We start from the raw sequence: 1,066,206 nt of genomic DNA, 5'->3' as shown, positions 1-1,066,206 counted from the left end.
GATTTAAGTATACATTATACAGGGCACGTCATGCTCATCCTGCAGCAGGAGCTCACCGGTGTTGGCCCTTCATAATTTTTAGTGAAGTCAAGGAGCTGCAAGATCTCCTGACAGCTCTCCCTTTATTTAAATAAAACCCTTCACGTTTCAAAATCTATTAAGGTCTTTTCTACGTAATGGAGCATAGCATTATAATTTATCAAGCCAAATTTAAACTTTCTGTCCTCGCCTTTCTCGTCGCCAACTTTTAATGAAGGGGAGTAGCACTTTTTGGTTCAAGTTTTCCCATTTTGCGTCTTTTTTTTTTGCGATACTCCAGTACAGTTTGCAAATACATTGAATCAAACAACCATAACAGGTGTTAATTGCAATTGGGAATATGAGACACATGAGTAGCATCTGTTTATGTCCCTCAGACTGGTTAATAATTATCATAACATTTAATTCACTGGTTTAGTACGAGGGAGATAAAGTCTATTATGAGCCATTATCAGGTGTTTATTACTGCTCCACTTTGAGCATGATGATTTTGGTTAAAAGAGAGTCCATCTGGTTACCAGAGATAACATAGGGCAGTAAAATTATAATTGTCAAGGTTAAAATGTTAGGGTTTGAAATAATGGGATCTGCAGGAATTATTTAGATCCGCAAGACCGTCTGGTTGCCTGCCATAAGCTCTCGGTGAGCACAATGAAATAGTTATTTTGTTTACAAATTGCAGGCAAATTTCTTTACTTTTAATGGTTATCTTCAAGACCTATATACCTATTAAAGCTTCTATTCACTTCTAAATAAGATTGAATAAATGTGGCAGGTTTTCAGTACCACAACAAGAGAGCCTGAAAAACAATTACAACTGGAGAAACCCACATTCATCTGCTACCAAAATCTTGTCTTTATAAAACAAAAGAAAAATACAAAACTTTTGCTATAAATACAACATAATGAAACCCGAAGCAAATAATGCAGGGTGCCATGATCATAAAATGTAAAGTTAAACCCATAGTGTTTAAAAAGCAGTCTGTTCATTGCTCTTTTCCCTGGAGCAGCTACACTTGGGATAATTATTGATCCTCACAACTATTGTGTTCCGTCGTATTTGTGCAATCTTCAGTTCTTAATCTGCAAAAGCCCCGAAGATAATTTGCATCTCAAACTAAAAGTTTGGAACACACAAGGGTGTTTTTACAATACGAGTTTCTCTCGCTGGAAATGCAAGATCAGACAGAGGTTTTACTAAACAAGACAAGTCATACATATTTTATTTTTAAAAAAAAGCAATTTACAATAAAAAAAAAAAGAACCGCAGGCTGGCGTCTTTTCAGCTGAATTGTTTCTAAATTAATGAAGATAATGATTAATATTCAGTGAAAATGTTACCATTCATAGTAAGTCATGAAAAATTGTCTGCCTAGGAAGTGAAATGATTGAACCGTTAAACTTAAAAAAACACATTAATTGTTTGAACATACTGTACAAAACTGTTTTAATTTCTAAAAACATTTACATATTTTAAAAATAGTTTTAACATATGTTAACCTATATTTTGATGAGCCACATAAAAAGGCATATAAAAAGAACACATCTACCTTGCATCCCCTCTAATGACCTGCGCACAGGGTATAAACAGAATTTAACTTAAACAATATAACATGCAGGAGTCTATTCAAAGAGTCCTAGAGCAAAAAGCCTAATGCAGACAGAGAACTGAGCCAATGATTAACCCCTGACATGTGTTGGGGTGTACACTACATTCAAAAGTTTGGGGTCACTTAGCTGTTTTCATTGAAAACAAGGACATTTCTTGCTGTGCTAACATAATTACAAAAAGGGTTTCTAATAATTAACCGTTTGAACTTAAAGGTGAAATAGCAAACACAATATGCCATTGGAACACAGGAGTGATGGGAGTGATAAAGACCTTCTGTACACCTATGAAGATATTCCATTAAAAATCCGTCATTTCCAGCTACAATAGTCATTTACAACATTCAGGGCCGGCCTTTGGGGTGTGCGACCTGTGCGACCGCACAGGGCGCCACACTCCAGGGGGCGCCGCCGCCGCCGGGTCCTCCCCCGCCGACGCTGCTGCCGCCGCCGCCGCCGCCGCCAGAGGAGTAGTTCGCACAGGGCGCACAGGAACACCTAAGGCCGGCTCTGACAACATTAACAACGTCTACGCTGTATTTCAGATGCATTTGATGTTATTTTAATGGACAAAATTGTATTTTCTTTCCAAAACATTCCAAAAAAAGTATGTTTCTAAGTGAATGGTAAAAGTTGAGCAAGAGTTGTGGACCATGCCCACCTTACTTGCAGAGTCTGATTCTCCTCAACCTCCTTGTAGACCGCAAGCTTGGGTGAGCTTGACCATCTTCTCTTTCTGTACTGCTATGTCTGATGTGTGTTCTTGTTATTGATGTTTTATTTTAATGTTATTGTTAATTTCATATTTTTCATTGTAACAGTTCTCCAGAATCTACTGTCACTCTATCAATAAAATGCAAGAATAATAATACTAATCCTGGAACCAATTAAAATAAATTCAGCAGAACAGAGAGATTGAATTAAAAACATGCCCTGCCAGTTTTCATTATTTAACAGTAAACCTGATTCAGTTACATAAAAATATAAAATGGATAAAAAAAGGTCTTCATTCAATATACATGTATGCGCAAAAGCTATTTTTTAACACCAACTATATGAGTAAAACTGTAGTACAGTAAACAAACAAACAAAAAAAAGTGTCAAAATAAATTTGGCATCATTTTTCAGAAATAATAGGAAAACACACTTTATGTAGTTAATAAATTCCAGCAGATAGGCCATAAATCATTGTGTCCAATATCTGTGTAAAGTATATATTGTAAAAAAAAAAAAAAATAGTATAGGAGAGTGATTTTGTATACTGTCTACGTGAACAAAATTGGGTGAATTATATGGTGGTGCCATTGTGTCAGAACCCACGGCGGGGTCCCCGCCGGCAGTACTTATCCGCTCCAGGTAAACGGTCCCGCGCCGCGGCGGTCCCGTCCTCCTGTCAGGACCGTCGGCAGGGTCCTCGCCGGCATCATTTACCCGCTCCGGGTAAACGGTACCGCGCCGCGGCTGTTCCGTTCCTCCTCAGCCGGCCGCGTGGTGGTTCCTGAGCGCGCGCGCGCGCGCACCCTCACAAAACTTTATGTGTTCCCCGTCGCTGCCGGCGGGGAACACCCGCGAGTGACGTCACGTCTATGGGCGTGGCGATCACTGGCGGGAAGTTTAAAAACTGAGCACTGAAACTCATTCAGTGCTCAGTTATTGTGCCTTATACCTTGTATTCCTGTTATTCCTTGCTGCATTCTCGTGTACCAGACCCCGGCTATTCCTGACGTGCCTTCTCGTGTACCAGAACCCGGCTATTCCTGACGTGCTTTCTCGTGTACCAGACCCTGGCTATTCCTGACGTTCCTGTTTTTTGTGGTGTGCTCCGAGTTTCTACCTGCATACCGGGTTCCCACCTATATTCTCTCCGTTCCGGGCAGCTCACACCTCACACATTGTTCCATTGGTGCACTTATATGTATGTTATGTATTATATCCATGGTTCTCTGGAGAGCCAATCCTATCCAGATAAGTCAAGACCATGGAGCACCTTAGAGTACAAAAAAACGAGTGGCAGGGTTAATATGGCGACATATTTTTCTTGGCAATGAGAGGAACGCAATCCAATGTTGCCATGGTGACGCATCTTTTGCGAAAACGTCACAAAGGTGCCAAATTCAAAGGTATGAAAACCCTGAAACCCTGACTTCCCTATATACTTTGCTCAGGTATCAGCTGGTTCTACTCTGTACACCTTAATGTTCTTTTGCTATTTGGATTGACTATTTTGCTATTTACTGGCTCACAGATTGACGTGACACAAACCCAGCTTTGCTGATTTTTTCACTAAACAGTTTCACTAAATCAGCCAATCACATTTCAGCAACTCAATTCATTTAGGCTCAAGACAACTTGCTGTCTAGAGAACTGTCCAGTGAGCGGCAGTTGTGTGGATGAAAATGCCTTGTTGATGTCAGGGAGAATGGGCAGACTGGTTCGAGGTGTCAGAAAGGCAGCAGTAATTCAACCAAGGAAAAACATCTCTGAACGTACGTTGAACCTTGAAGCTGATGAGCTACAGCAGCAGAAGACCACACCGGATGTCACTCCTGTCAGCTAAGAACAAGAAAACTGAGACTACAATTCGCACAGGATCACCAAAATTGGACAATGGAAGACTGGAAGAACGTTGCCTGGTCTGATGAGTCTCGATTCCAGCTGTTACATTCAGATGGCAGGGTCAGGCTTTGGCATAAACAACATGAAAGCATGGATTCATCCTGCTTTCGTTCAGGCTGGTGGTGGTGTAATGGTGTGGAGGACATTTTCTTGGCAAACTTTGGGCCCCTTAGTATCAATTGAGTATTGTTTAAACAACAGCCTACCTAAGTATTGTTGCAGGCCATGTCCATCCCTTTATGACCCTTTATGATGTACTCATCTTTTGATGGCTACTTCCAACAGGATAATGCACCATGTCACAAAGATCACATAAACCGTGTATATATATATATGTGCATGCATTAAAGAGCCACCTTAATGTACATATGCGTGACTATTTCTGCCCACTAAAATATCACCCCATAACATTTTGTGCACATAGAGGAGGGAGAGGACAGAAAATTGATTAGTTATGCTGGTTTTGCCACCCTTTATCACATAACTTAGTTTTCCTGAGTATGATCGTGATTGCATAGTTAAAAAATACCCCATTTAGAATCCGGATCCAGAGTTCCATTTAAAAAAAATTGTATCACTTTATACATGTATATAGTAATTTAGTTTACCGAGTGATACACAGTTTGCAATGAATTTGAATTGCTTTGTGCCATTACATTTGGTAACATAAATATATTTTTTTTGTTGTTAAAAACAATAATAGTTAATATGTGGGCAGATATATTAAAATGGGATGGCTCTCGGTATATATCCTGTGTTAGTGCTTTGGCAGGATACTAATTGTTTAATTGGAAAATCATCAAGTGAAAGCCCTGTGGATTTGGTGCATGTTAAATTATTTAATATACTCAATATCTAAAAAGACATTTCCATCCTACCAATGTGTAATTCACATGGAACTAAACCCACATGTCTGTGTAAACGCTGAGTTTCTTTTGTTTTCCAAAAACACATCTTAATCTGTTGTTTTCTTGCCAGTAATACCTAATAGACCTTAAAATAGCAAGCAGTGTGAACATCAAATGATGTGGCTCCTTGAAGAAAGAAAAGAAATATATATTTAAAAACATAATTTGTTCTTGTGGAAGAAAAATAAGATCACAGTTGATGTTAACAGAGATTAAATAAACAAAAACATAAAAATCCATAAAAAAGAACAAGGAGAAATCCATATTATAGCAGGGATGTCTAACTTGCTTGATAAAACCAATGTTGAGCTTATAAACCAGCATCAGTATATATTTAATTTATATTTCTTTCCTGTATGCAAGACAGATGAAATGTCATTTTAAATTATATCATTTGCTGCCTCAGTAAACATTGTTATATGTGCTTTATTGGAAAAACTGGAAAGTAGATAACTTTTTCAATCTACTGCCAAACAAAAGTGACACACATGCAAAAAAACAAAGCACTGTTAGATCTTAATTTACATATCTGGCTTCTTGCGGGCACTAATCTCTTGCTTGTAGATCGCTTGGTACTCTCTCCATATTATGGTCCAACTGGAAGTCACAAAGCTGTCCAGAGGTTGATGAATAATGGTCTCAATATGAGATGGGAACACAGATACTGATGCCAAACTGCAGACAGAGAAGGAAGGGACAAACTTGGCCAAGTTGTGGCAGACGATTCCCTTGTAAGAAGACGGACCATGAAAAACAGCTTTACGCTTTTCGGTAAGAATAGTGCTTACTCAGAATGAGTGTAATGAGAAGATAAATAGTGAGTTAACACTTTCCATTTAATATCTTTCGGCCATTTAGCCAACTTCTCCAGCAATCAGCTATATGATGTAGTCTTCCTCATCTGAGATTAAGAAAGGACAAGGTATTATCTTGCCTAGTTCATTTGAATTGACATTTGACAAGCCAAAATCTGATCATGTTGTTGCACTGTGCTCAAATTGGTACCACTCACCAGCCTATGTGTGCTTGACATACCACTCATGGTATGCCCACTTGCTTTAGACTTGGGAGCTTCCTCTGTGTGAGAGAAGAGTCCATCAGTCTTGGTGCCAGTATGCAGTATGAGGGTTTGGTTGGACAGAAGCAGGTGTAGTGTTATGGTTCCTCACAATAAAAACAAGGACCCTTGTTCCTCTGTCTGGCCCATGCCTCAGCAGAGATTGACTCTGGACCTGTTGACAGGTCTCTGGAGTCCATTGTGGGATTGACAGTGAGTTTGGTGGCTGCATGAGATGTCATGAGATGTCAAACAGTAGATAAACTCACGTTTATTAATTTCTTCAGTTATAACTCATATAAATCTAAAGCTAAACATCATCATAATAATAATAACATAGTGGATATATCCCTGGTTGTTAACAACCTGAGTTCATGAAGATGTGGACAAGTTGAAGAAAACGTTGAGTTCCATAAAGAGTGATTCTGCTACCTGCTCCCATCTGTCTAAAAAAATTAGATCTAGCTAATAAGCAATGCCCTTTACTGAACATACCTTCTCGTGTGCACATCAGATCGCTTGCAATGACAGGTTTAGTCCGCTGAAAGTGATCTGTGAATCTGATCAATAACCAGTGACCTAAAATCTCACTAATCAGTAATCAGATAAAAATGTAACAACAAAAAAATATTTAGGTTTTTTGTGTGTTCTTATTAACCTTATGACTTGAATGACCCCTCTCTCTCTGACTCTCACTCATGGGAGGGGGTAATCTGCTGCAAAGTTTTACCGACAGAAACTGACCTGGAAGCACCTTTTGAGTTCCAGGTCAGTGCTGTTAAATATATTATTATTATTATTATTATTATTATTATTATTATTTCTAGTTGTTTACCCTTTGAATGCTGGTGATCTTTAAGAGCACAGCATTGGTTGTGACTTGATCACTACAACGAAGGGTTAACGGTGCACATTTTCTCTCATGGAGCGATCATGCAACATAAACAAATTTGCACTCTGGTATTATACTTTAGATTAAAACCTTGCACCTGGCTCTCCATGCGCATGTTGTTGGGAGTACGACAGCACACCACCCAAATACACCACTGTCTCCACTGTCTATAACAGCTCCCATAAAGAAAAAAATATTATTTCGTTTAGATTAAATAACTACAGCCCACACACACAGTTAATCTGTTTTTTTGTTTTTTGAGAAATTGGTTGATAATGAGAATTTTATTGAAAATTGAATGTCTAATGCTCAAGCAATTTAACAGACAATCAGCATGTTCTATTTAAAATGAAAGACTGTATCATTGATGCACTCTAAATATGCAAATGCAGAATGGAACTAATTAAAATTCTCCCCATGAATTCCAATGTTAATTTGTTTTATTGAAGAGAAAGGTACCAATTTAATATAGGACACAAGCCTAATTAATTTGTTGTTCATTACAATACCATTAGTCATGATGAGCTAATGAGGCATTAATGTTGATGCAGTATGTGCTTTCAGAAGAATTTCATGGAACGTAAGCAACTAATTAATGCACGTGTAAATTACCACTTGTTACAATGAATTACAATTTTACATTGCGGGTCTTTGGCACCACCTATTAGATAATCTGTTCTGACCCTTCCGATGTCCCTTGTTTTATTATAAAATTGGAAAAAGCATAGGTCGCATGAAGAATAGTAACGTGCCACCATAGATCTGTCATAACTACAGAAATAAAAGATTTTCCTTCTTTACCCTTAATTGAACCCAATTCACAGCAGCAATACCCACTCAGCCCTGGGATCACTCGTGATTAAACTTTGTTTACATTGAGATTTCTGGATATTTGAAGGTCCATGGAAAATGAATGGGTAGAATAAAAATGCTGCCCTTTGCAAACATCTTGTAAATAAAATAAATGATCAATTTCAAGAAAAGATAGATTTACTATTATTTGTTTTATACCGAGAGTAGCTGCATTATCATATAAAGTGCTAATAAACGATAGAAAAAAATAGCTGGCTTCTTAGAAACATTTGACAACAGGTAAGAACCGTTTGGCCCGTCTAGTATGTCCATTTTTCCTGATGTAAAGATAGACCTTAATCAATGATACTTTAATGTTATATTATTATTTACTGTTTTATCATCTACTTTTTCTGTTGGGAGGCTGTTTTGCTTGTCTACCATGCTCTCAGGAAAGGAAAACTTCCTCTGAACCTCTAGTTTTAGATTATAACCATGTTTTCCCAGTGAAGATGATTTCTGCAATGCTCCAAGAATTTTGAAAGTCATCTTGCTCTTGACAAGTTACTAGCTGCTTTCTTTAGAGGAAAGGCTCGTCATGTTCATAAACTCATCATACCTCTAATCTCAAACAGCCTTATTATATTACCGTATTTGCTCGATTATAAGACGACCCTGATTATAAGACGACCCCACAAAATCAAAATATTAATTTAGGAAATGAATATAAGACTACCCTATAGGAAAAAAGTTTTACTAGTAAATATTAATTCATGTAAACTAATTTTCATATTTAATAAAAGCTATGATTGAGAAAAATATATTTTTTATTTCCTTTTATTTGCCCCCCCCAGTTATGCACATCTGCCCCCAGGCTTGCCACTCTGCCCCCAGAAATGCCTTGTACCCCCCTATTTGCCACTCTGCCCCATGATGTGCCTTTTAACCCTCTATATGCCACTCTGCCTCCAGAAATGTCTTATACCCTCCTATATGCCACTGTGCCCCATGATATGCCTTTTAACCCCCTATATGCCTTATACCCCTAAATGCCACTCTGGCATATATGGGGGTTAAAAGGCATATCATGGGGCTGAGTGGCATATAGGGGGTTAAAATGCATTTCTGGAGATATATATATACTGCTAACAGCAATCACACTCCTATCAAGCCAAGGCAGCCAGTACATGCTGGAACCTGGGGATGTTAGAAGTGTGATTACAGCCTCCCTATGCCATGCTACCACCCCCCTTACACATCCATGCTATCACACACACACTCATTCACAAACACTTAAATACTCATTCATTCCATTAATCACACATACACACACACGCTCAAACCCCCCACCCCCTTACCTGAACTGCAGATCTCCTACTCGCAGACTTCTGCAGGGCCCCGGCTGTGCGAGCAACTTCTCTGGCCCCGCCCCCAGAGGAAGGAGGGGGGAGGTAGAGTTATGTGAGGACTGTGCTAGCTTCCTGTTTCCTGCTGCTAATAGCAGAGACGCCGCTCGCGATCAAAGCCCGGTAAGCAGCACGGCCGAAGCAGAATGAGGTCTGATTAGAAGACGACCTCGATTATAAGACGAGGGGTATTTTTCAGAGCATTTGCTCTGGAAAAAACCTCGTCTTATAATCGAGCAAATACGGTATTTAGTTTGTATTATTTTATGCAGAACACCTGACTATTTGTTACATTTATTGTACACATCTGTCGGGATCCCCAGCTGAGACCCCGACAGAGTACCCGCTCCAACGATGCTGCTCCCTCTTCATTCACTGGCCGCATGGCTGGCTGTGGGCCACTCCCTCTCCCCTTTATCTGGGGTGGGGAACGTGTGCCGATGACGTCACGCACAGGGGCGGGGATTTCCCTGGCGGCAGGTTTAAAAACCGGCACTGAGTACTACTCAGTGCTCAGTTATTGTGCCTATAGAGCTCTTCCTTGCCTTTGATATTTGATTCCTGTTGCTAACCCCGGATTATCCTCTTACTACACTGCCTTCTGTGACCCTGACCTCGGCTATTGTATATTGGACTATGCTGCCTACCGTGACCCTGACCCCAGCTACGTTACTGCACTTCACTGTATTTAGTGAATCAGACCCTGCCTACACCTCCTGAACTGGGTATTTCCTGCATACCGTACTCCTCATCTGCATTCCTTACAACATCAATGGTATATTCTGGCCTAGGTAGGCTTAGGGTGCCAGGCCAAAGTTTTCTGCCGCATTACAAGGGCAGATTGTCATATTGGGTGATGAGGCTCCCCAGCGCTTCTCTACTCCAAAGGCCGAATGGGGTGACTGGAGATCTCCCTTGTAACCAGGTATATATACAGTATGGAGCACTGTGCCAGGTCTACACAGCTTCCCCCGTGCCACCAAGATAGGACATCATACCCCGGCTTCTATTATTATTAACGGCTACTACCACTGCCTTGCCCAGAAATAAATAGTGTCATGTCCCCCTGTATTCATTCTGGCAAGTGAAATAAGCTTGTGTTTTATAAAAACATGTAATTATACTATTATTCAAATAGTTTAAATAGCATATTATAATTATTATAATTATTATCTATCATGAAAAATCTTACTATTATAAAATACTTAAATAAATAATTGAAAACAATGCATTGTTTAATTTTGCATGTAAAAAAAAGGAAAATGGGAATCATAGAGTATATTATTTGGATTTGTTCATTGTTGCTGCATTGATTATTTGAATTAGTATTACCTTCTCATATGGCCATCAAGAAGAGGTACCTGACCACCGTCCTGGCATTTTATATATTTTAATTGCTGTTCTAAACTGGAAATCTAGCCTATTAGTGGTACCATGCTGGGCACAAGTGGTTCTGTTTTGACATTAATTATTATGTGTCTGTATAATCAGCAGACTCATGGTGTTATGTGAAAATAACCACAGACAGAAATGATTTCCTTTTATTTTCCTTGTTCTAGTGGGAAATATGTGAGAATACATAACAATATCTCAATATGAGATATATTAAAATAAATGAGTTACCTAATCATATTTAATTAATTGAATTTGCTAACGTAACGACCATGAAACTATAAGATATAATGAAATAAATGAAATCTCCAAAGGACAGTGAAATGAAGCAAGGTTCTCCATGTGAGCTCTCAGGATGCACTTTGCAGGTCACTTGTAATTTGATAATGGACATAAATTACATGGATTGCATTCAGATCAGCATACAAAATAATTTGATAATAATTTGATTAGAATGAATAATTTGAATAATTTGTTTTTGGAATCTATCATGAAATGTGTGTTAACAAATCAAACATGTCATGACTTAGTTTCATATTTTAGTGATCTATAAAAAAGTGTATGGATAAATGTGTATGCAGGGATGTGTATGGGTAAGTGCATATGAACATGTTTGTGTGAATGGTGTGTGAGCATGAATGTGTGTGGGTAAATGTGTCAGCAGGGATGTGTATGTGTTTGATTATTAGCATGAATGTGTGAGCACGAATGAAAGAAGAAGAAACAGAAGAGAAAAGACAGAAGAACAAGAAGAGGCAAAAGAAGAAGCAGAGCTGCAGGAAAGAAGGCAGAGACCGGAAACAGTCACCAGAAAAGGAAGACACCAAGGGACAGTGTGAGAGAAAACATGAGAATGAGAGAGAGTGTGAAAGAGCATGGAAGAGTAAATTTATTATTCATGATATAACATAATGGATGTAGGCATGGTTTTGGTGGATGTGGTTGTGGGCAGCATTCATCCTTGGCACCAGGCAGCACAGTGTCTTGGTCCAGCCCTGGCCCTGGGCCTAGTTGACCTTTTCTTTAAAAATTACATCATCTGTTACATTTTGAACAGGTCCTCCTGGTAGTTAAACCACAGACAGGGAAAACAAAGCATTAGATGTCTTTATGGGTGCAACTTTCTCTGCTCATGAGCTCATAAAGTCACTGGCAGAGGTGAAACATTCCAGCTGGTGATACCACAATGATATGCTATTAACTGCAGTAACCTCGTAAGAAGGAACATCAGCAGTTAATCCAAATAAATTAGGCTGTGCACAAATATGGGGATTCCTAATGAATGTTAGTCAAATTAAAGATGTTAATCACAATTTAGGTGCATTCAACAATAACTTGAATAATGTCCTTTGATTTTACAGAACAAAGTGGCAAGTCGTTAATCACCATGAGCATGAGTGGTTAGGGGGTTAAGGAGAGGTACAATTCATTAATTTCAACATAATTATTGTGTCTTCATTGGGCAGCATGTCATCTCTACAATCATTTTCCTTGCTTCAGGATATTTGAGTTTTAATGCATTTACTTTATGCGATTATAAAGTCATCTTTAAGAAATTTGAACTTGGAAGAGGGGGGGCACAAAATACAAAATCTTTAACAAACCAAGTTAAAAAAGTAAAGACATACAGAGCTTATTTTGATATGATTTTCACAGAAAGCTTGAAATATTTTTATTTTGCATATATTTATGTTATTTCTTTATTGAACCCCAGTGTTTTCAACCCAATGACCTGATATTCTTTTTTTCTTCTTTTTTCAAAAAGCAACAATCAGGTGCAGTCAAGAAGCCATACATTTTAGTCTGGTCCATTCTTGGCCACAATATGATGCAATAAAGTGACTCTTTATCAATAAAATGGAATTGCCTTTGCCTACATTCCCTTGTCATGGTATTAATTATGGATCTGTGCTAAAGTGTAAAATTCTATCTACATGTTTGCTAGAAAGATTGCTTACAAATGAATATAAAAAACATATACTTACTGGAAGTGCGCCAGACATTCGAGTTTGCTTTACAATCACCTTACAAATGCTCATGATCCTTTCTGATCTCACACAGAGTAAAATACCACGAAAAAGATTATTGTGGGCCGATGTGCATAGCCCATCTAGCTATCGTGTTTGAAGTTTATTGCTATTTTTTAATCGCAAACTGTATAGGAAGAATCATGCAATTGGATTTTTTATACTTTTGAAACATTTATAGGCACAGTATATACCCATATCACCCAGTGTCTAACCCCATATCACCCCAGCTGCTAATATTAAAAAAAAAAAAAGTACAGAAGGGAAGTTTTTTTTTCAAAGGAGGAGAAATGTTCGAAAATAAATTTACAGTCTAAAACTAGAGAGCGAAAGGTTTAGATGTAATGTAGGGTAGTTTTACTTTACCAAGAGTAGATACATGGACAGCCCCTCATCAGAAATGGTAGAAGCTAATACATTAAGGGAATTTAAAAATGCATGGAATAGGCATAAAGCTATCCAGAATCTAAAATGAGATTAAGGACTGATTAAGGACTGATTAAGAGTTTTACAACAGGTAAAATGGGCAGACTAGATGAGCCAAACGGTTCTTTCTCCGCTCCCCATATCTTAAATAATACTGACAGCAATTGAAAAATACAAGTTACTCTAATAGGGTGACTGCATTTTATTTCTGCCATTCAGGAGCACACTATGAAGCGCATGAGATCACACACAGGTGTGTGTATATCTATCTATCTATATCTATCTATCTATCTATCTATCTATCTATCTATCTATAGGAATATTATTAAACACTCACCTACAGACACCAGACAAGCCACAACACTTGTTTTTCCCCTCAGAAATCTCATGGTGCTGCCACAACAACAAGGGATTCTGGGTAGGCGCATGCAAATAAGGTTAACAATTATCACCTTTTGCCTCTATATCCACTTTATACATGGATATAGAGGCAAAATGTGTGCATGCGCCTACCCAGAATCCACTGTGGTTATGGCAGCACAATGAGATTTCTGAGGAAAAAACATGCCTTCTGGCTTGTCTGGTTGTCTGGTGGTAGATTAGTGTTTAAAATGCTTTGACATACCCCTAAATTTAAGTGGAAGGGTTTTCCATCAGCTTTACCCACCATAACTTATGTAATGGTAGTACTAGTTTACTTAACAGAGCCCTAAGTAATTAAAATACAGTCTTAATGCAGTCATGCTTGTATTTAGAGACTGTAGATACATTTTATTTGCATAATCCTATTTGTGGCTGCATTTACAAGTTTAGAAGTATTCAAGTGTAAAGTGCAAAAATAAAGGGCTTTAAAATAGAATTTTTATCATGATATAAACTAAATTCTGCCTTAAAGAGTTATTTTAGAGATAAATAGATACAGAAGGGGAACCTGATTACAGGTTATCTTGGATTTATTTACTGTGCTGAAGCATTTTTGCTTTTAACAAATATTTCTTTTCTAAAAGTATATAATAAAAAACCTTGGCATAAGAGATTACCTCAGATTCTGCTACAGTAAAAAAAAAAAAACTTTTATTTTGATGTGCGTCCTATAATTTATGTACAAAGTGATTTTAAATTATTTTACAAATCATCTCATTTGATAAGGCAAAATAAGAAAAGAAAAACAGTCGGTCTATGGAAAGCCCCATGAGCATGTGCAGAAAGTATTTTAATTGATTTCAATTGGAATGCTTTCCTGCCACAGAATGGCTGCTTCAAGCAGCCAATCAATGATGGGAAAATATAGATCACTTTGAACAATGCATATGAAAGTACCTACGAAGTACTAACTCTCCCGCTTTCACATGCTCCCACGTACTTTCTGTCGATGTCTCTCTCCCAGATGCTCCCATTGCTTGTATCCAGCAGGTGTCAAAAGGACAGCATTTTGCCATATGAGTCACCAATTGTTTGTCAGTGTTTGGATGAATGTGCAGTAGATATCCAAATGGACTAGGATGCACAGAGCATGTGTAGAATAAATCTGTAGGTCCTTGACCTGAAGAACAAAGTACTTTGCATCCAGTGTATTGAGTGGCATAGGTATAAGGGGTTGTAGGGGGCAGCTGCTCTATGTTCTATGACCTTGGTGTATGATGTTGGGAGTTGGAGATCTGCATCTAAATGATGGCAGTGGGATGTTAGGTACTGCTGCCTTTTGCTGCATATTTCTGTGATTATTGTTGACCTTATTTGCATGCACCTACCCAGAACCCCCTGTGGTTGTGGCAGCGCCATGAGATTTCTGAGGGAAAAACAAGCCTTTTGGCTTGTCTGGTGTTTGTAGATAAGTGTTTAATAATGCTTCTACTACCCCTTAATTTTAAGTGAAAGGGTTTTCCATCACCTTTACTCACCATAACTTATGTAATGGTATTTCTCGTGCTACCCCAAGCCCCAAGCCTCAACTACTAATTCAGTTGATCTGGTTACTGCACCTCTTCCTGAGTTTTGTCTAAAGGCTGTCTTGTACAGCAGACAATTACTTTCAAGGGATCCATGTATAAAGAGGATATAGGTGATCATTGTTGACCTTATTTGCATTTTCTTACCCAGGATCCCTTGTGGTAGCACCATGAGATTTCTGAGGGAAAAACAAGCTGTCTGGTGTCCGTAGATGAGGGTTTAATAATGCTTCTGCTACCCCTTTAATTTTAAGTTTTTTTTTAAGGTTTTCCATCACCTTTACCCACCGTAACTTATGTAATGGTGTTTCTATTAAGGCATCTTAATGCTGTGTCAGGTATATTCCTTTTTAAGGTCATTGACATTCTGAAATTACTATTTATACGAATTATATCTTGGTCCTGATTGTCTCCTTGTCTATTGCTTGGTGTTTGATTGAATACTGCCAACAATTCCCTTAAGATTTGGAACTGGATTTGGGATTTTTTAAACAATTTCTCCCTCTTTTGAAAATAATTTTAATCTGTTTTTAAATATATTGTCAGACTATATTCCTTTGTTATGTAAGGCATTGTTGGGTCGTAACTGTTACAGAATGGGGTAATGGGGACCATCCATACATCAGGTATTACAGCTAAAACATTTTGCAATGCCAATTAGGTGGCGAATACAGCTTCTTCTAGTTATCGTACACAAAAACAGATATTGCTGTATTAGCCCAAATACACTTAGAATACATTTTAGTGGACCACAAGAAAAGCTAATCTGACTCCACATCTTAGAACTCAAGATCAAGTAACACAAAATAGCACTGCTTAGTGAATTTTTGTCTTTTGTCTTAGCACAGAATATCCCTAGCGCTTGTTCTTCATAGATCTCTTGGCCCAAGGTTCTGTGATGAGCTTATTTAAAATATTGGTTGTACACCACACAAAGTATCCTTGTGTGATTTTTAAGCAAAGGCATTTTTCATATTCACGCTTAGAATGTTCATTAATTTGTTATGCTTCCTTTTATGTCTGAAACTACATTTTTAATATCTTGGCAGATGGTGTTCAGACACTTATGAATTTTACACCCCAAGATCCCCTGATGCCAGGAGGGTAGCACTTTTATGTAGCACATTTTTTTGCTGTCTTATTACACCATATTGCATTTTCATCATAAAGCTAATTTTGTGTCTCGCTCTTTCTTTTAATTAAAATTTTAGAATCGTATAATTTTCAAAAGTGCTTTCTCTTATCCAGTTGTCAGTGCCGAGCAGAGAACCATATGTATGTGTACAAATGTTGCATTGTCAAGTAGGTGTGGAGTAAATCCAAAGGGAAAACCAGATTCTAGACCAGTATGTTTGTTTATACAAGCTACAAAGAGCCATTAGGTAAGTAAAAGCAAACGGTCAAGATTTTCACACAACATATGTTATATACATTTTTTTTATTTAAGGGAAGTGTGAATATGTAACATATAACTGTTTGCTATTCATATACATAGAATATATATATATATATTTTTTAGTGTGTTTATAATTAATTAAATTTTCATATTTTGTGCAAACAGGTATCAATTATTGTTAAGCTGGCTCCCAGGTCTGTGATATACGGTTCTTATATTAATTTGTCTTTGGGCTGATAATTCTGTCTAAAGTCTCTGAAGGACTTGGTGATGTGATCATTAGTATTCCTCATACCAGTCTGTCGGCATGAGCTAGAGTGAGATCTTTTGCCTCTGCTTGCATAGACCTGCTTGCCAACATTTCTCTTGCACAGCATTATCCTGCAAGCATTGGGACATAATATGCTTCCCTTGGATTTCCAGTAGATGTTTGAGCACAAGTTCATAAGAAACATATTATAGATGATAGGGTCAAGGTCAATATCTTTCGGGGGTTTTGGATACATAAATTGTACAGCTATACAGAAGGCTCCTTTAAGGTTAGAGAAAATTAGATTTTCTTTGTCAGCATACCAAATTATTTTGATCGATTTCTTAACTATATGTCTATATAGAAACCAAATTTGATTCTACAGCATTCAAAAGAATATTTAATAAACCAACCAAAAAGATTATATCCACTACATGATCTGCCATTTTTTTTTGCAATGAATAACATAACACATACCTACTAGCATTTTAGTTATCCAAACTGGGATACCTTTGTTGGGAGAGACGTATAGGACCAGGGCAGGGTTAGATTCGGAGCTGAGAGAAGGACCAGTTGCCTACTTTACCCATCTGATGACCTTTCGATGACCAGTTTTGATATGTTGTGCCTTGGCCATACGGGAGCTGTAATAGAGGTTGGTTTGGTGGTATGAAAACATCTGACAATTAATTAAACTATTCTAAAATGAAAGTTATTCTCATGTACTTTAATTTTATTAAAGGAAATATATTAATTTGCATGTTATTTATCGTATTCAATTTTCTTTCTGCAGAATAGTTAAGTGTCCGCTGTAATGTATTTGAATTAAACAAATATATGATTATCCATATTTAAATTTTGCTGTTTTTGCCTCCATAATAGAATTCTCAGAAGTTTAGAAATCTCTAAACCTTTTCTCCAGTATATCACGGTCAGGAACAAATTCAAAACCAACAGGGACTTGCCCATTAATAAAATTTAAACTATATTATGGGAATAGAAGCATTTGTAACTATAAAGGTAATCCCTGTTTTGGTGTTTCAACAAAGTAAGTTTGGTGTGCCGTACCTTTGCCTAGCCACATACCATATAATTAAAGCGTCTTAGCATCTGATAAGCGACCCATGGCCACGTTAGGCATCAGTGCAAAAGCTTATATTTGCAAACATACATCCACTTTATACATGGATCCCTTGAAAGTAATTGGCTGCTGTACAATACAGCCTTTAGACAAAACTTGGGTAAGAAATGCAACCACTAGATCACCACTCACAAGGTTTTGATACTGGCTTAATACTTGAGGTTTGGGGTAGCATGAGAAATACCCTTACATAAGTTATGGTGGGTAAAATTGATGGAAAACCCTTCCACTTAAATTTCAGGGGTAGTAGAAGTATTATTAAAAACTCATCTACAGACAGCAGACAAGCCAGAAGGCTTGTGTTTCCCTCAGAAATCTCATGGTGCCGCCACAACCACAAGGGATTCTGGGTAGGCGCATGCAAATAAGGTTAACAATTATCACCTTTGCCTCTATATCCACTTTATACATGGATCCCTTGTGGTTGTGGTTGTTTAATAATACTTCTACAAACGTAGAAACACATACATTTATGCATTAAAATTGATCATGGTTCAAATTTTTATTAAACAAACCAATGCAATGGGCCCCAAAACAGCTATTGTGAACATTTACCATTTCATTATGTTAGTAAGCTAGTTAATATTCGTAAAAATACATAATTCGTTTGAGTTTATTTTCCAAGATATCTCTGATTTTTGCCCACAAAGAGGAGGGAAAAGTTGGCTATGACTCCACTGGCAGTCAGATTTGTCCATAATATCAACAAATATTAAAATATAATATCAAGCAATGGATTTTCTTTCTTGAAAACAAAAATCAGTTTCAGTTGATTCTTAAATGCCTCCATAGAACAAGTGTCCATGACCTTACTGTTCCCTTAAAGTGAAAATGTCCTATGATAATATGTGACTTCTTGTTATCAGTTGTCACGCTTCACCATGCGCTAGCTGGACTTGTTCAAACTTTGTTATTCATTTCACGTTTCCAGCCACTAGTGGCCGCCCTTACCATTCAGAACCTCTCAGACTAATTATCAGGTCCAGCTGCAGTGGCTTACCTGATCAAGTCAGCCTTTATAAACCTGCCCAGCCCTGCAGTCTGGGCCTTGACATTAATGTTTGAGGACTACCTGTTTGGTTCCTGCCTTGTTCCAGTACCTTGCCTTGTTCCAGTGCCTTGCCTTGTTCCAGTACCTTGCCTTGTTCCAGTACCTTGCCTTGTTCCAGTACCTTGCCGTGTTCCAGTACCTTGCCGTGTTTCAGTACCTTGCCGTGTTCCAGTACCTTGCCGTGTTCCAGTACCTTGCCGTGTTCCAGTACCTTGCCGTGTTCCAGTACCTTGCCGTGTTCCAGTACCTGCCTTGTTCCAGAAACCTGCCGTGTTCCTGAGTTGCGGCCAGCGCCCCACTAAGTGGACTCCAAAGCTGAGTACCCTGCAAGTGGGCAACCTGCCGTGTGCCCTGCAAGTGGGCAATCTGCCGTGTTCCCGAGTTGCGGCCTGCGCCCCACTAAGTGGACTCCCAAGTAGAGTACCCTGCAAGTGGGCAACCTGCCGTGTGCCCTGCAAGTGGGCAACCTGCCGTGTTCCTGAGTTGCGGCCAGCGCCCCACTAGTGGACTCCCAAGAGGAGTGCCCTGCATCGCGACTCCCAGGATGACTGCCCACTAGCGGACTACCCTGGTTGAGTGCCCTGCAAGTGGGCAACCTGCCGTGTGCCCTGCAAGTGGGCAACCTGCCGTGTGCCCTGCAAGTGGGCAACCTGCCATGTGCCCTGGAAGAGGGCTTCTAGTCGTGTGCCCCGCAAGAGGGCTTCTAGCCGTGCCGTGTGCCCTGGAAGAGGGCTTCTAGTCGTGTGCCCCGCAAGAGGGCTTCTAGTCGTGCCGTGTGCCCCGCAAGTGGGCTTATCTGCCGTGTGCCCCGCAAGTGGGCTTATCTGCCGTGTGCCCCGCAAGTGGGCTTATCTGCCGTGTGCCCCGCAAGTGGGCTTATCTGCCGTGTGCCCCGCAAGAGGGCTTATCTGCCGTGTGCCCCGCAAGAGGGCTTATCTGCCGTGTGCCCCGCAAGAGGGCTTATCTGCCGTGTGCCCCGCAAGGGGGCTTATCTGCCGTGTGCCCCGCAAGGGGGCTTATCTGCCGTGTGCCCCGCAAGGGGGCTTATCTGCCGTGTGCCCCGCAAGAGGGCTTATCTGCCGTGTGCCCCGCAAGAGGGCTTATCTGCCGTGTGCCCCGCAAGAGGGCTTATCTGCCGTGTGCCCCGCAAGAGGGCTTATCTGCCGTGTGCCCCGCAAGAGGGCTTATCTGCCGTGTGCCCCACAAGTGGGCTTATCTGCCGTGTGCCCCACAAGTGGGCTTCCTGCCAAGTAACTTCCATTGCATATATATTGTTGTACCATCGCATTCAATACAACTCTTGATCCTGATGTTCTGTTGTCTGTGGTTTATTCCTGCGCCTGTCTGTAACAACCCCCAGGCCATCATGCATCGTGGGGTACAGACAGAGCCCCTCGTATCCCCTGCACCTGGGCTCCTTATCTATCTGTGTCCTCGGTTCGTGACATCAGTGGAGGTCTGGGAAGGAGATACGGGGGTTTTAACTGTCTATATTTCCAAGTACAGGTACTATATGGACTAAGAAACAAAATAAAATAACACCGTGTTCTATAAAAGCTGGAATAATAGCTGAGCCTTTAAAAATCTAAAATAAAATATTTGTGCTAATTAGGACACCTTGCAAATTGTGTTTTTCACATATTTCTCCACATCCTGCACATTAAAAATCCATGACAGGCCTTCCATTGATGTTTAGCACATTTATGACATATTCATCTCACCTTGAAATCAGTTGGCATTCATTTGCTTTCTCAAATGAAGTTTGCACTGTTTAAATATAAAATGTAACCTTAATGGTGTTTGATGATTTGTTAGAATGTGAAGAATATACTTGTTCTTGGTTATTCTTGTTATAATACCGGTATTATTAATTATAGTCTATTTATCACAGAAAAAGTGACATAATCCAGCGGAAACTTCTGCCAAAATGGCGGTGCTTGTGGTAACCTCCTCTCCCCTATCTTCCAATCAGGTTTGCCCTAACTTGAACTCAGGACAACATGGTGGCACGTCCAGTGACATCCTCTCCCCAATCCTTCAATCGAGAGAGTGTACGAGAATCAGAGTGTGTTTCGGATGAAAATTCGGAGCAAAAAGCATTGTTTTCATTCAATACATCGGGGGTCTGGCCTCGTTTTCGTGACTTCGTACAAATCACAAAATTTGCCAAAATTCAACAAATTATAATGCACAAGTCTATTATATGATGGCTTACTTTGTTTGTTCACTCAGAACACATTGTTGCACACTTAAGTTTTTGTTCTTGTCAAACTATGACTTTTTTCAAAGAGTTTTTTGAATATGTAAATACTCTTGGGTGAAAGCACGTCAGAACAAATAGTCACTTTCCTCAGAAAATACAGAGTTCCATCATGTTACTAAGGAGCAGTATGTGGGTCCTGCCTTTGACTTGTATCAATACTAGCTTTGTTGCTTTCAGATCTCACACATGAAAGTTTTGGCTAGATTTGCATAAGCTTGACATCTGGATGTACATGACTCTCCGCTGAGATGAAACCCTAGAAAAATCATATGCGAGAATTAATATTAAAGAAGGTGACTTACAGGTATATGATGAGATGTGGAACGAATGTATATCCCTACCCAACATAGAAATATCCTTTTGATTTAATGACAATACAAAATTGCAGACAACCATGCTTAGTAAAATAAGAAAACATGTGAACCAGGTTCTGTGAACCCGGATCATCATAAAACATTAGATACGAAACATATTGAACAAGCAAAGGAAGAATTATATTTATACGTTTTTAAAACTAAATACTGAAAATAAATTATAAGCTATTATCAACAAATGAAGTATTGCATTAAAAGTAAAAAAAAAAACAAATTAATGATTTCATTTAGAGAAAACCATTCAACAATAGCCTTCATAGCAGAACAGATAGAAAAAAAAAATATATAAAATTTATCAACAAATATCTCCTTAATAGGGAATACTGGCTCTCTCTGCAACACATCAACCCGTGAACATTATTAAAAAATTTACTAAAGTATCATACTGTTAGATACAATGAGAACATTTAGATGGAAAAATAAAATAGACAGTTTTAAATTCATTACAGTTGAGTGCAATACAGTTGAGTTTTCCATATTTTCAACAAAGGTCATTGTTTATAAGGCATTGTTCTAATTTGGCAATACATAATACTAAGTTCAAGGTCATAATTAATAACAGGGAGCCACTCAAGTCTATGGAAAATGCAACGCATCATTGAAACAGTGGGGCCACCGGTGAACGGGAGGGCATGGATATATTACTTTAATGTTATTTTGTGCATCCTTTTTTTTATTCATCTTTTAATTTTTTTATTTTTTGGATGTCCGCGTTCTTTCTGAAAACGAGGATCGATGGCTTCACCGATCGTCACTGGATGGGCCCAGGAAAGGTAAGTGATGATCTTTCAAAAGGGGGTAGACTCCTATGCGACTTGTTTGAAATGGAATGTTTAAGGGTTTTAATCTTTCCTCAAACTTTACGAATATGTTAGTTTGGGGAGTATTTCTTAAACCGGGCTTCCAATCTCAGTGAGTTTCTCAATGAGCCCCTCAAAATGCACAGTTCATGTGGGTAGGTGTCATAAAAGTCATGTCAACAATTTAACTCTATTGGCCATCTTAGACCTTTCTTACTGGGTTGGCCTTTGAAAACCATTAGCAAAATAACCAATAGCAAAATAATACATTTCCTTCTACTACCGAACTACAGTTATGATTGTCCAACATAAAGAAAAAACACAAATATCCATGGTAAAAAAAAAATAATATGTTTGTACAAAAGCAAAACAAATGAAATAAAATAGTGTATGGAAAAGCCTGGGTAACAATCCTTCTCGTCTGTTAAGAAACCCCAGAAAGTAGTTAGCGAACTGATTAAGGCAGGAAGTGCTTTGATTGAAGGCCTTATTCTATATGAGGAAAAGATAGATCCGGGGATTTATTTTATATAAGAAATAGACTGATAAAAAGCTTTGTACTTTATGAAAAGAACACAGATCAAAAGCCTTATCTTATGTGAGAATTACACAGAATGAGAATTTTATTCTATATGAAAAATAGAAATACTGAGAATTGTAATATATATGAGAAATAAACTCACAGGGGACTTTACTTTTAAAATGAAATAGACGCATTGAAATATTTCGGTATTACTGTCATTATTTTGCTTTACTTGTAAAGCGCCAACATTTTTTATAGTACTGTGAAATTTTCAAATCTTGATTATTAGGCTACCCACAGTGTCGTTTCCTGGAAGCGTCACGGTACTAGTCATCTGTCTCCTATAATATTTGTCTTCCCTGGTACAGTTAAACATGGAAAAGTATGAACCCTTAGTCTCTGGAAGCTGGTATAATGATAACCTTTATTAGCGGCTAGGTTCTTGTCCCTTACTAGTCTATATTATGTATAAACCTTCCAATAGCTGATGATCCTAGGACTCCTAAGAAGAGGAATATAGAAATAGCCGTCTTTAGTCAAAGTTGGCTCATTTTTTGGGCCACCAAAGAAACAAATGAAAAGTCACCTCAGCTTTAGGGACCTCAGTGGTCTCTTCCCCAGATGGAACAATAATGCAGTTTCTGTTTACTAAAAAATGTTAACTTGGACTAAACACTTGGACTAAACTACTTCCTGAGAGGTAAAGGTAATCATAGTTAAGGTACCAGTGAAAAAGCAGAAGCGATGCGCATATATCATTAAACTGGAATTTTCATTTATGAATATGAAAAGCCCTCAGAATTTTGTCCAAATTGAAAAAAATGTATATAATGTATTTAAATCATTTTGATCTGTGGGCACAAGTCGACTTTTGTCCCTATTAATAGTCCCTGCCTGGCGATATCTGCCCTGTTAAATATATTCTGCATCTTAAGAATCTGTTTTACTACCACGTATCCTTTAGATCTGCATATTTTAGTTTAGAAATTAATTTTCATATTTTTTGCCTCGCACGATATTTTAAGTATTGTAATTGGTACATATGGCATTTTATCAGCCTCGATGTCCCGATACCACACGTCAGTAGTGATTGTTTTGTTTACTTATTATTGATTGCGTTGTATGTATTCATTTCTCAGTTCAACTATTTTACATGAATATTTATTGATGTTAAATATTTAGAAAAACTGTTTGGTTTATTCTGCTCCAGCAAAATCACAAAAGTATGGAAATGTTTGCAGCATTACCCATTTATTTATTTAGCTAGCTCAATTACTTATTTATTTATTTCGATAAACAGAATTCTTCGACTGACAACCACTAAATTTTTCAGAAAGCCGCTTAAATCCACAGCCGCTGTACAGCTATAAACTGCAAGAGCAGTAATAAGCATACTTGAATTTGTAAAATATGCATATAGGTTTTACAATTGTTTTGGATACAGTAAGTTTTAAAGTAAGAGATTGTTTCATTGTAGGGATGCTGAGAAATATGGCAAAAGGAAAACAACAAGAATAACAACGCATGCAAACGTAGAATAGTTGGAGGTAGCAACAACTTCAAGGATAGTTAGTGGGTGCACGAGGGCAAATAATTCAAGTCCAGTAGTGCGGTACAAAAAGTCAAAATCCGAGACGATGTCAGGGGAATGCAAAGGCCTGGGCTTTGAATCATAGTTGAGGTACAAGCATGAGTTCAGGGAATCCCGAGCTAAGGATAGCTTCTAAATAATGAAGCAAGGAATGTGGATCCTTCATGAAGGGAGGCAGCCTTTGGAGCAAGGACGGTAAGTGATCTGCATCTGGAAATGGGAAAAAATAAGGACCATGTGCAAAGACAGGAACAAAGACTTTTTCGCTGATCGTAGGTATCCTAGGTTGCCATGATCGCTATAGATGAGTATGGGGTCGGAAATGGATCCATCTATTTTGGGGAAATTAGGGGCTTCCAGGTGCCGACACACCTTAGTCTAGGGGTAAATTGTTTAAATCCACCTGGCTCAAATAATAACAAGAAATTGCTTTGTTGATAAGAAAATGGAGGATTTAATAATATGATGAAGCCTATGAAAGGCTAACACACATAGGGTTACATTGGGAGTGAAGATGAATGGTAACAAGGATGTAACAGAGATATAACTAACTGCAACAAGAATGAACAAAGATTGTAACAAGGTATTGGGGAGACACACTTCTTAATAAACGCTTACGTTTTTTTTTTACAGATCCTGTCACATAATATTTACAAACAGGTACTACTCCATTCGCAGACAATGCAATACACTATTTTCAGTTGTACATTTGCCTTTTGATGTGGGCTTCAGGAGACTACATTTGTATTTAAATAAAAGTCTCCGCCTGTCCTTTCTGTGAGCGTGTGAATTCAACTGGCAAAATGTTGTTTAGTTAGGGCAGATCACTTTAACCTCTTCTTACACCTATAATGATGGTAATATATACTTTTAATATAAATGTTATCATGCTCCCTAAGGCATCTGACTTAGTCTACACACTACCTTCTCTAGAATATGTCTCCATTCCTCTAAACCCCCTTTTCTGATGGTGTGAGTTGTTCTAAATTTAGCTTGGGTCAGACACACTTAAGCAAGCTATGGTTCGAATTTGGCAATGTTCACAAAAAGTATGGTTAAGGTTCAAAGTGGATACATTCATAATAAATCTAGCAGGTGTTGCTTATGAAGTACTAGCAAATGCAAACTCCCCAGGAAACAATCAAGGCCAGGATGCTCAAGAGGTTACATACAGCAACATAATTTTTTTTATAGTTAACCATTGCAATACCAAAGATACTGTACTACACTGAAATAAACTGCAAGCACCATAGTTCAAATGATGGCAAAATTGTGGCACTTGTGGTGACGTCCTTTCCTCCTATTGGTGGCTTGGGGAGTGGCATCACCACAGTCCCAGAAAGTTGCTGGGTTATGTCTGTGGAGATGCGGATGAGGAAAAAGAAATCAGATTAAGGATTGAACATAGAAGAGAGAAGAGAAGGGAAATGATAGAAGATCAACAAGTGGCTGACAGAGAAGGTAGAGAAACACTTAGAGAGCATGAGAGAGAGATACTGAATGAGAAAAATGGTGTGTGAAAGTATGAGAGGGTGCGAGTGAATGTGGACCCATGAATTTTGCATGAAAATCCAGAGCTTGTTGCTTCATTTTTGTCCAATTTACCAAAATTCTGGTAATTTGCAATTTGTTCGAATCTGAATGCAACATCAAAAGATGTGTACATCAAAAGATGAGAAGGAGAGAAACGGAATTAGTGGCATTAAAAGGTGCAGCGGGAGAAGAGGATAATTCCAATACCCCCTCCCTATCTGTTTCCAGGTATAGGTGTGTGGCTGAAGTGCAGATCACGGTAATGGACAGCAGAAGGAGAGGTTGTGTCTGAGGGTGAGTGCAAAGAGACTGAGGTGGTTAGAGGTGAAAAAGGTCATGGACAGCAGTTTGTTCACACAGAGCATGGATTCCAGAGGGCGCAGGAGAAAGGGGTGCTGGGGTTACAGTGGACTGATTTGAGATTGGAGGGATTGCCATTGTTTGTTTTACTACGGAATGTGCAGCGGATGAGAGGTTTAGGGTGAACCAGAAAAGATGTTTTCTATTTTGCGTGTGTGCTTATAAAGCTTTCTTCAGTGATTTTGCAAATTTAAGTAAATTCTTGCTAGTTTACTGTTGCAAACCCACAATTTTAATCAATTCACAAGCACTGGCCCTTTATTGACTAGACGTGTTTATCCTACACATTAACAGTTCTAGCACTATTTTCACATGGGTATTAAACCAAGTCATACTTTCTTACATTAACCAAAAAGCATTTTTTACATTTGACTAAATATATGGATTCACACTACAACATACTGCATCTGCATTTAATTCCTATGTTTTTCTTTACTCAATGCACAGATCATCCATATGCATTGTGTTAAGCACAGCACTGAGGGTAGGAGCAATGACTTATTGAGCAAACCGTAGAAACCTACTGAGATCAGATGTTTAAGATGACATATAGCATATCCAACAGAACAGCAACAGCTGTTTCATAATTCCAAGATAGAACATAAAACCTGTACTAATAACCTGATTTTTGTCATGTATACCTAAGCCTGAGTAATATGCCATGTTCTGCAGCATCACTTCTGATGGCACACAAAGCCTTAAAAGACAGCTTAGAGACTTACAGTAAGCACAGACAGACCTAGAAATACACAGCAGGATTTATACCGCTGTTCAATAATTCTGCTCATCAGTATATCTTATAAACTGGTGCCATTTGTATTGCCATTTTTAATCATCTCACACGTAAAACGTACATTTTTCACTTACACGTTTTTGAGTAGGTTAGCGAAATTAGAATGATAAAACCCTTTTTTCACGCAATAATTGGTATAAAAATTGCTTCTGACATTGCCTTCCTTGAATGTCAAAATTAAATGTGAGGGAGATCATACAGGGTCCTGCTGGGGTCTGTCATCACAAATGCTGTCGGTATAATGTGTGTTGCGTGGGAGAAGGGGGTTCTGTTTGGTTTTTGCCATCGTGCTTAAATAAAGGCTAACAAGTGGTTTTTAAACATTTGGGCTATTCTTATTTCTTTGTTTGTGCTTTGTTAGTACTACAGCTGTAAGAAATATATTCCAAATTTACAAATTTTATATTTTCTATTCAAAAGGTTTGGTATTGCTAGTTAGTTACAGTTAAAAATATAATAATAAAAACATCTGCTTTTATATAATTAGGCTTTAAGGTAGGGTATAGAAACCCATTCCAATTATTTCTGTGAAACGTCCTTACGCAGTGCTCTGTATGAGTCAGTGCGACAGGTTGCATGATTCATTGTCACTGCTTTAAAGAACATGGATTTGATCCCTCAGGGCAGAGACTTGGTGAAGTTTAATGATAAGTCTATGGAGGGCTTCTGAGTACAGATCGATTTGGTAGAAACCAAAAACTGAATCTAGTACTAAATTCATCTTTAGAGTAAAATCATCATGAACATCAGTGGGGATTCAAATGGGAAATCATATTCAGTTTGCAGGGATGTGTTTTTGAAGGCGTAGTTAAAAAAGATGAAGGGTGACATAGGGATTTTTTTTTGTTGTGTGCGATGAAATTGTAGGTTTTTTAACAGACCATATTGTGAATATTGCTTATTCACTAATACTCAGAATGCTTACTAATCAAAACATTTTAAAATGATTTGTTAATAATTACAGTTCTAATGTTTGTAATGTTTATTTAGTCCATAACTATTCTGAATACATCTGGGAAACTATTATATTATTGGAAAACAGAATAGAAGAATATATATATATATATATATATATATATATATATATATATATATATATTCCGCACCACTGGAGGAACAAGGGAGGGGATGTCCCCGTAACTCTGCCTTTTTTTCGGAAGCACTCTGAAAGACCAGAATAATGAAGACGGATTCACAGAGAAAGAAAAGTGTTTCTGCACCTATCTTTCACCACAAACATGTCTGCTTTATTCTGGCCTCTCGGAGTACTTCTACAAAAGGGCAATTTAGTCCAATCGGGAGAGAGAGGGTGTGTCCGGATGCTTCGCCTTTTTGCGGAAGTGCTCTGGGAGGCCTGGTTCACGGAGAAGCGGATGAAGAAAGACGACATGAGGATAAGCAGATGAAGAAAGAAGACAGAACAACAAGAAGAGGAAAAAAGCGAAGCTGCAGGAAAGATTTCAGCCAAGAAGGTAGTGTTGTTTGTTTGTTGTGGTCCCTCCTCATTTTCAGACATTTGTCAGAATTGGTGAAATTGCTAAATTTAGTTAAAATTCAAATTTGTATGAGTACAAAGGCACAAGTCTATTTCGCAGTGTACCTGGCAAGTGTCACTCATTTGGAAGTCTTCCTGGGACACAAACTCTTTTGAAGCAAAATGCTCCTGTATTTGTGACGATACTCTGGCTTCATGTATGGCACTTCTGGCCAGACACACAGCCAGGGCCGGCCCAAGACTTAATGCCGCCTGGGGCGAAGTTTAAAATGCATTTTAAACTTCGCCGACGCCATTATCTACCCTTACCCCCCCCCCCGTTTAAAAGTACTTACATTTAAACAGTCCTGCGGCGAGTCTCCCTGCTCTGCCACGGTGCCGGCTTGTAATGCCGAGCGCCGGAAATTGACGCCACTTCCGGCGCTCAGCATTACAAGCCGGCACCGAGACCGAATAGGGAGACTCGCTGCGGAGGAGAGAGAGAGAGGGGCGCCGAGCGGGTAAGCGAAAACCACTCGGCGCCCCTCTCTCTCCTCCGCTTAAAAAAAAAGCGCTTGGGGCGGCAAAGTGCTGCCCCTTCAAAAGTGCCGCTTGGGGCAATTGCCCCAGTCGGCTCCATTGTAGGGCCGGCCCTGCACACAGCTACAGTGAAAACAAATATATATATATATATATATTTATATATATATAAACATACAAAAAAATGTGCATTCCCTTTAAGATTTGATATTCTTGTTTTGGATTTATTTCCCCTTCTGTGTGCACTATTTGTATTCTGAATCTGTGTCCCGTGAACCAGCCTTTGTTGGTATTTATATCAAGTTTATTTTACCCCTTCCTAAACTGCCGTGTGCAGCGGTGCATTTCAATCCTTGTCTTTACACCCGCTGAATCTCCCTTCTATTCTCGGCACAATGCTATCATAAAAGGTGAATAATGGGGCAATTCATTGTTCTCTTTTGACACTGTTCCTCGGTAAAAGGTTGCTCTGATTCCATTTGCCTACAGATACAGACACTCTTTTCATAATTCACAGCAGTTCAAATTACCTTTTTGTATTTGCATAAGATGTCCAGTGCCTCCTTCCGGCAAATATGCTAGGATAGTGTGAAATAGAAAAGGAAATGATAACAGAAATGCTTGAGATACATACATATACATATGAAGAATTTTAGCTATAAAACATAAAGGACCCTTGGGCTAGTCTGTGAAACCGAGAACAATCTCATGATTGAAATAAGTTCTTTTGAAACAGCTTGGTCTGTTGAGGCTTGTGAGTAAGTTGTGGGTAAGTTCTGATGAATTAAAGGCGAGAGGAGATGACCAGTTATATTCAGTGTTCACCCTCCATTCCTTCAAAAGTTGCTTTGTTGCCTTTGCCCCACCTACCTGGGGTAATTAAAAGTTGGGGGAGTAGGTAAGGTCATTATTTTTTAGTTTATCAATTTCATTTACACTCATATGGGATGAGGGTGAGAGGGGTACTGACAGTGGTGGAACATCCGGGCCTACAGGGGTCGCGACCGGGCCCTAGAGTTCTGGAAGTCAGGGGGGCCCAAGGGCTGCCGAGAGGTCGTTTTCAGCAATGGCTCAGCCTCCTTCTGTCTCCTAGTTACACCCCTTCTAGTTACGCCCCTAGGTACTGATAAGTCTTCCATACCCAACAGGATTAAATATTAACCCCCCATATCCTGCACACAGAATAATGAAAGAGGGATTGGGGTAAAGAGGATCATTATATACCGTATTTGCTCAATTATAAGACGACCCTGATTATGATACGACCCCCCAAGATATGAATATTAATTTAGGAAAAAAAGAAAAAGCCTGATTATAAGACGACCCTATAAAAAAAAAAGTTTTACCAGTAAATGTTAATTCATGTAAACTATTTTTTTCATATTTAATAAAAGCTATGATTGAGAAAAATATTTTTTTGTTTCATGTCCTTTAATTTGCCAACCTGCCCCCCAGTTATACACATCTGCCCCCCAGTTATGCACATCTGCCCCCAGAAATGCCTTATACCCCCTATATGCCACTCTGCCTCCCTGATATGCTTTTTACCCTCCTATATGCCACTCTGCCCATGATATGCCTTTTAACCCCCTATATGCCACTCTGCCCATGATATGCCTTTTAACCCCCTATATGCCACTCTGGGGGGTTAAAAGGCATATCATGGGACAGAGTGGCATATAGGGGGTATAAGGCATTTCTAGAGGCAGAGTGGCATATAGGGGGACACTTACACACCCAGACACTAATTTACCCACTTACTCACTTACATACCAAGACACTTACTTACCCACTCTGACACACATACCCAGACACTAATATACCCACTCAGACACACTTCCAAACCAAGACATGCACTCAAGCAACTAAAGACCCCGGGTCCCACGGGGTCTTGCTTCTGGAGTGTGGTGCCAAGATCAATGATTTCCCTCAACCGGCTCTGCTCCCCGGCAGTGGGCGGGCTATCGCGGCGCGGAGGAGGCGTCCCCCATGCTGAGAGCACCCTATGCAGGGAAAGGTACGCTGCTGCCCGCGCTTTCACGGCGCTCGCTGATAAACGCCCGGTAGCAGCTGAGGTTACCAGACCGGAGGATCCAGATTCCCTGCAGCGCTGCAGGGAATCTGGATCTTAGTCTCATCTTAGTCTCATAGTCAGACCTCTGTTTGAGGTCTGATTATAAGACACGACCCCGATTAGACACGACCCCGATTACAAGACAAAACCTCGTCTTATAATCGAGCAAATACGGTACTTAAAAAAAAATAATAATAATAAAAAAAAAATAATATATATATATATATATATATATATAAACACACACTTGGGGGTTACAGTCAAAGTCATGCAAACTAGTCATAAACTTTAATTTACAATGCCTACGAGCTTTATTAAATTGTAGCAGTTGAGTTTACTATTTCCCTTGACTGACAGCACAGCTTTTGGTGAACCAACCCTATTGTAGATGATATTCGTGGCACACTCTTTCTCTTTTACAAACTATTACCTCTCACGTAATGGTATATTCATTCATCCGGTTAATACATATGACTGACAGTTAGGAGAACATGCAAACATGGATCAGTAACATAATTGATCGGAACAAGAAGCTGCTGCTTACTATTACTTTTCACCATTCAAGAATGTGCATTCATAAAATATTCTATATTTTTATTTAAATAAAGTGCATTGCATTATAGTTTGCCTCAATTTTAAATAAATATTTTTTCCCCCCCAAAATGTAGTTCATTCATCTACACAAAAATCTGTCATAATGAGCACTAAAACAGATATCTGTGGCCCTTAGAGATGCTTTACTCTGGTGGAATCAGATGTACTGAGAGTCCAGCAGAGACTGGCATTGATTCATAATACCTGAATCAGCAAACATCTTGCTTTACAGAATCAGCTCAATCACGTCAAGAGTATTGAGAGCCAATGAAAATTAATAATTCAGTATAGAAGAAACTCACTTTATGTTGGAGTGAAAACCTAGAGCCCTACAGCAAGAGCCAAAATGGAATGGTTTTGATAATATAGAATATATACTATTACATCACACATTAACACATGCACTAGGGAGCAGTGCTCTTTAGAAGTATTGGATTAAAATGAAATGCTTATTGTAATTGTTTTAACATGGTTTCTTCAGCTATGAAGCTATCACGTATTTGCATACTAGATGTGATACACTATACATATCTAACAATGTATTAAATACAATTCATTACCTTTTACTATTCACACTTCTTTTAACCATACTGTATATTAGACATATTTAGGACAATAACAGCCATTTTGTTTTGGTTTTCTGGCACTTACGTCATCAGTTCTGTTCACACAATCACCCAGGTTTGCCCAAGACATTGTGTTGCCTGGAATCACGTATGAAGTGCTACTGCTTCCTCCCCCCAAAAAAGTTACCAAAACCATTCTCCAACCCTTCCAACCAAACAACACCCATAGCCTTTTTTCTCAGACTGGTGTCCGGTGATTTACCAAGTGCCGCTTACCGCTCAATGACACAGTGAGCTGGCCCAGGGATTGCTGAGCAGCCATTGCTCTTCCAATGACGCGTACCCCCCCCCGGGGGCAGTGCTCTGCCTGAGCCTGGGCTCATTTGCTGACTGTACAGGAGGGGAGGATGCCTGCTGACGAAGCCAAGCTCATGTAAAAACTAGTGACAGCTTATTTTATTTGTTATTGTGAGCGACCACTGTATCACATTCGCAGAACTGATGTTCCTAGGATCATTCATGATATATTTTCTCCCCTTCCAATGCCATCCCCCACTAAGTGTCGCTTGGGTCCAAAGGACCCATGCAGAACCATGGCAGATCCAGCACCGACAATCACAATGAAATTAATTTCACATGCAACATAACAATCTATCTTTGATTTGAACATTTTGGCATGGAACTTCCAGAAGACTTTACTTTTACTTCAACAGCTCAAAAGAGTATTTACACTGTGTCCAACTGCATTCTTTGGTTATATTACATGATCCATACTCAACATAGCCCTCTTTTGGTGTATTTAATTCAGGCCCCAAAGATAGCTTATCTGCTGTGTTAATAGGCCACTTGGCTGCGTTTCCCTCCCATGCCAGCCCTGATTAGAGGAAAGTTCTATAATTGCCTTTTTTTAAGTTTATTTTATCTGACACTTTAATAAATGTATAACTTTTAGTCAATTAGAGTCACCGTTTCACATTTGATGCATGGCATATGTCTATATATTGATGTATACCATTGGATGTATGTGGTTTTAAATAGGAACGTGGCATTTAAATGATTGGATAAAGGTTGCCCTCTTTTTGCTGTAGAACACAAGCGCAATGCGACTTGCAAACCATTTAACCTTTTGCTACATTGTTCATATAAATTATGCCGTGAAAGGAAATTGTAATTGGCACAAATATTTAGTGGGCACGTTCTCACAGTACTGACATCATCGTTTTAACCTTGTTACCAGCGAAAAATCTGCTGCCGCCTCCATTTAGCCATTGCATTTAACAAACGAATAAAATAATATTTTATGATTTTTTTCAGCAGATTTATAAAACATGATACAAAGTGCTGTTTAAAAGGAAAACAAGTTGTTGATGCTTGTAATTTTTTTTTAATCGAACCGTGCAGTTTGTTTATTCAACAGTACAAAGCCTTTTTTTTTTTTTTTTTTAAATATCTATGAGTATGGTATATTTTTCTGTTCATGTGTCATGATTTTACATTCTATTGCAGAGAATTCGCCACCAGGAAATCAGCATTGGAAATGTCATTTAAATGTCATTAGCTAATAGCTGCATGGCACATTATTCTTGAGCTGGTGATGATGGAATAGGTGAACTTTGTTGCTTGGCACTTCTCCAGAAACTTACTGGCGAGAAAGATGAAGATGTTGATAGTGGGGGAAGAAAAGGTTTCATCTCAGAAAACCTCATGTGCAAACTAAATGAAATTAAAATGTATAGCAGTAACATCGTAATTAAATTTAGGGGAAAAAAATGGTTACATTCAAGCTTAAGTAGTATATGCATTGGACATTGTTCTTAATAGCTTGTTATGTATATTGTGTAACATGTTAACAGATTCACCCATTATTTAGCATTTGACAGATAGATGTTACTGACTATGTTCCCAAATTATTTTTTATAAAATTATACTGTGTGGTGGAGAAAGTGGCAAATTCATTTCGGGGGGCTTCTGCAGATTTACCCTATGCATTTGCAAATTGGACCAATCATACTTTGACCTGCTTAAGTGCCAAAGATGAGTTAAATCAAGAAAGGATTTTTACATTATAAATACTTAGCACTGATGTTGTAAACATTTACGCTAAAAGTCCCCTTGGCAATTATGTCAAAATTCTAAATTTTCAGGGAACGTTTAATTCTCATGTGACCCAAAAGCTTATATGCTGATGTCAGAAAAGCACAAAAAAAAGCTTCTCCAAATTTTCTGGTTTTAATATAATTGAACCTTCAGATTACGAAATAAAATAACATATCTGCTAAATTTATCGGAGCTTAATTTATATTTTGAACAGCACTTTTTATGGGAACCGTTGCATGAATGCTTTTAGCATATCTAACTTAATTTATTGATGCATGCTGTAGCTCATCATTTATGTTACAAACGCTATGTCATCATATTGGATAAACATAGTTTAGAAGTTCACCTTTTGGTAGATGAGAGCAGGGGCAGCCTGCAACAGGGCCAGTATTATCTAATCATTTTCCTGCCCTAATGTCTTCTCCTCATTTCACCTTTGGAAAGGATTTCTGAACCAATCAACAACAATCAGCAACTTAACAATAAGGGAGACAATTTCCATGGTCTATTTTTAATCTCTAAACATAATTGCAAAATGAAGCTTTTCCTGAATTTGTCTTTAGAATATGCAAATTCATTTTCTAAAACCCAGTTTCTTAAAAATTGCTAATTCCCACATCTAATTTATTTTACATCTTGTCGTAAAATGTAATTTTTCCTCCTTTTGTTTTGTCTTCTCATTTCCGAGATAGGGAGCATTTCATTTATTCTTGTAGTACAGACAGTACCTTAAACAATAGAAAATGTTTCTTGTAATACCCAATAAACCTAAGACACATTTATTTGAGAATTCCAATAAACAATAGGATACAATTTCAGCAACAGCTACAATGTGACAGAGTGCTTCTTGTCTTTATGTAATGACAGATCTCATCTCTGAAGAAGCCATAAAAGGGTCTGATTGGGATGAAATAGTATATCTGTCATTTGCTTTATACTTGATTTAGACTTTCTGCACATAAATTTTAGACACTTCCTTGTCTGCTCAGCACTGCACGATATATGGGCAATAAAAACTATCAATCTATTGCTTTTGTATTAAAAAGGATGACTCCTTAAAACCATGTTGGGGTAATTTCTCTGAATGTTAGAGAAATGTGCAGTATAGGTGCACATAATGCATTGTTCATCTTTTCATTCCTTAAAGGGTTAACCAAAATTGAATTTTCACAATCACCCATACATTTGGGGTCCACTTAACAAAACCTGGAACTGACCTTTTTGCCTAGCACACTAACGATTGTAAAGTTATTTGTTAACCAGAGATGTTTCAGCAAGCGTTGTGTCATTTTTTTATGGCCAGAAGTTTGAGGAAAATTAGATTGTTTTAATTATCTGTCACTGTCTGTCCAATGATCATCTATGATATAAACTAGATGCATTTTTTATTGTGAGCCTTCTAAAACATAACTGGAAAACGCAATAAATATTCTTTATTTAGTGATGGACAACCAGTTAAAGGGAGACCCTGGTCATCATATGCTGTGTCTCCCCTATGCATATTCCCACCCTCCGACTATTTGCTGTACGTTTCCTGACGTGATATATTTACAGTTGCAATCGAAATTATTCAACCCCCATAGAAAATCAGGTTTATTGTCAAACTTTATAGACTTTCACACACTGCAGGTTTCCAGTGCCAGAGGATGCAAAGCAGCTCCAGGGCATCACCAATCCACCACCATGCCAGGTATATGCTTCATTCCTCTTCCTCCAGACATACGGCTGATCTGTCAGGCTAAAATCATCCAGTTTTGTTTCATCGCTCCACAGAACAAAATCTTAAAACGTCCGTGTCTTATTCATATGATCTTGAGCGTATTGGAGCTGACTTTTATTGAGCCTTTGGGTCAGTAGTGGCGTACGTCTTGGGGTTCTTGCATGGAAGCCTTCTGTGTTAGTATGCGCCTTACTGTGCTCACTGAAAACCTCAGTGGTTGTTGCCAGTCTTGCTGCAGGTCTACCTACCTTCTCAGAAATCTGGACGCAGCCAATGATAGCTTCTCTTTTCTGCCACATCCAGGTAGTGTAACCAATGTTCCTAAATTGGAACTTGTGAACTATGCTTCGAACTCTGTTTCTAGGAATATTCAGTGCCTTCGCTATCTTTTTGTATCCTGTTCCTTGTTTGTGAAAGGCGATGATCTCTTAACTTTTTGGACCATTCTTTTCCATATCTGTAACATGCAGTCCAATGTGACACCCAGCAAACCCCTAGGCAGTTCAGCTATTTCATGTGTTCCAGCTGAAGTTCAACTTTTGCAACAAATGAAGCCCTTGATTATTTGCATCAGGTGTGCTTGAGACAACATCTGTTTTGCATATTTGTGCTGTTGTGAGGGATTCTATTCAAGGGGTTGAATAATTTTGAGACCAGAGAAGTCAATATAAGTTGCATTTTCAGTTGAATTTGGGGAAACCACGAAAGCATTCTTTGTGTTAAGCTTTTTCGACTGCTTTTGTTTGATTTGTTCATTTCAAACAGCTGAAAGTCTGTAAATTTTAACAATAAAACTGATTTGCAGTGGGGGTTGAAAAACTTTGATTGCAACTGAATCTCCAGTCATCTCCACCGCTGGATCAAAGAAAGCCCTTGGTGATTTCAATGGGAGCCTTTTCCTTCCCATGACTGCTTCAAGCAGCCAATCAGTGGTTCAAAATGTTGGAAAGCTGTGATTTCTCTGGGTTTCTTTTGTCTATAAGGCACCGTATTCTATGAATATTGTATTTACTTTAGAACTTTTAAGTGCACAAAAATACAGAATTTGTATTTTTTTTAACTAATGCATTTGTTGTCCATCCTTATTAATTATAACTTTCTCTTTTAAAAAGTTTAATAATTCTGGTAATCTCTGACATAAAGTAAAATGCCCAAATTGTATTATTCTTAACAGTAAAGATATATTTCCATAACAAAAGAAAAGCACCCTAGCACACCTTGACAGCTTTTCAAATTATATTAGCAAGTTCTGCTATTTTCTTATTAAATGCGGACGATATGTTTTAACCACACAAAAAAAAAAAGATTAACAGAAGTTTTAACTTTGTAAGTTATTACAGTGTCTTAATGCTTTATCCTCATCAGAATGGCATTGCAGTGATTTACAAAACTTCAGAGAAGTTCACGAAAGAGCCTACGGGAGTATTAAAAATGTCATTTAAATGGGTAAGTAAAATAAAAAATAAAAAAAAAAAGAATATAGGTGAGCTCACAGCTCTATTTATAGCATCATTAAACTGAAATTCATAAAGGTGCGTGAAACCACACAGGGGTAATGCAGTAGTTACCACTGGAGTAATAATTCCGTTATTATGAGGCTTGGAAAGTCAGGTAATTGACACAGCTGTATAAGGTGGAAAACAAATAGATTTCATGAATATGTACAATCATGTCTGTCTCTGCTTCAGTCGATTTGCAAATAATAAACGGAGGTCAGCTACGGGTTGGCTGGTAAAGTCCCTTTGCTTAAGCCAACCAGAAAGAAGGTTTGCCAAAGGCATTATATTAAAACAATACATTGTGCTTCAAATATTATACACTCAGGAGGAGAAATAAATATATTATAAAACGGAGTATTATTAGTCAGCTTATTTATTCCTGGGTCGTAACCTGCGAAAAATATTACAGAAAAAGGAAAAACCTGTGATGTTGATGCCTATCAATCTTTTTTTATATATTATCTATTCTTCAGATAGCAGATAAAAGAAGACAAAGTTCATTTAAGGATGCATATAACCTATCAAAGTTATATCGCCCCATTGAGTTATACAATAATATTTTGTTATGTAATAATAAAACACGTTAAGGATCTTTCTTCAATCAATATATGCTATCTGTTAAAATTATAAATATTTTGACATCTTTTTCCTAAAGAAGTTAGTACATAATAAAACACTAATTGCCTGACAAAAACTCCTATTGATTTTAGTAAGACTTGACTTGGCAAGTAATTTATTTCTGTTAAACACACAGATAGAGACAATAAAGAAGATTGGTTTAAGCTGTCTACAAATATTGTAAAGTGCATATGTGTTTTCTTGCTAAATTTATAAGGTGCAATCTATTCAGAAAGAATCTGGAACATTTTAGTGATTATTTTATATGTTTTACTGTTCGGAACAGAAGACAATGTAGAACGTTTAGAATAATTTGTGGTACAAGCAAATTTACAATGGTTCATCAACTCTTTGACAATATTACCACCAAAAAAAGACTAGAAAATATAACTTAAAAATGCAGTGAAGGAGGAAGATCGAAGACAGAATATATATATATATATTTATATATGTGTGTGTGTGTAAGACAATAAAAAATCTGGGTGTCTTAATGCATGATAGGGCATTTCAAATGCTTCTGTCATCTGATTAAAATGAGATGATAAAGAAACAATTCATTTTTACTTGATCGGAAAGAAAAGGAACAACCTAATAAAAGCACTATGGAAATTGCTTAAGAAATTCGAATTAAATGGATAATTTCTATACCCATTGCTTAAAAATACAAGTGAGATTCTCATTCCAAACTGTATTGTGATTGTAGGGGGCTTAGCCAAATAACTAAGTTTCTGGGTACATGTGAGGTTTACACTTGCACTGATTGCTTACACAATGAGATGATACTGAACATTATTCATTCTTTGCTGGTCTCATCTCCATTTTGCTTAGAAAAGGTAAGTTTCCGTTGTTTTTCAGAAATATCATTTTGTATTGATCCAAAATAAAATACCAGATAAAATGCATTAACAAAATAGACAGGGAAACGATGTGCATTCCCCAGGACATAAGCATATGCACAGACATTCATTCTACTAATGGTTTAATACTGAATGTAGAATGCACTTTGTACTGCATTTTTTTATTATTAATTAGTATTATTTCCCACAGAAATGTATCTGCTAACCATTTTACTGGTAATTTATTCCTAATGTTTTATTTACCACTTTTGAAACCATGTCCAGAAATAAGTGCATTTAAAAAAATTGAATAAATATACAGATTTCCATTTATTTCCCCTAAGTAACTTGTATTTACACTTGGTGTTTTGATCCTTGGTGAATTGTTTTGGACTTATGATTTAACGTCGTGTAGGAACTGGCTCTTTGCCTTGTGTGATGTTCTGCACTTTGATCAATACTCATCTGAGAAAGAAAACAACATTGCAAAGGTTATAAAAAATAGATAAATCATGCCACAAGTGCCATTAAATGAGTACGTCTAGGAAAGAAAGAAACTGAGAACATATTTTATGTGTGTGGTTTATCACCACTGAAAGAGATAGTAGAGTTACTTCCAAATATTTCAATAATTTGTACAGAAAGTTCTAATCTATGTGAGAAATTGTGCAATATTGTCAGGGGCACGACTGAGAGCGTCAGACATGAGAGTGGGGTCTTGAAGGCCTGACAGTCAGCCAGGGCACACAAAGTCAGACAGTCCAGTAGTCAGGGCAGGCAGCATAGGTTCACTAAGATCAAACAAGCTGAGGTCGTGGGACAGGTGATAGCCAGGATAGTCTAGAGGCGAGCAGAGATCAAAAGCTGGGAGGTCAAGCAGGTTCAGCAAGCTAAAGCACTAATGCAGGGATGAATAGCGCCTGTACCAAGACAGACACCACATCTTGGAACACACAAGCACTGACTAAAGCAAGAACAGGGGTTATATAGGGGCAGGGGATGAAGCTCCACCCCCCCCTGACCATCCATAGCTTCCTGTAGAGGGATCAGCGCTGAACCACCAATCAGGAGGCAGTACTGGCCATGAAGACAACCCCCCTGCTGGCAGAGAGTCACATCCTGGCTTGGAGGGAGCGGGGCTACTCTAGTTCCTCCACATCAAACTATGTCTTTGTTGACCTTGCTTTGCGCACTGGGGCATAGTCATGCCAGAACAGGGAAGGGCTTTCTCCAAACTGGTGCCACAAAGTTAGAAGCATACATTGTCTGTAGCATTAACTTTACCTTCCCTGTTTGTGGCAAGGTTTGTAAAGGTCCATAGAATATCATTAAATTGTCCACAGGCCCCAGTAAATGTCCACCATGAGAAATGTTGGTGCCTACCCCTGCTTCAAAGTCCAGTGGCTTTACACCACTCCAGCCAGTGCTTGGCATTGTGCATAGTAATTTATTGGCTTGTGTGCAGCTGCTCAGCCATAGAAGACAATTTAATGAAGCTCCTGACGCACAGTGTGTGATGCTACAGAGGACAGGTGATATTTACACACTTCAGTGCTCAGCACTCAACACAAAAACGTACAGTTTTCGCCAAAATTATAAGGATTAACATGATGTAGCTTGTCATTATAAGGTTTAATAAATCCATGGATGGAGCATTCTTTGATTTAGCCACTATTAAGGATATCACAATTTTAAAAAATCTAATTTGGAAACAGCTATGCACACCATTAATATTTGGCCTTGTAACTACCAAAATAGATGAACGTACAAGGCATATGAAGTGTTACCGAAATCAGCTATAGTGAAACTGTAGAAAAAATAGAAAGACAGCTTTAGTCCTCAAGGGGTTAAAGAAAAAGGCTGCAGAACCATGAATATTGTTATTGATATCTGTGAGATTTGGAGCACAATAAAGATGCTAAAATTAAAGACAGCACTGGGAAAAGTTAAACATGATTAAAATGCAATGGGTTTTGAAAACAGAAAGTGTTTAACAAAATAGTAAGTCAAAAGGTGGCTTTAACATTGTCTTGCAAAGTAAGATTAAAGTATGTTCCATTTTGCGTTGTAGTTTCTTACATTAGAAGATATTGTAGATCGTGTGTAAGAGGTTTTTTGGATGTTGGATCTTATCATTTTCAATTGTGTATACAGAGCAGGGGCACTTAAGAACTAGGATATGAGTTTTATGAAGTGATTTAGGCTTGCATTATTTCTATATAGCTGTATAGCTGTAGAATCTGTAGAATCATTGTTTCTTAATGTTGCAATTTAACAACTTCCTGCAAGGGGCGGATCCAAACAAACACTTTGAGACATAAACATAACCAGACGCTCACACCTACACACACACATACACTCAACACTAACACACATGCGTGCACACTAATACCAAAACCCAGAAACACACTCACATACTCAGACTAAACACTAACACAACCAGACACACTAAAGAACACACACTCACACTAACACACACACACACACACAGACAGTAACACAACCAGACACTCATAGTAACACAGACACTCACACTAACACACTTATCCAGACACTAACACAACCACACTAACATACACACCGACACTCACACGAACATACACTAACACCCCCACACACATCCAGACACAAGCACTAACCCAGACATATTTGCTCAAACTGACATACACACACACACAGTTATATACTCAGACACTCACACTAACCCACACACTAACACAAGTAGACATTTAACACTAACACATGTACACCCCCACACACTAAAACACTCAACCAGGCCCTCACATGAATATAAGCTGACACACTAACACACACTCATACTAAGGTACCCCAACACTCAATCTAACACATACGCTGAAATATTTACACTAACACGCAGACCCATTTACCTTAACAGACACATACATAGTTACACTAACATACCCAGACACACACACACTAACATACCCAGACACACAAATGCAACTCACATGTCCTGTAAAACCTAATTTTGTGTTCAGCTGGGTCATGCAATGGAAATCATGCTGGGATTGTTGTGGGGCCATGAATGTATTACCCAGTCACTAGCAAATCATCATAGAGGATGATACATAGGGAACTTGATGACATAGGATGTAGGTGCTCACATGTCATGACAAAGAAAACAACCTGAATATTTATTTACATTACTGTTGCTCTTGGGTTAATGGAAGTATATGCAAGTGATCATTTGCAAATGAGTTCATAAGAGTTTCAACTTTCAAGTTACATGTACTTGATTGCTAAAAATAAAAATTGAACTTAATAGTAGTTGAACACCTCTCCCTTATAACACTCTCGAGCAGTTGAGTGGAATTGCCCGGTAAACATAAAAGTTGGACCATTTGTCCAACATGTGCAAATTCGTCCTTTGACAGTTGACTCAGCTGCCATCTTAAACTTTTTGTGAATCCAGACTACAATCTATTTTAGAATTTTAATTAAATAGTTTTTTAATTCAATGCTCTATTTAATATTATTTTATGGAAATTATAATAGGGTTACATCAGCAAATGAGGAACAAAACTATCCAAGCCTTTTCAATTATTTTCTGAGATTTACTTCCATTATATGAAATCCTCACAACTGGACAAAGGTTTGCGGTCACAGCCCTATTAACATACAGCTAAGGTATAGATTTTGTAATTCAAACTTGGCTTTGTTGAGCCTTTTAGGTCATTGATAAAAAAACACAGATAAGACAGTTTAATAAATGTGCACATAACAATAGCAGTTTAATAAAAAAAAGATGGTTGAAAAAAGTTTGCCTTATCTTTATTCATGAAGCCCTTGAAGTGATAGCTAAGGGTGATGCCATTCTGTGTGGACTGTCATCTTACACAGACATGTTTAACTTTCCGTGCCTTGGTAACCTTAGATAAAGCATATCAACGAGCGTATATGCCGATATCGGGACCCTGTTAACTTTGCACAGTTAAAAAATTCATGGGTTTTATGCTATAGACGAAGAAAAGGTGGACATTTTTCTACTCAGCGGCAGTTTGCATTTATTGGAGTGACTTTACAGTTTAATGAAAGTTACTGGATTAGTGCTGAGCTAGCACAAAAGAAAAAAAAGGCAATATCTGATGGATTAAAACTGAGACAAATACCTATGTCCTAACTCTAGTCTCTGGAATTTGATATATAAAAAATGCAACAAAAATACAGATGTTCATCATACCAATAACACTGAATATTCTCACATTTAGTTGGACAAAAATGTAGTCATATTTCTTCTATTAAAACATTACTGGATTTTTGCAGATGAGATTACATTTTTTCCATGGATTAAACTAGTAAGGATAACGAAAGGTGATAGTTCTTCATAAAAACATGTGCAAAACAAATTAACTGAATTAACATGACTAAATAGAGGAATTAATTTGTAAATAATTAAGTGGTTCAACCATAGAGGGTAGCTTTGGTTTATGTATCCTTTTCATTGGCCTGTAAATGATTTATCATGTATTGATTTGGACTGGAGACTGGAGTAATTACACAGGCTTGACCCAGGCTCTTAAAGCCACAATACTGCCTGCTCTTATTCTTCCGAGGAAGTGGCTTTGCAAACCTGGGTTAGTCACCAGAGGTGCATGGTTAGCAGTGTGATGGGCGGAGCTAGCTGCACTGAATTGTTGAGAAGTAGGAGGGGCATTAGACAGGGAGTAGGTGTGGCTAAGAACCACTGCCAGCCCTGGAGAAATAGCAGTGACCCAGAGACCAGGAGAAACAGCTGTTCACCTTGAGACTCCAGGTCAAACTGGAAGAGTTTCTAAGTAAGTCAGCGACTCTGAATGAGCCTGAGTTACTGAGTTTTTGTGTAGTTTGGATTGAGTGTGCTAATTTGCACCCTAGCCCTCAAGCACTTAGCTGAGGAAGGCCAAAAGTTGTATCGGGTTAAACAGACACAGACATTAGAACAGGAAGGCCCACAAAACCCAAAACAAAATGAGAAGCTACTTCTGTTTCATTAACACCATAGTTGCTCCCCTAGGCCCAAAAAATATCATCTACAGGTAGCATTGTTCAGCATTTATCGAGGAGAAGGATAAAAAAATAGTTGGTGGTCAATAATAATTCTATGGAAACAAATCCCATGATCTATATTTTTATTCCAAGATTGGTAGGTGTCAACTTCTGACGTAGTCTGTTAGCTTTTATCACTGGATTGAATTGTGTGTTTCACATTCCACAGTTTTGTGTGTGGAATATTGCAGTGGCCGGCCATAGTATGAAATGTGAGAAAAGAGTGTGAATGGTCAAAAAATCTATGGAGTATTAGGGTTTCAAAATTGGCGAATGATTGGATGAGTTTTCACATTAGTCCTAATGACAGTTCGTCTCGCTAACTTCCCGATGCATTATGAAGGGCCAACTTTGGCCGGTTTCTCTAGCAAAAAAGGGCTGAACTGGTCCTACATAATGCATAGGTAAATTGAGGTTACTTTCAAGAAATATCATGGACTTAGCTATAATTTACACAAGGCCAACCAAGCTGTTCTTGTAGGAGACACTTAGTGACGTTGGCCATTCATAATGCATAATGAAGACAGTGAGTTAAACTCATGTTAAAAGCTCTGTCACAGTGAATAAATCCTATTGAAAAATGATGTACCTAACAGTTTTATGTTTATATTGGTTTTTATAGGAGAGGTTTTACAGGTCAACAAATTATGGTGGCAAAAATCTCAATCGACAACCCACATTAATGCTTTGCAAAGTTACAAACACCTAAAACTAAGCATTTACACAGTAATAGCCCCTTTCTCTGGTGAATATTGTATTACCTAGTTATGTACTTTTTTTTTTGTATGAAACACAAAGCTTTTAACAACTATAAAGCTTTAATATTGTATGTTGCTTAATATGCAAGAATATAAATATGTAAGTGGAAGATCAATGCCATGCATAAGAACACCCGCATGCATGCTGGAAACGGCAATCCTATTTTCAAATCCCTGAAAGGAGATATCTTGCAAATGATTAGCCTATGCTTTGCCCATAATAATATTCTCGATAAAGTCATGTGACGTGTTCATTGTAGCTAGCTACAAGGATATAGCCTCTCTGCAAAATCTCATTTTCCTCATACATACAGAGTATATCATCCTCTCTTTCTGCACTCTAAGCAATGGTTTCATTATAAAGACATAAAAATGAAATAGACCTGTATTTCTGATACTTTATCATTAGAGCTTCTCAAAATACAAGAAACAAAACCAGCTAGTCTGGTCGGTGTACTAATATATTACATATTTTCAGTATAAAAAATGTTCAGCTAAACCGGCATATATCAAGTTTGATTTCTAAACAGAGCCAGACGTACACTGCAGCTGTGACATATAACTATGAGGCTTTATTGCTTAAAGCTAACATATAGAGGAAGAGCAGAATACCAATCGCTTGTTGCTTATCAAACCGAAACAAAAAGCAATAGTCTTTGTCTCTGTATCCGAGAAAAATTGTTTTCTATTTACATTGTTGCATTCTATCAGTGACAATACCATCCATAGTACTGTTTTGGTGCGAAACAAAGGAGCCAGCACTATAATGGCACAATAAATCAGATGAGTGCGTGTATTAATATGAGCTGGGGGCCGTCCACAAAAGGATCACTAATCTTTGCCACGTACTTTCATCAGGCGGAAAACCAAGTTCAGATTTTGCCTTACTTTAAGGAAAGGCAGGGGTCTTGGTGATGGGTTATGGGGTTTTTATTTTTTTTAAATTCCAGATATGAAATCTAAAACAAATAATGCCATTTGTTTTGGTAGCTATTGCAGTCACAATCAAAAAGAGTAGTTCCCTAAAATCTCACTTATGCTCCTGAGAGATATAGTCATATATTTCATCTTTCTGCAAGTGGTTTGGTGGGTAGAAAGCTGATATTCTATGAGGATGTAACAGGGCGGCTATACGCAGAGGCATTAACCGAGGGCTTTAATGAGGGACATACTTCATATAAAGATTTCATGGCAAGTTTATAATCTCTTTTATATGTTCTATTTATTTATGTCCCTGCTGTATCAAGTAGACATGTGCAAATGGGCCAAAAATGATTATGACAATTTTTGGGTTCGTTTTTGGACCATTCATTCTCAGGCAGCAAATTACTTTCCCTGCTGGGACAGACGACGTGGCATTTTTAATTCACTCTCACACTCTTGTTCACTCTTTCTCTCACGCTCTCTAAATGTTTCTGTACCTTCTCTGCCAACCACTTCTGCTTCAATCTTTTACCTTTTATCTTCTAGCTCCACATCTCCGCAGACATAGCCTGGCATGAACTTCTGTCAAAATGAAGGCTGATGTCCTAGTCCAATCGGGGGGAGGACATCCGCAAAAGCACTGCGATTTGGAAGTTTACCTAGAGGGCAAAATGGCGGCGCGTTCAGTAACCATCGTCCAACCGGGGGATAGGACATCAACGGAAGGGCATTCATTTTGCTTTGTTTTTGTCCTCTTCGTGGGGGGTCTGGCAATCCTCACAAACATCAAAAACTCCTTCAAATGCCAATACTAATTTCCAGCATCCAAGGGAAAAACACAATTCCATAACAGCATAAACCCGTTTTAGCCTTTATATTAAACAAAACAAACAAACAAAAGTATTAGATTTTCTAATCTCAAATTTAATGAAAATAACGCAATAAAATATTTAGCTTTTTTGTACGTTGTTCTATGGGCTCCTGGTATTTAATATAGGTCACATCGTTTTTTTTTTGTAAACTACAGACACCTAGAAATATCCAAATAACACTTGTAAATAAATCTGAAGGTTCTTTATCATCTGACATAACACACTTTCGGGGATCGGTTTCTTTTAGCAAAGTTCACTTCAGGTACCACAGATTGCTTACAACCTTTAAAGCTAATGTAAAATCATTATGGTGAGACAAGAATTGAAAACACGTAACACAACAGAAGACGGCGGCTCAGAATCAGAGCACAACAAAATGGAAAAATGACGTTTTTATATTAAGATAACCACTCTTCTGAATTTAACACTTTGTGTAACTAAATGCAGCGTTAAAAGCATCATTCCTAGCACTGTTGAATGTTCTTACTTTTCCCAGAAATAACTCTTTACTCATGTAACATTTTTCCTTATGCATAATTTTTGCCAGCAACATTTATCATGTGACACAAAAGCAAACAACCTAAAAAAACTGAAAAAACGTTAAAGGTTTCTGGGAATTTTGCGATGAAACCTTCCGAATAAAGAATGAAACGACAGATCTGCAGCCAATCGGTGGCAGGAAAATGCTCATTTCTAAATCAATGGGGAGACTTTACAGATGCACACTGGGGTTGAAACAGACCCCCCGCAGGGGTGAGTACATCACATGGCGCCAAATACATCACCCGCATGGCATTTAGCTGAGGGTGGAGAAAAGGGCAAATACTTTTGGGGGATTCTGGAGAATTTGCAAAATGGACCCAATTACCAAGTGTATTGGATGGTTGGAATGTCCCCTTAAGTATGTAGAAAATGTAAAAACCGATAGAAAAGTAGCAGAATCTATTTAAAAAATCATCAAAAGCTCCCCCCCCCCAAGTATAGAGAAATACTGCACCAGAATACTTCCCTTTTGTATTTGTAACATGGCATGAGAACCTTTTCATCTTGGTAGGACTGTAGGCCTTCAGAAATGTTCCTCCTATTATGTACAAAGAAAAAAACCAAAATCAAGTACTAATTCCAGAAAAAAAGCATAATTTCAGTAATATTGTTATATTAAAGCTGAGTATCTGCATTTATTACATTGGTAAGCAAGTTAAAATGTTTTATTATGAAGACCTTTATTTTTAATTGAGTAGACTACCCCATGTGGTTTCTATATGTAGCCTAGTCTAAATGTCATAATTATAGATAGTATGTTTGTAACCAATTAAGCGTAAAGCAGAGGAAGTTTTAGAATTATTTAAATGTCAAAGGTGCCACTTTATAATAAATGAATTATTTTGACTGGTATTCTACAAAAACAAAGATGTATTACTGTCTGTGGTTATAAGATTCATTTAACTATTTAGAATTAATAGCTGTAATTATTTTTTATTTTGGGCTGGGTCACTTTCAGGCTTTCAGTCTTATAACTAGGTTATTTTTATGTCTTATCACTGTATGAAATATGCCTCCATCCTGAAGCTAATATTGGCTAGTTGCATAATTTTGTAATAACAACAATTAACGGAATGGTCCCATACTAAATGGAGAAATGACTCATCTTCACAATCTTTTTTAATGTTATTAATAATTTGATTGATTAATTATATCAGCATATTAATTATATTAACATGAAAACTTTCGCTGAGTTCCAAGTAACACTTTGTGCTCTGCACATTTTATTTGTGCAAATAAATGTGAGTATATTTATTTGATCAAAATATGTGTGTATTTTTTCTGGGGCATGGGGGAGCCATAGTTGACCTCAATAATGTAACAAATGGCACAGTTTTTAACTTGTCTTTATCTATACATTTATATTCTAATGTTGAAGTCCATGGACAAAAGAGGGGGTTAAAAAAAAGTCCACTTTACACATTTTACACTGTCTTTCTTAACGTTCTTTCTTTTTCTGTCCTCTACCTCTAGTGAATTGATATAACCCATTAAACAACTGAAAGCAACATAAACCACATTTACTATTTCTCAATATATGTTTGTTCTTTCTTTTTTGTTTTGAGGGATTTCACGCTATTGTTGTTTTTCTCTGCTTGCTTTATTTATACTTCTTTTCTAAAATGGCTTTGGCAGGAAATCACTTTGTAATTAATATCTCTGTTAGATCAACCCCAAAACTGCACAGTGCTAAACTGTCGGGTTAAGAAAACCACAAAACATTATGGTGACCTTTAAGTTCAGACATAATCACTGAGATACAAATTATATTGATAAAACAAAGTAATGATATTGCTATATAGTTAAGAAGATATCTTATAAACTGTGTGCAGATATAAGAACTAACAATTAGATAGACGTTAAGATGGATGACCGGATATAGAGACACACGCCCCAACATCTGCCTTGTGAAGGAGGCTCTTCTATGGTGATCCAGTGGTGATCTCTACTGCAGGCTACCCCCCACCTTAGACCTGCAACCCTAGGCATAGTCCTTGTCAACCTAAGCCAAAATCCATGTTTTGCTTGTCTTGTTAAAATAGGAGAACTTTCAACCAGAGCCTAACTCAAACATAGCCTCCATTTTTGGTATATTGGTTCTAATGTCCCTATAAAAGTGAGCAAGGATTTCTGATACCCAGCAGATGAGTTTGACTTGGCTTATATGCAGCTCAAAAACGTTGTGCCATAGCAGGGCTGGCTTGTTTACCTCTCATAAACATACCTGGAAACTTGCTGGGGTAGGGTAGCTAGATCTTTCCCTCTTCTGGGGGACTGAAGAAGCAGGACTAGTCATGTATTATGATGGGTCTAGCTCCTAACAGCCCTTAGAGGGTCTTGAGTGGGAGGTGGAACAGGGGTAATAGTGGTAGGAGTGTAGGTGTAGAGTTGGTATGCTCAAACACCACTCCCCTGCCCAGAGAAATAAACTGTCCTGCGGGTCAAACTTTAAATTAATTTAGTTTGTAATTATATACAGTATATTGTTTTTTTTGAAAACAGTAAGTTAACAGTTAAAAATAATTATGCTAAAATAGAAAATAGTAACAGAGAAATATCACATATATCAGGTAAAACAAGCATGGGGAGAAAAGTAGGTGCTAGAGAAATAAATCTAATAATAGTAAATAAAAAATATACAATTAGGTGATATGCAAATTTGCTTTAAATTGCTTTCTTTCTCCATTTTTTTACAACGACTTAAATAAAATATTGTACTCGGAGCAGTACCTTACTAATGTAAAACCCCAGGATTTGGAAAAGTTATAAAAATCCATCTTGCAAAATAAGCATTTATACTGACAGTTCACTAATATGTAAAAAAAACCTTTCTTCATTAACAATTCACTTTAAAGTTACCCAATTTGTGCTTTTTAACGATCATTCTAGGGAATGCTTGGTATATATATATATATATATATTTCTTAACAATATACTAAGGTTGCTCTTTTTATTAGAATTCTCTGTTTTCAGAAATATAATCCAAGTACATAATAATCAATTTGGTGAATCGCTACATATTAATCTACGGGCAAGCTACATTAAACTTATTCTAAGCGATACTTTATTCATTTTTGCTGGTTTTTGGACCAATATGAGGTTTGTTTTAAAGACTGATTACAAGGTATTATAGTCTGCATTCTACCTCTACCACTAACCCATTAATATGAGGGCTGTAGACATTGCTATCTATCTTTCTATCTATCTATCTATCTATCTATCTATCTATCTATCTATCTATCTATCTATCTATCTTTCTATCTATCTATCTATCTATCTATCTATCTATCTATCTATCTATCTATCTATCAATCAGCCTATCTATCTATCTATCGGTCTATCTATCATCTCTACCTCTCTAAAGTATTCTTTCTTTTATAAGTTTTTTGTAAGGGAAATCAATATTGCCCCCTCCTTTCTGTAATTAAAATTTGGATATTGGGAAGAAATAAATTGTAAAAGCCTTCCCAAATATCTTAACTGTCAGCTCAATCTCCTCTCAACTAGCTGAATCCCTTTTTTTGCTAGTGCTGATGATTTATTAATCAGCAATCTAAACAGAGAACTAATGAAATTTTTCTCACTTGGCAGCTCATGATTTCTTGCATGAGAGAAGCTGAAAAGTTATTGAGAAAAAGTCTTGACTGCGTTTTCAAATTATTTTTATTTATTGGAGTTCACTAAAGGTTCCCTGTGCCTACACATAGTTTTTCTAACAAAAAAAAGGAACATCTAAGCTCCTCCCTGTGGCTGAAATCAGAATAGTACATTGTGTGGATGGATGCAATGGCATTCCCTACCCAGCTGCCAATGGAAGCGCACCGGGGTTTACAGTACCTAAACCGGGAGCTATGGACCGACTATTTGTCAATTGGTAGCCTGCAATAGCTATCTGATGGTATCTGGTTGTCATAGTCAAGTAGGGATTATTGTCCCAATACCCCCATTAAAAAAGTGCATATTGAAAAACTCTTTAAAAAATAAAAATAAAATAAGACTTGAAGTCAACCAGCAGGCGCACTTGCCCCGCACGCGCACAGGCTCTGCTGAATTTAATACTTTACTGCTAAATGTAGGATTAGAAACATCATTCCAAGTTGAATTCAAAGTTGAATGGCTAAAATTATAATTATAATTCTAAAATTAGGAATTTTTTTAGAAAAAAATAATTATTTAGTCATATAAAATCTTGCCTTCTTCAACATTTTTGCTAGGAACACTTAATTGTCATGTGACTCAAAAGTAGGTTTCCATAAAAAATTAAAACATTTATGTGTTTTTCATGGAAATAAAAATTATTAAAATGACAGATTTGCTTAGGTATATTTTGTTAGCATACTAGAGAGTACAATATTTTTTGTATAAGTGGACAGCACCTTTAAAATGTACATATTCATTATTTTTTTTAAACATAACCTTTGCCACACAACAGTCAGCCTGATTGTCCTCTTGGCGATCTATCGTCCTGTTAAAAGGCAGGTTACTGATCTCCCCAACCTGCCCATCAGCACTATGGAGGACTGTGCCAAGTTGGCACAGCATCCATAGATCATATCTTCACTTCTTAAAAAGCGGAGTGCCAGGATATGACTTCATTTCCCAATGCTCAGCAGAGGGTGGTGGCTGGTGGTGCTCCCTGGGTTAGGCCTAAGGGCAGCTCCAAAAGTAAATACCCCACTTTTTCAGAGTTTTGATACAATATGTAAGAACATAAAGCTTTCACATCTTACAATGAAAACAAGGGAGAAAAAAAAAACACTAGATCTAGAACATTATATACCTCCAACCCTTTGTCAGCATATAGCTGGCTTTGGACATTAATTTCTGGATTAATAACGATTCTGAAGCTCACGGTACTAACCTCTTTGCTCTGTTCTGTATGTCAATTCCTCCAGAGATTAAAATATGCTGTACGATGTATAATAATTTGATCTGCTGGCGGATTATCAAAATCCATACATTATGAAATTGTTTACCGTCCAATATTGCATTGCTTGGGGCATAATTCTTGAAAGAGGCACAAATGACCCATTCTGTCTACACTGATGTAAAGAATATTAAAAAATTATACTTATAAAAGTTAACCTATATGTTACTAAACAAGAAAAAAACATTCCATGCAGACCAAAAATACCTCTAACATGACAATGTGAGAATTAGAATTCTAACTCATTTTTTTTCTTTTTATTACCCTAAATTCCACTCAAATATCTGCCACATTCCCCATCTAATCCGTCATCTCAAATACTAAGACCACAGCTATAAAACCTGACTGGGAATCCCAATTTCATGAAATTGTTGCTGTTTTTAATTAATTATTGACTCATTTAACCTCAAAATGTTTGCTAATTCCTGTTTACGAACTACACCAGGAGAATAATTAGCTAAATAATGTATATTTAACAAAGTAAGTAATTAAGCTGCTAACAGCTTGGTCTCTTTTTTGCCACGTAAAAAAAAGTAACCTTAGAGGAAAACAAAAATACTTTGCAGTTGTTTGGTAACATTTATTCGGAAATAATTGTTACATGCTCGCTGTGCTTGAATTTAACTGGTGTGTACAGTTCCAGGACTTACACTTATCATATAGAAATTGTTTTTGCAGTTAGTTGGGAAAATACGCAGGGATTTAAGAAACTGAATAATTCATTCAAAGCAAATATCCCAAAGCCATGAATCTCAAAAATATAACTCCACATCAGCTCTTAGAATTATTGTGGCTACACTGCATTACCAAGTGATCCCTGTATAAATCTTAATAATAACATCATTGCGTAACAGCTCTGTGGACTTTCCACGGCATGGAACAAACAGAAATGTCAGTATAGGCTTCCACCAGGTAGACATTAATGAAATGTAAACGGTTTTCAGTTTTATACTCATATATTATTTACCACTTTTTCTGCTTTAAGAAACCCAAGCAATAATGAATTTGGATTTTCATTAAATATCAAATGTTGTTTTTTTGCAGTCAATAATCAACAATTTAATTCTGCAGGATGGATCGGGAACTAGGCTTATATTTTAAACAACTAGAAATGCAAGCCACATCTGTACCTACAGGTTAATCATGTCCTGGCTCCTGTTACTTTGCGCATGCTGTTACCATTGGACACTAAGTACATCCTGCTTTCCACTGTGTCTTTCTTTGATTGATTTTAGGAAGAATCCAGATCACAGCGTGAATCGTATCTTAACATGCAAATACGTAATTCAGAACTTTCCATGGCAATAAAGGTTTCCATAGCATTTTACTATTTTATACACTTACAGTATGTCATCATTTTGGAAGAATACCTTCCATCTACACTACTCAATAACATATTGGAATGATCTGCTTGCAGACTTTTCTTTTTTTGTTTTGTTTTATAAATGAATGTTCTTTCCCTTTTGGTGCAGCAAATTTTAATTTGTTATATGTTTTTTTTTTTTGGAGAGTTTTCATCCATGAATGGTTTGACATTCAATGCAGAAAAGAAGTTTCCACGGTGATGAAAGTCGATTAAACTGGTGCTGTCACAAGTTGTGTCATGATCCTAATGATTGTACAATATATGAATATCAAACAATCTCTATGGCTAGGGGCCTGTTGGCAATCTGCTCAAACAATGCAAGCACATTCTAGGATCCCTTACAGCTTTGTATTTGTAAAGCATCATGGGAAATTAAGAAAACAATGCAAGAAATGACCTAGATATGTATTTAGTGGATCTTATATCTTTAGTAGATTATATAACTCTACGTAACATGGGTTTGCTGATCTGTAAATTTAATCAGAGGGTTTATAATTCATCTATTTTGTGCGGAATCTGGGATATTGGTGGTCAGTGGCCATTCATCAGGTGGGTGCCACTCGCCAGAAGGAGAAGTGGTCAGCAGGGAAGGTATGGAAACAATTAGCGTGAGAGAGAGTGAACAAGAATGAATGTGTGAGAGAGTGAGTGAGGGTGTCAGTGAATGTGAGTGAATGTGAGTGAATGTGCGTGAATGTGAGTGAATGTGAGTGAATGTGAGTGAATGTGGGTGAATGTGGGCACATGTATTCTTGTTTTTTGCTTTGTTTTTATCTGATTAGTTTTTTGCTTTGTTTTTATCTGATTTGTGGGGTGGTCTGGCCTCCTTTTTGTGACTTTGTACGAATCGCAAAATTTACCAAAGTTTCTTAAATTTGCGATTCGTACGAGTGTCTACCTTTTTGGTGTACTGTGATGTGAGTTGTGCAAGTACAAACAGTTGGTAGCCAGCTGATAAATAGCTACAGAGTGGAGAAAGGGGTCTGTAGATTTGCAGGTTTCTCGCTAACTTCTTTTTAAAACGCTGAGGTGTTTTGTTTTCAGTCTTTTTACTGCATGGACACAAGGCTAATTGCTGATAGAAACAAGGTTGTTGTTTCAGAGAGTTTAACAAAAGCAGCTCCATGGATTGTTATTCTTGTGACCTGCTGCTGGCCCTGTGATTCACAGACTGATTTACCCTGTGCACAACAGAGGTCTAAATGATTTATCTCTGCTGAAAAGCCAGTTCTGCTTCCTACCTGAAGCTATACGACTTTAGGCAGCAGCTTCTCTGTAGCAGTTCTGAAAATGTATTGGTTTTCATGTGTGTTGCATACTTGTGACAGCAAATAGTTTTTTTCCTGTTAATACAGTGCAGAAACAAAATGCTTTTTGCTACGTGTGATACGGCTGAATTCGGATCTTCTTATTGGTTGAATTATAATGCCTGTCAGTAACACTGCAATTGACCCATTTACCAAACATAATAGCATACAATTAAAGTATATGATATCATTGACATAATAAATGTAATGAGGTGCAAAGACTTCTATAAAAAACAGATTAAGGGGCAGACGCTAGAAAATGCAAGAGCAAAGCAGAAATATCTATGACATTACAGTGCTATGGGTAGTGGTGTGTTTAAGGAGGGTGCTGTCCTAGGTCTTTCCTGAGTTAGCACCCCACACTATATTACAAAATTGCCTCCCAACTTAGAATGAAGGGGACTCCTCTGTAGTGGCTTAAGAGTGAGGTTTCCTACGATCTTCCAACAAGTGATTCTTCCAACAAAAACATGTCTTTTGTGCATTATTGAGGCCTCACTCTGATTATAGATATTATATAATCATATCTGTACAAAAGATTAACTATTAGGTCCACCAGGCACGTGCATGCAACCTACCCTGGACTTCAGGGGACCCTGGTGCTTTAATGGATAATCTATATGGCAGTGAGGCAGGTCCCAAAGAAGCACACAGAAACTGGTAATTTTGAGACCCATATATGTAGTGGTCAGACAAGGAAACAAATGAAAAACACATCAAGCTTATTTCCCTTCCCAATTCAATGATGTCTCAGCAGTTCCATCAGCATTGGAGGAAACAAAGCTAAGTGGCTCAACTATTCTCAAAAACACAGTTTGCAGATGGTCTGGAGTGTGGTACAAGAATGACTGTTCGCATTCAACAGTTAAGCATGGTGGAGGTTCCTTGCAACTTTGAGGCTGCATTTCTTCAAATGGAGTTGGAGATTTGATCAGAATTCATGGTGTTCTTAATACTGAAAGGTGCAGATAGATACTTACCATTCCTGTAGTATCATCACGGAGGCATCTAAATGGCCCCAAATGTATTCTGCAGCATGACAGCGACCCTAAAGATACAGCCAAAGTCATTAAGAACTATCTTCAGTGTAAAGTAGAACAAAATGTCCTGGAAGTGATGTTATGGATCCCACAGAGGCCTGACCTTCACATCACCCAATCTGTCTAAGATTACATAAAGAGAGAAAAGCTACAAAGGCTGCCTAAATCCACAGACAAACTGTAGTTAGTTCTCCAAGAGTTACCTACCTGACCTGACTAATTGATTTGGTTTAGTTTTTTCTTCAGTTCATTCACTTTCCATTTTGTTAAATGCTAAAAAAAAAAACTATTAACATGTCTATTTCTGAAAGCATTCAAAAATTGCACCATTTTTTTCACACCTGCCTAAAACTTTTGCACAGTACTGTATTTCATTCAGAGTAACATTATTATCTGAAGTTTTTAAATTTTTAAATATAGATATCCCGTAATTCATTCTCATGGATTACCCATACAGCAATAGGTAAAAAGAACTTAAAAGTGTCAGCCATTTCTCTCTTTTATAAAAGACATCACACCTTGGAATTTTCCTATAGGCACGATTCATCAAAACAATATCATTAATGTCACTCTATAAGGGAAAAATAGAACCCATGACCTTTGAATAACTATAAATTCTAGTTTTGAGACATCATTAGACATTCAATTAAAGGCATTGATGGAGAGATATAATGACAGCAATATGAAGTGAGTCTAAAATAGTCAAGATGACAAGAGAAAAATGTATTTTATGTGACTTCTCTCAAAGTCAAAATCTCTACAAAGCCCTATATTATTATTATAATACATTTGAAATAATGATTTGTATAATAATTCAGTTTGTTGATGTCAATATTTTTAATTACAAGTGATCATTAAATTATTTGGCTGTTTATGTGCCCAGGGCCGGCCCAAGACTAAATGCCGCCTGGGGCGAAGTTTAAAATACCGCCCCCCCCATTATTATCTACCCTTCCTCTCCCTGCCGCCCCCCCAATTTTCTACCCTTCCCCCCGTACTTACCTTTTAGCAGTCCTGCGGCGAGTCTCCCTGCTCGGTCTCGGTGCCGGCTTGTAATGCTGAGCGCCGGAAATGACATCATCTTCCAGTGCTCAACATTACAAGCCGGCACCAAGACCGAGGTAGAGGGCTCGCAGAGGAGAGAGAGAGGGGCGCCGAGCGGGTACTGACAACTTGGTAAAATAAAACCACTCGGCACCCTCTCTCTCTCTCTCTTCTCGGCTTAAAAAAAAAAAAAAAAAGGGCTTGGGGCGGCAAAGTGCCGCCCCTTCAAAAGTGCCCCACTCATCTCCATTGTCGGGCCGGCCCTGTATGTGCCAAATTAAGATGTTTTAAACTTTTTAAAAATGTTAAAGACAAATCTATGCTTTAACATTCTATCATCAGTTTATGATTTTTAGCTTGGCTGCTAACTGGGTGACAGGTGGGATTTTCCAAACAAAATATACCAAGTTTCTTCAGTCTTGGATATCAGGTGGTGTCATTTGTCATTGCCCAGGATTCAATGAGATGAGAATGATTTCATATGCATCCTGAGAACACAGGTAATGGAAAGGTGTTGATGTCTCTCCTGCAAATCTATCCCTATCTGAAATCAGGTCATCATCTTGGCACGATCCTGCTAAAAAACCATAACAGGGCAACCAAACTGTTAGTTTATTGTCTGATTCTGATTGGGGGATTTGTTTGGTAAATTTATCACTTAATTTCATTAATTAATTTACATTCACAACAGAAGATTATGCTGGGGATAATCAGAACAATTTGAATACTGTAAAACCAGTATTAATCCATTATGGGAGGTTTCACACATAGGGTTGAACACAAAATCTGCTATTCTTCTAAAAGTACTCAATAACAAAGAAACGAATAACTTAAAAACAAGATTTTAGCAACATCTTCTTCACCAATTGGAATTTTGGGAAGAGGATATCACTGGAAGCACTGCCATTTTGCCCTAAGGTGAACGTCCGTCAAAATCAGTGACATCCTTTTCCCTGAGTGTTTCCATATGTTCCAAGTTATGTCTGCAGAGATGCGGACAAAGATAAACCATAGAAGATAAAAGAGAGAAGATGAAACAGAGAAGATCCATGATGAAGAACAAGAAGATGTGGAAGTGGAAGCAGAAGTGGAAGTGGTCAGCAGAGAAGGTAGGGAAACGTTGGACGAAAATCTAGAGCTTGTTGCTTCGTTTTCGTGGCTTCGAACTATTGGACAGGGGCATAGGCAGGCTTTTTGGGGGGCAAGATGGCACAAGTTATCTGTTTTGGGGCACTATCGAGCTGCTTGGTGCCAAAGATGACACAGACAATCTGTGTGGGGGACTGACTAGTTTTTTGGTGGCAAAGATGACACAAGTTGGCTGTTAGGGGGGAAAGATGGCAGTGATAAACTAAAGTCGGGCAGTAGGGCAAATTTCACACTAGGACCCTGTGATTTATAGTTACACCCCTGAAAAGCCATGGACCAGTGTCAGTGGATACACATGGTCCATAATCAGCAGTGAAACAAAATTGTACAGCTATTTACAGCTTAAATACTTCTTGAGCTAGTGCTGATTTGAAAGAAAACACTAAGATGAACTCATGAGTTATAGATAAGCCATCACACAAAAAAATCACACGTCATTGATTAAATACAATGCCCCAAGCAATCCAATTATGCTCCTAAGACTTCAGCCATGAAAACAAAGACAGAAAACCAATACAGCGTTACACTACTTACAAAGTTTGAAATAACAAAAAAAACAAAAATAGGAATTTGCAAATATACAAAATGTTGGTCTATAGAATAGAAATACTTGCCACACACAACTACTGCATTAGGAACATGTAGCATGCACGTCTTGTAAATCTAATACAATTATGAATATTTAAACCTCTGCGGCACTTCTAACAACTTGCAAGACTAGTTGTGCAGATATCGCTTTGAAGAAGAATGTTCATTTATCAGAAGAGCGCTAATATTAAAATGCGCTATGTGCAAAGTGGTATCTCATTCACAGTGACTACATATTCTACTTTTGTGATGCTGCAAGACATGTATATTCCAACAGCTTTGATTTGTGAGTAATTTGCAGTATTAAAATATTATGAACCTAATATGAAAACCAAATTGGGTCTGTTCACTCAGCGGTAAATGTGTATGAAAATCTTGAGTTTGCAACAGCTAACTTGCACACAACTAGGCAGGGGGCTTGAGTGAAGTTTGAGTGAAGAGTATAGGGCCCAGGTATACGTTCCTCAATGTACCCATACCCCCTCATCCCCAGTCGAATGGAGGGACTGAAAATGATTAAGTTACCCTAATGGAGCATACTTTTCAAGGCCCCTCTAGTGATGACCCTTAAAGCCATAAAGTCCTCGTCTTCAGCGTAGAACTAAGGGCCATATAAATAAAGCCAGCAATAATTTTAGCAAAGTTGTTATTCAAGTGAAAGCAAACAGATTATTCCACATCGCATACAAATACCAAACACATATTCTCTACAACTATTTCTACTAAAATCAGTTTTATGAGTGGCATGGGGCAATCAAATGGGATTTGATATTGCCATATAGTTATACTGGTGTATGTCATTATATAAAAATTATAGTATTTGTATGGCATAATTGCCAAATTCTGAATTTTGTAGATGTCGGTAATTTTCAGGATATTCAATTTTACTGTTGCGACCATATTTTCAACTGGATAAACATGTTTTCAATGAAATATAATACAGTCTTATTTAATCTATTGAATATCAGAATTACAGAGACTGTAGGCTGTGGGTTTCATACGAAGACAACAATGCTTGAAATTGGATTTCTATTTGACTTAATTAGATTAAGAAAAGACCCGCATAACCACTTAGAGTAAGCACTAAAATGTGCATAAGAAAAAACATTTTTGGAATTGTAAACAGTCTTGTAATGTTAATAAGTTCTTAAGTAAAAAGCAACATAGTTACTTATATCGGATTTAGGGATTGATGAGTGAAATACAATTAAATATTTTTATGTGGCTGTTCACACTCCCCTAAAGCATTGATCATATGTAGTGTGGCGACACGGTTATCAGAGTTATCAGAAGAATTTCCTATATTTTACTTTCAATATATATATATATATATATATATATATATATATATATATATATATATATAGTTAACAATTGGTTGAATATTGTAGGTGCCCATGGTTGTTTAGTCTGAGTAATTTGTGCTTTGTTGGAAAAAACGTGCATGCCGTTGCCTGTGACTTGCAAAATTTTAAGTAGTAGGCACTCATATATCCCTTCAAACAAGTTGTGGATTAATGAATCTGTAAGTTATTTTGCGAATATTAGCATGCAAAGACTTGCAACCTTAGTCGAGTCTGGCAAGTCTAGTTCACCCTTAAGCATAAGCATAAGAGTCTTTACTTAACCTTGTAGTCAACAGATACAATAACGCAGAAATGCTTTGTTGCATTAGGACTGCATTGTTGCTGATGGGATCTCTTACCATGAGAGATGAAGTCCAAGACCAGGAGATATAGTCGCACGCACTATATAATGCAAACAGAGACACTGTCCCTGAAAAGTCAGATTTGAAGATAACTGAAGTAACAGGCAAGGGCAGAAATTTAAGATGCACAGTACAAGAGGTTGAGGCAAAAGCATAGTAAAAAGTGGAAGCAGAGGTAAAGGTTGGCAATGTAGGTTCTTGGTTGAGGTAACAGGCTGGAGGTCATGACAGACTTTAAAGCAACCATGAACTCCACTTCATGTCACGGAATTGTACAAAAGAATATAAGTCCATCCGTCTTTCAGCTGACATGCAAATGGTCCATCCAAAAAGTGATCCAAATACAAGAAAGAGATTGAGGAAGTTTAAAGGTTTTTATGGGGGGGCAGTCAAACTCAAGACTTAAACCCTATTGAGATGTTGTGAGCTGACATGAAGCATGCAATTTGTGTTAAAAAAGTGTACTATGATAGACTAATCAATAGCTACAGGAAGCATTTGAGTGTATTAAAGATAATATGTAACCATGTTGTGAGTCCAAGGGGTTGGGCTAGGTGGAGAACATTAGCCACAGAAAATCCCTTAAGAATTGTACTGGCCACCAGTTGAACATCAATGCCATGGTCAAACATGTTTCCATGATGTTCATTATTGAATTAATATCTCAAACAACATCTTTGAAGCACTAAAATTAAATGATTTAAAGTTCTTTTAAGAAACGTCTGCAGTTTACAGAGTTTATTAGTATTCAGCAACTTTGTTAATCATTAAGAAGTTTGAAATAAAATCATTTCTTTTTCTGGTGTTAGAAATCTATCAGCAAAAGTAAAATGCATTTCTCGAGAAAATGCTTTAGCAAAGAGAACAATTGTGTTGGCTCAGACTTAATCAATGCTGGCTTCCTAATGGCAGTTGTTTATTTGACAGATTTGTACAATTATTATCATTAATTATTATGGAACCACTCAAAGTAAAGAACATAATGTGCCCCCAAAACTGAAACAAAGTTTATTCAAGTAAAAATGTATCAGTTCGTCTGGAAACAATTCTCATAATGGTTAAAACATAAAAGAATGTCACTTTCAATAAGCTCTGTAACATTTCTGTTATATATCTCAGAATATTTTCTTGCGACATCACATGGCATGGTTATCTGATAACACTGTTGTTGTATAACCAATGGAAACTGGGAATCCGCATTTGAAAATAATGATTGGAACTACTGGGTCAGCGCACTCCCAACAAATGCTATTTAAAAGTACCTATGTGAAGCATTACTATTTATTTGTTGGATATGCACTCATTCTTTGCTTTGTTGTTTGTACGTATTGGTGATTTCAAGAGCACCCTAAAATCTGAATTTATATGCTTTTTAAGATGTTCTTCCCTTCTTGTAATTTTTGTGTATAACTACTGGGTCTTTGCCTGTTTACTTTGTATTCTGAGATACATAGCAGAACTGACACCCTGTACTCCAAGTGGAATTAGAACAGTATTGGCTAGTTCTAAATGGTTAAAATTCTTCAGATCTCTGAGGTCTTGACTCAGCTGTCAATCATATGATGGGATCCCATGCACTGGTTGTGAGTGACCTGATCACCTATCAATTTATCTTCTTAAAGAAGCCTTATAAATAGGCTGTGAGGGGGTCACGACTGGGAGCGTAAGACAGGGGCCTTGGGGCCTGACAGTCAGCCAGGAGGATGGAGCACAACCATGGTCAAACTGTTCAGAGGTTGTTGCAGGCAGCGTAAGATCAGCAAGTCAAGGTCGAGAGACTGGAGATAGCCGGGGTAGTCTAGAGACGAGCCAAGGTCAGAAGCCGGCAGGTCAAACAGGGTCAAGCAAGTATAGTGAGCAAAAAGAAGGAACAGTTCCCACCTTGCTTGGGCTTTAGGTTGCGTGCTGTAGTCATGGGGGCTTCCACAGGTCATAAACAAACAGGATATGACTCAATGCCAACAATAAATAAAATGCTGGGCAACTACTTTTGCTAATGCAAAAAAAAAAATGCATTTATTTTTAGCACTTACAGGTGCTCTGTCCAGGTGGAAAAAAACACTTTTTTTGCATAAGCCTCTAGTTACCCAGCGTTTCATTTATTGTTGCCATAGCCAGCAAACAAACTGGCGTAAGGGTGAATGGTACCTGTACCAAGGAAGATACCACCACTTGGAATACACAAGCAATGTCTGAAGCCAGAGCAGGGGTTATATAGTGTCAGGGAAGGAAACCTCACCCCCAAGGCCGTCCCTACGTTCCTGTAGAGAGATCAGCGCTGAACCACCAATGAAAAGGGTGTCCTGGAACAGAAGACCTTCCAAGTGGGAGCGGGTCTTCCATCACTTTGCATCACCAGAGAGTGAGAGGTAACTTGTGAGTCAAACCCTACTACCTTGCACAAACATCATTCAAAATAAGTAAGTACATATTTATAAATAAATAAAAATTAAAAAGGGGGTTAAGGATTTCACCAAATTAGCATTCAAAGCATCACTTGTTAAGGAGGATGAGCTAGTTTTTAGTAACCACATTCCAGATATTTAGGTTTTCTAGCTCTGGAGGTGGTTAGGAATATCCATATCAAGATAGTTGATACTGCAGGTCCCATATTGCATAAAATGAAAGAGAATTTATCCTCTACTTATCCTGCAACACAACTTCTCCAACCTAAATTTATTTAGCCCTAATTACATTCAGGATGTATTGGGCAGATACAAGGCCTGGGGATCACATGCAAGGTACCCCATCATTCTGGAAGGGATGTCAGTACAGGGCTCAAGAACTGACAGCTAAAAAAACATATATTTAAAAAAATAGTGATGGCTTCAACCTAAACAAACAGGTAAGTCTCTAGTATATGGTCCAAAGTATTGGACTCTATCATCAACTATCCATTAAGATACATAGCCAGAGATTACATCGAAGACAAGTTTAATGCCTGAAGGTAGTGAATGTTTCTGGGAGAAATACCAATTCTCTCTTCATGACAACAATATTAATACAGAAAGAGAAGACAATCCTGTTTTTGCAAACTTACCATCTATTGGGCAGGACATGGCAGGGAATTCCAGAGAATGGGTAAAGAAGGGATACAATCTTGGATACCTGATGGTTGAAGAGAGAGGCACAAGTTGTGAGAAGAGCGAAGAGGGTGGTTAGAAGAGTATTTGGCCATAAGAGCATGTATATGGGGGCAGTGTTATTAAGGGCTCTGTACGACATAACTATGTAGGAGATGAGAAGTCATAGGCATGACCACCTTTAATCACTTCCCTTTTGCCTACCTCTGTGCCCCAGTGAAAGTGGGGCTTTAAGCAGCATCGTCTGAAGAATCTGGCCATGAATTTTTAATTATACGCAAGGAGGAGGAAGTTTCTTGGTTTATCTTACATATGTACTACTTTGAACACAAACAGTATGTGGGGAAAGTCCTACAAACTCACTATAAAGATTCAAAAAATAAAATTGTATCTTCCCATGTGTTTAATGTCAATGGACCTTGGGGGTGTAATTAACATTAATTTTTACTCAATGTGAAATATCAAAGCTCTCCTTGCATTTTTATGTCAATAATTGGAGTCATTTTATACTCTACAAAGATTAGAGATCGCATAAGTAACTAATGAATAGAAAAATAGTTTTATGTTGAATAATTAAGAATTGACTTGGATGCTGCAAAGCATACTAATTACATTGTTTAAGATTAGAAACGTTCTTATCATTTATAGGTGTGTATTGGTCTTTGGTACATTTAAATTATTAAAACAGGTATATTAGCATGAGAATAATAAATAAAATAACTGTGTTTTTAAAGCATGGTATAGAAATTTAAAATAATTTTTATAATATTCTATCCTGCGCAGAATGGGTAGCATGGAAGCTGGCAGGTGATTGATATTGTGCTTTCCATATATTTAGTTATATTTTCTCCCCAGTCCATTGGGAATGAGATGAGGTTAGGGGCCATATGTGGGATCTATAGCCCCCAATCCTTAACTATTTAACTGTCCTGCACATGCAGTGGGGGGAGTAATTGTTGGCCCCTCCCTTGTTAACATGCGCTCAAGAAGACCCTCTTTACTTTTCATATTTATTTATTTTGTTCTAATGTTTTGGGTGCAAGTTGTTGTTGGGACTTGCAGGTCACATTAAATCATCCTGAGCAAGTGAGACAAAACTATGAGTTGAATTTGGAGCTCCCAAGCAACACTTGGTTTAATGAATCTTTAAACTCCTTGTTTTTTGCCAACTTGTATTTACTCGACTCTCCCGCTAATATCATTCAAATAGCTTCCTAAATATTCACCACTAACTACAGCCTTTTTGTTATTATATAACTCAATCTTAAATCTTTTTGTATTTGTATATTTCATACAACTTAGTCAAGCATTGATCATTTACATCAGGCTGTTTAGAAATTCCACTTTTGTAGAAACACAATACAACAAAGCCAGGTACTTTGTAGTACAGACTCATCAGGACGTTTGATCTTACTCACAGCATTTACAGATACTTGTAATAATGAGCTATTCATTATTTTTATTCATTATTAATAAAGGCTAAGTTTTCTTAGCTTAGCTCTGGCATGATTTGACCTATTTCTGTTCAGGGTATTCTCTTAATCTTTGGGTAGTTTCCTTGCTTGCTGTCTTGCTAACATCTGGCTGACAGCAAGGCTAGGATAAACCTGGCAACAACGCAATTCAAATGAAAATCCAAAGCTCTTTGCTTGTTTTTGTTAGTTTCATTGGGGGTAGTTTTCGTAGATTTGTACAAACTGACAAAATTATAAAATTTTGTTAAAATGTACATTTCTATGAATCCAAAGTCTACCTCACGCCTATATTATCATGTATGCATAAATACTGTGCTTACTTATGCAGGGGCGGGGGGCAATTGCCCCCCAGACCGCCCTAAATCCGGGCCGGTGGGCCGGACGGACGACCGGCAGACAGGCATTCAATGCGGCTGCGGCCGCAAAGTTAAAAACTAAGCGGCCGCGAGCAGGATTGAATGCGGCCGTCACGCGTAGCTGGCGGGGGAGGGAGGGGGGCGGTCCGCCCCGGCTGCCGCTCATCTGAGGGCTGCCACCATGCCGGCACGCCTCCAGAAACGGTGTGCGCGGCAACTGTGGCTGTGCGCCGGGACTTGATCCCGGCGCACAACACTGAAGCCACGCCCACCGTCTTCCGCGCTCACTGCACAGGACAGGAAGAAGAAGAAGAAGAAGTAGAAGAGGAAGAGGAGGAAGAGGAAAAGTGAGAGTGAAAGAAGAAAAGGTAGGAGAGAGTGGATTAGTAAGTGTGTGAGAGTGATGGGTGTTATGCTGAATGTAAGTGTGTGAGAGTGATGGGTGTTATGCTGAATGTAAGTGTGTGAGAGTGATGGGTGTTATGCTGAATGTAAGTGTGTGAGAGTGATGGGTGTTATGCTAAATGTAAGTGTGTGAGAGTGATGGGTGTTATGCTAAATGTAAGTGTGTGAGAGTGATGGGTGTTTAGTTTTCAGTCCAGAATTTTCATTTCGGTGCATCCCTACTATATACTATGCCAGTCACTAAAGTGGTAAGCCTACACCACATCAATGTTTGGCTTAGTATATAGTGATAGAGGTTGTCAGTGTCTGGCTCAATGTATAGGCACACATTGACGGTGGTACCGCATAATCCCTAAGTATATAATGATAACAATTATGCTGTACCCCTGTCAATGTTTGCCTAACCATAGAAACTATGCAGTTTTAAAGTGTGTGTGTGTGTGTGTGTGGGGGGCACATACAGGATCTGCCACAGGTACCAAATACTCTAGGTACGCCCCTGCATCATGCGGCTGTCAGACCCAATGGCCATGCCTCAGCTCCTCTTCCCTCGTCTTAAAAGGGGTGTGATGAAGAGCTGAGGCATGCGGTGTGTGCACACCGGCCACTTTAATTTCATTAGGCGCTGGTGGAGTGACTGCCGCACGACGGCCGCTTTCAATGTCGCTCGCAGCCGCTTTGATGGTGCAATGGGCCAGTTGACTAGACTTGCCCCCCAGGCCTTAGGCTGCCAGCCCTCCCCTGTACTTATGTATGCTTTTGCCATGGTGATACGTTATTACAAAAGATGTTTGTATTGCTTGCATTGAAGGAGCACTTGTGCAGAGCTGGCCTTAAGTGTTCTGGCGCCTTGTGTGGACCACTCCTCTGGCGCCCCCCCATCCCAAGAAAAAGAAAGGAAAAACATCTCCCCCCTCTGCCCCTTCTCACTGCCTTCCCCTCTCTGCCCCTTCTCACTGCCTTCCCCCCTGCCCCTTCTCACTGCCTTCCCCCCCTCTGCCCCTTCTCAATGCCCCCCCTGCCCCTTCTCACTGCCTTCCCCCCTGCCCCTTCTCACTGCCCCCCTCTGCCCCTTCTCAATGCCTCCCCCCCTGCCCCTTCTCACTGCCTTCCCCTCCCTGCCCCTTCTCACTATCTACCCCCCCTTCCCCTTATCACTATCTACCCCCTCTCCCTATCCTTACTTACCTTGTTGCCGGAGTCCTGCAGTGGGAGCGGGAGGCGTCCTTCTTCCCGCTCTGACACGGTGCGCGCTTCACAGCTGAGCGCCAGAATACTTCTGCCGCTCAGCACGAAACGCCGGCACCGCGACGGAGTCACGGAGAGTGAGGGGCGCCGAGCGGTCGCTGAAAACTTCACGAGCAACCGCTCGGCGCCCCTGCCCGGGACTTAAATGAAAACACCAGTTTTGTTTTTGTTTAACTTTATTTAGCATCCTCCATGTTAAATAAAGTAAAAAAAAACTTTATTTAACATGGAGGATGCTAAATAAAGTTAAAAAAACAAACAAACGATGTTTTAATTTAAGTCCCGGATGGCGCCCCTGTTGCCATGGCGCCCTGTGCGGCTCTACCATGGAGCAGAGGGGGGCAATTGCCCCAGGCGGCACTTTGAAGAGGCGGCACTTTGCCGCCCCAAGCGCCTTTTTTTAAGTGGAGGAGAGAGAGGCGCCGAGTGGTTTTTGCTTACCCGTTCGGTGCCTCTCTCTCCTCTGCGAGCCCTCTAGCTCAGTCTCAGTGCCGGCTTGTAATGATGAGCGCCAGAAAATGATGTCATTCCGGGCGCTCAGCAGTAAAGCAGCACGCACCGTAGAAGAGCAGGGAGACTCACCGCAGGACTGCTGAAAGGTAAGTGTAAAGGGGGGGTAGGGTAGAAAATAGGGAGGGAGAGTAAGGGTTGATAATGACCCCTGGTGTCGGCAGGGGGGCAGCATTTTAAACTTCGCCCCAGGCGGCATTATGTCTTGGGCCGACCCTGTTCTCCACAATAGATGCCTTTGTTACATCCCAGGGTAGGCAGTATCCACAAATTATATTATCTGTATTTACCTTCAGTTTATGGCTTCTCTACTTACAACCTGCAGATGAATAGACATTCCAATAATGCTTTGTGGTTTCAGCAAGCCACAATAAGCTCTATTAACAGTGAGGCTGTGAGGAAGGGCTGACACAAGGAAACAAAGCAAGCACAAAATCAATTCTGTCCATCTCCCTCCACAGGCTAATACAATGTCAGTAGTCTGACTAAGCACTGGACAGCTAAGTTGTTAACAAGCAAATAAAAAGAGAGCAGTGATTTTGCAGCACCACAACTGCCAAACCGTTCTTAGTAAAAGTAGCAGGTCAGCTTCCAGACATGGCTGTGTGAATCTTGCAAATACATTTAACCAGGTGTGAGTTGGATTTAATAATAAACACGGCTCATTTGCCTTCAATAATCTAAGATAAAACAAACTCAATTTTTATATTGAAATAATACAGTGCAAGTGATGCCTGTTCCAAGTATATTTTAAACTATGTGCTGTTAAGACAATATCATACAATGTGAATAATGAAAGGAGAATATCCACTTAGTTGCATACAACAGGCATTGATGATAAATGTTCTCCATTGGTGCTACAAGATGACTTAAGCATTGTTGTCCACTTGTGGGCTTTGGTACAGCCATAACTGGGAAAATGATGTCTAAAGGTAAGAGTTGAAGAGGGGAGATGATGTGAGGGAAGATTAACTAAACTGGAGATCAAGAAAATAAATATAGAATTTGATGACACATACAAACCACTTGGTCCATCTTGTCTTCAGGATAGCTTTATGCCTGTCCTATGCATGTTTAAATTGCCTTAATGTTTTAGCCTTCCATTTATCTACTAACCTCTCGACGAAGTAGAACTAACGGTTCATCTTAACCTCCGACCCTCCAGTTGTCGATTATGACCTGTTGTTTTAACATTTCTCTAACTTTCCTCCTCTACTTTATCCTGTACTTTGTACTAAATCCCTTTAATTATTCAAATGTTTCTACCACATCTCCCCTCTTCTTTCCTCCAAGCTATACATACTCAGTTAGTCTTTCCTGATAATATTTATCTTGCAAACCATTTACCATTTTAGTAGCTAACTACTTTGTTTCTGCTACCAATGCCTCTAGCTATACAACCCAGCATCCCGCTTGCTTTTACTGATGCTTTATTTTATTGCCCGCTTCCCTTTAAGTCCTCAGAAATAATTATGTCCAAGTCCCTTCCGTTGTCACTGGCAATGCTATATTCAGCCTTTGGGATTTTTACATTTACATTTTACATTTTTCAGCAGTTAACTTCATTTGTCCCACTCTCGACTGTTCTTCTAATTTACTTAAATCACTTGCCATTAGACTTGTTCCACCAGGACTGACTACCCTGTTTCAGACCTTCGTATCATCTGCAAAAAGACATACCATACCATTTATCCATCTGTAATAAGAAAGTGAGGTGACGGCATCTTAGATGGAGAACAGAGGGTAGATTCATAATGGCACAGAGGTCACAGACCTGTAGGAGTCAGTAATAGTGATCAGATCGGACAATCAGTGAAATAGCATTGGGTAAGTACAGATTAAACTACAATAAGAGAATCTAGGATTAAAGTTGAAGAATAGGTATGTGTTCAAGCGGGTAAATGGTAAGGAAAAAGAGGCGTGAAAAAAACAGATGTGAAGTAAGAAATATTGTATGTATATGTGAACTTTAGAAAGCTATTTCATAGTTGCCAATATTTGAAAAATTTGAAAAAAATACAGCTGTCAATTACTTAATTGGAAATTAACCACTCCCACTCCTACAAATCTCCACCCACTCTTTCCAACCCATGTAATTAGCATAAATTAGCTCCACCTAGATTTTATGGTACAGATTATATCATCACCTTCACAAGCTGATTTATCATTGTACCCGTAGGACTTGCCAATGCACAAGACGCTTTCATTTTAAGGGAGTAGCTAGCAGGTGTCTACAATGGCTCTTTGATTTTTGCTTTACATCTAAATCCTAGGTTAGCTCTCTTGCTTCACACACATATTATAATTATATACACAAAATAACCTATATTAAATAACAAACCATTAAAAAAATATATAAATATATATACAGTATATAAATATATCAAATTCCCTTCTCACCCCTATGGGTGGTATGTGTCTTCCTCAACCTTGGGTCCGCTACCAGAGGCCTGGGAGTTTGAGGGTTCTGCGTAGTATCTTAGCTGTTCCTATTACTTTACTCTTACGGACAGAGTTTTTTTATGTTGTTCCTAGAATCTGTTGAAGCCACTCTTCTAGCTTAGAAGTCACAGCCCCAGGTGCTCCTATGACCACCGGGACCACTTTGGCCTTTACTCTCCACATCTTTTCTGGTTCTTCTTTCTCCAGCTTCTGATGTTGCTGATATATATTGTATTGCATATAAATATATTTAAATACAATAATGACAGTAAATAAATACATTAATGAATAACAATTCAGTTGGCACGGAGGGTAGATCCAAACAACAACCTGGAATAACCTGGAAATGAATCAGAGGTATTCCCAAAGCATCAAAACGGGTTGTCCTTAAACCCATCAATGACAATGCATTGTTAGCCCGTACATGTACAGGCTTTGTCATGAAGGGGTGGCCTGTCTCATGATTTCCATTACAGTTCATACCAAAGGGGTTCGATGGGGTTGAGGTCAGGGCTATATGCGGTCAAATTCTTTCACATCACATTCATCTAACCCAATCGCTAAATCCCCCAGACCATTTTCCCTCCTCCACCAAACGTTATACTTGACACTATGAACTCAGGCAGGTAACGTTCTCCTGGCATCTGAAAAACCCAGACTCGCTGATCAGACTGCCAAACACAGAAGCATCCAGTGGCTGAGTGCTTTAAACAACTTGATCCAACACTTGGCATGCAGCTGCTTGGCCATGGAAAGCTATTCCATGAAGCTCCTGCTGCACACTTTTTGTGCTGATATTAATACAACTCTTCAGCTATGGAATCAGCAGAGCATTGACTTTTGCACACCGTGTGCCATAGGACTTGGTGACCCCGCTGTGGGACTGCACCTGGAAGACACCACACATTTTCCAGGACATGAAAGTACCCAGACTGTCCTGGGGAAATCAAGACAACTGGCAAGTATTCTATTTGAGCGTCAGTGTGACAGGTAGTCAACTATCACATACTGTTTTAGACCTTGTTCCTTAAAGCCTAGAATTGACCTTTTGATGGCAAAATGGTAGGAGAAGATTGAACTTTTTAACAAGGTGGAAACGAGTAAGAGCTATAGAAAAAACAAGAATGAAAAAAGTGACTGTATAGTTGGCAATGGGGTAAGAAGGAAACTGATGACAAGGGCAAGAACAGACTGCTAATCTGAAAGGGAGAGGAAAAATGAAATAAACCGAGTTGAATTACACTTGCTTAAAGAATGTCTGAATGTCCTGAATATTGGATGATGATAATGATCCATTTATATGCTCAAAAAGAAAATATATTAAGCTGACTTCTCAAACAGCACATACAGTTCTACCTTTATTTAAGACTTTAAAAATAGTGCTTAACGTACAGTTAAAAGTCATCTTCCCAAGAGGGAATGTATAATTAACTACACAAAACTATGATTTCTTAGCTAGTTTAATATGACAATTTATAATCAAAATATTAATTAACCTTCAAAGATAGAATATTATAACCATGGCTCACACAATGCTCTTCATTAAAACCATTTTGATGGTTTACATTTAGCTCAATGACTTTCTATTAGCACAATCATATTTTATAAATATGTCCAATAGTTTTCATTTTTACCTTTATTTTGTGAAAAAAACTGGGTCAATGGAGGAGGGGCATTCTCTACCCATAAAAGTGTCACAGAAAGATCTTAAATTCCCCCGCAAATAGGTTTAATAAATGTAACAGATTTGCAGATTTAAATAGATTTGTTAGGAAATGTATGTTAACTTTTTTTAAAGGGACAACCTAGACTATTAATTATTTATCATATGGGAAAAGAATATACACATTTGCCCCCAAAATCTTTTTCCTACCTTTTTCCTAGTCAAATTCAATGCTCCTTAATAAAATATTTAACAACTAGTTATTTAGGATTTTAACAAGATTAATATAAATGTAAACATTTTAGGAATCTAACTCGTAAAGTTGTGCATTCATATGCATAGGAATTGCAATTTAGCAGATTTTGGTAACTAAGGTGAAAACTAGGCCCTAGGCGAAAACTTTCACCCGATTTCCAAATCGGGTGAAATGGAGCAAAAAGCTCTGAATTTTTGTCCGAAATACATGGGCCCAAATTCACTAATATTCCCGTTCATTCTCTCTTTCATAGTCTCTAAATGTTTCCCTATCTTCTCTACAGACCACTTCCGCTTCTGCCTACCACTACCACTACCACTTCCTTTATCTTCTATCTTCAATCTGCTATCTTCAATATTCTATCTTTATCAGCATCTCTGCGGGCATAACCCAGTGAGAACATTCACCAAAATGGTGGCGCTTCTGGTGACACCCCCACCCCAGATCATCCAATCAAGGGAGAGGATGTCACTGAAAGAGCCATCATTTTGCCCTAAATTAATCCTCCCACCCATCACCCAGATTGAACACATATGACTGGCCCCACCACCTAGATTGCACACATAGGGCTGGCCTTGGCACCCAGATCTCCTCCCATCTCTCTTTAGCTCTTCCTTTTCTCTCTCTCTCTCTCTCTCTCTCTTCTCTTTCTCTTTATTTATTCCCTTCTCTCTATCTCTCCACTTTCTTTCTCCTCATAATATCTCCCCTATACACAGCTACACACACACTAACACTATTTTATCTTGATTTATGTTTGGGTTGTTTTTCCAAAGTAAAAATAGATCTAGGAGCCTATTCTTTAATTTGTTTTCCATTTTGCTATTAATTTGTGCCTTAGTAATATACTTATGCTACTAGCATTGGGAAATATAAAACAATAACCCATTAATATTGTTGATAAATTAAGCAGAACATAGGACTGTGCAATGCATGCAGTGTGTTCTTGTAATATTTTTCCTGAGTTGGGTTAAGTTGTAGGTTTACACTACCAGCAAAACATCTTAATTTTAGACAAGGAAAATAATAAACCAGAAAATATTGGTGACAAATTAGGCAGGGGATGGGACTATGCATGCCCCAGTATGTTTCAGCTCTTGAATTGGGTTAAAGCTGCACATTATGCCACCAGCAAAAACTCTTCCTAGATGCTGGAATTCACCTTATTGGGGCATGGTCTGGCAAAATGACCCCTTTGGCCACAGTAGAGACAAAGGCCCTCTAATCTTCTGCAGGTTTTCTCTTCTACTGATATCTTGGTCAATTGCATAGACTCTTCTGATGTCGGATTAGATACAGGGGCCAAAGCGAATCATGGCATCTGAGAAGAAGCACTTCAGTACCTTTTAAACTGTTTACAGTTTACTTCATTGGGAAGGTGGATATCTCATGTTTTAATCGGACAGCCCATCATAGGAAGCTGCTATGAGAGCTTCTCAAGACCAGTCAACCACAGCTGCAATGGTTTTAAGCTCTATGGCGTGTTCACTTTCAGCCACATAAAAAAATATAAAGTTGAAAGCTCGTAATGTAGATCTGTTTTTCTTATTGAAAAAAATACTTAATTGCACCCACTTTTAAGACAATTAATATAAAATATGTTATATTTAGATTTTTGGTAAATGGGCTGGTACACTTTGTATGACTCATGTCCAAATTGCAAAACTAATTATAATATGCCCTGATGTGCTGGAAAGAAAATAATCTCCATCATGTCTTGAAATTTTAGGTAAACAAATGCTTATTTTGTTTTAGAACTACAAATATGTGCCATAAAATTTAATTTACTCAGTAATTTCAGATATGTCATTGCCCTACGACTCACATGCTGCTTTAGGGTTTAAGCATGTGATAGGTTAATTCATTATGAGTTCTAGATGCTGTATATGCTATTTCTGTGTCCTCAGGAAGTTAACCTTTGGATTTCTTTAACAAGCTCACCTCCTGCTGAAAATACTCTTCTGCTGAACAGTTCCTTATGCCCTTCGGATGTGGTCAGTAGGGATGCGCCTAATTAGAAAGCTTGGATGATGACTACTTGCCTGCAAGGAAGGAGTTTACAGCTGTTTTCTATCTATAAATTCTGTACTGTATGCTACCTTTATTATCACGTATCAACATCAGGGAATACAATTTATATATTTTTGTGCAGTGATTTAAGGATGAGATGCAGTCCTAAACTACTGTCTTCTCATAACGCTGATCAGGAGAGCGTTCGCAAATAGATATTCCTTTGTTTTGAACAAAAAGCTCATGTCATCCAGGTGACCTGTATATACAAATACTAAATAATATTTAGTTTTGCATGATTTACGAACAAATAAAAAAGTAAAGGGCAATTATAGCTGCATTTGCCAAACAAAGTGCCTTTTCATTTTGTGAAACGAGCAGCTTGTATGAATGTCTGTATTTTTCCACCAAGCAGCCCTAGTGATAGCATCTGTTAGATTATTAATTTCCATGGACAAATTAAAACACCGCAGCATCGACAATGTATGATGGTTTAGGATCGCAGGTCCAGGGGGCAGCAGTCCCCTGCCGCAAATCCATACCAGCCATGTTCTATAGGGTTTTTCCACAGTTTTTTTAGCCTGGTTTGCCAGATTGCCAGTTTGGGCCTGTGTATAATTTATATATTATAGTAATCATATATAATCCTTCTGTTCTAGAGTGCATTCTGGTAAATTATTAATAAGGCAGTGTAAGGCCTTATATTATATATATAACATTATGTATTATTAACAAAGCACTGGTTACTATAGACAAGGTCCTTCTGTTATTTAATATACAAGGATACCAAACTATGCCTATAATAAGCTTCCCTAAAACACTGAATTCAAAAATGAATATTTCCCTTTTTCTTCCTTCTTTCCTTTCTTCTTTTTTTGTTAAGATATAAAAACAAGTTAATCAAACATAAGAATGATGTGTTTCTTCTTGAAGTCATCTTAGAACCAGAACTTTGACATTATTAGGATAATGCAGCAAAACACTAGGCTCCATCAGTACACTGGAATAATAATTTGCTTCATTATATATATATTCCTGAAAGTATAGCATGATAAAATTGTTTTGAAAATTGGAGATTTGAAGACCTTTAGTACTCTTTGCGTGTGTTTCTGTGATTTTAATTAAATGTTTTGGTGGATGAACATCCTTTAAATGATTTCCTAATGAATTAAAATTTTGAAATAGGCCTTTGTACTCTACATTTCCATTCAAACAAAATTGTAACAAGTAGCTGTAATCTGTATCTTGCAAGCACACTTCAAATAATGTAAGTAAGTATTATTAAAATGAGAAACTTCATTCAGTGGAGATGATATGATACATGAAGGACATTGAAGAATTAAGGAGTTCTAAACTTTAGAAATGCTGAGTCAGTTTTTGAATGGGCTCAAGATTACTTTGAAATTAATTACTGAATTATTGTTTTAGGGATGAGAGGTTAAAATGGTAATACATAGCATAAAACCACTGTGCAAATCATTCAAGGTTTGCAAATTTATTATGTTTTTTTTTTTTAACTATGAAAAATGTACAAAAATATTCATAAATAGATCAATTTTAAAAAAAAAGTTTAAAACACCATTAAAAAAAATGTGTATGACCGAACTTTGGCATTGGGGATAGAAAGTCCCAGTATTAGCCAACGCATACAAACAAGATAAATCTCAGTAAAATGCAGTATTTTTATGTCATTGGTTCTTTAAGCACAACAATCAGTACGATATGTTTAATTAGATAGAAAACAAGCTCATTCCATTGGAAATGTCAAAGTTTATTGTTCAAGTAGCATGGCATTTCTACTAGAAAAAAAACCCACAAACAAAACAAGAAAATTTGCATAGATAACAATATTAAACCCAGAACTCGTACATGTCAATTAGAATGCTGCCCGGTCTAGAGATCGATCGTAGCTTGATTCAGAAGAATTAGGCATGGGTGAACATGTTCCCCTCAGAAAAAAAAAACATTTAGGGTAGGACTCATGAAATTCCTCCTTTTGGCTACATAGTTAACATACAATTATTCATTATCATTATCGTATCATTATTACACAACGTGCCAGGTTGTTTTAGAAATGTAAATATTACTATTACTGTTAAAATTATTATTTTAACTTAAGGTATATTTATACATAGAAAATAATAGTATTTTGTTTAGTTATCAAAGCAAAATGGAATACAGATTTTCAAATTTTGTTTATAGTGACTATATGACTTTATCTTCAGTTGATGTATATTTTTATTCACACTTTTTTATTATAAGATGCTGCCAAAAATGTTCAAAACATATTTGCCTTTACTCACGGATTTGCCTTTAAAAGCAAAACAAACAAATAAAACAAGTAGTAATTGTGCATTTTATGTTATATTTAATATTTTAAATCAAATTCCAGATTCCAAACCTGCTTTTAATTTGTATAAATGTTCTATTCGTCAAAAACGTGTCATGTTCCATAAGTTTTACACTCACTTGGGGTGACCTCGTTTGTCAAGCGTTCAAGCTTTTACTTACGTTGTCTGCGTTTTTGGACAATATTTGGAGCCATAAACTTAAACTTGAAACATACTGTTAGAAAGTAGTTATGAAGACTATACAGTATTGTGAATAAAACATTTTTCCTTCCTGTTATGAAGATAAAGGCTGTGGTAGGTGACCCCATTTTAGTCAGTCTATCAATAATGAAACAGTTTAAACACAGAGAAAATGGGAAATCTGTGATTTTGGCAGACTCCTGCAGCCTTTACTGCTAAAATAATTTATGGAGTTCTTTTTCTAAATGGTTGTAAAAAAACGTTTTACGTTGTAACTCTGAACATAACACAAAATGTATCTCAGGTTGGACATTAAAAATATTCTGTGGTCTTTATTGCCACCTCCAAATATTTAAGGGGAATATTTTTTTCTGCTGATACAGTAATACACGATCCCACCTTATTGATGATGCTTAAGGCCTCATTTAATTTATTGTTATTATGTCAGGACACATTTGTCTAGCTTGATTTGACAGTAGCGTTGCTCCAGAACAGTGATTATGATAGCACATTGTACATAATTATTTTTTTTACTGGAATAATAGTTTACTAATCCCCATGCTTGTAAAACTCTATTATGGGTACTAAAGCCACTGGACTTAATCTGTGTGTATTTCATCACGGGAGAGATCAGAATATTAAATACAAGACTTAATACAATAAGAACAAGAGTTCTATATATCTTAAATTCTAGAAGACTTAGATTTAGTTGGAATGCAGAACTCATATTTAGCTTTAAATTCTAATGTAGGTATATATTCCAAAAGACAATTAGAATGATTGTCCGTTTAGAGTGTCAGTTTTGGTCTGATTTATCATTTTAGCATATTAACTGGAATCAAAAATCTATAAGAATAAGATTTAATGTTTTAATAAACCAAAGTCAAAATAGTAACACATAAATGGGAAACAAAATGATTATTCTAATTTCTGATACATTGTTAATACTGTTCAGAACCTCTTCTTAAGGACAAAAGCGAGACAGATTGATTTAGGACAGGGGTCTCCAAACATTTCAGTACTAGGGCCACATTGTATATTTTACATATTTTTGTCTGTCAAAGAAAAAACAATACTTTTATAAATAAATTAATATGTTTTATTTGGATCAACTGAATAACATGTGAAAACCCTGCATTGTTGGTATAGATCAAATGACAACCACATGGAAATCTAGAGCACCATATCTGGTGCAACACTGACTGGCAGATGCGCAGTGGATCATGGGAGATCGGTGCCTCAATCTTTTACGGCTACAGGTGAGGTGCCCTCCTGGGAAATTTACCAGTATCCCTGTAGGCCTATCTGGCTCTGCCACTTGGGCAAGTTGCTGTGGGCTGTAAAAACCAATGGTGGGTGGGATGTGGCCAGTGGGCTGGAGTTCGGAGACCCCTGATATATGCAAATTTTTCCTAAGCAAAGTGTCCAGCAATATTTGAAGACACTTATGGCTACTTCCAATACTATTTGGTAATCTATTTCGTCCACTCTTGCATTAAGTGCTTCTGTTCGTTGAGGAACCCATCTAATATAGGTGAGCTGGTGTATTCTGTGATTTTAGCCATGTTAATAGTTGTAACTTTTAGATATTTGGCTAATCATACCTGTGTGTAAGAAATTGTAACTATAAAAATATGGTACGTCACGGGTCTTTGTGAATTACAAGGCAGACTACAAGTAGGCTTACATTCAGAGGAGGGCTACCAAAATGGTGCATGGTTTGCAGGATGCAAATTATCAGGAAAGACTAATAGAACTCAATATATATACTTTGGAGGAAAGTAGAGAGGGGAGGTGTGATAGAAACACTTAAATGTTTAGCAAAGTACAGGAAGGATGTTTATTTCAAAGGTGGAGAAACATTAGAACAAGATGTCATAAACTAAAACTAGAGGGTTAGAGGCTTACATGTAATGTAAGGAACTTTTTGTTTACTGAGAGGGTGGTAAATAAAAGGAGCAGTCTCCCATCAGGAGTGGTAGAGGTTAATACAGTAAGGGAATTTAAGCATGCATGGGATAGGCACATAGTGCTATCATTTTCTCCTAGGGGTGCTGAATATGTTGCTTATAAGTCTACAGCGCTCTATCTAATGCACTGCTTTATCACAGTTGCACATATTGTGTTTTGTGATACTGAAGAGAGGAATGTGGGAAATGACTGAAACATTCAAGGGAATCATAAAATTGTAAAATAAAAAGAGGACACAGTGGGAATTTGGAGTTTTATAAATCTAAAGCATGACAGATTTTCTAAATCAACACTGTGTTTGTTTTTTTTTTTTTTACCATTGAATACAGGAACATGCCGGTATTCTTATATTAACTGTTCTTAAGTTTTATTTATAGTGGTAACCTAACAATGAACTAAAGAGGGAGAGGGGATTAAAAAATACCCATCTGTTGCTCTTTCATGCATGCTTTATGGGTTGGAAGGGGTAATAAGTGATTAAAGTAAAAAAAAAAAAAAAGAAATCAAAATGAAAAAAAAAAGTCCTACCAACCGTGTAGCTCTATGTCTCCAAGGTATGGTGGACAAGTTAATGCAAAGAAAATCCTTCTTCAGGACCCACACTGCAATGACTCCCACAGCGCAGTGGACAGCGGGCCTGGGTTATATGGACAGGTCTTGGAGCCTGGCATAGGAGAATGCAATGCCACACTGTTGCAAGGGAGTTTTTATACACACTTCAGCACAACCAGTGGCCAATTCACAATATGCTCTAATCGGTGTGGATTGGATTACTTTTATTTTTTATTGTTTAGTGTTACTTTTTTCATCAGATATATTTTTTTCTTGTTTTATTTTTGAATGGCCCTTTTCCCTCATCTGAAGATAAGTTAACTGATTACCCCTCTGGCAGTAAAATAGTGCTTGGGTGTACCTGGGGACATATTTATTATTATGGGGTGTGGTTGGTAGGGCTTTTTAAATGTTATTAATTTGTTTTTATTTTAATCATTACCCCATAATTTATTTTTATAGATTGAGTGAATGTATACCTGCCTGGGGTATTTTAATGTCCCTTTAATCTCTTTTCTTTTCACTCTTCTCTTACAAAGGCTGCTTCGGCCAATCAACAGCAACTTTAAAATAGGGGAGATACTATAATGAGGTGGAATTCTACCATTGTGTATAAATGAAGTGAGTCTTTAATGCATACAGATTGTTTATTGTATCTGTAAACACCCTTATTTAATGTATAGAACTATAATGTATAGAACTAAGGTGTGGGAAAAGTGACAGAACTGTTCCAAGTGTGGGTGTATATTATGTTACTTTTTTGAAAACTAGAAAGAAAATTAACATAACGTAGTCATATAATTAACTAAATGACAAGTCTTAATTTTAATTAAAAAAACCTTAAAGAACAAATATTGTATAATTGCTCAGTGTTGAAATAGAAATATAGCCACATAAGGTAAGCATGTCTGAAACAGTTTCTAATTATAGATTTTCTTTAAAAATGTCCTTGACCTCTAAGTAATGAAGCTTAGAACCATAAATCATCCCAGAGATCAAACATTCTGAGCCTTGTCATGAGCAATGTTTGACATTTGCTATGCAAAGATGAATTGGGATACTTAGCTTTTCCTCCTTATCCATTTTCATATTAACCTGCATTATTCATTTTTTTTTATTAAACTGGTGCTGTTCTTTATAAGAAAATTGTGACGGTTTGGATATGATTAGAGCACACATAGGTCTTAAAAAAAGACACAATTTGTTTTACTTTCATGCTTTCATATTCTTTCATATTCTTGGCCAACATTTAAGAAAAGTGGTAAGAATTGGGGGTGACTATACATCTGGCTGCATTCTAGAACCTGAGAAATTGATTAGTAATTTGGATGATTCATTTTAGTATTTAGTAGGGTGCTCAAACTAAAGACCATCACAAGTTGGTTAACTTTTTCTTGTAAGTGGGTTGGTTTTCTCTTTCAGAAGACCAGCAATATGCATCTTGTTCTCCAAGCACACCCCATAACAGATTCTAATTATAATTGGCGTGAAGTACATACCTGAGAATTTTGCAGGGGAAACTATCCAGCACTTTGTGAAGAAGTGAGATATGTGCTACACAAAAAAATGAAATTGATTAGTATAATATATACAGGACACAAGGATTTGGTCAGAGAATACTGTTCCCTCATCACATCAACAATCTGACACATCTTATATTTTGAATGAATGCAATATTATTATTAAATTCATAACAAATGGGAAACACTGGTATTCAGATCTCAATATTTCGCTTGTGTACTATTACAAAATAATCCCGCTACACGCCTGGAGCAATAACAGAGTGATGCTTGAAAATGTGTAGTGGGTGGAAGTGAGTGGCAGCCTGAATGTTAATAGGAGTCTACAGTTCAGAGAAATCATAAAGGAATTGATACCTATAAACTGAAAGCCAGAAAGACTCAATCAATATCTCACTAATTACTGGGTATAAATGACAAAGAAGGGCTACAGAATTGTGGGAAAATAAAAATAGGAGGTATAAATGGTGGATACACTGGGACGTTGTGTTTTTCTATTCTCTCTGGTAAGAGGATGGGAAAAAAATAAAATGCGATAGTGAATACATTAGTTTTTTCTATTTTTATTTTCAAGATTATGTTAACTAGGTTGTTTTTTGCTAAGAATATATATTGGTCCTACTGATCAATTAAAAAATATTCCCATAGAAATCAAATATATTAAAAATGTTCAGTTTTTGTAGATTGAAAACCATCCGTAAATAGCACATCTAAACATAACGCATACCAAAGAAATGAAAATCAGAAAACTGAGTTGGTTCATAAACACAAAAAGTATGCTGAGATGAAAAAAAATCAACAAGAAAAGAATAACAGTATGCATGTGGTTTGGCATATATATATACACTATATAGACATAAGTATTGGGACACACCTGTTAATTATTGAATTCATGTGTTGCAGGGATGCATGGTGCGTAAAAGTCGCCAGTGCTCTGCTGATTCCATAGCTGAAGAGTTCCAAACTTTCACTGGCATTAATATCAGGACAAAAACTTTGTAGTGAGAGCTTCATGAAATTGGTTTCCATGTCCGAAGAGCTGCCTGCAAGCATCACATCACCAAGTTAAATGCCAACTGTCAGATCGAGAGGTGTAAAGTACGCCGCCACTGGACTTTGGAGCAATGGGAACGTGTTCTGTGGAGTGACGAACTCTGGCAGTCTGATGGGTGAGTCTGGGTTTGGCGGATGCCAGAAGAACGTTACCTGCCTGAGTGTATAGTGCCAAGTACAAAGTTTGGTGGAGGATGGATAATGGTCTGAGGCTGTTATTTCAGGGGTTGGGCCCCTTTCTTCCGGCGAAGGGAAATCTTAATGCTTCAGCATTCCAACACATTTTAGACAATGCTATGTTGGAAAACAGTTTGGGGAAGGCTCTTATGTACTCCATCATGACTGTGCCCCAATACACAAAGTAAGGTCTATAAAGACATGGTTGGATGAGTTTGCTGTGGAGGGACTTGACCGGCCACACAGAGCCCTGACCTCAACTCCATCCAACACCATTGGGATTAACTGGAACGGAGATTGCGAGCCAGGCCTTCTCATCCAACATCAGTGCCTGACCTCACAAATGCTCTACTGGATAAATGTGCAAAACTACATATTAATGTGTATGTAATTAGAATGTGAAGTCACAAACCTATAGGTGTCCCAATACTATAGTATATTGTATATACAGTACATATTGTGTGCTGTACGAAGCATAATTTATTAAGTAGGTACTACAACATATTGATTGCTATATTGACACTGGGAAAAAAACAAGATGGTTTTAAGGTGGTTCAAAGGTCAGTACTAAGAGGCTAATTTAATAATGTTACTTGTGCTAACTACAATGCCGATGAGCTACAAAATAACTTTTATGATAAAATTATTTCGGAAGATATCCTTTTAACGGCAATATACACTCAATCGGCATTGGTTAATATAAGTGGAAGCGCATTAACTTAAGATGGTCAGGAAATAAAGGCGTTTATATACATAAGTTAAAGGGGAACGATTACCTTTACAGGTTTTAGCATAACTAGACTTTCATATCAAAACGAACCAAACCTTTGCTGATGAGAGATGTGTATATATACTTGTATACATGGCTTAATGATTTATCCAAATGATTTAGTTTTTTATGATTTATTTTGCTTTGACTGTATATAGTTTCCAAAGGCAGGGACCATTTTACTTTATGAACCTGTGATCTGTGGCAAAAGTAGAAAAAAGACCCCAACATAATTACTTATCCAGAAATCTTCTCTCTTCTTCTCACTGTGCCATTATATGTACTACTTAAGCCTATCAACAATAGGAAACTTGACAATAAGGGCAGCAGTCTATTTTTATTGTGGGCTCAACTAACCAAGTGAGTAAGTGGTGCACCAGCCTGGTTGCCCAGTAGAGTGATTTGTCCCTGCTCTTGTACCCCCTTCCGATGAGCAGAGAGATCAGGTAGGAGTGTATTTAGAGATAAGTGAAGAGATAAAAGTAGGGGAATTGCTATGCAGAGTGAGAATTTGAATCGTGGAATGTACAAGCAAACACGGAAGAGACTAATAGAGGGGATAGGTGTCAGTATAGCAACTGGTAAGGAAGATAAGTCCGGCAGCAGCATTTATGGCGGATTGTAAAGAGGCAAGATGGATCTGAGGGAAACCAGAGCGTTAGATTAGTGAAATGCCTCTAGGTTGTCTATATGTTATCTACATATGTTTCTTATACAATTGTAGTTAATCTTATGTAAATCATTCAACATGCACATTAGGAATAGGATGGTGAGTCATACATGGGATTATGGATTTTATAGCATATAAATGTAGAAAAAGTCTATGGGCCAGAAAAATGAATTTCCGTTAGATTTGGGTAGCAAATGAATCTATTAAATATTTTTTTGAAGGACGCACACGATGAAAACACATTTGTATGGGTATTTAAAAACATAAGAAATGATTTTGATTGATTACAATACAAATATTCTTCTGGTATATACTGTAGCTAAATTTCATTGAATAATAAAATGTCAAGCTGTAAACGTAAACTACTTTTTGCATGATTACATCCTTTGATAATTTTACTTAACCGGCCCTAACCCTCTTTAGGCATGAAAGCAAGTTCCCAAGTTGCTTGTAGTCTGTGTTTTGCAAATGGTTTACACATTTTAGTTTTAATACAGAAAACACAAGGCCCCGAGGATGCTGCGCCACATCACATGACATTAGCAAATGCCAGGTCTGCCAGCACACCCAAGCTGAAGGTCAAGAATCCATCATCCTTTCATTAAATAACCAAAATGGAAATCAAAGAACAATACAACAGAAAATCAATAGTTATAGTGGCAGCAGGATTAGAGCTAATGCTTGCAGCAGGATTACTGTTAAAGCCTGCTGTCTCTTAAATGGCAAGGCTGTATGTTCTGCTGGGGCTGGAAAGTATGAGCCACTTCTCGTGCAGTGACCTTTGTGGTAATTTTCCTTTGGGCGCACTGTTAAAAAAAAGTGATACAGCAGAAGACACTTTCTTTCTGTTAATGGACATTATATTCACTATTAATCTGTAATACCTTCATTAGGATGATCATGATAAATTCAACATTGGCAAAGGTTCAACTATGTAATTGAAGCTTTAGACACACACTTGTTTTGTATGTTTTAAACACTATCGAGGAATAACACCATGTATGTTTTGAAGTTACAATTGCAGCATTATGCGGGATTACTGTTCATTAAATAAAAAGGTGTAGTTCTGTAAAGGAGTTAACTGGACGGTCATCCCTTGACTTTTGCAAATCTACTGGAAAAAACAGTCTGTTGGGTTGATGCAACTGCTTAAGAGTCATTATGTGAGAGGTTATGGGAGTCAATGTACAATAATTGGAGGGGGGCATAAGATGGGGTCTTGAAAAGGGATATGCTAATTACCCTATCACCAAGGAATGGGGCAATCAGAACCCCCTTGGTCAATAGGGGGACCCTATGTATTTATGTCGAATTTGCATATCCTTGCAGGATAGACACAGAAGTCATAGACACTTGCATGTCTTCTTAAACAAGTCGCAAATTGGTGAATATGCATAAAATGTTACGGGGATTAGCATGCAACTCAACTGACCCAAAAGGCTCCTGATAAATATTTATTATTTCCTTATTTTGTTATATCACAATGCAGTATGCCTTTTTTCCATTATGTAGGAGGTGAGAGTAGGTTCTCACCCTATTGAGAGTGTGCCTTGACGTGGCAGGTGAGCTTAATTATGCTTTGGCCAATTCATATAACCAAAACCTCTCATTTATATTATGTTTATATATTTGTTGCCAACTTTATTAGGGTAAGAAGCACAGACAGTTTTTGTTTTTTGTATACATTGTACAGCCAATACACTGTTTTTGCAGCATGCTTACACCTGTTTGGTAGGCCTCGTATTATACATTTGTATTATTTGAGCCTGTGACTAGCTTAGCGCACTGACTTCTTTTGCCTTTTTTCCATGCCCAGTTCTCCAGCTATATTGCAAAGTCTACCACTTACTATCCTTGCCAATTACACCTTTTATTCACATCTCCGCATGCCTCCTGTTATCTAACTCCCTTTATAAACAAACCCTATATTTCTAGCTCTAAACTGCATATCCTACTAATCCCACAAATATCACTCACAAATCTCATTCTTTCCTTGGTTCGGGTGGCTGGGAACATCTCACGTAATCCTGACCCTCATTACATCCCCATTTGTAACATCCCCACCTTACTCTTTACACATCTCATAAATGTTCTCTAACCACCACCTCCTAACCTCCTCCACAACACTTTCCATCCCATTCCACGACGTCCATGAACCCCTTCTTTAAATTCTGTCTTGGAGTCTACAGTCCATGATAATATAATTTCCTTCAACACCTATACATAGCTTGACAGCCTTGTTTATTGCTACAGCAGCCTCCTCTACTTGACATTTGATCTATATGCTCCCCCTCCAGATTTGACACAACCATGCCTTGAATCCACGCCCATGGCTCAACACACAAACATGCTTTCTCTGTCCCTGCAATCACTGCAAATTTCTCTTTCTTAAACTCTGGCCTTTCTTCTGCCAATCAGCACTATATTTTTTCCAAATCTAATCCATTACCTTTAATGACTACCACCTCAAAACCTCCACTACAACCTTCTTTCTCATACAAAGATGCCCTACTATGTAAAACTCTGGTCTCTCATCTGCCAATCTAATCCACATCACCTTTTATGAATCTTTAATTATCTCCTCGTCCTTGCCCTCTTCCCTTTATATACACCTCATTCATCCTTCATGGCTTTGGTGAATTTCTTCAAACAAAAGACTATTTATAACAAAAAGCCTATGGGTCACAGTCCAAAGCTATCTCTCTCTGATGCAAACTACACCTTTGACATGTTCTCCATGGTTACTGAATCTAAAACTTCCATTTACTCACTTCTTCAGGACTCACCACCTGCTACCCGGATCCCATACCTTCTGTATCCTCTATCGTATTCTATAGTTATAATACTAAGATGTCTATTTAATTCTTTATTATCCTCTAGCAATTTCCCTTCTTCACTCAAACAATCAATAGTATTCTCAAGAACACACTAGACCCCAGCTCACTCTCCAGTTACCACACTATATCAATGTTACCATTTGCCTCTAAGCTTCTGGAATACATTGTATGCTCTTACCTATTAACCTTTCTAAATTTGCTCCTAGACTCAATGCATTCTGGTTAACTAAAGCCGCTCTTACTAAAGTATTTACTTACTATACAGCAAAATACATACAAAAGTAATTTCTCTCTTCCGTTCCTCCTTAATCTATCTGCTACATTTGATACAGTAGACCACAGCCTGTTCTCCCAGGTTCTATCTTCTCCTGGCAACAACGTATCAACTGCATTTCCCTTTCAGAAGGAGTACACTAGGTCTATGTATTGTAATACTTAAGTAGCCCTCTTCTGGAAATGGGGTCTTCAGAATTGTCCACAATACTCTAGATGAGGCCTGAAAGAGATTTGTAAAGTGGCAGAACTCCCTCTTCCTCCCACTAAAGCCTCTCGCTATACAACCCAGCACCAAGCATGCTTTTTTCTGACACTGTATTGCATTGTGTGGTTACATTTAAGTAATCAGAGATAATAACTTCTAAGTCCCTATCGTCCATTGTCACTGACAAAACAGTGTCTCCAATACTATATTCTTCCTTACACCTTGCTTTACATCAGTCTTCATGGATGCTTCACTGACGACTAAAACTTACTGTGTCAAAGAAAGAGCTACTTATTTTACCACATAAATCCCTTCCAATAGCTCACGTCAATCTTACTACTATTTACCCTGTGGTAACTGTACGCTGCCTGTGATGAATCTGGATTCATCTCTTTATCTACAACCTATATTAAAGGAAGTAGCAAAAACGTTGCTTGCTTTCTTCAAAATAACCATTTCCTTTCTAGACTGAATAAACTACTTGCTTATTTATCTTCCTTTACAATCCATTCTCAGCCCAACCACCAAAACACTATTTTTCCCCTCTAGAATATCAATCGCCCTCGTACTAACACAGATATTATATATTTTACCTTTAGTATCTTGCCATGTACCTACACGCCCTTTATGCCCCATCCATAGTGGGAGTCTTTCTGCTACTTAAACAACTACTACTTCATCCTGGCTAAACGGCAAAGTGACCATAAACTTTTAAATGGTAGTGCATATATACATCTCAACATGTAGCTACAATTTATACTCCTATGATATTATATTTCATGATACCCTTGCGACGTTTGCATTGAGCACTGGAGACACCCAAATCCTCCGTATCAAACTGCTACATAAAAAAAAAATGTGATTTATGGCATTCATGCCTTAATTGTCACTATAGCATGTTGCCAAGTGCATACGTTCTATGTCTGTGAGGCGGCATGTTATATGTAGTCTTTATTAAAAGTTATGTTTTAGCTTTTCTTTTTTGAGTTTTAAGGAAGGAGGAGTCCTGGGAGTGATGGTATGGCCCCCTCACTTTACATTTTGTTAAATTATAAAAATCTCTTTTTGTTTTTAAAGCATTCTTCCACACCTGCCTAAAACTTTTGCTCATTACGGTATACAGTATACACACACAAACAACTTCATTATATTATGTATATGAGTATACAGTATATATTTAGTTATCTCTAATTTGAATCACATTGCTGTTAATTATCTCAAATGCCACATGTTCCATTGTTTGCTCATGTTCAGAAATGTATATTGCTATACATCCGCAGTCAAGAAAAAACAGGAAATAATATGATAAACTATAACCTATATGGTACAGTTTATACTATACTTTTTCTGCGTTTGTTATATTTAGCATAAGCTATATTTTATGCAAGTTTGATCTAATTACAGCTTTGTGTAACAGTGTAGTCTGATAATTCTGTACTGTCTTCACAGGTGCTCCTACAAATGGGAATATGATTCACAGCACCCTATTTCATTACATTTTATGGGAGTAGCAGCTATGCTAGCAGGGATGGAACAGGTGTGTTCTAAAAACTGATTTCATCCACCAATAAGTGCAACAGACTAGTGGAAGAAAATGTGTTTTAATATAAGTAAAGAAAGTAAAGAAAAAGAAAAACAATATAAAATGTAAATTGTCGCAGTGGAGGCAAAGAAACAATATGTATTTACTGTATTTGTTTAACTCTTGGACGACCCTGAATATAAGACGCAACAATTGAGAAAAATGAAACCACTCTTTTTGCTTTCATCACTCTTACACTCTATCTCACACTTAATTCAATCCCTTTCACACTGTCTTACACTCTGTCAACATCTCCCTACAATTTCCGCCAACCGTTTCCATGACCTTGTCTCTTTTTCCGCAGCTCCAATTCTTCTCTTGCCTCTTCTTGTTCTTCTGCCTTGTTTCTTCGTCCACTTCTACCTAGTATAAGCTCCATTATCCAGGTAAATCCGCGACAGGGCCTTTGATTGGTGGAAGGGGAGAGAGACTGTCCCTGTAGTGCGCTCCATGGCTCCGCCCATTAACCCTTATGTGTAGGTAAATGCTTCTTATTTTTCAAGATTTTTTACATAGACTCCTTGCGTGATGTATCAGTACTAAATGGTTTATTAAAAACTTTCCTGTAAAACTTTATGCAAATATGCATGACCCTTTTGACCCCTGTTTATTAATTTGAGTTTATAATGAGTGATAAGTCTAATGAAAGTAGTTGTTAAGGTAATCTTAATAGTGCAAGATAAAATAGCCTAGGAAAATGGAGCTGTAATCTCACAGCAATTATCTGCTTTAAATGTTATATATTTGTGTTTGATATGCAAATATGGTCACATGTTCATTTACATCTGCCCCCATTTCCAGGAGGCCACATTTCTTAACAAAATGTGTGTCGTTTTTAATAATAGGCAAAGGAAAAAAAATCAGTTACTTTTTCAGGATATACTTTTATGTGTACACTATATTGTGACAAGCACGCATCCTCTTGAAGGTTTAGCCTACGAAAGTACGTTACAGAAATACATAATGCAACATGGGTCTGTATAATTGACAAAAAAAACTTTATCGATTCAGAGACACACATGTACAAGGGGAAGGGAAAGACAAAACAAACAACCCTATTGCATTTCCCACTTTCTGTCTGCTCATATGCATACACTCATATTGACTCCAGCGGCAGATTGGGTGCTTCAGTGTGTGGCTGCCGGCTGGATCCATGCCGCCACATGCTATGACAGTGTCAGGAACATAAGTGATTGGTGCGCAAAGTGTATAAACTATAAATAAAGAGCGATGAATAGTAAATAAATAATAATGGAAACTAATTGTGTGCGGCTAGTCAACCAAAGAAACAAAACCCCACTGTTTCACTTCAAACAAAAACATACAATAAACACCAGGTGGCTGCGCTTTTCACACCCAATAACTGTGAACATACGACATTAATGATGAATACATACTACCTATAATTGTAGTATGTAAAGCATCAGAGAAATACGTCGGGATATAAGAAATATATATGAGATCCTGACGTATTTCTCTGATACTTACCATACTACAATCGTTGCTTCACATACTACAATTATAGGTAGTATTTATTCATTATTCATTTTGTATGCTCACACTTATTGGGTGTGAAAGGCACAGTCACCTGGTGTTTTTTGTAGTGTCAAGAACATGAATTTTAGGCAGTTACATATTTGGTTCTACTTTTCCTTTACGTTCACAGGTCCACTGACAATTAACACCCTATTAAAGGTTACCATGTCAGTGAACCTGTGCACTCTTAATGAGCTGACTTTAGCATGTTTCTTTTGCGCCTGTGTCTTCTCGTATTAACCTTCTAATATTCAGGTGTCAGAATAACCAGCTCACCTCCGAATTAAGTTTCTAATCACTCTGAATATCTACACTTTGAACTGCTTACTTACCAGTTATTCCCGGATTTAATCTGTGGACCTCATTTGCTTTATAGCCACCCGCTGAAACCTTAATGGAATCCAGTCGTACTCGGCTTCCACCACTACAGCCTGCCAGTTTGTGAACTGCTCTACTTTCCTCTATAAAGGAATTACTTTCTCCGGGAATCACTTACTTACTTACTCAAGACTTTGTTAACTAATTCTGGATTTATTTTTTATTTTTCTTTGCTTCTAACATTTGGACTGTTAGTCATGAACTTTATTTGCTTGCCAATTTGCTTAATTGGCAAGATAAACTTAAATGGTGAAACAACCTATTTCAGTTAACAAGGAATGCTTTCTTTGTTTTATTTTTCTCAAGATTATGCTCTGATTATGCTCTGCCTGCTTCATTAAGAACTTTGACAGCTTTTCATGTTATCAATAAAAGTTAAATAAAAAATTGCAATCTGATACCCCATTTCCCTTCTTCATTTGAGGGGTACAGGAGGGAATATAACAGACAGTATAAAATTAGCATGTGGCCATGAAGGGTAGTAACAACTGCCCCTTTAAAAGCCACTAGCTGAAGGTAACTGCGGCATGTAGCGTGTAAAGATTATCAGATTGGTTGATCTCTCACACTCTCTCCCTGCACGTTGTATGATCCATCATGCAAGAAGTGACATCACATCCATGTCCTGGGCCATTGCCCCAGGTGCTTAGGGGTCTTCCTGCCCCCCAACCATAGCATAAAATCTCTGCAGCCATGATTGTGGAGCAGACAACAGCTGCAGCATAATGGAAGCACACTCCTTCTCCATCCAATCTGATGACAGGCTTGTCCAGCAGAGGGGAGGACTGAAGGCCTATAACACTATAAAAACCCCAAAGACTGCTTCCTCTACCCTTATTGCTGTGCTACAGTGTCTTTTGTTATTACTGGGTATTTGACCTCTTCCTTGTCTCTTAAATCACCCTGTTTGCATTTACCACAACCCCTTTTTGCTCAGACTTTTTTCTTTGCACCCTTGTGCTTCCACATCTATCTAGGAGGTCCTGCCTGCCTGCTACTGCAGACCACATTGTAGGGATACCTGGCAAGAGATACAACCCTCTGCTCCAACACCAACCCTGATACTGATGCTTCTTGTGTCACTGTGTCACTCTCCTGTTTCTCCAGGCAGGGGAGCAGCATTTAGATATGCCCACACCCTGCCCAATTGCCCTCCCGCTCCTAACAAATCTAATGTTATCTGAACAAGCCCTGCCCTTATCTGTGGCAGGCCCCACCCATTGTATGGCTAACCACACCCCTTGCATGGCTAGCTCAACCCTCATGTGTGGCTAGCCATTCCCTCCCTAAGACATTGCCTCTGAAGATATAGAGCTCTGGGTAGCTTTCCCTGGGAATTTTCTTGGTATGAAAATCGATGAACAAAGGGTTATATTGGTAATATTGCTGAATCGGTGGGACAGCACTGCATTCTAACCCACTGAGACTCTCATACAATTTAAAGCCCTCCCTGGACACCATTAATGATGCACTTGAATGGTAGGTATGGTGCTAAACCCTTTGGTTTGGTCAGAACCTGCAAATATGCACAAAAGATACAGAATGGGAAGGACCCCCCTTAAAAAAAGCATACACAGAAATGGCTTTAAATTGCATGGGAGTCCCAGCGGATTAAAAGGCAGTGCAGTCTCAATGATTCAGCTCCTTGGTAAGCAATATAGCCATGCAAAACTAGCTAGGACTCGCCAAACGTTGGGCACTTTAGCATATTGGCAGGCTAACAATATATGGCCATATAGTTTGACGGAATCCCTAATATTTATGTCTCAGATAGATAGTATTTGTTGGGTGTCTGGCGATCTTTTGCATTTTTATGTGTACATGTTGGTCATTTCCCAAAATCTGAATGTGTGTGCCATTTAGGATGTGCTTCCCTTTCTGTATCTTTTGATTAAATATCTTTAACCTTCACATTTAAAAAAGAGTGAGATAAAAAGAAGTATCTGTTGTTAATTTCCCTATCTTATTAATGTCTCTTAAGAGAAATTAACATCACAAAATACAAGTACTTTGGAATTTACAAAACATACAACACTTTTTATACAGACCATTAGAATAGATCATTTGTGTCAATAATAAAACTATACTTTAATATTTTCAGTTGATTTAAAAGATAAATATGTGATTTATTTTTTGGCAAAAATTATAATTTATAAAATGTTTTGCAGTTTCAATATTTTAGAACTAATATATAAGCTACAACAGTAGATACTTTCCCCAGTAAATAACAGGGTTTATGCTGGCCGTTGAGTAATGCTTTTCTTAGTCTGCCATTCAAGGTTGATATATGACCACGGAACCGCTACAGTAAATTCCCTTAGCCTGCAACTATTTTGCTTTTTAAGAGTTCAGTTCATTTAGAGAATTTTGCCTCAGAGGTGTTGCCTTCTGCTTTCACACTTTAATGATTACTACCTTCTGCTGTGTACCCATTCCCATTAGGAGGATAAACTTCGTTTTAAAGGTGCTGTGGAGAATTGTTTTAGTTGAAAATCTGCACCCTGGAGATAGTAAACTTATTACATCAATAGAGACACTGCCTTGAGATAGCAACATTTCAGTGATCAGGAAAAAAGGTTTTTCCTTTTTGGAGACAAGGGTGTCATTTCCCAATAGTACATGTTTTGTTAACACATTACTCAACTGAAAAAAAATAACCTGCAAAATGGTTTTACCTTGTAAAGAAAAACAAAGAAACCATTATTTGTATATTGCATCCAAAATATAGTGGAATTAAATTATTCAAGATTTTATTAAATTTAAACTTATTTTTCTAATAGGGGTCTCCAAATGCAAAGAAAGGAGCACTCCAGCCATCATATACACTACAATGAATATGATAGCAGAGTGGTCCCTATACATTTTTGTTTTTTCTTCCTTGGAAATACATGGAGGGAATCTACAGAATCCTCCTATAGGGATTTGTCTCTTTCTCTCTTCTTGTCTCTTTCTCTTTCTCTCTTCTCCAGCTCTAGTCTTGCAGGAGATGTGTTCTGCTTACTTGCTTCTACTGCTAGCTGCATTGATGTCACCTCCATCGTTGGGTCAGCAAGAGTTCTGGGGTTGGGGTATAATTACACCGTTCGTGTAAGAAAGGGCTTCCAATGATTTCAATGGGAGAGTTTTCCTGCCACTGAGCAAGAGCACTTTTATGCCACAGCCAGTCGGCATGAGAAGAGGACCGTGGAGTCGGCAATGCACTGCAGCTTCTACTAAAAGGAAGTAATTTATTGATTTTAAGAGCTTAAAATAAGTTACTTACAAGTATACAACAAGTATTCAGCTTTTCTGAACTCAAATAATTTAAAGTCTAAGCCATAAATAATTTTGAGTGTCAAGGTAAAATGCAAAGTGTCAGAGCACTTAAATGGCCAAAATCACTCTGTCATTTAGATTTGGTCCAGTAGAGCTGGAGCGCACACAACATCATACCAAGCAGGAATTTGGTTCAGCTCACTAACAACTACCAAAGGAGGAAAACAGAGAAGAGTTTCTAGGTGCGCAAGAAGGTTTTGGGCCATGGGCAAAGCCAGGCAAATGACCCAATAGTGTAATTGTCCATAAACTGGTTTTAGCAAAGGTCTCCTCAGTTTTTGTTTCTGTAAATTCAAATAGAGTTTGTAATCTTTCCCTATTTTACAACACTGCAAAATACAACTATGTAAATCAATAAATAATACAGTTGGCAGAATGTCCAGTGCACAAGTTAGAGGCACTGGCCACACAATCTTCAAATCAAAAATGGTTGTGTATCAACTCCCACTGCCCCTTTGTCAGCCCTTCCCTTGTATGCAAGAACTGGACTGGAGGGAGAAGATATGGATTAGGCACAACAAAGCAAAGGAGACTAGGCTTCATCTGGTGTCCATGGCATAGGTTTGAGGACTTCCATAGGGACCTGCCTTTACATAGTCTTCGGAAGGGTATCTGATTTAAATGGTCAAGGTTTGGAGCAAAGAACACAGTCTCCAGTTGTTGTGGATCAAATGAGTGGCCATTAGTGTGCTAGAGTTTTTGTCAGCTTTATCAAGGTAGTCCACAGTTTATTTGCATAAGCTTGGCAAACCATGGTTAGTATGATATTAGTTAATGATATCTAATTAAGTTGTTTGTGGTATGATAAAGGTAGTAGAGCATGATAATAGGTGCTGGGATACATTATTAAGGTCTGAATATAAAAAAAATGTCAGGTAGGGGGCCACACAATAATGGCACTACCACATTTGTGGCTGTTTTTTATAAACTCACTTTCCATGGTAAAAGTATCACAGATATATAGTCCATTTAAAAAAATGTTTTATGTACTTGCATATAAAAACTATTATAAGCCAGCCAGGAGAGAACACTTTAACCAATCCACAGAACTGTCTACAAAAAAAGAGTCTACGAAAAAAGATCAGTTTTTACTAAACTTGGGCGCCGGCCAACTCTTTGTGTCCGTCTTCGTGGGGAAAAAAAATCTTTATATTTGCCCGTTCCTATGTTCGGTTTGGAGCGTATATTTGTCTACATGCTTCACGTTAGTTTTTTTTCTTAGTTTTTTCCGTTGGTTTTTAGAAGGGGTTAATACGGGGTTAACTTGGTACGCAGCAGCTTTGGCGCCAGGATTTTAAAGGTCCGTATGAGCAACTCTATTGGTCGCCGGCAGGGGCCTCCTCTGCCATCAACCAATGAAGTGCACTTCATTGAACCAATTAAATCCTGACAGTGAAACTCTGCCTGGGGAGACCAATCCTGCTCCAGGAGTTAAAGGTCCGTACGAGCGACTCTATTGGTCGCTCGTATGGACCGTTAACTCCTGTAGTAGGGAGACTCTCCCCAGCTGGAGGTTTGCTGTCAGGAGTTAAAGGACCATAAGAGCGACTCTATTGGTCGCCGGCAGGGGCCTCCTCTAGCATTAACCAATTGGTTGACGCCAGGGGAGGCCCCTGCCGGCACCCAATAGATTCACTCACACAGACCTTTAACTCCTTGTGTGAACCTATGGATGTCCTCTCCCGTTAACCCCTGCAATGCTGTGTAGACAAGGTAGGCTAGAACCCTTCGTGTTCATTTTCATGTTCGCCCGAATACAAATGCACAAGTCTAGTTTTTACGGCCCTGTCCAGATCTATGGAGTGATGAGAAAAGTCACAAATACTAAGCCACATAAACTACATATGTTTTTACAGAAAGAAGGCAAACCGTAAATACTTCTCACACTACACAAAATCAGCAAAAACTATATTCATTTTCACTAAAATGACTGCCATTGTAACTCTGATATGTTGCTTACCCCTCATGAGAAACTATGATAGCTGTTTTTAATAAGATTTGTTATGAAGTCGCTCATGAAGACTAGCTCCAAGGAACATTTTAAAAGCTTTACAGTAAGGAATCTGTGAAATGATATTGCTAAATAAAAAAAAAACAAAAGAAGAAAAATAACCAAGAAAATGAAATTATATACATATACACGGTTTCTGGTGTGCTGAATGCACTGGATACCTGAACTTATTATTGTCCTAACCCTTGTTTCTGTAGATTGACTATACATCTATGATGTTGACTAGGACCCGTACTTACTCTTGTCTATATTTCTTTAAAGTGAATGTGTAGTTTTTTTAGCATAAATTAATGTATTAATTAAAACTACTTTTCATGTAGTATACTGACTAAGCAGGTATTCCATAAAAATCTATTTTAGCACAATTACAAAGTAATTGTGTATATAACTGTAAACTGTAGGATATGGGAAGAGCAGTTTTAATCCAGAATGTACCGTTTGCATGTCCCTGTCGTGAAGCCACTAATACCTGGGGCCTTAACCCCAAGGGTAGCTGGTGGCCTTGTGTAATGCGATGTGAGGTCATCTCCTGAAACTGGACTTGTGAGATATCTCATACTTATGTACTATATTCATCTGAATTCCCAGCACTTTGGATTGATGTGGTTTTTTTTTTTACCAATAAATCGTTACAGAAAGTACATCTCACGATGATCAAACCATTTGCCAACAGAACATTGTAAAAACAAATAAATAAAAGACATGTCGACATAGATTAACATTTTTGTAACACTTAAGTCTTTCAGAATGAATAATGAATGGCACAGTGGCTATTTATTTACAACAAAGTCTGACTTTCACAAACCTGGGGTGAAATTATTTTGATTTGGTAATGCATTATCACTCCGTATTGTTGGACTGAAGTAAACTGAAAGAAGAATGGAAGGATAAAAACATATAAATCATGTCCCAAGCCTGTCTGCCACATGTCCTTAAGTGCGTTACTGTCATTGTAAATAACTACATGGGAGTTTCAGAAGTGCATAATTGTCTGCTATGGCTCACTCAGGTAAGCCATGAATAATAAAAGAACAACCATATAAACCACAGGTTATAGTGACATTAAGCTACTAAAGTAAAATTATTGTAGTTTGGCTAAGTTTGCAGTTTAAGTTTTATAAACTGTTTTAATTGTCTAGTTAGCTACCAGCTCCAAAATTGTGTACAATTACAACATTTTTGTTCTTGATTATAAAAATTAAAATACAATTAGGTATAATTCTATTACTGTGTTGTAACTCACTTATATGACTAAAGGCACACTCCAGCCATCATATGCACTTTTAAATATATTACAGTACCATGAAAAAGTATTTGTCCCCTTCCTGATTTCTTTTATTTTTGTATATTTGTCACACTTAAATCTCATCAAACTCATTTTCATATTAGACAAAGATAACTCACGTAAATACAAAATGCAATTGATTTCATGGATAGAAGGAATCTCAATGAATCTGTCTCCATTATTCTATTATTAGATTTCCAACATAGAAATGTATGTTTGATCCTGACATGCGCACATCACTGTAGTGTGTTTGTTTACTATGCTACATTGGTTCATGCTCAGGCATTAATAAATGGCCCCCTAAAAGTAGAATTAAGAAGAGCATTTGACTTCCGTAGAAGGATAAATGTGTCCAGAAAATAAACATATTGGCAGACATGACCAGCATTCCAGTTCAGTTATCATCAAGGTAGTATAGTGAGAATTATTATGTCAAGCTACATTGTGTTTAATGTGATAAACACATCTAGTATACATATCTCCCACTTTTATGGGGAACTATGTCTTGATAAAGCCACATCCAATGGCAAGAGAATAATCTTCATTCATGCCACATACCTACACATACTTAGTCATATGGAAAATGTCTTTGTGTTGGCATCAATGCTAGAGTGAATTAACATCAGTGTTAACAATGAAGATAATTGTTGAGATGCAACACAGAAGGTGATTTTGGCACTTCTTTCCTTACGATTTGGCTTTTGTTGGATACGTTGTTTCAGAGCTTGTGGATTGAAACACAGATGATATATGATATGTTTGTGACACGGTATAATAATAATTACAGAGGTAGGAAGCAATTTTCTAAAAGTGAAGTTGGATTATCAGACACATCGATATTTGAGATAATGCTAGTATGCCTAGAATCAGCTTGTGTTTGTAATGCTATTTTCCAACAATAACATTTGGTCTGCACATATGGTCAGTGAGGTCTATTCTGCATTATGCGCATCAAAATTATAATTTCACCACCTTTTCTTGCAATGATAATCATACTCTGTGGATAGCAGACTGCAACACACATTTTAATACACGTTTTAGTAAACATTTTTGTGCTAGTTCACTAAATGTTGATTGTGAAAGGGAATGGGCCTCCTGGACCAATGGAGAAGGGTGATACAACTGCTGGCCTATGCAGGAATGCTTTGTGTCCTTCTCATTCATTGGCCATGTTTACAACTTTATATCAAGCAGGTATATAAACAGAGATGGAACTTTCTTACTTCCTTTTTAACCAGGATCAGGTAGGGAGAAGATCTGGAACTCTCTTGTTTACTAGTTGGTATCGGGCCTGATCCTGAGAAACTACCCGAGTAGCCTACCGAGGACTTACACAGCCCCTGATTTAGTTGTGCTGTGGCAGGACATGGATACTGTACAGTGTAATAAAGTCCTGTCAGAAGTGAAGAGAGCACATGTCAAGGACAGTCACTGTTACATGAACTTCATGATTTAGTGCAGCAGGTGCTACCAGGACAGAGTGATGATGTCAGGAAAAAACAGTAAGCAAGTAAAGTCCATCTTATCTTCATATAACCAACAGAAACACACCAGGGAGGCTGGCTTCCATGGCAACTTCCTGTGGTCAACCAGAGATCTCTTCAAATGGCTGATGGCCTGGCAGCTTGAAGCTGAGATCACAAGTGTGTGTCTGCAGTAGATACATGTATCCAGACCCCTGTTGCTCCCAGGCAGCCAGTGTGTAAAGTACACCAGGGAAGCTGATGGCCTCCCAGACAGTCAGGGTGTAATAAGTATATGTAGGATGTCCTGAGTTTAAGGGTGTCAAAAAGGGGTCAAATTTAAAGCCTAGTGCTGTAAGGGGTCTTTCCCATGCAAAGACGGTCAGTTAACGACCAATGACGTTCCTGGCACATCATGGCATTAAGCAATCTTAGCAACACCAAGATCAGCATCAGGGGCCTCGTGTGGCCCCTCCCCGGAGCATCAATGTCCGCCAAACTCTGTATAGCAGCGGATGCCCGTTTTAAAGCGACACCGATCACCCACCCCAGGAAGCACTGCGAGAGATTTTGCCTGGAATGCAGGCATGCAGGAATATACCAATTCAGATGATGCAAGGTCAATATCATCATGGGCCTTTGTGATGGCCTTTCTGTTGAGGTTTGTGGGCAGTGTTTCGCAGAGATGTTGGTGTAGCAACTGAGTTATGTTCGGCCTTTGCCTATTAATCAGGTGTTGCGGTGGTGCTCTTTGATTTGGCACTATGTGGCCACTAAAGTTAAAACATCTGTTCCGCTTTCTTCTACTGCACACGATAAGTACAGTGGTAATTCACATGACTGTAAGATTATACTTTTGATCTTCCCAGTATACATTACAATCCAATATTTTGTTATGTTATAAACTACTACCACTGCTACTATATTTATATTAACAGTTATCCACGGTGTCATCAATACTTATCCACATCATGCTCATTATTTTAGTTAGGATATAAAAAACTTTGTATCAAGGAAAGCAAAAACAATGGTTCAAGTATTTATCCATATCATAGTCAATTTCATAATATTCAGCATAATCTTACCAAATTATTAATATGTCCCAGTTTATCAATAAAAACTATTTTAGGAGTGTTTCTTAATTTTCTGTAATAGTTACATGCAGAATGGATTTCCAGACATCTTTAGCCGCTACTCGAGCACCTATTTGATTTATGAATTGAAAAATTGTAGCTATACAAACCTGAAACAACGATTATGCATTTACACAGCATTTTCTGTGTTTTTTATAACCAGAAGGATTTCATTTGTTTCGCTATGTTGGTTTATCACATTCTCTCATTACGTCCTAAGCACCTTTAGACAAGGAGTTTATGGCAAATCCATTCTATAAATTTATAGAAAGCATGGGAAAATTATAGGTATGCTCGTCTATCTGCAACAATAGAAATATTGCCTTTTAGAAAGTATGCCATTAAGAAAATACCCCCCTTTGACATGTAAGGTTAGTTTTGGATAAGCATTTTTGTCATATCTCCCTAAAATTTATACTGCCGGTCCTCCAGAGATAAAACTGACTTTATTTCTCTTCAAACAGCTTAGATGCTTTTTTTTGCAGAAGAATTATCATTTTGCAGATGTTCTATTTAATTATTTGTGTGCCTTCTGTGTCATTAGAGATATAGATGGTAATGATTTTTTCTAGATCCAATTAAAATTACATTTTTGGCATGCTCCAGAATACAATAGGAAATTGCTTAATCCTATTATTTTTTAAGAGAAGATTGAGTACCCCTAATGTGAATTAAGATACACATTGTGTCTCCTGCAAATCAGAACTCTGTGTGACATATATAAGATTTCCTCTGCTGCTAGTCAAGAATGATTTTTTATGTTCTTCATCACTTAAATGTTGCCCGGCAAATTATGTGATAGTTTCTATGGAAACTGCAATCCTCGATTGTGAATATTTGTTACAGTTTACCATAAAAGCAAGATGAATATTGACTTTTAAAAATCATGTTTATATATAAAAGTAATAGATTAACAGAATACATAATTTGCACCAACACCTAATAACAAACAATCTGTTATTTTGTATCCATCTGGTTTTAAATTATGGTGTGTGGACAAGTCAGTTGAAAGGGAAGACTATATTGATATAGATTATTTTGACCTTTCTTTCATCCAAAATACTATTTATAGGGCAATATAGAATAAGCCCTGTATTAAATGGAGTGTTACAGACTAGTAGAGACAGATGGTGCTTTTCGCAAGTCAAACACAAGTGTGACTAGTCCAAGGACAACTATCAAATAAAAGCAACTAGATAATAAAGCATGCGGCACCGCAGATACAGTGAATTGAATGATAATTTTTAAATCACTTTGTAAACAAAATTTAGGGTATAAACTGTTTTACTAGTACTAAGCAACCCTGAGTGAGAGTATGTTACCCCAAGTCAGTCCTTCTCAATTAGATTTGTGGAACATCTTGGGCACTTCTGCAAAAAGACTGAGCCACGAGGGACACCATTCCCCCTTCTTCCAATCAGGGGAGAGGGTGTGCCCAGAACCTCTGCCCCTTTTCAGAAGAAAGGAGGCAGGAACATGGCTGGATTGAGTTGTGGCTGAGGTGAGTGAGGGAAGGAGGGAAAGAGTAAGGGAGGGACTGGTAATATGCATGTATGGATGTGTGTGAGAGCATGAATGTGTAAATGTTGGTGTGTGAGCATGGCTGTGTAAGTATGAGCATGGATGTGTCTGAATAAGTGTGTGGGAGCATGGATGTGTCTAAAGAAGTGTGTGTGAGCATGGATGTGTCTAAAGAAGTGTGTGTGAGCATGTGTGTTTGTGTGGATGTGTGCGTGTACATGAGCATGGATGTGTAAGTGTTTCTGGGTAAGCATGAATGTGTAAGTTCATGTAAGCATGAATATGTGTGTGTGACCTTGAATGTGTTCAAATATGGATATGTAAATTGTCATTATGCGCAAACACTTTGTATAATAGTGAATATGCTGGTTTGGCAAATGCATTAAACCCTAGTTGATTAAGGCTAGTCAAGTTAACCCTTAAATTGACTGACATCTACAATTTTTAACAAAACTACCTCATTTTTCTAATATTAAACATTCCCTGCAACTTGCAGTTAACAAGATAAAGCTTAATGCTTAATATGTGACGTTAAGGATTGGTTACTTACATACACAAATAAGCAGGACTTACATATGCAACATTTTCTTTTTTACAACAACTGGAAAAAAATGTAGACCATGCAACTCGTGTAAACGATTATACCGTATCTGTGTATTAATGTACTTGCACTTTGCTCTGAGCAAGCCTTATAAACCGTCAACTGATATTCAGCTTAAATAGCAATTAGTAGTGTGATTGTACTGTTCTAATTAGTTATATGCTGTGTAGGAAATGTGCATATTTGAACTTGGCATTCTGAGACCTGAGAGCTTTCCAACTAATTGTTAGAATAGATGCCCAGAAATGTAAATGTGTGAACCATCTGATCAGGTGAGGAATAGAGTCTGCTGACTGTGCGACATCACACATAATGTTCATCTTGTGGGGCTGTGTGTTTTCCTTTCATGATAATAATCTAGCCAAAAAAATGTGAAGGTTAAGAATAAGGGTATTTGAACCCCTGGAAAACTGACTTTGTTTTCTCAGTATTATAATGTATATCCTTACTAACAATACAGTCCTGTGTGGTATGCAGTGGAGATATTGGTAAACTTATTATTTAAATGACAGATCCATTGATTCATTGATTGATATAGCATCATCATAATCCATAGTTCTGCTGTACAGAGGTTTAACACTCACGATCTGTAAAACTTTATAAGTATATGCGATTATAGCTTTAAGGGCACTTTGGAAGAGTTTAGTAGTCTGGCCACCAACAGTGCGTGGCCTATTGCAAATAAAACTAACTGCCATGACTTCACATCTGCACCATGACCAGATGACTGGAGCTATGACAGGAGGAGGCATTTCAATCAACACAAGCCCACGGTGGCTTGCCCAACCTACATAAATCAAGCTGAACAGTCCCAGAGGGGCCTTTAGCACATAGTAGATCATATCAATAATTTCTTGGTTTTTCAACCTATTCATTTACCATATTTCAAAAGCCAATTTAAATAGATTTCCACATTGCACAATTGTATTGATTTTTCACTTGTCTTTTTTCCATATACCTATTATAAATTATTATAATGTTGTTTACAGAATGTGTGTGTCAATGATATGGATGGTTATTTCCATACCTTGGAACTTCCCGAGGCGGGCTTCATGGAGTGGTGTAGTAAGGGTGTTATTATATTCTTCATATAGTAGTGAATTGTTGTTGGACAGGTAGTCTATGGACAGGTGGTCAGCATACCACTGATAATTACATATACATAGCTTTATTGGAATACATATTAATGACTTAAATAACAGGTCTGCTCAAGTCCTCAGCATACTCAAAACTCATTTATTCTTTCTTCCGAAACATAAATAATATATTGTGGTGTTAAATTATTTAATACATGTTTTTTTCTGATTGCATTCAAAATGCTTTTTTTTTCATAATGTATTATATTCGCCTGTGTTGTCTTGAAATGCCTTTTGGGGATAAGTTCTGATTATTTAGATTTGGAAATATGACACAAGAGATTGTTATTGTATCTCGATACATTTATTTAATATTTTATACAGTTCAGCGATCATTCGGAAAGCAAAAACTATAATCAATTGAAAAGGTTATTCAGTTGTGATTTCATTTTCCTTCGAGGGAAAGGCTAATTAAGGTATCAGTTTGTCTTTCCTAAGCATCCTGCTGATGCCTGGATGGTGTGGGCTTTATGCACCGAAGCAGGAGTTGGCAGACATGTTTTTAGGAAAGGGACAACTTATTAACGTCACTATTCATTATGAAGTGACAACTGCAGTTAGTTTGTCCTGCATGGCAGCCTTGGTTGGTTCTTTATAAAAGCTTAATGAAGCAGGTAAGGTGAAGGTGAAATTGTTACCCTCCCCTTTACTGAATAAACCCCAGAGTTCCTCATAAGATTAAAATGGCCTGTTAAATAAGATGTGTTGTTCATCATCTTTCAACCAAGTGTATTGCATTACTTACCTCACTACCTTTAGATTGTTAACATAAGGTGTCCAGAATGAATATGTAAAACACATTATCCTCATCTTCCTCTGTTTTAAAGGGAATCCCATCTTTCTTTTGTTAGATTAAAAATAGGTTTTTATAAATAGGTTTTCTTTTTAGAAACAGTTCTGACAGCTGCATATTAGCTGACAGTTCAGACAGCTGCATATTAGGCATTTGTATGCGTTCTAGCTCTGTTGTTTTAGCCCAGTCAACTTACACAGATACCCTGACTCCTTGTCATACTGCACCTGTGGTAAACAATACAATGGCTCTGTCTTAATCACCCAACCAGAGACTAATGAAAGTCTATCGAGAAATTGATTTCTCCAGAATCGCCTTATAACTCAGTGTGGTGAATCACACAAAATATCACATGATTGACAAATATGGCAGCCTCCATGTGGTCATCCATGGAGGTCCCACCCCGCAACTTACATGAGTTAAAGAATCTGCTGCTATCGTCTTGGTGCCAGATACCCTATCACACCTTCAGAAGTCTAGTGGAGTCCATGCCTCTATGGGTCAGGGCTGTTTTGATGGCAAAAGAGTACCTACGTAATATGAGGCTGGTAGTCATAATGTTTCAGCTGATCGGTGTGTGTATATATAATGGGATGTCCATTTTAATGATACAAAATTCACAATTTAAGTGAGTTTTCATACTTTTGTAACCAGCATACTAGCTCTTTATGAACTATTCACATTTACAGTAAATGGATTAAAACATTCCACGTCCAGCTCGAGATTTGTAGAACAATAGATCATATGAAATTACGTGTCTGCTTTTAGTTTGACACACTGTCAAATTAAACAAGGAGCTAAACCACCCTGGTCAGCATGGCCATCAAATCTTTCTATGATATGACAGTTCATGTTAATCTCAGATGATGACAAATATTAGAATCCAGGTCAAACGGCCATACTAAAAATTCACATTACTGGATTGTAGCGTTCTAATTAAGAACTAAACCTTTGCCTGAGAAACCAGCTCAAGAAGAATTGGTGGCCTAAGCACACCGAACACATGTTAAAACCTATTGTTTTTTTTTTAAGATATTGGGGTATTATGCAGTGCTTTTCTGTCTTGGCTGCCTAAAGCAGTTAGCTACATTTTTGTATTGAGAAAAGAAAAGAGGAAAATTAAATGTTTAAAGCCTAAATGTTAATAGAGACACCGTTCAGATTTTATAGATACTTATGTGGACTTTTTCCAGATTATCAATACCAACAGTGACACAATGTGCATGTGCAAACGAACATATATTAATACAGTCTTGAAATTAATATCATATTTGATTCTATGATGTAACTTAACATATGATCGAAGGGTTAAATATTTTGTTGGATTGCTAATCTTTTTTATGTTATAGTAATGTACATTGACTTGACAATTTATTTACTAAATCAAAATGAATATTACAGTTTATTGAAGAAATTTTATAGATGTAAAATTGTGCAGCTGATTTATGTGTTATGGAGAACATGCAAATTGTTATTTGTTGGCGAGTCCTCCAGATGCTTCAAGGGCAGAGTTTTACAATATATTATTACAATAAAACACATCTCTAAATTAATCTACATTAGGATATCATTAACATGTTTACTGGAGCACTATCAGTTTGTTCACATATGTGATTCATCTAAATCATATTTATTTTAATGGATTCATGAAAGTTCTTAGAAGGAAGAATCATATATTTAATCACTTGTGAAAATATGAGCAATGCTTGATTTATATAATGTCAATGTATTATGAATAATAAATGATGTATTGTGTTTTGTTAATTTTAAGATTTTTAGCACTTTATTTCAAAGTAATAATAAAATTGTCTTTGTTTTACTTAACCTCTCACAAGCCAAATCCTTAGAGAAGCATTCTAACTCAGCATTTCAAATCCTATTTAATATGATATGCTTAATTAGACGTGATCCTTAAACTCAAAAGCCTTCATATGTACATATGTATAGGACAGTCATGTTTTAAACCCAAATCAATTTTCCTCACCTTATTTTATAGAAGCTCAGAATGTTTACTGGGCATGAGTGTAAAAGGCAGCTTCACAGTATTACTTTAGCAGGTCCCTCCATACATAATTTAAACTACGCTCTACGCACAGATGATATTACCCAATGTTGGTGAAGTAACAGTAAAAACCCTAGTAAAGGCTGATACTCAACATGTAACACCACATTAAACGACCTGACAAGGGTTGGAGTTGTAGGACATCACTGTCTTTTTTCTTTTAACCTAACTACAGGCAGTGCTGTCTTTGTTTTTAATTGAAACTGCATAATGAGCATCAACATAAAGTTACCAAATAGCAATTAGATTTTCTTTCCCCCTTTCAGTATGGGAGTTTCTGGCATAATTTTCCAACTGAGAGTCAGGTCATTTTCAACTATTTTCGTATCCTTTAGTTTAACCACAATTCTTGGGAAAATTATTTTGTTTAATCGTGGAAATTCATATTGGTGACATGAGATGAATTTTGCACAAAACAAAATGTCAAACATTCAAAAACAATTACATATATTCTTACTATTTTATAAAACTACAAAATGCAAGATGCATGATATTTTTAAGACTGTGATATCCCCTGAGTATATTTTAATTGAATATGTATAGATTTAAGTATATATTTTGTGATACATATATATTTCCTGAAATAAATTCTCTTAATTTTGTAGGGATAATTACCCAATAAAGCCAAAATAAGATTTTTTCGAAATATATGGTTGGATGGGGTAAATTGAATTGGCTGGCTTTAAAGATGTCATAGGGCAGGAGGACCAGATGTCAAAATTCCAAGTTAAAAACCTGATTTGTCCCTGTCACAAATGTGGCTTTTTAGCCCCCAAACAACAAACCTATACGTGGGTGGTATCGCTGTACTCAGGAGATGGCGCTGAACACATATTGTGATGTTTGGCTGTGGCATATACCAGAAGCTCTAAATTCATACCTAATGTAGAATGTGTGGAAAAAAACACACAAAATATACTACTGGTAAATGTTACAGTACCAGCATTTTAAATATCCTGGGGTGTCTAGTTTAAGAAAATATATGGTTTAATTGGGGTAAATTGAATAGGCTGGCTTAAAGATTTGGAAAACATGGTTTTGGAATTGCACTACGCTACTTGAACGCTACTGGTCTAATTTACAAAAAAAAATACCATAAAACATTTGGTATTTCTAAACTCTGGACAACTATTAGAATCTATTTAGCAATTTTTTCAGATTCAAATAACAGTCTAAAAGTTTTTACATTTTTCACTTTTATCATTTTGTTTACTAGTAAATAAGATGATATGATCAAAATAATGGTATTTTTGTCCTCAAAAACTATATAGTTTTTGTGTATTGTGATCCTGCACCCACACAGGGTACCATGTCCTTGCAAACAACACGGTACTCTGTGGTAGTCTTTGTGAATTAATTGTAAGCCACTGTTTATTGTATAATCCACCAGAAGCATAAATCCCCAAATTTATGTCTACAAACAAAATCCTAGCTCATCTGAGCTCTTACTAAAATAGATGTCCCTTACTACTCAGGGTCTAAACTAAACAAAACGCAGGCCTCACCAACCTTTTAGAAGTCACTTTGTTTCATTGCTATCCTTGGTGCTTCCAGCCCTTAAACAAATTAAAAACTTCTGTCCATCAGGCAAGGTTCTATTGCAGTCACTGCAGCTAACTACTTGCAGCTGACTAGTGTATGTAAACTGCAGGGTGGAGCACCGGCCCGTCCTATTCTTCGTATGCTCCACCCAGGGGCCCATATAAAATCATAATGTTACGTGGCACAACACATACTCCCCCTGGGGCTACATATTATACCACTATCTGCAAAACCTAGGGGGGATGTACACGCCATCAGCGAAAACACCCCGCACACCCCTGCACTAAATTACAGCTAAACACAAACACGTCTCCATTACAAAGGGTCCAAAAATAAAAAAACACCCTGGTCGGTAAGGGGTTAATGAATATACTCCTATGTGTCTTGCACAAGGAAAGAAGCAGTATATCTGCTGTTGGTATTTGGATAAGGATGTCTTATAGAATAGAATACCTATTTTTATTGCTATTATTTCCTGAAGACATGATTTATTAAGGAAAGTTAAGTGACATGCGGAGTACATTACTTGTGCTGCTCAGGCAAGTATTTTACTCTTTAGCTAAAGTTAACATTTTAGTTTAAACTTTCTAGTTTTCTTTTGCCTCTGCCTGAGTTGTAAAAAATCATTACCTGACAGCTACATTGTTATAGCCTCACAGAGCAATTTTATTTAATCACTAATTCTTGTATCTCCAGGACATGATTATTTGTTTTTTTCTGAGGTCACTGACGAGCTATTAGTTTGGACAGCATGACCTTGAAGATTTGCCTTTACCAGCACAGCTAGATCCTGAGCTAAGTGTCTTCTTTTGCAAAACAATCAATACTTCAGTGTTAAAGTTAGATCATTACATTTACTTGTTCAGGTGTGACATTTTATGTATTTATGTTATGTGATCCAACTTAAGGAATAATTATCAAATAGCCATAAACCACATTGCTTTAGATATCTAAAGTCATTTTTAAAGAACATTTTAAAAGAAATGCAAAAAGTATAAAAAAAAAAATGGTTTGTTTAGAATTAGAAAAGTTTATTTCCTAATGTTTCTTAAACTTTTCCTTCAATTGGAGGAATCGGGCTAGAATAATGCAGACTGCTCATCAGAGAAAATGAAAACATCGATTCTGTATGCATTATTCTTGCCTCTTGGAGTACTTCAGCAAAAGAGCAGAGACGCGGTGCCCCATGGGGCGAGCCTCTCCACCATTCCTTTAATCAGGGGCTCTGCCGGTTTGCTGAAGTACTCCGGGAGGCCAGGTTAACAGAGCGGATAGCAGGGAGAAGCAGACCAAAAAACAAGACAGAAGAAAGAATACAAAAAACAAGAAAGGGCAAGACAAGAAGCAAAGCTGCCAAAAAGGGACACGGAAGTGGTTCGCCGAGAAGGAAAGGCAGAAATTGAGAGAGAGTGTCAAGAGTTTTAGAGAGTGAATGAGGGTACGTGACAAAGAATTTCAATTCTGAATTGAAAAAGGACTGTAAATGATCTTCCAAACCGAAAGTGCAGGAAGCAAAATTCGATGTCTGAAAACGAATAGAACAAAACCAAACCGAATGGTTTTTTTGGCCCATGTGCATAAGTCTACTACACATCCTTAAATGGCGGTCAATTAACTACATGACCTGAGAATCAGTATTTAACCTTGAGACTTTGGGTGCAATCAGTAAAATCCCAGCTCTACAAATTTATTGTAGGTGAAGGGGAATCTTTTAAACAAAGGAAAGACGCATTTCTTTATCCATACATTAAATCTATTGTAATTGTTAATATTATTATCTTGTATTTATATAACACCAACATATTTCACAGTGCTGAACAATGGGTTATACAGGGAAAATGTGTCAGAGCCTAGTCATTAGATTTTACCATCTAAAGCTAAAAATTAGAAGCATCTTACTAAAGGAAGCCTTAATATGTGACTTTTTATATTTCTATAAGTTATAAGTAAAACTAAGTATACACACTTAGTTGCATTAAATTTAATTCCATAATTATTTGATTTTTTTTTTTTTTTTTTTTTAAAGTGCATCATTTACCCTTTTAAAGCCAAAATCAGATCAACAGTCTTAAAAGGAGTTTTGTAACTGTCAGGAACACTGCATAAAACAAATTATGGCGAACCATAATTCAACTGAACAACATAAATTAGCATTTTAACATTTTCTTTTTTGTATTTTGATAAAAAATTACAACTGCTCATATGAATGTTATTTCCTTGTCAGCAGGCAATTACTTATTAAAATGTAGGCCTTTATCCTTTATGTTGACTGATATAAAAAAACGCATTCTTAGAATATAATTTTATGATGTATTGTACTCTTTTTAATTGGGAACGTTAAAGATTTATGTGCTGCAGGTAACACGTAGAGCATTAACAAGGACAAATTCCTGCAAAATGTTTATTTTGGCTGCTACTTTTGCACTTGTTCTGTACAAGCACATGCAGGTCTATTCTTTAAAGTGCAGGTGCTTGCGATTTGAAAGAAAATGAAAGTTTACAGCAAGCAAGCTCTCATGAGTTGGCCAAATTGACTAAACCCCACTGAATAAGCCCTTAAAAACGTAATTATTTTTTTTTCATTATAGGTGGCACCCATTGAGTGGCAAACTCATGGCAACCATGAGTTGCCTAGACACACCTCATCCCCCCTACCAGGGGGCTTAGAAGTGGGGCTGAAGTGGGTTTTTTATATATACATTTCTTTTTAATTTCACTTAGCCAAATCCATTCCACAGGGCATGGATAGAAGGGGCTACAGGATGGGTTCCATGCCCCTCCAAAAAGTATTTTATTTTTAACCCCCTCATACAAATGGGTGGGTGGCAGAGGGGTAAAAAGTCATTGTTCCAGTGGGATCAGGGGGTCCATGCCCCTGTAAAGCTTTTTATCTTATTTAACCTCTGTACCCATTGGCAGGGAATAGGGAAAGGGGGGTTAAAAAGATACCGCTTTATCTCACTGCTAACCCCACCCAGGCCTTAACTAGCCATCTGGCATACTGAGCAAATGCCCACTGCTGCAGTGTGTGGCCACCAGCTGCAAATGCTTGCCCGCATGCTACGTACGTACGTGCAAGTCCTGCCCTGGCACCACCATGTATAGGGTGGGGAAGAGTAGGAAATTAACCCCCTAATGAATTAAAAGGGAATCCTAAGGACCATTATATACAGTATCTCACAATCTAATTTTGATGGAAACCGCATATGAAATGACATAGTTTGGAAACAAATATACATCTGAATTGGGTTTTCTATTCAGGTGTGTTTGGTTAGTATGCAATCATCCTTTTAGGGTACGTTCCCATTAGCTGAACAGAGTATATCATTCATTCTTCAGTATAATTATTCTGTATTTGAAAATGACATGCAGTGATTCATTGGCATCTTCATTTATATTTAAAGGCTATATCAGTTACGCGTTATCTCACCCTCTCTATTCAAAGATATCCTGAAAAGTAAAATATTCCCTGCTCAGAATTCCCTAGAGTCATGCGCTGACTGCCTATTAGTATTTTCACGTAAATGAAAGATTTTAAATATCCTTCCTGCTTGTTGGCAAGAAAAAGCTACATGGTGACTAGAGGATACATTCAATGAAAAAGGTAGGATAGATGTGGTTTGCTCTGAAGCCTGCAATATAGAATTCACAGGCATGAAAGGTTTTAGAGAAAATATGTATTATTTGGAAGCAAAGATTTATTTTAAGTTTGCTGTTCATGGGTTAGGTTGATTTCATTTCACAGTAGGGAACAATAAAATCAGTTGCATTAAATAGCATTGCTTTAAAATATTTTCCAGTGCAAACACTGAGTGATATTTGAGAATCATTTATCACTTAAATGGTAATAACAGTGTCAACGCCATGCCATGAGAATTTTTTTTTCTCAACCAGGTAGATTGACAATGTTCTCACTGTATGAAACACATTGATCTATAATAAACTATTGCCCCAGGAAGCAAAAAACGCACCAAAGAAGGTACATTGTAGTTTTCAATGCATTTATATTAATTTTCAGTATTGTTTTCTGTACATTAATCTTAAAGAATTATTATAGAACTATGTTCTCTACTATTTTATTATAAAAACAAAGAAAAATCATATTTGAGAACTAGCACCCAGCTAGGCAGACAGGTAGGGGTCTTCCTATCATCAAGGGGTAATGTCACTTTTTCCTCTTTGGATAGATGTTTAACAAACCATGCACTTTATCAAAACTGATCCATATGCAGGCAGATTTGTGGTTTAGAAACATCAAACTTGCTGTAGGGGAACATACCTCCCAACAGCTGGCCCAGATAGATGCCCTACTGTCCCATGTTTGCGTAATACTTCTGCAGTGATCATGTGACATTTAGGGCATACCCCCAAGATTTCAAATACCCAAAGTGGGACACCTTCATTGGGTCGCGACTATAGGTGGCCACTGGGGTTTACCTTATGTCTCGCAAGGTGTTACATTGAACACCAGGAAAATACATTATATCCCGATGCACAGCTTCACTTAAAGGCCACAGAGGCGCTTTCCACTGCCATTCCACAGCTCACTGTGCTGGTCAGGGGAGATCACAAGATCGTCAGTGATTGCAGAAGTGGAACAGTGGAGTTGCTCAGCAGGACTATGCTGGAAAATCATGATTGTCCCACAGGTCCCAGGACAGATCTAAGGGATGAGTACATAACATTAAATAAGATGAAATTGTGTCACCTCAATTGACAGTGTTTGCTGATGTCCAGTCCAAGCAAGTGTCTATAATACAATATATAATAATAAGTTTTTAGCATTTATTTTAGGTCAATTTTCGTTGCTCAGACCCTGGAACACTACTCTTACCGTATTATTATACTCTGCTGTAGATGTATATAGTGCTGTTATCTAGTGTAATCTAGGCATCACAGTTTTGTTAGTTTGTCATATCGCCACATATGTCCTTTACATTTTTATGTTGGCCATTTTGCAAATGCATGAAAGGATTCTACATCATTCCCCCCGTACACATTTGCTAAATGTCGAATACATTTCCCTGCATGTGATTTACTCACTACCAGGACGTTCCAGTGCTAGCTCCGTTAATGCTGTGGTAGCAGGTTTGTTCCTACACATATGTGCACAGCAACTAATCGGTGACACGAAAAGACAGGCCGCGGAGGAGGGCAGATTCTGCCTCTACCCTTTTGAAAGAATGCATTTTAAAGTACTTTAATGTTAATTCTTTTATAGTGAGGATGCTTGTAAATTGGATAAAAATATGAGTTTGCAGCAGAAAACTTGCACGAGCTAGACAAAAGTGCAGGAGAGTCGAGTTACAAATTAGAGCTAAGCTCCAATTCAGGGGGTTGTGAAATGACTTGGCAGTCCAACATTACAAACACACATTATAAGATAGTAAAAAATAAAACAAAAAGAGGGTACTTTGAAAAACGGAGGGTGGATAATCTTCACCTTCCCCCACCCGGTGTGCATTCAGGTGGGGCCTAATCCCGCAGTAAATCACTGTCCAATCCTTTGGCAGTCACACATGGAGGGGGGTGATCATCAGTCGTCTGTTTTCCTTCCTTTATTACTATTTTTTCTTTCAAAAAGTATTTAGTGATATTGGCAACGGACCAATTGTCTACCTAAATGTTTCAAATTTCATGCAAGGACATGCAAGTTTTGGTTCAAACTTTAAGGTTGTAGGCTCTTGTATGAATTACAACAACTCACATTTAAGTGATTATGCAAGGTGTTTGGGAAGTATTAGCATGTGCCTGCTGACTGCTCAACTTCTTAGAGAATAGACCCAAATGACGATTTGTGTTAATGGTGAAACTAACAGGCAGCAAATTCACAGGGGTGCATTTCTCAGGAAAAATTGCTTTATTGATTTCTAAAATCTCTTACCAACACAAAGAAGCAGTATGTTTCTCTGTAGGGAAAAAAATATGTTTTATCACAGAGCACATTTATCACCACACTGCTATAGACACTCATACCATTGAGAAGATAAATGTTGAAGTACAAAATGGTTTGTCTTAAAGTAAAATGGAGTAAATAGTGCACAATTCTCAGTATATAAAACTTAGTGTTGTACGTGGAGGTTAAATACATTATATAGTAAGCTATTTTATAGCATGGGCGCAACAATAGACTTAACCTTTTGAGTGCCACTAGAAACCACAGGGCCCTGATGTGAAAATTGCCCGGCGGACCCCCAACTTGAACAGCTGGTCTGTTCCAACATTGCCCTCAAACAACTGGTCTGTGCCTTCTTTGCCCCTTGCCCCCCTTACAACATACACTCTGGCACACATATGTAAACACACAAATTACACACCAATGCTCTCACACACACACATACTGACAAAATTAGACATCCATGCTAACATACATACATATATACAAACACATATACATACATCCCACCACCCTCCCGCCCTTCCAACCTGGACCAGTGCAGTCCAAATGGGAAGGGCCCTTTTTAAACAATTTTAAATCGGTATAAGGAGACAGAACAATGGGTTACAGGGGTTGCACTGGGCAGGGGCCCCATCACCCCTGTAGTTATGCCAGTGGGTGCCACCTATATACACCATTAGTATCTGGCAATCTGGGGAGAGAATGCCAATCATGTACACTGTGTGTAGTCTGCTTCTTTATGTTAAATATAGGGATTAATTATAAGACATTGTTGTAGATTGGTCTCTATAGTGTAGTGGGCCTTCGCATGTGTAAGACCTTAGCATCTCTTGCACCACTGTTTCAACAGTTCACAATGTTATTGAGAACTTTGCAACTCATGGAACTATCAAGAACCTCCTGGAATGGGGTGGCAAGAGGAAAATTGATCAGACAAAAATGCCACATAAGACATACAAAGGCTTAAGGCTGACCTGGAGCAATCTGGAGTTATGGTTTCAATGTGTACCATATGTCACAATTCTGGTACTGTAGGCTTTGAACATATTAAGGGAATTGTGAAATCAGATGATTATGTGTTACCTATTGACAGAAAACTAGATATGAGTCACTGATCATGGATCCTCCATCCGGACAATGACCCCAAAGCACACATCCGAATGAACAAAAAGGGGAAAAGGGAAAAAAAGTTTTAGACAGACAATTAATTATCTCAATCTGATTAAAAAACTTTGGAAATAAGTGAAATCTGCCTAGTGGAAATGGACTATTGTGAATATTATACGGCTTGAACAAATTGCAATTGAAAAGTAGGAAAAACTACCAGTAGACAGGCACAAGTAGCTTATAGGTGGCTACAAGAAACATTCGGAAGCTGTCAATGTTGCCAAGGGTTGTGCAACCAAAAATTAGGCAAGGGTGCCTTTAATGCTGTCATCATGGTTTTCATGGGTTTCAATTATGATTCTTATTTAGTTTCTTTAACTGCTATAAGTACATTTACCACAAGCAATTGAATAGACTGCAGTTGGAAACTATATTTGATATATACACTACCATTTAAAAGTTTGGGGTCACTTTGAAATGTCTTTGTTTTTTTTTAAAGAACATCACATTTTGTCCATTAAAATAACATCAAATGGATCGGAAATACAGTGTTTATTTTGACTATTGGGGCTGTAAATGACTAATTTCTAATGAAATGTCTTTAGACTCAACTACCGGTCCTTAGTTAATCCAAGTTTAGCTTGTTTTCCTTAAAACCTCAAACTTTTTTTAAAAAACAAGGAGGTACCCTACGAAAACAAATGAAAATGATGCAGATTTTCTTCTCCATTTTTTTTTTGTCAACGTCTCCCAACCTCCTCCGCTACTTATTGTCTGTTTCTTCTGTCTTCTGTGGTGGTCAGCTTGTCCTAGCTCTCCGCAGTGGTATCTCGGCCTGGTGTACTAGCGAAGCCTCAATGCACACCTTCTCCCCTGATTGGAGAATCTGCCAAGGCTCCGCCAGTAAAGCCAGCCTATTGCATGTCTTATATATTTATATTCAATAATGATTTTAGTACTTCAAATTTAAATGAATCAAAGACATAGCACTGTATTAGAAGTCGCCATAATCAGTTCTCCCTTTACAAGAATATATTGCTAAAATAAAAACCTGTGCACAAGTCATATAAATATCATCTGATTAGTTTAAAGGTTTCAATTTGAACAATGAGACTATAAATGTCTGACAGTGCCATATGTTATTAACAAGTGCATACTTACCTTTAAATTCCCTTGTACACTGTAATGACAGACCAGACTACAGTTCTGATAAAACTTCCCCCAAGTGAGATATACTCATTTACTACTCTAATTTATCTTATGCTAAATTATCATAGATTTTTTCAGTTGGAGACAAATTTCACAGTGCGAGTTTCTAAACAAAACAAAAATCTATAAGTTTAGGAATAAAAACAGCAAAGTTTCCTAGTGATAGATGATAGATTTTGTTCAAGTTGTTTTACATGGTTTACATAAAAAATGTATCCTTCCTTTTATTCTGTAGATCTTTATATTTTGGAAAGGAGGGGATAGCCTTGCATAAAAGGAGTTCATGGTCCATAATCCCATACAGCTTGATTATGAAATCAACATCATCAACACGTTATTGGTTCACAGTCATCTTGTACCAGCATACCCTTGGTGACATTCATTTCTTCTATTGCTGGGCCAAGGAATTGATGTCGATCAAGTGGTACGAGGATGAATTGGGCATGAATAAGAATACAACCGTTGACTGGAAACAACTACATGCGATAATTCTGCACTAACTACCTCATCAAACCACCAAAGGATTAATTGTTGAAATCGTCGAGAGCATGTTCACTTAGCATAAGAACAATGCCGGCCAAGTGTTTCCTCAGCGGTGGGTATTCGGAGGAATTTGTCGGGTGACCCGCTTCTTGGTTGAAGTTACTGATTGCAGCAACCTTTAGGACGGCAATTTTGGAAAATACCAAAAGGGCTCCATCATTTACTCAGATAGTTGGCATCTGACATAGGTATACAGGTAGTCCAGAGAAATTGGAGAGGAGGAAATTTTATTAAAAAAGTTGGTCAGATTGAGATGAAGTGGGTCTATTTATTGAAAACACTACATCCTATGGGATTGAATCAGGATTTTGATCTATTTAATTTTTTAGATTAATTATTCCCTCATATAATATGAAACTAATTTATTATTATTAATATATATGTATATGTGATTTTAGATACCTATTTCTTATATATGCTTTTATATGTTTTAAATTATGTAATGTATATCTGTTTATATGGGTATTTATACATGATTTTTATAAATATTCTACTAATATGTGAGAAACACTACATGCCCCATATGGATGGGTTTGATAGGTCTCTGAGCCAATTTTTAACTTATTATGATTAAAATGTTTTATAGTTAAGTGTGTTTTTAAATCATTCTCTTTGTGCAATATGGACATTGTTACAGTTATTTTCATGGACACTTTAATATGAGTGCTAAATATGGACAAACTTTTATACATAATGCATTCTAATAATATTGGATTTAAACATCAGCTGCACTTAAAGGGATTCCACCTGGCAGATCTAATGCAGCAGAGCATATAAGGATAATGAAGAGGAGGGACTGGTATGCATCTGAGGAAGCCTGATTGGGTGAAACGCGTTATGCAAATTGGCGACACGCCCACCTGGAAGTAGCACAAACTACACAGGCAAAGCATGGAACTTTGTTTGCTTGTTGCAAGCATATAGTTTTTTAGATTTTACTACTAATAAATTGCTATTTTTACTTTCAAATCCTCCTCTTCATTTTGACCTCCTGTATATCTTGAGCTGATACTCATTGAGGAACAACAACATTGAGTGGAACACCACAAGCTGCTGTTTTCCAGAAACTATTGGATCCTATGATATTCCTACACAGACGCCCTATAGTTTGAGCAAACTTGGTTGCTCAAAAGATTGTGAGTACCAATCTTATAGGAGGGTTAATATCTTTTGTATAAACAATATTATACTATTATCTATATGTTTCTTTTATTTTTCATGTGAACCTGCTGAGAGTCTCATAGAAGACATCACATGTGATTTGAATCTAAGTATACCTGTTTTTTTTTTTTTTTTTTTTTTTTTATGCACGATGGGTGTTATTTTGTAAGGACGGACATGTTCAAGTATTGCATAACACTATTAATATAGAATTATTACAAACTGAGCGCTGCACTTTATCTTTTGCTTTTTTTGTTTGTCAGATAGTTGGCATGCCTACAAGCCCGAGGAATTGGAAAAGGCGGGATTTGAGCATTTTAGAGTCAATCATCGCGCACTGGCATCCACACAGAGAGCGTCGAGCGAATGTGGAGATCGGCTAAATAGTGCAACAAACAACACCGAGGAACAGCACATCATCACTTGGAGTTATATTTGCCCGAATTCATTTGGGGGCAGCAAGGACGTATTTGAGTCACTATTGGAAGCAATGAAAGTTTTTTTTTGCCCTCCGAAAACTCAATTATAATTGTTTCTGTATCCCTATTGTTGCGTAGATACATTGTTTTGAATAATAAATACATTTTTTTGAATGGCTACAGATAACAAAAAAGTACCAAAAAATCTATAGTGAGAAAAAAAAAACTGAAAATGAAAAAATCCAAAGCAAGGATACTTATAAAAAGGGAATTAAAAAAACAATAAGGAAACGCTAATTGTTTATCAAAGGGCTTTTAGCTATTCATCTAGTAATTGTGTCCAGGTACTACCCAATTCATTGCTATTTATAATAAAAAGCTTACATAGTACCTTCACTACTAATTCAGAGCAGGTGTCTGAAATTCCAGGCTTCAGGGGACTCATACAAACTTTATTTCTAAAGAAGTTTGGCAATTTCATGCGCTTTATGAGACGTGTCCTCCATATAATCAACAAAAGATAATTGGCAAAATATCAGAACTTTTAAGATTCCTTTATCCATTTGCCATGCTTTGGCATCATTGCAAACTGTTTTGACGCTCTTTGCTGAGGTAAAGTGGGAAACAACTGTTTAGGAGGGTACACATAAATGACTGGTATTCTCCATTTGTAGATAATGGCTCTCAATGTGGTTAGCTTGGGTCACAGACCATTAGAAATGGCTTTGTAACCAATTCCTGTAGAAATAAGAAGTGAGTACTTATTCTAAAAATATGTTTAACAGGGCTGGCAGAAATCATGCTTAGTTGTGTCTCATGAAATTGAACCCAATTATCAATTACATTTGGTTAATTGGCTGATTTTGACATAGGGCCAGGTGTTAACTTGGGTTCTCTTTGTCTAATATTAAAATGAGTTTAATGATCTGAAACAAGTGTGACAAATATGCAAAAATAGAATACTTTTTCACAGCACTGTATCAATAAATGTTTTGCCTTAGGTTGCATGATAATTTAAATCCAGCCTTGCTCACAGATGGCTAAAACTGATCTGCATCAGGCTCGGCATCTAGATCTTCCTTACCGATAGAGTTTGGCAGCAGCTATAACTCAAGCTTGGAAAAGGGCTCCTGATTGTGCCCTTGGACAATTAGAAGCACCAGACTCACAAGAACTTCTTTTATACTGAAAATATTCCTTTTGTTACCATTGCAATTATTGAAATGATTTAGATTTTTTAATTTAATACATATAGTAGCTTTGTCACCGCGGGAACTGACGGTCACCCTGGACACGGGTTAAGGTGTCGTGGTGGGCTGCTGTGCAGGGGTGCTGAAGACTACTAATGTATACAGTACATAATAAAAATAGAACTGGAGTGTGTGAGGCTGCTCATACTGTGTATGAAGGAGATAATTTCATGTTTGTTACATTTATCTTTTTTAAGGATTCCTATTAAGTGTGGAAATGTTGTTTTGCATGTATGTCTCTTACTGTTGCCAAAATAAAAAAGAAAAATTGCTGAGAGACTTTCACACATCCTATTTTGTGTGTTTCATTGGTCTATTTGTTTGCCCTCCTTAGCGCTTGTCTAATTATTTATAATGCTCACATGAAAAGTTTCCTGGCTTATTTGCAACCATCTGCCTCATCTTCATGTATTCTCTATTAAAAAACATATTTTCTCTCATTTATTCATTTAAGATATTGCTGTTAAATCATGCGCACACACACATATATATAACAAATGCGGGGCAAGCTGGGGTCTGGATATAAAAATCCAGAACTCACTGTTGTGGTCCTGGTAGTATACACGTTAAGTTGGAGATCATGTATGCTGTTATTGACCCTCGGCTTGCCTGACTATTTTTCTGCCTACTGATTCTGTTCCTGTATTGCCCTACCTGTGTACCGTACCTTGCTTGTCTGACTACCTGCTTACAAATGGGATTGACTGATTAGCTATTTATGTTAACAAGCAATTTAACAGGTGTACCTAGTAAAGTGGCCAGTGAGTGCATATATACATACATATATACACACATATACATTGACCTCTCCAGAAGATAATACACATAAACTGTTATCCAGGAGTGAATACACATTTATAGTTTAGTGCAGTTCAGGGCAGAACTATTTTTTTGGTTTATGCACCCTTCTCTTCATAGTATATTTTCACGCAAAAGTAAAAGTAAGGGCTAATTAAGGCAGTTAATTAAAGCTCCCATTAGCACTGCATTTTTAAATGGACTGGTCTCAGTGATAAGTGATTATCATTGCAGCTTATCATTTTTCATGATGATATTAAATATTTTAGTTCACAATAGTAGTTCATCATAGATTTGAGCAGATTTGACCTTTTATTTTCATGCACCTAATGCTTTTTATGCTTACGAAACAACTGTATTATAATCTGTTTTGAAAATGCATTCTGTATACCTATTTCTCTGCATTAAACTACACATCCTTCCAGAATGAGTATAATATATAAGTAAACATCCATAATTTATTGAAGGTTTGTTCCCCATAATCCCAATAAACCATACCAAATGACATTCGCCCGTTGTAACACCTGTTGTTATGCTCTGGAATATGAAGTCTAGTCACTTAAATGCAAGTAGAAAAAAATATAGATTCTGCAGCAGCTAACTCGCACAAGTTAGATTACAACACTTGACTCACATCCCCTAGACAATACGGGAGTGTCAAAGAAATATAATGGAAAAAGCAAGCAAGTTGCAGATTTATCACTCTTTGCTTGCGAGTTGCACATGTGAATGTCAAGCCCCAGTATATATAATAATAATATATATTAAGTAAATAAAATAACTAAATGACATGTGCTGTGGAGTAGGGGTAAATTATCAGAGAAACAGAAAAAAAACAACAACAAAAAATGCTACCCATACCCTTGGTACTCTAAGGGTGAAACCATGGGCAAAACAAGAATGTTAAAAGTACTGTTATGTGCCATTCAGCAGGAATCAATAAAGCCCTTAATTCTTTATCTTCCGTCCAAAAAATAAAGTAAGATGACAAAACACATTCACATGAACCAGCTGCACTAACGTTTAAGAGAATGCCTTACATCGACTTGAATCGGCCGCATTGACTTGAATCAATTTGTTTTTATTTGAATTATTTTATGTGTTTTCTTATTTAATTTTAAAAAATAATAATTCAAATGTTTACAGTAATATATTCTGTGTGTGGGTATACAGTATTACTACTTTTTTTTTTTAACACTTGAAATTTTTTATTGAGACATCCACAGTTGACAGAAATGGAGCACAGTCACAAAACATCTGAACAGCAGATAGTGGAGTCAACGGTACAATGTACAAAGAAATACAAACAAAATGTACAGCATGTATAACATGTACCAGGACATCTCAAACATTTTTCTTTTAGAATGTAATGAACAAACTAAATAAGACATACTCTGGCAGGGTAGAGAAAGAAAGGAGAGAGAGCCGAAGAAGGGAGAGAGAGAGAAGGAAAGAAGAAGAGAAAAAAAAAAAAAAAAAAAAAAAAAAAAAAAAAAAAAAAAAAAGAGAATCTTAGTCGGCAGTAGTCGCCCTCACAAGCCAAGGATTACGCATGGTGCCCAAGACATGACCCTGTGGGGTGGGGCAGAATGTGTGTGTGTAATATGCATCCCAACCTTCCCAGGTGGATTGGAAGATGTGTGTGGTATTTGAGGCTGAGTGAGCCATGTACTCATAGGTGCGAGTCGTTGTGATGGAATACAGAACGTCTTGAATAGTAGGGGGAGAGGTCTCCTTCCATTTGCGAGCTATACAAATCTTAGCTGCATTCAACACGTGTGCTAGGAGTTTCCTATGTGTATGACGTAAAGATCGGGGAAACATGTCTAAAAGAGCTACCTCAACCACCTGCTCCACCGGGATGGCAAGCAAGGTAGTAATAAGAGTAAAGACGTCAGCCCAGAAGGGACAGAGCACCGGGCAGCTCCACCAGATGTGCAACATCGTACCAACTTCACCACAACCCCTCCAGCATAGAGAGGAGGCTGAAGGAAACATGGCAGCTAGCTTGGAGGGCACAAAATACCAGCGGAACAGAACCTTGCGATTAGTTTCAAAGTGCGCGACGTTCTTAGACACTCCCTGAAAGGCAGCGAGAGCGTGATACCACACCTGAACATCATACGTGGACCCAATCTCCTTCTCCCATTGCAACATGTACGGGAGCTTGACCTCAGACCTGTGACCCATCAGAGCCGAGTAACATAGGGAAATAGTGTGAGAGACATGAGGCGCTTTTAGGCATAATGCAACAATCGGTGTCATGGGAGACGTAGCAGAAGGGTGCCTGAGGTGTTTACGCAAGGCATCACGAATTTGCAGGTATTTGAAAAAATCACGACTATGGAGCGAAAAGAGAGTCCGGAGAGACGAAAATGACTGCATGTGTCCGTGAGAGAAGAGCTGAAATATGGAAACGATGCCTTGGTCTATCCAGCAATCAAGGGCCACATGAGGGAGAAGAGGTTTCAAGGCCGATAGCGGAGCAGCGCTGTGTAGTTCCATCGGGAAGCGGAGCGTAGCACGGTGTTTATCCCACAGCGCCAGAGACAACGTAGTAGTAGGCAACAAATCACGAAGTGGAGGTCGGCTGGCCTTAGGAAGCCACAATAAGTCTCTGACCGTATACGGAGTCGCCAATGTAGATTCCTGATCCACCCATGCCACCGACGCCTTGTCGGAAAAAAGGAGAAGTGTCTGCGCTAGGTGAGCCGCAACATAGTAATTCTTGACATTAGGGACACCGAGACCTCCAAGCAGTTTAGGCCGTTGTAAAAGCGCAAGGGAAAGCCGTGGACGTTTATTCAACCAGATGAATTTGGACAAACGCGACTGGACAGTCCGAAAAAAAACGGTAGGCACTGCGATGGGAAGGGTGCGAAAAAGGTACAGCAGCTTTGGGAGTGAGTTCATTTTGAATGAGACAACCCGGCCAATCCAAGAGAGTTCCAGCTTTGACCACCGTTGGAGATCTTGACATATTTTGGACCACAGAGGTAAGTAATTCGACCGAAATAAAGAGGCGACAGTTTTGGTAATGCGGACCCCCAAATAGGTGATAAAATTAGAACGCCACGAGTAGGCAAAATTGCTAGAGAGGACGTCAATCAAGTGGTCGGGGTATCCAATATTGAGGGCCTGCGTCTTGTCCCAGTTAACTTTATAGTACGAAAGACGGCCAAAGGCTTCCAGGAGAGCGTGCAGGTTTGGAAGGGAGACCATCGGTTCAGTGAGCGTCAGAAGGATGTCGTCCGCATAAAGGCATATTTTAGTTTCTGTAGACCGCACGTCGAAGCCCTTGATGTTAGGGTTATGCCGAATGGCAATTGCCAGAGGTTCCAGCGCCAGAGCGAAGAGGAGGGGAGAGAGGGGGCAACCCTGCCTCGTACCATTGCGGATCGGGAATGGCTTGGATAGGAATCCGGAAGAAAAAACCCTCGCAGAGGGCGCACCATAGAGGATATGAACAGCATTAATAAAGGGCTCCGGTAAACCGAAGGCCTGTAACGTCAGACGTAAATACCCCCAATGTAGGCGGTCGAAGGCCTTTTCAGCGTCCAAGGACAAGAGGATACAAGGTTTGTTCAGCGACTTAGCCAGATGCGTGATATTGATGATCCTCCTCGTGTTATCCGAAGGTTGACGACCCAAAATAAAGCCGACCTGGTCGTTTTTGATCAGGGAAGGGAGCAACATATTCAAACGGTTAGCCAGCAATTTTGCATACAATTTAGTATCCGTATTCAATAAAGAAATCGGCCGATAGTTCGCACACATTGTAGGGGATTTTCCAGGCTTAGGGATAGTAACCACGGTAGCCTCAGACATCTCTTGCGGAAAATGCTGGGTACTCATGAAATTGGAAAAGAGAGCACCGAGGCGGGGAGCAACAATATCTTTGAAAGTCCGATAATAAATATTCGAGAAACCATCTGGTCCCGGGGCTTTATGGGCCTTGAGGCCGGCAATGGTGCGTTCAATTTCCTCAGTAGAAGGCGGTTTAACCAGAGTATCCCACTGGGGAGGCGGAAGCTTAGGGATAGGTAGTGAGTCGAGAAACGCAGACATGTCGACGGAGCGAGGGTGAGGAAGGTCAGATTGCAGAGGAAGGTTGTAGAGCGATGCATAATAGTCCGCAAATTTATCCGCAATCTCTTTAGGATTGAAAATCTTGTGACCGTGTGAGTCAACCAAATGATGGGGAGAACTCTGAGATTCCTGAATCCGAAGGCGACGTGCAAGAAGGGAATCGGCTTTGTTGCCCTTCATATAATAGGTGAGATGTAGCCGACGGAGGGCAAATTCTGTACGCTGGAGATGAAGCTGGTGTAGTTCCGACTTAATGTCCCGGAGCTGTGCATACGTATCAGCAGACCAAGACGCCTTGTTGGAAAGCTCCAGAGCGGTAAGACGAGTAGTGAGGTCAGTCAGGGTACGCAAACGTTGTCTCTTCAATCTAGCAGCAATTTTAATCAAGTGACCTCTGATGACCGCTTTGTGAGCAAGCCATAGTGTGGACGGGGAAATATCAGGGGTATCATTGTCCTGAAAGTACTGTGTGAGCGCAGTAGCGATCTCCGCACGAACATCAGCCTGGTGCAGTAAACTTTCATTGAGGCGCCATCTGGCTGACGGAGCCGCTCCAAAGCCCTTGGTGATGGAAATTGACACAGGGGCATGGTCAGACCACGTAATATGTCCAATGTCAGCCGCCTGTACATCCTGTAAGGTAAGCTTGTCAACAAGGAGCATGTCAATCCTGGAGTAGCTGGAGTGAACTGTGGAATAGAATGAATAATCCCTATCCATAGGGTGGAGGATACGCCAGGAATCGAAAAGGGAATGTTGGTGAAGCAATTTCTGAAACTTGGACCCCTGGGCAATCAGCGATTTCAAATACTTGGAGGATAAACGAGCCGAGGAATCTTGACTAGGGGCTGAAATTAAATTGAAATCTCCCCCCACAATCACTCTGCCATGCCGCACATCATGTAACTTAGCAAGAACTTTATCCAAAAACGTTAACTGCCCTGTGTTAGGGGCGTAAAGGTTCAGCAGTGTGTAAGGGACGCCATCAATACAACCTCGCAGGATCAGAAAACGGCCCTGAGGGTCACAGGTCTGAGATTGTAACTGAAAATTCACCTTGTTACTAAGAAGGATAGCTACCCCCCTTGTCTTGCCCGGAGCCCTAGCATGAAATTCCAAAGGATACAATTTATACGCTAACAGGCGATGGTTGGATTTGGACAGGTGAGTTTCCTGAATCATCACCACGTCTGCCCGCTGTGATTTGAGTTCATGAAATAGCATATGACGCTTGTGGGGCGTATTTAAGCCCCTAACATTGAGAGAGAGGACCCCGAACGGCATGTGGACAGCCGACGTAAAAAAAAAAAAAAAAAAAAAAAAAAAAAAAAAAAAAAAAAAAAAAAGGAAGGAACACAGGTAGGAAAGAAGAAATGAGCAGCCAGAGACTATATGAGAAAACCAAACACTGTAGGTATTAAGTAATCACACAATGAGAGAAAGCATAAAACAGAACACCCACCAGAGAGTGTTACCATGAGGGGGAGAAAACAAGAAAACAGCAATTCCCAGGAACTGCTGACACGCTCGCATTATAACAGAATGACATCAGAACACCGAGGCAAAACTCATAGTACACCACACATAGCACTAACACGGCACAGCACAGAAGTACAATGTAATGTAAAATACAGTGAAGACCCTTTTCAGAGGTGGAGCGCACATATAAAATAGGAACTAAACAAGCAGTACCATAATACCAGGCACAAGGCCGAGTTACCGGTCAGTTAGGGAAGGTAGAAATATAACGAGCAAAATGTCTGGGAAAAACAGAAAAAGTGTGTGTGTGTATGTGTGTGTAATCAAACAATGCGAAAGCTGCACCGAACGAGCAGCAAAAGGGTCAGTGACTAAAAAAAAAAAAAAAAAAAAAAAAAAAAAAAAAAAAAAAAAAAAAAAAAAAATACTGTGAACTTCCCAGCGCAACGAGAATCAGGACCCAAAATCTGGGACAGTGTAGAATGTAGTGTAAAATACGGTGAAGGCCCTTGTCAGAGGTGGAGCGCACATATAAAACAGGAACTAAACAAGCAGTACCACAATACCAGGCACAAGGCCGAGTTACCGGTCAGTTAGGGAAGGCAGAAATATAACGAGCAAAATGTATGAGAAAAACAGAAAAAGTGTGTGTGTGTATGTGTGTGTAATCAAACAATGCGAAAGCTGCACCGAACGAGCAGCAAAAGGGTCAGTGATAAAAAAAAAAAAAAAAAAAAAAAAAAAAAAAAAAAAAAACAAAAAAAAAACACATAAAATAAAATACTGTGAACTTCCCAGCGCAACGAAAATCAGGATCCAAGATCTGGGACAGGCGAGCCCCCCCAACTACAGCGGTGGAACACAGAAAACAAAAAACAAAGAAAACACATTGTCCACCACACGTCGTGCAGACAAAAATCAAAAATAAAAGTAAAAGTAAATAAGGAGGGCAACGGCCCATCCAGGCTCACCAACCCTGCAACCGAAACAGGACGGCATCGGGTCACCAGAAGGAAGACGCGCTCCGTCCTCGGTCAGGAGAGACTACCCGGATAGCGTTCACAAACAAAACTCGCCGAAACTTCGAGGGAGGGAAACAGGATCGCTGGAATCACTGCTGGGCTTCAGGAAGACACCGGTGGGGTCGCCGAAGGTAACGCAGAGGGCCTCCCTGGATCCTTAGTGTGCGTGCGTGAGTAGTGTTGTCGCGTCGTCCTCTGCCGGCTGGGTTTAGGAGGCTCATCCGCCGTAGGGGGTCTAGGAGGGACAGAAACAGGGTCCCGATGGCTCAAGACGTCCTCATCGTCCTGGACTAGATTCCAGCGCTGGAGGAGATGTAGGCCCTCCAAAGGCAGCTTGGCTACATGCAGGACACCATTCCGGGAAATCAGCAGCTTGGTGGGGAAGCCCCATCTGTAGGGAATATTATTGGACCGGAGCGCCAAAGTGATTGGAGCAAAGGAACGTCGCCGAGTCAGGGTCTCGGAGGATAAATCTGCGAAGAGTTGAATTTGGGTGTACGGAGCAGGAAACGGTGAGAGCCGGCGGGCTTGGCGCATAATAGCCTCTTTGGTGGAGTAATAGTGAAGTCGCAGAATCACATCCCTGGACACAGTCGACGGGAGAGATTTCGGCTTCGGAATCCTATGAATCCTGTCCATACGAAGCTCTGGAACCGGGGTATCAGGTAAGAGAGTAAGGAAGAACTCACGGGCGTAATCCGCTAAGTCACCATCCGGCACATCCTCCGAAATGCCACGAAGCCGCAGATTGTTCCGACGGGAACGATCCTCCAAGTCAGCCAGCTTGGAGAGCAATGTGTCATATTTGTCTTCCAGTATGTTGTGACGGTCGACCAGTTCATTAAAAGTTGATGTAAAGTCCTCAAATTTGTGTTCCATGTGTTCAGTGCGCGTGCCTAGCTGGGCCAGGTCTTGCCTGAGGTCGGTGAGCATGCCCTTTATGGCATCCGTCATGGAGGATTGCATGGAGTCCAACATGCTGCGTAGGATCACTGGAGTCACTGGCGCCGCAGGGTCGAGGCCCAATTCATCCTCATCTGGAGCAATTGCCTGAGGCGCGAAAGAAGGCTCGCCGCCATCTTGGGGCCTATCACCGTGCCGGGCATCTTTGGTGAAGTAATGGGGCAGCTTGTGTGGGGTCTTCTTAGGGTGTCTGGCAGACATCCCACCCGTCTCAGGAGTGCCGAGGTAGAAAGCTGGCAGGTAAAAACCCGGTGTTCAAGTTATTTTAGCCGGTTTTATGCTCGCGTGTTGGCAGAGCTACACACTCACGCGTCCATGCAGCTCCGTTGCCAGGCCACACCCCGTATTACTACTTTTTGTAAGGTTTCCTGTCATTCATGCCCTCACCTCCAACTCTTAAAACATAGTTGCATTTCTATATGAATATGCATTTGTATACTAGTGAATATACAAGTTATGCTTGCGTTAGGATGCAAGGACATGCAACTGCGCTTGAGTCTGGTCTGTTGAGTTAATTCTTAACTTTACTGACTACTTGACTTCTTAGTGAATAGACTGATTTGTCTATTTTTTATAGTCTGTGTTTCCTAATGTTATACATACATAAATTTAACAAAAGCACTTACTATAACCTGGGTACAACTTCATGATGTAAAGTAAATTAGGTTTTTTTGGTGTACATTTTTCATTTTCGGTTTACTTGAGGTTCTTCTATCAATGTGGATGATCTATACTCTATAATCAGCTCAATTGCTGAAATCATGCTAATTGTATAAACAAAATAGCTATTCTTTATACAGATTTCTGTCTTTGATGCTATACTGCCACTTTGAATGTTGAAGTAAATTTTGTATCTTTTTGGAGACAACTTGACTTTTATACATGACACACACACCACTTTTTAGGATTTGGTTGTCCATCTTAACGTGTACAAATCTACTTTTTGGTATGACTTTTCAATTCCAGAAAAAGTTTTTGCAAATTTTTTATAGTTTGGCACAACAGCTTTACATCGTTTTTACTTATGTTTGGGTCTGTGAATCATTTCTAAATATTTCATATTCCAAAGTTACCAAGGCATATTTTTTATAACTGTAATTATAGATTTTACTGTATATAGATATATATTTTTGTTTTGTATACTTTTTAATCTAAAGTTGAAGACTCATGGCATAATAGGCTTTCGTTTTGACAAACAACAAATACGTGGTACCAGTTTCTTATATTTTTTTGATGAAATGTGTCTTGCCTGCTATTGAACACGTAAAAGCATAGTCCTAAGAAAGAATATATTTTAGACATATTGTGTGTTTGAAAAATAGCTAACCTGAAGACTCTAATGTGCCAGTATGTCATTTTCAACCATTAGTCTTGTGAATGTATCCATCTTTTCTTTTATATGTCTAACACACACATATATATTATATATGTGCTATAGGTGCAAATATACAGGTTGTGTACTCAAACACAAAATAATAATATACATTTACACATAGAAATAATGTATATAACAGTTTAAACAGAAATATACAAGTGGAAAGTATATCTTTTTATATAATATACTCTTTGTAAATCCTCCCAGTCGTTCCTCTCTGGTTTGTTTGTGAAATTGCCACCAACAGGTAGATTCCTGGTCTAAGACTTGAATTGTTTAGCAAGAGCATATTTGATTATCCTGGGAATTCTTTTCATTTTTGAGGAGCAGAGCTGCCAAACTTGGCTGTGCCCTGCTAGTGCTTTGAAAGCCTATAACATTTCTGCTTACGCACAGCTGAGGGAGAGTCATTTAATTTGGTTTTCTAGCATTCCACTATTTTTTTCTAATAATTGCTTATTTTTTTATACTCTATGTAAGCGTACAGTTTATATGTAACACCAGCATCCAACAAAGACAAAAAGCTGGGAAATGTATGTTTCTTTTTTAGGGACTAAAACTTGAAGGGACGGTGGGGTGAGCACGAGCACGAGCACATGCTGTTGAATCCAGCAGGGGCCTGGTTTCAGAAGATGGCTAGCACACAGCTTGTGATGTTAGAGAACAAGAGAACAATATTGTTGTCTAATAAAGCATGAGAACATATGAATTCAGTTAACACAATCTTTATACCGGATTGATTAAATAAATAAGACAGTAGTCCTGAAACTGGATTTTCTGTTTCTCTGTAATATTCTTGGTGCTGCTGGTTTAGAAGAGTATATACACGGACTCCTGGTAACCATATTCCTGTTTTTCCCAAAATACTTTGTCTAATTTTACCAGGGTTAATGAAATGTAAAGAAAAGTTTTTAATTTATTGTATTTTTCTTTCTTATTTAATTTTGAACCTTACTTAACCCTTTCATCCAACACCAAACATGATGAAGAGAAGAGGCACGGTAAGACCCCTGCCCACCCAAAGGGTAATATGCATTTTAATCCTCTCTATGCAGTGAGGTATGTTTTGGCATCATGCCTCTCCAAAGGGTTAACCTATATTTTAACCCACTATCCCATTGGGTGGGAGTGAAACATGATTAATTATTATTATTTTATTTTATTTATATAGCGCCAACAATTTATGCAGCGCTTCATACAATACATATATTCAAGGGGTATGACAAGACTAGAATTGACAGACTAAGACAAACCGATACATTAGGTGGAGAGAGCCCGGCTCACAAGCTTACAATCTTGAGGGAATGGGGTGAGGACAAACATAAGGAACAGAGAAGAGGTGAGATGTAGTGTGGGGGTTGTGTTGGTGACTTCATACTTCCCCATAGGGTTTTTGTATTATGCTTAATATCCATTCTATAGAGGAAGGGGGAACTCACTGGTTTATCCTTGGTTAATAGTGGTTATGGATACTGGGGCTTTGTTTTAGTTTACTTAGGCCTTTTGTATTTTCAGAACCCCAATTTCTTTTCCATTCTTAACTAATTTAAGCAAGGAAAGTAGAATTTGAATGTAATCCTCACTTGATTGTAGGAAATAATAAAAATGAGTTTAAAGTAACCTGGCAATGCCTCTTAATATTATTTATAAATAATAACGGCATATGTATTTATGTTTTATAATGTCAGTTTCCATTTGTTTTTTATACTCAGACGTGAAAGAAAGAAAACATGTCTTCAAGGGGGCAGTAGAGATTTATTTTTTTAAAAAATAACATTGTAGTAATATATATTCTCTTGCATTCTCTTTTGTTCCCCTTAAATGATGTATACCATCCTACAAATATGAAGGCAAACATTATTCAGTAAGTCAGTCATGAATTGAAACATTTATGCCCTTGCAAAATGCACAGGAACACAAAAAAGGATAATTTATATTTTGAATTGTGTTCTTCTGTGTGTATAGGAATTTATTTATTTTCCATTCACAACAAAATCAAATTAAATTATGCTCAACCTAATTTTTAGTATAGACTAATTATTCCAACACCCTTCACTCACACATGATAAATGTAGCACCCTAATGTGATGATAACTCACCAACGATTAATAACACGTCCTGTGCTCTATTAAGAACAATTAACATAAGATCATTATAAGTCAGACCACTGAAAGAATCACGTTTGCTAAACTAATTGGTTGCATATAAGCATACCTTACGAAAGCATTCGAACGGCTTGTTTCATTCCAACATTTCATTTGGTTGAACAAGACATTTCATTATGTGCCCACTAAGCAAGTGTTGTGTGTAAGAGGAAAATGATGTCAAATGACAGTAACTGTCCAGTAGAGATTACCACCCAGTGGAGTTGAGCCCAGCCTTGTATGGACAGGGTGGGGTTGAGAATATAAAAAAGGGGCGAATGTGGAATCTCATAGACAATTAGAGTTCAGTAGAAGGCAGACCATAGTACAGAAGCAAGGGGAGGAAACAGACAGTCCATCTAGAAGTCCTGGCAACATATTTATTATTATAATAAGTCATAATATAGTGGATAGAAGCACATTTATTTGACTGCATGAATGCGCTGACTTTACTACATATTATAGAAGTCCTCCCAGTGAGAACTCTTCAGTCTCCTCACCCGTTGAATTGTGCATTATGCAGTGTCGGCTTTTTTTAGTGGAGAAACCTACCAGTGTTGCCTGTTCATAAAGCATTGGGTGAGAACACCTGCAAACACTCCTCCTAAAAGGGACACTCCAGTGCTCTTATGCAGGACCACCAATGAAGAATACATATTAAAGTACTTTGTAAGTACTTTTGTAAGTACTTAAACCTGTAGGAAAGCAAATAAAAGCTGTTCACCTGAAGGAGAAGATGTCGCTCCCTTTATGGCCAAACATTTTGCACCAGTCAAGAGCGGACCCACAATACTCACCATGTGGACAGCCTTTCCCCTGCTTTTTTCATTTTTTCAATATGGATAATGGACCTGATACCAAAAGCAAAGCAGACGAGAAGGGAAGACAGAAGAACAAAAATAGCCAAGAGAACAAGTGGAGATGTGGATCTGGAGATGAATATGGATAATGGACCTGATACCAAAAGCAAAGCAGACGAGAAGGGAAGACAGAAGAACAAAAATAGCCAAGAGAACAAGTGGAGATGTGGAAAAGAAGACAGGGAAATGACAGCGCTCAGTGGAAAATGTAGGGAGATATTGATAGAGAGCATGACAGAGAGTGAATGAGAGTGTGAGAGAGAATGAGTGTAGACGATCAACAAGAAATTTGATCTACAAAAAGAAAAGGCCCTCTGAATTTCAGCCAAATGGAAAAGGCAAAGAAAACAAAATAGTTTTAATAATTTTTGGTCCATTCTTCATATTACCAGTAATATTTTTTTGTTTAGCTAGAAGGTAACTCACACAAGAATGTGAGATGGTTTCTTGCCACAGCAAAGTATACCAATTTACGAGTTAAAATAGGCATGCATTGTGTTACGCAGAAAAAAAAAAACTTTGATACTAAAAAAGATATTCTGCCTTCAACACGGTATAGGAGTATATGTTATCACACCTTGCATGACAGGAAAAAGGAAGAATCTTGCAGTAAATGTCACATTCGATTCCCACTGTTACACACTAATATCTTCACTGCTGGAACATGGTTATTCTTAGCAAAATAAATTTTCTTCATTGAAATATGTTATGGCAAGATAAATTTGCAGTTTCTTTTATTTACTGTGCCGATGCTTTCTTTTATGAAGTAAAACAAAGCAATTGAAAACTGCTCTTTTAATTAACTAGAACAAATTTAGTATATACCCCCTGGGGATGTGTTGACTCCGGTGTGACCTCTAAAGTGGAAAACAATACAAGGTTCTCTTGGAATGCGTATGGACGTACACTTTTTATAGCAAGTAATGTTCTGCTGTGGGATTACTTAGCGCTTAATAGTCCTCGTAAACCCAATCTCTGTATCAGACATCTAAATGTCTTGATGCAAAATCTATATAGCCAGACATATGGTGGCACTGTGAAAAATGACCATAGAGCAACAGGCGGCTGTGCAGCAATGCTACGGATCCGAGGTCCGAATAAAAAATTATCTAATTTATAAGATGAGGTCTTTTTCCAGATAATTTTTTTCTGAAAAAAAAGCCTTGTCTTATAATCGAACAAAAACGGTAACTAAACAATGCTTTAATTAAAATGAGATGCTACAGCCAATGACCCTACTTCTTTCCAGGGCTGGACTGGCCTACTGGACCTCACGAGAGGCCGAGCTGAGGAGTTCACTGCACCCAGGCTCCACAGGCCTGGACTGGGTAGCAGGTACAGAGACTGCGCCCTCGGCTCGTTGAGCAGGACCAGTTGGGGAGATCACCTCTAACCGCCCCAACGTTAAGGGAGGTTTCTAGCACAATGTGCCGCTGATTGATGCTGGACGTTGAGATATGAAATTATATCCCAGCACTCAATTGCTGCATATACTGCCAGGGTACACCAGAGCTTTCTTACCTGCTCTATTATTGTGAGTGCAATAATACAAACATAACACAAACACATTTGATACTCAGTATACACTATGATCATTTCTTTTTTTTTGCATTGTAAAGAGGAATTTTGGACCAATTGAAAAATTAGGTCATTATTTTCTTATACATTTTCATATACTAAGCGCACATAGACAATTTTAAAAAAAAAATCTGTATGTTTTTCATTTGATCTATACCTGCAATGCAGGGTTTGCTTGTGTTACTCAGTTGATCTCTATATTTCCATGCGGTTCTCATTTGATCTATGTATGTATGTTTGTATATATTTATTATATAATGGTAACTAATAAACCCAACGTTTCACAGTTTACAGTATGGAAAGATGGTCCCTGACCCATAGAACTTACAGTCTAAGTTGGATCTGTTTATGCAGTAAGTATGATCCATTTGCTCTGTGAGACTATATGTTTACTTGTATATAGGTATGTAGGCCCTTTGGTCAGTAATAATTGCCCAACATTGCTTCTGTACCACAATGAAAATAAACATTTTGTAATTTTGTCTTCGTTTCTACTATTCATTACAAGGCCGGAAGAAATCAAAAGCAATGTTTATGCCTTCGGCATTAGAACAGTTAAAGTATGTTTGTACTATATGTACTGCAAAGGGTTGTTTGCGACCCTTGAGTCAGAAAGATCAGAAAACAATTCTTTGAAATAAATCCCATTTGTGTTACAAAACAGCTGACAACGCACACAAAAATGTTAATCTGAGTGATCGACTGACACCTCTATCAATGAATCATATTTGTATTAGGTATCAAAAAGGTCATTAGTCTGCACCACGTAAGGAAAAACCTTCGAGATTTTCATTTCTTGGCTTGACATAAGCATCCACTCTGTCAGATTTGGCCTTTACTGAGAGACTTGACCTACTGAAAAACAAGCAGCTCAATCAGTACATCACAAGGGAAAAAATTGATAGACAAGTGTGAACGTTTTTCATGCCACTTTCTTCCAGGTTTTATTGTAATATCCCCAAAGTAAAATGTTTGAATAATCTCATGTGTTTAAGCCAAGAAAAAAAAAAACATACAAAATGTTTACTTATAGTTTCAAGGAACACTGTATAGATTGCAAACCTATGTAAGTAAATCTGTACATGTATTTGGATACTAAATTGAAGGCATGTGATTGGCAAATGTATTTATATCATGAAACAAACAATATAACAAAGAATACATGAAGACTGGGAAACGGGAAAGCAGACCTTTTTAGAACAAAACTATAAACCAATCTCCTATTGAAATAGCTGTGCCATGACTGCCATGACCCAGGAGCGCTAACGGCAGGAGTTCTTTGCTCTGAAACACCTAGCAAAGGGTTTAGCCCCGAGGTACAGGCGGATATAAACATTCTCTAAGTGCGAGTAACAAAGTACTACAAGAGTTGCCAGATACCTGTATAGGTAATGCTGCATGTAAATGCCGAGACAGGTGCCACGGGATGCTAAGTCAGGTGTGTAGAGCAGGTAGTTAACCAATTCCTGGGCACGGTACACTAAACGGGTAGTCAGACAAAGGCAAGGTCGGTACACAGAGCGAGTAGTCTGGATAGCCAGGTATGGTTATGACTTGTCTTATCTACCTATCAAATGTAACACTTTTATTACTAAATGTAGCATTATAACTATATTTTCCCATACTCATAAATGTCTAAACCTAATATAACGTAACACATAACTGTTATCTTCATATTTAAAACTCATTTTTATGTATAACACGTTGTTAATATGTTTTCATCTGTTATTGTATTATATACTGCAGTCACTTTGGCATAATACGAAGTGTAGCATATTTTAGTTCTTAAATTCTTAAATTATTTTTACATGACAGTTTACCCCATGATAAGATACACTGCTCTTTTAGCACGGACACCGCTAATGTACCTAGCAGTTTAATACATTCCCTATAATTTAATAAATAATCATAAACTTGTTCTTACTTGGAATCCCACTATTCACAGCTGTTGCCACAGTGCACAAAGTTCTACTTTAATTTTTTAATGGTTTGGGATGTTCTCGGTGTATCTGATTACATGGTACATGAGTTCTAGTATGCATCATAAATCTCAGTATAATGGTCTAAATTAACAATCATGACCTCCTTCCAATGCCAGAGCATGCTTCCAGTTACTATCATTAACAATGCACATTTTTTTCAGCAAAAAATGTAATCTTATCAAAATTCAGTATATATATATATAAAGTTCAGTGCTTTTTGTGAAGCAAATTGTAAACTTGGGCAGATACTCATACATAACACCCATCATTTCAGATGTCCAAACCAAGACCAAACATGGCATCTCCTACCTACCTTACCCATCCGATCACATTGTGTCACTAAGTGTTTGGCAAGACAGTGGCCTAAAATCAGGACTGTCCTTTGAATGAGATGCATGTCCATAGCTCCTGGCTCACTAGATTGATTTACTAAACACGAGAGATCAAGAGAGTTGCTTACGTAATAAAGAGGATGAGACAGTTAGGGAAGCAAAGTTTGCTTGATTGATGCTTCTTACTATTATAATATAACTGTGCTGAAATGTATCGTTACTCTGACATATCTAATATCCATATTGGTGGATCATATAGTGATTGAATAACATATTATTTTCATAAACACCATATTCCTCAGATGTAACATACTGCATACGAGCCCAGAGAAAATACCTTTAGCTTCCATATAGTAGTCTATATTTTGCCCAGCTATTCATCTATATCATTATCACTAGCCTTAGTGGTTAATTTTAAAGATGCTTCATTACTCACTGTGAAAGCTTCTAGGGTAAGCTATATATCACCCTGCTACTTTTTAATACTTTTTAAGGAAAACGCCATGATTTATATTTTTTCATTATTTCTGAAATTTGACACGCTAGCTCATCTATTATAGGTTCCTATCTTAAAAAAATATATTTATATATTATACTGAAAGAATATTTTTGGTGTTCTACAAAAAAATTGAAAATTGTTTTTACTCTTTTTTTTTTTTTTTTTTTAAAGATGTTTAGGATTAAAGGCACAATGATTTATAGCTAAAGTAATACTGTGTAAACGGTATTCAGCCTAAACTGACAAGACATCTTAAAGGGAATCTATCATGAATTATCTACAAAGAAATATTAAAGACCACAGTTACCATTCTTTCCATGTGAAGTGTTGATGGTTCATAGTTCCAGCTGTTTCACTGCTTTTCCCCTAAAGTTCTTATTTTTGCACTTGCGTAACACCATTGCTAATCTGCCTTTGTGGGTTGTGGGGGGAACTGCTGGCGACCCCTAATGAGAAGAAAAAAGTCTCATATTTCTTATGCACAGTGCTCGTCTTTCCCTGTTAAGTAGACTTGTGCATGTGGATTGGTGTGACCTTTTTCTTTTAACAAAAAATGCCTGTTTCGTTTGAGGACAAAACAATCGAATAGCAAAATTGCAGCAATTATGTTAGGTTCATTGGCTTGCCTGCTCTCCCGCTCACACATTTTCTTGGATGGTTGCCAGTAATCACAAGAGGTTACTTTTTCTGGGGTCAGGCAGACTTAAACAAGCTATGATGAGCATTTTTGGCAGAATTCCGTGAAAATGTGGTTAATGTGGTACACCTGTTAAGCATTCAGAGACCAGACCAATAAATGTATTAAGTGCTCTCCAGAAAACAATCAAGAAGGTGCAATAGAAAAAAATCATTAACCAATGCAATGCCAGACACATCTATACTGAAAAAATCCTATCTCAGATCACACTAAAAATTAACTCATTCATAAATATCTTTAAAAATCTTAACCAAAACATTGACTTATAATAGAAAAATCTCAAGGTTTCTGTGCACCTCAAGATACCTTTTCTGGGAGGCTGTTCCACATATTCACCACTCACTCATTAAAGTAAATCTTCTTTATATTAAGTAAGACTAGTACAACTCCCAGGGCTTATGTGGAGGTTTTTCCATATATCCACAATACCTTTAAAGTAATTTTGTCTTACATTAAGTAAAACTTTATTACATTAAAAAGTAGAAAGCCAGAGCCAGAGCTTTTGAAGTACTTGTGTCTATGAGCAGGTTTTGTCTTTGCACCCACCTGGAAAAAAAATATTGTGGATGGTCAGGCATATTTATAATACATTGTTCTCAAAAGGCATACACAAACCTGTCAATGGAAAGAAAAAAACACACACTTTGAAATGTAATTTAATATTAATGCACGCATTCATTAACCTAGCTCTGACCCTATGGAAGTCTCATAATAACAAAAAGAACTAGATATGATTTTTAATTGAAAAGTACTGTTTGAAAGGATGACAGCAGAAGTTCTTTTTTATGATCTTCACATTTCTTATTCTGTTATACAAGGTTCTTCCTAAGTTTAATATTGAAGGCAAACACCACTATTCAAAACTTTATGATTCAGTTAATAAGAAATGCATGAATACTGCAAGGATAGCTCTGAATCTTGTCTGATGTAATAAACAGAGGCATGATATCCATATCTACTATCGCAATACATGGACTACTAAAAGTCACATTCCATTTCTCAGGACTTCCCTGTGGTTAGCTCCAGGGCATACTATTCACTTCTATTTACATTGTTAGTTGAGATTTTGACACCATGTCTGCAGCATCTAGATAGGATTCTATCAATGTAGAGTGAAAAAAACATATTAAATACAAAATAGCCATACAAGAACACCCCAAAACCCCACAATCACAAAACACTTATGCGTGCACCATTTGATGAGTTTTCAGTGTTGTACGATGTCATTTGAACAAAAATAGATAATTTTCAAAATGAAAAAAAATACACTTGTGAAATTTATCATTACTGGATGAATTAACATTTTTGTTAACGCAAATTTCTTCTACCTCGTGTAAAGAACTGCGCACATTTTACCCATCTTTTTACCTGCAACAGTCCCTTTTAACCAGAACTTCAGCCCATTGGTACTCTGCATTCACCGGGAATTGAAAGCTAAGGTGAGACAAAGGAGGAGAAATCAACACATAACACAACAAATTAGCAAAAGGTCAGGGCGGTTGCAGTCATTTAAAGTCTAAGCCAGGGACTGGGGCATAAACAGAAGACACATAAAAGAGTGTGCTGATAATAGGTTCATAAGAAAACGCTGACTACACAGAGATATTTAAACAGGATGCGTGGGAAGGTACGGTATCATACAGGATGCATATAAAAGGAAGAAACTATGGAAAATTGCATACATCATCAATATACTTGTCTATGTAGCACATAAATCAGCCTCCTACCAACTGGGGTGCATCATCCGGCCATTTGAATAAAAATTACAAAGCAAGAGAACATACCAATAATTTTGAACCTGGGATTATGTTTTCTTTCCAGTCTTCTTTATGATTGCACACATTGCATTTTTGTGGTTATCCTTGAGTGCCAAATGTGCTTTTGGACACTAAATCACCCTGTTGCTTTTTTTTTTACCTTTTAACCATTCTGCTGTTTCTTTGTCTCATTAATTTGTAATTATTATTTTTATGTAGATATGGAAACCCATTTCAAAAATGTTTGCTACAGACAACAAGGTAAATGACATTAGAAGTTATTTTGCTCTATGGAGTCACATACATAAATTTAGGAAATATATACCAATTAAAAAAAAAAAACAGGTTTAGGATAAATCATTCAATCATCTTTGGACGAATCAGGAAAATATTTGCAACTCTTGCTGAGTTGAATACCCAGTGTCTACTATAAACATTATTTCTATCTTATTGTTGGCATTAAATATTATTATTTTAGTATGAAATATTAACCACTCCAAAAGATGCCACAATTCCTGATGTTACTATTAATTTTTCACCGGAATAAGACCAACAAACCTTTGTGTCTTTCTTGAAAATATTCGTTTTTGATACGATATTACCATCTCTTATGCTTTAGAACCCTCATGGGTACACAACCATTATTACACAATTCATTGGCGCGTTGTCTTATTTATTATTGTTAAAGTGTATTGTCGCTGCACTGACTTTCCCCCTCGCGTTCCAATCAATAATATACTTTATATGTACTTACCACAGACATTGATATGGTCCCAAGCTATTTGGATACTATTTCAAACACAGATGAAGTAGCTACTCAATTGAAATGTCAATTTTGAGCTTTTAACCTACAGTTCTAATCTGCCTAAGTCTTTGTTTAGTGCATCCATTTTCTGTGGCTGTTCTAGTCAATTTACTTTTATCAGCAAATTTTGTCAGCTCATTTATACTGTCTTAAAGAGTATTGAAGTACATAATTGAAAAAGTTTAAAGTCTAGAAATAACTGCTTTTACGCCCCATATCTACTCTGCAACTTGATTTGTATCTTCTCTCTTTTCCTTGGTGTTAGCCGTTTTATTGTTGGTCATAACAATGCACATTGACTTTGTACCATTAAACATGTTCATCTCAGTTTCATTTCTATTGCCACTTTATTATTTTTTATATTCATTATTTTTCTCCTTTCCAAAATGCACGGGGCATATCTAAATCTCACCAAGAAGCATTGTAGGATTTTACAACACAAAACATAGAATTAGAATTGCCATTATTCTCCGCATAATGTAAGGGGTATTGAAAACTGGGATGAAAAATGCTTATTTACGAATGGTTTTCTTGTTAAAAAAAAAAGACTGATAGTTGCGTAAAAGCAACCACAAAACCTGACTTACTATCTATGGGGAGAGTTGATCTCAGACAAAGGCTGACCATAATTTAAAAGCAAACTCTTTTAGGAAAGAATATGGATAGGTTGATGTAGTTTTGTTAATTGATAACAGCATGCAACTATTCCATAAAAATGTAATTGTTATCAAACTCTGTATTACTAGGCCATTAGTTAAAGATAATGGTACATAAAATAAACATTTTAAAAATATGTTCATTAGACCATATTTGTTCCAGTTTTTCCGTGTGCTCCAGAATATTGTGTGTGTGTGCGTATATATATATATATATATATATATATATATATATATATATATACACTCATATTAATTTTGAATTGCAAGAAATCTAATGCAGTATTTCTGTATATAGTGCACTGAAACTGTATATTGTTAATCTCTTTTCTTATGGTACTCTTGGTATCAGTTCATCCTTGGTTTTTTAATTCAATATCCATTGTCCTTGTTGAATTCTCTAGAGGAGGTGATGGTATCTAAGTTTTGAATAAAGTTGAATTTAAAGTACACAGTGATTGAATATCCAAACAAAGTATACTATGCATAAAGAGATAAGCATCTAAAGCTGTCACTTTCCTTTAAATTCTACATATTGCTCTCATCTTCAAATCTATGAACTGTCATACACATTTATTTTAGTCTATTCAAGCATTTATCATTTGCTTAATGCGTGCAATATCATTATACGTACTATGAATACTAACAAGCGCGTTCGTAGTTAGATTATGTTTTACTGTGTCTCTTTCAATACCTTTTGTTTTATGTGGATTGGAAATCAAATGCTTTCTATCTGATAATTTTAGTGGGGATATTCTGTTTGTTGTTTTTATTTATTTATTTTATTTTTTTATTTTAGCAACGATTCTCCTTGAAGAAGAGAATAAAATATTTCTGAGATCAGATAAGACTCTCCTAGGGAATTGCGTTATCCAGATTTTTTTTTTTTTTTAAAGAATCGCTAAACTATTCCCGAGTACATACTGTGACATACATTGCTAAAATGCTTCCAGCATATATAACATAGTGAGGGTTATTTTATCAAAGCTTGCTTGGGAATGTAGTTGCAGTGGCCTCATCCCAAGTGGACTTTTTACGAGTAGAAAGATAAGAGGTACACTGGACTATCCAGACAGCCATCCCTGGTCTTCTTGCTTTCATCCAACTACTCATCTGGCAATTTGTATTAATCTCAACCATCTGCCTCTCTTACAAAGTATGATTATCTCAGTGCATCTGATCCACCCCTGAACCCCTCATCTCCTGCTGTAACACTTTTTCTTTACCTGATAAGTCTCCATCCCGCCTGTCTCCATACTCTGCTGATTTCAGAGGGTTAACTCTGGTGCCCTCATGTCCAGCTTAATTGCAGTTGTTTAGACAAAGTGTAAACTATCTGCATTCTCTATGCAATCACCTTATCTGACCACTTGTGAGGTATCCCTATAAATTCCTAGGCCTCACTTGGAAACAAGCTTGCTTGGAAATGTAGATGCAGTTGCGTCATCATCAGTTGCGTCATTATAAGTGGACAGATAAGAGTTAAACTGGAAGGGAGAGGCATGGAACTGAAACACCATCTCCCCGTGCCATTAGCAGGTAACCCGCCTAATCCCTTGTCCCAATCACCCTAATCGTTACTGTAACCTTGTTTTTACTCTTCTTTTCCCCATCTCCTTAAAATATTTAATCTCCCTTTCTCCTTGACAACCCCTCAACAGTCCACATCTCTCCCTCCTTTCTGCCATCAGTCTACCTTAGCTCACCATTCTCTCCTTCCCTCATACCCTTCCCATCGCTAATCACTCTCAGATGAAGGAATCCCATCCTCAAGAATCACAACACCGTTTGTTATCTGCCTGCTCTCTTAAAACCCACCTTTTTTCCCAAAGCATGGAATTTTTCCTCCTAACACTCTCAGCCACCATACTAATAAAACCATGTAAACAATCAACAACCTCTACAGATTATGCGGGCCCTATCAACTCACCCCCATCCAAGCCCTGACTAGAGTCTATGAGCAGGGCGCGCTTCTCCATTTGTTATTATGTGGGATTTTAAATTATTCCACTGATAACAGCACAACGGAATCTGCTGGAGATATATAAATGTTACATAATAAAACTTGTGGACAGTGGAACCAAAATGAACTATTAGTTTCAAAACAATGGGAGTGCATAGCTGAAACTATAATGTTTCTTTTGATGCAGTCAGTTTTTCTTTTCCAAAACACTGACAAAAATTGACTTGGAATGCATTCGCATGTGGTTATAAAATGGTCTTTCCCAGTGAACTAATAGGTAATACAATTGTCATATGTGCAATAAAGTCTTCCGCGTGATACTTGATATGGTCTAGTTTATAACTACCGAGAAAGATTAAATAACTCATACCACTTCTTCGTAGAAATGTAAATAAACAAATTAAGTGAATTATAGGTACAAATAAATCAAAATAATATGATATGAAGCACTATAACAACCCTGTGGAGTAGGGAGTTAATAAATGTACTCTGTGTGGGCAATTTATTAATAGCTGCAGGTTTCCAAAGATCTCAGAGTTGCCGTTGTTTTTCCACTTGACTGTGTTGCAAATGCTAGTTAGTAGGAGTGAATATGCGAAGTGCACTTTTGTCCAACTTGTGAGAGCTTTCTGCGGCATGCTCACTTCGACTGCTAACAAGAATTCGCTTACCATTTATTAAAAAAAAACAGAAGAATGTTTTTCTTCAAAATGATGATGATGGCGGAAATCAGCTTAAAGAGTGTTGTTTTGGTTAAGCTTGTTCCCATATTGTTATTATTTGATATTTGTTTAGTTATTATACATTTATCAGTATAAAGACACTACAAATACAAAAATAATATTCATTAATATAGTGTTCATTAATTCATTAATTTAGTGTTGAGTGTTGAGATATAAACAGTTGTTAGAAGTGAAGTTTTAAGGAAAGCAAACTGATTTTTTTTTTTTTTGCTTTCAAGAAGAAATGAAAGGTAAAGAACTTTATTAGTACCAAATCTTACAGTTTAAAGCAAACTAAGTTTTCAGGAAGCAATTAGCATACTTATTATGCATTCATTTTTCTCCTAAATTAAATAAAACTTTAGTGGAAGCAGAATCTATGTTTAGGAAAACAGAACTTAATTCAAAGGTAGGTTTCCAATCCTATGTTGGTCATGTACGCTACAAATTAGATTTATATTACTAACCTTTGTCTTGGCAAGAGGATATTAATCAGTGGAGCAGAGAAAGGTGAATAAACACATATGAAGCCATTGTCCGTTGTCACCTTAACTATAGACAAATTAGCAGGAATACATGGGTGATGAGTGAGGCCATGCGTGAGAAACTGGACTTACTGCATTTGTTTTTTCTATGAAAGTACCGAAGTATGAGTCTACATGATTTGCACAAAGATGTTACTAGCAACCTGAACTTGATCAGTCAATGTATAAAATATTAATCAGTCATGTACCAGGGAGCATGTATGGAGAATAAAACAAAGATGTAAAGTGCAGATCAGTGATGCATTGTAGAGTGGACATCTTAAGGTCACTGTCATGCTCCACAGAAACAATTTGTAGTTCCATTCCCATAACTTACATGTTGATTAAATGCATGTCTACAAGTCAAGGATATGTTTTTTTTTTTTTATCAAGTCTCCAGGCTACCAATTACGTTACATGTTGGAGATTTAAAAAACTTTTCTTTGAAAACCAACCAAACAACCTGAACTCAACAAGTATAACATTAAATATCTACATTATATAATAATTTCTTCAGACCTCCCTCCAATTTTTGCTGTTATTTTCTACTCAGAATGTGACATCTCAGTTTTTTGAGTGGTTTGTCAGGTTTATGTCTTTTTTTTTTAATTTAGTGCTTCATACTTTTCACACTATCATAAGTTATATTCCTTAAAAATGCATTTCAGGCAATAAAAATCTTACATTTGTAAATCGCTTTCTTATTTACCTTCACTGACCTTTTCATGTTTAAGCGCATATTGCATATGTTTTCTTACTTATATATAATTCCTCCTCAAACTCCTAAATTGTAATCTTACGAGAAATTCTCTCTTTCTGTACCACTATGTTTTAAGGTGAAATTTATAAATACATTTTTATATACAAATTTATATACATGTATATACACATACATACAAGATATGCTATTTTGAGCTGTGGATGTTAGCACCTTTTATCACTACTATATTTACATATTTTTTTTATTTTGGATGTGCATAAACTCTTGCATATATATATATATATATATATATATATATATATATATATATATATATATATATATATATATATATATATATATATATATATATATATATATATATATATATATATAGAAGAAATATTATTAAACACTCATCTACAGACACCAGATGGCTTTTTCACCACAGAAATCTCATGGTGCTTCCACAACCACAAGGGATTCTGGGTAGGCGCATGCAAATAAGGTTAACAGTTATCACCTTTTGCCTCTATATCCACTTTATCCCTTGAAAGTAGTCACCCGCTGTATAACAGAGCCTTTAGACAAAACTTGAGTAAGAGGTGCAATAGCCAGAGCCCCGCTCATAGACAGCTGCTTCATCCTTGATAGAACTCATCAGCATGAGGTTTAATAGTTGAGGCTTGGGGTAGCCAAGAAGTTATGGTGGGTAAAAGTGTTAACCTTATTTGCATGTGCTTACTCAGAATCCCTTGTGGTTGTGGCAGCACCATGAGGTATCTGAAGGAAAAAAACAAGCCTTCTGGCTTGTCTGGTGTCTGTAGATTGGAAGGGTTTCCATCACCTTTACCCACCATAACTTATATAATGGTATTTCTTGGCTACCCCAAGCCTCAACTATTAAGCCAGTAGTATAACCTTTTGCTGATGTGTTCTTTGGATAAGATCAAGTGAGTATCTGGGAGAGAGAAAGCTTGGTTTTTTGGTCTTAGGGCTAGGCAAGCATGGAGCCTTGAGGTTGTTTTTAGGTCCCAGACTGGGTGCTGTGCATTGGGTGTAAGTGTGGCTCTCTTGCACTGCACTCTTTCACTTGTCACATGCTGGTAAGCACTAGACTTGTGCATTTGTCTTTGGGTGAATATGAAAATGAACACAAAGACTTTGTTTTTTTGTTTGTTCTGAAGAAACGTAAAAAGACACTGCCGGTAAAACATAGGCGAAGATGAAGGCACACACACGAAGAAACTTCGTGATCGTCTTCGTCTACTAATTTCCCCGGTCCCTTCCCCATCTTCCCCATCTAAGCCCTTCCACATCTAGCCTACCTTATCTTCATGGGACGACGAACCTGCGTATCTCTGCTTCATTTATTCTGTCGAACTTGGAAACGCTTTTTCTCTATTTATTTGGGTTTTTTTTTTAATTAAACCGTTACACGAAAGGATCATGGGAATATATTTTATTTGAATAAATGCAAATGAGCACACTAGCATATATGGCTAATATATGTTCGGACAGAATGCTGCCCTCTGTTGGTACATTACATTAAGTAGCATTATAACTTTGGATTTCAAGCATATGGGACAATGCTACTCAATGTATAACCAATAGAGGGCAGCATTCTGTCAGAACATATATTAGCCATATGTGGCAGTGTGCTCATTTGCATTTATTCAAATAAAATATATTCCCATGATCCTTTCGTCTAACGGTTTAATTAAAAAACTCCCCAAAACAAATAGAAAAAAAAAAGTTTGCAAGTTCGACAGAATTAATGTCCGCGAGTGCGGACATTTAACTGTTGCAGCGGGGAGACCAGCGGATCATGGGAATATATTTTATTTAAATAATAAATGAAAATGAACACGCTACCACATATGGCTAATGTATCTTCGGACAGAATGCTGCCCTCTGTTGGTTTTACATTGAGTAGCATAATATTCTGCCCGAGAATATATTAGCTATATATGGTAGTGTTGCTCATATGGACATTTAAACTCCTGGCGCCAGAGCTGCTGTGGTACGCGTTAACCCTGTATTAACCCCTTAACTGGAAAAACGAAGAAAAAACAAACACGAAGAATGTCCACGAATATGCGCCCGAAGAGAAGACAGGAACGGGCGAATATTCGCGGAATACGAAGATTTTTTTTTGCCGAAGACGAAGAGCCCCCTGGTGCCCAAGTCTAATAAGCAGTGGGCATTCTGGCCTTCTGGCTCGGTGCATACGAACAATTTTTTATCACACCAGCTGGTAAAAAAAATTTATATAATAGGAATACATAAAAACCACACATAGTATTGTCAGGTAACATGTAGATTTGTGAATGAACCGGCACACAATCACGCTATTAAAAGTGGCATGTCTCTTCCAAAAAAAAGTTTGGTGTTCATACCAACAGAATTAACTGGAACATCAAAAAACGTGATATGAACAGATACAGATGTGTATAAATCAACACGTTAGGACTGAAACTTACTCATTAGCCCAATATAGATATTTATTAATCAATGTCAACGTTACCATTTCTGTATCAATACTACTCTAGATTGAATGGACCTACAATATTGCCCTGCTGTAAATAGGCCCAGTATAAAAGATTGAATTGAAAACTGACTTTCCATAACCTTTATCCCGTGGATATATAACTTCTGCAATGTAATTTGTATCTGGTATCAGTGTTTGAAAGACTACCCACCTTTTCTCATTTTATATATTTTCAGGCCACCTTGGAGGGCTCAAACTGGATTTTTAACATAAAGGCAGATAAAAAGCATATGGAGCGAATATCAATACAGGAAACACAGTAGGAAAATAGATAGACTAAATGTTCCAAATTGATTTCTTTTCGATAACAGAATTAGATGGCAGATAGGAGCCATTTAGTCAATCTACTCTGCTCATGTTCCTGACTGTTTCTGAGTCAACCTTACTTGACTTCTCGGCTTTGTCTTATGATCAGAATTATCTCATGTCTATCCCAGACGTGTTTAATTTTCTTTTCATGCAGAGAGGTTTTTTTTATTTTTACCACCTTCTCAGGTGGTAAACTTTATACCTGTAGCAAAATATAAAAATAGTAACTGGGTATTTGAAGTAAGGGGTAACGGTTGCTTTAATGGCCATTTAACAAAAATGTATAACCAACAAGATGTGTTTCTATTTTGTAATATGTAGGTGAAATACATGTACCTATATAAAGGAGAGTTTGTCAGTCTCAAATAATTAGGGTTACTGTAAACCTCAAATATCAGTGGTTTCAGATTATTATATTTTTTAAGATCTTTCTGTACATTCTAAAAAGACCATGCATGTTTAATAGCTTAGATCAAATGGAAGGGACAAATTAGACAAATGTATAGGTATATAGTACTGTTGTGTACTTAATTCTATGATGAAGCAAGATTATTTGTCTCTTTTGTTCTGTAGGGGTACTTTTTCCTGTATGCATTGATTTATAATATAAGGAGAGCATAAATCCAGCTTCTATCAAGAGTGTGGCACTAGCCAAAGCACGACCGCAATCATGTTGCCATAAGTTATAAAAATAATAAGAAGTGGGATAATACATTTTCTTGACTGTATATATGGGCTTATCTAGTAGATTGGGAATACCATTAGTTTTTACTGGACAGTAATTAATCAATCAATCTTATGATGTCTAAAGTTTAATTAAAAAAATAAAGTTTTATTTAAACATAGTGAGGAAATTCTTTTATTTATCTTTAATACCTGAAATTCCAGTATTGAAATTGCTAATATCATTTCTACTTCTTTGTAGGATAATAACTTTAGTAATGAATGCTATTTAGAAAATCATGAAACATTTATATGATTCAGATGTAAACAAAAAAATGATATATATTTGAATACAGATAGATTCTGATAGAATCAGCCTGTTAGGCATGTCAGGTTTGATTACTGCACGCAGTCAGGCATTCAGTGGGATTTGCATTTAAATGGTAGCTGTGGTTCTTCATTTCTTTCTGAATGTCAAGTTCATTGCACATGTAGATATTACACATAACATACTCTGTTTTGCGATAATGAAGTTCTAGAATAAGATCAGTTATTTCTTGTTAAACGATAAACCTAATATCAGTTTCTCTTTAGTATAATTTAATAACGTACTATGTTTAAGGGAAAAAATATGTAATATATACACACATTAAATAAGGGATTTAATGGACCTGACAAAATCTTGTTGCAGTCAGAAAATACAGAATGGGCATTCTGTACACAGTATGAACAATTTAATGCACGTAAGCAGTAACCAGTATCACCAAATCATACCACAAGGTTCTCCTTGAGAATGGCCAAGCCACTTGGCCACCAAAGACCAAAGGAAAAATGCTAAATGGGATTGGAGTGCTCAGATTGCCAAAACAGATACTGATTACAGCTAACTGGGATCGGAGACTTGTCTATGGGGTTTATTAAGGCAGTTATATTGGTTACTGTGTTTTTCTTTATAGCGTTGAGGCTAATTAAGGCCAGGTCATTGAACGGGTCCAAGCTATCCAATTAAAAATGAATTAAATACATATGTGCATCAGAAAATAGTCACTAATCATGTGTAGATTAAAAACCCTGCATTATTAAACAATGCTCAAAATTAAAAAGTGACTGAAGTAGACCATACATGTAAATGCATGCTACTTACATACATCCACATGGGCTAATCCGTTCACTGGTAATTGTAACTCAAAGTGGCCTCCTAGAGACAATGTTGAGGAAACAAAGAATTAGACCCCAGATACAAACCATTCTAACTATCTAGTCTGTCCATTTTTCCAAGGTGGGTGAAGACCCAGACCTCAATCAGTTTCCCCTTTAAATGAGAGTGTTTCCCATGAAGCCAGCAGGAATGCCCACCAACATCATCGTGACAGCCCACGACGTCAGTAAGCAGTCCTTACCACATCCCACAAGGGTAGGTTCTGGGTAGCCGGAGCCCACAAGTTCCCAGGTATGGCCATCAGAGCTATTTACAAGCTCATACTTGTTGGGTTTTACCATTCATACTATGAGATTAAGTTAATATAGTCTATTGTACAGCGCTGCAGAATATGATTGCTCTGTATAAAACTATAAATAATTATAATATTCACTACACTGCCAGTGAATGTGAGTTGGCTACAATGCGAGTCTGCAGCTGGAAACTTGCACAAACTGAACAAATGTGCGACCTACAAAGCCAGCTCTAAATACAGCGTAGATGTAAAATTAATCTTAAAGCATAATCAGTTTCCTAGAGGAAGTACTCTTCTGCTAATTCCACATTTTGATTTTTCAAGATCACAAATCCTATTTTCCATTGTGAACAAGTCAACTATCAAATGTTTCATCTGGAGAAAGGTCAAGATATTTAAAGGGTTTTTTTTAAATATTCTACAGTCTATGCAAACTATTAAAAATGAAAAAGTATGATTCAGCTGTAGACACAGTATGGTATTAGTAAAAATGTGTTAAAATATGAATCTAAAGTTTAAATGATTTATGATGTATCCGAGTAACATGAATATTGCTTAAATTCATTTCCTATTGTGAAGGAGCTTGCTGTGTAGATATAATTCAGTGTTGTGTACTTGCTACATAGATTATTGATGATTTGGGGGGATAATTCAGCTTAATATGATAGCTCCTAGGTAAAACCACAAAAGCTACCAGGTTTGGCATTCACATAAAAAATAAACCTACTATCTAAAAAAACCCACTTTGTGGGACAAAAAAAATTGTGGCCAAGTTCAATGCAAAACAGGTCATCAGACTAGGTGCCCCCCCCCCTGAGTCCTCTGGGGCTCAGAAGCCCTATGCAAAAGTCAAAAGCACTTGACTCATACTTGGTATTTAGCCCTCAAAGTTTAGGTCTCCTACTGAAGTGCTACAATCCAGTGAATGTACATCCCTTATGTTACATTTAGGTGGAATCTTCATTAGAATACGAACAACCGATGTCTATAGAAGTTTTTTCTCTTTGTTGTTACTTACAGCACTTTTACACAGATGTCACAAGTAAGAGACAAGTCATGTTGTCAAATCCTTTATAAACTAGAACTCCATTGGTAGGAGATCTAATAAAGAGACTAAGGTGACATCACTGTTTCGGCATTCATTTTCTCATAAGAATACTAAAATACCCACTTAAGAACTACGTATTAGATTTGTGCACAAGGCCCAAAATCATCTCAGACAAACTTTTTGTTTCAGTTTTGACTCATTTGTTTTCGGACAACAAATTAGGGGGCTTTTTTTTAATTCAGGACAAAATTCCTTATCTCCCTCTCTCAGTGTCCTGCATCATAGAGAAAATATCTAACTGCGCTTCTGGAAAAATGGTATGAACAAGAAACTGCAAAGTTTTTGTGCAGAGTGAAAATATTAAATGATTTTAGACAGACTATACCCTCTTTCCCTGGTACCTGACCGTACACTGTGTAAACAAATGGTGAGCCTTCAGAGCGGTGGAAGGCATTACACACTACCAGCGGTAGGTAGGCCCGGATGAACAATGACCAACCGGCCTCCCACAATACCCGTATCCAGCCGCTGCTCACAGCACCCCTGAGTCTCTGCAGTACTCCAACCGCCAGTCCCTTGCTTCTCGCACTTGGATGGCTCAGAGTTAATTCACCAGGAGCAAGAGCTCTTTCTCAAGTGGCCATGCATGTTCGCTTCACCCAGGAAGCCCCACGTTAGCTCTGTATAATGTATAGTTGAATCAGTGAGAATGCTTTCAAGAACTTGTCCCACACTATGCATTATATATATATATATATATATATATATATGCATTATATATATATATACTATATATATATAGTCACGTCTTTGTGCGGTTGGCCCTTTATAAAACAGTGACCAGTGAATTGAAATGTTCAGCTTACATGAATACAACCCACCAAAAGGTCAATGTCAATATAGAAAAATCAGTTATCAAATATACTGTTTAGAAAATTAAGTATCACAAACTAACCACCCCATATATTCCATTAATGCCAAATAGAAAGACCTTTTGTAAAGACAGCAACAGGCAAAGGAGGTCTGCCATTCTAACTGTAATTTGCTCGCTGTTATTCACTACAGAACTGAAATTACAATCTTCATTTATATAATCATGTCGTATAGCTTTTATGGCTTTACCTACTTATAATCTTCAGTAGAACTATAAGAGTATACAATACGTTTTCAGTTCTGTACTTTTGGACACATCTATTACCTTCAGATGCACCCGCCAGTCTTTACAGATACGCACTACTCAACCATGACATTTTAAATGATCAATATCAGCACTTCTGAAAAACCAGAAACCCTGGATGAGAGCATATTTTACAGTCTAATCCTTTCTTATAGATACATCTAACTAAATAGCACAAATTGCAAACAAAGCAGCTGGCACTAAGAATAAATCCAGCAATACGTGCATCATCCACGGGCTATAAACTGATATGCGTTAACAAATCAACAATATAATACAAAAAAAAAGAAAAGTAAAATCATACTTTTAAATCTTAGACAAACCAGAAAGTTTTCAGTTTTACCAAAACTGTACTTGATACATTGTGGGTCTCCAACTCAACCCATATGTTACTGTGACACTTACTGTTGTATGAATTATTTATTATCTGAGTCATTGTTATCAAAAACATCGTGGATATTTTAAAAAGGCAATATCTTAGGATTAGATCTCAACAGTTTGGATTCCGACGCGAAACAGATGGTTTAAAATTCGAAAAGAACAGCGCATCACTTTCTGTAAAAAAGTGGATATTGTTTTCATAATGAATGTGGTAATTTTGTTAAAATCTGTTGACAATTGTGCCATAAGGGCATATGTTCATAAATACAACAGTTCAGAAAATAGATTGATTCACTTCAGAACTTTTGTTAACCCTTTCTTTACAGAGGGTGGTTTGTGACCAAGAACACTTTTTTTCTGCATTTTAACGCCAGGTTTCCTTAACAATGATTCTCCTTTTTAATGTTTTGCGCACCCACATGAATTATATATTGTTTTTTTCAAGGACAGATAGAGCTTTCCTTTGATATCTTTTTTTTTCTCAGCAAACGAGCAGAGCCTCCAGGCATAGCCTCTCCTCCGATTGGAGGACTGAATGATAGTCAGCAGACGTTAGAAAGGCTTTTTTTTTAAAATAATTTTACAATGTATGTTTGCTGTATGCTTAAAGATAATTTTTTTGTAAAGTAATAACACATACATAAAATAACTGCTAAGTTATGTAATGCTAACCCCTCCCGGTCAAAGCCACATTCTAGCCTAAAGGTTCCATGCTGCACTGTCAGTTGCAATAGTTATTAGTGAACGAAATTAAGTTAAGTGAAAAATCAAGTCAGGAACATCTCCCTCTTCATGCTGGCTTCATCATAAAATCTATGCAGAATTTGAAAAATATTTAACCACTTAACATGACGTGCAAGACACATCAGGAACAAAAAGGTTAACATCCAATGATGTGCCCGCCAAATGGTGTTACTGTAATGCCTTGATGTTGAGGCATTCAGTAACACTGAAAACTGCTCCATTGACCCCAAGTGAACCCTTACCAAAGTGTCCATGTGGGCCATTGACATTATAGGGGCTGACTCCTGTTTTAAAAAGGGCTTAGGAGGCAACCAACGATCAACTCTGGGTTCTCATGCAGGTTGAATACAGGTACTACAGTCAACCATGCAGGTGAATAGAGCCCAGCTTACTAATAGTATAGTAGTATAGTAGTATAGAATAGTAGGTTGAAAAAATACTTCAGTCCATTAAGTTCAATCTTTTCACACATACCTAGTTCTAAAGTTGAACTAAATTGTCCAAAATTGCACTGCATATCATGTGAGGCCTTTTCAACTGTGTTTTTTGTGACTGTACAAAAGTGAGTTAGCATTAGTAAATGTACACTTTTACTTTAGTACAAATTGTTCAAGATAGCTGCTGCAAACTTGCGTTTTAGTAAGCACATACATTTCTGTGAATAACCAACTTGCACACAGTGGCATTTTAGTCAACAAGCTTGCCATGTAGAAATGAAATGGAATACAAAAGGGACTCAGTCAATGAGTAATACTCAGAGTAATAAAAATGCTGTTATGGCGAAGATAGCACACCAATTAATATAATGAGTTTAAGTTTAGCTAGTTTTGTCAGTCTGTCTTAACTAAGTGATAGAACCTCACATTCCATAAAATAATATGCTCCCAATTAGAGCTCCTCAAATGTCAACTTGGAAAATGCTTAAATGCGCTTTAGAACTACACTGAATTAATTATTAAATGATAATAAGGGCTTACATATAAAATAATTGCTTTGTGTATGGCTCGAAATGCCATTGTTCACTCTACCTTTTTTAATATACTGTTATTGTAGCTTCATATTGTTTGTATTCCAGTTAAGTTTAAAAAAATCTATTGGGCTCATGAGAATTTCTTTACAAAAATGCCCAGAATGAATTAGATGACACATTCTGATGACCAGAATTAACCCTTAACTAAACCATAGAAAAAAATTAGTTAGTAACAGTAATAGCATGGAGTATAACAGGTATATAGAAATCCATTGAGATGCTATGTGATAGAAAAGGAGTACCTATTGACAGAGGTATGAGATGATATTGTCAGGACAAAACAGCCTGGCTCTTGTCCACTAGTACTTTAGTGGTGTTTTGATGAACTTTGTGAATAGGAAAGAAGGGATATGGGCATCAGTGTTTAAATTGAGGGGTTGTGAGAGGGAAACATCCATCTCGTTTGGCATTCAGAAAACACTGAAACATTAAGAAATAGGTGAAAAGCAAAAATGTATAGCAGAAACCCTCCAACGTTAACAAAAACAAATGCAAAAGCAGGGGGAACTGACAGTGATGTGCACCATGACCTTAAAAAGAAGGTCCTGAAAATATTAAAATCATACTGCATATGATCTAAATAGCTGCCGAATCTCAGATATGGAAACACCATTTCACGTGTTTTTTATTTTTAACCTTTTCTACTAGCTCTAGAAAAACATATATAACCCTGACTTATCGGTGCTCCTTAGAATTAATACAGGCTATAACAATATACATTTTCTTATTTTCTTTACAATTGTAGAACTGGATTACACAAGTAGTAGATGGCAAGTTATCATTAAAATATCAACGCTAATGCATTCTCATAGTTGCCAACTGTCCGGATGTTGCTGTCACAGTCCTGATTTTTGAGGCCCTTCCTGGCAAAACTTTGTTTATTGAGTCTCCATGGCTCAGTGAAGCTGTATCTGAAATGCGCATACATGTATTCTTTCTCCTGACCAGACCTTCCAGAATGTTTCCTCAAAGAGGCATAGCCTTCATGCACAAACTCTTCTGTCCTTTTGAGTAAGAGTTCTGTGAAGCCCTGCTTAGCATTGCTGGGACTAGGGAGAAACGGACAGAAGAAAGAAGACAGAAAAGCAAATGAAGATGTAGAGCTGCAGGAAAGGAGACAGGTACATGGAAGTGTCGGGCAAGGAAGGTAGAGGGACACAGAGAGAGTGAGAGTGTAAGAGAGCTTGAGTGGGAGTCTGATAGTGTGGAAAGAGTGAGAATGTGTGAGAGCATAAATAAGAGCTGTGAGTAAGTGAGAACATGAGGGAGTATAAATATAAGTGACAGTGTGAGTGAGAATGGGAGAGAGTGTGAAAGAGAGTGTGAAAGGGAGCTTAAGTGTGAGAGAACATGAGACAGCAGGAATACGAGTGAGTGATAGTATAAGAGAGTGTGAGAGAGTCTGAGAGTGAGTGAGTGACAGAGAGTGTATGTGAGAGTGAGAATGAGTGTGAAGCAAGAAAAGGTAATTGAAAATAATGATGGAAAATGGGAGTTATGGTAAGATATACCATTGTCAATGTCTTGCTCAGTATATAGTGATGGGCATTATGATGTACCGCCGTCAATGTCTGACTCAGTATATAGTGATGGTCGTTATGGTGTACCACTATCAGTGTATGGCTCGATATAGAATGATGGGAGTTGTGCAGTAGAACCATCAGTATCTGGATCATTATATAATTATAGGAGTCAAGCTTTTACCATGGTCAGTGTCTGGATCACATGTAATGATGGAATTGTGGTGTATGGCGATCAGGTTCAGTGTATATATTAATGGGGATTATCCTGTACCAACTTCACACTCATGATATAGTGATGGGAGTTAAGCTGTATCACTGTCACTGTCTGACTCAATATTTAATGATGGGAGTTATGTAGAACAACCATCAGTATCTGTATCACTATATATAAGTGGGATTTATGCTGTATTACATATGTCAGGCTCACACCTGCACACGCATAATGGGGATTATAGTACACAACCTCTACAGTGTGAAAAGTTACTTTACTGTCCTATTGTCCTAATATCCCATTAAACTCATGCAAGTCAAATGCTGGCAACTATGAATTCTATTTTTTTTTATTCAAGTATAAACATACATAAAACAGAATAAATACATACAAATATAAATAGATCCAACATTGTGAATTCTATCAAACCAATGGCCTTCTTAAGATAACTGGAGTTGAATATTAAAAAAAAAAGACTACTGAGACCTGATCTGGAACACTGGTAAACACTTTACTTAGTTTAATGCAAGCCTGACTACAGTGAATTGGCCCACTTGTAGGTATTGCGATGCTCATAGTTTTCAAGAAGGTATCATAACTAAATGAGGAAATGTTGGGTTCATTCAGGCTCAAATATGCATACGATTTTATACATATGAATGAAATTTGAATAAATATAGTGTTTGCCAAACCCCTAAATCATTTATTGCAAACTAAGGTGCATGAAGCCTGTTTTTAAAGTACATTCAATTTTCTCAATAAGTCTGCGACAGAATAGCAGGTGTAAGACGGAAACACCTACTGTAACACATCATTACTCTTTATCACAGAGATTCCACTAAGATGTTGGCTACTTTTCTCTGTGATGAAAATGTTTTTCTTGCTTCTTTTTAAAATATATTTTTATCTGATGTTATGATCACATAATAAGTGCATTTCTACAGAGGAAAGCAATATTATTTTTTTTTCTATATAGTTTTGCAATTTGTTTGAAATTATCCTTTATGTTCATGGAGACTAAATAACCACGCAATATGAAATCTTTATTGGCAAGAATCTGAATGGGAGCTAATAATAATGAATGGGGGCAATACGGTTCCTTTTGTTAAGAAGAAACATTATTTTTAGGAGAACCTTATAAATCTGCTAATAAATCCTACCTCTGATAAGGTAAATAATTTCCTGCAGCTGGCAAACCATTTATCATCTATTTGAATTATAGGCCACTTTAAATTTGCATCCGTAAACAGCACAGAACTGTTTTATATGGAAATTCTCGCAAACGCCCAGGAGAATTTCAATAAATACACAATATATAATCATTTCATACATTAGTTACGTTTTCTGTGTTATTTTGTGGTTCAAGTATATCATTTGTGAATTCACTGATTTCTCTTAAAATGTATACATAGGAATATGATCTCAACACAAACTACTTGATTAAAAATTAGATTAGCATTTTTAGCTGTTTTTATTATTGTATTAAGAACCAATTCTAACAACTTTGTAAACTAAAAAGCTGCAATAACAGTTCCGATGCCCCAATGGCAACTGTCATACTTGCTTCTGAAAATGTATTACTTCTCTATGGGCTCCTATGGACAGTACTGGATCTAGTCTTGAAGGTGCAAATAAGTTCAGCGTTGAAGGAAAGAATAGACTACCGTATTTGCTCGATTATAAGACGACCCTGATTATAAGACGACCCCCCAAAATCTGAATATTAATTTAGGAAAAAAATAAAAAGCCTGATTACAAGACGACCCTATAGGAAAAAAAGTTTTACTAGAAAATATTAATTCATGTAAACTACTTTTTTCATATTTAATAAAAGCTATGATTGAGAAAAATATTTTTTGTTTCATGTCCTTTAATTTGCTAATCTGCCCCCCAGTTATGCACATCTGCCCCCAGAAATGCCTTATACCCCCTATATGCCACTCTGCCTCCCTGATATGCTTTTACCCTCCTATATGCCACTCTGCCCATGATATGCCTTTTAACCCCCTATATGCCACTCTGGGGGGTTAAAAGGTATATCATGGGACAGAGTGGCATATAGGGGGTATAAGGCATTTCTAGAGGCAGAGTGGCATATAGGGGGACACTTACACACCCAGACACTAATTTACCCACTTACTCACTTACATACCAAGACACCCACTCTGACACACATACCCAGACACTAATTTACCCACTTACATACCAAGACACTTACATACCCACTGTGACACACATACCCAGACACTGATATACCCACTCAGACACACTTCCAAACCAAGACACGCACTAAAGCACTTCACTCACCGCGATGGCTCAGCAGGCGCTTAGTATACTGCGGCTCCCACGGCATTACGGCATGACGCGCTGTGACCCCGCTAGGCCCCGCCTCCTGCAGAGAATTAAAGCGGTAAATCTACCGGATCCGCCTTTGACTTTGGGACAGCACAGTGCCGCCCGGGTCCCACGGGGTCTTGCTTCTGGAGTGCCGTGCCAAGATCAATTATTTCCCTCAACCGGCTCTGCTCCCCGGCAGTGGGCCGGCTATCGCGGCGCTGAGGAGGCGTCCCCCATGCTGAGAGCACACTATGCAGATAAAGGTACGCTGCAGCCCGCGCTTTCACGGCGCTCGCTGCTAGACGCCCGGTAGCAGCTGAGGTTACCAGACCGAAGGATCCAGATTCCCTGCAGCGCTGCAGGGAATCTGGATCTTAGTCTCATAGTCAGACCTCTGTTTGAGGTCTGATTAGAAGACGACCCCGATTACAAGACGAGGGGTATTTTTCAGAGCATTTGCTCTGAAAAAAACCTCGTCTTATAATCGAGCAAATACGGTAATTACAATTAGTGTAAAATTGTTCCATTATTTCCTCAAACACTTAAATACACTTGAGTTTTTATGGTTAAAAAAATCATTAAGATCTGTACGTACTGTGTATTTGATGTAAAAGAAAATAAGATATAAATTTATATTGAACGCAGCAGTATGTCATGGGCATAGAAACACAGAACTGGGCAGCAAATGAGAACCATTCAGCCAATCTAATCTGTCTGTTTTTCCTAATTTCAAGACTGAACCCGTAACTAATCCATGGATTTAGATCCATGAACCAAGTGGACCATGATGTCTATTTCCTAACCTTTCATCAACCCAATATAACTATGCATTATCACGGAATTGCCCTGGGACCTTAGTGTGTAAAAAGGGACATATTATATTATACACCAGCAGATTCTGTAGCTTTATTACAATGAAGGCAAATGCAAAATTAACAAAAAAAAAAAACATGAATACGTTTTGTGTCTTATTATGTTCCTGTTTGTGCTTTGTTAACTCTTTGCCCTTGTGTATCCATTATGGGCATCCATAAGTTATGTGGTATTCTCTTACTGATTTGTTTTTATTTGGCAGACTTTTTTTCAAGCATGTCTTCTCTTAGGTATGTTTTATTTTAAATTTTTCTGCTCCACTAACCCCTTATCTCCTATATCTGCCCTCTTACTTGCCCATGCTACCGTTATATTAAACACTCACTCCTAAAGCCCCTTTAAAGCCTGCAGCACATTCCTCCATCTTGCCACAATTATGCCTTCCCTCTCTGCCCCTCTCCCACAGAGCCAGTTTTTAACCATTTAAATGTAATAATCTCTAATACAGTAGATGACACTAATCCTTGTTATCCATTCACTACCCACTGTGCTAAGTTAGACTAGTCCAAATCTTTCTCCACCTCTCTCTTTCAGTCCTTAACTTCTGTAGACATCTCACCGAATCTCTGTTCCCCATTCATCCAAGTCATTTTCTCCTTTCTCCATACCTTTTGTTTCTCTATGCCTCAATCCCTCTAGATTCTAAGCGTGTGAGCTGGGCTCTCTTTACCTAATGTACCAATTTGTCATATTCCTTGAATAGATGTATTGTGTGAAGTGCTGCGTACATTGTTGATGTTATATAAATATAATTAGAATAATAGAAGACAGCTTTTGTAACGACACAGAAGGTTAGGGGCAGAGGTTTTTCCTGAATAATAATTCCTATCAATTGCATTATGCAAGACAAACACTGACAAAACAGGAGATGGAAGCCAGGATTCTACTGGAGGCGAAATAGAGGCAATGAAAGGATCTACCACCTTTTCAAACTGAACACAGATAAGTACTGGAGTCTCTGGATTTCATGGAAAAGGGATTACAGCACACAGTTTGTTCATGTGTAAAAGGTGTAACACAAAACTTGCCTTTCTAGAGCCCCAAAAAACTACACCAGCCGATTCCCAATAGACCAATGAAGTACATTAGGTCCTGTTGAGCAGGGCAACTTAGAAGCAGAGCTCTTGGTTGTTCTTCATTCATTCGTCAGAAGGCAGACTATTTTGAAGGTTAGTTACATAAAACATTGTATGTAAAATCTCACTTGGAACAATATAAAACTCTACAAAATAGACACACACCACTTTATCATACTTTTACACCTGTCCCACTGAGGGCATAACATTGACAAATACAATATTTAGCCATCATATGTATCATGTATACTTATTGAATGGTGCAGTAACTAATATTTTGGACGTACAATGATAAATTCTCCTTGTTGTACTTCCATAATGGATTTTTGAAAATATCATAAGATCATGGATGATTGTCTGGCCTATTGATTTTTTGATGAATTGTTATTACGATAGTGTTATTCAGAATGATAAACTCATTTACCATTTATAGATTTTTTTTAGATCAAAATTTGACGGCTAGAATCAACTTCTAAGGTAGTTTTCCAATATCCTACCTATGATGACTCATTTTGTGCAGTAAAAAAAACAAACAGTAAAATTTGCCATCTTTGTTGTTTTAAAGAGAACAAGCATAAAAATGTACAGTGTCACCGTTGGCTTTTCTAATAATTTCTATTTATTGCAGATAGCAACAAGTAATAGATTTTATTTAAACTAATTTGACTTCTGTCGCATGATAGTGTGCCATTTCCCAAAAATTGTATTTCTCCATTTCTTTGTATTTTTTGTCTCTGTCTCTTTATTTTTCTATGGCTATATATATATATATTGATTAAGAGACTCTGAAGATATTGAGTCAAACAAACTAGGACTAGACTTTTATCACTCTCAGAAGAATTCCTCTGGGACAAAATGTCCTTCCTGCAACACTGCTCATCACTGCCTGGTAACAGTTGCTTCTGCCGGTAATGGATCACGCTGGCAACTAAAGTTAATATAATCTTCTTATCCTCTTTTTAACGGTATGATGGCTTGGTCAACAATACCTGAATTATATCACTATAGTTTACTTTGGATTTCTGTTGATTGGTAAAGAAAATGACTCATTTAAAACTTTAATTATATGTTAATGCATATATTATATCTGTGAAATCAATAATATATATATATATATATATATATATATATATATATATATATATATATATTGTATGCTTACAACCAAAATGTATTGCAGTGAAAATGTACTAAAAGTGATTAAACAACTATATTTTGATTATAATTGTTACATAATTCATTTATTTATTCTGCATTTGTTGACATACTGGCAGACATCTCCAATGTTTCTCCACCCTTGGCCGGTCAACTAGCCCATGCTACCCACTGCCGACAAAAGCGAGACAGTGGGACAGCTACCCCAAACAGTGAGACACTGCTCAAAAATCAGTACTGTCCCCCCCAAAAAAACAGGACTATTGAGAATTATGTATGTGTTAGGGTCACTAATACACTGTTACTGTCACAAATTAATGGGTCAGTTTGACTTGAGACCATAAATGACAGTGAGTAATCTGGTTATTGACTACATGATGGCCTAAATCAGATTAACTTCACAAGTAGACTATGTATTTGGGTTTTGTCAAACATTCTGCTATTGACATAAAACAAAGTTATTCAATATAGCCCATGTTGGTGTAAATGGCATATTGAACAAAAAAAAAACAACAGAAGAAATATAAAAACAATATCTCCCTTATTAGGAAATTTCCCAAAAGACAACAAGCACAAAGAGAAAAATCCTCTAAAAATAAAAACAGCTGGAAGTCTCCAAAGAGATGTGGGTGAACACATGCAAACAAAAGGAAAATATGGTGAAGTACTGTTAAGTAATCAAAACAATACACTTTTAATTAACTTACACTCACATAAAAACAGCGCGCTGAGACCAGCTGTAAAAAAGTATAATAGCCACCAACTACAATACGTAATTGTTTGGCAAGATTCCCAGTGTTAAGGAATTCAATATATGGTAGATGTTGGAGAGTCATCAAAGGGGCAAAACGTTAGTTGAAACTTTTAAAGGGTCTGGTTGGCGTTTTATATTAAGTATATTGGAATTACCTTAAAACTCAACTTTTTAATACTACATGTTTTGGGGTCTTCAAAGCAAGTGAATTAGTTGCTCTTAGTAAATTTGGTGGTTCTGGTTTGCAGGTTGATGGTTTAGGATATCAGAAGAATGGTTTGGAAGTGAAGCTAAATAGGATCAAAACTTGGTTTTGTAAGGGCGGTGGAGGAATTTATGTATGTTTGGCCAGCATTAGGTATGCCTTTGACAAGGTTTTACTTAAAAAAAAAAAAAATCCTATGAGAATTTCTGAAAAAGTTGTATTTAAGTTAAGAAGAATACTCAAGTCATTCATTTAGAATTTGGGTTTGGCTCAAGCTATGGTTAAGAAATTAGGTCATTGAGAATCTGATTCTTTTAAAATTGATGCTAGATCTAATTTGTTATAAGGATGTAAAAAAGGAAAAATAAAAAAGGAAACTGGCGCCGCTTTATAAAATATATCTCTCAGCATGTCAAAAACTATTCCTTTATAATCACATTTATAGTCCAATAAATAATGTTCATTGTTTGTTAAAAACTCCTGACGCAGCCCTGTGAGGATAAATCCTCAAATCATGGAACAGTAGTGATGCAAACTAAAACACGAATGTGAGGGTACTCAAATATTTATACAAAACTGATATTTTTCTATTTTTTTTACTTTTGGTATCACTTAAAAAAAAAAGAAAACATAAAAAACATAATGTAGTATATCAAAATGTCTTCTAAATAATAACCCTTATAACCCCCCCATTCACATATGTCACCCTCACTCTTGTACCTGTTTACATTGGTTGTTGTAGGTATGTTTGAAGGGTTCTCACACCTGAGGGGTTATTTGCTGCATGTCTAATGGGATAATTACAAAAAAGTGCCTACACAGTCACACATCATTCATTACAGAATTTGGTTTTTCAATTAAAAAATGTGATGTTATTTTGGTTGGGCAATAGAAGGATGAGTGTTTTTCAATTAATGGGTAAGTTTCAGGACTATATTTCTATGTTCCCATGGTCAATTCTGATCCTTATACATTGTGGGGAAGTTATACTGGGGAAGTGAAATTGAGGAATACTACTTTGTTCGCTTAAGAATGTTTAAATTATATTGTACCAATATCGTCTAAAATTGTCCCTTTTGATGGTTTGGCATGGGGTTTTAGGTTCAAAAGCTTTGAAAAAGACAAGGTACAAATAGGTAAAATTTATGCTGGCAGATGGTGGTTTGAGATTTAGGTATTGCACATTGGAGTGTGGCTGTTCAATTTTTTTATCATTAGGATGGCATAGGCCAGGGGTTCTCAAACTGCAGCCCTCCAGCTGCTGCAGGACTACATCTCCCATACTCCTCAGCCAGCCCCTTAGCTGAAGGAGCATTATGGGAGATGTAGTCCTGCAGCAGCTGGAGGGCCGCAGTTTGAGAACCCCTGGCATAGGCATTAGAATATAGTTGAACAAGCTATGGTTTGGTGGGGTAGGGCTTGGTGCGAGGTCCAATTATCCTGCAGGCTCCCGGGTCTTAGAGCTTTATGACTATGAAGGTTTTTGCCCTCTGGGTTTGGGCCAAGAGTTTGTATAACATTTAGCCTTTTGAATAGTTGTTATAGATGTGTATATTTGTAATATTACTAAATCTAAATAAAAGACCCTTGGTTCCTCCAATTTCTGTGTCTGAGAGTTTCATTTGCATACAATTGTATTGTGCAATTAATATAGCTAATCGAGTCAACTCAACCACACGAAGCCCATGGAAACAATGTGTTTAATGTTACTATGATTGAAGGTGATCCGCTTTCAGTCCTAGAATTTCTAAGCTGAATGTATCATCAAATATGTAGATTGTGTGCATTATAATCAGAATCTCATTATGTTTCATACAATACATTTTTTTTTTCATTCAGTTGGCTGAATGTTGAGATTTGGATTTATTTTAATTATGTTGATTTCCTGATTATACAAGTGAGATACAGCTGGAATAAGCTATTCGTTGCAAAGTCGGATTCTGTTCTCGATATACCTGAAAATTGATCCCTGATGAATCTAGCTATATGTGAGTATGATTAGGCCCACTGGGTGGCAGGATGTGCCCTCATATAAAAGTGCAAAAACAAATATGGAGAATGCTTACGTTTACATCTGGATTAAAGCAAAGCAACTTAGACCAACAGATACTTACAATCACACTATTCCTACACTATTGCCGTTATAGATCGCATAACAACGCTGACCCAGTTTTAACATTGAGCAATCTTTTCATCTAAATCAATGAACATTTGTTTTGGAAAAAAAAACCAAAACATGCCATTTTAAAGTGCAATAGAATATTTGCTGTAATGCTAAAATACGAGACAAATAATTCACATTTATTTTTCCAACTTAAAATCTTACTTTAAATAGACAGTCTAGAAATAAAATGTTATAATGTAATATACATTCATTTAGATAAGTTAAATAAATATGTTTTAAAGTACAGAGTGTAAAAGTATATAACAAAACATACTACAATTTATCTAACTTTAGCACTCTTGTGTAATTTATCAGTTTGTAATCTTTCCATGTACATATAATTGTGAGAGCCTTAGAAAGAGGGACATGAAGGCAGGAAGCACAGGTGTACCCGAGAAGTCATTACACATATCTTTAAATCTATACATGAGATAAGACTACACATTATACAAGATCCTATCTATTAAGTGTAGTCGAGATCCATATAACAGCTAAAACATTTCACAAGAGTGCTTCATAAAATGTGGGAGTTCAAATGAGCTTCTGTGGGAGGTAAAATGCTTAATCGCTGGGTGCTTATTTAATTGTATGAAGGACAAACCGGCCCTTCTCATTGGATAAGGTTAGTTTTAATACTAACTCATACCTCACTCAACCTAATTAAAATGCATTGAGTATTTTCATGAGCTGCTGGATTTGAGACCAAAAGGTACATTCAAATAAGCAGTATGAAGAGCACTTTATTGTGATAAAGAACGCCATTGACTCCTAGTTAAGAATATTCTACATCTAACATTGTATGTTTTAAATGAGTTTTCTATTCTCAGCGGAGAGTTTGATCTGGATCTAGAACCTTATCTTTTATATTCCATATTTTCTTATTTTCTTTTCAATTTTACAAAACGACATTATTTTGACCTGAGTATCTTACTACATATCAGCTCTCACCTGCAATCTATACTGTATCCCCTTTGTATTAGTTTTCTTTCTTTAAGAAAACACATTAATGTGCCAATAACCTCCAGTAACTTTCCTTTCTGCAAGCTTTATACATTACAGATCTGCAACTTTTTTTTACTTAAATTATGCATCATTAGTTATATATTCCATAATGCATAACTTTACATTTGTCTGTATTGAACTTCATTTGCCATTTGTCGCCCCAGTCCCCCACTCTGTCTAAATCCTCCTGCCGAGAAGCAGCACCAAGGTCAGATTGTATTACCCTACCTAATTTTGTGTCATCAGCAAACACTGAGATATGGCCCTCAATGCAATATGGAGATCATTAATAATGACATTAAAAAGAAGAGGACCCAGGATAGACCTCTGAGGTTCTACACTTAATTCCTTGGTCCAGTTTGCAAATTTCTCCATTTATAACTACTTCTATCTTTGATCAATTTCCAATCCAAGTACATCCCTTCAGCCTATTTCTGACAATTTATGCAGTAACCTTTTCTGTGGAACCATATCAAATGTCTTAGAAAAGTCCAAACCTACTGCCATTCCTAGATCTATATTTTTACTGACATAGAGTGCCTGTAAGTTTTTTCCTTTGTGGGGTAGTTGTAATAGGTACAGCACACATGTAGCAGGATCACTTTTAATAAAGTAGCCTTTTTATTCTGTATTCTTTTAGCATACAGGTGTAAAGCCATCATATACATAGGCTGTACAAAGCAAAACAAACAAATAAAAAATCTGACACTAGCCAGTCTGGTCTCTGACTAACCACAGGTACCCAGCTACACTAGCCCCCTGAAATATAACTTACAGTCCTCTTTTAGTCTCAGGCAGCTTGGTGCACAATCCACCAACATGCTCTCGGGTCTCTCTCCCTGACTACACTGAGAGCTACCTTTTATAGGGCTCCAACCACACGCTTAATTGATTAATTAGTCCCAGATGTACCTGGTAGCTTCTCTCAGTCTATTGCTAACATAGTCAGCGTGAACTATTTCACCTCTGGATTTCTACAATCTGTCACAATGCTATTAGGCTAGTTCAACAAGACCTGTCTTTCACAAAACCATGCTGACTTCTAATTATATTCTGATTCATGATGTATTCTTGAATGCATTCCCTTAGCAACCCTTCAAATAATTTCCCTACTATGGACGTCAAGCTAACTGGGCTGTAGTTGTTCGAGATTTTGATCCTTTTTTAAATATGGGCACAAAATTTGCCTTACACCAGTCTTTTGGTATCATACCTGAACTGAAAGAATTCCTAAAGATCAAAAATAGTGGACAGAATTAGGCTCGGCTCCCTGAGTACCCTTGGGTGTATACCATCTGGCCCTGGAGCCATGTCTTCCTTAACAGTTTTTAATTTCTTAAGCACTTTTTCCTGTGTCAGCCAATCCCATGTTTGGTTCAACTGTTCCGTAAAATCAGCCAGCAGGTGGCCAGCCATCGGTTCTTCCTTGGTGTAAACAGAAGAAAAAAATTAAAATATCGGCTTTCTCCTTGTCCTCAATAACCAAAGTTACAACTTCACATAACAAAGAACCAACATTTTCAGTTTTTTTCCCTATTTACATACTTAATGATCAACCCGCATGAACTGCTCTGAAATGTTGAGTTCCTACTCATTATTTCCTTGATTAATGTTAAGTGATGAAGTAGTGATTTACAAAAACGTATCTAGGTTTCAGTTTTAAATAGTAAAATGCAAGATACCATAGAATCTGATTATTGTTGTTTTGAATACACAAACTAACTCCTTGAACTCTATGAACCCTATTTATAATTACAGTTCTTGCCAACAATGGATTCCTAATTTGTTCATATTCTCTAATCAGGCACTAAATTTGAGTTTTATTTCTATTGCCACTTAAAACTTTGCCAAATCACTGGTATATGCTTGCGGAATCTAAACTGGATCAACCAATTTATTGTGAAATTAAAGAAGCTGGTAAAAAATGTTCAGCTGTTACATTTAATAAGTAAGCAATATTTAAATATTTTTGGTAAATCAATGGTAAACTCGACTGACCAGACTCGACAGAGGGCACACGCCCTGGAATGCTACAGCTCTCAAAACTACACATGTATTTAAGTCCCTTGACTCCCTTATGTGGGGGCCATTAAATAAACCTGCGGGTCTGCAACGCATCTTAGAAGCACTCGCAGTTTATTGAAATTACCACATCTAATTACAAATGGCGTTCCAAAAACACATTAATAGGTAAATTAATTATATAGAAATATACACAATAAACCAAATAACTGTGGTTGTGATGAGGTAATTAATTATTAATATTAATATTAAATATATTGAAAACTATATTGACATTAGTATTCTTATAGCATGAGCGTGCAATCTTTGTGAGCTTTGCAAATGTATGGGGGAATTCTGCAGAATCCTCTCAAATGCATTTGCCCCTTTCCCCCGTCCCAGCAAAATGCCCTGAAGGAGAGGCATTCGGCTGAATGCATCTCCCTGCAGTGAAGTACTCACTTCCAGTCAGCTTTAGATCCCGGTGCACATGTGCAAAGTCTTCACATTGATTTTTAGCAGTCGATCAGTGGCATTGAAAGTCAGATCATGGAGGAAGAAGGGAAATTTAGCAGTATGGCTTTATTTTATTTATCTTTTGTTTTGGAAGAATGCATATTAATGTACAGAATGTTAGGGTTAATCACAGATTACTTTAACATAAATTCTGTGGTAAGGGTTTCAGGGAAATTAGACTGTCCTGTTCTCTGTGTCTTTTTTCCCAGTGTCTACACCATTCTTCTATCTGTGCATATCTTTCCTTTCTGCGTGTCACATATGTTTGGCATATACTGCATCAGAGGCTTTCCTGCCATCTCATACAAGTAGTTTCTCATTCATCACATGTAGCTTTCTCAGTGCCAAAAATTGTTAGAGAGAAAGTGTTTCTCTTGTGTTTACAATGAATTTGTATGAAAATGTGTGTGTCAGAATTCCTAGTGACAGTTTCTGTAAACATGAATCTGCTGTGATATCAATATGCTAGACAGGTTTCTTTTGCTGTGCTGTATAGGGAAACGTACACTTTGTTTTACTAAGTAACACAGATGATGTATTTAGGGTGGCCTACAATGTCCGTTTTAGGCTTTGCATATAAATTGGCTTCTGCCCTAAGAGCATGTTGAGACACCCAATGAGGATCTTGTTTCTTAGCACAAATTTTGGGAAACAAAAGAATAAGTTGCATGACTGCATGTAAGCATGCATAGTCACCGTGTGCTAATCACACATGTATAGACACTAGGTTTTATTTTATAGGTAAAATAATTACCGGTATCTGCGTAACATCCTGTAGAGGCTGGGTATAAACAGACTTTTATTGTTTTCATGTAAAGACAGTTCTATCTGTGCCTTAATAAGAGAAGATGCGTGATAGTAACATCCCCTCTTACAAAATGCTTAAAATTCATATTTATGAAATTACTCTGCTTAGCTGCAGTTCATGTAAGAATATAACTATGTTATTCTTTAGATCACAAACATCAAGTCTAACATGTTACAATACGGTTTTTCAGACAAATACATTAATTGTCTGGTTACATTATTGTCATTGCATCATTGGCTTTATATCAAACTATTTCCAGTTTTTAAAGGTAATGTAGCATGTATAACATATATAATAAGGCCAAAAAAAATGTGCACCGTGATGTTTTAATAGGGTAATTCCACTGCAGTCTTCACATGTCATATTATTTACACAAGATTTATTCCACTTTTAAAAGCAAAGTGCAGTTGCTGGAATACACACAGTTTTTTTCACCATGTATGCTAAGTATAGATGTACCGAAATATTCTGGATCATTTATATATCTGGGCTGAATAAAACACTTACAAGCAGTGGCGTCAGCAGGGGGGGGGCAGAGGGGGCCATGGCTATGCCCCCCATGTGGAGGAGAGAGAGAGGCGGCCAAAGGAGGGAGAGGGGGGAGAAGGTGGAGATAGTGAGAAGGGGGGTAGATAGTGAGAAGGATGAGAGGGGGTAGATATTGATGATGGGGTAGAAAATGAGAAAAGGGGGGATAGGGTAGATAGTTAGAAAAGGGGGGACAAGGTAGATAGTGAGAAAGGAGGGTAGTAAGAATATTGAAATAAATAAAGAGCGAGAATGAGTGAGATAATGTGTGGATGCATTGTGTGAATGAGTGAGAGAATGAAATAATGCATGTATGACTTGTGTGAATGAGTGAGAGAATAATTAATGTGTGTACGAATTGTGTGAATGAGTGAAAGCCAACGAATTTCATTATCGATTAATTGAATCGATTATTATCGATTATAAAATGAGGGTTTTTTCAAAGCAAACGCTCTGAAAAATACCCCTCATTATATAATCCGTTTGAGTGACTCACAGAAGCAGCTCCTACTTACCAGTCCCTCCCCGTAATCACTGTGACAGCTGGCCCCGCCCCCTTCCTTCTCCCAGAAGGCCAGAACCACATGGCTGTGACACTCATCTAACTGTAAGTATAAAATTAATATTTGGGCTACTGAAAGTTAGGGGAGGTGGGGGTTAATTTAGGGGCAGTTATGGTTAATGGGATGTTTAGGGTTAATTTAGGGGCAGTTATGGTTAATGGGGTGTTTAGGGTTAATTTAGGGGCAGTTATGGTTAATGGGGTGTTTAGGGTTAATTTAGGGGATGCTGTGGTTAATGGGGTGTTAAGGGTTAATTTAATGATGAGGACTGAGGGTTAATTTGATTAATTTAATAAAGTTAACTTAAGGTGCAGTTAGAGATAAAGGGGAATCTAAATCCTGGGGGCCGTGAAGATTAACCCAGTACTTATTTATAAAAGTATGGTGTCAGTGTGATGCGAACGGGTCTGTGACTCTATGAGGGGACTATGAGATATTGGGCATATCTGGGGAGGACAGAGTGACATCTGGGGGTATAACGCATATACATTATATAAGGCATATGTGGGGAGGGCAGTGTGGCATGTCTGGGGAGGATGGAGTGGTGTATCAGGGTGTATAAGGCATATCTGGGGCCACAGTGGCATATCTGGGGGTAGAGTGGAGTGGCATATATGGGGAGGGCAGCGTGGCATGTCTGGGAGGCAGTGTGGCATGTCTGGGGAGGATGGAGTGGTGTATCAGGGGGTATAAGGCGTATCAGGCACAGTGGCATATGTGGGGGTGGAGTGGCATATGTGGGAGGCAGCGTGGAGTGGTATATGTGGGAGGCAGCGTGGTATATGTGGGAGGCAGCGTGGAGTGGTATATGTGGGAGGCAGCGTGGAGTGGTATATGTGGGAGGCAGCGTGGAGTGGTATATGTGGGAGGTGGCGTGGTATATGTGGGAGGCAGCGTGGAGTGGTATATGTGGGAGGCAGCGTGGAGTGGTATATGTGGGAGGCAGCGTGGAGTAGCATATGTGGGAGGCAGCGTAGAGTGGTATATGTGGGAGGCAGCGTGGAGTGGCATATGTGGGAGGCAGCGTGGAGTGGCATATGTGGGAGGCAGCGTGGCATGTCTGGGAGGCAGCGTGGCAAGCCTGGGCTCAAATGTGCATCAATTGGGGGGCCTGGTTGGGAAATAAAGACAAGAAATGCATTTTATCAAAGTTTTTTTTTATTCTGCTGTTTGTATTTAACATCATTTGTTTATTAAATTATTTTAAATAAATGAAAAATTTACATTCATTTTTTTTATCCGATTAATCGATTAATCGAAAAAATAATCGGCCAACTAATCGATTATGAAAATAATCGTTAGTTGCAGCCCTAGAGTTCACTGTACTCCAATGGCCTCCACAGTCACCAGATCTCAATCCAATAGAGCACCTTTGGGCTATGGTGGAAGCAGGAGATTCGGAGATACACATCATGGATGTGTAGCCGACAAATCTGCAGCAACTGCGTGATGCCATCGTATCCATATGGACCAAAATCTCTGAGGAATGTTTCCAGTTGTAGAAAGTATCCCACAAAGAATTAAGGTAATTCTGAAGGCAAAAGGGGGTCCAACCCGGTACTCTCAGGGTGTACCTAATAAAGTCACCAGTATGTGTGTTGTTTCTGGGCTACTAGTACTGCTTCTTGTATTCTGCAACGGGTGACCTTTACCATCAGGCAGGAGTCAGTTGCCTTCTGACAGGAGGACGGGATCTTTCCCAGCTCTTATACCATTGATCAGCAGGCAGATCATTAATACTCTGCAGCTGCAGGATGTTCACCTCCCTTCAGGCAGCTACCAATACTTTAGAGCCTACTTCCAACAGGTAGATGACCATTCAGAATGCAAAATTCCAGGGGTCTATTTATAGAGCCTATTAACATGGAGGGCCCTCCTCCACACTATCCTCAATAGTTCTGACTGTGACCACCCACATCCTGCTGCCAAAAAACCCTTGAAGATTCGTGTTGGTCCATGACTGGTGCAGCAGTTTACACGTCCCATCAGCAGAAGGTGATGAGAGGAACAGCTGACTCCTTTAAATCCTGGTAGGACTATGTGTATGGTAGATATAGTGTAACACAAAGTGCAGAGATAATAAGCATCTGTTCCATGGCTAGTCCTAGAACAGACAGCACTCCAAAGCAAGAAGTTGTCCATTTTTTTGTTCGTTCCGAAGAAACGTAGAAGAGAATACAGTGCCGGTAAAACGTAGACGAAGACACACACGAAGAATCTTCATGATCGTCTTCGTCTACTAATCTCCCCGATCCCTTCCCCATCTAGCCTACCTTATCTTCACGGCATCGCAGGAGTTGACGGAAGCGGAAATCCTCAGGTTCGCCAGATGGAAGACCCTGCAGGTGACCAATAGGCTCACTCGCACAGCCTTTTTAACTCCTGATTTCCGCTCCCGTTAACCCCTGCGATGCTGCGTTGGATAACGGGAGCAGAAATCCGTAGGTTAAAGGGCCGTGCAAGCGACCAATAGGCTCACTCGCACGGCCCCTTACCACTAGTTGCTATGCAGAAAAGAAAAAAAAAACTGGGACCCTGCTGCAACGTGCCAGCGACCAACAAAGTTATTATAACTTCGGACACAATGCTGCCCTCTGCTGGTAAGATAAATTGAGTAGCGTAATAGGTTATTATGCTACTCAATGTATAACCAACAGAGGGCAGCATTCTGTCCGAAGAAATATTAGCCATATGTGGCAGTGTGCTCAATTTCATTTATTAATTATTTAAATAAAATATATTCCCATGATCCGCTGGTCTCCCCGCTGCAACAGTTAAATGTCCGCACTCACGGACATTAATTCTGTGGAACTTGCAAACTCTTTTTTTCTATTTATTTTGGGTTTTTTTTTTATTAAACCATTACACGAAAGGATCATGGGAATATATTTTATTTGAATAAATGCAAATGAGCACACCAGCATTTATGGCTAATATATGTTCGGACAGAATGCTGCCCTCTTTTGGTTAGATACATTAAGTAGCAGAATAACTTTGGATTTCAAGCATATGGAACAATGCTACTCAATGTATAACCAACAGAGGGCAGCATTCTGTCCGAACAAATATTAGCCATATGTGGCAGTGTGCTCATTTGCATTTATTCAAATAAAATATATTCCCATGATCCTTTCATCTAACAGTTTAATACAAAAAAACCCCAAAATAAATAGAAAAAAGAGTTTGCAAGTTGGACAGAATTAATGTCCACGAGTGCAGACATTTAACTGTTGCAGCGGGAGACCAGCGGATCATGGGAATATATTTTATTTAAATAATTAATAAATGAAAATGAACACACTACCACATATGGCTAATATATCTTCAGACAGAATGCTGCCCTCTGTTGATTATACGTTGAGTAGCATAATAACTTATTATGCTACTCAATTTATCTTACCAACAGAGGGCAGCATTGTGTCCGAAGTTAGATACATTGAGTAGCATAATATTCTGCCCGAGAATATATTAGCCATATATGGTAGTGTACTCAATAGAGTTGCTCATACGGACATTTAAACTCCTGGCACCAGAGCTGCTGTGGTACACGTTAACCCCGTATTAACCCCTTAACCGGAAAAAACGAAGAATGTCCACGAATATTCGCCCGAAGAGAAGACAGGAACGGGCGAATATTCGCGGAATACGAAGATATTAACATTCAAAGTATCTAAATTTTGGTAAAATGCAGGGAGGAGCAGTGCTTGAAGCAGGTAGTGTCCTCTGTCCACCATAACCAAAGAGCCACATCTTCATGGTGCTCAGCAACAGGACAGGCCTCTATTGACTATACAGATCTCTGAGCTGTTTTTTCCCAACTGGCCCATTGGGCATAAACAGTGGAGCAGCTGCCTAAGACAGGGCGACCGTGACCAAAAGTCAGAAGTGTCCCACTTAAACCAGCACTTTTGTGAGGTATGTATAGTTATAATATTCCACTGGTGCTAATTTATCAGTCACCAACTTTTGCGCTTTCCATGGCAACCCCTACAAACATCCCACCCACCTCAATCCGGAATTGCATCATTTCAGTAAATATGTTCTTGTTTGATGAGGTGAAAGTCTCTCTCACTGGTAAACAGAAAGGAACATTTGAAGCACTAAACTGCACTGTAGCACTATAACCATTCTGACAAAATATATGTACTGCAATTCCCACTATCCTCAGCCGAGGAAGTATGAGTTTGTTCACATTAGAAGAGCAAGAGCATCTAACCCCATTATTTAATGGATTTAATAGAGTATGTACAATATATAACTACATGATATGTTTTTAAAGAACTGATGGAGTCCCTTCAATCATGTTCAGAAATGTATGTCTACTGATAATGTGGATAGCTTTCTATGTAAAGTGTGCGCTGGTGATGAATGGCAAACAGATGGATGGATGAGTAATGAGATAATTGATAAAAATCCATCTAAAAATATTCCTGACATGAAAAATGATTGAGTACGCTGAATTCTGATTAAAATCCCAATAGATGGGAATGATGGAACAAATGATCAATGAAATGTAATGAAAATTCCTACTCAGAATGCTGCCAGATTCAAAGATGACTGTATCCATGTAAGTCTGAAGCAGGCAGTTAAAAAGACAATGGCATGAGATAGATCAAACAGACAAATAACATCTTTTTTGGTGAATATACCATATTGTTGTTGTAGAAATTTTGTTTGCTTAATATTTATATATTGGTTTCTAAGAGAGATGTTGCTGGTCTGGATGCAAATTCTAGGTTTTTAAGCAAACAGAAAACCAATTGATGAGTAAGAAAACATAGTAAAGATTAACATTAAGCATGTTTTGTACGTCTTTTACCCTAAAATGATAAACCTTTGATATTCCAACTGTTAGAGATAGCATCTATATCATGGTCCCTCATCTTTTTTAACTTGTTGTTTAATGGCATTACAGCTGTTCTAGATAATGCTAGGACAATCTCCTCAATCCTGCCACCAGGTATACTTTCGGCACAAGTCATCACAATATGCCGTGTAGTCATCATTCTAAACTGTCCATGTTATGTCCTGTAACACAAACTACACATATGAAACTTCTACTCAGCCTTAGCTACTTTCATCCACAATCCCCCTCCATTTGTTCATGCCCCCCCCCATGGTGGCCTCAGTGTGGCTGGGGGGTATCACCAACATGTGTCCCAGGGACTTTGGTGGCCTGTTTCAAACTGCTTGCTGTTTCTCAACTGACTTCTTGGAGGTAGAATTTATAAAACTGAGTTCTGATATCTTCTGGAATGGAAATTAATCAATATAGTAGTTTTACCAGAGGTCTCAATTCCCAAAAGAGCAACCCAAATATGTACACAAATGGAAACACATAATGCACATGCCATAGGTAATTTTAATACATTTGTTTAGTTATTATCACTATTATTATTTATTGATTTTTCTTCTTTGTATAATTTAAATTCTTAGTTATGTAAAATATGGTTTTTATAATTTTATTATATTGTATTTGGCTTTTTTGTGGCTGTATGATTTGGTTATGAAGAAAGGTTAGACAAGTTACATTTGTTTACACTAAACAGGGCACCTTAGATTGTGTATGATATTGTCACGAACCGAGGACACAGGTTGATAAGGAGCCCAGGTGCAGGGGATACAACAGACATCAACAAGACTTGACACCACTATACAGAAACTAGCCTAGGACTATTTGATAACTATTGGAGATTCCGTCACATCTTATGGCTATAGTATGCTTAGCCCACCAGTACGCCAAAGTACTCCAATGACGGTGGGTCCTAACGCTAATCCCTGCATGACAGTGGTACTGAACAAACCAGACATGTAATCAAAACACATAACAGAGACATACCTTTGGACTGCAGACTGAGACAAACAGAACACACGGGTGGGGCAAACCTCATAAGGGAAGCAGAACTGAAGCAAGGAATGTCTCTTGGCTGGAAGCCCTCGGAATGGGGCACTCTCGGCAGGAAGCCCACTTGCAGGGCACACGGCTGGAAGCCCACTTGCAGGGCACACGGCTGGAAGCCCACTTGCAGGGCACACGGCTGGAAACCCACTTGCAGGGCACACGGCTGGAAGCCCACTTGCAGGGAACACGGCTGGAAGCCCAATTGCAGGGCACACGGCAGGAAGCCCAATTGCAGGGCACACGGCAGGAAGCCCAATTGCAGGGCACACGGCAGGAAGCCCACTTGCAGGGCACACGGCAGGAAGCCCACTTGCAGGGCACACGGCAGGAAGCCCACTTGCAGGGCACACGGCAGGAAGCCCACTTGCAGGGCACACGGCAGGAAGCCCACTTGCAGGGCACACGGCAGGAAGCCCAATTGCAGGGCACACGGCTGGAAGCCCAATTGCAGGGCACACGGCTGGAAGCCCTCTTGCGGGGCACACGACTAGAAGCCCTCTTCCAGGGCACACGGCACGGCTAGAAGCCCTCTTGCGGGGCACACGACTAGAAGCCCTCTTCCAGGGCACACGGCAGGTTGCCCACTTGCAGGGCACTCAACCAGGGTAGTCCGCTAGTGGCAGTCATCCTGGGAGTCGCGATGCAGGGCACTCCTCTTGGGAGTCCACTAGTGGGGCGCTGGCCGCAACTCAGGAACACGGCAGGTTGCCCACTTGCAGGGCACACGGCAGGTTGCCCACTTGCAGGGTACTCTACTTGGGAGTTCACTTAGTGGGGCGCAGGCCGCAACTCAGGAACACGGCAGATTGCCCACTTGCAGGGCACACGGCAGGTTGCCCACTTGCAGGGCACTCAACCAGGGTAGTCCGCTAGTGGGCAGTCATCCTGGGAGTCGCGATGCAGGGCACTCCTCTTGGGAGTCCACTAGTGGGGCGCAGGCCGCAACTCAGGAACACGGCAGGTACTAGAACAAGGCAGGTACTGAAACAAGGCAGGTACTGAAACAAGGCAGGTACTGAAACAAGGCAGGTACTGAAACAAGGCAGGTACTGAAACAAGGCAGGTACTGAAACAAGGCAGGTACTGAAACAAGGCAGGTACTGAAACAGGTAGTCCTCTAACTTGAATGTCAAGGCCCAGACTGCAGGGCTGGGCAGGCTTATAAAGGCTGACTTGATCAGGTAAGCAACTGCAGCTGGACCTGATAATTAGTCTGAGTGGTTCTGAATGGCAAGGGCGGCCACTAGTGGCTGGAAACGTAAAATGAATGGCACAAAGTTTAACCAAGTCCGTACAGCGAAGGGTGAACGTTACAGATATTAGTATACAAATACATACAGGTATGATACAAGCCATTCCCTAATGTCCTGTCCAGTCCTGTCCATTATTAGAGCAATTCAAAGAACTAAGTGACCAAACGAAGAAATATTTTTTCATCTATTGCAGTGAAACAGGCGCTTCACAATAAAGGTGAAATTCACCACTTTTTGGTTGTGCAATTAAACTCAACACCTTTAAATATGGGCTGCATGATTTTTTAGCAAAGAAGAATATACGTTCATATAAGGGTTAATAAGGACACAATTAATAATAGCTCATTGATCTACTGAGAAATATGATTTTTAAAGTCTGCAAGGAATGTTCCCCTTTTTGAGAGACAATCGGAAATTGCTTCAGTGTGGGATTTCTGCCTTCTGGATCAACAGCAAGATTGAACTTGATGGACATGTGTATTGTTTCAAGCGAAATGACTGTTACTATATTACATAGATTCCTTGTAAAGCGATGCTCTGAATAAAGCTTAATTTAGGTTCTTTTTGTTCTATTTAGACTGTTTGAATTATAAACCAGTTTCTCAGGCAATTATTAATCCTTATGGATCAAAGAGAACCATTGTACATGCAACCTGCCTGTCAATCACATAAAAATGTAAGTGTACATCCTGCGGAGAATGTCTTTATATCTACGATCAAAATGAGTACTAGACATAGCCAAGTTATTTTATCATAGAAGTAAAAGTAAAGACGTATTATTTCTTTAAAAAAAAATAAAGACAATTATCCTTTCTTTGGTGAATGTAAATTTGTAAGTGCTGTGAAGGACCTACAGAAACCAAACTAAAACATTTTCTTTTGTGCTCTAAGATCATAATAGTTTTTTTTTAATTCTGATTCTTTTATTAGATAAATCAGCAATATATTTCAATATAACAATTGAGCTAATATTCTGTGTAGGAAAGAACATTGAGGAACATATCTGGTTTTGAGCATAGACTTTAGCTCATTTCAACCAAGATGCTGCAATGGCGCCACAGCTGCTTAAGTTCTAACCTAAGTCACCAGAATCAGGAATCTGCACTCACTCCCCACAGGAACTCAGGTGCTTAGCTGTGCCGGGAAGGGCCAACTCCCCAGTAAGTCAAAATAAAAAAAGGCTCCAGGCACTCAAGGGTTCCATCAGACAGATTTATTTGAAGGAAACGGACAACGTTTCGACCTCACAATGAGGTCTTTATCAACTTGATAAAGACCTCATTGTGAGGTCGAAACGTTGTTGTCCGTTTCCTTCAAATAAATCTGTCTGATGGAACCCTTGAGTGCCTGGAGCCTTTTTCTATTTTAAGTTCTAACCTAAGACACCAAGTTCTAGCCTAAGACACCACATACCGTATTTGCTCGATTATAAGACGACCCTGATTATAAGACGACCCCCCAAAATCTGAATATTAACTTAGGAAAAAAAGAAAAAGCCTGAATATAAGACGACCCTAAAGGAAACAAGTTTTACCAGTAAATGTTAATTCATGTAAACTATTTTTTTTAATAAAAGCTATGATTGAGAAAAATATTTTTTTTTTGTTTTTATTTCTTGTATTTTCCAACCTGTCCCCCAGTTACGCACATCTGCCCCCAGGCTTGCCACACCAATATGGCACTGTGGCCCATGATATGCCTTTTAACCCTCTATATGCCACTGTGCCCCATGGTATGCCTTTTGACCCCCTATGTGCCACTCTGCCTCCAGAAATGCCTTATACCCCTATATCCCATTCTGGCATTTAGGGGGTTAAAATGCATATTATGGGGCAGAGTGGCATATAGGGAGGTATAAGGCATTCCAGGAGGCAGAGTGGCATTAAGGGAGTTAAAAGGCATTATATAGAGCACTCTGCCTCCAGAAATGCCTTATACCCCTATATGCCACTCTGGCATTTAGGGGGTTAAAAGGCATATTATGGGGCAGAGTGGCATATAGGGAGGTATAAGGCATTTCAGGAGGCAGAGTGCTCTATTAAATGCCCCCTTAACGCCACTCTGCCTCCTGAAATGCCTTATACCTCCCTATATGCCACTCTGCCCCATAATATGCCTTTTAACCCCCTAAGTGCCAGAGTGGCATATAGGGGTGTAAGGCATTACACACACACACACACACACACACACACACACACACACACACACACACACACTTACTTACCGGTGCTTCCAATTTCCTGCTGCATTGCCGGGGCAGCGGGTTGACGTCTCATTCCGCGGCAGTCGGAAGGAGGTGGAGTTGGCAGCGGGGGTTTGTATGCGTCCGTCGCAAATACCTTCCCCGGCTGTCAGAGATCAGGAACTCTGGAACTCTAATCTCTGACAGTCGGGGAAGGTATTTGCGACGGACGCATACAAACCCCTCTGCCAACTTCACCTCCGGAAGCACCGGTAAGTGTGTGGGGAGGGGGGGGGCGACGACAGGAGGATCCAGGTCCCCTGCAGCGGTGCGGGGGATCTGGATCTTAGTCTACTAATCAGACCTCTATTTGAGGTCTGATTAGAAGACGACCCCGATTATAAGACGAGGGGTATTTTTCAGAGCATTTGCTCTGAAAAAAACCTCGTCTTATAATCGAGCAAATACGGTATTTCTGCCTTGCAGAACACTCCATGGTACTTAGAAAGTTTTGAGCTTATACAATAGCTTAGACAGTTTAACTCACCCCACTTTGTTATACTTTAGTGAATAGACCTAAACCCTATTATCCCTACTTCATTAAACTTTTTTCTCATCTTTAAACATAGCACAGAAGACTACAACTTGCTTAATTCTTCATCTTTAAACATTATGACCTCAATGCTGGCGTCGGGATGTGAACTAGAGCTCGTGTTATCAATATAACCAAGTGGGTGGTGGTTGCGAGTTTTAAATGTGTTTAGTGTAGTGAGAATATATTTGCAGTTCACTGAACCAACATGACACAAAAATAAAGTGTTTTCCAGTAATAGAGAGAAACCAGTCTGACCCTATCAATGTTTGTCCAATTCTAAATTTAATAAGAGCCATCTGGCTTATTGAGCATCTGAGATATTGAAGGAAATCTTGTTTTGTGTAACTAATTGCATCCTACATGAAGATTATTTTAGAAATGTTTTGAACTCAGCAATACAGGTTTATAAGAGTGTGTGCTTTGATCCAAGTAGTTAAACTGATTGAGTGTCAGTAATAGTTTTACTGTCGGGTCTGCTTATAGCAATTAGGGTTCCTAATTAACAGAGACCTGCAGTCTTTTTTATGGAGTTTCCCCTCCATTTTGTTAACTTGTCCACAGGGCTGAGTTTTATATATTGTACACTTTCTATCTAAATTTTGTTGTAGGGCCCTTTCTGAACTATTTGGAACCAGCATGGGGACACAAGAACGTACAGGTGTCACATGAAGTCACACTGTGCGCGAGCAGCTAGAGAGCATATATATATATATATATATATATATATATATATATATATATATATATATATTTGTATATATATGATAGACGTGTACTTCTGTGTGTGTAAGCATGCATGTGTACTGTGTACTGTGTACTGTGTACTGTGTGTGTGTGTGTGTGTGTGTGTGTGTGTGTGTGTGTGTGTGTGTGTGTGTGTGTGTGTGTGTGTGTGTGTGTGTGTGTGTGCGTGAGCAGGGATGTGTATTTGTGAGTTTTTATGAGCATGGATGTGTACTTGTTTAAGTGAGATGGAGTATGTGGTAGTGAGTATGAGTAAGTGTATTTGCATAAGTTGTATGTTTGAAGGGCGGCAAGGTGCAAAGAAGGCACAGACCAGTTGTGTGGGGGCAATGATGGCACATACCAGCTGTCGAAGTTGGGGGGCCCGGGGCACCAGGGCCCTGTGGTTTCTAGTTACACCCCTTTACAAAAGTAAATATTTTTTTTGTTATTTCACTTATATGAAATAGCCATTTAGTTTTCTGGGCTATTTTCAAGTTGTTAATTAATACAATGGCTCATTTATAAAATTTTCAAGTGTTTTTTTTTTCCCTTACAGTTTTAGCCATTTGTTCTATGCAAGCAATATCTGCTCATTTAATTTATTTGTGCAGCTATTAGATAAGCTCTCCATGGAACCAGAAAAAGAGATTATGGGAGAACAGTCATAAATCATTATAAAATAAATTAGGTATTGTTATTTAGCTTGGAATAGATTATATAGACGAAAATGTGTGTGTTCTTTAACATGATTCAGTTGCCATGACTCAAGTTAATTGGACTGGTAATATATTAATGAAGCGGGCCAAATTATGCTGCCAGATGTAGCAATTAGCTGTACCTAAAACAGCTGGACGAAGTGAACAACAAGTCCAGTTTGGGGACAACCCAGAGCATGTGTGGACTGGCCCCTTGGACAACATAGATCAGCCCACTTGCGAAGAAACACTATAGTGCACACTATTACCACAGCGTCACATAACAGAATGCCACGTGCTTCAGGTTATAGTGGGAACTCTCTGTGCATGACCCAGAGTCTGTGGGTGTGTGGCTCCACCAAATTCCTGCACAATTCCTACATGTTTAGCTGCACCTACACAAAGCCACTGCCAGAAGGAGAGCTCTGGGTAGCCTACTCTGGGGAGTTCCAAGGGATGAATGTAAAACCTGGCCCTTACATTGAAATGAGATGTAGGGAGCCTTGGGTGTTCATCCTGCCACAGTAGTCAAATACATTTATCTTTTACAACATGGCAAATTTCATGAATAGTGGGAAAATTGGAATATGCAGCGCAATATCAGACTGCTATTTATACATACAATGTACTGACAATGTTTCGCAAGCTACGCAAGTTATCCAGAGTTAGCAGTTAAAACTTCAACCTAAACAATATTACTTTTGTAATGTTTTGTCTAGATTTGTCATACTTTCCCCCTGTCCTTTCTGCACCCTATTTATAGCATATGGGGGACAGTTTAATAACTGTAAAATGTTAAATGACTCACTATGGTATTCTACTCACAAATCATTTAGAATATGTTACTTTTCCATATCCCTAAACTTTAAAATTGGATGGGAATATACTTATTTCAAGTATAATGTCCATATTCTAGCATTCCGCTAGAGGGAATATGTGCTGCACTAATATTTACACTTAAATGAGAAGAAAAGCTCTAAACTGCAATTGTTTATTAAAAAATAATGTTTAAGAATAAATGAATTGGCCGTGAGCAATGATTAATTAGAACAGGGGATTAATTCATTTGAACAAAAAAATATATTGCAAATGAGGAAATGATTAATTAGTATGCTAATGAGAGACTATTGCTGGAATACAAAGTTATTCTTCATATTCAAGCGGATCTGTAGATTTTGTGGACTTAATAAATTTAGGACTGTTCACTAAGAAAGTGGGGTGTTCAATTGACTTGATTGACCAGACTTGCTTTAGTAACATCAGAGGACCAGAGTCCAGTCTGAACACTAACATTCACATACATTAACTGAAAGCTCAGGATCACACATAGCTTAGTGTAGGAGGTGATAGCCTGAGGAGGAAACAATGGTGGAACAAGGTACCCCGGGCTGTTGTTCCTAATGTGTATAAAATGTGATAGCAAAATACAATAGAGAAACAAGACAGCAGCACAGAATCTGGCCGTGAAATCTAGGGAACATAGCAGACAAAGAGCTTGAGAAGGAGAGGAGTGAAGAGGAAATAATGGCGAGCTATAAGGAGGAACTGTACTGTGATGATGGACACCACAACAGGCAGGACATGTAAGTGTAAATGACTTATTATACTGTATATTTAACCCACAACTGGTTTTTGCTTCTTTTTTTTTCTTGAAAAAATTACTTCTAGTGTCTGGAAAGCTTGTGTGGCTCTTTATCTTAAAAATGGTCCACTAGAAGATATCCCAAACTGAGGAACTTTAAAAGGGCAGTCCAGCCATCATATGCACATGAAATTTGTACATTTGCTTTACATTTTTTTGTGTTGTCCTTTTTGCAAATGTACAGTGGGATTATGTCATGCATTAGTCCTTTCCCCCATCCTCCAACCATGTCTAGCGGTGACTCGGTGAACACTGCGTGTAGGGTACTGTCCTTGATTTTAACGAAGGCACTTACCTGTCACTGATTGACTGCCTCAAGCAGCCAATCAGTGGCAAAAATAGCCAAACAATGAAGGGGGGGCTGCTGCAGGGTAACCCTTTCTATGTCAGGTAGGTGTTCGATTTATATATTTTCAGTTTGTAAGAATGTATATTACAGTACTCACAAGTACTTTTCTACACATTCTTCCAAAGAAGGGTTGTCAAGGGCATTAGACTGTCCCTTTCAGATTAACAGTTTTCACTACTAATTGTCCATTTATAATACTTCTTCTGGAGGCGGGTTTTTTAAACTGAAATGTCCATTCTTGTATTGTAAAATATTCTAACACATTCTTCTAACCTTAAGTATATGATAAAGGACCATATATAATTATTAGTATAGGCAATAGTCAAAGATATGTAATTATTGGGCATAAATAAATGATAATTAAGATATATTAATGTTTCAATGGTAGGTTTCAAGGTTTCCTTGACCTTAATTATGGAATGAAGGATTTGCTGAACATGCAGTCTATAGATAGGATAGTAGCTTGCTAATGCATGGTATAGTTGTAACTCTAAATGGGCATTACAATATACGTACAGCGACCACCTAAAATAGGGTTTGGGCGTGTAAGACCTAAGTGAACATGTTTGAACACCTAATTAGGTGAAGACCAATAGACTGACATCATTTTCAAATGGTATATAAGCTAGGCCTGTGTAAGACATGGGGAGGCATGGGAAGAGAGGTCGAGAGAAGATGTATTTGCCATCCACGGACTCTTCACGTCCCAACACTCCCTCCCTCCATCCTCAGGAATGCATAGGACAGATGTCATGAACTAAATTCCTTTCCAAGGTTTTGTAAGACTTGTTTCGTATTATTTTTGTTATCTTCTTTTTATATTCTTCTTTTATTTTTGTTCGTATTAAATGTTTTACCTTTGTTTGCATCTAAGTGACTCTGCCTATTTTTGACGCACATACATTTATATGTGATCCAATTATTTGAAGTTTGTATTGGCCCTATATATTTTCTTACATGTATTACTATTTATATAGAAATACATCTCATAAAGCCGTGGATAAAAAAATACCCAGATTTAATTGAGAATGGCAAAGCTGACAAAATACAGTAAATCTTAGTTGCCGATATAATAAATATTTCAAGTTACCTAAATACGAGGCATTTAACATTATAAGTGCGTGAGGAACAACGGATATGGTAATGATCTTCAAGGTGTCACCTGGAAAGGTCTTCTTTGTTCCCAGTAGCACCTTCAAAGTATGACTAAACACATCCAAAATGAAATAGTCTTTTTTTCACTGCTATTTTTTCATGTAATTAGTCCATTCTGTTCCAAAAATTGATCAACTGCCTCATCCATCAATGTTTGGAAAGCTGATTGTTAACCAGTTCTGTTTGATCCTGCTACCATATTATATTTACACAGATTTGCTTCAAGGAGCAGCCATCCCCACGGGTGCTATTACACAAAGTCTATAGGATTCCAATGCTTTACTGGCAGTGAACTTGGAGTTACGTGCCCTTTTTTGATCATATAATTCATCTTGGCTTGTTGTCTATTGCTACATAGCTTGCCAGACAGCTGATTAACTGGATATATTCCACTTCTGATATTCTGTACTTTCTTTTTAATACATTTAAAATAAAAACATGATTTCTTCCATTGTGGCTATACCAGTGAAACTTTGTGTCGTTTTAAGTCTCTTAATCAAATACTATAAGGATTAATAAGTTCTTTGGAGTTATTTATAAAAGGCAACCATCATAGTGGTCCAATCAGCAAGAAAAAAATATTAGGGTGCTATGGTGATAAGATTGGACCACATTTGGTCTTTATAAAATACCCCAATGTATTTTATTATTCGGTAGGCTTTTGATTTAGGCTTTGGCTTGTCTAACTAGCTCCGCTAAATGTAACAACAATCATTCTTATAAGCATAGTCATTGTCCAATATATACAAAAATAGCTTGTACTGCAATAGTAAACCGATTACGTCCAAATTCAGAGAATGACTAATTATCGGTCATATTATCATTGCTATTACTTATAAATATTTATATTGTGTACGGACCAACAGTTCCTTTTCAACCTGTTGGCTTAGATTGAGTGTAGTACAGGAGAGGGGCGGAATAACTGGCTTTAAGGCTGAGCATGCAAGAAGCCTGAGATGCTTGAGGGCCCTCTAATTTGGGTTTGAACCACAGTGGTGTATCGCACATTGTATAAATACATTTTTTTCATATAGCTGTCGCCTTGTTGCTAAATTCTAGATAAACTGGAACCTAAGACTAGGACCGTAATTAAATTTTTTATTTTTTTTAACCAATTATTTTTGTGTACATATGCCCATTAGTTTTATTTAGTATGTTTATTCATCAGATGCTTTAAAAATGCCGCAATAGAGCAGGGTGCCTGAAGATTTTAAAAAGTGTAAAAGGCTGATAAGGCGCTAATCAAGATTAAAAGTAAATGATTAAATGCAGCTCACTTAATAAAGTAGAAATACCCCTATCTACTTTAAAAAAAAAAAAACACATTTCTAAAGTGAAAGGAGCGCAAATAAATAAACATAGTTGACTAGTTTGTGATTGCTGAAGATCTCATATATTGTGTGGTTGTACCAGAAAAACAAATAAACAAAAAACAGTGTTCTCTGATGACCCAAATTCCTTCAGAAAATTATATAATTTCATAAATATATATTTTATATATTGCATACAAATGTTTCTATTGCTTCTGAAAAATCTAATTCTAAAAATTTTTTTATTTTCTTTCACTTTACACCCCTGAAGATTTGGCAGGTTTGGGAGATGGACTGGTCTTATCAAACTAACAAAAAACTATGCTGGAAGACACACATCAATTTAAATGCTGAAAACCTGGGTATGACCAGCAACAAACTTGACAAAATTCTCAGCTCTACTTACAAAGCAGCGTGTGCATGCAAATCAGACCAGCTTGCAACTTCTCTACTGCTCTCACACATTTACACTTCCAAAAACTCCTAATCAATTTACATACACTCAACTACAAGAGAGTCTAGTTGATGAAAACTTAACACTGCATGCGATTTGCCGATTCGCTAAATCCATACAATACTTGCAAGTTGAAAATTGTGTTTCTACTCCTGGCTCCGGGAGGCGCTCCAGAGATGGACAGTAATGTCCGCCTCTAGAGGAGCAGGCTTGGTTGGGGAGATCAAGGATCTCATATAATTGGAAACAACTAAATTGTGACCCCCCAATCCAATGAGCATTCCTCACAGTTCTGTAAGAAATATTTACTATAAGACTTCCTACTTCCTGTTTGTAAATACATTTTCTGATTCTTTTGCAGGCATATCTGGATTAATTAGAAGAAATGTTAATTTCTCGGTTTCTAAAGGTCACTTTTTTAGTGTAACAACAAGAAGAAGACAGATTTATTACTGTTACTAATGTAAAAAGGTTGCACATGCTGAAAGAAACACAATTTCAATCAGCCCTGAGCAACATATGCTTTGTACATTAAACTTTGAACGTTTATTAAAAAGCCATCTGCTTTGATGTGGCCAGGTCCTACTTGAGGCATGGTGTAGCTAAAGTCGGATTAAGGAGCTGGATTTATACAGGTAGGGCCCCTTCTCTTGATTTCTTACCTTCATTAGCACTTTTTCTTTTGTCCTATCATTTTTGCATCCCAATTTCTGACATCCTTTCCTTACTTTTATGGTGTGCTTACCCTTTTTTCTTTTATCTTGCTTGTCTGCCTTTCATTTACTGTTTTCCAAATATTTAATCCTTTAATATTAGTGAATTTGTGAAGTGTTGTTATAAAATATATTTTTTGAACATATTAAATATTCCCATTTTTTGTTTGCATTTTAATTAGACTGTTGTAATTATGTCTTTACAATTGCCAAAATATGCAGAATGTGTTCATAGAAGAAAACATTTCAGTGGTATGCAAATAGTCTGTGGACCAAAATGGAGAAACCATGTTTATGTGTTGTATTTTCTCATACTGTTTTAGCTTATTTTTTCATTGTAGTCCTTTAGTATGTGATACACTAAGATCTATTTCTGTTTGAAGAGCTCCAGGTATACCTAAATTCACTGCACTTTGACATGCTTAACATATGAAGCAGTCACCCAATTTTAACCCATGTTAAATTAATCCATACCTTGCACCATGAGAGCATAAAACAAAATCAAAGCACAGTTTAGTGAAGTATTTCTTATTGTGTATTGTCATGATCTATCAACCCAATCCACACAAAACAGAGGTTTAGTAACCAGTTGAGTTAATAGATTTTTAGATGCACATCGGGTGGGGCAAGAGAGACGGCGATCATCTGCCCCCATGGTTAATACGGGTTCCTTTAAGTGTTATGCGGGGAGAAAGGATTTTGCTATTTTCAGGTGAGGACATTCGAGTTGTAGGCCCTAGCATGCCCTCACAAACAACTAGGTCAGTTTTTATGCAACCTTATTCAGGTCTGACCAGTCGACTTTGACTTCTTATAGAATAGGCCCAAAAGGATGTACATCTTTGGAGAAAACATAATAACCTTTTCAAGACCCATTCAGCAATGATCCATGGGGTGATTGATCCTCAATGACCAAAAAATAAAATAGTGAAAAAGATGCTTAACACAAAATAAAAAACTGACAAGGTTTTTTTTATAAAAACCTTAACAAAAGTATTCAGTGACCAACAGCAAAGGATTAAGAAATATCATCTGTTTTCATGGCAGCGTGTGTATATACTCCAGTGTCAATGCAGTGGCATTACAAAACAATCACTGCTCTCCTAAAGTCAGCAATATCATCCAAAGTGGCACGGACCAAGAGGAACTTTCTAGTGGTGGATTCCTAGATTTTGCAAAGATATTGACCATAATATTTGGATAAATAAGCTCAAATATTTAAGTGTAGATGTTCACTTAATATATCAGTGTCATCAGTCTGAACCCAATATGTTTTCATTTGCAACAGTTTTCCCCCTATTTTAAGTTACTTGTGGAGTCCTGCAAGCCTTTTTTTCCCCACTATTTATAAATGCCCTAACCAGTGTTTACAATGGTTCTGATGACACCACAATCTACATTAAAAAAAACAAGTATATCATAATCCACTTTATTACAGGACCAGTTTGCAGAGTCTAAAGGATTGCAAAAATAAATGACTCCTAAATATTGATAAAATATTGGAGCAGGGCAAAAATACTGAAACAACCCCAACTGAATATCAAAACAACAAGCTCATTCTAGTTCTTGACTATGGAATATAAATGCATCAAATGCCACAAATCCCGCTTGACAAACTTGAAATTTCATACAGCTTAGATTTCCGATGTTCTTCAGTGTGATTTTATTACCCATCATTGTGTATGCTAAAAGCTCTAAAGTGGCAGGCACTTGATTACAGGCATACCCTTCCCACCTTCTCATTCCTTGTCTAGTGCACAATCACTTCTCTGAAAAGCTACATGTTCATTTCCGCTCTTCACACCTGCTAAAAACGCAAGTGGTCATTGTAGGTAAGGGCTAAGTTGACTGACCTAACGCAACAAAGGTTGTGGGCTCCCACCTGCTCATCCCACAACTTGCATATGATGTACTAGCATATGTGCCCATTGACTTTGCCTCCCCCTCACCCCCATTCAGTTTTTTTGGTTTGATGAGGTGGTTAAAATAAATTAGAAGCTCTTTGAGGGCATCCTTGACCCCTATTCCCTCTCAGACAACTTACAGGTTAATGAATCTCCAAGTTGATTGGCTTTTTCAAGTCACATATTCTCAACTCTCATGCAGGTGAGTGTATGCAAGTTACTTTTATGAGTGCTAATGCTAGTCGGCTTTAGTGAGTTTGTAAAATGGACTTTTGTCCGACTCATGCAGTTTTACTGCTGTGAACTCACAACTTAGTGAATAGACACGTCTGTATCAGTTTGGCTAAAAAAACAAATGACCAGCTATTGTTTATGAGGCATCCTATTCAATGCTATTCATAACATTGTAAAAATAGAGGAATAACAAACAAAAGATACAAAGGTGAGAAAATGCAACTAGTGAATTATGTGTAACTCTTGCTTGGTAATCACAATCTTGAAGAAAATATAACATAACCTTTTCAGGAAAATAATTGCTTGGAAATGTTTCAAGTTTGCAATTTACATTCTCAAATGACATCCACGTTGATTTCCCATAACTATTCCAAGCACAAGAGTTCAGATTTTTCCAAATATGCATATATTTATGAATTGCTTTGTTTAAAGACACATTCTGCCATAAGCAAAAAAAATAAAAATCAAAACACAAAAGGCTATCATATCTCTACTTGTCATTTAAGGTGAAAAAACTGTTTTGTGAAGGTGCTATAAATAGATAATATTACACATTCTTCAAACTGCCTATTCTCACACATACGACCGCTACCTTTATTAAATGTTGAAGTTTATGGTGTCAGTGAATTTTACATTTTGTACCTTGCATTCTTAGTATTAGTATTACTGTATACAAATATTTAGAGTGTTTATATTGTTTAAATGGCTACTAAATATGTTTTAGAGAGAAAGACTATTTTATTCTTTGTTGGATGCATCATGTCATACATTTTCTTCAAAGCTGTAGACTGATTACATACTACATTTAAGCTATCATACTGTTTGCTTTCATATTGGAAATATTGAATTAGTCCTGGTATGAGACAAAAAAAATTACATTAAGCGAATATAATGTGTGTATTATGAACCCATACCCGCACATGGATCCCTTGAAAGTAATTGCCCGCTGTACAAGACAGCCTTTAGATAAAACTCAGGTAAGAGATGCAATAGCCAGATCAGCATACGTGGACAGCTGTTTCATCCTTAATGGCACTCATTTAATGGCATGAGGTTGTGATACTGGCTTGATCGTTGAGGCTTGGGGTAGCCAAGAAATACCATTACATAAGTTATGGTGGGTAAAGGTGATGGAAAACCCTTCCACCTTCAAGGGATCCATGTATAAAGTGGATATAGAGGCAAAGGTGATAATAGTTGACTTTATTTGCATGCGCCTACCCAGAATCCCTTGTGGTTGTGGCAGCACCATGAGATTTTTGAGGGAAAAACAAGCTGTCTGGTGTCTGTAGATGAGTGTTTAATAATACTTCTACTACCCCTTAAATTTAAGTGGAAGGGTTTTCCATCACCTTTACCCACCATAACTTATGTAATGGTATTTCTTGGCTACCTCTACCCTCAAGTATTAAGCCAATGTCACAGCCTCATGCTGTGCTGTGTGTTTGTGGCTGCTTCTGGAGCCTGGAATGAGGTTATTGCTACCAGCAGGGCCCTCTAAGGGATTGCAGTGTCCAGCTCTTCAGCCATGCCTTCTGGCCGGTGCTCTGTGGTAAAGTTGGACTTAGTAACTTTTTAGCCAGGCTGCATCTTTCTGGCTGGGATGATGAAAGGCTAGCATGGCTTGAAGGAACCCATTGCACGCAGCTTTCTGAGTTGGATGAATAGTAAAGAAAGCTGGGGTCCTGAGCCTTCTTGGTGTAAAATAAGAATTGCAAAAAACAAAACAAAAACTGTCAATGAGTGTTGGTTGCTTCCCAGCCTTTTGGCTAAGACCAAGTATAGTACCCCTAGAGAGGAGGGGGAAACATTTGATCCTCTGATCTGGTCTTAGGACTGAGGTTGCAGGGAGCCTGAGGTGCTTATTTGCCCTGGCGATAATGTAATGGTATTGTTAAAAGTAAGAATAATAATATTAAATGATTTATATAGCACCATCATATTTTGCAGAGCTGTTCAGTTGACAAGCATAGCAGCACACTGCATGTTCTGGATAGAAAAAAAGATAAGTAGGGCTCACAATTATGAAGATATATATGTATAGTATTATGATTATATATGTATATATATTATACATATTCATAAAAGAAGCCTTCAACTTACTACATAGGAGTTAGCTTTTTTTAAATTCAATATGTTACTAAAAAGAAAATCTTTACATGGCAAGCATCATTAGCATTTTTACCAAAGCCTTCAGAACAATGCTATGTTATTGAAACTGCAAATAGAACACTTGAATTGTATTGTGAGTATAATGCTCACAAAATATAATCTCAGCTATTAATGTAGGACTATTATAATCCTTTGAAATGTGTGTGGAGCTTCACAACAACTTTGATAATTATGCCATATCAAGAATTCAATCCATTGATGAGAACACACTAAGCGAAATCAAACTATCAATAGAAAGTCCTTTGAATGCTACGTTATTAAGATATTTATTTTATTTGAGTCTATTTGACAAAGATTCTTCTTATGAGCTAATTCTGTGCTATTGTTCAATGTTAAGTACTTTCATGTCTAAATTTACAACCAGCAGAATGTTATCCTGTTGTAGTTCCTCTCATTCATAATCACACAGCATAAATATATTCTGGGTAGTTATTTATAATCAGAGTAATTGGAAGAAATCACATTTTAGTGTTTCCTAAAGTTTGTTCACTCTATTGCAATCAAATGGTTATTGAATTGGGCTTAGAACAGATTTTTCACGTTAAATGTCTCATTAAACTGATTTAGTAAGAAGCGAGATGTCTGCATGATGGAAAACTTTGCTGAAGACTAAAAACTGGTTATGATATATTTAATTTTGTTATATTAAACGATTGTCCTTTTTATCGACGGACATTTTCCATATTTTTATGTGTTTTTGTTGAAGTACATCTAGAATTCTGTCAGTGTTAGAAATTGGAATAAGATGATTAGTATTTTGCCTTGAACTTTTGTGAATAATTTCATAAATCTGTTAACTGCGAGTGAATACCATTATCGTTCTTTCTTTTCTCACCGTAACTTTGCATAAATAGCAGGAAAGGAACATCTGGAATACTGTGTGGGCTTCCTAAAGTCACCAAAAATGTAAAATTATTCAGTTTATATTTTATAGGCTCACAGTATGAGGACATTTTTTTGCTTTGTTCTTCCAAATATAAATTCTTACGGATTGTATGTCTAATATTAATATACACTAGCATAATGATATGTTTCATATTAGTCTGGCAGTTTTATGGTAACATTGTGTATCAAAGAAATCCTCCAGACTACGCCTATCACAGTCAATAAATAATTTTGAGAAGTCAAAGTAATGCTTCATTTTACCAGATGAATAATTCATCCACATCAAAATGTCTTGTTGTGAGTCTAGGGAAGGGGTTCGTTTAACTGACCAGACACAACTGAGATTCCATGCTACCAGTCATAAAAACAACTCACATATTAATTAAATGCTACCTGTTTTCCAATTTCAGATGATGGCATGTGCAAAGAATTAAATGTATCTGCTCACACAAAATCGCAAAATGTTCTTATTAAATATTTAAATAATTATTACAAGTAAATAAATAACTGTAGTTCATTGGCCTTGTGCAGCGCTTTCCTTCTCCCTACATCCCTGCCCAGTTCAATGGAAGTATAACTTACATTAAAAAAATATTAAAAAAGCCAATTTTTATATCCACCATGTATGGGGAGGGGGGGGTAAGGTCCATCCAAGTACCTGGAGGGTGGGCAGCGAAAACAAAATTGCTTCTCATAACTTCTCATATCTGGCCCAGTGAGAAATTTGGTCATGGAAAAAATAAAACAATAAAAGAAGATGCTGGGTGCAGAATCTTCATCACCGTTCAGTGATGACGCATAAAAAGATGTAAACTAACATATGAGCACTGAAGTCCCAAAAGTTTACATGACGTTTACACGACCCTACATATTTTTCTATGTTGAGCCAAACAAAGTTATCACCTTCGATTACGTACTTTATACTAACAATAAGGTGACACTAAAACACGCATATAATTAACCATACAAACATACATACTGTATTTATATATATATATATACACAGGCACTCGCATATTTATATATCTAGCAGTAATCAGTAATGTAACTGTTTTATGAATAGTTTTCCCTGAAGGGTAAAATCTTCTACTTATGATATTTCTACTAGTCTCCTGTACAGAAACACACAACCGTCATCTCGTTACCATTTTATCTAGTAAATATATTCTAATGTGATCTGTAGTACAGTACTTTTAGAATTATCCTTTTTCATTACTGGTGCTGTATAGCACAGTGATTGTTGAAATCCAATTAAGTACTGTAAATAATATATTTTTGAATATTCCAATTGTTCATTTGCTACACAAATACATCCAACATATATATAGTTTATATTATTGTCTAATTATATTTTCTCAGTTTGAATTAGCACAATTTTACAAATATTTAATTCACACATTTTTTACAGAATTACTTCATGTTTCCCAAGATCCATAAAAGGCCAAATCACTGTCCAGACACAACTTTTGTACCTGGGGGAAATTTTGGATTGGCCATATATCTAGAAAGTTTTTACTACCTGTACTTAAATCTCCAGGCTCTTCTTTGAAACACACTAATGATTTCTTGTACAGATTTCAACTTACCGTGAAGGCTGGGAGAACAAATCAATATTTTGTGTACCACAAATACACAAAACCTATATATGTCAACACCCCATGATGAGGTATATTGTACAGACCCTCATGTCTGAGAATGAGAGGTGGGGTAATAATTCCATATTATATGATTTTTGTTGTATTCTTGTTTTCTTTGCTGTGATTTATTTTAATTCTTAGTGTATTCATTTGTGATAGTATCATGGTCTGATTTTTTGCAAAAGTTCTTAGTAAACTTCTCGCTCACAGAGCAGGTGTCAGTAAGGCATTACAGCTTGGCCCACAAACGAGTTACACCCATATGCTAAAGTAGTGGACAAAGCTGACAGAGTTGCCTATTAATTCAAAAAGTGGATTGCCCATGGATGGTGAGCAGTTTGTCTGATGACAGCCTGGTCGCCTCTCTGGCAGCAGATGGAGCAACTATGGCTCCATACTGGCAGACACAATGTAATAAAAAAACACCTTAGAAGCATACAAAATGAGTAATATTATTAAACGTATGCAATATAATATAAAAATATAGAAATATAAAATATAAGTTCCCAGAAATGTTTGCCCTTTAGTGTGCCCTTAACCCCATAATGACAAAGCCCGTACATGTACGGGCTCAAAATGCATTGTTTTCAATGGGTTTAGGGACCGCCCATTGTCCTTAAGGGGTTAATATGTTAAAAGGACTTTCTTCACTTAACAAAAAAGTGACATCTAGTTGAATTCTGGAAAAAAGCCATTGCATCTTCATTTTTTAAAGTATTCACTTTAGTGGATGAACATATGGACGAGCAGGTAGCAGCTTCCCAGATATTAACATTTTAACAGCTCACCCCATTAATTCCAACATATTTGCATCTATAGGAAAATGATGTAAAACCAGGTTGCCCTTAAACCAGGTTGCCTGTAAATCTTCTCTGTGTACCAGGGGCAGTGACAAATAAAGCATTCGGTCTTCTGCCACAGTAAAGGGTTAACACAGCTATACAACTTGCACACAATCACAACACATAACAAACAAAAACATCAACATTTAGCCAATTCTTCCACTACACCAATTTGAAAGAAGAATTGGCCACAACTCTATTAAAGCCTTCATAAAAACTCATGGAAGACCCCCAACTAACATGCATTATAACCCCTAATTACCCCGAGTGCCAGCACAAGTCTTGGACCGACTCCCCAGCTGTTTGACACTCCATTCTCAGGATACCAAATCGATGGATACATGGAAACGACATAGGACGAAAGAGACATGGAATTCCTTTCTGCACATCTCTCTGGAAACTGGTTTAAAAAAGTTTAAAAAATATCCATGCAGGGTGGAAAATTCCCCCTTCTCACAAATTAATCTCAGGAATCCCAAAGCCTCCCAACATCTGGCATGCTGATCATGTCTACAGGCCGTTATTGGCACCTGGATAGTTTCTTCTATTGAGGATGCTGTCATGTTGATGTGCATGTACTGATAAGTTCAAAATATGCTAGACTCAGACTAGTTTATTTTAACCCCTTAAGGACAATGGGCGGTTCCTAAACCCATTGAAAACAATGCATTTTGAGCCCGTACATGTACGGGCTTTGTCATTAAGGGGTTAAGGATCATTTATTTATATAGAGTGATAGCTATGTAGAATATAAATTGTAGGTGAACCAGGCTCAAGATTCCCATACCCTATGAAGAGGCACTTTCGTTGTCATAAGGATCATAAAATCTACTAAAATTATCCTTTTATTTAAATCAGTGAATATATTTTGTTTGAAGCAGAAAAGTGTATTTGTTCTCCGCAAATTAATTTGAGCAGATTGGTAAAAAAAAAGTCTTGTTACACTACTAGAAAGGATCAGCATAGACACATGTAAAGCTTTTGGGAAATACCAATTCTACTTATGGATTGAAGGGCAATATTTAATTTTTAAGTGATCGCTTAAGCAAGGTATGTTTGTAGAGGACACAAACAGCTTTGCAGAGCTTTTGCACTACACTTGCTCAATATTTTTACTAAGGTTTTTACGTAGGCTTTACCATGCATAATGCCCATCAATATAAATATTCCACAGATGCATCATTAATATGCATTGTTTATTTAATATAGTAATGAAAAAAATGAGGATAGGTTGTGCTTAATGTCTATATGTCTCATTTTATAATTGGCAGTCTTCCTTTTTAAACATTTCAAATAAAGATAATACGTATAATAATTCAAGAAATTTTTGTGGCACCTTGCTGAAGTTGGTGAAATAATTGACCCCAATGGGTAACTAAATCCAGTTATTTAACCTCATACTGTGAGAATATCATGGCTCATGTTGTTCAAAATGTCCTAAAGCATAACTTAGCAATTAATTTCATGCTGGGATTGAGTTAAGTGCATTTCAATCACTGTTCTGTTTGCCAATTCAGCCTTCCTTCACCTGGAGAAAAACCTGGATATTTTATTACACTGACCTTGAACAGCAACAATAGTATCTCATATGTATCAGGTCACAATATAGATAAAGAGCAAATATTTGCAGCACATCCTATCTATCTATCTATCTATCTATCTATCTATCTATCTATCTTATCTTATCTATCTATGTTATCTGTTTCATATTGATAATTAATAAGGTTATCTTATAAAAGTACTGCATAATTTTAACCACAATGCTCTAGGACTGCATTGTATGAAGTCATCTCATCAACAAAAGCAATTAATGGAATTGTCCAATCAACAGGGATGTTCCAAGGTGTGCACCAGAATCACATTTTGTACATAAGCCTTTTTGTGTTAGATTTGTGTTTGCTATTGGTCTGTGTTCTATGTTTTTTATATTTTTCTATTGTAGAAGTAGTCTGTGACACAGTATTTGTTTATTTATGGATATGCCACTTTACTCACATGGAATATTTAACAATATGGTCATAGGTTTCTGGGGTTCCAAGAACAGAAGAAACATGCTTAGAAAACATGACTGAGTGAGATTTTGTCCACCAGAAATTGACAAGTTCTGTGTGTACTATAGAACAAGCTTTTTTTTAAAAAAAAAATAAAATAAATACGCTCTTAATAATCAACTTAATTTTTGTAAGCATCAAATCCTCATACCTTTTCGCACCATTATAAAGATTATTAGTCAGACTTGAGAGACATTGTGTACTTTGACATTTTAAAAATATGTTCTCTGGCCTTTTCCTTAACGGCCATCTGCAACAACAAAGACAAAGATGACATATTTCTGTATTTGAAGGTATTACAATAGCAGCTTTATGAGATTGGAAAAATCATTTAGAACTTTGAAAGGCTCATTCCTGTTATTCTGGCTTTTATAATGGACACACAGCCAGTTCTGTGAAATTGTACATAAAAGACAGATATTCGTGATAGTTGCTTAACATAATTTACATAAATTGTATATTGTGAATGGATTCTATGTAATTTGGTGCAGACAGGTTGTTATTTTCTTTTCTCCTTACGGTAAAATTGTGAAAAAGGTAACAGACCTTGAAATTATAGAGTTGGAAAAGTTCCTTTCTTAAGATATAAACATCACAAGCATAGTGACTGTGCTTTCTGGCTGCATATTGCACTACCTCCCAAGTGTCACAGATTTTGGGAACTGTCCTGCTTTCCCGCATAACTACCTTACTGTCCCACTTTTGCAGGCATCATCTCCCTCTTCTCCATAGGATCACCTCTGACACTCTTATGATTCCAATGTCATACACTAACACACACATTCTAAAGTTATATAGTAATACACACTCATGCGAACACCATACGTTCACACACACACACACACGTGCTAACACAATACACTTATATGTACATAAACACACTCACTCCTGTCATCACTGCAGCTCCCACAGCCTGACCTCTAACTCGGACAGAGGCTTGTCTTCATTGCAGTTTACACACTCTGTGCAAGCAGCCTCACTGCGGCTGTCCTACTGCTGTGTGTAGTGACCCTATTACATGACCCCAATGCTGTGCACCTGCGGCACCTGCCTTAGCACTCCCTTGCTCCTTTCAACGCTCTGCAGCTGAACACTTCAGATAAAACAAGCAGGTAGTCCTGCCTCTGGCCCTGTCTACTTCCATCTCCAGGGTGGGGTGTAAACCTCTGCACAAAGGGGCATCTTTCAACCCTGCAAATGAAATATTGTGCTACAGAAAATCTGTAGCAATTGCTAGTGGCAGTTTAAGATTTTGCAGTGAAAAGCTTATAAATTAGTAGCAAGATGCTCTAAAAGGGGTAGCAAGGAACCCCAAAAATGAAAGGAAGGTACTGTGAAATAAATAGCAACTGTGCACTAAATGGTATTGTGTATAGTTAAGCCTGCTGAAAATGCTATCGGATATCATCAGGTGCGCCCCCAAAAAACAGCCACAAAACACCTCTCATTAAGCCTGGACTGGCCATCTGGCAAACCTGCTTGGTGGGCCTGTGCCAGATGGCAACAGACACAAACTTTTACTTTCCCATGTGTAGCAGATTCAGTCCCTTTGTGTGCAGCCATCAGCTACAAACATTGCGTCCATAATACGCACGCTTCTCTTCTACCTGCTACTTCTCATTGTCCAGCTGTTTCATTCTTCAAATTAGTTTTGATGTTTAGCTTTTCAAATCAGTACAATATGTTCTAATTCTAACATATTATATAATATATATATTTTTCATTATTATTTTATGTACTAATTACTGTAAATCTTTTTTTGTTTAAATACAGTAGGAATAATGCATAGGGATCATTAAAATTAATTTTAAAAAATAAAATACAAAATCTGACTTCTGCAGTCATTGCTTAGATTTTACAGCGATGGGTTCTTATTTCCTTCCGCAAAGTTGAGATGAATAATTAATATGGTGTTTTTATCGCATATTGTATACTGTTGAATTCTTTTGATAGTTTATGTATTTGTAGTTCTTGATTTATTAAATTAAATATCTATTTGTTTAATATTTTCATGTTTTTCTGAGCATTGAAATTAAGAAAAAACAAATACACTTTGCTTGGTGAAACTGCTGCACTGGTGAATGCTTATTGTTACAAATAACAAAATAATTATAAAACAGTATAAACATGTCCCTTGAACAAAAAAGAGATTTCATTATTATGAAAAACAACATTATAAATAAAATGAGAAAATATGGTATTTTATACATGTATTATTCATACTTCAAATTTAGAAATAAAGGAAACAGGGGCTTTGAAGTCAGAAAAATATGTATGCTATTTTGAGCAATTTGTAAATTTTGTTTAATCCCAAGGATATGTAGGCACAACAGCACACACTTTGGAAAAATAATATTCCTTATGTCTAAAATCTAAGTATTTGGTCGTAAAAAATCTATCAAATATTTAACTTTTTGAGTGTTTTGACCAGTTATTGAGTGACTCAAATGTAGATATCATATATTTAGACTTTAACCAAATGTCAGTGAATAATATAACATGCCTTTAAAAATAAAATTTATTTCATCCAAATATGAACTAATTTTTATTAAATGAGACATTTGCTTATTTTTACTTTGTGCTTCATATAATTATTAATCATGCAACTTCTTAGACTTAATTTTTTAGGTTATTATGCCCATTCCATATTTTTTTTTTAATTATAATTATATATTTGACACAATCACATCTTAGTAAATATTGTGGACCAACCATTGACAAATTGATTGACATGTAAAAATATAAGTAGAAAAAAAAAACGGTTACTGTAAGAAAAACTAAAAATGAGTTCACTTGACCCCTGTAAATAGTTTGGACTGTACTGTGTACCTTCACTCATCTTGTCATCTATTCTTATTTAAACATAATGTTTGAACTGGAAGTATTTAGAACCTTCAGGTTAGACATTGTGCACAGATGTAACACATTTTGGGCAAAGCTGCTTGTGGTGATATCTTAGTTCACATGGCAAGCATTGGGATCCTACAAATAAAGAACCAGTCACTTTGAGGACAACACAGTCCAAGGTTCTTAAGTCTTTGCATGACTTGATTTTGCTCTAGTAATACACATCTCTCATGTGTAATGTACGGATCGGATTTAGAGGCATTTGTATCCAGAACTTGTCAGTGAATCACAAGAAACACAGAAGTTTATTTATTCAAGCAGTGGATTATGAAATAGCATGTTGCCTACAGAAGTTCTATAGAATCTTCCTATCGATGAACGATTTCAACAGAAAATATATGTGAATTGAGGACATTCTGCATGTACAAAATATTGACTTGGAAGAATGCACCAAAAATGAGAAGAAAAAAACTGCCTTGTGAGCTAATCAATAACCTAAAAAAATATGTGAGGAAAGAAATATGAGAATGTTAAATATGACTCCAGTAAAGAAATAAAGGGATAAATCCAGCCAGGAGAATGAGACCAGCATTTCTACCGACTCAATTGTTGTTTAAGGTGTAATTTGTCTCCAATGTTTCAAAAGAAATGTTAGACACCAATGATTCTTTCAAACATTTCAGTCTACTGGAGTTATTGTAAAGTTTTTTTTTCTTCTGTATTCATGACACAAAACTTTTAATTGTTTTTTAATGACATGGAATTTATGAAAAGTTGTAGGCATTTCTTAAAGTTTTTTTATGCTGGCATTGTTCTGTACTAGTTATACCCAAGGTTTCCATTTGATATGATCATATTTGATTATCGGGTCTCTGCTGGTACGGAATTACAGTGAACTGTGAAAGACCACTGCCAAATTTATTAAAAGTGAACATCATATCTAAAGAAAACTTCAGATACAGAAATTAATAAAATGTTATATAGGCAATTTCTTATTGTATTGACTGTAGAAGATCATACTAAATGTATTTTCAGGCTGCTACAAAGCCTCACATGATGCATACTATTACATAGAGCAAAGGATTTATCACCACATTCTTATTATTCAATAGAAACATCCTAGCAACGCAATAACCCAATTAGACCACACTCTATAAACGTTGGAACGTTGGCAACCTGGCCCTGCTTTTTGTTATTCATGGATAATATGTGGCATCTCAATACCTATTGTAACTATTTGCTTTCTAATCTACTGACTTTGTTTCCTTGTTTTGCTTTTAAAGACCATAATTGATAAAGAACAATTAAATAACTGTTTCCACAAGTGTTTAGAAGGAGGGCAATATGGTTAAATATAGGCGCTAATAAACATAAAGGTCATGAAGATGGATTCAATGTTAGAGAAAAACTTTAGCTGTACTACAAAAAAGTAGATTCAATGCATCATGAAAGAACTGCCAAAACACATACTGTAGAATTCTACAAGAGAGTCAGAGATAATACTTCCATCCACCAGCAGATGTCACTGCTTTGATGAAAGCCACATCATAATTAAAAGGCACGACACATGTTAGGAGATGGTAAAATCGTTTGTTGCTATTATAATTTGTATATAATTACAGAAAGTAGTGGAAATCAATATTGTAGTTTTATCTTATGTCTTTGATATTAGCATAGGGGTGGTTTTCTCTCTCATTGTATTAAAAGAATTGTAATTGTGCCATCATCTTTAAAACAGTGTGGGATGTTCTTATATTGGGATCGTTTTGTCAAAAAATGTTCTCTGATGTGGAAATGTATGCAGCTATAAAGAGTTTTCATACATGTAACTCAGGTAACCTGTTACTGCAAAATTAGTTTAACAGTGTCTGTCCTGCTAATCTTTATTCAAACTTGAAAAAAATAGAGCATGCTTATCAAAAGTGTCATAACATGGCATATTACTGTATATTATACTATTATGCGCTTGTCTTAATAAGTGATATGTATGAGCCCCCAGGCTTGACAATCACTATCATAACAGTTCCTGTGAATTCTTCTATCTCTCTGTCAATATACAACATATATATATATATATATATATATATATTTACCACTGTTGTGTATATATATATATATATATATATATATATATATATATATATGTATATACACACACAAACAAATCCAAGTACATTCATGTACTTTGGCATAGTAGTGGGCTAAGCATAATATGGCCGTATGATGTGACTAAATTTCCAACTTTGTTATCTTAGAATGGTGTTTTTAAGTAGCCTCAATAAAAAATATAGTTTTGAGAGTTTATAACATATTTGATGTGAGTGCGCTAATATATGGCTTGTATGTATATATATGCACTCACTGGCCACTTTATTAGGTACACCTGTTCAATTGCTTGTTAACACAAATAGCTAATCAGCCAATCACATGGTAGCAGGTAGACATGGTCAAGACAACTTGCTGAAGTTCAAACCGAGCATCAGAATGGGGGAAGAAAGGGTATTTAAGTGACTTTGAACGTGTCATGGTTGTTGATGCCAGACGGGTCTGGTCTGAGTATTTCAGAAACTGCTGATCTACTGGGATTTTCGCACACAACCATCTCTAGGGTTTACAGAGAATGGTCCGAGAAAGAGAAAATATCCAGTGAGCGGCGGCTGTGTGACGAAAATACCTTGTTGATGTTAGAGAAAAATGGGCAGACTGGTTCAAGATGACAGAAAGGCAACAGTTACTCAAATAACCACTCGATATAACCAAGGTATGCAGAAAACCATCTCTGAATTCACAACATGTCGAACCTTGAAGCAGATGGGCTACAGCAGCAGACGACCCCACTGGGTGCCACTCCTGTCAGCTAATAACAGGAAACTGAGGCTACAATTCGCACAGGCTCACCAAAATTGGACAATGAAAGACTGGAAGAAAGTTTCCTGCTCTGGTGAGTCTCGATTGCAGCTGCAACGTTCAGATGGCAGAGTCAGACTTTGGCGTAAACAACATGAAAGCATGGATCTATCCTGCCTTGTATCAACGGTTCAGGCTGGTGGTGGTGTAATAGTGTGGGGGACATTTTCTTGGCACACTTTGGGTCCCTTGACCCAAATGTACCAATTGAGCATCGTTTAAACGCGACAGCCTACCTGAGTATTGTTGCTTACCATGTCCATCCCTTTATGACCACAGTGTACCCATTTTCTGATGGCTACTTCCAGCAGGATAATGCACCATGTCACAAAGCTCACATCATCTCAAACTGGTTTCTTGAATATGACAATGAGTTCCCTGTACTCGAATGGCCTCCACAGTCACCAGATCTCAATCTAATAGAGCACCTTTGGGATGTGGCGGAACGGGACATTCGCATCATGGATTTGAAGCCGACAATAGATATATAATATATAAGATATATATTATTGGCACCCTTGATAAATATGAGCAAAGAACGTTGTGAAAATTTGATCTTTTTCCTGACTGCCTCTGCCAGAAAGCTTAAAATGGGCCGTGTTTGGATCTTCCAGCAGGACAATGATCCACACAAAAATGGTTTACTGACCACAAAATCAAGTTCCTACCATGGTCATCCCAGTCCCCTGATTTGAACCCCGTAGAAAACCTGTGGGGTGAACTGAAGAGGAGAGTCCACCGGCGTCAACCTCAAAATTTCTCTGGAGAGATTATGCATGGAGGAATGGTCTCCTTCCCATGTATTCTTCAATCTCATCAGACATTATAGGAAGAGAGCTGTTATCTAGGTTAAGGGAGGTAGCACAAAGTATTGACTAAAAGGCTGACAATAACTGTGCCACACAAATATTTACAACTTTCTTTTTTTATAAACCTGTGTTGTGTTTGCAATTGTTTGATATCCGGAGGGCAGAGTTTTTTTGTGTATTTTTTGAAGAAAAGATCAAAGGGTTAAGCAATAAAACAATTGTTCACAGCATTATTTGGTCATTTGGTCATATTTATCAAGGACGTCAATATTAGTGGAGGGCACTATATATATATATATATATATATATATCTATATATATATATATATATAGATATATATAGATATATATATATATGTAATAAATATACATATGGAAAAACACACGCAGGATACTTAGAACGTCATTGTCCAAAATGTAAGACACATATTTTAGTTCCATATAAATCAGTAGTGGGTTATAAACTGATATGTGTTGACAATGCAAGAGAAATAAATAATAGATTAATCTTTATTAACTCAGTTTATTATACCTTGTGGACTAAACGTGATCAATGAATTTTAGATCTTAATAGCTAATAAAATATGACACTTCCCTGCAAGGTTTACTTTGAATCTGTGCCAGTATCTTTGTTCAGAAGCATATAAGAATTATGCAAAGAAGGCAAAGAAAACAATGCATTGTAAAAAGGAAATATAAATCTTCATAATATACTAATTTATAACATACGGCAAATGTCCATGTTCAGGAACGTAGGTGACACAAGTGTCATGACAGACATACTTGCTCTTGACCTTCTAGGTAATATATATCTGGGCCAATATACTTACCTCAACGACTGTTAGAAACTAGGTAACAGACTTAATTTATATAACAGGATGAGACTTGTGCATTCCGATTTGTACGAATTTTAATTCGAATGAAATTTGTCAATTTTGTCAATTCGTACAAATCCCTGAAAAAGAGGAGGGACCCTTAATGAAACTAATAAAAACAAAGTATGTTTTTTCACTCACCTCATTCACTCTCTAATACTCTTTCACGCTCTCTCACACTCTCACCTCATGCATGTCTCCTTGCCACTCAGCTCTGCTTCTTCTCTTGCATCCACTTGTTGAGGCCAGGATAATACAACCTCTAGGCATACCCTTTCTCCAGTTCCTCCAAAGCATTGGACGAAGAAAGAAGAACAAGAAGAGGCAAAAGAAGAAGTGAAGCTGGTCTGGATGAAGGCATGGACATGGAAGCAGTTGGCCAAGAAAGTAGAATGCTTTACAGGGAGAGTGAATAAGAGTGTGAGAGAACGTGCGAGAGAGTGTGAAGGAGAATGACAGAAGGAATGAGGGTGAGTACTCCGATTTTCATCTAAACTGAAAGGGCAGGAAACTGCATTTGTTGTCTAAAAACAAATGAACCAAAAAGAAATGAAACATTTCTCTGAATTAGTTTTGATCCATTTGCACAAGTCTAGCATGATTTACCATGTAATCTACAAAGTGTTAATGCTTGATGGTAGTAATAAGGATACGTTAAGAAGGGGGAGCATAACCCTGACAAGCCAAAAAGTTATGTATGTATCTTGAAGCGTTCTCTTAGTGGAAAATGTGAGAAAATGTTTGGTTTTTCACCTTTTTCCATGCTAGTTTTTTCAGTAAATCTTTGGATAGTGTTTTACATTCCCTTTGCATGATAAAACTAGATTATTATTCTATAAAAAGGTCAACTCTACTATTTAGGTGACCTAGGACACTGAGCTGATGGGGGGCAGGTTTAGTCAGCAAGCAAATGCATGCCGGAGGGGGAGTCAAATACATAGTTCCTATAGGGACCTAAAAAACCCTAGGGCTGGCCATGGTAGATGGTATACTTTTGAAAAGATTTGGGTCATTATAATTCTAAATGTTTTGCCTCAGCATTCAATGTTCAGTAGTTATAATTTCATGTGCAGGGTTTACCATCCTTAAAAATAGAATCACTACAAATAAAATAAAACTGTATTTTGATATGTTTTAACTGAAAGGGAAATTGGAAGATACTTTTGCAGTTTCTTAGACTATTACCAATAAATAACATTAGTGTTTTAACGTGTTAAAAATCTCAACAAAGAACCGTCCAGATGGCTCCTTGTCTTTCTAACTATTCCCAACTGATCCTTGTGATGTTTGTGCTATTGATGACAGAGTATTTATTCTTACTGTTTCTCAGTTTTCCGGCATAGCTCTAAATCTACAAAAACATTAATAATGGGATATATGGAAATGAAATGTATTTCATTTTTTTCCGACATGTCAGAATCTTTGGGTAAAAATATAAATTCTGAACATTTCAAAAATAGTTTATTTTAAGCAGATTGAACAGTCTAATGAGGAATGATATATGTGGAATGTTATGTAGAGTGCGAAGTATTTTCCTTATTTATGATGTTTCCAGATTATAAAGTGATGATTTCTTGCCAAGATTTATGTTGGCCAATGACAGACTGTGAATAAAAAAAACACCATGGAATGCAATTGAACCCCTGCCCCATACTTTATAGTACACATTTTGGTAGCCCCAATTTTAGCCCCCAATAGTAAATACCACCATCATGCACCTGCAACCTTTTCATACCCAAACATAACATGGATTACTAACTACTCTAGCATATGGACCGCAACCTATGGATGAGCATGATGGGAAGTGTGATTATTTGAGGGGTCTCCATGAGCTAAGCAGAATGCAAAGCATGACATTGTATCAGGTAGGTGGTCCATTATCTTCTAGTGATATTTTGTAATACAAAAGATAAGTTATTTTTACACACGCGATTCTTACAAACTGAATGCAGCACTGATCCAGTTACCTATGGTCACACACTGATATTTTTTCCCAGAAAACCTTCGCCAGAGAAAAACACACAGATAATTCATTTCACAACATTGAAATGATTTGCTCTCCAAACACCTGTTGTTAAACCTCTGCCAAAATTCATTCTAATGTTTGCCAGACTTTATGTGCCAAATACAGACCTAGGCTTAAGCTTCCTGAAGGATAAATAATATACTCTCCAACCACTTAAAATCTGCCACAGATAATCCTTTCTATGCCAAAATTCACTGTAACCTTATGGTATATGGCTAAAATTGCCAATATTAGATTGTCATGGAATGTAGTTTTAATTGTAACCCAGAGCTGCTCTGATGGGCCCTGGGCAAAAAAAAATATAAGTATGGAATAATATACTGTTTGTTCCCTTAATTGTATGACGGTTAATTTGTTACATAATTGTTGTTTATTTTGTTATTGTTGATATTTTGGAACCAATTTAGATTTAGTTATCATATTTATTCTATTCCACAACTCAGGGACCTTCCCAGGAAAAGCAGCAAACAAGATTCTGAGTCATTGCTACACTGCTGCAGCTGGAAAGAAAGCCCACCCCCACCACCAACGAAGAGACTCTCCCACTACCAATTGTGGCTGCCCACTACCTACTGACTGCCTACTGACTGTCCTTGATCCAGCACAGGACTTAAGATCTGGTGGGACCCTGGGGCAACACAGTTATACAGAAATATATATATATTAGACCTGTGCAAATTGGGACAGGGGAGAGGATGTCACCGAAAACACCATCATATTGCACAGAGTTCAAGTTAGGGCAAAATATCAGCACTTTCTGTGACGTCCTCTTCCCGTGACCTGTTACTGTTAGCAGTTATACTGTTTGTATCCTGCTGTGTCCGTGCCTGAGGGCTATCCAGTCTCAGTGTCCTGTCCGAGGGCAATCCTGCCTCAGCGCCCTGTCCGAGGGCTATCCTGTCTCAGCGCCCTGTCCAAGGGCTATCCTGCCTCAGCATCCTGTCCGAGGGCTAACCTGCCTGAGCGCCCTGTCCAAGGGCTATCCTGCCTCAGCGCCCTGACCGAGGGCTATCCTGCCTCAGCACCCTGTCTGAGGGCTATCCAGCCTTAATGCCCTATCTGGGGAGAATTACAGAAGCTAAAGTGATTCACACATACAGTGGTTATTCACTAAAGACTTGGTAATTATGTTCCACGTATAACCTCATAAGATAGGGCTAAATGGAGAAATTGGGGTTAATGATGCAATTTGCTTGTTCATCCAACTAACAAAAAACATACGTAACTTGACTCAGTTAAAGTAAATTATTACAGCCCTTTTTCATCTGTGTACTTACAGTTCAGTTGTACAAAAACATTTAATGCAAATTACCGTATTTGCTCGATTATAAGACGACCCCGATTATAAGACGACCCCCCAAAATCAAAATATTAATTTAGGAAAAAAACAAAAAGCCTGAATATAAGACGACCCTATAGGAAAAAAAGTTTTACCAGTAAATATTAATTCATGTAAATATATTTTTTAAATTTCCTTTTATTTGCCAACCTGCCCCCCCCAGTTATGCCACTCTGCCCCCAGAAATGCTTTATACCCCCCTATTTGCCACTCTGCCCCATGATATGCCTTATACCCCTATATGCCACTCTGGCATATAGGGGGTTAAAAGGCATATCATGGGGCTGAGTGGCATATAGGGGGTTAAAATGCATTTCTGGAGGTATATATGCATATCATGGGGCTGAGTGGCATATAGGGGGTTAAAATGCATTTCTGGAGGTCCAGAAATTCATTTTAACCCCCTATATGCCACTCAGCCCCATGATATGCCTTTTAACCCAGCATGTACTGGCTGCCTTGGCTTGATAGGAGTGTGATTGCTGCTAACAGCAATCACACTCCTATCAAGCCAAGGCAGCCAGTACATGCTGGAACCTGGGGATGATAGTAGTGGGATTACAGCCTCCCTATGCCATGCTACAACCCCCACCCCCCTTACACATCCATGCTATCACACACAAACACACATTCACAAACATTTAAATACTCATTCATTCCATTAATCACACATACTTCACACATTAATCACACATACTTACCCAAAAACCCTCCCCCACCCCCTTACCTGAACTGCAGATCTCTCACTCGAAGACTTCTGCAAGGGACCGGCTGTACGAGCAACTGCTCTGGCCCCGCCCCCAGAGGAGGGAGGGGGAGATAGAGTTCTGTGAGGAAGCTACAAGCTTCCTGTCCTCCTGCTTCTAACGGAAGAGACGCTGCTCGCGACCGGTAAGCAGCATGGCCCCAGCCATTTTTTTGGGGTCTGATTAGAAGACGACCCCGATTATAAGACGAGGGGTATTTTTCAGAGCATTTGCTCTGGAAAAAACCTCGTCTTATAATCGAGCAAATACGGTATATCTTTATATGATTAAACTTATACCTTTAGATGCATGACTATATGCCCCAAGGTACACAATCTGTAAACCACAGGTAAAGGTGAACTGTTATTCTTTTTAGTTTATATTAACAAACAAATATCATAAGGTGTGATTACAGGCAGATCATAATGTTGGGTAATGGGTGGAACATGGGCAGAGCAATTGGTGAAACATGGACAAGGCAATGGGTGGGACATTGGATAGACATGATGTGGGCTGATGGGAGGGGCATGAGCAGGGCCAGACTGGGTATAAAAACCAGCCCCAGAAATTATTGCATACCAACCCCAGACATTATTGAATACCAACCCCCGAAATTCATTTTTTTAGAAAAATGTTTTGATCTTATAAATAGCACAGACATAAAAACAGTCATAGAAAACGTGAATATCTTCAAGAATTAAATATCAGTTTTAATGTAATTTTGCAAATCGATCAACACAAAAAGTAACACGAAAGTAATTAGATCTTTGGGTTTTTTGCAAATTAAACATAATTTTAATGTCTGGATAATCTATAATCTTGTTTTGCTAGTAAAATCGAAAGTATTTTAATTTCATCTGATGATGAAAAGGAGGATATCACCTGGGTTTTGGTGCTTCAATTGACTTGACTACTTCAATTGATCCGTATAGAGATGTTAAGGTAAGGAGTAAGTTATCAGCATATAAAGTGACTTTATTTTCTAGTTTCTTAAATAAGATAGCCTTAACTATCTCTGAGTTTCTAATCATGGCTCCCAGTGGTTCTGTTGAGAAGGTGCATAGCATTGGGGCTAGAGGGCAGCCTTGTCTCGTGCCATTTTTTTATTTTAAAGGAATCATAGTTTAGCAAAGGGCCCTCTGTAGCCTGTGGTAGGGCAAAAAGAGTCCTTGAAGTATATGTTTACAGAATCTTTGAAGATCATAGGCATTGAGAGTTTCTGACAGGAATCTTCGGCTGAGACAAAAGTTTGCGATGGTGACAAGAAAGTAATCCTTTTTGGTTGATGAATTTAGTCCCTGTGAGTTAATTGATACTTATTCAATATTGATGAATATTTAAAATTGTCCCCATATTGCCCCATCCCTCTCCCAAACCATCAAATATAATAATTTAAGTAATTGGACAAAAAACTGATGAGGCAGACTACAGGGATACCAAGAAATTTCAGACTGTAGTCCGGCCCTGTGCATCAGGGCCCAGGCTTTAACTCTGTATTGGGCCTCAAGATTTCTGATGACAGCCTGTTATTGTGTCCTTAATTTATCCAGATTTATTTAATTATTTATTTGCGATATAGAAGGGCTACTTGACTCACCTAAGAGATGCTGTCAAGAACAATGTTATACAATCTCATTTATGTTGTTGAATGTTGATCTATAAGTAGTTGCTATAGGTAAAATCTCCTCTTCTCAACTCTTGCTGGAGAGTCTTGTGTCCTTGGTATTTTCATAGATAAATAAAACAAGCAAACAAAAGGGACAAATTGATCTTGAACATTCTGTCTACATATAATGGATCACTTGAGAGGCTATACTTTCCTATAAATGAGATCAGATGCAACAGTTCCTATGCATCACTGGAACCTTGAGAAAAGGTAGGTTATTAGTTACCATGGCATATTTTTAATTTCATGAGCGTTAATATTTTTTGTTCAACCCCAAATGAAGTCAACAACAAAATGTATACATCTCATATGTCCCTTTTAATGAATAGGAAGAATAGTGCCCAACAGTTTATATTCCTTTCTAAATTATGCACCATTTTCAGCACCATCTGCAACCATAATGGGCTCAGAGCAAGCCTTCATTCCCTGACCATTCTAACTTGAGAGAGGTCTGTGCAGCTACCTGCATAGACCTTTACACTATCATTTTCTCTTTGGTCTGTATGCCACCTGCTGCTGGCTTCCAGGATATAATGCTAGTAACCAATGTAAAAAAAAGTATAACCAAAGGGGCTTGGCATATGGCATATCATAAAAATATAATGAAGAGAAATTCTGAGAAATCAATACTAATCCACACACTCATTTTCACTAACACCATACCACCACATTCACTCCAACACCATAAACATGCTCTACCACCATGTGCTGACACGCTCACAGTAGCACCATACATTAACAGACACACTTTAACACCATACAATGTATCTATTATCTATTAACTCTGTCACAATGCAGAATGTACTATTATGCCTTACATTGTACATCCTATGGTTAAATCACTTCCAGCATCATACTTACACAGAAATCGTCGGCGAGTCAGCTGGCATCTGGACCGCCATGGTTTGGGACAAGGTATCTTTCTTGGAAGGGTCCTCTTCAAAGTCCAAGTCATCCAAAGAGTCTTCATTTCCTGAGACAGGAAGAAGTGTAGTTTCACCCTGTTTGGGTGGTGTGGCCATTACCACATTTGGTAGTAATGGCGTATGACTGGGCAAAAAAAAGAGCTCTTGCTTTTGGTGAGGGGCTCAGGACAGAACTGTTTACAAGACTTTGTTGCATTGGTTCACAAGTTGCATTAAGCTACGGAGCCTCCTCAGTTTTGCAGGCTGTTGAGTGGCAGAAGTTATAAAAGAAGCCCTCTGGCTTGTGGTTCTTTTATTTTTCTTTCCCACCATAAAAGCAGGGATTTACATTCTTTATCTTAGACAGAAGTTTTGAGCCCTTTTGTATGTGATTGTACAAAAAGAGGGATGCCAAAGCAGAGCATGAATGCAGCAGTAGCTCTGGATTATTGTGGATCTTGACTATGGGCTTGTTGGCTGCTGGTATTCATACTGAACATCTGTATTTTGGATGGCACCATTCACTTCCAATGCTATGACTTTGTGTGCACTGTCTGTTCTGTATTTTCCAACATAGCTACTATACACTAACACTTTGTAGTGTCATCATTTATACAACACGATCTAGATGTGAACCCACCATATGTACAATGCCCAGTGAGGCACTTGGATCTGGGGGATAACAGAATGTTACCCTGTGCCCTGGAACATTAAGGCCAGTGTTGTACAAATTACAGGCACGTTGCAACATGCTACACTTTTACTGTCTATGCTAAGGGCAGTTCCTCGGTCCCCTTGTACCAATCTTAGTGTAACACAGTTGTGCCCCAGGGATTTCTCTACCACAAAACCCCCACCTCCTTGGAATTGTTAGCCAAAATGAGAAATTACAACCAGAGGTTGCCCATAGGCATTGATATTTTGAGCAGGAATTGTCCTGTTTGGAGGACTCTACTTGCTTTGTTTGTGCAATCATCAATCACTTCTTCTAGTTTCTAGTTTGCAGCAATACTCTTTAATGGTATTAACATATGATGAAGCTCCAGTTTGGCATGATACAGCAGCAAGATAATAGTACAGACAATGTAAAGTAAAAATTTAATTTTTATATTAATACTTAGGTAAAGAGAAAAATAATTGTTTATGCATTACATATTGGATTAATAATTGGTATTAAGAATGGGATGTAAATAAAGTATTAATTTGAATTTAAGAAGGCAAGCAAATTTAAATGGTTTCCTACATGGAGAGTTAGCGATTTCCATTATTGTCTGCTTTGTTCATTAATTTGTTCATTCATGAATGATGTTTTTTTTTACTTCTCTAGCCGTTACTATATAATAAAAGGGGATTTGTTTCATGTGCCTTTTAAGAAACACAAACAATTACTCTTCTATGGGGTCTCCAGAGTTCAACTTAGTTGTTTATATACAATTTTCTAACCAGGTCATACCTTACAAATTGCAATGGAATGAAACTCTTGTAACATAATCATGCACCGCCACAATTAATTAGAATGCAGAACAGACTATACAAAGCCTCTCTTATACCTTAATTGACAAATACAGACTTCCCAATCTACCTATAATTAAAGATTTTAACGTGAAGAAATTTGGTTTCCTGGATATACTAAAAAATAACTAAATTGTCCTAGATAAATATGTGTGCTTCAGTTAATGCAAGGCACAGATAATATCAACATGCCATTTGATGCACTTCAACAGCACTTCCCTCGTTAATTGAGCATTTAATTTAAAACTATATTATCTTGACTTGTTTTCTACCTGCCTCTGCCAAAAAATACTGTTTTGGAAAGTTATGCATTGCATTAACACTAATTAGGCACATATTTCTTGGAACACAGAGTTTGCGCTATTAAAGGAAAGTAGGTGGAAAGCAGATTATCAGGGGAATACAAAGCCATCTAAATTCTATTGTTAAATCGATCATAATAGTAAAATATACATTTAAAGTAATATTCTTAATTAACTTTATTTGCAGTTATTCTAAACAAATAGATGACTCATATGAAACAATACAAGTTATGCCCAACAATGAAAATACATTCAAATAACACAATCTTAAAATTAAAATGCAAATCTAAATAAGCGGTTATTCTCAGTTATTATGTATAGGTTATCTTCTAACATGTTAATAATAGCCCTTGGATGAGTTTATGTTATGTCTCAGTTTCTCGGTTTCTCTGCTGCATACAATTTTTTCTTAAAATCATTAAAAGTAATAAAACCATCTCCTGCATATTCACAATTATAGGATTTGTGTTTTTTGAAAAACATTCTGTATTCTGTTAATGAGTATGTGTTATAAATGCAATAGATACAGTAGCTATTTTAAACCAGGGCATAGCTGGCATATTCAGTCCAGGGAGCAAGTTCAGCTGTGTACAAAAAACAAAAACTGTCTGCGCTTCTTACCCTAATAAAGTTGGCAACAAATATATAAACATAATATAAATGAGAGGTTTTGGTTATATGAATTGGCCAAAGCCTAATTAAGCTCACCCGCCACATCAAGGCACACTCTCAATAGGGTGAGAACCTACTCTCACCTCCTACATAGTGGGCACACAAAGCAGTTCAGCTGTGACCAAGTGACCAAGTAATGAAGCAACCAAAGCATGTATCTAGCAGAAAACACAGTATCCAGTCCTAATGTATAGGAAGAAAAAATATATGGACAACCTGAAAGTTAAGGATCCATTTACCATAAAAAATGATTATATGGTAATTTGAAAATACAACTGAAGCACAGATAATGGCTCAACAACTCATCGATTGAGAGCAGGCAATTGCTACCTGCCCCATGGCAAACCTTCCCCTTTTAAAAACCAAACTATCCAAGATCATTAATTTGAAATAGTTTCTTACATTCTCTACCTAAATTCTCACCTTAACCAATCGTGTTGTGTTAGATTCTGTATGTGGTGGAGTGAGTCAAGCTAAAAGATTTAAAGATTTATAATATTTTCCCTGGACTTACTCTAACAACTCACAGTTTTTCACATTTATTGTACCACCATTTGAAAAAGAACACCCAAATACCCAAAGTATGCCCAGTTTACATGGTTTAATGTTATATTGCAATTCCTTGTAATGTAATCACACACACACATATTTATATATTTATATATTTATTTATTACACTTGTGCTTTCAGCTAGTACTAATTTTCTTTTTAATACATTTTACCTAATTGGTTGACTCATACAAATTGTTGAAAAAGAAGAGGGACCCCCATTGAAAATGAGTGAAAAAGCTCTTAATATTTGTTTGAAATCCTTTCATTTATTTGTTTTTTTTTTGTGCTGAGTTCTCTCTCCCTGCCATATTTTCTATGAACTTTGACAGCAATTAATTAGCTGCTGTTACATTAATTGTTGTCATGAAAGCTTAACAAGTTGTAACTGTCTTTTGGCAAAGTTCCGCGAAAATAATCTGGGCAGGTTCCAAGTGGTTAACAGGCGTAGCAAAAACGAAGGCAAAGTAGGTTGTGAACAATTGAAAGCAGGTTATAAGGGTGATATTCAAGCACAATTAATATTTCTTATTATTGATATATAAAAAGTTAGAAAGTACACACACAGTGTCAGGCCCGGACTGGGACAAAAAATAGGCCCGGGCATTTAAGCCTGAGCAGCCCATATTTATTTATTTATTTATTGTTAAAGCCCACCCGTACCATCTTTGCATTAAATCATTCACACAAATCATTAACACATTCATTAATGCAGTCTCACAAATCATTCAAGCAATTCATCCTCACATGAATTCATTGTCATACGCATTCACACAATTCATCCACACATTTATTCATTCATTCTCATACGCATTCACACTAGCCCCTCTCTTCATCTTATCTGCCCCTTCTCACTATGTTCCCCCTTTTCACTATGTAACCTCCTTCCCCACTTCTCAATATGTACCGCCTCTATCTATCCCCTCTCCCCCTTTCTCACTATCTAACCCCCCTCTGCCCCTTCTCACTGCACCCCCCTCCCTCACCCTACTTACATTGTTGCCGGAGCAAGCAGCAACAGCGACCGCGCCTGTGCCAGGGCAGGATTGACTTAGGGGCTGATGGAGCTGCAGCTCCAGGCCCCCATCTTAAAATAGGTCCAGTCAGGACTGGACTGACTGGTCCTATATGGCCGCATTAACGCAGAGCCCCTTAAGCCTGCCGCAACTACCCCCTCCTAACTATCTACCCTCTCCCTCTTTAAAGTTCACTTACCTTTCAGGAGTCCTGTGGTGGGGGTGCAAGGCCTCTGCCTCCCAGCTCTGCCACTGTATGGAACAGTATAGAGTGATGGGAGTTATGATGTACTTTTAGAGCATAATTAGATCATGAAAAAGACATTGGAAATGGTACAGCATAACACCCATCACTCTCACGCACTTACCAATCCACACATACACCAATCCACACGTATACCAATCCACACGTATATACCAATCCACACATATATACCAATCCACACGTATACACCAATCCACTAATCCACACACATACCAATCCACACACATACCAATCCACACCTATATACCAATCCACACGTATACCAATCCACACACATACCAATCCACACGTATACCAATCCTCACACATATACCAATCCACACGTATACCAATCCACACGTATACCAATCCACACATATATACCAATCCACACATATATACACTAATCCACACATATATACACTAATCCACACATATATACTAATCAACACATATATACTAATCCACACATATATACCAAACCACACATATATACCAATCCACACATATATACACCAATCCACACATATACACCAATCCACACATATATACACCAATCCACTCTCACTGAATGTTTTCCTACCTTTCCTCTTTTCTCCTTACAGCTCCTTTTCCTCCTCTTCGCTCCTCTTCTTCAGTTCTTCTGTCTTCTCTGTCTTCTTCCGGGTCACCGGGTCGGTGGGCGCGGCTTCAGTGTTGTGCGCGGCTTCAGTGTTGTGCGCCGGGATCTGACAGCAAACCCCGGCGCACAACAGCTGTTGTCGCGCAGATCACAAGGGACCGGTATCGGAGGTCTTTAACAGACCTCCGGCTCCCTTGAGTGATTTTAAGCCGGGTTGAACCCGGCTTAAAATCACTCAAGGGAACCGGAGGTCTGTTAAAGACCTCCGATACCGCTCCCTTGCGTGCCTGCTCCTCCAGCGGCGGACATTACTGTCCGTCTCTGGAGGAGTGCCGGGTGCCGCAAGTTGGCAGCCCCTGATGAGCGGCACCCGGTGCGGACCGCCCCCCGTCGCGCCCCCTGGAGTGTGGCGCCCTGCTCTAAGAGGCCGGGAAGCCCCCACCAGGGCCGGCCTTAGGGGTCTGTGGCCGCACAGGGTTTAAATTAAAACATCGGGGTTTTTTTTTCAACTTTATTTAACATCCTCCATGTTAAATAAAGTTAAAAAAACTTTATTTAACATGGAGGATGTTAAATAAAGTTAAAAAAAAAACCCGATGTTTTAATTTAAACCCTGTGCGGCCGCAGACCCGTAAGGCCGGCCTTGGTGGGGACTTCCCGGCCCCTTAGAGTGGCGGACCCGGTCGCAGTTGCGGCGGGTTAAGGGGCAGGTGCCCCTTATGCCCTGCGTTACTGCGGCCGTAGGTAGGTTAGGGGCCTGGAGCTGCAGCTCCATCAGCCCCTAAAGTCAATGCGGCCCTGCCGTGGCCCGGCCCACCGGGCAAATGCCCGGTGTGCCCGATGGCCAGTCCGGGCCTGCACAGTGTATAAAATTAGGTTTGTGCTACAAAATACTAGAACACATTCCACAAAATAAAGACAATGCAATAAACACAAAAGTGTTGAGCATGGTAAAAAGATATTGCGTTCCATATATCGCAGCCTCCAATTGGTATTATAGAGGTGTAGAGACAGGCATCCGGAAGAGTGAAAAGAGGGGAGATGAAATTAGTTAAAAGACTGTTTAATAAATTCTCTTAAAAACAATAGTATCACTTACAGTTAAAACAAATGTGCTGGTCACTTAAATCTTTAAGTCTATATCAACAAGAGAAAGTCCGTTGTAAGCTGTGTTCATGGGCAGTTCTGGCTGCTGCTATTAGCTTTTCGGATTCCCCCTTCTTCCCAGTGATATCACAGGTCCTTACGAATACCCACAGACACGTTTGGAAACTCTTGAAATTTGACCAAGAAGCCACCGGAATCGCTGTTGGTTATTCTCAGTGTTTACTTTGTATGCTAGTTTGTATTTGTTCTGAATGCAAAATCTGTACTAAAGCAAACCCATAAAGTGAAGTCACACTGTAGTTTGCATTTGATCTCAATACAACAGCCCATAACTAAAACACACACACATACTAACACCCATACTCCAATACCCACTCAATCATACACTTACACATACATACACACGGTATCTTCCTCTTTTCCCTTGCACCACTGACCCTGGGCTCATCCCTATCACTATAACAACATACACTTACACAAATACTCATGCTAATGCCATACACTAACACACACATGGTGGTACCAAATGCTAACACCCACACATGCAAGCTAACACCAAATCCTAAGACAAACTCATTGTAATTCCGACATACAGACACACGCACATTCTATCAACATACAATAATACACACTCACGCTAACACTATACACTAACACACACACTCAAAAATAATTCAGTAACATGCATACAAATGCTAATAGCATACAAACACAGATGTTAACATTATCCCACCTCACACAATTGCTAAGACACGTGCTAACAAGATAAATTTGCAAACTATACATCCACACAGTAAAAACACATGCAAACTATAGAGCCATACAGTAACACACACACTTACTAACACCATATACTGACACACAAACTCAAAAGCCACACAGTAACATGCCCACACACATGCTAGCTGTTACCTCACTAACGAAGTCACCTATTCTCTGGTTCTTCCAAAATCATTACGTATAAATAATGCATTTCACGTTTCGTTATTAAAACCAGTAATCTCCAATCAATAATCCTCCACTATACGAACTCCTGATCCTGTAATAATCCAGGGTGAAGAAGAATATGAAGTGCAAACTATCTTAGATTCTAGGAAAAGACAAGGAAAACTGCAATATTTTATTTGATGGAAAGGATATGGTCCTGGTTCTTGGGTTCTTGCTTTCGATGTCCATACTCCTGCCAAAATCCGCTCTTTTCACACTCTATGTATGGGCATATTTATGCCCTTTAAATTGTAAGGGTCCGATCTGCTTAATAGCATTTTTTTGAGACCTACTTTGATATACTACACCATAATTTTTTTTCTTTCTTTTTTCTCTTCCCTTTATATATGAGCCTTTTGGATACTGTGTGTGGGAACTCTCGCTGGAACATATTTGTACATATTATTTTTGTGTTGCACATATAATTTACATACTTTTTTTAAACTCACACTCTGAATGATTTAATGATATGTCCAATATGGACAAGAAATAAATATATATATATATATATATATATATGTAAATGGGTGAAGCCGTATTAGACCAGTAGACACGATGTCAAAAAACAGAGTATTGCAGAGTATGCGGTGATATTGGACTAACATAATATTTAAAAGACAAGGTTTCTAGAGTTATCCTCCCTTCATCAGGTCCGAAGCAATACTTTATACTATATATATATATATATATATATATATAAATATATAAGCCTTGTGCATTCTGATTCAAATGAATTGCAAATTTACATAATTGGACGAAAAAAAAAGCTTTTGCCCAAAATACTTGGGCCCACATTCACTCACACTCTCTTATATCCTTTTTCACTCTCTCTTACGCTCTCTAAATGTTACCCTACCTTCTCTGCCGACCACTTCTGCTTCTGCTGACCATTTCAGCTTTTTCATCTTCTTCTATTATCTTTCATTTTCTCTTCTCACTTCTATTTTCAATCTGCTACCCACAATCTTCTATCTTTGCTCTCATCTTCACGGACATAACCCAGCAGAAACTTCCCCCATAATGGCGGCACTTGCGGTGACATCCTCTCCCTGATCCTCCAAAGACAAATGAGTTGTGGTTAGGTGATTTTAACTGATTGAGATTGTGATTGTTGTGAGAATAAATTGTGGCCAGATTGCAGTGTCAGATTACGCTACAATGATTGTAATACACTTTAAATGTCTTTTCATTTATATAAGGAGTTGATATGTGGTACGTGGTATATGAGTTGTGATTCAACCTACATTCTCTAGCCATCAAATTAGAATGAGTCATACATTTATGTGTATATCACAAAAAATATAAATATCATAATCTGTATTATAAAAGAAGTGGTTAGCAGAGAAGGTACGGAGTGTGGGATTGAAAGAGCCCCCAAATTGTGGATGAAATTTCATAGCTTTTTTTGGTTTTGTCCGTTTTTACTCACTAGGCTCCTTAGGTTTGATCATTACAATGTACAAGTAAATTTGAAGTCTGTATCTATAATCTAACTTCTAGTGAGCAAAGTCTGTGCACATAAAGGATTAATGAGCCCATGTTTACTTCATCACTGCAAAAATAGTTGTATTGTTCAGATGCTATGCTGTCTACCCTGCACATCTCAAGAAAGTACTTTTCCTTAGCCTGAAGTGAAATGAATGAGATTTACCAGTGCTGCCTGTTAAAGTACCTAAAGGATTTCAAAATACAAAAGTTGCTGAACTCAACCTTTAAAGCCATTTTCTAGTAAATTGAAACCTAAGCCAATTCAAGTCTCCTAACTTGATTTAGAAGCAAGTGTTTTGATGCTAGTTCTTCATAAACCTGAAGAGATACCCGAGCAGGAGTTGGCCTATAACTGAGCATTTTATTTTTGAATTCTCACTGCCATGCATTTTTTATTTTGTGTTCAGAAAGGAAAAGCATTTCATATCCTCAATTCTGTATTGATTATTCGTGACATTGAATGATTGCCACTTATAGTTGTAAAAAAAAAATGTTTTATCTCTTAGTATCCAAATGCAGTTTCAATATACCTGAACCTTAATAAGTAGGTCAAATATTTAATAGCCATATCACCTGTAGGAAATCTATGTGCACACCTTATTCAGTCAATGTATTGTTTGCATTATATATATATATATATATATATATATATATTGCATTTTCATTTGTCTATCTCCATTATTCATTAATATTATAAAACAATTGAAGGACTGCTGTTTCTGACCTATGCATTGCATTTAACAGTTAAAAACTTGAGAGATTCTATGTGATGAAATACTTGTAAGGAACAATTATTTGAAGACACTTGATGACTCACATTGTCAACCAATCTTATACAATGCTTATGTGTAGCATAACTCATCGTGTTGTGTTATGCAGTAATTCTATTGGCCCTTGTATAATTAGTATGTTTTGAGTGTTACAGTGTTTCACTCACCCACAACGGCATGAGCAATAAATTATCAACTCATTGACATATTTAAATACCGTATAAAAGATTTAATCTTGCAGAATTGAGCCTACCCTGTACTGTTGTGCAGTAGAATGAAGAAGAAGGAAGAATGAGGAAGAATGAAGAATGAACAAAAATCCATCTATACTGATTTCAGATGTTTTATACATTTTAAATATGTCCATATAAAATGTTGCAATGAGTAAAATGTCTCTTATATAACATTTGTAAATCTTTTGGCTCCGTCGTGGTTTGATGTACTATTGTTGTTTTACATTCTCTGTTGTTTTTTGAAATAACATTCTATACATATTTCCTTTCAATGTACTTTCTTTTTTATGTTACATTTAATAAATAGCTCTTTGGGTGTTTGTTAAAGCCACGTTACAAGTTATTTTAAACTCTTCCATAAACCTTCTTATACAAGGATTCTCTTCACATTGATCAATTAGGGGTTTGTTAACTTCAATAAGATCTGAAATACTACTCTTTAGGATGGTTGGTTTTTCCACCGTTCTAATGTTTCTGTTGTAATGTTGCCCAATTGGTCAACATCCTGATGTCGCAATCTGACAGTTTTATTAATTCTAGTGATTTTAACACATTCTTCTGTCTAAAGAGTGTATGTATGTTTAGATATGTGTGTGAAGAGATCTATGAGTACCTTTATTAACCATGTGTAAACCTTTTTATAAAAATCAATCATATCAGACATTATAAATCAATTATAAAATTTCCTCTAAATATAAAGATGGGATCTCTGCCAGGGCCGGCCCTATAATGGGGCAGACTGGGGCAATTGCCCCAGGCGGCACTTTAGAAGGGGCGGCACTTTGCCGCCCCAAGCGCTTTTTTTTGTTGTCTTTTTTTGAAGCGGAGGAGAGAGAGAGGGGCACCGAGTGGTTTTCGCTTACCCGCTCGGCGCCCCTCTCTCTCTCTCCTCTGCGGCGAGTCTCCCTGTTCGGTCCCGGTGCCGGCTTGTAATGCAGAGCGCCGGAAGTGACGTCAATTTCCGGCGCTCAGCATTACAAGCCGGCACCGTGGTAGAGCAGGGAGACTCGCCGCAGGACTGTTTAAAGGTAAGTACCGGGGGGGGGGGGGTCGTAGATTATGGCGTCGGCGAAGTTTAAAATGTCCCCCCCCGACGTCGGCGGGGGGGGGTGTGCGGCATTTTAAACTTCGCCCCAGGCGGCGTTAAGTCTTCGGCCGGCCCTGATCTCTGCGGTAATAAGAAGGGACCTCTGTGATCCTGAACATTTATGTGACTCAACATCTTATGTTGCCTCACTAAAAGCTATCATTATTTTTTAAGACTATATATTCTGTTGATAAGGTGACAGAAGAAACTTAAAAAAAACAACACATCCATGTACTAAAACTCAGGCTGTTTTAGTACAGGGATGTGATAAAATATATGTATACTTCAAAAACCCTATAATATGATCCTAGTACCCTACCACTGAAGAGTGTTTTATTTCATTACCTAATGACAATTAAAAATAACACTACTTGTGGTAAAAACATATTGCAGAAATGTGATCATTCTGCTTAATGATCTATTCATATAAAGATCACAAATCCCATTTCTGTCTTCTTTACATTCAACCGCAGTATGTGGTGTAGTACTTAACAGAGGAATCTACACATTGTAGCAAGCCGCTTTCATTTGGTATACATTGTGCATGCTTCCATCGCACTAAATATATGTTGCAGTCAGTTCAACATGTAATGAAAAATGTTTATTGCAAGTCTATATTTTTAAAGATGTCAACTGTATGCGCTGTCTCACAGCTGCCATCATACTACTGCAGGGTCACGTGACACGCATCACATGACCCCACTGGTATCTGGGTTACTGGGGCATCTAGATGTCATACACCCATTGCACTCAGCTTCGCATGCCCCTGAGTTTGTGTTATTAGCTTGCTTATGGAATAAACCCCTTATAATTCCCTGCACAATATTGTGTATCGTGACCTTCATGGGCTGCACGTGTAATTTTCATGTACGTACAAACCAATCTGTTGGATACATTTTATTAAGTGGGTGGGAGCTTTTAAGAAAATGACTTTGTTACCGTTACTTTTACTATTTGCTGTAGAATGTATAATAACAGAAATGTTTGCATGGGTTGCCTTTAACTAGGTATCTATGAATAGCTTAACTTGTTCAAAATAAAAAATGTATAGTATCCCTCAATCTAACTATATCAAAACCATGACAATTGGCCTGGTCCCAGGGGGAAAAATGTGCCCTAACCCCAAGGGTTGAATGAGTATGGCATTTAAAAAAGCCTTTCAGAACACATTGTACATGTGAGTTGACTAGTCTTCTCATAAGAAGTCTACTTTAGAACAGAAGTCTACTTTAGATCAGAAAAGTTGTGGATAAAATTACATTGAAAAAGTTTTCTTATCTCGCGGTAATATATTCAATGTGATTGGGATTTAAAATTAAATATTAAAAGCAGTGACATTTAGTTTTTTGTAAAATTATTCTGCAGCTGTATTTATCTTATGCTCAAGGACATAATTACAGACCTAAGGGTCATGATCTAATTGGTATCTACTGGTGTTTCATCTTCTTTACAGATCAGTCTGATCTTACCTGACAACAATTATGATTCTTTTCAAGGTTTCAGATTCGCAATAATCTAGAAAGAAGGCATTATGTTATCTATATCAGTTACTGGTTTTACTTTTACAATTAATATTTACTAATTTAACATTATGTCAATAGTTTACAGGTCCTTAAAGGAACAGTCTAGCCCCCAAATTTAGTTTTTTTTCATTTTTAAATAATATAATTCATTTTACATGGACTCCTGTGGATTTTACTGCATGCAAATTAGTTCATGCATTTTTGGTTCTCGGAGTTAGAAACTGAGACTTCGTGTAAATCCTTACCTGGCCCTACTGAAACCAGAATGACCGGAGACAGAAGGTAGTAGTTAATGGTGTATATTCTACAGAAGTTTGCAGGATAAATAATAAAGTACAGAGGGGAGTTTATTTCAGAGAAGAAATGTTAGAAGAAGAGGTCCTAGTCTAACACTAGAGGGTCAGATTTGAAGATATAAGAAACTTTTAGTTCACTGAGAGGGTGCTAGATAAATGGAACATTCTCTCATCAGAAGTGGAAGAGGATGATACAGTGAGATAATTAAAAAATGCATCTGATAAACATAAAGCTATCCATAATCTAAGGTTAAGTTCTGAGTCTCTGCATCAGAAAAAATTAGCAGACTATATGGGCTGAATCGTTTTAATTTGCCATCAAATTCTATATTTCTATGTTCCTATGTTACTTCTTGCAGATGCTCCATAGTACTCCCAATAAAGTCATTAAAATGTCAGCAAATCACATGGATCCCAGCATGTTCTAGTATCCTATTTGTGATTGGCTGCTGCTACTCCCATTGACTAGAATGGTAGTTCTACTGAGCATGTGCAAAAGCATACTACAGTATGCCCCCTACTTTCACCAGCGGCCGGTTGGGAGGAGTTAAGTGAGACAGAAAAGCTCCAATAACTGAAGAATACATGCACCAATTCTATGTAATCAAATAAACCGGATTTCTTGCAAATTGGAATCAAAAGGCATTTCAAATTTAACTGAATTGTCTTAAATCTTATAAATTAAAATGTTATACTGTTCCTCAAATTATATTTTTCTTGCATTTACATTCTTGTCCTTGCTGTATTTCATTGTTAGAATGCAGTACTTGTAAAAATAACTGTAACTTATATCTTTGGGAACACAAAAACACATTCTGATTGATTTTATACTTTTAATACTAGTAGCTATTTTATTTTTCCTTTGCACAAAGTAAAAATCTCTGTCCCTGCGCCCATAAATGTGAACGCAGGTTCAAGTGACATACGGTTATATATCAGTAAAGGGGCCAAGTCTTGTTGCATTAATAATGTGATTTTTCTGACTATGAGACTATGCTGTCCTTTATTACAAAAGTGCAGTATGCTTTGCTTCGATAGCCACATTATTGCATGTCATTTGCATAATCATGTGTTTGTTTTTGAATGTTTTAGTTTTCTCATGAATGACAATGAGCATTCTCGTGGATGATTCTAGGTGAACAATATTGTGTTTTGTTTATTCAATGAATTGGTCTTAAAATACCAGAAATAATGTCACTTGGGGAAGTGTTTGAAGTCTTGTATTCACTACTTCATTTAACTGGTGTTTAACTGATTTTTTTAACAAATATTTAATACGTTGGCATGAACAACATACATGGGTTATCCCATGCCGTTCCATCAGTAGTAGGTATTGTTTTTTTGCTGAATAGCGAAAAACTAGTTTTAATATCTAATAAATTGGCTAATCTGTTTTAATCATTTAAAGTATTCATCTAATACACAATACATCTGGCACCTTGTTAATTCCTTAGAGAGGTCATATTTTGAATATGTAATGTTTCTGTTTGCTCATTTAACCAACAACTTGGACCAACAGGACTTACTATTGCATCAGAGGCCGGTTGGTCAGGGCAGGAGAGGGCTGGCATCTTCTGGCCCAGGGAGTAGGTAAAGGAAGGTTGCCCCATTGTCCCCTTGCCCCCTCCTGGTAACTAACATATGCATTGGCACATATATCTACACACACACACGGTCATACTAACACACACTTACACACACACATTTGTGCTAACACAGACCCTGACACATACACATTCTAACATACCTAGATACTCCCAATATTAATGTTTCATTTATACCCCTGTAACATCTGCCTTTCTAAAAAAAATACCCAGACTCTTTTTGAAGGCATCCAATGTATTTGATAGCACCACTTCTCTTTGACAGTGAATTCCATACTTTTATTGACCTTACTGTAAAGAATCCCTTTGTTTGTTGTCTATTAAATCTTCGCTCTACCAGTCTCAGAGGATGACCTCTGGTTCTTCATATATTTCTGTTAATGAACGTGTTACTGGAAAGTTCTTTATATCGGCCCTGCACATATTTATACAATATTATAATGCCCCCTCTAATACGACATTTTTCTAGCGTACAATGATGCAACTCTTTTATTCTCTCTTTATAACTAATATCTTTCATTCGCCTTCTTCATTTTGCAGCCCTCAGTTGCACCCTTTCCATTTTCCTAATGTCCTTCTTAAGGACTGGCTCAGAATTGAACCTCATATTCAAGGTGAGGTCTTACCATTGATGCATTGTTATTATTTTTCCCATAATGCATAACTTTACACTTGTCTGTATTGAACTTCAGCTGCCATTTGCCGTCCCCGTCCCCCGCTGTCTAAATCCCCCTGCAGAGAAGCAGCATCAAGGTTAGATTGTATTAAACTACCTACCTTTGTGTCATCAGCAAACACTGAGACATGGCTCTCAATGCACTATGGGAGGTCATTAATAAACAAATTAAAAAGAATAGGACCCAGGACCAATACCCCGGATGCACTCGACTTAGTACCTTGGTCCAGTTTGAGAATTTTCCATTTACCACCACTCTTTGCATGGTTACGTTTTCTGTTTTGCATTATCTCTAAATCCATCCGCAGCTGTGCTGGTGTTTAATGAGTTTTCTAATAGTGTTTCTGAACATGCTAATTTATTTCGAAATTATTTAGAAATGTTTTAGTTTAAGAAATGCAAATATTATGTGCCCCACTTTGAAACTGTTTCCTTAAAACCAACATAACGTAAGCTTTTTTTAGTGATCTCAATTGAACAATTGCAAAACATGTCAGACATGTTGTCGAATCCCAGCCCATTCCTTTTTTCATCACTGTTAACATCAACATTTAGACGGTTCATAGAATAAAACACTTTTATCTCTGATCGCAGGCTTATTCAACAACCTTGTGCTATTGACTTGGTGAAAAAAGAATCTGTGTGCCATAGCCTGCAACATATGGCATTATACAGGTGCAATACATATCAACGATATGTTGGGTTCTTATCCCATTTCTACACAGAAAGAGGATAATGCCTATCCATTGATCACAGAAAATAGTATATTTTTTCAGCATAATTTATTCAAATGGAGCTAGAAATTGGTGTTGTACTATGTGATGCAAAGAACCTACTTCCCATCTCTAAGGTCCAGTTATTTTCATATGCAAATCCTTGTAAATATTGTATTATTTATGTAAAAAATTATTCATTTTAACATCTTCCAAAATGATATCATTTATATTAAAACCCCAAGACAGGTTTTGTAAAGCTATATCCAAAAAGGGACTGTAGTGGGAAAGAAATGCCAGGTAATCAAACAGCAATATAGTTATTTAGAGAATGCTCACAAACGAATATCTGCTGAAAAGAGGATATTTAACGTGAAATTTCATATAACATTTGAAAAAAAATATATATTTTTTAGAATCTTTAATATGTAGGTAAAATAGCTGGGGAATATGTATATAAATCAACTATTGCAAAATATTTATAGGATAAAGAACACATTTTACTAAATGGTAGTCTGTAGTAAGCAATGCTTAGCAAAATGTAGAACTCTGGACATGGTTTTCATGTATTTCTAAATGTAGCACTTTAACGGTCCCGTTTTTAATGTTACCATTTTTGTGCACATAGATTTTTTTTTTAGTTTTTCCTGCAACAAAATGTACTTTTTTTTATCTATTTCTATTTTTGCGCAGACATTATACACTTATTATTTCCATGCCACGTATATCTACGCTGATCTAGATGAAAGCAAAAAAAAAATCCCCCTCCTGATATGAATGCAAATTTTGCTACAAAAGGTAGAAAAAAAATTCCAAACTGATAAATGAAAGCAGTCTGTTGAATGGTATCCCTTACCAGCAGAGTCCTACTTTTTCTTAAAAGCATCCACATTGTCCCTAGGTGGTGCTCACCAGAGCTTTACTGCCCTCACTGCAAAGATCACCTTTCTCTGTATAAGATAAGCCATTGTTCTTATAATCTTAGATGGTGGCCGCTCATAATTTGCTCAGTCCGTGGAAAGACCTGACCTTTCATATAATTGAATATAGTTATGAAATTGCCCCAGAGGTGCCTTTTTTTCAGGGTAAAAACACAGTTTGACGCTTTTTTGTACTTGCTCCAATTCCAAACTATCCTCATGACCAAGCTATCCATGACCAAAGCTGGATAATATGGAAATGCACTTGTATGCTTGATCTCAAGAAACAAATCTGGAAAAGGTTAGAATATATCTGCCAGAATTGCCCCCACTCCCAGTGCATTGCACCCCCACTCCTCTCTCTTATTCATTTTTTTGCTGCAGGGTCTTGGGTTTGAGTTACAAGAACCTTTGACACTTTGGAAATGAACTAATATACAGGCTACAGAAACTAAAAAAGTATTGTAAAGTAGAATGCTAACAGACAAAAAGTCATACTAAAATTCTTAGTAAAAAAAACAAATAATGGAAAAGAAAATGTTAATGTATCTTATTTGTATTTACAATCCCTGTCGAAAAAAACTTTAATAATGTGTAGTCACTTAAACTCCAATTAGCAACATTGCGTCTGTAATTGTATCGAGTGGGTGAGTGTGAAATGCAGCTTGCCTTTTGCTCTGTGTTTCAAACCTCTACGTTTATTTTTAGTATACTCTTTTAGTACTATTGCTCTGGATGTAAGTTTTATGCAATAATCACTTTAGACTAAGTTGATTATTTAGTGAAAATAACTTTAAAATAAACTATTTAAATAAGTATTAGTGAAGTAGACATGTTTTATCAAAATTGAATTCACAACTACGCAAGATCACTGTTGCATGTTAATACAGGTTACGTTACCCTTTTCCGAAATGCTGAGGAGCAGAATTATTTTGGATAAGCGATAATTCAGATAACGGATCTGGTGTGCTGGTGTGACGCACAGCATCATGTCAGAGAAGCCAAAGAGGTGGGGAAAGGCTCTACAGACTACAGGAGAGGTCAAACACCAGCAACAGGAGCTTTCCTGCACCCCTAAGCATGAGCATCCCTTACCAGAACTGCCCTTATCTGGAAAAAAAATGGATTTTGGATCATTTCGGATAGGGGATTTTTGGATTAAAGGGTACTCAACCTGTATAGGTAAAAAAAATTGCATTAATACAAAGGGTCGAGAAGAAAATTATAACATGAACAAATTACAAAATGTTTGCCATAATTCATAAACAGCTATGTTTGTTTAATACAACTATAAATGTTCTCTTTCTACTTTCCAATAAATGTATTTTACTGGATACAGTGAGATTTTTTTGTGAACCCAGGTAACAGCCTTAAGATGGTTGTGTTTCTTAATTGGCAGCAAATTTACTCTTTGAGATATTGCTCATGTGGACATGGGGCAATTTTAGCATAATCTGTCTGCAAGCAAGGACACTTTTACTGAGAGAGTGGTAGAAAAGTGGAAGAGCCTTCCAGCAGAAGTTGTAGAGGTTAACACGCTAAGGGAATTTAAAATGCATGGGATAAGCGTACGGCTATCCTGAATCTAATACCAGGGACTGACTAAGGTTTGATTCTTTAAAGCAGGGGAAATGGCGGATTAGATGGACCAAACGGTTCTTCTCTGCTGTCAAATTATATGTTTCTATGACATTCCCAACAATGAGCTAGGGGGTTATGGAAGGACCTGTCTCCCCTGCCAGCAGGAACCAGCATCACCGGTTCCATGCTGATGGTTTAAGTGTGATAGCAGCCCATTACAACTAACCGCTGCTTGTATGTCCAAATTTTGCTTCAGGCATTGTCTTTTAAAAGTATGAGTTCATCTTTTTATCACGTTATATATATATATATATATTTGTATATAATTAATTTGTTTGGCAACTGATAGCGAAATACAATATAACCTGCATTACTCCCATATTTTGCTCTTGGAGACATTTGGCCACTCGGCAGTTAAACATTCACTGTTCGTTGAAGCTGTAGTGTCTTTCTGCTTTAAATTGTAAGTGTGACTGCGTGGCGCTCCACAGATCGCTGCATTTCTTCAGGCCTGAATAGAGAAGTGTAAGATGCGTGCATTCTTCTGGATAGGTCACAGCAGGGGAAAAGGGCACCATGAATAGGTTATTGACATTATATCGCCCTACAGGACTGTATACTTTGAGTGCTGAGACGTTTCAGACAATTATTGTAGTTTGTCAAGCATTTTCCTCAAGGTAATCTCCAGTTTTGGAAGGGTATATCCACATTATGTTGATGGTAGGCTCTATTCACGGTAAGCAACAATGTGATGAGGATCATATTAAAAAACAGACCTTAAGGAATCCGATAATTCGACAAAAATGTCTTCTAGCTAGCAGGAGACAGAAATAATATATAACAAAGATAGATGGTATAAATTACTTTTCATAGTCTAAATATTTCAATATCTTAAAGCATCTTTAGTTTTAAAAATTGCTCTTTTTTAATTTAAACAAAAGCATCTTTTTAAAATTCAGATTAGATATGATCCACTTCCTAGGCTTCATACTCAGGTAAAGGTGCTGTAATGTTTAATAATTACAGATGGGAGGAAAAAACACAAAGCTTAACATGTTTCCCGCTTTGATTGGCGCTTACTCATAAGCTAACAGCTGATGTTTTATTTATATTGACCAAAGGAAGAGCTCAGTGAAGGACATGGAGCTACTGTGTTCCAGCACAGATCTCCATCACTTGACCCCTTGACCCCATGAGCCTTTAAGAGAGGTGAGATATGATGTATGCAGCCACTAGACCTCCACAAAGGAGCTCAGGTCTGCAAGGTATGTGCTAGGGGCTCAGAAAGGCAGTTTGTTCCTATTTAACTTTTTTCTAGGTTGACCATGGTCTGGGGCAGCATCCACCATTAATACATCCCTACTGACCACACGCAGTACTAGAGGGATGACATGATGGAATAATCAGGCAACACAGAAGACTATTTTCAATGATTGCTAACTGAAAACTATGTATATTTGTCCCTCATTGGTTACTCTTCTCGACAAAGGAAAATAGAACAGCGTGCATAATAAATGTGTACAGTATTTGTTGGGATCAACAGAAAACACGACATGCTGATATATTATTAAGTAAAATGAACAACTATGATTATGATGTGAGGAAATCTATGTTAGCAAAATAATAGTATAGCTGCTATTGTTAACAGAATTGGGTATCATTTATATTTGAACTATTGAAATGTAGTTTCCAAACACTTCCAAGCATAATCATCTGCCATCGGGTAAAGCTTTATTTAGTAATGCTTCATTTCAAGGAGATAGACAGTGATTTTTACTGTGCACCATAATTGCGCAGATTGACCTCATCCCCCTCCGCCAGTTCCAATGCTCGTTTGCAACTCAGACTGGGGTTCATTCATTGAAGAGTTGCCAGGAGAGTTTGGAGGAAGATTTGAGTTTTCAACTCCCTTAGCTCCGTATTCATTATAAAGGACTATCCCTAGCAACTTTCTCCAGCAAGGAGATATGGGATTGTCCTGTATCATATATCATTCAAGGTATAAGAAGACATAGGGGAAATCTCAACGATTTAACTGTATTAATATACATGTATATATGTATTCTTATACCTTGAATGATGCGTGTGGTCAGTAGCGTGTGGTCAGTAGGGATGTATTAATGGTGGATGCTGCCCCAGACCATGGTCAACCTAGAAAAAAAGTAAAATAGGGACAAACTACCTTTCTGAGCCCCTAGCACATACCTTGCAGACCTGAGCTCCTTTGTGGCGGTCTAGTGGCTGCATAAATCATATCTCACCTCTCTTAAAGGCTCATGGGGCTGGCAGGGCCAGCCAAGCTCTTTGTGCAGCAGAAGCTTGAAGCCAACAAGCATGGAACACAATGCTCATACACTCTCATGCAGGGGAATGCAAGTTCATGCGAGTGCATGCAAGTTTACTTGAGTTCACCAGAAAGTTGCATGATTAGATAATGGCTTGGGGTCTGTGCGCCCCTTATGGATTTTTTTAAACTGGGCATACAGTATACCTTCAGGGTGTGAGTTGTGTTTTATTTTTAGTGCATATGCATGTTGGCTGTAGTGCGTTTGCGAGTTGGACTTTTGCCGTGAGTTTTTTTGTAAGATGGTCATTTTAGGGTTTTTCACTAAAGTATTTTGAAGCCACGGTACCTGACTATTGGTCCTATCTGACTAACCGAGAAATATTAGAGTCCAGGCAGGTACAATCTCATTTTAAAGTGTAATGTTGTCACTTCTTGTAGGAGAAACTCATCAGGGTTGGGCCTTCATGTTGGAATGCATGTCTTAAATTTATGAAAGTGCCTGTTTACATGTATTTATTTATATAGCAAGCTGTAATTGACATTAAGGCCAGTAATATGAAAGGTTATCCAAAAGTCTGTTTTTGTACAGATGTGATTGTTGTCAATTGAATGTCCAGCTGCACACAGCTGTGAATTCCAGGGCAACAAAACATGGAGCTTGAGCAATCCTGCTTTTAAGAGTCTGTGGTCTGGAAGGAATTGGACAAATAATTGTTTGCAATTTCATAAATGCTTGCGGTTATTTTGGCATGGAATAAATGTTATGTCTTGTATAATGCCAATCACACTAGTGGAAAGAACACCATGGGAGTTACAATCTACAGAAAATACATTTTGTGTGGTTGAAAAATATTGTTCACTATTACCAAAAGTTTAAGAGTCTATGTTGTTTTGCATATGTAGAATGCCGAGAGGGCGTAGGGTTACCCTGGATTTTAGTTGTTTTATGACCTCTTAAAAGCTGTTTATGGAATGAATGATTTAGCCAAATAAAAATAAACATTTATTTTATTTAACAGTTTCTGCAGTCTATGTAAAGCTTAGTTGTTAGCAAAGTCATATATCATATTTCCAGTCATGAATTTCCCCCGTACTCTACTTATTGCCTCACCATCTATTTTCAAGGTTAACCCAATCATTCTGCAAATAGAGGGATAACTTAACAGAGAGAAATGTTTATGCGTATGTTAAGAACATAAATCCAAAATCATTGCCCCAAGGTGATATGCATTTATTGTATACACACATACAGTATAGCCTATAAGCAGTGGCTTATTCTGGTCTTGGCTTTAGCCCCAGGAGCCAAGGCAAAAATGTTTTTGTGGTGTTGCTGAGGGTGCTGATCAGCTCATGGAGTGGACCAGCAGCCATCTTACCAGCTCTCAGTAGAAGCCTCACTAACTTAGTAGTATGTGCGAGACCTCAGCTAAAGAGCTGGATTGGAGGTGTATGACGTCTGCCATCACTTAGGAGCACACGCCACAAAGTTCTTCACCCTGAAACACAGAGCCGAAGCTAAGACGACAGGAACTTTGGCACTGAGTATTATAGGCAAAGCACCAATAAGGAGCCGGATACCTGTATAGATATACTGCCCTGATATGTATAGCTATACTGCCCTGACTTGTATAGATATACTGCCCTGATATGTATAGATATACTGCCCTGACTTGTATAGATATACTGCCCTGACTTGTATAGATATACTGCACTGATATGTATAGATATACTGCCCTGACTTGTATAGATATACTGCACTGATATGTATAGATATACTGCCCTGATATGTATAGATATACTGCCCTGATATGTATAGATATACTGCCCTGATATGTATAGATATACTTCCCTGATATGTATAGATATACTTCCCTGATATGTATAGATATACTGCACTGATATGTATAGATATACTGCCCTGATATGTATAGATATACTTCCCTGATATGTATAGATATACTTCCCTGATATGTATAGATATACTGCACTGATATGTATAGATATACTGCCCTGCTCTTTTGCCAAGCTGCCCCACTGTCCTGCTTCTGTAGGCAGAGATGATTACAGACTGGCCAGGGAGATCAGAGATTCTACCCATATCTCCCAATGAACTGTAAAATTGATTAAGGTCTGTGCCTTTGCAACACCCGCATCTCAACCGCAGCTCCCATGCGGCCGCCTTACAATGTATTGAACTGGGACACTGTGCTATGACATCATTATTATAATAATTCAGTTTCAATTCATTGCAAGGTGGTTGAACATGTAAGACAGGCTTATCATTCTGCCCAGCCTAACTACGTCTAACAAAGGTATCCTGCATTGGGCTCCTGAAATACTTGGATGGGGGGGTATAGTTGTTTAACCATTTAATGCACAAAACATATATTTTTTTGACATACAGTTCACATCTAGTTATTGTCCAGGACAGATTTCAAGTTACAGTCATGGGAAGGTTTGGTTAAATTTATTAGTTGAACATGTATGCATCCAATTAATGAAAATAGCAGATATTTAAAATCCCTAAGTAATTACGAGAGATAGGATTTTGCTAAAACTAAGGGGGAGGTTAGAATAGGAAATTCCATACACTTATAAAACGCTGCCAGGGGACACCATCCAAGAATGATGTGAGCATTTCCGCGTGTGTCATCTGTATTAAGTTAACAACAATAGAAACATGCGTTTCACTTACTGGACGTACGACTCTTTCACAAGATTCAGACGTCTCAAACTAAAATATGATTATAATTCCTTTTCAACAAGTTAAAATGCAGTTTCCTAATCATAAAAGGTTAACTAAATAAACTCAAGGTTGCACCTGGCTTTGTACAAATGCACAAATAAGGACTTTCTTCAACCTCAAACCACTTCGAAATAATACATCTCATATTTAAGTGTATATAGATATTTACAGATTGCTGGAAATGATCTCCTTAGAGCATTTACTTTATTACATATACATTGTAATTATACAGTATATTCTAATATATTTGAATTATGTATCAGGGATTATGCGAAGCAGATTAAGGATTTACCACGAGTTTGTTTTTAGTGCTGAAAATGTTAAATTGATGATCTAGGCTCTATAAAAGCATAAATACATCTGTCACAATATCCAAATGCGCGACGCTATGACACTGAAGGGAGAAGTATTTGTAACTAACTTGCAAATGGAATCTGATTTGCTGCTTTATATCCCATGCAGGGGTGTAAGTGACCTGAACCACATAAATCGCATTCAATTTCTACTTCTCAAAAGGAGTGCAGCGGCCCGCGTCTGCTTTGCCGCAGTTCAGATGTATGTACCTGGTGCTTGATAGAGGTGTCAGTTCTACAGAATTATCATTGCTGATTACACTATCTATGTTAATAACAGCTGGATGGTCTGGGTGCAGACTTATTTCTAAATATTAACGTGAAATATGTTAAGAAATACACCGCCATAACATTTTGGCCATTTTTGTCAATTAGTGTAACTGTTTTGGACATATTTAGCTTAACGGTTTGCCCGAGGGTAGCTGAGATCTGTGGCTGGATCTGACACACCTAGTATGCCTATCTTATCTTCCTTCTCCTCTCCCGCAGCCTTACAAAGGCTACCAACCAATGAACAACAATCAGCGATGTGGAATCTTAGGATGTAGGGGAGATATTACATATGAGGGAACTCTGTTCCACTTCTCTGTTTCGACACCCAAATCCTCAGGGTCACAGGAGCGGGGTCCTGATGTGCCCCACTCCCCGCACATTTCCTCCTTAAATGGGGGTTGTCCTGTCACATCAGCAGGAACGCCTACTAAATCCCCACCGTCATCAGTTGGAACGGCCACCAACTTCAGTGGGACCATGGACTGACGTCAGCGGGTAGTCCTGGTTGTGTCCCACAAGGTTAGGCTCCAGGTAACTAGAAGCCAAAAGTTCACAGGCATGGAGATACAACTTAATGGGGAGGGATAAGGGTGCAGACCCTGAGAACAATGAGCTAAGATGGTTGCCCTGTGTTATATACATCTGTTTCCAATGCACATAAATTGATGACGGTTATTTTAATCTTTAAATATGATTACATTGATTTATTTAGTGCATAGAACGGTAAAACTTCTAAAGGAGTCTAAAAAAAAAAGACATATCAACGTTTAATGTCTCATACAATTTACAATGCTGGACATCAATGAACAGGCTACCTTTATTTTTATTTTATTTTTTTTTAATTTTTATAACTTCCATTTCTCTTCCCTCTCAACATCAGGTTATTTTTCTAAAAAAAACTTTTCTTTTACTGAAAAGGACTGATGTTCTATGAATAATTGGTATCATCAACTGACAATGGATATTGGTTGATGGATGGTGGGATATATACATACATATTGAATAGGTTCATACCTGAACAATTCAAATTAGTCTTGGCAGCCATATTGAAAAAAGAAAAAAAGGTAATTTCAAAATAATAGAATATTTATTTGTTAACTCATAGTGTTTACCAAAATGCCATAAAACCAACGCTATAGATACAGACTGATAAATCATGTACATTGGTTTAAATATAGGAAATACTAATAATTTATCAGAAATAACTACAATTTGCATAACTTCTTACTTATCCACTTGTTCATCTTATAATTAATATTCTAATTATTAAATTATCCCATATAAAATGTAATTATAATTAAATGAAAGATTTTTCTTATCTAATTAGAAGAGATTTGATAACCAGGGCTTCATTGCTGATTGGGCCCAAACATAAGCGCATTGATAAATAACCAGAACTTAATTCTGTGCTGTATTATCACACGGGCCCTTAAGTAATATGATGATAACTGATGCAGGATATATTAGCAGGACTTAGAATTGGGTCATGTGTTAGTATATTGTTTCAAATACTAATGTCTAACTAAATAGCATATTCTAAATATAGACCATGATTGAAATATTTTAATCACATCATGTGAAACTGACAATCCATCCTCTTCATGTTTGATTCACAATGACCATTCCTGTAAGCTTATTATACAGAGAAGCAGGTTTCACATTACTAAAGCCTTAAATCAAGATATAATATATATATATATATATATATACATATATATATATATATACATATATATATATATATACATACACACACTCAATGTTCAGTGTGTAGTTTTCTATATAGGATATTATTAATATTATTTATTAATTATTATTAATATTATTATATTTTATTTATATAGCGCCAACAATTTACGCATCGCTTAATACATATATTCAAGGGGTATGACAAGACTCAACAGACTAAGACAAAAGGATACAATAGCCCTTCTCACAAGCTTACAATCTTGAGGGTACAAAGATATACACAGAAGTAAAATTGTGTGTATAAACCAGTCAACACAAGTTATAACAATACATTCCCTTGAAACAAAAATGGAAATATTAATATATTAATATAATATTGTAAGGAGACATAGCTAAGATACAGCACAGAGCACCCCTAAGAGGGCTGATGAGGACCTAGGAAAAAGTGGATGGGCTGATGTAGCTAAATGTTTCTCATGTTGCAAAGCCAAGAAATGTGAAGAATGGCTTCAAACACAAACTGGGTTTTCAATTTAAAAAGACAAAATTCCAGTACCTTTTTAGAAACACAACTTGTTTAAAATGTCATCTCTTGGCATCAACATCTCTGCAAGAACATCTAATAATATAAACATCAACATTATGCCCTACAGTCTCAGGGTTTTTTAGTAACTCAAGTCCTGGAGCGATGATCTCAGTTACATAACTGATGATAACTGCTTGGGCACTCACTGGGGAATCCCAAGCCTCTGTAATAAATTGAATAATGGAAGTGGCTGGGTCATTGGCAGTGCTTCCACCTGTCTAGAAAACTTAAATGCAGGGTATGTTCCCTAACAAAGACCTCATAACAGAATAACCACAATTGAACTGAGGGTACACTAGGGAATAGTACCCAATTGTATCACCTGACACAGCCTTCACCTTCCCTCCAAGAACCTCTGTAGAAATCAGTGGAGCATGTGTTGGGCCCTTAGGTTTGATATGGTAGCGCTACCCCTTAGATTACACACTACAGGTATACAGGTGCTCAGGTATGGTACCCCTGCCTGCAGTACCAGAGAAACAACACTAGGGCCCTGGGGCAATTCCCCCTGGCTCTGTGGTTAATCTGGTCCTGTATATGTAAGTGTATAGAGTTAAGGTGAGTGTGTGCATTTGTGAGCATTTTATGTATGTTACTGTATCGTGTTAGTATGTGTGTGAGAGTGTATGATGTTAGTGTGAGTGTTTGTTGCCGTATGGTGTTAGTATATTGCAATAAAGTTTGTAAGCGTATAGTGTTGGAGTGCGTGTGTGTCACTGTATGGTGTTAGAATGTGTGTTAGTATTTGGTGTTAGCAGCCTATGATTTAAGAGTCAAGTGTCACGGGTGAGCATGTCAGGGTTATGTGGCGGAGGGTGGAAGGGGGTGTGTAAGTGTATGGTGTCACAGTGTGGGTGAGTATGTTGTTAGAGTAAGCATATGTTAGAGCGAACATGCATGTTAGATGTCTGTGCGTATGTTTGGGCGTGTCGGAGAAAGACTACAGGCGCCACTAACCCTGGGCCTACCCCTCACCTCTCTTATTGTGTGTTTATATATATATATATATATATATATATATACATACATATTCCGAGCTAACCATACCATACAGAAGACTTATTTCAAAAACATTTACTGAAAGGTTAGTTAATCCACACAAAAAAACCCATCTGTTCTGTATCATATGTAACAAAAGTATCTGTAGTCAACTTAATGTGTTGAAATTAACATTCAAACTAATTTGCCAATATACATATAATGGATTCCACAATCTTCAGGAGGGAGCCACAAAGACACAATAAATGCCAACACAGACAATTTAAAAGACAATATTTTAAAAAAATCTGCGTGTTTTCTGTTACCCTATTATCTTAGCTTGAACTAATCATTTGTAATAATAGTCAGATATTGACAATAACATTTTATTATATCAGGGCCTAAAATATTCCCCATCTGATTTTTGAAATGGTGGAGAGGTGCATCAAGCTTCATTAGACTGATGCCAAACTGACTCAAATCCGCTCCGCTGGCACACACTCACACTCATCTTTGCAATGCTGATGAAAACTAAGAAGATGCCCACTTGGTTAAAACTGGTATCCTGGATTGGCTCTATACCTGAAAAGGCCTGAAAGAGGCGATCTACTGCCATTGCTGCAAAATACTGTGTATTGCCCAATATTTCCACAACCATGATGTTTAACAATACTATGTATATCTTCTCACCTTTCTATCTTTTGTTATTTGTTATTATTGTAACATCTCAAGAGAACGTGAATGCGTACATTTATATAAAAGCAACACCCGGGCTATTTTCCAACTCTGCAGGAACAACAGAGAAATAAAAGTCCCTCCATTTAAAGGTCTGGCAATCGCTGCATTAGAATAATTATAACACAACCTTCGGCGAACGACATCTTCTCTATGAGTAATTTATCTTAATTTTGGCTACAGTTTCTGACTTATTGGTGTGTTGACAGGTTGGTCAGTTGTTTTCTAAATGAATGACTACTATTATAGTGTTGAGTTTAGTGCATGAGTTTAAAAATGTCGTACCACCTGCATACTTATATTGTATGTATTTATTAAAAAAATGTTTTTTTTTTAATATAAAATGTTATTTTATATGAAATATATTTGTATTTGTTTCTTAAATGTGCTCAGTGGTGTAACAACAACAGTAGCAGGGGTCGCTACTGCGTGCCCCCTTTAAAGCTGCTCTCCCAGCACACCAAGGGCACCAGGGGCCGGTGGTTTCTAGTTATGCCCCTGTAACTGCGCATGTTAGAGCCTAGCGTGATAACAAAATTATAGGTTACTTCCTGTAGTTGGAAATAAAACTCTTGTGCCAAGAAACAGGGCCGGCCCTACAATGGAGCCGACTGGGGCAATTGCCCCAGGCGGCACTTTTGAAGGGGCGGCACTTTGCCGCCCCAAGCGCTTTAGCAGGTTTTTTTTAAGCGGAGGAGAGAGAGGGGCGCCGAGTGGTTTTCGCTTACCCGCTCGGCGCCCCTCTCTCTCTCTCCTCTGCGGCGAGTCTCCCTGTTCGGTCTCGGTGCCGGTTTGTAATGCCGAGCGCCGGAAGTGACGTCAATTTCCGGCGCTCAGCATTACAAGCCGGCACCGTGGCAGAGCAGGGAGACTCGCCCCAGGACTGTTTAAAGGTAAGTACCTTTAAACGGGGGGCGTCATTTTAAAACGGGGGGCGTCGGCGGCATTTTAAACTTCGCCCCAGGCGGCATTAAGTCTTGGGCCGGCCCTGCCAAGAAACATACTAGTGGGATGGGAGAGGGATAACAAAAATTTAAACCCTTAGGGAGCATCCCTTACAATCACAATCTTGTACAGAATGGTCAACCATAATGCAGCCGTCTAATTGACAGCAACATATTCTCTGTTTGTCATGCGTTCATCAGCAAACACACGTCATGTGAATAATGCTTAGTTATGTTTTTTGACATTGAACAACAAACCCAATGCATGAAAATAATGATATGACATATATGAAATTGGATCAAGTGTAAATGATAGAGGATGCAGAGAACAAAGTGTGCAAAAGGTTCACATTGGATGGTCCGGCGAAAAAAAATCCAGAGTTGGCTTTCACTTTCTACATTTCCAAAGAGAGATTATTGAGTTGAGGTTTGGAATTAATTTAACCATCTGCTTTTCCTTTACCGGTAATGCTAGGAGTCAGTGCTTTCTATTATTGGTTTGTTTTTATTATTTGGGTTTTAAAAGCTGTTCTGGCTAGACTTTTGAGTTATCATGACAATATATAATAGATATCATTAGTGTGTAAATTATCAGCTACGGTGCTTCACACTTGAGTACTAAGGAGTGTGACTAACTGCAAAGTAATGCAGTTCTTATCCCTAGGCTCTATAGGATTACCTCATTATGTGTTCATTTGAGTGTAGAGTTCTGGTCCTTTTTTCTCCTCTTCATCGTTTTACATCAAACAACTCTATTTGGTATACTTGTATGCGCAGGTATCAAAAGCCGCTGGCTTTCTTATATATATATTGATAAATATGGTCAATTCACCATTTACTCAGATCTTTGGATTTGTTTGGTTCACGTTTGGTTCACTGCATCGCTCGTTTTCTTATTTAACGCTTTAAATCAATGTGTATGATATATTTGACTTCTAAATCCAGTTCAGTAATGTGATTATGACTACACGTATCCCAGCTTAAATATATTAACGGGCCAAAACCTAATTTGGCAAACTGGGATTTCAACAAGACCTTTGACCTGAAATTATAGTTATATTCGGTTATATTCAGTCTCGTAATTCTTAACTCTAAAAAGCAAGGATTCCATAAATAAACTCTTTTCGGCGAAAATATATATTTTATATAATTTAGAGAATAGTGTTTGCAATTAGTTCTCTTGTTATAACAAACAATATGAGTAATGATTAACAGAAAACAGACATATCCCGAAGATAAAAACGCTGCAGGTTGCCAATAATTAGTTCAGTGCTGTTGGAATGTTTTGAATTTATTCTTCAAAAATAAAGGGATCTGGAATTGAAAAATGAAAGATAGCAAATCCAATAGTTATGAGTTACTGTTAGTAATAATAGTAAAAAGAATTAAGGATTAAGTATTCCTATAGAGGTTTTGCTTTGAGACCCTACGAAGATTAAGAGAGACTGGAGAGATTGTAGAGACGGGGTGAACAGAAGGATATGTGAAAATCACTGTGTAAAGCTATGGAATATGTTAGAACTTTATAAATTAACAAAACGCAGTAGTAATGCCATGTAAAAGAATACCTACAAAGTGATAATAGAAGCACAGCACTGTCTTATTTTTTTGTTAAATAATAATTGGTTTGCTATTTTTGAAATTTTTCTAGATTGTCGTCGGCAGCAAAGAGGAAAAACTTGGACATTTGCTTTGATGGCCCACTTTATTATAATTGACCTCACTTATGGTGTGCATTAACAAGAGTTTTCTCACTGGGTTTTACATATTAGTAAATATACTTAAAGTAGTCATTATATCAGTGTGAATTTTCTATGTTTGCTCTAATGACCTCCTTTTTATGCCCTGGAAGTTGAGCTGGAGTGGACCATCAAAGCTATCTAGGAAATATCCTTTGACTTGAATTGGAGCTGGATGCACTCTCTAGTCTCGAAGTTTTTAAGTTTAAAAATAAACCTTTTTGTACATGAGCGATTTGTACTACGCTACTGGGCTAAGGTCAGTGGCGTGGAATGGTATGCTTTTATCAAGCACCAGTTATGAGACATGATGGATCACACTAATGAGAAGAAAAAAGTCAGACGAAGATTTTTTTCTAGAGAAAGTAGACTTTTTATCCCTCATGCAATGCTGCCCATCAAGGTGTGTATGATGGACATTTCTATAAGCAGTTGAAATTGATCTATAATGCATGGAAGGTCACTGTTGCCCGAGTTGCAGGCCTTGTATAAAAAAGTTTCACCTGCTTCCATTAAATGGTACTATATTTTAAAAATGATCCAAGATTTGAATGCATTCTGGGCACATTGAGGATTACTGAAATGTATCCATTCCCTCAGAACAATAGTGTTCTGGATAATCCCTTGACACAACGCAGGACTGTCTTTTATGTTAATGGGGCCCTGGTCAAATTTGTGTTCTTGTGACCCATTACATCCATTTTATTAATTTGAGCAAACAACACATGCACAGTTGATCACCTAACATGCAAGTGTTTTACAAAGCAAATTATTATGACTGCAGGTACCAGGTCAGCCAGGAGTCTCGGAGTCTTAATTCTGCGCTTGGGCTCCCTCTGCCTATTAGTTTCAAAACTGGTAAGCAAAAGCTGATAATAGACAAGAGGAGTCTGGCGTAAGATAAACTGAAGGAGACTGAGACAAGAACTGGCAGATTTCAGGAGACTGAGATGCGAACTGGTAGATGGCAGGAGATTGAGACAGGAACTGGCAGAGGTCTTGGACTGAACCTCACATTAAAGATCTGTGTTAGATAAATCAGGGTTGGGATAGGCAATGTCATCCAGGTAAGCAGCTGGATGGAAGCATGAAGACCAAGGATGGATGTCTGGATAGTCCAGTGTAACTCTTATCTGTCCTCTTATAAAGAGTCCACTTGAAATTAGGCTGCTGCAGCTACATTTTGATTCATGATCCTTGAATAATGCAGTTGTCTTGCAACTAGTAGAAAGAAGCAAAATCTTTTGTAGTCCAAAAACATAATAGAGCAGGCAAATAATCGATGCTTGCAATAAATAGCATTTTAATTATATAAATCCGTTTGGTGGACAAATCTACAGCTGAGGAATACAGTTTCTGTAGCAACTCAAGTCTGAGAAGCACATTGAGGATAGAGAAGACAACCATAGAGTTAGTGGCAGATGACCAAGCACCTAAACACAATATACAAGTGAAATCAGGCCACAGATACTAGGTATGAGTATACAGAGTGATCTGTCTGCCCAGCTGTTTACCCATCCATCTATTTACTGGCTATATGTGCCATAGTCCATATCAAATGGTGAAGCAGACACAAAATCATAAACCTTATGATATAAATGATATAAATACTTCATATTCATATTTACTCATCCTATGTGATTTCATCATTTTTACTTCGTCGTGCTTCATTTGATGCCTAGATTTATTAATTTAGTATATGTGTAATTATAATTTCAAAGGAACCAGGCACCATCATTTCTTTTTATTTCTATGTCCTCTGGTAAACACTAATGGGTGAGATTATGGGTGAGATTATCTGGCTGTTACGAAACACACATCTGTTCATTTCTAAATCTTTGTTAAATTTTAGAGATAACATTATTGTGTTTTGTGTTTATGAAATTCCCTGCACAGTTCATTATGATTTAAAAAATCATTTTTAGAGGCTTTAAACTTAATCATAACCCCAAAAAGTGTTAGTTTTTTTGCTATTAAACAAAAGTATGCAGAAAGGTGGAACGTTATCCTGTGTTGAGCTTGTCAGAAATGTCTTGATATCCATTGCTATGTATGATTGGCATGTAGTCATGTAGTCGTGCATTAATATAGGTTAGAAAACTGCTCACTCCATGTGGAATTGTAGACAGAAACTTCAAAAACCACCAGTAATACTTACATTTCCTGGCTCAATATTATATCTTCTGCAGCAATGTTTGTTCCTAGTAAAGACAACTACAATTATCACAATATACTCTTTTTGAACATTTTAATGGTGAGTCCTTTTAGAAACATAGAATATTGACTGCAGAAAAGAAACATATAAACCACCTGGCTCCTCTAGTCTGCCCCAAAATAGTTCATAGTAGTTTAGGTTGAGAAAAGACTTGCGTCCATCAAGCTCAACCCTTTCCCTATACCTTGTTTACCACTGTTGACAAGGCAAAAAAACTCCCTATATCAGCAATTTTGAATTGTGCTTTACATGAGGAAAAATTCCTTCTTGACTCCAAATCAGATTTCTCCTTGAATCAACAAGCACTAAATACATATTCTCATACTATCTTATACATATCCCTCTATGTTTTGCTTCATTAAAAAAGTATCTAGGCCCCTTTTAAAGGCATCTAATGTATTTGAAAATGTAATCAGTCCTTGGTCTCATCTTATATGAACCACCACTTATGGTGGGTGGCTGTTCCACTTACCTACGACCCTCTCAGTAAAGCAAAGCTTCCTCGTCAAGTCAATTAAGAGGTGTTGACAATTATGGGACCCTAGTGGAGGCCACCAATAACATGGTACTTGGTTGTAACGACATATCTAGTGGGATTTCCACTCAACATTGCACAGGTCCATCTAATGAGAGGTCCTCCAGCAGGTGCATGAAGCACAATAACAACTAATTTTCTGGGGGCCTGGGAATGGGAGATTACAATTGAATCAATTTCTAGGGGTCCTGGGGATTGATTAACCCATTAGCTACAGCATAAGGTCCTTAGGTCCTTCATGCATTTAGATTACCTAGGGAACATGGACATCCCTGGAACCTTTATGTGTTTAGACTATAGAACTTGAGCAGTCCCTTATTTCCTTAAAACTCTCAAGGGGAATAGGGGGAAGAATAGGACAACTCAATCCACCCCCTTTAAAGACATTTACATTGTTTCATTCCTTTATTTTCTAAAATAATGCAATGCACTTCCTATGAGGCTATAATGTTTTGAAATATTAAATAATCTGGAAGAGTTGTGATATGCCTTTCAGGAATCAAACAAAGTGGTCTGTGACTATAATTACTCAAACACCGCCAAAAAATTTGTCAACCAAGTGAACCACACTAAGAATGTGTAAAGGTAAATTGTACCACACATTTTTCGAGAAGAAATTTGGGAAATATCTTGCTGAATTAATTGTTACCTTTTGGGGAGCATTAAAACACAGAGAAAACATAAAAATGCATGCTTTGATGTTTCCAAAACTTTAATTCCAGTAAAATGTGCATGCACTGTAGCTATGTTAAAAAACAGCCTTTGAGTTCTAATGTTACTCTGCCTTCAACAGTTGTTGGCTTATGACATCTACCACTTCTCCCATTTTGTTACCATAGGCTTTATTGTGTGACATCATTGGTTTAAAAGGTTCTTGACTTCCGTAGTATCTCTTCCACATAATTCACACAAATTCTGAAATTATGACATTTCTTTGTGGCGTTTAGCCCCCAAAAACCCAACAGACCCATGCATGTGGGGTATCACTGTACCCAGCAGATGTTGCTGAACACATACTAGGGTGTTGTGTGACAGCGACACATACTAGAAGCTGTAAATTCATACCTAAAGTATGTGTGTGGGGAAAAAATGCACACAAAAAAATACTACTGGAAACTTTGAAAAAATGCGTTTATTTGAGATACCCTGGGATGTCTAGTTTTCAAAAATATATGGTTTTATAGGGCACACAGAATTGGCCGGGCTTAAAGATAAACCAAATAGGTATGGGCAGTGGATCACCAAATGTCAAAGTTCAAAATTGAAAATGCGCATGCCCCATATATGGCCCTTGTTCCTCCAAACAGCCAGGCAAACCCATTCATGTGGGGTGTCACTGTACTCAGGAGATGTTGCTGAACACATATTGGGGTATTTTATGACAGTGACATATGTCCATATGACTAGGACCTGTTAATTCATACCTGAGTTTGACAGACTGGTGGCAGAATTAGTGCATGGAAAGAGTTAAAATACTAGCATTTGAAATACCCTGGGGTGTCTAGTTTTCAAAAATATATAGTTTGATGGGGTAAATTGCATTGGCCGGCTTCAAATATACCCGAAATAGCACATTGGGGGAAGAATTACCAGATTTGGAACACATGGTTTTGAAATCGCAAAACGCTACTTGTACTTTTAAAAGATTTTCAAGTAAATAATATGATATAACCAAAACCATGACATCTCAAGAAAGCCCTTCTTGCCCTGAAAGAAACAATACTGGGTTCAGTAAATGGGAAAGAGCACCGCAGAAATGTTAAAACAGCCATTGTCACGAAGGGTAGAAAAAATAAAGTCAGCCACTGTCACGAAGGGTTAAAATAGGACTGGACTGAGAACCTTTTTTTGAGAAATCTGCTAAATGCCTTCCTTCCTGTTTTCTTCACCACTTAAAGAAAAACTAGATGAAAAATATGCAGTTGATGGCGGGGTCTATATAATGATCTATGCACACAACAGGAAATAGTCCTAATAAAAATATGTTAAAAACAAAATAATTGCATATTTCAATGGCAAAGGAGTATATTATGACCTTATTCATATACTTATGTATATTTACTTCTATAATTCTATATTACTGGAATAAAAGGGGTTAAATGTTCTGCCAGCTATATTAGTAATCTTTGAATAACTTCCTCACTGGTTCTTGGTAATGTGAAAGCCTGCAACCAATCCACGAATAAGAACAGTCTGTCTGCATTCACTGCTGAATGATTTTATCTGATGTTTTATATTTGAGAAAGGTTATGTTTTATTGTGTGATTTTATTACCTTTGTGATTGTGTTGGAAGGATGATGGCACAGTGATGTAGAACATGCCACATGCTGCCTACCCTGTAGTATTTCATCCCTCTGTTGCTGTCAAAATTATTTGCATGTATTAGTCATTTAAAAACAAAAATTACACAAAAAAGTGCACATAATGTAAACTATACTCTAACACTAACAGGGATAACAATCAAAGTCAAAACACTTTATAAGCTCCGTAACACATAGCTGCTACTTAAGTATGTTAGCATGCTGGATAATCCTCTAAAAATCCCATTTCCAAAATTCAAAAGCCACATATTTTACAGTGGTACCTTTATGTATGTATTTATATATACGGTACACACATACACACATATATATATACATATATACATATATATATACATATATATATATATATATATATAAATATGTATATATATATAAACATCCCCAAAAATTATATATATAAAATATATATATATATATATATCCCCAAAAATTATATATATATATATATGAACACAAAAATATAATATATATATATATATATATATATATATATATATATATATATATATAAAAACACAAAAATATAATACATACCTAGAGTAAAAGCTAGATTTACCACTGCAAAAAGTGTTTTCTTTATGAATCTTGAACAACCGTATTACATAAAATAAATCTAATAACAATAGTAATAATAATCAGAATTCTATGCAATTATTCGGTAATACAATAGTAATAATAATCATAATTCTATGCAATTATTCAGTAATACAATAGTAATACCGCAATAATCATAGTAATATGTAATTTAAAAATATTGTTTCTTGCTCCAAGCACAGCTAGAACTTTAAATTATAAATCTATTTGTAGCTGTTGGAAAATATGTTAACAAAAAATATTATGAATAAATGAAGAACCAGCATAAATAATTGAGATACGTTTGCATAGTTAAAGAAGGGGGCATAAGATGTTCTATGTTCAGACACAGGCCACAATTCTAGGACCGCATCATTATTATTTTCTATTATTCTTACATTTTCAAATGCTAACTCTGACGATACCTATTTCTATTGTTTTTCTCTCTGCTGGTTTTCTTATTCAGGAAGCACCCTACAAGAAACAAGACAGATTAATGGCTGGTTTAGAGCCCTCACTAGCCATGCATTCTCATTCATATAATGGCACGTTTTCATGTTTACCTCTTCAACTGCCTGCACCGCTTGGGAAATCTGACTAGTGAGAGAATGAGAGAGAATGAGAGAGAGAGACACTAATGGAGAAGAGAGACAGTAAGAGAGAAGCGATAGAGGCAGTAAGACAGAAGAGCGAGACGATAAAGGAGAAGAGAGAGAGACACAGCAAGAAAGAAAAGATAGACACAGTAAGACGAGAGAGACAGTAAGAGCGAAGAGATAGAGACAGGAAGACAGAAGAGAGAGACAGTAAAGGAGAAGAGAGACAGTAAGAGCTAAGAGATAGACAGTAAGACAGAAGAGAGAGACAGTAAGAGAAAAGAGAGACAGTAAGAGGGAGGAGAGGGAGACAGTAAGAGAGAAGAGAGACAGTAATAGAGAAGATGAGACAGTAAGAGAGAGAGAGAGAGAGAGAGAGAGAGAGAGAGAGAGAGAGTAAGAGAGAAGAGGGAGACAGTAAAGGAGAAGAGAAAGGCAGTAAGAGAGCAGACCGTAAGAGAGAAGAGAGAGAGAGAGCGAGAGAGAGAGAGAGAGAGAGAGATAGTGAGAAAAGAGATAGAGGGGAGGGGAGAAAGAAAGATAAATATAAATTAAGCATTAGACACTAGACCTGAGTGATGGAAAATGGAGATGTGCCTATATCTAGCACTAGAGAGAGAATATAACGAGAAATGTTCTCTGTCCGTGATATTTTGGCCTATTTACAAATAACGGTAATAAAATGACGGTAACCGGCTCCAGCCATTCTTATATGCTGGGAAACATGAAGTTGCATGTAGGAGCTATCGATTAGCGGCCGGATCCTGGTGGCTACGGGGAGTCTAGCGGGGAGACGGCGCTGTCCGTGGTGCTGCAGAGCGCGCGCAAACCCCGCCCCGGTCTGCAGACGGACAGCGGCATTCGTCATGTGAGCCCTCCCCGCGGCCGGCCCCGCCTTCACTCCTGGAGACAGGAGCGCAAGCCTGCAGCCGCTGAAAAGGCTCAGCACTCGCCTTATCCTTAAGAACGAGGCAATTCGCCTTGACCAATACGTACTTTAAAGCCCTATTACCCGGGACACGGCAGGTAACGCGCATCTGATGACTGCATGCCTATGCTTTTTACATCGCCTGTCTTCACGGAGCTGCTGCTGCTGCTGAAATGAGGAGATAGATCGGTGTAGATGGGGATGTCTTAGATGCTGCTTGGGGTTGGGTGGATTCGCAGCCCGGTTGGACAGGTACATCTGCCGGCAGGGAGATTAAGGAGTGTATAGAGTTGGAGCTGGGGCTGCAGATCAGCGTCTTATTTAGTGGAATTAAGAATGCAGGGGATATTGACATTGAAGATGCTCGGGGGGGTTAATATGTGCCTAAAATGTCTATGCGACTGAATAACAAAAAAAATTGGGAGGGGTAGGTGGATTAACCGAATGTGGATCGTGCTGCTGATCATCCTCGGAGGCATTATCTTCCATATCCCCATTTCTAGTATTGCTGTATTCTCTTTTTTTTTTCTTTCTTATTAGGGACAAGTGCAAGTGATTTAACTGCAGACACACTTCTGTAGGTGACAGATTATTAATACAGCAACAAAAAAGATTGGAGTTAATTCGAATCATGGAATATGATGAAATAAGCGGATCTAGATTTAAGTGTAGATGTTTTGTCTTGTTTAGATTCTGGGCTTCTCTCCTCTAGCCTGCAGTTTGTGGTTTCTAGAGGGGTGCTTCCTGCACATAGAGCGAAGTATATACCATAAGGATTCCCCAGAAGGATTGTTACTGCCTATTTATATGAATGTACAGTATTGTTGCCAGGCGTTGTGACTCCTGATCATTGCATATTGGTGATAGTAGATATGACATCCCAAGTCAAACCATCTTTTCATGCTGTCTGAAGTATAAAAATACAACCTGAACCTTATTTAATTTGTCTTAAATGCTATTGTTTCTCTGGAAGCGATGAAGGCGGTATGTAAATAGGAGTTATATCACCCATATATTCTTCATTTCTATAGTCTTCTTTTTTCTGTAGTTACATTGTTTCCATTGCAATACTGACTTGAGTATGTACTCATCTGATAATCCTTTTACGGAGGGGCCCTTCAAAGGATTACACAGCACTCTGGGGCATTATAAAATGGTTATACAAGATGTCAGATTAGATGTTAGGGCAGTAGATGTATTTAACTGTCCACCAGGTACAAAGTGAGAGATACCTGCTTGCATGGTCTACTGCCAAGAGCCGTCCTTGCCTGTCCTAGGGGTCTGGCAGCGATGCCTTCTGAGAGCTTGATGCACGAACTTTGCCTGGTGGCATTATTAACAATGGGCGAATGTGTAGATCCCAGGATCACCTTGCACTGGTCACTGTTGGTAAGGAATGGTCCATGGCAAGAATCAGCCCAATGCGGCACAATAAATTACAGCTAGTTTCTGCTTGTAAAAAAGGTGTTAATTAGACATTGAGCTGTGTGTCTAGGTTATAAATTAAGAGGGGGAAAAATGCATGCGAGGACTTGTAATGGCATCTTAATGTGTTCATTGGCTTCTGCAGCACGTTGCTGTTCTATCTTGTTCTGTATTCATGTGGACTCTCTAACCTTTTTAAGAACCAAAGCCATGGTGGTGGCTTTCAAAGCCCTATTTGTTCACCTCTTGTGTACGCAAAATGAAGGGTTAATTTATGAAACATTGTAATCTGAAAAGGGATGTAGAGACATTCGATGGGCTCTTATAGCCCATAGCATGTTGTTTTATAGCCAAATGCTGGATATCAGTAGAGTATTATTATTACAATTATTGTTATTATTATTATTATTATTATTATTATTATTATTGAAGCTGTATTGGAGCTAAATCGGTAATCGTAGAAAGCTTTAGCTGTTGAATCATTCATGTGACAACTTAGTAATTGGCATATAATTAGCAAGGACTGTGTTTAACCCATTTGCTGTTCAATCGTTCAGCAATGCATCTTTCCGCAGTGAAGTTCAGGTCCTCCAGGTTACAAAAAGGGTTAAACACCTGATGGGAAAAGAACGAAATGCATTGGGGGGGGGGATGCTAACGGCGCATGAGCCAAATTGGATTTCTCTTTGCTGTGGCAGTGATCATTGCAATGCTGGGGGAAAACAAGGCGAGGTAGCCAATAAAATAATACCTGACACAGTGATTATATCTTTTTTTTCGGTATTCATTCACATTGTACCTCACCTTGTGAAAATGAAACGTTGAGGCACGCTGGCATCTCGGTTTGCGAGCACCTGCTGGGAGAGTGCTCTCCCTCATCATGTTTCCAAACACATTGGAAGTGACTGATAGCTTTGTATAGATTTCTTTATAGAGCACGAGATGTAGATAAAACGGACAAAGTCTTGAAAGAAAACCCGCCGGTAATAGCTTCGGTCTAAGAAGATTGCTTTGCTGCATGCATGTCTTTAAATGTACCGCTTTCTAAAGCAACCATCAAGTCGGAAACACCGTTGTTTATGAGTTACATCTGTTTTATCCAACACAAGATAAGAAAACCATATCATTAATGTATTTTGTTGCTTCAATATCACACCTGTAATATATCGTCTCTTCTAATGCTCTTTCGGACGTAGTAGACATCTCGTTTAAAGCTATTTATTTCTTTTTTAGATTGGCAATTCATATGTGATTGAATCTGAATGGGATCTCTTTATTATTGTGGAAAGGAAAGAAGAGGAGCTGTTAAGATTTTCGTGTCAGATAGGTGCTTCTGTTTGACAGTGCATCATCCTATGCTTGACTTGGAAAGAAGAAGCTCAGAAAGCCATGAGTGATGATTCATGTCGTCTTTTGTAGTGTTATGGCATCAAATCCATGGTCTACATTTAATGTGGAATTCTAGTGAGAACAGAAGATATTTTATTTTGGCTCAGTGCTTGGATGAAATAAAAAATAAAAAATCCAAATTTTGATGCAGAAACTCTGTTAAATTATTATTATTATGCTTGACACCATGGAACACCAGCCCACTACTGCTTTATTTTAATTAGTGTCTTGCTTTGGTCCCCTAAGTTGCACCTTCACAATAGCGTAACATCTAAAAAGTAATCATACCATTTGGATAGATTCACATAAAAGAGCCAATCTGGAAGATCTACGCAATTTAAAGGACCCTCAAGACATTAAGTCATTAACCATGGCTAGTGTTCTTAAAAGAGGGGGCCTGATTATTTGGATGGTCTTAATACTTGGATGTATGGTGGATATGGGCTTTGGCCTGGAATTCCCTGGAACAGAAGGCCAGTGGACACGCTTTCCTAAATGGAATGCTTGTTGTGAAAGTGAGATGAGTTTTAACATGAAGACCAAGCGATCAAGTGGACTTGTTATTTACTTCGATGACGAGGGTTTCTGTGACTTTTTGGAGCTCATTCTGCACGAAGGAAGGCTGAAGTTGAGTTTTTCCATCTTCTGTGCCGAGCCGGCGTCTCTCCTGACAGATCTTGCTGTAAATGACAACAACTGGCATTCAGTAATTATCAAGAGGAACTTCAAGAATACCACATTGATTTTAGATAAGGAGAGCAAGTGGGTAGAAGTGAAATCAAAACGGAGAGACATGACTGTGTTCAGCAACCTTTTTATAGGTGGGATCCCACCAGAGCTACACGCATCAACACTGAAGTTAACATTTCCGGCGGTAAAAGACCACAGTCCTTTTCAAGGCTGGATAAGAGATATCCGCGTCAACTTTACCGAGTCCTTACCAGAAAGTAGTAGTGATATCAAGACGGAGGATGACACTAACCCATGCGCCAGTGAGAAAGTATGTCTGAATGGCGGAATTTGCTCCATTGTGAACGAAGAAGCAACGTGTGACTGTTCCCAGACTGGTTTTCAAGGAAAAGACTGCAGTGAAGGTAAGAAAATAATCCCTTTTGTCCTCCATGTTAAAAGTAAGAATTATATCCGTTACTAACTACTTCGAAGATACCTGCATGCTTGTAGACATTTTGTACCAACTGCAACCCTAACCCAGGTCTTATTTCTTGTTGCTTGCCCCCTCTTCCTAACTTTTATTTATTTATTTTTTTACATTTTTTGAGACTGGAGAAGAGTGTGTTCCAAGCATTCGTTTGCACAGACACAGTCATATTGTCATCATCTGGCAAATTATTTTGGACCTTTTTTACATTTTCACAAATGAAGTCACAAATTTAAGCTTCCATGAAAAAATACGATGAAACGGTATCTTGAGTTACTTCTGGTTTTAAAAAGTGTTGTGCACAAAAAGGCCTGTGGGCATCCCCGACTATAGGGAAACACTTGTAGTATATAGCATTGGCCTTTATAGTATGTCTGACTGCAGTGGCCAGTAACTATATACACCTATAGCGCCTATATCAGCCAATATGATAGCATTTAGATTATGATAGACATGCCATATATCAGGATGCCATAAAGCCCCTTTTCATACTCAGATTGAGTATGTATTAGTAAAAAGGCCCACTTGCAATACTAGGGTTTTTTGGGGTTTTTCAATCATTATTTCACCAGAAACGTTGTAAGCAGATAACTACATAATATTTAAAAATATTTAGATTAGTTTTGCAAAAGTTTTATTGTTATTGATATATCTCATAAAACATAGCATTCATAGCACAATAGAAAGCTGATTTTGTATAAAAATTTAATTTTTCTTACATTATTTTTCTTTGGTTATATCTAGTAAGCTAGGGTTCCATTTTTATAAGGTTCACAATATAATAATGCATGCGTGCACATTGTTCTCACTAAGCAAACACAATGGCTGCAGACTACAGAACCTTTCGAAATGCTTCAGTGGGTTTTCACTACACACACACTATAGGTATATAATATGCTGATCAGATAAGCAAGTTATAGATTTATTATATAGAACTAATTAAAGATGGCTGCAGCTGTGTGTTTTCATAAAATGGTGGACTGAAATTTTTATTTATTTTTTTTTAATATAAAAAATCCCTATTTATTCTCATTATTGTGTTTGGAAAATTCATATAAAAAATACGTATATACTAATCCTTGCCTAGATCTTGGTAATGATGGTGTGGTCCAAGCCAGAGTAAAACACCCAGGAAGAATAATCATTTAATGAATAATTCATGTTGATGAACCTGGAACCTTTGATATAATGTTAATCTCTACAGGGTAGTCCCGGAACATTTAAATTTACTTCCCCCTTTCAATGAGGTTTATTCATTAAAGCGGGAGTTCCAGGAGAGCTCTGGTTTCAACAAACTGAATTCCGATGTAAAGGGAGCATCAGGCTAATTCAATCGCATTGTTCAGAGGCTATATTTTAATAATTCCCGTTGAATTTACATCCGTTTTATTGGTAGCTGGATGCCCCTTTATTTTAAATTATCCGTTCTGTTCACCTATGCGTTGCTTTATTACTGAAAATATAAATTGTTCTTCATGTGAGTTTTTTTATATATTTCTGGCTTTAACCATGCACACAAATATAGGGATATTTTTATATTACGTGATAAAATGTCACAAATGTGTGTACAGTTAAGATTAAGGAAAGCACATTCATGGAAGGAAGGTATAAATGCATTCTAAATAATTTTTTAGTCACATACTGCGTTTGTTCTATAAATTGCAAATACCAAGTGCCTTTGATTTATAGTTCCTAATGTTAAATGTTAAAACACATGAACTGTGGAAGGTATAATGCATTAATAATAGAAATCTATAGAAATTGCTTTTTTTTGGCTGCCAAAATATTATTACTAAAATATTTATTTACAGTTGAAAAGAGGTTTTTTTGTTATCAAGTTACAAGTACAGATGGGTTTTAAGGATATGAATGATTAATATGTGCGGGAGAGCCACCAGAATAGCTTGTGTCCTCACCCCTATGTTCCAAAGACAGAACTCAAATGTCATTCGTTCCAGGAAAAAAGAAGAAAAAAAACATATGGCATGAACAATCAGAATTGCATATTTAATGAAAAGTCGTGATACTATTTGTATTTGTGAATTTTGTATTTCAGGGAGGTTTATCTATATTTTACAGGACTCTTTTTTGTCAGATACTTTTGTGGATTTCTTTTCTTCCTTATTATATTTTCTGGCATAAATATGGTATGATCATTTATGTTGCGGTATGAATTATCCTGTATGCATATACTATTAAATATATCCGTGTCATTCTTCCTATTTATTGATTTGATTGTTTATTATATCCTAGCGTTTAAGATCATTGTAGATATTAGGAAGTTTATATTTTATCTTTCGACAGAATTTGAAAGAAAGAATTCTGTAGCTTTAAACATGAAGAATAACAAGCTTTACTAGTAGGATGAGGGAATCATTTTTTAGTTGCACTCTTCACTTCCTGTTGCTCCTTTGAGCAATCAGACAATACCTAATACAGAGAAAGTACAAGTAATATAACCTAACATCATTTCTTAAGTTTTGTCAAGGTATGGGCATTTTCACTTGAATGTTTCAGAATACTGTCAATAGTTCTTTCATATAGGAGCACCTTATATTTTAATATAAAAAAGAAAGATGCATCTAAAAGGGTACATTCTACTGAACATTTAAATGAACTTCACTTTTCAGTGAGGTTTATTCATTAAAGCAGGAGTTCTTAGGGGAGTTTTCAGCAGAGTTCTGGTTTGGACACACTGAATTGCTCATGCTTTATGAAGGCCTGTCCCTGGAAGGTTTCGTCACCGAAACAGTTGAGTCTACAGAATGCATAGTTCAATTGGTAAGGTGAGTTTTGAGATAGTTCATTGATTTTTTAGGCTTGGTCTTTCCTAACGGATAGTGAAGTTGGTGAGTTGAGATTGCATCCCTCCTGCAAACTCTCCTTGATTGGGGCCCTGGAAGTCAGATTTATTGGATATGTCAAAGAGCCATTCTTTTCTAACTTGTATTGAGCTACATTCTGAATAATTGTCCTGGATCCAGGCCCATACTTTTTGGAAGGAGCAGTGACATTCATTTTTTCACTATTCTTCATCTCAACAAGTAACATTTTTAGTGTTGCTTGCTTTCACTCTGTCTTCATCCTGGCTTCCGTCAGGGAGTACTATCTGTGAACGTGTGGATGCCACCACGTGCTTTCATTATAGGAGTACCTCAGCATTGGTAAATGCAGACTAGCCCCTCGAAAGGCTTAAATTGTAGATAATCGAGAGCTCATTTAGCGACTAGCATGTTTCCCGATCTGACACATTTGGTCCAGTTTTGTAGAGCTAGGGCAGGGCCTAGTTGTTCTTTACCTTCTGTATTTATGTTTGAGATTTTTCTCCACCCATTACTTTAATTTTATGCAACATGTATGGGGTAGTGTTTTTATAAAAGTAATATTATAGGGCTGGATTGTTATTTAAACCGGGGATTTTTGTTATTGTGTATAATGGAAACAGTAGGAAATGCAATGGATGTATTGAGTATGATGATAAGATGCCTGTCGATCCATAGTTCTTTGCCATTTTAGTTTTATTGGGTGACAAGCTTTAAAGTGTAAGCTCTGCAGCACAGGGATTTAACAGTATACATATGACATGTTAAAATTCGGGTTTCAGACATTTTACATTTTGTGATTTCGTTCTTCTTCATCCAGAAAGAATACGATGTATTTTGCAGCTGTGAAAAAGTACCAAAATAGCCTATGCTAATCAAACATAACAAGCACAGCCAAGGTGTCTCCACATCTCCCAGTGAGAAAAACTGGAAACCTTGGACTTCATTAAGATGCAAAGAGAAAAGAAAACCTGTGTGATTGTGATTGTGTGGTTATCTTGTTTGTCAGTTGTGCGACTCTCATGGTTTTGAGGCCTTTCTAATATTTTTAACAGCATCTCGGCATCCAGAACACATTATGTTGTTGCAAGTAGATGTCTAGATATCCTATTGCTCTTCAATAATACAAAATGGCAGATAAGTCTTGTAAATTATCATGGGCAAAGCTACATTTCTGTGCAGGACTGAATAGGTTCATAGGAATTATGGTATAGATAAATGCTTGGTGGTGGACATGAATGGTTTTTAACGTTGGAAGGAGCGCATATCACATCTTGACTGGTGGTAAACAGGACTATGTGACAATCTCATAGAGACCTCTGTCTTTCTGTGAGAAGAATTTTAGGTCGTAATCAATGACCCTAAAAGGTGATGAATTTTCTATAACACAAAAGGTTAATTATTCGCTTTTTATAGTTTATAATAAATAAAAAATGACTTACATTTCACACTGGAGTAGTTAATTATAAAAGATAAATAATTTTTGAACGCACGATGTATGAGAGAGGGTATATAGGGCAAATCTTTGCAGAATATTTTTATGGTCTAGTAATGTCATACATTTAGCCTTGGAGTAATATTCTGGACATGTCTGCTCTTCGTCTGAAATCCAATTTTTCTTAACTGACAGCATAGTGGCTTATCTTGTCTCAAAAAATGGATTGTCTCTTCTTTTTTCAAGATCGGATGCAATGCTTGTTCATAAATCAGTCATCGGGGATTTTAGCTGAAATGGTGTTCTGAATCCCAGTCCCCCACAGGAGACCGAGTGCATCACCTCAAACGGGCTAAGGAGCTAGAGACAAGCCATTAATCTGGCTTTGTTTTGTAGCTCAAGTAAAAAGCACTATACTTATGATATAATGGATACGTTTTATACAAACTGTGGGCTACATCAGAGGGGAAGGTGTTTCTGGCTAAACGGTGCCTTTCATTTTTATACTAAAAAATGGATGTTAACAGCTCACGTGTAAAGCTTGAACAGTATTGGAAGCTATTTTTTTTTCAATAGAAATTAACAAAATAAAAATATATAAAATTGGAAAATGTATTCAGAATTTTATACTACTGAGTCAGCATTAAATACAATGACTCTAGATGAGTGGTAAAAAAACCAAAAACAATACCAAGTGAGTAAGATATGTTTAGCTCCATGAGCAAATATACTACAGATAATTTATTTTGTAGTAAATAAGACTGAATTAGTAACGGTAATAACAATAAAAGATATATTAGGACAAAAGACAGCTAGGACTAAAGCAGTACAGTATAGGAGCAGTGACAACTCTGTTACCCACAATGTAACATCACATGTGAGCCTGTGATAATAGCAAGGCAGCTATGAAGACAGGCTCTGGCTCCATACAAAGCATACATGGGTATGTGTGAGAGTGCGTGTTAAAGTGTGGTGTTAATATATGCGTTAGTGTTTGTGTTAGTTAATGTACAGCGACTTGGCTTAACTTGCCCTGTGGGCCAGAAGGTGCTAGTCCTCCCCTTACCAGAAGAAGACAGAATTAATCTAAAAGCTGACGTTTTTTTTACATGGAGTGTTTTAAGGCAGGTTTATAAGCTGTTTACTGTCACATTTAGAGTTTTAACACACTGTGGTACACTTATTGTCACCAAACATTTTGCGCTCATAGAGATATTTGGGTTCCATTGAGGTGGTGTCATCTAAAGCAGGACACTTGGGAGCTATGTAAAGTGAAGGTGCCAGGGTGCTGCACTTGATGAGGCCCAGGTGAAATGTGGGCAGGAAGGAAAGGAACAAGAATCCAAGGACTAAGAGGATAGGTAGCCTACTTGGTTAGCCTAGAAAGAAAAGCATGTTATGGTACCTTATGGTGGATCTTTGCTCGGGATAGTCTCTGATTTTAGTAATGCCAACAGCAAGCTAAAGTCTGAGCCTCTCCTGAGCAGGGTTCACTGAGGGGTTACAGTAAGGGTGCTGTCTGTTGGTGACTGAGCTAGTCTCATTCCTTTTTGTATGTGTTTTCTCCCTTTTGGGTTCTGTACAGGTAAGTATAGACACAGACCTCCTTGCTCACAATGCGTGGAGGAATACGAACATCACCATGCTAACAAGAACCAAGAAGGCTGCAACATACATCTGGGATCCTTGAAACATAAACACAAATTTAATTAACTAAGAAGTCAAGTAGTAAGTTGAATTAAGGGTCAGCTTGAATTTTCATTCCTCCTGTTCCTAGAGGAGATAGAATTCACATTTCACTAATGAGGCCTAAGAAGACCAAAACATTTTTGGTACTCTCACAATGAGGAGATCGCCTTACATTGGATCTAGACTCTAATATCCTCTAGTTTTTTCTCAATAATCTGAGATGCTTCCAAGCTGAGATTCCCCTTAGGACAGGCTATTTCAGCAGTGTCTGTTCTGGACTGAGCTGATCTCGTACCTTTTTTTTTGTATACATCATTTACACAAAAACTGGCTCTAGAATGTCCCTGGAGTGCCGCTCTTTTATTTGTCTGCTTTCTGTCATACATCATGTAAGGTACCTGTGCATTATGCCTGAACTGTACATACATGTGTTTGCACCCTATATTATAACGGACATTGCCATGAATGGGATGCGTATTACACATACCCATAAAGAGAGTCTAGACTTATTTATTGAGTACTATTCTTACTGCACTCATACTGCTTACTGCAAGAAAACAGTAAAAAAGCATCATGTTCCTAACATCTTAAAAAGGAACCCATATTACACTTGATCCGTGTGTCTTGCTTAGACTTACTCAGTCTTCTGTGTAATCCATAAAACCAAGTCCCTTGGTAGCTTCCAGCACCAAGTGTAAGGATCAGATTGCAGAGGTATCGATATTTAACAGCCATAATAGTAGTTATTTTAGTTAAAAATGTTACCTTTTCTTTTTTATTACTTAAATTTTTTACAAAACTTTGTTTTACAATACTATGAAACACCCTTGTTTTAAAATTATAATGATTCTGTTGTAAGGTTGCTAATACCACTTGAATCCAACCAGATGCTTTCTTGCACCATCCAGTTCCATCAGGACCATCAGATCCTCATCAGTCATAAATGATGGCTAATTGAAAGCAAACAACCTTGCTCAGAAACACAGCTAAAGCCCCTCTTATTAGTTGATTTAAATTAATAGTGAACTTCAGTTTATCCAACAATGAGACATGATTGAGCTAGCACTAGCAGTCTTAAACTTTTCCCTTAAAAGAGGTCCGCCACATCTATGTAACCTTTTACTCAATTATTCTCAAATGAAATAACCATTTTTTTTTGCTGCAATAGAATGGAAATTATTTATTCGATGCTTGCTTAAAGGGGCAAAAAGAAAATTCTCATGTCACGTTTGCGATGTGCGTGTCAAATACAATATGAAGAATGTCCGATAAGAATTAATAGGCTAAAAAATGAACTTGTGCTGACAGACAGACCAAAGCTTCACATCCTGTTGTTTACACTGTATTATAAATTAGCAGCTGGTAAGCTGTGGGACCAGCCAGAAAAACAAGCTGGAATCGTAAAAAAAAATGAAAAAAATAAAAAAAAACAGATCGGATCTTATACAAACACACTGTTTGTTAAACAGCTGTGATGGACGCCATTTCAAAAACTGTTCTAGATAGAAGAACTTAGTAAGTTCAATTATACAGCAGCTGTGAAATCTGGAGGAATGACATGGTGATGAATGGCAAAAAATGGGAACAGAGCACTAGAATTGCATGGGGGGTTACTTTATTAACCCATTGATTCATACTTGCATGATGTGGATCTAATGTGCGCATTCATTAAGAGAACATAACAGTATATTCCAGAGGTATGTTGTTGGTTGAATTTTTTTGCCCAATAAAACAAAGATTGTGTCAGTTTTGGGAAATGACTTCAAAAGATGTTGCAATACAAATATTGAGAATTTCATATGATTGTGAAATTGTTTCTGGCAAAGGGGATATTCAAGAGTAGTAGATGATTTACTACAATGATGTTTCTAATGCTGCAGTTAAAAATCATGTTAAATTCAGCAGAACAAGTAGAACAGTACTTTTAATTACAGATGGTGAGAGGGTAGCAGATAAGCGGAACATGGGAATTTAAACATGCATTGACCAATGACTGATTAAGGTTTTGAGGAAAAATGGGCCGACTAGACGGGCTGAGTGGTTCTTATCTGCCGTCAAATTCAATGTTTCTGTATTGTGTACTTTAAGAGTCATCCTTCATGTTTCCCTTTGACGTAAATACAACGCACAAGTGCTGTCTAATGATATCTGTTGCTCTGTTGATTTGTCCGACATATTGATCCGTAGGCTACGTAATTCTGAACTTCATTACACTAGTTTAGAGTTTTCAAAAAGCTCACTTCTTATGGACAGTTAAGACGCTCCTAAACTGCACTTATGTAGACAGATTGTCTTGTGTACAAGTGACAAGCGAGCAACATGAGTCTCTCAATCCTAATAATATAATAGAAAAGAAAACCATAATGGAACTTAACACCAAACATGTTACACCACAATGTGAAAGTGTTAACTATTTCATTGTGCTATTGCATTGTTTGTCTCGATAGTGTGTTTTATTTGTATTTACGTATTTCATATTTCACGTTTTGTGTGTTTACTGCTGTTTAACAAGACGTGTTTAAGCGTCCCTACAAAAATCCTTGAAGGAAAGCATACATTTAAGATTTTATACACCTAAGAATCCTAAATCTACAGCAGAACATCTACTTGTCTACATACCTGGGAACTTTCTAAATGAGCTTACCTTGAGACACTTGAAATATTAACCCTTTAATTGTCCATCGTGAAGATTCTATGTAGTGCCAAATGTGTTAACCAAATATCTCTAATACCTGACCTCATGGACACCCTGACTTATTCGAGTTACCCACATTCAAACTGGGATATGGACCATAAAACACTGGTAGTAAAAGCACCAGTTGGGAATATTATATATGATCACAGCCCTGTAGAATAGGAATGAGTCAGTTCCAGACTTGGTGACCCTGAGAATATGCGCCGATTTGGGCAAAAAGCCTGAGACTCAGGGTCAAACCTTGAGAGTTCCTGTATGCTTACCTAATAGGCTTAACATTTAAAGAATACAATTTGTGAAGATGATACCTTTGATGGCTACCTGACTAGATTTAGAGAGCAAGCTTATAGGACAACCTGGGTCTTGTCTTCAGACATCATCACTCTAAGTGGTGTTTAGTGCTCTATTTACTTCCTTTAGTGTTGACCTGGTAATCCAAGGATAGTTGGCTATTTCACCTATACACCAAAAGGCCATTTGAAAAGAGAAACAAATTAGAAGTCCGTGCCATCTTTTGGATCATTTAGAATTCCCTGCCTAGTGATACAGAACTTTGTCTCTTTTTCTGGCTTAATTACCCATTGCAGAAATGTGCAGTTTGTAAAATAGGTCATTGGGCTTAATAATGCATGGTGAATATCTTAAAACAGAGTTATAGATTGACTACAGATGAACCGTACAGTAAAATGAGACTTTACACATATAGTTTTACACATATAGCACCATACTATTTGATGTCATTTCAATCAAAGAAATTAATTCTGAGAAAAAAACATTTTTCTGTTCAATCCATTAGTTTTTCTTTTTTTTCTTTTTTTTCACATTCTATATGTAATTCACCAGAGATTTGTTTTCTGCTAACTATTTAAAATAGAGCCAACATTAACACATCATTTAAATAACTCTTAAATATTTAAACATAGTCCAAAAAATTGTTACTTTACCATCGATTTGTATTGTTTTATCACTAAAATAGAAAGCTAAGAAAGATAGAAAGCACAAGAAATGATAAAAACATGCAACAGATCAAAGTCCTTTAGTCCACCATGAGGTCCTCTGCAGTAGGGGATGTAGACATCTCTATGGTACACTTAAAAACTTTAAGAAGGTCTCACAATGTGTTTCACCTAAAGTGAGGCTTCCTCAGGAGTAAAACTCTGTTGGCCTGAGAGTTCTTGAATTATATAGATTTGCAGTGGTTAAGTGCGTGCCATGTTCCTGTAATAGTAGCTACAACCTGTCCGGTCTATCCACTGTTCTTGAAAGTCCACCTGGTGACATGGACTACATGAATGAGGCTCTCAGACCATTTCCTCTAGACGCAGAATACATATTTGTATATGTATGATATGCTTCCCGGATGAAAGCAAGCATTAAGTTAAAAACTGCAATTAACTATAAATGACAATGTCCCTGGTCTCATTATGCATTTGAAAAAAAAAAGTATCTTTCTGTTCATGTCATGATCTGCAAAATTTCCAAGATAATAGCCAATGTATTGAATTGTGATAAACAAAGCTAATTAAGTAAATACACATTAATTGTAGTCATCCTTGGCAGGTTAAATACCCATGTGTAACAAGCTGGCCAGTCTTGATAAAAATAACGCATGGAAAATAATATTGTTTGGGTTACATTGAGGAGTTGTTAGCTTCTTACTATAACAATGAAAAACATTTCCTGATCAATGGAAAAATAATGGTGGTTTGTGCATGTTTCAGCGCTGTGGGTTTATGCCTTTCTTCAATTTAAATTGCTGTCATAAATTTATAGCGAGCCCCTCATTCTGAGCCCAGTCGCAGAGAACAGGCATTTTATTTAGTTATGCGCTGCAGGCTCCTACTTTTGGGTCAGTGATGAGTCAAGTCAAGAGTTAAATCTCTTGCCCTTGCATGCTAGCACGCTTAAAACAATGTCCCTAATTACTAAAATGTGTAAAAACATTTACTACACCAGCAATAGATTAAAATAAAAAAATATCAAATTATAAAATAAAAAATCTAATTTGATTTGTATAAAAATACTAACGTCCAAACATAAGCCCTTGAAAATGGGTTAACAAATGAATTTATATGAAAAAAATACATTATTCTACTTTTCAATACATTCAGGTAAATAGAACTGTAGAATTTGATGGTAGATAAGAACCATTCTGCCATTTTTTCCTGCTTTAAAGTCCTTGGTCTTGTCTTAGATATATGAAAATTCTGATCATTTATTATTTGGCAATATTTTATCTTTTTAGAGCAGCACAGTGAAACAACTCAAGCCAACACTAGATGTGTAATATAATACATGTTTAATGTACCCAGAGTAGAATATTTTAAGCAGAATAACCTCTACAGTACATTAGCATTTACAATATATGTTTACAGTACATTAGCATTTACAGTGTATGAAATCAAGGCACATACTATAAAAATAGCTATATATATATATATATATATATATATATATATATATATATATATATATATATATATATGATGCCAAAGGGAAATAAATTCTATAATATTTAGCTTAATCTATTCTTATTGGTTCACATTAAATAGCTTTTTGTTCTATTATATTATAACACGTTATTGCTTGGTGACCCATGGTATTTGGCAGCAAATGTTCTTTAAAACAAGCCAAGGAGTCCATGTGGAAGATTTGTGAAATAATGATGTATAATGTAGTAATGTGTGCCAGAACTGAACATCATCTCCAGTATTAGCCGCAGGTCAATTATATTAATATTAAAGAAGCAGTGAACACTAACAATAAAATAGTCTATGATATGCTGGTACGGCAAGAGTAGGACTGCCTAACATCAGGAAATTCACTGACAGTCAGTAGAACACAAAATGGATTTTAGTCTCAGGGAAGATAGCTCACAGAGGTTTGGGATACCTTTTAGTGGAGCAAAGTTCAGAGTAAGATGTAAAATTACTTAAGCTCAGAGTTCCAATATTGTGTCCTGGTTTTCACAGGACATTCACGATTTTCAGGTACTGCCCCACTGTCCTGCATAGCTGCCCCATCCTGTTTTAGCGGGCAGTTGAGGTCATGTGTGGTTGGGGAGATCCACTGATCTCCTCCAACCGGTTCCTGGAAAGGTAAAATCGATGGAGGTTTGTGCTGTTTGTCTCTTCATGACACTGCAGTTGAGCCCTACAAGGTGGCCCTTCAGGTAAGATCAGCCATGTCCCACTAGGACAATCGTACTTCAATAGATAACCATTCATGTAAATAGTCAAATGTCAACAGTACATAAAATGAAATTTAGTTATTTTGCATCCTAGCAAACCTGAAAACTGCTCATTCCAAGGCCCATTAAAAAGTAACGTCATATACAAACTGTGATTTTGTTACACTCACTGATACTGGACTACCCTCTGTTACTGCTCTGTGACCTACTTGTGAAGGTCACATATGCCCCAGATAGGCAGGGACCCAAGGTGCTGGCCTAGGACATCTCCATGAAATGGCTGCCCTTGCTTTGATGGGATTCGACAATAGAATGTAAACATGTACACCCCGTCTCATAAATAATATAGACATGTCATTTTAAATACAGGTACTACTCAAATACCACTTATAACCAAAGTCCGATTTTCTTACTTCAGTAACTAAGCAATGCACGTATTTGCCCAAATAAAATACTTGGTCTCTCTGTGTTTGATGATATTTATAGCTTAATAAAATACAGTAGATTGATTATTTACAAAGTGTACCTCTCTGGACAATGGCAGGTCCAAGTGCATCTGCAGCTTTATAAATGTGTCTTGGTACGTGAACTTTCAAAATGTTCTCGTATTAATGACTAGCGTCTGCCAGAATAGCTGACTTAACAGGCTGATTTAGTGCCGTCAGAAAATGTTCAGTCCCATGCAGATATGTGGTGAACTTTTAAGTGGTAATAAAGTTAATGTGGCCCACAACTCATTCATAAAATCCAAATGTTATTGGCCTTTTAGGACATATATATATAATATGTGTAGTAATGAATAGAGCTACATATATGGCTCAGAAGCTGTTCCCAATCGCTTGCACTATTGTCAGGTACCATGAGTATTGTTCCCAGGGGATAGATTTTTAAATAGAATAGATGGTGATTAAAAGTGCTTTGTCTTCACAGAACAAAATGTTTGTTATCAGAATAACGAGTACATTCCTTGATTAAAGGTGCTGTTCCACCTACTCTGCTGAATTTAACACTTTTATAACTACCTGCAGCATTAGAAGCTAGAAGATTTACGCATGTATTTATTTCAATAAATGCAAATGTGCCCGGACCTAATTTTTCAGCTGAATTGTCATGTTATACAAAAGGAAACACTAGTGGACTACAGTTTTAGATAAATAACCAGAACATGATGTCAAAATGTTTACTTTTATCTAACCTACAACAGTACAATGTATTTCGTGGGACTTCTAACATCAATGACCTCCTGTATAATTCTCCAAAAAAGTAAACATCACGCTGAAAACATTGTCTTCCCCATGGCATAATGTTTTTTCAATGCCAACGGTACTGTATATACAAGGACCCCGCATGTCTAAGAGGCCATGAGGGATTTATATATAATAAATGTATATATAATAAAAGGGATATTGAAGAAGACTTGGGTTTCGTATTCTTCCATTAAGCGTCTGCAGACCGGGATGCAGTCGTTGTCGGCAGTCGTGTGATATACTTTCCCTGTCTATACAAATGGCTAAAATGCAGCTGTATAAAACATTATATTATATAAAAATGAATACTCTTTTTAAGAAAGGAAACAGCACAATAATGGAATTTTAGAAATGTTACCTCTGCCTTTGGCACATGTAATAGCAAGGAATAAAATCTGTGTTAGTTATAGAGCTACTTAAATGCTATTGTCGCTCCCGAGCAGACATAATATTTGCTTAAAGTGTAAATGCATTAGAACATGTTATGCCTGGATACAGGCTGCATTAAGGTAACTTTTAACCACACTGATTTCTTTATGCATTATGAAGGGCCAATCCTGTGAACCTCTTGTGCAAAAAAGTCTGAGTTATTCCTGCATAGTGCATATGTAATGCCATTTAAGCAATATAACTATGCATTACACAGGGTTAGCTCAGCCTGTCTCACAGGTAAATCTCTGGTTGGTCCCTGGGACGGCGCTCACTGAACGCTCTGGGTAACACGCTAAGCCCCTGTGACATCAAGCCCCCCCGGTTTCCTGCCCCACAACGGGCCGGTTACGGGGGGGGGTCTTTGATTTCCGTAACTGCCTATTTACGATATGGAAGTTGTTCCAGCTCAGCACTGCCTACATATCCCAGCATTCGCTTTCTTAAAGGTGGGCAGCACCCCTTATTGTAGATGCCACCCACGGAGGTGGAGGGGACTGGGGGCACTAGGGGCATAGGGCAGCCCCGGAGGTAAATATACCATTGTTTGTGGTCTGTTCATAGCTGTGATACGTGCAGCATGTAGCGTCACATTCTTAGCTGTTTACCTCGTACGTGAATTCCATGTGTATTCAAACTGGAAATTACCTCTTTGCCAACCTAACACTCCAACTGCTGTTTTAATGATGGTGTATAAAACTGTTTTGATCCGGGGGATTTTTATTTCGCATTAAATTGTTGAGAATATTCTCCAAACACAAAAGAACGTAGTTGTACTAATCCCGTAATTTGTTAAGCATTAAACTTTTTTTTTTTGTAATTGGATAAAAAGGTGGACTTCTTGTAACTTAATACTTTTGCAAATTGTAGGGTATGACTGATGGTAAAAGCTGTTTTATTTAGTAAAAATTTGTTATGATAATATTAGTCATACAATATTTGTTTCAGCTAAAAAAAGACTTAATGATTATTTTGATGCATTTCTCTTAAAATTACAGTGTTTTGAGAATTTGAACCGTTCCATTATTTCCCATGTATATGGCAAATAAGTATGCCAAGGAGCAAAGGAAAGAAAAAAATGGTTTCTTAACATATTTACAACCAGGTAGGGTGAGCACATGTCCCAGATCACCCGGGACAGTCCCGCAATAAGACCTGCATTGTCCCTGAGTGAAGGAAGTCTCAGGCAATCAGTAGAGACTTCTCAACTCTCCTGATTGGCTGAAAGTTCAGACACCTCTCCTGATAGGCCGAGTCCCTCCTTTACATCAAGCTCAGTGTAAGCTGCAGCCAGCACCAGGTATGTGTGACTGTGTGTATATGTGACTGTGTTTGTCTGTTTGTGTGACTGTGTGTGTAATGTCTCATAATAGAGGGGTTAATTCTGTGAATCTGCTCATGCATGGTAATAGAGAGGTTCATTATCTGAAACTGCTCATGTCTGCTTTATGTGTATGTGAAGGTGTGTGTATGTGAAATATATATATATATATATATATATATATATATATGTGTGTTAACAGGTAATACAATTACATAAAAGGTTGTGGTAAAGAATTGCTTCTGGTCACTCCAAGTGAAACAGGTTTCACCCTCTTTGGCCATTTGAAATGTTGGGTGGTTTGATAAAATTATTCTAAAAAATCACACGTTTCTTGCAGTAACTTCTGAATTAATAGAACCCATGTGACAACCCAATTAATATTGTGAAACATTGCATTCATTATGATGTAAATATGATGTCACATAAATATAAAAATGATGTCACATAAACGGCACTTCAAATGGAAACTATAATGGGAATACATAGTTTTCTGTACTAAAGTACCTTCCATGATATGCTGTTTTTAGAATCAAATCTTTTTGCCCATCTGTATCCCATGGCATATCCTGACCTAGGCCAACTAGGCCAAGGCCTAGGGCATGTGGCTCTCTTGGACAATGGAACGTTTACAAGGGAGATCTTTGATCTCCCCAACTAACCTATTTAGGCTATGGAGGCTGTGCCAGCTGATGCCATATCCTGGCGCTCCGTTTCTTAAAGACATATAGCGCATTTTAGGCTACTGAAGATTCAAACTCGGAGGCGGGGGCGACTGTCTGTATCCATACGGGAATTATGGAATTGTTTAATTTTAACTCCTGCTGCCTTCTTATAAAAAGACAAATGAGATCAAGTTTTAAGACACAATCGGGGTTACTTATAAAGAAACATTTGGATTTGAACAGTGGTCGTATCACCATAGCAACCAATTGAAAGTTTCTACTGAATGGATCATTTTATTGGTGACTAAGGTGACAGGACTAGTTCTATAATTGTGCACCAGAATTGTGCTTATAAAAATCACCTTAAGTCCCATTCAATTTCTTTGCTTTGAGTTTGCATTTTTCATTAGTACAGAATTAAGCATGGTTAAATGATTACATTAATTCATTAGATTGTCAAGGTCTTTTATGGACACCTAACCATTGAAATTAACACTACTAGCATTTCAGTGGAATATTTTAATTTATATTTTGTATAAATGGTTTAGTTTTATAAATAGAAATAAATGTGTATCATGCACAATAATTTTATTTAGAATGTTCACGTTGACACTGATATGCTGCATCCTAAATGCTCTTGTACATTTCTGTATATGTAATAACTGGTTAAGATTGCAGCTCTATTCTATCTACTAGATATCATTACCAATCAATATTTTTCCACTGTAATCATCTTACCTACTGAAGAGTTGCTTACAAATATTGATTTAAAATGTACTATACAGTAAATTTCTCAATAATGTCTGAATGGCGAATGTGTTGATTTGGTATGCTTTCATCAAGGTAGACAGCCTCAACATGCCATACAGTTAGGAACAAACTCATGTCCTATATATATATATATATATATATTATATATATATATATAATGGCGGCGATTCCGGGCACATCCGCTCCCTAATTAGACGAGGGTGTGCCTGGAGGCTCTGCCCTTTTGCCAGAAATAACCTCCCACGAACTTTCGCGAAATAATGGAGCTTCCAGGCACATTCTCTCCCCCTTATTGGATGATCAGACGAGAGGGTGTGGCCGAAGTCTCCACCCTTTGCTTGCTTTTGTTTGTTTTCTTTGGGGTCCTTCCTTGTACAAATTGTTGAAGAATGCAAATTTCATTAAAACGGCATTCTGTACGAATCCAATGCTAATCTACATAATCCCTCCCCCTCACAACACTATTCATCAGCTCCCCAAACATTATTTGACTGCCCCTGACCCTTTCCGCAAACAACACTATCTGGCAGCCCTATGTAAGCACCATGCATATTCAGCTGTCGGCTGCACTTTCGCATCAGGTGCCCTCAGGCCTTAATGTGCCGCCCCATCATCCCAGACTGGCCCTGGTATATATATATAGGTATATATATATATGTATATATATGTGTGTATATATATATATATATATATATATATATATATATATATATATATACACACACACACACACACACACACACACACACACACACACACACACACACACACACACACACACACACACACACACACACACACACACACACACACACACACACACACACACACACACACACACACACACACACACACACACACACCTATACAACTAATGTTCATTTCATATAAGGAGATCAATCGTAACCTTGCCTAAGCTCCCTTACACAAAAATATTTATATCACGACCATTAATAGAGTAAATATCAACATCGTGGTGCTGTTGGTCTACTTTATGTCTACAAAAGGAGAGGAAATATGAAACAAATAAGTAACTTTATTAACATGTCCCATAAATAAGTTAGGACTTATGAAGGATGTGTTGATTTGCTGGATCAGGTCTTTAGTTGGTTCCACAAATGTGCAATTTGGCTAACAGCCTAGCATAATGTATACTTGACACTCTTCTGCAGTACCCGACCCAGTCTAGAGCAGCTTTTCAGTCCGGATTTTTCTATCTCATTAAAGTTGATGAAAAGGAATACGTATTTCTTTGTTCTACCTTTTTTCTCTCTTTATCTTTAACTATTCGTCTGCTGCTCTGCCTCTACAGGTATACTGTATTTGTGCCTTAAATACTATATATTGAAAACAACAAATATCTGTCTGCCTAGCCATATATCTATTGAGAAAATACATTTCTATATGTGTGTGTAAACAGACATATACACTATTATCTCCTATTTTACTGTAAGTACTGTTCATGCTTTGGTGTGCAATTAGTTGTTAAATCAGACCATGGCAAAGAGCTTTAGGATACGTAAAATATTTATGACTACTAAAACAGCACACAATGAAAGAGAAAAAGTACTTGCTTTGAAACATGGAGCCTAATCACGCAACGTTCTCTTTCTATGGCGACCTGAGAGTGATGCTTTGTGCTTGGTTTTTAGCACTTGTAAATATTTAATGGCCTTCAAGATGTTTATCTAGTCTAGTTTCAGCTCAAGCTGTTTTTTTTATTAGAAAGGACTTCTGCAAGCTATATTTAGGGTGGACATCAATATATCTAAAATAATTCTTTAGGTACACAATGTAAGAACATGATATGAGTGAATTGCTGACGTGAAACGGTACATAATATAGTAAATAGTGTATGCGGTGTTTCCAGATAAATAAAAAGATCATTTTCAGACTTGCTTGTTTATTATAAAAGATCTATAAATGTGGATAATGTCTGTTTTCGTAATTACATTTCATGGTAAGGGAGGCTGCAACTTAATTACAATAATTATAAGAATAGATCTTGTCACTATTATTAAAACAGAATATAAGAATTGTGCCCTAGTGAAGATTATGTTTGTAAAATGTAGTGATCTTTGTCGAGCATGAGTAGTTTAAAAGCAAGCATCCATGGCTGGCTGAAAGACCTCTGTATTCATGCTTCGAAAATACATTTAGTCTTTATATTCCCCTGGTTTCAAAGTTTAAATGAATTAAAAAAAACTAAAATATCTATGGTAGATAACCTATAAATTATAAATGAATATGTAAATATATTTGTAAATTGTACTTAAATTGAAATTAAGTGTATTATTTTTATCTTTAGTCTCCTAATCAAATAATATTTTTTATATTTTGCTTTAATTGTTTTTTTCATAGATACATGCTATAAAAAGTGTGTTTTAATAACATTAGTAAAAACGTATTTAAATAATAACCATAGGCATAGCTCACTGTCCCTTCTGTAGGTCCCAAATATCCATACCTGGGAACCCAGGGCCACCTTTAGAAATCTTGGAGCCCAGTGCATGCCCCCATGCCCCTCCCATCAGTGCACCCCATGTCCATGCCATTGCTCCACCCATGCTCCACCCATCACTCCACCTTACATCATCCCATAAGCACATCTTACAAGAGCAGACATACACAACACTGAACACTTACACACACACACACACACACACACACACACACATTCTCTCTCCTGTTCCTTCTCTTCCTCTTCCAGACACCAAACCTAGGCCCCACCCCTAACACCTCAACACCAAACACACACACACACTTGATAACACCATATGCTGACACTCACCCACATGCACATGTTAGAGTCAGTGTGTATATTATGTATATTATGTTATAACTTAGCTCTGGGAAATGATGTCATATCCTGCCTAGTAAAGTAGAACCAGCAGCACTTGCCTAGCGGGGGGGGGGTGTGTGGGTTGCTGGATAATTTGTAAGGCATATTCTAATCTTTAAGGCACCCTGGGTGGCAGAAGTATTTTGATTTCCCATATCTTTATCTCTGTAATAGGACAGAGTTCTTCAGAACTAATGCTGGGGTAATCAGAGTATCTGTCAGGCCCACTGCGCCCAGATGCATGGTGGCTGAAAGAGCTGTATGGAAAGCCAGAATCAGCTGGTGATAAATAGCATTGTGGCAGAACCAAGCCCTGCACATCCAGTACATACAGGGCCCAGTAAGAGTAGCTGGCCAAAAAGGCAGGAGTAGCGAGTGAAGTGTGTTTTTTGGATTCCTCTCCCTTGCATCATAAGAGCAGTAGTATGATTGAAGGAATAAGCCTCTACTCCAACTATTTAGCTATGCCAGGGTATGTGGACAGGGGCAGAATGGGGAAATAAGAACGTTTAGATACGGTTAAGGAATGAGGATAAACTGCTGGCAGAGATAACTTGGTTATCATTACATAAAAGCAGTGGCTAGTCATTCCTGCACTGAGGAGGCAACTTCAGGTTGCTCACCTATGGTCACCATATATATATCACCATATCTGCAGATTTATGGTTTTGTGATCTTTGTAATTCTAACCACCCAACGGTCAGATGATGCTAGCCGTAATAAACCAAAACACACTTTTTTTTATCAAAGGCTTAATATTTGTTTGAAAAAAACATGTCCTGTTTTGTGTAAAATGTACTAGATTAAAATTGCTTCTTTAACTGATCAGGATTTATCAGTCAAAGCACCTATTTTTGTATAAACGTCATTTGGCATTGAAAAATAAAAAAGTAATCATAATCAATTGTCATCCAACCTGGAAACACAGCTATCGTTTCCATAGTAACATTAACTATCTGCCAATTGTTATTCTGTAAGTCGAATAATATTTTTTTAAAGCCAATTGTAACACTATTTAAAACGTACGCACATTCATTATAAGGCATCTTAGCTTACATTGTAAATGCTGTTTCCTATGCAGTGCCAGTTTGTGAGATTTAGCAAAGAAGAAAAATAAGAAAAAATGAACACAAAAGTACAATTTAAAATAAAAGAAATAGTGAAAATTAACAAGGAGCTCATTGTTGGGTTATATCTAAAATGCCTGTCCTTTATAAAGAATTTCTAGCGGGAGTGTTGGCTGAATTTTGTTTCCCAAATCCCTGTAGTAATACCAAAAACCCAGTATTTAGGACCATTTTCTATTTAGCTATAAAAAACATAGACAACCTGATGAGATCTAAATATACAATAGGATTTAATGTTCTGTTACATGTGAATTTAGATTTTGTTCCAAGGGACCCCTGGTTTTGGCATGGTTTTTTGTCGCGTTGTTTTAGAGTTGCTTGCGAATTGTGTAAAGAGTTGTAAGTCAACTTTCATCAACGTGACCGTAACTTGCAAAACTGTAAGCCATTGACATTTGCATCCCCTGAACAGCTTCTCATTTATGAATGAATGTGCGAGTTGTCGTGTGCAGATGCATACGTCTCCAGTCCAGTCACTTTAATCAGATTAACCCTTGACTGGAGAGTAGTATTCTACACTTCAAGGATGTCACTCCATATAACCACAGTCACAATTTTAAAGTTAAAGTATCATTCCCCAAAAACCCCACGCTAGAGACATTCTTCTGCAAGGTAGCGAAGGCAGAGGAGTGATATGAACACAGTGGAAATCTCCAAATGAGAAGCTCTTTCATTGGACACACTTGGCAGGAAACACCTATCTGCCTAGAAGTTATTGCTCTTTTCCTGTGGTTTTATTTCTTGCTTTTAATGTGATTTTTACTCCAGTGCAACATTTTTTGGTATTATAGCTTTTATATATGGGAACCACCAGAGTCTAGTGTCGTGTAGCTAATGCATTGCTCAGCAGTCTAGCTAAAAAGCATATTCAGTACTTTTAAGAAGATCGAGAGCAGACCCAACAGATCCCCTTTTCTCCAAGGAACCTTGTCTGTTGAAGAGGCTCATCTGATTCAACATAACTTCATGCAAAGCATCTGTTTAAGTTGAATATTTATTAAATAAGAAAAAGGTCTATGCCCAACACACAGCTGTAAAAATCCCCATTCAGTATATGATAAAAAGGATTATAAGACATAAAACAAAAAATATTCCGGTTGTTATGTCTCAGTTGGACATTTTCAGAGACTTCAGTATAAGCACTAAATTACTTGGTTGAGATTACATAGGCAGACATAGACAGTACCAATGGCGGTATTCAAAGGCAACATAAAAAAGGACGGTGGTCCAAGGTCCATGCATTGCTCAGGGGCCCATGGTAAGTCAGTTGTGTATCCAAAATTGGTATTTTTTGCTTTACTCTTCTAAGGTAACTGAGATGGAATCAGAGATTTGCTAAGATTGTTGGAGAGTAAAGAAGAGGAGACTACAAAGAATGGCGAAAAGATGGATGCATTGGAGGCCCACAACCACAGACTTACCAAGGGCCCATTAATATATCTGGATGTAATGTTAATATATGGGACATAATATATTGCTATATCCTTCTATAGTGTGTATAAAAGGAATTTTTTGGACCTATCTGAATCAAACCTCTACCTAGCATATTGGTTTTACATGAAAATGTTCAGTACTGTGGTACAGCTTTGTTGATGTTGAAGGGTTTAAGCTCAGTCCTTGGCTTCTGAGGAGTTGTATACTTATCCACATAAATGTCACTGTAAATAGTAGATTAAAGTACTATACTAGCTGTAAGCGTAGCAATTTTTACCAGTGGGAGATTTACTTTGAATGTTCCTGGAATGCAAATTTCGAAAAAGAAAAATAGAAGTACTTAAAATTTATAACAGGGGGTTCCATAGGTATTTTGTATTTGAAATGAGTCAAATATAAGTACTCTGGATTGAAGTGTGGTCTGGTGTTGCGAAGCAAATAATAGATTTCCTTGCCATGCCATTAATCTGAAGCCACATTTTTGTGTCGTTGCCTGCGTATTTTGGCTGCAGATGTTGTTGAAAATCGTAACGAAATCGCAAATCTAGAAAAAAGCTCAAATGGGTGCAAAAGTCTTTGTGATTAAATGCTATCCTTTTCTTTCTATAATAAAAACTGAACAGAGGTAAACTCATTATTGCAAACATTAGATTTTAGTGGGATTTGCCACTGGATGTAGTATGTGACTGCAGCTATGTTTATGGAAATATACAAGAGACCTGCTGTTGTACAATAAGATTTTGGGGGCTTTTAATGTTTTTATCTAGAATTTAGCAATTTTCTTAAATTCCTGAAGAAAGTTTGGTATGTTAATTTCTTTCTTCTCTCTCTCTCTCTCTCTCTCTCTATATATATATATATATATATATATACTGTATATGTAATGTCAAGTTCATTGAAAGAGATTTTAAGTGAAAATTTCACATTAATGAGAAGGATAAAAGTTAAATTGAATCATGAACAGGCAGATGAGGATGCTCCTGTTTACAGCGGACAACAATAGTGTAGCGAACAGTAGTAGGATGCGTCAGCTCAAGTACTGTGTTAATGGTCACACCATCCTTAAACATCTGGGGCCTCCTGCTGCTAATCCCCTCCTTTCTCTTACACTTATCTGTTAGATGGGTTGAGTCTTTGGCCTGCGCTGACCTCTTCTGCGCTGAAGTTGGATTTTCGGAAGTGTGAGCCAGATCCAAGGCGGCTCAGTGTTTCCCTCTATGTTTGAATTTTGGACTTTCTGCAGGCAAGCCTATGACTTGGCTTGTGCTGCACCAGTTGACCAGCTCTGTTGCCCAGTTCCATGGTCTACGAATAAAGAGGTTCATAGAAAATTGGGTTATATTATTACTATATTATTAACATGGAAGCTTTAGTTGGACTGACTTAGAAAAAAGAGGTAAAGTCATGTGAGCTTCCTGAACCTCAGAGGTCTCTTTTTATAAGATGGAATGGAGCCAGAGACCTTATATGACATTAACTAAAGACTCAATTTTTTCTTTAGCTAATATTGCTATATCCATTTTTCTTACTGAGTTTCACCATGTATACAACACACGAAGAAGGACAAGAGATCTTCCTGCACACTATCATGACTCCTGGGACCCATGGCCATGGTGATCCCTTCACTGTAACATCTTTGTGCCAATTTGTTTTTCAATTACTATGTTCATTGAAAAATTACCCTTCCTTGGTAAATACAGTTATAATATTGCAGTCCAGTAAAATGTTTCATTACGCTTTTGCTCAATTGATCTATTACTGTGCCAAAACCTAAGGCAAATGTTTAATTATTTGCACAAATAATTATTTTGCATTTAAAAATAAACAAATAAATAAATAATACATTTTTTGTTATTGTTGTTTGTTTTTTCCCTAGAATATATGTTAGAAGCGCTAGTGTTATCTATGGACATTTCTCAAGTCATTTCCATTAATTTGAAAATAAACTATAGCACCACGCAAATTCTACTGGGATATTATTTATTAAAAATGACAAACAGTAATAAAAAGGTTGCAAAGCATGCATCATTTTAATAGGTTTTGTATCTGCCAAGGGAAACTGCAATTTCAGACTTCTTGCAGCCAGCGTGAATTGGACACAAATTTTTACTGGCTTCATAAATCCCTTTACCATGTTATCATACGTAAGGCAAATTTGTACTGCTTTAGAAATTGTGATGTGATGTGCTTCTCCATTAAAAAGTATTTAAGCTGTCAACCTACAGCGCTTCATTGCATTCACCAGTTACCCTAACACATTTCTGAAGTATCTCTATGCCTGGGATGACCAAGTTTTAAATTTACTATTTATTTATACAATTTAATTATTTTGAAGGGACACTCCAGCCGTCATATGCGCTTTAATTTGTATGATAGTAAGTGGAGATCTGTTTTGCTTGCAGGAGATGTTGAACAAATATGGTTATGCCTGGCATACAAATGCAATATGCGGCTGGACGTAGCAGCGCTGTTAGGGACCAACCCTAGAGAAATGCACCTGTGAGCAAGGCAGAGCTAACCCTGTGTAGTGTATATTTATATTGCTACAATGATATCCAGTAAAGGGGCTAATGCACCCTTTCTTGAGGTTCACAGGATTGACCCTTCATAGTGCAGAAAGAACTCAGCGGGGTGAAACGTTATAACTAACGCAGATTTTATTCTTTGCTATTAAATGTGCAAAAGGCAAAAGTAAATCGTTTCGAATTTAACAAAGGATGCAACATTCTATATTTACATTGCATATTTCCTTTTTTTTTTTGCTCAATGACCTTGGCGGTTAAAACGTAATCTTACAGCTATGCCCATAACGCATATTCAGAGATTAAGTAGCTTGAACCCCTTCTTCTCTATATTTATGGATGTATGTACTAAGTATCAAGTATGTTCATGTAACTGAGAAAATGATACAGAAATAGTTACACATGTAACAGATATTCTTAAAGGGTTGCTCCATGCATTATATGTACTTTATTGCATATGAAAGCTGAATTCTGCACCCCTCCGGTTATCTTCCATGCAGGAGATGTGTTCAGGTGAACACATCTCCTGACATGTTATATACTTACCGTCCAGTATATACTTATCGATCATCAGGGACATCTCCCTGCCGCTGCATGGGAGATCAGGCTGTCAACAGAAACCTGCATTGTTATTATATATTATTATTACCTCCCTGTTCACTACCACAAAAAAAATGGGCAAAGTAGATGTCCCAAATTCTGTGCTTTTATGATGTAGTTATTTTAGAATTTCAGTAAAGATAGTTACATTTATTTACTAGCCAGACAAATTATTCTTTATAAATAACTCCATGACTAAATCAATGCTTTTTTCATTTTTATAGTAACATAATAAAACAATATTTAATTAACATAGCACATGAGGGATACGTTACTGTTAATCCTATAATACCTCTTTTTAGCTACAAATAAGGCTGTGCCCAAAATTACGAATATGATGACAACAAGCTCAGATAACATCCCTTAAATAGCTGATATAAATCCGATTTAAGTGTCCATCTCTTCAGATTTTATAGTGTAATCCCATTGGCTAGAGTCTGCCCAACCACCGCTTGAAAGCAGTTAGCTCATTAGTGGAATTCATAATAATAGCAGGGTGCCTCGTACAGAAAAATGCAAACCGTTACAAAGTAACTGATCAATGTAGAGAGAAAGCTGGCAGGTGTAAAGAATAATAGTACCCAGATCTCACGTGGCTTTATGGATTTCTAATTCAAACCGAATTGAAGTCGCCACAGATTACAGCCATTATCACAAGTCCTGTGCTGATTATCTTGGAAGCGTGTTATTCTGTTTCCTCTAAAGCCAGTGGCAGAATTGAATAATTGTCTTTTGGTGATTTAATACCATACTTTCCAAGGGTCCAGATATTTATTTTGCTTTTCAATATACACAAAACACATTTTATATATTGTATTATATCATTTCAGTATCCTATGTTCATCTAATATTTGGTAAAACTCTCCAGAATCATTTTGGCGCAAATTCAGTTTTTAATGATCACCATTGTATCTGGTATCTTACTTGGGGTGCTGGACCAAAGGTCTTGTCCTTTATCTGTTGTGGTACTAAGAGCTTCTTTTATTCCTATGTCTAATAAATGGTTCATGCTTAACATATGATATGTAAAATGTTTTCCAGTTCTGGGTTATGTAAATTCATACACCACGCATTTAAGGTCCTGAAAATGAGATACCATCATTTTGGGAGTGTGACTAGAAGTGGGTGTTGGTATGAATAGGTACAGAACTCATGTACATAACTGACCACATCTAATGCATTGCTGCTGAACATCATATTGCAAGTAGGCCGCAGAAGACCTAAATTAATTTCACAGCATGGTGGACCAGGTAGAAAAAGGGATGCTTGGGAGGAATGGATATCTCTGATCACTTGTTCTCATAAGTCTCTTGCTAACCTTAAGCCAAGCTCCTTGGTTGTCTTGGGACTTTCCAGTCCTGGTTTGTTTCCCTGGTTTCCTGCATCGCCGTGGTAAACAAGAAGAAGCTGAAAGTGTCTGGTGACACTTCAAAGAATCTGCAGACGGAAATCGGATGATCCTTCAGCATTCGTAAAAAAAAAAAGTGGAAAATTATGTTCCTACTCATAGGACATCTTCCTATCTAGCCTCAAGTGGCACACAAACAAAATAACATGCCCAAGTTAACATTTCTGATGAGCTGCTAAATTAAGTCTAAATTAATCTTATCGGCTGCTCAGAACCAACACGTGGGTGGGAGAGGGCTAAAATATCTGTATGTTTTGGTATTTAGGTGCTTATAGTTTTTTTTCCATGGAAATCAATAGAAATTTAATTTACAGAACACTAATTCTTCATCATGGTTTAAATTTGCATGAAAGGGCCAGGACAGAGCTAAGCCAACGCCACAATATGCTTAAAGTAGTCACTGAATGTCAGGAGGGCTCTTCCAGTAAAATGAATAGGAGTGCTTTCTGTGCATGCTCACGATGAGGGGGTCCTTGTCAGATCCCCTTGCAATTCTCACTGTTTGGCAGTGATTCTACCACACGGGCACAAGCAGTCAGAGATGTGTTTGGCAGAGGAATGAGGAAAGAGGAAAATGTATTGAGGGAATTGTTCAGAAGCACGCTGTGCTATTGCAGGGGGGGAGGGGGCAATTATTTATCTACAGTATTTAGCTATTGTATGCGTTAAAGTGCATATGATGATTGGAGCATCCCTTTAAATTTTCACATGCCGGTATTTATAGAATATATCTCTAATAGATTTACATCGAAACTATACTATTACATCCAAGTATTTTTGTTGTATGCTTCTTTGTTTTAATAGTGTAACTAGATGTTAAAAAACATTGATTTTCAAGTAAGGGAAATCTACTTGTTACATTTACACCGTTACTTCTCTTTCCAGTGTACTTCTTTTTATGCAAAGCCATTTCCTTTCCCTCGAAGCTACTCCAGAGAATTATATTAATGGTTCTTTTGTAAAAAGATTTAATAACCCTAAATCATAAGTGACTCAAAATTAAGCTTTCTGTTTATTTTTATTCTTACCTAGTGTAAACTTGTAAGCATTAACGCAAAGTACCACAATTATAAATCTGTTATTGGATCATATTATTCAATGAATGGTCAATTGACAGTGAAACTACAAATTAAGTTTTGAAAGACGCAATTTCACATTTAACAATCTTTTTAAATGTAGGATGCTGTGTTTTATTTAACTTTTTTTTGCTTTCATTCAAAACAACCAACCTAATCAATTTCATTTTTCAATTTTTTTGAGCAATTTATTTAAAACAGTAAAACAGTATATATATGAATATAAAATATATGTATATAATGTTTAATAAAATTATAGAGAGTGTTGTAATGTAGAAAATATTTTATATAACATTGTTTGCATGGTTGGTAATCAGAACATGAAAAGACAAATTACATGTCTAAAAACACTTAATATCAGTGATGCGGTTATTCCCAGCCACCCCCTCGTCGTCTGCACTGCCTTGAAAGGTACGCTGTGCCTTTAAGACATTGCGCACCTGGAAATGACATCATATCCTGGCGCTCTGTGCTTTAACGGCACGCAGTGCCTTCGTATGCAAGGTTTGGGGGCACGGCCTTCATAGTGTAAATGGGCCAGTAGAGGAGATCAAAGCCCTCCTCTGTAACCGGCCCACTGAGCAGCAGAATACTGGGGGTTTGATGGCCCAAGAGGGCAACCTGCCCCACCCGTTTGGCTGTGAGGGGACTGGACCTGTTGACCTAGGCCAGAATACGTCACTGCTTACTAGGCATATACCAACACACTTTCTTTTCTTTACCTAATGGATCTGTCGTATTCCATCAGTTATAGTTTTGTTAAATATATGTAGTCTAAGAAGGGATGTGTAAATTGTTATCGCTTTATAAATAACAGATAATAGTAATAACATAAATGTAATCAAACCACCTAGTTTCTCTCTCTCTGGTTTTAATGTAATTAGAAAAAAATATATAAATAAATATATTTTATGCAGTGAAAGGTCCTAAATGTTGAATCAATTAAATATTTTGGTGATGGTTAAAATATGCCAAACATTGTATACTTAAATCAGTGCCGCAGAAACATGCTTAATTCCTTGATTTGTCATAGTCGATAGGTTTTGTACATTTCCATATAGAAATATTTGTATGATACAGCAGTCCAAAATGTAGCAGTTTATTCCTATGCATAGCATCTACTCTAACAACCCTAGTGATTGTTGATTACATGATGGTAAAGTTCTCCTTTTAAGTGTTAAATTACTCATTTTAATGGTCCAAAAGTGACAATTTTGTACTTTTATCCATGTCTGATTACACTACATGAGATATAATCAGTTGCACTCTAAAAATTCCTAAAAGCCCTAAATAATCATTTTCTTCTTCTTTAGAAAACACAGAGAATCCACCTTTGACCTGTTCTAAAAGACATGTATTAATTAATGTACTTTTCCAAATTGTCAATGCTAAATTGCATTTTTGAGAAGTAATGGATTTACCATGGCAACACCTCACGCTGAAAGATTAACATTTTAAATACGGAAATGTTTTTTTTGTTGTTTTTTTTCAGGTTAGCATTGTTGAACGTTGAACTAGTCCTCCTGGTTCTGATAAATATCTAGTTTTTACTAAAATGGGATATTGTATATCATATATTTCTTAATTTGTTTATTTACATTGATATAGTGAATCTAAAAAAAAATATTAAATACATTATCAGATGTGTTGTACAGCACTACGGAATTTGATGGTGCTATATAAAACAGTAAATAATAATAATAAAAATAATAATAATAATGTGACTTCAACTGATTTTAATGCTCTTCCAAATTACAGAATTATAATTTTTTCTAAAGTACATTTATATTGTCTGTGTATCTACATCAGTGCCCGGAATTTCAGAGATTTTTTTTTTCAAGGGAAACATGTTTTTCTTTTCCTTTTTTCTTTTTTACATCATTTAATTTTCATTTGAATGGCACTACATTTCTTTTGTGAGTATCTGCCTACAAATATTGCGCAGAAAGTCTATTTTTAAATGCTTGCTTTAGAAAATCCCGACTTAATTGCCAACTGTAAAATTATAGGATGGAAATTTACACTCTAGAGGTTCCTAAGCAACCCATCTCTGCTTGTATGTCAAGACTAGACATGTATGGGAAGGATTATGTTGCGATTGAGTGTTTCCATATCAATCCTCAAGTACCCCCAACAGTGCATGTTTTCAGGATCCCCTCCGATGAACACAGGTGGATCAATTTGTGTCTAGCTTCTAGACTGCAGCTAATTAAGGAGACATCTGTGCTTATGAATGGAGACACGGACAACTGTTGGGGATACTTGAAGGCCCTCGATGAGAAAAGAGCATAAACCCCTAATTGCACTCTGAAGGATTTTAACATGTGACCTTTAATAAAAATACATTTATCGAATGTCTCATTTCTAATAATGAAGACAGGTGAACAGCAAAGCGACATTTCAGCCATTTGCAATGGATGGATATTTCATGTACATTCCGTCGATATAATTTATAATGTGGAAGATGATTTTACTTTTATAAACAATTTCATTATCAGGACTGTAATATATTTTTGGAATACATGTTAGGTTTTCTTAATACAGACTGCCCTTCCACCCAACAGATTTCTATCATACAGCCCCACATATGAAGAATGCACATTAAAGTATTGCGTAAGTACCGTGATGTGCATTCTTTACCAGTAAGGGGAAAAATAACGCCATTTACCGTTAGAAGAAGCTGCAGTTACAAAGCTCTATTACACCGGCCCTTAGTGCTTTAGTATTTGTGACAGTTTGGGCAGCGTAAAGTGCTTCCACTGAAATCAATGAAATTGCTTTTTTATTGCAGGGGGGGGGTCATGTGTAAGCTAGCGCTGGAGCTTGAATGTGTTTGTCCTGCAATCCAAGGAGCTATTACAATGCATAGAAGATAGATGCATAGAAGGTGATTGTTAAAAATCCTTCCATGCATTTGCACTGAGAAAATGTATAGTGTGCATATGATGACCCATGTCTCCTAAATACAATGTACATGCCATGGAAAAAATGAAATGCCCTACTGTTTATGGCCGTTTTCATCCCACAACTTGCATTTCTGGATTTTTTCTGATCTGATAAACTTCTGACATAATACTGTAAAGACTACACATAAAATAGGTGTTTGGACTTATATCAGCATTTAGACATGACCCACATATCCTATCGTATTCACTTTTATATAACTATACATTTATATACCTGTAAAGGTCTGTAATTTAAGTCTGAAATGAGTCTACAATTTAAGGTTAGTATAACCACTAAATACATTTCTATTCAACTTTTAAGTTAACGGTGCTTTGGCACTGCTGCGTTTAACACACTACAATAGGACTGAGGATTTTATCAATATACATGTAATTGTGAAGAAAAAAAAACACACCAAAAAAGTGATAATTTTTGTTATGTTAATTCAAACCTCAAAAGCTTGTAGCTGAGTGATTTGGGAACAGTCATTAAATAGGATGCCAGAATTTATATAGAACTGATTTTCATTGTCCTTTTTCTTCTTGGAGATGCTTTGTATGTGTCAATCTTCAAATGTGTTCTCTTTCATGCCAGTAAAAAAGCAAGTATTGTCACTTGTGTATTGATGGCGGATTACCTTCCTGCTAGAGGATCTTTAAAAACTTGCCAGAATGAAAAGGCTTAATTCTCCGCAAATTATGGTAACAGCTGAAAGTAAATTTGTGGAATTATGCAGCGAAAGGTCTGTCATCAGTGGACGTGTTCTGAAGACGACTGCAACGTGGCATCAATAGGGAAAGTCGCAAATCTTTCTATTTATCTATATTCTTACCCTGAAGAATAAACCCACGTGCAAGGATTTAGGCTTAAAAATACATTGTAAACTACCAGATCCTAATTCTGCTGTACATGTCTAACATCCCATTTACTAAGGATTGAGTTAATTTATGTACCCACGCATTGTTAGCATCCAGTTTTGTGGCCAGTTCACGCTTCCTTACATGACAATTCTGCCCCATATGATAATTTGTTTACATGGAGCTGCATGGCAAAATTCACTCATTAATTAAGGTTTTTATTTTTTAAACCATTTGTTGAAATGTTGGTATAATAAGTAATATATAGGTGTATATTTTGAGATTAGTGTGCAGGGACTTGTATTTTAATGACCCCAGTTAATTTGCAAACAACTTGGATTTTAGTGAATATGTGTGTTAGCATGCCGCCACAGTCAAGTCTGGTAAGTCAAGTTAATGACTGATGCAATGGACTACTCAACTGCTTAGTAAATAAACCCAAATAATGATTCAAGAGAGAGAGAGAGAATTAAAATTATCTTAATTTTAAGGTATTATACACAAGTTTTTTTCTAATGGCATATTAGAGGCACTAGAATATCACAGCCAGTATCCTATTTTTAAAAATATGTATAAATGTATGTATGCAGAGAAAAACATCAGTGACATCATTCATTTTATGTACTTGGAATAAAGGTTAAGTTTAAAAAAAACCTTTTTGGTAAGGACTTGTTTTGCATATCACTGCGTTTAACCAGGTTATGGATAAATTATGCTGCAAAGCACTTTTATAAAATGGTAAAAACCCTAAAAGCAACGTGTGCTTACGTTTTATCCTTGTGTATTTTCAAATGGGCAAATGTTGTGATATATTTTAGTGTTAAATGACCCTTAGCTTAATCTGCGGTAGAACATTTTGTTTGGCCTTTGGGAAAAAAACAAAACCGAGAAAGGCAATAGCTTGAGCAGGATTATGGTAATTAAAGATACCATGCTGGAAACTCTCCAGGTGGGACCTGGAGTCTCTGGGTGAAGCCCTTCTTCCCCAGGTCTCCAGGTCACTTTCCACTTTCACAGCAGGGTGGCAGCATTTAGCCACGCCCACTCCCCACCCACCTGTCTCTCCTACTCCTGGTCTACTTAAGCCTAGCCTTATCTCCATCTACAACCAGCCTCCACACACATACCTGGTCTCATACAGTATTTACCATTTTCCTGGGGTAACAACCAGTATGAAGCAAAGTGATAAAATGAGTGAGTAAAATTGGTAGTATAGAAGCAGGAATTGCTTTAAATGTGGGGACTCCTGCATTCATCACATGTTTCTGTGCATCTGATACAAACTTGAAATCAAATAGTATTGCGGTGAGTTATCTGGTGTTCCATAGGTGTCTTGAAACTGTAATAATTAACATTATTTATTTAACTAATACACATATAAGCTCATTTAGAGGTTATGTTAAAAGAAAATTATGCTTGTTGTAAATGGGTGCAAAAAGAGTTCAAGCATGGTTCCTTCAAACCCATGAGTACTATTTCCAGATATGAGTATCAATGTTTATTTCAATGTGTTTCATGGTTTTGTTTTAACTATCATTTCCCTGATCTTTCAAGCTTTACATCAATCACATGCCTACAATTATTCTTTAGACAATATATATTTTGTAAAATATATAGTATATGAAATATTACATTTTTCTTATAATCGCTGATGGGTCTGTGTTGTGGTCTAATCAATCAGTTTTTCCACTATAATCTATACTAAAGTCATTTTTTTTATTTCATTAGCATTCATTAATTGTTTTTTAAAATGGAGTTACAGAATAGAACTGCATTGCTGAATAAGGGTTCTACTCATTATCCTTGTTATAAGAAAAAAAAAACTGCTGAATTTAGGGAAAAGCAGCAGATGTGTCTCATGCACAGGTTTGCACGTTCTGTAAGAACACTAATGATGTTGACTTTTCTGCACAACTGCCCTGAGAAACCAGAAGCTCATTTTGCTTGACATAAGGAGCATCTACCACATCTTGACAATTAACAGGAAAGCCTTTAATTAGGATATTGTAATATTTCTAGTAACAGTATGTATAACTGTTTTAGATTCCCATTATGTTTTTCTGTCTAACCTTATTTTTTGGCAGCCGTCCATCTTTTTGCGTTTTCTTAATTTTTCTCTTCTGTCAGATTGTTTGTCAGGCAATCACTTGGAGAACCTCTTAAGCAGTATCTTCCTTACCCACGTATATCTTTAAACATACTTATCTTTTGTTACTGCTTTATATACATAATGAAAACTCTTAGGTCAATATCCTATTGATTGCACTAGGTGCATCAAAATAATGTTTCTATTATTAGGATATCTCTAGATACTCTTTTGCGAGAGTCGCCGATGAGTCCAAGGGCATCAAATGATTGCGGACTACAGCTACCCAGTAAGTAGAACTCAGAATTACAGAATTTGTAATAGGTCATATTCTTACAAGGAAATTTTAAATATGGATAATATTTACCAATGAAATACTCTTGATGGGATATAGTTTTTGGTGATCATTGACATTTCAGTATCTAAGGATGACTAGAAAATAGTCTTTTCATTTTGATGCCAATTACAGAGCTGCTAATAAGTGGCTTAATAATTATTGGAGAAATTGAGTGCAATTGTGGTTTGTAGATTGCAGATGAGAGTAATTTATACAGTAAGAGTGTTTGTGTAAAACCTCAAAGGCTTGGAGGGGGATTCACCCCAGCCTATTTTCATGTAAAGTGCATCTTGGAGTCCATTTTGTTTGGATTCCAATGCATTTTACTTAATGCATTTCATACATACATTTTATTTTACATATGCATTTGTTTTGATATTAGAAACTGAGACTTCTGCCTCATTTCCTTGTCCCACAGGATGCTCCTGTTGAATCTTGTTGCCCCACTAAAACAGGTACAGCAGACACCAACCACTTGCGTGCTAGCTGAACATTGATGTCCAAGTAACGCTACTACCATTGATATCAATGTAAATTCAACAGAGCATGTGCAGGGAGTGTACTTAAGTATTCTTCCTGCCTACACTTCCTGGGTTCTGTAGAGGCACCTAGGTGGAGCATGAAAAGGACTTAATAGCTCAAAAGTACAGCCACCAATAACCGACAGCTAGATGGTCACTTCAATTCACCTCAAAGAAAGGTGGGGCTGTGGATATTCTATTTATAAGTGACAAAGTCTAATAAGACCTAAAAAAAAAGGGGCATGTTCCTAAATCAATATAAGTATTATATATCTATAAAAAACTTGACCTACCCAAAATGATAAAAAAAGATCCAATCAAATAAATCCACACATTAAAAATAGGCCTGCTATAAGAACCGTCCATGTAATAATGCAACAAACAGCTAGACCAGTTTATTATTGGCTACACAATAAAGTGAATGTTCTGTGAACTAAGGTTTTAAGTTTACTTCTGTGGTGTACTGATATAACTGTATAAATAGTGTGGTACATCAGGGTAAACGTATTTGACTGAAATGTAACACCAAGCTGAATTAGCATTCTACTCGACGAAATGTGCTTTGGTCTACAATCTTCATCTAATGTCCAAGAACAAAGTAATAGTACATAATTTGAGACTAATAATAACAATTATCACATTATGACCATGACACTAATTGTTGTTCACAGTCTCCCTTACTTTTCAAGACCTTGCCCTCCCTGGCATTTAAGCTTTTGCATTGAGTTTTTGACCTAGATTAATTCTATTGAAGGTACAACGCAAACATAGGACTGTGACAGTCAAGTTAAAGCTACATTTCTCGTATTTCCTATTTTTTCCTTTTCCCTAACAGAAATAACATAATTTATACAACCTTCAGAAATATCACAGTTTTTAGATCATAAGAAGCTGTTTTGGTAAGTCCTGAAGTGCTATATTTATAGATTTATTGCAAAACCACTACCAAGTTGATTATTGTTTTTTTCATTATTATATATTTATTTTATTTTTATTTTTTCTTAGACTTCCATGCAGGACTTTAATAAAATTACAAATTGTCAAAGGGAATAGCTCTTATTTATATTGTAAATTGATAATGTGCCAGCTGCTATGTGCTTGCAAAATATATGGCTTTAAAAATTAGGGTGTAAAGAGATTTAAAGTGTGTTCCAAAGCCAGATTCCCATTGAAGTCAAGGGAGATTCAGTATTATTTGGCAACACTTAAAAAAAAACTTTATACATGGTTGTTTGAAAGCCAAATATACTCAGTTTCATGGAATTATATACATTCCAAGTGCTCCTAGGTCCAAAAACCATTATTGCACAACATATTGTTTTTAAATAGAAAATGCAATGAGAGATTAGGCATAGGCATAACATGGATATATCATAAGGGAAATAGGTAGAACAGTGTTGACCATTTACTTGGACAAAACGAATAGAATGTGCGTGAAGCTCTTCCCTTCTACATTCCGTGGAACAGCTAAACATGTAATACCCCACGCCTATGACTAATATTTCCAAATGGGAAATCTGGCCTTTCTCATGCCGATCTGCTCAGCCTACCCATTTAAGTAGCCAACATTTTTTATAGTAATAGTACTTATAGTAATATAGTGTAAATATTCATTTGATTGTAGTCGAAACACTATTAATGGCAATGAAAAGTTTTAAATTAAGCACAATCTTATTAGTAGTACTGTTGGCCAATCACATATTTTTTTAAACTAAGAATAATATATATATATATATATATATATATATATATTTTTATAATTATTTTTTTTATATTGCAACCCCTCTTTGTCTTGAGACAAAATGTACTTTAACCATGGCACAGTAACATCCATAGAGCATTTTTTCTCACCTGGTTCTATATATCCCTTGAAAAACACTCTGTTCCGTAGTCAGGTTTATGGAGGCAGTAAAAGCAATGACTCAAATGTACCAGTGCTACATATTGTATTTGACAGAGAGGAACGAGTTCAAATGGAACAAGAAATGAAGAAAGCAATATTTCAGCTGTATGGATTGAGTTTGTACCAGCAGCCTTTAGTAAAACTGCATTGAAATGTATGGCTTTATTGGATAACTGTCTACTATGCTTGATTTTTGTAGACTATAATGAGATCAGACGGTCCAGAGGACATTAGAAACACATACATGCAGTTAAAGGCTGTGCTGGATAACAGCCTTCTATCCATGTTTATAGCCAGACACGCAGGGACATTGTGTTATTGCTGGTACAGTATGACCTAGATAGAAGGACTAAAGAACATTCCACGTCCTGTGATTGAGGGTCATAAGGTTTCTAGCTAAAAATTTACTTTGGATCACATCAGAAGTTAATGGCCAAGTGTCCAGTTTATGGTTGCAAAGCTCAGACAGGCTCAGTATATCGGTAATAAAGTTAATTACATCACAGCTAAATAATAATAATAATAAAAAAAGCAAAACTTAATTATTAGTGGAACTCAGTTTAACTCTTTGACAGAAGAGTAACAGAAGAATTCTGGCAACCATAGAAATAAGACTTGGCAGCAGAGAAGACCTGTGTGGCACACGGAAAAATATTGTTAGAAAAACAATACTTAATTATCCTAAATTTTATGCTAATATAACCAATATCTCTCTTGTCTCTCAAAAGTCTCACTTTAATTATGGCTAGATCCTTCCCCTATGGTTTCTGCATTTCATTTTTTTGCAGCCATAGTAACATTTTTACGCCTAGTGCTAGATGCTACTAACAACTCTTGGCTGTCAAATTATACGTTCACTCACATTCTGTTCATTGAATTCATCTATATGCATAATTTGTTTTTTTAATGTTTAAAATAAATATATTTATGCATGGAATTAAAATGTTCAAAATTCCTTGGCTCCGCTTCTTGGCATATGATAGAAACATCCTCTTTGAGTCTACATTACAATATTCATTTAGAATCTAATATACCTGGATTTTAAAGATATTAGGATCCAGCTTTGTGGTAACTCCAGATTTATGATGCAGCACGGTATTGTAATATTTTCCTGCTGTTCATTTTCTGGAAAAATAATGTTGTACAAATTATATCTGGAAAATATGCATTAATGCTTAGTTAAATACTAAAAGTATTTTTTTAGTGAATTAAAGCATATTTTGAACATTATTGTGTTTTTGTCTGTAGACTGTAGGTATTTTAATGATCAGAGAGAATACCATAAATCTGACCTTTTGAGTGCCAGTTGTCCAAATATCTTATGGTGTACATTGCGGTTCAATGTCAACATTTGAAAAAGAAAAATAATGCATATAAGTATTTTAAAATACTTTAATATGAACTTGTCTCCTGTACGTTATTTAACTTTGTTGCAGCCCCCTTCCTGCCACCGTCCTTACTCACGAGCGCTGCCTTTTAAGCTTGCATGGTGGAAGTAAACTGTGGAGGCTGTGCCGACCCGGCCAATCTTACTCTTAACCAGGAGTGTTTGCTCAACATGGCAGCCTGATGGTCAAATAGGGCTGCTGCTCACTCGACTTGCCATCCTAGAATACCCTACTGCATGTCTTCCAACATTTCAAATGGTTGAAATATGACACTGTTGTCACATGGATTGTGGTTAAAGACTTGGGTAGGGAACGGAGCTTTACTAAAATGTTTTATGTAACTTTACCAGTTATTGGCAACTACTTATGTAATTATGGCAATTAGATGACTATTGTATCCTATTTGCACAGTTTATATTGTTTATATGTTTATACATGTTACTGATACATTTAAGGGCTGGAGAACACTCATAACTAAGCAAGCATCTAGAGCAGGGGCGTCCAACATGCGGCCCGCGGGCCAAATGCGGCCCGCGAGACCTTGAGGTGCGGCCCGCGTAAGATCGGCAGCCAGGGCAACCGATCTTATGCGAGCCGCACCTCAAGCCCTGCTACTTACTTGTGGGAGGGTCTTCTGGACTGCACACAGAGGAAGCGGAGTTCACGTGACATCCTACTTCCTCTGTGCTTTAGCAGAGAAGGCAGAGGGAGGCCGCGCCCCCTGCTGAAGTCTGTAAGCGGCATCGAGGAGCTGCCTTGCAAGTAAGGAGGTGGGGAGGGTGTTTGAATGAGTGTGTGTGATTGAGGGAATGAATCTGTGAATGAATGATTATATGAATAAATGAGTGTGTGTGTGTGATAGCATGGATGTGTAAGTGCTGGAACCTAGGCATGATGGGACTGTGATTGCTGTTAGCAATCACACTCCTATCATGCCAAGTCAGCCAGTACATGCTGAAACCTGGCCAGCTGCCCCCCTTGTGTATTGATGCTGCCAGCAGTATGGGGTCTGCACTTACAGCCACCCTGTACCAGCATGTACTGGCTGACTTGGCATGATAGGAGTGTGATTGCTAACAGCAATCACAGTCCCATAGTGCCTAGGTTCCAGTATTTACTGGATGGATGTGTAAGTGCTGGAACCTAGGCATGATGGGACTGTGACTACTGTTAGCAATCACACTCATATCATGCCAAGTCAGCCAGTACATGCTGAAACCTAGCTAGCTGCCCCCCTTGTGTAGTGATGCTGCCAGCAGTATGGGGTCTGCACATCACTTACAGCCACCCTGTACCAGCATGTACTGGCTGACTTGGCATGATAGGAGTGTGATTGCTAACAGCAATCACAGCGAGCACAGTCCCATCATGCCTAGGTACCAGCATTTACTGGTTGCCTGGGTTGCCAAGTCATATTGCTAATTTTGTCCAATTGTGTGTTACCTACTTTTATTAAAAATGTGAGTTTTTATTATAATTTTTAAAGGTGGGTGTCATTTTCGGTTTTGGCTAAGTGAACCCTGAATGTTTTGGTCCAGAATTTTCATTTAATTCATCCCTAGAATAAATCTAGGGAATCCTGAATTTGTAGTCGCAAAACTTTCTAGGCCCAGAAATCAGTGAGAGGAAGAGTAAAGGTTTTGTGTCATTTATTTTATTTTAATCTGCATATTTTATTAAAGGCCATATTTTTTGTCACAGTGAAAAATGAGTGCGGCCCGCGCATGTATACAATTCTGATGAAGTGGCCCACTGCAGAAAAAACTTGGACACCCCTGATCTAGAGCTCCTAGAAAAAGAGGAGAAGAAAGGAGGGACCTAAGAGAACCTAAGAGGGTCTGTGCCTCCTAAACATGGGCAACTCTGATTGGTATGCTAGAAACATTAGACGGCAAATAATTAATAAATCAAGTACTCACTTCATTAATGTGTCTGTGTGTTTGTATATATATAAATATATATATGAGAAATAAATAAATAAGGATATATATTAGGAACCAACACTCAATCATTTAGTTTTGTTTAGCACTGTGTATAATGTAAAAGCAAATACAAAAAAGGAAGCCAAATGACATATTTTTGCAAATATGCTCCTACCAGCAGACAGTAGGGACATTTAGCAGTCTTGTAACACAAAGTTAGCAGTTATTGTAAAAATACTATTACAAATACTTCTGTAATAAAATCAAAGCTAATTGCTCAATGTTTATTAATAGACTTGAACATATTAATATGAGTTGAAGTTGAAATCAATCTTTGGGTGTTTTCCTTACGCAAATTGGTTCCATTATATCTGTCAGTTAGTGAGATAATTATGCAAAGCGTCATGACATAACAAATATATGACACAGAAAACAACATTATGCTGTGAAATTGAGGTAGAAAATACACATTTCCACATCTATGCCAAACTTGGTTCACCCTCTTTTGAGGACTATAACTCACATTAACCTCATCATCATTCAAGGTGTGGCTAATGGGAGTATTCTTATGTTTATGTTTTTGGGGGAGAAAGTAGCATCTTAATCACTGATCTATCTATGGTAGTAGGCAACTATGCATCATTGGTTGGCCAGCATGCTAGCCAGCTGATCTTACAAGCAGCAATAACAGACTGCCTGTTCCATTTCCAACTAACTAATTAAAGGTTTCAACTGAACCGACAAAGCCCGTACATGTATGGGCCCACAACCCATTGTCCTTAAGGGGTTAATTTTGCGATGAATGATCAACTTTGCACGGTAGGCTACCTGCAGCTCTCATTCTTCTGGGACAATGGTTCTGGGAAGGAGCGTCCGTTCTTAAGGGTGTAGTTGGCTGCAGACAGCCTTTAATGGGTGGGGAGTCGGCAGCTACCGGGAGGGGAGGGGGTGTGGCCAGATGCCACGCCTCTGCCTGGAGAAAGAAGAATCAGATGGTCAGCTCAGAGCAATTCCGCAGCCCTCATATACTACAGAAAGGGTTTTTCTGCGATCGCTCTTAGTGATCTCAGAGAGTGGACTATGATGTTCCACCATGTGCTAGATTGGCTGTTGGCAATGAAAGGGTTAAACACTTCATCTAATGATTCAGCTGTGAATCGTGAGGGGCAAATCTAGTGTTTAATACAAGAGAAAATAACTAGGGTTAGAGCTCATAATGAATGTTTACATTTGTGAGATCAACTCCCTCCGCAATGCACAATTAAGTAAATAAACCCTTATATCCTACAGGCAACAGGGCTTATTAAACCTTTTAGGCTGTATGTGTGTGTGTGTGTGTGTGTGTGTGTGTGTGTGTGTAGCAAAATCAAACAGTGGGAAATGTTTTATCACCCCCACAGCTGCGTTCAATAGTACTGTGAAAACCAGCTTGTTCTATGCTTTGTTTTGTTACAGGCAGTAAGAAATTATGTATATCATGCTTTCTACTCATATTAATTTTCCTTATATGGGCAAGTTCACATAAATGTTTCACTGGGAGTACCGCGCTAAGCGTGTATTACCCGTGTTCTACTAATAGAATTTCAGTTTCTAGTAGTTTAGGTTCAAAGCTTGTGATATATCTGCCGGAGGTAATTGGATAGTAACCTCCCTTAGACTGCGGTGGAGAAAATAAAACAGCTATACATTTTATGTTAGTTAATATATACCCAATATATCTCTTTTTCTGTCATGTTATTGCAGTCTATGAAGAGTTTTCTATTTTGATTCTTGTGATGGAATTATCTCTGACATTGAAAAAGATAGCAGATGTTTATTATTCATCGAACACGATTCAAAAAACAGATGTTTATTATTCTCCTGAACATTTGGTCATACTTAACCCATTATTCTCTAACCCTCAATTAGTACATTTGCTCTTGTAAAATATTTTGGGGTCTATAGCACAAGTGATTGGTGTAGTGATCACTAACTTGTTTAGTAGCTTGTATTCCTGCTGCTAAGGTAGGTGTTGTCCTAGACATATATAAGCAAACTAAAGAATAAAATATATAACTTAAATTGCCTGTATACGGCTTTCATCATATTACACAGTGGCATCATTGCAGAAGCCAACATTGCAACATTGCATTTCCATTAGACTTGTGGATTTATATTCGAGAGAACATGAAAACAAACAAGAAGGTTGTGTTTTCATTGTTCAGCCCAAATACCGAACATGGCGGCGGCAAAACGTACACGAAGGGACACCACATGAAGAATCTTTGTGTTCATCTTCGTCTTTGTTTACCAATCTCCCTGGTCCCTTCTCCGTCTAGCCTACCTTATCTACGCAGCATCGCAGAGGTTAACAGGAGCGGAAATCCTTAGGTTCACCATCAGGAGTTTAAGGGCCGTGCAAGCGACTCTATTGGTCACCGGCAGGGGCCTTCTCTGGCATCAACCAATAGGATTTCCGCTCCCGTTAACTCCCGCGAGGCTGCGTAGAAAAGGTAGGCTAGACGGGAAAGGGAACCCCCTGTTTTACCAAGGTATATAGCGTTAGTATTAAGGAGGCTCCTGGATATTTGTAATTAGGTGATCTATATCACCACTCCATTCAGTTTGGGTAAGATGCATAATGACTGCTGAAAGGTAAGTGCAAAGGGGGGGTAGGATAGGGTAGATAGGGAGGGAGGGAGAGGAAGGGTAGATAATGACCCCTGGCGTCGGCGTGGGGGGGGCAGCATTTTAAACTTCGCCCCAGGCGGCATTATGTCTTGGGCCGGCCCTGGGTGGAGCCCCTTGAGTTTGTTGAGCAAGTACCATGGCACTCCTTATCCCTACATTGTTACCCCCAAGAAATGGCGTATCAGCAGGGAAGGGAGACAAGTCTGGAGTCTCTTAGCTATCAGTTTTGACAGGTAAATTGTCTGTACATAGAAAGCAATATGCTGTTGCAGTAACCTTACAATGAAGCCACACCACTCTTAATTTTCTATATGGCAGCACCGTCCTAAATGCAACCATATAGATTGTTAAAAACATGCATTGGTTTTTTGAACTGTTATTTGCGATTTTATTGTAGCTTTTGAATTTTAGTTTCTTATAATAAACATGCAAATGCTGAGTCTAAAAGAAGAATGGTGTGCTTTAAGATATAGTGATTAATGACCTAAAAATATGCTAATAAATGTATTTAATGTGAATGTGAACATGTGGGAAATCCTTTTGGGATTTCTGAAAAAATGAATTAATTGTCAGGAATCACACAGCACAAGTATGGCCTCGTTTCCCAAACCCAGGGGATCAATACGTAGGAAATAATGTTAGATACAGTGGCTTGTGTCTCATGATATATATTTCTAGTTATTATGGATTGCAAGATTATAAAAAAATATATTCCTCTTAAATAGTTTAACATTTATTGGGCATCTATACCCAAAAACAATGTGCAATAGATCATCTATATTTTCAATATTGTAAATTTTGATCCTTAAACCCAAGAAAGTTACTAGATACTAAAAAGCAGAGATCTCTTTACTTTTTATTTTGTTAAGTTTGTTTTGGTGAATGTTTTTTTAGCTGTTTTGGTTTGACTTATATGTGTACTTTCTGTCATGAAAGTGATATCACTATGCATTAAAAAGATCCACGTTTCTGATGCAAGAGGGTCAGAGTTACTGCTCTAATGCATTAGAAATACATCCTTACAGATTTAACTATTTAACTATACAGAGTGAGGTCATCTTTAACGCAGGATTATTGTTTACCTTTCATTTTGTATAATGCTATCAAGGAGTTGAAATGTTCAACTATTCTACAGATTCTCAAGAGAAGCATTGCCAGAATCTACATCTAATATTCCTCCCTCTCTCTTTGGACATACATATAATTATTTATTTTCTTTGAAGACAAAAAAAGCATATTTTGTATGAAGAAGTACATTAGATCAGACCATGGACAAACCCAATGCCCGTTCCCAAGAGGGATACTGACAGAATTGAGATCAGTGGTAGCCTACGCATACTCCTCGACTGCTGAACCTTGGTTTCACATGACATTATGGGACACGGTACATTCAGGCCACGTCTTTTTGCCTCCCAATCTATGCATGGGCTATCCAAAAACTTGCATTTTGTTTCCAAAAATCTATATTTATATCTTTACTATATAATCACTGTATATGTTATGTTTGTTTAATAGGTTCTATTCAGAATGTTTACAAATGTTTGTAGGATGCTATCATGATGGTATACATAAAAAATATCATTTTTATCATCAAATGACGTCATCTTCCGGCACTCAGCATTATAAGCCGGCACCGAGACCAAGCTAGAGGGCTTGCAGAGGAGAGAGAAGGGCGTCAAGCGGGTACTGACAACTTGGTAAGCGAAAACCACTCGGTGCCCTCTCTCTCTTCTACTTTAAAAAAAAAAAAGGCAAAGTGCCGCCCCTTCAAAAGTGCCACCTGGAGCAATTGCCCCACTCTGCTCCATGGTAGGGCCGGCCCTGAGTAGTGGTGCATTCTTTTTGATGTCTGTGTAGAGGAAAATTTCTTTTAATTTACAATACATGTAATTGTGACTACTTTATTCTAAGGAATTTGCTTAGTGATCATATATATCCTCATGTAAAATGTATAAACCTTTTTTACTAGTATTTATATTGGTATGGCCCAAAATATCAGTTGATAGACATTAGATAATACACCTGTCAAAATTGACAGACTCATGAAGGAAAAGATACTGTATCTATGTCCTTTTGTAAATATGAATTTCCACTTAAAACATATTTTTCTAGCTAAAAATATAATACCTGTGCATCTAATACGGAGTCTTAATAAGTTGCACAGGTAGTTACTTTTGCCAAAACATTTTAACTTGGAATAATGCTTGTGCTGAGGTTGGTGGCATATATGATTAATATTTAATGAATGGACTCTACTGGTAAACATTACGCAAAAGTGTACTTCGTTTCATGGATTATCTCATCATAATAAAATTAGCCAAGTGGTAGCTGACATAGTAGTTGGTAAGATACAACTCATATGTCCAGACACTATTTATGGTGGCATTGCAGGGCATCATAAATTTCCAATGAGAAGGATTCAGTAGCGAAGCCAGTAGACTGTCTAAAGTAATCCTATTTTTGCTTTAAGAAGTGTTAAACCCAGTTTAATATAAAGGAATATAAGTTTTAGACTGTTTATAGATATGCTGTAATATTATTTGCACTTGTATCAGAGAAATAACATTGTTTCGCTTACCAGAATCGCACCAATGATCAGTTCAGGAGAAATGCGTGTTCTATAATATCAATGGCCAGGTGAAGTGTCATTCCATGAATATTGCAGTTCCACTCTTCAGGGTGAAACTAATTGAAGTCCAAAGCTCTTTCACAAGCAGTAAATCATATTAGTTATTTCATAGGGAAAAAAAATAGCATCTTTATTGTATTTTAAATTCACATACAGCCAAAAGCATTTGTGCTCATACTTGCAAAGGGATTGAAGACTAGAACTTCATCTAAAAGTGAACACTACAGGGAATTTTTAATAACATTTTTATTATAAAATGTAACTCGGATAACTTAAACCAGTTATTAATGGTATTACAATTGTTAGTATGTTGTGGAATTGACTAAAGCTATAGACTATTTTGTGTAATATTGCTAAATTAATGAATAATGAACAAATTAAAATGTTTTCTTTTGTCATTAGATTCCTATTATGTTAAATTGCACCAAACCTGTGGTTTAAAAGGTGGCCAATAATCACATTTTACATAGTCTTTTTTTTTCTTTTTGTCCATATGAAGTTGTATTGGAGTTTTGTATTATTTAACCTTCAAAAGGGATGCAGTATCCTCAAGGATTTAAATCCACCTGGCTGAGAATATAAAATAAATGGTCAATATCACCTTGGGAAGTGGGTTCTCATATATGTTCCCTACTTTTTCTGCTAGAAGCTTTAAGATACGTGTGTGTATGGGGAGGGAGTTGGCGCATATAAAGTGGACAGTTGAGCTTATGCTCTTCAGATTTTGAGCCAAGGGTTGGTGATTGATTGAGACCTGGGCCATGGAGCATTCTCCTTGGCAAGGATTGTCAAGCTTTGGACTTTTTGCACAGAAGAAAGAAACCAAGCAGTGCCTGGTTCTCTATATTTGGACTCATTTTTTAAATCTGATAACAATTTACGAGATAAAAACACCTAAATAAAAAATATTGCACATCATAGAAAAGAAAAAATGTTGGTGCGCTAAGCTAGTCTCAGGCTCAAATAATACAAATGTATAATACGAGGCCTACCAAACAGGTGTAAGCATGCTGCAAAAACAGTGTGTTGGCTGTACAATGTATACAAAAAACAAAAACTGTCTGCGCTTCTTACCCTAATAAAGTTTGTTTTTTGTATACATCATAGATGCAGTCGGGTCTGTGTATTCCATATCATGTGAATGGTTATTTTCTGCAAAGCTCAGCATTGCTCAAACCCTTGATTGAGAAAGACGTTCTTAAGAATAGCAGTTCTGGCTCCAGTATTCTGAGACCATGTCCTGCAGAGTACTCAGCACATTTAAACACTTTTAGTTTTGAACTGTACATTAGTGCTAATGGTTTAATCACTGGTTGCAGCTCACAATTATTCGCAGCTTCTTAGACCAAACCCTGTCTTTAATCCTCAAAGCCAATTATTCCTACCGTTAAAGCTTGACTCAACTTCTGGTATTAGCTTACATAATTAACACTGGAGGTTGCCTTAGGATAACGTATCTGCCATCGCTTCTGGAATAAATCAGCTTTTAATGTTTCTGTCCAGACTCTCGATTCCCAGTATAATTTCACTTCTAAAAGCCATCTGGGAAGTTATTGTGAAATCAATTCCCAGGGTATATTATATTTATTTAAAACCCTAAAAAGGCCTATTTCAACCCTTTATACAAGCACTCATCCAATTATCTTGTTATTTATCGACCTATTTAAGTGACTTTCCATGTTGCATAGGGTTGGATATGTAAGAAACCTGTGGTGTGGGTAACATACACTAATATGCTTTGGATATAAAATAATAACATATACTTAATATCCTTAAACCTAGTACATTTTATTATCTCGAAAGCTGTTCTATACAAGCATTAATACTATGGCTCCATTAGTTTTTTGTGTTGTTAACCTTCATCAAGTAAAAGATGAGGTTTATAAAGTAGTCCTATTACTTTATAGTCTAGTCCGAAAGAGACATGAAATTCAAGGATAAGTAAATAAGAATCCATTGCCTAAAATGAAAACGTTTTTGACTCTAGTCTCAGGCCCCCCAGAGGTTTCCGCTCCTTGGGATGAGGGAAGAAGAAGAAGCTTTGATGGGGAGGCATTGGGAAATAAATATGGGGCAGAGCTGATCCATGGCAGTTGTGTAAGGGGAGTGTGGACAGAACCAGAGAGAGGAGTTGGTAAATTTAAATACCTCTTCTTCCTGCCCTTGAGGCCAGGTAATTTACAGAGCCTCGGAGCCAAACCATGGAAGTTCACAGGTATGAGTGTCATGTACCATTTTATATCTACTCAACCAGTCCCCTTAAAAACAACATTATTCAGATCATGAAATCACTATGATGGAGGTACTAAGAGAGACTGATAGATACGTGGAAGAGCAGAAGTGGTAGAGGTTAGTATACTGAAAGAATATAGCAATACTATAAAAGACATAAAGCTATCCTGAAGATCATGGACCAATTAACTTTTTCCTAAGTTTTTTGGAAAATATGGACAGAATAGTAGGACGAAATGGATCTTATCTGCCATCAAAATCTGTTTCCTTGATCAAAACATATTTATTTTTTGCCATGTTTATGTTTACTAAAGCCTTTTTCTTTATTCCACTAAATACTATTTGTGTTTTAGACATGTCTAAAACCTACATAAATTTAGCTTTGAAATGTAATAGATTTGGAACTTATCTAGAAAGAAATATTAGGCACAGCAAGAGTGTCGGACAAATGCAATTATTTGGCTCCTAAATAGACTCAGTTTGTAGAATATGATATCCTCTATTGTTTTATGAGAGTTCCGTGTTTCAAAGAGCCGGGATGTCTGTTGATCTACTTAATGACTTACCAGATTGTAGAGTAGGAGTCTCACATCTGTTTGTATTTTTCTTAAATAAAATTAAAAATAGCTTCTGAATAAATAAACTGATTTAGAGATCAAAAGAAAGGTAAACGTTCCAATATTTTTCAAATTGATTTTTAGATACTTTTTTTATAGTTTGATTGCTAAGCAAAAATGTGCCTCAAAAACCTCAAAAAATTCTATGATGCTAATTTTAAAGTAATGTGGACCATAATTGGTGCTAGACAGAATAAATGCAAAACATGATTTCACAAACCAAACAAAAAAATTGTAAACAACCAAAAATATGGATAAACAGGCTATGGTTTGGAGAGTTTGGCAATTGCCAACAACTTCATTAAAAAAAACAATAAATTACATACTTTGGGACAACTAGAATCCCTCTCACTTTCGATATCTCCTTATTATGTATACATAGTTTTTTGCGAACAAGCAGCCATTTAGATGTATTATGATTGAAGGATGAACATGCAATCTCTGATACACTGGGGCGTATTGACATATTGATTTTACTAGCCTGCTTCTCTATTTATTTCACAGCTACCTCTCTGTGGCTTGCCATGCCATATAGAATGCCAAGAGCGGTAACCCATAATAGTGATCAAAACATGCATTTTAACATTGATTTATTGATCTGTATAGAACCATCATAAAACTTTGGGACTCTCCAGAGTTTGTCTTCAGGTGAAATACTGCCTTCTCTCATCAGTTTCCTCTTTTTCTGGAAAGAGGGTTGTCATGCTTACTTCCTGCCCACTTCCCTTCCTAACTTCCTGCCTGTTTATATGACCAACTCCATATATGGTTAACCCCTGCCTCCCTGCATAGATGGCCCCACCTTCTTGCACAGCTAGTCACACCCTCTCATGAAGCCACTTCCCCAGGAAAGGGAATGCTGAAGGTGGCCTGCCTTGGGATATACCCAGGCATGGTCATCATATTCTGCAGGGCTGGGTAAACAGGACATAACAATATACCTGGCAACTCTCAGGGTCATGGGAACAGGATCCTGACACCCCTCACTCCCCACCCATTTCCACTTTAAATGGAGGTGTTTTCTGTAATGTCAGCAGGATTGCCCACTGACATCAGCGGGATCACCCCCCCAATGTCAGCGGGACCGCCCACCGACATCAGCTTGACCGATCACTGATGTCAGCCTGGCCACATCCCAAAAGGTTGCTTTTCATCCACAAGATCATGTTGCTTTTATCAACGGTCTATTAATCAATAGTCTAATTATCAATTAGTCTATGTATCATTTTATTATATTTTTTGAGATTCATTTAGATTTTAAATATTATATTTTTACACTAGTGGCATTTGCATAATGATTCTGCACTGTAATATCAGCTCATAGTTAATCATTCTACTTGTCCCGTTGGAGGCATTGCGCAACGTTCCTTCAATCAGTGGTCCAACTGTGGCACGGACCCACTTCTCACTCTCCATTTTTTCACATTATGCTCTTAAACGTACGGGAGTAGAATACACAAACTAACACAAACGGTATGTTTTGCATTTAGCCAAAATAAATAAGAAAAAATAGATTTTCTATAATAAATTAAACATATTTCTACTTTAAAAGATAACTTAGTAAATCTTTATTTCAGTAGTGTCAACAAGCTCCTTATTTCGGCATAATGTTTTTTTTCCCCCTTTCTCGCGTTTAATACAAACTGTATGTTTATGTCGCTTTGTAATTAGTCACTACAGTTGTTTCATTCTCATTTATTCTTTACTTTATGTTCTAACTAAAAAGGATGTGAATGCCACAGGAAATCAGCTGGGCTGCCATAGAATGTTGGTTTTCATACTTGAGTAAACAATTGCTATACAAGAAGGCAAATTATAATTATAAGTATACAGTAGATAATGAATCCACACTCAAAAAAGAAAATTAGTGAGTATTTTGCAAAATCGCACACACGTAGCACATTTTCTATTGTATATCTCACTTTGTTTACCGACAGTTGCATATTTTGTTTTCTGTGGCGCCGCAAATTTCTCATTTAGTTTATAATCACACGTTATTATGTAGCTGAAGGGCATTTTGATGTCTGTGAAAGCAGTCTTGATGTGAAGCATTCACAGCTTTTTTTTCTTTTGGTTTTTTTACTTACGTGAAATGTTTTTTGGAGTTTTGGAGTTTATTCACTAGAGTTGTGCAAATTCACCAACAAGGACTCTGAAGATGAAAAAATGTCTTAAAGTAGAAACAATATCATTGTGCTCTTTTACGAGCTGTTATTTTTCCCATATTAGTTGGTGCTGAATGGGGTGAAACCATGAGGTCTCTGCAGTAACGCCGTACAAAGACACACACAGGGGACGATTGCAGCATCAAGGGGCACACATCAACTTAACTGACTGCCAAAAGATCTGAATAAATATCAGTTCAAAGAAGGAGAACGATTCATTTTAATAATTAATTATAAGTTAGCAACTTTTGCAAAAAAAAATTATTTGTGGGAATCTGAATGCGCAAGTCTATTATTTACTAAAAGAATTGTTTCTCCATGAGTTGTGGCTTTATCACTCTCACATTATTCATTATGAAGGACCAAGATTAGCACAAGGAAGGAGGGTTGAGCTGGCCCTGTGTAATGTATACTTTAATGTGTAAGGAAAGTTTTAAGAAACCTTACTGATGTACCTATACATTATACAGGGCCAGCCAGGTTGTTCCTGCAGCAGAAGCTCAATGTGCTTGCACCTTCATAGTATAGTATCGCAAAGCCAAGAAGATACAATACAAATTCCAGCTTTCTCTTTAGTGAATAACCCACTTTTTTCTAGAAAAGCATTGTATGTTTTCACTTATTGAACCGCACCACACCGATGGGATTTTCTCCTAAATGGAGGCTTTAAGTTGCACGAGAGTCTCCTTGGGATAAAAATGCAACGCAGTCCCATTGATTCAGCTTCTTGGATTATATAGGACTCCAAAAACTCAGGGAACTTTGACGTAGTGGTGGGCTAAGCAACATATATCCATATATGATTGAATCCCCAATATTTATGCCTTAAAAAGATGTTTCTTGAGTGGTGTTCGCTGGGTATCCGCTGAATTCTTGTTTTGTTTTATGACGTTGAAGTGGTAGAATAGAACACAAATGCAATACACTGTGTCTGATTTACTTGACTATTAGGGTTTAATAGTAAATGTTTAATGGTATTCTGTGGCTAGATGAAAAGGTAGTGCCCATTGTGATATTAGTAAATGTATTCCTGCTTTCTTAGAGAACTTTGCCGATGATATTACTTCTGGGTAAAGCTTCATTCAATATATAACAGACATCCAGTGCATCCCGAGTCATTATATATACCGGGTACTTAGCAAGTCCTTTGTTCCATAGTAGTAGTTCTGTTGGGGAATTATTTTCACAAATGGTAAAAGTAGCAAGCAGAGAGCCACATAGTGGAAAAAGAAAATTTAGTAGTAATGTCTGAGTGGGACATTTCTGAAAATTTGGAATGACGCTGTTTTGTCCTGTAATAAAATATCTCTGCTTTGTCCTTCATAAATTAGCAGTTTTAGAAGGACTTTCTTTATCTGTTGCGTTGCATGAGCGGGCTAGCACCTTATGGTCAATAGGGGCAAGTACAGCCAAGTTGCCCCTACAACCCCCCATCATTCTGTATCAACCCCTCATCTAATATTTGAGCTTATACTTGCACACAGACTCACTCCCACTCATAAACACACACACAATTTCTTATACACACTTTCTCCCAACTTGGGCTTACGTTACCTTGCCTGGAACCTAGGTTGGCTTCTGAAGGATCTCTATGGGGCCATGTAACTTCGCACTATGTGACTGCGCCGAAGAATTTGAATTGGCCCCTGATGCTACAATTGGCCCTTGTAGGGAGTTACTGCAGAAACCTCATGATTTCATCCCCTTCAGCAGTAGCTAATGTGGGAACAAATAACAGTTTGCAAAAGCGCACAATGACATTGTTTTCTACTTTTAGGCATTTTTCATATATTTATAAACAAACTATTTTTATATAGGTGCACTTTAACCCTTAATGACAAAGCCCGTACATGTAAAATGCATTGTTTTCAGTGGGTTTAGGGACCGCCCATTGTCCTTAAGGGGTTAAATGCTTTAAACTCTAAAAAGCAACGCTTTAGGTTTTCATTGAAATTAGTGTGTGGCGCTTCCAAAACGTATGATTGTGTCACCCCGTGGACCAAAGAGAAAAGGCAAGTAGGAAGACACTGAACAGCAAGTTAATGATGCCTAAAACTTTGTTGTAAAATAAACAAAACGTTGGAACGGCTGGAATTGAAAACTAAATCTGCTGATTCAAACTACGCAAATATCTAGAAAGTTATCTCTATTTATGTTATGATTTCTGAAAACCAAATAAAAAAATCAAAAATGCATTATGCATTTTTTTTCTAAAACTTTTGTATGGAAATCTCTGACATTTTCACAAAAGAAGGAAAACATACATAGAAAACAAATTAGGCAAATACAGCAATACCATTCCCCATGGATGTCTCACAATTATGTTGAGTATTATAATTCTCTGCAGAACAATTTTTTAATTCTGAACAATAAAAAAAATATTTCCAGAAAATTAGATTTAAGACAATAATTTTTTATCATAAGGTGAAGCTGTTACAATACTAACAAAAGCATAAGTTCTTATATTGTGCCGACTAGAATTTCATTATGATGCTTCTAGCTAGCCACATTGTACCAAATTTTGTTTCAGCTCCCCATCTGACCAATGCATAAACCTATTTCATATATAGTTGTGGCCTAAAGTTATAAAATAAAATTTACTTGCTGTAAGTGGCTATAATAATTTAATGTCAACCCTTTCGGCTATGATGCCATCTGTAGGTCAAAGTAACTTTTTGACTGTAAATACTGTGTGGGATATGGTATGGCAATACAATTTGTTTTTTTTTAATGAACATTTCAGAAGTTATAACAGAGGCAGAATTTAGCAACAAATGAAATACCGTATTTGCTCGATTATAAGACGACCCTGATTATAAGACGACCCCCCAAATCTGAATATTAATTTAGGAAAAAAAAGAAAAAGCCTGAATATAAGACGACCCTATAGGAAAAAAGTTTTACCAGTAAATGTTAATTCATGTAAACTATTTTTTTTTAATAAAAGCTATGATTGAGAAAAATATTTTGGTTGTATTTCCTTCTATTTTCCAACCTGCCCCCCCAGTTATGCACATCTGTCCCAGAAATGCCTTATACCCCCTATATGCCACTGTGCCCCATGATATGCCTTTTAACCCTCTAAATGCCACTGTGCCCCATGATATGCCTTTTAACCCTATATGCCACTGTGCCCCCATGATATGCCTTTTGACCCCCTATGTGCCACTCCGCCTCCAGAAATGCCTTATACCCCTATATGCCACTCTGGCATTTAGAGGGTTAAAAGGCATATTATGGGGAAGAGTGGCATATAGGGATGTTTAAGGCATTCAGGAGGCAGAGTGGCGTATAGAGGGTTAAAAAGGCATTTCTGGAGGCAGAGTAGCATTAAGGGGGTTAAAAGGCATTTCACAGAGCACTCTGCCTCCAGAAATGCCTTATGCCCCCCATTTAACACTCCCCTGCCCCCCCAAACTTACTTCTGAGTCCCCTGTCATGTAGCCGGGGCAGCGTGTAGATCCCACACACTTACGCTGCAGCCGGAAGGAGGCGTGGCTAGCAGCGGGGGTTGTCTGCGTCCATCGCTCAGACCTTCCCCGACTGTCAGAGATCACAGTTCCCCGGTGCACCGGTGCAGGGAACTCTGATCTCTGACAGCCGGGGAAGGTCTTATAATTGAGCAAATACGGTATATGAAAACATTTTAATAGGGCTTTTGGATTTTTATTTTAGAAAAAAAATATGTAATGGCTAGTGTTAGAGAAGCTATTACTTTTTTATTATATAATGTATTATTTATATTATAAAATATATTCTTCCTGTAACGTAATGCTTTGCTAATCAAATATTTCACATTCTTTATTCAAATATTACAGATGTTGAGCATATAGGTATACAATCACCTTGAGCTCCTTTGCAACTTTGTTCTATGAAAAGCCTTCCAGTGATATAAAAGAGTAAATGCTTTTTAGCGTACAGTCACTAGACAGCGATTATCCTCACTTCACCGTTTATTGATTCTAATCAACAGTAACCAATGAATGAGCTTTTAGGTAACAGCATAATATCCCGCATTGTAGAATTATATTTGGATGCCAGCGTTTTGTGATTTTTCTGTTTCATTGAGCTGTGGCATATTTTTTTTTAACTTTAAAGACCAGTTCCCAGAGAGATTAAGATTTTTAATTTGTTGATGTATATTAAAGATTGCTTCTTGTGGGTGTGTGAATGTACAGATTGAGACAAGCGGCTTTAGGGGCAGCGACCTCCTTTCCCGATGGGTACATGCCTACTGAACCTTGATGATAATACCTATATGAGCGCTCTTCAACCGTAGCTCTCCTTTATTTTATTATAACCACACGCCGTCTTCATTGATTGCCCAGAGATCGGAATGAATATCAGCTCAAGGCAGGGAAATGATTAATTCTGCAGTTTCAATTTTGAAATGATTAAGAACACCCCACAATACATATGAATCTGCGAAATGACGCTTAAAGCTGAATAACTGAATACATGCACATGAAACTCCTATGTGAAAGAATTCGGACATTCAGAAGTGTTTTTTTTCTGTATTAAGGTCGTTCCATACCTTGAAAAACTTAAGATATTTATATTTTTACATTATATTTTTAGATTGTATTTTTCCTTCATTACTTTCTAAAGATTTTGTGAAGCTTCGCGTGTATACGGTGAGATAGATGCATAGCGTAGACTTTATATATTGTCAGAAAACAAAATACTTCAAGGATCGAGAAGATACTTGCTTCTATATCATTAAAACAATCCATGCTGTGCATTAGTTAACCGTCTTGCTGAAGTAATGTTTGCATTATTAATTACAGCCATTGGGCTAATTATTTCATTTTTTGCTAATTACTTACTTTCCCATAAACACATCGTAAGCACTAAGCCAAAACATGTATATTGAGCTTAATGAGAACACTGAGCATGTGTATTCTGGATAAACCTGAAAAGAACAAATAATGTGAAATAAAAAATATATCAAGTTTAAAAAAAAAAAAAGGAAAACAAAATCTGTATTAAAAAAAAAATGTCTTCCTCCAAAATGCGGGGGTTGGGAAATACATGTCTAATTATTGCAGAAATGGTAAAAGAATTCCTTCATTTATCACATACCGTGCATAAAATAAAAGTAACATATCCTCCCTGTTGCTTTTACTTTTTCCTTTGAATGGTAGCATTTGCATGTTGTGTTTGAAGCCTTGCATGAAAACGACATGCAATGGCATATTCCTGTCTGCATGCTGCTTACTGAATGTTTTTCCTTTTCTCTCCTTCCCTGTCATGTGCTTTCAGAAGACAACCATGTTGAAGGTGGGTGCTCTCTACCTTATCTTTTCCTTAGCCCCCTTCCCTGCCCTTCCCTTTTCTCACTTGTAAAAGCACATGTTTCTTGCTAGACACGGTAAGTATGTTCAATGAAAATAAAGTATTTACCCTAAACCCTCAGTGGCGAAGATGCCCATATCAACCGTTATTATTTGTTGCAGAGAAATTGTTGTTAAGTTTGCTTCCAAGCTTAAAAATAAGAATTAAATAGTCTCTCGTAGAAAGGCAATCCTAATCCGTATGTCATGCTAGGTTGCAGGCAAAGGGGATGCAGGTTGAAATGATGCAAGTTGAATCTGACTTTTGAGAAGAAATAACCTATGTTAAATGTAATAATGTCCCCTACCGTTTGGTTGGCTATTGTTGTATTGTAGCTACTATGTATACAGTGTTTAATGAAATATGTAAACAGTATAGAAGATTTGTAGTACATGTATGGCATGATATTCAGTTAGTTTAACAGAGTAGCAGATACTACAGACATAGTAGGCCCTGCCATGTAGGCCATCTAGGCAGCCGGCTCGGTAGAGGGTGCAGGGAAGGGGTACTGAAAACATTGCTTGTCTAGGACCCTAGAAACCCTAACTTGCTTATAGAGAATGCCCATAATAACAGTGTATGGTGATGCTGTTTCAATAGTAAGGTAATTTGGGATAGCGTAATATTGAGACGACAGTAGGAAGGTCTGAGTCTGCCGTGATCTAAAAAAGAGGTAATGAGAACCACAGTAGGTTAAGTCAATGTGAATCAACGAATAACGGGGTGCATGTACACAACGGAGAAAAAACAAGCAATAATGGTGCAATATAGTTGAGCTACACAAAGCTGTCACTCACAAACGAACGTAGTAAAACAGGCTCAATAGTGCAGTATCTTAGTGTAAATGTAAACTGTGGTACAACATTAAAGGCTGTGCAAAAGCGCTTGATTATAAGAGTCCAGATAAATCCAATAAAAGTCCAAAACCTGCGGTCTTATTCTCGTTTCTCTCGAGTCTTGGAGTCTTTTTATTTCGCAGATTTTAAAGAAGTCATTAAAAAGAAATTTTAACAGAATCCTCTGATGGGCCTGTTTTACTACGTCCATTTGTGAGTGACATTCACATTACACACAGCGTTGTGTTGCCCGACTATATTGCGCCATTATTGTTTGTTTTTTCTTCCTCATGTACATGCGCCCCGTTATTCGTTGATTGGCAATTTTAACATCCTGAGGAGTGTTCTTTGGGCAGCTGCAGTACTTTTGAGAAGTAATAAAAAAGAAAAAATTATTATTCACTTTATCACGTGAATAGGTCAATGTGAAACAAGGACTTCTTCTATTATCACCCATGCTGTTGACCGTTATTTCCATCAACCCTACAAGCCTTACATCCCATGAGGATGTTATGTTAACAGCTGGGCAGTCACGTGATTCCACCCTATAGCTTATCTGCACAATATAGTGTTTGCTAGAAAAGTGATATAGAGTTTGTTTATTGATATGAACTGAAAACTGCTTTATTAACTAACTTAAGTTAATATTAGACAATAGAAGAATTGAACACTCCTATTTAGTTCAGTGTTCCTACTCTTTCACAGACTACAGTATATGTTTTTTTTATTTACTTTAACAGTGTAGTGTTTTATATTCTTAGTGTATATGTGTGCTTTAGTTGCAAAACAGTCTCTACAAATTCGTGTAAAGGAAAGAACTTTCACTTATTTGTACAAAGTATATGCATTTGCTGGAAGAATAGACCTTTTATTTCTCTTTAAAAAGACCTAGTCAACAGGTACTTCCTCTTGGTAAATGAAAATTGTAGTAAAATAATGATTAAAAACCAAATGACAGACAATTGTTCTCTTCGTCTATCATTTGCGCAGGCCAAATTTATTGTAGAATATTTAAAGGCTTTTTAAACAAAAAAAAAAACAAAAAAAAAAACGTTTTTGGTGAATTTTTTTTCTGTTTGTTTTTGATCCAGCTTTAACTAGTCACTGAAACATTATTGCAACCCCTTAGAATCCCCTGAGTACTGGTTCTATAGTGAAAGCAGGAATATGAAGAAGGCTGTCAAAAGATGAGACATCCCCAGGGCTTGGTGTGGGTTTTATTTATGTAACACTGTTTCTCCCAGAAAATAAAATAACATAAAATATGTATTTGGCACAAACTGGGACTCTTCCTTTTTAATTCCATAACAAAAATCCTAAATTTATGCTTATTGTTAAGATCTCAAGTAAAAATACTTTGAGGGTGCCTTTGAGATCCCCACTGCCCTCCAGCCAAGCAAATGGATGTGCAACCTGCACAATCAGAAAGTTATTGAGTTATGTCCATCAATCATACATTTGCAAAACGTAAAACAAGAAAAGTAAACATCTCAACATACCCGATTAACACTTGGTTAAACACTGAATAAAATGTAATTAACTTATTCTGAAACTTGAGAACCATGTTCTGCCCAGTCTGATTTTAGTTAAATAAAACATTATCACAAATGACAATGCCTAATTATACTCCTGAGACAGCTCCTTGCAATTAGGCAATGATATTAAATCTTAGGTTTCTAGATGCAAAGAGAGGGCTGCATAGTACTCAATACGTGCGCTTTGTAGTTAAAAAACACGCTTTCATCAATAAACCCCAAGCAGTTTAATTCCATTTAATCTCATTTACTATTCTTTCCCTTTGGAAAGCCTTTTAAGGTAGATTCTATCTGCCTTGCTATACAGATTGCTTGCGTTTCCACTATTCAAAGGTCGTCAAATTTTAGATCGCCACAATTTCTGGCTTCTATCCTCAGGCGCTGAATCCAGCTGCCATTCATTCACTTCCTAATACTTTTGTGTTGTCTCTTTGGTTAGTTTTCCCACACTAAAACAATTACTTATTTGCTTTAGGGATTTACTTATCTAGAATTCTAATCTATTTCATGAATTCATACATCATATCTATTAATCGCATGCATCTTGGGTGGTGGGAGGGATATAAATCCAAAATATATCATTTGTAATTATTCCATTTTTAGTAGTTATTTTCCCATTAATTTCTCTCCATCTCTACAGGCCTTATATCATATATAAGAGTCCTTCCAGCATTATCATCTCAGTGTAAAAAAATATTCTTGAATGGTCTAAAAAAAAAAAATCATTTCCGATGAGGGGAAAAAGATCAGAACCAGCCCATTTGTCAAATTCTTCTGAAAATCAACGTATCTCTCTTCTGCTCGACATTAAAGTTAGGAAAATCTAAGGCAGATGGTACAATGAAGTAATTCGATGCCAAATCATTTTCTTTTTTCTTGTTTATTTTTTTGTATTTTGAGATATTAAGTCACTTAACAAAAATACGAGTTCAGCCATCGTTTCGACTTTAAGATGAATTACTTTGTCCCTGTGTCTGTTTCACCGGGGATTTAATGAATATGCTTTTCCCGTTATCAATGCAGATGCCATTCAGGAAGAACACTTGCTTGTCACAAACCATTTTTTTTTCTGTCACTGTGGCAACATCTTCCCATGCTCCCTTGTACATTTCTGACTATGCTCTTGTTTCCTTTAAGGTCTGGCACACCTGATGATGGGCGACCAAGGTACGGGCTCTGTTCCTTTTCCACTCTGCTTTCATTGTTTCCTATTGTTCTGTAACGGCTTCAGCCCTTCACCGCAACAATGGCCAATTGCTTCAGAGCTGTATTTGACTGCAAACCTAACACATTACCCTTAAGCCACATCCTTATTTCTTTCCTGTTCTGCTCACACTTTGTATCCTTTTTCCTTTTCTGCAATATAATAACTGAACTAAATTGGGTCAACTAAGCCACTAATTATAACAAAAAAAAAAAAAAGAAAGAACAAAATATATGGTGTTTTGCTCAGATTGTAAAGAAAATTGCTGAAGGGACAGGATGAAAATTGTCAAAGTGAAAAAGCGCTTTCTTGTTAGATTGAAACGACAGTCAGTTTATCATATTGTACCAAGTGTCTCCATTAATATTCATTGATGCATGGCTGATTCCAAGAGCGCACCTTAGCTGATTCCGGAATGTTCAAGTTGTTCAATCCTGTGTTAAATTATTTGACATTGCTTGCGTTCCCCAAAAGGTGGTCTTTTTCATAAAAGCATGGATGTATTAGTGTCGTTCTGCATGTCCACCATTGGTCAAACATGCACCAATTTCTGGATCATGCCTCATCGTAGATGTCATTTTCATCGTTTCCATTAGCTTACTCAAAGCACTCTACCACATTTACATATATTCATGAACTTTTTTTCTTCTACTCTCTTTTGTCTGGAAATGCTTTCTTCACGGAACCATTCCATCAAATATGTAGGTAAAAGTAAAGGTACAAATTTTTAATTTCTAATTATAGATATGTATTATATTTCGAAATGTTAAATGTATTTTAATGCTAAATGATCAGATTACTTGAGACTTGATCAGTTTTATATACTGTAGAATAACACAGATAGACTACACACGAGTTCTCCTACATCTTAGACAGTTGTTTATTTCTTCAGAATTATTCTACAAAACACTAAATATACAAATATTTGCTAGACTTGGAATCATACAGTGCTAGAATATGTGCAGTATGAAATTTGTTTAGTAAAGTAAATTATTGAAAACAATATTAAAAAATGTAGGACAGGCACTAAAAGTAATATAATGTTCCAATCTATAGTTGGATACGTTCCATACAACAGCGTGAATGTTCATTGAATACCAACTTCTCAATTAAATAATAGAAGTTTGTCTGATTCATATGTTATACTATGGGTTTCATTGGGGTTAAACTGACAATATAGGGCATACATTGACAGTTTGGTAGATGGGCAAAACATCTTAAGTAAAAATGTATTGTATTAAAAGCTACGATGCCTGTTTTTGTCCACCCTTGCGCATGCTGGCTCTTTATGGACCGATATGTATGTACTGTACACACAGGGCTAGGTTCTATACTAGGTTCTCCCTTACCTGCTCAAAAGAAAAGAATTAATATTAAGGACGTAATAAGCGGAGCTACGGCCAAACTTGCTGGTGCACAGTAATTACTAAACAGGCCGATTCTCATTTCTGCATAAAGTATGGTAGATGCTCTTCTGGACACTCACGTGGAGTCAAGCTGTGGAAGGCTCATTTACACTTAATGGTGTTCATCCATGTGTACGGCGTGCACAAACTACATACAGATAGGCTTTGTGCTCAGCCCTGTTTGCGAATGACATCATCATCTTTCTTTTTGTTGGGAGTTAAGCAAATGTGCTGCAAATCATGGCGATAATTGCAGTTTGTATCCCTGTATCATTTTGATGACTTGCCCATCTGTACGATGAGCATACTTTTGCGGCATACAGTATATAATCGTTATGCTGCCGTGCGCACAGAGAATATAGTCATCTGTTAATTTTGTAAGATTTCTGCAAGGAGAATAATGGAGTTTGTTTTTAACACCAGCTAATACTCCAGATGAGTATTATTGCTCAGTACATTGGCTAGTTCATTCTATATTTACATTTTATCACTACAAAGTATACTTTTCATTGCAGGTTGCATCAGATCAGTTGCATAAATAGTATTTTATTGGTTAAAGAAACAAATTTTTCCAAGTAGTCACCATTATATCAAAGTGAAAGAGTTGTGCCCTAGATAAGTTCTATAGAAAAACAATAGATTTGTATGGGGGACTTTCTGTGTTTTGGGTGCCCTAATCCTTTACAAATCTTCTCATCGGCTGCACCTACTATCCACCATGAGGACTGTCTATGGCCAGTCAACCCCAACTGGTCCACTGTGGTGTCAAGGGCATAGACTATTTTCCTCCTGTTCCATTAGCACGTCATGCCTCCATGATCCTTACATTACATATGGAGCACTAAAAAAGAGATTTATGAATGCACCACAATGGACTAAAAGGGGCAGGGGTCATAGAATTACTCACCTAAGTGGAAGCTTTCAGGCAGTCAGGTTTTAGCAAATCTATCACAGACGCTTAAAACAAGACAAAATAGCTAGTATTGGGATTTACAACTCTTGCTGTCATTAAATGCATGACTGTATATCACCTAACATCCTCAGTCTCTTGGGGAACTGAGCATAGCAGCATCCATCTTTATCTAGAAGCCTGCCAGAAGTCCCTTATTGAAGCAAAGGATTTAAGATATGGGACATCTGGACTGAATTCACAAAATGTATCATGCTTTCTCACAAACCAATCAAGTTGCCGTGGTTTTTGTCCCTATACAGAATACCTTATTAATATTTTATTTCAAGGTGATGATGTGAATCAATATATTGAACACCTCCTATGTTTTCTGCTCCTCTTGGTATGTTTTACTTATGCTTTTCATTGAATGTGGACTGCTGTGCGGTGAATGATGCAGAGCACAGACTATCACCACCTCCACGTGTTTCTCGTGAGACTGAACATTTAGAGGGAGCAGTGTATATGCCGGCCAGAATTTCACATTACTGCAGGAATGATGCCCCTATCCTTGAAGTGATGGGAGTGGGTAAATGTAGGCTACGATCCTTAATGCAGCATTACAAGTACACAAACTAATAGCTAAAATAACAATCATCACGTTCATCATTAGTGACCTCAAAAAATGGGTCCACCTCAAAATGTAGAAAACTGTGTGATGTCATCCATAGTAGCATTAAAAAAAAATGCAGCCCTCAACAGGTTAGAAAAAGCCAAAATCTGCTCATTTGCCAAACCAATTGCCCCCCCCCCTGCTCTAAGGTTTAATTGCTGAGGCAACACACATTTAGTGCAACAGTATTGGTAAAAAACACATTATTTTTTATAACTATGTTAGGGGATACATTAAAGATTTATATTGTTATTCACCTTTTTAATCCTATTTTGATACTTAAATAAATTTGGTTAAAGCCCCTGGATTTTAGTGGTCCAAATATAGACAAATTAATTCATATTAAAAGAAAGGTACGTTGATTTTATTTTTTCTTCTCATTTCTCATGTTTCACTTATTATTTTGAAGACCCTCCATTTTGCTATTTTTGACAACCCGGGTGGTCAAGAACTGGGACGAGGAGACAGGAAGAAGGGGTTGCACCGGGCCCCCCAGAGCCACGGGCCCTGTCGCAGCTGCGACCGCTGTAGTTACGCCAGTGCTTGGAGTACACGTGGGGCTTTGTCCAGAAAATAGAGTGTATGGGCTGGCACAATGCATGTCAGTAGTGGAAAGCCCAGTAATAAAACATCCCGAAGCACACGTGAAAGACAATGGTGCCTCTAATACAATGCAGATTAACAGAAAGGGAACACAGAAAGGATACAGTCAATGACTAAACTGTTTCGTAAAGGCTCTTTTACGCTAGACACATAGAGGCTGTATGTGGAATTCAAAGTAAACACACACAATAAAGCTTCAGGAAGCAGCCCAAAATCTTTACATCGGAGAAGAAAGGGGGGCATTTCTTCCCCGCTACCCATGCCTGCTCTCCCCTGAGTGTCACAAAGCCAGACGCCTAAACAAGTTATAAAAAAGGGGAATTTCATCCAACTGCATATTAAGATTGTAAATATGTACTTATACTTACCAGCCATCAACCCACGTAAGATACAAAATCTCCAGTACATAAAATGGCAAAAATGATTACTATTAATCCTTTATATAGTGCCGTCAAATTCCGTAGCGCTGTACAACGGTCATCACTGTATAAAGCAAGTAAATGTATTTGTATATTTCTTGCGTATTCCATAAGAACATTTATTTCAAATATGTTTCAAACCTCTCACTTGGCAAGTTGCATTTGCTAAGTTTTGTGACGACACATTAAAGGGTTAACGTTCGCAGCGCTTCACGGTCAGGTGTATAGTAAAGATGGCTACATCCCGTTCTGAAATTAACCATTTAAGTCCAGAAAATAAAAGCGTTCATGTTAAACAGTAGGCTAGCTAAATCACACATCGCCAGGGACCAATATCCATATGTTCTTAGCATTTATAAATATGGATTCTCTGCACAGTTGACAAATGCTTTATCTATTCCAAAGACGACATAAAACTATTTCATATATTTCACGGATCTCTCTCAGCAGCCATAACCATTGCAGTAAATAAAATCAAATGAAAGATTTTTGGCTCTGGCATGCCAGTGTAACACATGCACACACCAGGCCTACAGTAATAATTACATCTGCTTAATTACTATGTATGGGTAGTTTGCTTAGCGTTCCCATGAACCAGCTTCTTAATGCCTATCTCTATTGTCTTTGGCAAATACATTAAAATGCCGTAAAAAGTGGATCGACCCTAATCTGATTAAAACAAATGTTTTATTTCGACTGCAGTTGTTAATTTTTTTTAAAAAATATATATTTCCTGTGAATATTTTGTGAAAATGCCCATTTCCGTCAATTTGTTTTTCCAAGTTCTTAAGTGATCTGGAATTGATGTGTGCGCATGTTTAACTACCACAAACACAGCAGTGTGTCCTTAACGCTCTCTGTGGTATATACATTGATAAAACAGATATAAAAGCTCAAATTGTTGCCGACATCCTTTTCCTTGTCCGTCCACGTATTGGGTGTTTACTTCAACCTTTATTTCAATAGACATATGGAGAATTTCAGGCAACATTTTTTATGGTTTTGAATTAAGGTTTAGACAGGATATTATCTCCAAAATTTTACCTTAAAGAAAAAAGTACACTGTAGTAATATAAGTTCACATTTGCAGAAATATTTGCTTTTTTAGCCAATTAGGATCCCTAAGCTACTACCTAAAATGCTTAGTTGGAAGCACTAACCCTATACATTATAGAGATATATTCCATACATTACATTGTTGAACCTATGGATGTCTTAACGGAGGCACCTACATTAAAATATAAATAAGTAAAAGAGCAATTTAATAATTTATATTCTAAATGTAATAATTTATGTTTTGTGCTTATATTGTACATTTAATTTGTTTTTTTTTATATTGTGGATGTGCCATTAAACTTAGTTCTAATTACGTTCAGAGCGAATCTGTGCATTCGAATGTTTGCCCGATATATCAAAACCTTTAACAAATTGTTTTTAAAACATCAAATAAATGAAAGTGCTTTTTGTATTTTTTATATAAGATTTTAGGTCCAATAATTTACAGCAAAAATTTTTTTTTATTTACTTTCACATTATGGTTTTACATTAGAAAGTGAATATTGCTATATCTTTTAATGTCGGAAATGATCCCAGCTGCCACCTAAGGATTTTGTATTTAAAATATATCCAGCCTTGAACAGTTTTATGTTTTGCATCGGTGTTGCTAGAGAATTGTTTCCTTGGAATATATTTCCTGCGTTTTAATTAGGCAGCAGTTACCCAAGATAATATCGGCAAGGTCCTTGATCTTCAGAAGATCAAGATGACTCACATCAGGTCAACTGAGATTTCATTTTAATACTTTTTCTATAAAAATGTAATATCAGTGTAATATGAATGTTCACAACAAGCCATATGCTTTTACACACACAAGGTTTCCATCCAACATGGAATGAAAAAAATATTGTTTCTTTGTATAACAATATTTAATGCATTACGGCGGTCAAAACAGTAGAAGTCAATTTATGTTCATGTATGAAAGGTGGACTCACACGTAAGTGTAGTTTTATATATACATATATATATATATACATCCAGGTTATTATGTAGCATAACATACTGAAATATATAGTTAGGATGTTAGTATAAAAAGAATAAAGTTCTTAGAAGTATATACTCTTGAAGTCTTCATTCCCTTCAATGGCTGCTACATTTTGAAGATGGAAGGGGTATTTCCTTGCGGATCTTCTTTCCTATAGGACACGGTCGCACAATTGCAGTGACCAATTGAATCTTTTTCAACACTAACAATTTCACTGCCGGTATCATTGCCCCGAGCACATGTTCTCTGCAATAAAAAAAGCCGTATATAGGCACTAAAAACGCGATATTGGATCCAAGCAATGGTCGGTTATATCTGTAATTTAATTCATTCAGAATTGCCACAAGAAATTGTATCCCCACGCCTATTATATGCTCATGTTGACAGCTGTTGTTTATATATGTACAGTTCTGAAACATCCCCAAACTCCGCAGAAGTACATCATATTTCTAGTTTTCTAGTATTTTCCCGTAGTTTCCTTGCTTCTGGCTTTCAGCACAGTTGCTGTTTAATAACACCTTGGGGTTTATGCAACATTAATGTTGTAAAAAGGCCAGCTATTTCACCAAATCATATTTGTTATACTTTTTGCTTTATACGATTGTGTTACATTACAATTGTTTAGACCACTGATGAGTATTTTAGGTTTGTAGAAACTCTATATAATGTATATTATTTATAATATTTAGTGGATACGGTTTAAAGCTGTCGTTTTTATGACTCAATAAACATCAACCATCAAGTACAGGTATAAACACACATTTTGTCATTGTGTACTAGAAACTAAATTAAATATGCTTCCTCCAAACATTACTTATCTTTTGATAAGTAAAGAATCACTGCTTCCCTGGATCTTCGGGTTTTCTTCGTCTTTCTTCTCCTTTCTTCTAAATTTATTTTCTCTATAACTAACACTGAGTAGACCTGGAAGCAGTTTTTTTTTCACCCAAGACTGCATATGATCTTTAGAAATATCTGTTAAAATCTTGATCTGGGAGCTATTGAAGTTTTAAGCAACCAAATTTGGATGCCGTGATAAAAAAGTAATTCAAGGTGGTATAATCTGGAATGTTTAAAAAAAAATTATTTTTTTTTTGCTGGGAGAAAGATGTCGCACTTTTAAATATAATTATTCAATTGAGCATAACCTTTTCTAACTTTTTTACCTTTTTGCAAATCTACTGAAATATTTTATTAGATCATTATTTCTATTACAGCAGCAGTCACTTGGCAATGTATTACAACCAGTGAAATGTAATCAATAGAAATAGCCATTTCACCAAAGAAATCTTTATATGGATAGTGATATATATATATGGCATATGCCATTTTTTTATACGAGATATCAGATAGTTCATATAATATCATTTAGCATGTTTAACTTTTTTTAAATGTTGTAAAAGATACATTTCTGAGCAGTATTTTTTTTCTTAACGTCAGATATTGTAAAAGTATATCAAAGATAATGCCACATGAAAATTACCTTTCACAACGAGCAAGTGCACACGAGGACAGTTGTTGTAATGTAAAGTGACTATGTGGTGAAAATGCTTTCTCTAGATGTGTCACACTGCCAGTCCTTGTAAACATCATTTTGGGTTAAATTTTAGAAATGTAACTGGTGGTTAAGTGTCATACGTTTTAACCGTTTGAATAAGAAGACCAAATTACCATTTGACCCCTCAATTTTCTAGGCTGAATTGCTGGTTCTATCTATCTATCTATCTATCTATCTATCTATCTATCTATCTATCTATCTATCTATCTATCTATCCGTCTATCTATCTATCTATCTATCTATCTATCTATCTATCTATCTATCTATCTATCTATCTATCTATCCATCTATCTGTCTATCTATCTATCTATCTATCTATCTATCTATCTATCTATCTATCTATCTATCTATCTATCTATCCATCTATCTGTCTATCTATCTATCTATCTATCTATCCATCTATTTATCTATCATCTATCTATCTATCTATCTATCTATCTATCTATCTATCTATCTATCTATTTATCTATCATCTATCTATCTATCTATCTATCTATCTATCTATCTATCTATCTATCTATCTATCTATCTATCTATCTATCACAAAGAAGCATGTGTTATGCACAGGAATCAGTGGGATAACTCTTGGTCCTTTGACTTTTTATCGATCCCAGACTCACAGTGCGGATAGATAATCTTGGCGTTATCCGTCTGTACAGCTAGAGACTTACCTGCTGGCTCCCCTACCTATCCTATGAGAAATACCCAGTCCCTATGCTATTACTGATTACCATGGCTGGCAATCATCTCTGCCTCGGCAGGCACAGAACTCTGCCCGCGCTCCCTCATACTTTTGTGGGCAGCTGGATGGTGATATACGGTAATATGACACCATATTTGTTATGTGTGTTTACTGCCCCATTTAAATTGGACATGCTGTGGAATTTGTCAAGAAATAAAAGATAATAATAATAATAGAATCTTAATATCCATGTTATAATTAAATCAAAATAATGCAAAATACAGCATCAAATATACGTTACTGATCTTCTGGATATACGTATAATTCACTAGCACCGTGTCAGACTAATCTCTTAGAATATCATACTGAGCTTTTCATTTTATTGAAGATTTACAATTAGTCGCAAAGCTTTAAAATTTGACACTTTCTCCTCCCGTAAAGCCTTTTTAAGGAAATGTCATCCTGTTGCTCCCAGTTTTTTTCTTACTTTCAGATAGAGACATTTTGAACACTTTTCCGTAGGGTATGTATCCGGTGTCTTGTTTAAGATTCCACAATCCATAATCGTGGAAACATTAGGTATACAAACACATTTGAGCTTCCCAGGAGTGCTGTACCAGAGAATTCCCCATTCTTTTATCCACATGGGAATATTGAGGGGCAGACTTTAGGGAGTTAGGGCTGGACACACGTGGACGGAACAAGCTGCCAACGGCAGAAAATGGGTCGGACTGATAGGGAATGGATGAATCTAAATTCCGTTCACCTACCAAGAGATCAAAAGCAATCCAGGTGAGATCCAAAGAGTTCCCACCTACATAGGGCTAGTGTCTCTCTCCTTGGTACAGTAAATAATATAGAAGTATTGATAATGTATTATGTACATTAATATATACCGTATTATATATACTATATATTTATAATATATTATATATAGGAGTAAATTTACACTGTTTAAAGAATATTTAAAGCATGAAAATATTTGTTCTAGTTTATTGACAAGTGTTATATTTTCAAAGCACAGGACTTTTCCGTAATACATTGTAATTCCACTTCCCCCCTTTTCGGTTTGCAGTGAATATTTTAATCAATCCAATCAATATACCACATAATGTATACGAAAGCATATTTGAACACATGAAAAGAATGAAAATGACTTTGAATGCTGTTTACACTTCGACGTATACTTTATAGCTAACACAATCAATTGTAATATGCAGTTAAAGATAATCTAAATTCTGTGCGATTGTATTTTTTTTTCATGCAGTAATGATTTTCATTGTAAGCCTTATATGATTTTTTTTTTGTTTTGTTCCATTCTTACATTTCTTTGTAACTTAAAAGCGAGTATTATTTCCTAAAATGCTTGATGCCGCATAGAAATAACTGCCAGTTCAAAACACAGCTTTATTTATCTTTGGCAATTTTACCTCTGGATGAAAATGGTTATTTAAGAACTGATTTCTGTTATCTGATGTTTACTTACTAAATCCCTGTCTTCATATTTCGGTGACTTTGTCAGTTGCATGTCAACCGTCTTCTTATCAAGCAACAATTTATTGTATTATTGAATCCCCGTTCACTCAAAGATCACCGACAACACTAAATCCTAAATATGAAGTTTTAGGAGAAACCATCTCAAGCTAGAGGAATTAACTTGAAAAGCCGACAATAATAATAATCTGATGGAGAGAATGGGGCAGTAGAGTCTCCTTGTCACCTCGGTGAGTTGTAGAACCTCAGATTTTATTTATCCCAACTGACAGCACTATGGAATTCTTTCTCCTCTTACAGAGCAATACTTATCTGCTGCTCCGTTGTACTTGTACTGAAAATAATAATGAGGTCTGTGTTGCCGTTAATGTTGATACTATAGTGTCTCATGTGCATAAGGATAATGGCTATTCTCTAATGCCATATGATTCTTCGGCCATGATGGCACGAAACCCAGCTGTGTTTCAAAATGCTATCCAAGAGACATTATCATGATACACCACAGTAATCAAATAGATAAAGGAGACTATTTTGTTTATTTTGTAGGTGTCGGTAATGATTTTTCGACGTTGGCTTCTATGTAAATTGTAATACTGGAACCATATGTGGCTATTGAATGCTAGAAACTCAACACTCATTTTTATTTTGCTTACAAATCTCTGCATTTTTACTGTCCACATGAAACAGACACCCCATTACAAGAAAAAAACATGAAAAATATATCGCATATAGGGGTAAGAATTAGGATTTGGTATAATCTGGGATGTAGATTTTCAATATGGCAACCATAAAACGGACATCCCTGGATTGCAGCAAGTCATTCATTTCTCTCATAGTCTACCTACAGGATAGTACAGATAGAAACAAGTGTTTCTTTTTTATTTTATTCGGGTAATATAAACTTGCCATTGAGGGATCAGCTTGCATCATGAAAATCATGATACAAGTTATATCATAATTTTCATATATATATATATATATATATATATATATATATATATATATATATACTGTATACATTTTGGGGGATATATTCTTTAGGTGCATTTGTCTGTTTTCACATTTCACATGGCAGACATCAATGTCCAGTATAAGGCAATAATGCCTCCATCTCTCTAAACAGTGCATCTACCAATGCCAAACAGCCTCTCTTTTTTTTTGGTTCAACATCAGCTCAAAGGAAAAGAAATAAACACCAAATAGTGAACGTGAAAATAAAATATAAAAAGGTACTTCCTCACTGTACTGCCGCAGCCCGCAATAACACTCCTCTTAGTGTTCGACAAAAAGCAACCCAGAATTAGGCGCGCATGTACATATGTGGGAGAAAAAATAAACAATAATAGTGCAATACTGTGGGATTCAAAGTGCTATGTGTACGTGTAATGTATGCACTCACAAAATTACAGATGGTCAAGGCTCTTCAGAATAAAATTCTTTCTTTATTTCTTCTTATAACTAAAAAAATTGATAAAAAGAGAACGGCCAATGGTGCAATAAATTCCTGTAGTTGTTATAGGAAAATAAAAATGCACTTACAAGATGGTCGATATTTTCAGGCACTTCAACTAAAAGTCCGAAGTTAAAAGCAATGGAGTCAACAGCATTAAATAGTCCTCGTAGGTAGTCCTCAACGCGTTTCGCCTATCGGCTTCCTCAGGAGAACAGTTTCTTTCTGAAAAATTCATGGTGTTCGTGGGTGTATAGACTAGACTCTCTACACCCACGAACACCATGAATTTTTCGGAAAGAAACTGTTCTCCTGAGGAAGCCGATAGGCGAAACGCGTTGAGGACTACCTACGAGGACTATTTAATGCTGTTGACTCCATTGCTTTTAACTTCGGACTTTTAGTTGAAGTGCCTAAAAATATCGACCATCAACATCAGCTCAGCCATATCTTTTAACCAAATCAGAAAGGGGGCAGGTGACTGAAGGAATTATTGCATAGTATTACTGTACATTATGGAGCTCATGGGTTGTCCGTCTCAACTGTTGGGGACACTGGAAGCCTTAGGTTCTGTTACAGATAAAGGACAAGTATCTTGTGATGGTTTTGAAACTTAAGTTCTTCTTTATCAAGAATCGCATATAAGCTTCTGCTTTGCCTTTAAATATATAGATTCCCCAAAACATGTTTTTCATGACTTTTATTCCTGTCGTCTTCTTCACCCTTAAGAACAGTAGCTGCCCGCCGCTCATTAAACTTCAGCTGTGGGATTCCTGGATTAGTTTAAGAAACGACTCCATAAAGCTATGCTCTTCTTTCCCCTCACTGACATGTATCTCTTATTGAATCACTTTTATGTTCATGTCACTTGAACTCCTTTTATTAGAGAAGTCAGACCAAAAGCTCATCAAATTCATGTTAGTCTTCACTTTTGCATTTGCAGCTTTGTTCTCATGCTAAACACCAGCTTCTGACGATCCAAAACAAGGATGAAAGTAAATGAGTGAAACATACTGGAAAAATGACAAACGATACTTTCTAATATTTTGTTTTTTACACAGAATGTGTCAGTTCTGACACAAAGTGACACATAGTTTCTTGTTTTTGACACCAATCTACACTGACAGTGATCTCTTAAAGGTGCAGTGCTTTCTATACAAGTTTTTTGGACACATTCTATTTTATTTTAAAGAAAGTAAAGCATGGTGATTTTGTTTATTCAAGCAAGACTAATCCACATCCAATCTCAAAGATGAAAGAAGCCGTAGTTACCTTTTGGTGTCATTCTGGCAAGAATCCTGTCAATTCTTTCAATGCCCTCCTCCTTGGGGACCTCACTTCAAGCAGACCTTCCAAAGCTTAGCGTTCCCTTTACTCACTCCCTGTCATTTCATAGATTAGCATGCAACACAAGAAGAAAGGCAAGTGACCAGAATTAATCAAACCTTAAGAAATTATATCTGGATAACAGTTTTCCGCGGATTAATACTTCACTTTAAACAGTGCATTAGGTAAGCAGTAGAAACAACACTTTTAAGTGATAAAAACATACTACAAAAAACACATCAGAAATGAAGAGACTCTATACCCTTCAGATATATTGTATATATATTACCAGGACATTTGGTAATGTCTAACAGAATACATTTCCCCTGTGTTCAGTCATAGAGGGGAAGTCTAGTAAAATACTTACACACACTCACAAACACATAGTAACATACATACACATACAATAACATACTAACACACACACTCACATATACAGTAACATGCTTACACATCTACGGTATAGTAACACATACACACAGTAACATACTTATACACACTTACACAAACATACAGTAACATGCCTTTCACACTCACACATAGTAAGATACATTACACACATACATACACAGTAACATACTTACACATGCATAAATACATATAGACAGATGCACATGCAAACTTACCTCTACCTTTTTTAGCTCAGGAGGGGGTAGTCCACCGGCCTGCAGCTCATGCACTCCTCACACACTGCATCAGAGCACCAGGAAATGACGTTATATTCCGGACCTCAGGCTCAATCGGTGTACTTGGACTGAGGGAGAGAATACTGGGGGCTCAGTCGCATGCCTCGACCGGGGTGAGGGTTTGGCAGCGCTGATATTGGGGGCCCTCAATGGACAGGGCTCCTAAAGCAATATGGGGGCCTCCATTACACCAGTACGGGCCATGTTATCACAATATATTAGCTCTCCTCTGGGCTAAATATTTTCAACCATACCTGGAAACAGCATCACACATTGTGGCACATAATTATAATAAAAAGATAATCAGAAATAATGTCCTAAAACTCTCAATATCTGGGTTTCTTTGCCTCCTCTGCGTTCATAGGAACAGAGAATGTGTCGGCAGTTAAAAAACATTCAGTGCATCTAGTTTGCCCAATTTCTGAATGCTTTCCTTAGTCCCTCTAAGAAACAATTAACATCACTGTACAGCAGATGACCCACTGGAGACATTGACTTATTTTTAATAGGTAGATGATTTTAAATGAAACATAATGCCGTGACCTTACTTAACAGCGTAGTTTGAACACAAACTTGACTTAATAAGCTGTTCCCTCTTGACTGTAACATCTTGTAACTATATGAAAATTCTAGTATTCCACTTGATTGATTTTTTTGCTCAAGATTTATACATAACTTGAGTGGACTAGATATTAGACTTGTGCATTTGGATTTGTATGAATTAAAATTTTAACAAAATTTGCCAATTTCATCAATTCGCACGAATCTCAAAAAGGAGGAGGAAACCCAACAAAAAAAGAAAAAGAAGTAAAAGACCTCAAGATTTTTGTTTGAATTTTGTTGGTTCTTTCACCCTCGCTCTCTCACACGTTCTCTTACACTCTTTTACACTCTTATTCCCTTATTCCCATTAAATTATTCACACTTTCTTATTCACATTCTCTCCCTCTCATTCACTCATTAATGCTCTCTCATTCAATGTCTCCTTACTTCCTCCACCGACTATGTCCCTTTCTTCTACGGCATATTCTTGTTTTGTTTTTTTCGCCCACTACTCCTTGCGTCTTTTTTCTTTATCCACTTCTCCATTGACATGGTCTCCCGGGGAAGCTCAATATGCATTTTGACCTAAAACGTTTTGTTCAGGGTTACTCTAGCCCTCAAACTTTTACCTACAGGCATCGTGCTAGAACTACGTAAACAATTGTTTTGAATGTTTGCTTGTTTCAGAAATGTTTACAATATATTAAAAAAAAATAAAAAAAAATTTAAATTAAGTTATTTAAACTAAGTAATTCTAAAAGCAATTGTGGTTTTTACAAGCAAAAGCCATATGCTATATTACAACTTCCTACATGAGCAATACCATCATGACACGGTGATGCATACATAAAAATAGCCTAAAATGGAAGATTAAGTCAACATAATTATAACACAAGTGAGATATTTTTAGTGCAATTGATGTTTGTGTAAGTGTCGAATGAGGGCAGTACAGGCCCAGATTAGCCATCTGGCAAGCTGGGCAAATGCTGGATGGGCCAGTGCCTTTTTCTGGCCCTGAGGCTGCTTTTGTGGCAGATTCAATTCTTTTGTGTGTGGCCACCAGCTGGATACACGTGGCTGCACGCTGCAAGAGTGTAGTAGAACCAAGCATGGCGTCAAGCACGTACGTCACTAGTCGGCTACTGGCCTTAAAGTGCCAGGGATGATGTTTATCCCTTTTTCTGTCCCTGGCGCTTTATATTACTTTGCTACATGATGTTTCCCTTTGTTTTTTGATAATGTGGATATTTTTCTTTTGTCCTGCATCGAAAATGTGTTCAACACATAACAGTATGTTCTTGTGAAAAAATAATTAAAACTATCCAGCAAGTCTCTTGTATGGAATACTTTGAAGAAGATTTTCTATTAATGGATAATAGTCCAGTGTCAGCAAACTGGTTATTTTCTTTGAAGTTTGATGATTCAGTGTTTCCATTTATATTTGGGCTGGAGAGTGAAAAATTTTCATAGCAGACATTTACCTGGCCCTGTTAACTCTGTCCATTGCATTCATTTAGATAACATTGTTAAAATGCTGCTTTCCTTGTAAGAAATACAGGAACATGGCGTCCTGAATGCCCCTGCCATCTCTTTTATGAACGCCATCCTTACTGCAGACATCCCAACTGTCCTGGTTTCCCGATACAATCCTGATTTTGGGCAGAGGCCCTCTCCCCAGTTAGAGAGCTCATGCTCTCCACCGCCTGGTGGCAGGAAAAATTATCCATACTTAGCTACATCTTTGTGACTAAGTATCCTTCAAAGCGTAACTATGTTGTTCCTGGCAGTTTTGTGCTAAGTGTGTATTATTTAGTTGTATATTTATTATATTATAATATCATCCTAGACCTCAATGTCCTATCAACTTACTGACTCAAAAATATTTATGTGCAGCGATTGTTACTCTTGCATATATTGTTGTTCTGACTTTGCATACATATACATTTCTTGCATTTATTTGTGCTTTAGGATTCAGGTAAGCAGAAAATTGCATATTTAACAGAAATAACTTCTTAAGGGAATAAAAACCGTTTCTAGGTCCTGAGGGAAGGATAGTTATTTGTGCACAGCTGTTCAAAGTAAGCAGGATATGCTGTGTACAAAATATTGTATTTTAAAGCACTAAAATTAATTTTGTATGAACGCTCATTCTTTGGAAGAAATGTACCATTAAAATGGGGAATTTTGGGTATTTTTAATTATTTGCTTTAATGCAATTGCCAGTTTTGTAGTTTTGTTGTGAGGTATAGAGAATGGAACACCATAAACTGGAAGGCTGATTAAAATATATATATATATATATATATGTATATATATATATATATATACCGTATTGGCTCGAATATAGGCCGTACTTTTTTCCCCCACTTTAAGTCTTTAAAGTGGGGGTGCGGCCTATATTCGGGGTCTAGCACCCGACTGCATGTCCCGGGCGCCGGGCAGGCAGCGGGGTTAGGATACAGACCCCCCGCAGCGGTGCAAGGGACCTGTATCCTACTGTCTGATACGCTCAGACAGCCTCCCCTGCCAGCACTTCCCACGGGGGGGGGGTGCCGGCACGGGAGGTTGTCTAAGCGCATCGATGCGTTTTACCTCTGCCCACCCCCGACTTACCGGGACAGAATCCCGGGTGTCTTGCGGGGCCGGCGGGGGACATCTACGCAATTCGCGTATACAACTTCCGGTGCCGGCGCACCAAACTTTTAGGGTGCGGCCTATATACTGGGGCGGCCTATATCCGAGCCAATACGGTATTTATCATTATATATTACAACAAAGACTGTGATTACGTATCAAAAGCTAATTCCAAAAAATTCTATGAAAAAGAATGCTACAAATGGTGTATACGAGAATCTTTTTTTTCATGTTTCCGAATAGTTGGGAAGAAACGTGCTGCATTTTCATGTTTAAAATATCAGTTCTTCAGGGGTAATGTCATTATTATGCCAGTAATATCCCGTGCCATTTTAACTGACAAACAAAATAGTTTAGGATATAAAAATTATGTGAACTGGGATCATTTTGAAGATGCCGTTCACTTTGGGGCAATATCCATCTGCCTGGTATCATATTCTTGTGATGGAGAAATTCATTCCATATGACTGTTTTGGTGTTTTCAACATTTTGAGTCTATAAATATATTTAGAAAACATTTGATTCTCAATTATTGAAGATGCACTTTTTCCATAACTACCATACTTACTTTAACCCTGGTTTAATTCAATGCTCAAAATAGCTGATGAGTAACAAATAAAGATTTCATTTTATTTATTTATTAACTATTATTATTTAAAATATAGTCTACTCGCTCATAAAGTGGCTAAAAAAAGTTTTTTCAGGTTGTTGCTAATTTTGTTATACCCTCTTTCTTGCTTCTACTTTCATCAACTTTGAAAGCTGGTTATCAGTGAAGCAGACAGTGGATCTTTAGGATGATATTTTCTAGAGACAACTTTTGGGAATAAATTATATCGAATAATATATGAATATATTGAATTTGTTATTGTAAGACCTCAATTTATCAATTGGTGAAGGGTATAGACACACAAAACAGTGTATATATCCATCTATAGCACCAAGAGCTATTAGGAAATGTGTGCACACATAAAAATAAGTAGAGGTACATTAGGTAAAATAGCCACTATTCCCTTTTGAGAAATGTTATTATTAATAGAATTAATTAATTCATTAATAGAATGAAGATAGATTATACCTAGAATGTAATTGTGTATCACCTAAATGTAGAAACCTGGTGTCATCCAGCATATTTTGCTAAATGGCAACCCCTTCACCTTTAAGTTGCAATTAGTTCCATTTAAAAGAGTTCATTATTTTGTTGTAAACCATTTTAGTTTCAGCAAGCTTATGCACATTTCATGGTTGTAACTTACATAGTTACCACTTGAAACCGCATTGTAAGTCACGCTTCATAAAGCCATTGCAGCTGATCTGTTACAGCTGTGCTTTGTGGTCAAAATGGTAATTATAGAGTAACCATCAATATTTGTAGAATTAATATTGATTTAGACGTGTCACTTTCTCTCTGCTTTGTGCTTTGCAAGTCAATGGGTTTTCCTATATTATAATACTAAATGTGTGACTATAATTATTTATGAAGCAGAATTATATTTTATCTATATTATTCATGAGGCAGAATTATATTTTATCTATACTATTCCATTCCTGGCGTTCTTTCAGGAGAGTAAACCAGAATTGGATGCAAAATAGCGCCTTGGATCAACAGTGGGTTTGAATTTGATGGACTTCCCTTCCTTAACCTAATGTTACTATGTGAAAAAATTACTTCAAAACTATGTAAAATCTATCAATTGTATTCTGTTAGGATTATAATAAAGCCGTGTGACAAATGCAATAACCCTTTGGAATTTGCAATGAAACAATTGTGTTTTTATGTATTCTATTTTGGTTGTTTTTGTAGCTTTTCGTTAGTTTTCTTATATATGTGAAAACAGAATCTATAGACAAAATTAATTTACCCAGAATATTACCATTAACCACTGGGCTTTATTATTTGTGACCTTCAAATATGTTCCGAAAATGTTTAATCTAGTTATCATGTAATCTTTTTTTTTTCTTAGAACAACTGTAAAAAAAAAAAAAACTCCCACCTTTTTGTATTCTGACTACGGGATTGCCCTAAAATTTCTTGGTGTAGTCCACTTGAGTTGGTTGCACAGTATTTCATTTGAGTATTTTACTTTGCACAAAGTGTTTCATAGTTAAATGTTGAATTGGCTATTGAGTTGGGCATCTCTATTTGGATGATCTTCGTCAATTTACCTACTCCTGAGCAGTTGAGCTTATTTTCTTGACTTGGAGCCATTTTTTAACTCAGCTGTCACCCCGACTACAAACCTGACTCACATTGCTGTAAAAAGATGAGTTGGTATGTTTTCTCATACCAACTGATCACAAATTGGCAGTCAAGTTAACTCAATGAGTCAGTTTAAGCTGCAGTTGACTTAAATTCACACCGTAAACAAACAAGCAGCTCAATTTAAGCAACATAACTTGACAAAACTTTTATTGATATATCCTAACACCCACTACATGATATATTTGGAGGTTCACTTGTTAAAGGTAAATTCATCTTCTGACCTAGTCCCTTCTCAATTGCCATCTCACTCCACATATAGTCGCCATGTCTCTTCCTCCAATATGTAGGTTTTAATGCACTATACTGTTTATTGTTACTCTTTATTTATTCCTAAAAATACAAAGACTTAATAATTCAACCCTCCATCAATCATATTTAATACAATTGTAAAAGCTATTCTTTGATTATGATTTATTAATCTCGGTATACTTTATGCCTGGGATTCTTACAATGTGTTTCCCACCTCTGGCCATCCTTAATCCGTAAAGTCAGCAAAGCAGTTTAAAAGCGTGAAAAAAACGGTTTGAATTAATTTTTTAAATCAATGTTCTGCCAAAATGATAGGAGCTTCAAATATTTATAATCATCAGGGCCGGCCGAGGTCATTGTGCTGTCTCCAACGGATTCACCAATGGCCCTGAGGTGGCCACCCCTGTCAATGTGCTGCCTAACCAGACACACAAACATACCCAGACAGACAAGCATACCTAGACATACTTTTCTACATAGTTTTCATAGAGTTTTCATATATGTGTATATTCTATATATGTTGAATTTCACGACATATTAACCAATTACTAGTGGTAACAACTAAATACATATACAATATACCTTTATACAGCCAATGCTGTAATTCAGTTAAGAATTTCCTGGTTTTTTGTTCTTTTACATATGAAAAAAACCCAGAAAAATTAAAAACAAATAAATTAGAGACAAAGAGGGACATATAAGAAGATAACACAAACTCTATCAAAATCTAGATAGAGCTTAGGCACTATATGATAACCTAAAGCACATCCACTTTATAGCTGTCTATCATAATTCTAAAATAGCTTTGTTGAGTAATTAAAAAATATATATATAAATTGTAACGCCATGAGAAAGTTCAATAAGGATTGAGTGCCTTGCCACATCATTTTTATTCCTTTTTATCTTGAGACTCTAAAGCTAAAATCTTCTCATCGCTATACAACAAATGAAATCAGCATGATGTTCCTTAAGGGCCCATGCCAAACCAAAAAAATGCTATGAGACCATTACATGGTTGCATTGATCTCTTGTAATGTATAAAGAACATTAAAACAACAAAAAAAAACACCTCACAATACGAGACAATTTGTCTAGTTTCTAAATTTACTTTTCGGTTTATAGATATTCAATATGAGATAACAAGGACAAAGAGAAACCAAAAGACTATATGGAAATTGATATATTAAAGCCACTGTGCCTTTTCTAATAAATCACTGAACTTGCAACCAAATGTTTACGTATATTTGATACATATTAACACAAATACAATTGTCCACATTTACACAAGCAAAATATAAAGCTTTTAAATGTTTAAGGTCTGTCATGAGTATTTTGATGGCTAATTCTCTGGATAACCAATGTTGCCAAGAAAGGTAACTTAGAAACTCTCTTGGCCCAGTGTGCTCAATGACGTGTTTATTACTAGAGCAAGATGACAATGATGACAAATGATGACTACAACGATGAGGTACAAAAATAAATCTTATAGTTCATAAACAGGGATTTTCCTTGAAATTAATTAATTTGTTTTGTAAAATATGTCCAAAATAATTAATAATAACTGTACATGGGACGTAAGATATATATAATACAGATATATAAATCACAATAAACAAAAATGTCATTGAATTTGTTGCTTCACTGCCATAAAGTACATATTGAAGCCGCCCATTCAAAGCCCACCTTTGCCTTCTCGCTACAAGAAACTGTTCAGTCTAGGTGATTAGTTTAATATATATCTCTCTGAATTACTCTGAAGGCATCATCTGGGATTTTTGCATTGGCGCGTTTAGACTACTCTGAACATTTTTATTAAGCCTTAATCTCCTGAGAGAGATCCAGAAGCATAAGGTACAAACAAGAACTTCGCGGGGTCGTAATTTTGTATCTAAGGGTTTTGCGTCACGGTAGATAGTAAAGATCAGTTGAGGAGATTGATTTACTACTTATTGAATATCTCCCCGAAGGATAGTGGTCCCTACAATCATTCCTTATGGGCTCCTTACTAAACACAAATGTTTAATTCATACCTGTTGATTTGCATGGGCTTTGGAAGAGTGTTCCATTATCTGACCCACTCTTGACCCTTAAAGACGAAAGATGGAAGCCACTGACAAAAACCAATATTGGAAATGTCCTTCATGGCCAAGGCATCTACAGCAATAAATAAAAATAGATTTGTCTTTAGTTGGAACAAAGGTAATTTGGAATGATTCTCATGTTCCTCCAATGTGAAAAAAATAATCAATATGGTGCATTATTTGTTTTTTTTTTGGAAGAAGGAATCTATTAACTGCTACTTCTTTTTGTTTGTTTTTAGCTTAATTAATATTTATTATAGTAATCTACCCACAATATTCAGATGCTATTTTGTACCAGCTTCCTTCAAAAATCTTCACACAACCAACAGGATTGTAATTTTTTTTTAATCACATCTTGGGTCGCAATTAAAATTGACTGAGAAGTGAAATTGGGAGCTGTGACAAGCTGCCGTAGAGATGTGAGCTCTCTGAGTTTCCCATCCGGTTTTCTGGTAAATATTGTTTACTTGTGTTCTTCACGTAGAATCACTTCTCTGTCAAATTTCATGTTTACCAGATGTAAGTGATGTCAACCAGAACTGTACTTTGACATGCTAAGTCTCTCACGTGAGATGAAAGGGCATGCGTTGTCACTGTGTCTGTCATAAATTAGCTCGGTGTTCTTGGATGGCGTTGTCAGTGGTATGGTAATGTAGGTGGTTTATGCAGATGGGTGATGGTAATTCAGAACAGTGTAAAAAGCAGTAGGCAACAAGATGTCCATCATACAGTTTGACAGAGCCTGTTATGGACACATTTTATTATCTTAAAAATAAACATTATGTTAAAAACTGGAACCTTTTTTATTGGTAGTATCAGAAATATTCATGTTGCTTCTCCTTGTGTTTTTTTTGTGTCATTCGTTTGCATTACTAGTATGTTGTAAAATGTTTAGAAAAAAAGTTTTTAGACTTCCTATATCAGCAAGAAAGAAAAAAGTCAACTACTAAGCACTTTGATGCATATTCTTAGCACTTACAGGTCCCTTTAATGTCCCCTTGTATGTTTTTTACAATTGTTTAGGGGTAATCTACATATGCCCCTTTGCCCCTCCTCTATTTTCCATTTGGAGATGTGTGGTCAAACACATCTTCTTGTACATTGCAGGTAGGGTGTATTCATACCCTACTGATTTCAGTCTGAAAGCTTTCATGGCACTGATTGGTTGCTGCAAGCAGCCAATCAGTGGCAAGGTTTGTTGGACAGCGGAGAGGGAGAGCAACTGCAGACCTGCAACTTCTACCACAAGTACTTAAATACCTACTCTTCTTTAGTGGGTCTGTCAGGGACAGTAAATTGTTCCTTTAAACTGGGAAACTAGTGACTTATGACACTTGTTTTTTGTTTTGTTTTTAAAAAATTCAGCAAAGGAGCTGTCATTCAATTCTAAGTAACATTTTATGAGATTTTAGACTGGGTTTTTTCCTTTACCCGGCACTTTTTATATTTACTTAAACAAATCTATTACTCTAATGTAAAAATAATTTAGATCTCTCTTATAAATAATGATTGACTGTTCAGGGAGTCTATTTTTCCCCCAAAACTTAATCCAGTTGCACAAATATACAATATACCAGAAAACATCTTGTGTCTTATATGAAGCAGATGTGATCTTATTTTGTCTTTACAAGCAAATGTATCCATTAATACATTCTAGCCTCTACTCCATTCTCATTCTGATGAATAATTAAATGTTCCTTCTCAAAAACTCTTCAAATATATCAATATTTAGAAGAAAACATAGTGCTGTTCAGATTGTGAGAGGAAATTGTCGAGTGCCATTAAACACTAAGCACAGTTTTGCCATGGTTTATACATGTTTATTTGCGTGATGAGAGAATAAAAGCATCAAAATACTTGAAACAGAAAAAATACCTCACTTGGTTATTGTATATACAAATGTAGCTGTCCTTCACTTACCTTTCTTCTAAGTAAAGTTAGTAAACTTCTATTGACTTCTATTGACTTTTGTTTACTTAACACATAACTGTTCTAGAAAATGTTTATGTCAAGTACAATAAACTATGCTACATCTGTATAAATATATATGGATACTTGGGAACCTTCCCGGAGGACTACCCCTTTACTCTTCATATAAGCGTAAGGAAGGGATGGATCTGAGGTTGTGTGAAGGTGGAAATACCTGAAGGGCGGTTCAGCTTAAAGACAGCCCCAGAAGAAGTAATCAGCTGGCATACCTGGAGCCCGCGGGGCATATTAGGCTCATGTATGTCTATTAACTTAGAATCATTTCTATCCTATGCAAATTGTAAAGTCTATCTTCAGAAACAAGCTGACCAGGTTTTCATTTGGGAAAGCAAGGATGGTGGTTTATTTAGTATAATTACTAAAGATACAGTTACTTATTTTCTATTAATATAAGATAGGGTTTTTGTGCATGTAGTCCTGTGTATATACAATATCATTAGTAGTATTGTTAAAGATATATTATCCAGTGCTGTATCTGATTCCTGGAAGCTCGATTTTAAATGTATTTTAGAAAATGGCCTACTCATTACATCCATAAAACATGGAAGTGTTGCACCTCATAGCGTAACAGTCCAGACAAAAATTGATATTAAGACAGAAATGAATCCAATTTATATAATTGACTCGTTTGTAAGGCAATTAATTTCAAATAAAACCTTTGCAACTAAATATTTACTAAATATTTACTATTATATGATGAATTTAGACGCGGCTCAGATCATACAACAGAATAGAGGATACAAAACCCCTACTTCATTGACTTATGAAAATGGTAAGAAGTGGTGGTTTATTATTCTATTATAGTAGAGTAACAAAAAGTCTTTGATCAGCATTTTCTCATACAGAATAAAAATCTGCATATTTATTCCATTGCAGACGAATCAATAAGCCTATAAAACAAGAACCCAGCTAGTGATAAAAATCTATATGAATTGAAACCTCCAATAGGTAAAAATCTGATTTCTCCAATTAGTGTACACGTGACTCAAATTGCTGGAAACCCCAACACAAAGAGCATTCTGAGTTTAATAAATGAATGTGAAAATTATTAGTACTATTATACTTTAGAAGAAAACACGGTGGCCATTGTTTACGGCACGTTTTCCAGATTGGTTTCCTCTCTACATCCCGTGGGGCCGATGTATTTGTAGATTTAATAGAACCACGTCCGTAATATATGTGAGAAATGGGAAGCATCCGTAAATAATTAGTGTCAGGGTCAATGTATCTGTAATCCCGTATAAATGGGATTCGTTGGTCATTTTGCCATGTCTGCTCTAATCACACCGGCAAACAAGCGCCGTTATTAATCTTATCTTTATATTCACTTTAAATTTTACAGGTTCATGATTTAAAATGCCTGTTTATGGATTCTGATCCTCGGTAGCTGCAGCAATATTGACTGATTTGATATTTAAATGTGAAAATATTGTCTACATTGTATTTCATAAGAAATGTCACGGCAGACTAGAAACGATAGCATACTGTCAGATTCAGAATGATAGATTCGGGAAAAACTGTGTTGCATAAAGATGAGCCCTTTTGTACTACCTTGGAAGGTTGCTATAGCAACAGAGAACTGCTTCATGGGAATTTCGGCTTTCTTGTTTGCTGAAATCAAGAAAGTCTAAACCCCTTGTTTGTTGCAGCCTTGAAATTTACCCTTACAAGGATTATAACACTGCTCTCTGTTCCCGTTTTTCTTTTTGAAATCATATTTATAAAGTGGCGATGTTCATTTGTTAATGTGATTGATTTAAAAGACAGAAAATATTCCCCAATCGTATCATCTTGTTTGCTCTTACTATAATTATTAAATGTATGTCTTAGTACATACAATGTTTAATGTTACGTATTGGGGATTATAATATTTTTTATGTTTTTTTTTAAAGTTTTATCCATCTGAAGTCAATACCAATAACAATTTATTCTGTATTTGTGATATTTTATAGCTATGTGGCTGCACCTATGACATATGAGTGCAGGAAAGGTAATTAATATAACATCTTATATGATTTAGGCAGAAGCGATATTGTATAGTATGACATTATACTTTGATTCTTATAAACATCAAGAATTATACATGGACCTAAAAGCTTTATTCAGACTCGTACTTAGTGGCTTAGGCTTTCCTTAATAGTATGTCCTCCGAATACTGGGTATGACCTCAGGGGTGGGCACAGATGACTTCATAAGCCTGGTCATGGATACCGGTGTCCTTGTCCTGTTGCATTTTTGACCTAACCATTATTGTTTGTTTTATTTTTCCAAAACCATCAATATATACAAATGAATAATAGAAGGGAGTTTGTGGGAGTTTTTGGAAATAGTGGATATAAATATTAAAGTGTAGGCTAATGCATTTTCTTGTAGGAACAGGGAGGGCTTATGCTGGTAGTAGAGGTGTTGCCCAAATCGTTAGGCAACACAGTAACAAATCATACATTTGTACAAGAGACAAGATAGGCAGGTGGCATGGACTTTGGAAGAGGAACGGGACTGTTGGTATGTTCTAGAATGGGCAGTTTCATGAAATAAAGGAACACTCGTCTATCATCTATCAAGTAGAGACTTTAATGAGACTATTTCTAACAATGTACTCTTCTAAGATTCTGCCACTGGAATGTGCTGGTTGCTTTATGGTGCACCCCCCATCATCTACCTCTATGGTCGCCATCTTTGACCTAGTTGACTAGGGGAGAATATGCCAAGGTTTCTACATTGAAACTAGTTAACCATATACAGATGTACACACAGACATATATTATTAGTATTCCTTTATTTTTTATGTATCACCATTTTTTTAAATGTCTTTATTGTTATATTAACTTCATCATCAACACAGCAGCATATATTTCCACACATAAAACACACAGGATACAAGAAACCCCAGAATATAAGATTTGATTTTTTTATTGGTATCATTGATGTACTGCGGAAGATATCTGAATAAGTTATCACAGTGGGAGTAGAAGGTAATTTAAAGACATTTATCTATGGAAACCAACTGACTATAGGATTGTCACCAGATACTGAATGTTAGCAATGCAGTTTGAAAAGCTTAAAGGGAAATATTTTTAATGTATAATCTCATAAAATATGATCACAGGGAAGCAAACGGTGCACAATTCTGGCAAAGGAAACTCATGATAAGATTAATATTGCTCAAAATAATGCATGTTACATAAGACATTAATGGTAGCAGTAGTAACGCTCCTGTAGTGTATCCCGTTAGTAGTGTTACTATCCCAAATTCAAAACATTTATAGCTGGCAGTCTCAGAAAGAGACATCTGGACAGCATTCACATGCCTAGTGAACCTATTTTTATCGGCACAACATTTCTGTACTTCTCCACGATGAATTTAAATTATCTGTGTCCATGTCACAAAAAATGTTTTTCTACTCTTTATTTATGAACAAACCAAGTATTATTGTCCTACATATCTCTGATGTTTTTTTATTATATCTTAACATTCCTTATTTTAGAGTATCCTGAACTCTTGAGTTCCATATGTTTGGGTTTCTAAGGAAGTCAATATTAAGACATATAAATGTGCCCATAATCACCCCTTCTTTATCTTGATGTTAGGTTGATTCTAGTTTACTTTTTTCAGGAGCTAGATTGTGATTTATAGATTTTTGTGCCTCTAAATTGATTTTGCTGTCATTCCATGCATGAGTAGTTTCCCAAAGGTTTGGTTATCAATCAGCAATGGTTTCATTAACACAAGTCAGATCATCAAAACCTTGCTTGCCAATTAGCGTCACTAAGAAAATTCCTAAAACAGTCCCATTCTACGTCCCACCATCTATTTAATCTCACGTGTAGGCAGAACGATGCAACTTACTTCATCGAAGGACAACTGTGAAGATAATTTACTAACATGAGCTGTGTTCATGGTAGCTGCCCCCACGCTACTATAGATTCAGGGACCTCAAGTAGCTCAGGCCAATGATTGCTTAGGGAAATTTTGCCAAATGCAGATAATAATTTGTGTTAATTTACATTAATTGATGACTCCAACACAGACTGTTTTTTTCATCGTCAGTTGTAATTGTCAACTATAGAGCATGGTATGGATTGTGTGCAGTAAAACATACCTATTTCATGTACAGTTTTTAGGAATTGCTTTTTTTCATTGAACGTATAGGATCTGCATTTTTTTTTTGCTTAAATGGATATACGTTATAGACTATGAGGTTGACTAAGAAGTCAAGTTAATTCTTGCCCGAGCAACCAGTAGCTGTTTTGGGATAGACTGCTATTAGGTGCGGCTTGCATAAATTTATTTTTGGACCGATGACCATGTTGTTGGTCTTCAATGAAACGTTGTGGGCCAGAAAAAAATATTTTTTACAGGTTTCACCCTCTGGGGGACCTTTCTCGCTCACATAGTCATCCCTCCCTTTGAAAATTCAGGAAGCAGGAGATGCACAGGGTGATCTTTATGCCTCTCCAGAGCTATAATATGTCTCTACCCCATATCCCAAGGCACATGGTATAGTGTAGAGGCATAGGTGGTCCCTCAAGGGTATGTTTAACCCACCATGCCACCTGGCACAGGATATAGGGCATGAGATGGTTTATTTCTTCTTTTTAACATTATCCTACTGGGAGTGGGGGGAGGTGAGGGGACTATGGCTGGTCTCTATACCATGGTGGGTTTATATTTTATTATTCCCCAACACACTCTGGCATGGGGAAAGAAGGGAAAGAAATTGGTATTTGTCTGCCCTCTTTGATAAATATGGGTCCCTCATTTATTTTGTCTTTTTTATTAGGCATTTTATTTGCTGGAGGGGATGATTTCACGCTACATCCTATCAGCCTACAGAGGAACACAAGGTCATAGTCTGAAGTGTTGTTCATACCCCCCCATTTGCTCAAAATAAGCCAGTATTTTTCAAACACGCTTTATTCTCTGTAGAATTTGGTTAAAAACACACAAACAGTTCATTATAACACAAGTTCCAGAAAATATACTGAGAACGCTCAACCAAAGTTTCTAAGGTTAAGTGATCAATAACCTTTTCACAAAGCTGCAGAAATGAAACATGAGAGGATATCGGCTGCAGCGTTATTCCCAGCGCATGCATACCGCAGATATTGCAAGCCTTCCAATAAATAAATAGAGCTGTTTCAACGTATGTTCTGTTGTTATAAAAATAATGAATTTGGACATGCTATTGTATCTCATCAATCAAGCAACACTTGTCTAAAGTCATTAATTTTAATTCATGGGCCCAAAATTAAAATGTCATCTTTGACCCTATTATTTTATAATTGCAGCGATCTGATTCAATTTTCTTTCCACCAATGTCACTTTATGCCCTTGTTTTCTGTTTATGCTGATGGAGATTAATTCTGCAAGATCTTATTTTATTATGTTACTTGTGTCTTTCTGCTACCTTGGTATCTATTAAATTATTATATCTTGAAGACTTAGAGATTGGGCAGTTGCCTTTGGTCCACACACTCCACAGCAGCCCACAGGAGGTGCCACCTATGCCCAACATCAACATTCTACTTCTGACTCTAATGTAATCCTTCAATATTTTGCTAAATTCTCTATATAGTATTATTATTATTATTAATGACCTGCATCTATTACGTTAGATTAGAGTCATTGAGTGTATGTACAAAACCACAAATTTATTTATGTTGGGGTAGTGCATGAGGATTTAGGGAAACAGCAGGTCAGGATTGTTCCCACAATCGTAGTCTAAATAGAAATTCTGTGGAGTCTTTAAAAATGGGGGGGGGGCGCAGTTTACAAGAGACACAGCTTTTTTTACTTAATAAGACACAAAAGTAATGATGGACAAATGCAGTATTTTTAATATGGCAGTCAAGAGCAGCCTGTTCCTCTTAATGCACTGGATGTTGACTTCATCATTATTCTTTAAATGCATATTTTTCTGGGAAATGCTAACCTAACAAGTTGCCATTGTATTTGTGTCATGAAAATGATGGATACAGTCGCAATACCAGACTCGGTGGGCCATTATCAGGAGACAGTCGACCTTGTAATAATGAAGTGCCCTTGGCATTCTCAGAAGATAATTTAGTAACTCTTCATTGTGCCTTATATTCTTAGCAAAATTATCTCTGATTTAGTAAAACTACAGAATTTAGAATATATCTAGCCTGATAATGATAAAGGAATTTTTGACCGACCGATACTGCTTGTACATTGGACATAACAAATAAATGTGAATCCTCTGGGTTAATACCTACTTTTGAAAGAGTTAACAAGATATTTACAAACTCACGCCCATTCTTAAATAAGCAGAATGTTGCCCCATTATTACTATATTATTATATTATTCAACACTAAGATTTCTGGACTTTTCATTTGTGGTTTTATTAGGTCAGATTAGGTAAACCCGAAACGTGCCTGCTTGTTTTTCACATAATGGTTATATTGTGTATACTGTTGATAGAGAAGAAGACTGTGATAGATTGACAAGGAAATAGACTTGGGATACACTAGAGGCTACCAGTTAAGATAGTTGGCTTCATTCCAATATTGCAGTAACTTGTATATGTGAATTAAGGGAGAACTGTCGGATTTGAGAAAAAATATTATCTACCACTGTCTATTATTTGGGTTATTATCTTTAATGTTATATTATGAGGTTTTTCTGATGTGTATATATTCAAATTCTGACATCCAGAAGAAAAAGAAAATATATAACTGTTATATTATTACTAAATTTCCAAAAATTACAGAAGATTAATAAGTAATATATACGTTAGAGCAGGCGATGACCCATTAGTACTGCAAAAAAGAAAAACAGACATATTTCAGGTCCTTAGTCTTAACAAATTAAACTTTGAGGTGGAAATAGAACCAGTGGTCCAGCGACTGAATAGAATAGCCAGGGACAAGCCAAAGTCATTATACCAGATACCAGGATCGTGGGGGGCAGGTTAAAGGATCTGTAAAGGTGGCACGCAAGTAGAGCAATCATAAAACAAGCCAACTGGATAATAATGAACAACAACGCAGAAAGAGGAACCATGCAAGGGCGCAGATTCTATGATGGAGATGGGTATTTAAAGGTGAGTTATTAAAATCAGGTGGGGGGTTAGCAGCAGGTGTGAATCCCAGTAGTAGACTCCCTATTGCAAGCCCGCCAAGTATGAGGACAACAAGAGAAGGCTGTAATCTCAGTTATCACGCTAGCAGAAAGAAGACCATTTAGTAGTGTGTGTGTGGCTGCTTCCTATGGAGGTAAAGTGACATTTTTACACAAGGTTGCTAATGGATAATGTTTGAAGGGGCATTCAAATTTTTTATATGATTCTTATATGCCATATCAAATGCTTTGTTTCTACGACATCCTTTCAAAGATCAAATGTGTGTCATTAACATACAGAACTATAACCTTGATTCTTTGAGGGGAAAACACTGCACTATAAACATTCTTCACTGGATATTAACATTTTTATTGTCGTGAATTTATTGCCTTAACAATTACTTTGAAACGGAATATTTCAAATATCCATATTTTATACCGTTTAAGTCATAGCCCGGTAAGAAGTCAATTTTCCAAAAGCTAAACTCATTTTCTACTTGACTTCCAAACACATGGCTAGATCAAGACTCGATGATTTATGGCTTCAACTTGCAATGTTGAAGAATAAAAGATAGGAGGGATTCTGAGGATTTCTAGATATCTTGGGTTAACACAGTATTATTAGTTATATAGTAGAAGATGTGTTTAATACGACCTTTATTTTTGCAGCGCCTTTTGTGATAGGAACAGTTTATTGATAATTTCTTTCCTCTTAAAAAAACCAGGCTCTTTCTTTTATCTGTGGAAATAATTGGACTTTTATTATAGTTATTATATTGCTTCCTCTAATCTTTCTTAAGCATCCTGTTTTGTTAGAAGACACTGACATACAATACTGTAGTTTTGGTTATTGTGTGAAATAACTGGTGACCATAATTGCTGGCTCTCAAAAAGCCCAGCATACATTGTTCCATATAAAAGGATGTTAGAATTAATGGTGTTTGAAACTATTCTAAACCTATCCATCTCTAAAACAGAATTAAGAAAAATGACAGAAATATATCTTGAATTCCCTACCATAGAGAATCTCAGACTGATCTACTTTCAAACAGTAGCATGGGAAAACAGCTACATTCCCATGGCTATGCTACACATTTCTATAATAAAATACGTTTAACTATTTAATTTCTGTTCATAATAATTGTAATTGTTGTTGCAACTTGTACTTCAACAACATGTAAGACAAGTTAGTATGTTTTCTGCACCACTTAATGTCTAGTTTGTAGGGGAACCAGAAATTTTAAGTAAATATTTAAATTCAATGGTCATACCGCAAAGGGTATAGAATCATTAAAAAGGTTTTAAAAGGTCATTGTTCATTGGACACTTACGTGCACTCTCCACATTTTGTCCAGAGGTTCTGAAAATCAGAGCCAACCACATGAGGCTCTGGGACAATGTTCCATCTCCAGACATGGAGGAGTGGGATTTGATCCCCTATTCCCAACCCAGGTCTCATCTCTTTAAAGTCTTTTGGGTAGCCCTACCTCCTTATCTTGGCCATGCCCCTACTTGTCTTATATAAGAAGCTAGATACAGAGACGTCTGGAGGGTCACCCAAGGACATTCCTAGCTATACCTAAGGGATGGTGTGGAAGTAGACAGTTTTGGATTTAATCCAGTTAGGTCTCAAGCTACTAATATTAACCCTCACATGTCCTGGAAAATCTATGTCCTAGTCCTTGATCCCATGTAATTTACCTGTCAGTATCAACACTAATCCTGGTGAATTAGAGAGCGGTTGCAGATCTTCTTTCGTGTGCAGACCTCCAGTAACATTGCAAAAAAATGTATCTTTATCTTCTGGATTTCTGAGTTTAGTAAAACCGAAATGTTGTGTATATGTAGACTACACCCATAACTGACCCTTAACGTTACATTATCACTTCTAGCATTATTATTGTTCATTCAAACTATCCAGTTTTAAAGCTCGTACTTTTGTGTTATAACTGTTTTGAAATATATTTAATGCTAAATGTATGTGGAGATAATCACTTTTGAATCAAACAACGATACTACAGAGAATGTAATTGATCGATGCACTGCTTATCGCTTAATATATTGTTCATCAAATATATTTCATTTTAAATCTCAATTGATACTAGCTGCAAATGCCAATATTCTCTACTCATGCTTTTAACTTTTGTTATTAGATTTGTCAAGGATCATTTCAAATTAGCACAGACCTTTAATAGAGCAACAATCAATAAATATAAATATAGCTTGTGTCTTATTTTCTTTCCAATTTCCATAGCAGTTAGTTTGTTTCTTGTTGGTATGTTCTATTGTGAATATTTATATACATGAATCCAATGCTATATTTCATTTTTAATGTTGTAATCTAAAGTGCCATGTGAAGAAAAAATAATAACGAAAGCTAAATATTTTTAGTAAACGTATCCATTTGATTAGGTTTTACATATAGGTTGCACGTGCAATATAATGCAGGCTGGACATATATGAGAAGGGTTAATTTACATAATGATTCTAAAGAAATATAATATAGATAGAAAATACACTACTTTTTAATGTACAATATTTAATATACATCAATGTGCATTATTTTGTTCTTTTTTGTTTTTACATTTTTATGGGGAATAGAGCTTTTACATTGAGGAGGGGCACCTATGATCTCACCCATGCTAGTAGAGATCGGACTCTTTTCCATCATGCTAGCCAGCTGATCTCTGCTCAAGGCAGCATTGGATTTTCATTTTCCTTACCTTCTGATGGGTATATCCACTTCACTAAATAAATTATTTTGTAGCGTGTAGCTGTAAAGCTTATATATAACTTATTGCTTTTTATTGCTTGTACCCATCACTATGCAGAGCACACAAAGTGCCACCAGGTACAAAATCGATTTGACACGTTCTTTTGAATGTTTTTTCAAGTCATTTAAGTTATTTACAAAATGATGATAAAAAATCACATTTGACTTTTATTTAATGATTTTTATTCCCTATGTGATTTATGTAAGCCATCTTAGTTGTGCAAAAAAAAATGGTTCAAGCAGTTCATTTAGAAGCCAGTAATGCTCACAAAAGACAACGTTGGCCCATTTCTGCTAAGCGGCCACACAAAGACTTGATTAGCAATCACATGGAAAGTTGTATGATCTTTGGGCTTCCAGTACACTAGAAGGAAATACGCATGTTATTCCAAAGACTATCATTTTTAGTCTGTAAAAAAACAATTGTCATTGTTCAAGGAAAAATCAGCTATACTCAGAAGCTAGCAAATCTCGTACATTTTTTGCTTTTGCCAACAACTCCAACTCTAAATGGGAAGAACTTCGGTAATGGGATTAAATTGTTACATTTATTACACATCATTTCACTACCCATTTTTCTTCCAAAATCACCAGGTAATTCCACTGTCTTCATTCTGTCGCTTCCATCAGTAATTAATTGAGGCGTTGACAGGCAGGACGACAGTTGAATTTAAAATTTTGAAATTGTCATATTAAAATCCGGAACATTGGCAACTGAGATACAGTAAAAACCTTCCAGTGCGAACTTTAGGAAACATCCCAATATTTAATGCAGACTAATAGAATTTCTTGTTACAGTGGGGCACTTTTATACGGCAGATATAAAGCACAGAAATGGGTTATAGATATATTTACAATGCACCGTAATTGTAAGTATATCCATCTTAATGTATACCTTGTGCCTGAAGTTAGCACTCCAACGCACTTTACTTACAGGATACCATAAATATGAAACCCACTGAATGTACGTTTAACAACAAAAAATCAATAACTCTTGCCACTCTATCAACACATATTTCCTTATTATTATTTTGTGAATAATAACTTCCTGAAGTCTGATAAAAACAGCGTGTTGAAAAGTAAAAATTGCAGTGTTTCCAAAAGCATTCATTACCTTTAATGTATTTCTAGAGCGCACCGTTTCATAAAGCAACTCCTACACCGGTGCTGTGTAAACCTGGTTTTCTTCCTGCTTTTCAACTTAACTTGGAACCTAATTGCCATGGTAATTTCCTGGAGAGTTGTGTATGTTGTTAAACACTTCAAAAGGAATATTTAAATATTCCTACTTACATGGAAACACCCTGCAGAGCAAGATGAGATGGTGAAGGGAGGGGGTTGTTAGGGTTAAAATAAAATAACTGTTATATAATAAAATGTAGATGACAGTTTCTATGTAGACCTGCCAACAAAACATAATTACCAATGGATGATCAGTCATTTTTGGCCATTGGAAATGTTGTTAATATGTAATTAAAATCATGTAACTTTAACTATATGACATCACTCTGGTGCTAAATGAAGTATGTTAGTTCAGCCATTCTGGGCTGCCATCAGTGGGTACAAACAGTACAAAGAGGAACCTAGGCTTCTTGAGCTGTCATGGGCCCTCTCTGCCCGCTACCCAGACCCGAGCCCTCACAGCTTGCTACTTGACACTGGGTTCCTACTGCCCACTACATGAGACTTGGCCCTTGTAGGCGTTGGAACCCAGATGTCCCCTTTCCAGGGATTGGGGTACAGTAGGCTCTTTACAGAAATTAGGAACATTTTGGAGCCTGGGGGAGCCACTGCAAGTTTTAGGCCATGGGGCAGGGTGGTCAGGAATAGCACATGTGAGTGCAATCAAGGGATAGGATAGGGAAGGGGGTCCAGGCTTTAGGTTTGCATTGGGCCCCAAGAATTCTAATGGCAGCTCAGCAGCCATACATGTATACAAATCAATGAATAATGTTTTTAATACATTATCATACTTGTGCATTGAAATCTGTAAAACGCATTTTTTAAGCTCAAAGGTTTTATTAAAATTTTTATATTCTGCTTTGAAATTAAATAGTTAACAGGTGACGTCTTAAGATATATAATTTTTATGGCGCTTTCAAGAACTCTCAGCTTTAAAAGCAATTACCGGTTTAAGTGGTGTTTTCTACTTTTTATGTTAAAATGACTTTCATAGTTTTATCATTTACCAGTTTTTTGGTATTTTCTTTGATTTAGCAATATCTTTGGCACACAGTTTTTGCTTGCTAGTAAAGGCATAGAGAGAAACATATGAACAAAATACAATTAGATAGAATTGTTTTGATCACATTGATTAGTAAAAATTGCGTATCATACAAACTATAATTTTTAATTCAGTCACATTTCAGTCAAAACCTCTCTAGTGCTTCTTTAATATTCTCGTTTTATCAGATATTCTTCAGGGTTGGTTAAGTCGTTTTTCAGAAGGGCAAAGAAGAACAAAGCGCAATTTTATTATTAAAACAGATTTAAAAATAACAATAGTGTCGGGCAAGCTAACAACTACATTTTCATTTCTAAGTATCTCACGCTGGAAGAGTGACATTGAATAGGCGCTCAGTTTCCCTCTGGGACGCCCTTTCTCCCTTCTTATAAACTAGACAACATACTTGGGTATCTAGATTAAGAAGACTGAAATAGATCATTTCTGTGCGGTGTTTATGTGCTTCCCACGCAGTCTCTTTTGGTCTCTCTGCAGAGACATAGCATGTTGACAAAGGAGTACACGCTTCGAAACGTTGGTGGTCTTGTCACTTCTGCTCTTGATTTGTTTTAATGAAATGTAGTGTCACTGTACACTTACTATTTATCCATGTGCGCTTGGCTCATCTTTTTTGTTGCTTGCAACCTTCCAATTATGTGTATTATGTGTACAGTATACTAAACTCCTTTTTGTTAAGAAGTCAAGAACACAATTTCATGTATATACCTTTAATTCTCCAGTAATCACTTGGTTGTCTTACGGTTTCTCTCTGATGATGATTTTATTTACTTCCATTTCTCAAAAATGGCTCATTTTGTATGCTGTTTTTGCAGAATGGAACCACTTTTGCTGATTTGACATGAACGCATTTAAGAAGTGTCGACTCTCCTGAGCTTCTGGAACCACAAAAATCATTCCCAAATGCTTGTGTTTGTCAAAGCCTTTACCATTGAAATTCACAGCGTACAGTTTTTTCATCCGAAACTAATCTTTTCTTTGATATCTGATGAAGAGCCATAACACAGATCTAAGGCATAATTATCTCTCTGTTTCTTTGAAATACATATTGTCACATGACGCAATTAGGTAGACTGTGTTCTTCAGTACTAAATGCAACATTAGAAATACCAAAAAGAAATATTTCCTCATTCACAATTATTATGATGCATTATTTCTTGTGTTCTGTTTACTACAGCGCTGCAGAATAGGATGGCACTATATATAAATCAATAAAAATAATAATAATGATAAGTAATATTCTGTCCACATATAAACAAGAAGCAAACTCCGAGGAGGCATCATTCCACAGTGTTATGATTTTTCCACTTAAATGAGATATGCAATTCAAATTCAATTTGAAAGGAATATGTCAACATAGAAGAGGTATTAAGATATTGGTATATATATATATATATATATATATATATATATATATACTGTGTTAATGGTAAAGCGCTTTCAAAATCTGATAAATAGACTGAAAACAGTAATCTTGATAATGTTATGGTACTTAAGCTTTTAAGATAGAAGGGATCACTTCTTTAGAAGAGATCTTTAAACTGCTGATAGTAATTTTAAATACAGAACCGAGCGCATGCTATTAATCACAGAAGGGCCTTTTGTCAGGGTATGGACTGGATCCTATTAGCCTGTGATACATTTGTCATTGGATTCTATTTCAAATCTGTTACCATAGTCTAGTGGGGAATTTAAAGATAATTCCAATGATAAATGTGTGATAGGTAACATAATTTAGTTGTATGAGTCATAAGCTTAAACAGAGTCCCCACTCCCCAGATACAATAATACATATGTAATGTACATTAGGAAGAAGCCCGGTACTGCCCCCTAGTGTCAGTGTTGATTCTGTTCAATTAAATTATGGCATTCAAAATAGAGACAAAAGAAAGAAAATACAGAAACACATATACTTGTAAAATAACGATGGTCCAAAAAATACAAAAAAGCATAAAAATGCTCCTTTAAATCTTATATACCATAATCCGATTAAAATTTATTGTAGTATGTCAAACATATCACATTGCTAGCAAGGATGTTAACTTTAAAAAAATCATAAAAAAAAATATTACGTGTTTATAACATGTTATTGGAGTTAACTACACACTTGCTAACATGGCAACTCTTGATGAATGAAAGGAAATACAATAACCATTGAGCTTAATATATACAACCACAGAGGAACATTAAGTGTTTGTTGCTGTACTTACTTGAAGCTAACGTTCAAGTTTATTTTATTAGATTAAGCAGAATAAGTTAGCTCTATTAAAAAACAAGTGGCCTAAATTATTCCTCGGTGTAAAACTGGGAGATGCAATGAGATTTGTACTATGCTATTAATACTTTTAAATAAATTATAATAAAATAAGATGAACAAGGCTAAATTATGCTCACTTTTACTGAATCGTTGGGAAGTGACACATTTATTTTCTGTATGCAAGATATCGAATGCAATAGAGGTCAGTTGTCCTCTGTAATTCCACATTTAAGGTCATAATTATATTCTTGTCACCCTTATACCCAAATACTTTATCTTTCTATAAAGGCTATACATTTTGAATGGGTAGATAAATAGAGTGGCGTTTAGAAGGATGCGGATGGGCTACCACTCCCAGTTAGATTTTTATGATGCCGCTTGATCTTTCTTATGAAGATTATGACTCTGAATGCCCTGTCAGATTTTCCCAAGTGTCAGTGTTAGCCTTGTATACCACAGGACCAACCAATTCATGGATGACAAGACCTGTCTGAACAGAGATCTCCGAACTATTGGTTTTTCCCAAGGCAGGCAGTTACGTGTATGTAAACCTGAGCCATACATACATAACACCTGATACATGGTCCTTTATGAAGTATCCATTCATGAAATATTTGCACCCTTCTGTATGATCAAAACGTTTAGTTTGGAGAGGTAAATCAAGGTGTGATCTGGAGTTGTTTACCACTGATTACCACTTAGACACCCACACTTGGATTCCTTATTAAAAGTGGTATTGTAAGCAATTATGAAGTGAGTCTTAAAGGGAATCCAACCCTGGATATCATGTATTAGGACAGCCTCATCAGCCAGCTGAAGAAGCCTGTTGATCACCGTGGGACTCGGAAGAGGAGACGCAGAACATCTTCTCCCAATCAGTTCACTTAGAACTGATTGGGAGAAGTTCACTTAAAACAGTTGACCCAGTTAGTATGTCTGAAGACCAACATACATACTTGATTTATTTTTCTGCTTAGCACAGCACACTTGTCTAGTACTCTACATTCATATCAAGTGCAGGGGCTATGGGAATCCATTCAAAGCGCAAACTGAAAGTATTAAGGTGAGATCAGACCTTAGTTTTATCAGAAATCCTATTTCTGTAATGTTTGAGAACAGTCACTATATAACATGTGTTATCGTAGCGTATGATTCCTTAACCCATAATGGGTCATTTTTCTATGAGTCTGAATCGTAATATTATTTTGGAGCTCGTTTCATTAGGACCTGACATTTAACTGAGATCTTATCAAGTAACTTTTATTACACCCTGGTAAAAGTCACATACTTTTTCAAATAACAAAAAACAACATTGCACTAGCAGTAATAATCAAAAATGTAAAATGCGTAACTACAGACTACGGCGGACCTCTGTTTATTTAGATACACATGCCAGACTCATTTGACTTAATGCAAAAATATGTTTCATGTACTTGCGCCGGTAGACAGCAATTAGTGTTGTTTCGGCTCTAGTTCATCATGAAATAGATGCATCAGGGCAGAGATGGTGTTTAAAATATTCAGAATCCGTGTAACAATGGAGCTGTGTCATTTCCTGACGCGGGCTGATGTATGGAGATAAATTGCCTGCCATTTAAACTAGAAGATTCTGCATATTAAGTTGCATGGAATGAGAATTTCTTTCTCACCCTCTTAGTAATGCAGAATTTTTAATACATCTTCAAGGATATCCAAAAATAGTGAATACAATGATTGATGATTTTTTTATTTTCTTGTGTCACTTTTTTTTATACTCTTAAATGCTGACACTCCCTATATAAGTTAGTCTCTATAATATTTAGAGTTTTACTTTGTGTTTTAGAGGAACATGTATTGTACACCCATATCCTGGACCATCTTTGCTAAATGAAACTACAGCTTCCATTTTTTCCAATTAAAATTCAATATTAGAGTATAAAATATACATATGTACATGTGCCCATACCTGGAAAAGGCTTTTTTACTTGTATAGAAGCACGTGAAGATAATAAATAAGACAAAAAGCATAAAGGAACAGACTTCTAAAATCTAAACGTGGGCAGAAGATCGATATTCGATCCCATGGCCATTACAGAGAAAAACCTCAGAGACACACACAAAAAAGGGAGGTGAAAACTAGCAATTTAGTATTCTTTTTTGGAAAAAAATGCTTGTATCATGATGTGTCTGTAATATTCCTGGCCACAATATATATTACCCAAATAGCCATGAAAGCATATTTTTTTCCATTTGGGCTATAAAGTGCTCCTTTCCCTCAATGTTTGCTTATGAATGAAGGCTTTTATCTACCACTAGTATCATGACCAAATTATATAAAAGAAACCATATTAAATATCATAAAAATATTAATACAGGTTAGGAAATAAAGAGACAGAGGAATGCCCTCACCCAGGGCCGGCCCAAGACATTGTGCTGCCTGGGTCCAAAGACAAAATGTGCACTCCCCCAACCAAAACCCCAGCGAAAGCCCGCCCGCATCCATTATGCTGTAATTCACTCTCTCATCTTCTCTTACACAGGGCCGCCATCAGGGAGTACAACTGATACAGTGGTAAGGGGCCCAGCTTTGCTGGACGGCCCGTCTGGGGAGACAACTCTGCCCATTTTTTCTACACCCTCTCCCCAGATTGGAGGAATGGAGGAGAGGCTGTCTCCGTGGCTCCTCCCTTTTGAGGAAGTGCACACAGAGGCAAGAATAATTCAGATAGATTTGCGGAGAAAGAAAGGTGCAGAAATGCTTCTCTTTCTCCACAAATCTATCCAGAAAGAACACACCCCGGGGTGGCAAATTGGCAGCCCTATCAAAGTGCTACTTGGGACCCATATAAGGGCCGGCTCTGCTCTCATCTCCTCTAATTTACTAGTGAGTGTTTTGGTTTCAGCTCCTTGATATCACTGTATATTATGAAGGTCCAACCCCCGTGATCTTCTGTTGGCTGGCCCTTTAAAAAACACAGTTAAGTCTATGACTTCTAGAAAGTCAACTAACTGATTAACCTATGCATTATACAGGGCCCTTCTTGCAGAGGACGTTGCAAAGGATGGCCCTATAATGCATAATGAATTAAAGCAATTGAAACCACAAGTTAATGCTATAGTGAATAAACCCAAACTGAAAAGAAGCATACTTAGTCTTCTGGCTTGCTTCACGCGTCATATGTATACTGTATTTCTCGAAAAGACATAGGAAGTTGTGCCTGTCACATGTATGAAATCAGGTGTATATCTAAGTGATAGTCACAAAAGTTGCAACTCATTGACTTCGCATTAAATGAGTTGCTTCCGTTTCTTGACCCAAGAACAAAAATACAGTAATATCACCAACATAACAAACTTAATTTAATACGGTACATAAAGACTCCATATGTCCTGCAGATGTTTAGTATCTTAAATGTACTTGCTCAACTAAACTATAACAAAAGATACAAACATAATCCTTTTCTTTAGATTTCATTAGAACCGCTTATCCTCATTCCTTTGGAAAATGTCACTTGAATGTTACATCTCAAACTTTAACATCATATAGTATGAAATATTCTGTTGGTTTCTGAAACAATTCACTGCATTGCAGCAGGGTAACCTTTCATATCTGTGTCCTTGACAAAGTGTGAATAGAAAAAGGATGCCTATCCAACCAGGCCATCTTGACCTTTGCTTCGTCTCCACTTCACCTGTATGCTATGCACTATATACATAATGGATGCTGTACGCCAAATCAATTCATTTGCCAAACTAATGCCATCAAAATTGGATTTCTTCCCAACTCGTCTTACTATATATGCATCTCCTTTGGCATGTATCTTTCTTTTTACTAGATGGAGCCACGTATCTTAAAATAGGGAATATTTAATCATGCATATAGATATTTATTCTCTGTGTTATTTTAACATTTTTGCTGTATTGAATAGTGAGCTAACGTGAATCAGGTCCGTGCAATAATCAGCAATATTCTTGGTCTACAACTATCAATATCCTCAGCCGGTTTATGTCTATGATAGGTAAGAATATATTACGCAGCTTTGAGTCTCTATATAAGCATATCACTTATAAAATGTGCCTAGAAATATTTATTAATGTTAATTAATTAATATGTATTAAACAGATTCATATTTTTGGAAAGGAAATATATCAGGCTCAACGCAATAGAAGATGCTGGTAGAAATTTCTAAGTAAGTTCATCTCTGAGTATTCTGGCTTTAAGAGAAGCATGGACCATCTTGGTATTTAACCTTATGGAGATCGATGAAATAACTGAGAACCCCAGGTTATGGTGGCCTTCAACGTGAACTTACTGCTTGACTAGGAACAAACACAGGCCTGGACACTTAATGCACAAAGGCCCATGACAGAAGCGATGAATTGGTTTCTATATTACAAGAAGAATCTACTTTAGAAGTTTAATTTGCTTATTAATTCTACAATGTAAGAGAGAATTGACCTTCCCTACACCCCGTATTCTATGAGGCCATTTCCATACATCTCTGAAGGTTGACACACTTTATTTTAGACTGATTGACTGTTGATTGGACACAATGCAATGCTCGTTTTTGTTTCATTCTGGCTCTTTAGACATCACAGCTACCTAGCAACCAGGATACTAGCGGTAAAATCAATTTTTTCTGTTCTTTTTCCCCTTTTTTCAAGCAGATGCACTACATCCCAGTGTAGCTCTGTAAGAACAACCCTGCCATAAAATATTTCTATCTTTCCTTCATAGTAAATCATCACAATAACAGCCTTTCTTTAGTTGCCAGATACAGCTCCATGGTAAAGGTTTGTATGTTATTTGTATGAATAGAAATCTGTGTTTAAAAAATGCTGTCCAATTTCCTGCCGGCTCCAATGTACATTAAAGGAATATATCAGCATTCTTTTTAAATGTGAAATTGATACAGTGGTCACAAGTTTAAAATGGATTTGATTGAATGAGTCATCTGTTCCTTTTCATATGTGAAAGTACAGTATTTGTAGAAAATTGTAACTGTTGACTAAATCAGCTAATATTATAACGTATTTTCTAGCTGAGATATTGACAGTTTATTTTGGTATTTAATGTAATGAATTTTTCAAAACACTATGATTTTATTTTGCAAAATGTAAATAATACCAATAATGGTTTTGTGAAGCCCTTTTGTTTATACCTTATTTAATCCCCAGTGATCGGGGACAAGCTTACGTCCAATGTGTCTTTAGAGATAATTACTATAGACTGCTACCCCCCAAAAAAGTTGAGGGCTAAAGACAGAAAAAGAAGGAGTGTGTAAGAAACTGGAACGGGCAATACATAGTTTGAAAATGTGGAGCTGGCTATTAGCCTGACATATTTGTTCCCCACGACGCCTAGCAACATACAAACATTGAATCTGGTGGCAAATAAGAACCGTTCAGGCCATCTAGATGCCCCATTTTGCCTGATGTAAAGACTCAGTCCTTGGTCTTGTCTTATTTCCTGAATACTCATGTTCCTATCCCATGGATATAGTCCTTCACTGTATTAGCTTATACTACTTATGCTGGGAGGCTTTCCCATTTGTCTATCACTCTCTCGATGTCCTTACATTACATCTAATCTGTTGACCCTCTAATTTTAGATTATGACCACTTGTTTTCCTTCATTTGAAATAAACTTCTGACCTGTACTTTGATAAAACCCTTTATGTATTTAAATGTTCTATCACATCTTCTCAGTCTCTCTTCTTCAACCTATTCATATTGAACTATTCCCCACCCTTATTTTACAACCTCTCCTGATGGGATGGGGGGGTGTTTTGAGTTGAATAGAGACAAGGAACTTGCGTGGGAATCACTCTTAGTACATAGAGGCTGTGAATGGAGAGTGTCTACATATGGTTTTATACCAGGCCAGTTCTGGTATAATGCGCTAATGGTGGAGCCTTCAGGATAGACACCAATACTGATTTTGTCTGGTTTCTTGGAATTTAGCCATCTGTAACATAGATGACCTGGTAACCACCTGTTCCCAGAACTAAATGAGAGTGTCATATCTCCGTGGACGTAATTGCCATTAGTAGAAACTCCAAATCCTTGTTAGATGATTCTATCTTCTCGTCTCAAGAGACCTCATTAACACAGGACATTTTATTAAATGAATTAGTAGCATCATGTCCTCTGTATTCCTCTTATAACAAATCTAAAATAAGTGGTTATGAGAGACTGCATGAAATGGTTGGCACAGAAAGCCTCTACACACTTATTTATTGTACAAAACACTACTCGATTTCTATTACATATTGGCAATATTTTTAAAACACGTAAGTCTAGCTTCTACCTTGTCAGGTCCTTGTGACCTTGGACAAGTCATTTTCTTTCCCAAAGCTGCAAAAAACGTTGAGCGGGCAAATCAAATAAGGTAATTTAATTCTTTAAGACACTTTACTTTTTCCTTTGAGAGGATCGGAAAGTGTCTCAAATACAAAATATATAAACTGTTGTGTGTGCCGTTCAACTGATATTATACACATACCGCAAACAAAGCATCATCATTGTGGTGATAATATTTTAATAATGGTAAGATGCGATTAACTCCCCATCCCGGGATTTATTCCAGTTAATTAAAGTAGAAAATATCAGTTTCAGTAGGTCGTATCAGTAATGGTGAAGTCACCTGTGTGTCCAACGACTAATTTTACTTATTTGAATGCATAAAATACAATATTTCTATTTTGGGGAAGAATGAACTACTGAGTTATCAATCTATTATAAAATTGCCCGGTTTAGATGGCCAAGAACCATTTTATTCAATTAAAGAACCTCATAGAGAAGTCTTGTCTCCCAGAATAAAATATGTTTTGGGTCTGCAAACGCTGGCATGTAACCTCTTTTCTTACATTTTTATCGAGACAGCGCAGTAGTATCACATACATTTATGACCCTATTCATGAGCTTACCAGGGGAAGGCAGGTAACTTTTTGGTCCATGATGCAAACCCAGTAACGCAGCCCAGTAATGCAGTGGGACCTAATATCAATTTGCAGGAATGTTATCCTTATGTATGTTTCATTACCTCTTATAACAGCAATTGTAGTGTTAAATTCTATTGTACGGAGCAATGCTCAGTGCAGAGTGAGAACCCTGGTGCAACCATTCGATGGTTGTCTCCCAACGTAGTACTGGATCCTGACACCAAGTTTGAAGAATTATGTTCTAGAGGCCTCTTCTGTAGTAAAAATACATTAAATCCAATGTATCCTGTATTCAGGCTTTGTGATTGGTAGTTGCATTTTTTTTTTTTTTTTTTTTTTATTAGAAAAGTATAAAGTATACAGACAGAAAATTCATAAATATACAACTATTTTAAAGACATTCGGAGTCTAATATATAATCGACATACATATAGACAGACGCAGATATAAACATATAAATATATTGTTTCAAATAAACATTGGGGAGGAACCTCAGAGGAGAGAAGAGAATTATTTCCATTATATTAATTATTGGGTTTTTATTTTTTTATTTTTGTCTCGCAATGTCCTGGGCTTTTTTTAGCCAATTAAGGTAAGTCCATGTAGTTCTACCCGTTATATCGAAAGACCAGCTAATGTCCTTTTCCATATTGAGTTGATGGATCAGCTGAGATAAGTAGTGGTCCATATGAAACAACTCAGTAGATTTCCAATTTCTAGCTATTATTATTTTTGCAGCTGCTAGGCAGTGTATCACTAGCGGTCTTTTTTCTTTTGGTATATGTGCTATATTTAAAAGGAGCAACGCAGTCTTGGGGTCCCTATCGACTTTTATATTCGATAATTGATAAGACAATTCAAAGGCATATTTCCAAATTGGAGAAACTAATTTGCAAAGCCACCACATATGTAGAAAAGAGCCGTCTTGATCACCGCATCTCCAACAATTAGGGGCCACATGAGGATACATTTTATTTAATTTTTTGGGGGTTAAATACCATCTATATAATATTTTATATTGATTTTCTACTAAGTTTAAACAATGAACTACCTTATTTATTTGGTAGGCAGCTGTATTCCATTCTTTTAGAGGTATTTTTAAATTTAAATCATTTTCCCAGGATTTTAAACTTGTAGGTGTAGAAGTTTTGTTGCTTAATCTCATTAATTCATTACATTTAGTCACAAGTTTATTTATTTTTTTATGGGAAAAGATAACCTCAAGAAAATTGTTCAGAGGGCTAGTAGACAGTAAGTGTTTTCTCAGAAAACTTATAATACGTAGATATTGGAACATATCTTTATTAGGGAGTTGTATCCTTTCAACCAAGTCTGAAAATAGACAGATCTCATTATTTGTCATTATATCAGAGAAGGTTAAAGTATTTAGAATTGAACATCGATCTAATGTAAAGTCCTCAATAATATAATGTAAAGTTTTTATGTGTACTGTTTTTATGACTTTATTATGTAAACCTATTCTTTTTTTTATTATATTCCATTCTAATAAAGTTTGAGTTAAAGTCATAGATTTTAAATTTATTAGATCGATGTTAGATTTTAAATTGTTCGTCCATAGTAAATATTCTAGGTCATTTTTAGAAATAGCATCAGATTCGATCATATACCAAGGTTCTTCTTTATTTTGTTCTATTTGTAAGAAACTTACATGGGCAATTATATTGGCTTGATATATCCAATGTATGTTAGGGTAATTTAATCCGCCTTGCTTGGTTTTCTTAGAGAGAATCGATTTAGCTATTCTTGGTCTCTTCCCTCTCCAAATGTATGTATCAAATAATGATTGGACCATATCTAACCACGGTCTTGGTATTTTGTATGGTAACATTTTGAAGAGATATGCCCATTTTGGCAATATATAATAGTTAATCGTGTTAACTCTGCCCCACCATGATATGTCAAGATATCTCCACTCTCTTAAGAATTTATTTGATTGTTTATATAAAGGCATAAAATTTATCTCTACTTGATTTTCCGGTTTTGCGGCTATCCGAATTCCCAGATAACTAAACTCTTTATTAGTCCATTTAAATTTATATTTTTTCTCTAAAGTTATTTGTGAATCTAAAGCAATATTTTTACTTTGAGCTATTGTTTTATTCTCATTTAATTTATAATTTGAAATCAGGCTATATCTATTAATTTCATTCATTAAGTGGTGCAGAGATGTAAGGGGTTGGGTAAGAGTAACTAAAATATCGTCCGCATATAGAGAGATTTTTAATTCTCTTTTACTGGTTACAAAACCTTTTATATCTGTGTTATTTCTTATTTTTATTGCTAAAGGTTCTATCGAAATTAAATATAATAAAGGAGAAAGTGGGCATCCTTGTCTTGTACCGTTGGTTAGATTAAACCAATTAGAACATATATTTGGGCCGATAGTTCTTGCCATGGGGGAAGAGTATAATGTTTTAATTGCCTCATAAAACCAACCTTCGAATCCAAAGGCTTTTAATGTTGTGTTTAAATATCCCCATCCAACGCGATCAAACGCCTTTTCGGCGTCTAAAGATAGACTTAGGAGGGGTATACTCGAATTTTCTGATTGTTCTATAATATCAAACATTCTTCTTGTGTGATTACAAGACGATCTGTTCGATACAAACCCAATCTGATCGGTATGGATTATAGAGGGTATTATTAGTTTAAGGCGTGCTGCTAGTATAGATGCATATAATTTTATATCCACATTAATTAAAGAAATTGGTCTATAATTTCTTATATTAGTAGGATCTTTTTCAGGTTTTAATATCGGTAAAATATTAGCGTGAAGGAATTCGGCAGGCGTTTTAGAGCTTAATGCTGCATTTTTGATCTATGCGGTATACATTGTGCTTGTGCCCCAGCAATATAATGTGTTATACAAATAGTCCTGTAACCTGTAATATTCTAAAGCTTTGTAGACTGGAAAATGTATACTGTGGCCAAAATGATGATACCTGTTCCATGACTTGATCTGGAAACGTGGCTTTGATGCAGAAGGCTTGTCTAGACACATCACTTCTTGCTGATGAAAATGATATCAAAGCAATGGAAAATTACACACGGCAGTCAGCGGAGCTTGATCTATAACCACTTTAATGTCGGAGAACTGAATGCAACTTTGATGTATTCAATCTTTCATTGTATTTGCTGTGTTTAGCATGTGTGACTCTGTGTGAAGCATGCCTAAACAGCTAAACGTATCTTTCTGTGCTAAGACATCGATGTAATTAAGGAGTTCAAAAATGCAATATATGTCCATAAGCAATCTGTTCTACTTCTAAGTTCTGAAGAGTCAATAGAACATTTATGTTCAAGCTAGTTCCAGATAACGACGAAAAATGTGCCTTTTTGCAACATATGTAAAATAAGTCATAATCAGAAATAGGCTTTGACAGGTCATTGACATGAATGCATTTTCTATTTTACTCGAGGATGGGCTGAATTTCCTAAAGGATAACCACATATGCTGATACAGTTTTTATGTTTTTCACTACATTTTACCCTTAAATTGTTTAAATTTCCCCATTGCAAATGTAGCTGTTATCCTGAAGTGACTCCAATAAAAAAGCCTTATGTCGCTCAAAACTGCCCAATGTCTATTGAAACATGTATCACCATACTGGTGTAGAGTTGATGAAACTGAATTTTTATGTTTCTCTCCTTTGAATGTAACATTTGGAATTGTTCCAAGTGCTTCTTGATAAGCGACCCGATATTTCTCCTCTGTTAGAGTCTTCATAGGACAGTTTTGCTCCAATACGGTGTTATCATTTAACTCTGTACTTTGCTTGACTATTTGTAGCTATTTTATTGTTTTTGTTTCACACGCTTTGGATCTATGTGTAATTTCTCCTATGCTCGCTCCCTGAAGCTAGACTTCCTGTTTACGTTAAATAAGGAAAATGAACTATTTTGAAGGAATTGGTGTTTTCATGCTGTGTTTACGTTTATTGCTGATTGCTTAGTGTACTGACCCACTGCTTCTCAAATCCATGCCCTCAGGATTCCCCAACAGGGCAGGTGTTCAGTCTCTGCTCATAAGGACCACAAAGGGATTTTTTTAGTGCAAGAGAACCTGTAAAAATTAGAGGCACTGATTGAATTGACTGAACCTATAATTGACAAAAGCAGCAAACCTTTATGGGGAAAAAATGCAGATTCTTACCTTAGGGAGAAGCGCTTTCATGCCACTTGTGTCAGCATCAGGGAAGTGGTCCCATTGAAATCAGTGGGAACGTTTTTTTGCTTGAGCAGTCACTATAGACCCCCTGGAGCTATTCCACGAGCCAGCACTGGCTAGTATACCACACATGAGAATGAGCAAGCAACCTCCTGCAAGCCTTGGAGCTGGGCCATGGGGAAAAAGGCAAATACATGGGGGGGATTCTGCAAAATCCTTCTATGTATTTGCAAGGGGGAGAAAAGCAAAATGTAATTACATTTTGGGACCCTGAGCTACCATATACTTTAAATATGCAAATACATTTAATAATTTATATTGTAGGTCTCAGGGTCTAAATGAGCTTAGGATTCTTAGACGGCCAATGTTGTGATGTAGTCTCATAAGCTTTTAAGACTTTACATCTTGCTGTATGAAAGTTGGCCTACTTAAAATGTTCACGTTCCTTCATTATAATAGAAGCATTCATTCAACTAGATCCTGACCATGTGTATGAATAATACATTCATTTAGTAAAAATTTTTTGTGTGGATTGATAAATTAAATATTCCGTTTTCTATCTCTGTTCTTCCTGGCTACCTCTAGCACGGAAATGCCAGCAAACACAATTTTAACTATGAATAACCCGCTGCACAAGAGCTCAGACAATATATTCTTTCACATTGTAGTATTCCTTTCTAGAATGTAAATGTCGGTGTCATTATTAATGTCAATACAAATGGCGTGTCATCATTGTAGGCAAAACAATAACAGAAATTTGAGAATAGTCATTGTTATTTAGCTTGTGATATTACTTATCTGCCATTACATCATGTCAACATATCATTAAACCGCACAACTAGAGCTATAATGACAGGTGGAATTCAATGAATGACAGGGGAATAAGTTTTTAGCAAGGAATTGATATTTTATCACCCACGCGAAACCCAGATCCTGAACAATCTCCGTGGTGTCTTATTAAATCAATTTCTGAAAAGTGGATGATACTAAAAGGTTTGGGGATTTTTCAGTTCCAAAGTTTCACCTTCAATATTTAGGTTAGAACGCGATGCACCCAGGCAGGAATTAACTCTGCTGTCATGTAGACAGTGAAGATATTCTGGGGACTAGTGTTATTCCCTGCCTCCATAGATCATTCAAGACGTTCTTACTTCTCTATCGCTACAATAACTTCTCAAACTCACTGTCTTCATTAAATTCCGTCACGTAGGGGTGTCAGAAAATAGTCATTACTGTGCACGTAATCATTAAAATGTAATCGCTTTCCTGAAAATTATTTTGTGCTTCGGATGGGATGTTTCAATTTTTTTTCTATATTTAGAGGAACTTTACAGCTCTAATTACTATGCCATGGCTCAGTTTGCGGATCTTAATGTGTCATTTATGAATAATACCCATCAATTCTTTACCTGCATGATAGAAGATACGTATCCAGACACAGAGGAGGCATTACTATATGGAAAAATGTTTTCATCTGTGCAATTATCTAGAGTCCTCCTCTCCCCACTGGGAAATGGTGAGTTGTCTCTTAAACAGCAGAAACTTTTGGGTCGGTAGTAAGGATAGGTATACGGCCATATTGGCCAAATGGCCATTCGGGCCTGCTTATGATGTAATGCTGCTGAAGATGATATGTTATACAGATGTTCATGTTGTATAAAGTCAGATTGTCTCCTAATTCAAACAATAGAAAAGAAAGTACATTATGACATAAATGTACTGTCCATAAATCTGGCGTGTAGTCCAGTTAAGGCATCTCCTACGGAATCTCCTATGCAGCCCAAGCAACTTGGACCCTTGCTTGGACAACATACTTCAGTTGTTTTTGGATTGTTTTGGGTCACCAAAGAAGTCTACATGCTGCGGTTATACAAATACATCGCTCTGAGCATTTTATAAAACCAGGCTATGTTATAATTGACACGTGTTATCCTCACGTGTATTTCCTTAAATTGCCAAAGTTGAAGGATTGTATTGGTTAACAAGACAAACCTTTTCCTCAAGGTTATATCTTTGTCACTTGAACCACTCCTACTCTATAATGAAATTCAACATTACATAAATTAGGTAGAAGCGAAAAAATGACTTGTTTATATATTTGCAAAAAATTCAAGATAATTTGCAAAAAAAAGAAGGCTATTAGAATGTTGGAAGATTAGATATATAGTATAATTAGTTGTTCCATACACCTAACATTTTGCTTACGGTTCACAGTGTTGTATAATATCACAGTAATAATATTACTACATATGAATAAAAATGTAATTAATCACGCTGAACTTTCATTTTGAATTATATACAGCTGCATTCCCCTTGAGAATTTTTAATTTCAGATTTCTAGAACCAAGTTTAATCTACAGTTTTGCCGCTTCTGATAATTATCCAAAACATTACAGTTTAATTTTGTACAACAGGCTTAAACTAAGCTCCTTGAATGTAGTTTTTTTTTAAGGCCAGATAAATGTGCTTATAAAATGATTGACTTACCATATTATATTAAGAGCAACAGAAGAAGGTGGCACATTCTATTACCTTTGCTGTTATGCGAGTGCAGAAGAAAATGAAACAGTCTGTGAAATGTAATGTAAAGGTCAAAGGGAATTTTAATTGAAGTGCATATATTTTTCATACTCAAGAGACGTTGACTACACTACGAATTGCACTTTTCATTCTAACTAATTTCCAGTCTCGTGTTGTCGAGTGGACAATAGCTAATTGCATCTGTATTATTATGGTAATATGGTATTCTGGTTATTGTATCAACTACCCCTAACCATAGGTCCGTTCCCTATAGGGCAGCATTCTTGCCTTAGAAATAGTTAATGGGAAATTAATTAATTCAACTTATTTAGGGGAAATAGACGTTAATAGACACCATAATTTCCCAACAGTGACAAACTAGTTGAGTCAGTATCTCAAATGTCAGAAATCATTACCAGTGTTTCGGCTTTTATGTGTTTTTCGGCTTTTATGAATTCTAGGAGGTGTGCATGATCCAGAATGAACCAAAATCTGGTGTGTCAAGATTGTAAGGTATACTTGAGAAAGCACCATTTTACAAGTCAAAGACATTATGAGGATTGTTGGGCTGTGATCTGGCAGAGCTTGGCATTCTCTCTCTTAAAACAAAATCTATGTTTACATTAATAATTTGTTAAACTGTATTGTGTCTTAATATATCTTACAAAATCTTTCACATATTCACAGTTTTTGTAAACTGTGTTTCCCAAGAGAACATCCTTACCGGATTCTGCATCCAGAGCGCTTTGGGCCATCTGCTTGGTTGAGTTAATCACTGAGCTGCGGTATGAAAGTGGTCCCATTGCACAATGTTTCACAGAGAGGTAAAATATTTGAGCTATGCATTTGTAAAGCTCTAGCAGTGGGGTAGAAGAATTGTATTAATTAATCTCTAAACAAGATTTGATTTTTATTACACACTTGCGTTCTGAACATTCCCGACAAATGGTAACAAACAAAAATATATTCAGAAATAAAAAAAAAAAAAATAGCAGTTATGAAATTATCTTGTAATCATGTTAATTTACCAACTCATTGTCAGTTGTCTTTTATTTTGCTTCCAAGCTCTTTTTACTGCATACTATCTTTTTTTTCCTTTGTCCTCAATATTATAAATGGTTCTGTCCATATATCACACCTTACTATAATATCGATGCAGCTTAAATTGATTTTTTATATCATTGGCCACTTCAGAAATAAGTACCATACAAATGTAAGTAAATTTGCAGATTTGCAATGTCTGTAATTTTCACGTCAGGTAGAATCCTGCTTAAGCCCTCTTAACATCTTTCACTGCTGGTTGTGTACCTAGAAAGAATAACACAAGTCAAATTCACCTAATAAGTGTTGTACAACACTTGAGTACTGTACCATTTACTAGAGGATGATCTTGCTTTAGTTTTTTTATTTTTTTTTATATGAAATATATTGACACATAAAATACGTGCATAGGTTCTTTTTTAAGGATCATTTGTGAACGGCTTGCCTCTTTGGAAAATATTGATTATTTTTTTATATGTTTATATCTTTAGTGATCATGATTTTTTGTTATATACTTGTTATGTTACTACTAAAGTTATCAAAATTATGATCAAATCCTGCTGCTTTCACCTGAAAAAGATCTCCCAAATTTGCCCATTCCCCCTCTCTCGCCTTTAACCACTCCAATCCTTCTTTAAAACGGCAGTTGGATTAATCTTTCTTGGTCACCGTTCTTCATCTGCCAATCACACCATTGGCTCCCCATACCCTCCAGAATGTATACAATTGGACCTAAGAGCGTGCTAGCCAGACTAACGCAATACAGGTGTAGGACTTGGGTTTTCTGTAGAACATCTCGCAATGAAACTATATTGTCCCCATGGTGAAACAGATATACCAATTGGCACTGTGAGACTGTTCATAGATTAATTTAATGCGCATGTGTCTTGCACGTACATCTCTACCCAGACTGCTGTTAACAAAAAATGCATTTGCTTGAATTATTTATTAAAGCAATGAATAAAGCATTGTGTGATATGCTTAAAAAATAACTTAAAACAGTCACATACGCTTTCATATTTTCAGCAAGACCGCATTGGTGAGTTTCCCAATAACTCATATCATCATCATCTAATTGTTCTTCTGTTTTTTTTTTTTCTGTCTGGCATACTATAAAGTCCAACCAGCTTGAAAAAAAAACCTTGAAGCCATAATCATGGTATCTCCATGGCTACCGCAGATAATCCACAATTTCCTTTTATTACCTCTAATGATGAGGTTACTGCATTGGTGTCAACTGAATCCATCAATTATTAAAGATAGGAGAGGGTGAATATATGGGTTTTCTTGTAGCAGCAGAAAAAGAATAAAGTATTTTCCCCCAAGAAAATGCTCATCATACCATCATTTTAAAGTGGAGTATTGAGATTTATTTTTTAATAAAAAAACAGTATTTTGGATTAACACCAAGTCCAGTTTTATTATTATTATTTTAGATTAATCCATGTGTGATATTATGGTACATTTAGCAGCCTAGCACACAATGAAACATAAAATATGAAATGCCTATGAAAGAGAAATTGTATTTAGTATATCCTAAGCATGAATTCACATCCTTGAGTTAATATATTTAGATTTAATACTACAGATACAGCCGTGTACCTAAATTCCATGTGTTTTAGGATTTCAGGGCCTTGTAGACCATGTACATCCGATTAAAAACACATGCTTAAAATATTGAGTTTCATTATTTTAGAGAGAGAGGTTACTTATATACATGTACAAATAAAATGCAATGAAGATTTTTCTGCAATTACCTCTATATTTAGTAAATGTGTGAGAGTTTGAGTGAAACTCAGGATTTTGCAGGTTTAATTTTAGATTTTTAGGTGTAAATGAGTCACCAATTATTTTTTATATGTTTTACATCAATCTGCAATATAAAACGTTTTATACATTTTATAGATGTTTTTCTTTAATTCCCTGCTTGTTTCAGTAATCCTTAATTTAAAAAAAAATGGATATAACTGCCCCTTTATCATTGTAGGAAAAGGCATTTGTTTCCAAAAGCACAATTTGTGAATTTTGGAATTAAGTGGTATGTTTTTTAACCACTTAATTCCAAAATTCACAAATTGTGCTTTTTGGAATAACTGTTTCTCTAATTAGCATTATTTAATCATTAGTACATATTTATAGATAATCCTGCATACATAATCTCTATAGGTTTAATGGAAGGTGATACTTTTTATTAGGCTGAAAAAAAAAATACATAGTCTCATAAGCTTTCGGGAACACAGAAGTCAATTCTTAAAATGGACCAATAGAACTATAGACATGTTCCTTATCATATTATATTAGTGGCCTTTTGTAACTGATTTAACACTTCTTGTATTCATATTCATGAACTTTAGTTAAAATGATAACACATATTCTAATCACATTATGCAAATCTGAATATCCTTACAGCTTACATCTTAATGTTTAAGGACTAATGCACATATTGAAAATTACATTATGGTGTCTCCTGTGCAAGGAAGAAAATCAATCAGTTTTATCCTCAATGCACAATTAAAAATATAAAATCCAAATTCAATCCACTCCTGTCTCTAGTGTGTCTTATTAATTAGTTTCTCAGCAACAGAAAGCAATTAAAGTTCTCTGCTGCTGAGATACTTTTATAGGATCATGTCACTATATTCTAGAAACTCTACAGGGCTGTATGTAATCTTTTGTTTATAGAGAATGCACTTGACACAATACAACGGGGCAACAATACTTGAAAAATGATGAGTGTTTATTAGTAAAACTGTTTTTGTACGGAACGGCTATTGAAAAATAAATCATTATTGTGGAGATAACCAACAGTGTTTCATCTTAGGTTTGTGGGCTTCTTCTTCAATTAAATAATCAGTTATAAGGTCTGCCCCCTCCAAAAAAACAGCTAAGTAGGCACCATGATATATGAAGAAACAGGCACACAAATAAAGAAAGACTAGGGTAATAAGGGTCATTGTATCCTTGCTGTATACTGTAGGTTGCTAAAAAAAACAACATGGCATGGTAAAACCCACATTGGAGGTCTATAATGCATTTTAATGTATACAAATTGGTGCAGGTATATTTGCTTGAGACAGAAAATAAGGCATCTGTCTCATTTACCTCCTCCTCTGGCTGTCTTTGTTGAAAGTAGGAAGCATACTTAAGTATGCTTCTTCATCATGTTCTATGATGCTTACAATATGGAATCCAATATACATAAAACAAGAATAAAAATTATTTTAGGTACTAGATTTTCCTTTTAAGAACTTGGTTAATATCAAAGTGAAGTCATTGATCTTCATAGTTACTCACCATATCCTGCTTACATACCGTAAGAATGTATTACTTTTTATAAATAATAAGTACATACATTATGTATCTGGTAAGATCTATTTTAGGTGAAAGTTCCTGTAACAGTTTCTATAACGGTCTAGCTTTAGGGATATTTCTTATTCTTTTGCAAAAGGAACATACATCAGAAATGAATTTTAGTCTGCTTAATACAGCTGCGTAAGGCAATGCCTCGTTCACAATGTGCCAAATGATTTATGGGAGACCTGATGGAAGATTATCAGCACAGGTGTAAAACGGATCCTGTGTTACCCAGCAACACACAATATCTTCAATTAGAATAAGCTAACTGAATCTTGGAATTTTCTCAAATGAATATGTATCTAAAATGGCCAAATAGCAGTTCTTTCATTATAAACCTTAATACAGACAATAGGGAAGGGAACCTGCAAGCATTCATATCCAGCTAATTAACCATTCATATCTAATTAGTAGAAAGTGGTTGCGCCTACCCTTTTCTTATTTAAAGGTACAGAATAGATTCTAATAATTCTATCAACCACTAAAGGAAGTGAAAAGATGGCCATGTTGGTACGGCTGTGAAAACATCTAAATTTTCACAGGCATACATTTTCTTAAATGCATAAAAAAATAAGCAAAAACAAGCAAAACCATGTAAAATACTCAACATGATTTCCTGTGATGCTTAAGATTTGTTGGAGTGAAAACGCAGAAGATTAGAACATTCCAAAGCGAAAATGTGAGACCCCCCAAGCCACTTTTCTGTAAATGCTGCACTGCTGATTAAAAAGATATATCACGATAACACTGGCTCTAATAGCGTTTTAAGATAAAGCCGTATCAATTTAGGAAATATGTTTCCATAACACTCACTGCACTCATCTTCTCTAAAACGAGTATCTTGATTACAATACCCACCTGTGTACCATAATTTAGCTCCAAAGCTGAACAAATATTATGTAAATGTCACCCAGTCTTCAAGGGACCATAAATAACCTGGATTGCACTCTTAGATTTTCAAGATTTTCCTCGTTGACTAATGGTAAATGTTCAACAGCACCTTTTTATTGTGCGGTCTCCTGAAATTCAAAATGGTTGCTCATGGCAAGAAATCTAGTACTTTGTTTGGAAAACCACTAAACAAAATGCTATTGAAATTGGTGCCTGAGGAAGTCTGTGTTTTGGTGGAAGCATAATGGACTATTTGTGTTTTTAAAGTATACTTGGTTTTACATTCGCTTGGGAAAATTGGTTTGAGAGGAAATACTGTCTCTATCTTAACATTGCAGCATGGAATGTTTCACGGTAAATTGACTTTTTACGAATGCCTCTGTACGTTGGCTCTAAATTCGCTCTGTGAAGACGATGCAGATTTATGCCGCACTGTCAGAGAAAATCAGTACATTTTATCAAGGAATTTAAACAGGGAACAGCTTTTAGTTTGCTTGCTCTCTGATCTAAAGTCGTGATCTAAAATATATGCAGAATTCTGCTGTCAGATTGAAATTACTTAGCAGACAACAAAAGATAAATATTCTGTATGGATTCTGTTAATAATATGCAAATGTGATTATTATAATTATTATTATTATTATTATTATTATTATTATTTAACTGATTATCTGACCCTAGAAGCATACCAACAAAATGTCCATCTATAGGAGAGATAGTCTATCTCTGGGGTCCAAATCCTTTTTACTACCTCTAATACTTATCTGTTCTAAGGTGATTGTATCACAGTGGTCTAACCACCATGAACAAGTGTCTATAAAGATAAACTTTTGTTAGTAAATTAAATTGTATAAAGACGATAGTTCTTTCTTCAAAATACCTTACATAATGAAGAATAGTTAACAATATACCGCTAAAGCTTGGAAACAAAATGGCACTGGCACTTTAAGACCAATGGCTGTTAAATGCTATCTCCTGCTGGATACATAAAAGCATAGGCCACACTCATACCAGCTGCCTAGACTTTTGTATGTGGCCGCGAGCGCCTAGCAGGAGGCTGCAGACTAATAGACGAGCAGACATATCGGTAAGTCAGAGGCACAAAGGGCACCGGCCCCGGTGACATATCCTGGCGTAAGCAGACTAGATCAAACCATCCGGTGTCCCTCCGCACAATGAGCCAGCTACACGGCCTATGTATGCTATGGATATTGTGCCAGCTCAGCAAAGCCTACATAGACTTCATTATAAGGCGTTAAGATACAGTGTGACAGGATATGATGTCATAGCCTGGCGTTTCCTTTCTTAAACAAGCAGCGCCTTTTACTGTACCAGAGACACCCCGATGCTGCCATTTGTAAAGTTGGGATATGTGGGAAATCAATGCCTTGGAGCAAACAGTAACAGGGTATCCTTCTGAAGTTAATTAAATAGTCATTATATGTATTTAGATCAATTAAAACAAATTGTATCATTTATATTTAGCTCATTTTAGAAAACTGTTTAGTATACAAAGTTTTCAGTAGCGTATATATGCTGGAAAATAGGTGTGACAAATGTAAGGCTGAATTTTACCTTTATCTACTGGTTTATGTGTACTTAGAAAAGAAAGAAAAAAGCTTCACCCAGAGTAGGTCTAAAAGTAATCATATTCTTTTTTCCAACTCTGACAAATAGTTGTAAATATAATGTAGAATATGTAAGATTATAAAAAAATTATAGATCGATAGTGCTCCTCTCAACAAAGTCTATGCCAACCAGACCATTACATTGGTTACTTTTTTTATAACGCCAATTTTAATACTTTGCACCATAATCACCTTTATATACACCCATTGTATATAAAATAATATTTTTTTTAATATATTTTCTACGAACAGTTGTATTCTTTTTCAGCAGCTGAAAACTCAGTGACTAAAATAAAAGATTACACATCCAATTAAGTTAGGAATTTGTTATTTTGTCACCTTGATACCAGTTTTTCTGGAGGGTTTATTAACATCAATGAAAAAAATATGCCTGATACATTCTTGTAAGCAGTTGTCATGACAACGTATCATACAGGGCCCAAATTAACTATACATAACTTTGAATTTGTGAACATTTGTATTATTAAACTTTGTGAGAATGTTTGAATAATTAACCCAAGTGGCTTCTATGTATTATGATACCGTTGTGTTATTTTTATTCTAGAAACTGTCATGGTTGACATAATAGGTGGTTATTGGGAAAATATTCTTCTAAAAAGAAAAGATACCATTCCTCGTGTTATTATTGTATGAAACCTGTGTACTTGCATCTTTAGAATGTCTTTCAAATTAGTAAATTAGGCCTATTTACCCACCTCTGAGAATGTAAGATTTCACGTGGTTATTTGACATTAACATTTAAATGCAGTCGTTTTCTGAAATCTATAACGGCATTTTTACAGGAAAACTGTCTGGTATGGTACACATAAACGTTTCTCTTTCCTTATGTTACTTTACCTGGATGCCGCCATTATAGATTTTAGATGGGCAAGTGCCAGGTGGGCCGCTGGGTGTCGGAGCTCCATACTGCTGCAGTGTGCGGTCAGCAGCTGGATATGAGCCTAACAACGTGGCGTGTGACCACCAATATCCTTATGTTCATTGCCAGTCTGGTCCTTGTCGGGTGATACTTTCATGCCACCCTTTACTCACTCCAAATAGGATGAATGCTTTATGGCAGAACTTGTAAAGTCTTTATTAATCACTGAACTCACAGATTTTAAACATTAACATGTATTAGTCATACTGGCGTAAAAAAATATGTGGAAACTAATGGTGTTGAAACAGAAAACTATGCAATAATTACAGATGTTTTATATATATATATATATATATATATATATATATATATATATATATATTATTGTTCACATGTGATGTTGGCTACTTTTCTCAAAGTTATGGTTATTATTATTATTAGTTATTGTTTTATATAGCGCCAAATTCCGTAGCGATGTACAATGGGTAGACAGGACATAACAAGTAGTATGTCACATAACAAATTGACTTACAGAGACAACAGGTGAGGAGGGCCCTGCTCAAACGAGCTTACAGTCTAGAGGGAGTTAGGGTGTATTACGCAATAGGTAAAAGTGCCCTTGTTAGGGATAGACCAGCCACACTAGTAAAAATATTGCAGTCCAGTCCATAGGCATAATGTACTGCTTGGTTCAGGGGATTTTCAAGAAACTGTGTGCCAGGGATATTGATTCACAAGAATACAAGAGGTTTTTATTTGTTATATTGCTTCAGTTTGTGTTGGATAATTGGGGTAGAGTGGTAATTAAATTAAAGGTCAATCATGAACAAACAGATTGTGAGTGAGATATTGTGGAGCCGTCACTAATGCAGGGCAACAGGCTCTCTTGATCCAGGCCCAAGCTTACCTTAGGGGCCCAGAGTTGATGTCCATTAGGCCCTCAATGGCCATGCTGGTGTAAAAAAAAGGACTGGCACTGCAACACTACAGCCTCTACTCATGATGTCATATGGTGCCTCCAAATTTAGGGCAGAAGTTACTCCAGGTAAGTGGTGACACAGAGACAACGAAGCGAGGCAGCTCAGAGATGCACCACCTGAGAGGCAGCCTGAGAGGCACCACCATGATGGTGCGATGATGGAGCTCACGACTGAGACTGGTCTGTCTCACAACCCACTAGGGGACCCACTAGGTGAGAACTGCCTATGATCCCTTTACTCATTATCCTTAGCATGTCTAAAATAGAGGCGCAGCCATGAAATCCAAAATATGTTTCGTCTTTCAGGTAACCAAAATATAATAGTAACATTATCATTGAATAATTAATTAAAATCAATTGTGAACGCACCTGTTTGATGTTGCTGCTATTTTTTATTAAGGTCAGCAAAGAAAAATTATATATGACTAGATTATATTGTTTTTTAAAATTTATGACATTCCAAGGTTAAGCAGCAGAGCTTAGATGTTGGAACTTTGTATTAGTATGCCATAGACGAAGCACATTAGCACTCAGGGTTCTGAGTATTTTCAGTAATTTAAAGAGAATTTGCCATCTTCACAGCTATTAGCGAACACTTGGAAGGTTTTCTATTGTGGCTACAACGCACTTCATTGCACCACTTTGAAATGCGGACCTTGTCACTCTTTGTGACAAAGTGTGAAATTTCACTGTAGGACTCTGAAACTAATCTTTTACCAGCAACTTCTAAAAGAGAGAGAAAGATATTTGAACATTTATGAAAAATATTGGTTTGAAGTTATGTTATTTGAATCACACATTTACAGACGTTCTTAAATCTAGAATATCTATGCCTGTGAACTAACAGTTATCTGCATCTTGCATATGTAGATATTTTTAGAAGGAACCTAAAATATGGTGTTAAACTAGTACTTGAGGATTTTATTAAACAGATACATTTAGTTCAAGATGTTTTGTCAGAACTTTTTGCTGGGTTCTAGATTTTAGGATTGTTTGAGTAGGGCCCTCCTCACTTTTTGTTCCTGTAAGCCCAACTACCTATTGTACAACGCTGTGGCATATGATGGTGCTATACCAACCAAAAAAAACTAAGTTACAGTTACCGTATATATCTTGCATCTCTAAATTAGATATTCGTATTACAGAACTTCTATCTTATATCACAGACAGCTGAAAGTCTTCCTTGGTGGGCATAGCTAATTCCCCAAAGAAACGCATGACACAAATCATAAAACTAAAAAAAAGACATCTCTGTTCTCACCAATCAGACCGTTGAGTTGCAGCCCAATAGCTAAAGAGGGAAATCTGAACCTTAAAAATTGGCATAGTAGCCTTGGCCACAATATACCATTGGGAACCTCCATTACAATATCCAAAAAACCTGTGCAGACCCATGCCTATGCAAGAACCTGTGAGCTTTCACACTATTGCATATCGCAAGGGACACTGAGTGTTGTTAATAACTTTATGAAGGCACTTGCTGTAGGGCTTACCTTCAGTAAGATATTATACTATGTTTTATAGGCGTTAACTGTCCAGTTTGACAAACCTACCTATAGAAGATACCTTATTCTCTGGCCATTGGAAGAAACCGCAGTAGTTCATACAAAAAGAACTTGTTGTGGTGATAAGGATTAAAGACACACACTTGCTTTAACAAAGATAATTGCAATATTTGTTTTCTCTGCTCTGTCTATTAGGACATTGCCTCTCATAATGATGCCATGTTGCCCTATATTATATGTTCGTGATGAACACTTTGATATTAATAATTGGGTTCAAGCACAGGGCTTTAATAAGCTAATTGGGCTAAGCATACATTTTCTACAGTGCCAAATGAAAAGGGCCTCAGCAGAGCGAAGACCTATTTTAAACACAATGGGAATTAAAGAACGATAAAAACACATTTGCATCCTTTATGAAATGAGATCCAAAGGATTAGCAGATTCCATTTTCAACAAAAAGACAGCTCTCATGCATCTGATTATTAATGTTCCATGTCTGCAAAGGAGATTTATTCAGTAATCACTACCAAATATAATACATGTCAAGGACTGAAAGCATGTTACACGTGTCATATTGTGAGATTTTTATATCGGCTACAAACACATTGAAGGTTTTTATATAATTTTTTTAGGACAGTTTTTTAATGGCATATTTGTATAGGAAGATGATGGGAAGTTTAGTAGGATATCTGAATGCTATAGGTTCCAGCAGCAGAACAACCTGACTTTGACACGCTTTGATTGTAACTATAATAAAATGTGTCCTAGGAAAAAAATTATACCCTGATACATTTCTTTGGGTGCATATTAATGATACCTCTTACTCAGTGTTGTCAGGCCTTGGTGCAGCCCTAGGCCTGACAACGGGCAGCACCCCCTACTGCCCCCTCCACAGCTGCTGTCCACTCTGCGGAGTGCTGGGATATGATGTCATAACCCGGGGCTCTGAGATTTAAAGGCTATGGTTTTTTTCAGAAACCAAAAATGATCTTACTAAACCTTTAGCCAACTAAATGCTTGTATCAAAAAATAGTGTTGAATGGGGTTTTTGTCTGATACAGCCTTTCTGAGTATTTTTTTTAAAGTACAAATGGCCCTTAAACTACAAATAAAGGATAGCTTACCAGATCTTCAATAACCATATCTCAGTTGTCAAATCTAAGAATTGGATTCACAAGGTCAACCATGAGCAATGTATCGGCGCCAGAAGGACAGACGTGCTAGTGTTTTGCTTGATGTAGCAGCATCCATTCCGGCTCTCTGTTTACTTAGGATTTTATGATATAGTTCTGGGAAAAATAAATTATACTGTGTTAAAGAAATAAGTAATTGCTTCTTGTGTATAATTGATTTCTTGAAATTGCTTTGTTGATCTGATTTGAGGATGACTTCTGTACTACCTGTGGTTGTTTCTTGAGACTTATAATTGCATAAAATGTTGCCATACAGCTAACAAATTATGCCATCTGAATGCATTTGCAACTGCAGGATATATCTTCTTTCTCATTGAAGCCTGACAAAGACATCTATTTCAACAAGTGCATGACCTGACTGCTAAATGGCTTGGTACCTTGAATTTGGGAATAATAAAGACTTTCATTCTGGAAGTGTATGGACTTGAATTTTAAATTGATGAATAGTTTCTCTGGGCCAACTTGCACGGCCAATGGTCTGTGCATCCTTCTTTGAATATTGAAATAATGTAGTCACTTTCACTAGAAGTATCTATTCGATGACAGACCTCCAGACATCACACAGAGTAAAATGTTAAATAGACACAGACATCGGGACAAAAACGTGGACATCTAAAAATAGTTTTATTGTGGTTTTGCAGAAAACAGATTTTGTGAAAAAAGTCATTATATCTTTGATTTTGCTACTTTTATATTGCAGTTACATAATGTAGAGTCTCATAATGCTACGTTTAAAAAAACAATTACAACTAGGGCATTAGAAACATAAATAAGATTTTATTGTATAAAAACTAATCTTCATATATTAAAGAACATTTATCATTAAAATATGCCCCAAAATATATGCTAAGAGGAACAAAATGATCAGGATCTGATTACTGCACATTGGGGTTGGAGGTCAGTCATCTTCCATACCCACAGTGTTTTCTTCAGGTTAGGGAGAGTGATTTTGGGCAAAAGGGTCTACCCAATAAGTGTCATAGAGTTTTAGTGATTTCACACTTGAGTACGGTTTAACTAAGGGAAACCATTGAGCCTACCGTGATGAGATAATAAACATGGGCAAATATTATTTTATTCAGTCCTTGTAAAGTTTAAACACAAAACAAGAAGCATTGTCTGCTAAATTAGTGTGTTTCTGCTTGAACAAAGGTGACTCAATTAAGTGTATCTTTAAATATTGAGAAGTCAAGGTTTTTTATAAGGACCAGTATTAGAGCCATTTGGGTAACATTTGGCGAGTCGCTATGTAAAATCTTCATGGTTGGCCATAAAGGGGTTAATATTTCAAAATTGCCAGGGTCAGCTCTTTTAGAAAGTTCCCAGGTATGATGATGTGGTGCTAAGATCCATAACAGGAAACATTTATTTTGCTCTTATGCTTTCATGACTTCCTTGACTTTGAATCACAAGTTGATATGCCATCCTATGGCTTCCTGGAAGTTGCAGGATTGGTACGATGAATCCCCCTTCACATACACAAATGGTGCGTACTCAGAGGCTTGGATTTTTGGGGAACATATATCTGAATGAGCATTTATGGTCTTCTTCAGCATGTCTGCTAATTAAACATTTCAAAGTCATACAGTTTTCATAATTCCTATTTTATTAATATAGCACATAGATGATAGTAAGTTGTGCATTTGACCCACTTTTTCTCCTTATCAAAATTTCCAGATTGCCCAAAAGGATGTTTTCGAGCACTTTTCCATGCTTGATAAAGATTCATAAAAGGACCAGATGCACCATTCACTTGAAAAAGAAGCCTTAGTTCTACAAAGAAACTTTGGTTAAAAAGACAAATAGCATACACAATTGTTATTGTTTATTAAAAAAATAGTTATAAAAAGTTATTGTTAATCGGCTAAAGAAAATGTGCCAGAGCTTAATTTCAAAAAGACAATTATGTAAAATTTCTGTAAAAACGAGCAAGTGCGATAATTTTGTATTGTAATGAACAACAGCCTTAGCATGGCTATGTTTGATAGTGATGTTTCTCTTATATTCAATAAGAACTTATTTGACGTGCCTCGTCTGAAATAAAGTTAATTTCAATGTGCATTGGCCAGTTTATGTCTTTAGCATATTAACATGAGTGCTATTTCATAAAAAGCCTGAAGAGTAGACGTTGTTCTTCTGAACTGAAAAATATGATTTCCTTAAACTATAACGTTTTTGTTTATTTCTTTTATATTAATAATGTCCATTATTCAAAACGTCTAGAAACCGGGAATCGGTGGCAAGTTGAGTAAATTACTTTTGACATCAGTGGTTCATTGACAATGCAGATGCTTACTGGGTCTACACAACAGGGTTATTTATGAACAAAAAAAGATACTCTATGCAAGAAATGTCTTTTCTCTATACCATGTATAAAGTGGGATTAGAGGCAAAAAAGGTGTTCTTTGTTGAATTGATTTGCATATACCTACCTAGAATCCCTTGCACTATATAATTTCTGTCTTTAGGCTTGCCTGGTGGACGTAAGTTAGTGTTTGGTAAGGCGTCCTTATTTTTAAAAAGTTTTTATCGAAATATTCCAAGTATTTTTTTCTAGATAATAATAATCAGTGCATGACATAACAATATGACATTATAGAACTTAGGGAGCTTTCTCCGTATATACCTGACTACCAATTTAAAATGAAGACTAAAGAAATATTACAAATAATATGTGATTCTCCCCCCCAAAACGGAAGAAAAATAAATGAAACCAAAAAAATAAATAAATAACTGCAGTAATTGACATTCTCAATGTCAGGGTTATAGTTTCACAAATGGCATACGTATACACTATATGACCAAAAAGAATGTGGGTGCCGGATGAGCACACCTATATGAGCTTGTTGAACATCCTATTGTAAAACCATAGCCCATAGTGTTGGCCTTCCCTTTGCGGCTCCGCTCTTCTGGGAAGGTTTTTCTCATAATTTTGTAGTGTTTCTGTGGGATTTTGTACCCATTCAGCCAAAAGAGCATTTGTGAGGTCAGGCACTGATGTTGGAAGAGAAGGCCAGGCTCACAATCTGCATTCAAGAGGACAAGAAATGACCTGGACAGGGCGCCTAAACACCTAAGGCAGTCCTTGCTCACAGATCATTGTTTTTCAACCCTTGCATCAATACACACCCCCCAGATACGAAAAGCAATTAGCACATGTCTTAAATTAATAAATAATCATTAACATCCCTTTAGCATCTACGGTTGGATGCAATTGCACAGTCTGTGTTCAATACTGTATATAATCTTTATTATAGCATTGCTTAAATAATATAGAGGGGTTGCCCCCCAGGCAGCCCTAAATCTAAACTAAATGGCCACTGCACAGGGCCGGATTAACGTAGAAGCTGATACCTGAAAATAGGCCCAGTCAGGGCCAGTCGCGCATTGAAGAGGCTGATGCAGCAGCACGACTGCTAGGGCCGCCTTTAATGCAGGGCAAAAACCCGCAGCAACAGCGAATGCAGGGGTCGCGATCACTTCTGCAGGGGCCCTGCTGCTAACCTGTGCGTTGCTCACAGACATCCAGGTAATAGAGGTGGCCAGCAGAGTCACAAACCATGTTACCTGACCCATTGGTAGTTGTGGCAACTCATATAAAGGGTGCAAATTGCACTAAAGATACCGGTAGGAAGGAGAGCCCCACTGTAGATGGGAGAGGGGAAAGGGGAAGAGAAAATAGGGAGAAAAGTAGATAGAGGGGGGATGGTAGAGAGAGACAAGAGAAAGAGAAGACAAGAGGAGAGGTAACGATAGGGAAGAGGGAAAGGAAGATGGGGAGAGAAAGAAAGTATGGTGTTAGAGTGAGTGTTAGCATCTGTTCCGTCTCCAACTCCAAAGTATTTCTTAATGTGAAGAATTGTACAAGTCCAGCCATAACTGTAGTAAATGCATTGTATTCATTATACATTGATGGTGTCCATTCAATATAATATATCAAAGAATCATATTTAACACCTTGCTGAATCCTTACAATGTTTTCCTTAAGTGGATCACGTTACCACAATCATGTTAAGTAAGTAGAAGGCTGCACTTACCAAGTGATTTGTAATGTGTCTCTCAAAGACCTTTCTCAACCTCCATCTACGTTTGCACACTTCAAAGGATGAATCAATCAAAAGTACCTAAGGGTTCTATCTTATTGAAAAATGTTCAACCTTCTTTTAGAATCATTGGCTGTGTCACAAATTATATTATAACGTATACTATTGTTATGTCAATTGTGCTGTTACCTACTGCATTTTTATTTCCGCAAATGCTTTTTTGTTGGATTGAAAGTTTTTTTTGGGGATTGTGTTTTGTGAATTAAAAGCTGGGATATACTCTGTACATCCTCAAATTATAAAATTGTAAGTAAATGGCAGACATCACTGGTTGTATTCTAATGAATAACCCAAAGATAGATCAACTTAAAGATAAAATGCTAAATTTAAATATTTGGGCTTTATTCTATTACCTATGACTGATCCTTTTCTCACATTTTTTCTATTACAGGAGGATTTGGAGATACAAACAGAGGTAGTCTATCCACAGGTAATAGAATCCAACCCTGTTTCTATTAACAATGATGTTAACACATCTAATCCCAATGAAATGATAAAAAAGTGATCATGATAGTTTGGTGCATTCATTAAAACTTCTTATGTAAAATGTAACTAATAAACTTACGTTTATGTAGGTGTAGACTGTATAGTACAAGGTTGCTCAACTTCTTTAACTTCATTAAATGCAACCCTAGTGTAGTTTTCCCCATCTTTTATGGCAATTTTTTGGGGGAATGCTTATTTCTAGCATGTAGTCATCTAACACAAGCAAAGTACTATAATATATGCTGACCAGACTTTGTGCTCCCACAGTATGTTTGATGTGCTCACATTGCACTGCAGTGCATTCTGTCGAGAGGTTGTCGGGAAGCATGCACAAGCCACTTGGTAGCCATATTTGTAATTCATGCCTGTATACCAAATAGACTAAAATCTAAAATTAAATGTAATCTAGTGATTATCTAGTGAAATGGAAGGTGAATGTATGTATGTATATATATATATATATATATATATATATATATATATATATATATATACAGTCTATATATACACTGATCAGCCATAACATTATGACAACTGACAGATGAATAGCACTGATAATCTTGTTATCATGGCACCTGTCAGTGGGTGAGATATATTAAGCAGCATGTGAACATTTCGTCCTCAAAGTTAATGTGTTAGAAGCAGGAAAAATGGGCAAGCATAAGGATCTGAGCGACTTTGACAAGGGCCAAATTGTGATGGCTAGACGACTGGGTCAGAGCATCTCCAAAACTGCGGTGGTTACCTATCAAAAGTTGTCCAAGGAAGGAATAAGGGTGAACCGGTGACAGGGTCAAAGGCCAAGGCTTATTGATGCACATGGGGGGCGAAGGTTGGCCCGTGTGGTCAAATCCAACAGGCAAGCTACTGTAGCTCAAATTGCTGAAAAGGTTAATGCTGGTTCTGATAGAAAGGTGTCAGAACACACAGTGCATCACAGTTTTTTGCGTATGGGGCTGGGTAGCCGCAGGCCAGTCAGGGTGCTCATGCTGACCCCTGTCCGCTGCCAAAAGCGCCTGGACCAGAACTGGACCACGGAGCAATGGAGGAAGGTGGTCTGGTCTGATGAATCACATTTTCTTTTACATCACATGGATGGCCGGGTATGTGTGCGTCGCTCACATGGAAAACACATGGCACCAGGATGCATCCATGGAGGCCCCACCTCGCAACTTACAGGACTTAAAGGATCTCCTGCTAATGTCTTGGTGCCAGATACCACAGCACACCTTCAGAGGTCTAGTGGAGTCCAGGCCTCCAGGGCTGTTTTGGCTGTAAAAGAAGGACCAACACAATATCAGGCAGGTGGTCATAATGTTATGGGTGATTGGTGTATATATACAGCACACACACATTTACACACTTACTCTAACGCACGCACTTTCATATATACACAGACACACATACATATATACACTTACACACTTGCACAGTAACGCTTACGCTCACTAACATATTTTCACTCTCCCACCACCATTCCCTCACACCTCCACGTTATCACACTCCCACACCACCACACTATTACCTAGTTTGTAGCTGCTTACACACTGTGTGAGCAGCTGCTCAGTTACCACTGGGACACGTTACATTGCGTTACATGACCCCATCGCATTCCAACCTCCGAGAGTGGACCTGTCCAACCAAGACTGGCCCTATTAGAAGCCCTTGGCAGATTGGCCTCTGGTTAAAACCCTATTTTTGCAAAATTGCATAACTTTGAAATATCCTTGCACACACACATACTATAATTAAGGTTATTGACAAATATTCATTTTGTATATATTTTATTGCATCAAAAGATGATAAAATACATTTGATAAAAAAATGTTTACCTACGCAGTTTATTTGTTTTAAAGCCTTTCCTCATGTCATGTTTGTAACATTTTCTGACCACTTGATATTGTGTTCAGTTAATACTGAAAGTAAGAAAATCACTAGCATTAAGCCTTTTTTTAACTTAGTGTTGATAACATGTCTTGAAGCTCAAAAAAAAAGCGACCAGTACTGATAATATGTCTGTAGCACTGTGTCACTGCCCAAGGGTAATGGAGTGTTAGTTTTTTTAACAGTCCTTTTCTCCTTATCTTGTGAAGAGAAAAAAAAAAGTCACAGAGATCTTAAATTCACCCTTGGGTTTAAATTAATGTGGAATTTATCAGTACCTGTGGTCAAAGGGATTGGTACAGAAATTGCATAAGTGGAGCCTTTGAGAATAGCCGAATAGAACTTGCACCACATTGTCATTAACTTAACATTTAATAGTCCAATTCAAAATATTCCACTTAGAAGGACCGAGATCATTCTCTGATTCAGTAACGCAAAGGTATGATTTAATTAAATACCATGAATAGTCAAATCTTTGAAGAACACTTGATCCTTCCCCCATAGCAAGCATAATTCAGTCCTATTCTTGTACTTTTCTCTTTTTTTGTCGTTAAATGAATGCTAAGTTTAATCTTGATCCCTGTTGCTTTCTTTCCATGGAAAAAACATCATGTGGTTCTACCTGCAGATAGACAGATGGTTGAACAAGTCATATACAAAGTATAATGACTGATTTGCATATAGCTTTTTTTTCTAACTAAACGCAGTTTGATTTAATAGTCTGGTTCTTTTGTAAACTTTAGTTTTAACAGAACTAGAACAGTGATTATTCCTGGGCTTTTAGAATTCAGAAGTTATCTTAACGTTTAATGTTTTTGGAAAAAAGGAAACAAATGAACATATAACTGCAGGCAAAACGTAAAATATTATGTTATTCATATAAATATTTCCTGTATGCTATAGATTAAAAAAGGGGTGTTTCCCACTGCCGTCAGCAGGAATGCCCCTGACATCAACGGGAACTCCCCCGATATCAGTGGGAACGCCCACCAACGTCGGCGGTGCTGCCCACCAACATCAGCGGAACCACCCGCTGACGTCAGTGTGCAGTCCTGGCCGCGTCCCGCACGGGAAGGCTCCGGGTAGCCGGAGCCGAGAAGTTCCCAGGTATGCCAATGAGAAATAGGTAATCTGTTACGTCAATAGAAGTAAAGGTCGGAGCGGGCATCTGGAAGCCCTGGCACTTTAAAGCCAGCGGCTATCAAAGTATTCTCAATAGTTGCATATGGACCAGAGTCAGTAACCAAAGCTGGTAATCAGACGAGCCGGGGTCACGATTACTGAGATCAGTGAAGTCAGGGTACGGATGCCAGGGAACAGGAGCCAGGAGGGAAGTCAGACAAAGCCAGGTCATACACAGGAACACTAATTACTCAGGAATGCACTTGGTAGCCGGACCAAAACACAAGGACAAGGAGGAAATGAGCATTAGCTGTTAAATAGCCTGAAGGGGGCTGGTTGGTAGTAGACAGGTGGGTTACCGTGGTAACAGAGATGGCAAGGCAGTTAATTAAACATGAATTAGTCTGACACAGTAAAGAAAAAGACTACAACACCTAGCATTCCCTGGCAGGCTCCCAAGTACTAACTAGGTCCAACCCTGCTTAGCATACAAGATCAGACAAGATCAGGCATATTCAGGATGGTATGGCCATAGGCATCATCTGAGTAACCCTGACAATATGATACATATATATACAATTTTATATTCAAGCAACTGGGCATTTCCAGCCAGTGGTCACACACTGCAGCACCAGCAACAGATCGGTTGAGTATGAAGCGATGCTGTCCAGTGGCCATTGGGCATTTTCACTGTGTGCCAGATGACAAGTCTGGACCTTATAGAAATGTAGAATTTGATGGCTAATAAAAACCATTCGGCCCATCTCATGTGCCTATTTTTCCCACATATAGAGACTCAGATTTTAATCTGTCCTTGATCTTGTCTTAGATATCTTTAAGCCTATCCCATGTATGTTTAAATTCCCCCAGTGTATAAGCCTCTACACTTTCATATTTCCAAAAAGCGGTATGGGTTTGTGTTCTACAACCAACCCTACGGGAAGAATGAAACCGAACATAGAATGTTTTTCTCAACGAATACTAAACTTCCATGAATGGGAGAGAAAGAAATAGCACTGAACTTTGTATTAATGTAATAACACTGTGATACACAGGAAGGCATTAACTCAGATGCCTGGGGTTAACATCAAGCACTGGAATCATCACTTTTTTAGGGGAGGCACATAATTCCCCAAACTCTCGAAATGCACTTGTGAGATATTGATAAATCTCTTCAGCCTGTCACAGAACAAAATGAAACAAACTGGTTTTCATTTCCAAGCAGCTGTTAATAGCATTGTCAGATACAGACCAGCTTTTTAGATAAGTGCTGGTAAAAGCAGTACCTCCGCTGAATACAGATCTCCTCATTATTCGATTCCTCATCCTGCTCGCGTAGGGGATCCGTAGTCATGTCTACAGGAAGCACTGTGTGTGCACACCTTTCATGCCGCAGAGAATTTCAATATCATTTTCTATTGTTTTTTTAATATTCTAAGCACAATGCTAATATTATAATATATATGTATTTCGATCGGTATTCTTGCTAATGCAACATTACAGTTTGTCATATGATAAATTCTTATTAAAGTATAGCATTTCTTTGCCATCATAACAAGCTTTGACAAATGGCCCTGAAGGATCAGGTAGAATTTCCTGCATTCTACTTTTGCTTGCGTTAATCAGCTGGTATCCAAGCAACTGGATCCCGTAGTTACCTGTTTCTTTATGTCTTTGTAGTTAATCTTGGCTAGCGTGCATTCCTGTATGACACATATTAAAAAAAATAAAAAAACCCACTTCATGTAGATGTCTCAACACATTGCGATCAGAACCTAAAATTACAACTTAGACACCCCTGGGCATTGAATGTCCAATTTCTGTTCACCTTGAAAGGCTGTCTCAAGCAATATAATTAGAAGGTGAATGAGACCAATGTGGAGAGGGCATCTGATGTCACACAGTATGTATTATCTACATATAATCTGTTCCACAACACGTTTTAGTAGCAATCCTTATATTACCTAATATATTATTTAACTAATGCAAGTAATCATAGAAATGTAGTCCATGGAACCAGCGTAGCTAAGTAAAAGGGGCCTTGACTTGGTAAGGAGGTGGGCTCAGGATAATGAGGTTAAGGGACGTTGGTTAGGGGACTTTGGGAGGTCCTGTATTATTATTATCATTATTATTATTATTATTATTATTATTTAAACTAATAATGTGGGTTCCTTGGAAACAAAGTAATTCCCATTACAAGGTGATGAACACAGTGCAAAGCCACAGCCTGCTCAAACCATTGTCTATAGGAGCTATGTCCCTGATGGCAGATATTAACAGGTCCATCTTAAAATTTCAATATGCAGAGTTACATTGTCCAACTCGAAAGTGAACCAGAAAAACTGCCAAGAATGATTCTCACACCAGCAGGCCTGAGCATTATAATGGTGGCTTCATTCAGGGTATAAGATTAACCTTGCTGACTTTCCTAAACATCAAATGGTTGATGCAGACAATTGCTATTGATTTATTATTTATGGCTTTTTCACTCCAGTATATTTATGCACCTGGTTCTTGAACCTTGGTATTTAATTTGACTTCTACCTCTAATTCTCCCAGTTAAAAGGGCACCATTTTGTGGATGCAACCTGTTAAGAAAAGTGGTTGAGGCAATCCAGCAATCATCATCAAAGCCCTCTGTCCTTAGTTTGAGCCCAAATAAAGGGGTCAGACCAGGAAAAAATAATAAAAGTAATCGATCCGTGCCTCATGGCCACTGGTTACATTGGTTGTGTTCATATACTTCTGTGCACCAGTGGCATCAAGTCAACCTCCCTTGACGATAATAGACGTTTAGTACTTTAATGGAAGCTTGTTACTTCAACCCCCCACTCCAATGACACAGGATAGGGGACATAGGTGGGCCCCGAGCCTTTATTTTCTTTTTTTTCTTTGTACATACACATTCTCATTCAAGGCATCAAAAAGTGGCAAACCTTGTGTCATTATTTGTCATGTCTTCTCCACCTTCAATTCCTAGAGTGCTTCGGTAAAGTTGGACTTTTTTAAACAAGGAACCAATACTGTTTTTAGGCCAAACCAGTATGCATAAAGATATTTTATTTTCCCTGCTACAAAAGTATACCAAAGCACTATTATTAGTCACGATTACTTATTATTGGTCAAAATATAAGTGTACCAAAAATATTAAAATGTTTCAATGCATTAAATTGGATGCAATACAATTTAAAATAATTCCTGCAAATAAGACTCCAATAACATCCATTAAAAAAAGATCACTTTAAACAAAACACTCCAGCATTTACATCGTTCAAAAACGAGGCGTATAGGGCAAAGTAAAAATATTCAAAATAAAATATATTATTATATATATATATATTTTTTTTTTTTTTAAATCTTCCATTTTAATTTAAAAATGGTAGGGGCTATATAAATAGACATTACATGTGTTCAAAAATAAATACAAGTTTTCTTTGTACTGAAAACAATTTGACATTTTTAATAATACTTTTTAATGAGCAATGCTGTAAGCTATAATATAATGAAATTTGCTTAAAAGGAGAACAGTCTGGTGATGCTTGGCAGTACAAAGTGACATATGGTAAAGCAGTTGTGATTTACTGGCAGCCTGAATCCGTTTTTTTTTTTTTGGAAAGCTAGAGGCTTTTAGCATAGTGGACTGCATCTTTGTTATGAAATACTGCAAAGGAACAACGGCTGAGCAATATATACCTTTTTGATTTTCCAAGGGCGCCTCGAGCATGCACTTGCAATATACTATTTATGGGTTTTAAGCCGTAATGTTTGTTATATCAAATTGATTATTCTTGTGAAATACCTTAAGTAATACATACTTTATTTGTATAAATTTTGAACTGCCAAAGAAATAGGACTGTTTCATGTCAAAATAAAGAGTATTATCCAAGTCTTTTGGGTTATTTGTAAAAGGACCGAGCAGATGGGATCTTGTAACATTACCCATTGGTTAAACAGTATGTTTCATATATAGTTATATGGTAATAGATGATACTAGTTAACATGTTAGTTAGTATATATATGTTGTTGACTTTTTGTATAGTATATGTATCTCTCTTTGCATGCAAGCCAGAAAATGGGGCATGACAAAAAAGTGATAGTTAAGAAATGAAGAGAAAGTAAAAACAATGGGTGAGCTATGTGTGAGGGTGCTGATGGTACCACCTTTAAGCTACTACCCATTTAGCTTTCATGTCAGTCTAGGCTCTGAGACAACACAATTGGCAAGATCTGTTCACCATATAATATAGTAATGGCATTACGGACATCTTGGATAGGTGGAAGTTACTAAATGTATAGCTATGTAACATGCCTAGCCTGCTGTAAGACCCTTCCTTGGAAGTTCCCTGGCATGTTGAGCTGGAGGTCCTCCCTTCTTGCTCCATAGAGGAGCCAAGCCTGGGAGATAAAGTCAGCTTCATGTGACAGTGTAGCTACTAGAGATGAAAGCTCCGTGCGACCAACAATCAGTTGTAAATAAAGCTTCCAGAGCAAATCTATTTCTAGAAAAAGAGATCCATAGCATGGTATTTTTCTAGTAAAGGTTCCAACTTAGACAGCTTATCGTTCCTTTCGTGCAGGTGCATGCAATGTAGCTCTGTTCATTCTATTCCTGGCACTACTGGCTACTTTATTGTACATAATATGGCCTGTTACACGCAGTATCCAAGACAAACCAAGACAAATATTGTAAAAGTGCCATTTTAAAATGGGAAAATTACAAAATTTAATATGGGGCTGGGTAATGTAACCCAGCAGATCAGTTTGTTGATCATGAAAAAAATAAATAAATAAATAAAATCTTTTTGGGGGGCTGTGACATACAGTGTATGAGTTTGGAACGCTACAGTGAGTATTACATTTTAGACCATCCATTAGGTCTATTGATCACAAATGAAACCTTGATGCATGGATGAATTAGCTTTTTACCATCTTCAACTTTATTGTGCTTTTAATTAATTAAAGTTGACCTTCATACTGTCATTATTTTTCTTTTGCATGTACCTTTAAATTTATAGTAGTGCCATGAATCCAAGAGTAATAGTTGTTGAAGATTCCTGTGTGGTTGAGTTGAGTTTTTTTTATCCATTTGCTGTCAAAAACTGTTTCAGACACCTAGAGTTACAATTGTATTATAAATAAAGTGTATTTAGGACCTATCTCAACATTACTACCCAAGTCTAAGTAGATGCTAAATCTGCCTTTTGGTAAAGGATTCTCTATCCTCTTTGCTCAACCTGTCGCGTAATCTAAAACTAGCAGGTCAGAGGCTTAGGTGTAATGTAAGAAAGTTTTACTTTGCTCAGAGGGTGGTCGATAAATGGAACAGCCTCTCTGCAGAAGTGGTAGAAGCTAATACAGTGAGAAAATATTCATGGGAGTTGCATACAGCTATCCAGAATCTAAAACAAGACCAAGGACTGACTAAAGCCTGAGTCTTTACATCAAGAAAAAAGGGCAGACTAGATGGGCCGAATGACTTTTCTCTGCCATGAAATTCTATGTTTCAAATGGCCAGCAGGCTCTCATTTTATGCCAGTCAGGGATCCTTAGAGTCCTTACCCCCTCTCCTCCAGAAAAAAATCGCACACTACCACTTCCCAGTCACTAGTCAATAAAGGATATAACGAAGGGAAGCTACCAAATTGATTATTGTCAAGTAAGAAGTTCATAGGTTAATTGGAACAAATACCTTGAGAGCAAGTTAAGCTGAAACATACATTTTAATTGAATTACTATCTGGTTCTGTCTTATTCTTAAAAATATACGTGAATGCACAGTTTAAATATATATTATTCATATCTGTGAGTAGGTTTTGATATAATGTCCAGAAACTATATAATGAAGTTCCAACTTCACAGCAGTTCACAGCATCTCTGGATGTCTCTGAAGTCCACGTTTAGGTGTTTTTGCCCCAATCTGCTTTACAATCTGCCCATCTTAATAGCGAGACTAAATTAAACTGTGCTGATGGTACCAGCTTTAAGCTACTACCTATTTAGCTTTCATGTCAGTCTAGGCACTGAGACAACACAATTAGCAAGATCTGTTCCCCATATAATATAGTAAAGGCATTACGGACATCTTGGATAGATGGAACTTACTAAATGTATAGCTATGTAGCATGCCTATAATAAATGTTCAATAATAAATTATGAAATCCTAAGGAATCCACTATTATTATTATTATTATTATTATTATTATCATTACCTTTTATTTATTAAGCACCAACAAATTTCACAGCACTGTACAATCATTCTCCTTCTTTCGTTGGCAATGTCTGGATTTACGTTCTTTGTATGAGCACAGAATATAAACACTTATTGCATTTTTTTAAGGAACTGTTCAACAAAAATTGAAGTGTAAACTGATCTATAAAACCAAAACAATTACTTATAACAACTCCCAAGTTTCTAATTGTTGCACCATCAGAAGGAACCAACATTAGACGATTAATTGAGGATTCTGTAACATTCCGCTCCAAAAATGTTACATTCTCACCTTCATGGATTAATATGGCGTGGCTGCCATATGCACTGGACATGTCCATATATTATCATTTAAGATTACATGATTTATGTGTTTCATGTGCATAATTTCTGTAAAATTACAAACATCCAAGTCTTGCAAAAGAACAATTACCTCTCGCCGGTATTGATTTGGTCAAGGGTCAGTTAACATGTGGTCACAGAGAAGCAGAAAATGCTTTATATGAAAGAAAAAGATAGAAAAAGAGAGAATGAAAAGAAAGAAAACTGCATGTTTCCTGTTAACATGGAAACAGAATGTATGAAATATGTACGCAGCACACACAGCATGATATATATATATATATATATATATATATATATATATATATATATATATATATATATATATATATATAGCTAATTGGGTATTCAATATTCATCAATAGATCCACTATGTTTATAATTGAAATGGTCCCTTTTGCCATGTTTTCTGAAATTGATGTTTAAACTATTACTGAACCATATGCAATCTAATATTATTTTTAATTAACATCCTATAGTTCAAATACAAATGGAAGTGCAAATGTTAATATAATTAAATAGGCAAGCATTACTAATGTAAATGGATTTTATTTAAAAAAAAAATCTGATTACTATTATTTACTGATTTACCTAGCACCATCATATTCCACATGACTGTACAATGAGATTTGCACCTCCTTCCTCTGATTGCGAAAAGCGGTGTTTTGCTAAGCTCACAGACCAGAAAGGGTTAAACTAAAACGACCCCCCCCCAAAAAAAAAGGCTATACATTTATCAATTACTGCATTTCTATAATTTACGACCTTATTGTTTTTTTTTTTTTAATATGATTCAGCTATTGTACGAGTGTATCAAGCTATGAATCACTTGCTGGAGTCTGCAAAGCTCTGAAGTCATTATTGTTTGGTTTATCAGTAGACATAAATAAAACCTGATAGTCAGAAGCAATGATATCATCTCAGCATAGCCTTAAGAAAAAAAAGACACAGTATCTGTATGTGGCGGGTCAGAAGATGTTGAGTGACAAAAGACCCTGATTAGGTTGGCAGAACATATTAGTTACCCATAAAAATCAATCACTCTCTCTTTCACATCAAATACTTTGGACGTACTCCAAATTAAACGCTGTGAACCCATCTTATTCCTTATCCAAACTCCCATTGTAGTGTGTGGTAGTTACATATTTATTAAAACAAGGTTTATGGATTTGTTCTGCTAACTTTTATTTTTAAAATAAAATGTTAGGTTTAGGTGTTTTTTTATTTTAATTATTATTTATACATTATTTAAAATCAAAATAAAAATGATGATTCTAGGAGTAAATAATGACAGAGAAATGAATTAAGGGCTCAGCTATTATTTGTTATCTGCGGATTTCTAAACAATTTGAGGTTTATTCGCTAAAGTGGCCGTTTGCAGAGTTAGCAGGAGAGTAAGTTTCAACTTCATGACATTCAATAAACCATTATTATGAGAGGCCAGCTCACCTTTTCATGCATCAGATGCTCACTACAGTTGAACTTTAGTGAAGTCAGGGAGTCGAAACCACAAAACCCTCAAATTCCCTCAAAGTCAACTCCTTGATTTAGTGGATTAACCCAAAAATGCCATTAATATCACTCACCCTTACATAGAACATGAAGATGACATTTTATGACACTTCAAGACATGCACCTAGATTTGAGATTGCCAGCATGAGGTCTTCTAAAACATTTTAGGTGCTTTCGCTATATAAGCAGCTTAAAAACGTATCTAAGGTTCCAACTCTTCTGCCCCAATAGCAGAGACTAGATGTGCTTCAAACTTAGACACATATTTATATCTGTGTTTAATCAAACACAATTATGCAATCCCAAATCATTGAAGTCTTTGGTTTGTATGAGGCCCTGTTAAATATTTTTACTTATGGCTTCCAAAACCCTAGAGTTGCTTCATTGATTATCAGACACTCTCTTTACATCCAAATCAACAGCAACTAGCCTGCAACAAAGCAAGCAATCTGTGTGTCAAGTACTCTAGAGTAGATGACTTTGGGTTTAAGCAACCTCTCCCATGCTAGCTATTTGAAGGGACAATGTCGCCATCACAGCTTTTGGAATTACTAAATCTATTGAAAATACCTTGGCGTGTGCTTCTTGTTCCTCAATCAGTATGGTTTTGGAGATATTCAGTTTAAATTAACTTTAAAATATAGGATTCAGGAAAAATGTCCCACCTACTTTTTACTTTTACTCCATGAGAGCTCTCCTCCACGGTTTGATGTTCTGTTCTTCAAAGCACCTAAATAATATGCTTCTGTGTTTGTACAAGTCTGTTTTTGCCAAAATAACCAATACGCTAGGATTCATGGGTGTAAACAGATCACGATGTATATCAAACTCTTAGTCAATAACCCTTAAATGTAAGTTATTAAACATTATTATTTTTCTTGTCTTTTCTGCTAACCCTGATCATTTTGTAAATATTCTATAGTTTAGGTTTCATTGTTTGATACAAATCTAAGTGCTTTGTTAAAGGGCTGTAACATAAAACAAGTTTGTATAAAACCTGTTTCATCTTCCTTTAGGCAAATAAAATAATACATTATTTGATAACTCGTAATAAGGAGGGATTGACAATAAAATAGCAAAGAAGCAACTAAAGCTAACTTTATTGCACAAGACAATATATTGCCTATAAAACCAGGCTATGCTTGAATAAATATTCAACACTGGTTTATAGGTATTTGGATAGAGACTAGAAAGCAACAATTTGCAAGACGCTCTTCATAAATTTCTTCAAAATGGCTGACACCGTGAAACGAGAAGGAAAGGTCATGGCGTATATACATAATAGTGGACAGTACTGAGTTATTGGATTAGGTCAGGCATGTCAAAACTGTGCTAGACCGCCAGAACCTGTCAGAGTTTTTAGGATTTAATACAGAATCAAGAAGGAGTGTTATAACATTGCTCATTGCCAGAAGTATATTCCTGTTACCCTGGGGAGCAGGGGCAGCAATAGTTTTTGGGGGGCCCTAAGCAAAACTAAATATATAATTGAAAACATAAAGCAAATGATAAAAACTATACATAATGTAAGGAACACATATTATAAAGATATAAATGTTAGAAGAATCTGTATCCATGTATAAAGTGGATATAGAGGCAAAAGGTTATAATTGTTAACCTTATTTGCATGCGCCTACCCAGAATCCCTTGTGGTTGTGGCAGCACCATGAGATTTCTGAGGGAAAAACAAGCCTTCTGGCTTGTCTGTTGTCTGTAGATGAGTGTTTAATAATGCGTCTACATACCCCTAAATTGTAGTGGAAGGGTTTTCCATCACCTTTACCCACCATAACTTATGTAATGGTCCAGCTTTTGTGAAACTATGACTTTTGATGATGATGATGATGTTCAAGCATCCTTAAAGAAAAGCAGTGCCCCCCAAGGCTATGTGTGTATCATGTAAGATGAAATTCCACAGCATCTAGCAGTTGGCTGCCTCTGATCTGTACTGAATCCAGATCTAAAGCCTTAAATCTTTTCCAGATGTTTTCACCTTTGAGTCTGTACGGCCCATGTTTACATGCATGATTGTGACATTATACACGGGTCCACCATATCCTGCATACCCTATGAAAATGTTAGTCCAGTCTCTATAATAGAATTTCAGCTTATCCAGTCTGCCCATATTTCATTTATCAGTTATCAGCCACTATCTCTCCTCTTTATCATTATCTCCACTTCTCTCTGTCTCTATAGCTCTGAAACAAAGGTCTGTATGAACAGAACTAGCCCTCTTTTTATTTTGGGCTGTGGGCAACTTGGCCACAACCTCTGCCCCACAACAGAGGCCATATACCATCACTGACCTATACCATTCATGTATAACTTCCTTAAATTCTTTAAATGGATTTGTTTCTACCACTTCTGAAGGGCTGTTCCATTTATTTACCACCCTGTCGGTAAAGTAAAACATTATATGTTATAAAATGTAATATCTTAAACTTACCAATCCAACAAATGGCAAAAATACATATCCTGTTAAACCAAACATAATTATGTTTCCCATCTCAACCAATCAAGTTAATCTTTTTGACGAAAAAGATGCAGAATGTCGGTGTTTTTTTAGTCTCTCATTGATATAATTTGTGTGCCGTTGAACTAGTTGAGAATAAAATGAATAGGCTGTTGACTTTAACACTGCATATAAGTAACAGCGCCCCACATTGGTGCCACAGGGCCATGCGCACATCACGCCGGGACATTGCCTATATTATGCCATCACACTCACAAAGGTTTATATTCCAGTATTGCAGAGGTCATAGGCACACTTTGCACTCTGGCATTGAAAAGGTTAACTACACACCTGAAGTGGTTTTGTACTCTGGCGATGAAGATGTTAATAACGCATAGACACGAGCAGACTGAAAATGCAGATGTTGGGGGGGCAAAAAAAGTTTTTTTCTGCATGTTTAACATTTATTTAGACCCCTCTCAACATAGAATTGTACAGTATTGGCATTTTTAATTTTAAGGAAATAAAATTAATTTATCTTTGACTGCCTAAAGTCACCTGTGTTTACTATAGAACTTTTGATAATTAATACTCTTGGAACTTCTTTGTGACTTTACTTTACCGTCACGCATAAATCATTGGGTATATTATCCCATATATATTAAAAAGTACTGGTTTCTCTGTAATATTGACTTTCTCTCTGACCCACAGCACATTTCTTCTAACACCACTTTATTCAAGATCAACTTTAACAATGTCATGTTTACTCCGATGCATAATTTATTTACCTGTCCTGTTCCTTTCAGTGCAAATTAAGTTTGTATTGTTCATTGTATATGTATTGTGTAGCGTTTAAATATGATTTTCTATTATTTTTAAGCGAGTTCACATCTTTTAACTTGCTGAGTAATTGAGTTGTGTTCTTTTCTTCTTCTCGTATTAGAGCTGTTAAACAAATGTACTTTTATTATTTGCTATGTTAGAGCAAGCTTCCTTTTGAAACCTAATTTTCGGAAGAGAAAGGCATTTTTTTGGCACGTACAGGGATATTGTTTCTTTGAACATTACTGTGCTGTAGGGCAAAAGCTGTCATGGTCAACCTCATAAAAAGGGGAATAAAATCGATGCTCTTCTCTGTCAGTGCAGCTGTTAAAGGGAGAACATTAATTCCCAAGAGGGAGTGCAGAGCACAAAAAGGCATCGCGAGGGAAAGCAAAGTGCCAAAGGAACACATAAGCCATTATCCCTCGTGGACAAAAACACACACGTGTTTAGTATTCTAAGACAAGATTAAAAAGAAAAAACTACTCATTGTAATCGCTTGGCTCTTCTATGTTGCGTGGATTGGCTGGTCTAACTGATTGCCTAATTTACATAACACTTAAATAAACCCTTATCAATTCCCTAAGGCTCAGACATTTGGTTAATATGATTTTTACAATGTATAAATACACGTCTACCAAGCATTTCTTATTTACCCTGCTCTGAAACAAAATGAAGCCACCAGTGTTAGTAATAGAATATATACATATATAAATATACATGCACTGTGAAACATACATGCAAATATATGTATTGATTTTTCTTTATGCAGTACAGGGAGGTCAGAATATTAAAGACGGATTCAGTGAGAAAGAGAAGTGTTTCTGCACCTCTTTTCCTCTATCTGCATTATTCTATCCTCTCTGTTGGCTTCTGCAAAAGGATGGAACATTCAGAGAGAGTGAATGAGAGTTTGCGGGAGCATGAGTGAGAGCGTGAAAGAGCATAAGTGAGTCAATGTGGGTGAATGACAACAAATGTAAAAAGCCCTCCAGTCTTCATCCGAACCTAAAGGGTTGTGTGCACGGCGCATGCTGTCTGCCAAATGTATTATGTGCAGTCACATTACGGGCCATTTGGCTGAGCTGGCCCGTAGGGCTGAATCCTGCCAATTCTCCCCTGATTCACAATTACCTTATAATGGCTACAGTATGTCAAACCAGACAATTGTGCCAGTTAACAATGCTTCATTAAATAGAATTTAAACCATTAATAGTAGTCCAGGAGGATGAGGGCCTGACATATGTATGTTTCATAAACATATTATTCCCCATTACAATATAAACAAGGTAAACATAAAGTGTATTTTCTTAAAAAGAGATGTGCTATTTGCAATAACAAAAATACATTGTTAAAAATTGTGAAATATTACATATATATATGTACAGTGAAGAAAATAAATATTTGATCCCCTGCTAATTTTGTACGTTTGCCCACTGACAAAGACATGATCAGTCTATAATTTTAATGGTAGGTTTATTTGAACAGTGAGAGACAGAATAACAAAAAAATCCAAAATGACGCATATATATATTTATATATTTATACTAAATACATTTTAGGTGTTTGGATAATTTATATATATATATATATATATATATATATATATATACAGTAGCGTACCTAGCGGGGGGCGGGGGGGGCGGTCCGCACCGGGTGCCGCTCATCAGGGGGGTGCCAACTTGCCGGCACCCGGCACCCCTCCAGAGACGGACAGCAATGTCCGCCGCTGGAGGAGCAGGCTTGCAAGGGAGCGGTATCGGAGGTCTTTAACAGACCTCCGGCTCCCTTGAGTGATTTTAAGCCGGTTCAAGGATTTTCCTTGAACCCGGCTTAAAATCACTCAAGGGAGCCGGAGGTCTGTTAAAGACCTCCGATACCGCTCCCTTGCGATCCGCGCGGCAACAGCTGTTGTGCGCCGGGGTTTGTTGTTAGATCCCGGCGCACAACACTGAAGCCGCGCCCACCGCTGTCCGTGCCCTCTGACCCGGAAGAAGATAGAGAAGACAGAAGAACTGAAGAAGAGGAGCGAAGAGAAGGAAAAGGAGCTGTAAGGAGAAAAGAGGAAAGGTAGGAAAGCATACAGTGAGAGTGGATTGGTGTATGTGTGTGGATTGGTGTATGTGTGTGGATTGGTATGTGTGTGGATTGGTGTATGTGTGTGGATTGGTGTATGTGTGTGGATTGGTGTATGTGTGTGGATTGGTGTATGTGTGTGTGGATTGGTGTATGTGTGTGGATTGGTATGTGTGTGGATTGGTGTATGTGTGTGGATTGGTGTATGTGTGTGGATTGGTATGTGTGTGGATTAGTATGTGTGTGGATTGGTGTATGTGTGTGGATTGGTGTATGTGTGTGGATTGGTATGTGTGTGGATTGGTGTATGTGTGTGTGGATTGGTATGTGTGTGGATTGGTGTATGTGTGTGTGGATTGGTATGTGTGTGTGGATTGGTATGTGTGTGTGGATTTTGGTATGTGTGGATTGGTATGTGTGGATTGGTGTATGTGTGTGGATTGGTGTATGTGTGTGGATTGGTATGTGTGTGGATTGGTGTATGTGTGTGGATTGGTGTATGTGTGTGGATTGGTGTATGTGTGTGGATTGGTGTATGTGTGTGGATTGGTGTGTGTGTGTGTGGATTGGTGTGTGTGTGTGGATTGGTGTGTGTGTGTGGATTGGTATGTGTGTGTGGATTGGTATGTGTGTGTGGATTGGTATGTGTGTGTGGATTGGTATGTGTGGATTGGTATGTGTGTGGATTGGTATGTGTGTGGATTGGTATGTGTGTGGATTGGTATGTGTGGATTGGTGTATGTGTGTGGATTGGTGTATGTGTGTGGATTGGTATGTGTTTGTGGATTGGTATGTGTTTGTGGATTGGTATGTGTGGATTGGTAAGTGTGGATTGGTAAGGGTGTGAGAGTGATGGGTGTTATGCTGTACCATTTCCAATGTATTTTTCATTATATAATTATGCTCTAAAGTACATCATAACTCCCATCACTCTATACTGTTCTATACAGTGGCAGAGCTGGGAGACAGAGGCCTTGCACCCCCACCGCAGGACTCCTGAAAGGTAAGTGAACTTCAAAGAGGGAGAGGGTAGATAGTTAGGAGGGGTAGATAGGGAGAAGGGAGTGAGAAGGGGTAGATAGGGCAGAAGGGAGTGAGAAGGGGTAGATAGGGCAGAAGGGAGCGAGAAGGGGTAGATAGGGCAATCATACTCCTATCATGCCAAGTCTGCGAGTGCCTCCTGGAATCTGGGTATACCTGGGCATGATAGGAATGTGATTGCTGTTAACAATTATATGTATATATATATATATATATATATATATATATATATATATAGTTATTTAATTGTTTTGTCCTATTTTGGTGTGTTACTTACTTTAAATAAAAGTGTTAGATTTTTTTATGGTGTGTGTGGGGGGGTCATATTCAGTTTCGGCCAGGTAGTTTTAAAGTGTGTGGGGGGGTGCCACATACAGGATCCGCCCCGGGTGCCAAATACTCTAGGTACGCCCCTGTATATATATGTTGCTTTACATACACAACTTTAATTAACCATTTAAGATATGCAGACATTAGGAGGCATATATTCTCCTGAGAGTATTCTACGTAGTATCATGCACATTTAACATGATGCACGTAGTAACTCTTATATCCCACACATACTATAACCAGTCTCCTCTGTGTGTATTAGTCACGCTATCCTGTGGGCTTGAAACAGCCATTCCTAAATGCTTTCTTGCATGATAATGTGCATTCAGTTCCGCAAAGAATAATACTATAACATTTGACTGCATTCGTCACTTACAAACATTGATGTTTATGAAAAAAATACTGTATACACTCCTAAAGTGATAAATAAAACAATTCCAAGTGTGCATGATCATGAATGTCGGGTCAATAACCATCAATTACTAAGGTCACATATACACTGTCATTATATAGACTCTGATTATACAGACTGTGATTTGCTTGTTTTAAGGTTATAATCTAATGCCCTACATGGAATAATAATTTTTATGATTTTGCTTGTATTTTCTATTTGCCCGTTTTCTTGCTAATACTTTAAATGGGTCACAGATGAACATTCCTGTTATAGATACTACTGTTTGATGATCATTCTGGTCATATCATAAAACTAGAGAAGGAATTTATTTTAAAGGATTGTAGTTTAATCCTAGATTGCTGATTTAGAAATGATTCAAACAAATTGTTGTGGCAAATAACTGATCCGTCTCAAAACAGCTACCGGCACAGCCCTCTCCCCTAATGTCCAACAGCAGAGGTGCACAGGCCTCGAAGGAAGGAGCGTTAGGAGAGGTCTGTGCTGTTGGCTGCAGACCACCATGTCAGGACTGTGGGGGCAAGGCACGGACTGGCCATCAAGTATAGTAGGCAAATGCCTGGTAGTGAATGCTCTATGTTGCCCCCCCAAAATTATAATTGATCTAAAATCAGCAAACAAATGATTTATTACTGAATTGACCATAGCATTGCATTAAGGTGAGTGAAGACATCTGTTCCTTTATAATGTTTGCTGAATATGGAATACTGAATAAAAGAGGATACACAGCTATTCCTCGGCAGTGCAGTCTATGTATATACGCTAAACACAAATTCTAAACACAACTGATATTCCAAGAGCATGTCAGGATTGACGTCATTCATCAGCTGCACCTACTGTAATGTATTCTCTCCTCGCCATGTTCTGCATGGTCTCACTCTCTATTCGGAAAATGCACAAACATATATGCACCATGCACATCATTCTTACACATTTCCAGAAAATGTATGCAAGTTTGTTTGTTTTTTAAACTAAAAGGACCACGTTACCAAAATTTGGCATTTGACTTGCTCATTGATGTCCTCTACATGCTAAGCTCTTAGGAGCATACAGACAACTAGACTGTAGAGAAAACACATTTATATCCTTTGTATATCATGGAGTGTGTACTGATTTCAGGATACTGGTTTTATCTCCTCGCTTGTACACCCGATTGTGTCTGTAAAATTAAGAAATTGAGTTAGTTATTCTATAAAAAATTGTTGTAGAATTTGAGACCTGCCCTTAAAATCAGGATTGTGTTTGCGCTTTTATCTTGCAGAACACCCCCCTTTCCAATATAATCTGTCTTTTTCTTATGATTACAAATAATTCAATTCTGTTCTCCTCACCCATACAATCCATTTTTCAGCCTGCCTCAAACAATGTAATGTTTCCTTGCCTGTTGAACTTCAACTAGCTCTAGCAGTGATGTATGTTAGGAGAATGGATTTCTTAAACATAAGCAATGTCTGAATCTGTCACTTCCCCTCCAAATAACTGATATGATATTTCTGCTTCTACGGTCACATCAGTCAGTGACATGTCTGTTGAGCCAAGGACATGGCAGAGGAGAAATGACAGCTACAGGTACTGTCTCTAAGAGGTTTGTTATTCCTACAGCAGAACTTCTGGAGGAGCAAGTGGATTAACGTTGAGTAGAGCAGGACTTCCCACACATTCTATTGCTAAAGACCAGAATTCTTGTGTCTCTAAGATTGCAAAACTTTATAAAAAAAAAAAAAAGCAGAGGTGTAGCTTTTTAACAAGTTATCTCTTGATATGGCATGATACATACTGTATTAAGAGATCACCTAGTATCTCTCCATGCAGTGTAAATTATTTGTTATACCTGTAATTTGTTCTTAAATTACTCAGATGTTCATGGTCATCAGTTAATGTGGATCATTGCGTTATTCACCTCCTACATCCTCCCACATAGTTGTAACCGTAGGCTGAGAACATTTCACTTTCTTCAGTGTTAACGAGTAAATGAGTGGTTATTACCATGCACAGTTCATCGCAGGTGAACAAAAATAGTTAATCAACAAACCAACTCATGTAAAAAAAAAACATTATCTGCATATCATAACATTGCTGTGCTTGCTGTAGTATTTTCTCAATATATATTTACCTGCAGAGTGTATTCTTGAAAGGCTCCAAAGTACCTAAAGGCACCAACTCCTTAGGATGTACAATTCCAGACAGATGGGTTCAGGCATAGGGGATGAGATTGGCTGCACCCAGACCCATGTCTTTATGTGAGGGACTGTATTTATTTTTGTGTGTGAATGTATGTATGCATGCTTGTTTGAGGGAGTATGTACAGTAAAAGCTAACAGCCTCCCACATGGGAAAAATTCAAGGGTAGATACAAGATCCCGCACTCCCTCCTACTGCTTCCGAAACCTACGGGTATTTGTACAGTTAGTTGCTATTCACATCACACTAAGTACTGCAGTAGAAGGATCTGTCACTATATTGTTCTCCTGGTGTAAGCATCACCTCTATAATTTTGATTATATCTACCAGGATAAGCCAAATCGGTCCTTGAGGGCCATTAAAGTTCCAGTGTTTTAGTATTACTTTAATTAACAGGTAATTAACTAATTAACTTTGTGTGCGACAAAGCAGTATGTTAAGCATCAACCTTAAAACCTGGTTTGTTTCCAATCCTCAAGGACTATAGCTGGACAAATATGTGAAAATGAAAGGAGTGTGGTGTTAAACACAGATAGGAAGATGCAAAATGTAACCTTTACAGTACTGTAGGTTCCACGTATACTTTTGCAGAAATAAATGTGAATTCATGTCCATGATAGCTACAACAATACAAACACAGTTTGCGTACGTGAACCAGGGATAGGCAAAGTCTCTGTACAAGAACACCAGTGTCCATGGCAAGGTTTGTGTAAGTCCATAGAACATTATTATATTGTCCAACACAGACCCCATTAAATGTCCATCATGAGCAATGCTGGTGCCCACCGGTGATGTGTACCTGCTTTGTGAGTATATTGCAGTTAATCCATACACATTGCCGTGACCTGTAAGACTGTAGCACACTATCATACACTCATACCTACCAAATAGAAACGTGAACTAAATGTGTCAAACTTATATGTATACCACTTTTTATGTTTTATGCTGGGCAAAATTTGGAAAGAAAGGGATAATGTATGAAGAATTTATAAGAACAAGCTTTGGTACAGTGCAACTGTGCCAACACCCATTCCTTTAGGCTAATGTGTTCTGCAGTGACCGGTTTGTTAACCAACAAAAATAATACCGGCTCATATTATATACCTCCCAAGTGTCCTGGACACTGTGGTGCTTTTCTATGTAGGTGCTCTGTACAGTTGCCCCGTTTTTGGTTAATTAGCTGTTTCAGGAGATCAGCCCAGGGAGATGCAAGATCAGTGGAGCTCTGAGCTGTTGCAGCACAGACCACCATTGCAAACTCCATGTGGCTTGTGACACTCTGCAGCTGAGCACAACGAGGTGGCTCTTCAGGGATCTTGGGTGGCCCTGCACTGAATACACCCCCTTGAGTCTAGTAAGCCCTCTTGTGTCTGGCCTAATCCCCCATACCTCTAGCCACATGCCCACAACTCAAGTGTCTTGATTTGGACATCTGAACTGTTTGGGGGGTTACAATGCTATATGTCTATGTTGGGTCAAACTGACATAACAAAATAGACCCAGTTATTTAAGGCCCACATTTTACGATGATTTGAAATAATATGCCAACTCCAATTCAGATCTAAACTATTAAAACCCCGAACAAGAAATGTATATGCAAAATGTTTCCTAAATTAGATGTCTCTCAAATTCGACAGAATGTACCTTCATATAGCCACAAAATAACAGCAACATGAAATGTATAATTTGATCATTACATCAACCATAACTGCAAGGGGTAAAATCCGTATTCGTTATGATCGTACTATTTTGACTGTCCTCAGTCTGTCTCATTTAAACTCTGTGGTTTGCCCAATGGAAATCAAGAGAAAAATATAACATCTGTTTCCAATTAAGCATCCACAGTCAATTAGAGTGTTTGTTCCTGCAGTTCAAATGTGTTGTTTGTCTGGTCATCATAAAAAAATGGATTAGCCACTCAAATATATCCTTCGTTAAAATCTACCCAGTTATGGGAGTCACTTTTTTAGTTTGCGAAGTGAAAATGAGCTAACAAATGAGGGAAAACATCATACAATACCTCTCTACACATTTTTATATTTAAATATTTAGCTAATCATGCTTAGGATACAGTGAGTGACCTTGAAATAATAGAATTCAGAACAACTTGGAAGTATTGTTTCTATGACAACATAAGGAGGTAGATGTGCCAGCATGATGGATATTCTTCAGCCATGATTATATTTTATATATTGTCAGAGGTTATCAAATATATTAGAATAGCAGTAATTAAACATTTCTCAATATGTAATAAAAAGGCATGAAGGGAATCAGGGAAACGTGTATTCCGTCTTTCTTGCTGGAAAGAAGGTCTGCAGGATAACAACACCCAACATGTGGATAATTGTCCCTCTAAAAACAAGGTTCCCACAGAGTCATCAACAATCCTTGGAGATGTTAGGATTGTGCTGCCTTATATAATGGTTTACTCACATTAAGTTATTGATCCCTCTTTTTCAATATTAGCAGTCGACATTGGATAGTAGTCAACCCACACTAATTTATGGATCTTTGACTTTTTATATTAGTTCAAAGAGAATATTGGTATTGTTTGCTCTGCTCATCCTCATATGCCAAAATGTAAAGTAAAGTAGACTACTTCTTAATGTGTAAAGCAGGAGGCAGTTTATACATGCTATACACTGTAAAGGTTCTGCATTGTATCATTTCCTGCTTAACCCCTTAAGGACAATGGGCGGTCCCTAAACCCATTGAAAACAATGCATACCGTACATGTATGGGCTTTGTCATTAAGGGGTTAAAAAAATACATTGCATGGAAAATGCAAAGAAATTCTTTTAGTACACAGCTACCCTGAGATATGCTCTTGAGATATTATCAGGTTTAGAATTGGAATGTTATTAGGTTTCTTGCTGAAAAAAATATTACAAGCAAAATGTCAAGTAAAGGCATTTGATGCTGACAATTCACACTTGAGAATTTGTGAACTCCATGTGTATTGTAATGACAGATATATTGCAGAATTTTTCAACAGGTTTTCAGAAATGATCCGTTACTGCACTATTATTATATTGAGAATAAAGTACTATTGATAAAATTGTCTATAAAACATTATATAATATACTGATTACAAAGCAATTTTTTTTTTTTTTATTTTGTTTGAAAAATAATAATGCATAAATGGAGAAAATCGTCTTTGGTTATGCTTGGTTTTCATGTTATTAAATTAAAAAAAAAGTTAAGAGATGATTTAGCATTTACTTGTTCACAAATCACGTCAGTCTGGCATCTGCCAAAGTGCTCAGGGCAAGAAAATGATGTCCTTAACTTTACTTCTGCTAGCATGTCCATGTTTTATACCTGGGGTGACCTTTCTGAAAAAACGAAGTGTGCAAGCTTTTATTAAAATAATTGAATTTTCGAGACATAAGTAGTAGCCAACAGGTTAGCACCCAAGCTATTGTGGAACTACAAATTTCATTGTGCTAAGCAGTTTTCCTTAAATAAAAGTATTTAATTTGACAGAAATAATATGTAGTTCTTGACCATCACTGACCTATAGACTATTCATTCATCCAGACTCATAATGTTCTACAATAACCATAGAATCAAAGAAAGGCTAAGTCTTTAGCAAAAAATAAGTAGCACTTATATTGAATTGTAATGCCAAATGTCAACTTGGTTTTCGGCATCCATAAGGTACTGTAAGAATGTCAGTCTAACGTATGTGCCTCGAATATATCTAGTTTTTGGCCATCACTGATTTATAGAATATCCAATAATCCTGACTCATATACCTCCAAGTCTCCAATACCTCATGATATCAAAGAATCTGAGAGGACACAATTTGTAGCATTTACATTGAATTTTAATGCTAGATGTCCTAAAATTCTCTGCGAGTTTGGATTTTGTCATCAGTAGCGATGTAGTCTCATGTAGGTGCCTCTGGAGTTCAAACATTCTTACTGTTCTTGTTTTGTTTTTTTTATCTTATATGAATCAGGCCAGGACAATTACTGATGTTCGCTAATTTGGTTCCTGAATCGCGGTGGTGCTGACAGTGCTCAATCTATACTCAGCATCATTTTCTTTGATGAAGAGAAGATGTATCTGTGCTCAGAATATTGTATTTGTCAGCAGTGCCCTGGTGTGTGAACTACAGCATTTTACTGTACACCACCTGCTGTTCTTACTTCTAGTTGCACCTTCTAATGGTTTTTCTTTGATTAATTGATTCTAAAGTCTCCTTTAAGGGTCACTGTTTCATATTACCTGGCCTATTAGACTTTATTGTAAGAATCGGTATAGACACGCTACCCCTAATTGCTTTTCTTCAACATATTCTGTAACAGTAACTCTTTGGATGGAACAGCGATACTAAAATGTATGCAATATATTATGCACTGAGACTAAATAAATTAAACAGATTTCAGAAAAGAAAACAATATTCAGAATTTAAATTTTTTCCAAATCAGTTAAAATATTCTTTACAATGTTCAGAACTCATGAGTTCTTTCTTTGTGCTAAGAAGTACACTTTTCCGTGGTGCAGTTTCCCATGAAAAAGGCAGTGTAATAAATGAATTTACTACAGTATAGTAAATTGTCTTAGTAATTTTGAATGGCTCACCACAATGACTCCCCACAGCCGAATATGTCAACAGATCAAAAGAGAAAAAAAGAAAACAGAATGTCTGTTGAGAATGGTTGCCAACAAGAAAAAAAAATTGCTTTGTCACAGATCATTTATTTAATATAGTCTGTCATAAGTGAATTAAAGACCCTTTCGTGATATGCATCAGCCCTTAACGTTCCGACACTGCTTGCTTAGCGAATCTGAAACGGCCAATTGGAATTCCATTGACCTTAAGCAGAATATTATAAAAAGTTCCTTATTTTAGTAGCTTTATTGAAGGATTGAAACGGAAGTATTTGCATGGCTACATTTTCAATAGTCTGTTAATATTTGGAAGGTTATTAAGGGATTGTTATTTTATGGTCTAGGGAAAATTAATGATTAAAACAATATTGGAGCTAAATGTAATAAAACAAAACAAAAATAATATGTCAGTAATTGGATTTAAAGATGTAGAGCTCTGTGTCGGCGTGTATGGACAGTTTTTACCCATAGCACCAGTAATTTTATGATCACTGATCACAAATTGGACTTTAGGCAGACTGGCTAAGCCAAGAGGCAGCCCCACTATCAGAGTGGGTGTGCGATATGTACAGGATGGGCCACTTGATGTTTTAGTGCTGTGGGCATTAATAAAAAGCTTACCCATGTTAAGTGAAATCTCCTTTTTGTGCAACTAAGCGCTGTTGTCTCCTCCTTTCAGCTGCCTCTACTAAAACCAAGGATCATTGATATCTAAACAGTTTCACATTCTCAGTAACTTCCATGTAAGTCACTGAAGAAGCAGCCAATTAGGTGTATACAAGGAAAACATCAAATAGAAGACATGCTATTGGCTCCTGCTACTCCCATTGTAGCAGGCTTCCATTGACTAGAACAGGAGTTCTACTGAGCATGTGTGGGAAGCATATGGTAGTATGCTTCCTGCTTTTAATAGAAGCAGTGGGAGGAGGAGTTAAATGAGGCAGAAGAGTCCTTTTCTAATGCCAATCATTCAAGAATGCTTGCACTGATTTGCATGCAGGAAAATGCAAAACGAACTTCTATATGCATTTTACATGAAAACAGGGATGGTGTGTTTATTTACAGTGTAGGGTTGTTACATAACTGAAATTATAGGTAATCACTGGAAATTGGCCTGGACACAAAGGGTTAATTTTTATAAGAGGTTAGGAACTTTTAATAATGAAAACAGAAAGAGACAAAGCAGGCAAAGATGTTGTTCCATTCTGTCTTACTGCTCTGTGCGATCCCCTGTAGAGGAAGTGAAGTTCATGCCAGAAAGCCAATGGTGGTCCAGTTTTCAGGCTGTTAATTAGCCTCCCGGGGGTTGTAAAAGAATTGTATATGTAAAAAATAAATAACATGAGAGTAGGGACTATGCTTTATTAAAAAAAAACCTAGTCAATTTAGGTTCTAGGGAGTAATCTAATTATAACAACTATATAAAAAATAAACAATGAGAAGGATCATTTTTCGCTGCTTACCACACTAAGTTTTTATACTGATTTGCTTGTTTTTTAAAAATGTTTCAACCGTCAAGTCTATTTTTTTATAAGCTTAAAAAATCATTGAACAAATCTTTCATGGTTATATATCACCCTCACATAAATCTACAGCAGAAAAGTTTAAAAAGGGTAATTTAGTAAACCAATTTTAAAGGACTAGTCACCTGCTATTTTTTCCATTTTTTTTAAATTTAATAAAACACTGAAGTCTCGCCATCCCTGCAGAGTGTGCATATGAGAAAGACTACTATAAATGAAATTGCTGCTGAGCGTGTACTTGGAACTGCATTCCTCTATAGTGATTTCTAAAAAAAAAATATCAAAATGACTGCCTTTTTAAAGCAAATCATGGGTTTAGGTTATTTTTAATTATAACCTTTGTGAAAGTGAAAAGTAAACACGAATTAAACGGATTTTAAAGGAATATTAACTGGACTCTTTTCCAACTTACAAAATGAGCTTGTTTATATATTAACTGTGATTGATAAAATCAGATATTAAATGTGTTTTTGTAATGATCATTAAATAAGTATGAGATAGAAGACAGGAAACCATATTTTCCAAGCCATTGTGCTTTAGTCAACCTTTCTTCATGAATTGCTTATAGTGTGATAATGGTTTTCTCGTATTTCCAGACTGTGACTAAATTCTATACGGAGTTCGTCTGTGTTAGAATTTCTGTCCCTGCATATTAAGGGAAAAGGTTCACAGTTGTTTTCACAGGTGATGATTGCATACAAGATGCAGTCGGGTTATGCTAGTGAATAAAATATCAATAGTTCATCAGATGATCAAAATGGGAAGGACCCATTAGGACCCAGATTATTCCCCATAATATTTTGACACACGTAATATTACGGAGAATCATCTGTAATATGAGTAATAAAAAGAATACTGTTACAAAAACTATACTGTTACTATAACTATATAGTTTGTATACTGTTATAAAAACTATACAAAAACTATGTAAAAAATACATTATAACAATAAAACCTTTTCAGGAACCATTCATTTTATCCCCCAATGCACCCCATAGATCAATGGAGCCCAACACAGCCTCTTATATGGTTGTTCTACTCCCGCATAGCAGACTTTCTAAATGTGTTATGATAGCACTGCGAAAGTAACTGTATACTCGGTTATTGACTACTAAAGGAAAATGTGTGTAACACACAACGCTATCCAGCCTGAAACAGACATGATCCTTAAAGGCATATACCGATACCATATGTTGAACTCAGTGTTAGGTCTAGGAAAAAAAGTAATGCTAACATTTTAGATGATTGTCATATATACCTATTTGTAAGTAGGTCACAGCTTCCAGGAGTCTTGAATTTGTCAGGACAGTCCTGATAACCGTGCTGTGGGCTGCCGGGGTAAAAATCAAATTTTTTTTACTGATGACATAATTTACATTCATGCAGAAAAGGGTTGTAGACAGAGGTTGGTAAATTGCACAAATAAGGAGCTAAAGAAAATGGAGAAATATCTAGCAAATGTATTCTGATTTCCCTTGAATTACCACATTTTATTGATTTTAATATCTGCTGGAAATCAATTACTTGACCTAAGAACCTTTGCTGTATATTCCTTCTACATATGCAATAAAGTCACAGGACATATTTTGTGTAAATCACATTTTAGAACGTTTTTAATATGACACTTTTTCCTTTGAAGCCTATTAAAATTTATTAACATGATGTAATTTGCATATATTTTATAATTGATAATAGATTTATCCAGCAGGACTTTCAGCATTGCATATGAATGCATTTTTTTATGACTGCAGTTATACTGTACATCGAGTACATTAGCAGAGTGAGTTATTGCATTTTTATACATAATGCTAAAGGTATTATACGTTTTCATGTAAGTGCATGCATTTTTTGTGTGTCCCTTTAAGAGGCCAAAAACAAATCTAAATCAAAAAAGTCACTCGGATAAATAATGGTCTCCCCCAAGTCAACACAATGATTGAGGAAGTTAAAAACTTAAATAAAATATGTTCACACAAAGTAGTGGGTCTTTCCTTTTTTAATATAAAACACAAAATAAAAATAGGTATGAATGCTACATAATACATGTCTATCAGCTTATTGTACAATAACCATATAATTTAGGCCTCAGCTTGAGCAGCGTTTGTGCTCTCATGACTGAATTGGTCGTATCTGCCTATGTAAACTGAATAAAATGTGTCATGTGAAAATATAAATGCATTTGTTACACTTGAAATAGTTTGAGTAGTATGTAATTTCTGAGCTCCCTGTGGCTAACATTCTCCTTGTTAGATTGCCTGTTACTGGCCCGAAAGAAATAGCTAGTGATAATAAAAAAAAGAAAGAGAAAGTGGAATGATTTTCAGAATAACGAATTCTAGCAAAACTTAAAACACACCTTCTTCTGTGAAAATATATTTATACATTAAGTTTCCAGGACACAGAGCTTGATTTGTACACATGCTGGTGACATAGGTTTGGGTTCTACGGATATCACCAGAGGATGAGAAAACCAGCGACCTTGAAAACGAAAGGCTAATGTAAAATGCATGTTATGGAACACCTCCGTAGGTACAAAGTAGGTGCTTTGAACATGAACAGTATAGGCAAAGCATAACATAATGTCCTGAGAAGACCTGGGAACTTCCCTTCCTAGTACTCCTCCTTAGGAGGCAGAAAGGATGTGTGGCCACAACAATGTGACGGGGTTAGTGGTGCATTAGTATGGCACTAGACCCTGTAGGACTTTGAAGGGGTTAGAAGAGGTTGGAGAGAAGGAAGAATGTGGGGAAGACCAAATGTCGCCAGAGACATAAATTGGAGACATAACTAACTTGGAGCATTCCAAAACCGATGTTCCACCCGGAGTCTCCAGTTGACACCTATTATATTACATTTATATAGAAATTACCAGTAGGTTCCATAGTGGTATTGGAGAGAGAGTGAAAATGAAAAATAATAACATTAATGCTGACAATAACATGAACACGCTTTCTTTCCGCTTGATTTGTGGGAGGTTTGCACATGTTATATATATATATATATATATATATATATATATATGTGTGTGTGTGTGTGTAAGAAAGTGTGTTACGTCCTTATGAACCGAACTTCAGGGAGGGGTTATGGGAAAATAGATGGACTTTGCATAAAAGGCCCTGGCTATCACATTTGGCTGAGGTAGATATGGTGTCAGAGTTGTAATAGACAAATCTGAATAACTTAAAAACATAAAATGAAAAAATAATTATAATAGCAGTTTTCAGTGTTGGATTCAATTATGTCAGATGTGACAGTTCCTCTTAAGAACATAATGTGATAATATAGGCTAATAACACGTGAATTAGCCTTGGGGTATTAAAGAGGTACATATATTATACATGAAGTCATTCCTGGCAGGCTCATTTATGTACATTTAAGTTTATTTCGGTATAGATGTTTTAAACCTTTGTAGAATTTGTGCCCATGGCGACTCACAAAATAGAAATAAAATAAAATTGACCAATTTTATAACCACGCACTTGTTCCGCTCCTAATTTTAAATCATCTTTTCATATAGGAATATCTGCTCCGAGGGGGAAACGTGTAAAATACCTTATGTATGTCAGCGTTATGAAATTACTTTTATCTTTCTAAAGTTCACGATCTAGATAGAGATATTACTACAGGGATTAAGAAGAGTGAGCAGACATCTTGTTTGAACTCTAACTAACCTGAGTAGAACTAGCTGAGACAGGAGGGATTCAGGAACATATTCTTGTTTTTCTTACCATATTCTTACAATTGATTTTTGCTGTTAAAATCTTGATAGTTCCAAGCCATGGATTCTACTCAACACTATACACTGTAGGATTAATAAGGGCCTGCTCCTTGGTCTATATAAGAATTAACACCTAAATAATTTGCAAGCTCTTTCATCAGGGACCTCCTCACCTGTTGTTTCTGTAAATCTAAATTGTTAATTCACTACTTTTATGTTTTGTTTAACCATTGTACAGCTAAAGACATATTTACCTTTGGCACTCCAGCGCCTTCCAGCCACCCCCTCCAAGGATATGCCAGCCTTTAGGCTCCCTCATCGCTCTCCACAGGGCCTGGAGGAACTACACCCTAATACAGACCTCCTCACCCCACGACCCCAAAGGTTGCTTGCTGCCACCACCAAGTTCTAATTAAAGTTTTACAAATACCCAAGGAGGCTTTGGTAACCCCCTGCACTACACATATAGAAAAGGGCCAATTTAGCCAAAACGTATAATGTTGGGAAAATGGTAACATGATGAAACCTACCATCCTCAAAAGCTATGAATTCAAAATTAGAGAGCAAAGACAAAACTGATTAATTTATGTTTAATCTGAATAAAAATGAGTGGGGAGATCAGAGATCTCCATTGTAACTGGCCAATTGAGCTGCGGCACACTGTCGGTCCTGATCTGCCCCTGGGTTTTGTGGCAAGAGGACTACTGCCCTCCCCCTGGAGCTTGTGAAGTAGGCTCAGTTGACCTAGAATACATCCCGGTAAACAGCTCTGCGGAATATGATGGAGGCATATAAATCAACTGATAAAATAAACTCTTAGTAGAATTATTTTAAGGTTGTTCAGTGTTCTACACAGACTGATTACATTACATTTATTATATTTAAAAATATCTGATCATGGTTTATGAGTTTTATTAATAAATAATGCTGGTGTTTAAAAAAAAAAAAACTTTTTCAAATAGACTGTACTTAAACCAAAACTAAACAAATGGCGCTTTTCAGTTCAAGTAAAAGGAACCTTATTCATTACTAATATGCTGTCAACCATCCTTATGTGTATCCTCTTACGTTTTGTTACAGTAATTGCAGCATGAATCACTAGCAGAAAATATTTTAGGTTGTAATTAGGTAATTGAGCATAAAAAATATGCTACATACTCAAAACCAAAATGCTTGTAATTGGTGTCTAATTGTCTACCAATTTTTTATACTTTTTCAAATTAAATCCTTTGTAATTTAGTAATTGGATTTTTACATATGTTTGTATTTTTCAGTCTTTTATATATCAACATTTATCTACTGAATGAAAAATATTTTATCACGTGGTATATTATTACGAAAACACAAAGCAGCGTAATTTATTTTTCTTAGGTTCAGAATAAAATGAGAATAATGAATACAAGAATTTAACCAAAGGAGAATAACACGGAATTGTAGGAATGTCTATGATATTTATAAATAGTGAATCCCGTCTTAAGGAAGTGATTCAGATGAAAAGTGGTCTTATCGCTTACACTTTTGGAACTTTACACCGGAATCGTGTTTTGCACATAAAATCACTGCACATACAATACGATTGGTGGGTGTTGGAGAAATGTTTTTACCTTACCGAGAGTGAAATAGCCTCCCAGCGGAAGTGGTAGAGAGCAATACAGTGAGGCAACATGCATAGGTTAGACTTAAGACGAGACCAAGGACTGGTTAAGGATTCAGTCTTTAAAGCAGGAAAAACAGTCAGATTAGATGGGCCAAGTGGTTCTTATCTGCTGCCAAGTTCTATGTTTCTAGTTACATTCTTATCAATAAGGAGAGTGATTATAAAGCGCTACAGTAACAAACTATGTAAGCCAGTAATGACTGACTTTTTCATGAGGTAGTACATGATGTTCTTATTTAAATCTGTTTAATTCCAATTAATCCCAGATATATTACTCTTTCCAATATAAGTATGATAAAACTAAATGTTCCAGAAGTTTCTGGAAAATGCATTCACAGATTTACAGCAATTAGACGCCGCACTTTTGCCACTTTCCCTCCGTCATTTAAGTTAGCAGTTGACATGTCTCGCTAAAATCCTTCTTACATGTCAGTCCTACTTATTTCCAGTCATTTAATCCCCCAAATCGCTCACACATTCGCCTCTTAACCAAAAAAAACGTTAAGCCGCTACCCTTTTTTGGCCTATAGTTCAGTGGTCCCGACAATAGAGACCCTCTAGCCATGCTTTGGCAGAAAATTGTCATGGTCTTAAGAAATTAAATATTTAATGCAATAAAGTACTAACTACTATTTAAACATACTAGATATTTATTATTCTTAAATACATCTTTAGTGCCTAGTTTGTTAAATCATTTACTACAAAGCTGCTTACCCTTATTAAGGAGCTGGCCCTGTGTTCATAAAAATTACTATATCATCAAAAGTGGCTGTATCTAGTACTGGGCTACTAAATTGGGATTTTTGGCCTTTGAATTGGTCAGTGAAACATTTACACTCCAAACATTGCAATCAATGAGCCTACGCCTTTACAGGAACACAGTATCAAGCTATGTTAACCAACCTTTCAAGTAAAAGCTCGGGTTATGACAGAAAAATGTTTCCCGCCTGCTGCGTGACTGGGACGATTTAGAATATAAGACTGATTTTGATTTTTATTCCTCTTTTTAGTCTTTCCATTCCTTTGACTTTTCATCTGTCACAGCTCTGCTATTATTTTCCTTTTATAAAACACATCTGATCCGAAAAACTGCTCGTTACCATTTTTTACGCCTTATCGGAATAAAGAAGACTAAAAATCTGCGCTTTCTGTATTGTTAGTAGACTGAAATATTAAGAATAAGTACTGGCCCTAAATTAGACATTTGGAGCTAAATCAATAGCAGTCATGAAAAAGCTTAAATCACCATATTGGCTTCTTTTGTCAAAGAAATAAATAGCAAAGCTGTTGTGAACAATGAGCCGTATTAAGCAGAGGGGGCTTCCGATCACATTTTTTATGGGATGCATTTCAGCATCATTTTGCCTTTCGTTTGATGAAGATAAACAATTACGCAAAAAAAGAAATCTCTATTCAGTGTTTGGTAGAAGCTAGCAGAGGTTGTGTATTTTTAGAGGAGTCTGTATCATACGACAGAAGCAAAGCCTTATTTGAGTTTAGTCAGTGTTCGACGAAGCAGTGTTTCTGCCATGATTGTGTGAGCAGCTACACCGAAATCAATAGGGATTTTAAACCTTAGCTGCAGGATCGGTTACTTGGAAACATATTAAAAAACACACGCACGCACACACACACACAAGTATGGATTTTTTTTCCCTCCTCTCTTCGGCATGAAATGCTGCAGAGAGAGTGGAAACGGGTATAGAAGGCCATTTGCTACTCCTCCTTCGATTATGCCTACGATATTATTTCCTTTTCATAGAAACATAGAACCTGAAGGCAAATATGACCCATTCGGCCCATCTAGCCTACACGTATTCCTCAAACCTTAATCAGCCCTTGGTCTCCTCTTAGATTCAGAATAGCCTCACTGTTTTAGCCTCTATAACTCCTCTGCTGGGAGGCTGTTCTGCAAAAATAAGCTTTTGCATGAGCATTTTTTTTAGTTATTACTCACTCGATAATGCTCAAAAGCCACTGATGGACATGCTATGACATAACATGTACAGTATATGTCCTTTGACGTTGCTGACGTTAATTTACCAGTTAAGCAATTAGCATCATATGGACTAGGCAAGACATTGTGGATGTGGCTATAAAGCTTATCTTGGTATATAGTCATCATTACTAATCTGAATTTCAATGTCCAGACTATTTCCTTACCACGTACACAAGTTTGAGTAAATATAACATAAAACAGAAATGCCCAATTTTGATCTAAGCTGGAATATTTTTAGTTTCTCCTGCTGATGCCCGGGAGAGTTTAGTCTATTGGATTTGGCAGAGTTTTCAGGTGAAACACATATTTTTTTCATTTGCAATAACTGGTGTGATCCATGAGAAAGACGTGTCTTTTCCTGGGGCATAATGAAACTTGCCTTTTTTCACCTTATGACAGAATCATGACCTTTAGAGGAAGAATTTAGTTTTTTTTGTCAACTATTGGAGAATTACAGTGCCTCTGTGTTAAAATAGCAGAAATTGCAAAATACTAAAAAGTAAAATTCTTGAGATTCAGAATCTACCTCCTAGTTCCCAAATAAGTGTTTTTGCTAACTTTAAGTAACATTAATAGTGTTTGTTTCCTGTACTATACTGGATTTCTAAAGACATTCAATACAAAATAAATGTCCCTATTATTTCAATATTCTAGGCTCTTAAAGCCGTATTATTCCATGTTGTTGCCTAGAATTTATTTCATTTTCATCTTTCAAAGTTTACAATTACTTGCAAACCCTCAGGCTTGACCTTGGGTTCCTTAAGCTTCCAGTTGTCATTTTGCAGAAACAGCCTCGGGCTTTCTAAAGATTCAAGTGTCTTCTGGCTTTCATTCTAAAGCACTCACCATTTTTAGGATGATGATGGGATATGGTCATTGCTCTTGTTTTTATATGTCATTTCATATTAGTTTACTTGACTCACATATTTGTGCTGTTTTAATTGCATAAGCCTCAGTTCAACTTAAAATATGTTATGACTCTACTTTAAGGTTTAAAGGAGCCTGGATATTATACGTGCATACCTGTGAACTCCCAGGGGTTTTCACCTAATCTCAGATTGAAGGAGAAGATTTTCATGGTCACCTAATATAGAGCTGACTCCTTCCTATTCTACACTGCTGTGTTAAGACTCCAAATTGGTGTTTTTGCTACTGGTTTTTTATGGGTAATACCCCAGCTTGAATGCAAATGACTCAGTTAAGCCTATTTTTAAATGATGACAAGTTAAGGTTTCCATGAAAAGCCATCAAAGCCATTTGGTTAACACATATGGAGAGTAACTAAATAGAATATATTTTAGTCAAACCATTTTTTTTAGCATGATTACCAGATTGTGGACTCGATCATCTTGGCTTAACGGTAAGGAGGGGAATTCAGGCTGAAGCCAAGCTAGACCTGGAATCAGCTTAAGCCCACCACCCTCTATCTTCAAATGTTTCCTGAGTCTGTCTCCTGTTAGGTTTGATGTAATCTCTAAGACTTTATTTTTCAATATAAATATGTCTCACTTGAAAAGTTTTCAGTCCATAATCTATTCAACATTAAAACCTGACAGTTTTAATTTGTGAATAATATGTTAATTTCAAGACGACACTAATTATTCTATTGTGTGCAGAACAGTACCATCAAAATGTATGGTGTTTTTTTTTTTCTAAATGCTAATACATAAACCTTTTGCCAGATCTTTTATACCTTCCTAGAGTACTACTGACAATAAAATCAGATGTGATTAAAATAAATTGTAAGTGTTTATTGGCAATCAGGGCAAATATTTGAAATTACATCCCTGTAAACTCCACTGTATTTTAAAAATAATCATAAAAAATACAACAAAACTACAAGAGGGCCTGTGCTTACAACAATGTAAGTATACAATGTACCACTGCAGTCGTAGACACCTTTGATTGATCCAACCAGTGGAAGTATAGTAATAATCAAAGGTTTATTGTCGTACCTTTTAAAATCAAGGAGACACCGGCAAGGCTTCAAGTTCAACAGTACTAGAAATTTCAAGGGCACTTAATCATTGAGTGAGTGCAGCAAGAAAAAATCAGATTTAAATAGATATCCCAATCATGCGTGCTACTGATTGACCACACTCTAGTGCTGAATATAAGTGAGTATACTTAATCTTGGGCTCTGTCTTTTTCTGAAGGACCATTGACAAGCCCGGTTTTTTTATATACAAATGTACAGTATATTGTTTCTTTGCAGCAATTGGTGTACAGTATAATATATTCATACCATATTTGCCTGATTTTAAGGTTTTTTTAAGGAAAAATCATCTGAAAGAAACAATTTTGTTTTATAATCTATGTTGTCTATTATTCTGAGCTCCGGTTCCGCAGCACAGCTGCATACCTGACTAATTGCGGCGTTTTCACCACAATAGGCGGCAACGCAGCTTTCCTGGAAGTCTCACTAGTGAGGCTATTCAGGGAAGAAGAAAACAAAATGGCCGCCAAACACCCTATTTCAGCAGCTGAAAGCGATGGGCGGTTAGAAATGACAGGCGAGTGATTTGGGGGGTTTTCAATAGGGTTGTCTTAAGATCTCAAGTTTGGGCCTCATAATCAAAATTAAAAAATAAAATGATATAGCTCAGCACTCAGTAAATTGATGTGTTTATTCCACCACGTGACAACATTTTGATACAACTACAGGATCTTTTTCACGGCTAGACTTGGATCGAGTGGAGTCTTGTTCGGCCACCAAGATTGCTGCTGAACACAAGGATTGTTTCATCTTATAGTCAGGGTCATCTTGTAATGGAACAAGGCCTGAAGCCTGACTGAAGTGAACTTTCAGTACCCATATAAAAATACCACCCACTAGTACCACCTCGAACCCTACAAAAACAAAATGCCAATATTAAAAAAAATACCATACCAGCCAGCACCTGCTCTTTCTACCAAGACCCCTTGGCACTCAGTATATGGGCAATGTAGATGCCCATACAGTGAATAACATCCATCACCATGTCCTATCTCCTATTACCCCTAATACTATACATACTAAAACACCCCACACAATGTAATGAACCAAAATAACATTGTTAAATACTATGCCTCCTATATGTATATATAGATTGCTTCCACTAGGGCACATGCTTGTAATATAACTGTACTCTGCCTGTAAAACTCTTGGGGGCAGTAATGCCAGCACTAGCATGGCTACCTTATGTGCTTTGTAGCATTTGAAGAACTAGATTAGATGCATTCTATAATTATTATAAAAAGAATCCTTAATAATGACCACTATGCTAATTTGCGCCATAGGTAAGCCAACCACACATGATAGAACTGTTTGAAAGGGTTGAATGCTATATTCTTATAAATAAGGTGCCGTACAAGTGTCACAAGTCAGAAATTGTATTAGATTTTGCAGTTTAATATCTGTCTCAAGATTCACATGAGCATATATGTACTTGAAACAGCTGTTATTTTTTCGCTTCACAGCTGGTCCTTTTGGCAAAATTATTCACTGGGATTGAATGAAAAACATTTGTTAGGACAACTGTACAAATAATGAGACAACTAACTATTGTTTTTGGTTCTCACTAAAAGGATGTCAAATTGCAATGATACACCCTTCATTATGGCAAATTAACATACCATGCAGTAAAACATTAGCTATGCTTTTAATTATTAAAGTTTTTTTTCAGTTAACCCACAGATGTTGCTTTTATTCTCGTACTGATGAATTCAAGTACTGGAATTATTCAAGGGGGCGTTTTTCAATGAAGATATATCAGTTGTGGTAGTAGTCAATTGTATGGAAAAATGTGCATTTTCTGTGTGTGGTTTTACAATGACTTTCATTACCAGATAGCACCAAGAGGGTTACGGATATGGTCCAGGGCAAAATATTTTCTACTGTATTCTTCGATACAGGTAGGGTTCTCCCTAGGAAAGTAAAGCTAAACTGGAGTGGCTGTTGGACACATAGGAGACCTGCAGTGGGCTCAAGAAGAACACATGGGCCCTGTACAACTGACCCTTTTACCCTAGCTTAAAATATGGCGCTAATTAGGATCCAATTGATAATTTATGTCAACCCCTAATTATATTATATTGGGCCAAAAGGAGTTGGAGCCCTGGACAAGATTTGTGGTATTTTGTTGGAAAGTAGAAGAAAGGAGGATACAAATATCCCTAATCCAGGGGAAGTGAATACAATGTGTTGTAGGTAGGTATTGTTCTGTTCCTGTGCTCTTGCCTGGAGGAAAAGGATCTATGAGATGCTAAAAACAACTAGAAAACAGGCAGCAGAAAGTTCCTAGGTATGACCTGTAGGTGATTCGGATCCTTGACCGGGCGCACACGATTGTGTCACAAGAATACATTGAACAGACCACATACCAAACAGCTGGAGAAACCAAAGATGGACTGACAAAGGTCACCGACAGCCACTAATAAGGGTATCAAAAACCACCCCAAATCATGACTATAAAACTAAGCAACTAGAATTATTACTGTATAAATTGTTGGTCTATATGAGCTGCCTTTCTTTCATTCAAAATGCATTCTCAGCCTAAATATGGTTGAATACCAGTGAATATTAATTTTAGGCGAGGCCATAATATAATATTGTGATAATGCGATCATGTAAACTACAAATATATAATTATGTTTATTTATTTATTTAAATAAATGTGTCCAATATTGTTTTGTATCATGTATTCATTCATGAGTATTTGTCACACAAAAATGAAGCTTTGTGTTTACATTACACAGCATGGACTGTCAGGAATATGATAACACAATTAATACCAATGGCATTGCATTGGTGTAACTCCAGGGCTCGATATATACAATATCTTATGCTGTAATCATTTTTTACCAGTGACACATATCATGCACATCAATATCTGCCCCCTTTTAATGTAGACAGGAAAAAAATGGCACATGAACGTTATGTATTAGCTATGTATCAAAAGAAGACATTTTTCCAATAATGTGTTATAATACCCAGAATTATAACCTTCTTCCTTTCTTGGTGATAATGAAGGATTTCATGTGCCCTTATTCAGTTTCCAGGAGGATTAAAATCTGAGTCGTATAGCCAAGGGAGTCAGACACGACAGTGGAAACGAGTTAATTAACCTTGACTAAAGTTAATTTTACAATGGAAATATTAACATTAGATTGGCTGCCTCTTCAGCGTAATCTGTAAAAAAAAAATATATATGTATATGCAAAAAATATAATATGTATATATATATATATATATATATATATATATATATATATATCAAGTGTAAAATCAAGGCAAAAAAAATGAAGAAGCACAGAAAGGATCTTTATACCCACGTACCTAGTGGTGATATGTGGAATTGCAGGCAACATACAAAAGTAACATCTTCAAGATTTTAAATCAGGCCAGTCTGTGGTCAGCTGTTGCAAGCTGTTCCATTTATTTGGAAAAATGCAAACTACATATATTGTTATGAAACTATGTTATTTTTGTAAAATATACATATACATAGAAAGTGTGATATTTGGTTCCAGGTCAATATATGCTTCAGGCTTCTGTTGGTCATAGAAACTACTTGCCTATTAATGTGGGGGGGAAAGCTGTAGTGAGATACCTGTTGACCCTTATACAGTTTTTGCGGCTTGGGAAAAAGAGAATTGAACAAAATTCTATAAAACAGAACTTTGAAAAAAAAAACAGAGACTTGCTGAAGGCAAATAAGCAATGAGTGGATATTACAGTGGGTGATTGAGGTTCCAAACAGAACTAACAGAAGGAACAATGGAATAAAATAAGAGATAAAAATACTGTTTTCCTCCTACTGTGTGTTGATGCCTTTTATATTTCATTTTGGCAAAATGATAACTGTAATCCAGACACATGCCAGGCACAATTTTAAAATGAAATCTTCTGTGTTTTCATAAAGCTTTTTCCTCTTTTATGGAGAAAAACTATTTTATTATTTCTCACATAACACCGACCCCTTCAGGGTTTGGGAGATATATTCTGACTTGTGAAATGTTTTAAAAAATGAGTGCTTTTTGGAGAAATAATATTTGTATTCTATGACCAGATTATCTGTCTTTTTGCCGACTTTAATTCAAGATTAGAAACACGGAGAGGATCGAGGTTTCGCTTAATAAGGTCTAGAATTTAAAATTGAAAATTGCATTGTATGAAACAATTATATAGATTCAAAACAGGGACAGCCTTTTGACTGGTGGTAGGTACCCAGGCAAGAAGAATTAAAAGGTCAAACCAGACCAGGATAGCAATTATTGCTTTTTAATCTTTTTTTCCGTTGACTGTCAGGTAACCCACTATTGTTTTTCACAATTGCACCATGTTACCTAAATGTCAAAACAGTCCCTCGCCGTTGCACCTGCCTATACAGTACAACGTGATTTCCATCTCAACTTCTGATATTTACAATTTCTTTTATGAGCATGTAAAGATCAACCTTGTCTATTTCAGGTCTGCATGTTATATACCGGTATTCTCTAGAAATGTGGGGGGGGGGGTGTTTGTGTTCCTCAAAGACTGGAGCTGGATATCATAGATGTATTGTACCCAATGTAGAATCCCTTCACATCTGTATAACCAACAATGTCTCATCTGTAGCCTACTTCTGTTAAACATTAGGAACAATTAGTAACAATAGGATCTTGAGCTAAAGGATTTTATCTATCTATGTATCTATACCTGGGAACTCGCGGGCTCCGGCTACCCAGGACTGCCCACTGGCTTCAGTGACCCGCTGGCGTCGGTGGGTGGTCCTGCTGACGTCGGGGGGAATTTCCGCTGCCATCAGTGGGTGTTCCCACTAACAATGCGGGAAAAACAACACTATTTAAAGGGGAAATGGGTGGGGAGTGGTGCGTGTCAGGACCCTCCTGCCTCGATTCAGGTGTTGAAGCATAGAAGCAGCGCTTCTCCTGGAGTTCTCTGTGCCAAACACGGAGAGTTCACAGGTATCTATCTCTCCCTTTATCTAACCATCCATCAAACCATCTATCACCTACATGGATTGTGGTAATTTTACTATCCTACTTATCCAAAAACATCAGCTCTGCTTGTTTTATGATATATGTATTGACTAGCGTAGCTCCCTGACCTATATAGTAGCCCCACCACTGCTGGGAACTGGTATGCTACGTGGCTCAGGATACAGTCATTGTACAGCAACTACACTGTGATTTGACCTTGGCTTAATGTTCCATGCAGTGTGACCGACAATTCCAACGCTGACATGGGTTTTATATGTATAGAGATGCATATGCCAAACCGAATTTTGTGTTTTATTGTAAAAAGGCATGGCATATAAGTAAAAGTACATAAAAATGCAATAATGCAAACTTTTGTCATTTATATTCAGCCTTTCTTCTGAATATTGTTGAGCGGTTGATAAATATCAGTAGTCTCTTCAATTTTGAAACTCCCAATGAAGCAGAAACTCTGGAATGAAATCAATCTTACTGCGTGAAATATTTAAACCTCATTAAACATTAACGTGCATGTCACAAACAGAGCATCGTGGGTGGTCTCCCAATGTTTCAAAATAACAAATGATAAAAAAAGAGAAAACAAATTCAGTCTTTTTTTTCAGTGATATTATAGAGTATAGTGTCCAAAATAAATAACATGAACAGATTTTTGGAAATACACTTTTTTTTTTTATCAAATATTATTTGATATGCCCATTCCCATTCCATGCATAGTCAACAGTTACATCCAACTGGGATAATTGTCTTCATTGAGTTATTTGTGCTTGTTTAATTTGATGAGACTAGTGCAGTCCCATGACGCCAATAAAAAAATTATATTACTAGTTTTCCAAAATATTTATTTTTGAAAACAATATTTTTTGCCTAATATAATGTTTTCAGGCAGCTGCGTATAATTCATCTGTATGTGTTCTAGAGCTAATCAACACCCTGACTCATATCACCACCTGTAGCAAACAACACAATGGTTCATTCAACTAAATACTGACTAATAAAAGTCTGTGGAGGGCTGGAGTTCATTATCATTTCCATAAAGCATCAGCTCAGCGTGGTGATGGAACAGGAAAAGTCACCCAAAATATCACACGACTGACAACAATGGCAGCCTCCGCGTCTGCAGATAAAGGATGTTTTTTTGGAACAGAATGAAATAAAACCCAGTTTTCTTCAATGCTAACCTACATTACTGTATATGTCACTGTATTTAATACAGAAAAATATATATTTTTTTATATTGTGAAAAATACATATATGGAATGTGTGTGTGTATATATATATATATATATATATATATATATATAAACACTGTATATATATATATATATATATATATATATATACACACACACACATATATACAGTATATACACATACATATATGTATATACATAATATTTCCTATAATATATATATATATATATATATTATATTTATATACATACTATTTCCTATAATATATATATATTATATTTATATTATATATAATTTTATATATACTATGTATATTTAATAAAATATATTATATTGGATGTAATATATATACACATATATATATATATATATATATATATATATATATCATATTTTATATAATCTACATTTTTGTAAATAGTAAAACTTTTATTTCTGCTTCTTGATACTGAAAAATGGGCCAATAAATCAAGAGAAAGTTGCGCAGGGAGCCGGTAGCATTATTAATATACCATCGCTGCAAATTTGACTTCCTGTGAACAATCAGTTCGTTTCTGATCACAAAGAATTCATGGACTGATGCACACACAATCAAAAAGATGTTGATGAGTTATATAAACAGCTGCCAAAAAAGAAAGCAAATGCTGTCTTAAAATACTGAATTATTAATATTTATACTTCTCCTTTGTACACAGAAAAAAACCTACGGGCAGTGTAAGCCCAGCTCATAAGCATCGTTTTTTTCTAGAATCTGGCTGAATATCGTGAGAATTTTAGTCTAAATACAGCTGTTGGCTTTAGTCCAATAACACTGCTGTTCTGCGCGGTATATTTTCTGTGTCAGATGCCCACTGAGAATGGTGGGAGTTGTAGTCCAATAGCTGCTAGAGGTTGGTAGCCATAGAGCTTCATTGATCAGTTTGCAGATTGAGCCAGAGGCTGATTGAGCCTGATGGGAGTTGTGGATCAACTACAGCTGCCTGCCAGTTAAACTTGACAACTGACCTTTAATCTGTCTACAGAAAAAAAAATACTTTATGTATGACTTTTGTTTTTGGTTTTATTTGAAATATAGTATAAATGTATTATTTTTGTCTTCTTAGCTACCTTGCACCCTTGACACAGCAAAGGGTTAAACAATTAAGCTTTGGAAACCAACTAATAAAGGAAGAATTTAGGCATGCTCCAGGAGGTACAGCAGGAGACGAATAATTTGCCTCAAGCAGGATGAGCTTATTGGCGAAGGACGGTCTCATTGTACAGTCTCACCGAGATTACGATAAAAATAAAACTGATCTGTCAGCAGAGATAGGTTTTCCAAGCCTCCTGATACAAGATGCTCTATAGAACGGTCTATCATTTTTTTGTTGCTGTTGTTGAGACAAGGCGCCCAGCTAGATCAGAGGAAGAGCTCGGTGCATAATAATAATAATAATAATAATAATAATAACCGATGAGGCCGTCCTGGCACTTTAAGGCCAGCGGCCGCCAATTACATAAGTCAGTGGCCACCAATGACATAAGTTTGTACAAAGACTGGATATGAGAGGCAGCATGCTACGTTTTTATACTCATGAGGCGTGCAGAAGATCATGTATGTACAGAGCCATGTTTCCAGCGGCCTAATGAGCATTTGCCCTGTGTGCCAGCTCAGTCCAGGTCTGGACATAGAATTTGATTGTATAAAAGGATTATTCGGCCCATTTAGTCTGCTCATTTGTCCTGGTGTAAAGACTCAGACAAACAATAGTAATATTAATAATTCTTACAGCTGAAGGTAAAGGTGCTACAAAAGCCTTAGCCTGCTGGGATAATTAGTGGCACAGACCAGTGGACTAATTAGAATAAATAAAGAACAAATGCTAAAATGTCACAAATAGTAGCATCTTAAGCTCGTGAGTACATGCACTCACTCTTAAAGCATCACCCATTGGAGTTTATTTAGTGTGCGCTGAGATGTTACATGATTAAAAATGCCATTAATGTACAGTAGGAAATTGACCCAAGACTCTTCTTGAGGTCTTGAATTTATGGGGACTGATTTTAAAAGGTACTGCCAAAACAACTTGGGACTACTCTTGAGGCTTCACATATGACATGCCATTCACAGATCTACTTCGAGCGTGATTGTCACATTTCCCGTAAAAATTAGTCGCAAAAAATGACTACATTCGCGCAAATACCAGGTTTTTTTTCCTGTTTTCAAACATGTAACACCTTTATAAATCACTTCTTGAACTCATTGCGGGGCATAAACAGTGAGCCCTGAAAACATGGCATTATCGTAATAACAAGATGAAAAAGAAAAAAAAGAAATGTTCTGCTGATTGAACCATTCTTCCAGCCTTTGCACCAGAAAGCTTATTTCTAAAACCATGATCTCAGATGAGATCCTAAATGAACAGCTTAATTTATGAGAAGCTCCTAGCACTGAAAAATTCATCAAAATTAAAACTTGGTCTACCAGGTTTTCAGGATAACCTCAGAAGATCTTAGGTGGTTCAATAAATGTCTAGGCTGCAAACCTGTGCCGTTTAGAAGACAATTGTTCAGCTGTTACAATAACCCACCCAAATGCTAACCTTTATGTACGTTGCAGTACTGAATAATACATTGTTTGTGCTCCGTGGAGCCCTGCGGCCTGACGTTGGGGATTCATTGATTTAGTTTAGTAGTTATATATTTGTTTGCAAACGTTTTCCATAGAAAATATGTTGGTGTACATTATGTCTTGAGATATTTCTTTGAATAAAATATTGTTTACCTAAATGCCATGTAGTCTGTAGTGAGATGGGTTATCCTTTATTTAGGCTACATTTTCCATCATTAAATGTGGATTTAGTAACGGTTGTGCTGTATAGTCCCATCAGCACCTACCTCTTTCACACATCTCCGCCATGAATCTTTAATGCCTTCTTTTCTAACCTCATGCTCAGCTTGTTGTATTATTCCCTTTCTCTAAACCCAAAAAACCGCATTGCCTGTGTTTCTGCCATCGGAGGAATGTTTTATTTTTTTTTCATTTCAGATTTGTAATGTTGCTAATGAATGTTGGAATAACTGTGAAGGTAGTGATCCCTTCAGTACATCACTTTGCACTTAACTCGGTTGATATGTTTGCTCTTTGACAAAAAACTCCCACAAAATAACAACCATACTCGCAGTTATATTCCCTTTATGACATCATGAGAAGAAATGCTGAATTAACACCTAGATACACTGGGATAAATTAAGAACAAGGTGCATAGATTGCATGTACTGTGAATCAACAAATACAAACCCCAACAGCCTCTGGACTACAATTCCCATCATAGTTAATAAAGACCTGATTATATTCTGTGGTCAAGGAATTATTAGACTGTTGGTCGTATAACTATCCATATTTGCCCAGACGTAATGCAAATGAATAAGGTTAATATATAATCTGTATAAAAGGTACTAATGTTAATTATAGGCTGGATTTAGTAGCTAAGAAGGAGAAATCAGTACTGTTTTAAATATATTATATAAAAAAAACAAGGGACATGTTTTTCAGCTGTGTGCTGAAGTTCTCCTTAGAATCCATTGGAATGTTTCTGATAATTAACGAAAAGTAGAACCTTACCCTAGGTAAACCACGATAGGCTTTTAAGTACAATATAATATCCATAGGCATTAAAGGCATGGACGGGCTCAAGTACTATTCTCAAGCTGCCAGACCCATTCATGTTAGTAAGGCTGAAAAAAGTTCACCATGTTGGGGCTATCCAAGGCTTCCATAATTGCATGGATCCAGATGAAGACAAAAAATCCTTTAAGGACATTCTAATTTTGCCCAGAAAAAAAAAAAAAATTCATTATAACACGTGCAGTCAGATAAGCCTTGGTCAACATCTATTAAAAATAAATTAAAACTTCACCCAGTCTTTTCTTGCTTTGCCCTGGTCCACATGGTGCTTAGCACTCAGCGCAGGGTGATCTCTCAGCAGCGTTCTTCATGGCAAGGAGCACAAGAAGAGTCATCTATGCTGAAAAAGGAATTGATACCCTTATACCGCATGAGAACAGTAGGCAGATAGGCTGCAGGGCATGTGCAGTGCCCAGGGCTGGGGATGAATAAATAGCCCTGGCACTTTAAGATTAGCGTCCCCTAGGTGATGTACAGTATGTGCAGCCACCGTCTGGATACGCAGAGCCGCACGTTATGCTTTTATACACCCAAAGTGCGCAGTTGCACATCGCAGGACCCAATCTCCCTCTGGCTCAGCCGCAGGGGTAAGTATGTGTCACTATCGCTGGTCCACCGAGAACTGGTCTGGTCTGCCAGATGGCCAGTCCAGGACTGGTGATGCCTCCATGCCCCCTCGTACTTGGAACCAAGTGCAGCAGCATCTTCTGTGACCTCTATGGGGGGTTTTCATACATGGCTTAATATCCATGTTACTTACTAGGGTAAACAAAAGCCTTTTTCTCATTTTAAGAATTTATGGATGTGAACCTAATGAGAGAATTTGCAGCACATGTTTTGCAAGAATAAAATACAAATTTAAACCAGGATCGGTAGGGAAATGCCATATTTACAAGGGTTTATTTGTTTAACAACCTGTAGTTACTTTTCAGCGTATCATTGTAATAACGTTAGATGGAATTACGGTAATTATCTGATCATAATTTTGCCATTACACGCTATAAAAAGGTTTCTATAAAACTGATCAGACAGCATTCCTCGGCCGTGAGTGATATTTTTCACTGCTGTTTGTCTGTACCGCTGTTAAAATGGCCTCATCAAGAGCTATCGGCAAATGGCAGATTATCCAACACTAAAACAGTGGATAAACCACATAAAAATCAATTGAATAAACAGAGAAAGAAGTAAATAATTGCACAGAGAAAGCTTTCTGATTCTGGATGGTCTGCTCTAAAACTGCCTCGCATACAGTCTGTTACATGAGAATGGTATGGCTTTCTTATGTCTTAAGTAGTTACTTTCACACCTGAGATAAAATTACAACCCAGTGCTGGAAACCATCTCTAACTTTAGTTATTGTTAGTTGTTCAAGATTCTCCTTTAGGGGCATCAGCCGGGCATTTCATGCAAATTTTCCACCGATTCCCATGAAAAAGATTGTATTGGTATATTACTGTCACCCCAAGGGGAAGGTTATAATATGCTTTGTGCTCATTTTAGCATACTGGAATACAATCTGAAAGTTATTTCAAAGACTACATTACAATATATTATAATTTAATAAACTAGAATTGATTTCAGTGCTTCATAATACCTCCCAATATTTTCATTGGTCAAAGAGGTCCCTGGCTAGAAGATAGGAATATAGTCTTTTTCATGTGACTTTGTGACTGATTATTAGCTATTATGCAACAGAATAATATTTAATTTATTTTTCATTTATTGTGACTTTTACTCATACCTGGGAACTCTCCGGGTTTGACCTGCAGTCTCTGGGTGAAGCTTCCCCGGGTCTTGGGGTCAGTTTCTTCCTTCGTCCGGCAGAGGAGCACTATGTGACCATGCCCACTTCTCTCAATTCAACCTTCTCTCTGTCTACTTTTCTTGCTCTCTGCCAAATTCCTTCTCTCTAAAGGCTGTCTGGGACAAGCCCCACATCTACATGGAGTTTGCCCTACCCTCACATAAAGCCACCCCACCAGAAGAGGGTGAGTGCTGGAAGTTCCCAGATGTGATTTTAGGGTTGTAGAACACTGCGATACACAAATAACCAGCAAACATTCTGAGTTCCAAGAAAAGAGATACATCAAAGGGGGAAAATCAGACAGAGGGGTCCAAAAAGAGGGACTGGACCTTAATGATGGATAGTTTGAAGGTATGTTTCATATACCTGATGACCATATTTTCTGTATAATGGGACACTGAGGACCACCACAATATTATAGGTCGGTTTGTGGCATAGACAATTTAAATATGGCTTATATTTTGAATATGGCCTATCATAAAAATACATATATTATATACATTTGTTTTACATACAGTAAGATATAATTACAAATTCTATTAATTTCATAGGCAGTCCTGTATTAAAAAAAGTCACAGAGGCTGTCCGTGTGGCCATCGTGGTATTTTGACTGAAGATGTGCTTTAGATTGTAAGCTCACGAGCGAGGCCCCCAAAAGCCCACCAGGAACTACCATAAGGCTAGATGGCAGCTCACGGCTAGGGTTCTCAACTCCTGATGTGTCTGGATGTATTAATGTATATTTGTAATGTGTGTTTACGGCCCCATTTAAATTGTACAGTTCTGCAGAATTTGCTGGTGCTTAATAAATAGAAAGGTAATAAAAATAATGTCATTGTTTGTCTCTGAGGGTGATTCAAAATAACGAACTTCACCTCATTAAAAGTGACTTTATTGTTAAATCAAATTCCTTCCAAGGAGGGAAAACAATTCTTATTTTTTTTTTACTTAAACATTGCATGCTCCAGGACAAAATTGAAGATGTGCAGTTCTGTCTATCACAAGCCTGTATAAATGGCCTTTGCTGGTATTATCGGCAAAACACATTGCTGTTTTTTTCTCAGCCAGAGGAAATCACCATGAGATGAATGCTATGGAACGGATTTACATTCCACAAGTGCGGCACACTGTTTAATTGTGTAACAGAGAATGAGCTAGGGCCATAGTTATAGGTGAAGCTGAGTTTAAATTATAGCTTACCAACGCTCCCGCTGAACAAATCATATCTCGTGATTGACACTGGCAATTGATTGCACTGTACTTGGCAGTTCTTCTAGTAAATTGGTATATGAATTCATGTACCTGTAATGCAGCTCATCTCATAGCGGAGGCAAACTGTACTTCAGTATGCGCTACAGATACAGTACATTGGTATTTCTGAGGTGAGCAACAACAAAATAGATTTATTTTTCAGTCAGGGCTGCCAACCTTAAAGCAAACACTATTAGAACCAATGTTCCCTCTAAGATGTGCGCGTGCGTGCGCACATATACACTTTGCAACCAGCACACAAAGGAAATGTTTGTGCGCACAAAAGGTTAGCAGGGCAAGACTGCCCTACCGAGATACCGGGAAATTTGCCGTTAGGTAGCATCCCCTGGGAGGCCGGATATAAAATGATGTGCCGCGGAGGCTGCAAATGGATCAAATGTTGGCAGTTGGGGGATAATGATTGCAGCCCACTGCTTACACATACATACACACTCAGTTACTCTAACAACACAAAGTTACCCATGCATACATATGTACAAATGCACACCCACTCAACACATTGCACATACACGTACATGTACTTACACATATGTAACTTCATAGTATGGATGTATATTTGTGTTATACTAAAACGTTGTAAGCAGAATTTTAACGACACTGTGCAAAATAGTAAAGTAGATCGACAGGACTGAACTGCAGATGCAAAATAACATACCAGCGTCTTCCATCTTGTTAGATTTCTATGCCATTTATTTGTGCAGCCATGCATATCAAGCCAGCGGCCACACACTACAGGTCCCGCTGATCTCGCTACACATTTGACTAATGTGCCAGCTGACCAGCGCGGGACTGAAGATTGATCCAAGATCAGATATACTTTAGACCAGTCAGCCACAGCTAAGTTATTGTGGCAACATATAACACTAAGCAGCGCCAACAGCACTAAAGGCCCCCCATTATGGGAAATTGATCCTACAGGTACCCTTACCTAGAAATACAGCTGGCCCTGCCATACACACAGTGTGGTTGTCTTTATTTTGTTGGCGGGCTTTTGGCTGCACTTAAGAAAGGCTGCTCTAGACACACGCAGCCATGGTGATAGATACTAGGGGCAATAAAAGTATACCCATACTAGTTGCCATTAAACTGCAATTAAGTATTAGTATTAGACATGATGCAACATCTTAAAATAACATATCCTGTGTCCAATGACAGATAAAGGGCTACAATCTAAGATTTATCACCCTTTGGTTGGTAGCAGCACAACTGTATCCGGGGGCACTAATTTCAATTCTTCTTTTGAGATCTAAAGCTGGCAATAACTAAAGTGAACACATATCTACCGTTTCCTATGATAGATCCTGCTATCAACAGGGATATAAAAGCTAAAGACAGGGATTGAGAATCAAGAAAGTTAATAATAACCTTTCATTTTTGCACTGGGAATGATCTGTGTTGCAAGGATTCCTCAGTTTTATCCATTCAACTTCTCCTTTTTGAGAGGGATAAAAGTATATATATATATATATATATATATATATATATATATATATATATATATATATATATATATATATATATAGGTTGCCTAGGATTTATAGCACCCTAGGCAACCTATGTCTTTAGCATGCACTTGCTTACAAACATAGAGAGAACATGCCTTGCCCGAGGGGCCACAATTCTTAAAGTAAAAGGCCGGTCCAACTTTGATCGGCCCGATCATGGCACCTGGAAAGCATCAGGGTCACAAAACATGGTGTTGATTGACCCCATGATGGAAGCCAGCCCACTCGCACACACTGTGTGAGCAACAAGAATAAGCCTCTGGGATAAGAGGGGGGAGTGACAGCTTGAGTGATGAAGGGAGGGAGGGAGTGAGGCAGACAGGGAGGAAAAGGTTTAGGAAGTGAGTGAGAGGGTAAGGAAGGTTGGTAGAGAGTGAGATGATACATACGTACTGTATGTTACAGTGAATGTGTGTCTATTAGCATGAGTGTGTATGTGTAAGTGTGTGTATTAGCACCAATGTCTGTATGTAAGCATTTGTATGTTAGTGTAGGAGTATGGCTTTGCCTGCCACTCAATTGGGCCACTGAGCTTTACCTGCCCCCCAATAGAGCCACTCATGCTACCTACCTCCCAGGCCAGAAGGTGCCAGCCCTCTCCTGGAAGTGATCTGACAGTGGTACCCCCTACTTGCTCAACATTCTAGGCAAATTTTTGTATTCTAAATATTCTGCATTCATTGCAAATACATTTTTATTTAGCATTTATATATAAACTCTTACAGTGACATCTCTTCGCAAAATTCTGTTGGAATTGTGTAAAGAAAGTGTTCATGGTTAGACTTGCATGAAAAGTTTTGCAATGCACACATAATATTTAATTGTCAAGTGCAGTGTGAAAAAACCATTAAAATGCTTTTGACATGAATATGCGTCACTTAAAATGACAATTAAATGAACAATTTCTTAACGATTTCAGTGCTGGTTTGCTCGGGCATCATTTAAATTTGCTGTCTTAAAAATAATGACTTTTTATAAAGCTACTAGTGGCACAGGGGTAGCTTCAGTAGGAAGCATTTTAATCTTCACCATTTTTTAAATTAGAAGAGTATCAGGAGAGGTTCCCTATGTATCTCACGTAAGATCATCATAATCTGTTTTTAGGATGCTGAAACATCAGACTGCTGAGGATATTTTTAGGCTGTTCTCTTGAATAAACCGTATGGAATAACAGCATAGTGGCAAGGGATTATCACTGCATCTAAATTAAATAACACACTCTCAAGATTATCTGAAGTATCTATTATATTATAATAATTCACTTTTGCATGTGTTATCTTGCAGGATCGCCAATAAAAGTTTGCTAACAAACAGTTATGAAAACAGAAATTAAATCCCATTGGTACGGATTTTTTTTGCGCCAGTTTCTATCGTATTTATAATACATGTTCTATTGGGTACTGGGAAAAGCAAAAACAAGGGGTCAAGAGGACAATTGCCCTTTAACTGAATATTTTGGGCCATAATCTTAAAATTTTCTGTTTGTTTTGCTTTCAGTTCCAACAGTGTCTAGAATTATTAGGTTATAGAGTTATGGGCTAACTGGATCCTTTAGGTGCTCCTTTTATGTGTCTTCTATGCATTTGCTTTTCTGTAAAAATGCTTTGGACAGCACTAGATAGTGATATTTTGGGATGCTGTCTTACTGAGCCACTAGGCTAGACGTTTGGAAAGCCTTCCCCTAGAGGTAAGTTATTTTTTTAAACCTTTTTATAGACTTAAATGATATATATTGACACCCCTGTATGGGTAAACTAGGGTCAAGAATAATATATGCGATAATCTTTATTTTAACACAGATGAGATATCCCATATTCAGCTGCTGAACATTCACACACTGTTAGCGAGACGAGTAGGAGTCCCGCTGTTGTCCTCTTGAAGCTCATCTGGGAACCTTAAAGCCAATTAGTCAATGTTGCCAGACCTTGCATTTTACAGCAACCTTTACTATATATATATATATATATATATAAATATATATATATACTACTGTTCATGATCAATTAGCCAACACAATGTGCTATTGGAACACAGGAGTGATGGGAGCGATAAAGGGCCTCTGTTCGCCTATGGAGATATTCCAGCTACAATAGTCATTTACAACATTAACAAAAAAAAAAGCAAACATCAAAAGATGGCAACCAGTAGTTTGTGTAAAGAAAATGCCAACATTTTCACAATCTTAACATCAACGTCTCTGATAGAGACGGAGGTCTTGTGATGCAATTACCAAAACCGCTCTAAAGAGGAAATTTTAATTTAAGATTTACATTATACTAACAATATGTTAATTTACTTTTAATAATATACTAGAAAAGCTACAAAAGTATGGCGGTTTTAGATAATTGTATAATTATTTATTATTAGCTTTTATTTATTAAGCGCCAGCAAGTTACGCAGAGCTGTACAATTTAAATAGGGCCGTTAACACATACATAACAAATATACAAAAGGAGGGGTGAAAAAGAAAGTAGTCATAATTAAGGCTAAGTGGTTTCAAGATGCAGAAGATGATGTATAAATAAAATGAACCATGGAGTGGATTAGTGCTCGGTTTTAGGAGGTGGCTAGTACTCAGCTATTGTGTTACTATTAAAAGATATACATATATATATATATATATATATATATATATATATTGTGTGTGTGTGTTATTATGTATATATACATAATAAGACAGAACAATATATATTTTATGTAACTGGGGCACATACTTAGATTAATTGTCCTAGTATCATTTTCTATAAAGCTAAAGGAGAACTTTGCTCGTGTTGATTGCAAACAATGTAGAATTCAGCCTACGATGACATAAATCTTCTTAGAATAGAAACCATCACTTTTAGACGTGATTTTCTACACCATTAAAAATAATTACATTTTGTGCCTATTGTAAGCTTCATGGTCACTTCATTAAGTAGAGAATTAAGATAATGCACAGTATGTGTGGTTGGAGTTTAAAGGTGAAATCCTTTTGTGCCCAAGGTATTTTTTGTGGCATTAGCTTATCTGTGATAAAATTAGCACACCTGGCAACACTGATATTTTTCCGAGCCGCAGCATTAATGTGGCCATAAGGGAGTCTGTGTTTCGAGTAAGCATTATTTTAGTGCACTCACTGTCTGCTGTGAAAATACTGACTTTGGGGTAAATTCAGAAAACTAATAGTCACAAACCTGAAGTTATATACACACACACACATATATATATATATCCATCCATTTTAGTTATGTTAAATAAAATCATTCTTCAGTATAACCAGTTTACTTTCAAATGGGAAGACATTGTATCTGATGTATTAACATATTGTATACGGTCTTTAATACACACATTATTTGGACAACGTGATTCATACACATGAAGTTACAGATTGTTTTTATTTTTATCATATTCGTTTTCTCTTTTATCCGTGTTCTCTGTTTTTTTTTTCATTCTAATGTGGGTATACTTTTTAATGCTACCTGTCAAAATAATTCATGAAATAGCTCATTTTCAGAAATCCTTTATTTTACATTTCAGCGCGATAAATAAGCCTAAGTAATGGTGACTACAGATTAAAAAAAGCAATATATTTACTAGAAACACACAGTGTGCGAGAATACCGTGGGAGCAGTAATTTTAGCTCCCTGTAAAGGATTTGCCTGATTAGATCTCCCCTTTAAGTTACTGTTCCCCTTTGGCAGAAAGGCGTTCCATTTCTAAAGAACAGTAAAGTGAAAAACATGATTTGTATTCATTTCATTCACTCATTAAAAATCTGGCTAAGTGTTTTTTTTTTCTTTGAAGTCTAGCAATGATCCTTAAATAGATCAAATACCATACATCATTTTAGCCTTTTATTTCTTATTTAAAGTGTTCTTTAAAATCATAAACACCTACAGTACATATATAATTACAAATACATGTATTTACAGTACTGATTCTACTGTACCCGTTCTACAAGCGACACAAAACAAGGCCCTTGTTCCCAATTTCATTAGCTTAGCATTCTTTGTACCTGTAGTCTAGCAATGGCTTTTGTTTTCAATGGCCTGGCTCATGCATGGCTCATTGAGCCAAGCGTGGGGTCCAGGTTGCCTCTGACTCGGCTTGTACAGCATAGTGGCCGACTTTTCTAGAGGAGAGATTAAATGAAGCAAGAGCCGCGTCCCTAGAGGCTCAGATCAAAATACAGCCTACGACATTGCCAGTGGATTTCTGAACACCTGTCTGGCTATGAATAGGTAAACATATAAGGGAGGAAGGCAGGAGACAAGAGCCATACTATCTTTAGGCAAACCACATTTTTCCTCCCTTAGTTCCTAGCACTCAGTTTTAGTCTACTTCTCCCATTTCAGCACTCCTCCCTCACCTTCATTTCAACACTCCTTCTTTCATCTTAGTTCATCCTTCCTCGTTGATAGGTAAAAAACCTTCAGTGTAGTAAAAAGAAAAGGCAGTGACTGTTGAGTACTCATTAAGCTGCCGGGAGCCCCTGTTGAATGCGTGGGATCTGCACAACTACCCCCTTTCCCCTACCTTAAAGACAACCAGGCATCATGTCTTGAATTCTATGTTCCTATAATATAATTGCTAATATTATTCCACCAACAAAAAAAACTCAATTTCTTGTCTATAAAGACCAGGGAAAACATTGCCGAGTCCTACATTTTTATAAAGAAAGTCTTTTTTCAGCTTTTTTTTCTGTGATTGTCTGTGAGACACTTCTTGCATTCAAATGATTATTGGTTGTCAGCTTCGCGGTTGGTATTCCCGCATTGTCTTATAATATCTTCTCTGAATACGATTCAATTTATTTCTAAGTTAGGATTAAAGAAATGTTTATACGTTCACATCACACGTTCTGCAATTTTTATTTTTCTTGTGCAATTTTGTTATGTTTTTAGGGTTGTACTTAATCATTTTTAGCTGTAATATTTATTTACGAAATAATGTGCGCAGGTTTTGCTATTCTTCTAATAAAACCTAAAAATGGAACACATGTATTAAAGATTTTGTAAATAAAAGAAGATTGATGATTTTGTAGCATCTTTTAGAGTTAAGATTTGCGGTAAATAATAATCCTAAAAGCTGCTTTCAACCCTAATGCACCATCAGTACATTAAAATAGGGAAAGTGTGTTCACTCTCAATCCAAATATGAATGGATTAAAATCTTCAAAATGAGCTGGAAGCCTCAAAAGATATTAACCCATGCAGTACCATATATTGTGGCTATTGACAATAATGCATTAATATAGAAACATAAAATTTGACGGCAGATAAGAACCAATCAGCCCATCTAGCCTGCCTATTTTTCCTGATGTAAAAAGTCTTGTCTTAATTCACAATAGCCATATGCCTATCCCATACATGTTTAAATTCACTCACGTTATTAGCCTCTACCACTTCCGCTGGGATGTTGTTCCATTTATCTATCAGCCTCTCAGTAAAGTAAAACTTCCTTACATTACATTTCAGCCTCTTGTTCTAACTTGTTAACACTTAACCTTTGCACTTTGTTAGAAAACTTCATGTATGGCTTTTTTTAAAGAAAAATTACTGGAGTCGTAAATATTATTATTATTTTTATTTAATAATGGAAATGGATGGTTAGGGAATTATTAGTGATTATTTAAAATGTTTAGTTAGTAGCTATCAATTAATATTTACAATGGACTACTGTGCAAACTAAAACCTAAAATATTGCTGTAGCGGAGTTTTACATAATAGCACTTACCATTGTCTAAGGATGCACAATTATGTGCCGAATGAAACGAGAGATGTATTGTATAGAGAAAAAAAGAGCAAATAATCTAGTGGTAGCCCAAAAGTTGGTATAATGTAGATTTTACACAAAAAGCTGTCTGAGAATATAAGTGTTTCAATGACATACAGAATATTAATCATAGCGGTACTCCAACTTTCTAACATTTCACAGACCTAGAGATGCTGCATCCACTTGCTCCCAATTGTCAAATTCATTATCTATTTTATTCATTAGTAATAATATAAATGCAAATGCAGACATATAGAATTTCTCATTTAATAATTATATATATATATATAGTCCAACACTCTTGCACTCAGTCTAAACTCATTGAGAAACTGTCCAGGTGCTACTATCGCAGAATATATGGAAATCATCAAGAACGAGTGCACTCTCAGGTCTTTTTCCTTAAAAAGACCTGAGAGTGCACTCACTCTTGTGGATAAATATATATATATATATAGATATATATATTGTATAACACAATACAATGTATTTAGAATCCAACTAAAGTTGGATTTGCAGCAAAATAATTAGGATAGTCTTCCCTTGAATCACGCACTTTGAATGTGTCTTCCAATATTACAAGCCCTATGCAGAAGTGAACAATTGTGATGTTAGGGATGTTGCAGTGTAGGAGTGATAATGTAATGAAAAGTATCTTATTATCTAAGCATCAAACACACCAGGGAATCAATTTGAATGTGATGGTTACTAGCAAAGTAATGATTGCAATATTTCCAAGATACAATATATAGATAGAGAATATCATCGCTTTAATGGCATTTATCAAGGAGATATGCACACTATTATCTGCTATAAAGAATACATTATTCTGTCATTGTGGGATAAAACTGTAAAAAAATGGCCTTGTTGAAAGGATAAAGTGAATACTTAGTGTATGCGATAGGATAAGAAATCCAAAATGACCATATATGCGGGGGTGGAAAACATAATCAAACCCACATGATACATATGTAAGGTGCATTAAAGTACTTGGTTACATGCAAAATGTAACGCATTTTCTAGAACTGTTTTGTGGAAGATTTTATGTAATCAGTCCTTAAAAATAATTCACACCACGCACTTATGGCGGTCATTTTTTTTAACATAGAAGGCAGCAATATTCATATAAAACTTGATGATAAGGAATAGTCTAGATTTGCAAAGCGTCCTTGATTAGAATCTCCATTGACCATAAGTGGGGCACAATTCAAGAGTTTAGGTTGGAACAAAATAATCTCCCATTGAGGAAGACATGTATCACTTTACAAAACAATGTGCTATTCCTGCAGAATGCTCCACTTTACCAGACAACAACAGAATTGGTCTTACCTCGGCAGCCATTATCTGAGAAGCCCGATATGTATCGAATGAAGTAGACACTCATGGGAGAATGAATTCACAGTCACAAAATGGCCACTTCTCATTCCAAATGACCACTTTGGGAGATTTTCTTAGGTGTTCCTTATTTTCAACATCTCATTTTTATTTTCTGAATCTTTCAACCTGATAGTTGTCTTTGTCAATGTTTTGCACTCACGTCTGATTAGTCCAGTGTCTATTTGGAACACAACTGGGCATTTATCATTTTACCCTATAAACAATGCACATGTAAGAGTGCACAAGCCAGCGTGGACAGGCAGAGGTTAACAGGTTTGAGAAAACAAAGGTGACACTTTCACTCAGTAGATGAAATCATGCATATAGTTTATTAACCAAATCAAAATACATGCCTAATAATCAGCTAAAAGGAGAATGGAACAGATTAAGCTTCCGTCTCTTCCTGCACTAGGAGACCCTTGAAGCTTTGTGCTGCTTCACAGTGTGAGACAGGTCCAAGGGGTACATTGATTCGTGGCAGAGTCTCGTCATTGCTGGAAGTTAAAAGGTTAACAGGATTCTCATGCTGTGCCTTCTATCCTGTCAGTCAGGGTTCTCAAGCTCCCAAAATCCCAGGTTCAAGGACGTGTTCAGCTGCACTAGAACATTCTACATGACATAATTTTGATTTAAAGTTCCTGTTATGCTATTTTCAGATATTCTCTGCATAAAAGTATCTTAACCCCTTCCTTAACCGACATCACACTATTAACCATTTCGAGTCACAATTCTCTTCCGGACACTACAATGATAAAATGTTTTCATTTTTGATATTTTTAAGAAAAACATACAACGAGTTAGAAGGAAAAAAAAAAGAGAGGTACAAAAATAAGTCATTAATGTATTGAAGATTAATGCGTTCATCTCAAGGCTGAAATAATAAGAACATTAATAAAATGTGTCAGTTAGATATCAGAAAATCCATAATGTAAAATACAGTCGGATTGAATCAGATCTGATCCTGGAAACCAGGTTTCAGGAGTGAAGAATTGATGGGCTTTATCTGTCTTCAATTATTATCTTCTTCTGTCTGCAGTTTACACACTTATAGTGAGTTCTGAGATGCAAGGAGCTACAGTAATTGATCATCTAAGTATTGTCATTTTCCTTTCCTCTGATGTCTGTACCTTACTAATCTAATGACACTTATTGCAAATCTATGTTTCGGTAGATCTGTTAATAAAACGAACATGTCCAATATAATATCAGACAGAGAAATTCTATTCCATGTGCTTTGCGGTATTAGATTGTATCTTGCTGTTTTGAATTTTAAATGTCACTGGGATTTATAAAGAAGTACAATATACTTGCATTATTAAAAAAGCAGCCAAGCGGCTTGTCCTGACCTTGGAGGGATAACAATGTTAATAAAAATCAAGGTCAAATTACAATTAACATAAAAATACAGCAGAAGCCCACACCGGTGGCTTATAACCAAGAACGCAGGAGCATATGCGCATAAATACAATTTCATTAAGGCGTAATTAAAAAAATGTTGAGTTCTCAGTTATGTGAATAAAAATTCATAAAAAGAAAATGATTGTGAATCATATTGCCAGAAAACGATTTCTCATATTTGATACCAATGACGATTTTTTTCACTAAAAATTGCATTTAATTTTGTTTGGGGGGGGGGCATGGACTGAAGCTTATATGCAATTCTGAGCAGCTTGTTGAAAGCCCTCTGTACATTTTCTCCCATTTACAACTCCACAAGTGTTCTCTCAGGCTGAATAAAAACACCAATTATGACTCCTCTTGAGATTATTTTTCCTCGTCAGAGATCTCCTTATTGAAGTAGATATATTCTGAAAATCCCTTGGTGTGCAGTAGTGACTACTCACTTTTTTCTTGCATCTGTAAAAGCTTCATGAGCAAATAAAAAGGAATCTGTTATGGAATTGTGTCATGCCTGATTTTACAGTGAAATCACTGGCCTTTGAAGTATAAAAGAAAGTGTCTTCAGTTGAAAAAAAATCTATCTGCGGGGCACAAAGAATCTGAGACGGCATCATATATCCAAACTATGCTAAATACATCAATTAATCCAGAACTCATGACTAGGTAAATCGTGAATGCAACAGCGGTAACAACCATAGCAACGAACATCAGCCTAGTGAGCCGAAGGACTCGATATAAGCATCCCCAGTAGAATAGTATCAAGACATTACTTCAAAACCATGAGTGCTAATGTATTTTGGGTAACACAGGATTTGACGGCAGATAAGACCCATTCGGCCCATCTTGTCTACCTATTTTTTCTGTTGTAAAGACTCAGACCTCAATCAGTCCTTGACCTCGTCTTAGATTCAGAGCCATATGTCTATCACATGTACGTTTCAATTCCCTCATTGTATTACACTCTGGGTTGGACTGGTTGATATATTTGTTAATCATAATCACTTATGTCTAGGTGTTATCTTGTCCATCGTGTAACATCAACAAATAAAGTTTCTTCTAAATTTAGGTTCCTGAAGTCTCCTGGTCAGTTTCTTTTTTCTCCAGACAGGAAGTTGTGTTTGGCCACACCCAACCTACTTCCCACTTAAGGCTATCTTGAGCTGACCCCAACCCTGTGCACTGCTAGTCCTGCCCCATGCATGGCTAACCCCGCCTCTGCACATGGTTAACCCTTGCAAAACCCCCTAACAAAGGTCTCCAGATAGCCTACCCTGGGAAGTTCCCTGGTAAGGACACTAAATTCTGAAGCCATCAACACAATGTTAAATGAGCAAACTGGTCACAAACACATCTGGCCATATTTATCAGGACATTGTTCTGATGCACAGGGTTACAAAGCAACAATCTTTCTGTAAATGCCCCATAGGTCTCCAGCGACTTCCACAAGCCGGATGCCGGATATATAGGGTTTTTATCCAGGTTGCTCATCCCTGAAAATACACAGTTCTAAATGTGGATCATACACTTGTTTCTACTCTGAATACTTAAGTTTTTTTTATTATTATTTTGCTCTGGAATTGGCAAGCCAAGCATTACGGGAGTTTAGGTCCAATAACAGTGATTCCCTATTACCCATTTGGGAATATATATACAGTATATTACCAGACTGTAAAAGTGACCTCTACTTTTCAAACGCCAATTCACATTTCACACATTTTACGAAATAAAGAGCTGATAAGAAGTACTGAGCAGCGACATTTTCTACACCTTTTCACTGCAGTGACATTTTTTCTTACAGGCATGAGGAAAATAGAGTTCTCTTAAAAAGGACAACTATCCTTTAATAGTGCCTAGTACAGATTGTTCCGAGTGTCTACATGTACCATATACACAGATAAATGAGCTAGTAGTAACTGTCAGACAGGCACAGATGATAAGATAATTCTTTTTAGTTTAGTGCTTGATTATACGGCAGTGCTATTAGAGTGAAATGATTTTGTTTTCCCTTCTCACACCTATGGGTGGTATGTGTCCTCCTCAACCTCGGGTTCTCTACCAGAGGCCTGGGAGTTTGAGGGTTCTGCGCATTATCTTAGCTGTTCCTAGCACTGCACTCTTCTGAACGGAGTGTTTTGATGTCGTTCCTGGAATCTGTTAGAGCCACTCTCCCAGCTTAGGAGTCACAGCCCCGAGTGCTGTTGTGACCACAGGGTCCACTTTGGCCTTTCCTCTACTCCCCAGGGTCTCCATGTCAGAAGTGGTCTCGCCCACTCCCTGTCCAGGTTTTGCCCACTTTCTGCCCCATTCTGCCTACTCTTTGCTTACTTCCTTGCCCTTTAAAAGACTAAATTGCAAATGGAACAATCTTCAAGAAGTGTATGCTGCACAATGCAGCATCATATCACACAGTATACAGTACATGCATACATGCATATAAGTCTGTGCTCCTCTTCACAAGTTGTGGAGAAGAGCTGGTTTAAATAGGGGCAAATCTTTGTGGACTACATATCCCATGATTCTCAGGCTGCCTTAAGGATGACGGAGCAACATGGGACATGTTCTTCCTAAAGATGTGATATTCATCTCTGAGCCACAAATACTGTTGTTTTCCCTTTGATGCGTGCTAGTTTTTTTTTCACTTGTTTTGACGTTATACTCTGCAAGTAATCTGGTTGTTAGTTGTTATAATGATTAAACAATGCTTTATGGCAAAAACATAGTGGATTTGATTTTTACCCCATAGGGTCATCTTATATTCAGGTTTTTTTTTTTTATAATTAGGGTCATCTTATAAGCAGACATTAAGCAGATACGGTAGTAGTAATAATAATAATCAAAATAACCACACAAAAGAATAGAAAATGTACAAAAAAAACAACAAATGGTCGGGGGGAACAAACGTATTATCCATTGGATAAAAACAATGCTTTTCATAAAAAATAATGTATTGCAATTCCATTCTGAAAGAGCAGAATATATCATGGTATAGTTTAGTAATAAATAGAAAGAAAAATGGTGTAGTCTGCTGTTTTATCTATTCATTTTATGCTGTGTTGAAAAATTGTCCAGTTTTTTTTTTAACTCAATGCTTTGGAAAGTTTTCAGGTTGTGATCATAATTTTGACATAATGAACTTGGGTCAATAAGATGGCTCAAAAGCCTTCCTTTGCCATCCTATGCCAATTAAACAAGGCTTTTCTGTACTTCCTGCTGAATGTTCATTGTACACACATTTAAGCCTTTCAGTAGTTAGTCCTCTGTGTATTTCCATCGGTTGTCATGGAAACTAAAGAAAATGTGAGCCCGCTGGAAATCTTTGCACATATTTTTCCTACTAGTTTATTTTGCTTTAAAGACCGTTAAGAGTAAAATGCTTAGCGTTCATTTTTTGATTAAATGATGATACATTTTAATCCTGTATCATGTGTTTTGGAGCTCTGATACAAGTAACGCAAGTACAAGATTATAGAAATTTGCATTGTGAAACGAAAGTTTTGGTTTGAAGAGAATTGTTCAATTCAATTTAAGTCAATGTTTTAGTAAAAGGGTATAAAAAGCTGTTCTGAAAAACATTTAGCATTTGATCAACATGCAAAGGAGAGAACATCAGCTTTACAGATATATGTACTGTATCTCATCATATAGACCTTTTCCCCCCCAAACAAACTTTACAACATCATTTTAAAAACGCTTTTAAAAAAGTTTTCGAGAAATAAATCTATCGTTTTTCTTGCCTTTTTCATTTAAGTTGCAGAAGTGTACGTCTCCTGTCCAGAATGATGTATCAGGTCTGTTTATTTCTATTTCCGTTGCAGACAATGTGCTTACATTGCAAGCTGCCTATAACTTGTTGAGTAAAAGATAACTGAGCAGTACATTTTATAATTCTGTGGTCCTCTAACATCCAAATTATTCTTTAGAATGCATTCTGTAGAATGTATCACTTCTGATGGGAGGCTGTTTCATTTTTCCCTTGGTAAAGTATAGTTTTCTTACCTTGCATCTAAACCTCTGACCTTTTGGATTCGGACAATGACCTCATGTTCTACAATTTCCCCTCCTTTGAACTAATAATCCTTCCTGTAAATTAATTTAAGTATTTAAATGTTTCTATCACACCCCCCCTCTCTTCTTTTCTCCAATGGGCTAGGAATCCTTCGAATTTCTGTAACACAAAGGCAGGCAGGTAATAGAGAGGATTAAAGAAAAATACAAGCAAAATGCTAGCTGGCATTGACAGGGCTGAATCTATAAAACAAAAAGGAAACCGGTTAGGCAATTTAGGATCAAACCTCTATGTTGTTCAAATGAACAGAGCTGTCAATCTCCCCCCAAAAATGATTGTATAGGAGGAGATATCAGTAGTTATACCACTATACAGAACAGTGGTCAGCATACTGGGAACTCTCTCTTTTTGACCAAGTCTCCACTTGGAGTGCTGGTTCCTCGAGTCTCTAATTTTTTGGACAGCCATGTCCACTTCCCTTCCTACCCCCACCCATTTAAGACTTTCCTGGGCTAGCCCTTTCCCCAATATCCCATCTGATAGGCAGCTAGCCCCCACCTCCACTGATGGCTAGTTCTACCCCTTATGAAGTAACCCTAGAAGAAGGAAAGCTTCAGCCATCCTACTCTGGGACATTCTCAGGTGCAGTTAGAACTCAAGTATTGCATACAATTTTAAATGCAATTCTGGAGATACCAATTCCAGAAATGAATATATGTGTGTAATATATGTATGTATATATATATATATATTTTTTTAAGGTGATTTGGAAAGGTTTGGAGATTAAGAATCTTGAAGGGTAGATGAAAGAGCTACTAGGGATTAAAACCAGCGAAGGAATTGAAACCAGCACCAAAACCATTTAAATAGTTGTGTTTTTGTTGATAATATTACACTATTGAGATTCCCATGGTATAAAAACAAAATTAGCTTTACTAAATTAAACTCACATTTTTCAGAAGGTTATTGTTAACTGCGATACTATTTTTCTTGTTCTTGTTTTCTCTGCCTTATAATTATGCATTTTCTCAAAATTATGCAGGGCAGTGATTAAAGTCATTTAAACATCTGAAGAAACACATACCACAATACACTGAGATTGCAGTAAATAAGGAAAAGATTTAGAAATCTAAGTGGTTTAGAAAACAATAATTATAATATCCTCATCTAAACTCCTATTGCATAAAAACGATATTTTGCAAGAAATGCAAAAATGCAAAAAAAAAATGCTTTCATCCATCTTGCTTCATTTGAGAAGGCCCAGTTATAATCTACTGGTATTTATAAGCAAAATGACTACGAAGATTGATTCAAGCAGCCATTTTCTCTTATCGAGCAAGAAATAGATCATTTAATCTATCTGGTAATAACCTTCCATGTGAAATCTTCTGTGAACATGTTTGTAAATAAAATAAGCTATCTCCCCATTTATACAACACTTTATGAAAATGTAATAACAAATGACATTAAATGATTTATTTCTCGCTTGGTTTAATAGTGCTGAGAATGCATAAGTAGAGCAAATGGATGCCTCATCTTTTATTTCATGAGTCTGCTGATAAATATAAGAAGTCAATTATAGTAAAAAAAGAATGCATTTTAAATGCATCTTATCCATTTTATGTGTTTTCTGTAAAAACAATGTTGCAATGAAAAGGAGATGGGGGTTCTGGCAAGGGGACAATTGCCCCTGATTTGGAGGTTTGGGGCCACTGTGGCACCAGGGTATCTGAGCTAAATTGCCAACAAACATATATCATTCCACCCAAACACCTTTATTGTAATAATTGGTCATTGGTACCAATATCCCACTTTTTACCCTCCTTGGTGACCCCTTTCCTAAGAGCTTAGAACTTGTGTCATATTGGAAATAGGAGAGCCAGCTGTAGCTTGACATGTTCCAAGTCGTATTCACTTACTAAATATACAAACACAAAATGTAGGAGGCATATTAGACAGCTTGGCTTTGGCTAGTGCTCCTCACTCTTTATGAGCCTGGACATACCAGAACGTGATCAATTCTACAATGGCTCATTCTGCTCTGTATTACGGAATTCAGACAAATACAAGTAACAGCAGTACATGACTGAATACTTTTAGGTGTGTATTAAAAAAAGTTTGTTTAAATATATGTTTTTCTGATAGCTCACCAATAGCTCATGATCATGAACTCACTTAAAACCACCCATTTAGCCACACCTCTGACCATACTACCTAAAATCCTCTACTGTTTCTATCTGTAGACGGGGAATAGTGCTTCTGTGGGGCAGCTCAAAATAAGTTAAAGAACCCTTCATGATAAGAACCGATCTATTGCTGGGGACAATTATCTCATTTCTAACGTGCAGTGATGAAATGTTGATGTCACAGGCGGCCACCAACAGCTCATAAACATATATATATATATATATATATATATATATATATATGTACCGTATATATATATACACATGTAATGTTTTCTACATCTTCCCTAGGTATGAAAGGCCTGAAAGTGTCTAGACCCCTGACACTCAAGGGGTTAAAGCTTAAGTGCACATCTGCTCTAACTGAATATCCTATATTAATATTTCACTATTTTGCAGAGTCACCATGCTACGGAACAATTAATGTTAGGGCCTCGCTCCTCCTAGAATTTACTACAGGGAATGTTTGATCATTTTTAATGTTGACTTGGCTTTTAGAGTTGATTTGTCTTTGATTAACATAATCTAAAAACATGATATAATATAAATGTATCTCTTATTTAATTTAATTTAAATCTTTATAGACTAAAAAAATACTATGAAGGAACATACCTTCTGAGTTGATGTTTCACCATTTGGCTTTCACTATTGCATTTTAAATGGAGGTTACCATGTAAATTCGTAATTATGTTGGTTTCTCTACTTAATTTGAAAGAAGGAATCAGACATTTTCTTGCTGAACAGATACTGTATCTCACGAGCCAGTAATACTAAACATATAAGATTTTGACCTTCGATCTTTAACTCTTCCAATATAGCAATATTTTTTAACTGTTTTTAACTGTTTAATGTGCAGTTTACTTTACATTGCTGAGAAGTACCTGAATGGCGGTCAGATGTCTTATAATAATATAACCTGTTTCAAGAAAGTTTTTCCCATTGAAATATTACACTCTGGTATATTAAATGAATCAGTACTTTTAAAATCCAATTCATAAATCGTTACCAAAGGTAAATGTTTTGATGTTTTATTCTTAGCTTTATTGGTCTTTTCTATAACATAAATTCTTGTATAGCTGGGTGTATAAGAATAGAGTTATGTAACAGGTTTTAGAACAGTATTCTAAACCTAGACCTAAGGCAGCTGGTCTGGGGGGGGGCAGCAATCCCTCCTCTACTTTATTAGGGAGCAGGTTGTCTTGTTGTGTTTGTGGGCCCCTGGCGCAATTTCAGTGGGGTAGTTTGGGAGATTAAAGATCTTCCTTGTAGATCTTTGGGCATCTCCTTCAGACGCAGGGCACTGCTACGCTAAGTCACGTTCTGGAGCTTAGAACAGAGCACATGCGGTGTATAGCAAGTCCTGGTGGTGAGAGCTGGGGGCCTGCTCCCCGGATACACCACTTATAACAGCATCTGTAGACAGTTAATAGCTGACACTGAGACAGTAACAATTATAACATGTTATTGAATGACAGTCTAAATTATCTACTTTATTTCAGACAGATTAGGAGGATTTACAAATTATATATACTGATACTGCGGTCGGCTTGATGTTTTAGACAGAAATGGGAATGTTTTGCATGATGAATGTTTCTCGGTAATGAATGATAATGTGCTGAAATTGAAGGTATCAAATGACTTGCAAAAGCAACATGATAAATTCTTAAAAGTATTTGCTGGCACATAAAGCTTCCACGTTAAACTATGAGCTAAAATCTAGGAATAAAATGTGTAACACAAAGAAATGGGCCTTTTCTTGTTTTTATCTAACGTGATCTGTAAACATGCCAAAATTCATTGACAGTGCTGATTTCCATTCGGTGGCTGGAATGCTTCTACAGGAGTACTATTACGATGACCTACTTATTTATGGGTTTAGAGTGTCCTAAAACAAGGAGAACATGGAAGAGATGACCACCCTGAGATGAGAACCCTGGTTATAGCCTATACTGAGGTGGCCTCTTCTTTGATCCTATCTCAATGCAGATATTATAGTGTTAATAAAAACAAAATTACATAAAATACCTTTTGATCCATTTTGAACCTGGATAGCTTTAAATATACACAAGGTCTTTACTCTTTCTGTGAACCCCTGTTTTTTCGCATGATGGGCACACTTTAAGACAGTTCATCTCCAAGACTTCATCATCTCATGGGATAAATTCTGTTAGAAGGGACTTTAATTTCACTGTAGCTGGTCTGTGCTGTCATTCTTGTACTCTACTGTAGAATTTTCATAACATAGGAAATGTAAGCCCTCTCAAGCCTTTGGGGCTATGCTTTCAAACAACTGACTGGTAATTACTGTAGACCTTTGAGGCAGAATAACGGGAGGGAGCGGGTAAACTCTTTTGGTAAATTGTGTATCTGAGTTATGAGAGGAAACAGATTGCTATTTATTATTGCTTTAGGGGTGAACACAACAATCATTTCTTTACTTTTAATGAAATATATCCTACATGCTCCATCTTCTATCACTAAATGTGTGCATATTTTTTAGCACTTGTTGGTAATACAGTAACAATTCTACCCAATTGTCCTGATGAAGAAATCATTTATTTATTACCAAATTGCAACATGTAAAGAAGTGCTTTGAATTAAATGAATCAGTCACTGAAGGTCCTTTTTAACATTAGGGTCTATTTACTAAACAGCAGGTCTAGCCAAAAAACTTGCAGGGGTAGGACAAAAGTACGACTTCAAATCACAAATATGCTAACTTATGTTTGAGTAGCCGTATTAGTCCAGTGTATAAGAATGCAAAATAACAGGATGTTGCAGAATCTTGTAATACTTTTTTAAAAAAATAATAATAATAGACAGGCTTTCGGGAGTCCTCCCTTTATCAAGTACTCATAGTCGTCTGCAGAAGAAACACACTGATGCAAGATGAAAAACACAAGTTGCAAATGCAAGTTTTATGGTTTAGGTAAGGCCATGCAAATTTTCACACGAAAACTCACATTCTATTCTAGTCTATTCTATTCAACTGAAAAAGTCTTCTCAGGATCATATACATTGTTTTCAATTTGTGTTAAATTAAGAAGACCAGATTTATTAACAGCATTTTTTGCAGTTTTGCAAGTAATTTATGTATAGTTATTAACACTCTGTGCCAATCTGTCAGGTCAAAATATGGACACGTGCATGCTGAGTAATTTTATCGTGCTCTGCCCACATTCCTTTACTTAATTGGAACAGTTGGCTTGTGTAATGTTCTAAAATCAATAATATTTTTACAGTGATATTCAGTAAAATATATCATCTTGTGAAGATATATATATATATATATATAGATATATATATACACATATATATCGTATTTGTTCAATTATAAGACGACCCCCCCAAAATTTGAGTATTAATTTAGAAAAAAAGAAAAAGCCTGAATATAAGACTACCCTATAGGAAAAAAAGTTTTACTTGTAAATATTAGTTTAATTTTTAATAGAAACTATGATTGAAAAAAAAATTTTTTTGTTTTTATTTTCTTTTATTTGCCACTCTGCCCCAGTTATGCACATCTGCCCCCCAGATATGCTTTATATGCCACTCTGTCCCCCAGAAATGCCTTATACCCCCTACATGCCACTCTGCCCCCTGGTATGCCTTTTAATCCCCTATTTGCCACTCTACCTCCAGAAAATGATTGAACTCTACCCAAATGCCACTCTTAACCCCCCATGCCACTCTGAACCCCCCCCCCCAACTTACCAGTGCATCCATTTACTTGTGACCCATGTTCAGACTTCCTGGTGTCTAGTGGGGCTGCTGGTGGCTGGTACTTCCGCCGGGGCTTCTATGACTTAGCGCCAGCATCACATGACCTTCTGGTGCTCTACCATAGAAGCCCTGGTGGAAGGCAGCAGCTGAGGTTGTCTGTGCGCATCCCGCAAACGTTCACTGGCAGCGGGATGCACACAAACAACCTCCCCTGCAGCCGACACCTCCACCGGGGCTTCTATGGTGGAGCACAGGAAGGCCATGTGATGCCAGCACTCCGTCATAGAAGCCCCCAGAGGAAGTGCTGGCAGCAGCAGAGGCTGCCAGAGAGGAGGATCTGGGTCCCCTGCAGCGCTGCGGGGATCTGGATCTTAGTCTTGTAATCAGACCTCTATTTGAGGTCTGATTAGAAGACGAGCTCGAATATAAGACAAGGAATATTTTTCAGAGCATTTGCTCTGAAACAAAACCTTGTCTTATAAATGTAAATATGGTATATGCCACATACAATCAAGAACATGTTTTATAGATTGTAAGCTCACAAACAGAGCCCTTAAAAGTCCACTATTCTTGGCAGGAACTTCGTATGAAAGTACCATTAGGCTAGATGCCAAGCTCACAGGCAGGGTCCTGAACTCCTGTTATACGTGTAAATGTATATTTGCTATGTATTAGTTAACCATACCATCTTTATATTGTACAGCGCTATGTAATACAGTATGTTAGCACCTAATAAATAAATGCTAATCATAATAATAATAAAAAGAACAAGTTACTTTTGAAACGTGTTGCATCTTCAGGTTTAAAGAGGATTTCAGAGGTCACTTTCAAGTGACTGTTCCCTAAAAACTGAACTGTTTGAAATATTTCATCCTTCTGCTGGTCTCCTAATGATAAGGGCTAGTATGTGCCTCCTAGCTCAAGGCTCTGTGGTGATAAAGTGAAAATAACAGTCACTATCATTAGGTCCAGACTGGCTATCTGTCACACCGGCCAAATGCTTGATGTTCTGGGGAGAACAGAGCAACATACTCCTGTCTTAATGCCACTCCAGAGGCAGAACGAGCCATGCAGTATATGGCTGCCAACTGTGAGACCATTAAAGTTACTAGTCTGGCCCTGACTATCATTATAAAGAAGTAGCTTGCTCACTAATAAACAGAATTTTCTGGGTTTTTTTTGTTTTTTCTGTGGCATCACTTCTCAGTTTTTGTCAGTGTTCCTATTTATCCCTGACTCGTAATGACTGTAATTTTCTGCTGTTTTGAAATCCAAGTTGGACCAAGTTTTTCACTCAAAAGCAATCTTTTCAATCCATTCCAGATGCAACTTTAGAATCGACATTTAAAAATGGTTGCCTGTAAGCAGTGACGTATTTTACCTTCAGCGCTGTCCTACAGATAGGCGTTGATAACAATACATTTTATTCATAGAGCACCAGCAGATTCCGTAGATCTGCTACAAAAGTTACAATGCAAAATTATCATCAACATTCTTAATTTTGCATTGCAGTTTGTAAAATGAGATTTTTAAACATATATCGGGCAACAGTCATGTTTTCATTAGTAACGCTTGGAGTGTACAACTTGGCCAAGGATAAGTCAAATTATTCTTCCTATCTGCCCTTAACATCACTGTTGCCATGGTTACATCTGCAGAAGACAACATCATTATAGCAACACAGTATTTCTAAATAAGGTTTCTTTATTTACAATGTTAAGGTTTTTTAAAAATATATATATATATTAGCACGTGAGTGCATTGTTCCATAGACAAAATTATTATTTGGTTTCCCTACGTGATACACGACCAAAGAATAATCAAACTCTTTGCTAATTACTAAACACACAGAGGGGGCTGTTCTCACCATCATATCTGTTCATTTATGGCATCAATTAGAGGTAGCTTTGGACAGAAGTGCAAGCCTGCAGTGTAAATTAATTCCCTGGAAATTAAGTGTTGAAATTATATATGCAAATAATATGGTTTCCCAACCAAGACCTGTCAAAACACAAACCCAACAGATGTATATCGGGTCCTTACATATATACGGTGTTCGTCCGTATGTATAAATGATGCAGACGCTTGTTTCCGATATGTTGCCTTTATTACTGTCATTATTGTTTTTTTTTATATCAGACCCATGTCTCTAGTTACTAAACATTCCAAAGACGTGATTAGCCATAATTTAAATAAATATCCAAGTAGCATGCTAGTTTATGTGGCGATAAAGCACCTGCTACCCAGTGCTTAACAACTCTCCCTTAGTGTTATCCAATTGTAATAGGCTTTATATTGAATAACAGAGGTAATTGTGGATCTGTGCTTAGCAGAGGCGGAGGAAGGCCATGAAGAATATATTCGATTAGGGAACAAGTAATACAATTAACTAGTCTCATTTCTTCTCCGATACACTATACCGAGTTTAAAAGAATAGATGTCAAGCTCTTTGCAAAATAATAGTAAAAAAACAAACAGAATTATCTCTTGAAATGTTTGTTATACATTTTAATATTTCCTTGAGATCAGTGTAAAATACACACAAGGGTGGTCTTAGTACCGACGGCACCGGAATCAGGAGGGCGCCACAATGCCAATGTGATCCTTGTCCTGCGTGTGATGGAGCTGAGCCGCTGCTGAGCATTTGATGAGACTGTAGATAATGTAGGCATTGAGTCCATCTGTTTAACCTGTTTTCCAAATGTCTTGATATTAGAGTTGGAGCAGACACTGATATTTAGCCACCTGAGAAATAAATCAGTCTATAATACTATTGCTTGTAATGAAAATATAATCAGATTAATCTAAATCAATTCCTTAGGGGTCATTTTGTGGTAATTTTTATGAATACACTAAATTATATAAAATATACATTTTTTATATCATTTTTAGTTTATACATACTGACGCATATATATTATATTTACACCACTGTAAGTACCTTACTAATGTTTTAGACTCATTTAGTGAAGTTTTTTTTATATACACATTACAATTAATTATAATAATATATAATCATAGAATTAATTTAATATAGTGACTAATTTAAAACATGTAGTACGTGCAGAATGCCTCAAGCAAGTAAAATACATTTTAAAATTGATTTTATTATTTTTTGTCATCATTTTTGTTTAAATTATAGCACATATATAGCACATATATTTTTTTGTGAGTAAAACTGCAACATTTATTTATATGTTTTTGTAAAATTAGAATTACTTTGTAACATATTATTGGTTATTGCAAATTGTTATAAAAAATACTCCCTTTAAGCTGTTGATAATTGTGTTATTTTCCGGGCTGAATATAAATGAATACACCATAAAATTATAAAGCGTTTCTCTTTCACACCTGTTTAAAGGTCGCGTAAACTTCCCTAAGTTATTTGTATTTGTAACGGGTTCACCAAGAGAGCTGTAGTAACTCCCAGAGATCACCCACATGTATCCTCCTGTTGTCCCCGGAATCACTTCCAGCACCAGTCAGCATGCGCACCTTGGAACCCTGCTATGTGTACCCAATAAGTAGACACAACTACCTTGAACTGAGTACAGCAGGAATGAACAGTTTATTGTAGTAAAACATAGACTGATATAGCCACAGAACTTCATTAACATAAATTAACAGATACATGTATTCCACCCAACCTTTAATCCCCAATCAGCAATCCTATTGATGGGATTAATTAAACAATGGAATTCCTGCCTGTTTGGCAGCCAGGCTGGAGCCATCTCTGAGTACCTTGGGCCCCTGTATGACAGGTCATTCTATCACATATCTCCCCTTTTAAAAATAAGACTGAACTGGGGCCAGACCCAAACCGGGTCTGCATCCAGTTCAGTCCGACAGCACAGCTCCGTCGCTCCTGGATTTGTGGATGCAGGGGGCTGGCAAAAGGCAGGGAGACAGGGTCCATAATCTGCGGGTAGCAGGCTTGCTTTCAGTCCTCTCCAGGGGCCCCAGTGATGGACAGTTCCATCACACACTCCATCACATATCTCCTTTTTCTGGGGGAGACTGACGTCTGATAAGACCCCACACTGTTTGACTCTGAAGTCAGTCTGTATATCTGGACCATCACTGCCAGCCACAAATTGGTACTCCTCAAAACAATTTAACAAAACAGCAGTACTCACCCGCCTGCCCTCTGCCTCTCCCGAAAAATATAACTGCCGCTGGAGAGAATTGCCAACTGCACCTTCTCTCTGGAGTCTTCTCAGCCGCTGGGGAGATGACAGGGTGGCGGGGGCCCCTTCAATCAAGGGTTGGGGATCCGAGCCAGCTTCCCAGCAATTCTGGGGACCACAGGTGGCAACCACAGTCTCATCCACCTGTATGGGATACGTGTCCCCAAGTGCTGGTTTCGTACCATCCTCTAGTGGAGGGACATCTGATGTGGGAGGGCAGAGGCCAGCTGCACTCTGACCTGGAGAAATCTCTTTTATAGGGTTTGCGGGCACCTCCAGTGCTGGTAGAGAGGGGCTGTCCTGCCTCTCTCCTGTTGCCAGTATTTCGGCTGGGGTGGTCTGAGCGAGCACTGCGGGAGCGTCATGGTCAGACTCAGGAACAAGGGGGAGGGGTGGGCAGAGAACAGCAGCACTCTGCCCTGTTGCCAGCGCTTCTGCTGGGGAGCGGAGATCTGGGCCAACTGCCAAACATTCCGGGGACCCAGGTGTGGAAACCGCAGCCCCATCAACTACCACAGTCTCTGGGGCTGCCTGACTGGACCCTACAAGGTTGCTGTGGTCAGGCTCGGGAAACAGGGAAAGGAGCAGGCAGATGCCAGCGGCACTCTGCCCCGATGGCAGCTCTTCTGCTGGGTGGGTGCTTGTGGAGACCGCAGTGCCAGCTACTACACCCACAAAACCTTCTTCCTTTTGCTGGGAAGGGAAGCCAATTGCAAGCCCTCCCGGACCAACATCCTCAGATGTAAAATCAATTAAATCCACAGTCTCTGGATCTGGTTGTGGTGTACAATCACATAGTTCCGCTATTGGATCTGGGTTAGCTGTCCAGTAACCCTGTGACTCAGTCCCATCCACCCCTTCTGGGTCAACATCCTCAGGTGACCACGCAGTAAAATCAATGAAATCCATGGTCACTGGGGCATACTGTTGCACATGGTCAAATAACTCTTGATATGCCTGTTCCAGTTCCCATTCTTGTGTGACCAAATAATCCAGGTCAGCCCACAGTTTCGGCACGTATGGGATATCGTCCTCCCTTCGCTCCTGGATGTCTTCCTCCCGACACTCCGATGCACTACCGAAGTCGGGATCCTTTTCTATAATTTCCAATAATAATCCCGGGCCGCCGAAGCCATATCCCTCTGTGGGATCTTTATCCTCCAGCCCCAGGCACATCTGTGCTGCGTACCACCGCAGAGCCCGATATCCATCGTCCAACCTCAGCTCTGTCTGGACCAGCACCTCCAGCTCAGCCACCCATTCCTCTTTGGGCTGCTTCCCCAAGAACGGCATCCGCAACTTCCGCTGGAGCCAAAACCTTTCCTCAAAGGTTGGGAGGCTTTTCCCCTTGTACTTAATTTCCAAGTGGAGAACCTCCCTCCAGAGCTTCAGGCGTTTACAATTCCTCTTGATCAGCTCTGCGTAGCTGACTTCCATTCTCTTTCCTGGAGATAGATCCCGGTGCAAAGGACGTGTCCCTCAGACTAGGAGGCAATCCCGCCGCTTGCCACCAATGTAACGGGTTCACCAAGAGAGCTGTAGTAACTCCCAGAGATCACCCACATGTATCCTCCTGTTGTCCCCGGAATCACTTCCAGCACCAGTCAGCATGCGCACCTTGGAACCCTGCTATGTGTACCCAATAAGTAGACACAACTACCTTGAACTGAGTACAGCAGGAATGAACAGTTTATTGTAGTAAAACATAGACTGATATAGCCACAGAACTTCATTAACATAAATTAACAGATACATGTATTCCACCCAACCTTTAATCCCCAGTCAGCAATCCTATTGATGGGATTAATTAAACAATGGAATTCCTGCCTGTTTGGCAGCCAGGCTGGAGCCATCTCTGAGTACCTTGGGCCCCTGTATGACAGGTCATTCTATCACAGTATTTTTAATTATAATACCAAAATAATTAATATTGCAACGCAGGTGGTACAGCTTACAAGTGGTGACAAAATATTTTATTCAGTCCAGTTCATATTTGCTAAAACTGTTTTAAAAAAAGAAAAAAATCTTAATTTGCTGGCCTTTACTCTACATCCTTGAAGAGTTATTGTTATGCAATGCTTATTTTAAGTGAAGCTAATTAGGACCAGAAAATTGCTCCTTGTTTATAATTGCATTCAAACCTCAGGACATGCTGTACTAATCCTGTGCTGATGCTTGCGTAGTGTACAAAACAAGGGTTGCTCAGTCAATCCGCTAGTAGTAGCTCAAATTATTACCTGTGGGAAATAATGTTCTTTTTCCTGATATTTATACTAATGTACTGTGTATAGCGACGTTATATTTACTGCTTGGATCAAGGCTTCTCCTATGGTTGCGAAGTTACAGCTACTTATTCAGAAATGTTTTTTTTTATCGAAAAAATATATATATATTTTATATTTGATAGTACAAAACAGGTACTGCGTTCAAAACCTTTGTGACAAGCCATTATAATAATACAACTGAAGACTTTATTTGAGTGAAGGCACAATATTTCACTGTTAATTGTTAATGTTGTATTGAGGTGGGAAGGTGTTGGGATTTCAACTTGTTCATAGGCAATTGCATAAATTGAAGCAAATATAAAAGAGTAGTCGCTTAAACCTTAGAGTACTGGCCATTTGGCATACTTCCTGGTGGGCTGGTAGGCCGCATACAGTAGGTATCGATGTAGTTGTAGTCGACTAGCTGTCAGCCACTAGCTGGATAAACACAGCCACACGCTGTGTATCTTAATGTGCGGCCATGCGTATCCAGCTAGCCCACCTATATACGTCATTTGATGGCTGCTGGCCTTAAAGTGCCAAGGCTTCCTAGTTGTCCGGTCCTGGTACTGTTCCACTTACTCAATTTATTTAACCAAATGCATTACATTACATTTATTTATTTATATAGCACCAACAGATTCCGTAGCACTGTTACAACAGAGTCAGTAAAATCATTTAAAATCACACCCAATAAGAAACTGATATAAAGGGAGAAGAGGGTCCCGCTCTTCCAAGCTTACAATCTAGTCGGTGGTTTAGGGTAGGAGAGGACGGCTTGGATGGGGATGAGTTGATCGAGTCAGGATGATATGTAGGAGTTGTTGGTCGTTCAGGTGGCTTGATTAGGATGCTGTGTGAGTGTTAGGAAGAAAGGTTTACACTTTTACATTATTTAAAAACATTATTTAAAATATTTACCTATTCCTGATTCTCTTATTCTCATGGTTGGGGGCATCCAAGCATTCCAACAAAGCACTTGGTGGTGTGATAGAGTTGTATATATCATAAACCACATACTAAAATGACATATCAATTTTAGTAGAATATATGCTATATGCTTTGTGTTTGGAAAAAAAACCCTTAAATAATTATTCTTAGTAATTTAACACCTACTGTGTAATACCAGGGGATGCTCTGTATTACATGGCAACGAAAAGAAGCTATGCAATTAGAAGTGTTGATAATGCAGTATTGATAATTAATATAGATATTACAAATGTAGTTGAATTCGTGGAATGGCTGTATAAATAAATGAACAGTGATGGTAGATTTGCTCAGCCTTTATCTCTGGTGTGTTTCATGTATTAGTCATACACATTAAACCTTGTTTGTGTATTTTCCTGTGCAATTTTCCAACAACTGCTTATAGCAAAGTGTTCCATTTACCCCCAAAATAGCAATGATAAATAGATTTGAAATAGTTTGTTTTTTTTTCATTCTTTTTTTTTTTCACTTTATTTTTGAACAATATTTTCTTTTAATATATATTCGCTGTACAAATGACTTCCCATATTCAAGTATTTAACGTATCAAACACGAACATTCTTGTATTTTTCGATTTATCAGAAGACTTTTACATACCTGAAGCATAATTGTTTTGTGTTGATCCAATAAGCCCACATATTCTGTCAGTGTGTCTTAGTCAGTGCATAATGCCCGTGTATTTTATATGAGACACAAAGTCTCTCTGAACTAAACGCTAATGACTGTACTGACGTGTGCGACAAAGCTGAATATTGAAGGTGTGCCACACCAGCGCATGTTTACAGTCTAGTTCTGAAAGACAGTTCTGTTCAGGTTCGGACTCGCCATCTGGTGGGTCAATGGCCAGCAGAGATGCATACTTACCGATGCTGCTGATCCAGTGGCAGATCACGTCGTGCAGCGTGCAGCCGCCATCTGGATATCCACAGACACACGCTAAATCATTCGGTGGCTGCTGGTTTGTGTAAACTAATAAGAATTAAGTTAATAAATACGTGGTATGGTTTATTGAAATATTACTTTATTAAGACCTAAAATAATTTTCATCATTCTCTCTCTATTTCTCATATATATATATATATATATATATATATATATATAAAGTCCAAAAATATATATATTTGTGTGTGTGTGTGTGTGTGTGTCCACGGACTATACACGGACTATACACTTGTTTACACCACACTTGAAATATAATGTTTTAACCCCTTAATGACAACAAAATGCATTGTTTTCAATGGGTTTAGGGACCGCCCATTGTCCTTAAGGGGTTAAATCACCTGGTCTCATTGAGCGATAACATTGATGTTCTCAGCCTGTTTGTTCACTCACCTAGTTACTGGGTTTTCTGCCCCCTTGAATAAGTGTGTCCGTATTCCCAGGTACTTTGGCATTTCACTAGAAATTGAGCTTAAGATGTCATATATTTTAACTTTTCATTGCTTTCTCTTCTTATCTTCAATGTTTATTCATGTTGGTCCAATCTACTTAATGCCTAAAAGAGGTTTAAAATCTAAGGATTAGAACGCATAATACAAGAAAGGCATCCCTATTTAGGAATCTAGTACTCATTATTAAGAGGCTTGCATGCATTATTTAAGGATAGCATTTACAATTCTTTTTTATATATTTTAGAAAAAAATATTCTAGTCGCCGGAGTCTGATATCTGTATAAATGGAATAAATCATGCCATCAGAACCTACACAGATAGATTAACCTGTCAATAGTATTCATTTTTGCTTCTATTTTAGCTATTTATTTATTTTACCGAATGTATTCATCATGTAATACCCTATAATCTGCATTTGTGATGGGCACGTTTTCTCCTATCCAAAAGCGTATGGTCCTTTTGGAGTCTTTATAGAGTAACATGTATTTCCATGAATGAGCACAATGCTAAGACATCATTTTTGTAAATTAGTAATTACAATGCCTGTGTGTAGGTTTTGATGTAATAGGTACAGAATGAGGCAGTCACCCACTGCTAACAATAAAAGAAGTCGTGTGACTAATTACCTGTTCATTCTACCGAAATCATTGCTCTGGAGTTTTTCTCATTCTTCATAGAATATATTCTGGTGTTGACAGAGATCCATTTAATCAGCTAGAGTTGGTGGATTTATTTTAAAAACCGAGAGAAAAAGACTGGAAAGAAAATAATAGAATCTTTATGTCAGAAATAAATATATGTAAAGCCCCATCTTGGTTAGGAGGACCAAGATGGGGCATGAGGTGGGGTCTATGCACCTCCACGTGAGATTGTATTTTTTCTTAAACCCCAAATGGACAGGGGTTATAGGGGCATTTTTAAAGGGTGTCATTGGGCATGAAATGGATTCTTTTTATTTTGCATAAGAAGCAATAGAGGCAGAGTCTAGTTTCAAGGCAGATGAAATCCAAAATTGGTCAGGCCAAAATAAGGCACCAAGGGCTGAAGAACAAACTCAATATCCAGGGACCAAGCAAACGGTCAAGGTCTGAGGTTCCTGATATTGTAGTTTTACCCAAGTCTACCTCATTGAGTCAGCAGGGATGTCTCCGGTGAGACTGTCACTAACAAACTAGTTTCCTTTGTAAGCAATTTTCCTGGAACCCCGAGCACCATTCCTCCTCAATGCATTTCTCAGAAATGTTAGAAAATCTACAAATGCCGTTGCCGTTTGGGGGTAATTGATTATGGGTCGTTTTGCAGACATAAGAAATAGATTGCTTTTAATTCTTAACTTCAATTAGGTAAATATGTTACATTATCTGCTATCTAAAATAGGGAAGTGTATTTGCTTTTTAAGTAGTGTACTTCTGAGACCATTTAAGAAATCCATTTTTAATGAGTCAACATTAGTTTTAGAGTACAATTGAGGTCATACCAGTTAAAGAAAAAAAATGAGAAAGAATAAAATATACAAAACAAAACACAAGAGACCCAACAATGACATTCTTCCCGATAAGTGCCTAATCTATTTTTATCGATTGAAGAAAAACAAGGTTGCTAAAGGGTAAGAATGCACATATAACAGACAATAATTTTGCTGAGAATTCCAATGAGAACTGCGTAATAGTGATTTTTTTTCTGAATGTAGTAGCCCTGATCAGATCGTTCAAATGACATATGAAGCTGGCTTTTCCAATAAATGTTCAGAATTGCTGAATTGGCTTTTTGTTCACTTTCTGAAGGAAAATACCATTAGCTCAAAAGATTTAGCCTTGAATACTTAAGGAAAGTGTGATACATACAAAACTGTTAACCTTCTTAAAAGCTTTTTCCAATCTTTGTAAGCCCTGGAGAAGCTGATTTTACTTCTGCAGGGTCATTCAGAGTAAAATGATTCTTTTGACTGGCCTATAATTATAGCATGTGGTAAAGAACTGTTTCCAATGCAAATCTTTTTTACCTACCGTCCTCATTTCGGTGATGGGGGTGCAAAAAAATATTACATTGGGCGATTGTTTTTCTGATTCAATTTACTAAGTGCTTGTGATCCCTGGATTATGAGTGACGATAGAGTAGATCTAGGTAAAGAATGATATTACCATTTCATTATATTATTAGGGGCTTATATTTTATTTATAAGAATTTCTAGCAAAAAAATGTAGAGGATTTTGATCCAGGAGAGAATTTTTATTTGCTTCTTTTTTCTGATTATGTACTATATTACAGTAAAGCCTTTAAGTAAAATTACATTAGATTATTTTTTTTTCATTTAGGAGGCATTGATACCTTATTTTGTTAAACGTCCTGGCTGCAGTTGCCACAATCCGGTGAAGCATGCAGTATTTATCATTCCAATACCTTGAAAAATAGCCCATAAACGGCAATAAAAAGATACCGGTAAAAAAAAAGACATAAATGGGTTTGTTTTAAGAAAAATAAAAACGTTTTAACTATTAATGCTTTGCCGCGGCAAGCTTGGCACTACACCAAGTGACACTAGTGACCTATAGGGACATTTCACTATAACCACTTAAAGGGGCATATTAAAATGAAAAGAAGTCTTAAAACAAAAGTAGTCATTTACATATAAATTGGAGATGTCAACTAAAAACAGTCATCCATTAATCAAGAGAATATAAAAGCTGTCTGTGTGTTTTGTTAAAGTATTTTAAAATGGGTAATACATTTATATTTACTAGTTGAGATCCTTATACTAGGAGAAATAATATACAATATCTGAAATGCTTAAATTGGTGCGCAAATTGGTGTGGGGTTTGTTAGCACATGTCATTTGAAGGCTGGCGGCCCCTCATGACGTTAGTGTAGCTGACAGCTTGATATGCACGGCTGCACGTTACCTTTTCTTGGTCATGCAGCGCGCAGCCAGGCATATCCAGCCGGCCATATACTTCAGCACAGTGGTGATGTCAGCCAGCGGCCCATAGGGCATTAGCCCAGTGTGATAGAAGGCCAGCCTGTGTCTGGTCATAGCTATACCATTAGCATTATCCTGAATTAGATAACTTTATGGTTGTCATGGATGGTGAATGGGTTTTGCTTAGCCCCCCCCCTTTTTCCCTCTTCTCCTTCCTTCTTTTCTCTTCTTCCTTCCTTCCTTCCTTTCTCTTCTTCCTTCCTTTCCTTCCATCTGTCTCCTTCTTTCCCTTTCCTTCTCTCATTCCTTCCATTCACCTCTGCTGTCCCCTCATTCCTTCCATTCACCTCTGCTGTCCTCTCATTCCTTCCATTCACCTCAGCTGACCTCTTGCTTGATTTAATGCATGAGATGACTGGCGTTGAGTATACTTTTAGCCAAAACCTACTGCTAGCCAGGAAAAGCACCAAATGTGTATAGAGAATTTTGAAGACATTTCTGTTTAGATGCAATAAAAGGAATGAATAATATACGGTGACACTTGTCTATTATTTGCATTAAAATACATATGATGGCTGTATATCCCTTTAAAGTCAAAGAGTTTTTCTAAAATGCGGTTTACAGTCGTTCAAAGCTGAAACATAAAGTATTTTTTAATGAGCAAATGCATAAAAATAATGAACACAGTTCCTGAAGTGATATTTGAAGATACAGTTCATTTTATTTAGACTTGATCATGTAAGTGTTTGTGTTGTGCAGTCTAGCAGCTCATGTCATTTACAGAATTGGCAGTGCTTTTAACAAAACCCATCAATTTAATTTAAAATACATGTTTTTGCTTTGTACGAACGAAACTGATTCTCGAAGAAATGTATTAACGATGCAATCAAATGAGTGAAATAATGAAAAACTTACAAATACGGCTTTTCCTGTTTTCTAGGAAAAGAAGACTACATCGCTACATTCAAAGGGTCTGAATACTTCTGCTATGATTTATCCCAAAACCCGATACAAAGCAGCAGCGATGAAATAACCCTGTCATTTAAAACCCTTCAGAGGAACGGACTGATGCTTCATACAGGGAAATCCGCAGATTATGTGAATCTCGCACTGAAAAACGGAGCTGTCTCCTTGGTCATTAATTTGGGGTCAGGGGCCTTTGAGGCCTTGGTGGAACCGGTCAATGGAAAATTTAATGACAATAACTGGCATGATGTGAAAGTAACCAGGAATCTGCGTCAGGTAACAGTAAAATGGATGAAAGAGTGATGTATTCTGCTTTAAACCTAGCTAAATTAAAATATTATCAGTAAAAATGATCATACTTAGGCCCAAGGGAATCCGCTCATGCCTGAGCAGGGGCATATCTAGAAAGTAACAAGGGATAGGAAAATAGTTTATAATTAAAATGTATGAGCTCGGTCTTCAGTTGCTATTTCTTGGCAAATAAATATTGTTATAGGTTACTATATTGGGAAGTGGTCGATAGTTGGGTATTATCATAGCATATACGATATTTATACACATATTTATCTCTAGATAGAAAGATAGCTATTGTAGATTTATTTTATTATGTATATTATAGTACCTAGTACTTGTGTCTGATTTTATATATTTTTTATTTTAATTAATGCTTATTTATTCAAATAGAAACAGCATTTCCCCCATATTGACTAGTCAGAGATTCACAATTTTAATATACAGTCAATAGCTAATACTGCAATTCAATATGAGCTAATTGTAATGGCAAAATTACTTTTTGAAGATATGTTTTAGTATTTTATTTTTTTAATGCGAGAAACCAAATTAGCACATTTTTCGTTTGAGAAGTGCATTTAAGTAGGGTAAAAAAATTAAAAGGAGAAATGTCATTCTTTAAGATAGCAAAATGTAAGTTTGATGTTAAATCTTGATGATTTACAGAGCAAAAATAATAACATATTCATTTAAAAAAATAGAGGAAGAAAATATGCATTGTTTTATATAACCATGGTTAATAATAATACTAATACATTATTCTAACCCTTAATATTGTAAACGTTGACAGGGAATCTCTGAATGGAAAATATTTTTATGCTAAAGAAATCTTACACCTCACTTTAGTAACACTCTATCAAATTGATTTCCAGAGCAAAACATTGATTCATATTAACAATACATGATATAGAACCCTTTGCATTCTTAAATATAGACAAGCAAAACTACCGATATTCTATTGGTTTTTATTTAAAACCAAGCTATATATTTTCTCTTCATGTGTGTGTAGTTTTGCATGTACAGAAAATAATCACTTAATGACATTAACTTTACTAACATTTCAGAGTGTAAAAACCCTAAAACGTTATCTAAATGATATTTCCATCCTTAATAATGTCAGACAAAACGTAAGAAAGCGAAGAGCGATATTGTTTTCTGCAGTAGGGTGCCATTTTCTTCAGCGTTATCATGACTGGCAACGGATGGATCGATAAGTTAGCAGCAGACCCTTCGTTGGCCCTGCTGAGCTGCTCCCTCTGGTTTTGATGATTCATGCATTATATTAATCTTTCCTTCTTTCCACTAACAAAAAGAGAAGCAATGGTCCTAACCCAGAAGCAGAAAGAGTAGATCAGACAGACTCAGTGTCCACTGAAGATCTACAGAAATGACATCTACATACAGTACTCTACACGGAAGCAGTGAAATCATGCAATACTATAATATGATTCTTGTGTAGCCAAGCAACAGGAAAAATGTAATGATCATACCATAGTTAAGTAGGCACCCTCTGCAGCGCTACAACAAAGAAGAACATGGGATGCGGAGAGATGAAGGTCACCAGCCATCATTGTAAAGTCACAGCATATATCCATACAAAACTTAATATACCTTTTTAGCTCCTGGCTGATGATGATATATATATAAATATAGATTTTGGGGGGTTCTACGCAACAATGAAATCAGTGCACGTACAGCAGGCAGATACAGCAATTTCTATTTAAAAGCCTATCTGCACCATACATATTTTAATATACAGTCAATAGCCAATACTGCAATTCAGATTTCATTATGGGTTAATTGTAATGGCAAAATGACGAAAAAAATCTTTTTTTTTTTTTTTTTTTTACTACGCAGAAAGCAAATGAGCACATTTTTAGTTTGTAAAGTGCATTTAAGTAGGGTAAAAAATTAAGAAGAATTTAAGAAGAAATGTCATTATTTCTTTAAGATAGTGTTTGCTACAATAGCAAAATGTAAGTTTGATTCCGTGACATTATACATCTATATATTGCATAGCCCGCCACAACCCCAAAGAGTCCCCATCTTGGCAAGTATTATCTAATCCACAGAGCTGAATCAATTGTACTGCTTTACTTTTACCCCGCTGAATCTGTATTTAGATGTTTGTTAGTGTGAGCATCTCCTTTTATATTTTTGTGTATTTTCTATTTTAAGGTCCGTCTATGACCTCTATGTTGAGTACCCTTCCGACCTCATTAATGGTGTCCAGAGAGGGTTATACATTGCAGGAAAGTTTCAGTGGGTTAAAAGTGATTCAGCTCCAATACAGCCATGTTAGGGTTAAAAAGCACTCGCCAAGAGTTGGCTACTATGATGTTGTGATGAGCTAAGCAATATATAACCGATATTTATGATTCAGATAGGTGCTTTTAACTTGCCCTTGCTTGACGTGCACTGATTCCTTATTCTGTGTAAACATGCAACATATAACTGGGCACTCAAAGGACTTTAACTGCACTTTTAATCAAACTATATGACAAACCGAGTTTTCGGGACCACACATGCCCTTTTCTCAATTTATACATACATATAGTTTCACCATTCAAGACAAGATGTAGTTATTTGTGTTAACGTTACATATAGAGTTTTGTCGATATCAAAAGACGATGCATTTATACTTTCTAGATTGCCTTTGTTCACGCCAAAATATTTAATAAAAATAATACAAAATAGTTTTTTTTTATTTTTTTAAATAATTTATTAATTAGAGATAAAAAAGCAAAGTTGGTGCATGTTTTACGAGGCAGTTAGAGAAACCCATTCAGCTCATTCTATGTGTCAGGATTTTTTTGCTTTGTTTCATTGCAGTAATCTGTGAGCCTAAAGCCCCTGAGTATGACCGAAAGACGTTTTGGAGTTGAGAAGATATTGAGATTCCTTGAAAGTAGTAGGGGTTACAAATGACTTTCTGGTTTTGTCCAAAGGGGGAAAGAAAAAAATACATACATTATTACAGATATTGTCCAGACAGTTGGGCAGTCTTTGAGCGATAGGTATTTTGATCCCCATTTTTAATGTCTGTCAGATGTATTCAACCTGTAGGGATTCCAAAGGGGAATCGTGACCACGTGTCTGTTTTTGTTCAGTACAGAGCTGATAAGTTATGAAATCTATTTGCAGGACAAATACTACTGCAGTCGCCTCCTTGGAGGCTTACTTGTTAGTCCGCTTTTTTTCTTGTAAAATTTTTTTGCCCTTTTTTATATGTTACTAACATGCTTAATAACTAACATGTCATTCATGGAATGTTTCATTCTACTAACCGTTACCTGATTCAAAAAATGTACTAACATGGTAGTGATCATCTTATTTTTTAAGTAACAATCGTTATTATGTTCACAGTTTTTAATTTCCTTTCTCCCCCCTTCTCCACAAAGCACGCAGGCATTGGACACGCTATGGTAAACAAACTACATTGTTCGGTAGATATCATTCTAATTGTTTCTTATTTTGGGTTTGCCGTGTTTTCTTTCTTTCTTTTAACTGTAGACTTCATTACAAAAGAGGAACTGCGGTTGGTACTCTTCTGCTTACTTTAACTTCTCCTTTTCATTTGTTGTTGACCTTCTTAGTTTCTACTTGTTCCTACCGAGTTCTTTTTTTATTTATCTACATTTTTGTTTTATTTTTTATTTTTTTTATTTTTTTATTTAATATATTTATTTTACCCATATTTAGGGTCATTAACTTTTCTACCTTTTGCATCAAGCTGTAATTAACAAACTAATGCTAATCATTGGCTGGCCCAAGCAATCACTGTCTCAGCCAGATTCTAACCATTCACAATGCATGGCACAATAGCTTAATTTAATTATGCCATAGTTTTGGTACATTCATATTCATCACAAGCGATATAATTACCTACCCCCCCCCCTCTTTGTGTTCTCCTTGTTTCCGGTCTGTCGTGTGCCTTAGCATGTGCACATCAGTGTGGGCTTCTAACACTGTTTGATTTGCTTTTTATTAATTTTGCATGCTAATTTAACACTCGCATGTTAAATTGCCGCTAACCATTCGTTAACCAGTGCGAACAGTGGTGGTGCTTAGTATCGCTTGCTTCATTATCACAATGCACGTTTTTAACGAGTCAATGACAGACTACTAAACTTACTAATACGTACAACAGCTAAACTAACCTAGAAAGCATTTTACTAACACCATTTTTGTGTCTGCTAAATAACTGTTCAGTTGCTGTAGGGACAATACTGACACTAGCTCATTATTCAAACAACAGTTGAAATACAGTAGTTTAGATATCTCAGGGGAAGATGAATTCTAGAAACCAAGACCAAACCTCAAACAGACATGAAAATGGATATCCAAACTAGGTCTCAAATCAGGCACATCCGAGAAGTGCAGTATTTAGGTCTGAGTATAGCGTGTCCTTTCCCTGTGCTTTGTTATGTAGGTAACAATTTCAGTGGATGGGATTCTGACTACCACAGGCTACACTCAAGAGGACTACACCATGTTGGGATCCGATGACTTTTTCTATGTTGGAGGCAGTCCCAGTACCGCAGACTTACCAGGGTCACCAGTCAGTAACAACTTCATGGGCTGTCTTAAAGAGGTATGTCTCTTTATGTCTCTTTCACATTTTATTTTATTTCATTTTATCTGAGGTCTATGGAAATCACTACACATGTTGCGTTTTAGCCACTTGGGTCCGCAGGGTAACCATGAAGATTTTTATATATTAAGTCAAATATTACCATATTGTTATATGGATAAAGGATAGCTACATTATTTTGTCAAATATACAAAACACTAATGACTATGCTGTGTATCTTAAATACATTTCCAGACCTAGGATGTCAGCAAAGGGGATCTGTGAAAATGTTTTGAAAATAAACATTGCTTCTGTGGGGTGACAGCAAATTGAAGTGGTTGAAACTAAAGGCTAAGTGACCCCAAAACCTGTTATGTGGAGGTAATGAGATGGTCTTGGCCATGGTGGGACATAGAGTTTGTTGGTACTTGAAGAACCTATTGAGCTTGTTACGGGGGAATCTGTGAGTGGCAGGGGGTGACGTTCAGTAAATTCACCATTCCCCAAGCAGCTCCAAAGTTCTACTGGCTGCAATTGTCCTTATTGATTTCCCATCAACACGTTAGGCTGTTCTGGGTCTTGAATGAAGGACTTAATGGCTCGAGGTCCATGTCTTTATTCCCACTGCCACTAGGGAGTTCATCCTAAATACATGGTTTTAGATGTGGGTCAACACCTGCAGTTTATCACTTGTTCACACCATTGCTGGTCCAATATAATGCCTGCCTTACTCTGGCTTAGTTGTGTTATCGTGTGATCTGCACTAGTATTATCTTGCCTTTATAGTTTATATGGCTCCAGAGTCCAGTGACGGTGTGCTGTACACAAATCTAGCCGATGCTTAGTATTGCACATAGTGATCTTCAGTTTGTGTGCCGCTGCTTGGCAATACATACATACAGTGCTTTTTGTTGATATTTCTTCTAGAGGCAGTTTGGACCTCTGTAATGAGTGATGGCACATTTTATGTGCAACACGCTATAGACTATGCTGTGGTCCCCCTCTGTGGGTGTGAGTGGTCTACCACTTTGTTGCTCAGCTGTTGTTACTCCTAGATGCTTCCACTTCGCAGTGAATTAGGGCATATCTAGCAGGGTAGCAATTTCACAAACTGACTTGTGGCAAGGTGGCATCCAAGGCTTGATAAAGGAGCCCTGGGGCATTTACACAGGAAGGGCCACTTCTCTAGATTACCTGCCTTTAGCAAGCTCTTTTTCCCCTTTTTTCTGAAGTCTGTCTTTTTATCTTCTGTTCTATTCTTTCCTTCCTCTTTGACAATGTCCTTTGCCTAACTCTTCCTATTTTGTCTTCTATCAGCTATTTTTCTTATATCTTGTCTGCCTTTTACATATTTACTCCTCTTTCTATGCTGCCCCAACCCACACATGCAGACATATACACACACGCATACAGTTTCGTTTGGGGTCATGTAGAAAGTTCCTTGTTTTTTAAAAGAAAAACAAATTGTGTCCATTAATATAACACCAAATGGATCAGAAGATATAGTGAGCTTGTTGTTATTGTTGTAAATCACTATCGCAGCTAGAAACAGCTGATTTTAATGGATTATCTTCATAGGCGCACAGAGGCCCTTTATAATTCTCATCACTTCTGTTTCAATGGCGCGTTGTGTTTGTAAATCCAAGTTTAAATGGATAATTGATGGTTAGAAAACCCAGACGTAGAAATGTATTTGTTTTCCATAACAAACAGCTAAGTGACCCCAAACTTCTGAACAATAGTGTATATACACATATATGCATACACACACACCCACAGACGCATATACATACACGTGCGTACATATACGCACAAACACACACATATATATATATATATATACACACATAAATATACACACAGGTATATACACAAGTACACATATGTATATACACACACACATGCATACAGATACATGTTACACATACACACACACATATCTATATCTATATCTATATATATATATATATATATATATATACACACCGATCAGCCATAACATACTGACAGCTGAAGTGAATAACGCTGATAATCTTGTTATCATGGCACCTGTCAGTCGGTGGGATATATTAGGCAGCAAGTGAACATTTCATCCTCGAAGCCGATGTATTAGAAGCAGGAAAAAGGGGCGAGTGTAAGGATTTGAGCGAATATGAAAAGGGCCAAATAGTGATGACTAGGCGACTGGGTCAGAGCATCTCCAAAACGGCTGCTCTTGTAACCCAAGGAAGGAAAATTTGTGAACCAGCGGTTGTGGGCCGCCAAGGCTCATTGATGTAAGTGGGGGGGCGAAGGCTGACCTGTGTAGTCAAATTCAGCAGACTAACTACTGTAGCTCAACCAGTTAAAACTGGTTCTTATAGAAAGGTAATAAAATAAGAAACAAATACACACTCCACATGAATGTGTACACCAATATGGAAAAATAACCCCTCTACTAGTTCTGTACCAATCCCCAAAAGTACTTCCTCAAATACAGCAAAAGACAGATGTGGACCAGATATAGCCATTTTTATTTATTACTCCTGAGGAAGCTAGCGCATAGCTGGTGAAACGCATCGAGGAAGCTCATATATACCACACTCACAGGAACAATCTTCACTTTTTGGACAAGTGGCGGTTCCACTAGGACCGGGTCCTATTAGAAGATGTTTTCAGCCATTTGGAGCCATATTTATTGCTGTTTTGCACACCACTAGTTGGAGTGCCTTTATTTCCTGTAAGTGGTTTTAACCATATATATTTTATACAACTTTTGGATACTGCACAGTGTGCTTTTACTCTTTGTTATTATAGTAATTATCAAAAGAAGTTTTCTACATGATTTTGATGGGCTCATTTACCATGGAGGCTTTGTGAGTGCAATGTTCCACCATTACTCACACTGCTTTATATTTTTTGCAATAGTGTTTCTATTTATTTTTGTTTCCCACGTGTTCTGCGCTCCCATCCGGCCCCCATCTATCTTATAGAAAGGTGTCAGAACACACAGTGCATCGCAGTTTGTTAGGTATGGGTGCCCATGCTGACCCGTCCACTGCCAAAAGCACCTACAATGGGCACATGAGCATAAGCACTGGACCACGAAGAAATGGAAGAAGGTGGCCTGGTCTGATGAATCACGTTTTCTTTTACATCACGTGGATGACCGGGTGCGTCGCTTATCTGGAGAACACCTGGATGCACTATGCTCTCTCATGCTGTCAATGTCTCCCTACCATCACCCTGTCACCGCTTCTACTTCTTCCTTTTGCTTCTTGTTCTGTTGTTTCTTTCTTCTGTCTTCTCTGTTGATCCGCTTGTCCCAGCTCTCCGCAGCGTTATACTGGCCTGGTGTAAAAGTTCCACGGCAGGGCAGAAAACTAAATTCATTGTCTGAAAACGAATATACTAACAAACGAAAAATGTATCCAAATCATTTTTGGTCCATTTGCACAAGTCTAACACTTATTTGTATGAAAACATTTGACCACTAAACATTCACTCAGATTCATACTGGTGTCAGGTCTGTCCCTGGGAGGTTTTTTTTCTAAAAACTTTTTAACTTTTTAGCTAAAGTCAAATAAAAAAGTGTTTGCTAAAGTGAATGCCATTAAAAACGAACGAGAGAACAGAATCATAGATTTCATGTAAATATTTATTAGTAAAGCCTTTAACACACACAGCTTTTGTTTATAGTAAATCGTACACTTCCACATAATTTTGCTTCTGTGCATAAAAATATATATTTAAACATTACAGAAACCCATAATTTCCAAGCAGTGTCTGGCTTTATACGTTTAACATTCAAGGTATCAGAAATCTGTCTGGGAGAAAAGAATCTGTTGAAGCATGAAAATATGCAATCTGAATAGCTGAGCAACTGAGAAAGGCTGAATTATAAAACAGATGCGGTGTATTTCTCTGCCGAGCAGGAGTCGCTCTAACACCGCGATATATTATAGATCTGCAGACTGTGAATGGAGGAATTAGCATGACGCTGGCCTACATTAAAGCATACTATTAATAGGGCGGGTACAGATTTATAACGGCTTTTCATTTCACTGCGACATTTAAACTGGTTTATTTATATATACAGCGCTACAGAACCTGCTGGTGCTAAATGAATGGAACATTTGTATTTCTACATACCCCCCATACACACAAATATATGTGAACTCGAACATGCACATTTTGTAGCAAAATGTACAGATAATAGAATTAAAGGGCAGATTGTCTGGATCGCATAGTAATGTTTACGCCGATTCCATAAAACACAAGCCTCCTTAATAGTTCATTATTTTTAGTAGAATTTTATAGTTGAAACCACTGCTTTGAAAACACAGCCATCATTACAGCGATCTGTGAAAAAAGCTATTTTTTTCTATTTAAGTATCATCGAATGGATGAGAAATGACTATTGTAGCTGGAACCGTTTTAATGGAATATCTTCATGGGCATAGAGAAGCCAATTATCACTCCTGTCACTCCTGTGTTTCAGTGGCACGTTTTGCTCACTAATCCAAGTTTAAATTTAAAAGGCTGATTGATCATTAGAAAACCCGTTTTGCAATGATGTTTCAACACAGCTAGGCATTTCCTCATTTTCCAGGAAAACAGCTAAGTGACCCCAAACTTTTGAACCGTAGTGTATGCATGCACTCCAACTATTGTACATTCACATACATTGGCGATCATATATAACACACATAAACAACATACACACACTGCTAGTAAAAGCACTGATCTCCCGCTTCTGACTCTACGCTGGAGGGAATCTTTCGGTCACAGTAGCCACAACGCCCTACTCGTAGATCGCTGTGCAGCTGCACGGGTTGCAGAGTCGTAATAACATACATAAATATACCGCATTTGCCCGAATATAGGCCGGATTTTTTTTTCTTCCATTTAGCCCTGCTGCTGCAGATCCCCCGCTATAGAGCTATAGAGGCCATGCCAGTAAGTTACAAGGGTGATTTCTGATCTTCGCAATCAACACATGGAGTAGTGGCGAGCCGGCAGTCTAATTGCTCAATTGGCATACCCGGGAACTCTCTGGGTTTCCGCCAGACACTCCGGCAGAAGCAGCGTGTCTCCAGGTCATCAGGCCCCACTCCCCACCTGTTTTCCAGTTAAACAGCTGTGTGTCCCATGACATCAGCAGGACTGCCCACCAACATCAGCCAAATCTGCATATCTGGGACTTCCCAGGGCAGGCTACCCAGAGCTCTCCCAATTCTGAGGGGAAGTGGTTTTAGGGGGGACAGGGCTAGCCACAAGAGGGGTAGGGCTAGCGAGCTGTGGAGTGAGGTTAGCCCCAGAGTGCCAAAAAATAGCTGGGTATGGGCGAGGGAACTGGGAGGCGCGTGATCGTAGCCAAATGTCACTCCCCTGCCAAGAGGAAAGTGACCCGGAGACCTGGAGAAGCAACACTTCTCCCAAAGACTCTGTGTCAAACCTGAAGAGTTCCCGTGTACGCGGATCTGTGCCCGCATGTTTGAGTTTAGACATGGCTTTACCAACATTTATGGTTTAGAGAAGGCATTAATTGTGCCCATTGAGAAAAAAAACCTTATTTTTAGAAAAAAATACTCCAGGCATGTTGCAATATGTTAAGTGCCTATGAATTTTAACACAGATGGCATATGGAAATGTGCTTCATAAATAAATAAAAAGCTGTATAGTTTTTATTTATGAGCTGATAATATAGCCATGTTCTTCTTTAAAGCACAGCTATGACGAACAATTTAACAAACTGCTAATAGGTTTTTAAAAAAATGAAGGATTTTTTTCAACATAACTGCTCCAGACTTCATTATTAAACTGGCAGAAGAAAGACACTTTGAACCTCTTCTTGTCTCCTTATTTCAGCCCCTATTGTGAATTAAAGAAATGACGAGAAATCAGATCTGTGCCGGTGAATATTTGTCCTAAACAAGAGAAAGATTTTGCTATCGCCTGCTATTAAAATAACTTGAACTAACATTGACTGGTTTATGGTCTGTTGATTAAAGTAAAGTTCTCGTAGGTGACAGTTTCTCTTTAAAATAACATTTCTCCGTGTTTAAAAATAGACAGAGGTATGTAGAACATTCTGATTCTGAGTGGCAGAACCTCAGGCACCCTGAAGGTAGATAACAATTTTACTGATGTTCTACTGATGCATACATTGAACAGCAAGAGAACACAGCTGTGCAGCCTAACTTAAGGTCGTGTAACTTCTTTGGGTGTGAAATGTAACCAGTCATTTTAGTCATTTTCTTCTAGTAACAGAAGGTCATTTTTCTGCCATATGTGTGAGTCGTCAAACATTTTATTCTATGTCACAGAGAAAGTATATTATCAGCTAACAAATGTCATCCCATCTATCTTTGATGCAGATCTATCATATGTTGTGTTGTTCTACACATAAAATAAAACTAGGGAATGGTATTTACAGATCTAAATAATCAATATATAAATATTATAAAAATCCCCGTAAATGGTTACTAGGCGTAGTGGTATATGTGTCATTATTCCTCTTTGTTAAAGTCTCCCAGATGCCGTAATGCTGATGCTTGTTGTTATAGATGTCCAAGACAAGCTATAGGTAGTTTTGACAAATAAATAAAGTCTCGATAAAAACTGTCAAGGCAACAGCTCCCTTTTCATTGATAAACAAACTATTGTCATTTTGCAAGTTTTACCAGGGAAGATAGGCTTTGTGGCAAGCATTTGACTAAATGTCCCACATTGAACCATGGTCTTCTACAAATTTATTGATGTCCATTTTAAGACATGTTGCCTACCCCTCAGTTTAATTTAAATATACTACAACATGATCATTAGGCTTACTGATGAGTTTTGATGATACAAAACCACTCTGCAGAATACAATCCAATACAGTAAACAGACAAATGAGACTAAACCAACAATTACATGGTCGTGACAGCTAATTAGCTGATATGAGCCAGCAACATATTAATGACATGCGTTTCCCTAGGCTTGACTGCGGGGAGTACCCCAAACCATACTTCCTGCATCAACCATCCTTCTGCTGAGTGTTGAGATATTGAGGAGTCTGCTCAACCATGTAAAAGGATTTAGTTAGATACTTATAGTGTTTTCAACATCACAAATTGATTGAATAGTATAAACCTCAACCCCAAGTGGCCCATGCTTACCTTTACATTTGGTTTAAAATGATAAAATAGTTATGTGAAAAAGAACTGAAGATCCAGTGTTAATGGGTGATGGGCACTGCAATGGCATATGAAGATTCATGTCAAATGATTGAGTTTGCCCCAGAACTTTCTTACCCTCGCTGCCTCTCGGTGTCCAGATGATAGCACTGACATGGGTCCTTGAGGACTTGATAGCAGTGCAGGAGTTACTTGGTAGGTAACTGTAGTAGCAGCAGTTCCCTTAGGTTTGGTCCCTGATGAGAGGTAAATTATTGAGTTTGATTACTGAGCAAAATGCCTGCATTGATAGTCTCTGGGAATACATACTGTAATCAAAATGTATATGCAATAAATTCTTTTAGCAGGTTTAGGCGAGGACATTTTAAGACATTTTAATAGATCCTTTTTATTAAAGTATGTTAACCTTGCAATAAAATTGCCACATAGTTTCAATATGCTATGGATGTTACATCTAGCATGCCGCCGTGCATTTTTAATTTTCTTAGTTTAATGAGTTTGCTGACATTGCACAAAGTCATGTTTCACACTGCCAACCATTTTAACCACTTTTTTGTGAATAAGTGGCAGGCATAAGCAGTTGCCTACCGCCTAATGTCGAGTTCTTATAACAGACTGCTAGACAACTTCAAATGTTGGGACTACCAGAGAGACAATACGCCATAATAGGTTTGCTTATTGTATTTTCTTTAAATTGTGGCTTGGTGACAAACTGTAAGTTGTAGCTGCTTATAGTCTGAGTCTAAAAGGCATTTCTGGTGCTAAGTTTCAAGAATGGTCTTATAGAAACCAATTCACACTAATGCCTCCATGTAGACAAAGCACACAATAGGCCACATACAAAAGTAGATGTAGAGTTTAAATGAGTGTGTGAGTCAGTATATGGTGTTACAATGTGTGTATGGCGTTAGCATGACTGTGTGGGTGTTAATGTATGGTATAAGCATCAGTGTCAGCGAATAGTGTATGAGTGTGAGCAGTGGGCCTAGGGTTAGTAGTGTGAGGAAAAGAGAGGACGGGTTCTTATCTGCCATCAAATTCTATGTGTCTGTGTCCTATGTGCGTGTGTTTTAGTTACAGGAGGGGGCACCAAAGAAATACTGTCCCTAACCCTAAGCTCACCACTGTGTCCGATCAATTTCAAATCCGCTTCCCATTGATATAGATATGCAAATTCACAGAATTGTTCGATAAAATGTGGCATATTATTATGTAAAAAAATATATGTAAAAAAATACAATGACATATCCACTTAGGGGCGCTCGTGTTAGAAACAGAAAAGGAATAAAAAACAACAATAGTGTAGCTCACCATCTTGTAAGTGCAATTCTTTTTTATATTATCACACTAGTGAAAAATACTGTGCAGTCTGGTTCCTTTTCTTTATCACTTTACTCAGATCAAAAGACACTGAGAAGAGCTTTGAAAATCACACAATAAACAAAGACACACATTTGTTGTTATTAGCTACATTGTTGTTGTTTTTTATTCCTTTTCTGTTTCTAACACGAACTCCCCAAAGTGGATATGTGTTTGGCTATCAACATCCAGAGAATGTTGTTCTAGGGTTGCAGCTGTGAAAAAGAATAAGAAAGGGGGGTACTAAATATTTACTACATATTCACTATATCGCCTCACTGTTGATACTTTCACTGTTGAAAAAGTACAATGATACAGGTTAATAAATTATATTCTAATTAATACAATTAATTAATTGAGCAATCACTAATTCATGTCATACAGGCAGCAGTTTTAAGTCACCACTGCTATGTTTAAAAGCAGATTGAAATGATATTGTGGAATACACAGAGAGCCCTGCTGCAGACAAAATAAGAAATGGTAATTTAATGAGTTCAGAGCTTTTAGCTTTTTATTTAATGGCCTCAATTATGATTTCAAATACTCTCAGAACAACAAGCATTATTTCTGTTTGTAGTGTACGTACTAAATATGATTTTTCAAAGCACTCATATTGCAAGGACCAATTCACATTATTGTAATCCAATTAGATCTTTTTTGTTTAAACAAAGGATGAACTATAATATAATTTACCATTTTACTTTGGTAGGTATAAAAGTCATAACAGCAAAAAAAATAAATCATGTATTAAATTCTGTAAATAAATTGCTTTATTCCTTTTGCAGTTTCCTTAATCAGTGAGATGAAGATCTTATCAATAGGTCAAAAAAAGTTACATGTAAAATCTTATGCCTCCTAGCCATGTCTCCAACCACACACTTTAAAACAAAAGCATTTAAATGCTGATAGGTGTAGCAGGTGATCTAAAGGGTTGCCTACGGCAGTGGTTCCCAATCCAGTCTTCAAGACAGACAAACATTCCCCTACTGGAATCACTCTATTGGAATAGATTGTGGTAATTGCTAAATCCAGCACTCGCTGTATGTCTTGGTGAATGAGTTGGGAAGCAGTGGCCTTGGGCCATTAGCTGGAGGGGGCATCTCAACCAGGTTCTCCTCTGTTTGTCAGGAAGTCCATGTGGAGTGGCATGTCCGAGGCTTAATCTGTCTAAGGGACTAGAAATCTCATGACTGGCCCTGAATTCACAGAAGAAAGCAAAGTGTAATGTATTTCTGCCGCCTAGCAAACAATGAGTAAATAGGCAGTGACACTGCAACATCTAAGGAAGATGTGTGGTTTAACCGGGGAAAGTCCTTTAGACTCTAGCAGTGTGGTTTGTCTGATTTGCTGTGCCCTATAAGAACAAAGGCATAGTACAGTAAAGCATTACTTCTGTTTACTCGTTCAGCATTCTTTAACCCTACATTGAAAATAATGCTCTTCATATGAAGGCTATGCATGGATAGTAGTGTCTGAAATCAACAGTAACCACACTATTCCTTCTTATGCACGGTCATTGGTGCCAATGGGCATTGGACATTCTAACCATCATAGTAGGGACAACCTAACATACCATCATTGAGTACCATCATAAAGTACTCAAGATGGGTTTTATTTCACTAAGATGTATTTCTCATGAGCCAGAAATAAAATATACAGTATATATAATATAATAGACTGTGTGTGTGTATATATACTAACCAATAGAATATAAAGGACAGATAAAGGTGGTTGGTGTAAAGTAGTAATTCCCTATGTGGCCAGCTGTACATATTTATATTGTGGTACTGATTTGTAGTCCTTTGTAGTCTCGCACTTCCATGTACTTGTGTGTCCCTGGGAATACTGCAAGTAGCATGTCAGGAGCAGCTGGTGAAGTTTTAATTTGGGCTCCAAGGATTCACAAGTAGCCACATTACTGTATGATAATCTGTATGCTGGTTTGATACAAAAAAAAAAAATCTGCAGCATGGTTTCCAGCTTTCGGAAGCATTTTTTGCTTTGTGCCTTAAAACAGATGTAAACAAAAGAGAAGACTCAGGGCGGCATTCGGCATCATGTAGTTTAAAGGCTCTATGCACAGTCCTCCACGGTGTAAATGGACAAATGCAGGCAATGTATAAAGCCAGCCCAGCCAACTTACTATATTTATAAACACCCTTAAATAACATATTAATACATCACATTCACATATCTACTATATACTATACTATACTTTATACTATACTGTATACAATATATATATGCCTGTGCCTGTCTGTGTAAAGCGGAGGACATTTCGTTTTTGTCCCAGGCGATTAAACCCCTTAATTGTGCGCCATCACTTATAGTCAAGACTGTCCAACTCAATCTTTGGGGCCAATTAAATTGCCAGAGTTCTCGGCTTTTGTTAATTCACATGTAAATAACCAATTAACTAATCAGCGTGCAGACTGTTTGTTATAAAGAATATAAACAGGTTCACGCAAGCAGGATTTTGTGCATTTTTTTATTATTATTAGCATCATTATTATTTCCGGAACGCAATACATCTGCCTATATCTGTAATACTCCTTCCTGTTGGTTCTTCCTGAGAAGTAACCATTAATCGAATGATTGAACTATGGCTATACTCCGAGTTAGGACGCATTTGTTTACACTATGTTTACATTTTATTTCATAGAGCCCCAACTGCTGTAACACTGCTACAATAAAGGAGAAGGCAGAAATGAACAATAACATTAAACTTGACGATAAGATGAACATACATAACCTATACTAGTACAGAAAGAGAAGAGCCCTAGTCTATTAGAATGAAGTCTCCTGATTATCTTAGCTATCAGTAAGCATTGCATTTACTCTGTGACCAGTCACTGTTTGTTCGCAATAAGGTATGAGAAGACGGTAGCTGTGTCCACACTCTACGGGCAAACGCAATATATAATGTATAATATGTAATAAATTCAACTCAATGTATAATATATGATAGATTCAACTCAATGTAATTCAGCAGCCTTCACAAAAAGAAGCCAGGTACCCAATCTGCCATGACCATGCTGAAACCCAATACTGATGTCTAGGGCCAGTCCTAAACCAAATAACACTCTAGGCAATAATACTCTGCGGTATCCACCGCCAATGTTTCTTTAATTTTAGATTAAAATATTACTTGCACAATTATTGTATGTTTACATATAATTTGCAAGTACATTTTCTGTTTCCCCTTGCTATTTTTCTTATATAGTCTTCTCCATCTTCTTCATCTCCATCTTCTTCATCTTATTATTTGTATTATTTTAGATGGAGTAGTTTGTATATTTTGGTCCCCCTCAGGCTTGGACTGGCTATCTGGCACACCAGGCAAATGCCCAGCTGGATATGCCCAGGTGTACTCTACATGATCCCAATTATTGTATGTTTACACAATTTATTATTATTATTATTATCTTTTATTTATATAGCGCCAACATTTTACGCAGCGCTTAATACAATACATAAATTCAAGGGATATGACAAGACAAGAATTGACAGACTAAGACGAACCGATACATTTGGTGGAGAGAGCCCTGCTCGCAAGCTTACAATCTAGAGGGAAAATGGGGTGATAAACATAAGGCATAGAGAAAGGGTGAGAGGTATTGTGGGGGTATCAATGACAAGGATGTTCTAGCAGCTAAGATGGTATGCTTCTCTGAAGAAGTGGGTTTTTAGATGTTTCTTGAATGTCGGGAGGGAGGGTGAATTCTGAAGGTTCCTTGGGAGCAGATTCCAGAGATATGGGGCAGCTCGAGTGAAATCTTGTAGACGGGAAAAGGAAGAGGTGATGAGTGAGGAGGAGAGCCTTAGCTCATGGGAGGAACGTAGGGATCGAGTAGGAGAGTATTTGCTAATGAGGTCAGAAATGTACGGAGGAGCAGTATTGTGGATGGCCTTATATGTCAGTACCAGGATCTTAAATTTAATTCTAAAGGTAATCGGAATTATTCATAAAGGCATTTTCTTTATATATATATCAGTATACAATTTAGTCTATGTAGGTATCTGCAACTTAATTTTTTTTTAGTTAGATTGTAATGTCTATCTTTTTTACAGAAGACATTCTTTGACATAATAACAGCCAATAAGAACAACCTTTAAACTTTTTTGTTGGCATGTATAAGGAAATGTAGCATGATGAAGTCGGACATGTAAAAACACACTGAATTTGATTTCTGATCTTAGAATTCATTGTTTCTTTAGAACTTGTACTTCTCATAATAAAACCTGTACAGTATCAAGTAAATGTTCTTTACCTTCTGTATTCTCTCTCAGGGTATTAAGCCCAAGGAGACACGAATGCACTTCAATATTGGAAATCCTCTTAATATACTTGTATATTTGAATCTACCTTGCAAAGGAGCAGAAAGATATTTTCATGACATAAATCAGTGCCTTTTTATAAATTGCACTTTGAAGTAGAAAATATCGGGTCTGAGACTCCAGCTGTTTCATTTGTATTCTTGCAGTTGTTAATATGACTCAACATTCCAATCTATTTCACTTTTGTGCGCTGCATTGCATACTATACCAACGTTGTGGACCTCTAAGGACGTTAGAATAATATATTTCCCAGATGAAGAAACACTTAGCAGGTAGAAAACATAGCTAAATCACGCCAAGATGTTTAGTAATCAACTGCAGGCAAACATGCCATGCTAGTGATTATATTTTTGGGACAGCCTTTGGCGTAGATTAAGTTAGGTGGTTGCAAGGGATGTTATTAGGGAAGATATTAGCGGTGTCTAGTATCATTTATTACATTAGATCCAGTCACTTATTCTTTATAATTACTATCTGTGCAAATAAAGCACATATGAATACTTACTGGCTATTAAAAAGGCACTATAACGATGGTATTGACTGCTTTCGTCTTGAAGCTCCACTCTCAAGGAAGGCTATCTGGTAACTTCATCTCCTGACATGTTGGTTAGGAGCTAGTACTGGAATTTTACAGGTTTTCCTTTTTTTTGCACCATCCAGTTGGCACTGGGTAGAGCATGCATGGAGATGTTTTGATGATGTTAGAACTTGGATGAGATCTGGCCAAAACATATAGCCATGCTCAGTTGGCTCCCGAGCTCATATAAAATAGTAGAAAGGTATGTGGATATGTGGATATATATACCGTATTTATCGGCGTATAACACGCACTGGTGTATAACACACACCCCCATTTTAACAAGGAAATTTGAGTAAGAAAAAATAAGTTTAAACTTGGAAGCTATGAACTTAATGTTGGAATAATGTTTATAACATTATAACATTTATTATAATGTAATAAAAGAAATAAAGAATAAAGAAAAAGCACAAAAAAAACTTCATCAGAATCACTGCTATCTGGGAAACCACACACACTCAGACACACACACAGTAAGACACACTCAGACACACACACACTGAGACACACACACACTAAGACACACACTAAGACACACACACACTCAGACACACACACAGTAAGACACACATTTAGACACACACACACTGAGACACACACACACTAAGACACACACACACACACTAAGACACACACACACTCAGACACACACACACACTAAGCCACACACACACACTAAGACACACACACTCAGACACACATGCAGCCAGACACACACTTAGACACACACACACAAACACACTCAGAGACACACACTCAGACACACACAAACACACTCAGACACACACACACTCAGACACACACACATTAAATTTATATATTACTCCCTACCGTTTGGGAGATCTGGTATGGGTCCTCTTTATCTTCCAGCATTTTACTTTTTGTGCTGATGCCGGAGTGACGTCATCACCCGGCTCCCGGCATCAGAGAGGGCGCGCGAGAGAGCTGTGCAGGGGAAGATTGTGCAGCTCTAGGATTTATCGGCGTATAACACGCAGGTAGAGTTTCAACTTCATATTTTAGTTTAAAAAAGTGTGTGTTATACGCCGATAAATACGGTATATATATATATATATATATATATATATATATATATATATATATGTAACTTTAACTTGCCTGCTGCGTACCTGCTGTCTTAGAGGTGGATGACCACAGAAGATAGTAGTTGAACCATAGATGAACCACCTTAACTTACTTCTCGACACGTATGCCCTTTTTGGGTGATTACTCTATGGAATTACTTTCTATGAAATCTTTTTACCTTTCCAAAGAATACAATGGCTTCAACATGGTTTATATGCAAATTTATGTAGAATATGATGTTGAGTTATAAATAACAAATTGATATTCAACGGAATACACGGGTTTGTGACAGTTACACCTGCAATTAGTAAGGGAGCTCTTGTGAACGCAGCTAGAATTGTGATGTAATTTGTAGCTCCATCTGTTTTATCTCTTGTTATAAATTGTTAATTATGGCAACGTTTAGAATTTGTTTATCTGTAAAAATGATAAAAAGGACAGTTCATAAAACCACTCGTATGCAATAGGTTATATCCTATGTATTCTGAAACTGACAACTAAGCCCACCTCGCTAACTCAACATATTTTGCCAAAAAGTGCATTGTATATTCATTGGCACTGTAGGCTGAGCACAGTTAGCATCATTGCAAGTTAATGACTCCTGTAAAAGAGATATATGCAGCCCAAATGGGTGTTTAACAGCAGAGGACTTTCCCTGTCTGCTAGTGTTATGACTGTGCCTCCCATGGAGTAAGGCAAACCAAGTCCAATCCAAGTGCAAGGTATCTAGATAGACAGGCATCTCATATAGATAGATAGATAGATAGATAGATAGATAGATAGATAGATAGATAGATAGATAGATAGATAGGTAGATATGTAGATAGATAGATAGGTAGATAGATAGATAGATAGATAGTTACTTTAAAAATGAAAGGTCTTATTTATCTATCATATAATTGACTATATCTTTGCATTTAAGACATCATTATTACAGGTCATTTTCTTCATAGAAAGTCTTGGACAAACCACTTTTGCCCATTACGATTTCTTTTCTGATTTATGAGATCCTTGGAATGCAATAAGCAGTGCTTTTAATTTCTCTTACTCTGTATTAGGTCTCCCAGGACAAATAGTCTTCCATGTGGGTATAACTATTCATTGTGTGAGCCTTACCTTTCTAAGAATGCAGGGGAATCATGTATAATTTAAACCACTTAGTATTCGAGGGGTTTACAAGCGCACGTTCCTAACAATCATTTCTAACTGCATCATATTTTTAAAGTTTTATCAACGCTTGCAATAAAAAAAAATCGAATGAGAACTTGAACTGTTTTAGTGTTACACTCATCCACCCACTTAATGCTTTACTACATGCTGGCTAGTCAGTCAAGCCATGGTTATTCACTAACCCCATTCACTAGCAACACCTAGATGGACTGGTTTTTCCAAATTACGAGATTTTCATCTGATCCCAAGAGGATGCCTATCCTATTAGTTCCAGATCTAATTATCTTGGACTTTCCTTCATCTACAATTGTAGAAGATGTAGGAGAGGGCAACCAAGTTGTACCCCTTTAAGATGAGCCTTCAGTTATAATATTTTTAGTACATTGAGTTTATTGTGTTGAATTTGTGTCGTAAAGTGTGCATTCAAAGCTAATATAAGGATGTTTTGTGAAATCAAGATTGAAAGATCAGTGGCATCCAGATGTTAGGTTACCATTTTATTGTCTCTTGCATTGCAGGATAGAATGTATAGATTTACTCACCTCCTGCTAGCATCCTGTAAACAGAACTGAGACCAAAGTATATCAAACCCGGCAGTTAATGGATGATTCTTTTATCACATCATCTTCTTTTATCATCTTTACTAGTGACGTTACTAGACACAGCTGGTAACAAAATTCCGAAACAGAAAGGGATCTTCAAAAACCAAAAACTAAAGTAGAAATGTTTTATGTTTATGACAAGTAACATTTTTTTCTTGGCTAGTGATAATTTAAAAGCTTGCTAATAACACTTTCAAGCTTAATTGTGTTAAAAATAAAAGTTGAGTTGAACTGACATTACAAAACAAGTATTATTTCACTCACACCAATCTATGTGAAACGATGTCCTTTTTTAATTGGATATACCAAAAAGTCAACCTTGTGTCTGACCATCTGATCAATAATACCTTAGGATGGCCTGACAATAGGATTAGGAAGACATTTGCTCAATTTGAACCCTTTGAAGCAACATTGTAAAAAAAAAAAAATGCAGGTAAGGTTTGTGCAGTGATTGTCCATTGCATGTACATATTAACCTCTAACAAATCAATAAAATAACCACAGACAAAGAATTGTAAATTGGATAAAATTGGCCGTAGCTTTATTTAAAAGGGTATAAGAGGCATTAACAACACAAACCATTTAACGTAATAACCAAATAACTTCTTATATATAATACACCAAATACAAATCCGCCCCTTTCTCAGCCAGATTGTGTAACACCAAGCCTCTGTCCACCTCAACACAGAGGCGACCTTTACCCTTACGACAATATAACATATTACATACCTTACATTTAAAACAAAAGGGGGGGGGCGCTTGCTCAGCAACAGCTCCTTGAAGATTTTTCTTGAGGTGAATTTAATCTCCCTGCACGCAGCTATTTATTTATTTTACAGTTGCCTCACGCTGTAAGCACAGCTGACTGCACCAATCAGCTGTGCTTATTTTTCCCGCCGCACAGAATGCCCAATCAAACCTCGTGCTGCAGCACAGCTGATAAACCAATCAGCTGCGCTAAATAAACTGCCTGCCCAGTAACCTAGAATTAGATTTAGCTAGCCTAGCCCGCCAAATTTTTATGCCTTAACTATCCTGACCTTTTAGTGACCCTTATTATATAACTAATGTCCAGCAATGGACAATTAGCGCGCCGCTTAGGCAGCTTGCACTTTCAATTAACTACAACTGGATCACTTGTGTGGTTCACTTGGCTAGAACAGCTTGTTATCTTAGGGCTGCTCACTCCAAATGGCTAAAGGTAGTCAGCTGTTTAGAGTCATTACTGAGATGTTGTACGTTACTTTGTGGTAGTTCTATGAAATGAGAAAAACATTTAAGATAATAATGTCATAGTTTAATGTACAATCGCTTTCCTGCTGATTCTATACAAATTGTTGTGATGTATTGGGCTGTAGAGCGCTGTGATGATCTAATACCCACCAAACATTATGAACTCATACAAAAAAAAAGGAAAATGAGGGGAGGAAAGAGGGACAGAGGGATTTTCCTCCCAACAAAATGCTTCCGACTACAGCCCTTACGAAAAAATTACTGCAGTTTTTCTGAAGTAATACTGCAGTTTTTTGGACATGAAAAAACTGCAATACTGCACTTTTACTGCAGTTATACTGCATTTGTACTTCACTGTACTGCAGTTTTACTGCAGTTATTTTTGTACGGAAGTACAAATGCAATAAAGCTGCGGTACATTGAAGTACAACTGCAATATAAAAAAAAAAGTGCGGTAAATGTGCAGTAATCCTGCAGTACAGTGAAGTACAAATGCAGTAAAAGTGCAGTATTGCAGTTTTTTCATATCCAAAAAACTGCAGTATTACTTCAGAAAAACTGCAGTAATTTTTCGTAAGGGTAGAGGAGCACAAAAGAGAGCCCTGCACTGAATAGCACTGTATCTAGCTGAAAGGGTTAACCATCCAATGCTCTCATCACTGTAGTATTTGATTCGATTTGTTTTATATGAGGAAGACAAACAGTAGTACATGATGAGAGGACAGGGATATTGCGGAGTAGAAACATCTTGCATTCACTGCTGGAAACAATAACATCTGCAGACATCTAATTATATAGGTCCTTCTGAGAGATGCATAACCTTGCCTGTCTTCGTATACAGGATTATACTTTTACTGCTTGAAAGGAACCCACCTTCACAATAAAAGATATAATTTTAGGCCTAGGAGGGAACACCTTTAAATGAACCCATTTTTTTTTCAAGTCTCACAAAATTCAGTACAAAGGGACATCGAATTCCCCAGCCTTAACATCAAAGTCGATTACAAGAAACGCAAGCCTGGAGAAAGATCCAGGCAATACTAAAAGAAAAGCCTAGCTTTAAAGTACCAGAAATTCACTTAATTAGATTAGTTCGTTTTGATGATATATATATATACGTTTAAAAAACTACTTCAAACTGTCTATTTTTAAAATGTATTTTTAGCAAAGAATATAAACATAACTTGATTTAGCTTTTATAGTTTAAAAGATTTAAAACGGTTCATTTTTACTAAAGAATCAATGGTTCAATGCTTTACCTTAACTCTTTTGGGCCTGCATACTTGGAATGCACAGTGAGTTCAAAGCTCAGAAATAGTGCTTTCATACATTATACTTTTACAGGTCTGATTTGAATTAATAGTACATTCCAATTATGAACTGTTCCAGACTGTGGATTTTAAGGTCTTCTCATCCAGCTTTGAAAAAGAAAAAAGTACTCATAAAGAACGGTTGAATGGATGTTAGTTCCACTTTTATTAGAGATCATTTTAAGATCTGTTAGTCTAAGAATTGGCAGCATAGATATATTTGTATTCACCAAATGCCTTATGGTATGTAGATGTGAAATTGTTATCTAAAATATTGTGATTAGATCAAGGACGTTCTGAGGAAACCTGACTGCCTTGTGTCCTTCCTTTCTTTTTTACCCATTTCACACCTCAACTTTTAAATAGGATACTTAGAGCTACTGTGTCTAGATGGTCCACTTTGCTAGAACAAGAAGAACGGTCTCATAGTGATAAAGGTACATGTAGCGTTAGTCAATGTAGCGTTAGTCAGTTCTACCGCTTGGCCATGGATGAAGTGTTAAGGAGTCTTCCCGTACACTAGAACACCAGGGAACAAAGGGTATAGGGTTTACCTGTCGCTTCAGACACAAAGCTAAGTTTTACAGGTAGGAACCCTCATGCCTCCAAGTTATGTGTCTCACAATACCCTGAAACCAGAACAACTTAAATGCATTCAGTAAAACACCTCCAAATTAAAAGGTACTCCATTTTATTGTATGCAACTTTCACACATAAAAAAAGATTTATTTAAATTGGAAACCCCAAAAATATATTTGGGTAGCAGCAAAACAATTTTCTTATACAATATTTTATTTATAGAGCAATAGCACATTCACAAGCGCTATTAGAATAGGAGGAGAGTGAAAATAAAGAATAACACATGTGAGGACATTGTCTGTCACACTAGGTGGAGGTTAAGGCAAAGTGTAATATTATTGGATCCATCTGGAGTATTCTGGCCTCTTGTAGTACTTCCGCAACTGGGTGGAGTCTCTGCACACATAATGGGGACAACCTCTCCCCAGTCCTCCAATCGGAGGAGAGAGGCTTCACCCTGTTGAGGAACCACTACGAAGAGGCTAGGATAATGCAGTGGAGAGCCAGGAGAAGCAAAGAAGTGGAGAAGAACAAGAAGTTGAACTGAACAAGGAGCAAAGACACGGAAAGGCTTGTCAGAGAAGCTAGGAAGACATTGAGAGAGAGAGAGAGTGTGTGAGAAAAAAAAACAATGAAATGCAAACATTGTGATCTTTCTCCTTCGTTTTCATTTCTTTCGTTGAGGTCCCTTCCGAATGCAGAAGTCTGTTACATTATAATATATTTTTAAGGTTAACTTGAGAGTTTCCCATGCTGGAAGAAGTACTAACATTTTTATTTAGCTTTCCATCAGAAGCAAATCCAATTTTATCGTAGTCTGCATGGTAGTGCAATAAGGATACAAATCAGTAAAAGCCATGGAAAAAGAAAGACTGAGATATCTTGCAGATCTGGCCTTTAAGAATAAATTGCAATATTTCAATTTTCGCACAAGCTCTCTTTTGCTTTGTATAAAGAAGATGGCTCTGTAGTTCTGCTCGATATTGGATGCAATTGAAGGAAGTAGTACGTTTCCCTTTTCTAATGTGACATTTCTTTTTAAATATGGCAATATATCAAAACCAATTTCGCTTGCTCTTTTTAGATGATTCTGCACTTACAAATTCCATCTGTAAGGCCTATATGTATTTATATTATCTAAAATCTCTTAAATCTGTGCGAACACTTTATTGGGAACAGTGGAGTAGTTCGCTAAATATCCAAGATCATTGTTGCATGTTGAGAATATTATAAAGCTGGTTAGAACTGTAGATATTACCCTTTAGACATTGATTTAACTCTTTAAATATCATGAAAAAATATGATACACAAAGGTCTTATTGATGAAATGCCTTATGCCCCCAATTTAACACTCCCCCCCGCCCCACTTACCGGTCTCCTGTCATGTAGCTGGGGCAGCGTGTAGACTCACGCTGCAGCCGGAAGGAGGCGTGGCTAGCAGCGGGGGTTGTCTGCGTGCATCGCGCAGACATTCCCCCGGCTGTCAGAGATCAGAGTTCCCCGTGCCGGTGCCGCACCGGTGTGGGGATCTTTGACAGCCGGGGAAGGTCTGCCCAATGCACGCAGACAACCCCCGCTGCTAGCCACACCTTCTTCCGGCTGCAGCGGAAGTTGTCTATGCGAATCAGAAAGTGGGGGGGGGTTGAGACAGGAGGATCCAGATCCCCTGCAGCTGCGGGGGATCTGGATCTTAGTCGTCTCATAGTCAGACTTTGAGGTCTGATTATAAGACGAACCCGATTATAAGACGAGGGGTATTTTTCAGAGCATTTGCTCTGAAAAAACCTTGTCTTATAATCGAGCAAATACGGTATATATATATATATATATATACTTTCACCTATTATGTCTAAAATTATGGCTGAACAGTTGGGCTTATTACCCCTTATTGAGCTACTCTAGTTGTTACTGTATGCAGAGTTAAATGTTATATGTAGCAGCTTATTGATTAGGTGGTGATCCAAATCTATAGTACTGCTTACCTAGCCCTGGTTCCTATATAATAGTCACAGGCCACACACAATGAAAACAGAATGGAACGGGAACATATGACATCCACTCAAAGACTCACGTACATGTGTAGAATACAGGAACCTGTGCTGGGGGTGTGGATAGAGGTGAGGTGGAGCAGGTGTGGAAGTGGGTTGAGTGTCATGAGTACTGAAAGACCCATCTTGTGGCGCTCTGCCGTAGAGCGTCATGAGGTGGCCAAATGAGATATAGTGGGATGTTAGCTCACCACTTCCCGCATAAGCAAGATATTGGTCGGTTAAGTCTGACCCGCGGAAACCTGGACATTTGGTAACCTACATAGAAACAATTCACCTAATTCTGAAGCAAAAATGTAATAAAAGAAAACACAGGAGTCAAGACAATGAGCAAAACAAACAAACACAGGCTGGATGTTCTCTACAATAGCGAAATAGCCTGATCAGTGATCCTGACACTATACGGCTAAAAACGCTTTCATTCTTTACACAGCCAAACCGACTTTGCTGACGGCGTGTTTTGCTCCCATCAGGGGTTCTAAGCACTGTCTCTCTGGACAGAAAATGAGCCTATCTGCAAAAAAAGAGCTTTTCAGTTTAAGTGAAGCACAGGAGGGGGTTTGCAGGAAAGAGAAACATATTACAGGAACATTAAAGTATGAGAAATTGATGATATAACAAACTAGAATTATAATTCTTTTTATATATATTAAAGGATTTGGTGTAAAAAAAACAAAACAACACAGGACAGTATATCCCTTTAGCATCTGTTTCCAATAGACAGCTATAGAGGCTGCCTTATTTGCAAGAAGAAAGACAAAAAATTGATGAAATCTATTCAAACATGTTGTTTGGTTTACTTTTTTTTACCCAGTCTCGAGGAATATCAAATGGCTCATCATTATTCTCAAAATGGTACAATAACAATTCAGAACCGTCCATTAGTATTCTCAATTATACTATATTCTAGACAATAAGTTCCTCTTAAATAGCCTTTTTTGTTTTCTAATATGAGTCAGTAGTTTTGGTGATTGTCAGTGGAGCTAATATTAGCTAAATAAATTGTCTAAACTAATAGAATATATTATTGATTTGCTGTAATGTCTACAGGTTTAATTGCCCTAATTTTGCCATGCACTCAGAGAGACTAAAATGCAAGTTGGAAGTAAATTTTCACAGCAAAATTGCAAAAAAAAATCCAAAAGCATGCAGGGAATAAGGGAATAATCAATACAATCATGCTTAAAACACAATTTTAATGTACAAAATATGATGGTTATTACATATTTAACTCTCTAGAGGAGATATCAAAGGTTATAGAATGAACCTACGTGTGTATGATGATACAACTCTATAACGTGCTTTTGAGGAAAGGTTTATGTTTGCCTTGCCTTAAATTTGCAAGACTAATAATGTTATTCATTGAAATATTTGGGGCTGCTTCTTTGAATTTGTTCTTTGATTGTTTTGATTGGCTGAATGCCATAATCGCCAACTTCGAATATTTCAAATGTCCCTTGTTTTGAGTTTCAAACATTGTATCAGAAGAAATTAACATTAAGGTCTTGAAAGCCTATAAACACTATATTTGGAAGAGAATAAATACAAGAGAAAAAATAGTAACAAAGTAACTAAGAATAAGCGAGAGTAGAGGAAAAATAGAGATGAGGAAGAAGAGAGGAGAGGAAGAAGACAAAAAGGAGAGTTGAAAAGATGAGAGGAAAAAGTGGGAGAGATGAAAAATATGAAAGAAATGAGAGAAGAGGAAGAACGTGAAGAAAAGAGAAAAAAGACAGGAACAAGAAAGTGAGAGAAGAGTAGGTGGAGAGGAAAAAATGAATAAACATTTCTACATATGTGATTTTGAAGACGAGAGATGGGAACCAATATATATATCCATGCACATAATTTCCATCATATGCAGAATATTATAAAACATCACTATATGGCTCATGGCTGTCATTGAATGGAACGCTTATTAAAGGCACAAAGGCTTTTTATCATAGTGATTTTGAATCTTATGAATCTTCACAGAACTATTTAATATAAAAAAAGTTATTCCTACAATATATATATATATATATATATATATATATATATGTGCATTTTAAATACAAATGTTTAATACTTTTATAGGTCAGTTCATCAGCTCAGTACTGCAGATAGAAGACCAGGCTGTACATAGACATAGTCCTTCTGGCGCATATAACTCATGATGTGCCAGGATCATTATCTGTTGTCAAAGGACAGAATTATGTCATTGATCAGCATTGATCAACAGTATATATTCTCAGGGTATATGTACTATAGAAAACGTAATATTTTATTAAAATAAAAGGAGTAATTTTATTCAAATAGAAGCAGACAAGCTACCTCTTTTCAGTACACTGGGAACACGAAGGTTTAGGAGAAAGAAATACTTGACATTTGGAGAACATGCTGGGCTGTGATTGACATCTTCTGGGGTTTTTCTTTTAAAGCTAGAACTGCCACATCATGAGAAGTGACCAGAAAATGTACAAATTCAGTGAAGCTATATTAAAAAGAAAGAGATACTACGTTTAAAGGTTCACATTATCGAAGCTAAGATTGGTGGCTCCATGTGGCAGAGCCATCGTTAACCAATTAATGTCTTAACATTATCACCCTTTTCCATCGCCCCAACAATGGCTGCTCAAGCCAATACACTAATTACAAAGTTAGAAGAAGTGAAGATGATAACTTAATGGGGAAGAATAATAATGCAAATCTTAAAGGATGGATCTACACCTAAGATTTACACATAAGGTGTGTTTAAATACAAATATATTGCATATTTTACATATATTTTGTTGTAGTGTGTAATACTAAAATGCACGATTTAGACGAATGAGAAAAATGTTTCATTCAAATATATTTATTATCATTAACTGTATTACTCCTGATTTCATTGTTCACGGTTGGTTTTTCACGGAGCATAACCAATGAAATCCACATTTAAAGATGTTGGGTTTTTCTTTTCTTTGACAATTTGTAATTGCGTAATTTATTGCTGCACGCCAGTGTCTGCACTGCATGGCTGAAATGAGGAAGGTAATAAGAAGTTTATATGGATTTTGAGCACCAGTCACAATTCTTTATAACACATTAGCTCAAGAGTCAATTAACTACTGTCCTACACTCCAATAAGTTCTAGATATTGTACGTCTATATTTTACATGTTTTGCTGACTCCAGGAAAATATTCTGCCGAATGCAAATGTTCTACATCAAAGCTAAGCTTACAGACACTGTTTGATTAACAGAATGCAGGCTGATCTGCCTTGCATATTGTTTTAAGAGTTATTTTATTGTGCTATCTATCATACCCTGGAGGCTTGCAATCAGTAACACTAACTAAGCATTATATATGTATTTACTTATAGTCTGCATTGTTGCCAGAGCGCCTGTCTTTGGCGTCATATTTATAGATACAGGCAGCTTTTGCATTCTAGATGCTCAAGGAAAAAGAACTGTGTGTATTCTGTAAACGGTACGCTCTATGACGTCATGGTGGTGCCTGCGTAACATGATGGCGCATTATGCCATGCTTGCATATATTTTTTATGGATGGAGCTACTATTCACGTCTCGTGAGCTCCTTTGTCTCTAGTTTGCTTCGTTTGCTTATTGGAGCAAGAAAAATGCCTAGTAATTTGTTATTACACCACTACTTCTATATTGGAACTGTATAGACGAAGAGACATATTATATATATATATATATATATATATATATATATATATATATATATATATAGATATATTATGAAACATTTGTAGATTAAAAAAATACCTACTAAAAATAATGCATTTTGAACAAGCTACAATGTTTATATGTTTTTCCTAAAAAAAATGCCCTAAAAAGTTGTGTCTATTGATGTTTCCAGTGGATGTGCTGTGTAGGTTACCTGTTAGTGTCTTGATGTGGCCATTTAAAAACGCCATAAATTCTCCCCCAAATTTTCTCTTTTTCTGCCTTATTTTTAATGTCGAATTTTATGCCTTGTTATTATAAATCATCTGGCAAAACTCAAGTCACACTGTGCTGTTTAGACCTAGCCACAATGTTCTTTGTAAAATTACCATAACAAGCTATTAGTAGTGGCCGGGGCTATTAACATGTGCTTACGTATGCACAAAACAAATGCATTTCATCTGAAGTAGCTGTGCTTTCATCCAAGGGACACGGTACATTTCTTATTTAATACACTTCTTTTCCAGGGCTATAAATTATTGATTAAATATTCATTTATTTTGTTTCATAAGTGAATGGGACATTCCAGTCGATGTTGTCAGAGAGTATTTGATGGTCCACATCAAGATATAAGATAAAGCTGAGGTTCTGTAAAATAGTTGATTAAGCCGCAGTAACCTTTTTTTTTTGCACACGGTAAACCATATACTTGTTCCCTCTCCACACCCCTCCTGGACACTCTATGTGTCATGTCATGACCTTGGGTTCTCGGCAGCTGTATAGAATGTTTGGTTTCAGTGCAGCTGCTGCTACAAAAAAGTGGATTTAAGCTACATATATCTGTTTGTGACATATCCTCTGTTATAACCCATTCCTGGATTTCCTTGTGCTCTGCTGTTGGCTTCTGGTTCTTGTATTCCAGTCCTGCTCTTAGCTTCAGCTTCCGTTTCCTTTATAAGGTGTGCCCCACCCGTTTGTCTCAGTCTGCAGTCTATAGATATGTCACGAACGGGGTCCATACAGATGACTGGAATGACCCAGAGCGCCCAAAGATGGAATTCAGGAGTCACAGTGCAGAAGCAGAGGCACAGGTGCAGGGTAACCACACTCCCCCCGAGTATTGAGCCATCAGGATTGAGCGGCCACGTACCAGGACCCTGAAATAGCAGCGAGAGGTATCCAGTACTGGTAACAGTATCTAGAGATATCCTCCAGGCAAGCACAGGAAAGGCAGAGCAGAGCCAGAAAAGTAGAAGCAGGTTATAGAATCAAGAATACAGGTTACAGGGACAGGATAAACACAAGATCAGACCGAAATAGGACAGGACACCGCTCCATCGGGGCTCAAGACAGGACACAGATTCATCGGGGCTCAGGACACCCCTCCACCAGGGCCCAAGACCGGACACCCTCCACCGGGGTCCAAGACAGGACACCCTCCACTGGGACCCAAGACAGGACACCCCTCCACCGGGGCTCAAGACAGGACACCCCTCCACCGGGGCCCAAGACAGGACACCCCTCCACCGGGGCTCAAGACAGGACACCCCTCCACCGGGGCTCAGGACACCCCTCTACCGGGGCTCAGGACAGGACAACAGAGTGCAGGAATGACAATACTGACCTGGTTAAACATGACATGACTGACAAGGCTATACAGGAATAACAAGACTGAACAGGACAGACTAGACAAGGACATGAATAGAACCACTTTCTAAGATAGCAAGATTGGAGACGTTGTATAGTTACTTTGCTGTAGCAGAGCGACTATTGCTTGGATATTTAAAATATAAAATATATACATAAAATAAAATAGCTTCATTTCACAAAACTACCTATTTAGAAAATAAATTAATATTTTGAATAAAGTTGCTGTGCTCCAAAGTTATATAATGCTGATTTTATAAAGACAGTTTCTGAACAAGCATCTCTTTCCCATGATAATAATTTGAAGTAAATGCAATTTTCAGGTCTCACATCAAAACAAAAATCAATTTATAGAATGAGATGTGATTATTCATTTATAGAGTAATATGTCAGCACGATGATTCTATAAACACATTTTTAGTCATGTATATTAAATGAAATTGACTACCAGAAATTAAAAACAGTTGCTTTTATGTTAGCGTATAATAGATGCTTTAAGATTTGTCAAGGGGTTTCTAATGTTTTGGAAAGAATGTGAAAAATATATATAATTAGTTGCAATAATGTATAGTGTTAATACACAGTAAAATGTAAAAAAAAAAAAAAAAAACAACCCTGCAACATATCCAGGTATAGAGATAAACTTCACTTGCAAATTGAAAGGTAAAGTGGGTTATAGCTACCCAATTTTCCAGTGTCCTACTCTATGTAAATGTGTGTTAGTGTCTAGGTGTGTGTGTGTTATCTCCATTCTATTTTTTCATCTGTTCTTTTCTTATCTTCCGCTGTCTTCTCAATTGTCTCTCACTTCAAGATCACTCCCCAAAGTTACCCCTCAAAGATTGTCTAGGAAACGATAAAAGGTGGCAGCCCTACAGCTGTCTTCCCGATGGGTTCAGGATTGAACCTCGCTGCAACTTAGTTAACATAAGTGTTAGTCATTCTTGAACTAGTTTTAGTACTTTTATCTTTTATCATCTATTTTTTTCTTTCAAGTAAGGAGGGCTTGCATAAAGGCTGTGATGCCTATGCTTGACTTGGGAAGGGGCCAAGTATCTCCGCAGAGTGTTTCACATAGAAAAGCTCTATAGGGCTTAAGGGGAATTGTGGAGCTTAATTTGGTTTATTTTGAATAGAATATGTCAAAACACAGTCAAAGTAAATGTGCATATATGTGTCGTAAGGTAGCATTCGGACCTGTTATTGTTTAAGAAATGATCATTTTGTTTTTTGTTTATAAACTGCATTTCCTATATGATTTTTTGTCATTTTGAACGTTTTATGTGTCCCTTTGTATGGCTGTTCCTAGGAATTACTGTGCCTGCAGTGGTTAAATGTTGGATTTTTCGTCAGTAGAAGCAAATTGCAGTTGGTACTACGGAGCATACAGTATAAAAAAGCTCCAGAGACTTTATTTTGTGATGGTTATTAGAAATCTTACCTAACCAGGTCACAGTCTCCCCTGATGCATGGAAATTCCTTGTGGCCATAAGGGAAATATTACTTAAGCAATAAAGGAGATTTAGGATGTACAGGTAAGATAATGACTATGCAGTTTCTCCGTAGAACTGTCAGCATACCAAGTTAAATGAATAGAACATGTTCTAAATGGGTTGCTGGCTCCTTAACATTTTCTATATGTGTCACTAAGATGCACATATTGTCTTTTAAATAGGCATTAGGAACATTTGATACAATACATTTTTGAAAATGTATAAGGACATGCAGTATGTCTTAGTGTATGACTTTGCTGCGCTTCATATTACTACATAAGAAAAGAGGAGGGCTATCACTTCCTTACAATAACGAGCAGAGTTGTAATTTTAATTAGGATGCATATATATAGGGAGTAATCCAATAAATCCGCTGTTTCAGTATATGTCTCTTCTGAGGGTTTGTTGATGGTAGTTTCAGGTAATTTCTGTGGTTCCTCTAGAAAGTGCTGTCTCTTGAGTACAAAGATAACCTTGATTCTGGTAGATCAAACTCTAAAAAGGAGAGAAAAAATAACGTAGGAAGTGCACTTTTTACCAGTCGACGTTTGGAACACCATGTAAGCCAGATGAGAAGATATTCTTTATTATAAAATGGGCAGTTTACTAAGGGTTAGGCTGTCAAGGGGACAACTGCTGGTCTAAATTATTTGCGCACACACTATGGGAAGCAGGAGCACACTGGGGACATGTAACTTGACAATACGTGAACCTGCAGTAGTAGAACTGCACCTTTCACTGTGTGTGAGCAAGACACGAGACAGGCTCCAGGTATGAGTGAGTGTGAGTGTTTGTGTGTACATACATGAGTAGAGCTCAGGGGTGCAAAAACCCTAAAACCTCCTAAAAATAGGGGAGGGCGAGGAATCAACCGGTAAACTTAAGTCTTAAACCAAACTGGTGACCTAACATGTGAGGGACCCATCTTAAATAATCTCTAAATATGACCCCAGGTGCCTAACAAAACAAGACCTCTTATTGACCCTAAGGCAGGACAATCTACTAACCAATAAAATGGCCCTCATAGCCCCATTACCCATATTTAAATAAAATATGCCTCCCCCTGATCTGGGGCCTGTCATGCAGCCCTTACTTTTAATACTTACCCTCCAGGGCTACACTCATCATGTCGGGAAAAGAGAGGAGGTGTATGTGTGTATTCCAGCACAAATAACCCCAAATTAAGTATAAAGAATAAACTCAAAGCCTAAGGCAATACTTTGAGAAAATGTTCCAGTGACGTATTCTGGGCTAGGCCGGCTAGGCCTAGGGTAGCAGGTCCAGGGGAGCGGCAGTGCCCCTGCTGCTGAATTGGGGGCAGATCGCCCTCTTGGCTAATCACCCTCCTCCAGTATCCCACTGGTCAATGGGTCGGTTACAGGTAAAGTCTTTGATCTCCTCAGCCGGCCCATTTACACTATGGAGGCTGTGCCGACTCAGCGTAATCTGGATTAGACAGCAGTGCGCACCTTCATGACATAGAGTGCAGAGATATGACGTCATATGCAGGCACTTCTTGTCTTAAAGGCATGGTGCAACTTTTAAGACTTTTTAGTACAGACTCCAATGAGGAGGGGGTGGCTGTAGAGCTTCTTTAGGTTGGGCCCAGGGCAGCCAGAATGTAAATGCATCTCTGCCATAACCTGTAAAGAAGTGTCAGGTGGATAATTATATATAATTATCTAGTAGCCATGCCCTTTAGTGGTACTAGCCCCAACCATTTATAAAGCCCCTCCTTTAGATGAGGGAGAGCTCCTGGTAGCCTGCATTAGGAAGGATAGGAAGTAAAGTTATAGTTATGTATGTCTATAACAAAATTAGACCCACACTAAGCTTAAATATACTATGATGTCTTATCCTAGCGCTGAGTGACCTAAAGGCTTGTAGCAGTTTATGGAGGTTGTGCCGGCTTGGCTAGTGTAAATGGGCCAATTGGAGAGATCATAGATGCCCCTTGTAACCGCCCTTCAGACCAGCGGCACACTGAGGAGCTTGATTTCCTAAAAGGGCTATCTGTCCCCTGGTTTTGTGAAGAGGGATACCGTCCCATTGACCTGCTGTCGTAGACTTAGACCTAGTCAGCCTCAGCCAAAATACGGCACTGACTGCATATCGTGTCTCAGGTGAAAATATTGGGGCTTTTGTTGCATTATACATCCGTATATTGCTTGGCCCGGTATTTTGTCAAAGGAACCAGATTTAGATGATTTCTATTTTAACCTAACATGGCTCGAATGCATACTGTGGAGCTGAGCTAGGTTTTTGCCTTCTTAACAACAGAACATGAAGTTCCAATAACAGTAAATGTTTTCACGCTGGCTTGGTAAAACTAATGCTACAAATTTCATGACTGTAATGTAAAAGAATCACATTTTCACCATATTTGACATCATCTCAGCAGACTTGCATGATGTCTTCTTACTCAGTTCTCTTCAACTAAGCATAACGCAATTAGTGTTATTCCAGAGCTAATGATTTCTTACTAGATGCTTCCGCTGAGTGAAAAAGCAGCCTGTTTTTGAAGTTTTTTCAAGTGTCTTTTTACAATTAATTATAGTACATAAAGAGAGGTAATTTTGGTTTTCAAGGAGTAGAGGTAAATTGTGTCTGGTAGAACATTGAGTGGTTGAAAGCATGATTATGCCTCTACAGATGATCTCAAACCCATCTGCTAATTTAACATGTCTTTTAAAAGTCATTGTGTTGTTTAAATGTGTTTTCCTCCGCTAAACAAAATACATTTGTATAGTATGTTTAATTCACGCTTAATTGCACTCCTCATAGAAATATTTTGACAAATGTGTATAAAGGGTCAAGTGATTGCGTACATCCTGGATTGATGTAATTTGAATAATTAATTCATTAGTATACAAAATGAATTGAAAAAAGAGTCGATTGGCTTGGCACACAAGAACATTCATGAAGGAAGTTTGCAAAAGTGAAACAATTTACTCTTTGTTATATGGATGATAGCCATCTTTATTTCAGATGTGTATCATGCAGCCCATAGGCCATCTGCAGTGGTCCAAGCACTGGACAAACTGGGATACAAACTTTGACCATGTTAGGAGAAAAATAAAAAAAATCAATGAAAATAATAAGGGTTTAAAATATTATATAAATGTTCTGATGCAAACAACCACAAAAGAACCTGAGGGGGTGACCTCTTGCGTTTGCTGCTAGAAAATCTATTTTTTGCCAATCTGCAAACATTCAAACTTTAGAGAATAGACCTGTCTGTCATGGATAGTGATATCAGATGGTGGTAAAGCTTATACTTTTGCATGCGGTGACATCATTACCCATTTACAGTATATGGAACAGTATACAAATAACTTGGCCTTTTGGAAGTTTCTAATTTCTAACAGGTCTGCTGTGCTGTGAAGTTCATGCCACATTTATGTAGAACAACTCTGGGACCAAAAAGGCAACAATCACAGTAATCACAGTAACATGTTGCTGTGCAACGGTCTAAATTCTTTAAGTATCTGCAGCATCTATATACATAGACGTATAAATGCGTTTATCTACATCCATGGCACATCTTTTCTTTTTACATTAAGCTATGGCTGAAGCCGTATAGGAGGGAGTTTGTCCAAATGGCTTTACCCTGTATCGACTTTGTATGCCGTGGACAGAGTGCGGCTTCATTTCAATGCGGTACACCCAGTATAAGAGCTGTCAGCCTGTCTAGCCATGTTAACTCACTACTTATTGCTTATGCAGCTCACACTAGTGATTGAAAGGTTGCCTGCTGGCAGATGCTTCCAGGCCTCCACCAGCACCGCAGCTCTGTCCGCTAACAAAGCTTAACAAGTTTCTTTCCGTAATACTTGCATACCTGAATAATGTCATATCATGTGTAGTCTTCACACAGCAACTTGCATATGATATTTATATGCTGGAAAATATAAATACCAGGATTAAGCAAATAAAAATAGTCAGAGATGGACAATTTATTTCCCATGAGTCTTCCACCAAAGAGTTTTAATCCATTATTCATTTGTTTTTACAGTACTTACGACTATAACTCTCAGCTATAAAAAGCCATTTTCCTAACAAGTTCAGTAAGACATTTTTTCTATTAATATGGGCATAAATATACATTATTCACATATATGTCTATCCATTTGTAAAGCACTTATCAGCCCAAAGGGACTAGAATGTTTTTACTGCATGTATGAAAGCTTTTAGGCACAGGATACGAAGCCAGATGTGCCCGAGGTGTCCTAGTTGGCACATAAGGAATTAGCAGCTTTTATATGTGTAGATATAGTGTCAGCACATGAAGGGGTTAATTAATTAAAAAGTTATCCTTCAAGTTAACTCTTTAGTGGGATGGGACTCAACCTTCAGACTAGGTAAGGTTATAATTTGCCATTTTGGAAACTAGTTCTAACTAGAATTAACAAGCAACCCAGTGGTAACAACCCCAACTTACCTCCAGATGCAGCAGACTGATATACTACCAACTCACATTTTAGCAAATAGACCCAATTACACAAAATATACGCAGGCTCTATAAGATATCACTGAAGACCTGAGAATTTTACTAGGATAAGATTGTGATGATTTGTTGAGACGATCCTGATCATAATTAACCCCACAATTATCCTGTAATAGACCAATTACCATTGGCGCTTGTGGGAGCAACTGTTATTAATGCTAACCTTTGAACAGACATACGCCGGGAAGCCTGATCACCAGAGATCGCGCCCCCCCCCAGGACTGTGACAGGGTTACTGATGCCCCCTTGACCCGCCAGTTTAGGTCTAGTTTTCCCTAAGCTACAATACATTGCTGCCAATGGGTTTATTTAAGTCAACGAAGGATACAACCTCCAACCACTTGTGGCTTCCTGTGCAGGGAGTATGTAAACGTACTCAAGGACAATCAGAGGGCATCTAATATATCTGATGCCGTCAGGAGTACAGAGGATTTTTTTTTGCATTAGGTTGCACCTTCTAAGTGCCAAGTTGGGGAACAGGTATTTTAACTGCTCACCCTCCTGGCACCTAAAGTTTAATTTATGGACTTCATCCCTTATATCTGGGCAACATGAAGGTTGGGGGATTTGTTCAATTTACTTATCTAAATGCTACCCCTTCCACCCCACAAGATAGTAATAGATGGAAGGGAGAGGCAATACAGATGATTCAAACAGAAATGTGTCCGTGTGGAATTGCAGATAATAAAAGGATTCAATACAAATCCGTAAATCCGAGCAGTGTGTGTGTATGTGTGCATGCGGGGGCATCGTGCCTTTACTAGGCTGCTCACCCATATCCCATCATCTTATACCTAGAGGTGTACGATTTATGAATGGAGCCCTGGCGCCTGCAGCTGTCCTTCCCTGCATTGCCAGCTTAAAACTGTACAAGTGGCATTGTTAAGAAGCATATGGTTGAGTACACCTCATCATCATTTCAGACAGCAAGGCATTACCATGAGCAGTGACATACCTGGCCAATTCTTTTATAGTTTTAATGGTCCATTTACCTAGTTATAGAACCAAAACACTTTTTTCAAACACAAATCACAAAAGAAAACCTCTTGGGAGCCAAAGTGGCTCGATTCCAACTCCTTTTACTAATTTAGCAAGAAAACTAGCCAGCAGCTCACTAGAATTGCTGCCTAGGGAAAGCATGGGGTAATGACTATTCTGAATGAGTTGGAATATCAGCTGCCAGCACCCACTGTACTTAAATAAAAAAAAAAATGAGGTAGGATAACTGAGATATAAACTGCAAAATACATTCTTCATGGTTATAACAACACCAGCAACCATAGCTTGAAATAATAAATGAAGAATTAAAAATAGAATGCCTGCCTATTTAAATTAATTTCTAGGTAAATGTGCACAATTACAACAGTATACAATACTTGATGTTTTAATATTTTTAGCCTGAGTAAATATTAAGTTTTGACCAAAATGAAAAAATACAGTATTGGCCAAGAATTCTGCCAGTGTTGACCCTTCATAATGAATAGCGAAGTAAGGCAGCCCTCCTGTCAACCCCCTTCATTAGTGAACACAGCACATAGAGTGATTCTCATGGAAAGTGTAAAACATTATCCGGTCGCCATAGCAACTGGTCAAATGGTACTGGTGTTTGGGCCACTCCGTTGATTGCTATTTTGATAGGACAACTTGTCAAACTTTACCTCAGAATCTCTTTTTTTAAATGCAACCTTACATTTTGTACAAACTAGAAATACCATCATTAACACTAAAAGGGAGAAAGGTCAATCAGTGTCTAGGCTAGATCTCCCTTGGCAAAAAAAAGGATCTGCGAGTATTATACCCTTTACATTGTGAAATCCGGCACCATGTGTGCACACATTCCCACTGCATTCTTCTTGGTAGCTGGGTTCAGGGTAGAATCCTTCATGGTCCCAAATGCAGCATGTAATCTCTTAAAAAACACTTTGGAACCAATGTCACAAAAAGATGCAGAACTAGTATCTCTATTGTCTTCATCTTTGAAGTCAGAGACTTCTTTGAAATTCCTTGACGTAATTGTTGTTAAATTGATGAGTAATTTATTCTACTCAAAGACATAACAACTGAGCCTATGGTAAGTGATGCCTGCGAGTGGGAGAGGAAAAGGGAGGGGAGCGAGTGTGTGTAAGGGCTTGGTGCTAGAGTAAGTGTGTGGGGGTTAGTGTATGTTGTTAGATTGAGTGGCTGTTACAGCAAGTCTACATGTTACTGTGTGGGTTTAATTTGAGGAAAATGAATGGCAGGACTCGAGGGCAGACAGAGAGATGTGTTCTTGGGCAACACATTTCCTTTCTGAATTAAATAAAAACCCTGAATTGCATCTGAAATGAAAGGGCAGGAAACAAAATTTGTTGTCCCAATCAAATGAGCCAAAACGAAACGAAAAATTAGTCCGAAATTATTTTGTAGTCTACTAGGTTTACTAGTTACTGGTGAATTGTTTTTTGGGCCACAGTATTACTGGACCATTTATCTGCTCTTGCTCCCTTAGTTAATTCCAGTCCTCGTCTGGAAACATATTAAAAGCTGTAGGTTGTCCAGCTAATAAAATTTGGCAACCTAGACTCCACTTTGGGTTATTGACTGAATCTAACTCAAGACAACTCGTTGTATGTGGGGAATACTTTGTTGATCTTCATTTTGCAGTTCAGCTAAACTCTGGGGTTAAAAAAATGGAAAATATAAAGTAATAAAAACAAATAGGCATTGACACTAAATTATTTTTTTTAAATAAGGTTTTAAACCATAAAATTACTGCATCTGGACTGGGGAGAAAAGATAAACCACACACACAGAATGTTACTGTAAGAAATAATTATATATACGGTATATATAAATACATCCTGAAATTTGTCTGAATCAAAATATCTCAGTTTCTTAGTCTGTTCAAACTATCCACAAACAAATAACTATAAATATAAAAATTTGTCTTGATATACCCTTAATGAAAATTTCTCCCTATTTTTTCTCCTGGTATGATTTGTATATAAAATAATGTGTTCTCTTCTTCTGCTTGTCTAGGTGAACCCTAGTCATGTAATGAACCAGATTATAGACTCACTTATTATAATTCTGTCATTTTCTAAATCACCTGCAATTGCCAGGTGCAGTAATTGCCCACAGCGCTGCAGCAGTAACTGGGTTATTGCTGTAGTATTAGTTGTTTGATACATAGCATCCTTTTTATTGTTCAGTGACTTCCACCATATATTTTCTATGCACTTTCTTTGTTTACGACTTCAGCTGGCAAAGCCCTTGTGAAATCAGCTCACATTCCGCGTTCCAAGAAATGTTAATGCTGCCAAGAAATGTCAGGGGGTTCTTATCATGCAAAATGTAAATTACAGAGGACATTCTATGGCAGAATTTACATTTAACCTAGACTGCTGCAATTAAGTGCAAAGCTAGCTAGTTAAGGTTTTTTTTAGTAGTAGGATCATTACTTTTAATCATGTATTAAAGTTTTCTTTTATGTTGCAGAACAAATGTTTAAGATATTAAAGGTAAAGTGTCATAAAATGTATTCATCCCATCTAAGTTCAAGTCAGGGCATAACTAGAAACCACAGGACCCTGGTGTGAAAATTACAAGTAACATGTCTCACAGTGCCACCTTTTCCCTAAACAGCTTGTGAGCGCCACCTTTGCCCCAAGCAGCTTATCAGTGCCATATTTACCTCTAAACAGCCTGTCTGTGACATACATATGTAAACACACTTACCCAAATTACACACATTTACTCAAACTCACTAATACACATACACATGCATTCTAACACACACATTCACTCTCAAAGCTATCATGCTAACACATACTCCATCTCACACCACTTACACTTCCATGCTCGTGCAAATCAGTTATATGCCCATGTTCAAACACAAATAGTTACAGATCCATGCTCACCCACAGTTACACATCCATGCTCACACACACACGTCCATGCACAAACACACACACTTACACATCCATTCTCACACACACACTTACATACCCATGCTCACACAGTTACACATCCATGCTCAAACAGACACAGTTACACATCCATGCTCACACACTGTTAAACATACATGCTCACATACAAACTACCTCCCTCTTGCCCGCTCCTGGTAACCTCTCACCTCTCACTGCTCTTGTAGCTTTGTGTCTGGCTGCTTATACATTATGCCAGAAGCCTCAGTAACAAAGTGATTTAACCCTGATACGTTCCTGTCTCCCCGTGCCCGTTCAAAATAGTTGAGCCACTACAAGGAGACAGGAATGAGTGGACGCAGGGGTTGCCCAGGCCCCCCTTTTAATGAAATCAAGGGGAAGACTTAACACATGCGTACTGGGGTCAAAACAGACCTCTGCTCACATTATTCAGCAAAACCAGTGCCTGATGTGACCGAAGGTGAGTACATCATATGCAAGGAGATGCATTCCCCCGAATGCACTTCCTGCAAGGCATTTAGCTGCACTACACAAAAACGTAAAGGGACCGTGCACTTATCATGTGTGGCTGGAGTGTCCCTTTACTGTTCCTTACCCTTATTTGATCACATTGCTGTTGAGCTGAACCCATAGTTAGAAACACAGAAATTATGAGTCCCCAGACAAGCAGAGACCTTGCCTCTCTGGTACACATACATACTTTACTATATACTGCACAGTCTTTCTCTTCTAGTGCTCCCTTCAGTTACAGTTTAAAAAGGTGACTGTATTATCCCCTCATACCACTGGGAGTTTCTAAGTCTGGAAGTGATTTCACAGGAATACCTCATGCATTTACCATAAGTCTCCTGTTGGAAGTGAAATACTGCATTCTATGTGTCCGATAATGTAAATGTGCTAAAAGGTCTTGGTTTTGCAAAATTACTTTCTTTCTTTGTTATTTATAGTTCAGTGTGCATATATATACAGTATCTCACAAAACTGAGTACACCCCTCACATTTTTGTAAATATTTTATTATATCTTTTCATGTGACAACACTGAAGAAATGACACTCGGCTACAATGTAAAGTAGTGAATGTACAGCCTGTATAACAGTGTAAATTTGCTGTCCCCTCAAAATAACTCAGCACACAGCCATTAATGTTACCTTGGCAACAAAAGTGAGTACACCCCTATGTGAAAATGTCCAAATTGGACCCAAAGTGTCAATATTTTGTGTGGCCACCATTATTTTCCAGCACTGCGCTCTTCGGCAGAGCTTCACAGGTTGCCACTGGAGTCCTCTTCCACTCCTCCATGACGACATCACTGAGCTGGTGGATGTTAGAGACCTTGCGCTCCCCCACCTTCCGTTTGAGGATGCCCCACAGATGCTCAATAGGGTTTAGGTCTGGAGACATGCTTGGCCAGTCCATCACCTTTACCCCCAGCTTCTTTGGCAAGGCAGTGGTAGTCTTGGAGGTGTGTTTGGGGGGGTTATCATGTTGAAATACTGCCCTGAAGCCCAGTCTCTGAAGGGAGGGGATCATGTTCTGCTTCACTATGTCACAGTATATGTTTGGCATTCATGGTTCCCTCAACTGAACTGTAGCTCCCCAGTGCCAGCAGCACTCATGCAGGCCCAGACCATGACAGTCCCACCACCATACTTGACACACTTGTCTTTGTACTCCTCACCTGGTTGCCGCCACACACGCTTGACTCCATCTGAACCAAATAAATTTATCTTGGTCTCATCGGACCACAGAACATGGGTCCAGTAATCCATAGTCTGCTTGTCTTCAGCAAATTGTTTGCTGTATTTCTCGTGCATCATCTTTAGAAGAGTCTTCCTTCTCGGACAACAGCCATGCAGACCAATTTGATGCAGTGTGTGGCGTATGGTCTGAGCACTGACCGGCTGACCCCCCACCCCTTCAACCTCTGCAGCAATGCTGGCAGCACTCATACATCTATTTCCCAAAGACAACCTCTGGATATGATGCTGAGGACATGCACTTAACTTCATTGGCCAACCATGGCGAGGTCTGTTCTGAGTGGAACCTGTCCTGTAAAAACCGCTGTATGGTCTTGCCCACCGCGCTGCAGCTCAGTTTCAGGGTCTTGGCGATCTTCTTATAGCCTAGGCCATCTTTATGTAGAGCAACAATTCTTTTTTTCAGATCCTCAGAGAGTTCTTTGCGATGAGGTGCCACGTTGAACTTCGAGTGACCAGTATGAGAGAGTGTGAAAGCGATAACACCAAATGTAACACACCTGCTCCCTAGTCACACCTGAGACCTTGTAACACTAACAAGTCACATGGCACCGGGGAGGGGAAATGACTAATTGGGCCCAATTTGGACATTTCCACTTAAGGGTGTACTCACTTTTGTTGCCAAGGTTTAGACATTAATGGCTGTGTGTTGAGTTTATTTTGAGGATACAGCAAATTTACACTGTAATACAGGCTGTACACTCACTACTTTACATTGTAGCAGAGAGTCATTTCTTCAGTGATGTCACATGAAAAGAAATGAGTATGTTCTACATACATTTCGTTAATTTAGCATAACTATGGGATTAAAACCCTTTCTAACCCAGGCTCTTTATCTGTGCCTTTCCTGCAATATGTTGTACACTGTCACCTTCATACAGCCCAGCCTATGTTAACCGTATATACAGTATTTTATTTCTTTAATTCAGACTTTGTAAGTAATTTAATGACATTTGTAAAGATTTTCACGTGATGCAGGAGCTTTAATTGAGTAACAATATACTAAAAGTCTGTGGTAAAATATTATTTAAAAAGATACAATTCAAAGTAACCATTTATCAATTCATTCACATTTGTGTGCTTGCACAGCAATCGACAACCAATTGTTCTTAGTATCGCCGTTTATAATTTTAAACTTTAAAGGAACAATCAAATGTCCCTGACACCTGTGTAAAGAAGAATTTCTATTAAAGGGACTGTAGTGTCTAATGTCCTGACACCCCTACTATACACTAATGTATTAAAGTACTCTATGAGTAACCCTAACCCTCTGTGAGTACATTAATATGAATTCCAAAATGAACAAATAAATATAAACTGAAACACTTACCTGACACAGAAGTTATAGACATGCTGCACATTCTTCTTTCTTCTACCATGATCCAAAATTTCTTTCCAATCAGTGGCAGGAAAGTGTTCCCATGTAAATAAATGGAAAGACTTTACACATGGCCACTATGGTCTAAAGAGACCCCTGCACACAGCGTTCAACAGACCCAGCGCTGGAGGTGAGTGTGTCACGTGCAGGTGGATACATTCAGCATTTAGCTGGGGGCTGGGGAAAGGGGCAAATGCATGCGGGGCAGGGGTGAGCTGCTCCAAAATTCTTTTAAAAAGGGCTGACCCAAATTAGAGTGGCCCACTCAGGGGGGGAGGCGGAAATGTAACATGTGTGTATGAGTAAGTTTGAGTAAATGTGTGTTTATGTGTGTAAATATGTCTGCCAGTATGTATGTTAATTACTCGGGGGTGAGAAAAGGGATGATGAGGCCACTTGATTTTACCTGCCTCTATGTGCCAGAATGTGCCAGTCCTTCAGTATTTGCATTTGCAAAATGGACCACGCAAAATATAAAAGGACCACGCACCTATCATATGTATTAAAGTCCATATGATGGCTGAGTGTCCCTTTAAAGTACTGTGAGTGTTCCTGTTGAAATAAATAACAGTACGATCCATGCATTCACATGGGGAAAAGTTGTTTGCAACTGTGAGGCCCTGCAACTTTAAGTTTTGGGAGTTACAGGTGAGGGTATGTAAGTTGTAAACTCACATTTCCTCATTTTGACACTTCTTGACACCTCTACCAGCTACATTAAAATAATGATAAATACATAAATAAAAAAATTCAAAAATGAAACAAGAGTGGGGATAATTAAATAACCCTGGTGGGTGTCCATATATATCCTCTCACTATATATTCTTACTACTGGGGATGAGTAGTTAAATAATATTTTAAAAAGTCCTATGGGAGGCACTGAACCCCATCCATGGCTCCCTCTTGCCCCAATCTCGTCCCAGTGGTAAATGGGGTTGAAGTTTAAATAATTCCCCACAGTGTGCCCCTTGTAAAGTAAAAAATAAATCGTTTTAGTTCCAACTCACATTTAAAGTTGTAGGCGACTCGCAAAAAACATGCTTGCACATGCATGTGCTAATGCAATGCAAGCTAGCTTTAGTACATTTGCAAGTTGGACTGTTGCTGCTGCACAGTGACATATTATGCCAACCCACGCTTTAGTGATTAGACCTGCCAGCGCTTAGTAGGTTAGTCTAGGATATATATTTACTATTCCCAAGATGGTCTTCGAAATAAGAATCTGAGCAAGGAAAATCCATGTACTAAATCTATCCATTTTTTATTTGCTCTAGTGCATGCGAAAACATCTTTTAGACTGCTGAGAAATCGTAAATGTTCGATTTTCATAAACCCTGGATATCTTTGTATGATATCTTTATTTTTCATTAGATTTTTGGTCATAAGCACAAGCCATTTCACTACAAAGATATCTTTGAATTTTACGCACACCGCAGTTATTAAAAAAATGCTGGTTATGGACCATACAGAATTTTTAGGTATTTTGTTAATTTTAACTATAAACTTAAAACGTATGAGTTTAATAATAATAATAATAATAAAAACTTAATGTAGCACTATTCTGCAGGTGATCTATTGTGAGATCAGCAGGCTAGCTTGCTGGGAAAAATAACTGATCCTTGCTAACATGCAGGGATCAGTGGCTATGACATCACACTCCTCCCTCAATAAAACATGTAAAAATAAGGGAATTTCTTAAATATAAAATAATATTACTTTCCCTGGGTAAGGTGTAATGTGATTACATGGTTGCCACCTAAATTTGGAATCAACTACAAAAATTGGCTTGGTCTCTCGTGATGAAAAACACATCCATACCCCTGCACTTACAAGGGGTTAAGAGTGTGTAAGAACCCTCGCTGCTGCTGCCAAATAGTCTATAAACTGATTTTTGCTTATTATAGTAAATTTTAATTTAAATTTATACCGATAACCAAGAAATTCTGATGTGCATAACGTACCATTGCGGTTGTCATCATAAAAAGGCCTGTCTGCTTCTTGCATTAGCGTTAGATTACTGTAATTTCAATTTTTCCGCATTGGGGATTTTGGAAGGCTCAGCTCCACTTTGCATTCCTTTTTGTGGAAAGTTCACAAGTAATTGCATGAGATAGAGCTAATTAAATATTAATCTTCAGGTGAAAGAGCATGGGCTATAACAGCATCACACAACGGTGTTATTCAATTTTAATATTGTGTTTTAACAGATCTCGCCTGCTGGAACTTCCCTATTAATAATAATAACAATTAGCTATATTACGTTTTTCCCGGTATTGTACTGTTTTTCCAGGAAACTGATGTTTCAATAAAAGTTGAGCTATTAAACAAACTGAAATCTAAATTCTAAGAAATCACCAAAAAAAAACCCTCTTGTTCCTAATGGCTGATTTTACTTATGTTCATACAGTGCTTGCTTCCAAGCAATCATTTATTTTAGCTGAGAAAATTGTAAATATATAAAAAAAAAACAGTAGCACTAAGGCTTAAAAAATCTGTATGCTTTTGCTTGAATTTTTGTGGTTTACTATCCAAGGTTCCAAACTTTATATTTCTTGGAACAATTTACTATGGTGTTGCATTTGGTTCAGCTCTTTTGGTGACAAATCCATTGATTACAGGGAAAAAACAATACACAAAAAATAGCAGAAAAACAAAATGTTGATGTCCTCCAATCGTAGTATAGATAAGGATTTTGGCAAACTGTTAAAAATCTGAGGGCCTTCCTCACAGCGCCAAAGCAATTATTAAAAGATGTCAACAAGAGACCCCACATATCACTGATATCCACAATGTTTATGATCATAATTTAGACTCACTTAGCAATACATTAGTAAATAGATAGTTTACAAAGTATTAAGAATGTCATTTTTAATTTATAAATTACCATATACAGTAAACTTTATAAATGATTCAAGTTTGAAAGTCTTGAATAGCGGGAATGTTGAGATCTTTCCTTTCTCTCTGTAAAAGCCAGCTTAATAGACCAAGTTATTGATTATTGATTGTTTGCCATCTTAAGATGTTTATTGAATATCTTGTTCAGGTATAGCAATATTACACTGGAATCAACATTGAACAACTCTCTATTTTTTTAACTTCTGAGTAGAAAGAAATAAAATTTAATTATTTAATTTCTACTTTTTTCTCTCGTATGTATATATATATATATATATATATATATATATATATATATATATATATATGATCAGTAACATTATGACCACCTGCCTAATATTGTGTAGGTCCCCCTTTTGCCACCAAAACAGGCCTGACCCATCGATGCATGGACTCTACTAGACCTCTGAAGGTGTGCTGTGGTATCTGGGACCAAGAAGTTAGTAGCAGATCCTTTAAGTCCTGTAAGTTGCGAGGTGGGTCCTCCATGGATCTGACTTGTTTTTCCAGCACATCACACAGATGCTCCATTGGATTGAGATCTGGGGATCTTGAACTTGTTGTTGTGTTCCTGAACCACTTTTGCTTTGTGGCATGGCATTTTATCCTGCTTAAAGAGGCCAATGCCATCAGGGAATACTGTGTCCATGAAAAGGAGTACATGGTCTGCAACAATGCTTAGTTATGTGGTACGTGTCAAAGTAACATCCACATGAATGGCAGGACGCAAAGTTTCCCAGCAGAACATTGCCCAAAGCATCATACTGCCTCCACCGGCTTGTCTTCTTCCCATAGTGCATCCTGGTGCCATGTGTCCTCCCGGTAAGTGACGCACCCTGTCATCCACATGATAGAAAGGAAAACGTGATTTATCAGACCAGGCCACCTTCTTCCATTGCTCCGTGGTTCAGTTCTTAAGCTCACATGCCCTTGCAGGCACTTTTGGCAGTGGACAGGAGTCAGCATGAGCACCCTGACTGATCTGCGGCTACGCAGCCCCATACACAACAAACTTGGTTGCACTATGTGTTCTGACACCTTTCTATCAGAGCCAGCGTTAACCTTTTCAGCAATTTGAGCTACAGTAGCTCATCTGTTGGATTTGACCACACGGGCCAGCCTTCGCCCCCCCCCCACATGCCTCAATGAGCCTTGGCTGCCCATGACCTTGTCGCCGGTTCACCATTTTTTTCCTTCCTTGGATCACTTTTCATAGGTACTATCCACTACAGACCAGGAACAACCCGCAAGAGCTGCTATTTATCAACCTCTGGGAAGAATTCAGCATTTGGAACAATAATGCACACTTTACACGTTAGTTTATAAACACATGAATATAAACATATTATGACTTTTATGGCTGTAGAACTTTGTCATCAATCATTCTGAGGTCCTATAAAAGACGGATAACAACAGGATAAGAAAAGGGGGACATCATTTTTTAGTCATCATAATAGTTCTCCTTAAGACTAGACTTGGGCACCAGGGGGCTCTTCGTGTTCGTCTTCGTGCTCGTCTTCGGGGAAAAAAAAATCTTCGTATTCCGCGAATATTCGCCCGTTCCTGTCTTCTCTTCGGGCGAATATTCGCGGACATTCTTCGTGCTCGTTTAATCTTCGTTTTCCTCCTGGTTGCCTAGCAGGGGTTAATACGGGGTTAATAACACATCACAGCAGCAGCAGCTGCCGTGAAGGTACGTGTGTGCAGCTCTATTGGTCGTTTCGGCAGGGGGCTGGTCTGGCATCAACGAGTGAATTGCAGAACTGCAGAATGCACTTCATTCGTTGATGGCAGGCGAGCCCCCTGCCGAAACGACCAATAGAGTTGCACACACATACCGAGGTGTACTGTCCATAGATGTTTAATAAAAGAATAGGGAATATTTTACATTTTTAAATTGATTTTGGACCACTTTACATGCCTAACATTTGCTACCTATTTACAATGGCATACTTTGCAACAACCCAACTTACTTATTGGACAGGACTGGAAAATAGCAGGACTGTCCACCAAAATCTTGGGTGTGTTGGCAGGTATGCTGATGGAAAAATGTTGGACAAGAACTAAAAAATAGCTTAGGGTTAATGTACGGTTATGTTTAAGATTAGTAGCAGTGCACTGGTTTGGTTAAAGATGGATTATGTCTAAATAATAATAATTTAATTTTAATGTTTTTTTTAAAAAAAAAATAGGGGTTTATTTAAATGTATTTTAAAGTTAGATTTATTATTTAGTACTTGATTATATTTATTAAATGTTTATAGTAGCGTTACCTACCGAGCTATACCTACCTATGTGTATTTGCATTTTGCATACCTAGTTTAGCTAAATTAGATGGGACAGGACTGGAAAAAAGCAGGACTGTCCCTGAAAAAGTTGGGTCTGTTGGCAGGTATGTGGATGGAAAAATGTTATAGGGTGAAGTGTGAGTTATAGTGTTAATGTAATGCTATTAGTGAGTGAAGGCCAGGGCAAATAACAAGGAAAAGGTCCTTGTGTTTTGTGCATTGTAAGTGTGTGTGTATGTGTGTTATGTGTGATGTCACTGTGTGTTATATGTGTTATATGTGTTATTGTGTGTGTTATGTTTGGTTGGTTGTGTATCAGAAGGAAAATAATGAAATGGAAAAGGAAATGGGAAAGGCAAATGAGTGGGCAATTGGCGACCCGCTCACCTGTTTCACCCCAGGGCAAAGCACCCAAACACTGTCAGTCTTAGACGTTTGGCAGCAGACTTCCAGAGCTCAGACACAAGGCCCTAGCGTAAGCTGGCCACTCCGGCGGAGGTAGCAGGCGTTGCCACACCGCAAACAGAGGCAGCCAGGGGGGAGAAACTGCCCTTACCATTAGGGACATTTTGGGCATGACTCTAGCCAGGAAGCGAACTGGCAGAGAAGAGATGCTGGCACCACCACCAGCAGCAGCATTGAAAAATGGGAAAGGCGAATGAGTGGGCAATTGGCGACCCACTCACCTGTTTCACCCCAGGGCAAAGCACCCAAACACTGTCAGTCTTAGACGTTTGGCAGCAGACTTCCAGAGCTCAGACACAAGGCCCTAGCGTAAGCTGGCCACTCCGGCGGAGGTAGCAGGTGTTGCCACACCGCAAACAGAGGCAGCCAGGGGGGAGAAACTGCCCTTACCATTAGGGACATTTTGGGCATGACTCTAGCCAGGAAGCGAACTGGCAGAGAAGAGATGCTGGCACCACCACCAGCAGCAGCATTGAAAAATGGGAAAGGCGAATGAGTGGGCAATTGGCGACCCACTCACCTGTTTCACCCCAGGGCAAAGCACCCAAACACTGTCAGTCTTAGACGTTTGGCAGCAGACTTCCAGAGCTCAGACACAAGGCCCTAGCGTAAGCTGGCCACTCCGGCGGAGGTAGCAGGCGTTGCCACACCGCAAACAGAGGCAGCCAGGGGGGAGAAACTGCCCTTACCATTAGGGACATTTTGGGCATGACTCTAGCCAGGAAGCGAACTGGCAGAGAAGAGATGCTGGCACCACCACCAGCAGCAGCATTGAAAAATGGGAAAGGCGAATGAGTGGGCAATTGGCGACCCACTCACCTGTTTCACCCCAGGGCAAAGCACCCAAACACTGTCAGTCTTAGACGTTTGGCAGCAGACTTCCAGAGCTCAGACACAAGGCCCTAGCGTAAGCTGGCCACTCCGGCGGAGGTAGCAGGCGTTGCCACACCGCAAACAGAGGCAGCCAGGGGGGAGAAACTGCCCTTACCATTAGGGACATTTTGGGCATGACTCTAGCCAGGAAGCGAACTGGCAGAGAAGAGATGCTGGCACCACCACCAGCAGCAGCATTGAAAAATGGGAAAGGCGAATGAGTGGGCAATTGGCGACCCACTCACCTGTTTCACCCCAGGGCAAAGCACCCAAACACTGTCAGTCTTAGACGTTTGGCAGCAGACTTCCAGAACTCAGACACAAGGCCCTAGCGTAAGCTGGCCACTCCGGCGGAGGTAGCAGGCGTTGCCACACCGCAGACAGACGCAGCCAGGGGGGAGAAACTGCCCTTACAATTAGGGACATTTTGGGCATGACTCTAGCCAGGAAGCGAACTGGCAGAGAAGAGATGCTGGCACCACCACCAGCAGCAGCATTGAAAAGGCGAATGAGTGGGCAATTGGCGACCCACTCACCTGTTTCACCCCAGGGCAAAGCACCCAAACACTGTCAGTCTTAGACGTTTGGCAGCAGACTTCCAGAGCTCAGACACAAGGCCCTAGCGTAAGCTGGCCACTCCGGCGGAGGTAGCAGGCGTTGCCACACCGCAGACAGAGGCAGCCAGGGGGGAGAAACTGCCCTTACAATTAGGGACATTTTGGGCATGACTCTAGCCAGGAAGCGAACTGGCAGAGAAGAGATGCTGGCACCACCACCAGCAGCAGCATTGAAAAGGCGAATGAGTGGGCAATTGGCGACCCGCTCACCTGTTTCACCCCAGGGCAAAGCACCCAAACACTGTCAGTCTTAGACGTTTGGCAGCAGACTTCCAGAGCTCAGACACAAGGCCCTAGCGTAAGCTGGCCACTCCGGCGGAGGTAGCAGGCATTGCCACACCGCAAACAGAGGCAGCCAGGGGGGAGAAACTGCCCTTACCATTAGGGACATTTTGGGCATGACTCTAGCCAGGAAGCGAACTGGCAGAGAAGAGATGCTGGCACCACCACCAGCAGCAGCATTGAAAAATGGGAAAGGCGAATGAGTGGGCAATTGGCGACCCACTCACCTGTTTCACCCCAGGGCAAAGCACCCAAACACTGTCAGTCTTAGACGTTTGGCAGCAGACTTCCAGAGCTCAGACACAAGGCCCTAGCGTAAGCTGGCCACTCCGGCGGAGGTAGCAGGCGTTGCCACACCGCAAACAGAGGCAGCCAGGGGGGAGAAACTGCCCTTACCATTAGGGACATTTTGGGCATGACTCTAGCCAGGAAGCGAACTGGCAGAGAAGAGATGCTGGCACCACCACCAGCAGCAGCATTGAAAAATGGGAAAGGCGAATGAGTGGGCAATTGGCGACCCACTCACCTGTTTCACCCCAGGGCAAAGCACCCAAACACTGTCAGTCTTAGACGTTTGGCAGCAGACTTCCAGAGCTCAGACACTAGGCCCTAGCGTAAGCTGGCCACTCCGGCGGAGGTAGCAGGCGTTGCCACACCGCAGACAGAGGCAGCCAGGGGGGAGAAACTGCCCTTACCATTAGGGACATTTGATTCATGACACTAGCCAGGAAGCGAACTGGCATCGAAGAGACACTGGCACCACCAGCAGCAGCAGCAGAATTGGGAAAGGCGAATGAGTGGGCAATTGGCGACCCACTCACCTGTTTCACCCCAGAGCAAAGCATCCAAACACTGTCAGTCCTTGGCGTTTGGGAGCGGACTTCCAGAGCTCAGACACAAGGCCCTAGCGTAAGCTGGCTACATTGGCGGAGGTAGCAGGCGTTGCCACACCGCAGCAAGTGCAACCAGGGGGGAGAAACTGCCCTTACCATAAGGGACAATTAAGGCATGACACTAGCCAGGAAGCGAACTGGCAGAGAAGAGATGCTGGCACCACCAGCAGCAGCAGCAGCAGCATTGGAAAAGGCAAATGAGTGGGCAATTGACGACCCGCTCACCTGTTTCACCCCAGGGCAAAGCATCCAAAGACTGTCAGTCCTTGGCGTTTGGGAGCGGACTTCCAGAACTCAGACACAAGGCCCTAGCGTAAGCTGGCTACATTGGCGGAGGTAGCAGGCATTGCCACACCGCAGCAAGTGCAACCAGGGGGGAGAAACTGCCCTTACCATAAGGGACATTTGAGGCATGACACTAGCCAGGAAGCGAACTGGCAGAGAAGAGACACTGGCACCACCACCAGCAGCAGCAGCAGCAGCATTGGAAAAGGCGAATGAGTGGGCAATTGACGACCCGCTCACCTGTTTCACCCCAGGGCAAAGCATCCAAAGACTGTCAGTCCTTGGCGTTTGGGAGCGGACTTACAGAGCTCAGACACTAGGCCCTAGCGTAAATTGGCTACACCAGCGGAGGTAGCAGGCATTGCCACACCGCAGCAAGTGCAACCAGGGGGGAGAAACTGCCCTTACCATAAGGGACATTTGAGGCATGACACTAGCCAGGAAGCGAACTGGCAGAGAAGAGACACTGGCACCACCACCAGCAGCAGCAGCAGCAGCATTGGAAAAGGCGAATGAGTGGGCAATTGACGACCCGCTCACCTGTTTCACCCCAGGGCAAAGCATCCAAAGACTGTCAGTCCTTGGCGTTTGGGAGCGGACTTCCAGAACTCAGACACAAGGCCCTAGCGTAAGCTGGCTACATTGGCGGAGGTAGCAGGCGTTGCCACACCGCAGCAAGTGCAACCAGGGGGGAGAAACTACCCTCTCCATTGGGGACATTTAAGGCATGACACTAGCCAGGAAGCGAACTGGCAAAGAGAGACACTGGCACCACCACCAGCAGCAGCAGCATTGGGAAAGGCGAATGAGTGGGCAATTGACGACCCGCTCACCTGTTTCACCCCAGGGCAAAGCATCCAAAGACTGTCAGTCCTTGGCGTTTGGGAGCGGACTTCCAGAACTCAGACACAAGGCCCTAGCGTAAGCTGGCTACATTGGCGGAGGTAGCAGGCGTTGCCACACCGCAGCAAGTGCAACCAGGGGGGAGAAACTACCCTCTCCATTAGGGACATTTAAGGCATGACACTAGCCAGGAAGCGAACTGGCAGAGAAGAGAGACACTGGCACCACCACCAGCAGCAGCAGCATTGGGAAAGGCGAATGAGTGGGCAATTGACGACCCGCTCACCTGTTTCACCCCAGGGCAAAGCATCCAAGCACTGTCAGTCCTTGGCGTTTGGGAGCAGACCTACAGAACTCAGACACAAGGCCCTAGCGTAAGCTGGCTACACCGGCGGAGGTAGCAGGCGTTGCCACACCGCAGCAAGTGCAACCAGGGGGGAGAAACTACCCTTACCATCAGGGACATTCGAGGCATGACACTAGCCAGGAAGCGAACTGGCATTGAAGAGAGACACTGGCACCACCACCAGCAGCAGCAGAATTGGGAAAGGCGAATGAGTGGGCAATTGACGACCCGCTCACCTGTTTCACCCCAGGGCAAAGCATCCAAGCACTGTCAGTCCTTGGCGTTTGGGAGCAGACCTACAGAACTCAGACACAAGGCCCTAGCGTAAGCTGGCTACACCGGCGGAGGTAGCAGGCGTTGCCACACCGCAGCAAGTGCAACCAGGGGGGAGAAACTACCCTTACCATCAGGGACATTCGAGGCATGACACTAGCCAGGAAGCGAACTGGCATTGAAGAGAGACACTGGCACCACCACCAGCAGCAGCAGAATTGGGAAAGGCGAATGAGTGGGCAATTGACGACCCGCTCACCTGTTTCACCCCAGGGCAAAGCATCCAAGCACTGTCAGTCCTTGGCGTTTGGGAGCAGACCTACAGAACTCAGACACAAGGCCCTAGCGTAAGCTGGCTACACCGGCGGAGGTAGCAGGCGTTGCCACACCGCAGCAAGTGCAACCAGGGGGGAGAAACTACCCTTTCCATTAGGGACATCTGAGGCATGATTTCAGCCAGGAAGCGAACTGGCAAAAGATACTGGCACCACCACCAGCAGCAGCGTTGGAAACGGAAAAAGGTGAATGAGTGGGCAATTGACGACCCACTCACCTGTTTCACCCCAGGGCAAAGCATCCAAAGACTGTCAGTCCTAGGCGTTTGGGAGCGGACTTACAGAGCTCAGACACTAGGCCCTAGCGTAAATTGGCTACACCAGCGGAGGTAGCAGGCATTGCCACACCGCAGCAAGTGCAACCAGGGGGAGAAACTACCTTAAACATTAGAGAGAAAAAATTTAACTTTCCAAGCTAAGAGCTGGGTAACCCAATTTGGGCAGATTGAATTTAAGAAAGGCAATCTGCTCCATGAGATGAGGTGCCATGCGTGAGCGCTGTGGACTCAGTATGTTTCCAGTCATAGAAAACACGCGCTCACTTTGAACAGTGGTTGGCGGACATGATAGAAGCTGCTGCGCAACCCATGAGAGTGCAGGCCACACACTCTTCTTTTCATCCCAGTAGCTAAGAGGATCAACATTAGGAGCAGAAGGAACTTCACAGAGGTAAAGTTTGACCATTTCAGCAGCACTACTCTCCTTTCTGCTGCTAGCTCTGTCAGATGGTCCAACTATACTGCCAAGTGCCTCTTCCCAAAACGCAGCTGCTCCACTCAGCTGTGTTGTGCTGCTTGTGGCACTGCTGCTGATGCTGCTGCTAGGGGTAGCAGACCACATCATCTCTTCCTCCTCCTGCACCTCACCCTCCTCGGACAGCATTCCCATTTTACGCTGCCAGTCACGCACCTTGTTGACCAATTGCTCCCGGTAGCTACTGAGAACATTGAATTTCAAAGCTAGCTTTCCCTTAATTCTTGGATCACAAAGGCACGCTAGCATCATTTCGGGACTCTCTTCCATTCGCTTGCGAAGGTGTACTTTTAGCAGATCCTTCAGCTTCCTGACTATGGCTGCTATGTCAGGATGTAGAGTGCCACCTTGAACAGCCTCACGGTTTCCAAGGAACACATCCATCTTGCTGCCTAGATGGGAGAACACTGGGATTACCTGGGCCAGACTGGCAGTGTTTGAGCTTAAATTTTCTGTGGCATCCCTGAATGGTTTAAGGACTGCCACTAGCTGGGCGATCACTGTCCAATCCTCCCTATTCAATGGAGAGGTAATCCCAATATTGTGCTCTGAGGCAAGATTATGGATTGCCCTCTGCTGCTCCAAAATCCTCTCTAGCATGTCTAACGTGGAGTTCCACCGTGTACTGACATCCTGACGTAGGCAGTGTACGGGAAGACCTGACCTCTCTTGCTCTTCCCTCAAAAGTTGGCTAGCCTTAACACTATGGTGAAAGTGCCCAGCGATCTTTCTGCAGCGGGACAGAACTACTGCTGCCACATTAGTTCCTTCTGACATTGCTGCCTTCACTACAAGATGGATGATGTGGGCTGCACAGCGCACACCAACAATATGACCATCTCGCAGCGCTTTCACCATATTGGCACCTCCGTCAGTTACCACAAAACCAACTTCAACATTGGTGCCCGCCTCTGCTCCCACCCAAAGGCTAAACATTTTCCTAATCGCATGCAGAATATTTTGGGAAGTGTGCTTTTCATCCATCACTTCTGCATGGAGAAGGAATGATCGGTAGCCTGCTGCAGCAACTTCCTTAGACACACCGGGCTGCCACCAGTGTGCTGTCAAAGAAAGAAAGGCATGCTGGGCGCTAGGTGCACTCCACAAATCTGTAGTGAAATGAACACACTGACCAGCAGCCTTGGAAAGCTCCTCTTTCACTGCTGCAACACAGGACCGATACAGCGAGGGGACAATGTTCCTGCTGAAAGTGGAACGTGACGGAACTGTGTATTGTGGAGCCACAGCCGCCATCAATTGTTTGAAAGGCTCCCCTTCAATCATGGAGAAGGATGCCCCTCCAACAGCAATGAACTGACCAATAAGTCGCGTTACTTTATTGGCCTGCTGTTTGGGCATCGTTCTCTTGGAGTGGAATGCCCCAAATTCTTCCAGGGTGGGCTGGGCATGCAGTGCTCCAACCTGCCTTGGTCTCTGGCTGCCAGCACTAGTTGCTGCTGCTGCTGCTGCTATTGGCTCAGAAGAAGAAGCTGTTGGGGTTTTTCCACGGCCACCAGCTATGCTGCCTGCACTAAGTTTTACCTCTGCATCTTTCCCCAATAGCACAGCGTTGTGTTGAGTGCTGAGGTGATGCTTCATGCTAGCACTGGTAAAATGGCCAGACACTTTCCCTCTGCTTATTAGCTTCCCACAATGTTTGCACTTTCCATAGCGCCCTTCTTCAACATTTTCAAAGTGCTCCCAAATTGGGGCGCGCATAGCCTTGGAGTGTGCCTTGGGTGCTGCTCTTACTGCTCGGGGTGGATGAACAGAGGCAGAACTAGTGGTGGTGGGACTGGTGGTAACAGTACTGGCCATAGTGGGACTGCTAATTGCTTTAGATTTGCTAGGTTTTGCTGCTGCTGCTGGTGGTGGTGATGGTGATGATCGTAGCGGAGAAGGTGGAGGCTCAGGGGAAAATTGTGCACTAGTCATTTGGACACTGCTCCCTGAGGAATCTGATTCCTGACCACTCATCTCCTCTACTTCCTCTGGCTCATAGTCTAGCTCTTCATTAGCCAGATCGAATGGAATTCCTGCTAGGCTGGAGCTAAGACTGATATCGTCGTGAGACTCGTGACTAGTAGTAGTGCGAGCAGGAAGAATAGACTCTGCACTTGGCCTCTCAGTCTCAGGCTCCTCTGCTACCTCGCTAGGTGGAGTTCCACTATGTGTAGCCCTCTCTCTAACTGTCTTTACAAAAATTTTGTAAGGACTTGGTGGCTTGCTAGAGGTACTAGGAGGACATGGCGTGGCGGTACCAGTGGGAACAGTAGGCGCAGCACTAGTGGTGGTAGAGGCGGTAGAGGTGGGGGTGGTGGTGGTGGTGGTTTTCCCTACAAAGGAATGAGATCGCTTTGGTTTGGGACCCCTCTGAGTCTTGCTGCTAATTTGGCTCTGCTTGGTACCTTGCATGCTGCTGGTGGATGGGGAAGATGCTGCTTGGGGCAAAAGGCACTTCTTTTTAGTCACTGGGCTGGTACTACTTGTGCTACCCTTTAACTTTGAACGTGCTTCTGGTGCTTTAGGCTTTCCGTAAAAAACCATAGAGCTTGTGGGCCTAGCCGCACTACTACTGCCTGCTTTTGGTGCCTTTCCTTTACTTGATGATCCTTCAAGCAATGCTTCCCCAAATGATAAGCGAGAGCTTGGCCTACTTGGCCGACTAGACTGACGCAAAGGCTGCATCTTAGAACTGGTGGTGGTGCTGGTGGTGGTGCTGGTGGTGGTGGTGGTGGTGGTAGATGGAGCTTGTCCCTCCTTAGTCCCAAAAGGAGGATCCATTTCAAATTTTGTGTTGTGTGTGTAGTGTAGTGTAGTGTAGTGTAGTGTAGTGTAGTGTAGTGTTTAAAAAACTATAAAAAAAAATAAAAAAATAAAAATAAAAAAAAGGAAAAACGAATTAAAGACAAAAAAATTAGAGGAAGTTCTCTTCAGTGCTACTGCTTAAAAAGTAAAACTATGCACTACTGCACTGTGCTGTGTGCAATCTGCCAAAATCCTAAAGTTATTTAAATTATTAACTCAAGATTAACTATTTAATAACTAGCAGTATTTTATTTTTAATTTGAATTTACACGGGCCTAAGAGCTTAGCCTACTACTATGCTAGCCTAAAGCTATATTTCCTTACTATAAGTCTACCTCTAGGCAGACGCTCTCAAACCCACTAAGCTAAAGTGAGGTTAAATCAGATTCAGTATATGATTTATTAATTAATATTAAGTTATATAATATTAATAGATTAGAACTAATTTACTTATATATTATGTATTATAGATAGAAGAATATAGATTATGAATTAGAATTTAGAATTAGAATTACTTATATTATAGATTATGAATTAGAATATTATTATTTATAATATATTATAGATTAAGATTAAAGAAGATTAGAATTATTTTAGTACTACAGCTAGTAGCTTGAAGCTTTGCTTAGTACAGCTCGTCACAGTCAATTTTTCTTGAAAAGAATTAGAAATAAAATAAAATGTCACAGCAAAACAGTTATCTTCACTGCTTGCTGCACTCACTAGCCCAACAAGTTCACTTCACTGATGGACTGAGGTGAGCAAAACACTAAGGGTACTTTTAATAAAATTGAAATAAAATGTAAAATAAATGAGAAAATCTTTGCAAAACAGTTAACGTCACTGCTTGCTGATCAAAAAAAAACACAGCACTTATGCGGCTGCACTCACTAGCCCAACAAGTTCACTTCACTGATGGACTGAGGTGAGCAAAACAAATGAAATAAAATGAAAGATTAATTAAGAAAAATTGACTTGGTCTCTTACTGTTGCTAAAACAAAGCACAAACTATAGAGCTGCAGCACCAGTACTAATAAGATTAGCTGAACTATACGCTAGTAGTAATTAATTAATATTATTACTTTTATTTATAGCTAATTTAATTAACTATTAAGATAAGAAAGAATTAGAGAATTATTGATATTACTGATTTTAGATTAGACACTAGTAGATGTTCTGAATGTCTACAGTACACTCTACACTAGTATACTATTACTAACTATAACTGACAAATATATATATTTTATAATGAATTCAATTATTAATTATATTAATTAATATTACTGATTTTAAATTAGACACTAGTAGATGAATGTCTACAGTACACTCTACACTAGTATACTATAGTATATATATATATATGACTGACAAATATATATATATATATAATATTATAATGAACTATTAAATTATAGATTCTATTAAATTGTAATTTATAAATTCTATTTAATTTATTTAAGCAGGACAGGCAATAGGCACTAGTGCCAGCCCAGGGCAAGGGCACCCCAGTGCCACTGAGGCACTGGGTGCACTGTCAACTCAACAGCACTTACACTAAAGTTGATGACAAATTAATTTTAAAAAAATTAAATTAATCAAATTATTATTATTAAATATATTAATTAAGTAGCACTGAAGTGAGGATGAAGTACACTGTGAGAAATGGCAGGCTAAGGCTTACCAGTCTCACACAGAACAGAACAATCTCTCTGTAACGCTCGGATGCAGCACAGCAGTGTTGCCAAAGCAGTCACAGCGAAAAATGAATGGATCTCTCAGGCAAGCTCTGGTCTTATAAAGGCGCCTTCAGAATTCAAAAAACAGCAGCACAGGCATTGGACGAGACCCTTAGCGTTACGTCACAAGAGTGAGCTGATTGGACAGACGAGGATCAGCTCACTCCTGTTTGAAATTTTGGCGGTTGCGCGGCAAAAACGAAGACGATCACGAAGAATCTTCGATTCTTCGTGATTGTGAGTCTTCGTCTTCGCCTACGGTTTGCCGGCACTGTATTCTGTTCTACGTTCCTTCGGAACGAACAAAAAAACGGCCTCTTCGTGCTCGTTTTCATGTTCGCCCGAAGACGAATGCACAAGTCTACTTAAGACATACAAGGCTCCAATTTTAGAGATGATGCTGAGTGCAACGCTTGCCTAAACCGATATAACTTATGATCAATGGTATAGTAGCTTGCAAATTCTGATGGAGTTGACTGCATGCAAGTTGGCAGTCAAGTGCTCAACTCAACGTTTTGATCTAGGCAAGGTTATTGAAACATAAATAGCCATATTGATTAAAAAATTATGTTTTCCAATTAACAATGAATTATTCTTCACACCAAATTAACCATGAAAGTGGAGGAAAAACATCATTCACAAATGGATAGCTTCTGAAAGTTGTTTTCTAGCCAAGTTTACATACGGTATATAAACCAGTGACATGGTAACTTGAAAACCCTCGCATCAAATTTTATACTTGCCTGATTCCTTTTAATCACAAGAATTTGTGAGTTGCTGTGCAGGCTGGAGTTTGCAATTGCTTGTGACTGCAATACCTTTTCACATTGACATTAAATGATTAAGTCAATGGTTACATTTTTCACCCTAAAAAAATAGACGTCCTCACCACCTCACAAGGAAGCTGCTATCAAAAATCAGCTTAATCAACAACAACACAATGTTTTTTTGTTCCTGAATAGCTGGCGTCACTTTGCATGTCCCTCTAGTGCTATTTATGGAAGAAAACATGGGCATGAGAAGAGGAAAATTAGTTGCCATTCATGCCAACCACTGTAAACGAATTCCTGCTATGTTTCAGAACAAAGTAAAACACTAGGATGTCATGATTCTGAATACACGATGATGTTGTGTTGCCAACCACATAAAATGAGCTCCCCAATGTTTCAACGCAGGAAAAGCTCTAGGACGTTGCGATGATGTGACATTGGAGAAACTGGATTTTGGATGATGGAGATTTACACGTAAAATGCTACTTTAATAAATTCTGCTGGATTATAGATGCTGAGTTGTTCTATTTCCATATTTTTTTGAGTGCGAATCTGGGGATGAGAAGATTGCCACTACAAACAGCACCTACCTCTGGAGCATTACAATATTATGCTATGTATTTTTGTTTTCTTTCTTTTACATGTGTATCCAACTATGCTGGACTGCATTTATTACCCTAGAATGTAAAGGTTGTTATTCTTCTAACCTACTGTTGGTGGATCTCACTAAGTGGACAAACCACTATTTTTGTTGTTATATAAATTTATATTTTTTGTGATTTTTTTTTATTGCCTTTGTTTTTTAAATCAATGGACTGTGTCTCTTTAGACAGACTTGCAGTGCTTCCAGAGACAGTCCTAAATAAAGAAGGTTTTTACAGCAGTGTTATTTATTCAGGCTTTATCTGTCAGTAGGGAGTTCAGTCTAACGGCTGACTCTGAGGCCTGCACTCTGGGAACAGACAGCAGCAGGAGATCCCTTTTCTCCTCTTGCCTTCAAAGAACACATCTCTGCAAACTGTTGATGTCGATGGACCCGATGCTGTTTATGGGGGAAATTGGCTGGAGTGGGGTGTGTCAAAATGCTGTTCCCGTGACCCAAAGAAGCGCTGCTTCTCCACGGGTGAAACCCAGAGAGTTCCCAGTTATGATTAGTATCCCCTTTATTCACCGTTTGTTTTCATATATACCAGAACATACTTGGGGTCTTGCATTGCTATGGTAACAATCACTTGAACCAATTTAAATTACTTCTGCAACCATCTTCCTTCCTGCACATCAACTTCAGTCTTAATTGAATCAAAATGTACATTATACCTGATTATTAGTTACAGAACTTGTAAACGTAGATCATAAGTTGGATAGTCACAGGGAAGAGTTCCATGGAGATCTCCCCTCCTGCTCCTTGTGAGAGGATTAAAGGGAGTAGGGCAGGTAGAGGAGGGAGGCTTAGCCTTGTCATTGTATGAGTGGGTAAGTCTTACATCTCCTAGTCCCGGGGGTAACTACCAGAGAGTTCTCTGTTCTACCAGGGGTAACTACCAGCAGTTCTCTGTTCTCCCAGGGGTAACTACCAGCAGTTCTCTGTTCTCCCAGGGGTAACTACCAGCAGTTCTCTGTTCTCCCAGGGGTAGCTACCAGCAGTTATATCAATTTAGTGCTTTGTATATACAATAATTGTTGTACAACCTTTGTTTTTTTCTGTTGATATAATACAGGTAATTATTAAGAAAATGCAAAACTATTTATCTTTTTATATTCGCAAAACAATAGTCATTTAAGAATTTAGGTAACCAAATAAATCTAATTCATGGAAAATATACAGTATATATATATATATATATATATATATAATATATATATTGTGAACTGGGATCACGTAACCACACAGTCTTAAGGTTTGAAATACCACATAAATTATTTTTAGAATTGTAGTCCTTTTTATTAAAAGGTCTGTAAACAAACATAAATAAAACAAACAAAAAGAAAAAGCCTTGCTCTCTGAGCACTTACTGACAAACAGCAACTAACTATCGTTGGACGGCTTACCCGCTACCAACAAAAAAACATTTAGCACAGACCTTTTTCGTTTAGGAACCGTTCAGCAGATTTGTTAGGAGAAAATGCAGTCTCACTCACTGCTTGTAGCTTTCTCACCTGAATAACTCACAGGGCTCCTTTTTGTAGCAGCCCCCTGCTGCTCATTGGTAACAGGTGAGTAACAATCTGAGAGAACCAGAACTCCTGGACTGGCTTCATCACCTGCTGCAAGTAAACTGTGGAGTGGAGCACTGGCCCTCCCTTCTCTCCAAATGCTCCACCCCAGGGACCCAAACATAACTACAACATTACCTTTATTTTGTTGGTAACAAAACATTCTCCCTGGGGTTATCGAATACATTGCACTGCAGTATTTTGTGGGAAATGTACATGTTATCCACCACCATGCCCTGTTCCCTGTCACAATATACACAACCCAGAATCTGGGTTTTTGAGGATGCTTTCTGTATTTTTTGTGCATATTTGCAGGTCCTGACCAGGTCTTAGGGTTAAGCTTTTCAGGACAGAGGTAGAGCTTGGCAGGACAGCGGGGTTCAGGGCCACAGTCTCGCTATCCCAATTTCATTCTCTGGTGTCTGTGACCCAGGAGAATGCATACTGTGCATGTGCAGAATTGTGCGCATGCGCAGTATTGTTACCTCCCAAGCTCTACCCCCTAGCATCCCAATTCGCCAGGGTGGGGGGTAGAAGTTGGGAGGTATGGAATTGTGGGTCATTTTGTAAACCGAGGTTCATACAACTTGTTATAAATATAACAAATATATTTGACGATCATCACCCACTGAACAAATACTGGCATCATTCATCATCATCATCATCCTTGTTATGTGACATCCTTGAGTCACCACCTAAAATCTGCTATTTGTAGCCAGGCAGCCTGTGCACAGATTCCAGTCCGTATAGCATAGCAACATTAACAACAACACAATGTTCAGGAAGCATAGGAGGTGTGAAAAGAATGTGAAAACATTTTTTTTGTTACAGCCGCTGCTATAGCAGAAGCATCAGAAGATAGACTGAGCAGAAATAACGCTTTTTAAAATAGTGAAATTGATCATATGTTGCATGATTAATATATTCTGTTTTCTTTCGCACACATTCAACAAAAATGTGTTTATTTTGCCAGCTGGTGGAAAATACTACAGTGTAAATAAATGTGCATATTGTCATTTTTTTCCACTAGGTCATTTTATTTTCCCAGAATTCTCTCTGGTTATTTGCAGTCTCCCCTATTCATATATATATATATATATTTTTTTTTTTTTTTACTTTGTTTAACAGCCATACTCCAGTAATTTGGGGCACGACCGGATTAACCAGGGCCCTGGAGAGGTAGGGGGCCCTGAGTCCCCATCCTGTAATAGACCTTTTTGATTTGTAGGAATCTGAGCTTCTCCTCTGCAGCCATAACCTGCGCAGCCTGAGAGCTCTGGATTAATGTGACGGGCTGTCAGACACCAGCAGAGAGGAGCCGACCCTACAGCATACACGCATATTATTTGATTAATCCAGTGCGGAGCCGGCTCCTCACTCCGAGCATCCATCTGCACCCAGACAGGAAGTGTGGGAGGGCTTTACATCACAGAGTTTGCTCTTATTGGCTATTCAGCCGCCTCCTCCTCCTTCTTCTTCCCTTCCTTTGCTGCCCCTACCTTCCCTTTCATGTCACAAGGGCCTTGAGAGCCCAGTCCCGGGGGGTGCAGGAGCTTGTACTCTGCCGGTTGGCGGACTACAGCACCCAGAATACAAGGAAGTGTCTTGACGTGTGAAAGCTGATACAGACCTACTTTTTTCCAACTCTTTGTTGTGTGGTATGTGTAATACGATGTTATTATACATTAGATTTTTGTTCAGTTGTCCTAATATGAACAAAAGAGTCTTGACCAGGAATTATGTGCCACCTGCCAACAGTCCTATCCAATATCACAACAGATTGAAAGATTGTATGCACTCGTGGAGGGGCGATATGATGCCAATTCTATGAACAGGGTGTGACATCATGAATATAGAGGAATCTGTGATAAACATTTACATTGTTTTATTTGTTTTGACCTGGAAAAATATTTGTGCGCTAGAAAAAAGGTGTCCCCTAAAGGTGCTCCCTAAACTCCCTTATCTGGCTTTGAGATTGTTGGAAATGTATATAGGAGGTATTGTATTATTTTTAGCTGTTTTGAGTATAAAGCAAATAATCCTTTATAAAACTTACTTGCTGAAGTTTAAAGCAAAAAATAAAAAATAAAGTACCTTAGTATTTTTTTTTTTTCCGGAAAGCTTTTCCTTCCTAGGAAAATTATAGCTTAGTCTCTATTTTGTTGCTGTATTTGCAAGAAATATATTTGGTATTTTAAAGTTTTACTACATGCGAGCTCTCCATAGGACGCTAATGTTTATCCGGAAAGCCTCAATGATCCTTCACAAATTATGATCTTGAAAAGCAATAACTCTCTGTTTTAGCACTAGAATGATTTAACTCTTTTGGTGTCGAGGGAATAGAGTACATTGCCACACATCTGGCGTTAAAAGTTAGTACCGACCTGCCATTTGGGAAAGAAAAACCTAGATTTTTTTGTTGCTTGCATTTAGGGCATAATATTTATATGCATATAGTCTGCTTTTTTATGACTTTTTAAATCTCAGTAACTTTGTAATTAGTCCAGAAAACATGAAAGTAAATATTTTTACTATTCGAGGATGCCTGTAGCATAATGAGTTCTGTAGCCTGCAGGTTACTGTTTTTCATGGAAAATTAAAAATAGAACATTTGGCATTGATTTATATAAAAGTTTTACTAAATCATTAATTAACGTGACCTATACTTAGTGTAATTATTTTGTAAATATACATATATAAACTGAGGGAGTACTATTACATAGTTACGTAGATGACCACTAAGATGTTTTAATACATTCTAAGGATGTTTCACCACTGGTATACGGGAGATCGGGATGTCATGAGAGAGCCTGGAGTCTCCCTTCCCAGTAGGCTTTAGAATCACTGGCCCCACGCTGACAGATTAAGTGCAACAGCGCCATGGCATTATTTGCTGGAAACAAAGATCAAAGCTAAACTGTTCCTAGAGGGTCTATCCTGACCTGCCGGGACGCCTAATGATCCCTCTGCAGGATGATCACCAGCATTGCGAAGAGTGCTGCAGGGCTGTAAAAGGCTACATAGTTTCTCTTGCTTCAAAAGAATTGAATACAAATAGTTTTTTGAAATGGTAATAAATAAATAAAAGACCCCAGTGATGTCACCATGAGGTCAGGATCTCCAGTCAAAAAAGTCTAAAAAGAAAAAAAATATGAAAATAAATACATGAAAAAATGTGTGCCTAGTCAACTTGTGCCCCAACCCAAAAGTTTTAAAATAACAAAAAATGTAATAGTATGTAAGGCATTTTGCTCCTTGTAAAATTAACCTTGTATGCCAGGTATCATTCTATTCTGGGGGATGTTGCTTAACATAAATAATAAACATCTCACTCATACTAAGCATTTGTCTAAACATGTAAAATCTGAGTAAAAGTAAGAAGTGTTAACAAATGGCAAAAGAAGCTTTGGTCACCTGGTTATGAAAACCCCTGGTCCTAAAATGGTTAAACATTAAACTCTAGGAAGTTTCGGTCTGTCTTTCCGTCAAGCCAATCAACAACAATCAGCAAATTAACGGCAGGTGAGAGATAACATCATGGGGAAGAATTATTAAAATGCTACTTTACGTTAAGCAAACAAATGTTATTTTTCTGGAATTTTACAAGGCTTACACCTAGCGGCAAGCTTTACAGATGATGTAAAGGTATTCATTCTATGTTTAAAACACATTATTGGTAAAAACAAAAACAGCAATGTATTAAGTTGAGTGTGTTAGACAAACTCCATTTAGCACACTGATTAGACTGTAAGGGAAACAGTTGTAATGATCCGTGGTGGATTTGTGCAACTGCGGTATAAAATTAGATGGGGTAACTTCATCTATAACACGTGACGGCAAGAAACTGGTTAAAATACGTCTGTCTTATCTTACATTGAAACATTGCATGGATAATGTTTTTTTTAATTAAATATGAACAGTGGTATTCTTAGTCTGAATTGCGGTTACCTGTATATGGCATAAAAAGATGGAAAAATCATCAGGGATGAGTAGGGGGGTGCGACTTTATATAATTGACTATATGCAAGAAGATATTAGGTCTTTATAAATAATGAAGGTCTGAAATTAGAGCGCAGCTAATTACCAGCGCTAGCCTTTAATTACAGAATGTCTTTTTAAAGATTAGCACCTTACGTACAGAGAATTGTTCGACTTCTAGATACTATCCCCATGCCGCAATTTTATCTGATGATACTTGCGCACACTTACACAGGGGAAAATGGGAAAAACTCTTTTGAATTCAGTAGGAATGCTCTTGAGAAGAAATTGACTTCCTCCTCTTTAGATAATTTCATCCTCTCTACTGTTCCCAGTTGATAAAGATATTAATGTTCCCTTGCGCTAAGTGCATGTTGGCTACTGACAGTACCACAAAATGCCGCGATTGTGACTTTGACCTTGACACACTTTGGGAATAAAAGTTCAGTGTGGAAGTACGGATTCATAAAAAAGAGCTTTGAGATGCAGGGAAGCTAATATCATATATCAGCCAAATGGCTCTGTGCTAAAGGCTTTTAAGCAATCAGATTCCCTCAAAATTTAATTTGAGAATGATAGCTAGAGAGATTACCTAAATGAAATTTAAATTAACAGTAACATTAGCCGAGCCCTGTACATTTCTTATATGGATTGCATATGTCCCAGAAAGTAATTGAACATCACATCTGTATGTATCTGAAATGATGCCAAAATCATTTTGCATAGGAACATCAAGTGAACAAGGAGATCAGCTTTTTTTCTCTCTCTTGTTTTTGTGTCCATTTGAATAATCTGTACCACTGCTACATGGAAATTAGTTTTAATTTGTGAACACCGTCTGCTTATTTAGATGTATGACAGTTGTTCTAGTAAGTCTGCGTAGAAAAGAGACATTAATTGGCATATAATTCATGTGATTTTCCTTGCCGCCTACTCATTATGGGCATCTCACAAGGACCAAATGAGCCATCGATGAGCATTTTTCGCTTATTTTAGAAGAAGACAAGCAAAGTATTATGAGGTGAAGTTTCTATAAGTATGGATGAACCTTTTCTGGGTGTTGGAATGGGTAAGGTATGCATGAACTCATACCTTCTAAGTGTCTCACTTTGGAAGTCCTCTTTAAGAGCCAATACTCCCATCCATCTTTCTTTCCCTAGTCTCCGATATGGCTATGTGTGAGTGTTCCAAAGCAATAAAACTTTAAATAATATGTGAATGGATAGAAGAACATGTCTTTGTAAATAAGCTTACAAAAACCAAATATTAGATTCTTGTTCTTAATGGCGTAGCCAGTTATATATAGCTTTGATCCATCATAACGTTCCACTGAAAGTTATTTTGCCAAGTACTATCATACCATACCAAGGCAAAACTGGTGAAGGAAAGCAGCCTTGGCACCTTATGGCTACAAGCCACTACATGGCATAAGTGCAGCCGCATACTACACTCTTACACTATAGTAGCAGGTGGCCACATAATAAAGCACCCAATCTGCAGCTTGAACAACAGTAAAGGTAAGTGTGCGGCACCATCGACCATCTGGCCCACCAGATATTTGCTCTTTTTTTTTTCCAGATGGCCAGTCCAGGCCTGCATTAGTGGCCCAAAACGATATAGTGTTATTTTATGATATGGCTTTACGTCTGTGTAGGAAGCACATCTTTCTTTGACGTAACTGAGTATTCCACCGGTCTTGCCCTGAAGATGCTTCAGCCACTTAGCGTCATCTTTGGAGATAATGGTGGATGTCAATAAGAACAAAGCACAATTTTAATTGATGCTGTTTAATTTTGACTTTATAAAGTGTATTTAAAATAGTTTAGGCCTCCATGTTGCTATTTTGGGATAATTAGAGGTATTGACTGCCCTTGACACTTCTACCTCACTTTGCACTGTATCTGTGAGTTTCCGAGATGGCATAATGCAGCTCAATAAATCTTTAGACCCACTAAGTTCGCTGTGAGTCAGGGAACTAGGTGTAGGGTGCAAAATAAACTTAAGGAAGGAGACACCAGAGATTTTAGATATTATAGAGCAGCACTGGAGAGTCGTAATCTACCCCCCTCCAAAATGAATCTGCGGAGATAACTAGACACCAGATCAGATGTGGTAGTGTCTAGTTGTATCATGTTATCACCAGGCCCGGACTGGGACAAAAAATAGGCCCGGGCATTTAAGCCTGAGCAGCCCTTATTTATTTATGTATTTATTGTTCCACCCTTCATGTACCATCTTTGCATTTAATCATTCACACAAATCATTAACACATTCATTAATGCAGTCTCACAAATCATTCAAGCAATTCATCCTCACATGAATTCATTGTCATACGCATTCACACTACCCCCTCTCTTCATCTTATCTGCCCCTTCTCACTATGTTCCCCCTTTTCACTATGTAACCCCCTTCCCCACTTCTCAATATGTATCTATCCCCTCTCCCCCTTTCTCACTATCTAACCCCCCTCTGCCCCTTCTCACTGCACCCCCCTCCCTCACCCTACTTACCTTGTTGCCGGAGCAAGAAGCAACTGCGACCGCGCCTGTGGCAGGGCAGGATTGACTTAGGGGCTGATGGAGCTGCAGCTCCAGGCCCCCACCTTAAAATAGGCCCAGTCAGGACCGGACTGATTGGTCCTATATGGCCGCATTAACGCAGAGCCCCTTAAGCCCGCCGCAACTATCCCCTCCTAACTATCTACCCTCTCCCTCTTTGAAGTTCACTTACCTTTCAGGAGTCCTGCGGTGGGGGTGCAAGGCCTCTGCCTCCCAGCTCTGCCACTGTATGGAACAGTATAGAGTGATGGGAGTTATGATGTACTTTTAGAGCATAATTAGATCATGAAAAAGACATTGGAAATGGTACAGCATAACACCCATCACTCTCACACACTTACCAATCCACACATATACCAATCCACACACACATACCAATCCACACGTATACCAATCCACACGTATACCAATCCACACATATATACCAATCCACACGCATACCAATCCACATGCATACCAATCCACACATATATACCAATCCACACATATATACCAATCCACACGCATACCAATCCACACGCATACCAATCCACACATATATACTAATCCACACACATATACTAATCCACACACATATACTAATCCACATATATACCAATCCACACATATATACCAATCCACACACATATATACCAATCCACACACATATATACCAATCCACACACACATATAGCAATCCACACACACACACCAATCCACACACACACCAATCCACACATATAGCAATCCACTCTCACTTAATGCTTTCCTACCTTTCATTTCTTCTTTCAGCTTCTTTTCCTCTTCTTCAGTTCTTCTGTCTTCTCTGTCTTCTTCCGGGTCAGAGGGCACGGACAGCGGTGGGCGCGGCTTCAGTGCTGTGCGCCGGGATCTTACAACAAACCCCGGCGCACAGCAGCTGTTGCCGGGCAGATCACAAGGGAGCGGTATCGGAGGTCTTTAACAGACCTCCGGCTCCCTTGAGTGATTTTAAGCCGGGTTGAACCCGGCTTAAAATCACTCAAGGGAACCGGAGGTCTGTTAAAGACCTCCGATACCGCTCCCTTGCGAGCCTGCTCCTCCAGCGGCGGACATTACTGTCCGTCTCTGGAGGGGTGCCGGGTGCCGCAAGTTGGCACCCTCTGATGAGCGGCACCCGGTGCGGACCGCCCCCCGCCGCCGCCCCCTGGAGTGTGGCGCCCTGTGCGGTCGCACACCCCAAAGGTCGGCCCTGCTCTAAGGGGCCGGGAAGCCCCACCATCGGGGTTTTTTTTTCAACTTTATTTAACATCCTCCATGTTAAATAAAGTTAAAAAAACTTTATTTAACAAGGAGGATGTTAAATAAAGTTTAAAAAACCCCGATGTTTTAATCTCAACCCTGTGCGTCCGCAGACCCGTAAGGCAGGCCTTGATGGGGACTTTCCGGCCCCTTAGAGTGGCGGACCCGGTCGCAGTTGCGGCGGGCTTAAGGGGCAGGTGCCCCTTATGCCCTGCGTTAACGCGGCCGTAGGTAGGGTAGGGGCCTGGAGCTGCAGCTCCATCAGCCCCTAAGTCAATGCGGCCCTGCCGTGGCCCGGCCCACCGGGCAAATGCCCGGTGTGCCCAATGGCCAGTCCGGGCCTGGTTATCACTTAGAACTTAGGCTCTACCCAGTGATGTCCCAGTGAGCCCAGTAAAATGGCTATTTGGATTGTGAACATGTAGGATCACGGAAAATACTCCAAGAGAAAGATAGAGGGGATATATATCTAATGTTATCTTTGTTGTTTTGGTTTAGTCATACATTTGAAAATAAGGTTAAACATATAGGAAAGTATACATAAATGCATATTATTTTAAAATCCACAGTAATTTTAATAACAGGTTATTGTCTGGCTCTGTCGCTTTAAGTGATGCCGCTATAGAAAAAAAATGAACATTGCTGTCACTTTAAAACTGGAATTCAAAATGTTCATTAAATTGTTATACATAGTTAGTATGTTAAAATGTCCTTAATATGCACCATGGTGTAATTTTACATAGTGTTTAATATGTTATATATATTTTTATGTTTGCAGGTTGTTTATAAAAACAATGACGTGAGGCTTGAATTGTCCCGACTTGCTAAGCAAGGTGATCCTAAAATGAAGGTCCATGGTATTGTTGCATTTAAATGTGAAAACGTGGCAACTTTGGAACCAATCACTTTTGAAACACCAGAATCTTTTATCTCTTTGCCAAAATGGAATGCTAAAAAAACTGGCTCGATATCATTCGATTTCCGAACAACAGAACCAAATGGACTGATACTTTTTAGCCACGGAAAACCCAGACATCAGAAGGATGCCAAAAACCCACAAATGATCAAAGTTGACTTTTTTGCCATTGAGATGCTAGATGGTCAGCTTTACCTGCTTTTGGACATGGGGTCAGGAACTATTAAGACAAAAGCATTGCAGAAAAAAGTAAATGACGGAGAATGGTATCATGTAGATTTCCAGCGGGATGGACGAACAGGTAATTTTTCTTTTTTAAAACATAACAGAAATAATTTTATATATACATATATATGATTAGATTTATTTATAAAGCGCCAGCAGATTCCGCAGGGCTGTTACAGTCAGTAGAACTATTTCACATACAAAAACACATACAATAACAAACTGGTCCAAAGGAGAAGAGGTCCCTGCTCTTGCAAGCTTATACATTATAATATATATATATATATATATATATATATATATATATATATATATATATATATATATATATATATATATATATATATACACATACATACATGGAAAGGAAGGTAGAAGGGGGCACCAACTAAAACTGAAGTTGGACTATAGTCATTGCAAAGGTATTGCTTCTATAAAGCAAGCAACCTAGGGATTCATCAACCCACACATCGAAGGTGAGTTGTAAATGCAAGTTGGATCAAAGTTAATTAGGGGAATGCAAGGTGAAATGCCCCAACCACCCATGAAACAAAATTAAACAGTTAAAAAGGCAAAAAATATGTAAAATAAAATATTAATGAATAAACAACAAATACAAACAGAAAACAGGAGTACAAATTTACATCCACCCTCTTTATACACAAAGAATATTATTATTTTTTGTACCTTAGAGGCCATCTAGAAATAATGCCCCTGAAAGGCAGCATCTCAAAAATAAATAATTGTAAAAAGCCAGACATTAAAACAAGATATAGAAACAAAAAGTTTCCAATCTGCCCCCAGTTTCAACGGATTCCAAAATGGCCGCTGGTGTCCATGCTACACCAGATGGTTGAAGACCACTGACTTAAAGAGGAAGAGAGTGGTGTACTTGCCACTCACCTCCAATATATTTTGGGTTTAGCATTTTTTTAAAAAAATATCTTACTAATTGGTGTAAAGGGTGTATGAGCTCTCATTCAACCTAGGTGCCCTTTCCTTAACCCCCAAAATATATAGTTCTATGCCCTCAAATCTATTTGAAAGCAATTCATAAGTACCATTTTGTAACACGAGAGAGTCTGTGACTTCTGTTTAGCCTGGTCAGTTTAACCTGGTCAATAGAGTTAACCCAAAACTTGAACAGACCCTAGAGAGACTGGCGGTAAATGCTACTTCTGTACATAAACCTTTTGTGTTTTGAATTAAAAAAGGACACATTTTTATATGTATTCATAAACTATACAAAACTGTAAAAAAAACTACTACTCCCAACAGTCTGTTATACCAAGAATTACGTCCACAAACAATTTAAATATATTTAGAAATTAAAAGAGCTATCTTACTGACTTAAGTGTCCAGATGAGTTTCTCTGCACCCCACAGGCTGAGATGCTCCAAAGAGATAGATGAACCCATTTAATGCTATATAAAGCAATACACTATCTGGCTGTGGGGTTATTCATCATGCTCCTATTACAGTTACATTTGAGTTATAGCCAGGATGGATTTGTTAACCTTTGACAGAGCATAATGAATCATCTCCTTCTCTCCGTCAGGAAATTACATTTCTTTGCCTTGAATAAGATTAAAATGACATATATGCACATACACACATGATATCTATCCATATATATATATTATCCATTGTGATCCAAAATATTATATTTATCCTCATATTCATAACGTGAACTGCAACGTCACACAACACACAAAAAGATATAAGAAAAAAAATCTGAAAAAAGACTTGGGCTAAAACATATGTATCTGGTTAATACAAAAGTACTATCTATCTATATTTATTTATATCCTTTCTTTAGAATCTGTGGACGACAATAGCTAGATGTAAAAAACATTGTACACATTCAATGTATTTGAGTGTTTTTACCTTTTATGAACATTAATGTATCACTAAGAACCATAAAAATCAAATATGAATTAGAGGACGCTCAATATTAGAAGAATTATTAGAATTAAGAGTTTAAAGTAACATAACTAATAACTGGTTTTTATGACTTGCTAATATAGCGCTAAAAAGGAAGACTGATACGTATCTGCTGTCAGAATCTATTTCTGATAAATATGATACTCAAAATGATCTGTTATTCTATAATAATAATTAAAAAAATAATAATAATAAATATAATGATTTAATTCTGTTTTTAATATTTTTAATATTTTACATAATAAATTATAATTGGATTAACAATCTAACAAAAATGACAATCTAAGAAAATAACGTTTATTAATATAATCTTTAAATGTCTAATTAATGACAATAACAAATACATTTTACTTTTGGCCAGCAAACTAAATGCTTAGATTTTACTACAAAACAAATTCACTCTTCTTTTTATTGTACAATCCAAGTTAGAGTATTTGCTGATATACACTATCTGATATTGAAGGGTGAGCATTGGATAAAGTCAATATTTATTTTGAAATAAAGAACATATAACTGATGTGTTTTAACTCATTCCATTCAGATTCTAAAAAATGTTATTTGTAAATTAAAATGAAAGGTAATTTTGTTACCTTGGGCTAACACAAAGAATACAAAAAATGTGTTGGAAAAATGGCTTCATTATTTCAGAAGTGATTTAAGAAAACAAAATTGCTGAAATAATGAATCATTGAAGAACTCATTAAAGTGTACCTGTGGGAGTTTTTTTGGCTAGATTTGCTCTACGATATTGTCAGCGATGCAGGAAAGAAAAGATGGAAGCTATATAACAGATGAAAAAGTCTGTCCACAGCGGCTACATGGCACATTAATGTTAGGGTTTCGTAAGACTCCAATAGACTTACAAACATCAAAGATATCCCTTAAGGATGTTTAACATGATTTGAGACATCAATATTATTATATTAAAATAGCATATGTCCAGAATCTTTGGGTTGGTTAATCTACGGCTTACTCAGAACCCCAAGTCACAGATTTATCAAGGTTTATAGTAATTGAAAACATATTTCACTCCGGTAACCCCCTCTCTGTTTCTTTCCATTCCTGTTATTGGCATGCAACTGTTACAAAAAAATGAAGACAATCCTATATACATAGTTGCATAGTTCATAAGGTTGAAAAAAGACCTAAGTCCATCAAGTTCAACCCTTCTACCTAACCTTTCTATTCTTGATCCAAAAGAAGGCAAAAAAACCCTAATTAAGCTACTTCGAATTCTGCCATCAGGGGAAAAAAATCCTTCTTGACTCCAAGAGGCAATCGGATTTCTCCTTGGATCCAGAAGCTCTAAAATATTAATATTATTCTATTTATATCCCTGTATATCGTGCCTAAGAAAATATCGAGGCCCCTTTTGAAGGTATCTAATGTATTGGATAACACTACCTCCCTTGGAAGTGAATTCCATACCTTAATTGTCCTCACTGTGAAGAATCCCTTCCTTTGTCGTCTATGAAACCTGCGCTCTTCCAGTCTCAGAGGGTGACCTCTTGTTCTTTGTATATTTCTGTTAATGAACAGGTCACTGAAGAGCTTTTTATATTGGCCCTGCATATATTTATATAATGTTATCATATCCCCTCTGAGACGCCGTTTTTCCAGTGTATATAATTTTAACTTTTTTAGTCTCTCTTCATAATTAGTATCTCAAAATCAAAAGAAATTTGTTATATTTTAAAAAAGCAAGAGAATATATTTATGTACTGTGAGGCTGTAAACCCGAGGGAGAGGATAAGCATGGTATTTGGGTACAGATGTTCTGCAGATCATACATATGGGTCCCTGTGGTGGAGCCATTGGAGAGCAGGGTGGGCCAATGCTCTGTTCCCTCATTATATGGAAAATCCATGCCGGCTTCTCCAAGAGGTTAGAGGTCTGCAGGATCTTCTTGGGGATTCCTATGGGGCCTGCATCAGGCACAGGTGCTTGGCGTTAAAATCCCCTAAAGCTTGATCATCAGAGAGACTGTTGGGGGAAGATGAAGTTTCTCTGTGCTCCCAGGGCAAGGAGAGGCCCTGAGGATGACCATCCCTGAGCCAAGTGAGGCAATACCTGCCTGGACCTTTTTGTGTGCTCTCTGGGGGAGGTTTTCCAGAGCCTGGCTTAGCTGGGTCTGGCTAGGAGGTCGAGTTAGTGGGTGATTAGGCTGGCCAGTCTGGGCCATCACTGTTTAGTTAGAGAGGGCTCCAATTGGAAGCTAGGTTGTTTCTTTTTTATGATTTGGTTTTGGGGAAGTGAAGTAATCACCATAGAAAACAATATATCCATTCTGTAGTTGACTAATAGTTTAGCATAGTAGCTAGACTCATTCCAAGTTAGACTTAATACTTCATATGCCAAGTTTATTTCAAACATTGTTTTATATATATATATATATATATATATATATATAGAATCATAGATAGGAAATAGTAAACACAGGGACTACTGGTAACATGATCGATGTTAAATCAAAATAATTTGTCTTCTGCAGCAACCTCGGTGGGATGCGTTATACAGTTTCATAATCCCTTTTTGTCTCTATACAAAAAAATGCCATTTCGAAAATAGTTTTGAATTTTAAATACTTGTGGGTTTCATACTGGTCCATGCAAGCTTTTATGTTATGATGTATCAAAAATGATAATATTACATAATATTAGGAAAACTCTTGAGGAATAACGCCATCCCTTACTGCAATTGAGCATCTATGTCGTCAATATGTACCTTTACTGCAGTAGATTGACACTCCCAGGCAAATCATATAGTTTCTATATTTACATATTTATTAAACATAGTATATTTATATGCAGTACAATATATTTAATATATTTGGCTCATTGTACATGACATAATCATGGAATGCTAATGACACACAATACTCAATTACTAATACAGGGTACCCAATACCTTCAGTCCAATTTGGACACCCTATGGGGTTAAGGTACCATATGTCTTTAACTTTGAAACTGTTAAGCTTTTCCCACCACACACCTAGATCTGGCCACTTTCCATGCTTTTTTCTCTCCCAGGGTTTTGATGTGTTACTTATTAAAACTTAAGGTAATTAATGTTTAAATAATGTTAACTTTCTGTCTTTTGTCAATTACAGGTACCATTTCTGTCAACACTATACGCACACCTTACACAGCCCCGGGTGAAAGTGAAATTCTTGACCTTGATGATGATTTGTATTTGGGGGGTTTACCTGAAAATAAAGCTGGTTTGGTGTTTCCAACTGAAGTATGGACAGCTCTTCTAAACTACGGATATGTTGGATGCATACGAGATTTGTTTATTGATGGCCAAAGCAAAGATATTCGTCAGATGGCTGAGCTTCAGGGTACAGCTGGGGTGAAACCCTCATGCTCCAGAGAAACCGCAAAGCCTTGCCTGAACAACCCATGTAAAAACAATGGCGTTTGTAGAGATGGATGGAACAGATATGTCTGTGATTGTTCAGGTACCGGCTACCTGGGACGCTCTTGTGAAAGAGGTAGGTTATTGACCTTTGTTTGAAGAATTTTAATTGGAGCTTGACAATGTCTTTCATTTTTTAATCTCTTATAGTTGTACTGAAGGGACAACACATTGCATGAGGCATCTTTAATCCTATCCATATTTTTTTTAATACTCCAGGAATGACTAAGATGCGTTTGCTCTTGGAAAGTATGAAATGATATTCTTCAAACTACATTTCTACGTGTCTGTTGGGGCTAAATTTTATACTCCAATTCATGCAGGCAATATGGGGAAGGTCATAATCTACAAAATAATGTCAAAAGATTTACGATCCATCACTCTCAATATCATTCCACTCTAACACACGCACACATACTAACATACATACGTAGTTACTCCCTTACCCCCTTCCTCTTTTACCCCCTTATTCCTTTGCTTTTTAACCTCGTTCAGATACTTTTTGAACAGCCACTATTTACTCGGTGATCATCCGTGTTTTAAGAATTTTGGATCGGCCCAGCAATCAGTTGCCCCCTTATGTGCTGTGCCAGCCCACCTCTGCATGTGGCGCACCGTCTCTGAAAGAAACGCGGTTTTCAGATCATACTGGAAGATGAATCGGAATGGCTTGATTTTTTATATCACATAATCCCCTTCAGCGCCATCTCATTCAGCCACTGTAGAGCCTTAGAGAAATTTTATAAAATATCTTAATTTGTTATTATTATTATTACTACCTAATTGATACACAACTAGTAGGTACTGAAATGATATCTTGAGATATCAGTTAAGTAGGAAAAAATGATGGGGGAGCTAACAGGCAGCTATTACCACAAATGTTGCTGTAATCCATATCCTTAGTCCTAAAAAGCATTTCAAGGTAAAATTAAAAAATAACACATACATTGCTGAAATGACTAGTGGTTTGCAATAAATGTGGCAATGTCCTGGAATTAAGAGCACCTTTGAGGCCATGACTTCAATTTTATTATATAATATTGTTATATTCTCAGATGTCAGGTTTTATGAATTCCTGCAACCAACACATAATTCAGTCTTTCGGCTCTGGATGAGCCTAATCTGCAAGGCGTAGGTCGTAATCTAAAACCGCGTCTATCACAATGCAATATCACATTACGGTCGGTATCCTAGAGATGAAGACGTTCTACTTACCTGTTATTGAGCAGTAAAGAAATATGAAAAAAAGTGAAGAGACATTGTAACACATACAATGTTTTTTAGATGGAATGCTGTGAAAATCCTGATCTTGCAAGTAATATCTATATTCAGTTTTATGCACCAAACTGCTTTGTCTGTTGGCTACCGAGTTTAATGCCTCCAGATTGCTCTGTTGCTGGTGGAGCAAAACTGGCATAGGGTTTAACCAAACTGTCAGATAAATTACAAAGTCATTCAATTAAGTAAGCAATGTGTTCCACCCTGTGGCAAAATGCAGCTACTACATATGGTCAAGGTGGAAATAAATGAGAAGAGTAAACTGTTTGCATATTGCCACGATTTGGAGGCGAGGCATATGCTGATCTGCAAAAAAAGCCGGAGATGTGCATTTCAATAATGCTCCTGACAGTCCATATTTTTTAAAGCAATCGCTGCCCAGTTTTATTCACAAGATATGCAGAAAAATTTATAATGGATTGTAGATAGATAGATAGATAGATAGATAGATAGATAGATAGATAGATAGATAGATAGATAGAAACAAGAGTTGTCCATCTGGCAAATGTCTGGTGGTCTGGTGGCTAATGGTTCCCACACTTACCTATAGTGGTGCTCCTACACCAGATTAGTTCCTGCGGTGTGGGGTCCCAGGCTGCTTTTTTTTTGGGAGGGGGGTGCAAAGTTATTAGTCCTTAAAACTGGAATGTAAAATCATCTTAACATCAAGCTCCAACTTGCCATCCGGTGCACCAGACAAATGCCCAGTGGGCCAGCGTCCGATAAGTTCTTATAATGGTGGGAACTGTCGGTTGTGACTGGCGGGCTTAATGTGAGGTCCAGTTATAGTGCACTTGCTGACTACTTGCAGATTTTTGTAAAATGCATAAAGCTAAGGGTGTCCGCTTTTATATTTGCCATGAGATTATGTCTCTTGCACTTTAATAGAAATAACCTATTTAATGGCAACCGGTTCTGTTTTCGTCTGTTGTCTTCAAATACTTTTACCCATTGCTCTAAGGAGATTTAATCATGCATCCAATTTTCTATTTTATTTTACATTTGTGTCATACTTAAGTGTCTAATCTAAGATGACTTTAAGTACTAACAAATTAAGGTTTCAGTGCAGCCAATTTTGACTATTACTGGTTACTTCAAGTGTTACTTTATAGAACACTTGTGATAGCAAATTAAAGATTAATGGGTTCAAGATGTTTTTAAAGAACATTCCCCTGCTGTGAGTTGTGCTTGTTTTGTATTGTTTATATGTCCTCTTGGAGAAGATAATGGCGAGAGGACATGTGATAAAAACAATAAATAAAGGGTTCAGCAAAGTACAAGGGGGAAGTATATTTCAAAGGAGGAGACATGCTAGGACAAGAGCTAGAGGATCTGTGGCTTCAATGAAATGGAAGGAAGTTTGGTGGTAGGAAGGAAGGAAGGAAGTGGAATACCAGCCCACCAGAAGTGGTAGAGGTGTAGAAATTTAAAGAATCATGGCAATCCTACATAGCCCAAGACCAAGGAACAGGTGAAAGGTACTATCTTTATATCAGACAAATTAAGCAGAGTAGATAGGCTTAATGGTTCCTACCTAACACCATATTCTATGTTTTTGTTAGACATTACAGATGTAATATTGGTTAGACAGTTTATTCCATATATGCTGACATATAGGATGACTGCCCTATCCTATTCGAGACATGGCTAAATAACTCGGCTTTAGCTGTTCTCTCAGACACTGTGTATCTTCAGAAGTTCTAATAAAATATTTGTGGATTTTCCCCCTAGATTTAAAAACTGTTCAAAAGCTTGATAAATGAGCTAATTTTAGGATAGACTACAAGCTATAGAACATATTTCTGTTTTTTTGCTTTAGGATAACATATTATGTACGATTATCTAGAGTAACCGTCTTTCATGGGCTCTTGCTTGTTCCTTCTAGCTATGAGAGATGTAATTAGAACTAAAGATATTATAAAGCTGTGCCCTTTTACTTTTTTTGTAATTCAGAAAGTGACATAAGTTCAAGGCATGCAGAATCTCCGCAGTCCTTCTGGTACAAAATACTGAAAAAACATCAATCAAACTCAGTCTTCTTGGCTCCCTAACCTCGCAAATTCTGGACATCTAGCCTGCCATGGCAGCTCTTTAAACCCGTCTCTCTTTAGAAAATAAGGCAACAGCACAATTTCAAGTTTTTTTTTATGATTATATTTTTATTACGGTAGGAACAATGCTTTACCGTGATTTACCCTTTTACTGCTTAACACAGTTATTCTGCATAGACACACACTATTTCAGAATCAGTACTTTCCGCTCCTATAGCGTTTATAACCTACATTTTGGAGCCTGAGGTGTTGAAAGATGAGGAATTAGATGTTCTTTCCTGGTACTGCTGAGGTGATACATTTTTGTTACTTTCCTCACATTGTTTAATTAAAACTGAAGGACAGTTCTGTCTATGTAAGTCTTAAGTCGTTGTCTGCAGTTCATAAGGAGAATTCATAAAGTGAACCAGGAAGCCATGTTTCCAGCAATCTGCGACCTGTTCTTTGCAAGCAATTTCTGGTTATGTGTTCATTAATAGCCATCATAAAGACGTGAGATAAAGATTGGCTGGTGGAGATGATATTGCACTCTAAGGAAAAAAAAAATAATAAAAGTTTATTTGACATCCTTGCCATGGAAAAAGGGAACCAGTGGAGTCGATTATAACTACCAAAATGCTTCACTTTTTAAGCAGACTGGGGGCTTGATTCAATGAGCCATCTAAGTCTTAATTGGTGTTAATGTTCATTAAAAGTATCATGATCCAATAGTTGATAACCTCTAGATATTTAAACCAGACCTTGACCACAATAAAGCTCATCACGCATCAGTGAAACACATCGGTCGAATGCATTCTCCTGCTTTCCAGTAAGCATGCGCGGTATACTCAATGTCAGGCGCTGTTAGATCTTGTTTGTGTGAGATTTCAAGGTTTCTAATGGAATTGCTCATTCAGCCAAAGCCCTGGATCTCCAAAGATACCTTCTAGTAGGCCATTGCTTCTAGGTAATTTAAATGTAAGAACCTGGTTCAGTAAAAGGTATCACACAGTTTTTTTTTTTGACTCTCTTCTCTGGAGCTAATACAGCAATACAGATTTTTGTATAGGCAATCTCATCTAGATAAAAAATGTAGCAACACTGTAGGTTTTTGTATATTTTTCAAAAATGCTTAATAAAATATATTTGAAAAGCAAAATATGCTGAGGAGTCGAGTTTGGAAGAAGGTAGACCATTTGATTGTTCATTTTTAATGCTTGCTGATTTCTCTGCGTCGGTTAAATTCTTCCAGTTCCAGATGCAGGTAGAGTGCAGAGTATGGGGTAGAATACAGGCACCGGATCCCAAGGCCTTTCTGTTATCTGTGGCTCTGTGTCGCTTGTAATAGCTGCTGCTGTGTTTATAATGATCTTTTTTAAACATTTGTGTCCATTACTAGTCAATTAATAGGAGGACATGTTTTTGAATAATATAAAATACATTGTAGCACCATTTTCTAAACCCTTTGGAGGAACCTACCGTTTCCACACTGCACATGTTCAGTTGAGAACAGATAATCTCCACTGCTGCACCCTTTTTCATGTATTGAATTTAATATGGGTTTTCAGTCAATTCAGTCTATGGAGAATAAACATATTGAGCTTTAGAATCTCTTGGAAGGGATGCTAGACTTAAGGCCAGTCCTCGGCCAAATAAATAGCACCCTAAGCAAAAAACCTTTTTGTCTTTCCACAAAACCCTAAACACACATGTTTTTTTATGCACTTAGAATGCCAGTCTAGACATAGAGCTCATGCACATGCCCCCCAGTCAGGCACCAGGCTGACTCTCACATTGGGGATATTTTCTGGGGTGATTATAGGTGACCCCCTGATCCAGTCATCCCAGCCAGCTGCCGACTCATTTTAAGATATGTTTGCAAATCATAGACGACATTACACAAATGGAGATATTTTTTTTCTTTTTTTACCGAATTTGCAGCAATTGTAAAACAAAACACATCAGTGTATATGTGTATATATATATATATATATATATATATATATATATTAGAATTATTATGAAACTATCAAAGGTGATAGTTGTTAACCTTATTTGCATGCGCTTACCCAGAACCCCTTGTGGTTGTGGCAGCACCATGAGATTTCTGAGGGAAAAACAAGCTTTCTGGCTTGTCTGTAGATGAGTGTTTAATAAACTTCTACTATCCCTTAAATTTAAGTGGAAGGGTTTTCCATCATCTTTACCCACCATAACTTATGTAATGGTATTTCTTGGCTACCCCAAGCCTCAATGATTAACCCAGTATCACACCCTTACGCTGATGACTCCCATAAAGGATGAAACGGCTCTCACTGGTTCTCTGGCCTTAGGGCTAGCAAAGCACGGAGCCCTGAGGTTGTTTTTAGACCCCCCCCAGTCCTTTGTCCCAGACTGGGTGCTGTGCGCCGGGTGTTAGTGTGGGTCTAAGCGCACTGCACCCTTTCCCATGTCACATGCTGGTAAGCACCTTTTAGCAGCTTGGACCCCTACATGCACATTTATTTTTGTATGCACTAGCCCCAGCCTTTTGGCTTGGTGTGCAGCGCATACAGACAATTTTTTATCACACCAGCCGGTAAGGCTGGGGCTTCCACTGGGAGCGTTTTTGTATATATAGTTTTGTTACATGATTGCACTGTTTTTTTCATAGCGCACGTGCGTTTTTACTTTTTGATATATTTTTGTATTTTGAGTTTATTGATACAAACTGTGATTTGAAGGACTGGACACGAACATGACACTGAAAAGCCACAGTGGAGCCGGGTCCCCAAAAGGTCTGGCTTTTGTGAGGAGGGGGTCAGGTAGCTCTTCTGAGCAGCCCCCCCCTCCTCCAAACAAAGATTTCAGTGGCCCCAAACCTTGAGGGAAGGGGCCAAGAAGATTCGGCCCTCCTGCAGGCCTTATGGCCGAGGAGGGAAGGAAGGGGTCGCATATCCTTCGGGAGTACGACCCCAGAAGAAAACGAAGAAGGGGACCTGGTGTCCACTGTGGCCTTATGGCAGTTTGGCACTGGCACTTTTTTCTGTTTTTCTTCACAGCCAAGCATGAACCTCGGGGCTTCAATAATAAAAAAAAAAAAACAGCTGTCCATGAGCGGTGATCTGACTATTGAACCTCTTACCCGAGTTTTGTCTAAAGGCTGTCTTGTACAGTGGGCAATTACTTTCAAGGGATCCATGTATAAGGTGGATATAGAGGCAAAGGTGATAACTGTTGACCATATTTGCATGCACCTACCCAGAATCCCTTGTGGTTGTGGCAGCACCATGAGATTTCTGAGGCAAAACAAGCTTTCTGGTTTGTCTGGTGTCTGTAGATGAGTGTTTAATAATACTTCTACTATCCCTTAAATTTAAGTGGAAGGGTTTTCCATCATGTTTACCCACCATAACTTATGTAATTATATACGCACATGCACACGCACACGCAGCAGACATTCACCGGCAGCGGCGATGCCTGTAAACCCCCGCTGCCGGTGAACGTCTGCGCGGTGCGCTTAGACAACCTCCTGTGCCAGGAGAGTAGGATGCAGGTCCCCTGCGCCGCTGCGGGGGATCTGTATCCTAACCCTGCCAGACCTTGAGCTCCCTAATGTTGGGCTAGTTAGAGGGAGGTTATGATCTCCCCAACCAGCGCCCGTTGATCAGGGCTAGTTGGGGAGATCACGATCTTGCACCTACCTCGGCGCGGCCCTGAAGACTGGCCCAGGGGAGGTGGCTTCTCCGCTCGCCTCTCCCCTAGCGATTCGTGATTCTCCAGTCCGGCTCGGTAAGTTTCAGTAGCCGGCGTATAAGACGACCCCCGACTTTTGATTAGATTTTCATGGGTTAAAATGTCGTCTTATACGCCGGAAAATACGGTATATATAAATATATATATATAAATATAAATAATTCCATCCCGCTGCTGCCATAAAAGTAAGCATGATTTATTTCCACATTATGATCTTTCCCTGATTATACATGAAACAAAAAGCATGAGTATAATCGGAGCATTGGTTTCTTTTTTATTGAAGGTAACAGATGGAATGACAGATGTCACATCAATATAATTTGGCTGTGACTTTCATTTCCATTGTTGATCACAGTATGCAAGTATCTTTAGGCAAAGACTCTCTCAGGTATATAATATAGGCTACAGTTCTAAAGTTTCAAAGCTGTTCTAAGTATATAAAATAAAATATACAATTACCATAAACATTATTATGACTTACATGCATTTTTCATATTCAAGTAACCTATAATGTGGCTTGTTTTTGTAATTTATGCAGTTTCATTTTGCGGTATTAACTATTTAAGGTCTTATAGAAACATAGAGCTTGATGGCAGAAACCATTTGGCCCATCTAGTCTGCCATTTTTTTCTGCTGTTAAAACTCAATCCTTAATCCGTCCTTGGTCTCATTAGATTTAGGATAGCCAAATGCCTTTCCCGGGCATATTTAAATTCCCTTACTGTATTAGCCTTTACCATGTCTGCTGGGAGGCTGTACCACTTAGCTACCACATAATTTAAAAGTAAATTATCCCTACATTACATCTAACCCTCTGCCCCTATAGTTTTTAGATTACAACCTCTTATAAGGGCGCTTTAAATAAACTTCTATCATATCAACCTAATAAACATGGACTCTTTGTATAATAGTACACAAAGTATTGCTTCTTATCTTGTGCAAGGCTACTGCTCGAGGGCCCCAGGCCCAATGGAAAGCTTTACCATAGCACAGAGCATACTGACTACATCCCTACTGCATCCCTACATTAAATGAAGTACTTATTTTAAGGTTCAGTGGCATCTTAATCCAGTTCTGAAATAATGCTAGCCAACAAAAGCATGGCGGTATGGAATCCATCTTTTTATAATGTCAAAGAACATCTGGACCTCACACTCACAAAATTTGAATTATTTTCCAGATATTCTGTATTACATAGCTGGGTGCTAATGTGAGGCAGTCACTCCAGGTGTCCGAAACACTGAAAATACACAGTTATTCACAACAAGTTGCTATGAAAAGCATGCATTCACACAAACTATATCAAGTTTGCAGCTGAGTTAAAAAAAGATTTCCAACTTAACCGTAACTTACAGGTTGATGCAAATTCATACAGAATCTTAGTAAGACTAACAGACTTAGGTACCACCAACCCACATGATAAACCCGACTGACAATCAACTCCATAGTAGTTTTATTATCAACACAACTCAACTTTTTATCAAGAGACTCCTTCCTGGGTTTACTCAAGTCAGGTGCTGACAAGTCCATCTCTTTACCTCTGCAACTCAACTGACAAACCATAGTAAACAGACCTTCTAATAATACAAATCTGCTAAATCTGTAGTAGAGTAAAAAATGATTATTTTCCGGTGTCCTTATACTCTCGTCAGTTTGCAGGGCAGCGTCATTGTCCTCACTTGACATATGATATTTGAGTAATTGCAATGAAGGCTGTTAAATTCATCTCGTGTTTTAGCCAGTTGCGTTAAGTATCCAAAAGACTCTGCAACTAAATGAAGTCCAGAAAAGCAGAGCCAGGTTGTGTTTGGAGCTGAAATTGGTAGCTACAAGTTCCTGGGTTTAGTCACAGTCACCAACACTCTTTCTGTCCAACTCTGCATGGCTCTAGATGCTTCCGAACCACAGGTTCCCACTGAGATTGTTCACATCATGTAGAACTGTGCTACTTTATGGCAATATATGTACCATTTTTCAAGAGTAAGCAGGCAAAACACATTATTTTATTTCTTATGGGATTCATACTTAACTATAATTAATAACAGAACAGCACAGCCATTCATCATGGCAGAATGCCTCCAGGTAATGCAAAGTCTTTGGTCATCTTGCATGAACAGCATGTGCGAGATTTCTCCAGAGTGGCTCGATGATATTAAGGTCAGAAGGTCAGTTATGGCGATTCCAGAACCTTCACATTTTTCTGCTGTAACCACTGGAGGGTCAACTTGGCCTTGTGTTTAGGGTCATTGTCATGCCCGAAGCTCCAAGAGCATCTCATGTGCAGCTTTCGTGCGGAAGAATGCAAATCGTCTGCCAGTATTTTGCTGCATTCTTCTTGCCATCAATTTTCACAAGATTCCCTGTGCCTTTAGAGCTCACTAACCCCCAACACATCAGCGAGCCACCACCATGCTTCACAGTGGGGATGTTTTCAAAATCAATGCCAACATTTCACAATTTCTGCCAGGGTATGCAAACTTTTGAGCAAAACTGTAAGAAAGGACCTCATAGTGGTGGCCTCCATGTGCAGCCATCCAGTTTGCTCATGGTAGGGCCAGACCTAGTAAGTCAAATTATGTAGAGCCTTGCACTGCTAGATAAACAATGTGTTAGCTAAGTCTGTAATAGTACACTTACAGCAATTATTTCAATGTAATTATAAAAAAATGCATAAAAACACATGAAATCCCCATGGCATTTGAAATAGACAGCAGACTTAAATACCACAGAGCAGCTGTAATATATTTTGTCAAAGAAACAACAACGATTCCTATAATCTTTTTTTCAGAAGCTACAATTTTAAGCTACGATGGAGGAATGTTTATGAAGATACAGCTCCCTCTGGTTATGCACACAGAAGCAGAAGATGTTTCCCTGCGCTTCAGGTCTCAACGTGCATATGGCATTTTAATGGCCACCACGTCGAGAGACTCTGCAGATACTCTACGTTTAGAACTGGACGCAGGACGCGTGAAACTTACGGTCAATCTAGGTAACATTCCCCAACATGAATCGACCCGTTTTTATTTTTATCACACTTTTATATTTGTTGTTTTGCTTGCCTTTTTTAAAATATTTTTTTTTAGATTTGTATTTGTTTTTACTTTCATACATTGTGTTTATTTATTTGCTTGCATTAAATTTTTTTTTTTTTTACAATTTTTTTGTTGAAAAAGAGAAGATAACAATTATCGTTTTCATCCAAAGTAGCATTTTATTCTAGTGTCACCCTTAAATGAAACATGCGACATCCATTTTAGATAAGTATCCCCTTCAGATTTAAAGAATGTATGCTTCTCTTTTGAAACAAAGTTTTTATTTTACACTAAAAATCCTTGGTTTTAAGTTTTTGTGATTGCATTTTTTTGTACCCAGAGTGCACATAACCCTTCAATGACCAAGGTCTGCGGCCCTTAGCAAACAGTCTGGTGAGCATAATCCACACAACCTCTTTCACAGAATAATTGTCTTGGTGGCCACAGAAAAGATGCCTTGGTGACCCATAATATTTACCCAATGACTATACAAGTGGCTTTGGCACCCAAGTTGTTCATCTTTGCATTAAGAAAGCTTAGAATACAAGCGCTCTATTTACAAAAACAGAAGCATTAAAAGAATTTACATTTAAAGACACATTTAATCAAATACTTATTGTCATGAAGAACTACTATAATGGTTTACTTTAAATATGCCTGTATCACATGGGTGACTATTAGTAGGCAAAACTAAATGTTCGGCACATTTAAACTGCTATTGGAAAAAAATCACTAAATGGGAATAAAAAAGATACAATATTTCGATTGTGTAAAGAAAATGTATAAATCCACTACACTGCAACACAGATGAGAATGAGAGCAAAAAAAGATATTCTTTACGTATGGCTCTGGTGCCCTCTAGTGGCCGATATAGGCTAATTCCTAAAACAACATTCAACTAAGACGCCCCATCAATGTATTCTGTGACAAGAGATGTGCACGTTTTGATCCCAAACTGTTTGCCACCACTTTTCTGATGCGGTTGACGACACATGACAAACTCTGCTGTATGGAATAAAATCTACGTTTTAGCGTGTATGTACTCCTCAAAGGCACAAAAAATAGCTTATTTTGAACGCTCATTACTATTACAGCCTTGTTGCGGAATTACTTTTGAAAGTACGTACAGGCTGCATAATTCTTAATCTATTCTTGATCACTCTACAGTCATGTTAACACAACTTTCTTTCTTTTTCTTTATTTTGGTGCAGCAATAATATTAAATAATAATATGTAATTTCTTTCTTTGAGAAATAAAGTAAAGAATGAATATTTCTCAATGGAGATTGTTATTATTACAATAAAAAAGAACAGAAGAAAAAAATAACAAAAAGAAAATTGTGGGCCTGTCAGTGGTGCCCTAACCCTATGTTGATAGAAATTATTTGGCTCGTATCTTGTTATTAGATAGTAATTAAAGTCTAAATCGTCAGATTAGATAACTTGCTTATGCCCTCTTTATTAACTGCACCAGTTCTATACTTTCATTTAACCCTTAAGCTTTTGAGGTAGATCTTCTCTGTCCAAGATGCCCGATCCTAGTTGGTGTGCACTGGACCCCATTGTGACGGAACACCTTCTCTTTAATTTCTCAGTGACTACCTGTTCTTGCACAGATGGGGAAATGTTGCTGCCGTTCTAGATCCTACATCTTTGATCGGTACATAATATTTTTCTCTTGGGTTTTTGTTCCATGCGGCACTGTTTAAAGTGGCCATTCTAATGTTTGATGCATTTACTCCTGTGTCGATAAGTAAGAATTTTAAGATCACTCAAATTGGCCAATTGTGCATGTGTCTGTCCCCGGAAGGGTGGGCTGTAATATTATTGGTTGTCTGCAGCTAATACCTTGAAGGATAAATTTTCATTTCTCATCTATTCTTCCCTATCTAGACTGTATCAGGATTAACTGTAACTCCAGTAAGTGCCTATTCAACATTTTCAACAGTTTTCTTTTTTACTTGAATTAGTTGTAAAACATAAGTCGATTATATTATGTCTACACAATGAATACATCTGTTTTATTGAAGATCTCTAGTAATATTATTTGCAGTTTCTAACTCTTAACAATGTATTGGATGTCAAAAAATATTTTTGTTATTATCTTTATTCCTTGTTAATTCTTTTTCTTATAAAACATGATCTAGACCAGTGTTTCCCAGTCTTAGATTGCACATCTGTGTAACATATACAGCATCATACAGCCCTAGCTGTCCACACAGACATATCTTAGTAAAACATATACTGTATATAGATGAATAGGTAAAAAGATGTGTTTGTGTATCAGGAATTACTGCACTTCACTTAAAACACGGCTAGAATTAGAGTCATTGTGATTGTCTCATGGATGATATACAATTTTATCCTTATATCTAGATCCTCATCTAGGTCCAACTCCCGGTTCTAGCTCAGCCAACGAGGCAGGTACCTAGATCGCAACATCTAATGGATGCTGTAGATGGAAATGATGAAGGAAATTAATGTAAATTTTGCCCATCCATGCCCTACCCAAACCTTAATACAATCTGTTAATTTTATTACATATGACCCATTACCAGAAATATAAATCCACTTAATTGTTGACAGTTTTATTCACTGTATTGAGAAACGCTGGTCTAGGTGAATGTTATATACCTGATTTTTTACATCCAAAACTTTCCTATTTCAAAATTTCTCTTTTTTTAACACATATACTAGATACATGGCCTCGCGGAGTTCTGAGTTCTACGTTTATTCAGTTAGAAAGGCAATATGGACTGTGATTTTATTTTAACATAATGGGCTCCTGAATTGTGTTATACGTCTCATTCAAGATTCTGGCCTTTCTAGAGGCTGACTTTGATTTACAAAAGTGAAGCACATAAAAGGTTTTATAGTCTCCTCTGTGTGAATAAATACCGCAAAGGGGAATTTGAGTAAAAAAAAGAAATTGTGCAAGTAAAAGCTCTTTTCTTACAGAAGTTAAAGAAGATTAATAGAAACCAAAATAAATGTTAACCTGATAGGAAGTCACATTATTTTGTCTGCTAATAGGAAAAAGCACCATGTAGCACTCAGGTCCTCAACTGCTGAACCCCCATCATGCTCAGCCATCAGAACTGTAGTCAATGACACCTGATTGCAACTGATTCTCTTTGTCTGATTATAACCTAGTTTTTTTTCCAGCAGATATTACAAGGTATGGTTTTAAACCTGTGGTTAACCAATTGAAACCAGACCGCCATGGTCTTTGGTGCCTTATGTGACCTGGCGGTAGTAGGGGCAGCTTGACAGGAGAGCGGTGCTTCAGCTTTCTGACTTTACTATACATTATGAAGGGCCAGCCAGCCCCAGTGAGTTTGTGCTGCATAAAGAGCATGGCTGGTCCTGTTTAATGTGTAGTTATCTCAAAGTACATTGTACAGGGCCAGCTCAGCCCTTCATGCTAATGTGACTTGTTAGTGCTTGCCCTTCGTAATGAATAGTGAAGTTGGGGAGTTGAAACCATCCTGCCAACTCCTGCTTTAAATAAATAAACCCTAAAGGCTCCACATACAAGGTAAGAGGGAGATGTTTGAGGTGCACTGTAGTTGGGAGAGGTGGAGAAAGGAGTGTAGGGGAGGTGAGAGAGAGGAAGAGGAGGAGACGTAAAGAGAAGGAAGGAGAGAGAGGGAGGAGAAGGAAGGAGAGAGAGGGAGAAAAAGAGAGGTGAGAGAGCGTGATGAAGAGATGAGGAGAGAGCATGTGTCTGTCTTTTGGAGTCAATGAAGTATTCCTTTTAGTTGTTGCCTGCTCATATTTCTTCCGAAGCAGTGTTTTAAATTAGATTAGCCCCCCCCCTTCTTAAACGGTTGGTTTAATTGCTTTAGAAACCTGTGTTATTTATCTGGATACATTGGAGTTGCCCTCATGGTAAGTAGAGTGAGTTCGTATGTGATTTGATCGTATGGTAAAATATTTTCTTTCCATGTATGATTACGTAGGAATACTCTATGGCACAAAGTGCATGTGGAGATGACATCATATTTTATCTTCAGCAGAAAGATGAACTTTAGTCATTCTGTCCAGAGTAACTCGCCAGGTTACCCCTTCAAAATGCATGGTGAACTTAGTGAGTTGAAATGTTTAGTCTGATGACAGCTCTCTTACAAACTGTTTATATAAACCACAATAAATCCTAGCAATACCATTGAAGCGGCTGTGCACATTTAAAAAACTATATCACTATAGCTCTTGCTGGTACCAGGAATTAAAATCAGTCCAATTTACTAATCTCTCATCCAAAGTATAACGAGCCAATTATTTAAGATTTAGAAAGTAGAAAGTAAAAAGTTTGTACATGTGTTTGTTTTGCCTCCCTTTAACCCATGTACTTTCTATTATAATCAACGATCATTTACTTGTACTTTTATAGTCCTATTCCCCTTTAACTCACGAAATGATTATTAAACGTTAAATACTCCACAGCTCATCATTATCAGCTCATAAATGCTTCATTATTATTGCTACTTGACAGTGCCCTCTATACATCGCAGGTAAATATAGAATTTTAATTATGCCTTTCTCTGGGCACGAGGCAATCAAGAAAATCTCAAAATGAGGAAATCCAGTTATTCAAAATTAAACACTGCTTTTAACTGAATATTTTTCTGGGTTCTAATCTGGGTATTAATTGGCTTCTGTTTATATCCAAGGGGGTATATTAATATTCCCAGTTGCTAAGTTGTCTGATCTATTAATGCAACAAGCGTTATCTGTTAGTTGGAGGGATAGTAAAGACTAGACTTGTGCATTTGTGAGAACATGAAAACGAACACAAATGTTGTGTTTTCGTTGTTCAAACCACATACCAAAAAAACGAATATGACGGCAGATAAACATTCACGAAGACAATTAATATCTCCTAGCTAATTTCCCTGGTTCCTTCCCCCATAGAAGTCCCTGCCTCTAGCCTACCTTGTCTACGTAGCATCTCAGGGATTTAACGGGAATCCGTAACTGCCCTTCATTGGTTGATGCCACAGGAGGCCCCTGCCGGCAACCAGTAGAGTCCCAAGTACAGACCTTTACCTCCTGGAGCCTGCCCAGTCCAATTTTTGGCATTAGGAGTTAAAGGTCCATACGAGCAACTCTATTGGTCGCTGAGCTCCTCTGGCATTAACCAATGAAGGGCAGCTTGCTTTTAACTTCTGGAGCCTCCCCAGGCTAAGTTTCAGCATCAGGAGTTAAAGGTCCATACGGGGCTCGCCTGGCATCAACCAATGAAGAGCAGCTGCCCTTCAATGGTTGATGGCAGAGGAGCACCCTGTTGGTGACCAATAGAGTCACTCTTATGGACCTTTAACTCATGACACCAAAGCCATTAGTCTCACCAGGCAGTTGCTCCTAGGTGTACCTTGGCCTGCGCTTTGCCAATAGAGTCCCTCATACAGACCTTCAACTTTAAAATCCTTGTGCCAAAGCTGCTGTGTATTGTTACATTAACCCGTGCTAAAAACCCAGCAAAAAAACACTTATACATTTATTCGCCCGAAAAGAACACAGAAACGGGTGAATATTTGTGCAATACGAAGGTTTTTTTTTTCACCAAGACGAACACAAAGACTTGGCTGGTGCCCAAGTCTAGTAAGGACACAAAAAGGGGCATAACTAGAAACTGCTGGGCCTCAGTATGAAAATTGCCCTGGGTCCCCAAACTTCACCAAACATGTCCCACAGTGTCACCTTTGCCCCCAAACAGCTTGTGAATGCCACCTTTGTCCCCAAGCAGCTTATCAGTGCCATCCTAACCCCCCAAACACTCTGCTGTGCTATCCTTGCCCCAAACAGCTTGTCTGTGCTGTAATTTTCCCCAAACTGCTTGTCTTGTGCTTTGCCCCTTGCAAAAACACTCTGGCGCACACACGTAAACATACTTATACACGCATACACATGCTTACATTACACTTACTCATTCTCACACATGTACACACTCATTCTAACACACACCGTCTTGCACACCACTTATATACATTAATGCTTAAACACCAATGATAACACAAACACTTACACAACCATTATAACACACTCCATCTCACATTACTTAGACATATATGCTCACATACAAACACACATACACATCTATGCTCGCACACATTTATACTAACACACAAGCACTTTAATACATTCATACTTGTACAAACATACAAATGCTTTTGCATACAGATTCATGTTAACACATAATTATACATGCACATTTATGCTTACATAGACTTATACATGCACATTCAAGCTCAGAGAGCAGGCAGCTGGAGGTGCTTCCCTGGATCAGACCTAGGCAACTCCCTATGGCTATATCTAAATACTGTCAATAGGTTTGGCCTATAAACTGTAGGTTTCATCAGATACTTTAAATCTGTGTGCTTCTAAATATAAGGTTATATATATATATATATATATATATATATATATATTTTAAATATGTTATATTACTATTGTATTTTCGTTAAAAATTATATATTTTTTTCTGTAAAACCATCATAAATCAATTATCAATACCTGTTTTGTTTCAGGGTTGTCCAACTGGGAGCCTGAGAGCAGAACCTGTTGTAAAAGAACAACAGGTTCTGTTACATGAGTAATTCTGGTTCTTAAAATAAATAAATGGTGAATTAAAAGGAACATAATGTGAAACAAAGGAAAAAATGTATAAAACGAAGGCATTCAAGATAACTTTCATTTGGGGTCCTAACTGACAAATGCTGACAAATATTGCTAGGGTAATTAGGAACTTTAGTTGAAATTTTGTGAACTGTGATGAATTGAATTACATCATCAGTACTATATTTTATTTAAAGTATGCTAATATTGTGTTGTCTCATTCATGTTTATTTTACAGTATCGCAAATGGACAAGATTTCCAAACACTTTCATTGAAGAATGTGAAAAAAAATCAATCACTGAAAAATATTTTCTTATTTTTTGGTATTCTAATATTTAAGGCAGTAACGTTTAAAACCTAAGAATATATCTATTTTTATCATATGTTGAAAATATGACATTTTTACACTAACAAATAATAGCAATGTTTATGCAAATATTTTAGATTGCTATTTAATCGATTTTACATTTTTACAGCATACATAACATAATATTGCCCAATTCTTGCAAATTGACCTTATTCAACATATTTGTGCCTAATTCTTGTTTTATCAATCTGTCCATCGTAAGTAAAACAAAAAAATAATAATCTCACAGTCCAAATTTCCTTTCTTTATTTTATTTACTGTTAACTACCTAGAATTTGATATCACATTTTGAAGGTTATCGATTGATATTTTAATTGTTAATTGTGTTTAAGAAATGCCAGACTAATATTATGAAAACATGCATTAGTGCAATATATATATTTATTTATTTTACATTTAGATTACTTGCTTACTTGACATAATTAGGCACAATCAAACTTCAGATTTCAAGGTACATAACTTATTTCTACAATGAGAAAGTGGACACTTTCAGTCACCTTTTTTGCAGTTGCGGCAAATTTCACCAGCTGAGACTGACTGATTTGTTTCATTATTCATAAAACAAAATTACTGTTTTTTTAGTAATCAAATATAGGACTCTTCTTTTCAAAGCTAGGATCGTTTAAACATTATGAGGGAAATAACTATTCCTGAAATTCTACAAGCTTATCTGCAGTGCACTAGTTTATGATTTCTACGGTTCTTTTTGGTACTTCTTCTCCAAGTTGTGTTCATCGTAACACTAGGTTATTTGGTATTTCTGTTTCTTGTATTTGCTCCCTTATCTTTATGAAAATCTGAAACCATATAAGCTAGTAAAAGATGCTAGGCATAGGTGAGCTGGCAGTTGTGTAGTATGAGCTGAATTGGGGCTGACCATTGACCAAGCAGTCACAAAAGATGAATGAAAAAAGTAAATGAGACATTTGAGATGGTTTCAACTTGTTTTTTTGTGTTCTCATGTACATTGTACATTGTAGATCCACCAATCTCTAAATCCTATAAAGAACATCAGTATCCATAATGTATCATTGAGTAGATCTTACAAAACTATACAGTAAAAGGGGATGATTTCCCAGAAGGAACTGATAGGCATTTCAATGGGTAGGTCTTGGAGTACTCAATCATTAAATATATTAACTTGATTCCTGCCATAGCAGAAAAATGAAAACGCGATAAACCCTTCTGTTACTTGATTATACTATTCTTTGATGAAATATAATATGTTCCAGCTAGAACATTTGATTTATTTTAGCCCTGCTACGCACTCTACTTGTCAGCAATAAATTATGGCTTAGAGTCCATTTAGGAATTATAACCACTTTAATCAATCCTAAATGATATTTATTATATTCATTGATAGCAAACTGTGGGGTTATATGGTGAGAGCCATAGGAAGAGAAAACATTTTTTTGTTTAATTTAATAAGTGTGTTTTCACTCCTTATGAGATTCTATAAAAAGTGACAATGTCCGTGATGATGCCAGCTGGGTGGCTACAAAGGAATGTGTAAAGACAGATCATTATCTAGAGCACTAGAGGGAAGTATGTCCCAGAGTGAGCTTTTACAAACACAAAAGCTAATATCAGATTCCATAGCCTGTAAAAGATTCAAACATTACCACTTAACACGTGTTCCTGGCTGATTAACCTTGTTCCAAGTCAAGAGGACATGGCTTGTGTACAGGTATGTTTTCTTTTTTTTGTTTTTTTTGGCAGTACTACTTAGGATGCTGAATGGGAAACTCTTTAGACTCCAAAAAGAACAAGCATTCCACACACAACAAACATCAGATATGCATTTGTAATAACAAAAATGTTGATTGAGAAAGGGCAGGTAGCCTGGAATGGTTGCTCTTTGAAGTGGTGTGCATGGTGTATTTGGTATATTTGCTGTATTTGGAATTTGACCATCAGCAGAACAGCAATGGTGTCAAATTTAACCCTGTTAGTACAGTAAATTATAGCTTTTGACATTAACCCTTACATGGTGGATAAACTAGCTATAATAGAGGAGTTTCTTAATAACTATTAGGTAAATAGGAGAAACAGGAATTATTTCAGGTTACCAAGAAGTCTCTTTTCATGCGGTTCACTTGGAATTATGCATTAACATGTACAACTTAGATTATTCAAAATATAGTTGGGATAATACATTTTCTCTTGTGTAGTGCTCAACAGCTTGGAATGAAAGAAATGTAACACAAAATAAAGCTTTGTCTTTGACTTCTAGGCCAGATCTCGGAATATGAAATATTCCAAACATTTAAATTCCAACAAATTCATAAAAATAGCAACATGAACATACATATACTTGATTATTCATTATATTCTTATATCACAACAATCTACAAAACTATGTTTTCCCAATACAGTCACCAATTTGAGAGTATAAGCAGAAAAAGATCCTATGGGGAAGTGGTTATCTGACTAGCTGCCCCAAAATATTGTACATGGATTACAATGAGGCATTCTTTAGTTAACTGAGTTAGAAAATGACCTCTGTTGTTTTCTTTCTCCCCCTGCTTCTTTAAGACAGAAAGTATAATGTAGCCTTTGCCAAGTCAAGTAAAATACCTGTGAGCTGAGTTTCCAATGGTCAAAAGGACCTTTAACTTGCATACTTCCAAGTAGAGCTGTGGCCTTTTACATGTGGTGTTGATTGATAATTTTTTAGGAAATATACTTAGATACCCTACTTTACCCTAGTTTACTGGAAGCAAGCTTAGGGGAAGCAAAATGAGACAGGAGTTTAATCTCCAAACTAGGGGGCTGGCCCAGGGGGCACTTGCCTCTCAGGCGGTTTGACATTTCTTTCAAACAGGGCTGGTTAAAGGTGGCGGGAATGCAGTGGGTGATGTAACTTGACATTACAGCTATGAGGAAAGGCTCCAGGTAAGGTAATGCTGTGAGGTATGATGGTGTGGTGAGCTATGATGTGTGGTTGATAGAGTGAAATGTGACAGAGTGAATATGCTTAAGTGTGTTTTAGAGTGAGTGTACTATTGTGAGTCTGTGTGTTAGTGTGAGCATGTGTATCTACTATAGTGAGTGTGTGTATGCTAGTTTGTATTCTAGTGTGGTACATGTGAAAGTCTATTCACTAAAGAGCTCCTGCTTGCAAGCTAACAGCAGCAAATCTCGACAAGTTGGCTAAAATCCAACTCTCATCACTACAGCCAACAAAAGGGCAACAATTACCCGTCTTCCCCAACCTCCTGCACAGTGGAGTGGAGGATATTTAAAGTTCCTGTTGGATTATATTAGTCTATATATCCCCTCTCGAATCCACCTGGTGAACACCCAAGGGTGCTTACATGTACCCCATCCCCCTATTAGGGGTAGAAGAGGGTAAGTAGGGTTTTTTATGTATTCTCTGATAATAGTTATTACATAACCCCTCCATCAGACAGGAACAGAAAGAAGTCTGTGCCCTTCCAAAGGGGATTTTATATATGTTTAACTCTCTCATCCCAATAGGCAGGAAGGGAGGTCAATAATGCCCACTAAAGCGAACCACCCACATAGTTAAGGCTAGGGTCTTATCTTGATATTATTTAACCAGCTCATTTGCATCACAGGGAATGGGGAGGAGTATTTAACACCCAGTAACACCCAGTTAATACAGTGCAGAAGGTTTAGGCGAGGACATGCAAGTTCACATTGAACTTAGATGCCATTACAAGCCCTCGTCTGAAACCAAAAAAAAGTTACATTAGGACATTGGGAGAACACTACATAGTAATTAGGATAATATTGAAAGTAAGAGTGGTAAAGTAAAAATAAATTATAACATGGTAATGCTATCTGGCTAACTGTCTTATACTTCTCTATACTGTGTGTTACAACTAATCAGCCAATAAAACATAAAATTGTATATTAACTCCAATATGATACACTATCAATATAATAGATTAGGGATGCACCGAAATATCGGTGGCCGAAACATATCAGGCGAAAATGGCAATATCGGAAAAATGCCGAAAATAATCTACCTTCATCCAGGAGCGGAGGGTAACTGCTGCTGCTTACCTGTGTGTCGCTTGCAGAAGTCTGTGAGCGGCAGCAGGAAATCTGCAGTTCAGGTAAGATGGTGGGGGAGGGTGTATGAACGAGTATGTGTGATTGAAGGAAAGAATGAGTATCTGTGAATAAGGGAATGAATGAGTATCTGTGAATGAGGAATTGAATGAGTATATGTGAATGAGGTAATACATGAGTATCTGTGAATGAGTAAATGAATGAGTAAATTAATGAATAAGTGTGTGATAGCATGGATGTGTAAGTGGGGCATGGCACAGGGAAGCTGCAAGTGATGTGCAGACCACATCCTGCAGGACAGCATTTTATCTATGCTGGCAGCATCAATACACAAGGGGGCAGCTAGTCAGGTTTCAGCATGTATTGGCTGCTTGTGCATGATAGAAGTGTGATTCCTATATTACATATATATGATTGTTAATAGCAATCACACTCCTATCATGCCCAGGCATACCCAGATTCCAGCATGTACAGCTGCCTTGGCATGATAGGAGTGTGATTGCTAACAGCAATCACACTCCTATCATGCCCAGGTTTCAGCATGTACTGTTTGCCTGGGTGTTAGATTATTGCTGTTAGTGATATATATGTAAAGTATTTAATATACATGGTGTCATTTAGTTTAAAGGTGTGGGGGGGTCATTTTCGGCCAAGTGTATCCTGAATTTTTGGTTTTGGTCCGGAATTTTCATTTTGGTGCATCCCTATGGGCAGGCTCTTCTGGAGAGGACAAGACCAAGTTAGAGCTAAACTAGCTAAAATATTTACTATCCTTCCGTTTCTGATTATTTTAAGATCTACACAGAGACTGTCTGTCTAACAGGTTTATCTGGTTCAATTTATACTACACAATAACTAGCTGTCCCTTCTCTTGTATTTTTTATTGAAAAGCCTTTTCTTCCACCTTTTTGGTTTAAAGAACAGATTTTGAACTCAATCAACATGCAAAAGGTAATTTGGTGGTATTGGAGTTATGGAGAAAAATGCTATAGTTCAGGTATCTCAAAGCATAAAAAATGCTGATGCACCACATATCAATAAGTTTTTAAATTATGTAAGATATGCATACAATGCTTGATTGTGCCTATTTATGTTTAAGATAATAAATCCTAAAATATCCTAAATTAACTGGTAATCAGACTTTTCTTATAGTCAGTGTTACATGAGCAGAAGTAGCGCTGGCTATCTTTCTCATTGTATGAAATGCTCATTTGATTGATTTGATGTCAAGATTCTATAATGACTATTTTGGAATATCCAACAGGCAAAGGTCCAGAAACACTTTATGCTGGCTATAACCTCAATGATAATGAATGGCACACAGTACGTGTCATCCGACGAGGAAAGAGTTTAAAATTAATGGTGGATGATCAACAAGGAATGACAGGTATGTATTCTGTGCAATCTTTTACTAGCTCTATGTGCACATTAAACATTCAAATTCCACGTGTTGTCACTCTCATTCATGCTCTCTCATGGTCTCTCACACTCTCTCTCAGACTCTCACTTACTCTCTCTCACACTCTAATTAACTATCATGCTATCCCTCAATGTATCTATATCTTCTCCATGGACCACTTCCGTGTCCCTGTCTCCTATTCCTCAGCTCCTTCTTTCATCTTCCGCTTCTCCCTGGCATCAACTCCGTTAACTAAGCCTCCTGAAGTGTTTCCGCAAAAATGTGGAGCCTCCGCACTTAACCCATTAGTTGCTTGAAAATCGCAAATTGATATTTCACCTTCCATTCACAGAGGGATGTGAGGAGATAATATAAAAATTGTAAGAAATGGGGGGGGGGCATGGAATAAGTAACCTCAGGGGGTATAATGTCTACTTATACCCTTCTTATCCCCATACACTGGTTACTGGGTTGGGGAATTTAAAATATAAAAAAATATCCCATGAGAGTATGGGCATTTGCAGGATTTTTTCCGAGGGGGGGTATCCCCCTCACCAACCCCATATCTCGAACATTCAATGAACATTCTGAGGTATGAGAAAAAAGAGGGCAGTTAGAGGGTAGTAAGAAAAAGGGACATAAAGGCTTGGAGTCAAAATAGCACACTTAGCAGTTTTGCAGCAGCTGTGGCTAACATTTGTCACTCAAAGTGCTGTTATTACATTTCTCATAATGTTCAGCCAATCAAGTGGATGGCTGAGAAGCATGGGATGTGCATTGCACAGTAGCTACAGTACCAATCCAAAATGAAATAAAAGCTAACTTTTGTCACTCCAGTTGATGCTTGACATACCAGACTGACTGAGAGTCATGCAGTATCAACAGCTGGAGTATTAACTAACCCTAGCTGCAATACATGTTTGAAGTAAACTACCTTGTGTCTGTAGCCTGCAAACTGTGTGTCTGCACAGGCAGGGACTCTGTGACTATGAAGGAGCAGCTGCCAGAGTAAAGGGGAGGAGACTAGTTAGACGGAAAGAACAGACCAAACCACTCTGACAGCAGATGGTGTAAATAATTAAATACTTTTTGGCTGCACCCCCCTGACTACCAGGTGTTTTTATGCTTTTTATATCTAGTTAACATACAGCCTACTGTTTCCCCCTCCCTACTGCTTCTCCAGTGTGCCTCTTTGAATTTCGGTACGGGGGCAAGTGCCCCCCCCGCTAGGGATGCCCATGCATGGGAGGAACACAGGATAATCCAACACCTCCACCTAACCTTCCATTCTATGCACAGTGGGATGAAGGGGCCATGAAATGTATGCCCCTCAATGCCCGTAACCCCTGAGCATTGGGATGGGAGTTACATCGATATTAACCCTTTGGAGAGGCATGGATGTCATTATGTGCCTCTTCTACTTCCTCCATCCCTGGGAGGGGGTTACATTGAACCAATAAATAGGGGGATCAAGTCCATCTATTCACCTTTCTGTTGCCAGGAAGAGGACAGTGAAAATCTCTGTCCCCGCGCTTCTCACTCAAACGGTTCAACCTTTTTGAAATTCAGTTAACTTTTAGTGACCATCCAGTGTTGTCAAAAAGATGAAAAAAATAATCATCCCATCTGCACCTAATGGCAGCCATTTCTAAAATCAAAGCAATAGACATTCATGCCAAGTAAATGTAGGATGCAGTGCAGCGGGTAGACAGGGATATAGAGACATAACCTGTTCAGGGGCCATTTTAGAATCAGCTGCCATCAGGTGTGGATTGGTTTGTTTTTTGGTTCTTTTTATCCATATCTCATTAGTAGTTGGGGTATACCAGGTTGTACATCATTTTACAATCCATTAGATGACACAGATACATTCAAATACCCTTTGATTAGGATATGATTATGAATTTTAAAATGACTTCATGGTTTTATAGATAACTTACTAAATATGACATTAGTATTTATACAAACAAATCGATGGCATATGTGAGTGGTGCGTTTACTCAGTAGCTTAGTAAGAATTCTGCAATTAATGAAAAGTATCTGTTGCAGACTAAACTACAATAAAGTAACAATATGAGACCAGTTAAAACAAAATTCCTTATTCGAACTATAACTATATTTGACCTTTTGACAAGCTGTGGCATATCAGTGAGTGCCCAGTTCTTTCTCAGCAGCCTTTTAGTAGAATAAAAGTCACCTGCTCCTGCAGACCTCCAATTATTTTCCTAGAAAACAGATAATAAAGCCGGTTAACAACATAAAATAATGGGCACCTACGGTCTCAGTCAAAACTATAATTCATATGTTTCCATGCATGCTACAGTAAGTGTTCTTCTCTAGAACAGTCACTCTTTAGACCCAAATTTCTTTGTCTTTATTATTATTCGCCTGACACCCCTAGGATCTCAGAGTGTTTAGCAGGTATAATTATATCACGGTGCTTTACAGCTATAAAAGTCACTAGAATTCTATGGAAGCAGCAGAAATGTTTTTCTGAAAAATGTTAAATTATAATTTAAATTATGCTCCCCTAAGCATACCTGACTATTCTTCTTAAAACAAAGATACCCCTTTTGAAATTCACTGTTCTAGAAAAGGTCAAATCCGTTTGTTGGTTCCTGGTGCAATCTGTTTTGTACCCTAACAATAACACTATTTAACTGGGTTTTTAAATATTATAGCATTAACAAACATTAAATCTGCAATTTTGTTTGCCTGCATGTCATTTCTAAAGTAATAAACAATATTTAAATATTTTAAAGAGGGATAAAGCTGTTGGATCTTCTCAAATCCTTAACATCCGTAAGATTCTTATCTAAATAGATTCTCACGTTATCTGCACATATCACTTCTCCAAAAGTAATTGCTTGTGAATCTGTCGGCTGAAAACATCTCAAACCATATGTATCAGATAACAGGTTAGACCTACAGGTTTCTTACTTTTTTGTAGCAATATCTTATTATAAATTAACATAAAACGTATGTGAAATAATAAAATATTGCATTTAAATACAATAAAGGTATGAATATTGGATACGGATGGGTACAAAATATCCATTTCTCTAATGGAGGAACCAAATTAGCATTCTCAATGTCTACAGGGAAAATAGTCATTTTTCCTGTAGACATTGAGAATAGTCATTCTAAGTGTATCATTTAATTATTAACATTAGTAGGAAGTCTAGCAGTAATGATGCTCTTCATTTAAACTTCTTTTCTGTGTAAAAAGAAGAAAAACATAGAATCAGGTGGTAGATAAACATTTTTCCATTTAGTCTATGAAATGTTCTACCTGATGTAAAGCCTAAAGCTTTGGTGAGTTCTTGGTGCTGCCTTATGTTCAGGAGAACCCTGTATGATGCATGCTTACATGTCCCAACTGTATTGACCTCTATCATTCTTGTATGGTATTCCATGTATCCTCCTCGCTCTGATTGAAGTTCATTGACACCCTATGTAATTGCTCCTTATCTTAATGTTAACAAGTGGTCATAGTATGTGAACACTCTCTAGCCAACAGCTTTCTTTAGCACAAAATTAGGTAGAGAGGACCTTTTAAAGAGTCAGACATGCCTTATGTATTAATATATGTTTTATTTTTGCACAGGTCAAATGGCTGGTGACCACACAAGACTGGAATTCCACAACATTGAGACTGGAATAATAACAGAACGACGTTACTTATCTGTGGTCCCTTCTAACTTCATTGGTCATCTGCAAAGCCTAACGTTCAACGGCATGCCGTATATTGACTTGTGTAAAAATGGTGACATAGATTACTGTGAAGTGAACGCTCGATTTGGGTTCAGGAACATTATCGCAGATCCGGTCACATTTAAGACGAAAGCAAGCTATGTTGCTCTGCCTACTCTGCAAGCCTACACGTCGATGCACCTTTTCTTTCAGTTCAAGACTACATCTCCAGATGGGCTGATTCTGTACAACAGCGGAGATGGCAATGACTTTATTGTAGTTGAGTTAGTCAAGGGGTAAGTATAAACAGTTCCATACAATGCAGTGTGTACATCCAAGGATGATGACATCTGATGATGACATTTTAAATTATATTTACAAATTGGTAGTAAATATTAGTAGGTTTTACATTTTTCCGAAGATAGGAAGCCCTACCATGCTCATAAACTAGACAATAATTGTGAACTACAAGTTTAACTTCTTTTATTGTGTTGCTGTAATATTTTTTAATTGAATTCCTCCAGTGCATAACATTTAAAATTACACCCCCCCCCTAAAATTTTAGATTTGTCAGAATTTAAAAGAATCATAGAAAAGAGTTCGGGCAATGGATAGATATTATTGAGAACATCAGAGAGCTCAAATAATTTTAGCATTTCTAGTAGACAAAAAAAATGTTATTTTAGTACATTTTAAATTAATTTTTCTTTTCCACTGATGAATTTGATTGTATGGCTTTACTGTGCATGGTTCACTGTAAAAACTATGCCAATATAAAAGAAAACCACTCTAATAATAATAACGATTATTATTATTTTTATTATTAAACCCACCAAAAAATAAGCTATTGAAATATTTAGAATTTATAATTTGCAATTTAATATATATTATAATGTATACAAAGGTTAAACATAATAATTTCTGTAATGTCCACTCTCATATCTTTAACAACTGGGCCCACAGTGTGATTGGAATGGTTTCAGCGCAATTATTTTTGCAATCAGCTAGTTGGCATTAAAAACACCACTCAAAAAAAGATCTTGTTTCATTTTTCTAAGTGACCACTAGAGGTCCTCAGCGGTTTGCATTATTTTTTTTATAAGTTTACCGCTATGCTGCTTTTCTTTTAAAGGAGAAATTGTTTTAGTTCATGTTGTGGAAATGTGAAATATTTCACAGTTGTCATTGGTAACAGTCTGTGAGAAGTGTTTATATTCAGAATAATTAAAAAAAATCATATGAGCTCATTAAGTCTTTTTGTGCATATATATATATATATATATATATATATATATATATATAACATTGGGGTCACTTAGCTGTTCTCACGGAAAACATTTTTTTTAGCTGTGTGACATAATTGCAAAAAGAGTTTCTAATGATCCATTAGCCTTCTAAACTTAAATTTGGTTTAGCACACACAACTTGCCATTGGAAACCAGGAGTAATGGGAGTGATAAAGGGCCTCTGTATGCCTTAAAAATCCTGCTACAATAATCATTTACAACATTAACAATGTCTACACTGATCCATTTCATGTTATTTTAATGGACAAAATTAGATTTTCTTTCAAAAACAAGCACATTTCTAAGTGACCCCACACTTTGAACAGTAGTATATATATATATATATATATATATATATATATATATATATATATTGTAAACCTATTAAATGTTTTGTAAGAAATTTTGAGTTATCCAATTGATTAAAGCGGTACAAGGATGTCTGTAAATTATTCTTTCAAACTGTCTTTATACCTAATTGGACCCCTAGGCAAGCTTTCCCTCACATTAGTCACTGGAACCCAGCTGCCAGCCCAATATGTCCTGAGTCTCATGTGGAGGTCTGTGCGGACCACTTGCACAGACCTCTCGGCCAATGCTTTCTTCTTTGTGCTGACCGCAGCCGGTGATGCCCGTGCCATATGGAAGTGCTGGTGAAGAGGTCAGGTGCAATGATCCTACCTTGCATGTGTATTCCTGGCTATGGTGGCTCGGGTAAGCGTGGGCTCAAGGCAGCGGCCCCTTTTGCACCATTTGGCCCTGCTTACTGTTTTGTGGCAACTGGGTCTACAGAGGTATTCTGCACATTTACCTCAAGTGATTCAAATAAAAAATAGATATTTTTGTTTGTTTTGTAGGTATTTACATTATGTATTTGACTTGGGAAATGGTGCAAATCTTATTAAAGGAAGCTCCAATAAGCCTTTAAACGACCATCAGTGGCACAACGTGATGATATCGAGGGATACTAGCAACCTTCACACTGTTAAAATAGACACCAAAATCACTACCCAGAGTACGGCAGGCGCAAGAAACCTAGACCTCAAAAGTAAGTATTAACACCCATTCTTTCTTACCTTAAATTATATATGTTGTATGTGTGGAAGTACATTGCCATTCCAAATCTGAGGTGTCAATTATTACACCAATACCTTCATGTTTAGGAATCTTGGAAATGCTTCCAAACAGAGCTTAAAGAAATGTATCATCGCCAATAGAATTGTTAGAAGTATTCCATAAAATATAAAATTGGCGGTAGTATTCAATAAAACAGGAGTTTGAAGTAGGGTTGAATGTTTCCACTCCTGACTGTTTCCATTATGAATGGTGAACTCCAGTAAGCTTTTCCTGGAAAAAGCAGATGAAGTATTAAATTCATACACAAATTAGTGATGTGACGGTTTGTGTCACTAAATCGCCACGCGTTAACTATGCACTAAATCGTTAACTGTGTCACTAAATCGCCACGCGTTAACTACTACATCAGGAGTTCACCAGAGCTTAGGCTCTCATAATGCAAACTCAAAGGTTAGGGAATACACTTTATGTGTAATTTCAGAATCTGAGTACTCTTGTCCTTAGAATAGTATCTACATTACTAAGTCCATATCCCCCAAGGGCAGTAGTGATGTACAATAAAAAAGATTTAAGTAGGTTCATAGTATTTTGAACTTCCTTTTGAAATACATGAAACAATTAATGACCGGATATCACTAATACTTCCTGTATCATTTATTTTTCCCATACAAATACATTTCCGATGTGTACGTGAATCGCTAGGAAATTCATATTTCATTAACAAAAGGATTGTTTTGGACGTCACAGGAAAGTAAAACTGGAAAATGATCATACCCATTTTGACATATATTTTATTCATAGATGTTATAAGGAATAAAAAAAGGTGACTATATTATCACGCCTGGGATCTCTCTGGGTGAAGTGCTGCTTCTCTGCTGGTCCGTTTCTCTTTCTCCGTCAGCGGAGCACTGGGTGGCTTTGGCCACTCACTGTCCATGTCTTGCCTACCTCCTGCCCACAATCCCCTCCATGAAAAGCACTCAGATTCCTCCCCAACCCCACATAATGCAACTCTTCCAGAAGAGGGAGATCTCTAGGTAGCTTGCACAAGGAGGTCCCAGTATGCATTCTACCCAATTAAGAGGGTTACTAGACTTTGAGGCGAGGATCCCCCATAACATACCTGGAAACTTTCTAAATGAGCTGCCCCTGTGATGTTTGAAATATTAGCCCATTAATAGCCCTTTGTGAATATTCTATTAAGTGACTCACAAATGTGCTAATCAATCAAAGTCCAGTCCTCATTATCTGTCATTATTTAACTATACACTTAATTGAGTCACCTGCATTCAAGCAGAGATGCCAACTATAACATGCTGGTAACAATTGGGAGTTTTATATATAATCTCTGCAATGTAGAATAATGCACAGACGCTATATATATTTTCTATTGCTGCTAAATGAGCTCCTTTGTTTTTAAGGACATAAACTATATGAATAGGGAACCACATATATCAGTATATAGCCTGTACTAGACAATGCGTCTCTCAAGTAAACATAGATCCCATAGGTATGTTTCAGAGAAATGTCACTTAAAACTCTTGTTAGCTGTGCCTGTTTTAGTCTAAACAGAGATTCTAGTTGTTTTTCACTTATATACATGTGTACATAAGGTAATACTATAGTGTGATGCAGGTTGCAAATAGTGTAGAGAAGCTATTTTATAAGATGTGTACTTGACATATATAACAACTGGAAGATATTCCTTATTTTAGATACATACCATCTGTAGAGCTCTGATAATCACTCCCAAGTGAATTATGTTTAAAGAGTGATGCCCCCTTTCTACCACTAGATGGTAGTAGAGCACTATAATACACTCCACTCCTTGAAACATGCATGAGATTATCAAGTAGCAAACCTGTTAGCGCCCAGTGATTTTCTTGGGGATCAGCTTGTTCTGAGAGTAATATAGGGTTTAGAATGTTTGGTGCATATCTGTGGCAGTTACATGGATCAGTGTGTAGCCTCTGCAACCATACAATCCAGAAATCAAAATGATGGTTCACATCAACCTTGAAAAAAGGAGATTTTTCTCACCCAGGCTTTGTGTTTTATCCATCAGGAGTTTAATTCTGTTTTGTAAATTCCAAATTATGAGTGCATTTCTTTATAGGTGAAATTAAAATGTGTAGATCCTTTTGCTCCAAAAAATTGTTTCTCGTATCTGAAAGGCAGATTGATGTTTACTGCTTTGCCTGACATGTGCAATGGGATGCCTGCACTATGCAGTCATTCAAAAATGATTTCAGAACATTTTCTAGGTCACATATTAAAGATCAGCAAAGCAATGCTAGTGGAGTATTTTTTATCCAATAAAATGTTCCAGCACTGCTTACAACATACTGTATATATTATAAGGAATATGCCTACATGTACAGTATCTGCTGTGTTATATGGATATCATGAAATCATTACGTTACGCCCCTTATTCATTACGGGAACATCCGCAAATATATGGATGCTTCTCACGGAAAGAAATTACATACAATTTCTCATTTCTCTTATGTTACTGGCAGCTCGTGCCTGGCCACACATTAATGGATGCACAAGGTTATGTATTGTTGTATGTCAGGGCCCACGTAAGTCACTCGATTTAGCTCAGCCAAATAAGCGTGTTTACTACTTCTCCAATGAACAACACTAAGGCTAAAATAGACCTTCCTGTGTTTTCAACATTATGTTCTGATAAAGATGTTTGTCAGCTCCTTCCACAAGATAAGCAGACCTAAACTTAGATTGTTTACAGCAATTCACAGCCAGCACTGTGTCTACATATTTGACCACTTAAAATATGTTATCCTCTGTTCCCTGTGATTATAAGACAAGCCCTCAAACTTTGGACCTTAATAAAAGGAAAAAAAGACCTGAATAAGATGATCCTACGCGATCTCATATAATTACCCGCTATATCATACTCTCGTTCCCTCTAACATTCTCTCGCTCTCTCAAATGCTCATTCACTCTCTCACAATCTTCCAACCTTCTCTTCTTCCATGCCCCTGTCTTGTTTTTCACAGCTCCGCTTCTTCTCTTGCCTCTTCTCATTCTTCTGTCTTCTTTCTTTGTCCGCTTCTCCCTGGTATTCACTCCATTATGCAAATACTTGCATAAAAAGGGCAGAGCCCTCCAATCAGGAGAGAGGCTGTCACAGTGCTGCCCATCTTGACTCCGCCAAGTAAACATGACCCCATCCAGTATGACATAGGTGTAATTATATTCACTACCAGAAAGTGGTCTCTTTCATAGTTTCAGAGGAAAAAGCGCTGGTTCTCTGGGTCAAAACCCGAATCCTCTGGGTAGCCGGAGTGGGGACCTGAGACACCCCACTCCACACCCATTTCCTTTTTAAATGGGGATGTTCCTCATGGCATCAGCAACAACGCTCACTGATGTCAGCCAGAATGCCCACTGCACGGCATTGTGAACACCCACTGACATCAGCGGAAATGCACCCATTGACGCCAATAGGCAGTCCTGGGTAGTCGGAGCCCAAAAGTTCACAGATATGATCCTCAGGTTTGACCTGAGTCTCTGGGTCACTTTCCTTTCACTTCAGGCATGGGGCATTGTTTAGCCATGCAGGGTCCTCACCCACTTCCCATTCTACCTAGGGAAGCCCCACCCCTGGCATGACTAGCCATGCCTACATTGTTGACTGGTCACATCCCACACACACACTAGCCCCACCCCTCACAAAACCACTCCGCCCAGAAGTGGAAGAGCTCCTGGTAGCCTGCCCTGGCTACCAAGTATGATGGTTACTACCTAAGCATCATCAGAGCAAATGATTAAAAGTATATTAAAAGTATTTTTTTTTTACTTTTATCATTCATGTTGTGACGTTAATGAAGCAGTTAAGCAACACCCTCGCATCTTGGCTTCAGAATACAGATATTCCATCTAACATGGACATGACTATTTTAGACTAGTGTTTATTAAGATTGGTTTACATATATTTTATATACTTTTTAAGAGAGGCCAATTTTATATATGTCAACTTGGAAAAAAATCTTCATAGAATTTAAAAGCAAGTGCAACAGAAATGCAGCTTATAGAAACAGCCTATTTCTGTGTGAAAAAGAAATGACATCTGCAGTTGTCAGAGACAATATTTGTATATATATATATTTATAACGCAATAAACAGTACATAGAATGTTTCGAGTCTCCCGGTAATCTCATCTCATTTAGTTCATAATTGTTCTCTGTAACCTCCAAACTGCTTTGTTGGCTAAAATGGTCATAGAGTATAATTAAACTACAGGGCTTATATTTTTCACGTAGGGTACACATTTCCCCGTTCTCAACATTAATTTGTTCCTTATCAGCGTGTAAAACCCGCTTAGGCAAACATAACACGTTACTAGCTCATTAACTTGGGATAAAAATCTGTACTGCCTGTAACCTGCTTCTTTTATTACTTTAACTGGGTAGACTCTAGGTATACCGCTGTTGATTATTATAATACAGGCCTAGTACGGCAGGTTTTATATCTTTTTTTTTTACTTAGGCCTCTATTGCTGCTAATTTGAGCAGCGCTTGTTCTGCTAGTACAGAACGTCCAAGTCTTTACATTTAATGAGATGCATGCAATTTCTGTATTTTCTAGAGCTGCTGGCTCACATATGGCTAATAACAACAGATTAGGAATCTCTGTGCCTCCAGCTGTACGCGTACAACCCCAAGGTGATACTTTATGTTAGTAATGAATAGACTTTTGTTAGTCAGTCCTGTCTACTTGAGGGACAGGACATTTTCCCATTGAATGAAACCTTTTGTAGTCCTGCTTGCGGTAACTGGCGCCATGTTATTTAAAGAGCAGTCCTCGGAGAATGTTAAACTGTGTCACAGAAAATCAAGCCTATTCTTCCAGTCGGCAGGTGTCCCTTTTGGGGCGTTTTGACATTGCTTATGCACTTGTTATGGAGTGTTTTGTCCTTTCCATTATAACAGGAGCTAGATTTTAATATGTATTTCTGTATATATATTTGGGATCCCTGTGATATTTGTAGGTAAATGGTAGAACACAATAGATGGCAGCTATACATTTTGAAACATGTTTATTTTATTATCTACCAATTAGCAAAATATCATTCAATGCCTGCTTCAAATGCATGTTACTGGTCCAAGATGCAGGGAAATCAACATTTTTTTATTGTAACCAAAAATAAGCAGTTTTAGAACAGGTAATTTAGCACTTACACATTAGAAACAACTCCACAGACTAAATGTTTCCTTTTGAATGGGCATCTGAAAAAAAATCTTCTGACAAATGAATTTTCATTTAATAACAAATCTATTAAAACCTATTTATCTAATTTTGATACATGTGGTTAGCAATTCTATTTTGGGTGAACTCATATGGGAACTCTCATGGTTTGATCCTGAGTTTCAGGGTTTTGGCTCAATCTCAGGGTGAAGGGGCAGATTATCAGGGTCACACAGTCTGGAGCTGACTATTCTTCACTGCTGTGATCCTCTCTAACATTTGGTTACCTTTACTACCAGTATGTTATGTTTGATATCTCTGCTTGAATGCAGGTGACTCAAGTGTATCTTTAAATAATACCAAGTCAAAATTTCCATGAGAACGTTATTTTTGCCATTTTGGTATCACATTTGCCAAGTAACTTTATAGAAACTTCACAATTGGCTACTAAGGGGTTAATATTTTTAAGTGTCTCAGGGTCAGCTAATTGAGAAATTTCCCAGGTATGGTTGTATTTCCTAAAAAGTTGAGGGTTAACCTGACCAAACCTGACCAAACTGAAGGCACATGTCCTTGCATGTTAGTACTTGCAAAGAAACTCATAAATTTAATTAAAAAAAAATGGTTTCCTTGCGAGTAGATCGGAGTGCATGTGACTTTACATTTTCTGAGTTACAGGTGAGGGCATGTATGATGAAGGACAACTTGTGTGTCCTCATCTGCAACTTCAAATGAAATTAACCAAGAAAATATAAAAATAAGTAAGTAATAAAATAGGTGAATATAGACAATGGTGAGCATGCAAGTTGTTCTCTAGTCTAACCCATGAATGTTTGGTACTACAAACAAAAAGTACTTTGTCAACTTGCATGCTCCAGCTGTTTAATGATTAGACCTCTACTTTTGTGGGATTTTGTCTGGAAACATTGCAAAAAAAAAAAATACATATATATATATATATATATATATATATATATATATATATATATATATATATATATATATATATATATATATATATATATATATGCTATAAAACAAACATTTCTTTGTCCCAACCATATCAGTTATTGAGATTTTCTTACAAAAACAGACTGAACATTTTTATCCGTGAAGTTTAATTTAGCATAGCTCAGGAACATTTGTATTATGTGAAGGTAAGCAACAAAAACACATCATTCACTTATTATGTGAAGTGTTATATAAATGCATGGCAATGACATCATACCAGCTACTCATAGAGCCATATTTAATTCTACAGCACACTCTCTAAAAAAAGAAACAGCGAAGGTCAGAAAGAACAAATGGAACAAAATTAAGACACAAAAAAAAAGGATAGTAAAAGAATTGACAGCAGTGTTGAAAGACAACGATTCTCTCATTGTAGTTAAACTTAAATCTTATTGAAAATTCCAGTATTGAGATTTTTGTTGCTTTAAGGTGGCTTTCCTTTCATCCACCAAAATATGGATGATATATTTTAAGGCGGTCTAGAATATATTTTTTCACTCAAAATGTTGTTTTAATGTGACTGTAATCAGGTACCTAGAGGGTTGATAGACATACAGACATAGAAATTGACAACAGATAAGAACCATTCGGCAAATCTAATCTGCTCATTTGCCCTGGTGCTGAGACTCAGACCTTAGTCAGTCCTTGGTCTTGTTTTAGATTCAGGATAGCTTTATTCCATCAATGTTTAAATTTACTCACTGTATTATCCTCTATCACTGTTCTATTTATTCACTACCATCTTTTTAAAGTAACATTTAGATGTAATACATTACATCTAAACCTCTGACTCTCCAGTTGTAGATGATGGCTTCTAATGCCCTATTCCCAATATTTTTAATACTGATTATATTCTGTTATTGGATATTTTGCACCTTGCATGATATGTCAGGATCTTTTATGTATAAAGTCTTTTATGTAAAGGTGGCTTTAGGTTGAAACCCAAGCATAGAACAGCACACCAATAAACTCTTATAACTGGGCAGGTATTATTAATGCTAATGTTCTGTAATTCCAAAAAGCATCACAAATATCAATCTGATCATTGTATGAGATTTTTTTTAATTAGTTTTTAAAATGTCTCTTCTTATGGTGTAGGTTTTAATTGAAAGTTAAATCAGACTATTTCCACCTCACGCTTGCAACAAGATTTAAAATCATCAGTATACATAAAAATCAGATCAGTTACCAAGATCAGCCCATAAATTAATAGTATAACCCCAAACTATCTCTGTTAATGCATGTATGTACATTCAAATATGCTTTCTTTACTTCTAATCATAGAATCTTCTTTTGTGTAGAGGAGAATTTGATTTCCAAACACTATAGGTGAATTTTAAAATATTCAGAGAAATTGATGTTCCACAGGAAACAAAGCGATAGAAATTGTTTCACAGTAAGAAAAATTGCACAGAGTAACAGAAAGCAAATTGGATAGAATTTTTGTCCTACGTGTTGATTATTTGGAACGGCAGTAGATATGGCAGATAAAGCACCTCCATACACACACTGCAAGGGTATGGATAAATGAAAGCTTAAACTTAAAACTTTTATAATGAAATAAATTATAACATCATTTTACCTCATTCATAATATTTCAGGGGGATGCCTAAATGGAATGTGACACTAAAGCAGGCGCTAATAGGTCGTTGCCATAGAAACTAAAAGGCTCCTTAAGGTTTCTCTGTTGTTTTTTAATAATTACATGCTTAGAGGTAGAAAAAAATGAAAGATCTCCTAACGTTAATTTGCATAACATGTTGGAGAGTACACGTTTAGGGGTCTGTCGCCTTTAACGGGGTATGGAAGTAATTTGCGTATGGAAATACATGGAATACATAGTGGTGCAAGGTGCCAATCGGGTTAGACAGGTGGGTGGCCACGCCTCTTGCCTGCCCACTTCTGGGCCGGACGCATGTCCGATTGAGACTGGCCTTGCCCCTTTCAGTCTCTTGTCACACCCCCAACATCCTAAATTGGACACACTGAATGTTACGTGATTTTGCATTTAGTTTTTTCCATGTAGAGTACAATGGGCTATGTGTAACAACTTAGTTCTATAATGATCACTTCTAATAAAGTACATAATCCTAGAACTCCCTTATTTATGGGAAATTCTTTCTCAGTAGTATATGAACTTAAAAGAAAAAAAAGTATTTTCCAGTTGGGGTTGAATTTTCGGATAACTGGTGTATTGTATGGCGTCTACGCATACGACAGCAGTCTTTTATATAATAACATTAGCTGTCCTCACAGACCCCGTAGTTCAGGTATATGAATAAGAATTGTAAGGCTGAGTGGATGAAGGTCAGGTCTGAGATTCCATAAACAGACGGTTTTTTGATGATCGCACTGCTCAAGCGTATAATAAAGTTTTGGTGATTTGAAACCTGCTGCTTCAGCTGATATGATAGCAAGTTGTCTCTTTAGAGCAGCTTACTCAGGACTTTTCCTACCCTAACGCAATTCTTAGATATTTCTGATGTATCCTCAACCTGACATTCTCTTTATTTTCAGACTACGGCTAAAGTCAAAATTATAGAAAAACTGAGAAAAATACCAAATTTCAAATTCAAAGTAGTGAAGTTAACTAAAAAAAGATTTCTTTTTGTTAATGTCTTAACTGAGTAGGTGTGCCATATAGACACCAAGATTATTAATAAGCTTCTGCCTGCCCTTGACCATGTATAACCAAGTTAAGGGCAAGTTAGCTTTCATTTTAGGGTGCTATGAAGAATTTTATTGAAAAAAATTGAAAATGTGTACAAATAAAATGGATGAACAATAAAAAAAACCCAATATAATTAACACACTAAAATAGTGCCTCCAAATAATATATCATGTGATAAGTGACCAGTAGCGCAGCACTGACGCGTTTCGCACTTTGATGTCAGGAAGTCAGGGCTGAACTGATGGTTATCACATGGGGAGCTACAAGGGGATGTCTTGGAATTAGGAATTAATTCGCTCTCGATAACTGTGGAATCCTGCAAAGATGTTTGTAAATGTTAGTATCAAGAGCTGATTGTGACTCCTTGGAAGTTGACTCACAAATTGTTTTTGAAAGCCTATAGTATTTTTATCTTATTTTTAAATATTCCTATCTATATGGAGTAACGTTTCTGGACACTTTTTGTGCTTTTTTCAGTAAGTGAATTCATATCATCCTTATTAGGTGTTATTTATTCACAATGATGTTGCGCTATGTATTCATCTTTTTCCATTTTTTAAATATATATATATCTACCTCCAAGGAAGTGATTATTTTATTATAAGATCTCATATAGGTATAGATATATAATTTCTGTGTGTACCTCTCTTATCACATGATATTATAGTATTTGGAGGCACTATTTTGGTGTGTTAATTAAAGAAAATAATTTTCACTCACATTTTGTAGACCTCATTTATTCACTCACTTTATTTGCACACAATTTCAGCTTATGTCTGGTTTGTAGCATATTTAAGTAGGGCTGATAATTATTGTCCATTTCTTTATATGAAAAAAAAAACCCGTGGCTGTGTTCTGTGCAGCATTTTGCAATGAAGGATGTCATACAAAAACATAGAAGAAACACTCACTTTTACACCAAATGCCATTTTTTTTATAAGCTGACTGTTTAGTATAAACTATACTTTTATATATACTCTATGGCTTCATCCACTGAATGGAAAGTTGGCAAGATAGTTGTGTTTTTAACGCACTTTGTTATAAAGGGCCAAACAGGTAAAATATTGACTCTATAAATTTATTTTGGGCCATTAAAAGAGGCTGACTTCGACAAAAGACTTCATCTTCTCTGCGACCAATACAGTTATATCTATTTTCCTTAATAAATTAGCAGTTAGTTAAGAATTCAGGACATAATTAAAATAGGTTTTAATTTTCAAAGGAAATTAATCCTAATGAGCACATTCTGGAAAGCTAGGTTTGAGAATTTAGTAGTCACAAAAAAACAACAAAAAAAAGCTTAAGCAACAACAGGGATTAAAGTTTCTAAATAATATCAGTAATCAAAAGTAATGCGTGATAACATCTAAGCAGAAATACTGAGTAACGCATGGAAGAGTATGTGCCGGTTACTAAAATGATGTGCACTATTTTCTCTGTCTTTCTTTATCTTTCCTATCTCTCTCTCCCTCCCTCAATTTTTCCACTCTTACTTTCCCCTCTCTCTCTCTCTTTGCCTCTTTTTTCTCTATCTCACCCTTTCTGTTTATTCCCCCCATTTCCCTTCTCTCTTTGTTTCTCTCTCCATCTTTCTTCTCCCTTTTTTCTCTTTATTTTCTCTTTCTTATTCTCCTCTCTGCACATCACTCTATTCAACAGCCTCCGTCCTCTCCCTGCACACAACTTGATCCAACAGCCTTTCTTCTCTCCACACGTTGCACTTTGACTATTGGTTATGTTGGGTGGGACAAAAAATGAAGGTCCAGTCATAGTGCCCTCACATTAAGCTTCGCCGAGCATCACCGGCAATTACTATGGTGACAAAGCTTTCGTATGTATAAAAGTGATCTAGGGCATGAAATATGCATCACAAAAATGTCCACTATTAGTGAGCAGCTGCATAGAATAGGTTATTATATTATGTACTTAGAAATTAGACTATATACACTATTACTAATACACTAATAATTAAGCCTTCACAAAGAATATATAGCACAAGGTGTATAATCTTTGTAGGAAAGATCCTAATTGCAATCTTACTTAGGCTTGGCCTATGTCTCTTAATATAATATTAAATCCCAGTCATTTGTATGTGTATTATAATCACTGGTCCTCCTATGTGCGTGTTTCAATGATTAACCAGAATTTTTGGGTTACTATACCTTCACTCGTAAAAATATTAACTAATGATACAATGCATAGCCCTACTATTGTCTATTATATTGTTTGTTTTTTACTAGTGTAAGTACAGGTTTGATTTTTAAATCATGAAAGTACCCATGGTTCACCATCATCAACCTATGCCTTATTTTCAACTCACAAATTCCATAACTATGATTTACAGGAAATATCATCTTGGAAAGGAAACCATTCCCTAATAATAGGGCAATAATCACATAACCTGTATTAATTAAAAGAAAGACAAATTCCTTTGGTAGGACTGTCTCTCACTTAGTATGGTGCCCAGAACAATTTAATGAAACAATATTAAAACGAAATGTATTACATTATCTATCCTGGCGTTATTCCCAGACTTTTGACCAGACTTTGTTAACACAAAAATAGATTTGCTAGCAATCGGGTGCTCTAAATAACTAATATTCCACATATGGTCATAAACTGATTGCATTTTTCCAGTAGAATATTATGTTGTTTGATCAACTATAGCTCAAATATATATTTCTAAGTTAAGTTTATGATCATAATGTTTTAGTGTACAGCATTATGGAATTACTCGGTGCCATACACAAAATAATAATGTATTTACCGTATTTGCTCGATTATAAGACGACCCTGATTATAAGACGACCCCCCAAAATCTGAATATTAACTTAGGAAAAAAAGAAAAAGCCTGAATATAAGACGACCCTAAAGGAAAAAAGTTTTACCAGTAAATGTTAATTCATGTAAACTATTTTTTTTAATAAAAGCTATGATTGAGAAAAATATTTTTTTTTTGTTTTTATTTCTTTTATATTTTCTATTGTATTTTCCAACCTGTCCCCCAGTTACGCACATCTGCCCCCAGGCTTGCCACACCAATATGGCACTGTGGCCCATGATATGCCTTTTAACCCTCTATATGCCACTGTGCCCCATGGTATGCCTTTTGACCCCCTATGTGCCACTCTGCCTCCAGAAATGCCTTATACCCCTATATCCCATTCTGGCATTTAGGGGGTTAAAATGCATATTATGGGGCAGAGTGGCATATAGGGAGGTATAAGGCATTCCAGGAGGCAGAGTGGCATTAAGGGAGTTAAAAGGCATTATATAGAGCACTCTGCCTCCAGAAATGCCTTATACCCCTATATGCCACTCTGGCATTTAGGGGGTTAAAAGGCATATTATGGGGCAGAGTGGCATATAGGGAGGTATAAGGCATTTCAGGAGGCAGAGTGCACTATTAAATGCCCCCTTAACGCCACTCCAGAAATGCCCTATGCCCCCATTTAACACACACACACACCCTATACCCCCATTTAACTAACTAACACACACACACACACACACACACTCTCTCTCTCTCTCTCTCCCCCCCTCTCTCACCCCCCTTCCCCCGCTCTCCCCCCTCTCTTACCGGTGCTTCCAGCCGGGGCAGCGGGTTGACGTCGCCTTCTGCTGCAGCCGGAAGGAGGTGTGGCTAGCAGCGGGGGTTTGTATGCGTCCGTCGCGTATACTTTCCCCGGCTGTCAGAGATCAAAGTTCCCCGCACCGGTGCGGGGAACTCTAATCTCTGACAGTCGGGGAAGGTCTATGCGACGGACGCAGACAACCCCCGCTGCTAGCCACACCTCCTTCCGGCTGCAGCGGACGTTGTCTACGCGGATCGCGTAGACGTCAACCCGCTGCCCCGGCAACGCAGTAGGAAGCAAGGAAGCACCGGTAAGTGTGTGTGTATGATGGGGGGGGGGTGAGACAGGAGGATCCAGGTCCCCTGCAGCGGTGCGGGGGATCTGGATCTTAGTCTCCTAATCAGACCTCTATTTGAGGTCTGATTAGAAGACGACCCCGATTAGAAGACGAGGGGTATTTTTCAGAGCATTTGCTCTGAAAAAAACCTCGTCTTATAATCGAGCAAATACGGTACTTTTTTCTCCATTAATGCTTCATAGATCCAGACTTACGTTTATTTGATTTTAAACAAACGTAAATATTTAACTGCTTAGTAAATCATAAAAACAAATAATATTAGAAGTAGGTATAATATGAAAAAGGTGTAATATTATGACAGAAAAAGAAAAAAATGAATTAGGAACATGTAGGTATAAATATCTTCACCCAGTGGTGCTAAATGATTACGAGAAACAGCAATGGTTACAATACACAATCACAGATAATGTGACAATAATTTAATTATATTCATAAAATAAATCCTGGGAATAAAAGACTCATATCATCTTTATTAACAAGACTGACAAAGAAATTACCCTACGGTACAGGCCAAATCTTCAGGGAATTTTACAATCTTATGGTAATTCCCAAACAAAAGTGCTTATAATTGAGACTGCTTTAATCCTTTAATGTGAACCCATCTACAGATTACTAGAAATGTTGAAATGTTGAAATGTAAATAGAAAGCAAGAATTGATATTTATATATATAAAACATTTTTGGTGTGGAACAGGTTGAGTAAGTTATCTTTGCTTGAATCCGACCTTTTTGTGGTAGAGAAGAAAACAAAGGCTGTCCTTTGATGGTTAGGTCGACCACCAGTGACTAAATGATTACCTAGAGCACCCTGCTCTAGGTCACACCGTTAAGGCAGTTTTAATAAGTTCTTAATGCAGCTGCTTTTAATAAGAGATGGTGTCAGAACCAGAGACGGAGCGTAGCGCAGGATCAGGTAACCAAAAGGCTTTAATGAATAAGGTAGATTTAAACACACAGTTCAAAAGACACCAAGCACAGTACCGTAGTCTAGCAAACAATTCCAGGTACAACAGGTAAGCAGCACAGTTCTCAAAGCCGGAGGCGCAGTTCCAATTAAAGGGGCAAAGGCAGGTAGAGGAATCCAATAAAGGGTAGCCAAAGTTCAATCACCAGAAAGTCAAGCAGGGAACATCCAAAATCTTCAAGCAGAAGGTCGTAGGGTATCCACAAGGAACACGGCTCAACTAGCAAGCAACTAGTGTAGGATTTGCAGGGTCTTTATAGTGTTTCTGATTGGAGATCCCTCCCTTGCGCACCTGATCCCCCTCAGAGCAAACCTGGTCTCCTCCCTTGCACACCTGATCTCCTTCAGAGTAGACCTGGTCTCCTCCCCTGCACACCTGATCCCCTTCAGAGTAGACCTGGTCTCCTCCCCTGCACACCTGATCCCCTTCAAAGCATACCTGATCTCCTCCTCTGCACACCTGATTCCCTTCAGAGTAGGCCCGGTCTCCGCCCCTGCACACCTGATCATCTCTCATGGGCATGGCAATGAGTATGGGAGCGGGAGGCAAGCTCCTCCCCCTCCCTTCCTGATTAGCATCTTCCCTCTGTCCATCTCTCGCCTCCGGGGTGTAACCACGCCCCCCCGCCACGAGGAAAGCGCGCGCTTTGGCTAAGCGCGGTACGCGGCGGAATCGAGGCCGGGGATACGGCCTGCCCCGCGGACGGGCGATCGCGCCGCGAGGCATCTGACGCCCGGGATCCGCTCCCCGCGACGACGACTCCCGCCGCGAGGTAGGTAACGGACCCCGGTCCTGACATACCCCCCTCCTTACAGACGACCTCCGGGCGTCTCTAGGACCCGGACGTCCTGGATGTGATTGGTGGAATTTCTTGAGTTTCGCAGGGGCGTGAATGTTGCAGTGAGGTTCCCAAGTACATTCATCTCGGCCATAACCTTTCCACAAGACAAGGTATTCCAAACGCCCCCTACAAATGCGGGAATCCAGAATCCTTTCAACCTCGAACTCCTCAGATCCCTCCACACTAACCGGAGGGGGTGGTTGGCCTCTTCTTGGAGTGGATTCCGGGACCCAGGGTTTAATCAAAGAAACGTGAAAAGTGGGATGGATGCGCCATGATGGAGGAAGTTGTAGACGAACTGCCGCAGGACCCACCAAGGCCGTGATGGGAAAGGGTCCATGAAACCGTGGACTCAATTTCTTTGAAGGACCTGTAGTCTTGATGTGTGTTGAGGAGAGCCACACCTTATCTCCCACTTGATAGGAAGGGGGTTTACTCCTGTGTTTGTCGTAAAACTTCTTATGATCCTGTTGTGCTTTACGAAGCGAAGTCTTTAATATGGGAAGGATCTGTTGCAACAACTTAAGACGGTCACCCACTGGTGGGGCATTACGGGCTGGGGGTAAGTCGATGAGAAAAGACGGATGGTACCCATAATTGGCCCAAAAAGGAGACATGCCTATAGATTTCTGAGTGTGGTTGTTATAGGCAAACTCCGCCATGGGCAACAGCTGTAACCAGTCATCTTGCTGATGTGTCACATAACATCGCAGGTATTGTTCCAGTATCTGGTTGATTCTTTCTGTTTGACCATTGGTGCTGGGATGGTAAGCAGAGGACAGGCGTCTCTTGATTTGTAATCCTTTACAGAAGGCGGACCAGAATTTGGAGGTAAATTGGACCCCTCTATCAGATAAGATTGAATGAGGGATACCATGCAGGCGAAAAATGAAGTTAATAAACAGATCGGCCGTTTCCGCTGAGGTAGGTAATTTGATGGTGGGTACGAAGTGGGCCATCTTGGTCAATCTATCCACCACGACCATGATGGTGTTGTGTCTTTGGGATGGAGGTAAGTCCACTATAAAATCTACAGTTATGTCCTGCCAGGGTCGCTCTGGAACGTGGAGAGGCTGTAAGAGACCAGCGGGTGGAGAGTTACTTCCCTTGGAACAGGCACAGGTTGAACAGGAGCGGACGTATTGTTGTATGTCTCTTCTCATGGTAGGCCACCAAAAGGATCGAGTAGCTAGTTCTAAAGTTTGTCTTTGGCCTCCATGTCCGGCTAAAGGATGATCATGGATGTACTGAAGAACGGTGTTACGTGTTAAAGGGGGAACGTAGATTTGACGCCCTCGGTAAAACAGTCCATTTTCGGCTTGTAAGGAGGAGGTTTCCGAGGTGTCGCCTAGAACTCGACTGTGTTCCCTAAGTTCTTCTACCATCGAAGAGTGAAGCGCCAGAAAGTGAGATGTGGGTAGTATGGTGTCCGTGGTGGGGAGTTTGGCGTCTGATTCGTACAACCGGGATAGGGCATCAGCTTTAGTGTTCTTCGTACCTGGACGATAAGTGATGTGCAATTGAAATCTCGTGAAGAAAAGGGCCCATCGGGCCTGTCGAGGGCATAGTCTCTTGGCTTTCCTGAGGTATTCGAGGTTGCGATGATCCGTGAACACCGTGATTGGATGGATGGCCCCTTCTAGGAGATGTCGCCACTCTTCCAGGGCCATCTTAATGGCTAGGAGTTCTCGGTCCCCCACACTATAATTGGTCTCTGCAGGGGTCAGTCGTTTAGAGAAAAATGAGATAGGATGTAAAGAGTCTTTCTCCCCATCACGCTGTGACAGGATGGCACCCACCGCACCCTCTGACGCATCTACTTCCAAGTAGTAAGCTTTCTGGGGGTCAGGGATCATCAGGATGGGAGCCGTTGTAAAGCGTTGTTTCAAGATTTCAAAGGCTTTTTGGGCTTGGGGGTTCCATGAAAACGAAGTCTTTTTCTTGGTTAAAGCGGTGATGGGTTGAACTATACGGGAGAAACTGTTGATGAATCTGCGGTAGAAGTTAGCAAAGCCTATGAACCTTTGTACGGCTTTCACGGAGGTAGGTACTGGCCATTGAAGGATGGTAGTGATCTTCTTAGGATCCATCTCAATCTTTCCGGGAGTGAGGACATACCCCAAGAATTCCACTCTATCAGCTTCAAAAATGCATTTAGACAGTTTAGCATATAGGTGGTGTTGCTGGAGACGTTGTAACACTGCCCGGACGTGTTCTCTGTGCTCGGTGAGAGTAGGAGAATAAATCAAAATGTCGTCTAAATATACTATGACGAAGGTATCCAACATGTCCCGGAACACATCGTTCAAAAAATGCTGAAAGGTGGCAGGAGAATTGCATAAGCCGAATGGCATGACTCGATACTCATAATGGCCATACCGGGTGCGGAACGCCGTCTTCCACTCGTCCCCCTTGCGGATACGGACCAAGTTGTATGCACCTAGAAGGTCGATCTTGGTGTATATCTTAGCGTCTCTGAGTCGATCCATCAGCTCCGGGATTAATGGCAGTGGGTATTTGTTTTTAATAGTTATGTGGTTGAGTTCTCGATAATCCACACAGGGACGTAAGCCTCCATCCTTCTTTTCAATAAAAAATATCCCCGCACCTGCTGGGGAGGTGGAGGGTTGAATGAAGCCCTTCTTCAGGTTTTCGTCTATGTATTCTTTGAGAGTCTTTAGTTCAGGTTCTGAGAGTGGAAATATCTTTCCAAACGGTATAGCGGCTCCTGGAAGAAGGTCGATTGGGCAGTCGTAAGGTCTGTGGGGTGGCAGTCGTTCTGCCTCTTTGGGATCGAACACTTGACTGAACTCTTTGTATGAACTGGGTATCTTAGGTGCTTCTATCCCTTCTTCTCCTTGAACTGTTGCAATAAGGGAAGACGAGAGACAATGTTGTTGACAAAACCTTGACGAGAAAGTGACTTCTCCAGATGACCAACGAATGAGGGGGTCATGTTGCCGAAGCCACGGGAGACCCAAGATCAGGGGAAACAGAGGAGACTGGACGAGGTTAAAGCTGATTACTTCGATATGTCCGGGACCACTGTATAATTTGATAGGAACAGTCTCTAGGGTCACAGGACCTGATGTAATGGCTCTTCCATCTACCAGCTGGACGGTTAGTGGACTGGATCTTGGACGGGTAGGGATCTTGAAGGTCTGGGCCAGCGTGATATCCATAAAGCTCTCGCTGGCTCCTGAGTCAATGATGGCGGTGGTTGAGGTTTCTTTATTTTCCCACTGTAATGAGACCGAAATGGATAAATGCCGGGAGGTACCACTCAGTAAGACAGGAGTAATCAGGGGAGTCGTCTTACCTCGGGCGGCCAACTTGGTACAGTCACGAACGATGTGTCCTGGTTCTCCACAGTACATGCAGAGATTGTTCCTCCTTCTTTGAGCCTTTTCGGACTCAGATAAGGGTCCCCTCGTCAGCCCGATCTGCATGGGTTCGTCTCCCGAGGTGGTTGGTGAAGGGTACCCCGCTGGGGTTGTCTGGGGACGAGTGGGAGTACGAGTAGTCCATCCTGGTACAGGTGTACGTTCCATTCTCCTTTCACGGAGTCTCCTGTCCATTTGGGTTACTGTATGTATCATGGCTTCCAAAGTATCAGGGGCCTCTACTCGGGCTAGTTCATCTTTGAGGGCCTCGGCTAGGCCTAATCGAAACTGATAAAGTAGGGCAGGTTCATTCCAATTTATTTCGACAGATAAGCGGCGAAATTCGGTGATATAATCCTCAACGGGTCGGCGACCTTGACGTAGGTTGTGGATCGCCGCCTCGGCGGTAGTTCTGGTATGGGGGTCCTCGTATAAAATGTCCATGGCTTGGCGGAATTGGACCCAAGTGTCCAGCGCAGGGTGTTGAGTCTGTAGGAGATGTTGGGCCCAGGTTAGGGGGCCTCCGGACAACAGGGAAATAGCGGTTCTCACTCTAACAAAGTCTGTAGCATAGGTTCGGGGTTTGAGTACAAACAACATTTCACATGATGTAATGAAGGCTCGGTATTTGCTGCGGTCTCCATTGAATCTTTCGGGTAACAGTACCTGCGGTTCAGGGGCTGCTGCAGCACCTCCTCCTGGTTGCTCCATGGGTGGAACAGGGGGTGGACCCGCTGGAATAGGAAGCGGCCCCCCCTGTAAGGCTTGTACTTGGTTTTGTAAGTTCAGTTGATGGTCTTGTACCCCTTGCAAAGTTTGGGCAATAACAGCTATTTGCTGGGTCAGAGCTTGGATAGCGTCCATCATTCCTGCAGGCTCCATATGGCTTGCTAGTTTTTTCAGAACCAGAGACGGAGCGTAGCGCAGGATCAGGTAACCAAAAGGCTTTAATGAATAAGGTAGATTTAAACACACAGTTCAAAAGACACCAAGCACAGTACCGTAGTCTAGCAAACAATTCCAGGTACAACAGGTAAGCAGCACAGTTCTCAAAGCCGGAGGCGCAGTTCCAATTAAAGGGGCAAAGGCAGGTAGAGGAATCCAATAAAGGGTAGCCAAAGTTCAATCACCAGAAAGTCAAGCAGGGAACATCCAAAATCTTCAAGCAGAAGGTCGTAGGGTATCCACAAGGAACACGGCTCAACTAGCAAGCAACTAGTGTAGGATTTGCAGGGTCTTTATAGTGTTTCTGATTGGAGATCCCTCCCTTGCGCACCTGATCCCCCTCAGAGCAAACCTGGTCTCCTCCCTTGCACACCTGATCTCCTTCAGAGTAGACCTGGTCTCCTCCCCTGCACACCTGATCCCCTTCAGAGTAGACCTGGTCTCCTCCCCTGCACACCTGATCCCCTTCAAAGCATACCTGATCTCCTCCTCTGCACACCTGATTCCCTTCAGAGTAGGCCCGGTCTCCGCCCCTGCACACCTGATCATCTCTCATGGGCATGGCAATGAGTATGGGAGCGGGAGGCAAGCTCCTCCCCCTCCCTTCCTGATTAGCATCTTCCCTCTGTCCATCTCTCGCCTCCGGGGTGTAACCACGCCCCCCCGCCACGAGGAAAGCGCGCGCTTTGGCTAAGCGCGGTACGCGGCGGAATCGAGGCCGGGGATACGGCCTGCCCCGCGGACGGGCGATCGCGCCGCGAGGCATCTGACGCCCGGGATCCGCTCCCCGCGACGACGACTCCCGCCGCGAGGTAGGTAACGGACCCCGGTCCTGACAGATGGTGAACATTGTTGTAGTTTATGAATAAAACCACGTTTCAGTAAAGGCCAGGTGCAGAAAATATATTTTTCAAGGCTCCAATGACCTGTCTTGACAGCTGTCATTCAGTTTGTAGGACAGTATCACCTTGGAAGGAGAAATGCAAACATCTAAATGAAAGTAGGGGCATTTACTTGACTTTTTTAATATCTATTTTTATATCACAAAATTGTGAGTACTGATTTCACAGAGCCACCTATCTCCAAAACATGCTACATAAGCAGGGGGTGGTGAACTTTTTTGTATATATTTTCATTTAGCTGATGAAGTTGTTCATATATCCCCCCCCCTCTTTTTAATCTCTGTTACAAAATAATATAAACTGTTAGTGTAAAGGAAGACGGAGAAATAAAAGAATAATAAATAATAATAAAACACAAAAATCAAACATCCACCCAGTTGCATCCTGAGAGCCCCGACAATGATTCTTCTGTGACATTTGGTCACACAAGGGATTCTTTGATTATCTGCAGTAAAAACATCACCACCAGAGCCTGTACTAAACGCAGATTCACCTTTCACAGCTGGCGTGTCTGCAAGTGGAAATACATTTATCACATAATAATGTCAAAATGTTCTTAGCAGCATTGAGCTTCTCTTAACCTTTGCTTTTTGACCATACACCTCTCCTATTTTGTTTCCCTATTCAAACAGTTATTTATTTGTTACTTGTTCTTTTTCCCTTCGTGGATTGTGTTTAATTAGCACACATTTCAGAAATAATTATATGGATGAGTTTTCTCTGTGAGCTTTTACATATGAATATAAAATATTAATTTTGTGATATATACAGTATATATATATATATATATATATATATATATACCACAAAGTTTGTAAAATTACATTGTTGAGTGGAATATATAATTGAGGTACCCAAGTTAGATGTAGAATCAATGTGACATCCAAAAATAACAAAATATTATCAAAATTAAAAATTGTCGTTTGGGTGCATCACTGCTTGATGTCTGAGACAATTGCTTGTAATCGAATGCCTCCGGCTTGATGCTGCTTTATTTCTGTGTATGAGATGTGCGTATTCCATGGAGAAAGTGACACTGGACTGTTTCTAAGCAAAGTGGGTTCCAAGGCATAATGTTCAGGAACATACCCCCCACACACACACATAGACAGAACATTGGAAATATAGTGAATGTTTTAGAGTACATTACTTTTCAGTAATGATTGGCTTGGTGTCAACTACTTGGTCAAGGGATTCCCTTTAAAGCTCCTTGATGGGATGTTGCAGAGGTGGTATACAAGGGCAGAGGGCATACAAGGGCACCATCTCTCCTTGACCAATTTATTTTAGTATCATCTGCCTCTCTGCAACCCAGTGAGCAACCATCTCTCCCTCCATCTCGTGGTATAAAAGAAATCAATAAAAGACTGCTCAGTTGTGTCAAGACATCTTTATTACTCCATCCAAGAAAGAAAAAAGGTGACATTTCAATTATTACAGGTTCTCTCTGTAAAAGAAAAAAATAAACAATAGAGCAACACCATGGCAACCCTTATGGCACATAGACACTTTAATGAAGTTTCAAAGGTGCAGCATCTTGTTCTCTTAGATAGTAACTGCGGGCGGATGATATACTAGATAAATAGATAATTATGTATCTTCATTAGTGTCCCATTAGCTTCCTCTGGAGTACTGTCTAATACAGTAAGATTCTGTTCTTGTGGTCTATGCTTTTGTAGATGTTTTTTCCACACTTTGTTACTGAATTAGAAATTGTATCGTGCAGCATGTTTTCCGGCATTGTTCTGTTCACGAAAAAAAAGTATTTTAACCGCTATTCTCTGCGCTTTCTCTTCTACAAGGTGACCTATATATTGGAGGTGTTGCCAAAGAGATGTACAAATCTTTGCCAAGGCTGGTCCACGCCAAGGAAGGATTCCAAGGTTGCCTCGCTTCTGTTGATCTAAATGGACGTCTTCCAAACTTGATCTCAGATGCTCTTTTGTGTAACGGGCAAATAGAAAGAGGATGTGAAGGTACAAAAAGTTTCAATCACACTGTGTATTTTACTTCCATAGAGTCTAGCAAGTTAAAAGACACATATTTTTCTAATATATATATACTTCTTCAAGCCCTCATTGTTTCTATGACGCCATATGCTACTTAACTCTTTTTAGTTAATAATTCCTTAATTATGTGCATATTGGATGACATGCAATATATACAAGGTGGCATAATACTCTTTTATATTAACTACATTGTGAATAAATGTGTGATATAGAATATTGTGATATCAAAGAGCATATATATATATATATATACTGTATATGAAACAATGCTAAAAAGTTATATTCCAATATTCATTAGTATATATATTTTCATTTAAAAAATAATATAATTAGGATTATAGCATATTTTCATCTTATAAAATATCACTTTAGATGTGCAATGTAGAAGTATTCTCAAATTTCAATTATTGCTTGTTATTTTTCATAGATTTTTCATGTTTATAAGTTTATCTCATGTTCACTTATTGTTTTTTTTTTGTTTGTGTCCATTTTGAGTTGTCATGTTTCATATCATTTTCTTTGTTTCATTTGAATGTTTAAATTAGATTTTTATTAAAGGTTTTGCAATGTGTTTTGTGTTTTTCTTTCATGTTGCCTTCCATATTCTTAAAAGCTTTTCAATGGAAAGGAGAAAGAATAACATAGAATGTGAATGAAAAGCTCAGTTAATCATTTCATACACCTCATCACATGTATGTGTCCACATATTATGATTTATAGCAACACGTTTTATCTTTTATCATATCATCGCCATTATTGAAACCAATCTACCCATCTGGTCTACCCATAATTCAAGATTCAGGTCCTAATCAGTCCTTGTTCTTGTCTTACATTCAGGATAGCTTTATGCCTTGTCCAATTTATGTTTAAATTCCTGTATTAGCGTCTGCCACTTCTGATGACAGGCTGTTCCATTTCAGTAAAATAAAACATCCTTACTTTACATCTAAACCGCTGACCCTCTAGTTTGAGATGATGACCTCTTGCTCTAACATTTCTCCTCTTTAAAACTTCTCTCTTGTACTTTGTTAAATCATTTTAAGTATTTAAATGTTTCTATCAAATCCGCCCTTTTCTCTTCTTTCTCCCATACATATTGAGATCCTCTAGTCTTACCCAATTAGTTTGCAGGTGTAAACATTTTCACCATTTTAGTAGCCCTCTTCTGACTCTTCACTCCCATATGTCAGTATCCTTCTGGGGATGGAGTCTTCAGAAATGTACACAATACTCTAGGTAAGGTCTGACCAGAGATCCGTGGAGGAACCACCATCATCTCCCCGCTACTAATGCCTCTAGCTATACAACTCAGTGCCCTGTTTGCTTTAGTCAAAGCTTTATTAAATTGCTTGCTCAACCTTAAGTTCTCAGAAATAATTTTCACCAAGCCCCACTCTTCTGTTGTCACTGATAGAACAATTCACCCAATGCTATATTCAGCCTAGGGATTATCAACATTAAACTGCATTAAACATTAATTGACTTAAATCCCTTGGCATTTGGCTTGTTACACCAGGAATGTCTACCCTGGCAGACCTTTGTATAATCTGCTAAAAGACGTGCCTTACTATTACCTTACAAGAAGAGTACACGGTGAGCTTATTGCCCCTTTCACAAATGAAAACAAAGCCATAGTTTCATGTTATCTCACAATGAAAACGTAAATGTTAGTATAATGTTTTTAAATAGTGTAGAGCATGACTGTTTTTTTTAAATAATAGACGCAAAACCTGAACTTATTTGCCATGTTCCAATCCTCGGAGTTGACTTATTTATAGAGCACAAGGTTTGTATGCTTTAAGCACTCAGTGAACCTGACATAGAAACACACATGGCTGAAATATTATGACCATCTGTAATATATAAAGAACGTTGAAGACAATGGGCTGGAGTCCATGCCAGAGATTAATATTTCATAATTGATAGCAATCCTACCATGGAGTGCAATGAAAAAAAAATGATCGTATCTTTGTTAATGAATCAGGACCAGTAAATCTATGTTTTTATCTCATATTTCCATTGCCATCTGTGGTAGGACTGCTAATAAATTATGTGTGATAGAAATATCTCTGACCAGTGTCATCTTTTTTTAAACACGTAAATCAAATAGTGAAATAATTCAACACTTATGCAAAATGTTATTTTCGTAGGGTGATAATTTGTATTTTTCAGAGGATATGGTTTTCACCCACACATAGATCACTACTTTCACTTCTAATATTATAAATTGAGATACCATCATAGACATAGCAAAAGACACATTTGAAATCACATAATAATTGCTAATCCGCATGTACAATAAAACCAAAATACAATTTTGTAACATATGCTCTACAACCTAAATAGCTCAAACTAACAAAAAATAAGCAATCACTGACTGATGTTTAAATACTTATGTAGGTATCTCTGTACTAAGAACACAAATATAAGATAGACTTTTTAATAATATATAGCATAGTTAACCGGAAAATAATAAATGTTGTTAAATATTAACAGAGATAATGGTGGGTCGTTTCATTCACATTTAATAGTTTTTTTTTTGCACACTAATTTATTGTATAATTAGACCAATACCTACATTATTAAAATAATTTTCTGTGCCTACGGATTTACTTCTATAATAGTACAGCCACTAGTACATAACCAACTTGATTTATTCTTGTGCATTTGTATTTTTGTCTAACGTACAATTAAGATCGTCATTAAAATTGAGGAAGGTACGAATGAACTCAAACAAGATATATTCTCCTCTGACATTTAGCACGTAATATATTCTTGCCTTAATTCACGTATGGGCTGTTTCCGAATTTCACGGTTCAATGTCCAATATTACCAATCAATATAATTATATAACAAAAATAAATTGAAAAGGCTAACCTTGCAATTGATTGGGTTGTTTTTTTTTCTTTTTTACCACCATAGCACAGCTGGTTGCTTTGGTTTTAACGTTTTCAAACTTTTCTTTTCGTGGGTAGATTAGAAAAAGTAAAAAAATATTCCCAACTAGTTCCATGGCACACGTTAATTGGATTGTGTGCTAGATTAGAACCCCCAGTAGTCCATTTTCTTCAAACTACAGAGTCTGTTTGCTAAGCTCAATAATGAGTTTTCTGGGGACTGTTCCAGATTTTGATTACATTCCATCAAACTTCTTTTTCTCTTTAGCCTTTTCCATGCTTTCCCTCATGATACTGATCATTATCACATCTATCGTTTTATTCCTTCTTTCTATTATTTCCACTTACCTTTATTCCACTGAATTATCCCTATCATTTAATTGGGGTTCTTTAAGCTGTTTGGTAGGAACTTCATCTTACAATTGGCTGGACTGGCTTGTGTCTTGAAAATGACTTGCTCACAACGCTAGTAAAATACATTCACTCTCATTAACATTCATCAGAATGTAACTTAACGTATAGATCTTATGATAACACAGTAACACCTTTCACTGATAGGACTGAGTGTCTGCAATCCGTATCAGCCACACATTATGCTATAATTCCCTTTGAACTGCAATGATTTAAACATGACTAAAACAAGAAGCAAAATGAATCTTGAATGTGTAAGGGCATCTTCATAACAAGATAAGTACTAGACATGATCTGAATTTGAAGGATGAACGATTAAGAGGTAAGGCATGAAAGTGTTCTCCTATAGAAGAGATGGTAGACAAAAGATAACACTTTAGATAAAATAGGTAATGTTTGCATGAAGCTGTTCAAAAGAATACGTACACATAAGAATCTATTTAATCAATTGATTCTTAATGTACTGTTACATTTGAACCCGGTGCAAATTGATGAGGTCACTATAGAAGTCAAAGGAATGTGCTTTTTAATTGACACATTTACTAATTTGCACAAACCTTAGCCTTAATACGTAACTAAATAGTTTATTATACAAAAGGGTTGCAGTATTGATTGTTAATCAATGTATTAATATACCCCCCCCACACACACACACACACATGTATGTGCTTTTCTGTGTGCCACCTATAACATTCATAGTAAACTAAAGCAAAAAATGGCAGAAACAGTTAATCTTTGGGATAGTCCTAAATCTATAGATTTTCTACATGAGTGGATTCCTATTGTCCCTCATGGTCTGTGTGCAAGTGATAAAAATAAACCACTGTGAAATGCTTATTTCTGATAATAAAGCCATCACAAGCAGACAAGATATCTTATGCGCATATGGTACTGACAAATATATATATACATATCTATATACATATGCACACAGAGAGAGGCAGGAAAAGTATATATATATACATATATATATAGCAAAATATATATTAATATCACAGATGTATTATTTTCTCAACAGCTTGCTTTTTTTTCATTCTTTGATGCATTAACCATTTATATACTAGATAGACAGATAGATAGATAGATAGATAGATAGATAGATAGATAGATAGATAGATATCACAATTTTATTCTTACTTGGCACCCTTAAGCAACTCTTGAAAGCTTTTTATGAGGCTATGAATAAACTCACCATTATCAAACGTTATGCAAATAAGCAAATGCTGTGTCTAGGTGTTAAACATCTTGGGTGATGTCATATTGCAAGCACAGAAGCAATTATCACCTCCTTCCACATTCTGCTGATATTCTTTAATTTATTTACACTGCACGATGTGCACTTTTTTTTTTACCAGACTCATATACACTAAGGCAAAATGCCAATTGTGTGTTTGTGTTACTAGCCGGATTGAATAGAAAATAATGATCAATATCCCAAAAATGTTTCACTTACAAATAAGTAACAGCTTTGCATAAATAGATGGCGTTCTACCTTCTCTGCAGAATTTAACCCTTTAAACTACACTAATTACAGCATTCTAAACATGATTCCTACTACAATTGAATACTACTAGAATTTCACCGAGAAATAATTCCTTAATCATTTGACTTTCTACCTCATTTATAATTCTTTTGGTTTAAAAAAAAAAAAGACAGATCTTGTAAGGTTTTGAAGATAAATAAATAACATATGACACACAACAGTCCTAATTTAGGTGCACCGTGGTTTATTTACCCCTTACCTTCTGCCCTTGGGGTTGGCACTTAGAGAAGACAGTCCCAAAATGACAGCACCAGTGAAGGTCATCGTTACTCACTATGAACTAGAAAGGAACATATGCAGCTCAGTTAATCCTTTATCCTTTTTTCCTTTTGAGACCTTTTATATATTCGGTGTCATACTAAGGTTTTTTTAGCTTACCATGTGAAATAGTTCACTTAATTTTTTGTCTAAGGTGGATCTTAACACTCCTTCTAGAAACACCTTAACCCTTAACATTTGTAATCTCACCTGGGGCATACATTGTTAATTGTTTAGTGTTAATCCCCTCGAAAAAGCATTAATTACACCTGATATACTTTATTTTTTATGTAGTACAAGAGAAGTGGACCCCGATCTAACAGCTACTCATTTTTTTTTTGTTTCCAGATTACTGACTACAAAGTATAGTTTAATTCCATATTGTACATGCGTGTTATACTTCTGTATTATCCTCCAAAATAACATAACTTAATGCCCTAGCATGTTACATGAAACTTAATCATTTTATTCACACTTTAAAAAATGTGAAAATCACTTGAAAACAACTCTGATTCTTTTGCTTCTGTTGCTCTGGCAATAAAGACTTAACCTATTAGTACCCCACTTTTCCAGCCAGTACAGTTTAGATGTAAGCATTCCTTGGGAATATAGACATGGTGCCAATATTTGTAGATTTTGTTATTGGAGGAGATGATTTGTAAGCAGGGATCTTGGCATCTGGGGCAAGGTTGAAGGCTGAGTCGCAGGCTGATGATCAAACATCTGTTTTCAGAAACAAAATCACAGGGAAATTGCCATCAGGCAGCTCAAATGCGACCCTTACCAGATGCAACAAAGTGTTAGAGATCATATCAATTTGACTGTGGCTACGGGCCCTAATGCTATGACCCTGCAAAGGGTATAGTTGTAAAAGTCAGTGGGACAGTAGCTTTAGGAAATTACCGCTGGTGAGGGCTTGAAACAAGCTATGTGGTGGCACACTTGATAAAAACACAAAAATCATTTAAAATTTATACTGTATGCGAACATTTTCCTAATGTTCAACAAGAGCTCAAAAATATTTGACAAATGATCAGCCTTCTTATACTATTCAATACATTACTCCGTGTCCTGGAAACTGGGATGCCGAACAGGCTTTTTAATCATATAAAAGCTGTTATTTCCTTCTGCCTTTTTTTTTCTAATGGTTATAATTTAGCCAGTCTAACTTTTTGCAAGTAATTATGCCAAGTAGGCATTATTATTTAAAATGTTAGGTCTCCAAATCATAAACAGCAAACTGCACAAAGCGATCTCCCAGAGACAGATGTTCTGCTTTAAAGTAGCTATTTCTTAACAGTTATTCCAGACGAAATCTATTTTTTATGTTTGTTTGACACAAGTCTTGAATATGGATCACAAAAGCTGAATTTCTTTGTGATTTCTTTAGACAGGCATTCTCACTTTAAACAAAATGTGAGAAACATGAAAAATGCCTTGCTTTAATATTACCCTAAAACACTCGCTATATATTTTAAATAAGCAGGGATATTTCACATGAATAAATCCTTATAATTATTCATTTGAAAAGGCTTTGTTAACACAATAACAATGTAACATAACACATAGAATCTGGTGGCAGATCAGCCCATCTAGTTTGACCATTTGTTCTGCTGTAAAACATCAGACCTTAATCAGTTCTTTGTCTTGTCTTAGATTCAGGGTAGCTTTAAATCTGTCCCATATATGTTTAAATTCCCTCTCTGTATTGGCCTCTGCCACATCTACTGGGAGGCTTCTCCCCTTATCTACCACCCTCCCCAGTAGAACGAAAAAGGGGGAAAAAAGCTCTTATATTTTGAATGTACTTGCTGCTTCTACAAACACAGGAATGATTATCATTAAAAATCATTAAACTTCACTGCACCTACCATATCAAAACTACATCTTTAACACCCTTGTGCATGGCATTTTTTAATAAAGTAAACAAAAAACATGGATTATAATAATACAAATAAAATTACAGTGCTAAAAAGGTTTTATACACACACAAGATATACTGTAAATATATATATAAAAATATATATATATATACATATATATATACATATATATACACAAACATTATATATGTCATAATCAAGATAAACTGATTTGCATGACTATCCCTTTCATAAAAACTATTGACATTTATGAATTTGCCAACTTCACTCAAAGAATATGATCAATGAAATAACATATTATTTAAAAAAAACCTTTAAAAAGGTTAACTTATTTCTAGACAGAGTAATTTTTATAGCACAATATATTGATCGAGCAAATTATTTGCAACATGCATTTAATACAAATGTTGCATTGTTACAAATTCAAATGTATTGAATGTTTTAAATGTAATTATATAAAAAATGAACAGGTGATTGACCAGACAGCTTCTTTTTATAATTATCACTTATTCGCAATTTGAATGGCACAGTTTCAGGTTATTTAAACAATACTTGCAATATTGGTTGCAACACCTTGATGTTATAAGTCATTAAAATATAAATAATAATAATGAATGAATTAATTAATACTTGGTTTCAGTAAACGAATACAAGTGTGGTTTGAAGTAATGCTTTGAGCAATTATGATACAGCAGCATATACCGGTCAATGAGTCTTAGTCAAATGCATAAAAAAATAATATAGATACATATATATATATATATATATATATATATATATATATATATAAATATATATATATATATATATATATATATATATATATATATTGTGACATATATATTTCTACATATATTATTTGGAATGTTTACATTGAATACATCATGGTAAAGAATATTTCAATATCAATCCAATCAAACAACAGCATCATATATTTTTTACACACTTATTTACCCTCCTTTCCCATTAATTATTTTGTAAAGGACACTTTAGCGTGGTTTAGCATTTAAACGAGAATACTTATATTTAATCCATAAAGGGTATAAACAGTAAAAAAAACTGTTTGCAAAAGCAGAACATTAAAATGTGTAAAGTGGGGTAGGAAATAAATGTTTGGGGAATAGAGAGGAATAGAATGGATTAATCAAAAGAATGAAACTAATCAAGTGTATAGAATATAGGCACTGCAGAATAAACCAAAGTGATATAAAGTGTTGCACATAAATACTTTTCTAAAGTGTTTTCCTGTTGCCTTGTAAGACTTATTTCAGCATAAAAACATATGAAATAAAAAAGAACGAAAAACATAAAATTTGTAAATCTGTATGTAATGGTGATTATAGATACAATAAGTACAATAAGCACAACATATGATAATAAGACTAATAATAAAGACTATAATATCTGGTGACTATTGTGGCCCTGCTAGGGACTGTGACATTCCTTCTCTTGGATTCACCACGCTAGATAACAGTAACATGGAGTAGCGGCTTACCTTTTAAAGACATCTTAACAATAATACTACTTGGTGACTATATTCCCTTTTCATCATCACATGGTTCTTGCTTGCTTCTATCATCTGAAACAATATATCAAAGCAGGAGTCCATCATGATTTCTGTACCGCTTCCTCGGGCTCATTATCACTTCAAACCAAAGGTCTGAGAAGTCAATTCATTCAAGGCTATGGTTCTGTTATTTATTGGTGTGTGTCTGAGTGCAGCGATGGAAGTAATAGAGTGGAGTTATTGCACACCTATATACTAACCATAATGAACACACAAGTCAGTAATAAATTATATCCATGTGAACAGAAGAATTAGCAAAGAATCCAACACTGCCTTAATTGACTCATCTGAGTTTGAATTTCTGACCAATTAACAGTTACTTGTGTATTTGAGGGGGAAATGATTCTCTATCCTAAAAAATACTCAACATTGTAATGGTTTTCGGTCAGTATCTATCTGTGTTACACATCTAATTCCTGATGCGTTACTAAAATAAATAAAATGATAGCCTTTTCTAAAGGTATGCCGTTACATGTCATTGTAAAGATGGAGATGCAAGCAGCTGATGTACACACCACCCTGTAGGTCACAAATGCCATCATTTCATATATGATCTCTTGGAAGAAGATAGGTGTGCCATAGGCTTACTTCCTTTTATAAGGCCGCATTTGGCCACTAATTCTTGCCCTTGCATGGTCTCAGCTAGTGTGTTCCACCACATTTTCTCCTGATATTAGTTTTATCCATTATCGAGCTACTTACTGACTCACATGGCTCTTCATGCAATATTGAGGTGCACTGAAATATTACATAATAACCATGTGCCCATTTTCTCTGTGATTGAAGAAGAAGCAAATGAAGAATAATCTGTTCTTTCTTTTATACTTTATCCCTTCATTAAGATCTCTTGGAACCCCATGTCCCATGTAAACCCCCAATAACCTTCTCCAATTGCTCATGCACAGTGTAAAAAAAAAAAGCAAAAATATAATAATAATGCCAATAAAAATTGCTTTTGTTAACTGACGTGCAAGTGAAACATTACAGTACGGACAATCAATATGTTTTGCACTATCGCTGTATTTGCAACATGGACCGCAAAGTGATGAGCAATACAAACATATGTATATTTATTACAGAACACTCCTAACACGTCTAAAAATATTTAGCTAAAGTTACTGCATTAGTTTTGTCGACTGTTAATTCAGAAAGAAAAATGACGGAACTGACTGATGTGTTCGCTTTGAACATTATTTGCATTACATGGTAATAGAGGATGTAATATGCCTTTTACAGGATAACACATTCGCCCCCTCATTCAACACTTCCCACATACAAACCTAATAAAAGATAAAAAAATGTGAAGTACAAGCAATACCAAAGTAATACATCTGGTCTGTTGCCAATAAAAATTAAATATATATATATATATATATATATATATAATATATATATATATATATATATATAAATAACTTTTGTTCAGTATATAATTCATTGTAAATTAGTATGTTCTTAAATCCATGAGACGTGAGTTGGCCTTATTGACTTGACAAAGGCAAACACTAGATGTTCACCTGAAAGAAACGTGTTGAGGGGCATATTGAATTAATATAGAAATGAAATAGTACACATACTTTCGAATTTGCCTCCTAATAAAATTATCCAGAGACGCTATAATATAATTATTCTATGAACACATGATTCTATAAGGACTGCTATTTGAAGAAGTTCTCAGTCTTGTAACTTCAAAGCATGTAACTTGTTGTTTAATGCGCTGCAAGAAATGTTTTCTCCTACCAAAACATCCTTTCCTATTTTCTCATTAACGTTAACATCCCTCAAGTATGATCGTTATATGATATACAATATAGTCTCTCATGCATAAAGTATAATCATCGTGTGCGAATCATTCTGAGCTGCATACATGCATCGCATGTCCCAGGGGCAACCGTTTTTAGAATCCACTGTGGAGCTTACGTACATGATTTGACTGTGGACTACAGCTTTCATATGGGTTTAAGTCATCTTCCCCTTCCAAATGGTGGATTGTGACTGTAAGAGAGCAGATTTGTGATTGTTTAAGTTGAATTAACAAAAAAACCCAGAATGGAATGGTCAAAATGCTCTATATCATTTCTGTGAAAGCATAAAACACATGTTCCCATTGCATCAAAATATCTGGTTTAGAAACCAGTTAGTGGTTTATTCTGGCCTAGGGCAACTAGGTCTCAGCCTGGGGTGGCAGGTCAAGATATTAGTGCACTCCACAAACTTTTGTGTTGTACCATTTTTTATTTAAATGTCGAATTTAAATTACTTCCCATTCTCTTCATATTCCAAAAAAAAACAATTCCTTTTAATATATTAACATCAAAGTAGGATATAGAATGATAGTGAATGTTGTGCAGATCGGTTCATTACAGAAGAAAAAAAATCTATTTGTCCTGTAATTGATTGAAAAGGTCATTTACGACCTTAATATGGGTTATGGTCTTAATTGAACCAGGCAGTGTAAAAGGCTCCGAGAAGCGGAAATTGGAGTGGGGGTAATCTCTGTTAAAGAGCATAGGAAGCACAATATCTAAACATGACAAATGGCTAGTCAGTGTGCAATCATGCATTCATTTTGTTAATGCATTCATTTAAAATTGTGAAAAAAAAACAACTTTTAATTTTCCTTCATTACATATCATCAGCTCAATTAACCTTTAGATTTGCAGTAAAATAGTTGCAAATGACCATCTTGCCTTGAAATGTATGGCCGTTCCCATCTATTTTGTTTGCTTTACATTGAATGTTTATTTTTTGTGCTTTACACGTGGTGCATTGTGAATTATTTTGTTTGCTGGCTTCCATACTGCTTACTAACATTCTCCTTATTTTGCTTTTATTTCATTTCGCCTTCAAAGTTGCATTGATGAAAGCTGATTTGCAAGGTAGACTGCACTATCTGTTCAAACCAAGACTGAAACCAAAATGCACACGAAGAACCCTAATATAAATGTCTGTACGTTTTCGTGCATTAAATTGTGTTCTTCTTAGTCCTGCCTAAGACATCTCCTCCTTGTCTGTATAAACGCGGCTCAGTACAAGCCCTTTGGCGTTAACATATTTTGCATAAAAGCTTTCAGTCTTCACTTTGTCTGTATACTGACTACCTTGTTGTCCTCATTATCCTCCCTCTAATTTCCTTAATTTTCCAATGATCTGGTTCCGAGTCTTTAGAGGTAGAATTGGTTTGTGTCTCCCTGTTATGTCACAACTGGGCATGTCCATATACATTAGTACACTTGCTAAAAAATAACCTACATGGTTGTAATTGCCAACATTACCAGAAGCATCTAGTTTTTAATCATTTTAATTAGCTGGACTGATATTTCTCTACAGTTCTACATTTAAAAAAATACCAATTTCCATGTTCTATACTTTTATTGTTTGGAATGGACCAGAGAAGCAAAGTTTTCTTTTTACTTTTGATTTCATCGAATGTTACATACTTCTTTGAAAAAACATTTTATTAAAACTGGTTATAATGAGAAAATATAGGTAATGAAATTATATGAAATTATCTCCAATTAAGGGTGTTTATTAGCCAATATGAGCATTAAAAGAAAAGACACATTGTTGATCATCTTCTAATATATATTTATGCAGAAAAATAAGACACCGAGTTGTTAGAGACATATTGCGATAGATGTTGGCAACTACTATGGGAGATCGCGTGTTAGTATTAAGTTCTTGTATCGTTTGAAGTGTGAACCCATTTGTATATTTTTGTTAATAGGCCCGAGCACCACATGCCAAGAAGACTCTTGTGCAAATCAAGGTGTTTGCTTGCAGCAGTGGGATGGATTCAGCTGTGACTGCACAATGACCTCATTTAGTGGACATCTATGCAATGATCGTGAGTAATTCATGGACGCTTCTCTGAAGCACCTTCTGTTTTTGGCAGGTTTTGAAGTCAGATCATAAATCTTTGGGGGCTACGCATAAAACATGATTGACGTGCAAGGTTTGGAAAGTAGTCTTATGACCTTAGAAGCCAATAGAACAAATAGAAATTCATGGCAGATAAGATCCATTTGGCCCATCTAGTCTGCCCAGTTTTCTCGAAGTAAAGACTCAAACCTTACTTAGTTAAATAGTCCAATTAGAAGAAACATTCTATGGATTGTTGTCACATTGACAAGAACTTTGTACTACAATCACTTATTATACATAACCCCCTTTGAGTAATAGTTGCATTACGTAGTAAGTAAATTAACAGACCAACTGTTAGCTTTTCCAGTGGCAGCAGCACAAATCTAAGTTATGACGAGTAAATCAAGGATAATGGTTTATGAGAAAGATGCCAACATTAAAGTTGTTTGTATATGTAAATAGTTTGAGGCTGAATTGCTTAATTAAGCTATCACTGAGCTTAAATCACTTGCCTACTATTTTATTCTTTATTTTCTTTAGTTTTAACATTTTAATTTAAAGGTTATAAATATTGCACCAAAATAATTGGCAAACCTTGTTCCTAGATTCTGGGTACTTATATGCATGGCTTATTAAGAATATATTCAAATTAAATGCTATCTCGCCTGTCTGTGCTCTGGAATCGTTCTACTTTTTTTTTTTTTCCTTCAAATTTTAACTTAATTTTAAAACCATATTTCCAGAGCCATTTTCCATTTCCTTGAGGGCACATTAAAATTTGAAAGGGAAGGTGGTGGAAGAAAATATTCACTTTATTGAGACGTGACCTGACTTTTATTTCACATTTTTCTGGTTTAACTAAAAGTGATATTGGACTATAGAGTCTAACATAGAGTTACGTTATGGTAGATGTTAACAAAAAATACAATATTTATATATACATATATATATACACATATATATATATATATATATATATATACATACATATCCATGTTATACTCTACTGTATACTTAACCATTATCATTCCAATAGAGTAATATGGAAGACTGATTAATGCAACAAAGGTAGGTACAAATTTGTTAGGAATAATGCAAAAACATGAATAATAATTATTTGTTGAATTCACAAAAAGTGAAAATTCTTTGACTCTGTGGGCCGGGGGTTAATTCAGAAAATCCCTGACTGCATTAATTTTGTAAAAGAGCTGCAATCCCGCTAAGACTTAAGGAACTGTCATATTCATGATTATCATCAGTCTGATGTCTCATATCGATATTTCTTTTCCAGTTTGCTTAAAAAAATAACTTATTTTTATTATTTGAAATATATATTGAATATATTTTATATGTATTGAAGAGCTACCATCTTGTTGCCGCATCAAATGGTTAACGATGTTTTAGAGGATTATAAACGCTATCAAGAGCAGGACCTACATGCAAATCCTGATATAGCAATAAAAGTGTAGAACAGGAAGTGCATTCGAACTTCCTGTCTAGTAGGAAGCTTCCAATTCAATCTTCTATGAGGGCTCGTTGGAAATAGGGCAACCATTTTTAGTACCCTGTTGTAAATGCCTTTTTAGAGGCAAATATAATCTTGAAAGTTAAAGTATACATGCGAATAATGCAAACACGGAACATTAAAAAAAAAATGTTACACGATGGTTTTTCAGTGATGGCTTCCATGATGTTTTTCTCCGATATGAGACACCTCTGCATAGTACATTTTTTGTCGGGGTTAATATCCAAGTATTTGTTAGGTTGTTTAAATCATGGCCATGAAAAGAAATGTTATTTTAACCTCTGCCTGTTTGTAAAGTATGTTACATCAACAAGATACAGGCCCAATGAGGTTCCAATCTTATTACTGTATTGTTCTACTGGTGAATAAAAAAACGAGCAACATTTAGTTGATGGACAACAATTGAAATGACCTACAGCGTAGGTCATAAGGGTAAAGTAATATATCAGCTCGATTCAAATGTTACATGAGATTTATTAAAAATAGACATAGACGTAGTATCTGATGTTTTGTTAAGATATGTTCTCTTTGTCTGCTGATGTATGGATGGCATTTTGAGAATGATTAAATAAAAAAAATGTATTGTTTGGGAAGAAAGCCATGTCTCTATTCCTAAACAACTAACATCAGTGATTTTCCAGCTGGTCCACAAAGATTGCCAGTGATGCTTGTTTTGAATGTGCCCCTCTGCTTTAACCCCTTAAGGACAATGGGCGGTCCCAAAACCCATTGAAAACAATGGATTTTGAGCCCGTACATGTACGGGCTTTGTCATTAAGGGGTTAAATACAGAACTGTTGATGGTTCATCAGTCGCAAACACATTAAAAGAGCATCTACTTACACTGATTTTAATTTATTGTCTTATATAGTGCCATCATATTCTGTAGCGCTGTACAATGACGAGAGTCACTGCTTTAGTAATGTGGGGTCATCTGACATTCCAGTTCCAGTTACTGCCAAAGCACCAAGGGCCCCCAGAACTAAGGGACCTTTGAGGATGCGCTGATTGCACCTAGTAGGTGGTCTGGTTCTGTGGTCCTTAAAATCTCATATCTTTATAATTTTTAGGGTAACAAAAAACGTAGCTTTGGAGATCATAAAATATCCCAAAACTGCTAATCAATCGTATTTATTAATCTCATGTGTAAATAAAATGATGTTGCGGTATAACGACTGAGCATAAAATCATAAAGTAATGATTAGGATTAAAATTTTTTAGTTTTTGTGATTATTTTGTCTTTCAATCCCACTTCTGTTTCATTATTACAGATCCTTAAATTTTGGTGTTTTTTTTTTCTTTGTTTTGTTTATTTTCCTATGCTTCATAAATCTAATCATTTGCATAGTACAGGCTTATTCTTGAAACATCACTATGATTATATGTTTGATAAATCATGGCTACTGCCAAAATGTCAGGCAAATTATATCTATAAAAATGTGATGTATGATTTAAACTGTAGTGCAACAGACAATAGCAATTATTGATATTAGATTAAACTACCAATAAATACACTTTTACCCTCGGAATTCTTTGTATTTCTGACGACAGCTACTTTTCCTCAAACAGAGTGTTTAGGAAAATAGATGTCTTTTTGTTAGTAACCAGTGAGCAATACACAAAATGTTATAAAATAGCACGACAACAATCAATATGCGAAACCCTTTCATTTAAATTTTCATATTAGATGTCATATGTCCAACTTGCTTTTGGAACAAATAAGGACCTGGTAATAATTAAACAGAAAAAAGCCTAAAGCATGCATCTGAAAATGCAAATTTAGTGAAATTTTCTACAATGCAAGATCTCAAAAACAACAACAGCACCAATACTTTTCTGAAAATATCAATTTTTTGGCTTTTCTACTATGTATGGAATCCTACTTGATTATTGTTTTTCTATTAAACTGTATGTTGTATAAGTCATGCACATTACTGTTGTTTCGTGTTTGCTTATATTATCTGTTCCTTGTTTTGTTCTGATTATGGGCACAGTGATTTCTGATATGAAACATGTGTCAATGAATCCTGTAGCGCAGATAACACGTATTTATAAAAATTGCTTTTCACACGTAGATATTGTTTCGCAAGTGGGAAAAACAGTTTCCATTGTTGTGGTGCCAAGGAGACTTTAGCGTAAATCGGATGTTAACGATATTGAGAAAATTAGCAGAAATGAAATTCAATTTCCTTGAACACATTTCTCACACTTAACACAAAAAGAAAAATTTGTTTCAAATGTACAAATTTGAATGAAAAGCATCAAGATATCCTGATTATAGTGTTTACTTTTCCCATGCTATTGAATAGAATGATAAAATCTGCCAAGCTCACCATGATTAAGAGTTTATGTGGCACCCACTTTGATACACAAGAAAAAGGATAGGAGCGAGCTGTTCGATTGAGTGTAGTGCAGCTAGAAATCCCGTGCCAGCGTCACCCACCTGCCAATAACGTAATAATAATACAAGAAACAAAAGAAAGATGGCACTAGCGCACAAAAAAACAGACCCTAAAAATCACAAGAAACAAAAGAAGAATGGGCACCCACTTAAATGTTTGGAACTAATATTCAAATGTACACTATATGGACATAAGTATTGGGACAACTGACCATTACACCAACATGGATTTTTATGACATTGTATTCTAAATAAATAGGCATTAATATGAAGATGGTGCCCCTTGTTTTCCCACCAAGACATTTTGGACAATGCTCAACATTGTGGGAACAGTTTGGGGAGGGCCCCATTGCTATTCCAGCATGACTGTGCCCAAGTGCACAAAGCAAGGTCCATAAAGACATGGTTGGATGAGTTTGACGAAGAACTTGACTGGCCGCACAGAGCCCTGAACTCAACCCCATCGATCACCTTTGCGATGAGCTGGAATGGAAATTGAGAGCCAGGCCTTCTCATCCAACATCAGTGCCTGACCTCACAAATGCTCTACTGGATGAATGGGCAACAATTCCCACAGAAACTCTCCAAAATCTTGTGGAAAGCCTTCCCAGAAGAGTTGAAGCTGTTATAGCTGCAAAGGGCGACCAACTACATATTAATGTCTATGTATTTAGAATGCAATATCATAAAAGCCCCTGCTGGTGTAATGGTCAGGTGTACCAATACTTTTGTGCATATAGTGTATATGATCAAAGATTTTGAATGCATCTGGTGCTGTAACATTATTTGATGCCCCGCTTTAGTATTCAAAACCATGTTTCTTTTTTATATACTCTGTTTTTGTCATAAGAAAGCTTCAAATGACTGTCCACTGTTGAGTATGCTTTACTGTTGCATACTGTAGATCGATGAAATGTACCTGCGAAGGGCCAGCGCGTGCTAAATTACATATGTGCAGTTGCTTGCTGGATACATACTATCGTGCACTATACTTTTATAAATGACCTATCTCAGGTGAGAGCCGTTAGGCTGGGCGTTAGTATATGGTATCACCCTTGGCCTGCATGCATGGTGTGAAATAAGGCAACTATGGTAAGCACAGTATATTGGCATAGTGTATATGCGCTGGCCTTTGGAGTCAATAGAGTGATCTGTCCCAGGATATATGGAAGAGAGGCTGCTGCCCCCTGAAGCTGCTGCTAGTCGGCCTACGCCAGAATGCGCCGCTAGCTTTTATACTATTGCAGCGTGCGGCCCTGTCTATCTAGCTTGTGGCCGCATAAAAAGGTACAAGATCTGCAGCAAATGTAAGTGACCTGCGGCATTTGGCACCGGGCCACCGGACATTTATAGTTACAAATTACAGTACAGTTCATGATTGTTCCCCTTTATAGGGAGCATAATGTCACATCTTTTATATTGCTAAGGACCATTGTCAAGGACAAAAAGTGTTGTTTTACGTGCATTTGCACCTGATGCTGTGCATGTCCACAGGTGCTGCGAGTGCGCTTTCACACACTCCCAATGCATTTGGTGTTTAACCCAGCTACGATCAATGCCATTGAAAATAAAAAATGGAATAGCTGTGTGCACCGCACATTGACTCACAGTAGACAAGATAATTATTTTCAAATTATTTTCTCTCATTGAAAGTACTCATGGAGATATTATTTTGTTGTTAAAATATGTAATTTTTGTAAAAAGGATTTTTCATATTATAACACAGACTAAGTATAAAGCACAGCCAGAATCATTTATTTACTATCAATAACTTTCTTGTATAGAATACTGTATCCCAGTGGTGATTCTTAGAGGAAAGGGGTATATTTTGTGCGTAATACAATGTTATGTGAAAGCCATTTCCTGCAATTGGAAACAAGCTATAAAGCATCAGCGTAGACACCCTTAGTATTAGTAACAGCAGGTTACAGAAGGAAGGCTGTTTTCTTTATGCTTTCAATTTGTATAATACCAGTGCCAGACTATGATTCCACAGAAATATAAGATGTAATTTGTATTTTATTTCTATTATACTGGCCGTACTTTATCACTTTTCATTTACTTTCTTTTTTTTAGCCAGTATTTAAGAGTTGCAACATGTTGCCAGATTAGTAGTTTTGATTTGACATGGCAAATAGGAAACATAACAACATCTAGGTCTATTCACTGAGAAGGCACATGGTCAGTAGAGTTAACAACTCAATATCCTTGCCCTTACATGCTTACACTCTCCAAACTTACACATTAACTAATCTGTGAGCAGAGCCGGCCTTAGGTGTTCTGGCGCCCTGTGCGGACTACTCCTCTTTCGCCCCCCCATCCCATAAAAAGAAAGGAATAAAAACTTGTAACAAAACCCCAATCACTATATACTACGCCAAACATTGATGTGGTGTAGGCCTACCACTTCACTGTCTGGCTTAGTAGTAGGGATGCACCGAAACGAATTCTAGACTGAAACCGAAAGTGCAGCATTTACCTGGCCAAAACCGAATATGACCCCCCCACACCATAAAGAAATCTAACACTTTTATTTAAAGTAAGTAACACACCAAAATAGGACAAAACAATTAAATAACAATATTATATATAATCATATATATATATATATATGATTAACAGCAATCACATTCCTATCATGCCCAGGCATACCCAGATTCCAGGATGTACTCGCAGATTTGGCATGATAGGAGTATGATTGCCCTATCTACCCCTTCTCACTCCCTTCTGCCCTATCTACCCCTTCTCACTCCCTTCTCCCTATCTACCCCTTCCCCCTGCCTCACTCCATTCTCCCTATCTACCCCCCTCCTAACTATCTACCCTTTCCCTCTTTGAAGTTCACTTACCTTTCAGGAGTCCTGCGGTGGGGGTGCAAGGCCTCTGCCTCCCAGCTCTGCCACTGTATGGAACAGTATAGAGTGATGGGAGTTATGATGTACTTTTAGAGCATAATTAGATCATGAAAAAGACATTGGATGGTACAGCATAACACCCATCACTCTCACACACTTACCAATCCACACGTATACCAATCCACACGCATACCAATCCACACGCATACCAATCCACACGCATACCAATCCACACGCATACCAATCCACACGTATACCAATCCACACGTATACCAATCCACACACATACCAATCCACACATATATACCAATCCACACATATATACCAATCCACACATATATACCAATCCACACATATATACCAATCCACACATATACACCAATCCACACATATACACCAATCCACACATATATACTAATCCACACATATACACCAATCCACACATATATACCAATCCACACATATATACCAATCCACACATATATACCAATCCACACATATACACTAATCCACACATATACATCCACTCTCACTCTCACTGAATGCTTTCCTACCTTTCCTCTTTTCTCCTTACAGCTTCTTTTCCTCCTCTTCGCTCCTCTTCTTCAGTTCTTCTGTCCTCTCTGTCTTCTTCCGGGTCAGAGGGCACGGACAGCGGTGGGCGCGGCTTCAGTGTTGTGCGCCGGGATCTGACAACAAACCCCGGCACACAGCAGCTGTTGCCACCCGGATCACAAGGGAGCGATATCGGAGGTCTTTAACAGACCTCCGGCTTCCTTGAGCGATTTTAAGCCGGGTTCAAGGGAGATCCTTGAACCGGCTTAAAATCACTCAAGGGAGCCGGAGGTCTGTTAAAGACCTCCGATACCGCTCCCTTGCGAGCCTGCTCCTCCAGCGGCGGACATTATTGTCCGTCTCTGGAGGGGTGCCGGGTGCCCCCCTGATGAGCGGCACCCGGTGCGGACCGACCCCCCCCCCCCGCCAGGTACGCTACTGGCGGCAGCGGACCCCGCGGCTGTGGCGGACCCCGCGGCGGCGCCCCCTGGAGTGTGGCGCCCTGTGCGGTCGCACAGGTCGCACACCCCAAAGGCCGGCCCTGTCTGTGAGCTGTTTGCGAGGGCATGCAAGGCCCTACAACTGTACAGGTAAAGATATGCAAGGCTATGCAAGTGTAGGCTTAAGTGTCATATATAAGTTTTATGAGTTAATTTAAAAATGATATGAAAAGAACACCCTAAGTTCCAGGATCTGTGTCACAGCATGTGAAGCAGTGTTTTCTATTTGTCTGGCATAATATGTTTTTCGTATGTTGATCTTTTTTGTTTATGTTAAAGTGGCAGTAAACGTTAAAATAAATTCCGGCATAATTTGTATAAACCAAAGTAATTTTTCCAGTGTACTTAAAAGTTTGAGAAAACAGCTTGTGCATTGTACATTATAAGCTATAAGTTGTTATTGGAAACACCTATCAATTAAAGAGGTTTTTTTTTTATATTAATATTAGTGCTTATGTACTTGTTTTAAGTAAAATGTTTTAATGACATAATACCAGGAACATCAGAAATCATTTCAAGTAAATTAAGAGATCAAAATAGTTTAGAGGTCACAGCTGCTCAGTACTAAAAATTATCAGTTGAGTTGAACATTAGTAATCCTTAAAGATTTATTGGAACATTATGGATTATATATTTTTGTTGACAATATTAAATTACATAGTGGGGTCGTTAAGAAACAGACGTGCAAATAGCCCAAAAATTATTCAGATTAATTAAATCTTCTCCCTTCTCTTCTCTCTTCTCTATTCTATCTTCAATCCTTAATCTGGTATATTCTTTCTTCATCCGCATCTCCGCAGACATAACCCAGCATTTTCCACCATCATGGAAGAATTTTTCAAAAGAGGAAGAGGACGTTGCCAAAAGCACCAAATGAGGGCAATATGGTGGTGCTTGCGGTGACATACTCTCCCGATCTTCCAATCGGGGGAGAGGTCGTCACCAGAAGCGCTGTCATTTTTCCTTCACAGGAACTGAGGGCAATATGGTGCTGGCTTTTTACCCTCAGTTGTCACATTCTGTGATATCCTGTTTCCCAATTGGAAGATCGAGGAAGACGTCACCGCAGCTCTGCCATTTTGGCAGAAGTTCACACCCAGTTACGGGTTATGTCCGCCAGATGAAGAACGAAGATAGCAGATTAAAGATTGCAGATAGAATAGAGAATGGAGAAGATGTAAGAATATGTGGAAGAACTAGTGGAAGTGCATGGCAAAAGCGGTAGTGGTCGGCAGACAAGCTAGAGAAACATTCAGAGAGCATGAGGGAGAGAGTGAACAAGAATGCCAGTGTAAGAGAGTGAGAGTAATTTTAGATGAAAATTAGGAGCTTTTTGCTTCGTTTAAATCTGATTCCTGGGGGTCTGGCCTCATTTCAGGGCTTCGTACGAATTGCCAAATTTATGAAAATTTGGTAAAATAATCGTATTAATCCGAATACACAGGTTTATTAAGAAATGTTTTGGTGGGTTAGGAATGTCACTTTGGCCTGTATGATCAATTCTAAATACCCTGGGGAAAGGTAAGAGAGATTCATTTCATTTGGCATCTACTTTCTTAACTGTTAAAACTCAATGAACTAAATTATACTGGATTGTCCTCTACCTTTTTAAAACATTTGTTCTACTGTCAGTAAGACTGTTCTTTGGTGTTTTCTAACCAAATGTAGGGAACACAACTGGATAAAATAGTAGACATCACTTAAATTTAGCCTTTTTCCAATTTTTAGAATTTCTTATCATTTTAACAAAGTTTGACGGGGACATTTTTATGATGCTAGCCTGAAGTGCACAATGTCACATATTATTATTATATGATTCTGTAACAGATTGCATCTTTTATCTGGTTACAGTATCTCTACTTGATTATTAAAATAATAAAGTGTCATTTGATAACCATTTCAGAGATTATCTTTTATGTTCAGTAATTAAAGAGAATGATGCTTAGAAAAACCAACTACAGTTGCAGTTTTGTATATTTATATGTTCATTTGATTTCTGTGCATCAGGGATAACCAACAGGTAGCTATCCAGCTGTTTGTAAAAAAAAAAAAAAACAACATGATACCCAGGATTCTTAAAAAGAACAATGTATGGCATGGTAAGAAAGGCATCAAGGTAGTTGTAATTCCACAACAGCTGGAGTTAGCCACCCATGGTTATAATAATGGGCACTTAAAAGAATATCCCTATTAATAATCAGACATGTTGCAGGACAATTTTCTACCTGAAAATAAGTAGGATTCATATACTTAAAGAGCCACTCCAGCCATGATATGAACGTTAATTGATATGATGGCCAAGCGGTTCTCTTGCATTTTCATGATGCCCCCCACACATCTACTGATGCATTGTGTACTGACTGCCAGTCAGCTCCAGCGCAAGGGTTGTCGGAGAGAGACCGCCATGCACATGCTCGGAAAGTGATCCCAGCGATTTTAATGTGCTTTCTTGCCACTGGTTAGGTGCTTCAAGCTTGAATTGTGCATAATTCAAGGCAGCCATCGACAAAGACTAGTCTGCGGCATCTATAACTTATAGGTGCCTTTAACCCTAGCTATAGGACATGTACAGCAGGTCAGATGTTTACAGCTGAATGCTTTGTTCATTCCTCATTGCTTCCATGATCCTGTGGCTTAACTTTGCTGACCCTGGACTAAGAAACGGCCCATCTTTTATTGCCAGTCATACTCAAGGTGTCACTTTTTGTGTATTGACTACAAGACAGATACCTGTGAGGAAGGTTTTATTTTAGTTTTTTATCCCTGTCCAGGTAGTATGATTCTTTCTTAGGAGCTGAGATGGAAATTGAATATTCCACTTGTCCATCATACACATTGATAACAATATGGATTAGAGAGACTGATGGCAGAAAACCTTTTTCAAGGTCAGACATGCCTAACTTTGATGGGGAGATAACACATCAAGATATTGAGGGTGATGACGGCACTGCTAGTACCTCATGGGCGCCATGCTGAATATTGCAATTGTGACAAATATTTACACCTCTTTACATGACTTGTAGGTGCATCTTTTATTTCACAGGTTAGCTATTAGGCGTCCCTGGGACATTTTGCTAAATCATTCTGCAAATGATTTAAAATAATTGATAGATTGCTGCATCTTTGCATTTTATCCTTGGTTTCATACCTGTAGTACCTTCACATAGATCACTAGACTAGATTCCCTCTCTGTCAACAATTAAACGGGCACATTGATAATGAATATTCAGAGGTTTCTCATTTGTTTTGTTGAGGTGTCCCTTCCTGGTTTTTGGAAATTCGTACAAATATACAAATTTGGCAACATTAGTTAAACTGATGTTCCTAGGAATAAAAAAGTCTATAAATCACATTTTGTATTATCCCTACATAATTACAGATAAATCAATCGAGAGCTTAAGTAGCTCAAATGTGGTAATGACAAATCCACCTTCATCCAAGCATGAATTTACAGGATCACTGTGACGACTTGTCATGTCTTGACATTTATAGCTGTTATTGTTCTGAAAAAGGGCCATGATTTTAACTTATGGTTATCATAGGGAATACAAAGTGGTACATTAATCAATCTGACATAAACATACATGTCCAGGAAGGGCAGCCTGCATTATACACAAGGGGAAAAAACTCAAAATATTTTAAATATTTTAAATATATATCAGTAAAAAAATGAAATATAAGGTTGTTCAGGATAATATCAAATATAGATTAGTCCAAGATATTCCTATTTCAGAATTGTAGTCTAAATAAACATAGCAATAAAAATTAATATTATTTATTAATTTAGATAGCATAGCACCATCATTTTCCACAGCGCTGTACATATATCATATTATATTCATATATCATATTATATATCATATTATAATCATTTTTTCAAATCAACTTTAAAATTCAAGTGTTATTTCTTGTTGAACCTAGAAACGCAGGCTAAATACACACAGATATCTTTTCTCTTCTCGTTTTCTTTTATCTCTACTGCATGTTTGCATGAGACTAAACTAAACAACAGGAATTCTTTTGAAGGATGGGACCTTATTCACCACAAGCAATTATCTACAAACCACTGAGATAGAAAACACAGCTCCAATTGTTAAAACAAAAATTGGGCAGTAAATTCACAATGTTATAGAGTTTGCATCTTTTATAACTCCCAAATGTAAAAGGCTTTTAAAAACTACTTAATGTTAAAAAAAAGCACCTACATTCATTAAGAGAGTTTTGAAATGTATGTTCAGCTAAACTCTGTTTCATCAGTTTGTATGAAATGTATTAATATTTGATGGTCTATGTATTATTTTCATGCTTGGAACAAGTGGTTTGTGTGCCTGGTTAATATATGCCTCCAGGACACCAGATGTGAAGGTTGTAGAAAAAACTATTCATACTATAGACCCCTACTGTACATTTTAGTCTATAGTCCCATAAAATAAGAACACTGAAAAAGAAGACTTTATAAGTAACTTAAATAAATTAATTAAATTGTGTTAAACAATTTTTTTTTGCCTTGTTTTTAGTCCATTTTCATTTCCTGCCCGTTCAGTTCGGACAAGATTCGGAGGGCGTTTGTTGTCGCTCTCATCCACTTTCTCATGCTCTCTCACCTGGTCATTCATGCTCTCTCACTCTCATTCACACTCTCTCATGCTCTTTTTCAATGCCCCTCTAACTTCCCCGCTGACCGCTTCCATGCCCCTGTTTCCCTTTCCTTGTCTCTTATTGTGCTTCTGTCTTATTTCTTTGTCCGATTCTCCACGTATCTTCTTTCTGCGTCCACTTCTCTATGAACCTGGCCTCCCAGTGATCATCTGCAAAAGTGTGGAAAGGCTGTCCCCGTTGCTTTTCCCTTTTTGCGGAAGTACAGAGAGAGGACAAAGTAATGCAGATAGATTCCCAGGGAAAGAGAGGTGCAGAAAAGCTTCTCTTTCCACAGGGACAGTCTCTCCCCTGTTCCTCCAATCGGAGGAATGTGTGTCCAGAGGCTCCGCCCTTTTGCAGAAGTTCACCAGGAGGCCAGGTTCATGGAGAAGCGGACTAAGCTAGAAGACGGAAGAGCCAGATGAGTCAAGTGGAGCTGCAGGAAAGGAGACAGGGACATGCAAGCGGTTGGTGGAGAATATAATAGTTCCCTTATAAGACCACCTGTAATATGCTGGAGATTTGCCTTGTGATTTCAATATACAGAGACAAACTGTAGCGTTTAGAGCCATACACAATATATTACATAGCCTCTGGATTAAAGTATGTATTAAATAAAAAATATAATAAAAGCATTCTGTCCTTTTTGATTAGTAGCATCTAGGCCTCTCCTACCCCAACTGGACATTGTGTACTTGAATAACAATTTAAACCAAGCATGAATATCAATATACATATTGTTATAAAGATGCAGAAAGTTAAAGTATTGCAAAATGAGCTCGCCAAATAAATATGCAAATTAAGATGATATCTTGTTTTAAGAATGAATTTTGCTGAGATTTTATGCGAAAGCCTGCGGTGGTATAAAAGACAATCATGTTCACTTCCCTCTCTAGACTAATTTAGTTGTTTCCCAAAGCAGAAAACCAGCACAAAAATAATATGCTCCATAAAAAGTTGATACTAGTAGATTGATCTCAAACAATTATACAAAAAGCCAACATAATAATATCTTTAAGACAAAGCGTGTTTACAATATACAAAATATAAGTTGTATTAATTGTGTTTTGTTTGTTAGTTAAATGGTCCGGCTAACCATAAGCCTGAGGTCTAGTCAGCTGTAAATAAATAGCTATTCATTAAAAAGCAGAATATAATCATCTGAGTGAGATTTGCATGGTAGAAATTGAACCAAAATCCTATTTTGTAAAATTAAATTAGTAAAATAAAAAAAAGTCACAATGCCAGAGACATATTGTCAGTGGGAGCCGCCTTTGGCCTGACCCAGGAAAGCACCCCCAGCTGCCTTCTCAGACGCCTCCACATCATTGCTGATATGATGTCATATCTTGGCGCTCTGCCTCGTAAATGTGCATGGTGCCGAGAGAAACATTATGGAGGTTTTGCCAACTCGGCACAGATCTCTATTATGTCACTGGACTGGGTGGGAAGATAAGAGCTCTTCCTTGTAACCGTCTCACTGAACAGTGGTTTCTAGAAGTATTTCCCTATAAACTTCACAAGCTAAAGATGTATTGAGTATTTGAGGGGTGTTACCCCCAACACCTCGTCAAATCATTAATTTTTGGATTGAACTCAGGATAGTCCAGCATATATTAATTCTGAGCTCATCTTCTGGGCTGAGTGGAGTTTTACTTGAGTAGCAATGATCAAGACATGTCTCTGGGTACATGGAGATGTACATCCACCAGTGTGAAATGGTTCAAACCTTAATACAAATAACAGAAATGGCGGGTCAATGTTAAGCCTCTAGGCTAAAAGTAAGTGTTCCTCTAGAGTGTACCTATTGTACTACATGCATATTGGTCCATAATTTTGAAGGCTAACACTGGTTTAATACTGGGCCAAATAATGAATTTAGACTATCTCTTGTCAACAAAATTTTGATAGATCTTTCATAGATTTTAACAGACCTTCCATACTGGAGCGGTTTTTAGAGATTTCCTTAAATCTATGGGTATTACTTGGGAAATATCATTTTGACAATATGCAGACAACACTCAGGATCATATCATGTCATATATTAGGTGAGTCATGTTAACATTCCTAATGAAAATATGTATTTGTAAGATCTTGACATATTTCTGGGTGTCCCAGCATACATCTTTATACAAAATGGCAAGATATCTTCAGGAAATAATGAATGCAAATTAATGTTGGTGTTAATTCTATTATTTTCGAATGTTTGTGTGATAATGGTACATCATACAATTTATTGAATTCCAAAATATTTCTATGTCTGTTAGTTAATGCTAAAAAATAAATAACATAAAAATGATTTAAATATTATTTAATTGTAACAATGTGAATTAAAATTGTAATTAAAGTTAATTTTACTTTTTTTCAATTTGTAAATTTTTATACCACGTATGTTCAGTTATTTAGACAAGTTATTTATTTATTATCTAAATTAATATACAAGCGTCCATTCCTTCATGGAACAATAGAGTGACCATTTTTAGGGGCAGGAAATCATTTCTGGCGTTGCTCCTCTAAGCAACACATGCTTGATATATAAAAAAATAATTTGTTTCATCATTAGCTATAATGTCAATTTAATGTTTAATAAATTACCATATTAGACGGGTGAAATAACTTGACCACTAACGTACAGGCAGATCATAGATCTATGTAATCTATTGCTATTTCAGTAAAATGAGATACCAGTAGAGACCATTAAACTTTACCTATAGCTCAAGATTAATGATACTATTAGATTGCCGAAACTGACCATAGTGAATCGGCACTACGAGAAATAAGCAACGAGCAGCGGCTTGATTAAAGCTTTGTTGCCTCTGGCTATCTCCTTTGGTGGAACGTGGAGAAAAAGCAAAGTTGCTTTTGCATGAAATTTCCACAATGGATGTACATTACCATATCGAACAAAAATCTCTATTTTATTCCATAGCATGAAACATGTCTTATTCATTGTCTCTTGAAAGCTACTTGATGCACATCAATACAAATGATATTTCTCGGTGAGGCATTCAACACACAATGCATTCATCTGATTATAACTTATCTTTAGCCAAGAGTTCCAAAAATGGATATAGACAATTCTGGCCGTCTCAGATATCTGCTGATGTAATATCACCAAAGTGATGACATATAAGTGAAAAAAACCCATTTTTCATATAACTTTAATAATCCATGCACAATATGAAAGACTAGAGGTCATCGGAGAAAAGGCCTAGTGCATTTTGCTCCATATCATAAACTGTCTGTGGTTAAGTGCCCCTAGATACAAAACTTGCTAGACATTTTTCTCTTTTTTGCCTCCTGTGGAGTCCTGTCTCCCACATTGCGCATGGATCAATACATTTATTTTAACAAAATATAGCGGCCTATGTAGATTTTTGCTAGGACTGGATGGAATACTGCTTATACCCCCTCTCACTTAGCGCAGGTACCTGCAGAAACAGATATACAATCAGCACCCCAAAACACACATATTTGAGTAATGAAAAGGACCCCTGATTTATTCCAAACAAGAAAAATGTATTCCACATGGCCGGGAAAATGGGATTTTAAATGAGTATTTTAATAAAGAAGACAGCTATTTAGTTTATATAGCTTATGCGCTCAAAATAAAATATAAAAAAAAAAATCTTAGCACAAAATCCCAGATTGAAGGCAAGTTATGAATAAAATACTAGTATTTAAAGAATGTTTCATTGTCTAGTGTATAAAATATATTTAGTATTATTAGGCCCCTACAGAATTTCATTCACATTTTCTATTCGTTTTTGAAGCAGAAGCATCAAGGTTAACAACCTGCCATGTTTTCACGCTTCCGACCTCTACACTAATGGCTTCAACTCCTTAAGGAACATCCACACACGGAATAACCCTCTGTTTATTCCTATAATAATAACATTGCGTGAAACCTTGTGATCCGGCATAACCTAAGACGCATCTCAGCTTATATACAAGTTGCTTCATTATAGATATATAACATGCCTGCGCATTGACTATGCCAGAACATATGTGTAATATGTTGCCAAAATATGTCCCTGTATAGTAAGAACATCAGAAAAGAGATAACTTCCCTTTTTATAATATTTTGTAGAAAATAACATATGAAAACATACATGTTTCTCTTTATGGTTATTTATCATTAATATACATATATTTGATTGCCATTTATATTAATATGTTACATGTTACTATTTTTACTATAAAGTTATAAGATTTTTTTTAAGTAAGAAAATAAAATTTGTTGTATGTAATTTGCTTATTTCCCTTTTTTTCAAGATTGCTTATATAGACCAGAATATAAATCTATGGATAAATTAAAATGCAGCTATTTTGTGTTCCTTTTCCCTTAAGACTTGTCATACAGTAGCAATTGTACAGTAATTATCAGGATTGTATGCTTCCAAGGCGCCATGTGAAACTATAGTAATCCACTCCAGTGAATCTCCAAAAGGTATCACATTATTTTCACATATGCTTTTTTTTTTGTACAAAATTATGCAGAAACCTCACAGTAGCAATAAAACTATTAGAGCTGTAAAAGATATGCATGTTACATTTTGCAAAAAGCATCATAAAATTCAATTAAGAATCACAAACTGCACTCCCACAGGCAGCGCTGGGGAAGGCAGTCAAGCAGAGCAGTAATAGCTAGCCTTTATAGACTTGTGTTTTTGTCTCTTAGTTGCCTAGTAATCTTAATATGCTAATCTTTTTTTTTTCCTTTTCTTAACATACTTAGTCTTACTGTTTAATTATGCCATTAAGTATACTGGAGAAATTGAGTTACTAAACCTAATAATGGTTAGAAATGGAGAAAATCTTGTTTCTGTGGACATTTGTGTTACGAGTGTCATGACATCATGTTATGACATCATGCACTTGATTCTCCTGAGAGTGTACTGTGGAAGTAATCACAAATGGTAGCCCTCTGGCGCAACTCCATCTTTAGCATTTATTCCACTTTGACCTGACTCGTCATGACCTGACCTAAATCATAGCCATGTCTTCTTGTGTAGTTCTTTTGTTAGAGTTTGCAAAGCCAGCTCTAATGCAGCATGAATCCAACCTGGAACAAACCGAGCCGTACTCTTAATACGTTAAGCCAGCCAAGACTCACTTACAGACACATGGAAAAACCAAAGGGAGGAGGTTTTCACTTGCAAATAAACTAAGCCAGGTGTTGGGTTTAAGCCTACACTGGCTCCCCAGCCATATATACCCATGTATGAGTTAGTATAAAACAAGACTTGATCTTCTAATATATGCTGCTTGTTTATCAAATATAGTGTAGATTCTTTTATGGCACCAAGTTGTAGAGAATTTGAAGTAAGAAACTTTTAAAAATATTCCTCCACTTGAGTAATATAAAACATACAATCTGGGGATTTAGGACACAAGACACCAATAAAAACATAGAAACAAAGAGTTTTTATGGCAGGTAAGAGTCTTGCAGCCCAGGTGGTGCCTCCATGCATATAACACCTTTTAATCCATTCTATGGAGGCTGTGCTGAGCTGGCCCTCAGGCCTAGGCCTGGGCCCCGATATGTCACTGATTGTATCATTGTCTGTCAATAGATTGTTTCTGTATATCAGCATTGTTGCCAACCGTTACAGCATTAGCTAAACAAGTGAGTTTTGGATCTTTTTTCTTATGAATTGAGTATATAAAGAGTTGAGGTTCCCAATTCAACTTTACAACATACAATGCGCCCCTTCCTACAGATGCCGAAATACAGCAGGTGTGCACATTTAGCAAACATAAACGACTTGTTACTGAAATATTGAGCATTGTTTGTTTAGCCTGGCATTATGCGGTCTGTCTTGTACCTGCAGCTGCCAATTGATAGCATTTTGTGAATTTGGAATGAATCTGAAGCAGAATGTATGGAGCAGATGCTCACTTATTTCTGTTAAAAAATGTCCAGTGCAAGAAACCCTGCAAACCCACGGCGCCGTCTTGTCAGAGAGAAGCTGGGCATTTGGCATTGATTTACTGCAGAGGTGTGCTGAGTAATCCATGAATTGCCTTTCACTTTTCTCTTGGTTTTTCTTGCTTCTCTAAATAGAAATTGGCCATTGAACAAAGGGATTTGCTAATCCATACTTGCTTCATTCAATCTTTTAGTTCTCTTATTTATGATTCTCATACCCTTGGCTAAGCAGTAACATAAGGACTTTTATTTATTTAAGAAGCAAATGGAAAAAGGTAGATCATTCTTGAACTAAAAAGAGCCAGAATATTTCGGAATATCTTTAAGAAATATACATTTAAACACAGGTTTAGTATTTGGCTATTAATTACATCACAATAACTTTAAATGTGTATTAAGTATTGGAAAATATCATTTTATTTATTGAGTGCATATAGAATCCATAGGGCTATTACATGATAAGACATACTTGTACAAAACGACAGGTTTGTGCAATCAATAAAATGTCAGATATTAATGAGTCAGGTAGTGGCGCTCCATATGCTTGATGAGATGACTACTTGTACAATCAGTGAATCAATGAATTGCTATTTAGGTATTTTCAAAAGTGGAATATGGAGGTTTTTCCTATTCATATCAGTAGTTCCAGTATACTGTGAAAATACATATTTATATAAATAAGGTCAAAGGATGGACAGTGGTACAATGCGGTAGTTATATAGAGGTCGAACGGATAATAATCTGAATACAGTATATAGAAGTATATTTCTACCATTCGCTTCCATAAGGGCAGCTCAATAAGAATAGTCACATTCTTCAGTTTCCAAATACCGTTAGAAGAACATATAGTTTTACATATATGAGAATATGATTACAAAATGTATATATAAAAGTACAAAGGCTTGTATATGTTTAAACTCATTATAGAAAAACAGAGCCATCAACATTTTGGGGTAATGGAGGTGATGACAAAGACTGCATTTGGAATTCCGGGACGTAGTATCTAAATCATAAACAACAAGCCATTGAAAACTGTCCTACTTAGCATTAACGTTTCCTTGGACAGATGAGAAACAATTATGGTTCTTACAATCAGATAAAGAAAGAATTTTAATCACAGACTTGAATGTGACAAAATACAGGTGCAAAGCTAAAAAAAAATGTGGACGCCACATGCTACCTTTTAATAGTGAAGCTATGGAAAAGCTGTTAATTGTTTCTACTCATGCAGAAGTCTCTACGACAACATTTTAAAAACATGAACTGTTAGACAATGTTAGATTTTGTCACTGTAAAACTTTATGAAAGGACACATAGACAATGCAGTATTTTAGACTGAGCCAGACATTGACGGTAGTGCAGCATAACTCCTTTGACTATACGCGAAGCCAGACATTGACGTGGTAGGCCTCTGCCCCTAAAACAGCCTGCTTGTGCCACCGCTGCCCCTGAAACTGCCTGCCTGTGTGGATCTAATTGTGTTTGCGGTATGATTTCACCATGTATTCTGCTTTTATTTTTCATGGTTGTATATATATACTTGAAACACACCATTACCATTGGTGCTGCTATCATGTGCTATAAACTAATCAATATACAGACTCGAAAGCCCCTCTCTTTTGTCTACCTCTAGAGCTGTAAAAAGTTGTTCTTCATACCCGTCAGTCTAATAGAGAATCTGGTCGTATTTTTCCTCTACCTTATATTGCACCATCAAGGTTCACAGTTCAAAACAAATGACCAGGTCAGCCAAAGATGGCGATCAATGTGAACTGTGATGTAGCGTTTATCCACAGAAGTGGGAGTCTGTAGGTAAACTTATCGGAGGGTGTTTCCTAACCAACTTCACTGTCCTGTTGTTAATGACATTTGTCATGTTGGCTCCCATTGAAAAGATCTTCTAACTCCCATTTTTGTGAATACACCTCAGTGGTTCTCAACACCATCTTGAGCTTTACATGGCTGGACTCAAAAACAGAACTGGTCAATCATGGTAATTAATCACGACTTCTAATCCTATGAAAGCAAAAACCTTCTGTTGACATAAGTCAGTGCCTTTCCTGCATATTTTCATGTCGGATTCAAGTAAAATAACTAAGAATTGTAGTTCTTTGCATCTAGAATGATGATGTTCAAATTATATCAGTGGTAGGAACATCGATTTCAGAAACACTGACATAGATAATTCTATAGAACATATTCCAATATACATCCAGTCAAGTAGTTTTGGTATTCTGTTACAGAGCGGTGTCTGACTTTTTGATGATTTTGCAGGTTCCCGGTAATGCTCACCACTTATTTCCCGGCCAGATATGGATATAATGGATATAGCGATCATTCATTATCTGTGGTTTAAAATTCACATCTTTCCTGCAAGATAATTAAGCTATTACCAAAACCGCTGCTACTAAAAATATTTGTTTCACCTTCTTCCTATGAAACTAATGATCAATTTAAACATTGCTATATGTTCTATATTTCTTTTGTTACTTTAGACAAAAGTAGCTACTTTCTAAATTTAGCTAGCTCAGGACGGATTAAACATTTGCAAGATCATAGGACACTCCTTCCCTTAATTTCAACTCACAAAGAGAAGGGTATGGCTCTATTCCAAAAGGGATAAGCTTCAAAAAAGAATATCTTCTTATGAGATAAATGAAACAGAGCCTATTATGGAACATTCTGGTTTTCTTTGCCAAGTATTTTCAGTTCAGGTATATCTCAAATGCGTTAGCTGCAGACTTCGGTTGGAGACAATTTTCTTAACATGGATAGAATGGAGCGCATTGTATAAGTAGTGTAGAAACCTTCCATCCCTGAACAATACTGAAAACCCAATCGTTCTTGGTTTCTAGTGTGCCATACTGCAATAAATAATGTCGATTCACTGGTGTTATTGGATCACTTACTCCTGCGGTTTTAGATTTCATGCTGCTATATGGTCACTTTTGCATGAGAGAACACCTCCTGCCATACACTTCCTTCAAAAAAGCAGACGTACATTAAATCTTTAATATTCTACCTTTGTTCATAAATCAGTTCCAGTCACAATGGTGGTAGAAACCGTGTATGTTTCATAAACAGACTGTAAGCTCTACGGGTCAAGGACTCCCATTCCTAATGTATTCATCAGGGTCAGTCTAGGGTGCATCCTGAAGAAGCAATAATGCAGACCAAAATATAGTTGGAGACGGCATGCCTAGAGTGCACGATACATACAGTCCAGCCCTGTCCAAAATACATTCAAAGCAATAGAATGCATAGAAAACCTATAAAAGAAAGCAGAGAAATGATCTAGACATCATGAGGAAGGTCCATGAAGCCCTGTTGATATCCTTAACCCTGTAGCTATGTGTGGAAGTGGAATTAAAACAATTCCTAAAGTAGTTATTATATAATTGCACTTATAGCACCTCCACACTTATTACATCATAAAAGTAAGTCCATAAGCATTTCATAAATAAAAATATACACACGTACATAAAATCCATGGGACCTCACCAGGTAAGACTCGTGACTGCAAGGAGTAAGGGGTACACTGTAAATTGTAGGTCTTCGTAGTTAAAAAAAAAACCACATGCTAAATATGAATAAAAATTTCATATTTTAACGTGTCATAAAAAAACTTATTTAATCCAAGACTTCAGTCAATATGTTATTTCGTGTTATGTCTTTCAGAATGAGCTTTCCACGCTGTGCACGGTTTGTTCCTTTCATATAAAAAGAACATTTTATACCATTCCAAAATATATTTCAATCTACATTTATGTTCAGCAAGTAGTTATTTGATTTTTGTCAACATTTGCAATTTTGCTTGACTTATCAGTTCAAGGAGCATCGTTTTTTAAGCTAAGGTGCACAGTGATGAAATCTATTTAATGTATTTCTTTTTTTCCAAAGCAGAATAACGCATTTCAATGTGGAAAACACGAATGATTAAAAATGCGATAGCCTCAACGCAAGGAAAATTAATTTTTAAATTTAGAAATATATAAAATGCACTATTTTTCCTTGTTGTCTAACCATTTTAATGACTATTATTAATCATAACAGAAGTTTTGAGAAGATATGCTTCACCCACCTGTCTAGGTCACTAAGCCTAGAGAAGGCATTTTGGTCTCCACTTGGTGGTTTTTGGTTTAATTTATTAAAGGTCAAAATACAACTCATAATATTACATCCATTATTAGCTTTGCATCACCTGTCTCATAGAAACACAAAATGTGATTACAGATAAAAGAACCATTAGGCACATCTAGTCTGCCCGTTTTTATCCTAATGTGAAGACTCAAACCTTTATCAGCCCTTGGTCTCATCTTAGATTGAAGATAGTCATGTGCATGTTTAAATTGTATCCCTGTATTAACCCTGATGGTGGTCTTCTAATGGCATCTTGATATGCTTTAGCGCCTTTATTTGTGGTAGAAGTTGCATAAGTAGGTTTGTAACATTCAGCCCGTATGGTGGATGAGCTGGCAATGAAGAGCCATAAGCCAAACCAGACCTGGGCCAGACTCGCTCCACAGAGTGTCCATCTGAATGAGCGCAGTGACCAAATATAGAAGAAAGGAGGCCACAATGTGAGTTCAGACTCTAAAGGTCCTGCTTAGTTTTAGAAAAATTTGTTTTATCTTTCTGTAACAAGCCCCAGGGCGATACATCTGTACTGTGGTGGTCTCAAATATCTCTCAGAATAATGATGTTACCTTGTTTCAAACATATTTATATGTTTCTGTACCTACAGTCTCCATTCCCTCTCTTGATCTCGTTCACAGTGAACTATATGTGGCCACAAGCACTCAGGATTTAGAATTTTTTTTTGCCAGGCAATAGATATAGCACAATTTGGTCTTCTTCTGAACAATATCTCATGTACCCACTGGCTGTGAATAGAAGTGAGCCATATCTTGTTACGCGGCAGAGTAAATATTTTCACACTGAGCACACAGAAAGTGCCAGCCATAGAGCTAGTTTAAGTACAATTGATTGCCAAATCATTTGGAATGACGAGAGCTATACTATCACCCCGGTGCCAATTATGTTGAATCAATGTTGCTTGAAAGATATGATTTTCATTAAAGTCCTAAGAAAAGACGAAAAGGTGTTTTGACAGGTGCAGAGAGTGTAACCGAGTAAGTTGAGCTAGAAATGAAATATTGAAAAAAGAAATTGAATATGTATCTTCCTGCTTTGTTGTTCATGTATCTCATTTTAACTTTACATGGGTGAATGCAATCACCGTTCTAATGATTTCCAACTTCTTTAATTAGCTATTTTATGTTGATATTAACATTGTCCCACGTTCCTTTTATCTAAAGTATCTTACATTGTTATATAAAGGGAAATCTTGATCAAAGACCAAGCACCGATGTGGATAAAAAATATTGATATAGAAGCCTTATAAATGGGGATGTATTTGGAGAGCTTTTCTTTTATTTACCAACGGGTAAAAAAAAAAAAAGAAAAGAAATACAACATATTTTACATATCGAAATAATTTGGGGATTCGAACCTGGAGAAAAATATAGCTGGTTCCAAATTTTGAGACTTTGTACTCGAGGAGGTGAGCAAAAAGAGGCCATATGCTGTTTTCACGAAGCAACGCAGAATATTAATATCTTAATCAGCATGAATAAAACTCTCACTCTTTAGTCTTTGCTTTGAAATCTGAGCAGCTGTTCCAATGGACTTTTGACTTTATGTTACTTACATCTGATCTAATGCTCCCTTCAGCCTTCTCCCAAGGTGACGAAGGCTGTAGCTACACAGAAAATTTGATGGTGATGACCTAAGTAATTTAAATGATTCCTCTAGGGGAGTAACTGTTAAACTAATCATTAAAATTCAATAGGAAATAGTCACGGAATTAAGCATGTCCTTTAATCTAGTTAGTTACCTTCTCCCCTTACCTTAGCGCGGCTTTGTTTTCAATAAAATGATGTCCTTCCGAGTATTTGCTGCCCCTTTTTTCTTCTGGAACCATGGATTTGTTTACATGGTCAATTTTTCTGTATTAATGCCCCTTTGCTCTCTGCTTCGGTACACAAATGACTTGCTTGTTGAATAAGCTGTGTAATTTAATAGGCACATAGCCTCTGCAGTAAATTCTTTGTGGCTAAACAAAGAACGCTAATAAATCCTGCGTCTTAAACAGAGATTTAGAATCAAAGTTTCTTAGCTTGAAATGAAACTTTTCTGTCTAAAGCTTGAAGAACAAATTCAATGTTAAAACCCTATCACTTATATATAAATGTATAAACATATGATAAACAGTGAAAAACAACTTGGTCTACATTTACAGAGACTTAACCTCCGTATGGTAGCTAGATGCATTTAATAAAAGCTGGGGGCTTGCATGCTATGGTCTGGTGGATTGAAGCAGAACAAAAGTTGACTTGAGCACATATGTAATCACCCCCAACTTGGTCTAGTGTTCATAGTATCTAGGACATGTCTTCACACATAGAGGCACATCTCCAGATCAATAAATTGGACAGGAATCATTGGAAGTACAGTTTTAGGACCAGGGTTGGCAGCAATAGTATCCCCCATGACCCCATATGGTTAAATCAAATGACCCCAACTGGTTACTAAATGAGTACATAAATAATCCCGATTTCCGACACTACCGTGTATTCTATCTACACGCAAGAATTGCATGACTCAAATGAATTTAACATATTTTTCCTTGGAAGGAGCCATAATGCAACTAAAGTGCTTCATTTTACACATAAACAGGAAAATGTGAACCCTGATGCATTTCTTATTTGTATATGAATTTCCATATGAATCACAAACCGCAGGATACCAGCAGAGATCAGTAGTATGTTACTCATAGGAAGCACAAGCTCACCCCATCATCACTAAGACATCCCCACCACTTGGCGTGTAGGGAGATACGTGTAGCGTAGAGTATAACTCTGTTGCATTGTTTTATATAGCGCCATTATATTCCGTAGCATACACATGAAAATATAATTTATTTAGAGTATTAATAAACTGGCGTTTTAATAGCTAAAATAGATATATCGTTTTTTTAATGTTAATATTTTATAGGCATTCTAAAATAACCATATAATTATCAACGTGTGATTGATAAATCAGATATTACAGGAACAGCTTTTAAGGATCAGTTCGGATGAACGGTAGAGGTATCTTAGATTAATTGCCTGGTGTACAGAGAAAATTTGGTCTTCTTCTACTGAACTTAATATGTCACTTTACTGGAACGCCAGGTTATTTAACAATTACGAGTCATAGAAGAGTCTATGTTGTCTGAAGCTTCCACTCTTCATCATTATTACTGCATTATATGTTATTGCGTTTTACTTAATATAACCTTTTCATGATATTTAAGTTTGATAGCTCGTTGGATTCCAGTTTTACAGTTAACTGCTTTTTATTTCTAGAAAATTTATTGTATCATTAAGGATTCTCCTGTAATCTAAACTGGCTTTCTTGAAATTATTAAAGGTGAACACAAAGTAGCCATTAATGCAAGTATAACTTGATTTTGATGAACGTATTATATTTGCAACCTATTGAATATTTGATAAAATATGCAACTTTATCTTAATAAAGCACACATTGCTAATGTAAATTTGCATTTATTTGATAAAAAATTATATTCTAGACAATGAATCAGCTTTTTTTTATAAATAAATAAACCCATATATTCAGCAATGCATTTACCGTGCATTTTCCCCAGGTGCCCCCTCTTTGTCAGAGTCTGTACTTTAAGACATGGAGCGCCACGATATGATGTCATAACACTGTACGCTGTGTCTTAAAAGCGTGGAGCGCCTTCTACTACTGACTATGGGGGTCGTGTTGAGTTGATACAGCCTCCATAGAGTAAATGGCCCAGTTGAGGGGATCAAAGAGCTCCGCTGTAACCGGCCCACTGAGTAGCGGAACACTGGGGGAAGAGATTGCTCAAGAGGGTGATCTGCCCCTTGGTTTGGGGAATTGTCTTTTCCACCACCCTCTTGGTAAAGTAAAAATTCCCTGCATTACATTAAACTATGCAGTATGTATTTGTATTAGTCTTTAAGGGTTGCAGCTGTAGAGCATTCCTTCTTCCTGGGGTCTATCTGGGTGAGCAGGAGATCTGAGCATGGTAGGTATCTATCTAGGTTCTATTGGCCCAGTAATGCCATAGCAAATAGCATTGGGGTAAAATGTGGCACATACATACAAATATGGGCACGTGCATTGAGCAGAAACACCCATGAGCGAGCAGATGTAGGAGATGTAGGTGTTTCCCCACCATTGAAATGGGAAGTTTCCATAGAGATTGATCAAATTATCAATCTGGACATCAGTTCTTACCTTCTTTCAAGTAAGTTAAAGAGCTTTTGACATTTCCTTAGTCTTCACTTCCATTCAATGTACCTCTTCATTACCTCTACATTAATAAATTCCCTTAACTTAACCCTAGCTGGTGGTTAGAAGATACCATGTACATTCTCAGTGTTCCTGGTGAAATGGATTTATTTTCCTCTGTAGGTTACACTGCCCAATAGGAAATGGCTATATACTGTAGTTAATAAGAATAATGATGATAATAAGAAGAATAATAAGAAGAATAAAGAATTATAATATGTATATATATATATATATATATATATATATATATATATATATATATATATGTATATCTAATAATTGATATTTTATATTTTAGCAAGTAGACAAATTGTTCTAAAGAAAATATGGGTATACAGACAAAATGACCAATGAACTAACAAATCAATTACTTTATTTCCTATTTTTTATTTGGCTGTCTAGAGTCAATTTTGCCAGGGATTTGCTTTAATGCCAAGTTTTTATCTCATTACATCTGATCTTAGCAGATGCTGGTCTCAGGGCATTTCTGCTACCCTTCCACGCCAATGGCCCTATATGAAAATTTCTACTGCCTTCTAATTTATAATCCAATGACTTCTCTCATCTATAGCTTCTTATATTAAATAACACATATTACAGCATAAAAATGCCTTCAAATGCATATTTCATTTTTTCAATTTGTAACTAAATTTGTAAAATACTGCTTAAATGCAAGTGTTCTCCAGAAACGCTTTTGCAGCCCTGCATTTTTTACATTTTTTATTACATTCCTACAGAAAATCAGCAGACATGAAAGAAAAACAAGAACACAAATTACCTTTATTCCGCCTACTGGACCCAGATTTTTTGTGCAGCTCCTGCCAATGTCAAAAGCATACAGCTATACACTTCTATCTAACAAAAGTGGCTCCCAAAGAGAGAAGGAAAAAAGAGAGAAGGAAACACAGACTTAGGGAAAATAGACAGAAATTGAACAATGCTTGCATTAACAAGAAAATATGTGAGTTGAACATGGAAGTTAAACCCATATGTATAAAAAATTTGGTCAAAATAGTCCTTTATGGCATGACACTTCTAATCATCATACTGTAAGCAGTGATGTATCATGGCCTAGGCCCCCTCGGTGTAGGACAGTAGGTCCAGGGGTCTGCAAAACTGGGGGGGGCAGATGATGCCGGATTGCTCCCCCAGTGTGCTGCTGCTCAGTGAGTCAATTACAGGGGGAGTCTCCATAGACGGCATTAAAAGGCGCTGCCCACTTTTAAGACACGGAGCGCTGGGATATGATGTCATATTCCGACCCCCTGTGCTAAAGATGACGGCCATGGCGAGGGGGTGGTGGCTTGCAATGCTGACAGTGGGGTCAGGATATGGCTCCATCCACATTACATAGGTGCAGTTTTGCATGCCCCCAATGCTTCCTATGGGTGTTGTGCCATGAAGTGAATAAACCCCACTAAACTAAACTAAAAAGATTGACATGAGAGTTTGCAGGAGTTTTGAGTTTAACTCTCTTACTTCATTAATTATTATGAAGGGCCAGTACTGGCAGGTTTCTCCATCAAGAAGGGCTGAGCTGGCCCTGTATAATGTATAATTCAATGAGTAAGAATATTTTTGGAAAACACTGATCTAACTATACATTATTCAGGGCCAGCCATGCTCTTCCTGCTGCAGAATCTCACTGGGGACGGACCTTCATGATGTATAGTGAAGTCATGGAGTTGAAACTGCAGCTCTGCTGTTACCTCTCCCTTTAGTGAACAGAACCCCCTTTTTTTGCTGATCAGTATTATTATACTTATAGTTTTTCTTACATAAGATTAATTAACTCACTTGCATCATTTTACCCTATGTGGGGAATTCATTAGGCCGTCTCAAACAGATTTGTTAAAAAGCACTCAGCAAAAGAGCCAGACTAACGTACTTCTAATATCATGGAATTATCTGCCATAACTGTAATGGTTCAGCACCTCTCAATTCACACGCTTCATTAGTTTCCATCAACCCGCGCAGACGTGTTGTATGCAGGAGTCCAAATGATTTTAAGCTTGCGAGTGCAGTGTAATTATGAGGTAATCAAAATGAAATTTGACAATTTTGAAGTTAAATTGAAAATCACTAATTATATTGCTTTTATGAAAGCATACATTAAAAGGAGACAGCCGTATGCAAATGAGGTCCACGCAGCAGAGCTGAAAAGTGTTCCTGACTTCATCAGAGCCCTATGTAAAAGAGAGAGCGAGGAAGAACATGGCATCTTTGAGATAATAAGTCCTTTTATAAAGCATGATTTGCACACACTCTAATACATTCTTTGGTAAACTGTGACGCCAGTAGGCTTCTCCGTTATTTAATATTAAACTGAATTGCGGTTAAGTGAAAGGAGAAGATATGAATTACACATTTCCGCAGAGTAGCACGGTAAAATGAGAAAATTACTATTTTATCTGACAAGATAACAAGCCACAGTTAGACAATATGGTTGGGGGGGAAATGATCCTAAATATAAAGCTCGATTTTCTCTCCGGGTTTTTCTTGAGAAATGATTTGGTTTAGGGTGCCATTGATGAAGGGAATTCTTTGCCCGTGGTAATGTGTCCAGGAGAGTCTTGAGGAACGTCACAGGTAAAGCAGCCGTGGCAAGAATTATTATCCTAGCTGCAGAGTTTGAGCTTCCAATGATCAAGTTATTGGGCTATATCAGGGGTGAGGTGGCCCAGGCTGGTCCAGATTCTTCACACAAGGCCAGTCTCAATTCGGCTAGCCCATTTCCAGAGGTGGGGGCTTAGTGGTGTGACATAACGCATGACCTTGTGGAAGTAGCATTGCAGTTCTCACTTGTGCAAGGTCAAGCGAAGACAGACTTCACTCAATTTGAGTCAGTAAATGTGTGAGCATTGAGAGACTGTGGTGTGAGACTATCTTATATTGTGGTGTTAGAGTGAATATGTGTGGTAGTGTGTTTGTGTTCGTTTTCGCGTGGGGACGGTACAGGAAGATGCATGCCCTCCTAGGTTTGTCTCTGAGGACTAATCATTTTTAGAGACAGAAATCTATATTAGGGGACTGCGCCCGGAAAATGTAGACACATGTTAACTCTATTCCAAAACAGAAAAGTTAGGGCCAACGGTTCATCTCGTTAGCCCTTTACTGAGCCCACGATTAACATTACATTTAAAGAACAAGTAAAATGATAACTTACACCCATGAAACATATCCATAAGTTCCATCGCGTGCGATCAAATATTTTTCAGCAGATGAGGCTAGGTAGCTTTACGCCAAAAAGAAAAAAAAAACCCGCAGAATTCAGAGTGCTGCTTTGTACAATATGACATTACGTAAAGTACTAAACAATATAGGAAGGCCTCATTAATTGGAAGAGTTGTATTTTTGGATCCAAGTCACTGGACCCAGATGCTTTGGTCGTTGAAAACAATTTTCCAGAAGCAGCAGCTGGCTTTCTGACATGCTCCTCGGGCTGTTGAGTTGATGTTTTGGAGCTGTCTCTGCGTTCAGCCACATGCAGCTGTCACTCAAGCCGTGGACTTGTATGCCTCTGCTCTGCATGGTTTAGAGGAACCCTTTGAATGATTTCACCTGTGCCCTTCTTACTGAAAAACACATGCTTGGAGTCACCTATTCATAATCCATAGTATGCGAGTAGCATTTGCTGTGTGATACCCCAAATCAAACAAAAAGCGCACAGGCCAATTACCCCCGTGATCTGCATGCCGGCGACTAGGGACAGTATGCCAAGCGACTTGCTTAAGGTTTTATTTAGTATACATTTTACTGCAAAGATTTATACATCATGCATTCTAATACCGGCTCCTTGCAATTTCTAATCATCTTAATGTGTTTCGAGCCCATAATACGATCTTGGTATAGTGCAAAAATGCAATGCAGATAAAAATCATTACTGTAGAGGTAAAAGGCACATTATTTTTGGTCATGGCTGAATGCATGATGAGTTCCAGAATTCTATTACAATTAAAATATTACAGATTTGACCTCCTGCGGATGGATAAAAACTCAGAGATCCCCCCAGAAAATTCCCTGTAGGTGTCTTGCCCAAGGTATTAGGAATGACTAAAAAAAACTTATTAAGGATTGTCTTGCTCATCTTTCCTGTTGTATTACCCCCCCAGCGCCTGATACATCCGCCACAGTGAAGGTATGAAGTGAGATGTATAGGATGTGATAAATATACAGTACCGTATGTATTACAGCAGACCGCAGCAGACTTGGATCTAAGATTGCTGTAGGAGTGTAACTTCTCACATGAGCTGTCTGGGCATGATGGGAGTTGCAATAGAATAATAAGGCGATATATCTGTGTCACAGGCTGAGGCAGAGTTTCAGGGGAGATTTATGCTATAGATGTACAGTACATGTATGGTCACCTCCACCCGTAAGAAAAGTTTTTAACTAGGGCTGCAACTAACGATTATTTTAATAATCGATTAGTTGGCCGATTATTTTTTCGATTAATCGATTAATCGGATAAAAAAAATGAATGTAAATTTTTCATTTATTTAAAATAATTTACTAAACAAATGATGTTAAATACAAACAGCAGAATAAAAAAACTTTGATAATACATTTCTTGTCTTTATTTCCCAACCAGCCCCCCAATATATGCACATTTGAGCCCAGGCTTGCTACGCTGCCTCCCAGACATGCCATGCTGCCCCCCCACATATGCCACGCTGCCTACCACAGCACTCCACGCTGCCTCCCACATATACCACACCACGCTGCCTCCCACATCTGCCACTCCACGCTGCCTCCCACATATGCCACGCCACGCTGCCTCCCACATCTGCCACTCCACTCTACCCCCCACATGCCACTGTGCCTGATACGCCTTATACCCCCTGAAACACCACTCCATCCTCCCCAGACATGCCACCCTGCCCTCCCCACATATGCCACGCCATGCTGCCTCCCACATCTGCCACTCCACAATGCCTCCCACATATGCCACGCTGCCTCCCACATCTGCCACTCCACGCTGCCTCCCACATCTGCCACTGTGCCTGATACGCCTTATATCCCCTGATACCCCACTCCATCCTCCCCAGACATGCCACCCTGCCTCCCAGACATGCCACTCCTCTACCCCCAGATATGCCACTCTACCCCCAGATATGCCTTATACACCCTGATACACCACTCCGTCCTCCCCAGACATGCCACACTGCCCTCCCCACATATGCCTTATATACTGTATATGCCTTATACCCCCAGATATGTCACTTCACTGCCCCCAGGATTTAGATTCCCCTAAATTAACCCTAAACTCCCCACTAACCATAACTGCCCCTAAATTAACCCTTAACACCCCCTTAACCACAGCATCCCCTAAATTAACCCTAAAGACCCCATCAACCACAGCATCCCCTAAATTAACCCTAAACACACCATTAACCACAACTGCCTCAAATTAACCCCATACACCCCATTAACCACAGCTGCTCCTAAATTAACCCTAAACACCCTATTAACATAACTGCCCCTAAATTAACCCTAAACACCCAATTAACCATAACTGCCCCTAAATTAACCCTAAACACCCCACTAACCATAACTGCCCCTAAATTAACCCCCACCTCCCCTAACTTTCAGTAGCCCAAATATATATGTACACATTATATATATATATATATATATATATATATATATATACTTACAGTTAGATGAGTGTCACAGCCATGTGGTTCTGGCCTGGAGAAGGAAGGGGCGGGGCCAGTTGTCACAGTGATTACAGGGAGGGGGAGTAAGTAGGAGCTGCTGCTGTGAGACGGTGAGTCAGACTAAACGGATTATATAATGAGGGGGATTTTTCAGAGCGTTTGCTCTGAAAAAACCCTCATTTTATAATCGATAATAATCGATTCAACTAATCGATAATGAAATTCGTTGCCAACGAATTTCATTATCGATAATTATCGATTTTATCGATTAGTTGTTGCAGCCCTATTTTTAACAATGAAGCCGTTTCCATCAATGGAGTTTCTCCATCTATTCCAAAATGTTTGCACCAATGACCTGCTATATTACCTACAATAACATATATACAGTAAGAGCAAGAAGGGTCTGCATAGACAGAGCACTCAGTGAGCAGGGACCACGAGTGAGAAGGAGAGTTGCTGCGGGACTTCTTAAATTTGCGCCCCGGAGTGTGAACCCTGTGTGCCCCAGTTTAAGGGTGACCTTTCCTTATTGCATTTTACCATAGTCCAGTCTTACCCATGTTCATGATACTCATGGCTCCCAACTGTCCTGCTGTGTGTGAGACAGTCCCAATTGTGCCACTCCATCTCAGTGTCCTGCTGAGCTTTACCTTGATTTGGGACACTGGAGAATGCATTCTGCCGAAGGCGCAGCATTGTGTACAGTAGCGATGCAGTAGCGCTACCCCCTAAGCTCTGGTATCCCGTGGGTGGAAGTTGGGGGGTGTGGATCCTGAACCCGGTTTACCCTTACAGTCCTCTTTGTTTATTCTTTACTCATTCATGTCCTAATTCATTCATACATTCCTACAATTTTTTGGTGACCTCATTCAATCTATCTGTACCATTTCCCACACTAAGGTCATTAATGTGTGTTTTACCACTAAGATTCTCAGAGATTAATATAGCACTTTGCTGGGTCAAATAAGCGCCGTAATTTTATTTAGATGACATGCTAAATTCTAAAATAAATGAAATAATGCAAAGCCTCTTAAAGCATGAGTGGTCAACCTTGGTGCAAAATATCATGTTTTCTGGATTTATTTAATAAATACACGCTTAAATAATTGAAAGATGCGGTAATGTGGCCTTCACTAAGATTAGCAGAATATATAATAAGGATGAGTGAAAATAAACCTTGGTCTGATACAAGTATTAATAAACTGAAAAGGAAGGAGAGGAGGAGGAGGAGGAGGAAGGAACATTTTCACATTTCCACTCTCATCTTGATTACCGTTAACAGACAACCCCAGGAACTTATAAAATATGCATACTGGGGGCAGTCTCCCCATGCATTAATATTTGAAAGTACTACATTTTACATTTGACAACATCATTTTTAAATTGTGTTTGCATTCTTAACCCTTTCAGATCTATAGCGGCATGTTTGTTGTTATAGATGCAAATAGTGTTGTGGAGAGGTTAGACTCGCTATTTACAAAACTGGGAAGCTTTCCATAGGGGAACAAAGAGGGGTCAAGTAGAGGGCAGGGTTATTCAATGGGATGGGGAGGAAGATGTGCACAAAGTAGGGGGTACAAAAGTTTCCACAACATATGGATACACTTATCAACCCTCTGCCATACCTGGTGCCTCCAGAGTAGATACAAAGAGTTCCCAGGTATGTTCATTACTAGACCCAGCCAAGAGGAAAACACTGGGCCACGTGCATGCTTACCATATGTTACCATATCCCATCTAACTAAAAAACGAGACTCTGCTATACCCTGTGACATATTCCATCTAGTGTGGCAGGTTCAGAAGGTCAGCAGTCCTTGCAAGTATCTCATGGGCGATCAGCTGCTCAATGGGCCAGTTACAAGGGAGAACTCCCTATCCAACCTGCACTTACCCTAATGAAGAATGAACCGGATATACAGCCTCCATAGGAAGCGGTAAAAGACAATGAACCCCTAAAGACACAAGAGAACTGGGGTATGACATCATACTGATCCACAGTGAGGATGGCGGCATCAGAGGAAGCGGCTGGGGGGAGTACCCAAGGCAAACACGCCATCAGCTATATCCCTTTAAACTGTAGAACCATAGATACCTATGGTATTAAAAATATTTTGATGCATAAGAAAACTAAACACAGGTTGCTATTTATATATAAAATAAAATGTGAATCACAAGCATTGCCAGTGCATGTTTTGCTAAAACAAACTCGTTCCCAATGAAGAGGCTAGGAATTCATCTTGTTCCTAATTGTACTGTAAAAACTTAAAACATAAAAGGTGAAAAAAGCAAAGTGTGGAAAAAACGAAATTTCACATTTAACTTTGGGACCGTTAAGTTAGCAAGCGATTATGCAGCATTGATATGCAGTACAGAGCGCGTCCCATTAAAAAGCCCAAAATACTTCTAACACCGCTGAATGAGTAGACGTATAAATATTCCAGTTCTAAAGCAAAGCAGAAAAAAACTACAAAGGCTCCTGTTTTGCAAAATAAAGTTTAAGTGACAAGTTTACTTGAAAGCCAAACAAAGGCATGAGTCAGGGAGAATAAATGATTCAGCTATTGTTAGTGCACACACTACATCACCCTTTTCTTTTTCTTAGGACCTCATTAACAAGTTTTGGGCTAAGAGACATAGAAACGTACAATTTGACAGCAGATTAGAACCATTCAGACCATTTTTCCTGCTGTAAAGACTCAAATCTTAATCAGTCATTGGTCTCGTCTTAGATTCAGGAGCCGAATGCCTGTCCCATGCATCTTTAAATAGCCTCACTGTATTAGCCTCTACCACTTCTGCTGGGAGGCTGATTCAGTAATTGCAGTGAGTTAAAGGTTCACTAAAAATGTGGCTGTTTATTAATAATTAGGAAAATATATATTTTTATATATATATATATTTATATAAAACATATTTATTTACTGTAATGCTTACCTTGGAAACGAAATTACATATATTTATTTAATTTTAATAATTAGATCCCATATGATTGATAAGAAATTGATTCATATATAACTGCTAAACGGTATTTATGTGCGGTAGTAAAACATGGAAATGTCGGTTCATCTTATTCCAATATCAGAAAGCATATTTACGAAGCTATCATAGCATCTACTTTGAGGCAGTTATGAACCCTGCCGGTGACAGAGAGGTAATCTTGGCACTAAATGTAGTCATCAGGAATACTTAGTGTCCTCAAAGCTAATCAGATGTAGTGGGATTCTATCATTCGAAATTGCGATAGTCTGAATACAATAACTATAATTTCTCTCTGTAAAGCAAAAATAACAGTTTATTGTGTCGAGCGCTTCCCAGTAATAAGAAGAGGAGACTTTAATGTCTGGTAAACAACTTAATGTCATCTAAAAGGATTAACAACGTTTGCCAATGCAGAAGTCCCATGTAGATGCATCATATTGTGGAAATCTGTTCCATGCAAAGAACATTAGATCCTCTCTGGACAACTTATGGTTGACTGGTCATTATCTTAGCAGCTGTGCCTACAGAATGGAACTACTCATCTGAGCAATCTCCAGCATCCTTTTTTGCATACATTTACAATAAATGTACATTCCTCACCATTAATATCAATGATAAACCAAACAATGCTTTGTGGATCGCGATGGCACGTTTGGAGAGAGAGAGAGAAAAAAAAAAGGATAACGAGAGAAAAGAGAATTTTGACTATTCAGAGCATGCAATCACACGCACTTGTCAGTAGATTTTTACCCAAATGAAAGAATTTCCATATGAATGTGTTTGTCAAAAAGCATTTATTAAAAACAGAAAACATATTCTGCATGTAGTTTTTTTTCTCCCAGTATGTTACCGGTTACACATCGAAAAAATACTACAGGCTTGTTTTCAGCCATTTTTTGGCCATAGTGGCAGATGTCCCTCTTTTCTAGGGGCTCATTACATGTGCTGGGCGAGTTTATCACAGTGTTCTACCGCCCTGAAAGTCTTAATAATGTCTATAGAAACAGCAGGAATGGTTTTATAAATTAAATCCTCTAAAGTACATTATTTGCCTGAATCCCTTACACGGTGCACCCAGGAACATAATCTGGCCTAGGAAGACTAGGCATGGGCTAGGGCAGCCCTTGAAGGCATAGACTAGGATAAGTCTCTTGCTGTCCATCCAACCTTTTTGTTGAGGGCCCTTAGATGCCAAGATTTTGATACACGATATGAAATAAGAGATATTTTTCTGATGGTTTATTAAAATCCTGTTGATCACGAGGCTGAAGTTGGGAATCGTCCGCTTATACTAGTTCTTGGTCTCCATTCAATGTAATACAATCATTTTCATCAAAAATAGGCGGATTTTATGTGATATGTAAAGTTGCACCTTTTAAGTAGAATGCAATTTTAATGGTTTTCTTCTTCTAAACCATTAATTGCATGTTAAGACGATTTGGGGGGAAAACTTTTATTTGTGCTACTTTTGTGCCACAAGTGTTCCTGTCAAAAACATGAATAAGAACAAAAAAACATGAAATATATATTTCTGGGACATGTTCGGATGAATACAATTGTTCCTTTTGTTGCACGTTATATTATCGAAACGTTTTAAACCCCGTCCTTTAATTAACTCTTTCACTGCAATGTGTCTCACATTAATACCCCATCTCTACTGCTCAAATCACATTTTTTGTGTTGTAAACCTTTGGTAGGTATCCTTATTCTGTCCCTTGGTTGCAGTAATCTGCCGTATCTTGACAGTGCTTATGATATAAATCTATAAAAGATGGAGTTTTTATGTAAACAACTACATTCGGGTGGATGATCTCGTCAGTAATCTGTTTCTCTCTAACGGCACGCTCAGTATTTAGATGTATTGCAGTTGCACCTATTTTTTCCAGTTTTTCACTATTAACCCCGTTTATGTGTTGCCTGTTGTATATTTAGATAACTATATCTTGAACCCTGCCCCTAAAGCTTTTGCTTGTAGCATATTGTCTGTTGATAATTATGTGTAAGGAAATAATAAAACAAATATGACAGATAGAACAAAGTCCATCTGTTTCAATCCCCTGCAGGCTGTTTTGAAGCCCTAAGTCACTTTGATGCTTTTTTTAACTACCGCACATCCTCCGTAAGTATCTTACATTCATTCGCATTAAACACAAGGGAAATCGCCGTGTATAATGTATTGATTTGTTTGCTCGTTCGAATTAATAAATGACAAAGGTTATCAAGAGTGAGTAGAGAGGATTTGCTGAAATATTTAATATGGAAAATGTTTGTGCAGAAGGGAAGACGACCAGGTATTCTGCACTGGTAACATGAAAAGGTCACATAAATAACATGGAAAGCTCAGCTCTTCAGAATGGATTTGGAATGAAGCTTTAGTGGGCTGGAAGTTTTATTTTTAGGCATAAGAAAACCATAAGGAAGAAGGCAGTGAAAGCGGTTCATTGCATTGTTTTCTTCTTCTCGCTACAAAAGGAGGATTAACTCTTCGAAAGGCCAATCTTAAACAAAATTAAACCCTTACTTACAATTTTAATGTATTCATATGTTCTAATACACATGCGTGTCTTTAGAGATGGACTAATCACTGTATGGAAATCACCAACCATCGGCAACATTGGTTGCTATGGTAATAATGCCACCTTTAACAAAAACACTTCATGTTATTATAATTATAAAAAAAATCCCACACGTTTTGGGGGTGGAATCCTTATTTTCCTAAAACCTCTAACATAGCTCCGAATAATTCCAGTTTTGATAGGACAGTCCTGATTTTCAGGCACTGAAGTTCCCCACTGATGTTAGGGAGATCTTCTATTCTTCCCAACTGGTCCTAGGAGATCCCACGCGGCCGTCTCACAACGCTAGCCTCAACCACTTTTGGAGTTGACTCCACCAAACAATTCTTGTCACCACTTGGCACACCCAAAAACACAGCTGTCTCAATTTGGTCACCTAAAATGTTAAGGGGCAAACGTCTTCATCATTGGTTTTGTGAGGGGAAGGTCTATGTATAAGTACACATTTTATCCAATATGTAATTTAAGAAATTTCTGGATAAAAACTAGCGTTTTACCGAAAGTGTTTCAAAGTCCGTCAGTGTTTTACAGTCAGTAATTTGCGACAATAGCTTTTAAGCTAAATCAGCGGTTTGCTCTGTAATCTCTTTTAGGTCCCTGAATTGTGAAACGGTTGCGCCAAGTTACCTTATTGCAGCGGATTTATGTGTATAATGCATTGAATACAAGTTTATTGCAGGAATCTAGAGTCAGGAATAATGCCCGTTTTGAGCAGTTCTGGCCAAATGTATTAGGGCAATATATTATTTTGAAGACTGTGTTAACTTTTCTATTTCATGGTTTAAAGCATTGTTTTTCACCGCCCTTTATCTCATATAGATAACGGTGAAGTATCACATTCATGTTTGCTCATATGAAGTGGATGTTTTGTTCTGAAATAGAGAAAGGTAAAATGATCATCGTTCATGTTGTGCCATACAGAACCGAATGCTAGACAACAGAGGGAGTTTTTATTTAAATCCTAGAACCATTCAAACAAAGCATGTTAAGCTACTTGATTCAAACCATCAATATATATATGTTCCAGTGATGACTTAAGTTAGGAAATATTACTAAAGGGTTTATCTCTGGTCTCTTCAGATTTATTTTAATTTTATATTTCATTTTAAAATGTGGAGAATAAATGGCAATAGAGCTTATTAATCGAAAAAAGTAAAGTTATATCTAAGTTTGAAAAGAAACTCGATTTCATCATGTTCAACCTATCACGCAACTAGGTTGCTACTGATAAATAAAATAATTGAAAAAAAAAACTGTATGGCCTTCAAGACAGCCGTTTGATATCTCTCTCTCTAGAACAAAAAAAATATATTTTTATCAAGACAGCACAAGGTTCATAGTTGGTGGATTACGGATCTTTACCCCTCTTACTATGAATACCTGTTCTATTTGCTAAAAAGGATATATTGTTCTCTATATTTGGTGTGTAATTGCAGCTAAGCGGTCCTTTTCCTTTTTTTTTTTGAAATGCAGCTTAAATGAAAAAGAGAACTATTGTAGTATGTAGAACATGGAATATGGTTTATGCTATGTTTAAGTCCACTACCTTATTACTTAGATCTTACTATTTAGATGGGGCTTCCATTTAATAGAGGGAGTACTAAGCTCTTGAGTGACAGATGGCACGGTAATGCACTGTCAGCATACCGGTTCAAGAAAATGTGGTTAATTCTGGCTAAAGTGAGATGCCATCTGCAAAGAATTTTCTACTTCTCTTCCAAGACATTCCCGAGGAAAATGAGATATGCTGCCCAGATATCTTTCATATCATCAATGGAGAATCGCCTGACCTAATTCCTATTCCCTAGCAAAACAGTCAAAATATTCACAATCTGTTTCGTCAATGGTAAATCCCAGTTTGGCACAAGGCACATGTGAAAATAATTCATTCAATAACATAAAAGAACATTCGCTTTAATATGCCATCTTGACTGCATCGTGGCTGTCAAGAGTGGAATCACCCAAAAGATCTAGTAAAAATATTTTATAGTAATATATACCATAAACTATTATTTAAAATCTGCAAAACAGAATTAACATTTGATTCTGCCATGCGACTAAGAAACGGGTCATAAATTTTGAAAATGACTTGCGTATGCCAAATTACAATCGGATCATAATTTTTTGGAGCTGATGTAAAAGCCCTTTTTGTCTTGATTTTTTTTGGGGGGGGTATAAAAACTTAAATTCTTTCTATTTTAATACATTAGTCATGCTAATCCTGTTTCCTATTCAATTTCTTTTGGTGAGATACAGTTTTAACAAATGTTTGATGTAAGACACGAAGAAAGTGCATTTTTCTGGATTTTTTACTTTGAATTATTAAGATGAGTTGTAAAATATTACAAGCCATTACACACATCTTATGATCAATTAACTTGAGACTGTAACCATTCTGTAAATGAGAGAAAGATATTAACTAAGAAAAGAACACCTACAAGATTACTCGTGATGGGGAACGTTTGATAAATTGATAAGCAAATTTAATAGCTTGTCTCATTAGGTATCAACAAAACTTAATCTACAGAGACATTTACATGGAAGGAGGCAGTCAATTGTCTTGTGAATGTTTTTTCTAATTATCGCAGCAAATATCTTATCAAAAGAGACAGTGTCTTTTAGATTTCCCGTTTTATTGTGCAGAATATTGCCTTTATTCAATTTCAAAGTTAAAAAACAAAAAGGAATGCAGCTCCGCACGAATATGGATGTTTATTTTTAGCTCATTGTGCAGAACTGTCCTGGATTGACCGATAATATTAATGTATCAGATCTTACTGAAAAATGTGAAGGTTAGCCCTATAAGAACCACAACATTTAAAGCAATATGCAAGTAAATTAAAGGGGAATTGTCATATTTTAAAATAGAGTACTAAATGATAAAATATTTTTTCAACTATCCTGCCATAATGTGCGCTAGGCTTCATTAGCTGTGTTCTAATTAAACACATATTGTATTGTACCAGTTAACACATATGTATTACAAACATACCTAAGAACGTCTGTTTGTGGAGGTGGGACTAGCCCCAGGCAGCCTTAAGTGAGTGGGCAAGGAGTGGGCACGGCCAGGCACCAATTCTCTGCCCAAAGAAAAAGGAAAATTACACAGAGATCCGGGGAAGCAGCGCTTCACCCGGAGACCCCGTGTCAAACCTGGATGGATACATTTAAACAAATGTATTTTGTGTAGTATTTTTGGAAGAATTTGCCAATATTACCTTGCTAGTTCGGTAAAGTCATGTAGTTACATTTTTGTTTTACTCATCTGTGGCTTTGCTGCGTCCGGTGGACTGTAGTGTTTTAGTTGGCTGTGCGTCAGATACACTGTTTATGGTGAACAAACAGAAACATTCTCCTCTATTTATGGGCCATCTGCTATTAGTTATCTGCACAGCTTTTCATATTGGGAGGCAGATTTGTTAATTTGCCATTTTTACTTGATTTTCTAAAATTCTATTACAAGGATACTGTTAGTCTGCTTCAGTGCGTCTACTTGTGTAGCCATTGTAGATGATAGCCTTCCACTCTTTCTGGTGGTTGACCAATAGGAAGGGAGTATTATATATTTATATAAACTATACTATATCATGGCACAGTATTCTTATGGACAAATATCACGGCTCACTTCCCTGCTGTGTCTTTTTTGATCTGTCGAATTAGAAGCAAAACCACATTCACAATTCACATCATCCTCAACCAGCCCTACTTTCACATATTGCAGTCTCTTCCTGAAAGCGTGTTTTATTTCTTTGTTACCAAACTCCATCGTATATCATTAAGCATTCTTTTTTTCCCCATTACATTTTAGGCTGCTGTACTAGCAGTGTGTACAGCAGACATTATCTTGTCGTTAAGTTGTCTCCAATCAAGCTTTATAGGCAACTCCATGCAGTCATCAGTGTATTTGTCTCTTTGGAAACAAGTACCCGGAGAAGGGGTAGGCAGAACTGACATTCCAGCTGCTAGGCAATGGAAACCCAGCCCTTGTAAGCCAGCTTTTGAAATTGGGATCACAGTGGCGAGCTACTCCTGTGTTTTAAAACAGTACGTGCTCCTAAAATCCAGATGTAGTTGACAGCTGCGATCCCAGTTTCATTACTCTGCGAGCCAGGTCAATGTGCTTGTTCCTGCTAAGAACAGAACTGAACAACCAAATGATGTGCGTACAGTTGAAGACTTTTATGCAAATATTTATGCAAATAACTGCACCAAAATGTGTAGCCAAGAGAACATGTAATTCTACAGTTTTGGAGAACTTTAATACATGGGATTAGCGTTTTAACAAACACAGTAGTTTCATTTGTTTTACTAACAGCACAGTTCATATTGACAATCATTTCTTGCACCTGAACCATCAAATGTAAACCCTTAAAGTTTGAAAAATTATATTACAATGTTTAAAGTTACTATACGATTATTTTTCTGCAGTTTATTCCTTTATCATTCTATGATGTTGGTTAAACGATAATTATGTTTTAATGTAAAATAATGGCTAAATATCAACTAAAGAGTTTAGTGGCGTATTCTCACCTAGGCCAAGGGTAGCCAGTCCAAGGGGGCAGTTGCCCCTCAGCCACACAACAAGGAGCCAATCCCCTTATTGGGTGATCAGGTTTCCTGTGGTACCGCACCCCAACAGGCCCCTTAAAAAGGGTTCACAGATCTGCCTGCTTAATCTTTTGCATATGGTAGAGTCATGAGCAGATATGTTAACCAGTTCCAATGATTCCTTAAAGCATGGAGCTGTTACCCTATAAAGTTCTTTTTACTTCCATAAGGATTATACATTGCATAGAATAGCAAACTCAAAATGGACTCCAGGTTTGCTAACTCTTGACTCCAATTAGCTTTTGTTGAAGTGATTAGCCTAGGTGTTCAGATACTTTTTCCAACCTACACTGTGAATGTTTAAAGTATGCATTCCATGTTGACAAGAACAATAGTTTAAACAGGTCTTAGATGAAGATCATATCATCTTTTAAGATGAATTTATACATAAATGCTGGTAATTCCAAAAGCGTTACTTTTTCTTGCCACTGTATGTCAGTGTGCATTATACAGAATCCAGCACGGCATGCCATCTTTTAAATACAAATTTATACTGTATAAAAAAATACACATTTGTACAAAATACAAACAATGGCAAAATGAAATCCCCTTGCAATGCGACTTTCAAACAAGAAGCTTAGGTCAAGTACAGTGGTTCTTGGAAGCCATTCAAGTAAAGCCTATATTTGTAAGTAGATTTTACAAGTAGGATAATCATTAGTCCTAAAGAACAAAACTATGTCAGAAGAAAAAAAAATATATATATATAATATAAAGAGTCTTTATTTCAATTAGTGGCTTAAGTTAAAACTGATTATTATTCTAACAATTTATTAATTTGGAAGCTCAACAGGATTATGTTATACCCTGGAGTTCGCCAGCAAAATATTTCATTTTTAAATCCAGCAGATAATGGGACCTTTCAGTTCTGTGCAGTTATGATGCTTATCTTTAGTAATTAATTATACTGTAATTAAAGACAAACTTTTAAATTGTCTTTTCATTCCACATACTATCATACTTATTCCCTTTGTGTATGTTGAATATCTATGGTAAACAGTCAAGGCATGGTAATTAAACATTACTATGTAGTAAAAAAAAAAATTCCTGATGAAAAATAACAGTGAAAAACAATCCCGTTGTTGATAATGCTATTAAGAACAATTGCTATATTCTAGCATAAGAGACTTCTAAGGACTAAACACTTCACTACTCAATTATCCCTTCATGCTGCCCTGGTAATTTTAGCTTTAGGCACCAGGGTGTAGAACCTGTACGCAGCAATCACTTATTCCCACCTTTGAAATGCTCTGTTTTTCTTCCTTTTTCTGTTAAAAAAAGAAATGGAAAGTAACAAACTTAGCTGACCTTTAAGAAACTACAATATGCCTTAAGTACAGCATATGCAGAATTTAAAATAGGCAAGTAGTCTTGTAAATGGTTGTTTTTCCACTACAGATTTTCAGTAGGTTTGCTGTTTTGTAGCTACAATAAAATATTATTTCAATGTATGTAAGTGCAAAATGTTTCTACCTAGGGAAATAATTTGTGCAAGTGCCTACAGAAGAGTGCCATTGGTGGACCTGCTGACAGCACCACAGGTGATAGCCAATCCTTGTGCTTAATCAGGTGGGAGATATAAAAGTGCAATGGGGTAGGCAGTAATGTATTTGAGTATCTGGCTCCTTAAGTCCTTCTGAGGAGGAATACCATGATATGACATCATATTCCAGAGTACAGCATAGAAAGTGGTGGCTACAAAGTTAGATCCTAAGTGGTTGCTTGATGCGCTGCCTTAGGCCCTCAGGACCCACGTCCATGGCCTCCATTCTGTCTTCTAAACACCAGTATATGACATCATATAAAGGTGATCTGCCTCAGAAGGTCATGTGGCACCAGATGTATGCGTTATGTAAATTGAAATCAGAGATCTCCTCAACCAGCCCATGGGAGTTGTGCACAGGAGATAACCCAGGTCTAGGCATAGCCAAAGACAGAGTACACCACTGGTCTAGGGTACTAAAACACTAGGGCCAACCCAGAAGCACACGTGAATATGACCAGTAGTTCCCAATGGTTCAGATTAAAGCATAACGGGGAATTTAGTTGAGATCTTTGGATGAGATAGAAACTGCATATGTAAAGATAAGGCATGTTAATGTGAAAAATGTTAGCATATTTATACATTGATATAAAACTGTGACCTTTAGCAGCAATCTACTCGATTAATCAAGTATGTCCTCTAAGATTTTAATCAAACAGATTTAAAAAAGTTGTTCACTGATTTAGTTATACTATGGAACTATACTCTATGTACGTATGTGACTAGCTTTCTCAAAATGGAATCTGGAAGGGAAGCTCATAATAATGAGATGAGAACACCATTTTTAGGTGGGTACCACTCGTAGAATGTATAACAATATTGTAAATACCTCTAAGAATGTGCATTCTTTTACTTTTCTTAGTTGCAGCTTACGAAGTCTATGTGTGATGCATTCCCATTATGTTGAAACCAATAAACAAAAAATACGGTGCTTAATTAGAACGTTTCTGTAGACGAAATATTAAAGAGATTAAATTAAAATATAGCCTAACCTTGCCTTTCTTCAATGTTGAATTTTCATTACGAAAAAGTACAGTAGAGCATATAATCAAGATTCAAAAGACCTTGCTTGTTGAGCGTTTATTATTGTCACATCTTTATCTGTCTACGGAGAATGAAATGTTAATGGTTTATCCTCTATGCATAGATCTTGGCACAATTTGCATACAACGAGCAGTACTTACACTTTCAATGAAGATGATTTGCGTATGCACTTGTAGTCTCAATTACCTTTCTCATACCTTTAACATGGGGTAATTGAAATGGTACCCAGCACAATATGTTCAATAAATTCATTGAGTGTGTGTGAATTTGCACCTATACAGTCCCCAAGGTACACAACAAAGTTGACTGTCCAACATTAATCAAAAATGACATTTGTTTTTTTTTTTACAATCTACAGAACAAAACCAATATGTTTACATTAATTATGAATTCTATGCCACCAAAGTGGGACTGTATGTGTCTCCAATTACTTAGTGTCTCATTACTTTATCTTATTGTCCCATTTTTTGACAAGCATTATTTGAAAGAATAATACACCATGAAAAGGAAGGCGTCCTGCCTCTCTAGCAGAGGTACACAATTGTGTTAACTTTATAGTAAAGAATGTTTACGACATATATGGCTTTCAAGCATAATAATGCGGAACAAACTCAATCAAAAAATAAAAACAAATGTCAGAAAATCACGGTTCCATTTTTACTACTTAAGCAAAAAAGATAATCTAAACCCAACTTAAACTCAGATCTATATCATATCTATATGTAACAATCTATCTATCCATCCATCCATCCATCCATCCATCCATCCATCCATCCATCCATCCATCCATCCATCCATCCATCTATCTATCCTTCCTTATTTTTACTTATTTAGTAGTTTTGTACTATACTTTTGCTGATCATTTATGGTCATGAATGGTTTATACGCATTGTAAAGTCAAATTCATATGCTCAAGAATGTATATTTTATACATTAAAGAGTGGATGAGTGGTAGGATCATCAAATTTACAGGGCAGTGATGAAAGGAGGTTTAGCAATGTGCTAACCCAGCAATTAGCCTGTTCTAGAAGTAGAAAATAGTCTGTCCTCTTTCTCTAGAAGATTTTTGAGAGCATCTTGAGACCTATCATGTGTGCGTTTCAAGGCTGTCACACACGGCGAGAACGGATTAGCATTTGCATATAATTAATTAGCCAATCAGGACAATCACAATTGGACTAGAAGTAAGGTCTCTCCAGGTTACGGAATAACTGCTGGGAACTTGTGTTAAAAGCTACTTGGCTACATTATCCGAGTTTGCAGATAATTTATGGAAGCTATGGAGGATCGGTTCTTACCATTTTTATATAATGCAGACACTGAAACTAAAAGATATGCATCCGCCGACAAGATCATAAATATCAGGCTTAATGCAGAGCTTTCTTCCTGGAAGATCGAGAAATTATTTAGAAACATATCTTTAAAGTGCTCTCGACGGCAAATTATTAAGCATTTTGCATTGAAAGTTTCTTTATCATTTGCTATTAATGACATGCAATGGCATCTTTTTTAAAATTCAAATCTGTTTGATAAAGAAATGTACTTTGGCTTAAACCATTATAGGTAGAAATGCCGTTACACTACCGAAGTACTCACTAGAAAATCATAGTGGCATATAAGCCATCTTTTCTAATTCCAGGAGCGCTTACAATCTACACATATATATAGACCGATCAGCCATAACATTATGACCACCTGCCTAATATTGTATAGGCCCCCTTTTGACCCATCAAGGCATGGACTCTACTAGACATAGAGCTTTAAAAAATCCATTACATTTTTATTGCATTGCTCCATGGTCTGTATTGCAATGATACTCACTTTCCCAGTATTCAATATAGACTAGACTAAGTCTTTATTCAGGTCCGAGAAGCTATGAATAATGCATTGGATTGTCTGCGTTCACAATTATGCTTTTCTTTTTGACGTGTCAAGAAACGTTTCTAAAAAAATTAGCAATGGACCACGTCAATGAGTTTCTGCGTGTATTTATGTACCCAATAAATGCTGTAAAAGTCAATGTTAACATTACCCAAAACAATATAGTCAATAATATTTCATTATAGTTTTTAGCCTGATAACCATAACCCACTACGATACATATACATACTAATGGTAGGATGACCTTCTACTCTGAAGTGTCCACTAATTCAATAAATTCAACACAAATCCATCCTCCAAGACATATAAACGTATATAAGAGGTTATAGATTTCATTTAATAGAAACTAACGTACAAATAGAAATTGTCCAAAATGACAAAGAAACTAATATGTCTTGAAGATAAATCGGCTGTGTTGTAGTAAAATAAACAGATAATGCACGTTAGTATCACGACAATTTTCAATTACTGTAAACATGCTCTTTCAAAGCAAGAAACAAAAAAAAAATAATACAAGAAAACAATCTTAGTCATTGACCAATATTGGAATATTCACCCTAATAAAATATGTCTTTACAGCTTTTTTTTAAATATAGCAAATAAACTTTAGTTTTAGAGAACAGTATATAAATAGGAAAGGGGGGCCCAGGAAAGAGCCTTCTTGGGGGGAAAAAAATCCAGCAATTTATTGATATTGGCATTTCAGTCAATGCGTTGGACTTTTATCCAGGAAAACCAGGTGTATCAAAATCGACATCAATGATAATTGACTTTCGGACAGACAAAAATGTCGATATCAATAGTCTGATTCTGCCTTTTTTCAATAACCGGATTCTACACTGAATCGGATGGGCTAACAAGAAAAATATACTGGTATATCCGTATTGACCAAGGAGACAATGGCGTCTTCAGGTGAAGTTGAGACCTTTTATTGGTCAAACAGAGGAAAAGATGTAAAGTTATATAAGCTTTTAGGACCTCAGAGGTCTCTTCTTCTGATGGATGAGTATATTTCAGATCCTAAATATATTCATCTAGCTACTGACCCTACACACACGCTTACACTAACCATGTACAAACAGACACATGCACACACCTAAGCTCTCAGTTATATTATATTTTGTACAAACTTCACACTGATCCAACAAATAAGGAGGAACTGGCAACATCATTTTAATGATAACATTTCATTTGTATTCTTTAGCATATTGTCTGGTTTGTAAAAAAGGTTGTTTATGATGTAAGTGGTAAATAAACACAGTACACGGGTACAAAGGCATTGCCTTAGCGAGTAGCTCAATTAAATGTTCCGTTAAGCAGTCATTTTAATAATGTTCTCAACAGAGTCAATGCTAAAAAAAAGTTCAAGCATTTATAGTCTGTGCTTTTGTTATGTAATTAGGCAAAGATTCACAAAAAAGGAACAGGAAGACTTGCGAAGCTATGAGAATATCTTTGCTTTAGTATTCAGATGGATAATTGGGTTTGTACAGTGCTAAAATTCAACATATTGAAGCCAAAGATAACAAGTCCTAGTATGCTAATACATGACCAGAAAAATCATAGTTGTTCATGCACAGAGAAGGAAGTGGTATGCTAAAAACAGTGAGAACCTCTTTATTAGGTCTACAATGTGTCAGGACCTAGGCTACTCATCCGACACATTCAGTTTGGCACACCAGGTAAATACCGGTACATACCGATCATGTCGTCCAGTGCAGCTGCCGGCTGAATGCGTCATACTCCAATAGACTTGTATACACACCTGTGGCAGATCGGGTCCTGCTGTGTGCGGCCACCGACTAGATGTATGTGGCCACACACTTTGTGGGTATAAAAACGTACCAGCACCTATCCAGCCAGAGCATGAATGAATTAAGATTTGGTGGCCACTGACCATAGGCTCTAGTCCGGCTCTAGTTTTAACTATAGTAGTAACACTTCTACCAGGTTCTAGCATAAAGCTGATCCTTCTTTAAGATGCATGAAATAATCTTAAATGTTAAAAATCATTGTGTGGTTAACTTGGTGAATATGTGACATTTTCTCGAGGAAAAGTTGACTACATAAAGTGCCCTCTAGATATACCTAACCTATGTCGCTACATATATAAGGGGTGAGTGGACAGTGTGTTGTTTCACTATAATATGTTATTTAGAAAGGCAAGAATACTTAGAGTTTTCTTTGTCAAATTCTGTTTTCCCGTAGAATGTGAGGTAGCCCATGGCTGATCCTATAAGTTCTTTTCTTATTGAAGTATCATTTTTTAAAGAGAATTTGATGGTGTCTGACCTCACGTCAAGTCTCAGGATGAGTGCAACCATTTTTCTTGTGGATTTATTTTTAGTGAATATTACCAGCAATGCTCATTACTCCTGTAATTGTAGCTCACCCTTTTTATTACCCTGAATACACTTTTGGCAGGGGAGTGACCCTTTTTATGGGGCAGAGGGCAGGTACCCCAGGCCTCTTACAGCCAAGAAACTCAAGGAGCAGGACTGACCATTAAGGTAGAATGTATAAAATCCTCCAAACACAAGTAATGGTTTGTAGTTTATTGTTGACATCCATTGAACAATCCATACCGTCCTATGCTTTTAAGGCAAACAAAAAAACAACATAAGAATTTGTCATCCTTTAAAAGAACATCTATTAAATGTTCACTTTTAAGAGATTACAGTCAGATTGAGGTGGCAAAAAAAGTGTTAAGTTTAACAATTGTGTACATATTAGTGATGGAAAAAATAATATAACCATTGTTGGCTCAGATATATTTTTCCATTCCGCTTCATCATTTTTGTCTTTTGTCTATTGATCTTGTGTATAGTACATTTATTATACTTTTTTTTTAGTAAACTTTCTAATGAGAGCAATTAAATGTTTAACACAAAAACTGTGCAGAAATTTGAATGCAACATTTTATACATTATACATTCGTTTTACTTTGGTTTTATACACATTGGCAAGGAAAGTAATGAACTTAGCAAAAGTATCAGACAAGAGAATCCACGGCTTAGTTACTTTCAGTTTGCAGAGAGGGGGTTAAGACCTTCTCTCCGCTGGAAGCCTCTCTCTGCTGTTCTACTTCAGTGGCCTGTGATGGGTGTGTAACCTTCTCAAAGCCATTGAGAGATGTGATCATCTACTGCCCTCTTGAAGCAACAAATGACCCAATCATCCGCCTCTCCACTATTGCAGCACTTGATTTGAAGTAAGCATCCACTATCCTGCCAGAGTAGCATCTCACCTAATTATCCATTAATCTATCAGCCTTTCTGGAGCAGGAGCTGATCCTATCAGCCCCTTGCTAACCAGTGCTTTGGAAGAAGACCTAATGCAATAGCGTTCTTCAGAGGAGCAAAAGTGTACGTGTTACAGAGAGAAGTTTAAGAGGCAATAAAAAGACACATAAGAAACGAGGATGGAAAGGACTAAGAGTGGTAAGTGGAAGGATAATTATCAAGGGCAGAGAAGACAGAGAACAGAGGGACAGATAGTGAAGGTTGGAAGTGGTGTACATCAAAGACTCTGAATTTGATTGTTATGGTACTCAGTGCCTTGATAGCTTTTCTGAAACAAAATTCTATCCCAAACATAACACATCAATTCTTATAGAATTTGTTATACTTAGCACCAATGAACTATATGTAACATATTACCCTTTTGTTACTGCCATCATTCCTTTGATACACAACTATAGACAGAAAGTTGGGTCCCTTTTCGAGCCACAGTTGGCAGCATCATGTAGTTAACAGCAGTCGGTCAAAGAATGACAATTGTACTCTTGTGTTTTGGCGTTACAAGCAAAGCACGACCACAACCTTTATTTTTTTTTAACAAATTCTACAGTATTTACTACTGCAAAACATACAGAACTCTTTTCTAGAGAGGAAATGTTTCACAGTGCATGTTTTGCCCGCTCCCCGTACTTTGTGTATCGTCAATGGAACAATAAAGTCTAGACTGTAGGACATGAAATAGTTACTGCGTGATACTGTTGCTGCTAATAACCGAGTGTATATCTTCCTCTAGTGACAAATATTCTGTCATAGCTGCCGATTTTTGTTCATGTACCATCCATTTTGCACATGCCCTGACCCTTTAATGCATAAAAAACAGGCTTTTATTTAATGCTATAACCAGAAATTCTGACCTGAGGGAATATATATCCATGCTGCAGAATTGTGAGATTCCCCCCACCATGCAGGATTAATTGCGGTTGTCTTTAACCCCTTAATGACAAAGCCGGTACATGTACGGGCTCAAAATGCATTGTTTTCAATAGGTTTAGGGACCACCCATTGTCCTTAAGGGATTAATAATACTGCCCACATAATAGTCCTGTATTAGATTATTTTTTGTTTGACCCCCTTGGTTTAGGTCGATTGAGGTTGTTACCATCCCACGAGGGCATGATTTACAGCAGGCCCATCAAACTGGATTCCTGTTGACTACCAGCATAATTAATGATATAATAGGAGCCTGCCATGACTGGCGATGACGAGATGACCCTGGCGTTTAACGTTTTTATGCTCATGTAGCGTGTGGGCAGGCATATTTAGCCGGTGGCTGCAGACTGCGGCACCCAATGTGCTGCCGGAGCGGCAGATCTGGTGAGCGTATGTGTTTGGCTAGCGGCTTGCCGGGTCTGTTGCTTGCCCGCTAGCATATTGATTGTACCAATGTGGGCAATTAGCCCTGTGTCTTCTTGAGTAATTAAAATAATGCATTAATGTTTATGATGTAAAGTATAAAAGGAAGTCCACTTTACATTGAATTAAAGAAAAAAAAACTCAAATGAAAATGGTGTGACAATTTCTGGAAGTTACTCCCCTCCGCAGCAGTGACATGATTGGAGCGAGATTCATGTTCTGCTCATTTCCTTCGAATAAACCATTGCATTTTTGATCCAGAAGCTCTTATCTGATCATCTGCTGCTGTCAACAATGACAAGTATATGGCAATTTAGCAATAAGCATATGCCTATCGTTTTAGGATCTGATAATGGCTTTTGGACATCTTCCCACTCGTATAAGCTTATCATACCAAAAGAATAGCCTGCCAGCCACAACATAATGAATTAAAAAAATGGAACATTAATATATGTAAATGAGAAGGAAAACCTGAAAATAATGTCAGTTATTATTATTACTACCAATAATGGCCAATGAAATGCAAATTATTCTGGGTGTTATTTTCGCCGTAGAGTGTAAGAGAGTGTATATCATAGGTTATGTCAACCAATCAGAAAAATTAGCTCACATCGGTATAATTTTTTTATAACCTGCATGTCAGTATAGATGTAATATGTAGGGAAAAAAACAATGATTTACCAAGGCTGACTGCTTAATTGATCTTACCTTGCAGTTATTGATACCAGGACTGGCCATCGAAACAAATGGGAACGAGAGAATGCAAAAAAAAAAACGGAGCACTTAGTGTAAGACATGCTGCAAAATCCCATCAAATAATTGATGTTTAGCTCCTTTAGGCAGAAAAAAGACAGCTAAGGCTAAATGACAAAGTGCTGATAGAACATGAAGTATAAACATAGTGTACACACACAGATATTTGAAACTCATGGTACACCCTTCCTCCCTTAGCCAGCATGTTAAAATCAATAGCAGTTGCACCGCGATGTGATGTATGCATGCATTAGGATATATTTAGAATTAACGTGCACCTGCTGATTATTAATATAGTAGAAAACTAGATGACACGATTAGCTTGAGCTATTAGATGTTTTTAAAACAGCAACAGAAGCTTTCTTATTTTATTATTTCTTTAATTATTTTATTTATTTGGTTCGTTTATCTCATTTTCTTGCCATTGCGCTCTTTGGCTACTTTATTCATGAGTTTTCAAAGTTAGGTAGCTACAGATGGGTATCTGGTCCCTCTATGTGAACATCATCACAGAAATGTCTTCTACAACACGCTTTGTTTTTTTCCCTGTTTTCTTTAACATCATTGGGAACAATAGAGGGCAGGTGGGTAATTAGACAGATTTAACCCCTTAACCCCTTAACGACAATCCACGTACATGTACGGGGTTGCCGTGCAACGGGTTAACGACAATGCCCGTACATGTACGGGCTGCCGTTAACTAGCTGCATCGCCGCGATCGCAGCGTTTTCGCCGCGATCGGCGGCTTTGCAGCATCCACGGAAGCCTCCCAAGTGAGGCTGACCGTGGATCCGGGGAGGGCAGCCCTTGGCAGCCCTCCCCGGAAGAAAAATGGCCGCCGCCGCACCGATCATGAAAGATCGCGGCGGCGCCCGGCTAAAACTGCTTAGGAAGCGATCTGAATCGCTTCCTAAGCATAAATGGTGTTACTGACATGCCTCGATATCGAGGCATGTCAGCAACACTAGCCCCCGACCCCCGATCGCCTTGTGATTGCTCCGAAGAGCAACCACAAGTGCCATCCTGTGAATGACGTTGCCGTCATTCACAGGATGGCATTAACAATAGATATGAGTTCAGAGGGTCTATCCAGACCCTCTTGTGAACTCTCGAGCTCCTCCTGCAGGTTGAATGCAGGTACTGCATCCAACCATGCAAGGTCAATGGAGCCCAGCTCACTAATGAGTGATTAGTAAAAAAAAAAATAAAAAAAAATAAAAAAAAATTAAAAAAAATTTTAAAAACAAAATTAAAAAAAATGTTTAAAAAAAATAAAAATAATATGGTAACATATAAAAATCCCCACTGTCACCAAAAAAAAAAAAAATTAATAAGCAAGTCCTAAAATTCTTTATCTTTACAAAAATTCCAGCATGGAAAGAGTTAAAATATTGGCATTACAAATGCCCATAGGGTGTCTCGTATTAAAAAATGCATGAGTGGATGGGATAAATTGAATTGGCCGGGTTCAAAGGTGTCCCAAATATGGGACATGGGGGCAGTAGGATCAGATGTCTGAATGGCCAAAAAATACACACCTCACAAAGGCGGCCTTTTACCTCCCAAATAACCCAGCAAACCCATGCATGTGGGGTATCACTGCGCTCAGGAGATGTTACTGAACCCATATTGGGGTGTTGTTTGACACGGACATACACCAGGAGCGATAAATTTATACCTGAAGTACAACGTGTGTGAAAAAAATACAAAAAAATTTACTACCATAAAGTTTCACAAAGGCTGGTGGTAAAATTAGTGCATGGAAAGGGTTAAATTACCAGCATGTGAAATACCTTGGGGTGTCTAGTTTTTAAAAATATATGACTTGATGGGGTAAATTGCATTGGCCGGCTTCAAAGATACCCGAAATGGCACATGGGGGGAAGAATTACCAGATTTGGAAAAAAAGGTTTTGAAATGGCAAAACGCTACCTGTACTTATTGCCCCAAAACGTGCAGAAAAAAGCAAAAAAACATAAAAACATTGGGTATTTCTAAACTCAGGACAAATAGTAGAATCTATTTAGCAGGTTTTTTCATTCGTTTTTGCAGATGAGTAAAAGTTTTTTGTTTAAAAAGTGAGAAAAAGTAATTTTTTAACAAAAAATCCCCATATTTTATCATTTTTTTTATAGTAAATTAGATGATATGATAAAATTAATGGTATCTAAAGAAAGCCCGGTTTGTCCTGAAAAAAACAATATGTAATATGTGTGGGAGCACGAAATGAGAGAGAAAAAAATCACAGCTAAACAGGAACACCGAAAAATGTTAAAATAGCCATTGTCCCACAATATACTACGAGTAATAACCCCTATTGTCCTTAAGGGGTTAAGGACAATGGGCGGTCCCTAAACCCATTGAAAACAATGTATTTTTAGCCCGTACATGTACAAGCTTTGTCATTAAGGGGTTAAAACCTGGACACTTCCTCATAATTGCTCATGTCAGTGATAAATATGGCCTGTAGTGCACCCATGTCAGTGAAGAAGAACATAAAACTTTGGTGGGATTATGACCCTAGGAGACATTCAACAATTTGCAGGTGCAATTCTTTTTTAAATATTGTAAGGACGATAAAATCACATTTTTTTTCATATGAAGAATGAAGCATTCCAAGGGTTCCAAGGTTATATGCGGAATCTATTTGAGACAATTCTCTACAGAGATTAAATGTATCCATTCCATGGTTTTTAAGGCTTACATGGTTTGACAAAGCCACCAGAGAAATGCAGCGGTACAAAGCAATTTACTGAGTCATTCATTTACCCATGAAGAGTATAAGACCTAATTGCAAGGTGGTGTTGCCTAGAGTCTTGCAGCTTCTCTGGGGTAGGGGTCCCTAGGTATTAGGAGCCCTTTCGGCCTTCTTTGTTGTTTGACTCCGGTACAGATGACATCTACTGCTAATGACTTTTGTCATTTAGTGCTTGCTATAACATCACTGTTGCAACATGATCTAGTACACATCCATTAAAATTGGAACAGGACACATACACAAGAAGGAAGGTTTTCAGGGAGACTACTGAATTTTGTGTTGGATGGAATAAGATTGGGTTTAAAACAATTTAGCCAAAACTTACATTTTTCTGCAAGCTACAACCAAAAATATTAAGTTTCTCGCAGGTAGTAAAAAAAAAAAAAAAGTCATTTGATTAAAAAAAATGAGCATGTGAATGCCTTGTTATCACTGCTTTTTACCCGTAACCATCAATTTAGCCCAATCTGCATGTGGACAGGAATTGGAGTGTGTTTTTATTGAACAATACCTCGCTGATGAAGCATTGTAGGCTTAGCATTTCTGGTTATAATGTCAATCTTTTCAAAAATGTAAGAGAAAAATGTGACTTTGTTTTTCATTAGACGTACCGGTTTTCTGGGCTACAATTAACTTTTCATGAAAAGTTAATATGAAATATATGAAAAGTATTATATACAAAAGGACTTAACCCTTTAAGGAATGCCTCTGGCATGCATGGTGTATGCCTATTTAATTAAATGGTTCTCAGTTTTTTTTTTTTTTTTTGCTTAAATTGTTGAGATTAAAAATAGATGTTTATAAAGTAATGGACTCAGATGACCTTTATATGGTATTCTGGGCCATGAAAATGCATTGCCTTAGATAAAGATTGAATATGGGGCTGCACATGTAATGCTTATCCGTCATGAAATTACATGAAAATAATCTCCATGTTCATCTCTTTGAGTTAATGCTTTGTGTAATAACATGAACATGGTATTATTCACCTTGGAATATTAATTAATGCTATGCAGAACCCTTTATAAACTCTGTGGGCCAGAACAACTATAGGGCCTATAGGGATAGATACCTTCCAATATTTCAGAGGGCCAAAAAGGCACATTATTAGTTTTATGGGGCATAGTTAGGGGCCAAGCTTTATTAAAGAAGTTTTCATGACCTATACAGGATAAGCCAGAACTTGAGAAGAGTATTGTATGTGCTCAAATTTATTCTAAATTCATTACTGTTGTTTAGAGATTAATTACTATGAGCTTAATTGCGCTAAGCATTGTAATAGCCTAATACAAACCAAACATCATGATCCCTAAGAACAAAACCCAGAAACGCTGTAAGTCAAATAAATTAAGCATTTATTAATTGCCATTGTTTGGGTCATTATAACCATTTATTTCATTATTTTCCACTGCTTTTATTGAATCTGACTTCCCACATGTCGAACATGGCAAAAAAATGAAAGGACATTTTAAGGGGAATTGTTCCATAGCCAGAAGCCTGTTTTTTTTTCTTTCTTTCATTTGGCAGCAATGAAAACTAAGGGTAGAAAAATATGTGTTAGGCTACTTAGTATTTTGGATAAATGCCTAAGAATTTAAGTAGCAATTTGTGCAAATGATTATAATTCCGGCTGCAGAATGCATTAATGATTTGTAAGTATAGAAAAATAATAGCGACCTAAAATCTCTAATAATAATAACAAACAGATCCACCGCTCTGATCCCCAGGGGGTTAATCTTTGGGTTATTTTGTCACGTAATAGATAGGCATCAGTTACAAGTTGAGAAGCGTTAATTTTACTCTCGTCGTATAACCCTGCATATTTTGTAAATTACTACATATTCATGTGTCACCTTGATCATTTACTAAAGACCCTGTTCTGCAAAAAAAAAAATCACGCAAAAGAAAAAACAATCTCATGTGTATTGAAAGGAACATGATTGACAGCATCAGTCGATTGGGGGATTTGTCAGTTTATACGATGTTAGTATTTCACCTTTATGTGCCAGGATTGAAAAACGCTCACACATAACAGATTTTTTACAAAAAAGACAAAATACAATAAAATATTATAATAAAATGCGGTATGCAGCTATCGCAGAGATATAAAAATAAAATGATTATTTCTGTTGGTGGAAAGGAGGATTCAGCTGTGAAATGTTGCATTGGCTTTCATTGATGTTCTTCATAAAAGACAAATAACAAGGAGCAGAACTTGAGTTAGGATGTAGAAAACATTACACCAATACATTGTTTGGAAAGTATTGTAATCACCCGTCCAATCAGTAGGAACATTCCACTGGTCGCTAAGCTGATTAGATCACGTCTCAAATTTAAGATCCACATTTCCAGGGAAGGGGCAGAAACCGTGAGGGTATCATGAAAGGCCTACATAGTATTTATTGTATGGATAATGTAAGTATGGAGTATATCTGGGTGAGCAAGCATGGACCAGAGTCTGATATATAGCTTGGCCTTGGAGTGGAGAGATGTGAGTTGGAGCCTCATGTTTTGGCCATCCACATGGACACACGCCTTATGTTGTTGGCAAGTCCAAGCCGAGGCTGATGGTCTGGTTCAGCTTGGTGCATATAATGGATTCTGAGATTATATCTAGGCTTTGCTTCTGCTGTGCTTGTAGAATCTATGGATCTATTGAAACTTATTATGGGCTTAAAAACCCTCCGTTTTTTTTTATGCGCCTACTAGCATCCCTCCACTGGCTTTATATCTAATTTCTTGTACAAAATATACATCCACCACATATGCTTTTCAAGCGGAAGGCACATCTGAGAGTTCATTGTGGACATGCACAGTTAATGCTTCAAATTGAGCTAAAACTTGCATACTGAATACATTGATTTATTTACGTCTTTAAAGAAACCCCAGTGACTAAGCCTAATAGGTTCATAGCCAAGCAGTTTATCAATCACATAAACCAAATTATTCCACAGAACAAGGCAGTTAGCAGTTTGCAATCACCAGATTTTAGATTTTTTTTTAAATGAAGGTTTATTTATTTATTTACTTATTATTATAAAGGAGACAGATTTTTTTTTGTTTTGAAAGCATTTTAGGTATTTCATATGTACCGATGCTCGATTTTTTTTTTTTTAAAACTGCCTTTTTATAGATATAATAATTTCACAATTTGGCAAAAGAGGGTCAATTTCATCAAAAAGTCTTTTTTGTTTAGAAGAAGAGATTATGATTTTCTAATATGTTATATATATATATATATATATATATACTGTATGTATATAGTTGTATTTGTTAGAAGCACATACATATATCCTTGGAAGTGACAATATACTTTTACAGACAAAATTACTAGAAAGGTGAAACAGTAATACTAATCCACAGAAGAATTGTTAATTGTGTGTTAAAGGCATTCCGTAATAATTACCAGGTTGCCGCAAGACTTTGAAATGTAAGAATTTCTAACACATCTGCATTTGTACCGCCGAGCTACACACAGGACATGATCTCCCTGCATTGTGACAAGGGCATTTTAGACTAAACATAAACGGTGCGCCTTTCTGTGTCTTATTTAAACCAGCAGTTGCTCTTACCACTTACCAGTAATCTTTCTTCTTGCTGACCCACAACTCAGTTTAATGGGAGAAAAGCGTTAGGATGCCAGAGATCAAACAAATTGTGTATTGGACACTTCTGTGGGTCAGAATTCTCCGTGAAGGGAGGTCACTGTTTGAAAAATAAGTTGTTTCTTTTGCCAGTGTTGTTATTAAATAGATTCTCTATAGTATTAGGGGGGAAATGGTATTGGATAAATAGATGGCAGGCAGATAGACAAGCATACAACGTTCCTGCATGTAAAATAGGAAAGCTCTTTAGCAGTTGTTGCTGCTGGCGATAAGTTTGACTATGGGATCTATTTGCTAACACATGGGGTAGCTAATTGACACGCCAACTTAGCCGTGTGTAACATCAGCAAGCAAACACTGAATGCCGGGGTGGATCTTGAGCAGAACCCATCGCAGTGGATTTTTAAGAACAAATGCATGGCTTAGAGTTGAATTTGTTTATGAATGATAACCAAGGTTGGACTGGGGCCAGAAAGATGCCCTGGCACTTTAAGGCCAGCCGCTGATAAATGATGTAAGCTCTTACACTCAGAGCCGGCCTTAGGTGTTGCGGCGCCCTGTGCGAACTACTCCTCTGGCGCCCCCCCTCACTACCCCCCCTCTGCCCCTTCAAACTACCCCCCCTGTGCCTTCAAACTACCCCCCCTGCCCCTTCAAACTACCCCCCCCTCTGCCCCTTCAAACTACCCCCCCTCTGCCCCTTCAAACTACCCCCCCTCTGCCCCTTCAAACTACCCCCCCTCTGCCCCTTCAAACCGCACAGGGCGCCACACTCCAGGGGGCGCCGCCGCTGCTGCCGCCGCCGCCGCCACGGGGTCCTCCGCCGCGGGGTCCTCCGCCGCCGCCGCCGCCGCGGGGTCCTCCGCCGCCGCCGCCGCGGGGTCCTCCGCCGCCGCCGCCGCGGGGTCCTCCGCCGCCGCCGCCGCGGGGTCCTCCTCCGCTGCCGCCGCCGCGGGGTCCTCCTCCTCCGCCGCCCCCTCTGCACCTAAATGAAAACGTTGTTTTTTTTGTTGTTGGTTTTTTTAACTTTATTTAACATCCTCCATGTTAAATAAAGTTAAAAAAAACTTTATTTAACATGGAGGTTGTTAAATAAAGTTAAAAAAACCAACAACAAAAAAACCAACGTTTTCATTTAGGTGAAGAGGGGGCGGCGGAGGAGGAGGACCCCGCGGCGGCGGCGGCAGCAGCGGCAGCGGAGGAGGACCCCGCGGCGGCGGCGGCAGCAGCGGCGGCGGGGGAGGACCCGGCGGCGGCGGCGCCCCCTGGAGTGTGGCGCCCTGTGCGGTCGCACAGGTCGCACACCCCAAAGGCCGGCCCTGCTTACACTCTCACAGTGTGAGGCCATGTGTATCAAGCCAGCGGCCACTAAAAGACCACATCCGTTGCTCATGCAACACTAACTGTAAATGTGCAATGTCACTGACTACCACTGATTGGCCAGATGGCCTGATGATAATATTTCTAAATGTGACAAAATGCCTATTGATGAGTTCAGGGTAGTGAACTTTGCAAGAAAACATGTAAGATGTTGAACTTGGAAGGTGCTGATCAGCACACCTAGTTTCATAGAGAGCTGTAGTTCAGAATAGCTGCCAGCTTAGTCTGTCTTATGATTAGCACAGAACCCACAAAAAGACTTAGGCGATAAATATATATTATCAAGGGAATTCTGGTAGCAGTTGGCCAAGTGGACACATGAGGAACTGCAAGTATGTAGTGTTCCAAAATGCTTAAATCAGAGCAGCCTGGGGGGTCAGTTGCCCCCCCTACCACCTTGTCAACCCCTCCCTGTACACCATTCCTATGAGCTACCAAGAAAAAATAGCTACAGGGAAATACCATAGCTTTGTGAATGGCTTTTGTAGCTCAGTGTCTCTGCTTGTTACATTAAAGAGAATCTAAATGATTATTTTAATGAATTTGTATACATACCACTGACAATCTTAGTAGCACTTTACTTACTACGTACTACACTAACAGCTTTCAGCTAAAAGACCCATGGTGTTAAGCCACAGTGCTAAGGTATTTTTCCTTGACTCTAATTACTTAAGTATTAAAAAAGTATCATATAATACAAATGTCATATTTTATGAACTTACTAGTGCATTCTACAGCTTAGATTAGTAAAATGGGGATGTGCCATTTATACTTTGGTTGAAGTCGTAAATGTTTGATTTCCAACATGATACATACAGCATGCACTGCATTGTATTAAATGTGGCTAAACAGCTGACATTTTGAAAATATTGGTAAATAGATGCATTTTTACAAGGTTGTAAGCCTTGTTACAAATTAACAAATTAGAGAGCATAAAATATATGAAATGATCAGAAAATATAAATAATTTGATCGATTCATTAAACACAACATGTATTCTTTTTTTCAGAAAAGGAAATATTTTAGGGTAATGTATTGTTTCCATAAATACACAGTGATTACCAAAGGCTTTTTAGCTATGTAAATGAAGGCAAAACAGTTTTCCCATAATCATGTTATGTTATACATTCTGAATACAGAAGCATGTATTATATAGCACAATCACATGTGAAAATAAAATGTAAAATCCCTCAGGTGGTTGTTGTATGAAATATCACTGCAGTGACGGTGTTTGTACAGTAGAATGTGCTGTGTATCACAATAGAACCGAATCCCTCTTTAGAGTTTGTCCTCCTACATACACTCCGATTTCTGCATTGACTTTTCCCAGTGTTCTGCTAGCAGAATATGAATAATGAATGTCTTCATGTCTCCTACTGATCACATGTAGTAAGGCTCCTTTAATCTACTGCACATTAATATACTGTCTCTCCTTAATATACACCAATACCCACCCTATATCATATACAACACAAACAATGATAATGATAATAATTAATTAATAAAATATAGATGCATTTCAATATATGCCATTTGTCTGCTACAATATATGCTATTTATAATACATCAAAAACACATTTTAGTAAGGGCCTTATACATTATAAAACCATACTGTATGTTACATATTTATTAATACTGCATTCTCTCTGAGATGAGCATTGCTGTACTGAAACAGCTAAAAAAATGACTCATTTTAAAAACAATGCCCTGCTATTTGCATAGGGACAATGGGAACTTAATGCACTTACACACGCTTAACTTTTCCTGTCCAATCCTCTTTAACTAATTCTTTGTTGAACTACTTGTTAGAAGGAACATTAAACATATAAGACATGACCTTGGAAAGTCTAAATATCTTTTGGCCACCAATATTTCCCTATGAAATTGAGTCTCACTGTGCTCATGCATAGTTAAAGGCAAAACAAGGGTTCTAAGGGTTAATATGTGTGTGTGTTGTAGACCCTCCAAATCAATGGTAAGCCAAGTTATTAGACAGTCAAACCGACTGACAATAATTCCATTAAAAGAATAGAATATTCATCTCCTAGAAATGTAACCCTATAAGGACAATGCATTCACAATGCATTGTCCTTATGGGGTTACATTTCTAGGAGATGAATATTCTATTCTTTTAATGGAATTATTGTCATGTACGGGCTTTGTCGTGAAGGGGTTAAATTTGCTCTGTGATCATTACCCAGAAATGAATGCTCACCTACAGTGATCATTATGAAATATTTGAGAAACCATGGGATTTTTTCTGTTGGGTTTGTTACAATGTTACTTTTTAATATAATGCAAGCTCTAATAGAATAATAAATTCCGACCCCATCACAGGAAAGATATTAAGAATTTTAGCCAAACACAGCAACAAGCCATGTGTGTGTGCCCTCAGGCAAGCGACTCCTTGGAAGTTTTGCTTGGCGATCATTGCAGTTAAGGTAATTATCTTTCTCTAGTGTTGCAGTTTAATTTTTCTTTCTCTATCAATAAGTCTGTTGAAGGAGGGACAATAAAAAAAAGGTTTTATCTATGTTATTGATTGGATGGGAAGTGAATCTGTTTGGATCTCCGTTGCTTCTCCTCAAGAGACTATTTATTTAAACCAAAATAAAATATATCAGTATTCGTCGAAACCCCCCCCAAAAAACTTTGATTTAGGAGTACAAAAGGAGGCATAAGTAATCCCAGCAGTAGGAAATTGCTATTTTTTCATGATCCATTGCATTCATAGCAGTTGAGGCTGATTCTGTTATTGGACTAAGAAGCCATGCTTTCTCCTTTCTAACTGCATTCATTTTCTTCTCCTTGACTGAGGCTTTACCTTCCAAATTGTTGTTGAAGTAAATAAAAAGGCTTTCCTGCAAAATGATCTTAAGAGTCTCAAGTGGACATCTGTGAATGCTGGAGCATAGACAATATTTACATAAGGAACTGTAAAAATAAATGAAGTATCAGATACACTGTATCAAAGCTGAAGGTTTTCCTTTGTAACTGAGGAAGCAGTTATGATTTCTTTTATACCAAGCTAGCTCCTTATCCAAAATGCCTACTTTGGAAATTGCGCTAGAATGAATACCGTCGTCAACGTACCAATGTCAACATTTATCGGTTTGCGAGGTATAAAGGTGCTGCTCCACTTAATGAATTTAACACTTTTGTATCTAAAAGTAGCATTGGACAGATTGTCCCTAGAATGTTCCTAGTTCTTTTGATGGCTCCGTTTTACAGTCATGCCATTTTTTTAAAAAAAATCTCATTTTTTTTGCCGCAAATACTTAATTGCTATGTGACACAAAAGTAGACAGAAATAGGTTATAAATGATAAAGCTTCTGTGTTTCTGTGTGTTGTTTTGTAATTAGATGTTCAGTGGAAAGAATAAACCTACATTTATTTTCTTTACATACTAAAATTATGGTTTAAAAAGGTTAAATGTTTTTTTAAAAAATATTTCTGTGGGTTTTGTGGCTTCAAAATGGTCTTCTGCTCAAATTATTACATAACCAGGGTTATTATTAGGACTTGAAGATAGATTTTATTACTACTGTGTCACTACACACAAAACTAGATGTTAATAAATTAAAAATACAATAACATCAGTTCACGTCCACAATATCTTTGGGGTTTCTTCACTAAACAAGGAGTTGTAGGTGGCTTAAATGGGTCAGCTGGAAAGATCTGAGAACTCCCTTGTAACCGGCTAAATGAGCATACCTCCGGGTTGTGCCCGGAGACTCCGGGACAAGGTTTACTTCTCTGGTGAAGCTAGCCCTGCCCGCGTCACCAGCCACCCCCACCGACACCACCAATGGTGTCAGCCCCATCCACCAATTTGGTTGGACTACCCAAAGAGAAGGGGCTCCAGGGAGCCAGCGCCTGGAAGTTCCCAATTATGTCACTGAGCAGTGGTGCACTGGGCACCTTGATCACCCCCAAAAGGGCAATCTGTTTCCAGTTTTGTGAAATGCCCCATTCCTGAACCAGCTGCCCTCCACACCGGATCTTCTACCCTGGGCCATGATGTAGTAGGCCTTGGCCAGAATTGACCACTGGGTGTATAGTGGATGTCTCACTGAAATAGCTGCCATAGTTACTGTTACTTTTCTTTAAACCTTTGAGCCTCTTGCTAATTAGGGCAGTTGGAGAATTGATTGCAGGCTTGCAATGCGTGCAGACAGTAAGTAATGAGTCTATCAGGGGAAAAGCACACTTACTCATTGCTAGCTTCACTAGCCTCATCGACACGTATGGAGTCTCACTTATTTAACTTAGAATTACCCCATTCATTTTGTTTTGGGTCCATAGACCTTGGCAGTTCTATATACACTGTAATGACATGCTTCATAAATTTTATTGATACAGTAACAGGGATCAATGTTTGCCACAATGATTTGTTTGCCCGTGTCATTCATTTATGTATACACAGGTCCAAATCCTAAATATTAGTGAACTATACGACACCTTATATACTGGTATATTTTATGTTTATTCATGTTAATATTATGCATACCAGCATTATAGAAAATCGACCCTTTATAAATTAATTGCCATGCTAATTATTAATAATAGTATAACCAAGAAGAATGAAGATCAAAGGGCTTTTTACCCTTTAATCATCTTACATTAAGCACATCTGTACAAGCTTTTGTACTAGTGCTAGATCGAGAAATGACTAAACAGTGACAACCTTTCTTAATAAATGAGATCACTTGATGGCTGAAGTGGGCAACTGAACAGCTTCAGTCTAAAATAAGAATCTAGGTGAGGACATGTCCCTTCCAATTCACAGAAACAGAGCTGCCTGTTATAATCTGATTGTATCCTTCGGGAAAGTGAGCGTTAATTTAGTGTCCACTCTATACTGGAAGAATAAATCAGGAGGGATATACCAGTAGTTTCAAGTAGAAGCGGTTGACTCATCTACTTAGTGAATAATAAAGGAAGTTTTCCCATTGGAGTGCACAGGGGTAACTGGGGTATTTGCAAAGTAAATACAAACCCTAATCCTGATCACCAACTGGGCTAAGATACTGAAATCACTGAAGGCCATAGGAAGCAAGGGGTTAATTAGCACCTGATTAACAGATGAACGCCGAACCGCTGCTATGATTTTTAAATCACATTTACAGTACATAGGGATTTGGTACCATGTGTTTGAAAGCTTCCGCAGAACATAAAAGCGACCAGCAGTCCTTGCATAGTACATACATCTGTCAAAATAAACACATGGCATTCAGGAGGAATGTGTTAGCCTAATAAAAAATGTATTACATCATTTGGAAACAGAGGCACATAGATGGGGCGAATGGCACAAAAGAACCATTTGGCCCATCTAGTCTGCCTGTGTTTCCTGCTTTAATGATTTAGACCTTAATCAATCCTTGGTCTCATATTAAATTGAGGACAGCCATATGTCTGTTCCATGCATGTTTAAATTCCCTCAGTCTTTTGGCCTCTACCACTTTTACTGGGAGATTCTTCCACGTATCTACCACTCTCCCAGTAAAGTAAAACTTCCTTACATTACATCTAATCCTCTGACCCTCTAGTTTTAGCCTTTGACCTCTTGTTTTAATGTTGTTCCTCCTTTGAAACAAATGTGTTAGTTTTAGTTTATTATGGATTTTATTGTTTTTATTATTAGGTTTTAAAAAAACAACAAGAAAATGACAGTGTCTGATGGTGTGCCTAAAAAACTGCTAGTATGAGCTTGATGGGAGTTGTAGTCCATTATAATAGAGGTGGAGGGGATTTTTTTATATCCTATAGCTTCCAAAATTAGTGATTCTGGGAAGGTGTGGATCATGCTTTATCTCTGAAAATTGTTATGGCTTGTTGATCCATTGTTATGGCTTGTTGATCCAATGAGAAATTAGGCTGCCATTATGAGTCAAAAGGGAACCTTTCCCCTTTTTGAGACAAAATTGGAAATCGCTTCAGGTTTTTTTGCCTTCTTCTAGATAAACAGCAAGGGTTAAGCTTGGTGGATTTGTGTCTTATATCAACCCAAAATAAATTTTTTACTATGAATTAGACGAAGTGTGTGAAGATACTCTGTAAAGAGCCAGAAATTTTAAAGTAGGAGCTTCCCATGTTAACCAGTTCAGCACCCTTAGTGTAGCGGACAACAACCAGAATGTATCAGCTGATGCTGAACTCTGAACACTGAGGGTTAACACGAGTCTTTTAAATCCCTGATCGAATTCCTGTCCCCCTCGGACAAATACACACAATTACGAGGATTATTACACACCAAGAAAAAAAATTATATATAATTGTGTTTTTTTCCCCACTATTGTTCTTGCTCAATCGTATCTCTCCAGAACAGGTGTGGTTTCTACAAAAACCAAGAACGGCCGAGAGCTATTTCTTTTCGCAAATAAAGCAAAATTAAGTTATACCCAAGATGATAGCGGGAGGGAAAGGGTTACCGCAGCTCGCAATACATACAACTCATACCTTAAGGCATTCTAATTCTGTTAGACTATTAGCAAGATGTCCTTAAATCACAAAGCATCACAGAGTGTCACTCGTCTGCAGACCCAGCGATCAAAACAACAAAATCTGTGCATTTTTAACCCTTTGCATGCCAGACATGCATTAGGTTACTATTATTTGTTGACCTCTTGCAGGCAATGGGTTAAGTTGATGTGAGTCTCCCCCCCCCAAGATGTTGGAACATTTGATCTATAACATGGGAGGGGGCATGCTAATTGTGTTTGGTATCAGTACCCTGTGCAGAGATGAGCAGGGAAGAAGAAGTGCGCTTTTCTTTGAGCCTTTCTGAAAACTGAGCAGCACATGCCTTGGTGTTCAGTGAGTATAATAATAGCATGGGGAATCAGACAGGGTTTTTTTCACACCATTATTCAGCCTCCCTCTTTCACATAGGCTCTTCCTCTGCATTGCATCCAAGCTTCAGTGATTTGCTGTTTGGAGACTGCAGATTTGCATAGGCTTCTGGTTGGAAGCATATTCTTTTCCTTGATTCTTTCATAAGGATGCACTAGTCTCAGGATACATCCTCTGTAGTGGTGTTATAGTTAATAGTCAGGGCACTCAGATTGCTGGTAGGGGGAAGGCTGATGATCACTGAGTTGCTGTGGTTAAGACTGCTCTGTTGAGTAGATGCTCTACATGCTGGATCCAGGAGAGGACATCAATTTTTATTTCTCTGTAAGCTTTAGGAAGTGGTTTTTTCTTTCCTTGTGCTTTAACTGGATATCCTGTGGATTATTATGGCTGTGATTCATCTTGAAGACATCCCTTTAATGCTGCTACTTCTACTAACTATGGATCTTTAATTGAAAGCAACTCCTCAACTTGTCACCTTCTTCTTCTGATTTGGAGAGGATCAGATCTAGAGGTACAGACTGTGTGCTCTGTGACTATGTGTTTGGCTGGGGATTGGATTCATTGGACCAGAAATCTGGAGGAAACCGTGAAGTAGAGGATACTTCTTTATTTTGGGAGGAGTGCAGGAGGAAAAAAAGAAGAAAAAAAAAAGTGGGAGAAGTACAAATGTCTTTTGGGATGACACGGTGAATTTCAAGAATTCGGATAAAAGTTTGTCCAAAACCTGCATCTGGGAGGCTGATCTGTGTCTGACTACTCCATGCAGCATCAGCATCAGCTAAGGATGCTTTGGACCTCCACTGCTGGTGTCAGTATACGTTTGGCCATGTGGATACTCCCTTTCACACTCAGCTGGGTCCTTGGGGTGACCTGGGGTGCATCCAACCTGGGATCTCATCATATTCACCATTACCATGGGGGCAAGCACGTTTCTGCACCTATAGCAATCTACAGGTCACCTGCCTCACTAAGGGGAGGAAACGGTGGGTTCCTTTTCTTCTCCATACTGTAGCTATCCTTTTGATTCTTTTATCTCTGTTTAAGGAAGAGCTTTGGGGAAGACAGGGTTAAATCGCCTGCTGGTGCTTCTTACCTGGCTTCAGCATGTCCCTCCACTATCACTTACCTTTTCTCCCACTCCCTAACCCTGATGTTTACTGTAATTAGATATGCCTGTGCCATCACCAGCATCTTTTGAGTGTTTCAGGAGGATGATCTAGCAGACATTGAACCTTCCTAGATGTTCATTTAATAAGACAATACGGTACAGCACTACATAGACTCAGAATTGTGCTGTTAGTAATGAATGCCAAGGTGGGAAGGCTGTGCAGAACATCGCAAGATGCTGCAGGATGATTCTTTAAGGCAATGTGGAATGAAATTGTACTGGTGTAGGGTTGGGGTGCAAACTGGGGTAGTTCAATTGAACATTCCAGGCAGAACATTGTGTAAAAAGTCTTATGAGGGGGTTTTCAGCCTTTGAAAGGCTGGAGACTTTGTTTTTTTTATGATCTGTGCCCTCAGTGGCTTTCTCTGCAATCTTCTAGGCTTACTAAAAAGATTTTTTTATATACTTAGTGACCCTCCGAGTGCTGTGTGGTTTGACTGTTGTTCTAGAGCCAGTACAAAATGCTGCAGCACAAGCAGAATACAGAATAAATACAGTAATATCTGGTCCAGAATATACAGAGATCAATCATACACGGGCACAATACACACACTACAGTCCTAATACATCGTATGTGTTATAAATGTAATACGCTCGTTTTGCTAAGATATACTCCAATCCCTATTTGTACTGAATTTCATCTTATTGTAGCTTGAATTGGTTTCATTCACCTAGAATCAGTAACATAATTGTTTTATCCCCTGTTTGATGATTACTTTGTCAGCGCTAACCTGAAGGAATGAATGTCAGGGTGAAAATAAAGCGAAATATTCATTAGAAACCCTGATAAGACCGAACATTTGGAAACGATGCCTGGAGAATGACTATTAATGGAAGAAATATTTTCTTAATATACTCAATGGCAGTGATTTCATTTAATCTTATGTTTGAGTTCTGAATTATATATCCGTAATATATAATCTCCATTCCTCCCCGCTAAGCCCAGAGTCGTGAAAACTGGATAATTTAAATTAACCCCAAAATGTCTTTATATAAGTGCGAGTGGGAGACAATCAAGGGTTTAGCAGTTTTACTTTCATATGGAACTTGATGCAGGTTCCCCGGGGAAAATATACCGGTGAAGCAAATTTATATTCTATGCAGAAAGTGCTTGATCTCAGGAGTCTGAAGGACTTTCAATTGTTTCCAGGAACATTGTGTTTAAAATGAAATATATATTAAACTGGGTCATAAAGGCATCCCTTTACTCTGCTTAGTTCAACCCTTTTGATATATTATATATATATATATATATATATATATATCTTGAGTTACCTATCGATCTGTCTACATTATCGCCCTCATCTTGTCCTGAAGCATAGAGAATAAGTGAGGAAACTATTTAAATGTCAGATTTTCATCTTAAGGAATTAAAATTTGTTTCACGCTACCACGATTATAGATCCGATTCACTTTAAGATCTACCTTATACTTCTTCGGTAGGTATGTTGATGGTCTATAGGTGGTACAAATGCCATAAGAAGGAATAAGGTCCCCTCACTATTATGCAAAAAAATGAATTCCTTTATATTTCATTGGTGTTAGCAGTGGGGTTTTGCAGTAGAACCTCATATTTCTTATTTATAACCTGCATGTGTTTATATATTTTATTGTGTGATCCACGTGACATTTTGTAGGAGAACTCCCAAGGACATTTGTCAGGTCTTTCTTGTAATCACCTTGTCCTTAACTCATAAATTCCTGATGGTGTCCATAAGGCTTATCACTAAAATATGACATTGCTTTTGTGTAGTGACTTGATATCTTAAATCTTTCAATTTGTTACATATCAGCTATGAGGTTCCCACGGATTGTCACGGATATAATTGACTCCATGATGGACTTGACTTTTGGTTCAGCTTTGTTCAGTTTTTAATATTTTTGACAGTGGGTATGCCACTTTTTACAAATCTGACAAGTTTACAACCAAGCGTACAAAAAGCTGTTTAATATGTCTTCTGCTGATCAAATAACACACACACACACACACACATATATATATATATATATATATATATATATATATATATATATATATTTATGCCCAAGTAACCATTTTAACTCTTTGCTTGCGTGGCAATAAAGCCATTTTGATTTTTTCTTGGAAGCTGATTGGTGGAATAAGGCAGAATAAGGGGAAAGGAGTTAAGTTCTGAAGGTTGAAGTCATTATGTATGCAGCTTTTTGCATCACATGGACTCTATAACACAGGATGTCTAAAACCAGACTCTACTATGCAAATAAAGCAAGTATTTTTGAAAGGATAACACCCACCAAAATATAAGAGTAGCTTTTCATATATACACATAATCATTATGACATTTTTATAGATGGAGGCAAATCACTCTATCATTATAATAATAATAATAATTATTATTAATCGATTCATATAGCACCATCATATTCAGCAACACTGCACTTTGCTATTATGGAATAATTATGTCCACCCAATTTTGCATACAATATCCCTGTAATAATAATAATATGAATAACTTAATATCTAAATCTATTGTAGCTGGCTATAGTATCGGACTGAAATTCTCTATGCACAATAATCTGCTTGGTTTGATGCCTACAGGAAAAGGTTCTAATGTTATTGTGACATTATTTGCATATCGTAAGCCTAAATCTGTTACATAGCGTCCGATCCATGAACATATCATTACTTGCAATGTAGGTGTTTGTTATTCAGTTTGTAGACTCTAGCAAATCATGTGCAGTCACCTAGTTTACAGCTTTCCTTTTGTTCTTTTGCCAGTCTATAAAACACGTTTGAAGAGACACGACAAAAGACAGAGGATTTTAGAATCTGTTTTACAGTATAAGAATTGTATGTGCTCTTTATGTTTAACCTAGCATAATAGTCTCTGCAGCACAACTGATTTCCAGAATTCTTATTGAACTGACAAATGTGAAAAAAGAAACAACTTACATGGATGATATGTCTATATCATTATTCTAATGCAAACATGGTGAAAAGCACCATGCTTCTATAATACTGTTCTTTACGCTAACCCTAGGCATGCATAAAGCCACAACATAGTATAGAGTACTGTACAGCTGAAATATATATTACATGATATAAAACCCAATGAGATATCTTCTCTGTGCGCGAGCTATAAGAATGGGTGGGAGTGAATGCCTTTGCAGTTGATGTCTCTTTTGTTGGTAGTGTCCTAGGTGGCCCACCCTGTCCATGGAAGGTACCCTGAGGTGGCACTCTTTATCATTTGGTTCCCTAGGCTTATGTATGGTTCTTCTACATTGTTGGGCCCTGGGTGAAGATTATGAGTAATGGTAACTTAGATGACGTCGACCATCTTAAAGAAAAGAGGAGTAAGAATTATAAGAATGTAAAGATAAACATGAAATACATAAAAAAGTGTCACAGACAAACAATAGTAATCTTCTTCATTTTGTAATTGAATGATCTTCTGCAAGTCAAGTGCCCAACATCTTATATTCTTTTCTGTCTATCTGTCTCTTTGTTTTCAATCTTGTAGATCTTCATTCTTATAGTAATAAACATATTACACAATATCTTTCTTTCTTTCTCTCTCTTTCTTTCTCTTTGTCTTTCCTTTTTTTTCTTTCCATCAATCTATCTTAGTCCAGAAAGAAGCTCTGCCTTAGTCTAGTGCCTGCAGCTTCATTTTTCTTCATTTTCCGTCTTTTCCATGCTTCATTTACACTATCATGGATTGTCATTTACAAGACTTACAAGGTGGCAAGCAGATCTGGTGGTAACCTCTGCATATTTATGTATGCTGACCCAGTTTCAGGGGATTGTGCACAGTGAGAAGGCACTGCATTTTTAAAATGAATTCTGGATGAAATACCCTGAAAATATTTTGAGCTGTGTGCCAGACTATTATGGCCAATCTGTATTATTTCAATGTATTGAAGAAAGAGCAGCAGCACGGTTAATGTTATCGGTCGTTCATACGCGGAAAGTAATTAGAAAGTTAAAAAAAAATTCTATGTTTGTGAACACTGCAGAAAATGATTAATAATCTACATTTTTTAAGCAATGTTGCATTATAATGGAAAGCTGGCATCTCCTGTAATAGTGTGGGTGTTTATTGAGATAATGACCTTGATTATTTTCAATGGCAGAATTTTTTCTTTAACCGCGGCGTGGCTGTTATCTGATTGTCACGTGATACGATTATCTGTAACCTACTGTTTCTCCACAGGATGCACGGCTTAAACTGATGCACTGCTTGTAAAGATCAATCAATATGAAATTGACTTTATGAATGGAAAACAAAAATGTTTTCCTTTGAGAATATTCTTTTGACGTTATGTAACGTGTCAGACGGCAAAGTTTTCCCCATTTCCACAAGTTTAAGTTCCATTAGAGGATTGGAATATTTTTAAACTTACTGCAAGATGAAACCTTTTTTCTTCTTCGCACTCATCTAAAGGTTAAGACATTCCGAGTGCCATATTTTTTACAGTTTGGTTGGTTTTATACCAATTAAATTAGGTGTCACTTTATACATGCATCAGCACTAAAGTCCCTGAATATTTTATGCAATATGTGATACTCAGTCAAACATTCTTTATACATACTGGCTCACTCTTTTCAATAACGGCATATATTGAGCTATAGATTTCTGTGAAAGTCGCGGATCAGATTAGTTCTTACAACTAGACCATTGCACTGGTTGCTACTCAGGCAAGGCCATTAAAAACAATATTCAGTGGGTCTTTTTGGCGGGGGGCCGCCATGACATCACTGAGTGTCAGATCAGGTGATATAGTTTGTGGCTAAATGAGCATAAAAACGTTATGTAAACATTGTCGCAACCATCCGTTGGTCGTGGTTATGTTATTAGGTGACCACAAGCTTTAAAGTGCCAAGGCCGCCTTGTCATCCCCAGACCTACCCTGCTTTAAAGAATAAGGAATGCTGAGCACCAGAATATGGCATCTTATACCTTGGTTCCGTCTATTGAAGAAATTGAGGTTTGGCGATAAGAGATCTCCTTTGTAACTTGTCCATTGACCAGTAGTACAATTGGGCAACATGAACCCAGTTTTCTGGCACAGGGACTTTTTCCCTCCCAATACCTGCCACCCTAGTTGGCCTAGGCCAGAGTACACCACTAAAGAACCTATGGTAGGTTCATCCATAAACCTGAAAATCAAAATAACCCTAAGGCATCAAGAGCCCTAATGTCTTGTCTTCATTGTATCCTCAAAACATCTCCTGAGGTGTATTTTGTTGTAAGTTGTGCATCGTCTGGATATCGTTATCTAGAATATCACCATTTGAGGAAGAGGAATAGATTTTTGCTCCCTCCATTCCTTTAGGAATAGTTAGAAATGTCATGGTGGACATGCTATGCTAGGGCTAGAAGCTCAAAAACACAACCAACACGTTCAAAAAACTATTGTGTGAAACATGCATTTTAAAAACACTGATTTCATGTATTTTATAAATACTGTGATACACCCTATTCTTTCGCTATTGATATTTCCTTTGCAATTATCGTATAATTGGCTGACATGGGACACATCTTACGGAATACAGAATAAATATATCTGTGTAAAAAAATCCTTTTGGTAGCTAGGAATAAGCTTGAAATCAGTGTACGTTTTAGAATTTCACAGGCAAAAATTATCAATAGTAAGAACGCAAGTCCCGAAAGTATTTTTTAATTCTGTTTGTAGCAAAATTGTGCCAGAAAAAAAGTATTAAACAGAAAACACAATTGATCATGGTATGCTAGACATGAATCCAGTTATTAAGACTAATGTAGTTATGTCAGAAGTAAAAAATGGCCTTTTTTTTCCCTCCAATCCTCCCTCCCACACATTTTCACTCTCTCTGACAGGAAAAGCGAAGTGGTAAAATATCTAATACCCGTCAGAAGTAATTAGCGTTTTATAACAAATATTTTATGCAAGTCTTTTACATTAAAAAATGGTGAATTTACAGCGTTATGCACTTACGTATATTTGGTTAATGTGGGCAGGTGTTAATTTTCTAAATATAATAATGCCTGCATTGCAATTAACCTTCTGTATCCAGACCTCTGCTTTATCCGTCGTGTTTCTCTCGCGTTTTCAAGAATAGCTGTGATTTTCCGCTTTTATCTTCTAACACCATCCCCTTTACTTACCCACAAAGTTCTTTGTAACAGATGGCTGTTAAAACATAAAATATTGTGAAAACTGCCTTTTGGAATTTAAAGATATCCTTTTGAAAGTCTTATGAACGTGCTGTAAGGGTCTCGTTATTTAGATTAGCAATGATGAACCATATCGAGATGATTGAATCGCACAACATGCTGTGCTGTGGTTGCTTCCTTTGGGATTGCGTAGAAGGAACAAAATACATTTAACCGCTTGAGTGCCAGGTTAAGCAGCGTATTGCATAGCGGGCCTTCCGGCGCTCACTAATCAGTCTTAGTGTCTGAAATCGCCACATCTTCCAGCATGTGGCTATCCTGAATCTAAGATAAGACCAAGGACTGATTCGGGTCCTTACAGCAGGGAAAATGGCAGATTGGGTGGGCTGTACGGTTCTTATCTGCTGGCAAATTCTATGTCCCCATGTCTGCTTAGCTGGAAATTCCGCCCTGTGTAGGAGGACGTTATCCAATATGAATGCTTTTAAAAGCATAGTAATGCCCGATATTGTCAGATATCAGTGAAGCAAATAGTGTTTGCTTCACTTCTCTACATCTTTCACTGCATGAAGCAGTTTGGGTATCAGTTGGACTCCAAATGCATCGTCTTGTAGCAGCGGTGTCCAGGGTTGAACCACGGCGGTATCCATCGGGAAAAATTAAACACTTTTCTGCTAAACACGTCAACGTGGCCCCACGCCAAAAGGTGCCAAGCAGCTGTGCTTCACGCTCCAAAGCAGAAGTACTCAGAGAAATATCACTCAGGTATATACATATTAAAAAAACTCTTGAAGTGTCCTGTTTCTTTAACAGAAATCCTCATGGTTTGATAAATTGTAGAATATTAAGGTAGATAATTATAGAGTGTATGTGGTTTAAAATAATGGATAATTCTATGTAGGGCTAATTTTCTAACATAAAACATACCCGATCTGATTACGGGAATCACCCAGTGCTGGATAGACTTCCCCGCTTACTTTCGTTCTCCGAAGCCTTAGTTCTTATGCATGAAAAGGCTGCTTGAAAAGAGACTGATATCTTTTATCTGCAACCCTTGCCAGGTTGATCCTGAAAGGAATCAGATCGTCTATGTGCCACAGGCCTGCAATGGGAAGTAGTCCATTATAAAAAAAATGACTCCGATATTTCCTCTCCATTAGAAGAAAGTGTGAGCAGGGTCTGTCGTTAGAGAGAATGAGCTCATTTATAGTTGATGTATTTATGATAATGTGCAGCGGGAAAGAATTATTTTGACAGGAAAAATGAGTTTGTTTCGTAGGAGATTGCATTAATTCAGAGGGGTTAGGGTTAAGGGCATGAATGAAGTCGCTAATATTTAGGTTCCTGGCAAAAGTGAGTGTATATAGAAACCGTGAATTAGAGTTAAAATATCTTTACATAATGAAGACGGTAATTATCATTTCCATGCAATAGGATAAATTTGTAAAATACATACAATATCTGCAATTTTTTTTGTATTAAAACAGTAAGTACATAATGGGATCAAATGTACCATTTCTAGGAACTGTCTACAATAGAAACTTCAAATAATGGCTGCTTGTTGCTATAACAACATAAGCAGGTAGCGGGCTGGAGACCGAAGACAGACAGGGCGGTGATGTTAATTCGAGAATATTTCCAACATTTATTAGTCTTCCAAACCCCTCATCAGATATGTGAAACTAGAATATCGTAGGCAATTATTTGCCAGCCATTTATCAGGGAGGTAGGAATATTAGAGTCAGGAATAATATAATCATTTACATGTAGAACGTCAACTTGATCAGCATTTTCTTCTTGTGCTACATTTGTAGACTTTTGCCACGGTAATCCTAAAAGTAACATTATAACATATTTTTTGTTTAAGGTAGACGGCTTCTAAACTGTAGCGTATTAAACCCATGTATGATATTGAAAGGGTTACTACACAACAAGCAAAAAATGCTAATTCAAATGTGGAAACGTTTATGAGTTATCACATTCTATCGTAAAATTTTGGTGGATGGAAAAATTAGCCTTGCAAGAAAAGATTAATTACACTATAATACTGTCTGTAACATAGCCATTCGGCATTCTGCAATGTACATTTATTTTATTACCGTTTAATGGTTTTCTCATGCAGTTTGAATAATGTTCTTTGTAAACCTGTAAACACAAATAACATGATTTGTTAACTATAGTGGGCATAGGCATTCTCATTTTATAGAAACGATACAATTTGAGACTGAATGATAGAATACACACTATGAAAGATTTTAATTACAGACCCCTCATATCAGATCAAACATGCCAAGAACAGGCAGTTGATAATGTGTTAAAGGGACACTCCAACCCTCATATGCATGTGATAGATGAGCGGCCCCTTGTTCACGATGTGGCCCTTGGAAAAGCATACGGGGGATTAAGCAGAATCCTTTTACAATGTTAGCGTAAAAGTGATCATTCTATATTTTAAGAATAGTACATACCAAGGTAGCATCTCTCCTAGCTTTAGGCACTATTTCCCCTTTAAGTAGATTCTACGTAATCCATCCTTCCTTGGCTTCCATGGTCTTGCGTTTGAAAGCTATGCGCCATACATTTTTTTATGCAAACGAGCCCGAATGTGCATGTACAGGCACTGGAGAACACAAAGCACGTAAATTGAATTTATATCGTGTGGAACTTCATTCTCGGTTTATCATTTTTGAGCTATAGTTAATTATGGACACTTTTTTTAGACTTGTGTTCAACAAGACCAATATGCTGTACCAGTCAGTTTTTGAATGTCGGCTGTGAGCGTATTAACATAAGTTAGAGTAAAATGAATAATAAATTAATCTCAGTCAGCAATGTATTTAATTGGATGCACTTTTAAATATGCATATTATGTACCGAGCTTTATATAACATTCTCCTTCTTGTCAGAATGGTTTGTCATCACGAGGTGAGTAAGCCTTTGATGTTGTCCGTAGACAGGCTACAGTACTATAATCAGAAGTGGAACACTAGTGATGGATTTCTGATAAACATCTCTATACAAGCTTTGCTGCTTCTTACATACACAGGCTATTGATTGGCTGTTGTTCCTTTACAAGATCTAAATAAATAGCAACAATCCGTGGCTGCTTATCAGGCGCAGCATAGTCTACGACTCAAGCCTGTCAACTCTAATTTGGAAAGATCTTTGCCCGGCGAAAGCCCAGCCTTAGTCTTATATGGCATTATATACAAACACGGATAGCATTTTGCGATCCGTCAGCTTGTTTCCTACAGCTTTAACATACGATAACATAATTTTAGTCATAGATCAGTAGTTAAATATAATCTTAATTTTTTAATATGCATCAGAATGTTGTCATCTTAGAATATCTTTTCTTTTTTAAGTTACATCACGTTCTTCAACACCAAAGTCATCTAACCGTGTGTTTATAGAGCTTGCTTTGTGCACTGAGGCACAGTCATGCTGGAATAGAAAAGGTCCTTCCCCAAACTGTTCTCATAAAGTTGAAAGCATTGCATTATCCAAAATATCTAGGTATGCTAAAGCATTACGATTTTCCTTCACTGACCCTAGCCCAAATCATGATTTCAATAAATAAGAGATGTGTCCTAATACTTTTGTCCATAGTAGTGGCGCACAAAGCAAGGTCCATGAAGACTGGTTGGATGAGTTTGAGTTTGGTGTGGAAGAACTTGGCTGTCCGTACAGAGCCCTGACCTCAACCCCATCCAACACCTTTGGGATGAACTGGAACAGAGATGTATTTACAGTAGAATGTAATATCATAAAAGTCCCTGTTGGTGTAATGGTCAGGTGTCCCAATACTTTTGTCCATATATTATATGAATTAACCTTTGGTATTCTGGTAGAAACACAAAATTTGACATCAGATAAGAATTATTCAGCCCATCTAGTCTGCTCATTTTTTTTTCAGATGTAAAGACCATAATGTGCACTTGACAGATACTGTAGATACTCTACAACAATCAGACCATCTTGAGGTATGGTTTGATAACCACTGGTGCGTAGAATAAGGTGGGGAAAAAAAGCTGTGATTGTGTTGGGATTAAATCAGTAGATTTAGGTGTTAATATTTGAGGCTACGATTTGAAAGATAACTCACCACAAGGAAATAAAAAAATCTATTAGTTGCATCAATTCAATCCATTTGGAATTCTTAGGTAACAAAGTAAGAAGGCCAGCATTGCATTTTCAAATCAAGAACAGTATTTTAAGTGCGGAGACTAAGCCATAAAGGTAACTTTGTTACACTAGGCGACACTTTTTCAGTGAGCAAATGCAAACGGCAATAAGCTGAAACATAATTTGTTTTACTATTATTCTGCCAGCATTTAAATTTATGTGGCACCTGCCAGCCCATGAGCTAAATCTGCAAACCTTTTAAATGCTAATATGATCCTAGTAGGAAGTGCATTTCTTGGCACTAGAATAAAGTACAAAGATTAAAAAAATAATTATAGTAATTGCTCTTACGTACGTATAGTTAATTGTCGTCATTTACTGCAGGTATAGAAGTAAATAGGCCGACTTAGGAGCTAAAACATCAAAGGTGAGGTCTGAAAACCTTTTCTTTTACATATTTTTATAAACAACCTTTAACAATGTTGTGTACGTTACCGTTCCAAAACAGGAGATGATGAAACACGGCGTGCTTAACCATGTGTACATGATATGTGTTAGAAGATATTATTCAAGTCTGTTGAATAGAAGAAAAAAAAAACTAAAATATAACCTTTATTCAAATTACTTAAAAAAGCCAAATTGTGGGTAAAGATATAAACGTAAAACCCTAGGGAAGGAAATTCCATCTGAGGTATTGACACAGAAGCGCTACGTATATATCTAGCAGACCCTTGACATTCTCCAACAAAACTAAATACGTTGCCTGTCCACATTTCCAAAAAGGTCTTTCTAAAATCTCCAATATCCCTAAATAATTCACCTGCTCTGGGTAATAGGATTCTAGCTAAGAGCTGTTAACAGCCTCATTTAGACAACGGTATAACAAAGCTACAATAGCTATGAATGCGAACAAACAGAGAGACCAAAATAAAGAAACCGACGCACGTTTCACCAAGGGGAAAATGGCCTTGTCATGGGTATTGAATAAAAGTTAAGTTTAAGGAGTCTTTTACTTTTTAGTTTTAGATTAGATTTAGATTTAACATTGCTGGGATTTAATTCCCCTTCTGTACCCCGGTCTTGATAGCGGCATTGTCGTTTCTTTTGCATAGAGCACACATGGCACTAATGGTGAACCCATTTTGCATGTATTAATGCCAGTTTTGGTATGATTTTCTAATCATGCAGGGAAATTTTCCATGATCATTTGAGCCATGGGAATGTCTATACAATCATGGGTTCTGTCATTTGGAATGGTCAATGGGAGTTGGCAGTGTAGACATCATTAGACCTCCAACCATCTCCCACTGTGGTAAATTAAGGGTATAAAGTGCACCACTGTGTACATAAAGGGCTAGAGACGGGAGAAGGGTCAAACATCTGTTCTGAGGATCATCAATGTCTTGTTACCTCTGTTGACTTGGTATCGCTTGTTTCTGAAGACATCTGTTTGTTCTAACCTTCGCTACACTCTTTCAATTGAAAAATGGCAGATTTCAACACTGCGTTACCGTTAAATGCCATGCATTCTGCCTCCGCCTATCACATCAGAATTCTTGACATGAGACACCTTTTAATCTTAGAGGGCAATCAAAAATACAGAGCCTTCATGTGTGTAACTGATTATTAACTTTAATATTTCTTATAATCATGTCTATTGCTCTGTTTTCTGAGCAAGATTTAAGAAATGCAAAGTGCAGAGTTGATGAAAGCCTTTATAGTGAACTGTGGGTTTTTTTTACAGGACACATCAAAGATAACAATTAGACGAAGCAATTTACACAGTTGGATGATGACACTGCAGAACCTATTAAATCTCTTTGGTTCTAAACTCATGAAAAATCCTTGTTTGGAGAACAATCAATATTAGCAACATGGTAGCGATAGGATCAGAATTTTAAGCGTAAAATTGATATACTCAAAGCAATAAAGAATTCAGCTAGATTCACTGTCTTATTAGTGTCATGGAAAAAAGTATATTTTACAACTGAATTAACAGACTGTAAAAAGAATTTCAGAGAAAAAGATCATCAGTAAGTACATTGCAAAATAGATTTGATTAGCAAGATAAAATGCTAGACCCTCGTAAAATAATATTGCTGGTCTTGCATTCCAGTCTATGTGTACTTCTTTCGTTTATTTGCTGTTGGTGCAATTCTTTCTTTGTTTACATCTACCGTGCTCGTTAATCAGGTGTAAATGACTTAAATGGCATAATTACAATTTCATAAAATGAAGAAGTCACGTACGTCTTCCATTTGCTCGGCATTTTGTAACAAGGTTCGAAAAAAAAGTGCAAAGTACATATTTTGTTTTCTTCCTCTGTAGTCACACGAACCTTATAAGACAAGGTAAGAGCAACGTAAGCACACTTACAAGTGAAAAACGGCTTGCAGTGCCCTAGGGTGGAAAGGCAATTTGCGTCCAGCAATCTTCTTCATAGGAATCTCAGAACATGCAGTATACCTAACCTTCTGTTCCCTCACCAGAATGACCTATATAACCTTACAGTCAAAAAACCCAGCATGTAAAGCATTATATGCAAGACTGCGTTATGGCATTAGATATTTAAACATTAAAAAACACCTTCTAAAAATCATGGACGTAAAAAAAATTGTAAATAAACAAGATCACCATTGATAAAGACCTCTGGGTCGAAGCGTTGAGGATCTCCTCCACATTCTCTGCTGTTCTACCATTTATGTATCTATTTAATTACTTTTTGCTCTTTCAGCACAATTGTGCTTAATTAATTAATTGCTCGGCTTTTTATAGTTTATTTGCTTGTTTATTCTGTTTCAATGCATATATATTACCATATTTGTAAAAGAAAAATTATACATATATAAATTATTTAATGACTTAAGCTTGATATTTAGTCATTGAATATGTCCGAATGAAATCTAAGTATAATCAATAGTTCGTTTTGGATTGGTAATGTAATTAGTAGTATTTTTTTTATTTTTTTTTACAGCAATGACCTTTAAATTTGAATAGAAATCAGATTAATTCATGGTTCATGAATCTTGGCCCATTTGGTGATATTTTAAAGCAACGATATTAGGTTAAGAGGCAAACAAAATAATATAATTAAATGATCATTGAATGTTGATTTCCTTGGTGTAACTCGAAGTGACAATCACATGGATATAATCTATAAACTATATATATATATACCGTATTTGCCCGAATATAGGCCTGGGGGTGCAGCCTATATTCGGGGTCTAGCGCCCGACGCCCCGGGACATGCAGGGGACCTGTATCCTACTCTCCGATGCGCTCAGACAGTCTCCCCTGCCGGCACTTCCCATGGGGGTTAGTAACCAACTAGTTTATTAATCCATCAGAATTAAAATGGAGACCTTCCCTCTTTTCCACATAACACTACCCAAGAGCCGCTCTCCTCCCTGCACACAATATGATCCAGCAGCGCCTCTCCCCCCCCACATACTACATTATCCAGCAGAGCCTTGGTGTTTTTTATGATACCATGGAATGCGGCAAAGGATCATTTATGGTGCGTTTAGCTTTAAGACCCAATTCAACCAATTGAATCCTTCTAATGATTTCTGTAATTTTAGCTAATTTCCCCTACCACTGATACGTTGAAATCATCTCCAGGGCCTTCATAGAGATTACCGAATTAAAATGTAATCATTTTGGAGGATCCGGCTCACTGAGGAAGACAAAGCTATGTTTAGATACCCTCCACAATAACCTTCCTTGTTACTTCTTTACACTGTTATATTGCATATCTGTTCCCTTTAGTCTTCTAATGAGATTGTCTGTTTGTTGTTGATTGGTTCAGGCAACAGTTGTAAGGTTAGGATGAGAGGCGATAACTCCAAGACAGGAAGCTAATTTGGTAATGCTGGCTCTGCCACTCTGAGACACACATCTCAGCTTCGACGATGTGAACATTTAAACTACATATCTCCCAAATGGTTACACTATTTACGAAACAAAACAAGCACAATAAAGGCGGTTTCTATGAATTCATTTTGTTACGCTATGAGAGCCCTATTTAAGAAGAGAACTTTCCCATACGCTAAACACAGCATCACTTTGGAGCAGAAGCTGACTTTAATATCCTAGCCAAACAGCTGGGGTACAATCCATTATTTTCTATTAAAAAAAATAAAGCTAATAATAAGGTTTTATGGGGATTAACATCATTAATATCTGCTTCAGATCCAACATTCAAAACATTAAATCTTAAATATTTTATCATGTAAAAATTAAATCTAGGAAGGTTTGTGTGAAAAGCCTTTATTCTCATCACTGCCAAGTATGTAGTTAAGGTCTCAATGTCATTGGATTGTGTAGGAAATCAAAGTACTGAAATCCCTAAAATTAGCATGTAGTGGTTTCTAAATTAAAATGCATTTTTGAGAAATTAAATTACAATGTGTAATCCTAATGCAATAAACTTGATGTGTACGCTGTGCATTTACATGATATCGGCAAAGCGAAATAATTTGTTAATAGCAAAACATCAAAGACATGTTTGAATGGTAGGGACCCAATAATAGAACATAAACGGTATAGCGATTGTGTGAAAATAACATGTTTTGCAGTAATAATTCTCTAAACAGCATGAAAACAGTTATTCACTGCTTTCTGTTCTCCATATAGTGCTTGATAGCTTTGTGAGAAAGACATAATTCAACTGGAAGAGAAGCCAGGTCATTTTATAGCCTGGTTTCTAAAATTCTACCTATCTGGAAACCAGTTGTTATTAGCTTGTAAAATAAGCATTTATTTATGAATTCAGTATATAATGACATAAACTCTGAAAATTTCACAGCAAGATGTAATCCAGCACATTTCTTATTCATGTCTTTAAGCAGTCTATCATTATTTCATGTAGGACACCAGAATATAATGTTACCAGATTTTGAGGGACATTTATCGCAGCACTGGGTCCCACTGGCTTGCTTCTTGGCCATATGTTGTAGTCATAGAATATGTGCTGGGAATACAAAGAATCAAAGTAATTTATAGATAATGTCTAAGTTTAAAGGCTAAGGTTAAAGGCTAAATGAGGGAATCTAAACATGTATGGAATAGGCTTATGGCTATCCTGAATCCAAGGACTGATTAACATACCTGGAAACTCTCTGGGTTTGACCTGGAGAACTCTGGGAGAAGCAGCACTTCTCCGTTTTCTGGAGTCAACACCCGAATCCTCCAGGTCGTGGGAGCCAGGTATTGACAGGCCCCGCTCCCTACCCATTTCCCCTTTAAATGGGGGTGTTTCTCGCAATGTTAGCGGGAACACCTCCTGACATCAGCTGGAACACCCCCTGACATCAAGGGGCCATTCCACTTAAGTCAGCGGAACCGCCCTTGACATCATCGGGACCTCCCACCGACATCAGAGGTACGTTAGTGGGCAGTCCTGGCCATGTCCCTAAGTAGCCGGAGCCCAGAGGTTCCCAGGTATGCTGATTAATGCTTGAATTATCCAGGCGGGCGACCACACTTTGCAGGACACAATCTGCCATTAGAGCAGGAGTAAGGGTAAGTATGCATGCTAGCGACCATCGGCCCACTGAGCATTTGCCCTGGCGTGCAAAGTGGCCACTCTGGACCCTGTTAGGAGTATAAGCCGTGCAACTATACCATTCCACTTTTTATTTTATCATTTCCATGTGTGTATGCATGTTTACAGCAAGCAACAGTAAAAGCTGGAACATTATGCTCATAGATTTGGCGTTTTATTTGTGTACTCTATAAATAAATTATATACATTTCTTCTGTATAATACAGTTTCTCACTAACACATTAGCCAGTGAATTCCAGAGTTGTAAAGGTGGTGAAGTCATCTGAATAATACCAGATGCCCTCGGGCATTGAGCCTCCTTATCTAAAAATAATGTGCTTCTGTGTTTGCTGCACGGTATAACTCATTTGTCTCTAACAGTGTGCTCTATGAAAAATGGGAACAAGCAACTACATGCGTTCGTCTGTACCGCAGTCAAATATTTGTTTTTTAGTCTCCAGCTTTAACATGACTTATTTTGCACTGAATATATAACTCTGGAAGTCGTAAGTAATTTTATTGATAGATTATTCCCGAAGCTAAGCTGGGGATAAATGGGGATAAATGCTGGATTATTCAAACAGCTGTGTCTAAAGTAATTAAATGTGATGCAATTATTTTCTGTACTTTTCAAATAAACTGTCTCTTGAAACAATTTATTAGACTAATTGTTCTAATTACAGTATTTCGAACTTCAAATACATGCAACAATAAAAAAAATAAAATACAAATAAATTGCATATCTGTTGTTCACAGATGCATTGTCAGTAAGTGACAATGGATGAAACGCACAATCGTAATTATTCCCAGTAGGATCCGTTGTTTACACGCTGTTACGCTGAAGTATATTTTGACGCATTGTTACATGGACAGTCTGATGCAAACAGGAAATCCATGAACGCCAAATGTTTTTTCGAAACTAAGGTTTATGGTCTGTTACTCTGTAGAGTTTTTTTTAACTCTTTTTCTGTTTAATTATGACCAACTTTTTTACTGGCAGTCCAACTTTTTTTTCCGAAAATACAAATCATTAAAAAAAACAAATAAGCAGGGTTCTTTCCCTACATATTTTTGAGTTTCATTTGAGACGGAGGCTGAGTAGCCTGAGAAATAAAGAATAAGATCGGATATGACTAAATATAATGCCCCAGAGACTGAGCTAAGACATCCGGAGCCTCTATTGCAGATCCAGAGGGTCCAGGATACAGGATCTACCGCAGTCAGATCTATGAGCCAGCCCATATCACTGTTATTGCCACACCATATGTATATATCTGGGATATTTTGTGGGAGGGCAGAGCTAGCTGTCTATGGAGTTTGGGTTGTCCCATAGTGTCTTTTGTGGCAGTAAATGTGGGCAGAGATTGGGGAAAGAGGGCAAAACATGGGCGGGGAGCGGGCATGATGACACTCCAGTCCTTTGCCCAAAGGGTGAAGAAGCTCTCCTGGTGACCTGGGGATGCAGGGCTTCACCCAGAGACACAGGTCAAACTTTGAGAGTTCCAGGTATGCTTATAAATGCGTGTTTACCTTCACAAAAGCCATCTTATATGGCGGTAGGAATTAACAGGTTTTCTGGCAGACATAGTCACTAATGATTTTCAGAAACTACATTGCGGAGACTGTTGACCTTTCATAGACACTTATCTCAAATGCAAGATATTAGGTATTTTTAGATTACTACCATATACTATCCTTACTAGGTGCTATTATACATGTGGGAGCATTAATGGAGATCCAGCTTGTGCTGACACAAGAAGAACATACCGTATTTCTCTATATTTTAAGTGCATATCATAATCCTGCAGAGTAGAGATGTGGAAATCCCTCTGCTTTCCAGAAAACCACAGATGAAGTTAAGAAAACCGATAACAGAGAAAAGCCAATCATAAGTTATTCAGTATTATTGGGCCACTTTGCATGTACTTGTTAATGCCTTTTCATGCAGAAAATTATTTATTTTGTAGTGTTTACCCTCTGTGAGGCTATTGCATTAATAAAGAAATCCAGTTCTATTTCTAAAGGGAGAGTCTTGAGCCGGGAGTATTGAGCTATTTTCAAAAGCTATTTTTTTTTCTGTGCAAGGATAACAACACCTCGGTTGCTTGTAAATGCATTTTGTGCCAAATAAGCCCTTATTCTGCGATAAGTATTTCTTTTTACTAGCTCCTAGCTTGGAAAGAAACATAAAAATTGAACATTATATGAAGAGCTAGCCTTGCAAATGAATACAGTACCCTGAATTAATTCTTTAAGCATTTATAGAAGAAAAGTTTCCCTAGATAATGATTTTAAAAAAAAAAGTATCTTGGCAGGTAGAAAAGAAATCATTTATATTCAACAAAAGTCCACTCTTAACAAAAGCCTTCTTCAGTGTATGTAAACTTAAAAAAAACAACTTTTCAAGTTCCCCGTGAATGCCTTTTTCTTGTACGATATTACCTGTTATCATTGCAGTAAGTGGAAGTGTGACCAACAATGTACTTATTTACAATAGTTCTATTACTCTCTTGACCTTATGTATCCTATGGAGCAGTTTTCAAAGATATTCATGGGGAGTATAATGGCTCGAGAAAACTAGCCTTTTAAATTAAAGTTGTTATATATTTGGAACAATGAGCACTTTGGTTGTGTTTTTTTTTTTTAAACAATAATGTTAAGGTTATTTTGGATTCTATGATGAAGAACATAGCAGAAGAAAAAAAAAATACAAATTTATAGGATTATGCGACATGGTTTGTTCAGAAAGTTTGAACAGGGGTGTCTACATCACATAGTCCGATGGTTATTCTGGCTGTTGCCGTTGAGTAGAGCATACAAATATATAGAGGAGAAGCAGGGAAGGATGTTGGCAGAGCCGAGCCATCCTGATTGCATAACTTACCAGTTTGTTTTTATCAATTGGCAAGAACAAGGCCCATAGCCAATGCTGGACTGGCAACAATGAGGTGGCCCTGGCACTTTAAGGTCAGGGGCCGTCTGATGACGTAAGCACGGCAGACGCCACGTTGAGTCCTGACCAGACCATAACCACACTGAGATCCAATGTTTTTTTGTGCCATCTAGACATTGATGCCTCAGTTGTCATAAATACATGTAATGTTAGTTGTTAGGGCATAAGCATACTAGGGCTGCAACTAACGATTATTTTAATAATCGATTAATCGGCCGATTATTTTTTCGATTAATCGATTAATCGGATAAAAAAAAACAATATGCAAATTTTTCGTTTATTTAAAAGAATTTAATGAACTGGATGTTAAAAAACAACTTAAAATTTACATTAACATTCTTATTTTGTTATGATGTAATAAAAAACAATATTTTCAAAGTACAAGAACCCAAACACAATATTTATGAAACAAAATAACCCCAAACATTCTGAAAAGAGGTGGACTATTACTGTTCAAGAAACTTTGCCCCAGCACTTTGCACTTTGCACCCAGCACTTTGCACCCAGCACTTTGCACCCAGCCCTGGCACTTTGCACCCAGCACTTTGCACCCAGCACTTTGCCCCAGCCCTGGCACTTTGCATCCAGCACTTTGCACCCAGCATTCAGCACTTTGCACCAGCACTTTGCACTTTGCACCCAGCCCTGGCACTTTGCACCCAGCACTTTGCACCCAGCCCTGGCACTTTGCACCCAGCACTGGCACTTTGCACCCAGCACTTTGCACTGTGCCCCTGCACCCAGTCTCTAACTCTGCCCTGCACCCAGCCCTGCCCCCACATTCTGCCCTGCCCCCACACTCACACTCTGCCCTGCACCCACTCTGCCCTGCACCCACACTCACACCCTGCCCTGCATCCCCACCCCCACTCTGCCCTGCACCCAGTCTCCCACTCTGCTCTGCACCCACACTCACACCCTGCATCCCCACCCCCACTCTGCCCTGCACCCAGTCTCCTGCCCTGCACCCCCCACCCCCACTCTGCCCTGCACCCCCACCCCCACTCTGCCCTGCACCCCCACCCCCACTCTGCCCTGCACCCACACTCACGAACCGCTCTGTGCGAATGGAGCCACTCGCACAGAGCGAACCGCTCTGTGCGAATGGAGCCACTCGCACAGAGCGAACCGCTCTGTGCGAATGGAGCCACTCGCACAGAGCGAACCGCTCTGTGCGAATGGAGCCACTCGCACAGAGCGAACCGCTCTGTGCGAATGGAGCCACTCGCACAGAGCGAACCGCTCTGTGCGAGTGGCTCCATTCGCACAGAGCGATTCGCTCTGTGCGATCCGTGCACATAGACAGAAGAATACTTACCTCCGGAACGCGTCACATCCGTCACGTAGCTTGAAGAAGGCGGAGACTGCAGAGCGTGTAGCAGAAGCGGGGAACGCTCGCGGAGGTAAGTAAAAGGAGCCGAGTGCTCCAACAACGAATTGATCACTCGATTAATCGATAACGGAAATCGTTATCGATGATTTCCGTTATCGATTATTATCGATTTTATCGATTCGTTGTTTCAGCTCTAAAGCATACCCTTCAACATTTCTGATGTCCACATTGGGACACCTGTGGGTGGTATGGCAAGAGAACTTTGCTACTCACAGGACTTGTACAATATGTTTTATTAATTAATTTTATTTTAATGAAATAAATGACGTTACCTCTGGCCACATTGCAGACACTCTCAACAATTTAATTGCGGGTTACGAACAAGTTATTATTTGGCAAAAATCTAATTGCTTTACTTGAAAACATTATTAATGTATATATTTCATTGTTTCCACAGTAGTTATTTGCAGATTGTACACTGGCCCATAATTAGCTCCATAGCGTTGTCATTAATTTTGTAGAATTCATCATAGATCTTTTGTCATAGCAGTTAATGTGAGTTTATATCTGATTGAGTGCATAATTATTCCTAAAGATGACTGCCAACAACATTTCCGTTAATTCAGAAGAATTATCTTTCCGCATCAAGACAGAGCACTTTATTGTTTACAAGAAACAAGGTATTCCAGGTCATTTAACAGCGTCTCTTGTGTAGGCATCGAAAGAAAATGGTACAGATTGGAAGTGAAGCAAGAATTGCTCAAGATTGATCTGATTTATTTCATTTAGTTTATTTCCCTGTTTTATTTATACAAGTGCTTGGGTGACGCCATTTATCGGGCCCATGGGGGAAGCAGGTTTTAAGCATGAACCCAATGCTAAATAAAACTATTTAGTGTTGAAGAAATGTGCATTTTGTTTCTTATTGCTATATTAAACTTTGTCAGCGGACCTGAAGCTCATCATTTTAGGTTAGCAACTATTGTGATTACTTGATGGCATAAATCCTAGGAGTGCTTGTTAGACCCTCAAAGCATGCTTCTTCACCAGACAGAAGGTTCCCGAGGGTGATTATGATCCAGACATTCTGTTGTTTACCACAAGGCAGTATAAGAAGTACTTGTTCATATTGTCTTTTTCTCCAAAGCTGAGATTAGACAAATTCAAGTCATAACAAAGCATGGAGGATCACAACAACTGCTCCACAAGCTTAACAAGCTCATGAAAAAGGTTAAAAAGTTGCCTGTCCTGTCCCCAGATGGAGATAAAAAGGTCATTTTTACCATTATTTAGTTTGATTGGGTTGTGTTTTCTTTGCAACCTTGGAAAAAAACGGTCTATTTTAGAAAATGTACCTGAGGTTTTCCATGGGTTGTTCCTGGTTCCTCCTTATGCACAAGCTGCTGTTTCTTCACGGCGCTCCAATACCACCTCTCCCAGCCGTACCATGGAACATACAGAGTGGTGACATCTTCTGCTGATGTTGGATGTATCTTATGTGAAGCTGCATATTGCAGAAAATAAGGACGCGTTTTGCAGTCTGTTCTGCAATATGTAGCTTCTGCATGGGACATCAAACACTGTTTGAGGCCTCCGAACCTACACTATATTGTGTATGACATCATCGCATCTGCCTTTTGAGCTCAGTAGGCTTCCAGGACGTGATGAGAAGGCAGAAGAGTTTCAGAGAAACATTTGTAGGTGAGTATTAGTGTTCAAAAGAAACATAGCTTAAATGAACTACTTAAAGCATTTAATATGTAAACACTTAATGCTTTGTTAAAGACCAAAAACTCTGGGCAGAGTGGTGGGAAGTCCCCTTTAAAAGTTTAAAACTAATAATATCCCTGAATATCTCAGCATGCATGGATTACAGACCACATTGGAATATTCAGGGTTGCAGTACATTATTGACTAGACGCTTATTGATCGACCGAATAAGTTGTGCACTCAGCAATATGTTTAATTTTGCATGAATTGATATTGAGTTGCAGTTTAGATATACATAGCCCTAAACCTACAGCCTCATACGGCCATGGTAAGCGAGTATGGAATAGTTTAATTTCAATTTGACAGCATGAATAAATGAAACATTTTCCATTATAAACTATAGCCTTGACATGTTTTTGTACTTCAATCTTTGTAGGCAAAATTAAGAATTAAAGTATTAATGCAGGTCCCATTTAATTTAATGTGATTTAATTTTTAAAACGGTAATTACCGCTACCGTCAGGAATTCTCCACTGGGTTCTGGGCTATACCTTTTTTACTTTTTCAACAGGGTTAGTAGCTTTCAATAATGTTTTATTATTTAAAACAGTGTATGTAGCGCTTGAGGAATTCTTATTATATACTGTATGTAGGGTTTATAAATCTCCTATGGCCAAAGATGGACTCCTTAAATCATGGAGGATAAAGGCGTTGGTAGGACTTTAACAAGACTTTTTATATGATTCTATGACCTTTTGATTAGTAATTAGGACCTTTAATTGAACATTGTATTTTATTTACATAATTTGGCTGAAAGAAACCATTTAAATACAGTTTATACACACATGGTTGTGAATTTTGAGGCTGTAGAACGCTGTGATACAATCACATCCAGCACACGTTCTGATCTAGAAAAGAGAGACATCAGGGTAGGAAAGTGAACAGAAGGATTTGGATCATAAACAGGAACAGTCCCTCCTAAGGAGTAGATCACTAATTGGGAATGTCTCAGCCAATGTAAACGTTTGTCCTGAATCAATGATGTCGTCTGGTTTTTTTGGTGAATTTAGTGGAATAATTTGCAGAGCTTTCTTACTCAGACAAATTATATATCTAATTGTGTATAAACTAGGGAATACCTAATATTCTATTTATTTGAGAGAAGACGTCTCGTATATTATTATAGTCCTTAGTCTGCGCCAAGACTGCAGAGAAGAATAGTCTCGAAAGCTTGCAGTCTATTAGACGCCAGCCAATAAATGTATTATCTTTACCAAATTTATTCTCAGTCTATACCAAGAAGAGTTCTATGGGCTGAAGCCTAGCCGCTTGGATATACACTGTCTAACACAAAATGACATACACAGACACACTGTTCATCTGCACTCCTGGGAAAACGTTAAATTATGCTGCTGCCAAAAGCAAGTAAATTGTTCATTTTTCACTGAGCATCTTTGTTTTCTTGTCAAACTTGGCTTGCTCTCGATAAAACTCTAAAATGATATGCCCACCACTGAAGTATTGATATTTAAATCACTTTCACACACTGGCTTATATATTTAATTAATAAGAGAAAAGAAAAGCGTCCACAGCCTTACAAAACCACTTTAGTCTGTATAAGATGCATTGTTTGTTAAATGACAAAAACAAACCTCACACATACAGTGCGTTCTGCATAATCACAGCTTTTAATGATTGTGTGTTGAGTTTAACACTTTAAAAGTGATGCGTTAGAATGTCAACAATATAGTTTTATATTATAAAAGGAAAAAGTTAAAGCATAAAGGATGCACAATTATTGACATGATTTATACAAAATACAAATATAGCCAGGGCTGGACCGGGGATGATTTAGTGGCCCTATAAGGCCAATGTCTGCCAAATGACATACATGTAGCCGCCGACTGGATACTCCTGGCTGCGTATGCTATGTTCTAGTGCTCATGCAACATGCAGCTGGTGGCCACATACTGCAGGACCTGGTAAGTATGAGGCGCTATCGCCGTTTGGCCAATGTGACAGACAGACAGTCCAGAGGTAAAGATATTGTGAATTAAGTCACCTGTAAACAAGGATTTGGAGTGTGAAATACTAGTGAGGAAAAAAAAGCCAACTGAGATTCTCAAATAGCATGAAATTGGAGTAGAAAATGAAGAGGTCAGCTGCAGACTATGCAGAATTTTCACGTTCACCAGGGGATTGGTGTAAAAACCCTTCACAGGTGTACACGTAACTAAAGAAACACCATTCCAAGTACTATATCATAAAAGGAGGTCATAATCCAGAACTAGGGGGTCAAAAGCTTAGATGTAATGTAACCAAGGTAAGAATAGCCTCCCAACAGATTACAAACGGGATACAAGTATGCGTGGGATCCGCATATCGCTATCCTGAATCTAAGACTATGAGTTTGAGGTTTGAGTCTCCACATAAGGAAAATAGTCAGACTTGATGAACCAAATGAGTCTTATTTGCCCTCAAATTCAATTTCTTTGTTTCTATATAATTCAATAAACTTTTCCAGGAATGCATTGATGATGTTGTTACTGGGAACACTTGTGGTGACAAATAACCAGGTGCTGCTAGGTCAGTGTCATAACATTTAAAAAATTAATTGAGTGTCTGTGTTTACATGTGATGAACCCTTCACAGAACAGAATAAAGTAACTGATCCTTTGATATATAAGTATTTGTGTTTACAGCGTTCCTCTTAATGGAAATTTCCCTGGTGTTATTTTAAGTTTAGCAACACATTAGTCAGAATTTTCTTTTAAAACATGGCACTCAATGTCTTTTGCCCTTCTGGCTAATTCCTTAGCAGTAGCTGCTTTTCTTTAGCATTCTGGTACATTGTAGCTTTTGGGTAAGGTTCCTGGAATATTTCCCCATAGCTGATGTGATTAGGCCCACATTATTCAGTGAGTAATGCCAATGATATCTGGCTCCAAAGCAGTAACCCAGTCTGATGTTTCATGTTGGCATACTACATCCTCAACCCTTTGAGAATTTAATTCATTTTGTTTTCGTTGTCGAATTAGAAAAGTGCCATTTTGGCCTCTTTTGTATTTCTGATTAACGCTGGACATCAATACTAAGAGTTTGTCTGGGCTGTGGCATAAAAACAGATGAATTGTTATATATGACTTTTTTATATCAATCTTTTTTTATCATGTGACCTACCGCCCGGCAATCTGTTCCAGTAAATATTTCATGAAAAAAAGTATTATATTGGATTTAATTTCTTACTGTGTAATTTCTGACTCCTCTGATTAATTAATTATAATAGTATCATCATTAGATGACATTGAATAACCTCTGTGTGAAATATACTATTATTCTTCCCTTTTGATGACATCATTGAACATACAATACACATAATGGATAAGGAATCTCTGTTCTACATTCAACCCAAAGCTAATATTACACATTGGCTATATTTCTGAAGATCAGGTATGGGGTAAAATGCTATATGTGAAGCCATTCCTGAGGATACCAAGGGAATGTTAGCATGTAGAGAGGAGACTAGAAAAAAAAAAACATCAATGACAACTCGCAACCTCTGTTTCTGTTTACTTGATGTGTACGTTAATGGAAGACTATCTGACCACAGTATCTGCAATCTGCCTGGCCAGATATCAGGCTAAAACGAGCTGCCTTGAAATCCTATCCCGTGTCATGGCTTCTGCCTTGATCTCCCGTGGCCGGGTTGTCATAATAATACAGACCTTGATACAAAGTTCGATAGGGCCCTCTTTGTGCCCATCCATATCGACTTTCGCATTGTTTAATTTTTTATCATTCAGACCTATCTGACCCCAGCAAATGCTATGTGGTTACCAGCAAGTGTCACGATGGAAAGATTTCCCTTTTCTTTCAACCAAATTTCCTTGCGCTTGTCATATTCTTAAAATTAGAACTTTTCATTTGATCCTAAACATGCGGCTTGCAGTGTAACGTAAGTTTATTTTAGCGTTGTGGCTGTATGGTAGTCGGTGACCAATTTTCGAGTCTCAAACATTTTATAAAAAAAGCAGAGGACAGCTGGTCTTTTTATTATAAGACATATGAAAGTAAGGCTCTCTTTTCAATAAATTATATCTCCTGGTGGTTTAGTGCAAGGTTTTTTTTAAAATTTCAATTTAAAAATTAATTTCTAATAGTTCCTCTGCATGACCGGAGCTAACAATAACAGGTTTGCTCAGGAAATATTATTGCCATTTGAGGTTTCTACTTCCAAATACAACCCTTTCCTTTTTTAAATTTTAATGAATTTACCTTATACTGGCTGATTATGGAATGTAAAGATATCGCGTTTCCTTCCTGTCGGCCAAAGTCTAAGAACGTGATTGTATTTGGAATCAATAGACATAGGATGTACAGCTCAGTATAAAAGATTTTTAAATACAGCATTTTTTTAATATTTACGAGATAAGATGAAAGAGGTTGGATGGAGATGAAAACGTTTGCGTAAGTTCACTTTTAGTATTAAATGACTTGGGGTTTTTTTTCTTCTGAAATACTTGATGGTTATTGTCCGGGTTTGTATACCTTCAACATTTCAGGTGTCCAGGGGGGATGGAATTAGGTATGGAAGTGGGTGGTGACAGAAGCATGGTCACACACCTTACCTATGTTACCACCTCCCAGTGCCCAACTGTGCAAACTAGCCACAAAGGAGCTACAATGGCGTTGTGAGCTGTAACATCATAGACCTCCATTGATTTTACAGCTTTCTGGGCCTATAGTCCAAACTGCCTGCAAAGGCTACTTGGGACAGAATCCCAGAACCTGGGAATTTGATTTTGCTTTTTTGTATATATTTTGGAGATCCTGTCCAAAACCACTCCAGATCATTACTTAACAATACTCCATCCTTAATATATCTCTTATGTTTAAGTACTCTCCCATCTGCCCTTCTCTTTCTGCCCACTATCTCTCCTCTCTCCATTCCACCCCATTTTTGAGACTGACCCTTGCTTATTCTAACATCAAACATCATCTATTTATAGAATAATTTAATCTATTTTCTTAATAACTCATAACCTAAATTCTGGAAAGAGATCATCCAGTTCCTCCAAGTTTGATATCTCCAGGTCAGACTTCTTTGATTATTCTTGACAACAAACAAATCACCCTCGATTAAGCACTCTCCTTAGCTTCCCTCTCAAACCCCCTTAACCCCCTAGTAGATTGGACAGGACCCCGCTTTCTTCCTGTGCCAATATGTCTTATCTGTGTTTATGTTAAAACTTTCCATATAAATACAGTATAATTTAATGGAAATTCGTGTTCAGAAATTGGACAGCTATAATTCCCAAACATATTAAATAACACTAAAATATGCATTCATTAGTCTGTTTTCTTCAGATGTGAAGTCCTCTGTGATGTCCTTGTGACGCACAGCATTACTGATAACTCGAGCACCAGGGTATATTTTCAGATGAAAATACTCAATTGGACATTTCTACTTACAGCAGGGTTAATCTCTTCATGTGGTTTTCAAGTCGAAGATTCAGAGAAGACCACATAGCTAACCTACTTATAGCCCATTTCAAAGGTTTTGATTATTCTTATACAACCTCTGGGCATTTCTAAAGATATGATATTGCTTTAGATCACATCTCTCCAGAGCAGCACGTGACCAGCAGTCTCTTTTTAAAAATTTCTTAAGTGCAAATCATGAACCCATGCCAAAGTTTGATGTGCAATGATTACTTTTATGTAAGATAAAACACTAGCAGAGGCAAATGTACACATGACATGATACTGTTTACTAATAGCTTGGTTTGCTCCCAGGTATACCCATACCTTGCCTATACTCCACCCATAAATGCATGTTTGGGAACTGTGATTAACCAGAGACTTAAATACCCTTTAATAGCCCATCATGGTGATTCTATATAACAGCTCCTCAGATATTTTAACCAAATGGCTCTAATACTGGTTATCATCGAAACATTGGCTTGTCAGTATTTAGAATCACCTGTATTCAAGCAGGAATCTCAGCCATAACATACTGGTAGCACAACAACCAATTGTCAATCCTATATATGATCACAGCAGTGTAGAACAGAAAGGAGTCAGGTCCAAACTGTGTGTTCTTCTTTTATCACTGAAGTGCAACTTTAATGGAATATGGTTTAGTAGAGTTTATTTCACTGGATCCATAGCGTTCTAGTGTCGTAATACAGTTTAGTCAATAGTTAATATGGAATACGTTCTGTAACGCTCATATGCTTTTGTTCCTGTGAAGGACACCGCTTCTGTTTCAACATCAGTTTATAGAGATATACACGCTGATATATTTTAATGCACTTAATACACGGCTTGACTGAAGGCGTTGAAAGGAATATCACCGGGGATAAAACTCTTAGGCATGAGAAGCCTTAGTACATCTCCTGCCATTAATGTATTTCGAGGCCATTACAAGGTGGATTGAAAAAAGAACACAAATCAGGATTGTCATTATCATAAACTTTCAGTGACTATTTTACAAGCAGCCATTATCACTGAACACAAATTGCAGATTTTAATTGTAATCCATCAGGTCTATTGACTATAAGCCATTCACATTCATTCTAGAGCGTTGCTCAATTTGGGTGATAAGCCCCCTAACGAGACAATAGCTGTGTTTAAATAGGGTAAAGATTTTTAACGTCTGTCTAAGTAATAGAATGGTTGCTATAAGATATTCTTTAGCTATGAGCTCCCCATTTGAATTGGCTTTTAAGAATAAGTAAAGCATCTTTTTGATTACTGATTAAGGGTGTTAAGTCACGCTGTTTTATCAAAGTTCCTACGCAGTGCATTCTTTTTTCTTATAACAATTAACGTTGCTAAAGTTAACAATAAAAAGAATTCCTCCAGGCTTTGCGTGATAAAGCAATTCCCAAGCAATGTTCTACTTGTACTTGATAATTTCTAATCATGATCTAATTTCAAAGGTGTCAGAATATCTATGCCTCCGAATGATGAAATGGTTTCCTTATTTTATGACTTATGCTCTGAATAAGACTAAATAAAAGAAAATCAGTGTGTCAATAGATAATGATCACTAGCAAGAGAGACAGATCAGGCTGCGGATTTCTGTAATGATAGCTGTCGGCTCGGTGTTATTGTCTGTATTTTCTTACATACTCCGTCGGTCCTGCTAAAAACCAGAGATTATATTGTGAGATATTTTACGGCTCAGAATAAGCAGATACCTAGCGGTGCAAGAAACAGAGGATCCACGGATAATGTTACTAAGGAGGAAGGTTCGCAAGATCCCTTTCACCGTCCGCTTATAACGCTCTATGCTTCTTTTTGTTCAGCAAATAAATAAATTGACCTTAATCTCCAATCATGATTGCCCATGTAGCTAATGGAAGGATTAAATGAAATAAAACCCTTGTGCCAAGAGGCATGCTTTATAGGCTTCACAAGAATACATTTAGTTCGCTGCATAATAGATTATTGATGTTCTCTTATAAATGGTTGCATATTGAAGTCTTTTTAATTAAAGGAATGAAACGGATCACGCATATTTTGCATTTTATCGGCTGAAATTCAGAGATTGTGAGTTAAAACATAGATTTTGTTAAAGAAATGTGCTTTTTTGTGCATTGTATGTGTAGTTCATAATTTTGATTATTTTCAAATAACCTTCACTTTATAAAGTGTGGGTCATAACACCATAAAATATCAAATTTCCATTTTCTTTTTTGGAACCTAACAAAAAGGTATTTTTTAGCAATGAAAATTATGTAGTTCTACATGAAATGACATTATGTCATGTGCTTAATACTAAGCCTCCTTTACCGGCACCGCACGCGCTATACCCAAGGTATTTCTCATGGTAAAACAAAATGTTTTGCATTTTGAAATTTCAGTATTATAACCAAAATGTAAGCTTATACAGGACCACGTTTTAGTTAAAGCAGATCCGTTGTAGGTGTATGCCATGTTAACTGTTTCTTGTTGCCGGTTCAGATAGCCAGAAGGGTGGGGTGAGGAGACAGTACAGGACATAGATTAGTTAATGCTGGTTCTGCCACATGCAGCCACTGACATTATCTTACCCGATATATAAAGAGTCTCGTCCTTTCAGCTAAATATTATTGAAACGGTTACACGCATACGTCTTCAGGCAGTTGGAACAGATTTAGTTATCTAAAGATATCGCTGGCTCCCACTGTGATGCTGGGATGTCATCCAACGCATGCCACTGAACTAAAGATTTCCTTCATGTTGCGGTGGTAAAGGACAGTGACCTTATTAACCACCCATTAAGACACTTGATCAAACAAATGTATTGATTCAATCTTTGTGGAAATAACATAATTACAGCATGGGCCTATATATTTGTCTCCAAACCACATAAAAACAATGTGGGGGGAAAAAAAACACTTTTTACTAAAATAGATATATGGTCAAGTGTATAGGGGCTGATAAATGTTTATAAAACATCAGCTTTTGAATAGGCATACCTGGGAACTTTTCGGGTGTTGCCCGGAGACGCCGGGAGAAACGCTACTTCTCGGGGTCTCCTCGGAAACCACCAGAAAACTCTGGGTTGCGGCTTTATAACCCCGCCCATTTCCCGCGCCCATGTCCCGTGACATTAGCGGGGACACCCACTAATAGCAGCGGGACCACTCGTGACATTGCCAGAACCGCCCACTAACATCAATGGGAACGCCTACTGATGGCATCGGGAACGCCCACTTTAGATTTTCAAAGTTATATTCTTTATATTTATATATCCTTTATATAGTTGACTTTGTGTTTTCTTGTTGTTTCTAATTTTTCTTGATATTATTGCTTTCAGAAGCCGTGTATTTATTACTCCCCAACTGCACAGAGCTCACCGCACCTTGAAAAAAATCTGTGCTGTATAAATAAAAGATAGTAATAATGTGATTCCACTGAGATTTCTGCCAGATATGATGAATTCTCCTACCCTTCTTTTAATTCTTCCCTTGAATAAAAGTGGCGGAGAAAAAAAAATCATAACATGGTTAATTCTTTTAATTTGTCCTCTTATTTGCTTCAAATATTTTAATTATTTCTTGAAACAATTCATATGATTTTGCTTCACAGCGGTGATTGTTCTACTGTGCTAATTTGTACATTATTAGAAATTCCCTGTAAATAATTACTTCTTTTTATGGGGCAGAATTGTGTTTCATTAAGAATGCATCCGAGAGAGAAGAATCCTTTGGATTTTGAATGCAGTTTGGTTTTCTCTCCCTTTGGGGCATCTCATTTCATTCCTCAAAGTAGGAATTGAGCAGCGGGTTTGAGTCCGAACATTTATAATGTATAAACTTCTGCAGTAATTTCGTTTTTTCCAAAATCTGATACTTTCAAGCGATATCACATAGGCAACACTTTACTGAAAAAAAGTAGGTAAATGCTGGCCCAGATACGGTTTCCATTCCCCTGCGGATTGACATCCGGATTGTTTTTGATGTCTTCCAACATAAAAAGTATCGTGCCGGGTCAGATGTACAAGGTTGTGTTTGTGTATGGGGATATCATAGAAACCGGTCGAGAAATAAAATACTTTTTTTTTTTTCATCTGTTGTGTCCGACCAGTTCCTAGCTCTGCAAGCTTTTACTATGTCCCTAAGGAAACAAATGCAGCAATTTGATCTTGAAAACTTTTTGGGTTTTGGTAAAGGAGGGGAGCTTATTCTAAAGGAGGAGAAATGTTAGAACAAGAGGTCATGAATGAAGAACTAGAGAGTCCGAGACTTAGATGTAATGTAAGTAGGTTTTATTTTACTTACAGGGTGGTAGATCAGAGTGGTGGAGGCTAATAGAGCGAGAGAATTTAAATATGCATGGGATAGACATGAAGCTATCCAGGACCAAGGACCGATGAAGAGTCCTTGCAGCAGGAAAAGCAAGATGGTCCAAAGGGGGTCTTTTCTGCCGCCAGATTCTATGTTTTTATGACTCCGATGATCAAATATGTGGACAGATACTCCATGATGTATTTAGAATAAGTACATTAAAAGATGAAAAAAGAGAACGCGTAGACATTTTAGATATGCTCCTTCTAATGACAATACAATACGGCAGACCTTCCGTCACTAATATCATAAGGCAAATGTGAATATATGTGTGTGTATGCAGAGAGCATGTATTGTATTGCCAGCTATAGCCGGATGATTGATATTCACAGTGCATGTGACAGATGTACCATTACATATACTGTTGCCATAAGCACATTTTTCGGTCAATGTTTATTTATCAAGGGAACGCATTCTCTTTGAAATGATTGAATGGGGTTAGAAAAATAATAAATAAACATGAATTTGGTGTATGTGGACCCCAAAACTTGCAGATATTAATTTGATACAGATGTGGACGGTTTCTACATGTTTCACAATATATATATATATATGCTATCATCTAGAACAGTTCTGCTCAGTACTGTCGTACATTTCCCCAGGGTCTATTTATTATGCCTTAGCTTGCAGCATAATACAGGTTGGTTATTCGACACGTTCTACATTTTGCCTGCTTGAAATTCATCTTTCTCATGGAAGAAAATCAATAGATATCATTCATTGAAAGTTTTGCAAATGAAAAGGAATGTCATATAAGGCTTCATTTTTTTTTACAGACTCGGAGCACATAGTTTATTACACTTAAAGCCGTTTGTATTCAAAATGTGGATAAAATAGAAGTCAGGTATTTTATTATTACTTTTGTATATGACATGTTGAATATCATAATGGGCCATACATCCAGTGATTGTAAGTTAAAGAGACAGTGGCTGGTTTGTCTTTCTTTGCATAAAATGGCAGTAGTATCCTACACTGTTATCGCCTGTGGATAGTGGATTTCGGGTCTCTGTCTTCGGTCTTTGGGGTCCTCAGGGGTCTCTAGGGCTTCCTGCTGCACTGGCTGACGCATTGAAGTTGACACTAATGACATCACACAATTTCACTTATTAAAAATAGCTAAAGGTGCTACTGTACCTTTAATCTATGTCTATTGTGTTGACAAGTGTGTATATGCTATTATGCCTATCTGGTTCAATAGAATAATGGAACATTATCACATTTAAAAAAAATATATATATATATTTTTTTTCTCTTAATGGGTTCTGTTATTTTTTCCCACTTCTATAGAAGTAAGACCTCCATTGTAATTAATGCTGAAGTGCAGAAAAATGCTGCTTCTATTGACTTGAGAAAACAATGTCACATTTTAAAGTAGCTATACAGCATTTAAAAGCTTCTAAATGCCATTATAACCCCGACTTGTATGATAAGTTATCCTTTGTGCAGGAGAATTAGATTGAAGGGCCTATTCACAAGAGGTCAAGAAACAACCGCATGGTAACAGCAAATCTAACAAAGGCTTAGACAGACAAATACAAACAATATGATTGTCCGGTTTCGTACAACCAATTATATAAATATATATAATAATACATACACACACCATGTTCATTAGTTTATTCACAAACTAGCATACAAACACTCTTATTGCCATACTACATCATTAGTGCCTTCACACCTCAAGGGTCTTATTTAGGGGCTTCTGGAAGGCAGAACGAAATGCTGACTCCTCCAGCTCCACTTGTTAATATCATCCATAGAAGAATTAATCTGAGATATTACCTTGCAAGGTCTCATAAAAAATTGCAAGTGCGTAAGCATTTATGGTAGACATTTTTTTGTAAATTAAAAGTTCTTTTGAAAGGACGCTGTAATGTTGAATTCAAATGTGTAATATACCTGCATTTCTGCTGTGTTCATCAATTGATCAAATGCAATATTTGGGGGAAATAACCCCACCATTTCTACTTGAATAAACCACCCTATTAGTTCACTGCCGTAAATTAACTGTTTTTGATGTAACTGTACCTGTTGTCATTCATATGCTTACCCTGTTAGAGGTCGTAAATACTACCCCACTACCGAGCTGGAGTTTGCCAGCCCCATTAAATGGAAAATTGGCCCTTCAAAAATAAACTATGATAATAATGCTGGTCAAAAAGCCCCCAAAAAAACAGATCAAACCATTACAATATGGAATACTTGGCCTGTTATTAAAACGATAGTCTATTGTCCTTGACACCGCAATTATAAAAGAATGCATATTAAAGTACTCCGTGAGTAACCCTAACCCTCTGTCATATTTCTACACAGTTCTAGAAGACAATAATCTCATTGTTATTCTTGGATGGCCTGAATGTACTACTACATCTCTTTGACCCCATTAACACTGAACCAACTTGTACACTTATTATTTATTAGCACCAATTTGATTTCTTGTACAAGTGAAGGAAGAAATTACAGCAAATATAATTACATTTTGAAAACGGATCCTTACCCATCAAAGTTGATTACTGTCTAGTAGGGTCAGTCGGCCTTAGGGGTGCGCGACCGCACAGGGCACAAAACCCCAGAAGGCGGCTCCTCTCCAGGTGCGGATTGGACTACCCATTGCTGGCCCAAAATAAAGTGAACGTGAAGTCTGTTGACGCTGCTCTCTTACAATGCATGTCATATCCCGACGCTTGGCACTGAAGCCACACGCACTGAGAATAGATAGTAAGAACATGGAGAGACAGAAAGAAAGATATAGGGAGAGATTATGAGAAAAAAGGAGAGATGGGGAGAAAGTCGGGAGGTAGTCAGAAGAGGGAGATGGCCCATAGCCAATGGTTTGCTTTATAAATACGGGAATATTAGACATTCCTAATTCTCTAATTATTAAATTCTAATTAGTTCATTGATGCATTTACATAAAAAAATGCAGACCTGTCAATTTACACGACCAGGCAAAGGGATAAAGACTGCATGGATGTACTTGCAATACAAAAAATATACAAAATAAAAAAAACATAGCAAGAAATGGCCAGATTATAATCACTATGTTTTACTATAACATTTTTGTTGATATGAAATGATAAAAATACATGTACCTTTGTTAAGTATTTTTTTTCGGTTTAAAAGGAAGTCGCCTGTTAATATATACCTTTCCCTGCAACATTATCCCTTGAAGATATACTTCTGTATAGGAGATGTATCACAACAATACTTGATTATACCCAACAGCAAAAGAGCACACGAGATTGATTCCTTTGTAATTACAGATGAAGTGAATCCTTGCCCATACACGGGGCACCATAGGACCCAAATTATAGTATATAGTCGTTAAAATAATATACTCGTGTGTAAAAGAGTGGTTGTGTTTACTGGTAAAATCCATAACATCCATTTTATTTTGGCATGAAGAAAAACAGATTGCAGATGAGAAAGAATACTTTGATAACAAAATGCCGTGAAACATTCAGCGCTTTTCCAACACCTTTTTCAAGGCAGAAAAATAGGCCACAATAGGGAAAAAAAAGGAAAATAGGAAAAAGTATGTGTGAGTGTGTATTTTTACAAACAATATAGAATTAACTTTTATGTGTGGCTGCATGACCGTCAACATATTCACGTATAGGCCTAGGGTTGTAGGTCCATGGAGGCAGCAGCTTCTCTACCTCTAAACTGTACACAAAAATTGTGTATTGGGCAATCAGGCTCCCTGCGGAGTGGGCCGATTTACGGTATGGAGGACTGTTCCGAGCCAGCACAGCCTCCACAAGAGATTCTTTGTGCCAAGATATGAGGCACAGGGATATGACATCATATTTCAGCATTTCATGTTTTGTAGTGTGGATGGTGGTTGCGGAGGGAGGTGGTAGCCATGGAGGTGACCTGGGAGCACTGAGCTGGGTCCGGCCTAAATACCCCGCTTTGTGTGACCCTGCTACCATAGAGTAGAAGCTGGAGCAAATCTGTCTCAAACCCCCCCCCCGCAACTGTAATGCCATTGGCTCCAGTTTCACTCCCAGCTTCAATAGAAGGCAATTGCTCAATTGCTTCACAGCGCGTGTTTCTGTATTAGCTCATAAACATGAAAAGTAGTTTTACATCTAGATTCAGTGGCATAACATGATAGCAAGACGATATGTGTGCTGTTTTTAATAGTCTTTTACTGGGGGTCAAATTTCAGTCAATAGTGCCACCATGTACTTTTATCCAACAGATAATGTAATTTGTGTAATGCATCCTACACTGCAGTCTGTCGTTAAATTATTCTTAAGTTAGCCCAGCTGCTTAGTGACGCCATCTTAGAAAAAAAGTTTACTTTACAAAGAGGAGATTTTTAAGCTATTACAGTAAAAGTTATCCTGAATGTATTTTTATTGCAAGTTCTAGTTATTTTCACAGCAGGATATGAATTGTATAACTTATTTTTTCCCATAAAAGATATAACAATAGCAGAGACGTAGACTATTGCAAACCTGATGAAAATCTCCATGAAATGGTGGAGATGTCTGCTGCAAGCAAATTTTTCTAAGTAAGGATGCGAATGAAGGAATGGCTTGCTTTCTCCACAGAATAAAGTTAAGAAAAAAAAGCAGTAAATACATAGTGTAAAAATTGTGGTGTTTCAGGGAAGGATTATGTCAAAAGTGTGACTTTTAGGTTAGCCTCTATCATGTGTTTGAGACACTCATCACTGAGCAGTGTTCTAAGTTTTGCTCTGAATAAAGGTGGGGCATTCGGCCATAACATGGGGCAAACTATTTCTTAGCTAGAACTGCCCACTGGATAGATTGGTCATCTTCATAACAGGTGCTTCTGGATGTGTATGAAGACCCACATACAGACCGAGAAGGTGCTTCTACCGGTTCTGATCTGTATAGTGCTCCTTCACTCCCAAATTGTCAAGCTTTGGACTTGAGCCCACATAGGTTCCTTAAATCTTGGTGTGAATGTAGCAGGAAGTATACACTATATGAAGTGAAATGAAAAATAAATGTATCCATAATAGAGAGTGCTGATCTCCCTTGTAAGCAGCCTATTGAGCAACAGAATACCAGAGAACCTGATCACTCAGATCTGCTACCCTCTGGACCTGTCTGCCTAAGTCTGCTCAGGCAGAGTATAAATTTAATATAAGTTTCTTTGATTTCTAGAGGAACAATTTTTTCTGGGTTTGAGTGAGCCTGATCTGGAGTGGCTCAGTAGCACACAGTCGATGCACAACTAGATGCCTACATAAAACTTTCATTGGTCACAAAAGGAAGATGGTATAAATATTAAACTGTATTCCCAATGAAGAATCGATGCAAACAATCAGAACCAGAATCAATCACTATTTCCCATTATTGTATGCTTTCCAAATATATTTAAGATATGAAAGAGATCAGTTTTATAATATTATCTAGATTACATAAGCTTAGTACCGTATTTGCTCGATTATAAGACGACCCTGATTATAAGACGACCCCCCAAAATCTGAATATTAACTTAGGAAAAAAAGAAAAAGCCTGAATATAAGACGACCCTAAAGGAAAAAAGTTTTACCAGTAAATGTTAATTCATGTAAACTATTTTTTTTAATAAAAGCTATGATTGAGAAAAATATTTTTTTTTTGTTTTTATTTCTTTTATATTTTCTATTGTATTTTCCAACCTGTCCCCCAGTTACGCACATCTGCCCCCAGGCTTGCCACACCAATATGGCACTGTGGCCCATGATATGCCTTTTAACCCTCTATATGCCACTGTGCCCCATGGTATGCCTTTTGACCCCCTATGTGCCACTCTGCCTCCAGAAATGCCTTATACCCCTATATCCCATTCTGGCATTTAGGGGGTTAAAATGCATATTATGGGGCAGAGTGGCATATAGGGAGGTATAAGGCATTCCAGGAGGCAGAGTGGCATTAAGGGAGTTAAAAGGCATTATATAGAGCACTCTGCCTCCAGAAATGCCTTATACCCCTATATGCCACTCTGGCATTTAGGGGGTTAAAAGGCATATTATGGGGCAGAGTGGCATATAGGGAGGTATAAGGCATTTCAGGAGGCAGAGTGCACTATTAAATGCCCCCTTAACGCCACTCTGCCTCCTGAAATGCCTTATACCTCCCTATATGCCACTCTGCCCCATAATATGCCTTTTAACCCCCTAAGTGCCAGAGTGGCATATAGGGGTGTAAGGCATTCCAGAAATGCCCTACACACACACACACACACACACACACACACACACACACACACACACACACTTACTTACCGGTGCTTCCAATTTCCTGGTGTATTGCCGGGGCAGCGGGTTGACGTCTCATTCCGCGGCAGCCGGAAGGAGGTGGAGTTGGCAGCGGGGGTTTGTATGCGTCCGTCGCAAATACCTTCCCCGGCTGTCAGAGATCAGGAACTCTGGAACAATGATCTCTGACAGTCGGGGAAGGTATTTGCGACGGACGCATACAAACCCCCGCTGCCAACTTCACCTCCGGAAGCACCGGTAAGTGTGTGTGTGTGGGGGGGGCGACGACAGGAGGATCCAGGTCCCCTGCAGCGGTGCGGGGGATCTGGATCTTAGTCTCCTAATCAGACCTCTATTTGAGGTCTGATTAGAAGACGACCCCGATTATAAGACGAGGGGTATTTTTCAGAGCATTTGCTCTGAAAAAAACCTCGTCTTATAATCGAGCAAATACGGTATATGTGTAAGCAGTTTGTACATTTTATATCTTCTAAATTAAGATGGCGTAACTGGTTAAATCATTGAGGATCCTCTGTTGCTAGTGCTGCCAAAGCTAAGCTTTGTTGATACTCAACAACACATGCCAATCATAGACTTTGGTCCTATGAAGATAGGTGCCAATCTAAGCCATTTAAACCTTCTGGTTAACATTGTATGTATGTCTGTGTGTATATGTGTGTGTGTGTGTATGTATGTATGTGTTTGTGTGTGTGTGTGTATAGATATGGATCATCAAAAATGATGGGTTGCTTCAGGGCTGTACATGATACTGACGGTAATGACGCCTCTGTGAAATTATAATTGGTGGATGAGCCCAATACACTGTGCCAGAGAATTGGATTATTCTAAGTGCAGAACAAATCCAGGTCAGGCAGATTAACACATTAACTCTAGAGATTTAAACAGGGCAAGGCAACGTTTGACATCCTGTATAAAAGACTAAAAAAAACAAATGTCCAGTTATTGTAGCTAAGAAAGGTGTTAGTGTCTTCTATGTATGTGTCCTATAGGGTAGAATATTACCTCTGAAAACCAATATACTAAAGCATTTTTTTCTCTCGTACTTATAGACAGCCACGGTTGACACTTGTATAGATATGTTTCCTGGAGAGAATAATTGCCTGTTGTTTCATAGCAGGTGGACTTGTACAGCAAAAAAATGTATCCAGATAAACCTCAGAGCTTAAAGCCTTCTTCACATTGTATCATATTATTTTTATCTTTTATCCCCCAGCACAGACATGATTGAAATTTTAATGAAGAAATAAAAAAAAAGATATTGTTAAATTCTCCAGGGAACTTTAAAAGAAGGGAATCGTTGGCCATGTACAAAGATACTAAGTAATTCTAAGCATTCTGCAACAAATCACATTGTCAACAAATAAGTAGAGTTTATTTTTATTAAATAAGACTGAATAAATATTGCAATTGTTTCACAAAGAATGGTTGAATTGTTTTCACTAGGATGTCCTAGACGTGACATCAAATGGTAACTAGAAACCTTCAAACAAAGAGATATCTTCTAAAATGTGAACCATCACAATTGATTTACTCTGCACTGTTCTCACCAGAGGGCTGATCATTATATAGCTCATGCGTGTATAGCTGCAACTGTTTGAAACTTTATTTTTGGGTTTTGAGTCTTTTAGAGAGTATTGTTACGACGTAAAGCCCATTTGTCTGCGCATTTTTCTATGGTCTGGCAAAATGTTGTAAAATAATGTTCGCACTAGGCTATAATCCCCATTTTAAAGGAAACCTAAAATTTCAAGTGTTATCCGTGTGTTCTTTACTTTTAAACTCTGTTCTCACATACAGGGAGGAAGAAAAAGTCACCAAAACTCTATGATTTAAGGCTTTAAAATGAATGTGACCATGTATTAGTGAAATATTTAAATGACTTTTCCAATACTAGCTCCAGATTTCCAATATTGTCTTTCTTTCACTTTATGTATATTATAATTTAGATAAGGTCACTCTTTATCCCCTATTAATGGTTGTACTCTGGAGGCTGGTGACCCATGTTCTAAACAAATTTGGGCCCCCTGTCTGCAGTTCACCAGCCTTACTTTTCAGCTTAAGGATTGAGGTCCTCTATTGATGAAATGAGAAGCAGGTGACATCTTTACCTTTAAAGTAAGGACAGCAGAGGTTATGACTTCATAACCTAATGTTTCCTGTGTCCCTAGAAGCAGGTGGAGAGCAGGAGAACGATTTGCGCAGGTCTTAATCCATTTCAGTGGAACCCCAGTGCAATCAGTGCTCCCTATTCACATGTGGCCCCTTTGCACATGTCTTTTAATGTTACACCCATCATTCTATTCAACAGCACCCAGTATTTTTCAACTACATCCCAGTCTTCCTCCAGCCCTTTTACCACGAGCAATGTGCAGTATGCAGTGATGTCACACATGATTAACTTTCTCAACCCCGTAACCTATTGGATTTAATGCAATCTCGCTTCCACGCTGCATGCTTGAGAGGCTGCCCAATCAAGTAACCAGCAATTTCAACACAGAAAAATAATACTAAGCTTGTTTCTTCATTCCCTTCTTACTAGATGCTCCTGTTTTGCATTTAAAACTTGTTGCCATTCACTCATCATTCATAGCATCCCCTCTATATCTGTCAAAAGACCTAAGCAGAAGATGTCACTTTATTTCCAATGAATACATGCATTTTCACTCTGGTGTGTAATGGGGAAACCAGTATACAGGAAAGCAAATCAGATCATTCACCTCTATATATCCATTTGCTGTTAACCCCCTAAGGACAATGGGCGGCTCCTAAAACCATTGAAAACAATGCATTTTGAGCCTGTACATGTACGGGCTTTGTCATTAAGGGGTTAAAACTTGGTATAGTTTTATGTATATTGCCCTTATGGGCAGCATTCCATGTGAAGCAGACTAAGGCTTGTCTTTGTGCCACTAGGGTATCTGGACTGGGGACGGGGCACTGGCTATCACCCCAATGTGTTTGAACAGGTCTACCACATGCCAGGAACAGCCTCAGTAATGGATAGGGGGGTGTACGTAAGAGGTCTATAAGGCCTTTAAACATTCTGAATGTAAGAAAAGATGGTGTGTCAAGGTGATGGAGAGGATTCTTGTCTGGAGTATTGTTTGACTGAAGACTGTTCCTTAGGCAGACTAGGAACCTGGTGAAGTTGACACTTTGCAGGGAGCAGGAGCTTCTGGTATGGTGGTGGATCTGCTAAATCCCATCAATACCTTATCCGTCTGTATTATACTAAACACAGTTTTTGTTAAATCCACTTGCCACTCGTGCTTTATGAGAACGCCTTTTTAATTATTGGTGTGTGAATGGTAAATTCTGCTTGAGCGCGTCCTTGTTAACCGATTTAATTTCTCTAATATGTAGAATATGTAAACAAAGGTTTAGTGGGTGAATCTTATCATGAAATACGGATACTTGCAAGTGAGCACAGTTACAAATAGAAGAATGGCTATATCATACTGTGTACATAGGAAATTATTTTAAGCAATAATTATCTTTTATCTTTGAAAAATGGTGCAGTGTAAATTACATTTTGTGTAATTACCTAAAATTATAATAATATTCATTCCATTTTCAGGTATAGAAAAAGACACATTTGTATGATTTCTTATTAGAAAATCTTATTTCTAATAAAAGTAATTCTTATTAGATAATCTTAGATATCTTATTAGAAAATGAAAGAATTTAATTCTTACGGCATGGAAAAAGTACTTTATCTTACCAAAAACATGCCCTTGTTTGCAGTAATCCATACTGTGCTCAATAAGATAGTGACACATTTTTAAATGTTAGCCTTCACAGCATAACATGTTGAAGATAAGCCAGCTAACGTTATCAAGAAAGACACTGTCAGAGGGATCAGAAAAATAATTTGAAGCAGAATAGTATTAAAGGATTTGAGGTGGTCTTCATATTGGATTATGTTTTTCCTCTACTGCTAGATAAGGTGTTTTATTTAATTATTCGCCGTGGTCCACAAAAGTGTTCAGAGCTTATGTTCTGCACAGGTAGCCTTTTGCTAATGGATATATTACCATACACTGATACACACAATGTACATACCAAATCAACTGATTGGCCATACACACTTAACATACAACGTACATATAAAATTACAAACACGGTAGAATGGCCAGCGATACATATAGCATGTAGAATGCTGGCTATAGACGCTGAGACCATCAGCGAGTATCGACCCATGTAATACAGCAGACTGCCCACCTCGCACCTATGCAAACACTATGTGTTCAGCCACAAGCATATAGGAGTGTTATACACATCATATACACAACAGAATGTCTATACACACTAATACCGAATATCATAGCGGGAGGGGGACAACTATTCCCTCAAAGTAGTGGAAGAGTGAGCTGCCATTGGTATACACATCTCTTGCACTCACTTACATTGATTTTTTTGTCATACAACACATACATTGACTAACAACTGAGGCAGTGACCCCCTTCCCAAGGCCAGCCCTGAACTCTATAACCCCCGAGCTTCTGGGGGTTCCTACACCATGACCATGTGTTCTGTTCTGTACCCTTTTGCTGTGACCTGCATTAACTCTTTTTTCCATATTCTCTACACTCTAACTATCTGTCTCATTCTTCCACACTTTCTCTAGCTTTCTTTTCTATACCTCTGTATCTCTGTTTCCTCTCTGCCACTCATGTTGTTTTTGCTCATTGCTGACCTTACTACATTTCCATAGGCTTGTGCTTTCATCTTACATCCTACAAAACCCCTCTCTCTTAATCTCCATGTCGATAGATAGATAGATAATAGATGGATAGATAGATAATGGATAGAAGGGCTGATGGATAGAGAGAGAGAGAGATAGATAGATAGATGGATAGATAGATGGATAGAGGTATAGATGGTAGATTGATAGATAGATAGAGAGATAGATAGATGGATAGAGGTATAGATGGTAGATAGATAGATAGATAGATAGATAGATAGATAGATAGATGGATAGAGGTATAGATGGTAGATTGATTGATAGATTGATTGATATATAGATAGATAGATAGATAGATAGATAGATAGACAGATAGCGAGATGGATAGAGAGATGGATAGATTTATAGTTTTTGCCTCACTCCTTGTGCATTGTGTGAGCGACAGAGATTGGAGCAGTAGACTTTATTCTGTCGCCCCTCTATCTCTGCTTTCTTCAGTAAAACAAAATAGATTTCAAACTGTGCAATCTTTTCCATCTAGATTTCCTATTGATTTATATTGCATCAAATTGCTTGCCCTTATCGAAAGGATTCTACATTGAGCAAAAGTCAGCTTTAATAGATATGCACCTTCATGATTTAGTGTTTCACTGTATGTGCGCTGACTTTTTTTCCCCCTTAGATTTCAGATTGGCCAAGAAAACCATTAACGGGTCAGGGAGAGACCATTAGATGGAAAGAAATAATAGGTTCCGAGACAAAGTGAAAGCATGGATAATATTTATCTGCCAAATCAACTTTATTATAAATAACAACAAGAATGGTGAATGATTGCAGGAAGATAAATATAACCATTTTTATATTTGCATTTTGTTGGCTTAAGACATGCAAATAAGGACACACAATGTCATTTTTAAACCTGCAACTTAGTCATGTGATCTATTATTATTATTATTTATTGTTTTATATAGCGCCATTTTATTCCGTAGCGTTGTACATTGGGTAAACAGGACATAACAAGTAGTGCATAATGTAACAATTTGACTTACAGGAAAAATAGGTAATATATCTAGATTCCTTTAAAAGAAATAATACGATTTGTTTTTTTATTATGTACAATGTGATATGGTTCAGTAAATGAAGAACAGGGAAGATATTTTTTTTTGCATCTCTGCTAATGACAAAGGGGAGTTTGTGCAGTTTAAATGAAACGTAACACATCATGACAATAGATTTGGGTCAGATCCCCTAAAGCTGTATTCCTACTAATGCAGTGGCTTTTACTGCACATAGACCCTGCCGCTGCTGCTTCGAGAGAAAAAACCTTTTAAGGCTGGGCTGAGGACGGTATCTGAGCATTGTGTTGTGTTGCTTCTTGTTAGCTGGCACAATGGTTATAGACAGAAGAGCTACAAGAAACAGAGAATTTTACAAAAAAATAACACTCCCCAAAAATACGTTTGTCAGGGTCCCACACAGGGCCACAGTCTAATAGGGGAGTCCAGTTGCAGGGAATGCACACACTTGCAAAGCACAGTTTTGCAGCCCTCAAATCACACTCGCAATGTGAGTAGGCACAAAGCCAGGTCCAGCGACACGGTACAGAAGGAGAGCCAGAAGCGTAGTCAGCACAGATTCATAGATAAACAGACAAGAAGTCAGATACTTTGTAAAAGGGCAAATCACAAGCTCAACGTGGAAGCCAGACTAGAAGCAGGTTTAAAAGTCTGCTAAACGGGTACAACAAGGTGCAGGTGATCAGCACTCAGTGGCTGCAGGTGGAATTACCCTGAGTGCAGCTAACAAAATACAGACCCCAGCGGGCCGTCTGCAGAATTCTACATATGAATTTTTCATATGTCTTCTCCTTTCTGCTTTTCTGTCAGCATATGGGGCTATCTTACTCGCCACTTAGAATGATCTATGGCATCGCCCCAGTAAGAAGTCCAAGGTGGATGCTTCCCTACTTAGTCCTCAAGGCCACAGCAGGATAGACTTTATTGAGAAACCTATTGGGATACATTTGGGATGCCCCTAAACCCTAGGGATGGTACAGGTGTGCCGCAATGACTGGGTTGGGAGCTATTCTAGAATGGCATAAAGGAACATTTTCTCTAAACTCCTCTCCGTGGATGAGAGGTAAGGGGGATAAAAATGGGAACTTTGAGTTCTGAAATGCCTAACTTTAATGATACAATATAAAAATAATATACATTTTTAATGAATGCTCACCTTGTTGTAAAGTGTAGTAGGACATCATTTTCAATGCTGTTAAGCTTACCAAAGCTCTCCGGAGCTTGAATAGACATTCCAAACGTACACTGTTCTGACTAATACTGTGCCGTTGCCACTATGTAATTTTCAATTTTCAATGGCTGAGTAACTCCTTTTACATGATAGCTTCCATTTTAGAATTTCTTTCAGAATACATACACCATAGGTTTCCCTCTCGGTAGACATCTATCTGATCCATAAATATACGAGGACAAAGCAAAGGCGACAGAGAAAAAGACAATATATGTTATCATCTTCCACGTGGGACGTAAGAAGTGAAGCTTGGAAGTATTAGCATTTTTCATTTTATTATGTGACTTTTCTTTGTAAGAAAGCCAGGTGGTGCCCAAGATTATTGAATCTACTAGTGACTCGTGCAGAGCCGCACAATTACACACTGCTGGGAATTTTCCACCACACTCTCATGATGTATTCTGTTCTTTCCACTAGTCTTTCTGAAGATTACTTTATTGCTTGATAGGAACGATTCCATGAGTAGATGTCAGAAAGTGTTTCATCTGAACACTTTGAAGCTCGCTTGTTTGTTTGGTTTCCATTAGAAGACGTATAAGTGGAACAATATGTCTTTTTGTAGCAAAATGCCGTGTAGACGTTCGCTGGAGAAACTGATTTCGTAACGACTTCAGGACCGGGTTTCAGCATTGGTCATTTGTTTAGATACCTGTTCAAACAGGCCCTTTTCCTTTGGAATATCACGGTCTTTACGCATTGTTCCTAAGCTCAGTAGGGTGTCCTGGCATGTCTGCTGTTGTCTCGGTTCCAAATAAACTGACATTTTTAAAACTCAGTATTTATGCTTTTGACAGCTCTGGCAGGTTCTAGGACTGATGCGTACAATTCTTCTTATACGGTATTTACTGGTTCCTTCTAATTCTAGAAGTTCGGAATACTTGGTGGGTATGTGTGCCCTACGGCCCGCAATATCAGTGCATATAAACAGCAGAAGTATGGTTATAAATAAAATTGTGTAAATAAAATACTTTCCTTTTCGTCTACATGATTTTCAACTGACATTTTTTGATGATCAGCGACTATGTTTTTCCTCTAGTAAAATTTTGTATTGTACATTGATGGACAATAGATTGGGTTTAAGCACATACAGTGCTTTTGGATGATATTGTGTGCTCTTCAGAGACCGCGTCTGGTCTTGCAGCTTTCAGTAACACATGTGATTAAAAATAATAATTATAATAACTGGCAAGTAAATTCTATATTTTTTGCACGTTTCATAAGATAGATATATCTACAAATTATAATGATTGTCTCTTCCGTTTATTGGTAAGTAAAATATGTACCTACAATATAGGGCCACAAATGTAAATAAACAGTAAGTAATCTAGGTTCAACAAAATGACACCTGGGGGGTAGGGGGTCCTACTGCTAGATGAACTACCCTCACCAATCCCAGCAAAGCGTATCTCATAAATATCACATATACATAAACACATTGTATACTATTAAATTATACTTTAATATGTTAATAATCAGGTCATATGCTCTGTGTGGGTCCCAAAATAATTTCTACAAAGCCCTAGGAGGATGCGAACATGACCTTTTAATCATATCTTTGCGTTTTTCTACGTTTTTTAAAATGCAGGCAGCAGGAAAGCTGATTATATCTGCAATAAACATAGAAAACCATGAAAATTATTGCAACTGTTTTTATGTAGACACATGATTATTGCAAACAGAAATTGTAATCAAAAAGTAAATTAATTCAATCAAGAGGGGTTTGCAGCGCATTGCAAAGCAGGCGTTTGATTGTCCACAGAGCTATTAAATACATTAAAAGTATCCAACGGCTCTCGGTCGGAGTCACGTTAAATGTATTATGAGTTTCTTCCTACAGCTTGGAAGTGTTAAGTTCTCCAGTTGCGTTGACATTTTCATGATTTCAGAACAGTTCTGATCAAAGTATAATACCGCTTAATATTCTTATGTTTCATTGTAGACCACATAGCCACTATTATTTGATCTTTACAGAAAAATACATAGACCAATCTACTGTTGTAACATTCTCTATTAATATATATATCTAAGAGGGAGCTGTCAGGATTTCTCCTGGGGCTTTGTAGATCAGAGATCCTTATTGGTGGGGTGGTGGTGAGTGGAGTTTGGCCATGAACACCGACTGCCCTGATCCCACTCACTCCCCAACCAATTCCTACCATTTTTATGTCTGTGACCACGCTCCTTCTGACTAAAATGAGTAGGAGAGGGAGATCTCCGGAGGCCAACCTTGGAGTTCCCAGGTCTGTTTTTATCTGTATGACAACATATAGGCATGAAGCCTTCCATGCTTGTTGACCTGTAAAGTACATTCTCAACCTACTAATGGTTTTGCATTAAGACTATGCATGAGCAGATGGCTCTACCGGACCTGCTATGAACTAGGTGGTCATGTTGGGTGGTCAGGCTCCTAGGATGCTGCTGCTCAATGGGTAGCCCAGTTATACTATGGATGTCTCTGCCTATGTCTTCCCCGGCTCTGCACAGCCTTCTGAGACAGAACAAGACCATGCTCAATGTAGGTCCTCGGGGGAAGTTGAGGTGCTGCCCTGGGCCATTATTATATGCTTACAAAAGGACATTGTAATTGGTTAGTAGCTATACAAAATGCATGTAACTCCATTGAATAACACTGTTGCTTGGTACATGTTCATTATTATGGTAATTTAAAACCTAAAAAATGAGTGTGGCGTTCCTAAATAAAAGATGCTCACTGGGAGAAATTATTTGGTCCGGCCATTGTAATGCAATTGAAATTCACAAGGATTAAAAAAATAACCCAAAAAGCAGAAGATAGCAGTGTTTTGTCTCTGAAACCTGCTGTAAAAGATCTAACATTCGGATGAATTTCAAAGTGAATTTCAAATATTAGAATGAATAGTCAGTGTAATGTGTGTTCTCAAATAAAATTATAATAATTAAATTATTTGGACCGGCAACCTCATTTTACATAATTAAATACCTCTGTCCTTATGTGCACTCTGACTATTGATCAGGCTGCTAGTCTACTATCTTTAAAACGATGAGAGTTATGTATAAAAAGAAATTATGGTCCCAAGAGGTAAAAGTGGGATAGAACATGAGCAGAAAATGGATGTGACCTACCCAGAAAAGAAGAAGCTTACCCCGAGCCTCTGGGAAGGAGAGCTTTACCTGGAGACTCCAGGTCAAACCTGAACTGTTCCCCAGCATACCTTTAAATTCATTATATGTCTTTGGGAATATTTCGGACTAGATATGAATTAATGCAGATGTTTGCCTGGTTATTCATTTATCTTTTTTTGCTTTTATTTCTATGAATGCATCCGCAGAGGGTGACATAGGAAACTCGGCTTCATTATTTTCAAGGAGTCAGTTGCTAAAGGACATTGTTAGTAAGCTGCAATCATAACAACCATAGTTCAAACTGTATTCCTCAGGTAAAGGTATGTTTTTCCCTTTGAGGACGAAACTTTCTGATTAAAATATTGAAACTGTAAGTCTTCAAGGCCTGGATCGTGTTCACACTCTGTGTTGTATGCTAAGAAAGCTAAAAGCTTTTCTGTGACAAGGTCACTCAAAGAGAGCTTCTCATTGAGAATTAACTGAAAGTTAAACTAATTCAGTAGACTCAACAGAAGAAAAATCATTTTCTGTTGGAAATGTACAGGCTTTGCTAATTTGAACGATAATTACAATTAACCATGCTGCTCATTAATAATCATTATAGAGTCAGGGAGTATGTAATTAACAGAAATTAGTTACATTGTTTATTGATTGTCAAACAAAGTGTCAAAGATGTGAGTTTGGAAAAAGATTTGCAATGATGTAAAACACAGTGGAAATTGGGTTTATATCCATGCATTTAAAGAGAAAAACGCACCGTTCCAGTATATGTGAAAGGAGAATATTCGCCTCTATGATGGCTTTTTATTTTTTATTATTACAGTTATGACGCAGTTATGATAATACGGTTTTTACACCCAAATATAAAATAGGGTGTTGTGTTCATGAACCATTAAAAAGACTTGTACGCATATAGGCAAATTTCAGCTAAAGATACAAGAGAATGGTGGAAAAAAAAAATTTAGCGCTCCACACTTTTCTGGTGCGAAAGCGCCAGAAAATATATGTTTGCACAAGAGAATGGGTAGTGAGAGAGATGATATATAGTAGTCAGTGTGGCTGTGATAGTTCTCCTTGTATATTTAACCTAAATATTCTATTCAGTTGGCTATCCCAATTAATGACTAAACACTGGTGAATTTCGGCCTATGCTGACTAGGCCTAGGGTGGCAGGTCCAGGGGGCCGGCAGCCACTCTTACACATAATATGGAACATGATGGCCCTCACTGCTCTATGGGCCACTTAAAAGGGAGATCACTTGGCCTAGGGCAGTGCTGTAGGTAAATATGCCACTGTGGCTAATATACATACAGTATCTACCTCTCTATATCTTATACATATGGCCGTCGTCGGCAGTGTCATATAATTCAAAACACGCTGTGTTCAACCAGAGGCCAAAACCCCAGATTAGTATATAGTATAATTATATCATGTTATTTACATTCGCATAAGGGATTTTATTGATATAGATAAAACTGGATATGCTACCAGAAGAAGAGCCTGTCGTCTAAACCTTTGTGTGAGGTAATTTCCTCTTAAACCATAAATTCAAAAGTGAAAAAACAGGACTGTTTTTAATAAAGACATACATTGCGATTTGAGAGCTTAACCGGGGAGCTAAGAAAGTCCTTATATGATAGTACGTCGTTTTTTCATATGTACTGCTCGTCCTTTGAGGACACATCTCACCAGGATATAATTTATAACACATCTATTTTTAGCATAATCTAATATTCTCCATGAACCTGTGATTTAGTTTTTATTTTATTAGTTTTTCCCGTGTGATCCACGACAGGGCAATATTGTTGCAATATCACTGTTTTAACAAATACATTTTTGTAACCAAGTGGTCATCTACTACCCGATTTCCTCAAATACTTATCTACAAAGTAGACAATAAATTTTAAACATACTAATTTTTCTGCCCTTAATATGTATAAGAGGTCATATATAGTAATAACAGTTCCAGAGGGAAATGAACATTTCTAGTAATAACGGAAAGATTCTATTGTTTTCTACTTTTAATAGTACTCCCCATAGATAGAACAGTTTTGGACCTAGTTGGGCCATTGCATTTGTACTAGGTATATTAGAACATGCTCCTGACCCAAAACTGCATTACAGAGCAGGCAAACGTTAAGTCAATTTGTCCAATTAAATATAATACCGTAACATTTGATATATTTCACCTGCATTCACCGTGTCAGCCTGATCTACAACTTTATGTAAAACTCCTATTCAAAAATGTTATTTATTTATATACCGTGTTCTAACTCGGCTAAATCCAGACCATCTATTCATTGTATTCACAATTCTTCTATTCTATTCCCATCCACAAGTGTCAGACTTACAGTCTGTCGTCACCCTGCTCTAAAGTCATTTCTTAAATCATACATGTGAATAGTGTGTGGATAAAAGTGTTTCTTCAGATGACATTCTAAATTTAATAATTGAAAATATTTAGGTCAGTAGAATTATTTTCCTTTGGAGGATTTTAGTACTTTTTAATACTTTTTATGTTTATATTGTTATGTTTTTGTAGACACTTTCCCCTTAATTGCTACTTGGTATTAAATGGTTTGTGGCTACGCAGACATGGGAACTTTCAGACTTTGGCTACCTGAGAGGTGGGACTTATGACATATATACGGGTTGGATTTATCATGTGGGGGGTACCCACAAAGACCTTGTTGGGAGTGATTGGGGCTACTGACATGACCCAGAGATTTAGCTTGCTAATCTGGAGTCTACAATTCAAACATAGGGGCGCATGTACATGTGGGAAAAAAGAAAAATAATAATAGTGTAATAATGTATGATACCAAAAAATTATATGTAAGTGTTGTGAATGCACTCACAGAACGTAGAAGGTAAACAGGCTCTTCAGAATAAAATGTTGCTTTTATTTCTTCATATTTCTAAAACATCCAAATAAAAGAGAGAAAAAACCAATGGTGCAGTATTTTCTTATAATGGTTTAAGAAAAGTTGGATTGCACTTACAGGATAGTCGATAAAATCAGGCACTTCGGTATAAAGTCCACGGGTACAAATGAGAAATCCTTTGAATGGTCCTCAACGCGTTTCGCCTTTCGGCTTCCTCAGGAGAACAATAAAAGGTTATATCCGCAATGAGAGTTCGTGAAAATGAGCGTCTATTTATACATTAAATCCATGTTCCGTTCTGTCCATTCCGTCCGTCGTCTTCATTTCCGGGTGTGTTGTCATCACGTTCCTTCCGTCGTTGCTAGGCAGCCGAGATGTTATATTTCATTCTGTTTATGCCGTCGTCCTCGCTTCCGGGTGTATCGTCATTCCGCTCCCTCCGTCGTTACTAGGCATCCGGGACATTGTGTTTAATTCCATCTTCGGGTGTGTCGTCATTACGTTACCTCCGTCGTTGCTAGGCTGCTTGGACGCTTTGTCTTGCGTGTCTATCCGTAACTCCTCCCGCTGGATGAATATGCATCTTCTTGCTTTCTTAGTGTGGAGAGTTACCGATCATCGTTATTTTAATCATAATGCTCGTTTCGTAAATATTTTATGGGGGGAGAAAAGGAGACATATCAGGGATCATGATGTCTATGCAGATCCGCACAATATGTAGGGAAAAAAACGGGGACGGTATGTACAGGGAAATATAAGTAAAAAATCCACATAAAGTGGAAAAAGAAAGGGTGGTATTGTAAACCCAGAATGGGTTAGTACTATAAGATAGAGATAGCAAATAGTATTTAATAAGATGTGAATATAGAGAGACATATTTTAAGATTTTATAAACTTATGATTTTTATTATTTAAATTCATGTTTTTATAATGATAGAATTTAATATTTAAATTCATATTTAAAATTATTAAATTATTTCTAAAAATACTAAAAAATAGATTACTATATGTTGAAATGATGATAAGATGATAATGATAAATTATTAAATTATTTCTAATAAAATGTTAAAAAAATAAATTACTATATTATGATAAGATAATGGTATAGAAATAAATAAATAAATAGAAAATATATATAATATATATATATATATATTAATGGATGTCCAGATCAGTATATTAATAAATTAATCTATAAAAGTATGTATATCCAAATCAGTATTTAGGCCACCTCTTTTGTATGTCTGAAATTTAAAAATCCACTCTGTCTCTTTTTTGGACAGAGCCGAATTTATATCACCTCCTCTCCAGTGTGTTCTAACCAGATCTATGCCTAATATTTTGAAGTCTCGTAATGAGAACATTTCACATGTATTACAGTGCCGAGGTACACTATGTTTCGTGTTATAGTTCCGTATTCCCCCCAGATGTTCTAAAATTCTGACTTTGAGTTCTCTTGAGGTGCGGCCAATATACTGTTGGCCACATTTACATTCCAATAAGTATATGACATTTTTGGTGTTACAATGAATAAAATCTTTTATTTGGTATTCTTTCCCTGTGTTGTTGCATTTGAAGCTAGTAATTTTCTTTGATTGAATGTTGCAAGTTCCACACACTTTACATCTACCGCATCTATGAAAACCAGGAGATTTTTCTGTGAGAAAGTGATGATGGTCTTTCTTTTTATCTATACTAGGTAGTGCGCTTGGGGCCAATATAGTTTTTAAATTAGCTAATTTTTTATAAATAACTTTTGGTCTATCTGGTAAATGACCCTGTAGTATATCATCTTCTTTCAAGATAGGCCAACACCTGTTAAGGGCTTTTTTGATTAGAGGAGCTCTATCGTTATATTGGGTTAAAAAAGAAAAATCATAGCCGTCTTTGTTTATTTGTTTTTTATTGTGATTTATAAGGTCTTCTCTTCCCCTTTTTTGTACTGTATGTAGGCTTTCTACTAGGAGGTCTTTTGGATAATTTCTTTCCTTAAATTTATTTAGTAGGAGATGGCTTTGAGATATAAAATCATCTTCATTAGTACAATTCCTACGTATTCTGGTAATTTGACCCTTTGGTATGTTTCTGAGCCAGCTTGGATGATGGCGACTCGAAAAATCGATAAAACTATTGCCGTCTGTAGGCTTGAAGAAAGTCTTAGTGTTTATTTTGTTGTCCTTAATAAATAAAGTGAGATCTAGAAAATCTATTTGTTGTTTGTTTATACATGATGTGAATTTGAGATTATACTTATTATGGTTAATGTATGTTATAAAGTCGTTTAGGTTTTCAATATTTCCTTGCCATATTATGAGTATGTCGTCAATGTATCTTTGCCAGAGATTAACAACACAAAACCCCAAGATGGAGATCTCTTTATACATACACCTTTTAAACCCAGGTCTAAATTCTTCCCCCTACAGGACAAAGGTGTCCATATTGAGGTATTTACAGATATGCTGCTCAAAGAATTTAATGAAATAGAACAAAAAAAATAAGAGACAATACAATTTAACAAAAATAGAACAGGAAAGCCTCAGGGCATTGAAAAATAATAAACAAATAGTAATCAAAGCAGCTGACAAAGGAGGGGCCACAGTTATAATGGATAGGGTATACTATTTAAATGAATCTTTACACATTCTAAATGATGAAAACACCTATAAAAAACTATATGCCAATCCCACAGGAATATACCAAGATGAATTGAGAAGGCTATTACAAGAAGGACATGACAATAAAGTGTTAAATAAAAATGAATTTAATTTTCTAGATATCAAACATCCAAAAATACCCATATTCTATTTCTTACCGAAAATACATAAAGACATAAAAAATCCCCCTGGACGTCCGATTATAAGCGGAATAGATTCATTAACTAATAACGTATCACAATACGTAGACTTTTTTCTCCAGAAGTATGTCATCAAAAGCCCTTCGTACACGAAAGATACTACACATATATTAAAAATTCTGGGAGATATTGCTTGGTCGGAGGATTATATATGGGCAACAGTTGATGTCACCTCTTTGTATACAGTCATTCCTCACGAACTAGGTATTGAAACCATTAGAAACACATTAAATTCAGATACCAACATGGATACACTACAGAGTAAATTTATCACTGACTGTATACATTTCATTTTAACACATAATTATTTTTCTTTCAATGACACTTTTTATTTACAGACATGCGGTACTGCCATGGGAACCAGATTCGCGCCGAGCTATGCCAATCTCTACGTAGCAGATTGGGAAGCGAATCACATCTTCAATAACAATCCGTTCGGCGCGAGTCTGGTTCTCTGGCAAAGATACATTGACGACATACTCATAATATGGCAAGGAAATATTGAAAACCTAAACGACTTTATAACATACATTAACCATAATAAGTATAATCTCAAATTCACATCATGTATAAACAAACAACAAATAGATTTTCTAGATCTCACTTTATTTATTAAGGACAACAAAATAAACACTAAGACTTTCTTCAAGCCTACAGACGGCAATAGTTTTATCGATTTTTCGAGTCGCCATCATCCAAGCTGGCTCAGAAACATACCAAAGGGTCAAATTACCAGAATACGTAGGAATTGTACTAATGAAGATGATTTTATATCTCAAAGCCATCTCCTACTAAATAAATTTAAGGAAAGAAATTATCCAAAAGACCTCCTAGTAGAAAGCCTACATACAGTACAAAAAAGGGGAAGAGAAGACCTTATAAATCACAATAAAAAACAAATAAACAAAGACGGCTATGATTTTTCTTTTTTAACCCAATATAACGATAGAGCTCCTCTAATCAAAAAAGCCCTTAACAGGTGTTGGCCTATCTTGAAAGAAGATGATATACTACAGGGTCATTTACCAGATAGACCAAAAGTTATTTATAAAAAATTAGCTAATTTAAAAACTATATTGGCCCCAAGCGCACTACCTAGTATAGATAAAAAGAAAGACCATCATCACTTTCTCACAGAAAAATCTCCTGGTTTTCATAGATGCGGTAGATGTAAAGTGTGTGGAACTTGCAACATTCAATCAAAGAAAATTACTAGCTTCAAATGCAACAACACAGGGAAAGAATACCAAATAAAAGATTTTATTCATTGTAACACCAAAAATGTCATATACTTATTGGAATGTAAATGTGGCCAACAGTATATTGGCCGCACCTCAAGAGAACTCAAAGTCAGAATTTTAGAACATCTGGGGGGAATACGGAACTATAACACGAAACATAGTGTACCTCGGCACTGTAATACATGTGAAATGTTCTCATTACGAGACTTCAAAATATTAGGCATAGATCTGGTTAGAACACACTGGAGAGGAGGTGATATAAATTCGGCTCTGTCCAAAAAAGAGACAGAGTGGATTTTTAAATTTCAGACATACAAAAGAGGTGGCCTAAATACTGATTTGGATATACATACTTTTATAGATTAATTTATTAATATACTGATCTGGACATCCATTAATATATATATATATATATTATATATATTTTCTATTTATTTATTTATTTCTATACCATTATCTTATCATAATATAGTAATTTATTTTTTTAACATTTTATTAGAAATAATTTAATAATTTATCATTATCATCTTATCATCATTTCAACATATAGTAATCTATTTTTTAGTATTTTTAGAAATAATTTAATAATTTTAAATATGAATTTAAATATTAAATTCTATCATTATAAAAACATGAATTTAAATAATAAAAATCATAAGTTTATAAAATCTTAAAATATGTCTCTCTATATTCACATCTTATTAAATACTATTTGCTATCTCTATCTTATAGTACTAACCCATTCTGGGTTTACAATACCACCCTTTCTTTTTCCACTTTATGTGGATTTTTTACTTATATTTCCCTGTACATACCGTCCCCGTTTTTTTCCCTACATATTGTGCGGATCTGCATAGACATCATGATCCCTGATATGTCTCCTTTTCTCCCCCCATAAAATATTTACGAAACGAGCATTATGATTAAAATAACGATGATCGGTAACTCTCCACACTAAGAAAGCAAGAAGATGCATATTCATCCAGCGGGAGGAGTTACGGATAGACACGCAAGACAAAGCGTCCAAGCAGCCTAGCAACGACGGAGGTAACGTAATGACGACACACCCGAAGATGGAATTAAACACAATGTCCCGGATGCCTAGTAACGACGGAGGGAGCGGAATGACGATACACCCGGAAGCGAGGACGACGGCATAAACAGAATGAAATATAACATCTCGGCTGCCTAGCAACGACGGAAGGAACGTGATGACAACACACCCGGAAATGAAGACGACGGACGGAATGGACAGAACGGAACATGGATTTAATGTATAAATAGACGCTCATTTTCACGAACTCTCATTGCGGATATAACCTTTTATTGTTCTCCTGAGGAAGCCGAAAGGCGAAACGCGTTGAGGACCATTCAAAGGATTTCTCATTTGTACCCGTGGACTTTATACCGAAGTGCCTGATTTTATCGACTATCCTGTAAGTGCAATCCAACTTTTCTTAAACCATTATAAGAAAATACTGCACCATTGGTTTTTTCTCTCTTTTATTTGGATGTTTTAGAAATATGAAGAAATAAAAGCAACATTTTATTCTGAAGAGCCTGTTTACCTTCTACGTTCTGTGAGTGCATTCACAACACTTACATATAATTTTTTGGTATCATACATTATTACACTATTATTATTTTTCTTTTTTCCCACATGTACATGCGCCCCTATGTTTGAATTGTCTTCTGTTGAACACTGAGAGGAGTGTTATCTTGGGCCGCGGCAGTACTGTGAGGAAGAATATATATATATTTTTATATTTTTATCTCTATTCACTTACCTGGTGTTTATTCCTTCTTTCATTCTTTTGGTTTCACATTTTTCCTCTTCAATATAAACACCAGAAAAAGACCATTTATGGCTTTTTCCAGTAATCTCTACTCTAATATAAGAGATATGAGAACACAAAAACTTAATAATATTTTTTCACAAACTAGTGATGATAGTCATCCTTCACTTGAATTATTTGAGAAATTAGAAAAACTAGCTGAAAAAGAATTAAAAAAATGGTGGGAAGTCACATTCCTAGAACACTATATTGCACATAAATTAATTCCTAGAGGCCTTAGAATACAAAAATACCCAGCATTTGGGGAAGATAATATACCATTCATGACCAAATGGAACAACATCTTAGACCATTGTTCATTTGAATTAATGGAATTATTGATAGATTTTCAACGAGAAAGTTTAAAAGATATAGAAGAAAACATTCAACAAACAGAAAAATTGATTAGTCAAAATTTCGATATAGGAGAGATTAAACGAAAAAATGAGAACATACAAGAAAGAATACAGAAACAGGAGTTGTTGATAATAGAGGCAAAAAGCAAAAAATTACAGAGGGACAAAAGAGACCATCAAGGAGATATCCACAAAAGATATAGAGCAAGAGAGTTCAATACACAATACAAACCCAGATATACTCAATATGATAATAGACAAAACGAGAATAGATATAATACCTATAGACAGAAACCCACTTTTACTAACAGGGTTCCCCATTCCACAGAAACTAGACGTCCTATAGAGAGACATAGAGAGAATATCAGAAATTTTTCTAATGACAGATATAAAAGGAGAGAAGAAAACTCCAGATATTTCTCACCTAGACCTATCTCATCCACATGGAAGGATAAAGATAGTAATCAACCACATTCATCTAATGAATTTAAAAAATCTTTTTTAGACAGGGAGCAATCCCGAAGAACCAGACATTTAGAAACAGATCAGCCTCTCCATTCAATACTTCAGGACAGCGAGAGGAATCCATTCCAAACAGATTCACCAGTCAAAAAAAGAAAAGCCACCAGATATTTAGAGGATCACGAGGACAGGGAAATAAATTAACCCCCAAAAACGAACATAAAAAGAATGAAATAGTTAACTTATCTAAACACGAATTAAGCCAAACAGAACTATCCCTTTTAAACAAAGGCCTCAAATTCGCACCGAATAGAGGGCCTAACAGCTTTCAGCTGTTTATAGATGCTCAGAAGTTTCTGAGAAAACTTACAATCAAAAGATTCTTTTTAAAAAATGAGAACATTAACAACACAAAACCCCAAGATGGAGATCTCTTTATACATACACCTTTTAAACCCAGGTCTAAATTCTTCCCCCTACAGGACAAAGGTGTCCATATTGAGGTATTTACAGATATGCTGCTCAAAGAATTTAATGAAATAGAACAAAAAAATAAGAGACAATACAATTTAACAAAAATAGAACAGGAAAGCCTCAGGGCATTGAAAAATAATAAACAAATAGTAATCAAAGCAGCTGACAAAGGAGGGGCCACAGTTATAATGGATAGGGTATACTATTTAAATGAATCTTTACACATTCTAAATGATGAAAACACCTATAAAAAACTATATGCCAATCCCACAGGAATATACCAAGATGAATTGAGAAGGCTATTACAAGAAGGACATGACAATAAAGTGTTAAATAAAAATGAATTTAATTTTCTAGATATCAAACATCCAAAAATACCCATATTCTATTTCTTACCGAAAATACATAAAGACATAAAAAATCCCCCTGGACGTCCGATTATAAGCGGAATAGATTCATTAACTAATAACGTATCACAATACGTAGACTTTTTTCTCCAGAAGTATGTCATCAAAAGCCCTTCGTACACGAAAGATACTACACATATATTAAAAATTCTGGGAGATATTGCTTGGTCGGAGGATTATATATGGGCAACAGTTGATGTCACCTCTTTGTATACAGTCATTCCTCACGAACTAGGTATTGAAACCATTAGAAACACATTAAATTCAGATACCAACATGGATACACTACAGAGTAAATTTATCACTGACTGTATACATTTCATTTTAACACATAATTATTTTTCTTTCAATGACACTTTTTATTTACAGACATGCGGTACTGCCATGGGAACCAGATTCGCGCCGAGCTATGCCAATCTCTACGTAGCAGATTGGGAAGCGAATCACATCTTCAATAACAATCCGTTCGGCGCGAGTCTGGTTCTCTGGCAAAGATACATTGACGACATACTCATAATATGGCAAGGAAATATTGAAAACCTAAACGACTTTATAACATACATTAACCATAATAAGTATAATCTCAAATTCACATCATGTATAAACAAACAACAAATAGATTTTCTAGATCTCACTTTATTTATTAAGGACAACAAAATAAACACTAAGACTTTCTTCAAGCCTACAGACGGCAATAGTTTTATCGATTTTTCGAGTCGCCATCATCCAAGCTGGCTCAGAAACATACCAAAGGGTCAAATTACCAGAATACGTAGGAATTGTACTAATGAAGATGATTTTATATCTCAAAGCCATCTCCTACTAAATAAATTTAAGGAAAGAAATTATCCAAAAGACCTCCTAGTAGAAAGCCTACATACAGTACAAAAAAGGGGAAGAGAAGACCTTATAAATCACAATAAAAAACAAATAAACAAAGACGGCTATGATTTTTCTTTTTTAACCCAATATAACGATAGAGCTCCTCTAATCAAAAAAGCCCTTAACAGGTGTTGGCCTATCTTGAAAGAAGATGATATACTACAGGGTCATTTACCAGATAGACCAAAAGTTATTTATAAAAAATTAGCTAATTTAAAAACTATATTGGCCCCAAGCGCACTACCTAGTATAGATAAAAAGAAAGACCATCATCACTTTCTCACAGAAAAATCTCCTGGTTTTCATAGATGCGGTAGATGTAAAGTGTGTGGAACTTGCAACATTCAATCAAAGAAAATTACTAGCTTCAAATGCAACAACACAGGGAAAGAATACCAAATAAAAGATTTTATTCATTGTAACACCAAAAATGTCATATACTTATTGGAATGTAAATGTGGCCAACAGTATATTGGCCGCACCTCAAGAGAACTCAAAGTCAGAATTTTAGAACATCTGGGGGGAATACGGAACTATAACACGAAACATAGTGTACCTCGGCACTGTAATACATGTGAAATGTTCTCATTACGAGACTTCAAAATATTAGGCATAGATCTGGTTAGAACACACTGGAGAGGAGGTGATATAAATTCGGCTCTGTCCAAAAAAGAGACAGAGTGGATTTTTAAATTTCAGACATACAAAAGAGGTGGCCTAAATACTGATTTGGATATACATACTTTTATAGATTAATTTATTAATATACTGATCTGGACATCCATTAATATATATATATATATATTATATATATTTTCTATTTATTTATTTATTTCTATACCATTATCTTATCATAATATAGTAATTTATTTTTTTAACATTTTATTAGAAATAATTTAATAATTTATCATTATCATCTTATCATCATTTCAACATATAGTAATCTATTTTTTAGTATTTTTAGAAATAATTTAATAATTTTAAATATGAATTTAAATATTAAATTCTATCATTATAAAAACATGAATTTAAATAATAAAAATCATAAGTTTATAAAATCTTAAAATATGTCTCTCTATATTCACATCTTATTAAATACTATTTGCTATCTCTATCTTATAGTACTAACCCATTCTGGGTTTACAATACCACCCTTTCTTTTTCCACTTTATGTGGATTTTTTACTTATATTTCCCTGTACATACCGTCCCCGTTTTTTTCCCTACATATTGTGCGGATCTGCATAGACATCATGATCCCTGATATGTCTCCTTTTCTCCCCCCATAAAATATTTACGAAACGAGCATTATGATTAAAATAACGATGATCGGTAACTCTCCACACTAAGAAAGCAAGAAGATGCATATTCATCCAGCGGGAGGAGTTACGGATAGACACGCAAGACAAAGCGTCCAAGCAGCCTAGCAACGACGGAGGTAACGTAATGACGACACACCCGAAGATGGAATTAAACACAATGTCCCGGATGCCTAGTAACGACGGAGGGAGCGGAATGACGATACACCCGGAAGCGAGGACGACGGCATAAACAGAATGAAATATAACATCTCGGCTGCCTAGCAACGACGGAAGGAACGTGATGACAACACACCCGGAAATGAAGACGACGGACGGAATGGACAGAACGGAACATGGATTTAATGTATAAATAGACGCTCATTTTCACGAACTCTCATTGCGGATATAACCTTTTATTGTTCTCCTGAGGAAGCCGAAAGGCGAAACGCGTTGAGGACCATTCAAAGGATTTCTCATTTGTACCCGTGGACTTTATACCGAAGTGCCTGATTTTATCGACTATCCTGTAAGTGCAATCCAACTTTTCTTAAACCATTATAAGAAAATACTGCACCATTGGTTTTTTCTCTCTTTTATTTGGATGTTTTAGAAATATGAAGAAATAAAAGCAACATTTTATTCTGAAGAGCCTGTTTACCTTCTACGTTCTGTGAGTGCATTCACAACACTTACATATAATTTTTTGGTATCATACATTATTACACTATTATTATTTTTCTTTTTTCCCACATGTACATGCGCCCCTATGTTTGAATTGTCTTCTGTTGAACACTGAGAGGAGTGTTATCTTGGGCCGCGGCAGTACTGTGAGGAAGAATATATATATATTTTTATATTTTTATCTCTATTCACTTACCTGGTGTTTATTCCTTCTTTCATTCTTTTGGTTTCACATTTTTCCTCTTCAATATAAACACCAGAAAAAGACCATTTATGGCTTTTTCCAGTAATCTCTACTCTAATATAAGAGATATGAGAACACAAAAACTTAATAATATTTTTTCACAAACTAGTGATGATAGTCATCCTTCACTTGAATTATTTGAGAAATTAGAAAAACTAGCTGAAAAAGAATTAAAAAAATGGTGGGAAGTCACATTCCTAGAACACTATATTGCACATAAATTAATTCCTAGAGGCCTTAGAATACAAAAATACCCAGCATTTGGGGAAGATAATATACCATTCATGACCAAATGGAACAACATCTTAGACCATTGTTCATTTGAATTAATGGAATTATTGATAGATTTTCAACGAGAAAGTTTAAAAGATATAGAAGAAAACATTCAACAAACAGAAAAATTGATTAGTCAAAATTTCGATATAGGAGAGATTAAACGAAAAAATGAGAACATACAAGAAAGAATACAGAAACAGGAGTTGTTGATAATAGAGGCAAAAAGCAAAAAATTACAGAGGGACAAAAGAGACCATCAAGGAGATATCCACAAAAGATATAGAGCAAGAGAGTTCAATACACAATACAAACCCAGATATACTCAATATGATAATAGACAAAACGAGAATAGATATAATACCTATAGACAGAAACCCACTTTTACTAACAGGGTTCCCCATTCCACAGAAACTAGACGTCCTATAGAGAGACATAGAGAGAATATCAGAAATTTTTCTAATGACAGATATAAAAGGAGAGAAGAAAACTCCAGATATTTCTCACCTAGACCTATCTCATCCACATGGAAGGATAAAGATAGTAATCAACCACATTCATCTAATGAATTTAAAAAATCTTTTTTAGACAGGGAGCAATCCCGAAGAACCAGACATTTAGAAACAGATCAGCCTCTCCATTCAATACTTCAGGACAGCGAGAGGAATCCATTCCAAACAGATTCACCAGTCAAAAAAAGAAAAGCCACCAGATATTTAGAGGATCACGAGGACAGGGAAATAAATTAACCCCCAAAAACGAACATAAAAAGAATGAAATAGTTAACTTATCTAAACACGAATTAAGCCAAACAGAACTATCCCTTTTAAACAAAGGCCTCAAATTCGCACCGAATAGAGGGCCTAACAGCTTTCAGCTGTTTATAGATGCTCAGAAGTTTCTGAGAAAACTTACAATCAAAAGATTCTTTTTAAAAAATGAGAACATTAACAACACAAAACCCCAAGATGGAGATCTCTTTATACATACACCTTTTAAACCCAGGTCTAAATTCTTCCCCCTACAGGACAAAGGTGTCCATATTGAGGTATTTACAGATATGCTGCTCAAAGAATTTAATGAAATAGAACAAAAAAATAAGAGACAATACAATTTAACAAAAATAGAACAGGAAAGCCTCAGGGCATTGAAAAATAATAAACAAATAGTAATCAAAGCAGCTGACAAAGGAGGGGCCACAGTTATAATGGATAGGGTATACTATTTAAATGAATCTTTACACATTCTAAATGATGAAAACACCTATAAAAAACTATATGCCAATCCCACAGGAATATACCAAGATGAATTGAGAAGGCTATTACAAGAAGGACATGACAATAAAGTGTTAAATAAAAATGAATTTAATTTTCTAGATATCAAACATCCAAAAATACCCATATTCTATTTCTTACCGAAAATACATAAAGACATAAAAAATCCCCCTGGACGTCCGATTATAAGCGGAATAGATTCATTAACTAATAACGTATCACAATACGTAGACTTTTTTCTCCAGAAGTATGTCATCAAAAGCCCTTCGTACACGAAAGATACTACACATATATTAAAAATTCTGGGAGATATTGCTTGGTCGGAGGATTATATATGGGCAACAGTTGATGTCACCTCTTTGTATACAGTCATTCCTCACGAACTAGGTATTGAAACCATTAGAAACACATTAAATTCAGATACCAACATGGATACACTACAGAGTAAATTTATCACTGACTGTATACATTTCATTTTAACACATAATTATTTTTCTTTCAATGACACTTTTTATTTACAGACATGCGGTACTGCCATGGGAACCAGATTCGCGCCGAGCTATGCCAATCTCTACGTAGCAGATTGGGAAGCGAATCACATCTTCAATAACAATCCGTTCGGCGCGAGTCTGGTTCTCTGGCAAAGATACATTGACGACATACTCATAATATGGCAAGGAAATATTGAAAACCTAAACGACTTTATAACATACATTAACCATAATAAGTATAATCTCAAATTCACATCATGTATAAACAAACAACAAATAGATTTTCTAGATCTCACTTTATTTATTAAGGACAACAAAATAAACACTAAGACTTTCTTCAAGCCTACAGACGGCAATAGTTTTATCGATTTTTCGAGTCGCCATCATCCAAGCTGGCTCAGAAACATACCAAAGGGTCAAATTACCAGAATACGTAGGAATTGTACTAATGAAGATGATTTTATATCTCAAAGCCATCTCCTACTAAATAAATTTAAGGAAAGAAATTATCCAAAAGACCTCCTAGTAGAAAGCCTACATACAGTACAAAAAAGGGGAAGAGAAGACCTTATAAATCACAATAAAAAACAAATAAACAAAGACGGCTATGATTTTTCTTTTTTAACCCAATATAACGATAGAGCTCCTCTAATCAAAAAAGCCCTTAACAGGTGTTGGCCTATCTTGAAAGAAGATGATATACTACAGGGTCATTTACCAGATAGACCAAAAGTTATTTATAAAAAATTAGCTAATTTAAAAACTATATTGGCCCCAAGCGCACTACCTAGTATAGATAAAAAGAAAGACCATCATCACTTTCTCACAGAAAAATCTCCTGGTTTTCATAGATGCGGTAGATGTAAAGTGTGTGGAACTTGCAACATTCAATCAAAGAAAATTACTAGCTTCAAATGCAACAACACAGGGAAAGAATACCAAATAAAAGATTTTATTCATTGTAACACCAAAAATGTCATATACTTATTGGAATGTAAATGTGGCCAACAGTATATTGGCCGCACCTCAAGAGAACTCAAAGTCAGAATTTTAGAACATCTGGGGGGAATACGGAACTATAACACGAAACATAGTGTACCTCGGCACTGTAATACATGTGAAATGTTCTCATTACGAGACTTCAAAATATTAGGCATAGATCTGGTTAGAACACACTGGAGAGGAGGTGATATAAATTCGGCTCTATCCAAAAAAGAGACAGAGTGGATTTTTAAATTTCAGACATACAAAAGAGGTGGCCTAAATACTGATTTGGATATACATACTTTTATAGATTAATTTATTAATATACTGATCTGGACATCCATTAATATATATATATATATATTATATATATTTTCTATTTATTTATTTATTTCTATACCATTATCTTATCATAATATAGTAATTTATTTTTTTAACATTTTATTAGAAATAATTTAATAATTTATCATTATCATCTTATCATCATTTCAACATATAGTAATCTATTTTTTAGTATTTTTAGAAATAATTTAATAATTTTAAATATGAATTTAAATATTAAATTCTATCATTATAAAAACATGAATTTAAATAATAAAAATCATAAGTTTATAAAATCTTAAAATATGTCTCTCTATATTCACATCTTATTAAATACTATTTGCTATCTCTATCTTATAGTACTAACCCATTCTGGGTTTACAATACCACCCTTTCTTTTTCCACTTTATGTGGATTTTTTACTTATATTTCCCTGTACATACCGTCCCCGTTTTTTTCCCTACATATTGTGCGGATCTGCATAGACATCATGATCCCTGATATGTCTCCTTTTCTCCCCCCATAAAATATTTACGAAACGAGCATTATGATTAAAATAACGATGATCGGTAACTCTCCACACTAAGAAAGCAAGAAGATGCATATTCATCCAGCGGGAGGAGTTACGGATAGACACGCAAGACAAAGCGTCCAAGCAGCCTAGCAACGACGGAGGTAACGTAATGACGACACACCCGAAGATGGAATTAAACACAATGTCCCGGATGCCTAGTAACGACGGAGGGAGCGGAATGACGATACACCCGGAAGCGAGGACGACGGCATAAACAGAATGAAATATAACATCTCGGCTGCCTAGCAACGACGGAAGGAACGTGATGACAACACACCCGGAAATGAAGACGACGGACGGAATGGACAGAACGGAACATGGATTTAATGTATAAATAGACGCTCATTTTCACGAACTCTCATTGCGGATATAACCTTTTATTGTTCTCCTGAGGAAGCCGAAAGGCGAAACGCGTTGAGGACCATTCAAAGGATTTCTCATTTGTACCCGTGGACTTTATACCGAAGTGCCTGATTTTATCGACTATCCTGTAAGTGCAATCCAACTTTTCTTAAACCATTATAAGAAAATACTGCACCATTGGTTTTTTCTCTCTTTTATTTGGATGTTTTAGAAATATGAAGAAATAAAAGCAACATTTTATTCTGAAGAGCCTGTTTACCTTCTACGTTCTGTGAGTGCATTCACAACACTTACATATAATTTTTTGGTATCATACATTATTACACTATTATTATTTTTCTTTTTTCCCACATGTACATGCGCCCCTATGTTTGAATTGTCTTCTGTTGAACACTGAGAGGAGTGTTATCTTGGGCCGCGGCAGTACTGTGAGGAAGAATATATATATATTTTTATATTTTTATCTCTATTCACTTACCTGGTGTTTATTCCTTCTTTCATTAATCTGGAGTCTAACACAGAGAGATCCCAGGTATGTACATATCTATCTTTTTTTATGCATTGTTTACCTGTAAAGAGAAAAGAAAGAATAAAAGACACAGCAGCTCCAGACTCTGCGCTCCTTTATTCGGATCAGTTTGGGGTGCTTAAAACCCCCTGGAAATCTGTGTGGATCTCTTGCAGTGCAAACAACTGAGGACAGAGAAACAATGCAAATGCATAGGGGAGATTCTGATGAATCCTTTTCATGCAGTTGCATTGGAAGAAAGATCATTCTTACAAAGTGCATATGATGGCTGTAGTGTCCCTTTAAGGCAGAATAACTTTTAGTCCAATCACAACCCTCATAACCTACAACCTAAGCCTTAATATTTTAAGTTTCTTTGAGTGGTAAACGCATTTGATTGATGATGACTGCTTTACACGCTTTCTCTTATAGCAATGCCTTTCTCCAATCTCCATTTCCAAACCTTTCAGCCGGCCAGTTGTTTGATAGATGTTCCACACTTGCAGTCAGGTGTAAGCCTTCTGTTTGCTGATGTAACGGCGGGCAGCTGCCAGTCCACATCTGGCATAATGAGATTTCCCATAACTGTATCTCCATTCTTCATTGTCACCTGTACAATCTCCTGCACTAAACCCTATCCTATTCTTCATCCTGTCTAATAAGGCCATAAATCACTCACACCCAAATTACCATCCTTTCATTGGGGGCCTTTTAATATAAATTTATTTCAAGCCATTAAATTGTTTTAATTCCCAAGGTCAGTTAAATGTTTGTGACAAGGTTATACTAGAAGACTAGCAGGGGTAAGCATTAGTTTTTAAATTGTTTTATAGACATCTGCCTTCTTTATTTCCAGAATATTTTTTTTAGAAATACTTGCCATGTGTCTAAGAGCCTCGCCACTGTTTACATCTAAAGTCCATTATATGAAATAATTCCTAAATGTCCCTCTTTTAGGAGGAACAGTTGCTACTTGAGACCTAAATCTCTTTAGGTCCTTCTTTTCTTCCCTGATGTTCCTTTTCTCTAGGCCCTCAGAATGCTGGTGGGTGCGACCATGTGTTCAAAGACCATAACAGTCCCAATAATATATATCTATATATAAAAAGCAGAAAATAAATATAAAAAATAAGAGCAATACATTAAAAAAAACCAAAATGTTAAAAATAACAAAATGCTTTATTTGTTCCTCATTACTCATTAAATAGAGTCATTTTAAATAACAGTACCACTTGGGGGGGGGCTGCTTACAGCCAATTTCAGCCAATGTCAGTCTTGCTTGTATTCCATTGGCTACCTTTTGTTCAAATCAGAGCCGTACCTAGTGCTCTTGGGGAGTGGGGCAAATTCGGTGGTCCTGCCCCCATGGTGAGGTTATATCCACCATGTCCCTCACCTTGCAGCACCCCGAACTTCTTGCTCATGGAAGTTATGGTCCTGGTTATAATGCTGGAAAAATCTGGGTAGATGTCTTGATAATAGCAAAATATTCTAAGAAAGATTGTAAATGAAACCATAAGCTATAATTCATAATATTTATCACCACTGAGCATCAATAATTGATGCGCTTAGTTTATGACTTAATAATAGTATTTTTTTTCTAGGTCGTGGCAACCAGACTTCAGCATTTAGAAAGTAGAATAATAAATTAGAAGTACCACGGTACTAACAAAAACGTTCATAAGTTATACATATTATTGCAGACATATTAATAACAACATCACCAATATTCATAAAATATATTAGTTATAACTGTATTTGCTACATTAATTGTAGAATACATTGTAGAATGTAGACCCAACTCTTTAAATCTGTTATAGTCAGTTGCCGGTTGTGAATAACCAGCGTAAAGATAAGCACCAAACCAATCAGTGGCGTTTCTGTGGACGTGAACGGCATGTGCATACAGAGTGAACGGATTGACTCCCTATTGCTTTCTTTTCGCAAGGATACAGAGATATAAGACATTTTACAATTAATAAAATAAATGTAACAAGTACAAAACATAACCATCGGATTGCTGATGGGGTAAGTATGGGGGGGATATACCCTAAGGGTCCCTAGATATGACTTGCAGTGGTTGCTGCTGGAAGCCTAGCCCTGCTAGAAAGCAGTTTGTCCAGAGAGGGCCAACAAAGTGTTTGACATTGATATATATATAATAATAATAAGTTACAGTATGCTGTTATCGTATAACCGTACGTCACTATAATGGACCCTTGAAACTGCTGCCCTGGGGCTCTACATGTTGAATGTGCTTGGTATTGGCAACTACTGTTTGTGTAGACTTAGTGATCTACATTAACAGTGGGAGGATGAACCTGGAAGTTAAAAACTTACTTTTTGGAGAACTTATTTTAATAGTGCTATGAACATTCTAAAATGGATGTATTTTAAAATGTGTGTAGGTGGCACCATTGCTGACATGATCTTGGTTCTGAACACTATCATTTTGCTTAGCGTAGAAAAGTATTTTAGATTGTTTTAATTCTTGCAAATTACTTGCCAGCAGAACACTGGAAGCATCTAAACAGTAAGTAATTGCTTATGATAATGAGTGCAAACTAATTTACTGGGGTATGTTAATATTCACTCCACACTTTTAAAAGGACGACTGTTCCCAGAATACAACCATCTTATTTAAATTCAGTCTTTAAATTGCATTGTTACAACAAAGAGAACAATTATACAACAAATTCCTTGGAAGTAAAACCGTATTAAAGGAAATAGAAATCTATATTGTGGCTGCTTCATATTAATAGCATAAGGCAATGGGAAAAAGGATGGCATTAACTGTGTAAGTACCAGTGAGGACCATAGGCATTGTATATGTTTCAATGGTTCTTCTCCCTTTTACTGAAGCTCATTGGAGCTATTATACAACCTACCATATATACAATAAAATACAGTAAAAACAATAAAAAAGCACGAGTATAACACAGGCTCTCGGGGTAATACTTAGAACAGTGCTCAGTAATACAAAATGTTAATTATTTACTTAATTGGTGATCAAAGAGTGCCTGGCACTCCGGCGCAGTGAAGACCCCCAAGCATTGAGACTAATACATCTGGTCTATGGTTTTATGCTGTTAAAATGTTACAATTCTATTCTCTCTCTGATAATACCCATGATAAAACCACTGCATGAGTCTGTATTTCTATACTATTATCTTGTTTTTCGTAATGATTTGCATGAACGTAGGATTTTGTGAACGTGCTGAGTTAGTTTGGGATTCACAGTAGCATTTACACTTTTCGCTAATGGAAATTCTACATTAACTAAAAATCTCTAAAGTATATTTTTTTTCTTGTCAGATGAATCTTCTTTGCTAAAATACTCTGTTTCATCACGAGAAAATATAACCATAATATAATTGAAATCACTAAATTTCACAAATAAATTTTAATTAAAAAATGAAAATTTGAATAATTCTTGAAGTACTTAAATTTGCATTCTAAATAATGCAAATGTTCTGAAACTGTAATTAGGCATTTCTGCCATATAGAAAAGTCATAAAAATTAAGACAATATTAATGCAAACATGATGTAATAGTTAAGTTGCCTTATATGTATCTGCACTCCTGCACCCAATACAACATATGTTAACATGTCATTAAATGACCAAAGCTATGTCTTCTTTCCCTCTCAAATGAACACCAGAGAAGTTGAGGTTAAACAGGGCAGCTCGAAGGCTTGTGTTGACGAAGCTCGGGTCTGATGTTTCAGAACAGAGGGGAAATTATAACAGATGTTCCGCTACGATATGGGATTCACCCCTCACTAGGAACAAATGTTCTCACTTTTCAATTTTCACCGAATACGCTAGACAAATTAATGTATGCTGCAAGTGCTGTCACTTGTATTACGAGCCATTGTAGAGTTCATATTGGTAGATGGAGATATAGAGAACTGCTAAAATGTGCAAGATACATAAAACTTGTGTTAATGTGCCAAAAAAACAATAAAAACATCCCCGAATGTTCTTGACAAATAATTATTTTAGCCTCCGATATCTAATATGACAAAACATCATTACAGACTTGAAGGTTTGTCTTATTTTTATTATGTTGGAATTGTTAAATGCCTAGCATTATATTATAAAAAAATGCATAACATTATATTTAATAATGTAGATGTCATCCATGCATCAGCATTCCATTCTGTTTCTTATAGTTACTTCAAGAAATTGCTGTCACACGTCTGGTCACTGCTTTGTTCCAATCAATTTCTAGAACTGAGCTGTCAGGTTTAAAGCAAAACCATGTTGTAGACATGACATCCTGTTGATCACCGTACAGCTGCTGTTCTACATATAATATATATCACTTCAAACTAAATAACAAAAAGAAACGAGGAACGTTAAAAACAAGGAGGAGGACATTTTGTATCTTTACCGGGAAATCGCTTATTTGTATTAATTCAATAAAAATGGCAAAATCCTTCCCAAATAATTGCTTGAATGGACTCATACAAAATCTCCTCGAATTATTTAAGGTTTTTTTTAAATAGGAACAGAATATAATTTTTTGGGTTATTCTTGGGCAAAGGTTGGCCATTAGGGAATAGATCCTGTCAACTGTAGCACATTAAATAATATGAATAATGGGTTTTCAGGGCAAAGAATATACTTTTAAGCAAACATATTTTCAACATGCTCAACTTAGGAGGAATACTAGTCATATAGATGATGCAGATATGTGTTGTGTACAGTAAAAAATTCTGAGAACAAAAACCTCTTTGTTCTTGATATGCCCAATTCTAGCTTCAGGTTTTATTTTCTGCTCCATAGATTTCTCAGAGAATACCTAAAATTACTTTAAACTATAAAGTTTATCTACAAAGTCCTAAACTACTTAGAAATCACAAGTTCTAATCCTGAATACATTTGGGTTAAATGTTTCATATAAGTTGAAAGAAGTCAAAAACAGGACACCTAATTGCCTGTTTTCTCCTAAATTGCATCGCTACTGTTTCTCTGAGTGTTTTAACTTTCAAGTGGTGCAGAAACACACATAGAACAATGTTCCTAATGCCAAGTAAATGAGAAAGCTGTCTACCTTTTATATGCTAGACCACAGTATGAAATCAGTTGTCACTTAATCATGGAATAATAAATGTCTACCCTCTACTGCTGAAGCAATCAGCATGTGAATGTCAGAGAAGGCAGCAGAGGCGATGGCGAAAAAAAAAAATACAGACTGCGGAAAGTGTTCACTACACAAGTAATCAAGAAAAATGGGAACAATGTTAATTTTCTGTTTACGAAACGAGCCGCTGTAATGCAAGACCACTGCTGATGAATGTTTGAGTTGTGCAAGCGAGACGAGACACCCGGTAGTAGAGGCACCTACAAAAAAAAGGAAGAGGGAAGATAGCAGCTAAAGTCATCTGTTCATGCAGAGATTGTAATGCAGCAAACCCACAAGTTCATTGTACAGTTTGGGAGAAAAGAAGAAACGCAGCAAGATGTCTAATGCTAATTTCGCATTTTTTGGTCGTTCGCTTGCTGCTGAGAATACCAATGACTTCCAATTAGAGCCGGTGGTTGTTTAGTCGTACAGTTCTATTCTTCTACATTCTAAGAGTCTTTATATCACTGTAGAAACTTTATTCAATTAGAAGCACACTAATATAAACCGTTTTTACTAAGCCTATAGTAAATCAGTAATGTAAATATCTGTATTTAAAAAAAATCTTGTAGCCACTGACATTAAGATCATCATTACAGCCCATCTAGCCCATTTTCCCTGATGTAAAACATAGTCCTTAGCCTCGTCGTAGATTAAGGATAGCTTTATTATCGAATAATGTAAAATATAATAATATTATTAATCGGATCATGTAGATCATGGACAAAGAATTTAGATTGTGTAGACTTGAAATATAAATTACATGTTGTATAAATGTGTAGGCTATACAGATACAATGTAAAAAGGAGGTTGCCAATGCATAATATGAGAAACATGATATTGTGAAATGAAGCTACATTTTTGGGATTCTTTTGGAGACACTGACAATTGTAAAGTTAGAGCTGCCTTATGGAAATTGTGATCCTTTGTGTGGTCGTTAGATGTCATGATGACGCATGATGCAACTGTATTTTTGTTGAAGGAGGAGAAAGGCCACCATCTAGCAAGGTTAAGGAGTTGGCATCAATTTGTTCTAATAAACAGAGACATTTGATGACGGTTAAGTGGCATTTGGCAGTCTAGCCTGCCCATTTGTGTGCCTACTCTATCTGCGTACGATGAAAAAGTAACATACGGGGCTATTCGCTTATCTCAAAAATGTTCTGGTATGATTGGCACTCAGTGTAAGGCACATACAAACAAACAGATAAGTGATCATTAAAGATACAATGCACTTTGTATCTGTTATTTGTCAGTGTGATGTGTTTCTGCCTTAAATGGTGTTTTTATGAGAGATGCGCAGACAGGAATATGCCGTCTTTATTGAGTGAAACGGCATTCCCTTATACTGGTCCTAATAATTGTATACAAGACATGTTTTAGCAGATTGATTGAACAATCAGGAAAACAGCATTTTTTTATATTATGGCACAGGCAACTTAAGCAATGAGAGTATGTTAAGATGAGCACAAATGGCATCACATCATTACAGATATTGAAAAATCTGACATCTCTATCGACAATTCCATTTCTTCTTTTTTTCATGTTTCAAAAAGTGATTTGTATTCCAATTTAAATGCTTTAAAAGTGGCACGAGCTATTATTTTTATTATTCTAGTCTAAGGACTACTACATGTGCTGCGATTTGTTTGCATTTATTTCTTACAGTTACAATAATATAATTGCAATAGAAATATAGAAATTACATTATTATTTTATTTATTTTATATTGTATTACTTTATCATTTATTCTTAGTATTGTTTATTTTTAGCATTGATATCATTAGACAGTATTATTATTTTATCAACCTCTATAGGAAGGTTGATGGAAATCTGTGAATTATAAAGTCCGGTGCTTGTTGCGGATATAAGAAAATTCTTGTTTTGAGCTATCGACATTTTGTCTTTTTAATTTTAATAGCGATCTTCATTTAATCAATAGCTTTTTCATCTGTCGGTGAGGGAGCATTTGAACACAATGTAGTCCTTGGCATTAGTCATTTAATATTTTCGCTCTTCTATTTACAACAGTAACGTTTGAAGCATGCCATTGCCAGCATATTTCCTGGGTGTATGATGAGAAATGGATCAATGATATAATTAATCAGTGATCAGTTAATTGAATGTCATTTCACAGTGCACTATTCTGGGATGACAGATCTTAGGCTTCAATGAAAACTAAATGGGCTGGATGTTTAATTAATAACATTTTAGGCATTTTTACATAGGGACCTCTGCGTTGGCCCGCTTTACAATGCAAAAGAATGTACGAGTATGTTTGGAAACATTCATTCCTTTTTTTTTTTTATCTAGATGGATATAAACCTGAGCTTAGTCTTTGCAAGGTTAAAAGTATTTCCAGTTCGCTGAACAATGCGAGATGGTATTTTTCTTAAAAGGAAATTGTATAATAGAAAAGGATAACTCTTGCTCAAGATATTGTTTTAGCACCGAAATATGCATTTTAAAATGATGAGATCGAAATAAATTAGCCCCGTGGATTCTTTTTTTTACATCAATCATTTGGTCTTTAGTATTAAAATTGAATTAGAATATGTTTTATAAATGTTTCTTATTCCTTGATTAAATATATAAAGGAATGAAACAAAATCTATATAGTTGATATATGCTGAGCTTGTTTAATATAAGTGTCTTAGACTATTCCATACAATAGTTTTAAATGCAGATCAATCAAACGGGTGACTGTGTTGATTGTTAGGATTGTATCAGGAATGCCTATTACTTATGAACTATGAAAGTGATGTATTATGGCATTCGGAAGATGCAATTGTTTGGATTGTGTCTACATCTGATTTTTTTGGATATGTTTTAAATTGCTTTTATTTTGTAGGTTGAAGTAATACGGTATATAGAGGGAGACATGAAAGTTTAGTGCTTGTCTCATTTGTTTAATGTTCCAGGTAATCAAACTTGCAGTCTTTTGATGTGGAAACCTTATTTCCCCCCTAGTAAACTCAACCCAATTGAATAGATTGATAAGGTTGGGTATTTGAGGGACTTGGTAGCAAGGAGACTTTGTTTAGGACAGCCTTGCCGGATATAGATGTGACTAAAGTTTACCATAAGAATGAAGTTGTCAGCACACAAGGTTCCAAAGCCACATTCCAAAGATATTCCTGACACCTCTGGTGTTGATGTTTACCATCCTGGAAATGGTTCTTCAGCCACTTAAGGCTCTGGCAATCCACCAAACCATTAAAGAACCCTGGGTTTCTAAATATTTAGTGACGTATGTTAAAATACATTTATACTGGATCTCACTTTTTAGCTCAAGAAACAACTTTGGGAGTCCGTGAAGCAGCATTTACCTTCAGCCGCCCCCTCCTCCTCTGTACTGCTTTAAAAGGCCCTTTAAGACACCGAGCGCCTGGATATGACGCCTTATCCCTGTGCTCCGTCTTAAAGGAGCACAGCATCTTCTAATCTAGACTATACAGCTGTACTGAGTCGGCACAGCCTCCACAGTGAAAATGGGCCGGTTGAGGTGATCAACGATCTTACCTGTAACCGAGCCATTGAGCAGTGAGATACTGGGGGGGGGGGCTGATCGATAGTAAGCTATAGTCCATAGATCATAGTAGAGAATGTGTATACAGAATTCAAGATATCATCAAAGTGAGTTTATAGGTTTTTACTTCACTGAGGGGGTGGTAGATAATTTGAACAACTTCCTAGCAGGAGTGGTAGAGGCTAATACAGTGAGGGAAAATAAACATGTATGGGATAGGCATATGGCTATCCTGCAACTAAGACGAGACCAGGCACTGATTAAGGTCTTTACATCTGGAATAACGGGCCAACCGGATGGGTGGAATGGGTTTTATCTGTTGTTGAACTCTATTTTTCCTTGTTTCTATCGATAGGGCTGTTACTTTGCTACATCAAACCATGGCATAGTACCTATTGTACCTCAAACGTTGTTAGTATTTGCAAAGATGAAAACACAACAGAACATTATATTGGCCTTTTCAAGAGTGTTTGGTATATTTTTACAAATGCAATGGAATGGATAGTGTCAGTGATATATTTGCTTTCTCTATTCATGCACATCAAAGAAATTGAAAAAATAGCTCAACAAAAGTTGTTGTGATGGTTTCCTACATATGTAGGAAAGCATAAAGCAACCATTATTATATATTTTATCTTAAATATATTTATATAGCTACTGTTGACAAATTTGTCATCTATCCTGAATCAAAAATATTGGGGGGGGGGGAACTCATTTTAATGGCCTTATAAAAAAAATTGTTTAGGCACTTCAAGAGTTAAAGCAATAATAAAAACATACGCTATGTAATTATATGGGTTATAAATTTAGAAAAAAAGGTTCTACAAGAAGGAGTAAAATAGATGAGAAGCAATGAGAAAGGAGCATTCACCATGAAAATTCTGAATTTGTTGATTCATGAACATAAAATTATATTGCCAGAAATTATTGCTGCGTCTTCCATAGATATAATTCATGTATTTGTTAGTGATATGCTTCTGACTCTTACACTGGTAATCATTTTGATCCTATATTAAAGTTCCAGTTAGGTATTTAATATGTTATCGTTGTGCTGAGCTAGAGAGTTCATTCTAGCATATCAACAGAAAAATAAATACATGCGCCATCTCACCCTAAATTAACCTTGAACTAAACGTAAAGAATGAACGAAAAGAAGCAGCGAAAGAATAGCAAGCTGTGGGAGTTCTTTGCCTTTTTAAAAGTCTTCTATATCTTTGGTTTGTTTATTATTAATTATTAGGTTTTTATAAGTTTTCTAATTATTATATGTTGAGTAAAATATGATTCTTCTTTATAAAGGTAGATTGTGCTTATTTTGTAAGCTCACAAGAGCAGGATCCTCTTCTCTTTCTATAATAGTACGTCTGCATGTATTTGTGATATATGTTCTTATAAGAGGTGAAAAGTGAAACCATTAATGGAACACTCTAGTTGAACTGGCACTCAAAATGCTTTATGTGTCATTTGGTTGGAGTAGCACTACAAATACATAGATGTATATCTGGGGGGTGTGGCTTTGTGAAGGGGTTGGGCTAGCAATATGTAAGGGTGGGGCTAAACCCAAACTACCTATAGTGGGTGGTAGTCGGTATGGAGTTGGCTGGCCAGATAACATCCCTCTACCCTAAGACCTGGGGGAACAGGGCTTCACCCGGAGACTCTGTGCCAAACCCAGAATCATGCCAAGCACACATGCAGGTTTTTGGGTTTTTTATTAATAGGACTTAGTTAAGTGAAGCTCTGATTCAATTTGATCCCCCAAAAGCCCCAGCTGAACATGATGGGACAAATGTCATCACTCTTATATTGGTAACATTTATAGAGAAAAATATTGTCTAATGCTGTGTATAGATATATGGTTTGCGAGGAGTTATGGATTTACAAACTACTTATGGTCATTAAATAATGGAAATTGATACAACTGAGGGCTTTAACTAAAATATTTACAAATAATTGTTAAGTATCAGTGTGAATTTCACTAATGTCTTTGTTAACACGCGACCTGTAAAGCAACAACGCAAAGTAAATCAATAAAATACTGACAGGTTACTGGAAACAGAGAGCTCACAATACATCGTGCCATTCTTTTACAGAAAATGTGAGAATAAGGTTTGCTAATTATTTGTTAAAAAAACAGTCTATGGATTTGTAGGGCAGACTAAAGTATATTAGAGAATAAAGTAAGGGCAAATTGATTGGTGCTGCTTTTAGTGCATCTGTTTTCTTTTTTAATCTGCTGATGAAGACTAGGCATCATTAATGAAATAATACGTTGGTCTGGAACTTGCATTTCTACAAATAAGTGTATGATTTTTCTAAGCAAGAAACATGTATTCCAGAGATTAATTTTCTTTTTTCCCCCTCTCTTTACAGCTGGCACAACATATATTTTTACCAAAGGAGGCGGACAGATTACCTACACTTGGCCCCCTAATGACCGGCCCAGCACCCGTGCCGACAGACTCGCTATAGGATTTAGCACGGTTCAAAAAGAAGCTGTTTTGGTGCGAGTGGACAGCTCTAGTGGACTTGGTGACTATTTAGAGCTACATATTGTAAGTAATGAATATTCATTGTTTAATCGCACTCTGCATCAAGTGTGTAGAACTTGATTTACAAATATCATGTTCCTGACAATGTTCAAGTATTTCTCCAATTATCATCTAATGTGCAATATATTGAGTATCACTAAGCAAGACCAAAAACACTACTGCATAATGCATACTTCACAAAATCTTCTAAAAGAGGTACACTGGGATGGGTAGGATCAAGGCTTTATAAAGACATTAATATAATAGTCATAGTTATTTATATAATTATAACTATACCCACCAAACACTCCTATTGAGGATAAATATAAGGGGTGATGGATTTGGGTCCCATGACAGTACCGTCTCTCCAGATGGAGGACTCTTAGGCGATATGCACATTGTACTCCTGATGTTTAGTTCCCTAAAAAGAAGGATTTCTCCCTGAGCAATGTTTTCATGACAGCAAGCACAACATTTGATTGTGTATTTAATTTGGGGTACTTTAGCGGGCAGATGCAGTCATTCTTACACATATTTAGTTTTTTTTGTTTGTTTGTACAGATTGGGTATTGTCATCAAAACCAATATAAAAGATCGATACCTTATGATGCAATTGTGATATATTTTATAATGCCAGCATAGATATGCATAGCTTTTATGCTTCTATCATTCTATGGGTTTGTTGGTCTTCTAAAATGTATCACTTGTTAGAACTCTTTTCTGTACTGAACAAAGATATACGGCCAGCTGCATAGTGGACATCTTATTTATGGATATTTATGGAGTAGTGACAGGGTCTAAACATCTAAAAAGTCAAAAATGTATCTGAATTCTAGTTAAATACCTTGAATGACATTAAACCCACTCTCAGGAAAGAAAGCATATTGTTTCATTTCAGTTTTAGTATTCAGTTGTGCTTTCACAACTTTTGATGAATGTATTCATAGGGCTGTTTGACTGATAACCCATGTGCGTCCGTGCATGCAGCATGTGCAGGGTGAGTTCCTCGGGTACACGTGCTTTTTAATGATGTCTTATGATGTAACCGAACCATAAAATAGGATGTCTACTTTATTCCCTTCTCGACTACTGGCGCTGCTACTTGTGCGCAATTTTAAATCAAATTATTTTTCATTAATGCTGTTTTTGGTAGATGCCATATAATGCCACATATTTTTACACTAAGGCATTTTGATTTTAGCAGGTGGGATTCTGATATTGTATGTATGAGCTGTAGAAATAAATAACTCCAATGATTACCTTATATTAATTAGGGCAAGACAGGAAATGCACTCAAATGCAACCTTGGTGCCATATTGGCTGATATTCATAATATATATATGCATCACCTTTCATGGTGACAATTTCATAGTTATGACATGCAAGTAATTAAGTTGTGAAGTATGAAAGGGCCTAGGGCAACGGGTCCAGGGGGTGGAAGTCCCTCTGTTGCGTAACAGAGTCAGCAGAGTTCTTCATCATTGCCTTCTGCCAAGTCCCTTGAGTCTTTAAAAGGCAGAGAGCCACTATATGATGCACCGGTAATGACAGGGGTGCAAAGAGGGTGGCTGGCAGCACAAAGGGGGTGGCGTGTGTCATTGCACTGGGTTAGGCCTAGGGCAGCACTGAAAATAAATGGTCTTCATAATCCTCACCTAGCAGTCTCAGTGAGGCTTATGTTTGTACCTGAGACCATACATTGTCTTTCTTCTTTGCACAGGAGTCTGGGGGATGTAGAATGAGGGGTAGATTTAGTTACATTAAGGTAGGTAATGTAGGTAGGGTGCAGGCAGAATCAGGCAGGAAGTGAATGGAGCTAGACCCCATTCACACGCAGCGCAGAGTCGCTGCCATACCAAGTAGCATCAGGGCAAAGACAGACAGTGCCCAATTTAACAATAGAGAAAAGCTGGGTTATTTATAAGTAGCCGTTCAGGTGCTACCAATTGAATGTTCCCTGCCGATTGCTTCACTTCGCTGTGCTCTATAAGTTAATTGTCTTTATTCTTGCAATTCCAGAGCAGATTGCACAAAATATAGTCTAGAATATAAAGCTTTATAGCTGGATAAAAATGTACGAGTATTTATCAGAGCCCGGAGCAAAGGTATCCCATAGCAAACACCATCTCCTTCATAATATTTCTTTTATGAGATGCTAAGACATAGAATCAGTGTTTGCTTTCAAATCAATACCAAAACACAGCGTGCGCGCATCGTGATGTAGCTTCGCATTATTACAATTGCTTAAAAAACACCACATTTTGTAACAAAGGTGCGTGATTATTGAGTAGCATAAAGCTTGGTCCATTCGGAATAATTGATGATATGATAACGGGCTATTAACGTTCTTCAACATGCTGCTATCGACTTTTGAACAAAAGAACATATTTTTTTACAAGTGAGTAATGTAAGTATAACAATGCTACCAATTGATGATTAAATAAAACACCTCCAGAAATTATAATGTAGCGCACATTGGACCTGAAATATGTTACGTTAATAAATTTGCATACTAAAAAAAACGTATCTCCATGGAGAATCCAGAAAATACATAGATTATTAAAAAAACATGCTACAGATGGCCAACTCAGAATTTAAGGGGTTAGCCAAGGCAGAAATCCTTCAATATCAACCTACACTGCTGCAATTAGAGAATACCCTTACATTTTTCTATCATAAAGGTTAAATGATTTAACCCCTAGTATCTTGTTATATAAATACTAAAGTTCCCCCACTCTGTCCTCCACCATTGTGGTGCCACCATAGCTGAATAAACTGGAGCTGTTGGCTTCACACTCATTTAGAGAACACGAGCGTGAGTGGCAGCGGTAACCAGTGGCTCTGCATGGCCAAGATATTTGGTTAATCTTTAATGATGCATTAGAATGCGTTTTAAAAACGTGGCAACATTAGTGGTTAATGACAACATTTGAAATAACATCGAACATCAAAAAAATATTTACATGTTCTTCTGTGACCTCAAGGGCTTTCTATGCATTGAGTCGTGGGCATTTAACAGTTAATATAGTGTTTATTTTTTAAGTAGAATGATAAATAACATGAGAAGATGGCTGAATGGTAGCCTTGATGGTTGATCTGTTAGTTGACGTGTGATAAATGAGTTTCCTATTATGCAAGTCTCTGGAAGACGGTTCCAACTATGTTTTGTTGGGCAGTTTTTGATCCAAGATCGCACTTGTTCCTGGAACTCGGCATTAAATTACCAATGTATATACTAATTCAGTTTTGTGAAAAGAAATGGATGTGGTTCAGGAAATCCTACCTCTGGGTCATCTAAGTGTCTGTGTAAATCAATATATCTAGAGTAAACAGAACTCAAGAAGGAAGACCTAAAAATAAAGCTGAGAGCAACAAAGCATGGCAGCCTTCTAATCTAAATGTAATGATATGAAATCATTTTATTTAGAGAATTAAATCTTCGTATTGACACCCTTAGCACTGCTGGACATGAATTATGATACTCAGTGGACACTAGAAGTGTGTAATATAGGAAGGCGAGAAGTGGAGAATTGATTATTTAAATAAGAGTTAAGGAAAGATTATTTACACACCATTGCTGTCAACACCTTAAAACTGTAATCATGTCCTCTCCAACTTAGATATACTGTATATGTGTATGTAACTGACTATAAGTATATATATATATATATATATATATATATATATATATATATATATATAGCATGTCACAGTTTATTGGGAAAACATAGGTTATATAGCTTTGAGCATTAGTAGACTAGACATCTACCATGGATCACCAAGATTCCATTGTTGTTGTTAATCGAGGTTCCATCTCTAGACAGCGATGTATTGGGGCTAGGCAGGTCCAGGGGGCGACAGTCCCCCGCCTGAAAAACTCTGGGGCAGACTTTGGGAGATCAGGTTTCAAACGGGCCCAGTGCTCAGGGGGCTGGTTACAAGGAAATCTCTGATCTCTTCAACTGGCCCATTTACAAAGCCAGCACAGCCTATATAGACTGCATTAAAAAATACCGGGCACCTTTAAGACACAGAGAACCAGGATATAATGCCATATCCCAGCGTTCTGGGTCAGGCCTAGGGCAGCGCCAATGTTAGATTCTCTCTGTCTGTAGGGAATATCCCAAAAATCTCATAGAAACTGCTCATTCTTTAGAAGATTTTTTCCAACCACACTAAAATAAAAAGGCATTTCCAAGAATGTTTATGTCTAAATTAACATTTTTTTTTAATCTAATTAAGTGGATTCCTGTGTCGGAATTTGTCCCAAAATATATTTGTCTGGGAATGAGGCAAATGCGATGCTGGCATTTTGTGACCAATTTAATACTAACATTGTTTAATAAGATCGCCTACGGAAAATTCTCTCTCTCCACACTTTGATAAATTAGTCCTGTATAACAGTGAGGGGTTTTTTTTTCCTCACTTCTCGCAGCTTTCTAAGATCATTCCTTTCTGTACTCTACTTCCTCATTCCTTCACCACGGATTTTAGTGGCATCCGAGCCTCACCACTAAACAATAAAGGCAAACTGATAAAACCCATTTGATAGAGATGAAAGTGCTTTGACCTACAGCACAAAGTGTTTTCCGACTGTTTTATTTTTTCCAAGGCCAGACATTTAATAAAGCACGTGCTCTGTGTTTAAACCATGACCCATTCTTTCCTCTACAAGATGGGCGCGGTTGCTGATTAAATATTAAAGGCAAGCAAAAATATAATGCAATTTAAAAGTCGTTACGCAAGACTGAGATGCTGCTAGATGTCAAGGCTAATAAATTCATTGTTTGCTTTGCTGGCTCTAAATACCCATAGCAGAATATCTGTACAAAGAGAGCTGACACTGGGGTCAAGCAGATTCACCTGCTTTAAGCTCAGAGTTCTTAGTACCTCTTCTTTTATATTAATATGAACTTATACTCGATGAACTCTATTCTTTGTCAAGGAATCTTCTGCGGTTCATTCTTATGAAGCTCTTATAATGATCTACGGTAATAGCCGTAAGACTCCCTAGCTTGTATTCCAAGTTAAAGTGTCCTGCTGTGCATGCATTTTTCCATGAAAGATTAATACATTAGCATTCTTCTAATGCGTGATTAATATTCCTCATTTATCATGTTCTTATAAGATTCAAAGTAATATAAGGTGTTAAACGGTTTGTTCTTGTACAGAAGAACAGGTTTGTATCTGCAAAAAGAATATTAACTCCACGCTCTACAATATATATGAAGCAGAGGAGGGCTGGCACCTTCTGGCCCAGGGGGCTTCCAAAGTTAAGTGCCCTGCTGCCCCCTGGGCCAGTCCGCCCCTGATATCAACCTGTTACATGACTGATCAACAGCAAAGCGTCACTGTAACCACACAAAGAAAAAAAGACACCAAGAACACCAAGAAGCAAGTTCTCAATGCTTAATAGGCGATAGAAAACAACAGTAATAATATATTGGTGTGAGCGCTTCAGTGATAAAAAAGAGAACAGAGTAATAATAACAATATAAAATATTACTTAATAATTTAATGGATACTTAATATATATATATATATATATATATATAAAATTTCAAATAAATGTATTAGTAAAATAATAATGTCAGTATTATTGTCCAGTGACAATAAGGTTGAATGTTGTTGTTTTATGCTCATCTCCTTTAATCCTTATTCACTTTATCAATTTAAAATGCTAACTGAGCGTTTTCTTTTATGAATATGGATTGATGGATGGTCCAAAATGGGCAAAATGTTTATATTTATGAACGTACCATAATATGCTGAATTTGCAAACGTATCTGTGTGAACATATGGTTTGTTTGATAAACAGTCAAAATGGTGAATAAATATTTGTTGGCAGAAAAATGCACAGAATAGGTGTAAGTGAGCAGCTGGCCGTCAGATCGCAGTATAAGTAAATTTCTGCAATTAGTGGTTGATTCCATGAAGCGTATTTCATATACTGGTCTGTTACATCAGAGCAAAAGTTCATTTTGGGGCTACTCATCCTCAACACCCCCCCCCCAAAAAAACGAACCACAATTTATTTAGATTTAAAAATAGTTAACTAAAAAAAAAAAGGCATAGCATGCTCCACACAATGAATCACTATTGAAAGGCAAAAAATAAAATTGAAGAATACCAATCTTTTCCCCAAAGTTTTATTAATTTAAAATGCTTGGCTGGTTGACAAACATCATGTTATTTTATAATTATAGATATGTCTCATTGATTCAATCATATATTTCTTTGGCATGGTAAATACAAAGATCCAATTTACAAAAATAGGGTACTACTAAATACATATTGCGTACAGAAATAATTTAACTGTTACAGAAATGTCTACAGACAACATATATATACATGCATACAGAGAATAGATCTTCGTAATATATAGAATTTAGATATGACTTAAGTTTTAAAGGGTAGTTTGGAGATAAGTTTGATTGGTTGTCATTGCACAAAATACATTGATTTGTAAGAAGGATTTTGTTCTCCATGGAACGCAAACTTTTCTTCCATATACAGAACGTGAGACCTGGAAGTGATAGAATTTCTTGGATATGGAATATGGTTTTATTTGTCCTACTTAGAATGCACATTATGCCCTTAAACAGAATACTTTAATATATAATATATATATATATATATATAATATATATATACCGTATATATATATATATATATATATATATATATATATATATATAATATATTAATGCATATATATATATATATATAGTCATTGTTAATCCAGAAGTAGGCAAAACTCAAATTAGTATTGAGTAGTGCATAAATAAACTTGATAAAATTACCATTATTATAAAGTATATCCGAGAATCTAGGTATTAAGAAGCAACATTACTTGTTAAGTGTGTCCTGTGTGTTAAATACGGTATTTTATTACAAATGAGATAGCTAGACAGGACGTAATTCAGATTGTCTGGACAATGATGGAACGGTATAATTTTGCCCTTATATACAGTTTCATCCGTCTGGTGAGGTTGTAGTTCTGTGTGAGTGAAATCAAGGGCACTTGATATATGGGCAAATGAATATAGCTAGTCAGGTTATATTTCTGTCGAATAACTCACCCGAATGCCTTCAACTACCCCCTGCAGCTGATTCCCAATAGGTAATTAAGGTTTTTATAAGATGAGATGATCTTCAGATATCAAAACTAATCACAGACAAGTGATTAGTACTAAAACTCATTGCTGTTCTCCTATGGACGTATATTAGCATCTTCTTAATAACATGATGATAAATGCTTTATTTTGAAACATTTCATATACATGGCTTGCCCCTTAAAAATAGTTTCTAATCCCCATTTACCTTTTCCCACGAGAAAGCATACAGCCAAACCAAATACAGTATATAACCTATATACAGTAATCCCTCTTCCCAGACAGACCCCTTTGTAGAATAATGGTTCATAAATGGCGTAGGTTTTTATATCCGGTACTTAACCCTGCTGCAATATTAAAGCCCTTATATACGCTACATACCCCTATGGTTAAATAGGGATCTGCAAATAACACAAAGTAATGGCCTAAACCACAAAAATCACATTAGCAGCTTGCTCGCCTTTTACTGAGGCATCACGGGCAAAATAAACATGGCTGTTCCTTTAAAATCCCTTGAATTCGGCATGGCTTAGCTCTAATATGGGTGTCGTGCACCTACTTAATCATACTGACCCCGAGGCCTTCTTTGGTATGGCGAGAAGATGAGGCATTACTTCCATTGTAGACTTTCATTGACTGCGAAGTGACTGAACACTTGCCAGATCTGCATTTCCACCTCATAAAGAAAGAGGCCCTAAATATGCTAATCGATGCCTTTCAACTAATGGTCGTGTGCTTGCAATGCTGGGAAGACCAAAAGATAAATATATACGCCCTTTATTCCTGCATTGTCAAGGTGAATAAAAAAAAACACACAACACCTTAAGTGAAATGGGACGCAGAAATACTGTATGCGCATAAATTGGCCTTAATGGCGCTGTACATTCATTTATTTAAATGATAGAACAAAAAGTCGCATTTACTACTGTCAGTAGAAGACAATAAGTTGTAAATGACTATTAAGAAGCCCCCCTTACAGAGGCTGCCTCGACAGCAATCATCAACTTTACAATGGAGAAACGTGACCCAATGCTGAGGAATAATCATACAGGTCCTAAGAAAAGGAGGTGCATACATATGTGTATTTATATACTATTTATTTTAATGTGGAAACACAATTATATGGGATTATTAAATGTATAAAAGTGTGTAATATACAAAGAAAATAGTTTTCTTCTTGAGTATAAAATGTGTGCTGTATATAGTAATGTAGGTTAGTGTTGACAAAGGCCTGGTTTTATCTCCTAATAAACTTCTTTTATCTGCAGACTTGGAGGCCGCCATTGTTGTCAGTCATGTGATATGTTGAGTGACTTTCTCTGCTCAAACACCACAGTGAGCTGATGCTTCATGGCAGTGCTAATGAAGTCCCTTTATTAGCCATTATTATTACGTAAAAGTTAGAACCGTTTTAAACAAGAAAACAATTTTTTTTGAAAATGTATTTCTAAAACTAATACTAATAATACAAAAAAAAATGGTGAGAATTCCCCCTCTAGATTGTAAGCTTGCGAGCAGGGCCCTCTCCACCTAATGTATCGGTTTGTCTTAGTCAATTAGTCATATCCCTTGAATTTATGTATTGTATTAAGCTCTGCGTAAACTGTTGGTGCTATATAAATAAAAGATAATAATAATAAGAGCTGTGATTTGTTAATGCTGGATTAGAGATCCCGACGCCTGTTAATCATGTTTACAGGAAGAGGTGAACTTTGCCAGACTCGCTGAACTTGTGAACTCTGTAGCATAAGTTCTTAATATCCAGAGAAGGTCGGACAACCCATCATAAAATCGAGAGGCTCTGTCATTACTCTTCACCTTTTTTGTGCTTTCAAAGTCGTTCGAGTCTCCGCCACTACTCTTTCTGTCAAGCTTTGCACCAACATTCCTTTTTTCACACTACATTAGCTTTTTCCTAATTGATTCTACCATCACTAGTTATTCTGGCAAGGTCATGCTGCTGCTGCCATCTTTTTTTTTTAAAACTCTGCTTGTATTTTTCACTTCTGTCAACAAAACTTCTGTGCTGGACCCTTGCCAGCATGCCCTGCTGTAAGGGTATGTACGATGGGCTCAGGTAGACAGACATGTTGTGTCCTAAGTCTAATCCCACATCATGTTTCATTTAAAAGTGATTCTTGTAGTGTGGCCTCAGTCCACTTAAAGGAATGTTCCTCTAGGTTCCTTGAAGTTTAAATATCTTTATTATTGCCTTGCTGTGTTTAACTATTTAATAGACAACAGTACACGTTCGATAACTTCACAGTAGTGTTAAATGTATTGCGTGTTTTATAATACAAACATTGCTGCCTAATGGGGCTGAGCAAAAGGCGAAAATGAGTTGCTGCTGGAAAAACCATGTTTCCGTAACCACTTGCGTCTTGTGCGTCATAATATTTATATCACATGATGTTTGTCCCAACATACGTACGTCTTTATTGTTCTTACTCCAAAGAACCTTTTTTCGCTGTTTTTTGTCAATACTCCTTTCATCACGTCTGAACGGATAACCACTTTTTCCTTGTGCAGTCCAATTAAGGAACTATTATTAGCTCTTTGGATTGTCCCTTTGGATATTTGCATAAGGATACAATATCTCCTCTAACACACCTTTTTTTTCCCAGTGGAAACAAATTCAACTTTTTCTAGCCATTTTTCTTTACGAAGACATTCAATTCCCCTTTTTAATGTTGTAGCCGACCTTTGCACTTTTTTTCTGGTTCAATTTTTGCATCTATTCACTAAGAAGTGAAGTGGTCAGTCGACTGACCAGACAAAAAAAAATTAACTAAATCTGCCTTCTGGCGTTTGGAGTTTCCAAAGGGAAAAATTAGAAGATTTCATGGCATCTCTGTCGGGAAAGCAGATGCATGGAAAAGCTGCTGACTTTAACTGTTGCATGGATTGTGATGTAAGCATCATGTCATATGACAATAACACATGTGACGCAAATGGCTGCGAAAATGAAAAAAAAAAAAAGTGAAAAAAGTGCCATTCTTCACGTAAGGGCAAACATTTTCGGCTAGCTCTGTTGCTTGCATACTATATACATGGTAATATATTTAAGAAAACTGGACATCAGATCCTTGGTCATAACCATAACTCCATTTATATAATATATTTCTATGTAAAATTCAGACATAGCTTACGTTATTTCGATTTACAGCATCTTTTACAAATGTAATATCCAGCCCATGTAACCAGCGTCCTCCATACCTTTCTCTGAGGAAGTGGGTAACACATTCCAGACTATTATTAATCCATGTGGGGATCTGAAGGGTTAATTCTGTGCCCCAGCATGTGCCTACATGAATCGAAAGGTTTATTACAACTTTTTTAATTTACAGTTTGCAAAAGTACAAAATATTGCGACGTTCTTAATGTAGCCAGACAGCAGGAGTGCTGCTGTTTCAGCTTATTTTATTACTTTTGTGTCATTTATCATTATTGCCTGTCCTACATTGCTTAATGCTTAATATATCATATACAGATACAGCAGATATGTTATTTAAATGACCATCAAGAAGGAGGCCATTAATGGCTATAAAGTACTTAATAAAGCAAGTCCTGTCCCCTGTGGGGATCGCATTAAGAAAGTGATTCACACTTTTCAAGACGTTTCATGGTTGCCTTTGTAAAAGAAAGCACAAAATGTATCCACCTTTCGTTCTTTGTGTTCTGTGTGACATTATCTTTGCAGACATCATTTGCTAATGTTGCTGCAGGTGACGCATTAAGTTAAGATCTGCAGAATGTGGACCATTTTCTCCTTTAGTTGGCAGACAGAGCTTTTGTGTATCCCTTTACTGACATTGTCTGTGTAATTGATGGCTTGCAGCTTAACAGTTAAATGGTAAACCGTCACCTTGCGTATGAAAAGAAATAGAGTGGGGAAAAACACAAAAGGGAAAAAAGGGACGGAAAGATGGCTTTATGCAGTCGGAACCGTGGGGTGATGAGCTGGACAAACCTCCTAAAAGTAGAAGTCACACCAAAGGACTTTATCATAGAATCAGGTGGCGTTACGCCGCTGTATGCTCTAGATGCGTCTTCATGTTAGGATGTTTGTGTTTATGGTTGTCTTTGAAGACCATCTCCAGTAGAACCTTGATTTTAACATTTTATTTAGTTTACATTGATTTTCATGTAAGCCTGGCATTGAGACCTCATGTATTCAGCATGGAATTTCATTGTTATATAATTGTTATTATGAGTAACATAATGAATGGTCAGACTAATCAACGAATCAACCCAGACCACAACACGGTGGTTCTCTGCTGGTGTGGAGGACTTACTGATGTTTACAGCCAGGAGAGAACTGCCTAGGGAATGGGGAGTGTGTGTTTATGTGTGTGTGTGTGTGCGTGTGTGTGTGGGGGTAATTGCCCCTGAGCTGCTCTCATTTATCATTTTCATTGTCCTTAGTAAGTTGACCAAAAGGCAGAGTAAGAGACAACCATTATCAGATGTATCTACAGTATGACCAAGTCATTGTCTAAACTACAACCAACAAGGTTGTGCCTTTCGAGGAGGAAGCTACATTCATTGGTTTGCCTTTGTAAAACATCACCACTAGCATGTTTCCAGCACTTAAATCTTTTCCCTTTTTAATGATTGAAATCATTTATTTCGTAATAAAATTGCAGCTATAGTAACGTTACATCAATATAAGGTTCTAATGGAGAAAAATGCTCGCCGTGGTGGGTGTTTGCTGAATAGGTTGGCGGCCTTAAGCCTGTCTCACTATTCTATAGTATAAAAATAGTTAGCAATCACTTTAACCCCCTGCTAATTGTATTATGTTATTTCACCCCTGCATTCGGTATTGATTTTAATAGTCTCAGCCGTGATGCATGTGGTTTTATTTTGGGGCATTGCTTTAACAGCACCTTCTGGTATCTAGTGAGTAATGTTGCAACTCAAACACTTAATTGCAAGGTTTTGTGTACATACCTGCGAGTTGCTTTGCTTGACAAGCAATAATTCTTGTACGCAGCAGTGCCAGGGGACAATATTGTTGTTTGGTGCCATTATATTTTTTTTCTTTGTATCTCAGTGGAGCAGTTCAAAGGAACGTTCCTTGTGCTGTTTTCCAAGCCTTTAATTGCTTATGTCTGGGAACAACACCTGATATACTGTCCAAGGCTAAAATAAGATGGCTCAGAAGCTAATATTTTCCTGAAAGCACATTAGCAATCCTTAACCCCTTACATGCCGCAGGGCCATTCATTATCTTGATTCTGAGACTCAAAGATATATTTCTTGTATTTTGTATTTTTTTTTATTTTTTACGAACTATTGTTTAAGTAAATTAAATCAGCCCAGTGATTTTTACTCACATGAACTTCTGTTGACTTTTAATGTTTTTTGTTACATTATACTTTTTTTATATTATAAATCTCAAAAATATTTTAGACCTGATTCCATGATTTCATTAACTGTTTTTTTCCCCATTTGGTAACTGTGTAATTGTGAAATGGAACATCAAACATATAAACGTAACAGACAACTAGTAGCTTAATAATTGCTCATTAAACATAGCCTTAAGTGCATTAAAATTTGTAATGGGATTTGATGACCATTTTGTAGTGTTATAAAACTTTAAAGAAAGCATATGGGAATCTTGGTGGAATATTTAAAGATTGGGCTTGATGTCCAAGAATTCCCACTGATCCACATATGCTTTATACAGGGCTACCCACATTAAACAGATTTTTCTCAATGTTTCTCAATTTCAATATGTGAAGCCACCTCTTTCTCTACGGTAATAATGCTTTTTAATGTTCCTTTGGAAGTCAGCAATACACCTGCTCTTCTAGCAGAATGCTACATCTGTGAAGGAAACATACTGTGAGTCAGTAGAAGCTACAATTCATCGAAGAGCCAAAGTCGATTACTAAACTGTTACAAGCTTTGAAAGCAGTATGGGTTACAAAATCAATGACTATCTTGTAAATCAAAATAGATGGAGACAAGAGTTGATCTAAGCTTGGAAATGTCAAAAAGGCTTAAAGATATTGATTGGGAGAAGAAACATGCCCAGGTAATATTCACTAAAAGTAGACATACAGTTATGTTTTTTTTTATTCTATATTATAAATAGTACACAGCAACAACTTCGTAAATATGTATTAAGATGATGAAAACAATACATAATAATACAAATATTTTCAGTTTTAAAGTAGTCATAGATCTGAAGGACAAAAAAAAAGAGTGTTTTTGACAGTGCCGAAAGTTATTTTAACTGACAAACATATTTTTGCATATAATTATGCAAAATGTATACGATTCATGTGTTTTCCATGTAGAATGTGGGATGGGAAGTTATGGAGGCCATGTCGTTGTAGATTGTGACCTAATGGGTGGTTGTGGCTACATTAATACTTTAAAACTTTCATTTTTAACAGAAATACACTCAATCTATTAGTTGTAAACAGGCATTTCTTATATATGGAGCTTTTACAAAAAGATTTCTACTGGATCTATCAGGATAAAAGAAGAGCCTTTATGTTTTTGACATTTTTTTTATTTGATTTGGTTTTTATGAGGTTTTGATGTTTTTTTTCTAGTCCAGACTAGCAGTAATAAAACTGTGAGGTTCAACATATTTTAAGCTTTCATTTCTCTGCATTTGGGACTATTAAAAGTGATTTCTCTGATGTTCCACTTACTCCTTAACTGCCAAGGTCAGAACCCATTTTCTAATCAATAAAGTCACAGACACAAACACGCTAAATTGGTTGGATGTCTACTCTGTGTTATAACAATACTTCTTGCTTTACATCTTCAAATTATAACAAATAAGCAAAAGGAACGAGTAATATAAAATTGCATCACTAATCCTAATCTGATTAATATAAAAATGCACAAAACAAAATCCTATGTAAAGGGTTAGAGTAAGCCAGGCTCTGTTCGATTATACCTTATAAACTAAACTAAATTCTTCTTTTTTTATTTGTAATTATTTAAGTGCTGTTGCCTCTGTTGTTCAGGTGAATTAGTGGCATCATAAATTTACCAAGAGAGGATTGACATCTTTCAGCCTGGGTTGAAAGCCAAACAAATCAATATAATAACGGTCGGAAGTACAGTTTGCAGACAATGTGCAATTTCCAGCCCGTCGCACTTTCAATACAAGGTTCCACAGAGAATCCCAAGAAAGAGCACAGTCTACTTACTCTATACACCTTGGTGGCTATAGCTGGGATTTCAAAAGCCCAAACAAATGGCAGTGACCCGGAATCTTCATGTAAGAAAGATCCAGGAGGAAATTGCTGCTTACCAGCCTTCCCCTCGCTAGTGTTCTTTTTCACCCAACATTTCAGGTGTCCAAATCTAACCTCTGTTAGAAGGATGTGACGGGGGGGGGGCAAAATTAAAAGTGGAAAGAGTCATAGGGCCACTTGCCTGCCTTATCCAAAGTGCCACATTGGGTGTTCAGCTTTTAGACCATTGTGAGGTCATCACATGGGGACTGCAGTGGCGGTCTGTGCTGAGATCGGAGGGTCTCTTCAACTAGACCATGATCTCCACTGCCTGCAAAAAAGGGACAGGGGAAAGCTACTTGGGACAGTGCCCGAAAACCGAGACAGTCCCTCCAAATCATGAGAAGAGGTTATCTTGTTATAGCACACCTACCAGTTTCCAATCTTTGTTCTGAAACTTCTCAGTGCTCCAGATCCATGACCTTGTTATCAAATTGAAGGCACAATAGAAACGCTACTGTGAATAAAAAGAAATATTCACATTTACCTTAAGCTGCACTGACTATATTTCTGCCACTGTTTAATATATGTCACTGGTGCCTAGAGTATTGTATAATTAAATTAGCTTCATTGACAGTTTGCAAACGTAGTGTTCAGCACTCACTTAAAGTTATAATTTATTTTAGCAATTAATTATATGGTGTCACATGAAGGTCAAATCACATGAACATTTTTATTCCGTTTTCTTCTCTAAACTATTTTCAAATCAAATAACCCATTTATTTTTATTCATTTTCAGAAAAGTATTGTTTTTGTAGTGTGACAATAGAATTGCCCAGACTGTGCTTGGTTTGTAATTTCTGTCATCATATATTTGAAGGTTATTGCAAACCATGAGTTGCAGATGAGTTGAGATGAACTGGAACATTTCACCTCACTGGATTCACTATGTACTATGCATAATTGTATGCTTGCAAATCTAGATTGTAAGCTTGCGAGCAGGGCTCTCTCCACCAAATGTATAGGTTTGTCTTAGTCTGTCAATTCTTGTCTTGTCATATCCCTTGAATTTATGTATTGTATTAAGCGCTGCGTAAACTGTTGGCGCTATATAAATAAAAGATAATAATAATAATAATAATAATAATAATGAATCGTTCATTGGGTGTCTTGATATATTTCCTCAAACCTTAACTCAGGTATATCTCGCTGTTTAGTGGCCAAACCCCTAATTATACCTGGGAATGTCCCAAAGGTAGGCTGTCCAGAGTTCTCTGTCTTCTAGGAAAGTGGCTTACTGAAGAGGCATGACTAGCCATGCATTCTATAGATATATAAAGAGAAATATATGAAAAGTAAAGAAGCGCATCATGATCTTCCAAATATTTTATTTTTAAGACAAGATTGAGGGTAAGGCTGCCATACCGAAGAAGTTCCCTGTCCCAATGGTGGGTGCAAGCAGAGGAGAAGACTAAAATCATTAGTGACCCAGAGACTTGGGGAGCAGGGTTTCACTCAAAGACGTTCCAGGTATGCTTACGGTTGGTTTCAAATTCCTTCTTGAAACCAGAAAGGTAGCAAATAGGACACTATTAGATGTGTTGAGTGGTTTTGCCTTTCCTTTATTCTACATGATGTATAAGTGTACAGAATAATTTACTGTGCATCACTAGAAATTAGAATTTATGAGTATTTCGATGTATTTTGAATAACTCACATTATACGTATAGACGGGCACATCAAAAATCTACAATCAAGGTTATGTTAGCTCATGTCATTGCCTTGGCAAAAAAACAAAACATGCAAGTACAGGATAGATATCTCCAGCCACCATCTCTTTCTGTTAGTGCATACGACGACTTTGATTAATGAACATTGGAGGACGTTATAATTGGAATCGCACACGGAATTGCTTAATTCATTTTAACAGTTCCTACGACCGCTAAAGAAATATATTTTTAATAGGCTATTGAAATACCGGATTTCTATCTAAATGTTTACTAGTGATGTAGCTACTACTTTATTTACAAAGATTTTTTATCTTAATTGCTGTACTGGGCAGAATGTCAGAATTAGCATTCCAGCTTTTCTGTTCTTTACATGTTCCACGCAGTGCTAGTAATTACCAAGAGTAAAATATTACCGTGAAAGCAGTAAGTAAACATAATGAATCTTTAATCACAAGTCGCTTCCTATGGCCAAAAAAATTGTATCTTGTTTCTTATATTTAATTCATAACAATACGATAATAGAGAAGATGTCAAAACCATAATATGATGATTAGGACCGATTAGAGCCACCCGTATCTATGATGTAATGTTTCAACATATTCTTAAGCTTTTACTTGCTATCTGTAAGTCAGACCCACAGATTTGCCTTCTACGTTTCCGTTGCTTGCATTTGGAGCGTCTAAAAGATGATATAATTTTCAGATTTGTTTTTTTTAAACCCAATTTCTCCGCACAAGCATATTTTCTCCAGTAGGGTTGTTCTTGCGTTTCTTCGAGTCCCATATTAATCTTCACTATAGTCTGATGAGTGGCTGATATTCGTACTGCTAGCTACATGACAGGGTTATTACTTTATGACCCTTAGAGACATTAGTGAGAGGCTGCTTTCAGTCACAAACATTTGGGCTGCCAGCAAACCTAATTGGCTCCCTACAGCTGTGTCTGTTCTTACCGCAAGTAACGGGAGGACTTTCCAGCAATTTATCAGCAATTACGCGGGTGTACTAACATGCATTTTACTTTGGTGAACAAGGTTCTGCCCAATATATATTTTTATCACATACCTTTTCTTTGTCTCTAATGGTTCCGATAAACGCAATGCCTGTTCAGTGATACACATGTACACATGCCTAATACACCTAAGGAAGGAAATTTTATGTTCACTTGTTTTATTTAATGGGTAAACGATTATGTATAATTTATTACCAACTGTGTATGCTAAATATACAAAATAATGGTTATATTAAGACATTAAAGCGTGAGTGGCTCACTTTAGGACTTCAACCCCGTCCTATCACGTTCTGTTCCAGAGCATGCATGTGCAATGTACAAAATGCCTTGTGTGTGTGAAGTCACCTATACTGTCTTTAGAATGATAATGAGGTCACATCGATCACATGGAAATGATATTGGCCACAGGGCTTGGCCAGCGCGCAGTCTGCTGGCGAGTTTATGGACCGTCTTCCATATACTGCAACAGTGCAAGTGTTACAGCACCGGCAAATGAATGGTGACTAATGGCAACTCTCACCACTCATGTCATCATTTAATGGAAAATACTAGCGATTAAGCATTAGAGTTTCAGTGTACAGCACAGTGACTACTGGCGATTGCTGACATACATCCAGACCTAATCATAAAAAGAGAGGTGCTGAAGAATATGTAACAAACAAGTGTACACAGACCAACCTCAGCACAGACGTCGTTCATTCATTCACTCATCCAACAATTAACATTACCCTATTATGTTACCGGCTATAAGGACAGGATTATCTATTGCTTATTGATCCAGTAAGAAATCAAAAAGCTTTTTGGAGTCAAGGAGGAATTTTTCTCCTTTTTGAGGCACAACTTGTAATCGCTTCAATGCGGGTGTTTTTTGCCTTCTTTTAAATAACAGGTTGAATTTGATGAACTTTTTTCTCCTTTTCACCCTACGTAATTATGTTACTACATGTTTCATAAAAAACCTAATTGAACCGAGCTGCAGTCATAAGCCCAGGTTTGGAATATTAGGCTGATTTGTGTGTAAATACGTGAGGATGCATTAGCATAAAAGGCTGCAATTATGCAAAAGAGAAGAGAACACTTAATCACATTTAATGGAAATAAATAGACAAACAGTATAATGTATAAGTATCCCAGCATCACAAGCGAGGGGTGTTTGTTGATAACGGCTTTGAGGGTGAGACGGAGTTATAGCTGCAAGTCTGGTTCGATTCTAAAGGTGGCTCCTTCTTCCTCTAGGCAAGTCAATTAATTTTTCAGTACCTTGGGCACCAAACATTATTTTGGAGATACTTGAAGAACATCATTAGTCAATGAGTATTTCAAATATTCTCAAAATAGATTTTAATTAAGTTTCAACAGTGTGCAAATATTTGTTATCCTACAGCAATTAAAGCAATTATACTAATCTGTCGTGATGAATTCGCTAGAAAATAAGGCTTCCAGCGACGAAGATGTATGATCTGGTCGAATTTTAAAGCTCAAATTTTTGGTTGTTCTAATGCACTCATTTAAAATGATCTTTCAAAATCAACCTCAGATACAAATATTTGTTTTCTGATCAAGAATTAATGTTGCTAATGCCAACTGCACTTTGATACCTAGTTAGAGAAAGACAATTTGATTTGCATTTCTGTGTTACATACGGTATGTCTGAAATATTATAATCATATTTCTATTATTAAAAGTCTTATTTACTTACATTTCCTTTCAATCATGGTTTTGAGTAGCATAATGTAATTTTCTGGTCTGAAATCGCATCTTTTCAGCCACTGTATTCCTGACAAGTTATTCACCCAGTTGGGTTATTTCTGAGCTCTTAATGAAGTGGGATGGGATATGGAGGGAAAGTAGCATCCATAGGGAGTGGGTATTTAAATAAAAATAGGGTTTTTTTAGTTGTCTGTAAATTTAACATTTTATTGTGTCCTGTAATAGAACATTCAATTAAAATTTTGATTTTTTTTTTGGAAACCCAAAAGTTATAAAAAGAAGGAACATTGTGAGTAAAGTTTCTATAATACTGCAAACTCTGATCCCGCGAATATATAAATGTATATATCATAAAGCCTTTTCTCCGATATGAGTACGACTACAGTCGTAGGGTTTCGTACATCCTCCCCTGCAGCCGTTACTAGTGCAGGGTCACTAACAGGGGGCAAAGGAGGCAGCCTCTGCAGGCCCGTTATTACTTTTAGGGCTGACAGCAGCTGTGCTTTGGGCCCCTGTTATTGTAATTGTGCACAATGTAGGTCATGGCATCAGAACAGGCTGGTGGCAACGGTTACAAATGGGGTTGGGTGGGCACTTGAAGCTTGTCCAAGGTCCCCCACTATCAATAACGATGCGCTTGCTCCAATAAAACTTGTGTGCCGGGCAGCTGCCTAGTTTGCCTAAATTGTGACTCTGCCCAAGAGATATCCTTAGAACAAGTGTCCCTGATACAGATACATTTATTATTTGCAAGGTTATAGTATGTTTTTGGTATCTTCTTACTTTTTTGATGAATGTAGTGCTGATTGCCTCAGCTAAAGATGAAGTCTCTGTTACTACTTCTAAAGTACTTACTAGCGCAACCAGAATGAAATTGGCACTAGAACTTGATATATTGATGCAAACTGACTCCGACTTGAAAGGATGCAATTTGCATATTTTTTCTAGCAATGCTTCAGTTTGTGCTGCTTGGTTCATATTGCCTCTGGCTACGAATTACCAGTGCTAAAATACATCAGATTTATCAAAGAAGGGAAAAGTACAATACAAAGAAAGTGTTCCTTTTTTTTTCTTTGATTCATTTAACACTGTGTTTCACGCTAGTTTTGCACTATTCTGAACTGGTAGCTGGACTTTAACCTTTTCGAGGCCTATGGTAAGAATGATATATTTTTGGCTATCTACATTATAAGAATCTGCTACACATATGAGGAACATTAAGGCGCCTACTATTTGCTGATGAATTCAACTACTATTGGTGCTTTATATAAGGTCTGATATTTGCTGTGGTGAGTATATTCAGACCTTAGATTTAGTGTTTGAGGGCAAATGTATTTCAATCATACAGAAGCTTACAGAACAAAAGATAAAAAAAAAATCCTCACCAAAATGTTTCAAGCTGGACTGATTTGGAAGGTTGCCAAAGAGTTGTATTTCATACCATTTTCACTGTAACAATTATGTCTGAAGTTCCTTACTCTGTTGCCAACAAAACTGATTTGGGAAAAAAAAGTCCTGACAATTGCATCTATACCCTGGTAGCATAGGTGGGCCCAGTGACATATTCTGGCCTAGACCCCCTTCTGTCAAACCGGGGCAGATCATCCTCTGGGGCGATCAAGCCCCCAGTATACAGCTGCTTAACTGGCCCACTTACACTATGGAGGCTGTGTCCTCATAGTCTGCATCAGAAGGTGCTGCACGCCTTTAAGACTCGAAGCGGAGGGGTATTACATCATATCAAGGCCCTTACGGTATGGCGGTCCTTTTAAGGTAGTGTAGACTCCGACGAGGAGGGAACGGCCAGGAGGTGCTGCCTCAGGTCGGGCCTAGGGCAGCACAGAAGGCAAATGCATCGCTGTACTGTCCGTAATGCAAACCTGGCTAGTATCTAGTATTCCTGACCAAGTACAGGGCCATGCAATGGACAATACCGAGCCCTTTAATATTGTAAGCATGCAAGACCACAAATGTAACCTGGGGCTTGGTAGCGTCTTAGACTGGCTGTGGTTGTTCTGTCTTCTAGAGTTGCTACTTTGGCTGGTAACACAATGTAGCGTATCAAAATTGTATTAAGAGTCTTTAGTCATAGTTGATACATTTCACTGGGTCAACATTGAAAAAACGTATTGTTGTTTTAGAACATTTTTTAAAATGTCCGCTAGACGTTTTTTGTACTTGACGAGCCCATGTTCTCTTTAAAAACAATTGAATACACACATTTATGTATTGCGTAAAATTCTAAACATTCTCAGCATTTTTATGTGCTTTTAAAGCAATATTTGTGAGAATACAGGAAAAGAAAATAGGAAACATTTTAGCTTGCATTGCAATCACTTTAATAAATCACGGTAAAGAAAGAAATACGACATAGTTATGAATCTCTTGAGTGTCATAACAATATGAAAAGTTACTGCGTAAATCAAAGTCACCCACTGGTATTTGGGAGAAAAAATGTATATATACATTTATTTCTGGTCCCCCCCCCTAGTTTTTATCCCAGTTTGCAGCACACAATCCATCTGGGCTTATATTCGAGACATATTTCCAACATCGATTGAGATATTGCACAAAATATAAGATTCAGCTTCTTTTTATCTTGGCATCAACAAAGCCAAATAATTGTCCAATTTACATACTGTATTTCAAGCTTGTCCAGTACTGGAAAACTTAACTCACCCGTTACTCACCCAATTTGCACTCCTGGGGCAAATCAGTTGCTGCAGCGGGCACTGGCTGGATATACCCAGCCATACTTATGTCATTTAGTCGCTGCTCATCTTAACAGTGCCAGGGCCACCTAGTCATACCCGTTGGGCCCTGATTACTTCTATTCTGCATCTTAGAACTAGGCTGTCCAGAAGGTGTTTACCCCGCATCTTGAACCTTTTTGTGCTTCTTCGGGCTTTTGTATACATGTTCATTTTCATGGAAAATGTGTTGGACACTGCCAAATGAGTTTTTGGCTGCAGTGTTACTGAGACATTTGGCTTGGCTTGTCCCAAGCCAAAAAGTTGCCAGCCCTTCGCTGGCAATCTGGTCCAACTTGCTTTTTCTTAAAAGCTATTTAACATACATAAAATACCTTTTAACAACATTTCTGCCCTCTACAGAAGGCAATTCTGCCATGTAATGAATATATTCATTCAAACGTACACAAAGAAACAAACCTTGAACTGCCCTTTCAATGAGGTAGGATTAGGGTTTCCATATGTCAACAACTCATCCTTCCATATGTCAAACTCAAATGCTTCCAAGGTAGACCCATAAATTCAAGAAAAAAAAAAACAACTTTTGCTGCATCCAAGCTGGAACATTTTGTGAGTTATCTCATTATAGAAGTCGCTGAAATTTTTCTTATTGTAAAATGTTTTCTATCAATGGTTCAAACTGTGCTTTACATCAAGCGATTTCTTTTGTTTCTTTGCGTACTCTGTCATTTAGATTGTATTTTCTCAAGCAGGAAGATGAAATAGAGACAGGAAAATGAAAACAAAGTAAAGAATTATTGCGGGGCTATTTGTCAAGTGGACTTTTAGCAGTTTGTAATAGTGTTAGAAAAAAAAAATGCAAGTACTCTTGTTTGTCATCTACGCCTATTGTAATAAATCTATATACAGAGTATCACATATTTGTTAAAATGAATCAGCCCTTTTACTTTCTCTGGTATGACAGCAAATGGATTATACTGAGAATAAAGTCATCTGTAATTATCATCTTTTATGTGTAAGAGTAAAGGCGGTATATGTCTATGTCAGGCAGTGTTCTAGAAGAGCGCTTCTCAAACCAGCCTACAAAAGCCACTGATAATCCTGGATTTAAGGATTATCCAATTACACTCATGTGAGGAGACTGATAAAGACAGAAATGTTCTTGGGTGGTTCTTGGGAATAGGTTACAGAACAGGATGTTATGGGAATATCTGCATCTTTTGTGTTCAGTTCCGCCTAATTGTTTCTACATATAGAATAATGGAAGGTTTTGCTTCTGCTTGACAGCGATGAATAAAATGTACATTATTAGGATCCGATAACTGACAGATAACTGGGGTTAGGTCATCATACCTCTTATTAATTCTTATTGTCCCAGTTTGACCCATCTGACAAATGTCACGTGTATGCAGAACAATGTCGTAGAAGCATGGTTCCTTATTATCCATGCATTTCTGATGTCCAAGTGAATTTGAAGCTAGGATAAATTAGGATTCAATCCATATTGATTCTAATACCCCATGTAGTGTTATGTTTCACTCTAAGAACTGTACACCCTGAATGCAAATGTATAAGTTGTCGATGAATACATATGGAGTGAGGAATCTTTAGCAACATAGACAGTTAAGACCCAATCGGACCATCTAACATTGGAATGTTTCTGCTGTAGACTTAGAGCTTAATCAGTCCTTGGTCTTTTCTTATATTAAGTATAACCATATACCTATCCCATGTATGTTTTAATTCCTTCACTATACTGACCTCTACCACTTTTTCTGGGAGGCAGTTCCGCTTACCTACCAGCCTCTCGGTAAAGTGGCACCCACTTTGTTCACCACATCATGTGCTGAAACCATAATACGATTTGCTAAAAAGCAAGTGGGATAAAATAATATGACGTAATGTCCTATTTCAAATACATAACAGACCAACGGAGTATTATGCAAATCCATAACAAAATGGCCAATAAAATATTACTTTTTTTTTTTAACCAAAACAACGGGGGGAAAAAAGAACTAAATAGACTCATGCATCCAAACTGTGGATTTTTTGCATGTTTCTTTTCACGAAGCCAAATGCTAATTATGTGAGAATACGTTAATGTAACCCACAAGTTCCTATCACTTGTAGAAGATTTTGTTAACATTTCCATGGTAAAAAATGCTGTTGCTTTTAGCACTTCTGTCAAGATCACACTCCAATTTCTGGATGCATCCTTGTTTTTTTTTTCTGTAAAGTGGAAACTTTTTACACTGAACAACTTTTTTTCTCCCCCTACAACTTTATTTTTTCCGAGATAAGCTTGTATAGCTTTCTATAACGCACTAAGCCCTGTTTAGAGCTTCATTACATTTTGCAATTAATTTGGTAATTTTATTTTGTGCCAATTAAATTCTCCTGCGAAATTGATGGCAGAAAGGGAATTAATATGGAACAAGGCATCAAAACTTCAGATTTTATTGGGTTTGAACTAAATTTGACCTACCTTTTTAACTTTCCTTGTCTGATCACTTACACGCTTAATAAACTCAGAAAGTAATGGCAAATTCTAAAAATTAGATAAAAAAGAATTAAAGTTAATTCATTCTAACATTTTTACATTTTATATTAGGTGCTGTGATTTTTGTTAATATCAGATTTGTTTCCCTCGATTTAATTTTGCAATAAATATATGCTCTCGGGTTTCTGCTGGACATTGTATATGGTTTGAATAAGATGCCATGGAGAAGCTACTTGACGTCCCCAACATAGTGTCCCAGGCCAATAACTGGCCATATAAAGTACATTGGGCAAGTCAAACTAAGTGACCCAGTGCACACTTAAGGTGCACTATCCATTCATATTGAAAACACAGTTACCAAAAGGGAGTGCACATAAAACCTTATTAATATAACATAGCTCCCAAGTGTCCTGTTTTCTGCAGGAAAGTCCAATTTTCAGGCACTCTACTGCCAAACTGCCCCTCGGTCTTGTTTTGGCAAGCATCACAAGTCCACTGAGCTGTACAATTGTGCAAGGTCTGTGGTTTTGTAGCACAGACTTAAATCACAGCTTCCATGTGGTCCTCATGGGATGCTTTGAAGCAGATTGCTACAATATTATATAATATGCTGTTGTTCTGCTTCAGAACATCTCAAGGTGTCTGGATAGGTGAATAGTCCTCCCCTGTCCCCTCTTCAAGAAATGTGACCTGAAATGTTAGGGGGTATGGGGTAAAGACCTAGTCATCGCATATGTGCACCTTGATGGCATGTGAAACACAGAACAAAGTTTGAGTTAGTGATCCAGATCCATTAAAAGGAACAACAAGGAACAATTACCTTCCCTTCTGCTATATTTTTTGGTCGATTTTGCTGTTATCAGCCCTTTAAATCCATCAAGGCTACCCTGGTCATATATAAATGACACAGCAAGGTGGATAATCATCAGATACAAATGTGCATTATTTCTGGAAGCGCATCTCTTTGAAAATCGTGACTTTGTCCAAAAACGTAGCCGAATGTGACTTGCATATAAATTCTGCCGTCTCCGCAATTTTATAATTATTATTTTGTTTACTAAATACATTGCTAAATCACTTTTGAACTTAATAATTTATGTTGAAAAGTCTAATTAAAGCTTATACATATTCATTGGAAGATACTTTATCCTGCAATATTTTTATGACTCATTCCTTGTGCAGTTTCTTTAAAGATGTACTCTTATACCTGCGTATCCAGGAAACATGGATGCTGTCTCTCCAGGAGAGTTAAAGTTTGAGTCCTATCATACATTTGGAGGGGTAGTGTAAGCCCCAAAAACATGGCGGGGCAGGATTATCCCCATACTTATTGGTGAGAGCTCTCTGGGTCTGACTCGCAGTTTCTTCTTTCTCTGGATAGAGGGCCTGCTCCCTGTTACTTTCCACTCCCCACCAACTACAGTCTGTTTGTGGCTAGCCCCGCCCCGTACACACTGCAAACCCTGCCCCAACATGTCACTGGCCACACCCCTTCATAAAGCCACACCCCCACCAGAGGGAGACCTCTGAGTAACCTATCCTGGAACGTTCGAATATACAAGGCCATCACCTGCAGAGGACTTCTCCATTTCACTGACCTTTTTGTGACCTTGTGTCGTCGACCACTTAACAGTAGAGTTTGGGGATTTCTTGATTTAGATGTTGTGAATGTATCTTTTATTAGTCTCAGTGGAAATATAGTCTGCATTGTGAACTTTTATTTCTGTGAATTCTATCTGGGGAAAAACTTGGTAGACTTGTGCATTTGGATTCGAACTTTAAATGTTAATGAAATTTGCCCATTTCATCAATCCATACGAATGTCCGAAAACAAGGAAGGAACCCAAGAAAACAAATGAAAACAAAGCAGAGAGCTCCGTATTTTCGTTTGCAATTTCCCGTAGCTCTGCTTCTTCTCTCCCCTCTTCTTGTTCTTCTATCTTCTTTCGTTGTCCACTTCTTTCTATGTCATCTTCTCCGTGAACAGGGCATCTTGGGGCACTAGCACAAAAGTTGGAGCATTAGGCCACACCCTCCCCCCCGATTGAAAGAACAAGGGAGAGGCTGTCCCAGTGGCTCCACCCCTTTTACGGAAGTACTACGAGGGGCTGGAATAATGGCGATGGAAGAGAAAGAGAGGTGCAGAGCACAGTGAACAGAGTGTGAGCGTGAGAGTGTGTGAGAGAGAGAGTGAGAAAGTTAATGAGTGACAACACATTTTATTTCCAAACGTAAAAAGCCTTCCAAATTTCATCCAAAACGAAAGGCCAGAAAAGAAACAAAAAATTTGTCAGAATCGTTTTTTGGTCCATTTACACAAGTCTAAAACTTGGTATATATACATTTCTGTATACATGCAGTAAAAGTGTAAAAATGTATATTTCATTCAATTATTCTTTACCCTTTCATGCCGAACAAGACCTTTGCATGCCTGCCATTAGGATTTCCAGTGTGACATTAAGAATTACACAACCATCCGTGGAATACATCATTTTCCCCTAGCCTAACCTCATGGATGATGATCTTTATTTAAAATGCCAATATTCAATTTACCTTCAATCATCTCATACTGTTATACATGATCACCGCTCAATGACTCTTATATCTAAGTCATAAGTCAGACAGAATTACGATACATGCATGGTACGTGGCACCAAGATCCAAGCTGAAATATATCAAGGGAAACTGCGGACCCCTCACTGTTTGCCATTGCTTTACTAACTTAGCATGTTCTTTGGGAGACTCAGTAGAAGTAGGGGATATTAGAGGCTTAATAGTAAATATATACGCGTGAAAAATACGGTTTATGGAGACTCATATTTAACTCTGAAAACTGACTGATATATTAATTAATTTCCCTAGCTGTCTACAATTGTGATTTACTTTAAGAATTATAATTATATGATCCAGAATATGATGTAAGAACTAGTGCTATGTCTGTCGCCCTTTGCTGTTTCAGGCTTAGATCCTTCTTGACATATTTATTTTTTGTTTGGGAAGAACACACATTTTTTTTTTTTACCCTAACACAGCATGGAGTAATAAATTCCAAAAGCAGACAATATTGATTCCTAAATCATACTAGGGAAAGCAGAATATTTTGTTAAGCCAAGATAAGTATTATTTGTTAGCATTTAGAATATCTAAAATAAAACATTGCCACTTCCGTTGAATACAAAATGTGCAGATTTCATTATTCACAGGGGAAAAAAGTTAGTTTTTTTTGTAAAATCCAATAATCCGCTGATGGGATTTTAAATTGTAGTTGTGGTGGTTGTATATGAAAAATGATGTCGAAAGGAGGAATATGAAGATAAAATCCAAGATCTAAGGTCACATGCACATATTGACTTGTCAAGGTGATCTAAACCAAGCAATGGACTTTTTATTAACTTAGGAATTGTGATGTTCAATAAATTGATGTTCTTCTAGCTGTAGTTATTGCAAAATATATAAATAATGTCTAAACTTGTAACTCAGCCATATCATCTCAGCATGTATTTTGGCAAATGCATCTAATATGAACCAGAGACATTCATTCATTTCAAATTATGATTACTTTGGTATATAGCTTCATGCAGTTTTATAAAATATTCGTGTATCATGAAATTGTAGCTGCAAAACAGAAGAATGATGGAAATCTGACACCATAGGGAATTAGTACAATTAAGAGGTAAATAACATCAAATCTTAAGCATTGTAAACAACAATAGAAATATTTATTTTTATTAACTACTCAGGCATTCTATGATCTTAAAACCTCTACCAATAAAAATATTTAGTGCAATTTAAAAATAGTATTTTTGTCCCAGTTAATAGAAAAAAATGAAAATAATTGTGGCTGATTTACGTAGGTTAAAAAAAGAACTGCTCTTCTGACAACTTTTTAATCTTTTTTTTTTTAATTAAAATTCTTTACAAATATGTGCCTTTACATCTGTGTATAACAGGGATAAACCTTATGGAGGGCAAACAGATAAATAGCTATGATGTGAGTGCTAAGCATTCGGAAAGTGACTATGTCAATATGTCAAGAAGTAAGACAGGGTTGGTTAGGAGGTCAACAGCAGGTACAGAAATGCCTTTGGCTACATCTCAGGCTGGCATAGCATACTGGGAGTAGTCCAAAGCAGCTGGACTGCCATATGCTCCATATCCCCTGTGATCTGTATGAAGTACTTAGAAGCTGCAGGTACAGGATAAGCAATGATAATTACCCTCACCTAGCTTACACGGTGCATTTGCACATCAAAGGACCTTATTGCTTTTTTTTCTTTCTTTGTTTTTTTTTTTCCTTTTTTTTTGCTGTAATGTCCAAGGTTATGGTTAAGGATAACTTTAAATTGCTATTTTCTTTCACACTTTCACAGATAACTATATAGTTTCCATGTTCAAACTAGAAACATAGAATTTCATGGCAGAAAAGAACCATTTGGCCCATCTAGTCTGCCTGTTTTTCGTGCTGTAAAGGCTCAAATCTTATTTAGTCCTTGGTCTCATCGTATCATTTCTGCTGATAATCCACTTTTCTACCGCCCTCTCTTACTTTATAAGAAACCTAGGGCTAACCTGAAGGATTGCATCCCACGGACGTGAGATGCTCTAGAGCTCTCCCTGCTGGTAGCTATAATTCATATGATGACTGGGTCAAAAGGCTGTAGGTTATTGGTGTCGGAGTCCACAGTAGCTTGGATTCCATTGAGGATTTGCAACTTTCTAGGGAGACCCAAATACTTAATAACTCCTATCATTTGTTACCTATAAAACAGAATAAAAGTCACCGCAGGCCCCTTTGCCGTACACTATAAAATCCAGTCAGCCTATACTGTGTTTATTCCCCAGAGCTATGAGCTATGAATTCACCGGCAATCGGTTGCACAAACCTCCAGCAGTTAGTGGGTTAATGCTGCTCATAACCTTCACATGGTTCTATATATTGCTTTATATTATAGCCACAGGGTGCTTAGCTTAACATGAACATGCTCTTTAGGCATGAAATGAGGTTTGTGCCAAGAATTGTAAAAACGGCCTATTATTATTCAATTTTCCGCATTCAGATGTAAAACTAGCACAGATATGCATGGATTTATGTCATGAATGAGGCAATTTTGTAATTTCCGTAAACACCAAAAGCTGAAGATTGCACATTAGGGGTCTACACAACCGTTCAACATAAAGTACAAATGAAGAACATATGTTATATTTGACATATTTAGATTTGCTTTTATGCTCAGCTATCATCACTGGTAATAATACATAATAACGTTGTAAATAAAATATAGACTATACTCATGTAAGTTAACTAAGATGATACTTCAAATTAATCATAGTAGTTCTTCGGCCAAAAACAAGGGAAATGTAGTATTTCAGTTTGTAAATCTTTTTTTTAAGGGCTCAGTACCACGTTTTACATCATTGTATCTCCCCTGTATCTAAGCACACTTTGAAGCAAGTATATTGGGCTGGATTCAGTTCCAGAGGGATTTCTATTCCGTTGCTTGTGATAGATTTATCTTGGTCATAGGATCCCGCCTAACACGTCTTGCATTTATTGTACATGGGTTTATTCACTAAAGCATGACAGGAAAATTCTTTGTTTGACTTAAGTGAATTTCTTATGCAGTTTGAAGGGCCATCCCTGGCGAGTTTCTGCTGTAGGGTTAAGTTGCCCCATGCACTGTGCGTACTTCCATTGTGATACGTTCAGGACCGCTTATTGATTTAATTACACATTTTGCAGGGCCAGTGTTCACTGCAGTTGATCCTTCATAATGTACAATTGAGCCAATGAGGCTTATTCACTAAAAGGACAGTTGTTAGGCGATTTTGCTGGAGAGTTACGGTTTCAGACCCCCTCGCTTCATTATTCATTACAAAGGGCCAACACAGGCAAGGTTCTCAGGCGTGAAGGACTTAGCTGGTCTGTGGAATGTATAATTCAAAGGGTGAGGGTATATATGTATGTTCTAATATCCAAAACATAACCTAAACCTGTAAAATAAATAATAATAATAATAATAATAATAATAATAATACATTCTTCCATTTAGTTCTATATATATATCAAGAAGAATAAAAAAAACACCTTTAGAGTATATTTATGATGCGCTGCCGTTTATTAATAACAACCTAATGTTTTTTTATCAACATTTCTATTCTTTTACCTAATAAATTATTGAATATACTTTAGAATGATTTGCCGCAAAGGATAAATAAGAATACAATATTATGTGTACAAATATATTTTAAAGGGTTTACATAACCTGTTCCATACATAGAGTAAACATGTTGAAAGAGCTCTACGATTAATTATTTTTATTTATTTTTTTACATATCGGCTAATGAAGGGTTTGGTAGGTGCAGAGCAGCTGTGATAGCAGACTGTCTCTTCATTTATTGATGACATCCTCCAGGGGAAACTATGTCTAGAATCGAAAAGCAACAACGGTAAACTGGTGGAAAACAAGACGGTTTGAGTATAAACATACAAGGATTTACATATTACTTATAGTTGTAAATATTTGTAAGGATGAATTGGCTCAATATTTTTTTATCAACTGTACTAAAACAATAAATCTAAAAATGTGGACACTTTTTTAAGTGTGCAGAATTTCAGTCAGTTGTAGTCCAATTATTCTTTTTTATATAATATTTTGCCTTTTTTACCATCTGTGTTTTCGGACAGAAGCATACCTGGCCAGTCTACTTTAACTTGTTTGTCAGCAAAATGTAAAATATATATGTTCCTAAAAAATATATATATACAAATATGTCTATATGGCAACCCTACTGATAAGTGACTAATAAGTAAGTGCTTAAAGGTAAAATATGTAGGTTCTCATAGCTGGGAACTTCTATGTTCTGGCTGCGCTCTTTGGGGGTGGGGGTTGTCCGCGGGGCTATATGAGTAGGCGGGACTTGTGTGATTGACTGGGGCTAGGCACTGGGTGTGGTTAGTAGTGTAAACAAATTTGTATGGGGTGGGAGGGATATCTCCCACAACCTGGAGATTAAGCGCTGTGACCTGTAGAAAGGAAGAAGCGGCTGTGAGGGCCAGTGATTGGTTGACATATATCAACGAGGAACTTAGTTGTGAGAAAACTTCAAGCTCCTCCTGGGAACACCTCTTAAGTGTCCTGGGTTTTATTGGGCTCTGTCCTATTTTCCCATGTAGCTACCCCAGTAGAGATTGTGGGCCAGTTGGGGAGATCCTTTGATTTCCCCAGCTGGGCCAAGGAACTGTAAAATGGATGGAGGCCTGCCCTGTTGCTTCCCCCCAATACAGTTGTTCTGATACGTTGAGGTATATACTCCTGGGTAACATCACCATCATCCCTTCGCCCGGAGATTCAGGGAGAAACGCCGGTTCTCCGGGTCGCAACCTGAATCCTCCTGGTTTCAAGAGCAGGGCCCTGACATGCCCTGCTCCCCTTCACTTCCTCCTTAAATGGGGGTGTTCCCCACAACATTAGCAGGAACGACCACTGAGGTCAGTGAGTAGTCCTGGCCGCATCCTGCAAGAGGGCTCCGGATAGCCGGAGCCTAAAAGGTCCCAGGTATGATTGTTCATGTAACATCATATGGAAATGAGACTTGTGGCGCCGACAAATAAAAAGCTATTCTTCTCATATTCAACACATTTTCTTTCAGAATTGCTGTGTATGTACCATGTAACCAGGATGCCATTGAGTGTATGTAATCATTTTAATTAACTGTTACCTCCCTCATTAATTAAGCAATCAGCTGCTAAATGAAAGCACATATGTACTTTTAGTGTTTTCTTCCTGCAAAAGATCTGTGATTAGCATTTCTTTTATTTTTTTAATAATGACGTTATAGTTATGTGTCATTAAGTACATTTAGAAAAAACAAAGACACCTCTGTAATGAAATATGCTGCTGCCACCACACTTTCCTCAATGGTGTCACAAGAATTCTGCTTGGCTTTGCACCTGTAATTCTCACAGGAAAGTTACAAACAGTGCTGTGAAGAAATTAAAACAATTAGCTGAGGAAAGTGAAAATTCTGTAAATTAAACTTTTCCCCAACAAAGCTTAATAAAGTGAGTCGTGCTAAATCGAATAGATTGAAGATGCAAATGTATTTCGTATGACGTGGATTTTGCAGAGATGGCTGGGAAAATTGTACATCTTCCGTTATTTTTTTTTACATTTTTGTAATATTGATGACATGCCATATTTTAAGGGACACTCTATCCGTTATATACATTTCGATGTATTTTTGATTTTGATTGATATGGTCATTTTAAATTTCTATGTGCTACGGAGGCAGCAAAGTATTTACCTTGGACACCGCCCTGTGCCTGACTCCCAGTGCCCCCACACTCCTCACTTCGGATGTGTTCGTGTATGATGTCATATCCCCGGGCTCCCTGCCTTAAATGCGATCAGCTCCTTGTAATGCATTCTGTAGAAGCTTTGTCGACTCAGGTCAGTTGGGGTGATCAACCCATTGAGCAGCGGCACAGCAAAGGGGCTTTGTGCCAGGGGGGCTACCACCGCTCTGCTCCTGCTGCCCTAGGCCTGGTCGGCTTAGGCTGGAGAATTTTGGATTATAGTAGTAGTCCTTAGGCACTGAATTGAAATGTGGCAAGCTTGTACGTATTGGACATATGCTTACCGATGGTATGTTTTTTTGTTAAGAAGACTCTATTTTCCCCAATCTCTCCATTTCATAGTTATCTATGCATAATATATGGATATTTATTTTTCTAAAAAGCATACCTTATGTGTATATCAGCTGACAGTAGTGATCCTTACTTTGTGCTACTTCCCATTAAGTGATTCCTTCCCTTTCATTTTGTTATTCCTCCATTTTGGATGATGCCATTCTGGTTGCCATTGTAAGGGTGGTGTGAGCCGAAGACGTCGGGACAGGGAATCGTTATGCTAGTTTTGCTACCGCTAAATATTATGACTGGATATTTAATATTTCATCTTGTTCACAGTGGGAATATAAAACAATATATATATATACTAAATTAAACAAAATGTTTAACATCATAGTATGGCTCTACTTACAACATCGCATCTGTTTTTATTTTCAGCCTGACGTGTAGTTACCTTAAGGCAACAATTTGTGTTTTCATGTAACATTATATTATTATGGAAGATAACAGCTAGGATGTATTAGCATTTGTTTCTGTTATGTGACAATATGTGAATGAATAATGTACTTCAGGCGAAATGGAAATTTCTACATAGAAACTCATATAAATAGCTGAAAATATGGGAAAACCAGGGGGAATCCAAAATGAAACTATAAGCTGACAAATCTGCATTTTATTAAAGACGGTATTCTAGAATCGATCATAGGACATTTATGTTACTATTATAGCATTAATTCATCTTGACCCTCAGTGCAAAAGATTGATTTAAAGTACCATAAGTATATATAGAACAACACGTGTGTCCAATGTTGAATTAAAGAAACCGTTTAGTGTCCCTGACAGCCCCAGTAAAGAAGAATGCATATTAAAGTACCATAAAAGAACTTTAATGTGTATTGCTTAAAAAAGCACTTACCTGAGTTGGAAACTGCAGCTCTGCAGCTGACCTCTTCCTCTCTGGTCTGACAATTATTGCCACTGATTGGCTGCTTAAAGCAGCCAGTCAGTGGCGGGAAAGTTCTCTCATTGAAATCAGTGCTTTCTGCAAATTGGGACAGTGATCTTGGTAGCCTGGACCATTTGACACGCTAGCGTTGCAGCTGACTAACAATAAGTACAAAACATGCAAGGAGATGTGTTCAGAAAAGTAAAGGGCAAATTTATGTGGGGGGATTCGGCAGAATAACCCCTTGCACTTGAAAGGGACACTCCACTGAAATTTAGGGGGACCTCTTAGTTCTCATATGCATTAAAGTGCATGTGATAGCTGAAGTGTCCTGATAACACCAAAATATAACGTACGGATATAACATAATTTTCGTAATCCAGTTTAGCATTTAATGCAATATCTTTGTTCAGATCCCGGGATTGAATTTGCTTTGGGGCAGGTGCCATGCCTACTTACCACCTGTCTCTCTCAGTGGCAATTTAATAAGCGTTATGAAACTATACAATATCCCTTTTTTTTGAGGGGGTAGTACAATATAAAATATATAGCACTGGTTACTTTACCACTCCCCCATTTTGTAGGGGGCTCCCTATGTCTATGAATGGGGGGGCTCCCTTTAAAATGATGCACCTAGGTGCCAGTGATGTCAGTTTCACCCCCTCTTACCATCGCTTCGCTCCCGGCTCTTAATACGTTAAACACCCAATAAACATTTCAGTTGCAAATCACTAAACAAATTCATTAACCAGCTAAAGCGACTTGGCTTGATCCTAATTCTTTTCCTGCCAACTCTTATGTCAAGTGTCAAGCTAATTTATCAATCAACTTCACTATCCCTTTCACAAATATGTTGATATAGCCCGCTAAAGAATGACTTTAGTTAGAAAACTCCTGGAATACAAATGCATAATGAATGCTGTTTATAGAAGGCAGATTGATGGCTCTGAGATATTCGGCTACCAGTCACAATCCCAAGATTAATTCTAAGGGAATAGATTTATTAATTAAACATGCAAACAACACAATTTTTTGTAACCGATACTATTACCGCCATATAAAGCCTAATCTTTTCACTGTGTGCTCTATTCAATGTGAAATGACATTAAATTGTTTGTCCTGCTTTCTAAAGACCCAACGTTAACTCAAAGCTATAATGATATTAGACGTCTACAGAAGAGCAACTTTATTAAACGTGGCAGCGTTATCAGGGAAAGTGAAATGAACAGAAATTTCACATTTTTGCTTGTATAATGCAATAAATCAAATCAGATTTTTGTCCTGCATATTTATTTTACATTGCAAAACCACACAGGCCACGCCAAGTATTATGTAATACACTGAGCATTTTTATTTTTTTGTTTAATTCCTTAAAGCGCCATATATATTGTATTCATATGTCTGGAATTAAATATTCTATTGTTTATTATTATTATTTAATTTTTCATAATATATTAATAATATTAATTTGTGTTAATATTAATATGCAGCGTATCATATAGGGATGCTTTTTTTGTTTAAGATTTTTGACTATACCTCTCAAATGTCCCTATTTAGATATTTTTGGATATAAATCCCTCTGCTCCCCCTCCTTCTCCAGATGTCACACTTATACATCCCTAACAGTAGAAATAGCGAGAACTGGATTTATAAAAACTATATTAAAAAATATTATTCTTCTTACAAACATGTTCCTTTTGTTATGGAAATATCTCTAAAATAAGTCTTGGTAAGGCTTCATTCCTTAGTAATTATTGTAACAACATTCTGTAAGACAAAACTCTAATTACGGTTAAAAGTTGCGCAGTGCATTATATGAACAAACTACCATATGCTTTTACAAGTGTATCCGGAGTGTCAAAGTGGATCTACAAGTTCCCAAAACTGCAATTCACATTTTCCTCCGACTTACTTCTTTGTAATGATGTTTGCAGGATTAAAATAAAGGGGGTTAGTTCAGAACAGGAAAAGAGTAATTAAGGGTTAACAAGCAAATGTAGCTTTTTTGATTTAAAAAATGGTCCCTAAATATTTATTCAAATAACTCCAAAAGAATTCAACTGGATTCAATTAAAAAAGAGACAGCACCAGCTATACCAAAATAAATGTGATAATGTGATAATGCGAGGATGTGACAAATCTCTGTGATCTATCTGCTTTTTTATTGCTACAGTCATCCAGTGCATAGAAACTTTTTAACTGTAGGCAAAAAGTGTACCTGTGAATCCAGTACAATAAATTATTTATCTATTTTTTATTGTCTGTTTAGGATTTTTGCCATATTGTGTGTATCTGAACAATTTATCTTGTTTAATATCACACAGTCTCCACTCAGCATCAACACATAACCAATAGACTTGTGCACATAGACTAAAAACAATTTAAACACATTTTTAGTTTAAGGGTTTTTCACTTCGGAAACAGAATTGTTGTCACTCAACATTCACGCTCTCGCACCCTGACTTTCTCACAGTCTCTCAATGTCTCCCTACCCTCTCCGACAACTGTTCCTGTGTCCCTATCAACCAATATTAATAGAATAGAGTGAAAACAGTGTTAAAACAATAAATTGGACCCAAAAAACAATTAGAAGATAATGAACTTAGTTTTTCAATGCTGGATATGATATTTATCACAAGTCACTGAATAGGAATTAATGCATTAATTGCAAAAAACATTATAAAACTCACTATCACTTTAAATGGTTCATATATAATGGGATATATAAAACAATTCATTAATAACTATGTAATATTTACACTGTATAGGCTACTCAAGTTGCAGCTTGATATTGGCTAAGTTCCTGTGACGTATAAAGTAATAATCGGGGCTGAGAATGTGTTGCTGTGATTCACAGTATTTTTTTCCGTATATTGCCACCATTAAAATTTGCGACTGGGTTACAGAGTCTTTACTTTTCCTGTTATCCTTCATGCAAATAATTGCCAGGAAACACTTTCCACATTGAGATTTATTGCTTAATTATTTCACACTATAATAAAGTGAACTCAGGGCAGACTTACACAGTATATTTTATCTAGAGGTGTCTATAGTTTATAGCCGTAGATTATGGAGCCATTTAAAAAAATATATATAAATAACTATATGTCAAAATCATTTCTTCTGTAGTAAATGAAATAGTGGAAATACTTGCTAGAACTCAAAATATACTTCCTGTTTTTGACTTAACAAAAACATTCTTCATAGGTCTTTGTATTATTGTACAAGGGAAGTATAAATAAGCTTAAACACTTAGTAACATTATAATGCATAGTAAAGCCTGAGTCTAATTTCTAATTTGTTTCTAGTTTTTAGTAGATCCACCATTGTCCTTGTGCAAACCCTTATTTTACATGATGAAAAATATCCCATAGCTGCCAACAGTCTCAAAACTGGTAGGACAGTCCGGTCTTGGTAGATGCCCCAGCAGAAATAGATTGTTCCACCACATGGACACTGGTGTGCTATCTATGATATACTTAATCAAGGAAGCACCTTGATGCAAGTAACTTAACTATGACAAACTTGGGATAGGTCCTAGACAGAGGCGGGCTGGGCTGGGGGGCAATTGCCCCCCAGGCCGCCCGAAATCTAATCTAAACGGCCGCTGGGTGCTGATGCCACCGGCCGGCGCTACTTTAATACTTTTTTTTAAATTTAATATGGCAAGCCGGATCGGCTATTAAATGAAAAAAATAGTATTAAAGCAGCGCCAGCCGGCGGCATCAGCACCCAGCGGCCGTATGCGATGGCCGCCAAGTGATGGGAGCAGCGTGAGGGGTGAAAGCTCCGCCCCTTCGCACTCACCTTTCACCCCTCACGCTGCTCCCATCACTATGCGGCCATCAGATTGTTGGAAATCGAATCTAAACGGCCGGTGGGTGCTGATGCTGCCAGCCGGCGCTACTTTAATACTTTATTTATTTATTTTTAATATGGCAAGCCGATCTGGCATATTAAATAAATAAATAAAGGATTAAAGTAGCTCCGGACGGTGGCATCAGCACGCAGCGGCCGTTTAGGTTTTCCAGCGGTCTGATGGCCGCATAGGGATGGGAGCAGTGTGAGGGGTGAAAGGTGAGTGCGAGGGGGCGGAGCCACTTCATTTGACTTGCCCCCCAGGCCTTAGGCTGCCAGCCCTCCCCTGGTCCTAGATGTTGTTCAGTACAAAATAAAAATGAGGACTCCACATTGGATATCCTAGAGAACCTTCTCACCTGAAAACGGATAAAGCCTTATTGGTCCAAGAGAATATAGAATCTTTAGTTGAAGGTAGTAACTTTTACTAGGCCAACGTAGAACATCACCTTAGCATATGAGACTTAAAAGGTCTCTTTTACATATAAAGAAATGTTAAATTAATGACCAAACCTTTTCCTGGGTATTCCGGGCCATGCTTGCTTATATTTATGGTTACAGTAAGATGCAAAATTATATTACTTTTTACACTTTAAGCAAAATTAGGTTATTGCACCTTTGTATGTGAAATTCACATATATATGTGCAACATTTCTCACTGATTATGAAGTGTTTCTGAAAATGAGAACCATTTAACATGTCTTAAAATGTTATTTTTTTAAATTGTTTTAAGGTTAGGTGCTCATAACTTGTGTCATGAGATTACTATATCATGTCATCTTCTCATAGTAGCGCTTAATGAGTTAAAATTGTTTTTTTTAAAAGAAAAATACAATTTAACATTAAATTTAAAAACAAGAACCACATGTAAAGTTTTGAACCTATTTATAAATAGTGCCTACTAATTATTTAATTAATTAATTCAATGAACAAAAAAAAGGTTATTTTAACTTTTCTATTCCAGGCCATTATAGAATACATAATATTGTTATGAGACTGAAGCTTGTTGTATCTGATTGCCGCTAACTGTGTGCAATTGAATAGTGGCTGGATGTGGCTCAGTTAAACTTGCATTAAGTTAGTCTGTTAGCCTTGGCCTTTAAGTTGGTCAACCTTCCTGATGCTGAGACTTCTACCCGTTCCAGATCACCCACCTACTCAGGAACTGAGTTTGTTTATATTGACTTGATTGCGAATCGCTGAGTTACTTTTATTTTCATATCGGAAGTCAACTTGCGTTAAACCTACGTGGAATTTGTTCAGGACGGCAGTCAAGTTGAATATGAGAGCTGCTCTATTACAACCGACTTGGTGTCATTTTCCTTACCAGACTCAAATAGCTGCCATCTTGAACTCATTCATTAACATATACATTCTTGAACTCATTCATTAACATATACATCCCTAAACATATGAGGGAAAATAGTTAATGACACCCTGTTTTAGTACAAGGGCCTAATGACACAGAATTTCTGCTCAGATTCCTGTTGCACGAATATGTTTTGGACATTATCGTATACGATACATTTGTTTTCTATCACTTCTTTTGAAGCGGCAGAATTTGTATATCAGCAACTCTTTCAATGTAGAAGAGTTTGCCAGTATGCTGAATTATAAGAGGGGGGGTCTCTTCAAAGACTACACACAGATGTTCACATGTTTCTGCTTGATTAGTCATTGAATTTTTGTGTGTGTTTGAAAACACCAAATGGTTAGCTCAACACGATGATTTTTGCAGACACACTTGGCAAGCAGAACAAACAGAAATTTTCAAATGTTTCGAGCCTTCCTAATGCCATATTTAAAAAAACTGAAACAATTGTTCTTAGATTCAGTCCTCCATCTTCATCGCTTTAGAAGTTCAGTGAACTTGGCCTATGACACTTAGAGCATAATGAACTCCATAATCATGGAGCAGTTAATGCCCATACCTCTGGACATTGGAAAGAACTAAACAAATTAAGGTGAATAATTATAAATAAGTAATATTATGTTCCTTTCATCTGTAATATTGTGTGAAATGTATATCATCCCTACCACTTACGAGAAATTACACCCACATGGCAATGATGCCTGGGCAATATTTTTTGTCTTTTGGGTTAATACAGCTGTTAAATGTGTCATTATCTGCTAAAGTACCATTAAATTAAACCATAAAAGGATTCAATTAAGTAAGTCTTGATAATTGTCATGTCGCCTGTGCTTTTAGGAGTTTAAATGTTGAGTTTATAGGCAGTAATATTCACGTATTGATGGAGATGTCACTTGCCTGATCCCATTGAGAAACTAGTAATTGTGATGATAAGTTATTTATGGTTATGTAGCACTTGAATTTATATGCTCAATTAAATATGTCTGAGCATAATTTCATTCTACTTAGGTTAGTAGGTTACTAGCAGAAATTATGTTCAAAACTCTTAACAACTATTTACATAATTGGATTTCTGATAAACCTATGCAAGTGAAGTGGTAGTGTGCTTTCAGATGTGCGGATTAAGTTATTTAATGATATTATAATTGTACAGAGATTAATTATTTTGAGGGGGTTGTTAAATTATTTTGGATCTGTAGGTATGGAATCCACACAACAAAATGGACTGTTCTGGTACATAAATATCTTCCCAAGTTTTGTTAAACTTCATTATCCCTAATATAGCTGAGTGAACTGGCTTTATCCCAATGGAGAAGACAGCAAACTGGAGCTGAGACAGCTTACACTCCTGCTTACCTTGTATACAAGAAACAAAAACTGTCTGCGCTTCTTACCCTAATAAAGTTGGCAACAAATATATAAACATAATATAAATGAGAGGTTTTGGTTATATGAATTGTGGTGAGGAGGTGAGAGTAGGTTCTCACCCTATTGAGAGTGTGCCTTGACGTGGCGGGTGAGCTTAATTATGCTTTGGCCAATTCATATAACCAAAACGTCTCATTTATATTATGTTTATATATTTGTTGCCAACTTTATTAGGGTAAGAAGCGCAGACAGTTTTTGTTTCTTGTATACATTGTACAGCCAATACACTGTTTTTTGCAGCATGCTTACACCTGTTTGGTAGGCCTCGTATTACACATTTATATTATTTGAGCCTGAGACTAGCTTAGCGCACCGACACTTTTTCTTTACTCCTGATTACCTTGTTATATAAGGATTATGCGGGGGCATGGGAGCCAAGATGGGATTTGGCCCTTGGCTCAGCTCATGCCTTGCTACCACCAACTCACCAAACTCTACCCTGTCGTGGAAAAAAATATATTAGATTTAAATATTTGTTTAGCCTACAGCAAGGTACTTGTTGATCCAGCTAGAATAACTTATAGAATAACTTCTAGAATGGATCAGAGCGTTACCTTTTATGGCTAAGGATGGCCAATTCATAGCAACCTATCTCTTTGTTAGTTATAACCTTTATTGCCCTGTGTAGTTTGCATTTATGCCCTTGTTATTCCTATAATACTAACCATCCAACAAACACGGGTCACATGATACAATTTACATTGTATTATGATAAAATAAGACGTCATAGAAATAATAGTTAAAATCAATTATGGGTACGTGGTAAACATTTTATTTTTGTTATAAGTAATAATCATTTATTCTTATACTACTTAAAGAGAACATTTCTACACCATGCCCTATTAAGTATGAACGATACTGCCAGAAACATGCATATTGTGATGAATCCCCTCTGGTACAGTAGGTGTTAACTCCCGATTAACTGGCTACAATGAAAAAAATCTTGATTGCCAATCTGCTGTTGATGAATCAAGACAATAGGATACATTTCCATTTAGTGAGCATGATAGATTTTTACCCTTCCGGCAGATGATTCGAGAATTGTGTTCTGATATTCCATTATCAACACCCATGACCCATGGTTGTTCCATTCTAACAAATCATTTCACACAACAGATTTTTTTTCCAAAGCATACAAGTGAATTCAAATTCTCATTTAGCATTACAACAGCTGCAAGGTCAGTGAAAGGAACAAAAAAAAAGTTTTGGAAATAAAGACTCCTTAATACACTGTATATGTTTTTTCTTAGGAATGTTGCTTCTGACAAATTACATGAAAGTCGACGATGACTTCAGTGAAACAAACCTCTCAGTGAGACAAGTTTTTTGAATCCGACTAATTATATTTAGGTCACAATGCTATGACTTGGAACAAACAGCTTTCAAAAAAGCTTCTCAAAACTACATACTGTAAAAGTAACTAAACACTTTCCAATCTCTTAATATAACACAACACAAGCTGATTTCAAATATGTTTCAAGGCTTAGTAGATTAGACCATTGTTGTGAAACCGAAGACCCATTGGTCTGATGAAGAGTTTTTTTTTGTAGAGGATAACTAAAAAGCATACCCTACATTACCCCGTCCACCCTTGTCTAAACGCCTACAAGTTACAGAGATTTTGCTACTGACCCAACTTATCTTTACTGAAATGCAATCAACAAACCAAAATCAAAGAGGACTTTGTTGGTCCATTAAGTCAAGTTGTGGTGCGAGATTGTGGAGTCTTCCACCTATTTGCGTCCAGTTACACCCATCAGCTTCCACATTGAGTTGAGTTGGTTGGTTTGGGAGCTGCTTCAAAAGGGCTTAAACGCAACAATACAAGCATGTTTCCTGACCAGAAAATGATTAAACACTCAACTAATCTGAACTGTACGGATACCTAACTCTTAGAGTCTTAAATTAAATAATAGCCTTTTAATCTGTTTGATTGACAGAAAAGTAGATTAGTCAACAAACCCAGGTAGTATTTTGTTTCATCATAATTTCCACTTAGACGTAAATGAATTCTTTGTGAATAATATTACTATTAGACTTAGTGGAAATGGACCAAAAATGATTTGGACACATTTTTCATTTTGTTTTTGGTCCATTCGTTTTGGGATAACAAATTAAATTATCTGTAATACCGGTTCAGACAAAATTCGGAGGGCTTTATCCATTCAGACAAAAAATTTATTGTCACTCACGCTCACTCTCTCTCGCGATGACCTACCTTTTCTGCTGACCACTTCTGTGTCCCTTCTTTTGTCTCTTTTTTTACGTTTATTTCTTTTTTTTTTTTTTAAATTCTAAGCATTATCTGAAGAAGATTTAGGGAAGTATTTATAATTTTTACCCTATTTAAATGTGCGTCAATGTCTTGGTTTTCTTGTAAATACAGGACATCCTTTGTGATTTCTGTGTATGCCACCTCTGACATTTTAGTATGGAACAATTATGTATTTAAAATAAAAAGATCCCTTTTCCCATGAAAAACAGCACCTATGGTACACAAAGTGAGCTAACAGTATAATGATAATATGCCACTTTCCGATTTGGAATTTAGAGAATGAATACATTTTTGTCTATTGAGCTATTAAATGGCATGCTGAAACCTTCTGAATTCGGATTTGATTTTCTGACTGCATCTTTAAAATAGCTTTTTGATGTGATATTTAAATGCCAGTGAACTGTGCCTAATAGAAACATTTCAAAATCATTTTATCCTTTTATATCTAAAGCAGGTTTACATTCCTTCCATTTTTTATTTTTTATAAATTTCTAAGGATCTGATTTTTTGCTGCCATAATGCTGTTCAATCTGTCACTATCCTGCAGTTTCCTGGTTCAGTGCTTACAGCAAAAGGTTATTTTGCAGTGTTGACAATAATATTGATTTTCTGCCGTACTTTCTAATACTAATTCTCCTGTAGCCTATGTGTAAACACAAAAGGTATAAAACCCCTTTAATCTCTATGTTTTCCACTTGATAACTCTAGAACATTGTTCCAGACATCCCCAAAAAAAAGGAGTATAGTCGTGGAAAGGAAAGCCAAACTTGGGTCCTTTATGTTGTCTACTTAGTGTTCTATTTAAGAACTGCATTCACTAAAATCAACTGCATTGAAGTTGTGTTGACAGGGCTAGAGGTCCTATAATATAGACTTGACGGTGAAGTAAAGAGCCATTATTTTAAGGATACAAAGGGAGGAAAAAGGGGCATCACTCAGTCTTTGTATAAATGTGATTTTTAATGTATGCTCACTTTGTCCGTGGCACTTATTTTGTAGAAAATAGGAAGATGTCCATTACAGGTGAAACCATTCCCACCTAACCTCTTAGCTTATTTGTTATGGTAGTTTGACTTGTATTCTAAAACCAGCTAATGTATCCGTCATTAAAATGATGGTAGGTGCTCCATCCCATCCAATCAAATCTCCATGGAGCGGCTCTGCTCGGTCTTCCTTCTCGCCAACATTCTGTGGAAGTGCTTCTCCTCACAGCCCATCAGTGGTTTCTCTGTCAGGGATGGCAGCACCTGTTAAACATGACACTGAATGAGTTAAGCATCTGTTAACATGACATTTTTAGGTACTTTTCCATCATAGCACTATATGCCATGGAAGTCTCTGAAGGTTTGATATCCTAGTGGAATTCCCACTTTGTTTGCTTATTGAAAAGCAGCTTGGAAAAGGGCTAATAGGATGGCACCTTAAATTCTGGAGGATAACAGAGCCTGGCATCTGGTTCCAATTTTAATTAGGGATTGAAATGCACATTAAGCAGACTTCCTTTGAATATCGTCCCTCCCTTGTGTCATTTTACCTCCCCTTTTCTGCTTCCTTCTGGTCTTTTGTTCTCCCCTGTCTGTCCAATGCAGCAGTATGTCTTATCTCACTTCTCAGGTTGTCTGATGCCTTTTGCTTTCATTTGAACCTTCTGACCTTGGTTAGAATATGTTCTCAGTTCCATTTCTGACACCCTAGTGTGGAATGCCTCTTTTGATTATGAGTTTGTGTTCTGAAAGAGATGCAAGAACAGGTCAGAGGAATCCTTGATAGCTTTGTCCGTATGCAACTTAAGCACCGGGAAAGTGAGCAGTTATCTTTTCTAAAATATTCTGTCTGATGCTGCACTGCTGCGTGAGATCAGATATACTTTCATAAATGGTACAAACATATAGATAGGAATCTTCATATTATTATTATCTTGTTTAAACAGTTAGCAATTGGTGTATTTTGAATACAGATTTCAAAGCACTATATTTACTCAAGAGAGAAGATATTTTCATATTGTTAAAAATTACACCAAAATAATCTGATTTCATGTACTTTGCTTACATACATGGCTGTTTTAGTACCAGAACTAATTCCTCCAGGTCGCCCAAAAGCCGCCCATTGCCGTTTAAATCGAGTAGAAAAGTGGAGGAAAGAGGGACATTATTAAGTGACATTAAGTACTTAGGTCCTTAAGAGGGTCTGTTCCAACTGAAAAGAGACACATGGGAGCTATGTGTACTTGGCATGCACACATTACCTTATTTATACTAAAGCAGACTTTTTAAGTAAGTCTTAATTCCCTCTAGCCCTTCGCAATCATAGAGTAGTATAGCGGTGAGTTTTATTGAGTCTTCATTGGTTCACCAGTCTAATTTTACGTATCTATACCCCTAATTCGTGCTTCTTCACACCTAATTCATAGATCTGGACTCCCAATCTGTATCTTGGAAGCACAATGTAACACTTTTTCTTAATGGCTCCATCCTAGCAAACCTAGCTCATTGTTTTCCATTTTATCCAACCACCAAAGGTACTCCTGAGACGTATATTGGACAAGTAAAGCCTATAGAGGTAATTCAAAATTATATCTTGTTTAACATAAATAACATATTTTTGATACGTCCAAGTGTTGTCCATGTTTGGTGGTCAAGTCAAACTATCTATCTCATCCATCTCATACTTTTGTGATTTCAGTGATCTTCACATGCATTTAAATATTAATTGGGAATATTGTTGTTTATGAGCCTGAAGTGCTTAATCAACAAAACCCCTTTTTTATATATTGTAGACATGTCAGAACATGATGTCTCGGTTTGAACGCATCATAAAACAGTTTCCACATAAATGTAAGAGCAACATTCTGAGCAAAAACCTCATCAGTTATTAAGCACGTGCAACTGTGATTTCTCTGTAGAGGTGTTACCCGTACAGGTCTGCCAGGCATATAATCACCTCCTGGGAATCATGGATTTCAATCAGTGCTCCAGTTTGTGAAGTTGTGTGATCAGGATGAACAAAGTGATTAGCACTTTTACTTTCCGACTCATTCTATATTATCCGCGGACCTTACTGAGTCACCAGCTGGGAGGGGATATGGTCTCATAATAAACCAGATAATTATAGGTCAAAACCAAAGTTCAGGGCAATTTGCCCTCTCCATACCCCACTGCATAGCGTGAAATATGCGTCATTAACACTAAACACTGATGAAAATATGTAAAATTTTTAGATTTTAGCAGAAAAAATAAAAATAAATAATTATATATATATATGTGTGTATATATATATATATATATATATATATATATATATATATACATATACAGAATATATTTAGAATATATATATATATATATCCTAGTTGGGTTCAACTGACACAGATAATTTCAATTATGTGATATATTTTAATTATCTGTGTCACTTGATCACAACTAGGTTAGCCAGTTTTTTACAGACTACAACTCCTTCTACCCTCATCCACTCATAGAACTGATGAGCTTTAGCACAAATATCTATCTATCTATCTATCTATCTATCTATCTATCTATCTAATCTATCTTATCGATCTATTTATCTATCTATCCATCCATCTATTTATCCATCCATCTATTTATCCATCTATATATCTATCAATCAATCTGTCAATCAATCTATCTATCTATCTATCTATCTATCTATCTATCTATCTATCTATCCTGCTGATTATTGTCTGTCAGGTGTCCCCACTGTTATACCAAATTTTAAATTACAGAGACTGTGATCCCAAATATTAAAACTAAAGAAAAGTATACAGTATTTGGCTTTGTTTGCGTTTATACTTAGTGAGCATTTTCTTTTATTTTGAAAGTAATGGCAATGAAAGCTATTCTTTAAACCTCACAATGAGTATTTTCTTTCTGTCTGATCAACAATGGCATCTGTTCATTTTCTGGATGAGTGAGTTTTGAAGACTGCAGTTACCTTGCGAGTGATGAATGCTTTGGGATGCTTGGCTGTCTCCATCTTCAATAGTTTTACTATAGCCTTACCCTGACAAGAAAAGCTTTAGTGTCTGCCCCGATCTACTAATAATATTTCACGGGATTGATTATTTATCACGTTTCTGAAGCAGGTCGAAAGATCGCTATCTAATAAAGAGATCGGCTTTACTTGCGAGGTACATCCAGCTGTAAAAGCCAAACAGAAATCCTGAAAGAAAAAAAGAAGCTTATACGGCATGAGACAGCCTGTGAAACAGTAACTAAACATCAAATTTGATGGAGGATTAAAAGCATTCGGCCCGTCTAGTCTTCCTTTTTTTTTCTGATGAAGACTCAGATCTTAATCAATCCTTGGTCTCGTCTTAGATTCAGGATAGCTTAATGCCTATCGCCATCCGGAGTTTGCCTGGATACTCCAGATGAAGCTCCGGGTCTCGGGGGCCACAGTCATCTCCATGTGACGGGAGCAGCGTTTAGACGCACTCCACTCCCCACCCATGGCCATTTGCCCCTCCGACCCACAGCATTCTTAAGACTTTTGAATGGACACCCCGATGTCCCAGGGAACTCCCTGTATATGAAGGTATATGAATGTATATGAAAGTACTTTATAAGTACTTCTTAGAGTTTCTCCTTTTCTGGTTCGATCTCCTATTTATTGAAGAAGTTACTATTCTCAAGATTGTAAGCTTGCGAGCAGGACCCTCTTCACCTAATGTATCGGTTTGTCTTAGTCTTGTCATATCCCTTGAATATATATATATTTTAAGAAGCGCTGAATAAATTGCTGGCGCTATATAAATAAAAGATAATAATAATAATTCTCAAATGCGCTCAGTGCTAACAATCCGTTTTGTTGGGATAGGCACCTAACGCTTATATTGGCAGGCGGAATTAAATTGTAATCCCTCTAATTTAAGAGAGGTAGGCAGATAGAGTCCCTCTATATTTTAAGCATCCACTGCTGAGCTATTTCTTCTCCGTAACTCTCCAGTCGCTCCACAGCGCTCCAGGAGAGGGATACATTGTTACTCTGGTAGATTGCTGAAATACATAATTACAGACTACAGACGCTTCAGGACCCTGGCAGGAGTGAATATCTAAGGTTTTCTTTTAAAAGAATTAATAAAGGTTATATCTTATATCTAGCTAACCCTTTCCTGCCCACTGAAGTTTTTCCATATCGTTTCCCTATATAGTTTCATGGTGGCTATACAATAGTACCCATGGAAACATTTTATTACCTGTAAGAAATTTATCACTGATCACGCTCCATTTTTTTTTTTCTAATTTTGAATGCGGAGATTTAAAGCAGTGATATAGTCGTCACAGGTAATAGAAACCAGACTGTTGTCTGATGTGGCCAGAACATAGTAAACCGACAATTTATCTGAATCCCAGCTTGTGGTTCCATTTATTTTACTACAAGCAAAGATTGAAGATCATGTTTTAAAAACAGAAATGGTTGATGTGCTGGCATTGCGGCTTCAGACTCATTTTATACGGCAGATACCATCTCATGACTTTCCCGCATATGAGCCGGGTGTATATTATTTATTCACAGGTTAGCTTTCATTTCTGCTCCGCTTGCCTCCCTGCATCATTCCCCCTGTATAATGCTGTCTTTCAAACCAAACATGAGTTTTTCATACAGACATTCAAAGATGTCCTATTTTTTACACCTGATTCAATCTGTCATATTTTTATATTTACATTAAAGACTTATTTTATCTGTTTTCAGCAATGCCCACACAATATCTAGGGCACAATGCTTTTTAAGTGGACAGGGGTATACCATAGACCGGTGCAGCCCCTAAGGTACAGGGGCCCCAAGGCAGCACAAATGTGGCCCTTAGACATCAATTGCTATAAAGGTTGGTGAACGAGTACTGATTTTAGGCATTTACGTGCTCCAAGACGTAGTCATTTATATCCCAAACTGGATACATATACACATAGAGAATGCCCCGTTGGCAGGACATTACCCAAGATCAGGACTGTCGTGCATGTTGTGTAACCGTACCCCTATTTCCATAAGGGTAAAAAACCATTGGTTTGAAATACATCCAGTACGACTGGTTACAACAGTCAGTAAAAGGAACCTTTATCCGTGTGATTTGTTTAGCTTTAGGAATCTTCTCTCCACCTGCGCAGATTTTGTCACATATATTGTTTACAAGCCGCAGCTGATTTTATAGATTGGTCATTTTGTAACAGGGCTTTCAAAGCGTATTCCTTATTTGTTTTCATTTATAGCCTGCTCTTTACTCGCATTTCTTGGGTCCCCCCCATACTTTGATATATTCAGTAAGACAACTGACATTTATGTTGTGGTTCCTTGGTCATCCACGTATAACTACATGGCTCAAAATAAAACTCCAAATGACTCAAATACATGCATTTAACCAAAATATATTTCCGTTTTCCAAACAATACCCCATTATTATTATTAATATATTAATAAAAATAAATACTTTGTAATATATAATTAATACATATATTTGGATCGGTGCTTTTTAATCACGTTAATAAAATCTCTTCAATCTCTTTGTTGTGTGTAAATATTGTTGTCTTGTCTGCCTCTTTTTCCTGCTGTAAAGAAAATTTGCACAAGCATTAACATGATTAAAAAAAAGTATTTTTCTCATTGATTACTTCTATGTAGAGGCTGCAGACAGCATCTCTAAACCAGAGCTGTGCTTATTAATTCAGTTACAAATTGAACTAATTAATAGAAGGGTGCAGGATAATTAACCCCGGGGCCACCGTTCCTGTTTGCACTTTCGATGGGGCAGTGTGGGCATCACATTCTCAACAAACCTCAGCGCATTATAGAAAACCGTATCAGAAGCAATCTTCATTGTTACTGAAGATCTACTGTTAACCTTTAACTTTCAGGGTAGAGGGCAGGAGAGATTTCACGTTGTTCTCATTTACTTTTCTATAAACGAGTATTACCTGTGTGCGGTTTGTAAGTGAAAAGTGAGCAGATTTTAAAACCTGTCGGGACCCTATGACTTAGTTCTGCAATTTCTGTCTTCTAAGGCAGGGTCCATTGAAGAATTGTGTTTAATTGGTGCATTTAATTGGATGATGGTTCACTATTTACCCTTTATCTTATATTTGGGATACGCTACATTATCGACTTACTCCTGGTAATTAGTTTTGATCTTTGAAAATACTCTGGGAACCTAATATTTAAGTGGAGCAGGGGACATCGACCCCTCCATATATACTAAATATTCTCTGCATTGGGTATAAAGGATTAATGTGTTCATTTTAATTTTCTAGAACAACGAATTAAGAGCTAAGGGCAAATTTCACACCCATGAATATTTCATAGCCTCGGATTCCACACATTCCTTGTGCCGTCTTTAAAGACTGAGGGGACTGACACCTGCTCATTTACATTAGATTTTAGGGATGCGCGATCGCTGTCAAGACACGCAGACAAAGTGTCAGTTCATGGAAAGGTCAGGGTTGTCTTCAAGACAATAGCCTTTGTGTCTCTTCTTAAATCCAACTCATCCATGTTGTTGTTGATGTTGTTGTGATGGCAGTAAAGGTTTACAAGGAATATCATTATCTCTGTGATAGAAATATCATGATTGTGGACTAGATGCATCAAGCCTGGACTGGCGGAAGGAAATGGTGTAGTGTTATCACCAATTATAATGGCAAGACTCTGGGGCGAATTTTAAGAAATAGAAATAAGGAGACTGAGAGAGGTCAGGAAGATATTTTTTTAAAAAAGGGACACTTAAATGTTGCAAACCAGCCAAGTTATTAGAAATGTATCACCACTGAAATGGAAAAAATGTCCACTAATTTTGCTAGATGAACCTTACGCAATATATCTACCCAACTGGTATTTTTCTGTGCTTTAATAATCTCTACACATTTCTAGAAGACGTGCTGCTTCAGGAGACACTACTTGGTGGATACCTAGTGGTAAAGCGAGAGGGCCCCTCAGCATTCTTCACTCCAGTCTTTATGCCATGATGTACAGTATTTGTTTAATGAGAACAGATAACTAAGTTGGACTTTGACTCAACCCCTTAAGGGGGTATCCATGATCGCATACGTAGCATTAACCTGACTTTTAACAAGCTTTCATGAAAAATGGAGTACTGCTCTTCTACTGACATTAATTGTATTAGCCCCGTGGGCTGTGTATACAATTCAAAATATTTAATCCCAGTATAATTTGTAATAGCTTTAGGCAATACTTTGATGTTCTTAGCAGCATTACACAATTGCTCAATAAAGGCTTGCACGCATAGATATACACTGTAGAAGATTTGTAGGTGGAAATGTCATTACACAGAGTGTGATTATCGATCCGGAGAAAAAATATACTGATAGAGTTCCCTTACTTGACTTGCTTAGCATGATGGTCCCCTTATCATTGTCCTACGGCCCCTCCGTGTCCCTTTAATTTGGATTCCTGTGTTATTACATTACATTTATTCATATAGCTCCAGCAGATTCCGTAGTGCTGTTAAAGTCACACACAATAACAAACTCGTACAAAAAGAGAAGAGGGCCCCGCTCTTGCGAGCTATGACTCTAGTGGGAATTTTAAAATAATCCCCAAATGGTAGAAAGGAAATATAGTTATTTAATTTAGAAGTCAGGGGCTTTAAGTTGCACTGTATATAAATAACTATATTGGAGGGTCCCCTTGTAACAGTTTTGCTTGCAGTTCCATATGTAGCCACCAGGATGGCTAGAGCAGGTTTTCATAATCGAGTACCCAGGCTACACTAATAGTCTGATGGTCCGAGTTTTATTGATGTCCCCGTTGGAATAAAATGGGGCAACTGATAAAATTTGCAATGTTTGTGTTCCTTGAAGACAGGGTGGAGGAAGACCGGTCTAGAATTTCAAGAATTTTAGGAAGTAATCACCATCTTTTGACTAAAGTGTGATGGACAGGACTGGCCCCTTAGGCCCCAGGTGGATGGTTGCTATCTTGCTCCGTAAGTAGAGCACGGAGTATGCACTAGACGTGTTTCTAAAAGGATAACGACTGTAAGGTTTTAATAAGCATCAGTAATTCTAAGCATGATTGTAATGAAAAACTGTAGATAAAAGATAAACGTGTCAGTTACTTGTTGAGAAGATAAAAGGTTAATAGGGGGCTTCTTAATAATGAAAAACTAATGAAACAATGTCTAATATCACAATTCCTAACGCTGAGAGCAACATTACTTCATCATGTGTAACATATACACACAAGTATGAGAATGATTTATGGTATGGTAAAATGCTGATACTATGAACTACTATTTTCAGTGTATAGAAAACATAATATGTATTATTTATATTTATTATTATTAAATATTTACCATATAGAATATTTAAATTGTTGCTGGGTATTCACAAGATAAAAAGGTTAATAGAACTTTGCATAAGTTCAATCATATAGCAGTAATATACCCTTTTTTATTTAATAAATGTTCCTTATTGTGTTTTATTACATAATGTTCTTGCCGCTGTGACAGTACCCTCTTTAATCAGTCCTTGATCTCATCTTAGATTCAGGATAGCCATATACCTATCCCATGCATGTTTATATTATTTCATTCTATTACCATTCACCATTTCTGCTGGGAGGCTGTTCCACTTATCAACCACCCAGTAAAATAAAACTTCCTTAAATTATAATGTTTCTTTTCTGAAGACAGTACTGGTGCGTGGATTTGGTTACCATCAAGTTTTCAAAAGCCCGTTTAAATATAATGGGGATTGTGATACCCAATTTCCATTTTATTTTTAGGTACTGATGGTAAAATCAAAGCATTAGTTAGATATGGTACGCATATAATCCTACTAAATTATTTTAGCGTACATTCCGTTATCATACCACAGGCTGCTTTATCACAGTTTTTTCTCCAGTCGTTTATATTACTTTTACCTGCGGGGGATAAATGATTATTACATTCTGATGTATATTTCATGTGTTATACGAGTTAAGGTAGGAAGAGTTAAATATTCTGCACTGCTGTTTAATGATAAAAGGATTTATCAAGCTTATCGTAATCGTCCAGTTGTTATAAAGCAGAGAATATATAGAGAAAGTGCTGACGGATGCAGTTCCGTGTATCATCTTTCAGTGGCTGATGAGAAAGGGTTTATGTTAAGGATGATGCATGTCGGCACATACAGAAATACAGCCATCTGGATTAGGAATTTTAAATGTTGGTTAGTGTTATCAATACACAAAAAGTAGGGGAGGTAGGAGAAGGCTGCCCATCATTTCTTCAGCTTAGATTGTATGTTTATTAACCCATCGAATGCCACTATATACTGACTGCATTCTGAGCCCAGAAATGGATTGTAATTTGGGGGAATGGAAAATAGAAAAATCCAGAAGGCATTTATCTTACAATATTTTGCACTAAAAACTATATAATATATTTAGAATTTAGAACCTCGCTAAATTATAGCACCACAATTACATTTTTCATGCTTTTGAAATCGTTGCGTTGTAAAATGCCATGTTTTTTTACAGCCTAGCACTAATGTCGGTGTCGGGTACATAGCTACAAATGTTAGATTATATTATTTATTCAGAAAATTGTAGCACGCGATTGATTTAGGATCAGTGCCACAACCATAAAACATTTTTATTAAGTATTATTACTAATAAAGTGTATTTAGAGTTTGAATGACTCTATTACCATGTAGTTGGAGTATTTGCATGCTACATGGTGAAGGCATGTGATAAAGAAGAATGTCTATATGATAAGAACATGAGCTCGCTCTTTGACATCTAATATACAGTAGCATGGAAAACACAATGTTCTGAACATAATAATTAATGCCTTTTTTATAGATGCATATGTGTATACATAGAAATGAGACATTTTGATCCAAAATATACTCACAGACAGAAATTATTCAAACACAATGTTATTGCAGTGTACACTTTATATAATTATGTGTACTAGTATTTATAATATTTTTTTAGTTTTTTTGGATTATAGTTCTTAGCAACTTTAGCCAGGAAGTTTCTGACATGGCAAGATGTGAACTGACATTAATTCTAAGGCACAAAATACACCTCTCTTGAGCTTTGATGCTATTGTATTTAGCTTAGAATTATCTTTTTAACTTATATTATATTAACTTTTTTTTTTCATTTTGTGTTCTTTTAATGCAGATTACTCAACACATTGTATCAGCACATGGTCTATAAATATCATTTATTTTAATTTAGAGTTATATCAGTGAGCAGATGGTTTAAAAAAATGGTGGACCTTTATCTATTCCATATGTTTATAACTTAAACTTAACTTTTTAGTGAAATAACATTCTTACCGTCCTAATTTTAAATATGGAATGAAAATGTGCCCATCTACACTGAATATGTACCTGAATTTATTAGGGTTATTACCTTTAATTTCACAAAATTTCCATTCTAACATATGTCTCAATAGTTACATATAGTCTCATCTACTCAAACTGAAAAAATTTAAAAAAAAACTAAAAAAAAGCAATAAAACATTTTTAAACATATTTTCAGTTTTAGATTTTTTCCTAAATAATATAAAATAATTTCTTTATTTGGTTACGTACCTTGAAAGCATTATATTTGAATAGTTTTTAGGGGGTGGGTAACAGTTCACTGAGTGAAGAAAGCTGAAACACATCATGAATTATAAGGAAATAGTATGTTAAGTAGAAGGGAAATGGCAGATGTTTGTCCTGACATTTAAACCAAGGTCATTTAATAAATGAATATGAAATAGAACATCCTACTAATGTGTTCTGCATCCCAAATGTATCAATTTCTATATTAAAATAGTATGTTGAAAGGGCATATGTTAAAAGCGGCAATGCTGGAATATTTTTAATAATTGTCAAAGGTCCAAACTGACAGCTGAGAATTGTAGTTTTGATTCCCTTCTCACCTAATAATCATTATTAACCAGCAGTAGAATTGGGGATTTTTTTTAATTAATAGCAATGCCAAAGTGATTGATACTTATTTTATTTAAAATGGTTATATATCTATGGATATTATAATATAAAACAATTTATTTTTGAAAAAAATCATAATATTTGACTCGGTTGCTATATTTTAGAGAATTGAGACAACTTTTTAATCTGTATTAAAATATATAAGATTAAACATTGTGTTTAACCCCTTTGAAATCGAGTTTATCTAGATCTCCTATTATAGAGTAGACTAATGATTGAAACAAAAGGCAGTGAGATGTTGTAGGTTCAGCCCCGTTGTCTGTAACATCAATAAAAGATGAGAAACAGTAAAAAAGAGTGTGTGTATGGAGAAGTCGAGGATAAATGAGTGTGGTGCCAGCAGTGGGATACTGTATCCTCACATGCAATAAGGATTTGGGAGAGATGTATTTATCAAATGGCTAGTTTCCCAGTTATGGGACTGCATGGTGTGGTGGGAATTGAGTGCTTTAGTGGAAGGTTATAGTGACTTAGTGACATGACATATTTTAATAAAGATTGGTCTTCTGCAAGTTTTGAAAATTTGGAGGCTGGTTAGGCTATTATTAATGACTCCATAGATTAAACTATTGGATATTTTAAAGCTGTGTCTTTGAAAAATGTTTTTCTTCAACAACCATGTCATGGTGGTCCAATCATTTTGCCGGTTTAAATAAAATAAAAGATGAGAATTCCTCCTTGTGTCTAAAGGCACACCATGCCTTTAATTGTACCTTAAACTGGCATTTAGTCATTCAAATCACTGAAACATGAAAGGCTAAAAGAATGGAAGCAAAGCTTATGTCAGACATTCTCTGTACCAATTTATAACACTGTGCAAAACAGCACAAACCATAGGAGGAACGAGTTCAAGTATTTTTTTTTGTTAGTGCCATTTTTATCCATACGTTTTATGACTCTTTTTTTTTAAGATAGAAAAATATATATAAAAAGGGTTTTAGTTAAGTTAGCCTTTAATTCTGAATCCTATCCCAAGGCAAGCATGTTTGGTGGATTCATGTATGTAATGGTGTTGACATAGACAAGTCCATAGTCCTAAAGAGCTGTGCAAGGACTTTAAGGTGATGTTAGATGGTTTAGGATGTGATACCGTGACTGTAATTTGGCTTTCTGCTAGAACCATTCAGCCCATCCAGTCTGCCCATATGCCCTGCTGTAAAGACTCAGACCTTAATCAGTCCATGGTCTCATATTCTGGATAGCCTTATGTCTAATGCATGCATATTTACATTGAAAGCCATGTGCTCCCAGGGGCCCCCACCAGGAGCACACGTGTTGGGAAGGCCTTTTTAAAGGTTTCTTTTTAAAGGACTCTTGTTACCACATGGACAACTGTCACTGCCTACAGTTATTAGAGTTCTTACAAGTCACACATCTAGAAGGTTTTGGGTTTTTTTTCATTTAGATCACGAGAATGTTTTTTTGGCAATTACAGCACATTTTCAGAACACAAGTCAGGAGTTTCAAAATATCACATTCCAACACTTTGTTTAATTGTTTTGTAGAAAATAGAATAAAACATAGAACATGTTTAATTTTTTTTTTCTTCTTGAGAACCTGACATTTTTTACAGTAGGTAATTGTCACTTCCTTGAATTGGTCAGTAGGAAGTGAAATTCTTGACTGTCATAGCTTGAAAATTAGTACAGTACGGTATTGATGTGTTCCTCATTAAAACAACTCCTTAGGGAGAGAGCTGTACTTGAAAAAATTACCCTTTGCTCCACTTTCATTTGATGATTTTGTGAGAGCATTGAAAAGGCGTCCTGCAGCCTTCTGGCAAGACTCAGCAAATCTCCATTATCACCTCGGATAACAGGAGGGAAGGTACTTTTGATTCATTGTCACATTCGTACAAGTGAAGAAAGTAGCTTTCCCACAAGTGTGAATAGATTTTGATAAACAAATGGACACTTAGAAAAAGAAATGTGAGTGAGCTTTATTGCATAGACAGAACCTAATAATAAAAAAAATATAAACTCAACATGCGGTATCTTATTGTAGGTTTTTCTACATAAGTAGTGTCCCTTCTTCAAAAGGTCTTGTGATTTTATTTTACCAGCCTGCTTAATTAATAATCATTGCATTTTTAACTATACAGTTTAAACAATACTATAGATTTTTTTTATTTTTATGTATTGCATAGCTAAACTGTTTATATTTAGGGTCTAAACAATGGAGTGATAGGCTAAATTAAGAGATCTGCAATTACCTATCAATTTCAGGGAAACAAGATTTATTTTCCAGCCTCTGCTCTCCCATCTCTCTCGCTCTCCCATCTCTCTCGCTCTCCCATCTCTCTCGCTCTCCCATCTCTCTCCCTCCCATCTCGCTCCCTCCTATCTCTCCCTCCCATCTCTCTCTCTCTCGAACAATGGAGAGACTAGATGGGCCGAATGGTTCTTATCTGCCGTCAAATTCTATTTTTCTCTATATATTAGTAGTTGGCAAGAAGCTCCAATGCAGATGTTCAATCTCTTTTAAGAAGTTCCAGATCGTCAATTATATTTCAGTGACAGGTTGCTAAAATGATCTGGTGCAAGCAAAGTAAACGTATTGTTATAATGATATATTGAAAAGTTTGTGTACTTGTTGCATTATTATGATGTCATTGAATAAAAGATGACCATATCGTAGAAATACTTGCAAGTGACCTTGTTTTGACGAGTGAGTTTATAACATACATTTATATAATTATCAAATAATAAAATATTTGATATAAATGATATTGATACATGTTTTAACTTCTTTGGCGTTACCAGCTTGTTTGAGCAGGGTCCTCCTCAGGTTTTGTTTCTGTAAGTCTGAATTGTTATATGACACACTTATTGTTTAAGGCCGGACTAGGGATGAGTAAGTGGCCCTGGCCCTTTTATCCAGCAAAATCAGTTCCTCTTCTATTGTAATAGTCTGCGACTGATGCTGTTAAAATATCTTGTATATCCAAACCCAGTTATTGATTCACATTTGTGAAGAACAGTCTAAGAGTTCTTTGTTCATGATGTATCATGTATAGTGCTCTCCAGGCCTCAAATGTACCTTCTTCGAGACCTCTGTAGAAAGTGTTCTTGAAGAGTAAGTCTGGTTTTGGAGAGCTGTGCACACTATGATTTCACTTGTTCAAAGTAAAGTACCCTGGCGGTAAAACAGACGACAAGTGCTTTCCATGTTACATTTCAGAAAAAAAGAAAAACAAAATCAACATCTGAAAACTGTATCTAAGAGTAGGTAACTTTCAGGATATAAGACTAGAGCATTAGGGTAAACATTGAGTTGTGTCTTAAGGATTCTAATAAAGAATACCCAGGGTTGTGTCATTAGGTTATATGGGTGTACAAAAAACATTAATGTGGACTATTCATTTAAACAAGAAATTACATTTATGGGGTTGGGGTTCCCACCATATTTTGCCATAATCACTTTTTATAAATAACCCCTGTGTTTGTCTTTTATACAGTGTGAATTACATTTACATTATTAGCAAATCTGTTATTTAATATGAATTAGTATTGCAAACCAGGCATTGAAATGGTTTAGTTTCACCAACTAACATGGGTGTAGACTATCATCTCTGACTATATTTAAAATATCATCCAAGAATTACATTTCATTGTCAAACATTTTATATTTTTATTAATAAGCAGACCAGCACATTATTCTGTGCAGACAGATATACAATATATATATCATGTTATTCTAATTATATCAATAAATATTATATATATATATATATATAATGTTAGCTTTCATTGAGCAATCAAAAAATAACATCTTCATATTCCATTCCAGGAGTCATTTTCATCAGCAGCTTGTATTACTCTGATTATTAGCTCTCTCACGCTGCTGGAACCTGTTACTGCCAACAGATACCTGAAAATGATTATATATTACATTACATTTCAACTAGGGATTTTTGGGGCAAATCTGATCCCTTTTCAAATGCAACTTTACCATTTTTGTCACGTTTCAAAATAAATTTACAGCTAGAGAAAGGTAACAGAAATCAATATGTTTTCATGACTGCTTGGAGCTATATGATTTGGCTCAGTGAGCTGGTTAGACACACTCATCAAATCTTTTCTGATGGCAGCAAAATGGCATAAAATAGACCATTGCCGAAAGCTATATGCACTGAATTAACAGAACCCAGCCATTGATAGCATTGTTTTCTATCATGGATACCGACGCCCCACTACAAAAATGCATAAATCAGTATTGTTAAATATAAAAATAATAAAGCTTGGTGAGTCCATCTTTCAACTCTAACACCACCTTCTTGTAACCTTACTATCACGTTGGAATTGTTTTATATTGAGTTAAAAGCTGAGCTTTGTCAACAGTCGACTACAAATCTACTGGAACGACTTCACTTGAAGGAACCATCAACCCAATTTTCTTAGTAATCGAGTTAATCAAAATGTTATTTTGATAATTCTTTTTTTCCAAAATGGCCTCTCTGAGACAAACTCTAAATTGGCTATTGCTCCGCCACATTTATCGATCATGAAATCCATGACTGGTTGACATACATACATGCTGTGAGTGGGTTTGATACCACCTGCCCAGAGCAATGTATCTGTCTTCTTTCACTTAACAAGGGATTTCAGGATTGTGCTGAGAACATTGAAAAAAATGTTATCCAGCATCACACAATTATAAATAGAGACATGGGATATGTTACCATTTTGTGTGCAGTTGTGTGCTACATGTTCCATTGTGTAATACATTCATTATCGTTTATTAGGAGCTTATCTTTTTCTTGCCTTTATTCTGTATAGCTTGTGAAAAGTAAATCTTTATGTAATGGTAGCATATTTGCTCCCCTAAGATCAAAGTGTCTAGAAGAGAGGCGGAGGAAAGTTCAAGATTTTCAGTCTAATTTTCTTCTCTCTTGAAGAAGACCTAGATTTAGAACAGTACACAAATAATATAATATAAATAGAATACAATCCATTTTAAAGACTCACCAATAATAAATGAGTAGTTGATATTAAGTAGGGCAAAACTGAAAGCATTAGCCAACTTATATAGTAAAATTCCTACTTCCGAGACTAATGTGTTTACTTCTGTCAAACAAAAACAGAGTAAGTGTGTATAGTTGTCTGTAATGAAAATTCACTCAATACCTCTTAATCTCTATGAAGGACATGAATGAGACACTTGTCAGCCAGCATAAAAAAAACTCTACTTGTAAACACATTTCATAGTAAATAAAGGCAAATATATGCATTTCATTTTCTGTTTTTTCCAGAGTGCATACTAAATGTAATCATTTCTATTCTTTTACATAACTTACACTGTTTTTCATCTGACTTGCATAGACAAAGACACGTTGAAAAGATAAGGAAACCAATAATAAATTGAGAAATGTATTTAATACACATGCCTTCAGTGCAGAGCTGGAGAGAGAACAGATGTTATGGAGCTGCATCTGGAGTATCCATGTTGAGAAGTAGGCCCATTTCTGCAACAAGCTGGTCTAGCTTGGGGCTCTATATACTGCTATGGTGTATGGATATAACGGAGATTGAATAATTAACAAGATGTTGATCCTTTTCAAATCAGGCTATGTTAGATAACAGTGTATAAAGTGATGCCACAGCCTCAATGGATCAGTTAAAATACTGTGACTTTATCACATTTTTGGATTACCAAGACAGCAAGAAAGAGGTAGAAGCTCCCAACATGTGGAGCCACCCGTCGCATGCAGCTAGGTTTGGTCCAGAGAACTCCGGGTCGCGGGAACAGGGTCTTCACATGCTCCAATCCCACCCATTTCTCTTTTAAACGGACGTTAGTGGGCGGTCATGGCCGCGTCCCGCAAGGGTAGGCTCCGGGAAGTCAGAACCCACAAGTGTCTATAGTGGGACATCAGATTCAGTACTTCAGGCCATACTAACTTCAGCAGAACTTTAACAACTATTACCACACCATAACCACAAACTCTATACACACTATACACACCTGATAACCCTACCAATTATACTGTAGACTCTTCCACGTGCACACATTATGGGCACCTGTTCATACATTGTAGGCTTTCCTACTTTCCATCATGTATTCTCCTACATTCCTGACCCTCCAGTTAGTGGACTATTTAGAACAGACTCGGCCAAGGACAGACTAGGGATGACAAGACGGCCCTGGCACTTTAAAGCCAGCTGCCAAATGACATGAGCTGGATGTGAGACACCTTACGTTTTTATGCTTACGCAGCGTGCGGCCAAGCAAATCCAGCTGGCGACCGCACATTGCAGCACCCAATTTACCGCTGGAGCAACAGATCTGATGCATATAGAGCAACATCGACCTGTGGGCTTAAATCACCTTACCCTGAAATTACCGTACATCTCATCTGAATATAACAATTTGTACGTACAAGTATAGACATTGGAGCAGTTTTTCTTCGGTTATTTCTTTGTCTTATTTTTTAATGTTCAGATTTTAACTTTTGCCATTTATAAATGTCAAATCAAGTCAAATGATGAAGAACGTTTTTAAAGATAATATAACTAAATGTAGTGAACTCTCTAAAAATGTTTTTCATTTATTTACAATGATTCAAGTAAACACAGATAATAAGGAATATAAAGTGGCTCAGAGTGACTTTATATTAAATATAACTAAGCAATAAACTATTCCTGTCAAAAGGAAGTAAGTATATGATTCTGTGACATCAACATATTAACATTTATGTTGAATAATGCTTTTGATCCCTGTCTTAATAAACATCCATGTCCCCATAATTAAATAGATAAGTCCATCCATTCCAGTCCTACCTATGCTGGATTAGTACACAATTTAAATACATGGGATATAAACAGTATGCAGTGAGATTGTATGTGTAAGTATGTGTGTTAGAGTGAATATGTTATATGGAGTGTGAGTATAAGTTTATGTGATAGTGTGTATGTTTCGGGTTGGGGCGAGGGGGCAAGGGTCCAGTGAGATATACATGCCCCTGGGTCAAGGTGCCAGCCTTCCCCTGCTCCTCAACAATTTAATTATTATGAACTATGTAGGGCTATGCATCTCAGCCCTTCTTGCAACAGATCCTCAATAGAGCTCGCCCTTCACAACACACAGTCAAGTTGGAAATTGAAAATTACAAGCCCCTACTTTGGACGAATAAACTCCACCAAGAAATGTCAAAAGTTATAACGTTTCAATTTCAAAAAACTTTTAATTTCCATGTGCATTTGACTTTGTTGTTTACCAGCTTTATTATCTATAATTCCATGATTACCTTTAATTAGCTTTATACGATGAAAATATTTATCAATAGTGGCAATTTGTAAAAGAAAGTCACGGGTCAATTGTTTGAAAGCATCCTTAATTTAATGAAGGAAATCATACTTAATGTAACAATGAAGTCTGTGCCCTTTTATAAATGCAGTGACATTTTGTTCTGTTGTGGTGGGTGGCAGAAGAATCAAAGTGATCAAGGTATCTTGTTTAACACGATTGTCCTTATTGTCACTATGTAAACTCAGTCAAAAAAATCAATCATTCTCATCAGACCAATGCTGATTGCTGAGCCGTGAACTATAAATTCAGACTCTTCTCTCCAATGCACTTCTTTGCCCTTTATCTTCTTGTCCTAGATATGATTACAGACAGACTGTCACACGGGGGATAATTGCTGCTCAGCATGGAAATTACGAGAAATGTTTGAGTACTGTTCTCCTAATGCAGTAACATTTAATTTCTCTTCACATCCACGTATACCGCACCATCACTAAAATACTGAGTTAAAGGTTAACACAACTTAAGTCAAATGCACTTTCATGGTGCCACTCCTACACCACACTCATATATTCATTATATATCCAAAAGCGGCAAGGTGAAATTCAGTTGGTGCACCAATTAACATTTATAACTCACAAGCATCTGAGAGGCGAATACATTTCTGATTTGCTGTTGGCTTTCAACTTGCATCAGCTCAACTGTGCTGTGATCAGGTGGGTGAGACTTGAGTATTGCAGGTTGAAGTGGCAGATTCTCAGGGTCACGCAATCTGGAGCTGACTCCTTTCTTACGTTGCTGTGATCATATTTAAAACTTCCATTTGGTGTTTTTGCTACCAGTATGTTATCGTTCATTTCCCTGCTTGAATTCAGGTGACTTTAAATGTGTCTTTAAATAATGAGAAGTCATGGTTTTTATGAGGACACATATTAGAGCTTTTAGTTAACACTGTTGGCGGGTCACTACATAGAATCTTCACAAACAGCGATTAAAGTGTTAATACTTCAATAGTCTCAGGGTCAGCTCATTTACAAAGTTCCCAGACATGGCCATATCCCGACACACAGAAGTAAGGACAGCTGCTCTGGGTTAGATCTAGGGCATCTCGAAAGGTAATTATCCCAAATAATTATCCCAAACAATATATTCAATATACACCAATAGTTCAATCCATTAGAAAACTTTTCTATGCAACTCAACTACGTTACTTTCAACTTTTAGAGATTAGTTTGTTCTCGCTGCAGTTTTCCCATCGGCCCGTGCCAGCTTGGTTATTTAAATGCCTGATTACCAGTTCACATATTTAGATAAATAATTGTTACTTTAACAATGCATAATGCAAGAGCAGAAGAAGAGAAAATCATACTCTTAACCCTTTGAACACTAGAGGAGTAATCATTGCTCTTATAATACAGCCACTACTTTCCATGGTTCCAAATTGTAGATTACTTTTAACATTGCTTATAGTTTTGCAGTCATAACACATCTCCTGCTTTCCAGGGTTAACGACAGATGTTGTAGGCTTGTTACACATGAAGGGTCCTGTGCTGGGTTAAAGAACTCATTGTATTGATCTTAGAATGGCTAATGCTGAGTGACTTTGTTATCCTCTTACTGGGTATTTGGAAGGAAAATGTAATTTTGTATACAGATGTAATGGTGCTGAGTGGATAATGAAATTCAGTTTGGTGCTGTTCACTGCCCTACACCATATGTCTATTAAAATTTGTATTTTTGAGGTGGCTCTGGGGGCAACGGTGTTAAATCGGCAATATATCAGACAAATAATTCTTGAAGCTAAACAGTACCAATGCATATTTCTTACATAATGCTGAAGAAGTAGTTTAATAAATTATGAAAACTGTCTATTTTTTAAATGTTATTTTCTGCATTAAGAGTTGTTGTAGAGTAATACTAACAGTTTGGAGAATTTCAGTAGAATATGTTTTATTTTTCAATAATTTCTTGCAGGCTATAGTATTGTATATCGCATTGTTTGGTATTACAGCGCTGAAGGGGTAAATACTGTAATTCTCAGCTAGAAATTTAATTATGCATTTCTGCAAATCATTTGCACTTTGTTAATGTGAGTGATATTGTGCTACAGGCCAAAAAATCCTTCTCACATCTGCTAGCCACTTAACATGCCCTCCTGTATTTCAGAAATCTTTCTTAATTAAATAAGAGCTTGTATTTTCTGCTTGTGAACCAGTGTTTTATTATCGCAGGATAGAACCCCTTTTCATATTTCACCTGTTAAGTAAAATGGTATTGCAGTCTTTTAAGCATTTAAAAATGTAACAAACATATGGTATTTGACGATGCTGATAACATTTTGCATCCTGACAGCAAGAAAGAATAAATAATAAATAGGTCAATACTTACGAAAAACAAAAATGAATTCACACAAATGCTGCAATTGTTAATTAAAAGGCTATTTTTCAGATAGAAGCTGCAGCCCTAGTGCGGTCTGCGGTCTTCTGCAGTCTGATGATTCTTGCCACTGATTGGCTGCTTGAAGCCCAATTGAGTACAGAGTACTTTCTGTGCATGTGCATGGGGGTCTGTTCAGAAGAAATGAACTCCAAGTTTATGTCTCTTTTGGGTATGCCCTTTAAGGTTTCTATTATGTGTCCAACAGGTTACAGGCTGAGAGCGGGCAGTGTGCGTTCCGGGCTTTTAGAAACAATGTTGATTTGTTATTTTCATGCTCCAAAAATGAAACTTAATTCATGCAATTTAACTCTAAATGTCCCAATGTTATATACTTTGTGGAAAAAGATTACAGAGTGGTAATGCATAAAAGCTTAACAATAACGTTCATTGTCAGGCAGTTTTAGGAAATGCTAATGGGATATGATCATGCATGAAATGGGATCTTTTGTAGATGGGAGCTTTTCATATATGAAATCTTCTTGAAAGTTCGATAGACAGGCAGAGAAAAAAACACATAAATAAATAGGAATAAAATAGTTTTTGTGTCATTATGAGTTATTTCAACTATGAAAAGGAGAAATTATTTGTTTTGCAAATTTTTTCAGATGAAGCCATACAAAGGATATATATTTTTAGTTATTACCAGTTATAAATATTTGGTGTAATCTAAGAGAAAACATAAGAAAGGTGTCTTTTAATCAAAATGGTGAATAACACCCAAATACACCAGGGTATTATAAATCTGTTTATTATGAATTTGAAAGTGATTATTCTCTCATTTGGAATCTGACAAGTTTCTGAAATGGGCTTCAGTTTGACCTTTTTAGAATACTTAGATAGGACACCTATGGGATTTGAGCTCCAGCACATGCTCTGGCATATTTTAAAAGTACTCCACTTTAAAATGAGAACAACAGCAATTAGCACTACAAATGTTTCTGAACCACGACCCCGAAGATCCCCATTTAGCATTTGATAAACAAGGGTTGATTCTGAATAATGGTAGTTGTAGAGCGTCTAAAACCAGTCGAGAGCTACCTGTTGGGTTCAGGACATGGAGCAAGTCTAAACAGCTATTTCAAGACGGTAGTCGGGCTGGTTGAAGATTCCATGAACCGCTGGCGTGCCTTCCTGCTTTAGATCAGATGGATCTGTACCATCACCCAGTAGCTACACAAACCCCAAGCTCTATCTAATCATAAACTGGTACCATTTTCTTAAATCCCTGTCTTAGCTAAGGTCCCTGATGGCTTAGTATGACACTTGCACTCTTATAATTCCTTAAGCGTATGGTATTTATGGCTCTGGGCAATCTCCCTAAACAGCCTGTGATCCCACTGCTCACAAAACCGTTACTTACAGTGCCAAAAATTCTGACTGTTCTGCAAAATACAAGGAAGTTGTGAGGTATGTAACTGTACGAAATGGATAATTCTGTATAACTCTTAGCAAAAAGTTGTAAGTATGATAAACCTTTCAGAATCCATTGTATTTAGACAAGATCTGGAATAACTAAACATTCCAAAACTTCAGCTGTCCCTTTATCAAATACCCCATGGTGGTATATTAAGGTTTGAGGAGGTTACAGGTCTTATCTCACTTCATCTTCTTTAAAATGGAAAGAGTTAAATGTTAAAATCTGTGCATATCTTGGAACAATAGATTGAAGGCACATTGACCTGATTTTCCTCAAACTAATACATTACTTTAATCTGGGCCTCTCACCTCATGGGATATCATCAGGACTAAGTGATTCAGCACTGACCATTATATCACTCCAGATTTACTACAGAAACATAACCTTTGTCCCAGTTTGGTATTCTGTTTGCTAGAAGTAGGGCAAACATTTTACTCTTGTGTCTTGAATTGTTGAATTCAATTACTACCTTAGAATTAAGGTAACATATGATAAATCACATATCAGAGTATGAAAGAATTAGTGGGCCAACCAATAAGGTATATTAAGGCTGGGGGGCGGACACAGGGGAAGCTTGTGCTGGGCTTCGTTGTGTTTGAAGGTGGCCCTGGAGAAATAAAATAATAATTGTACAAAGATCACCGCCATACGTGCCAACCAAAGATATAAGCATTAGCCTGTCACTTACCACCACTAGTTTTTTAAGAAGTGGTATCAAGAAAATATGTGAGAAATGTTAGATCCATGTACTAAATTAAATAAGTGAACTGTCTAAAAGACGCAGTTCATACAATAGTCCTGCAATTGCTGCAGGTTACAGAAGTATGCTGTTCAAGTATACTGGGATTCTTTTTGGGTGAATTAAGTTTGAATTATTTGTCTGATCAGCATATTCCATTGGGATCACTTTATTGGAACAGCATAATTTGTTCGGTTTGTCCTACCGTTATATGTTAAATGTGGTTAAAAACCATGCCGTGCGCTATTTTCAAGCCAACTAACTTTTCATAATAACCATAGATAATAAAGTGTTTTCCAGCTGCCTTGTGTGATATTGCAAGATGTTGATATGTAGCCTTTTTTTCTCTGTAATACATAGAGAAATTAAAATGTTTTAAATGTTTTTTTCTCTGGTGTGTGGGAGGAATATGATGGTAGCAATTAGTGAAAGACATGCTATGTGTCATACACACTGATCAAAAGAACTAGCACTTGTGATCAAGGTTTTCAGTTTGTGCATATTGTAATTGAAGTCTACGGTAATGATGATAGATTTGAGTTGGCACGTACACCACAAGCATATGGACAGCCTTTTAGCAATATTGATTTTGAAGGAAATAACCTCTGATACTTATGTTTCTTTGCCTCGTATAAATATGCCATTTCAGTACAGTAATCTTTCTTTTCCTCTTTTAGGGCATTTTTCAATTCCCTAAAGCCCTACTTGTTAAACTTAAATAAACTGATCTGCAGTTAGTTCCAAATTTAAGTGAGATGTGTACTATATGAACAAAAGTTTTAGGACACCAACAGGAACTTTGGTGACTTTACATTCTAAACACAGAAATATTAATATGTGGTTGGTCCCCCTTTGCAGCTATTACAGCTTCCACTCTTCCGGGAACAGTTTCCACAAGATGAGAAATAGTGTTTCTGTGGGAATTTTGCCCATTCATCCAGTAGAGCGTTTGTTAGGTCTGGCGCTGGACCCGAGGTCTGGCTCGCAATCTCCAGCTCATCCCAAAGGTGTCCGATGGGGTTGACGTCAGGGCGCTCTGCGGGGTCCACACCAAACTCATCCAAACATGTTTTTATGGACCTTGCTTTGTGCACTGGGGTACAGTCATGCTGGAATAGCAATGGGGCCTTCCCCAAACTGTAACCACAAAGTTGGAAACATAGCATTGTCCACAATGTCTTGCTGAATGGGACATACCAAGACATTTTAGACAATGCTATGATTTCAACTTGGTGGGAACAGTTTGGGGAAGGCCCTTTTCTATTCCAGCATGACTGTGGCCCAGTGCTGTTGCTACTACCACCCAGTACGTCCATTGTTTTGACTTTTTCCGTTAATGATGTTTCACTTTCCCTCTCGCTCATGCTCAATAGCTTTCCCATTTAAGTCAATGAGAGATGAGTCCCAACAAACTCAGCTGGAGTAGCAGAAACCATTGGCGTTTATTCTGGTAAAACATCAGTGTTCTGATAGCAAACAAGTAACTGACTGCCGGTATTCCAATTGACTAGAATGGGAGATTTACTGAGCATGTGCAAAAAGTATACTGACGAATGTACCGTGTCTTCAACAGAAACCACTTGAGGATGAGTTAAATGAGATAGAAGTCTGATTTTATAAATCCAATTACTAAAGAATGCCTGCGCCAATTTGTATGCAATAAAATGCATCGGCGTCCATTCAAAATGAACTTAAATGTGGACATGAAATATTACCTGAATATTTAATCACTCTCCTGTATTTACAGAATATAATGGAGGTCTGAATGTTAAATTTAGGAAGATGAACTATATGAGAGATAAAACTCCCTATTTATGCTAATCAATATTTTCCTAAAAATAGTTTGAAAAGAAACAAATGCCTAGAGGTATTTTTGGTATTAGTGACATATTTAAATGTAATAATTTTGCAGAGTGAGAATATTTTTCAATAGTTTCTTAATTCTAGCATACATTACATTTTGCCCTTCAGGCTATATGGAAGCCAAGATAGCTAATGTGATCGGTATCTATTAGTGAGCAAGCTGAACTGCATCATTACAATATGTATATTTCATTGCAGGCATCCTTTAGCATATACTGTTGATGCGCCTCGGGTGACTAAAGTCCTTTCCAAACATCTTTCGGAAGCTTCGTATTGTCTGCTTGTAGAGTGAGACTCTGCACAATGGGCTTGAAAATAAAACTCAGTATGCGTTCTTCTTTCAGCTGATGGAATTAGAAAATTATTGTAATGTTGCGCCGTTGACTTGGGATAGAATACATACTGAGCTTTTTATTCCATTATTATGAACAGAAGTCACAAAAATATGTTCAAATCATGATATCCCTTTTCCCTTTTTCTTAAATGTTATTTATATACATCAATCGCAAATATCTTTTTGATTTCTGATGTCTTGTGTTGAAACACAAGAAAAGATTGTCCTTTATTTTGGTCTTTTTAGATGATATGCTTTTCGGGCTCGTGGTTTAGAATGTTACGGATGCTTCATATATGCAGCTAATACTATTAATGAGAAACACAAATATACATTTACAGGCTAACTGTAATAATCACTAAAAAGGAGATGAACAGCATCACAAATCTTCCCGAATTCTACGTGAAAAGAAATTATTGCATTTTTAAATGACTATCACTACGTTTCAGCTTATAATAAAGGTCCTCAAATCCGTGTTATGGCCCATGTTCAAAATACTTGAAGCTCCTTATCAGTTGATTGCATTATCAACTGACTAGATTGTTCTTTATTTTTAAAATGTTTTATGATAATAAACATTATTAATTACATAGAAGAAAAAACATTAGGAGAAACACTTTTGTACAGTTCTGATCTACAAATGTGTGTGCATACATGGAAACTTCCCAAGGAAGGCTATCCCTCTTCTCGGGGGTGGCTTCATGAAGTGGCGGGATTAAACATCTCGGAAGGTTGGGACAGCCTTGTGTGGTGTCATATTTATCGTTGGTTACGCACTGCAGTGGTGACACATCCTCCGACGTAGCCGAGCTCCGTAGAACAAAAGGCACAGCTGTCCTCAGCTGATCCAACGTCGGCTGTCGGGGGGAGGCGCGGCTTCTCCTGGCTGATCCGAAGTGTGGCACACCTCTGTTCTGTCGGCGTCCATTGATCAGGGGTCGTGAGGGGGCTAAAGATGCAGTCACAGCTGGCACCAAAATATAATGCCTCCAGCAACTCTCCATGAAGTTGCTTAGTTGTTCCTGGTTTTCTTCCTACTACTTTACTTTTTATTAGTCCCTATTCTGATTTATTTGTGTACTGACCCTAGGCTTCTTTACTTGGTTCTGTGACCCTACAGCTACCTTGACGTCTGGCTGTGGTGACCTGACTTTGTCCTCGCTCTTTGTCCCAAATACTGTGCTTGCCCAACTACCTGCTGATTTTCCTTTACCCCTGCATTTGGGAACCAATCCTACGCTATGCTAGCACGGCACACCTGATTGAGGCGCTATGATTGTGTGTGAACATACATTATTATATTAGTATAGCATCTGTGATGCTCCACATATTTTTAATCCATCTCTGATGCTGAAGTGGTTGGCTATACTTATGTACTTGTCATAGATTAGAAATGAGTCGTATGTATAGCAGAAGAGAATTAAAATGTCATTAACATTTCCATTCTCTTTGGGGTTTCCCGGGCCCCTGTGTCTGGTTACCCTTGCCCTCTTATCTCCATCACATGCTCGTTCCTTCTATAAGAAGCAGAAGAGGAAGTGAGGAGGGTCAGCGCTAACAAGTCCTGGGACCTTTATAAGAGCGCACATGCAAGACAGGATTTTGTTGTTTCTGCAACTGCATAAATATCAGTTATCCAAGTATGAGATGTCTCAGACTTTACTGAAATGTCAAGAGCTTTCTCCTTGAAAATAAAACCAAGAAAGCAGAGAGGCAGTTCTATGAATTTTATATTCTGCGTAAAACAAATCCTAATTATCGCTACCCTTTCTTTGCTTTTCAGCATCAAGGAAAAATTGGAGTCAAATTTAATGTTGGAACAGATGACATTTCAATTGAAGAAGTTAATGCCATTATTAATGATGGAAAGTACCATGTAGTGCGGTTCACAAGAAGTGGGGGTAATGCCACCTTACAAGTGGACAACTGGCCGGTCATCGAGCGTTTTCCTGCAGGTAAAAATGTTACTATGTGATTTGCATAAAACCTTTTTTTTCTAGCGAAATAAAATATATAGTTCTTTAGATGCATAAATAAAAAAATAAGCATTGCAAACAATAAATTAAATAAGAGAAATTTGCAGTCGCCAATTTTGTTTAGAAATGTTAAGCATGACTTGTGGCGTTCCTTGCAAGCAGTATAAAGTGGAAATTATAAATCTTAGTCTTACACGTGGAAAGGTTTTGACAAAAGGACTAAACAAAGAAAACAAAAAAAAGATTCACTTTTTTAGAGAATACATTTTCTTCATTTAATGTCTATATGATTTAAGCATTGTTGTCCTGGAACAAATGAAGACTAGTATGTTTTGCATCCCAATAATGTATGATATGCAGTGGTTCTTTTTGTTATGTTGTCAACACACCTAGTGAAGACAACATGAGCAAAGGGGAACACCAAGAAAGGACAATATATGGGGCATACTGATTAAAATCTCTCTTAACTCTTTGAACCAGAATGTAGTAGGGAGGAACCCTTGTCTGACTCTAAAGGGATATAAAAATAATTGGAAAGGAGTAAAGGAATAAAAGTCTACAAGAAGACATTTCAAGCAAGTTTGTCAGTAACTAATAAGCATAGCTGGGAACTTCTCAGGGTAGACTACCTGAGCGCTCCCTCTTCCGAGTGCAATGAAGGGGCAGGGATAGCTGCATATATGGGTGGGGCTAGACCCAGACAGCCTTTAGTTAGTGGGTGGAGAGTGGGTGGGAGTATGATGAAGTAGGTGGGGATTAGATATGATGAAACACCTTTCTCTACCGTGAGAAATAATAAACTGACCGGGAGACACAAGGAAGGAGGGCTTCACCTGAAGACTCCCGGTCAGACCTGAAAAGTTCCCAGGTATGTTCTTAAGAACAGGTGGACTCTCACTAATAGTGATAAATTGCATGTTTAGAATTTCTTTAAAAGGTATTTACTTTGGTGAGATTCTAAAGTTCTTAGGCTCATTAGCACAATTATTATGTAGTTAATGTCTGCAGATACAAACATTTTGACATTTCTTCTCTTCTTTATGTCCTTCAATGAAGATCTGACACATTTTCCTAGAGGTTCCATCAAGTAGGAACCAAGACTCTTGTACGCTTGTACATTTTTACATGATGCACAAGAAACAAAAATACATTAACGCTCTAAGAGAGAAATATGCATAATTAAATATATAATTTTGATGAAGTGCGTACTACTTTATTATGTACCAGAATTATGGTAGTCACTTGTGCCATCCATTTGTAGATTTGTCAGAGTATGTAAATCATTGTAAATCAGGTAATTAAAACCTTTATTGTAAAAAAAAACAGATCGTTCTATGGATTTCAGTGTGATACACCACTCATTTCATTGATACTTAAATGATGATCCCTTTTGCACCTGAATGGTTAAGAGGAGCAAGAGAATCATTTTTAAGTTCCTGAAATAATTTGTTTTCCCCAAAGAATTCACTATTTTTGAAATTTTGGCACAAAATTATGAAATTTGCCCATAATAGCGAAGCACAAAGGGGCAGCAGCTGTGGTGAAGAATTATTCCTGACTACCCTGGTTTTATCATGGCAAAGCATTGGGTGGATTTATGCCTTGGAGACACTAAGCATTTGTTTTCTCATTTCTATAGAGCTGCTGTCATGTCTCAAGCGAAGCCTGCTGTCTGTCAGCCTTGGGCTGTCATCCTTCTAAGTCAATCTCTTCTGACCAAGCGTCTGTTTCCCATTTTAATAAGGCATAGAAAGAGCCTCTTACAGTAATGTTTCTTGAAAATGCTATTTTAGCCTGTTTCGTATAATTTCTAAGAATTTCTTACATCTTATATTTATATGTGTTATATTTATATTTGGCAATACTTAATTATTTTTATTATTATAGATAATCATTTATAATTTCCTTTATACCTTAGTTCTATTCCATTTAATCCGTCTTCTTTTTTACCATACACTTTTTATATGTTTAGTTTTTATGTAAATTTTTGAATGTTTGTCTCAGTCACATATTTTCTAATTAATATCAGAGTAGATTTTTTCACTGACCATATCAACTGTCCCCAACAGATAAATATTTTATAATCAAGGTTATTACTTTTATTAATTTAGCTATATTTTCAAAAAAATGCATTGCTCTAGTACTTATATTATAAAATACTAAAAAATATTTTTTGTTTCAAAAAAATAACATTGCGTAATCACATAATACATATCTGTTGTATTGTAACAGCGTAAAATTGAGTCTCAAAATCATTCTTATACTTCCTAAGTATTGTTATACTCCCAAAAGAGTACATAATGATAAAACCACTAATGTGCTTTATTAGTTTCTGTATGGTGCCAAAAGACAAAAGATCAACTTGTATGCAATTTATGATGAACCTATGCTTCATCTTGTCTAATACATTTTAAGTGTTCATAAAATATAAACTAGACAAAAACATGAACCAGTTTCTCTCAGAGAAGAGCACATTAATTGTGACTTGAGAACTTCTACAGTTTTAAGTAACCATGGTTACCATCATTTGTGAAAAATGTATCTACATCTGGGGCCACCAACAAATCCCTTATGTCAAAAACTAAAATGATAAATAATTCAGTTATCTGAAATCGTGTAGACTATATCTAGGGTTCTACCAACGCGTTGAAATGGTGAAAATCAAAATCGTTTATATTATTCATTGCAAGCATTTTATTTAACAACACAGCACGATTTGCTGAAAAATTGTTCTTTTTTTCTGTTAAAATGTACTGTATATATGGACAAATGTGCCTTAAACTGTGTAAGAGTGAGCAATGACACATACAATAAGTATGTAATGACATTTAATCCTAGACACTTGTAGCTCGGCTCCTCAGCCTGCAGGATTTGAAGACACAGCATGTCGTTAAAGATTTCTGTATTTTTCACTCCTTCAACAACCCAATGTAATAAGTGGGAGTTAAGAAGTAAAAAAGAAGAAAAGGAGAAACAAAAAATATATTTGATTTTCACCGTACTACCTATGATCCTTTTTACAGAATTTAATCTCCAAATTCCACAGTAGGTTAGAACCATTTTTGATGAAATCTTTAAGACTTAGACAATACAATATTAAGAAATTATGTTCGTACCTTGATATGTTCTACATGGTGATCATTGGCTTGTTTTTATAAGTGGCAAATCAGTATTCAAAGCTGGTAAAAAAAATGTGGGTCACCTTGTTCTTCATGTAGAAAATCATGAACGTAGCATTTAATGATAAGTCTAAAAGGTGGTCAAAGATATCCTGTCTAGAAGAAGATTTAATTCTGCACAAACATCAGATGGTATATGAAAGCGGCATAATGTATTATTTATCAGCAGTCAGTTTCAGTACTTGGATGGTTTGGGCCGACCCTATGGTCCTAGCGCCTTAACTGTCCATATGAAAAACGTGGTGGTCTCCTCTACCATCTCAGTGTCCTAAACAACTGGTTTGCTTAAATAGTAGGGTCAACCTGGAGTTATTACAGTAATATTAATTAGCTTAGGAAAAAGTCTGTTGTCTATTATTTATCAAACCATCAATTATAGTCATGCAGAAAATAATAAGATTATATATTCAATTATCCTGAGAAGAACATGCATATTGACATATCCTCTTTCCTTCTGCGTAACACAATTACCCAAAAAGGCAAAACTGTTGATTTAATTACGTAGTCACCGCAACAAGGGATAGATAGATGGATAGATAGAATGAAAAGTGCCAGCATTTTTTCCACAAACTATTAAAATTATTTTAATGTATGTAACACATTATATTGTATAGCTTGTGCTCCTTTTAATGCAGCTCTATTAACATACAATAAATGGGACAAATACCGCAAAGTGTTGCCAATGTCTACAGCTAAAATGCCCATATCACAAGAAACATGCTAATGAGAACATGCATAATTCAGATTAAGGCTCGTTTTCTTGGCTTCATGCAGTTAGCCTGCGACAAGGGATCTCTAAAACACTAGGATTTATTTTTCCTTTTTGCAGAATGGCAATGCTAAGGGAATGAGAATTCTAATCGTCTTTTCACTCATAATACAATGAATAGCTAGCAAGTGCCACATTGCCCTGATGCTTTATCTAGGATGCAAAATTGTGACGTCAGATACAGTATATTTATCAAGCATGCTTTAGATAGTTTTATCAATTGTGTTGGGAATACTAAAACCCATTCATTATTCTGGATAATAAAAAAAAAGACACTGACCTTAAGTTTGGTATTTTGCCAAATATATATTTCTTTTGGACAGATGCCTATGAATATCTAGGTTCTGTTATGTTTAAGTAGATGAACCAAGTTTAAGTGTAGGCAACTTTGCCATTTGAATGTACTACAGACCATTTATAACACATGCTGTTACAGCCGGGAAAGTGTTAATAGCTTTTTCGTCTGCATTCCCATTCATCCTTCACATAATGATGATAAATATTTGTGATTTAAGTAATACTGTGCCATCTTCCACACCATTTGTTCTGATGAACGCACATCATGGGAAAACCTACAGTATGTCATTTTAATTGCTTATATTAGATGCCACACGATCTTGTGCGATCAGCGCTTTTTGTTGTAAACCATTACTCTTGATCAGTCATCATTAAGCAACATCTGCCTAAAATCACAAAACCAGCATTTTAAGATAGGTGCAATTCTTCCTGTTTAGTCCAGCCATCCAGTGCACTTGTTGCATGTTTAAGTAAGCTAGTCGTCTAAAAACCCATCCCTTTGTGCAACATTATAAAAATAGAAGGATAAAGATCATAATTTTGGGTTTATTCATGTCAAAGGGGAGCTGACAGAAGAGTTTGCAGGGAATGGCAGTTTAAGGCGACTGGCTTCACCTTACATTATGAACGCCCAACCCCACTGAGCTTCTGTTCCAAAGGTAGCTTGGGTACCCTTTATGAACAATATTTAAATCCGCATGATGTCATTTGCTTGTTTCAACTGTGCATTACACAAGGCCAGCCCTTCTTGGAGAGAAATGTCCAGAGGAAGGTCCTTTATACATCATATTTAGTTCAGGGCATTGAAACCACAGCTTTCCTGCAAATGTGGAGCCAACCCAAGTGTGATTCTGCTGCAAGAAGAGCTTGACTGGCCCTGTATAATATATAATTAAATAAATCAAGGTTATTGAAAGTATCTGTAAGCATAGCATTATGCATTATACAGGGACTGCTCTTGGTGGACAGACTTGCTCTTCATAATGAGTTAAAACCACAGCTCTCCCTAGTGAATATACACCATAATGTTGTCCTCCTCTTCTTTTTGCACTGAAGTGTTAACACTTTACAGTTTATTATTGCTTATTTTATAGCACTATCATATTGCCTAGTGCTGTACAATGTAATACCATCCAAAACAACATTGCCTGACATGCTTAGCTTTAATTTGGATTTTTTATTTGTATGTTCAATTATATCCCATACTTTCTTTCTTACTCCACTGACACATTTTTTTAAAGTGTTTAATTTCCAACATAAACTGAATTTCTACGTTGAGAAAAAAGCTAACACTATATATATATATATATATATATATATATATATATATATATATTTCTATATTAAACATAAAAAATAAGCTAAAAATATTAAAGGTTTAATGTAATAAAGTAGTGAAAGTTTAGTTACATTTTTGGAATGTTCTACGTGGGCGGTTAAGATAGGTAACAATTTTTGGGAATGTTTGAGTTCCAGCTGGCATGTTGGTACAAAATAATGATGTAGTGGGTGTGAATAAGAAGCCTGGGGAAAGTAGACTTCAGCTAGTGTAAGGATGTGTAGGAAAGTCACAGAATAAAGTATGCTAAACCTGACTACAAGTGGAATGACTGAATAATTGCTCTTCTCAGTACAATTCTCCATGATGTAAATTTTTCACAGCTTCACAGTAGATCTAACAGATGAAAATTATTTGCATACATAATTTGAATGCCATAATTCGGAGCCAGGGTAATTTGTTGTAGATGATAAAAAGAAAAAAAAGTTTTAATTTTCTTTTAACACCATGGAATATAAGTAGAATAGTATGTATGACATGAAAAAAATATATAATTCGTTAGTTTGAAATGTTGCAGTAAGCAGCATTTAGGTAATGTTTGTGCAATCAAGCAATATATGTTACTAGAACAATTACTATAAAGTATAAGACTCAGTCCTAACATAAAATAATTGTCCTTGTTGATGCAAATTAGTTATTATGCAGAAATTTATAGTTTGTGGTTTGGAATTACTGTGCACAGTGATGTAATTACCCTAGGTGTAACCCAGGGCAGTGCTGCCTGCCTCCCCCTCCATGTAGCTGTCTTTACTTCTTTGGATTGTCATATGATGTCACATCCCAGCACCCCACTTTTTAAGGAAGTGCAGTGCGGAATGATGTCATATCCTGGCATGCCACTTTTTAAGGAAGCACAGTGTGGAATGATGTCATATCCCGGTGCACCATTTTTAAAAGAAGCAGGGCACAGAAGGAAACTGGCAGACTGTGCTGACATTCCGTAGTAGTGATGGCTGAGAGTGTTAGGAGGGTGGATTGTACTGTATGGGGAGCCAGTGGAGTGATTGGCACAGTGGAGCAGCAGGATAGGTGACAGAAAGTGTTGAGGACAAACTAAAAACTTAGACTGAGACCTTTCAAAATGCATACCTGCCAAAATTTCACAGGTCCATAAAGCAATACTTTTGTTTAAGGTTGTAAGGTTAAAGCTAGAGACAAGGCCTTTGTAAATGATGGCCATTTGTGTAACTGAGTAAGACATTTAGATGAACATATTAGAACATATTATACTTACATATTTTTATTTATAAACCACCCAACAATCTCTTAGAAAAGAGAGACATTGATAGAATGGGGAGGCATGTGCCTTTGGATCCCAAAGAAGCATTATTCCTCTTAAAGAGGGATGCTTTGGGATTATGTTAAAAATTTCGTTTCAATAAAACCGACAGGACGTTCATCACTTAAACTACACATCAATTTAACGAGAAAGGGTGATCAATGTCATTGCCTCATGATGAGGACTGCTGAAAACATTTGTACAGTCCTAAAGCACCCATCTGTTGTCATCTCCTCAAACGTCTGGTTTTGTCATTGAGTATCGTCTTACCTTGCCAAAAGCAATCAAAGAAACGGTGCAAGTTTAAGCATCGCCATTTGAAGCACATTACTGTTTTACAGTGAAATATCTCGAAGGCATACATATACAAATTGAAATGCCACTCTCCGACTTAGCAGGAAAGTCCAAGTCCCCACTTGGCTCTGGGCTACTTTTGGCCGCCACTGCTTTTATGACATGGAACATATTTTCCCTTGAAATGCCATTTGTTATCAGTACTCATGCCTCTGGTGTTTTGCTTATAAGACAACTTCCAAAAAGACACCTCATTGTTCTGCCGCTGTTGACCTTTGAGTAACGATGCATAACATTTATAGTATAAAAAGAGATACGACCGGGACAGGTTCGGAACTACCGTGTTTCCCCGATAGTAAGACACCCCCGATTGTAAGACGTATCGGGAGTTTCAGAGGGGTCAGCTAATATAAGCCGTACCCCGAAAGTAAGACATATGTCTTACTTTCGGGGAAACACGGGGGATTTGCCGGGTCCGCCACTCTAAGGGGCCGGGAAGTCCCCACCAAGGCCGGCCTTACGTGTCTGCGGCCGCACAGGATTTAAATTAAAACATCGGGGTTTTTTTTTTAACTTTATTTAACATCCTCCATGTTAAATAAAGTTAAAAAAAACTTTATTTAACATGGAGGATGTTAAATAAAGTTTTTTTAACTTTATTTAACATGGAGGATGTTAAATAAAGTTGAAAAAAACCCCCGATGTTTTTATTTAAACCCTGTGCGGCCGCAGACCCCTAAGGCCGGCCCCTTAGAGCAGGGCCGACCTTTGGGGTGTGCGACCGCACAGGGCGCCACACTCCAGGGGGTGCCAACCTGCAGCACCCGGCACCCCTCCAGAGACGGACAGTAATGTCCGCCGCTGGAGGAGCAGGCTCGCAAGGGAGCGGTATCGGAGGTCTTTAACAGACCTCCGGCTCCCTTGAGTGATTTTAAGCCGGGTTCAACCCGGCTTAAAATCACTCAAGGGAGCCGGAGGTCTGTTAATGACCTCCGATACCGCTCCCTTGTGATCTGCGCGGCAACAGCTGTTGTGCGCCGGGGTTTCTTGTCAGATCCCGGCGCACAACACTGAAGCCGCGCCCACCGCTGTCCGTGCCCTCTGAACCAGGAAGAAGACAGAACTGAAGAAGAGGAGCGAAGAGGAGGAAAAGAAGCTGAAAGAAGAAAGGAAAGGTAGGAAAGCATTAAGTGAGAGTGGATTGGTGTATATGTGTGTGGATTGGTGTATATGTGTGTGTGGATTGGTGTATATGTGTGTGTGGATTGGTGTATATGTGTGTGTGGATTGGTGTATATGTGTGTGTGGATTGGTGTATATGTGTGTGTGGATTGGTGTATATGTGTGTGGATTGGTGTATATGTGTGTGGATTGGTGTATATGTGTGTGGATTGGTATATGTGTGTGGATTAGTGTATATGTGTGTGGATTTGTGTATACGTGTGGATTGGTGTATATGTGTGTGGATTGGTGTATATGTGTGTGGATTGGTGTATATGTGTGTGGATTGGTATATGTGTGTGGATTAGTGTATATGTGTGTGGATTTGTGTATACGTGTGGATTGGTGTATATGTGTGTGGATTGGTATACGTGTGGATTGGTAGGTGTGTTGATTGGTAAGTGTGTGAGAGTGATGGGTGTTATGCTGTACCATTTCCAATGTCTTTTTCATGATCTAATTATGCTCTAAAAGTACATCATAACTCCCATCACTCTCAATTTTTTCCCAATATAAGACATACCCCGAAAGTAAGACATAGTGGGGCTTTTAGGGATAAAAAGAAAGTAAGACACTGTCTTACTTTCGGGGAAACACGGTAGTGTCAAAACGGGATTTCCAGTTCTAGGCATTAAGCTGAAGTCTTACAGGTTGTGGCTACTAAAGGCTAGATTAGTTTTCAAATGAAACAACACATATAATTCTCAATACTGTGTAAAGACCCTAATCACAAATCATTTTATAAAAGCTAGTACTGGCCATCTTATCCTTGTATTTAATATAACAATATATAACGTTTAATAATAAAGTTTACTATTATTACTACATATTTTTCTTAGAGAGAGTCATATGAATGAAACTAAGGTGAAATATATTAAAGATAAAATATGCACATATATTTACAACATATTTTAGCTGCACATTCCTCTCTCATTTAAACCGAGTTAAGGTAAAATGTATGAACAGATATGCACACATAAACATTATAATTATATGTGCATATTTTTCTTACGTACACTTTACCTTCATTCTTTTTAAATTACTCTTCTTAAGTAATACAATAAAAAATTGTGTTATGCGTGTCCGTTTCTGCTGTGAAACTACTAAGGTTCTGTAGAAAAAGAAAATAATAGTTGTTTAAATGTAAAAATGCAAAATCCAAAAATTAATCTGGCAGGAGAGCTGTGTTTCAGCTCCTTGACTTCATTATACATCATGAAGGGTCTTCCCCAGTGAGCTTCTGCTGCAGGAAGAGATTGGCCCTGTATAATGTATAGTTAATTCGGTGAGATTTCTTCTAATTACCATTATACTGGGTCATATCAAATCTTTTTCTCTAGAGCCTTGCCAGTGTTTGGCCTTTGTTACGTATTACAAAGTCAGCAAGTTGAAACCACAGCTCTCCTTGTCAACTCTGCCTTTATTGAATAGATCCCATAGTGTTAAAGATAACCATCAAAGCGAAATAAAGATTGCTTAGTCTTCTAGCTGACTTTATTCCCCAAATACAGTCCTTGCTTCCAGCCTGTACTTGCTGATGATATGATAGTAAGGACCAGAAAGGAATATGCAGCTCCCAATAGTTTTTAACATTTCCGAATATGAATCTCTTAAAAGTTTTTGGCATAGCAGCCTTAACGTAAAAAAAAATCTTAATGTTTAAAATTAAACTTCATGTATCTTATTTCATCATATTTTAAATTATATTTTTAATTTTAATAATTATGTTATTTCAAATTATAGGCAAACACTTGCAAATGTTGTTTCCATATGGTAATATTTAATATTCTACTAGTATAGAATTGTATTAATGCGCAAATTAGTTCCTTGGGGATGATATCATGCTGAAATACAAGCTGGAGTGTAATGTTTCTCTATTTCTTTTTTGAAAGAGAGAGACTGGGAGATATATATATATATATATATATATATATATATATATATAATTATAGAAAAAATATAATTTCTATAATAATCGTGTCCCTCATTTTTCTAGAAAAGACTCTTATTTTGTGAGAGTGCTGTAGAAAAATTAGATCTTCCCTTTTTTAGGAATATTCAAGACTCCCTGTGGGCAGTGATAAAGGAAATTCGAAGTCTTTTATAAAGGTTTATTTCTTGCGAGGACAAAGAAGGACACAGCATTAATTAAAAACAGATGGTATTAGCAGGCAGTCTGTATAATGTAGAGTAGGTTTTTTGGGAGAGATTAAAGACATATAGACATAGACTTATGCATGTTTTGATTGGATCGTTCCTTGGCCACGGAAGAATCAAAAAAGACCCTCTAAGAGTTCTGTCTCATTATAACAAACACGTTCCACATGCTCATCTTTTACCCGTAGCTAGATCCTGACCTAGACTGACTAGTCCAAGGCCTAGGGTGGCAAGTCCAGGAGGGCGCCATTCCTTCCATGGTATCCCGCTGTTAAATAGGTTAATTACAAGGGAGATTTTTGCGCCTTTAAGTCATGGAGCGCAGGGATATGATGTCATAATCTAGTGCACCAGTGGCGGCCAGGTCAGTCCTAGGGCAGCACCCAAGGTAATTATAGATCTGCTTAACATGAACATGTGAAACAAAGAAAATATGGATTTCATATAATGGTTATATGTAGCTAGATGAAGTAACTTTTCATAGCATATTTTATACCCACCTATGATAACCATTGAAATGACTCTTTGCAATTCTATACGCACCAAGAATAAATTGCATTTTAGCAGGGCAGCGTAATAACTTTTCAAATGAAGGAAATGCACTTTATAGCGGTCCAATCTGACCTTCTAGTAATAAGTTATGATAAAAAAAAAAATGATTGACTTCTTTTGTCGGGCTTACAAAAAGATTGAATTGAACAGTTTGACCTTTTCCCCACTTTTTTTCCTGGCTCCCATATAATATGCTGTGCTGCTGAGTTACCAAGAAAGAAGCTGTAACAGCCTAACTTTTCTTGTAACTGTCTCACATGCTGTCGTCCCTTCATTTTAATCCCAGACTTTAGCGCGGTATGATCGATACAACGTCTAGTTTCCCAGTAAACAAAAAACAGCGTTTTAATAAGTTCATTATGTACTATTGACCCTGTGCACCAATCTTTTTTCTTATTATTAAATTTAGGAATGCCTTTCAAGCTAATGAAACTTTATTTATGGCCGGCGTACACACACTTCCTGTCTGATAGACAGATGCCTTCAGCCAAATTCCTCTCAACTTTAATGCCTAAGATATTTTTAACGCCACATAAAGAGGTTAAAACCTCTTTCTACTAGCTTATGTATCTTCTACGTATATATTGATGTAATATTTTGCTGCAATCCATATAACTTGTTACGTATATTAGAAAGTCTCTAAATGGGCCTTGTTTTCGCAAGCGAGGGAATGAACTTACTTATAATGCAGTGAATGCAAGCAATATCACGCTACAAATTTTGACAGGAATTGGGTTTTATTTTCTTATTGCCTTACCAGTCAAGATGATTCCTGCTGGACAACAAATATATGTCTTCTATTAGGCTTTATGCACATCTGTCGCTTGCTTGTATATTAACACTGACGTGCATGAATATTGCCTTAACCCTTCCAAAGCCGGTAGGTTTCTCAATAGATTGACAACCAATGCATTATGTAACCTACTGGTCACCAGAGTGTTAAACCATTTGCCAGCACAGACGCCTTACAAAAATATTGTATTTAAACAAAATGAGTGCAAACAGTTTAATCTGTATATTGTGTTGCTCTTTGTCTGTCTAGTGCGGTGCACTTCTTTGATGGATAATATCATAAATAAGCACGATCCCTTTCAAAGATGTTTTTTTTATTAGGATTAATTTTGTCTATAAATCCACGTTAATCCAGAAAAACAAATACGTTGAAACAATACATGGAACATTGTCTAATTTTCCAGGGTTATTTTATTCCCATTACAATTCACATAAAAAAGGAATAAATACATCAGAGACGTTCCTTATATTTGAGATTTTGGTCAACTACTGCACTTGCAAAATAACCACAATTTTCAGACTAACTACACATCTTTTAAGATAAAAAGATATAAATGGAAAAAAAATCACCATGCGCCTTAAAAACAAAAAAGTTGTATTTTTTTTTTTACTTTAACCCCTTTGGAGCCAACTGTGTGTTCTAGAGACATGTTCAGGATTGGATTTTTGCCTTTTAACTGTAGAATACATACAGCACAGAGTGAACAGATTGTATAACAGTGATATCTGGGTGATCTTTGGGGTTTGACCAGTCTGTAAACCCCTTGATGCAGGGAATAGATATTTTTTGCCCTGAATACCCCAAACTTTAATGTCCTTTGTCTCCCCGCTTTCATACAATTTCTACATAAATGGTCATTAAAGCTGGCATGCTTCGTAACTCAGCCCACATATGCTAGGCTCTGTCCCAAGAAAAGCAGAGACGGAGGTACTCCAGGGTAGTCAGACGTGTACGTAAGCAAGTGCCAAGAACAGTTAATTGTATCTGATGTTTATATCGAGGCCAGGATTTTAGGATAACCAAACCTGAGCACATTGGTTACATCACTTGTACTCAAACAAGAACATATCGAACTCCATGTCAGTATGTGGCCCTCAGTGCTTCATTCTTTTTTGCTTAGGTATCACCGCAACTAGATAAATATAGCATGTTATTATTATTCTTAATAGCACTGCTTTCTCTGTTAGTTTGTACTCGTAATAATAATAGTATAGGTGTGCGTCATTAAACAGATGGTGGTGAGGGTGGTGAAAGTTAGCATAGTGATATTGTCTTAAAAAACCCTTCCTTTAAATGAAATCTTACAGCATAACTATGAGCATGTATATTTTTCTTTATAGGAACAGACATTTAACCAATTATTCGTAGTTAAGTATTTTCCAGGGATCGGTTAATATATAGTACAATTTTGTGTTTTTTTTACAATATTTCAAAGCATACTTTTCCTTTGATATAAAATCACCATATTAGTTTCTATTACCTTATCATTTGGTTGCATTTAAATTGACTTAATTTTTCACTTAATGTTTACTAGTGTAATTTTTAAAATTGCGTTTGTGTCAAGTATTTTATTAAAAGTTTGCTATTTATGATATACTATATACCACTAAAAATGATGCTAATGGAAATCTAGTTTTTCTGATGTTCTCTTGGAAAGTACACTATCTCGCCCTTCCCTTTGATTTCATGAGCATATTTCAATCAAAGCTTAACCCCAATGGAGAGAAATAATTGCGTGAGTGATGTGTAATAAATGGCATGAGACCTAACATTCTTGTTCTGTCATTCCAATCAAAACTATTCCCTTAGGAATATCAGTAGCACTGGAAAGAAATCTAACATACAGATTAACGCACAATCCTTCTCCTATAGACGTCCAACTAGGGCTTCATTTGTAATGGTAATTTCATGACATCAGTCTGGAAATGAAAGGACCCAAATGATAAATTTCAGGTTGCATTTCTTTTCATGTCACTAGGACCCAAGCCAGGTTTTACTTGGAACTTGCATTTTTGGAAAAAAACGGGCCAAATTCACACTGGTATTCACGTATTGAAATCCACTGAATGCTTAAGTACCTTCCCATCAAATTTATCGGATGCATTGTTTTTTGTTATTTTTTATTAAAACATTGTGGGCTTTTTTATCTGGATAAAACCATATTTCACTTGTGTAGCTTTTCACAATGTTTAAAACTTAATTTTAATGTATGAATTTTTTTTTTTTGACCCACAAAGCAAAAACTCTATGGTAGTTTATGTCATATTTGACAGCACAAAGCCCTTGGTTTGCAGTGTTTCCAAAAAGTAGGGCACTGACGTTTTTTCCAAGAATTTCAAAGTTCTTCTCTATTGAACATCTTAATGAGAATATGGTATAAAAATAACCGCGTAGTCCTTTGCTGTTGTCTTTTTCTGTCTTTTCTGTCCTTTCTCAAGTCATAACTTGATGAAAAGGTATATTTCATAATTGTTTTCAATTTTGTGTTTGACTTCCTCAAGATTTTACCCCACCGGATTATCTTGGTTATGGGTTGTATGGTAATCCTTCAGTACTAAAGGGTTAAAAGATATTCTTGATCAGTCAGTCCTAAAGTAAGGAATTTGTCTTAGATGACGAAGAAAAGGTATGCCGACTGACCATGTATTTATTGTTTAAATTATGGTTACTGTTGTAATTGGGGCAATAACATCTCTAAGCATTCACAGAGTCTTTCTTCAAACTATTCAAAAAGATTGTTTTCAAGTGAAATATGTTTTTTGAAGAGGTTACACATGATAAATTAGCAGGAAAAAAACCAATGTCATTGAATCTATTGTGTAATGTGTGTTTCTCGGTGTATTGTAATGCTTGAGAGTTGCTTTTGATGCCTTTATCCCTGCTCATACTTATAAACAAGCACCTCTAAATTTAAAGATTTCAGAAGAACAGTGTCACATTTGGAATGTTCAATTAACAAGAACGATTGAACTAGATCAATATCAAAATGCTACTGAAATACCTTTTGTCAAATCCTTATTCCATGACAGTCAACCGCGATACAATTTTTCTTTTGATTTCATACAACGTGCGATGCATTTGTCCCATGTGATTTTTTGAATCTTGTGGATGAAAATTCCTTTTTTCTCACTAGCAATTAGCTTTGTCAGTTCTACTTTACATGGATGCACTGATAGTAACAACATCCAAAGACTGTATTAAGATCTGTGACCTTTCATAAATGACTAACCTGGATTAAGATGTTGGATGTATCCGGAAAAATTAAATATGTGACATCCGAACATGTTTAACTAGATAATAACAAATACCAAAAACACTGATTTCTTGTAAAGGCACTATCTGATGCTTAAATATGTTTTTGGGGTGTGTCTATTAACTTAATTTTAATAACCTAATTCAAGTGCAGAATTCTAATTTTCAATTAACATAGGAATAATTTTGTTTGCTAAAATAAAATAAATGAATGAATGAAAAGTCTGAAACATTGATATGTTGTAGGTACAATTTTTTAAAAATCCAAATTTCAAAAAGTCATGTGGCAACTGTATAGCTCAAGCTTTAAGTATTAACTTTTAACCTTTGACCTTACAGATTTTAACCAATGAAATGTCTCTTTAAACTTTAAAGGAAACAATGATAACGAACGCCTGGCGATTGCTAGACAGCGAATTCCATATCGACTTGGTCGAGTAGTTGATGATTGGCTACTCGACAAAGGTAAAAAAACATTGATTAAAACTTCAAATAAAAATAATTTGAACATAACCAAATAGCATTTGATTGGAACGCTAATAAACCTATAAACTAAATTATCAGTAAAACTAAATTAAAAACATTTAAAACTGTAAAATGTAGACAGTAATATATGCATACAATGTCTAATAATTTACATATCTTTTTAGAAACATCAGATGTTTAATAATCGTACCCTGTTAACGTAAGGTTAAAGGGACTGTAAATGCAACCACTAACTCAATCTATGAAGGCAACTCATAGATAACTTTAACCAAACATTCTAAATCATTCATAGATATTCATTTCCTGTTCCAGCATCTAAATTATTAACTAAAATATATGTAGTTTTCATATCTTTCTTATGGTCTTGAAAAAATATTGGATTAAACCACGGGTATTCTAAATAGTGGGCAATATGAATTGCCAATCAAATGAAGTCCCTTTAACATTTGCACCCTTTGAAGGTTTTTCTTTTTTTTTTTTTTAGAAAACCTTAATCAAAACCAGAATTTAAAAATTATGTGCATGCTTCTCATGTGCAGAAACAAATCTGCTTAAAAATGAATTTGTGATATTTATAATACTTGTAATGTTTGAGGCTTTTTTTTTTTTGTTTAGTTAAATTGTTCTACAAATTTACATTGGTATGTGTATCATTACTGAAATCGCCTTTTCATCTGAAAACAACAAATAGATAGTTTTGCTAAATGCCAATCAATGCTATTTTGTGTCCTAAAGATAACAATGGGTTTGTTTCCTCTATGGATCGTAAAAATGAACATTATATCATGGGAACAAACATTCAAATACAAATTATATGAGCTGATTGATCAAGACTATCCAAGTCTACAAATACTTTTCCCATTGTGGCTTAAAAGAAATATTCAAAATAAACATATTATACCCACAATGGATCCGTCTATAATTATAATGACGCATGTCAACCACTCATCTTTGAATACAAGTCATTGTGATGTTAACAATGAAAGCAATCGCTAATACTATTAGAATATAGAATAATTCAATCAATATCCCTGATTGGCTTTTAAGCAAAGCAAGTCATTGAAGAATACAAATCATCACTGATAAATATGCATATCACAGTCATTTCATTATAAGCAATGAATTATGAGCCTAAGTTCAACCTTATAATTTATTGTCATTATTCACTCCATGAAATCTGTTGATCATCCTTCAAGAATATAGAGTTCACAATCAACATTTTCGCATGTATGTAATATTTTTTCACAGGGCGTCAACTCACAATCTTCAATAGCCAAGCGACAATTAAAATTGGAGGGAAGGAGCGAGGCCAACCATTTCAAGGCCAGCTCGCTGGCCTTTACTACAACGGCTTGAAAGTTCTCAACATGGCAGCTGAAAGCGATCCTAACATTGTGATTGAGGGGAACGTGAAACTTGTCGGAGAAGTGCCTTCATCTATGACCACCGAGTCCACTGCCACGGCTATGCAGTCAGAGATGTCCACATCGATTATGGAAACTACAACAACACTGGCTACTAGCCCTAGAAAGTCAAAGACACCTACAAGAGAACCTGTTGGTCAGGTTAGTACATTTCGGTTATGTTTCAGTTCTTTTTAATGATCTGTAAGCATTTCTTCTGCATTGTTATATTGTTTTAATGTATATTTATACGTGTAAAAGCTAAATGTACACACATGCATGTGGATTTATGAATGTTCCTCATAGAGGACCATTTCTAGCAACACATATTTGGATTTCTTTTTTTTAAATAGCAATTAATTAAATTAATGTATTTAATGTGTTTATTTTTAACCAAAGACAATAGTTGCAGGTAAATGTATAACTTTGATTGTATTATATCTATTGTAATGTATGTTCTTTTTTCAATTCTCAATAATACTGTGTATTCCTACCACAACAGATTTTACTGCACAACTATTAGAGACAGAAAGTGGTAAATTAGATAACAAAGCATCCATATAATTTTCAAGTTTATGTTTAATTTAATTGTAATTAATATAATTTTACTGGGAACACAACACATTTACCATGGATGTATATTAAGCACCCAGTCTTAATAGAAGCAGTGCAGAATCGTGCTAAAAATGGGTAAATATAAATTGTGAAGTGCATTCCTCAAGATCTTTAGTGGAAGTAGAAAAAAAACCCTTTTTTACATGTGCGGATAGTCCTTTCCAAGTGGACCTCAAAATGTGCTTTATTTACTATAATTAATAATCTGCTTATAAGGATATTAACCAAGGTCTGCTCTGGCCTCGGAGCCCATTATGTTTCTGGTGCTTAATGGAGTTTATCTGTGTAACAAGAGAAAACATTCCTTTGCAAATGTGTATTATTAGAACAAATGCACTGTGCGCACATTAAAACGCTTTGTTTACAGAAATTCAGTAAGGACCCCAGAATTTGGGCACTACCATTAACACTTAGTAGTCTATTTGATGTTAACTGCATAGGTTTTGCATCCTTTATATTTAAAGGGAAGGCAACAATATATATATTTATAATATTAATATCTATCTCTATCTATCTACCTATCTATCTCTCTCTCTCTCTATATATATATATATATATATATATATATATATATATTGTTGCCATCCCTTTAGATATCTATAACTATATATAATATATATGTGTGTCCAAGAGATGAAGCACACTCACGGGACTCCTAAATCAGGGAACAAAATCCAATCTTTTCATCCAATTCACGAATTACATCGGTGTTCAGGGCTATGACCGAGACCCTTTATCATTACCAGATAAATGGTCTCAGTAAGAGCCCGACACGATGTTATTTGTACAGGGATAGTTGTGTTTTAATGTACAGTACTATGTGCTGTAATTTTCTAATTATACGATGCATAATACTTATTAATTCATGATCCAGTCCAGACTTGATATTCAATGCGAGCCAGAGCAGGCCTAGCTGTCGGTTGTTGCAGATAGTTTCAATAAACGGCTCACAAAGAATGGCTGCTATTCCACCAAAAAAAAAGATTGTCATGGTGTTTTGTTTTCCTCAATCAAATGGAGCTTTCACTGATAACACAGAGACACTTAAATAGCAATTGCGATATACCCTGGGGGCATTGCATGTTTTGGAACAATGCAAACAGATTTTTGGCCAAGCAGAATTAATCTGGTTCCATTTCCAATTGAAAAGCTATGTGTGGTTGGTAAATCTTGAGGGCAAAATATGGGTGAAAGATGCATTTCTGTTTATGCTGAAGCAGTGACTTTGAAGAACATTCATCAAAATATTCTCACGACAGCCTTGGTTTGTGCCCCGTAACCTAAATAGAATAAAGACAGGCATCCAAGAAGCACAATATAGTCACTTTCACTTAATTTCACTTTCAAGGAAGGCGTTTTTATTCTTTTATCAAGGTGACCTCCGTATAGATTTTGTTAACTTTTGTATTACTTATAAGGTTAAAATATATATCATGTTAAGGGACCGTATTAAACTTGATAGAATAGTCAGTATCCAGCAGCACAGCCGGGAAATTTTTTTTTTTTGCCCATCTCAAAAAACGAGTGGAAAGTAACATGTTGACATATATGTTAAGTAACATCATGCAGCATGTGAGGTGGTGCTGTGTGCCATGTATCATCAGAACACCGCAGGTTTCAGCCATTTTTGCTTTTTTTATTACTTCTATTGGCATTACCGCAGAAGTAGGTGAAAAAAAGCCAACTTTTAGTGGTAAGTTTAGCAGAGGTGTTATTCTATATTTTGGCAAGTTTTATTCAGCAGTTCACTTGCTACCACGTTACTTATTTCCATTAATTTAGTGACAGTGAGGAGCAATGCTTCTGTTGCATACTTGTTGGACGGTGTCTCTTATAAGTGGAGGTGCAGTTATCCTTTTAGTTAGGGGTCCACAGTAGGCTGGTGAAGAATAAAGAGGGAGTATGCATAAAATCTGTCTGCAAAGTTGTAAAAAGTGAAAAAATCCAAAGTGTTGTTATTCCGATTTAATCAGGTTTACCAATTAACTTCTTCTGGAGACACTGAGGATATGTATCATGGAACTCAGTCATATATTAATACCTGGGGACTCTTAAAATTTTGCCGAGTGGCTCTGGGTAAAGCGCTGCTTCTCTGGGTCACTACGAGAATCTCCGGGTCGCGGGAGCAGCATTGCGGTTCACACCACTCCCCCTCCAATAATTGCGTGTTTCCCGCAACTTCAGTGAGACTGCCCAATGACATCACTGGGACCACCCGCAACATCAGCGGGACCCTCCTAACTGCATCCTGCAAGGAAGGGCTCTGGGTAGCCAGAGCCAGAAAGTTCCCAGGTGTGCATATATTGGTTACCCCTCCCAAACATTTACAGCATCGCACAATTAACCCCTTAAGGACAATGGGGTGGTCCCTAAACCCATTGAAAACAATGTACAGGCTTTGTCATTAAGGGGTTAAAAAAAGGCTGCTCATAAAAAATGTATTTTGCTTCGAGCATATATTATTCTTATCCAGCCTGCCTGCCACATTTATATTTTATACAGACACCTTTTCTTGATACAGTGCTCAGCTTAAAAATAAAACTAATAAATAATGAGTGGATTCTAGTTATTTCATCACTGACCTTACCTGGGTTATCTCAGCATCTTTCAGGATATTTCAACTGCCAGTTTATCCACAGGATTAACTAATTTTTGGAGATTGTGTGTATTTAGCTCTTTCCTGCAATAGATTGAACACAAATCCTTTTACAGCTTTATCTACAGAATAAATATGGGTAATGATATATATAGATAGATAGATATTAAAATATTACATATATATATATATATATATATATATATATACACATATACATACAGTATATATACATCTTATTTGTGAGCCAATGGAGCTGCTATATTAATCTCTTTGTTCAGCGTCTCCATGATTATTATTGTATTACCTGGAAACTTTCTTATTTAGCTGACCCTTAGAGGATTGAAATAGTAACCCTTTAATAGCCCAGAGATTTTATGTAGTGACTCTCCAAATTAGTTAACCAGATGACATACCAGTGCTCTTTGAAACCTTGACTTGTCATTATTAAAATATACACTTAATTGAGTCACTTGCATTCAAGCAGGGATATCAACCATAGCATACTGATAGAAAAAGCACTAATTGGGAGTCTTATGCATCACAGCCGTATGGAATAGCGAGGAGTCCGTTCCAGACTGTGTGACTCTGAGAATCGACTCCTTCCCCCTGAGATTAGGGCAAAAAACCTCTTAAGAGTTCCCATATATGATTATTATTCCTCCCAGTTAATGTCTCTCTTCCAGTTTTGTATGGTTCTGCTTGGTAAAAGGGTTAAAAGTGGGGTTAAAAAAGAGCGAACTTCAGACTGGGAAATAGAGAATAATAGATAATGTTCGTTTTGCCACATTGATACATCAATCACACTTTTAAACCACAAATACCTTAAAATGCTTGCACAAGTGGCTTAAAAAAAACAGTTCCTCTTTAAAGAAAAAAAATGAAATGTTTAATCTGACAGATATGAAACAACAATAGATATTGAATTAACATCTTCGACAATCTTCATAACAAAATAGGTTTCATTTGCAGCCTTCAGCTGCTTATAAATATGTATCCATTTCTACAATCTGTGGTATGCGTTATCACATAATTCTCGACAAATCAAATGCATTTCCTTATGTCTGAAATTACGAGGTAAAGCTGCGTATTCTTTTTATGTAAAATACCCACAGCTGAAAGTTTTCTCTCTCTTTCTATTTTTTTTAATCCTTATATTTACAAGTGCATCAATTCCTAGTAATGAAGGCATTTTAATTTTTTAGCAATTGTATGCTTTTTAGTAGTCAATTCATCTATAACAATATACAGTAAATATTTCTGATCTCGTTTAAGTTGTTTTTTTTTTTTTTTTTTTTACATTTCAATAAAAATAATGACGGCATAAGATACCCATAAAGACAAGTCTATTCGGGAAAGGCGGTTTCGCAAGCTGCCATAATAATAATTGCTTGCATCTTTGCCTTTGTTCTTTCAAAACATCTTAATTGGTAATGTTGTTCCTTATATCTCATTCAGCCAAATCACTCTTCCTTTATAGCAAAAAACATAAAAAAGAAGGTGGGTATCTCCATCATATTTTCTAATAGAGACACTTATTGCTTTGTTAATGATGGATAATAAAATCATACATTAGATGGAATAAAAAAAAAATAATCCTTCTGCTATACACTTCCTGTAAATATATTCTTTATAATCGTTGGCGCACTGAATATTCTGCTCATTTTACACATAAGTATATCGAAATCTTTTATGTCGCCATAAAGTAACGCGGCAAAACCATTGCAGACTGTGCTTAACTATGAATATTTCAGCCAATAAAACCTATTCAGGAACATTTAACACTGAAAGATATTAGCGCTAGTGGTAACAATACATTCGTTTTCATGGTTGATAGGCATTCCCGATACTAAAGTCATGATTGTGGTCATCTGGTCCAACAAATGTTGTATGGGAGTATAACTCGGCAGTGGATAGTAATATAAATAACATTTGAGAATATAATAATGTGAACAGAGCTTGGTTTTATTTTGAGTTTCTTCTTACGTAAAAGTTTTACTGTCGCTAGGTATTCATAACATTGCCCCTTTTATTATACTAGGTTTACTCTTAGCAGTGAAAGCAGATGTAAGATCTATTGAATAGGGCAACGCGTTCAACACTAAATCTCTATAATACAATTATAATATTAAATAAATTAGTATTTGACTTCTCACAACTAGTATGTCACCTCCTGAATGGCAACCATTTGGTGTATATTTATAGTATAATGGAAACATTCTTGTTGATATGAAGCAAATGTAGGTTGAATATAGGCATATAACATATATATCAGTGCAAAATAAAAAATATTTAAACATTTCTCTACACCACTTAAGAGGCAGGTCAGGCACGCAGTAGGCTGGCTAGTTGAGATATCAGCACTTATTAAGCCATGGAACAGACCTGGCAAACTGGGGATGGCCAGATGGCCTTGTGTTTGGGTAGATATAACTAAAAAGAGGTCGTAGGGATTGTAAAGAAATATCTTTCTTCACATGGATTCACTATCGAAAAACGTCATATGCAGTACATTAGTATGTGAGATTATTATATGGGAGTTATTTAAAATGGAAACATTTTGGACATTGCTGTTTATCTCATGGAGACATTTGCCATTAATATATTGTCCACTCATTTTGGATCATTACAATTCTGTAAGAGATGTTCATGAAAAAATGGTTCAAATTATTTGTCATATGGCTGGCAGGTCATCAGTCCTCTCCAGGTCTGGGTAAGGATGCCAGGAGCGCAGTAGCTGCCAATGTCCAAACGAGATACGAGTTTCATTGTCTGCTGACAGTGTGATTTATTTATGTCGCTCATAACAAACCTGGATTCATCTGTGTGTTCTGATTTCAAACTTGACCATGAAATAAACTGATGGTAGATTCCTGTTTGATGCATATCTAAATACGGGAACTAAAACATAGGTATTCAGAAAATATGTATTCGTAATTTGTATCGGTGAAAATGGTTTGCTTGCTGTCAGACTTCCCCGATATTATCTGAAACTAGTGAATATACAACTAATCAAACACGAGACCTTATTATGAAATTACTAAAACACCAAAGTATATAAAATGTGTATACTTATTTTCCACTAAAAAGTACTTGCTCAATAATAGAACTAACCTTTAGTTATTAGTGATAATTGAAATAAAAATAGCCTCTTTTTGACAATTTGGGCTTTTTGGCACTATATTGGTTGTATTAACAGAGTCTTCAAATAATTATAACAAAATAATAAATAAACAGGATTAACCTCCAAGTCCCCATTGTTCAGTCCTGATCAAAAAGTACGGCAACTTAAAGGGATGTTACTCACCCTTAGCCAGTGTTGGATGCTGGCCTGGCTGACCTAGCTCCTCTGCCACAAAACCAATGGCACATCACCCCCAGTCTTGATGGGCAAGTTATAAGGGACACTTCTAATACCCCTAACTGGTCTATTTACACTGTGGAGAACTGTGCTTTTGACCACGAATATCCTGCTCAGCCGCAAGGCCAGGGACTGGGCAGCAAAGAGCACTGCCTGGCTTATGCCTAGGGCAGCACCAGTATAACTGGGTTTACAATAGCCCAATATTACTGAGTAACATGCAGAGACGGATTATTAAAGCTTCATCTACAGAACTTAATAAATTAATGTGCCAGCCCCAGGCCTGTTGGGCAGGTTTCCTTAACAGCTGATAGCAAGTCTTACCACCAGCATGAAGCTTGAGAAGACTTCCAACTGAGACGTAGTCTCCATTGGCTCGGATCAAACTGCAGCTGTCACAACAATGAACAAACAAAGAAAAGAAATGAAAAAGTGAAAAAGAAAGACAAGTAGGACAGGAATCATAAAAATACTGATGCTGCGGACACGTTCTGCTGCACTCTTCACGAGTAGCAAAAACACACCAACAAGGTTGGCGCAGGTGCACCCCAAATTCATTTGCTTAATCAACTTTAACAAATCACATAACTTATCTTATTTTAAACTCATCATTGACTTATAGCAAACATTTAAACTATGCCCTTCAGAGGTGCCCTTAGAGCATACCCTAGTCCTAATGGACCATTTGGGCCTTCTTTCTCATTTGAGGTCTACAGAGAAATGTCCTTTTAAACAAACAGAAAATAATAATGAAAATATATATATATATATATATATATATATATATGTTTGAGAAATGAAGTGAAAGGTCTGAATCTTGGAAAACATTTGTTTAATTTGCCTTGTGCTGGCATGTATATCACTGTTTAGTGTGATTTACTGAAGTAGATGCATCCACAATGTGTATTATGACAAAAAACGCAAAAAGTATGGAAAGACAAAACTGATATTTTAATATGTAGAAAACGTGTTTTTATGGATGACGGCTGCTATAATTAGGGTAATCAAACTACAGTACAATAATGCTCCAAATGAATTTATGTTTCCCTTGGATAGTGTCCTTTCCTTACAATCACGCTTGATGAGTTTAAGGCCAATTCTGTGGCTTTTACAGTTACTATATCTAAATAATTATAAAACATTCAAATGATCTCAAACTTTTAAAATGCATCATTAATTACAGAAAAAACACATAAATTACATAAATAATTTCTATCCTTGTTTCTCCAAGGAACACCCACCATATTCTGGAAAAGATGTTGATTGTAATGGTCATTTAATACTCACATAGCAAAAGTACAACATGAAGGTATTTAGAGACCTTATTATAAGGCTCTTTATTCTTCAACAGTTGGTTACGCTGTCTCAGCTACGCGCCCTAACCTTAATTTATTGCAGCGTTTTTACGACTAAAGCCATGTTTGAAACAACAGAATAACTTCCATAGAAGTCAAAGAGAATGTTTTGCATTCTTTTGTATTTATGTATTGCTGACCATTACCCATGAACATTGACGTAACTGGCACATTATAAATTATATATATTTATATATAAATATATAAACAGTATATTAACCATACTAAACTCATGTCATGTTTGGCCTTTACTAAGATTTAAGGGAAATAAATAAAAAAATATTATTTAAAAAATGAATAATTATTATTATTTTAATAATGGTATTTCTAACCTTGGTGTGTGTCTCTTATGTTCAACTTTACGTTACAAGGTGGTAGATTTACACATTTGCCTGGCTCTCAGAAGGGAAAAGCGTCGGATGTAATGTTTTGTGATTTATTTTATGGTGTACAGATGGTGGGGTCTTTTTTGTGAACTGTTCTTGATCCTTGGGTTAGTTCGTCTTCATGTTTTCTTTTTCTTTTTTTTTATTCTTGAGAAACTAACACAAGCATCTGGATTTTCTGTGGCAGTAATTAGGGCAGGCTTACTGCCTGCTGTGCTGGAAAGTAGCTCAGAGACTTCTACACGAACAGATCCCAGGAAGAAATATAGGAAGCTCTGAGTGCTGATGCAGTGCTACCAGAAACACAAGAGGGGGTAATTGTACACACTAGTGTTAAGCTTGTCATCTGGATTGTTATTGCTCTCATCAAAACACTTTATCACACCTCAAAGGAGAATATGAGCAAGATAAATTGATTCATTTATGGAAGCAGCAAATATCTTGCTTATTCACATTATTTTTCTTTTAAAAAGTGAATTTTATGGATTGACAACTCCAATTGCTCTAAATAACGCATAAGCTCATAGTTGCGAGATGTTAAAAGCATAATAACTAGGCATGTCATCTTTACTCACATTTTTTGCAGTTTAAGTTTCAGTTTGCTTTGAAAGGTTCTCTCATTAGCTTATCCCATGGGAAAACGATTGTTGTTATGCATACATTCATTGGAAATGTACTCTACGCACTTGGCGCTTTCCATTCCAAAGGACGTGTACTGTCAAAGATGTTGAAAGGTAAATTATTAAAAAAAATAGGAAATAGAGGTTAAATAGAAGGAAAGTATTTAATTGCAATGATGAAGACGCAGTATTATTGTTGCTGTTATGTAAACCAGTATGTCATATACCTGTATCATAGGTAGCTAGACCATATAAGTGTGTGCCCATATACTAACTGTAAAGTTATTGAACCGTGGCCCCTTGCCATTCCAACTTGTATTTCAGCAGTTCTGTTATGTATTCTCAAAAGATGGGATGTAGGTTCTTAATATTTAAACGTCGGGGTGTCAGAACCTTTGAATATAGTGATATTCAGCTGGGACTGAAGCTTTAAGCTTCACAATTGGCTTTACGTAGGTACAGACCGGTATTGTTGGTTTTCCAGAGTAAAAAGATACTAATCTGGTAAATGAGATACCTATTTGGCTAACTGAATTGGGTTAGAAGAAAAGGTTACTTCAGTCTTTGCTCTTGGCATGTCGTTGAGTTCTTCAGACATGTCATATTATCGTTAGGTGTATTATTATATAGGTATCAATTATATTATAGGTATATATGTTATATAATTATATATATCACTATATTATTGTCATATAGCTTGTACTTGTAATAGAGTTCTGGTAACCAATAAGGGTATTATCTTCCCTAAATGTCACTAGGGTTTGTCAACATTTTATCTCACACAATATTCTATAGAAATAGGTGACCATACCATTATTTTAGATAGAACTTGGCTCGAAAATGCTTGCCACTTGGCTGCCCTACCAACATCGTAGCTCTGTAAATACCCACGGATACTCCTATACAGTACACCTATAAACTGTGATTAGCTAATAAAAGAGTATCACTATCATATTAAAGTAAAAAAAAAAGCGCTATTGTATTTGCTCATTTCTTGTGGATGACACCGTTCGCAATTGTAAGTAAATAAACACAGGAAGTTCTGAACAGGATTCTAATTCCACTAATAGATTTGCGAAAAAATACAGCACCGTTAACTGAATGACGATTACAATGGAAATAATGTTTGGAAAAGTGACGGAAAATTTTAGATATCAAGTAATAGCCCTGTTTGAGCCAGGAAACATTAATCAACGGTTTACCTAACTTAATTGACTCCCCTGCGCTCTGTCAGGGACGACCTTACTCATGATTTGTGTCCTCTGGAAGGAACCCACTCATCAATATTACCTCTGCTATCTCATCCATCACCCTGTAGCAGAGAATAAATGATGCCTTTTTGTCAGCTCCCAGTTATTGTTTGGCAATCACATTTGTGCATGTGTTTTGTAGAGGCTACTCGATAGCCAGAGTGAGCAAGTGTGGATTTATTAAAAAATATAATAGTATCAATAATAATAATAATAATAATATTCATAATAATTCTAAACTGTACCAAATCACAAAATCTGCTTGGAATGTCAGGGACTACTCAACAGTTCCGAAGCATTCATTTATTTTAAATTCAATAAATTTAAAAGAATAATATACTAATTATGTCAGATATAACTCTAAGCGCTTATGATGAGACAAAACCAAAACAAAAATATTTCAGAAATGCTCATTTCTGTGGAAATACAATGGAAATCATTGCTTGCTTTCTCCAGTGCCCATGTGCCGCACGGGATGATTCTTTCTATTCCCTTTGCTATCTTTGCTGAAAAAAAAGCCAGAGCTAGACTGTTGCAGAACAAAAGCAACCCGATAGGAAGCTACTTCTTCAATGATGTGTTTCTATGGCAACCCAGCATTGTAAAAAAAGGGAACAAACGCCAATTTTTATCTTAACTAAACTTTGTCAGAACAGTTACTAGAACTCAATATGAAATACGAAGGGAGTAGGCAAAGTGATTACAAGCAATGCAGTAACAATAGTGAAGCTCCAATATCATCAGGAGACCATACCGACTAAATGTCCTCCAAGAGCAACATGAACTAAGTGCTCTTGCGTATTAACCAAAAGTGCACTGTTTATTTTGTTTTTCCTCAGTAGTTTCAAACCATTAAATCTAAATTTAAGTAGTGTTTTATGCTTCTATAGCAACCACATAAATGGTAAGCACCTTCTGCTTGTGTCAGATGACTACAGACTTGACTTAATCTGGCCAGAATTCATGATCGCTAGAAACAACAAGGGTTTTGCATCTCCCCTAGTTAATTAAGAGATCTGTAGAAATATATGGAAAGAGGATAATATATATATATATATATATATATATATATACATACATATATACATATATATACCGTATTGGCTCGAATATAGGCCGCACTTTTTTCCCCCACTTTAAGAAGGTTTTCAGGATAAGAAGAACATAGTAGTACGCACCATTATTTGATTACATGCTGCTATGATGTCTATTCATCCACCCATTACCGTTTCTTCTATCAGTCTATTTATCTCTCCCTCTCATTGCTTGTCAGTCTATATACGTCTCATGTTTTACACTGATTCATTCTTATATCAATTTATTTCTAGAAAATGTGCGACTAATTAAAATTTTTTAATGGAATTTGATGACAGTGACGGTATGTAGATAACCACTGATTAACCAGTTTGGGTGCTGAGCTAGAAGCACACATTATGTGTATGGGTCTTGTAGTGTTATATGTATTTATACATTTTGCCTATATCATTTATTTCCCATAGATAGACTTAATAAATCACACGTACGTTTAAGAATCTGTTCTATAACTACCATTTCAAGCTGCATGACTGTTTCTAAGGATAATACATGTTGCCTCTTTAGAATCTCAGAGTGGTGTCTGGTAATGACTTGCTTTAAATGAACTTATTGTAGAATCATCAGAGCTTTCTGCTTCCAGCAAAAGCCTATTCCATAGCAAAGCTCATTTTAACATTTGAATCTCAGTACGTTTACTGTCTTATTCCCATACACGATATAAATCTCAACTGCTATGAATATTTTTTACGTCTGCGCCTATAAGCTTAAGATCAAGCAGAATCAGAAACACATTCTTTTTTGTCGTAATGTTAGCATTTTTTTTATCTGTTGTTTTATACATAAAATGTTATTTCATATATTTTACTACATATTTCAGTGATATGGAAGGTCTGTTGTGTTGACATTAGACACATAAACAGGAGACAATGACGAAGATGAACATTGTGTCCAATATTATTTCATCCAATATTATTATTTCATATAAATGCATTATTTAGTGTACTGAGTGAGCTTATAATTATTGCTGTGTTTGAACTGATAAAAAAATGATATTTATGGTTCATTTTAGATAATTTTTTACATTTTAAAAATAGGTGGTTTGAACAAAAAAAATAAACATGCCCATGTTATTTAAAGTAGAGAATCAAGATGGTGCATTTAACCAGGGATATTTTTAAAATGCATTTATAATGGTACTAATAGTAATACCGTATTGGCCCGAATATAGGCCGCACTTTTTTCCCCCACTTTAAGTCTTTAAAGTGGGGGTGCGGCCTATATTCGGGGTCTAGCGCCCGACGCCCGGGACATGCAGTCCCGGGCGCCGGGCAGGCAGCGGGGTTAGGATACAGATCCCCCGCAGCGGTGCAGGGGACCTGCATCCTACTGCCTGATACGCCGGTTGCCGGTGAACGTGCGCACGATGCATTCTAACCCCCCGACTTACCAGGGCAGACTCCCGGGTGTCTTGCAGGGCCGGCGGAAGACATCTACGCAATACGCGTATACAACTTCCGGTACCGGCACTTCCGCTGAGTTGTATACACGATGTGCATAGATGTCCCCCTCCGGCCCCGTAAGACACCCGGGAGTCTGCTCTGGTAAGTCGGGGGGGGGAGGACAGAGTGGCAGCGTATCTCGAGGGGGGGGACAGAGTGGCAGCGTATCTCGAGGGGGGGGACAGAGTGGCAGCGTATCTCGAGGGGGGGGGACAGAGTGGCAGCGTATCTCGAGGGGGGGAGGACAGAGTGGCAGCATATCTCGGGGGGGACAGAGTGGCAGCATATCTCGGGGAGGGGGAGAGGACAGAATGGCAGCATATCTCGGGGAGGGGGAGAGGACAGAGTGGCAGCATATCTCGGAGGGGGAGGACAGAGTGGCAGCATATCTCGGGGGGGCAGAGTGGCAGCATGTTTTTTGGTGCTTTTTTAAAGAAAAAAACTTTTTCTTTAAAAAAGCACCAAACTTTTAGGGTGCGGCCTATATACGGGGGCGGCCTATATCCGAGCCAATACGGTATATACTTTCTATAAGTGTCCTTGGCATCAGAGGCTACCAGATCAGTCTGATCAGAATTAGCTGAATACTAAAAACTCATTTTTTGTAAATCAGCCACTTCAGGAAATTCTGGACAATAATACTTACCAAGATGTAAAAGATGTATGCAAAAGCTTGACCAAGAAGTGATTAGAACCCTTTTTGTCCGCAGACGCAAAGACGTCTTCATGCTTTTCAGCTGAAAGTATCAGTGCCCAGAATGAGCCCCTGTAGAATACTACAGACAGGCTGTCCATTTCACTGCAAACTAATGACTATCATTATCCTTATAAAAAGCATACTAAAAATCTACTTTTCCTTCATACAAAAGGGTAAGTGTCTAAAAGGGCATTTGTAATAAAGCTGGAGTAATTGTGCCATAACAAGTGTCTACATGTATGAACAAAGTGCTAAAAGCAAATAACCTTTTACATCAGCTTCACTAAAATAAAGAGTGATCTTTTTAATTAAGAGTTATGTTGTAGACAACGTATCAAAAGTTACATAGATATACTGTTTTATAAGTCCCTTTATTGCACTAGAGTTTGCTGCTGTTGTATCCATGGTGTAATCTGTACTTAGTACTAAAAACAGAATCACAAAATGAGGATAAAAAGTAACAATTGTACTTTTTCCTTGCCTATAAAAGCAGCTGAAACATTTCTATACAAAGTGTAAAGGTTCAGAGGAACATTTAATGGGGATCACATCGGGGGTTAAATACTGCAATATATCTCATTTTAAGTATATTCATGATTGGCATTGGGATTTTAGCAAACATTTCCAGGACTGGTGTTTTAGAAAAAAATGTGATGGACTCCCAGCAGAAGTGGTAGATGTTAATCCAGTCATGGGATTTAAGCTTGAATAGGATAGAAATATGGTTACCCTGAGTCTAAGATAAGACCATGGACTGATTAAAGTTTGAGTCCTACATCAGGAAAAGTGTGCAGACTAGATGGGCCGAATGGTTCTAATCCCCCGATAAATTCTATGTTTGATGTTTCAAATGGTTAACAATAGATATCATAGAATGCAAATTTAACACACTCATAAAACAAAATGTTCTAAATTATACACTAAGTATACCAGTAATAGAAGCTACACATATATTTTCTGCCCGATTACCATCAAGTTACCACTCTGAGAAAAATGATGATAAACGAACTGTAATTATCACCACTGCATATAATAGCTTTTAATTTTCCCGCCGTCAATTGTTTGGAAGTAATAATATCCATTTCTTTAACAAATGTTTAACTCTGTCCAATCAAATACGTTCAAGTTTTGTTAGGGAAAGGTATTAGCCATGCAAATATTGCAGAGGCATGTAGCAGAATACATATTTCGTTAACGTGCAATAAATCAATTAAGACTGAGCTTATTTTTAATGTTAAATATTCTTTAATATTCTCATTGTAAGATCTTGTACTGAGGTTGCGGAATCCAGAAAAACATCAGTTGATTACATTTCTATAAACAGTATCCCACTCCATTTCCTCTTTTTCCATACTCCCCTTGTCCATTTCCCTTTCCAATGTCCTTAAGTTGTTTCTGTCCGTCTCTTTCACTTGTGTCTGATTTATTTCTGTTTTATACCAATGTCTTCTTCCTCTGTACCCCTGCCCAGTTCATTCTCCCTCTTCCATTGTGGTGTCATCTAGGATCCCTCATCCCCCATGGATGTGATCCCTTCTCCTTTCCCGCAGAAAGCATATTGGTGGTGCACACTGACTGTTGCTCGAGCTATTACACACATGCAACGATGTCAGTGCATATTTGTGCGCACTTCGTGATAAGAGCCACAGCATCCATACCACATCAGTTTAGCCTAATTAGGTGCCCTGGCTCTCGAGGGGAGGCCATATTCAACCAACCCATACTGACGGCACTATATTATACCTACTTTAAATTTTGAGACCTTAAATAATTAATAGTACTGTACATTATTAATGTAAATAACGCTGTCTTTGTCAAAATTGACATGTTTGCGAAAATATCAGATATTTCATTAACATTTCTTTAAAAATGCATTAACCATCTGCAGCTGAACACTTTGTATTCTTTCAGTACTGAAACTGTGGTGAGAATGCCTAACTGGTCAGAAGCATAAAAAAAAAACTGAATTTCATTTAACATTAAAGTGAAACTATCATAAAAGCTTAGTTTGATCTTATGGAATACAGATGTATGAGCCATCTGTTGCAAGACTGATTGTAAAAAAGGATGGAGGAGCCACCATCTCAAAAATATGCATATGAATAATTGACACAGGATGAAAAATGGGTATACTGGTTCCTTGACGCCCTACGGGCAAATAGTTAATTTGGATGAAATTGACATATTTTTCTCAAGTCTGTTTAAAATAGGAGCTTATGGATGAAGCATGCAATTGTATAGCAGTTCCAGCAATATATTGTAATGTTAATACAAACAGAGTTTTGAATAAAGGACAATGAATGCAGGTGTTTATCACTAAATGGTTTGTCTTGTTAACCTATGCATTAAGAAGGGCCAACTGGGCCCTTCTGGAAGGAAATCCTCTGAGATTGAACATTTCATGATGCATTTTCAGTGGTGAGATATTTTTTTATCAAATCTCACTGCAATTTACTGTCTAATGAATTCATTTGTAATGAGATTCATCTATTAGTCACTATATTAGAAATATAACTGTACATGTTACAGCCCTGCTAATCAGAAATCATTAGTGTGAATGAATGTAGGGGACAATCTTACTACTTCGGAAGTGAATGAAGAAACAGGGTCATAGCTCATTCCGTGAGATATAACAATATAATGATGCTTGTCCTGGATAAATCTAGATTCCAGTTGAATTGTTTTGGATTGTGGATTATTATTAATATTAGCAACACATCATGTGTAGACGGTATAGCAATTTAAATGCACTGTATGTTACCCTGTTAAAGTTACTCTAAGTGTGTGCTCTGTTTTAACCATTTGCGTGCCTGCGTGGCATTGCTTAGACATGCAGTTCATGTTCCCCTGGCACGTAATGGGTTAAAATTTCCCAGAAATGAATATATCTTATAGGATTGTGTGAACATGTTTTTACTACTCCATTACCCACATCTTCGGCACACACAGAGCTAGAAACAATGATTCTACTAAGATTCAACCATTCTTTATTGGTTTGAAAGGTGCTAAATTCAGTTATTTTGGGGTTTATTTACGTACTTGTTGAATCACCGACATCTCGGTGGCACAGCCTCAATAAATATCACTTTCTGCCCCAAAAATCCTAAAGTATCCATAATCAAAGGGAATGCTGCTGTCATGCATTGTGTGTGTAAAATCCTGAAGGACCAGGTTGCCATGACAACTGCAACTTCAATGTGCATATCATTTTGCCTTCTGCAGTTGCCTTAGCAACAGTCTAGAGCAATGATTATACATAATTGCCAGTATATATACTTTAATAGAAAAAAAAATGCTTCATATTTAATGTGGTTAACAATTAGAGCAAATGCATTGTTATGTTAATTTTAAATATTTCAATAACCTATTTTAAATTGCATAGCTGTGTTTGTGTCACTAAATTGGTTATTATACATCGTTCTAAATGTTAACTGTTGCTGAACACATTTTAATGACATAAGTGATATTTCTAAATCAAAGTTGAAATGTATTTACAAGCTCACTAAGACTTATTTCCTTGAAGGAAAAAAACAGGACTGGCTTTTGACAATGATTTATGCTGTTTTCTTATACAATGCTCAAGTACATCATCGCACTTGACATGCATATGTACATATTTCAAATAAGATCTCTGGGCACCTGGTATAGTGACTAAACTAAATTTATCCTTGTTCCTTCTCCGAACATTGGTAAGAAACGAAAAGGACACATGCTCCCCTGGCACACAACAGCTAGCCGTACTAGTAAAAGATTTCAGTACAAGCTTAAGTGTGCGCGTGGAGACTTTGAGACAAAATTAATTAAAAGAGAATTTGTCTGTCATCCACACTTGCGTTTTTCTAACTACAAAAGACAGCATGGCAGCTGCTAATTCTATAGGTCAACAAGTAATCATGTAATTTCTGGGTGCCCTAGCTTCCTCATGCCTGTTTGATGGAGATACGGAAGAACAGGAGTCACCTATGGGAGACAAAGTCACGACTTTTTAAAAATCTAGGAAGACATCCAACTATATAAAATTAATGGAAATTGTTCCTTTCTTTCTTCATTATAGCGGACATGTTTAATTAATAGAGTAGAGCTGAGCTGACTAATATTTTACCTCTGTAATTTCTTGCCTTAAATGGTCAGTGAGTAACTGCACGATGAAAAGAACACGGCAGAAAAACAGTTGCTTGTACCTTTATTCTTCAGTAAATCAGGCTTTGTTCCCATTTTGGGTTACCGTGAGTACATTGTGAGCGAATGCCGTCAATATCTGAAATGGGTAAAGATGTATGGGTTGAATTTTGACCCGTCTGTGGGCATTTGCAGGGATGTGCTGCCATTCTAGCCTCAAATGCCTCATGAGCAGAGAATGGGCAAAGCAGAAGCAGAAGGGGCAGTAATGATTATTTTTTCCTTCCTCATCTTCCTTGACTCTCTTGTGGTTCCCCTTAAAAATAGAACTTTTGAGTACATTCCACATGAAAAATAAGATGTGACTTGCAACCATGAACTGCAACTTTTAAAAGGTAATAGTCCATAGAAGTCAGCCAATTTCTAAATTGTGAGTCCTTTTAAGTAGCACCGGCCTTACTTCTTGTTTCGTCCTAATTGTTATGTGATGCTCATACCTGGGAACTCTCCAGGTTTTGTCCAGAGTCTCCGGGTGAAGCACCGCTTCCCCAGTTCTCCAGGTCACCGCGTTCTGCCTTTGGGTCACATTTAGACACACCCACTCCTGCCCTATTCTCCTCCCACTCCTATGGAGATTTAAGATATCTGGGACCTGCCCCTTTAGGGCAGAGGGCTCCCTGTAGCCTAAGCAGGGAAGTTCCCAGGAATGTTCCCTGTTATGTCCCGTTTTCCCATTGAACAGCACTATGGAATATGAATGCATTAAATAAAACAATAAATGATAATAAATAGTATGGAACAAATGAAGTTGCTGGTAGATTAGCTTCCATAGTTCAGCAGCATCATATCTATGTGTATGTAAACAGAAGGCAGGATTCTGTAAATTATTAAATTATCAGTGAATAGGGACAAGTTTCTCCAAAGTTTTCTGCAAACAGTGAATAGACCATAATGTCTGAAATCCCAAAATCCCAAAAAGGGTATCTTCTAATATAAGGTATTCTCCATTATTTGGTTCTTTATCCACGGGTTTGGTTCTTTATCCAGGCATATAAGACATGTAGTATACAAGCCAGTGCAAGCAATGTATTTAAAATAAGTCAGAAAAAATGTTTATTGAGGAAGGCTACATCTGTATAGGTCTGTATATGATGTCATGAAGGTCAGAAACACAGCCACAGTATGCATAACCGGGGAGAGAATGACCTTCTTGCTCCAAGTAACTTTTTAGAACATTGACATTCATTTACAAGCATTTACAATAACAAACACATAAACATGTATATTGAGATAGATGCAATCTATCATACACAAATCTCAGAGGTTACAAGGATCCTGTTTCATGTTGAGCTAGGAAAAGGGAATTCTGGGGGAAAAGAATATGAACTCTAATTCTTTAAATTGTTTTTCTGTGCTGTTCAGCAGATGTTCTGCATGGCTGGATACAACTTGACAAGAGTTGCCTATTATCCAGTCTATAACTCACTGGTACCAAAGAAATCAGTTATTGCTAATTTGTTCAGTAAGTCGATTTGTTCTTTGAAGAATGAATATTAATAATGTGTCACTGTATTATTTTGAGGGGAAAAAACAGCACATCGAGAGATAATGGAACCTATCTTCTAACACCCAGTGCCTTCACCGTAATTTATTCATGTCAAATTAGCTCATTTCCACCAACCTTCCACATTAAGCACTCCACCTTGTGCGGTTACAAGTTGGTGATTTTCTCAATTTATTTTTAATACCTCAATGCATTTAAGTCAGAACATGCTACTCCAGGAAAAAATAGCAATATAGATAGAAATGAAAATCACAATTTACTATGTGTATGTTGAGTGAAAATATGTTAAAGTCAGATAATGGTTTGAATCATCTGAAATTCTGATTTGGTTTTGATGATTTTTTTTTTAAACGTGATTATGCTTGTCATTGTCACTAAGAAAGTTATGTTATGTAGCAATCTTTAAGCTTTGTAACGGGTATACAAATTTTGTATACAAAAAAACAAAAAAGGTCATCTTTATCGAAAAATAACCTTGATGTTAGAAAGCTGTGCAACATATTGGGAATTATCTAATGAATTATATGCTCCAAATAAATTATTCATATATAAATATAATAGATTGGTTTAGTTAATCCAATGGAAAACACTGGGAGCAGACTTAAAATTAACTGCATTTTCTGGACTATGACACATCATTTATGCCAAAAGAAATCATCATAAAGACGTGTTTGGATCTTATATTGACTAATTGAGGTCTCATTGGATCTTTGATGATCCTCAGTGATTGATAACAACAAAGTCATAATTGTACAATAATATGGGGGGGGTTAAAGAACTTAAGTCTAGGTGGAAACTCACAGAGTTAGGATTAATGTAACTCTTTACACTTTTCCCCTAGTCTTGCTTGTATAATGTGCTAGAGAACTCTCAGATGCATAATTAGGAAGAATATTCTTATATTTTCCCCCAAAAAATCCATGAATATTATTATTGCTCAAATGTTCAAAGTTTGCATTTGTCATGTAGGAACATGAACTGGAATCCAGAACCACCACCTGTCAAACATAATTTGCTATGCAAGAATCTACAATAGCCTTCAGCTTGCAGCTAGGTACAAATAATGACTCCTCGCAGCCCTAGCAGCAGCTCCCACTGCAGGGGCCTTCTCATCTCGACCTAGAGTGCCAATGATTCTCATTCACTTCTTTCATGCTTCTCTATTAATGTCCATATCCGTATTACATGTCAAGCATAGAGAGGAGATCAGTGCCAGTCAGTATTACAAGGAATGGATGCAAAAGTGTAAGCAGTGCATTGCTTTGTAAAGTGCTGAATGTTCCCATGTCAATCTAATGACAGCGGTACAAAGGAAAATATAGAGAAAAGAAAAAAAGAGTAGGGCCAATAAATGGTAGGAGCTTGTGGACAGCTGTGAATCTTGTTATCATTGAGGGAACAAGTTACAGTGATTACAGTGGATGGTGAGAATCAGTTGATGCAGACATGGGTAATTGAGGTAGAACATTAACAAAAGAAAACAAAAAAGTCATGTATATTTGGTATAATTGGTAATTTGGCGAGATTATTTTTTTATGAAATATAAAATATATAACATGGGCAACATTTGTAGGGCTGCCCTAAGGGGTCTGTGGAGCCCCAGGTGACTTGACTGTTGCGGGGCCCCCATCAGTGAGAAGCAAAATGATCTCATATATAGTTCTACTTGGTTGTTGGCGGGCTGCGAGAGATAAAGCACTAAAAGCATTTTCTCGGAGTTACTGGAAAGTTGTGCGGTTACATGACATGTGATGTCATGTAACCATAATTTTCTCAACACGGTTTTTTATCAAAAGAAACCACAGAAGTCTGATGTTTTCAACATCTTGCTTGCACATCCAGGACAGATGGGAAGGCAGGGTCCTCCTGGCACAACCTCCCCATTTTAGCCAACATTAAAAAAGATGGTCCTGGATATTTGGGTGAAGAGCTAAAATGAAGAGGGGTGCTAAAGGTTCCGGATTGGATGGGAAAATGGCACAAGAGTGTGATACAGGGGTAACAAGACACATGGAACGAGGATGATTGGGATAGTTGGAAAACAACGTAAAAAGTAATCACGGGAATGCAGATGAGAGAGAATTAGAAGCTGATGGAGTAATGCATCATTGCATATTCTTAAACCATGTGAGCTCAACATGCACTGAAATAATGTTTGTAATAGAAGGGAAATAGATCATATACATATTATATAAATATATTATACAAACCTACCACTTTATATAAGGAAAGGGTGGATGAGCATGCATTCATATATATGTCATAGTGGTTGCTCTATTTGTATTTTAAATTTAGTGAATGCCATCGCTAGGTTAACAGCAAGTTAAAAGGAATTTCAGAGAAAAAATGCAGCAAAGACGAATGCTTTCATACTTGCCTGGGCTATAGAGATGTAAAAAGGCATTTACGGAGAAAATGCAGAATACAAAAGAAAATGAAGCGTTCATATATTGAAAATAATGTCATATGTTACAGGTATCAAAAGCAGTTCAAAGGAGAGATGTATAAGGCACAATATCAAAAAACATTATTTCTGCATTTAAAATGCATTTAAAATAAAACGAACAAAAATGATATTCATGTTTTTTTTTCTTCATTTTATTGCTCTTTTGGTGGAGAGGAAGATTGTATCTCCTTGTAATAGCTGGTATTTTACTGTAATTATTTGCAACAAGTAACATTTTATAGTTTCTGATTCAATCGCTTCAATCTCTTAATAGAGGCTTGCCGCCGTAGGAAACGTCATTCATGCTTGGCGGAGTTTAGTGTGACGGTCCAATCACGGTGTAGACGGTAGACTCTGATTGGACCATTGCGCTAAGCCCTGTACGGAGCGATGGTCTGATACGCTGTTTGGAGTGTGTAGTGTTTTGGGGTAAATACTGTATAGCGCTACGGAATATGATGGCGCTATATAAAACTATGATTGGGAATGAAGATAATGGATGATAGACCAGAGAGAGAGGAGGGACCATGTGAGGTAGGCAAGGAAAAGCTTGGTTGATAATGCTCATAGTGGAGGCAAGAAGATTGGGTTAAATCAGTTTATTATTAATTGGTTCCCTGTTACTTTAAAAGTGCCTGCAAAACAACAATTATACAGAGATGTGCAAGCACCATAACAATCAATCTTTGCTTAAAACAGAATATTAATGTATTGAATTAATGTTGTGTAATTGCTATACAAAGATGTCTTGTGAAATTACATGACTTAGAAAAATTGCCATCCATTAACCTGGGAATACATTTGTAATTGCACTTAGGTGCATTGGAGGCAGCTCTGTGAAGTGATCAGTATGTTAATTACCAAGCTCTGGGCTGCAAATACAAAATCAGGCTAAATAACTGTAATAATCAACATCCCACCGAATCATTATAAAAAATAAATCCGCAGAATATGTTATCCTTTTGATTACGTGCGAAGATAAGGCAACATAATGCCTCCCTCCCTAGCAGAATCGTACGGGCAGGCACTGTGCTTGCTGACGGTCTGTTTCCGCATATTGAGGCAGGAGCAGGTTGTACTGCCAGGATTTTTTAGTTATTCGCGTGACTGTTATATCCAGGGCTTCGTATGTGCCGAACAAACTGCAGCATCTCCCTGCAGCAGCGTGTCAGCCATTGGCTTCTCTGTGACACGTGACGGATGGAGCTTTCTGTGTCTCTTTCCTCGCCAGTCTGTGTACGGGGCACCGATAGGCCAAGCTGATGCGCAAGCAATTTATCATCTTCATCTCCCACTGAGTCAGGGAGCTCTTCTGTCACCAGTATTGATTTCAGAGGATGGACTAAATTTCCTAGGATTTTCCATTAAGAATTACGAAAAAAAAAAAAAAAAAAAGCTATAAGCACGCAGGGTAGCCAGGCAGACATGGATATGAGATGGCACTGTGAAACCTTTCAGGTAGTTGCTTTTATCACAGCCGACACTGAGCACAGGTTGAGCACTGCAGCATGTAACATGTCACTTATTTTATTTTTTTTAAATATATATATATAAAATACCTAAGAAGGGGGTTGGAGGGGAAATCTCACCATTTAAGAAGTGAATAATGTTTTTTCTCATTAAAATAGAAAATGCCTGTGAACATATTGCATGCATGCTATTAAAGAAACACATTTCTGCATGTTGCGGTTTAAATATGGAAAGATTTTTGCGTATGTCTCAATGCCGTTGCTATTGTCTGTTTTTTTTTATTCTGTTTTTTTTTTTAATCGCGGCATGAAAGCTTTTATGCTTTCAGTTAAAGTGTTCCTGGTACACTACTGTACAATATACCGTAAAAGAGAATACAAATAAAAGAGACGAGAGCTGCATCGGGCATTTGATATGGCAATTTAATTATTTTGGCAGAAATGTGGCTTTTAATCCCTGACCATGGCTAATTTTTTGGTTTTTTTTTGTCGTGAGCATAATTTTTCTTCAACATTTTGCAGAAATGGGAACATCTGTGACTCTCTTGCATGCTACATTATCAGTGATGGGGAATGCAATGAATTCAACAGATATATATGTTCTGCACATACAGTATTAAGAAGTATTTTTTTTGACTAGAAGGACAGCACAGTAACTATGATTTCTTATGTACTTCTTAATGTGTTTTATGATTCAGCCCATTGTTAATGCTTAGCTGCAAGGTTTTATTGTGTTAGAATGTTATTTTAATCGTGTTCTTTTTTTGTTAATATTCCATGGTATGATAAAGTGTTCTGTTACAAAAAATATGCAAAAATCTATTATTTAAAATATATTAGATAGCGTTACTAGTTTTAGTGGGAACACACCCAAAAATATAATTAATTAAAGGCTCATGCGCATAATATTTAAGAGAAAATTTGCCATGAAACTATATATATATATATATATATATATATATATATATATATATATATACATAGAGGGAGATATATAATAATAATAATATCTTTAGATAATAATATAAAAAAAATCTGGTATCCATTTCAGGTACATAGTGATGAGGTGGAAAAAATATTGCCAAACAAATGGACTTTGATGTATAAGTCATAAGATGCACTGATTTGATGTATAGGTTCTATTGACATGTTTGTGAAAAGGTTGTGTATAGAAACAAATTTAAGCTTTATAAATCTTGAAAAAGCTGACATCTATACTTGGATGATAAACGTAACGTTTGTGTGTATTCTGGGGGAATGTAGGTCATGTTTTTTTTTCATATGTGTTTTTCTGCTGAAATCTATACAGATTAAAATGATTGGCTTTAAGCAAAACTGTATGAAGCACACACACATATAGTTTAATGGAATGAAGTTTTTTATTATTATTATTATCATTGTATTTATTTTGTTTGAACCATTTGGCTGCCTTGCACAGCATGGGATGCATTGCAGTAAGTTATATAACCGTGCAAGACTCAAGGGGTTCAGTCCAGATATGCCCTTTACTTCTTTTTTGTAACAAATACATTGGGCTACCTATAATTTTCTGACATATTTGAAAATAATTATCATTGTACCTGCTTCATACATTCTTTTGTTGTTGGTGATGGTCGGAGTTCAAAATTATTTCTTTACTAAATTCTGGATATTTAAAGAAACTGTGTGTTAAAAACAGATTGAAACATAGAATATAAATTAAATTAAAATTCATCGCGTGCTGGATACTATACTTCATTTTGGTGACACTAATATGAACTGTGACATCACTCTCTTAGCCTTGTGCTATGTGATAGTGACCTCATATGATTTGGATACAAATGCAATTTATTTTGAATCCTTTCACCCAATTTCATTCCTATTTTCATTTTTGTCCAGAATGGGTCACTGGACACAACAACTTATTGTAAATGTACACTGGATCAAGATTAACATTTTGAGTGGCAGATATTTGTGCTTGTTTAAAATGGTAAATGACTGCTTACTAATGATTTCATCGACACAGTTAGTTATTAGGTGGAATTTGTCTTGTCGGAAAAAAAAATAACTCTAATAATATCCAACTCCATATTATAAGGTCAGTGTTCTAGTTAGTAAATGTGTGAAAAGAAAGGTTTTTGTATAGATATAGCTAATTATTTCTAATTATTTTAAAAAGCATATTTCCTGGTGTATATATGGCAGGTAATGCACTACATCTGACGTTCTACAATAGATCTGGTAGTATCTGTAATCTCCTAAGTTAACAAGGAATTGGTTGCTTCATTCAAAGTGGTCGAACTAATTACATCTTAAAAGGGCATGAAGTAAGAATAGTTTCAGGGAATGGGGTTGGGAATGATTGTGTCCTAGAGAAATAGAACAAATGTCACATAGTCACATATGGTTATGGAAACCAAAGGACTTCAATAGACAGGTCTATGGCACCAGGTAACATTACATAGGTTTAATGATGTGTAGGATGAAAATACAGTATCTTGATAATGGATAGACCCCCTACCCCATGACCATGATGGATTCAAATCTGTCATAGTAATGGAAAAGCACACTTGCCCATCTTGCATGCTTTGAAAATGGAAAGGACTGGGAATGAGAACTTGGTAACCCAAGGTCCTCAAACTCAGCCCTTCAACCATGATAGGCCAAAGAGCTGTTCACCCGTAAAACATCAATAAAATGCTGGAAATAAATAAAAGAAAACATACATGAAAAAAACAGGGCTCCTTAGACTAGATTTTATTTAGACTTGTTGAATATTCATAAAGTTTTGGTTGTTACCCCCAAATATTGTGCAAAATGAAATTATTACTGGCCTTGTGTGGTTGAAATGAAATATCAGAGTAAACCAAGTAATTATGGATTTTTTCCACAGGCCAGCCTAAGGCATGATACTATCAATAGTAGATTTTCTGTACACCTGCAAAAAAAAAAAAAGCAAACCTATGGGAAAGTAACAGAAATCGCACTGATACTGTAGATTTTTTTTATTATAGGAATCTAGGCCAAGTACAGTGCTTACAATAACAAACTCGACAATAGATGTACTTTTTACTGAAGACTTTCTAGCGCCAAGCTCCTACTTGGCTTCAGAATTAGAATTAGATTCTGTCGCACTGAATGGAGGAAATATTGATTAGAACTTTAGTGGGCAATGTCATTCAAGCTACTATAACAATTAAGCACGAAACAGAATGAATAATTACATGTGCGGAACAATAGGCTGCAGACGAGTGTATCTCAATCCCCAATGTCAGTGGGTTGTTTGTCAGTAAAAGCTGGCATTGCATGGTTTATTCAATAAAGTGGGAGCTTGCAGGAGAGTTGTGATTTCTACTCACTTATTTAAATACTGTATATGCTTTACACATGGTCATCTAAGCTATTCTTGGAGAAGAAGCTTACCGGGGTTGGCACTTCATAATGTAAAGTGTAAGAGTGATAAAACTCTAATTCCTTCCTTAGTGAGGAAACTTCAAAAAGGGAGCAGTTATTAGACTTGTGCAAATAGACCAAAAACGATTTAGACAAATCTTTCTTTTTTCACAACAAAGTTTGTTTTCTGCCATTTCAGTTGGATGAAAATTGAAGGGCATTTTACATTAGGACACTAAATATGTTGTCACTCTGCCTCATTCACTGCCTCGGGCTCTTTCACATTATCTCAATCATGCTCTCTCACACTCTCATTTAAGTTTCTCTTATATTCTTATTCTCTCTCACTCTCTCTTCCTATCTTCTCTGGTGACCACTTCGGTGTCTCTGTGTACCTTGCACACTGCTCTGCTTCTTCTCTTTCATATTTGTATCCTGTCTTCTTTCTTTGTCCCCTTCTCCTTGGACTCCCGGGGAATGTCTGAAAAAGGGCGCACCCTCCCCCCTTTCAAAAAATGTTTAATCGTCATATGCACCTTTAAAGACTCATGAAATTTCTATTCCAATGCATGTGTAGAAGGGGGACTTGTGTCTAAGTAGACACAAGTTCATCACAGAAGTATTTAACTTCAATATGTTATGAAGAGCCAACCCCAGTGAGCTTCTGTTGCAGGTAGAGATTGGCTGTCCCTGTACAATGCATAGTGATATCAGAAAGCCTCTTCCACTGAATTATACATTATCCAGGGCTAGCTTGGTCCAACTTGCTGGAGAAACCTGCCAATGTAGGGCCATGATAATGAACAGTGAACGTCCTGCCATCTCTCCAATATGTTAAATATGATGATCCTATATTTGCAGTTTTGTGGACAGGTGACCTACTATTCAATTGTAATTGCATGCTAGCTCTTTAAACGCTAAATAATCCAAAGGACGCTATTCATTTATAAATGTCTTCAATTCTTTATTCACGTTGGGATAAGTATTTTTTTTCCAGTTACGTCAAAAGCAAACAGAGGTGCTAGAATATTCATGCTGTCCCCAGAGCTTACTCTAAAAACGCCCCATGACGCATTCCAGGTACTTTACAAAACATGTGGCCCTCTGCTTTGCCGATGAAAGTGCTGATGCAGCAGATTAGCGTATAAACCTTTTATCTTTAAAACATTTTAATTAGCTAACCAACATGTTTGATTTCAAAGCAATGCTTTTAACTTCACGCTTCACAAAGTATATGTTAATCTTTGATTAGAATTGTTTTTTTTTAACTAATCCCTCATGTTTTTTTCACATTGCAGCATGTTCCTATAAAGCAGCAAAGCGTACACTACATTTTAAGACCGACACAAAAAATTGATATCACATCTAGTTTATTAAATTTGAAAAAATCAATTAAAAAAACTTTTTTTATTCTTTACAAAGAGAAATGAGGACCTTTTATTGAAGCGTGAGATATTCAGGGTTAGAACGTTTTAGAGAGGACTACTAAAGGGACAGTTACCTTTGTTCATGAATATTTATACATATATATATATATATATTGCGCAAAATAGGACACAGCTTCAAGACTGAAAATTGTGCTCCTATTGATTGTGCACGCGCAGAGACCCAGTGCTGTTGACTGACCCCAAAGAGTGAATTATAGCTCCTTTCATGGATTCTGACTGCCATGGCTGATAAATTGCATGAGTTTCAAAATATCTTTAGTCCAACAGGACATAATTGCGGCATATCACCTGTCTTTACCACTGCGCTGTAGGTTTTTTATGGCCTTGTAAGCCTTTATCGGTGCCATATTATAGACCTCCACTGGCCTTTAACTTGGTCCATGTGCAACTGCAGAAAATCAAGCTTAATATAGAGGTGCAGGAAGTTCAGGAGAAAATCTCATAGGAAGGGGATTGATTTTTAGCATGTCCTATTTATCCGCCACACAATATCACATCTATTAATAACATATTGCCTTTGGTGCGCCGAGGGTTCCTTTAAAAATGGGCTAATAATCACATAGATACCACATTGCTGTGCCTTCATTACCTACATGATGGTATGAACGGAACTATAATGTGTATGAGGCTATTAGCAGTTCTTATCTCCGAGGAGTTGGGGACTAACTGGGTTCACGGGAAGCTGTCTGCCGCAAACAGATTCTTCGTGGGAATTCTGGCCGTTCTGAAATGGAAAATGCATTATTAATGTTAATTACATTATTTTTGCTATATATGAATTGCTCTCTTTTTTTGCCTTGATGAATACCACCCTGAGTATGCCTGAAAGACATCGTAGATATTCATATTCTTTTATTAAGTAGGGACATTCGGGTTTGCTGAACTGACCCCCAATAGAGGGATAATGCATATGTATATATATATATATATATAGTCTTTTTTTTAACGTTTTTCTAATTTAGGAAAACTGGGTTGTGAGTATGTAGTGTGAACAATTTTTTTGGTTGTTTTATAAGTTGCTATAAGTTTCAGGAAAATGTTTTAATATTGCTTTATGGCATCACCATACCTGGGAACTCTCCGGTTTAGACCCGGAGATTGCCGAGTGAGCGCTGCTCCTCCGGTTCTCCGGTTCAAGACACGCCCCGCTCCCCGCCCATTTTTTCCTTTACATGGGGGTGCAAGCGAGAATGCCCGTAACTTCAGCGAGACAGCCCCTGACGTCAGTGGGACCGCCCCCGGCGTCAGTGGGACCGGCCACCGATGTCAGCGGAAAGTCCCCTGACGTCAGCGGGACCGCCCACCGACGTCAATGTGCAGTCCTGCCCGCGTCCCGCAAGGGAAGGTTCCAGGTAGCCGGAGCTGAGAAGTTCCCAGGTATGGGCATCACTCAACAAAAGTACTGGAACATTTTCACACGCGAAAGCTACATGCCCATTGCTATCCCATGCATGTTTAAATTCCCTTACTGTAACCTCTACCACGTCTGCTTGGGGGTTGTTGCACTTATCTATCACTCTAGTTTTAGATTATGAACTCTTGCTCCTCCTTTGAAATAAATTGCCCTCCTTTGTTAGATGTGTCTATCGCATCCCCCCTCTCTATGCTCTCCTACAAGAGAGAAGACATGGAAGACAGCCATGTTATTCAATGGCTGAAATAAGGAAATTAGAGTTTGAAAGATGACATCTATACATACATATTTTCCCAGCTGTCTGCGTGGCGTTACAGTTTCTGTGGGGAATTCACACACTTCTTTTCAAACTACTGTTAAAATGTGTTTGTCACTGCTAGCAATAATTAGACAGAAAGGGAAGCTTCTTTTCCATTTTCATTATGGAAGAATAACTCCGCTCATTAGTATTCAGATGGCAAAGCTCCACGGATTTCACAGGATAAAAATGTTCTATACTGCATAAATTCACAACAGGAAGTACCAGTTTAGAGGGGAAAAAAATGTACATATATTAAGACTTTTCCATCATATTAAGAAAAAAGAAACACGTCGCACAAAAAGGAAAAGAAGAAAAATAAAAGACTATATTAAAGGTTCTATTCCACCTACTCATTTCCTCATTCATCATTTTGGTGGGAATACTTAACTGTCATGTGACCAGGCATTGATTTTTGACATTGTTTTTTTTAACCCCTTCATGACAAAGCCCGTTGATGTACGGGCTCACAATTCATTGTTTTAAATGGGTTCAAGGACGACCCATTGTTTTGGTATTTTTTGGGGGGTGATTAAACCTTCAGGAAATGGAATAAAATGACATGATGAATTGCTGAAGTTTATTTGTGTAGCTTATTATAGAATGCAAATAATGCTTGTGATAAATAAAAATGAATGCTGCATATGATGATTATATATCTAAACATCTTATCATGTCATGTTTCCTGTGTAGATATGGTAGGTGAGCTAAATGGGCAGTCTAATCCCTCATGCAGTCACATCAAAGAAAAAAAAAAACTAAATTAAAAAAGCAATCACAGCCTCCGATGTCCTTGTTTAAGCAAATCAATGGCAGGAAATCGCTCCCATTGGAATTAATGGGTATGCTTCCTCCACATGTGTGGAGTGGTCTCATTAGACCACCATGGAGGTACCATATGATGACTATATGCAGTGCCCCTTTAAATTTAACTAAGATGCGTAAAAATGATCTCCGTTCTTCTCCAGCTCTTCATCAGAAGGAAGGATTTATTTTAGTACATGTTCTTCATCTACAAAATAGATCACTGGTTTTTGAAAGGTAAACATTGATCCTACCATCAGCAGTAAAGATGATTTAAAAAGCTCCTCATGACTGGTTTGTCAGTAGACCAATAAACTCTTGATGGCTTCCAAGAATTAGTGGACCCTATAGACATACTTGGAACAGGAAATAAATTAAGAAAGTCTGTTGGATTATGGGTTCATCATTGCGGGCAAGACAGGTTCCTTTAAACATAAAACATAGCATATGGAATAATCTCATTTAAGTTATAGTTATAGAATTTATAATAGCTCTCAAGCTACAGTGCAGTGGGATTCTCCATCTTGTTGCTGGATGACATCAAGAAAAATGCTTAGAAGAGTAACTGTTATGTCATAATACTATTTATAATTTCTTTATTAGAATGACATTATTATAACACCTTGATGTCAGGTACGGTTTAAATTGTTTTGGGTTTTTGTTTGTTTAAAAAAAGTGATTCTATGAAATCTGACTATTTGAAAAAAGATTCTATGCTTAAAGATAAATAAAGTTAAAATCCATTAAATAATAGATTAGGCACAAGTCTGCGTTCTTCTTGGGTGTAAATATCTTTTGTATGCATTTGGGTCCTTTGTATAACGTATACATTATGGGCTACTGTAGCCTATGAAGATATCATGTGCGTCAAACCCATTAAATGCCATCGTAGCCACCTTCTATTACCTTTGTTTGGATGTTGGATAAAGGAACAAATGCTCTTTTTTGTTGAACATATACTGCAATCAATGTTCATATATTTTTTTAATAGCTTTTTCTATACTTTTATTTAAGCTTATTATTTTTTTAAAAAAAACCTCTGCATTACAATTGTCTACTTTTTATTGATTCAGACCTCGTAAATCTCCATTAATGTAAATAAGTCCTGATAGGATATTCTGAAAATGAAATTGCTGTAATATTTGAATGCTGGACAACACATTGGTAGTCAAAGCGTTCATCTGATCAACCGAGGATGAAACACGTAGTTTAATTTACAAAACATAAAAATGTATATTTTGCTGCCCAGTCCAAACATGAACTTGTGTATAGGGTCATTTACATTTGGTTGTTACAGATTGCTGCGGTCGCGGCTGAATGAATTACCATTTTGTGCCCATCTGGAAGCACACTATTATAGGCCGGTTTATAACGTTCTAGTTAAGGCATAACAAGATAATCAGAATAATGGTTTTTATGATATCCTCCTGACATTCTGGCACTGAAAGTGTTATATTGAGCATTAAATATTTAAGAGATGCCAAATAAAGGTGCTTCAATAATACTAGTTCCTGCCCTTGTAATTTTTGATTTAAATGAGACCAATTAAGCCCTCCATTGAGCAGGAAGCACAGGATTTTATTACTGTGTTGATGACCCTGTTTTACATAAAAAAAAATCCGGTGAACAGAATTACTGTGCAATTTAAATATGTGCATTCTGAAGTACAGGTGGTACAGGAAAATATGAGGAATAAGGAATAAAGTGTGGATATAATACAATGGAAAGCCTTTATAAATTCTGTAATAATATAGTTGAGGTAATGAATGAAGCATTCTTAGTTCTCTAATTTTTGTAGGTTAAACAAAAACATTCTGGAAACTATTGATAAAGGCAGGTATTGTATTAAAAAGCCAATATGGCTACATTTTTCTTTGAAATGTCATGTTTAAGAGATTAAAGATTCTAAGTGTAATTATAAATACCATGTGTTTTTTCCAAATATATGGCAATGGATTTTAATGGATTTTTTTCTGTAGAGGGATGTATATGTCAACAAACACTCAGCTATGCTCAGCAAAGGTCAATATTACTGTAAATTATGACATTAATGCAATGTATTGTGAAAAGAAGCTGTTTAGTCGCTTCTTTTTAACACTTACTCTCCCATCAACATATAAACTGTAATAATTTGTAAACTATATTCAAATTGTCAGGAATCTTCAAATTTCAGAATTCATATAATTTAATGAAGTTTTTGATTTGAACATCATGTGCAAAAATCTGACATTTGGTTGTGTTAACAAGAATGGATATGTATGGCGATACATGGGAAATTCCCAGCGAAGGCTACGTGGCGCTCTCCTTCTTTAGGAGTAGCTCCACAAGGGGGCAGCGTTAGCTGTATGGAGATGGGGCTAGTCATGCATAGGATGGTGTTAGCTGTGCATGGGGTTTTGCTAGCCCCAGATAACATTAAGTGGGCATGGAGTAGTGGGGGGGTTGGATGGGTGTAGCCAAACAGCACTTCCAGAGAAAAAGGATACTGGACAACCCAGTAGGTGCAGCCAGACACTGTGCCCCAACCTAGAGAAAGAAGAAACTGACCTGGAGACCACGGTGAAGCCTGCTTCACCCTGAGACCCCTGGCCAAACTCAGGTTCCCAGGGATGAGTATAGGTTTCATACCATTTTTCATTATTATTTTAGATTTTAGTAGTTCAGTGGATTGTGAAAAAAGCAATTCCAGAAACCAGGACACCTGTCAACACAAACTGTATATCACAAACAACAATTCAAAAGGATCATTTATATATGTAAACATTGATTAGGTAGTGGTCACAGGGCTATTAATGACCACACAGGCTTTTGAACATTTTGAAATATTTATGAGCTGTGCAAGTAAAACTTATCGAGTGCAAAGCTCGGTAAAGTCAATCATCTACAAAAAGTTGGAGAAGAAAAATTTCCTTAAACAAAGAGACATAGCTCTAGGCATACCCTGGAATTCAATGTTCCACAATTTTTTAAATAAAAAAAAATTAAATATTTTTGGGATTATTCTAATTTGGCAGCATAATCACGCATTGCTTGCTGGCATGTTGTGGTATTGTACAGCAAGAAGCATAGGGTTATAACTATATATTTTATATTACAAAATAATCAGTTTTGGAAAGGAGGGCTCTAATGAGTAGGAACAGGACAAGCCTTTCCAGTTTAGATTCACTCCTTTTTTCCACTTTCCATTTTGTGGTACAATAATAGATACCTAAATTAAAAAAAAAAAACAAGATCCTTCTGGTTTTGAAACTATAATAAGAAAGCATCATGAAGAATGAAAAAATCCATTTTCAACATCATGCATGAAATCTGACATTTTTCATTAACATGATTAGTTTGTGTTCACATGAAAATGGAACATTGTCTTTATTTTGTTGACACGGTGCCGGTTTGTAATGCTGAGCGCCGGAAATTGACGTCACTTCCGGCACTCTGCATTACAAGCCGGCACCGGGACCGAACAGGGAGACTCGCCGCAGAGGAGAGAGAGGGGCCGAGCGGGTAAGCGAAAACTACTCGGTGCCCCTCTCTCTCTCCTCCGCTTCAAAAAAAACAAACAAAAAAAAGCGCTTGGGGCGGCAAAGTGCCGCCCCTTCTAAAGTGCCGCCTGGGGCAATTGCCCCAGTCTGCACCATTATAGGGCCGGCCCTGAGGATAACTAACAGTAACTACTGATTTCCATAAACTTACTGATGCTACTAAAATGTAGTAAAGGATATTTTATCTCTTTAAAACATTTGTATTTTGTAAGGGTTGGGCAAGGTCCTCATCTCGATGTTCATCCATTTCAAGTGCTAGCATTCTTATATTCATCTTTGAAATGAAAAATATCTGACTTCATATGGGTCATTGTTTTATTGAAACTTACAACGACAAGTAATAAAGTCCCAACCCACTAAATGACACTTTTTCACAGCGGCTTTTCATCTTTCCCAACGTAATAAGAAAAGAACATCAATGCTTGTCACACGCCGCCTTGTTTTTTTAATGAAGCTGTTTTGCATCTCAAAGTTATCACACAGCAAGATCCGTGCGCATGTTTCCTAGCAGTTGGTGTGATACGACATCATCAAGAATAGACCCATAAATATTGTATGGAAATTAACAATGTTTTCATACAGATGAAATCAATGCGGTGGCCTAAAGCTCTGAAAAAAAAAGATTTTATGAACCTGTTACTTTTTTCACAATTTAGTACTTTGAATCTAATATCTATTTGAGTTGACAACTTGGTCTGACCTATTTTTTTGTGCGCAATGCTTATCTAGAGGTAGCCTAATACTCTGTAATACACACCACGTTATACGCTTTCAAATTACACACCATCTTTAAAGAATAGCAGTATATTTTATTTTAACTCTAGTTTTATGTTCCTGATTTATGCCTTTATAGTTAAGCATTTATATAGCTTTACATATATTATGCTCAGTAATTACATGATAAAATTGAAAAAGTAGGTGAATTGGATATTACTACATTTGTTTTTTGCAACTCTGGGCTGCAGAGAAATCTCAGTAAAACACGAATATTTAACCTGCAAATTCTATTGTCTGGGGTTTGTGAATATGCGCTGTCAAGATTATATTATATAGGAGATTGTATGTGCATAGATACATTGTCATCAATGGCAAGCTGTACTTATCACGCTCCTTGATTAACTGGTAAAGAAAAACGAAAATTATATAACCAGATATGGAAACATATTTTAAGTTCTTTCTTTTAAGCTCAAGATCTGTCGATGCCAGTCACCAGTTTGGAGAACTACAAGCTACATTTGCGTGATAAGATATATTAAGCCTTCTATCTCTAACCAGCTCACAATTTCTTTATACTAATTAAATTGGAAATGACATTAGCCTTCAGAGGTCTGCATCAGGTTTAAGAGACTAAGATTTCACAGTTGATACCAATGTAAATTTGCATAAAAGTATCTCAGCTTGCTATATGTGGCATCGTGAGGAATCCCCATAGTCCATAATTTGATAGAACAGACCAGTGTAGCCTGGTCTACATTGTGTTAATGGTGAACAAATTGTATCTTTTTTTAAGTCTACTCTCATTTCTCTAAAAAACATGTTACTATGGGACTTGAGTACTATAAATATACTTCAATAGTTTAGCCTCATAAACTAACCTATCTTATTAGACAGAATAATACAACGACATAATTCAGAAACATGCATTTCTATACATTGTTTCCATCAGAAGATTTTGGAAAACAAATATGTCATCTTAAGCGTTAAACCGTTACACTGTGGGGAAAAGGAACCAGAGCCATACAAATGGAATAATTTTAAGCAAATCAACAGTTTTTGGTCATGTTTTGGCCATTTTCATTATTAAGTGGCAAGATCAATCACTTAAAAAGTAGTTACTAACATCATCAATATAGGCAGGATTAACATACAACACAGCGGCTCTACAACTTAAAGTTAGAGGTATATGAGTTGGCCACTGAATCTGCGTATGATCCACCTATTTGTTTACCTACTGATCCTTTTACTTTATTTATTTTGAGGAATTGATTTAATGAAAGCAACCATTTGTTTCCTAAAACTGTGATGCATATTTGTTTTTTTGAAATGTATATATGTTTTCCTTGGGTATCTGTTGAAGGCCATGAAGTCATCACCGGAGAAAGCAATCCTTCCTATGTCTGTTACATTTATCAAATAGTCGGTGCATATATTATATGCTGGCATTGGTATAATAAGTCTATTGCTTCTGTTTTCATTTTCAGAGCACGGATGATATTTTGGTGGCTTCTGCTGAGTGTCCAAGTGACGATGATGAGGACATTGATCCATGTGAGCCGAGCTCAGGTGGGTTAGGTTAGTCAACTTTTTTTTATTCCCTTTTGTCTTTAACATTTTTCATCGGTTAAATTGCATGCATATGCTAAGAAATATACAAAGTGTAATGAACACTAAACCAAAATTTTAGACTTTTATTTATCTACATTTGCTCCAAGTGGTACATGTATAAAGTGTATTATTTGCATATGCCCAAACCCTTTCCAAAAATAAGGTGTCTGTTATAACGATCCAATCCATTAAAAAAAATAACACAGATCACTCTACTATTATTTTTCATCATAGTGTGCAATTAAGATCAAAAACCTACAGGTACACAAGCAAAAATTGTAACTAGGCTGCAATAAAAGGGGATGAATTAGAGGTTATAAAATGTTAAGCCTGTCCAGGATTTTAAAAATCATGTTTACCAGCCAGTTTACAAGAGCAAATATTATTAGAAATAACTTTCCATGGCGGATTGCATATTGCCTAGGCGGTGATTTCAAAAGGGCTTCAATATCAACTTCAATTAAAATGAGAATAATCAATTATAACAATTAAATGTGATAATCAAAAACTATCAAATTTACAACACATGTCATACAAAATTGTAACATTTTAAGTAAGAAAAGGTATCATATGGATCAGTTAGGAAAATGACCATAATTATAGATATTATGTTATTGCATTTAGATGATTGAGATAGATAGATAGATAGATAGATAGATAGATAGATAGATAGATAGATAGATAGATAGATAGATAGATAGATTTGGTAAATTGTTTGTATATACGGTATTTGTTAAATTGCATATATAGTGACATACATTATATGATGGTTAATTAAAAAATTACATACAACGCTTCAGAATTCCCCAAACTGCATTAGAGATTACTGGGGATAACGTTGCACAAGTTTAAAGGAACATGAGTCACGATATATCCGTGCTTGTGTATTGAACATTTGCACACAACCGTGGCTGATGCCAACATCATTATTCTAGTCGAATCTGTTTTGAGACTTGCTATGCATATCAATCTCTGCATAGACTGGCAGCATCTGAACGCCAGGAATGAGGGCCGCGTAAGGCTGGGAAAAGTTTTTTTTTCTCAACCTATTTAAGGAGAACCAATAATTTTTACTGAAGTAAAAGGATTTCTGTGTTAATACATGACATTATTGGTCAAGATCTCCTGTCCACTAACCTGAAGAGCCAGATCATGATGCTCAGCTTCAGAGCATTGTGAGGTGGCCACATTGGAGCTGCAATGGATGTCTTTGCTGCCTAAGAGGATCTCTCCGACAGACCCATGATCTCCATTGCAAAAGCAGGGCACTGTGGCAGCTACGCAGGACAGCAGGACAGTGCTTGTTGTCCTACAAACTTCAAAACATGTTTTTATGGAGCACACAGATGCCTGAAATTGGTCTTATATAATTTCCTTAAACTATACATATAGGGGGGTTTTGTATGGAAAATAACACGATGGAGAGCAAATTTGGTAAATACATTTATTGGCTAACTGAAGTATAATGGATTGCAAGACTAGGTTTCTTCTTAAGGCATATTATCAAACTAGCTCTCTCTCTTTCTGCGGCTAACATGATACAGCTCTATAAAATTGTCTTATCACCATAGGAACTGATTAAATCTCCCTCCAAATTAGAGTTGTCCATTGATTGCCTATGATGAATATATATCCTTGTTTCAAACTGTATGCTAAAGCCACACTTTATACAAATCTCCGGTTATATGAATTATTTTTAGCATTGATTTGAGCTGTTTGTACATTTGTAATTTAGTACTTACAAAACCATTTCAATAAATATGATTGCTCATCTAGGGATTGCCTCACCAAGATCTGGTTTCAGTCCAGAAAAATAATAATTGAGTAGCATGAGGTATAAGAACTATGAAGATGTACTTTATAATTTAATATGTCCTTAGATCAATAGGCCTAGAATAAAAGAGTGACTGGCTACTGAAGCTTCTTTATGACGATTGTCTCTGAATAAAGAAAAACATAGATGTACATTTAAGAGTGATTAACCCATACAAACGATCGCTGTATAATGATACCAGCACAATGATATTGTCTTTGCCAATTAAGATGCACAGCAGGCTTAATAAGAGTATTCTATGAATGTTTACAATTATGGTAGGTATGCTATAGACAGAAACCAATTAGGACAAACATATACCCGGGTCAGTGCAAATATCGATGAATGCCTGGCATTACATGCGCAAGAGATCTCAAGTAATGATCACACCCATATGGAGTAGGGAAACGTTGGATTAAAACGAAATACAATTACTGTTAGTCAAAACTCAAATACTCATTTTATGGGTGGTTACTGTCCTTATGTAAAGGGCATGCTCTAATCACTTTACAGTGTCTTGACAATAAGGGTAACAGGAGTGGTGCTCAGACTGGATGTATAGGGACTCCTAACCATGTGGTCAGAGCTCTATTCCTATGTCTTGTAGAGTTAAGCAAACTCAGCACATATTTCTGTTTTCTTAATAATTCGAGCTGATTTGAGCATGTGGTGGTAAGTGTGGGTTGAAGACATAGGTCTCCATCCCAGTAAGCCAACAGCAGATCAGCCTCTGGGGCCTCTACAAACACATTATGCTTATGTTTTTGTAGTCCAACTTTGCATCTGAAATAAAGGCCTAGACAGGCAATAGGGTACACAGGGTAGGTGGACCACTGGGTCTGGCATTATTTTTTCAGTTTCAGTTAAGAAGATATAAATATCTGGATCTGAGATCTTAATCTTTACCTGGTATGATGTAATGCACGGCCCTATTTTTGGTCCCAGTTTAGCCCTTGTGGTTGGAACCAAAGTAGTGATAAACCTATACTAGTAAAATTATGTTTGCCTTTGTACCTTGGAACTCTCAAGGGGTATCCAAGAAGCTCCAAGAATAAGGGCTAACTTCTGTGCCTCTGAAGCAGTGCTTCATCTCCAGGTGTCTGGACCACCCTTGTTCCTCAAGACCCTGCCCAAACCCATGTCTGGTGTGAGCTACCTCCGGCCCTATGCAACTGCTCATGCCTTCCAAACGGGCCCCCTCTTTCTCTTCTAAGAGACAGGGAGACCTCTGGCGGTCCAATGCTAGAAACCATGTGACCAACAAAATCAACTGACACCTATATATTTTTTGTTCTTATGACTTACTTATGACAACCTGCCAGATGTCTGCACATTGAAGCACACAGATGGAGATGTTTTCCCATTGCTTTTCCCTCTCGAGGGTGCATTCCACAAAGGATCCAGCAGTATAACATCATTGCTGGTGGCATAGAAGTTAATCAAACTAGCTAGCTTTTGGATGGGGCGGAAAATAGACGGGATTAATAATAAAACACTCTGCAGGGCACAGTGACACTGTGGGGGGCTTCATCTTTAAAAGTAAAATAAAAGTGTTGACTTCCTTTCAGATATTGTTTGCAATGAAAAAAAGGTTTCATGTGCACATAAAATGTAACTATACAAGGAAAGATTTTGTATATGTTTCTTATGTAATAGCAACACCACAGTGATAAAAGAGAACGTAAAAATGAAATGGTATCTTAAACACAGTTTTGACATTAGACTGAAGCCCAGATAAGCCCAGAGTGACACTTTTTTATGCTCCATTTAAAATATAGGCAAACAATAATAAAATAGAGGATAAAAGAAAATGTAATTCACTTAAAGCATGTGCAATGGAAAACTTTGATCCATAAAAAGATAGAATTGTTATCTGCAGAGAAACAGCAACACATCTTACACAAAGCCTGTCAATTATTGAATAAAGCATAGCATTGATTTAAAGGGAATGTTTGGTGCAACCTGAAATAGCAAGGCCTTGTCACTTACAAAAGAGAAGGAACACAATAACATGTTTAAATATATATATATATATATATATATATATATATATATATATATATATATATATATATATATATCCTTTTTTTAAGCACTTAAGTCACTAGTTGAATGTTTTGTGTTTTATGTATAATTCTACATGTAGGATGTCTAGTGTAAAGGGAATTTAGGCTGTTTTTATACCATGGCTTTATGAGCTCCTGTAGGGGCTTTGTGCCCAGTTGCTTGGGGTGGGTGTATGTTGGGCAGGACTACATGGTCCCCTCTGAACATATTGTCTACCAATTGTACTTTGGGCCTTAACATTACCGTAATTGAGCTTTTTTTCTGGGCTGTAAATTGTTAGCTGTTCCCTGTTACACCATACTCCATCCAAGTCTGAAGCAATAAGGCCTTGTCTCTTTCTCCCTATACATTTATCCTACCAAACATTATTCCTCATGCACCTGCCTGCCTGCCTGCCTGCCTGTCCTTAACAGCACAGGAAAGCCTTATCCCCGGTCATGCACTTTAGGAAATCTGAGAACTTTTGTTAGAACATCTTCTCAATATCTGTCAACAAAAAGCCATCATTCAACATAATGGATAATGTATGTTTGCATGCCGATTTCCATGTCATTTATATTCTTACTGGATAAAAGCGCATCCATTGCTGATATACAGCAATGTTTCACATATCTTACAATGCATTATTCAGAATGTCACATAGTATAGTACTTTACATGATATATTTTCAATTATTAAGCCGTGTGCCTTGCAATTATTGAATCTAAAAAAATACATCAATCCCCAAAACAAATATGTGTATTCTGAAAATAAACATCTTTTTAATTGTTCACACAGTAAGTTAATGAGTTATGATCCATCACCCTCTTTCTAAGTACCACTGGCAGCTTGAATTCATAGAAACTAACTTGTTCTAATAATTCATCCTAGTATTGAATTAATGGAACGCTGAGAGTTCGCTCTCTCCCTATGGATTAATGAAAAGCTAAACCTATGCATTTCTGGTACGGTTTGTAAACTTCATTAGTATTTGTCTTGAAAATGTATTTTGTATAAAACAAAATCTACTATCATACCCCAGTAAATACCCTAAAGTGGTAAATGCTTACATTTTCATGATTAACGTAAAAAATGACATGATTTATTATCAGACTATTCAGTGCAGGATTTCCCGATATATGTTACCATGAATGCGGGGCTGCTATGGGAGAACCTGGTACAAACCCAATACAAACCTAAGAACCCATGCCTCATAAGGCCTCAGTTCCCAAAAAATGGTTACCGCGGCTCCACGGCCTGCAAGACCCAGTCAAGGGATCATACCTAAAGGGCCCTGTAACATGTAAAGAGCTGTGAGTGCTAATGAGAGGTTCCTAACAAGCTGGAACCATCTGTTTGCCTAGGCCCTGTACATGGAGACTGGGTGCATCCTTTAAGGACTGCCCTACATACTTGATATGCCATTTTACTTTTATTGTTCCAAGTTAAGTGTCAGAACTGGTTTAAAATAATCAGTAAGGTCTCCCTATACTAGGGCCAGGGTAAGCTACACCAAGAGGTAGGGCTATCCCAAGTGGGCAAGGAGTGGATGTGGTCAAACGCCAGGTAGAAAGATGAAATTTACCACGAGACTCTGGGTCAAACCTGGAGATGGTATGAGTAGAGGGTACAACAGACACATAATTGAGTTATTTCAGAATAAAAGAGTTAACTAGATTGTGTGAGTAAAGAAGCTTTGAAACAATGGAAGAAAGACTGAATAAGATTATGTTGGGAGTCTGGATGAATGAAAAACAACTGGAGGGAAGATGAGAAAAAAGTGGAGAGTATCCCATCAAGCCAAAACAGATGAAACTAAGACACTAGTCATAGAAAAAAAGGAAAGATGTTCTTGTGTCTTATATTAAGAAGTAATATTTCATTTTAATACTATTTCTGAAATAGGCTGATTAATGCTCTAAAATGGATGCTGCGTGTGTAAAATACAGCAGGTATAACGATAATTAGAGTTCCTTTTTATCTGTCTTCCACTGTTTAGCTTAGCTGTTTCAGCAGATGATACATAATAGTATAACATGCTGAATGAATATCTTTATTCATTTTAAGTTAGAGATCATATGAACACCATAGATGATATTGCATTCACTGCATGAGTATGAAATTTGAATACTTAAAAATGTTCTTCTTCAAAGTAATCAGGGTAGTGCTCTGTTCAAATCTCTTTTTCCAAGACATCAGTATGAGCAAAGTAAAAAAAAAAAAAGAATTCTTTCATTTAAAGTAGTGTTGTTACGTTAATTTCAATTCACAATCTCTGCGGGAGACCGAATTTGCAATGTTCTTTGTTCAATATTAATGAAAAGTGGTTAAGGAAGTGGACAAAGCTTTTTTTCCCCTGAAATGAAGTCCAATTTTGAAAACAGCTAGATATTATGCTGAAATGCATTGTGACACACTGTAAAGATCATTGGATCTTATTAAATTATTATCTAAAATCATCTTATAGAAAAGTTCAAATTTTAACGTTTTTGATGCTGGTGGGATGAGAAATCCTGAGAAACAGGATTAGAGAATTAAATAGTCTAGACTATGACATTTTTAAAATAATGTGGCTTATAATAAATAATAGCCAGCGCTATGTTTGCTTTATGTTAATCACATTAGTTAGCAACTACCATTGTTGAAATAATGTATATTTCATTTTTCTTGGTATCCTCCCCTATAGCATTTAAGAATCTTAGGACAGTTCACTGTGCATTAACATCATATACGAATATCTACTCGGCAGGAAACAATTCAAATGCAAATGTTATATATTTTGGTCACTGCCTTTAAATATTACAAACATACGTATACCGGGCAGATTCAGGTGAAATAGCAGTCCAGTTATTATTACTTTATCTAAATAGACATGTACGTATTTATTGTTATTTTCCCTACTTTTCCCTACCAATTACATTTATGTGTTGTGTTTATAACTTCCTCCTCTTAGTACCATTTTCTCTTCTCTATTTATCCCAAGGTTTCTTTTCTTTCCTCTCTGCCAAGTCATACCCATTCATTGACCCTGTTGAGTCTCCCCTGTTGACTCTCCCCTGTTACTATAACTCTCAGTTAGTAAACATTTCAAATTCCAGTAAATTTGTTTTATACAGGTCTTTACATCCCTTGTTTCCCTCCAGTTTACTTAGGCTTTACTATTGCCCCAGTGTTCCTTTTTACATCTTTCTTGTTGAGGGGAGGACCTCTTACTGGTGTTTCCATGAAGGGAGCAAAAAGCCCGTGCCTTTTTTGTCACATGTATTTTTTATCTTTGCTCTCTTGCTTTTCTGACGTGACCACCGTGCACCCACAATGATGCCAAATCCTGCCCAAAGACACTGTAGATAATTCTTTGTATCAAGAACCTTCTGACCCCTAGAAGGTGTGGCCGATTTTTGATGGCATCTTTGATTACGCTGTTCTTCTGCATAAAGGCAACCACGGTCGAGTTTTTACAGTCAACCATACAATAAGAACACATTATGCAAAAATTATTGTCATAAGGTCATTCTATAGAACATTAAACAAGCACGCACCCTCTACACGTTTTGCTTAAGAGAATGTTAGATTTTTTCCCCCTCGTTATTTACTCACAGAATAAAACCTGGTGTGAAAAGGCTCGTTGAGCTGAACTCATAATTATATATTTAATTATACTAAAAACAATTTTGCATCATTATTCAAACAAGTTCCAGGTCTTTTTGAGGAGGCAGTAGGTAACATCAATCAAATGACTGTTTCCATCGGAAGACTGAATAGTTTAGAAAGAAAATTGTGGAAATGTGCTTGGGTATGAGAGACGTTCCAGCAGGTGAAACATTCATTTACCTGGCATTTAAATACACGTCCTTGTTCTCTTTTTAAAGCACCATTGTTAGTGGGAACTTTTCTTTCCTCCAGTCAAGCTGAGATGTGACAAAGTGAAAGTTAATTGACATCTTTTGCTAAGAAATGTTAGCTCAAGTAAAGCAAGGAACAGTTTTAATAGCAATGGCTAGATCCAACATACAGCGATGAAGAATGTAATAGTTAAACTGTAGATTCACTTATGAAGCAACCATGGCACACAATAACACCCCAACGTAAGGATTGGACCATAAAGGACCGTTTAATAAAATGAAGTCCAACAACTGCTGATGTCTACTCATCTCAAATACACATTGGGGTATTTTATGTTGTTTTGTTCATTCTGGTTTTACATATATTATTATGTAGTTAAGGCTAGATTCTGTTTTTTTTGTGTTAGAAACAAAATGTTGCTTGCTATATATATATATATATATATATATATATATATATATATATATATATATATATATATATATATATATATATATAGCAATATCTAAATGTATAGGTAATGTTAAACACTCAACTACAGATACCAGACAAGCCAGAAGGCTTGTTTTTCTCATGGTGTTACCACAAAGGATTCTGGGTAGGTACATGCAAATAAGGTCAGCAATAATCACCTTTTGTCTCTATATCCACTTTATACATGGACCCCTTGAAAGTAATTGCTCACTGTACAGACAGCCTTTAGACTAAACTGAGGAAGAGGTGCGATAGCCAGATCACCACTCACATACAGTTTTTTGTTCTTTTTTCATAATCTCTTTTTACACTTCTTATTTTACACCAAGAAGGCTCATGACCCCAGCTTTCCTTACTATTCAGCCAAGTCAGAATGCTGCATGCAATGGGTGCCTTCAAGCTCTTTTCAACATCCCAGCCAGGAAGATGCAGTCTGGCTGAAGAGTTACTAGGTCCAGCTTTACCACAGAGCACCAGCCAGAAGGCATAGCTGAAATACTGGACACAGCAATTCCTTAAAGGGCCCTGCTAGTAGCAATTAGCTTACTCCAGGCTCTAGCAGCAAGAAGCAGCACAGCCTCTCTAAACATTACATAAGTTATGGTGGGTAAAGGTGATGGAAACCCTTCCACTTAAATTTAAGGGGCTGTAGAAGTATTATTAAACACTTATCTACAGACACAATTACTTTTAAGGGATCCATGTGTAAAGTGGATATAGAGGCAAATTGTTAACCTTATTTGCATGTGCCTACCCAGAATCCCTTGTGGTTGTGGCAGCACCATGAGATTTCTGAGGGAAAAACACTAGAACATGTAAATTACTTTAAGTTAATATATGTGATGTAAGTAGAATGGAATTGCAATGATCTATTCTCTGGAAACCACTGACTTTTCTTTTCATTATGTTAAAATTAACGAGTACCTCTGTTAATTACATCTACACTGCATTTTACATAATAGCACTTTTTTCTTAGTGAGACTACAACCTTAACAAACTACAACCTAAAACTGCCTCACCATTGATGAATGCATATTTTAGTATTCAATAAGTACGTTGATATGGATTTTTACCTGTCAAAAATTAGAAATCAATCACTGTAACAAAAGCAGTTTCATTAAAAATCAATGGGAGCACCTTATGCACATGTGTGTGTATGTGGGGTCTCATTAGACCACCTATGAATCTCACACAAAGTAGAATTAGCGCAGGCTGGAAGTGAGCTCCAGTGTATTTGCGGGACAGTAAACGTAAACTTTTCTCTTTGAGCAGCTACGTTTTCTTTAGGTAACAGGGATTAACCTTTAGTATTATTGAGACTACCCTATTTTGGTTTATACATTCTTTTGGAAATTATCCGCTGTAGAAAATCACACTGTACTAACAACAATATAAAAACTGTAATACTTTAATTGAATGGAGAAACTAATTTCCAATTTTACTTTATTTCGCCGACTCTCGGCATAGTGTTTCAGAACTTTATTGATGTTTAATAAGTAACACCTTCAGATTTTTCCCCCTTGATTTTTTAGTACTACAACGTGAAATCCAATTCTTGTGATTACTTAAAGATTTACATTCAAAGCTGCATTAATTATTTTTCCCCCCTCTTGATGAGTTTTGCGAATAGCTGTTTTTGAATGCACAGGATTTTAATGATTGAATTTAAATAATGTTAAAGTTATTAGAAATGCTTAACAGATAAGGGATGTATTATAGTCATAATTAACTATTTTTTGCTTTCTTTTCTTTTTTCCAGCAAATCCTACTAGAGCGGGAGGAAGAGAGACTGTCTCTAATGACCCTATTCGAGAGTCCAGCAGCACGACAGGCATGGTGGTTGGCATTGTTGCTGCAGCAGCTCTCTGCATTCTCATTCTCCTTTATGCCATGTACAAGTATAGAAACAGGGATGAAGGTTCCTATCATGTGGATGAGAGTCGAAACTACATCAGTAACTCAGCACAGTCCAATGGGGCTGTGATCAAGGAGAAACAGCCCAGCAGCACTAAAAGTTCTAACAAAAATAAGAAAAACAAGGACAAAGAATATTATGTCTGATCGCAGCCGCTTAATGAACATGTGTATAGAAATAGTCTTCATTTTATCTGAGACATAAAATTAACAGACTTATTTACTTTACTTTTTATGAAGCACATTGAAAAAAAAAGAAGACAGGGAATGCAATCAGGAAGGAGAGACTGTTTTTAAAAAAAATAACAAATTAAAAAAAAAACATTTAAAAAAATTAAAAGTCAAGCATATTATGGTTTTAGTCCCCAGAAACAGGAGCCAAACTTGATTATTCAGTGTTTTCATCTACTTTGCCTATCATTGTACGTTGTTGGAATGTTTTGGAAAGACGCTAATGAGACCACAACATTCTTGAAGCACGGAATGATTTCCAACATCAAGGCATAATTTAAAAAGAAGCTACCTATGATTCTTCTGGATATAGCCAAAATGCTAGCGCTTTCTCCAAAAGTAAGTTAGTTTTAATGCCAGAGAAGATGCGTCAGAACTTACAAACAAGGGGCTTATGGACTTGTATGGAAGTAAATGATTATAATGTGTTCATTACAGAGTCCTGGCTTTTCAGAAGACTTCTGTTAAAATCCAACAGACTTTCACAAAGCCCCATTCTGGTTGTGAGGAATATGTTATGGATGCCTTATTTTCAGAAAGATGAAATTTAAGGCGCTTTTTCAAAATAAAACAAGAGGGATAGATGCAATCATTGGGAACTTTTCATGCACGCTTAATATGTTATTACATATGTTTATATAAAACACATCTATATGTGCTTTCTGGACTGTGATAAGTGATGTTTTATAGCCTGTTGTATAGACAATGCAAAATATATCTGCTCTTCAGCCATTTTTGGTAAAATAAATGTTCTAAGTGTTGCTAGGTATAGAACGTTTTCTGATGTCTGATGCAACAGACCTGTTTCAGTTCTTTGCAGCCATCATCAACTCCAAATTTTCTTTTCTTTTTTCTTTTTAATATTGGTGAGTATGCCACTGGGATGAGTATGAATGTAAATAAATATAAAAAAGTGTAATACTATACAGCACAATAGCCAACATTCCATTGCAGTCAAGTTACGATGTGTTGGGTCACACAGGTATGAAGGTGTTTCCAATTTACTGTAATCAGCCCAAATAAATTAATAAATAACCGAAACAACAATGGCACTCAATATTTCTTTATGTAACAGAATTAGCATAAACTAGTTCTTTTTTCTTATCTTTTTTTTTACACTCTAACTGAAGTAATCATTATGTTATTTTTTTGAAAAATGTAAACATGTATTATTCACTACTTAAAATCAACCTATATACAGTATATATGTACAATATATGTACAATCACACACACACACAGATAAAAAAGACCCAAACATTACAAAAAGAAAAAAAGACAAAATAAATGTGTATTGTTTCTCCATTTTTGTTGAGAAAGGCAACAAGTACATGTCACTACCATTTCTTTCAAGTTAAAGCATAAAGATGAAATCCTTTGACCTAAAGGCATGATTAAATATATTCTTGTTAAAAAAAAAGGCGTTACAAGTGTTGGTGTTACAAGGGAAAGTATTTTTTTGTGTTTTATTCCAAAATAACAAAAAGAACACTTGAACTTTATAAAGTCAAATAACTTTTATGGGTACAATCAGTTTTACATTCTAATTTTGTAGCAAGGGTTGCGGTATATTGTTTGATTAGGCACATGGTTAACACAAACACTGAGTGTCATACCACTTATGCTTAAGGAAATGCAAAGAGAATACATTAGTCAGAGAGGGGGTACTTCATGAGAACTCTGCTCACTTGAAGGTCTCCTGGGAGGAATCGAGATATTCACACATTATAGACAGGAAGGATGAATTTAAAATTAATTTAAGCAGCAGGGGCAACAAAGCAGGAGACCTCGCTATTTTCAGCTAGTTACTGATAAATAATGTTTGAATTCCAGGGATCTTCTCTTGAGCTTTCATACAGCTGACAAAAATTGTATTACTTAGGGTTGCAAACACATTTAGTGTTTTAGGAGGAAAATTCAAGGGCTTTTCGATCAATCCAAGAAACTGACGACTAATATACAAAGAAGGTACAAGTACTAGATATTCCTACATAAAGAACATGTGTGGGTATTTTTTATTGCCTTACTGTTGCTGTTTCAACGTTATCAGCAGGGAGACCATCTTGTGATTGATGCTTTATAATCCCAAGAGACAAAGATGGGCGAGTTGGCCATGGAATGGCATGAGACAAGTTTAGGCTGATCTATACATTGGCTAGTTCTATGAGCCAGTGAACCTCCAGATACCAGATAACCTAAAGACAACGTGCACAATATGCACAAGACTCAAGGATGGGAGAGGAGGAGAGCTGTAAAAGCAGACTCTAGATCATCTCATGTTCCTTTCTGTCTGATGATACAGAAAAGTGCCAAAATTAGGCTCGAGCCCACTATGTCTTGCCCGGGTCTAACAAATGGACACCACAGAAAGCCAGTAGTTCTCAGGGAAAGACAGTGAAAGCTTTAGACATACAGAAAAGAAATTATATGTAAATACCATGCCCTAAATTAGGCTTGCCAAACGTAAACAATACATGCGATATAAAAGAAATATAATGACTTATAACACATGAAGTATTTTGTTTTATTAATGAAAATGTCAGTTTTAGTTTGATATTTTCTATATATACAATTAATTTGCCAACACTTGTTTATGACAAAAGATCGTTTGAAATATTGTGTTTGTGTCAACATATATTTACCTTAAATTTGTTATTCAGTTGAAAATGTTGTACTACAGTATGTTATGTATGTTTGCATTAAGCATTGCAAAACCATACCATACCATAAAAACGGTTTCATCGCCAAAGAAGGCATAGAATTTGTTTTGCATAAATGAGTTTTAAAATTACCCTGTGGTTAAAGGTTTGAATATCATTCAGAAATTATATTTTTATTGCCCAATAATATACCACAATCCGTCTGGAAGGAGTGGGTTATTTTCCAACGTGTAATGTGTTGCCTTTACAACAATATACAAAAGTGTGTTATGAGTTATTCCCCTCAAAATTCAAGACCACCATTGCCCGTTTATTGTGATTGTGTGATAGATATTTAAAATTATTTTACTTTGTTGCAAAGCCAGTTTATCCATTATTGAAAATGCTAAGCAAGTGGAATTTATCGTTTTGTTAATAAAATGTTTCTAAATACACCACACTGTTTATTTTATTTTTTACTCAAATAAGCGATAAAACTCATATGTCAATTGCCTCGCTAGCCTTATGTAACTTTTGTGACGATAAATAATAATTACTTATAAAAGTGACTTTACTATGTAAGTAGAATAAGAAGCCTTTTCCGTAAGAGAGAGACTCTAGCCCCAGAATGACAAATAGCATTTAGAGCAGGGGTGCTCAAACTGCTGCCCTCCAGCTGCTGCAGGACTACATCTCCCATAATGCTCTTTCAGCTAAGGGGCTGGCTGAGGAGTATGGGAGATGTAGTCCTGCAGCAGCTGGAGGGCCGCAGTTTGAGCACCCCTGATTTAGAGGGATAAAGGCATTATTTCACAGCATTATCAAGTGCAAAACATTAACCATCAAACAAAAACTTGACAACCTTCTCAGTTGTGTGGTCAGCACCATAGGCACCACCATCCCTCTTCCCTAGATGCTATAATTTTACGGGATTAACTCCACGAGGGGCTTTAGTCATCCATCTCCAGGCATTGGCCAGGGACATCACCACTGTGTCTAAGATAGAAATATGAAGAAAAACAGAAAACAGGGAGGGGGCAAGTGGGATAACTCTGCAAATGGGTGCCCAGTTTATACATATTACAGTCCCAGGAATAATTATTCTGTGTGACCCACATAGTCAGTGGTCACCCTCACACCTCTTCCTGATGGGTCCAGTGTGGAACTCTCATGGGAGCTACTAAACAAATTGGGTATTATTCTTCTTTTGGCACTTGTATATCTGAAGCATCACCCAAAGTAATCAGTGTTCAGTAATAAGAATAATTAAAAAAGAAACAAAAACAGTAGCATAACCACATTTTGTCAGTTTTGTTTTTACTTAAAAAAAATACTGTTTAGAGTGCTTGGGAAATGTTGAAAAATGTTATATGTGTTTGAATGTAATTATAACAGATCCACTTTAGAAGGCAATTAATCCAACTTCCTTTTCCAAAGGATAAAACTCCCACTGCCAAATGTATTGTGGAAGACGTATAAAAGGGTAGGGTAGTTACAAATAAGCTACTCTATGGGAAAAATCAGTACTAGATAAAATAAGTCAGATGTACATGATAAAAAAATGGAAAGGAAATTGGTATTCATAGCATTATATGAGCTACTTCATCTTAAAATGTTATGTAAACAGAACACCATGTATGTATGCTACAAGAAGCTCATTATGCTAAATTATGGACTACTACATCTGATTTATAAAATGTGGATTTTATTTAATACCAAGTCTTTAAATAAAAAAAAATATTGCTAAGAATTCAATAACTGTACTAAAACAGTACCGTTTTAAAATAATTATATGTGTACCATTGCAAATGTGATGACTAGACCCTCATATAAGGTTGAACAGTCTTGCGCAGCTCAAGCAAGAACTCTGCAATTTGCAGAGCCCTTGCACTCACACCACAGGATTTCAGTAAGGTAAGTAGTGGGATGAAAGGGGATAGTGGGAAAAAAGGAAGACATAGTGAGAAAGGGGAGAAGTGGATAGTGAGAAAGAGATAGTAAAAAATTGGGCTAAATAGAAAGCTAGGGGAGAGAAAACAAGGAGAAGACAGAAAAGGGGGAGATAATGAGAATGGAGAGATGGCAAAAGGGGGAGAGTTAATGAGAATTAGAGATGGAAAAAAGTTGCAGAGATAACAAGAAAGGGGAGGGATGATGAATAAATTAATAGATAAAGAGTAGGCAGAAAGATGCAGCAAAGGGGAGAGATAATGAGAAAGTTATATATGCAATCTGGTCTTTGGGCAAGTCCCATTTCTGTAATCTGGGTGCTGGGCAAGTCCTATTTGTGCAATCTGGGTGCTGGGCAAGTAATGTGGATGCAAAATGGGTACAGTGCAAGTCCTTACATGTGCAATCTGTGTAGTGGGGAAAGTTCTACATGTGTCATATGGGTGCTGGGGAAAGTTCTATATGTGCAATCTGGGTGCCAGGGCTGACCTTTAGCGTGTACGATCTGTACCTGCAATTCTGTGTTTCCATGTGTTGTTTATTTAATGTATACCTGAAGTACATGGAGGAGGGAAAAGCAGAAGTGAGCTATGAAGGCTGTGCCAACTCGCCACAGTCCTTCATAGTGTTAGTGGGCCGGCTGGGGAGATCAGCGATCTTCCTTTTAACCAACCTACTGCACAGTGGTACCACAGGAAACCTGATAATATTGAATACGGCAAATTTTACTAGATTAAAGTGTTACTTCTAGGACGATTCAGCAGTAATATGAATGAAGTCTCCAATGCAGCATTTAGTGATAATTGTTATGTTCGTCAGCATAAATGAAACACCTTTAATGTTTGACATTTATAAATGACCTTCAACTATTGCAGTAATTGATATAAATATATGAAAAGTGGATGCACATTACCTCAAATCCCGATACAATAACTCCACAATTACCTTAGAATGAATTGGATGTTATCCCTAATGTATCTGAAGTCAATATAATTAACTAATATTCTCACAGGTAAAGTTTTAAATGTAGAATGCAAGGTTTAACACGTATCTCACGATTAAAAAACTATTGAATAATGAGAGAGTTACTGCTGCAAAAATCTATGCCACACACATCTTATCATGCACACACACCACAATCATTCACACACTCCCCATGTTCACCAATATTATTTAACATTAAGAATAACATTTTCAATGTTCATACAACCAGTATTGAGTCTATTGGTTCTTTTAAAGCCCTCATCAACCTAGAAAAAAAGTTTAATCCCCCATTTTATGCCCCCACTACCAATACTAACCTCATTACCAATACTACCCTCATTTGTTACATCACCCTCCATCAACTAAAATTAGACCTAGAAAAAAAAGTGTTCGTGTTATAGTGTGGGAAGGTGGCAATAGGAATACAAAAGGTTGACAGGTGAGAAAAAAAAGTATTGTGGTAAAGGCCAGACCTACAGAACCTGCAGCAGCACCAAGGAGTTGAAATGGAGGTGACCAGCCTTAGCACAGGTAACTTAAAGGGAAATTTTCCCTTGATTCGGGACTGCCTAAATCTTAACAATTTTAATTTAAGGTGCTAAATGTGGAGGAACGGCCACTGGACTATACTTAATCTTTACGAATAATGTCCTTTAGATCTTTTCAGAATTTATAAGCAACACTTACATTGTCTAGGCTTGAAATCCAAAGGATTTTTTTATGATTACTTGAGGAAATGCAATTCACTACTTTTTCCAACAGATTTTAATATGTAAATACCTCTTAGATGTTAGTATGCACTGTAAAATGATTAATGTCATTTTAATTTCTGTTGTCTGCAACATATGTTGTGGCTGCTGAATGAGTTGTGTTTTTACAGACTGTTAAACAGCAGGCATCTTTAACTGTTGGTCATACGTATTCTGCTTTCACGGAAAAAAAATGTTGCTACATATAATGCTGTGCAGCAAACAACTAACTCTTTCATGTGTCTGCTTCAATCCCTGTAATACAATACAGTAGTCACTACAACGTCTCCAATCCACCCTACAACAGCACATTTTCTGCACTAAAATAAACTATTCATTAACTTGCAGTTTTGTATACAAGTAATGGGCATTAATCTCAACCTCTGCTAAACTAAATGTCACTGTCTCCCACCCCAACTTCCATCAGTGTTTAACTGCTGCAACCGACAAGTTAAAATGGCGTCAGCTCACTTATATATCTAATGCTTGTCCCCTGCCCATGTTACTGCTGAAAAAAGTAAGGAAAAACTCCCACAGGTTGTTGGACCCATCAATCCCAGCCATAACCATCCTGTTCTTTTGGCTACTTCTACCCATTAGTCATTAATATGTGCCCTCCTACAGTCCCTCCCCCTTTACCTCATCAACGAGCGCCGAAACGGCTTGTAATGGCGCCAAAATGACTTATAATGGCAGCAACATGTGATGTTGAATGGACGAATCTTTTCGAATTTTTGGAACTTTTGCAATTTGTTTTTGTCAGTTTTGTCGAAAAACTACCTCATCTTCGTTGATTTGTACGAACGCACAAAAAATGAATGCACAACTCTAATATATATACATATATCTATAAAAATTTCCATGCCAAATAGTAAAATAAAAAATAGAAACAAAGAAAAGGAAAAAATACCAAGATGGGGCCTACTTCTCCCACCCCATGTGCAGTGGGATGCGGGTACTAAATAAACCTCAGGAGTATTATAGAGCCCACCTATAACCCCCACCCCATCCTATGGTACGTACAAAAGGGTTTAAAAATACATAAATATACCTCATGGAATGCATGGACCCATTCAAATTCTTTTCAAAACTTTGAAAAAACAAAACATTTTGATCTCCATTTGTTAAGCGTTACTGTAAATTTATACTGAGGCCAATATTTTATTGCTTCTGACCCTTTTAATATATCAGTAGTCATAGGAAACTGACAGTAGACAGGCAGCTGTCAATCATTCTGTGAGTAATTAAATTTTAAAGACCTATACAGATCCAGGGATTAATAAGACAATGTTGCTTGATTTACAGAACACTTCTGATTGTCAGTGTGTCACTAACCTCTACCACGATGTCAACAAGATCACTAAAAGAACCATATCTTTAATAAATAACGTGTCAATGGCAAGCTGTTCAGCGTTCATGAAGTACTTTAAAGATGATGTATTATGTTCCACAGAGAATTTATATAGTAATGTGAAACCTGTGTGGGTATATTTAATAAATATAGCGTTGTTTATGAATGTTGATGATATGAACAATGCTTAGAGGTCATCCTTGAGTTTTAGAAGTTTACTGTCACTTCATCATTCTTGGTTGTAGGTCATAATATATAGCAACAACAAGCTTGATATTTCATAGAGGCTGATCTAACACAAGAGCTTTAAATATTTTGTTAACCAAAATTGTACGTTTTTATAATGTTCAAAATAAATTATAAATAATAAAGATTTGCATTGTATACCTATGCCTAAAGGAACCGTTTTTATATTTTGATAGTATCTTCTACTTATCTGGTTTTGCATCTATGATGCTTTGCAGAAGTAGGGAAATTAAAATAAGAAAACTATTTCTGAACCAAAATGTATTCACTTTTTTATGTTTCTTAGGTTTTTTCAAGTCCATTTCTGGACTAGTAGTTTATGTGTTTTTGCAAGAATTCCTGCCGCAAATGTTAATTTTCAAATGTTTGCATGAAAAATGTGTCCACTCGTAGGAACCCATTGAATTTGTTTTAGTTATTAGATCTGTTTAAGTTTTAAGGCTAAACATAAATGTCTCTAAAAACAAATAACGTTCCACCTAGCCCCCAAAAATACTATTCTACAAATAAAATGTTTTATGTAGGTAATTTTAGAAGGAGCTTTGTACTATCTGTGAATTATAGATTATCTCACAGTTGACTTCTTGATGTAGACTGTAACTTTACTTGTGATTCTTAATTCCATTACCAACCACAATAAATACACAAATACACAAACATATTTATTTTTTAGGTATATATTTACATCACCTCAACGTTTAAACCTTGCTCTTTGAGAGATCTGTTGACAGCGGCTCAATATGCGCACGGACTTGAAAGTCTGGTCTAGCATCAGGCCGATTTGCTTGGCATCCTCCTTGAAGGTCTCTTTGAAGCTCTGCCTGGTCTAGGATCGGGCCAGTTTTCTCACACAGCCACTCCGTCTCTCAGGGCCACAGACCAGACACCAGCAGCTTCTCCATGTCCTGATCCATGAAGACCTGCGAAACCTGAGAACAAAAGAGGGAGAGAGAAAGACAGCCGTAGAAAGAAAGAAAGACTGGCCAACAACACAAGGGACAAGAGGTGACAAACTACACAAGGTAGGATGACACACAAAATGTCTCACCCTGGCCCATACTTGCCCCCGTGAGCATCAGGATACGCGTGCACATACGCTATGAGAGAATGAAAGCACATACGTCATAAACAGCAGCTGGCTGAAAAGTGTTTTCTAGGGTGTCCCACTCATCTGTAGAGTCCCCAGTGTAGAGGAAAGACATATTTATTGTATTGGTACAAAAACATTGGTTGTAATTAGGACCCAAGGTTGGACCACCAAATGATGTGCTAGATATTCATGGCCACACGTCCCTTTTACTTGTTCACGCATCATCTCGGCATATCCAGCCGCTCACTACACAACGCTGCACCTGACCTACTGCTAGTATGAAGCGTTGTTGGCCAGCGGTCCACCGGGAATTTGTCTGGTGTGCCAAACGACCAGTCCTAGCCTGTTAGGACCTTTAAAAACTAGAGCCACTTCTGATTACCAATAAGATACAGTATAAAATCATCATAAAAATATTATGTGCTGCATTGAAATCACTAATGGCTTGTTTTAAAAAGTAATATATTCTTATCACAAAAATCATGCTTGCTTTTTGATATATTTTAAACTTCTTTGTTCAGTGTTGTAAAATAGAATGCAGATTTAATAAAGATTAATGAATGTAGTCTGTAGATATTACTTTATTGTTCTGTTTTACTGTCTTTACACATTTGCGTGCCTGTTTGGTACATTGAACACAATTGCAGATTAGAAACCTAGCCTTGGGTGTTGTGGTTTTATTGGCTTAAACAATATAAACTGTATACATATAGTAAGGTCCGGAAATATTTGGACACTGACACAAGTTTTGTTATTTCAGCTATTTACCAAAATAAATTTAAGTTACAGTTTAAAAATATGGGCTTAAAGTGCAGTCTATCAGTGCAGTGGAAGTGAGGTTATTCACGTCCAAATTGGAGGAAGGGTTTAGAAATTACAGCTCTTTCATTTGTAGCCCCCTCTTTTTCAAGGGATCAAAAGTAATTCGACAATTGACTCAAAAGCTGCTTCATGGACAGGTGTGGGCTGTTCCTTACTTCTTCATCTATTAAGCAGGTAAAAGGTCTGGAGGATATTCGAGGTGTGGCATTCCCATTTGGAAGCTGTTGCTGTGAACCCACAACATGCTGTCAAAGGATCTTTCCATGAAAGTTAAAAAGGCCATCTTCAGGCTGCAAAGAAGAAAAAAATCAGAGAGATAGCAGGGACATTTGGAGTGACCAAAATGCACTGGTGAGCTCTGCAACACAAAAAGGCCTTGGTGTCCAGGGAAGACAACAGTGGTGGGTGACAGTAGGATCCTTTGCATGATAAAGAAAAACCTCCTTCACAACATCCAGTTAAGTGAACACTCTTCAGGAGGTAGGCATATCATTATCCAAGTCCACCATAAAAAGAAGACTACGTGAGAGGGTTCACCACTAGGTGCAAACGATTCATAAACCTCAGATTAGACTTTGCCCAAAAAAATTAAAAATGCGAGCCCAGTTCTGGAGCAGCATTCTTTGGACAGATGAAACTAAGATCAACAGAATGATGGAAAGAAAAGAGTATGGAGAAGGCTTGGAGGCAGTGTGAGGACATGGGCATGCATAGCTTCCAATGGCACTGGGTCACTAGTTTATTCTGTTTATTGACGATGTTTTTTAAGGCACATAAGAGGAATAATCTGCAATGTCGAGTCACCTGATCTCAACCTGTTCAAGCCTTCATTTCACTCGCTGAAGACAAAATTTACGGCAGAAAGACCTTCAAACAAACAACAGAAGCCAGCTGCAGTAAAGACCTGGCAAAGCTTCACAAAGGAGAAAACCAGCGTTTGGTGTTGTCCATGCTTTCCAGACTATAAGCAGTCATTGCCTGCAAATGATTCTCGACAAAGTATTAAGAGTGAGCATTTTATTTATGATTTTCCTCTTCCATTGCAGACTCAGAAGCTTAACAACAGAAATCACTAGGCTATATCTTGAAAATATTTTATCATTGTACAGTCATAAAACTTAGTCTCACTAGTCGAAGAACAAAATTATACAGGGATTAGGGAATAGCTCAATGAATTAATTTGATCTTGTTTGGTGATAAAGGTGATGTTTTTGGTACGCTTGAGATTTAAAATGGTTTATTGTAAACTAAAAATCTCCCAAAGGTTATTTGCAAATATGATAAAGCCACATTGTGTAATCTGAACATGGACAGTGAATCTGTGACAATCACTGATAGGATTGGGACCTGCATGTCTTCACTTATCTCCAGATAACATTCTGTAAAACAGCCTCTTCTGTCTTTGTCTCTGTTTTTGCTCAAGTCAAAATTGTCTCAATCAATACCTTTTTTTCTTGGCTGATAACATAATAATAAGAGCCTAATTCTTAGTATTAAACTATTTTAACAATGAAAAGTATACATCAAATGTATTACATCTAAAAACTGGTATTGATCATTTATTAAGAAAATAAAAAAAACCCTTAGTAGCCAATACGCCAACTAAAAATATCTTTATTTAAAATGCATGAAATATGATAAATTGAACCAAATAAATTGCTTTTGTATTCATTATTTGGTTTCTCTTATTTGCTCTCCTTTTATTATAGAAATAAAAAAAGCTTCCCCAAAAAGTTAGGATGGTGAAAGAGGTGCAGCAGTAGTAGTAGGGCACTGAGCCTGGCAGGCAGACATTGGCAGGTGATAGGGACATGCAACCCCATGGACCAGGACCGGATTTCCCCAATATTATATATTTTTTTTAAAAAAAGGTTCCCCAGAATAAGAAAGGTCAAAGAGGTGCAACAGCAGGAATAGTAGAGCACTGGGCCTGGGCAGGCAGACAATGGGAGCCAATGGCAGATGGTAGGCGCATGCAGCCCCGTGGTGCAGGACTGAATCTCCCCAATATTATATATTATACAATGAAGAATAATAGGTGCTAAAAAATAAACTTGTCCACAAATTACAGGTTTGGCTAGTAGCATAAATGGCCAAGTACTCAGGAACAGGGAGAAAATTTAGCAGTTTGTTTTTGTCAGTTCAATCGGAGATCGCCTTAATTTTTGTTGATTCGTACGACCACACGAAACAGGCAATTTGTAAAAACAAAGTTTGTACAAAACTAATGTACAAGTCCAATGCCTATCCTACTTCCAGATATCTCCCTCTGGTGTTATAAGGAAAATAACACTTCGCCTAGACGTAGCTTCCATATTCTCATGGAGTCTGTTAACTATTTAATAGTACAAAATTGTGGAGGTAGAGGAATCCTGTGGCTGATGCCACCACCTTATGCAGACTGAAGAGGACCATTCATCCAGCGTCAGAAATCAAATATTCAACAAAGTCATCAGTGAATGAGCACCGAACTGAGACCACGTGTGAATACCATCCGCAGGGAAAGCTCCTTATTCTCCAAATTCTCTGTAAATGTAATCGCTAGCGCTGTTGATTCCTGCTGTGTCGTCCAGTCCCCCAGACGATACAGAGAGACGCCTTTTTAGATATTAAAAAGCAAAATGCTGCTGGCGTAGTAACATCAACAAATTGTATTGTACACAGACAAAATGCACTTACATGTCTGGATTGGGACAATAGCGCATAATTCCGATGTAAGATAGTATTTCTTTCTCAGCAACCTCTAAAATAAGATAATAAAAAGCCCTACACATTTTCTAGTTCTGGACTACTTCATCAGGGGCAGATCTTGGCTTCCACTATTCATCTTCCTTTTCATTTGGCTGCCATTCATTCTTAATCATGGTTAAATGTTTGTGTGTTAATGGTCAATGTGTGTATAATGATAAAATAATGTGTGTAAATTGGACAAATATTACAGATTAATATGTCCAAACTGAATAAAGGGAACTTTGAATATTCAGAAGTGTCATATGTTATAAGATGTATATAAAAGTATACTTGTACATTAAATACAAATATGTTCTTATTAAAATATGTAGTCCAAGAATAGGTCATACTGTCACATACCTGGCCCGGCAGCCGCCGAGAAGAAGGGGGAGACCTCCCACCGTGCCGCGGCAACCGCAGCCGCCACGGAGAAGAGGGAGACCCCCCACCGTACCGCAGCACCTGCAACCGCCGCGGAAAAGAGGGAGACCTCCCGCCTCTACACGGCAGCCGCCGCGGAAGAGGGGGAGACCTCCCGCCTTGCCGCAGGAGCCGCAACCGCCGCGGAGAAGAGGGAGACCTCCCGCCTCTCCGAGACAGCCTCAGCCGCCGCGAGGGAGGGGAAGACCTCGCGGCTCCACGCGTCGGTCGTCCTGTGTTGGAGCCAGGTCCGGTCCTGCTGCGTGCACGCGATCCGCTGCACGCCACCTAGTGGCGCCAGCCGGTACTACGGCTCCTTTTAGAGTTTTACGTTCTGCCAATCCCAAGATGGCCGCGAACCGGAAGTGACGTAACGACACTTTGAATTTTTGGCGGGAATTCTGTAAATTGATGCCTGGACTTCCTCTGCCTATTTAAGAGCCTCAGAAACTCTCAGCCTTGCCTTCTGATGGTTGTACCTATCTTGTATAGTGTCATCTCAGTACGCGTATCCTGTTATTGATTCCTGGCTTCTGACTTCGGCTTACATTACGACTATTCTGACTTCTGGCTTCCTGACCTCGGCTTACCCTGCAACGATCCTGACTTCTGGCTTCCTGACCTCGGCTTGCTCTTTGGCTATTCTGTGCTGGACTTTGTGGTTCTGTCTATTGGACTTGCACACGCTGTTCCGCCTGATTTCAGGTCATACTCTACGCTGTGCGTGACACATACATGGCTATATAGGAGTATAAATCACCCTTTCTTTATAAAGTTCTAAATTCTAACCATATTTATAACTTAAAATAAGTATTTTGTATTGAAGACTTTAGATAAATATATGTATATATAGTCCATATTGGTGGTGATGTGCTCCTTATATAAGACAACTTGTTTTGATTCTTAAGAAAAATCATAGGCATTTTTTGTGCAGTTACATAGTTATTATCAAGAGTATCTGAATGTATCTGTGAGTATCTAAATGTAGTACAGTAACATGACTTAATTAGACCAGCGGCCAATTGTTCAAAATAAATAATATTATTCATATTTCGTATATATATATATATATATATATATATATATATATATATATATATATATATATATATATATATATATATATATATATATATATATATATATATATATATATATATATTGAATATATTGTTTATGGGTAATTTTGAATGGAAGTTGGGATGTTTATAATAAAATTGATAATGGTAGACATATTTTATGACTAGATGTCATTTAATGCAAAAAACAAAACAGATTACTTTGTAAAATCAAATTTAGCTTTAGGGTTAAGAGAGTTTCCGTGTATAGTCTTAGAACATAGATTGGCCTGGGATAGAAGTCTCAAGGCATCTGGCCATCCCATCTTTATATCGTTTAGCACTTAGTGTGATGAAGACGGATAGCCGTTTTGTTTCTCAACAAAAGAGCTGAATCAGACAAAATGGTGGTTTAATAAAAAAAAAATATTGCAATTACAATTTTTCAAGTCTAGAATTTAAAAAAAAATCTAAGTATATTTTATTAATTTATTAATTCTGTTTAAAAAAAAAAACACATACTGATGCTGGTCTTGTAAAAATGACAAACGTATTAAAAAGAACCTTAGAGAACCTTAGAGCAAGATATCATACATAACTGGACAGGTAGTGTAGCTATATTATTTGTAAATCACAATTTATTAAGTTAAAATTTTGGATTGTTGAATTATATATTAATATATAATTATTATAAAATAGAAAATAGGTTTTAATATAGAAAAACACTGGTTATTTTCCAGATTTATTTATCCAGGTGTTTAATGATAAAGAATCAGGAGAGCTCCGGCAAGATTTATTTGCTAAGATACGTTCACAATTGATATGAGAATTATAATATAAATGCAGCAGCGGGGCTCTGAGATAAAAAATACAATTGCACATTTCTAGATTAATGAAACTTTTCTTCCAAAATATTTATAGCATATTGTATAGAAAATGTTAAATCATGTTGAAAAGGTTCTTAAAATAGACAAATATATATATATATATTTATATATATATATATGATATTGGGGTTTGTATTATATACTGTATCCTAATCCCTACTGTTTAATATACTCTTTACTTCACAAATAAAACAATTTAATTTCTCAAAATTGTCAGTTACAAATGAAAAATTACAATTGTTTAGTTGGTATACATTTTTATAATTCTTTACATATTATTTTTTATGATTAAACTAATAAAGGGGGGCGTGGCTTGGCTGGCAATGGAGTAGGACGCATGGTGGTGGAGCTCCTCCAACAAATTCATACAACTGCCCTTTTCATTTCTTTTTTCTCGTCCTGACTTATTATTTCTCGACGATACTTCTTACAAAGATGTCTGCGGGCAAGGCAAAATCGACTGCGAGCAATTTCCCTACCTTTTTCGAGTCCAAATCTCGGAGGAAGACGTCTTCCCGCGCCTTGCCGGCCATCCAAGATGGAGAGGAGGACTCGGATGCCTCTCGTGGCCTTGATGCTGCTCCTGCGCGACGTTCTCCTTCACCCTTTTCGGAAGAATCAGAACATCAAGCTCTTACCGTTTCTGCTATGAAAGTGCTGCTCGATGAGATGCGCCTGAACTTCAAACACGATATGACCGATGCACTCTCTGAGATTCAAAAAGATATCCGTGAGCTTGGAGGCCGCACTGCGCATCTCGAAGACAAGATGGAGGAATTCACATCAGCGCACAACTCTGTGGTTGACACGTGCAACTCCTTACGAGATGAAGTGGACTCCCTGCGACTCAAACTCAGCGATTTGGAGGACAGATCACGCCGCAATAATTTGCGAATTCGCGGCATACCCGAGGATGTTGCCTCCGAGGACTTACTTACCTATGCCACCACGTTATTTCGTTCTGTGCTGGAGCTTCCCGCATCTGAGGAGGTCAAAATAGACCGTATCCATAGGCTGCCACGTCCCAAAACGCTGCAAGGATTACCCCCACGTGATGTCATCCTTCGGATTCATTTCTTCGAGCTCAAAGAAAAGTTCATGCAGAAGGCGAGACACAAGTCCGCGCTCCCGGAGCAATACCGGGACCTTCAGTTTTTTCAGGATCTCTCTCAATATACCCTGCAACAACGCAAGGCTTTTCTGACCATTACTGCTGCGCTACGGGCTCACAAAATTCCTTATCGCTGGGGATACCCTACTCGTCTCCTCATCAACAGAGATGGCACTACGCACCTAGTCAAATCACCGGTCGCGGGCTCCCAATTACTTTCTGATTGGGGTCTGCTTGATACACCAGCGAAGTCTCCCTCGGCGAGGGACCTGCTTCCACCCACCAGATCTCCCCCCAAGAGGCTTGCCCGGGAATGGGATGCGGTGCACTCCAAACGTGCTCCCACACACACCTGAACTATCCGGCTACACTCCCTACCTCTGCGCCAGTTATGGCTTCCAGTTATCCAGGACGCTCTGACCATCATCTGTTCCTATCCCGGCTGCTCTTGCTACATCCGAGCGTCCTCGGCTATCTTCACCGTCCTTTGGAGCTCGTGGACTTCTTCGGATCTCTATGGCCGGTCCCTTCCCGTCTCCAGACCGGTTTGACTCTCGTTCTCTCCCTCGTTTGGACCTTTTTCTCCGTGTACACTTCGTTTGGGACTTTGCCTAGTTTTTGCATACTCTTCTTGTGCTGTGGCGGTGAGAACGATGATTTATTTTTAGTTTTTTCTTGTTTCTTTTTATGCTTCCTACGATTTATATAACTGGTTAATACTTCTCGTCGGTTTCCTCAGGAGTTTATGTCTCTGACCTTGTATTGCCTAACCGGGTTTGCCTACCGCTACACATGTCATTCTCATTCCTCATGACACTCTCACTCCTCATGTACCCTACGATTTCTTATGTACCAGCGCCTTCACATCTGTCTCTACCTGATAGGGTGCTTTTGAGCTTTTTGAATTATCTGACCTTATTCTGTACGTACATGACAGCTCCTTTACTGTCCTACTCTACCATACTGTATACCTTATATCTACATACACTGTGATAGTTCACATTTCTTTTACTCCATCTCATCTCCCTTGTTTGCACACACACACACATTCTCACGAAGTTCAGGACATTCTTTATTGATTTCATATTGGGCTCCTTTAAATTTTTTATTTTTTTTGCTCTTTTATCACCTGTTGGAGGTCTCTCTACCTGAGACCGACCTTTACCCCCCTGTGTGGTTTCTCTACACGTTAAAGGCTCTCACCCCCCCTGACGGCCCAAAGCTAGATGGGCCAACTGTGCTTTGAGTTACGTATTGGTTCTGTGTTTTGTTTTATTTGTTTTACTTTTTTTTTTCCTCTGGGAGTGTTTACATTACATTGCTGCATTTTAAATGCTTGCTTCTCTATGAGCGTTGACCTACCATATATGCCTTATCCTCTTTCGTTTACACCACACGTGACATCATTATATTTTTTCTTGTGTTCTGGACACGGCTCGTCCTATTGTGTGCTGGATTTTCTTACCTGGGGGTCTCTGATGATTTTCTTTTTCGCTCTTGCATTATGTCCCTTGCCCTCTGTCCTTTACCAATATGGCGTCCCTTAACCTTTTATCGTTAAATGTCAATGGCCTGAATACTCCACATAAACGGAGATTACTCCACTCTGAGGCCAAAAAACATCATGCTCACGTTCTTTGTGTACAGGAAACGCATTTTAAACAACCCTCTCCTCCTAATTTCTTTTTAAAAGACTACCCACGACACTTTCATTCCATGGCAAAAACCTGTAAAGCGGGGGTTTCCATTTTTATTTCGAAACACCTTTCTTTTCAGTTGGTTAAAAAGACGGCAGACCCCCAAGGTAGATATCTGATTATTAACTGTGATATTAATTCTGTTGCTTATACCTTGGTTTCCTTTTATGCACCCAACACCTCACAGGCACACTTTTTTAAGAAATTGTTGTCCAAAGTGGAATCCCTCAAAAAAGGCCAATTAATTCTGTGCGGCGATCTTAATGCATTTTTTAACCCCCTCTTGGACACCTCCTCTGCCCTTACTGGCACCTATGGCAGGCAGGTGCGATCTCTTGCCAACTCTCTCTCCACCTCTCTACACTTGTTCCAATTGTATGATGTCTGGCGCCTTCGTCACCCCTCGGAACGGGACTATTCTTTCTTTTCGGCACCACATAATTCTTACACCAGAATAGACTGCATTTTAACTGATAAAATTACACTTCAAGCTGTCCGGGACTGCTCTATTGGCACTATCACCTGGTCTGATCACGCTCCCCTGCATTTAACGCTCCGGGTCACACACCCTTTCCAAGGCAAAGGCTCCTGGCGCCTCAATGACTCTCTTCTTTCTGATGATTCCTTTACTTCACAAATACACTCACATTTAGATATGTTTTTTCGAGAAAATGTTGATTCTGTGAGCTCGGTTGAAACCCTGTGGAATGCCCATAAGGCTGTGATTCGAGGTCGATTTATTAGTATGGCTTCGCACCTCAAAAAACAAAGAGAGAGGGAGGATGATAAAGATTCTCTGCTTCTCCAACTCTATGACCTCGAGACTTTGAATAAATGCTCTCCGTCTCCCCAGCATGTTGCTGAGATTCGGCGTATTAGGCTTAAGCTGGATGAAATTCAATCTCGACATACAGCTTTCATGATGTTGAAAATTCGACAACGTTTTTATTCTAAAGGAAATAAGGCGGATACGATGTTAGCCCACAAACTTAGACACTTTTCAGCCCTGGCGCGTCCCTCCTACCTTCGCTCCTCGACGGGGTCGATCTTACATAATCCGTCCCATATTGCTAATGAGTTTGCTACTTTCTACTCCTCTCTCTATAATCTTTCTGCTGATACTTCTACTCCTCAACCCACGACCGACTCTATCAATGCTTACCTAAACTCTGTTTCTTTACCCTCTCTCACTGATGATATGAGACTTAGTCTTGACGTTCCCATACAGTTAGATGAAATACAAATCGCCACTCGTCAACTTAAAAACAACTCTGCACCAGGTCCAGACGGTCTGACGGGTCTATACTACAAAACTTTTTTCCCAATCCTTGGTCCTCACCTTCTCTCTCTCTTTCAATCTTTCATGTCCAAGGGGTGCATTCCGACTGAAAACCTTCGTGCCCATATAGTCACACTCCCTAAACCCGGCAAAACCCCAGATCGATGCGAGAACTTTCGCCCTATCTCGCTGTTAAACAACGACGTTAAAATATACGCCAAGTTACTAGCAAACAGGCTTTCCTCGATTCTTCCTCTCCTTCTTAACTCTGACCAAGTGGGATTTGTTCGCAATAGACAAGCGAACGATAATACTCGCAAGTTTATTGACCTCGCCTGGGAGGCCTCGCGTCACAAGACCCCATGTCTTTTCATCTCGTTTGATGCAGAAAAGGCCTTTGACAGGCTACATTGGCTTTTTCTTTCCTCTGTTCTCACAAAGTTTGCTTTCTCACCTTCCCTGATTCGTTCCATCATGGCCCTTTACTCTTCTCCATCTGCCTCTGTCCTCTTCTCGGGCTTTCTCTCGTCTCCGTTTCTGATTTCTAATGGGACGCGTCAGGGTTGTCCGCTATCTCCTTTGCTATACGCATTGGCTCTCGAACCGCTGGCCCAATCTATCCGTTCTGACCCGCGGATACATGGTTTCCAACATGCTGGTGGACAGGACGCTATTCTTGGTCTCTTTGCCGACGACATCCTGGCGTCAATTACGACCCCTTCCGTTTCCTTACCTGCGTTATTGGCCCAATTCACGAAGTACTCAGCGGTTTCTTACCACAAACTTAACATACATAAAACACAGGCGATGCACATACACCTACCTGCTCATCTGTCCACTTCGTTTCGGGCCACGTATGATTTTGAGTGGCGACGCGATTACCTCTCTTATTTGGGGATTAAGCTACCTAAGACCCTCTCCAAGTTAAATGAATTTAATATTATTCCTCTCTGGAAGCATATACTCAACACAATACAGGGTTGGCGGGCGTTCGACTTTTCTTGGCTAGGACGAATTGCGTCGGTCAAGATGATGGTCCTTCCGAAATTGTTGTACGTTTTTAGAGCAGTCCCGGTTGCTATCCCCGCCACTTTCCTATCACGCATGCAGAACTCACTTAATGACTTTATTAATTTGAGTGGCCGCTCCAGAATTTCTAAACAGTCCTTCTTCTCTCCCAGATTTAAGGGGGGAATGGGTGCTCCGGACATCGTGGCATACTACAAGGCTGCGATCCTTTCACAAGCGGCCGCTTTTCATTATCACACTCACCTTCCCCATTGGGTATTGTTGGAAAATTCCTACTTGCACCCTTATTCGGTGTCTCAGCTTTTATGGCTCCCGCCTCGCTGTATGCCTCCTCTCCCGCCCCTCCCTCCCACCACACTTTGTACATTTAGGACGTGGTCCCTGGTTGCTAAACAGATTCACCCACTACAATACCTCACTAGGGCCACCCCGCTTCGCTCCCTGGAATTGCTGATCCCGCACCTGCAGCTACATACGTGGGAGTCTGCCTCACCTCTCCGATTAGGCGACATTTACCGTCAAGGTTCATTGCGTCCATTCTCAGACTTATGCGCCTCGTTTTCGCTTCCTCCACGGGATTTTTACAAATATTTACAAATTAGACATTTGCTTCAGTCTACAAACCCCTCTATGCCGATTAGCATTTCTTCTTCACACCCTATCGTTCTTCTGTGTTTCGCTTCTGCCCCTCGTAGGGGGGCGATTTCGGTGTGTTATGCCTCTCTTCTCTCTGGTCTATGGGAAAGTAAACTTCCTCATATGCTGGCGTGGGAGCGGGAATTGAACACTTCATTTCCACTTGAGCTGTGGCTTGAGTCTGAGGAGGCGATGAGGGGAGTAACGCATTGTACAAATCACGTTGAACTGCAAAAGAAACTAACATGTAGGTGGTATCTGACGCCGAAACGTCTCTCACACATGTTTCCCTCTTGTTCCTCCCTTTGTTGGAAGGGGTGTCAATCGGAGGGTACGATGCTGCATGTATGGTGGTCGTGCCCATCTATCCTGGCAGTGTGGAAGAAGGTGTTTCATTTCCTTGAATCATCCCTGGAGATACACCTCCCCTTTTCACCACAACTTGCGCTTTTACACATGTTTCCTGATCACACACCCCCTCCCACTAGGAAACTAATTATACACTTTTTTCTTGCTATTAAGCTGCTCATTGCCCGCCATTGGAAGTCGACAGCGGTACCCTGTATCTCGTCTGTGCGACAACACTTGGATCGCATACATGTCTTGGAACGGCTCTCTTTCAGGAATGACCATCAGCTAGCCCAATACGAAAAAGTTTGGGCCCCATGGCTTGTTCTGCGCGATTCCGCATTTTGGGAGGATGTCTAATTCTGGGCGATGCCGAGCCGCGTTCAGATGTTCAGATGTTATTGCTGCTCCCATAAATTTTCCTTAGGTTTGTATTATTTCTTTTGATTCCTGATTGTTACCCTTCCAGAGGACAAATCTGCCTTGTCTTTAGGTCACCGTATCTGAGACGCTTCGCTCCCAGAGTCGTTATTTGTTATCTATTATTGTTTCATTGTTACTTCCAGGCATCCTGTTGTCCTGGTCTACTCTCAAATGGCACTTCATCTGGGACTCTCAGGTCGTTCATGTGACGAACTCCTCCAATAATTTACTGTCGTTACCTCTCTGTTTTCAATGTACTTTGTGCTCTGCTCCCAGCGTACTATGTACTTTGTAACAGTTACTCTCGATTGGTATTATATATGTCTGGTTTGTTCGTCTCGATGATAGTGTGTTACGTTGTGGCTAATGTATGCTGTTTTTTTATTTTTTAAGTTCCTTTTTTCATACTGAAGTGTGATAATGCATACCTGCCATTGTATGTCTCGACAGTTTGTTCCTGTCATATTTGACTGTTGTGCCTTCTCAACTGGGAAAAAAATTCAATAAAAAATATAAATCTCAAAAAAAAAAAATGATTAAACTAATAAAAACATTTTTAATTAAACATATAATTACAAGTACTTTATGTCTGGCTTTACACACTTTGCATTCTATTTTCTTAAAATTCGGAAATACATACAAATTTTTTTGTGTTGAATAGATTTTTCAAGATAATATTTTTATATCCAACCATGCTTAGGCTTTAAAAGCACATCCATTCCCCATGAGTTTGTAAAGTTTGTTTGGAACCCAAATAAGGCATTGGTGGTTTCCCAGCGATTGTGGTAACATTTGACACTCAAAGTGCTGTTATGATATTTGTCATGATGTTCAACCAACCCATGAGGTGCACTGTGAAAATCCCAGGTGGAAACATCTGATAGCTTTAAGAAGGAGCATTCACATCTGATCATAATAGTTAATTCATAGTAATTTGCAAAATGGCTAGTGTACAGCATCTCAAAGTGTAACAGGACAGTTGCCAGAATTAATTAGGTGACATTGAAGTGGATAAAGCCCAAAAAGCAGAAGGTATCCATCAACTGAAGCTCAGGTCATTGATAGCTAGATTATCAGTTGTTTCAAAAATCCTTAAAACATTTATATGAGTGTCAAATGTGCACAAATGATCTTTCTTGCCTCTTATAAGAGCTCCATCCAAGTCTGGGTTTTAGTACACTGTAAATAGGAAAACTATATGCAAATCTATTCAGGTGGGATTGCCAGCATTTTAATTAGGTGGCTAAAATTAGCACAATACGCATTCATCCTCAATTCAAGTTACCTAGAAGTGTGCAGAGTAATTCGGATGATTCTTGTGAATTCTGTATGGAATTTGGCACCCTTGTGGAGATCTCATTATATTGTGGTCAAAGTAATTTTTCCCTGGTGTGAAACAAAATGAGCTTAATATTGTCCTTTTTAAACAAATATTAGCAGGAAACAGAATTTGATTGGAATCGTCAATCTCAACTAAAATGTTTCTATGATAAACATTTTTATATGTATCCACCTGTGAAGGTTTTAACTGTTGCAGAAGAAAAGTGATGTCACAGCTAGTCTACATACACATTAGAATTGTTCAGCAGTTTTTCTTTGATGGGAAATATTGACTGATTGTCTCTCTAGTTTTATGAGCGTTCTCACCTCTCTGATTTGTATCGGTATAAATAGTTACGTACATCATAGTTACAAAGTAAAGATGAAAAAGACCATGAAGTTTGTGTTGATCTGGATAAGGTGAACTTTGGTTAGAAGGGGAAATAACCTTCAGGACTCCCTGGACCATCATAATAATCCCTGGATACCCTTACTTGCCAAATTTACCCGCAGCCACCAAATCCATAGACGGTGTATTTCAGAGCTTTACAGCCCTCACATTTAATTATGCACTTCTCTTTTTACGTTGGGACTACAGATCCTCTAATATTACCAGATAATGTCTTAACATCCATTTCTGTGAATACAGTGACGATTTCCTTCATGATGGCTACATAGACCTTGAATGTATATGTATATTATGATGAGATCATGATGTAGGCACCTCTCTGCTAAATTAATTATTTCTGACTCTCTTTATTGTTTATATTATTTGTATATATCTGCACATATTGAGCTGATGACTACACATTGCACATTTATACTCCCATATCATTCAACTGTGCACATTACAACATCTAAACTGTTGCTGGAACAGGAATAAGGGTAAGTATATGCCGCTATCAACCTCAGGCCCACTTTACATTTTCCTGGTATGCCAGACGGGCAGTCCAGGCCTGCCTTAATTATTACATAGCCACCCAACCAGTTTATACTGAATGTACAACCGTTACAGACAATACTCATCTCATGTGTCTGTATGTGTGATAGCCTAGATCAGGGGTAGGCAACCATCGGCACAACATTTCCCTTGATGCTTTGCCAGCATTATGACTGAAAGAGCATTATGGGGAATGTAGTCCACAACATCAGGAGTGCCGAAGGTTGCCTACCCCTGGCCTAGATGATCCACATTCTTTATCCACCTTGAAGAACAACAAATATAACGCACACCTAGAATTTGGCAAAATCTTTTTCGATCCAGCTGCGAGGAAGTTTGTGGGTTTTAGAAGAATAACAAATAACGTACTGTGATTCCAGAATTTACACTTGTTGATTATATTCGCTACAATTAGCAATGCAACCATTATTTTTACTGCTGCAAATAGCTTTCTAAAAGTGAAATGCTACTAGATGTTTACATTCAAACTGTATACAGCAACAGAATGTAGTGTGTATTAAGTTTAACAAGGTAAATAAAATGTTATTGTTAATTATCTCCCAACTGTATAATATTTTTTGACACTGGATTTTAGTGTAGAAAATGTGCTTTTGATGTTTTCAGTCTGTAAAACAACAAAAGTTTTGCCAGTAAAACAACACATTATGCAATAAAATTTAACTAGATAAACATGTTTTGGTAAATTGTTTCCTAATTAAAGAACACGTTTAGAACTCATCATGATACATTACAGCGTAATAAACAAATGGTAACACTTATTTGTAACTTTAGACTCGCTTGGCTGACTACTCCTATTTTTTTCTTTGGAAAACAAACATATTTTTGCAACATATGGCTTTAAATGTAAAACTTTAGAGTCCTCAGATAGTTTATTTATTTAGAAGTTTTTGGGATTTTTTTTGTGTGGCATCATTTTTCTGCTATGAAAATGTAGGGAAATATAATTGACCAAATGTACAATGTCTGTGCAAAAAAATAATTAAGTAAAATTATGCTTTGTGCAAAGTTAAACACATTTAAAATCAGAAAGCATATGGATAGACAAGACATCTCTTTAATTAAAGTTTTTTATTGCAGTTGACTGTTTTCTGTATGTTATAAAATGTATTGCTTGTGTATATAATGGTAATTGTAAATTTAGATATATATTTGTACGTAGATGAGTATGATTCCTATCTACTATTTGAGGGTCATAAAAAAGGGGGGATTAGTATATAGATACCAAGGGGCAGGAAACAAAATTTGGTGTCCCACATTGAATGAACCAAAAACTAAAAAAATGTCTGAATCTTTTTTGGTTCAGTCTAACGTACAATATATAAATCATATTACTCACCAACTCTATAACACAATACAAAGTATAAATCAAAATGGCAGACCCTGCACGAGATCCCCCAATGTTTTGGTGGCCCTACTAACTTTTTCAAGGGATCAATCTCTCGAATATGACTCGTGGGGCAATATATCCCCCCTTACCTTGCATCAAGTAACATCCAGTTTAGTTCTAGCTGTGGGTGGCCATCATAACACCACTTCCAGTATGGCGTGTACACCAAGAAGGTCACTGTAGTGCGCTCTTCTTTGTGTGTCAGTCGCTGTTAATGTAACTGTATTGAAGCTATTATAATTGCTCAGGTAGCCTAAATTTTTCATATTATAAAACTTAGCAACATCAAGATTAAATCTTGGAGAACCAAAATATTTGCAAAACAAGATACATTATTAGTGTAAAGCAACAATACATGATTTTAGACTATGGAATGAAATACTGTAATTTATCAGAAGTGTATATATACACACAAATGTAAAATCAGATGACAAATCCTAAATATTCATAAAAGCTTATTAAAATGCATAATTCTAAAAAATTGATTTTTATACATTCTAAATTACCCATCCTCCTAAGCAATGGATAGACGTGAGGTAGTATATTTGGGCATTTTATATACACCGATCAGCTATAACATTATGATCCCTGACAGATGAAGTGAATAACACTGGTAATCTTGTTATCATGGCAGCTGTCAGTCGGTGGGATATATTAGGCAGCAAGTGAACATTTCGTCCTCAAAGTTGATGTGTTAGAAGCAGTAAAAAGCATCTGAGCGACTTTGACAAGAGCCAAATAGTGATGCCTAGAAGACCGGGTCAGAGCATCTCCGAAACTGCAGCTCTTGTGGGGTGTTCCCAGTCTGCAGTGGTCAGTACCTTTTAAAAGGGGTCCAAGGAAGGAAAAGAGGTGACCATGTGGGCAAATCTAAGTGAAAGGCAACTGCAGCTCAAATTGCTGAAAAGTCAATGCTGGTTCTGATAGAAAGGTGTCAGAACACAGAGTGCATCTCGGTTTGTTACCTATGGGGCTGTGTAGCTGCAGACCAGTAAGAGTTCCCATGCTGACCCCTGTCCATTGCCAAAAGTGCTTACAATGGCATTTGAGCATAAAAACTGGACAATGAAGCAATGGAAGGAGGTGGCCTGCCTGATGAATTACATCACGTGGATGGTTGGGTGTGTCGCTTACCTGGAGAACACATGGCACCAGGATGCATCCATGGAGACTCCACCTCGCAGCTTACAGGACTTTAAGGATCTGCTGCTAACGTCTTGGTTCCAGATACCACAGCACACCTAGAGAGGTCTAGTGGAGTCCATGCCTCAACGGGTCAGGGCTGTTTTGGCAGCAAAAAGGGAACCTACACAATATTAGGCAGGTGGTCATAATGTTATGGCTGATTAGTGTACATAAAGGTTAATTACACATTTAGCACGATGGGGTGGAAGAGGGAATGATGATCGGCTGCCCCACTTTGGTTTATAGGGGGTCATGAGGAACACTTGTAACTTTTTTTAAATTTCTTTACTTTAATTTTTTAATTATTGTTGAGGGTAATGTTTGTATTGTTTGAACAACTTTTTTGAGGTTTCATGCAAATTAATTCAACACATTTGCCGTTGCATGTCTTAGCGCAAAATGCTTTTTTTTAAAATATTTTTATTAGGAAGGACAAATGCAGTAGATGAAATGCAATATAATACACTGTAATCAATACTAGGGTAAAGTAAGTCAACCCTCAACCAATAATCAATCATATAAAAGGTAATGACCATTATGCAATCACGATAAAGTGTCATAGCAAAGCAAGTCGCCGTATCTTCATTTACCGTTTTCTTCAGAAATAAAAATTAGGTGAAAAAAAAGCCAAAACATGGAAACGCCAAAACTCTCCCCACTCCCTTCATTTAACTTGTAGTAATGCCATGTTAAAATCTAAAGAATTGTCAGGGATACACGCTCTATTACCTTTTCCTGGCAATGCCATGAGGTAAATTCAAATGCAGATTTGATTTGTTGTTGTATGTCACGGTCTAAGGTAAGAATATAGGGTTTCCAAATTTGGATCTTTTTTTGCTTTCCTTTCTTTTGCTGAAGTGGCTTCCAGCTAGTTTATACAGAAGATATAATATAATTTTAACTTAAATAATGAAAGGTTAGAGGAAGCAGCATGGATCAATTGCAGTCTAGTCTTCTGTGCTGCAGCTAAAAGAATGTGAGTCAATTGTTTCTGTGTTGGAAGAATTGCCAGTATGGCTGTTTCCAGTAATAAAGATTCTAATGAACATTGCAGGCCAATGCCATATTGACTAATCTCCTTCCAGAACTGTTGCGCCATCAGGCACAGCCAGAAACTGTGGTAGATATCAGCATTAGGTTGGTTACAATTTGGACAATCAAAGGTAGGCCTAATGCCTATAGCTCAAATTTTAGTGAATATGCAAGTTCTTTTGTGAATGCTAGCATGCAAGGGTGTGCAGCCTCAGTCAAGACTGAGATAAGAAAAAAGTCACATACATGTGTTTTCCTCTTATATTGTTTGGTCTAACGACTTCTCGACCATGTCTGCATTGCAAAGATTGAATTTTAGCTGCATGATTCTCTGTTTGGTTATTTGTATTTATGAACAGATGTTCTTAATAAAATAGCGCCAGAGTGCATATGGTACCTATTTGGTTTACAAAATCCATGACATCTAGAGAGGGACAGGAATAAAAAAATAATTTAGCATTTCTTATTAAAATGGTTTATGGAGCCAAGAAATAGTAGGACATGATTATCAATATTTTACTTCACTTTTCATTAAACATGCTTTGCCTTTATTAGTCAATTATCCCATTAATACAGAACTAAATATTAGAACACAAATCAGATGTAATGTGTGTGATGTATTTTTTTTGCTTGAAATGGACCATTGTCGTAACCATTTCCTATTTTGAAGGTAGTTATTTTATGTGCCTTATGTGCAAAATATTTGCTGCCATAAGAAAGTATTATCTGTTTTATGGATTTTGAATCATTTTTATTCATATAATTGCTTTCACAATCTGAACTACTCTGTACTAAACTATTTTGTATTGCCAGTCACACCTAAATATCGCCGCTTCTAGTCACACGCAGAAGTAGAACTGCCTCTAGCCAAAAATGGCAGGCACAGCTGCTTGAACACAACCCCTACTGTTTCGTGAGCAGAATAAAACATTTATCAAGTCTAGTGTGTAACTTACTCCGCTCAACATGTTAACCATGTGTTTAAAATTTTAAACAGAAGAAGATTAATCCACTAAATAAATGTTTCTATATAGTTCAGTGCTTAGAACAAACTGATCTATATAACAATTTATCTTTCTATCGATCGATCTTTCTATCTATCTAATTCTCTATGTGTCTTTTTCTAGTATTGCAGCTGTTTAGAGAAAGTTTATGTACCTTAAACCCTTACTCGTATTTGTGAAAAGTCCCTATTTTATTTTAATTGCCCCAAAACTGTACTTGACAGGGCTGTCATCAGAAATACTCAGACTCTGTGTACGTTTAAGCTCCTATCTCCCATACCATGTTACACTCCCATTTTCATCCCCTAATATCTTAACTTTCATGTACACCACTCCCTTTCCTATTTGCATACTCCACATTGTTATCTCCACCAGACTGTGGTCTCTACAAACAGGAATGCTGTAGATGCCAACAGGATAGGTGTCGTGTCAACTGCAGAGTGTTTGCTTTGCAAGAATGTTACAAGGTTGAAGTCCACATTCATTAATAAGTGCTTCCTAGTGCCATACATATGCAGTTGCTAAGGTACTGTGATGGGCCATAGACCCCCAGGCAGTCATACCAGTCATATGTATGAATATTCCACTTCACTGAACAGATGGGAGGGATGAGATAGCCATAAGGATCTCCTATATAACACACAAGATAAAGGAAAAATTAAGACCAAATTAAGGAAAAATACAGTTGGAAAAATATAAAGAAAGGAGATAGGGCAAATGATTCTTATTTACCATGTAATTCGTTTTATGTTTCTGCATGCTCCATATGCCAAACCTGCTCATGCCTCATAGGTCAGTTGTCCTGACCAATGTGCAGAGTCTAAGCTGCACTACTCACATTGAAACATTTTAGACCAAAATGTTGACCTCGCAGTACGTTTTTTTTTTCAGATTATTAAATTGAAATAAAAAAAAACATTCTAAAAATGCTACAAAACTTAAAAATAGTTTAAAAAATTCCCTAAGGCTTAGTTTTTACGTGGATCACCACATAGACCAAAATTTAAGCCATCTTGTCTCGGCCCCTACAAGCCATCATTCTTTAGTTTATTTAGTGTGTTTGCTTGGAAGTCAGCTAAAGACTGTATTGGGGTGAAAAACTAATGGATTGTTTTTCTGTGCCATCATGTCCAGTCTCTGTAGCCTAATGAATAAGGTCTTGGACTTGTTATCTTGAGTTTCTGAGTTCAATTCCTCTGGGCTTCGACTGCATCAGTTGAAGTTTTTTTTTTTTAAGTAAGCACATAGACCAAAACATAAGCCATATTGTCTTTGCCCTTACAACAGTGAAAGACTGTGTTGGGGTGAAAAACTAAAGGTTTGTTTTTACAAGCCATTATGTCCCTTCTCTGTAGCCTAGTAGATACGGTGTTGGACTTGTTGTCTTGAGGTTCTGAGTTCAATTCCCCTGGGCTTCAACTGCATCCGTTGTAGTTTTTTTTTTTTTTTTAAGTAAGCACATAGACCAAAACATGAGCCATATTGTCTTTGCCCTTACAACAGCGAAAGACTGTGTTGGGGTGAAAAACTTGAAAAACTAAAGGTTTGTTTTTCAGAGCCATTAAGTCCCTTTTCTGTTGCCCAGTGGATAAGGTGTTGGCATTGTTTCCTTGTGGTTCAGGGTTCAATTCCCCTAGGCTTCAATCGTATCCATTGTGTTTTTTTTTTGTTTTTAAGTAAGCACATAGACTGAAACATAACCCATCTTGTCTTTGCCCTTACAAGCCACCCTTCTTTAGTTTATTTAGTGCATTTGTTTGGGAGTTAGGCTAGCTAAAGGACTGTAAAACTAAAGGATTGTTTCTGTAGGGCCTTATACCTGTTCTCTGTGGTGCAATGGTTGAGATGTTGGATTTAGTTTTTGAGGTTCTGGGTTTAATTCAGTCTAATTGATTTATTTGGTGTGTTTGTTTGGGAGGAAGGCAAGCTACAAGATTGCAATGAGGTAAAAAAAACAATGGATTGTTTGCAGGGGACAGGTTTGCTAGTGTCTGTAGTGTACATGCTACCCTTCTTTAGTTTATTATTTGTGTTTGTGTGGGAGACAAGCAAAGAGCCGTCCCCATGTAGTTATGTAGAGTAATAGTTAAGGCGCTAAGCTTGAGTCGTTAAGGCTCTGGGTTCAATCCCCTTGTCCTCCATCTTGAACTTTTTGTCAGCTCTCTTCTACATTGTGTATTTTTTTTTTGCTAATGTTGGTTGGTGAGGGAGAAAAAAGCTATTGTTAGCAACCAGTTAGACCAAAACACAAGCCACCGAGTTCATGCATTTAAATTGAATGATTTAGTCAAAGGGATTTGGGTCACTCTGTCAGCATTAGCCATTTCCCCCACATTTGGATATTTATATCATCATTCACAGGCCATACGAAATCATCAACTTAAAAATTACCCCTGCATTGTGTATTTATCCAACCAGAAAGCCCCACATTGTGTATTGATTTATGTGATGACCCTAAGCAAGCCCTCCATGTAAATGAATACCCCATTGCCCCCCACACCCTTGTGTATTGTCCTCATCCATTTTCTTTGAGAAATCCAGGTGCTGTGGTTGCAGTGGGATGTGTCCAGGCCAGGGCTTATCTTTGTACAGTATTTCCCCTGTCTCTGTTTTTATATTGCCATTGGCCCTATTCTTTTTAGTTTTTTTCTTGCCTCCACCATTGCTGTTTGGTGGGTGGTGTCACCTGACCAGGGCTGACCAATCAGAGAGAGGGGAACTTGGGCCGGCTGCTGATTGGTTGCTGGAGTCAGCTGACTAGGCTCAGCCAATCAGGGGCTGCTCCTCAGCCCGAACCACCTGATTGGTGGGTGATGTCACCTGACCAGGGCTGACCAATCAGAGAGAGGGGAACTTGGGCTGGCTGCTGATTGGTTGCTGGAGTCAGCTGACTAGGCTCAGCCAATCAGGGGCTGTTTCTCAGCCCGAACCACCTGATTGGTGGGTGGTGTCACCTGACCAGGGCTGACCAATCAGAGAGAGGGGAACTTGGGACGGCTGCTGATTGGTTGCTGGAGTCAGCTGACTAGGCTCAGCCAATCAGGGGCTGTTTCTCAGCCCGAACCACCTGATTGGTGGGTGGTGTCACCTGACCAGGGCTGATCAATCAGAGAGAGGGGAACTTGGGACGGCTGCTGATTGGTTGCTGGAGTCAGCTGACTAGGCTCAGCCAATCAGGGGCTGCTCCTCATCCCGAACCACCTGATTGGTGGGTGATGTCACCTGACCAGGGCTGACCAATCAGAGAGAGGGGAACCTAGGCCGGCTGCTGATTGGTCGCTGGAGTCAGATGACTAGGCTCAGCCAATCAGGGGCTGCCCCTCAGCCCTGGCCTCCTGATTGGTGGGTGGTGTCACCTGACCAGGGCTGACCAATCAGAGAGAGGGGAACCTAGGCCGGCTGCTGATTGGTCGCTGGAGTCAGCTGACTAGGCTCAGCCAATCAGGGGCTGCCCCTCAGCCCTGGCCTCCTGATTGGTGGGTAGTGTCACCTGACCAGGGCTGACCAATCAGAGAGAGGGGAACCTAGGCCGGCTGCTGATTTGTTGCTGGAGTCAGCTGACCAGGCTCAGCCAATCAGGGGCTGCCCCTCAGCCCTAGCCTCGTGATTGGTGGATGGTGTGTGACCAATCAGAGAGAGGGGGACTTGGGCCGGCTGCTGATTGGTTGCTGGAGTCAGCTGACTAGGCTCATCCAATCAGGGGCTGCCCCTCAGCCCTGACCTCCTGATTGGTGGGTGATGTCACCTGATCAGGGCTGACCAATCAGAGAGAGGGAAACCTAGGCCGGCTGCTGATTGGTTGCTGGAGTCAGCTGACTAGGTTCAGCCAATCAGGGGCTGTCCCTCAGCCCTAGCCTCCTGATTGGTGGATGGTGTCTGACCAATCAGAGAGAGGGGAACTTGGGCCGTCTGCTGATTAGTTGCTGGAGTCAGCTGATTAGGCTCAGCCAATCAGGGGCTGCCCCTCAGCCCTGGCCTCCTGATTGGTTGGTGGTGTTACCTGACCGGGGCTGACCAATCAGAGAGAGGGGAACTTGGGCCGGCTGCTGATTGGTTGCTGGAGTCAGCTGATTAGGCTCAGCCAATCAGGGGCTGCCCCTCAGCCCTGGCCTCCTGATTGGTTGGTGGTGTCACCTGACCGGGGCTGACCAATCAGAGAGAGGGGAACCTAGGCCGGCTGCTGATTGGTTGCTGGAGTCAGCTGACTAGGCTCAGCCAATCAGGGGCTGCCCCTCAGCCCTGGCCTCCTGATTGGTGGGTGGTGTCACCTGACCAGGGCTGACCAATCAGAGAGAGGGGAACCTAGGCCGGCTGCTGATTGGTTGCTGGAGTCAGCTGACTAGGCTCAGCCAATCAGGGGCTGCCCCTCCGCCCTAGCCTCCTGATTGGTGTATAGTGTCTGACCAATCAGAGAGAGGGGAATCTGGGCAGGCTGCTGATTGGTTGCTGGAGTCAGCTGATTAGGCTCAGCCAATCAGGGGCTGCCCCTCAGCCCTGGCCTCCTGATTGGTTGGTGGTGTTACCTGACCGGGGCTGACCAATCAGAGAGAGGGGAACTTGGGCCGGCTGCTGATTGGTTGCTGGAGTCAGCTGATTAGGCTCAGCCAATCAGGGGCTGCCCCTCAGCCCTGGCCTCCTGATTGGTTGGTGGTGTCACCTGACCGGGGCTGACCAATCAGAGAGAGGGGAACCTAGGCCGGCTGCTGATTGGTTGCTGGAGTCAGCTGACTAGGCTCAGCCAATCAGGGGCTGCCCCTCAGCCCTGGCCTCCTGATTGGTGGCTGGTGTCACCTGACCAGGGCTGACCAATCAGAGAGAGGGGAACCTAGGCCGGCTGCTGATTGGTTGCTGGAGTCAGCTGACTAGGCTCAGCCAATCAGGGGCTGCCCCTCCGCCCTAGCCTCCTGATTGGTGTATAGTGTCTGACCAATCAGAGAGAGGGGAATCTGGGCAGGCTGCTGATTGGTTGCAGAAGTCAGCTGTCTAGGCTCAGCCAATCAGGCTAGGGCTGAGGGGCTCTCTGTGCGTTATGTATCATATTGCATATGGCACTTTCTTATTGTTTATTAATTATTAAATTGTTAAAGGAATCATTAATAATGAGATTCGTATTGAATTTAAGGGCAATTAACACCACTGGTGCTGCCATGGAGGGCTTATGCCCAACATTAGCAGCGTGGTAACAAGCCAGCAGTGGCAGGATTTGAACTTACGAGCAGCAGGTTGGAAAGCCAACACCTTAACCACAACGCCAAGTCAGAGATACTGGATTGCACCTGTCTGTGTAGTGTATTGGTTTAGGTGATTCTTGAGGTTCTGGGTTCAATTCCCTTAGACCAAAATTTAAGCCATCTTGTCTCGGCCCCTACAAGCCACCATTCTTTAGTTTATTTAGTGTGTTTGCTTGGAAGTCAGCTAAAGACTGTATTGGGGTGAATAACTAAAGGATTGTTTTTCTGCGCCATCATGTCCAGTCTCTGTAGCCTAATGAATAAGGTGTCGGACTTGTTGTCTTGAGGTTCTGAGTTCGACTCCCCTGGGCTTCACCTGCACACGTTGCAGTTTTTTTTTTTAAGTAAGCACATAGACCAAAACATGAGCCATATTGTCTTTGCCCTTACAACAGCGAAAGACTGTGTTGGGGTGAAAAACTAAAGGTTTGTTTTTCTAATCCATGATGTTTCTTCTCTGTAGCCTAGTGGATAAGGTGTTGGACTTGTTGTGTTGAGGTTCTGAGTTCGATTCCCCTGGGCTTCAACTGCACATGTTGCAGTTTTTTTTTTAAGTAAGCACATAGACCAAAACATGAGCCATATTGTCTTTGCCCTTACAACAGCGAAAGACTGTGTTGGGGTGAAAAACTAAAGGTTTGTTTTTCAGAGCCATTAAGTCCCTTTTCTGTTGCCCAGTGGATAAGGTGTTGGCATTGTTTCCTTGTGGTTCAGGATTCAATTCCCCTAGGCTTCAATTGTATCCATTGTGTTTTTTTTTGTTTTTAAGTAAGCACATAGACTGAAACATAACCCATCTTGTCTTTGCCCTTACAAGCCACCCTTCTTTAGTTTATTTAGTGCATTTGTTTGGGAGTTAGGCTAGCTAAAGGACTGTAAAACTAAAGGATTGTTTCTGTAGGGCCTTATACCTGTTCTCTGTGGTGCAATGGTTGAGATGTTGGATTTAGTTTTTGAGGTTCTGGGTTTAATTCAGTCTAATTGATTTATTTGGTGTGTTTGTTTGGGAGGAAGGCAAGCTACAAGATTGCAATGAGGTAAAAAAAACAATGGATTGTTTGCAGGGGACAGGTTTGCTAGTGTCTGTAGTGTACATGCTACCCTTCTTTAGTTTATTATTTGTGTTTGTGTGGGAGACAAGCAAAGAGCCGTCCCCATGTAGTTATGTAGAGTAATAGTTAAGGCGCTAAGCTTGAGTCGTTAAGGCTCTGGGTTCAATCCCCTTGTCCTCCATCTTGAACTTTTTGTCAGCTCTCTTCTACATTGTGTATTTTTTTTTTGCTAATGTTGGTTGGTGAGGGAGAAAAAAGCTTTGTTAGCAACCAGGTAGACCAAAACACAAGCCACCCAGTTCATGCATTTAAATTGAATGATTTAGTCAAAGGGATTTGGGTCACTCTGTCAGCATTAGCCATTTCCCCCACATTTGGATATTTATATCATCATTCACAGACCATACAAAATCATCAACTTAAAAATTACCCCTGCATTGTGTATTTATCCCACCAGACAGCCCCAAATTGTATATTGATTTATGTGATGACCCTCAGCAAGCCCTCCATGTAAATGAATACCCCATTGCCCCCCACACCCTTGTGTATTGTCCTCATCCATTTTCTTTGAGAAATCCAGGTGCTGTGGTTGCAGTGGGATGTGTCCAGGCCAGGGCTTATCTTTGTACAGTATTTCCCCTGTCTCTGTTTTTATATTGCCATTGGCCCTATTCTTTTTAGTTTTTTTCTTGCCTCCACCTTTGCTGTTTGGTGGGTGGTGTCACCTGACCAGGGCTGACCAATCAGAGAGAGGGGAACTTGGGCCGGCTGCTGATTGGTTGCTGGAGTCAGCTGACTAGGCTCAGCCAATCAGGGGCTGCTCCTCAGCCCGAACCACCCGATTGGTGGGTGATGTCACCTGACCAGGGCTGACCAATCAGAGAGAGGGGAACTTGGGCTGGCTGCTGATTGGTTGCTGGAGTCAGCTGACTAGGCTCAGCCAATCAGGGGCTGTTTCTCAGCCCGAACCACCTGATTGGTGGGTGGTGTCACCTGACCAGGGCTGACCAATCAGAGAGAGGGGAACTTGGGACGGCTGCTGATTGGTTGCTGGAGTCAGCTGACTAGGCTCAGCCAATCAGGGGCTGTTTCTCAGCCCGAACCACCTGATTGGTGGGTGGTGTCACCTGACCAGGGCTGACAAATCAGAGAGAGGGTAACTTGGGACGGCTGCTGATTGGTTGCTGGAGTCAGCTGACTAGGCTCAGCCAATCAGGGGCTGCTCCTCATCCCGAACCACCTGATTGGTGGGTGATGTCACCTGACCAGGGCTGACCAATCAGAGAGAGGGGAACCTAGGCCGGCTGCTGATTGGTCGCTGGAGTCAGCTGACTAGGCTCAGCCAATCAGGGGCTGCCCCTCAGCCCTGGCCTCCTGATTGGTGGGTGGTGTCACCTGACCAGGGCTGACCAATCAGAGAGAGGGGAACCTAGGCTTGCTGCTGATTGGTCGCTGGAGTCAGCTGACTAGGCTCAGCCAATCAGGGGCTGCCCCTCAGCCCTGGCCTCCTGATTGGTGGGTGGTGTCACCTGACCAGGGCTGACCAATCAGAGAGAGGGGAACCTAGGCCGGCTGCTGATTGGTCGCTGGAGTCAGCTGACTAGGCTCAGCCAATCAGGGGCTGCCCCTCAGCCCTGACCTCCTGATTGGTGGGTGGTGTCACCTGACCAGGGCTGACCAATCAGAGAGAGGGGAACCTAGGCCGGCTGCTGATTGGTTGCTGGAGTCAGCTGACCAGGCTCAGCCAATCAGGGGCTGCCCCTCAGCCCTAGCCTCGTGATTGGTGGATGGTGTGTGACCAATCAGAGAGAGGGGAACTTGGGCCGGCTGCTGATTGGTTGCTGGAGTCAGCTGACTAGGCTCAGCCAATCAGGGGCTGCCCCTCAGCCCTGACCTCCTGATTGGTGGGTGATGTCACCTGATCAGGGCTGACCAATCAGAGAGAGGGAAACCTAGGCCGGCTGCTGATTGGTTGCTGGAGTCAGCAGATTAGGCTCAGCCAATCATTGGCTGCCCCTCCGCCCTAGCCTCCTGATTGGTGTATAGTGTCTGACCAATCAGAGAGAGGGGAATCTGGGCAGGCTGCTGATTGGTTGCAGAAGTCAGCTGTCTAGGCTCAGCCAATCAGGCTAGGGCTGAGGGGCTCTCTGTGCGTTATGTATCATATTGCATATGGCACTTTCTTATTGTTTATTAATTATTAAATAGTTAAAGGAAACATTAATAACGAGATTCGTATTGAATTTAAGGGCAATTAACACCACTGGTGCTGCCATGGAGGGTTTATGCCCAACATTAGCAGCGTGGTAACAAGCCAGCAGTGGCAGGATTTGAATTTACGAGCAGCAGGGTGGAAAGCCAACACCTTAACCACAACGCCAAGTCAGAGATACTGGATTGCACCTGTCTGTGTAGTGTATTGGTTTAGGTGATTCTTGAGGTTCTGGGTTCAATTCCCTTAGACCAAAATTTAAGCCATCTTGTCTCGTCCCCTACAAGCCACCATTCTTTAGTTTATTTAGTGTGTTTGCTTGGAAGTCAGCTAAAGACTGTATTGGGGTGAATAACTAAAGGATTGTTTTTCTGTGCCATCATGTCCAGTCTCTGTAGCCTAATGGATAAGGTGTTGGACTTGTTGTCTTGAGGTTCTGAGTTCGATTCCCTTGGGCTTCAACTGCACACGTTGCAGTTTTTTTTTTTTAAGTAAGCACATAGACCAAAACATGAGCCATATTGTCTTTGCCCTTATAACAGCGAAAGACTGTGTTGGGGTGAAAAACTAAAGGTTTGTTTTTCTCAACCATGATGTCTCTTCTCTGTAGCCTAGTGGATAAGGTGTTGGACTTGTTGTCTTGAGGTTCTGAGTTCGATTCCTCTGGGCTTCAACTGCACACGTTGCAGTTTTTTTTTTTAAGTAAGCACATAGACCTAAACATGAGCCATATTGTCTTTGCCCTTACAACAGCGAAAGACTGTGTTGGGGTGAAAAACTAAAGGTTTGTTTTTCAGAGCCATTAAGTCCATTCTCTGTAGCCTAGTGGATAAGGTGTTGGCTTTGTTTCGTTGAGGTTCAGGGTTCAATTCCCCTAGGCTTCAATTGTATCCATTGTGTTTTTTTTGTTTTTAAGTAAGCACATAGACTGAAACATAACCCATCTTGTCTTTGCCCTTACAAGCCACCCTTCTTTAGTTTATTTAGTGCATTTGTTTGGGAGTTAGGCTAGCTAAAGGACTGTAAAACTAAAGGATTGTTTCTGTAGGGCCTTATACCTGTTCTCTGTGGTGCAATGGTTGAGATGTTGGATTTAGTTTTTGAGGTTCTGGGTTTAATTCAGTCTAATTGATTTATTTGGTGTGTTTGTTTGGGAGGAAGGCAAGCTACAAGATTGCAATGAGGTAAAAAAAACAATGGATTGTTTGCAGGGGACAGGTTTGCTAGTGTCTGTAGTGTACATGCTACCCTTCTTTAGTTTATTAATTGTGTTTGTGTGGGAGACAAGCAAAGAGCCGTCCCCATGTAGTTATGTAGAGTAATAGTTAAGGGGCTAAGCTTGAGTCCTTAAGGCTCTGGGTTCAATCCCCTTGTCCTCCATCTTGAACTTTTTTCAGCGCTCTTCTACATTGTGTATTTTTTTTGCTAATGTTGGTTGGTGAGGGAGAAAAAAGCTATTGTTAGCAACCAGGTAGACCAAAACACAAGCCACCCAGTTCATGCATTTAAATTGAATGATTTAGTCAAAGGGATTTGGGTCACTCTGTCAGCATTAGCCATTTCCCCCACATTTGGATATTTATATCATCATTCACAGACCATACAAAATCATCAACTTAAAAATTACCCCTGCATTGTGTATTTATCCCACCAGACAGCCCCAAATTGTATATTGATTTATGTGATGACCCTCAGCAAGCCCTCCATGTAAATGAATACCCCATTGCCCCCCACACCCTTGTGTATTGTCCTCATCCATTTTCTTTGAGAAATCCAGGTGCTGTGGTTGCAGTGGGATGTGTCCAGGCCAGGGCTTATCTTTGTACAGTATTTCCCCTGTCTCTGTTTTTATATTGCCATTGGCCCTATTCTTTTTAGTTTTTTTCTTGCCTCCACCTTTGCTGTTTGGTGGGTGGTGTCACCTGACCAGGGCTGACCAATCAGAGAGAGGGGAACTTGGGCCGGCTGCTGATTGGTTGCTGGAGTCAGCTGACTAGGCTCAGCCAATCAGGGGCTGCTCCTCAGCCCGAACCACCTGATTGGTGGGTGATGTCACCTGACCAGGGCTGACCAATCAGAGAGAGGGGAACTTGGGCTGGTTGCTGATTGGTTGCTGGAGTCAGCTGACTAGGCTCAGCGAATCAGGGGCTGTTTCTCAGCCCGAACCACCTGATTGGTGGGTGGTGTCACCTGACCCGGGCTGACCAATCAGAGAGAGGGGAACTTGGGACGGCTGCTGATTGGTTGCTGGAGTCAGCTGACTAGGCTCAGCCAATCAGGGGCTGTTTCTCAGCCCGAACCACCTGATTGGTGGGTGGTGTCACCTGACCAGGGCTGACCAATCAGAGAGAGGGGAATTTGGGACGGCTGCTGATTGGTTGCTGGAGTCAGCTGACTAGGCTCAGCCAATCAGGGGCTGCTCCTCATCCCGAACCACCTGATTGGTGGGTGATGTCACCTGACCAGGGCTGACCAATCAGAGAGAGGGGAACCTAGGCCGGCTGCTGATTGGTCGCTGGAGTCAGCTGACTAGGCTCAGCCAATCAGGGGCTGCCCCTCAGCCCTGGCCTCCTGATTGGTGGGTGGTGTCACCTGACCAGGGCTGACCAATCAGAGAGAGGGGAACCTAGGCCGGCTGCTGATTGGTCGCTGGAGTCAGCTGACTAGGCTCAGCCAATCAGGGGCTGCCCCTCAGCCCTGACCTCCTGATTGGTGGGTGGTGTCATCTGACCAGGGCTGACCAATCAGAGAGAGGGGAACCTAGGCCGGCTGCTGATTGGTTGCTGGAGTCAGCTGACCAGGCTCAGCCAATCAGGGGCTGCCCCTCAGCCCTAGCCTCGTGATTGGTGGATGGTGTGTGACCAATCAGAGAGAGGGGAACTTGGGCCGGCTGCTGATTGGTTGCTGGAGTCAGCTGACTAGGCTCAGCCAATCAGGGGCTGCCCCTCAGCCCTGACCTCCTGATTGGTGGGTGATGTCACCTGATCAGGGCTGACCAATCAGAGAGAAGGAAACCTAGGCCGGCTGCTGATTGGTTGCTGGAGTCAGCTGACTAGGCTCAGCCAATCAGGGGCTGCCCCTCAGCCCTAGCCTCCTGATTGGTGGATGGTGTCTGACCAATCAGAGAGAGGGGAACTTGGGCCGGCTGCTGATTGGTTGCTGGAGTCAGCTGATTAGGCTCAGCCAATCAGGGGCTGCCCCTCAGCCCTGGCCTCCTGATTGGTTGGTGGTGTCACCTGACCGGGGCTGACCAATCAGAGAGAGGGGAACTTGGGCCGGCTGCTGATTGGTTGCTGGAGTCAGCTGATTAGGCTCAGCCAATCAGGGGCTGCCCCTCAGCCCTGGCCTCCTGATTGGTGGGTGGTGTCACCTGACCAGGGCTGACCAATCAGAGAGAGGGGAACCTAGGCCGGCTGCTGATTGGTTGCTGGAGTCAGCTGACTAGGCTCAGCCAATCAGGGACTGCCCCTCCGCCCTAGCCTCCTGATTGGTGTATAGTGTCTGACCAATCAGAGAGAGGGGAATCTGGGCAGGCTGCTGATTGGTTGCAGAAGTCAGCTGTCTAGGCTCAGCCAATCAGGCTAGGGCTGAGGGGCTCTCTGTGCGTTATGTATCATATTGCATATGGCACTTTCTTATTGTTTATTAATTATTAAATTGTTAAAGGAATCATTAATAATGAGATTCGTATTGAATTTAAGGGCAATTAACACCACTGGTGCTGCCATGGAGGGTTTATGCCCAACATTAGCAGCGTGGTAACAAGCCAGCAGTGGCAGGATTTGAACTGACGAGCAGCAGGGTGGAAAGCCAACACCTTAACCACAACGCCAAGTCAGACATACTGGATTGCACCTGTCTGTGTAGTGTATTGGTTTAGGTGATTCTTGAGGTTCTGGGTTCAATTCCCTTAGACCAAAATTTAAGCCATCTTGTCTCGGCCCCTACAAGCCACCATTCTTTAGTTTATTTAGTGTGTTTGCTTGGAAGTCAGCTAAAGACTGTATTGGGGTGAATAACTAAAGGATTGTTTTTCTGTGCCATCATGTCCAGTCTCTGTAGCCTAATGAATAAGATGTTGGACTTGTTGTCTTGAGGTTCTGAGTTCGATTCCCCCGGGCTTCAACTGCACACGTTGCAGTTTTTTTTTTGTTAAGTAAGCACATAGACCAAAACATGAGGCATATTGTCTTTGCCCTTACAACAGCGAAAGACTGTGTTGGGGTGAAAAACTAAAGGTTTGTTTTTCAGAGCCATTAAGTCCATTCTCTGTAGCCTAGTGGATAAGGTGTTGGCTTTGTTTCCTTGAGGTTCAGGGTTCAATTCCCCTAGGCTTCAATTGTATCCATTGTGTTTTTTTTTGTTTTTAAGTAAGCACATAGACTGAAACATAACCCATCTTGTCTTTGCCCTTACAAGCCACCCTTCTTTAGTTTATTTAGTGCATTTGTTTGGGAGTTAGGCTAGCTAAAGGACTGTAAAACTAAAGGATTGTTTCTGTAGGGCCTTATACCTGTTCTCTGTGGTGCAATGGTTGAGATGTTGGATTTAGTTTTTGAGGTTCTGGGTTTAATTCAGTCTAATTGATTTATTTGGTGTGTTTGTTTGGGAGGAAGGCAAGCTACAAGATTGCAATGAGGTAAAAAAAAACAATGGATTGTTTGCAGGGGACAGGTTTGCTAGTGTCTGTAGTGTACATGCTACCCTTCTTTAGTTTATTAATTGTGTTTGTGTGGGAGACAAGCAAAGAGCCGTCCCCATGTAGTTATGTAGAGTAATAGTTAAGGGGCTAAGCTTGAGTCCTTAAGGCTCTGGGTTCAATCCCCTTGTCCTCCATCTTGACCTTTTTTTCAGCGCTCTTCTACATTGTGTATTTTTTTTGCTAATGTTGGTTGGTGAGGGAGAAAAAAGCTATTGTTAGCAACCAGGTAGACCAAAACACAAGCCACCCAGTTCATGCATTTAAATTGAATGATTTAGTCAAAGGGATTTGGGTCACTCTGTCAGCATTAGCCATTTCCCCCACATCTGGATATTTATATCATCATTCACAGACCATACAAAATCATCAACTTAAAAATTACCCCTGCATTGTGTATTTATCCCACCAGACAGCCCCAAATTGTATATTGATTTATGTGATGACCCTCAGCAAGCCCTCCATGTAAATGAATACCCCATTGCCCCCCACACCCTTGTGTATTGTCCTCATCCATTTTCTTTGAGAAATCCAGGTGCTGTGGTTGCAGTGGGATGTGTCCAGGCCAGGGCTTATCTTTGTATAGTATTTCCCCTGTCTCTGTTTTTATATTGCCATTGGCCCTATTCTTTTTAGTTTTTTTCTTGCCTCCACCTTTGCTGTTTGGTGGGTGGTGTCACCTGACCAGGGCTGACCAATCAGAGAGAGGGGAACTTGGGCCGGCTGCTGATTGGTTGCTGGAGTCAGCTGACTAGGCTCAGCCAATCAGGGGCTGCTCCTCAGCCCGAACCACCTGATTGGTGGGTGGTGTCACCTGACCAGGGCTGACCAATCAGAGAGAGGGGAACTTGGGACGGCTGCTGATTGGTTGCTGGAGTCAGCTGACTAGGCTCAGCCAATCAGGGGCTGTTTCTCAGCCCGAACCACCTGATTGGTGGGTGATGTCACCTGACCAGGGCTGACCAATCAGAGAGAGGGGAACTTGGGACGGCTGCTGATTGGTTGCTGGAGTCAGCTGACTAGGCTCAGCCAATCAGGGGCTGTTTCTCAGCCCGAACCACCTGATTGGTGGGTGATGTCACCTGACCAGGCTGACCAATCAGAGAGAGGGGAACCTAGGCCGGCTGCTGATTGGTCGCTGGAGTCAGCTGACTAGGCTCAGCCAATCAGGGGCTGTTTCTCAGCCCGAACCACCTGATTGGTGGGTGGTGTCACCTGACCAGGGCTGACCAATCAGAGAGAGGGGAACCTAGGCTTGCTGCTGATTGGTTGCTGGAGTCAGCTGACTAGGCTCAGCCAATCAGGGGCTACCCCTCAGCCCTGGCCTCCTGATTGGTGGGTGATGTCATCTGACCAGGGCTGACCAATCAGAGAGAGGGGAACCTAGGCCGGCTGCTGATTGGTCGCTGGAGTCAGCTGACTAGGCTCAGCCAATCAGGGGCTGCCCCTCAGCCCTGGCCTCCTGATTGGTGGGTGGTGTCACCTGACCGGGGCTGACCAATCAGAGAGAGGGGAACCTAGGCCGGCTGCTGATTGGTCGCTGGAGTCAGCTGACTAGGCTCAGCCAATCAGGGGCTGCCCCTCAGCCCTGACCTCCTGATTGGTGGGTGGTGTCACCTGACCAGGGCTGACCAATCAGAGAGAGGGGAACCTAGGCCGGCTGCTGATTGGTTGCTGGAGTCAGCTGACTAGGCTCAGCCAATCAGGGGCTGCCCCTCAGCCCTAGCCTCCTGATTGGTGGATGGTGTCTGACCAATCAGAGAGAGGGGAACTTGGGCCGGCTGCTGATTGGTTGCTGGAGTCAGCTGATTAGGCTCAGCCAATCAGGGGCTGCCCCTCAGCCCTGGCCTCCTGATTGGTTGGTGGTGTCACCTGACCGGGGCTGACCAATCAGAGAGAGGGGAACTTGGGCCGGCTGCTGATTGGTTGCTGGAGTCAGCTGACTAGGCTCAGCCAATCAGGGGCTGCCCCTCAGCCCTGGCCTCCTGATTGGTGGGTGGTGTCACCTGACCAGGGCTGACCAATCAGAGAGAGGGGAACCTAGGCCGGCTGCTGATTGGTTGCTGGAGTCAGCTGACTAGGCTCAGCCAATCAGGGGCTGCCCCTCCGCCCTAGCCTCCTGATTGGTGTATAGTGTCTGACCAATCAGAGAGAGGGGAATCTGGGCAGGCTGCTGATTGGTTGCTGGAGTCAGCTGACTAGGCTCAGCCAATCAGGGGCTGTTTCTCAGCCCGAACCACCTGATTGGTGGGTGGTGTCACCTGACCAGGGCTGACCAATCAGAGAGAGGGGAACTTGGGACGGCTGCTGATTGGTTGCTGGAGTCAGCTGACTAGGCTCAGCCAATCAGGGGCTGTTTCTCAGCCCGAACCACCTGATTGGTGGGTGGTGTCACCTGACCAGGGCTGACCAATCAGAGAGAGGGGAACTTGGGACGGCTGCTGATTGGTTGCTGGAGTCAGCTGACTAGGCTCAGCCAATCAGGGGTTGCTCCTCATCCCGAACCACCTGATTGGTGGGTGATGTCACCTGACCAGGGCTGACCAATCAGAGAGAGGGGAACCTAGGCCGGCTGCTGATTGGTCGCTGGAGTCAGCTGACTAGGCTCAGCCAATCAGGGGCTGCCCCTCAGCCCTGGCCTCCTGATTGGTGGGTGGTGTCACCTGACCAGGGCTGACCAATCAGAGAGAGGGGAACCTAGGCTTGCTGCTGATTGGTTGCTGGAGTCAGCTGACTAGGCTCAGCCAATCAGGGGCTGCCCCTCAGCCCTGGCCTCCTGATTGGTGGGTGATGTCACCTGACCAGGGCTGACCAATCAGAGAGAGGGGAACCTAGGCCGGCTGCTGATTGGTCGCTGGAGTCAGCTGACTAGGCTCAGCCAATCAGGGGCTGCCCCTCAGCCCTGGCCTCCTGATTGGTGGGTGGTGTCACCTGACCAGGGCTGACCAATCAGAGAGAGGGGAACCTAGGCCGGCTGCTGATTGGTCGCTGGAGTCAGCTGACTAGGCTCAGCCAATCAGGGGCTGCCCCTCAGCCCTGACCTCCTGATTGGTGGGTGGTGTCACCTGACCAGGGCTGACCAATCAGAGAGAGGGGAACCTAGGCCGGCTGCTGATTGGTTGCTGGAGTCAGCTGACCAGGCTCAGCCAATCAGGGGCTGCCCTTCAGCCCTAGCCTCGTGATTGGTGGATGGTGTGTGACCAATCAGAGAGAGGGGAACTTGGGCCGGCTGCTGATTGGTTGCTGGAGTCAGCTGACTAGGCTCAGCCAATCAGGGGCTGCCCCTCAGCCCTGACCTCCTGATTGGTGGGTGATGTCACCTGATCAGGGCTGACCAATCAGAGAGAGGGAAACCTAGGCCGGCTGCTGATTGGTTGCTGGAGTCAGCTGACTAGGCTCAGCCAATCAGGGGCTGCCCCTCAGCCCTGGCCTCCTGATTGGTGGGTGGTGTCAACTGACCAGGGCTGACCAATCAGAGAGAGGGGAACCTAGGCCGGCTGCTGATTGGTTGCTGGAGTCAGCTGACTAGGCTCAGCCAATCAGGGGCTGCCCCTCCGCCCTAGCCTCCTGATTGGTGTATAGTGTCTGACCAATCAGAGAGAGGGGAATCTGGGCAGGCTGCTGATTGGTTGCAGAAGTCAGCTGTCTAGGCTCAGCCAATCAGGCTAGGGCTGAGGGGCTCTCTGTGCGTTATGTATCATATTGCATATGGCACTTTCTTATTGTTTATTAATTATTAAATTGTTAAAGGAATCATTAATAACGAGATTCGTATTGAACTTAAGGGCAATTAACACCACTGGTGATGCCATGGAGGGTTTATGCCCAACATTAGCAGCGTGGTAACAAGCCAGCAGTGGCAGGATTTGAACTTACGAGCAGCAGGGTGGAAAGCCAACACCTTAACCACAACGCCAAGTCAGAGATACTGGATTGCACCTGTCTGTGTAGTGTATTGGTTTAGGTGATTCTTGAGGTTCTGGGTTCAATTCCCTTAGACCAAAATTTAAGCCATCTTGTCTCGGCCCCTACAAGCCACCATTCTTTAGTTTATTTAGTGTGTTTGCTTGGAAGTCAGCTAAAGACTGTATTGGGGTGAATAACTAAAGGATTGTTTTTCTGTGCCATCATGTCCAGTCTCTGTAGCCTAATGGATAAGGTGTTGGACTTGTTGTCTTGAGGTTCTGAGTTCGATTCCCCTGGGCTTCAACTGCACACGTTGCAGTTTTTTTTTTTTAAGTAAGCACATAGACCAAAACATGAGCCATATTGTCTTTGCCCTTACAACAGCGAAAGACTGTGTTGGGGTGAAAAAGTAAAGGTTTGTTTTTCTCAACCATGATGTCTCTTCTCTGTAGCCTAGTGGATAAGGTGTTGGACTTGTTGTCTTGAGGTTCTGAGTTCGATTCCCCTGGGCTTCAACTGCACACGTTGCAGTTTTTTTTTTAAGTAAGCACATAGACCAAAACATGAGCCATATTGTCTTTGCCCTTACAACAGCGAAAGACTGTGTTGGGGTGAAAAACTAAAGGTTTGTTTTTCAGAGCCATTAAGTCCCTTTTCTGTTGCCCAGTGGATAAGGTGTTGGCATTGTTTCCTTGTGGTTCAGGATTCAATTCCCCTAGGCTTCAATTGTATCCATTGTGTTTTTTTTTGTTTTTAAGTAAGCACATAGACTGAAACATAACCCATCTTGTCTTTGCCCTTACAAGCCACCCTTCTTTAGTTTATTTAGTGCATTTGTTTGGGAGTTAGGCTAGCTAAAGGACTGTAAAACTAAAGGATTGTTTCTGTAGGGCCTTATACCTGTTCTCTGTGGTGCAATGGTTGAGATGTTGGATTTAGTTTTTGAGGTTCTGGGTTTAATTCAGTCTAATTGATTTATTTGGTGTGTTTGTTTGGGAGGAAGGCAAGCTACAAGATTGCAATGAGGTAAAAAAAACAATGGATTGTTTGCAGGGGACAGGTTTGCTAGTGTCTGTAGTGTACATGCTACCCTTCTTTAGTTTATTATTTGTGTTTGTGTGGGAGACAAGCAAAGAGCCGTCCCCATGTAGTTATGTAGAGTAATAGTTAAGGCGCTAAGCTTGAGTCGTTAAGGCTCTGGGTTCAATCCCCTTGTCCTCCATCTTGAACTTTTTGTCAGCTCTCTTCTACATTGTGTATTTTTTTTTTGCTAATGTTGGTTGGTGAGGGAGAAAAAAGCTATTGTTAGCAACCAGGTAGACCAAAACACAAGCCACCCAGTTCATGCATTTAAATTGAATGATTTAGTCAAAGGGATTTGGGTCACTCTGTCAGCATTAGCCATTTCCCCCACATTTGGATATTTATATCATCATTCACAGACCATACAAAATCATCAACTTAAAAATTACCCCTGCATTGTGTATTTATCCCACCAGACAGCCCCAAATTGTATATTGATTTATGTGATGACCCTCAGCAAGCCCTCCATGTAAATGAATACCCCATTGCCCCCCACACCCTTGTGTATTGTCCTCATCCATTTTCTTTGAGAAATCCAGGTGCTGTGGTTGCAGTGGGATGTGTCCAGGCCAGGGCTTATCTTTGTACAGTATTTCCCCTGTCTCTGTTTTTATATTGCCATTGGCCCTATTCTTTTTAGTTTTTTTCTTGCCTCCACCTTTGCTGTTTGGTGGGTGATGTCACCTGACCAGGGCTGACCAATCAGAGAGAGGGGAACCTAGGCCGGCTGCTGATTGGTCGCTGGAGTCAGCTGATTAGGCTCAGCCAATCAGGGGCTGCCCCTCAGCCCTGGCCTCCTGATTGGTTGGTGGTGTCACCTGACCGGGGCTGACCAATCAGAGAGAGGGGAACTTGGGCCGGCTGCTGATTGGTTGCTGGAGTCAGCTGATTGGGCTCAGCCAATCAGGGGCTGCCCCTCAGCCCTGGCCTCCTGATTGGTTGGTGGTGTCACCTGACCGGGGCTGACCAATCAGAGAGAGGGGAACCTAGGCCGGCTGCTGATTGGTTGCTGGAGTCAGCTGATTAGGCTCAGCCAATCAGGGGCTGCCCCTCAGCCCTGGCCTCCTGATTGGTTGGTGGTGTCACCTGACCGGGGCTGACCAATCAGAGAGAGGGGAACCTAGGCCGGCTGCTGATTGGTTGCTGGAGTCAGCTGACTAGGCTCAGCCAATCAGGGGCTGCCCCTCAGCCCTGGCCTCCTGATTGGTGGGTGGTGTCACCTGACCAGGGCTGACCAATCAGAGAGAGGGGAACCTAGGCCGGCTGCTGATTGGTTGCTGGAGTCAGCTGACTAGGCTCAGCCAATCAGGGGCTGCCCCTCCGCCCTAGCCTCCTGATTGGTGTATAGTGTCTGACCAATCAGAGAGAGGGGAATCTGGGCAGGCTGCTGATTGGTTGCTGGAGTCAGCTGACTAGGCTCAGCCAATCAGGGGCTGTTTCTCAGCCCGAACCACCTGATTGGTGGGTGATGTCACCTGACCAGGGCTGACCAATCAGAGAGAGGGGAACCTAGGCCGGCTGCTGATTGGTCGCTGGAGTCAGCTGACCAGGCTCAGCCAATCAGGGGCTGCCCCTCAGCCCTAGCCTCGTGATTGGTGGATGGTGTGTGACCAATCAGAGAGAGGGGAACTTGGGCCGGCTGCTGATTGGTTGCTGGAGTCAGCTGACTAGGCTCAGCCAATCAGGGGCTGCCCCTCAGCCCTGACCTCCTGATTGGTGGGTGATGTCACCTGATCAGGGCTGACCAATCAGAGAGAGGGAAACCTAGGCCGGCTGCTGATTGGTTGCTGGAGTCAGCTGACTAGGCTCAGCCAATCAAGGGCTGCCCCTCAGCCCTAGCCTCCTGATTGGTGGATGTTGTCTGACCAATCAGAGAGAGGGGAACTTGGGCCGGCTGCTGATTGGTTGCTGGAGTCAGCTGATTAGGCTCAGCCAATCAGGGGCTGCCCCTCAGCCCTGGCCTCCTGATTGGTTGGTGGTGTCACCTGACCGGGGCTGACCAATCAGAGAGAGGGGAACTTGGGCCGGCTGCTGATTGGTTGCTGGAGTCAGCTGATTAGGCTCAGCCAATCAGGGGCTGCCCCTCAGCCCTGGCCTCCTGATTGGTTGGTGGTGTCACCTGACCGGGGCTGACCAATCAGAGAGAGGGGAACCTAGGCCGGCTGCTGATTGGTTGCTGGAGTCAGCTGACTAGGCTCAGCCAATCAGGGGCTGCCCCTCCGCCCTAGCCTCCTGATTGGTGTATAGTGTCTGACCAATCAGAGAGAGGGGAATCTGGGCAGGCTGCTGATTGGTTGCAGAAGTCAGCTGTCTAGGCTCAGCCAATCAGGCTAGGGCTGAGGGGCTCTCTGTGCGTTATGTATCATATTGCATATGGCACTTTCTTATTGTTTATTAATTATTAAATTGTTAAAGGAATCATTAATAATGAGATTCGTATTGAATTTAAGGGCAAATAACACCACTGGTGATGCCATGGAGGGTTTATGCCCAACATTAGCAGCGTGGTAACAAGCAAGCAGTGGCAGGATTTGAACTTACGAGCAGCAGGGTGGAAAGCCAACACCTTAACCACAACGCCAAGTCAGAGATACTGGATTGCACTTGTCTGTGTAGTGTATTGGTTTAGGTGATTCTTGAGGTTCTGGGTTCAATTCCCTTAGACCAAAATTTAAGCCATCTTGTCTCGGCCCCTACAAGCCACCATTCTTTAGTTTATTTAGTGTGTTTGCTTGGAAGTCAGCTAAAGACTGTATTGGGGTGAATAACTAAAGGATTGTTTTTCTGTGCCATCATGTCCAGTCTCTGTAGCCTAATGAATAAGGTGTTAGACTTGTTGTCTTGAGGTTCTGAGTTCGATTCCCCTGGGCTTCAACTGCACCTGTTGCAGTTTTTTTTTTTTAAGTAAGCACATAGACCAAAACATGAGCCATATTGTCTTTGCCCTTACAACAGCGAAAGACTGTGTTGGGGTGAAAAACTAAAGGTTTGTTTTTCTCAACCATGATGTCTCTTCTCTGTAGCCTAGTGGATAAGGTGTTGGACTTGTTGTCTTGAGGTTCTGAGTTCGATCCCCCTGGGCTTCAACTGCACACGTTGCAGTTTTTTTTTTTTAAGTAAGCACATAGACCAAAACATGAGCCATATTGTCTTTGCCCTTACAACAGCGAAAGACTGTGTTGGGGTGAAAAACTAAAGGTTTGTTTTTCAGAGCCATTAAGTCCATTCTCTGTAGCCTAGTGGATAAGGTGTTGGCTTTGTTTCGTTGAGGTTCAGGGTTCAATTCCCCTAGGCTTCGATTGTATCCATTGTGTTTTTTTTGTTTTTCAGTAAGCACATAGACTGAAACATAACCCATCTTGTCTTTGCCCTTACAAGCCACCCTTCTTTAGTTTATTTAGTGCATTTGTTTGGGAGTTAGGCTAGCTAAAGGACTGTAAAACTAAAGGATTGTTTCTGTAGGGCCTTATACCTGTTCTCTGTGGTGCAATGGTTGAGATGTTGGATTTAGTTTTTGAGGTTCTGGGTTTAATTCAGTCTAATTGATTTATTTGGTGTGTTTGTTTGGGAGGAAGGCAAGCTACAAGATTGCAATGAGGTAAAAAAAACAATGGATTGTTTGCAGGGGACAGATTTGCTAGTGTCTGTAGTGTACATGCTACCCTTCTTTAGTTTATTAATTGTGTTTGTGTGGGAGACAAGCAAAGAGCCGTCCCCATGTAGTTATGTAGAGTAATAGTTAAGGGGCTAAGCATGAGTCCTTAAGGCTCTGGGTTCAATCCCCTTGTCCTCCATCTTGAACTTTTTTTCAGCGCTCTTCTACATTGTGTATTTTTTTTGCTAATGTTGGTTGGTGAGGGAGAAAAAAGCTATTGTTAGCAACCAGGTAGACCAAAACACAAGCCACCCAGTTCATGCATTTAAATTGAATGATTTAGTCAAAGGGATTTGGGTCACTCTGTCAGCATTAGCCATTTCCCCCACATTTGGATATTTATATCATCATTCACAGACCATACAAAATCATCAACTTAAAAATTACCCCTGCATTGTGTATTTATCCCACCAGACAGCCCCAAATTGTATATTGATTTATGTGATGACCCTCAGCAAGCCCTCCATGTAAATGAATACCCCATTGCCCCCCACACCCTTGTGTATTGTCCTCATCCATTTTCTTTGAGAAATCCAGGTGCTGTGGTTGCAGTGGGATGTGTCCAGGCCAGGGCTTATCTTTGTACAGTATTTCCCCTGTCTCTGTTTTTATATTGCCATTGGCCCTATTCTTTTTAGTTTTTTTCTTGCCTCCACCTTTGCTGTTTGGTGGGTGGTGTCACCTGACCAGGGCTGACCAATCAGAGAGAGGGGAACTTGGGCCGGCTGCTGATTGGTTGCTGGAGTCAGCTGACTAGGCTCAGCCAATCAGGGGCTGCTCCTCATCCCGAACCACCTGATTGGTGGGTGATGTCACCTGACCAGGGCTGACCAATCAGAGAGAGGGGAACTTGGGCTGGCTGCTGATTGGTTGCTGGAGTCAGCTGACTAGGCTCAGCCAATCAGGGGCTGTTTCTCAGCCCGAACCACCTGATTGGTGGGTGGTGTCACCTGACCAGGGCTGACCAATCAGAGAGAGGGGAACTTGGGACGGCTGCTGATTGGTTGCTGGAGTCAGCTGACTAGGCTCAGCCAATCAGGGGCTGTTTCTCAGCCCGAACCACCTGATTGGTGGGTGGTGTCACCTGACCAGGGCTGACCAATCAGAGAGAGGGGAACTTGGGACGGCTGCTGATTGGTTGCTGGAGTCAGCTGACTAGGCTCAGCCAATCAGGGGCTGCTCCTCATCCCGAACCACCTGATTGGTGGGTGATGTAACCTGACCAGGGCTGACCAATCAGAGAGAGGGGAACCTAGGCCGGCTGCTGATTGGTCGCTGGAGTCAGCTGACTAGGCTCAGCCAATCAGGGGCTGCCCCTCAGCCCTGGCCTCCTGATTGGTGGGTGGTGTCACCTGACCAGGGCTGACCAATCAGAGAGAGGGGAACCTAGGCCGGCTGCTGATTGGTCGCTGGAGTCAGCTGACTAGGCTCAGCCAATCAGGGGCTGCCCCTCAGCCCTGACCTCCTGATTGGTGGGTGGTGTCACCTGACCAGGGCTGACCAATCAGAGAGAGGGGAACCTAGGCCGGCTGCTGATTGGTTGCTGGAGTCAGCTGACTAGGCTCAGCCAATCAGGGGCTGCCCCTCAGCCCTAGCCTCCTGATTGGTGGATGGTGTCTGACCAATCAGAGAGGGGAACTTGGGCCGGCTGCTGATTGGTTGCTGGAGTCAGCTGACTAGGCTCAGCCAATCAGGGGCTGCCCCTCAGCCCTGGCCTCCTGATTGGTGGGTGGTGTCACCTGACCAGGGCTGACCAATCAGAGAGAGGGGAACCTAGGCCGGCTGCTGATTGGTTGCTGGAGTCAGCTGACTAGGCTCAGCCAATCAGGGGCTGCCCCTCCGCCCTAGCCTCCTGATTGGTGTATAGTGTCTGACCAATCAGAGAGAGGGGAATCTGGGCAGGCTGCTGATTGGTTGCTGGAGTCAGCTGACTAGGCTCAGCCAATCAGGGGCTGTTTCTCAGCCCGAACCACCTGATTGGTGGGTGGTGTCACCTGACCAGGGCTGACCAATCAGAGAGAGGGGAACCTAGGCCGGCTGCTGATTGGTTGCTGGAGTCAGCTGACTAGGCTCAGCCAATCAGGGGCTGCCCCTCCGCCCTAGCCTCCTGATTGGTGTATAGTGTCTGACCAATCAGAGAGAGGGGAATCTGGGCAGGCTGCTGATTGGTTGCAGAAGTCAGCTGTCTAGGCTCAGCCAATCAGGCTAGGGCTGAGGGGCTCTCTGTGCGTTATGTATCATATTGCATATGGCACTTTCTTATTGTTTATTAATTATTAAATGAATCATTAATAATGCGATCCGTATTGAATTTAAGGGCAATTAACACCACTGGTGCTGCCTTGGAGGGTTTATGCCCAACATTAGCAGCGTGGTAACAAGCCAGCAGCAGCCGGATTTGAACTTACGAGCAGCACGGTGGAAAGCCAACACCTTAACCACAACGCCAAGTCAGAGATACTGGAGTGCACCTGTCTGTGTAGTGTATTGGTTTAGGTGATTCTTGAGGTTCTGGGTTCAATTCCCTAAGGCTTATTTTTTACGTGGATCACCACGTAGACCAAAATTTAAGCCATCTTGTCTCGGCCCCTACAAGCCACCATTCTTTAGTTTATTTAGTGTGTTTGCTTGGAAGTCAGCTAAAGACTGTATTGGGGTGAAAAACTAAAGGATTGTTTTTCTGTGCCATCATGTCCAGTCTCTGTAGCCTAATGAATAAGGTGTTGGACTTTTTGTCTTGAGGTTCTGAGTTCGATTCCCCTGGGCTTCAACTGCACACGTTGCAGTTTTTTTTTTAAGTAAGCACATAGACCAAAACATGAGCCATATTGTCTTTGCCCTTACAACAGCGAAAGACTGTGTTGGGGTGAAAAACTAAAGGTTTGTTTTTCTAAGACATGATGTCTCTTCTCTGTAGCGTAGTGGATAAGGTGTTGGACTTGTTGTCTTGAGGTTCTGAGTTCGATTCCCCTCGGCTTCAATTGCACACGTTGCAGTTTTTTTTTTAAGTAAGCACATAGACCAAAACATGAGCCATATTGTCTTTGCCCTTACAACAGCGAAAGACTTTGTTGGGGTGAAAAACTAAAGTTTTGTTTTTCAGCGCCGTTAAGTCCATTCTCTGTAGCCTAGTGGATAAGGTGTTGGCTTTGTTTCCTTGAGGTTCAGGGTTCAATTCCCCTAGGCTTCAATTGTATCCATTGTGTTTTTTTTGTTTTTAACCCCTTAACGACAATCCCCGTACATGTACGGGGTTGCTGTGCAACGGGTTAACGACAATGCCCGTACATGTACGGGCTGCCGTTAAATAGCTGCATCGCCGGAAGCCTCACAAGTGAGGCTGACCGTGGATCCGGGGAGGGCAGCCCTCGGCAGCCCTCCCCGGAAGAAAAATGGCCGCCGCCGCACCGATCATCATCGGGCGGCGCCCGGCTAAAACTGCTTAGGAAGCGATCGGAATCGCTTCCTAAGCATAAACTGTGTTGCTGACATGCCTCAGTATCGAGGCATATCAGCAACACTACCCCACTACCCCAATCGCCTTGTGATTGCTCCGAGGAGCATCCACAAGTGCCATCCTGTAAATGACGTTGCCGTCATTCACAGGATGGCATTAACAATAGATCTGAGTTCACAGAGCGTCTATCTAGACCCTCTTGAGAACTCTCGAGCTCCTCCTGCAGGTTGAATGCAGGTACTGCATCCAACCATGCAAGGTCAATGGAGCCCAGCTCACTAATGAGAGTGACTAGTAAAAAAAAAAAAAAAAAAAAAATGGTCAAAAATGTTTAAAAAAAAATGTAAAAAATATGGTAACATGTAAAAATCCCCACTGTCACCAAAAAAAAAAAAAAAAAAAAGTTTTTAATAAGCAAGTCCTAAAATTTTTTATCTTTACAAAAATTCCATCATGGAAAGAGTTAAAATATTGGCATTACAAATGCCCATAGGGTGTCTAGTATTAAAAAATATATGAGTTGATGGGGTAAATTGAATTGGCCGGCTTCAAAGATGTCCCAAATATGGGACATGGGGCAGATGTGTAAATGGCAAAAAAATACACACCTCACAAAGGCGGCCTTTTACCTCCCAAATAACCCTACAAACCCATGCATGGGGGGTATCGCTGCGCTCAGGAGATGTTACTGAACACATATTGGGGTGTTGTGTGACACGGACATATACCAGGAGCGATAAATTTATACCTGAAGTACAACATGTGTGAAAAAAATACAAAAATAATTACTACCATAAAGTTTCACAAAGGGTGGTGGTAAAATTAGTGCATTGAAAGGGTTAAAATACCAGCATTTCAAATACCTTGGGGTGTCTAGTTTTTAAAAATATATGATTTGATGGGGTAAATTTCATTGGCCGGCTTCAAAGATACCTGAAATGGCACATGGGGGGAATAATGACCAGATTTGGAAAAAAAAGGTTTTGAAATGGCAAAACGCTACCTGTACTTATTGACCCATAACGTGCCGAAAAAAGCAAAAAAACATAAAAACATTGGGTATTTCTAAACTCAGGACAAATAGTAGAATCTATTTAGCAGGTTTTTTCATTAGTTTTTGCAGATGAGTAAAAGTTTTCTGTTGAAAAAGTGAGAAAAAGTAATTTTTTAACAAAAAATCCCCATATTTTATCATTTTTTTAATAGTAAATTAGATGATATGATAAAATGAATGGTATCTAAAGAAAGCCCTGTTTGTCCTGAAAAAAACAATATATAATATGTGTGGGAGCATGAAATGAGAGAGAAGAAAATCACAGCTAAACAGTAACACTAAAAAACGTTAAAAGAGCCATTGTCACGCAATATACTACGAGTAAAAACCCCTATTGTCCTTAAGGGGTTAAGTAAGCACATAGACTGAAACATAACCCATCTTGTCTTTGCCCTTACAAGCCACCCTTCTTTAGTTTATTTAGTGCATTTGTTTGGGATTTAGGCTAGCTAAAGGACTGTAAAACTAAAGGATTGTTTCTGTAGAGCCTTATACCTGTTCTCTGTGGTGCAATGGTTGAGATGTTGGATTTAGTTTTTGAGGTTCTGGGTTTAATTCAGTCTAATTGATTTATTTGGTGTGTTTGTTTGGGAGGAAGGCAAGCTACAAGATTGCAATGAGGTAAAAAAACAATGGATTGTTTGCAGGGGACAGGTTTGCTAGTGTCTGTAGTGTACATGCTACCCTTCTTTAGTTTATTAATTGTGTTTGTGTGGGAGACAAGCAAAGAGCCGTCCCCATGTAGTTATGTAGAGTAATAGTTAAGGGGCTAAGCTTGAGTCCTTAAGGCTCTGGGTTCAATCCCCTTGTCCTCCATCTTGAACTTTTTTTCAGCTCTCTTCTACATTGTGTATTTTTTTTGCTAATGTTGGTTGGTGAGGGAGAAAAAAGCTATTGTTAGCAACCAGGTAGACCAAAACACAAGCCACCCAGTTCATGCATTTAAATTGAATGATTTAGTCAAAGCGATTTGGGTCACTCTGTCAGCATTAGCCATTTCCCCCACATTTGGATATTTATATCATCATTCACAGGCCATACAAAATCAACTTAAAAATTACCCCTGCATTGTGTATTTATCCCACCAGACAGCCCCACATTGTATATTGATTTATGTGATGACCCTCAGCAAGCCCTCCATGTAAATGAATACCCCATTGCCCCCCACACCCTTGTGTATTGTCCTCATCCATTTTCTTTGAGAAATCCAGGTGCTGTGGTTGCAGTGGGATGTGTCCAGGCCAGGGCTTATCTTTGTACAGTATTTCCCCTGTCTCTGTTTTTATATTGCCATTGGCCCTATTCTTTTTAGTTTTTTTCTTGCCTCCACCTTTGCTGTTTGGTGGGTGGTGTCACCTGACCAGGGCTGACCAATCAGAGAGAGGGGAACTTGGGCCGGCTGCTGATTGGTTGCTGGAGTCAGCTGACTAGGCTCAGCCAATCAGGGGCTGCTCCTCAGCCCGAACCACCTGATTGGTGGGTGATGTCACCTGACCAGGGCTGACCAATCAGAGAGAGGGGAACTTGGGCTGGCTGCTGATTGGTTGCTGGAGTCAGCTGACTAGGCTCAGCCAATCAGGGGCTGTTTCTCAGCCCGAACCACCTGATTGGTGGGTGGTGTCACCTGACCAGGGCTGACCAATCAGAGAGAGGGGAACATGGGCCAGCTGCTGATTGGTTGCTGTAGTCAGCTGACTAGGCTCAGCCAATCAGGGGCTGCTCCTCATCCCGAACCACCTGATTGGTGGGTGATGTTACCTGACCAGGGCTGACCAATCAGAGAGAGGAGAACTTGGGCTGGCTGCTGGTCTCCTGATTGGTGAGTGATGTCACCTGATCAGCGCTGACCAATCAGAGAGAGGGGAACCTAGGCCGGCTGCTGATTGGTCGCTGGAGTCAGCTGACTAGGCTCAGCCAATCAGGGGCTCCCCCTCAGCCCTGGCCTCCTGATTGGTGGGTGATGTCACCTGACCAGGGCTGACCAATCAGAGAGAGGGGAACCTAGGCCGGCTGCTGATTGGTTGCTGGAGTCAGCTGACTAGGCTGACTTGGCCTTTTTTTGCTGCTGTTGGTTGGTGAGGGAGAAAAAGCTATTGTTAGCATTAGGCATTAGGCATTTCCCCACATTTGGATATTTATATCATCATTCACAGGCCATACAAAATCATCAACTTAAAAATGACCGCTGTATTGTATATTTATCCCACCAGTAAATTGTTTCCTGCAAACCATTCACCATGGATAAGCCGCCTCCGGTTTTGAATCCATTTTAAAGGCATACATCAAAGCTGGCTGCCTGGTGGTGACCTTGAAAACACCCTACACAAGGTGCCTCATTTTCGCTTACCTTTGCAGCCCCCCTAATTTGGTTAGTGAACCAGCTTGGTGAAGCCATCTGCTTTCCCTCCTCCAGTGTAAGGATTCGTGGACTGTTGTACAAAAGCAAACATAGGGGTTTAACTTGAGTGAATTTGCAGCTCTGGGCAAGCTAGTCCTGGGTATTTGTGGATTGTTGCAATAACAGACCACCTCAATTTTAGAAGCAAGTCTGCGGCAGAGACCTGATTTAAACTCCTTGACTTTGCTATACATTCTAATTGCCAAATTAATAATACGTTTCTGCTGCGTAAAGAGCTTGGCTTGCCCTGTATAATGCTTAGCTAAGTCAATTAAATGTCGCTGGAAAATCTCTGACCTTTTAATTATGCGCTATGCAGTAGCAGCTCAGCCCTTCTAGCAAGAGGAACCTGTAAGTATGAGCCCTATGGACTCTCCCATCAACCCTCCTTCCAGGGAATACTCTCCAGTTACGGAAGTGACTGCTAAAGACTTTCTCCCGCCTGATGAGCCAAAACAGGCTTATCCTAGTCAATCAGCAGTTGCCCCTCAGCCCTAACATCATGATTGGTGGGTGGAATTTGTGGGTCAGAGGTATTGAAGACAGTTCACTTTATCAGGGGGAAACTAACCAATGCTGGGTTGATGATGAATCATTTTACTTCTTAAAGATATGACTAAAGTCAACAGGAATGGTCACTCAGAAACCACTTTATCATTGACTTGTGCATTCAGATTTATACAAATTGCAAATGTAATCAAATTTGCTGATTTCATGTTTTTGTACAAATCTCCAAAAATGAGGCAAGAAAAAAATTGCAAGCCCTTTCACTCCCACTCTTCCACACAGTGAAAATGTCTCCCTACCATCTCTGCTTCTGTGAGTTGCATTTTCCAGTGATGTCCCCTCCCCGTTATTGGAGGATCAGGGAAAAGGACGCCACAGGAAGCTCTGCAATTGTGCCGTAAGAAAATATTGGGTAAGTTTCTGCCAAAATGGCGGCACTTTTGGTGATGCCCTCTCCCCGACTGGAGAATCAGGGGAGAGGGCATCACCGGAAGCTCCACCATTTTGGAGGAAGTTTGCCAGGTGGTTATGTATGTAAAGATGGGGACAAAGAATAAAGAAAAAAAAACTAGAAGTGAGAATAAAGGGGAACAAGAAGATGCAAAACACAGAGGAGGAGCTGCGAGACATGGAAGCAGAAGTGTTCGTCAGAGAAGGTAGAGAGACATTCAGAGGGCATGAGAGAGAATGAGTGAAAATAAGAATGTAAGAGAATGAGTGAGAGCAAATGTGGACATTGGACAATGAATTTACAAATGTAAAATGCCACCCCCCCCATTTTTGTCTGAAACGAATGAGCAGGAAACGGAATTTGTTGTCCAAAAACGAATGTGCCAAAAAAGAAATGAAACATTTGTCCACATAGTTTTTTGACCCATTTCCATGTGTCTAATATATATGCACACATATGTCCCTTGTCATACTGCCTCACTGATCATTTCCTTGTTATGCCTTTTTTTTGTTGCTTTGGAAAACTGCAAATATTTTGAACTTTAAGAGTTAGTTTGGATATTTCTATGTGGTAGTTATGCCTGGCCTTTGTCTTTTTGGTTTATTTTTTATGTTTGCTGTGTGCTAATATCATCACAAAAGAAGGATAAAGGGTTTTATAATGGTCTGTGGTTGGTAGCGTCATATCATATAAATTGTCAATAAGCTGACAATGCTCTGGATCTTTGTGCGCACATTTTATTTAGTTTTAAGTATGCATTAAAGTAAATTCCAAAAGTATTTATGCTTTATCTCAAAACAAGTTTTCTTGTTTATGTCATAAATGAAAAATTCCACTTTTGCATGTTTTAAAGTAGGTTTTCTATATTATTATGACCACTTTTCTGACCTGTAGATCTTGATAAAATCACTTATGGGATTATAGGGATGTACTATTTTTAAATCTCAGTGTGACTAAACAAATAACTAAAACTCTGGATTCTATGTTGACTATAACAGAATTGTTCTGTTCCATCCCCTGGTTTTGCATCTAGGGTCTAGTTGGCCTAGGTCAGAATTTGTTACTGCATGGAGGAAACCAGTTGAACTTAATTACCGAATTTGCTCGATTATAAGACGAGGTTTTTTTCAGAGCAAATGCTCTGAAAAATACCCCTCGTCTTATAATCGGGGTCGTCTTATAATCAGACCTCAAATAGGTCTGACTATGAGACGACTAAGATCCAGATCCCCCGCAGCTGCAGAGGACCTGGATCCTCCTGTCTCCCTCGCCCACCCCACTTACCGGTACTTCTGAGTCCCCGGTGTGTAGCTGGGGCAGCGTGTAGATGTCTACGCGATTCGCGTAGACAACTTCCGCTGCAGCAGGAAGGAGGTGTGGCTAGCAGCGGGGGTTGTCTGCGCCCATCGCGCAGACCTTTTCCGGCAGTCAGAGATCAGAGTTCCCCGCACCGGTAGGGGTATAAGGCATTTCTGGAGGCAGAGTGGCACATAGGGGGTCAAAAGGCATATCATGGGGCACAGTGGCATATAGGGTTAAAAGGCATATCATGGGGCACAGTGGCATTTAGAGGGTTAAAAGGCAAATCATGGGGCAAAGTGGCATATAGGGGGTATAAGGCATTTCTGGGGCAGATGTGCATAACTGGGGGGCAGGTTGGAAAATAGAAGGAAATAAAACCAAAATATTTTTCTCAATCATAGCTTTTATTAAAAAAATAGTTTAGATGAATTAACATTTACTGGTAAAACATTTTTCCTATAGGATCGTCTTATATTCAGGCTTTTTCTTTTTTTCCTAAATTAATATTCAGATTTGGGGGGGTCGTCTTATAATCAGGGTCATCTTATAATCGAGCAAATACGGTATGTCAAATTTCTTCTTGCCATGCAGCATAACCATGATTTTTACTGAGGTTGATTTGTGTAAGCTTGGTATTTAGAGAATAAAATCAAATGAGGAGGAATCAGACAGGGTCAGCATTTCAAATGGGTTGGGTATATAGTTTTAGGGAGTATAGTTAATGAAGTAGTTTACTGAAACTTTGTATGTAACTTTGTGACCTACTGATAGCTATTTATGTAACTTATAAAAGCATTTATAATAATGCATCTTATTTACACAATTTAATTTGTAGATATTTTACGCTGCTTATATATACACATTTTTGTGTCTTAAAGGGCTATAGAACAATATGATGCAACATGAAATTAGTAGAATTAAATATTTTCCAGGAATCATAACTCATGCAAACCTTATATATTCCAGTGATAGACAAGTGGAGGTAACTCTGTTCATCAGGTCTGAAAGTTACACATAGTTGTTATATAACCAGTTGTTAGAATGTTTAAATATAAAACAACATATAAAAAAGTTACAAAAAAATCTTCTTAAACACTCGCTGATTACAACAAAGTTAATAAAATATTTTGCTTTACACCCTTCTGATTATATCAAGAAAGTGTTTTTAGTAAGCCCAAAAGCACATTTTACACTGTAAGATTTTGATGTTCTTTTTATTTATAATATTTAAAAGTATATTTCCTTGGAATGGTGCAAAACCATGCACTTATTTGCAAGCCATATTCTCCAGATGCATGCCATGTATTGAGAACAATGCTTAATTAATATTATCCAAATTACTATGGGGTGTCCTTTTGATCTTGTACTCACGAGATGGGTAATGTAAATGTTGACACAAACAAAGCCTTAATAATGTCACATGAACTTGTTTTAATGTCAGGTTACCAAGCAGCGGAGGTATTTACGTGAAACAGTCGAATATTTTACGTGGCAGAAGCAAAGTGGAAAATATGACATAGAAGACAGAGACAACTAAGTGACACACAAAAATTGCACTAGGCAATAAAGAAAAAGAAGGCGCTATTGTATAATCGTAAATAATAAATGCATTGTATTATTAAATATATTATTATTAGTAGTAGTAAGAGTGACAATAATAATCTCACATTACAACAAGCAAAACAACCCAAATATTCATTAAAATACACGTTGTTTACAAGCTAAGGCAACCATCTGGGGTTTCACATTTTGCAAGTTGCTTGATTTTATGTGGACTGAAAATTAAGTTTAATTTGCCCTCAGGAAGGGACAGGAGCTAACACTTATCCCCCCCCCCCTTAGAGTGGCATTAGAGGTTAAACAATGTTATTAGTTGCTGGAGTCAGCTGACTAGGCTCAGCCAATCAGGGGCTGCCCCTCCGCCCTAGCCTCCTGATTGGTGTATAGTGTCTGACCAATCAGAGAGAGGGGAATCTGGGCAGGCTGCTGATTGGTTGCTGGAGTCAGCTGACTAGGCTCAGCCAATCAGGGGCTGTTTCTCAGCCCGAACCACCTGATTGGTGGGTGATGTCACCTGACCAGGGCTGACCAATCAGAGAGAGGGGAACCTAGGCCGGCTGCTGATTGGTCGCTGGAGTCAGCTGACCAGGCTCAGCCAATCAGGGGCTGCCCCTCAGCCCTAGCCTCGTGATTGGTGGATGGTGTGTGACCAATCAGAGAGAGGGGAACTTGGGCCGGCTGCTGATTGGTTGCTGGAGTCAGCTGACTAGGCTCAGCCAATCAGGGGCTGCCCCTCAGCCCTGACCTCCTGATTGGTGGGTGATGTCACCTGATCAGGGCTGACCAATCAGAGAGAGGGAAACCTAGGCCGGCTGCTGATTGGTTGCTGGAGTCAGCTGACTAGGCTCAGCCAATCAGGGGCTGCCCCTCAGCCCTAGCCTCCTGATTGGTGGATGTTGTCTGACCAATCAGAGAGAGGGGAACTTGGGCCGGCTGCTGATTGGTTGCTGGAGTCAGCTGATTAGGCTCAGCCAATCAGGGGCTGCCCCTCAGCCCTGGCCTCCTGATTGGTTGGTGGTGTCACCTGACCGGGGCTGACCAATCAGAGAGAGGGGAACTTGGGCCGGCTGCTGATTGGTTGCTGGAGTCAGCTGATTAGGCTCAGCCAATCAGGGGCTGCCCCTCAGCCCTGGCCTCCTGATTGGTTGGTGGTGTCACCTGACCGGGGCTGACCAATCAGAGAGAGGGGAACCTAGGCCGGCTGCTGATTGGTTGCTGGAGTCAGCTGACTAGGCTCAGCCAATCAGGGGCTGCCCCTCCGCCCTAGCCTCCTGATTGGTGTATAGTGTCTGACCAATCAGAGAGAGGGGAATCTGGGCAGGCTGCTGATTGGTTGCAGAAGTCAGCTGTCTAGGCTCAGCCAATCAGGCTAGGGCTGAGGGGCTCTCTGTGCGTTATGTATCATATTGCATATGGCACTTTCTTATTGTTTATTAATTATTAAATTGTTAAAGGAATCATTAATAATGAGATTCGTATTGAATTTAAGGGCAAATAACACCACTGGTGATGCCATGGAGGGTTTATGCCCAACATTAACAGCGTAGTAACAAGCAAGCAGTGGCAGGATTTGAACTTACGAGCAGCAGGGTGGAAAGCCAACACCTTAACCACAACGCCAAGTCAGAGATACTGGATTGCACCTGTCTGTGTAGTGTATTGGTTTAGGTGATTCTTGAGGTTCTGGGTTCAATTCCCTTAGACCAAAATTTAACCCCTTAGTTCCCCTATAGACGTACCGGGACGTCCAAAAAACGCCCACAAAGAAACCCCTATGGACGTCCCGGTACGTCCAGCCTTTCGTGCAGCGTCAGGGACACATCCCTGCCGCTGCACGGGAGACCAGGCTGTCGTTTGACAGCCTGGACTCCCCCCTGGCAGCAGAAGCCGGCATTGCCGGCTTTCTGCTGCCCGATCTCCCGTAACAGCTTCCGGCATGAAAGCCGGTAAGCTGTTATCGTTGAAAGTACCCGATCGCGCGATCGCGCAGTTGCAAACGCGCGATCGGGCATTCCCTTCCGGGTTACGTCACTGCTGACGTAACCCGGAAGGTCATCGGAGGACAGGATATCCCCTGCGGGGATATCCTGCCCTCCGACGAGGCACAGAGACGCTGCGATCTCTATGCAGGTCTGTGAGGACCTGCATAGAGATCACAGTGTGATCGGTGCAGGGGGATCGCGGGGAGGGGAGTGAGAAACCATCTCTCTCACTCCCCCTCCCGTCCTGTAACAGAAGAGAAGAAAAAAAAAAAACGGTTAGTCATTTAAAAATAATATTAAAAAAATCATTAAAATATTAATATAAATAATACAAAAAAAAATTATAATGTGGGCTGTGATGTCATTGTGACATCACTGGCATGTTCAGGAGGTCCCTAGGAGGACCTCTAACCATTACTGTCTAAAAATAATATATAAAAAATAAAAAAAAATGTAAAAAAATTAAAATTAAAAAAAAATTTAAAAAAAATATATAAAAAAAGATAATAAAAAAATTATTAAAAAACCTTACTTCCCATTGCCCTAGCATAAAATCTACCCAGTATAACCCTCCTGCCCCCGTTCACAACCCCCAAACCCGTTAAGCCATAGGCATAAAAATTATTCAAAATTGTACACCTAATAGAACGCTCCCTGGTGCTGGGAAAGTCTGGAAAATCTATATAAATTAGGTATTTCTGAAATCAGGACACCTGAATTAATAAACTTGGAGGGGATTTTCCATCACTTTACCTAATTTTGTGAGGATTCAGAGGGAAAATGTAAAAAAAAATTAGTTGAATTTTCTAATCTTCGCTAGTTTTTACTAAATTTCTCATCCTAAATTTCCAGCTAATCATCCAACTATGGTATCAAATGAAAGCTCTATCTCTCCTTGAAAAAACGATATATAGTTTATATGGGTACACTATTCACAGGAAAGGAGAATCATCGCTAAACCGACATACCCCAAAAATGGCAAAATTGCTCTGGGCTTTGAGGTACCAAAAACCCCTGGGATTGAAGGGGTTAAGCCATCTTGTCTCGGCCCCTACAAGCCACCATTCTTTAGTTTATTTAGTGTGTTTGCTTGGAAGTCAGCTAAAGACTGTATTGGGGTGAATAACTAAAGGATTGTTTTTCTGTGCCATTATGTCCAGTCTCTGTAGCCTAATGAATAAGGTGTTAGACTTGTTGTCTTGAGGTTCTGAGTTCGATTCCCCTGGGCTTCAACTGCACCCGTTGCAGTTTTTTTTTTTTAAGTAAGCACATAGACCAAAACATGAGCCATATTGTCTTTGCCCTTACAACAGCGAAAGACTGTGTTGGGGTGAAAAACTAAAGGTTTGTTTTTCTCAACCATGATGTCTCTTCTCTGTAGCCTAGTGGATAAGGTGTTGGACTTGTTGTCTTGAGGTTCTGAGTTCGATTCCCCTGGGCTTCAACTGCACACGTTGCAGTTTTTTTTTTTTAAGTAAGCACATAGACCAAAACATGAGCCATATTGTCTTTGCCCTTACAACAGCGAAAGACTGTGTTGGGGTGAAAAACTAAAGGTTTGTTTTTCAGAGCCATTAAGTCCATTCTCTGTAGCCTAGTGGATAAGGTGTTGGCTTTGTTTCGTTGAGGTTCAGGGTTCAATTCCCCTAGGCTTCAATTGTATCCATTGTGTTTTTTTTGTTTTTAAGTAAGCACATAGACTGAAACATAACCCATCTTGTCTTTGCCCTTACAAGCCACCCTTCTTTAGTTTATTTAGTGCATTTGTTTGGGAGTTAGGCTAGCTAAAGGACTGTAAAACTAAAGGATTGTTTCTGTAGGGCCTTATACCTGTTCTCTGTGGTGCAATGGTTGAGATGTTGGATTTAGTTTTTGAGGTTCTGGGTTTAATTCAGTCTAATTGATTTATTTGGTGTGTTTGTTTGGGAGGAAGGCAAGCTACAAGATTGCAATGAGGTAAAAAAAACAATGGATTGTTTGCAGGGGACAGGTTTGCTAGTGTCTGTAGTGTACATGCTACCCTTCTTTAGTTTATTAATTGTGTTTGTGTGGGAGACAAGCAAAGAGCCGTCCCCATGTAGTTATGTAGAGTAATAGTTAAGGGGCTAAGCATGGGTCCTTAAGGCTCTGGGTTCAATCCCCTTGTCCTCCATCTTGAACTTTTTTTCAGCGCTCTTCTACATTGTGTATTTTTTTTGCTAATGTTGGTTGGTGAGGGAGAAAAAAGCTATTGTTAGCAACCAGGTAGACCAAAACACAAGCCACCCAGTTCATGCATTTAAATTGAATGATTTAGTCAAAGGGATTTGGGTCACTCTGTCAGCATTAGCCATTTCCCCCACATTTGGATATTTATATCATCATTCACAGACCATACAAAATCATCAACTTAAAAATTACCCCTGCATTGTGTATTTATCCCACCAGACAGCCCCAAATTGTATATTGATTTATGTGATGACCCTCAGCAAGCCCTCCATGTAAATGAATACCCCATTGCCCCCCACACCCTTGTGTATTGTCCTCATCCATTTTCTTTGAGAAATCCAGGTGCTGTGGTTGCAGTGGGATGTGTCCAGGCCAGGGCTTATCTTTGTACAGTATTTCCCCTGTCTCTGTTTTTATATTGCCATTGGCCCTATTCTTTTTAGTTTTTTTCTTGCCTCCACCTTTGCTGTTTGGTGGGTGGTGTCACCTGACCAGGGCTGACCAATCAGAGAGAGGGGAACTTGGGCCGGCTGCTGATTGGTTGCTGGAGTCAGCTGACTAGGCTCAGCCAATCAGGGGCTGCTCCTCATCCCGAACCACCTGATTGGTGGGTGATGTCACCTGACCAGGGCTGACCAATCAGAGAGAGGGGAACTTGGGCTGGCTGCTGATTGGTTGCTGGAGTCAGCTGACTAGGCTCAGCCAATCAGGGGCTGCCCCTCAGCCCTGGCCTCCTGATTGGTGGGTGGTGTCACCTGACCAGGGCTGACCAATCAGAGAGAGGGGAACCTAGGCTTGCTGCTGATTGGTTGCTGGAGTCAGCTGACTAGGCTCAGCCAATCAGGGGCTGCCCCTCAGCCCTGGCCTCCTGATTGGTGGGTGATGTCACCTGACCAGGGCTGACCAATCAGAGAGAGGGGAACCTAGGCCGGCTGCTGATTGGTCGCTGGAGTCAGCTGACTAGGCTCAGCCAATCAGGGGCTGCCCCTCAGCCCTGGCCTCCTGATTGGTGGGTGGTGTCACCTGACCTGGGCTGACCAATCAGAGAGAGGGGAACCTAGGCCGGCTGCTGATTGGTCGCCAATCAGGGGCTGCCCCTCAGCCCTGACCTCCTGATTGGTGGGTGGTGTGTGACCAATCAGAGAGAGGGGAACTTGGGCCGGCTGCTGATTGGTTGCTGGAGTCAGCTGACTAGGCTCAGCCAATCAGGGGCTGCCCCTCAGCCCTGACCTCCTGATTGGTGGGTGATGTCACCTGATCAGGGCTGACCAATCAGAGAGAGGGAAACCTAGGCCGGCTGCTGATTGGTTGCTGGAGTCAGCTGACTAGGCTCAGCCAATCAGGGGCTGCCCCTCAGCCCTGGCCTCCTGATTGGTTGGTGGTGTCACCTGACCGGGGCTGACCAATCAGAGAGAGGGGAACTTGGGCCGGCTGCTGATTGGTTGCTGGAGTCAGCTGATTAGGCTCAGCCAATCAGGGGCTGCCCCTCAGCCCTGGCCTCCTGATTGGTTGGTGGTGTCACCTGACCGGGGCTGACCAATCAGAGAGAGGGGAACCTAGGCCGGCTGCTGATTGGTTGCTGGAGTCAGCTGACTAGGCTCAGCCAATCAGGGGCTGCCCCTCCGCCCTAGCTTCCTGATTGGTGTATAGTGTCTGACCAATCAGAGAGAGGGGAATCTGGGCAGGCTGCTGATTGGTTGCAGAAGTCAGCTGTCTAGGCTCAGCCAATCAGGCTAGGGCTGAGGGGCTCTCTGTGCGTTATGTATCATATTGCATATGGCACTTTCTTATTGTTTATTAATTATTAAATTGTTAAAGGAATCATTAATAATGAGATTCATATTGAATTTAAGGGCAATTAACACCACTGGTGCCGCCATGGAGGGTTTATGCCCAACATTAGCAGCGTGGTAACAAGCCAGCAGTGGCAGGTTTTGAACTTACAAACAGCAGGGTGGAAAGCCAACACCTTAACCACTGCGCCAAGTCAGAGATACTGGATTGCATCTGTCTGTGTAGTGTATTGGTTTAGGTGATTCTTGAGGTTCTGGGTTCAATTCCCTTAGACCAAAATTTAAGCCATCTTGTCTCGGCCCCTACAAGCCACCATTCTTTAGTTTATTTAGTGTGTTTGCTTGGAAGTCAGCTAAAGACTGTATTGGGGTGAATAACTAAAGGATTGTTTTTCTGTGCTATCATGTCCAGTCTCTGTAGCCTAATGAATAAGGTGTTGGACTTGTTGTCTTGAGGTTCTGAGTTCGATTCCCCTGGGCTTCAACTGCACACGTTGCAGTTTTTTTTTTTTAAGTAAGCACATAGACCAAAACATGAGCCATATTGTCTTTGCCCTTACAACAGCGAAAGACTGTGTTGGGGTGAAAAACTAAAGGTTTGTTTTTCTCAACCATGACGTCTCTTCTCTGTAGCCTAGTGGATAAGGTGTTGGACTTGTTGTCTTGAGGTTCTGAGTTCGATTCCCCTGGGCTTCAACTGCACACGTTGCATTTTTTTTTAAAGTAAGCACATAGACCAAAACATGAGCCATATTGTCTTTGCCCTTACAACAGCGAAAGACTGTGTTGGGGTGAAAAACTAAAGGTTTGTTTTTCAGAGCCATTAAGTCCATTCTCTGTAGCCTAGTGGATAAGGTGTTGGCTTTGTTTCCTTGCGGTTCAGGGTTCAATTCCCCTAGGCTTCAATTGTATCCATTGTGTTTTTTTTGTTTTTAAGTAAGCACATAGACTGAAACATAACCCATCTTGTCTTTGCCCTTACAAGCCACCCTTCTTTAGTTTATTTAGTGCATTTGTTTGGGAGTTAGGCTAGCTAAAGGACTGTAAAACTAAAGGATTGTTTCTGTAGGGCCTTATACCTGTTCTCTGTGGTGCAATGGTTGAGATGTTGGATTTAGTTTTTGAGGTTCTGGGTTTAATTCAGTCTAATTGATTTATTAGGTGTGTTTGTTTGGGAGGAAGGCAAGCTACAAGATTGCAATGAGGTAAAAAAAACAATGGATTGTTTGCAGGGGACAGGTTTGCTAGTGTCTGTAGTGTACATGCTACCCTTCTTTAGTTTATTAATTGTGTTTGTGTGGGAGACAAGCAAAGAGCCGTCCCCATGTAGTTATGTAGAGTAATAGTTAAGGGGCTAAGCATGAGTCCTTAAGGCTCTGGGTTCAATCCCCTTGTCCTCCATCTTGAACTTTTTTTCAGCGCTCTTCTACATTGTGTATTTTTTTTGCTAATGTTGGTTAGTGAGGGAGAAAAAAGCTATTGTTAGCAACCAGGTAGACCAAAACACAAGCCACCCAGTTCATGCATTTAAATTGAATGATTTAGTCAAAGGGATTTGGGTCACTCTGTCAGCATTAGCCATTTCCCCCACATTTGGATATTTATATCATCATTCACAGACCATACAAAATCATCAACTTAAAAATTACCCCTGCATTGTGTATTTATCCCACCAGACAGCCCCAAATTGTATATTGATTTATGTGATGACCCTCAGCAAGCCCTCCATGTAAATGAATACCCCATTGCCCCCCACACCCTTGTGTATTGTCCTCATCCATTTTCTTTGAGAAATCCAGGTGCTGTGGTTGCAGTGGGATGTGTCCAGGCCAGGGCTTATCTTTGTACAGTATTTCCCCTGTCTCTGTTTTTATATTGCCATTGGCCCTATTCTTTTTAGTTTTTTTCTTGCCTCCACCTTTGCTGTTTGGTGGGTGGTGTCACCTGACCAGGGCTGACCAATCAGAGAGAGGGGAACTTGGGCCGGCTGCTGATTGGTTGCTGGAGTCAGCTGACTAGGCTCAGCCAATCAGGGGCTGCTCCTCATCCCGAACCACCTGATTGGTGGGTGATGTCACCTGACCAGGGCTGACCAATCAGAGAGAGGGGAACTTGGGCTGGCTGCTGATTGGTTGCTGGAGTCAGCTGACTAGGCTCAGCCAATCAGGGGCTGTTTCTCAGCCCGAACCACCTGATTGGTGGGTGGTGTCACCTGACCAGGGCTGACCAATCAGAGAGAGGGGAACTTGGGACGGCTGCTGATTGGTTGCTGGAGTCAGCTGACTAGGCTCAGCCAATCAGGGGCTGTTTCTCAGCCCGAACCACCTGATTGGTGGGTGGTGTCACCTGACCAGGGCTGACCAATCAGAGAGAGGGGAACTTGGGACGGCTGCTGATTGGTTGCTGGAGTCAGCTGACTAGGGTCAGCCAATCAGGGGCTGCTCCTCATCCCGAACCACCTGATTGGTGGGTGATGTCACCTGACCAGGGCTGACCAATCAGAGAGAGGGGAACCTAGGCCGGCTGCTGATTGGTCGCTGGAGTCAGCTGACTAGGCTCAGCAAACCTAGGCTTGCTGCTGATTGGTTGCTGGAGTCAGCTGACTAGGCTCAGCCAATCAGGGGCTGCCCCTCAGCCCTGGCCTCCTGATTGGTGGGTGATGTCACCTGACCAGGGCTGACCAATCAGAGAGAGGGGTACCTAGGCCGGCTGCTGATTGGTCGCTGGAGTCAGCTGACTAGGCTCAGCCAATCAGGGGCTGCCCCTCAGCCCTGGCCTGATTGGTGGGTGGTGTCACCTGACCTGGGCTGACCAATCAGAGAGAGGGGAACCTAGGCCGGCTGCTGATTGGTCGCCAATCAGGGGCTGCCCCTCAGCCCTGACCTCCTGATTGGTGGGTGGTGTGTGACCAATCAGAGAGAGGGGAACTTGGGCCGGCTGCTGATTGGTTGCTGGAGTCAGCTGACTAGGCTCAGCCAATCAGGGGCTGCCCCTCAGCCCTGGCCTCCTGATTGGTGGGTGGTGTCACCTGACCAGGGCTGACCAATCAGAGAGAGGGGAACCTAGGCCGGCTGCTGATTGGTTGCTGGAGTCAGCTGACTAGGCTCAGCCAATCAGGGGCTGCCCCTCCGCCCTAGCCTCCTGATTGGTGTATAGTGTCTGACCAATCAGAGAGAGGGGAATCTGGGCCGGCTGCTGATTGGTTGCTGGAGTCAGCTGACTAGGCTCAGCCAATCAGGGGCTGTTTCTCAGCCCGAACCACCTGATTGGTGGGTGGTGTCACCTGACCAGGGCTGACCAATCAGAGAGAGGGGAACTTGGGACGGCTGCTGATTGGTTGCTGGAGTCAGCTGACTAGGCTCAGCCAATCAGGGGCTGTTTCTCAGCCCGAACCACCTGATTGGTGGGTGGTGTCACCTGACCAGGGCTGACCAATCAGAGAGAGGGGAACTTGGGACGGCTGCTGATTGGTTGCTGGAGTCAGCTGACTAGGCTCAGCCAATCAGGGGTTGCTCCTCATCCCGAACCACCTGATTGGTGGGTGATGTCACCTGACCAGGGCTGACCAATCAGAGAGAGGGGAACCTAGGCCGGCTGCTGATTGGTCGCTGGAGTCAGCTGACTAGGCTCAGCCAATCAGGGGCTGCCCCTCAGCCCTGGCCTCCTGATTGGTGGGTGGTGTCACCTGACCAGGGCTGACCAATCAGAGAGAGGGGAACCTAGGCTTGCTGCTGATTGGTTGCTGGAGTCAGCTGACTAGGCTCAGCCAATCAGGGGCTGCTCCTCAGCCCTGGCCTCCTGATTGGTGGGTGATGTCACCTGACCAGGGCTGACCAATCAGAGAGAGGGGAACCTAGGCCGGCTGCTGATTGGTCGCTGGAGTCAGCTGACTAGGCTCAGCCAATCAGGGGCTGCCCCTCAGCCCTGACCTCCTGATTGGTGGGTGGTGTCACCTGACCAGGGCTGACCAATCAGAGAGAGGGGAACCTAGGCCGGCTGCTGATTGGTTGCTGGAGTCAGCTGACCAGGCTCAGCCAATCAGGGGCTGCCCCTCAGCCCTAGCCTCGTGATTGGTGGATGGTGTGTGACCAATCAGAGAGAGGGGAACTTGGGCCGGCTGCTGATTGGTTGCTGGAGTCAGCTGACTAGGCTCAGCCAATCAGGGGCTGCCCCTCAGCCCTGACCTCCTGATTGGTGGGTGATGTCACCTGATCAGGGCTGACCAATCAGAGAGAGGGAAACCTAGGCCGGCTGCTGATTGGTTGCTGGAGTCAGCTGATTAGGCTCAGCCAATCAGGGGCTGCCCCTCAGCCCTGGCCTCCTGATTGGTTGGTGGTGTCACCTGACCGGGGCTGACCAATCAGAGAGAGGGGAACTTGGGCCGGCTGCTGATTGGTTGCTGGAGTCAGCTGATTAGGCTCAGCCAATCAGTGGCTGCCCCTCAGCCCTGGCAACCTGATTGGTTGGTGGTGTCACCTGACCGGGGCTGACCAATCAGAGAGAGGGGAACCTAGGCCGGCTGCTGATTGGTTGCTGGAGTCAGCTGACTAGGCTCAGCCAATCAGGGGCTGCCCCTCAGCCCTGGCCTCCTGATTGGTGGGTGGTGTCACCTGACCAGGGCTGACCAATCAGAGAGAGGGGAACCTAGGCCGGCTGCTGATTGGTTGCTGGAGTCAGCTGACTAGGCTCAGCCAATCAGGGGCTGCCCCTCCGCCCTAGCCTCCTGATTGGTGTATAGTGTCTGACCAATCAGAGAGAGGGGAATCTGGGCAGGCTGCTGATTGGTTGCAGAAGTCAGCTGTCTAGGCTCAGCCAATCAGGCTAGGGCTGAGGGGCTCTCTGTGCGTTATGTATCATATTGCTTATGGCACTTTCTTATTGTTTATTAATTATTAAATTGTTAAAGGAATCATTAATAATGAGACTCGTATTGAATTTAAGGGCAATTAACACCACTGGTGCTGCCATGGAGGGTTTATGCCCAACATTAGCAGCGTGGTAACAAGCCAGCAGTGGCAGGATTTGAACTTACGAGCAGCAGGGTGGAAAGCCAACACCTTAACCACAACGCCAAGTCAGAGATACCGGATTGCACCAGTCTGTGTAGTGTATTGGTTTAGGTGATTCTTGAGGTTCTGGGTTCAATTCCCTTAGACCAAAATTTAAGCCATCTTGTCTCGGCCCTACAAGCCACCATTCTTTAGTTTATTTAGTGTGTTTGCTTGGAAGTCAGCTAAAGACTGTATTGGGGTGAATAACTAAAGGATTGTTTTTCTGTGCCATCATGTCCAGTCTCTGTAGCCTAATGAATAAGGTGTTGGACTTGTTGTCTTGAGGTTCTGAGTTCGATTCCCCTTGGCTTCAACTGCACACGTTGCAGTTTTTTTTTTTAAGCAAGCACATAGACCAAAACATGAGCCATATTGTCTTTGCCCTTACAACAGCGAAAGACTGTGTTGGGGTGAAAAACTAAAGGTTTGTTTTTCAGAGCCATTAAGTCCATTCTCTGTAGCCTAGTGGATAAGGTGTTGGCTTTGTTTCCTTGCGGTTCATGGTTCAATTCCCCTAGGCTTCAATTGTATCCATTGTTTTTTTTTTTGTTTTTAAGTAAGCACATAGACTGAAACATAACCCATCTTGTCTTTGCCCTTACAAGCCACCCTTCTTCAGTTTATTTAGTGCATTTGTTTGGGAGTTAGGCTAGCTAAAGGACTGTAAAACTAAAGGATTGTTTCTGTAGGGCCTTATACCTGTTCTCTGTGGTGCAATGGTTGAGATGTTGGATTTAGTTTTTGAGGTTCTGGGTTTAATTCAGTCTAATTGATTTATTTGGTGTGTTTGTTTGGGAGGAAGGCAAGCTACAAGATTGCAATGAGGTAAAAAAAACAATGGATTGTTTGCAGGGGACAGGTTTGCTAGTGTCTGTAGTGTACATGCTACCCTTCTTTAGTTTATTAATTGTGTTTGTGTGGGAGACAAGCAAAGAGCCGTCCCCATGTAGTTATGTAGAGTAATAGTTAAGGGGCTAAGCATGAGTCCTTAAGGCTCTGGGTTCAATCCCCTTGTCCTCCATCTTGAACTTTTTTTCAGCGCTCTTCTACATTGTGTATTTTTTTTGCTAATGTTGGTTGGTGAGGGAGAAAAAAGCTATTGTTAGCAACCAGGTAGACCAAAACACAAGCCACCCAGTTCATGCATTTAAATTGAATGATTTAGTCAAAGGGATTTGGGTCACTCTGTCAGCATTAGCCATTTCCCCCACATTTGGATATTTATATCATCATTCACAGACCATACAAAATCATCAACTTAAAAATTACCCCTGCATTGTGTATTTATCCCACCAGACAGCCCCAAATTGTATATTGATTTATGTGATGACCCTCAGCAAGCCCTCCATGTAAATGAATACCCCATTGCCCCCCACACCCTTGTGTATTGTCCTCATCCATTTTCTTTGAGAAATCCAGGTGCTGTGGTTGCAGTGGGATGTGTCCAGGCCAGGGCTTATCTTTGTACAGTATTTCCCCTGTCTCTGTTTTTATATTGCCATTGGCCCTATTCTTTTTAGTTTTTTTCTTGCCTCCACCTTTGCTGTTTGGTGGGTGGTGTCACCTGACCAGGGCTGACCAATCAGAGAGAGGGGAACTTGGGCCGGCTGCTGATTGGTTGCTGGAGTCAGCTGACTAGGCTCAGCCAATCAGGGGCTGCTCCTCATCCCGAACCACCTGATTGGTGGGTGATGTCACCTGACCAGGGCTGACCAATCAGAGAGAGGGGAACTTGGGCTGGCTGCTGATTGGTTGCTGGAGTCAGCTGACTAGGCTCAGCCAATCAGGGGCTGTTTCTCAGCCCGAACCACCTGATTGGTGGGTGGTGTCACCTGACCAGGGCTGACCAATCAGAGAGAGGGGAACTTGGGACGGCTGCTGATTGGTTGCTGGAGTCAGCTGACTAGGCTCAGCCAATCAGGGGCTGTTTCTCAGCCCGAACCACCTGATTGGTGGGTGGTGTCACCTGACCAGGGCTGACCAATCAGAGAGAGGGGAACTTGGGACGGCTGCTGATTGGTTGCTGGAGTCAGCTGACTAGGCTCAGCCAATCAGGGGCTGCTCCTCATCCCGAACCACCTGATTGGTGGGTGATGTCACCTGACCAGGGCTGACCAATCAGAGAGAGGGGAACCTAGGCCGGCTGCTGATTGGTCGCTGGAGTCAGCTGACTAGGCTCAGGCAATCAGGGGCTGCCCCTCAGCCCTGGCCTCCTGATTGGTGGGTGGTGTCACCTGACCAGGGCTGACCAATCAGAGAGAGGGGAACCTAGGCTTGCTGCTGATTGGTTGCTGGAGTCAGCTGACTAGGCTCAGCCAATCAGGGGCTGCCCCTCAGCCCTGGCCTCCTGATTGGTGGGTGATGTCACCTGACCAGGGCTGACCAATCAGAGAGAGGGGAACCTAGGCCGGCTGCTGATTGGTCGCTGGAGTCAGCTGACTAGGCTCAGCCAATCAGGGGCTGCCCCTCAGCCCTGGCCTCCTGATTGGTGGGTGGTGTCACCTGACCTGGGCTGACCAATCAGAGAGAGGGGAACCTAGGCCGGCTGCTGATTGGTCGCCAATCAGGGGCTGCCCCTCAGCCCTGACCTCCTGATTGGTGGGTGGTGTGTGACCAATCAGAGAGAGGGGAACTTGGGCCGGCTGCTGATTGGTTGCTGGAGTCAGCTGACTAGGCTCAGCCAATCAGGGGCTGCCCCTCAGCCCTGGCCTCCTGATTGGTGGGTGGTGTCACCTGACCAGGGCTGACCAATCAGAGAGAGGGGAACCTAGGCCGGCTGCTGATTGGTCGCTGGAGTCAGCTGACTAGGCTCAGCCAATCAGGGGCTCCCCCTCAGCCCTGGCCTCCTGATTGGTGGGTGATGTCACCTGACCAGGGCTGACCAATCAGAGAGAGGGGAACCTAGGCCGGCTGCTGATTGGTTGCTGGAGTCAGCTGACTAGGCTGACTTGGCCTTTTTTTGCTGCTGTTGGTTGGTGAGGGAGAAAAAGCTATTGTTAGCATTAGGCATTAGGCATTTCCCCACATTTGGATATTTATATCATCATTCACAGGCCATACAAAATCATCAACTTAAAAATGACCGCTGTATTGTATATTTATCCCACCAGTAAATTGTTTCCTGCAAACCATTCACCATGGATAAGCCGCCTCCGGTTTTGAATCCATTTTAAAGGCATACATCAAAGCTGGCTGCCTGGTGGTGACCTTGAAAACACCCTACACAAGGTGCCTCATTTTCGCTTACCTTTGCAGCCCCCCTAATTTGGTTAGTGAACCAGCTTGGTGAAGCCATCTGCTTTCCCTCCTCCAGTGTAAGGATTCGTGGACTGTTGTACAAAAGCAAACATAGGGGTTTAACTTGAGTGAATTTGCAGCTCTGGGCAAGCTAGTCCTGGGTATTTGTGGATTGTTGCAATAACAGACCACCTCAATTTTAGAAGCAAGTCTGCGGCAGAGACCTGATTTAAACTCCTTGACTTTGCTATACATTCTAATTGCCAAATTAATAATACGTTTCTGCTGCGTAAAGAGCTTGGCTTGCCCTGTATAATGCTTAGCTAAGTCAATTAAATGTCGCTGGAAAATCTCTGACCTTTTAATTATGCGCTATGCAGTAGCAGCTCAGCCCTTCTAGCAAGAGGAACCTGTAAGTATGGGCCCTATGGACTCTCCCATCAACCCTCCTTCCAGGGAATACTCTCCAGTTACGGAAGTGACTGCTAAAGACTTTCTCCCGCCTGATGAGCCAAAACAGGCTTATCCTAGTCAATCAGCAGTTGCCCCTCAGCCCTAACATCATGATTGGTGGGTGGAATTTGTGGGTCAGAGGTATTGAAGACAGTTCACTTTATCAGGGGGAAACTAACCAATGCTGGGTTGATGATGAATCATTTTACTTCTTAAAGATATGACTAAAGTCAACAGGAATGGTCACTCAGAAACCACTTTATCATTGACTTGTGCATTCAGATTTATACAAATTGCAAATGTAATCAAATTTGCTGATTTCATGTTTTTGTACAAATCTCCAAAAATGAGGCAAGAAAAAAATTGCAAGCCCTTTCACTCCCACTCTTCCACACAGTGAAAATGTCTCCCTACCATCTCTGCTTCTGTGAGTTGCATTTTCCAGTGATGTCCCCTCCCCGTTATTGGAGGATCAGGGAAAAGGACGCCACAGGAAGCTCTGCAATTGTGCCGTAAGAAAATATTGGGTAAGTTTCTGCCAAAATGGCGGCACTTTTGGTGATGCCCTCTCCCCGACTGGAGAATCAGGGGAGAGGGCATCACCGGAAGCTCCACCATTTTGGAGGAAGTTTGCCAGGTGGTTATGTATGTAAAGATGGGGACAAAGAATAAAGAAAAAAAAACTAGAAGTGAGAATAAAGGGGAACAAGAAGATGCAAAACACAGAGGAGGAGCTGCGAGACATGGAAGCAGAAGTGTTCGTCAGAGAAGGTAGAGAGATATTCAGAGGGCATGAGAGAGAATGAGTGAAAATAAGAATGTAAGAGAATGAGTGAGAGCAAATGTGGACATTGGACAATGAATTTACAAATGTAAAATGCCACCCCCCCCATTTTTGTCTGAAACGAATGAGCAGGAAACGGAATTTGTTGTCCAAAAACGAATGTGCCAAAAAAGAAATGAAACATTTATCCACATAGTTTTTTGACCCATTTCCATGTGTCTAATATATATGCACACATATGTCCCTTGTCATACTGCCTCACTGATCATTTCCTTGTTATGCCTTTTTTTGTTGCTTTGGAAAACTGCAAATATTTTGAACTTTAAGAGTTAGTTTGGATATTTCTATGTGGTAGTTATGCCTGGCCTTTGTCTTTTTGGTTTATTTTTTATGTTTGCTGTGTGCTAATATCATCACAAAAGAAGGATAAAGGGTTTTATAATGGTCTGTGGTTGGTAGCGTCATATCATATAAATTGTCAATAAGCTGACAATGCTCTGGATCTTTGTGCGCACATTTTATTTAGTTTTAAGTATGCATTAAAGTAAATTCCAAAAGTATTTATGCTTTATCTCAAAACAAGTTTTCTTGTTTATGTCATAAATGAAAAATTCCACTTTTGCATGTTTTAAAGTAGGTTTTCTATATTATTATGACCACTTTTCTGACCTGTAGATCTTGATAAAATCACTTATGGGATTATAGGGATGTACTATTTTTAAATCTCAGTGTGACTAAACAAATAACTAAAACTCTGGATTCTATGTTGACTATAACAGAATTGTTCTGTTCCATCCCCTGGTTTTGCATCTAGGGTCTAGTTGGCCTAGGTCAGAATTTGTTACTGCATGGAGGAAACCAGTTGAACTTAATTACCGAATTTGCTCGATTATAAGACGAGGTTTTTTTCAGAGCAAATGCTCTGAAAAATACCCCTCGTCTTATAATCGGGGTCGTCTTATAATCAGACCTCAAATAGGTCTGACTATGAGACGACTAAGATCCAGATCCCCCGCAGCTGCAGAGGACCTGGATCCTCCTGTCTCCCTCGCCCACCCCACTTACCGGTACTTCTGAGTCCCCGGTGTGTAGCTGGGGCAGCGTGTAGATGTCTACGCGATTCGCGTAGACAACTTCCGCTGCAGCAGGAAGGAGGTGTGGCTAGCAGCGGGGGTTGTCTGCGCCCATCGCGCAGACCTTTTCCGGCAGTCAGAGATCAGAGTTCCCCGCACCGGTAGGGGTATAAGGCATTTCTGGAGGCAGAGTGGCACATAGGGGGTCAAAAGGCATATCATGGGGCACAGTGGCATATAGGGTTAAAAGGCATATCATGGGGCACAGTGGCATTTAGAGGGTTAAAAGGCAAATCATGGGGCAAAGTGGCATATAGGGGGTATAAGGCATTTCTGGGGCAGATGTGCATAACTGGGGGGCAGGTTGGAAAATAGAAGGAAATAAAACCAAAATATTTTTCTCAATCATAGCTTTTATTAAAAAAATAGTTTAGATGAATTAACATTTACTGGTAAAACATTTTTCCTATAGGATCGTCTTATATTCAGGCTTTTTCTTTTTTTCCTAAATTAATATTCAGATTTGGGGGGGTCGTCTTATAATCAGGGTCATCTTATAATCGAGCAAATACGGTATGTCAAATTTCTTCTTGCCATGCAGCATAACCATGATTTTTACTGAGGTTGATTTGTGTAAGCTTGGTATTTAGAGAATAAAATCAAATGAGGAGGAATCAGACAGGGTCAGCATTTCAAATGGGTTGGGTATATAGTTTTAGGGAGTATAGTTAATGAAGTAGTTTACTGAAACTTTGTATGTAACTTTGTGACCTACTGATAGCTATTTATGTAACTTATAAAAGCATTTATAATAATGCATCTTATTTACACAATTTAATTTGTAGATATTTTACGCTGCTTATATATACACATTTTTGTGTCTTAAAGGGCTATAGAACAATATGATGCAACATGAAATTAGTAGAATTAAATATTTTCCAGGAATCATAACTCATGCAAACCTTATATATTCCAGTGATAGACAAGTGGAGGTAACTCTGTTCATCAGGTCTGAAAGTTACACATAGTTGTTATATAACCAGTTGTTAGAATGTTTAAATATAAAACAACATATAAAAAAGTTACAAAAAAATCTTCTTAAACACTCGCTGATTACAACAAAGTTAATAAAATATTTTGCTTTACACCCTTCTGATTATATCAAGAAAGTGTTTTTAGTAAGCCCAAAAGCACATTTTACACTGTAAGATTTTGATGTTCTTTTTATTTATAATATTTAAAAGTATATTTCCTTGGAATGGTGCAAAACCATGCACTTATTTGCAAGCCATATTCTCCAGATGCATGCCATGTATTGAGAACAATGCTTAATTAATATTATCCAAATTACTATGGGGTGTCCTTTTGATCTTGTACTCACGAGATGGGTAATGTAAATGTTGACACAAACAAAGCCTTAATAATGTCACATGAACTTGTTTTAATGTCAGGTTACCAAGCAGCGGAGGTATTTACGTGAAACAGTCGAATATTTTACGTGGCAGAAGCAAAGTGGAAAATATGACATAGAAGACAGAGACAACTAAGTGACACACAAAAATTGCACTAGGCAATAAAGAAAAAGAAGGCGCTATTGTATAATCGTAAATAATAAATGCATTGTATTATTAAATATATTATTATTAGTAGTAGTAAGAGTGACAATAATAATCTCACATTACAACAAGCAAAACAACCCAAATATTCATTAAAATACACGTTGTTTACAAGCTAAGGCAACCATCTGGGGTTTCACATTTTGCAAGTTGCTTGATTTTATGTGGACTGAAAATTAAGTTTAATTTGCCCTCAGGAAGGGACAGGAGCTAACACTTATCCCCCCCCCCCTTAGAGTGGCATTAGAGGTTAAACAATGTAAATATTACCCTTTGGAGGGTAATATTCCCTACACCTCCCTACACCTCTATGACAAGTGGGATGGAGGTTAAAGATTAACCATTTAGGAGGCATTGAGCTCTCCCCCGTTCGATTGCCTATGATGTGGAATGAGGGGGTTTACATACAGAAAAAATATAATTGGGAAGCAAAATAATCAAAAGAAACCATGAAAACATCTCCACGTCTAAGTATACTAGGGGGGTGAGGATGAGGTCCATCCATTGCAACCTTTGGGCAACTGGACAGTACAAATCACACTAAAAAACATTTTCTTACCTGATATCAGTTGACAATCTGCAGTGCCTTTTAGTCATTATCATTGGCCCATGGAAAGGGGCCATCACCAAAAAAGCCCAATGTACCCTTTGCACCAGCAGCACCTAGGGGTTGACAGATGCATTACCTCATCCAATAACTACAATGGAGGCATTTACAACATGCAGGAAACACTTGCCATTTTTTGCTCATGCTAATGCTAGTCCAGTTTACTGTCAATCCCCAGCTGAGTGTTCATGTGCCTCGACTGTCTTTTCGAATTGACTCAACTTTTAAGAATTTATTGAAATCAATTAATTATACATGCAAGCTTTTACTAGCCAGCACTGGGAAGTGTTCAATCAGGACTTTTGGCAACTATGATTGCCAATATATAATTATAAATGTGTTTGGTGAATGAAGGAAATGGTTATGATATTGGTTAGCTAAAGTCCAGCCCAGGTGTATTTACAAGTTTAAATCAATTGTCAATGTCACCAGTAAAACCCTAATAACCAATGTATTTATGAATGTATGTATTGTGACAAACATTCCTCCGTGTTGCTTCTGTGTCTGACAAATTGGTAGCCTGAGTGAGTATCATGGTCAAGAGCGCCAGAGATACTTGACTTATCACTGTTTAACCTATTATGAAACAGAACTAAAGCTCTGTGAACCAAGGTGGACATTTATAGTTTGGTTTTCAAAGATTTTCTGTCAGTAGTGATGGCTAGCCAAGTTGGCCCATATTTAAATCATTCTAGCTTTTCGGAAGGATATCTAAATGTCTTCTGTTATTTTTTATTTTAGAATGTTTGAAAGTTCGATTGAGCTTTCCTTGTTTGTCAGCTTCTACAGCAAACAATTCAAATTGTTTTTCAATTAAATAATTTTAAAACATCAAGGCTTAATTTACTGTCACATTATATGGCCTGATTTGTCCTGCCGTGAACTGATCATCTTCATTCACCCCTACATGAATTTAAAAAAAGCTCTTCCTCTCATTGACATATTCTTGCGGTGTCTTTGAAATATGATTAACATGAACTATCAATGGATTTACCTCATTAAAGTTATACATTGTTCTACTTATTAGGATGATAAAATCTAACAATTAAACCTGTGCTAATCATCTTATTGATTTCTTCATAAATGATGCGTATGTATTGATGTCAACTTGAGCTATGTAAAGAAATAACAAGTTGTTTGCATCCACAGAGGCAGACGTTTTAAAATTAATTCTGAATATTTTGCATCCGTATTGTCAATAGTTATCAACCACATATAGCGTTCACTTAACTTAGTGTGTGTTTCTTTCACATTATTCCTGCATTCATCCATTTTGAATTGACAAACGAAAAATATACATTAAATGTATAACGTTTGTTAAGTTTGAGTTTATCTAAATTTTATCTCACTTCCTTTTATGTCAAAATCCATGTACACTAAGTTGACTATAACGTGTTGTGAGCATTAGATCTTGAACAACATCCTTCACTTCTGTTTTTTTTTTCTCCGCTTGATGAGTTAGTTATTTCATCCTTTATTTTTCTACCCTGGGTTTCCTTGTGTTCATCTTCATAACTGTCTCACATATTGACCCAAAATATCAATATGGACACTTTAATAAGCTGATTACTTTGATTTAAAAGACGAGTTGCAATCTATATATAGATTAGAATAAGTATGTTAAGTAGTCTATTAAATTCAAACAGTGTCGGTATGGATATGAGATAAGACAAGGAATTACTATGGGACTGGAGTGCACAAGGTAATTGGGTTCATTATGTGAAATGTTATCTATATGCATTGCTTGGAATTTGCCAGTATTAGAAAAATAATACATTTTGGTTAATGTTCCCTTTAAATGTACATGGTTTCCCTTTGCAAATGCATGGGGAGACTCTGCAGAATCCCTCCACATACATTTGCCCTTTTCCCACCCCCCAGCTATTTTCCATGCAGGAGATGTGTTTATCTCTTGACATGTAGTATAGGTGGCTCTGCAAACATTGCGAGGGGGTCTTGTGAAACTAACCATGTGCAAGTGCACAGCCAATCAGAGAATTATCTGAATATGTGGGAGATGGGTGAGCTGAAAATTCTTTCTAAGGTGAGTGGTTTTTATTTTTTAACTCTTTGGGGAGGCCTTTTAGAACTGCCCCTTTATCCTCTTGGTTATACTTGAGTAGACTTCCCTGAGTAGAGTATTCCCTTTGATAATCTGCACTACCAGATGGACGAATTAAGTCCTTATGGTCAAAATATCAGAGGCTGGACCACTGGGGACTATTGTGGAGGAAGTTATCAGGTGCGGTGGACCAGAAAAACTTCTGCGCTGGAAATCAATCTCGATCAACAATTATTTCTCTTGGTATTTTTATATATGCGCAAACATAAATAAGCTTTTTAAATGAAGTATTTAATGTAAATAGTAATTAGTAAATATGTACTTAATAACAAAATAGCGGATGTATAAACAAAAAACTTTTTCACTCCCAGATTTGCATGCAAAGTAGGCAACTAATGGTTCATAGGAGAGAGAGAGTTTGTAAAGCGTGTAACAGATGTTTTCTTTGATTACCACAGCGTAGTACTAAATTCCCAGTTATGTTGTGAGAAGCAAATTACAGAAAGGTTTACTTTAAAGGAACATCTTGTTTTCGGAATATGCAGAAGATGACTTCTTTACACTGTTATGAATGCACTCATTTTTTCAATAATGAAGATAGAGAAACACAAGCAACCACTGATAGAAACGGATTCAATGTCTAATTAATATATTTAGTGAGAAATTATATCCCAAAACAAAATAATTTAGAGATGAAAATGATGAAAATGCCATGGGCCCCATGACACCAGCCTGGTTAGAAACATTTTAAAAAGCAATATTTTGACATCACTATCTAAGAATTAATTTATTTGAAGACCCAGAAAGGCACTCCCCCTGCTGCAAAAACAGAGGGCAGATCACCCGCATGAGTGAACATGCCCCCCAGTGTGCCAACTTATTTACACTAGCCACCACAGCCTCCATAGACTGAATTAAAAGCGTCTGTGCATCTTTAAGACATGGAGCGTCGGAATATTTTATGATATCGCACCCTGCAGTGAAGATGGGGGCTGTGGCAGCTGCGCTGGGTTGGGCCTACTGCACCACCAAAGGCAAATACACCAATGACTACAATTCTGTAATTAATTTATATGGCTAGAATGCTTGAAAGAGATCATGTTTCTCTACAATGTTGAGAATCAAAGGGCATATGTGTCACTAACGGCGGTTCAGGCTGTGGATCCACGCTGCAGTACAAGGATGACAAGCGGTGATGACGAGCAATGCAGGAACAAACGGATGATACTAGGAGCAGGCAATCGGATAGTCGGGGTCACGAGCAAAGGTAAGGGCAGGCGGCAAACAACAGGTAGTCAGGTTCAAGCAGAGTTCAGGCAACAAAAAGGCAAATAAGGTACAGGAACGCTAGTGAAGGCAATAAAGGCACTATCACAGGCAAGGGATACTTGCAGACTGAGGGTTTAAATATCCCTCTTGCTCCTGGATCCTCCTACCCCCTAAATTAGGGGGAGGAGGAAAAAAGATAAATACCCCTTTAAGACGCGGCATGAATATTCATGATGTTGAGACGCACGTCCCGTCTAGATCCCTTGATCCTCGCAGGGGCGTGCGTCTAGCGGCAGGACGGACCTCACCGCGTCTCCCGCGAACGGAACAAGCAGGGGGCTGAACGCGCGGGCTGCGTCTCGGCTCCCCTTGCTCGGCAGCACAGGAACCGCAAGCAAGGTAACAATATGTGAATATGTTGCGAACTACCAACTTTTTATTATTTTCTGTCCAGGAGGAATAATCCTTGTTATTGGAAGTATTACGTATACTATTTTTTCCTTGCTTAAGCTACAAACATTTAAAGTTGTGACAAAAAATGTTTTCTGACTGGGTTAATATATCTATTTTTATTTTCGTTATAATCGTCATCATTTTCTACTGTTTCAGAAGATTTTCCAGGAACAAATACTGTGAAAGTTCAAGGTTATTTAAAGTAAGAAAACAAATTATGCATTAGGGCTCTTAGTAGATCTGATCTTTGTCATAATGTGAGGAGGTTAAACTAGAAAATATTATATTGTAGAGCTAAATGGTTTTTTTTATAAATAGAGTCAGCTATGTAACAGTGTACAATAGAGGAATAGAAAAATATAATGTAAGTATGGTATAAAAGGATATTGAAACAAAAAAACATAACAATTGCATCATATTTATACAATATCTACATAATACCTTGCTCTCACCTCTGACCCTTGGTTGTGTAGATTATGACAGCACTAGGAATGTTAGAACAAAAAAGGCATAATCTAAAACTTGAGGGTCAGAGGCTTTTATTTTACTCAGAGGGTGGAACATAAGTAGAACAGTGGTAGAAGCTAATACGATGAAGAGATTTCAGCATTTATGGGGTAGGCATCTGGCTTGTTGAATCTAAAATGAAGCCAAAGAGTGATTAAGGTCAGGGTCTTTACTCAGATCTTAATCAGAAAAAAATGGAAAGGCTAGATGGGCCACATGGCTCTTACCTGTCATCCAATTCTATGCTTTTATGTTTCCTATATTAGAGCTGTCATATTCCAGGTTATCACACATAATAACTTTCGTACCTATAGAAAACATGTTTATTATTTTTCTTTTACTTAAAAGAACGGTGGTGTCAAGATGTCAGAACTGGAAAACCAGTTGTCTCAAAAAATCATATACAGTACTATACATATTAGGCAATAGTAGAAGCATTGTTAAACACTCATCTACAGACACCAGTCAGCTTGTTTTTCCCACACACAACCACAAAGGATTCTGGGTAGGTGCATGCTAATAAGGCAAACAATTATCACCTTTGCCTCTATATCTACTTTACACATGGCTCCCTTGAAAATAATTGCCCACTATACAAGACAGTCTTTAAAGCAAACTCAGGTAAGAGATGCAATAGCCAGATCACCACTCATAGACAGCTGTTTCATCCTTAACAGGACTCATCAGCTTGAGGTTGCAATACTTGCTTAATCAGGTGAGGCTTGGGGTAGCCAAAAAATACCATTACATAAGTTATGGTGGGTAAAGGTGATGGGAAAACCCTTCCACTAAAATTAAGGGGGTAGTTAGAAGTATTATTAAACACTCATCTACAGACACCAGACAAGCCAGAAGGCTTGTTTTTCCCTCAGAAATCTCATGGTGCCGCCACAACCACAAGGGATTCTGGGTAGGCACATGCAAATAAGGTCAACAATTATGACCTTTTGCCGCTATATCCACTTTATACATGGATCCCTTGAAAGTAATTGCCCACTGTACAAGACAACCTTTAGACAAAACTCCGGTAACAGGTGCAATAGCCAGATCACCACTCATGGACTTGTGGTTGTGGCCTTCTGGTGTCAGTAGATGAGTGTTTAACAATGCTTCTACTACCCCCTTAATTTTAGTGGAAGGGTTTTCCATCACCTTTACCCACCATAACTTATGTAATGGTATCAGAAAATATATATTTATATGGATATACACATACTGTATGTAAACTAATATTTGGTTTCCATAGTCTTATAACAACGAGTTATAGCTTTTTGGCTAAGAGCAAGTGCAGTACCTTGGTGGTGGATCTTGATCCTCTGGCCTTGCTGCCAAAGTAGCGTTGAAGCCCGACGTGTATATTTGAACCCCAGAGTATCCCTGGGTCGCCTTCACAACCTTGCCCTAACCGTCGTGGATGTGTTAGCGTGAGTAACACTGAAGGCCGTTGCTACAGAGAAGCCCTTTTCACTCCTTGACCCTTATGGACGTCTGTAAGCATTTTTTTTCGTTTTCAGCTGCATGGATACGGCCGGACACTTATTTATTTCATTATTTGCACTTTCCCTTGGTGCCCTTGTACCTATTAATTAGGATGGAATTCACAGACTTCTGAAACACGGCCTGAACACGGATTTTCTTTGGACACGTTTTAGCTTGACGTTTTTGGAACACTGTACCGCAATGGCTGGATTCCAGTTATTTGTTGGGAGAGGTAGGGGATGCCTTGTGGCTCCCTACCTCTTCCTTACAGTGGTTCTCCGCTTCGGAGGGAACCAAGAAGATCGACCCTCCTGCAGGCCTTCTGGCCGGGGTGGGAAGGAAAGGCCCTGGCGTACTCCATGGGGGGTTGCCGGGCAAGCAGTTTGACGTTGGATTGGAGCTTCGCTGCGGTTCTTCACTGAATTCACGGAGCACACTATGAGAAGCACGACACCTCGGGCTTCCAAAAAAAAAATAGTAATAGCAACTAGTTTTAATAATTAGACTAACAAAACAGATATTTGTGTTGGTTCAGTGGAAAACTAAATGAAATGCAGAACTTTTATCCTACAAACTTTAGTTTAAACAAACTCGTGGCAGCCGCAAAGTCTTAGTATTAAAATAGATATATCAGTATTGCAGAAGATACTCCAAAGAAGTCTATGTGATACATCGAACATTCAAAGAGTCACAAATGCTTTCAAGATCATTCAACATCTTCTCTATATACAACAGATGCAAAAGGCTCAATATTCACATTTTTGATGAGTTTATTGTTGAAACAAATAAAGAGTTCAATTTATTGAGCACCTATGTTTGATTCCCAGCTCTGTAGCCAGAGGATATTATTGATTAAGGGAAAGCTATTTATGTGCAAAAAAAATAAACGAAAACACCAACATTTAATTTTATTTATTTGTTTGATTTGTGATTTAGAAATATTAAAAATTTGGATGAATGCATGTAATTTCTATGTCTAAATAAACAGCCATTAATTGTTTGGTCTCGCTCATTATTGTGTGCCCTTTAGTAGTGATGAGAATTAGTCTCCCCAGCATAGGTATCAGACGGGATACATGTTTCAACCATAGTTAACACAAAGGTCGGGAATGATCAGTGGTGGACGTACAAAATACTTAATGGCTTTAATGACTGTACATCAATTGTGAGATCAAAGGTTGAGTTGTAAATCAATATTCTATGGTCCTCTGTCTTATTGATGGAAGAGATTATTTTGTGCACTGCCAACTCATTTTTTTTTCTCATTGGGTACAATATTTCTGTAATTTGATTTGATGGCAGCCAGGGACCTTGATCATCAATGATATTGCAGTTTTATTATTATTAAATTTCTTTATATAGCGCCAACAATTTACGCAGCGCTTCATACAATACATTCAGTATATTCAAGGGGTATGACAAGACTAAAATTGACAGACTAAGACAAATCGATATATTAGGTAGAGTGAACCCTGCTCGCAAGCTTTCGATCTTCTAATACAAATTAAAAAGTGGTATGTAAAATGTTAGCAGCTCATTCATATGCATAAAAACCAGAAGCAATTGATAAAATGTTACTTTTTAAATGTAATAAATGGACTCTACGTGACACCCACTTTGCAATAAATAAAATGGAAAAACTTTATGGCAGATGGGATAACCTAAAACACAACTTTTATGTAAGGACCCTTTTCAGAAGAAGTCTGGACTGTAACTCCGCTAATTATTATTATTACTATTTTATGGTTGCAATACTTATCTATATAACGGTGGTAGATTTGGTAGTGCTATTACAATAAAAGAAGAATACAAAATTAACAATACCATGCACAAACATAAGACACGCTTGCACAGAAGGAGAAGAGGGCTCTGTTCTTGCGAGCTAAACCTTTCAGGAAGTTGATGAGAATGAAACAGTAAGCGAAGGACTGCTAGGCAATGATTGTTTTATTGTAGCAACAGCCACACGCAGAAGTCAGTGGGCTGGAGATCTTGATGGTGGGAAGAACAGATGGTTTTGTTTCAGATGGCAGGAAGTGGAGTATTAAGAGGATAGTTTGTATGCTTCTCTGGAAAAGTTGTTGGTTTTTTTGTAGCATTTAAACATAGATTAAATGGGTGAGAGCTTGACAGAACAAACTCCAAATAATAGGTATTGCATGGGTTAAATCCTGGAGGCCTGAGAGAAAAGAAGTGCTAACAGTTCAGGAGAGACCCATGTCTGGGGCAGAGCAAGGAGTGTTTTTAGAAATTACAGACTTGATGGTATAGAAGGCCATTGAAGGGACTGGCAGTAAATTCAATGGAATAAAGAGATTAGTCTGTTTCAGAATGAATTTGAGAGGTGAAAGCTAAGAGGGGGACTTCAATTACTAGTTAGCACATTTTGTCCTGATTTATTAATCTATTTCTCATAATTTAGGCAAATGTACTATGGGGTGTTCCCCAGGTTGTTTTCTAAAGTCGTGTTTTCCTAAAATTCAAATTTTTCATACTTTATTACCAAAACTAGTTTTTCCAATGTAAAACATATTTTAGATATTTATAAGAAATATTTTCTTTCTAAATTTGCATTTTTGTTTACTTCCTTTGTATATGAGACTGGAATGTATACCCACAATAATAATGATATGTATTATAAAAATGTTGGAGCCCCATTTCCCTTATGTACTTATCACTTCATCCATAAAACCAGTATACATTGCTACTGCTGCTTTTTTCTTTTTTTCACTATAAATTTGCACATTAATTTATTTTACATTACCAATGGAAATCAGCTTAAATTTTGGATGACATATATCCCTACGTATAAACGTTAGAAAACATGCAAGCTTATTCAATGGTGGGATATTACCTAATATATTCCAACCCATATCGATTTATTTGCATATTAAAATGCTACTGCTTCAAAATCATTCATTTAGAGTGCACTAAAATTGTCAATTTAAAAAAGGTATAGCTAATGAATGCATTCACATTAATATTCTACTGTGCGCAAATATGTAGTATCCACTAAGAATGTGAAAATTCATGAATAATTTGCTCCCCCTCTAGTGTTTCATAATTACTCTCAGGAGGGTTTGCAGCCTATTTTTTTCTCTTTTTATTTTATTTTACTAATGCTCAGTTGTAGACTTTTTATACAATTAAATAAGATGCTGCTTACAGACAATGAGCTTTGATGCCCTATTTCCTTTTCAAGAAGGACCTGGAAAACATTTGTGAAAACTAATGTCATGTTTATGAATATTGTTATTTTTCTCCCTTGGATTTTTACATTTTTAGAATATTTATTGGAATATGTTATCAGTGCTGAATCTGGGATGAAAAATTGATGACTGTGTCGTGTATATATATATATATATATATACCGTATTTGCTCGATTATAAGACGACCCCGATTATAAGACGACCCCCCAAAATCAAAATATTAATTTAGGAAAAAAACAAAAAGCCTGAATATAAGACTACCCTATAGGGAAAAAGTTTTACCAGTAAATATTAATTAATGTAAATTATTTTCATGTTTAATAAAAGCTATGATTGAGAAAAATATATTTTTTAAATTTCCTTTTATTTGCCAACCTGCCCCCCCCCAGTTATGCCACTCTGCCCCCAGAAATGCTTTATACCCCCCTATTTGCCACTCTGCCCCATGATATGCCTTATACCCCTGTATGCCACTCTGGCATATAGGGGGTTAAAAGGCATATCATGGGGCTGAGTGGCATATAGGGGGGTATAAAGCATTTCTGGAGGTATATAGGCATATCATGGGGCTGAGTGGCATATAGGGGGTTAAAATCCATTTCTGGAGCTCCAGAAATGCATTTTAACCCCCTATATGCCACTCAGCCCCATGATATGCCTTTTAACCCAGCATGTACTGGCTGCCTTGGCTTGATAGGAGTGTGATTGCTGTTAGCAGTTTGATATATATATATATATCAAACTGCTAACAGCAATCACACTCCTATCAAGCCAAGGCAGCCAGTACATGCTGGAACCTGGGGATGATAGCAGTGGGATTACAGCCTCCATATGCCATGCTACAACCCCCACCCCCCTTACACATCCATGCTATCACACACACACTCACACTCATTCACAAACATTTAAATACTCATTCATTCCCTTAATCACACACACTTCACACATACTCAAAAACCCTCCCCCACCCCCTCACCTGAACTGCAGATCTCCCACTCGCAGACTTCTGCAGGGGACCGACTGTAGCAACTTCTCTGGCCCCGCCCTCAGAGGAGGGAGGGGGGAGATAGAGTTCTGTGAGGACGCTGCAAGCTTCCTGCCCTGCTTCTAACAGAAGAGACGCTGCTCGCGACCGGTAAGCAGCATGGCGCCAGCATTTTTTTGGGGTCTGATTAGAAGACGACCCCGATTATAAGACGAGGGGTATTTTTCAGAGCATTTGCTCTGGAAAAAACCTCGTCTTATAATCGAGCAAATACGGTATATATATATATATTTAGATAAAAAAGGTTTTGGACACATAAATAAATTTCACTGACATTCTCAATAAGTGTTAGAGTTGCATTTTTGGTGTAATCGAACTAAATAATGTATGACTCCTGAGAGACAGATGCTGTTCTTGATTTCAAGATTTTTTTTTTTCCTAGTAAGGATTGCTTGCCTCAATGGCAAAATATTTCCAATCATTCATTTAAACCCTTACAGACATGTAATGTCTTCTCTGTGGTACAAACATACAGCCACCTATTTTATTGCGATGTAGTTTACACACTACAAGGCAAATTATTGATTTATATATATAGACAATGTTAGACATATGGAGGTTTTTGTTTGAATATTAACGATTAATTATTACATTTTTGTTTTAATAATTGTTTTAGGACACCGTCTTCAGAAGCATCAATATAGACCAAAATTCTGAATGAAAGAAGAAATTTCAAATTTAATACATTTAGCAATTAGGTGTCCTAGGTTCCAGGCAGAGGAAACCCTCATACTAGAATCAACAGCTAGAAAAGCTTGTCAATGCACTATGTACTGTGTAATGCACTATACAATAGTATACTTCCTATATGTTTAAACATTATGTGTGCTAAACATACATTAAATCAACCTATCATAAAAAGCTAATTGCGATAAACACCCCAATCATAATGATAGACAACATCATTTCACTAGCTAGATACTCAGAACCTCAAAGCATTATTTCTGCTACATGGAAACTATGGTGCTTTTTCACTACATTATTCATATATTGCATTTACTGAGACAAGACCGCATAATATCTGATTGTTCTTCTTAAAAACAGATAATGTCCATAACTCCCTAACCTTATCATCAGTTAGGATTGCAAAGTAAAAAACCTGCCAATTGCACAATATATGCATTTCAACATGCAATATCATTGTGTACTCCTCGCAATGAATATAGAAGTCACATAAAATGAAATGATGATTGATGTTAATAAAATGTTAAAATGTAAGATAAAGTATAAAATTACAGGCTGTCAGATTATAAATAATGAGAACATTCTAACAGCTTCCAATTTGGCTTCAGATAACGCAACATCAGTGTCTCAAATACATTACTGCACCTATACGAATATATTTGGAATACATAATTAATATGATACACATAGTAATGTAGGCACCCTTTTATGTTTTATCTAAACATTGTACTGTATGTGGTAAATTGTGTACATGTTCAACACTATATACTATAAATACTATGTAGCCAGATGTATATCTGTCATTTTTCTATACTTATTACCCATTATGAAGGGCCAACAATTGTGACCTCCTCTTGTGAGAAGGGTAGCACTATCAGGACAACACCATCAATCATAAGGTGGCTCTTGCACTTTAAGGCTTATCCATGGGGTGCCATCCGTGCCAATGACCAGCATTTGCCCAATGTGCAATATGGACAATTGGAACCTATTAACTATCTGTCACGGAAGCGTCCGTGACTTGGGCGGCAGCTGGAGGCTGTATTTCCCATGATAGACGGTGGACCCCTGGATTGCATTACATACATCCAGCAGGTGACAGTGGACACTAATTACAGTGCAATATCTGGTTCCTTTGCTTGGATTTATGTATCTGATTAGGGGTACAGGGTGGCAGAGCCAGAGCTCCCCAGTTTCACCCTTTTATTATTATTATTGGTTCTGATTTGAGTGCTGTTATAACTAATTTGCATATAATCTGCATATTGTTTTACATATGGTGTGATGCATGCTGGTTGTAGCTCACCACCACCTTATGGAAAAGCTCTTGGAGGCTCATGGTGATTGCTTCCTCGATAAAAGGAGTTCCTGTTTTCCCCTCAATGTCTTGTCTTGTTGTTGGCCCTTGTCAGGTTGATAAAGCACCGTGTTGCTATACTACAGTGCTGCTTAGGCACTGAAGAGCTATGATTCTTGCTGTCTCTGTTGCTAGTCCTGCCTGGCGCTTGAAGTTTTGTGTTCTCTGTGGGGAGAAGGAAGGATTGTCTGGTGGGTGTACCCAGTTGGGGTACAGGCCATTCCCGTCACACTATCAATTATGAATTTAGCTCTACTTGCAGGACAAGTTGAATGGTGTTGGTCCTTCATAATAGACCTTCATAGTGAAATCATACGTTGAAAGTTCCATTATTATGTAATTATATACCGTATTTGCTCGATTATAAGACGAGGTTTTTTCCAGAGCAAATGCTCTGAAAAATACCCCTCGTCTTATAATCGGGGTCGTCTTCTAATCAGACCCCAAAAAAATGGCTGGGGCCATGCTGCTTACCGGTCGCGAGCAGCGTCTCTTCCGTTAGAAGCAGGAGGACAGGAAGCTTGTAGCTTCCTCACAGAACTCTATCTCCCCCTCCCTCCTCTGGGGGCGGGGCCAGAGAAGTTGCTGGTACAGCCGGTCCCCTGCAGAAGTCTTCGAGTGAGAGATCTGCAGTTCAGGTAAGGGGGTGGGGGAGGGTTTTTGGGTAAGTATGTGTGATTAATGTGTGAAGTATGTGTGATTAATGGAATGAATGAGTATTTAAATGTTTGTGAATGTGTGTTTGTGTGTGATAGCATGGATGTGTAAGGGGGTGGGGGTTGTAGCATGGCATAGGGAGGCTGTAATCCCACTACTATCATCCCCAGGTTCCAGCATGTACTGGCTGCCTTGGCTTGATAGGAGTGTGATTGCTGTTAGCAGCAATCACACTCCTATCAAGCCAAGGCAGCCAGTACATGCTGGGTTAAAAGGCATATCATGGGGCTGAGTGGCATATAGGGGGTTAAAATGCATTTCTGGACCTCCAGAAATGCATTTTAACCCCCTATATGCCACTCAGCCCCATGATATGCATATATACCTATATATATATATATATATACCTCAGCCCCATGATATGCCTTTTAACCCCCTATATGCCAGAGTGGCATATAGGGGTATAAGGCATATCATGGGGCAGAGTGGCAAATAGGGGGGGTATAAAGCATTTCTGGGGGCAGAGTGGCATAACTGGGGGGGGGCAGGTTGGCAAATAAAAGGAAATTTAAAAAATATATTTACATGAATTAATATTTACTGGTAAAACTTTTTTTCCTATAGGGTCGTCTTATATTCAGGCTTTTTGTTTTTTTCCTAAATTAATATTTTGATTTTGGGGGGTCGTCTTATAATCGGGGTCGTCTTATAATCGAGCAAATACGGTAAGTTTAAAAGGTAAAAGTAAAAAAGTGAAGTCCATCAATATCAGCCATTTCAAGATATTTCTTCTGTTAAGATGAATCTACAGATTCAGATTCATGAATCAACATCTACGGATTTAGATTTATGTTTTTCTTCTTGTTCAGATTTTAATTTGGAGATCACCTTAAATATTTGTTTTCAACTTATATGTACTTGATGTCGTTCCAATATTTTCAGCAATCTATTTTAGAGGAAATAATGACAATACAAAAAGAAAAACACATAACGCTTGTACAGAGAGGCACAGTTATCAGAGGACGTGCCTTACAATAGAGATGATACGTTCCCCTTTTTCTTACCTTCTTTTCTTTTGTATAATATGACTGTCCATCGAAGACAGTTTGAAGACCATTAAAGACGATTAAATGGCACAGTAGTCTACATGTGCAGGGTTTATCTTTCAGCGTTGGAAGTTAAAGCTTTAAATAATCAGTGACAGCTGGATGTTTTCCAGTCCTATCTCAGCAGCATGTTGTCACCTTGGGTCTGATACTGTAATAGCATGAGGTGCTCTGTAGATAGTTTTTGCAAGGCACTCATTGTACACACTGAGACTAGCTGATATGGCAAGACATCTCCCAATAGTTTGTTTTAATCATATTTTATGGGGTGTTCAGTAAATAAGGTCAGGACCTTGTATGTTGGTTTTAGATTTAATGGTGGGCTAGCAAAAGGTTTTCAATTATCAACTTCAGCTCAGGGTCTGATTGTTTGGCCTAAAATATGAATGAGGCTGATCCCACCAATGTCTAATTTAAAACGGCAAAGTGTATGTTTAAAGTAGGGATTGCCTTGACCCAATTTAAAATGTGAATGTACTATATGTTATGAAAATATAAGTTGTAACATTATATAAAGCAAAAAAAGGGTTGGTGAAAATACCGTACTATGAACTTGTAATTTTTAAGGTAGAGCATTAGGGAAAGGAACCTGCAGGGGTTTGGAGAGCCTATAGAAAGAGGCTTGCCTGAGTTCATTGACCTATTCTATACAATCATATTTATAGTAGAGAGATATATGTTATTTTTAGTCTGATCCATTTATCACCCCCCCCCATGACACAGGGGAGTGATCACAAATGGAAGTCCTTTTCTAGCAGTAACAGACAGTTATGGAAGTAGAAGCAATTTTTAATATAGCTTTGATTGAACACTGGCAGTGGAACACGAGTAAGTTATGGAGCTGTTTCATGCATTCCCTGGATGGTATATTTTGTTGCTGGCTAAGTATTTTCTGCCTTCATTTACAGACATAAAAATGTTATACTGTGAATTTGTAGAGCACGCACTATAAGCTTGAACAATCTTCAAAGTATTAAGCGGGAAACGTGCACTTGATCATAACAATATGACACATCATTGTATCAAAATTCCGACTTCCTTTTTTTTCAATTGCCCCATAACCCAATGCTTTTGGCAGAATGACAAAGCCGTTTATGTCTCTCCTGATACATTTCATCATAACCTCTTCTCTCCGGAAAATTCATTGCACATTATCCAAACTCATTTTCTTCCTTTTTGGGAATGGATCACACTTGGAAAGGCATCTAGGGAGTTTTTGCAAACCCATAAAAATAAACAAAGTTGATTATTTTTGTATTTTGTAATTTCAACTTGGAAATGCAAGCATTCTTTGTAGAAATTGATTGCATTATTTTTCTATGCAACATTGGCTTGCATGCCACACTATTAAAAGCAACTGGCGGGCGAATGCCAGTTTAGTTACCATGAAATGTGAGCAATAGATAGTTTGCTCATTTTTGTTCTGCAATAAGTTATTTGCTTGTTGTAGTGATATCAGAAAGCAGAAACGCCAGTAATTATTGTGGCAGAAATATTTCTTCTAACAAGCATTCCAATGAATTAAATTGCAATTTCGACCAAGATACAAGATAAACCAGCATGCCTTTTAGCTTGTTATTTCTTTATACAGAATGGCTTAAAGATCAATACTTAAATAACAAGTTTTACGGCTCAAATGTTGAGTTGCTCTCGAAATAATAAAATTAAACCTATGTTCAATATATACTATGAGATCTCCAAAAGCTAAAGACCTTAGAAAAGTAAGGTTATTGCGTTCAACATTTATTTAAATGGAAAATAAAAGATCATGTAAATATTATTATAATATTCCTTTGAAGTTATTTGATCTGATTAAAGCTCATGGTCTTTTTTTAAAATTGCCTTTTAATTTAAAAAATCATTTGTATTTCTAAAATAAGTTCCCGTGGCGATTAGGGGATTTTAATTGGTATTCTTTAATGTGGGCTAGTTTCTTAACCAGAATGTTAGGTTTTGCATTACATTCTGTCTGCGTCTATAATATTTTTGACAATTATATGTTTCATAATTGTTTGGCTTGGTGCTGTCCTAGGCCTGAATGATATCATATCTTGGCATATACTGGCAAATACTGTATATATATATATATCTTAAGGACACATGGGAAAGCATATGTTCATGGAGCAGAGACATGCCCCTGGTTATGAGGCAGAGGGGCAGCCATTGCAGGGTCCGAGTTGGGCTAGGCCAGACTATGTCTTTGTATCTGAATGGTGGTCAGATTCAGTGCAGTTCTAAGGTGGTTTATCCTTTTGTTGGTGGAGCATAGATCAAGTATTATATCTTTACAATAGTAAGTGAAGTGCAATATTAAAAGTAATCATATATAGCAATATAATAGGGTGTCCCGCAATGGAACTTTAAGTCCCAGGCAGCCTCAGTCTGGGACAATGCCTTGAAGGAGGTCTCAGCCAATCAGGAGAAACTCCTCAACTCTTCTGATACCTGAGAGTTCAGAAGCCTCTCCTGATAGGCTGAGCCCCTCCTTCACACCAATTCAGAGTAAGCTGCAGCCAGCACCAGGTATGTGTGTTTGACTCTGTGTGTGACTGTGTTTGTCAGTTTGTCACAGTGTTTGTGTGACTGTGTTTGTGTATGTGACTGTTTTTGTCAGTTTGTCACAGTGTTTGTGTGACTGTGTTTGTCTGATCAGACTGTGTTTGTCTGTTACTGTGACTGTGTGTGTAATGTCTGGTAATAACGGAGTTAATCCTCTGAATCTGCTCATGCCTGGTATTAGAGGGGTTAACATGCTATATCTACTCATGTCTGTAATGATTGAGTGCTTAAATATTATTAAATGAACATGGTTTCCAAGGTATATATATATATATATATATATATATATCTATATACCTGTGTGTGTGTGATCTCATCTGCTTCATAGTGTGTCCCTGAATGGCAGAAAAAAAATGTGGTCACTCTACTACATAATCATGTATGTGCACCGCATGAATGTTCCTTCATAAAAACTATCCCATTACCAGAAAAAAATAAGTAAAAGCAATACTAGCAAGAATTGCACACGTCTTAAAAAATGTAAATAATGTTTAATCAGGGAATTTTCACATAGTGTATGTTTTCCCCATCTAATCATTATATATCACATTGTGCAATTGTCAATAACGCATTGACACTGAATCATATAAATGAATGTTCAGAGTTATGGACTGAATACATTAAAATACTTAAGTTCATTAAATAAAAGCTATTCAATGAATTTGAAAAACAAGAGAATGAGCAATATATTTTGAAAGCACATTAACACCCAAAGACTTTTTTGTATAGCTCATTCTTTCTGCTTTTAGCCTCCTGACCTAACAAGAGTTTATTACAATACTTTAACTTGTCATTATAACTGCGGCAGCATCAGACATCAACACTACTAAAATTGCCACAAAAAGAATAAGACAAGAACTATATGACCCTTTACTCTAAGAGGCAGCAAAGAAATCATTAGAAAGAAATAGCTTTCCACTCATTGGTGTAATAGAGATCTTTTAGAGGATAAGAGAAAACATCTCAACGAAAGACACATGCTTCGTCTTTTGATAACTCAGCCAGGTAGATACTGGACGCACATTAGGTGCGAAGAGAAGACCATTTGCTGTATTTTAGCCATCAAGAACATGGAGAGATCGTTATTGACTATTAGCAAAACAAGCTGCAAAGGTGAGAAAAGAATACAGCAAATAGGTTTGCTTGTTTACGTCTTCATGTGGCACCAAATAAATGTTAGTCATGAAATTCTTGGCTAAAATGGCTCAAGTAATCAGCTTGTAAAATCGAAGCCTACACAGAAGGGGGTAAAAAAAACAACAACTACATGATTGATGCTATGTAGAATTTTATGAAAAGGTAGTCTTTCGGACTCTTAAGTCTTTAAAGATTTTGCTGTCCCTTGAGTTCTCGGGCTATTTTTTATTAAATAAAAAAAAAAAAAAAGAATTCAAGTAGCGCCGGCAATTGTTCCCTTGCCCAGCCTGCCCCTGCCGCCGGAGGCCGCTTCCAATCCCGTTCTCAGCCGCTCAGCGGCTGTTTTCCACATTAGTTTGCCGGCCGCTGGGCCCACGAATCTGCCGGCCCACCGGGAAATTTCCCAGTATCCCGGTGGGCCAGTCCGGCCCTGCTTGGGCCCCCCCTGAGAGGCAGAAAACCTTGACTGAGAAGGCCTTATAATAAAGATTAAAAAAATGAAGTGACCACATTAACAGTTATGCAACAAAAGAAAGGGTGATGAAAATGAATCAACAATAGAACATAGTGCTACTGTGACAAATAGAAATCATAAAAATCTGCAACAAAGACGACGAACATTTGAAACTTGTGTTGTAAGACATTTTCCTACCAATTCAAGAGGCATTTTGAACATCAAAGCAAATGTTCTAATGCATACTATCATACCCATAACAGTGGTGATATGACAGCTCACACAATAACCCCCTATAGGAAAGAAACGCATTGAATCCCTTACCTGATTATAGCTGCTGACACAATCACACATAGTATAGCAGAAAGTTAAAGTAATACAAAAACATTCATACTTGAGCTCAGCAAGGCAATCATAGATGACCATATGGTTAGCTTGCAGAGGTGTGAAAAGAAAATCAGACAAATAAAATAGTGTTGTGCTTTCTGGAGCATTTCTATGGCAACTGAATTCTATATATATTAGAGGGGATAACATGCTGCTCCATACATTGAACATTTTTCTTATGTCTATCATCACACAGTCCTAGGCTTTCTGGAATTTTCTTCATTCTTTTTCATAGGTCCTTGAGCAGGTCAGACAAATATTTTAGTTTTTAGTTAAATACAATTTCATATATGTCAGGTTTCTCCCTTGTTCTCTTTCTCCCACTATCATTCCCTTTTACTACCCATCTTTTTGTTACCTTTCTTTTTTCTTGTCCTCCCTTTTGCTCTCTTTCCTCCTCGCTCTCTCTCTTTTGTGTTTGGGTGATGTATAACATAAAGTACCGTACTATGGATAGGCATTCTTCTTTTTTTTACCGGGACAAAAGAGTGTTTCACTTGACAAAATGAATGCATGCATAAAGAAGACTGATTAAAACTTAAAACTCTACATACTTTGTCTAAAAAATAATTTGTCACACTTTAATTTTCTGGGAAATGATATCTTGGAGAAGAATAAAATGCTATCATTTTAAGACACCTGGAGGGAAATAATTCGTTCTTCTCTTATAAAACAGTTCTTTAAATCAATAAGACAACATTTCATGTATTTTACTTTCGTACTGATGAGAACTGGAACATGAAAAACAGTTGAAAAATAAACAAGTGCATTCTGGGAAAAACAGAGCAATTCTGAGATGAGATGGATAGCCAATCTCACCTTCATTACTGTTAAGGGAAAGATTACACATAGCAGAGAAGGATGCGTCTGGGCTGTTTCAGATCTGTCTGCAGCAGGCAGGCTTTTTCGATGGCATGTCAATCACATGAGATTTTCTACTTGAATTAATTTGGCTTTATGTTCCACAGAATTCTTACAAAGATCAGGTGATAAAAATAAATAGTATTCCAATAGCTGGATTATACCCAACAAAGGGTGATTAGTAAGCCAAATGCATAACATGTCTGCGAATTAGCCTTTTGGTATTCAGCTTTGTGCTGATGTTATGTCCAAAGTAGGCATACCAAAACTTTGTTTGAAAAGTCAGAGAAAAGATTCTAAACACATGTTAAACATTGCATGTAATGCATCTAATAGTGACCCAATCAGTTATGCTACTCAAATCTTTGTCAAAGATGGAGTTGTATTCACTAAAATTTAAGCTGGAAAAATGTTTGATTTATGTGTTCACTACTGCCAACTCACATTCACACTCACAATTAACACTTGACTGACTTTGCAGGATTAATGAAAAAATAAAAAGAAGCAAGTTAGGAGTGCGGGTGCAATCATGGCCCTCTTTGGTTATCAGTGGGTCTGGGGAACCCCATTTTTAAAAAAATGAATATTTATTATTTTAAAATGTTTGGGATTTTTTTAGTTGCAGATGAGGGCATGCAAGTTGCCAATGAGCTCAGATGCCATTCCCAAGAAACTTGTTTATTGCTTTATCATGTGAGGTCATGCAACCCTAGGTCGAGTAGGGTTAACTCTTCTAACAGGACAGGAGTGGCAATGATGACTAGGCCCTGTCACTTTAAGGTGAGTGGCCGCCGGATTACATAAATGCATCAACAGCTGGATATGCACGAACGCACACTACATTTTTTATGTTTACATGGATTGTGGCCGGGCTGTGTGTGGTTCTGTTAGCCAGTGGCCCATTTGACATTTTCCCAGTGTGGCAGATGGCCAATCTGAGTCTGGAAGTGACTTTTTATTCAGCTGAGTGGTACTTGTTTTCCATCACTAAAGAACAAGTGGTGAGGCCTAAACTTCAAGAACCTAAGGTGACAATGTGGATTAAGTTTCAGCAGATTTTTATTGTGCACATGCTATGTGTTATCTAGCTAAAAATGGAAGTGTCACACATGAAACATCTATGTTTTTTGAGTAAGATATTATTTAGACATCTTAAGTGAATAATTTGTTAAATAGTGCACCATGGTTATTAGGGCTTTTGTAATAAAACCAGAAAAAGCACATGACCCATTTCTCTAACCCTATTCTTACAATTCTTTTAGACAAGTTATACATATTTTAGACAATGCACAACAATCAGATGAGTGTTGATAAATATTATTGTATATTCAGAAAAGACAGGTAATGATATTATAATAACTTAAAAATGATAAATCATTTGAAAACATATTAACGCATCTTGACCATTTTCCACAGCCGCTGAGCAAAGTTCTTTCAGATGACATTTCTTCTTAAACTAGCTGATTCAGGTGAAATGTCCTCAAACAGCACACTGCTGAACAGCCTTGTTTACATGGTTCTGTTTTCTGAAGTGACCGAAAAATAACCCTTGTCTAATATTCCAACTTCAGCTCCATAGCCCAGCATGAATATTTTATTTTCCTTAAACTTTCACCGCAGCAGCTTAGTGTGTAAAATATGATCGTTATTTATTAAAGTACCCCATGTACATCGGAGGTGCAATTGCTAAACTGTTCTTGTCCATTATAACATGTAAAAAAGTGTGAATTTTGAATAGTTTCATTGTGTGCCTTTTTTGTTTGCTAATCTTTTTGGTAGGTCTCAAAATTATTTTTATATTGGCATAGTTTCAATTTTGGGCATTCATTAATTACTTTCATGCCTAGGAGATGTTTGTAAATTAAAGAGACCTGGGTGGACCTAAGTAGCTGCTTTACCTGCTTATATGATATCATCACATCTACAAAATATTGAGAGCTGATATAAATATTATATTCAAAAGTTTAGAATAAACATAATAAATGTATTCCATTTTTATTTTAGGCACTGTTTTTTTTCCTTAAAAGTATTGCATGTTGGGGTCCAGTATATACCTACTTCATCTCACCCCATGCTCTTTCCACCACAATTGGGCTACTTGCAAAAGCGCCAGCAGGCACCAAAGTCTGAAAAGGGCCTGCCGGACAGCAATCATCAGGGCCACAACGCATCCACAGCCAATCAGCCCCGTGCTTATTTCCCACGGTTCCTAATTTCTGGCATCCTGACCTTGTCTTTGGCATTCTTTTATTTGATTTCTGGTATCCTCACCTTTTTGTGAGACTGACTAATCTACCATTATCCAACTACCAGATCTAGGGAGGCACATGATGTTCCAGGTGGATCATCACTAAATCTCACGACCGCTCACACCCAAAGGCTCAACCTTAAAGGGTACCAGTTGGATGGGGAAAAACTTCACTTTGGGTCTTAGGCTGTCTTTTCTCTTGGTATACATGGATCTCCACTCAAGGGTTCTGCTTTGACACTCTGAGCATAACATATACATATATATATATATATATATATATATCACAGGAGACAAGTCACAAGAGCGGGAGGGTATAACATCAAACAGTATTATATAACAGAGGAAAATGTCACATACATACAGTGAATGTAAAAAAGTGAGACGGGTAGGTCTATTCATCAAACAGCAAGTGCATGCGAGTTGACAAAAAAATAGTTTACAGCAGTAAACTCACATGGACAAAAGTTGGAAAAAAGTGAGATGCAACAAAATATAAGAAATTAAATATTATGTCAATATTACATAGTGTCAAGGAGGTTTATCTAACACAAATTAATAACGTGTAAATAAATGTATGCAATCTCTGTCAGTGTACCGTTATATGTTGTTCAAAGCATTGTGCTCCATGGTGTATAGTATACATGGCCCGATGCCGTGTGGTGTTTACGACATTGTATCTGTTGCCTACCCTACCCAGGTTATCAGGCACATCAGGATTCAGGGCAAGAAGGGATGCCCAGGCAGGCGCTGTGCCTGCTTATAATATAAACCCCTATTACTTTTTTTTTACCTTTTTAAACTTTTTTTTTGTTAAGTTCATCGCTTGGAGCAAAATCAATTATTTAGCTGCAGTTGAGTGTATGCAAGTTGAGTGTTATTTTATGTATGTGCCAAAACGAGTTGGCCCGAGTTGATACACCGTACTACCCTGAAACACTCACTTTTTCTATTCGACCAAACACTGTATCCCTGTCTAGTAACAAACATCTTTATGCTGCTGTTTATTCATTTTCATGCATTGCTATTCCATTTAACAACTGAAGACATCTGAATTGTCATCTAGTTGAAACGATGTTATTTTCTCAGCCTCGCTGCTGCTTTTTGGTATGACTGCCATGCAGTATAACCACTTCTGACACCATTCAAACACATTTACTCCTATTAGATTAAATATGCAGCCAAATATATTTCAATCATGTTCAGTAGTAGCTGCTCTCCTAAAATGTTAAAATACGGCTGTAGGTTAAATTAGATTATTTATTAACATCAATGCTTCAGAAACAATGCTGAAAAATACTTAAACTTCTTGTATCTATGACATCAATTTACAAACATGGGTGAATGATATCTAAACTCACTTTGATGGAAAGCTGACATAAAAAAAAAAAGAAAATAAAAGTGTCTGTATGTAACAGAGTGAAGCTCAGGGCTCCCTAAGTCACTTGTCTACATGTTAGCCGGGTGCTAGAGACTTCCAAAACAAACTAAACAGGTTTTCATAAACCTCAAAAATGGGCTTTTTTCATTTTTTTGCACATTTGTAATAGGGCTGGCAGATAAACCATTTAAAACCTCGTATTTAAATTAAGGGTCCCAGCCAACCCACCTATATCTGCATATCAACACACAGGCCAAACTCGGCCTTGGGTGCTATGGAGCATCTTACCATGAAATTGGACACATAGAATGTATTGTTTATAGGGGCAGCAGCTTTTCAGCATGAAATTGTCTTTCTACAAAATGATTCAAAGAATGCACCTAAGAATATCGAACTCTTAAACAAACACTTAAACCTTAAAAAATGAAGAACACAGATCGCCATTGGTGCATCAATGTTGTATACTGTTGAACTATAGGGGGTAAAGACATAAAAGCCACTTATCTTAGTAAAAGCACTGCTCCTTCCGCTGTCGGATTGTAAGGTTTCTCAAATTTATTTCAATGGGAGCAATTTCAGTGCTTGCATGCGGGAGACTAGTTATACCTCTTGGAACTCTTAGTACTTGAGTATAGCATGCACGCACTGGCAAGCCTGAGATGTCTCTGGCTGTACATATTTGCAAGGGGGGAAAGGTAATTTAACACTGCTATGTATGGTGGATGTCCCTTTAAGTTATCTCTCTCCTACTGTTAAGCTGCTGAATTTAGTTGGTTGGTTTAGGAAAACTTGATAAAGGTGGGTAAAGAGAATGGACCTCAGCAGAGGAAATTGATTACATAGTTTGTTACCGTAAGCCACAGACCTATAGATAAGGGAATAAACCAATTATCGCCAAAACAATTATACCAATAAAAAAATGTAAAAAAAATGCAGGCTACAGGTAGTTTTAGTAAATAAGTTTGGTTAATCTATAATGCATTAATGTATGAGTTTGCAAAAGTGAATATGCAAGTATTTTTACGAGACTGTGCTGGTTCCCTTGAGGGTTGACGTGGGTGTAAAATTAGTGAATCATGCTCATAGCTATATTACATATTTTTAGTAACTATACAGAAAATAAATGGATTAACAAGTAGTAAACCTTAAATAGGAACGCATGCAGGGATAAAAGGGTAAGATCGGTATTCAAATTGTTAGTTTCTACATTTAAGAAACAGATTACAAAGAAAAGTCTTTAGCTATATTAACTTCTTCATGTTTGCAAAAGCAATAGGATTCTTAAATTCAATGTGCCCGACATTTTCAGAAATGTAATTTGAATGCTCATTCATTTGTGGAGCACATAATGGATATTTTGTCAGAGGCTAATTTAATATATATATATATATATATATATATATATATATATATATATATATATATATATAACCACACACATATATAATACTGTGTAGGGTTTAAAATACAGTATATGTAAATAAAGGTTGTATTTGTCTTGTGTGATTCTTGTATTAAGGGGATCCCGACATAGTTATATAGCTAGTTTATCATAATCGGTCACTTTGATCTAAAATGGTTGCCCACAGGGAGTTGAATCATTTTATGGTGAGTAACAAATTGTTGAGTTCTTTCCTTCAAAAGTCATTCAATCCTGCCCAAGAACCCCAGCAATATTAGGTAACAATATGTGACCGTGCTATAGTTGCATTATTACTTGAAAATATTACATAATCCATTAAGACAAGCTTTTACAAGACCTTCGAACCCCCATTTTATTGCAAAGAAAAACAATCCTCCCAAACCTATTCCAGCCAAAGTCAACAAAGGTAGACTTCACAAGCTGTTAACTTTGTGTCAAATATATACATTATCTACAAAATAGTAATGGTGAAAATGCAATACTATCTCATATATCTCAAATAATTTTCTAAAGTGTATTAAGATGTACGATGCCACTACCAATATTGTACATATACTATTATGTTAATAGTATTATTAATACTACGGCATTGTGAATCACCCTAACGTTCTACATACTGAAATATATAATGATGCTAAGTGAATATTAAAGTAATCATTTTAATGGCCCCTCACAACCCACACATTATATTCACAGCAAAATGCAGCACATTTTAATAGTGTATTTTAAAGCCATTTATCTATGCAAAAAAACTTCTGAATAAAACATAAATTGCAAATAAAATTCACTACGTTATGATTGAATTAGAGAAAATCACGTAAATCACACACAAAAACAGTTATAGTAATGGGTTTAAGGACAACCCGTTGTCCTTAAGGGGTTAATAGTCAATAGTTAATACTAGTAGGTTACAGGTTAAAGGTCCACTTTATGCAGTCTACATGCTATTAGGGCACTTGGCATTTGCTTGTTCAGCTTTTATTAACGACAGTTAGGGTGAAGTGTACTTCTCTTTACATCAGCATTACAGCGCTGATCTGGTGTGATTTGCTGGTTTAGTGACCCTTCCTAGAGATCTATAATAGCCATATGTGCCTCATAAAGGTCCCAGTTAGTGTTTAGGTTGTTGAATTGTCTACAGCAGCTGTGCTTCAGTTCTTTTGAGTTGCAGTTGTTCCAGGTAGCGTTTTCTGTGGTGTTTTTTGGTGCTTTGAGAGTTGGGGTGGCTGGTTGCTCCTAGGCCTAGTGGCATGTCTCCATTAAGGTTGGAGGATGTGTCAGTTCTAGTTGCCAGTTGGAGTTTTTCATTAGGCAGTCCAAAACAGATCAAGGTGACTGGGGGGCAGGGATTGTTATCAATCTGACAGGTTGTGGTGTCCTGTGGGCTTGGTATGGGCATATACAGTATAGTAGTATATAGTAGGCTTTTTCATGCTGGGTCCTTTTTAATTCATGCCAATGGTTTGCCATTGACCCATTTTCATGGGGCCAATGTCGACTTCAGCTCATGCTGTCTTAAAGCATATCAAGGCTATAGTCCTACTGGTGCATTAACTCTGGTCTCTGATATAACAAATGTACTCAAGGCGTTAACATCACGTATGTTAAAAATGTAATTGTAGTTTTGATTAATTTATACTAGGTAAACAAGAAATTGGTGCAAAATAAAAATGATCTCATGTTTATGTCTAAAACACATTTATGATCATCATAGTACCAAAAGCATTTAAAGTAAGTGTATAATTTGATGACATTCATTATGCATATATTTTAATTGTTGGTTCAAATTTAATGGTTTAGATTTCATAAATCATAGTGAAAGTTGATGAATTAGTTGATAGAATCAAACCAATGAAATGTTTATGTGCTAGTACGGTATTATTCTCAGTCATCTGATTCACATCCAAGATTGCCCAATCTATAGAGAAAAGCTTTCAGTGAGTGCATTTTTAATCCAATACTGTGTGGCTAGAAGCACTGATCTTAAGTGTATCTATTTGTTCTCTGCTGTGTGGTCTAGGATGATAGATACAAATTCTATCGATGCACTCCTACACAGCTCGCTTGAAGTGATACAGTATAAATGAAATCCATTGGAAAGAAGAAAGTGGAACAATACACAATCACATTAAGAAAAATGATTGAGCAGATAACCAGATATTTGGTGAAATATTTTTTTTTGAGATAATAATTAAGGTCCATGATTAATAAGTAGATTGAGTAACATTATTAATCCAATTAAAACCATCTTTAGATGTTGACAGATGATTTCCTCACCTATAGGAAGGGAAGCACTCACTGGCAGATTATATGGCCAATTCAGAGGAGCCAGTGTGCCTCAACTACTAGAAAACAGGTTTTGGAAGTATTACATTCAGAAATATGACATGATATTCCTTTGATGTGATGTTTTCTTTTGCACAACTCTTCAAGGCTACAGGACAGTTTTATTGGATTAAGAAACCTATTAAAGGACCACTGGGACCCTACACGGATGGAAGGCATATTGGAGATCATATAAAATGTTACTGCATGCAAATGAGTTCATGCATTCTAGTTAGAAAATATTGGCAACTGCTACTCCCATTATATCCAATGGGAGTGCTGAGCATGTCCAGGTAGTATACTTCATGTTGCTTCTTGCTTACTTTGTTTTAGTAGACGTCTCTACACTAGGATCCATCTAGATATGTTATTGTAGTAGCCATATTCAACAAGTAAATGACATGTCTTTACACTTATTATGAGTTTCCCAGCTTGTGAGGTTCAGGGAAGAAACAGATTTCTATTGTCGTACAAAATGTGTGAGCCTAAATGTATCCATTCGTTCTCATAAAAAAGCTACACATCACTGAACTGCATATTTATATCTAAACTTCCTTTTCTCATTCTACATTAAAGTTACAATAGTTTATACAAATTCTGGACTAGATATAAGGCAAAATGTCATGTTAATTTGTTTGACATCAGAGTTTCCATCTGTATAATCTAGAGTGCATGTCATATTTTAAACATTATGAAAAAAAGTGCATAAATAATAATAAAGTTACTAAAACAATGCTTGCTGTACCAGGTCATTAGTATTCACTACATGTAGAAAATGGCACTTCTTTATCTGACCTATTCATTTTTTTTTCAGCCAATAATGGTGTTTCTGGTGAGATATCATTGTCGGTACATTATTCACTTCAGATCTTGGCCAGTATCCACTTGCTTTCAAACTTACTTGCTCAGGCAAAAGAAGAATGGTACGGCTGGGATAGAATTTTCCTGGAGGGCATTGTAGCAATTAGATAGATGAATGACTGTAACTTTTAATTAGACGGCTAGGTACGTATTCCATATCATTACTCCAGGAAACAAAGCTAATGTTATGCTGAATTGTGTTGTTGCTGAGCACAGTCAATACCCTACATATACAAAATGATTTCTTTGAAATCATTTTTAACACAATACTTGCTAATACACGTCATGTGTGATATTTTAACTGAGCCGTAATCACACTTTCTGCGCCTCTCCCATGCGTTTTGCATATTAATACAAATTTACAAAAATAGAATTAAAACATATTAAATCTTCAGAAACGCATCTTATACAAGATCAATAAAATGAATAACAATATTATTTTTTTTAGCCAAACACTGTATTATTATTTAGAGATACCGCATAAGCTTTCTTTCTTCCCGGTTTATCACACTTTGAAGTCTTTTATATTGAAGTATGGAGTGTGAGATAGACTGTTATTGCAATCAGAGGATTAGTATGATCTATGGTACCTGTGCCTCTGATCTACAACAAGTTTTAGAGATGGATTGTTTATAACCAAACTTCAGGAGGTAAATTACAAAACAAAAATAATATATAAAAAGCTTATACACTGCGATAAAGTGAGAGTAGCAATAGTTGGAATTCAGTTGTGTTTGATGCGGACCGAATTGTATTATTGCAAAAATTATTGAAAGGGATACATATGATAATTTAAAGTCTTTACCTTCAACATCATATAATTAAAGATGTTGCTAGTACATTGCAGTAGTTTTATTAAAGACGGAAGGTAAATATTATGCTTTTCCCCTATTTTACGAACTTCCAGCAGCAAAAAAATAAATACATGCAAGGAACATATGGGGTTAACAACACTAAACTCTCCTACCCTACCAGTCATGAAGTGCAAAACATCTGAAAGTACAGCGTCTGTCACAATGACACCCTCAGTCTCTGTGTGGAGGCAAGAAACAAGAACATGAAAGAAAGTCATCTTCGTTAAGTGAAGAACAAAAATGTTTAGTGGTGGAGATCATTAACCTTTTAATACAGTAAAATTAACTGAAGAACAAAAAATTCATCCACAGGAGATTGTAAACTCTTGAAAATTAATGTCAGCTTGAAACATAAAATACAGATGAAAGTCCAATTAGTAAGGGTGGGTAATAAAAGATGTGGGATAATATTTGCGTCTTGTTATTAATAAAATGTTGACTTACATCACTGCACTAGCAAAATCCTGAACTTTACATACAGGTCACTCCTATTATATTATTAAAGTTAATATAAAGACATCAAAAATCATTGGTATTAATACAGGAACCAAGGAACCAAAGAAAATTCTGCAGTGCTGGATTTAGACGCCCCAAGGATATGACATCAAGAGTAGTAAAGCATAGCGTGTTTTTAGAAGAAGAAGAAGAAGAAGAAGAAGAAAAAAAGGGTGGCATTGCTGGCTAATTGGATGACCCATCAAGGTCGCTGTTAAAACTAGGAAAAAAATATGAAAATAAATTATTAAATTAGGATTTATTTTGTGGTGTAAATTAGGTTATTGAACCATACATCTGTTAAGGGTTAACCAAACATAAATGAGAATTATGATGATTTGTGTTAGTAGAAACATACAGAGATCAATCATGCTATCTGATAACATTGTTAGAATTAAGGAATGTTGAAAAATGGATCTAAAATAATTTCCAGAATTCAAGACTGGGAAACCAAGGCTACATTGACAAATATGTGGCTACTAGTAACATAGTTGCTTCCTCAGCATTGACTGTTCATAATACTCTCAGTATCATCACACAGAATTGGAAAGCATAGTTCCTCGTCTATAGTTCCATAAATGAATTGAGGTTTGACAGCTGCTTTTTTGTGTATACGGTACGATTCTGCTATCAGAAAATAAACTCTTTTAATTGTGAGATCTTTGTAACAAATACGGTTGTTTGGGTCTTAGTTTTAAGCCAGCAAATGTAATTTGTTAATAGAAAGAAAATGCTTAACAACTCAAAACCACATGAGGACCCTCTGAAATAATTTGATTTTGTTTACTACATTCTGAATTTTATGATCTAAAAGCCAAGGAGGTGAAATACGAGAATTAAGTGATAACCGCCTCTTCAGTAGTCACATACAATTTCTATGAGATACCTGTTTAAAGAACCCAATATTCAATATTGGAAAAATACTTTTGTCTGCCACCTACCTCTCCATGGAAACAAAGGAGAGAAAACGCTTACCTAAACGATCTGGAATAATTGTGTCTCCTTCTGCCTTAAGAAGAAGATGGAGTGAAAGGAGCTGTCTGAGGTCTCAGGGTATGAATCCCTAAAAGCTTCTGAAGAAGGTTTCCACTAGATGATAGAGGCACTTTAACCTGAAAAGTAGCTCCTTCCTTTTTTAGCTCTATTAAACAATTTGGAAGAAAAATATTTTTTCTCTGACACTGACCTTTTTATGAAGTAAAAATGTTAATGCATTTTCCCTGACCTTCAGAATCTTAATTACTATGTCACTTGAACTGTGTGACCAAATAGGTAGTGAGACATCTCTACCAATTTGAAGGTCTAATATGAAGCAAATTAGACGCTTCTTTTTAGCACATAATGCTGAGTTGGTGTTACCCAACAAACCTCATCTGAATCAACCCTCCATGGACAGATTAGCCATATTAGAAGCACTTGCTCCCTATGTTTGTCAAGGGTTCTATAATATCTAATTACAAATAGAGTAGTCAAAAGGTCTTAATCATAAAATAATTTGTATTTTGTATTTTATCAATATGTAATATGTATTGTGACCATCCATATGCTCACTTTTCTGGGAAGCCTTTTTGAACTTCACACCATCATTCAGCTTGTCACCTTCTATGGGAGAAATTTCAACACCTCTCCATTAACCTTGGGGCATTTGTCAAAGTTATAGATAAGAGCACATTTGGTAGGCATCCATATACATAAAAAGTAAAATATAAAATAACACGTATGAAAATATATATGAGGGGAAATACAATGTACAATGTATATTATGTACATATATAAATGGTATGGCCTGTTACCTTTGAGGTCTGCCATTATTCATTGTGTCCAAAGGTATGTCCCCAAATATGCCTTTAATTGGCATTGTTCTTGCGTGGTAAAGGTCATTGTTTCATGTTCGTTGTGCTTACAGTGTCATGTTGTGTACCATTTGATTCTCTGTAATTATTTAAATCAGTGTGAAACATTAGTGCTGATTGAATGTTGAATTAAGGAAGCTACACTCCATTTATCATGTTAGAATGTATTGACCTTCTTGGTTGTGCACAGGTGCAGCAAATGTTGCAGTTATTTGATACAAACCACAGGGCATGTGACAGTTCACATTACTAAGTTGGAACAATTAAATGATCCTGATCTGCTTACATTACAATACTTTTACAACGTGTCCATATCTTAAAGAGGGCAGATCTCCCAAACTATTCAGTATGTGCAAATTATTTTTTTCTTTACATTGTGTGAAAAATATCACAATGTATTCATCAAGAAAGGGCTGAAACATGCTTATTTCATCTGGCATTGCGGCAATTCAAATCATAGTTTTTTTTTATTATGCCCTGGGGAGGATAAGAGTCTTGCATCTTTTTCTTGAAACCACCTTTTCACCATTCAATCTCGGTATGGATCAGTCGCTTAATGATCAGTACCTTTCTCTGTATATTTAAGCATATTTTGCTGTGCTACAGTGTCTCGCTTGGATTTCCCGATATTTGACCTCTTGCTTATCATTTGGTTTACCTTGTTTGTCTTTGCCCTTGACCTCTGCTTGATCTCTTCTTTGATTGACACCTGCCTTGACCATTTGGACTGTCCCTGATTACGTCTATTGCTCTCCCCCTCTTTCGAGCCCTTGTGCTTCCACCTCTACCTACGGGGTAATGCTTATCTCCTCCCACAGACCACCTCCTGGTCTACACTTCTACTTCAACCCTGATGGAGTGAGTGGGTTCCATACCCCTTATAGCAGACCTGGGCAAAGCACGGCCCGCGGGCCACATCCGGCCCGCTGAATAGCTCGGACCGGCCCGCAAAGAGTGTCCTGGTGACTCACCAATGAGTCCGGTGTCCCCCCCACCCCGGTCACTTACCTTAAACTCCTGTGTTGGAAGCGTTTGTCTCGGGTGCCGGCGCTTTACGCTGGGCGCCGGCATATGACGTCAGACGCCGGCGATCAGCAGTGAAGCGCCGGCACCCGAGACAAACGCCTCACGCTTCCAACACAGGAGTTTAAGGTAAGTGACCGGGGCGGGGGGGAGATCCTGAGAAGGGGGGGTTAAGGAGTTAGAGGGGAGATACTGAGAAGGGGGGGTTAGGGAGTTAGAGGGGAGATACTGAGAAGGGGGGTTAGGGAGGGAGGTCTTACTGTGTGTGTGTGTCTTACTGTGTTTGTGTGTGTGTGTCTTACTGTGTGTGTGTGTATCTTACTGTGTCTGTGTGTGTCTCACTGTGTCTGTGTGTGTCTTACTGTGTCTGTGTGTGTCTTACTGTGTCTGTGTGTGTCTCACTGTGTCTGTGTGTGTCTTACTGTGTCTGTGTGTGTCTTACTGTGTCTGTGTGTGTCTCACTGTGTCTGTGTGTGTCTTACTGTGTCTGTGTGTGTCTTACTGTGTCTGTGTGTGTCTCACTGTGTCTGTGTGTATCTTACTGTGTCTGTGTGTGTCTCACTGTGTCTGTGTGTGTCTTACTGTGTCTGTGTGTGTCTTACTGTGTCTGTGTGTGTCTCACTGTGTCTGTGTGTGTCTTACTGTGTCTGTGTGTGTCTTACTGTGTCTGTGTGTGTCTTACTGCGTGTGTCTTACTGTGTTCATAGCTTATTCAGTTATTGTAATAAATATTTTAGCCCATTTTTTAGCTCAAAATATTTTTTCCTTTTTTTTCTCCTCTAAAATCTAGGTGCGTCTTACCAGCAGGTGCGTCTTATAGAGCGAAAAATACGGTATGCACTCCGAAGCCTTGTTCATTTTGTTCACTTCTGTGCTGTGCTAATAGTTATTCAGGCCTTACTTATTCAAGCACCTCTACCAATGACGTAGGCTTGAATAACTTTATTAAACAGCACATAAGTTAACAAAATGGACAAGGCTTCGGAGTTTGTAGTTTGTAGAGGTCTGGCCCTCTAAAACCATTCCAATTTCTCATGTGGCCCCATGGGAAAATTAATTGCCCACCCCTGCCTTATAGGGTTTTAAAATTAGATTTAATCCTTTATCCCTGTCTTTTTCAACTTGCATCAACTCAACATTTAGTTGATCTTATGTGAATTGTGTCTACTGCCAAGTTGTATTTACTCATCCTTTAAACAGACCCAGTTGTAGTGAGATGAAAAATTATTGCTTATATAGCTAATACCATACTATAACATCATTTAAATTCTGCCATCCTCCAAGTGTCCAATTGGGCTAGTATATTTTTTCATACTATTGGTTTAGCATTGCCTAAAAATGCTACAGCTGAACACATTCATGTGTAATTATGACATAAAGACCAAAGTTCTGTACATTTTTCTTACAATATTCAACTGCTGCTAAGTCATATGTTTTCCAAAAATTGTTCTTTCACAGATATAAATCCTGACATGAATCAGTCTAATATATCAAAATTGACATTTAAAACTGCCAAAAGTTGTCTGCCAAAACAAAGCTGTTTCATTTGTAGATTTAAATGTTTTAGCTATAGCTTATTATTAGCGGTAGTTGTATCTAAGATTATCTACATTATTTTGCCTAAAAGGTTAGATGCTAAAGAAACCTAAAATTTAACAATTGCAGTCATTTTATAGTCCTTTTTTTTCTTTCTTTGTTTCTTTTCTTCTTCTTCTGCTTTATTAGCATAATAAAGATGACATATAAAAATAAAGACACCAATACAGACCAAAAGGATAGTTCTCTTATAATACAGCTTGTCAGTTGGGGACTTGATGCTAGGGCTCTGATAGAAGTCTAATATATACAAATCTTGGATGTTGCTATAGAGAAAAAAGAACAATATATGATATATATAAAACATACAAACACATATAACTAGACTATTGGCTGGTGTATGATAAATCTAAATAGATCTATAGGAATTTCTTTGGATACACGCATTTGGGGGTCTAATTTATTTTCTCTACTTCTTTAATCAACTCATCATAAATCATACATGTTTTATTTGAATTTGAGGTATACCAACTAATACACTTTTCCATATTTAGTTTGGTATATTAATTGTTGTTTTTTTTTTTAAATTGGAGCTTGTTAAAGTTGGAAGTTTAATTTCAACAACGTGTGATTACATTTTTTGCTGCTGTCATGCAATGTATGGTAAAATATAACTGCTTTAATGATATCTGATGCCAATTATAGGGTAGTAATGCCACCTCAAAGGAACCCTCATCCAATGAGCATCCTCGAATAACCTCGAATATATAAAACGAGAGGTACTTTTCAGAGCATTTGATCTGAAAAAACCTCGTCTTATATATGAGCAAATATGGTAATTCCCCGATTAGAGGAATGGAGGAGAGGTTGTCCTCGTGGTGCGCGCAGCGGATCCTCCCTTTTGAAGAAGTACTCCAGGAGGTTAGAATAAAGCAGGCAGATTCATTCTCTGGGAATCTGTTATCCAGAATCGAAACTATAATATAGCTGCTTTTACAAAAACAGTTAATTAAAAAACAAAAAACTTTTTTAGAACTGTTTCTTTATACTCAAGTAAAGCAGTTGATTGAACTACAGAAACAGTAATATATTGTTGTTTTGAAAATGTATTTATTTTTGCAAAATGTATAGATGTATGTATAGTATGGTATAAAATCTTTCTTCATAATCACTAGTTTGTTTTTTGCTTTTATAATTTAACATATCACATTTTGTTTCATTCTTGCATCTTTTTTTCTTCTATTTGCTGGTATTTGTATTGAATCATTTAGAAAGCTAATTAAATAAACCTATTTTCCATGCAGCACAGCACTGTTCACATATATTTTACTATTTCTTATCCATATAAATTCTAACAAGTAGGATTAAGAAAATATGGTGATCCATAGACACTTTGGATGGAAGCTGACAGTTGTCTTGATAAAAATAATGACAACACTGGAAGAAATCATATTTCATTATCACATGCGCCTTAAGCAATCTCTTTCTCAGCTTTTTATATTTCCCTAACTTACCACTCGTCCACCAAGCAACATTAATATAAAAACGGCACTTTATTATTGGTTAACATGTCTAAGATGCACCTCGCCATGAGCAGATGGAAGAATATCACTAATATCTTGTTTAGTCAATAGACAATGTTTTGTGTACATCAAAATGTGCGGCACGCATACTCTACAGTGTGATGTTTATGTTTAAGTTTTATTTCATTTCTTCCCCCCAGCATGGCTTCTATGCCTCCCAGGGACCTTTTTATCATTTTTAGCCTCCTATTCCACTGGCCACAGGGGCGCCATAGTTGGCGTTAGTGAATTTGAGAGCTGGCGTTTAGTTGAACTCCTGCGAGTTTGTTACTGAAAATTTGCATTTTTCAACCAACAAGAACGCGCTTGCTGTATAGTGAAGAGACCTGACAGACTTTAATTCAATGGAGGACGCTCATGCATATATTTACACTTTAGTTGTGTTTAGTCAGTTGAGTTAACTCTTATAATATTATAAATTATACTTATTAATTTCTTTACCTGTTGAGAAGGAGACTTAACATGTAGTGATTACAAAATTAAGTTTATTAATGACTGTAAAGAATTCCAAATCAATCCAATAAAGCAAAAAAACATTCTTGATTTTTTTTTTAAATCATGCCTTTATCTCAAGTACTAAACATATATAATCTGATACAGCTCAGCTTTTCTATTATAGACGGGGTTTGTGTCAGTACACAGTGTCTTAAAGGATTGTGAGCAGTTCATAAAACACTCCATTTATGATGCCACAGATCTAAAATGCTACATTTAGTTTATAGTCTAGCACGTGTGTTCATAATCTTTACAATATACAGTAACTTGTATACTAATGCTCATTTGAAGCATTCACTTTTCCCATATCCTACATTTTGAAGTTTTATGGCATTTACATTATCTTCTTTCCTAAAACCTCCAGCAGCAAACAAATGGTTAATAACAGAAAAATAAACAACTAATCAGAAATATTCAGAGTCCATAACAAGGCCCACAGAACATTCCACTTCCTCTTCTTTGCTGCTAGCGCCTCCAGATGAGCACCTTCTTTACTAGTGTGTATTACCTGAGGGGGACCCCCTCTGCATGTTCGTTTTTCTGGGATGCCTCCCTCGTTCTTCGTTTCCTGGTGTCATGGACGGATAATGACTCCCTGTCTCTTCGCCAGTTTTCAGCAAAGCTGGCTCTCTTGCTTTGCTTGATTTCTTTTCGGAGAGTGTCAGATTTTACTGCTTTCGGCACGGATTAATTTACCTTTTCGCCCGACGGCATGGTGGCTTCTATTTCTTGAAGGACTAAATCTTTGTCCTTTGTTTGGCCGGTGTAGATGGGTCTTTTGGGGCCCATTCGGTTTGGGGGGGCTGCGGCCTCAGCGGCCCTTGACTTGGGGGTATTCTTTTCACTGCGGATTGGTCCAGAGTATCAACCTTTCCCACTTTTTATTACCATCCTCGGGCCCATGTTGCTTCTGCACTGTTGGGGTAGCTTTAAAATTTCAACTATGAAGTCTCCTGTCTTGCTATAATATTGGGGATTGCTCTGGCCTTGGTATAGAGATAATCTTAATTTTATTAAAGACAGGAGGCTAGTATTTCCTTCCCTGGGTTCCCCCCCCCCCACACTGTTTCTGTGTTTGGTTTGGCTATGTTTATTCTATTTATATATTTTGTGCATTGATGGTTATGTGTTCAGCTGTGCTTTGAGGCTGTTTTTTCTGCAGTTTACTTTCACAATGTTTCTCCTTTTTCATATAGTCTGGGTTTGCCTGGATGACCGCTGAAATCAGGAGTTTTTTGTCCTCTGGTTCCTGGACGGTTGCTGTTCCGGTTCTTGGTTTAAGTTTTGTGCCACGTATTCGGCACATCAAAGAAGGGGAAGTGGAGTGTTCTGTTGGCATTCTTATGGACTCTGCATATTTCTGATTGGTTGTTTGTTTTTCTGTTATTAACCCTTTCTTTGCTGCTGGGGGTTTTAGTAAAGAAGATGATGCAAATATTTGCCTCCTGTCTTTCATAAAATTTAGATTATCTCTGCACCAATTCTGAGTAATGGTGTTTTTAATAAACATACAGTAAATGAATGTAAAGAACACCTATGTTGCATTCCGTGGGGTATAAAAACATTCCTCCCCATTAGGCTGTCAATATTATTAAGTTGCTAATTTGTGTTAATTGGTTCAGACAGTCTGTGTAAGGGTTGGGGTTAAGAGAAGGGACATAACTTCAGCAATGGAAATTGATTAGGAAATGCTGCCCCTGTAACAGAGACAGTTCTCAGCTCATATGCAAAATTTTTAAAGTAGATAATCACATTGCTTGACAAACAAAACACACTGTGTAGGCAGTATTAATTAATTTAGTTGCACTAAAAGATGCGACAGTGCCTTTTCCCTTGTCCAATTTAGTTGTGTTGAAGTTTTGGAATCAGAAGCTTCTAATGGAAATACTAGGATATTGAAAAAATAACGTATGAACTAGAAATATCAAAACAATGTTGATTAAACTAATCCTTTAGATAACAGGAAAATGTTTAATTATTACAACCAATGTCAAGTATTTCCCCTTAGTTCTCAAGAGGCTATTGAAATCCTCTGCATAATTGAAGATGTTTGGGGTTGTATTGTATTACATGAGACAAATTTATCCGATTCCCATCAGACTCTAAGAGAAAAACAAACTTAAAAATAAAACAGCAATAGTTTTTTAAAGATTCAAATTGGAACCACTGTATTCATAGCAATGTCTGCATTATGTATTCATCTGGCCATGATAGCACCATTACTTTCAAACTATTTTGTGGGTGACAACAGAAAACGTTTTTTTCAGTTTTTAATACTTGAAAGAAAATGGAAAATACATGCAAAAGGTGAGACTTAACAGTAAATTATTATTATAAAACAATTAATTACTATTCAACAACAAAATCAAATGGTATAAAATAAAAATACTGGCATCCATTATAAAAAAAGCTATAAAAAGAAATAAAAAAGAGGTATGACACAAGAGATATATTTATATGCAACAGTCGTAGATTGTAAATTAATAACATATTGTTTGTTGTTTGACATGGAAAAGGGAATAAAACCTAAAATCAGGTAGTGGATTATCCATATAGGTAATTTTATACTTGTACTATTTGTCATAGCTACTAATTCCATAGTTCACACAAAGTGTCTATTGTCGCTAATGTATCCTCATGGTAAGAAGGTCATCAATTGTCAATGTGTTCTAAGTAATAATTATTGTAAGAAATTAGATATTTTAAAGTGAAATTTAAGTAAAATTCAAGTTAAGAGACATATGTGGCTTTAAAGGTCTTAGCATTTATTCCCTAGGAGACTGAAAGACAAAACTCTAGATTAGTACACATGCCAAGCTTGCAATCAGGAAATAATTGATGAAGCTGGCAGTCACCTTGAACAAATGACAAAATCCTGAATAAGGTGTGGCATACCAAACAAAAACTCTAAAAAAGGTATGTAGCTGGGTTTACTAAATAAGTTTAGTTAAAAAAATGATCGCAAAGTTTGTATAACAGTTTCAAGAGAAAAGATTTAATAAATTTGTACTGTTAAACAGTACTACCCCTGTATTATAGGATGTTGAACAGTCAAGCAACATTTCATTATTATTTTTTCTTTTCAAGTAATAGTTGCTATTAGGTCAGAGGGTTAACTTCTCCATTCATGTGATTATGTTTTTGTAAATTCGGCGATTCATACAAAGCCACTCAAACAAGCCAAATCCCCACAAAGTGTGTGGGGGGGGGCAAAAAGCACCAAAGTTGGGTGGAAGTTCACCTTAGGGTGCCATCATTTTTTGCACCAGGTTATGTCTGATTTTTCAATTGAAGGTGAATTTCTGCCAAAATCGAGAAGATGGAAGAGAAGATAAAAAAGAAAGGATGAAAGAGAAAAGATGAAGAAAATGAAGATGTGGAAGTAAAAATGGTCACAGGAGAAGTGGAAGAGAGTGAACAAGAGAGTGAACAAGAATGAGAGTGTGAGAGAGTGAGTAAGCGTATGAATGAGAGTGAATGTGGGCACCAGGCAACACAGTTCCCAAATTACATTACATTTATTTATATAGTGTTAGTAGATTCTGTAGAGCAGTTACAATTAGGGAGGTTATTTTAAGACACATACAATACCAAGCTGGTCCAAGTGGTTGTACACTTCTTGGAAAAGGTGAGTTTTAAGAGAGCTTTTGGAAGTTGCGTACAAAAGGAGAAAGTCTGACAGGTAATTCTACGGAAGGGGTGCAGCACGGATGAAATCCGTAATATAGGAGAAAGAAGAGGTAATGACAGTAGAAGAGAGATGCAAGTCAAAAGAGGGCCTATTGGTATAGGAGGGTAGTGATATGGGAAGGTCCAAATAAGTTTAAATAAGGGTAGAGAGCCAATAAATGTATTGGCATAGTGGAGCAGCAGATGAGGAACGGTGACTGAGAAAAATTAATCTAGTTGCAGTGAAAGGCGGGAGATACCAGTTTAGAAGGGAGTTGCAATGGTTCAGATGGGATATCACAAGGGAAGCAGGTGAAGGTAGAAGGATTTGGTGAGGGACTGGATGTGACGGATTAAGGAGAAAGCAGAGTAAAGTGTGACACCAAGGCAGCAAACTTGGCCTGTCGGTTGGATAATGGAGTTGTGAACAGTAAGAGATATGTCAGGACTTGTGGACAAAGCAGATGGTGGGATTACCATTAACTCAATCTTGGAGATGTTGCACTTTAGGTAATGGTGCAATTCCTGAAACACAGTTGGGGTAAGGCAGTAAGGTGAGAGGTGAAAGGTCAAGAGAGGAAATATACATTGGGGTGTCATCTGCATATAGGTGGTACTGGAAGTCAAGGGAAGACATCAGTTGTTCGAAGGAAGAGGTATAATTGGTGGATAATAGAGGCCCAAGAACAGATCCCTTAAGCATATCAACAGATAGCGGTAGGGGAGAGGAGCAATTGACAGTAACACTAAGACTACCATGGGAGGGGTAGGATTTAAGCCAGGAAGGAGCTGTGTCATGGATGCCATAAGGATGCCATAAGCATAGAGGGTTTGTAGTAATGGGGCGTGGTCAACAATGTCAGTGGACAGAGATCAGCATGGGCACCCTGACTGATCTGCGGCTACGCAGCCCCATACGCAACAAACTGATGCACTGTGTATTCTGACACCTTTCTATCAGAACCAGCAACAACTTTTTCAGCAATTTGAGCTACAGCAGCTTGTCTATTGGATTTGACCACACAGGCCAGACTTTACCCCCATGTACATCAATGGTCCTTGGCTGCCCATGACACTGTCACCGGTTAACCGCTTTTTCTTCCTTGGACCACATTTGATGGTACTGACCACTGCACACCTCACAAAAAGTGCTGTTTTGGAGATGCTCTGACCCAATCGCCCAGCCACCACAATTTGGTCAAAGTCACTCAGATCCTTAAGCTTGCCCATTTTTCCTGCTTCTAACATCAAGCAGTGTTCATTTTCTGCCTAATATATCCCACCCACTATCCGCATCTTCTCTCCTCTCTTCTGTCTTCAGTCTGCAATTGACACCACGAAAATGGAGGTGCTTGCAAAGACGTCCTTTCCCCGATCCTCCAATCGGGAGAGAGGACATCACTGAAAATGCAGTGATTTTGCACTTACTTGAACTCAGGGCAATATAGCTGCGCTTGCGGTGACGTCCTATATTGGGATTATGTCTGTGGAGATGCAGACGAAGATAGCAGATTGAAGATAAACGAGATAGGAGGAGGGAGAAGATAGAAGATGTAGAAGAAAATTCAGAAGCAGAAATAGTAGGCAAAAGTGCAAACATTTAGAGAGTGTGAGAGAGTGAACGAGAATGAATGCGAGTGAATGTGGGTACTTAAAAATGCCCCCCCCCCCCAGTTTTTGGCCAAACTGAATAGGCAGGGAAGGAAATGTGTTCCCCGAAAACAAATGGGCCAAAAATTAACAAAAAAATTGTGCTAGTGACAAGTTCACATTAAGATTTATGCTAATCCTATTTATCTGCAATATATCTATGCAATTCCAAATGCATGCTGGATATATATTGATAGATATGAGCAAGTCAATATATTTTTGTTATCACTATTTAATGTAAATAGAAAAAACAAGAATCACATTTTTGAAAATGCAGACAAGGTAAAATCTGAGTCCTGAATTGTGGTTGCCTTGGAAACAAAAGACATAGCTCTAGAAAATAATCAAGGGTGTGCAAAATTGCTTCAGTAAATCTTTAACAGAAATGCAAATATACTTAAAAAAGGAGTCTGAATAGACCTAAATGAATATGATTGTATATATAAATGCATATAAAAATAATAATCTATCTATCTATCTATCTATCTAAGTCAATATAGCTATAAGTCTATAGACTTGTGCATTCGGATTTTTACAAGCGTTATTTTTAACTCTGTTCGTGCAATTTTCCGATACCAAGGAGGGTCCCGGCGAAACAAATGAAAATGAATGGCAAAATGACCAAAATTAAGATTTGTCCATTTGTTTGCCATGTTGTGTCACCATTACAAGCCATTTTGGCTCACTTACAACCAGTTTTGTCACTCTTTGATGAGGTTAAGTGGAAAAGGACTGTGTGAAGGAGGTTACATATAAATGACTGATAGGCAGAGGTAGCCATAAAATTGGGGGGGGGGGTGTCTGATTGATTGTTATGGCTATGATTGATGGGTCAAATTAACTGTGGGTTTTTTCCTTACTCAGCATTTACAAAGGGACAAGGAGTGAGAAGGAATGATTCCAATTTTTGTGGGTTGGGCAAAGCTAACGCAGGTGTATATGAAAAAGTAGTTAGGTACACCAATCCCAGGGCTGAAGCCTTCACGCTCAGAGTCAGGAGTTAAACTACCACAAGCGGCATGCAGCAGCAGCACTAAACATCCTTGCTCTAATAGTTCTAAAATCTTTTTAACCCCACATACCAAAGTAAGGTGGAATTTTAGTTGCAACCAAGGATTCACTGAGGAGTTGTGCTGGTGACTTGGTGGGATCCCGGGGCAAAGACAGCTTGTAAGCTATTCTATGGTGAAGCAGTGAAAAAAACTACTACCAGTACTATCAGAACTGGTGCTACTACTACTCTAAGCACTGCCTGCACTCCGTAGAGCAAGGATGGGCAAGTGATAGCAACAGATCTATTTTTGGGTAAGAAAGATGAGGTCTACCCATGCAGCAGGAGTGGACTTTATTGTGCCTTGTGACCAAGTGGAAAAGGATATGGTTGTCCACAATGTTGTTTATGGCAATGATAACCTGGATTTAGATTATGAGCCAGACTTGGAGGAGTAATGTGACACATTTTTCAGTAACTTCCCTGTTAGATGTGTTGCTCCTAGCTATGCCATGGGTTCTCTTAAATGCACCGACAGCACTACCACCACAGCCATCACCATCACAACTATCACTAATACTATCATTTACTACCACCTCCCCTGTTGCACCATCTTCAGCAGGACTGTAGTGCCCTCCCTTTACCGTTCTTGTGTCTCATTGCCAAAGGACAAGCTGTCCAAGGTAGTGGGACAAACCATCCACTTCACCTCCAAAATGTGGAGCACCACTAGTCCACAGCATGCCTTCCTTGCACACTGACGGCTCTCTAAATAATTGGAAGACAGCAACCACTATAGCTGGTGTAGGCACATAGGGTGACAGGGGGAGCGGAATTGGGGCAGAAGGGTTATAGATCTTTTCTGTACCATGAAGGGCAGCTATTCCAACTGATAAGCAATGTAAGCGGTCCCTAATGTCAGACTAGCTCCTCTGAAATGGTCAACTACCTCCTACTATTGCCCGTCTAAGTTATTGGGACCCAAAAGCTGTTATCTGACCAGGCCTCTCCTTAGTGGCTCAGCAGTTGCTTTCATGCCCAGCCACTTGTGTCCAAAGTGAGGGGGGTTTTCTCTGTGACAGGCAACATACTTGACATGCCCAGAACATAATATTTAAAGTTATGTGTTTTATGTGTAATTTTCTTTGCTTTGTGGCTGATTCACAATACCTTTATTCATTCTTTGTTGGGTTATTTTGACAAATTACCAAACATTGTATTGAAAATCTCTTTGTTGACCACTTGACTTTATTTTTAAATGTACAGAAAGATTTGATGTCAACACGATGACTTTATGTTTCAGAATTTGCAGCGAACATAACTGTTTTATAAAAAATATCAAATGTTCGTGAAAAATCTTTACTATTGAAAAAAATGTACTATTGAAAACAGACAAAGCATTATAGTCTAGAATAATATTATATGGGAATAATCATTACATAAAACGTTTTTTAAATGAGTAGCCTAACAATATATATATATCCAACAGCAATGTACCCTTGAGAAAATATTGTATTCACATTATAACAGCAACTATACATGTCATAACTTATATGTCAATATTTAATAAAACACAATGGAATTATGGAACTGCACTTAACGTTTGTCTGAATAGAGAAGATTGTCTCCATGATAATATACACATTTTTATGTGACCAAGAGAGATAGTCTCTTAATGTCCTAATTTTCTCAAATGTCTAGACTAGTATAAAAGCCAGAGTATATGATATCTTTCAATAGCATTTTCTCCGTCAAAGCCTTCAAGCTAAAATGTTTGGGATATTACTTAGAAAGACAGTCAGGTTCCACATCAGTCTTTTGTTAGTGACTGGGCAAGTAAGAAATTATTCTCACGCAATCCATGATAGTAAATAGGAACAAACATTATACGTGAGAAGCAATATGGGTTACTTGAAAACTAGGACAATGTAATGACCTGTCTAGGGTCACTTTAATTATGTGCTTAGCTGGCTGGAAAAAACTGCATTTTACGAAAACCAAAACAAAAACAGAAGGAATATGCGAAGAAGAAAAAAATAAAATAAATAATAATAATAATAATAAAAATATATATATATATATATATATATACATACATACATTCAGATTACATATACAAAAATAGTTGTCAGTAAATTTCAGTTTTCTTGGAAGAACGTCAGAAACATTGCTGTGTAAGTGCATTAGAAAAATATAGTTACATAGCCTTTATTTCACATCTTTAAACTGTCTAATTGCTTGTAATTACCTGTAAAACTGCAGTAATAATAATAATGGCTACTAAAAATAAGTGTTATCCTAAGTGTATTGATAGATTAGGTGGCAAATGAAAAAATAGCTAATTTAGCTTCAGCAAGATATGTATTAGGGTCTAATATTCCATCTAAATCTAAAGACTAGTATAAAAGCCAGAGTATATGATATCTTTCAATAGCATTTTCTCCATCAAAGCCTTCAAGCTAAAATGTTTGGGATATTACTTAGAAAGACAGTCAGGTTCCACATCAGTCTTTTGTTAGTGACTGGACAAGTAAGAAATTATTCTCACGCAATCCATGATAGTAAATAGGAACAAGCATTATACGTGAGAAGCAATATGGGTTACTTGAAAACTAGGACAATGTAATGACCTGTCTAGGGTCACTTTAATTATGTGCTTAGCTGGCTGGAAAAAACTGCATTTTACGAAAACCAAAACAAAAACAGAAGGAATATGCGAAGAAGAAAAAAATAAAATAAATAATAATAATAATAAAAAAAAAAAAAACAAAAAAAAAAAAAATATATATATATATATATATATATACATACATACATACAGATTACATATACAAAAATAGTTGTCAGTAAATTTCAGTTTTCTTGGAAGAACGTCAGAAACATTGCTGTGTAAGTGCATTAGAAAAATATAGTGACATAGCCTTTATTTCACATCTTTAAACTGTCTAACTGCTTGTAATTACCTGTAAAACTGCAGTAATAATAATAATGACTACTAAAAATAAGTGTTATCCTAAGTGTATAGATTAGGTGGCAAATGAAAAAAATAGCTATTTTAGCTTCAGCAAGGTAGGTATTGGGGTCTAATATTCCATCTAAATCTGCTTTATTTTTCTATGCTGAAATAGAATAGAATTATGTCATGATATAAAGTATTGCATTCTTATCTAGCACTCGTGATCTAGTGGGGTTGATACACTCTCATTTTCTTTCTCATTTTTCGACCACGCTGTCTCCTTACCTTCTCTGTTGATCACTTCCGCTTCTGTGTCACGCAGCTCCCCTTACGTGTCTTCCATCTTCTCGTTCTGAATCTTCTTGTTCTCCTTTCTTTTATATGCTCTCTTTTTTCTTCACATATCTGTGGACATAACCTCCCCACAAATGTCCACCAAACGGTAGAAGATTTGGTGATATCTTCTCCCACTAACCTCCAATCAGGGGATAGAACATGACCGGACGTTCCGCCGTTTTGGTGGACGTTCACACAAGGTTAAAGAAGAGAGAAAAGAACAAGAACAAGAAGATGCAAGACATGGAAGCAAAAGTGGTCATCACAGAAGGAAGGGAGACATTCAGTGTGAGACAGTGGGAATTGCAATTTATACCAATCTGAATGGACAAGTAGAGTGGCTGGGTTTAAACCAAAGGACACCCAGTCATGAAGCCGACACATTAACCTGATCAACAGGCTAATACTGGCTACACATGGATATTAATTGGAAGCCAAACTTGGCATGCGTGTAAGGTGTTTTTTAGGACTTTGATCCTGCTGGGACTCCTGAAACTGAAAGGGTTAATTTGCATACCAGGGAACTCTCCGGGTTTGACCCCGAGATCGCCGCGTGAGCGCTGCTCCTGCGTTTCTTCGGGTCTTGACCCGAATCCTCCAGGTCGCGGGGTCAGTGTGCAGTCCTGGCCGCGTCCCGCAAGGGAAGGCTCCGGGTAGCCGGAGCCGAGAAGTTCCCAGGTATGTTAATTTGTCATTGTACTTAATATTTCATTTCTGTTTAAAATACTCATATAAGGTATATATATATACTACTTGAATTTTATTGTTTAAGATTTATTTCTCTGTAGTTAAACCTACTTTCAGCTTCAACAATGAGAAATTTTTACCACTCCTAGTGGACATAGAACTTAGATTTAATTACATTTCTGCTTTGGCAATGTAGGTCAGCCAATATTTCATATTCTCTCTAGTGCTGTAAATGTTAATGGTTTCAACTGTTTCTTTGTATAAGCTTAAAAAATGAAATGCAAATTGGTTAAGGTGAAAAATTGAGCTCAGTATAGACAGGTTTGAGTAATATTTATTATGTGTATGCATTTTAGGATGGGCTTCCATTTCTGTATTTTTACACATATTTGCAGATTCTGACAGAACTTAGGGTTAAGCACCCCATCTATCACACAGGTGCCAGAAAAGGCTTTACATTGCATGAAAGTCTCAGTGTGTCAGTAAAGTCCCACTAATTCAGCTCCTTGATTAGCAATATAGCCATGTAAAATTAGATAGGACTCACCAAAGTTGGGGTACTTTGACAAAGTGACTGCCTAAGCAATATATGGCCATATAATGTAATGGAATCCCCAATATTTATATGGAATGTTTAGTTATTGTAGTTAGAAAGCTGGAGTCTCATTTACTTCCTCTCATGGATGCCTCTGTTGAACACAGCAAGCATGAATATGTAAACTTCTTGCACATGCTCTTTAAAGTGGCTGAAGCAGCACCAGCCAATAACACGTATGCTGCCAAAACATCAGTATTTAGATAGCATACACACTATACTGAAAAAAGTATTACGACAACCCTCCTAATTGTTGAATTTAGGTGTTTCAGACACACCCATTTTTAACAGTTATATAAAGTTAAGCACACGGGTCATCTCTATAGACAAACACTGGCCGTAGAATGGGTCATACTGAAGAGCTTACCCACAAGTCACTTTGTGAAATTTCTGCCCTGCTAGATCTGCCATGGTCCACTGTAAATGCTAATTTTATAAAGTGAAAATGTCTAATTGCAGCAACAGCTCAGCCACAAAGCGGTAGACCATGCACACTTGCAAAGCTTGGCTGACAAGTGCTGAAGAGCGTAGTGTAAATTCCAATTTACCTCTGGAAGCAACATCAGCACATGCACTGTGTCTTAGGAGCTTCATGAAATGGGTTCCCATGGCTGAGTCAAAGAGTGTGCACAATAAGAAGTATTGCGAGTGGTGTAAAGCACACCGCCTCTGGAATCTGAAGCAGTGGAAATGTGTTCTTTGGAGTGCTCAACCAAGCTTCACCATCTGGAAGTCTGATGGATGAATCTGGGTTTGGTGGATGCAAGGAGAATGCTACCTAATGAAATACATAGCGCCTACTGCAAGGGATAATGGTTTGGGTTTTTTTGCTAGGTCCCTTAGTTCCACTAAAGTCATATTGATGCTACGGTATTTAGACAGTTGTATGCTTCCAACTTGGTGGGAATAGTTTGAGGAAGGCCCTTTTCTATTTCAGCATTACTGTGACCCTGTGTACAAATTAAGATCCATAAATACTGTGCCTGGAAGCTCTGCCATTTTGCCAAAAAATATCCTCCAGTGAAGATCCACAAAAACGACGTTCCTACCGGTGGCTTCCTTTCCTTCATTGTAGGATGTCAATTTAAGTGCTGCTGTTTTCGCGGAAGTTTACTAGGAGGTCATGTTCATGGAGATGCAGATGACGCAAGAAGACAGAAGATAGAAGAGAGGAGAAAATGAAGAAAATACTAGACAAGAAGCGGAGCTGTGAGACATGGAAGTTGAGGGCAGAGATGGTAGAGAGACATTTAGAGAGCGTGAATTTAAAAAGCCCCAATTTTTGTCTGAAACGAATGGGCTGGAAATGGAATTTCATCGGAACCTATTTGCACGTCTACTGACGATCAGGCAAAATTGGTGCCAATATCATCAAAGAAACATGGATGTGGAGTCCAAAAGGTACTTGAAACACTTAAACTGGGTAACTGGCAGAACACTAACAATGCTGTATACATTTGGCTTGTAATAGATAACCCAGTGTATACCACAGCTTGTATTACGAGGAAGGTCACTGAGAGATCAGAGACTATATTATTGTAGAAGCCCAAGTCTATGAGCAGCTGTGAGTAGCTTCTCGAGCACAGATAAGAACCGAAAACTAAGAAAATAGTTTGAGACGACATTACATTATGAGCTTGGGAAATCTTTCTTAATGAATGCTTGTACCTCTGTTGCTTGAGTTTGACATGTTATAGATCATGAGGTTCTGGCCATAGGTAGTGCTCCACAGAAGATATGTCACCTCAGAGAAATGTGTGACCTTCAGAGGTCTGAAATAACATTCCTGACAAGTAGAGACTGTAAACTATCTGATTCATTGAGGACATTCTCAACCTTCTTAGAGGATAGCACAGCATGAAGTAGATGGCTAGTGTAGATTGAAGATGTTAAAATGGCTCATTACATCACTCTGTACAAAAAAGGAGTCTTTTTTTCTTCTTTTGTTTTCTTTTTTTTTTGTCTTGACAAAAGGAATTAATACATAACCCTTACTGGCTTATGTGTGGTATAAAAAAAAACTGCGGTATAGCTAGGTACTGGAGGATCATGGTCCAAACAATATGACCCCAGTTGCTATTCCCTTTGTGTACCATGATATCTGGATGGGTCCAATGTGTTCATGATTACCTAGCAGGACAGAGAAAAAAAAAATCTTCAAACTTTCTAACTACTAAAAAATAAACTACTAACTGTACAAAACCTTTCAATTTTGATTGAATTTGCATCTCGTTCAGATTTGTGCCTATTTTAAGCATAAGAATTTGCAAACTTAAGTTCTCACTTTATTCCAGCTTTGCATTTGGTTACAAAGCTTTTTATATGTCCCTAAAAGCTGTGATAGGACATGTCTATAAATTCTGCTCATTACCAATTAGAGGTGTGAATGCATTAACACCAGTCTTTGTATTCTCATTTTAACAACATATGTCATGCTGACTACCTTTCCATGCAGTGATGAAATGCCTGTTTTTATCTGGACATTAAAGAAAAGATGCTGAGGTCTGGCTTTTATTAGGTATGTTATTAGATTTTGTGAGATGAGGTTAAAAATAGGTTTTGAATTAAATATTTTATTTAATAATGAACAGTAGTTTATCGCTATAGACATTCTTTCATGTCTTAGTATCTGTGCAAAATATAAAGAAAGAGAACTCCCTTAAATAGTGCACCATGAGAAAAAAATAGACCAAACTATATGAAAAGAAGAATATAAACAAGTGTATTTATTAGATAAATTGGTAAACATGAGCACTGCCACGTTTAGACCACAGCTCACTCCCCACCATAAGAACATACCATAAAAGAACATATAATATATTATCAGAAGTATAATACTGAAATTTCACATTTCCTCTTTAAGGAGACAAAATCAGCATATGAGAACACAAAGATAGAGTGAACTAAAATGAGAGAGTGAGTGAAAGTGAGTTGGAGTAAATGTGGGCATCACACAAACAAATTTTGTTTCCAAATTTAAAATGACCCCCCCAATTTTTGTCCGAAAAAAATAGACAGGAAACGGAATTCGATGGGCTAAAAAAAATCGGTTTCGGTCCATTTGCACATGGCTATCATTAAGTAATAAGATGAATCTCTTTATTGAAATGACTTGCTAAAATTGCAATGCATTGCTGTGAAATAAGACAATAGACATTATCTTTACCAGCCTCACGTAGTGCAATAACACTGCAGTTCAATGATTGAATATAAATCAAATTGCACAAATGCAGATTTGCATGTAATTCTGTGGATGTGATTAACCTTTTTTTGGAACAGTTCCAATAGGTGCATACATTAAAACCTCAAAACCGGTTGAAGAAGGTTATTTCCGCTGCATTTTATTCTAGGTGTTAAATGACATCAGGCTTACCTTTGCTAATCACTTTGGTTTAATTGCATCATTTGCAAATTAAGGGGCAGTACTGCAGTACAATTATGAATACCAAGTTGATAAACATCAGCATTATAAAAGAGATTAATGAGTCAATTTGCAATAAATTCCTTAGCGATAACAAAAAATGTGCTCTACCGTGCTCATTATATCAAATATGTGTTTTAAAGTGCCAACTGTGCCAAACTGGATGTCCCCGTGGTGGCCAAGATGGCTGCCCCCTATGGTTTTAATAATGTCACTGTTTCAATTTCATTGCTACAGTCATTTATTTTGATCTTTCTGCTAAGTCCGCAGCATTAACGCTAGCATTTATAACGTTATCATGTTAATCTCCATTAGAAAAATGACAAGAGGTGATTACTACTTAAGGTGTACAGACATATTTGTGAAGAAAAGAAATATAATTGTCGCTCTGTTTACTTGGACAAATAATTACTTTTTAATTGTAAAGTAATGAATCACCATAAGGCTTTTTAGTTATATATATATTTTTTAAATGTGATTATGCCAAATTGCAAATGGAGAATTTTGTACCGACCCTATTGTTTTGATACATGCAAACAATAATTTCAAACGTGTTATTTATTATGGCATAGGCAAACTAATTACCTTTTTTTATTGCAAGGGACTTAATTGAAAACAAGAGTGTTTTTCCAACTGATTAGACTTTAACCCCTTAATGGCAAAGCCCGTACATATACGGGCTCAAAATGCATTGTTTTCAATGGGTTTAGGGACCGCCCATTGTCCTTAAAGGGTTAATAATGGCAATACCTTATTCCATTACCACATATTGGATGGATAAAGATAGCCACCACCGACTGTCTAGTTATATGTTCCCCCAAAGAGTTTCAAATATACAATGGCTTTTGAAATGTTTAAGTAAACTCCATTTTTCTGGCGTAAAGAATACAATGGGGTCATAAAATGTGCTTCTTGGGAGGAAAGCATGATATGTGTCCTCATTTTTAAAAAGCTTAACATAAAAAGCAAATCAGACTTAGAAGACTCAACTTGTGCTGCTCCAAACCTCTGGAACTCATTTTCAACAAACCTCAACTTTCACCCTCCTTCAATATCCAAGAAAAATCTCCAAAACCCACCTTTTCAGAGAAGTGTACAGTTCTTGCACCCCTGCATCTATAGATGACACTATTTCCCCCTTTCTCTATACCGAATGTTTCTCTATACTGCATTCCCTCTAGATTGTAAGAGCAGGGCCCTCTTTCACTAATGTATCCATATGTCTCAGTCTATCAATTCTAGTTTTGTCACACGCCTTGAATATATGTGTTGTAAAAAGCACTGCGTAAATTGTAAATGCTATACAAATATAATTATAATAACAAAAGATTTTGTCAGTTATTATTCTAGAGCAACATCGAGAGATTTTAAAATGTTATACTTGGACCTGAGTAAATTTAACCCCTTAATGACAAAGCCCGTACATGTACAGGCTCAAAATGCATTGTTTTCAATGGGTTTAGGGACCGCCCATTGTCCTTAAGGGGTTAAAATATAGCTGTCACAATCAATATTCAAAATGGGTTAGCATCTTCTAAAAATGTTTGGAATTTCAGAAAATGAGAAAATAGGTAAATCGCTATTGTAATTCATATTTAGCAAATTAAAGAATCTGCTAGTGCAATAAAACTGAAACACCACTATCGCAATACTTAATAAATAAATAATGTGTAGCTAAGTACACAATTTGCATCATATCATAAAGATGGATACAGAAACCTCAAAACCGCTCTTGGTACATTTAAAATATTCACTCACATATTCTGCAGAAACTTATATTTGTGCAGATAGATGCTCAAAATAGATTGTACAATGTCAAGTTTGTTCTTTGAAACGTTGTAGAACCGAGGTCATCATATGTAGTAGTGTTTGTTCTCCTATAAGGATCTATGGAATTCCTAAAAATGTAATGGGCATAGTGGCTATTTTAATTTTTATGGTGAACCGATATTACTAGCAAACTGTTACTGTCTCTAAATTTTACATTAAAATATCCAAAATATCACCGATGAGGACCAACCCCAATGCTCAAAAATAATGATGAAATCAAACCAAATTGTATCACATAATACTGTGAAATTCTATACTAACATAATGAAGGCAACTGCAGAGAGAAGAATAACGTATGAACAGCAGAAGTTTCTTTATATATACTATGACCAAGTAGTAAATTAATGCTTTGGAAGAGCAAGAATTGAACTATACAGCACATGTTTAAATATTTCTAGTACTTATACATAAAATCCTAATACAATGTGTAGCAGTTGGGATCAAATGATACACTGCATGTTCTACTAACCTGCTGTGTTCCAGGTTTTTTGTTTCCAACCTAAAATCTTACTGTATCCATTTTTGGTATCAGGTTAAATACATAAATCGCATACCTCTGTCAGAAGATATCATGGTTGGATGTTTGAGTGATGGGGTGATATTGGGGTCATTCTAAACAATGCACCAATGTTTTTGATCTGGTTGAATCCATCACTGAAATGATGAACACAAGGTATTTTCTCTTGTTTAGTGATTTTGACATGTACATCAGTGTGTAATTTTTCTTTCTGCTGCTCAATATGGTGCAATGGGTTCACAGTCCTATCCATTGGATGTATTGTGTAAGTTATATATGAATGAACTGACAATTCTAGGATAAGCCTCAGAATTTATGGAGAATTGGGTATATCTGTTAAAAAAATATATATATATATATATATATATATATATATATATATATTAAATCACGGCTTACATTTCTAAATACAAAAATAGATGCTGTAAATATACTGTAAATAACAGTAAAATAAATAATATAAGTTTAAATATCTTTTTGATTAGTCTTTTTATTTAGTAAAGTGTACAGTCAGTAGTGGGTTTGAACACGGCTAGGAATCACGGCTAGGAAAGAGCAGGCAGGTCACCTGCAGGTACTGCCCACAGGGAACCAAGATCCGTCCCTTGTATCAACATGTTGCTGCATAGAGGCAGGATATGATGTCATTTTAATTTAATAAATGTAATGATCATTAAACCATTAGAGATTAATGTTTTTTGTCACTAATAGATTTTCGTCTTTTAAGACAGATATAGGAGAGAGTTGCTGCCCACTTTCAAGGAAGGAAAAACAGTGGGTGTGCAAATAGATTAAAACTAGCTAATTTTTAACACCAATGTTGTCAAATGTACCTTGCAACATTGTGTGTCTCAGTCAATGACTCCTTTTCCAGACTATCAGAAGCCTTCTGATTGACAGCGAGTTATTTGTGGTGGCTTTTAGCAAGCCAACGGGGAGCCACTTACTTAAAATATGGCAAAGCATAAAATGGTTAAAAACTACTGCTTATTTCTGAGCAATGGACTTGATCTTGTCATCGTTTAAAAAGCAAATCAGAATCACCGTCATCTTGATTTATACTTTTCATGTTCAAACAAATGTATACAAATGTTGTGTATTACTAAGTTTCAATAACATTTCAATTTAGACTTGCTCTGTAGACTTCAACTAAATTCCAGTTACTTATACTATTCCGCTCATCACTATGAATAGTTAATAAAAATTGGATTAAAATACACATTTGCTACTTGACATATTTTTTTTTTTAAATACTTGTAGAAGATTGCATTTGTAATTCCCCCTTTTACTGATTGCATAGACCTCTTCTTGTACAGTCCGATCTGTCTTACAATGAAGTGTTGACATAAAAAAGGCAAAACTACAATTTTTATTTTTATCTTTTACTTATATTACATTACATTTTTGTAATGTCTTATGTATTCTTATGCATTTTTTTTAACTGAGATAAATGGAAAGTTGCGATAATTGGGCCAGGTGACCCATTTTAATACTAGATTTTCACACGAAAAAAAATAATTTGAACACAGGCGGGTCTATTCATTAATGTACTGGTGCGGGAAGATTGGCACACTCTATGTAAATAATAGTATCTAATATTATAATTGAATGATATTATATTTATTTTAATAGTACAATTAATTCCATTTTAATTATTACTTCATACATTTACGAATAATTAAAAATGCTACAACTTTAGTGTGGATTACCATAAAAGAAAATGTAAAAAAAATTCAAACTATAATACGTTAGACAACATATAATTACTCAAACTTAATACTATTTCTTATTTAAAAGGGCAGTTATCTTACTTTGGACAAGGATAGGTAAGGAGCTATTAAACAAATAATGTTGTGGAATGCTACAGTATGTTTTTCACAGAATCAATGGATAATTCAAAGAAGCATTTGATAAGGATGAAGTAGGTGTCAAAATTTGAATCATGACTTCCTAATCTGTTTACGTCTCCAGAATAATGCTTGTTTTCATGTCAATGAACTCGTATTTTTGTATTTTATATCATTCAAAAGGGAATCTCCATAGAAAAGTGAAAACTCCCTTTGCGTAGTCCGATTTCAAATCTGGGTGTGGGACCATCAGTGGTATCCACATTTTAGATGAGCTCGTCCATGACACCCATCATCCTTAGTCATCTGCATAAAAAACAAGCAGAAGATTGTCCTACCTGGGTTGCTGCAGTGGGGGATAAGGTGCTGGACAAGGTGTCTGCAATTGGTTGATGCCAGAGGAGGCCCCTGCAGGTGACCAATAGAGCTGCTCCCATGGACCTTTAAAGCCTTGCGCGATCCTATGGATTCCACCTCCCGTAAACCTCTGCGATGCTGCGTAGATAAGGTAGGCTAGAGGGGGAAAGGACCAGGGAGATTAGGTAGGAGATATTAATGAAGACAAGCACCAAGATTCTTTGTGTTGTGTGTCTTCGTCTTCCTGTAAGTTTGGCCTCCGCCATGTTTGTTTCTTCAGTATTTGGACCCATTGACCTAAGTATTTATGGAAGCTGTGACATACTTGCCATTATTTTGACCACAGACATCTCCCCCCAAAATTAAAACAGAAACACATCACTATAACCTATTGTCAATTGACCATGACAGGCTTACACTGCATATTGGGGTGCACTGATATTAATTGGCATCATACACATACATGAATAAATTGATACATACACATATACCCTTCTATTGCCAGCCAAGACCTTCTGCTCCCTCAGCACGATTGTTTCATTTGTAATTTCCATTCAGCTCTAGTATTGACCCATTCTTTAGAGACTTACAACATTTCTGCAATACATTATTATGAAAAATCATGCATTATAAGTAGTTGTAAGTGAACTAAGCAAATGTTGTGTACTGTTACCACAGCCTTGCAAACCGTTAAAAGACAATAGCTTTAACACCCATATCAGCTGACAAATACACTACAAACCCTACTATTTGTTTGATGTGTGTCAGGAATTCATTATATAAATATATATATTTTTCTGTGGAAACTTTTTTGGCCTATCATGTGAGACAAAGCCAGTGCTAGAATTTCTAGTGTTTTCTGAGCATTGATTTTTGCCTCTTTATATCGATTTTTTACATTCCCAGCTAGTTACACACATCTCGGGCAAAATTACTTAAGAGAGGTGTTTGATAACCCAGACGTACTATCATTACAATAAAGGTGTTATTAAGCTTTCCTTGTGAAAGATCAATTTTTCTAATTACCATGTCCCGTTCTTTTTCTTATTCTGAATCAGATCAAAACAACAGAGTATAATTTCTAAAAACTTCTTTAACAACAATGATTTCTTGTGTGTTCTGTTCGGTTAGTTTAAAAAATGAACGTGGAATTGTAGTAATAGTTTTGTGTTTCCTGTGTGTACGTACGATTATTAAAGTTGACCTTCAAATTGGTAATAAAATGCCTTATCCACTGACTATTACAGTGGCATTATTGTGGTATATCATGTTCTGGTTTGGCACCCCTTTGGGTCACACAGCCAATCACATGTGGGAAAGGCATTACTGAATTAAGTGTGACGGGCAGAACATGGTGAAGATCTAAAGCATTATGTTAGTAACTCAAACTAGCTAGTGCTTAACTGTATATGATGTCAAACCCAAGCAGGACTGGCGCCACCTATAGGCAAAGTAGGCGCCTGCCTAGGGTGCCTTCTTGGAGGGGGCGCCGGCAGCCACGCAGCCTGCAGCCGCAAACCGCCGTCCTCGGTCATTCATTAGAAGTGCAGACTGCAGCCACGAGCCGCCGGCCGCAGTCATTCAGTAAGCGGGCCTGCGGCTCGTGGTCACTATGGGGAGGAGTGGGAGCGAGTGGGGTATAAATGGGTGTGCTAAAGGGGAGGGGCTTGTGGGGGTGGAGCCAGGGTGGCAAAATTATGAACCCAAGACAGATGGAAATAATGCCATAAGATGAAAATTGTATGATATAAACAAACAACTGTAACACCAATCCACTAAGTATACTTTCATGTTTTGTACCAAAAAATCAATTAATTCAAAATTTTCTGTATCTGCTAGTAAGCAACTAAATAATACCAATCCAGGAAAATAAACATGCTTATCCTTGGTATACTATCAGACCTCTAATTTGAAATTCAATTTACACATATGTCAAAGAAAAAAATAAATAACGAAAATGATAATAAAGATACAAAAGGGGTGCTGAAAATCACATAATTAGCTAAGTTCACAATAAATATTTCTGAAACACAATCAGGTTGTTTAAACATATCCTATTGAAACAAGAACAGAATGGACAAAAAATACATTAAATGTCTAGAAAGGGGGTGCTATTAAAACATTTTTAAGGTCTTGTGAAGATAAATGGGTCTATTCACAAAAAAGTCAAGGGGTCAGACACGTTAAGGGTTAACTCAGTTGACCAGACTCAAAGTCAGTCACATATCCTTAGGAACTAGCACTTGCAAAGCAACTCACAGATTCAATTATCTGAAGGTTATTTGCTAGGGCATGTGGCTTTAAGCTTTGTGAGTTCCAGGAAAATGCATGTTAGTTTAATGTGAAGTGCGTGTTCCTGGCTGAAACTCACACAAAGTACACCCCAACCAATTATACATTTAAAAAAAAATAATAATAAAAAATAAAAAAGAGAGATGGCAAAATCACCCCCCCCCCTTTGCATGGTGAGGTGGTAACTCAGAAACCTGGGGAGAGTATATTGCGCTACTTACCCCTATCTACCCCATATACCCTATGGAAGGCACCTAAGCCATGTCTACCTCTTCCCTTCCCTAATCCTGTTCCCCTTTGGATGGGTGGTTAAAACAAACATTTGGGGGTTATCTTTGCCCCCCTGCCCACTGGGGTGAATGGGGCTTAAATACATAAAACATGTATTAGGACATACATTGGCACTATCCTTAAAGGAACATTACACTGTCCCTTTAAGTTTGCTTTTCCATTTACCAAAGAAATATGTGTACTAGCCGAAAAGGGTGGTTCTCTATCAGAATCTGAAAGAATATTTATACTCTTCTCATCATTTCAGCTATCATGTCCATAATAATGGGATTTTGAACAATGTTCCTAAGTAAAAAAAAAGTTGCGTCCCAATTTCTTTCAAATGTTGCCAGACAGTTATTTCAGACAAACTTTCTTATGCTTCTGCTCTTTTAGTCTGTGAAGATATGTTTATTTAAATGAAACTCCAAAACTGAGTAATTTTCATCAGTTCAAAATTGCTTTATGTGAAGAAACTTTTTCTTCACACAAAAATGCTCTCAAAATTAACTCTTCCTTACATATCAATTCCATAAGCTGAAATGAACAGTTAAAATGTGGAGTTCCACTGCTGAGTAAATTCTCAATGTAAAAGGGTGAGTTTGCAAACACTTACAACCCTCTTGGTACAATATTATTACTTTTTAGACCCTGTATTGACTTTCTTTAAAAGGTTAATTTTATCCCTCCCCATCTCAATGGACAGCGGATAAGGGGAGGCATAATTGGCATCTACCCCCCCCCTTTTTGTTTATGAAATTTCAACCCCCTAGGTTATTTTATTTTAACCCTCCACATCAGCACGGATTGAAGGGGTATAGATAGGTTCTATAAACATCTTTAAGTATTTTATTTATGCAGTTTAATGTGTTAACACATGCTTATATACAAATCATTGTGACATTAGGGTTGTACATTAAGATTGTGAACATTGTGATGCACTCATACCCACCAAACATTTTGAGCTAAAACCAGGGACATCAGTGATGGAAAGAAAAACTAAGCAACTTGATCCTGAAAGAAAGACTGTCCCTATAAGAGAGAGACAATGATAAAATTACTTTTAACTTTGGCCCTTTTTTTTGTTTATTTTCTTGTAGTATCATATCTGAATATTTCAGTACAATATACCAAATGATATTTTATTTTGTACATTATGTTACTAAAAGAGATATTGTACGTGTCAGAGGCCTTACAATTAAATAACACCAGTGCCACATGATACTAGCAAACTATCATTTAATAGAATATATGAAAATACAATAAAATATTAGGATTAAACTAATAGAAGCTCTGGTGTAGTTGAATCAAGATGTGTTTGGCAAAATGGTTTGCTGAAGGCAACAATGATTTAATAAGCATTCCCTTTCTTGTGAGAAGCATAAAATAATAATAATCTATTGTCTTCCACAGTGGAGATGGAAAATAATGTGAAATACATTGATTAAAGAAACTCTGACAAGCCTTTAGATCAAAAGGTTTATACTTAGCTATTTAAAAGTAATAAATGTCATGTTACGCATATGTAAGAAGTGTTATGTTGGATACAGGGGAAACATCTTTTTTTGCTAGACTTGTAAATTATTTTTGTTTGGATACAGTAAACGTTTGAATGATTGTGCACTTTTTCGATCACCTGCCCTAAAAAACATACTACTATAGCATTTTAGAACATATATTTAGACTATGATAAATGACAAATGAGTTCAGTTTCCTGCCAGTGAGAATTATTTGATTAGGTCTGTCATTTCTGTTGCTTTCATTTTTTTTCATTTCTTTTTCTTTTATAACTGACTAACCTCAACAGCAGCTTTTGAAGCCAAATCAAACAGATTGCTTTAATGTCTAGGTCCCATTATAAAAACTGGATGACATAAGAGTTGTGGTTCAAAATTTTAAAAATAGTAGAAATCTATTACTATTGGGCTTCTTGCATTCGATCTGAATTTACTCCCATTAAATTTGTAATGATGATTTGGATTTCTCCTGATCTTTTGTAAAGTTATTTTTTTTCCTTGTGTTGAGAGCCAGACCTTAACCCCTTGAGTACTCTATTGATGTACAGGTACATCCACAAAAAGTAAGGCAAGATGTCCATTGGGACTTACCTGTACATCTTCCTTTTTCACAGTGGCAGGGAAATTTACCTGCTGCTGCATGGAAGATCAGGCTGTCTATTGACAGTCTGTACTTGAGAGATCAGAAAAGGTAGGGAGACATTCAGAGAGAGAGTGAAGGAAAATGACAGTGTGGGAGAGTGAGAGAGTGAGTTAGAGTAAATATAGGGGTACGATGAACAAATGTGCAGAAAATGGAATTGGTTTAATTAAAACTAATAGGTCAAAAACTGACCAAAACGTTTTTTTGACCCATTTATTGTATACTATTTCTCTTCCTAAGTTAAGACATTCTATTGGCCACTACACAAATTGTAGCTAAACACTAAAATGTCAAAATATCCTATGTGCTATAAAACAGCCTTGGTTTTTAAAGAGTTAATTATTCTCACATGTTGTAAAAACAAGGGTAGCTATTTAAACTTTTAAAATAAAAATCCTCTAAAAATGATATATTGTTTTACTTTTACATTGTTACTTTAGTTATGGGTACGGCAAAGAAACAGAGCACTTAACACCTGCAATTACACATGGCCACCCAGAGTCAGATAATGAAAATGAAATATGCTTCTTTTGAAAACAGTTTGAAAAAATAAATGCTCATATTGTTAGCAATGGAACTATACACATTTATTTCCATAAAATACTAATGAATGTTTTCATTTGTTAAGCACATGAAGCTCCTTAAATCTCAAATCATGCTGGTTACACAATGTGCTTTTCGCATTACAAAGGCTTAGTAATTGAAGTTTAACTCTTCTAGTACTCTAGAGATAAGGAAAATAGATTTAGCCTTCTTGGCCAAAACAGGATGGAGTCTTTCTTTAATCTCAGGGTAACAGAGTCTGGAGCTGACTCCTTTCCATTCCACACTGCTGTGATCATATTTAAGACTCCCAATTTGTGCTTTTTCTATTAGTAAGTTATGGTTGATATCCCAGCTACAATTAAGTGTATCTTTAACCCCCTAAGGACAATGGGCGGTCCCTAAACCCATTGAAAACAATGCATTTTTTTTTACATGTACAGGCTTTGTCATTAAGGGGTTAAATAATGAGAAGTCAATGTTTTCATGAGGGCCTATATAAGGGCCTTTTAGCGAGTAACTACATACAATCCATAAGATTTTAAGAGTCTCAGGGGCAACATATACAGAAAGTTCCCAGGTATGCTTTTACAACCTTAGGTATATTCTGAGGTGATGCATAAGAACATATAAGGAGGAAATGTAAAAAATTTAATAATATTTTATATAAAAAAAAAATCTTGATTATAATTAGATCAGGGTAGATGGGGTCTACAACAGTAATTTAACACAGTAATTTAATGCTGTATTGCATGAAGCTGCAATAGGATGATGTAATTCACAAACAAAATGTGTAAATATGATAAGATTTTATATCATTTTCAAGGATTTGCTAAATTGAATATATATAGATCTAAATTAAATTCTGGCTAAAATAATTAATAAGTCCTATTTCTGTTTTTTCTCGAGGATACAAGTAGTTATTTTTTATTTGACCTGTCCACTACCACAAAAAAATGAATAATTTTAGCCCTTTTCTTGTTAATATTTAAGCTTATGTTAAGGAAACAAGTTAGAGAAAAAGTCTTGCAGAAAAATCCTTACTTGCAATTTTACTACTGTCTATCATTTTCACCCATTATTCACAGAGAAATCAAGATGAACATCCTCCTAAATATGCAAATAGACAATTATTTTTCCCCATAACATTACTTTTTTCACTGAAACTTTTGCAATGAGCAATAATAGGTTTTGAATATGGATTGAAGAAGTAGTTCATTCTACAAAAGCATAAAACACAATATCATTTATATCATTATAAATTATAAATATAAATATATTATTTATATTTATTATTTATATTATTGCATTGGATGATGTATGGCATAATTAAGTTCATTGTGAGAATAATTATAATTAACTAATACATTAATATCCAAATAATGTATACATAATACAAAGGTGTAGAGAATATAACAATATATGTATATGTGATATATAATTACATAAGAAAAGTTGTGGTGGGTAAAGGTGATGGAAAACCCTTCTACTTAAAATTAAGAGGGTAGCAGAAGCATTATTAAACACTAATCCAGAAGGCTTGTTTTTCCATCAGAAAAAATGCACACCTTTCGCCTCTGTATCCATATAGTAATACATTGATTTGCATGTATATACATACACCGATCAGCCATAACATGACCACTGATGATGAAGTGAATAACACCTGTCAGTAGGTGTGATATATTAGGCAGCAAGTGAACATTTTGTCCTCAAAGTTAATGTGTTAGGAGCAGGAAAAATGGGCAAGCCTAAGGATCTGAGCGACTTGACAAGGGCCAAATTGTGATGGCTAGAGAACTGGGTCAGAGGATCTCCGAAACTGCAGCTCTTGTAGGGTGTTCCTGGTCTGAAAAGTGGTCAGTACCTATCAAAAGTGGTCCAAGGAACGAAAAGTGGTAAAACCGCGGACTGGTTCATAGGTGGCCAAGGCTCATTGATGCACATGGGGGGTGAAGGCCGGCCCACAGCTACTGTAGCTCAAATTGCTGAAAAAGTTAATGCTGGTTCTGATAGAAAGGTGTCAGAACACACAGCACATCAAAGGTTGTTGCGTATAGGGCTGGGTAGCAACAGACCAGTCAGGGTGCCCATGCTGGCCCCTGACTACTCCTGAAAGCACCTGGACAAGAACTGGACCATGGAGCAAAGGTCGGATGAATCACGTTTTCTTTTACATCACGTTGATGGCCAGGTGCATGTGCGTCACTTACCTGGAGAACAGATGGCACCAGGATGCATCCATGGAGGCTCCACCTCGCAACTTACAGGACTTAAAGGATCTCCTGCTAATGTCTTGGTGCCAGATACCACAGCAAACCTTCAAAAGTCTGTTGGAGGCTATGCCTTGACAGGTCAGGGCTGTTTTGGCGGTAAAAGGAGGACCAACACAATATCAGGTAGGTGTACATAATGTTATGGCTAACTGGTATATATTATTAGAGTATATATAGTCTGATTGATTTAGATTTTATACCACCAATATATTTCAGGTTACAAAGGACATGTTTCTGATCATGTGTGAAAAAAGTAAATATTAACAAATCACATTACTTGATTTTAAATCTTTAACTACTAACCTAGCCAGAATAAAGGGGATTTATTTCTTCAATTAACTTTTGAGCTATATTTATTTAAACGTACAGCAGTGTCATCCATTGCGGTTATAAATTTGAAATACTAGGTCATTTCTGTTAAAAGAATTATTGATCTGAAAGACATGTAGTCCTTGAAAGACTTCCTTATGAAGTAATATTTAACTCTTCTTGCACCATGGGTGAGAACACATTTTGTTCTTCCTTGAATGACAGGAGATGTTTTTGTAGTTTTGTTACAGTTAGATTTAGATGACAACTCTATAAACAGATTGGGGAAATCTATGTATTTTTAAGACAAGTTAGGAGATCCATACCTCACAACACTTGAAACAGCCACACTCATGTCCACCAAACATCTTGAGCTCCTAGGAAAAAAAGAGTGATTTGGCTTTTTAAGAAGGGCCTTCCCCCTAAAGAGGGGCATTTGGGAGGTATGGATACCTAGTATCAGACAAATCTTACATTTTAAGATATAATGGTAATAACACAAAAACACTTTACTCATTAGGGTCAGGGTATGCCACTGCACGAAACATGTTGTACGTAAACCTCACAGCACTTGAACCTCATAACTTAAAACAGCTTCTTAGTTCTGCCTACCACGTGTCAAGCTGTACTGCTGATCCATTTTATTGCGGCTAATTGTCCGTACTCTTGTTTTGTAGTCACCAAATTAAGATCAACTCCACCTGTTACCTGCTAAGTAGGCTATTTAAATCTGCCTCGGGCCTGTATTCATAGCTTAATGATACTTGGCATGTTGAGCTTGCTCTATTATTTGAAATTAATTTCTTGTCTCTTTACTTGAATCTGGACCATCTAACCATGCTTCTGGTTTATCCTCCTGTACTGTGCCTCTGACTTTGTGCCCACACACATTGATTTTTAAATATATCAGGTATAAGAAGTTGACAAAATAACATACATTACATAACCCATGTAGGTAACACTACATAACATACTCAGTTCTATAACTATGCCAAATAAAGTATGCCAAGTTTGCCAACACTTTTTGTACACCTCTGGTGTACCCTTTTTTAGGGTCTACATCTCTTATCAACATCATCATTGTGTATGACAGTGGTGGAAGATGTAGTTCCTAAAGGCTCATTAGTCCATTTCTCTTCAAATAATAGAAAATAATTTATATAAATGTATATGTCTTTATTGTTTTTCATTTGTTTTTCCTGGACATCACTTAACTGTTAAAAGAACATGCTCTATGCTACTAAAATTGTGATAAATGCCTGGATTTTTATGGCAAATAGTAATGATTTAATTGCACGTGCATGCCATCGCTTGAATTTTGTGAGTAGTACCATGAGAGGGCATGCATCCTCAGTCAACTCTGGTTAGTCAAGTTAAGAGTCATCCTCTGTCATGGTAACTTTCACAAAATAACTTGCATATTAAGAAAGATGTGTTTTGTTTGCGAGTCATGGCACAACCTTCTTGTGCACTTCACTATAACTAATGTCTTGTGGGTCTATTAAAGAAATTGAGTGATCAGTTGATCAGTTACATTTACAGATCAGTTGTTTTTATAGACGCAACTATAAACAAATGCCCTCGAATGCTAAGATCAGCAAGACAACCCACATATTCACTTATCTGTGAGTTGCCTGCAACTTTAAATTGAGTGAGTTACAGGTGAGGGTATACGAGTTTAATGTGAACTTGCATGCACTCTTCTATATGATCAGCCTTCCTTCACTATACCTAAAATATATTTTTAAATTGAAATAATTTTTACAAGTGGGGTCCCCATGACCCCATATCAACCACCTTATGTGTAATTGGGTATAATTAAGTAAACCTGATTGTATATGTCCTTCTCCACAACAATTATCATGTGGGTATGCTACCCTGTGTTATAGATTTTGAGGCCTGGTGTATTATTGAAGTTTTGGGGCCGACTTTTAGGGGTGGGCATTATTTGTAAAAAATAGTTTCTACTTAAGTAATTGTGAATATTTCCCCCAGCTCTACCTGTAAGGTTTACTTGTAATTTGTAAGAATACCATTTTAATTCTCATACTGCATTTACAAAGAATATTACCCATCCATTTTTTAAACTTCAATTACAACATCTTTAGTGTTGAAGAATTAGAAAAGATAAACTGAAGTTTTAAAGCAAGAAGATTTGAAAACAGAATATATTATTTCACTAAGGGAAATTGTTTGAGACTGCTTGAGATGGTCCTTAAGGACCTGTCCTTGAAGATAATAGTCTGGCATTTCAAATTACTATATGTGTAATAGAGAAGAGAACCACGCTCTTCCTGTACTCTTAGAGATTTCTCAATTTCAAAATGTCATAAAGGACTCTTGAATACACTTATTAATCTGTACTAAATCATAAATGGCAGATCTGTTGCCTTTAAGCAGTTGATCATGTGGGCCATCAAAATATCATTCTTGCATTATCCGTTTTCCTATATAGTTCTACTTCATTCAATTTTTCTAAATTTTATCTAAATTTAAAAAGCTTTATACTGTATATTGAAAGCTTATATAGTGTGTTTTGGCAGATGTATGCCTATAATGAGATAAGGCTACACCCAAGAAGCAGAACATCTATTGGGATATTCAAATAGCTTGGAGAGCTCAAGAACCCATGTTTTTGTTTCTTTGTTTTTAGAAAGCAGGTGGTTACTATTAGGAGGATAGATTGTATGCACCTCTTAACAGGTGTATTTATAGTGAGCATTTCAAGTTAGAATAAACCAGAGTGTGTGAAAATTATGTAATGAATTCCAGAGAACAGCATGGGCAAAATCATGGATATGCTAGTTTGAAGTGATAATCGTTGAGGAGAGAAGCAAATTGTGCGCAAAATAAGGATGGCTATTAGAATACTATTTGGAGATAGGAGCTCTATAGGTAAGGGTCGGATTTAAATGCAATTATTAAGGGTATGGGAAGCCAGTAAAAGGAGTGGCACATTAGGCAAATAATGATCAGAAACCCCGTCTGGCAAAGGTGTTTAGAATTGAATCAAGTAAAAGGCCTCATGCCCCTCATAGGGGATGTCAGTTAAAAAAGGACTTTCAATAATTTAGATGGTTGCTTGGGAGTTGTAAATATGAGTTGAAGATAAATTCACATGAGCTCAACTGCAATTCCAAAACTGTAAAGATTTATAAAAAAAACCATACATAGTAATTATGGATACACATTGGTCAACTCAACTTTTAAGGAATAGGGTCAATTAAATCTTATGTTGGGCATTGACAGCATTCATTGATAGAATTATTTTTTATTGCATAGCCCATTTAATTACACATGGCATTTAAATGAGCAACCCTGGTTACAATGCTGTATGAGTTATGATGTATAACTGTATTTTGAAGTTATCTTATAATTTTTATTGGCATAAAATGTATAGAAAGTAAACACAAAGATAAAATAAACAGCATAGCAATTGACCTAACCTGCAGAGAATCATTTAGCCTTGTACAAAAAAATTATAAATTTAAAATAGATTGCTTTCAGTATTGTCAGGAGTCATTTTAATATAAAAAAAAAATTCTACTCACCACAAAAGGTTGCATAAGCAATATGTTACTTATACTGATATTCTTCCCAGATTGTTTTCATTTCCTGCAAATAATGTATTAGATATTTTCTTAAATCTTTTATGTCAAATTTATATGAAACATTTCAAAAGCAAGATTTGTGTATTTGAATTTATACTTGCTCCACTGAGCAGATTAAAAACATCAGAATGAATTATCCATTCCCCCCGCACCATGAATTCATGGCCACTTTACTTTTCTCCTGCTTGTTCTTAAATGAGATTACCCAGTAAAGTAATATTTCTCTCATTATTTTAAGAAGAATTCAAGTGTAAAAATCTTTAAATGAAATTGGTACATTAATACAGTATGAAAACTTTATAGTTGGCATTGTCACTTTAAGATTGTTTCAAATAGTAGTAGATAAAATAAATGTCTGATGAAGAGGGCCCCCAATAAAACAAATGGAAATGAATTTCAAAATCAATGAAATTTTGCTTGGCTTTGGTACTCTTTGATGAGATAAAGTGGAAAGATACTGTGTGTAGGAGGGAACATAGAAATGAATGATAATCATCCAAAAAACTCAAGGGAGATGATCTCATTGATGGTTATGGCTATGATTGTTGAGTCCAACAACCTGTAGGAGTTTTCCCTCACTTTTCACTCTGACCAAGCAGCATTTAAGTGTGCTGACACCATTTTAACTTGCCAGTAGCGGTTACAGACTGAGGAGAGTTTGAGTTAGGTATTGGACTATGCTTGCACACGATGTGTTTTAGTTCTTGAAGTACAGAAACCATAAAGGACAGCATGACTATGCTCAAATCATCCATATAAGCATCTGAAATGGAGATTGCGAGCCAGGCCTTCTCGTCCAACATCAGTGCCTGACCTCACAAATACTCTACTGGATGAACAATTCCCACAGAAACACCCCAAAATCTTGTGGACAGCCTTCCCAGAAGAGTGGAAGCTGTTATAGCTGCGAAGGGGGGGACCAACTACATATTAATGTCTATGTATTAAGAATGTAAAAGTCCCTGTGGGTGTAATGGCCAGGTGTTGCAATACATTTGTCCTTATAGTGCATGTTTTTAAATGAGCTATATATCTTATTCGGGATTATAAAATTTGCAATCTGTTCGTTTCTCTGCCACATAATGGTTAAACTATATACATTCAAAGGCCAGACTTTTGAATTTTAATTTAAGTTAGCAATATCCTCATCTTTTCTTGATTAACTCATTAAAAATGTAGTTATTTAATCAATATGACCAAAAAAGGCATGATTATTTTCTGATTTTGCCTTGACGCTACCAACTAATGGCCAGCATATTTTTTAACCAGAACATCAATCCTAATTTTACATTTTAAAGAACTAGTTTCTTATCTCCAAGGATGCATCTAGTTTGAGCCACACTCTATCACAGAATCACAAGCAATATACATGCATATACATTAAAAAAACTCTAATTGAAATCTAAATTATATCGAAAAGAGTAATGTCACTACTGATGCGCGTATTCTAATCGAAACAAACTTACTATCAGTACTTGTCTCAACCCGTCATTTGATTTACCAGCCCTGATCCTTTTCATTTGTATCTTTATAGGATGAGGGCTCGTCACTAAAATGGAAGTACATGTAAGTTAGAAACAAATCCAAGTTTGCAGCTGATCTTGGCTACTTGCATTGAGGTTGCATACATTAACATTCTATTTGAATTAAATCTGTGGAGGGCAAACATAATTTGCATCACTTAAAATTCACCAATAGCTATAAAGCTGAACTTTATAGGAATTTAGAAATTCAGGCCCAATTGGAGGGGTGACAATGAACAAACTTGGTATGTGCGAAATAATTTCCAATATGGCCACTTTAATCCTTAAGCCTTAACATGGATTTTGAATTGTGTTTTTTTTGTAATGATTATTTTTTAGCAGCTATTGCTTTAAATACTTTTGATTTTTATTTGATTTATTTATTATTCATTGTTATCACTCATCCTCATTCACGCTCTTATACCCTCACTCTCTCTCTCTCACAATTTCTCACTAATATGTATCTGTGCAGGATTTTATATGTTGTTGAAGAAACAAAGAAGAGGGTGTGCCAAAGTACTACACCATCCAAGAATAATGCAGTTAGGTCCCCACTGAAAAAAGAAGCATTTCTATTAGACTAGTGCATTCGGATTTGTACGAATTGGCAATTTACTGAATGTTGGTAAATTTAAAGAATCGTACGAAGTCTCGAAAACTAGGCCAGACCTCCTACAACATTCAAGCACTGCCAAATTGCCCTCAGGTGGCGCTTTCGGGGAGGACTTCACCGCAGCACTGCCATTTTGGCGGAAATTGACGGATTTTGTCCGTAGAGATGCGGACAAGGAAAGAGGTATCCTCTTTCTTTAAAGATTAAACATTTAAGATAGAATGGAGAAGAGGCAAGAGAGAAGATAGAAGAAGAAGATGCAGAAGTGGAAGTGGTCGGCAGAAGCGGAAATGGTCGACCGACATAGAAAGTAGGGAAAAAACAGCAAATTTACTTTCTACGGATCTAAAAGCACAAGTCTACTATTTATGGGGCACTTTGAATTTTAAGTGATGTATGTTATGCTTGTCCTGTATAGATTAAGTGTTTAGAAAGTATTGGAAAGTAATAACGCAATATTTATACTGGACCAATTATTTTGGATTAATAAATTGTGATGTGAATGAAGATTTCCATGTGAAGGGCAGAACATTTCCTCCCCTCTATAATTTTGACTTTAAAATGAATAGTAGGTGGATTTACAATGCTGAGAAAGCCAGAAACGGAGAAGCTATGGATGCTGCAGCTACTGAACCTCATTAAACCTCCTTGACAGTGCGGTAACATTTGAGCATTTTCCAGTTTTTATTCAAATATTAAAGTTGTTTTAAAATGTTACTGATCTATGTTTCTGTCTGTTCCTATTTTTTTAATACAGGGACTACATCAAGACCCATCAAGACATTAACCCAAATCTAGTCAACTAATGAAAAAACTGTTTTAAGATAACATATTAGTTAATGCATATTAAATGTTGTGTATTCCAAAAATATTTAATATCGAATTTAAAAAGGAATTGGACAAAGAGTAAATGGGCACACAATAAAGGATTGGAAGCAATCCTTGAGATGTCACAACCATCATTTGTAGAATAAGTATATTGGTGAACATGACAAATTTCTTACTATAACCTTAGAAAGCACACAATTCATAGCATTCAAGGACATATTACATACAATACTCCCAATGGGCTCAAACAAACAGAAAGTTAGAGCAATTTCAATAAAAAAATGGGAGTATATACCCAAGTAATAAATCCAAAGCAGAAAAACCCACCCAATACATCTTCGCCTGTACCTATGTGACTGCTGTCCCAGAATACACTATCGTAATAGTTTTCTCATATTGTTGCTGGATATAACCATGTTTTAACATTTGTTGGGTAGTTTAATGGAACAGTGATTGATGAAGGTCATGCAAAATTTATATGATAAAGATTTGATTTTAGGAAGGAAGTGTGCAAGAAATTGAGGAATGGCATATAATGTACAGCCAGTCAGCAGTTAATTGGCCCAATTTATTACACTTAAGGTACTGCTATAGCATAAAGCAATCTTGTAATGCATGTATGCATATATTCTCTTATTAAAAGCAAAACACCCTGTTTATCTGAGGTTTGTTAATGTTAACCAGACAAAAGCCACTTTTACACACCAGTGTTGATCTGTCACTTTTCCCATATCCTACATTTTAAAATATTCACTAAATTAGTTTCTGAGTTTTGTTGATTGGTCAAGCATTTTATAAGGGCTGGCTGAGGTGGCGGGATGTAATTGACCCAAGAGGGTACGAAGGACCGGGTTTTTACACCAGTAGTCTTAACCTTAAATTAGAGATTTTATGCAGCTATGCATATTACCGCAATAAACACCAAGACTAATTCTTACCCATTACAGTTGATTTTCAGTGTATTATCTCCTTCTGTAGCCGTCTTCCTCCTCCAACCAAGATTAGTTCTTGATATCAAATCAATCAAATCAGAACTGATCTAACCTTATGTTCAACGTGGTTTAATAGCCCATACACATTCTCATCAGGTGTTCTAAAACTGCATTCTCCCTACATGAATAGGTATGAAAAATCTCCAGATTTATTAAAAAAATAAATAAAAAGATACTTTTGGAGCTTCAGGGGGAAAGCATATAGAACAGATGCATTCTGCATTGAGTATGAAATATATCCATGCATTTAAATAACTTCTGTTGGTTTATGATGCAGTTTGAAACAACACTGTTTTTGCATTTGTAATTAGAAAACCGAACAGATGGCCTAGCATTCATTTGTGATAGGTCTATTAAAATAACTTATGCTGACAAAACTTGTGTATTACAGATTACCTGTTTCTTATAGTATGGTAAATGAATATATTGGAATACATTTAAATAAAATAATTTCAATATTTACTGTCAACTATTTATCTTGTAGTATATAAACTGGTGCAGAATATAAAATATAAAGTATAGCTCTAATTTAAAATTGGAATTTGAAGAAACAAAATACAACCTATTGAGGTGTAAAAAGACATATCGGCTACAGCTTCAATTAATGTGTAATTTAGTGATGATTATATCAGCGTATAAACCAGATTGACCAAAATACATCGTTAGCAGCTGCGTAATGTATACATAATATATGTTTTTAAAATACTGACCTCTGACGTCTTATATGCGCTCACCACAAATCGTACCTACGAACGGATGGCGCACTCAGCCTCTAATACTCCACATATTTTCCATGATACCTGGGCTGCCTGGGACAAGTACTATACTGCTACATTCTGTCCTATGCCTAGCGGTTTTATCCTGAAAGATTTGCGGACCATCTGGTATCGGAAGGCGACTCTAGCAACCTGATTGACCTTCGGCTTCTTCTCTCCATTCTACCTTTTTCTACTTCTGACCTTTTCTTGTTCCCCTCTTGTTTTTTTTTTTTCTTTCCTTCCTCTTTTCTCTACCCATCCCACCCCCCTCCCGGTTTAAAAAAAAAACAAAAAACTGAGATCTGTATGACATATTGTATGTCCATTATACCGATGTATTGATTATGATTTTTGTCTTTACACACTGTACGACGGTATGTTTACTGTGCTGTCCAACGGTAATACGCACTTATGTTATTCATCCATGACACACTGATGTTGTATATGTCCTCTTTTATGTCGGATCTCAATAAATATTCAGTTATAAAAAAAAAAAAAAAATACTGACCTCTAAATAGAAGAAAATATTTTTGATAATTTCAATACACCTCAATAGATGTACAGTAATTTGGGTTGTTTTATGTTATGTAATTATACTTTGAAAAACCACAGACCAAACATAGAAGGTTATGCATAAAAGTCAAGGTTGGTACAGTGATGTAAAATGAGGGTAGTTACTAAGAGTATTCCATTGGTTGGCAAGGTGTTTTTGACAGTTTACACCAGAATGGCTTTTTATACATAATCTTGATAGAGTTAGAATTTATGGTCAAAACAACTTTCCCAAGATCATGGCATCATTCATTGAAGAGTGGCTTAATACTTAGAAATAAATGACAAAAACAATTACTTCTTAGAAGCTAAGACTGCTTTCTTACAGGTCTCATTATCCTATGAATCCCAAGGCAGTCATATCATTCTATCATCATTCTTTTAGTTTGCAAAAGGCCTACATTCAGCCGTGCATAATTTAGACCTTTATAACCTCAAAGTATTTTATATTAATAACTTATGGTGATTTGACACACCAGTGTAACTTGAATGCAAAAAAACAACAACTTTGCAGTTAAAGGTTGGGGATATATTATCTTACTAAACACTAGAAAACCAATAAGACCTGCCTTATTCAGGTGTCCAAAGCAGGACATTAATTTAGTATTATATTGGAATTAAAACATTGATTATAAGTGGGTTTCTTGCCTATTTTGATTTTTTTATGCAGTAGTGCATATTATACTCAACAATTTCTTTTTTTTTTCTGACTACTTATGACACACATTAACTGGAGAACTGTCAATGGTAATCTTGGTATAACCAAGAAAATACAACATAATAGCTATTTTTTTCCAGCTAATGGGAAACTTGGCAATGAAGTACGACATTTCCCCTTCAAAATTTGGCAGTGCTAATTTTAGCTGTGAATAAGTTGCACAAAAAAAATAAGGCAAATTGGCATCTATTTCAAAGCCTATAATTTAGCTGTTTAGTAAATATACCCCTTCATGTCTTCAGGAGCAGCATTCTGTAAACAGAGACAGAGAGAGAGAGCAGAAATATGCACAGTATTTTACAGCTGTGCACATCAAGAATCATTTCCATCCTGTATGCTGTACCATGGGGTTAAAAATGTTTTCATTTGGCTTGGTATAGATTTTTATCTACGCATTTTACTTTTATTCTGTATTAAATGAAAGAGAATAATTTTTTGTGTTTAACTCAACATTTAACTGGGATGACATAACATTTAAAGTTGCACACATTCACATCATGTTAAAAGGCACTCAACTGTTAAAAACTACTCAAGTTGCTTCTATGAGTTGTTGCATATGAGTGCTTATGATGTTGAATTTGAGCCATGCCAGAATAATTAAAAACTCAAATGACTACTAAAGCTTTAAGTGAGTAAACTCCAATGTACAGCATTCAACTGAAAGATTATTTATTTTGAGATGTGATTTGTATTTAGAGTTTAAAATATAAAAAAAACAAAGACTGTCTGCGCTTCTCACCCTAATAAAGTTGGCAACAAATATATAAACATAATATAAATGAGAGGTTTTGGTTATATGAATTGGCCAAAGCATAATTAAGCTCACCCGCCACATCAAGGCACACTCTCAATAGGGTGAGAACCTACTCTCACCTCCTACGTAGTGGACACACAAAGCAGTTTATACTGCTACCAAAACCTTATTAATGTGTTGGGGGAGGTGCAATTAAACCTCCTCCCTATTAACCTCTGGACAGCAAGCTGCAACCAGACTGATGAGGAGCCAACAACCTCAAATATGTGCAAACAGGGAAAAAGAAAAAATGTCGGTGCGCTAAGCTAGTCTCAGGCTCAAATAATACTAATGTATAATACGAGGCCTACCAAACAGGTGTAAGCATGATGCAAAAACAGTGTATTGGCTGTACAATGTATACAAAAAACAAAGACTGTCTGCGCTTCTTACCCTAATAAAGTTGGCAACAAATATATAAACATAATATAAATGAGAGGTTTTGGTTATATGAATTGGCCAAAGCATAATTAAGCTCACCCGCCACGTCAAGGCACACTCTCAATAGGGTGAGAACCTACTCTCACCTCCTACGTAGTGGACATACAAAGCAGTTTATACTGCTACCAAAACCTCTCATTTATATTATGTTTATATATTTGTTGCCAACTTTATTAGGGTAAGAAGCGCAGACAGTCTTTGTTTTTTGTATACATTGTACAGCCAATACACTGTTTTTGCAGCATGCTTACACCTGTTTGGTAGGCCTCGTATTATACATTTGTATTATTTGAGCCTGTGACTAGCTTAGCGCACCGACATTTTTTCCCAGAGTTTAAAATATGTTTATATTAGATGTACTAAATAACAATAATGAATAATTATGCATTATGTTCTGTTTTTCTGCCAGTTGATGTTAGTTATGCTGTAAAAACTATACATGAAAATACAAGCATGTTCTGATTCATGTGTTTCAATGCTGGGGAAAATCAGGTGATCTTCCCAACCGACCAATGATACCCAATCATCAAAAAGCAGAACAGTGGGGCAGCTACTTGGCACAGATGTACGGTGGCCAAAAATCAGGACCCTCCTATGAAAACTGGGACTTGTGTGAGTTATGCAGTTAAAGATTCTGCAGTTACCCTGAATTCTGCCTGTCAACCAGAGCTGATTTAAGGCTCTGGTGGGCCCAGGGCAAAAAATATAATAGGTGGGCCCCCTCCCACCAATATCCAACTGTCTTGCCAACACATTCATGCTGACCCATTTACCTATACACATGCATGCTCACACACATTTACACATCCATGTTCATATACACATACACGTCCTACTCACATACACATCCATGCTCATATACACATACACGTCCTACTCAAATAAACATCCATGCTCACATACTTATTCATACACATTCATGCTGACACACACATACATACACGCTCATGAACAAACACTTATATACTCTCACGCTAATGTACATACAGTCATACATGCATACTCCCTCCTTTACCCTCTTCCTCCTTCCCTTACTCACCCCTTTACCTCAATTGCAGGTACATACAGTCATACATGTATACTCCCTCCTATATCCTCTCCCTCCTTCCCTTACTCACCCCTTTAACTTCTGTCTGTGAGAGGCCGCACTCTATGTTTTTATCCACTCAATCTGACGTATTTGCCGGGTGTGCCAGATAGACAGTCCATGCCTGATTGTAGAACAATATACCCCATAACATTATCACAAGTTAGGAAACACTGAAAAAGGATATTTAGGCCCTGCTCTTATAATCCTACGATGTACAGTATGTTTATTATAAGATATGATTGGTGATTATAGCTATGCAGGGACACCATTCAACGTGTGTATAATATAAGGGCACCAATATAAATTCACAAATAAAGCATTTTTACTTGAAGTCAACTGGGAAATACAGTAGTTCTGCAATTTCACTAGATCAAATAGTTTTCATTATCTCTCATAACGTTAACTTTAAGTAAAAATCTGGTAATGGTAAAGCAGGGAAAGGAACATTAGCCTGCTCAAATAAAATTCCTGCTCTTTGAGACTGTAAAGAATCAGTTCACTTGAAGGTCTTACTTTTAAACATTCCTCCAGCTAACTAAAAGCACTTACATTGTATTGAACTTCGGCTTGAATTTTGGTTTCCTAACAAGGCTTAACTATATTTAGGAACTGCCTGTCAGATGCAGTGGGTATTTTATTTTTTATTTTACAAATAATGGTGATAAAATAACAAGGATGAAGACGTGCAAAAGTTGTAAAAATATAGGCTGTTCCCATGACAGCAGTTAACAACTCTATGTACCATATGTTTCTTCTTTACTTTAGCTGTTTAATTACTTAATTATTTTTATTAGCAACTGTACTTCTTTTTAACACAAACTCATTTTATCTTTGTTAAAAAAAATCCATATACATATGATTTATTTGTATAAGATCCCCTACTATGTTGAAGTTCAACTACAATATTTTTAAACTATAAAATAGTCATAGGCTGGATTTGATTTGTTTGATAAAGTTTTTGATTTTATTATTAGTTATTAGTAATGTAACAAAGACACATTTTATAAACTACGTAGAGCAGGTAATCCTAGATCAACATACTAATTTGTCAGTTTTTTTGCTAATTCAATGTTATTTACTAATGTAAAGTTTATTTTGGGATTGGCATATAATTAGGAAAATATATTCAGTATAAGTTAGGTATCTAGCACATGTTCTCATTATGCGGCTAAGAATTTGGTGCCTTATTTGGCAAGCTATAAGAATACGATCTTATTTTCGAAATAAAATATTTAGCTATCCCAAGATACATTTTAGGGCTATTCATGTGTTTGAGGTAGTAACAGGTTTGTAAGGCCCTAAGCATGAGATTAATCAAATTAGGATTGTAAAACTGGCGATTGAGAAGAGGAAATTTATGTTTTTCCCCTCAGAGAAGGAGGTATTGATCTAGTCCATTTTGAAACAGGAAGCTAGACACGTATTGACCGTATGTATTGTAGGAATAGAACAGTGGATTCTTGTGCGGGAATTAGTGAAAGAAAGATATTCGGAACGATCTACAATGATAAAAGCATTTCCAGGAGTTAAGGGAAAAGTGACTCTGTGTCTCCATTGCCTGGGTTAGATAGCATAAACCCAAGGCCAAACTTCTACAATAGCCCAGTAGTTCCATAAATAAAGGAATGCGTCGGCATCAATTGCTTTGCATTTTCTTGGACTACTTAGTCAGTGGTTTGCTAAGCAATTTACTTTCTTATCCCAACTGCTAAACCATCAGGTTTAAGAATTGATGTGAATGTTGAATTAGTTATTGAGGGACAGTCCAGCCATCAAATGAATTCTAATGCATATGATGTTGAGAGGTCACTTGTGACATTTCCGTGGAAATGCATGGCGGATTTGGCCCCTTTCACGCCCTAGTGGTATTTTCTGCGTAGGAGGGATAGAGGGGCATGTCCTGCAATATGATATACTCACTGCCAGGTAGCTCTAGTGCTGGCTCAGCAATTTTTTATTTCTATAGGAATATTTTCCTGCCACTGACTGAATGGTTGAACCAAAGAAGAGCAATGGAGCTGTAGCTTGGTAGCTTCAACTTTTCCCTAAAAATAAAGAATGCATATTAAATACTTCAATATGCATTATTTTTAGTGAGGCGGTCAGGGACATTATTCTCTCCTTTAATCTTTATCCCATCCATCCATCCAAAATATTGTTATTTGTTTTCCAACACCTGCTTGTCCATCACATATGTTTCACTGCACAATGCAGCTTTGATAAGCCTAGCTTTTTCAGATCCAGGTAACTATGTTTTTATTTATTTTTCAACACCTGCTCTTCCCTTACATATGTTTCACCGTACAAGGTGGCATTCATTAGTCTATCTTTTCTTTTAGATACGTGTAACAAAATATTCTTGCTTTCCGTTTACAGTTCTCCATCTGGAGTGGGTTAAATTAGATTTTAGTGCTGCGGTTAGATGTAATTTGTAAAGCCGTCTCCCATATTTACAAATCTGGATACAACATTTACGATAACTTGAATTAAACCTGAATATCTAAGCACCTCTCAGGCAATAATTAAACAACTATTTAGGAAATATTATCCTTATATGATATATCTTGTTTTTTTTTATATTGCAATAATCCATGGTTATTTTAGAAAAACTGTGTTGTAAGTAAACAGTTTGTTGTATATAAATTAATAATAAATAAGCTACTTAAATATGTACAGGGTGGAAAATAACACAATAGAAAAACACAATAGATGTAGGGTTTCCAAACCTTTACATTTCAGTAGTCTCTCTGGAACGGAAAAAAAATATTAGCTTCCAGGATGATCTCTCTAAAATAATATCACCCCCATGATTTCTTTTGTTCCTTAATGGCCCCCATTAGTTTTTTCGCAGTGAAACACACAAATATGCAGATGCAGTCCGCCTTTTCTTTCACTTCTTGGAATCGCTCAACACATTCAACCCACATAAGTCTATGCTTTCAGAGCATACAATGAAATGTGTATAGCAGGGCTACAGACCCCTGTAACTAATGGTTGTTTTCCACCCTGTACGTGCAACCCAGACACCTTGCCACTAACCTCACTTTTGACATTTTTATGGTGAAGTATTTGTTTTCGCAGACAAACGGATGGAGGAACTTGTAATTTGAAAATGCTTTAATGCCTACATTTGTAGACCGTAGGCAGTGGAAATCAGAATTGAGACTTTACAGAACAATTGTTTTGTACGATAACCAGCAATTTCACATTAAAAAACGTATCTTTTCTTAAAGCTTTTCTCTCAATTTACCTAAGCGACCATTTTAAGGGTTATCTTCACTACATTGCTGTAGGAAGCTTGAAAGCAGTGAATGAATCATGCAATGTGTTTGGAAAGTATAGACATCTTACATAAGTTTATTAATCTACAACCAAACAAATTTATGCATGCACATGTCCATGAAATATTTTTTTCCCCCAATTAATATTTAGAGCAAGAAAAAATGTGAAATAGTTACTGTGCATTTTTGAAATATCATTTTGTCCAGTATATGATTTCTTGGACCTCGGAATAAAGTCAGCTCATCTTTGCTTCTCAGTCGCAGCCTTGACCTCCATAAATCACTGCTTTTCCTTCAATGAAATTAACCATTTATCTTGTAAGGCCAGTTGTCAGTTGGCCAGCTAGTGCAAAAAAAAACTTTAGGAACCTACATTGATTTTTCATTAGTTATTGTATTACAGTCATTGATTTCTAGTGTCATCCTAATGAAACACCTGAAGTAGTCAATAAGATTTTGAAAACATTTTGGTTAGTAGCATTTGGATAGAAGAAAGTAGCCAGTTCGCAGTTCAACAACCACCCCAAGGTTCTCTCTTTACAAGCTGTGCAATGTTTAGTTAAGTGCTATGTGACCAACAAAAATTTTCTTGACATAATTTCTTACGTAGGTTTTCCTTGTTTAAGGTTTATTGTGTTTTTTTATCTGAAAGTTTAATCACAGGAACATTTTTTATTTCATGGCATTAGCCTAATGTGTCTATTTTATCTCATAGCAAAAAAATAATCAACTATTATTATATACTATTATATAATTTAATAATTACTTACTGTGTGTTTCAGCATTCAAAAGTATTAGTATGGGAACTTACCTGCTATGAGGTAGGGCAGGACAAAATGTTATTTCTCCAAGAGAAGAGCATGATTTTTTTCTGAGGACATTCCACTAGATTGGATGAATGTAAATAGTTTGCCTTTATTTAAAATTGGAACCTTTTCTGAAAATTATAGACCATTAAAGATTATTCATTTAGGTTATGCAAATCATCCTGTATTAAAAGTGATGCGATTTGAATGTAATATTGCCTCTTTACTTTACTGGAAATACTGTATCTTAAGCCCTACAGGGCCAGGATTTTTTATAGCCAAAATATGAAAGACATTTTTTGGATTTTTACCATAGTTTTATTAAACCATGATTACTCTTTTACATAAATTATACGTTGTTTTGTTAAGGACAATACATAAAGCATTAGTGAAAATATGGAGTAAAAAAAAACCTATTCTAAAAAGGGAAAAAAGTATTTCTTCTACGCTCTAGGTGCCAAAGCCAACCAATGACCCAATTTATTTTCAGCAACATCACCTAATTACAGTAATGGCCCATGTGACGGAACCCTCCATCACTGGGGCCACTGGAGAGGCCTGACAGCCAGCCTCCTCCCTATTGACTATGGGCCCTGGGTTTGTAAAGACTTCTGTGGCTACCCCCAGCAGTATATCATCCCTTCACTTGCTGAGGGGATTATCTCCCCTCTTCACCATTGTTTTAGTTTAATATTAGACCCCTCCACCCCATGGTGCATTATTATGTTGTCCCCGCCCCCTTCCCCCCAGTTCCACTACTACAGACATTTACCCCGGCCATCCCTGGAACTGATTTGGGCCAGTAATAGATAATGGAGGTTGGGACCCTATTGTATTGTTAATCCAGTTACTGTCCCTGTTGTCTCTGGGAGGCAGATTAGGGGGGTTTGTATCCCAATATCTTGTTTTATGTTAATGTGTGTTTTGCTGGATATACCCAGCCTTGTGCGTGAGAAATAAATCAGTCTTTGTTTTGGGGAACCGGGGAAAGTGTGTTGTCCCAGGCTAAGGGAGCACAAGTCAGCAGAGGTAGTCGGTTGGACTAGCCAGCTCCGTGACAGCCCACATACATATTTTTTATATGTTCAAGAGGGTCACATCCATAATTTACATATTCTAATAATCATATACAGTATTATACTTTTTTTTACTACTGGTTTAAGGGGTTAGCAGGTAGTGATTTCTTTCTATATTTTCTTTACTTGTAATGATAGGACTAAGGGATATTGGGACACTTCATTAAGAAAAAATATTATTTTCAATTTTTCTTATTTATTTTGCAGTGTTCCAAGTGCAGTATGGATCTTATGCATTTTGGATGCCAGTGATGTCATGGCAACTTCACTGGATTCCCAATATGTTTTATTTATTTATATTATATTTTTCCTATATGTTTTTATCACTCTTCTCCCTCTGTTCTGTCTAATTAGAGATCCCAGCAGGCTCTAGAACAGAGGTGTCCCAAGATTTTTTGCAGTTGGCTAGAAATTTATGTGTGCAAGGTCCTCACTCACTTTTCATTTAGAGAAAATATACCCTACCCTCTCTTACTCATGCTCTCTAACATGCTTAATCACGCTCTCTCACACACTCCTAGTTAAGCTTTCACACTTTCACCCTCACACGTTCTCTCGCTCTCAATGTCTCCTTATCTTCTCCTCCAACCATTGTCCCCTGTGCCCGTCTCCTTTCCTGCAGCTCCGCTTGTTTGTTTTCCTCGTCTTGGTTTTCTATCTTCTGTTTTCTTTATTTGTCCACTTCTCCTCAGCACAGACGTCACCCCTGGCTCTGCGGTCATGCCCAACGTGCCTCTGCTCTTTAGAGTACCCCATGTACTTGCCTAGATGTGGTTCTGTTTGGAGGTATGGTTACCCCTGTAGATCTCATGTGGGCTGCACCTCGATGTGAAAAAGTTAAATCTAAAACATAACATTATTAGTATTTGAAATTAAGGTATACTATAGAATCTGTGATAAATAAATAGTTATATTCTGTAAAGCATTGAGAGGACCTACAGATTTATAAAAAAGAAGCAAAATAAATATTGACCTAATAGAATGGTCAAATAAATGGCAATGTATACCTAAATGAGTAGTTTCAGGAAATGGCTATTTATCTTCACCCCCTTTCATACTGAGCAGCAGCTTTACCTCTAGAACATATACATACATACCAGATAGGAGAAGAAGGGGAAAATGACCACGCAGGATAGCTGCAACCTGCATTCTGCCTCCAGACATGATGGTGTTCAATAATAAATTAACCGGTGTTGTCTGCAGTCCCTATTGTACTTGAATGATCAGATACACAACCAGGCATGCACAAGAACAAAACAGCACTCTCACAACTCACAAAAATACAACTCACAACATCCACAGACAGAAGAAAAACTCACAGGATTTACACACATTGGTGGATGTATTTTGTTTAGTGCGTGAATGAAGTGCAGCCACACAAAGGGATGCAAAACAGGTATTATTTTTACCTAAACGTGGAGCTGAAATCCAAACCACAAAAGAGAGATCTCCTCAAAAGTTTACATACATGTGCATTCAGTCTCATGAGTTATAAAAAGCAATAGGAAAAGAAGGAAAGTGTATGATATAAATCAGAATAGGAAAATAAACTGCAGCAGTTGGCGTGTATTACCCAGATTACTAGGCAGAAACAAGCAGGTCAGTAACCTCTTACAGTGTAAGGTAAAATCTAAATAACCTGTGTGAGCCGAGTAAATAAATCTTTCAGTTACTCATCCTTCCCACTTGCCCGAGATTATATTCACTGCTCTGCTCCCCCCCTCTGACAGCAAAACTCTGGCACATGGATGTGAGGTCAAAATACACCTAAGGAGGCAGTGTGATGCGAGGAAGGGGGCATTGCACAGTGAGTACCTGGAACGTGTGATAAAGTGCCAGTTTCGTGGGGCTTAGAGTTGTATGTGTGCATCGCTGTGGCTGTGTATTCTCAGAGTGTCAAAAAGGTCAGTATCTATGGGTTTGTGTCAATGTTGCTTAAGTTACCCACAATCTACACTAGTGGTCCCCAAACTGCACTAGTGGGCCCCGATGGGCCTGATCTACACCCCAGGGTCTAAATCCTGACTAGTAAGCAGAGAGAGCACAAACTAAACTGTTAGGGACTGTGTAATTCCTAATGGGTGGAACAGGCCCTGTCCCTTCCTCACAAATGGGCTACATGGGCTCTGTACCACACAAAGAAGAAAAAGATAGTTGAGAAGAGGAAAAGACAGACAATGATAGAGAAAAAGATAGCTGCTGACTGCTCCCTTATGCTTCTCACACACACATGGTAGCACTCCTCTGTGCTGATGATTCTATATGGTCTGTAGGTCCATACCTACAGACCATTACTATGAAGCCTACCTAGGGCTATAGACAAGTTGTCTTTATCTCTAACCATCTCCCAGTTTACTGTGGAATCACAATTCCCCCGGATCTCATCTACCATCCCAACAAAAAGGGTAGTGCTGTACCTGGCTCAGCACCATGAGCTAATCTACGTGTTGGCTACCCAGGTCCAGAACTTAACTCCAGAGCTCTGAACAGAGAAGTGACTACTCTGCGGCTACTTTTGGTCCTTGTTCTTGCACGTTACCTTTAATAACCCCTTTCCTTGTAACACAAATTGTGGGAACAGATGGTAGATGGAGTTTTCAGCCAATTAGGGCCCTTGAATAAGCAGAGAGGCCAGTATATTGGTTGTACTCCCCCGATATCAGCCCCGATGTTGATGAATCCCTGAGCCGATGTAAAAATTTAACATTGGGGAAGTTGAGATGATTCAAACTGGGTTCACTGCCACTCGTGTGTCTATATGAGTTGTTATTGAAAAATACCCAAACCGTACATTTTGGCCTACTTCTGCATACATTACGGAGTTATACATAGTACATAAAATGACATCAAAATTAATAAAGGGAATAGGGGAATTCTATAATGAAAAATAATAACTGTCCGCGCTAGATTTACTTGCACCTTGGAAAAAAGATGACTGATAGGATTTTATTATGTATGTCTTGACATTTCAAGAACAGTTTATCCCATAGATTAAGGAAATGAGACCACTGCCTTAGAGCTGAATAAAATAAAAGTATTTTAATACTAAGAAACAGAAACAATACTGGTAGTATAATCACTGGTCATATTTTTTTAAGCCTATTTGCTATGAAATTAACTCTTTAGTAGTACTCTATTCTATGATAGGAAAACATTTATTCAGTGGTAAAGTTAGCGATGGATTTTCCTTTGGGACTGCCCTTGGCCCAACCAGGGGCAGGACTCCCAGGCGCCTCTTCCTCCATGGTCGGCGTACAAGACGCAGTAAAAGGTGCTGTGCACCTTTTTAGAAATGGGGCATGGGAATATGAAGTCATAACCTGTGTCTTAAAGGTGCTTCTTCCCTTCCAATGTAGTCTATAGATGCTGGCCTGAGCTGGCACACCTTCCATAGTGTAAATATGTTGGTTGGGGAAATCAAAGATCTTCACTGTGACAGGTCCATTGAGCAGCAGGACACCAAAGGGGAGGTTTGATCACCTGAGAGGTTTTGTATCAGAGGGACTGCTGTCCTAGGCCAGAATACATCATTGGATAAACTCAAATGATGAAGAAGAAGCTCTAAGAATAGAACATTTGCTTATACTGTATGTTTTTGTGAATTCAGGCCTAGATCCATTACCCTGTCACCAATGTAGTATAAAGAATTTTGTCACTTTAACCCATTCAGTGGTGGCTGATGTTTTTCTTGAGGGAGTCTGTGTCAATTTTTGTAGTCTTGATATAGTTTTAGGTGACAACCATTTGAGCATTATATTATACTTTACTTAGGGAAAGTACATTTCTTTCAGGACAAATTACATAGAAATATAGAATATGATGGCAGAAAAGAACCATTCGGCCCATCCAACCTGTCCATTTTTCATGATTGTCCAGTTAATGGTTTCATTTCAGATTTTGAATAGCCCTGTGCCTATCCCATGCATGTTTCAATTTACTCAACCCACCACATCTGCTGGTTGAAATAACCCCTTCAGGAGTTTTTTGATTCTTTAATGCCCTGAGCTTCTTTACCATGTGTTGGTTTAATCATGATTGCCTTTTCTGTGTTACAGGACAAATAGAGCTTCTAAAGAAACACACAAAACATAATAATTATCAATTTCGAAAGTGTAACAACTGCACTAGACCCTTTAGATCAGTACCCTACTTTCTTAGCATACCACAGAAGGCCAAGATCTGGGAGTAAGCACTAGTTTGGAAGTAACCAGAAATGGCTTTCTCACAGTGTTTATATCCATTGCATAATCCATTTATTCTACAAGGCCCAATTAAGATTTGACTTGAGAAAGTTGATGAGAAAAAGCAGGCAACTGTGGATTTATTAACCCCAGGGCTGGAGGTATGAGTCAACAAAATACCTTTTGGAAGGTTCAGGAGTCATTCTATACCTCTCTCCAATTACAGGACAATAAACCCTACCCTACCCAACTGCACAGGGGTGATGTTCGTTTTAATAGGGGACTGGGAGATTCCCATTTTTTTAAGGGTTTTCAAAATCAAATAGAAATGGGTTAAATTAACATCATCCATGTTCATTATGTTTCCCTTAATGTAGTAAATGTACTATAATTTTATTTACGTACTTTAATAGAGACCATTCATTGACAATGACCCAACACAGCAACAGAGAAAAGACGTATGAAGAAACAGTGTAGTCTTGATGATTAGAAAATATGGATACTCGCTTTATTGGACAATTATTTTATACAAGATTGCACACAGGTTAAGGAAGGTTATTGATGAGGAAGGGAGAGACACTTCTTTACCTTTTACTCCTTTTAAATGTGATAGATGTCCATAAATAATACACATTTTCTCATGAATCGAAATGCAGATAAAGCCCATTATAAATTAATGTTATTAATCAAGCCTATGTTTAATTGTTCCAGTATATCTAAATAGTTCATTATGGGTAACTGAGTTTGTCAACCATCATTTGGCGCATGAACAGGCTTAAATCAGATTGCCTGATGCATAAGGTGTAGTACAAGCATATGTCTTCATAGACAGACCTAATCCTTCATGGTTCACCGAGTGCACTTTTATGAGTTCTTTTGATTGGTAATTGAGAATATAAATCTTTGAAGGACCTACATAAATGCAAAATATAAAGAAAAAGACATTACATTTCAGTAGGTGCCAGATAATATATTTTGTAAGGTGCCTTTTGAGACCAATGGAATTTAAATTAATTTTGCAAGATAGAGATTTAGGATTGGCATTTAAGCTATAAATGCTTTTGTGATGCACTGTCAACTGCAACCTATGTGTTTTCACTACCAGCGACTTCATGGTATATGATCTATGAGCGAAAGTCATTCTGAATCAAACCATGCAGAGTATAGGAAGCAAATCATTGCTTTGGCAGTTGTGACCTAAATGACATAAGGTGTCCTATATTTACAGTTTATTGAATCTCATCATTAATGTATATGTGAAATATTTATACCTTTTCAGGTCTATTCAGGGGGCTACAAAGTACAATCACTTGTAATTGAATGAGCACCATCAATGAAACAAAGGTTGTTTAGTAAATACTTTATCATTTGCATATTCTAATATCATTTTAAGTGGATATTGTAAGAAATATTGGATCCGTGTTTCAGGAAATTTATTGGGACTGCAGTTTTATATTGACATGCAGTAGTTAAATTGTAAGATTTTGTGTTTTTTCATTTCTATGTGTAGATTTAAACCATATAATTTAAAGAGGGTGTACTTTCTTTTTCACACAACTGTTTATGATAAGTTTTCCTGAAAACATTGTTCTAGATTGATCATGCTTGTTTTACATATGTAAGTGCATGTTACCTGAGATTTTACTGTACATGTATGTTTATATTGTTGCTTAAACTAGTGTTTTGCTTTATTTTGCAATGCATGCCATCGCATTCCTTCTAGGATGTTTACCTGGTGAGATATGGTTCAAATGTACAATAGAGTTATTAAAGGCATAGTTTAGTGTACCACAAAGTCAGATGATTGACGAATGCATATTTACCCCTTTAGGACAATGGGCGGTCCCTAAACCCATTGAAAACAATGCATTTTGAGCCTGTACTGGCTTTGTCATTAAGGGGTTAAGGTAGTTAAGTAATTTAATAATTTGGATGAAAACACAAAGTACTTACTATTAGGAGAAGCTGAAGCAGGCAGTGATGGATTTGGCTGTGGTGTGAGTGTAGTGAGTTTGTGCTTTGGCAAGCAGGAGATGTTTTCAGCCAAACGCATCTCCTGCAAGCCTAGTAACTGGAGGGATTGGAAAGAGGAAAATATTGGGGGGGGGTGTAAGTTGAAGGAGATATAGCTGTCACGTGCATTAAAGTGCATTTTATTGCTCAAGTGTCCCTTTAAGCACAGACAAGGGACCCTGAAAATAATGTTATTCCACTATCATGTCCAGCGGCAAGTGACTGTGAGGTTTGACAGCCCAACAAATGTAACATTGACGATACCACACCAATTTATAGAGCTCTAGGGCACCTTCCAGAGAATGTATGGAAGAGCGTCTTTGTATGGACAAAGACATTTCACAAAAATAAAAAAGCTAACATGCATGATTATGGGTGGCATCCTAGCATTTGAAAAAAGCTACTGTATTTCACTGAATGATATGGCATTGTCAGTTCTAATCTTGTTAGTTATATGCTTTTCTTCCACTATGTACTTGCGTAAAGCTAGTGGAGTAACAGACAGCCCCAGTTATTAAGGTCAGTTTAGTATGACGGAGCTTAAGACAGCACATTTTAAAGACCGGCTTTATATTTCCGTTTTGCTGTATTTTGGTAAAATTAGCATTAACGTGGCTGTTCTCCTGAAATGTATTGCATATTTATTAAGTCAGCTTCACAGATTATTCATATCTCTCAATAGCTCAGTATATTGGTAGGTTAAAAAGGACACAAGTTTATGTAGTTCAACCTTTCTTGGACTTCCCTAATTGCACTGATTAAAAAACATTTTTTATACCCATGGGCAGTAAGAAGAAACCCTTCATTAACAACTTTTTTTTTACAATTTAAGCCCCTGAATAGTTTTCTTGCAAAAAATAAATAAATCCAGGTGATCCTTAAATGATTAACACAGTTGTGGTCACCACCTTCATAGGTTGTACATTCCACAGCATTATGGTTGCCTCTTGTCCTTCTCTGTCTGTGAGGGGAAGAGGAAAGACTTGCCTTGCGAGGGCTGCACACTGACCTTGAATGGATCTGTACATTGTGATAAGCTCACCTCTTAGACACCGCTTTCCTAGAGTAAATAAATCCAATTTACCTAAATGTTCTACTTAGCTAAAATAAACCACACTCCTTATTAATTGTGTAGCTTTTCTTTGTACTCTTTCCAATTCAATTAAATCTGTATTTTATGCCAAAAATTGGAATGCATATTCTAAATGAGGTCTAATTAATGCTTTGTATAGAAGCAAACGCACATTTTCAGATCTTGCGTTGGTACACTTTGGAATGCATGCTAGTAATTTATTAACCTTCACAGTTGCCACTTGCCATTGAGTTTGAAGTCAGTTGGTATCCTTAGATCTATTTCAAGCACCAATGTCTACAATCTGACCTTATAATTAGCATATTTGGTTTTTTTTATACCCAAATGTTTCCTTAGATGGATCGATAATGTAATCTGCAATTTCTCTCAATGCCCATCATTCTCCCAACTTAACAAACACAGAAACACATCTAGTCCATGTTCCGTACAGCCTCTTAAGGGGACTTTACTCTCTATGCATTCCAAGCCTCATTTGTGAATCTGGAGGCGGAAATCTTGATCGGAGGACTATTTAAACCAGTTACATACACTGTTCCCGTGCCTGTGATAGTGCCTGGTGCATTTGGCTGTGTTTTAATGATTATTTGTTTCTGATCTGGGCTTGCATGACCTTTCTGTCTGTCTCCTGTGCTTGACCCGGGTAGTTTATTGGTTATCCTGACTCCGCCTGTCCCTGACCTCGGCACTGGATTTTGACTACGATTCAGATTTAGCATTTTGTGTTCCTGGCCTGCCCCGCTATAGCATTCTGCTCCAGGATAACATGCCCACTATTCCTGAACTGGGTTTTCAAGAACGCCAAATGAGTTCCTGCACTGCTGGTCTTCCTCTCTTCTCTCTTCCTAACACCTTGTTATTATAAATGTAACACCTATTTGACTGAGCCTGCAAGGGGCTCCAGGCCTATTCACAATTAGCACTACTTGATGACACTCTAGTTGCTCCTGAGCCTCTGCTAACAAGATTGGGACATTTTTTCTCTTGAATTGTAGTGCCTCCACTCAGATCGCACTGAGAATATGAATATTTTATATCTGAATATTGTCCTTTTTTCCCATATATCTTTTTGGAGGCAACTGTCTATACCTAAAGAAAAACCAACACGTATTATTGTTACTTTATCTATATTCATTTCATCACTGGGTATATATTTGTGCACAAATAGGAAAAAACATTTACGTTTACATTTTTTTAAAATACGGTTGTTTTTCACAATCTTTGAGGTCACAATTGGTGATATATTACATATCTTTATATATATTTTTTGAATATATGTATGTATGTATGTATGCTCGCCCATTTTATACATATTTATTGTGTAATCTGGGTGCTGCAGTGAATCCTATGTGTGCAATCTGAGTGTTGGGCAAGTCCTATGAGTGCAATCTGAGTGTTGGGCAAGTCCTATGAGTGCCAGGGATGGCCTCTGGGGTGTGCAACTTGTGATCAATGCCTGCACGTTAGGGTTCCCATGAATTATTTATTTGATCAGTGTCAGTGCTGTGTTTTCTTGTGAGTTTTCAGTTGCTCTATACCTGAAATGCAGCTTCAGACCATTATTCCTCCTTCACCAACTTTATAGTAGGCTCGTATTCCAGGTAGCCTTCTCCGCACTCCTTGGATCAACTAAACCCAGATTCATCCATCAGACTTCTCCTAGACGCTTCCACTTCACAATAATAGAACTTACAGTAGACCAGGACAGATCTATCAGGGCAGAATTTTCACAAACTTGTGCCAAAGGTGGCAACCTATGACAGTGCCACGTGTTAAGTCATTGAACTCACTAATACAGCCTTTTGTACTGCTGATGTTTGTCTTTGGAGATAACATGCTTATGTGCTTGAATCTTTACACCTGTTAACAATAATTAGCAGGGGCAAAAAAAACAGGAATATCTGGGGACAAAAGAGGGACAAATGGATTGCGGCCCTAAAGTGGTACTTTTCCTCCTAAAGATTGACATCTGGGAGATGCACCAATAACGTGACCCTGTTAAAAACTATGCTCATATATCACAACGAGAGGTTAGCCTTTTTGTCGATGCTGAGCCATATGAATCTTTTTTTCATGGTTTAGATAGTAGAACAATTGATGTTTGCGTTGCCAAGGCTGCACATTAAAAAACACATTTTCCAAATGACCACTTTTAAAATGTAATCGAGGCATGTATAAAATGATATTAATGGATGATCACAATGAACCCATATATTCACACCAACTACTGACTCACAATTTTATTAGCGGTGTATTTTATGTCCATTTCTAACAGTTATGAAGTGATTTTTTCCTTTTCAAGCTGAAACCTGTCAATGGCAAGAAAAAAATAGTTTCCAATATAATTACTAAAATGTTAGCCAGCTCGAAACTTGTTAAAACATGCAAGATGGAATAGACTTGCCTAATAAATGTCAAGTTGGATGGTCTGAGATACTATTAATAATATTAGAATACTGTAAGACTTTTTTCTTTTTTGAACTCCACAGATAGAGAAAAAATGCGTACAATCTGCTGAACAATAAATCACTAATTAGCTTCCGCCACAAGTTTCATATTATATCAATGAATATTTAATTATGCCCCAAATATACAAATAGTCTGTATTTTAAATGTACAATAAATTATTTAGCAGTTTCATTAAAGAGTTTATTTAATGTATCTTTGCTATAAATATATTCATTCATCTCAGAAATGTGCCTACTATATACTGTATATATCCATTTTTGGAAATAGGAAAATGGTAATATAAAGGATCATGCATTTATTAAGCAAAATAATGTCTTTTTCTCATTAATGTATACTTTTCAAATATATATTACAACGGGACAAAATTACTTTAGTAGTTTTATCTTTTCTACGTCATAACATCTATTAATGCACATTGCAACACCTATTTGTTTTCACTTAATGCTTGATTTAAATATATGCACACGCACACATTATATATATATATATATATATATATATATACATATATATATAGTATCTCACAAAAGTGAGTACACCCCTCACATTTTTGTAAATATTTTATTATATCTTTTCATGTGACAACACTGAAGAAATGACGCTCTGCTACAATGTAAAGTAGTGAGTGTACAGCCTGTATAACAGTGTAAATTTGCGGTTCCCTTAAAAATAACTCAACACACAGGCATTAATGTCTAATACCTTGGCAACAAAAGTGAGTACACCCCTAAGTGGAAATGTCCAAATTGGGCCCAAACTGTCAATATTTTGTGTGGCCACCATTATTTTCCAGCACTGCCTTAGCCCTCTTGGGCATGGAGTTCACCAGCAGGGTCATGTCATTTTGACTACTTGGTTTCTTTTTTGAGGATGACCTGGCAAGGATTACATTTTAAGCACCTTAATATTTTTCCTTGCACCTAATATATGTCGGAATCAAAGTGACAAAACTAAGTGACCCACTACCTTTAGCGCAGGCATGTCCAAAGTCCTGCCCGAGGGCCAATTGCCGTCCGCGTTCCGGACTGATAAGGCCCCACATGATAAGTTGCCCAAATATAGATCAGTTTTTTTGATATTAAAGGCAGAGTGATTTAACACCTGTTTAGATTTGTCATCCAAGTCACAAAATGAAAAGTATGCCATTTCCAATAAACTTTGCATAAAATAGTTAATTTGCATTTCATTTTAATGGTTCAAAGAATGTCAGGCAAAATGGTCGGCCCTCACACATGTTCACTTCATCAAATCCGGCACTCTTCGAAAAAAGTTTGGACATGCCTGCTTTAGGGTTTATAAAAGGGGCCTGTTTTTTTGGAAACTTGAAATTTATTAGACCATCTAAGCATTGTACACTATATAATCATTCGGAATTACAGATTTATAAATCAGTCAGTAATGACAAATAAATAAGCATTTTTAAACAAAACCCCATTTTAATAAGGGCAATTACTATTTTTAAGGAAATGAAAAGAAAAAGAAAAGTATGAAAGGAAAAGTGAGTATAGGAGTATAGTACTCAAAAGAGTTGAGTGATGAGTATAGCACTCAGTAGAGAGAGGATCTCGGGATACAGTGAGGGCCTGGGCTTACCGAGGACTATGATATGTACTCATAAAGAACTAAGGTGCAGCAGGACATAGGCGGAGGGCATAGTAGGCATGCCATGGATTCGAAGAGGATCCCAAAGTATAGGCATTATTCTTCTAGATAAGAAGGACACCTATGTTCCATCCAAGTACTCTTACAAATGTTGTGCTGCTTTTAACCTTGGTCAGAAGCCATTTGGCAAAAAAATGAATAAAAGATAAGATTTATTGTTGTAAACAGTGGAACAGCCTCCCAGTACAAGTGTTAGATGGTAATACAGTGAGGGAATTTAAACAAGCATGATATAGGCATGAAGCTAACCTAAATCTCAGACAAGACCAAAGGCTAATTAAGGTCTGAGTTTTAAATCAGGAAAAAAACAGGCTGACTTGATGGAGATATTTTTTCACTGTAAACTTTTAAATTACAGATTTTACAAGCATGTGTTATTTTATTTTTTCTAGAGTGGAAATCACTGTACAATGTATACATCAAAAAGGGTAATTGGGTTTAGTTTCTGGTGTCTTCTTCATTTTATATAGAACAATATTTTTCAAGATTAATGACAGTTGTCAGTTATAGTTAAGTAATTAATTGCAGGAAGCCAGTGACATTTTGACAGGTGTCACCATGAAAAGAATGAATTGTCTCCTTTTAAACTGTTTTAGTGAGATTAATTATGCTCAGTTCTAACACTGACCTTTGCACTTTTGCAGTCCTGTCTAATACAAAATGTGTGTAGGGTCAGACAAAAAGATCTACGAAAAGGCTTCTCCATAATATGATGGATTTCTATGGCAAATGTCAGTTTCAGGATCTGATACTTCAATTGTAAATCACCTACAGGGAAATAGAAAATGGCAAGCCATTCCTTAAACAATTTTACATGCATTTGAGTTATTTTTTCAGATTCTAATAAACTCAAAGTAATCCTCAACCGAATATACAAATAACCAAAATAACTACCCGTGTCCATGGTTATGTGATACTGCAGAATTGAAATTTACTAGGATTCTTGAGACTGATACATGCTGACTAGGCATAGAGGGTCCATTAAAAAGCGATGAGTGCTTTTGTGCTAGCAAAACCTTGAGCTTGCATGAGTATACTCAAGTTGGACTAGAGTCCAAGGCGCGCATTTACTATTGCCATACTTAACACTTATTCATAGAGCGCTGGCAGATTCCCTAGCCCTGATCCTTCCATTGTGGGAGAGGACGTCACCGCAAGTGCGGTGTTACCCTGAGTTCAATTTAGGGCAAAATGGCAGCACACTTGGTTGTGTCCTCTCCCTTGATTGGAGGATCGGGGAGAGGACGTCACCAGAAGTGCACCATTTTGTCTGTGGTGATGCGGACAAAGATAGAGTGTGAGAGAGAGAGAACGAGAATGAGTATGAGAGAGCGTGAGTGAATGTGGGCCCACGCATTTCGGAAGAAAATACAGAGCTTTTTGCTGTGTTTTCATCCGATTTGTGGGGGATCTGGCCTCATTTCAGGTCTAAGTACAAAAATCCAAAGTCAATAATAAATTGACTAAGAGAGGGAGCCAAGAATTAAGAATAGGTAAAGTGTCAGTGGCAAGTTTTGTGAAGGTCTATAGAACATCATCATTTTCCACCACAGACCCCAGTAAATGTCTACAGTGAGCAAAGTTGGTGCCTTACCCCTGCCAAAAATCAGCCCTTTCACCACCCTGTGCAGTTGTGTAGGGTTGGATTCTGCACCCCTTCTAAATACAGGAGGGGGTTCTCTTATATGCATTTGCTGTCCCCCCTGCATTTGCTGTTCCCCCTACTAGTTGCAGTGAGATGTTTGGCCACACACATGTCCTGCTATGTGATATATTTAAGGCCAGTCTGCTCCAGAGCTGGCTCAATAAACATTGCATGATATCTAATAAGCCCCCCTCCCTCCGTGCACATCCGTGGGATGCTCTCTCACAGATTTCACAGATTTTAATTTTTTCTTGCCACAAATCTATGGACCATGGAATAGGCTGAAAGCTGTAGCTTCCCCCTGAGAAAAGTGCTTTTTATTTTTACATTTGTTTTTTTTACATTTGCGAGAATATTAAAAGACTCACAAAGTACTTTCATAAGCATTGGTTCTTTGGTGAGACTGTGTGGGACATCAACAGCACCATTACCTTGAGGTAGAATACACCAGCACTTTAAAACCAAAACCACCACAACAGTTACTCTGAAAAACAAAAAGCAATAGGTAGTTTTCATAATGTCATGATTCCAGCACCTGTGCGGTAACTGTAGTAACTCTTCACATAAAAGCGATAGGCACCAATGGTGTTTCATAAGAGAGATATTTGGTGAAAGAGATAAAAACATCCTTTCAAATAAAAAGGCCCAAATTCCAATGAAGTGTTGGTTCAATGACTAACAGACAGGGTTCTTTGTAGTTTTATTCTTGTTTATATTATTAATGGTGTGTTACTAGCAGGCAAGCAGCATCTACTGGGATTCTATCTGAAGCCTAACCATCAGCATATATTGATATATTGATCACTTCATACTTCCAGTTAGAGCTTCACAAGGAATGCCAGTACAAACAGATTGCCTAAATCTTTACAAAATTTGGAGACAACAGGGGGAAAAACATTGACTGGAAACAGTTTGCCCACAGTAATGTTACACAGAATGCTAAAGTGATGATGTCAAATCTTTGATGTCGTTTCATAAAACGTGCCACAGCTATTTAAATTTACACCACTGGCTTCAGCATATACTGCATTGTTTGTCATGGGAAAAAAGTCAATCAGATGTCTTAGGTTCACCTAAGTGTTTGGTTCAATATGTTCTACTACATCTCTTTTCTGAGACGGTATCTGTGGAAAAACTTTCTAATGCTTGTTGCTTTCTTTGTTAACCAGGAGCAAACATAGATCATAATTACAAAGGAATGCTTGGTAAATGTACTGGGGTCCTTATTTAATAAAATCCAAGTATCCCATCAGGTTGTAAATGTTAATAATGATATAATTTCAACATGTTTGGGATTGGCATGAGAGTATCTGGAACATCATACAAGGCCAAGGGCTGAATGGCCATCTGCCATCTGCTGTCAGCCACGTGGGCTGCTTTTTTGGTACCAACGATGCACACAGCTAACCCAAAAAGCAAAACTGCCCCAACAACAATACTAACATGAACCTCAAGTCTGTTTTTTGTCACTTCAGCATAAATTGTACTTGATTGTTTGCTGACAACATTGGTAGAACATGGTTTACACAATCCTGTAGTCATGCTATACCCTATACTCTTTGTTTTGATGCAAAGTGAATTTGCAAGGGTTAATTTTATGACAGCCATGAATTCCTTTCCCGTACTGTGGCAGGTTAAAAAAAATAATTCACATATTATTTCACACATATCACGAGATAGGGCCTGCCCGAGCAAAAAACTCTTACGTAGTTGAGAAGGATTCAGTCACAGAATGGTCAACATGTTTTTATAATAGAAAATAAATAATTGAAAAGGAATAATTAAATGGGCGGATATTAAACCATTGTTGACGGTAAATACACAATACACAGCAGCGAGCACTTGTTTCATTTATTTATAGAAGCCCATCTTGATCGTTATTATTCCGAATAAATGTCCTGTCTTATTATCCATTTATTATATTTAGCTAGATATGCTTATAAAGACTACACTGGATTTAAAAAAACAAAAAAAAAAAAACATCTGTTAAAAAACAAGACCTTTATTTTGTTTGATTTTACAAGTACAAGTAAACCAATAAGGAAATGCTTTATTTTTGTGCTAATCTGAGATTTATATATTAAAACCCATTGGCGCACAAGAGAAAGAAGTGTTTATTAGACATATTGATACTATCATGTTTTGCAATAATTCATGGTTTTACAGCAACTTTATCAATTTCTAGTGAATCAAGCCCTCTGAGGTTACCGCTGACATGCATTTTTTTATCACTTCTATAATGAGTTTTTAGTGAAGTCAGGAAAAAAAAATTGATAGGATACTCACCGACTTGGGACCCAGCCACTTTAGAAACATATAAAATTATCTCGCCTTGTACCATATTGAATTCTAAACTTTTTTTTACTGCCAGAAAAATGTAGTGACAAAATTTTAAGTAGATCTGCTGCCCATTTGTATAAATTAAAGAAACAGTCCAGCCATCAAATGCACTTTAAATGCACGTGATAGCTGCATGCTCCTTTGATTTTCCATGTTGACTCTTTTGCAAATACGTCTCCCTGCATGTGACATATAGGGTGACCACATTTATTTTCTATTTTTATATTATATTAAATTACATATATATATATATATATATATATATATATATATATATATATATAATAAAATAGAATATAAAAATAGAAAATAAATGTACATATATATGTATATGTATATAATATTTTTCTATTTTCTATTTTATTTTATATATATATATATAGATAGATAGATAGATATATCTATCTATATATATATATATATATGCTCTGATTCACATATGCACACCGTCACATACATACGGTATATATATATATATATATATATATATATATAAATATATATCACATACACACTGATTCACATATACTATTATATATTAATTATTAAGAAGCCTTGGAAACCATGTTGATTTCAGATTTAATAATGTACACAGACTCATTACAGACATGACTAGGTATAGAATGTTAACCCCTCTAATACCAGGCATGAGTAGATTCAGAGAATTAACTCCTCTATTACCAGACATTACACACACAGTCATACAAACATACCCGACAAACACTGTCACACACACACAGTTGGTGTGAAGGAGGAACTCAGCCTATTAGGAGAGCCTTCTGAACCCTGAGGCAACCAGGAGAACTGAGAAGTCTCTCCTGACATGCATGCATGTTCATTTTACAGCTCACTGGGCTAGTCATGGAAGATCAGGGGATCTCCGCAACTGTCTTGTGATCCTAGTGCCCGCAAAAGCAGGACAGAGGGGGAGCTACCCAGGAAAGCACAACACAAGAACACCACAACTCTCCCTCACAGACCATGACTGTTGGCAGGTATGCTAAAGTGTAATTACTCCAACAAGACCCGTACCTGTCTTGCTGAGGGCTCCATGCAACATGCGTCCTTCCACAATAACATATGGCGTATATATCTGGCACTTTAAGACTTAATGGTGACCTAAAAGTCTGCAGTGTGGTAGGCATATAAATAAATAAAAAACTACTCCACAGCTGTTCTATTAAACATTTCAACACTTGTGTTGCAGCATGGTGGTTAGGTCTCCTTCCGGCACTCCTTTGTGAATCCTTTTTTTCTGCATTTTTAAGGAAGCATGACTAATTGTGATCCTTATGCATAATTTGACTGCATGCACATTTATATCTAACTGGGTACCTGCTGCTTTTAACCATTGCATTACTCTGAAGTGCACTGAACTGTGTCTATAAAACAATTATTTCAGTTCTAAGCATTAAATCTCATATTCTTTGGCTGTTTTCATACAATTTCACATTTCTTTCATGATAGATATAAAAAAAAATTCTTAATGGGCTTTACTGCTTTATAAATCAAATATAATGCTCCCATCACATGGTCCTCCAATATAATTTCAATAATGGTCTTTATCAAATGTAATATTGTTTCTTTTGCATTTGTATTCATAAGACTTTGGACGACACATTATTTTATGCATACGATAGAAATAATCATTGCAGTTCTGCTGTAATAGTGTTATTTCGGCATGATAATTTTATGTTTTCAATTATATTAGAGATTTCATATAAATGTGCAATTATATGCCAATGTGATTTGACTTCTTTTTCTACAGCATATTACACCTTAAAATAAGTGTATTGTAAAATAAATAAATAAAAACTACACAGGCATAGCACAATATAATATTTGACTTTTGAAACAAAATTTATTTTCTTGTAGTCCATACAGCAGCCACTGATGGGTTCACACCCTTTCCAGCACAAGTAGGACAGGTGTAGCTTAATTAATTCATGAACCACAGGTGAAACTAACCTTTCGTCCCTCTAGTATAGTAGAAACTCGACTCGGGCGCCGGCCAAGTCTTCGTGTTTGTCTTCCACGAATATTTACCCGTTCCCCACTTTTTTGGGGGGGGGAATATTCGTGTAAGTTCTTCGTGTTCATTTTTTTGCCATTTTTTTGCAGAGGTTAATAAGGGGTTAACTTGGTAACTGTACACAGCTGCTTTTCACTGGTTGATGCCAGATGAGCCCCCTGCCAATAGAGTCGCTCTTATCGACCTTTAACTCATGTCGCCAAAGCCATTAGTCTCCCCAGGCCAAGTTGATTCAAGGTGAGGTGTACCTTGCCCTGGGGGACTAAAATCCCCGTTCCTCAGATGCCAAGTTGCTCAGAGTGGTTGTCTGAGACTCAGCTAGACATGCTTAAGGTACGTGTCAGTGTATGGTGTTTGTGTGCTTAAGGTACGTGTCAGTGTATGTTAGAGCATATGTCAGTGTTCAGTACCTCATTGAGTGTATGTGTGTTAGTGTATAATGCTAGACTGGCTGGGTTGCCAGTAGACTTGGGCACCAGGGGGCTCTTCGTGTTCGTCTTCGTGCTCGTCTTCGGGGAAAAAAAAATCTTCGTATTCCGCGAATATTCGCCCGTTCCTGTCTTCTCTTCGGGCGAATATTCGTTTTTTCTTCGTTTTTTCCGGTTAAGGGGTTAATACGGGGTTAACGCGGCTCTGGCGCCAGTACTTTAAATGTGTCTATCAGCAACTCCATTGGTCGCCAGCAGGGGGCCTCCTGCTGTCGACCAATGATCACAGTACCATATATAGCTAATATATTCTCGGGCAGAATATTCTGCTACTCAATGTAAAACCAACAGAGGGCAGCATTCTGTCCGATGATATATTAGCCATATGTGGCAGTGTGTTAATTTTCATTTATTAATTATTTAAATAAAATATATTTCCATGATCCGCTGGTCTCCCCACTGCAACAGTTAAATGTCCGCACTCGCGGACATTAATTTTGTCGAACTTACAAACTCTTTTTTTCTATTTATTTTGGGTTTTTTTGTATTAAACTGTTAGACGAAAGGATCATGGGAATAAATGCAAATGAGCACACGGCCCCATATGGCTTATATATCTTTGGACAGAATGCTGCCCTCTGTTGGTTTTACATTAAGTAGCATATGTTTGAAATCCAAAGTTATTCTGCTACTCGACGTAAAACCAACAGAGGGCAGCATTCTGTCCAAAGATATATAAGCCATATGGGGCCGTGTGCTCATTTGCATTTATTCCCATGATCCTTTCGTCTAACAGTTTAATACAAAAAACCCCCAAAATAAATAGAAAAAAAGAGTTTGGAAGTTCGACAAAATTAATGTCCGCGAGTGCGGACATTTAACTGTTGCAGCGGGGAGACCAGCGGATCATGGAAATATATTTTATTTAAATAATTAATAAATGAAAATGAACACACTGCCACATATGGCTAATATATCTTCGGACAGAATGCTGCCCTCTGTTGGTTTTACGTTGAGTAGCAGAATAACTTTGGATTTCAAACATATGCTACTTAATGAAAAACCAACAGAGGGCAGCATTCTGTCCGAAGTTATAGTAAGCTATTTATACTAAGTTAAATGTCCGTACCGGCGACTTTGTTGGTCGCTGGCACTGACATTTAACTGACACAGTGGGGAGACCACTGGTGTCCCTGCTGTGTCAGTTAAATGTCCGTACCAGTGACTTTGTTGGTCACTGGCACGGACTTTTAAGTTAACTGGTGCAGCAGGGTCCCAGGTTGCTTTTTTTTTTCTGCCTAGCAACTAGTGGTAAGGGGCCGTGCGAGTGAGCCTATTGGTCGCTTGCACAGCCCTTTACCCTACAGATTTCTGCTCCCGTTATCCAACGCAGCATTGCAGGGGTTAACGAGAGCGGAAATCAGGAATTAAAAAGGCTGTGCAAGTGAGCCTATTGGTCACCTGCAGGGTCTTCCTCTGGCATCAACCAATTGTTTGATGCCAGAGGAAGACCCTGCAGGTGACCAATAGGCTCACTCACACTGCCCTGTAACCCCTGACGACGAACCTTCTGATTTCCACTTCAGTCAACTCCCGCGATGCTGTGAAGATAAGGTAAGTTAGATGGGGGAGGGACCGGGGAGATTAGTAGACGAAGGCGAAGATTCTTCGTGTGTGAGTCTTCGTCTTCGCCTACGTTTTACCTGCACTGTCTTCTCTTCTTCATGTCTTCGGAACGAACACGAAAACGCACTCTTCGTGTTCGTTTTCATGTTCGCCCGAAGACGAATGCACAAGTCTAGTTGCCAGTGTATGGTGTTAGAATGAGCATGTGTGGGCAGGTCATTGTACTGTTTTCATGAGTGTTTGTGTTTATAGGGGGTATCAGTGTACCGTGTTAAACTGAATGTGTGCTAGTGTATGGTGTGGTGTGTTAGTGTAAGCTGTTAAGAGTGAATGTGTGTGTGAGAGTGTTAGTATACAGCGTGCAGTGTCCATGAACAGTGTTAGAGTGTGTGTATGATGCACAATGTGTACCTGACTCAACTGCCCTTTCATACAAAATAGTTGATCTGCAGCCTATTCTGTATTGCTTCTTCATAGCTGCCTTAAAAAATATTGCCATTTAAAAGAATAGGGAGGAGGTGGCAAGATAATATTCTTGCCTGGGATGCCACTTGGTCTAGGACTAGCCTTACCTGAAACAAGAGAGTCTCTGTACGATTCCAAGAATTTACAGCTTGGTACCTACATTGGACAGGACAGAACAACTACCATATTAAAAAACCTTGATGAATACCAAGAAATACCAGTCTGATATATCAGAGCTACATTTGGTATAAAGACATGACAACTATTAATAGTACAGCAGTTATGTTTTGAAGAAGAAACCCGATCCTTTAATGTATCTATAGATTATTCTATATGGTTATTACAGATGCAACAAACATGTGCTACTGGGCAAAAGCAACCATTTCCACAAATAGTATATAAAGCATGTTAGCAAACTCAAGCTTTAAAGTGTCGAACATCTGTCTATTCTATTTATTTATTGCAATATGTCAAATTCGAAGGGTTTTTTTTGTCTTTAATATGGTGTACACAGCAAATAATCATTAATGTGTGAAGTTATGTAGAATCCATGTCATCTTAAAGCACATTATTATATATTTCACATGTTTCCGTTATTTTGTGGAAGACTTGACACCATTCAGTTCATGTCTAGTTTCTAATATCCTGCCCAGTGTCTAATATCCAAACATTCACGTATAGAGTGACCATAAAAGCATCAAAAAAGTACCCTGTTAGCATTTAAATGTGAAATGGCCGCACAAAATGGCTTATCATAGTGGCCCAAAATCTGAAAAGAACAGGAAACAATTGCATCTTTGTAAGAACCGATTGGTGATTTTATTTTAATTTCATTATATAAAATACTTTTCTTTAATATTAATTGATATTAACTAAAAGATCTTACGAACTGGTCACCAAAAGAGGAAGCTGTTAGTGATAGTTGCACAAATATTTCCTGTACCCCTCAAGATTTATTATAAATCCTACCTATACATTACCTTAATAACTGCTGTCAATTAGCACTGCTGGTAAATATGATGTTACATCGCTGCCTTCCTGCTGCCGAATCTTCTCTTCAATCATCGCCAATGGTTTCTCCCGCACTCTTGTTAGGCTTTGTGTATGTTCTTTGGTCTTACCAGCAGCAATCACAGTTGGAACATATAGGAGATGTACAGAAGGCGTCCAATGTGTCTTGCTGCTTCATTTAGCAACATCTAGCAAAATGGATAGTACATCATTGCCACCAGATCATCCCTGATCTACTTCAGGTTTATCTGTCAATTACGCCACTGAGGTCCTAAACGTTCAGGAGTTCCTTGACGAAGCTAAAATACCTGATGACATCACTCAGCAGAGCCAGGTTACCTAATACCCAAGCCAAATGGATTAACATTTGGATCTATTGCCTGTTATAGAAGTCTTTGCATGTACTCACAGCCTATGGCAGTCCTACCACCTGCATAATTTAAGAAATAAGTGACAAGGTTGAGGGGGTTTATTTTGAAGTAATCAGTGCAGAGAAATGCCCCCTGTAGTATGCTGTGTGATAATCTGTGCATGTATATTATCTGTTGTTGTTAGGAAAGCAGAGAGGCAGGTGATGCAAGTCCTTACACAGCCCAAAACCAATAAGAAGTGGTAAAGACTGAATATGTTTACTCTGAGGTTTGGGCAGCAGAGATGTCAGGCATGTCTTAAAATGTTTGGCCACTAACCCATGCTGATATTTTGAAATGTTTAGGAGCATACTGTACTCCGAATACTAGGTTTGTATAGTAGGTCTCATCTCAACAATATATTTTTTTATTATTAATTGACACCTCTTTCATGTCTGTTAACAAGTCTTACAGTCGCTGCAGAAATATTCAGTGTTCTTTCTTTGAGGACTGAATGCATACATTTACATATTTGTTTGTGGGTTTTATTTTCTGCACTGCCAAGAGCCTGTGTATGGAACCAACAGATGACGGAACATTAGTGAGTAGAATTCCTAACAATAGTTTTATGGTTTTAATCATCATCCTATCCATATCTCTTGGATAATTGAGGAGCCTTTTGAAGATGGTAGTCCCAGTAAGAGGTTGCACCTGGTAAATGTCTTCAATAGTGGCTGGAGACCACTGACACTGCTTTAATCTATCAATCTCCTGATGTCACTATGTTTAAAATACGAGTCTGTTCTGCCATTTCTCCTTTCCTTCTCTGTGTTCATTTTCACTCTGTGTGTTTCTTTTCTTTTGGTGTCTGCCTTCTCTCTCTCCTCCTTTCATTTTCTCCCTGCTTGCGTTAAGCTTTCGTGATCCTGTGGTGGGAGCACAAGGTCTGTTCCTACAGATGTCTTACTGTCTTAATGCTCTTTTACTGTGCATGCAGCTTCAGTGCTGAGTGTCGGGATATGACATCATCAATCATATCATTATCCATAGCTGCCACACTGTGCGAGGGAGCACCGAAGTGAAGGTCTGTAGGAACAGACATCGCACTCCCTTCATTTTGGGCCAGTTAAATGGAGATCAATGATCTCCCCAACTTTCCCTGCTCCTCCAGCGGCAGTCAGTTGAGTCCGCCTCTGAAGGGCTTTGGTAGGGTGACAGACAACATAAATGGTGGTGATGCACACCAGTGTATGTCTAAACATGCCTTGCGGACCCATGTTCAAGGAAAGCCGATTGTTTGTTCAGCTTTTACATGATGCATGTCACTCTAGACCTAGCAAAATTGTTACATTTGTTCAATTTGCATGGTGTTCTAGGATAAATTCTCAACAAATGTAACTTTTTGTTATACACCCCTCTAGGAACATGACAAAAAGCAATTGTTACTCGCAACCATATGTCATGGTAACGTTTCTCCTTTTCCATCTTCCTTACAAACCATTGGAAAATAAAAATGACAAAAAATTAAAGACAAATTGCACTTTAATAATCAATCTCACATTACAAAATGAATGGTTACAGAAAATCTTCATAATGAACATAGTACATGTTCTTCTGCACAAACACTACTAATGTATAGTCCTTCACCCCACTACAAAATAATAAAGATTCTATATGCATTACATATAGAAAAGATTTTATCTAAAACAGATGTTTGGTGGGTTACAAGGGTCAATGGACAGGATAAATACATGGCCATAGACATTGACAACGGCTCATAAGAACTGACTTACAAATTTTTACTGGAAAAAAAAAACATTTAGCAAGTGGTGACATCTGAGTAAGTATGTAACACAGCATCCATCTCAGATGTAAAAGACCCTAATTAAATGTCCCTTATTGTTATATATTATATTGGCCAGTACCCTCTAATGACTGTTAAGCTACTGTCATTTGCCATGTGTGCCCGTATTTAGGGTTAAATGCGATTAAAAGTTTTTACAACAATTCATCTTTAAAATCAGTTAAATAAAAAATTATGAAGTGAACTCTCTATATCATTTTATAAAAGTGATTATAATAAAAAGTGTCTCCAATAAAATCTTATAAATGTACTATCCTATGCTATAGATTTTTATTTTATTGGGTGTAGAATAATTGACAGCCTCTGTCTTAAAAGGCAAGGAAGTAATTGGTGATGTTATAAACTGAAAATATGATTTGGCTGTTTTAATAAAGGTATCTTAAACCATTACAGATCTTTTAAAGGGCAGAGCAGCATAGTCATAATCCATTAAATAGTAAGTATGACAATGCTTTAGGCATTTTGAATCTTTACTAATCTTCTGTGTTTTTAAATTAGATTAACTTTTCATATCATATTACATATTTTAATACCTATTACAGAATACCTCTAAATAATTATTATATACCATCTCTGATTTCATCTGAAGAAGTGCCACTGGGGCTGTCCACGGCATTGTATTAGATGGGCAAGGGAAAAAGGAAAAAAATAATTGAATTTTGAACCTTGGTTCTACTGGTATAAAAAAGGTGCTTTATTTAAATTGAAAGTAACAACCTGCATTGGGTGACATAAGAGTAGTAGAGATTTATTTCAGTGCGCGATTTTCGGCCAGCATCACTAAATACATAAAGAGACTTATCTCTTCTTCATCCTGTCATTCTTTTTTTTTTTTTTTTTTTTTTATGACCAGGATTCGCCTTTTCTCGTCTCATGGTCCTACCGCAATAATTACTAGATAATTATCTAAGAGAAATGGGAGAATAAGGTACAAGATGAGCTTTAATTTCACATGCTGGCCTTCCACTTAAAAAATATCCATGCAGCTTATCAGTAAAGCTTTAGGTTATTAGAGTAGCTAAGTGACAATTTATCAGAGCCATTCCGAGAGGTTTTTTAAAATATTCACATGGACTAATGCAGCAATATCTATTCTTGGTTACCAAACAAAAACCAATGTCGGCCCCAATTCAAACGGCTCCTTTAAAGAGAAAAAAACCCAGAATGTCTGCAAACGTCTCAGTGGTCCTTTTAAATTATCATGTGGTCATCATCACAAATGCATGAGGACATCCTTCGGAGTTTTCTATATACCGTTGCCCCTTTACCAGCATCTCAGCTACTTGGTCATTGGGCATTCTTACTGCCAGTCAGCTCTAGCTCTGGCTAAGTAAGCATTCCAGGGGAGTCTAAGGAGACCCAATTTTGCGCCTGCATAGAAAGCGCTCCCACTGATTTGCTTGAAGCATCCGATTAGTGCAGCAAAGTGACAACAAAGGAAGGTGTAATGTCTCTTTAATTTCAGGAAGGCTGACGCAGGTAAAACAAAAGGTTTTTAATCAGTAATGTATCTCGTAGATACAGAGTTGAATATTGATGTTAAATGGTCAATTTAATAAACAAAATCACATTGAACACATGAACACATTGTAAATCTAAAATAAAAGATGGCCAGAGCACAGACTTTGAGTTCAATGATGTTGCAGTTGGTCCAGTCAGTCAGGAATAGGTGTGGCATAATCTGACGTTACAGCCAAGATTGGATGAGAGAATGACTGACAGCAGGAACAACCAATCAATGTTGTAGCGGTAAACAACTGCTTTGAACCAAAGATCTTGAGAAGAATTCAGCCCTTAATGATAATAAATAATGCAATCTCAGATTGCAATTGAAGGAGATGTTCAGTCAAATAAGCTTAAAATTCAACGGGCAGCACAAAGGATAGATAGAGGCTTCTCAACGCAAGTTATGAGGCATGATTTGTCCTCTAGTGTCAGGATCGCTATTTCCAATATGAGGTTCAGGAGGAAATTAAATAGGGAGTCGTGGATGAAAATGAGATAAGGAGGAAGAGTTAGATCTGGTCATCTCTTCATGATTTGAGGGAGAGGGAAATAACACAGCTGTGGTACTTTAGCTGTGGAGCTGCAGCTTTTCTGTAGTATTTTCTTTTCTACGGTTTTAGCGAATGCATATTAAAGTACTTAAAAAGTCCATTAATAGCAATAAATTGTTAAGGAGGCTGTCTGGGGAAACTGGAGTATCCCTTTAAAGCTGCTTCATTGTATTCGGCGATTATGTCACACTTCTTTATAGATTAGGGAGCAATAAGGCAATACCAATTTCTTGATAACTAGACAACAACCAATGCTACATCTCGAATTAGATTATGCTTGTTACATATTTTTGGCTGCTAGGCCCAATTTCCAAACCTACTGTATCTGTATTATAAATGATTATTGAGAATCCGATATTTATCTCAGACTGAAAGGTTCACAAAAAGCAGTTGCATACAACATCTTCTGGGTATTTAATTCAATGGCAGGCCTCCATTTATCCATAGCCATTACTTTAAAATGTAACCTCAATTACTGTTTCTTGTATTGCAGCTTTAAGAAGAAATGGATGGTGGAATGTCAGTACGAAAAAAGAAGAAGGCTAAGGTGACCTTAACTGTTTAAGTATGAGCAAAAAAATACTTCCACTTCTTCTGCACAATCCAGTTTAAACTAGTATCCTATTCTATGATAAATTAGATGGTAAATCTCATAAATCATGCTGAAGCAAACCATTGTTAATAGACTGGTTCATTAAAATCTGTAAAATTATTGCAGCATCACAGAAACACCCAGATCAATATCATTGTATTATTTTTACAGTAAATGAAATTATTTAAAAAAAGACCACAAACATGCCCTACAAAATCTTATGCCGTGTGCTTAAATCTGAATAATGCTGCAATTCCTTTTTTTTTACTGGTGGAAATTTATATTAAATATAATAACTTAAATTGCATAACTGAGTTTGGAGGTATGCATATGAAAAAATGTTTATGTTTTAAGCCACACCTCATTTAGGTTGAACCTAAAGAAAACTTTTTTTACATGAGACAATTTTTGTTTTTATGTTCAAATTCATAGAAAAGTAGTCAATTTATTAAAAGTCAATTTTTCATGCAAATTAAAGGGTTAACTTAACTGAGAAAGCTAGACACAGCTCACATTCTGGGTTCATGCGAGTGCTTGTGACTTGAAGTTAGTTCACGTGAGTTGCATCTGATCACATATATATGTATAGCGTGTGCAGATACCGTCGTAAACTTAGTTAAACTTATACCTACACTTGCAGATGCTCCCCTTTTACACACAAATAACAACCAACATTTATATAAAACATTTTTCCTAGTGAGACTTAAAGTGCTTTTTTGGAGAACGCCCTCGAAATTAACTAGCTGAATAATAGATGTTATGATTACCCAATCAATGGTACTCTTTTATTGACCTTGGAAAGATGAAGGGCTGAGTTGACCCTGCTGGGATTTGAACCTGTGACCCTCAGGTTTGAACATGCTCTGCAGTCAGGGCATTTACCAACTGAGCTGTCTCACAAAAAAGCTTGAAACTCGGTGCCCTGATTCCACAACTAAAGATCTGGATTTTATATATATATAAAACTTAATCTGGATTCTTCAATAAAACTTAATCTGGATTCTTCAATTGTCTTTTTGAAATCACATAAATTAATCTATCTTTATCTTTTAAAGATTTTCGATCATTTGCAGCAAACCTAAAAAGCGTTGCGTTAAATGATACAATTTGAATGTTACTTTTTGTAACAGTAGATGAAAAGCCTAAAATCTTATAACGGAACTGTATGTTTTTGCATTTGTTAAAAATACAATCTATATTTGTCTTGTTTCATGAGATCTCAATCTTGATGCTCGGGACCCCCAGCAGTGCAGATATTTTTGCCCTGCACAGTTGGCTCTTTCATTAGCACATGTGGATCTGTCAAAATAATGGAGACACTGATTGATACACCTGGGCTCTTGTGACAGCATCTTATTACACAGCAGTGTTGGGGATTTGAGAAGAATATTGTCAAGTACTGTCTCATTTTATGGAAAGCTGTGAATAGCCTTCAGATGAGTAATCTCAATGTACTCTATATACAATTGACATAAGTACATAACATACATTCTCAAGTGTAATACTCAAGATGTTCCCTGTTTTGTACATATAAACAAAAAAAACTTGACATTTTCCCTTAAATCCTCAGTTGGCATTTCTCATTCATATTAATCACTGTATAGAATCTGGAATCTTATCAATAGACATTGTAACTGTAAGATTGGGATATGATTGGAATGGAAACTAATTTACATACACACAATTATCTCATAGGATGTTTGGGAACTTGCATCTATGATGATCATTAGTGTTCGTGTGTGTACATATATATTTATATACCAAGTCTCGTGTTTAGGTTTGCTATCATACATACAGCATTTACTCTTCAGGAAATGTACTGAGGAACTACCAATAGCTAGCAAACTGCCTTGAAGATGCCCTTTCTATAACATCATTTTTGCTCATGTGTTATTGGTAACTGCTGTCGTTTATTCATCTCCACCACCTAACAATGATTCCTACTCAATATTTTCAATCCAATGGAAAAATTAAGAAAATTGAGTATTTACCCCCCGGAATTTTTTTTTAATAAAAGAATCACATGAAGAAGGTGCACAAGGTATCCATGCTCCTAACTGTGAGCACCTCATGTCTGGTTGCCTGTAGTTCACCTAAGAGGCAAGTAGGAGTTTTGGCCGCTACAACGAGGAGATAGCCATGGATAGACGTGGTGCAAGCCCTAGCTAGACTTTAAAATGGTGGGAAGTGGGTGGAATTTAGGCATGGAATAGGTATGATCCCATTCAGTGATTGAAGGTACTAACCCAGGGCCCCAGTTGACTGAGTTTCTTTTACCTAGAGACTCTGGGTGAAACCTGGAATGTATCCAGTGTTTATTTGCCCCATGCTTTTCAATCTTCTCAGTTCCATCTGCTAACAAAACATTGTGGGCAGAATATTAAATTGTCTGATGATGTCAAAATGACGGTATTAAATCATGCACAATGACTTAATGACCCATACATTGTTTGTAGAACTTCAGAAGCAGTGCTAATCTGTATCCCACATCCCACAAACAGCACCCCACATACAGCTTGTACATGGGTTTAATAAATCCTGCTACTGTTTAACGGCAGCTCCTATGTGGCTGCAAGCAGAACACTGCTAACTGTCTTTTTTGTTACAAGTTACATTTTAAATTCCTACATTTTAAATACTGCCTTTAAGTTTTTCATTGGCAAACAGTTAATAGTGTACATGTTTTTTCTTGTGCTACAATATCTCTACTAAGTACTAAAAAACACTTTATGAACTAAACTGTGCATTAATAAAGCTATCTATAAATTGTGATCTATTATTCGCTGTTTTAATTACAAAGAGCATTGATGCCACCCTGTGGTTGCTAGTTGAAAAAAAAATTACATTTGCTATAATTTTGCATGGTTACATCTGACATTCGGCATTGACTAAGACACTGCTATTTCCATTTAGCTTATAATTTAGGTAGGAAGAATCACATTTTTACATAATCCCATGCTCTGATTTTGAATGAATTACTCATTATGATGGAAGAACCTGATAATAAAAAATATACCCTATTAGGTTACCAAGTAATTCTGCAAGACTAAAATACTCAGAATTACTTTGAGGCAATGGGGCATAATGTGCTGGCTTTATCATTTACTGCTTTTATTCATTTTTTTCCCTCCAGTTCATTACAAAATATTTTCTTGATCCAGTTATTGAAGATTGTGCTTCTTCCCGAAAACACAAAATTGTGCTTCTTCTCAAAAACACAAAATACTGACATGACCTTTTAATGTAGAAAATGAGGTAGGTGAGGCCGACAGCTGGATATGGCAGGCTCAGCATTACATTTTTATGCTCGTATAGCATGGGCATATACAGCCGACAGTTACACAATACAGCAGCCAATCTGCCGTTGGAGCAGCAGATCGAGTGTTTATGGGGGGGGGTATCAGGAAGCAGCCCATTGGCCCAGTTTGGTCAGTCTGGGCCTGCTTGATCTAAACTGCAGAATGCAAACATAATACCAGTGTTGTCCAAAGTAAGAGGTCCTTGATACCTCACCATCTCACCATAAGACTGACCACTCTCCGTGCTTTAGTTCCATTGAAGAGAAGTCTTGTGTTTTAGACATCTATTACACTTTCAAA

The 1,066,206-nt window shown here is 37.7% G+C and overlaps 1 protein-coding gene and 1 long non-coding RNA gene across 7 annotated transcripts; both read left to right on the top strand.

Moving 5' to 3' along the window:
• Positions 1 to 246,652: 246,652 nt before the first annotated feature.
• Positions 246,653 to 879,401, top strand: NRXN1 (neurexin 1). 6 transcript variants are annotated; one of them, XM_053459664.1, is made up of 24 exons: positions 246,653 to 246,773; positions 249,334 to 250,583; positions 305,457 to 305,474; positions 309,037 to 309,066; positions 309,809 to 309,820; positions 376,044 to 376,082; positions 457,588 to 457,889; positions 461,306 to 461,329; positions 462,337 to 462,498; positions 529,552 to 529,990; positions 534,968 to 535,351; positions 545,107 to 545,310; positions 547,247 to 547,273; positions 557,645 to 557,767; positions 561,387 to 561,768; positions 563,616 to 563,806; positions 585,500 to 585,673; positions 597,993 to 598,112; positions 743,811 to 743,992; positions 814,236 to 814,407; positions 829,936 to 830,025; positions 831,295 to 831,611; positions 867,538 to 867,619; positions 877,597 to 879,401. In XM_053459664.1, exons 2-24 carry the CDS (start codon positions 249,860 to 249,862, stop codon positions 877,896 to 877,898), a joined length of 4,500 nt encoding a protein of 1,499 aa, XP_053315639.1. In that variant the 5' UTR covers positions 246,653 to 246,773; positions 249,334 to 249,859; the 3' UTR covers positions 877,899 to 879,401. The 6 variants fall into 6 exon arrangements, with proteins under 6 accessions (XP_053315639.1, XP_053315640.1, XP_053315642.1 ...); XM_053459665.1 differs by lacking the exon at positions 309,809 to 309,820 and having other exon boundaries at positions 867,538 to 867,628; XM_053459667.1 differs by lacking the exons at positions 246,653 to 246,773; positions 249,334 to 250,583; positions 305,457 to 305,474; ... (13 more) ...; positions 585,500 to 585,673; positions 597,993 to 598,112 and adding an exon at positions 665,946 to 666,201.
• On the top strand, positions 766,675 to 767,409 carry LOC128483460 (uncharacterized). Its single transcript, XR_008351071.1, has 2 exons — positions 766,675 to 766,871; positions 766,928 to 767,409. It is a non-coding gene; the product is annotated as an uncharacterized LOC128483460 (long non-coding RNA).
• Positions 879,402 to 1,066,206: the final 186,805 nt, after the last annotated feature.

This window comes from Spea bombifrons, chromosome 3 (genome assembly GCF_027358695.1).
Source record: "Spea bombifrons isolate aSpeBom1 chromosome 3, aSpeBom1.2.pri, whole genome shotgun sequence".
In the NCBI taxonomy this organism is placed as follows: Eukaryota; Metazoa; Chordata; class Amphibia; order Anura; family Pelobatidae; genus Spea; species Spea bombifrons.
Note: the sequence above shows the minus strand (reverse complement) of the source record. Positions and strands in the feature narration are given on the sequence as shown.

Excerpts from the sequence above, each read along its gene's own strand:
- NRXN1 (XM_053459664.1), top strand. The coding sequence starts at position 249,860 with ATGGCTAGTGTTCTTAAAAGAGGGGGCCTGATTATTTGGATGGTCTTA. Across the intron at positions 535,352-545,106 it reads GGGACGCTCTTGTGAAAGAG|AAGCTACAATTTTAAGCTAC; the intron begins GTAGGTTATTGA and ends TCTTTTTTTCAG. Across the intron at positions 814,408-829,935 it reads CATCGAGCGTTTTCCTGCAG|GAAACAATGATAACGAACGC; the intron begins GTAAAAATGTTA and ends TAAACTTTAAAG.